The sequence below is a fragment of the Lithobates pipiens genome, unplaced genomic scaffold, assembly GCF_037356315.1.
Source record: "Lithobates pipiens isolate NorthernLeopardFrog02 unplaced genomic scaffold, aLitPip1_a1.2 Scaffold_10, whole genome shotgun sequence".
Taxonomy (NCBI): Eukaryota; Metazoa; Chordata; class Amphibia; order Anura; family Ranidae; genus Lithobates; species Lithobates pipiens.
In genome coordinates, this window is record NW_027507686.1 from 117,998,337 (window position 1) to 119,151,769 (window position 1,153,433).

General features: G+C 46.5%; 1 protein-coding gene across 1 annotated transcript; it reads right to left on the reverse strand.

Annotated features, from left to right (window-relative positions):
• Positions 1-33,489: 33,489 nt before the first annotated feature.
• PYGM (glycogen phosphorylase, muscle associated) lies at positions 33,490-750,748 on the reverse strand. Its single transcript, XM_077457746.1, is given in 21 exon segments — positions 33,490-34,992; positions 35,969-36,035; positions 36,173-36,307; positions 105,410-105,585; positions 105,588-105,646; positions 108,406-108,547; positions 109,098-109,156; positions 199,029-199,176; positions 210,774-210,875; positions 260,924-261,038; positions 261,111-261,274; positions 261,584-261,730; positions 317,955-318,047; positions 318,129-318,272; positions 441,081-441,163; positions 442,021-442,132; positions 508,075-508,206; positions 527,168-527,271; positions 610,041-610,119; positions 694,167-694,268; positions 750,381-750,748. Coding segments are annotated over 21 exon segments (2,559 nt in total). The 5' UTR covers positions 750,624-750,748; the 3' UTR covers positions 33,490-34,839.
• Between the last annotated feature and the right edge of the window lie 402,685 nt (positions 750,749-1,153,433).

A 1,153,433-nucleotide genomic window follows, 5' to 3' on the forward strand; every position in this document is an offset into this window, starting at 1 on the left:
GGGGACATGCAAGGAAAATAAAAAAACAGCATTTTAGCTTTCACATGATTGGATGATAAAATCAGCAGAGCTTCCAACCATTTCAGATCTACCCCTTAGATTTAGAGTGACTGCACTTTCAAGTGCACTTGCAGTGCAAAGTGGATTTGCCTTTCATAAATAACCACCATTGTTTCTCCTTGCACCTACCTTCTTTCTCACTATCTGGGCAAAACTTTAGATCCTATTTGCTACTTTTTTTTTTTTCATTGCTTTCAGATACGCTATGCGTTTGCTTCTGATTGGCAACTGGCCACAAAACACATTGAGCTTATCAATGATATTGTTCCTGGAATGAAGGACTTTTTCATCAAAGAGGATATTCTCAGGGCAGCAAGAAATACCCAAACTATAAACCTCGATGGCATCACCTTACAAATATACTCAGACATCTCGCAAGCCACCCTGGGGAGATGTAAACATTTCAAAGAGATCACCTCTGCTCTTGCTGCAGCTCGCATTTATTACAAATGGGGATTCCTCTTTAAGTTGATTGTCCATCACAATGCCTCCACTTTTATAGCAATTACAATGACTGAAGGTCAAAATATCTTGGGAAAATTTGTCCTCTTACAGTCTGAAAACCCACCAAGACCTCCATTAGACTTTCGTCACTTTGGAAAAACTTCTTCGACGAGATTGTCACAGAACACACCATGAAATGGGTCAATTTGCACCTCTAGACTATAACTAAAGTCTCTACATAATGTTTTATTTTTTTACTTCTTCAAAGAGTTATTTTCTTCATTTCAATCATTTTTACCCTAAGCGGATCCAGTTTCAATTATATTGTTCAAGATTCTATGTTTCCCTTACAGCCCGTTCACACCTGAACGTTTTGTAGCCCTACGCCTGAAGCTACAAAACGCTGGAGGGGAAAAAATCCATTATTCTCAATGGAGATGGTTCGAATTGGGCTGATTTGGGCGTTTTCATTCCCATAGAAACTAATGGAAACGCTCGATTCGAGCATTTAGCGCGACAACGAGCGTTTCTACGGGCGTTTTGACGCTGTATCTGCTCAAGAAAAAATAAGCAAATGAAAAATATTTTTCCTATTGGCTGAAAAAAAACGCCGAAGTTAAAAAACGCTCGTTGTCGCGCGTTGTAGTGTGACAAAACGCTCGTTGTCACGCGTTGTAGTGTGACAAAACGCTCGTTGTCGCGCGTTGTAGTGTGACAAAACGCTCATTTTTGCGCGTTGTAGTGTGACAAAATGTTCGTTGTCGCGCGACAAAACGCCGGTAAAAACGTTCAAACACGCTACGCTCAGGTGTGAATGCAGCCTTATAGATAATTCAGTCTCCTACTATTTGGATCACAAATATAACTTCTCAATCATCTGAAATTATACTGCCACCTACCGACTTTTTTTTTTTTTATTGCCAGTTGCAAGGCTATTCTGACCAAACTTTCTATCGTTTCATTACCATCTTGGGTGCACCATCATCTCATATGAACTGGTTTCAATATCCTCAGCTAAATTCTAATCATACTCATATCGTAATTTGCTAATCGCTGACGTTTTCTTCATGTAGGCATACACTTTTGATCATTTGTGATTTTCAGTAAGTAGGTCTTACCCGTCTATGCTCGCTTGCTCCACCCCCACTCAGTCTTCTCATTCCAAATGAGCTCTTTTTGGCCTATACCCACACTCCCTTTATATGGTGTTACAATATTCCCCAGTTTCAGCTGTTTTGCTGTTTAGCTACTTCTTGCCTTTTTTGGAGGACTGAGTTTGAGATCTGTAGATCTCGGTTGTTTGTTTTATTTTATTTTTGTAGACCAGGGGGGTTTTTATTTTTTTTATTTTTTTTCATTTTATACGCTTGCACCTTCCAAAGTCAAAGGGGTCACCATTTTTCTCCATCACTCTTTCGCTATGCAGGTTCAACATGTCTATAAAGACAATGACAGTAGGTTCTTGATTATAAAGCGTATCATATCTGGCCGTGAAGTTACCATAGCTAATGTATATGCCCCTAATGAAGGCCAATCTACTTTTTTCCTGAGATTTTTTTTTTAAATCCTACAAAGATATCATCCCCCACATATAATTTTAGGTGGAGATTTGAATCTACTTTCTCAACCTGCATTAGATAGAAGTAAACCCAATACACATACTGTATGCTAGGTTAGAGTATCTATTTTGTACCCCTATCATTCTAGCCTCTATTCATGTCTGTTCATGGTTTGACCACCACATACTGTAGTTGCCTTCACAACCATTCTGTTGGTCTCGCTAACACCCCTTATTCTTGGAGACTTAATGAGTCTCTACTCTCTGACCTGGCTTCACAACAAATTATTGAGTCTAACATAAAGGAATATTTTAGGCTCCATTCCACCCCAGATATCGCTATCACTTCGGTGTGGATAGCTCATAAAGCTGTTCTTTGTGGGCACCTTATTAAATTTGTTTCAGACTGTAACAAATCGAGGTGGTAAAATATTTTATCTCTTACCCAAGAGTTAGAAAAATGATACAAAACTCATTATCTCAGACAGGACCCGACCATACTCTCCCAAATTCAATAAAAAAAAAAAAATAGAATTAGATTCTATATTTACATACAAAACAGAGAAAGCACTGCGTTGGTCTAAAGCTAAATTTCTCCTCTCCAGCAATTCCTATACAGCAATGTTTGGCAGGAAATTTACTAAAACACTTAAACCATAGCTGGGGATGGGAGGAGCAGAGGTGTGATGTGAGAGCTCCTTAACAAACCCAAGACCACACAGAGAGAAGACTGCTTCTGATTATGCTAATGGTTCACAGCAGTCAGTAACACCAGCACTGTCAGTAGCCCACAGATCACAGTGGAGAGAGAGCTTAGATCAGAGAGCAGCGGTGAGATAAGCATGACAACACGAAGGCGTGCAGCTCTTCAACCAGCCGAAGGAAGAAGGAGGAACATGGCATACATGACGCTGCAGAGAGAAGAAAATACCGGAGGTATCGGAGGAGCGCCGACCTGTCGATATGGGAGCCTAGAAACCGGAGGACCTCAAGGGAAAGTCTGCCGAGGCTCGCCGATCACACAGCACACCGCACATGTTCATAGCCCGCAGATCCAGAGCCCATCTATGGGTGGGAGAGGCAGCCGGAGGCTTGAAGGAGATGATTGGAGTGGAGAAAAAAATAATGGGAACATGGAGCCGGAGCAGAGGGGTACTGCACAGACCCCAAGCGGTATGGAGGAGAGCTGGTGGGGTAGTGACCCAAAAGGGGGTAAAGAGGTACTATCAAAGCTGGGTGACACCAGAACAGGGGATGGGATCATTTGCTGTCTTAAAGGACAGACTAAGTCAGACAATACACAAACAGGGAGAGATCCCAGGAGTCAATTTAAGTGACCCAATTGAAATTACTACCTCACTAGCAGACCCAACCTGGAGTGGAACAGGGTAACGTAAGAACAGGGGAGGGATCCCCAGAGACAGAACATGCATTGGAAGAAGAAATATCACCTGTGCTCTCAGTGGAGCTGGGGGAAGCAATCTCTAAGGAATATATATCCTGCAGAGAGGACACAGAGGCTGAACAAGAAAAGAATGGTAGTGATTGGGATATTAGAGTTATTAGAGAATTGTTAAAAGCATTACCCACGAAAATGGATATACAAGACCTTATAGCCACAGTGGAAAGATCATGCAAACAGGCAGTGGAAGATCTCATGGAGGAGATAGTGGTAATAGGAAATAGAGTGGAAAGGTTGGAGGAGGGCCAAGATGAGATCAGACAAGCTATGGGAGAGGTCCAAGATATTATCAAACAGGACGATATGATGAACACCTATAGAGATCAATTGGATGATATCGAGAACAGAGATCACCGTCAAAATATAAGGATACGAGATTTACTAAAGAAATATAATAACAGTGACCTGCTAATGACAGTACAGAAGCTTTTTTCTCAAATTATGGGGCCGGAAATATCTGAACAAGTGGAAATAGAGTGCATCATATTACTCCTATGGGAAAACAGCATAAAGACATGAAAGGACAAGGGATGTAATATGCAGAATTCATAAATATCCTGTGAAGGAAACTATAATGAGGATTGCACGTGACACAACTCTAATTGATTATAAGGGGGCACAAATCTCTCTATTTCCTGACATACCACGCCAAACCCTAATGCAACGTAAAATGGTGCGTTCATTATTGGAAACAATGGGGCTGGCAGAGATTAGATATCGTTGGTGATTTCCCTTCTGCTTATCAGCCTCGCAATAGGGAAAACTGTGGTACCCCGCACAAAAGATGATTTAAAAATGTTTTTGGAAATATTGGACCTCCCCCAATTGACTTACTAGACTGGAGAGTAAATAATGTAAATCTCCGAACACAACGACCTGAGCCATGGTCTCAGGTCCCAGAGAGAGGTCAACAAAGGACTTGAATAGAGAGTAAAATATGAAACACTGTGAAATGTTGTGGGGTGTTAGGGAGGAGACGGAGGGATTCGGAAGGACAATTAAATAAAGGACGGGGGTTTTTTTTTTTTGTTTCTTTTTGTAGCACAACATTTTTTTTGTTTTATTTTGTTGTAGCACAAAAAAAAATGTTTGTAATGTTGTAGCACAGGGGAAGGGGGGAAGGAGGAAAAAAAGAGGGAAAAAAGGATATGTTTTTTTCTTGTTGTAGCACAAAAAATGTTTTGTATTGTATTGTAGCACAGGGGAATGGGGGGGAGAGAAAGGGAAAAAATAAATGTGTTTTTTTTTTGTTTTGTTTTTTAGCACAAGGATAATTTCTTTTTGTTGTAGCACAATTTTTTTTTTTTTTTTTCAAATATAAATTTTTATTTATTTCCGGCATAAAAGTACCCCATAATACAAACAGAAATAACAACCAGACCGAATAGAGCCCGGAATACAAAGAACAATGTGATACAAAAAAGAATAGGAGCAATCCAAGCAATGTAATGAGCAAGACATGTTAAAACAAAAAGGTACACAGGATGTCCTTACTGTCGTCTGAAGTAGAGATTGGGGTTGTGAAGGCTCATTGAGGAGGTACAGAAACGGGGTACAACACCTGAGTCACGCCCCACTAGTCACGGGGAGAAAACCCAGGGCTGCCGGAGGGGTATAGGGGGAAGAACTTGGGAGGGACGGGGACAGAAGAGGGGGGAGAGAAAAGGAGAGACAAAAAAAAAACAAAAAAAAAAAAAAAAAAGGGAGGAGGGGAGGGGGGAGCAAGAGGAGAAAAGGAGAGGATGACAGACTGGAGAAGTAAAAATCAATAGACATGGCGGTGGTGCATTCATCGGACCCACAGGGGGGGGGTTGGGGGAGAATCAAGGTTTAAGCAAGGATTGGCCTTCAGCGGAGAATATGAACAAACACCAGATGTCCCAAGTTTTTTTGTATTGTTCTTGTTTGTGTTGTGAAGTGAGAATTAGGTCTTCCAATTTCCGTATGTCTTCCACTTTCCGCAGCCAGTGTGCCACTGTCGGAGGAGAGCTTTGTTTCCAATGAAGGGGGATACATGCCTTAGCTGCATTTAGCAGATGGCACATAAGTGATTTCCGATACTGTTTAAGGGGTGTCACTGAGAGATGGAGCAAAAAGAAGGCGGCGTCCATCGGGATGGGGTAGGCCGCAAACCTCTGAGAGATGCAACGCACCCCCTCCCAGAACGACAGCAGTCTGGGGCAAGACCAGAACATATGCAGCAGTGTACCCTCCTCCTCATTACAGCGCCAGCACCGATCCGAGGACGAAGGGTAGCATCTGCTCAGCCTGGCGGGGGTCAGGTACCAACGGGTGAGGACCTTGAAGTTTGATTCCTGAATTTTGGTACAAAGAGAAGATTTGAGGGCCAGAGTGACTATGTGGTTCTTTTGTAGCGGTGAGAATTGACAGTCAAGATCTCGCTCCCATTTGGCCAGACAGGGCAAATCAGGCTGGTCTGCAGGCGAGGATAAGAGGGCATAGGTCTGAGACAATACATGGGTCAGGGGATCCATCGTCGAGCACAATTGCTGACGCGGCACACAATGGGGGAGCACAATTTTTTATTTGTTTTTGTAGCACACATTTTTTTTGTTTGTTTGTCGTAGCACAAGGATAATTTTTTTTATCGCAGCATATATGTGTATTATGTCCCCCCTTCTCCCCCATAGTGACACAGAACTGAAATTAAAGAGGATATTAAGATAAAGGAAGTAGCCCTATAAGAGAATCTATAAAGAATGGTCAGGGGTATACTGAATGAGAAACCCCATTGTATTACAATTGGGAGGGTCCTGATGAGGGACTGGAAAATCTGCACCAAGCAGATGGGTGGGAGGGTTTGGGAGGGTCAAGGTGAACCCAGAAGGGTTAACCCTCCTAATAGTTGGTACACTCTTAAAAAAAGAGTGTTGTGTTGTGGTGGATTTAGATTTATAGATTCTCTTAACCAGCTCAATACAGTGCACTTACACCCCCTTCCTGACGAGACCAATTTTCAGCTTTCAACACTCTTACAGTTTGAATGACAATTACTCAGTCATGCAACACTTTACCCATATGAAACTTGTGTCCTTTTTTCCACACAAATAGAGCTTTCTTTTAGTGGTATTTAATAAACTAGTGGCTTTTTTATTTTTTGTGCTATAAATAAAATAAAATGGAAATTTTGTGAAAAAAATGCCTTTTTCTTTGTTTCTGTCATAAATGTTTGCTAATTAGTCATTTTTCTTCATAAATTTTGGCCAAAATGTATACTGCTACATATCTTTGGTAAAAATAACCCACATTAGTGTATATTATTTGGTCTTGGTGAAAGTTATACAGTCTACAAACTATGGTGCCAATCACTGAAAATTGATCACATCTGATCAGGCCTTCAGTATATCAGGTGTATCTAATTTCTTGTGACACTAACAAGTCAGAAAAGTACAAATACCCCCAAATGACTTTTTAGAAAGTAGACATTCCAAGGTATTAAGTAAGTAGCATGGTGAGTTTTTTTAAGTTGTCATTTTTTTCCCACAATTCTTTGCAAAATGAAGATTTTTTTTATTATTATTTTTTTTACAAAATTGTCATATTAACAGGTTATTTCTCATACACAGCATATGCATACAACAAATTACACCCCAAAATACATTCTGCTACTCTTCCCGAGTATGGCGATACCACATGTTTTTACACAGCCTGGCCACATACAGAGCACCAACATTGAAGAAGTACCTTCAGACGTTCTACGAGCAAAAATTACGCATCTCATTTCTCAACCACCTATTATATTTTCGAAGGCCCTGGAGTACCAGGACAATGGAATTTCCCATAAAATTACCCCATTTTGGAAAGCAAACACCCCAACGTATAATCTGTGAAGCATAATGAGTCTTTTGAATGGTTCATTTTTTTTCCAGAAGTTTTTGGAAAATGTGGAAAAAAAATAAAACGCATTTTTTTTTACACAAAGTTGTCAATTTATAAGATATTTCTAACTTATAGCATGTATATAGCAAAAATGACACCCCAAAACACACTCTGCTACTCCTCCTGAGTATGGCGATACCACATGTGTAGGACTTTTACACAGCCTGGTCACATAGAGAGGCCGAACATTGAAGTAGTACAGTCAGGCGTTCTAGGAGCACCAGGACAGTGCAATTACCCACAAAATGACCCCATTTTGGAAAGCAAACACCCCAACGTATATATTCTATGAGGCATGGGCTGCAAATAGGTACTCTGGTACTCTGATGGGCTGGCGACAGGTACTTGAGTACTCTGATGGCCTGGTGACAGGTGCTCGGGTACTCTGATGGCCTGGTGACAGGTACTAGGGAACTCTGATGGCCTGGTGACAGGTTCTCTAATGGCCTGGTGACTGGTATTTGGGTACTCTGAAGGGCGGTGATAGGTATTCAGGTACTCATATGGACTGTGACAGGTACTCGGGTACTCAGATGAACTGTGACAGGTACTCAGATGAACTGTGACAGGTACTCGGGTACTCAGATGGACTGGGACAGGTACTCAGGTACTCAGATGAACTGTGACAGGTACTCAGATGGACTAGGACAGGTACTCAGATGAACTGTGACAGGTACTCGGGTACACGCCGCCACCGATGTGCAAGCGCAGCGCGCACGTGCCGTTCACAGTGGGGGTGTGACCATCTGTGATCGGCCGTGATGAAGTCATGTGGTAAACAGCCATGTCCAATGGCTGTTCACCCCCTTCGGTGGCGAGCGGTGTCTCCGTGACACGCTGCCACCGAAGAAACAGGGATGCGCACGCACGATCGCGCGCATTCCCTGTTTAAACGGGAGGACGTCATATGATGCCCTCCTGCCACAATAGGTGCGCCGCCTGGCTGTCATTTGACGGCCGGCGGTCGGGAACTAGTTAAAGATTCCCTAATAATAGAAAAAAATAAGATGGACGGCAATAAGTTAAGAATGTACAGATTGTATTTTTGGAATATGATGGCTAACTTATTGAAGATTACAATATATGGAGGGAATTGGGACTTTAAATGAGGAGCATATAATGCTCCTCCATCCCGGGTTCAATAAGACAAAGAGAGGGAAATTGGGACTTTAAATGAGGTGGTTGACTTGTGTAGAGAAATTTTATTGTAGGAGTAAGAATTTGTCAATACATAATGATAATAAATTCCATAAGTAACCATTATCATATCTGTACATATACATTATATAGTATTATCAGTAGTAGATACATTTTATGTGAAAAATTCATAAATAAATATTATCCTATTTGTACATAGGTATAAAACTAGTATCATCATGTTCACAAATATATACATGATAAGCACATGGCAATCATATGACATAATCAATTCACATTAACGCTGGCAGCCTAATTCGTAATTAAAATGATTAAAAGTGTAACATATCCCTATATTCCTAGTGGGGCACATATCTTCATCCATTATAGCCCGACACGTTTCTGTGTAGGAACACTTCATCAGGGTCGGATGTGTAGACAGTATATGCCAGTAAACAGCGACAGCATGCAGCAGGAACAGAACCAGAGCCATAGGAGTGGTCCATCCTGGGAGCTGAGGTGATCATATGCCCCATAGCCAAAAGGAACACACAAGCTGAAACCCCCAAAAGGAGACGCAGTCCCCTTATGTCCAAAGTGTGACCAAATGGTGGGGAAAACCCAAAATAAATTTTTGATGTGACCCTGTGACACTTTTTCTTTATCTTCATATTATTGAAATCTTGCGATCACACCCCTCTGTAGATTTATTTGATCTCTGGATCTTGTGAACTCTATCCGATAGAGTCCGGCGGACAATCCGCCCATTTGTGTGCTATTCTGCCGGACTTTTCAAATGAACGGACTTGCCCACACACGGAGTAAAGCCCGTTCATTTTGAACATGGCTCCAGGAAGCCGGGAGTAGCGCAGGAAGTCAATAACGCTGCCTCCCTCGGCGAGATTGACAACTTGCTTACTCGTCACCTGGTATGGATTTAAAGGGGAAGCCCTACACCGAAAAAATGGCGTGGGGGTCCCCCCAAAGTCCATAGCAGACCCTTATCCGAGCATGCAGCCCGACCGATCAGGAAAGGGAGTGGGGACGAGCGAGCGCCCCCCCCCCCTCCTGAGCCGTACCAGGCCGCGTGCCCTCAACATGGGGGGTGCTTTGGGGAAGGGGTCCTGTTGCCCCCCAACCCCAAAGCACCTTGTGCTCATGCTGATGAGGACAAGGGCCTCTTCCTGACAACCCTGGCCTGTGGTTGTTCGGTTCTTCTGCCAGGCCTCCGCTATCTTCTTATAGCTCTTTTACTAGCGTTGGCCCTGTCTTCTGTCGCCGCCGCCTTCTTCTCTTCCTCTTTAAGATGTTGACACAATGCTCTCTCTGGCCGCAATGGCAGGGATGCGTTGTGCAGTGACTTATATATCGGGACAAGGGGCAGGGTCAACGGGTGATGTCACTTGGTGACCCCGCCCCCTTATGATGGCACAGCCCCAGCATCCTCCGGTGACCCTACCCCTTGTCCCTATATAAGTCGCCGCACAACACGTCCCTGCCATTGCGGCCGTAGGGCCCCCCTTCCCCAAAGCACCCCCCATGTTGAGGGCACGCAGCCTGGTATGGCTCAGGAGGGGGGCGCTCACTCGTCCCCACCCCTTTCCTGACTGGCTGGGCCACCGGATAGTCTGATCATGTGTACTCATTACATTACTGTTCTTTCTCTCAAAACCGCAAGACTCCATAAAAGTACTGATGCAGGAAGTATGGAGGTATGGGAAAATATCCAACTTTAAAATAAATCTAGAAAAATCGCTATTACTACCCAGTCATGTACCATCCTCATTAGCTACCCTTATGCAAACGAAATAACCCGTTTATATGGAACAGGGAGTCGATATTTTATCTGGGAGTACATATAACTGCAGAGGAAAAACTCCTATATACGGCTCCCTGCTCACTGAAATAACAGAGGACCTGCACAGATGGAAAGGGCAAACATTAATACTGTTTGGTAGGATAAATACCCTCAAAATTAACATAATACCCAGACATATATACATTTTGTATACAGTACCCAGATCTTTTTTAAAAGATAGGTAAAGTATTCCTATCTTTTATATGGAAAGAAGGAAATGATAGAATAGCATATAACATCTTATGCAGAAGTAAAAAAGAGGGAAGAGTTGGGCTACCAGACATTGCTCTGTATTACAGAGCAATGTCGTTAGTACGTATCTTAAACTGGTGTAATGATACTGAAAATAAAGCGTGGGTTGCGATTAGACATGTGCATTTCGTTTCATTCCGAATCGAAATTCGGATGAATTTTCATTATTCGGACATTCGGATGCACCCGAATTACCGAATTACAATGCTAACGAATTCAACCGAATTCGGACGAAATTTGAATCAAATTCGAAAATGACCCGAATTTGGAGCCACGTATCTCGGGGCCACTTGTATCTAGAAACCCCAAATTTGGTATGCAAACACAGTAGAACAAGCACTACAACATCTCCACATCTGGGTTTCTAGCTCCAAGTGACCCCGAGTTATGGGGCCCCAAAGTCGGGTCGCAAAATGTCAAGCACTTTTCTGCAGCAGAGAATGACATTTTGCGACCCGTCTTTGGGGCCACGTATCTCGGGGTCAGTTGGTGCTAGAAACCCCAAATTTGGTGATTTTGTAGTGCTAGTTCTACTGTGTTATACCAAATTTGGGGTTCCTAGCTACAAGTGGCCCCGAGATACATGGCCCCAAAGTCGGGGCGCAAAATGTCATTCTCTTCTGCAGAAAAGTACTTGACATATTGTCCATATCTCGGGGTCACTTGGTGCTAGTAACCCCACAACTTGTGGCAGGTGACATAGCAAGTGGACAATCCACAACTTAGTCATGTGTCACTCGTGGCAGGTCACGTGGCACTCGTGGCAGGTGTCATGGCAAGTGGACAATACACAACTTGTGGCAGGTGATGTGGCAAGTGGATAATACACAACTTGTGGCAGGTGACGTGGTAAGTGGACAATGACATACAGCATATGTACTTGCCTTGCGATCGACATCCGTGACTTCTTCAATCAGGCATGTTGACAACTTCATTGATGTGATAAATATAAATGAAATAAGATGTGCGTGTTTTTTTGCACTGGTACACTGCAAGTATGAGAAGTTGATGTGACAGATGTATATAAATAAGTAACTAACCCTCTTCCAAAATTTCTAATTCAAATAGAAAAGATTAGAAAAAAATATAATTTAATAGAATAAAATAGAAAGAATATGCAACCATCTTTTGAAATTCAAATTTCAAATAGAATAAATTTGAATTTCGAATAGTATGAATTCAAATGTTTTAATTAATTAATTTTAAATTTGGATAGAAAAGATTATAATTATATAGAAAATAGACTAGAAAAATGACAGATTGTGTTTGCATACCAAATTTGGTGTTTCTAGCTATAAGTGACCCCGAGATATGTGGCCCCAAAGTCGGGTCGCAAAATGTAATTCTCTGCTGCAGAAAAGTGCTTGACATTTTGTGACCCGACTTTGGGGCCACGTTTCTCGGGGTCACTTAGTGCTAGAAACCCCAAATTTGGAGATGTTGTAGTGCTAGGTCTACTGTGTAGATTGTGTTTGCATACCAAATTTGGGGTTTCTAGCTTAAATGAGTAGCCCCGAGATACGTGGCCCCAAATTCGGGTTGCAAAATGTCATTCTCTGCTGCAGAAAAGTACTTGGCATATTGCCCATATCTGGGGTCACTTGGTGGCAGGTGACGTGGCAAGTGGACAATCCACAACTTGGTCAAGTGGCACTCGTGGCCGGTCACATGGCACTCGTCTCCAAATTTGGGGTTTCTAGCTCCAAGTGACCCTGAGATACATGGCCCTAAAATCGGGTCGCAAAATATTTTCGCATCCGGTTGAAATAGTTTAGAATGCAGTTGAAATGATTTTGAATCATGTTGAAATAATTTTGAATCCGGTAGAAATATTTTTGAATTTGGTTGAAATATTTTCTAATGCAACCGATTTTTCGAATTCGGTAGAAAATGAAAAAAAAATCCGAAAACAAATTTAACAAATTTAACGAATATAACTAAACAAAATTAAACAAATTAATTAATTAACTAATTAAAATGAAACAAAACTAAACACATTTTTTTCCTGTTGCACATGTCTAGTTGTGATTGAGAAAAATATGGCAGAAAGAGATCTAGCAGGAGCACCATAGATACCAACCAAACAAATGCAAAACTTTAAAAACAAAAAAAGAATCTCAAGTAGTATCTTAGAACTCCCTAACCATATTTGAGAAAATGTGTATGACACTATCAAAACCTAACCATCTATTATCCCAAACATACAAATTAACCACTTGCCTACTGGGCACTTAAACCCCCCTCTTGCCCAGACCAACTTTCAGCTTTCGGTGCTCTCAGTAATGACAATTACTCAGTCATGTAACACTGTACCAAATACATTTTTTGACATTTTTTTCATACAAATTGAGCTTTCATTTGGTGGTATTTGATCACCTTTGGGTTTTTATTTTTTACGCTATAAATGAAAAAAGACAGAAAAAACAAAACAAAAACATTTTTCTTTGTTTCTGTGATAAAATTTTGCAAATTATTAATTTTTCTTCATGAATTTTGGCCACAATTTATACTGCTACATATCTTGGGTACAAATAACCCAAATTAGTGAATATTATTTGGTCTTTGTGAAAGTTAGAGAGTATACAAGTTGTGGTGCAAATCATAAAAAATTGATCACATCTGATGTACTGGTGGCCTATCTAATTCCTTGCGACCCAAACAAGCCAGGGAAGTACAAATATCCCCCAAATTACCCCTTTTTGGAAAGTAGATATTCCAAGTTATTTAGTAAGAGGCATGGTAAGGTTTTTAAAGTCGTCATTTTTTCCCACAATTCTTTGCAAAATTAAGATTTTTTTAAAAAATTTCCACAAAATTGTCATTGTAATAGGTATTTCTCTCACGTGGCATGTGTACACCACAAATAATGCCCCAAAATACATTCTGCTACTCCTCCTGAGTATTACGATACCACATGTGTGGGACTTTTTCACAGCCTGGCCACTTAGAGAGGCCCAGCATGCAGGGAGCACCATCACGTGTTCTACTTTTGAAGGCCCTGGAGCACCAGGACAATGACACATAACACTGACATGGCACTGATGGCAGATGCCACTGATACGTGGCACTGATGGCATGTGACACTGATGTGACACTGATGACAGATGGCACTAATACGTGGCACTGATGACAGATGGCATTGGGGACAAATGGCACTGACAACAGGTGGCACTGGGGACAGATAGCACTAACAGGTGGCACTGGGGGCAGGTAGTACTGGGGTGGATGGCACTGGGGCTGGATGGCACTGGGGCAGGATGGCACTGGGGGAGGATGGCACTGGGGGAGGATGGCATTGGGGCGGATGGCACTTTTTTTAACTTTAAAAAAAAAAATTTACACTTACGGCCGCTGCAGCCGTTCAACTCTCCCCTCTCACACGCTGTCTGTGTGAGGAGGGAGAGCGGCGCTGAGAGATGATCTCATATGTTTACATATGAGATCATCACACATTGGACACGCCGATCGCGCTGTAAACAGCCGCTGTGATTGGCCGTTTACAGCGATCTGTGTTTGACTGTCTCCGGGGACACGGCAAACACAGAACTTCCCCAATGCGCGCCCGCGGCGGCGCGCATTGTGGAAGTAAACAACAGGACGTCCAGGGACGGCCTTCTGGACGAAAGCGCCCACTCTACGGCCGTCATTTGGCTATAGGGCGGGTGGGAAGAGGTTAAATGCCCACAATCGTTGGTCTCCTAATAGTTACCCACATCAGGACAGCAACAGGGTGGAGTTCATTAAAGCTGTGGCCCTAAGCCCCTGTACACACGGTCGGACATTCTGCCAACCAAATCCGTTGGATTTTGTCCGATGGATTTTGTCCGACGGATTGTGTCGGAAACTGTTGCATACACACGGTCGGACCAAGTTGTCGAAAATCCGATCGTTCAGAACGTGATGACGTTATTTCGTTACGACGGGACTACGTTCACGCTAGTAGCCAATAGCTTTGGTGTAGGAATTTGATCTAAACATGCGTGGCACTTTGTCCGATCGGAATTCTCTACACATGATCGGAGTATGTCCGATCGGACCAGTTTGTCGGAAAATATTTTCAACAAGTTGGAAAATTGGGTCCGACGGATATTCCGATGGAAACAGTCCGATGCATACCACACACAGTTGGATTATCCGACAAAACGGTCCGATAGGACACATTCCGTCGGAATCTCCGACTGTGTGTACAAGGGCTGAATGAACTTTTCCCACTGAGAAACCTTAGTTTGAGATAGATGGCACTGATAAGTGGCACTGGGGACAGGTGGGCATGTGCGTTGTGTGTGTGTGTTTCACTGTGTGAGTGTTAACTTACTTTTCACTGACACTGCAGCTGCAGCACGGAAGCTCTCCCTCCTCATACGCTGTCTCTGTGTGAGGAGGGAGAGCCGGCGATGAGAGATGATCTCATATGTTTACATATGAGATCACCTCACATTGGACATGCCGTTCGAGTGCTAAATGGCCGCTGTGATTGGCCATTTAGCACGATCTGTGATTGGCTGTGTCCAAGGGACACGGCCAACACAGAACTTCCCAGATGCGTGCCTGCAGCAGCGTGCAGTGGGGAAGTAAACAGGAGGACGTCCAGGGACGTCCACCCGGCAGTTAGTGCCCACGCTGTAGCCGTCTTTTGGCTATAGCGTGGGAGCGAAGTGGTTAATGTCTAATGAACAGAATTTTATAACACCTTATTTTATCAAAGAATGGGAAAAATAATTAAATTGTACATTTACTCTATCACAAGCAAAAAAAACTGATAGAAGCAACACACTCATTGTCTGTAAGCTCATCCATCCAGGAAATGTCATATAAGTTTTTAGTGTGATGGTATAGAACCCCAGCAGGATTGGCACAGATATACCCAACTGTAGATAATCATTGCTGGAGAGGATGTAGAGAAGAGGGAACACCCCTCCACATTTGCTGGTCCTGCCCCAAAATTAGGGTGTTCTGGGAAGAGATAACTCCATGGATAGAGAAGATGTCAAATACGTTTATAGATCCATCGCCAGTAAACTTCCTATTCCATGGGATTACCTGACCACTGTATAACAGATGTGTCTTACTTACTTATTGCTACCATTACCATACCTCCAACTGCTATGTCCCCCTTAACATAACCCCAGAAAATGAGACCACACCAATCTGGAGTAAACATGGCCGTAGCAGCCAATTATCTTTATTATAAAGTATTTGAATAATTAATATAACTTTAACATAACTGAATAAAGTAGTAAGGCACTTCCTCCATTAAACTCCTCCTGTTGGTCTGTGCAGGAAAAACTCACTAATCATACCATCATATCCATTACGGCACTGCGGTACCTAAAAACTAGAATAGGCCTCAAGCTGACATGCTAGCTCAGAGGCAAAACACTGACCGCAGTGCACATGATAACCAAGTTCAGCTAAACTACTGTTAGCTGGACCACCACCCATGGGTACCATACCGATAGGTCCCGAACTCTTCCATATCTGGGGTTAATCCTTCATCCACACAGACCAACAACATGCCGCTGCCATGACATCCACTGCTCTGGAAATGTAAATCAAAGCCATTAATAAAACAACAAACCCCCCGAAGATAAGGGATGGATGGGGGGAAGCTCGCTCCTCCTTGCAGACTGAGCTGGGGAGGAACCACCCTCTCTGCACAATAACTCTTCTCCACCCCTCTACAGCCTCTCCTCCAATCCCTAAACTGCTTTTCCCCACTGAAGCTTATACTCACCACCCTGTTAACTCTGTCATGCTCGCCCTGTGCTTATTATTTTGTTTATTTTGCTCCGGGCTTTCTTGACAATTGTATAACAGATATGTCTTACTTACTTATTGCTACCATAACCATACCTCCAACTGCTACGCCCCCCTTAACATAACCCCAGAAAATGAGACCACACCAATATGGAGTAAACATGGCCATAGCAGCCTATTATCTTTATTATAAAATATTTTAATAATTAACATAACTTAACATAACTGAAAAAAGTAGTAAGGCACTTCCTCTATTAAACTTCTCCCCGTTGGTCTGTGTAGGAAAAACCCACCAATCATACCGTCATATCCATTACGACACTGCGGTACCTAAGAAATAGAATAGGCCTCAAGCTGACACGCTAGCTCGGAGGCAAAACACTGACCGCAGTGCACCTGATAACCAACTTCAGCTAAACTACTGTTAACTGGACCACCACCCACAGGTACCATACAACAGATAGGTCCCGAACTCTTCCATATCTGGGGTTAATCCTTCATCCGCACTCACCAACAACATGCCACATCACACAAGGGCAAAACCTTACCCTTGTGTGCACTGCCAAACCCTCAAGGCTCACTGTATCCCGTCCTGCAGACCCAAGGACCACAAGTCAGTCCCCACATCATTCAGGTGAACAACATCTCTCTTCAAGTAACACCAGGTGTCCACTTCTAATTGCAGGTGCTGTATAGCCAACCCCCCATTCCTGACCACAAAACCACTGACCTCCTTATTCACTTTCTTCCTGGCTCTATTGATTTTCTCAACCAATCTTGCAAATCTCCAAGAGGTCTTGGCCACCATGTCTGACCACACTATTATCATGTGTGGAAAGACAAGTCGGAGCTGCCAAAAATCAAATTTAATATCCTTCACCAAGTCCAACATGATCTTGCTGCCTAGGTCATTGCACGCCACATGTAGTACCAACACATCTGGAGGCCTGTCCAGGCATGCAAATCTATGTACCTCCAACACCACTCTGCCCCACAGCATGCCCGGCACCCCCAACCATCTTAAACATGCATCCTGTCTGGAAAACCCAAGTTGTCTTCCGTCTGGACGAGCATCACCTCTCCTAGCCCCCCAACAAACATAAGAGTGGCCTACTATCCAGACCAGGCCCTGCGTTCTTCCTGCAAGAAAGGAAGAGAAGAAAAAACAACCCCCAAAACCATCAATATTGATCTCAAACACAAAGTACAAAGTCCATAGCTACCCCTCCTTCCTTCTACCTTATACAATCAAAAGGTTAGGATGAACATACGATTTAAACCTCCTAGATTCCTACCTCCCAATCCATTTTTACTGCAGCCTCATCCAACCCCCACCTAACTGCTTCTGTAGCTGAACCCTATGCGAAATGAGTGAGAGGAAAATGTTTGATCCCCAAACCCAATGCCTCTAAACACTTTCTAAAAACTGCAACAAATTGAAATTGCGAGAGGGACAGCCCATCACGGTGCACCAATAAAGACCCCCCCTACCACCGGGCGCACGGATAAGAAACCCTGCACCAACATTATAGGGCACAAGGGCGATCCAGGCAGTGAAAACACCTGCACCGTCCTTCCCTTGCCCCGCTGATCTGTTTTTGATCTGCCCACCAGTATGGACATCCTGTCCCCCTTGCACACCACTTCAGCCACTCATAACCCACCGTGTTCTTTCTTCGAGTGACTCACTAGTTCGCTAATCCGAAACACCCCAAAAAAATGCCAATGCATACACCTCCTTAAACAAGGCCTCTGACGAATCAGTTTTTTTTGGGGGGGGGGGGGGCGGTGGATCAGGGGCTTCCGGTCAATCGGCCGCAAGACGGAAGGGAGTCTGTTGGCAATACAATGAGGGGAGTTGTAGATTCGCAGGGAGCTGCAAGTACAAACAGGAGTGCTCCGGCTCCACCCGGTTTCTCGGTGTTTCAAGCAAGGAAAGGGTCGGGGAGCCTGCAAACAAGAGGGACGACGTCGGTGAGGCTTGAAAAGATGCGTCCTTTTCTAGATTGATATCCGGATAGGGAGGCAGCTTGGCTTTTGGGACAGGGGTTTGCGGAAGGGTTTAGGATCCTGACGGTCCTAGGGGTGGCCCCTCCCTGATCTGGTGGTTCCTCCATTGGGGGTGGTACCCAAGAAAGAGCCGGGTAAGTATCGGCTAATCCATCATCTGTCTCACCCGAAAGGGGGATCGGTCAATGATGCCATTGACCCCCAGCTCCTACACATCATTCGATGTGGCGGTATTCTGGGTCAGGCGATATGGCCAGGGGGCACTGATGGCAAAAACGGACATCGAGGCGGCGTTTTGGCTGCTTTCGTGCACCCTGAAAGTTTTTTTCGCCTCCTGGGTTGTTGTTGGCAGGACGAGTACTATGTGGATAGGTGTCTGCCCATGGGATGCTCCATCTCGTGTGCGTTGTTTGAGCGTTTCAGTTCCTTCGTGGAATGGGTGGACAGGGATGTTGCGGGAGTGAATTCTGTCATACACTACCTGGATGATTTCCTGTGCGTGGGACCTGCTTCATCGGCGGTATGCGGGGTGCTGTTGACAATGCTGGAGCGGGTGGCGGAGAATTTTGGTATCCCTTTGGCCCCAGATAAGACGGAAAGACCGACTATGGTGATTAGTTTTTTGGGCATAGTTTTGGATTCAGAGGCCATGGAGTGTCATCTCCCAGCAGACAAGCTGGAGGCGTTGAAGACAGAGATACGTCTGTTGGTGGGCATGCGTAAGGTACAGCTCAGGACTCTTCAGTCTGTGCTGGGGAAGCTAAACTTTGCCTGCAGGATAATACCCATGGGGAGGGTTTTCAGTAGGCGGCTGGCGGCCAGCACGGGGGGGGTGGAGTCCCCGAAACACTTAGTGAGATTGTTGTATGGCATATGTTTTTGGAACGTTTCAACGGGAGGGCTTTGTGGATGTCAGGGCCGGTGAGTAACTTCGATCTGGAACTCTATACGGATGCGGCGGGGTCCACGGGGTTTGGGGCCTTTTTCCAGGGTAAATGGAGTGCGGGCCCCTGGCCCGCTTCCTGGAGAGCAGGCGGTTTGCTGAAGAACATGGTACTCCTAGAGCTCTTTCCAGTAGTGCTGGCGGTGGAGCTTTGGAGGGAATCCTTCAGGGACCTGAAGGTGCAGTTTCATGTCGACAATTTGGGAGCAGTGCAGGTACTGAACCGGATATCGGCAGCGTCTCCGCCGGTGGTAAGAATGCTGTGGCATTTGGTTCTCAGATGTATGCAATTGAACATCTTCATACATGCGGTGCATCTGCCGGGGGTTGAAAACGTTATAGCTGACGCGCTGTCTTGATTTCAGTGGGACAAGTTTCGGGAGCTGACAGCGATGGCGGATGTTTACGGGGTCCCTTGCCCAGAGGGACTGTGGAAGATTGTATTGTAAGAGTCTCCAACTGGATCAGACGGTCAGTGAGTGTGGGTACTTGGTTGGCATATAAGAAGATATGGGCAGAGTGGGAAGCTTTGGGAGTTCAAGTAGGGGCGGGGGTTCGGGATCATAGGTTAATGGTGCTTTACTTTGTGTCCCGAAACTTGGAGGATGGCATATCGATTTCCTGCCTGGGGCGAAAATTAGCTGGCTTGGCATTTTGGTTCAAGCTGAGGGGGGAGCAAGATTTCACAAAAGATTTTTGGGAAAGGCAAGCGGTGAAGGGGTATCAGAGGGGTCGACAGGTAAAAGAAGACAGAAGACCAGTATCTTTTGATCTGTTGGGCAGGCTTTGTGATCAGCTGAGGGTGGTGTGTTTATCGGCTTACGAAATACTTTTGTTTAAAGCTGTGTTTGTTTTGGCGTTTTTTGGCGCTTTCCGAATAGGGGAATTGGTCAGCCCTTCTAAGAAGGCATGGGGAGGGTTGTTTTTAGAGGAAGTAACTTGTACGGGTGACAGGTTGTGCATGCTGGTGCGCAGATTGAAAACGGACCAGGATGGCAAGGGCAAGGAAGTTGTGGTGTTCGCAATTCCGGACTGTAAGCTGTGTCCTGTTTTCGTTGTGCGTGAGTTTTTGGATCGTCGGCCGGCTTTTCCGGGCCCATTGTTGATACATGCGAATGGGGAATTTTTGTCGAGATTTCAGTTTATAGGGGTTCTCCGAAAATGCTTGAAGGCTTTGGGTTTGGGAGGGGAAAAGTTTTCCTCCCATTCTTTCAGGATCGGGGGCCGCGACGGAGGCGGTTAGGTGGGGGTTGGATGAGGAGTCGGTGAAGAGGATTGGCTGGTGGGAATCGAGGAGGTTTCGTTCTTACGTTAGGCTGAAACTGGTGGGCATTTAGTTGGGAGAGCTGGGGCTGTAGGCATGGGTTTGTGTTACAGCTGTCCACTTACTGTTATTTGGTTTTGTGTTTTTCTTCTCTTTCAGGTGCTCCAGCAGGGTTGGTCTGGATAATGGGTCACTCTTACGTCTGCTGGGGAGCTAGGAGGGGTGAGGTTAGTCCAGAAGGCAGGCAACTGGGCATTTCAAGGCGGGAGGCATGCTTGAAGTGGTTCGGTTTCCCGGGAATGCTCTGGAGCAGGATGGTGCACGAGGTGCACCGTTTTGCGGGTTTTGATAGGCCCCTGGACGTGTTGGTTTTACATGTGGGGGGCAACTATCTCGGCCTCCGCACTAAGTTGGACATAACGCGGGACATCAAGTATGATTTCTTGCGCCTTCGTGTGGCGTTTCCCAGGATGATCATTATGTGGTCGGACATGGTTGCCAGGACCACGTGGAGGTTCGTGAGGTTGGTGGACCGGATTAATAAGGCCAGGAGGAAGGTGAACCAGGAGATAAGCCGTTTTGTAGTAAGGAATGGGGGGTTGGCGGTTCGACATTTGGAGTTGGAGGTTGACACATGGCGGTATCTGCGAGATGACGGAGTGCATCTTAATGCCGTGCGGATCGATCTATGGGCCTTAGGTCTACAAGATGGGATTGCGCGAGCTTTGAGGGTGTGGAGGTGCGCTCAAGGATAAGGTTTTATCCTTTCTTGCTGTGGCGGGTGTTGGTTGGTGCAGGTAAAGGAAGATAACCCCTCCCCACAGAGAAGTTGATGCGGGAACCATTGGAGATATGGGCTCGTTGCTGAGATGCCATATAACGATGGTTTATATGGAAGATGGTGAATGGGTGCACTGCGGTCAAGAGTTGGTTGTCTCTGAGCTAGCATGTCAGCTTGAGGCCTAGTTACAGTTAATACAACCGCAGTGCATGTTGCTCGTTATGTTAATGGGGTGGGGAGGGGGACCAACGCGTTCAGTTTGATCAGTTAAATGATAATTCTATTGATGTTTGGTTTGATATGTTAATTATTTGTTTTTGATTAATAAAGGGGCTGCTACGGCCACTAATTACTCCAAAAAGGTGTGGTCTCATTTAATGGTAAGGGGTAAGGTACGGAGTTGGGTGGTCAGTGTAGCAGTAGTGGAAACATCAGTTATACTATAGTCATGGTAAATGTCAGATGCTTGACAAAAAAAAATGTCCTGCACAATGCAATGCTGACACCAACCTTGATGAGACAGGAGCTGGGTGATCTCCTCCTCCCCTACACCCTCTAAGAGCTCCGCCACATGGGGGAGGAGAGGCACCTGCTTCCCTCTGCGCCTTGCCTGCCTGCGTTTGCGCGCTATGGAACTGCAAAACAAAAATAGAAGAGAAACGGGTTCCATAATTGTAATCTGAAAATTACATCAACACATGAAACAATTGTAGAATGAACCCGTAGTATGAAACAATGCAAATGGAATTTTTGGATTAGGCACAGGGTTTGCACATTTTTTTATTAACCAAATTTATTTTAAGAAAAACGTATGCTTTTTTGGTGCACAATAAAACATAAAAGACAGGATTGGGATTGTGCCATGTAAATAATATAGATATACAGTCCACCTTTCTAATAGGCGCTTGTGTGAACTGTGTATGGTGTAAATGTCTTTTCTTGTTTCTTTTGCAAAGCATTAACCACTTGTGGATTTGGACCCCTCCTCATATGGCGGTGGGTCCGCAAGCTATTTAAGTCCAGCCACCATAAGAATTTTTATTTATTTTTTTAATGTTTTTCAATAACATAATAATTTTTTCAATAATTTTTCAATAACATAATCATTTATTTTTTCAATAAAAAAAAAGTAAAACCCAGCGGTGATCTAATGCCACCAATAAAAGCTCTATATGTGGCGGGAAAAGGGCATACATTTAATTTGGGTAGTACATCGCAGGAGCGTGCAATTGTCAGTTAAAGCTGCAGCATGCTATGGCCTGGTCAGAAAGGGGGCGTAACCTACAGGTGGTCAAGTCGAACTTAAAAGCACTTACTGCTCAGTTTAGTAGTGATAAGTTGATAACTAAGAACAAATAATGGCCATGGAAATATTCCTCTTACAATGATCATGGCGATAATATTTATGTGCAAACTATGCTTTCATGTGTAGGCTAGGCACACCTATGTGCAAATTAGGTTTTTCACAGGAGGGAGGATAAACTGAAAATTATTTATTCCTTTAAAAAAAAAAGTTTCACTTAACTTTACTGACATCACATGTGATAGCAATAATATATGTTTGTGTGTGTGTGTGTACACTTGTTTTTTAGCATAATATGTGATTTCATTTTTAACCATTTGCTGACAGGCTCACGCCGATAAACGTCGGCAGAATGGCATGGCTGCGCAAAGTAACATGACATTGGGACCCGCGGACTCGATGTCCGCCAGGTGCCGGCAATCGTGTCAAGGAGCTAAAGAACAGGGAGATTCCAGTGTAAACACAGCATCTCCCTCTTAGTGCCTAGTGACAAGACAGTGATCTTCTGCTCCCCGTCATCGAATCCTACTATAGCTTGTATCTAAATATTCGACCAGGCATGTACGATTGCAGCTTCATACAGTGAGTTTAGTTGCTCCGTTGAAACTTCTTTAAACATTCAACAGACACCATAAGCCTTCAATGACAGATTCGACCATAATTAATTTGGATTTTTGGACGAATGCAATTTTTGAACGAAAAACGAAATAAATAAAAATGAATTTCGGGAGTAACTAAATAAATTTATTTTTCGGACGAAAACGAAATTTCGAAACAAAATATTTCAGTGTGCACATGTCTACTAAATAAGCGATTAGGTTTTTGTCCCAAGGAGAAAATGAATGTCTTTGTTTTAAAACAGGACCTCTATAGATTTTATAGGCAATTAAGGTTTAAAGCTTACTATTCTGGTTTACCTATAGCTACACCTAAGGAATAGTTACAATTGTCTAGTAAAAATAAGGTATTAAAACCAAAAAATTTTAGGGCCCCCCCTACATCATGCTCTGCAGTTGAGGTGTACATTGTATAGGTGGATAATGACATAAAAACTAATTTGAGTGATAAAACTAAAAATGACCATACACCAAACAAAGTAAAGATGAGGCAATGGCGTTGAACTCCTTGTCAGCTATAACTATCAAACAGGCCGACAAAGATGGTGTTATTGTAGTAATGGACACCGCAAAATATGAGCTACAGGTGATGAAACAGCTTGGGGACACTAATGCCCTGTACACACGGTACGAAATTCCGATGACAAAATCCGTTGGATTTTTTCCGACGGATTTTGGGCCAAACTTGTCTTGCATACACACGGTCGCACAAAGTTGTCGGAAAATCTGTACGTTCAGAACGTGGTGACGTAAACCATGTACGTCGGAACTATAAAGAGGACAGTAACCAATAGCTTTTGTCTCGTAATTTACTTGTCCGTGTAACAAAATGTACATTGGGAAAACCAAACGACAGTTTAGAATCCGTATGGGTAAACACATGAGAGAAATCCTGGAATAAAATCCAGACAAACCAGTGTCTCGGCACTTTGCCTGCTTCTATCAGGGCAAAATGACGGGCATGCAAGCCAAAGGCATATGCATATGCCTTGAATGTTTCTACTAGAAGAGGCAATTTTGATCAGGTCCTGCAACAAAAAGAAAAAAAAAAGATTTTCCGTTTGGGTACACTCATTCCGAGGGGTCTGAACATGGAATTAAGTTTGCAGCCCTTCTTACCAACTTAGGCATGTGGATTTAGAAGGCTTATCACCGCCATCTTCTCCAGACAAGTTAGTTTACAGTTGCGATACATATGACCACTTTACAAACATTATATCAATTGAGTGGCTAATATTTTGTATGCCGCATGTGTTTAGTAAGTGGGTCATACTAATATTGATTTATTGGGATTCCTTGGAACATGCCTGAAATCCGTTGGTAATCTGTATATTTATACATTAATGATTAATGATCCCTGTATCTGTTTGTCTATATATGTTATCGTTGTTATGTCTTTTCATGTCTGCCCTCATGGTCTCTGTCTGGTTCTTTCCCTGCCTTCTCCAGGTCCTTTTCACCTTTCCCCTCTCACTGTGTATTAAGTATAAAGCCGCAATTTGTGGTCCATTAAATTAGGGGTATAGGATGGGGACCTTTGAACAGCATTGCCCTGCTGTTTCATCTATGTTGTATTCCATGGTGAATATGGCTCATTTCTATTAATATATTAGAGACAATTAGATATTGACATCTGCTGTGTTTAAAAATTAATTCTGCTATGGAAAAGACAATTTGCGTAAATCAGCATCTAAGTGGACTTTTCCAGCGGACTATAGCGATCAGATCACTGCACTGATGAGGAGTACTCATTTAGGTTATTTTTGCTTGGTGGACATGTGCGGGAAATTAATGAAGTTTAAGAAGGAGTGCCCGCACACTACCGCTACACATTGTTTATTGTGAAATGCATTGACGTCACTTCGTTTAGGTCCCGGCTAACAGTGGAACTAGCGTGTGAACAGCCACAGCCCACCTCGGTGCAATATACTGACATGAAGTGTTGCATGTGATCACACATCGGACTGATTGGAAAGTAGGAATGAGGTCTTGGACTTTGTAAGTACACGTTATTCCATTCCTTAATACTGGAGGCAACAAGCATTGCTTGCATATATACCATCCATTATAGAAACCGCACATCTGTTGGATTCTCAGTTAGGCCGCGTACACACGGGCGGACTGTTCGCCCAACCTTGTCCGCTGAACAGTGTTTGGGCGGACAGTCCGCTCGTGTGTGGGCTTTCAGCGGACAGTTTCAGCGGACAGTTGGACGGACAAAGTCTTTCGGAAATTCCGAAAAACTGTCCGCTGAAACTGTGTTTGAGCGAACAGTCCGCCCGTGTGTGGGCCTGTCCGCTGTACTTTCGAAATGAGCGGACTGTTCCCGCTCGGAAAGTCCGCCCATTTCGAGCGCGTGTACAGGTAGGCGGGGCCCGCGAGGGAGACGTCGCGGGCTCCGCCGCCTGGAATGGGCTTAAAGGGGAACCCCAACGCCGAAAAAAATCGGCGTGGGGGTTCCCCCCAAGTCCACACCAGACCCTTGTCCGAGCACGCTACCCGGCCGGCCAGGAAAGGGGGGCGAGCGAGCGCGCCCCCCCTCCTGAGCCGTACCAGGCCGCGTGCCCTCAACATGGGGGGGTGCCTTGGGGAAGGGGGGGCCGCGCGGCCCCCCCACCCCAAAGCACCTTGTCCCCATGTTGATGAGGACAAGGGCCTCTTCCCGACAACCCTGGCCGTTGGTTGTCGGGGTCTGCGGGCGGGGGGCTTATCGGAATCCGGGAGCCCCCTTTAAGAAGGGGGCCCCCGGATACCGGCCCCCCACCCTATGTGAATGAGTATGGGGTACAATGTACCCCTACCCATTCACCTGTGAAATAAAGTACAAAAAAAAACACAACACATGGAAAAAGTATTTTATTGCACAGCTCCGGGGGTCTTCCGTCTTCGGGGGTCTTCTCGCCGGACTCCTCCGCTATGTGTGTGTAGCTCTTTTACTAGCGGAGGAGTCCGGCTTTCTTCCTCCCCGCCGCCGGCCTCTTCTCCCGACTTCGGGGGTCTTGTCCCCCTCTTCGGTTCTTCTGCCGGGCCACCGCGCCTGGTCCGGTGGCCCGGTCTTCTGTCGCCGTCTTCCGTTCTTCTGTCGCCGCCTTCGGTTCTTCTGCCGGGCCACCGCGCCTTCTTGTAGCTCTTTTACAGGCGGTGGCCCGGTCTTCTGTCGCCGTCGCCGCCGCCGCCGCCTTCCGTTCTTGTTCTTCTTCTTCTTCTCCTGGAGATGTTGACTCGACGATCTCTCCGGCCGGAATGCCAGGGACACGCTCCGCTGCCACTTATATAGTGACAATGGGGCGGTGTCACATGGTATATGTCACATGGGTTGGTCACATGGGTTGATGTCACATGGGGACTATGACATCGTAAGGGGGCGGGGTCACCATGTGACCAACCCATGTGACATATACCATGTGACACCGCCCCATTGTCACTATATAAGTGACCGCACAGCGCGGCTCTGGCATTCCGGCCGGAGAGATCGTCGAGTCAACATCTCCAGGAGAAGAACAAGAAGAAGAACAAGAAGAACAAGAACGGAAGGCGGCGGCGGCGGCGACGACAGCGGCGACAGAAGACCGGGCCACCGCCTGTAAAAGAGCTACAAGAAGGCGCGGTGGCCCGGCAGAAGAACCGAAGGCGGCGACAGAAGAACGGAAGACGGCGACAGAAGACCGGGCCACCGGACCAGGCGCGGTGGCCCGGCAGAAGAACCGAAGAGGGGGACAAGACCCCCGAAGTCGGGAGAAGAGGCCGGAGGCGGGGAGGAAGAAAGCCGGACTCCTCCGCTAGTAAAAGAGCTACACACACATAGCGGAGGAGTCCGGCGAGAAGACCCCCGAAGACGGAAGACCCCCGGAGCTGTGCAATAAAATACTTTTTCCATGTGTTGTGTTTTTTTTTGTACTTTATTTCACAGGTGAATGGGTAGGGGTACATTGTACCCCATACTCATTCACATAGGGTGGGGGGCCGGTATCCGGGGGCCCCCTTCTTAAAGGGGGCTCCCGGATTCCGATAAGCCCCCCGCCCGCAGACCCCGACAACCAACGGCCAGGGTTGTCGGGAAGAGGCCCTTGTCCTCATCAACATGGGGACAAGGTGCTTTGGGGTGGGGGGGCCGCGCGGCCCCCCCTTCCCCAAGGCACCCCCCCATGTTGAGGGCACGCGGCCTGGTACGGCTCAGGAGGGGGGGCGCGCTCGCTCGCCCCCCTTTCCTGGCCGGCCGGGTAGCGTGCTCGGACAAGGGTCTGGTGTGGACTTGGGGGGAACCCCCACGCCGATTTTTTTCGGCGTTGGGGTTCCCCTTTAAGCCCATTCCAGGCGGCGGAGCCCGCGACGTCTCCCTCGCGGGCCCCGCATACCTGTACACGCGCTCGAAATGGGCGGATTTGCCTCCTCCTTACGTGGGCGAGTCCGTTCATTTCAAAAGTTGAGCGAACTGTTTGCCCAACCTTGTTCGTCAAACAGTCCGCTCGTGTGTGGGCAAGTCCGCTCATGCAAATTTTGAGCGGACTGTTTGCCCAAACTGTTTGACGAACAAGGTTGGGCAAACAGTCCGCGCGTGTGTACGCGGCCTAAGAAGTTATACTATTGCAAAGCTCTTCTGTTGACTTTTTGCATCCTATGTCTCTATTGGATCATTGCACTATCAGGATATCTGTCCCTATATAAACAACGTACTGCAATTAACTCTAAGCGATCCCTGCAACCCTAACTTTTGGGTTTCAGATTGTGGTGTCATCACGTCTCTGGCATTGTAGTCACTGCTGAATTCCCGGCCATTTCTGTTCTTTAGCTGGTTCGAGCCCCCGGGGAAATTGTTGTTGGTCCTACTTTGCTATTTAGCATTCGCTGGCACATATTTATTAGCACCAGTGCTGGATAGACACCAATTTTGTCGGCGTCTGGACGTTTGTTTGTTTTTTTATTTTATTTTTTATGCACTGTGTATGTGTTTGTTTATTCCCCTTGTCTGTGCTTGTTCTGACTGAGAGAGTTTGCTCAGTTGGCAACATTTTATATATCTGTGATCTTGATAGTGGACCCTGATCCTGCCCTTAAGCATGCTTTAGTGATATTTTGTACCGTGTAAATTAAATTAAATTGTATATTTATTATTTTTGAAAAAAGAGGAATTGATTAGAGATCTTGGTGTTCAGCTTCTCAGTGAGCCTCATCTTGCTTTGGGTCACTTTCTTTTGTGACCCTTATTCTTTGGTACATCTCGTAATTTATTCTGAGCATGCGTGGCACTTTCTGTGTTGGAATTGTCTACACAGGATCGGAATTTAACCACTTGCTTACTGGGCACTTAAACCCCCCTCAGTCCCAGACCAATTTTCAGCTTTCAGCGCTGATGCACTTTGAATGACAATTGCGCGGGCATACAACACTGTACCCAAATGAAATTTCTATCATTTTTTTCCCACAAATAGAGCTTTCTTTTGGTGGTATTTAGTTACAGCTCGGAGTTTTATTTTTTGCTAAACAAACAAAAAAAGATGCAAAAAAAAAAAAATCATGTTTTAATAGTTTGTTATAAAATTTTGCAAACGGGTCATTTTTCTCCTTCATTGAAGTGCGCTGATAAGGCGGCACTGATAGGCTGCATTGGTGGGCACTGATGGGCTGCATTGGTGGGCACTGATAGGCTGCATTGGTGGGCACTGATAGGCTGCACTTGTGGGCACTGATAGGCATAGTTAAGGCGGCACTAATAGGCACAGATAAGGCGGCACCGATGGGCACAGATAAGGCGGCACTGATGGGCAAAGATGGGCACAGATAAGATGGCACGGATGGGTGGCACGGATAAGTGGCACGGATGGGTGGCACGGATGGGCACTGATAGGTACCACAGATAGATGGGACTGATGGGCACTGATAGGTGGCACTGATAGGTGGCTCTGATAGGTGGCACTGCTGGGCACTGATGGGCGGCACTGCTGGGCACTGATGGGCGGCACTGCTGGGCACTGATGGGCGGCACTGGGGTGCAGCACCTTTGAGGCAGATTGGGTGGCACTGTGGGTGGCACTGTGGGGTGGCACTGTGGGGTGGCACTGTGGGTGGCACTGTGGGGTGGCACTGTGGGCATTATGGGCACAGACGGGGGGCACTTACTTTTACTTTGTTATTTTTCAGGATGGCACTGCGGGAGGCAGGTGGGCACTGGCAGGTGGCATGTGGTGCCTTTCATTGCTGGCCGTGATCGGGACTGATGTCATTGGCTGACAGCTGATCACGTGATAAGGGGTCGGGATCGACCCCTTACACGGATCGGTGATCAGGCGAGTCTCACGGACTCGCCGATCACAGAGCGCGCCGCGCGCGCCCCTCAGGGGGCGCGCAGGCCGCTCGTAACCAGGACGACGTCAATAGACGTAGTCCTGGAAATCTAGGTCCGCGCTAATGCCGTCATTCGGCAATAGCGCGGTACCCAAGTGGTTAAACAATCGGATTTTGTCTGAAAATTTGGGATCCAACTCCCAAACTTTGTGTGTCGGAATTTCCGACGGAAAAAGTCAGATGGAGCTCACACACGATTGAATTTTCAGACAGCGCAATGCGATCGCACTTTTTTTTCCGTCTGAAAGTCAGACCGTGTGTACAGGCATAACACTTATAGGAAACTAGACATATGCCCAGTTTTTAAGGTACAAAAAAGAATTAAGGAAATTTTGACCACTGCAGTAAAAAACAAAATCATAGATCATGAAACTGTGGATTTTTTAACTTCTGAACATCCTATTACATCGGTGATATATGTTTTACCAAAGATCCATAAGGATCCTGTCAATCTCCCGGGACGTCCCATTGTATCTGGGATGGAATCAGTCACAGCTTCTTTAAAAACAACAAGCTACTATTTATGGAATGATTTATCAGTTTATCCTCCTGTTGGGTGCACATAAGGGGTGCTTCTGAGCATGTTTCCAAAATGCAAGTGTTAGGATGATGGTACCCCCCTTACTTGTGTCCATTTTTCAGGCCTATATTATATCTAGTTCTTTTAATATAGTTATCTTTTCCCATAATTAATACATTCCATCCCTTATTGATCTTTTTAGCAATAATACCTCTTGCATTTTTTAACTCCTATAAAACGCTTTCTTCTTTTGAAAAATTATCCACCCAAAAATCAAAAATTCAAGTGTTAGGATGATGGTACCCCCCTTACTTGTGTCCATTTTTCAGGCCTATATTATATCTAGTTCTTTTAATATAGTTATCTTTTCCCATAATTACTACATTCCATCCCTTATTGATCTTTTTAGCAATAATACCTCTTGCATTTTTTAACTCGTATAAAACGCTTTCTTCTTTTGAAAAATTATCCACCCATTCACCTCCCAATCAATTCTTTTTAGGTCCTCACTCACAGAAAGAATGAATTTATCCATTTATCTTTAGCAAGGGGTAACATTTACTTTGATTCAATATTTGAGTCCACCTATCTTAACCGCATGCCGACCACCTCACGCCGATATACGTCGGCAGAAGGGCTCGTACAGGCAAACTAACGTACCTGTACATTGCCCTTTAAGAGGCGGCCTGCGGGCGTGCACACACGCCTGCGGCAAGCTCCGTGAGTCTGGTCGTGGGTCCCATGGACTTGATATTCACGGGGATACCCGCGATCGTCTTGCAGAGAGGAAGAACGGGGAGATGCTAATGTAAACAAGCAAGCTCCCCTTTCTGCCTAGTGACACTGTCACTGATCTCTGCTCCCTATGATCGGGAGCAGAGATCAGTGATGTGCCACAAGTAGCCACGCCCCCCACAGTTAGAATCACTCCCCAGGACATACTTAACCCCTACACTGCCCTAGTGGTTAACCCCTTCGCTGCCAGTGCCATTTACACAGGAATCAGTGCATTTGCATAGCACTGATTGCTGTATAAAATGACAATGGTCCCAGAAATGTGTCAAAAATGTCAGATGTGTCTGCCATAATGTTGCAGTCATGATAAAAATCTCTAAACCCTGCTATTACTAATACAAAAAATTATTAATAAAAATACCATAAAACTATCCCCTATTTTGTAAACACTATAACTTATGCGCAAACCAATCAATAAATGCTTATTGCGATTTTTTTTAACCAAAAATATGTAGAAGAATATGTATCGGCCTAAGCTGAGAATTTTTTTTTTATATATATATATATATATATATATATATATATTTTTGGGGGATATTTATTATAGCAAAATGTATTATATATGTATAATATATGTATTATAGCAAATTATGCGTTTTTTTTTCAAGATTGACGCTGTTTTTTTATTTATAGTACAAAAAATAAAAACCGCAGGAGTGATCAAATACCACCAAAAGAAATCTCTATTTGTGGGAAAAAAAAAGGACGTCAATTTTGTTTGGGAGCCACATCGCACGACCGCGCAATTGTCAGTTAAAACGGCGCAGTACAGAATTGCAAAAAGTGTTCTGGTCTTTGGCCAGCAAAATGGTCCAGGGCTTAAGTGGTTAAAGTAATTATTTCTGTATACAGCCCCTTTGGCTAAACTCTGCCTCAATGGGGAATTATCAGACTCTTTACCGATACATAGGGGCACACGGCAGGGGTGTCCTTTGTCAGCCCTGTTGTTTGTCCTTGCACAGGAACTATTGGCTATACATGTACGTGCTTATAATTTAATCACTGGGTTTTTACGTAAACCCCAGGGAACATGTTATATGCGGATAATACTTTAATATATTCAGGGGACACCCAGCAATCATTGCATAATTGTAATGCTGTTATTTTACACTTTCGGGCACTGTCAGGATTCTCCATAAACTGGAGTAAATCAGTCTTTAATGCCTTTGGATCCAGTAACCATGCCCTTACCTGACTGTGCCACTTCCATACAGATTGTCTCATCATTCTGTTACTTAGGCACATAAGTTACCCCTAATCCTTTGCATTATATTGAATTGAATCTGGTGCCCTTATTGCATACATTTTGGTCCAAAAGCATGTCATGGTCCAAGCTTCCGTTATCGATAGTGGGTAGAGTAAATCTTGATAAAATGATATGGGCACCCCAGTTGCTTTATGTATTCCCCCATATGGATACTAAATACCATATTGACTCCCAGTTTAGGGCTTTGATATGGCATACTAAAATGACCAGGATCAGTCTATCCACTTTGCAGTTTGGTAAAGAACAGGGAGGTCTTTCTGTACCGCACTCAAGGCACTATTTTATGGCTTCTCAAATCCAACACCTAGGTTCCTGGGGCCTTAAAGACCCCTTGCATCCTATGTGCAATCTGTTAGTACCATGGGGATCCCCTAGTCCTGCCTTGACGTATTTAGAAGCAGGTTTTGCCCATACAAACACCCACTACTCCAACACTGATTTTACTTAATACTTTATGGTCTTCTAGTAGAAGCATATTGCATATACAAGGCTACTGTCCCTACACACCTATCAAGAATAATCCAAATTATAAGGAATTGTATAAGCTGCAGACATTTAGGGCATGGGAAAGGGCTGGTGTTATTTACATAATACAGCTATATAATGGTTCAGTGTTCAAGTCTTTTTCAGATATTGAGTTGGATTTTGCGCTTACCCAGAGTCAGTTCTATAAGTATTTGCAATTAACGCATGCAGTCCAGGCTCAAGCTGGTAGAACTGGACTGACAGCTATTGAACATCCATTAATGTGAGAGATTCTACTAGAAAATTACAAAAAGAGAATGATTTCTAGGGGGTATTCTATTCTCCTTTATTCCACCCATGATGCCTCCACACTTCCATGTAGGAAGGGTTTTAAGAAAGATTTTGGACCCATTGATGGGAAAACTTGGGATCTATGTTTGACATCTACCCCTTTGGTGTTGGTCTCAGCCTCACATAAACTCCCCCTCCTTTACCTATTACACAGAGCATATAGGACACTTGTACATCTATATAAATGGGTTATCAGAAGCACACTAATATGTCAGAAATGTGAAAGAGTTAACCAAGATCTGTCACTTGTGCTGGGCGCATTGGAGGAAGAATTGTTTACACCTCAAGGCCACATGGCTGTACTAAAACTGTTGTACTTGGATCATAAGTTGATAGCCCAATACTGGATGTCATCTCAGGTACCCAGTAAAATTGATTGTATATTTATTAAACAACACAAACATTTCCTCTGAATGCAATATATTTTATTATTATTCCAATTTTGTTTAAATTAGGGCTACATGGACAATCTTTGTTAAGTACATGTTTGCTGAAAATCTATATAGAAACCATCATGTAGTAAATTTTATTGAAGCTTAGGGCTACATTAAATCTAAGGTACCATTTTATAAAGATTAAAATTGCTATTCTGGTATTTCATACAATGTATTTTATTCATAAAGCAGTTCTGAGCACTATTAAATACCCTTTCACCATATTTAAATTAACATGAAACGTGTCAGAGAAATAATCTTATGACATTGTTAAATTTTTTCAGTGTAATGCAACCCCAGCCCATATATAACCCAATATTTTCAACAAAAAGCAGCTAGAATAGAGGTAGGAAAACTTTTATTGTATGTGTGTTACTGTTATGTCTTTGCATTTCCACAAGTTGTAAACATTTCCTTTTTTTCACTTCATGTTGCATCTTTGCACTTGATTTTGGTGAGTTGTGAGAAACATTTAGCAGAGAAGTAAGGAAGTGAGAATGAAAAATTAGCCAATTTGCTTATCTTTATAAATAGGTTAGGGAAAGCTATATCTATGTTTTTTTTACAGCATTCAAGCCTGCAATGAAAATATGTCTCGTGTTACTCATAACAACCTAACATCAATAATAATGCATGTCACTGCTCCTAAAACAGGTCTACAAGGACCCTAAATAGCGCATCTATTCTATATATCTTCTGAAATTAACAGGGCAAGAGGGACATTCTTAGAAGTTTATTTTATATGGTAAGTATTCCTTTAAGATTCACTAGCACACTATCAGACATCCAGATGTGATGGAAGTTTACATGCTGATGGCGGGAACATCATGTGTGTTACAGATGATATTGCAGTGAATGGAACTGAAAAAAAAAATCACTTCTGCTCCACCTGTGTTTCTTTATGTAGATTTGGAACATATGACCTACTAACTAATGGTCCCTGAGGACTAAGGTCAGCAAATACTGTACACATGCATGACAACCAAATGATGAAGAAATTAAGAAGTGTTTACAACAGTCAGGAATTAATAGTTACCAATACAGAATAATTATAATAACACTTTTTTTTTTACATGGAGGGGGATTGAATATTAAAATTGTAGCGTTCCATTAACAAGGAAAATTATTTGTTCTTGTGCTTCCTTCATGGTGGAGGAATGGGGACTAATACATTGTGGGGGGACGTGTAATGCATGGACATTGGGGATAGTATATGAATCAGGTCTGGAATCTTCACACATTGTGAGCCTTAGATCACATCCTGTAGAGGCTGAAGGTGCATGGCTCTGCAGAACATTCATTGCCAAGCATAGAAGAACTCATTCCCGTGGAACATCGGGTGGAGGGATTTTCAAGGTGCTGGGTTCCACCCCCCATATTTCACGAGCATACTGAGCAATGGTCCGATCACTGGAAAACTTCCCAGCTCCAGCAATATTATGGATCACCTTGCGGGTCCACTCTTTTGTATTCTATATAAGAGAAAATAAAAGAAATGTAATAGAAAAAAACAGAAGGAAGTGTACAGGACATGGTTAGAAAGTGGTACTAAACTCAATATAAAAAAAAATTAATTGAATTTAAAAGGTTACTAAACCCAGGGCTCTGCATTCATTATTTCTGGTCTCCCACGGTACACAGAACATGGAAATGCAATTATTTTAGTAAATATAAACAGCTAAAATACTTTTTTTTTGCATTAGCAGGCTTGTGACCTCTATGAGTGCCTGGTTAAAGCTTGTAGGAGGGGTTTTATTTCTACTCTGACTGTCCTATGTGGCTGCAGAACCCCTGACTCTCTGTCTGGACAGTGCTGATTGGTCCTGTGCTGATCAACTCCCAAGAAATAAAAAAACCTCTAGCAATTTACACCAAACTGAGCATGTGCAGAGTGCCCCCAAGGCTCTGTACTATCGGCAGATGAATTGGGGATAGTAAAAAAATTGAGCATCAGAGAAGACAGGATCAAACAGTCTTCTTACACAATGCAGAGGATTAACCCCTTAGGTTCCACAGTGAGTATAAACAAACATGCTTTACTGCAGAGATATGCATTTAGCGGACCTCCAGCTGTTGCAGAACTACAATTCCCATGAGGCATAGTAAGACTCTTAGAGCCACAAGCATGACAGCCAGAGGCAGAGGCATGATGGGACTTTTAGTTTAGCAACAGCTAGAGGTCTGCTAATTGCATATTCCTGCTTTACTGCATATACAGACTGACTTTACTGTTGCGAGTTTAGTAACACTTTAATAAAAATAGAAAAACAAGTCAATGTCATATTTTTTTTTCTATTGCATCTACATGTAAAGCCAAAAGTCTCAAGGAGATCATCATTTTCCTGCAGGGGGAGTATAGACCTATAACATAAGCCCTGTCAGGAAGAAACAGACTGCTATCTCCTTGCTATGCATATTATTCTGTCAGCCTATGCTATGACAATTCACCTTGTAAAGAGCGCTGACCGAATCCTGAGATCTGATGTAATCTTCATAATCTGCAAACACTTTGAACCTGAAAAAAAAAAACATAGTAATTGTTGGGCAGTGACAGAGAATGTGAAAATAACAGATACAAATAATATGGTGAGCTGCAAAGACGGAGGAAGAACAAAGGAATTAGGAAAGGCTGTAAGAAAGGAGAACTGTTACCTGTCATGATTCATCAACATGTTGACAATGTCCTTGAAGAGGTCAGGCTGTTTGGGGGAGAAGTATCCTGAATTAAGCTGATCAATCACCTGTCTGAGCTCAGGAATCCTCTCATAATACATCCGGGCATTGTAACTGCACAGACATTTTAAAAAGTCTATTATCAAATGGAAACGGTTTGTGTTTATACACATATACATGCATCAGTTAGTCCTGGTTCATGCTACTGTTGTTTAGATTTCGACTTGAGTCACACAGAATCACATGACAATGCAAATCACATTGTTTTCAATGGTACCTGTTTAGATCAATGCATTTTGGAAAAGGGTCCTGTGTTACTATGGTGCTATTCCATCCCCACAGAATATGCAAACCACATCCAAGTAGCGTTGGAGTTGCATCACATATTTACATTGAAATTCGGAACCAAAATCTGATCACAGCAGTGTGAACCTAGCCTTATTGCTCAAAATAAATCACTTGGCCATTATCCATACAAATCCTTAAGACTCCTTTCACATGGGTGGCCAGGGAGTAAAAAAGGTAAAAAAAAACTGATTCCCACCCACAATTGGACATCCAGGTGCCACTCAGATGAGTATATATTGCCTTAGCTGCTATGCTCTGCATCTTTGTGTAGCAATTTTTTAACACAACATGTTGAGTTTGACAGGCATGGAAAAGCAGTGGATAAAAATACCATGCTTGATTATGAATCATGTCTTAAGTATCTCCAAGACATGATCCAAGGCTTACAATGCATTTGTGGCATGGTTTTGCAATGTAAAATCACCATTTACATACATAGTTACATAGTAGGCAAGGTTGAAAAAAGACAAGTCCATCAAGTCCAACCTATGTGTGTGATTATGTGTCATTATTACATTGTATATCCCTGTATGTTGCGGTCATTTGGGTGCTTATCTAATAGTTTTTTTAAACTATCGATGCCCCCTGCTGAGACCACCACATGTGGAAGGGAATTCCACATCCTTGCTGCTCTTACAGTAAAGAATAGTACATAGGTTAAGGTTAAACATCTTTTTGTCTAATTTTAATGAGTGGCCACGTGTCTTGTTACACTCCCCTCCACAAAAAAAGTTTTATCCCTATTGTGGGGTCACCAGTATGGCATTTGTAAATTGAAATCATATCATCTTTCAAGCCTCTCATCTACAGAGAGAATAAGTTCTTTGCTTGCAACCTTTCTTCATAACTAATGTCCTTCAGACCCTTTATTAGCTTTGTTGCCCTTCTTTGTACTCGTTCTATTTCCAGTACATCCTTCCTGTGGACTGGTGTCCAGAACTGGACAGAATACTCCAGGTGCGGCCAGACCAGAGTCTTGTAGATTGGGAGAATTATCATCTTATCCCTGGAGTTAATCCCCTTTTTAATGTATGACAATCGTCTGCTTTGTTAGGAGCAGCTTGGCATTGCATGCATTGCTGACCCTATCATCTACTAGGACCCCCCGGTCCTTTTCCATCCTAGATTCCCCAGAGGTTCTCCTCTAGTGTATAAATTGCATTCATATTTTTGCCACCCAAATGCATTTTTTTTTACATTTTTCTACATTAAAACTCATACTGTATACTCCATCCTCCAGGTTGTTTATGAACAAATTAAATAGGATTGGTCCCAGCACAGAACCCTGTGGGACCCCACTACCCACCCCTGCCCATTCCCAGTATTCCCCATTTATCACCACCCTCTGAACTCGCCCTTGTAGCCAGATTCAATCCATGTACTCACCCTATGGTCCATGCCAATGGAATTTATTTTGTACAATAAACGTTTATGGGGAACTGTGTCAAATGCTTTTGCAAAATCCAGATACACCACATCTACGGGCCTTCCTTTATCTAGATGGCAACTCACCTCCTCATAGAAGGTTAATATATTGGTTTGGCAAGAAAGATTCTTTATGAATCCATGTTGATTACTGCTAATGATACTGTTTGCATTACTAAAATCTTGTATATAGTCCCTTATCACCCCCTCCAAGAGCTTGCATACTATTGATGTTAGGCTAACTGGTCTGTAATTCCCAGGGATGTATTTTTGGCCCTTTTTAAATATTGCTGCTACATTGGCTTTCCAGTTAGTAGACTGTCAGTAAAAATTGGAACAATGGTCTGGCAATTACTTGACTGAGTTCCCTAAGTACCCTCGGGTGCAAGATACCTGGTCCCAGTGATTTATTAATGTTAAGTTTCCCAAGTCTAATTCCAATTCTGTCCTCTGTTAGCCATGAGGGTGCTTCCTGTGATGTGTCACGAGGATAAACACTGCAGTTTTGGTTACTGAAGCCCCCCCGATTCCCTCATGAAGACTGTGGAGAAGAATAAATTCAATACCTTCGCCATCCTTTGTAACCAGATGTCCTTCCTCATTCTTTATGGGGGTCAATTTGGTCTGCCCACCCTTTTTTACTGTTTACATACTTAAAGAATTTCTTGGGATTTTCTTTTTTGCTCTCCTCCGCTATGTATCTTTTGTGATCTATCTTAGCCGCCCTGATTGCACCCTTACATTTCTTGTTGCATTCTTTATAAAGTTTGAATGCTTATGATGATCTCTCAACCTTGTATTTTTTTGAAGGCCTTCTCTTTTGCTTTTATATGCATTTTTTACACTGGCGTTAAGGCATGATTTATACTGAAGCCAATTGACCTGTGATCGCTGTTTCCTAAAGTTCCCTGTATTTCCACATCCGTGATCAGGTCTGTATTGTTGGTAATCTGTAGATTTTGTAACGCTTTATTTCTAATTGGTGCGTCTACCATCTGACCCATGAAATTGTCCTGCAAGACATTTAGGAACTGATGAGCCTTAGACGAATGTGTGGTTCCCTCCGCCCAGTCTATGTCTGGATAATTAAAATCTCCCATTAAGATAACACTTCCCATCCTTGCTGCTAATCCAAATTGTGATATGAGGTCCACCTCCCCCCTGAGGTTAGGAGGCCTATAGCATACTCCCAGTATTATTGTCCCCTTAGCTTCATCCCTTTGGAGCTCTACCCATAAGGATTCCACCTCCTCCCTAGCTCCCTTAGTGATGTCATCTCTCACATTCACTTGTACATTATTCTTGATATACAGGCATATTCCTTCCCCTTTTTTACCCTCGCTATCCCTGTAATAAAGGGTATACCCTTGAATGGTTGCCAGCCAATCATGAGAGCTGTTGAACCAAGTGTAACAATATCACGCACTGGACATGAAAAGCTGTAGCTAGTGGCCATGTTGTGTGAGAACTACATGGCAGCCATGACAGCTTGGCTAACCTTGTAACATTACAGAACAATCTGAACTCCCTCCTCCCTTGTGTTAGGAAGTCAAAGCTTTTAAAATTTCAAAAGGAAAGAAAGGTTATCTCAACAGAGAAAGCAGAACCAGGCTAGGTCAGTAAACACAGCTCATGTGGCTTTGCAGGATATTCAGGCCTGTCGTAAAACTGTCACTCTCTCCATTCAGAGAAACAACAGATACCTATTGTAAATACCTCAAACCAGATAGAGTGCAGACAGTTTAGTATAGTTCTGAAACTTCAGCATGTTTCATAACTTCCAAAGTAATAATAGCACAGCCATAATATGGACATATTTATTTCCCTCAGATAATTTCTAACATTTCAAGTCCAGACACCCCTATGTCAGGTCATTTGGGAAACTACTGGGACGCCTTATTCCTCCTAGGTAACCCTGAAATCGGAAACCTGTCATGTGTGTACTTGTTTTGAAACAAATATCACGCTGATCACTAAAATGGATATCTGCAGTCTATAAACAGTAGAGAGGCAGAGATATGAATATGCATCACAAAGTGTACCTGGGACAGGGTCATAAGTGTAGACACCTCCCAGCAACCAACCCCTAAACAAGATGACCAGACGATTTATCACTGGTCGCTGTCAACACCCCCTTTGATTTGACAGAAAAGAGGAGAGGCCAAGGCAATGGTCAGTTCTCCTTTTACCATCCAAGCAGGAACATCTGCCAAGTTTGAGACCCAATTACCTTTGCTCATCGATCAAACTCTGATCAACCCTCGGACATTAATTGCAAGTATTCTTCTTTCCCAATTCTACCTTATTTCTTTGTGGCTGTATATTGTCTTTATTTTTTGAAACATCCTTTTTCTGTAAATGTTTTATTTGCATCAACTTTGACCTTTTCATAATAAACCCTTATGTTGAAAAGTGTTAACCTTGTCTCTAAAGCTCTTAATGCAAGCTATAAACAAATATGCCTCTTAAAAGGGCACTACAGTTGTAGAGTAAGGCTTCTGAACAGACCTGTCTGTGGTGGCAGTGTGTGTTGCACATGCTTATTCTAAAATTATAATTGGTATTGCTAAACTTACAAGTCCCCCCAGCTCTGTCTTTTAAAATGAGGGTGGTGGCAGTTAAAGGGTTAATTTTGTAATTAGCCCAGTGACAATCGCAAGCTGGAAAATCTTTCTGCTGGGAGCAGCTGAGTGTGGCATTGTTACATAAGTGACAGCGTGGTGTAAGGTTGGCCGGTCCTTCGTCACAAGTTAGCAAGGAGAGCAGGGATCTGACACCCGTGTTCGTCACACCAAGTCTCTGAAATTCCAACAAAATCCAAATCCTCCTCGTATGACAGTATCTCTAGTTCACCCATCTTGTCCGCCAGGCTCCTGGCATTGGTGAATATGCCACGTAGTTTAGACCGTTTGCATACTATCCTCTTATTGGGTGCCCCAAGATTGCAACCAGGACTGGGGGAGAACCTCTGGGGGAATCTAAGATGGAAAAGGACCTGGGGGTCCTAGTAGATGATAGGCGCAGTAATGGCATGCAATGCCAAGCTGCTGCTAACAAAGCAAACAGAATATTGGCATGTATTAAAAAGGGTATAAACTCCAGAGATAAAACAATAATTCTCCTGCTCTGGTCCGGCCGCACCTGGAGTATGCTGTCCAGTTCTGGGCACCAGTCCTCAGGAAGGATGTACTGGATATGGAGCAAGTACAAAGAAGGGCAACAAAGCTAATAAAGGGTCTGGAGGATATTAGTTATGAGAAAAGGTTGCAAGCACTGAACTTATTCTCTCTGGAGAAGAGAAGCTTGAGAGGGGATATGATTTCAATATACAAGTACCATACTGGTGACCCCACAATAGGGATAAAACTTTTTCGCAAAAGGGAGTTTAACAAGACTCGTGGCCACTCATTAAAATGAGAAGAAAAGTAGAAGAAAACTACGTAGAGGGTTCTTTACTGTAAGAGTGGCAAGGATGTGGAATTCCCTTCTACAGGCGGTGGTCTCAGCGGGAGGCATTGATAGTTTCAAGAAACTATTAGATAAGCACCTGAACGACCGCAACATACAGGGATATACAATATAATACTGACATATAATCACACACAGGTTGGCCTTGATGGACTTGTGTCTATTTTCAACCTCACCTACTATGTAAACTATGTAGCTTGTTACTATACTTACCTTGGGTTTATGTGCTTTAGTCAACCTACCACTGATGCCCCCAATACTACCCCCTGGACTATGTTCCGCACTGACTATTAAGGATGAGCCGAACACCCCCCGGTTCGGTTCGCACCAGAAGCTGCGAACAGACCTAAACTTCGTGTGAACTTTCGAACCCTATTAAAGTATATGGGACTCGAACGTTCAAAATCTATAGTGCTAATTTTAAAGGCTAATATGCAAGTTACTGTCCTAAAAAGTGTTTGGGGACCTGGGTCCTGCCCCAGGGGACATGTATCAATGCAAAAAAAAGTTTTAGAAACTGAAGTTTTTTCAGGAGCACTGATTTTATTAATGATTAAAGTGAAACAATAAAAGTGTAATATTCCTTTAAATTTCGTACCTGGGGGGTGTCTATAGTATGCCTGTGAAGGGGCGCATGTTTCCCGTGGCTATAATGAATTGTCGGCTCCCGTAATACAGAGAACACTCATTGAAAGTCATTGAAAAAAAAAAAGTGTGGGGTTCCCCCAAATTCAATTACCAGGCCCTTCAGGTCTGGTATGGATATTAAGGGGAACCCCGCGTCAATATAAAAAAAATGATGTGGGGGTCCCCCTAAAAATCCATACCAGACCCTTTATCCGAGCACGCAACCTAGCAGGCCGCAGGAAAAGAGGGGGGATGAGAGAGCACCCCCCTTCCTGAATCGTACCAGTCAACATTGGGGGGATGCTTTGGGGGTCTGTGGCCGGTGGTTGTGGGGGTCTGCGGGCGGGGGGCTTATCAGAATCTGGAAGCCCCCTTTAACAAGGGGACCCCCAGATCCCGGCCCCCCCTGTTTGAAATGGTAAGGGATTACAAAAGTACCCCTACCATTTCACAAAGAAAGTGTAAAAAATTGTTAAATAAGACAAACACACTTTCGAAAAATTCCTTTATTAAAAATAAAAAAATAAAAAAAAGATTCCAGCGGTGGTAATCCACTCTTGCTATCCAGCGATGGATGATCATCTCTCCGGGGTCCAGCGGTGGCTGATCTGATCAAGCGCAGCGCATCCATCCATAGGTAGGTGCTAGAAGAGAGTATAGTTTTTGGATCTTTCTGCTTACCAGGAGATATATCAATTTATATAAATGGTGTAGCGCAAAATACGAAAGTCCACATGTATTGGTCATATATGACAACAGAAGAACATGTAGAGAGGAAGCACCACGTGGGAAGACAGCTGATTGCTTGTATGTGACACTCCTTCCACCAGTAGGAATAAACTCTTACCAGCTCTGATGGACCTCTGAATTCTCAGATGGTCAAATGCGCGTGTTCACACTCACGGTGTGCAGGAGCCTTTATTTCCACATGTGAATAGAGCAGTTGTCCGAATCACTTGATCACATGCAGCCGACTCCAGAAAAAGAGCCCAATGGATTCACTCCAGATGTAGGTAGGTAGGTATATATGAACAGAAAAGTCCAGGAAAAACTCCAACGAAAGTAAAAAAAAAATAGAAAAAAAACGATCTAAGTGTATCAATAAGCAGATCGTTTTATTAAAATATTCATTTAAAAAATAAAGAAAATCAAGAAGTTTTTATATAACACAAAAAAAATAAAAAATCTTTCAATTTCAAAGTCCACAGTTCTGTGAATGAATTACTGAATAGCAGTGAATTGCTGTCAATACTGCTTTACACCACAAGATGCCAGTAGTGGGCAATAAGCATATCAAGACAAAAGCTGAGCCATTTACAGCACAAGATACACTTAGAATGAGATCAATGTGTAAAGCAAAAACAAACAGCACAGAGTAGACGGCGGGTGACGTCCGCACTAAGCTCCTCCTCCGTACGTACGTTATGTCCTACCAGGAGATGCACACTAATAGAGATGGGCTAAACTCCCCCCTGTTGCGTTTGCACCAGAACTCCCAAACAGAGAAAAAGTTCTGACTGGAATGATGAACCCCATTGAAGTCTATGCAAGCCGAACTTGAAAAATCAAATGTTCCCTTTTTGAAGACTTATATGCAAGTAATTAGCCATAAAAAGTGTATGGGGGTCTGGGAACTACCCTGGGGACACGTATCAACACAATTTTTTTTTTTAAACAATAGATTTTAAAGGAGCAGTGATTTTTCTGATGCTTAAAGTGCAACAATAGAAAATGAAAAAAATATTTAAATATAGCGCCTGGGGGGTCCCCTTAATGTGCCTGTAAAGTGGCAAAACATGCTGCAGCAAAAATGATATTTCTAAAGGAAAAAAACCAAATTAAATCACATTTAAATTCACTTGCATTTGCAGGGTCACGTGTCATCAGTGCCACCTATTAGTGTAATCTGTCATCAGTGTCACGTGTCATCAGTGCCACATGTCAGTGCCATATGTCATCAATGCCACCTGTCAGTGTCACGTGTAATCAGTGCCACGTATCAGTTCCATCTGTCATCAGTGTCACGTGTCATCAGTGCCACATATTAGTGCCATCTGTCATCAGTGCCATGTATTAGTGTCATCTGTCATCAGTGCCACATATTAGTGCCATCTGTCATCAGTGCCACATATTAGTGCCACGTGTCATCAGTGCCACGTATTAGTGCCATGTGTCATCAGTGCCACATATTAGTGCCATCTGTCATCGGTGTCATGTGTCATCAGTGCCATGTATTAGTGCCATGTGTCATCAGTGCCACATATTAGTGCCACGTGTCATCAGTGTCCTATCTGTCATCAGTGCCATGTCAGTGTCATTTGTCATTGTCCTGGTGCTACAGGGCCTTCAAAAGTGTAATAGGTAGTCAACAAGTTAGATGTGTAATTTATGCTCCTATAACACGTGACATGCTCCCTGCATGTTGAGCCTCTCTAAGTGGCTAGGCTGTGAAAAAGTCCCACACATGTGGTATCATAATACTCAAAAACAGTAGCAGAATTTATTTTAGGGTGTCATTTGTGGTATACATATGCCATGTGAGAGAAATAACCTATCACAATGACAATTTTGTGGGGTAAAAACTTAAATTTGCAAAGAATTGTGGGAAAAAATCAAAAAAATCACCATGCATCTTACTAAATACCTTGGAATGTCTACTTTCAAAAAAGGGGTCATTTGGGGGTATTTGTACTTTCCTCACTTGTTTGGGTCGCAAGAAATGAGATAGGCCACCAGTACATCAGATGTGATCAATTTTCTATAATTTGCACCACAGCTTGCAGACTCTCTAACTTTCACAAAGACCAAATAATACCCACTAATTTGGGTTATTTTTACCAATGATATGTAGCAGTATAAATTGTGGCCAAAACTTATGAAGAAAAATTAATAATTTGCAAAATTTTATCACAGAAACTAAGAAAAATGCATTTTTCTTCAAAATTTTCGGTCTTTTTTAATTTATAGCGTAAAAAATAAAAACCCAGAGGTGATCAAATACCACCAAAAGAAAGCTCTATTTGTATGAACAAAAGGACAAAAAAAAATAATTTGGGTACAGTATGACATGACTGAGTAATTGTCATTCAAGATGTGAGAGCACTGAAAGCTGAAAATTGGTCTGGTCATGAGGGGGGTTTAAGTGCCCAGTTGTCAAAAGTGGTTAATTATCCAGATATTGACTGAACAGATGAAACTGCTCACTCCTCTAAGGCTCAGCACATATTTTTTTTTCTCTATATTAATTTTCCAAATAGAAAAAAGATATTAAAACATGTACTTTCAATCTTCAACTTTTGAACTCTCGCAGGAGCTTTTACATAACTTTTATCAATAATAATTACAACAAATAAAAACATTCAACTTCCCTCTAAACTTCCCCCTAAACCTTTGTGTTGAAGGTGTGGTTTGTTGTTCCCCTTCACTTTCCTATCCAACATTTTATTACTTTATTTTTTATTATTCTAGCTAGCTGTTCACGCTTTGGATTTCCCCAAAGCTGTTGTAGGTTCTACTATCCAGCTTGCTTAGACTCTCATATTTTTCTTCACATCCTCTATTACAATATGTTTCTCTATACAGCGACAAGTTGTCCTTTACTAAATATTTCCAAAAGGCTAATGATGGAGCTTCTGTTTTTTTCCAATTCAGTACTATTGCCTTTCTCGCATAGAAAAGCAGCAGACGTTTGTTCTCTTTGCCCTAGTGGAGATATTATTTCTTACCAGACCCAGAAGACAACTCTCTGCATCCTGTTCTATAGTAACTGATGTGACAATAGTGATTACCCTTATAACCTCTCTCCAGAACATCGCTATAGCGGGGCAAGACCAGAATATATGGATAAAATCTCCTGGAGTATATCCACATCTCCAACAATTCTGTGGGTTAAATGGGCACATTCTATGGGGTGTATAGTATATTCTATACATTATCTTAAATTGTATGAGCTTGTCTCAAAGTGAGACTAATACCTGGAAATGAAATCTCCATATCTCTTCCCAATGTTCCTCCTCTTGCTTATATCTAATAATGCAGTTTTCATTAAATGAGTATATAAGGTTGATATCTGTTTCTTTTCCAGTCTCCTTCTAGTTATTTGTTCTAATCCTGATTCTGTCAATTGCACAAAACCTTGAGGGAATTGGACAGAAAGTGCATGGGCAAGCTGCATTTATCTAAATACATACTGTAGCTTCCTGCCTATTCCATTGTTCTATCATACCTGCAAAGGATAACATTGTTTCTCCCTGTACCACCTGAGATAACTTTTTAACCTTAAAGAGGAAGTAAACCCTGATGAGTTTACTTCCTCTTTCATTCCCTGCAAAGGTAAAGCATAATGGACCACTATGCATTGCATAGTAGTCCATTATGTGCCACTTACCTGACACAGGAGCCAGCGAAGTCACCGCTGTCCCCTGTAGTCCGGCATATCCATCTTCTCGGTGGGGTCTCGCAGCTCCGCCGCTGTCATACAGCGAAGCCGCAATGACGTCACTCCCGCACATGCGCACGGGAGCCGAAACGCGCTGCAGCTCGGTCGTTGGAAATGCCACGCTCAGTGCGCCTGCGCGCCGCTGTCTACGGCGCATGCGCTGTAGACAGCGGTGCCTGTCTTCGGGCAAATATCTCCTAAACCGTATAGGTTTAGGAGATATTTCTTGAACCTACAGGTAAGCCTTAATCTAGGCTTACCTGTAGGTCAAAGTGTGTTGTAAGGGTTTACAACCACTTTAAATTTGGTCCAGACTCCTGGATCTTGGATATAATTTAAATGGGGCAACTGAGCATTCCTCCACAGTGGAATATTTGGAGATCAAATCTCCTTAACATGTTTTTCCCCCTCTAAACCGTCTTTCCATACTTTATAGTAGTTACCATCAGGGTAACCCTTGAAACAGCAATGCCTGAAGTGCTTCAGTAGAATGTACCACTGCAGCCTCTAACATTGTCACAGGGTTATATTTATCTGGGCTTAACCATTCACCTGTCATTACCAGCTGTGCTGCTAAATAGTATTTATTAAAGTCTGGGAAGGCCAATCCCCCCTGTGCCAAAGGACACATAAGTGTAGTTAATTTAATTATGGGTAGTTTATTTCTCCATAAAAATTAGGAAAAGATCCAGTGTAATTGTATAAAAAAATGCATCCTATCAGTGAAAGGGACAAGGTCTCTCACACCTTCAGTTTTCTCTTAACCACCTCAATACAGGGCACTTACACCCCCTTCCTGCCCAGACCAATTTTCAGCTTTCAGCGCTCTCACACTTTGAATGACAATTACTCAGTCATGCAACACTGTTCCCATATGAAATGTGCGTCCTTTTTTTCACACAAATAGAGCTTTCTTTTGGTGGTATCTAATCACGAGTGGGTTTTACATTTTTGTGCTATAAATAAGGACTGTAAATTTTGTGAAAAAAATGCCTTTTTATTTGTTGCCGTCATAAAATTTAGCAAATTAGTAATTTTTCTTCATAAATTTTGGCCAAAATTTATACTGCTACATAGCTTTGGTAAAAATAACCCAAATGAGTGTATATTATTTGGTCTTTGTGAAAGTTATAGAGTCTACAAACTATGGTGCCAATCACTGAAAATGTATCACATTTGATCAAGCCTTCAGTATATCAGGTGAATCTCATTTCTTGAGACACTAAGAGCCGGTTCACACAGGGGCAACACGACTTCCAACACAAATATTGTAGGCAACTTGGACAGGACTTGTCAACACAACTTGGGGCGACTTACAACACGACTTTAAGTCGCCCCAGGCCAGGCGACTTTGACCATGGCCAATCAGACAATGAGCTCTCAAGGGAGAACTCCACACCAAATAAAAAAAAAAAAAAAACGGCATAGGTTCCCCCTCTGGGAGCATACCAGGCCCTTAGGTTTGGTATGGATTTGAAGGGGAACCCCCTACGCCGAAAAAACGGCGTGGGATCCCCCCCAGATCCATACCAGACCCTTATCCGAGCACGAAGCCTGGCCGGTTAGGAAGGGGGTGGGGACAAGCGAGCGCCCACCCCTCCTGGACCATACAAGGCTGTGCGCCCTCAACATGGGGGGGTTGGTGCTTTGGGGAAGGGGGGGCGTCCTGCGGCCCCCCCACCCCAAAGCAGCTTGTCCCCATGTTGATGAGGACAAGGGCCTCTTCCCAACGACCCTGACCGTTGGTTGCCGGGGTCTGCGGGCGGGGGGCTTATCGGAATCCGGGAGCCCCCTTTAATAAGGGGGCCCCCAGATACCGGCCCCCCACTCTATGTGAGTGAGTAAGGGGTACATCGTACCCCTACCCATTCACCTGGGAAAAAATTTCAATAAAAAACACAACACAAGTTTTAAAAGTAATTTATTAATCAGCTCTGGGGGTCTCCTTCTGATGTTGGTGGGTCTTACTTTTAAAAGTTGTGTTGTGTTTTTTATTGACATTTTTTCCCCAGGTGAATGGGTAGGGGTACGATGTACCCCTTACTCATTCACATAGGGTGGGGGGCCGGTATCTGGGGGCCCCCTTATTAAAGGGGGCTCCCAGATTCCGATAAGCCCCCCGCCCGCAGACCCCAACAACCAACGGCCAGAGTTGTCGGGAAGAGGCCCTTGTCCTCATCAACATGGGGACAAGGTGCTTTGGGGTGGGGGGGCCGCAGGGTGCCCCCCTTCCCCAAAGCACCAACCCCCCCATGTTGAGGGCACGCATCCTGGTATGGTCCAGGGGGGGCGCTCGCTCTTCCCAACCCCCTTCCTAACTGGCCAGGCTTCGTGCTCGGATAAGGGTTTTGTATGAATCTGGGGGGGGCCCACGCTGTTTTTTCGGGGTAGGGGTTCCCCTTAAAATCCATACCAGACCTAAGGGCCTGGTATGCTCCTGGAGGGGGAACCCACGCCTGATTCTTTTAATAAATTTGGCGTGGAGTTCCCTCTCGAGAGCTGATAATTCTGTGAAAGTCTCCTCAATATAGATGGAGATCCGACTTGGAGGCGACTTTCATTGAAATCAATGGGTACCAGTCACCTAGAAGTCGGATACAAGTAGTACAGGAACCTTTTCTGAAGTCGGAGCGACTGCAGTAGTATGCATTAAGACGGCTCTCATTCACTTACATTGATTTTTACATGTAGCGCAACTTGAGGGGACTAGGGGCGACCTGAAGTCGGATCTGAGTTGCCCCTGTGTGAACCGGCTCTTACAAGTCAGGAAAGTACAAATACACCCCAAATGACCCCTTTTTAGAAAGTAGTGTACAGGACGCCGTGGCTGGGTCCTGGAAGGACACTATGCTTCCCCTCTGTTTGGACTGTGGTCCCTTTAAGGGAACAAAAAGGGTTAAGTCACCTGTCAGAGGAAGTGGGTTTAAAACAAGACAGGAAGTTGTAGATGGGTGTGGAGGAGTGTAGAGGAGATTGTGGATGGTGTTTTTGTTTGCAGCAACAAAATTGAACAGCAGTGTCCTGCCTGAAAGCCTCCTGGCAGGGGAAGCTACCTGCAACAGAAACCAAGGACTGTTTGACTGCGATAGCAATTCTGGATTTTGCAAGTCAAAGACTCCTTCTTTTGTTTTTGCTGCTGTAAAGCTATTTAGGTTCAACAAACCTCCTTTTGAGTGAAAAGCCTGTGTCTGTTTTTGCATTGTACTTAAAATCACATTTAAAGGGACAGTACAGTGGATTTATGTCCTGGTTTAAAGCCACACAAATGCTGAAAGCTGAAACAATGGAGGAGCTAATTAAACAGCTGTCCTTGGCTAATATGCAAGCACAGACTCGCCATGAGGAAGCTAATTAGCGCTTAGCAACCCAGCTGGAGGTACAACAAATGCACCACAAAGAGGCGCTGGCTCTACAGCAAGAAAATACTTGCCTGTTAGTGGCCCAGTTGGCAGCCCAGCAAGTGACCCAGCAAGGGTTATGCAGGCTCAGGTGGCTGCCTTAAAAGAAGCAGTGCAGCAGCTTTCTCAGGGCCGTGAACAAGCAGCTGTTGCCCCTGGCAACCAGGTGACCGTGAGGGCAAGCCATTTTCTGCAGAAATTGTCCCTGAGTGATGATGTAGAGGCATTTCTGGTTACATTTGAGAGGGTGGCAGAGAGAGAAGGGTGGTCTCAAAAAGCCTACTTCGACCTACCACCAGAGGATGCTAAAGATTATCAAAAACTAAAGGCAGAAATACTGGCTTGTTTGGGGGTGACTACGGCCGTTCGGGTCCAACAAGTGCATCAATGGAAGTATCATCCGGATCGGCCACCACGGTCTTAAATTCATGACCTGATGCAACTAGTAAAAAAATGGCTGCAGCCCGAAGTGTTGTCTGGCCCCCAAATTGTGGAGCAGGTCGTGCTTGACCGATACTTAAGGCCACTGCCAGACGACCATCAATGGTGGGTCAGCCATGGAGACCCCAAAACAGGGAACCTCCTTGTCGAGGTGGTGGAACGATATACAGTGGTGGAGGATCTGCTTGGCCCTACCAAGGGCCCAGTCTGCCACGGCCTTTCCGATTGATTGCTGCCCTTCGAAAAGGACGTGCCCCGGAGCCCTGGAATCAACACCCCGGAAGGTTGAGAGTCACTCCCGTTACCCCCTCGGCGATCTGTTCCTGTTCGGAGAGGAGGGAATGTACAATGTTGGCGATGTCATTCCTGGGGTCATACCCGGGCCCACTGCAAGAGGAACCCATGGAATGGGGGTTCTTCGGAGGGGGTCTTTTTATGCCCATAAAGCATGTACAACACATCTTGACCTTGGAAAAGGGAAATTTGAGTGTGAAGTCCAAGTGAACCACCTTCCTTTCCGGGCTTTGCTGGACTCCGGAAGCATAGTAACCCTGGTTCATCCTAGAGTAATTGGGAAGATCGGTCTGGTAAGCAAAACTTTATGGGTTGTGTGCATTCACGGGAACACTAGAGAGTACCCTCTCATCTCTGTGTCCATCTCCAGAGCATGTGGCACTGGTACTCAAGAGGTGGGGGTGATAAAGAACTTGGTACATGACGTTATCATAGAACGAGACTGTCAATTATTTGCAAAACTGTGGGGACAAAGATAACTAACTGAACGGTTCAGAGACTAGGGAGAGATGAGTCCCTCTGTTCCTGCTGTTGAGGGTAATAACCCTGAGATGCCAAATGTGGATCCAGTTGATGAAAATGCTAATGATTTGGTTAATGGTGATGAAAGTAGGGCTGATACTGTTAAGGATGTCAAAATGTGTGGTTTGCAGACCTACCTGAACACTGAGGGGGGGAACCTTCCCCACTTCAGGTAATGCTGGGGGAAAAAGAAGAGGAAGTGGCCTCTACCCCTGCCCTGCCAGATTTGGGTGTTCCTCAGGGGGCATTTGGTACTGCCCAGATGCAGGATCCCACTTTGACCCATGCACGGGAACAGGTTGTAGTAATAAATGGGGTTCCCCAAGAGCCAGGTGCAAATGAGCGTTGGCCACATTTTGCAATACGTAATGATTTGCTTTATCGGGTTACCAAAGTAAGAGAAAATGTGGTAGAACAATTATTGGTACCCCAACAGTATTGATGCAAAGTCCTGGACCTGGCCCATGCTTTTTATACCCCAGAGGGGAGTTTTCAGTACAAAACAATGCCTTTTGGATTGCAAACTGCTCCAGCCACATTCCAGAGAGCAATGGATAGGATTTTACGACCTCACCGGGAGTATGCCTCAGTGTACTTGGACGACATAGTAATTTTTAGCAGTGACTGGGAATCACACTTGTCTAAAGTGTCTAAGGCAATGCTGGACTCTCTTTGGAAGGAGGGGTTTACAATAAACCCAGAAAAATGTTCTTTGGGAATGGAGGAGGTGAAATATCTGGGCTATATAGTGGGTGGTAGAAGGGTAGTGAAACCTCAGGTCAACAAGGTAGAGGCTATGCAAAATTGGCCCCGCCCCCTCACAAAAAAGCAAGTACCTGCATTCCTGGGCATGGTGGGATACTACAGGAGGTTTGTACCAAAAATTTCCACGTTGGCGGCTCCATTGACCGATCTCACTAAGGGTCAGAAATCGGTCATGGTGGAGTGGAATGCAGCCGCTGAGAAGGATTTTTTGGAGCTCAAGTCGGCACTGTGCCAACACCCTGTCCTGGTAGCACCCAATTTTTCAAAAGAGATTTTTGTCCAGACTGATGCTTCCGATGTAGGATTGGGAGCGGTGTTGTCACAGGTTGTTCATGGTGAGGAGCAACCGGTAGTCTTCCTCAGCAGGAAGTTGACACCAGCGGAGAAAAACTACGCTATAATTGAACGAGAGTGTCTGAACATTAAGTGGGCTCTGGAATCCCTCAGATATTACCTTTTGGGGAGGAAGTTTAGGCTGATTTCTGATCATGCCCCTTTAACATGGCTGAGACAAGGAAAAGGGACTAATGTCAGGGTTATTCGGTGGTTCCTGGCACTCCAGGAATTTAAATTTGTAGTGGAGCATCAAAATGCAGATGCCCTCTCCCGAGTCCATTGTTTGAGCTCCACTGTTGCATCCACCTCCCTTGGCACAGGGAGGGGATATGTACAGGACGCCGTGGCTGGGTCCTGGAAGGATGCTATGTTTCCCTTCTGTTTGGACTGTGGTCCCTTTAAGGAAACAAAGAGGGTTAACTCACCTGTCAGAGGAAGTGGGTTTAAAACATGACAGGAAGTTGTAGATGGGTGTGGAGGAGTGTAGAGGAGACTATGGATGGTGTTTTTGTTTGCAGCAACAAAAGTAAACAGCAGTGTCCTGTCTGGAAGCCTCCTGGCAGGGGAAGCTACCTGCAACAGGAACCAAGGACTGTTTGACTGCAATAGCAATTCTGGACTTTGCAAGTTGGTGAGACTAAAATCTTTTTTTTGTTTTTGCTGTAAAGCTATATATAGCTGGTTCCCAGAACATTACAGTAGACACTCCAAAGTATTAAGTAAGTAGCATGTGAGTTTTAGTTAACCACTTCGCGCCCACTCTATAGACAAAAGACGGCTACAGCACGGACGCTAACTGCCGGGAGGTTTACATCCCCAATGGGCGCGCATCGGGGAAGTTCTGTGTTGGCCGTGTCCCTCGGACACAGCCAATCACAGATCTCGCTAAATGGCCGCTGTGATTGGCTAGTCCAATGAGAGGTGATCTCATATCAGATTATCTCTCATTGCCGTCTCCCCTCCTCACACAGAGACAGTACGAGAGGAGGGAGTACCATCTGTCCCCAGTGCGACCTGTCCCCAGTGCCACCTATCAGTGCCACCTATCAATGCCACCTGTCCCCAGTGCCACCTAACAGTGTCATCTGTCCCCAGTACCACCTGTCCCTAGTGCCATGTGTCCCCAGTGCCACCTGTCAGTGTCTCGTGTCATCAGTGCCACCTGTCAGTGTCACGTGTCATCAGTGCCACGTATTGGTGCCATCTGTTATCAGTGTCAGGTGTCATCAATGCCACGTATTAGTGCCATCTGCCATCAGTGCCATGTATTAGTGCCATTTGTCATCAGTGCCACATCAGTGTCACGTGTCATCAGTGCCACATATTAGTTCCATCTATCATCAGTGTCACATGCCATCAGTGCCAGGTATCAGTGCCATCTGCCATCAGTGTCACATGTCATTGTCCTGGTGCTCCAGGGCCTTCAAAAGTGTAATAGGTAGTCAACAAGTTAAATGTGTAATTTATGCTCCTAGAACATGTGACGGTGCTCCCTGCATGTTGGGTCTCTCTAAGTGGCCAGGCTGTGGAAAAGTCCCACACACATGGTATCGTAATACTCAGGAGTAGCAGAATTTATTTTGGGCGTCATTTGTGGTATACACGTGCCATGTGAGAGAAATAACCTATTACAATGACAATTTTGTGGGGAAAAAAAAATAAAAAACAAAAAAATCTTCATTTTGCAAAGAATTGTGGGAAAAAATTACAACACCAAAAACCCTATGCCTCTTACTAAATACCTTGGAATGTCTACTTTCCAAAAAGGGGTCATTTGGGGGGTATTTGTACTTTCCTGGCTTGTTAGCCCACGTACACACGGTCGGAGATTTTTCCCACCAAATCCGGTAGATTTTGCCCGTCGGATTTAGTCCGACGGATTGTGTCCGAAACTGTTGCATACACACGGTTGGGCCAAGTTGGTGAAAAATCCGATCTTTCAGAACGTGATGATGTAATTTTTCGTTACGATGGGACTACATTCAGGCTAGTAGCCAATAGCTTTGATGTAGGAATTTGATCTGAGCATGCGTGGCACTTGGTCCGATGAAAATGCTCTACACATGATCGGATTAGGTCCGTCTGGCCCAGTTGGTCGGGAAATATTTCTAACATGTTGGAAAATTGGGTCGGATGGAGATTCGGACGGAATCAGTCCGATGCATATCACACACAGTCGGATTATCTGACGACACGGTCCGATGAGACTCATTCCGACAGATTCTCAGACCGTGTGTACAAGGGCTTAGGGTTGCAAGAAATGAGATAGGCCACCAGTACATCAGATGTGATAAATTTTTTATGATTCGCACCACAGCTTGTAGACTCTCTAACTTTCACAAAGACTAAATATCCACTAATTTGGGTTATTTTTACCAAAGATATGTAGCAGCATAAATTGTGGCCAAAATTTATGAAGAAAAAATAATAATTTGCAAAAGGTTATCACAGAAACAAAGAAAATTTTCGGTCTTTTTTCAATTATAGCGCAGAAAATAAAAAACCCAAAAGGTGATAAAATACCACCAAAAGAAAGCTCCATTTGTATGAAGAAAAGGACAAAAAAATCATTTGGGTACAGTGTTGCATGACTGAGTAATTGTCATTCAAAGTGTGAGAGCACTGAAAGCTGAAAATTGGTCTCGGCAGGAGGGGGGTTTAAGTGCCCAGTAAGCAAGTGGTTAGATTATTTTCTCTTGTAAAAGAAAATTATCTATTGCCCTACCTGGCTAAAAGCTGAATTGATACCACTTATTATGTGCCTTCCTGGTGATTGGTTTCTGTTTTTATGAATTTAAGGGGTATAGTATATAATAGGCCCTTTAGGATGTTCTGGGACTAAAAATTTAGCTTCTTTTTTATTTAGCATTCCATGTTTTTTACCTTTTTTGACCAATTTCTTTAACTACTTGCAGGCCGGCTTACGCTGATATACGTTAGCAGAATGGCACAGCTGTGCAAAACAACCTATGGGCATGTTGCGTTTTTTTTTTTCAACATTTTCGGTCTTTTTTCATTTATAGCGCAAAAAATAAAAAACCCAGAGGTGATCAAATACCACCAAATGAAAGCTCTGTTTGTGGGAAAAAAGGACAAAAAAAACATTTGGGTACAGTGTTACATGACTGAGTAATTGTCATTCAAAGTGTGAGAGCACCGAAAGCTTAAAATTGATCTGGGCAGGAGGGGTGTTTCAGTGCCCAGTAGGCAAGTGGTTAAGTTGTAATTTTTTTCCCACAATTCTTTGCAAAATTAAGTTTTCTTTTTCTTTACAAAATTGTCATATTATCAGGTTATTTCTCACACACAGCATATGCATACAGCAAATTACACCCCAAAATACATTTTGCTACTCTTTCCGAGTATGGTGATACCAAATGTGTGAGACTTTTACACAGCCTGGCCACATACAAAGGCCCAACATTGAAGTAGCACCTTCAGACGTTCTACGAACATAAATTAGACATGTCATTTCTCAACCACCTATTACACTTTTTAAGGCCCTGGAGCACCAGGACAAGGGAATTGCCCACAAAATGACCCAATTTTGGAAAGCAAACACCCCAATGTATAATCTATGAGGCATAATGAGTCTTTTGAACGCTTCATTTTTTCCAGAAGATTTTGGAAGATGTGGAAAAAAATTAAAATGCATTTTTTTTTTCACACAGAGTTGTCAATATATAAGATATTTCTAACACATAGCATAAATATAACAACAATTACACCCCAAAATACATTCTGCTACTCTTCCTGAGTATGGAGATATCATATTATGTGTGAGACTTTTACACAGCCTGGCCACATACAGAGGGCACAATATTTAAGTAGAACCTTCATGCGTTTTAGGAGCATAAATTACACATCTCATTTCATTTCTACCTATCACACTTTTGAAGGTCCTTGAGCACCAGGACAGTGGAATTACCCACAAAAAAGCAAACACCCAAATGTATATTATATGAGGCATGGGCTGCAGATAGGTACTCGAGTAACTTGATTAGCTGCAGACAGGTACTCTGGTAACTTGATGAGCTGCAGACAGGTACTTGGGTACTCTGATGGGCTGGTGGCAGGTACTTGGTTACTCTGGTGGGCTGGTGACAGGTACCCAGGTACTCTAATGGGCTGCTGACAGGTACTCGGGTTCTCTGATGGCCTGCTAACAGGTACTCGGGTACTCTGATGGGTTACAGATTGGTACTCAGGGTACTCTTATGGGCTGGTGACTAGTATTTCGGTACTCTGAAGGGCAGTGATATGTACTCAGGTACTCGGTACTCATATGAACTGTGACAGGTACTCGTATGAGCTGTGACAGGTACTCGGGTACACAGGTGAACTGTGACAGGTACTCAGATGAACTGTGACAGGTACTCGGGTACTCAGATGAACTGTGACAGGTACTCGGGTACTCAGATGAACTGTGACAGGTACTCGGGTACTCAGATGAACTGTGACAGGTACTCAGATGGACTGTGACAGGTACTCAGATGGATTGTGACAGGTACTCAGGTACTCATAAGGACTGTGACAGGTACTCATATGGCCTGTGACGGGTACTCATATGGCCTCATTGGGCCTCATTGGGCAATCAGTATGTGTTGGTGTATACTGTAAGCGGTAACGAGATGTTACCGCAATCTCCTTCTCACACACAATTGGTGTGAGGAGGAGACGAACAATGACAGAGGATGTGAGACCATAGCAGACTCACGAATGCTTCGGGACATCGGGACAAGAAAGCTCAAGAATATAATAAATGAAAAAATTGTAAACTTTATTAGAAAATTCACGCAAACATCTTAAACAGTAAAAAGAGACTCCACATCAAAACCTGTGGGGTCCTTACTATGACCATACCAAATATACACAGGTGAAATAAATGGCTGTAGAAAATGTGTAAAAAAAGGATCAAAACAGAAAAACTAAAAAAATTATGTGGTATAAAAACAATGCTAAACGCTGCTATTACAAATGTAGGGTCATCCCCTCCTATGTTCCCTCATGTCTTCCCTATGTACTCAGCTGAAGCTGATAGTAGATGAATGTGGGCCAAGCAAAAATTTCACACAGTTCTATCCAAAAATGTCCTTTTTGTAAGCCGTATCAGGCTCAATGAACGTGCAGTCAGGAATAAGTTCCACAGATTATGGCATATAATATATAAAGTCAGGGATCCAAATGACCAGATATACTGTATGTCCATAGCTGTAACAAATTTACCTGAAAGTGCAAGTATCATCCGTCATCTGATGGTGCAAACATATAGGATAACAGAGATCCAGTATGTGCGACTAGTGTCACGCTCTTCTTGGTCGAATATACAGCGCTCACTGGTATCCAAAAATGTCCTTTATGTAAGCCGTATCAGGCTCAATGGACATGTAAACAGGAATAAGTTCCACAGATTGTGGCATATAATGTATAAAGTCAGGGATCCAAATGATCAGGTATATGTCCGTAGCTGTAACAAATTTACCTAAAAGTGCAAGTATCGTCCATCATCTGGTGGTGCAGTCATGTAGGATAACAGAGACCCAGTGTGTGCTGCTAGTGTCACGCTCTTCTTGGTCGAATATACAACACTCACTGGTATGACTTCAATGGAGGTCCTGGCGGAACAATACCGCTATCAGCTCAGACACCATCCAGAGACAAACGAGCGGATTCCAAGTGGAGCAGAGCAGTTGCCGGTCACACAAACGTTACGTAGCATGAGTCTCATGGATCACACATCCTGAGTCTATCCAGGTCATAGGTGAACTCAGAAGGAACGAGTCTCCGTAAGTATCCAGCAGAGGGAGCTCTGAGTAGAAAATGCACCAGTCTAGTGAGGACTGAATAGAAAGTCTCTATGCAAATGCCCAAAACGGCCGTAAAGATGGGGGATTGTGCGGAGGGCGCACAGGAGGGGATGACAGCAGCGTTAGACCACGCTAGGTCAACACGTTTTGTGCCCTCAAATGGCACTTCAACTGGACAAGGTACAGAGGGGAAATCTTCACTTAATATAGGGTCAAATAACCAATCATAAAAGTGCCCCTGTAATAGTGAATTTTTTGATTCTTGTGGATGGTTAAAAGTACTGCAGCCAAAATTTTTAATTAAGCTAATAGTGGCCACCAGAGGTCAAAAATAGAAGGTTAAAATAGACAAATAGGTACACTGAAAGTATCTGGATTAGGATCTACAGGAAATAAAGTATATTGCCAGATATTATAAATCTTATGTCATACCAACACAGGCGTTCATAACTGTAGGACTATAAAGAATGCAAAGAGTACAGATTCTGATACTTATGCTCCCAGAAAGATCTTCAGGCTCAGCTCTGCATTAAGGTCTAGTAGCTACAGAGTTTGGAGCCTAAAGATCCATCTAATTTTCATGTCTCAATAAAATGGTATTGAAATCCCCCCTACGTTGGGATATGTTAAGGGCAAAAAAGCCCTTTACAGTTAATCCCTGGGGGTTACCATGATGAACATCGAAGAAGTGTTGTGCTATAGGAGTTTCCTCTTCCAGATGGATAATTTTTAAGTGCTCCGCAAATCGTATCCTCAGTTGGCGTTTAGTTTTTCCAACATAAAGTTTACGACAGGGGCACTCCAAAATGTAGAGCACCCTTGTAGTGCTACAATTAATGAAAGTTTTTATTTCATATTCATTAGTAGATCCTGAATCACAGAAAGTAGCAGTTCTGTCGACAAATTACAAAGTACCACAATGTCCACAGGGGAACATGCCCTTTATCCTTGGCATTTCCGTGAGCCCCTTTCTACTGATGGGATGTTTATACTCAGACTCAACTAGATCATCTTTAAGGTTTCTAGCTTGTTTGGCTGTCAAATAAGGTCTCTCTCCCACTATAGTTTTCAGGGTGTCGGATCTAGTGAGGATGTGCCAATGATTGGTCAAAATGGCACGTACCTTAGGCCATTGGATCCCAAAGTGGGTAATTAATCGTACTGGGTCATTAGTCTTGCTTTTCCTAATCTTAGTTGTCCCCAAACTGTCAGCTCTAGATCTCATACTGGCGATCATTTTAGCTCTTTTTAAAGTGCGATGTGAGTATCCCCTTTCATGGAATCACTGGTATAGCGATTCAGATTCATTCAGAGGCATACGCAGTGTCCTCCTCCCACCATCCTAGATGGAGACAGGCATATGAAGGTGCCCACGGAGCTCCCATGGTCGTCCCTCTAAATTGCTCATAATAGTGGTCTGCGAACATAAAGTAATTATGCTTAAGAGCCATCTCTAAAAGTTCCAAAATAAATTCATTTTGTGCCCCCATCTTGGGGAAATGTTGTTCCAAGAAATTATATACTGCCAGAATGCCCCACTCATGGGGTATGGACGTATGTAATGACTCTACGTCCACCTCCACGAGGAGGGCCCCTACGGGGACATCTATATCCAAGATCTTATTGAGCACATCCCCTGTTTCTTGGACATATGAGGGGAGACTTTCAACCATTTATTTTATAAGGTAATCAATGTACTTGCCAGTTTTCTCCAGAGGTCCCTTAATGGCAGATACAATCGGCCTGCCAGGGGGGTTTTTAAGTTGTTTATGTATTTTAGGTGTAATATAAAATACTGGTACATTAAAGTCAATGACCTTAAGATAGTCATACTCCTTCCTAGTGGCAAGGGAGGATTCAAGGGCCCATAGCAATTTCTCATTGATGAGTACAACCAATTCCCCAAAGGGGTTGTGGTCCAGGCGTATATATGTAGACGAGTCGGACAAAAGTCGACGTACTTCCGACTCATACATCTCTGTGGATAATAATACCACGTTTCCTCCCTTGTTACTAGGCTTGATGACCACTTGTTCAGACTTTCTAAGTTTCCTAAGTGCACAACGTTCATCCCGGGGAAGGTTGCCTGGGGCATCAACTTCCCAATCCACTTTGGCAAGGTCTTCCTGCACCAAATCAAGAAAAATGCCAAGTTGTTTGTTCTTTCTGAATTGGGGCATGTTGGAGGAACAGATATACCGATAGGGAAATAAAGAATATAAAAAAGATAAAACACACAAAACTAAAGAACCTTTAGAGTGCTATGTGAATAATTGTGATTAATTCCTCTACATGTAGGAATATAACATAAAATATCCTTGTATTTAATATTTATACTAACTCCCCCTGTATGTATAATATTCTCAATAGATAGTAGTGCAGTGTAGACCCTATGTGAACTTATTACTATGAATACCAGCTGATGTGAATTAAACCAAGGATTGTATAAGTCAACAACCCCTACATATGTGATACCTATAAAGGCAGACAATACATATATATATCTAAAAGCAAAAAAAAAAGAAAAAAAAGGGGTTTTATACCACAAAAAATATACCACAAAAAATATATATGCGCCCTAATATGTGAACCTTATATCGATGATGAAAACTATACTGGGGTTTACAGTGACCTTCCCATCCACATATAGCAGATATAACAAATTATAAGTAAAAGATACAGAAAAATAGAAAAATGAAAAAGATAAAAAAATGCAAAAATTGCAGTGGGAAAAAAATAAGGCTAAGATAAAATAGGAAAAAGTGAAAATAGTCCACAATAGTTCTTCTGATAAACGTCCAACATTGTGTAAGATTCCAACTCAGAAAAAACAAGAAAGGTGACTTTCGTGATCATATAATTTTCTTTAGTGACTTCCGTGCTTGTTTCCCCTTTTGGGTCCCCACTCACCAGATCCACGTACCCCCTAGGGGGGTTGCAAGCGTATAGGTTCTGCTCCGCTGTGTGCTGTTAAGGATTCCACCTGCCAGCTATAACCTCCACACTCTGCCCCAGGATTTGGTTCTTCGTGCTGGAAAAAAGGTCTTTGCCAGGTGCGATAATTCCTCAGAAAGGAGAAAAACCAGCTTTCATGGTATAGTATGTCAGATACCCAGGGAACAGGCTATTATTCAGGGCAAACCTTTTACCACAGATACTCTTTGAGTCTTTTTGAAATTTGTTAGGTGGTAATAAAAAATCAAAAAAGCCACCATAAAAAGTAAAAGTTATATATTACTTTATTACAAAGTTACAGAAAAATACAAAAAACTATATTGTAAAAAAGGTTTGTCACAATAAAAAATTATAAAAATAATAATCAGATAACAGTACCACACACTTTAGTCAATAGGGGACATGGCACATATGCCTAAGGACAAAGTAGAGAATAAGTCCCTATTAGGCAGGTATTAAGAGAGAGAGGCTAGTATTAATACCTCACTGAAGCCCAAGTGAAGGTGTGCATAGATGGAAACTAGCCCTCCTACTCTCTATATGCACTGTATCCCCAGAAAACTTGCTTAATACAGAGCACCAGTGTGGGTAAAAAATAAAAATAAAAGTTAAAATTAACATTAAGAGCAAAGCCAGTAAAGGTAAATATAAGGATATGGGAGAGCCCCAATATCCAACGAGCCTTAGTACTGGTAAAACAAAGTGACCGGCTTCCAGAGAACCTCGCGGGCAAGCGGCGTGCGTTCCAGCTGCGCTTCAGCGGGTAAGACAAGCCAGAAGTGACGTAATGGGCGCGGTGACGCTGTACGCGTTTCGTCAGAGATGTCTTCATAGACGGAAATCTACATTGGCGTGACCTACCGTGATGACTGCCCTGTGTAAGATTAAAAATCTCCCCACTAGCCCAATCATCTAGGTCACGTTTAAACTTGCTCTGCTTAGTTTTTAAGGACTTTTTGTGTCATATCTACTTCCTTTTTGAGTATGTCGTTAAATTTTTCAAAGTCGGCATGATCTTTAAACGGTTCCAAATTCTGTCCACTCTCCCCTATCTGTGACTGTAGGGATACTACCTGACTTTTTTTCTTCCTCCACAATAAGTTTTAAGATTCCAAACCATGCCTAATGCATTCTTTCTTCCATTTGTCTTAAAAAATTCTCTGTATGTAAATGAGCCACAGGAGCAACTCTCTCTCTAAGTCCACGAGGTGTGAGGAGGAGATTCTGGTAACATCTCGTTACTGCTCTATGTTTAAATTTAGTGATTGACTGTGAAAAGATCTCAGCCGATCACGTGGTAAACAGCCATGGCCAATGGCTGTTTATCAGCATCGTTGACAAGCGGTGTTCCCGGAAATACACCACACAAAGTGCGGCAGTACCATCTGTGATCGGCCGTGATGAAGATCATTTGGCAAACAACCATGCCCAATGGCTGTTCACCTCCCTCGGTGGTGAGTGGTGTCTCCGTGACAAACCACCACCGAAGGAACATGTGCATGCATGCCCTGTTTAAATGGACGAACGTCATATGACGCCTGCCCAGAAGGAGAGCCGCGCCGCCTGGCCGTCATATGACGGCCATCGGACAGCAAGTGGTTAAATTGCTGTACTGCTGGTTTTAGATTTAACAAAAAAAAGTCCCCAGCCTGTCGTGAAATTATTATACCAAGATATTTATATTACTGTATGTTACCTATTGTAATGGCAAATCTCAAAAAGCCGCATCCTGCGCTCCTTTATCAATTGCAAACAGTAGGGATTTACCCAAATTTACCTTAAGCCCTGTAAATTGTGAATATATATTTAGCAAGTCTAAAGCTCCTTGTAACGAGAGACCCGTGTTACCAAGGAATAGCAGTATATCGTCTGCATATAGAGCTACCCTCTCCTACAGCCCCCCAATTTGTAATGCCCGGATATCAGCGGAAGTCAAAAGAGCCTCTAACATGGCTCTATTGCTATAGTAAAGAGGGCCCGGAGAGAGAGGGCAGCCCTACCTCGGTCCTCTATATAACTGAAAAAAGTTGACAGCCTTCCTCCAAGCTTAACCACTGACCGGTTTATTATATACTATTTGTATCCAATTAATAAACACTAATGGAAATCCGATCCTTCTAAATATTCCCCATGGAAAGGGCCATTCGATAGTATCAAAGGCCTTCTCTATGTCCAAAGAGGCCACCATTCTGGATCCCTCATTGGCATGATGAGCATGTATATTAGTATGTAACCTACGTAGATTTATATCTGTCATCTTCTGAGGCATAAATCCCATCTGATCTGAATCTATTATGGTTTGTAACAAAGGTTGTATTCTCAATGGTAATATTTTAGTCAGTATTTTAATATCTATATTCAATAATTCTTTTGGCCTGTATGAAGCACATCATTTTGTATCCTTCTTTATTTCTTTATGAAGAGTCTCTTTTCAATAACCCATTTATGCATATTTACAGTAGTTTTGGGGCTAAAACGTCCCCATATTTTATATAAAATTCAACAGGGATTCCATCAGGGCCTGGAGCTTTTCCCATCGGGAAAGTATGCATTGTCTTCAAAATCTCCTCACTTGTGATTGGGATAACCAATGTCTCTCTCTCCCTATCAAACAACGACCTGGTCGGAAGAGGTATATAAGGAACCATAATACCTCTTCAAAGTCTCCAAAATAAATATCCTGAGGCTTGACTATCGTCTCTCCTTCTGGAGTCCTAATCTCTGGTATAAGTGTGATCTGATGTTCCTGTTGTGAAAACCTTGTCAATAATCTCTCGCTTTTATCCCCTCGTTCCAAAATGTTTTGTCTAATTTTATATAGTTCTAACTTAGTTATTTCCATCATATGCAAGTGTAGATCCCTTTGCACGGCCATCATATCAAAATTAATTATACTAGGTTCCAGACTATATTTTTCTTTCTGTAATTCTATCTGCATTTGTAATACCTGTATATTAATCTTCTGTTTCTTATTAACCAACACAATATTTGAGATGTATTGACCTCGCACATATGCTTTAAAAGCATCCCAAATCATATCTTACGACAATGCTCCAGCATTGTTTTCCCAATATTCCACTAACATCAATGACATTTTTCTGCTATATCTGGGTACGACACCCACTGAGGAGCCAGTCACCACAGTTATACATTTTTTTTAAAGCAGGGGTACGTATTGACAAAAACAAATTGAGAGTGGTCCGAAAGGCCACTTGGTAAATATGTAGCTTCCACAATATCTGCCGTCAGTGCTGGATCTGCAAAAGCTAAATCTACTCAGGATGTTTTATAGGAGGTGGAAAAACCAGGAATATATTCTTTTTTGTGGGTTTCTCCATCTCCAAATTTTTATTACACCTGTGGCCTGTGCCCAATTGTATAAATCAGCTGAATACTGCTTGGGAGGCTTCGATCTAAATCTGGGGATAGAATAGAATTAAAGTCTCCAATAAATAGTAATTTTGCTGGAAAATGTTTGATAATTTTCTCTAGTATTACATTTAGTATTTCAACGGAAGACGGGGAGGAATATAAATTGCTGCTATGGGGGGGGCGTGGCTTGGCCGCTGACTGGAATGGCCGCATAATCCCGGAGCTCCTGCCATCCACCAAGCTACAAGCAGCATCCACCCTCATCAACGCACAGATCGGTTCCGCGGACAGACACAGCTTTCCCCGCATCACCCGGGACATGACCCGCGGCAGATCCGCCGCCCACGGAGCACGAAAACTCACCGAGTTTTATATGAAGCCCGCCTGCATCCAGGCCCAAGATGGCGCCGAACGGGACGGACTCCCAGCGCCTCAGGCGAATCCTGCGGCCTCGGCAGCCCTCACGCACACGGAGGATCACCTCTCTGATATGGAGGAATCTGGGGCTCAGCAGCGTCCACCAAGTCTGTCACCGGCTGATAGAGGTAAGAGATCAGCGATGTCTCCAGCACATTCTCCCTCTAAGCCACCCCTTGTGAAGAGACAGCATGGCGCTGACACTTCTAGTCCCACAGCAGCATCAGGAGACTCCTGCTCCTCTCTAGCAGCCTACAATACATCTGACAGTCCTGCTTCTGAGCACACCCTGAAGGCCATGCTTCTTTCTTTGCAAGCAGATATGCAGAAAGAACTTAGATCATCCATTAACCATTTATTAGACAGAGTTGATGACATGGAAGATCGCATTGATCACATTGAACACCACCTATCTGCAGCTACCAGTTCCCACAATACTATGGTGGACATTCAAGATGAACACTCTGCTGCCATTCAACAGCTGCGTCTTAAAGTCGCAGACCTTGAAGACCGCTCGAGGCGGAACAATATTAAAATCCGCGGAGTGACAGAAAATGTGTCACCTCCTGACATAACCCCATATTTGCATCAACTATTTCGTAAGCTTGTACCTACCTTAACACCGCAGGATCTCCTCATCGATAGAGCACATAGAATCCACAAACCGCAGCACCTGCCCGACTCCATTCCCAGAGATATCCTAGCTAGGATACACTTCTTCAATTCTAAGGAAATGATTATGAGAGCCGCAAGAACCATACGCATCCTCCCTGATCCTTACACTAAAATACAGCTCTATAATGACATCTCGGCCGCCACCTCACAGGTAGTGATGGCCGAACGGTTCGCCCGGCGGTCGTTTCGCGGCGAATTTCCGACATTCGCGGTCCGCACGTTCGAACGCCTTTTTCCGTCGTTCGCCGCGGCGGACTTACGTGTTTAATGTATACAAGAACTTTAACCTTTGGTGACACGTTTATCATGTGATACAGGACAGCCAATTGAGACATGACAGCACATGGACACTTGTACATTCCCCCTAACCTATAAATACACCCGATCCGGTGGCCATTTTACATTCTTTCTTCTGTTAAGATAGGGACAGGTTCCTGTGTGGAGTAGGGAGAGATAAACCACTAGCTATTTGGTACACAAAAGTTCTTTTCAGGACTGGTATAGGTGTTAGGTGTTGATAGGTTTGCTGTGCTGCTGATTCTTGCAGCAGCCTGAGTGTCTTTTGTTAGTTTAGAGAAAGGGAAAGGACGGTGTATGCTACAGGGACAGCCAGATTAGTCTTTCATCATCATCATCATCATCATCATCATTAGCTGTTACTATCAAGGTCCACAAAAGAGCTGTTCCAGTAACCACTAATCGTTCTCTTTTTTTGCCAATTTGTATAGGGACAGGAAGGAAGCAGTGTTGTCAGGCAGTGAGGGTAATTTTAAAGACTTGCTGTTATTATTAGTTCCACAAAGGTTCTTTTCAGGACTGGTATCAGTGGTACAGTAATAGGCTTGTACATGTATAATATTCTTTCTTCCAAATATAGAAAGGATATTATACTTGACTGCTGCCCTTCTGCTGCAGTCTGCTAAACATTCACAACTCACTTGTTCCACAAAAGTTCTTATAAGGACTGGTAACTTGGTATAGGGTGCTACGGTACATAGGCTTGAGTGCGGTACAGTCTGCTGTTCTGTAAGGACCGCTATCGGTCCACAATAGATAGGGTTGACGTGCACCACTGCTGACCGCTGCCCTATACTGCAGCAGTCCTTCAGCGGTATAGGGACTGACGTACAGTCTGCTAATCACTAACACACAACCTGCTTGTTCCACAAAAGTTCTTATAAGGACTGGTAACTTGGTATAGGGTGCTACGGTACATAGGCTTGAGTGCGGTACAGTCTGCTGTTCTGTAAGGACCGCTATCGGTCCACAATAGATAGGGTTGACGTGCACCACTGCTGACCGCTGCCCTATACTGCAGCAGTCCTTCAGCGGTATAGGGACTGACGTACAGTCTGCTAAACACTAATACACAACCTGCTTGGTCCACAAAAGTTCTTATAAGGACTGGTAACTTGGTATAGGGTGCTACGGTACATAGGCTTGAGTGCGGTACAGTCTGCTGTTCTGTAAGGACCGCTATCGGTCCACAATAGATAGGGTTGACGTGCACCACTGCTGACCGCTGCCCTATACTGCAGCAGTCCTTCAGCGGTATAGGGACTGACGTACAGTCTGCTAAACACTAATACACAACCTGCTTGGTCCACAAAAGTTCTTATAAGGACTGGTAACTTGGTATAGGGTGCTACGGTACATAGGCTTGAGTGCGGTACAGTCTGCTGTTCTGTAAGGACCGCTATCGGTCCACAATAGATAGGGTTGACGTGCACCACTGCTGACCGCTCACCTATACTGCAGCAGTCCTTCAGCGGTATAGGGACTGACGTACAGTCTGCTAATCACTAACACACAACCTGCTTGTTCCACAAAAGTTCTTATAAGGACTGGTAACTTGGTATAGGGTGCTACGGTACATAGGCTTGAGTGCGGTACAGTCTGCTGTTCTGTAAGGACCGCTATAGGTCCACAATAGATAGGGTTGACGTGCACCACTGCTGACCGCTCACCTATACTGCAGCAGTCCTTCAGCGGTATAGGGACTGACGTACAGTCTGCTAATCACTAACACACAACCTGCTTGTTCCACAAAAGTTCTTATAAGGACTGGTAACTTGGTATAGGGTGCTACGGTACATAGGCTTGAGTGCGGTACAGTCTGCTGTTCTGTAAGGACCGCTATCGGTCCACAATAGATAGGGTTGACGTGCACCACTGCTGACCGCTGCCCTATACTGCAGCAGTCCTTCAGCGGTATAGGGACTGACGTACAGTCTGCTAATCACTAACACACAACCTGCTTGTTCCACAAAAGTTCTTATAAGGACTGGTAACTTGGTATAGGGTGCTACGGTACATAGGCTTGAGTGCGGTACAGTCTGCTGTTCTGTAAGGACCGCTATCGGTCCACAATAGATAGGGTTGACGTGCACCACTGCTGACCGCTGCCCTATACTGCAGCAGTCCTTCAGCGGTATAGGGACTGACGTACAGTCTGCTAAACACTAATACACAACCTGCTTGGTCCACAAAAGTTCTTATAAGGACTGGTAACTTGGTATAGGGTGCTACGGTACATAGGCTTGAGTGCGGTACAGTCTGCTGTTCTGTAAGGACCGCTATCGGTCCACAATAGATAGGGTTGACGTGCACCACTGCTGACCGCTGCCCTATACTGCAGCAGTCCTTCAGCGGTATAGGGACTGACGTACAGTCTGCTAAACACTAATACACAACCTGCTTGGTCCACAAAAGTTCTTATAAGGACTGGTAACTTGGTATAGGGTGCTACGGTACATAGGCTTGAGTGCGGTACAGTCTGCTGTTCTGTAAGGACCGCTATCGGTCCACAATAGATAGGGTTGACGTGCACCACTGCTGACCGCTGCCCTATACTGCAGCAGTCCTTCAGCGGTATAGGGACTGACGTACAGTCTGCTAAACACTAATACACAACCTGCTTGGTCCACAAAAGTTCTTATAAGGACTGGTAACTTGGTATAGGGTGCTACGGTACATAGGCTTGAGTGCGGTACAGTCTGCTGTTCTGTAAGGACCGCTATAGGTCCACAATAGATAGGGTTGACGTGCACCACTGCTGACCGCTCACCTATACTGCAGCAGTCCTTCAGCGGTATAGGGACTAAGAGTTTTGTCACAGGGTCATTTAAAAAATGACATGCAGAGGAAGAGGCAGGCCCTTCCGCAGGGGTGGTAGGGGTAGGGCAGGAGCAACAGGCTTGAGCCAAAGTGGGAAGTTGCAGAAGGTGCGTTCAATTACTTTAAAGGATGCACCAGACTTGGTTGAGTGGCTCGCTCAGCCTTACTCTTCTGCACCCTCCTCATCCTCTCGATCTGCACCCTCTTCTTCACTCTCTGCTATGTGCACCCCCAAAGACACTACCACCAACAACACGACCACCACCACCACCACCACATACCTTCCGCTTGAGTCACTGGAATTATTTTCCGATCCATATCAAGAGGACATTTCTGATGCGCAGCCACTCTTGGTATTGGATCAGGAAGAGGAGGTAGCAACAAGCGCTACTCAGCAGTCTGACGCCAGTACCCAGATCAGCCCAAGGAGGAGGTTGGTCCCCGGTGTTGCTGCCTACTCCGAGATCTCTACTTATAGCGGTGGGGAAGGTGACGTTGATGATGACGTGTCTAGTGATGTCACGTGGGTGCCCACAAGAGAGGAAGAGGAGGGGAGTTCAGAGGGAGATATGGACCAGCAGATAGGGAGGAGAAGCAGCAATGACTTACATTGCACAGCAGGGACAAAGCAGACTGCAAATGTATCAGGAGCGAGTCATCGACCATGTACGGTCACATCTGGCGCTCCCAGGACACCGGCACATGGCTCCGCAGTGTGGGCTTTTTTTAACGTGTCCGCTGCTGACAATAGCGTTGCCATCTGCAATCTTTGCAGTCAACGCGTTAGTCGCGGTAAGCCCAATACTCACCTAGGGACGACCGCCTTAAGAAGGCACATGAGCAGCCATCACCGAGCCCAGTGGGAGCAACGGAACACACAAAGCCACACTGCAGGCTCTCACCGTCCAGCCTCGTCTTCTACTTCTCCTTCTCCTCTCTCCTCACAATTGTCCTCCACTCCACCTTCCATCACGCCAAGCTCACATTTTTCTGCAAAAAGGCAGGCTTCCGTGGGCCTAATGTTTGAGCGTAAAAAAATGATGATGCCGGATAACCCTCTTGCCCAACGGTTGGCGGCTGGCTTGTCAGAACTCATAGCCCGCCAACTACTGCCATATAAACTGGTGGACTCGGAGGCCTTTCGCAAATTTGTGGCCATTGGAACACCACAATGGAAGGTCCCAGGAAGGAAGTATTTCTCAGAGAAGGGCATCCCAGAGCTATATGGCCATGTTCAGCGGCAAGTGAATGTATCTCTGGCACACAGTGTCGGTGCCAAGATACATCTGACCACAGACACGTGGTCTAGCAAACACGGGCAGGGAAGGTATATCAGTTTTACTGCCCACTGGGTGAACCTTCTGACGGCCGTCAAGCATGTAACCCGTGGCACCCGTGTAGATTTGGTTTTACCGCCACGGATTGCATGCAGGCCTGACTCTTCTTCTCCTCCTCCTACTCCATCCTCCTCCCTCTCCTCCTCAGCTGCCTCCTCCTTTTCCGCTGCTAGCGTCTCTTCCACTGCACCGCCCAAGCTCCCCAGAACCTATTCCACATGCCAGGTGAGACGTTGCCATGCCGTGCTGCGTCTGTTGTGCCTGGAAGCAAAGAGCCACACTGGCCCGGCACTCCTTTCAGCTTTGCGTTCACAGGCAGATGAGTGGCTAACACCGCTCAATTTGACAGTTGGTAAAGTGGTGTGTGACAACGGTGCCAATCTGCTTAGCGCATTGAAACAGGGCAAAATCACGCACGTGCCGTGCATGGCACACGTCTTAAACTTGGTCGTGCAGCGATTCCTTGTCAAATACCCTGGGGTCCAGGACATCTTGCGGCAGGCAAGGAAAATCTCGGCCCATTTCAGAAGATCTTACACGGCCATGGCTCGCCTTGCTGACATTCAGCGGCGACACCATCTGCCGGTCAGACGTCTTATTTGCGATTGCCCGACGCGATGGAACTCAACCTTCTATATGCTTGATAGGCTGCTCCAGCAGAAACGTGCAGTTAACGTCTACCTGTATGAACTCTGCGAAAGAAACGGTTCTGGGGAGCTGGGTTTTTTTTCACCGCGCCAGTGGCTGCTCATGCGCGACACATGCAGACTTCTGCGGCCATTTGAGGAGATCACCAAACTGGTCAGTCGCAGCCATGGCGCCATCAGTGACATGGTACCTTATGCCTTCTTTCTGGAGCGTGCATTGCGTCGTGTCATTGATCAGGCTGTGGAGGAGCAGGAGCGGGAAGATGAGGAAGTCGCAATGCTGGATGAATTCCCAGGGGGGGCTACTCTATCTGAGACAAGTCAACAACAGGAGTCTGATGAGGAGTCAGAGGAGGATGGTGCCGGGGCGGATGAGCAGGAGCAAGAAGAGCATGCTTTAAACCTTTCTGGGATCCCTGTTGTGCGAGGATGGGGAGAGGAGAATGAAGAGGACGACATTATCCTGGATGATGAGCAGGAGCCAGGCCACCACACCGCTTCCACTTTAGTGCAAATGGGGGCCTTCATGCTCCAGTGTTTTAATAGGGACCCCCGTATAAAAAGCATGAGGGTCAAGGACCAGTACTGGGTGGCAACGTACTTAGACCCCCGGTACAAACACAAAATGGCGGAAATGTTACCGCCGTCGCAGAGGGCTGTCAGAATGCAGCACTTCCAGGCCTTGCTTCGAGAAATGCTGCATTCTGCTTTTGCGTGCGCTGGCAGAGGAGCAATTCCCACTCCCAGAGAAGGATTTGCGGGTACCAATCCAACAGCGCCTGCAAGAAGAGGCCGGTTTGAAGATGTGTTGGTGACTTCGGATATGAGGTCATTCTTTCAGCCGACCCATCGACAGGTGTCATCCGGATCCAGCATCAGGGAACGCCTAGACCGTCAGGTGTCCGACTACATTGGGTTAACGGCCGATGTGGACGCTCTGAGGAGTGATGAACCCCTAGACTACTGGGTGGGCAGGCTTGACCTCTGGCCAGAGCTTGCCCAATTTGCAATCGAACTGTTGGCTTGCCCCTCATCCAGTGTCCTGTCCGAAAGGACGTTCAGCGCAGCAGGGGGGATTGTGACCGATAAGCGTACTCGCCTAGCTCACCACAGTGTTAACTACCTCACATTTCTAAAAATGAATGAGGCATGGATCTCGGAGGAATTCAACACATGTGACCAGTAGACCATGTATATGTCTATAAACTATTTTTTTAATCAAGCACACAGACCTTCTTAATTCATTTGGCTCACTTCCTTGACCCAAAAAAGCACACCGTACTATATGCCCCTACCCTCCTCTTTGAAGAGGTTGAGCGGTGTCATATTTCTACTGGGGCTGCTTATGATATCCCTGTGCTGTGCTGACTTCCTCCTGGGGGTTCTTATTATGAAGGGATCACACTATCCCTGTGCTGTGCTGACTTCCTCCTGGGGGTTCTTATTATGAGGGGATCACACCATCCCTGTGCTGTGCTGACTTCCTCCTGGGGCTGCTTACGGTGCTGCTGTCAGTGCTGTATGTCACGGTGCTGCTGTCAGCGCTGTATGTCACGGTGCTGCTGTCAGCGCTGTATGTCACGGTGCTGCTGTCAGCGCTGTATGTCACGGTGCTGCTGTCAGCGCTGTATGTCACGGTGCTGCTGTCAGCGCTGTATGTCACGGTGCTGCTGTCAGCGCTGTATGTCACGGTGCTGCTGTCAGCGCTGTATGTCACGGTGCTGCTGTCAGCGCTGTATGTCACGGTGCTGCTGTCAGCGCTGTATGTCACGGTGCTGCTGTCAGCGCTGTATGTCACGGTGCTGCTGTCAGCGCTGTATGTCACGGTGCTGCTGTCAGCGCTGTATGTCACGGTGCTGCTGTCAGTGCTCTGTATTACGGTGCTGCTGTCAGATGCCTCTATCACGATGCATGTGTCATTCCGGTATGTCACGCTGCTGGTGATCATCTCCTGCACCCTCTTCTTTGCCTACCCTGGTCCCTGACCTTCCCTCTCCTCCATTGCCTTCATTAGCTCCATAGTCCTGAATTGTTAGAACAATTTCCCAAATAAAATAAAAATGCTTGTAGTTATCGATCCCAAATTCACCTCATACATGTATTATGTCATTGTCCAGATGGTGGGACTACGTTTTACCCCCTAATAATTACCACGTGGCCGCAAATTCGACATGAAGGTTTGCAAAGTTCGCCTCCCATTGAAGTCAATGGGGCCCGCGGCGAACGGTCGGTTTCGCGAACGTTTGGGTCCGTTCGCATTTCGCGTTCGCGAAACGTCCCGTCGGAAGTTCGTCCATCACTACTCACAGGCGCGCAAAGCATTTTCACAGATTACAGCGACACTCATTGAACACAAAATTGCATACAAATGGGGATTCCCCACCAAGCTTCTGGTCAGCTACCAGCAACAACAGGTCGCCTTCCTGACTCCCAAAGACGGGTTCAAACAGTTACATAACTGGGGCATCTCGCCTAACATTCCACAGGCGCCACCACTAAATGCTAGATCCACCAGGATCCCAGGATCCCTACTAAATGGGCTACCAAAGCTAAAGCATAATTTTCCGTGTACTCATCAGTTAACCATCTTTATTGGCTGTTTTTTTTGTACACGAATAAAGCGTGGATGACTGTCTCACCTTCCTAGAACACTCCACGCCAACTTGCCACTGTGTGCTAGGCACACGGCATCCTATTTTGTTCCTTTTTGGTGTTTTTTTTAATTTATTTTTTCTATTTCTTTTTCACTGTTGGTACTACCTACAGGTACCGTTCATTAAGTTGCTACTGCCTCTGTGTCACTCGGTCAGTGATACTGAGGCGACAATACAGTTTGTTGTTGTATTAATTTTCTGTCATTTCTAGTAATAACTACTAGCATTTGTTAAGGTTTACGATTGCTTTTATGTTGACAGCCTAACTAACAACCACTTACCTCCTAATTAGGTTCGCTCATACTCAGTACCATATTGACAACTGCATCTGGTATAACATGTCCCTTACTATTACCTCCCTTAATGTGAAGGGATTGAATAGTCCTTTTAAGCGTTCCCTCTTATGGAGGGAAGCAGCTGCTTCCCGTTCAGACATCTTATGTATCCAGGAGACCCACCTGTCTTCCCAGAATCCCCCCCAATGTACCAATAAACGGTACCCACATATCTTCCATTCCTGCACGAATAAAAAAGTTAGAGGTGTGTTGATAGCAGTGCGATCTAATGTTGCACTCACAGTATCCAATGTAGAACAAGACCCTGGTGGTAGATTTCTGATCCTAGCTGCTAGCTTCAATAATAAGCCCTTGGTAATTGTCAACATTTACGCTCCCAACTCACATCAAAAACCCTTTTTCAAATCCATTCTGGCCAAAATTCAACATTACCTGAGAGACCAAATTATTATCTGTGGGGACTTCAACACAGTGATTGATCACACACTTGACTCCTCCACCCCTCGAAGGAGGCGATCTACTGCCCTCTCCTCCTTGCTTCGTTTAGATGACCTTTATGACCCTTGGAGGTGTCACCATGGTACTGAGAGGGATTACACATTTTATTCTAATGCCCAGAGAACATATTCCAGGATTGACCTGTTCCTGACATCTAAAGTGTTGCTTCAAGCGGTGTCTTCCACCGGTATTGGAGTTATTTCATGGTCTGACCACGCCCCTATCTCAATGGTTATCAACTTATCTTTGTCCGCTTCCCCACTCACATTATGGCGCTTGAACGCTAACCTAATCAGCACTAAGGACATTAAGGAACAGGTCAAGTCTGCTATAGATGAATATTTTGCCTTGAATCAACATTCTGTCTCCAATGACACCATTTATTGGAATGCCCATAAGGCAGTTATTCGCGGGGTTCTATTGAAGCTGGGGGGCCAGGAGAAGAGAAAACGCACTGCGACTCTTAACACCCTTCTTGACAAAATAAAGTCCCTAGAGCGCAGAAACATGCTTGCTCCCTCTGATGCCGCACACGCTGAACTAGGCAAACTTAGGTCAGAATTGAGTGCCCACTTACAGAACAAACATGAGTTTTACCTCCGCAAACTCAAACTTACATGGTACTCACAGGGAAACAAGTCTGGGAAAACCCTAGCCCAGAAATATAAGCGTAAGACAGCCCAAAACACAATTGCATACTTGGAAGACCCTAGAGGGGCCAGGCTTACCAATCCCAAAGATATAGCTAACTGTTTTGGTTCATTTTATCACCACTTGTACAATTAAAAAGACTCCCCGACTGAAACACAGCCCACTACCACCAATATCCAGACTTTTCTCTCCAACGTATCTCTCCCCTCCCTAACCCCTTCACAATCGACTGACTTAGCTGTACCTTTTTCGCCCCAGGAAATTAGGAATGCCATTAAGGACCTACCTTTACATAAGGCCCCGGGCCCAGACGGCTTTAGCAATGAATATTACAAAACATTTGCAGACACATTAATTCCACATTTATGTAACTCATTTAATCGAATGCTCACCACCGGGGAGATCCCCACGGACTCCCTAGAGGCCACTATTTCCACTATACATAAGCCGGGTAAAGCACCGCACGACCCAGCAAACTACCGTCCGATCTCACTTCTCAACTCCGACCTAAAAATATTTGCCAAACTTTTGGCCACGCGTCTGTCACAACATATGACTCACCTAATTCACCCGGACCAGGTAGGTTTCATCCCCCGACGTCAAGCCTCGGATGGCACCCGTAGGTTTGTAGATCTCATCCACTGTGTTGAGCAGAATCGAACGCTTCTCTGCTGATATCTTTGGATGCAGAGAAGGCGTTCGATAGGGTTCACTGGGGATATCTTGAAGCAGTGTTGAGAAAATTTGGGTTGGAAGGTAATTTCTTGAAGGCTATTATGGGCTTGTACTCAACACCCACGGCAAGGATTCGTACTTCGGGCATCCTTTCCAACCCATTTAAAATTACTAATGGTACAAGGCAGGGATGCCCGCTTTCACCATTGATTTTTGCTCTAGTGATGGAACCGCTGGCCCAGACGATTCGCTTACACCCTAAGATTGCAGGTATAAATGTGAAAGATACATGTCATAAGATAGGATTATATGCAGATGACGTAATCATAGCTCTCACTGACCCGGCTAAGTCGTTACCCGCCCTGACTGATGTCTTACATGATTTTAGTGAAGTGTCCATGTACAAATTAAATCACACAAAATCTGCTATGCTTGGCTTTAATATCCCACCAACGCTGAGATTAGAAATATCCAAAATCTCTCCTTTCTCCTGGGCCCCCAGTGCTTCTATGATGTATTTAGGCATTCAACTGACTTCCCCCTCCTCTGTAATGCTTAGGAACAATTTAGCCTCTTTATTGGGGAAGCTGAACAGTCTGACCTCGACTTTGGCTCCCATAAAAGCTTCATGGGTTGGCAGGATTGCCCTTACTAAAATGTTTCTCCTCCCGCATGTTCTTTATTTTTTTCGAACCCTTCCACTTCCCATTCTGACTGCAGACCTATCTAGAATCCAGCGTATCCTGGACTCATTTATTTGGGCCGGGCGTAAGCCCCGCTTAAAGTCATCTGTCTTATGTACACCCACTGTTCATGGTGGGATGGGAGCACCAGAGGTTAAAAAATATTATAAAGCGGTAATATTGGATCAAGGAAAGCAACTTTGGTCGTCCAGCTCGGAATCGAGGTGGAAACAAATAGAATCGATAGCATTTACTGATAGCCCTCAACTGTCTTTAGCAGCAATCTGGATGTCCCTGCCCATCACACGGCCTGTCTTCCCCACAGTACATGCCTTGTTAAAGCAATGGGTCGCAATCTGTCTTGCCTCACAGGGTATACATGGAGAATCATTGAGAAATCTACCCTTTATGGCGCTACAATTATTGTCCAGACTTACCTCTTCTACTAAACCCCCAAATGTGATCTACTGGGAATCGCAGTTAGGACACTCTTTTTCGATAGACGATTGGCATCGATTTCTACGCACCCCGCTAGTCTACTCCAGGAACATTTCCCTTTGGGAAACACTCATGAAAATCTTTCACAAGTGGTATTACACACCCGACAAATTAGCAGCTATCTTCCCCACTCACTCTCCACAATGTTGGAGGAACTGCAACTCTTCCCAACAGTTGTCTCCACGTATGGCTCTATTTGGTCTGGACTCTCACCACTGGCCCATCATCAGTTTACCTCTGATAAATCATATACTAATCTCAGCACGCCTGCTCATAGCACGTGCATGGAAAAACCCCCTTCCTCCATCCCTTTTTGAGCTCATAGCCATCCTCAATGAACATTGTCGCATGGAATTTCTTTTTTCAAAAATTCACATGACAAATTCCAGATTTGACAAACACTGGTCCTCCTGGCTAGCCCACTCTGGCTGCATAACCCTCACATGACCTCTTTTAGCATTACACCCAGACCAGATAGAGCCGGCAGTGAGAATCACCTGATTGTTGTTCTCTTGTTACTTATCTATCTGTTATAAGTCAGCTAGATTCCACGTGTAGCTCTTAGATATCTTCAGCAGTTACCCTTTAGATATAGAGGGACTACCTTTTACACATTGTCATACTTGTCTTGTCGTTGCTAGGTGGTGCTGCATCCCCCCTAGGCACAGCCCATAGGGGTGTCTGGGGGGGATGGCTCACCTCCGGACTTACCGGACCTTATCACCCATGAATCACGGATCTTGGCTACAGGACCCTAAGCCTGTGATCCTAGGTACTAGTGGCATACATTCCCTGCTGAAAACTTTTTATGTAACTGTATATCGGGTCCTACCATTGCATGATTTTCAACATATAGTGTACAATATGTTATTTTCGCATGCTTGTTATTGTGATATCTCAATAAACTCTTTTTGAAAATAAATTGCTGCTATGACATACCTTTGTTGCCCTAGCGTATATTCATATATCCCTTCTCTATTAAGCCTGAAAAAGATTTATTAACTAACACTGACACCCCTCTCACATAGGAGAAGGAAGTAGCGTGGTAGGTTTTTTTCGAAATCCACGTTTCTTAATTACATTAATTTCCCTCTCACTAGATGTGTCTCCTGAAGTAAAATCAACTGTGGATTATATTTTTTTACATATTGAAACATTATTGTTCGTTTGAACACAGAATTTAACCCGCTAACATTCCATGATATTATAACAACTATTTTTACCTACCATCATACATAAATAATAAAACAGACAAGCAGCTCCTGCACACTGAACTGAGCCATGTGGCTCTTAAAAAGAACATCACCGGGGCAACAACACCATACCATCTCTAGACCCTTAGACACTAAACCTTAACACCCCCTCCCTATTCTTTAACCCCAACCATCCATGGGTGGGAGCAAAAAGGACCTCTTCCTTACCCTTAACTTCCTTGACTATATCTTATATTATATACCCAGTCTTTCCACCCAAATTTGTGAATCGGGCTCTCTAGCAAACAATTTACCCAAGAGATGCATTTAGGTCAAAGTTATGCTTACATATTATATTACTCATATTGAGTTAGAATCATAATCCTAATCTCCTCCCCCCTCCTCATGTGCTGAAAGATGATAGAAAAAAAAAGGGAGAAAAAAGTCACTCCATTTCCCTTTACTCCTCTTATCCTCGTGATTAACAATTTCAACCTAGATACATTCCCATATCAGATTATTATGTGTATTATTATACATATTTAGTAATTAGTGATAATATGCATGTAGTATTACCTTCCCCCCACCTCAAAGATGAAAAACATCTAGTGAAAAATACATATAAACCTGAAAAATACATATAAACCTGCACATATGGGCATATATGCATATATAATTGAAAATCTTAAATTTTTTTAAATTGTATAAAAACAAAAAGAATGGGACAAGAATGGACGCGAGAGAAAAGGGAAAGAACCTACAACGAATAAATTGCAGAAAAAAAAGGGAGTCTCAAAAAACAAAAACAAAGGATCTCTTTATCTAGTGTACATGAGACTAAATTTGGTTCCATTTTCTCGTAGTCTTTTACGCACTACCGTGTAGGCTCTTTGTTGTTATATCTCAGGGGGATAATCAGGGAAAAAAAGTAATATATATAAATCTGACCTAGTTATGGCTGTTGTTAATATACAGTCTCGGTCTCTGTAGGTCAGGCATGTTCAAAGTCTGGCCCGTGGGCCGTTCCAGTTTTGAATGGCCCACCTGGTTATTTGGACATATATATCTTTTGTGGCCCCCAATGATCTCCCAGTGCCAGAGCTACAAAAGATATATATACTGGTTGCCTTGGAGGGGACAGGGAGGAGGCGGGATGAGTGACGTACCCACAGGAGAATTTCCTGTTTACACAGCAGCCTCTTTGATAGGAAGTCCCGTCTCCTGCGCTGCCATTGGACGACTGTTCTGTTCACCATAGGAGGAGGGACTTTGTATTAAAGAGGCCGCCAAAAAAACAGGAGTTTTTCCTGTATGTAATCTTTTGGCGCTCGTCCCGCCCTCCTCTCTGTCCCCTCAATGGCTGTAGATGGATGGGCATCAATTGAGCTGCACTGATGGCAATGATGAGTCTGCATTCCTGGAAATGGTAGGTGCTGCATTCCTGGCAATGGCGGGTGCTGCATTCCTGGCAATGGGGGTGCTGCATTCATGGCAATGGGGGTGCTGCACTGATGGAAATCGGGGGTGCTGCATTCATGGCAATGATGGGAGCTACATTCATGGCAATGAGGGTGCTGCTTTCATGGCAATGGTGGGAGTTGAATTCCTGGCAATGGTGGGAGTTGAATTCCTGGCAATGGTGGGAGTTGAATTCCTGGCAATGGTGGTGCTGCATTTCTGGCAATGGTGGTGCTGCATTCCTGGCAATGGTGGTGCTGCATTCATGGCAATGGTGGTGCTGCATTCATGGCAATGGTGGTGCTGCATTCATGGCAATGGGGGTGCTGCATTCATGGCAATGGGGGCGCTGCATTCATAGCAATGGGGGCGCTGCATTCATGGCAATGGGGGCGCTGCATTCATGGCAATGGGGGTGCTGCATTCATGGCAATGGGGGAGGTGCATTCATAGTAATGGGGGTGCTGCATTCATGGCAATGGGGGTGCTGCACTGATGATGATGAGGGTGCCGTATTCATGGCAATGGTGGGGCAGCATTCATGGCAATGGGGGTGCTGCATTCAGAGCACTTGTGAGACTGCAGATGGACACTGACCCTTATTTTGCTCCACGGTTCTTTATTTAACATTTAAATGTTTTTCCTGAAACTTCCCTCTTAAAGTGAAGGTGTGTGTTATACGCCAAAAAATATTTATATCCAAATAACACACCCAAGCTCATCTCTTTACTCACACACAGCCAAAAAGGCAAGAGAATTCTTGTTGGACAGTCTATTAGTGCTCGAACAAACACGCTTAGACCAAATTTTAATGGTTCAAAGAATGTCAGGCAAAATGGTCGGCCCTCACGCATGTTCACTTCATCAAATTTGGCCCTCTTTGAAAAAAGTTTGGACACCCCTGCTGTACGTTAACAAACGTAAAAGAAATGGGCGAGGGGGAGCCCCCGGGTTTGGTGATCGAAAATAAATTCTATGTGCTCTTTCAATCACGAATGTCTCAGACATATCTGTAAAACCCAGAACATTTATCAATAATTACTCAGAAAATTCAACTGGTTTATCGCCCTTCACTCGCTCTGGCATGCCTGTGATCCGGATATTATTTCTCTTCAAATGACTTTCTCCAACCTGTCATGGGTGGTGGACATGTTGAGTGAGTGCTCTCCACCTCCCATCCCCCCCGGGCGGTGAGATAATCAGCTGCTGGCTGTGGCGAAGTAGAGAGGCTGAAGCAGGCTGAAGAAGACAAGGGAATGCCGACACGGAGGCAGACGGCTCAGCAACAAACCTGAGTCATTCGGGCATACCCCTCTCCGTGTGTGGTGGCCGGTGGTGATCAAGTGGAGAGGCAGATGGAGGGAAGCGATAGGAGACAGAGGAAAACAGACCCCGCTCGATGCCTGAACAAAATACAGGCAAAGGCAGTGGCAGTGTAATCAAACCTGCCAGAGCAGAGCGCGGTTCACTGTCATCTATCGGGCTGGGGAGAGGCCGGACAGCGGCGAAAGGGGACAATCAAGCTCACAGCAGTAACCCCCAGAGTATGAATGAAGCACAGAGAAGGCTCAGCATGAAGGGGAAGATGCTGCCAGCTGGATAAAGCCAGGGACAAGGCAGAAATGGGGAAAGAGATGATTCCATACAGAGGTACAAAGAGGTACAGGTAACTGGTCGAAGTGCCCCAGTTTCCCCATCACCCCCATCTGTACATATCTATTCAATGTCCCCTTCAGAGAATATAATGACTGAAAGACAGGGCAATGTGGGAGTTAATGTGGAAGTAAATATGAACCCTTTGATAGACACGGAGATGGATGGGGTGGTGGAAAGGATGGGGGTCTCAAGAGAGTTAAGCCCCTGTGGAGAAAAACATACCGAGTTGCCGAGTTTGGGATGGAATGGAGGTACCACACCCTTAATGTCTGAAAGACATACTGAGAGTGTAGAAACAGACATTAGAGAACTACTTAAGGCACTGCCTACTAAGATTGATATACAACAATTAATATCGGCGGTAGAGCAATCCTGCCAACACGCGGTAGAAAGTCTCAGAGTGCAGGTATGTGACTTGGGGCAAAGAACAGAAATTCTGGAAAATGGCCAGGAGGCAGTGACACAAACAGTTGTTGATATACAAGAAACAATGAAACATCAGAAATAACTTTTAAACGCCTTTAAGGACCAATTAGATGTTTTTGAAAATAGACAGCGCAGGCAAAACATTTGGATAAAAGGATTACCAGAAACAGTTAAAAATGCTGACCTACTGCCAACAATTCAACAATTATTTCATCAAATAATGGGAAATGAGGCATCAGAAACCATTGAGGTGGATAGAGTCCATCGGGTCCCATCATATGGCTCCCAAATGTGGATAGACCTAGAGATACAATATGTAAACTTCATAAATTTACAGTGAAAGAGTCGATAATGACATTTGCTCGTGGAAAACCTGAAATTATATATGATGGAGCTAGCATATCATTGTACCCTGATCGATCATATAGGACTTTAATGCAGAGAAGGAGTGTTCGGCCAATATTGGATGCCCTCCGTGCTGCAGAGATTAAATATCATTGGGGCTTCCCATTAAGCCTCACAGCTTCTCGAAATGGCAGAACGGCAACCCTTAGAACTAAGGACAATATGACATTTTTTGTAGAGACATTAGATTTACTAGAATTTGTGGACTGGATGAGGAATAATTTTGGAATCCCCCTACAATGCTTAGAACCGTGGCAACAAGTACCCACTAAAAACCATCGTAGAAGGGAAAGGACAGTGGAGGGGGGGAGGAGGGAGGGAGAGGGGGGAGGAAGAGGGAAAGGGTGGATGGTACGGGGAAAAGAAAACAAAAGTGATGGACAGAAGTACCCTAACATTGGAATACCTTGGGCAAAGTTGGGGGGATGATGGGGGGAAAAAAGGGGTTTAGGAGGAGGGGGGATGATTAATATAAGTTGTTTTTTTTGCCTTTTTTTTGCCGACTTTATAGTGTGGGGGTGGCAAAATTATTATTTATATTATATATATATATATATATATATATATATATATATATATATATATATATATATAATGTAATGGACGCCGTGGCTGGGTCCTGGAAGGACGCTATATTTCCCCTCTGTTTGGGTTGTGCTCTCTTTAAGGGAATACAATTGATTAACCCACCTGTTAAGGCAGTGTCTTTAAAAAGCAAGACAGGAAGTTGTAGGAGGGTGTGGAGGAGTGTGAGCAGCTTGCTGCTGGCTGAAGAGTGGTTTGCCCTGTGGGAGACTGTAGTCCGTGTAAGGGACTGGGAAAGGCTGACAACCTTGAGAGTCAGGAAGACTAAGGAAGTCGGTGAGTCCAGGGGGCTGGAAAGAGTTGACAAATCTGTTGGGAGCAAGCAGAGGAACTGTTGACAATTGAGAGCCAGGTGGCTTGGTATGTTCATTTGTGTGCTGAATGAATTTAAACCCCTGCGTGGGATTACTGGATGAACTAAATATTTTGTTTTCTTATAATAAACGTGGGCTACCAGGCCCTTAACCATAAAACGCCTGCCTGATGTAGACTAAAACGCGCATCTACCAATTGAGCTTAATCACCCCGAACATTACAAGTGGTGGAGAATGCGGGCATGTAGACGGTGGAATCCGGGTCCTTGCTCCATGGTGAGTCGCATCAGGAACTACTGCTAGCTGTGTGTGGCAGCCAGGCGAACAGCATTGCGTATACGTTTATTTGATGGACTGTGTTGAATACGGGTTGTGTACCTGTGAAGGAAGAATCAAACATCAGATTTTTTTTTTTTTTTCTTTCTCTGCTGAGAACTGTTACAAGCTGCTGTGTGCATGTGATTGCAAGGATGAGGCAGTCAAAAAGCAAGAAGTTCATGTTTAATCAAGTTAGAGAGGATGTGAGCTCAGCATGGCCTGAGAAGATGTCTCCACCTTGTAGGGCCAGTCAAAAGGGGCCAGTGAAATGTGAGACAGCGAATGAATGGTTCCAGCGGAATCGCAAAGAGTGGGGTGCACTGCAAGGGGCTGAGATCTTGGCCTCTGACTATGTGCAACCCATGCTGCCTACAGAGGAGGTGGGAGACTTCCTTGTAAGATTTGAAAAAGTTGCTGTAAAGAGAAAATGGCCTAGGGACCGGTGGCCAAAACTGCTGCAAACCTTATTGCGGATAGAGTTCCGGTCGGTTTACCATTTGATGGATGGGGGCCAGGATGACTATCGCAAGTTTAAAGAGGAAATCCTTCTTAGAGGAGAGTTCCATCGTATCATGGGCCGCCAGCAATGCTCCAGGATGGGAGAAGTGTCGCCGGAAGTCTTAGGAATTGGAAATCCAGAGAAACGTAAGGTTTTCTGTCATGGCCGCTTAGGCAAAGGGGTCAGTCCAGAAAGGAGAGTATATCAGCCTGAATCCTGCATGAGGTATAGCCAACCAGCTTTGGAGCGCAAGTCTGCAGTTACCCCTAGCAACAAGGATCTTGTGTTACCTACAGGGGGCGTCAGTGGGTCCAGAAAGGCTGCAGTTTTGCTCCATGGCCACATGGGGGAGTCAGCCTGTGGAGACACCACACCAGTGAGACAACGCACTCAAGTGAAGGCTATGACACCAGCTGCAGGAACTGGTAAGACTGTTTCAGTTTATGATGCTGAATCCAGTGAAGTGGGAGTATGTCCAGTGGGGAGATCCGCAGTACAAATGGACATAGACTTTCTGTATTGTGCTACCCAGAGCAGTGGGGAGGCGCAGCGTAAAGCCCAACTAGACGCAGGGCTAAAGACTGAAAAGGACATGGGGACTCTGCATATGCCTGCTATGATCCAGCAGATGGCTGGGAAAATTGAGCTAGGGGTGACCAAAACAGTGCTGGTACCATGTTCCCTAGTGACAGCTGCTGCAGGGTTGCCCAGGGAAACTTCCAAGGAGCTTGCAGTGTTGGAGCAGAGAGTTTCCCAGGTCAGCTATGGAGCTGCCCAAATAGGCAAAAGTGCCCCTTTACAGAGAGCAGGTGCTGTGAAGAGTCGCTCAGAGGTTATGGTGGCTCATAAACAAACCACAAAAACAGCAGTTGTGTCTACATGTAATGAGAATGCTAATGATCGTACTAACAAAAGTGATACTATTGCTAAACGTGATGAGTGTAATGACATTGAAACATGTATTTCTTGTAATGTCATATCTGAGAGTGAGGTTGGTAATGTGTTCACTACCAGGGATGAGAGTAGGAGATCTCCCATGACAGGCAGAGGCACAGGATGGTCCATGGAAGTCTCATGGGGTCTCCATGTGTTGGAGTCAGAGGCTGCCCAGGATGGCTCTGGTGCTATGCTGGTGGAACAAGGGGGGACTAATTCACACAGTGAGAGCGTGTGGGCGCAGCCCCACAACCCTACGTGTAGCCCAGTGGGCAAGGGGTTAATTCAGCCTGCAAAAGTTGAGTGTACAAAGCTGAATGTGTCTGTAATGCCACCAGAAAAAGGTGTTCAAAATGGTGTGCTGCACCAAGCTTTAGGTGATGAAGCATCACCCCAATGCAACGTTGATAAAAGTATGGTGTTACAAAATGATGTATATAGAAATGACGAATGTACAGGTGAAGCTAATGAATCCCAGGTTTCTGTGCGGCTTCCTACAGCAGGTGATGCAACGCTGTGGAACGCCCATGGTGGAACCACAATGGACTGGGACAGCTGGGCCAAACAATTGCTAGCCATGCTGGGTAAGGCTAGCTTAAGTAACAAGGGTGTGGACACAACTGCTATGCCAGACAGGGGGATCGCAGAGCCGCTGGTGGTTGAGGGCATCCTGGTCCCTGCAAAGGTTGCTGCCCTCCCCTCTGAAGAAACAGTTCAGGGCACTGGCATCGCAGATGTGTTGTCCACAGCTCCACAGCTAAATGATATGGAGTATCAAAGTGATAGTGTGACTTGTAATGACCTGCAGAGGCTCACCAACACTGGTGCAGAAGGGATAAGTGTGAGACATGTGTCTGACAGCTCTCCAGGGGAGAAACAGTCTGTGATGATGAGTACCTCCAAGGAGGATGAGGTCTCTTCAAATGTCTCAACCTCTCAACCTGCAGTCGCTGAGCCCCTCCATGTCTTGGACAGGGTAGAAGACCCTAGAAAGTTCTGGTGTTTAGACATGGGATGTTTAGAGATGACAGAAACTTTACTGGAAATGCTGGAGTTGGTAAAGATGAACTTACTGTATACTTGGGTATCTCCACCGCAGTTGGACCAGGTGGTGCTGTGTAGCACCAATGGGTGGAGCCAAGTGGTACAGGCAGTGCTGGGAAACCTTGACCAACAGTGGAATTGGTGGGACCAATGGTTACCCATTTGGCACAGGATCTCCAGATTCTCTGTGAGCGTACTTCTAGTTATTGATTGGTATGGAAGGCACGCGAGAGAACTGCTTGAGATATCAGAGGTCTCTCCGTCTGATGCGGTGACTAGAAACATCTCTGCTGGTGTGGTCCGAGGTGCGGCGGAGCAGTTGTCAGTAGAGGGCGCAGATACTGCCTTACCCGCTAGGCCTCATGAGAAGGAACGGCCCAGAATGGACTCAGCAGTAGCAGAGATGCTTTCTGTCACTGGCCCAGAGGTACAAGTTAAGGTACCCGGAGACACTATGGGAGAAAGTGTTAATATTGGTTGCCATAACAATGTAATGTGTTCACATGAAAAAAATGGTTTATGCTTGGGTCAGGGTAGGTTGTTAGAACAGGTACCCATGGAGTGTTGGACAACGGGTGAGGTGGAGCTGTGCTATGGTCCCGTCGGATGTAGTCCCTCCTCGGGTCTTCTTCTAACAAACACTGAGTTGGAAAGCACTGATGATATGGAAAGCTGTGATCTGTTAAGAGTTCGTTCTGTAAACAATGATTTGGTTGCAGTGGGTACCAAGAGAAACTGTTTTAAACCTGAAATACCGATGGTGAAGGGTAAAATGGGTATTTGTAAGGTGAAAGGAGGGCTCAAGGAAGGCAGAGTTCCCCCAAGAAAAGTGAATAAGCCCAGGGACCCCAAAAGAAGAGGAAGGCTGAGTATAGGAAAATATAGGAACCTGTTAAGATCCAGGGGGGAATGTTCCTGGAAGCGCACCCGGAAAAAGGGTTGGGCCTACGTGGCTGACAGCCAGCACAGAGGTGTCCCAACCATCATGATGGGTGCTGGTGTTCCTCCCTCCGGATCGAAACACAGGGGGGGGATATGTAATGGACGCCGTGGCTGGGTCCTGGAAGGACGCTATATTTCCCCTCTGTTTGGGTTGTGCTCTCTTTAAGGGAATACAATTGATTAACCCACCTGTTAAGGCAGTGTCTTTAAAAAGCAAGACAGGAAGTTGTAGGAGGGTGTGGAGGAGTGGTTTGCCCTGTGGGAGACTGTAGTCCGTGTAAGGGACTGGGAAAGGCTGACAACCTTGAGAGTCAGGAAGACTAAGGAAGTCGGTGAGTCCAGGGGGCTGGAAAGAGTTGACAAATCTGTTGGGAGCAAGCAGAGGAACTGTTGACAATTGAGAGCCAGGTGGCTTGGTATGTTCATTTGTGTGCTGAATGAATTTAAACCCCTGCGTGGGATTACTGGATGAACTAAATATTTTGTTTTCTTATAATAAACGTGGGCTACCAGGCCCTTAACCATAAAACGCCTGCCTGATGTAGACTAAAACGCGCATCTACCAATTGAGCTTAATCACCCCGAACATTACAATATATATTAATAGGTTTGGTGTTAGCAAGAATATTTAATCACTCATATATAGGGTGCTATATGTTTTTTTTTTTTTTTTGGGCGGAGAGTTTATTATGTTTATGGAGTATGTTTTGTTTAAGCAAGACACTTATCATGTAAATTTGTGTGGCTGGTGAAATCACCATATTTATTTAATATGTTTTGTGTCAGGAAGAGATTATTTGATTACTAATTTACATGGTGTTATATGGGCTGTTTTTTTCGTGGTGAATTTTGAAATCACTATACTTATTTAGTAGGGTGGGGTTAAAGAGAAAAGGAAAAAATGTTAATTAACTATCTATGGATTATATTTAGGGGGTGCGATCTGCTCAAAGAAGATATTAATTAGTTGTAAATATATAGTGTTACAGGGCAGTGAAGAGACACAAGGTAGTGGGTTTGAAGGGATCTGGTTGTTAGGAGGGTTGAAGAATATGCTTTATATCATAGGGTTTTTTTTGTTTTTGTTTTTGTTTTTTGTTTTTTTTAGACTTGCTTGATTTATACATTTACAGTACATATATAATATGGGTTTTTTAAGAAAGACACGAAGCAACGGTGTATGTACAGTATATGGTGTAATATTGGGGGGGGGGGGGTTTTCTTCTCTCCTCCTCCCTCTCTTCCTTGCCCCCTTGTGTGGAGTAGATTTAATAAGGGTTTTACATACCACCTCCACGCCTTAACCACTTAAGCCACGGACCAATTGTCAGCCTAAGGACCAGAGGTCTTTTTACAATTTGGCACTGCACTGCTTTAACTGGTAATTGCGCAGTCATGCAATGTTGTACCCAAACGATATTTGCGTCCTTTTTTTCCCACAAATAGAGCTTTCTTTTGCATTGTATTTGATTGCCTCTGCGATTTTTATTTTTTACGATATAAATAGAAAAAGACTAAAAATTTTGAAAAAAAAAAGATATTTTCTACTTTTTGTTATAAGAAAAATCGAATAAACGGACTTTAGAAATGAAGCATGCTTCAAATTTTCCCGACGGAACTCCGCCGGACCCGGTCCCCTTCGAAAAATTCGCTCGTGTGTGTGCTACTCCGACGGACTAAAACCGACGCTAGGGCATCTATTGGCTACTGTCTATGAACTTCCTACGTCGAATCCAGTCGTACGTCATCACGTTCGACTCCGTCGGAGTTTGGTGTGATGGTGTGTGGTCAAGTCCGTTCGGTCAAAAAGTCCGCCAGAACTCCGTCGGAACTCCGTCGGAACTCCGGCGGAACTCCTTTGGAGGTCTGTCAGACTTAATCCCTCTCGTGTGTACGGGGCATTACTGACCGAAATGGTACCGTCAGATTGGCAGTCTGCTAGCGTGGTGCCAATATTGAAAATGGGGCAGATATGCACATCAGGAACCTACATATGAGTTAGCCTTACATCAATAGTTTCTTAACTATTGGGGGGGGGATTATAAGGGACCACATCCAAGAATGTGATGATGAAATATAATTAGTAGTAACCAGCATGAGTTTATGAAAGATCATTCTTGCCAGACCAACCTTTTAACATTCTACTGTATGAGAAAGTGAGCTGTAATCTGGATAGAGGAAGGAAAGTGGATGTAGTGTATCTAGATTTTGCCAAATCACTTAACACGTTACCTCAAACACCTAATTTACAAATTGAGGTCTGTTGGCATAGACGAAAGTGTATGTACCTGGATAGAAAATTTGTTGCAGGGGCACGGCCAAAGGGTGGTAACAAATAGTATAGCTTCTGAATGGTCTGAAATTGTGAGCGGGCTGCCCAGGGCTCTGTTCTGACTAATTCTGTTTAACTTGTTCATAAACAATATAGAGGTTGATATAAATAGTTCAATCTGGGTATTTGCAGACTATATAAAGCTAAGCAAGTCAATAACTTTACACCAGGATATTGAAACATGACCTCAATAAAATAGAAGGGTGGGCAACTAAATGGCAAATGAGGTTTATTGTAGGGAAAATAAAAGTGATGCGCTTGGGGGCTAAAAATATGAATGCAGGCTACACACTAGGGGGGGAACCTTGGGGGAATCAAGGATGCAAAAGGATACATGAGTCCTAGCTGATGATAGACTCAGCAATAGTATACAATGCCAAGCTGCAACAAGCAAGACCAATATACTATTAGTATGCATTAGACATGTCCAATTCTTTTAGTTTTTTTAACGAATTTTGACAAATTTGTTAACTCGGAATTATCCGATGTCATGGTTTTGCAATAGTGTTTGTCTGCTTACCTGTATCCATGTGTTCATCTCTAGAGACCAGCTGACCCTCACCTGACTGCTTTTGTAATCCATCCTCTGGCATGACTCCACCCTAGCTCCTATCAGAGAACTCTATATTAACCTGTGCACTGCAGGCCAACCCTGCTGATCAACCTTTGTGTGTTAGCTTCCTGTTACCTGCCGCGTGCTCTTCTGTTGTTCCGTTACCGACTTTGGCGTGTCCTTGACTATCCCTGTTTGCCTGTGATCCTGACCTTTTGGCGTGTCCCTGACTATTCATGTCTGCTTGTGGCCCCGATCTTGACTTTGTCCCTCACTATCCCTATCCTCCTGTTGCCTACTGTGGGTGTGAGTTGGGGGACCCTGGGGGTCGCGACCTGGAGCCAGTTGCAGCCAAGTCGTTCGGTCAGGTGGGGTTTTCAATCTTTTTCTCAGGGTTCTCTGCATTCTGTTTGTGTTTCAGCTATCCAGCTTGACTCTTGTGACATGTCACCTTCTAACCAACCTGACCTCAGGGATCCACTGACCTCTGCCCAGTCTGGTGGTCCTGTTATGGATGCCCAGCTCATCTTTAAGGGTCTGGGGGACCCTGCTCAGGCTCCTGATCTTCTCATGCCCTTACCCATTCCTAAAAAGCCTCTAGTCCCCAAGTCCTCTCGTCCTCTCCCTACCTCGGTTCCAGTCTCTGAGGATTATCTAAAATATGAGGTTAGTCAAGTTTTGGATTCCCGGCTCCGTAAAGGCATTCTTCAGTACCTCGTACATTGGAAAGGGTTTGGCCCTGAGGATAGGTCTTGGATCACTGCATCTGAGGTCTTTGCTCCTAGTCTGTTGAGGAGGTTCCATCTGGAGTTTCCCTTTAAGCCTGGACCCAGGCGGGGGAGGGGGAGGCCTCGTAAGAGGGAGGGTACTGTCATGGTTTTGCAATAGTGTTTGTCTGCTTACCTGTATCCATGTGTACGTCTCTAGAGACCAGCCGACCCTCCCCTGACTGCTTTTGTAATCCATCCTCTGGCATGACTCCACCCTAGCTCCTATCAGAGAACTCTATATTAACCTGTGCACTGCAGGCCAACCCTGCTGATCAACCTTTGTGTGTTAGCTTCCTGTTACCTGCCGCGTGCTCTTCTGTTGTTCCGTTACCGACTTTGGCGTGTCCTTGACTATCCCTGTTTGCCTGTGATCCTGACCTTTTGGCGTGTCCCTGACTATTCATGTCTGCTTGTGGCCCTGATCTTGGCTTTGTCCCTCACTATCCCTATCCTCCTGTTGCCTACTGTGGGTGTGAGCTGGGGGACCCTGGGGGTCGCGACCTGGAGCCAGTTGCAGCCAAGTCCATCCTCACCACTAGAGGTGCTGGTGAACACCTGCTGGCTCTTAGACTCCGTGCCCCAGGGAATCTTACGCTCTAACCCTAGTGGGATCTGTCTCCCATCTGCAGCAGTCAGCCGTAGGGTCCACAACCTTGCGGTGCACTCCTGATCCCTATGGTGTGCATCTGTCACCTCGCCTCAAGGTGACCTGACAGTTTGATCAGCCATGGACCCGACTGACGTGCCGCTTCCTACAGTCGATCCGTTGCAGGGCTTAGTTGGCAGACTTGAGACCCAAGAATCGCATCAGACCCAGGTGATGCGATTCCTTCAAGATCTAGCTTCCCGCTTCGAGCAGCTACAGGCTTCCTTGGGAACCCCGAACCTGCAGCCTCAAGTACAGTCAGCAGCTGCACCTATCGCACCAGTCGCATCCACGCATGCATTATTACTGCCAGCTCCGTCCTGTTTCTCTGGGGACTCCAAGGCTTGCAGGGGGTTCCTTAGCCAGTGCACAATTCATTTTGAACTTCAGCCCCAAAACTTCCTGTCTGAGCGGGCAAAAGTAGCATATATCATATCCCTCCTGTCCGGCGAGGCGCTAGCTTGGGCTGCCCCTCTGTGGGAACTGAATGATCCAGTGGTTTTTAACCTGTCTGATTTCTTGAAACTTTTTCGGAATATCTTCGAGGAACCGGGTCGTGTCTCCTCAGCGGCTAGTGCTCTTTTACGTCTCCGTCAACAGTCCGCGTCTGTGGGACAGTATGCTCTTCAGTTCCGTATCCTCACAGCTGAATTGAGCTGGAATAATGAGGCCCTAGTTGCAACCTTTTTACATGGCCTTTCTGATAGAGTGAAGGATGAATTAGCAGGAAGATCCCTTCCTGCTGATCTGGACAGTGTCATCACCTTGTGTAACCAGATTGATATTCGCTTTCAGGAGAGGGCCCTGGAAAAAAGACGCCAGCACTCCTCGTTCTTTAGGCAGCCTGAGCCCCCAGTCCCTTCTCTTCGATCCGAGGAGCACCCCCTGCCTACTGAGGAACCTATGCAGTTGGGCTGGTCTAAGTTATTTCCCGAAGAACGTGCTAGGCGCAGAACTCTGGGCCTATGCCTCTATTGTGGGGCCAAAGGTAATTTCCGTGACACTTGTTCTCTTCGTCCGGAAAAACGCTCAGGGCTAATACATCTGGAAGGTGGAGTATTAGACCCTGAAATATCACCTTCACCTTCTCGTCTTCTCCTTTCTATGTTGCTTCATGTCGGTGCTTCCTCTCGTTCGGTCTCAGCACATCTGGATTCCGGAGCCGCTGCCAATTTCGTGGATTGTGAAACTGACTCCTCCATGAGACTTACCCTTTTGCCCCTTACAACGCCATTGGTGGTCTTGGCGATTGATGGCACGGTTCTCCCAGGGGGCCCTATCCACTTCCAGACTCTTCCTGTTAAGATGTCAGTAGGGACACTCCACCAGTAGTGGATATCCTTCCTTGTCTTACCTAAGGCTTCATCTCCTATCATATTAGGTCTTCCTTGGTTACGGCTCCATTCTCCACATGTTGACTGGTCTGCTGGACAGATCCTGGCTTGGGGTTCCTCCTGTTCCTCTTCCTGCCTACTCAAGGGTACCCCAAAAGAGAAACTTCCTGTTACCACCATCCCAGTATCTTCTGCTCTTCCCGCTGTATATAGCGATCTCTGGGATGCGTCCTGCAATAGTCGGACTGATGCACTCTCTAGGTCATGTGGTACTCTGGATGAGGGGCCCACCTATGAACCTGAGTCGATCATTCACTCCAATTCGCATAAGCATTTACCTTTGCCTGTCCCTAATCTCCCTTGGACGCACAGCCAGGCTAACTTGTCTGCAAGTTCTACAGTTGCTATGCCCTGTGATGCGATTGAGATGGTCGCTACACCTGACAATACTATTCAGTCGGCCTCTGCTCCAGTTATGACAGTCCAGCCCATGCCCAATGAGCTTCCTGCTTCCTGTTCAGGACCTTCTGTGACCTGGCCTCACCCTACTGCTACTATGTCCGTTCAAACCCGTTTAAGAGGCTCAATCCATCCTTTGGATAGAATACCTAATTCGGCCAGGTGGGGTTTTCAATCTTTTTCTCAGGGTTCTCTGCATTCTGTTTGTGTTTCAGCTATCCAGCTTGACTCTTGTGACATGTCACCTTCTAACCAACCTGACCTCAGGGATCCACTGACCTCTGCCCAGTCTGGTGGTCCTGTTATGGATGCCCAGCTCATCTTTAAGGGTCTGGGGGACCCTGCTCAGGCTCCTGATCTTCTCATGCCCTTACCCATTCCTAAAAAGCCTTTAGTCCTCAAGTCCTCTCGTCCTCTCCCTACCTTGGTTCCAGTCTCTGAGGATAATCTAAAATATGAGGTTAGTCAAGTTTTGGATTCCCGGCTCCGTAAAGGCATTCTTCAGTACCTCGTACATTGGAAAGGGTTTGGCCCTGAGGATAGGTCTTGGATCACTGCATCTGAGGTCTTTGCTCCTAGTCTGTTGAGGAGGTTCCATCTGGAGTTTCCCTTTAAGCCTGGACCCAGGCGGGGGAGGGGGAGGCCTCGTAAGAGGGAGGGTACTGTCATGGTTTTGCAATAGTGTTTGTCTGCTTACCTGTATCCATGTGTATGTCTCTAGAGACCAGCCGACCCTCACCTGACTGCTTTTGTAATCCATCCTCTGGCATGACTCCACCCTAGCTCCTGTCAGAGAACTCTATTTTAACCTGTGCACTGCAGGCCAACCCTGCTAATCAACCTTTGTGTGTTAGCTTCCTGTTACCTGCCATGTGCTCTTCTGTTGTTCCGTTACCGACTTTGGCGTGTCCTTGACTATCCCTGTTTGCCTGTGATCCTGACCTTTTGGTGTGTCCCTGACTATTCCTCAGCTTGTGGCCCTGACCTTGGCTTTGTCCCTCACTATCCCTATCCTCCTGTTGCCTACTGTGGGTGTAAGCTGGGGGACCCTGTGGGTCGCGACCTGGAGCCAGTTGCAGCCAAGTCCATCCTCACCACTAGAGGCGCTGGTGAACACCTGCTGGCTCTGAGACTCCGCGCCCCAGGGAATCTTACAATCTAACCCTAGTGGGATCTGTCTCCCATCTGCAGCAGTCAGCTGTAGGGTCCACAACCTTGCAGTGCACTCCTGATCCCTACAGTGTGCATCTGTCACCTCGCCTCAAGTTGACCTGACATCCGAATTATCAAAAACCTGTTTAACTAATTTTTGCGAATATTCATTATTCTAATATTTTAAAATCTGTAAGTTCGTAAATTCGCAAATTCGCAAGTTTGTAAATGTAACAAATTCAAAAAAAATTGGCAAATTTGTAAATTTGAAAACCTGAAAATGTGAAAATATGAGAAAAATAACTAACTAATAATAATTTAACTGTTACTAACTATTAAATTATAGGAAATTGAAATTTCCTTTCAAAGTTGGCTGTTAGTGAATGTAACAAATACGAATTTATCCATAGTAACGAATCATTCGAATGGAACGTAACAAATTAATAATAATACATAACAACAATAATATAAATACGTTTTTATTATTATAATTATTATTAATTTGTTCTGTTCCGTTTATTTAGATGTGACATTCGTTATTTTGGATAATTTGTAACTTTGGATAAATTACCCTCACTAACGGGCAAATTTGAAATGGAATTCCAATATCTATACTTTAATTGTTAGTTATTATTAGTTATTCTTTCACATTTTTAGATTTTATTTCTTATTTTTTTACTTTCGAATTTACAAATTTTCGAATTTAGTAATTTATGGATTTACGAATTTTCGAGTTTACGAATTACGAATTGTGATCATAGCGAATGACCCAAAAAACTAAAAAAAAATAAAAAAAGAATGAAACAAAACGAAAATGAACACATTTTTTGGCAGTGCACATGTTTAGTATACATTAAAAAGGAGATATACTCCAGAGATAAATCTATAATTCTACCACCTTACAAAAAGTTCTGGCCACCAGTTCCCAGATAGGATGTGCTGGAATTGAAGACATTCCCGGGAAGGGCAAATAAATGAATAAGGGGGCTGGAGGACCTGAGGAAAGGCTACACACATTAAGCTTGTTTTCCCTGGAGAAGAGATGCTTAAGATATGATCGCAATATATAAATAAATTGTTATTCTAGCATAGGGAAAAAAATGTTCAGTCCTAGGTGGCTCAAGAGGATACGTGGTCACTCATTAAAATTGGATGGGAAGCAGTTTAACCTTAAACTGTGCAAGGGGTTATTTACTGTTTAAACTCCCTTCCATAAGCAGTGGTATCAGCGTGAAGCATTGACAATTTAAAAAAAATGTTTAGGTTGGCATATTATCATAACTAGTGATGGCCGAACGGTTCGCCCGGCGGTCGTTTCGCGGCGAATTTCCGACATTCGCGGTCCGCACGTTCGAACGCCTTTTTCCGTCGTTCGCCGCGGCGGACTTACGTGTTTAATGTATACAAGAACTTTAACCTTTGGTGACACGTTTATCATGTGATACAGGACAGCCAATTGAGACATGACAGCACATGGACACTTGTACATTCCCCCTAACCTATAAATACACCCGATCCGGTGGCCATTTTACATTCTTTCTTCTGTTACGATAGGGACAGGTTCCTGTGTGGAGTAGGGAGAGATAAACCACTAGCTATTTGGTACACAAAAGTTCTTTTCAGGACTGGTATAGGTGTTAGGTGTTGATAGGTTTGCTGTGCTGCTGATTCTTGCAGCAGCCTGAGTGTCTTTTGTTAGTTTAGAGAAAGGGAAAGGACGGTGTATGCTACAGGGACAGCCAGATTAGTCTTTCATCATCATCATCATCATCATCATCATTAGCTGTTACTATCAAGGTCCACAAAAGAGCTGTTCCAGTAACCACTAATCGTTCTCTTTTTTTGCCAATTTGTATAGGGACAGGAAGGAAGCAGTGTTGTCAGGCAGTGAGGGTAATTTTAAAGACTTGCTGTTATTATTAGTTCCACAAAGGTTCTTTTCAGGACTGGTATCAGTGGTACAGTAATAGGCTTGTACATGTATAATATTCTTTCTTCCAAATATAGAAAGGATATTATACTTGACTGCTGCCCTTCTGCTGCAGTCTGCTAAACATTCACAACTCACTTGTTCCACAAAAGTTCTTATAAGGACTGGTAACTTGGTATAGGGTGCTACGGTACATAGGCTTGAGTGCGGTACAGTCTGCTGTTCTGTAAGGACCGCTATCGGTCCACAATAGATAGGGTTGACGTGCACCACTGCTGACCGCTGCCCTATACTGCAGCAGTCCTTCAGCGGTATAGGGACTGACGTACAGTCTGCTAATCACTAACACACAACCTGCTTGTTCCACAAAAGTTCTTATAAGGACTGGTAACTTGGTATAGGGTGCTACGGTACATAGGCTTGAGTGCGGTACAGTCTGCTGTTCTGTAAGGACCGCTATCGGTCCACAATAGATAGGGTTGACGTGCACCACTGCTGACCGCTGCCCTATACTGCAGCAGTCCTTCAGCGGTATAGGGACTGACGTACAGTCTGCTAAACACTAATACACAACCTGCTTGGTCCACAAAAGTTCTTATAAGGACTGGTAACTTGGTATAGGGTGCTACGGTACATAGGCTTGAGTGCGGTACAGTCTGCTGTTCTGTAAGGACCGCTATCGGTCCACAATAGATAGGGTTGACGTGCACCACTGCTGACCGCTCACCTATACTGCAGCAGTCCTTCAGCGGTATAGGGACTGACGTACAGTCTGCTAATCACTAACACACAACCTGCTTGTTCCACAAAAGTTCTTATAAGGACTGGTAACTTGGTATAGGGTGCTACGGTACATAGGCTTGAGTGCGGTACAGTCTGCTGTTCTGTAAGGACCGCTATCGGTCCACAATAGATAGGGTTGACGTGCACCACTGCTGACCGCTGCCCTATACTGCAGCAGTCCTTCAGCGGTATAGGGACTGACGTACAGTCTGCTAATCACTAACACACAACCTGCTTGTTCCACAAAAGTTCTTATAAGGACTGGTAACTTGGTATAGGGTGCTACGGTACATAGGCTTGAGTGCGGTACAGTCTGCTGTTCTGTAAGGACCGCTATCGGTCCACAATAGATAGGGTTGACGTGCACCACTGCTGACCGCTGCCCTATACTGCAGCAGTCCTTCAGCGGTATAGGGACTGACGTACAGTCTGCTAAACACTAATACACAACCTGCTTGTTCCACAAAAGTTCTTATAAGGACTGGTAACTTGGTATAGGGTGCTACGGTACATAGGCTTGAGTGCGGTACAGTCTGCTGTTCTGTAAGGACCGCTATCGGTCCACAATAGATAGGGTTGACGTGCACCACTGCTGACCGCTGCCCTATACTGCAGCAGTCCTTCAGCGGTATAGGGACTGACGTACAGTCTGCTAAACACTAATACACAACCTGCTTGTTCCACAAAAGTTCTTATAAGGACTGGTAACTTGGTATAGGGTGCTACGGTACATAGGCTTGAGTGCGGTACAGTCTGCTGTTCTGTAAGGACCGCTATCGGTCCACAATAGATAGGGTTGACGTGCACCACTGCTGACCGCTCACCTATACTGCAGCAGTCCTTCAGCGGTATAGGGACTGACGTACAGTCTGCTAATCACTAACACACAACCTGCTTGTTCCACAAAAGTTCTTATAAGGACTGGTAACTTGGTATAGGGTGCTACGGTACATAGGCTTGAGTGCGGTACAGTCTGCTGTTCTGTAAGGACCGCTATCGGTCCACAATAGATAGGGTTGACGTGCACCACTGCTGACCGCTGCCCTATACTGCAGCAGTCCTTCAGCGGTATAGGGACTGACGTACAGTCTGCTAAACACTAATACACAACCTGCTTGGTCCACAAAAGTTCTTATAAGGACTGGTAACTTGGTATAGGGTGCTACGGTACATAGGCTTGAGTGCGGTACAGTCTGCTGTTCTGTAAGGACCGCTATCGGTCCACAATAGATAGGGTTGACGTGCACCACTGCTGACCGCTCACCTATACTGCAGCAGTCCTTCAGCGGTATAGGGACTGACGTACAGTCTGCTAATCACTAACACACAACCTGCTTGTTCCACAAAAGTTCTTATAAGGACTGGTAACTTGGTATAGGGTGCTACGGTACATAGGCTTGAGTGCGGTACAGTCTGCTGTTCTGTAAGGACCGCTATCGGTCCACAATAGATAGGGTTGACGTGCACCACTGCTGACCGCTGCCCTATACTGCAGCAGTCCTTCAGCGGTATAGGGACTGACGTACAGTCTGCTAATCACTAACACACAACCTGCTTGTTCCACAAAAGTTCTTATAAGGACTGGTAACTTGGTATAGGGTGCTACGGTACATAGGCTTGAGTGCGGTACAGTCTGCTGTTCTGTAAGGACCGCTATCGGTCCACAATAGATAGGGTTGACGTGCACCACTGCTGACCGCTGCCCTATACTGCAGCAGTCCTTCAGCGGTATAGGGACTGACGTACAGTCTGCTAAACACTAATACACAACCTGCTTGGTCCACAAAAGTTCTTATAAGGACTGGTAACTTGGTATAGGGTGCTACGGTACATAGGCTTGAGTGCGGTACAGTCTGCTGTTCTGTAAGGACCGCTATAGGTCCACAATAGATAGGGTTGACGTGCACCACTGCTGACCGCTCACCTATACTGCAGCAGTCCTTCAGCGGTATAGGGACTAAGAGTTTTGTCACAGGGTCATTTAAAAAATGACATGCAGAGGAAGAGGCAGGCCCTTCCGCAGGGGTGGTAGGGGTAGGGCAGGAGCAACAGGCTTGAGCCAAAGTGGGAAGTTGCAGAAGGTGCGTTCAATTACTTTAAAGGATGCACCAGACTTGGTTGAGTGGCTCGCTCAGCCTTACTCTTCTGCACCCTCCTCATCCTCTCGATCTGCACCCTCTTCTTCACTCTCTGCTATGTGCACCCCCAAAGACACTACCACCAACAACACGACCACCACCACCACCACCACATACCTTCCGCTTGAGTCACTGGAATTATTTTCCGATCCATATCAAGAGGACATTTCTGATGCGCAGCCACTCTTGGTATTGGATCAGGAAGAGGAGGTAGCAACAAGCGCTACTCAGCAGTCTGACGCCAGTACCCAGATCAGCCCAAGGAGGAGGTTGGTCCCCGGTGTTGCTGCCTACTCCGAGATCTCTACTTATAGCGGTGGGGAAGGTGACGTTGATGATGACGTGTCTAGTGATGTCACGTGGGTGCCCACAAGAGAGGAAGAGGAGGGGAGTTCAGAGGGAGATATGGACCAGCAGATAGGGAGGAGAAGCAGCAATGACTTACATTGCACAGCAGGGACAAAGCAGACTGCAAATGTATCAGGAGCGAGTCATCGACCATGTACGGTCACATCTGGCGCTCCCAGGACACCGGCACATGGCTCCGCAGTGTGGGCTTTTTTTAACGTGTCCGCTGCTGACAATAGCGTTGCCATCTGCAATCTTTGCAGTCAACGCGTTAGTCGCGGTAAGCCCAATACTCACCTAGGGACGACCGCCTTAAGAAGGCACATGAGCAGCCATCACCGAGCCCAGTGGGAGCAACGGAACACACAAAGCCACACTGCAGGCTCTCACCGTCCAGCCTCGTCTTCTACTTCTCCTTCTCCTCTCTCCTCACAATTGTCCTCCACTCCACCTTCCATCACGCCAAGCTCACATTTTTCTGCAAAAAGGCAGGCTTCCGTGGGCCTAATGTTTGAGCGTAAAAAAATGATGACGCCGGATAACCCTCTTGCCCAACGGTTGGCGGCTGGCTTGTCAGAACTCATAGCCCGCCAACTACTGCCATATAAACTGGTGGACTCGGAGGCCTTTCGCAAATTTGTGGCCATTGGAACACCACAATGGAAGGTCCCAGGAAGGAAGTATTTCTCAGAGAAGGGCATCCCAGAGCTATATGGCCATGTTCAGCGGCAAGTGAATGTATCTCTGGCACACAGTGTCGGTGCCAAGATACATCTGACCACAGACACGTGGTCTAGCAAACACGGGCAGGGAAGGTATATCAGTTTTACTGCCCACTGGGTGAACCTTCTGACGGCCGTCAAGCATGTAACCCGTGGCACCCGTGTAGATTTGGTTTTACCGCCACGGATTGCATGCAGGCCTGACTCTTCTTCTCCTCCTCCTACTCCATCCTCCTCCCTCTCCTCCTCAGCTGCCTCCTCCTTTTCCGCTGCTAGCGTCTCTTCCACTGCACCGCCCAAGCTCCCCAGAACCTATTCCACATGCCAGGTGAGACGTTGCCATGCCGTGCTGCGTCTGTTGTGCCTGGAAGCAAAGAGCCACACTGGCCCGGCACTCCTTTCAGCTTTGCGTTCACAGGCAGATGAGTGGCTAACACCGCTCAATTTGACAGTTGGTAAAGTGGTGTGTGACAACGGTGCCAATCTGCTTAGCGCATTGAAACAGGGCAAAATCACGCACGTGCCGTGCATGGCACACGTCTTAAACTTGGTCGTGCAGCGATTCCTTGTCAAATACCCTGGGGTCCAGGACATCTTGCGGCAGGCAAGGAAAATCTCGGCCCATTTCAGAAGATCTTACACGGCCATGGCTCGCCTTGCTGACATTCAGCGGCGACACCATCTGCCGGTCAGACGTCTTATTTGCGATTGCCCGACGCGATGGAACTCAACCTTCTATATGCTTGATAGGCTGCTCCAGCAGAAACGTGCAGTTAACGTCTACCTGTATGAACTCTGCGAAAGAAACGGTTCTGGGGAGCTGGGTTTTTTTTCACCGCGCCAGTGGCTGCTCATGCGCGACACATGCAGACTTCTGCGGCCATTTGAGGAGATCACCAAACTGGTCAGTCGCAGCCATGGCGCCATCAGTGACATGGTACCTTATGCCTTCTTTCTGGAGCGTGCATTGCGTCGTGTCATTGATCAGGCTGTGGAGGAGCAGGAGCGGGAAGATGAGGAAGTCGCAATGCTGGATGAATTCCCAGGGGGGGCTACTCTATCTGAGACAAGTCAACAACAGGAGTCTGATGAGGAGTCAGAGGAGGATGGTGCCGGGGCGGATGAGCAGGAGCAAGAAGAGCATGCTTTAAACCTTTCTGGGATCCCTGTTGTGCGAGGATGGGGAGAGGAGAATGAAGAGGACGACATTATCCTGGATGATGAGCAGGAGCCAGGCCACCACACCGCTTCCACTTTAGTGCAAATGGGGGCCTTCATGCTCCAGTGTTTTAATAGGGACCCCCGTATAAAAAGCATGAGGGTCAAGGACCAGTACTGGGTGGCAACGTACTTAGACCCCCGGTACAAACACAAAATGGCGGAAATGTTACCGCCGTCGCAGAGGGCTGTCAGAATGCAGCACTTCCAGGCCTTGCTTCGAGAAATGCTGCATTCTGCTTTTGCGTGCGCTGGCAGAGGAGCAATTCCCACTCCCAGAGAAGGATTTGCGGGTACCAATCCAACAGCGCCTGCAAGAAGAGGCCGGTTTGAAGATGTGTTGGTGACTTCGGATATGAGGTCATTCTTTCAGCCGACCCATCGACAGGTGTCATCCGGATCCAGCATCAGGGAACGCCTAGACCGTCAGGTGTCCGACTACATTGGGTTAACGGCCGATGTGGACGCTCTGAGGAGTGATGAACCCCTAGACTACTGGGTGGGCAGGCTTGACCTCTGGCCAGAGCTTGCCCAATTTGCAATCGAACTGTTGGCTTGCCCCTCATCCAGTGTCCTGTCCGAAAGGACGTTCAGCGCAGCAGGGGGGATTGTGACCGATAAGCGTACTCGCCTAGCTCACCACAGTGTTAACTACCTCACATTTCTAAAAATGAATGAGGCATGGATCTCGGAGGAATTCAACACATGTGACCAGTAGACCATGTATATGTCTATAAACTATTTTTTTAATCAAGCACACAGACCTTCTTAATTCATTTGGCTCACTTCCTTGACCCAAAAAAGCACACCGTACTATATGCCCCTACCCTCCTCTTTGAAGAGGTTGAGCGGTGTCATATTTCTACTGGGGCTGCTTATGATATCCCTGTGCTGTGCTGACTTCCTCCTGGGGGTTCTTATTATGAAGGGATCACACTATCCCTGTGCTGTGCTGACTTCCTCCTGGGGGTTCTTATTATGAGGGGATCACACCATCCCTGTGCTGTGCTGACTTCCTCCTGGGGCTGCTTACGGTGCTGCTGTCAGCGCTGTATGTCACGGTGCTGCTGTCAGCGCTGTATGTCACGGTGCTGCTGTCAGCGCTGTATGTCACGGTGCTGCTGTCAGCGCTGTATGTCACGGTGCTGCTGTCAGCGCTGTATGTCACGGTGCTGCTGTCAGCGCTGTATGTCACGGTGCTGCTGTCAGCGCTGTATGTCACGGTGCTGCTGTCAGCGCTGTATGTCACGGTGCTGCTGTCAGCGCTGTATGTCACGGTGCTGCTGTCAGCGCTGTATTACGGTGCTGCTGTCAGATGCCTCTATCACGGTGCATGTGTCATTCCGGTATGTCACGCTGCTGGTGATCATCTCCTGCACCCTCTTCTTTGCCTACCCTGGTCCCTGACCTTCCCTCTCCTCCATTGCCTTCATTAGCTCCATAGTCCTGAATTGTTAGAACAATTTCCCAAATAAAATAAAAATGCTTGTAGTTATCGATCCCAAATTCACCTCATACATGTATTATGTCATTGTCCAGATGGTGGGACTACGTTTTACCCCCTAATAATTACCACGTGGCCGCAAATTCGACATGAAGGTTTGCAAAGTTCGCCTCCCATTGAAGTCAATGGGGCCCGCGGCGAACGTTCGGTTTCGCGAACGTTTGGGTCCGTTCGCATTTCGCGTTCGCGAAACGTCCCGTCGGAAGTTCGTCCATCACTAATCATAACCAAGCATGACCCCACCCGCTCTTTAGTGCGGGTGGGGTCACCTACACATCGGCGCCATGTGTATGCACCAGCCGCTCAATGTCTGCGATTTTGCGGCGTTGTTACGGCTGCATGCATTATACCATCTGGTTGACCTATAGGAGTGCTTGTGCACTTTCCTGTCATCCACACATGATGTTGGGGGCGGAGCTCCTTGAGCCCTTCCTGGATATAACTTGGAGGTTTAGCACTGCATGGATCCATTTGCAGCTTTTGCTTTCACTGAACACTCATGCTTGTGGATGCCTCTAATTGGAATCTACCACCGATGCAATCATACACCTATTTCACTCAGGTAAAACCATTGGTTTTCCTCAAGTGCTCACCTGTAGCTTGTCTTTGACCACTTTGACTTCCCCCATATTTGCACTTCATTTCTTTTTCAATGCTTTTTGCTCATTTCCTTACTTCCACTCATGCCATTCTTTGGTGTTTCTCCACCACATTTCCCTATAGTCCTTTGTCCATGCCATTCATGGCTCTAGTCTTTATATATTATATATAGAATTGTCCATGTTATTACTCTTATATTTTACCTACTACTTCATATTATCTGATATACCCCTTTATGTTTACAGTCAATACTTACCATGGACATAGTGAGACCAATAGGGATACACATTCCCCATCCATGCGATGCTTTCCGTCCAATCTGCCCTGTGTGGGGTCTCTTCTGGCTCTGCCTCCTCAGCTCCCTGGTGATACATTTGCTGCCAATGTCTGAAGGCTTCACATTTGTTGGCTCGGCTATGTGTAGTGGTGAGTATGGGGCCTCCATTTATTAGGCCCCTCTTATCCTCTACCTTTAAAATACCAAGTATTTACCATATACCAAATTGTATCCTTTCACCTTAGGTACAATTCATGCACATCTACCCCTGAAGAGCGAGCTGGGACTCGCAAAACATGTCGGGTACACCTGATGTTTGTATGTTATGTGACTGTGCATACACAATTGTGCTACTACTACTACTACCAATTGTATTCAATCAGGTTTTATGTACCTTGTACTAAGTGGCTTTCTTTCATGACAATATGCTTGTAATATTTTTACTGAATAAAAACATATACTTACTGTACTTACTCTTGTTACTTTTATTGGCTTAGTGGTGCTCACCTCATCTAAAGTCCCAGGGCGAATTTCTCTTTTTTGTTGCATATTATAGGGATGGAGGTGTGTTACCGGTGACACCAGACCTTCTTGTTTTCAATATACAGGGATATGGTATTTGTTACAAACATAAATGCATACACACACCCACACAGGTTGAACTCGATGAACTGATGTCTTTATTTAACCTTAACAACTATATAACTATCTTTAGTGTAAAGAAGGACAAGAAGTCCTGGAAACAATGGTTTGACCCCCACAAAATCCTGATCTCAACATATCCAAGTCTGTCAGGAATTACATGAAGAGACAGAAGGATCTGAGGCAGCCTACATCCACAGACAATCTGTGGTTAGTTCTCGAAGATATTTGGAACAACCTACCTGCCGAGTTCCTTCAAAAACTTTGTGCAAGCGTACCTAGAAGAATTTATGCGGTTTTGAAGGCAAAGGGTGGTAACACCAAATATTGATGTGATTTGTATTTCTCTTTTCATTTAGGCCCCTTTCACATGAATGGACCGATTGGGTCCACCTGTCTGTTTTTCAGACGGACCCTCTATTCTCCTCTCCTTTACACCCTCTGACATCCAATCCAATCCGATCTGGTAAAAACAGACGGGTGGGGATCTGTTCTTCCTTCCATCTAGTGGATTGGATAAGATGGTAGTCAGGTGTAAATGGACAGGTGGTCTGTGTCTTCTCTGCATAAGTGTAGCGGACATGGACCATTCATCCACCTGCTCAGCAGGGATCAGCGGACAGGTCCCCCGATGAGCAAATGGGTGCCTAGCAGAGTCCCTGTTTGGAAGGGGTCTGAGCCGCGGTTCACACTGCTTGGACCCCACTGTCAGTGCGACTATGCAGTGTGCCTTGCTTGCGATTTTGATGTAACATTTTTAGTGGGCGCATGTATTTTCGCTACATTCAGGTGTGAATGGCAGTGATCCCTGTCATCTGTCTTTCCAGCAGTGACACTATCTAGTGGTGATCCCTGTCCTCTGCCTCTCCAGTGGTGATCCCTGTCCTCTGCTTCTTCAGCAGTAATTTCTGTCTCTCCCTCTCCAGCAGTAATCCCTGTCCTCTTCCCTGCCAGCTGTGACCCCTGTCCTCTGACCTGCCATCTCTGACACCTATCCTGCACCCTGCTTACACCGGTCCAAAGCTTGTTCCCTGCTGACCTACCATCCTTGGCCCCGCTGACTCCCTGTACATTGCCCTGCTTCCTCCCGTCCTTTGCCTTGCCGACCCTTGTACACTGTCCTAAAAACCACTAGCCTCTGTACACAAACCTACAAACTGCTGATTCTATCCTCTGCCCTGCTGAAACTTTGTACTGACCTCCCATCCTCTGCCCCCCTGATTTTTTTTTTATACTGCACTCCCGCATCAGACATGCTAGATCTGGCTAGATCCGGCCCTGAGCCACACTGTTTGAGAACAAGGGACAGAAAATGTTTATTTTGGCAAGAACATACAACACATGTTCCTTAATATGTTGCTTAATATGCAGCAATTTCAAACAAATAAACAAGCATGCAGAAAACCAGATGCCCACTACAAATTAACAAAACTGCTTGCATTTATACAGCACAAAGTGTGACTCCAGCCTTTGAGTTATAGTTTCTCACTAAGTTACTGCTTTGCAACTCTCAGGTCAGCTAACTACTAACTACTTTATATTTACTAGTGTAAATAGTGGCATATTTTTCACTGTTAAATGGGTACATTTTGTGCTGACTTATGTAAATTTGAGATGTCATATACTGCGTTATGCCCAGCATACATGGGAGGAGTTAGGCATTGTGCACAAAATATATTCTTTCTTACCCTTCACAGTCAAGACGTTCTACATCAGGCACCCTCATGCCAAATATGAATAAGTTTTCTTCTCCTGCTTCTTCAGCCATCTCCACATTAGCTCCATCCATTGTGCCAATTGTAAGAGCTCCATTCAGCATGAACTTCATGTTTCCTGTTCCAGATGCCTCAGTTCCAGCAGTGCTGTTCCAGATGCCTCAGTTCCAGCAGTGGAGATCTGCTCAGACAGATCAGCAGCAGGAATTACTGAGGAAAGCAAAGGAGCAATTTGTAAGTGAAGCATATTTTATATCAAATGTTTTCCTTTCGGGTACTATCAAAGCTTCTAAGTTGCAATCAATTTTTGAGCATGAAGAGAAGAATGGTAAATTGCTTGCCTGGCTAGTTTAGGAACAATCAATCTAACCTTGTCCCTATTTCTACAATTAAGTCCTCTGCTGGTGATTTTTTAACTGACCCGATCCTGATTAATGAACGTTCTGCAGCCTACTATCAATCCCTTTAAAGTTCTAGGGTGACAAATGCGGTTGCTGCCCTGACTGCTTACTTGGAAGAAGTGGGACTTTCATGTCTGACTTCTACCAATAAGCTTGACATCCCAATTACTATTTAGGAATTACAGAAAGATCTCATGTCCCTCAAGCCAGGGAAGACATTTCCATGAGATTTGTTATTCCCTGAATGCTGGTGCTCTCCCATCCTCATGTCCAAGGTGGTGCTTCTCAAACCCAGAAAGGACCCAGACTTGTGCTTATCCTATTGCCTGATTTCCCTGTTGAACATTGACACTAAAATGATGGCCTAAGTGCTTGCTAGTTGATTGAATTGTGTTATCTCAATTGTGGTTAATCCTGATCAGTCTGGTTTTATCCCAGGTAGAGAGACGATATCAATAATCACATGTTGTATACCCACATAGCCCTGGCCATCCTGGACAACACAGGGGTAGTAGCCTTCCTGGATGGCGAAAAGGCATGACTGATGTATTGTTGATGTTGGAGCTGCAATAATGACAACCACATAATTTTGATTTAAATGTCCAAAGCAGCCTTTTATTAACAAACCATGAATAATAAAATAGCGTATTAATTCCATTTTGCGTAAACAATATATTCATCAACCATAATCTACCTAACTGACTTTTTCATGAGTCTTAGGTTAATGAAGGCATGTTATCACATTGGTTGTATAAACCATCACATTGCTATCCCACTCCCCAGCCACAGTTACACCAGCTCGGGTACAATTTAATACCAGTTTTTGACCTGATGCAGCCTGGTGACCAATAGCCCTTTATTAATGTCACTGAGTAGGAAAAGTACATCCATACCAAGATGGGCCCAGCCCATTACTGTTTTTGACCATGTCCACCTTCAAAAACCCAAGACCCCTGTCTGCTGCTATGAGAAACTCAAACCCATGTGAACCCCCCCCCCCCCCCCCCAAGCAACAGCCAACCTACAGAACCCATTATCCCTTTAAGAAAAACAACCGTGGGAAAAACAGCCCTTGCAAAAACTTCATAAAAATTGAGGGGAAGGAGGGTGAGTAAGTGCCTTCGTCGATGATCTGCCTCCCACCGACCCACTCTCTTACTGCCAGTGTCATTTACACAGGAATCAGTGCATTTGTATAGCACTGTTTGCTGTATAAATGACAATGGTTCCAAAAATGGCTGATGTGTCCACCATAATGTCGCAGTCATGATAAAAAATTGCTGATCGCCGCCATTACTAGCAAAAAAAAATACTACTAAAAATGGCATAAAACTATCCCCTATTTTGTAAACGCTATAACTTTGGCACAAACCAATCAATAAAGGCTTATTGCAATTTTTTTTTACCAAAAATGTTTAGAAGACTACGTATCGGCCTAAACTGAGGAAGAAAAAAAGTTTTTTTATATAATTTGGGTGTGGGGATATTTATTATAGTAAAATGTAAAAAAATCATGCGTTTTTTTCAAAATTGTAATTGTAAAAATTTTAAAAAATAAGTTATGGTACTTAGCAGTAAATGTAAGTTTTGTCACATATTGCACATTGTATATAACAACGCCTGCACCAAGGGTTTGGTGTGTTGTGGTGGTTATTAACTTTGAATGGTGCAACAACACAATGCACAGTAGCTGCAAACACAAAGCACCTGTGAAGAGTGTTGCCATGTGCTGTGTTACAAAAGGGGCATTTTCAATTTTCATGGTGTTTAGGTGTTCTGCCCTAAGGCTCACAGTAACCTGTTACTTTAACACAATCCATAGTCTGAATGGATCCTCTTATGCCTGTTAGACACTATGGACTGTCCTCCCTGCCAGAACACACCAGTCAGCGCTCACATCCATTGGCTTATGAGCGCTGGTCAGATGCCAATTGGACAGATGTTTTTCTGGTACGTCCATTCTACAGAAGCCGGACGTTCAGCTGGCTTCTGTCAGACAGGCTGCCGTACAGATGGGCTGAATTTCGGCTGGTCTCTGTTGAGCTGGCCAATATTCAGCCTGTGTCTACCAGATTTAAAGCGGTTGTATACTCTATTTTTTTCACTTTTACTTACAGGTAAGCCTATAATAAGGAGATATTCCTCTGGCAATGAGCCGCTGATTGCAGCGGCTCATGCGCACAGGGGTTTCTCGGCTGGAAAGAAATCTCCCACATGCATGCGTGGGAGTGACGATATCGGCGCTCTGGCCACTCTCAGCGCCGGAGCCGCAATATCCAGAACACACGCCGAGGGAACATGTCAGCTCCCTCGGCGTGTATTGTGCGAGATGTCGGCGCCTCGTTTTAAGGTAAGTATTTCATAATCAGCTAGTATGCGGTGCATACTAGCTCATTATGCCTTTTCCCTTGCAGGTATGAAATAAAAAAAATTCTGTAGGTTTACTCCCCCTTTAATACACCAAATGGTAATAGATTAATAGATAGGTAAATACACAAGTTTAATGCTAACTGTGCTTCAATAACTGTTGTTGCCTTTTGCAGATAATCAATTAAGTAAACACCAGACCTTTCTCTGCCAGAGAAACACGGTAGTTCTCCAGGAATATAAATTTAAGCCGGTCTCCAACAGCAGGATCATTGTTGATAACATCACCCACAGAAGTGATTAATTTGATGATCATCTTGGCCACATGGTACCCAGGAGCAGCCTATCAATGAGACAAAGACAATGAAAACTACAAGAATGAAAAGGGAAAATATAGAGAGATAGAGAAAGGCAGAAAGATTTGCTACATGAGAAAGAAAGTGTAAACACTGAAGAACATCAATACAAAATGTGCATATCTATAACTGTACCCATCCCTGCCTTAGCATATGTCCAAATTACTAACACAATTAACTTATAGAAATATGCACTGTTTGAGGTACACAAAAGGGCTTGGGCTGACTTAATGCATCCCAATATGTGCAAGTCAAGCATCTTATCTGGGAATGCCTTGTCAAATAAAACAAAACTATATTTAACAGAACTATGGTTTATTTTTGTGCTGTCATATACTTATTGCAACCTCACTAACTACTTTTCCCACCAATGCAAACAATAATTTGGAGTCAATAAATGAGCAATAGCAAATACTGTAGTTAGACCAAATTCTGTCTCATAGATTATAGAACACTTACAGTTTACTTGAAATGGAAATGTTAATTTTCACCCATTGCCTAAACAATGTTACTGTGCTTGTCTATTTCTTTGCTCACCTTTCCTCCAATCATTACGGTTCTGGGTACATATTGTTTGCTGGGATCTTTCTTTATACCTGAAAAGGATGGTCATGTACAATTAGACCTCAATTAGACCTTATTTATTGCATTATGTTTATTATTCATGTATTAATATGTATCTTGATTATTAATTGACAGCTAGATAACAGCTTCAACTAGATAACTTTGACTATGTTCAAATAGCTTCTCACTTTGATACAGTATGTGAATGCCATAAGTGAATTGGCAGCTTTGCACATCATTAGGAATTATTCCGCAGTCATTTGTTTGTCGATTTCATTACTGTAATGTGGGTTTTTAATAGTTATTTAGGTTATTGATTTACAAGAAACTTAGTAATAATTTTATGTTAGTGTAATCACTGTAATGCACGAGACATCTGACACAATGCTATCGGAAGTTGGGAACCTTTGACCTTTTCTTTTCAATGGTATTGTTCAAACCAGTTTTAGCTATTGTTTGCCCTGCCATATATATATATATATATATATATATATATATATATATATGGGATACCAAGGGCTAGCTGAGTTGGATTCAGAAGGGAAGTATGGATCACGGGCTATCACCTCTAGTAACTTCAAGAAGAAGTTATGAATTGCCCTGGACTGAATATGCTGTATTTATCTATGTTTTGTTATCTGTAATACATCTTTAATCTATGTTAAGTAAATCTCTTTTATTACTATACTACTTGCATGTAGTTTTAATCATTGTACTTCATCCACAAATCTGAAAGGTTAAGTATATGAACTTGTCAATAAATGGATAAATGTAACTGTCAGGGAAATGGCAGCAGAACTGGGGATCCTGCCAGCACTCATCATGGTCATGCCAGATGGATTCCTATGCACATGGGCACATGCAGATACGCGATGGCGCGAGCGGGTGCACACAGATGTGCGACAGCGGCTACACATAACGTGACAGATGTTGGTACCCTCTGCCTATTTAAACCCTTCAAAAACTCTATTTTTAGGTATAGATAAATATTGCCCGCACTGGAGAGGAAACTCTCTGGTTGGAGGCATATCCAGGCTTGAGATGTCATGGATAAATAAGATTAAAACTTATATCCCATTTGGATTAAATGTTGATGTAGATGTGAATGCATTTATTGACAATTCATAGATGCGGGTTTGTGTGAAATGATTTACACTTGACTATGTGAACTTGATGTGAGACTTCAGTGGCAACACCTCCTGGGCATCATTAATATTTTCCATCAACTTCCGAGTGGGATATTTCTTTATAATTTTTCTTCCTTTTCTTTTTTTTTTGAAATTTTTTTTATTCAGATTTACTTCTATAAACAAGTATTTGTCATACAAGGAAGACAAAAGGTAATATATAAAGCATATACATGTTTCGAATCGTACAGTAACATGCCTAAATACCATACAAACAAGATAGGGTGTATAGGAGCGGGAGCACGGTAACCTCAGAGGCAACGAGAATAATACCATAGACTTATCATGGTGGTGTATCTATTACTCATTACTTATTACTTAATACTTAGGGGGGGTTTCTCTCTTGTCGCCCTGTTGGGTATCTTTAGGGTGCCCAGGGAGTTTGTAAGATCTCTTTTGAGATACCAGTCTGTGTATCTGAATGGCTGCATATTCGTGTGTATCTCTTCCTTAGAGAAAACATGCTCCATAAATTTGCGCCATCTTAAAAAAAAACGTGTGGTAGATTTAAAGCTTAACAGGATGGTATCTAACCGTTCGAGGTAAAAAAGGGTTTCCAGGGCCTTTTTCACAGCCTGTAGTGAGGGCGGTGATACTTTGATCCATTGTGTCAGGATAGTTCTCCGTGCGACCAGAAGACATAGATGAACCCACTGAGGTATACAAGTAGTTTCATCCGCAAGGGGTGGTACAACAAGTGGGGTACATCCGAACAGGCATAAGAGGCGGTCTCTGGGTAGGTCAAGGTTAGCGACGTCTCGAATGAATCGTAATACTAAGTTACAAAAATTTGTAACATGTGGGCATTCCCATAAGTGATGTAGAAGCGTGGGGCGTGGTGCCAAGCACCATGTACAACGTTCCTGGTCGGGATCGGTGCGATTAATACGAAAGGGGTAGTAAGCTCTGTGCAAAATCTTGAATTGAGTCTCCCTCCACGTTTCGGAGATTGTAACATGTCTGACTCTAGTGTAACCTTCCAATAACTTCATGGGGAGGTCCATATCGTCAAAAATGTCAGCCCACTTTTGAAATGGTTGCAGATGGTATTTGGCAGACTGGTAGGCAATAAGAGAGGTATAAATGGTAGAAATAGAGTAGTCACCATTTTGCAATACAGTATCTATGAAGGATTTCTGAAATGGGTTCGTAATGTGTCCATGGCTATTCCTCAGATAGCTGAGTAGCTGGCGGTAGTAGAAGAAGTGAGTCATTGGTAGAGAGAATTCCCGAGCCAGCACTTGGAAAGGCTTAGGTTTACCAGAGCTGTGTGAATAAACATCGTAGACCTTAGTGAGACCTTTCGTCGACCAGCAGGCAAATACGCTATGCATTGTGGATGGAAGGAACATGGGATTAGATTGGATAGGCAGATAGCGGGAAATATTGTAGGGTAGCCCCAGCAGTCTCCGGGTCTCCCTCCAAGCTATCACTGTGTCTCTAATTAGTAGATTTGATTTGAGGTGGATAGGCAATTTGTTTGGGTTCGAATGGAGGATAGCTGAGAGGGTGAACGGCGACACTGCTGCAGTTTCTAGAGAATGGTTCGAGTATCTGGACTTGCCTAATAGCCAGTCAAGTCCTTGCCTAAGTAAACATGCTAAGTTGTAAAACCGTATATTGGGCAGGCTCGCTCCTCCCTCTACCTTCGGGAGGCACAACTTATTCAAAGCAATCCTCGGCTTCTTCCCGGCCCACAAAAATTTCGTCAATGCAGAGTGAATCAACGTGATATCCGAGTGTTTAACTAGGAGAGGAATAGTCTGCATGGGGTAGAGCAATCTCGCAAATGAGACCATTTTAAAAAGATGACATCTCCCAAAGAGCGAGAGAGGAAGAGCCGCCCAAGCCTCCAGCTCCTTTACAATTTTTGATATTACCGGTGGAAAATTAAGTGAGTAAATGGTTGAGGGTGTCCGGCCAATACGTATTCCCAGATAGGTGATACTGTGAGTCGCTATCGCTAAGGGGGACTGAGAGGCCCAGGTATTGGCTAAAGTGGGTCTAAGGGACAGTATTTCACTTTTTTCAAAATTAATACGTAACCCAGAGTATGACCGAAATGTTTGGAATATGTCTGTAAGACGCCCAAAGTCCCCAGCCGGATCAGTGGAAAACAGCAGAATATCGTCCGTGAAAAGAGCGGATCGAAGCGTGTGATCCCCTACAGTTACTCCTCTGATTCCGTCAGTCGAGTTGATCAACCTAGACAAAGGTTCAATGGCCAGATTGAACAACAAGGGGGAGAGAGGACAGCCCTGTCTCGACCCATTCATCAGGGGGATTGTGTCTGAGATGAAGTCAGATGTCACTAAACGAGCTGTCGGGGATTCGTACATACGGTGTAGGAAGTTCAGGATCGGTCCAGAGAATGCAAATTTTTCCATTACTTGAAAGAGCCAAGATAAACTAATGTTGTCGAAAGCCTTTTCGGCATCTAATGATATTATGGCTACATCTTGGTCAGGGTGTAGTTTGGCATATTCTAAGACTGTCAAAACTTTACGAATATTTAACGTAGCCGAGCGTCCTTTAACGAAACCCCATTGGGCCGGGTGTAAAAGGGACGGGAGTAACGATGCCAGACGGGTTGCGACAATTTTAGATAGAATTTTCACGTCTACGTTAATCAATGAGATTGGTCGATACGACCCTGGGAGAGTGGGATCTCTATCTTTTTTACTAATGAGTCGTATGTATGCCTGTGTGCCCGTAGGGAGATATGGGCCTCCGTCCCACATCGCCCTAAAGACAGTTCGCAGAGTAGTCGGAATGAAGTCTTTGGTCAATTTATAAAATTCGGCAGTGAGATCGTCTGGGCCCGGAGCTTTAGACGAAGCCAACGACTTAATCGTGTCTTGGATGTCCTCCACCGAAATGGGTTCGTTAAGGGAAGCTAAAGCCTCAGTGGTTAGCTTAGGCAAGTGTAATTTATCTAAAAGGATCGCCGCTCCCTTCTGATCCACCGGATCTGTAGAATATAGCTGGGTGTAATAGTCTGTAAGAATTTTGCTTATTGCCTTGGGGAAGGTGTGTGTCCTCCCCGCAGTGTCTTTCATGGACATAATACGCGTGGGTTTTCTAGTCCCGGCGCACAGCCTCGCTAGCAGTTTACCCGCCTTGTTTCCGAATTCGTGGAAATATAGAGTGGAGTAGGACGCTTTAGCCGCTTCCTGTTGTTCCGCCCAGAGGTCAAACTCCCTCTTGGCGGTCGTCCAGGCTCGAATATTAGCAGGCGTATGACTGGTCACTAGTCGTTCGTGTGCTGTCCGAAGAGTCTCACTCGCCATCATGTATTGCCGTTTGGCGTTGTTTTTGAATTGGGTAGTGTATGAAATAATCCTACCGCGTAAGAATGCTTTACCAGCCTCCCAGAAAAGATTCGGGTTAGAGAGGTGTTCTGCATTATTATGCGTGTAGTCCGTCCAAGCCGATTCTAGCATGGAACGAAAATCCTCGTTGCCCGCTAAGTATGAGGGGAAACGCCACATAGGTGATAGGGATCCCGTGCGAGTATCTAGCAATTTAATGGCTATTGGGCTGTGGTCCGAGATCCTAGGGTCGTGGATCTCAGGGTCCCGTGTCATTTGGAAAAGCGCTTGGGAGACAAAAAAATAGTCTATACGGGAAAACGAGTCGTGAGGGGGGGGATAAAAAGTAAAGTCTCTACCCGTTGGGTGGGCTATCCTCCATGGGTCCATCAGTCGTAGTTGTTCGATCGTTCTCGCCAAAAGCGGTGGGGGGGAGACAGGTTTGTCCCGCGCTATCCCACTGGTAGTGGGCTTGCTCGAGCGATCAAGGGTAGGTGACATTACTGCATTAAAATCTCCTCCCAAAATGTGTAAGGCCTCCGGTATCAACGTCGTCCAGGTCGTCAAGTCTCGGAAAAATGTAGAGTCAGGTGAGTTGGGGGCATAGACATTGGTGATAGCAATGTCTGTATGGGCTAAGTTGAGGGATATTGTGATCATGCAGCCTTGGTGGTCCAGTTTTACATTTTTGAGAACATAGTTAAGTTTTTTATGTAATAAGATAGCTACCCCTGCCCTACGGCCGTCAGAAGAAGAACCGAAAACCTCTCCCACCCACAATCTTCGAAGACGTTGCAAATCGGCGGCCGACAGGTGTGTCTCCTGCAACAGAGCCACATCTGCCCGCAACCTCTTCAAATGTCTAAGGATCATCATCCGCTTACACGGAGAGCGAAGCCCCTTAACATTCCATGACACAATTTTCAAGTGATTCCCCTTGATCGGTGAAGCCATATCTGACATGAGTCAGCTTTCAACGTTAAATGACAGGGGGGAAATTTTCCCCCTAGTCGCAATCTATCAATGAGGGGAACACTCGAAGACCGTGCCGCTCCTAGGTCTAAAGGCATGAAACACTCGTGTGAACAAGTAACAAAGAACAACATGTATCGAAAAGCACATTGTGAAAGAAAGAAAAAATTAACAGTTAACAAAAAGTTACTAAAATAGTCTGCCATGAACTTCACTTTTTTCCACATTCAGCTATATGGGGAAACAATCCCCTCCCGACCAACCCCCGATAACCAGATTCCGTCCAGTAGTAACTGAGAGCTGAACGGAGCTTCCAACGTAGGGGACGATGTAGATGCTGGAATGGGGATAGTCCAGACTGATAGCGTCGAAAACTCTAATTGCAACTTGCAAAACAGTCATACACAGTGAGTGTATGTCAGTGCTGGAGCACAACAATGTACCGGGCCTAGGAAATAGTTCGCCTCTAGGAAGTGGTGGACTAGATCGCAAAAGAAAGCATCAACAGCAAAAGTGTTAGCGTGAGCCAGATATCGTTCCGCTTCGTCTGGTGATGTAAAAGCTAGCCGTTCCCCTGAAGGAGTTTCCATTCGTAGAACAGCAGGGTAAGCCAGGGAGAACTTCACTTGTTGTTGGTGTAGTGTTGAACACACCGAAGCGAAAGCTTTCCTACGCTTCATAACCTCTACCGAATAGTCCGCAAACAGTAGTAATTTCTCTCCATCAACGGCCAAGTTGCAGGTGCGTCGAAAAGCTTGCAGAATCGCAGCTTTGTCAGCGTAATTCAAATACTTCACAATGACATGCCTAGGCTTGGTACGGGTGTCCTCATACTGGCCAATGCGGTGTGCGCGTTCGACAACACAGGGTATGCGAAGACCCAACTGTTCCGGTATGACTTTGGCACACATGTCAGTGAGTTGGTTCGCAGTGATAGCTTCTGGAAGTCCAATGATTCATAAATTGTTTCTCCTGGAGCGATTCTCGAGGTCATCGATCTTTTCCCACAGGTCTCTGGTCTCCGCAGAAAGACGGGCAATCGTCGCCGATTGAGCTGTGGTGTCATCTTCCAGGAAAGAGATCCTATCTTCCGTCTGGGCAATGCGTTGAGCCTGAGCTTGCAATTCGATATGGAGCTGTTCCAGACCCTTATGTACAGCCGCATCAACTGTGGCAGTCAAAGTAGGGCCTAGGAGAGCTACCACTTCTTGGGCTATGCCCGCTGGTCGCGAATTCTCCTGCGTCGCCGAGGCTATCGGTGGCTGTGTAGAGATCTGGTCCGCGTGTAGTGCGGCCGCCATATTAGCCGCGTCTGAGGCCGTATCTCCCGCAGGGAACGGCGATGCCGAGACAGCCCGAGCGTACGACCGCTCCACAAAGCGGTCCATGTGTCCCCCTGTCGATACGATGATGTCTGGGGATAAACCCCGGAGCTTTAGCAGGCTTACAGGCAGCAAATTGAAGGGGGTCCGCTCACAGCCTGCTCATGTGGCGCCGAAACCGGAAGTCTTCTTCCTTTTCTTGTTTGTATCCATTTTTTATATATTTTTTATATACATATTTTTATGTAGCTTTGGTGTACATTTACACACACACTATATATATATATATATATATATATATATATATATATATATATATATATATATATATATATATATATATATATATATATATATATATATATATATATATATAGATATATATATATATCTTTTTGGGATATATGGCATCATAACTAATCTGACCTCATATATTTTTGGAATCTAACCATTCTATCATTTTATTTTTAATTTTTTATATAATTTTATTGTTTATTTTTATTTCTTATTTTTGTCACTAATTTCTATAGTTGAAGGTTTTGATATATTAGTTGACATACCCATTTTTCACCACTGGGGGCGGTAAAGTGTGTTTGCTCCCTGTCCCCTTAGCTCCCTTTTGAACCATATCTGGGAGTCTATGTCCACAATCGGGAGAATAGTGTTTGATGCCCTACCTCCTTTTATGAGTTCAAATTGTTAAATGTAACATTAGGATGGGGTTGGCTAGGAAGGCAGATCGGGTAATGCTACCAGTGGTGGCACCCGATGACTGTCTTAATACATACGTTTTTTCTTTAATACGAATGGCAAATAATCCTTCAGATAATTTTTGTATGTTCGATCAAGTCGTCTTACAAATTATATTTTTTAGGTTATCCCTTTTTCCTTGTTCTCTTCCTCAGATTATTATCCATTTTTAAACCTATTTTTAAACTTAATTTCTAACACAGGTAAATTTCCATATTGGCGGTGGTCAGTTCTTTGCAGTTTCCAATATGGCAGTTTAGGTTCCGCCACTCAAGTCTCTCAGATAGAGGCATGGTTCCGTCGGTATAGTATATAGTGCGATGAGTCAGTGCGTCACCCATGCCCAAGAACAATGTCAGAGTGTGACGAAACACACGTCGGGAGGAGTGGCATGCTGATGTCATTGCGCTGTGTACCTTAGTAGACGGATGTTCGCTTGCTGGCCAGCTTTTATATTCCTTGCAAGTTTATCCCTTACTACGTGTAAGTGCAATTTTTTACCTTTAATAAATGTTCTTATTACGGTTTACACTATGGTGAGCTCCTCTTTATTTACGGTTATCTTCTGGTCCTCAATCGAGACCATTGAGTGATCCAGTGCCCTTGGCTGCTTGCTGTGTGTTTCTGCTTCAATATATCAAGCATTTGGGAGCTGCCATCACCAAGTCTTTGGATCAAGGCTCTGGTGGGGTTAACAGCTGTAAGCCATTTAGCTTTGTCTGGTAAGCACACATTTTATGTGGTTTTGTCACAAGTCCTACCAAGATTTCACATGTGTGTGGGGGGGTGACTGGATGTGAGATGTGGGAGAGAGTGGAGTGAGAGCGTGGATGTTTGCGGGCTCCCCCTGTCTGGAGCAGGTGATAATCGGCAAGGAGAGCGGTGAAGACTGGCTGATTGATTCGGTTGGCCAGCTGGCTGACCGAACCCCCTTTGGTTCGGAATGATGGGAAAGAAGGCGACGTACACTTTCAGACAAGTACGAGCGATCCTGAGAAGCCAAAAGGCAGTGTGCACGCCGGTGATTACGTGAAATCTCTCAAGAGGTCAGAGAACCAAGGAGGAAAGACACCTGGGGATAACGAGTGTGGCACTGTGAGACCAAGCATGGAGGGAAGATTAAAACACCAGAGCCTGTTCGCAAAATCTTCGAGGCATGAGTGATGTCCCCCCAGGGAGGGGCTGAGAACTGTTCTGGGTGGTGGATGACACTTTTGTTGACATATGCAAATAAGGCTCAGCTAAATGTTTTGCGGGCAAAGACTAAAGACAGTTCTGTGTGGAACCCCGTGCAGGTCACTTTGATGCCTGGATGACATGCATTTTAGTACTGAGTATATTGTATTAGGCATTTTGGCTTTCTGGACTTTAGAGACTTTAGTGTATGGTATCCAATAGTCCCAATAATGGTGAGGAATGGGGTGCCTTTCTCTTGCAGGGAAATCAGTATAGCTAAACAAGGTTGTTTTTCGTGTTTTTGTACTGCTTAGTAGAGAATAAGCCATATGTGGTGGCAAGCCTTTATATCTCCCTTTTTAAACTGGAGATCCTATAAAAATGTATGGAATTCTTGGTGGATAAAGAAGGAATACCGGTTATAGTGATGGGGGATTTCAACGAGTTCCTTGAATGAATGAAATACTTGTATAGCGCACAATGCGAACCAAATCGCCTCTAGGCGCTGTGGAGAGCTTTGATCATCTGCTAAAAGAGGAAGGTCTTGAGTTTTTTCCTAAAAGCCAGGTGATTTTCTTCCAGGCGGATGTTGATTGGCAGAGCATTCCATAGCCGAGGCCCTTGGACAGCGAATCTCCGATCCCCCTTGGATTTGTACCGGGCTTTGGGCACGAGGAGGAGGTTTTTGTTGGCTGATCGAAGACTGCGGTTTGGTGTGTAATGATTTATTTTCTCCATTAGGTATTGCGGAGCTTCTCTATGCACGCATTTGTGGGTGAGGCAAAGGGTCTTGAACGTGATCCGATTTTTTCCGGTTAGCCAATGTAAGCTCCTCAGCGAAGGAGAGCTGGATTCCCAGTTTTTTTTTCCTGTTATAAGCCTTGCCGCTGTGTTTTGGATCAGTTGTAATCGCGCAAGTTGATATTGTGGTAATCCTATGTAAAGCGAGTTTGCGTAGTCCAGTCGTGAATTAATGATTGTTCCAACTACCACTGCTTTGTCATTCTTTGGGATAAAAGGGATGAGTCTGCGAAGCATGCGCAGCAGATGGTGAGATCCACTGACTACTGCTCCTATTTGCACATCCATTGACATTTGTGCATCTAAAATAACCCAGAGACTCTTGGCTTTGGTGTTTGAGGAGATAGTCTGCCCAAAGACGGTTGGTGGAGACCAGGAGGTTTTGGTTGTGGGCTTATGATTTGGGTGTAAGATAAGAAGCTTGACAAGAGACTAGATAGGGTCTCAGAGGGTCACTTACCCCAATTTTTGGAAAAAGTGGGATTATGTGACATCAAGAGAACCTAGAATCCAAAAGGGCAGCAGTATTCCTGTTTTTCCAGTTCATACTCCTATATACAAATTTGGGGTTAGCAGGTAGCACCCCTTGTAGTTGTACATCTGTTAGAAGTATGTGCCAGTGCTGTTTTATAATTTTTTCAACCTTTTTATGTTGGACATTATAGTCCAAATTCGCCACTGTATCCTACTTGAATCCACGTTTCTTCTTATCTTTGATTAGTTCCTTCCGGTCCATTCCCACTACTTCTGTTATTTGTTCTTTTACAGATTTATTATTGTTACCTTTCATCACAAATATATGTCCAATCTTTTCAGCATGGGCTAGGAAGTCGTTTTCTTGGGTACAGTTTAGTCTAAGACACATCAGTTGGCCTTTAGAGATTTTGTACAGCCAATTTGTGTGATGGCAACTCTGGAGCGGAAGAACTGTTTCTATCCACATTCTTAAAATGTGTTTTTGTAGTGAGCCTCCCATCTATTTGTGTAATGTCCAAGATCTAAAAAGGATACAGACTTCTCACTAATCTCCCAGGTAAGCTTGATATTTCTATCACTGATATTGAGTCTTTCAAGAAAGTATACCAGTTGGTTCTGTTCACCTTTCCACAGGATAGAAATGTCATCAATATATTGTTTAAAATTACCAATTCTGTGGGTGTATTTGGGAATCATCTTCCCATTGAGCCACAAACAGCCCAGCTACACTGGGGGAAAATTTAGCTCCCATAGCAAATTTTTGGAAGTAATACTCACGATTATACCAGAAATAGCTGTTTTTTAAACAAAAATCAAGACATTTGGCTAAGTACTTTCTTTGGATACAGGATAACGTAGTATGTATTCTTAGGCCCCATTTTGTGGCTTTGCACGCTTGATGGTGAAATATTGTGAGGAAACGTCCACTGTGGCCATAATCTAGGACCCTTCTTCGTTAGATATTCCTTCCAAGATCTGTATCATTTGTTTGGTATCTTTCATGTATGCTCTTGTGTTCTGCATGGCTGGCTGTAAGTATTTATCAATATATTGACCAATCCTGGGGATCAGGGAATCAATCCCATTCACTATCGGTCTTGAAGGGGGATTAGACTTATCTTTGTGAATCTTGGGTAGCGTATATATAATAGATGTACAACAGGATTCAGGTATTAGGTATTTTGCTTCTTTTTTAATCAGTGTATTTTGTTTTAGTCCCAGATGTACAACTTGCTCTAGTGCTTTCCTGCATCTAAACATAGGATTGCTAGGTAGTCAGGTGTAGTAGGTGCTTTGATCTTCCAAAAGATAAGTCCAATTTCTTCAGTCTCACAGCCCCTTCCCTTGTATCTCTTTGCCTTGAATATCCAGCCATTTAATGGCTCTACTATATATAATAATAATATAAATATATAAAATGTGCCTTATGAAGATTTATGTTACTATGTTTTACTGACGTTTCACTGATATCACTTCCGGAGTCCCCTGTGCACCCATGCACTATATGACACATTTTTAGGACTTTCTTTGATTGTGCTCTTCTCTGTTACTTGGGGTTATTATGACTCCTATCGATCGTGCCATATTGTTATTATACAAGGTTCCTTCTCAGGATCTCATAAGAGTATATTAATTATATATAAATTGGGCAACAACTGTTTCCTAATAACCACTACGATTAAGGTAAACTAGAAGACCACAAGAAAATGGCTGTGGTTATAGACCATAACCTACATCTACAAAAAAAATGGCCGACGTATAAATAAGTTATCCAGGACTAGGGTAATGGCCTGTTCTAACCACTAGTTGTCCTAATTTTTTTTATTTTTGTTTTTATTTGGGGGTTCTATAAAAGTTTTTTCATAAATTATGTTATGAGCTCATCCATAATGTTTTGGGAATCACTGTGGCTATAAGAAGATAGTGAACCAGAGGGATATCATGGCGTGTTTAACTGCTGCAAACATCTACTAGAAAATGGCCGCTATATCATGTATTAACGTGGGGCACTTCCAATGCCAATCTTTTATCCCAGATGAAGTCATGTGATCGTGACTCTACCCCCAGGGTATTTGACAACAATTCGCTGCACGACCAAGTTTAAGACGTGTGCCATGCATGGCACGTGCGTGATTTTGCCCTGTTTCAATGCGCTAAGCAGATTAGCACCGTTGTCCCACACCACTTTACCAACTGTCAAATTGAGCGGTGTTAGCCACTGATCTGCCTGTGAACGCAAAGCTGAAAGGAGTGCCGGGCCAGTGTGGCTCTTGGCTTCCAGGCACAACAGACGCAGCACGGCATGGCAACGTCTCACCTGGCATGTCGAATAGGTTTTGGGGAGCTTGGGCGGCGCAGCGGAAGAGACACTAGCAGCGGAAAAGGAGGAGTCAGCCAAGGAGGAGAGGGAGGAGGATGGAGTAGGAGGAGGAGGAGAAGAAGAGCCAGGGCTGCATGCAATCTGTGGCGGTAAAATCAAATCTACACGGGTGCCACGGGTTACATGCTTGATGGCCGTCAGAAGGTTCACCCAGTGGGCAGTAAAAGTGATATACCTTCCCTGCCCGTGTTTGCTAGACCACGTGTCTGTGGTCAGATGTATCTTGGCACCGACACTGTGTGCCAGAGATACATTCACTTGCCGCTGAACATGGCCATATAGCTCTGGGATGCCCTTCTGTGAGAAATACTTCCTTCCTGGGACCTTCCATTGTAGTGTTCCAATGGCCACAAATTTTCAAAAGGCCTCCGAGTCCACCAGTTTATATGGCAGTAGTTGGCGGGCTATCAGTTCTGACAAGCAAGCCGTCAACCGTTGGGCAAGAGGGTTATCCGGCGTCATCATTTTTTTACGCTCGAACATTAGGCCCACGGAAGCCTGCCTTTTTGCAGGAAAACGTGAGCTTGGCATGATGGAAGGTGGAGTGGAGGACAATTGTGAGGAGAGAGGAGAAGGAGAAGTAGAAGACGAGGCTGGACGGTGAGAGCCTGGATTGTGGCTTTGTGTGTTCCGTTGCTCCCACTGGGCTCGGTGATGGCTGCTCATGTGCCTTAAGGCGGTCGTCCCTAGGTGAGTGTTGGGCTTACCGCGACTAATGCGTTGACTGCAAAGATTGCAGCAGCGGACACGTTAAAAAAAAGCCCACACTGCGGAGCCATGTGCCGGTGTCCTGGGAGCGCCAGATGTGACCGTACATGGTCGATGACTCGCTCCTGATACATTTGCAGTCTGCTTTGTCCCTCCTGTGCAATGTAAGTTATTCCTGCTTCTCCTCCCTATCTGCTGGTCCATATCTCCCTCTGAACTCCCCTCCTCTTCCTCTGTTGTGGGCACCCATGTGACATCACTAGACACGTCATCATCGACGTCACCTTCCCCAACACTATAAGTAGAGATCTTGGAGTAGGCAGCAACACCGGGGACCAAACTCCTCCTTGGGCTGATCTGGGTACTGTCGTCAGACTGCTGAGTAGCGGTTGTTGCTACCTCCTCTTCCTGATCCAATACCAAGAGTGGCTGCGCATCAGAAATGTCTTGATATGGATCGGAAAATGATTCCTGTGACTCAAGCGGAAGGTATGTGGTGGTGGTGGTGTTGTTGGTGGTAGTGTCTTTGGGGGTGCACATAGCAGAGAGTGAGGAAGAGGGTGCAGATCGAGAGGATGAGGAGGGTGCAGAAGAGTAAGGCTGAGTGAGACACTCAACCAAGTCTGGTGCATCCTTTAAAGTAATTGAACGCACCTTCTGCAACTTCCCACTTTGGCTCAAGCCTGTTGCTCCTGCCCTACCCCTACCACCCCTGCGGAAGAGCCTGCCTCCTTCTCTGCCTGTCATTTTTTAAATGACCCTGTGACAAAACTCTCAGTCCCTATACTGATGAAGGACTGCTGCAGTATAGGGCAGTGGTCAGCAGTAGTGCACCTCAACCCTATGTATTGTGGACCTATATCAGTCCTTACAGAATAGCAGACTGTACCTCACTCAACCCTATGTACTGTAGTACCCTATACCTTACCAGTCCTTATAAGGACCTTTGTGGAACAAGTAGGTTGTGTGTGACTGATTAGCAGACTGTACGTCAATCCCTATACTAATGAAGGACTGCTGCAGTATAGGGCAGCGGTCAGCAGTAGTGCACCTCAACCCTATGTATTGTGGACCTATACCAGTCCTTATAGAATAGCAGACTGTACCTCACTCAACCCTATGTACTGTAGCACCCTACACCAGGTTACCAGTCCTTATAAGGACCTTTGTGGAACAAGTAGGTTGTGTGTGACTGATTAGCAGACTGTACGTCAGTCCCTATACTGATGAAGGACTGCTGCAGTATAGGGCAGCGGTCAGCAGTAGTGCACCTCAACCCTATGTATTGTGGACCTATACCAGTCCTTACGGAATAGCAGACTGTACCTCACTCAACCCTATGTACTGTAGCACCCTACACCAGGTTACCAGTCCTTATAAGGACCTTTGTGGAACAAGTAGGTTGTGACTGATTAGCAGACTGCAGCAGAAGGGCAGCAGTCAAGTATAATATTCTTTCTATATTTGGAAGAAAGAATATTATACGTGTACAAGCCTATTACCATACCACTGATACCAGTCCTGAAAAGAACCTTTGTGGACCTAATATAGTAACAGCTACTGATTAAACTGACCCTCACTGCCTCACACACAGCTTCCTGCCTGTCCCTATATAAACTGACAAAACAGAGGCTGCTGGAACAATAACTGGAATAGCACTTTTGTGGGCCTGATAGTAACAGCTAATGACTAAACTGACTGTCCCTGCAGCACACACCGTCCTGTCCCTTTCTCTAAACTGACAAAAGACACTCAGGCTGCTGCAACAATCACTAGCACAACACTGCCTCAAACCTATATCCTGAACTACACCTAACACCTATACCAGTCCTGAAAAGAACTTTTGTGTACCAAATAGCTAGCGATTTGGGTCACTGCAATCTCTCCCTGCTCCACACAGCAACCTCTCCCTATAGTGACAGAAGAAAGAATGTAAAATGGCCACCGGATCGGGTGTATTTATAAGTTACGGGGAATGTCCAAGTGTCCATGTGCTGTAATGTCTCAATTGGCTGTCCTGTACCCCATGATGGATGTGCCATCATAGGTCAAAGTTCTTTTACACAGAAAACACGGAAGTCCGCCGGGTGAACGGCGGCAATAGTCCGCCGATCGGGCGGACCGCGAACAGCCGAAATTCACCGCGAAACAATCGTCGGGCGAACCGTTCGGCCATCACTAATTATCACAGCATCGTAATATTTTTAAAAATCTGACACACTTGCTCCTTCCTGATCTTTATTCTTTTGCAGCATCTTTAGGGATATCCTAGGTTTCTTGTTTTTCCAAATAAATTTTGAAATTAAGGTTCTAATAATTCTAAAATACGTCGGGGGAATATAGATCGGGAGCATCTGGAATTTGTACAGTATTCTAGGTAAGATTGTCATTTTTAAGGTGTTTATTCTACCATACCAGGTTTCATCATTATTCTCCTTATTTCTTCTTTAAATTCGTTTAATAGTGGAATATAGTTCACCTGGTATATCTCTTCAATAGATGATGTTAACTTAATTCCTAGATATTTTATTCCTGTGCTTTTCCATGATAATGGGAATTCCACTCAAAGACTTTGCTCTTCCTTTGGGGGTATATTGATATTCAATATTTCTGACTTTCCTATGTTAATCTTAAAATTGGATAGCTCTCCATACTCTTTTCTCGTTCATAAATTTTTATTTTTATGTTAAAATAAATTACATGTACAGAATATAAGACAAATTATGTGATACCAGAAATAAAAAGTAGACATATTGAAGTACGGATGATACAAAGCAAAAGCTCTCCATACTCTTTTAAAACCTTCAATAGATTAGGCATAGAGATTCGGTGTTCCGAGATATAGAATAACACATCATCTGCAAATGCAGCTAGTTTGTGTATCTCCTCTCCTACTCTAACCCCTCCTATATCGGGGTTATTCCTTACTGTTGTCAATAAAGGTTCTAATGTCAAGACGAATAGGAGAGGGGGCAACGGGCACCCCTGCCTTGTTCCATTAAACATTTCAAAAGGGGGGGGACAATACTCCATTAACCCTTATTGCCGCAGTTGGATTTCTATATAGAGTACCTCAATCCACTCCCGTACCCTAGGACCAAAACCCATTGTCTCCAGAGTACCCATCATGAATCCCCAGTCTACTCGATCAAACGCTTTTTCTGCATCAATCGAAAGGAGTAGACTGGGGATTCCACTCTCTTTCATCTTCTGGAGGAGGAGCAGTGTTCTTACCCCATTGTCCTTACATTCTCTCCCCTCTATAAAGCCGGACTGGTCCAAGTGCACCAAGCCCGGCATTAACTTCTTTATCCTAGTTGCCACTACCTTAGAGAACAGTTTCGTATCTATATTCATTAAAGATATCGGTCTATAGTTAGAGCAGATTGTGTTTTCTTTACCTTCTTTCAATACAGTTGTGATTGTCGCTCTCGAGGCTTCTTTACTTAACCCATATCCCTTTCCTAGTCCATTAAAGTATGCGCAAAGTTCCGGGGCTAGGATGTCTCTAAATTCTTTTAATTACTCTATTATGAAGCCGTCTGGTCCAGGGCTTTTTCCTCCTACTGACCCCATTACTGCTTGATATATCTCTTGTACTGTTATGGGCTTCTCTAATTCCTGCATTGACTCTTCAGACAGGATAGGGACTTTAGCCTGTCTCACATACTCCTTAATTTTTTTCTCTTCTATTAATCCCCACTTGTCCCAGTTGCGATTGCTTCACTGAGTACACCTTCTTATAGTATTCTCGGAATACTTCCACAATATCTTTAGTATAATATATTGGGGTCCCTGCTTTATCTAAGATTTTTTCTATATAATTTATAGATCTTTTTTTCCTTAATATTCTAGCTAGACATTTACTATTTTTATTCCCCCAATTATATCTTTCTTTTGCTATTTTATTATAGATTTTCCTAGTTTCCAGTTCTATCAATTCCTTCAACTATTATCTTTTAGTGATTAATTTATGTTGCAGTTTGCCATCTAGTCCTCTATTACCCATTTTCTCTTTTTTATGGGATTGTTCCAATCTGAAGATATCCTCAATTAGTTATTTTCTTTTATTGAGTCTATCTTTCTTTCTTTTAGTTCCCATTGAAATATATATTCCTCGAATATAGGCTTTATGGGTCTCCCAGACTATATTCTCCGCCACCTCCCCTGTATCATTTATCAAAAAAAAAATTCTCTAACTCCCTCTTTATTATTTCCTCCCCCTTTTCATCCAGTAATTGTTCATTCAGCTTCCAAGAGAATGGCTGCTTCTGTACACCGGGGATTTTAATTTTCATCAGCATTGGGGTGTGGTCGGACAAAGATCTTATCCTAGGTTTGTAGATATCACCCAATCCAACAATCTATGTTCTACCAACCAGTAATCTATTCTAGTGTATGTCCCGTGCACAGGGGAATAAAATGTATAATCTTGCACTCTTGGATGTTGAATTCTCCATGCATCTACTAATTGAAGCTGATGCATCTGAGGTTTTAATGCTTTCAGTTGTATATTTCTCAGTCCCTGTACACGGGACGTACTATCCTGCTCAGGGTCCATACAAAAGTTCAGATCACCAGCTATGATAACAAACCCACTCTTAAACTCCCACAGTTTATGTAGTGTTTCCCTCAAAAAAAACTGTGGGCCCTCTATTGGGGCTATATATATTGGCCAAGGTATACTCCAAACCCCAAAGCTTACCCTTTAAGAAGAAATATCTTTCCTCTGGGTCACCTAGTCTATCTTCCAGGGTGAAGCAGACCTCTTTCCCTATTCCTATGGCTACCCCCTTTGTTTTATTCCACATTGAATCGGCATAATACCAGCAGGGGTGCCACGGAGAATACAGTCTGATCTTAGATTCATAGCTTAAGTGTGTTTCCTTCAGAAAAACAATCCCTGCCCCAAGTTGCTGGATCTCATTCAATACTTTATGTCTCTTTGCAGGTGAATTCAAGCCTCTAATGTTATATGTCAAAAAATGAACAGTAGTCATTCATCGTGGGTAATTTCCTCTGCTCCTCTCTCCTTGTACTTTCCTTCTTTAAAGTCTCTTTTTTCGAGGTCCTAGGTTGCAGTTTCCTATTTTTTTCCCCCACCCTTCCCCTCTCCCACCCTCCCCACACAGCCACCTCTCGGCCACAGTCCCGTGGTCTAGGACAACTCCCCATCCTACCCATGAACCTTGTCCCCCTGGGGTGTTACTCTGATCATGAACCTCCCATGTCCGGCCCCCCCCCACCAATAGGGTGGGGGGGAGGGTCAGAATTGGGTGCCACCGGAAAGGCCCCAGCTCCCACTTATCCCCCCACCCCTCCACCACATCCCTTCTTTATTAGTATATAACCACTTCTCCACCCCCACAACCATAAAACCCTCTGCCACTCCCTATCCCCACCAAACCCTCCCTCTCCATTCTGTCGTCCAGGGAGGGTTGGAATCGGAATTTATAATATTTTACAAAAGTCCTGTAACTCATCTAAAAACTTTAATTTTACTGTTCTTCCCTCTCTATGCACCACCAAAGCTGCCGGGAACGTCCAACTATATTTTATATTTAGTCCTCTTAGTTGTTCCAATAATGGTTTTAATTGTCTTCTTTGGGCCAGCATCCCCCCAGACAAATCTGTGTAACCTGCAACTCTGCTTACTTGTATCGGTGATCTCCCTCTAAGATTCTTCCATATTTTGGCTTTATCCTCGTATTGGTAGAATTTTATGATAATATCTCTGGGAGTTTCTTCTCTCACCCCCAGGGGTTTCCTAACCCGATGTACTCTGTCAATTTTTAACTCCTCTCCTTCCCCTCGACCCAGCAGGGGGTTAAATATAGTTCGCATTATCTCCTCTAGGTTTTCCCCTTTTTGTTCTAGTAAGGCTCTCACTCTTAAGTTTTGGTGTCTGTTTTGATTTTCCTGGTCTTCCAGCTTGTATGCAAAATCCCTCTGATTTAATTGTAATCGCTTTACTTGTGTTTTTAATTTCACTATCTCCTGTGCCTGTTTTCCCATTTTCTCCTCTGCTTCCTCCACCCTCTTTAAAAGATGGCTCCATTCTCACATTTGCTATTTCACCCTTAATCGAGTCTTCCAATTTCTCAAACATTTCAAACATCTCCATTTTAGTTGGCATTTGGGATAGGCTTCTCTGTTCTTCTCTTACACTTATATCCATTTCTTTCTCCCCTTCCAATTCCTCTCTTTCTCTATTTTCCTGGGTCCCTCTTTGTTTGACCAGCTCTTTCTTAGCAGCTTTCATCCCCTGGGGTCTTTTTTCTACTCCTGGGCTTTTTGGGTTTCCCTCCTTAGTTGTTAAGTACTTCTGGATTGTGATTGCGTTTGCGCTTGTACTTAAGCTCTCCCTTGGAGTTTTTGGTCCTGCTGCTCTTTGAGATCGACCTCTCATGTTTACTCTCTTCCCTCTTTTTCCCTTCAGTCCTCCCCTCCCAGGGAAAAAAAGAAAGAGACCAGAGAGTTAACAGGTCTATTTTAGATCAGACCTCTTTACACTCTGCTGCCTAGCACTTTATCCTTATGGGTGGGATTGTTTTTCTATTTCAATTGCTCTTTTCAGGAGAAGAGTTACACATCCCCCGACTTACATAAAAAAAATGTAAAAAAAAGAGACAGATGGAACTCTTCTCAACCTGGAATAACGGATAACCAGCAGGCAGTTAATATTGAGACATTTGACCTGAAATAAGAGTGGGGAGGGGATTTTTTGTCTCTGTTAATTTTAAAGGGGCAATAGCATAACAATAGCAATACCAATTCCCCCTTTGAATCAGACAGAAGAATATCTAGTAAACTCCCAAATGCCTAAACTATCATCAGAGGTAAGGAAATTATTAGATGAACCTTTTGCATTGGAGGAGATTCAGCCCAGATGATTTTACTAGCATTTTACAAGACCCTAATAGGATCTCTTGGTAAACATATGCAGAAGTTTTTTAATGGCCTGGGACTTGATACAACATTCCCTCATGATACACTTACAGCATATATAGCAGTAATACCTAAGGAGGGAAAAGATCCTACTGCATGCAGTAGTTATAGGCCGATTTCGCAGCTCAACACAGATCTTAAAATATTCACAAAAATTATAGCCACCAGAATTCAAGAGCACATTCCAACTTTGATCCATCTGGACTAAGTTGGCCATAGGTATAATGCTGGGAGTGCTACAGATGAACTTGGCTGTGAGGGTCACCCTTGCTTGCCAGCAATAGATTTTAGTGTATGTGGCGGTTTTTCTGTCCAGACATCTGACTAAAGGACAACTTTAAAATTACCTTTGATATCTCATTTTTATGAGAAGCTTAGCTATGATGGGTATTAGCCAACTGGTCCTCTGCTATTAAGATTTCTACAGCACCTTTGCTTGCTTACCAGTTATGCTAAAGAAAATATTTTATATACAGCTGTTTTCAATCCTACTTATGAACTGCTCCTGAAGAAGCGCTATTTGAGCGCGGAACATGTCGAGCTATTTCTTCAATTAAAAATCTGGACCCACATGCCTTACTTAATTTTTCTGGAATTCTGGATAACTTCCTATTACCGGCTTTGTATTATTGATTGTTTTATTATACGTCATATTTTAAGCCTTACTGGAAAATAATAATGATCAGGCAGTTTGGGTTACAGTGATAAAAAAATCTCTTTTATGCAATTGCTGTACCATATATATGTGAATGTTTAACAATATATATCTGTAATAAAATAGTTTTATAGACAGAGTACTCATGTGCCTTATAAAGTCCACTTAATATTAGCATTTTTTCCTCTACAAGTTGGATTGTGCCTACTCATGAAGCTAGGGATAACACTATTAAAGTGTTAAACCTTTTGCACATGGTAAATAAGAACCGTATCCCCTGTATATTTTTAGGAACTGACGTGGAAAAGGCTTTCGATAGGGATGACTGGCAGTTCATGATGGCAGTTCTGAGATATGTGGGGATCGGGGATGTCACGATCAACTGTATATGTACACTATACTCAGAACCCACAGCCCGAGTAAGAGCCAACTGGGTGCTATTGGAGCCTTTTATGATTAAGAACGGCACAAGACAAGGCTGCTCCCTATCACCACTCCTATTTGCTTTGTCACTAGAGTCTTTTCTTTGTATGGTCCGGTTAAATCCAGATATAGGTGGAGTGAAGATAGGGGACACCCAACAGAAGGTATCTGCATATGCGGACGATATGATGTCCTCACTTACAAATCCTATGATTTCTTTACCGATCCTTCTTCGTGAGTTCTATAGATATGGTACTCTATCAAATTTGAAGATCAACTTTAACAAGTCGGAAGCAATGGGGGTGGGCATACGTTATTCCCAGCTTGCAAAACGCCAAAATAGCTTTAAATTCAAGTGGACAATCACAGCCTGAGATATTTGGGGACATTTATTCCCCCCAATATAGCTCAAATAGTTGATCTAAACTTTCCACCTTTGTTAAAAGACACAAGGACTCTACTTAACAAATGGCACACGGGACTACATTCCTGGTTTGGGAGGTGCAACATCCTTAAGATGTGCATTCTTCCCAAATTTTTGTACCTTCTTCAGGCAATACCAATACATTCCCTCAAAATATTTCGATCAAGTGGTAACAATGTTTTCTTAGTTTATCTGGGCCCATAAACGACCGAGATTGAATAGACAACAGCTTTCACTATCAAAAACATATGGGGATTGTGAGTTCCCGATATACGGAAATATCAACAAGCAATATTTCTAGCTAGGCATATTGATTGGAATCAAGATCAAACAACTAAACAATGGACAAGATTGGAACAAGCTCAAATTAATATTTTACTTACTAGGGTACCTTGGTGCTACTCGTTAATGCCCAACGATATAAAGAATCATCTGATTGTGGGGCTCACATTGCGAATATGTTCATCACTCTTTACTAAGTACCCTCTTTTATCAATTTATTCTACTTTGTACCCGATATTGGAAACCCCGCATTTCCATCAGGAATTCAGGACCCCGTCTTTTACTCATTAAGGCAAAAAGGTCAATTTCAGGTATCGCACTTTCTGACTGACAATAGGTGGCCGATGATGTCAGAATTAACTGGCCTCTTTAGATTAGATCATTGGAGAGCTCTTCAATTGACTCACTTTCTTCGTTCATTGCCCCCTCTGGATAGCTTTAGTCCGAATCTTACAAGGGTATGAGACCTATTGCTCAGAGGAGGGCCCCTTGCTTCATGCCTTATTGGCTACATACCAGTTATTGATTAAGCCATCTGATGATTATTAGCTTCCATGCCTTAGTGCATGGGAGACAGATATTGGATACAAGTTTACGCCATGTCAACGGCAAATTATCCTTAGCTTCACACAGTGGTCTTCTATATGCACTAAGATACATGAGACAAACTTTAAAGTTGTTACCAGATGGTACCAAACCCCAGAGAAACTGCAAAAGATATATCCCTCTTTATCGAATCTGTGCTGGAGATGCCAGGAAGAACAATCCTCCATATCTTCTGGCTATGTCAAAAATTAGAAGATTATTGGAAGACGATTCAACAAGTAGCTCAGAAATTTACGGAATGTAGAATTGCGAATGATCCAGCCTTTTTTTTGCTTCACGCATCTAATATTCCAAGTTAAACGTACAAAAAATCTGTTCTTTGTCATCTCCTCGATGCAGCTAAGGCATATATTCCTCTATACTGGAAATCTACACAGGCACCATCTATAGGTATGTGGTTTAAAAAGGTAGAGGAAATTAAGAAAATGGAAGACTTAATTCTTACTAAGCGTCATCAAAAAGAATGTTATGTTGAGACATGGACCTCTTGGAACATGTATAATTTTTTGGATGAGGGATGGGCTCTATTTGAAAGCGATAAGGTAGACTAAATAAACGTAATATCATGGGGCTAATTAGAAGAAACTCTGGGATATAAATGGACCTTCTCGGCCTGAGTAATATCTTGCGGAGAGTGCGTTCACCTCCTCCATCTCCTTTATTATCCTTTCTCTTTCACTACTGCTGCAGGACAGGAAGAGGCATAGACTCCGGTGGGAGTTTATGCCGGAAGTGGATGAAAATACCTGTCTTAGACAGGTATCTGCACCCCACCCCCCTTAAAGGTGCCAAATGTGATACCGAAGGGGGGAGGATTCCGAAAAGCAGAGCTTCAATTTTTGTGTGAACCTCCGCTTTAAGAATCTCAAGACTCCATGTGGCAGATGTACTTCATCAATAACTGACAGGGGCTGTTTGTCACATACCTCCCCCCTCTGTTTTAACCCGTGAGTTCGAGCACCAGCTATTAAACAGTGGGTTCTAGAAAGGGCATCCACATTTTTCTGGTGGCAACCAGCCCTGTTCTCCAATTTAAAAGAAAAATCTTGGAGGGCCAGGAACCAATGGGTAACCCTTGCAGTATGATCCTTAGCCTGGGCCCTCCATTTCAAGGGAGCATGGTCTGATATGAGTCGGAAGTTGCACCCTAGCAAGTAGTACTGTAGAACCTTTAAGGCCTACTTAATGGCTAAGCACTCTTATATATAATTTCCCTCTCCCAGGGTCAGCTTCTGACTCAAATAGACCACCGGCTGTTCTTCTCCACCTACAACTTGTGACAAAATAGCCCCCAGACCCCAGACCTATACTTGAGGCACCAGTCTGGACCACAAACTCTTTGCTAAAGTCCGGGGTCACCAACACAGAGGGGTGGCGGTGGACGTGGTATACTTGGATTTTGCAAAAGCATTCGATACAGTTCCCCACACACGGCTCATGTGTAAGGTAAAGTCTACTGGTTTGGAAATATCAGTTTGTAAATGGATAGAAAATTGGCTAGAAGACAGAATTCAGAGAGTAGTGGTTAATGACTCTTACTCTGAATGGTCTAAGGTTATCAGTGGTGTACCCCAAGGTTCAGTGTTTTGACCCTTACTTTTTAACATCTTTATAAATGATATTGGGTCTGGGATCAAAAGTAATATTTCTGTCTTTGCAGATGACACCAAGATATGCAGTGGAATAACGTCTTTACAGGATGTCTCCAATTTACAAGCCGACCTCAATACACTGTCTAATTGGGCGACTATGTGGCAGATGAGGTTTAATGTTGATAAATGTAAAGTTATGCACTTGGGGCCTAAGAATATGCATGCATCGTACATACTAGGGGGAGTACAACTGGGGGAATCCATAGTGGAGAAGGATCTGGGGGTTTTGGTAGACCATAAGCTCAATAACAACATGCAATGCCAAGCTGCTGTTTGCAAAGCGAGCAAAGTCCTTTCTTGTATTAAGAGAGGTATGGACTCCAGAGAAAGAGATATAATTTTGCCCCTGTTCAAATCATTAGTAAGACCTCACCTGGAATATGCCGTTCAGTTTTGGGCACCAGTTCTCAAAAAGGATATCGGGGAACTGGAGAAAGTGCAGAGAAGGGCAACCAAACTGATAAGAGGCATGGAGGAACTCAGCTATGAGGAGAGATTAGAGGAACTAAATTTATTCACTCTTGAGAAGAGGAGATTAAGGGGGGATATGATCAACATGTTCAAATACATTAGGGGTCCATATAGTGAACTTGGTGTTGAGTTGTTCTCTGTACGGTCAACCCAGAGGACACGGGGGCACTCTTTACGTCTAGAGGAAAAGAGATTTCATCTTCAAGTACGGAAAGGTTTCTTCACAGTTAGAGCTGTGAAAATGTGGAATAGACTCCCGCCAGAGGTGGTTCTGGCCAGTTCAGTAGATTGCTTTAAGAAAGGCTTGGATACTTTCCTGATGGTACATAATATAACTAGGTACTAACATAGGTAAAGTTGATCCAGGGAAAATCCGATCGCCTATTGGGGGATCAGGAAGGAATTTTTTTCCCCTGCTGTAGCAAATTGGAGCATGCTCTGCTGTTTTTTTTTTCCGCCTTCCTCTGGATCAATTGTGGGCATAAAATTGGGTATCTGGATTGTACGATTATTTTTTATTTTATTTATTTGTTTTTAGGGTTGAACTGGATGGACTTGTGTCTTTTTTCAACCTGACTAACGATGTAACTATGTAACTATGTAACTATGTAACACAGTCGTTTTACATAGCGCCTCCTTTAGACTTTGGAAAGCTGCTTCTGCCTCAGGATTTCACTTAATTGCTACAGAAGAGCTTCTGCCCCTGGTGAGGTCAGTTAAGGGTGCTGCCATCATGGCAAAGTTTGGGATGAACCTTTGATAATACCCAACAATGCCTAGGAAGGTTCTTGTTTCTTGGTGGCTGGAGCAGGCCAGTCTCTAATGGATTTTACCTTATGGACTTGCAGTTTGATTAGGCCCCCTCTAATAGTGTATCTCAGATACCGGGCCTCTTCTAACCCTATGGCACACTTCTTTGGGTTTGCGTTTCGAATGGAAATAATGACTGCCTGGACTTTGGGTAGGTGACTTTCCCAGTCTGTGCTCCAAATAACCACATGATCTAGATTGGCGGAAGAACAGCGTTGATGTGGGCTAAGGATCTCATCCATCATCTGCTGGAATTTAGCAGGAGACCCATTTAACCCAAAAGGCAGCCACACAAACTGCCATAAGCCTTCCAGAGTTGCAAATGCAGTTTTCTCTTTTGCTTCCTCTGTCAGGGGAACCTGTCAATACCCTGTGAGATCAAGTGAGATCAAGAGTGGTTATGTACCTGGCAGGGCCCAACTTTTCCACTAATTCATCAACCCGAGCCATGGGATAGGTGTCAAATTTTTACACTTCATTCAGTTTCAAAGTCATTTGGACCCATCTGGTTTGGGAACCAAGATTTTAGGACTATAGCTCTCACGTTTGGACTTCTCTATCTCCCAAGGTCAAAAATCCTCTGTACTTCCTCTGCTACTGCCCATCTGAGGGCCTCTGGAATATGATAAGGCTTAAGCTGCACCCAAACCTTGGAGTCAGTGACAATGTCATGTTTAATTATATTTGTGCAGCCTGGTAACTGAGAAAAAATCTTTATTATACTGTAGAAACTCTCTTACCTCTTGCTAGGGATGAGCTTCGAGTTCGGGTCGAACTTATGTTCGACTCGAACATTGCCTGTTCGCCTGTTCAGCGAACAGTGAACAATTTGGGGTGTTCGCGGCAAATTGGAAAAGCCATGGAACACACTGTACAAGTCTATGGGAGAAATCTAAAGTGCTAATTTTAAAGGCTAGTATGCAAGTTATTGTCCTTAGAAGCGTTTGGAGACCTGGGTCCTGCCCCAAGGGACATGTATCAATGCAAAAAAAAAAAGTTTTAAAAACAGACGTTTTTTCAGGAGCAGTGATTTTAATAATGCTTAAAGTGAAACAATAAAAGTGATTTTAATACCTGGGGGGTGTCTATAGTATGCCTTTAAAGTGGCGCATGTTTCCAGTGTTTAGAACAGCCCGAGAGAAAAATTACATTTCTAAAGGAAAAAAAAGTAATTTAATAGTACTTGTGGCTATGACCCAGGGGACATGTATCAATGCAAAAAAAGTTTTAAAAAACGTCTGTTTTTTCGGGAGCAGTGATTTTAATAATGCTTAAAGTGAAACAACAAAAGTGTAATATTCCTTTAAATTTCGTACCTGGGGGGTGTCTATAGTATGCCTGTGAAGGGGCGCATGTTTCCCATGCTTAGAACTGTCCCTGCACAAAGTGTCATTTCTGCAGGAAAAAAGGTCATTTAAAATCACTCGCGGCTATAATGAATTGTCGGCTCCCCATAATACAGAGAACAGTCATTGAAAGTCATTGATAAAAAAAAGTGTGGGGTTCCCCCAAATTCAATCACCAGGCCCTTCAGGTCTGGTATGGATTTTAAGGGGAACTCCACGCCAAATAAAAAAAAAAAAATGGCACGGAGTTCCCCCTAAAAATCCATACCAGACCCTTTATCCAAGCACGCAACCTGGCAGGCCGCAAGAAAAGAGGAGAGACTAGAGAGCACCCCCCCTCCTGAACCGTACCAGGCCATATGCCCTCAACATTGGGAGGATGCTTTGGGGGTCTGTGACCCCTCAAAGCACCTTGTCCCCATGTTGATGAGGACAAGAGCCTCATCCCCACAACCCTGGCCGGTGGTTGTGGGGGTATGCGGGTGGGGGGCTTATCAGAATCTGGAAGCCCCCTTTAACAAGGGGACCCCCAGATCCTGCCCCCCCTGTTTGAAATGGTAAGGGGGTACAAAAGTACCCCTACCATTTCACAAAGAAAGTGTAAAAGAATGTTAAAAAAAGACACACACACCGTTGAAAAAGTCCTTTATTAAAAAAAAAAATACAAAAAAAAAATTCCAGCAGTGGTAATCCACTCTTGCTATCCAGCGACGGATGATCATCTCTCCGGGGTCCAGCGACGGGTCATCTCTCCCTCCAGCAAAACACAGCCCATCCATCCTCTGTCTCCACTGGCGGAGACACTGTGGGGATCCCAGCAGCCTGACATTTCTTATATGAGGAAGGCGGGGCCATCTGTCACTTAACCCCACCCCCGATGCAAGTGTGAAAGCCTGGCTTCCCCAATGACATGTGGGTGACCCCACCCCCCTCGGATGTAACGGAAACCTGTGTTACATCAGAGGGGGTGGGGTCACCCACACGTCATTGGGGAAGCCAGGCTTTCCCACTTGCGTCAGAGGGGGTGGGGTCATGTGGTGGGTGGCCCCACTCTCATAATATAAGAAATGTCAGGCTGCCGAGATCCCCACGGTGTCTCCGCCAGTGGAGACAGAGGATGGATGGACTGCGGTGTGCTGGAAGGAGAGATCACCCATCGCTGGATCAGATCAGCCATAGCTGGACCCCGGAGAGATGATCATCCGTCACTGGATAGCAAGAGTGGATTACCTCCGCTGGAATCTTTAAAAAAAAATTCTTGTTTTTAATAAAGGACTTTTTCCTGAAGGGTCTGGTATGGTTATTTAGGGGGAACCCCACATATTTTTTTTTATCAATAACTGTTCTCTGTATTACGGGGAGCCCACAATTCATTATAGCCACGAGTGATTTTAAATTACTTTTCTTCCTGCAGAAATTACACTTTGTGCAGGGACAGTTCTAAGCATGGGAAACATGCGCCCATTTACAGGCATTTAAAGGAATATTACCCTTTTATTGTTACACTTTAAACATTATTAAAACTGTTCTCGAAAAAATGGCAGTTTTTAAACTTTTTTATGCATTGATACATGTCCCCTGGGGCAGGACCCAGGTCCTCAAACACTTTTTAGGACAATAACTTGCATATCAGCCTTTAAAATTAGCAGATTTTGAATGTTCGAGTCCCATAGACTGTGATAGGGTTCTAAAGTTCACATGAAGTTTAGGTCTGTTCGCAGGTTCTGGTGCAAACCGAACTGGGGGGTGTTTGGCTCATCCTTACCTCCTGCTGTTGTGACACCGACAGACTCAGATATCTGAACCTCACTTATGCCTTCCTCTGTCTTTAGTGGCTGATCAGGGCTGGGCTCAGCCCTCCCTTCTCTGAGCTGACTGCTCAGCTGTCGGCTAATTGCGAACTCCCATCTCTCTCCACAGTAACCCAGCTGTTATTGATTCTGCTAGTCAGTCCTGCCTACTTAAAGCCACCCAGCTCACTTGATCTCTACCTTCGCCTTGGTCACATCACAAGAAACCATCTCCTGCATTCCTGTTTAAAGATTGCATTTGCTGACATCCCTTCTGGCTCCTTATACTGCTTGTTCTTCCTCTACATGGATGCTTGATTACCCAATGTGGTTACTGAACTCTGGCTTGGCTGATTGCCCGATCTGGTTACTGAACTCTGGCTTGGCTGACTTCCCAATCAGGTTTCTGGACTATGGCTATGCTTTGACTATGCTTACACTATTTACCTTTTTATTAATAAACAAGTGCGATTTTACTGTACATCTGTCTCGGTCTGGTTCATGGTTTCTGACACCCTGTTCGGTTCATACCAGAACTTCCGAACACAGCGAAAGTTTGGACCCAAATAATGAACCCCATTAAAGAACTGAACATCAAAAATCAAAAGCGCCCATTTTGAAGGCTTATATGCAAGTAATTGGGCATACAATGGTTAGAGGGGTCCGGGTCCTGCCCTGGGGGACATCTATCAATAAAAAAAAGTTTGTAAAAAACTTAATTTTTAAATGAGCAGTGATTTTTTTTTTTTAAAGTGAAAGCATAAAAATAAAAAATCCTTCCAATATAGTGTCGGGGGGGGGGGTCCCCTTAAGCGCCATGCACACTAACAGTTTTTTTGCTGAGTTTTCCTTCAGGTTTACCAAAACCATGTAGTGCAAGGTCCTACCTGATTGCATACAAATTGAAACTCCTAAGGTTTGACCTCATATTATATGGTTTTGGTAAATTTGAAGGAAAAACTCAGCAAAAAAGAAATTTTCCCTTCAAGCTGCCTTTATTTTGCTCAGCAACAGCTGGGGAGCCAGTGTGAATGATGAGGCCACAATTTAGTGCACTGGGAAGATTAGAGATTTTTTGGATACATTCTGGTGTCACTTTGACTTTGGATAGAAGTAGCAGGTGTGCAAAAATTGGTCTTTTGGTGTCGGTAGCGCCTTCCCCCTATAACCCTATAGAGGTAATCTTGATGAAAGTAAGAACTGGCTTTGCTGTAAAAAATTGCAATGATATGCACCTGTCAAACAGATGCAGAAAAATTGGTCTTTGGGTGTTATTTGTGCCCATGAAAACTATACCAAAAACAAACATTCTTCCAAATGAAATGATTGAACACCACCAAGCTAGGCAGCTTCAAAGTCCTGCAGAGATTTCACATCCCAAAAAAGACTTGATCACTGACATCAGCATCAAGGGCTTCATAGCTGGTAATCCAGGACCAATTCATTTTAATAAAAGTCAAACGGTCCACGGAGTCTGTGGACAAACGCGTTCTATGATCAGTAACGAAACCTCCTGCAGCACTGAATGCCCATTCTGAAAGCACACTGGATGCTGGGCCCCCCCCGACAACTCAATAGCTTACTGGGCAAGTTCTGGCCAGTAGTCTATTCTCATGACCCAATAAGTCAGTGGATCGTCAGCTGGAAAGACCTCCATCTCCATTTTGGCCCCGAGGTAATTCTGAAATACCTCACTTAGGTGGACGCCTTCTCCAACGCTAATCTCTTGACCAACAGAAGACTCAAAACAACGTTTCCCACCACACTGTAACCTACTGGAGTCAGGAAAAACGTTCAATAAAATCCTCTTTAACGTGTCCTCAAGAGATTTCATCTTCTTCACTCTCTGTGGTGATGGAATGAGTTCTGAGACCTTATAACGGTGATCAATGAGGGTTGCCAACCAGTAATCATCTTCTCCTTTATGCCAGATATTCTTGGGTACTTTCGCAGGCTTTGAAGCATGAGGTTGCCCATGCGCCTCAAATTTGCAGAGGCTTGAGAAGCAGACTCCTTGGGGTCACTCAGGATGACAGCATCTGGAACTCTGGAACTTCCTTCTCCCAGCCACGTACTACTCCCAAGGGTCCTGGGTTTGGAAAGCCATTGCTTACAGATTGATGCATGTCTTCCTCTTCTTCAAGCCTATGAAAGTGCCAGAATCCTCCTCTTCATCCTCCTCCCCTCTCTCCTCCTGTGTGTTCTGTGACATAGGAATGATGGTGTCTGGATAAAGTGGGCCTTAAGAGTAAAGGAAGTCCTCCTCTTCCTGCTGCTGCTCTGCCTCCAGTGCCCTGTCCATATTGCTATGCAGAGTCTGCTCCAGCAGGAACACAACAGGGATTGCGTCACTGATGCATGCACTGCCACTGCTCACCATCCTTGTGGCCTCCTCAAATGGTCACAATACAGTGCATGCATCTTTAATGATCAGCCATTGGCGTGGGGAAAAAAGCAGAGGCGGCCTGAGCCTGTCGTCGTGCTGTACTGGCACAGATAGTCATTAATGCCCTCTGCTTCATGTATAGCCGCTGCAGAATTTCCAAAGTTGAGTTCCACCTGGTGGGCATGTCACAAATCAGGCGGTTTATGGGAAGGTGGAATTCCCGCTGAATTTCAGCCAACAGAGCACTGGCTGTGTATGACCGCCTGAAATGGCTAGACTCTTCTGGCTTGTTTTAGTGCATCTTGCAAGTCTGGGTACATACTTAGAAAATGCTGCACCACCAAATTGAGGACATGTACCAGGTATGGCACATGTGTCAGCTTTCCCTGTCTAAGGGCTGACAGGAGGTCTGAGCCATTATCAGACACCACCATTCCTGGCTCCAGCTGGCGTGGTATGAACCACCTCTGAGCCTGTACCTGCAGAGCTGCAAGAATCTCTGCTCCGATGTGGTTCCTGTCCCATAAACACACCCGCCCTCCTCTCACATCAGAGGAAAGCCATAGGGAAGTCCCCGTGCGTCAGAGGGGGTAGGGTCACCGGGTGGCCCCGCCCTCCCTTATATAAGAGCTGTCACCTGAACAGAAGCGTCACACAGCGGGAGACTCCCGTCATGAGGACAAAGCGGGGAAGAAGAAGCCGGAGGAAAATGCCGTATGTGAAGACCGCAGGAAGAAGCAGAAGACGATAGAGGAAGAAGAGGGGAAAGAACAAGATGGAGGAAGAAGAAGAAAACCGAAGGAAGAAAAGAAGAAGATGGAAGAAGAAGCGGTAAAAGAAGAAGACATTAATAAAGGAATTATCAAAAAACAGCTATTGCCTGTTTTAACATTTTTGACACTTATTTTGTGAAATGGTACATTTGTATCCCATTACCAATTCACATGGAGGGGGTGGAATCTGGCATTCCCTTGTTAAAGGGGGCTTCCAGATTCCATTAAGCACCCCGCCTGCAGACCCCCACAACCACTGGGCAAGGGTTGTGGGGATGAGGCCCTTCTCCCCATCAACATGGGGACAAGGTGCTTTTGGGGAGCTACCCCAAAGCACCCTCACCATGTTGAGGGCATGTGGCCTGGTACCGTTCAGGAGGGGGGGTGCGCTCTCCAGTCCCCCCTCTTTTCCTGCGGCCTGCCAGGTTGCATGCTTGAATAAGGGTCTGGTATGGATTTTGAGGGGGACCGTCAATTCATTATAGCCGTGAGTATTTTAAATGACCTTTTTTCCTTTAGAAATGTAATTTTGCTCTCAGACTGTTCTAACACGGGAAACATGTGCCACTTTACAGGCATAGTATAGACACCCTCCAGGTATGAAATTTAAAGGAATATAATTTTTTTTATAACCAAAACTTTTTTATTGGATTTTGCATATTACAAGTATCAATGAAAGCAATGCAGCTATCAATGAAGTACACAGTTAAAATAACAATCTTTGGATGAATAGTCTTGGAACTATAACTCACATTAGAGCTACTTAACAGAATGTAAGAGAATAGCCTCCTAGGAGGCAAAGCCCGTCGCCCCACACGGGTTAACACTGTAATCAGGCTCAGGTCCGGTGTTGAAAGACAGTAGCTCCCCTTGACCTTAATGAGGGTCTCATGAGGTAGTACTGGTGTATACACATTCCCAAATTAACCATTGAACACCTAGGAATCTTGTAAACTGATATCAAAGCGTTTCAAAGCGTTTCAAAAAGTTTAGGGAAAATAAAAAAACAGAAAACATATATATGATATGTGTTCAATACTTGATACTACACATGAGTCATTATGGGGGTAACTGTGCCCACCACACCCCCCTCCCCCTAGGAAATATGTTTTCCTCAAAGAGCGAATCTAGATCACAAGTATGAGGAGGCATATTTGGAAGTTCTCCACTTTTCCCAGTGCTTGTGGAAACCTGGAGCTCTTCTTTCTTTATATGCAAGGAGCTTTTCCATGAGAAATTGATTATTTACTCTGGATATTACCACCTCTAGGGACGGTGGTGTTGGTGACCACCATTCCTTCGCCAATGAGATGCGAGCAGCATATAAAATATTTACAACTATTTTTCTCAGCTCTGGAGGGAACTGTTCAATACCAATGCTGAGCAGTGCTAAATCTGGTTCAAGGGTAAATATGGTTTGCATAATTTCCATAAGTAAGGATTCTATTTTTTTCCAGTATAATATTATAACTCTGCAGCTCCATAGAGTGTGGAGGAGGCTCCCAGTGTTTTGACAATTCCTCCAGCACAGTGGGGTTATGTTTGGGTGCATTTTGTGGAGGCAAAGCGGTGTTAGGTACCACCTGTGTAGGATTTTTTGGGCATTGTCCCAGTGGTCTATGCAGGCAGAGGATTTACTATTATATTTAATTGCAAGATGCCATTGACTAATTGGGTATTCTTTCCGCAATTCCTGCTCCCAGCGTACCATGCAGGGCAGTTTGGAGTTCATGTAGAGAGGGTTAGTGAATTTATAAAAACAGTGAGATCCCCTTCCTGCTTTTAGGTTGTTTATTTAGAAGAAAGTCCCAAAGTGCTTGAGGAATTTCCACTGGTCTGGGTGCGTTGGACAAACTATAGTGTTTAATTTGATACAGTTTATATGTGTCTGACATCTCTCTCTCTCTTTCTGGGGGCACAAGGAAGTGATTGCCTGTTTGTTTCCAATTTTGGGTCGACATGTTGGGTATGAGGTATTGGTAAGTCGTTAAGGGGATTTGTAATGTGCACATTGGTGTGTCAGAGATTTTTCTATGGAGTAGGTCCGACCATACCGTGAGTGTGGCCTGTACATTAGGATATTGTGGGGTTTCAGGTTTGTGATATATACTGCTTGGCATAGCCAGAGCTGAGAGATCATGACTGAGGGTGATAGCACATTCCATATCTGACCATCTGTTGTCGGATTGGCATGAGAACCAGTATTTCATTTGGTCCAGAACTGCTGCTTGGTACTATGTTTGTGCATTAGGGAGTGCCATCCCTCCCAGGTGTTTGGGTTTGTAAAGTTGCGCTAGTGCTATGCTAGGTTTTTTCCCCGCCCATATAAAAGTGTTCAAGATTTTGGATAATTGAGCGAAAATTTTTTGGGGTATAGGTACTGGTAACGTCCTAAAAGGGTATAATAGCTTACGCTGAATTTGCATTTGATATTCTGCTATCCTCCCCACCCACGAAAGTTGCACTTTAGCTATTTGGCTCATTTCATCTTCCAATCTACTCAACAATGGAGGGTAGTTGTGGAGATAGGTGGCAGCAGATGAGGGGGATAGTTGCACCCCTAGATAGGTGATAGAGGGGGGGTTCCAATTACATGGGAAGAAGTTTTTAAGTTATTTTGAGTGCTGGATGGCATATTAAGTGCTAACGCATAGCATTTACTTGTATTGACCTTATAGAAGGATACTTTCCCAAAGTCATTTATCAAAGTTTGAATGGATGTAAGTGAGGTTACAGGGTCGGTGACAGTTAGGATTACATCGTCAGCAAAGAGACCTATTTTATGGGTCTCCGATCCTACCTTGATGCCATGTATGGATTCAGAGGTTCTGATACATTCTGCTAAGGTTTCTATGACGAGCAAAAATATGATAGGGGATAGTGGGCATCCTTGCCTTGTGCCATTAGTAAGGTGAAAGGGGTCAGAGAGAAGACCTAAGTTGTAAACTCTTGCCGACGGTTGGGAATACAAGGACATTATAGCTGTGTGGATTTGGCTTGTCAGTCTGAATTTTTGTAGGGTCTTAGATAGATATGACCAGTGCACCCTATCAAAGGCCTTCTCTGCATCTAAGGCTAAGAAAGCACTAGGGAGTTTGTTAAGTTCAGTGTACCGTAGAAGGTTGAGCATCCTTCTTGTCCCATCCAGTGCTTGCCTGCCTTTAACAAAGCCCACCTGGTCCAATCCTAGAAGGGAGGGGGTAATTTCCATTAATCTGTTGGAGAGCACTTTAGCATAAATTTTAAGATCTGAATTCAAAAGTGAAATCGGCCTAAAGTTCTGGGGGAGGACCTGGTTTCGGGATCGTAACTATAATAGCATGTAGCATTTCTTTTGGAAAAGAGCGGTAATAGCTAAGTTAAAGATCTCTGTCAATTTAGGGGCTAGGACTGTAGTGACTGGCTTGTAATATTCGGCCAAAAAGCCGCCAGCCCCTGGGGACTTGTGCATGGGTAGAGACTTGATTACTGCGGCCACTTCCTTGCATGTGATGGGGGAATTTAAGTTGAGTAGTGTGGGAGCATCTATCGTGGGTAAGTTGAGATTGTGAAGGAATGTGTCAATTTCCATTTCAGAGGGTTGGTAAGTGTCAGAGTCATGGCTAAGATTATATAGGGATTGATAATAGTCCTTGAATATGTTCACTATGTCTTTAGGGTTGCGGAAAACCTTGTGGGAGCTGTGGTGCTGGATGAAGGGTAGATTAGTTTTAGCCTGCCGTTTTTTTAGTTGGTGGACCAAGAGTTTGCTTGCTCTATTATTTTGTGAGTAGTAGGATAGTTTCATTCTCTTGAAGTAAATGTCATGGTCTACTTTAAGTTTTCTCGTTCTCTCCACGACATTTAGTAAGGTGCCATAGTATGCTAGGGGAGGAGGTAGCTGGGTTTTTGTGTCGACACTCCAATTCAGCTATTATTTTGTGGAGCTGTGTTATACGGTGTTTTTTTTTCCTACGCTCTCTCGAGGCTATCTGTATAAGGGCGCCTCTGGTAAAAGCCTTGTGAGCACACCATATCGTTGTCGGGGAGCACTCCTCACTAGTATTGAGGTGAAAGAACTCTTTGATCTTTGCTTCTATTTTGTCCCTAATGAGGGGACGAGACAGAAGAAAGGTATTGTTACGCCAAAGAGGTCTACAAGTAGATTTGTTGATGTCCATAACCTTAAGTGTCACTGGAGCATGGTCCGACAAAGTGATGCTATGGACATCAGTTCTAACAACATTTTGTAAAATATGCATATCCGTGAGAAAAAAAATCAATCCTTGAATAGCTATTGTTATAAGAATAGTCCTTCCCAGTGGCCCGGGTGCAGCACCAGGGATCAAAAAGTCTTTCCTCATGGCAGAAGTTACCTAAGCAAGGTCGCTGCCTGAGGGCCACAGAGGAGGAGTCAAGTTCAGCATTAAGCACTACGTTAAAATCTCCACATATCAAATAACCTTTCTGCATAGCTTTAGCCTTATTCACCACTTTACGGATAAATTGTATAGACTTCACATTTGGTGCATATAGGTTTACCAGTGTATACACAGAATTATTAATTTCGGTGATCAGAATGATATAACGACCGTGAAGGTCGGTGTGTTCCTGCAATAAAAAGAAGGTTACAGTGTCCCTTATGGCGATCATTACTCCATTCCTTTTCGTCTGATTGTTTGCATTGAATATATGTGGGAATTACTTGTGCGTGCATCTTGGTGGTTTTACGCTGGCAAAGTGAGTCTCTTGCACACACAGAATATCACAGTTCATGTCAGAAGCAGATTTCCAGAGCTCCCTGCGTTTGTGGGGGCTGTTAAGGCCTCTCACATTGTGAGACATGAATTTAATGTTCATTCCAAGGTAAGTGAGCTATTTGCTGCCATGATGCCATCCAAAGGTGAGAGCTAGAAGTGAGTCCAGTAAGGCAGTATGGTTGACCATATGAGCAGTAAATGACAGCATTTTTAATAAAAATGGTGAAGGAACAACAAACTGGGAACAAGACCATGATTGGTTATCAAATAACTGGATCACCTATATTGTGGTCCAGTGAACAGAATACAGGGTTCATCCTGTAAATGCGGGAAGGGGGCAAAATAAATGTTCAAAAATAGCCGATCAGCAGGTGCTTAATTGAGCCAACACCTGGTTAGTCAACTGTGATATAGGCACTTGGGTGATGAACTGTGGAAAGGCTGAGAGAGGGGAGCAGGGGAAGAAATCAGCAATAAAGCACTGTTGTGCGAATCGTGTACTTATCTGTTCCGTCTTTGGTGCCGGTGGTACTTACACCGGTCCTGCAGAGAGTCAGGGTCCACTGCTTCTCCATTGGTTGGGAGGAGATGCCACTTCTTGAGGAGTTCCATGCCTTTTTCTATAGATGCATCACATGCGATTCGTTATTCATTTCCAGTAGGAGTTTAGCTGGGAAGCCCCACTTATACAATATCTTGTGATTACGCAGTATCTTGGTGATGGGGACTAGATTGTGTCTAGCCTTGAGCGTAGCTTGTGACAGGTCAGCATATAGAGCGATCCCTGCAAAGGGGTCCGGGAGGGATGGATGTTGTCTAGAATATGGCATTAGTTGATCTTTCATGTGGTAGAAGTGGATTCTTGCTATAACGTCCCTGGGGACTTGCTCGGATAAGAATGAGGGTTTAGGCAGCCTGTGTGCTCTATCAATGATAACATCTGCAGGTCCCAGGGTTGGGAGAGCAGTGGTCATAAGCTTTTGAAGATAAGCAGTTAGTTCAGCTGGTTTGATAGTTTCCAGAACTCCTCTAAACTTCACATTATTTCTGCGTGCCCTGTCTTCAATGTCCGCCATTTTGAGGCGCATAGCTTTTATTTCATCCTCAACATCAAAATGAGCATCAAATAGTTCATTATGTGAAAATGTGAATTCCTCCATTTTGTGTTCCACATAGGTCACCCTGAGGCCGCGTACACACGGGCGGACTGTTCGCCCAACCTTGTCCGCTGAACAGTGTTTGGGCGGACAGTCCGCTCGTGTGTGGGCTTTCAGCGGACAGTTTCAGCGGACGGTTTGACAGACAAAGTCTTTCGAAAATTCCGAAAAACTGTCCGCTGAAACTGTGTTTGAGCGAACAGTCCGCCCGTGTGTAGGCTACTTTCGAAATGAGCAAACTGTTCCCGCTCGGAGGAAAGTCTGCTCATTTTGAGCGCGTGTGAAGGTAGGCGGGGCCCGCGACGGAGACGTCGCGGGCTCCGCCGCCTGGAATGGGCTTAAAGGGGAACCCCAACGCCGAAAAAAAATCGGCGTGGGGTTCCCCCAAAGTCCACAACAGACCCTTGTCCGAGCACGCTACCCGGCCGGCCAGGAAAGGGGGGCGAGCGAGCGCGCCCCCCCTCCTGAGCCGTACCAGGCCGCGTGCCCTCAACATGGGGGGGTGCCTTGGGGAAGGGGGGCCGCGCGGCCCCCCCACCCCAAAGCACCTTGTCCCCATGTTGATGAGGACAAGGGCCTCTTCCCGACAACCCTGGCCGTTGGTTGTCGGGGTCTGCGGGCGGGGGGCTTATCGGAATCCGGGAGCCCCCTTTAAGAAGGGGGCCCCCGGATACCGGCCCCCCACCCTATGTGAATGAGTATGGGGTACAATGTACCCCTACCCATTCACCTGTGAAATAAAGTACAAAAAAAAAACACAACACAGAGAAAAAATATTTTATTGCACAGCTCCGGGGGTCTTCCGTCTTCGGGGGTCTTCTCGCCGGACTCCTCCGCTATCTTCGTGTAGCTCTTTTACTAGCGGAGGAGCCCGGCTTTCTTCCTCCCCGCCGCCGGCCTCTTCTCCCGACTTCGGGGGTCTTGTCCCCCTCTTCGGTTCTTCTGCCGGGCCACCGCGCCTTCTTGTAGCTCTTTTGCAGGCGGTGGCCCGGTCTTCTGTCGCCGCTGCCTTCCGTTCTTCTGTCGCCGCCTTCGGTTCTTCTGCCGGGCCACCGCGCCTTCTTGTAGCTCTTTTACAGGCGGTGGCCCGGTCGTCTGTCGCTGCTGTCGCCGTCGCCGCCTTCCGTTCTTCTTCTTGTTCTTCTTCTTCTTCCCCAGGAGATGTTGACACGTCGCTCTCTCCGGCCGGAATGCCAGAGCCGCGCTGTGCGGTCACTTATATAGTGACAATGGGGCGGTGTCACATGGTATATGTCACATGGGTTGGTCACATGGGTTAATGTCACATGGGGACTATGACATCGTAAGGGGGCGGGGTCACCATGTGACCAACCCATGTGACATATACCATGTGACACCGCCCCATTGTCACTATATAAGTGACCGCACAGCGCGGCTCTGGCATTCCGGCCGGAGAGAGCGACGTGTCAACATCTCCTGGGGAAGAAGAAGAAGAACAAGAAGAAGAAGAAGAACGGAAGGCGGCGACGGCGACAGCGGCGACAGAAGACCGGGCCACCGCCTGTAAAAGAGCTACAAGAAGGCGCGGTGGCCCGGCAGAAGAACCGAAGACGGCGACAGAAGAACGGAAGGCAGCGGCGACAGAAGACCGGGCCACCGCCTGCAAAAGAGCTACAAGAAGGCGCGGTGGCCCGGCAGAAGAACCGAAGAGGGGGACAAGACCCCCGAAGTCGGGAGAAGAGGCCGGCGGCGGGGAGGAAGAAAGCCGGGCTCCTCCGCTAGTAAAAGAGCTACACGAAGATAGCGGAGGAGTCCGGCGAGAAGACCCCCGAAGACGGAAGACCCCCGGAGCTGTGCAATAAAATATTTTTTCTCTGTGTTGTGTTTTTTTTTGTACTTTATTTCACAGGTGAATGGGTAGGGGTACATTATACCCCATACTCATTCACATAGGGTGGGGGGCCGGTATCCGGGGGCCCCCTTCTTAAAGGGGGCTCCCGGATTCCGATAAGCCCCCCGCCCGCAGACCCCGACAACCAACGGCCAGGGTTGTCGGGAAGAGGCCCTTGTCCTCATCAACATGGGGACAAGGTGCTTTGGGGTGGGGGGGCCGCGCGGCCCCCCCTTCCCCAAGGCACCCCCCCATGTTGAGGGCACGCGGCCTGGTACGGCTCAGGAGGGGGGGCGCGCTCGCTCGCCCCCCTTTCCTGGCCGGCCGGGTAGCGTGCTCGGACAAGGGTCTGTTGTGGACTTTGGGGGAACCCCCACGCCGATTTTTTTCGGCGTTGGGGTTCCCCTTTAAGTCCATTCCAGGCGGCGGAGCCCGCGACGTCTCCCTCGCGGGCCCCGCCTACCTGTACACGCGCTCGAAATGGGCAGATTTGCCTCCGCCTTACGTGGGCGAGTCCGTTCATTTCAAAAGTTGAGCGAACTGTTTGGCAAACAGTTCGCTGAAACAGTCCGCTCAAAAAGTGCCGTGTGTGGCCATGTCCGTCCATGCTAATTTTGAGCGGACTGTTTGCCGAAACTGTTTGACAAACAAAGTTGGGCGAACAGTCCGCCCGTGTGTACGCGGCCTGACTCTAACTGTGGATAGCTCTGCCTTAGTGGAGTGCACAAATGAAGCCATGTCCTGCTGCAGGGCCCCCCTTAGAGTTTGCAGCATCTCCTTCATAGTGGTGTCCAATATGGGCTGACCTGATGTGGTGAAGGTGTCCAGCTGCTGTACATATATGGAGGATTCCTCCATGCCATCCCCCTCTGCACCTGTGTCTGCCTGGGTGTCCTCTCCCTACCCAATCCTCTATTTTTGCTTAACTGGGCTCTCAAAGGGGGAAGGGGGCATTGGGGACAGTGGTGGATAGGACTCACTCATTGCTGTCTGAGCTGCATAGGCTGCATGTCCAGGGGAGGCCGCAGCGCTGTGTTCCTCGTGGGCGCAATCTTGGATCTCTCTGCCGGCTGCTGGGGGAAGAAATCAGTCAGTTTTCGCGGCCCCTCTCGTTCCTTCCTTTTGCTCATGGTGACCGGTGGGTGCCTGGCAGGTTCCCCATTCAGAGGGTGCTATTTTTAGGCTTGTAGGCTCGCTGTGTGCCACTTTGGTATCCCCGCTGTGTCAGAGCTCTCCTCTCACACCACCATGCGCTCCGGCTGCCGGCTCTGCCCCCCAGGAATATTACATTTTTATTGTTTCACTTTAAGCATTATTAAAATCACTGCTCCCGAAAAAACAGCCATTTTTAAAACTTTTTTTTTTGCACTGATACATGTCCTATGGGGCAGGACTCAGGTCCCCAAACACTTTTTATGACAATAACTTGCATATAAGCCTTTAAAAATTAGCACTTTTGATTATTCATGTTCATGTCTCATAGACTTTAATAGTGTTTGTGTGTTCACACATTTTTTGCCTGTTCACATGTTCTGGATGCAAACCCAACTGGGGGGTGTTTGGCTCATTCCTATTGCTGGATCCCATGTCAGCAGTAAGGTGGATTTTACGGCTGACTGCTTTGCCCAATGATGCCAGAACATTCCCTTTCACTTGATGGTAGAGAGATGGAACGACCTTACGTGAAAAGTAGTGGCGACTGGGAAACTGCCATTGTGGTACAGCACATTGTGCGAATTCATGGAAGGGACAGGATCCACCAGGCTGAAAGGCAGAAGTTGGAGAGCCAGCAGCTTTGACAAGCTTGCATTTAAATGGTGGAGGAGGAGGAGGGACAGATTTGTGCCCCTTTTGTGTGGCTTTTAGGTGCTTTTGCCAATGAGTAGTTGGATGTTAAATGCCTTGTTAGGCATGTGGTACCCACATGGTTGGTGTTTTTGCCACTTTTAATGTGCCTGAGACACAGTTTGCAGATAGCATCAGTGCGATCTGCTGTGGCTGCAGATATGCTGAAACATAGACAGTTGAGTTGGACTCTGAATTCTCCTTCAAGCAACGTAATCCAATCACTGTCCAAATCCTGCCACCTCAACCTCCACAACATCTCCAAAATACGCCCCTTTCTAACCAATGACACAACAAAGCTCTTAATTCACTTGCTGGTCATCTCCCGCCTCGACTACTGCAACTTCCTTCTCATTGGCTTACCTCTACATAGTCTATCACCTCTTCAATCTATCATGAATGCTGCTGCCAGACACATCCACCTTTCCAATCGCTCTGTGTCTGCTACTCCTCTCTGTCAATCCCCCCACTGGCTTCCGCTCAGCCAAAGAATTAAATTCAAAATACTAACAACTACGTACAAAGCCATCCACAACTCTTCCCCCAGCTACATCACTAGCTTAGTCTCTAAATACCAACCTACTCGTTCTTTTCATTCCTCTCAAGACCTCCTGCTCTCTAGCTCCCTCATCACCTCCTCCCATACTTGCCTCCAGGACTTTTCCAAAGCCTCTCCAATCTTATGGAATGCCCTACCCCAATCTGTCCTCCTATCTCCTACGTTATTAGCTTTTAGACGATCCCTGAAAACACTTCTCTTCAGAGAAGCCTACCCTACCCACACCTAACTGTATTTTCATTTTCTCCATCAGCTCATCCCCCCTAGTTATTACCTTTTGTTTCAACTTGACCCTCCCTTCTAGATTGTAAGCTCTAACAAGCAGGGCCCTCTGATCCCTCCTGTATTGATTTGTATTGTAAGTGTACTGTCTGCCCCCATATTGTAAAGCGCTGCGCAAACTGTTGGCGCTATATAAATCCTGAATAATAATAATACACTGTGGCTTTGGGGAACATGAATGCCAATTTGTCTACCAGTGTTCCTCCCTCTCTCTAGGCTCATGTCCCTGTCATCTGCTACCTCAGAACCAACATCTGAATCCAGTAATGGCTGGGCATCATCAATGAGCAAATGGCTGACGGTGTGGTAAAATAACTCAACTGACTCCTCAATGGCTGATGTTGGGGCTATTACAGGAATAGATGTGGACAAGGAGCCAGGTTTATCCACTATGGCAACTGCAGGGGACTGCACACTTGTCTCTGCTTGAGTGACAGAGGATGAGGAGGATGAGGTAGGTTTAGTAAGCCAGTCCACCACCTCTTCTGCATGCTGTGGCTGGATAGCATGGGCAAACTCACTAAACAGAGGAACTTATGCCCTGCCCGAGGACTGACTACCACGTCCATCTTTGCCTGTTGACACATTTGTTGCTGGCTCCCTTACAATGCCAAGGGAATGTCTGCCTCTCTTTGTTGTCCTCCCAGACATTATTGGGAGGGAGAGGGCGGTGCTTATAAGCAAATGTAAAGAAGAAGTTGAAATCTGTATGTAGATGCACTTTAAGCAATGTAAAGAGGTGTTTGGTGCACTTTTATTTGAATACTTAAGCTACACGGAAACACTCCATGGATAAACTATAATATACTGCAATATAATGTACAGTGACACACAGAACTATATGGAGTTAAACTGGCAGTAATGCACGCAAAAGGATATTTCGTTAAACTGGCAGTAACGCACACAAAATGATATGCCGTTAAACTGGCAGTAACACAGCAAATCTATATGGCATTAAACTGCCAGTAATGCACACAGAACTATATAGCGTTAAACTGGCAGTAACACAGAAAACTATATGGCGTTAAACTGGCAGTAACACAGAAAACTATATGGCGTTAAACTGGCAGTAACGCACGCAAAACTATATGGTGTTAAACTGGCAGTAATGCACACAGAACTATATGGCGTTAAACTGGCAGTAACGCATGCAAAATGATATGGCGTTAAACTGGCAGTAGCGCACACAAACGATTTGGCGTTAAACTAGCAGTAACGCACACAGAAGTAAATGGCATTAAACTGGCATTAATGCACACAGAAGTAAATGGTGTTAAACTGGCAGTAACGCAATCAAATAGACGGTGTTCAACTACACTGACGCTATCTGAACTGTCCCTACTCTAGCTATACACTAATGTCAAGATTACTGACACGGTCTCACTACACTGAAACTATATGAGCTGTAGGGGCTTGCAATGCGCTGTTCAGCACCACAGTGCATTGTGGTCGGTTCGGGGCTGAACAAACGATCAAACTACCCGTTTGTTCGACAATTTGTCAAACGTCCGAACAGCTAAAGTTATTAGTTATTAAGTTATTAAAGTTAAAGCTGAACTTATGCTCGGGCCGACCCGCTCACCCATCCCTACTGATCGCCCAGGGCTAGGAGAGCTTCCCTGTCTTTCCATGCTTTAATTAAATTTACATGAGAGATCTGCTCTTTCTTCCACCTGTCTGGTTGGGATACCTTAAAGTTTACCTCCCCAACCTTTTGTACAATCAACTCTGTGCTTCCTGGGCTTGCTGCATGTGTTCTTGAACAAGAGGAATTGCTAAGGCAAAACCATCCTGCATGACTGAGATATGCTCAATGACACTCCAGTAGGAAGTAGTTTCAGTCTCCCAGGTTTCTTTAGCATCATTCAACAACCCTCGGGATGCCTCCCATACAGGATTTCAAAGGGTGAGAACCCCATGGAAGACTGTGGGACCTCTCTAATTGCAAACAACAGATATGGCAGTAGACAATCCTAGTCTCTCCCATCTTTAGCCACCACCTTCTTTAGCACACTCTAGAGCAGTGATGGCAAACCTTGGCACTCCTGATGTTTTGAAACGACATTTCCCATGATGCTCCACTTTACTGCAGAGTGCATGAGCATCATGGGAAATGTAGTTCCAAAACATCTGGGGTGCCAAGGTTCGCCATCACTGCTCTAGAGGGTTTTGTTAAACCTTTCTACTAAACCATCAGTAAACCGAAGTATGCAGATGCTTAATATTGAACAATTTGCACAGCTCTTTTGTTACCTTAGATATAAAGGAATTCCCTTGGTCAGTTAATACCTCTTAGTATGTGTAAACATGTGGAACAACTCTTTGGTGATTGTCTTGGAGGAAGTATTTCTTAACCAGTTCCCGACCGGCGCACGCCAATGTACGTCGGCAGAATGGCACAGGCAGGCATACAGGCGTACAGGTACGTCCATTTTTATATGCCACCCTGCCATCGCGTGCGTGCTTCCGGCGGCATGCTCGCATGCTGGTCGGGGCCCCCGTGAGTCCGGTCGTGGGTCCCGCAGACTGTATCGCTGCGGGGATACCCGCGATTGTCTCACAGGGCGGCTGAACGGGGAGATGCCGTTGTAAACAGCATCTCCCCGTTCTGCCTAGCAACAAGTGACGCTGATCTCTGCTCTAGTGTTCACTAACACAAAGCCCAGCCCCCCCAGGTAGTAACACGCCCCTAGGAACACTTAAACCTTACACTGCCAGCCCCTGGTTAACCCCTTCACTGACAGTGTCATTTACACAGGAATCAATGCATTTGTATAGCATTGATTGCTGTATAAATGACAATGGTCCCAAAAATATGTAGAAGAATACGTATCGGCCTAAACTGAGGGAAAAAAATGTTTTTTTTATATATTTTTGGGGGATATTTATTATAGCAAAACGTAAAAAATAATGCGTTTTTGTCGCTCTATTTTTGTTTATAGCGCAAAAAATAAAAACCGCAGAGGTGATCAAATACCACCAAAAGAAACCTCTATTTATGGGAAAAAAAGGGTGCCAATTTTGTTTGGGAACCACATCGTGCAATTGTCAGTTAAAGTGATGCAGTGCCAAATCGCAAAAAGTGATCTGGTCTTAAGCCAGCAAAATGGTCTGGTCTGAAACTGAAAGTGGTTAATGGAACAGCCTCAGGATAGTCTATAACCACTTGGATGTACTGATAGCCTCTAGCAGACTTAACTACTGGCCCTATCAGATCCATGGCACTTCGGTCAAAGGGAACCTCAGTCACAGGCAATGGTGCCAGTGGTCTATGGTAATGGGACATAGGGGCTGCCTTTTGACACTCAGGCCAAAAAAAACACTGTAAATATGTTCTTTGGTCTTTTTATAGGCTAGATGACCCCCCAGGGAATATTTATGAGCCAGGTTCAACACTGTCTTCCTATAAGGGCCAGGCACCTTGAGTTGTTCCACAACCTCACCTGAATTTTGTCAACCTGATACAACATGTCATGGTTAACCGCCATATGAGGAAACACACTCTCCAGCCCTGGGGACCCCGGGGTCCCATTGTTTACCTTCACATTTTTCCAGGCTTGTACAAGAGTAGGATCCTGTAACTGGATGGTCCCAAAGTTGTCCTGAGAGACCTCTAGCTCCAGCACATTGGGCAACTCTAGGGTCTCAGGGGTCACTTCTGGTTCACCCGCATAGACTGCTAGGGGAAAAGACACATTTTCACCAGGGGTCACCCCTACAGCATTTTTATCAACCTTTGGTTCAAAGGGGTTGGGGCTACTCCCTGCAGTCCCATTGGAAAGTCCAGGCTCAGGACTCTTATCCTTCAGAGTTCCTGGAACAGTGGGAAGTCTCTCTCCAGTATTACACTCTGTAACAGGATATGGGACACAGCCGCTTAATGGCAAACAGGTCCTGAGCTGGTTTCAAAGGTCACCAGCACTGTGGGGTACTTTTTACAGTCACTATGCACATATACCACTCCTACCTGACACCGGGTCGGCTATTCAGGGTCCACAAGCTGGGTATGGACCAGGGTGACCATGCTTCCAGAGTCCAGGAGGGCATGCACACTTTTTCTTCTTATCTTTACCACAGAGCTCCGCATGTCAGGATAAGCAACTAGGCCCGGGGGGCAAACAGGGACATTCGTTGGACTATGTCACACTCCGGGTTCAAGGGACCCTTGCCAGCGATGTGACCCCACTCACTGCACCGTCATCACTAGGGATGCCCACTGGTTGCTCTGGGGCTTCCCAGATGGAGTCTTTCAACAGAGAGTGACCCTCCGATCACTCTCGCCAGCCTCTCAGGACTTTCCCCTTTTGACTTGACCAGCTGTGATACTGCGGTTGATTGGGTAGCCACAGAAGGGGGTCTTTTGACCATTAGGGATCTTGAAACTGCAGATCCAGCAACCTGGTCCTTTGCCGCAAAGTAGCGTTCCACCGGCTCAACCAGAACATCCTTTGAATTTTGATCAGATTGCCTTACCCACCTCTGCAACTCAGGAGGTAGTGCTCTCAGGAACTGGTCTGTTGCAACTCTCTCCGCTATTTGTGGCCCTGTGTGTATCTCAGGCTGCAGCCACCATTTGACCAGGTTGACAAGGTCATACATTTTGGAGTGGAGGATCCATCTGCCTTGAAACTCCAGCTGTGTACTCACTGCATAATTGCTGCATGGTGACCCCCAGAGGCTGAAAGATCTCAGCTTTTAATTTGTGCTCGGAGACTCTTAACAATGATGAAATGGAAATGTCAGATACTGAAAGAAAGTGACCTGAAGGTGTGCCGTGGTCACGTGGTCAGTATGCCTAAAATTACAACAGACAGGGAGATGAAAATACAAAGTTTATTCAACCTGAACCAATTAATCAGTCAAATGAAGAAACGCTTGGGACATCTCTGTTACCGGCTCCGGGACGTACCTGGCATAGCATGAAGACCTCCACCTACCCAATCTCTTAATGATATGCACGGGGACCCCCTGATGTGAAGCCGCAGAGGCTGCCCCGATCCTAAAGGAGTGACCCGAGTAGGACTTGGGGTTGAGTCCCAAATTCCCCAAAAGCGTGCGGCAGTATTTGATGAAAAGTGTTGACATGAGCTGGGCCCCGTTAAAGGGCAAGAGAGGACCATCCCTGGGTTGTCCTGCCAACTGGAGCAACAACAGATCAAAAACCATGACCGAGCACAAACTAGAATTTATCCTGAAAAACCTGATATCTGTGCCGTTCCCAATCGGTCGCATCTTACAAACCTCTAAATATAACAAAAAATGATCAGGATACCTAACTAATTGATTAATGGACAACGTGCGAGACCCAGCCCTTGTACGAGCAAATTCCCCTGGCCTAAGAAAACCGTAGAAGGCCAAATAAATTGCCGCCTTCAGCACCAGACTAGGTAAAACCCCGAAAGGAGATCTAGATAACATGTCCGACAAGGCCTGGAAAATGTCCCCAGTGATTGGAAGCCTATTGCTGAGGCTCGGCGAGTTACCCTTCTGAATACCCCTTTAGAACCGCCCTGACCACGTGAGCCACAAACACTGAGGGTCTACCGGGATATTGCAAAGAGAAAAAATGCTGCACGCCCGCCAAGTAACCACTGATTGTGCCGTGAGATAACCCGAGCTGAGAATGACAGTAAGCCACAAACGTTAAAATGTACCGCACGTCCAAACAATCCAACCTGGGGTACAGGGTACGAAACGTCTGGAAAGCTTTCCAAGCTGTGTGGTAAGCCCGCCTGGTGTTGATAGACAGAGACCTGTCGATCAACCCCAACGCGCCTGCCAAGTGCAACCCTAATCCATCCTCAGAAGTGAAAACTGCGGGGAGGGGGTCGCCAATACGTCTGCTTCCGGAACCTGCCGAAAAAAAGATGAAAAATCAAACCGGGACAGAGCATTCGCTGTAGAATTTTGTACTCCACTAATAAACCTGCAGTGTATGTGAAACCTGAAATTAAGTGACAACCAAGTGAGCCTGCGTAAAAAAGACATAATGAGCAAGGAACTAGACCTGCCTTTATTGATGACCTCCGAAATTGCCTGACTGTCCGTGAAACACATGACCGTATTGCCCGTCCATAAATGCCCCCACACCTGGGCTGCCGCCACTATGGGGTAAATCTCAAATCATGCCAACGTCTGAAAGAACCTGAGAATCAAGCTACACTCCTCCGGCCATGCCCCCACCAGCCAATGCGTATCAAAAGGCTGCATAACCTTTAGAGGCGGCGGCATCATTAACTACTTGAAAAGAAGACAATGACACTGCCGGGATAAACATGGAAATCCTGTTCCAGTGATAGAGGAACTCATCCCACATGTGCAAATCGGACAAAGCTTCGGAATCTAAAATGACCCTAGAATCCAAGTCCGGAGCCATTGGTAGTAAAGCCAGCAACCGGGAAATGAAGGACCTGCCCTGAGGAATGATCCTCATGGCAAAGTTCAACATGCCCAGTAACGACTGCAAATCCTTCCTAGTAGCGGCCTGGGAAATAAGAAACCCATGGATCCGCTCTCTGATCCTGACCAACTTATCCTCCGGCAGGCTGGCGTGCATGGCCTGGGAGTCCAGAACAATACCCAGAAAGGTCAGAGTGGTAACCGGGCCCTCCATCTTTTTGTCTGCCAAGGGAACATTGAGAGCGGAAAAAACAGCCACCAACTTTTGAAGATCCGAAGGTACCCGACCCAAACTCTCAATCAGAAGGTAGTCATCAGGTAATGAATAGCCTCCTCACAATGCTCCTTCTGCTTGAGAATCCAATCGAGCGCCTCCGCAAACACATTAAAAAGCCAACGACTACTTCTAGACCCAAAAGTAAGCTTGGTGGCAAAATAATACAAATCCCTCCATTTAACCCCATGCCACCGCCAAAGCGCTGGCTGAATAGGAAGGAGCTTAAAAGCATCAGAAATATCTGCTTTAGACAGCCAAGCATTCCTTCTTGCACCGATGATGCATTGAATAGCTAATCCACTGATGCGTACTTCAGTGAAAATTCCTCCAAGGGAACCAGGGAATTCAAGCTAGGCACTACTGAACAATGAGGCGCATCAAGTCATAGATTAACCTTAATTTATTGGAGAATTTCCCACTGACCAACTGCAAAGGGTTGACCCTGCACTGGTGGAACGGAGGTGTGGAAAAGGGGCCGATGATGAACCCCTTCTCCAGCTCCGATCGAAGCAGCCGATCCACCGCCTCCATGTCTGTGCCTGCTGACAATAAATTCTTGCACTCAAAGGTGCCCTGCGGTAAGGTGATAAGCCCTGTGTGAAACCCATGCGTGAAACCCTCCACCAAGAATTGCCGTAAGGAGGGAGACGGATGAAACTCCAAAAAGGCCTGTAAAACCAAGACGTTGATCTGGCTTAGTCAGGAAGATTTCCCCTGCTTGAGTGAACACAATGATTTGGGATGTGCCCTAAAGCAGCTGGCACAGATATGAAGGAGACGACACTGGCTGCAATTACATGAACCCTGATTAAAATTGTTACAGACCTGCGATTTCCCCAAAAACTGAATAGGGTGGCCCAGTTTGTCAAAAGAAGTTGAAAGCCCTGGGGAAGGTAAAACACCAGAGAGGCCCCTGGAAGTGCCCGGCACCGACGGGGGACCCATGAGAGGGCACCAGTAAGTAGTATGTGCTGAGGACTGGCAAGTGGCGCAGACCGGGGACCTCAACCCAGCAAAATGCCGACAAAAAAGTTTGGTGTCCACCTTGCTCCAGTCAGTTGTGACCTGGTGCTGAGCGAACACCGCCGCCGCCTTAGCTGAAAAGGACCGATGATAATCATAAAATGCCGACCCACCATACTTCTGTCCCAACTCCACCACCGCGTACAAATAAAGGTCAAGCTCCTCCCTTCTCTGAAGACTGACCGAGCAAACAACATGCCTGAAGATGCTAAACGCTAGCACGAAATCAGGGATGGAAAGTTTGCGACTGAGCCTATGGTCCCTGGTCGTGACTACCACCGACATGTCGCCACAAGCATATGACTTGTTGTCCGCGATGTCATGAGCCGCGATCAAGAGGGAGGCCAAGTTAAAGTCCTTTCCCTTCAAAATATCTTTCTTAATATTGGCCGGGATAAAATGGGCTGGAGTGACCGAAAATGAACTAGTACTATTACCTGCTGCTGATGGCAAGACCAGAGGTAACCCCAGGTCTGCTGATATGTCAAGACCCACAGGTGACACTGCTGCCAGGCACCGAGGACACTCCAAAACCTCCACCCTGGGTCGTAATTCCTGAAAAGATGTCGCCAACACGCTAAGGGAGGAGTGAATCAATGTGAGCGATGCACCCACAGAACGCAAGGTAACTTGTTCAGGGGTAGCGCCTGAAGAGCTGGGAAATAAAAGTCAAAAAAGTTCCATTTTACGAGCTGAAGCCGGATAAGCGACACCTTTATGACGAAGTTCGGCCATCAACCTGGGGACCGTCCAAGACCTCATGGAGGGTGTGCTGCCATGTTCAGACTCCCCAGCCTGGGAAAGAGCCTGGGAAGGAGCCTGGGAAGGAGGGATGATCTCAGAATCCTCGATATCTACTGCCTGAGACAGGATCTAATTTGACACAAGTAACAGTGAATTAGAAAACCACCTCGCCAAACCTAACCCGAGACTAGAAAAGTGCCAATACACTGAAATGCTGACCCCACCCTCCCCTTTCCCAACCGACCAACCCTCCCGTGCATAAATTGTGAATGAGAGGAAAGCTGGAAAAGTGCCACCTGTGATTCCGCAGGCAACTAAAAAAGTACACTCAGGCCCCAGGAACCTGAAAACATGTCAGGTAGGATAATAAGAAAGGTGAAATGATACAGTATGAAATGAGTGAAATGAATAAATGACTTGCCACTAAGCAATTCTGGATAACCTAGACCAACCTTCTCCCACCTGTAAGCATACAAATGAAAATAAGTACCTCAGTAGTGAAACTGTGTTGCGAGACCCATCCTGGTGACCTCACACCAAGCTCTCACCATGGGTGACGAACCCCTAAGTAAAGCCGAACATACCTGAAAAAAACGAGACTGCAACTCTAAAGAAGAAACACCCCTGAAGGTCCTGCAACTGTGCCGAACTTGACAGTATGTTGAACTGACTAAGGACAAAAGAAATTAAACAAGCCAAATAAACATGTGACTCGCCGCTGAATCTACAGAAACCAAGATCTGACAAGAGCAAACATACAACTGATCCCACACACGTGTATACACACCGAAAAAGTACCCCGAGAGAAATGAGGCCCTGATGACAAATGAGCCTAAACATGACCAATCATGATTGCAGCAACGTGAGAGGCACCATCTCTCCCCCCCACCCCCACAACCTGAAAACATCCCCTAACCATCTGGACCGAACGCACACCCCCCCCTTCCTCAAACCCCCTCTAAACCCTGCATGAACATCCTATCTAGACTCCCCACCGACCGAGCTTCCTCAGTGACATGACCAACCCAGAACTGACCATACAGGCACTTCCTACGGGTTTGACAAAATAAGTACAACTTGTATTGCTGCTCACACCCACACACAGCTCCAAATAGTTCCTGAGGGAAAAGGAGGAAAACATAAGCATAAATGACATTGCAGTATAACAGTAAAAAAAAAAAAAGAGAGACCCACAACATTCTCCCTGTCCCCTGCAGTAAAGGTGCCAGAGCCTGGGAACATGAATCCCAGCCATTACCCCTGCATGATCATGACACCGTCCTACCTCTAACAAAATTCCAGCAAGAAACGTCCTATCCCAGTCAGCGATGTCCCTACAGAACCACTGCTGTAGCGAACCAGTGACATACCCCCCCAGGCAGTGTCAAAACAACCCCTCATCCCCCCTTCATGAATCCAAACCCCTGCTGAGCAACCCCAACCCCACCCCCCCCCCTCCGAAATGCCCATGCCCTTTAAACCCCCAATAACCCCCTCCCCCAACCTGTGACTGCCCCCCGCCATAAAAGCCCCCCCACGAAACAAATTGAAACACTAATGCCCCGTACACACGAGCGGACTTTTCAACATCCAAAGTCCGTCAGACCGAGTCCGTCAGACTATCCGATCGTGTGTGGGCTGCAACGGACTTTAGCTTCGCAAAAGTCTGACGGACTTTAGAAATGAAGCATGCTTCAAATTTTCCCGACGGAACTCCGCCGGACCCGGTCCCCTTCGAAAACTCTGCTCGTGTGTATGCTACTCCGACGGACTAAAACCGACGCTAGGGCAGCTATTGGCTACTGGCTATGAACTTCCTTATTCGAGTCGGGTCGTACGTCATCACGTTCGAATCCGTCGGAGTTTAGTGTGATCGTGTGTGGCCAAGTCCGGTCGGCCGAAAAGTCTGTCAGAACTCCGTCGGAACTCCGGCGGAACTCCTTTGGAAGTCTGTCGGACATAAGTCCTCTCGTGTGTACGGGGCATAAGAGTTAAAGTATAGACCACGGGGGCGTGGCAAGATGGCGACCTGAGCGGACGTGTGAGATGGGAGCTCCACGTTGCATTGGCCAAGTTATCCGGCTAGAGAGGATTTAAAATACCCTTCTACCCCTGTACATGTGCCACTTGGCTCCGGGTATGAGAAGAGGAAACCCCAGCTCACAAAAGAAGCGGCAACAGGCCCAAAAAACCCCGCCGACTGCCCGGGACACTCGTGCATACTCCTTCAGCATGGCGTCCCAGACGGATAACCCGGAGGCAGCCGCGCTGGGGAATGAGCAATTCACTGCTCTTATGCAGGCCATTACGGAGTGCCAGAACATGCTGACGGCAAAAATTGAGCAGATGCAGATGGAGATGGGTCTAATCTGGAGAGATATGGACAAATACAGGGACAGGCTGACTGAAGCAGAACGGAGAGTGGGAGATACGGAGGATACGGTTCATATGCATGGCGAATCTATCCGGACCCTGCAGGTGAAGATGAAGGTGTTAGAGTCCCGCGCAGAGGACCAGGAGAACAGGAACCAGAGGAATAACCGCCGCCTGGTGGGCCTCCCGGAGGGGGCGGAAGGCCGCGACATGGCAACTTTCGCTGAACAACTCCTGCGTACCCTTCTACCCCAGGCTACCTTCTCCTCCCACTTTGCGGTTGAGCGGGCGCACCGGATACCATCGGTGAAGGGACCACCCGGGACGCCACCGAGGACCTTTATCTTCAGGCTACTGAATTTTCATGACCGGGATCTCGTATTGCGGGAGGCGAGGAAGATCGAGGAGCTGTGGCATGAGAACGCCAGGATTATGATCTTCCCCAACTATTCGACCGAAACCCAACGCCTTCGCCGCACGTTTGACCACGTTAAGGGGCAGCTCCGTAATCCTGGCTCCTTCCGCCCACGAGACTGGAGCTGGACATGGCGACACACCACCGTACCGCCCCGCAATCTAGCGGTAAGGGGAAACCTCAGACGGGACAGCAGACAGGCGGTCTGAGAGCATACCTGTCCCCTCAGAGCACGGAGCAAGAAAAAGCAGTCCGGAAAGGACTAGAGCCAGATGTAAAAGGCACTGGATCGCCGGAATGCAAGGTCAGCCAAGAAAGGCTCAGGTATGAAAAAGAAATGTTAATGAAGGGTCAAGGCCCGCCGTTATTTGAAAGGAGAAGCTTAACAAGTCTAACACTGGCTGGAGATGGACTGATTGGAGTGCTGGGGATGGAGGAGCAAGATGGCTTGGCTGGGAGGGAGAAGCACACGAATGCAGCCGGGGTCTGTAAAGTAATCTATCAAGGTATAGAGACTACTAAAGAAGCCCAGGGGCAGTATGGGACACAGGATATCCCGGGAGAAGGGACTAAAGGGGTGAGAAAGGTAGACCCCTTAAAAGAAAATAAACGAGGGGCGGACTGTGAAAGGAGAATCCCCGAGGGTGGAGCAGGTGGTCTGACCACCGATAAATCCCCAGAAGGATCCTCAGAAAGGGATATAAGAAAACAAACACCACAAGCTATATTACAACCCACAATACTGGCACAGAGTCCCTCATTAGAGCAAATAGTGTCCCAATCAGAGGTAATAGGGGTGACAATGGATAAAGAACTAAAGGAACTATTGAGAGCTCTCCCTACAAAAACAGATATACAATCATTAATTGCAGCAGTAGAGCTATCATGTAAACAAATGATGGATGGATTAAGAGAGGATATAGCAGCCCTGGGACATAGAGTGGAAGAGGTGGAGACAGACCAAGATGGCATTAAACTGGCAGTGGCGGACACACAAGAGATGGTAAAACATCATGAGGGAGTAATAAATTCACTACTAGACCAATTGGACGATTAAGAAAATAGGGATCGAAGGCAAAACATCCATATAAAAGAGGCCTGGCCGAGGCCAAAGGGGGTGTGGACTTATTACAGACAGTGACAGAATTGTTTAACCAGATGCTGGGGTCTTTGACAACAGAAAAGGTGAAAATAGACAGGATACATCGGTCCCTGTCTCAATCCTTCCAGAGTACGGACAGACCCCGAGACATTATATGCAGATTACACTATGAAAGAAGCAATTATGAAAGTAGCCCGTAACAATTCTAATAGAGTTTGAAGGTTGCCAGATCTCCCTATTTCCAGACCTATCATATTGCACACTTATGCAACGTAGGACTGTCCGGCCTCTATTGGAGGTGATGTGAACCGCGGAGGTGAAATATAGGTGGGGCTTCCCATTTCGGATAATGGCCTCGTGAAACGGAAAGACAGCAGTCCTCAGGACGAAAGATGATTTAAAGAACTTTACGGTGATATTAGGCCTACCAGCAGTGGACTTTGTAGATTGGAGATTGAATAGTATTAAATCCCCTATGCAGCGCCCGGAGCAATGGAATCAAGTACCTAGGAGAGGAGGAGGGAGGAAGATATGATAAAAGATGGAAATGGACGCTGGCAGAGAATAAATTAGGGAGTGGGGGAGGATTGGGGGGAGGGGTAGGTGGGGGCCGGAGTATGAGGGAAATATGGGGGGGCGGTAGGTGGGATGGGGGGAATGGGGGAATTCCCTTTATAAGTATTATATTTCCTAAAAATGGAAAGGGATCCCCCCTTCCGCCCTGTCCTGCACCCTGCCCAGTGTGCTAGCGGTGTTATCTACCTGTTCCTAGCCCTCTTTCCTTTTTTTTTTTTTACCTCTCAGTCTCTCTCTTTTAGCAAGTATTAATCTTTTTTTTTCTGGTTGCTCTGTACTGATGGGTGGTGCTTCCCAGGGGCCCGGGGAGATACCGGGGTTATCACCCGCACCGATGGTTATGTTGCCTCCAATAGGATGGTCTCAAGAAGGGAGACCTTTAATTCCGCATGTAGGCGGGAAGGAGGTGAAATCCAGGGGTGGGCAGTATACTCACCCAGGGAGGGATTATTTGGGTAAAATAAGTACATCCAGGAGGGGGAGGGGGATTTTGGGTTTTGGGTAGGGGGGGTCCTTTTTTTTTCTCTCTCTCACTTTCCTCTCTTTCCCCTGTCCTTGGTACTTCAATGCCTTGATGATGTCAGGTATAACCAGAGGAAGTCAACAGAGTGGGGGGGGGGGGAAGGTGAAGGGAGATGGAGGATGTTAGGATAATATCTTAAAATGTAAGGGGACTGGGTTCCCCATGTAAAAGGGGTAGGCTCTGGTGCGAACTGCGCTCTCTGGGAACAGAGATTGTGTTCCTTCAGGAGACGCACTTCGCGACAGGGGCAACCCCACGATTGCCATGTTCATTGTTTAGTCAGTGGCACCATGTGACTTCCCCTATTAAGGGAGCAAGAGGAGTCTCAATAGCGTTCCATAAGCAATGCCCTTTTTCCTGTATGGAAGTAGAAGCAGATCCAGAGGGACGTTATCTGTTTGTGAAGGGGAAAATTTATGGGCAGTGCTGTACATTTGCAACAATTTATGCCCCTAATAATTGCACGGTGGATTTTATATATAAAAACATTGAAAAAATTAGGGAAGTTTAGGGAAGGGATATTAATATTAGGAGGAAATTTTAACTTCACATTAGATCCTGAGATGGACACATCATCTGGCAAAACACCATCATTTAGAGCACAGAGACACTTAAAAAAAGAGTCTAAGAATGTTACATTTGGTAGATAGTTGGCGGACACTACATGCAGGAGAGAAAGATTTTAGTTATTATTCTAAGACTCATAATACATACTCACGGATACACCTATTTATGATAGATTAGTTTGATCTACATAGGGTACAATCCTCTAAAATTAGATTAATCACAATCTCAGATCACGCTCCAATAGAACTAAGTATGAGGATGAGAATGGTAGGGAGTAAAGGGAAAACGTGGCGTTTAAATGAAAATATATTGGATGATAAAAGAGTTTTTGAAAAATTATATAAAAGGTTAATTGGTTATTTTGAAGACAATGTTCCAGGTGATGTGTCCGACCAGGTGGTGTGGGAGGCCCATAAGGCAGTAATGAGGGGGTAATTGATTGTGCAGGGTTCATACATCAAAAAGGAATGGCAAAAGGAAATAGAGGAACTTTTAGAAGAAATACACAAATTAGAAATTAAACATAAAAATAATCTACAACTTGTAGAGGCGAATAGATTGGAGGAATTATGATTGAAATTAGTCCAATGCCTAGATTTAAAAGTGAAAAATAAGCAAAGGTATTGCGCACACCGTTTCTACGAGCAAGGGAGTAAAGGAGGAAAGTTACTAGCTAGACAGTTAAAGAGACAACAAGAATTAAAGCATGTCCATAACTTGGTAGTGAATAAGAAACAAATAATAGATACCCAGAAAATTACAGCAGAATTTCAAAAGTATTACAAGTTGTTGTATAATATAGAACCGAGCCCAGTGAGGAATGGGGAGGAGGGATTAGAGGAAAGGAAAAAAAAATTAGAGAATATTTAAGAGCAGCGGAACTGCCCACTATCCTGAAACAAGCATTGGAGGAATAATACAGAAGAAGAGCTAAATAGGGTGATAATGAATTTAGCGTTAGGGAAGATTCCAGGACCGGATGGCTTCACAAATGTATATTATAAAAGATTTCTGCCAATCTTAAGCTGCCCCCTATGTAATTACTTTAATTAGATTAAAATATATAACCTCTTACCACCGGAGGTGCTATTGGCATATATACCAGTATTACCAAAGGTGGGGGAAGGACCCCCAACACTGTGCGAACTACAGGCCCATCTTCCTGTTGAACTCGGACACGAAGATCCTATCCAAAATACTGTACCTTCGAATGCAAGAACAGGTAGCAAAAATAGTCCATTTGGACCAGACAGGATTTATAAAAGGTCGTGAAACCATGGACAATCCCATCAGAGCCTTACACATTTTGCATTGGGTGCAAAATGGACCGGATAAAATACAGAGAGTAGTATTGTCGATGGACGCCGAGAAGGAGTTTGATCGAGTTAATTGGGTCTTTATGTCCGAGGTCCTGAGGGAGGTGGGACTGGAAGAGCGTATGATGGGATGGGTGATGGCATTATATAATAATAATAATTTTTTAATTATTCAAGTGATAGTTTGTGTTTACTATTTTGTCCCGCTGCATTTTCTGTTTTATTTAGTAGCACTTGCACTTTTGTTATTCCACAGATTGTTACATTATACTTTGTTATGCACGTAGATCTATTTCACGTCTAGCACATAGTGGCGCGAGGGTCCATTTTACACATATTATATAATAGCCCCAAAGCAAGGATCAAGGTGAATGGGGGGCTGTCGGAGTATGTTAACATAAATAACGGGACCAGACAAGGTGTCCCTTTTTGCCTATGTTGTTTGCTTTAGTTTTGGAACCTTTTTTATGTATGATTAGGAGGAATGGGGTAGTCACAGGGATTCGGATTGGGGCAGTAGAGCACAAGGTCTCCGCATATGCGGATCACTCCTGTTCTATCTCCCCAATCCCAAGGACTCACTAAGAGAGTTGATGCAGGAGGTGGACAGATTTGGTGATTTTTCTAACTTCAAAATAAATTTTGGAAAATCACTCATGATGCCAATTCATGTTCCCAGTAAGATGAGATCCCAAATACAAGTAAACTTCCCCTTTATCTGGAGTCCAGAATCATTGGTATACATTGGTATATAACGCCTAATTTAAAAAAGCTATATGAATTAAATTATGACCCCCTATTAACCACTTGACCACTGGGCACTTAAACACCCTTAATAACCAGACCAATTTTCAGCTTTTGGTGCTCTCACATTTTGAATGACAATTACTCAGTCATGCAACACTGTACCCATATGAAATTTTTGTCCTTTTTTTCACACAAATAGAGCTTTCTTTTGGTGGTATTTAATCACCTCTCAGTTTTTTTTTTTTTTTTTATCAATTGTATTTTTATTGAAAAAAAATTTCAGAGAGAATATACAAAGGGAAGTACAACAACAAATAATTGTCAGTGTCAACAATGTTACAGACAAAAGGCCAAAGAACAAGAAAAAGAAAATAAACACAAAAAAAATGTAATGGTCAGGCAATATCTAGTCACAGGCACAATTAAAGCAGCAATTCACCTATCAACAGGGGGGACAGGAGGAGGGGGGGAGGTAGGGAAGGATCCAATGGGTGGGTAGGCCAGATACATGAGTGTCTGCAAAGGAAGCATAGTCAACCACCGGATCTGGGGTACGCTCATTTCCCGGAGGAGCCTATACCAGACTGAGGCAACCTCGGGGAGAGACATATATAGGCGGAGGGGTAAGGGAAAACATCAAGGAATCTTGAACGGTCTATAGGTAGGGGGGCAATGGGACTGCCCCTCCGTACCTCCGCTCAAGAGGGTCAGCAATGTTAGGGGGGGGGGGGGCTGTAGGAAGTCCTGGATTAAGCTGGGAATGGTCCCATAAGTCCCAAACTCGGAAGAACCTAGGCAGTGTGTCGTGAATAACAGCGGTAAGGTGCTCCATTCTACGGAACTGTTCCAGAGTTTGTAGTACCTGTGCGAGCGTTGGGCGGAGACTGCGATAGCCATCTGACTGGTATAGCCCATCTCGCTGCCAGTAGAATAAAACCTAAAAGTTTCTGGACATTTGCAGGCAGGTCAGGAAAGGGTAAGCCCAACAGAAAGTGGATTGGGGTTAGAGGGAGGGTTGTGTCGAAAAGGTCTTGCAAATATGCATGGACAGAGGACCAAAAAGGTTGGATGACAGAACATTCCCAGAAAATGTGAAAAAGAGATCCAGCCTTCCGACATCTCCAGCAGAGTGGGGAAACCCCCGGGATCATATTTATGTAGGATCTTCAGGGTCCTGTATCAAAACATTAGAATTTTATAGATTGTCTCTTTTTGTTCTACACAACGAGACGATTTAGAGGCTGTCTCCCAAATTTTTAGCCATTGGGGGGTGGTAATGGTCAGGCCAAGCCGAGACCATTTGTGCATATAGAGGTGACCTGAGCCAGAAAGAGAGGGAGAGGCCTGTAGGTATTTGTAAATCTCGGAGATGAGTCGCGTTTGGTATTGACCTTGGGAGAAAAGAAGTTCAAAAGTGGTAGGGTTGTTCAGGGTAAGGGTGGGGTTATTGGAGCTAAAGTAGTGTCTGATTTGAAGATAGGAGTAAAATAGACCTTTGGGGACCTGAAATTTACGTTGGATGTCAGCGAAGGACAGAAGCGAATGTGTAAGTGGGTGTACCAAATTACGAAGTTGGAAGATACCCGCACGTGTCCAAGGTAGCATGCGCGAGTAAGACAGGCTGTCCGGAATGTCAGGGTTAAACAATATGTTTAATAATGGCGAACATGGAGAGGCCAGGGAGAAACGCTGGGCACATTTCTTCCATATAGAAAGAGTAAAGAGCATGGGGCGCAGACAAAGGTTCCTAAGCTGGTGTATGGAAGTTTCCAATTCTGCCCAAATCATCAAGCAGGGGTGGACCGGGGTAGTAATTCTCATTTCAATGTCAGACCACACACTGGACAACATTCTATGTGACCATACTATGACCGGTTTCAAGTGTGTAGCAAAATTATATTTAAGGAGATCCGGGGCCCCCAGTCCACCTCCAGCTCTGGGAGTGAGCACTACAGAACTAGCTATCCTGTGAGCCTTATAGCGCCAGATAAAGTTAAGGAAGGACCTCTGGGTCGCTTTAAGTTGGGACATGGGAACGGGGATCGGTAAAGTTTCAAATAGGTATAAAAGTCGTGGCATAATAGACATCTTCAAGACATTGATGCGACCCAAGAGAGAAATGGGATACGAGTCCCATTGTCACAAGAGTCGGTCAATGTCCCGAAAGAGTGGTGGGAAATTAGCTTGATACAGACTAGGGTAGGAAGAGGTAAGGTTGACCCCTAGGTATTTGAGGGAATCTGTACACCAATGATAAGTGTAGTTGCGCTGCAAAGGGACAAGGTCTGCGGGGGGAATAAGGATAGGTAAAGCTTCTGTCTTGTTGGTGTTGATTTTATATCCAGAGCGTGAGCTAAATTGGTGCAGGAGGGCATGGAGAGAGGGAAGGGAGGTGTGGGGTCTGGTCAAGGTCCGCAGAATATCGTCAGCATATAGAGACAATTTATACTCTGTTTGGCGTAGTTGCACCCCTCGAATATCAGGGTGACTACGAATAGCAGCTGCCAGAGGTTCCAAACAGAGAATAAAGAGCAAGGGGGAAAACGGACATCCCTGCCTAGTGCCATTACTGAGGGAGAAGGAAGGTGATAAGTAGGAGGATAGTTGGATTTGCGAAGAGGATCTGGAATACAGTGCCCTAAGGGCAGCGATAAAGGGACCTTCAATGCCAAAGTGAGAGAGCGTGGCAAACATAAATGGCCAGGTGAGTCTATCGAACGCCTTTTGAGCGTCAAGGCTCAGTATTAGAGCTGGGTGGTTCATTTTATTTAGTAAGTCAATCAAATCTACGGTACGTCTAGTATTGTCCCCTGCATGTCTAGCCAATACAAAACCCGCTTGGTCCTTGTGGATGAGCTGTGGTATTAAACGGGATATCCTATTTGCCAAGATTTTGGTGAAGATTTTGTAATCGGAATTTAGCAGCGCAAAAGGCCTGTAATTATCCGGGAGGGAGGGGTCTTTACCCGGTTTTGGGATCACAGAGACGTTGACATGAAGAAACTGGGGGTCAGGAATGGTGCCTTTCAGTAAGGAGGAGAATAGGGAAAGTAGGTGTGGACTCAGAAACGGAAGAAAGGTTTTATAGTAGGAATATGGTAGGCCATCAGGGCCAGGGGCTTTTTGGTTTTGGGTGGGAAGATTCTCCGCCACCTCAGCTAATTCCTCAGGGTAGATAGCGGAGTTCAGGGATGGGAGGTGGTCAGGAGAGAGCTTGGGAAGGGGCAATGATTCCACGAAGGAGTTAAATTTCTCCTGGGTGAAAGCGTATTGATCATCAGTGAGTAAACACATATACAGCTTATGGTAGAATTGGCCAAATATTTTGGACATTGTGAGAGGGCAGTAAGAGGGGGAACCATCAGGATATGCTTGGAAGGGTCTAGGTTTAAGTTTGTTTACTAGTATCCTGTGGAGCTTGTTAAGGGTACTCGTAAAATTTCTGTTTAGACCATAGGAGGGATTTATCTACTTTCTGCATATCAAGTGATCTAAGGTGGTTGCGTAAGTAGACAACAGTCCTAAGCCCTGACACAGTGGGAGAAGAGAACAAACAGTCTTCGACCTTGTGAAGCCTGAGAAGAGCTGAGGCTCATTGGTGTGTGGCATCTCTTTTGAGTCGGGAGCTTATTGCAATACAATGCCCCCTGAACACAGGTTTATGTGCCTCCCATAGAGTCGAGGGCTCGGAGACGGTGCCAGTGTTGAGCTCAAAATACTCAGTAAGGCAAGCGGACAGTTGAGCCTTAGTCTCAGGGTTACGCAGAAGAGTCTCATTGAGCCACCAGTGACAGTTGCGGGAGAAGGCCGAGGATAGGGAGAGTTCCAGATGGACAGAGGAATGATCCGACCAGGGGACGGGATTAATTTCCGAGGATACTGCAGCTGTCAAGAGGGGTGTGGAGATGAAAAAATTGTCTAATCTAGAGAAGAGTTTATGAGGGTGGGAGTAGAAAGTATAGTGTTTCTGAGTGGGGTGTTTAATCCTCCATATATCTAATAAACGTCGGGCTCTGATAAGTCTGCGGAACGATTTGGAGAGGGAGTCTACATTGGAGGGGGTCTTAGAGGGGAACAAGACATGTTTGTCTTTACCGGGGGACATGACCATATTAAAATCTCCACCAATCACTGTAAAAGGGTGTGCATATTTATCTAACATGTCAAAAACAGCATTGAGAAAGCGAACCTGACCAGAATTGGGAGCATATACATTCAGGATCGTGATAGGTTGAGACTGAAATGTGTAATCCAGAATAATAAATCTGCCCTGGGGGTCCAGGTAAGAAGATTGAATTCGCAATGGGCAGGAGCGGCCAATCAGGACCGCCACGCCCGCCTTGCCAGACGGATCCGAAGCCAGAAAAGAGGTCGGAAATGCTTTGCTGGCAAATTTAAGGGAGCCCCCAGGACGGAAGTGTGTCTCCTGGATCAGTATCACGTCAGCCCTGGAAGCTTTTAACTCTTTCAGAGCCAACCACCTCTTCCGAACAGAGTTTAAACCTTTCACATTACTGGTAAAAAATGTCAGCGACATAACAAAGGAGACTGGTGAAAAAGCATAGAAAGAAGTACAGAACAATCAGTGGGTACTGAGTCCCAAGTGGTAGGGAGTAAGAAGCAAGAGGAGAAAAGGAAACAAAAGAAGAGAAAGAGAAAGAGCCTGACACTCTGGGGAACATTGGTATAACAGTAATATTGACAGTGACATTCATCTAAAAAATTGCGGCTATCGGTCACCAAGAAATACAAAGGAGACCGAGGCCTGAACAAAAGGGACTTCCCAAAAAAACCGAATGTAATATTGAGCAGCGTCACAAGGATATGTGAAGCACCGGAAAAAAGCTGTAGACAAAAAACAAAAAAACAAAAAAAACAGCCTATGGGGAGACTGCATGGACAGCAACAACAAAAAAAAAACAGAAAGAGAGAAAAACCAAAAATAGAAATTACATCCGAAGAGAAACCTGGAGAAAAATAACCGCCAGGAAGCCCAGGTCTGAGCCCGGGACCAGAGCGGGGGTCACGAGGACCACCTAGTATGGGGGAGGGGAGCCCAGAGGCCACCCCCCGCCTTCCATAGCCGGAAAAACTGATTCATCCAGCCTTCAAAAAAGAGCCAAGCAACTGTGTAAGAAAATGCAAAAAAGATAAAATAACAGTCAAAATGCAGTATACCAGAGCTGTAAACAGTAGATAATGAGCAATGAACAATGAACAGTGCACCCCGTGGGCGTCAGGGAATAGGTATGGGGGATCCACATTGGTATAACGGCAAAAAACTGCACCATGGAAATTCCAACAAAGCCCCATCAGAGGGGGTAAATAAACTCAATTGTGTTCCGATGCGGTGTCCCTCAAGTCGGGGGTCTGAAGGACGGTCTCCGTTGAGGGGTGAGGTTGGATCTAGAAGGCTTTGGTCGAACTGGGGCTGGAAGTGCAGACGGCTGAGGTGTAGAGGGAAGCAGAGTAGGCTCTTCATCTGGAAGAGGAGGGAGGCCAAGGCTACGCAGGAAGGCGTTGCTTTCATGTAGATAACGAAGAGAGAATTGAGTGCCTTCTCGGGTCACTGAGAGGCGGAAGGGAAAACCCCATCTGTATGGAATCTTGTGGGTTTGGAGAGGTTCCTTCGTCTCGCTAAGGTGATGGGCAAGAGATTATTAAATATTTGAATTTTGGCTCCTTTAAAGTCCAGCCTGGGTTGATTACGAGTGGCGAGCGTAAGTGCTTCCTTGCTGTCAAAGTAGTGGAACCGAACCACCACATCCCTTGGGTTAGCACCTGCAGGGGGTTTAGGCGCCAGTGATCTATGAGCCCTGTCTAATCGCCAATCAATATCCGGAACTTGGGGGGCCACCACGTTAAACAAGCTCAGAAGGTAGGAGCGGAGATCCCTGTCCTCTACCGCTTCAGGGATGCCTCTGATCCGCAGGTTCTGTCTGCGTTCACGATTTTCAAGGTCTTCTTGTTGTGTTTGGAGTTGAGAAACGGAGTGTTTAACAGCGGCGTTATCTTCCTCCAACACTTGAACATATTGAACCAGTTCATCAAATTTAGTCTCTAGGGTGTCCGTTCGGCCACCTAATTGGTCAATCTCACCCCTCAGCTCCTTGGCAAGCTTCCCAACTTCCTGAGTTATGGAGTGAGTGATAGCTTTGAGCAGGGATTGGAGCTTAGTGTCTAGGACATCTGCCGTCAGCAAAGTGGGTGAACCCTGGTCTAGGGTGGGCGAAAGAGCGTCCGAGATGTTCAAATCTGGTTCATGGCGAGGATGAGGGTCTGATGCAGGGTCTCCCTCCAGTTGGGAGGAGGGGGTGGGTTTGTGTAGGTAACGGTCCATGGTGGATGAAGCTTGGGGGAGAAGTGTAGAAGCATAGGACTTTCTTTGGTCTCCTATTTTCCCCATGGGGTGCACAGCTGGGCTGAGTGGGTGAGGATGCGACTCCCGAAGGTAGTAAAGCTGCAAAATGTTGAACAGGAGTCTTAGGAAGGCGGGGGTGAGGACATGGCCCCAAAATCACATGGTTGTCATAGTAGAGGGATTCTCATATGTTCTGATAGTCAATAGGCCTGGCCAAGTTGGCACAGGGGTGGAAGGGGGGGCAGGAGAGGCACAGGGAGACTCGGGGGGGTGGGGGCAAAGCAGTCAGCCCAGGTGAACGTGGGGGGAGGCAGGGGCACAGGGGGGAATGATGGGGGGGGGGATGGATGCAGGAGAGTACCTGGTTAGAAGGCAGGAACACTGTGCTGTGTATCAATGAGTCCAGGCAGGGGTCAGGTGCAGTGGGGGAGAGCAGTCCGGAATCCTCCAGGGTCCTCTGACAGGCTGCACCATAGATGGAGGGTGGTGATGGATGCAGACCACCACAACTGAGGCCACCAGCACCTCCGCTGGGCGAGTGGGCTGTACAGACCTGAGGCCTAAAGATGGCGGCCGGCCGTGTGTGAATGTGGCTCCGCAATAAGCCTCAGCGCGGCCGGATCGTCCGGAAATGTTTCAGGCCACCTCCGCTTGTTGGCCTCTCCCCAGATGGCTGTAGGGAGGCGTCAGCCGCACCGTAGGACACCGGGGGCAGCGCGGAGGTCCGGAGGTGAGGTAGGCCCCAAGATGGCGGCGGTGGTCTGGCAGACAGAAGTAGGCCGCGAGCCTGAACGGGGCTCGAGCGGCCGACGAGACTAACAAAAAAACCCCCGGGATGGTGCAGGGGGGTTCCGGTACCCAGCGGGGGGAGTCTAGGGCTTTCTCCCCGCATGGATCGTCCCGATGGCGGCAGATTAGGCGGCGGCTGTGTCGGAGCTCTGGCACAGCACGCCGGTATGTATATCCCATAATTTGTAGATATTTTCATAATTTTCATCATTTGCTATCATTTTGCATTTTAAATCTGTTGTTTACACTTGTCTGTTAGGAGTTACTTTTCATGGTGCCTTGGACAGAATAAAACATCCAGCCTTATCTTGCTGTTTCCATCCTGCTTTGCAATCTCTTTAAGGCAGAAAACCTCCACTTTCATCATATGTCCAATCTATTAGCTTTTAATTAATGGTTTAACCTCCCCCTACTTCATCCCAGTATAAATTCAGTTCAACTATTGGGACGACTTGATAGGGTAGGCTGGCCAATTCTTGTGCTAAGTGCCGGGCACTTTCAACACAGGATACCTGGTTGCCGCCTGCAAGGGCCCAGAAAGGCTGCAGAGCCAACTCTCTTTACTGAACAGGCATCCAGATCGGTGGCAGGGGGAGAGGACCATCCGGCCCACCAGCAAAATGCCAGCCAGTTTCAGTTGGGCCTGGGCAGAATCCTCGTCACCGGCGGAGATCTATGGGCTGGGCTTCAGCGCGCGCACGCGCCTCCCCCTGCCCACGTAGCAGGGACACCCGAGGCAGACGGACACCCCAGCTGGCGGCCTCAGACTGGAACTGCACACCGCCAGTGTTGGCAAGGATTGCCGCCAAGTGGCGGGTCTCCCTTGGCTGCGGTGGTGCCGAGGGCCCCTGGGTTAGTCACCTCCCTTTAGCAGTTCTTGCCGAGCCTGATAGGGCCACGGGGTTGACTGGGTCCACAGCTCCTGGGCTGCCAATGGCTGTGGGGGGGAAAGCAGGTACATTACAGGATAGTGGGGGCAAGACAGGTGTGGTTCACATTGAGGACACAGCAAAATGCGAGGTCTAGGTCTTCTTTGACGGTTAAGCCAGACGATAGAAAGAGGATGAGGAAAAACGAATATACAGGTTGATCCCACGCACGTTCAACTGGCTACAGGCGTTTGCGATTATGGCAAGCGTGATAGGTGAAAAGAACCCCGAACACTGTTTGGCACTTTTCTGTTACATGGACGCAGTTGGGGAAGCCTACAGAGTCTATGGAGGATTGGCCTGGCTGAGGTATGATGAACAGTTCAGATAGTGCCATCCGTCCGTCCCTAAGATGGGATCATAAGGACATTAGCCTCTGGATTCTACATCCCCAGGACAGCCTGCCACCAAAAAATGGGGTGTCTGCTGGCAGTACAATGAGGAAACCTGCAAATAAGGGGGAGCATGTCGTTTTAAACATGAGTGCTCCGGCTGCGGGGGGTCCCATCCCGTTTCACGTTGTTTCAAAAAAGGCAAGGGACGAGTTGGAATTTTAACAACAAAAGGGATGCTTTGAGGGTGGAAAGGATTCAAATTTTTCTAAATAGGTATCCAGATCAGGATGCCGTTAGGCTGTTGGGGGAGGGTTTTTACGAGCGTTTCCATATCCCTTGCTCTTTATCAGCTGTCCCACCATTAGCTAAGAATTTACATAACAAAACAATGTTGCACTTCCTAAATAACTACCAATAAGTGTAAGGCTGGCTGGAGGCTAGCCTGTATTTGTGGGTGGAGTTTGAGAGGGCTATTTAATCCTCCTCCTCTCTTCAGGGCCGGTGTTGTCGGAGTTTCTGGGTTGACGCGGCCGACGCACGTCACTTCTAACCTCCTTACAGAGTGGTGGTCAGCCTCAGAAATTGTGTTGGTTCCTCTCCCAGCACCATTGGGGGACACCCTGGCCATCCCTCCTTTCATTCCTGGGTTCCACCAGCATCGTGCTACCTTCACTGGGCTTAATCCCGCATGGTCAGGGGGGCCGCCCGCTTCTCCTATTCATCACTGTGTTCCTTCCAGCATTGTGGGGTCCGCCCACCTGCTTCTCCTGGCGCTCACACTGGGGGGGAGCGGGGGACCATCTATCCATCCTCCACCCACCCACTTGCCACTCACCACCAGTTCACCTCCCTGGAACCCATGCCATGCATCATGGAGAGGATGCCCGCACGCCTCATGGTTATCATCCTGGTTACGAGGGGGGCGCTCACCCACCTGCTCACCTCCCGGTACTCATGTTGGGCATCATGAGGGGGGACCCTCATATGCCTCCTGGTCATCCACCACAACTTAGTCCTGGTAGGCATAGGCCGGGGGGTAGGGGGGCGTTTCAGTCCTTGTTCCGGCTTAGTCAGATGCCATGGATCCATGGCACTCCCAGCACTTTGCTGTCCCCCACTGTCAGGTGTCCCCACCTTGCCACATAGTATTCATTTGGCATAGGCTAGTCTTTCATGCATGTCAGCAGATTGTTTTCTAGGTTCAGCGCGATAGCTTGGCTGCATGTGGAGTTAGCTGGTGGCTGCAAGGATCTGCATTTATTACCTCTTCCTACCACGGCATAGAATGCATGACCCTCCACCACTATTTACTCTAGTAGACATACTTCTGGCTTTGCAGTCCAGGTCTGAGCTTTCCTTAGGTTGGGGGGGATGAATGCAGGCGTTTTTTGTCAGTGTTTCCATCGTAGCGTTTCTGCCCCAGGATTATTTGTCATAGCGTGTCTGTCTATGCGCCCAGTCTCAGCGTTTCTGTCATAGCGTTTTTCTGTCAGCATTTCTGGCATAGCGTTTCTGTCATAGCGTCTCTGCCATGGCGTTTCTGCCCCAGCATTTTTGTCGTAGCGTTCTGCCCCAGAATTTCTGTCGTAGTGTTCTGCCCCAGCATTTCTGTCACAGCGTTCTGCCCCAGCATTTTGGTCATAGCATTCTGTCCTAACATTTCTGTCATAGCATTCTGCCCCCAGGATTTCTGTCATAGCGTTCTGCCCCAGAATTCATTTCATAGCGTTCTACCCCAGCATTTCTGTCTTGGTGTACAGTCTGCATTTTTTGTCATATCGTTTCTGCCCCAGGGTTTCTGTCATAGCGGTTTTCTGCCCCAAGATTTCTGTCATAGCATTTCTGCCCCAGGATTTCTGTCATAGCGTTTCTGCCCCAGGATTTCTGTCATGCCATCTCTGCCCCAGGAGTTTGGTCATGGCGTTTTTCTGCCCCAGCATTTCTGTCTTGGCATTCAGTCTCAGCATTTCTGTCATAGCGTTTCTGCCCCAGGATTTGTCAGTGTTTCCATCATAGCGTTTCTGCCCCAGGATTTTTTGTCATAGAGTTTCTATCTAGGCGCCCAGTCTCAGCGTTTCTGTCATAGTGTTTTTCTGTCAGCATTCTGGCATAGCGTTTCTGCAATAGCATCTCTGTCATGGCGTTTCTGCCCCAGCATTTCTGTCGTAGCATTCTGCCCCAGCATTTCTGTTGTAGCGTTCTGCCCCAGCATTTCTGTCATAGCGTTCTGCCCCAGAATTTCTGGCATAGCGTTCTGCCCCAGAATTTCTGGCATAGCGTTCTGCCCCAGCATTTCTGTCATAGTGTTTTGCCCTAACTTTTCTGTCATAGCGTTCTGCCCAAGAATCTCTGTCATAGCGTTCTGCCCCAGCATTTTGGTCATATCGTTCTGTCCCAGCATTTCTGTCATAGTGTTCTGCCCTAGCATTTCTGTCCTAGCATTCTGCCCCCAGGATTTTTGTCATAGTTTTGCCCTAGCATTTCTGTCTTAGTGTTCTGTCCCAGCATTTCTGTCATAGCGTTCTGCCTCAGTGCGTGTCATAGCGTTCTGCCCCAGCATTTCTGTCATAGCATTCTGCCCCCAGGATTTCTGTCATAGAATTCTGCCCCAGCATTCATTTCATAGCGCTCGTCCCCGGCATTTCTATCTTGGCGACCAGTCTCTGCATTTCTGTTATAGCAATTCTGCCCCATGGTTTCTGTCATAGCGGTTTTCTGCCCCAGGATTTCTGTCATAGCATTTCTGCCCCAGGATTTCTGTCATAGCATTTCTGCCTCAGGATTTCTGTCATAGCATTTCTGCCCCAGGATTTCTGTCATAGCATTTCTGTCATAGCGTTTCCGCCCCAGGATTTCTGTCATGGCATCTCTGCCCCAGGATTTCGGTCCTGACGTTTTTCTGTCAGGGCGTGTTCTGCCCCAGCATTTCTGTCTCGGCATTCAGTCTCAGCATTTCTGTCATAGCGTTTCTGCCCCAGAATTTCGGTCTTTGCATTTCTGCCTCAGCATTTCAGTCTCAGAATTTCTGTCATAGCATTTCTGCCCCAGGATTTCTGTCATGGCATTTCTGCCTCAGCGTTCTGCCCCAGGATTTCTGTCATAGCATTTCTGTCAGTGTTTCTGCCACAGGATTTCTGTCATTACATTGCTGCCTCAGTGTTTCATTCTCAGCGTTCTGTCTTAGCATTTCTGCCCCAGGATTTCTGTCATGGCATCTCTGCCTCTGCGTTTCTGCCCCAGCATTTCTGTCATAGCGTTTCTGTCTCAGCGGTCAGTCTCAGCATTTCTTTTATAGCATTTCAGCCTCAGTGTTTCAGCCTCAGCGTTTCTCAGAGGGGCGTTGTTGTTCAGTCATGGCATACTCCGGTAGCGGTTTTCATATTTGTTGGTTATGTCTCATTGTATCTTTGTTCATGTTTGTACCTGGGTCAGTTAGCTAGGGCTCACATGTCGGGATCTGTCGCATCTACAGATCCATATGAGCTGAGGTTTTGTTTAATGATTGTTGACCACAATATTCTCGCCCGTATACCATACGTCATACGATGCTTGTTCATTAATGACACTTGTACCCACACTACCCACCATGGTCTGTGGGTGCACTAGCTTTGAGTTTTTTAGTTTAATCACCTGTCTCTGTGCTGCAGGTTACTCGGGCTCACTTACTACTTACACAAGGGTGGGGAGGATCCATTATCAGGTTTCATTTACACTCAGTGGTCTTGATATTTCTGCTCAAGTTCTCATACTTAGGTAGGCACAGAGGGGCATTATTGTTCTCATGTCTGGTTGTCTGTCATTTCTCTAGTTTGTGTTCTAAGGTTGGGCTGTATTGGCATCCATACTGATATCAACCATGCTTGCACTTACTTCCATCAGTCCTGCACGTTGTTAGGGCTAGTTGATTGGTGCAGATGTCGTTTCACCACTGGGCTCACTCTTGGGTCGAAAGCAGTTGTCTATTTTCTATTTTCTTTCAGTTGACATCCTGTTGCATAGAGGCCCTGGTTACCTCCCAGGGTTTTATAGTCTCTCTCAGGGTGTGTGCTGAGCCACATCCCCTTGACGGTCCTTAAATGGTAGGTTTGGGCAAATGTTGTCATGATTCTGGATTACACTCTCGGCTCTGATCTCTTGTCTAGGATGTTGTAAACTGCTCAGGGACGTCAGTCCAGTCAACTTTTCCGATCCCCAGCCTGTTCCAAGTGGGGGGGGGGGCTTCAGTTACTTTGGGTATGACTGTATCATGCCATGGGACTTATTTCCCCGGGTTGGAGTCTGGCCCTCCTTCTTCAGTTCAGGATTCAGACTCGGTTGTCAGATCACAGGCTAAAGCACGACCCAATCGAATCAGGTGGGACCAGTGTTCTGTGTCTGGCATGGTTTCTCCATGTTTGACAATGCTTATTGTCATAGCGCATGGGCCTCACCCACCTACTCATCACATCCATCAGGTATTCAGCATTTCGCACTCCTGCCAGTTGTCCTTTTGCACTCATCCTCTCACTTTCCCATACCAAGTATGGGTAGGCCAGGGGTTGGGGCATTTCACTGAGCTATTTCACTGGTGTCCGTTTGTAGTATTTCAATCTTCTCGGCCATCATTTTGCAGGGGCTCCTTGGGCCAGCCCTTGCTCCATTTCCCCCACATATCCTTTCACTCACAAGCAGTTCATTCTCATGTCTGAGTTGTCTCGGGCATCAGGCTCAATCCAATCTTTCACGGGACGTTTAGTTGGGTTCTGGGTAGCTTTGCAGGTTCTATAGGGGGTTCCTTGTCATCACCAAGTCAGGAGTCAGTGGGTCTCTCCTGTCATAGTGGATACTTACCGGATACATACTGTTGCCATTCGGGCACTCAATACTCCACTTGATGGATTGTTACCTTCCCTTCTTCACCTAAATTTGTGTCTTTTTGCCCTCTTTTCAGGCATACTGACCAGCTAGGCCATGGCACACCTCAGGCCTTGGTCCTTAGGAGTATAGCATTGCTCGTTTGAAGACTCTGACTACAAGTGTAAGGCTGGCTGGAGGCTAGCCTGTATTTGTGAGAGGAGTTTGAGAGGGCTATTTAACCCTCTTCCTCTGTTCAGGGCCGGTGTTGTCGGCGTTTCTGGGTTCCCACCCGTTTCCCCCAGCCTTCATACATACTCATAGTATTTTCTTATTCTTACATTCAGGGTATGCTCTCTTTTCAGGCATACTGACCAGCTAGGCCAAGGCACACCTAGGGCCTTGGCTCTTAGGAGTATTGCATTTCTCATTTGAGGATTCTAACTACAAATCCTTAAATAAGAATAGAAGATCAACTTGCAGTGTAGCAAAATACTGAGTGCTCAATCAAATATTTGTGTTCCCTGACTAAGAATAGTGAACAATACACAATAATGAAATATACGTGTTCTCTAAATGGGAATAGTGAACAATAGACAATAAAGATAAAGTCCACACACAAAAAATGAATTGAATATAAATAAGAGTACAAATGCACAAATATAATCCTCAGAGTCTTCTGGACAAAAATGCACAACACACCACCAGGAGCCAAACAAGTTTAGGCTCATACACCACCTGTCTTTTCCAAAGGGGGGATCAGTCAACAATGTGATTAACCCTGATTCATTCACAGTTTCTTACATGTCCTTCGACGTGGCAGTGGGCTGGGTTTGCCGCTGTGGAAAGGGGGCACTGATGGCAAAAGCCGATATTGAATCGGCCTTCTGCTTGCTCTCGGTTCATCCGGACAGCTTCTGGCTGTTGGGGTGCTGTTGGCAAGGGGAATTTTACGTTGATCAGTACTTGCCCATGGGTTGCTCCATTTTGTGTGAATTGTTCAAAACATTCAGCTCCTTTGTAGAATGGGTGGTTAGGGACGTTTCCGGGCTGAATTCTATAATTCATTACCTGGATGACTTTCTTTGTGTGGGTCCACGGTTGTCTACTGTGTGCGAGGTGTTAACCACACTGAACACATGGCGGACGCATTTAGGATCCCATTGGCAGAGGACAAGACAGAGGGCCCGACCACCACTCTTAGCTTCTTGGGCATTGTCATTGACTCGGAAGCCATGGAGTGTCACTTACCGGAGGGGAAGTTGGGTGCTATGGAAGATTCAGCTAAGGCAGGTGCAATCTTTATTGGGAAAACTGAACTTTGCGTGGTGCATTATTTCCATGGGCAGGGTGCTTTTATGACGGCTGTTGGCAGCCACTGCCGGGGTCCAGTCCCCCACTCTATTTTTTCTGATTACTAGGGAGCATCATGAGGACTTGAGGGTGTGGGATACCATCTTGACAGACTACAATGGCAGATCACAGTGGCGGCACAGTGGTGTAGTGGTTAGCACTCTCACCTAGCAGTAAGAAGGGTTGCTGGTTCAAATCCCAACCACGACACTACCTGCCTGGAGTTTGCATGTTCTCCCTGTGCCTGTGTGGGTTTCCTCCGGGTACTCCGGTATCCTCCCACAATCCAAAGACATGCAGGTAGGCTAATTGGCTTCTGTCCAAAAAATTGGCCCTAGTATATGAATGGGGACCTTGGATTGTGGGCTCCTTGAGGGTAGGGACTGATGTGAGTGTGCAATGTACAGGGACAATTGTAGACACTCACTCAGGTTGAACTGGATGGACTGGTGTCTTTATTCAACCTTACTAACTATGAAACTATCAGTCTGGATGTCAGGCCCGGTGAGTAACTGGGATTTAGAGCTCTTTACGGATGCTTCGGGGGCAACAGCTTACGGGGCATTCTATCAAGGTCATTGGAGTGCCGGTCCTTGGCCGGTTGCGCGGGTTGATGCAGGGTATCAGAAAAATCTGGTGCTACTGGATCGGTTTCTAGTGGTTCTGGCCATGGAAGTATGGGGTGAGTCATTCAGGGATTTGCAGGTGAGGTTAAATTGCGACAGCCTGGAAGTGGATCAAGTCATTAACCATATATCAGCGTCGTCACAGCTGGTAATACAGTTGAACATCTTTCTATATGCAGTGCATCTCCCAGGGGTAGATAACACTTTGGATGATGCTTTGTCTCGCTTTCAGTGGCTGGCTTCGGGGGCGGACCGACAAGGAGTGCTGTGAGTATGTCCATGTGGGCTATTTACGAGAAGGTATGGCATGAATGATGGGTGCTAGGTCAGGCAGGCCGGAGTGGATCAGGGCGCAGTTGAGGTGAGGTTGCTGGTTTATTAATTTGTATCAAGGAATTTGGAACAAATGGCGTCAGTGTCGGCCATGGACTGCAAACTAGCGGGGCTCTCATTCTTGTTTAAATTACAGGGTGGGGCAGATTTCACAAAGGATTTTTTGCATCCGACAGGACATGAAGGGTTATCATCGGCAACATAAATGGAGGGATTCCAGGAGGCCAGTGTCTTGACAACCTGCGGTCACTGTTTGTTCAGTTGGGTGGGGTGTGTTCTTCAGTATATGAAGGGTACTTTTTTAGAGCGGCTTTTTCGCTGGCCTTTTTTGGAGCCTTCAGGACTAGTGAGCTGGTTAGCCCTTCCAAAGGGTTCCCGGGGGTTTACGGGTTCAGGATGTGGTATGCAAATGGGAGTGCACAGAGATATTGTTACACTGGTCCAAGATGGGCCAGGGTGGCAAAGGGGTTAAAGTACAGCTGTATTCACTACTTGACTCTTATATACGCCCGGTGGTGACGATGAGGGAATTTTTTGGAGTTGGCCCTATTGCTAATGGGGTTTTGCTGGTGCACAGGGATGGAGCCCCATTGTCTATATTCCAGTTTGTGGCCATTTTAAAAAAATGGCTGAAAGCAGCGGATTTGGATTGCTCACAGTATGCTTCGCACTCCTTCCGCATTGGCGCGGCGACAGAGGTCGCGCAATGTGGGTTGAAAGAGGTGGCTGTAAAACAGATCAGTCACTGGGAATCAGGGAGATTCCGGACATACATACGACCCCATTTGATGGTTGAGTAAAGGGGGGAAGACACAGACTGGGGTATGACATGGGGACGTTTTGTGTTCCCGAACAGGCATGTATTTAAGTTTTTGAGATGGTGAGTATTCTGTGTAGTGATCTCATGGTTATCTTGTGGTTTTCTTACTTTCTTTCAGGTGGAAGCCAGATGGGCCTCATCTGGATATTGAGCCACTCCTACGTGTTTTGAGGGGCCAGACGGGCAGACGTTAGGTCTAATGGCAGGAACTTATTAAGGACATTACGCTTGACTTCCTTAGCATGAGGACAACTTTCCCTGACATGTTGGTCATTTGGTCGGACATTGTAGCCAGGATGACCTGGCGATTAGCAAGGTCAGTGGATAGACTAAATAAAACCTGCATAAAGGTCAATAAAATGGTGGGTTGTTTTGTGGTTCAGAATGGGGGCTTGGTGATCCATTATAGGGAGTTGGAGAGGGATGTTTGGCTGTATCTCAGAAGGGACAGGGTTCACCTGTCAGCGGTGGGAATTGATCTTTGGTCCCTGGGTCTGCAGCGTGGGATGCAGCAGGCTTTGAGAGTGTGGGGGGGGGGCTCCTAAGGGTAAGGAGTTACCCTTGTTAATGGTGGCAGTGGTGGTCTTTGATGGTGGCAAGTAACCTATGAAATGGAAGTGTGGGGGACCCATCGGTGGTATGGGCCCATGGTGTATTCAGTTAACACGGGTTAACTGGATGATGGTAATGGTGGCACTGCAGGAATAGGTTTGTCTCTGAGCTGGTGTGACATGGCTGGAGGCCTAATGCACAAAAGCCTGCAGTGTGGAAGTGGAATGGAGTTATGTTGGGAAGTCCCATCAAAGACCACCGGGGGGGGGGGGGGGGGGAGCAACTGAATTCTAGAAGTTTCTATTATGGTTAAAATGTTTATATATTTTGAATATATGTGAATAAAAAGGCTGCTATGGCCAGTTATAATCCAGTTCAAATGTGGTCTCGTTAATAAGTAGGTAATGATAAGTATGGTGGGCTTTCAGAGTATGATAATGGTGGCAGTCTTATGAAGGTTGGACATCTTATCTACACTGGTCATGTCTTCTCTGCTCTTTCGGGTAACTGAGTCCACTCTTCCCTGCTATATAAAGCCACTTTAAATGTCTGCAATTAACACCTACCTAACTGTAAGCATCATTATCTAAGGCTGGATTCACACCTATGCATTTTTAGTGCTTTTTGCATTTTGCAGATTTGCACTACAGAATGTGTCCCATAGGAAACCATGTTAAATGGACTGTCATGCAAATCTGCAAAATGCAAAAAGCACTAAAAATGCATAGGTGTGAATCCATCCTTAGTCCTGCTTCACTCCAATGCATTTTTTTGTGCATTTTGCAGATTTGCACTACAGAACGTGTTCCACAGGATACCATGTTAAATGGACTGCAATGCAAATCTACAAAATGCTAAAAGCACTAAAAATGCATAGGTGTGAACCAGACCTAACTCCATTCTTCCCTGCAACATTAAGCCACTGGATGTTCAATCCAAACCTGCCTCCTTGTAATCATTAATAAATTACTCCACTCTTTGCTGAAACATTAAGCCACTTTGCATGCCTGCTGTAACCATCGGTAAGGCTCGATTCACATCTATGCATGTTGCTTTTGAGTGTTTTTGCAGTGCTTTTTGCGGTGCTTGCCGCAATTTTGGACACGCGTTTTGACCGCAATTTTGCCGTGGTTTTGCCACGTTTTGCGTTTCTCTTTTTTTTTTACACTGTGGTTGCTTAGCAACCAGATATATACAGTGAAAAAAAATGAAAAAAACAAAAACGCAAATCGCGGCAAAATCGCGGCAAAAACGCAGTACTTGCGTTTTTGATGCAGGTCCATTGACTTCTATTACATGCAAAATGCTGCATTTTGCATGAAAAAAAGTCCCCGACCCTTTCCAAAAATGCAGAGGCACAAAAATGCATTGATGTGAACATGTTCCATAGGAACCCATGTTAAAACATTTCCTTGCATTTCTGCAAAATGCATCAAAAAACGCGCTAGTGTGAATCAAGCCTAACTGACCCAATGGCGCACGCAGACTATTACATTAGGGTGTGCACCTCAGAGCACAAACACATATGCATGTATATCAGCAGGGCAGTGGATGGTGTCAGTAGAGCAGAGATGGGTGTCGGCAGTTTTTATTTTTATTATTTTTTTCAATTATTTTTTTTACATTTTTTAGGAGCCCTGCTTTGATGAAATATCAGGGGTCTAAACAGACTCTGATGTCTCATTTTTGAGACACAAAAAGGGAGCGAGTACAGATACTCCTGTCCCTTTCTCTGCCGCCTCAGCTGCACTGGACAGTGAACTAATGGGAAGTGCTCTGTGCTGAGCGGCTTCCTGTTCATACACAAACTGAAGCAATTTTAAACATAGTTTACTACGCTTCAGTTAAGAATAACCACAAGCGATCAATACAAATCACCCACTGTGTTTATTCAGAAAAGGAATGGGCTGGTAAATTAAAGATTTGGTGTCTTTCCCCCGCTCTCCATCCTGAAACATCCAGTGCAGCAGCTGGTGGGAGAGGAGAGGAGGGAAGCTGGTAGCACTGCAGGGAGGAGACAGGGGGCACCAGGAAGCAGGGGACATCGACTCAGGCACACCCAGCAAACCCTGTGCACACGCTTATGAATTGACCATACTCTTCCCTGCAACATCAAGCCACTTTGTAGGTCTGCAGTCCACACTTGCCTTGCTGTAACCATCAGTAACTGACTCCACTCTTCCTTGCAACATTAAATCGGAGTTCCATCAAAAGTGGAACTTCTGCTCTATGCACTGCTCACCCCCTGACATGCCACATTTGGCATGTCATTTTTTTGGGGGGTGGGAGTGGATACTTAGTTTAGAGTGGGACTTCCTGTCCCAATTCCTTCTTCCTGCTCTTTGGCGCCTAGGCAATTCCTCCTCTACCCCTAGGAGTGAGGCTCCAGGCGGCTACATCACTAGACTGTGGGACAGATGAGTGTCTGTTTATTAAAAGTCAACAACTACACGTTTTGTAGCTGCTGACTTTTAATAAACCAAATAAATGTGTGGAACTTTAAGCTTTAAGCCACTTGTTGGCTTCTGTTGGACCGACTGCCATACACATAGGCCTAATGTCGGTCGTCTTTTGTAGAACTGGACAATGCCAACCCAAATTCGGCCCATATGTACTAGGCATAACACTTTTCAAACTGTTGCACTTGTATGTATTGAGTTAAGCTTACTTTTCATGGTGCCTTGACCAAGATCAAACAGCCTTATATTGTTGTCTCAATTCTGCTTTGCAACCTGTTTATGGTAGAAAACCTCCACTTATACCATGTATCTGTTTTATTAGCTCTTGATTGATTAATTGTTTAACCTCCCTATACTCTATTCCAGTACATATTCAGTTCAACTCTTGGGATGGCTTGCAAGGGTAGGCTGGCCACTTCTTGCCCAAAGTGCCTGGCACTGACAACACAGAAACACGTCATCATCCTCTCATCATGTCTTCTCTGCTCTTTCAGATAACTGACTCCACTCTTCCCTGCAACATTAAGCCACTTTGAATGCCTGCAATCCACACCTACCTCGCTGTACCCATGGGTAACTTATTCCATTCTTTCCTGCAACATCAAGTCACTTTGCATGCATGTAACCCACACCTGCCTCGCTGTAACCATTGATACCATTGGTAACTGACTCCAATCATCCCTGCAACACTAAGCCACTTTGCCTGTCTGCAATCCACATCTGCCTTGCTGTTTATACTTACACCTCTGCCGGGTTAGCCTCCCATATCAAAATTTTTGAAAAAATCTTATGCAGTTTGTTAAATCTTTGCTAGATCAGGTTAGATCAACCGTTGTTTGAGTTAGATCTCACACAGGAGAAGCAATATTAACAGTTTTTTGCTGGGGGGGGGCTAACCCGTCATCAGCCCTTCCTTATCAAAAAATTGACCAATTAGCTATTTTGGAAGATAAGATATTCTTTAGATTCGGTAAGATCAAGTGGTTTTAACATTAGATCTCACATAATTTCAGAGATATTCCACATAAAAACAGAGATATTAGGTGGTGGTACATAGGGATGAGATTAAAGCTCACATAATTAGAGACTTATTAAGAGATTAATGACGGGGCTGGTCCCCCCTTAATAAATTTTCTGGCCAAAAATCACACTGGCTAATTGATATTCGTTAGATCCGGTAAGATCACGTGGTTTTATTGTTGGATTATCCATAATTACAGGGATATTATGTACAGTATATATGAGCATTTTCACGTGTACCAGTGAGGAGTGCCATTGAGAATACCAAGATATACTGAAATTATATGGGATATTAAATCGACAGGCGTGTCCAAGCTCAGTGAAGCCTGAAGCACAGTGCCAGAAGCCAGAGGGAAACTTCCGGGGGTCCTAGTGAAGGAGCCAATCCGGTGCCCATCCAAGGTAGCTGGCTCCAAAACCAGTGACGCAAAGAGACAGCAGCGGAAGTCCAAACCCTTTCAGAGGGCCCCAATTGTTGCCTTCAAGCAACCCAGTGTCCCGTTTCCTTTGACACATGCTGCCCACACCAGACTCCCAGACTTAGTCTAGACTTAAGCCCGATCATAATCTCCGCAAGAGAAGAGCATTGATACAAACCACCGAACAGGCCAGGGCCACCACTTTCTCCAATGTCCCTGACAAGCTGGTGGGACCTTCTCCTGTTGTTGCCATCCAAGTAAAGGGAGTCTACACCAAGGCCCTTCTGGATACTGGAGCTTAAGTGACCCTTCTCTACAGAGACTTCTATGACAGGCACCTCAAGCACCTGCCATTGCAGAAGTTGGAAGAGCTGGAGATATGAGGCATTGTGACTCAGAACTTCCCCTATGATGGCTATCTACCAGTCAAGCTGACCTTCAATCCCTCCATGGCTGGGAAAGCCGAGGCTTTTACACTCTGGCAGTGGTCTGTCCTTGCCAACCAGGGGCCAGTAAAAGTTCTCTCATCATAGGGACCAATACTGATCTTGTCAGATGCAGATGGCTATTGACACCTCTTGTTCTGGAGCCGGGCACTTCAAGTAAAAGTGTGCACCTCATGCTGAGACAAGCCTGCCAGTGCCTGGTACATAAACAGAAGGCCCCAGCTGAAGGAGTGGGAAAGATCTGGTGCTTGGACCGGTGTGAGACGGTGTTACAGCCTGGTAAAGTGGCCTGTTTACAAGCATCTGTCAAGCAAAATTGGAAGCGACCAGGCCCTTTCATTGTCCTTGAAGCAAATGGACAGAGAGAAGACATGGGAGTGGAGATAATTCCTGAGGTGGTTTCAACCTAAAGGTGCTCAAAGAAGTCACAGAAAGATCTTGGTTAGTGTCAGCAACATAACAGCCTCCCCAGTGAAGGTGCCGGCTCAGATGGTGCAGGAACAAGTGAATCCGGCCCCCCCAGTCCCGCCGTCAGATCTGCTGGGGGGAGCAAAGGATAGGATCTCTGTGGAGGAGTTCTATCCAAAAAATTCTCCTCTTTTGCCTGAATGGAAAGAAAGGGCCAAGACCTAGCTCCTGAGATGGCAGGCTGCATTCTCCAAGAGTGAATTTGATGTGGGGTGTGCAAAAAGTGGCCAATACCAATTCCGAATCCATCTCTTCGAGTGCATAAGCCTTTCAGGGAAAGAGTTTGATGGATTCCGTTAGGGGACTTGGAGGATCTGCGTGAACAACTGGCAGAGTTGAAGAGGGCAGGTATCATGCCAGAGTCCCAGAGTCTATACGCTTCCTCAATAGTGGTGGTACTGAAGAAGACTGGGTCACTGAGGCTGTGTATTGACTACCTGACACTGAACCGAAGGACCATTCCTGACCAATATACCATCCAAAGGATAGAAGATGCAGAGCCTGTCAGGAGGTTAAAACCACTTGATCTTACCATTCTAAGTCCCTGTATACGCGGTCGGAGATTTCCACAACCAAATCCGTCGGATTTTGCCCGTCGGATTTTGTCCGGCGGATTTTGTCCGTCGGATCTTGTCCGAAACTGTTGCATACACACGGTCGGACAAAGTTGTCGAAAAATCTGATCTTTCAGAACGTGATGACGTAATTTCGTTACAATGGGACTACATTCAGGCTAGTAGCCAATAGCTTTGATGTAGGAATTTGATCTGAGCATGCGTGGCACTTGGTCCGATCAAAATTCTCTACACATGATCGGAGTACGTCCGACCGGCCCAGTTGGTCGGGAAATATTTCCAACATGTTGGAAAATTGGGTCCGACGGATATTCCGACGGAATCAGTCCGATGCATACCACACACATCGGATTATCCGACGACACGGTCCGATAGGGCACATTCCGACGGATTCTCCGACCGTGTGTACAAGGGCTATCAAATATTTAGTAGTCTCGATAATTTTTGGCCAGAAAATAGCATGTGGAGGGCTAACCCGTCCTTATGTACCACCTAATATCTCTATTTTTATGTGGAATATTTCTGAAATTATGTGAGATCTAACATTAAAACCAATTGATCTTACTGGATCTAATGAATATCTATTAGCCTGAATGATTTTTGGTCAGAAAATTGCAGGTGGGAGGTCCAACCCGTCCTTATGTACCACCTAATATCTCTATTGTTATGTGTAATATCTCTGAAATTATGTGAAATCTAATGTTAAAAAAACTTGATCTAACCATTCTAACAAATATTTTGTAGTCTAGATAATTTTTGCCCAGAAAATCACGTGTTGCTGGCTAACCTGTCCTTATGTACCACCTAATATCTCTATTTTTATGTGGAATATCTCTGAAATTATGTGAGATCTAATATTAAAACCAATTGATCTTACCGGATATAATGAATATCTATTAGCCTGAATGATTTTTGGTCAGAAAATTGCAGGTGGGAGGTCCAACCCATCCTTATGTACCACCTAATATCTCTATTGTTATGTGGAATATCTCTGAACTTATGTGAAATCTAATGTTAAAACCACTTGATCTTACCGGATCTAACAAATATCTATTAGCCTGAATGATTTTTGGCTAGAAAATTTGATAAGGGGGGGCAGCCCCCCTCATCAATCACTTAATAAATCTCAAATTATGTGAGATCTAACATTAAAACCACTTGATCTTACCGGATCTAACAAATAGCTTCCATAATAGCTAACTGTTTGGTAAATTTTTTGATAAGGGGGCTGATGATGGATTAGCCCCCCCCCCCCCCCCCCCCCCCAGCAAATAATTGTTAATGTTGCTTCTTCTGTGTGAGATCTAACACAAACAATGGTTGATCTAACCTAATCTAACAAAGATCCAACAAACTGCATAATATTTTTTCAAAAATTTTGATATTGGGGGGGGGTAACCTGGAAGAGGGGAGAGAAGAGGCATATAACAGACTATAGTACCATACTGAAGGTCTCTAAAATCTCCTCAGGTTTGTTTACTCTTTTTCTGTAGGGTTTCGATTTCTAATATAGTTGTAGTTTGATATTCTTCTTGCGCTAATCTTGCTAGAAATCTCCCACCTTTATCTCCTTGCTCAAAAATATTTTGTCTGTTTTTATGTAGTTCCAACATTGTTATTTCTTCCATATGTAAATGGAGGTCTCTTTGTGCAGTCATCATTTGCTCAAAATTTACAACACTGGAGTCTTAACCATATTTCTCCTTTTTTATTTCTATCTGTTTTTGCAATTCCTGTATTTTAAATTTCTGTTTTTTATTAACCGCGGCGATATTTGATATGTATTGTCCACGTATATACGCTTTAAACGCATCCCAGACAATGTCCACCAAAGATGACCCTGCATTATTTTCCCAATACTCCATTATTAGGGATGGCATTTTTCCTTCGATCTCGGGGTGTGACACCCACTGCGGAGTTAACCTCCACAATGATGCACTTCTCGGGGTGGGGGCATGTATTGACAAAAATAAGGGAGAATGATCTTATAAGCCACTCGGTAAGTATGTTACTTCTGAAATGTCCGTTAACATTGTTACATCTGCAAATGCTAAATCTATTCTGAACGCTGTTTTATAGGAGGCAGAAAAACAGGAATAGACTATTTTTTATGGATTTCTCCATCTCCAAATTTCTGTTACTCCTGCCACCTGAGTCCAATTATACAAGTCCACTGAATATTGCTTAGGAGGTTTTGGTCTATTCAGCTCTGGCAATAGAATTTAATTAAAATCTCCAATAAATAGTAACTTTGCTGGGAGATATTCAATTATTTTCCCCATTATCTCATTCAAAATTCCCACCGCAAATGGGGGTGGTATATAAATTTCTACTGTAATGTATCTTTGCTGCCCAATTGTATACAATAAAATAACATATCTCCCTTGTATGTCTATAAAGGCCTTCTCTATTTCTCCTGGAAAAGTTTTATTTACTAAAACGGATACTCCTCTAGCATAGGAGGAATACGTGGCATGGTATGCTTTTTTTATCCAGGCTTTTTTTAAAGTTGTTAATCTTTTACTCACTAAATGTGTCTCCTGAAGTATGATCAGAGGACTATATTTTCTTATATATTGAAACATTAATGCTCGCTTAAACTTTGAGTTCAATCCTCGGACATTCCATGGGAGTATTGAATAGCTATTATTTTTACCTGTCATTATATTGGAAGTGTGGGGAGGTTAAACACCTCCACCACATCATAGAGGACATCCATAGGGTTCTTAAGCCACACCCTTGTTGCACCCACCCATACTTCCCCCTTACACTTCCTTCATTCCTCTCCCCCATCCCGCCCCATCCCCTTCCACTCCCCTCTCCACATTCACTTCACCCCCCCTCCTCCCATCCCACCCTGTCCCTTTCCACTCCCTTCCCTATTCTGCAACCCCATCCATTCATGGATGGAAATGGAGTGGTACTTCTCCTCAACCCTTTTTCACTGAACATAGTATATATTCCATGTTCAGTAACCAACATATCCAAACAAAACTACAAAAAACTGTCACCCTTCCATTCCATTGTGGGGCAGGCTCTCTATTAATGGGTCTCAAACCGCACCTTTATACAAAAAAAAAAAAAAATTTCCTTTGTCCTTCCCTTTTATCCTTCCAAAAATTATATTATCAATCTATATAACAATTATCATAATTTATCATATCATAATTATACATAAAAAGAAACAAAAAAAAATTTCTTTCGTTTTGTGTTGTTGATATATATAATAATTATCATAATTTATCGCTTTATACATTTTGAGAGGGAGAAAAAAAAAGGGGGGGAAAAAACCCAAAAAACAAACGCACAAATATAGAGAGTTTTTTTTAACGCTCCTCTTCCAACCACCCCTTCTTTGTTTCCCAGGTGCCATTCTCCTGTGTATATTTCCCTGTATCCTGCTATATTTAAAAAAATATTTAACGTATGTTTTTGATAATATTCAGTGAAGGAAAAAAAGGAAAATAAATAGATAAATAAATACACATTCTACATGCTGTGTAGCAATCTATTTCCAACCACCCCTCCTTTATTCCCATGTGCCATTTTATATATGTTTTCCTGTGTCATAAAAAAAAAATAAAAAAAATAAAAAAAGAATATATATATATTCTTATTATTATTGAATATTATAATTTCTTTACATCATTAGTGCTTAGTGCTTAATTTCTGTTTTCCTTTTTTTTTCCCTCTCCCCCCCCTCTCCCCCATAATTCCATATATGTGATCTCCCCTGCTGTCCAAAAAAAAAAAAAAAAAAACACCACAAGAAACAAACAACCCCCCCCCCCCCCCGATTCTTATAATCATTGGTCTATACATTTATTGATCCCTTAAATTATAATGTTTAGTTGTTACTCAAATCTATACCAATCCATGAACAAACATAGATATACATACATTATATATATATATATATATATATATATATATATATATATATATATATATATATATATATATATATATATATACACACACACACACACACACACACATATACATATACATATACATATATATATATCCCAAAAAAACGAGGGGGGACAAATTGGGGGGGGGGCAAAAAAAAGCAGAGGGAAGGAAAAAAAATCAATCTATCTAATGTCCTGCTACTTAGTGTGCAGTCATTCTGCTGCTAAGAGCGATGTTTAAAAAAAAAAAAAAAAAAAAAAAAAAAAAGAGTGTGTGTCCCATTAATCACTCGTAATTTACTGGGGTATAAAAGGCTATATTTAAACCCTTTCTCTCTCAATGTTTTTTGTATATCCGTATAGGCTCTTCTTTGCTGCTGTATCTCCTGCGGATAGTCTGGAAAAATGATAATTTGGAGTTCTCATACTGTAAATCTGCCTTTATCCTGGCTGTTCATAACATGCCATCTCGATCTCTATAGTTCAATAGACCTATAAAAAAAATGGACCAGGAGGTGTCCCTGATTTTCGGGGGCGAAAGGAGGTCCTATGCACTCTCTTCACCACAAACGTTGCTGACTTGTCCACTAGGTCAAAGACTTCTGTCAATAATTTCTCAGAAAATTTAATTGGGTTGTCTCCCTCCACATGCTCTGGTAAACCCACAATATGAACGTTATTTCTTCTCAGATGACTTTCTGTGTCAATTGCCCTGTCCTGTAGCACTTTTGATTTGTTCTCAATAAATGCCTTTCTCTGTTATCTGCTTTTAATTCATCCTCTATTTTAGAGACGCGAATTTCTATTTCTGTAGTCCTTTGCTGTATTCTATCAAACACATGTCTCATTAGATTTATATCCACTGCTAATGCATCAATTTTGTTTGTAAGAGTCTCTCTGCTTGGTTTAATAGTCTCCATGATGTCTTTACCAGAGGGATGTCTTTACCAGAGGGAAATCGCTCTACCTCTCCTTCTGTCACAGTCTCTGCTGGTGTCCCCCAGTGAGGTTGCAACTGTATGAGTTGCAACCTCACTGACAACAACCTTTTGGATCCCCTACAGTCCAGCTTCCACTCAAAACATTCTACTGAAACTTCCCTACTAAATCTCACAATGGCCTACTAACTGCAAAAACTATCAGTACTCCATACTCAGTCTTTTTTGCTGTCCTTTAACCTCCCTGGCGGTATGATTCAGTCTGGAATTAGGTGTTGAAAGCGGTACAATTATTTTGCACGGAAATCTGGCTTTTATTTTGTAGTCCTGTAATTCTTAGGAATAACGCTCTTAAATCTGTTCAAACCAGAGTCTAGCAGACATCCCGGGTATGATAAAGTTTCTAATATAATAAAGAATAATAAAAATTATTCAATAATGTAATCAAATCCAAAAACATTGAAAAATTGACACTTTTTGGTTGCTATGGACAATCTCCAAATTCCAGGCAGTAAAAAACAGTATTGATAATATAAAAGTGCATGCAGGGCATTGCAGGGCATTGCACAGACCGCTAGGGACAAAGGGGGTGTGTATTTTTTAATACAGCACTGTAATCTGTAAGATTACAGTGCTGTGTGTGTTTTGTGTGTTTTTATTTTTTTGAATTTGCCGCTGTTCTCCGCTCCCGTGCGCCGTAACGCCACAGGGAACGGAGCTCGGCGGCATTCGGCACTGTGAATCGAGCGGAGGACAGCTCCATCACACAGCGCGGCGGACATCGCTGGATCCAGGGGACAAGGTGAGTAACTCTCCCTGTGTCCTCCCCTGCATCGAGCGAAGCCATCCCGAGTCTGGCTCGGGGTTACCGTTAGGGGGGTTAACCACTTAAGGACTGAGTCTCTTTATGAGATTTGTTGTTTAAAAGTTAAAAACAGTTTTTTTTGCTAGAAAATTACTTTTTCTAACACCCTAGAGAATACTTACAATACTTTCTGTCACACCATATTTTGCGCAGTGGTCTTACAAGCGCACTTTTTGGGGAAAAATACACTTTTTTTAAATTAAAAAATAAGACAGTAAAGTTAGGCCATTTTTTTTATATTGTGTAAGATAATGTTACGCCGAGTAAATTGAGACCCAACATGTCAGGCTTCAAAATTGTGCCCGCTCGCGGAATGACGACAAACTTTTACCCTTAAAAATCTCTATAGGCGACGTTTAAAAAAATTCTACAGGTTGCATGTTTTGAGTTACAGAGGAGGTCTAGGGCTAGAATTAATGCTCTCGCTCTACCAACCATGGCGATACCTCACATGTGTGGTTTAAAAACCATTTTCATATGCTACTCACATATGCGTTCGCTTTTGAACGCAAGCTCGGCAGGACAGGGCACGTTTAAAAAAAAATGTCTGTTATTTACTTTACCTTTTTATTTTTACACTGTTATTTAAAAAAAAAAAATGGTGTCACTTTTATTCCTATTACAAGGAATGTAAACACCCCTTGTAATAGAAAAAAAGCATGACAGGGCCTCAAAAAGACCTCAGATCTCATATTTACGCTAAAATGCAATAAAATAAATAAATAAATAACATTTGTCATTTAAAAAAAAAATTGCCTTTTAAGAGCTATGGGCGGAAGTGACGTTTTGAAATTGCTTCCATCCTGCAATAATATGGAGACGGGCCATCTTCCCCTCACTCGTCTCCATGCCTAGCAGGAAGAAGGATCCGTTCGCCTCCACTGCTACCGACGGCTCTGGTAAGCAAGGGGGGGCACCGGAGTGCGGCGGGAAGGGAGGGTCCCTCTCCCGCTGATGATAAAAGTAATCTTGCGGCAAATCCGCTGCAGAGACAACTTTTATATGAAAGCGGACTGCCCACTGAAGAAGAGGATGCAGGGGTTAGGGCAGTTGCTGCTACCATAACAATGATATCCCTCTTCAAAGTAGCGACGTATAACGACGACGGGCAGTCCGTAAGTGGTTAAACAGTTGACCACTCACTCCTGCTCAATAAGCTCCACTCCCTGGGCCTTTGCGGCTCTGCTCTTTTCTGGTTCTCCTCTTGCCTATCTCAGTGCAATTTCAGTGTCACATACAACATCATCTCCTCTGCTGTTCTTCCACTTTTTGTTGGGGTAACCCAAGGCTTCATCCTCGGGCCCCTCTCTCTATACCTCTTCCCTGGGCCCATTGATAACCTCCCATTGCTTTCAATACCACCTCTATGCTGACAACGCCTAGATCTATCTCTTGATTCCACAAATCACCCCCTCAATCTCCTCACGTATCACAAATTTACTGGGCGACATATCAGTATGGATGTCACACCACTTCCTCAAACTCAATGTTTCTAAAACTGAGCTTGTAATATTTCCTCCTCCTCAATCCCCCCCCCCCCCCATGACTTTACCACTGAGATCAACAGCACATTCATTGGTTCCTCCACACATGCCAGGGTGCTGGGTGTAATTCTAGACTCTGACATCTCCTTAAGCCACCATATCCAATCAATGGCTAAATCTTGCTGCCTTAAAGAGGAAGTAAACCCTAATGGGTTTACTTCCTCTTTGATTCCCTGCAAAGGTAAAGCATAATGGACTACTATGCATCACATAGTAGTCCATTATGTGTCATTTACCTGACACAGGAGCCAGCGAAGTCACCATTGTCCCCTTGTGTACGGAGCGTCCATCTTCTTGGTGGGTCTCGCTGCTCCGGCGCTGGCATTCGATGGAGCCGCGATGACGTCACTCCCGCGCGGGCATATCGCCGTTAACAGCGTTGCGCTCAGTGCGCCTGCTTGCCGCTGTCTACGGCGCATGCGCCGTAGACAGAGGTGCCTGTCTTTTGGCAAATATCTCCTAAACCGTGTAGGTTTAGGAGATATTTATTGGACCTACAGGTAAGCCTTAATCTAGGCTTACCTGTAGGTCAAAGTGGTTTGCAAGGGTTTACAACCACTTTAACCGACGCAATATTTCCAGAATTCACCCCTTCCTGACTAAACCACAAAACAACTTGGTTATTTCCCACCTTGACTACTGCAACTCCCTCCATTTTCCTACCTTTACACAGGCTATCCCTCCTTCAGTCTATTATGAATGCTGCTACTACACTAACACACCTTACTAACTCTACACTGGTTTCCCCTACCCCATCATATAACATTCAAACTACTAACCACAACATACAAGGCCATCCACAACATCACCTCAGCTACATCACCAACCTCATCTTAAGATATCGCCCAAATCATCCTCTCCACTTCTCCCAATGCCTCCTGCTCTCTAACTCCCTTTTTACCTCCTACCATGCTTGCCTCCAGGACTTCTCCAGAGCCTCTCCCATATCCTCTGGAACTCCCTGCCCCAGAATCTCTGGTCAGCTCCTACCCTGTCCACCTTTATGCAATCCTTGAAAATGAATTTATTCAGGAAAGCCTACCCCACCTCCACCTAAGAACTGTACTTGAGTCACCTCCATTAGATCATCCCTTGCAACTATTAGCTTTTGTACCACCTCTTTCCTTTTAGATTGTAACCTCCATGAGCGGGACCCTCCTATTACTTCTGTATTGAACTGTATTATAATTGTACACTGTTCCCCTTTATGTTGTAAAAAGTGCTGCGTGAACTGTTGGTGCTATATAAATCCTGTATAATAATAATAATAATTTTTGCTTGAGTTCCTTTGACTTAATACATTTATGTTATTATCTTTTATAATTTGATATTGAGTTCTCAAGAATATTTACTCTTTAAATAAACCAAAATAAAGTGTAATTGCCGTTTTTCTGACAGTTGATGTTTTGTGTACTTATATTATTCATGGGTGCCTTTTGGGTAAGATGGGTAAAAAGGGGGTACAATTTAATTAGCCACACTTATATCGCTTTGTGACTGTGCTATCCCCCCCCCCCCCCATCCCTTTTACGCATTCATAAAAGTCAATATTACTAGGGCAGGTGTTTCCAGTGCACTGCCCCTTTGACACACTTTTAGGAACAGGTAAAGTTGTCCAATATGGTGTAATGTTATTTTGTAAAAGGTATGGGGCTCAATATGTATAGGGCTTGCAGTCCAGGTATTGTTGCTGTTGGTCAGTAATAGCAAAAGAGCTGTCCTTCCTCCTACCTTGTTGCCAGCACCTTTTTTGTGGTATGTCAGTCTTGAAGCAAGGGTCATCATATTATTAATGGTTGTCTTTTGGGGAAGAGTATGTGCAGCCTGTAATCCAAGGTTTAGCATATTTCCCAGGGCAAAAGTTCTGTATAGTAGTTGAAATGATGAGTCTACTGGATTATCAGCAATCTTTGTGACTTAGATTGTTTCATGGATATTTGTCTTGCCAATATAGTCGGGGATATCCTGAAACAACTTTAATAGGATACACAAAAGGCTCTTCAAAAATCTCCCTAACAGCATACAGCTCCATGGTCTGTATTTTAAGACATGGTCTGGCTATGTGTAGGCAATTCAACTTTGGTATTGCAAATATTAAATCTTATAGTACAATAAAAAGTACAGTTTTGCCCATTTTAACTTTGTTGTAGTCAGTAGTTGATTTTGTTTATTTACTTACGGTTGTATAAGGTGATCACATGCAGACAGTTCAAGAGCTGACGCTTGTACTCATGTATTCTCTTCACATGGACATCAAACATTGAGTTTGGGTTGATTTTCACTTTGTATTCATTCTCCAAATAACTTGAGAATTTAAGCTTATTTTCCTGCATGAGAGAGTTATTATCAATTGTACAAATATAAAGGAACCAGATTACAATTTGCATAGTTGTGCTAACACTTTTAAAATTTAATTTAAAGAAAAGGAGAAACAGAACATTAGACTCAAAGAAAAAGATGAAGTAGCAGGCATTCCTACTCCGATTCATCTTCCAGGTATTGCACTTTATGAGCGCCAATACTGTTGGGTAACTACTGCCTTTTACATGTCTGGTGCTGCGAATGTTGATACCACTGCCCATCATGTTCTTTGCTACTTCTAGGGAGACACAGTTCTGTACACATGCACTTAAAACAGGGCACAGCCCATCAATACTGCACCTGCTTAATCATTGGTCTCTCAGGGCAATTTTTACAATTTTTCACACACATTAAAATCTGCAATTTTTACTAGAAATTACTTTAAACCCCAAACAATGATATATTTTCTGAAAGCAGAGACCCTGCAGAATGAAATGGTGGCAGGTGCAATTTTTTGTGTCACACAATATTTTCACAGCTACTGTATTTATTTTTTCTTATTTGTGTTTATTTTATTAAAATGTATCTTTTAAACACCTTTTCCTCTTTTTTTTTCTTTAACCTTATTGTTATCACAAAGCCTACCAAGCCCCTTTTCTTTATAGCATGGGCAGGTGATAGGTCCTTGTCCTCCACTCCACAGCTAATGGAACACAGATTGTGCTTGATGTTTTTGATGAACCCGGAACTGACATAATACACATTGCTTTTAGGTTTGTTTGTTGGAGGGGGGGCTTTAGAGAATGGATGTTCCCGGTCTCCTCCTGCTCTCACTGTTACAACCATTTACTGGGGTCCTGGGCTCCCCAGAGGAATGGAAGAAGTACTCGGAAACCACTGCATGTATCATTGGTGGGATGTGGTGGAATGGGAGTGCACCTTCAGAGCCCTGTAAAAGTTATCTTCAGAGCTGCCCCAGATCACTTTCACCTGAAGGCCCTTCGCTGGCTCTAAAAATAAATACCATCTTTAACTTCTATAATATCAGGAAGCTTCAGGTTCAGCCCTGCTGCATCCATCAGTGGTTTGGTCCTTTTAGTACGGTTCCTCTTCCAGACCTGGCGGTCTCTGCATTGGGAGTAGTTCCCAAAAAAGAGCAAAATAAATCCAGATTGATTCACCACCTTTCCTTATCCAAAGGGAGGGTCAGTCAAAGATTTGATTGCTCCTGAAGAGTGTGCAGTAACGTACACTTCTTTAGATGCAGCGTTATCATAGGTTCAACATTATGGGCAGGGGTCACTGATGGCGAAAGCGGATATCGAATTGGCTTTCCGGCTTTTGCCGGTTCATCCAGACAGTTTTTTAGCTGCTGGGCTGTATGTGGAATGGGGCATACTATGTGGTTCGTTGACTCCCGATGGGATGCTTGATTTCATGTGCTTTCTTTGAAACATTTAGCTATTTTTTTGGAATGAATAGTATAGGACGTCTCGGGGATCAAACTATGGATGACTTCTTATGTGTTGGCCCACCAGGTTCAAACATTTGCGCTGTCCTGTTGGTGCCGTTGCAATATATTGCTGAACGTTTCAGGGTCCCGTTAGCTCCAGAAAAAACGGAGGGCCCCACGTCAACCATTGTTTTCCTAGGAATTGAAGTGGATTTGATTGGGATGGAATGATAATTGCCGACGGACAAGCTTGAAAATCTCAAGTCAGAAGTGTGCGGGACCATTGGGAAACGCAAGTCACAGTTGCAACACTTACAAACTATGTTAGGGAGTAGGGATGAGCTTCGCGTTCGAGTCGAACATACGTTCGACTCGAACATCGGCCGTTCGCCCGTTCGGCGAATTCCGAACGTTATGGGCCGTTCGCACCAATTTCGTGTGGCGCTCACGGCCCACAATGTACTGCGATGGCGCAGTGCATTGCTGGCTCATGATTGGCCAAGCATGCACTGTGACCCCGCATGCTTGGCCAATCACACGCCGGCAGTGAGGAGAGCCATGATTGGCCACAGGCAGGATGCCTGTGGCCAATCATAGCTCAGGCTGTGTAGTACACGCCCCACACTATATAAGGCCGCCAGCGCGGCGGCCTTGTGTAGTGTGTTGGCGTCTGAAGCAGTTAGTGGGTGTTCTGTGTACCTTCAACACAGTATACACCGATCGTTATCGGCCGATTTTTCGATCTTGCTCTTCTGTAGTGGTTGTTATCTGCATGCCCTGACCGCAATATACACCGCTATATTCACCTCACCTATATAGCTAGCGATATATCTATCTTTTATAATAGAGCTTGCAGTCAGTGTTAGGAGCTTGTGCGTGCTGTCTGCGTGCTCTGTACCCAGTACACACCACTATATCCACCTACATAGCTCTTCTCTATTTGAGCCATCTGCCAGCTGCAGGAGTTATTGGAAGTTGTGTGTGTCTCCAACACAACACAGTATACATCTGTATTTACCCTTTACTGCTGGTGTTCTATAATAAAGGCAACTGCAGGAGTTAGTGGGTGTTGTGTGCCTCCAGCACAATATACACTACCCAATTGCTGTTTTTCCCAATTCCCTTCAGGCCATTACCATGTCTGGAAGGCCAGCAAAGAGAGGCAGACAGGCGCAAGCCGATAAAAGAGGGCCAGCAGGCTCTGTGTCTAGAAACAACAGTGCTGGTCGTGGACGCGGTGCATCGTCATCATCAGCACGTGGCCATGGGACATGCTTGTCCTTCTTTTCGGCTGTTGGACATGTTGAGCCACAACATGCCAACGACTTGGTAGAGTGGATGACCTAGCCCTCTTCATCCTCCTCATCCTCTCTCACCCAGTCTCAGGGTACTAGCAAAGCAGCTGCCAACGCATCGTCTTCCCTCCTCTCAATGTCATCATTAGTGACTCCTTCCCTAGATCCACCACGTCCTCCTGAGGAGTCTCCTGAACTCTTTGAGCACAGTGTTGGGTACATGCTCCAGGAGGATGCCCAGTGTTTTGTAGGCTCTGATGATGATACTCAGCTAGAGGAAGGCAGTAGTGTGAATGCAGAGAGAGGGGATGCTCAAGAAGGACAGCAATCTGGCAGTCATGTTCCACAAGCTGCAGCATACTGCAAGGTTTGCTACAGCGATGAAGAGGGAGGGGATGATGAGGGCACTGACTCCACATGGGTGCCTGGTAGGAGAGAGGAGGAGGAGGAGGCACATGTCCAACGAGGCAGGATGCCCTCCGGGGGCCAGCTTAGGGCCAGCACACCGACTGAATCACACCGCAGAGCTCCACCTGTGCAGGGCGCTGCCTCTGCGCGTTATTCTAAAAGTTCTTTGGTGTGGGCCTTTTTTGAGACGAGTGCATCAGATCGCACCGCTGCAATTTGCAACATATGTCTCAAGCGTATCTCGCGTGGCCAAAACATCAGCCGCTTGGGCACCACATGCTTGACCAGACATATGTTGACCTGCCATGCAGCTCGTTGGCAAGCGTACCTCAAAGACCCACACCAAAGAACAAAGCGGACCTCTCCTTGCTCCTCATCAGCTGGCATCTCCAACCCCACTAGACCTTCAGTCCTCTCTGAAACCTGCTCTGAGAGGAATGAAGGTGTAGAATTAGGTGTGTCACAGCCAAGTGCTTCCGGGCACTCTGCTAGCAGTACACCCACGTCCGATAGCAGGCAAATGTCTCTGCCCCAGTTGCTGGACCGGCGAAAGAAGTTCACTCCCAGCCATCCACATGCCCAGCGGTTGAATGCTAGCTTGGCTAAATTGCTAGCACTTCAACTGCTGCCTTTTCAGTTGGTAGACTCGGCCCCCTTCCGTGAGTTTGTACAATGTGCGGTTCCTCAGTGGCAGGTCCCCAAACGCCACTTATTCTCACGGAAGGCGATTCCGGCTCTCTACCGGCATGTGGAAGGCAATGTCCTTGCCTCGCTGGACAGGGCGGTCAGCGATAAGGTGCATATTACCGCTGACTCATGGTCCAGCAGGCATGGACAGGGATGTTACCTGTCTTTCACGGCCCATTGGGTCACTCTTCTGGCAGCTGGGAAGGATGCAGGACATGGTGCAGTAGTGTTGGAGGTTGTTCCGCCACCACACCTCCAAAATGCTACTATTGGTTGTGACACACCTCTCTCCTCCACCCCCTCCTCTTCTTCTTCTTCCTCCATGACCTCTTCCAGTGCTCGGTCCTCAGAACCAGCGGTGCTCCATAGGCGTTCCAGGGGCTACGCAAGTACGCAGGCAAAACAATGCCATGCCGTGCTTACGCTGGTTTGTTTGGGGGACAGGAGCCACACTGGGGCGGATGTTTTGTCAGCTCTGCAGGGGCAGGCCGAGAGGTGGTTGACGCCACTCCAGCTTAAGCCAGGAATGGTGGTTTGCGACAATGGCACCAACCTCCTCTCCGCCCTCCGACAGGGACAACTGACCCACATGCCCTGTGTAGCTCATGTCCTTAACCTGGTGGTGCAGCGGTTCTTGGGCAGGTACCCGGGCTAACAGGATGTCCTGAAGCAGGCCAGGAAAGTCTGTGTGCATTTCTGCCGATCATTTAATGCCTGTGCTCGGCTGGCTGAGCTCCAAAAGGAGTTGAACCTGCCCAAGAACCGCCTTATATGTGACATGCCCACCAGGTGGAACTCAACGTTGGCCATGCTGCAGCGGCTGCACATGCAGCAGAGGGCCATCAATGAGTACCTGTGCGACTATGGCACCAGGACAGGGTCAGAGGAGCTCGGTTTTTTCTCACCACGCCAGTGGAGCATGATCAGGGATGCATGCACTGTCCTGTCACCGTTTGAGGAGGCCACAAGGATGGTGAGCAGTGACAGTGCATGCATCAGTGACACTGTACCTCTTGTCCACCTCTTGGAGCATACGCTGCGTGGAATAATGGACAGGGCACTTGAGGCAGAACAGAGGCAGGAAGAGAAGGACTTCCTTGCCTCTCAAGGCCCCCTTTATCCAGACAGTGTTCCTGCTGTGCCACCCATCACACAGGAAGAGGATGAGGAGGAGGAAGAGGAGGAGGAGGATGATTGTGTCAGCATGGAGGTGGAGGCTGGCACTCAGCAGCAGCAGCAGTCTTGTAGGGATGATTTACAGTCCCAAGAAACCCGTGGACTTGTACGTGGCTGGGAGGAGGTAGCTGCGGATCATGTTGTCCTTAGTGACCCAGAGGACTCCGGACCGAATGCCTCAGCTAACCTACGCTGCATGGCCTCCCTGATCCTGCAAAGCCTGCTGAAGGATCCTCGTATTCTTCGGATCAAGGAGAGGGACCATTACTGGCTGGCCACTCTCCTTGATCCACGGTACAAGGGTAAGGTTGCCGACCTTATCTTGCCATCGCAGAGGGAGCAGAGGATGAGACATCTCCGGGAGGCCTTGCAGAAAGGTCTGTGCAACGCGTTCCCAAACGTTGCACAAACTCCTGGTCCTGGACAACGTGTTGCTGAGGCATCGGTCAGAAGGAGCGGTGGAGAAGGTGGCCGTCTGACTGATGCTTTCAGACAATTTTTTAGTCTGCAGCCCCAAGGTATGATCGGTTCCAGCAACCATCGCCAGCGTCTGATTTACATGGTGCAGGAATACCTAGAGGAAGGTCAGACTTGGACACCTTTCCCACTGAAAATCCTCTGGCTTACTGGGTCTTGAGGATGGATCACTGGCCAGAGCTTGCACAGTATGCAATTGAGCTACTGGCCTGTCCTGCATCCAGCGTTCTTTTGGAACGCACCTTCAGTGCTGCTGGTGGCTTTGTTACCAATCACAGGGTGCGCCCGTCCACCGAATCAGTTGATCGACTGACCTTCATCAAGATGAATCAGTCTTGGATAACCCACAGCTACCAAGCACTTGAAGCTGATGTAACCGAATAATTTTTTTTGAAATATCACATCCCTTCAAGACTGCCTATGCTGATGCTGAGTGACTGTCCTGTTATGTTGATTGTCTATCCTCTTCCTCCTCCGCTGATATGTTTGAAGAACATTTCTGGTTCTGGGTGATGCCATCAGCCCAATTTTTCTGCCCCTGTTTAACAGGGGCGTTTAATTACAATTTTTGATGCAATGCTTTGCAGCAGGGCTAATTCCTGCAATAAAACTAGAGTATATGGGAGAGGTTGCAGTGTCGTGGCACCAGCACCAGTGCTTAAGGCCCAATTTTTCTTCCCCTGTTTAACAGGGGAGTTTAATTACAATTTTTGATGCAATGCTTTGCAGCAGGGCTCATTCCTGCAATAAAACTAGAGTATATGGGAGAGGTTGCAGTGTGGTGGCACCAGCACCAATGGCTAAGGCCCAATTTTTCTGCCCCTGTTTAACAGGGACATGTAATTACAATTCTTGATATAATATTTCACAGGAGGGTCCGTTCCTGTGCCCACCCAGAGTAACTGTGAGGACTTATAGTGTTGTGGCACCAGCACCACAACCACCAAAGTTCAATTTTTCTACCACTGTTCAACAATGGCATGTAATTACAATTCTTGATATAATCGTTCATAGCAGGGCGCTCCAGCGCCCACCAAGAGTCAGTTTGAGGGCTTACAATGTTGTGGCAAAACCAACACCTTGTTCCGCCATTTCTGCAGAGCATATAGGGCAGGCCCCTACTTTCAAACATCCAACTTACAAACATCTCCTACTTGCAAACGGAAGGAGACAACAGCAAGTGAGATGAAAAAAGATGGACGACAAAACAAATTATACAGGGGTGATAACCCTTCCCTATGTTTTCCAAAAAGCTTAAAAATATTTTTTTTGACTGGAGCTACACTTTAAAAATGTACCAGTTGAAAATTACAAACAGATTCAACTTAACACAACAAACCTACACAGTCCCTGTCTTGTTTCTGAGTATATAGGGCCTGGGGGCCACACACATTTCCTTTTTTTAATATGGGTACGGGGTTCCCCTTAATATGCATACAAGACCCAAAGGGGCTGGTAATGGGCAGAGAGGGCTACCCATGCCATTTTTCTTAATGATTTTCAACCATATTGCAGGAACCAGATATAACATTAAAACCGCAAGCAGTTTTAAATGATGTTATTTCAGTTTAATGTCATTTTGTGCAGGGACTGTTCTAAACACGGGAAACATGTGGCGCTTCACAGGCATACTACAGACACCCTCCAGGTACGATATGTAAAGTAATATTTCACTTGTTTTTTTCACTTTAATCGTCATTAAAATCAGTGCTCCCGCCAAAACGGCCATTTTTAAAAACATTTTAGGCATTGAGCGATGTCCCCTGGGGCAGGAGCCAGGTCCCCAAACCCTTTTTAGGACAGCATCTTGCATATTAGCCGTTAAAATGAGCACTTTTAATTTCGAACGTTCGAGTCCCATAGACTTCAATGGGGTTCTAAAGTTCGTACGAAATTGGGGTCCGTTTGAAAGTTCTGGTGCGAACCGAACCAGGGGGTGTTCGGCTCATCCCTATCAGGGAGGCAAAATTTAGCTTGCTGAATAATTCCCATGGGTAGGGTTTTGACAGCGGCCAGTTACGACCCAAAAAGTTACGCTTCCCATTCTTTCTGCGCCCACAGAGGCTTCCAGGGTGGGCCTTAGTGCTGAAGCAGTTAAACGCTTTGGGTGGTGGGACTCAGATACATTTAACCACTTAAGCCCCAGACAATTTGGCTGGCCAAAGACCAGAGTGTTTTTTGCGATTCGGCACTGCATCGCTTTAACTGACAATTGCGCAGTCATGTGACGTGGCTCCCAAACAAAATTGACATCATTTTTTTCCACAAATTCTTTTGGTGGTATTTGATCACCTTTACGGTTTTTATTTTTTGCACTATAAACAAAAAAATAGCAACAATTTTGAAAAAAAACACATTATTTTTTACTTTTTGCTATAATAAATATCCCCCAAAAATATATTATCATTGGTGGGATGTGGCGGTGATTTTTTTTTCCCTCAGTTTAGGCTGATACGTATTCTTCCCCATATTTTTGGTAAAAAAAATTGCAATAAGCGTTTATTGATTGGTTTGAGCAAAAGTTATAGCGTTTACTAAAAATGCCATAAAACTATCCCCTATTTTGTAATCATTTTTTTTATTAGTAATGGTGGCGATCATCGATTTTTATCGTGACTGATCAGACACTTTTGGCTTGATTTTGGGACCATTCACATTTATACAGCGATCAGTGCAATTAAAAATGTTACCACTAGGTGGCACTGTAGGGGTTAAGTGTGTCCTAGGGAGTAATTCTAACTGTGGGGGTGGGGGGGGACTGTGTGTGACAACACTAATCACCGCTCCTGATTACAGGGAGCAGTGATCAGTGACAGTGTCACTAGGCAGAACGGGACAATGCTTGTTTACATTAGCATTTCCCCGTTCTTCCTCTCCGTGGACATAGAGTCCACGGAACCCGCAATCAGGCTCACGCTGTTATGCAATTGCAGTATTGGTGGGGGAAGCTTCCTGTTTTGTGTTGTCATTTTCTTGATTACAGATAGAGAGGTTGGCCTAGTGTGGATCCTGGGTCACTCCTATGTATACTGGGGGGCCAGAAGAGCTGAGGTTCAGCCGAACGGTAGGCAGTTGGGTATCCCCAGACAGACAGCTCATGTCCAATGGATCGTGGTACTGGGCATACTGTGAAACAGGGTGCTTACAGAGGTACACATGTTCTCTCGTCTTGACAGGGCACCAGACGTTTTGGTGCTACATGTGGGGGGGGGGGGGGGGGGTGACATGGGTGACATGGGAGCCAGGTCTATGCAAAACCTTATACAGGACGTAAAATTCGATTTTTTTCCGTTTACGTGCAGATTTTCCTGGGATGGTCATTGTTTGGTCAGATATGGTGGGCAGGACATCCTGGCAGTGGGCTTGGTCAGCTAAAAAGGTGGACAGGGCCTGAATTAAAGTAAACAAAAAAGTCGCCAGGTTCATGCTCAGGAATGGGGGAGTGGCCATACATCATAGAGAGCTGAAAGTGGATACCTGGAGGTATCCCAGGAGTGATGGGGTGCACCTTAATGACGTGGGAACCGACCTTTGGGCACTGGGTTTACAGGAAGGCATAAAGCAAGCATTGAGGGTCTGGAGGTGCACTCAAGGGTAAGGTGTTACCCCTTTCCTGCTGTGGCAGTGGTGGGTCTTTGGAGGAGGAGAAGAAGAGATATATATATATATATATATATATATATATATATATATATATATATATATATATATATATATATATATATAAGCATGGTTGAGACCCATCTCAGGTACCTTCCGGTTAATGAGGGGTTAACCAGGAAGGGGTAAAATGTAGGTCACTGCGAAGGTTGAGTACCGCCTCTGAGTCAGTGACTTGCGATTGGAGGCCTAAGGTTTAAAAGAAGTTGGTCGAAGTGACCAAGTTGTGTGCGTTGCCCTCAAAGACCCCAAAAAGTAAATTGGGTAATGGTTATTTAAAAAATGTTATTTAATTTACAGTAAATGTTAATAAAAAGGTTGTCAGGCTATTTACTCCAAAAACCTTGTCACATCATTTGTGGGGGGATTTGAAGGGGTTTAGAGTTTATGTATAACAGATTGGGTAAGGGACTGTGGGATTAAGTCCTTCGTATGTCATGTGCACTAGACGTGCAAAAGGAAAAAATTTGTTTAGTTTCGTTTCGTTTTAATTTGTTAATTCATTAATTTCGTTTAGTTATATTCGTTAACTTCCTTAAATTCGTTTTCGGATTTCATTTAGTTTTCTACCGAATTCGAAAAATCGGCCACATTCGAAAATATTTCGACTAAATTCGAAAATATTTCTACCGGATTCGAAATGATTTCAACATGATTCGACATTATTTCAACCACATTCGAAAATATTTTGTGACCCGACTTTAGGGCCATGTATCTCGGGGTCACTTAGTGCTAGACACTTCAAATTTGGATATGTTGTAGTGGTAGTATTATTGTGTTTGCATACCAAATTTGGGGTTTCTAGCTATAAGTGACCCCGAGATATGTGGCCCCAAAATCGGGTCGCAAAATGTCATTCTCTGCTCTAATAACTAATAACATTTTGCGACCCGATTTTGGGGCCACATATCTCGGGGTCACTTATAGCCAGAAACCCCAAATTTGGTATGCAAACACAATAATACTAGCACTACAACATATCCAAATTTGAAGTGTCTAGCACCAAGTGACCCCGAGATACATGGCCCTAAAGTCGGGTCACAAAATATTTTCGAATGCGGTTGAAATAATGTCGAATCATGTTGAAATCATTTCGAATGCAGTTGAAATAATGTCGAATCATGTTGAAATAATTTCGAATGCGGTTGAAATAATTTCGAATCATGTCAAATTCATTCAAATTCATTGGTTATATTTCTTTCGTATTTGTTGTAATTTGTTATTTTTTTAGATGCAAAATTCGGCCGAATTTCGATTTGTTACGAAACGAATTGCACAAGCCTAATGTGCACCGATTTTACTAATAGATCTCTTCTTATCCCTGCTTTGCACCTCAAACCATGAAGTAGGCAGTGCCATACCAGTAAATCGTTTTGCCTGCACTGGCTGACGGACTGCGGTACATTGCAGGCAGGCGGTCCACAAGTGGATAATAATAAGTATCATAATATTATGCACAGTTTTTGTTATTCAATGCCAGATCAAATCTTTGCTGGGCTTGGAGGTATTATCTTTTCTACATTTGTTTTCTCTACAACTGTGCTGTTCATTGAAAAGCATAGCTGAGATATCTAAGGGTTCATGAAACCAGGGATTTAACAGGCATTGAAATCCCTTCTCTTTAAAGAAGCCTGCTTCTAATTAACACGGTTTTACTTCCTCCATCAGCTCACCCCCTCACAATAGCTATTACCCTTTGTATCAATTGATGCTTCCTTTTTAGATTGTAAGCTCTAATGAGCAGGGCCCTGTGATTCCTGAGTCTTTTCCGTCCTTCCTTATCTCAGCCCTCTGATTCCTTTTGTACCAAATTGTAATGTAACTGTAATGTATGCCTTTATTTTGTTAAGGCAAACGGTTGGCGCTATATAAAACCTGTATGATAATAATAATTTTAAATGCCTAACGTAACTTCCTGGCACTGTTAATGGCTGTGCGTGGCAGTGCTCTCATAAATGTTCATGCTTCTTTGCATTGATGTTTACCCACACATGCACATCCAGCATATTTTTCAACTGAAAACCATGCACATACAGCCATTCACTTGTATGGCAGGCTGTACGTGACACATTCAGCTCATAGGCACAGGAAAACATCAGGAAGGTACACTAGGTATTTAAAATCTTTAAATCTTGGCAAAAAAATAAAGACATGACTTACAAACAGAATAACATTATTTTTCAGTACTACTAATTAAAGAAGTGGAGTGTTAGGCTGGATTCACACCTATGCATTTTTAGTGCTTTTTGCATTTTGCAGATTTGCACTACAGAACGTGTTCCATAGGAAACCATGTTAAATGGACTGTAGTAGAAATCTGTAAAATGCAAAAAGCACTAAAAATGCATAGGTGTGAATCAGGCCTTAGAGTTGAAGCATCACAAGGGATAAAAGCAACACTATATGCAAATATGGCTAGTTAGTTTTAATTTTTTCTTACAGACTGTATATGTATACATTACAATACCTGTTTGACTTTTGCAACATCTCTGATGAAAGCTTCATCATTCACAAAGCTAAGCAACTTCCTCAGCTGGTCCAGGTTAGTTAAATAATCCTCGCCTATACGCTGTAAGCAAAAACAGTTTGTTTTAGCGTATTTGTATTATGAAACAGCATGCATTTATGTGCTTTTGGGGGAAAAACAAAACAAAAAAGGAGGAACATTCTGTCTATGTATCCAACTGACCTTTATGCAAGTGAAGTCTTTGTAGGTGCAAGTTGAATTATTTAATATCATTATGACCATGACATGGTCTCTGGCTGAGAACCTGCACACACAGTGTGTTTCACCTAAACATTCCTGTTCACTCCAACCAAAACACTTTCTGGGGAAGGCTTGGTGGTCCTCTATACTAACTCAAGTCAAACCCAAGACCCAAGTCAAAAATAAGATGAAGTGGTATAGGTCCAGTGAAAAACTTGCTGCCATCCTTCTTGATAAATCTCATAAATTAAAAAAAAAACTGGTCTCCTTGGATCAAATCCTTTCTTCTAAAAGACTATGATAGGTCCTTGTTATGCATACAAAACAAAGGATTGCTTATACAGTATTAGAGCCCTTTCACACTGAGCCACCCTGGGTGACGGCGGTAATAACAATAATAATAATAAAATTTGGCTACATCCTACATGAGTCAACCACCTAATTTAAAGTCGCAACTTCCTGCTTTATTTCATTTGAATTCGGGGTGGAGGCATATCTTTTGATGTGCCTCATATAAAGTCCAAAATCCCCAGTTTATTGCCTATGCATAGGGATGGAGGGGATTGATTTTGATTGGCAATGTTCCCCTGCAACCTATGTGTAGTTTCTGTAGTAGTGGCAAGACAGTGTTCAACCACATTCATGCAATCGTCGCCAGCCTGTCAATATGCCAGCAGCTCCATTGGTCATGTTGGCATGCCATTCTTGGGCACGTGTTTTGTCTGTTTCCTGGAGCTGCGATGCGCCCTGGCGCTCTCCCCCTGCCCCCTTTCCACCTCTGTATCTTCCGGGGGGGGGGGGGGGGGGTTGGAGGGTGGGTGTCCACGGCACATCGGCGTTGCGCACAGTGGCTCCTTGTCGACATCATGGTGCCGCAGTGCAGCCCTCTTTTCGTTACATCTGGCCGCATGCCGTCGTTATCTGTTGGCATGTAAGTACCTAGGGCCAACAATTATGGTCTGTCCTGCTGTAACTACCTCAACATCAGGACTAACCTTCATGTCACATGTTTTTACAAAAACCTTACAATCTCCGCCCCTGAAGAAGCGTTTATACATAGAAACGCATATGGCTTTAAGGATATAGTTATGTACCCCACCAGGTTATACATTTGGACATGTCATATTTCCTTTTTTATTCATTACTAAGGCTGCCAATTGCTATGTGAATCAACCTTGCTATTTTTTTTACTAATTTACTTGTTATGTGCTGACCATGTATATAACTGTAAATACGACGGTATTATTGTTGTGCACATGCACCGAGGTGTCAAAATATACATTGATCCTTTTACATGAATTATATCATTGTTATGTATTGATATACTTTGTATTCTAACAATAAAATTAGATTACATCCTACACGAGTGTCATAGTTATGCAGTAATCTTCCTCTGTCTGCTTACCTCTCCTCATGTGTTCAGACTAAGAGGCCAGCCACTTCCACCTGGTGGTTTTTATAACCTCTCCTCTAAGCATGGCTCCACCCCAGGCCCTATCAGGGAACCCTATATTAATCTGTGCACTGCAAGCCAGCGGGGCTGATCAACCATTGTGTATTCACTGTGTGTTTGGCTTCCTGTTTCCAGTTTGCCGTGTGCTCTACGTTTGTCTCTGTTATCGACCTTGGCGTGTTCTTGACTATTCCTGTCTGCCTGTGACCCTGAACCTTTGGCATGCACTCTGTTCCTGTCTGCTAGTTGCCCTGACCTCTGCCTTATCCCTTTACTATCCTTGTTGTTCCAGCCTGTTTCCTTTTCCTGTAGTCTACCATGAGCAAGAGCTGTGAGACCCTAGGGGCCACGACCTGGAGCCAGACTGCAGCGCAGTCCATCCTCACCACTAGAGGCTCTGGTGAACACCTGCTGGTTCTTAGACTGCGTGCCCTGGGGGAATCTATGCTCTAGCTCCAACTAGGATCTGTGTTAATGATCCAGTAGACCTGTTTCCTGAACCTCCCTGGGTACAATCTGCAGTCCTAGGGTCCACTATCTTAGCGGTGCACTTCTGATTCCTACAGAGTGCATCTGTCACCTGGTCATGGGAGGGGTTGAGCAGGACAGTTTGGGGGGTGGCGTCACAGGAGGGGCAGTGGGACAAGAGGGGGGAGCTTCAAGGGAGGAGGCAAGTGGGACAGGTGGGAGGCAACAGGACAGGAAAGAGGAAGTGTCATGGGAGGCGGTCAGCGGGACAGGTTGGGGACAGTATCACAGGAGGGGGGGAAGTGTCACGGGAGGAGGTCAGCTGGAAAGGTGGGGGACAGCAGGACAAGAGGGGGAAGTGTCATGGTAAGGGGCAGCGAGACAGTTGGGGGGGAGCATGACAGGTGGGGGATGGTGTCACACACACCTTGGGAATTACCAAGGGGTAGCTAAACCTGTTTCCCATCTCCACCAGGATCCCCAGCGGCAGCTGCAAGAAAGAGCGGGGGGGGCTCCATCACCCTGACCTCTTCCTCCATGGAGCCCTCTTCTGGCACCAACTGGCCTCACCCATCCCGCATAGCCCGGCACACACTGTGGTACCTGAGCGGAGCCTGCCTAACAGCAATGAGCCCTGACCTGCCCACACATGGGATATGCCCACCTCTCCATCCTCCTCTGTATCCCCGTTCTGACGGCAGCTGGCAGCTGGTCCACTCTGACAGCAGCTGCCCCGTGTTATTGATTGGAACCAGTGGTATGAGAACCTCAAAACGTTCGGGCCCCCTAATTGTGTATCTGCTGTACCCCCTTGATGGCGGCCCTGCATATAGTTGTTATAAAAATGATAACACACCGTGTTTTGCGTACCTAAAAGTGGTTGTAAGGTAGGGACCTCCAGCACAGAGTCTGTGATTGAGAGCTTTAGCTCTGTTCTTGTGTGCTGCATGAAGGAGGGTATGTCCCTTCCCTCCAATCAGCACTCAGCTCTTCTCCCTGAGCTCTGCAGAGTGTAACTTGAGCTCCCCATCCCCTGCTTTCTGGAAGTTTAGACAAGCTGTATAAATTCTGGACTTTGAACTGGTGAATAGGAGGAAGGACTGAAGATAAACAGGTGCAACTTACATAAGATGATTCGTTTCATCTATGTATATCACCTGAGGCTAGTCACTTCACTGGGTATATGTGAGGGTTTACAAACACCTTAAAGTGATTGTAAAGTCCCGTTTTATTTTGTTAAAAATAACAAACATATTATACTTGCCTGCTCTGAGTAGTTGTTTTGCACACCCTCTTCTTGGGTTCTCCTCGCCCCTCCCTGTTGTTGAGTACCCCCACAGCAAGCAGCTTGCTATGGGGGCACCCGAGCTGAGCCTCACCATTAACCACTTAAGGACCGCCACATGGCAATGTATGTCGGCAGAATGGCACCGACAGGCACAAGCACGTACATGTACGTGCTTGCCTTCCAGCGGGTGGGGGGTCCGATCGGACCCCCTCCCACTGGCTGCGGCGGTCCATTTCGCTTCAGGAGTGATCTGGGATGAGGGGATGGCCGTTGGTTTCTGGCCATCCCCTCTCGATCGCTCCTGGCAAATGAGAAGATTCCCCCGCCTGTGTAGTGTAAACACAGGCAGGGAGGAAGTGATGTCATTCTCCTCGGGGCGGTCTTTTTGACCGGACTGCAAGGAGAACACAATAGTAAGTGCACCAACACTACACTAACATGTAGGTACACATAGGCACACAAATCCCCCCTCCGATCGCCCCCCCCGATCCCCCCCCAGTCACAGTGTCACTGATTGCAGTGATCATTTATTTACTGATCACATCATTTAGTGTCAGTTGTGACAGTAAAAACTGTCAGGGCAGTTAGTGTTAGGACCAGGGTAGCCCCCTACCCCCCCAATAAAGGTTTAACCCCCTGATTGCCCCTAGAGTTAACCCTTTCACCCCCTTTTGCCAGTGTCACTAAGCGATCGTTTTTATGATCGCTGCATTAGTGTCACTGGTGCCGCTAGGTAGCTAGTTATTTTTTTTAGGTTCACCGCCAGGTTTTTATAGCGCTAGGTACCCCCATATACTACCCAATAACGGTTTTAACCCCCTGATTGCCCCTAGTTAACCCTTTCACCCCCTTTTGCTAGTGTCACTAAGCAATCGTTTTTCTGATCGCTGCATTAGTGTCACTGGTGCCGCTAGGTAGCTAGTTATTTTTTTATGTTCACCGCCATGTTTTTATAGCGCTAGGTACCCCCATATACCACCCAATAATGGTTTTAACCCCCTGATTGCCCCTAGTTAACCCTTTCACCAGCGATCACCGTATAAGTGTCACTGGTGACGCTGGTTAGCCAGTTAGTTATTTAGGTTCCCTGTCAGGTTTTTATATAGCGTCAGGGACCCCCATATACTACCTAATAAATATTTTAACCCCCCGATTGCCCCTAGTAAACCCTTTCACCATGGATCACCGTATAAATGTTATAGGTGACTCTGGTTAGTTAGTTTGCTTTTTATAGCATCAGGGCACCCCCAATTTATTACCCAATAAAGGTTTAACCCCCTGATCACCCGGCGGTTGATATCAATTAGGTTTTAGGGTCAGGGTCTGTGTCGCCCCAGGCAGCGCTAGGTTAGTGCCAGTACCGCTAACACCCACGCGCAAAGCATACACCTCCCGTAGTGGTATAGTATCTGAACAGATCAATATCTGATCTGATCAGATCTATACTAGCGTCCCCAGCAGTTTAGGGTTCCAAAAAAACGCATTGTTAGCGGGATCAGCCCAGATACCTGCTAGCACCTGCGTTTTGCCCCTCCACCCAGCCCACCCAAGTGCAGTATCGATCGATCCTTGTCACTTACAAAACACTAAACACATAACTGCAGCGTTTGCAGAGTCAGGCCTGATCCCTGCGATTTTATATTTAAATCCTGAAGGCAGTGCTTGGTTTTCGGGGTCCCGTACGTGGCTAGGCTCCCAAAAAAAGTCCCCCACGTGTGGTATCCCCGTACTCGGGAGAAGCAGCAGAATTTATTTTAGGGTATAATTTCACTTATGCCCATAGCATGTGTGAGCAATATATCATTTAGTGACAACTTTGTGCAAAAAAAAAAAAAAAAATTGTAATATTCCTGCAACTTGTGGCAAAATGGACTCAACATCCTCTCAGTAAATAGCTTGGGGTGTCTACTTTCCAAAATGGGGTCATTTGGGGGGGTTTTGTGCTATTTTGGCATTTTATGGCCTTCGAAACTGTGATAGGTAGGGAGGAGTGAAATCAAAAATTTGCACCCTTAGAAATCCTGAAGGCAGTGATTGGTTTTCGGGGTGCCATACGCGGCTAGACTCCCAAAAAGTCCCACATATGTGGTATTCCCGTACTCAGGAGAAGCAGCAGAATATATTTTGGGGTGCAATTCCACATATAACTATGGCATTTGTGAGCAATATATCATTTAGTGACAACTTTTTGTAAACTTTTTTTTTGTGTGTGTCATTCAATCACTTGGGACCAAAAAAAAAAAAAATATTCAATGGGCTCAACATGCCCCTCAGCAATTTCCTTGGGGTGTCTACTTTCCAAAATGGGGTCATTTGGGGGGGGGGGGTTGTACTGCCCTGCCATTTTAGCACCTCAAGAAATGAGATAGGCAGTCATAAATTAAAAGCTGTGTAAATTCCAGAAAATGTACGGTACTCTAGTTTGTAGACGCTATAACTTTTGTGCAAACCAATAAATATACGCTTATTGACATTTTTTTTACTAAAGACATATGGCTGAATAAATTTTGGCCTAAATGTATGACTAAAATTTAGTTCATTCGATTTTTCTTATAACAAAAAGTAGAAAATATCTATTTTTTAAAAAAAATTCAGTCTTTTTGCTTTTATATCGTAAAAAATAAGAGAGGGTACTTCGTTTATAGTGGGACTTCCTGCCCTACTTCCAATGACAGCTGATCACGTGATGTAAACAGTGCAGGTAATCGGCTATTTTCTCCTTGCGCTGACAGTGTGAGGAGAAAAAAAAGCCGATCACGGCGAGCTGCTGCAGATCCTTAGTGCCCACCTGTGCCCCCTGCCAGTGCCACCGAGCACTAGGCAACAGTGCCACCTACCAGTGGCCACCAGCGCCACCCATCAGTGCCCACAGTGGCACCTATCAGTGCCCACGGTGCCACCCATCAGTGCCCACGGTGCCACCCATCAGTGCCTCAACAGTGCCCAGTGTCACCTACCAGTGCCCATCAGTGCCACCTAACAATGCCCATCAGTGCCACCTATCAGTGCCCATCAGTGCCATCTATCAGTTGTACCTATCAGTGCCCATCCGTGCCACCCATCAGTGCCACCCATCAGTGGCCATTAGTGCCACCTTATCTGTGCCCATCAGTACCGCCTTATCTGTGCCTATCAGTGCCACCTTAACTGTGCCTATCAGTGCCCACCAGTGCAGCCTATCAGTGCCCACCAGTGCCGCCTCATCAGTGCATATCAACGGAGGAGAAAAATTGCCTGTTTGCAAAATTGTATTACGAACTATGAAACATAATTTTTTTATTTTTTTTTATTTCCATTTGTCCCAATCTTCACCCATTATGGCAAGGAATGTTTCATAGGCCCTTCAGGGATTTGATCCCCCTTGCTGGGGTCCACTACCCTGGACCTGTATATCACCCTGCCAAAAACACCTTGTCAGTTATTACTGTGCAGGGTTCTGTAAATGCAGGGTCCAGTACCAACAGGTTGCATTACAGGCACTCCCGTTGTCTTGTCCTCTTCCATTGATGTGGGTTCCGAGAACCATTCTGGGTACCTGCACAATTACAGCTTTCTGAATGGATCCAGATAGCACCAGTCTCATAATCCCCACTGGAACCATTGAGAATCTGGTTATATTGTACAGAGAGCTAAACAGCGACCATCATCTTTAGAGATGGCCCTGCAGTTTTAAGGTTCGCCTGCCATTAAAATGAATGCGGTTCGCAAACTTTTGGCCATGTTCGCGGTTCGCGTTACGTCCCGTCGGAAGTTCGTCCATCACTAATCATCTTTAGCATATTTCTAACTTTTGAACTTGAGAATGAGGGACATTTAAGGGAGACAGTGACCTGCGGCATGCGAAAAGCAGGTGTGGCCTAACATGATTTTTTCCTCAGTTTATGTATTCTTTTACATATTCTTGGTAAAAAAAAAAAAAAATCGCAATAAGCGTATATTGATTGGTTTGTGCAAAAGTTATAGCGTCTACAAAATATGTAGCTGTCAAATTTTTTTTACTGGTAATGGCGGAGATCAGCGATTTTTATCATGGCTACAACATTATGGTGGACACGTCAGACAATTTTGACACATTTTTGGGACCATTGGCATTAATATAGCGATCAGTGCAATTAAAATTGCATTGATTACTGTAAAAATGTCACTGGCAGTGAAGGGGTTAAAATTATGGGGCAGGGAAGGGGTTAATGTGTATCCTATTTTGTGTTCTAACTGAAGGGGGGATGGGACTGTGCAGGGAAACTAACAGATCGCTGTCCATGGACAGACGATCTGACAGTCCCCTGCTCAGACAACCGGAAACTGTGTATTTACACACACAGCTGTCAGTTCTCCGTGTACCCCAAGCAACTATATTTTATCTTTTTGAGAATAGTAATTGTAGAGGAACTCATCTGGGGGTTTGTGGTTTTGGCTTTCCTTGATGGGGCGGACATATGCACTTAATACTCTCAGCATAATTAGTAGACTTGTGAACAACGGAAAATGTTGTTTAGTTTCGGTTCGTTGTCATTCGTAAAATACATAATTTCGTTCTGTTATATTCGATATGTTACGTTAATAAGTTTTCGGATAATTTGTTATTATTCGTAGAGTGTCGATATTCGTTATATTGAATCTCGAATCATGTCGAATTCATTCGTTATATGCACTGTAATTTTTTTTTTTTTTTTTTCAAATATTTTTATTGAGTTTATACAATCAGACATTCAATCATGAAACAAAAAAAAATTAAGAAAAATTATATAAACATTGCAAAATGATCTTGATAAAAGAAAAAAAAATCCAATATATAGATTATATTTAATGTCTAAGAACCGTATGCTATCACCATAATGTGACCATAAGAGTCACCATAAAGGGGGAAAACATTGGGATAGGGGGATAGGAAGGAAAAAAAAAAAAAAAGGGAAAGAAAATCCCCTAACTCTTAATGAAGAAATATATAATCTGTAATTTCAAGAAAGACTACCATCAAAGTCATCTAGCCTGTCACTCATTAGTTAAGTTACAAGCAAAAATTGTAAGCACAGGAGGAAAATATTTTTGCTACCTTTGGGTAAATATTAAATATTTTCTGAAGTGAATCAAGAATTTATAATATACACTTATATTGAGTTTGTAATAACGGAAGCCAGCTTCCTGAATGTCCCAGAATAATAAGGTCTAATGTCAATCTGAAGTGCATATAATGGTTACCTGATCAGATCTTTAAAAGTGTCAGTTGACGAGAAACATATCCAGCTTGACCATGTTTTAGTGTATTTGGAAGGAGTATCTTTGGATTGGTGAATGAGATTCTCCATTTCTGCGATTTTTTGGATTCGAAGAAACCAATCTTTTATGGTAGGTGGGTCAGGAGAGCGCCATTTACATGGTATGCACATGTTTGCTGCTGAAATTAAGTACATGGGCAGAGATCTCATATAATTGCTGGAATGCTTAGTGGAGTGATGTAGCATAAATTGAGCAGGTGTGTATTCCAGTTTGAATGTAGTAATACGATAGATAAATTTATGTACATCATTCCAGAAAGGTTGTATTTTGTGACAAGACCACCAAATATGAAGGAGAGAACCAGGTTCTGTACCACATCTCCAGCATAATGGGGAAACTGTTGGGAATATACGATTTAATTTTACTGGTGTATTATACCATCTCGATATAATTTTATAAGCATTTTCCTGTGCCGATACATTCAGAGAGCCCTTGTGTGCGATTTTATGAATCGTTTCCCAATCTTTGCTTGTGATATTTTGGGATAAATCTCTACACCATTGGGCAGCTCTACCATCTATCATGGACTCCAAATCGGAGAAAAGTAACGTATATGAAAAAGAGATTAGATGTTTTTGTGGTTCTTTTCTAAGACACATCTTTTCGAAAGGTGTAAGAACTCGGGCCCAATCGGGACGTTTAGATGCTATATCTAGGAATTGTTTAACTTGTAAATATGTCTCCTGAGGAAAAGACTGAGGATGTATAGAAGCTTGTAATTTGGAATAGGTGATAATTTTATCTCCTTCAAAGAAAAGCATGGATCTGACCGTTGACTGTGGCCAAATATCGTTTAAAAATGTAGAACACATTCCAGGTAAAAATGCTGGATTCATTTTTATTGGTGTCATAAGCCCCATATTTGATGAGAGACGGTATTTGGAACATGTTTGTTTGAAAGCGGTAAGTGACGGACCAATTAAAGGATGGAGTTTATATACTTTAGGAATATGCTTAACTGGTAACCATGGAGTTTGAGCAATTGGAATGGAATCTAAAGAATTTTCCAACTGGACCCATTCTTTATTGGGAGAGTGTAAATTCCAGTCAATGATTCTCGTCAACTGACATGCTTGTTGATATTTTTTAATATCAGGTAAACCTATACCTCCTTTTAATTTCGGACAAGTGAGTTTCATAAAGTTTATTCGTGGGCGTATAGACCCCCAAATAAATGTTGTACATGCTGTGCGAAATGATGTGAAAAATGTGTTGGGGATTTGAATCGGAGCCGTTTGAAAGAGATATAGAATTCTAGGTAAAATATTCATTTTGACTATGGCTGCTCTACCAAACCAGGAGAATAAATTATTTGACCATTTTTTTAAGTCAGAAATTATGGAGTGAAGTATGGGTATATAATTTGCCATATATAAATCTGAGATTTTGGAGGTTAAGTTGACACCCAGATATGTAATAGAGTGTGTATTCCATTTAAACGGGAATTTTTTTTGGCAGTGTTTGCATTGTGTTGATGTAAGAGAAATATTCAGAGCAGTAGACTTTGCAAAGTTGATTTGGAGGTTGGATAGTTGTTGGAAATGTGTAAGTGATTTAAGGAGATTTGGTAGTGTTATACGAGGTGCAGAAAGGAATAAAAGGATGTCATCGGCGAAAGCTGCTAATTTGTATGAACGACCTTTTATATTTATTCCTTTAATGTCCGGGTTTTCCCTAATACATCTCAACATAGGTTCTAATGTAAGAATATAAATCAAGGGGGATAGAGGGCAACCTTGCCTCGTTCCATTTGAAATAGAGAAGGCGCTCGATAGGTGGCCATTTATCCTTACCGCTGCAGTGGGATTAGAATAAAGCATGTGTATAAAGTTAAGCATTCGCTGCGGGAGATCGATTGCGTGTAAAGCTTGCGTCATATAATCCCAGGCCACTCTATCGAACGCCTTCTCCGCGTCCAATGATAAGAGGAATCCCCTCTCCTTAGAAGTGGATAAATAGTGTTGAATGTTAAGAGCCTTAAGGGTATTATCCCTGGCCTCCCTACCAGGTACAAAACCCACCTGATCTAGGTGTATTAGTTGGGGAATTAATGGGAGAAGTCTATTAGCTAGAATTTTTGCATACCATTTGAGGTCTACATTCAATAGAGATATGGGTCTGTAGCTAGAAGTGAGCAGAGTATCTTTCCCAGGTTTCGGGATAACTGTTATATGGGCAGATGTTAAGTCTCTGGGAGGAGTGATGGGTGTGTCATAAGTATTAAAAGTTTTGAGAAAGATAGGTGTGAGAAGGTCACTAAAGGCTCTATAATAACCAACATTCAATCCATCTGGACCTGGGCTTTTTCCAGGTTTCATCATGGATAGTGCATATTTTGCTTCTTCCATATCTAGTGGTCTATCTAATTCTTGGTTTTGGGTAGCTGTGAGGGGAGTGGGTCCAAATTTTGAAAGAAAATCCGCAATCATTTGTGATCTCGGCATAGCTTTCGAAGGTGAATTCGGGGTAGAAAGATTGTACAGTTGAGAATAGTAATTTTTGAACTGATCAGCTATATCATTAGTATTAAGTAATTTACGACCTTGGGTATCTGAAAGGGCATGAACTGTCGTTTTGGCTTTTTTTGATTGTAAAGCCCTTGCCAGAGTTTTGCTAGCTTTATTACCAAATTCGTAGTATGTTTTTTGTGTCATTAAGAAGTTGCTTTCTAGTCTCAATTAATGAATTCATTACTGTTACAGCTTGCGAATGTTTATGGGCTTTCTCTAGTTGATGAATACGGCTAGTTAACTCTTGGAAATGTTTTAATTTTTCTTTTTTCTGTTTAGCCGCTGCTGCAATGAATATACCCCTTATGACACATTTATGTGCCTCCCATATTATAGGGGGTGAGGTATCTTCTACCTCATTTTCCTTGAAGTATTGTTGCAATCTAAGTTTTACATGTTTGATAGTATCGGTGTCAGTCAAAAGCGATTGATCAAGTCTCCAAATGGGAGAGCGCGGATAGATTTCAGGGAAGGATAATTCAATAATTATTGGATGGTGATCTGAAAGATACATGGGACCAATAGATGCTTTTTGAAGGAAAGTTAGATCATTCTGAGATAGGAAAAAGTAATCTATCCTGGAATATTTATCATGTGGTTTAGAATAAAACGTATAATCTTTACAATCAGGGTATAAGGATCTCCAGGTATCATGTAATAATAGGGATTGAATTTCACTTTTAATGCTTTTCAGAGCAGAATATGTAAGGGACCAAGTCCCATTTGAGGTATCCAAAAGGGGGTGTAGGGGAACATTAAAATCACCACCCAGAATTAGGGTTCCCTCTTGGAAGGAAGTGAGATCTTGAATGAGAGTCTTAAAGAAGGGTACTTGCTTATTATTTGGTGCATAAATATTTGCTATCGTTATTTTTCGCCCATTCCATGTTCCTTTCAGAAAAATAAATCTACCATTTTCATCAATCAGTTTATCTATTATTTGTAGAGGACAATTTTTGGCCAATAAGATCGATACACCTTTGGTTTTAGATTCAGGTGTCGTGGAATGATAAACCTCTGGATAATTTAGGTTTTCAAGTTTAGGTACCGATCCTGTACGGAAGTGAGTTTCTTGTAATAGGATGATATTCGCTTTGTCATGTTTCATAGTGTAGAGTAATTGGCTCCTTTTTTCCGGTAAATTTAAACCTTTTGCATTTAAAGAAATTAATTTAAGGCAAGTGGGGGTAGGCGAAGAATAGGTAGGTATCATTTCTGCTTCGTTTGTAATAAAGTGTAGCAGAGAAAAATCAGACACAGTTTAGAAAATTGTAGTATTGAACGAGAAAAATTCTACTGAAGGTGATATGTTAATTATGACAATGAATGAGTATATAGACCTGAGTCGATCTTGAGTTTGAGTGACAGAAATCTATTATTATACAACTATTGTTACAAGTTATATTGAGATTAGATTAGAGTATAGGGGATTGTATGGAAATCCGGCTATAGGTGAGATCCCGCTCACCTATTTACAAGAGGGATATCTATTTGCCGGGGAAAGGTAGTGGATATTCACAGTTGGAATTGAAATAATAAAGTATGTAAAACTAATCCACTTTGTGGGGTACGTGATTACCTTTCGAGATTAATGAATCAGGGGGTACCATCAAACCATGAGCCTCAAAATGGCAAATTATATTGTGTATTGGGGGTATATAATCCATATTAGGGGATATATATCTAAATTAATCATGAGAAGAGAGAGGTGTAAGACCATAACCATTATATATCTGTCTACCATTATATAATAAAGATGCATATTGGTTAACCATGAAGAAATGACTGTCTATGACAATAGATAAAAATGAATATCTACGTAAGTTGTCAATAGATGAGAGTCTAAGAAGAAAAAAATAAAAGAAAAAAGAAAAGAAAAATATTATCAGCTAAAATAAGACTATGTAAATCATATAGATTAATTAGGAGTCTCTATAGGTTTAGAGTTTACCTATATATAAGAGAGCAAAAATACCCTAAAATAATATCTACTGTATTCATTTCCGATTGTATTCATCGGAGTATGTTCAAAGAAAATCTGTTCAATAACTAATAAAGAGTTAATTAATTAAACAATGGTTAATACAACTATATATGTTATATATCATTAAGAGAAAATCACTTAAAGGCGACATGCCTAACAATACACCTGAAAAATAAAAAATAAAAAATAAAATAAATAAATAAATATCAGGGCATCATAAACAAGTAAGGTAATATATTCTCAACTACTCAGGTGTGTGGTATAGCATTGGGTGTAAGGTCTTGAGAACAAAAGTATCTTATGGGGGACTTTGTTGCTAGAAACCTTCTACAGTTTGCTGAAGTATCTTGTCACCAGAAGGCCGTGTTTAATAAAATTTATATGTAATGTGTATTGTGAAAGTCAAAAATCTTCAATAATAAGTTCCCATATTCTGTTGAAGACCTGTAATCCATAGAATTTTTTCATCTGCAAGATCCTGTATTTGCACATTACAGTAAATCAGCTGTTCTAGCAGATACTCATAGTTGATTTTCCTAATGGCAATTTAGATAGTTAGTCATTTTGAGAAGGATGTAAAAGCAAAAAATATACTTGGGGAATATGAAGAGTAGTTGAGGTTTGTGAAATATTATTCGGATATATATACTGGGATAGCTAGATATAAGAGAAGATAACTTATATGGTTTTTCCTTTAAATCAAACAATACTACGGGTATTTAAATATATCAATTGAGTTCCGGGTAAACCTCTATTTGTCATTTCAGAATATTAGGTAAAAATATAACAACGAAATCTGATGATCTATAGTAGTTATCCATTATAGTTTCACTGGCGATCTCTGCGTGCTCTCCGTGGCAGAGGGGCAGATGTTGGACTATAGGAATTATGTTGTTGAGTCGGATTTGTTCCCATTCGAACTATGGATGGTGATCTTTGGCGTCTAAAGTGCGTCGGTTGGGTCTCCATATGATCTTCCATATATGGTTGTCCCTGTATGTATTGTCTATTAAATTCAGCATACCAGTTAGGAACTTCAGTATATGGGATATCAAGGATTCTACAAAATGAATCTAAATCTTCTGGTACCCGTAGCAACGCAGTGTGTCCATGGTTAGTTGCTGAAAGTGCAAATGGAAACTTCCAGCGATAAGTTATATTTCTGGCTTGTAATATCCCTAATAAAGGGCGCAGGTCTCTTCTGTTCTTAAGTGTAATTGCCGATAAATCTTGATATATTGAAATTGGCTTTCCTTCAAAATCTACTTTACCTTTAAGTCTGGCTTGCTTAAGAATGGACTCCTTTATTTGGTAATCATTGACATAGCAAATGATATCTCTGGGTAGTTCAGAATCCCTTCCTTTAGGTTTAAGTGCCCTATGAATTCTGTCCATTGTGATAAGTTCAGTTTCAGGCCTGTCTAGTAATTTGTTAAATAAAGAGGACACTGTAACAGTAAGCTGTGCATTTTCTACACTCTCTGGAATTCCTCTCACCCGAAGATTATGTCTTCTGCCACGGTTATCTAAATCTTCAACGTGTCTTTGAGTCTCCCTCAGCTGAGCAGTATGAGTATCAACCGTGCGGGATATCCGAACGATCGAGTCGTGCTGTCTGTGGGATTGCTGTTCTATCTTCAGCACTCTGTTCGTAATTGCCTGTAATTCTTGTCTGAGATCCGTTATGGCCGCGGTAAGTGTATCCTTAATGTCCGTTGCAACCGCTCGGAGATCCTGTATAGTTGGTTGTTGTGTCGCTGACTGACTAGTTGCCATATTGACTTCAGTGGGCGCGAGAACGATGTCGTGAGGAGAATGTGAGGAGGCCGCGGTGGAAGCGGTCGTATTAGGCCTGAGAGACCTCGATAATTCCGGTAATTGACGAATATTTTGACCTCTGCTACCCCTCGGGGATCTGGAACGTGATGCCGAAGTATTCCGGGAGGCAGTCCCCATAATCGAAGATACTTTGCGTTCGGTTAAAACCCCCTATAAGGTAAAATGAGGCGACGGTCTGACGGAGTGAAAGATTTAGGCGGCCATCTCCTCTCAAGGCAAGCCACGCCCCCCCCCCCCCCTCACTGAAATTTTGTTCGTATTCGTTGAAATTCGATATTTATGTATGTATATACATTCGTGATAATGATTCGTAGTTTATTTTATTTATTGTTTATTGTTTATTGAATCTTTTAACTCACACAATGACAACGTCTCTTCTCCTCGGCTCAAATACAATACAACACCCTTCTCACTCAGTTCTCAGGAATGCACTTTGCCAGTAATCCAACCGGCACAAAATTAATCAGCTGATTGGACTATAAGATTTACTTTGAGCTGACCTTTTGTTTCATTAGATCTTTAAAGAATTATTGAATCATGTCAAATTCATTCATTATATATGCTATAATTTCTTTCGTATTCGTTGTAATTCGTTATTTTTTTATTCGGCCATTCGGATGCATCCGAATGTCCGAAAGATGAAAAATTCGGCTGAATTTCAATTCGTTACGAAATGAATTGCGCAAGCATAATAATTAGGAGTCCTGTCTACTGATCAAGAAGAAAAAATGTGTCTGTAGTATCATTCATTAATATGGTTACAGCACATTTTGCCAATAGAGTTGCATTATTAGGCATGACATTATTAATACAGTGGATTTCTAGCCCTGACTAAGGCCCCTTTCACACATGCGGTACGTTTGTCAGTTTTTCATCCATCTGTTGACGGATGAAAAACAGACATCAATGCATCTCTATGGAAAAACAGATGTAAATGGTTGATCATCCATTTACATCCGCATCCAGGGCTGCCATCAGGGGGGTACAGCTGTTACAAGTGTAAGAGGAGCCGTGCTGTGCATTACAGAAACGATCTGTGGCATTGAGCTCAGACATTGATGTGTGGACTGACATATATACAGATGTGTGGAGGGGGCTGACAAATATACAGGTGTGAGGGGGCTAACATATATACAGGTTTGTGTAGGGGGGCTGGAATATATACAGGTGTGTGGGTGGGGGGGGCTGACATATATACACACGTGGGGGGGCTGATTATATATATATATATATATATATATATATATATATATATATATATACATACATACATACATACACACACACACACACACACAGGTGTGTGGGGGGAGTGACATATATACAGGTGTGTGGGGGGACTAATATACAGTAGGTGACCGCGATATTGTGTCAATCTCGCCGCATTTATCGGCGAGATTGACACCTTGTGAGACCTGTTGCGGGAGCCAGCGCAGAGCTGGCTCGCTAATCGGGAAAGGGAAAATGTGTTTTTTCCTTTCCCAATGAGCGACAAGCACTGCTGACATTGAGGCAGGGTTCACACTGGTGCGGGGATCCGGCTTGGATCCCCGCCAATACCAGGCACTGTGTATGGTGTGAATCATGAGGGGGAACTCCACGCCAAATTTTAAATAAAAAAACCGGCATGGGTTCCCCTCCAAGAGCATACCAGGCCCTTAGGTCTGGTATGGATTTTAAGGGGAACCCCCTACGCCGAAAAAACTGCATGGGGGTCCCCCCAAAATCCATACCAGACCCCTATCCGTGCATGCAGCCCCAGCATGCCCCAGGACTTGATGTCATAAGAGGCGGGGTCACCATGTGACATCGCCCGGTGACCATGCCCCATGACTATATGCTCGCTGTGCACCTCGCACACGGTATTACAGTGGGATAGAGCGTTGTGTCAACATCGGAAGAAGAGAAGAGGGAAGGACAGAGAAGACCGGGCCACCACTAGCAAAAGAGCTGGAAGAAGATAGTGGAGGAGCCCGGCAGAAGAACTGGAGAGCAGGACAAGAACCAGAGACCGGGAGAAGAGGCTGGAGAGCAGGAGAAGAGGCCGGAGAGCGGGAGAAGAGGCCAGAGAGCAGGACAAGAGACCGGAGTGCGCAAAGGAGTTGGAAGAAGACCCCCGGAGCTGCCTAATAAATTACTATGAAAACCTGTCTAGTAAGTTTTTTATTGACTTTTTTTTTCCCCAGGTGAATGGGTAGGGGTACAATGTACCCTATACTCATTTATATACGGTGGGGCCGGGATCTGGGGCCCCTTATTAATTGGGGCTTCCGGATTCTGATAAGCCCCCCCGCGCAGACCCCGACAACCAACAGCCAGGGTTGTCGGGAAGAGGCCCTTGCCCTTATTAATATGGGGACAAGGTGCTTTGGGGAAGGGAGACGCCCTGCGGCCCACTCCCCATGTTGAGGGCATGAGGCCTGGTACGGTTCAGGAGGGGGGGTGCGATCGCTCGTCCCCACTCCCTTTCCTGACAGGCCGGGCTGGGAGCTCCGATAAGGGTCAGGTATGAATTTGGGGGACCCCCATGCCGTTTTTTCGACGTAGGGGGTTTCCCTTAGAATACATTCCAGACATAAGGGCCTGGTATGCCCCTGGAGAGGAACCCATGCTGGTTTTATTATTAGAGAGGCAACATTGTTGCTTCTTTCTCGTGGCTCGCTGCAGTAGGAAAATGTGACATTTTCCTATTGCAGCCAGCGTAAGATGTACAGTACCCTGTCACCGAGAACACATTCTTGCGGTCAGGTATTATACATACAGGTGTGAGGGGGACTGACATATACAGGTTTGTGGGGGGGGGGCCTGACATATATACAGTTGTGAAGGGGGGCTGACATATACACAGGTGTGTGGAGGGGACTGACCTATATAGAGGTGTGAGGGGGGCTGACATATATAAAGGTGTGTGGGGCTGACATATGTTCAGGTGTGATGGGGACTAACCTATATACAGGTGTGTGGAGGGGACCGACATATATACAGGTGTGAGGGGGTCTGACATATATACAGGTTTGAGAGGGCTGACATTTATACAGGTGTGAGGGGGGCTGAAATATATACAGGTGTGTGTGTGGGGGGGGGGGGGCTAGCATATATACAAGTGTGTGGGGGAGGCTGACATATATACAAGTGTGTGGGGGGGGGGCTGACATTTATATAGGTGTGAGGCAGGCTGACAAATATACAGTTGTCAGGAGGGCTGACATATATACAGGTGTGTGTGGGGAGGTTGGCATATATACAGGTGTGAGGAAGGCTGACATATATACAGGATTGAGGGGGGCTGAGTGCGTACAGATGGGGTGGCCAGTGTGCGGATCTCGTAGGATGGCCCGTGGGCAAGCCCTAGGGAATGTTGCTGGTCAGGCTTGGGGGGGGGGGGGGGGGGGGCAGGCCTAAAGCTGTAAGGGGCACAAAAATTTCTGATGGCTGTAGACTGACAAACTGTCCATTTTTCACCTATTTTTGCAGTGAATGTCAATAAACTGATGAGAAACTGATAAAAGACTGATGAAAACCTGATTAAAAATGGATGAAACCTTCATCCATTTTTTCTTTGAAAAGACGTGACTAAACTGATTAAATGAATGGTGTGAAAGGGGCCAAAATCCTCCAAAGTGTATTGAAATTTCTTATGAAAGGATTATTCTAGTATGATTTTTGAGCATTCATCAAAATTGAGTTACTATTATTGCAGTATACCAGCTTTTGTGATTCGCCTTAGATCCTTGTGTACACACTGCTCCCCCTGTAGCCATTGTTTTATTAATTAGGCTGATAAGCATTTATCCCATCATCTATCTGTAAGTGAATGAGTCATTCATAATGTCTGGACTATTACCAATACAGTGTATTCGTTTCATTCATGCTATGTACAGTACATCTTTGTAGACAGCTCTGACTCCAGCCCCTGATGAAGAGTTATTGAAAGGCATTGTGCTTTTCCCACATAAGCAATCAATACAATACAGTTGCACATATGATATAGGAATATGAAGAGTGAATATATATAGATTAAGGTTGAATATATGTTTATTCTCCTTTCTTTCTTGGTAGACCATCCGAGAAACACACGACACACCAGCTAGAGAACATTATCACTTCCTTCAATTGAAACACTGGATTACTGCCTTGCATCACACGTCCACTTACCCATTTCAAAAGACCTTTTTTGAACATGCATGTCAGCATGCCCCTGGGTCCCCCGGCCTCATTTTGGCTATCTATGCATCTTTGAATGGACATTCATCATCAGCACCCCTCTCTTATATGGTCCAATGAGAAAGTGACCTCCAGTCCCCCATAGAACCAGAAGACTGGAATGAGGCCTGGAAAATGGTGGCCAAATGCTCATTTAACACAAACACCCTGGAAGCGGCATATAATGTCCTATTCCGATGGTACCGGGTCCCGGCCCGCACAGCTCATGCTTTCCTGGGAAGTACTGATAGAGGTTTCCACAACTGTGGGCACACGCTGTCATACATACCTGGTGGTCCTGCCCAAGACTGCTGGGGTTCAGGTCTAGGGTTTTTGGCTTACTGCAGACCCTTTTCCATCTAACGGTTTGTAGGGACGCTAAGTTAGCCCTATTACATTGTCCAATACCTAGTTTATGTGCGCCACAGCAGAAGCTGGCCACTTACCTCTTTATAGCGGCTAAACAAACTATAGCTCAAGCCTGGAAGACCCAATGCATAGCTTTCCAAGGGGTGAGGACACGTATGACTGCTATGTTACTTCAGGAACAAATGTCCAGTATTGTGAATGACTCGCAAGCCAAATGTCTCAAAATGTGGGAACCATGGATCTCTTATGAGTTTCCCACACTCCAAGCGTCCTGTTTGGGCCTAGCCCGATTAACTTCTGTGGGGCTCCAGAGTCTGAGTTCTCCCCTTCTCTTTCCCCTCTCTCCTGTCTATGACCCTCTCTCTCTGCCTTTTCGCTCTTCTCGCTTTCTTTTCTGGTTTCTCATTATCCTGGTTCCTGCCATTGCCTCATATGGAGGGGGCTTGTTGGAGAAGAGCCTCCCCTTGGAAACGATTATGGATATATGGCATTTTATGCAATATAAATTTTTTGATACCATCCCCTACTTATGTCATAGGATAATTGTGAACAATATTGATCAATGGTAATTTCTACACATTTCTAGCCCCTGAGTGATTAACAAGCTTGTTTATCCAAAAATTCAATAAACATATTGAAACAGAATATATAGGTTTATTGCGTTTTAACAAAGATATAGCAAATATGTAGGAATCAAAGGTAACAATTGACAACGTCATGTAGTCAGGCAAAACTATATTTGAAATGAGGCATATGGATAACATATGCATTATACAAGAATTCATATAGTAAACATAGGCCCTAAGGCCGGTTGGGTGCCACATGTGGGATATGGAAAAAATTAATTATAAAATGAAAAAAACCCATCGTCATCGTATCCTAGAGGCTCAGGGTTATAGTAATAAACTGAGAAAAGGGTAAGAAACAGAAAGAAAAGAGACAAAGAAGAAAAGAAGAAGCAAGGAAGGATTGGGCTATAAGTTTGGTTCATCAAGATTTGGGTCCAAGCTTTTAGAATCTGAACTAAGGGGAGAAGGGGCATGTAGGAATAATGGCATGTACACATGATCAGACTATCCGGCGGACAATCCGCCGGACTTTGCAGCGGATTTCTATTACCAGAACTGACCTTTAAGCTTTTCAGAGGTTGAATAGTGCATCCAGCTGTACCATAAAGTAGTGAACTTATCCCAGAGGTTTGATTCCCATGACTTCATCTCCTCCATCAACATGGTGTCATTGTGTCCACCCACCATGCTAAAGGAGGCATTGATTCAGACTTCCAGAATCTGGAAATCGGTTGTCTAGCTGCTGAGAGAAAAAAATTTTACAGAAGGAGTGAAAGACTCATCTTCTATATATTGTTATAAATTTGAAATATAGCATTCCAAAGCAGCCGTACCTGCATGCATGACCACTATGTATGGAGGTATGTACTTCGTCCATTGTGGCAGATATGATGAAGAGTGACAGGGTCCCTGTACTGGAAATTAGTTTATTATTATTGGCTGTTAGTGAGCGTAACAAATATGAATTAATTCAAAGTTCCAAATTATCCGTAATAATGAATGCCGTTTCTAAACAAATGGAATGTAATGAATTAATAATAATAAATAACAATAATAATAATAATAATAATAAAAACTTGTTATTATTTATTAATATTTTGTTCCATTCCATTTGTTTAGATGCTGCATTCTTTATTTTGGATAATTCGTAACTTCAGATAAATTCATACTCATTACGTTCACTAACAGCCAAATTTGAAACAAAATTCTAATAACTAATAATAACCAACTAGTAAATTATAGGTATTTATTATTTAGAATTTTGGGGATTTTTGGATTTTCGTTCTTTCTACTCTTCGGATTTTCCTTTCTTTCGGATTTTAGAATTTTTGGATTTTAGATTTTCCAAATTTCTGAAATTTCAAATGTCCAAATTTCCAAATTTCAAAATGTTTGGATTTATGAATTTCCGAATTTATGAATTTTTACGAATTTACGAATTCCGAATGTTCGAATTCACGAATTTTCAAATTTATGAAAAAAAGAAAAAATGAATGAAACAAAAACAAACAAATTTTTCGGCAGTGCACATGTCTAGTCCCAGGAATGCCACAACGGACAAGATAAAATGGGTTTTGGTCCTGGTTAGGAGAATATACATTACCCCCAGTAAAAATAACATTCATATATTTAAATTTACATAAAAAGATAACAGGCAGCAGGACCGACTAATGAGTCTAACTACACTGGCTGGAAAGAGCGGTGAAAAGCTATGGTCAACCATTTAGATTTCGCTACTGCGTTTGTACTGTGAAACCAGGGTGTGAAATATCTATTCCACAGCTGTGAGGTCTTATCGGTATGAAAATGGGTTTCCTGCAGGAGGAGAAATGAGTTTTGGACTTATGGAAAAGGTAGTAAAGCTGGGAACCTTTTTTAGGTGAGTCCAGACCACTGCAGTTGATATAGGACATTTTCAGTGCCAGTGGGCCTGCCATGATATAAGGGACGATTAACTAAGGCTAAGGACATCTATAGCCCAAAAGAAGATAGGAAGAGGTGGTTAAAAGAGAAGAAAAAAGAGAGGAGACAGAATAGTTGGAAAGGAAACAGAAAAGTTGAAAGTGAGTAGGGGGAATGATACCACTTGCATTTCCACACCAGGAAGGGCCAAAAGGGTATCAAAGGTCCAACCATAGATCATGTTTCCTATATAGGGAGTCAACAGGAACAATTACGTAAGGTGTATTAATTGGTCTAAAAACCAAACTCCTTCTAGCAAGCATTAAGGGGAGTACCCCCACCATAATAATCCTGGCTTATCAAGTATCAAAATCAAGTCAAGTATAAAAATCAGCGCATAGTGCCAAATTTTAACAATGGTAACTGAAACTTGTAAATGGTCAATAACATTAGGAGTATCAGCAGAAAATAAGGCTGCTGCAGTGAACGGCAACAACAGGGAAGAGGACTGAGAGATTGTCACTTTAGGTGACCATTTTGCAACCCATATGGGCGTCAGCCATTGGGGGAATAATGAGTAGAAGATCTGCATCTCTTCTTGTGGGACCAGTGGAAAATGGATGGCCAGGTGTTGTTGCCTTGTGCAGCCAATCTGGTAGAGAGATCTGGGGTAGTTCAAATGTTCCAAGGAACGTAGGCAGGTCCCCCAGGGTGCGGAAGACCGTTGCCTTGCTCTCATTAAAAGGCTTTAAGCTGAAACTGAAAATTCCAACGGTACTTGATGTTCTTAGCCAATAGGGCTTCCATCAGGGGCTTTAAAGAGCACCTCATTGCCAGAGATTGACAGGACAGGCAGTAGCATACCAAGTGTCTTAAAAAAGAGAATGATGTCCTGTGTGAGAGCTATCTGCATGATGTCTTCTTTTATCTTGTAAAAGTGCACTCGACAAATGACATCACAGGGGAATGTAAGGTTAGGATTATGGGAGCCCAAGGCCCTGTGGATGCGATCAAGCTCCAGGGGTGCATCCTTAGGCTTCTGCAAAAGTTGATTGAAGATCGCCAAGGTCTTTGGTCTAAATAGTCTCAGAAAAGCTGCGTATCCAGATTTTATTGTGGCAGCTGCAATCTCGGAACAGCCAATAAGAGGATAACATGCGACCGGTCTAAACTAGGTGGGATGTTCACCAATGCCAGGAGCCTGGTGAACAAGATGGGTGAACTAGAGATGCTGTTGTACGAGGAAGATTTGGATTTTGTGGGAATTTCAGAGACCTGGTTAAACAGTTCTCATGATTGGCTGGCAACCTTTCAAGGGTATACCGTTTATCGCAAGGATAGAGAGGGTAAGAAAGGGGGAGGTGTATGCCTATATATCAAGAATAATTTACAAGTGAATGTGACAGATGACATCACTAAGGGATCTAGGGGGGTGGTGGAATCCTTATGGGTAGAGCTCCAAAAGAATGAAGCTAAGGGGAAAATAATACTGCGAGTATGCTATAGGCCCCCTAACCTGAGGGAGGAAGGGTAGACAGATCTCCTATCATAAACTAGATTAGCAGCAAGGATGGGAAGTGTTATAATAATGGGGCATTTTAATTATCCAGACATAGACTGGGCAGATGGAACCACGCATTCATCCAAAGCTCACCAGTTCCTAAATGTCTTGCAGGACAATTTTATGGGTCAGATGGTAGACTCACCAATTAGTAATAAAGCGTTACTGGTTCCACCGATTACCAACAATACAGACCTGGTCACGGATGTGGAAATAGGGGGCAATTTAGATTACAGCGATGACAGTTCAATTGGCTTCAGTATAAATAACACAAATAGGAAACAAAAGGGGAATACAAAGACACTGAATTTCAAAAGAGCCAACTTCCCTAAACTACAAACTTTTCTAGAAGGCATAAATTAGGATAAAATCTTAGGAACAAAGAACCAGAGGAGAGATGGGTTTGCTTAGAGCATATTAAACAAGAGCATTAGCCAATGCATCCCATTGGGTAATACATTTAAAAGAGAGAACAAACGTTCTGGGTGGCTTAACTCCAATGTAAAAATGCATATAAATGCAAAGGAGAAGGCCTTCAAAAAATACAAGGTTGAGGGATCATCCTCAGCATTCAGACTTTATAAAGAATGCAACAAGAAATGTAAGGGTGCAATAAGAACATCTAAGATAGAACATGAAAGACACACAGGTTATAAAGGATGGGGAGATGGCAAAGGTATTGAATTTATTCTACTCCTTGGTCTTCATGAGGGAATCGGGGGGCTTCAGTAACCAAAACTGCAGTGTTTATCCTCATGACACATCACGGGAAGCACCTCCATGGTTAACAGAGAACAGAATTAAAATTAGACTTGGGAAACAAACTATAAATCACCGGGACCAGATGGCTTGTACCTGAGAGTACATAGGGAACTCAGTCATTTAATTGCCATACCATTGTTCCTAATTTTTACTGACAGTCTACTGACTGGAATGATACCAGCTGATTGGAGAAAAGCCAATGTAGCACTGCGACGGAACCGATCCCACAATCCGATTGAGTGCTTCCATCAGTATACCGCTTCCCAAGTCTGAATATAGATATCAGATACTCCAACAGCTCACAAGCACAAAACAAGACGACACTTGCTTAGCTGCCCAACATGGACTGATTAGAACCAAAATGCCAAGTATTTATAATACAGTAGAAGACTAAAACCTAACCTAATTAGCCTGAGCTAATTATCTAAATCAACACTCAGACTAGTTGACTGAGGGATAAGACTTTTCGGCTCCTAGCTCACTAACAATTCAATAAACATTACCATAAACATGAACACAGGGTTAATTAGCCCAAACAACAATGTGTGGAATAATATTAAAAGCCAGACTAGACTCATTTACATTACACAAGCCAACAGACAGGTGGCTGGAGTTCATGACATTAGCATCTGACAGTATGTGTCCCAACAGCATGAGGCATAGCCCCTGCTACCACCTTATATATACATATATACAGCATTTAATCTAACTAGCACAGATTATAGTGGGGTTCTCATCTACCCTGTGCCCCTTAAAATCCAGGGCCCATAATCAGTCTGCAAGAGGCTCACATTCAGTCCTCTGAAAAAGCCTGTGTCTCGGCTAGGTCTGTCACAAGCACCAATATTTAAAAACTGTTCAAAATACATCCCTGGGAACTACAGACCAGTTAGCCTAACATCAATAATATCTCTTGGAGGGGATGATAAGGGACTATATACAAGATTTTAGTAATGAGAACGTTCATTAGCAGTAATCAGCATGGATTCATGAAGAATCGTTCTTGCCAAACAATCTATTACTCTTCTATGAGGAGGTGAGTTGCCATCTAGATAAAGGAAGGCCCATGGATGTGGTGTATCTGGATTTTGCAAAGGCATTTGACACAGTTGCCCATAAATGTTTACTGTACAGAATATGCTCCGTTGGCATGGACCATAGGGTGAGTACATGGATTGAAAACTGGCTACAAGGGCAAGTTTAGAGGGTGGTGATAAATGAGGAGTACTTGGAATGGTCAAGGTTGGGTAGTGGGGTCCCCCAGGGTTCTGTGCTGGGACCAATCCTGTTTAATTTATTCATAAATTACCTGGAGGATGGGGTAAACAGTTCAATCTCTGAATTTGCAGATGATACTAAGCTAAGCAAGGCAATAACTTCTCCTCAAGATGTGAAAACCTTGCAAAAAGATTTAAACAAATTAATGGGGTGGACAACTACATGGCAAGTGAGGTTCAATGTAGAAAAATATAAAATAATGCATTTGGGTGGCAAACATATGAATGCAATCTATACACTGGGGGAGAACCTCTGGGGGAATCTAGGATGGAAAAGTACCTGGGGGTCCTAGTAGATGATATGCTCAGCAATGGCATGGTAACAAAGCAAACAGAATATTGGCATGCATTAAAAAGGGGATTCATTCCAGAGATAATTCTCCCGCTCTACAAGACTCTGGTCCGGCCACATCTAGAGTATGCTATCCAGTTCTGGGCACCAGTCCTCAGGAAGGATGTACTGGAAATGGAGCTAGTACAAAGAAGGGCAACTAAGCTAATAAAGGGTCTGGAGGATATTAGTTATGAGGAAAGTTTGCGAGCACTGAACTTATTCTCTCTGGAGAAGAGACGCTTGAGAGGGGATATGATTTCAATTTACAAATACCGTACTGGTGACCCCACAATAGAGATAAAACTTTTTTGCAGGGGAGCGGACGTGCTGTGCCAGAGCTCCGACACAGCCGCCGCTTCATCCGCCACCATCGGGACGATCCGTGAGGGGAGAGAGCCCTGGACTCCCCCCGCTGGTTGCCGAAGCCCTCCCGCGCTATCCGGGGAGGTTTTTGGGAGTTTCGCCGGCCGCTCGAGCCCCATCCAGGCTCGCGGCCTATTCCTACCCGCCGGACCGTCGCCGCCATCTTGTGGCCTACTTTGTCCCCGGGCCTCCGTGCCATCCCGGGTGCCCTGAGACGCGGCTGACGACCCTCCACGGCTATCAGAGGTAAGGACGTTCAGCAGAGGTGGCTTGAACCGCCCCCGAAAACTCCGGCCGCGCTGAGGCCTACTGCACAGCCCCCTTCACCGGCCGCCATCTTTAGGCCTCGGGCCTAGTCGACCCACTTGCCAAGCGGAGGTGCTGGGGACTACTATCGAGGGGGGTAGCATCTATCCTCGCCCCCCCCATCTGTGGTGCAACCTGCCGGAAGTCCCTGGAGGATTTCTAACTGCTCTTCCCTGTTATTGCCTCCACCTGGACTCAACAAATACACAACGCAGTGTACTGCCATCTTAACAGGTACCACCCCCCCCCCTTTTTATCCCCCCCCCGTGCCCCTGCTACCCCCCATGTCCACCTGGACTGACTGTTTTGCCCCCACCCCCCCGAATCTTCCTTGTCCCCCCCTTCTACTCCTGTGCCTATCTGCCCAGGCCTATTAACTGCCAGAACATGTGAACCCCCCCATCCTATGGCAACCATGTGATTTTGGGGCCATGCCCCCACCCCCGCCTTCCTGAGGCTCCTTCTCAGCAATTTGCAGCTTTACTACCCCCGGGAGTCGCATCCTCACCTACTCAGCCCGATCGTGCACCCCATGGGGAAGATAGGAGACCAAAGACAGTCCTACGCTTCTGTACTTCTCCCCCAAACTTCATCCACCATGGACCGTTATCTACACAAGTCCATCCCCTCCTCCCAACTGGAGGGAGACCCTGCCTTAGACCCTTCTACTCGCCATGAACCAGATTTGAACTGCTTGGACACTCCCTCACCCACCCTAGACCAGGGGTCCCCCACTTTGCTGACGGCAGATGTCCTAGACGCTAAGCTTCAATCCCTGCTCAAAGCTATCACTCATTCCATAACTCAGGAAATTGGGAAGCTTGCCAAAGAGCTGAGGGGTGAGATTGACCAATTGGGTGGCCGTACGGACACCCTAGAGACTAAATTTGATGAACTGGTCCAATATGTTCAAGTGTTAGAGGAAGATAACGCCGCTGTTAAACACTCAGTTTCTCAACTCCAAACACAACAAGAAGACCTCGAGAATGTGAACGCAGGCAGAACTTGCGAATTAGAGGCATTCCTGAAATAGTGGAGGACAGGGATCTCCGCTCCTACCTTCTAAGCCTGTTTAACGTGGTGGCCCCCCAAGCTCCAGATATTGATTGGCGTTTAGACAGGGCCCATAGATCACTGGCGCCTAAACCCCCTGCAGGTGCAAACCCAAGGGACGTGGTGGTTCGGTTCCACTACTTTGACAGCAAGGAAGCGCTTACACTCGCCACTCGTAACCAATCCAAGCTGGACTTTAAAGGTGCCAAAATTCAAATCTTCAATGATCTCTCACCCATTACTTTGACAAGACGAAGAAACCTGCGTCCCTTGACGCTCCATCTCCAGACCCACAAGGTTCCATACAGATGGGGTTTTCCTTTCCGCCTATCGGTGACCCGTGAAGGCACTCAATTCTCTCTTCGTGATCTACATGAGAGCGACGCCTTCCTGCGCAGTCTTGGCCTCCCTCCTCTTCCAGATGACGAACCTGCTCCGCTTCCCTCTACACCTCGGCCGTCCGCACTTCCTGCCCGGATATGGACCCCAGTTCGACCGAAGCCTTCTAGATCCAACCTCACCCCTCAACGGAGACCTTCCTTCAGACCCCCGACTTGAGGAACACTGCATCGGAACAGGATTGAGCTTACCTACCCCCCTAGATGGGGCCTTGTTAGATTTTCCATGGTGCAGTTTTATGTTATAATACCATGGTGGATCCCCCACACTTATCCCTTGACACCCAAGGGGTGCACTGCTCACTGTTCAATGCCCTTTTTTGCTACTGTTTGCAACTTTAGTGTATTGCCTTTTAACTGTTGTATTATTATTCACCCTGTTTTCTCTTACACGGTTGCTGTGTTCACTTTTTGAAAGTTGGTTCACTTTTTGAAAGCTGGCTGAATTCGTTTTTTCCAGCTATGGAAGGCGGGTGGGTTGTCTTTGGGCTCCTCCCCCCCCACATTAGGCGGTCCTCGTGACCCCTGTTTTGGTCCCGGGCTCGGACCTGGGCTTCCTGGAGGTTGTTCTCCTCCAGGCTTCTCTTCGGATGTCATTTTTATTTTTGGTTTTTCTTTTTTTTTCCTTTTTTTTTGTGGCTGCTGCCCATGCAGTCTCCCCACAGGCTGCCCGTTTTTGTTTTTTTTACTGTTTTTGGTTTTTGTCTACAGCTTTTTTCAGGTGATTCACATATCCCTGTGACACCGCTCACCTTTACACGAGTTCCTCTTGGGAAGTTCTTTTTAGTCAGGCCTCGGTCTCCTTTGGTTTCCTTGAAGACCGACAGCCGCGATTTTCTAGAGTATGTCATTGTCAATACTATTGTCACTCCACTATTTACCTAAATGTCAGGCTCTCTCTTTTTCTCTCTCTTTGTTTCTTTCTCTCTTCTTGCTTCTTCCTCCCTACTGCTTGAGACTCAACCTCCACTGACTGTTCTATGCTTCTCTCTACGCTCTTTCTCCAATCTTCTTTGCTATGTCATTGAAATTTTTTACCTGTAATGTGAAAGGTTTAAACTCTGTTCGAAAGAGGTGGTTAGCTCTGAAAGAGTTTAAAGCATCTAAGGCGGACGTGATACTGATCCAGGAGACACACTTCCGTCCTGGGGGTTCCCTTAAATTTGCCAGCAAAACGTTTCCGACCTCCTTTCTGGCTTCGGATCCATCTGGCAAGGCGGGCGTGGCAATCCTGATTGGCCGCTCCTGCCCGTTACGAACCCAACCTGGACCCCCAGGGCAGATTTATTATTCTGGATTGCATGTTTCAGTCTCAACCTATCACGATCCTAAATGTATATGCTCCCAACTCTGGTCAAGTTCGCTTCCTTAGTGCTGTTTTTGACATGTTAGATAAGTATGCACACCCTTTTACAGTGATTGGTGGAGATTTTAATATGGTCATGTCCCCTGGCAAAGACAAACATGTCTTGTTCCCCCCTAAAACCCCCTCCAATGTTGACTCCCTCTCCAAATCGTTCCGCAGACTTATCAGAGCCCGACGTTTATTAGACATATGGAGAATTAAACATCCTACTCAGAAACACTATACTTTCTACTCCCACCCTCACAAACTTTTTTCTAGATTAGACCACTTTTTCATCTCCACACCCCTCTTGACAGCTGCAGTATCTTCCGAAATTAATCCTGTCCCCTGGTCGGATCATTCCTCTGTCCATTTGGAACTCTCCCTATCCTCGACCTTCCCCCGCTCCTATAACTGGCGCCTCAAAGAGACCCTTATGCGTAACCCTGAGACTAAGGCTCAACTGACCACGTCCCTTACTGAGTATTTTGAGCTTAACGCTGGCTCCGTCTCCGAGCCCTCGACTCTGTGGGAGGCACATAAACCTATATTCAGGGAGCATTGTATTGCAATAAGTTCCCGACTCAAAAAAGACGCCACACACCAAAGAGCCTCGGCTCTTCTCAGGCTTCGCAAGGCCGAGGACTGTTTGCTCTCTTCTCCCACGGTGTCAGGGCTTAGGACTGTTGTCCACTTACGCAACCTCCTTAGATCACTTGATTTGCAGAAGATAGACAAATCCCTCCTTTGGTCAAAGCAGAAGTTTTACGAGTACTCTAACAAACCACACCGGATACTAGTAAACAAACTTAAACCTAGACCTTTCCAAGCCTATCCTGACTCCCTTAAACAGCCCGACGGTTCCTCCACTTCCTGCCCTCTTACAATGTCTAAAACATTTGGCAACTTCTACCATAAGTTGTATAACTGTTTACTCACTGATGATCAATACACTTTCACCCAGGAGAAATTTAACTCCTTTGTGGAATCACTGCCCCTCCCCCAGCTTTCCCCTGACCACCTCCCGTCTTTAAATTCCATTATCTCCCCTGAGGAATTGGCTGAGGTAGTGGAGAATCTCCCACACCCAAAAAGCCCCTGGCCCTGATGGCCTACCTTACTCCTACTACAAAACTTTCCTTCCGTTGCTGAGTCCGCACCTTCTTTCCCTATTCTCTTCCTTATTGAAAGGCACCGTTCCTGACCCCCAGTTTCTCCATGCCCATGTATCTGTGATCCCGAAACCGGGTAAAGAACCCTCCCTCCCAGGTAATTACAGGCCTATTGCACTCCTAAATTCAGATTACAACATTTTCACCAAGATCTTGGCGAATAGGCTGTCCCGTTTACTAACGCAGCTCATCCACAAGGACCAAGTCGGTTTTGTACTGGCTAGACATGCGGGAGACAATACTAGACGTACCGTAGATTTGATTGACTTATTAAACAAAACGAACCGCCCAGCCCTTATACTGAGCCTTGATGCTCAAAAGGCGTTCGACAGACTCAGCTGGCCGTTTATGTTTGCTACGCTCTCTCACTTTGGCATTGCAGGTCCATTTGTCGCCGCCCTGAGGGCACTGTACTCCAGACCCTCTTCGCAAGTTAAACTATCCTCCTACTTATCACCATCCTTTTCCCTCAGTAATGGCACTAGGCAGGGCTGTCCGCTATCCCCCTTGCTCTTTATTCTCTGTTTGGAACCCCTGGCAGCGGCTATCCATAACCATCCTGACATTTGCGGGGTACAACTACGCCAAACAGAGTATAAATTGTCTCTATATGCTGACGATATCCTATTGACTTTAACCAGACCCCACACCTCCCTTCCCTGTCTACATGCTCTCCTGCACCAATTTAGCTCGATCTCTGGATATAAGATCAACACTAACAAGACAGAAGCTCTACCTATCCTTATTCCCCCCGTAGAGCTTGCCCCTTTGCAGCGCAATTACGCTTATCGTTGGTGTACGGACTCCCTCAAATATCTAGGGGGAAACCTTACCTCTTCCTACTCTGGCCTATACCATGCTAATTTCCCACCGCTCTTTCGGGACATCGACCGACTCTTGCGACAATGGGACTTACTTCCCATTTCCCTCTTGGGTCGCATCAATGTCCTGAAGATGTCTATCATGCCACGACTTTTATACCTATTTGAAACGTTACCGATCCCCGTTCCCATGCCCCAACTCAAAGCTACTCAGAGGTCCTTCCTTCACTTTATATGGCGCTATAAGGCCCACAGGATAGCTAGTTCTGTAGTGCTCACTCCCAGAGCTAGAGGTGGACTGGGGGCCCCGGACCTCCTTAAATATTATTATGCTACACACTTGAAACCGGTCATAGTATGGTCACATAGAATGTCATCCAGTATATGGTCTGACATTGAAATGAGCATTACTACTCCGGTCCACCCCTGCTCGATGCTTTGGGCAGAATTGGAAACTTCCGTTCATCAACTTAGGAACCTTTCTCTGCGCCCCATGCTCTTTACCCTTTCTATCTGGAGGAAATGTGCCCAACGTTTCTCCCTGGCCTCTCCGTGCTCGCCATTATTAAACATATTGTTCAACCCTGACATCCCAGACAGCCTGTCTTACTCGCGCATGCTTCCTTGGACTCATGCGGGAGTTTTCCAACTTCGTAACCTGGTACATCCACTTACACGTTCGCTTCTATCCTTCGCTGATATTCAGCGTAAATTTCAGGTCCCCAAGGGTTTGTTTTACTCCTATCTTCAAATCAGACATTATTTTAGCTCCAAAAACCCCACCCTTACCTTGAATAACCCTACCCCCTTTGAACTTCTTTGCTCCCAAGGTCCATACCAAACGAAACTTATCTCCGAAATTTACAAATACTTACAGGCCTCTCCCTCTCTTTCTGGCCCAGGTCACCTCTACATGCACAAGTGGTCTCGGCTTCTTGGCCAGACCATTACCACCCCCCAATGGCTGAAAATTTGGGAGACTGCCTCTAAATCGTCTCGATGTGTAGAACAGAAAGAGACAATCTATAAAATTCTAATGTTTTGGTACAGGACCCCACAGCTCCTACATAAATACGACCCCCGGGCTTCCCCACTCTGCTGGAGATGTCGGAAGGCTATTGGATCTCTTTTTCATATCTTTTGGGAATGTTCGGTCATCCAACCTTTTTGGTCTTCTGTGCATGTATATCTACAAGAACTTTCCGACACTATCCTTCCTTTAACCCCGATCCACTTTCTGTTAGGTTTACCCTTTCCTGACCTGCCTGCCAATGTCCAGAAACTTTTAGGCCATATTTTACTGGCAGCAAGACGGGCCATACCTGTCAGATGGCTGTCGCAGTCCCCGCCAACGCTCCCACAGATATTGCAAACTCTGGAACAGATCCGTAGGATGGAGTACCTCACCGCTGTTGTTCATGATACTCTGCCTAGGTTTTCCCGAGTCTGGGACTTATAGGACCATTCCCAGCTTAATCCGGGACTCCCTATAGCCCCCCCTTAAAGATTACCTGATGCTATTCCTTACCCCCCCGCCAGTATATGTCTTTCCCCGAGGATGCCTCAATCTGGTATAGGCTCCTCCCGGAAATGAGCATACCCCAGATCCAATGGTTGGCTATGCTTTCCTTGCAGACACATAGCTACCTGGCCTATCCACCCATTGGACTCTTTCTTACACCTCCCCCCTACTGACTCTTCCCCCCTGTCCCCCCCGTTAATGGATGCATTACTGCTTTAACTGTGCCTGTGACTTGATATTGCCTGACCATTATATTACTTTTTTCTTGTGTTTATTTTCTGTTTACTTTTCTTTTCTTGCTCTTTGGCCTATGGTCTGTAACATTGTTGACACTGACAATTGTTCTGTTGATATACTTCCCTTTGTGTATTCTCTCGAAAATTTTCAATAAAAAAACAATTGATAAAAAAAAACTTTTTTGCAGAAGGGAGTTTAACAAGACTTGTGGCCACTCATTAAAATTAGAAGAAAAGAGGTTTAACCTTAAACTATGTAGAGAGTTCTTTACTGTATGGCCGCGTACACACGAGAGGATTGTCCGTCCAACTTAGTCCGCTGAAACGTGTTTCAGCGGACAGTCCGCTCGTGTGTGGGCTTCAGCGGACTTTTTCAGCGGACAGTCTGGCGGACTAAGTCTTTCGGAATTTCCATAGACAGTCCGTCCAAACTTGGTTTCAGCGGACAGTCCGCTCGTGTGTAGGCAAGTTGGACGGACTAAGTATGGCACATGCTCAGAAAGGATTTACACGGCCGAAGGTTGCATTGCAGTGTATTGTAAACGTCATCGCGCAAGCTTTCAGCGGACTGTCTGTTCATCGTGTGTGGTCAAGTCCGTTCATTCAAAAGTAGGACAGACTGTCTGTCGGATTGTCTGACGGACTTAGTTGGCCAGACAATCCACCCGTGTGTACGCGGCCTAAGAGTGGCACGGATGTGGGAGCATCGATAGTTTCAAGTAACTATTAGATAAGCACCTGAACGACCACAAAATAAAGGGATACACGGTAATACCGACATATAATCACACACACAGGTTGGACTTGATGGAATTGTGTCTATTTTTTACCTCACCTACTATGTAACTATGTATGTAGCTGCAGCTCTCCAGGTCAACCAGGTAGTAGAAAAGCTGTTGAATTTGAACAGTGTGCTCCTGCAAAGCTTCCTCCTGCTGGTTAAGTTGAGTTGCAACTTGCTCCATTGACTGTTCCACATCTTCTAGTCTACAATCTCCTGGTGGTACGTGTGTTCAAGCAGCTTCACATAAATTAATGTCCTGGCAGGTGGGGAGAGATTTAATATAGCATTCCTCTGGTGGAGGTCCCAACATATTTGGAATCTGGTACTGACTGTAGTGTAGCACTGTGTGCCGAAGAGAAGCCTTGTTGGAGCGGGAGCTCAGAAGCTACACGTCCTATCCTGCCATGCGCTCTGCCACACCCCCGAAGAGTGAATATATATTTGATGACTTTTTATAAAGATTTATCAGTTATTATGCCAAAATAAAAAATAATACTTTTTATGAAATCTTGTTTGGTGATTAGGTCCTAGGGTTGTTCGTCAACTGATTCATGAACCAAGTTCAAAAGCCAGGCAAAGCATTAATATTACAAAGAATTCGGTCTGGCAAATGACCACATTGATTTGCCAGGACCCCAAATTTTGTATACCCCGGACTCGCCACAAAGCTATGGCAGTGACAAACCTGAACCTCATGCCTAAGTAATAGTGTCCAAAGCTCAGAAACTTTAGCTCCTGGGCTTAATGTTGGACCCCAGAGTCACATTTCAAAACCTCGCAACAGCTGGGAATCACAGGTGCTGCTAAATCCTGAAACCGTTTTAAACAAAAGTTGCTCTATTTTATTTGTTACAAAAGGTGGTACAAAAAGCTTTGACATATGCCATAGAAATGTAAAATACCGGTAGTTTTACACAAAAGATCAAAAATAAAAACTTTCTGATGTATGACAAACATAGTTTGTTTTAGTATTTTGACTTTATATTATTGTATATTATGCATATTGTAAATATATAACTTTACTAATGCTTTTCTGAATTGTTATTCAGCGTTGAAAAAGAGATTGGAAAAGTTTAGCCATGGTTCCCATTTTTTTGTTTTGTGTTCTGTAGTGTGTGGAATACTTTTTCCATAAGATTGATGTTATTAATTCTGGCTTTCAGGTGTGTTACTGGAACTGATGGTGATTTCCAGTGATATGATATTAACCAGTGTATTGCAACACACATTGTGTGGATCAATCTCATATTATGGGAAATTAGTCCAATAATAGATGAAAATAGGCAGTTGTGGAGCGTTAGGTTAATAGTATTATCTGAGATTTTGGAAGAAAATGTTTCGAATTGTTTCTATATATGTGTAATTTTCTCACAATTTCAAAAAATATGTGAGAATGAACCCGTAGAGTTGTAAACAAGGGTACTACTGTGCTCAACCCCAGCTGATACCTTGATAACTACCTACTACTCAAAATAACTACGGGAAGCTGCCAACATAAATAGTGATCTCTACACCATAAAGAAATATGCAAGAAGTGGTATGCGGCGCTACCTCATCTAAAATAAACAATATCCTACAAACAACTTTAAAATAAATAATAAATGAAAAAATAAGTGCAAAATATGCAAATGTGCATGCAAAAATAACAATGTGCAAATAACTAAAGTGCAAAAAAAAACGCATAAAATGCAATAATGAACACACTTATGAGTAAACTGTGCAATATTCACATATGTGCAACCCACAATTAAAGTGAAAACAATGATGAATTAAGTCCATATAGCACAAAATATGGTGATCCTAATAAAAAGTGCTGTTCAGACTCATATGTTAAACAGTGAAAGTCCACAACTTCCAGGCAGTGAAATAAAAGTGTAGCAACTCCAAACTGTGACAGTCCACCGATACTCAACACTTCAGTGCTCCACTTGTGCACCCCCTGTTTCCCCCAGCCTCTGACCTCAGTAAAAGACCACCAAGGGCCATATGATGCTGTGTATACATTGGTAGTAATCACACTCTTCCTTTGCTCCTCATAAGTTCAGCCCATCAGTATTACAAATTTGTCAGCAATATATGAGATAAGAAGAAAAGGGGGGCTCCCATGTGTAGTATGTAAAAATTTGACTTTAATAAAATATATCCACACTTATATTTAAGTAGACAAATTCGTGAGTGTATAAACAAACAAACTTCCGGTCTTGGCCGCGACTGGAAGTGATGACAGTGACACCTGGCTCCTCCCTGAACCCATAGAGTTGCAACCTCTGAAGCCTGTCTGGGGAGTTGTGGAGAAAATGGTGTGAATTTTAGATGGAGAATAATACCATCTTGTGAATAATTTGATTGGAGTCTCTTTAATTGTGATTGATCTGGTGCACTTATGTAGATTACTGATCCATTGTAAAAGTGAAGTCACATTCTTGTTACCATTTATGCATATAGGGGAGTTTGTTTTGTTCTATATTATTTATTACATTAGAGTATATTTCTGAGATCAGTCCTGTTCTTCTTGGCGATTTAAAAAAAATGCTTTTGGAGAATGATGGAGGTTGTGCATTTGCTGTTTGAAAATATGTGTTAAAAATGTATCTGATTTGAATAAATGTATTAAACTCAGCACTAGGAATCTAATGTTTAGATTTTAGTGAGTAGAGTAAGGCAAAATTATTGTTTTCTATAAAATTAGAGAGGGATGTTAGGTTGTTATTTATCCATCAAGAGAAGTCTCCAGTATTATATGTATTAATGGTGAATTTTGGATCTTCCAACAAAAGATCCATGTGGATGTATGTTAGATATCAGTTTGTATTTTTTGTTATGTAGATTACATAATTGGTATGGATGTGCTACTAATTGGTTAAGTGTGTCTAAAGTACACTTAAAAGAAATGTATTTCCCCATAATACACCAGAGATAGAGTATGGTAAGATTGAGTCTTTCTCAAATCTAAGCCATGAGACCATGGAGTTAGGAATATGCCATTTTACCATTAGTGACCATCTGGCAGCTAAATAGTATGACCAGAAATCATGAACCAGAAGCCAGAAATCAGGCAAGTCCTCCATTCTTTTGTGATTTATATAGGACTAATTTTGATAAGTGGGATGAGAATCTAACCATATAAACTTGTTAATCTCATTTTGAAATTTAGTGATGAACTAACTTATTTAGTCAAAATGGGAGTGCCCTGAAAAGATATAGCAGATTTGGTAGAATTGTAATTGTAATTGCTGTAATTCTGCCTAAAAATTATATTTTGAAAGATTTCCATATTTTAAACAACATTCTTAATTTTCGTATCATTAGTAAATAATTTTTTGAGTTTAGGTCATTAATATTTGGCGTGAGAAAGATGCCCAAATATGGCAGGGACTCTAGTGACCAGGTAAAATTAAATGAGGAATGTAAGGAGTCTAAATGAGATGGTGGGATGTTTATTGGCATAACAATATATTTGTAGACATTCACTGTTAGGCCTGAAAGTGAAGCAAATATTTTGAGAGTATGTAGTAGGTTTGGCAAGGCTATACTAAGTTGTGTGAGGAACAAAATCATATCGTCTGCATACATGCGCAATTTATATGTATTTTTATTAGAATTATAACCTTTTATGTCTGGGTATAATAATATTGCTGAGGCTAAGGGTTCAATCGCCAAAGCGAATAGTAAGGGTGATAGGGGACACCCCTGACATATACCCCTGCCCAATTTGAAAAAGTCTGAATGACAACCTGGTAATCTTATCCTAGTGGATGGGTTATGATAAAGAGATTGAAAGGCATGCAAAAATTTGCCTTTGAATCCATATCTTTTTAGTATTATATCAAGGAAATTCCAGGATACACTGTGGAATGCTTTATTGATATTGAGGCTAAGTAATAGGACTGATCTAGAGTTAGTGTTTGCATCTTGAATTATGTTTGTTACTAGTCTAATATTGTCTGTTATTTGTCTACCTGGTATGAAAGCTAATTGATAGGGGGGATCAGGAAGGGAATTATTGATGCTAATCTGTTGGCTATCAGTGTGCTAAATATTTTAAGGTCATTATTAACTACCGAGATTGGCCTGTAATTTTGGGATAATGTATGGTATTTGTTTTGGGATGAGTGACATATTTGCGAGTAACATTTCTTCGGGAATTGATCTCTTTTAAGAATGTTATTGTATAATTTGGTTAAATTTGATATTAGAAGATGGTGATATTGTTTATATTAAAAAGAGGAAAACCAGTCTGGACCAGGAGCCAATTTGTTTTAGGGATTTAACTATTAGGAGCAGTTCTTCTTTTGTACAAGGTGTATTTAATTTGTCTATTTGTGTTTGGGTTAGCTTTGGAATAGGAAGCTTATCCAGCCAAGATAGTGCTGAGGAAGGAATGGATGAGGTAGGTGCTGAAAGGAGATTTGAATATAATTTTTGGAAAATAGACAGAATTTCTTGGGAATGAGTAATCAATTAATTCATATTGTTTTTGAGTTTATAAACATGGGTGGGTTTTATTGATTGATTTAGTTTGCAGGCAAACATTGTAGAAAGCATTGCTAGATAGGAAAAAGTTTGCTTTTGACCAGTGAAGAGCCTTTTCTGCTTTAAATGTGAGTAATGAGTTTAATTTGTTTCTTTTTTGAGAGATTATTTTTTAGGTGTTCAGGTCATGTGAATTTGTATGATCTTTATATAGGATATGTAGATCTTTTGTGAGATAATGATTTTTTTTCCCCGTTTTTTTTATTACATTGGGCTGCATATCTGGAGTCAAATTTCGTGCAAAATAGTCTTTTATTGCTGATGTGATTTCATTTTGGTGTGTGGGGTCTTATTTTCCATGAATAAGGGGTGGGAGTGAGGCCTATAAATTAAGTGCCAAGAGTGAGGATATGGTGGTCTGACTAGGAACACGGGTATATTGAGGCATCGTATGAGTCGGCTAGAATTATTGGAGAGCAAAATATGTAATCTATACGTTAATATGAGTCATGTAGGTGGGAATAAAAGGTATACTCTCTTGCACCTACATTTAACGCTCTCCAGGAGTCAATCAATTGTAGGTCATTCATGTGTGTAATCGTAGTTTTTTAAAAAGTTTTTGAATTTTGGTTTTGTTTGCTACGATCAAGGTTAGTTTGATAAGCGGAGTTAAAATCTCCACCCAAAATAATATGTGGCGAGTGGTATTGTTGGAGTGTTTTAAAAAAGTGTGTGAAGAAAGTGGTTTGTGCTTCATTTGGAGCATATACATTCGGAATCATTATTTCTCTACCCGCTAGGGTACCTTTGATTATGATAAACCTACTATCTTCATCCTTGTAAACCTGTTGAACCTCTAATGGAAAAGGTTGATGGAAGAAGATGCCCACGTTTTTATACCTCAACTTCATCAGTTTTAGATGAGGTTGAGGTATAAAATGATTGATTAAAAGCTTTGTGAAAAAATGTAGGGTGGTTGTCTTTCATAAAGTGTGTTTCTTGTAGCATTATTATTTTGGGATTTAATTTTTTATATTGCAAAAAAGCTTTCTTCCTTTTGTATGGGGAATTTACTCTTTGGATATCGTGTGACAATATAGTGATAGTCATAGTGTTAGTATCAATTTTCGGGATTTATCAGGAAGCTAAAATGATTGATAGATTGTGTGCAGATAGAATAATTGGACATTAATTGTTATTTCCTAATGACAAATCCCTATATATTAAGGAACAACAACTATGGGAACCTTGGAGTACATGGTACAAAAATTATACTTCCACAATTTAGATAATGCTGATTCTTTAATCATATAGAAGAAAGAACTCCTGTGCGTTTTAATATTTTTTTTTTGGATGGCTTTAAAAATAATTTCATAGCAAAGGGACAAATATATCACATATTTGTTTATCTGAATTGAGCTGCGGAGTAAGAATAGATCTTTATTTTCCTTCATAAAAGATAACTATTGTGTTTGAATTTCCTTTAGGATGTTGGCCTAGGTACTCCAAGACACAGATAGATCCCTGTGAGGGGTGTCTTGGGGTCCAGATGTGGCCATTATCCATATCGCTATTTATAAATCTTACAATAATTATATTACGGACTTTATTATACAAATTCTAAGAGACTTACTCTTGTTCGAGTCCCTTTATGACTATGAATATTAGATACTTAGGAATACTACTTTATTCTTTATTGTGGATTATTTGTTCCTATGCTATATTATGCTGAGAAAACCCTGTCACTACATTATACTGTGTTATGTTACTTTTATTACTATATATTATTTTTTTTTTGTTTTGTAACCCTTGTTGTAACTAACTCTGCTAAAAATCTCAATAAAAACATTTTAAAAGAATAATTGGACATTTACACACCTAAGTATAGAAGAGGCCAGCCAGGCATACAAGGATATAATAAGACTCATATTAGTTAATATTTTGTGCAACTTGTGGCATAGCAAAAGGATTGTACCAAAATAAATGTTCTTATTTATAAAAACTACAATTGGCTTAATTTTAATTAAATGTAACATATATCTATGATAGAAAAACTGTATGGGTTTGGAAAAAATATATTTTTCCAACCGACGGTGAAAACTAGTGAGACCTAATGGTCTGAAACTCAGTCTTAAGCCCCATACACACTATCAGTTTTTCTGCTGAGTTTTTCCATCAGGTTTACCAAAACAATGTAGTGCAAGGGGCCTGCCTGATTGCATACACATTGAAACTCCTAAGGTTTGACCTCATATTATAAGGTTTTTGTAAGTCTGAAGGAAAAACTCAGCAGAAAAACTGATAGTGTGTATGGGGCTTTACAGAACTAGGAACAGGGTTTATGAACAAAATATAAATACCAAAAAATGAATATGAACTGAATAAGACTCTCTGGTGTGAGAGTATGTAACGACTGAGTGAGGGTAAATAATTTCAGCATAGGGTGGATAGCCACAACTATTATCGTTAGTATGAATATCTGTGCAACTTTTAAACAATACTTATAACTTTAAAGAATCTGTAAATTATTCTGTTATTGTAACTTTGAAAAACTAGTAAAACCAGATGCGGGACTCGACATTTAGCGGGTCAACCACCTCCACCCATGTTGAAATCAGTTTTGATTGATTTAAATATTTGCTATCTGACACAGTTTGTATAACATATGTTGTTATCAAGAGTCAAATAAATATAGAGGATGAACGTGATAGGCCCCACCAAGGTCCTATCCCTGCCAACATTCGGATTATATGAATGAAGTAACCAAAAACCCCTGAATTATTATATGCATTGGTTAAGTTTAGAGAATTAAAAAAAAAATGAAGATATGTCCACTGTTGTGTATGGAGTTACTATGTATATAGTTTATGAAAAGGAACCATTAGAAAATGCTGGAAGTAAATATAACTTTTAAATCTTTTCAATTAAGTCTTTTCAATTAACCTTTATAGTTCAGAAGATGGCAGTGTTGGATTATAGACGGTTATAAAAAATACTGTTCTGAGTCTGTTAATGTAATGTGGAAAAAAAAAATAGAAGTGTTCTGGTTTGCAGTACCATTATGGAGTGGTAGATGTCAGTGTATCTTCATCTTCTGGGTTAGTTTAGGCCATCAAGCTGCAAAAAAATAACTATACATATACATATATATATATATATATATATATATATATATATATATATATATATATATATATATATATATATATTAGTACATAGGGCTAAAAACTCAGTTTATTGTAGTCAGGTGATATGCCAACAGTTATATAGATCTGAGGTCACTTAGGTGAGTCCTGGCGAGTGGACGTAAAACTGTAAACTAGAATAAAAGTAGCAAAATCAAGAAAAAGAAAAAAATATATAAGTTAAAACAAAAAATAATAACGTAAAGACAAAAAATATATTTAATATATTTAATAATAGTTTTTTCTTTTTTTTTTTTTCTTATCTCTCCATCCAAAAAAATGGAGATAAAATGGAGATTAAAAAAAAAAAAAAAAATTCTTCTTGTTATTCATCACAAAGAATGAAAAAAATTAAATAAAAGTATTTTCTGCAATTCCATGGACCAGGATCAAGTCTGGGTCTGCATCTGTCGCCTCTTGAAGCAGGGGTGCTCCAGATAGGAGCTGGACACGGTGTAGATGGAGTACGTGGGAGATTGCTGTGGTCTAGAAGGCCTAATTTAGTCAGGATTTCGTGACCTTCTGGGATAGTAGTGGCAATGTAAGTTGTGCTATTGGGAGGAATTAATTAATTTGGATGGGAGTTCCCATCTGTACCAAATTCTTGCTGTGGAAAGCACCCAAGAGTTGCTTGGGAGATATCTGCGTTCTGTCTAATGTGATGTTTCTGATGCCATGTGCAGCCCGCATTATTTCTTCTTTGACTAAAAAGTCTTTCATGCATAATATGATATCTCTGGGCGGTTTATCTGGAGGGGGTTTAGCCCTTAGTGCACGATGAATATGATCGCATACAAAGGAACGTGGATCTTGTTCTGGCAATAGAGACTGGAACAATTTTGAGGAGTATGCGATTAAATCTGTGATAGATTCTGGGGCACCTCTTATTCTAAGATTATTCCTTCTATTTCTATTGTCCAAATCTTCCATGTGTGCTTGCAGTTGTGTAAAAGCAGAAGAAAGGGTTTCAAGCTCCCAAGAAAGATCATTGAATGCGATGGCTAGTTCACCATGCTTGTTTTCTAATGCCGCACGCACACGACCGGACTTTGACAGAAAAGATCAGACGGAATCATTTCATCAGATATTCCGATTATGTGTGGGCTTCATCTGACTTTTTTTTCAAAAATTCTGACGGATCTAGAAGTAGAAAATCTTTTAAATCTTCGGGAAAACCATTCGTCTGTATGCTATTCTGATGACCAAAAACTACTCAAGGGCTAATATTGGCTACTGGCTATTGAACTTCCTTTCCTCTCCTGAGATAGGGTACATGTGGATTTTTGAATTTCTGATTGGAATTTAATGAGCAGTTTAGTATAAAGTGTACCTAAACTGATGTCCAGATCCATTTTTGATAGAGGAATGTACTCACTGCTTTTTGATGAGGATGTGTCCTGCTGCTGTAGTTCTATAGTGGGAGAGGAGGAGGAAGATGTGGTGGGCTGGGAGCGAGCGCCTTTTTTCTCCATGCTGCTCCACTCCTGAGATCTTAGAAGATAGTGTGTGAGGGATTTCTTGCTGCCTCCATGTCTTATTCTCCCTGTGTTCAGCATGTACATCTACTTGTGAATCGGGATGATTATTTTCCAGGCTAATTTTTATGACTCTAGATCAGTGGCAAAGAGCCATGTGTGCCAGAGCTCTTGTCAAATGCAACCAATCCACTTCATGTCATGCATGCGCCCGCCCCTTTCTGTGCTAGGCTGTAAGGACTAGAATGATTACATAATAGTCTAATGCAGCACAAAGAAACAGGTTTACTGCTTACCTCCCATTTCATTCCTACACTGTATATACACTTTCTCCCTTGCGATCTGGAGAAACTAGTACCTTCAAGTATAGAGAAGCATGTGACTATCTCCCCTTTATCCCATAATGAAGCATCCAATGCCTGATCCAGCCCCAGCGTTGTCATATGGGGCAATGAGAGAGTTCTTACCCCTGTATGAAATACAGTTAGATTGCACATTTTCTTCCATGTATAACTAATTCTTCTAATGCCCTGTACACACGACCGGTTTTCCCGTCGGAAAAAACTCTGAAGGTTTTTCCAAAGGAGTTTCGATGGAATTTCGCTGAAATTGTCTTGCATACACATAATCACACCAAAGTCCGACTGTTAAGAACGCGGTGACGTACAGCATGTACGATTGGGACTAGAAAAAGGAAGTTCAATAGCCACCGCGCCACCCTTTGGGCTCCTTCTGCTAATCTTGTGTTAGTAGACGTTTGCTTAGAGATGATTCACGCTTTTCAGACTCCTGCTTAAAAAGGAGCACAGAGACCTGTTTTGCCATCATTCGGGTCCTGCAGAAAGACTGCTGTTCAGTTTGTGCTTGTAGGTTTGTATCTGTTCTTCAGTGCATGCAGTCAGTTCGTATCTGTTTTTCAGTGCGTTCTTGTCTGCTCTTTGCTGATTTTCAGCTCGTTCTTCACAGGCCTTGCTGTTCTTCAGTGTGTTCTGTTAAGTTCGTTCTGACCAGCTGACCGTTTTGAAACCATGTTGCGGGTACATACTCGTTGTACAGTACGTGCTGTGTGGGGGCTTAGTGTTGGGGTTTTCAACTTTGACCCAAGCCCAGTCCATGAACAGGCGAGGAGGAGTTCATGGACCAAGAATTGGTTACTCTAGTGTGACCAATTCTCACACATGCCTCTGCTTCGTGAGATCCAGGAGAATAATCCTGATGATTTCAGGAACTTTCTCTGGATGACGGCCCCCATTGTTCACCGTCTGTTGGCTCACCCCTTGTATTATGAAGCAGGACACCTGCATGCAGCAAGTCATCACTCCGGAGCAGAGGCTAGTCACTACCTTGTGGTACTTGGCGACTGGAAGAGGTTTACAGGACCTCAAGTTCTCTACAGGCATCTCCCTCCAGGCTCTGGGAATCATTATTCCAGAGACCTGTTTTGCCATCATTCGGGTCCTGCAGAAAGACTATATTAAGGTAAGTTTTATCCTTTAACATCACATATATGTATTTAATGTTTGCTAATGTATTGTATTTATTTCATTGTTCCCTAATTACCATGATTGGAATATGCTGTGAATGTCCCCTTTATGCATGCTGCAAGCTTTTTAAATGCTCCTTTTTAGGCCTACATTTATATATGCCTTCACTAATCTCCCCAGCATGCTAACCTGGGCCCATATACACCTATAGCCTAGACCTTTAACAATGTATTTTGTCAGCTCCATTGTAGGGCTTTACCCAAAACACCCCCTAAAATGTGTACAAATGTTATGCGTGTCCTTAAATTCAGGCAGAGTGCCAGAGGCTTTTTTTTTTGGCTCCCAAAGTCACCTTAAACCCCCCCCCCCCCCTAAAATTTTTAGAATGGGCCATCAGAGGTGGGGAGGAATATGATAAGTGGACCTTAGATTTTTGTCTGGAAATACTCCTTTAAAAAAGTTATATTGATATCGGCCAAGAATGTTTTTTGATTAATCTGCTTGCAATGTTACGTGCAAAAGTACTTATTATTTTCTGTTTTGACACCACAGTTCCCTTCAACGCCACAGGAATGGCAGCATGTGGCCTCCCATTTTGCCGACCATTGGGACTTTCCCAACTGCGGAGAGGCTATAGATGGGAAGCACATCCACATTGTACCACCACCCCATTTGGGGTTTTACTATTATAACTATAAGGGATTTAATAGTATAGTGTTAATGGCGGTGGTGTCGGCACAATATGAGTTCCTCTATGTGGACATGGGGAAGAATGGCCAGATGTCAGATGGAGGAGTCTTTGCTCAGAGTTTTACAAATGTCTCCAGACTGGTGCCTGACATTGCCACCTGATGCGGACAATGTAGAAAGGACTCCCCTTCGTCTTTCTTACTGATGAAGCATTTGGTCTGGGTGAGCAACTGATGAGGGCATTCCCCCAAAGGACCCTCACCCCAGAGAGGAGGGTTTGTAAATATCGGCTGACCAGAGTGAGAAGAGTTGTTGAGAATACCTTCAGGATAATGGCCAGCTGGTTCCGCCTGTTTCTGACAGCAATCCATATGGCGGACTATAAAATCAACCATATTGTCCTTTCCTGCTGCATATTGCAAATTTTTTTAAGGAAAAATGCCCAAAATTATATTGCCTCAGGCTGGACTTCCTATTAATCCCCTGACGGGCCTGGATAGTGGCCATACTGGCTTGGCCCCCCAAAGTGCCCCTGAAGTTCGTCAGAAATATGTAAATTATTTTATGGGTAGGGGGGCCACTGCAATGCCAGACAATGTCTAAAATAGTTTTTAATTAAAAAAAATTATCTGATAAAATCTAGATTTTTTCTTTATTGCTTGTGTTTGTTTTTGGCTGTCTCCTTGGTTCTCCTAGTGCACTTGCCAAGTGGATGTTCCTTTAGTAAATAAGCCCCATTGTCACTGTAAACACAAAATTACTTAAAAAAAATGGTATTGACCATTGAAATAAGAAGCCACACATTGTTAATGAGCAAAGGTTTTACTCTGTGCACATTCACACATGTGCGTTTTCCAAATTTTAGGTACATTTTTTTTATTTTTCTATTTTTTAAATGTTTTTAGTTTTTTGTTCAAAATAGGCATATTTAATAACATATAACATACAAAACTCTGGAACTTAAAGTTCAACGTAGAAAATCATAAAAGGTAATATCAGACATTATAATATGTCCTAAATGTCTGGATATTGCCATCATCAGATTGGCTGATATCACCCCTGTAAAAGCCAAATTTTGAAGATGCACAAAATTTGGGAGTCAAAATGGGTTTTTTTCCCTCCTGATCCCATGCCTAATGTCAACATGTGCTATCTGCCATCATGGGGGATCAATGTACGTGTTTTGGGGGTGCAACCCCTTCCTGTCACCTATATCATTTGGGAGGAAGGGGTTTCACCCACAAAAGGGCTTACATTGAAATACCCTGAAGGCAGATAGCACATGTTGACACACTGTGTGCATCTTCAAAACTTGGCTTTTACTAATTGCAAAAAAAGTTAAAACATCGTATTAAATGAGGGAACGATGTTTCTTATGACCGATTACTGTGCCCACTAACCCGAAACTTGCCATTTTAAAATGTCCTACAGTGAAGAAAATCACATGGTGCAGCATGCAAGTAATAAAGAATCGGAACATGCGTGTATGCCTCATCTGACTTTTTACGTTCCTTACGATCCTTCTATACTGATCCAGCTCCCTTAGTTTCAGGTGTGAACAGCGTTTCCTTATTCTCTCCTTTGTTCGTCTTACCCCAAAATGTCGTCATAATTTTGGCCTTTCTCACATTTGGGTTTAGGTACGGTCCATTCTTCCCATCATAGTCCGTCATCCTCAAGATGTCCACCATCTCTACCATCTCAAGAAAGGACATATTTGTAGCCTTAAATCCTCGCCTACGGGATTGGGATGTTTCGGCTTCCGGGCTTTCCTCCTCCTTGTTACTCCAAAACACACACCTGCTGTGTCTCTGCCATGTCGCTCCTACGACGCGCCAAAGTGAAGGGGCGGGGAATACACTAGAAATAATGTCAGGGGCAGGCGACGCGGGTGACACATGTGCAGTGTATATAAAGTAGCGTTGCCTGTTGTACGTACGATCGGTGTGCTGAGGAAGGAGGATGAATATTCTAACAAAGGTAAAATCTTAACTTTGGTACATCAGTGGCCTATACAGCTTCAAGATTGAGGCCTATATTGGGATAAGATTATGAGAGTTTAGGCTGACAGTGTTTTTGTCTTGTGCATTGTCTTACAGAAAATATGAATCACTTTAAGGACCCAGAATTTATGGCCAGTTTCATTGACAATCCAGGGAGATGAGGAATTTGTGGGAGGTGAAACACAGCTTATATTATAATAAACAAGCTAGAAGGTCAATGCTGGAGAAACTTCTGGAATTTGTGAAGACTCCGGACCCCAATGCAACCATCGTGTTCTTGTAAAAGAAAATTGGGATCTTGAGGAACATGTATAAGAAGGAGCATAATAAGATCCAGAAATCACTCCGATCAGGAGCAGCAGCACAAGTGTATGTCCCCAGGCTGTGGTACTTCAACAAACTGCAGTTTCTGGACGATCAGACTAAGGCAGGGAATCTCTTTTTACCCTTCCCTGCAGCCTTCCCTCCACTCTTCCCTCAACCCCATGAGGAACAACCTGGGCCTTCCATCCTGGAAGAAGTGGATGTGCCCAGCTGGAGCCAGGTATATTATTTTTAGACATATTTGTTATCCTAATATTAACCACTTCAATACAGGGCACTTAAACACCTTCCTGCCCAGACCAATTTTGAGCTTTCAGCGCTGTCGCACTTTGAATGACAATTGCGCGGTCATGCTACACTGTACCCAAATGAAATTTTTATCATTTTTTTCCCACAAATAGAGCTTTCTTTTGGTGGTATTTGATCACCTCTGCGGTTTTTATTTTTTGTGCTACAAATAAAAAATACCGAAAATTTTGAAAAAAAAAAATGTTTTTTTTTTTGTTTCAGTTTCAAAACTGAATTTTGTAAATAAGTACGTTTTCTCCTTCACGGATGGGCACTGATGGGGCTACACTGATGGGCACCAATGAAGTGGCACTGATGAGGTGGCATTGATGGACACTGATAGGCGGCACTGATAGGCGGCACTGATGGGCGACACGGATGGGCGACACGGATGGACACTGATAGGTGGCACAAATTGGCACTGATAGCTGGCACGTATTGGCATGGATGGGCGGCACAGATGGGCATGGGTAGGCAGCACAGATGGGCATGGGTAGGCGGCACAGATGGGCATTGGTAGGCGGCACAGATGGGCATGGGTGGGCACTGATAGGCGGCACAGGTGGGCACTCATTAGCGGCACAGGTGGGCACTCATTAGCAACACAGGTGTTATACTGTACTAATGGATGCCAATCAGTGCCAAACAATAATGCATGCCAATCAGTGATGCCCATTGTGGGCACTGATTGCCATCCATTATGGGCACTGATTGGCATCCATTGTGCCTGACTGGCATCCCTGGTGGTCTAGGGAGGATTACCTCTGCTGGGCATCCCTGGTGGTCTGGTGGCGTCCCTGGTGGTCCAGTGTGGGCATCCTGGGGGGACTGTGCTGATAATCGATCAGCACAGACCCCCCCTGTCAGAGGAGCAGCCGATCGTCTCTCCTTTACTCGCGTCTGACAGACGCGAGTGAGGAAAAGCCGATCACCGGCTCTTCCCATTTACACTGTGATCAGCCGTGATTGGACACGGCTGATCACGTGGTAAAGAGTCTCCGTCGTCTGTCATCTGCTGCTGGTCCTAATCTCTGGGAGCCCTGGACCAGATGATTGGGCTCCAAATTATATGGACTCCTCAAGCTACCAATTTGATTTTCCACAGACTTGATGTGTGCCCTGGGGGCCAAAAGGCTTCACAAATTCCAAAAGTTTCTCCAGCGTTGCCTCCCTCTTTATTTTGTTACCCAGAATAAATGGAGATTTTATTTTCAGAAAATACTTTCCTATGTGTTTTTCTTCAAATAGGACAGTTTGTGAGTAGGCAGATACATTTCTAAAAGACAATGTCAAATTAACAAGGGACACCAACCTCCTGGAGGTTAATAAAAAATACAAGCTAATAAAGTTATTGTGGTAACAATATAAAAATATTATATATGGAGATCAGAATTGAAAATAATTGTTCAATAATCCAAAAAAGGAGATCATGATGAAATAAAAAAATAAAATAAAAGATGACTATAAAAACTAATTGTAAACATTATTATGGAGATCATGACTTCAACAAATAGAATATTATTCATGAGATCAGGAGAAATAATGAAGAAATAAGTTTGTGAGAACTGAGTGAATATGAGCATGAGAATTTGCAACGTAAAAAGTCAGATGAGGCATACACACGATCGGAATATATGATGACAATTGCCCGTCAAACTTTCTGACAGCCTTTCCACTTGTGTGTATGCAGCATTAGCCCTTGTACACACGGTCGGACATTCCGACTGAAAATGTCCGATCGGACCGTGTTGTAGGATAATCCGACTGTGTGTGGGCTCCATCGGACTGTTTCCGTCTGAATATCCGACGGACAAAGTTTTATAGCTGGGCTATAAAACTTTCCGACAACATGATCCGATCGGACTTTGTCCGATTGTGTGTAGAGAATTCCGATCGGACAAAGTGCCACACATGCTCAGATCAAATTCCTAGACCAAAGCTATTGGCTACTAGCCTGAACGTAGTTCCGTCGTAATGAAATAACGTCATCAGGTTCTAAACGATCGGATTTTCTGACAACTTTGTCCGACCGTGTGTATGCAACAGTTTCAGACAAAATCCGTCGGACAAAATTAAACGTATTTGGTTGTCACAATGTCCGACCGTGTGTACAAGAGCTAAGAGTTGATTTTGTCAGATACCAAACTAATACAAACTTAAACAAATAAGTACATACAATGCAGACTGTTTACCTCTGCTATGACTTCAGCAAGGCCTGGGTTACACAGCCGCAGCCAGCGACGGGGAGTAATGCCATTAGTCTTGTTCTGAAACTTTTGAGGGTCCATTTCATAGAAATCATGAAAGCTGCAAATACAATAAAATAGTTTAAAGATATGCAGAATTGAAGTTATTGGTGTTCTAGGAACTCTTACTTACACTGTGTCTTTGATAATGTCTGAGTGGATCTGGGCAACACCATTTACAGCATGCGAGCCAACAATGCACAAATGGGCCATATTAATGCGCTTAACTGAACCCTCCTCAACAAGAGACATTCTGCGCAGGCGGTCAATATCTCCAGGGAACAAGGAAGAGACAAGCTGAAAGACATGTGGGGACACATTGTTTAGTTGTGAGCAGCTGCTTCCTATTTTTTATATTAAGTGGTAGCACAAGGATTCTATATCTACATGCTGAAAGAGCTACACATGAAAGGTGTACAAATGTATGTAAACTATGGCAGTAAAGAAGTAAAAATTAGTTAAATGAAAATTAATGAAAAAAAGAGCAATACAAAAGGAAAAGTTAAAGCACAAGCACCCTACAATATAAGAAGTATAATAAATAGTTAGCATAAAATGGTGGAGGGTGAGGGCAATAAATGCTTGATCTAGGCACTTTGACTGTACTTTTAGGTGTCTTTGATTAATTTCATAGATGATCTCCAGGTGCCTGGGGAGCAGATTTTGCAAGAGATGGACTGGCCAGCGCTCTAATGCTTCCGGCAACACTGTATGATTTGTGTAAGCACATGTGCGGACTGTCAAATCCCAGGCCTGAAAGAGACAAAAAGGACATAACAGTGAACCAAGTTCCAGCAGTATTAGATGTTAAAGTAAATACTCACAGAAACAAAATATAAATTATGCTCATATTATCCATTTTGCATTTATTCAACAAGTATAATTGTAGACCAACTCTCTAGAAAACAGCTTGCATACCACCTGCTCTCCAACTAATCACAAAGTCATGTATTCCCCAGGGTTTCCTGCTTCTTTATCATGTGTGCCTAGTAGCAAAAAGTGTCAAAAAGGAATGTAATGTGTTAAAGTTTTGAAAACCCTGATTTTTTTTTAAAGGTATTTTTGTAATACGATGTGTTTTTTTTTTTTTTTTTATTAGAGCTTATGATACAAGTAAGATCAGAACATACATATTCTGATCATATTGTTTTATATGGTTACAGAAAATGTATATCATAATTCTACACGTTTTTGTTTGTAAAAAAAAATATATAAGACTAGCAATCCCTAGAGGGATGTACAGAGGGAAAATTTCACAGAGAACTCTCAATAAAAAAGGGAAAAATGCACATTGCAGCTTCATTATAAATGTTAGCAAATCCAAAGTATTTCCAGACAGATCGGAAAAGTGTCCTTGACAGATCAATGATCAAGATACCTCCATCAAACTCAATGTATGAAAACAGCTTAATAAGAGGACCAGTTTCCCCTTTGCGCGCACAAAATTGCCATGGTATCCATGGTGGTGCCTCCATCCTTTGCAAAACTTAAGTCCAGAAAACAGTGGAAGAGCACCAGTTCAGAGGTATTGTCTATTGCAGTGATGGCGAACCTTGGCACCCCAGATGTTTTGGAACTACATTTCCCATGATGCTCCACTACACTGTAGAGTGCCTGAGCATCATGGGAAATGTAGTTCCAAAACATCTGGAGTGCCAAGGTTCGCCATCACTGGTCTATTGAATTGTGCCTAAAAGGGTGTGGACCAATCTCTGGCAAAGGTGAGCTTTAGTGGCAGCTGCTGACAGATTGGTTTTAAAACCTTACAGCTGCAAAAGGTGTGGAGAAATGTGCCCCAATCAGAGCAGCCCCTGAAACAAGTCTATGGAACTGGTGGAAAAATTGAATGAATCCTAGTAGGAGTAAGATATCATCTTGTATGTAGCTTAACCACTTAATGACCGAGCCTCTTTCTGAGATTTGTTGTTTACAAGTTAAAAACATTTTTTTTGCTAGAAAATTACTTAGAACCCCCAACATTATATATTTTTTTTCTAACACCCTAGAGAATAAAATGGTTGTAGTTGCAATTGTAGCTAAGGTTTTGCTAATATAAGGCATTACAGTTATGCTTGCAAATGAGTTTGGCTCCCTCTAGTGTCCTTTTAATGCTGTTAGGACTTTCTTTAAGTTCCTGATAAGCAGCGCTACAAAGCATTGTAGATATAGTTTGGAGGAGGAAGTGACTGTTAGCTGGATCAGCCCTGAACTACAATACAGACAATGCAAAGCGTGCAGCACTGCATGCTGGGAGGAGTAATAAAAGGAATAGTGCAGCCACCTTTCAGACTCTTGGGACGTCCTTCAATACCGGCCAGCGGGAGGTCTGTGTGTGTGTGTGTGTGTGACCAGGAGACTGTGGCCTATACAGTGCGGAGCGGGATTGACAGCCTCTGAGGTGATTCAGAGTATAGCCCAGCCAGCCTATCAAGCGGATCAGTTTACAGAACCAGGGCATCTGGAGGTTTTCCTGCATTTCAGCCATCCGAAGGAACGGTACAACATGGCTGCACAATGTTTTCATCAGACTGAGACATCAGGAGGGGAGTCTGAACGGAACCTTGCAGACTCTGAGTCTATTGTGGTAAACGAGCATCTGCCAATTTCAATAAAGTGCACTGCTTGTTGAGTGAGTTATTTACAGGCTGCTGGTGAGACTTATAGTTCCACAGAAGTGATTCTACTTATTCACAGGCCACATACAGCTGAACTCTGGTGTTTGTTATTCCCTGTTCTGTAAAGTCAATACTGTATTACGCTCACACATAAGGAGGAAGTGTTACAAGCGCTGTATTTCTTCAGTTAAACAGTTATCAACATACCATTTATTCTACATTTTGCTTTCTCTCTTTTTCCCTGTTGGATTACAAATACTGCAGTTTAAACTACAGGCTAGCTGAAGATATCCAGAGTCAAGGAACTTTTATCATATTTTGCAAAGCATCACGATTCTACTTTGTAGTTTGAACACTGAATTACAATCTAAGGGGAGCCCTTGAGTACAGGTTAAAATATTGCATTGTATTATTGAATGTAATAAACATTATATTGCAATTTGGTGTGTGTATTGAGTGGGAAGATGTTCAATATAGGATTTGGAGAATATTGAACATTTGTCCCACTGTGCACCTGTCTACTACATACACTCCCTATGGTGATTATTGAATCCACAGTTTTCATATCTATACCTAGAATGTTTTTATTGATTATTGACTGTCATTTATTATTTGTGTTTAATCAAGTTGTTCATTGTGTTTAATGTTAACTTTAGTAAACTTGAGTGGTTGAGTGACATTGTGTGAGTTTCTCATTGATAACATCCCATTACAGAATGGAACACAAGGTGTCAGAGGTAAGAGGAGATTTGCGGAGTCGAGGTAGCCAGTGGGATATAGAGTCAGCAGCCCTCACAGGGGTACCGCTACACAATACTTTCTGTCACACCGTATTTGCACAGTGGTCTAACAAGCGCACTTTTTTTGTAAAAAAAATACACTTTTTTGAATTAAAAAATAACAGTAAAGTTAGCCAATTTTTTTTATATTGTGAAAGATAATGTTATGCCGAGTAAATTGATACCCAACATGTGACACTTCAAAATTGCGCCCACTCGTGGAATGACGACAAATTTTTACCCTTAAAAATCTCCATAGCCGACGTTTAAAAAAATTCTACAGGTTGCATGTTTTGAGTTATAGAGGAGGTCTTGGGCTAGAATTATTGCTTTTGCTCTACTGATCACAGCAATACCTCACATGTGTGGTTTGAACACCGTTTTCATATGTGGGCTATACTCACGTATGTGTTCGCTTCTATACACAAGCTCGGCAGGACAGGGTACTTTTTTTTTTTTTAAATGTCTTATTTATTTTACCTTTTATTTCTTTAAAAAAAAAATGTGTCACTTTTATTCCTATTACAAGGAATGTAAACATCCCATGTAATAGAAAAAAAGCATGACAGGACCTTTTAAATATGAGATCTGGGGTCAAAAAGATCTCAGGTCTCATACACTAAAATGCAATAAAAAAAAAATTTCCCTTTAAGAGCTATGGGTGGAAGTGACATTTTGACATCGCTTTCCGCCCCTGCAATGATATGGAGATGGGTGGGGGCCATCTTCCTCTCACTCATCTCCATGTCAGACTAGGCAGAGGGTTCCGATCACCTCCACTGCTACCGACGGCTCTGGTAAGCGACGGAGGGTTCCGGAGCACGGCGGGCGGGGAGCCCCTCTCACACCACCGATAAAAGTGATCTTGTGGCGAATCTGCAGACCGCCCACTGAAGAAGAGGATACCGGGTTTATGGCAGCTAGCTGCTGCCATAACAGTGATATTCTTCTTCAAACTCCCAACGTATAACGATGGTGGGCGGTCCAGAAGTGGTTAAATTGATACTAAAGGTTCATTTGAAAAAAACAAAAAAGAAACAAACATGTTATACTTTCCACCTGTGTGCAACAGTTTTGCACGGAGTGGCCCCAATCCTCCGCTTCTCAGGTTCCCTAGTGGCACTCCTGGCTCCTCCTTGCCTTTAGTGCCCCCACAGAGAGCCTGCACTCATGCAGGTGAGCTCCTGAGGCCTACTGCTCTGTCCATTGACACAGACAGCAGGACTCGGCCGCACCCCCGGCTCCCGTTTCACTGGATTTGATTGACAGAAGCAGGAGTCAATTGTTCCTGCTGCTATCAATCTATCCAATGATTTTATGTTTGAAATGGATGGACTTGTGTCTTTTTTTCAACCTGACTATGTAACTATGACCTGAGACAGTGGCTGGGGCTGCTGTGCTCATTCTCGTTGCTGAAAAGATCGGGTTAGGGTAAGTAAAAGGGGGGAGGGGGCTCAGGGGGGGTGCTGCACTACAGAAGGTTTTTCACCTTTGTGTATAGAATTACAACCCCTTTAATAATGGTTTCTTTAATAGTTATAGAATGAGTACTTCTGTGCATATTGGAGAGCATATCTAGCCATTTCTTGGCAGAAAAATCCAGATTGGTCTCAGATTTCTACTGGACAATCGAGGAGGATTTACGTGGGAGATTCAGACCATTAAAAGAGAAGTGTGGGTTTGTTTTGTTTTTCCTCCATTTTACTTGCTTAGGTGGATGCAACATCAGTCCAATGCTGCATTAGGTTCTCCGGCACCTCCACACTGAGAATCAAGCGATTGAACATCGCTGGTGGCTCAGTTCTCACAGCTTCTTGAGCAGAGAGCTGCTGACTGTTAATCAGCAGCTTTCTGCTCTCCTCCTCCATGCTCACTGGAGAGCTGAGCTGTGGAGGGGCGGGGAGAGGCTGTCTAAGACACTCAGTTGCTCGCTGAGAGGCTGAGACAAGTGTCAGTCCAAGCCACTGGGGGATCCAGACTCTATTGTCACGATTACGTGGTGCTGGACTGATATCCATGTCAGCAGAGAGTGCAAAACTAATTGCACTACTGTGACCCATAGGAGAAGCCCATCCAAATGAGCTTAGGCTGGACTTAACATAACTATATAGGGTAGAGATAGTTCCTTTATCTCTAGAAGAAGAAAGTCATATACATTTAGTCTAAGGGCTTGTTGTGAGTTATTGAAGTGTCTGATCTGCAGATATTTATAAATGTGGAAAAACCCGTTGTTGAAGGTAGGTAAAAGTGAGACTCCATCAACGATTCAAGAGAAACCAGGCCATGCTCAGAAGTTCAATCTGGAAAGATATGCCGCAGGAAGTTTGGGTTCTGCTAAAAAGGGAAGTGGGACAATAGAAGACAATTTATATTTATAGCAATATAGTAACCACAGATGTAGTGATTGACATACCACTTCATTCAAGGAAGATAAATCACTGGGACCAACATATTTCAACCAGAGTATTCCAGGAAGACAGAATGTATTTACAGATACAGTTTCAAATCTTAACCATGGTATATGCCATTGTACCAGCTGAGCGAATCTGGTTGTCAGGTAGTAATGCCACGTAGGCTTAATCCTCCCTGCGAGTGAGGTCACTATTATAAGTGATTTCCCAAAGTGTGGCTTTGCTGTTGGAAAAGTTTTAGTGTTTATTGTGTGACTATTGCATCTAAATTGGATACTAGTTTTTAAAATGGCTTCTAAGGACATGTTGCTTTAACTTGTTTTTTGTCTATTGTCTCAACTAACTGCCTAAGGCCGGAAAACCACAAGCTTTGCTATATAAGGGAATCGATTGTAAAAAGAAGCTGTGATTGGCAATAAATCTGTTTGCCCTTGTACACATGGTCGGACATTCCAACAACAAAATCCGTCAGATTTTGTCCGACAGATTTTGTCCGAAACTGGTGTTGCATACACACGGTCGGACAAAGTTGTCAGAAAATCCAATCGTTTGTAACGTGATGACGTTATTTTTTTACGACGGGACTACGTTCAGGCTAGTAGCCAATAACTTTGGTCTAGGAATTTGACCTGAGCATGCGTGGCACTTTGTCTGATCGGAATTCTCTACAAATTATTGGACAAAGTCCGATCGGATCATGTTGTCGGAAAATGTTATAGCCCAGCTCTAAAACTTTGTCGGTCGGATATTCCGACGGAAACAGTCTGATGTAGCCCACACATGGTCGGATTATCCGACAACACGGTATGATCAGACATTTTCCGTCGGAATGTCCGACCGTGTGTACAAGGGCTTATGCGGCATGAGCCACCAGTGAACTTTTAGCCAACAAGATTCTGTCTGTTGATCTTATAAAAAGGTCACACATCCTGTGTGTGTGTGACTTCTGCTTTTCTTCTCAAGCATGTAAGGCCGCGTACACACGCGGGGACTGTTCGCCCAACTTTGTCCGTCAAACAGTTTCGGCAAACAGTCCGCTCAAAATTAGCATGGACGGACATGGCCACACACGACGGACGAACAGTTTGCTGAAACCGTGCGCGATGACGTGAACGGCACGTACGACGGGACGAAAAATACGACGTCCTATACACTGCATTATAACTTTCGGCGTGTAAATCCTTTCTGAGCATGCGCGGAACTTAGTTTGACGAACAAGCCTACACACGAGGGGACTGTTCGCTGAAACAAGGTTTCAGCGGACAGTTTTTCGGAATTTCCGAAAAACCTTGTTCAGCGGACTGTTCGCTGAAACTGTCCGCTGAAAGCCCACACACGAGCGGACTGTTTGCCGAAACACTGTTCAGCGGACAAAGTTGGGCGAACAGTCCCCGCGTGTGTACGCGGCCTAAGGATCACCCATTTGTACCGGTATCTGAAATAAATCATCTTGCTTTCATAATACTCAGAGTTTAACTGATCTCGAGTGAAGAGTTTTGCTGTCATCTTGGTCTTTTGAGCCAAACTGACAACTGGATCTGGGGAAAGGGAATTCCGGTCAATAACTCAGTGAGTATTGTTTCTCACATCACTGATATGAAAAACCTCTGGCTAGGATGGCTGTAAACAGAGGCTGACTGCAAAAATCCTCGAGGTTCAGTGTCTGGTTCCAAACCCACTAGATCCATTCCTCCGTGGTATCTGAAAGGTAAGTGTAAACTGGTTTTTGTGTTTGGTCACCACGATTATTACATGCTTGACTTTTTTTTTTGTTGATTGTATATAATTTTTGTTGTCAAATACCTAGATTGGAATTACCGGTGTTCTATTCTAGAGTGAAAAAGGGACTTAAGTGTGATGGGTAATAACATATGTACAGGATGTGCCTGTGTGTTGCTGTTGTGTTCCAGCGACACCTTTAGAAGGAGATAAGAAATATTTTTTTTCTATACTGAGATATAAATTATATATATTCCCCCTCCTTCCTGAAGCTATAGCCTGCTTGCCGATCATCAGTAACACAGATAAGGAACTGCAAAGAGAAGAAAGGGCAGAGAGGCAAAGCAGCCAACACCTTGCTAGCCAATGTATAAAGCAGATAAATATGTAAATTAGGGAATATCAGGTGCAACTTACAGGCGGCAGAGTTTGGTGTAAATTCTATTTGTATGAACATAGCAGTGAAGTGAGTGTGGATTCTGTGTGGGTGCATGTCTTAAGCACGGGTACAGAAGTGTCAAGATATCCAGAAATATGGAGTTTGTGGAGAACTTACAGGTAAAGGTAAAAGAGAAGTTTTCAATATTACAGATGAATAGTATATTTAGTTATAAACAGAAGTTTCATTCTATCGCTGTGGATTTTGAACCAAGGTTGAGAATATTTATGTTTTTACTGATTTAAAAGAGTCAAAAGAGTAAATAAAAATTGTACAGTATTTTAAAGACGTTGAAGATTCAGGAAGTAGAAAACAAATATTTGAAAATGCCAGAAGCTGTTCAGGATAATAATTTTAATCCTAATTTGGTAGAGCATCATCCGTAATGTCAGTGCTCTGGGGTATCATAGAACAATTAGTGCCACACCTCAAGGTTCTATGTTTCTTGATAAAATGACACATCCTGAACCCCAGTGTAGACCCTGTAATGAGCCAGCTACCGTTCCCCATCTAAGAATAGACTAATATTAACAGATTCAAGTGTGTCTATTAAATCCCTGCCTCTGAGAATAGATTAGACAAATATGGTTGAATAGCTCCTGGAGAGTTACAGGAATACAGGAAACTTTTGTTAAGTAAGGCAGCATCCTTTAATCTTAATTTAAAGAAATAAAAGGGAAGATGCCATTTTTGTGTCCTGTTATTGCCTTAAAGAAGAACACCCATGTTAGGATATGTTGTTGTGACATTTTTTTTCCAGACAAGATGTATGGAAATAAATTGTTTGGTTGAAATAATAGAGCTTATGGTTTTCAAACAGGTTATGCTATAGCAGTGATGGCGAATCTTGGCACCCCAGATGTTTTGGAACTACATTTCCCATGATGCTCAACTACACTGCAGAGTGCCTGAGCATCATGGGAAATGTAGTTCCAAAACATCTGGGGTGCCAAGGTTCGCCATCACTGTGCTATAGTGACAAATGCTAGAGTTATCAAAGCCAAACCATTGCCCAAACATTTTTCAGCACAGGTTGCAGAACTTGTGGCATTAACCAGGGTCTGTGAGCTCTCAGCTGGCAAATCTGTACCATCTATACAGATAGCCAATGTGCTTTTCAACAGTCCATGTATTTGCACAACAATGGAAGAATAGGGAAATGGTGACCTCTAGTGGAAAACCCATCTCAAATACCACACATACTGGCCCAGTATCGCAAGGAAATCGAAAAGCAGATGAAGCTGTAAAAACAGCAACTCATCAAACACTCTTATAAAACAAGGAAATACCACAGGTAGATTACATGATCCTCAAATACGTGCAACATGTAGCACCACCTAGTGAAAATAAATTATGTCAGACAAAAGGATGTAAATCTGTTGATGACATCTACATGTCTCCTGAAAACAAACATGTATTACCAAAATCTCTGTTCAGATATGCTGTAGTGTTGACACATGGAGTGACTCATGTGTCAAGAGGGGGCTTGGTAGTCTTGGTAGAAAAAGTATGCACAGCATATGGATTTACTAATTACTAAAAAATGTTTTGCTCTCAGTGTATCATATGTGCAAAACACAATTCCCAAGATGGCATAAAACCATAAAAAGGGAAGTTCCCCAAGCCAAAATATCCATTCCACCACATTTGCATGGATTTTATTGAACTAGACAAATGTGAAAGGAAGAAATATTGTTTGGTAATCATAGACGCCTTGACCAAATTGGTGGAGGTATTCCCGTCAGGAAGTGTGGATGCAAAGACTGTGGCCAAAGCATCCCTAAGAGACATAATTCCTTTTGTCAGCTCTGTCTACCCTAGACATCTCAAATACTACTCATACTGGCCCAGTATAACAAGGAAATCGAAAAGCAGATGAAGCTGCAAACACAGCAACTCAACAAACACTCTTATAAAACAAGGAAATACCACAGGTAAATTACACAATCCTAAAAGACTTGCAACATGTAGCACCACCTAGTGAAAAGAAATTATGGCAGACAAAAGGATGTAAATCTGTTGGGGACATCTACATGTCTCCTGAAAACAAGTGTAAGGCTGACCGCAGGTCAGCCTGTGTTTGTAGGAGGAGTCAGGCTGCATAAAGCCTGCCCTCCTCTGCCTCCTCCTCTCGTGGATGCTGGCTCTCGTGTCCCCAGGGTTTTCTCTCGTGTCCCCACGGTTTTCTCTCGTGTCCCCAGGTTTTCTCTTGTGGTTTCATCGATTCACGTTCTCATGCAACCTGCGTTTCCTAGGCAGGTCGTGTTTTCTTGCAGCCTCGGTTCTTATGCTGCTCAGTCATCAGCTCACGCTACTCATGTTTCTCGTTCAGTTATATTTCCTTCTCACAAGTTACATTCTTGTCACAGGTTTCTTTGTCTGCTCACGGTTCTCTCGCTAGTTGTGTTCCTGACCAGTTGGGTGTCATTCCACACTATCTTTAATTTCCAAGTTGCGGTATGGAACGATTGGATAGTCAGCCTATTGCTGCTCCGCAGCTTCTACTGGCTCAGGGGCTTTAGCGGATCCCAGGGCTGTCTCTGGGCCCAGGTCAGTATCAGGCTTGGGTCTCGGAAGCAGGTACCAGCATTGCACTTTCTCTTCAGTTCCAGTTTCGTGGTAGATTGGTTTTCCATTTGGCCCGATGCAGCAGCCTTGATCAGTAGGTTTTGTTTTAAATACCAGGAATGCTCATGACACTGCTTGGCATGTTTTCTAGGCTTTTCGGTCTAGGTTTCCAGTCCTGTTGGTTAACATCCAGTTCATATTTGCTTTTCTGTTTTTTTTTTTGCCTCGTCCAGCTTGTATCGGTCCACAGCACTTTCAGGGCGTATTGAGTTAAGTTTCAGCATTTCATGTTGAATGACCCATCAGGTTGTTTTATTTTGTGCACTTTTCATTTGAAGCCGTTCTCAGGGTTCCAGGAGAGTAGACTCCCCGTTGTGCTCAGCGGACTTTCCATTGTGAGTCTTATTTTCGTGACGTATTTGACATACTCTCAGGTCTCCTTTTGCGTTGGTTAACAGTTGGGGCTCAATGCGGTGCTATAGCTGGCTTTTGTGGTTCCTAAAGCCACGGGACGGACGCATGCCATCGGAGCTCCGCTGGCCTGTAGGCAATCCGCGGCCATCCTCCGCTGAGGATTGCTCAGTCTGAACAAAAAATAGCTCATCTTGTCCGTCGGGATCCCTGCTACACGTACATGCCAATTTGGCCTGAATCCGAGCCTGGTGGACCGCGGGATCCGACCCGTTAGATTCTTCATAGGCCGCCCTGCCAGTCGCCATCTTGCGGCCTACGAGGCCTCCGGAGACACCACACTTTCCTACGGGACCCGCCGGACACCGCTCCGGCGGAGGAGCACAGCAGTCTCAGGAGGTGGAACTTCAACGCTGGATCCAACAGGCGGACACTATCTGGGACCATTCTACCCTGACCCCACCTAGTCTGGTGAGTCTCTCAAGGAACATTTTGTGGACCCCCCCCCCCTTCTAGATCTCCCCTCCCCCCGCCGGGTGGGTGCTCACACTGTCTGTCCCTGCTTCTCCAAGGGGGGCTAAAGACTGTACATGTTTTTGCAGCAGACACAGTAAACATCATCTGCAGCCCTACTCAGGCAAAGCCCTGGCTCCAGCCTATTCTGGGTTTAGGCGACCATCTTGCTACACCCAGTACCTTACAGTTACTATCACCATAGCCAGGTGGACACCTATTTGAGACTCCCCTGAGAGTATTTGAGGGACTGAAACACACGTCTCATTGCAGCAGGCAACAACAGTCTGGCAGCCCTCTCCAGACAAGGCCCTGGCTCCGGCCTATATTGGATCCTGGTGGCTATCTTGCTACACCCTGCTACACTCAGTTTCTCATAGCCACCATTATCACAGCTTCATAGGGTGAAGGGGAAATAAAACCTCCTGGAATCGACTGCACCCACCACCAGCAATCAACATGTTCACCATCACCTTTAACCACCGTGGCTCCGACCCCCGCTAAGCAACACTAGCTACTAACAGATCCGGGGGTAAGCTTTTCTTATCTTTACAGTAATGTTTCTTATCTTTACAGTAATGTTCCAAAGCACCCCATGGGAAAAATCGGACAGCAACAGGAACATTACAAACAAATCCCTGAACAGACAGGGCCTATTATGGATCGTTTTGTCACGAGATCTCAACTTGCACCCTCTCATTCCCCGCCGGATCCCTTCGCCACTATGGATTCAACTCTGGGGATTGAGGGCTCTGACACCCCCCCAGCTAATGCTCCCCAGGCCCCTGACCCGGGTCCCCCCCCAATGCAGGGGATCCTAACCCCTGCTATTTTGGATGCCAAGTTGGACGCTAAATTACACCTTTTGCTTCAACAGATCACAACTAATGTCTCAGCCGAGGTAAATAAACTTGCGGTGGAACTGAGAAAGGAGATTAATCAGCTGGCAGAATGTACAGACACTAGAAAATACATTTGACGAGATGGTTAGCTATGTCCATGCCGTTGAAGAGGACAACCATAACCTCCGCCTCTCAGTCTCCCAACTACAGCTGCAACAGGAGGACCTGGAAAATAGAGAGAGATGCCAGAACTTACGCTTTAGAGGTATCCCGGAGACTGTGGGAGACTGATCTACGTCCTTACTTCCTGGGCCTCTTTACACCCTGGCCCTCATGGTCGTGGACATAGACTGGCGCCTTGATAGAGCACATCGCTCTCTGGCCCCCAAACCTCCTGCTGGAGCCAGACCCAGGGATGTTGTTGTCCGGTTCCACTTCTTCGAAAGCAAGGAGGCATTGTATCCAATCCACGGGCAACAAACCTCAAATTATCTACCAAGGGGTGAAATTGCAGCTTTTTAGTGATCTTTCTCCCATCACCCTGGCTAAACATAGGAACCTTTCGGCCGATCACCTCCTACTTGCAACATCACAAGGTTCCATACTTCTGGGGGTTCCCCTTTCGTCTGATGGTGTCAAAAAACAGAGCTCAGCACACCCTACGGGACCTTCCAGAAAGCGAATCCTTTTTAAAGAGCCTTGGCCTCCCCCCCTCTTCCTGAGGAGGACATGCACTCCGCCGAAGCCCAGATTTGCCCACTACCCAACACTCCAAGCCTAATCTGGACGCCCATGAGAAGCAAATCCAGGAGGCACCTCTCCACACCCCAGCGTCCACGGTCCTCCAAACAACCCCCCTGAACCCTCTCACCAGTTCCCTCATGGTTTAGTTTTGTTTGCTGCTTATAATACCTCATCTTCTCCCTTTCCCCTGTGAATTTGAAGGGAGCAGTTCCTGTTGTTATGGTAACATTCAGTTTGTCCTTCGCCTTGATTTTTCAAGCTGGGACTCTTTTTCCCCGTCCCATGGGGTCCCGTTTTTCTACAAGAACTATACGATGTTAATGTTACTTCCACTTTTCAGTCCGACCACCCCTGGTGATCGTCCGGCCATGACCCTCTTGACCTGGGTTGATTCCCTGGGTCCCCTGAGGCACTTGACTCCCTCAGGTCATCCAGATGTTTTGTTCTTTTTTTTTGTTCTTTTTATTTTTGTTATTATTTTTCTGATGTCTTTGTTAATGTATTTTACTAAAGTTTTATGTTTTGCTATGTCCATTTTATAGCTCAGTTTCATTGCTTTCTTATGCACTACATAGGTTGGTTAGGCCTCAGGCTATCCTGGCTTTGGCTACTCTTACTTTATTCCCATCGCCGGGGTATAACTGACGCCAAACATACATTCAGTCGATTGATGTCCCGGTTTAATGTTACATACAATAGACTGTACCACAATTCCCAGGTACTTACAAATGCTTATCTATTTAACTCACCCTTATGGCCTTAAAAATTCTGTCTTATAATGTAAAAGGCTTAGGATCCATACGTAAGCGCTGGCTGGCCCTGAAGGAATTCAGGTCCTCCGGTGCGGACGTGATTATGTTGCAAGAAACCCACTTTAAAGCAGATGGCTCCTTTAAGTTTGCCTTCAAACACTTCCCTACCTCCTTCCTAGCCTCTGACCCCACAGGCAAGGCAGGTGTTGCGATTTTGATCAAAAAGTCGTGTCCCATTAAGGTTAAAAAATCCCATGCAGACCCCCATGGCAGATACCTAGTTTTAGAATGTCAACACATTAACACCTCCCTTACTCTTGTCAACCTGTATGCCCCCAATGTTGGTCAGCTTGATTTCCTTAGTGGCCTACTTGATTCTCCTCACTGCCCATCCCAGCCTTTTATGATAGTAGGAGGGGACTTTGACTTGGTCATGTCTCCCTCTAGAGATAGAAAAACTCTGTTCTCATCCACACCCTCCAGGAGGATGGCTTCCCAAGCCACCTCATTTTGTCAGCTTATTAGATCCCATCGGCTTTTCGACTCATGGAGGATTAAACACCCCACAGCTCAGCAATTTACCTTTTATTCTCCAGTTCATAAAATGTATTCGCGGCTCGACCACTTTCTTATATCTGCCCCTCTCATCCCACACGTGGTCGATTCTGAAGTGTTGCCGATTACCTGGTCTGATCATGCCCCCATTACCGTAGATCTCTTGCTCACCCAGGCCTACCCTAGGTCCTGTCACTGGAGGCTTAACAGCCACCTCTTACAATCTGAAATCTCCCGCTCTGTCCTTCAGAAGAGCCTTACAGAATTCTTCCAACTGAACAAAGGGTCGGTCCCGACCGGGCAGCAAAATCGCTGCTTTGGATGAGGCAGAAATTCTACGAATTTTCCAATAAACAGCATAAAATGTTAGTTAACAAACTACGTCCGCACGCATTCAACTCCTTTCCTGAATTTCTCTCCCGGCCTGATGGATCTAGGACCTATTGCCCCCGTGAAATTTCAAACATCTTTGGCAAATTTTACCACAAACTCTATAATTGTCTATCCCCAGAAAACCATTTTCACTTTACTCAAGAGAAATTTAAGGCATTTTAAACTCCCTAAGCTCTCGCCGAGTGATTTAGAGGCCCTTAATAAGACAGTAACGGCGGAGGAGCTCTCCGACGTAGTACGGGAACTTCCATCGCATAAGTCACCTTGCCCGGATGGTTTCCCCCATTTCTACTATAAAACCTACTGTCAGGAAAGGTTCCCTCCGCTGGTAATATCAATCATTTGGCATGCAGTACTGCGATCCACCAGCAGGTGTCTCCTGCTGGAATTATGTAATCTTTGGTCCGCAGTACTGGTGTCCACCAGCGGAGGGATCCTGGCAGTATGGAGCAGGTATTGCCTTCTGCAGTCAGGCATCACATGACTGACAGCAGCCATTATAAGTACCCGGCAGGTGCACACACACCTCGCCTTGGTATTGTTCCTTGTGCCCTGACCTGCTGCTTGCGATCCTGATTCTGTACCTATTCCTGTGCCCTGAACCTGTGACCCGTGGTTCTGATCCTGTTTCCCTGTCCTGGTCCCTACCCTGTCCCACCTGTTACCATTATCCCTGTCCTGCAGTCTGATCCGTCCATCCTCTCCCTGTCCTGTGTTCCTTACCCCATTTGCTGATCTCCCCGTGTATGACCTTGGCCTGGCTTGTGACTCTGATTCTGGACTGCCCTTGTTTATTTGCTGATCCTCTGTGTATGACCCTGGCCTGCCTATCGTTTACGGTCCTTGCATTTCCCATTTATTGTACATATCTGTCTGTTGTTGTTTGGGGGTCTTGTTGGTTGGTTTATTGCACTGTGTGGTTGTATTTATATTATTCACTTTCTTTAATAAATCATATTTCACTTATACACGTTTGGGTTTCCTCTGTTGCAGTCCACAAAGTTCTGGTCTTATTTGATACGAGACAGAATACCAAGGCCATCCCTGACCAGAAGTGGCTACACAGAGGAACCATCTTGGTTCAGGTTGCTTACTGAAATTAATTTAGAAGTGATTCGTTATTATGCTTTGTTGGCGTCTGAGAGTGGTGACTATCTCCGCCAGACACTGAAAGAGTGGACCAGTGATCAGCTGTTGGAAACCATTCGTTTAGCTCACTCCTGGGTTGATCAGGGCTGTATGTTGTTTGGGGATGTTCAGCCGTTAATTCAAATCTGCACAGAGCTGGCCCTGCCCTGCATCCCAGGGGGCCAGGATGATTTTTCTCCCCCTTTCAGTATTAATCAAGTCACATCACTGGTATGGCTTCTGGAAGATGATTCCCCTTACTTTTTTGAGCATTACACAGCCTGTTCCCAACAGATGATAATAGAATGTGTTGATTCCGTACAATCCCTTGTCAGACAGGCAGTATGTAACCCGCAGTTTGTGCAACCACTACTAGCATGGTCTGGTATTTTGCAATCAGCCACAGCCAGCCCACAACAAACCATCTCTGCTACCAAACACCTGCCTGCCCAAGAAACTCTTCCTCCATCACCTATGGCAACCTCAGTTTCAGCCCAATATACTCTACCCCCCACCAAATATCAATACTCTGTTTCTTCCTGCTGCACATATCCTGCCTTTAATCCAACTGCCTCTTTCCCGTGGCCTACTATCCCTCAAGATCTTCCCCCAGCCACTGTTACCTCTTCCCTGCCATATTCCAACCCTTCTCTCCAGTTTGCTTCATCCCCTACCTATAGATCTGCAGCTACCTACAGGCCTTCAGTAGCTAAATCTAAAAAGAGACGGAAGTTCTTTCCTATCCATTTGATCCTGCCAGTAACGCAACCTGCCTCCACACCAACCAACCTGCTCCAGCCTGACGCCTTGCAGCCTGAAGTCCCGGCCTTCCAGCCTGACGCCTTGCAGCCTGAAGTCCCGGCCTTCCAGCCTGACGCCTTGCAGCCTGAAGTCCCGGCCTTCCAGCCTGACGCCTTGCAGCCTGAAGTCCCGGCCTTCCAGCCTGACTCCTTGCAGCCTGAAGTCCCGGCCTTCCAGCCTGACGCCTTGCAGCCTGATGTCCCGGCCTTCCAGCCTGACGCCTTGCAGCCTGATGTCCCGGCCTTCCAGCCAGACGCCTTGCAGCCTGATGTCCCGGCCTTCCAGCCAGACGCCTTGCAGCCTGATGTCCCGGCCTTCCAGCCAGACGCCTTGCAGCCTGATGTCCCGGCCTTCCAGCCAGACGCCTTGCAGCCTGATGTCCCGGCCTTCCAGCCAGACGCCTTGCAGCCTGATGTCCCGGCCTTCCAGCCAGACGCCTTGCAGCCTGATGTCCCGGCCTTCCAGCCAGACGCCTTGCAGCCTGATGTCCCGGCCTTCCAGCCAGACGCCTTGCAGCCTGATGTCCCGGCCTTCCAGCCAGACGCCTTGCAGCCTGATGTCCCGGCCTTCCAGCCAGACGCCTTGCAGCCTGATGTCCCGGCCTTCCAGCCAGACGCCTTGCAGCCTGATGTCCCGGCCTTCCAGCCAGACGCCTTGCAGCCTGATGTCCCGGCCTTCCAGCCAGACGCCTTGCAGCCTGATGTCCCGGCCTTCCAGCCAGACGCCTTGCAGCCTGATGTCCCGGCCTTCCAGCCAGACGCCTTGCAGCCTGATGTCCCGGCCTTCCAGCCAGACGCCTTGCAGCCTGATGTCCCGGCCTTCCAGCCAGACGCCTTGCAGCCTGATGTCCCGGCCTTCCAGCCAGACGCCTTGCAGCCTGATGTCCCGGCCTTCCAGCCAGACGCCTTGCAGCCTGATGTCCCGGCCTTCCAGCCAGACGCCTTGCAGCCTGATGTCCCGGCCTTCCAGCCAGACGCCTTGCAGCCTGATGTCCCGGCCTTCCAGCCAGACGCCTTGCAGCCTGATGTCCCGGCCTTCCAGCCAGACGCCTTGCAGCCTGATGTCCCGGCCTTCCAGCCAGACGCCTTGCAGCCTGATGTCCCGGCCTTCCAGCCAGACGCCTTGCAGCCTGATGTCCCGGCCTTCCAGCCAGACGCCTTGCAGCCTGATGTCCCGGCCTTCCAGCCAGACGCCTTGCAGCCTGATGTCCCGGCCTTCCAGCCAGACGCCTTGCAGCCTGATGTCCCGGCCTTCCAGCCAGACGCCTTGCAGCCTGATGTCCCGGCCTTCCAGCCAGACGCCTTGCAGCCTGATGTCCCGGCCTTCCAGCCAGACGCCTTGCAGCCTGATGTCCCGGCCTTCCAGCCAGACGCCTTGCAGCCTGATGTCCCGGCCTTCCAGTCTGATGTCTTCCACTCTGATGTCTTGCAGTCTGATGTCCCGGCTTCCAGTCTGATGTCTTGCAGTCTGATGTCCCGGCCTTCCAGTCCGATGTCTTGCAGTCTGTCGTCCCGGCCTTCCAGTCCGATGTCTTGCAGTCTGTCGTCCCGGCCTTCCAGTCCGATGTCTTGCAGTCTGTCGTCCCGGCCTTCCAGTCCGATGTCTTGCAGTCTGTCGTCCCGGCCTTCCAGTCCGATGTCTTGCAGTCTGTCGTCCCGGCCTTCCAGTCCGATGTCTTGCAGTCTGATGTCCCGGCCTTCCAGTCCGATGTCTTGCAGTCTGATGTCCCGGCCTTCCAGTCCGATGCCTTCCAGTCTGATGCCCCGGCCTTCCAGTCTGATGCCCCGGCCTTCCAGTCTGATGCCCCGGCCTTCCAGTCTGATGCCCCGGCCTTCCAGTCTGATGTCCCAGCCTTCCAGTCTGATGTCCCAGCCTTCCAGTCTGATGTCCCGGCCTTCCAGTCTGATGCCTTCCAGTCTGATGTCCTGGCCTTCCAGTCTGATGTCCCGGCCTTCCAGTCTGATGCCTTGCAGTCTGATGTCCCGGCCTCGCAGTCTGATGTCCCGGCCTCGCAGTCTGATGTCCCGGCCTCGCAGTCTGATGTCCCGGCCTCGCAGTCCGATTCCTTCCAGTCTGATGTCCCGGCCTTGCAGTGCCTGACATCCCAGTGCCTGCCTTCCAGCTTGACGTCCCAGTGCCTGCCTTCCAGCCTGACGTGCCGCTGCCCGCCTTCCAGCCTGACTTGCCGCTGCCCGCCTTCCAGCCTGACGTGCCGCTGCCCGCCTTCCAGCCTGACGTGCCGCTGCCCGCCTTCCAGCCTGACGTGCCGCTGCCCGCCTTCCAGCCTGACGTGCCGCTGCCCGCCTTCCAGCCTGACGTGCCGCTGCCCGCCTTCCAGCCTGACGTGTCGTTGCCTGCCTTCCAGCCCGATGTGCCAGCTTCCCGGTCCGATGTGCTTCTGTCTGCTGCCCTGCTTGAAGTGCCCGTTACCCAACCTGATGTGACTTTGCTCATAGCCCAGCTTGACGCAATGGACTTTCCCCAGCAACTGCTAGTTGGAGCGTCCGGAGGTCGCTCCTTTGAGGGGGGGTACTGTCAGGAAAGGTTCCCTCCGCTGGTAATATCAATCATTTGGCATGCAGTACTGCGATCCACCAGCAGGTGTCTCCTGCTGGAATTATGTAATCTTTGGTCCGCAGTACTGGTGTCCACCAGCGGAGGGATCCTGGCAGTATGGAGCAGGTATTGCCTTCTGCAGTCAGGCATCACATGACTGACAGCAGCCATTATAAATACCCGGCAGCTGCACACACACCTCGCCTTGGTATTGTTCCTTGTGCCCAGACCCGCTGCTTGCGATCCTGATTCTGTACCTATTCCTGTGCCCTGAACCTGTGACCCGTGGTTCTGATCCTGTTTCCCTGTCCTGGTCCCTACCCTGTCCCACCTGTTACCATTATCCCTGTCCTGCAGTCTGATCCGTCCATCCTCTCCCTGTCCTGTGTTCCTTACCCCATTTGCTGATCTCCCCGTGTATGACCTTGGCCTGGCTTGTGACTCTGATTCTGGACTGCCCTTGTTTATTTGCTGATCCTCTGTGTATGACCCTGGCCTGCCTATCGTTTACGGTCCTTGCATTTCCCATTTATTGTACATATCTGTCTGTTGTTGTTTGGGGGTCTTGTTGGTTGGTTTATTGCACTGTGTGGTTGTATTTATATTATTCACTTTCTTTAATAAATCATATTTCACTTATACACGTTTGGGTTTCCTCTGTTGCAGTCCACACAGTTCTGGTCTTATTTGATACGTGACACCTACCTAGACATTTTGGGACCACACATGCTCACTTTATTTGACTCTCTACTAAAGGGGACCTCTCCCCATCCCCACTTTTCATACTCCATCTCAGTGATTCCCAAGCCGGTTAAGGATCCCTCCATCCCAGACAATTACAGGCCTATAGCCCTTCTGAATTCTGACTACAAGATATTTACAAAAATCCCTGCCTCCAGGCTATCAGTTCTTGCCCCCAAACTTATTCACAGAGATCAGGTGGGGTTTGTCCCTGGCAGACACGCCGGAGACAACACCCGCCGTACGATCAACCTGGTCGACCTTCTGGATAGGACCAACAAATCAGCACTTCTACTTAGTTTAGACGCCTAAAAGGCCTTTGATGGGCTTAGCTGGCCTTATATGTTCGCCACGCTCAAGGTCTATGGGTTCAAGGGCCCCTTTTTGAGGGCACTTGAAGCTTTGTACTCAACGGTTACTGCCCAGGTACAGATGTCGTCCTTTCTGTCGCCTCGCTTCTCCCTGTTAAATGGTACTCAGCAGGGGTGTCCTCTATCTCCGCTGTTATTTATTTTATGTCTAGAACCCCTGGCCGAGGCCGTACGCTCTCATCCAGATATCCGTGGGGTGGTGATGCGACAGGGAGAGTATAAATTATCACTTTTTGCAGACGACATCTTGCTAACTATTACTAACGCACAGATTTCCCTCCCCTCACTGCACAAGCTACTAACATCCTTTGGGGGTATTTCTGGGTACAAGGTTAACACATCCAAGACTGAGGCCCTTCCCATACACATCCCCGCCACAGAACTCTCTAGACTGAAAGAATCTTATCCCTATAGATGGTGCAGCGACTCACTCAAATACTTGGGGGTTTCTCTGACTCCTTATTCCCACCTGTTCCGTGCAAATTTTCCTGCCCTGTTTCAGGATATAAATAATTCACTACTGACCTGGTCTAAATACCCTTTATCCCTACTGGGCAGGAGGATCAACATCCTTAAAATGTCAGTCTTGCCCAGACTGCTCTACCATTTTGAGACACTGCCAGTTGCCATCCCAACCCCACAGCTTAAACTTCTCCGACTACGTTTTCTAAAATTTATATGGGCTGACAAGTCCCATCGCTTTGCCAGCTCAGTGGTGTTTGCGTCTAGGGGTCGGGGGGGATTGGGAGCTCCGGATATTGTGAAATATTATCATGCTACGCATTTACGAATCATTGCTACCTGGTCCTCTTAATGCCACGAGTCGATAGGCTGCAATTGAGAAGGGGGTCCTGTATCCGGTTCACCCATGCTCCCTGATCTGGGGCGCTCCATCCCCATTACACCCTAACCTTAGACGTCAATGTACGGCCCCAATGTCCTTCACTTTAGACTTGTGGCAAAAGTGTAACAAAAAGTACTCCCTCTCCTCGGCCTGCCCCCCCCTCACGAATGTCCTATTTAACCCTACTATCCCTGATGGCTTGTCTATGGGTAGGATTTCCCCATGGCTAGATCCCCCTCTTTTCCAACTGAGAAACCTGGTACACCCCATTTCACGTAGACTCCATGCTTTTGAGACCTTGCGGGAAAAATATGACATGCCCAAACACTGGTTTTACTTCTACCTACAGGTCAGACACTTCTTTAGCTCCAAATCTCTGACTTTAACCCTTGACAGTCCTACAGCCTTTGAGCACCTCTGCGCTCAGGGTCCCCATCAACTTAATTTAATTTCCTCTATTCACCGAATCCTCCATGAGTCGACTCCTCTAAACGAACTTACACATCTGTATTTGAGTAGGTGGTCTCAGTTGTTGGACAAAGCTATCTCCCTGCAGACATGGGATAGGATTTGGTCCTCTACCTTTTAATCCTCTAAGTGTGTCACGCAAAGGGAAACGGCAAAAAAAATCCTTATGTTTTGGTATAAGACCCTCGATGTCATCCACAAATACGATCACTCAGTCTCGCCATGCTGTTGGTGATGTGGACTCGACGTTGGGTCTCTGTTTCATATTTTCTGGAAATGCCCCTTGATAAGGATTTCTAGATAGCGGTGGGGTCGTTGGTGGTGGAGGTGACGGGGGTGTCCCTCCCGATCGATCCCTTATACTGTTTGCTGGGTCTCCCCATTCCAGGCATACCTAAAAATACCAACCGACTGGTCTCTTTATTTTACTAGCTGCTAAGAGGCTTATCCCACTGTGTTGGCTGTCCAGAGCAACTCCCCCCTGGCCTAGATTTCTCCAATTGGCGTCTGAAATGAGGAGAATGGAGAATGACGGCCTCTGTGCATGATTTGGTCCCCCAGTTTGATAAAGTGTGGGAATCTTGGGATCGGTCGGAATACGGGGCCCCCCCTACCTGTATATCCATCTGACTGCAGTTGCCGATCGTGGCACTGTATTGCTGGCTACCACCCCCACCTTTCCCTACCTAATCCTTCAGGTAACTTATCCCCCCCCCCCCCCGGGGACTCACTATGATGACCATGTGAATATTCGGTTGTTTTGCCCTTTTCTGGCCATCGGCCTCCTGTTGCACGGAATTGTTTGTTTTAATTTACATAAACTGTTTGTTATTCATTGTACAAGACATGGTTATGCAGTTCACTTTTCTGTCTGCATTTGTGGACATTTTTCTCTGTCTTCTGTAACTAATGTTTTTCGCTATGATCTATATTTATCTTTGCCTACTGAATTTTCCAATGCACAAGTGTATTGTTTTTGCTTTGAAAATTAATAAAAATTACAATTATAAAAAAAAAAAAAAAAAAAAAAAAAAAAAAAAGAGAAGTTCCCCATGCCACAATATCCATTCCACCACATTTTCATGGATTTCATTGAACTAGACAAATGTGAAAGGAAGAAATATTGTTTGGTAATCATAGACGCCTTGACCAAATTGGTGGAGGCATTCCCGTCAGGAAGTGCAGATGCAAAAACTGTGGCCAAAGCATCCCTAAGAGACATAATTCCTTTTGTCAGCTCTGTATTCCCTAGACTTTTTTTCCCTTTTTTTTTGATGTGGGACATTTAGGAAAAACTGAACAATGGTATACAGTTACTTTATAGCACTACGGCACTAATATATAATACCGGTAGATATCTCTATGCTATTTTCAGTTTTTGGAAGCCGCTAGAGTCGCTAAAATGGCAAATTGCACTGCACTTTATCACCCCACAGCAGAACTGGGACAAACAGTCATAGTTTTTTGAGCTGCTGCAAACTATGAAAACTATGCAAACTGTGTAAACTGGGAAAAGTAACATATCTGAACTTGTGTCTTATTACCTTGATGTTTTTTTTTTGTTTTGTTTTTGTACACTTGCTGGACATTACTCAGTACCCTGTTCTCTCTCTTTCCAAAGGTTTCTTTCAAGCCGTGGGGTATCTAAGAGTTATGCATAATGTTTCTGGGATAGTATATAAATACCCGGATATGTAATGGCATCTATGTACAATATTTGAAGATATGGCCTGTGCTATTTTTAAGAGTTGCTAAACAGATAAAACTGCTAAACAGCTAACCAACTAATTCCATATCTGAAAACTTGAATAATGGTTGTACACAGGACAGTATATAGTTACTTCAAAGATTTTTAGCATCAATATACAATATCAGTGGATATCCCTGTACTACTTCCATTGTTGGAAGCGGTTAAAATCGCTAAGGTTGCAAATCACGGTACACTTTACTGTTTTTAAGTAAAAGTGGGACAAGCAGTTATAGTGTTCGGAGCTTCTGGTAATCGGTGTAAACCGTAGAAGCAGGGGAAAGGAAAAGAAAAAGGAAAAAACAGCACACTAAGCATCTGGGCTTTACTACTCGGCTTCCTTTTCTTTTCTTCTCCCGCCTTGTTCTGCTGGTGTGGGTTTTTTTTTGAGGCCTTAATACTGATCTAAGCTCAGTGCTTTGTCATAAGAGCAAATAATATGACTAGAAAGAAGTGAGAGGAGCAGCCACACCAGGAGAATACTGGTTCACAAACAACACAATCAGCAAAAGAGAAGGAAAAGGGGAGTCAGGCCACAGCCACTGTAGCAGCTAAATTGAAGAGGTTTGCTCATACCTCTGAAAAATCCCCCAATAAAGGGCCTCAGCAGTCAACGGCAAAGACCCAACACACTCAGGATAGAAAGAGTCAAGATAAAGGTCAAAGTCAGAAGGCTACCACATCGACGGGTATAAAAATAGCAGGTAACAGGACCACAGAAAGCGGGACCCCAGAGCTTGTAACTGAACCAAATTTTCATATCTCTTTAGCAGCACAGGAAGAACCAACATTAAAGGACTCTATTATTATTGCTGTTAATGCGTGTAAAAGCTCATTGAATAGGCTCTGTGAACAAATTGGAGGAATTAAGGTGGAACTACTTCTGATGGGCCAAGAGCTGCAGAAAACCACGGAAAGGAATACCGCCTTTGAGGAAAGACTGAGCTTAATTGAAGATGACTTTTTCCCCTTAAAACAGGAAATCAAAGCAATGAGAGAACAAATGAGCTTTTAGACCTTAAAACTTGATGAGATGGAGAACAGGGAATGCAGGAGTAATGTTCGGGTGGTGGGACTCTCCGAAGCGTGTGAATGCCTCCATCCTGTTGAGTTCCTAGAAAAATGGTTTAAATAGATCTTTGGGGAGGATACTTTCTCAACCTTGTTTGCCATAGAGAGAGCTCGTAGAATCCCAGCTAGAGCTCCACCATCAGGGGGATACCCACGGTCAATGCTTTTAAAATTCTTTAATTATAGAGATAAAGAAACCCTTCTAAGAAAAGACAAGGAAATGGTGAATATTTTTTTCAAAGGTGTCAGGATATCATTATAACCAGACTACTCTCCAATGCTACAAAAATGAAGAGCAGAGTTTATAGGGATTAAACGCTCTTTGCAGAAGTATAAAATTACGTATGCTCTACTGTATCCAGCCCATCTGCGAATAACTGCATTGGGGGGACACAATTTTTTGATACAACGACTGAGGCGAGAAGATAGCTTGATGAGAACAAAAAGAATTTACAGACTGTAGAGTCATAAGTATCATAAGTGTAATATGGTTGAATTGTATGATTAATTGTGGGGGAAAGGGGAGGTACATGTATGGTGGTATTACAATGTATGTGGCAGGTAATATACCTGCCAGGTTGTTTTTGATGGTTTGGTTGTGGGTGAGAGTGGGGGGGGGGGGGGGTGAGGATGAATAAGAATATAACAAAAAAACACAATGCACTGGGTTTGTATGAGGGGGTGGAAGGGGGGTAGGTTGGAGAAAGGTCACGCATAAACCCCTGGGGTTAGCATAGGTAGGCAAGGGTATGGGGGGTGGGGGAGGGAGATGGGGGGCACATTAGTTACATTAATATGTATACAGGACTGGCACAAAAATATAAAGAAAATAATTGGTGAACTATCACAAAACAGGACATGCACAATAACATATTTTGTTGATCAACTATTGGTAAATAATATTCACGTAAATGGGGAAAAGTTTTCAATTTGGTATATTTTATTATTGAGAGATGTGTATAGCTCTTCAATCTCTGGCCATCGCTGTTTGCTAAGTCAGGAATATAACAGAGTCCCCCTGGATGTAACCTAGTATTTTGAATATAGCCTCTTGGAATATCAGGGGGCTTGGGAACCCGGCCAAAAAATGCCAGTTTTTTCCATACTGGAGAAAAGTCGGGTGGACCTGGTTTGTTTACAGGAGACATACTTAACAAAAGATACTATGGCGGGTCTTTATGGTAAGAAATTTCGGTTCCAATACCATTCAGTTTACTCCTCCTATTCAAGGGGAGTGAGCATAATGATTAGGACTGTCATGCGTTTTTCTCCTCAGGGAGTTATGATAGATAAAGAAGGGCGCTATGTGTTTTTACACTGTCAAATAGAAAATAAACCATATGTTGTGCCATTCTACCACCCTTTAAGATGGAGATTTTATATAAACTTGCAGAATTTTTAGAAGATAAAGAGGGTATACCTGTTATAGTGGTGGGGGACTTTAATGAGGTTCTCGATAGGAGAAAAGACAGGTTTCGAGAGGAGAGTATTAGGAGTGAAGTTGTTGAGGCAGAAAATCAATATGTGTAAGATCCAACCCCAGTAAAGCAAGGGAGGTGGCTTAAAAGTCAGCAGAGATATAGAAATATTGTCACGAGAAAGGTTGGGAACAAGCGCCTTTTTCAGAGACAAGTGGCTTTTGCTGAGAGTGCAGGTTGCATGCTTGCTAGATTGGTAAAAACGAACAACTCCCCATCAGTGATCACGGCGATTAGAACGCCGGCGGGAGAGATCTCTTCTTGGACCCCTGAAATTATGGATTAATTTAGGCAATATTATGTAAATTTATATAAATCCAGGCTGCGAGAAGAGATTGGAGAAATGGATTGAGCTACCAACCCTTTCAGAACAAGAAAACTTTAGAGGAATTACAAAGTGCTGTGGTCAGGATGGCCAATCAAAAGTCCCACGGGACCAGATGGTCTCCCAACTGAGATCTATATATGTTATGTGGAGGTGCTGCTCCCAGAGCTATTGAAGGCAGTGGGGGAGGTGGTAACAGGGGGTAGGATGCCTGCCTTGATGACAGAGGCCACAATAGTAGTACTGCCAAAGGAGGGGAAAGATCAAATGGATACTTCATCCTATAGACCAATATCACTGCTATGCTCTGACGCTAAAATACTCGCAAGAGTGTTGGCAGCTAGGGTGAATAAATATATACAAAGGCTTATACACCCAGATCAATCTGGGTTTATCCCTAATAGGTCTACCAGTGCTAATATCAGGAGGGTGTATTTGAATTTGCAGATTCCGACGGTAAACACGGGCTCGCAAGCTATAATTTCCTTGGACGCTGTTAAAGCTTTTGATAGCTTGGAATGGGACTATCTATGGTGGGTTCTGGAGACATTTGGGTTTGAACCTATTTTCATTGGCTGGGTAAAAGCACTTTATAGGGCCCCAAGTGCTAGAATAAGGATTAATAATGCATATTCCGGCCCAATTCAGCTTGAGAGGGGAACACGAAAAGGTTGTCCCTTGTCACCCCTGCTATTCGCTCTGGCAGTGGAACCATTAGCAATTGCTATTAGATCAGCAGGAGGGATACAGGGATTTAAAAGAGAAACAGAGGAAGACAGGATTGCATTATATGCAGATGATATCCTGTTTTTCCTTGGCGATACAGATTCATCTTTAGCGACAGCTATGTACATTGTGGAGGATTTTGGCCGGTTTTCAGGCCTGGTAATAAACTGGGAGAAATCTGCCCTGATGCCTGTAGACCCAATAAACTCTTTGCCATGCTTGGGTGCGCAACTGCGGGTGGTGGATAGGGTGAAGTATTTAGGAATATGGCTAACAAGAGACACAAATCAATACATAGACGATAACCTCGCTCCTCTCCTGCTTAGATTTAGACAAAAGTGTGATATTTGGAGCCGCCTACCTTTGTCAGCAGCCGGAATAATCGAATAAATATGGTTTGGATGCCCCAGTTGCTATATTGCCTACATACAGTGGTGTGAAAAAGTGTTTGCCCCCTTCCTCATTTCCTGTTCCTTTGCATGTTTGTCACACTTAAGTGTTTCAGAACATCAAACCAATTTAAACAATAGTCAAGGACAACACAAGTAAACACAAAATGCAATTTGTAAATGAAGGTGTTTATTATTAAAAGGTGAAAAAAAATCATAACCATCATGGCCCTGTGTGAAAAAGTGATTGCCCCCCTTGTTAAAACATACTATAACTGTGGTTGTCCACACCTGAGTTCAATTTCTCTAGCCACACCCAGGCCTGATTATTGCCACACCTGTTCACAATCAAGGCATCACTTAAATAGGAGCTGCTTGACACAGTTGGATGTTGCAGGGTCCCCTTGTTAAAGGGGGCTTCCAGATTCTGATAAGCCCCCCGCCCGCAGACCCTCACAACCAACGGCCAAGGTTGTGAGGATGAGGCCCTTGTCCTCATCAACATGGGGACAAGGTGCTTTCAGGGGTCACAGACCCCCAAAGCATCCTCCCAATGTTGAGGGTATGTGGCCTGGTACGGTTCAGGAGGGAGGGGGGGCCGCTCTCTCATCCCCCCCTCTTTTCCTGCGGCCTGCCAGGTTGCGTGCTCGGATAAAGGGTCTGATATGGATTTTTAGGGGGACCCCCACGTCAATTTTTTTTAAAATTTGATGCGGGGTTCCCCTTAATATCCATATCAGACCTGAAGGGTCTGGTTATGGATATTTAGGGGGACCCCCACGTCAATTTTTTTTTTTTAATTTGACACGGGGTTCCCCTTAATATCCATGTCAGACCTGAAGGGCCTGGTAATTGAATTTAGGGGAACCCCCACGCTTTATTTATTTATTTATTTTTTTGAGTGTTCTCTGTATTACGGGACCCGACAATACCCGCAAGTGATTTTAAAAGACTTTTTTTCCTGCACAAATGACACTTTGTGCAGGGACAGTTCTAAGCACCAGAAACATGCGCCCCTTCACAGGCATACTATAGATACCCCCCAGCTACGAAATTTAAAGGAATATGACACTTTTATTGTTTCACTTTAATCATTATTAAAATCACTGCTCCTGAAAAAACGGCCGTTTTTAAAACTTTTTTTTGCATTGATCCATGTCCCCTGGGGCAGGACCCGGGTCCCCAAACACTTTTTAGGACAGTAACCTGCATATTACCCTTTAAAATTAGCACTTTAGATTTCTCCCATAGACTTGTATAGGGTGTTCCGGCTTTTCGAATTTGCTGCGAACAGCCCAAATTGTTCACTGTTCGCTGAACAGGCGAACAGGCAATGTTCGAGTAGAACATGAGTTCGACTCGAACTCGAAGCTCATCCCTACTCATGAGGATAGAAATAGACTTACAAAACTAAAAAGGGAGAAGAGGGTAACCTAATGGTAGAACATCTAGGAGAAATTGCCTGATTTACTAACCTTACTACTGAAGTAACATTAGCACTGGGGATGGGATATGCTGATAAAAACTGATGGGTAGAATGGTTGAGATAAGCGGTTAAAACTCAAAAAAAGGAAAACTGCTTGGTTTGTGCTGGATCTAGACCACATTTAACAATGGTCCCTTTTTCTCTAGATAATAACACAGATCCAGAAGGTTTGAAGTGTATGTCACGGTTGTATGATAAGATTTATAAACTGGAAGCAAATTCTACCTGTCACACACTGAATTTGTTGTTCCCCCATGTGCAGAGACCTCAGATACCTCAAGCGGTCACAGCGTATCCTAGTAACTTTACTTGTTTTGCACTTCCAGGGAATGGAAGTGGGATAGACTTGGGGTTATTGAGAGATGATTACTGTATGGAGAGGATTAACAAGAACAATGGTGATTGGATTGAACATGACACTCAGAGAGCTGATGTCTGGTGGATGTGTGAGGATAAGAAGCTGAGAGCTAGGATTCCAGCCAATGCCCAAGGGGATTGCGCTATGGTCTAGCTAGCTATGCCCCTGAGAATCCTGTCAGAACACCCATGGAGTAAAAATCACAGACGATACCGAAGGGACACCTCCCCTAAAGGATCATTTAACTCCCAGGTATACATAGATGAGATTAAGGCCAGGAACCAAGTGGGAGTGGGGTTTGAGCCTGTTTTTCTGGTGGGTTACTGTAAATAAAAATATTGACTGGATTAATTACATTTGTTATAACCAACAGCGATTTGTGAATTACACTAAAGATGCAGTAACAGGCTTAGCTGAACAATTAGCCCCTGCGTCACTAATGGCATGGCAAAATAGAATGGTTTTCGACATGGTCCTAGCTGAAAGAGGAGGGGTATGCAAAATGTTTGGTAGTCTGTGCTGTACTTTTATTCCCAACAATAAAGCTCCTGGAGGGACCGTAACCAGAGCTCTGGAAGGACTAACAGCCCTGTCGAATGAACTGGCAGAAAATTCAGGCATCAATGACCAATTTACAGACTAGCTTGAAGGTTGGTTTGGGAAATGGACTGGACTTATCACCTCATGTTTGATCTCTATTGCCGTGGCTTTAGCCATCTTGGTGACTCGTGGATGATGCTGCAGAGTTTTTAGAAAAGTGGCTGATTGATCTCTTTGTGAAAGAGACATTTACATCTACGTTTTGTATAGAAAGAGCACATGGAGTGCTGTTCAGGCCGCCTCCAGCAGGAGGATACCCCAGAACTTTATTGATGAAGTTTCTTAATTATAATTACAAAGCGACACTGCTACTGAAATCTAGGGACACGGGAAACATCTTTTTTAATGGTATTAAAATATCTTTCTATTCAGACTTCTCCTAGGACCGTCAGAGATGCAAAGCGGCGTTTACTCAGGCCAAACGCTCCCTACAAAAGTTGAAAGTGTCCTATACCCTTCACTATCCAGCTAGGTTACGTGTGACTGCAATGGGTGGTACCCAGATTTTAAAAATCCAGCTGGGGTCGAGAAGTGGTTGTAAGAATATAAAGAGAAGTTTTGGACACTCTGATGGGGGGGGGGAGGGGGAGATGGGATATAATGGAAAAAAAATATATATATATTTTATATTTTAATGTGGTCCTGGATAGTAAGCTGGATAGATTCCCCATTCGGAATATAGTAGAATCTGTTGAGAGTAGGCAGTTGAGTCAATTTCTGGAGGAGGTCAGGTTATTGGATCTCTGAAGGGTGTGGAATCCAGGCGTTCAGCAATATTCTTGCTATTTGGCCTCACATTCCACACTCTCCAGGATAGACATATAAGCGTATATTTTTTGGTTTGCGCAAAAGTTATAGCGTCTACAAACTAGAGTACATTTTCTGGAATTTACACAGCTTTTAATTTATGACTGCCGATCTCATTTCTTGAGGTGCTAAAATGGCAGGGCAGTACAAATCCCCCCCAAATGACCCCATTTTGGAAAGTAGACACCCCAAGGAAATTGCTGATGGGTATGTTGAGCCCATTGAATATTAATTTTTTTTGTCCTAAGGGATTGAATAATGACAAAAAAAAAAAAAAATTTTTACAAAAAGTTGTCACTAAATGATATATTGCTCACACATGCCATGGTTATATGTGGAATTGCACCCCAAAATATATTCCGCTACTTCTCCCGAGTATGGGGATACCACATGTGTGGGACTTTTTGGGAGTCTAGTCGCGCACGGCACCCCGAAAACCAATCACCACCTTCAGGATTTCTAAGGGTGCAAATTTTTGATTTAACTCCTCACTACCTATCACAGTTTCGAAGGCCATAAAATGCCAAAATAGCACAAAACCCCCCCAAATGACCCCATTTTGGAAAGTAGACACCCCAAGCTATTTACTGAGAGGCATGTTGAGTCCATGGAATATTTTATATTTTGCCAAAAGTTGCGGGAATATTACAAACTTTTTTTTTTTTTTGCACAAAGTTGTCACTAAATGATATATTGCTCACACATGCTATGGGCAGAAGTCAAATTACACCCCAAAATAAATTCTGCTGCTTCTCCCGAGTACGGGGATACCACATGTGGGGGACTTTTTGGGAGCCTAGCCACGTACGGGACCCCGAAAACCAAGCACTGCCTTCCGGATTTAAATATAAAATGCTACCAAAAAACCTGTTAGCGATGGCAGGGATCAGGCCTGACTCTGCGATCGCTGCAGTTATGTGTTTTGTAAGTGACAGTGATCGATCGATACTGCACTTGGGTGGGCTGGGCAGAGGGGCAAAACGCAGGTGCTAGCAGGTATCTGGGCTGATCCCGCTAACAATGCGTTTTTTTGGAACCCTAAACTGCTGGGGACGCTAGTATAGATCTGATCAGATCAGATATTGATCTGTTCAGATTCTATAGCACTACGGGAGGTGTATGCGTTGCGTGTGGGTGTTAGCGGTACTGGCACTAACCTAGCGCTGCCTGGGGCGACGCAGACCCTGACCCTAAAACCTAATTGATATCACCCGCCGGGTGATCAGGGGGTTAAACCTTTATTGGGTAATAAATGGTGGGTGCCCTGATGCTATAAAAAACAAACTAACCAGAGTCACCCGTAACACTTATACGGTGATCAGTGGTGAAAGGGTTAACTAGGGGCAATCAGGGGGTTCAAATTTTTATTAGGTAGTATATGGGGGTCCCTGGCGCTATATAAAAACCTGACGGGGAACCTAAATAACTAACTGGCTAACCAGCGTCACCAGTGACACTTATACTGTGATCGCTGGTGAAAGGGTTAACTAGCAGCAATCAGGGGGTTAAAACCATTATTGGGTAGTATATCGGGGTACCTAGCGCTATAAAAACCTGGCGGTGAACCTAAAAAAATAACTAGCTACCTAGCGACACTGATGCAGCGATCAGAAAAATTATCGCTTAGTGACACTGGCAAAAGGGGGTGAAAGGGTTAACTAGCGGAAATCAGGGGGTTAAAACCATTATTGGGTAGTATATCGGGGTACCTAGCGCTATAAAAACCTGGCGGTGAACCTAAAAAAATAACTAGCTACCTAGCGACACTGATGCAGCGATCAGAAAAATTATCGCTTAGTGACACTGGCAAAAGGGGGTGAAAGGGTTAACTAGCGGAAATCAGGGGGTTAAAACCATTATTGGGTAGTATATCGGGATACCTAGCGCTATAAAAACCTGGCGGTGAACCTAAAAAAATAACTAGCTACCTAGCGACACTGATGCAGCGATCAGAAAAATTATCGCTTAGTGACACTGGCAAAAGGGGGTGAAAGGGTTAACTAGCGGAAATCAGGGGGTTAAAACCATTATTGGGTAGTATATCGGGGTACCTAGCGCTATAAAAACCTGGCGGTGAACCTAAAAAAATAACTAGCTACCTAGCGACTGTAGCGACACTAATGCAGCGATCAGAAAAACGATCGCTTAGTGACACTGGCAAAAGGGGTGAAAGGGTTAACTAGCAGCAATCAGGGGGTTAAAACCATTATTGGGTAGTATATCGGGGTACCTAGCGCTATAAAAACCTGGCGGTGAACCTAAAAAAATAACTAGCTACCTAGCGACACTGATGCAGCGATCAGAAAAATTATCGCTTAGTGACACTGGCAAAAGGGGGTGAAAGGGTTAACTAGCGGAAATCAGGGGGTTAAAACCATTATTGGGTAGTATATCGGGGTACCTAGCGCTATAAAAACCTGGCGGTGAACCTAAAAAAATAACTAGCTACCTAGCGACTGTAGCGACACTAATGCAGCGATCAGAAAAACGATCGCTTAGTGACACTGGCAAAAGGGGTGAAAGGGTTAACTAGCGGAAATCAGGGGGTTAAAACCATTATTGGGTAGTATATCGGGGTACCTAGCGCTATAAAAACCTGGCGGTGAACCTAAAAAAATAACTAGCTACCTAGCGACACTGATGCAGCGATCAGAAAAATTATCGCTTAGTGACACTGGCAAAAGGGGGTGAAAGGGTTAACTAGCGGAAATCAGGGGGTTAAAACCATTATTGGGTAGTATATCGGGATACCTAGCGCTATAAAAACCTGGCGGTGAACCTAAAAAAATAACTAGCTACCTAGCGACACTGATGCAGCGATCAGAAAAATTATCGCTTAGTGACACTGGCAAAAGGGGGTGAAAGGGTTAACTAGCGGAAATCAGGGGGTTAAAACCATTATTGGGTAGTATATCGGGGTACCTAGCGCTATAAAAACCTGGCGGTGAACCTAAAAAAATAACTAGCTACCTAGCGACTGTAGCGACACTAATGCAGCGATCAGAAAAACGATCGCTTAGTGACACTGGCAAAAGGGGTGAAAGGGTTAACTAGCAGCAATCAGGGGGTTAAAACCATTATTGGGTAGTATATCGGGGTACCTAGCGCTATAAAAACCTGGCGGTGAACCTAAAAAAATAACTAGCTACCTAGCGACACTGATGCAGCGATCAGAAAAATTATCGCTTAGTGACACTGGCAAAAGGGGGTGAAAGGGTTAACTAGCGGAAATCAGGGGGTTAAAACCATTATTGGGTAGTATATCGGGGTACCTAGCGCTATAAAAACCTGGCGGTGAACCTAAAAAAATAACTAGCTACCTAGCGACTGTAGCGACACTAATGCAGCGATCAGAAAAACGATCGCTTAGTGACACTGGCAAAAGGGGGTGAAAGGGTTAACTAGCGGAAATCAGGGGGTTAAAACCATTATTGGGTAGTATATCGGGGTACCTAGCGCTATAAAAATCTGGCGGTGAACCTAAAAAAATAACTAGCTACCTAGCGACTGTAGCGACACTAATGCAGCGATCAGAAAAACGATCGCTTAGTGACACTGGCAAAAGGGGGTGAAAGGGTTAACTAGCGGCAATCAGGGGGTTAAAACCATTATTGGGTAGTATATCGGGGTACCTAGCCATATAAAAACCTGGCGGTGAACCTAAAAAAATAACTAGCTACCTAGCGACACATGCAGCGATCAGAAAAATGATCGCTTAGTGACACTGGCAAAAGGGGGTGAAAGGGTTAACTCTAGGGGCAATCAGGGGGTTAAATCTTTATTGGGGGGTGATAGGGGGCTACCCTGGACCTAACACTAACTGTCCTGACAGTTTTTACTGTCACAACTGACACTGAATGCATTGATCAGTAAAGAAATTATCAATGCAATCAGTGACACTGTGACTGGGGGGGGGAGGGGGTTTGTGTGCCTGTGTGTACCTACATGTCAGTGTAGTGTTGGTGCACACTTACTATTAGTCTTCTCCTCGTAGTCCGGTCAAAAAGACCGCCCCGAGGAGAATGACATCACTTCCTCCTTCCTGTGTAAACAATACACAGTGGGAGGAAGCTTCTCATTGGCCAGGAGCGATCCAGAGGGGGTGGCCGAAAACCAACGGCCATCCCCTCATCACGGAGCGCTCCTGGAGCGAACCGGACCGTCGTATCCAACGGGAGGGGGTCCGATCGGACCCCCCACCCGCTGGAAGGCAGGCACGTACATCTACGTGATTGTGCCTGCCTGTGCCATTGTGTTGACGTACATTGGCAATACGGCGGTCCTGAAGTGGTTAAAGACCCACACCAAAGAACAAAGTGGACCTCTCCTTGCTCCTCATCAGCTGGGATCTCCAACCCCACTAGACCTTCAGTCCTCTCTGAAACCTGCACTGAGAGGAATGAAGGTGTAGCATATGGTGTGTCACAGCCAAGTACTTGCGGGCACTCTGCTAGCAGTACACTGACATCCGATTATAGCAGGCAAATTTCCCTGCCCCAGCTGCTGGACCGTCGAAAGAAGTTCACTTCCAGCCATCCACATGCCCAGCGGTTGAATGCTAGCTTGGCTAAATTGCTAGCACTTCAACTGCTGCCTTTTCAGTTGGTAAACTCAGCCCACTTCCGTTAGTTTGTGCAATGTGCCACTTTTTCTCACAGAAGGCAATTACGGCTCTCTACCGGCATGTGGAATGCAAAGTCCATGCCTCGCTGGACAGGGCGGTCAGTGGTAAGGTGCATATTACCGCTGACTCATGGTCCAGCAGGCATGGACAGAGACGTTACCTATCCTTCACGGCCCATTGGGTCACTCTTCTGGCAGCTGGGAAGGATGCGGGACAAGGTGCAGTAGTGTTGGAGGTTGTTCCGCCACCACGCCTCCAAAATGCTACTGGTTGTGACACACCTCTCTCCTCCACCCCCTCTTCTTCTCCCTCCATGACCTCTTCCAGTGCTTTGTCCTTGGAACCAGCGATGCTCCGTAGTCGTTCAAGGGGCTACGCAAGTACGAAGGCAAAAATATGCCATGCTGTGCTTGCAGTGGTTTGTTTGGGGGACAGGAGCCACACTGGGGCAGATATTTTGTCAGCTCTGCAGGGGCAGGCCGAGAGGTGGTTGACGCCACGCCAGCTTAAGCCAGGAATGGTGGTTTGCGACAATGGCACCAACCTCCTCTCTGCCCTCCGACGGGGACAACTGACCCATGTGTCCTGTGTGGCTCACATCCTTAACCTGGTGGTGCAGCGGTTCTTGGGCAGGTACCCGGGCTTACAGGAAGTCCTGAGGCAGGCCAGGAAAGTCTGTGTGCATTTCTGCCGATCATTTAATGCCAGTGCTTGGCTGGCTGAGCTCCAAAAGGAGTTGAACCTGCCCAAGAACCACCCTATATGTGACATGCCCACCGAGTGAAACTCAACGTTGGCCATGCTGCAGCGGCTGCACACACAGCAGAGGGCCATCAATGAGTACGTGTGCAACTATGGCACCAGGACAGGGTCAGGGGAGCTCGCTTTTTTTTCCACCACGCCAGGGGGGCATGATCAGGGATTCATGCACTGTCCTGTCACCATTTGAGGAGGCCACAAGGATGGTGCGCAGTGATAGTGCATGCATCAGTGACACTATACCTCTTGTCCACCTGTTGGAGCACACGCTGCATGGAATAATGGACAGGGCATTTGAGGCCGAACAGAGGCAGGAAGAGGAGGACTTCCTTGCCTCTCAAGGCCCCCTTTATCCAGACAGTGTTCCTGCTGTCCCACTCCTCACACAGGAAGTGGAGGAGGAGGAGGAGGAGGAGACTTGTGTCAGCATGGAGGTGGAGCCTGACACTCAGCATCAGCAGTCTTTTAGGGATGATTTACAGTCCCAAGAAACCCATGGACTTGTACGTGGTTGGGAGGAGGTGGCTGCGGATCATGTTGTCCTTAGTGATCCAGAGGACCCTGGACCGAATGCCTCAGCTAACCTACGCTGCATGGTCTCCCTGATCCTACAAAGCCTGCAGATGTATCCTCGTATTTTTCAAATCAAGGAGAGGGACCATCACTCTCCTTGATCCACGGTAGAAGGGTAAGGTTGCGGACCTTATCTTGCCGTCGCAGAGGGAACAGAGAATGAGACATCTCCGGGAGGCCTTGCAGAAAGCTCTGTGCTCTGCATTCCCAGAGACTGGAAGGTTACAAACTCCTGGTCCTGGACAACGTGTTGCTGAGGCTTCGGTCAGTCACAGAAGGAGTGGTGGAGAAGGTGGATGTCTGACCGATGCATCAGACAATTTCTTAGTCCACAGCCCCAAGGTATGATCGGTTCCAGCAACCATCGCCAGCGTCTGATTTACATGGTACCTAGGGGAAAGGTCAGACTTGGACACCTTTCCCACCGAAAATCCTCTGGCTTACTGGGTCTTGAGGATGGATCACTGGCCAGAGCTTGCACAGTATGCAATTGAGCTACTGGCCTCTCCTGCATCCAGCGTTCTTCTCCCGCAACGCACCTTCAGTGCTGCTGGAGGCTTTGTAACCGATCACAGGGTGCGCCTGTCCACCAACTTGGTTGATCGACTGACATTCATAAAGATGAATCAGTCTTGGATCACCACCAGCTACCAAGCACCTGAAGCTGATGTAACCGAATAATTTTTTTTGAAATGTCACATCCCTTCAAGACTGCCTAAGCTGATGCTGAGTTTCTGTCCTGTTAACTGACTATCCTCTTCCTCCTCAATGATCCTGCTGATAGCTTGGAAGAACATTTTTGGTTCTGGGTGATGCCACCAGCCCAATTTTTCAGCCCCTGTTTAACAGGAGCGTGTAATTACAATTTTGGATGCAATGCTTTGAAGCAGGGCTCATTCCTGCACTCCAACTAGAGTATATGGGAGAGGTTGCAGTGTCGTGGCAGCAGCACCAGTGCCTAAGGCCCAATTTTCCAGCCCCTGTTAACAGGGGCATGTAATCACAATTCTTAATATTTCACAGCAGGGCCCGTTCCTGCGCCCACCGAGAGTAACTGTGAGGACTTATAGTGTTGTGGCACCAGCACCACAACCACCAAAGGCCCAATTTTTCTACCACTCTTCAACAATGGCATGTAATTACAATTCTTGATATACTCGTTCACAGCAGGGCACTACAGCGCCCACCAAGAGTCACTTTGAGGGCTTACAGTGTTGTGACATCGCCAACACCTTAGGCCCACATTTCTACAGAGCACATAGGGCAGGCCCCTACTTTCAAACATCCAACTTACAAACATCTACTTGCAAACGGAAGGAGACAACAGGAAGTGAGATGAAAAAAGGACGGGCAAAACAATTATACAGGGGTGATAACCCTTCCCTATGTTTTCAAAAAAGCTTAAAAATAGATTTTTGACTGGACCTACACTTTAAAAATGTACCAGTTCAAAATTACAAACAGATTCTATTTAACACAACAAAACTACACAGTCCCTGCTTGTTTGCACCACCTGTATACTGCTATTCTGAGTATATAGGGCCTGGGGGCCCCACGCCTTTCCTTTTTTTTTTATTTGGGTACGGGGTTCCCATTAATATCCGTACAAGACCCAAAAGGGGCTGGTAATGGGCAGGGGGGCTACCCATGCCTTTTTTTTCTCAATGATTTTCATCCATATTGCCAGAACCAGACATGACATTAAAACCACAAGCAGTTTTAAATTACTTTTTTTTCCGTTAAAAGCCATTTTGTGCAGGGACTGTTCTAAACACAGGAAACATGTGCCACTTCACAGGCATACTATAGACACCCCCAGGCATGATATTTAAAGGAATATTTCCCTTTTTTTCATTTTAATCATCATTAAAATCATCGATTTTGGCATTGACCCATGTCCCCTAGGGCAGGAGCTGGGTCCTCAAACCCTTTTTATGACAATATCTTGCATATTAGCCATTAAAATTAGCACTTTTTATTTCGAACGTTCAAGTCCCATAGACTTCAATGGGGTTCTAAAGTTCCCATGAATTTTCGGGCCGTTTGAAAGTTCGGGTGCAAACCGAACTGGGGGGGTTTTCGGCTCATCCCTAGCGGGGACGTAGTACAAGCTGGTCAAAACTTTTAGACTAGCTTAAATGAGGGAAATGTTAAGAATACCTTTATAGGCTTACTTTGACGCACAAAACCAATCCAGGTTAGTCCAAGTGCTGCCTGTGTCCTCCTCCCAGACCCGAGCATAGGTTGGCTTGTCCGAGTTTGTCACCAGCGCTGTATAGATCAAAGAGATCCTCCCCTCTGATTTGCAGTGTTTGAACACCAAAGTTTGTAAGGGGATATTGTGGGGGGTTCCTTTTTGTTGGTCCAAATGGGCGTGTAAAAAAAAAATGGGAGATTTGGGAGAATCTAATAATTCCTAGTCGGGCATTTCTAGTTTCAACCTACAGTGTGACAGGGTAAGCGGACCCGCCAGAGAGAGAAAATGACCAATTCTGTAGAGGCCCTTATTTGTCCACCATTGGAACGTTTTAATGTTCATCTCCAGTGGGAAGTTAGCATTATGAAACAAATGTGCTAATAGCTTCATGGGGGATATCAGGGAGTGTTGTGAGTAAATCTTGTAGCACAGGGCAACAGAGTGAGAGAGGGTAGGGGACATAATGGCTGGCCTAATTTTTGGGTCGCACCCAATGGTGTTCAAGGGGATTGCTTGTCTTTCCATAGAGAGCAATTCAGGTTTTGGGCCCCTAGAGAAAACCACTTAAATTTGAGGGAGTTGTGCTGCCTGTAAATATCCCCACAGGTTTGTTAGACCCAGTCCGCCCTGAGATTTGAGGCAGTGCCGAGGCAACATCTCCAGAAGAGAAGAACAGAAGAAGAGAACAGAAGATGGCAGCAGCGGCGACAGAAGACCAGGCCACCGCTTGTAAAAGAGCTAGAAGAAGGCGCGGTGACCCGGCAAGAAGAACCAAAGAGGGGGACAAGCCCTCCGAAGTCGGAAGAAGAGGGCGGCGGCGAAGAAGAAAGCCGGGCTCCTCCGCTAGTGAAAGAGCTAGCAAAAGAGCAGAAGATAGCGGAGGAGTCCGGCGAGAAGACCCCCGAAGACGGAAGAAACCCCCGGAGCTGTGCAATAAACTATTTTAATCCTTGTGTGTTGTGTTTTTTTTTACTTTTTTTCACAGGTGAATGGGTAGGGGTACATTGTACCCCATACTCATTCACATAGGGTGGGGGGCCGGGATCCGGGGGCCCCCTTAATAAAGGGGGCACATGGATTTCGATAAGCCCGCCACCCGCAGACCCCGACAACCAACGGCCAGGGTTGTCGGGAAGAGGCCCTTGTCCTCATCAACGTGGGAACAAGGTGCTTTGGGGTGGGCGGCCTGGTACGGCTCAGGAGGGGGAGGGGCGCTTGCTCGTCCCCGCCCCCTTTCCTGGCCGGCCGGGTAGCGTGCTAGGATAAGGGTCTGATATGGACCTGGGGGGGGACCCCATGCCGATTTTTCAGTGTAGGGAAGTCCATACCAGGTGACGGGGCCAGCGACGCCTCCTTCGCTGGTCTCGGCTGCCTGGAGACGCACTCAAAATGAGCTGATTTTTCTCCGGGCGGAAAAAGTCAGTTAATTTCAAGTACGGCGGACTGGCACACACACGGCAGGATTGTCTGCCGAAATGCGAGTCCGGCGGACAGATTGGAGTGCAAAAATACTTTTAGTTCGCCTGACTTTTGTGTAAAAAAAAGCCGGAGCCCACACACGGGGGATTGTCTGGCAGACTTGAGTCCGCTGGACTTTTCCACCGGATTGTTTGATCGTGTGTACGAGGCATAAGTCATCATTTTAATGTCATCATTAATCAGAGATATTGGACGTTAGTTACTTATCTCACTTGTATCCATGCCTGGTTTGGGAATTACCGAAATATATGCAGAGTTGAGATCAGTACCAAGGAGGGCTCCATCCCTGAGAAAGTTGAACAGCCGAGTCATGTGTGGGGCCAGGCAAGTGCCAAAGTGCCAAATGTTTTGTAATAGCCAATGGAGAAACCATCTGGACCAGGAAAGAAAACCCAGTTTAAGGGAATTATTGGTATCTAGTATCTACTCTTGGGTGAACAGGCTCTCCATGAGGTCTCTATGCTTCTTAGCCAGTTTGGGCAATGGGAGATTATCAAAAAATTTGTCCTGGAGGGGAGGTGGGATTGGTTTGTATAGATCAGAGTAGAACTGCAGAAAGGCTTCCATAATCTTGGATGGGTTCTGTGTCAAAGTCCCCCGAGGCTGGTTTAGGGAAGGCTAGGGAATGTTGTTTAGGACTCAGCTTTACAGCTAGTCTGGAACCAATCCTGTCTTTTTGGGAATAGAATTTATCCCCGGTCCACCTGAGATGCTTTTCTGCTGCTGTCCTCAAAGTCAAGTTAAGGGCACAGGCTTTGTCAAGGTTTTCCAGAGTGACCATCGAGTGGTAATATGGGGTATCTATAATCTTGGAACCTCTAATAAGGGGGATCGTTGAGGAGAGTGTGAAAATGTGGTCTATCCTGGCGATGGAGTTGAGGAGCCGAGAAGTGGGTATAATACTTTGTGTGCGGGTTAGTCTCTCTCCAAATGTCTATCAGCCCTTCGAAATGGCGGAGTTTGGATATTTTAGGGCTTTGTTTCTAAGGGCGATTTAGTTTCAATTACACGTCTGCAGATTTGTCAAGGGAAAAGTCAAAGGCGGTGTTAGAGTCTCCGCCGATGAAAACCGCCCCCTTCAGGTGAGCTTGCAGTTTGTGTAGCAGGGATTCAAAAAAGTGTCTCTGACTGTCACGTACCTTACAGCGGAGTCTGACTGCTGGGGGTGGCCTCTTGCACGGTTCCGGTCTCAACACCCCTGGAAGTGGGGGCAGTGTTGAGGCAGCAAAAGGGTGCAGGTGCCTGCAGATTGAAGATGGAGGCTTGAAAACACTGGATCCTCACGGAAGAGATGTAAACTGGTCACCAGAGGTATTCAGCGGAAGCCAAGTAGGTATGAGGGAAACACTGCATGTCGGGAACAAGCAAGATTGGCAACTGGCTGGCAACGAGGTACAGGAACGGAAGGCAGGTTCATAGTCAGGGACGAGCAGAGGTCTGGTAACGTGCTGGCAGTGAGAGTCCATTCACACAGGGACAACACGACTTCCAGTGAGACTTTGGGAGGCAACTTGGACACGACTTGAGCATGAATCACAGCACGACTTGAGGCAACTTACAAGGCAAATGGAAGTTGCCTCCAGGACAGGGGACTTTGCCAGTGGCCAATCACATAATAATCAGCTCTGTGGGAGGGAGGGGTTTGCCTAGAAAATGACTTTACTTCCTGGAAAGTTTCATAGTTTCATAGTTAGTAAGGTTGAATAAAGACACCAGTCCCTCCAGTTCAACCTGAGTGAGTGTCTACCCCTATCCCTGTACATTGCACACTCACATCGGTCCCTACCCTCAAGGAGCCCACAATCCAAAGTCCCCATTCATATACTAGGGCCAAAGTTGCTTCAGTTAAGACAGGGGATCAGACTTGGAAGCAACTTCCATTGAAATCAATGGGTACAAGTTGCCTAGAAGTCGAATTGAAGTAGTACAGGAACCTTTTCTGAAGTCAGAGCGACTTCAGTAGTGTACATTAAGACGACTCTCATTCACTTACATTGATTTTATCATGTTGCCGTCTTGAGGCAACTTGAGACGACTTCAAGTTGGATCCAAAGTTGCCTCTGTGTGAATGGACTCTTATGCCACGTACACACGTATCAGACTATCCGGCGGACTTAGTCTGGTGGACAAACCGCCAGAATGTCCGCCGGACTTTCTGAATGAACTACCTGCCCACACAGTACTTTTGCGGAGGACTATTATCCGCCGTACTTTTGAAATGAACGGACTCACCCACACACACGGAGGAAAGCCCGTTCATTTTGAACGCGTCTCCAGGTAGCCAGGACCAGCGAAGGAGGTGTCGCTGGCCCAGTCACCTGGTATGGAGTTAAAGGGGAAGCCCTACGCCAAAAAAAAATGGCGTGGGGGTCCCCCTCTAGGTCCATATCAGACCCTTATCCGAGCACGCTACCCGGCCGGTCATGAAAGGGGGTGGGGACGAGCGAGCACCCCCCCCTCCTGAGCCATACCAGGCCCCCACCCCAAAGCACCTTGTCCCCATGTTGATGAGGACAAGGACCTCTTCTCGACAACCCTGGCCGTTGGTTGTCGGGGTCTGTGGGCGGGGGGCTTATCGGAATCCGTGAGCCCCTTTAATAAGGTGGCACCCGGATCCTGGCCCCCCCACCCTATGTGAATGAGTAAGGGGTACAATGTACCCCTGCCCATTCACCTGTGTAAAAAAATAAAAAAAATAAATAAATAAAAACACACAACACACAAGGGTTAAAATATTTTATTGCACAGCTTCGGGGGTCTTCTTCCGTCTTCGGGGGTCTTCTCACTGGACTCAGAAGCCCAGAGGATGCTGGGACTGTGACATAATAATGGGCGAGGACATCATCCGGCGATGTCCCTATATAAGCCGCCGAACGGCTTGTGCCTGTCATTGTGGCCAGAGACAGCGACGAGGCAACAGCTCAAGGAGAAGAGAAGAAGGCGACAGCAGACCGGGCCACCGCTTGTAAAAGAGCTAGAAGAAGGCGCGGAGGCCCGGCAAGAACCGAAGAGGGGGACAAGACCCCTGAAGAGGGGGACAAGACCCCCGAAGTTGGAAGAAGACCCCCGGGTGGCGATGAAGAAGAAAGCAGGGCTCCTCTTCTAGTAAAAGAGCTAGCAGAAGATAGCGGAGGAGTCCGGCGCGAAGACCCCGAAGGCGGAAGAAGACCCCCGGAGCTGTGTAATAAACTATTTTAACCCTTGTGTGTTGTTTTTTTTTACATTTTTTTCACAGGTGAATGGGTAGGGGTACAATGTACCCCATACTCATTCACATAAGGTGGGGGGCCCCTTATTAAAGGGGGCTCACGGATTCCGATAAGCCCCCTGCCCGCAGACCCCGACAACCAATGGCCAGGGTTGTTGGCAAGAGGCCCTTGTCCTCATCAACATGGGGACAAGGTGCTTTGGGGTGGGAGGGCCACGCGGCCCCCATTCCCCAAAGCACCCCACCATGTTGAGGGCACGTGGCCTGGTACGACTCAGGAGGGGGGTGCTCGCTCATCCCCACCCCCTTTCCTGACCGGCCGGGTAGCGTGCTCGGATAAGGGTCTGATATGGACCTAGAGGGGGACCCCCACGCTGTTTTTTCGGCGTAGGGCTTCCCATTTAACTCCCTACGAGGTGACGGGGCCAGTGACGCCTCTTTCGCTGGTCCCGGCTACCTGGAGCTGCACTCAAAATAAGCGGACTTTTCTCCGGGCGGGAAAGTCCGTTAATTTCAAAAGTACGGCGGACTAGCACATACACGGCCGTATTGTCCGCCGAACTAGCACACACACGGCCGTATTGTCCGCCGAAATGCAAGTCCGGCGGACATATTTAGGTGCAAAACTACTTTCTTAGTCTGCCGAACTTTTGGGTAAAAAAAAGTCAGCTGGAGCCCACACAGGGGCGGATTGTCCGGCAGACTTTTCCACTGGATTGTTTGATCGTGTGTACGCGGCTTTAGGTACAAAATCAGGAAGCAAGCCGAAATAGAAAGTCCAAGCCGAGGTCAGAATAAATCCAGGAAGTAGTAAGCGGGGATGATCCAAAAGAGTAGTCAAGCAAGCCGGGTAATCAGGAACAAGGTAACATTGTTTTTATATGGTGACATGTACAAGGATTGGTGGACGTGGTCGTGCGTGAGTACGTACATACGTTCGGTTTGGCGCACGAGTGCGTCCACGTGTTCGTTTTGGCGTGTGCGTGCGTCCGTTTGTTCCGGAACTCGTTTGCCTCTGACGGGGACACCGCGCATGGCCCTTGGAACGAAAACAAACCGCTGTCACATGGGGACGGACATTCACATGGCGAGTTCCCGACACTGACCCTTATTGGGGGTATAGTAAGAAACAGACCCTTTATTAGCTTTGTTGCACTTCTTTGCATTCTCCAGTACATCCTTCCTGAGGACTGGTGCCCAGAACTGGACAGCATACTCCAGTTGCAGCCGGACCACAGTCTTGTAGAGAGGGAGAATTATTGTTTTATCACTGGAGTTGATCCCCTTTTTAATGCATGCCAATATTCTGTTTGCTTTGTTAGCAGCAGCTTGGCATTGCTTGCCATTGCTAAGCCTATCATCTACTAGGACCTTTTCCATCCTAGGTTCTCCCCCCCAGTGTATAGATTGCATTAATTTTTTTGCCACCCAAATGCATTATTTTCCTACATTGAACCATATTTGCCATGTAGTTGCCCACCCCATTAATTTGTTCAGTTCTTTTTGCAAGGTTTCCACATCCTGTGGAGAAGTTATTGCCCTGCTTAGCTTAGTATTGTCTGCAAATACAGAGATTGAACAGTTTACCCCATCCTCCAGGTCATTTATGAACAAGTTAACCAATTAACAACTGGCCCATAGCCGATTAACGGCTTCAGGGTGGTTGTTTAACTCTGAGAGGCCGTTAATTAACGGGCTCCAAGAATTCTGCTCTCACGCACCCCCTGGGGCACGCACACGAGAGCATCCGTGACCACTGGGTCCACAGGACCCGGCGCATCATGGATCACGGTAAACGGCCGCTCATCACGGCCGTTTACCATGTGATCGCTCCGTTAAATGATGGAGTGATCACCTGTAAACAAACCGGCATCATGTCATGACGCCGGTTCCTCCCTCCCCTCTCTGTACCGATCGGTACAGCGGAGGGGGAAGAGATCGGTGTCAGCAGCGCTGTGGGCAGCATCTGCAGTGCCCACATTGCTGCTCACTGACAATTAACCCCTTAGTACCCCGCCAATACTCTGCAATACCCCGCCAATACCCCGCCAATACCCTGTCAATACCCTGCCATAAATTGCCATACTCGGTGATACCCTGCAATACCCAGCCATAGACGCCCCCTCCCCTTGCCGCCCTCCGGTGCTTCTACCAACTCGCCAATACGATCAAAGCCAGAATCTTTTTATTTATTTACTTTTTAAATTTTTATTTATTTCAGGCTTCCCAGCCTAGAGGTGAGATGCGGGGTCTTATTGACCCCATATCTCACTGTAAAGAGGACCTGTCATCCCATATTCCTATTACAAGGGATGTTTACATTCCTTGTAATAGGAATAAAAGTGATCAAAAATTAATTTTTGGGGGAAAAAATGTCAAACTAAAATAAATAAAGTAAAATGAACGATAAAACATTTTTTTAAGTGCCCCTGTCCCCATGTGCTCACATGCAGAATCGAACGCATACGTAAGTCCTGCCCACATATGAAAATGGTGTTCAAACCACACATGTGAGGTATTGCCGTGAACGTTAGAGCGAGAGCAATAATTCTAGCCCTAGACCTCCTCTGTAACTCAAAACATGTAACCAGTAAAAAAAAAAAATGTAAAGCGTCACCTATGGGGATTTTTAAGTAGCGACGTTTGGCGCCATTCCACGGGCATGTGCAATTTTGAAGAGTGACATGTTAGGTATCTATTTACTCAGCATAACTTCATCTTTCACATTATGCAAAAAATGGGCTAACTTTACTGTTTTTTTTTTTTTTTTTTTCTTTTTAAGCACAAAACTGTTTTTTTCCCCAAAAAAACACGGTCGGAAAAATTGCTGCGCAAATACAGCGCGAGATAAAAATTTGCAACGACCACCATTGTATTCTCTAGGGTCTTTGCTAAAAAAAAATATTTATATAATGTTTTGGGGTTCTATGTCATTTTCTAGCAAATAAATTATGATTTTTACATGTAGGAGAGAAATGTCAGAATTGGCCTAGGTACTAGAGAACGCCTGATGGCGCTCCGTGCATGTTGGGCCTCTGTATGTGGCCACTCTGTGTAAAAATCTCACTCATGTGGTATCGCCATACTCGGGAGTAATAGCAGAATGTGTTTTGGGGTGTAATTTGTGGTATGCATATGCTGTGTGTGAGAAATAACCTGATAATATGACAATTTTGTGAAAGAAAAAAAAAAGGAAAAAAAAAAAATCTTGATTTTGCAAAGAATTGTGGGAAAAAATGACAACTTGAAAAAACTCATCATGCCTCTTACTAAATACCTTGGAATGTCTTCTTTCCAAAAAGGGGTAATTTGGGGGGTATTTGTACTTTTCTGGCATGTTAGGGTCTCAAGAATTGAAATAGGCCGTCAGTACTTCAGGTGTGATCAATTTTCAGATATTGGCACCATGGCTTGTGGACTCTATAACTTTCACAAAGACCTAATAATATACACCAATTTGTACTTATTTTTACCAAAGATATGCAGTGGTATACATTTTGGCCAAAATTTAAGAAAAATTACGAATCTGCTAAATTTTAGAACAGAAACAAACAAAAATTAATTTTTTTTTTTTTTTACAGAATTTTCAGTCTTTTTTCTTTTATAGCACAAAAATAAAAAACCCAGCGGTGATTAAATACCACCAAAAGAAAGCTCTATTTGTGTGAAAAAAAGGACACAAATTTCATATGGGTACAGTGTCGCATGACTGAGTAATTGTCATTCAAAATGTGAGAGCTCCAAAAGCTGAAAATTGGTCTGTTTTTAAGGGTGTTTAAGTGCCCAGTGGTCAAGTGGTTAAATAGGATTGGTCCCAGCACAGAACCCTGGGGGACCCCACTAACCACTCCTGACAATTCCAAGTGCTCCCCATTTATCACCACCCTCTGAACTTGCCCTTGTAGCCAGTTTTCAATCCATGTACTCACCCTATGGTCCATGCCAATGGACCTTATTTTGTACAGTAAACGTGTAAACGTTTATGGGGAACTGTGTCAAATGCTTTTGCAAAATCCAGATACACTACGTCTACGGGCCTTCCTTTATTTAGCTGGCAACTCACCTCCTCATAGAAGGTTAGTAGATTGGTTTGGCAAGAACGATTCTTCATGAATCCATGCTAATGATACAATTTTCATTACTAAAATCTTGTATATAGTACCTTATCATCCCCTCCATCCCTTAACTGGTCTGTAATTCCCAATAATGTATTCTGAGCCCTTTTTAAATATTGTTGCTACATTGGCTTTTCTCCAATCAGCTGGTACCATTCCAGTCAGTAGACTGTCAGTAAAAATTAGGAACAATGGTCTGGCAATTACTTGACTGAGTTCCCTAAGTACCCTCGGGTGCAAGCCATCTGGTCCTTGTGATTTATTAATGTTAAGCTTCCCAAGTCTAATTTTATGTCTGTCCTCTGTTAACCATGGAGGTGCTTCCTGTGATGTGTCATGAGGATAAACACTGCAGTTTTGGTTACTGAAGCCCCCCCGATTCTCTTGTGAAGGCTGAGGAGAAGAATAAATTCAATAAGTTAGCCATCTGCCCATCCTTTGTAACCATATGTCCTTCCTCATTCTCTATGGGGCCAATATGGTCTGTTCTCCCTTTTTTATGGTTTACATACTTAAAGAATTTCTTGGGATTCTTTTTGCTCTCCTCCGCTATGTGTCTTTCATGTTCTATCTTAGCCATCCTTATTGCACCCTAACATTTCTTGTTGCATTCTTTATAAATTCCAAATGCTGATGATGATCCCTCAACTGTATTTTTTGAAGGCCTTCTCCTTTGCTTTTATATGCATTTTTACATTGGAGTTAAGCAATCCAGGACTTTTGTCTTTTAAATTTATTATCCAATGGGATGCATCTGCTAATGCCCTTATTTAATATGCTCCTAAAGCAAACCCATCTCTCCTCCGCGTTATTTGCTCCTAAGATTTTATCCCGATTTATGCCTTCTAGTAAGGTTCATAGTTCAGGGAAGTTTGCTCTTTTGAAATTTAGTGTCTTTGTATTCCCCTTATGTTTCCTATTTGTGTTATTTATACGGAAGCCAATTGACCTGTGACCGTTGTTCCCTAAATTACCCCGTATTTCCACATCCGTGATCAGGTCTGTAATGTTGGTAATCGTTAGATCCAGTAACTCTTTATTTCTAGTTGGTGTGTCTACCATCTGACCCATAAAATTATCCTGCAAGATATTTAGGAACTGGAGACCCTAAGATGAATGCACGGTTCCCTCCGTCCAGTCTATGTCTGGATAATTAAAATCCCCCATTATGATAACACTTCCCATCCTTGCTGCTAATCCAAATTGTGATAGATCTTTCTCCCCTTCCTCCCTCAGGTTAGGGGGCCTATCGCATACTCCCAGTATTATTTTCCCCTTAGCTTCATCCCTTTGGAGCTCTACCCATAAGGATTCCACCTCCTCCCTAGCTCCCTTAGTGATGTCATATCTCACATTCACTTGTACATTATTCTTGATATATAGGCATACCCCTCCCCCTTTTTTACCCTCTCTATCCTTGCGATAAAGTGTATACCCTTGAATGTTTTCCAGCCAATCATGAAAGCTGTTGAACCAGGTCTCTGAAATTCCCACAAAATCCAATTGGTGAACATGCTGCGTAGTTTAGACCGGTCGCATACTATCCTCTTATTGGGTGTTCCGAGATTGCAACTAGGACTTGCTACTATACTTACCTTGGGCTTATGTGCTTTGGTCAACCTACCACTAATGCCTACAATACTACCCTCTGGAATATGTTCCATGCTGACTATCTCTACCTCTGGACCCTCCCCCCATGACCTAGTTTAAAAATCCCTCTAACATTTCGGCCATTTTCAGTCCCATCTGATCTGCACCCTCCTCATTTAGGTGCAATCGGTCCCTTCTATAGCAGTGGTCCCCAACCTTTTTGGCACTGGGGACCGGCGTTGTTGAAGAAAATTGTGCCAAGGATTGGGGTGTATGCAGCTTTTTGCGGGCAATTTATCAGGGCAATGGCTGGTGCTGGTGCTTCAATCATCCCGGCATCATCATTGATATGATGTTAGGATGATTGAAGCACATTATTTCTATTATTACATTGTAATATATAATGAAATAGTTCAACTCACCATAACACAGAATGTGCCAGAGTGTCACGTGCCACATCGCCTGTCACCAAATACAGATTGTCACTTTCCACGTCGCCTGCCTTCAGATTGCAGCTTGTCACTTGCCACATCGCTTGTTACCAGATGCATTTTGTCCCTTGCCACATCACCTGCCACCAGATGCAGCTTGTTGCTAGCCACATCACTTGTCACCAGATGCAATTTGTCCCTTGCCACGTCACCTACCACCAGATGCGGATTGCCTCTTGCCATGTTGCCTGCATTCATATGCAGCTTGTCACTTGCCACGTCATCTGCCACCCAATGCATTTTGTCCCTTGACACGTCACCTGCCACCAGATTTGGATTGTCACTTGCCAATTCACCTGCTATCAGATGTAGCTTGTCATTTGCCATGTCGCCTGCCACCAGATATGGATTGTCACCTGCCACCACATGAAGATTGTCACTGCAGTGGTGGCAGCACAGGTGTGCACATTAGTTTAGAGGCAAGCCTGGAGTAGTGCGTAGTAAGAGTGAACAGTGGTAATGGGGGGGGGGGCGCTGGTAGTGAGAGATAATATCTTCTCTCCTGCCTCACCTCCGTGCAGAAGAGCAGTGAAGCGGGCGGGCAGTGAGAGATGATCTCATCTCTCTGCTCCCCGCCTCACCTCCAGCATTATAGCAGCCCGCTGTGAGCGTGGAAGAGCGCAGATGCAATCAGGCGGTTAGAAATGATCTCATCTCTCTGCTCACTCGCCTCAGTATAGTGGCCCCGCTGTGAGCACGGAACAGCGTTGAGGCGGGTGGGCAGTGAGAGATGATATCATCTCTCTGCTCGCTCCACCGCTCATCAGACAGTGCAGCCTTCGCAGGCCGGCTGCATACAGGCCACGGCCCGGCAGTTCCTGAGAATATTACCTTGGGAGTCCTTTTCCTCAATTTAGCTCCCAAGTCCCTAAAATCATTCTTTAAGACACTCCATCTGCCTCTGTCATTGGTGCCAACGTGCACCATGACAGCTGAGTCTTCCCCAGCCCCTCCCAGTAATCTGTCCACCAGAACCGTGATGTGCCGAACCCGAGCGCCCGGTAGACAACATACTGTTCGGCGCTCAAGGTCTTTGTTACAGATTGGCCTCTCTGTCCTTCTAAGAATTGAGCCCCTACCACCAGAATCTGTCTTTCCTTTCCCTTCGCTTGCTCCCCAATCTCACTGGAGGAGTTCTTCCCCTGGCAGCTAGGAGAGTCCCTCAGCCCCAGCAGTGCTGGTCCCTTGCTGGTTTCACCAATGTTACTCAATGGAGCGTACTTATTGGGATGCTCCAGCCCTAGATCGGCCTCCCTGGCATTTCCCCCTCTACCCTGTGGGGCCACTAAACCATTAACATCCATCATGTGATTATAACTAGAGCACCCTTTGAGGTGCTGAGAACATACATGGCCACAGGCAACCTACATTCCGTAGGAGCCCCTGGAGGGGTTAAAGGGGTAATTACTCCCACCCTCACCCAAGCCCAGGTTTGATGCCCCAGTCACTCGGCATATGCCAGTCCTGCAGCAAGGGAAAAAGAGTCAATGCTGGTGTAGGACAGCCCTAGTCAGGGCTTTCAATTTTGGGAAAACAGGGGAGTTCCCCCAAAAGTGTGTGAAAAGTGGCAAAGTCACAGATCAGGGCCCTGGTCCATTAGAGGGGGTCTGGCCATCATGGCATAAGATTTTCTTTGGATTTTTTGGAGTTTTGTTTCAGCCAGGTGGGTTGCAGTGGGCTAGCTGGTGGAGGTCTCTTTGCAGAGGAGGGGGTTCCTCTGTTGGCCTGCGTGGAGGGTGATTCTTGTGCAATCAGACCAAGTTTTAGCAAAAGGCATTCCCCTTCTGCTCTATCCAGCTCAAGGCGGTGTTCAGCAATCTCTGGGATAAGGGCTTTTATGAGAGATTTAATGGCCGATTGAACCTCCTTCTCAGATTCAGGAAGCCCCCTAATCCTAAAATTATAGCATCTCGATCTGATCTCGAAATAGTCGATCTTTGCAAAAGCAGTCTCTAGTTGATCCTTATATCACAGAATGAAACAAGGTGGATATATAGATTGGGGTCTCTGTTGCCTGGGGGCCTCAATCTCGACATTGATGTCAATTGCTTTATATCCAACTTCTAAACATAATCCTTACTTTCCTGAAGTTTTTTTACAATTAGAGGATTATTTCCCATAGGAAACAATTAGTTATGTTAGAGCTGACCCTTAAATATTATGGGTTACGCTCTGACAGTGAGAAATAGAAGCTCATGGTTACCCAACTGCAATATAGGCATGGTCTAATATTTGTGGGGCCATGTAATTGCAAAATATATATGGTTTAACATAGGCAAGGTCTGGATTGGTGCATATGCAGTACAATTATTATAAAAGCATTGCCAATCAATGATATACTACCTCCTCTGAATGCTGTACGTCATTAATTTTAGAAAACATCTTTGAGCCTATTATAATGTTTACTTTTACCAGATATTATCTGAATTGTAATGGAAAGAAAATGTGCAGTTGCCAATTCCAGATTTGACCACTGGTGGCATACGCTTTAGAAACAATCAGGCTCCCATGGAGAGCAGCCCATATATATATATATATATATAAATGGGGGTATTAGACCAAGGGGCGCAACATATATAATTTGATCCCCCGGATTTTAAACCCATCCAAAGGGGACCGCTCACTTTAACAGATGCGAGGTGCACCAAGATGGCACTGCCTCAGACGATGTCCTATGATGAAATGTGTAAGGCAGAGGTTGGTACGCACTCACATCATGTCTGGTTGCAGAGTTCCGGTCTGTAGAACACACACCGATACGGAGCTCATGGTTTGCAACCAGGGCATGCTAGCCATCATACTTGACTGTGTCAAGTTCTTATTTTAATAAAACAAACCATTCATATTTACACTATGAGTGCCTGTCTCTTTCGTTCATGAGGTTATCCTGTGGTTTAATATGGGAAAAGATGATTACTGTAACCTCATCTAGTGGAAGCGATTCACGCCTGGAGGGGCAGAAGGATACGGATACTCCAGTGCCTGCTGAGCCAAGGAGGAGGTGTTTGCTCTGAGTACAGCCAGTACACTCACTACATGCGGTAGGGGTGCATTAATCTGGTGAGTGGGGAATTGAAGGGGATTACGGAAGTCATTTTATTTACTGCACACCTGTGGGTAAACCTAGGCATGAGTTACTTTGGATAAGCACAAGTCACCTGAAATGTTGCTATTTTTGTACTATTTGAGATTGAACTATATAATTGATTTATTTTTTTCCCCATTTTTTTTTTTTTTTTTATACTTTTTTCACTGGACTTTTACCTTACTAATTTCTAAGATTATTAATCTTTTATAACATTTTTTTATCATATATTATTTTGCACATTTACTATATATTGTTTGGGATGAATTATTTAGGATGTAATTTGATTGCCTTTGTAGATTTGATGAGTTTACTTTGATATGGTTGTAAACAGCACAATTAATAGTGCACTTTTAATACACATTAATAAATATTTGATATAGGTCACAGGGTGAGAACACCTTTTATGATATCTACCTCATATATTAGGAAATTACTCACCATCCATCTGAGAACAGTGACCTATTGGGGAATCATCTTTCAGGTGACGGGAGTAGTTATCACTCATGCATAGCATATTTACCTGGGAGGAGTGACCATCACCCATCTAGTGCATATTCACCTGGGAGGAGTGACTCACTGTAGAGGATCACTCTTCAGGTGACGGCAGCTCCACCCACCCCCACATATACACAATCTTTTAACACAAGAGCTTCAACTGAAGCACTCCAGGGGAGGCAGCAGTCCAGACTACACCTAAGCGTGGAATACTACAATTTATACATTGCATGTCATTGCAGAGCCTATCATACTAGGACCCCTAGGTCCTTTTCCATCCTAGATTCCCCCAAAGCAGAAGCCCTGGAGAATAAAATGGTGGTTGTTGCAATTCTTTATGTTGCACAAGATTTGCTCAACCATTTATAAAGCGCAAATTTTCAGGAAAAATGAATGCACACAAACACAATATAATACGCAATTATTTGGTAACATAAAAAAGATGAAGTTGTGCTGAGTAAATAAACAGGAAGTCTGGTGCCAGAATTATTGCTCTCACTCTGACATTCATGAAGATGTGTGGTGCAATCACCATTTACATATGCATGGGGGACCTATGTGCATGTTTGCATTAGCGAATTGAGCAAGGGGGCAGGTGAGCTATAAAATGTATTTTAGCATGGGCAATGACCGGTACTCTTTATGGAGAGATTTGGGGTTTATTAGACCCCTGACCTCATCTCTGCCCTAAACGCATATGATTAAACTGAGACAGGTTTGATCAGATGTTTGCCTAGCTAGTAACTGCTTGAATACAACAACCGAAACTGAAAGTGATGATGTTAGGCAAAATCAACAGGTGTTTTTGCACTTGCAGTATATAACAAAACACTTTCAATGGTATATTTAGCAGGCCAAATGAGAGCAAACAAGAGAAGTTTATAGTTTGGTTTACAGTACATATGCCTGATACTGCAGCTGTCCCCGCTTGTAGGCAAGTACTTGTGAGGTGTCATTTAATGTATTTCTGCTGTTGTAATCATTGCACTGTGCCGTTATACAGACAGTTACATGCTGCCTGGGATGGGAAGAGGTTAACTGTGTATAAACTCTTTTCCTGGACTTTTTGAATCCTGTCCCCTGCTATAAGCCACATAATTATCAGATGAGGTCTCAGAGCCGAGATTTACAGAGGAAGGTCTGCTGCAACATGTAGTCTTTATAGAGCATGTGGCCCCCTCCTGGGTCACTCTGCTGGGATTCTCCCTGGAATATGAACCTACCATTAATTAACTTTTGCTGAATGGACTTTGTTTCTCTGTTTGGTATAAACCTGGGCAGCCTGCATTAGTTAGGGCTGCTCTGTTTCATCTACCTTGTGCTGTTGAACTGTGTTGCTGAGTTTTCAGTAAAGCTTTTAACAGTTTTTATGCCTGGTCTGAAGGGGTGCATGGTGATACATATTGAGGGAACAGGGCTTCTTAATCACACACAGGGTATGAAAGCAAGGCTACACTACAAAGGAAGAGGAATCAGAATAGGGGAGTAGCTGCCACGGGTAGCCATGAACTGGTGGGAATGTATAGCAGCCGGTCATAAGCATGGTACCTGGTTTAGGTGACAGGCCCTCCAGTAGCAGGGGGGGGGGGGTCGCTGTTCTTACTCCATCAATTACTTTGTTTCCCCAAAAGCAACTGAGACCAAAAATACAGTACAAAGACCCCATGTATCTATCCGTATGGCACGTGAGAGCCAAAGGACTTAGGTAAGTACACGTATGAGGTCCACGCTAGGTGCAAGGCAGGACCCCAATCTGTCACTGAGAGTGAGGAAAACTCCAATAAAAAATGGGCATCCAAGAGGCGCTAGGACTTTAATATGAGTTTAAACAAAGAATTACCGCTCTAAGGTAATGACTTCTCCCAAAACAGCTGTCTCCACAATCCCACGGGGTGCTGGCTCTGTTTGAAACAGGAACTGAAGTAGAAAAGATGTAGCTAGATAGCCGCACTCCGAATTATTCAACTTTATTTCAAAAATATAATTAAAATCATAGCATCTAGGCTGGTAAACAGACTAACTGCACAGTCTGTTTACCAGCCTAGATGCTATAATTTTAATTGCTTTTCTACATGAGTTTAAACAAGGTAGTGAGTAGGCCAAAAAACATTTGAAGAGCCCATTGGCGCAGATTAGGCAAGGATACCCTACTGTGGGTACTCAAGCAAGCTACCAGGAAAAGACATGCATATATGGAAGGAGCACCAGACCAAAGGATAAGAATCAAAATCCATTTATTGATGATGTGTCATGAGTTATGTTGGACTGTTGGAGAGAGCATTGGCTCAGCAGTGTCTCTTCTAAATGCAACATACATCAAGGAAGATGTGTAGAAACATGGGACAATATGTTTCACAGAGAGATTTGCATTACTGCATGCGGTGTATGGCTCATTGCAGGGTTCCGTGATAATGTTGAGTTTCACATGAACGGGGCTCTGCCTGGTCCCGGGCATTGGTGAGTGTGTACACGAGGAGTGTTACTCCCGCATGCAGGGTGAGTAGGTCCCACCCACACACTGGCTCTAAGACTGAGAACTGAGCAGTCACATGACTGCTGATTACCTAGTACTCTGTCTTCACTGAGCAGAGAATAGTGACTATCAATCACCAGCTCTCTGCTCTGCCCCCTAGTGCTCACTGGAGTGCCCAGGCTGTGGAAGGGGGTGGGAGCTACTGGCTTAGGCTCTCATCGGCACACTGAAAGGCTGAGCCAGCTGCCAGTCGGGCATCTGGCTGGATTCCAACCTAAAGAGGGGATCCTTTCAGAGCCTGGACTGGCTCTATGACATCAGCCAACAGGGGGCTTTAGCCTATTGTCAGCTGATTTTGGGTCACAGGACAGCATAAATAAGTGCACTTCTGTGACCCAGAAGAGAGACGTATGGTGAAAAATAAGCTTTGGCCATACTAAGCTTTTAACTTAACTAAAAGTTTAGATTTTTTTGTTTCATTTTTGCTAAAATAAACAGGTTACACTTACCTGCTCTGTGCAATTGTTTTTCAGCAGCCCCGATTCTCCTCTTTTTGGGTCTCCTGCGGGTGCTCCTGGCTCCCCCATCCCTCCAAGTGCCTCCATAGCAAGTATTAGTATAGTATAGGGACAATTGTGTGTGCTATCTCCTGAAAACAGACACACAGAGTGGGGCTTGGCCTTGCCCCCTGTTTCCTGGTCATTGGCTGTGCTATCTGAGCCAGTGCAGAGGCAGAGGGTAGGGAGAGCCTCTGCTCTCGTGCACATCACTGGATCGAGATTGCGTCAGGTATGCATTTAGAGGGGCTGTGGGGGAAGCTGCAGGCAAAAAGGTTTTTCACCTTACTGGATAGAATGCAGTAAGGTAAAAAACCTTCTGCCTTTACAACCACTTAAAGTGTTGTAGACACTGAAATCCATCAGGGCTCTGAACTGAAATTGTCAGGGCTTGCACCAGATTCATATACCTGTAAGGAAACAGATACATGAATTTGTCAGAGCCTGGCACAGAGAACAGGGTATCCATACTGGACATTTCTTCCTCATTGCTCCCCCTCCTAGGTCACCTTGCCTGTGACACAAAAGACAGGCAGGGAACTACTGCCAGAAAGTGTTAGTAATGCTTTATTGAATTCCCAAGTATGTATCAAAACAAAAATGCAGTTTTCAACTTTGTGGAAATTTGAATACATAATGGAAATAAGAATAATAAATGATAACACAAGAAATTGAAGAAAAGTTATATTACCTTATCCCAGTCCATTTTTTCAACATCTAAAAACAGTCTCATGAGCTCAGGAATGGCAAGAGATGGGTGAGTATCATTGAGCTGTATGGCTACCTAGGAAAGACAGCAAGCACCAGCATTAAAAGGAAGAGTTGGTGTAGTATGTGGAAGAATAGAACATAAGAGAATAGTTACCTTATCAGGAAATGCTTCAAAAGATGTACGAACTGCATCACGACATCCAAATTTAGAAGACTTGAAGCGTCTGACTATGTCTTGAAGTGTGGCAGCTACAACAAAATACTCCTGCTTCAGACGTAATTCTTTACCTTCAAAGAACTGAAAGAAAAACAGTTTGCACACTGAATGCATGAAAACAACTTAAAATAGAAAAAAGTTAATTAATACAAATCACCTACACATAGCAGGTATGAAAACAAAATAAATATATTAATTATAACAAACAAGTATACTTAAAAGAATCAGAAATCCGTGTGGCGTTTGACCACACTGAATTTCAGTTACTTCTAGCCCGTTTTTATTAGTTTAAATGATCTTTAGGTTTGTAAATATTATTATATAATGTAATATTTGTAAATATTATCAATGAAGAGCCCCATACATTTATTTCATTTAATTTTGTGACATATTCACTATGCCCTGTGAGTAGGCATTGCTGTGTCACAGGTTTCAGAGTCTTTCGGAACTACAGAGGTTCTGAGAGGAGGAGTTTCAGAGTCCGCACAGGAATCTCATGGGCAACTCGCCAAGAGAACCTTTTACTTTCTTCTCTGGGCATCATTAATTGGTTCCTGGGCAAACCGCCCACTGAGAATATCGAAATAGATATGGTTCCTTGGACCCCAGACTCTCTCAATCCCAATAGGTCTCAGCCTAGAGATGTGCTATGTTGAGTACATTTTTTTAAACAGAACGAGGAGATACTCCTCAAGGCCTGGGAGAAGAGCTCAATTGATTTTGATGGTGCCCAGATTACCTTATATCTTATACTGAGACTTGTAAACACTGGCAAAGAGGAAATCCCTATGCCCTCTAACCCATGCACTACATGAGGCAGCCATCTCATATCATTGCACTACTTGCATGAAAGGATGGCCCTTCTTGTATACAGTACTTTATTCTCCAGATTATCTCCATGCCTTTCTGAAGAACCTGGGGCTTCCCTCTGTGGAAAAAGAAAGAGAGAACCACCGCTCCAGGATAGCCCTCCAGGGCGGATGCCCTTCTTCCTATCAAGGAGCCCCAGTTGCTGGCTGATACATACGCAATAGGCAGGCAATAGCAGAAAAAGCTCTGGATAGCCGCACACCAGAAAAAGACTAAAAATCCTGTGTTTTTAGTAAAAGTCGAGGGTGACATCACATCAAATAATCCACAGCAAAGGAAAAGCGTAAAACTGACGCGTTTCGCACTGGAATCAGTGCTTACTCATAGCCTCTATGGATCTCGTCACTTGGCCAAACCCTCTTCTCTGGAAGTTCTCCAGAGCACCATGCTGGGAACAATGGCATCAGCCACATACACCTTCCAGGAAAAAAGTGAAGCCCTCATCTGATGGGAAATCCAGGTAATGGGCATTAGACGGTCTCCTTGCACCTGATTGTACTTCTGAGAAACCCATCTGTTGCCCCAATTTATACTTCTGTGTTTGTTCTTGATCATTGACTAAGGGTAGCAGATGGACCCTTTTCTGCTGCAATTATGAGATATAACCCCTCTCATTTGACCTGCCATTTGTTATCAGCATCTGCCTAGGTGAGCTTATGGCCCTTGCTCGGCCAATGAACTTTGTTTTGCTGTTTCTAGAGGGATCTTGCACTAAGCACAACAAGTGTGCTCCCACTTTACTGTGCTCGGACTTCCTGCCAGAACAAACCCCCTCTGGTATCTCATGCCTTTAGAGAGTCTTCTTCCTACAAGCTGGCTACAGTTGCCTACTCCCTCTGATTTCAAAAGTACTATGTGCAGCCATTTGCAGCTGACTTACAGTCTGAGTAAACAGGGAGACAAACTGTTCCTGTGTTTTGATACCACAACATGTTTTTCAAAGTCTTATATGAGCAGAATAGCATTTTCTCTGATTTGTTGCCTGTTTGTGTTGATTGATTACCCTCTAGTTTCTATGTTTGCCTTCATGATTATTTGCAGGTAGGAGGGGATTGCTTAGTGATGCATTTGGGGGGAGTGGAGCCTAATTTTCGACTACCTTCTTCCAGTCTGGTGGAGTGCCTGTAGGCTGGGGGGTGGAGGAATCTTCCTCTGCACAGTCTCCTGGCTTAAGAGCAAAAGAGTACCTGCACATTGCACATCTTTCCCGGGGGGGGGGGGGGGGGGTGACCCCCTGGGTACTTTGCCACATTCTTCTCCGGGCTGCTCACCTCACTGCCTCCTTATGCCATACTGGGTTTCTTAATGTTTAATGTTTATAGTACTATTCCTAGTGTGGACACTGTTGGTTCTATCGCTATATGTGGTTCTTCACTTGTACTAGTCTCTCAGAGTATTGTTAGACTTTTGTTTGCCTTCACCGGTATCTCCCCTCCTTATTCAGCAACCTATTTGCATGTCCATCAACCGTGTGCACCCTTTCCTCTTAGGTGATCCACGCAGATACTATTCAGCTGTTTATGCATCTCTCCCAAGGGCCTACTTAGGGGTTGCCTGAATGGTTGGCGTGAAATGAAATTTTTCTTTTTTTTTTCCCCATAAAGGAAAATAACTTTTCTAACGGGCTTCTCATTGCATAGGCCAAATTATTCCAAACCTGTAGGTTCCACACACACACACACACACACTTCTCTGCCATTTGTTATTTTATAGTCACTATGTGCTAGCTCTTGACCCTTGACAGACCTCTCCCCCGTCAGGTGAGTACTTACTGAGGCAGAGATGCCTAGAGCGGTTCACCCTTGCGACTACGCTCACCCCGTCCCCCAGGAGGTGATACAGGGAGCGGGGGGCACACAGAGGCATGGGCCACCAGCAGGTATTAGAGTTCCTGAAGGAAGGCTGCAGAGCTGAATCAAGGTTTGCAGAGGATCAGGAACTGGCTGAGGGTCCCATTCCTGATGTAGCGGGCAATCTGGGTCACAGCAAAGGACTAGAGGAGGTAAGCAAGTCTGTTAGGCAGGCCGAGGGTCAAACATTTGTAGGCAGGGCAAGAAATGTCCGTTAGGCAGGCCGAGGGACAAACACTGGTAGGTAGGTAAAGCAAAGGCCATTAAGCAGGCCGAGAGTCAAACACTGGTAGGCAGGTAAAGCAAAGTCCATTAAGCAGGCCGAGAATCATACCTAGGAGAACAGCAGCGTAGTCAGGAACAGTCCTGGTCACAGCAGGTAGTCAGATACGGAAAACTGGAAACAGGTACAAACAGGAAGCTGACGACAAACCAGCAAACCGTTTGGATGCCAGAGGCATTTTAAATAGCCCCGCCAGAGCGTCACGTCAGCCATGCGCCATCATGCACATCCATGAACTATTGTGCACACACACATACACACACACACACACACACGAGCCACTGTGCGCACACGTGTACGCCAATCCATCGGGCCGCTCACATGTGCGCGCCGGAGCGCCAATCCAGCATGCATGTGTGCAGGAACATGGCGAATGCAGCTGGAAAAAAGGTTTCTCTGACAGTGTCCCCCCTAGGGGCGGACCCTGGATGCCCAGACTGGACATCAATTCTGAATGATCCCGGTGGAAGGCTTGAATCAAATGTGAATAAACAAGAGAGGGAAAAATTGCGCTACAAAATATAAATTAGAAAATACAAATCCAATACTGCTGCAGTTCTGTTATATACCAAAAAGTTATATACGTGTAAACATGGCTCAATTAGAACCGCGATATCCTAAAAATTGATCTTAAGGTATATACCTCCCATATGGGGGACTGTATATGTAGAAACAAACAATAAATACAGTGCAATATCATATAATAAATGTGACATGAATAGCCTACAATGCAAAAATTTCAATCGTGACTACTAAATGTATAAAAAAAAAATCAATGAACAAAATTATAATAACACTTGTGCATCAACAAAAACTGTGATATAACATATGAGAACATTCAAAAACGTCCTCAATTTGAATGTGTCCTTATTTAATAGTCCTCAAAGTGAATCCATAAAAATAAGATGCAAAACACCACGTGGTAGATCTAGTGTTTAGAAGAGTTGACTCTCTATTTCATGTTCCAAGCCGCAAGGCATACTGCAGTGCACCACCACCATGAATTAAGATTGGCTCCTTACCAGATGTCCCTAAGTAGTGCGCTCTAAGACCCCTTTCACACTGGGGCGTTTTTCAGGCGTTTTTCATGCGCTTTAGCGTTAAAAAAAGCGCCTGAAAGAAGCCGCAACTGCAATCCCAATGTAAAAGCCCGAGTGCTTTCACACCGAGATCCCTTTCACACTGGGGCATTTTTCAGGCGCTTTAGCGTTAAAAAAAGCGCCTGAAAGAAGCTGCAACTGTAATCCCAATGTAAAAGCCCGAGTGCTTTCACACCGAGGCGCTGCGCTGGCAGGGCGTCAAAAAAAGTCCTGCAAGCAGCTTCTTTGCAGCGGTGAATACAACGCTCCTAAAGCGCCCCTTTCCATTGAAATCAATGGGAAGCGCCTGTAAAACGCCTGAAAAACGCTATTGGCAGCAGCGTTTTGTGGGTGCTTTTAACCCTTTATTAAAAGCCCCAATAACGCTCAAAAAACGCTGGTAAAGCGCTGCTAGTTTAAGCAGCGCTTTACGAGCGTTTTTCGGGCGCTGACATCGTGAAAGGGCTCTTAAAGCACTTGGGCTTTCACATTGGGACTGCAGATGAGGCTTCTTTCAAGCGCTTTACAGGTGCTTTTTTTAACGCTAAAGCGCTTGAAAAACGCCAGAAAAACGCCCCTGTGTGAAAGGGGTCTAAGAAATCAGGCCAGACTGTGTATTCTTCACTCCTCCAAAACTCCGCCCTCCTCCAAGATTATAATTCAGAAGGACTCCAATTTATTTGTATTAAATGGTCCAACATAAGGGAGAGAAATCGCTCCAATAGTGTAAAAACGTTTATTTAATTAAAAAAAAAAAAAAAAAAAAAAAAAAAAAAAACACACTTACAAGCATACTGTAAGGTTAGGCATGTCAAAATGGGAAGCGTCGGCCAAACGCAGTTCTCCACAGATATGTCCTTTCTCCAACTGGTGTAGTTCGAGGCAATGAACAGCGTGTCACACCTGCCTCGAACTACACCAGCTGGAGAAAAGACATATCTGTGGAGAACTGCGTTCGGCCGACGCTTCCCATTTAGACATGCCTAACCTTACAGTATGCTTGTAAGTGTATTTTTTTATTATTTGATTTTATTAAATAAACGTTTTTACACTATTGGAGCGCTTTCTCTCCCTTCTTATGTTGGACCATTTAATACAAATAAATTGGAGTCCTTCTGAATTATAATCTTGGAGGAGGGCGGAGTTTTGGAGGATTGAGGAATACACACAGTCTGGCCTGATTTCTTAGCCCACGTACACACGGTCGGAGATTTTGCCAACCAAATCCGTCGGATTTTGCCCGTCGGATTTAGTCCGACGGATTGTGTCCGAAACTGTTGCATACACACGGTCGGGCCAAGTTGGCAAAAAATCCGATCTTTCAGAACGTGATGACGTAATTTCGTGTCGATGGGACTACATTCAAGCTAGTAGCCAATAGCTTTGATGTAGGAATTTGATCTGAGCATGCGTGGCACTTGGTCCGATGAAAATGCTCTACACATGATCGGATTAGGTCCGTCCGGCCCAGTTGGTCGGGAAATATTTCCAACATGTTGGAAAATTGGGTCGGACGGAGATTCGGACGGAATCAGTCCGATGCATACCACACACAGTCGGATTATCTGACAACACGGTCCGATAAGACTCATTCTGACAGATTCTCCGACCGTGTGTACAAGGGCTTAAAGCGCACTACTTAGGGACATCTGGTAAGGAGACAATCTTAATTCATGGTGGTGGTGCACTGCAGTATGCCTTGCAGCTTGGAACATGAAATAGAGAGTCAACTCTTCTAAACACTAGATCTACCACGTGGTGTTTTGCATCTTATTTTTATGGATTCACTTTGAGGACTATTAAATAAGGACACATTCAAATTGAGGACGTTTTTGAATGTTCTCATATGTTATATCACAGTTTTTGTTGATGCACAAGTGTTATTATAATTTTGTTTATTGATTTTTTATACATTTAGTAGTCACGATTGAAATTTTTGCATTGTAGGCTATTCATGTCACATTTATTATATGATATTGCACTGTATTTATTGTTTGTTTCTACATATACAGTCCCCCATATGGGAGGTATATACCCTAAGATCAATTTTTAGGATAGCGCGGCTCTATTTGAGTCTTGAATCAAATGTGGGCATGCAGATTCCTAGCGGGCTCCCAGGAGTTGTCCTCAGGAGGGTATCTCTTCCATTGAATTAGGTATTGGAGTTGTCTGCCCCTCTTCCTGCAACTCAAAATAGACTACTTCAAGTTTGTTTTCCCCGTACACTTTAACTGGCGGGGGAGGAAGTTCCTTTCTCCCAGGCAAAGAGCCGGACACAACGGGCTTCAGAAGGGATGCGTGGAATACTGGGTGTATCCTGTAAGAGTTTGGTAATGCCAGCTCAAATGCCACAGGGTTGATCATCCTCTTAATTTTAAAAAGGCCTAATGAACCTTGGCCGAAGTTTCCGTGAGGGCAGAGATAATTAAAAATTTGCGGTTGACAACCAAACTTCCTCGCCAACCTTGAAGACTGAATTTCCTTCCTTCCTTGGTCATGCGGTCTCTTATAACTGTCCTGAGCTTTCTGTAAGGTATCCTAAATCTTTTTGAAAGTTAGATTGTGTGGAGGCTATCCAGTCTTGTATGGCAGGGACAGACATTTGAGGAATGATGTCAGGGAAGAAGGGAGGATGGAACTCAAAGTCTGCCCAGAAGGGTGTTTGATTAGTGGCGGAGTGAATTGAGTTGTTGTATGCAAACTCAGCAAACGGCAGTAGAGTCGGCCAATAATCCTGAGAGCCAGAACAGAAACAATGGAGGTACCACTCCAACGATTGATTCATCCTCTCCATCTGGCCGTTGCTCTGGAGATGGTACGCTGAGGAGAGGCAAATCTTTATTTCCAAAGTTTTACAGAGCTCTTTCCAAAACTTGGAGGTACATTGGACACCTCTATCCGAGACGATGCTCTTAGGCACTCCATGAAGTCTAATTATTTCTGATCAACAACGACCAGGATGGTGGTAACCCCCCCCCCCCCCGAGGCAGGTAGGTCTACAATGAGGTCCATGGAAAATTCTGCCCACGACCATTCCGGGATGGGCAAGGACCCCAGACCCCAGGATTTGGTGTTTGGACCCTTATTGCGCTGGCATAGCAGGCAAGAAGAGACAGTCCTTACAATCCTGGCTCCACTCCAGCCACTAGAAAGAACAGGAGATTAGTTCAGCAGTCTTTTTTGTTCCGAAGTCACCTGCCAATTTGTGATCATGAAACGTTTTGAGAGCCAAAGGCCTTGCTTCTCGTGGGACAAAAATGTTCTCTCTGGGAGAGAATGGCCCCTGTAGCGGTTTCCGAAGTGTCCACTTCTAATACAAATGGTAGGGCCGGATCGGGGTGCTGTAAAATAGGTGCAGATGTAAATAAAGTTTTTAGCTTGGTAAATGCTTCCTGTGACCATTGGAAATGACTGTGTTGCCGTGTCAGCTGGATGATGGGTGAAAATCCAACAATAAATCTCCTATAAAAGTTGCCGAACCTATGAATGGTTGTACTCCCTTCTTGTCTGATGGAGCTGGCCATTCTTGGATTGCCTTGACTTTTTGTGGGTCCATCGCGACCCCGTTGGTAGAGATGATGAATCCCAGGAACTGCACAACAGTCTTCTCACACTTGCATTTCTCAGCTTTGAGGTACAGCTTATGATTTCTGAGTATTGTGAGGACCTTTTTAACATGAACTCGGTGCAACTCAATGGTGGCAGAAAAAATGAGAATGTCATCCAGGTAGACGACTAGGAAGTCGTCAAGGTATTCACCAAAAGTATCGACCAGATGTTGAAAAGTGGCTGGGGCGTTACAGAGCCCAAAGGGCATCAATTCGTAATTTGTAATGTCCAAACCTGGACCTGAGGGCGGTTTTCCACTCATCCCCGGCCCGAATCCTGATGAGGTTGTAGGTGCCCCGAAGATCTAAATTAAAGAAGATTCAGGTCGATTGGAATAGTTGAAATAGCTCTGGAATAAGTGGTAGCGGGTATTGGTTCTTGATAGTTATGTTATTTAATTGCCTGTAGTCCACACACGGCCTTAGGGACCCATCCTTTTTTTCAAAAAAAAAAAAAAAAGATACCAGCTCTGGCTGGTGAAGAGGAGGGGCGGATGAAGCCCTTTTCTAGATTTTCATCAATGCAATTCTTAAGAGCTTTTAGCTCTGTTTCTGACAACGGGAAGATGCGTCCAAAAAAGAACTTCTGAGCCAGGTAGGAGGTCAATAGAGCAATCATAAGGCCGGTGAGGTGGTAAGCAATCAGCCTTTTGTTTATCAAACACATCTTGGAACCCAAGGTATACTGAGGGAACATGTTGAAGGTTGTCAGGCGTGAGAGGAGGAGGCCCCACTGGTAGGTGCGGGAGCTGCGGTTGCAGGTAAAAGGTGATCCGGAAAGTTGCTGAAGGCGGCTATCAATTTGGGTATATCCTCTTTGCGGCTTTTGAACTGCATCGTAAAGGCTGAGACCTGCTGGCACAAGATATCCAGAAGGGAACACGCACTGTCGGCCTCTGACATCTGGCTGGCTTGTACTGCCAGGTGAGTACTTACCGAGGCCGAGATAGCGAGAGAGGATCGTCCTTGCGACTACGTGCACCCCGCCTCCCGAAGGTGGCACAGGGAGCGGGTGGCATGCAGAGGCACAGGCCACCAGCAGGTATGCGAGTTCCTGAGGGAAGGCTGCAGAGCTGAACCAAGGTTTGCAGAGGTTCAGGGAATGGCTGAGGGTCCAATGCAGGATGTAGCGAGCAACCCGGGTCACAGCAAAGGATCAGGTACTAGAGGAGGTAAGCAAGTCAGTTAGGCAGGCTGAGGGTCAAACACTTGTAGGCAGGTAAACAAAGTCAGTTAGGCAGGCCGAGGGTCAAACACTGATGGGCAGGTAAAGCAAAGTCTGTTAAGCAGGCCGAGGGTCAGATCTAGGAGAACAGCAGCGCAGTCAGAAACAGTCCAGGTCACAACAGGAAGTCATATATGGCAAACTGGAAACGGGTACGAACGGGAAGCTGAGGACAAACCAGCAAACCGTTTGAATGCCAGAGCCATTTTAAATAGCCTCATCAGAGTGTCACATCAGGCGTGCACCATTGCGCACATCCGTGAGCTATTGCACGCACATATGTGCTATTGCGCACACCTCTCTATCGGGCCACGCACGTGTGTGCACCAGAGCACTAATCCATCACGCATGCGCGCAGGAACATGGCGAATGTGGCTGGAAAAAACCCTTCTCTGACACCACTACCATAGGATTCAAAGTTGCACAGGTCCAATTTGTGCTTTTGAATTTGTGTTTCCCCTCACCCCCCCCCCCTATTGTTTTGTTTTCTTTCCTGGGTCCTTTATTCACTCCCCCCCCCCCCCCCCCCACAGGCCCTTATCCATTCATATCTACCCCCATCCTAGTCCCTGACTAGTTAGACCTGGGGCCATCCTCTCAGCTCTCCCTGTCTTGCTATGTGCCTTTGCCTCTTCTTTCTTCTATCCTCTGTCATTCTTTGCGCGCTCTTTTTGGGGGGCTTCTGACTGACTTTTGGTAACTTCATAGTTGCTCTACTGCCCCAACCATAATGACTTCCATTAATTTTTGATCCCTTAATATTCATTGACTAAACTTACTTCAAAAGTGATTCAAGGTACTGTATAATATGCAAAAACAAGGTGTTCAGATCCCTTTCATTCAAGAGACGGATTTCAAGCCTCATCAGCACCGGTCATGCTAAATAAATATTACACTTAAAGGCATTTGAGTAATAATTCTACAGGTAAATCAAAAGGGGTAACTATAGGGTTTCATTTATCACTCTCCATTAAGAATGAGCTGAACACCCCCCAATTTGGTTCGCACCAGAACTTGCAAACAGGCAAAAAAAATAAAAATAAATAAAAAAAAAAAAAAAAAAAAAAAAAAAAAATCGGACGAACACAAGTCTATAGGACATGAACATGAAAAATAAAAAGTGCTAATTTTTGAAGGCTTATATGTAAGTTATTGCATAAAAAGTGTCTGGGGACCTGGGCCCTGCCCCATCAATGCAAAAAAACTTAAACAAGTGTTTTTTTTCGGGAGCAGTGATTTTAATAATGCTTAAAGTGAAACAATAAAAATGAAATATTCCTTTGTGAATATTCCTTCCTCCTATTGTGCCTGGGGGGTGTCTATAGCATGCCTGTAAAGTGACAATTTTCCCGTTTTTAGAACAGTACCACAGCAAAATGAAATTTCTAAAGGAAAAAAGTCATTTAAAACTGATTGTTACATAGTTACATAGGTAGTAAGGTTGAATAAAGACACCAGTCCATCCAGTTCAACCTGAGTGTCTACAATTGTCACTATCCCTGTACATTGCACACTCACCGCCTGTAAAAGAGCTATAAGAAGGCGCGGTGGCCCGGCAGAAGAACCGAAGAGGGGGACAAGACCCCCGAAGTCGGGAGAAGAGGCCGGCGGCGAGGAAGAAAGCCGGACTCCTCTGCTAGCAAAAGAGCTACAAGAAGATAGCGGAGGAGTCCGGCGAGAAGACCCCCGAAGACGGAAGACCCCCGGAGCTGTGCAATAAAGTATTTTATCTCATGTGTTGTGTTTTTTTTGTACTTTTATTTTACAGGTGAATGGGTAGGGGTACATTGTACCCCATACTCATTCACATAGGGTGGGGGGCCGGTATCCGGGGCCCCCTTATTAAAGGGGGCTCCCAGATTTCCGATAAGCCCCCCGCAGACCCCGACAACCAACGGCCAGGGTTGTCGGGAAGAGGCCCTTGTCCTCATCAACATGGGGACAAGGTGCTTTGGGGTGGGGGGGCCGCGCGCCCCCCCCTTCCCCAAGGCACCCCCCATGTTGAGGGCACGCGGCCTGGTACGGCTAAGGAGGGAGGGGCGCTCGCTCGCCCCCCTTTCCTGGCCGGCCGGGTAGCGTGCTCGGACAAGGGTCTGTTGTGGACTTGGGGGGGACCCCCACGCCGATTTTTTTCGGCGTTGGGGTTCCCCTTTAAGTCCATACCAGGCGGCGGGGCCAGCGATGTCTCCTTCGCGGGCCCTGCCTACCTGGAGACCCGCTCGAAATGAGCGGACTTTTCTCCGGGCGGGAAAAGTCCGCTCATTTCAAAAGTACGGCGGACTGGCATACACACGGCCGGATTGTCCGCCGAAATGCGAGTACGGCGGGCAGATTGTTGTGCAAACCGAAATTCTAAGTCCGCCGTACTGTCGGGTCAAAAAAGTATGCCGGAGGCTACACACGGGGGGATTGTTTGGCGGACTTGAGTTTGCCGGACTTTTCCACCGGATTGTTTGATCGTGTGTACGCGGCATTATTCTAAAAGTTCTTTGGTGTGGGCCTTTTTTGAGACGAGTGCATCAGATTGCACCGTTGCTATTTGCAACATATGTCTCAAGCATATCTCGTGTGGCCAAAACATCAGCCGCTTGGGCACCACGTACTTGACCAGACTTATGTCAGCCATGCAGTTCATTGGCAAGCGTACCTAAAAGACCCACACTAAAGAACAAAGCGTACCTCTCCTTGCTCCTCATCAGCTGGGATCTCCAACCCCACTATACCTTCAGTTATCTCGGAAACCTGCACTGAGAGGAAAGAAGGTGTAGAATTAGGTGTGTCACAGCCAAGTACTTGCGGGCAATCTACTATCGGTAAACTGAAGTCCGATTGTACCAGGCAAATTTCTCTGCCCCAGCTGCTACATAGTCGAAAGAAGTTCACTCCCAGCCATCCACACACCCAGGGGTTGAATGCTAGCTTGGCTAAATTGCCAACACTTCAACTGCTGCCTTTTCAGTTGGTAGACTCTGCCCCCTTCCATGAGTTTGTGCAATGTGAGGTTCCTCAGTTGCAGGTTCCCAAACACCGGCTCTCTACCGGCATGTAGAAGGCAATGTCCATGCCTCGCTGGACAGGGCGGTCAACAGTAAGGTGCATACCGCTGACTCATGGTCCAGCAGGCATAGACAGGGACGTTACTTATCTTTCACGGCCCATTTGGTGACTCTTCTGGTAGCTGAGAAGGATGCAAGACAAGGTGCAGTAGTGTTGGAGGTTGTTCCGCCACCACGCCTCCAAAATGCTTCTACTGGTGATTGTGACACACCTCTCTCCTCCACCCCCTCCTCCTCCATGGCCTCTTTCTGTGCTTTGTCCTCGGAACCAGCGGTGCTCCGTAGGCATTCGAGGGGCTATGCAATTACGCAGGCCAAAAGATGCAATGCCATGCTTGCACTGGTGTGCTTGGGGGACAGGTGCCACATTGGGGCAGATATTCTGGCAGCTCTGCATGGGCAGGCTGAGAGGTGGTTGACGCAATGCCAGCTTAACGACTTTGCGCCCAGGCCAATTCTGACATTTCTCTCCTACATGTAAAATTCCTAATTGTTTTGCTAAATTACATAGAACCCCCAAACATTATATATTTTTTTTAGCAAAGACCCTAGAGAATACAATGGTGGTCGTTGCAACTTTTTATCTCGCACGGTATTTGCGCAGCAACTTTTCTAACTTGTTTTTTTCAGAAAGAAAACTGTTTCATGCAAAAAACAAAACAGTAAAGTTAGCCCAATTTTTTTGCATAATGTGAAAGAGGAGGATACGCCGAGTAAATAGATACCCAACATGTCACGCTTCAAAATTGCAGAGCTCGTGTAATGGCGTCAAACTTTGGTATTTAAAAATCCCCATAGGTGACGCTTTAAATTTTTTTACTGGTTACATGTTTTGGGTTACAGAGGAGGTCTAGAGCTAGAATTATTGCTCTCGCTCTAACGTTCGCGGCGATACCTCATGTGTGGTTTGAACACCGTTTTCATATGTGGGCGGGACTTACGTATGTGTTCGCTTCTGTGCACAAGCTCACGGGGACAGGGGCGCTTTACTTTTTTTTAGTGTTCATTTTATTTTTATTTTTTGACACTTAAAAAAAAAAAATGTATGACTTTTATTCCTATTACAAGGAATGTAAACATCCCTTGTAATAGGAATATGGCACGATCGGACATATTTACAGTGAGATATGGGGTCAATAAGACCCCACATCTCACCTCTAGGCTGGGAAGAATAAAATAAAATAAAAAAACGATCCTGGCTTCCTAGTCAGATCGGCGCCGTTAATTTGAATACAGAGGCCGGGCGTGACGTCATAACATCGCGCCTGGCCTCCGAACGATCATAGAGACTCCAGGGACGATCTGGTCCACCAGAAATCTTTATGGTAACTTGCGGGGGCCGGCGGATCCTGTGACCGACTCACCGATGGAAGCGGTGAGTCAGTACAAGCACCGGAGGGCGGTAGGAGGGGGGGGGTGTCCCCTCCCGCCGCCCGTAAGAACGATCAAACGGCGGAACAGCCGCTATGATCATTCTTATGGTGCAGGGAATTGCCGGCTGAAAATGCAAATATCTGAATGATGTCTGTGGCCTCAGGCATCATTCAGATATAACCACCGAAAGCCCATGATGTCAATAGACGTAGTATGGGCGCCAAGTGGTTAAGCAAGGAATGGTGGTTTGCGACAATGGCACCAACCTCCTCTCCACCCTCCGACAGGGACAACTGACCTATGTGTCCTGTCTGGCTCATGTCCTTAACTTGGTGGTGCAGCGATTCTTGGGCAGGTACCCGGGCTTACAGGATGTCCTGAGGCTGGCCAGGAAAGTCTGTGTTCATTTCCGCCGGTCATATAATGCCAGTGCTCGGCTGGCTGACCTCCAAAAGGAATTGAACCTGCCCAAGAACTGCCTAATCTGTGACATACCCACCAGGTGGAACTCAACGTTGGCCGTGCTTCAGCGGCTGCACACGCAGTAGAGGGCCATCAATGAGTACCTGTGCAACTGCGGCACCAGGACAGGGTCAGGGGAGCTTGTTTTTTTTCCCCACGCCAGCTGGCCATGATCAGGGATGCATGCACTGTCCTGTCACCATTTGAGGAGGTCACAAGGATGGTGAGCTGTGACAGTGCATGCATCAGTGACATTGTCCCTCTTGTCCACCTGTTGGAGCACACACTGCATGGAATAATGGACAGGGCACTTGAGGCAGAACAGAGGCAGGAAGAGGAGGACTTCCTTGCCTCTCAAGGCCCACTGATCACACAGGAAGAGGAGGAGGAGTCAGCATGGAGGTGGAGCCTGGCACAAAAAAATTGCACGGTTCCAGCAACCATCACCAGCGTCTGATTTAAATGGTGCAGGAATACCTAGGGGCAAGATCATACTTGGACACCTTTCCCACCAACAATATTCTGGGTTACTGGGTCTTGAGGATGTATCACTGGCCAAAGCTTGCACAGTATGCAATTGAGCTACTGGCCTGTCCTGCATCCAGCGTTCTTTCAGAACGCACATTCAGTGCTGCTGGAGGCTTTGTAACCGATCACAGGGTGTGCCTGTCCACCGACTCGGTTGATCGACTGACCTTCATAAACATGAATCAGTCTTGGATCACCACCAGCTACCAAGCACCTGAAGCTGATGAAACCGAATAATTTTTTTTTGAAATGTCAGATCCCTTCAAGACTGCCTATGCTGATGCTGAGTGACTATCCTCTTCCTCCTCAATAATCCTGCTGATAGCTTGGAAGAACATTTTTGGTTCTGGCGCCACCAGCAGTGGCTAAGGCCCAATTTTTCAGCCCCTGTTTAACAGGGGTGTGTAATTACAATTTTGTGTATTGATGCAATACTTTGCAGGCGGGCTCATTCCTGCGCTCCAACTAGAGTATCTGTGAGGGGTTGCAGTGTCGGGGCACCAGCACCAGTGCCTAAGGCCCAATTTTTCTGCCCCTGTTCAACAGGTGCATGTAATTACAATTCTTGATATAATAGTTCACAGCAGGGCATTCCAGCGCCCACCAAGAGTCACTTTGAGGGCTTACAGTGTTGTGGCAACACTAACACCTTAGGCCAGATGTATGCAGATCATATAGGGCAAGCCCCTACTTTCAGACATCCAACTTACAAACGTCACCTACTTGCAAACGGAAGGAGACAACAGGAAGTGAGATGAAATCTACACCTAGGAAGGGAAATTCTCTCCTGTAAGTGTTGATAAGGGAAAAACGTGTCTCCTCTCCACTGATGCTTTATCCCAATCCTTGTTTTACTAAAAACCCCACATTTAAAAAAAAAAAACATTGGTCATTGGGACAGAAAGTGAGGTGAAATCTTCTGAAGAGGCGCACAGATGGAAAAAAGGGGTGATAACCCTTCCCTAGGTTTTCCAAAAAGCTTAAAAATAGATTTTTTGATTGGAGCTGCACTTTAAAAATGTACCAGTTCAAAGTTACAAACAGAGTCTACTTAACAACAAACTTACACAGGCCCTGTCTTGTTTGCACCGCCTGTATACTGCTGTTCTGAGTATATAGGGCCTGGGGGCCCCACGCCTTTCCTTTTTTTAATTTGGGTACGGGGTTTCCCTTAATATCCGTACAAGACCCAAAGGGGCTGGTAATGGGCAGGGGGTGGGTACCCATGCAATTTTTCTCAATGATTTTCATCCATATTGTTGGGACCAGACATTACATTAAAACCACAAGCATTTTAAATTACTTTTAGAAATGTCATTCTAAATGTCACCCCCCCCCCCCCCCCCCCACACACACACACACACACACACACACACACACACACACACAGGCAGAGACTTGCAGAGCTGTACTGTGGCAAGTCCAGCCCTCTACTAATCTATTTACGGCAACCTGCCTTAACACAAATTTCAGGCTGGTTTTATCTTGGTTGCGCTGATAACAGAGCAACAAAACAGCAGGAAGGGCTACAGATATGTAAACCTGATTCATGAAATTTGACCTACATCCACTTTAACTCTACTTCCACTGCCCTGTGCATCTCCTTATCCTAACTTAATAGCTTAACTATTATTAATCTACAATTAGCAGACTTATGCCCTGTACACACGGTCAGACATACCGACGACAAAATCTGTCTCTGATTTTTTACGACAGATTTTGCCCCCAACTTGTCTTGCCTACACATGGTCGCACAAAGTCTCATACTTGCTTTAGAGCATGCGTTGTTTTTGGTCCGTTGTAACAGCATACAGACGATTGGTTTTCCCGATAGGTAGTGGTTCTATCGGAAATATTTAGAACATGTTCTATTTCTAGGTCTGTCAGAATTTTCAAAAAAAAAAAAAAAAGTCAGATGAGGGCCACACACGATCGGAATATCCGATGAAAAGATTCTGTCGGACTTTTTCTGTCTGACATTCCGCTCGTGTGTATGCGGCATTAGTGACACTTTTGACACTTTGTGGGAACCAGTGACACTAATACAGTGATCAGTGCTAAAAATATACTGTACTAATGACACTGGCTGGGAAGGGGATAACATCTAGGGCAATCAATGGGTTAAATGTGTGCCTAATGCCGCGTACACACAATCAAACAATTGGTGGAAAAGTCCGGCAAACTCAAGTCCGCTGGACAATCCCTCCATGTGTAGCCTCCGGCGGACTTTTTTTACCCGAAAGTACAGCAGACTTAGAAAGTAGTTTTGCACTCCAATCTTCCCGCCGGACTTGCATTTCGGCGGACAATCCGGCCGTGCATATGCCAGTCCGCCGTACTTTTGAAATGAACGGACTTTTCCCGCCCGGAGAAAAGTCTGCTCATTTTGAGCACGTCTCCAGGTAGGCGGGGCCCACGAAGGATGCGTCACTGGCCCCACCACCTGGTATGGACTTAAAGGGGAACCCCAACGCTGAAAAAAAAAAAAAAAAAAAAAAAAAAAAAAAAAAAAAAAAATCGGCGTGGGGGTCCCCCCAGGTCCACATCAGACCCTTGTCTGAGCACGCTACCCGGCCGGCCAGGAAAGGGGGGGACGAGCGAGCGCCCCCCCCCCTCCTGAGCCGTACCAGGTGGGGTCGGGGTCTGCGGGCGGGGGGCTTATCGGAATCCGGGAGCCCCCTTTAATAAGGGGGCCCCCGGATACCGGCCCCCCACCCTATGTGAGTATGGGGTATAATGTACCCCTACCCATTCACCTGTAAAATAAAGTAAAAAAAAAAAAAACACAACACACAAGGGTTAAAATAGTTTATTGCACAGCTCCGGGGGTCTTCCGTCTTTGGGGGTCTTCTCACCGGACTCCTCCGCTATCTTCTTCTCTTTCTTCCGACTTTGGGGGTCTTGTCCCCCTCTTCGGTTCTTCTGCCGGGCCACCGCGCCTTCTTCTAGCTCTTTTACAGGCGGTGGCCCGGTCTTCTGTCGCCGCTGTCGCCGCCTTCTGTTCTTCTCTTCAGATGTTGCCTCGTCGCTCTCTCCGCTCACAATGATGGGGACAAGGCGCGCGGCGACATATAGGGACATCGCCGCATGATGTCCCCGCCTATTATGATGTCACAGTCCCAGCATCCTCTGGGACTGTGACACCATAATGGGCGGGGACATCATCCGGTGATGTCCCTATATAAGTCGCCGCGTGTCGCGTCGGTGCCATTGTGAGCGAGGATGCGACGAGGCAACATCTGAAGAGAAGAAGAGAAGAACAGAAGGCGGCGACAGAAGACCGGGCCACCGCCTGTAAAAGAGCTAGAAGAACCGAAGAGGGGGACAAGACCCCCGAAGTCGGAAGAAGAGGGCGGCGGCGAGGAAGAAAGCCGGGCTCCTCCGCTAGTAAAAGAGCTAGCAGAAGATAGCGGAGGAGTCCGGCGAGAAGACCCCCGAAGACTGAAGACCCCCGGAGCTGTGCAATAAACTATTTTAACCCTTGTGTGTTGTGTTTTTTTTTTACAGGTGAATGGGTAGGGGTACATTGTACCCCATACTCATTCACATAGGGTGGGGGCCGGTATCTGGGGGCCCCCTTATTAAAGGGGGCTCCCGGATTCCGATAAGCCCCCCGCCCGCAGACCCGGACAACCAATGGCCAGGGTTTTTTGGGAAGAGGCCCTTGTCCTCATTAACATGGAGACAAGGTGCTTTGGGGTGGGGGGCTGCAGGGCCCCCCCTTTCCCAAGGCACCCCCCAATGTTGAGGGCACGCGGCCTGGTACGGCTCAGGAGGGGGGGGCGCTCGCTCGTCCCCCCTTTCCTGGCCGGCCGGGTAGTGTGCTCGGACAAGGGTCTGATGTGGACCTGGGGGGGGACCCCCACACCGATTTTTTCAGCGTTGGGGTTCCCCTTTAAGTCCATACCAGTTGGCGGGGCCAGCGACGCATCCTTCGCAGGCCCTGCCTACCTGGAGACATGCTCAAAACGAGCGGACTTTCCTCCGCGTGTGTGGGCGAGTCCGTTCATTTCAAAAGTACGGCGGATAGTCCGGCGGACTTAGTACGCCGTATTAGTCTGCTGAAAAATGTGTGTGTGGGCAAGTAGCCCGTTCTGAAAGTCCGCCGGACAGTCCGGCAGGAAGTCCGCCGGACTAAGTCTGCCGGATAGTCCACTACGTGTGTATGCGGCATAACAAATGTTTTCTCACTGTGGGGGAGATGCCTTTACTAAGGGAAGACATAGATTCCTGTACCTCCAGACTGGCGAACTGCCTTGTTTACACAGACCACTAGGCGAGTCCGCTGGATCCGCTGATTGGCTCTGATACCCAGAAATGCAGAATCACGTATATAAGTGATCCTGCGCAGCACGACCAACCTGTAGCAGTAAATCTGCTATCAGGCGATTGGAAACTGGTTAAGATCATCAGCATTATGATAACTCACAGGCAGCAGGCACTCTATCATGGCTCTGTCTGGCTCTGTCACAGTGTGCCACATAATAACATGGCTGCTGAGTGCCGATTTTGTTAACTTATGACCAATAAGTGCCTGCTGCCTGTGAGTTCTAATATCCATTATGCCAGAGAGAAAGACACAGTGCAATGTAGTCTATTCACAGACACCCCCAAAGCACACCTGTGTTGAAGCCTTGAAGGCACTGGAAGCCCCATGATTGGATCTGCTTCCCCTCTATTCCTGTTGCTGGACATCGTCAGCTGAGCTCAGCTGCCTCTCTCTGCCCGTTGCCATCTCCACTGGCCTCACAGCCTCTCAGGTCTCAGGCCGCGTACACACGCGTGGACTGTTGGCCCAACCTTGTCCGCTGAACAGTGTTTGGGCGGACAGTCCGCTCGTGTGTGGGCTTTCAGCGGACAGTTTCAGCGGACAGTTGGACGGACAAGGTTTTACGGAAATTCCGAAAAACTGTCCGCTGAAACCTTGTTTCAACGAACAGTCCGCCCGTGTGTAGGCTTGTTCGTCAAACTAAGTTCCGCGCATGCTCAGAAAGGATTTTCAAGCCGAAAGTTATAATGCAGTGTATAGGACGTCGTATTTTGCATCCCGTCGTACGTGCCGTTCACGTCATCGCGCACGGTTTCAGCAAACTGTTCGTTCGTCGTGTGTGGCCATGTCCGTCCATGCTAAGTTTGAGCGGACTGTTCGCTCAAACTGTTGGACGGACAAAGTTGGGCCAACAGTCCGCGCGTGTGTACGCGGCCTCACTCTCCGGGCCCCGGCAATTCCTCGGTGGGGAGCAGAGGAAAATGACTCTGCTGGGGAAGGCAAGAAGATAATAAGGCAGACGGCTGGCCCGGGATTTGAGCCAAGGCAGAAGAACATGTGAGTGGAGCTGAATGGGCATGTACCGGAAACTGAAGAAATAGTCCATGTGCTCTGACTAGCACATCATCATCAGAAAGGGTCACAGATAATGGAAAAAATATACCCCCCTTAGCTAGTAGGATCGGGGGTGTGCAATTCAGATTTATTTTATTCAGCACTGACTGTCTTTGAAAATTGCCCCAGCTCCTGTTGAATTCAAATCCAGGGACAAAACCGGGGACAGAATTGGTCCAGGGACAGTGTCCTCAATCCGGGGACTATCCCCTGAAACCGGAGACACCTGGTCACCCTAGATTAAGGGCTGAACCTCCTCAAATGTCATGTAGCTCTGATCCACCAGGGAATGAGCTGATCGGATGGTTTCCATCAGCTGGTCACTAGTCCACCCTTTTAGAAGCTGGCGACAATATTCACCATCCTCTTCTGCCAGCAGAGAATAATAAGTGATTTTGTTGAAATCCATATTGGCAGACTAGCAGGTCAGAATGTTTCCTCAATGCAGCCACGTCTGGTCAGGAATGACCTTGGTATAAGATACGGGAATTAATAGACCAAACTGTGTGGACTGCACAGAGGAAACCCAAAACACATGTAGGTGAAATAACAATAGTGTTTATTATAATAAGTGACAAGAAAGTTAAAACAAACAGTGCACTACCAACCACAAACAACAAGTAATATATACAATAAATGGGAAATACCTGAGTCGTAAACAAAAGCCAGGCCGAGGTCATACACCGGGGAATCAGTAGATAGGTAAGGATGGAAAACCAGCAGGAGAGGGAGAGGACAGATGGATGAGCTGCAGAGCAGGGATCTTTAGGTAACAGAAGACAAGAGGGACAGGGCCAGGATGGGCTCAGGATCGGGAGGGGTCAGATAGATGCAGGCTTTAAGGTCCGCGTACAGGCAACAAGGTCAGGGCACATGGAGAGAGCAATACCAAGGCAAGCATGTGAGGGCTTGCCGGGTATTTATAAGACTGCCAATGATTAACCTCATGTAACAGCTGAGCGCAGAAGGTGCTGTCTGCTCCACCCTGCTGGAGTACACCCGCTGGTGGACACCGGTACTTCAGCCCAAGGATCCAACAGTGCCACCAGGAGGTAGGTCCTCTTATTACAGGCCCTGGGTGTTAGAAGACACCCGCTGGTGGACACTGGCACTGCAATCCAAGAAACCAACAGCGCCACCAACGTGTGGAACTTTTCATGACATATACACACGATCAGAATTTAAACAATTGGATTTTGTTGTCAGAAAAATTTTAGATCCAGATCTCTAACTTTGTGTGTCAGAAATTCCGATGGAAAAAGTCTGATGGAGCCCACACACCACCGGAATTTCCAAAAAAACAGTCCAATCGCACATTTCCATCGGAAAGTCGGACTGCGTGTACAGGTTACTATGTTGCATACTTCATTCCTCTACCAGGGATTATACTTGTCACTCCCTGACCCACCCCAACTACTGTATAGCAGACTCGACTACTTTTTAGTCTCCCATCGTCTACTCAGCTGGAGATCTCAAACCAGTATTGGTCTACAGATTTGGTAAGATCATTTCCCAGTTTTATTTACCATAGAGCTCTCCCATTCTTCAAAATCTTTTGCCTCTTGGAAATGAAATTAATCTCTACTGAAGGTTGAGCCGACTCAAGTGACAGTTGCACAATCTCCTAATTCTTGTTAGAACAAGCACAGGATCAAATGGCTGATAAAGTGGGAGGCTCCTAAGTGCGTCATTAGGAGAACATCGATAGTGGAGGGAGAGCCTATATATAGATAGAATGTCTGAAAAATTGTCACGTTTCTTTCAGACATCTGCAACCTAAAGCTCAGGCACAAACACTTGAATGATGCTTTAGTATTTCAAGAGGTTCAACAGAAACAGAGTTACATAAACTGATTGATACAGCATTCTTAAAGCGGTTCTGCACCTTAAAAAAAATATTAAAAGCCAGTAGCTACAAATATTGCAGCTGCTGACTTTTAATAAATTGACACTTACCTGTCCCAGGGTCCAGCGATGTCAGCGGCAGATGACGAGCGATTGCTCGTCTCTCTGCTGCCCCCGCCACCATCCTCTGTCAGGGAATCGGGAAGTGAAGTGTTGCGGCTTCACTGCCCGGTTCCCTACTGCGCATGCGCGAGTCGCGCTGCGCATCTCTGCTGGTCCCCGCTATGTCCTGGGAACTGTGTGTTTCCCAGAACACAACGGGGGCGGGGCATCTGCGGCGGTCTGTCCCGGAAGTGGGTGCAGATACCTGGATTATCCAGGTAACTGCACCCCCCTCCCCCCTGAAAGGTGCCAATTGTGGCACTGGAGGGGGGGAGGGATCAGATGAGCGGAACTTCCACTTTAGGGTGGAGAACCGCTTTAAGATAAAAAGACTGCACTCTTATGCCGCATACACACGATCAAACAATCCGGTGGAAAAGTCCAGCGGACTCAAGTCCGCCGGACAATCCGCCCGTGTGTGGGCTCCGGCTGACTTTTTTTTACCCAAAAGTCCGGTGGACTAAGATTGGAGTTTTGCACATGAATCTGTCCGCCGGACTCACATTTCGGCGGACAGTACGGTCGTGTGAGTGCCAGTCCGCCGTACTTTTGAAATGAACGGACTTTTCCCACCTGGAGAAAAGTCCACTCATTTTGAGTGCGGCTCCAGGTAGCCGGGACCAGCGAAGGAGGCGTCGCTGGTCCCGTCACCTGGTATGGACTTAAAGGGGAATCCCTACGCCAAAGCGACAACAGAAGACCGGGCCACCGCTTGCAAAAGAGCTAGAAGAAGGTGCGGTGGCCTAGCAAGAAGAACCGAAGCGGGGGACAAGACCCCTGAAGAGGGGGACAAGACCCCCGAAGTCGGAAGAAGAGGGCGGCGGCGAAGAAGAAAGCCGGGCTCCTCCGCTAGTGAAAAGAGCTAGCAGAAGATAGCGGAGTAGTCCGGCGAGAAGACCCCCGAAGACGGAAGAAGACCCCCGGAGCTGTGCAATAAACTATTTTAACCCCTGTGTGTTGTGTTTTTTTTTTTCACAGGTGAATGGGTAGGGGTACATTGTACCCCATACTCATTCACGTAGGGTGGGGGGCCGGGATCCGGGGGCCCCCTTATTAAAGGGGGCTCACGGATTCCGATAAGCCCCCCGCCCACAGACCCCGACAACCAACGGTCAGGGTTGTCGGGAAGAGGCCAACCGTTTTTTCGGCGTAGGGATTCCCCTTTAAGTCCATACCAGGTGACGGGACCAGCGACGCCTCCTCCGCGTGTGTGGGCGAGTCCGTTAATTTCAAAAGTACGGTGGATAGTCCGGCGGACTTAGTCCGCCGTACCTAGACCGCCGCAAAAGTACCGTGTGTGGGCAGGTAGCTTGTTCGGAAAGTCCACCAGATTAAGTCCCTTGGATAGTCTGATACGTGTGTACGCGGCATTAGAGACATTTTTGAATATGGCAACAAATACAGTAGGCCCTTGGTTGGTCAATCAGAGCCAAAATCACAGGAACATACAGTACATCCCAAAAGTACACTGTCCAACTAGAGGTATGGTACACTCTTCAGGAGCCATCACTTCCAATTTCTTGAAAAACTTTTGTTCCTCAAGCACTAAACTGTGAATATCAATGTAGAACTCTGTTGGGAACAAACCCATGGCAGCGGACCAAACACACATATGGAGATGTAGCATGCAGAAAACCATGGGTGGTTAGTGCTCAATGTGTTAAATCTGGAGATAAGTACCAAACCCATGCAACCAGAGTCATAAACATCAGACAATGTTTAATAGCTTAAAAGCACAATGAAGTCTGGTTATAGTAAAGGTGGAAGAGTATAATAATAAAAAATAATAAAAGAGCCTACGGTGTCACGCGGGCACTGAGGAGTTAAACGACATCCATAGATCCAGGCTTTGGGGGGGGGGGGGGCAGTGAACCCATGCCCATGCTGTGTAGAACAAACCCAGGGGAGGGGACCTACTGGTCAGGAACATAGTTGCAGGCTGACATGCAGGCTGGAGGTGCCACGAGTAGTGATGGACGAACTTCCGACGGGACGTTTCGCGAACGCGAAATGCGAACGGACCCAAACGTTCGCGAAACCGACCGTTCGCCGCGGGCCCCATTGACTTCAATAGGAGGCGAACTTTGCAAACCTTCATGTCGAATTTGCGGCCACGTGGTAATTATTAGGGGGTAAAACGTAGTCCCACCATCTGGACAATGACATAATACATGTATGAGGTGAATTTGGGATCGATAACTACAAGCATTTTTATTTTATTTGGGAAATTGTTCTAACAATTCAGGACTATGGAGCTAATGAAGGCAATGGAGGAGAGGGAAGGTCAGGGACCAGGGTAGGCAAAGAAGAGGGTGCAGGAGATGATCACCAGCAGCGTGACATACCGGAATGACACATGCACCGTGATAGAGGCATCTGACAGCAGCACCGTAATACAGAGCACTGACAGCAGCACCGTGACATACAGCGCTGACAGCAGCACCGTGACATACAGCGCTGACAGCAGCACCGTGACATACAGCGCTGACAGCAGCACCGTGACATACAGCGCTGACAGCAGCACCGTGACATACAGCGCTGACAGCAGCACCGTGACATACAGCGCTGACAGCAGCACCGTGACATACAGCGCTGACAGCAGCACCGTGACATACAGCGCTGACAGCAGCACCGTGACATACAGCGCTGACAGCAGCACCGTGACATACAGCGCTGACAGCAGCACCGTGACATACAGCGCTGACAGCAGCACCGTGACATACAGCACTGACAGCAGCACCGTAAGCAGCCCCAGGAGGAAGTCAGCACAGCACAGGGATGGTGTGATCCCCTCATAATAAGAACCCCCAGGAGGAAGTCAGCACAGCACAGGGATAGTGTGATCCCTTCATAATAAGAACCCCCAGGAGGAAGTCAGCACAGCACAGGGATATCATAAGCAGCCCCAGTAGAAATATGACACCGCTCAACCTCTTCAAAGAGGAGGGTAGGGGCATATAGTACGGTGTGCTTTTTTGGGTCAAGGAAGTGAGCCAAATGAATTAAGAAGGTCTGTGTGCTTGATTAAAAAAATAGTTTATAGACATATACATGGTCTACTGGTCACATGTGTTGAATTCCTCCGAGATCCATGCCTCATTCATTTTTAGAAATGTGAGGTAGTTAACACTGTGGTGAGCTAGGCGAGTACGCTTATCGGTCACAATCCCCCCTGCTGCGCTGAACGTCCTTTCGGACAGGACACTGGATGAGGGGCAAGCCAACAGTTCGATTGCAAATTGGGCAAGCTCTGGCCAGAGGTCAAGCCTGCCCACCCAGTAGTCTAGGGGTTCATCACTCCTCAGAGCGTCCACATCGGCCGTTAACCCAATGTAGTCGGACACCTGACGGTCTAGGCGTTCCCTGATGCTGGATCCGGATGACACCTGTCGATGGGTCGGCTGAAAGAATGACCTCATATCCGAAGTCACCAACACATCTTCAAACCGGCCTCTTCTTGCAGGCGCTGTTGGATTGGTACCCGCAAATCCTTCTCTGGGAGTGGGAATTGCTCCTCTGCCAGCGCACGCAAAAGCAGAATGCAGCATTTCTCGAAGCAAGGCCTGGAAGTGCTGCATTCTGACAGCCCTCTGCGACGGCGGTAACATTTCCGCCATTTTGTGTTTGTACCGGGGGTCTAAGTACGTTGCCACCCAGTACTGGTCCTTGACCCTCATGCTTTTTATACGGGGGTCCCTATTAAAACACTGGAGCATGAAGGCCCCCATTTGCACTAAAGTGGAAGCGGTGTGGTGGCCTGGCTCCTGCTCATCATCCAGGATAATGTCGTCCTCTTCATTCTCCTCTCCCCATCCTCGCACAACAGGGATCCCAGAAAGGTTTAAAGCATGCTCTTCTTGCTCCTGCTCATCCGCCCCGGCACCATCCTCCTCTGACTCCTCATCAGACTCCTGTTGTTGACTTGTCTCAGATAGAGTAGCCCCCCCTGGGAATTCATCCAGCATTGCGACTTCCTCATCTTCCCGCTCCTGCTCCTCCACAGCCTGATCAATGACACGACGCAATGCACGCTCCAGAAAGAAGGCATAAGGTACCATGTCACTGATGGCGCCATGGCTGCGACTGACCAGTTTGGTGATCTCCTCAAATGGCCGCAGAAGTCTGCATGTGTCGCGCATGAGCAGCCACTGGCGCGGTGAAAAAAAACCCAGCTCCCCAGAACCGTTTCTTTCGCAGAGTTCATACAGGTAGACGTTAACTGCACGTTTCTGCTGGAGCAGCCTATCAAGCATATAGAAGGTTGAGTTCCATCGCGTCGGGCAATCGCAAATAAGACGTCTGACCGGCAGATGGTGTCGCCGCTGAATGTCAGCAAGGCGAGCCATGGCCGTGTAAGATCTTCTGAAATGGGCCGAGATTTTCCTTGCCTGCCGCAAGATGTCCTGGACCCCAGGGTATTTGACAAGGAATCGCTGCACGACCAAGTTTAAGACGTGTGCCATGCACGGCACGTGCGTGATTTTGCCCTGTTTCAATGCGCTAAGCAGATTGGCACCGTTGTCACACACCACTTTACCAACTGTCAAATTGAGCGGTGTTAGCCACTCATCTGCCTGTGAACGCAAAGCTGAAAGGAGTGCCGGGCCAGTGTGGCTCTTTGCTTCCAGGCACAACAGACGCAGCACGGCATGGCAACGTCTCACCTGGCATGTGGAATAGGTTCTGGGGAGCTTGGGCGGTGCAGTGGAAGAGACGCTAGCAGCGAAAAAGGAGGAGGCAGCTGAGGAGGAGAGGGAGGAGGATGGAGTAGGAGGAGGAGAAGAAGAGTCAGGCCTGCATGCAATCCGTGGCGGTAAAACCAAATCTACACGGGTGCCACGGGTTACATGCTTGACGGCCGTCAGAAGGTTCACCCAGTGGGCAGTAAAACTGATATACCTTCCCTGCCCGTGTTTGCTAGACCACGTGTCTGTGGTCAGATGTATCTTGGCACCGACACTGTGTGCCAGAGATACATTCACTTGCCGCTGAACATGGCCATATAGCTCTGGGATGCCCTTCTCTGAGAAATACTTCCTTCCTGGGACCTTCCATTGTGGTGTTCCAATGGCCACAAATTTGCGAAAGGCCTCCGAGTCCACCAGTTTATATGGCAGTAGTTGGCGGGCTATGAGTTCTGACAAGCCAGCCGCCAACCGTTGGGCAAGAGGGTTATCCGGCATCATCATTTTTTTACGCTCAAACATTAGGCCCACGGAAGCCTGCCTTTTTGCAGAAAAATGTGAGCTTGGCGTGATGGAAGGTGGAGTGGAGGACAATTGTGAGGAGAGAGGAGAAGGAGAAGTAGAAGACGAGGCTGGACGGTGAGAGCCTGCAGTGTGGCTTTGTGTGTTCCGTTGCTCCCACTGGGCTCGGTGATGGCTGCTCATGTGCCTTCTTAAGGCGGTCGTCCCTAGGTGAGTATTGGGCTTACCGCGACTAACGCGTTGACTGCAAAGATTGCAGATGGCAACGCTATTGTCAGCAGCGGACACGTTAAAAAAAGCCCACACTGCGGAGCCATGTGCCGGTGTCCTGGGAGCGCCAGATGTGACCGTACATGGTCGATGACTCGCTCCTGATACATTTGCAGTCTGCTTTGTCCCTGCTGTGCAATGTAAGTCATTGCTGCTTCTCCTCCCTATCTGCTGGTCCATATCTCCCTCTGAACTCCCCTCCTCTTCCTCTCTTGTGGGCACCCACGTGACATCACTAGACACGTCATCATCAACGTCACCTTCCCCACCGCTATAAGTAGAGATCTCGGAGTAGGCAGCAACACCGGGGACCAACCTCCTCCTTGGGCTGATCTGGGTACTGGCGTCAGACTGCTGAGTAGCGCTTGTTGCTACCTCCTCTTCCTGATCCAATACCAAGAGTGGCTGCGCATCAGAAATGTCCTCTTGATATGGATCGGAAAATAATTCCAGTGACTCAAGCGGAAGGTATGTGGTGGTGGTGGTGGTGGTCGTGTTGTTGGTGGTAGTGTCTTTGGGGGTGCACATAGCAGAGAGTGAAGAAGAGGGTGCAGATCGAGAGGATGAGGAGGGTGCAGAAGAGTAAGGCTGAGCGAGCCACTCAACCAAGTCTGGTGCATCCTTTAAAGTAATTGAACGCACCTTCTGCAACTTCCCACTTTGGCTCAAGCCTGTTGCTCCTGCCCTACCCCTACCACCCCTGCGGAAGGGCCTGCCTCTTCCTCTGCATGTCATTTTTTAAATGACCCTGTGACAAAACTCTTAGTCCCTATACCGCTGAAGGACTGCTGCAGTATAGGTGAGCGGTCAGCAGTGGTGCACGTCAACCCTATCTATTGTGGACCTATAGCGGTCCTTACAGAACAGCAGACTGTACCGCACTCAAGCCTATGTACCGTAGCACCCTATACCAAGTTACCAGTCCTTATAAGAACTTTTGTGGACCAAGCAGGTTGTGTATTAGTGTTTAGCAGACTGTACGTCAGTCCCTATACCGCTGAAGGACTGCTGCAGTATAGGGCAGCGGTCAGCAGTGGTGCACGTCAACCCTATCTATTGTGGACCGATAGCGGTCCTTACAGAACAGCAGACTGTACCGCACTCAAGCCTATGTACCGTAGCACCCTATACCAAGTTACCAGTCCTTATAAGAACTTTTGTGGAACAAGCAGGTTGTGTGTTAGTGATTAGCAGACTGTACGTCAGTCCCTATACCGCTGAAGGACTGCTGCAGTATAGGTGAGCGGTCAGCAGTGGTGCACGTCAACCCTATCTATTGTGGACCGATAGCGGTCCTTACAGAACAGCAGACTGTACCGCACTCAAGCCTATGTACCGTAGCACCCTATACCAAGTTACCAGTCCTTATAAGAACTTTTGTGGACCAAGCAGGTTGTGTGTTAGTGTTTAGCAGACTGTACGTCAGTCCCTATACCGCTGAAGGACTGCTGCAGTATAGGGCAGCGGTCAGCAGTGGTGCACGTCAACCCTATCTATTGTGGACCGATAGCGGTCCTTACAGAACAGCAGACTGTACCGCACTCAAGCCTATGTACCGTAGCACCCTATACCAAGTTACCAGTCCTTATAAGAACTTTTGTGGAACAAGCAGGTTGTGTGTTAGTGATTAGCAGACTGTACGTCAGTCCCTATACCGCTGAAGGACTGCTGCAGTATAGGTGAGCGGTCAGCAGTGGTGCACGTCAACTCTATCTATTGTGGACCGATAGCGGTCCTTACAGAACAGCAGACTGTACCGCACTCAAGCCTATGTACCGTAGCACCCTATACCAAGTTACCAGTCCTTATAAGAACTTTTGTGGAACAAGCAGGTTGTGTGTTAGTGATTAGCAGACTGTACGTCAGTCCCTATACCGCTGAAGGACTGCTGCAGTATAGGTGAGCGGTCAGCAGTGGTGCACGTCAACCCTATCTATTGTGGACCGATAGCGGTCCTTACAGAACAGCAGACTGTACCGCACTCAAGCCTATGTACCGTAGCACCCTATACCAAGTTACCAGTCCTTATAAGAACTTTTGTGGACCAAGCAGGTTGTGTGTTAGTGTTTAGCAGACTGTACGTCAGTCCCTATACCGCTGAAGGACTGCTGCAGTATAGGGCAGCGGTCAGCAGTGGTGCACGTCAACCCTATCTATTGTGGACCGATAGCGGTCCTTACAGAACAGCAGACTGTACCGCACTCAAGCCTATGTACCGTAGCACCCTATACCAAGTTACCAGTCCTTATAAGAACTTTTGTGGAACAAGCAGGTTGTGTGTTAGTGATTAGCAGACTGTACGTCAGTCCCTATACCGCTGAAGGACTGCTGCAGTATAGGTGAGCGGTCAGCAGTGGTGCACGTCAACCCTATCTATTGTGGACCGATAGCGGTCCTTACAGAACAGCAGACTGTACCGCACTCAAGCCTATGTACCGTAGCACCCTATACCAAGTTACCAGTCCTTATAAGAACTTTTGTGGACCAAGCAGGTTGTGTGTTAGTGTTTAGCAGACTGTACGTCAGTCCCTATACCGCTGAAGGACTGCTGCAGTATAGGGCAGCGGTCAGCAGTGGTGCACGTCAACCCTATCTATTGTGGACCGATAGCGGTCCTTACAGAACAGCAGACTGTACCGCACTCAAGCCTATGTACCGTAGCACCCTATACCAAGTTACCAGTCCTTATAAGAACTTTTGTGGAACAAGCAGGTTGTGTGTTAGTGATTAGCAGACTGTACGTCAGTCCCTATACCGCTGAAGGACTGCTGCAGTATAGGTGAGCGGTCAGCAGTGGTGCACGTCAACCCTATCTATTGTGGACCGATAGCGGTCCTTACAGAACAGCAGACTGTACCGCACTCAAGCCTATGTACCGTAGCACCCTATACCAAGTTACCAGTCCTTATAAGAACTTTTGTGGACCAAGCAGGTTGTGTATTAGTGTTTAGCAGACTGTACGTCAGTCCCTATACCGCTGAAGGACTGCTGCAGTATAGGGCAGCGGTCAGCAGTGGTGCACGTCAACCCTATCTATTGTGGACCGATAGCGGTCCTTACAGAACAGCAGACTGTACCGCACTCAAGCCTATGTACCGTAGCACCCTATACCAAGTTACCAGTCCTTATAAGAACTTTTGTGGAACAAGCAGGTTGTGTGTTAGTGATTAGCAGACTGTACGTCAGTCCCTATACCGCTGAAGGACTGCTGCAGTATAGGGCAGCGGTCAGCAGTGGTGCACGTCAACCCTATCTATTGTGGACCGATAGCGGTCCTTACAGAACAGCAGACTGTACCGCACTCAAGCCTATGTACCGTAGCACCCTATACCAAGTTACCAGTCCTTATAAGAACTTTTGTGGAACAAGCAGGTTGTGTGTTAGTGATTAGCAGACTGTACGTCAGTCCCTATACCGCTGAAGGACTGCTGCAGTATAGGTGAGCGGTCAGCAGTGGTGCACGTCAACCCTATCTATTGTGGACCGATAGCGGTCCTTACAGAACAGCAGACTGTACCGCACTCAAGCCTATGTACCGTAGCACCCTATACCAAGTTACCAGTCCTTATAAGAACTTTTGTGGACCAAGCAGGTTGTGTATTAGTGTTTAGCAGACTGTACGTCAGTCCCTATACCGCTGAAGGACTGCTGCAGTATAGGGCAGCGGTCAGCAGTGGTGCACGTCAACCCTATCTATTGTGGACCGATAGCGGTCCTTACAGAACAGCAGACTGTACCGCACTCAAGCCTATGTACCGTAGCACCCTATACCAAGTTACCAGTCCTTATAAGAACTTTTGTGGACCAAGCAGGTTGTGTATTAGTGTTTAGCAGACTGTACGTCAGTCCCTATACCGCTGAAGGACTGCTGCAGTATAGGGCAGCGGTCAGCAGTGGTGCACGTCAACCCTATCTATTGTGGACCGATAGCGGTCCTTACAGAACAGCAGACTGTACCGCACTCAAGCCTATGTACCGTAGCACCCTATACCAAGTTACCAGTCCTTATAAGAACTTTTGTGGAACAAGCAGGTTGTGTGTTAGTGATTAGCAGACTGTACGTCAGTCCCTATACCGCTGAAGGACTGCTGCAGTATAGGGCAGCGGTCAGCAGTGGTGCACGTCAACCCTATCTATTGTGGACCGATAGCGGTCCTTACAGAACAGCAGACTGTACCGCACTCAAGCCTATGTACCGTAGCACCCTATACCAAGTTACCAGTCCTTATAAGAACTTTTGTGGAACAAGTGAGTTGTGAATGTTTAGCAGACTGCAGCAGAAGGGCAGCAGTCAAGTATAATATCCTTTCTATATTTGGAAGAAAGAATATTATACATGTACAAGCCTATTACTGTACCACTGATACCAGTCCTGAAAAGAACCTTTGTGGAACTAATAATAACAGCAAGTCTTTAAAATTACCCTCACTGCCTGACAACACTGCTTCCTTCCTGTCCCTATACAAATTGGCAAAAAAAGAGAACGATTAGTGGTTACTGGAACAGCTCTTTTGTGGACCTTGATAGTAACAGCTAATGATGATGATGATGATGATGATGATGATGAAAGACTAATCTGGCTGTCCCTGTAGCATACACCGTCCTTTCCCTTTCTCTAAACTAACAAAAGACACTCAGGCTGCTGCAAGAATCAGCAGCACAGCAAACCTATCAACACCTAACACCTATACCAGTCCTGAAAAGAACTTTTGTGTACCAAATAGCTAGTGGTTTATCTCTCCCTACTCCACACAGGAACCTGTCCCTATCTTAACAGAAGAAAGAATGTAAAATGGCCACCGGATCGGGTGTATTTATAGGTTAGGGGGAATGTACAAGTGTCCATGTGCTGTCATGTCTCAATTGGCTGTCCTGTATCACATGATAAACGTGTCACCAAAGGTTAAAGTTCTTGTATACATTAAACACGTAAGTCCGCCGCGGCGAACGACGGAAAAAGGCGTTCGAACGTGCGGACCGCGAATGTCGGAAATTCGCCGCGAAACGACCGCCGGGCGAACCGTTCGGCCATCACTAGCCACGAGCCTTGGACTGGAGTATAATCACCCGAATCCCAATGGAAGGTCTGGTGGTGTAGCCCTTTGCGTGCCGGTAGTTGGGGGAAGGTCAGCCGGACAATGCACATAAGACCAGAACCGGGAGCCTGGAAAGTCAAGTCTCAGATGAAGCAGGCACATCAGGATGGTGAGCGGTGACAGCCGGAAGTGCCAGAGGGGGTGGAGACCCAAGGACCAGCGTGGAATTCAGTGAGGTATGACGAAAAACAGGACACATAAATACCCAATGTGGGGGCGGGGAGTGGACAGAGCTATGGAACAGCCTGAAGCAGCTTGTTAACTCCTCACTACCCACATATATCAATGTGAAAATGCAAGGATTGAACAATTTACAAGCATTCCACTGAAGAAATTATGCAAACAATAAACTCCCTACCAACAGAGCCCAGGCCCAGATAGCTACACTGTTGCCTTCTACAAACAATTCAAAGACTCCTTGGCTCCCATCCTACACTATACATTCAATGCCTTTTCAGAATCCTGTCCATTTCCACCTCAAATACAGGAAGCCTACATAATCATACAATCTAAAGACCAAAAAGATCCAACCCAATGCTACAGATTGATTTCTATAAGCAACGTTGATCTTAAAGTGGTGTTGCCACCAAAAAAAAAAAAAAAAATGTTTAAAATTCTTAAAAAAAAAAAAAAAAACTTGTTGCTAGGGGGTCCCTCGTAGTCTGCCTTCTTCCTTGCCCGGGCTGCTGACATCACTTCCCCTCACACTGCACAGTCATCTTGGACCTGTCACGTGTGAAGCCACAGCCGGGTGCCCACAGTACGAATGACGGCGCCGCGAGCGGAGTGGGGAACAAGGGGGGGCTTCGTTCCCCTGCATCGCTGGACCCTGGAACAGGTAAGCATCTGATTATTAAATGTCAGCAGCTGCAGTATTTGTAGCTGCTGACTTTTATTTTTTTTTTTTTTTAGGGGCACCCCACTTATATGCCAAACTACTAGCGTGTTAACTCAACAGTTCATACATTCTATCTTAAACTTGGACCAAGTCAGGTTTGTCTCTTCACGGGAAGCCCATGATCACACTGTCAAAATGCTGTCTCTGATTGTAAATTCCAAACATACAAACTTTCAATGTGCCTATTGGCTCTAGATGCCAAAAAGGTGTTTGATCACCTTGAGTAGAAATTTCTTGCAGCCTCTTTGCAGCAGGCTGGCTTGCCTTCAGGAATCTATTCATAAAATCCTGCCTTTATACACTAGCCCCACTCTTCTCTGACCCTGCATCCAATGGTGCCTGCCAGGGGTGCCCTGTCTCAAATTTTATATATACACACAATGGAACATTTAGCCATAGTCTTATGAATCTATACAGGGCATTGCCATTAGAGGCAGGCACCACAAATTAAGTCTCTTTGAAGATGACCTATCTCTTTATATCTCCAACCTGCAAACTGCATTTCCCTCAATATTGAAAGAGCTTGAAAAATTTGGATCTCTCAGTAACTTTAAAGTAAACGCCTTTAAATCACAGTGCTTTGATGGAACATTGGACTCAAATAATCAATTGTTTTTATGCAGTAGGTTCTTCTTCAGCTGGTTCCATACCTCGATGAAATACTTAGGGCTCTAGATCTCCATGCATCTGAATAGACTATATGAACTTGAAGTGGTTGTTAAGCCACTCTGACCTGTTAATAGTATCAGCACTCTCTCCTAATGACAAGTGCCTCTGTGTGTGTGATTTATAAAAATAAAGCAATATATACCTTACTTCTCTCTCCTCTTTCCATCTGACAGATACAGTGGGCGGGGCCGAGATTCCCCCACTGACGTCAGTCAGGAGGAGAGGAGTAGAGAGCCAGCCGCTCACATGAGCACCGATCGGTGCTTCGAAATCTCCTATATACTACTTTATTTTTATAAATCTCACACACGGGGGCATTTGTCATTAGGAGACAGCACCAATACTATCAACAGGTCTAAGTTATTCCAGCAGCAGGAGGGGGAGGGGTGGGTGACAGGCAGGGAGGGGGGGAGGAGGGCAGAGAAGGACACAAACACAGGAGAGCAGGGCTGCGGATGATGGAGGCATGGAAGCTGACCATGGTGTCAGGGCCCAGCAGCCATGATATAGTGTGATCAGCTTACAGAGGGGAGGGCAGAAATTGGCAGGATCAGCCAGGTATTTCAGGTGATACAGGGGGAAAAATTACACAGCACAAGTACTGTGCTGTATAACATGCTTTAAAGGGACAGGATCCATTTTTTTTTTTTTTTTAAGTTAACAAACGCTTTAATTATCTTCTGTTGTCAATATCCACCCAGCATAGGCTAGATAATTGGTAATCTTTGAAACACTTTTGGTTGGGTAGGATGTCCCCCTTTTTAAGATGGACATCTTGCCATATTTCCTTTATATCTTTTAAATCCTGCACATTAGTGTACCTCAACTGCTCTTCCATTCAGTGTGATTGACCCTACTTAGGTACCTTTAGGCAGGGTTCCCACTGCTGCGATGTTCGAGATCGGATGTGATTCGCACCGTACTGCAGTGCAAATCACATGCGATCTCTGTGTGATGCAATTTCAGCCATACAGATAGTATGGTTGAATTTGCATTGCATTCGGGGCAAACTCGTACAGGACCCTTTTTTTGGTCCGCAGCAGAATCGGGTCGCATGGGTGTTCACACCATGCGATCCGATTCCTGTCTCAGTTTGCAGATCGCTAGTTCGATATGCGAACTGATTTGGGGTGTCATTAACTTTGAACTGACACTCCCAGCTGTTCGCTTAGGGCAGTGTGAACTGCCTTCGGGAGACATGCGATGCGGGAACCCTCAGTAGATTTGCAGCATTCCCGCATCACAGCAGTGGGAACCCTGCCTTAGTCTCAATCTCAGACATAGAACTCGAACTACAGTAAGTTATGAAATATAAGTGAGGTGGAAAACAGACGCTGGGGGAGGCTTCTGCAGAATTTTTGGATTGTTTTTTTCATGAGTAGGCCAAACTCTGGGTGAGTATAGAATGACTACTTTGTTGGCTATAACATCTCTACCCCGGATTCAGCCAGCAACACACTCACCAGACCCACAGCTGCTGCTCACAAATATTGCCACTGCATGAGCTTGATGTGGCGATGTGACATCAGTATGCCAAACTCCACTCAACGCATTTCTTTTCAATATTTTTATTGAATATACAAAGTGAACCGTGTACATTAATCCATGAACTGCTCAACGCATTTCATGCAACGACACATTCACAGGGATCCTGAGGATGTGCCGTTGCACAATATGCATTGGGGGAGTCTTATGTGCTGACATCATGCTGCTCCATCAAACTCATGTGGCAGCCATATTTGTAAGTGCTGACTGGTTTTATCTTTCCTCACTTCAGACTGAATTTTTACAGTGTAAAATCATGCTAGAATGTATATGTTGAATATTTAGAAATAAAATACTGCACTTTGATCTTGTTTTCCTCTGGTTTGTAAGTGCTTCCCATATAGCCACACCATTTGGTTGCTGCACCCAGTCTTGGAATCGCACAAAGCGTGTTTCTGTTTTAAAGGGAACCAAGTCTACTGTATATATGAGAAGCTGTTTTAGCGCGGGGTGATTTGCTATTAAATTTTTCTTTATTGAATAAGAAGATATTACAAGAAAATGAATGGGTAACCAATACAGAAACTGGTGTTTAAAGTACACTGTAAGCATCATAAATAAATAAAAAAATAAACAGGAAGTACACTACAAGCAACTACAATCCAACAAATGAAACATTTCTAAATCCAGATTTCAGGAAAGATCAATATTACATCCCTAGGAATGTTAACTAGGGATCCCAATTTGCAATGAATTTAGGTAAGAGTAAGATTTTTGATTGCAAAGATTTGTTCAAAAGCACAAAATTGAAACGAAGGCTGCAGCGAGTCATATCTGAAGAGAAGAAGAGAAGAACTAAAGGCCAGAAGGTGGCGGTGGTGGCAACGACAGAAGACCGGGCCACCGCCTGTAAAAGAGCTATAAGAAGGCGCGGTGGCCCGGCAGAAGAACCGAAGAGGGGGACAAGACCCCCAAAGTTGGAAGAAGGGGCCGATGGCGAGGAAGAAAGCCGGGCTCCTCCGCTAGCAAAAGAGCTAGCAGAAGATAGCGGAGGAGTCCAGCGAGAAGACCCCCAAAGACGGAAGACCCCCGGAGCTGTGCAATAAACTATTTTTACCCTGTGTTGTGTTTATTTTTGTACTTTTTTTCACAGGTGAATGGGTAGGGGTACATTGTACCCCATACTCATTCACATAGGGTGGGGGCCGGTATCCAGGGGCCCCCTTATTAAAGGGGGCTCCCGGATTCCGATAAGCCCCCCGCCCGCAGACCCCGACAACCAACGGCCAGGGTTGTCGGGAAGAGGCCCTTGTCCTCATCAACATGGGGACAAGGTGCTTTGGGGTGGGGGGCCGCGCGGCCCCCCTTCCCCAAGGGACCCCCCATGTTGAGGGCACGCGGCCTGGTATGGCTCAGGAGGGGGGGCCGCTCACTCGCAAAGGTCAAGGGTCTGATGTGGACCTGGGGGGAACCCCCACGCCGATTTTTTCAGGGTTGGCATTCCCCTTTAAGTCCAAACCAGTTGGCGGGGCCAGCGACGTTTCCTTCGCAGGCCCCGCCTACCTGGAGACCCGCTCGAAATAAGCAGACTTTTCTCCGGGCGGGAAAAGTCCGTTCATTTCAAAAGTATGGTGGACTGGCATACGCAAGGTCGGATTGTCCGCCGAAATGCGAGTCCGGTGGGAAGATTGGAGTGCAAAACTACTTTCTTAGTCCGCCGTACTTTCGGGTCAAAAAAGTATGCCGGAGGCTACACACGGGGGGATTGTCCGGCGGACTTGAGTTTGCCGGACTTTTCCACCCGATTGTTTGATCGTGTGTACGCGGCATTAGAAGAGATAAAAGGCGCATTTTAAAATTGTCAAAAAAGCTCGTGATTAGTGCAATGTTGATGTTGTTGTGCACCTTGGTACAAATGATTTGTCCGAGCATGATGTGCATTCTGTGCAGAAGGATTTTCAGAATTTGGGCAAGGATCTTCAACAGTTAGGGTGTACTGTTACATTTTCAGAGGTCTTACCTGTGCATAATGGACAACATCAGAAAGTACCGTATTTATCGGCGTATAATACGCACTTTTTTCCCCTTAAAATCAGGGGAAAATCGCGGGTGCGTGTTATACGCCGATACTCCGCGATTTCAACACAATTTTTTGGGCTCTGGGCGGCTTTCAGCCGCCCAGAGCCCTTCTCGCGGCTTTTGGCCGCTCTCGGAACTTCTCGGCGGCTTTCGCCGCTCTCGGACCGAGGTCGAGGTCGAGGTCCGAGAGCGGCCGAAGGCCGCCGAGAAGTTCCGAGAGCGGCCGAAAGCTGCCGAGAAGGTCCGAGAGTGGCCGAAAGCCGCCAAGAACTTCCGGGTGCTGCCGAGATACACGGGACATCTTGGCGGCACCATTTTTAAAAACATAAGCGGACAATGCACTAAGATGGACAAGCTGCATGACAAGGCTGCAATGATGACAGGCTGCAATGATGACAGGCTGCAATGAGGACAGGCTGCATGACAAGGCTGCAATGAGGACAGGCTGCATGACAAGGCTGCAATGAGGACAGGCTGCATGACAACGCTGCACTGAGGACAGGCTGCATGACAACGCTGCAATGCGGACAGGCTGCATGACAAGGCTGCAAATGACGCTGACGAGGCTTCAGATGGACACTGATAAGGCTGCATTGATGGGCATTTAAATGTAAGTTTTTTTTCCTTAAATTTCCCTCCTAAAAGTTTTTTCCACAAAATTCCTTCCTAAACTTGGGGTGTGTGTTATACGCCGGCACATGTTATACGCCGATAAATACGGTACTTTGTATAGCAGAGTTCAATGTTTGGTTAAAGGATTTGTGCAAAGCTGAAGGTTTTGGTTATGTTAGTCGTGATGCTATTCGGTGGTCTGATATTGAGCTTTACGAGAGAGGTGGCCTGCATCCCTCACATAAGGGCACTTAGCTTCTTGGTATAGAATTTAGGAATTTTTTGGACACGCATTTAAACTGAAAAATGGGGGCAGAGATGTAATTGTAAAGGAGCATTTCTGTCCACAACAGGTTGAAACAAATGTGAGGTCTTGTGTTGCTAGTGACTGGGCTGATGGGGTGGTCACTTCAGTTGAAGTTTCTGGTGATTGTTTGTCATGTCATGTGCACTAATGCTCGTAGTTTAGGCAACAAGCTTTGTGAGCTGACAGCTCTTATATCTAGGGACAACTTGGACCAAGTTACAATTAGAGAGATGTGGTTCAAGGATTCAAATGACTGGGAAATAATTATACCAGGGTACACACTATACAGGAACGAGAGTAGGAGAGAGGGGAGGTGGAGTTGCCATATATGTCAAAAATAGCATAACACTAACATGAATTCAAAAAACTAATTAAATACTCGAAACCCTCTGGGTCTGCCTTCCAACCAGGGAGGGATCTTAATGCTGCGTACTCAGGATCAGAATTTTGGTCGGAAAAAGCTCTGATGGTTTTTCTGACGGGATTCTGCTCAAGCTGTCTTGCATACACACGGTCACACCAAATTCCGATTGTCAAGAACGCAGTGACGTACAACGCGTATGACGGGATTATAAAACGTAAGTTCAATACCCAGTGTGCCAGCCTTTGGGCTCCTTCTGCTAATCTCGTGTTTATCTCGTGTTAGTAAAAGTTTGGTGACAGATGATTTGCGCTTTTCAGACTTGTGCTTACTCCAATAGTTTTACTGCTGCTCAGTTTGTGCTTGTGGGTTTCTATCTGTTTTTCAGTGCTTGTAGTCAGTTCGTATCTGTTTTTCAGTGCGTTCTTGTCTGCTCATTACCAATTTTCAGCTCGCTCTTCACAGGCCTTGCTGTTCTTCAGTGAGTTTGGTTACTTCGTTCTGACCAGCTGACCGTTTTGAAGCCATGTTGTGGTTACGTACTCATCGTAGAGTTTGTGCTGTCCGCCCAGTCCGTGAACAGGGTGGGGAGGAGTTTATGGACCAAGAATTGGTTACTCCAGCGTGACCAATTCTCTCACATGCCTTTGCTGCGAGAGATCCAGGAGAATAACCCCATTTTTCAACATTTGTTGGCTTTGCTCACCCCTTATATTAGCAGGCAGGACTGCATGCGGCAAGTCATCACTCCTGAGCAGAGGCTAGTCGCCACCTTGCGGTACTTGGTGATGGGGAGACGTCTACAGGACCTCACGTTCTCTACAGGCATCTCCTCCCAGGCTCTGGGGATCATTATTCACGAGACCTGTTCTGCTATTATCCAGGTCCTGCAGAAGGACTATATTAGGGTAGATTTTATCCTTTATCACATTATATGTATTTAATGTATACTGTTTTGTATTTCTTTCATCATTCCATAATTACCCTGATTGTAATATGCTGTGAATGTCTCCTTTGTCCTCATGCATGCTGGGATCTTTTAATGCTCCTTTTTTGGCCTACATGCATATTTGCCTTCACTAACCTCCCCAGCATGCTATCCTGGGCCCATACACACCTAGCCTAGTCACTTAATGTATTTTGTCAGCTCCATTGTAGTGCTTTACTCTAAACACCCCCTATGTGTACAAATGTTATTCTTGTCCTTAAATTCATGCAGAGAGTCAGAGGCTTTTTTTGGGCTTGCAAACTCATTTAGAACCCCCCTACAATTTTGACAATGGGCCATCAGAGGGGGTGAGGAATCTGATCAATGGACCTTACATTTTTGTCTTTAAATACTCATTAAAATCAATGTTATACTGATGTTGGCCAAGAATGTTTGTGTCTAATCTGCTTGCAATGTTTATGTGCAAAATTACTATTTTTTTTTTCTGTTTTGACTCCACAGTTTCTTCCAACGCCACAGGAATGGCAGACTGTGGCATCTCACTTTGCCCATCGTTGAGACTTTCCTAATTGCAGAGGGGCAATAGATGGGAAGCACATCCACATCGTCCCACCACCGCATTCGGGGTCATACTATTTTAACTATAAGGGATTTCATAGTATCGTGTTGATGGCGGTGATGTCGGCAACATGCGAGTTTCTCTATGTGGATATGGGGAAGAATAGCCGGATGTCAGATGGTGGATTCTTTGCCTAGACCAAGTTCAACAACTACGTATGTCTCCAGAGCGGTGGCTTGGGATTGCCACCTGCGGAAGAGAACATTGAAGGACTTAGGTTTGTTTTTATTGCTGATGAAGCATTTGGTCTGGCCAATCACGTGGTGAGGCCATTCCCCCAGAGGACCCTCACCCCAGAGAAGAGGGTTTTTGATTATCGGCTGGCCAGAGCCTGAGGAGTAGTGGAGAATACCTTTGGGATAATGGCCAGCTGGTTCCACCTATTTCTAATGCCAATCAACCTGGCGGAGAGTACAAACTGAACCACATTGTTTTATGCTGCTGCATCCTGCACAACTTTTTAAAAAGAAATGCTCCAAATTATATAGCCTCAGTTGGGCCTGAGGCCGGACTTCGTGAACCAACTCTGCAGCCCTGGAAGCTCTCCATCCTGGCACCCCCCCCCCCAAAGCGCCCGTGAAGTGCGTGCAAAAAATATGTGGAATATTTTATGGGTAAGGGGGCCAGTGCTATGCCAGTTAATTTGTAAACATTTTCTAAATAAAAAAAAATTGATATGATAAAATCTTGATTTGGATTTACTGTTTGTGTTTCTTTTATCTGTCTCCTAGGTTCCCCTATTGCACTTGTAGTGCCAAGTGGTTTTAACATTATTTAAATAACAACCATTGTCACTGTAAACACCAACCTAATACAAAAAGTGTTATTGAGCATTAAAAGAAGAAGCCACACATTGTTGAGTAGAAAGCCTTTTACTCCGTGCACATTCACATGTGCGTTATAAAATATTTATAAATGTGTTATGTGATGTGTTATAAAACACATCTTTTTTTTTCAGAGTTTTACCTTGACATTTTTGAAAAAAACATACAAAGTTCAACATTGCAAAAATGAAGGCAGTATCAGACATATTATAGTGTGAAAAAGGTCTTGATCTCACCTTCATCAGATGGGTTGAAGTCACCCCTGTAAAAGCCAAATTTAGAAGATGCCCACAAATTGTGAGTCAAAATGGGGATGTCCTTTCTGATCCCATACCTAATGTCAACATGTGCTATCTCCCATCATGGGGGATCAATGAATGTGTTTTGGGGGTGCAACCACTTCCTCTCACCTACTAGAGTTGGGAGGAAAGGGTTGCACCCACAAAACGTGTACATTGCAATCCCCTGATGGCAGATAGCACATGTTGATAAACTGTGTGCATCTTCCAAATTTGTCTTTTAAACTGTATTAAAACTTTAGATAAAATGATTAAAAAAATAAATTAAAAATAAAAAGATGGAATCTTTTTAGGATTTAGATTCTCACTAGTACATCAATCATGTTCTTCAGTATTTGTACAATCTCCTCCTTGTTTTTTTTCTTTGATAAAGTCCAAATCCCGACTACAACACATTATTTCCTGGATAAGCCATTGTGCACTGTCACTGGTGAAATTACTAGATTTTGGTTCCACAACCTGCATATCACCTAAAATAAAAATACACACCATGTATTATAAATATGCAGGCATACCTCTATCACCTGAATTTGCCGTGTCAGACACTGACCTGTTGTGGTGCCAATTTTGAGCAATTCTGCCACCTCTCCTTCCTCCACATCCTAAGGTACCACAATCCTCTGCTCCCCTTCTTCCTGAGGTGTGGTGTTGCTGGTGTCCTCAGACGGACCAAGTCTTTTCTCCCCTAGGAGAATGAGACAAAAGGTATACTTAACACACAGATATTTGTGACCAGAAATATAAATGCGAAACATTGCTTGGAAGTGGGGTACAATTGTCTGGGCAGAGTTCCAAGTTGAAGATATGATTAATTCCCTTAACCAAGCTGGAATACTTACTTTATTTGGACAAGTTTCACACATGGAGACACCCCAAGTATCCACTGGAGCACCTGTGTGGGTCACTCTAGAAAATGTGCTCTGGTGTCCCACACTACTGCTCCTAAGTCCAGATGTGTAAACAGCTGCTGAGTGTCCTCTCCTTACATTACACTGAATGATGTTTGCAATTCATTCTAGTTTCAAAGACATCTAGACAACAATGTCCTAAACTTATTTTAATACAAATTAGCATAACCAAACCTAGTTAATCCTGTATCAGCTAAAAACATCATATTTAGTTGGCAAACAAATAATGTTTCCTACGAACGATTACTGTTCCCACGAACATGAAAGTAGCCATTTTAAACTGTACAACAGTAAAAAAAAGCACATGGAACAGCATGCTAGTTAATAATCATAATAGGAACACATGACAGTACTTACTTTTTTTAAGCACATTCTTTATCCTTCTGTACTAATCCTGCTCCCTTAATTTGAGGTCTGACTAGCGTTTCCTTAATTGCTCCTTTGATCGTCGTATCCCACAATTCTGCCGTAGACTCTTCACTTTTTTTGTCATGATTTTGGCCTGTCGCAGATTGGGTACGATCCATTCTTCCCCTCACAGTCGGCCCTCTTCAATATGTGGACCATCTCCACCCTCTCATCAAAGGACATATTGGAGGCCTTAAACCTCCTCCTGGATCCAGACATTTCCACCTTCGGGCTTTCCTCCTCCTCGTTACTACTAGTAGTAACTGCTGTGTCTCCGCCATGTTCCTCTCCCACTGCGACGAAAGAGACGAGACAGGGAATCTTTGAGAAAGAACGTCAGGGGTGGGCGACGCGCGCGGAGTTTCACGCATTCGCAGTGTATATAAATTTAACACGCGTGTATTGTATGTACGTTCCGTGTGCTGAGGAAGGAGGACAAACGTTCTGACGAAGGTAACATCTTAACTTTGGTGCATCAGTGGCCAACACTGATTCTAGTTTGAGGCCTATATTGGGATCAGATTAGGAGAGTTTAGCTTAATATTTACTGTTTTTGTCTTGTGTTTTGTCTTGCAGCAAACATGAAACAATTCAAAGACCCTTAATTCATGGGCCACTTCATAGACAAATACAGGGATGTGCAAAACTTGTCGGAGGTTAAAATCCCCTTATATCGAAATAAACCAGCTAGGAAGGCATTGCTGGAGAAACTGCTGGAATATGTGAAGACGCAGGTCACTGACGCAGACATCAAGTTTGTGGAGAAGAAAATTGGTAGCTTGAGAAGCACATATATGAAGGAGTTTGATAAGGTCTAGGCTTCCATGAGATCGGGAGCTGCAGCAGAGGATGTGTATGTACCCCGTCTGTGGTACTACAGCAGGATGCGGTTTCTTGAAGACCAGATGGAAGCCAAGGAATAACTTTCTACACATCCACCCTTCCCTTAACCCCAGCTGAGTTTTTCGAGGAACAACCTGGGCCTTCCATTCTGGAAGGAGGCGGGGTAAGTGGCAGCCAGGAGCTGGCAGGGCCCTGTAGCCTCACCCAATCCCAGGTGCTTCCCCTCTGCCTTCCAAGGCAGAACTGGGCCTCATTAAGGACACTAATGCGGCCCTGAAAAGCCCCCCTGACGCTGAAGAGGCCTATGGCTGCTATGTAGCTGCTAAATTGCAGCAAATGGAGGAGGGCCAATGCCTCAGGTGTGAGAAGTTGGTTTTAAGGCCATTAAGAAGGGGTTGAGTGTCCAAATAAGTGATAACATGCAATTATGTGTGCTCGCCCATCCTCCTCCTCCTCCTGCCACAAGTCCACCTCCAGAGCCACAGCCTCCAAGGAAGGCTGCAGGGAAGGCTGCAGGGAAGGTTGCAGGGAAGGCTGCAAGGAAGACAAGAAAGTGATGGCCTGGGTTCAGTCTGGTCTGACAGAAGATGCAGGCTGTTGTAGTACCACAGCTTGAGGACATATGTCATCTGCTGCTGTTCATGATCTCTGGGAGTCCTAGACCAGATTGTGCTCCCCATTATATGGACTTCTCAAGCTACCAATTATATTTTCTAAATAGTTGATGTGTGCCCTGGGGTGGAAAGGCTTTCCATATCCAGCAGTTTCTCCAGAGTTGCCTTCTTATTTTGATTTATTTTGTTATCAGCCAGAATTTATTTTTCTGAAAATACTTACCTTTGTGTTTTTCTTCAAATAGGACATTTTGTTTGTGATTAGACAGGTACATTTCAAAAATACAATGTAAAATAACAAGGGACACCAACCAACTTCCTTGAGCTTTAAAAATACAAGATAATAATGTTGTTGTGTAAACTTGACACACACAAAAAAAATAATGTAAATGACTAGAAAATAATTAAAAAATATTCCAAAAAATGAGTTCTTGATAAAAAAAAAAAAGGACAATAAAAAAAAATCCAAACATTATTATTGAGATCTGGCTTAAAAAAAAAAAAAAAAAAAAAAGATTGTTCATGAGATTACAAGAAATAATAGAGAAAGCAGTTTGTGAGAACCCTGTGTGAATATGAGCAGCAAAACAACTTCATTCTTCTAGCATTCTAAAGAAGAAGAATGTGCTGCATTAAACTATTTTAAAAAATTCAGCGTGACAAATGTGCTATGTCCATTACGAACGGTAGTTTTACTAGACTGATCACATTCGTCCGTGAATCTGAGCATGCGTGAGTTTTTGCGCATCGGAATTGCATATACACAAATGGATTTTCGAATAGGAACTTTTTCCGACCGAAAAATTGAGAACCTGTTCTTAATCTTTTGCTGGCTAGAATTCGGCCAGCAAAAGAGTCTCAAGGCTGACTATTTTTCTGCTCCTGTGTTGGCACATTCTGATCCTAGGTTACCCTTTATCATTGAGGTTGATGCATCATAGACTGGAGTTGGTGCCCTCTGTCTCAACGCCCGACCTTGTGAGTTCTGTTTTGCCCCTGAGAGTCTTCGCACTGCTGTGCTCCAGATTATCCAGACCCAAGGCTAATAGCCACCCTGGTAAGAATCAACTAATTTGGGCTATTTGCCAACAATTTTGGTGGCCTAGTCTCTGTGCTGATGTAGCCACCTTCATAGCTGCCTGTACCATGTGTGCTATGAGTAAGACACCATGACACCTTCCAGTGGGCCTCCTACAACCCATACCCAGTGGAGAGAGGCCTTGGACCAACCTGTCTATTGATTTTATTGTGGAGTTACCCAACTCCCAGGGCAACACAGTTATCCTTAAGGTGGTTGACCGGTTTGCAAAAAAAATTCAGATTGCATTCCACTTAAGAAGTTGCCCACATCCAAAGAACTGGCATCCATTTTTGCTCGGGAGACCTTTCGATTACATGGGCTACCCAAGTTTATCATCTCACACAGCTGGTGGTAGGCAAGTTTTCTGATCTTGTTGTTCTTATTTTTTTGGGAGGAACCATTTCCTCCTCTGATTCCCTGATGGTCCCTGATTCACTACTCTCTACTGGCATGTATTCCGAATCAGAATTGGATGGTGAGAGCTCTCGGCTGCTCTCATCATTCTACATACTTGGGGTTGCATATACCTCCTCAGGTGTAAAATATCTTTCCTGACACATGCATGACAGCATACACGTATGGGTTAGGCTCTACCCCTCGCCCAATCAGGATTGGTTATACTATATATAAATCATTCACCTCCCCCCAAGCGGCATTCTCTTTTTGTTCCTCAAATGCTCAACTGGTTATGGTTATGAATCAAAGAAGATTTTTTATTTTTGCCCTCACCTTGCTGGATTCATCTGGCCAGCCATACAGGTTCAGCCTCTTTCCTGTGACAAAGCCCCTCCATTCGGTTGTAAAACTTCCATACAAGGAAGACCCCCCAGGCCTGGATACTGGGGGCTGGGATACTGGTCTCTGGATGCAGGTAAAACAGTTCTGCCTTGTGGTTGGATGGGACTGATCTAGTCTCTCCTCCCTGGTGAGTTGTGGCCCCATGCACATATTTGGTTAGCCTGGCTTTGGGTATGTTTGGTTTCCCTTACAAAAAAGCTGGCATTGTCAGGGCTGCCCCCTTCCAAAATAGCTCCTTGTCTGCTTCCTGTGGCTGGACTGTGGTTGCTCCTTCCTCATGGATGTGTGGATGGGGTGCCTGATGGGCTTTCAGTTGGCAGGGAACAGAGACATGATGTTGGGGTAACTGCTGGCCCACTGTAGTAGCGGTCGGGAGCTCCAGGTGGCTGCCTGGGAATGGATTGGTGGCCACCTTTTCAGGAATGGAGCCTCTCACATCCCTCCTTAGAGCCAGTCAGGGAAGGGTGTTGCGCAAAACAGGTAAGCTATCCATGGGCTGTCATGGTGTGTCTGAATCATGATGCTGTTAATATACAAGCTACCAAAGCTACAAGCCAGCAAAGTAGGTTACAGGTAAGCTATCCATGGGCTGTCATGGTGTGTCTGAATCATGATGCTGTTAATATAAAAGCTACCAAAGTAGGTTAAATTGCTGTGTATAGTTCTGTCTGTTTCATTTGCCTCATTTGGTTTTATTTGTACGACTACTAATGCATGGACTGATGTACAGGTGTTTGCTGAAAAGTTTAATCTTTCCTATTAGCAATGCCTGGCTTTACAGATTTGGGATCACTGTGTCAATGCTCGAATGCTTGGATTGGCTGTTTGGGCAGTCGCCTAGTGAAGGTGATCCTGCCAGGTATATTAAACCTTCATTGCACTGCTTATGACAGAGTGGTGCTTCAATATGGATGAAACTGCTATGCATTATGTTGCTGATATACGTTTAAGGTCTGCTTTTGGGTGCAATGTGTTTAATGATTTGCTATGCATTAACCTGTTATGTCTAAATGCCAGAGTGAAATTCAGTGTTTTGCTTAAGTTACAGTGCCTTAAGTAATTGGTTTATTACGCTACTATCTGTAATTACTTTTCTCCAAGGGTTTAACCCTTGCTCACATTAGCATATAGGCCCATTTGCTGCTAATAAAGTCTGCAAATGGGTGTGTGAATGGCCACTGATATTGTATTAAGGCTATGTCCTAGCCAGTGCTTCCAGGTATTTATTATGACCACAAATCCGCAGCGCATATCTTGACCAGCCATGATCAATAAGGTGAGGGTCAGGTAGGTATGCAATCCTAAAAAAAAAAAAAAAAAAGTGCACGGGGAGTGTGGATAGTAAATCTCTCCAGCCCTTAAATACCAGCACCACTCCCCAAAGGAAAAGTGGCAACTTGTTCCTCCAACAGTGACAGGTCCTGTTTGGCCCTGAAGAAAACTGCTATACATTCAAAGTGCTGCCAGAAGGAGCAGACTAAAGGACATCTCAATAAGAAACATCCTGGGCAGTATGGGGAGTGTGGTTCGCTGATGTGTCAGCCAAGATGCTATGCCAAGTTGCAGATCAGGCGACAGTAAACACAAAGGCAGATGTGATGACTCAAGTGCAAACTGACTGGTGAATCGCTAGTCGCTAACGCTCAGGTACTAAGCTAATTAAAACAGATGAGTTTGTTTAAAGGGTAGCTCTGCCTCAAAAGCAGCAAGCCAAGGAGCGCTCATCAGATTGTCCAGATGCATCTTCATGCTAGCAGAGGATGCAAGACCCCCCTCTGTAAAGCCCAACGTTTACTGCAGAGGTAGTTAGCCAAGCCAAGTAATCTTCAATCAGACTAGCCAGAAGTGCCAGTCTGCCAGCGGATGATCCAATAGCCTTTGCAGAGACATGGGAACAGCATTATGGATTTGGAAATTGAGGTTTATACTACCATTAGGGAGTATGGTGTGGCCTGCCTTAGAGTTCACTTCAGTAGTCAAGGCTATTTGGTTCTCAGCAGACGAGTTGAAGGCAAACTTGGCCAGCAATACGTCTCTGAGGTGTTTAATCCATGAGTGAAATTAGAGTACCAGCGATGCAGTACAACTACTATTGATGCAGCAGGCTGTTCCTCCTTCTATTCTGTGGGGTTAGTCAAGCCCTATGGCTTAACCCACTGACTGCATATACCTCTTATAAGTCAAATGTAATGTGATTTAACCAGTTAACAACCGGCCCATAGCCGAATGACGGCTACAGGGCGGTTACTTAACTCTGGGAGACAGTCATATGACATCCTCACAGAATTCCGCTCTTGCGCGCCCCCTGGGGCGTGCATTCAGGAGCATCCGTGGCCACACATCACGGATCGCGGTCCTCGCGGCTGTTTACCACGTGATTGCTCCGTCAAATGAAGGAGCAATCACTTGTAAACAAACCGGCGTCATGTTCCTCCCTCCCCTCTCTGTACCAATCAGTGTCAGCAGCGCTGTGGGCTGGATCTGCAGTGCTCACAGCGCTGCTCACCGACAATTAACCGCAATGCCCTGCCAATACTCTGCAATACCCAGCAATGCCCTGCCAATACTCTGCAATACCCAGCAATGCTCTGCCAATACTCAGCAATGCCCTGCCAATACCCTGCCAATACTCTGCAATGCCCTACCAATACTCTGCAATGCACTGACAATACTCTGCAATACCCAGCAATGTCCTGCCAATACTCTGCAATACCCAGCAATAATCTGCAATACCCAGCAATACTCTGCAATAGCCTGCAATACCCTGCCAATACTCTGCCATAAATTGCCATACTCAGCAATACTCGGTGATACCCTGCAATACCCAGCCATACTCGGTGATACCCTGCAATACCCAGCCACAGTCGGTAATACCCAGCCATACCCGGTGATACTCTGCAATACTCAGTCATACTCGGCCATGCTCAGCCATACTCAGTGATACCCTGCAATACTTGGTGATACCCAGCCATGCTCAGCCATGCTTGGCTGTACTCAGCCTCTGTATGTGGCCAGGCCGTGGAAGTCTCACACATGTGGTATCACCATACTCAGGAGGAGTAGGAGAATCTATTTTGGGGGTAATTTTTGCAATGTACATGCTATGTGTAAGAAATATTGTATAAATGGACAACTTTGTTTTTTAAAAAAATGAATTTTGACCACTTCGCGCCCGCCGGCCGTCATATGACGTCCTTGACTTTGTGCTGGGATATCTGAAAGATGCCTGTAGCTACAGGCATCATTCAGATATCAGCTTTTTCAGCCAGCAATTCCCTACACCATAAGAACAATCATTGGGGCTGTTCCACTTATTGATCGTTCTTACAGGAGGCGCCCCCCCTCCCGCCACCCTCTGGTGCGTCTACTGACTCGCCAATAGGATCAAAGCCAGAATCTTTTTTTTATTTTTTTATTTCAGGCTTCCCAGCCTAGAGGTGAGATGTGCGGTCTTTTTGACCCCATATCTCACTGTAAAGAGGACCTGTCATGACATATTCCTATTACAAGGGATGTTTACATTCCTTGTAATAGGAATAAAAGTGATCAAAAAAATTTGTGTCAAACTAAAATAAATAAAGTAAAATGAACAATAAAAAATAAAATAAAAAATGTAAAGCGCTCCTGTCCCCATGTGCTCGCATGCAGAAGCGACCGCATACGTAAGTCCTGCCCACATATGAAAACGGTGTTCAAACTACTATTGCTGCGAACGTTAGAGCAAGAGCAATAATTCTGACATTTGACATGTTAGTTATCTATTTACTCGGCGTAACTTCATCTTTCACATTATGCAAAAACATTGGGCTAACTTTACTGTTTTTTTTTAAAGCACAAAACAGTTTTTTTTCCCAAAAAAAACATGTTCGAAAAATTGCTGTGCAAATACAGTGCAAGATAAAAAGTTGCAATGACCACCATTGTATTCTCTAGGGTCTTTGCTAAAAAAAACATATAATGATGATTAAAAAAAAAAAAGGAAAACGTTCTACACATGGGAGCCCCCCTTCTTGTGTTCTCTATTATCCGGTGGATGTCTGGTGTACCTATTTCATTGATGTGCTGACACTACGAGGAGAGGAGAAAGCAGCCAGTGGGACACACACATTACGCTGGATTTGACCATTAATGGTCTTTACTGGAGGTGAGAGGCTGGGGGAAATAGATGGTGCATGATTATAAGCACTGAAGGATTGGTGGATTGTCACGTTTTTTTCAAGCAGCCTGTTTGGAGCAGTTTCACTTTTCACCGCATGGATTATTACAGCAATTTTAGATTTTTATTGCACTGATTTCTTGTATGGTATATGTACCATTTGCACATTTTGCACTTTTATGAATATTGCTGCTATTTGGACACTGTACTGCATAGATTATTTGTGTGGATTTTATGGACTACACTGCACTTTGATTTTATATTTTTTTGCTTACATTGTATTTCATTGTACTTATCATTTTTCATAGTCATTTCATTCTTTGCTGATTTGCACATTTTTCTCTGCATCAGGGTTATTGTTTTTTATATATAATTTTTTTTATATTATTTGGGTTTTTTGAGGTGGGGTAGCGCTGCATATTTCTTTATATTTAATTCAGTTTGGTGTTGAGATCACTTTTTATGCTGGCTGCTTCCCCTTATTGATTTTTCTATTAGCACTAGTGGAGTATTTTAGTATTTATTTAGTTATACGGGTTGTGCGCACTAGTATTTTATTTTGTAGTTTTCTAGAACATTGCTTCCAGAAGTGGCCATCTTGTGGTAATGAATCTTGCTATTTCTGATGGGGGCTCTGTAGTTTGGACATCCTTCAGAGTCTTGGGTGGGATGGGATCTCCAACCCTGTGTCCGGGTCTTGTGGACAGCCAGCAGGGTGTGTGCCCAGGTGCACACAGCCCATATAATAAAGGGCTGGTGAGAGCAGATGGTAAGAGCAGAGAGTAAAGGAAGGTGGTGTGTGTGCTGCTGCTGTATCAAGACAGACCTGTGTCTGGAAAACTGTCCAGAATAGGTTTACTTTTAGTGTCATGTTACACCCATACATAGTAACATAATATTAAAGCACATGCCTGGATTCTACCAGACTCCTACCGTAATTGTGACAGTGGGCAGTGATTCTTCACCCTGCACCCGCTGTCACAGTGCAAAAACAGTGCAGCTGTGTGGGGCTCCACCCACACAGCCACATCATTCATTCAGAGTTCTGTGAATGAACAAATGAACTACAAGTCCCATCTTCATCAATTAATCGTAAATGAAAAGTCCTCAATGAATTGTAAAGGTGCTGGTGAGCGCTCTTGTAGTTCATTGATCTTCCTGGACTTTAGTAACACTCTGCCTGTATAAGAGGTATGGGCAGAGAGCTATACTGAGGGGGTTATTTACTAAAGGCAAATCCACTTTGTACTACAAGTACACTTGAAAGTGCAATTGGAAGTGCAGTCGCTATAGATTCAAGTGGGACAAAAAAACAGCATTTTAGCTTGCCATGATTGGATAATAAAATCAGCAGAGCTTCCCCTCATTTCACATTTACCCTCGGATTTACAGCGACTTCAAGTGCATGTGCCGTGCACTTGTAGTGCAAAGTGGATTTGCCTTTCATAAATAACCCCCATAGTGTCTGCACGAGCCTGATTTATTTTAATTTTTTTTAAATGTGAACTATACTTTAACCTTTATTTATATATGTTGATTTTGATATAATTACTGATTTGTTTTGTAAAGGGGTTTGTAGAGGTTTTTGAATATCTACTATATGCCCTTTATACTATATACTCATTATGCATCAGTTTGATTATGGGAATTAATTTTGGTTTAGGGTGATTGTTTATTTTTTTTAATTTGCATTTATTTTTCAATCAACTTTTTCATTTACAATTCTTGATATAAGTTGTAGTCTTTTTGCATTATATTTTGTTAGCATATCATTTTTTTAAATGTAGGTTCTACAAGCGTCTGTTTAATTATCTGCAAACGATTTGAGTGTAAATGCATGAGTGTAAAGCTGGGTACTGGGTATATATGTATGGTTTGTTTTTCATTCACCCAGTGGGTTGAACAAAAAAATAAATAAAAAAAAGACAGGTTTCCCACATCAATGCAAGTAATACTGATGCAGGGATCTCCCCTTCTGCGCTATTGTATTCTGACAGGAGAGGTTGCCCCATCAGAATACAGAGTTCATGAAAGGGAGGGACTGGGCATGACCCAGCTGTCTTGGTCCACATGGGAACCAATGACAGAATATATGGAAGGTGGAGGCTCCTTAAGAACCAATTTAAAGAACTAGGCTGTAAGTTGTAGGGAAGGACCTCCAACGGGATATTTTCTAAAATATTGCCTGTGCCATGTGCAACACAGGAAAGGCAGGGGTAAAATGTATAAACCTATTACAAGACACGTTTATGGTCCAGTTTATTGAGGCCCCACTAGGAACGATGCTCTGCTGGACCTGGTAATCTCAAACTAAGCAGAGCTTATTACCAATATTCATATAAAAGAACATCTGGGTAGCAGTGACCATAACATGATTTCATTTAATGTTAGCTGTAAGCAACAAACTCATACGGGAAAGATAAAAACACTCAGCCCGGGTTCACACTATAACCCGCTGTGGAATGCCCTGGAGATATGTGAAACGGCTCCATAGGGAGCCAGTAACATTCTCCTACTATGCAAATTAGATGCAGGGAAATGCACATCTAATTCGCATAGGTGTGAACGGGGGCTTAACTTTAAGAGAACAAATTTTCCAAAGAGGAGGCCTGCTTTCCAATACTTAGACTGGCATCAATGAACACAGAACAGAAATGGGAATTCTTCAAAAAGACTGAATGTGAACTCACTGCAAAGTATATTCCCATGGGCAATACGTTTAAAAAGCTAAAAATAAACAGATTGCAAAAGATAGTAGGACAAACCCCAAAAGATTCTTCAAATAAATTAATAGTAAAAAGGTCAGATCTGAGCAAAATAATCTAGAGTGGGTGACTGGGGACAAAGAGAAGGCAAATTTATTAAATATTTTCTTCAACTCTGTGTATACAAAGGAACATGGGGGGGGGGGGGGGTTCATGTCCATAATAGGAAGGGTATTGGCACAGCTCAAATGATCCACAATGGCTCAAAAATGTGATATGGTCCAGAAATATTTAGACAGAATAAAGGTGGATAAAGCACCTGGACCAGATGGTTTCCATCCACAGATCCTAAAATTTTTTAGCTCTGTCATTTCTGTCATGTACCTGGGTGAGGAACCTGATGTGTAGAGGAAGGCCTCTCGTACAGCTCTGGCTCAAACTACTGATAGTGAGACAGCAGCCACTGAAGCACAGTGGGATAAGAGTGCCTAGGATCAGTCCAGAAGTCTGTGCAGGTAGTAGCCAGGAACCCACAGACAGGAAGCCCGGACTTGGCTGGTAGCAGGCAGATGAGGGAGCAGACAGGCTGACAGACTTGGCTGATGACAGACTGTAGATACACAACAGGAAGCAGGAACCTGGAGGTGCTAGGTGGACTGAAGGAGCTGTAGCAGGCTGGAGGAGCTGGATGCAGGGTCAGGCAAGCGGGGATGGTAACAGACAGGCAGATCAGACATAAACATCAGGCAGAAGCATAGTCAGGTCACAGGCAGGGTCAGCAACAGATGCAGGGTAAACAGGAACATCAGGCAGAGACAGAGTCCGTAGTTAAGCCAGGGGTCGGAACAGGAAGCAGTAGTTGGGAGCAAGCCGGATCAGTATCAGAAGTCAAACACAGGAATCAGGATTCACATAAACACTGTAGACCAAGCAGGAATTAGACAGCGCTGAAGCTCCTTTTCAATAGGCCATTTGGCGTCAGTCCTGGTGATAGGCATGCGCATGCATGGTCACGTTTGCGAATGCGCGTTTGTATATGTGCTCATGGCTGTTCTTCTCATTCCTTGTTGGTGCATGCGCATATGTGTGTGTCTGGGAATAGCAGCTGTACAATGCAGATGTCTTTCCTGACATTGCCCCCTCCTTACTGGCAGCTTCCAGATGCCCAGTTGGTTTTTCTTCTGGGGATGACTGCAGAAGAAGGCATGAACCAAGTTCATAGTGTGTACATTCTGCTCTGGCTCCCAGGAGTTTTCCTCTGGCCCATAACCCTTCCATTTAATCAGGTATTGCACTTCCCCTTCTGCAGTCTACAATTGCCTCAACCTCAAACACCTCAACCCCATTGATGATCACAGGTTAAGGTGGTCTAGTCTCCCAATTTGGAAAAGGATCTGGCACCATGGGCTTTATTAACCACTTCAGCCTGGACCATTTTGCTGGTCAAAGACGAGACCACTTTTTGCGATTCGGCACTGGGTCACTTTAACTGACAATTGCGCGGTCGTGCGACGTGGCTCCCAAACAAAATTGACGTCCTTCTTTTCCCACAACTAGAGCTTTCTTTTGGTGGTATTTGATCACCCCTGCGATTTGAATTTTTTTCGCTATAAACAAAAATAGAGCGTCAATTTTGAAAAAAACGCATTATTTTTTACTTTTTGTTATAATAAATATCCCTCAAAAATATATATAAAAAAAATTTCCCTCAGTTTAGGCCGATACATATTCTTCTACATATTTTTGGTAAAAAAAAATCACAATAAGCGATTATTGATTGGTTTGCGCAAAAGTTATAGCGTTGTTCAAAATAGGGGATCGTTTTATGGCATTTTTATTAATAATTTTTTTTTACTAGTAATGGCGGCGACCATAGATTTTTATTGTGACTGCGACATTATGGCGGACACATCGGACATTTTTGACACATTTTTGGGACCATTGTCATTTATACAGCAATCACTGCTATATAAATGCAGTGATTCTTGTGTAAATGACACTGGCAGTGAAAGGGTTAACCAGTGGGTGGCAGTGTAGGGGTTAAGTGTAACTAGGGGTGTGTTACTAACTGTTGGGGGCTGGGCTTTAATTTAGTGAACACTGATCTCTGCTCCAATCACATGGAGCAGAGATCAGCGTCACTAGTTGCTAGGCAGAACGGGGAAATACTGTTTACAGCGGCATTTCCTCATTCAGCTGCCCCGTGAGACGATCGCGGGTATCCCCGCGCCGATCAAGTCCGCACGACCGGTCTCACGGGGGTCCTGACCAGCATGCGAGCGCACTGCAGGCGGCACACTCGCGATGGCAGGGCGGCAAATTTAAAGGGACGTACAGGTAGGCCATTTGCCTGCCCGTGCCATTCTACCGACGTACATCGGCGTGTGCTGGTTGGGAACCGGTTAATGACACATGGAACAATGGGTGTATGCTGAAAGATTCCGGTAATGACAGTTCATAGGAAACATCATTCATTTTCCTTCTCACTGGGAATGGCCCCACAAATTTAGGAGCTAGCTTTTTTGAAGGACATGCCAGTTTCAGATTGGTTGTGGCCAACCAAACCTGGTCCCCTGGCTGCAGGATCAGCTCCCTCCTTCTTCTTCTGTCAAAAGCTCCTTTGTTATCTTCCTGTGCTTTGGTCACGGCCTCTTGTAACAGATTGTTGTTACGATTAAAAAAATCTTAATTTTTATTAAAAAGTACTTTGGGGAGCTAGAACCCGAAGACTCAGGGACAAGGTATAGGACATGTATTGTTCCAACGTCCGATTAGTCAGTTCGGTTTGCCCATTATGCCTCGTACACACGATCAGACTTTCCAGCAACAAAACCGTGGAGTTTTGTCCGAAGGGCGTTGTCTCAAACTTGTCTTGCATACACAGGATCACATAATTGTTAGCCAACAATTATGAATGTAGTGGCGTACTAGACATACTACGTGGTTTTTCAGCTCTTTAGTGCCACCCTTTGGGCTCTTTCAGCTAATTTTGTGTTAAAAGTTTTGTTTGAGCGTTTTTTGAGCGCTTTTTGTCCGCGCTTTTCATTTAGTGCTTTTCAGTTTGCGTTTTTTTATTTTATACTTTTCAGTTTGTTTCTGATTTTTGTTCATCAACCAGACATGTTGCGGAATAATGTGTTATATATTATTGCTTTGACATAATTTTTTTTGGTTGAATAATGATTTGATTTGGTATATTTTCTATATTTTTGGATGCATAGAATGTACTTTTTGGTTAAGTTCTATTGGCAGATAGCATGTCTGAATTTTATTTGTTTTCTTTATTTAATGCACAATAAAAAAAATTGTGTAGAATAATACTTGGCTGTGTTTTACTTCAAATTACATTTTGAGAGTAGGCAGTTACTTTTAAAAAAATACAATGTAAAATTAACAAGGGACACCAACATAGTTGTATCTTTGATCTTAATAATGGTGTTGTGTTAACTTGCCCAATTAAAAAATAACTCTATCAGTATCAGCAGCAAAGCAGCTTCATTATTATCCCATTAAAGAAGAAGAGCATATGCACTGCATTTCGAGATTTCATGATTTGCAACATCACTAATGTTAATTCTCCATTACAAAAACTAGTTTACAAGACCGACTGGTTCTGGCTTGCTCTTGCGAGCATGCATGTTTGTACTTGGGACTTTTGTCCGATGTACTTGTGTACACACGGTCGGAAAATCCAACACACATTTGATGGCAGAAAATTTGAAGACATGCGACAACAATTGTCCGATGGAGCATACACACGGCCGGATTTTCCACCAACAGGTTGACATCCAACATTAAATGCAGAAGACGTAGAAAGTAGGCATGAGCTTCAAGTTCAAGTCAAACTCATGTTCCACTCAAACATTGCCTGTTCGCCAAACAGCGTACAATTTAGGGTGTTAGCGCCAAATTCAAAAAGCCGCGGAACACCCTGTAAAAGTCTATGGGAGAAATCTAAAGTGGACCTGCCCCAGGGGACATGTATCAATGCAAAAAAAGTTTTAAAATGCCCGTTTTTTTGTGAGCAGTGATTTTAATAATGCTTAAAGTGAAACAATAAAAGTGTAATATTCCTTTAAATTTCATACAAAAATTTCATACAAAAAAAAAGCATGAGGTTCCCCCAAATTCAATTACCAGGCCCGTCAGGTCTGGTATGGATATTAAGGGGAACCCCGCGTCAAATTTAAAAAAAAATCATGCACAGGCATACTGTACACACCGTACAGTATGCCTGTGCATGATTTTTTTTTAAATTTGACGCGGGGTTCCCCTTAATATCCATACCAGACCTGACGGGCCTGGTAATTGAATTTGGGGGAACCTCATGCTTTTTTTTTGTTATTTTTTTATCAATGACTTTCAATGACTGTTCTCTGTATTACGGGGAGCCGACAATTCATTATAGCCGCGAGTGCTTTTAAATTACATTTTTCCCTGCAGAAATGATACTTTGTGCAGGGACAGTTCTAAGAATGGGAAACATGCACCCCTTTACAGGCACACTATACACACACCCCAGGTACAAAATTTAAAGGAATATTACACTTTTATTGTTTAATTTTAAGCATTATTAAAACCACTGCTCCCGAAAAAAACGCAGTTTTTAAAACTTTTTTTGCATTAATATATATGTCCCCTGGGGCAGGACCCAGGTCCCCAAACACTTTTTAGGACAATAACTTGCATATAAGCCTTTAAAACCAGCACTTTTGATTTTGAACATTCGAGTCCCATAGACTTTAATAGGGTTCTAAAGGTTACACGTTTTACAAGTTTAGGTCTGTTCGCAGGGTGTGTTCGGCTCATCCTTAATAGAAAGTTTGATCTTCAGGGTTTCACATAGTGCTCTCCAGAATCCTTATGTAAATTGAACCCCTCAGACAATGTCTATTGGAACCCCATGGAGTCTAACAACCTCGTTTATGAATACTCGAGCAGTCTCCGCAGCAGATGTTGTACCTTCCAGGGGTAAGAAGTGGGCCATTTTAGACAGTCAATCGACTATGACAAAGATGGCTGTACAGTCCTCAGAGGTGGTGGTTCCACTATGGTCCATGGCCTGTCGGGCACAGGCAGAGGTCGGAGCAAGCTCAAGGCCTTGTTGTGGGTGCTCTTACTTCGGGTACATGTAATGCATGCATTTATGTAGCTCTTACAGTCTTTTTTCAGACTATACCGGTACCTGAACAAGATATACAAACAAAAATTTATAACATTTCTAATAGTTTTATTGATACAAAACACAGACCATATACATATAAGTAAAAAATAGAACATATGTTCAAGTATACTTTAATAATCAAGATCATAGATACTGGTTGATGCGTTTCGCCAATAGCTTCCTTAGAACCAGATAAGTATGACCATAGAACCAAGAAAGATCAAAAAATGGGAGAGCAGAGGTATATAAGTCAAATCCTTCAAGTACATATTATAAATAATAATTTGTACACATATCACGAATAGGTATTTTATTTATAGACTAAACCAGACTGACTTACACGTGTACAGCCTCAAACAGGCCGACATCAAAAGAGGGCCCGTAAGGTGGAGGCGGTGTAGATGAAACTTAGGGAAAAGGCGGACGATGCTTATGTAAACATAGGACCGGGAGATAGCATTCAACTAGATTTATCTGTTGAAACAGGTATGTATAATATACATTAAAATATTGGGTCTCCTTAGGACTATTCAAATAACAATCATACTCATATTAGAAGTACTTACAACTGTCGTATCAAGATATCCCCTCTGATTAACTAAGAACACTTGTGTGCAAAAGAGAAAACACGATCTGCAAACCTAGAAAATCCAGAGAAGCGTCCAATTAATAGCATACGTATAAACAATATATACTTAATTAAATACGGGAGCTATACCAAATACTCCCATATCTACCTATAGGACAACTAAATGTAATACATTTAAATTTCAAAAGGTAAGTACCTAGTGCTAGAGGGCCTCTCCCATACTGGAGCCAATATTCTCAGACAACTAGTGCTCTCAGATGGTCAGTCCATAAAAAGGATACACACGGGCGGACTGTATGGCCTACTTAGTCCGTCATACAATCCGACGGACAGTCCGTCATACTTTCGAATGAACGGACTTGACCACACACACCACTTTTTGAGCGGACTAATACGGCGTACTAAGTCCGCCCATACTATCCGCCCTACTTTTGAAATGAACGGACTCGCCCACACACGCGGAGGAAAGTCCGCTCATTTCAAGCGCGTCTCCAGGTAGGCGGGGCCCGCGAAGGAGACGCCGCTGACCCCGCCGCCTGGTATGGACTTAAAGGGGAACCCCAACGCCAAAAAAAATCGGTGTGGGGGTCCCCCCCAAGTCCACAACAGACCCTTGTCCGAGCACGCTACCCGGCCGGCCAGGAAAGGGGGACGAGCGAGCGCCCCCCCCCCTCCTGAGCCGTACCAGGCCGCGTGCCCTCAACATGGGGGGGTGCCTTGGGGAAGGGGGGGGCGCGCGGCCTGGTACAAAGCACCTTGTCCCCATGTTGATGAGGACAAGGGCCTCTTCCCGACAACCCTGGCCGTTGGTTGTCGGGGTCTGTGGGGGGCTTATCAGAATCCGGGAGCCCCCTTTAATAAGGGGGCCCCCGGATACCGGCCTCCCACCCTATGTGAATGAGCATGAGGTACAATGTACCCCTACCCATTCACCTGTAAAATAAAAGTACAAAAAAAACACAACACACGAGATAAAATACTTTATTGCACAGCTCCGGGGGTCTTCCGTCTTCGGGGGTCTTCTCGCTGGACTCCTCCGCTATCTTCTTGTAGCTCTTTTGCTAGCGGAGGAGTCCGGCTTTCTTCCTCGCCGCTGGCCTCTTCTCGGGGGTCTTGTCCCCCTCTTCGGTTCTTCTGCCGGGCCACCGCGCCTTCTTATAGCTCTTTTACAGGCGGTGGCCCGGTCTTCTGTCGCCGCCGCCCCTGCCTTCCGTACTTCTTCTTCTTCTCCAGGAGATGTTGCCTCAACGATCTCTCCGGCCGGAATGCCAGGGACGCACTGCGCGGCCACTTATATAGGGACAAGGGGCGGTGTCACATGGCTTTATGTCACATGGGTTGGTTCTCCTTTAAGTCCATACCAGGCGGCGGGGCCAGCGACGTCTCCTTCGCGGGCCCCGTCTACCTGGATACCCGCTCGAAATGAGCGGACTTTTCTCCGGGCGCGAAAAGTCCGCTCATTTCAAAAGTACGGCGGACTGGCATACACACGGGCGGATTGTCCGCCGAAATGCGAGTACGACGGACAGTATTTTGAAAAATCTGAAATACTTAGTACGCCGGACTGAACGCTGAAAAAGTCCGCTGAAGCCCACACACGAGCGGACTGTCCGCTGAAATGTGTTTCGGCGGACTAAGTAGGCCATACAGTCCGCCCGTGTGTACGCGGCATAAGTTGTCGAAAAATCCGATCTTTCAGAACGTGATGACGTAATTTCGTTACGATGGGACTAGATTCAGGCTAGTAGCCAATAGCTTTGATGTAGGAATTTGATCTGAGCATGCGTGGCACTTGGTCCGATCAAAATTCTCTACACATGATCGGATTACATCCAACCGGCCCAGTTGGTCGGGAAATATTTCAAACATGTTGGAAAATTGGATGGAGATTCGGATGGAATCAGTCCAATGCATACCACACACAGTCGGATTATCTGACGACACGGTCCGGTAAGACGCATTCCGACTGATTCTCCGACCATGTGTACGCGGCATAAGAGAATATCAGACAGGTAAACTCCACTAAAAAACAAAAAAGGAAAAAAGAAAGTAACCCTGATTAATCATCACATAAAATAACAGAAATTCACAATCAGATGCAAATAGAACCACATTAAACAGTAGACAGCTCCTTACCTAAAAAAAACGTCCATCAGATGGATACAACACACACAGACTCAGTCTCAGCTGATTAAATGTGCACATTGGCGGCAAAAAAATTAAATAAACGCCAAACAGTGCATTAGTGTGATTCCTAACAGCTGGTACAGACACCCCTTGTATCACCATGGAGACACCTAAGCGATTTGCGCTTTTGTCTCCATGGGAGTATGAATGCCGTGCGCATCAGCGCATACATAATGTGTCCTTGCGCATAAAATATACGTCATTGCATGCGCTTATTCCATGGCATCGGCGCATATCTAATGCATTCCTGCACACAAAGTATACATCATTGTGTGTGCCTATTCTATGGCAGAATCTGTGCATGCTCAAGAGCACACATCTGTGCATGCGCCTCTTGTGTGGCAAAATATGTGTCTGCGCACAGGTAATGATCCCAGCCGTGGCAATCGCACACCCTCTGAGACCATGCATAGGCACTACCAAATTAGATCCCAACATGTCCACGGCATCAGCGCTTGTGCACAAAAGCTACCAATCCTATAGTGTTAACCTAGAATCAAAAATAAATACCTAGACCGTCAAATAGACTACTCAGGGAGACTGCCAATCACATGCAAACAACTACGGAATAAAAAAGTTATTTAGGGAGAACTAATATATGCCTTTATCTGGAATATTTCAAATGCATCATCGACTAAGGTACTGGGAGGTCCCCTTGACGTCACCACCGCAACACCACCACCAAGGGTGAATGGAAAGCAGCAACCATTGTCCTCCTATCCCCGATGCTATCCAAGCCAAGAGAGACACTCCACCACCCAAAGTCAATAACTCCGAGTCCCATGAATGCACAAACATGTGTCCTACCAGTACAAAGTATGAAAGTTATAAGCCCCATATGGGGACTGTTCAGAGATTCTTTTACTCCCGTGTTTTGTCCAAAATAAATATACAAATAAATCAAAAATCTATATACAAAACAACAAAAACACAGATAAATTATATACATCTCATTTACATAATTGGCATAACAGTATGTCCCCCACAGAACAACCAAATAACGGACATGCAGGTTAATCCAAGCATCAAAAATAGATCCTAATGGCAAATCAACCCAGAAATAGGCATACAGAAAAGCGCTGTTCTTTAGACAGAGGTCTCAGTTTTATTCAGAGAAAGGATCTACCCTGTTTCCCCGAAAATAAGACCTAGCGTGATTGTTGGTGATGGCTGAAATATAAGCCCTACCCCCCAAATAAGCCCTAGTTAAAGTCTTTGTAGGTCTTATTTTCAGGGTAGGGCTTATTTTTGGGGAAACAGGGTAGGGCTTATTTGAGGGGTAGGGCTTTATATTGCATCCATCACCGACAATCATGCTAGGTCTTATTTTCGGGGAAACAGGGTATAACTGAGAGAGTCATTCAGGTCCGGTGCCCTAGTAGCATTCAATTTAAATATCCATTTAGCCTCTCGTTGGAGCAACTTTTGATCAATGTTGCTGCCCCTTGGGTCTTCTCTGACCCTTTCTAAAGCTGTAAAGCATACCATGGATGTGTCATTCTTGTGCTCTAAAGCTACATGTCTTCTTTTGGGGGTATAGAGCAAATTTTTCCTTATATAATATATATGGTCATAGACATAGGCCATGTAAACAATTCCCTTGGTCTGGCAATTGGCAAAAATTCTCATATTGTAAACCTCCCCATTAGGAAGCATGTAGGATGAACCTTCTAACATCCAGTTACAATATTCACATCCATGGCATCTGAACATGCCCAGTGGCCCATCCTCACCTCCAGTCAAATCCCGGAAGTGGGTATGGACCAGTCTATCTTTGAGAGATTGGCATCTTTTGTAGGTGATTTGAGGAGCAGCATCAATATACTTACTGATGATGTGATCACCTGTTGGAAGATGCCAGTGCCCATACCCCACATATGCTCTCGTGATTGCTTGAATATGTGGTTATTACTCTTGTAACATCCACATGTTCTTTCTGATACTTATCTTTCTCAAACAATAATTTAATCCTGTCTCTATCAAGAGCTTTTTTAAACGCCTTTTTCAGAATAGTTTTACTATAGCCACGTTCACTGAGACGATTTCTCAGTGAGTTGCCCTCAACCCTAAAGTCGTCCACAGTTGAGCAGTTTCGTCTGAGGCACAGATATTGTGAGTAATGGATGCTTCTAATTAATAACTGGGCATGCAAACTTTCTGCATGGAGAAGGGTGTTCCCAGCAGTGGCTTTCCTAAAAAGTGATGTGTTTATAGTTCCATCCTCTTGTTCAACCAGTTCCCGACTGGCACACGCCGATGTACGTTGGCAGAATGGCACAGGCAGACATATTGGTGAACAGGTACGTCTATTTTTATATGCCACCCTGCCATCACGTGCGTGCCGCCGGCGGCGCGCTCGCGTGCCCATCGGGACCCCCATGAGTCTGGTCGCGGGTCCCGTGGACTCTATCGCCACGGGGATACCTGCGACCGTCTCACAGGGCGCCTGAACAGGGAGATGCCGTTGTAAACAGCATCTCCCCGTTCTGCCTAGCAACAAGTGACGCTGATCTCTGCTCCATGTGATTGGAGCAGAGAGCAGTGTTTACTAACACAAAGCACAGCCACCACAGTTAGTAACACATCCCTAGGAACACTTAACCCCTACACTGCCACCCCTGGTTAACTACTTCACTGACAGTGTCATTTACACAGGAATCACTGCATTTGTATAGCACTGATTGCTGTATAAATGACAATGGTCCCAAAAATGTGTCAAAAATGTCCGATGTGTCCGCCACAATGTCACAGTCACAATAAAAATTGCTGATCGCCGCCATTACTACTAAAAAAAAAAAAATATTAATAAAAATGCCATAAAACTATCCCCTATTTTTTAAGCAATATAACTTTTGCGCAATCCAATCAATAATCGCTTATTGTGATTTTTTTACCTAAAATATGTAGAAAGTGTATGTAGAATACGTATCGGCCTAAACTGAGGGAAAAAAAGTTTTTTTATATATTTTTGGGGGATATTTATTATAACAAAAAGTAAAAAATAATGTGTTTTTTTTCAAAATTGTCGCTCTATTTTTGTTTATAGCGCAAAAAATAAAAACCGCAGGGGTGATCAAATACCACCAAAAGAAAGCTTTATTTGTGGGAAAAAAAGGACATCAATTTTGTTTGGGAGCCACGTCGCACGACCGCGCAATTGTCAGTTAAAGCGACGCAAAAAGTGGTCTGGTCTTAAGCCAGCAAAATGGTCCAGTCTGAAAGTGGTTAAGGATCATTAGATCTAAGAATGGTGGTGATCTCGAACTGTCTTCCATTGGGAATTTCAAATTACAGCTATTGGTGGCTAACCGTTCCATAAACCTAGTAAGATCGTCCACACCTGCATCCCACACCATAAATAAATTGTCGATATACTTGTTGGCCAGGTATACCGACAGATCATGGCTTGAATAAAGTGACTGCTCCAACCCCCCCCCCCCCCCCCCCCCCCAGGTACAGGTTAGCATATGACAGGGCACAACATGTCCCCATTGCCACTCCCTGCACCTGGAGGCAGTGGGAACCATCAAAAGAAAACACATTCTTAGTCAAAATATGCCTCAATAATTGCATGATAAATGCATTGTAGGGTCTAGCAAATTCCTCGCTCTCATTAAAGAAACTCTCTACCACAGAGACCCCAAGAGAATGAGGTATGCTACAATACAATGCCTCAATATCTATAGAGACTCTTAACTGAAAATGTCTTGTTGTGTACAACCCTTAAGAGAGACAAGGTGTCCTGTAGATATGAGGGAGCCTCATTACATACGGTCATAAAAATGCTAAAAATGCATCAACCAGATGGCTTCCTTTCTCACTTTTAGCTCCTATGCCTGATATAATTGGGCGTCTAGGGTTTTTTAAATATTTTTATGCGTTTTCGATAGAGTATAAAACAGCGGTATTCTAGGATGGGTAGTTATTAATGCTTCAAAAATGTCTTTATCTATTAACCCATTATTATAAGCCTCAGCGATGATTATTTCATAATCACCATTGAAGGTTAATATATTTTCCATAGAAATGGGACAATACCAATCCTCATTGGATAATATATCAAGGCACATCTGTCAACAATCCTTAGTATCCATTACTACAACATCCCCCCCCCCCCCTATCTGGCAATTTAATGGTAATTTCCTTGTTATTTTGTAATTGAACAATATGTATATTGACAATATATTTATGGTGTGAGATGCAAGTGTGGACGATCTGACTAGGTTTATGGAACGATTAACCACCAATAGCTATAATTTGAAATTCACGATGGAACATAGTTTGAGATCACTACCATTCTTAGATCTAATGATCCTTAAACAAGAGGACTATGAACACATCACTTTTTAGGAAAGCCACTGCTGGGAACACCCTTCTCCATGCAGAAAGTTTGCATCCCCAGTAATTAATTAGAAGCATCCCATACTCACAATATCTGTGCCCCAGACGAAACTGCTCAACTGAGGACGACTTTAGGGTTGATGCCAAATCACTGAGAAATCGTCTCAGTGAACGTGGCTATAGTAAAACTATTCTGAAAAAGGCTTTTCAAAAAGCTCTTGATAGAGACAGGATAAAATTATTGTTTGAGAAAGATAAGTATCAGAAAGAACATGTGGATGTTACAAGAGTAATAACCATATGTTCAAGCAATCACAAGAGCATACGTGAGGTAATCAATAGGCACTGGCATCTTCTAACAGGTGAACGCATCATCAGTAAGTATATTGGTGCTGCTCCTCAAATTACCTACAGAAGATGCCAATCTCTCAAAGATAGACTGGTCCATACCCACTTCCAGGATTTGACTGGAGGTGAGGATGAGCCACTGGGCATGTTCAGATGCCATGGATGTGAATATTGTACCTGGATGTTAGAAGGTTCGTCCTACATGCTTCCTAATGGGGAGGTTTACAATATGAGATTTTTTGCCAATTGCCAGACCAAGGGAATTGTTTACATAGCATTCTGCAAATGTGGCTCATTCTATGTGGGCAGCACGTTTAGATACTTCTGGAGACGGTCTATGACCATATATATTATATAAGGAAAAATTTGCTCTATACCCCATAGGAAGACATGTAGCTTTAGAACACAAGGATGACACATCCATGGTATGCTTTACAGCTTTAGAAAGGGTCAGAAAAGACCCAAGGGGGCAACATTGATCAAAAGTTGCTCCAACTAGAGGCTAAATGGATATTTAAATTGAATGCTACTAGGGCACCGGGTCTGAATGACTGTCTGTTATAGATCCTTTCTTTGAATAAAACTGAGACCTCTGTCTAAAGAGCAGCGCTTTTCTGTATGAATACTTCTGGGTTGATTTGCCATTAAGATCTATTTTTGATGCTTGGATTAACCTGCATATTCGTTATTTGATTGTTCTGTGGGGGACATACTGTTCTGCCAATTATGTAAATGAGATGTATATAATTTATTTGTGTTTTTGTTGTTTTGTATATAGATTTTTGATTTATTTGTATATTTATGTTGGACAAAACATGGGAGTAAAAAAATGAGGTAAAAGAATCTCTGCACAGTCCCCATATGGGGCTTATAATACTTTGTACTGGTAGGACGCATGTTTGTGCATTCATGGGACTCGGAGTTATCCACTTTGGGTGGTGGAGTGTCTCTCTTGGCTTGGATAGCATCGGGATAGGAGGACAATGGTTGCTGCTTTCCGTTCACCCTTGGTGGTGGTGTTGCAGTGGTGGTGTTGAGGGGACCTCCCCGTACCTTAGTCGATGATGCATTTGAAATATTCCAGATAAAGGCCTATATTAGTTCTCCCTAAATAACTTTTTTATTCCGTAGTTGTTTGCATGTGATTGGCAGTCTCCCTGAGTAGTCTATTTGACGGTCTAGGAATTTATTTATGATTCTAGGTTAACACTATAGGATTGGTAGCTTTTGTGCACAAGCGCTGATGCTGTGGGCATGTTGGGATCTAATTTGGTCCAACTAGCGCCTATGCATGGTCTCAGATGGTGTGCGATTGCCACAGCTGGGATCATTACCTGTGCGCAGATGAATATTTTGCCACACATGAGGCGCATGCACCGATGCATACTGGTGTGCTCTTGTGCGTGCGCAGATTCTGCCATAGAATAGGCGCACGCAATATTATGTGCGTAAGGATGCATTATGTATGCGCCGATGCGCACGGCGTAGATACTCCATGGAGACAAAGTGCGAAGCGCTTAGGTGTCTCCACGGAGATACAAGGGGAGTCTGTACCAGCTGTTAGGACTCACACTAATGCGCTGTTTGGTGGGTTTTTTTGGCGCCAATGTGCACATTTAATCAGCTGAAACTGAGTCAGTCTCTGTGTGTGGTGTATCCATCCAATGGACATTTTTTAGATAAGGAGCTGTCTACTATCTGTTTGATGTGGTTCTATTTGCATCTAATTGGAAATTTCTGTTATGTTATGTGATGATTAATCAGGCTTACTTTTGTTTTTCCTTTTTTGTTTACCTGTCTGATATTCTCTTAGGATCTTCTGATCAGGGATACTGATGTGTCCCTTATAAATTGGATCCTTTTTATGGACTGACCATCTGAGAACACTAGTTGCCTGAGAATATTAGCTCCAGTATGGGAGAGGCCCTCTAGAGGCCAACACTAGGTACTTACTTTTTGAAATTTTAATTTATTACATTTACCGTATATACTCGAGTATAAGCCGAGATTTTCAGCCTCTTTTTTGAGGCTGAAAGTGCCCCCCTCGGCTTATACTCGAGTCATCGCTGTCTGCCCGCTCGATCAGCGTGTCGAGCAGACAGACAGCGGCCATTCTGATTCAAAAGCCGCGCCTCCGGCTCCGCCTTCGCCTGTGATAGGCGGAACACTGAATTTCCCAGCAACCTGTGTTCCGCCTATCACGGGCATCCGCTCATCCTCGTACTACGGACGAGGATGATACGACGTCCGTGATAGGCGGAACACAGGCTGCTGGGAAATTCAGTGTTCCGCCTATCACAGTCGAAGGAGGAGGCGCGGCTTTTGAATTTTACAATGGCCGCCGACGAAGAGGGCACGGGACGGAGGCAAGGCAACGCACGGCACGGGACAGGACGGGACGGGACGGGACGAAGGCAAGGCACGACACGGGACGGAGGCTCGGGACAAAGGCTCGGGACACAGGTAGGCTGGACACACACACACACACACACACACACACACACACACACACACACACACACACACACGGATGGAGACACACACACACGGATGGATGGATGGATGGAGACACACACACACACACAGGGATGGATGGATGGATGGATACACACACACACAGGGATGGATGGATGGATGGAGACACACACACACAGGGATGGATGGATGGATGGATGGAGACACACACACACAGGGATGGATGGATGGATGGATGGAGACACACACACACAGGGATGGATGGATGGATGGACACACACACACACAGGGATGGATGGACGGACACACAGGGATGGACGGACACACAGGGATGGACGGACACACAGGGATGGACGGACACACACACAGGGATGGACAGGCATGTCTCACCCTCGGCTTATACACGAGTCAATAAGTTTGCCAGTTTTTTTGGGGGTAAATTGGGGGCCTCGGCTTATATTCGGGTCGGCCTATACTCGAGTATATACGGTAGTTGTCCTATAGGTAGATATGGGAGTATTTGGTATAGCTCCCGTATTTAATTAGGTATATATTGTTTATAAGTATGCTATTAATTGGGCACTTCTCTGGAATGTCTAGGTTTGCCGATCGTGTTTTCTCTTTTGCACACAAGTGTTCTTAGTTAATCATAGGGGATATCTTGATACAACAGTTTTATGTACTTCTAATATGAGTATGATTGTTATTTGAATAGTCCTAAGGAGACCGATATTATAATGTATATCATACATACCTGTTTCAACAGATAGATCTACTTGAATGCTATCTCCGGGTCCTATGCTTACAAAAGCATCTCCCGCCTTTCCCCTAAGTTTCATCTAAGGGTAATACACCGCCTCCACCTTACGGGCCCTCTTTTTATGTTGGCCTGTTTGGGGCTGTTAGTCATAAATAATAATAAATAAAATACCTATTCGTGATATGTGTACAATTAATTATTTATAATATGTACTTGAAGGATTTGACTTATATACCTCTGTTCTAACATTTTTTGATCTTTTTAGGTTCATATTTTTCTGGTTCTGAGGAAGCTATTGGCGAAACGCATCAACCAGTATCTATGATCTTGATTACTAAAGTATACTTGAACATGTGTTCCTATTTTTAACTTATATGTATATGGTCTGTGTTTTGTATCAATAAAACTATTAGAAATGTTATCAGTTTTTGTTTGTATATCTTGTTCAGGTCCCGGTATAGTCTCCTCTCCAAAGAAGTCCCTCTCTTGCCTGTAAGGTATCCCTGATAGCACCAGGGGTAACTGCAGATGCCTGCTTCAGCTTTGACACAAGATCAGTCTGTAGCAACAGGAAGTTCCCTGCTGGCAGGATGGTGTCTGACACCGGCAAGTCCTTTGGATTCTCAAACATGCGTAACAACGCATCAGACTTGACATTCTTTGACCCAGGTCTGTAGGTATTATGAAATGAAAACCTTGAAAAGAAAAGTGCCCATCTGGCCTGGCGAGGTTTTAGTAATTTAGTCATTTTTTAGTTTTAGTCATTTAGCAGTCCTTAAATAACCCTTATCCATGGGTTCTGGCCAAGTCAGGATTGCCAAAACTTTTTGAGAATCCATCTCAATCCCTCCAGTGGAGATGATCAAGCCCAAGAATTGAATACTTTGCTGCTCGAACTCACACTTCTAAGGCTTGGCTTAAAGTCCATGTTGGCGGAGATGGCAGAGAACACTCTTGACATGTTCCCGGTGGATTTCAAGAGAAGTACAGAATACAAGAATGTCAGTGGATATCCAAGTAACTTTTTAAAGATGTCATTGATGAAATGTTGAAATGTGGCTGGCGCATTACACAGACCAAATTACATGACAAGGTACTTGTTATGGTCAAAACGGGTATGGAAAGTAGTCTTCCACTTATCTCCTTCCCATATGTGGATAAGATTGTAAGCTCCTCTCAAGTCTAATTTTGTAAAGATGGTAGCAGAACAAAGTCTCTGGAAGAGTTCTGGGACCAAGGGAAGGGGGTAACAATTCTTCACTGTGATGTTGTTTAGCTGAAAGTAGTCTACACATGGTCGCAGTGAATGGTCCTCCTTCTCCACGAAAAATATCCCTGCCCTGGCAGGTGAAGTAGAAGGGTGGATGAACCCCTTCTGAAGGTTCTCATCACTGTATTCTTTCAGAGTTCCTAATTCCTTTTTGGACAGTGGGAAGATCTGACCAAACAGAATTGCAGACCCTGAAAGAGGATCAATGGGGCAGTGAAAGGCTCTTTGTGGGGAAGGGTGTACTTCTCTCAGTTTACTGAAAAAAAGTCCAGGTATTCTTGATAAGCCCCAGGCACCCTTTGGGCATCAATGCCCTTAAATAGCAGAGTAGAGGGTGACACAGTGGGTTCGGGTAAATAGTGCTCTTGACAGTATGACTGGTACTTGATTCTTCCAATCAATCTGAGGATTATGGGCCTGTAGCCATGGTAGGCCCAAAATATCAGGAATCAGGGATGAAGAGATTGCATCTAGGCGTAAAAGTTCCTTATGATTGCTAGGGGTCACAGTCAGCAATGGTGGGGTTTCCTTGGTCACTAGTCCAGATTTCACACAAGAGCCATCAGCCAGGAATACGGTAAGTCCCTGTTTCTTAGGTTGGGGAGGAAAACATTGTTGAGCTGCAAACGGCAGGTCAATGAAGCAACTATAAGCCCCTGAGTCAACAATTGCCGATTTCCTGGAAGCTGGAAGGAGACGCGGAGCACAGGTTGCTGGTAGGGGTGCCTGGCTTGCTGAAGAGACGGAGAGACATCTACGTAATTTATCTGAACAATTCTGCACATAGTGGCCATCTCCTTCAGAGTAGAGGCAAAGATTGCCCTGGCGACATTGTGAAAATTCTTCAAAGGAAAGTGATGGACGAATCAGGCCAAGTCGTATGGGTGTTACTGCTCCTGGTGCAGAGGGAATCAACTTGACAGATGTTGGCTGAGCAGGAACTGGAACTTTAGACATTATCATACAGGCTGGGATGGAAATGCAGATTTTTTCCCCCCTGGGTTCTCGTAGGCGTCAATCAATCTTCATTGATAATGTAATTAAATCTTCCAGAGAACTTGGCACATATACATGAGTTAATTCATCCTTCAGACTTTCTGATAACCCCAGGCAGAATTCATGTCATAGAGCTGTGTTGCTCCAGCCAGTGTCTGCACCCCAGCATGTGAAGTCTGTAACATAGTCCTTGACTGCTCTGTGACCTTGCTGGAGTGCATGGAGAAAGGACTCAGCAGTAGTAGTTTGTTGAGGGTCCTCATACAATTGAGACATTGCCTGGACATGGTATTTAGCTGTGCATCCTTTTTTTTCTAACAGCCGATGAGCCCAGGTTTGGGGTTCATCCTGGAGCAAGGACCATAACATAACATTCTCTTTCCAAACTCTTACTTCACCAAAGGTGCAAGTAAAAACGTAGGGGCAGCAGTTCGGAATAGACACTTTTTCATAAATTTTATATACATAATAAAATCATTGTTTCTTTGTACTTATTTCACTGCGTGGATCAAATTACAATTTCTTTTATCCTGGAGCAAGGATATAGTTACATAGTTACATAGGTTGAAAAAAGACACAAGTCCATCCAGTTCAACCAAAAAAAAAAAATATATATATTATATACATATATATACATACAATATAATAAATATACCAGCCCATATACCCAATTCTATACCCACAGTTGATCCAGAGGAAGGCAAAAAACCCCAGCAGAGCATGATCCAATTTGCTAAAGCAGGGGAAAAAATTCCTTCCTGATCCCCCGAGAGGCAATCGGATTTTCCCCGGATCAACTTTACCTATAAATTTTAGTACCCAGTTATATTACGTACACTTAGGAAATAATCCAGGCCTTTCTTAAAGCAATCCACTGAGCTGGCCATAAAGACCTCTGCAGGGAGTCTATTCCACATTTTCACAGCTCTTACTGTGAAGAAACCTTTCCGTATTTGGAGATGAAATCTCTTCTCCTCTAGACGTAAAGAGTGCCCCCTTGTCCTGTTTGTTGACTTTAAAGTGAATAGCTCGACACCAAGTTCCCTATATGGACCCCTTATATATTTGTACATGTTGATCAAATCCCCCCTTAATCTCCTCTTATCAAGAGTGAATAAATTCAGTTCCTCTAATCTTTCCTCATAGCTGAGTTGCTCCATGCCTCTTATCAGTTTGGTTGCCCTTCTCTGCACTTTCTCCAGTTCCCCGATATCCTTTTTGAGAACTGGTGCCCAAAACTGAACGGCATATTCCAGATGAGGTCTTACTAATGATTTGAACAGGGGCAAAATGATATCTCTCTCTCTGGAGTACATACCTCTCTTAATACAGGAAAGGACTTTGCTCGCTTTGGAAACCGCAGCTTGGCATTGCATGCTATTATTGAGCTTATGATCTACCAAAACCCCCAGATCCTTCTCCACTATGGATTCCCCCAGTTGTACTCCCCCTAGCGTGTATGATGCATGCATATTCTTAGCCCCCAAGTGCATAACCTTACATTTCTCAACATTAAACCTCATCTGCCACATAGTCGCCCAATTAGACAGAGGATTGAGGTCTGCTTGTAAATTGGTGACATCCTGTAAGGACGTTATTGCACCGCATAGCTTGGTGTGATCTGCAAAGACGGAAATGTTACTCTTGATCCCAGACCCAATATCATTTATAAAGATATTAAAAAGTAAGGGTCCCAGCACTGAACCTTGGGGTACACCACTCATAACCTTAGACCATTCAGAGTAAGAATCATTAACCACTACTCTCTGAATTCTGTCTTTTAGCCAGTTTTCTATCCATCTACAAACTGATGTTTCCAAACCTGTAGACTTTACCTTACACATGAGCCGTGTGTGCGGAACAGTATCGAACGCTTTTGCAAAATCCAAATATATCACGTCCACCGCCACCCCTCTGTCCAAGGTTTTACTTACCCCCTCATAAAAAGAAATCAGGTTTGTCTGACAACTCCTGTCTTTCATGAATCCATGCTGTCTGTTGCTCAAAATATTTTTTTCCTGCAAGAACTCATCTATGTGGTCTTTTATTAATCCCTCCAGTATCTTCCCAACTATAGAAGTTAAACTAACGGGTCTATAATTACTTGGTAAAGACTTTGTTCCCTTTTTAAATATAGGCACCACATTGGCCATGCGCCAATCCAGTGGTACTATTCCTGTCATTAATGAGTCCCTAAAAATTAGATACAATGGCTTTGAAATTACAGAGCTCAATTCTTTTAGGATCCCTGGGTGGATGCCATCAGGTCCAGGTGCTTTCTCCACCTTTATTCTGTCCAAATATTTCTGGACCATATCACTTATGAGCCATTGTGGATTAGGGGCTGCATCAGTACCACCCCCATTGTGGACATGAGCTCCCCCATGCTCCTTTGTATACACAGAGCTGAAGAAAGTATTTAATAAGTTAGCCTTCTCTTTGTCCCCAGTCACCCACTCCAGATTATTTTGCAAAGGGCCTACATGCTCAGACTTAACCTTTTTACTATTAATATATTTGAAGAATTTTTTGGGGTTTGTCCTACTGTCTTTTGCAATCTGTCTTTCATTTTGAATTTTTGCATCCTTGATTTCCTTTTTACATATTCTGTTAAATTCCTTGTAACATTTAAATGACACTAGTGTTCCTTCATTTTTATATTTTTTGAAAGCTCTTTTTTTATAGTTTATAGCTTTTTTAACTTTGGCCGTGAGCCACATCGGCTTTATTTTTAACCTTTTAAACTTATTGCCCATGGGAATATACTTTGCCGTGCGATCACAAACAAGCTTTTTGAAGAATTCCCATTTCTGTTCTGTGCCCATTGGTGCCAATATTCTCTCCCAGTCTAAGTCCTGGAGAGCAGCCCTTATCCTTGGAAAATTTGCTCTCTTGAAATTAAGTGTTTTTATCTTTCCCGTATGTGATTTTTGCTTACAGCTAACATCAAATGAAATCATGTTATGGTCACTGCTACCCAGATGTTCCTTTATCTGAACATTAGTAATACGTTCTGCATGGTTTGAGATTACCAGGTCCAACAGAGCATTAGGCTTGTGCAATTCGTTTCGTAACGAATCGAAATTCGGCCGAATTTTGCATCTTTCGGACATTCGGATGCATCCGAATGTCCGAATACAAAAATAACAAATTACAACAAATACGAAAGAAATATAACGAATGAATTCGAATGAATTCGACATGATTCGAAATTATTTCAACCGCATTCGAAATTATTTCAACATGATTCGACATTATTTCAACTGCATTCAAAATGATTTCAACATGATTCAACATTATTTCAACCGCATTCGAAAATATTTTGTGACCCGACTTTAGGGCCATGTATCTCGGGGTCACTTGGTGCTAGACACTTCAAATTTGGATATGTTGTAGAGCTAGTATTATTGTTTTTGCATACCAAATTTAGGGGGTTTCTAGCTATAAGTGACCCCGAGATATGTGGCCCCAAAATCGGGTCGCAAAATGTCATTCTCTGCTCTATTAACTAATAACATTTTGCGACCCGATTTTGGGGTCACATATCTCGGGGTCACTTATAGCTAGAAACCCCAAATTTGGTATGCAAACACAATCGTACTAGCACTACAACATATCCAAATTTGTGTTAAGTGTCTAGCACCAAGTGACCCCAAGATACATGGCCCTAAAGTCGGGTCACAAAATATTTTCGAATGCGGTTGAAATAATGTTGAATCATGTTGAAATCATTTCGAATGCATTCGAAATTATTTCAACATGATTCGACATTATTTCAACTGCATTCGAAATGATTTCAACATGATTCAACATTATTTCAACCGCATTCGAAAATATTTTGTGACCCGACTTTAGGGCCATGTATCTCGGGGTCACTTGGTGCTAGACACTTCAAATTTCAAGTCACCAAGTGACCCCGAGATACATGGCCCTAAAGTCGGGTCACAAAATATTTTCGAATGTGGTTGAAATAATGTCGAATCACCTCCACCTTTCCTTTTTGCTCTGTCTTTCCGAAAGAGTGCATAGCCAGGAATATTAATAGTCCAGTCATGTGAGGAATGAAGCCAAGTTTCAGCAATACCGATTACATCATAGCTCTCCTGATGCACCAGAGCTTCCAACTCGCCTATTTTGCTTGGCAGACTTCTGGCATTGGCGAACAAACATTTTAATGTATTAATATATTTTGACCAATCACACACTATCCTCTTGGGTGTTCCAAGATTACAACTAGGACTTGCTACTATATTTACCTTGGGTTTATGTGCTTCGGTTACCCCACCACTAATGCCCCTAATATTACCCTCTGGAATATGCTCCACGCTGACTATCTCTATCTCTGAACCCACCCCCCCATCACCTAGTTTAAAAAACCCTCTAACTTTTTGGCCATCCTCAATCCCAGCTGATCTGCACCCTCCTCATTTAGGTGCAGTCCATCCCTTCTATAGTACCGGTTTTAGACTGAGAAGTCGTCCCAGTCCTCCAGGAACCCAAACCCCTCCTTACTACACCAGCTTTTGAGCCACTTGTTTACTTCCCTAATCTCCCTCTTCCTTTCTGGTGTGGCTCGATGTACTGGTAGTATTCCTGAGAATACTACCTTGGAGGTCCCTTTCCTCAACTTAGCTCCCAAGTCCCTAAAATCATTCTTTAGGACACTCCATCTGCCTCTGACTTTGTCATTGGTGCCAACGTGCACCATGACAGCTGGGTCTTCCCCAGCCCCTCCCAGTAATCTGTCCACCAGATCCGTGATGTGCCGAACCCGAGCGCCCGGCAGACAACATACAGTTCGGCACTTCAGGTTGTTGTTACAGATTGGCCTCTCTGTCCTCCTAAGAATTGAGTCCCCTACCACCAGAATCTGTCTTTCCTTTCCCTTCGCTCCCCCCCCCACTCTCACTGGAGGAGTTCTTCTGCTGGCAGCTAGGAGAATCCCTCAGCTCCAGCAGTGCTGGTCCCTGACTGGGATCACCAATGTCACTCAAAGGAGCGTACTTATTGGGATGCCTCAGCCCTGGATCGGCCTCCCTGGCACTTGCCCCTCTACCCTTTCTGACTGTCACCCATCTACTCTCTGCTACTGCCTGCACCTCCTTGTTTCCACCCACCTCTGTGCTGGCCCCTGCCGGCACCTGCCGTGTACTATCCTGGTTCTCATTTAGGGTGGAGGGGCCTCTCAGTGCTGACAGTTGCTTCCCCAGATTCAGAACCTGGGCTTCCAGGGAAACAATGTGCTTACATTTTTCACAGCAGTATTCACCCTCGATCAGATGATCAAGGAACGCATACATGCCACAAGATGTACACCGAGTCGCCTCTCCACACCCGCCAGTCATCGTACCTATTAATTTAATGAGGATTAGAGATTATACTCAGTCCAAATTACATAACAACTAGCTTCCTGACACTAATACTCAACAAGACACTACACAGGTACTCACAGACCACTGTGCACCCACAATACACAAGTACTAATGATACACACACACTACTCAGACAACACTCAGGTACTCACACTACACAGGTACTATGACCCCTGTTATAACCTCCTGTTTTAAACTTTGGTTTTTAACTCACCACTTTGACCAGTTCCACTTAGACAGAGTTCTCACAAACTCAAGATGAGCAGGCTCAAATGAGTTCAACCCAAACTTATATAGACCTTAAGCACCTGTGCCCAATTAAACCCTCCCCTTAATTAGTAGGCTGAAGGAAGGAAAGGAAGAAAAAAAACAAAAAAACACTATTTAAAAAGTGACAGAAAAGGGTATAAAAGCTACAAGAAAAAGCCCCAAAAGAACCTAAAAATGATGAATCTCTTGTAGTTTCTGCTGAAAAAGTATGTGGTTGGAGTAAAAAATACAGCTGACAGGCATTGCGGCATGCTCTAAACTTAGTCCGGTCTCCAGGGAATCTTTCAGGGCTTGGTACACGGGGTTCGGGAAATGTCATTCCTGCTGCAGGAACAGCACTGGTCATTGTTTGAGTAGTCACAGTAGTGGAAGCAGAAGCAGTAAGGGTAGCAGATGAAGGCTTGACTACTTGTGTAAGATCTGCGAGACTTTGGCAGACTTCATGTAAGGGAGACAGGTTCCTCCTGCAGGCTCAGTCATGGCTGCTTGGTATTGTCACATACCTGGTTGACGTGTAGAGGAAGGCTTCGCGTACTGCTCCGGCTAGTGAAATACTGATAGTGAGACAGCAGCCACTGGAGTACAGCAGGTAACAGTGCCTAGGATCCATCCAGATGTCTGTGCAGGTAGTAGCCAGGAACTCACAGGCAGGAAGCTGGACTTGGCTGGTAGTAGGCAGATGAGGCTGCAGACAGGCTGTCAGACTTTGTTGGAAGCAGGAAAATGGAGGTGCTGAGCTGGACTGAAGGAGCTGTAGCAGGCTGGAGGAGCTGGGACCAGGGTCAGGCGAGCTGGGTCGGTAACAGACAGGCAGGTCAGACACAAACGCTAGGTAGAAGCGTAGTCGGGTCACAGGCATGGTTGGTAACAGATGCAGGGTAAACTGGAACAGCAGGCAGAGACAGAGTTTGAATGTTAAGCTAGGGGTCAGAGCAAGAAGCAGACAGGTGTAGTCGGGAGCAAGCCGGATCAGTATCAGAAGTCAAACACAAGAATCAGGATTCCCATAAACTCTGTAGCCCAAGAAGCAATTAGAATTTTAAATAGGCCGTTTGGCGCCAGTCCTGGTGACAGGCACGCGAACACACAGTCGTGTTCACGCATACATGGTCGCATACGTGCCTGTGGCTCTTCTGCTCATTCCTTGTTGATGCCTGCACACATGTGTGTGTCTGGAAACGGCAGCTGTACAATGCAGACGTCTTTCCTGAAAATGTCAGAGCCATTGTTTCTAATTTGTAGGCCAGCCAGCCACCCGCGATCATGGGCACGAGAGCCAGAATGGGAATTTGTGTGTGTGTGTAAACACACAAATCCCGGTTCTGACAGGGGAGGAGAGACAGACCGCCTGTTCCTACTAAGTAGGAACAACAATCTGGCTCCTCCTCTTGTCAGTCCTATCCCAGTTAGAAACACACTCAGAGAACACATTTAACCCCTTGATCACCACCCCCTAGTGTTAACCTCTTTCCTGCCAGTGACATTTACACAGTAATCAGTGCATTGTTATAGCACTGATCGCTATGTCAATGGTCCCAAAAAAGTGTCAAAAGTGTCAAATCTGTCTGCCACAGTCCCGATAAAGATCACTGCCATTACTAGTAAAAAAAAAAAAAAATAAATAAATAAAAATGCCATAAATATATTCCCTATTTTGTAGACACTATAACTTTTGCGCAAACCAATCAATATACGCTCATTGGATTTTTTTTTTTCCAAAAATATGTACAAGAATACATATTGGCCTAAACTGATGAAATTTGATTTAAATTTTTATTATAGATTATAGATTTATAAATTTTATTATATAAATATATATTTATAATATATATTTCAAAATTGTCGATCATTTTGTGTTTATAGCGCAAAAAATAAAAAGCAGAGTTGATCAAATACCAAAAGAAAGCTCTATTTGTGGGGAAAAAAGGATGTTGATTTTATCTGGGTACAGCGTCGCACAACCACGCAATTGTCAGTTAAAGCGACGCAGTGCCATATCACAAAAAATGACCCGGTCAGGAAGGCAGTAAATCCTTCTGGGACTGAAGTGGTTTAAAAAGATCAAAGTCTTTACTGAGTAACTATAGACCTGTTGATTTAACTTCTATAGTCGCAAAGATACTGGAGAGTTTAATAAAAGGCCACAAAGACGAATTCTTGCTTGGAAAAAAAATATTTGAAGTGACAGACAGCATTGATTCATGAAAAACAGAAGTTGTCAAACAAACCTTATTTCCTTTTATGAGGAGGTAAGTAAAACCTTGGACAGAGGGGTGGCTGGGTACGTGGTATACTTGGATATTGCAAAAGCATTTGACAGTTCCCCACACATGACTAATGTGTAAGGTAAAGTAGCAAATGAGGTTTAATGTTGATAAATATAAAGCTATGCACTTGGGGGCTTAGAATATGCAGAGGAGAGCAATCTCGAGACTCTAATTGAGTTGGATACATAAAATGAAGTGTCTTAAACCCTTTGGACTCAATGTAGACATTGAAATTAATGCCTTTATAGATAATGCATGAGGGCAAATAAGAGGATTGATGAGAAAAGAAGATCCTTTAAATTTAATTCTTAACATGTACTGGGCAGGATATTATATGTTGGCTCCCTAGAACTCTGTATTCAGCTGAATTCAGAATAGTCTTATGTGATCTGATATTTAGAAAAGTGATTGTTATATATATATCGGGATTATATATACTAATGTTTTTTTTGGGAGATCTTTGCTTGGTTTAGGTTGTCTGCGATTTGTGGACATAGGGACATAGTTTAAATAAATAAATCTCTTTCCCAGGTTTTTCCCCCTTTTTTCTTTTTATTAAAATTTTAAATATTTTAGTACCTTTTTTATATATTTTTTCCATTCAGCTTGGTACCCGTATTAATTTATGTTTGGTGCCAGCTAGCTTTAAATAGAGGAGAGTGAATATATCGCCCTTTCCAGTGTATCATGATAGCACCGACTATGCACTTTGAAGGTGCTGATGATGGGAGGCGGCGTTTTGTACATTAAGGAGGTTTGGGAGGTTCCTTTATGAATAATTATGTGACTGGGTTCATCTCTGGTCCACAAGAAAATTCAGTCTGAGCGAGGTCGAGGCTTGGTTGGGTTCCCATGTGATCCGAGTCATTTCTGCACTTTGGAAAAATGTCGCCCCGACAAAGTCGAGGCTTGGTTCAGTCCCAATAGGTTTTAAGTGATGGATCGGCATATCACCTGTGCCCCAGGAGGACATAAGGAGGACATAAGGTATTACGAAACATGTCGGGCTGTTTATGCTGATACCATCATGTTTGTAATGTCCCCTAGCACGGGTGTATATTTGTTTTATTTAAGTCTTTTTTATTATATATATTTTCTTTGTTGTACAATAGCCCTGTTCTTTGTACTATGACTAAGATGGCTAATACCCCTGGTCTTACCATATTTTAATTAATTAATAAATAGCCCCTTTTTTTAACGGTACATTCATGATCGGAGTCTGTTTTTCTTTCTCTCCCCCTCCCCGCATTCGCGGCCGGGTGGCCTGAGTGTTTGTGCTTTATTGTAGGTTCGCTTAATAAGGAGTCTTCGAGTGTAGTCTCACATCGGAGAGACGTTTGGCTGGTGACAGGGAGTTAAGCCGAAACCGGGAGCAATTGGCTGGCAGACTTGTCTATCTTCCCAGCACTGTCAAAGACGAAACGAGGAGGTTCGGCTGTTTTCGGGAGGGATCGGTCTTGCTCGGTACTTTCCATTCTGTCTTCGCACAAGGACGCTGTGTCGGCTGGAGGGATCTCCATACAGTGAATATCTGAGCTGTCTGCGTGCCCTGACCGCAGTATACACTGTTATATCCACCTATATAGCTAGCTATATTGCTCTTTTTTAATAGAGCTTGCAGTCAGTTGTAGGAGATTGTGCATGCTGTCTGCGTGCCCTGACCGCAGTATACACCGTTATATCCACCTATATAGCTACAGTAGCTATATTGCTCTTTTTTAATAGAGCTTGCAGTCAGTTGTAGGAGATTGTGAGTGTTGTCTGCGTGCCCTGACCGCAGTATACACCGTTATATCCACCTATATAGCTCTTCTCTAATTGAGCCATCTGCCATCTGCAGGAGTTAGTGGGTGTTGTGTGCCTCCAGTACAATATCCACTACCCAATTGCTGGTTTTCCCATCTTCCTTCAGGCCATTACCATGTCTGGAAGGCCAACAAGGAGAGGCAGACAGGCGCGAGCCGATTAAAGAGGGCAAGCAGGCTCTGTGTCTAGAGACAACAGTGCTGGTCGTGGACACGGTGCATCGTCATCATCAGCACGTGGCCATGGGACGCGCTTTTCCTTCTTTTCAGCAGCTGGACAAGTTGAGCCGCAACATGCCGAAGACTTGGTAGAGTGGAAGACCAAGCCCTCTTCATCCTCCTCATCCTCTCTCACCCAGGCTCAGGGTACTATCAAAGCAGCTGCCAACGCATCGTCTTCCCTCCTCTCAATGTCATCATCAGTGACTCCTTCCCTAGACCCACCATGTCCTCCTGAGGAGTCTCCTGAACTCTTTAAGCACAGTGTTGGGTACATGCACCAGGAGGATGCCCAGTGTTTTGTAGGCTCTGATGATGATACTCAGCTAGAGGAAGGCAGTAGCGTGAGCGCAGAGAGAGGGGATGCTCAAGAAGGACAGCAATCTGGCAGTCATGTTCCACAAGCTGCAGCATACTGCCAGGTTTGCTCCAGCGATGAAGAGGGAGGGGATGATGAGGGCACTGACTCCACGTGGGTGCCTGGTAGGAGAGAGGAGGAGGAGGCACATGTCCAATGAGGCAGGATGCCCTCCGGGGGCCAGCTTAGGGGCAGCACACCGACTTAATCACAACACAGAGCTCCGCCTGTGCAGGGCACTGCCTCTGCGCGTTATTCTAAAAGTTCTTTGGTGTGGGCCCTTTTTGAGACGAGTGCATCAGATCGCAGCGCTGCTATTTGCAACATATGTCTCAAGCGTATCTCACGTGGCCAAAAGATCAACCGCTTGGGCACCACAAGCTTGACCAGACATATGTTGACCTGCCATGCAGCTCGTTGGCAAGCGCACCTCAAAGACCCACACCAAAGAACAAAGCGGACCTCTCCTTGCTCCTCATCAGCTGGGATCTCCAACCCCACTAGACCTTCAGTCCTCTCTGAAACCTGCTCTGAGAGGAATGAAGGTGTAGAATTAGATGTGTCACTGCCAAGTGCTTCTGGGCACTCTGCTAGCAGTACACCCACGTCCGATTATAGCAGGCAAATGTCTCTGCCCCAGCTGCTGGACCATCGAAAGAAGTTCACTCCCAGCCATCCACATGCCCAGCGGTTGAATACTAGCTTGGCTAAATTTCTAGCACTTCAACTGCTGCCTTTGCAGTTGGTAGACTCGGCCCCCTTCCGTGAGTTTGTACAATGTGCGGTTCCTCTGTGGCAGGTCCCCAAACGCCACTTTTTCTCACGGAAGGCGATTCCGGCTCTCTACCGGCATGTGGAAGGCAATGTCCTTGCCTCGCTGGACAGGGCGGTCAGTGGTATGGTGCATATTACCGCTGACTCATGGTCCAGCAGGCATGGACAGGGACGTTACCTGTCTGTCACGGCCCATTGGGTCACTCTTCTGGCAGCTGGGAAGGATGCAGGACAAGGTGCAGTAGTGTTGGAGGTTGTTCCGCCACCACGCCTCCAAAATGCTACTATTGGTTGTGACACGCCTCTCTCCTCTACACCCTCCACTTCTTCTTCCTCCATGGCCTCTTCCAGTGCTCTATCCTCAGAATCAGCGGTGCTCTGTAGGCATTCCAGGGGCTATGCAAATTACGCAGACAAAACGATGCCATGCCGTGCTTGCGCTGGTTTGTTTTGGGGACAGGAGCCACACTGGGGCAGATATTTTGTCAGCTCTGCAGGGGCAGGCCGAGAGGTGGTTGACGCCACGCCAGCTTAAGCCAGGATTGGTGGTTTGCGACAATGGCACCAACCTCCTCTCCGCCCTCTGACAGGGACAACTGACCCATGTGCCCTGTGTGGCTCACGTCCTTAACCTGGTAGTGCAGAAGTTCTTGGGCAGGTACCCGGGCTTACAGGATGTCCTGAAGCAGGCCAGGAAAGTCTGTGTGCATTTCCGCCTATCATTTAATGCTTGTGCTCAGCTGGCTGAGCTCCAAAAGGAGTTGAACCTGCCCAAGAACCACCTTATATGTGACATGCCCACCAGGTGGAACTCAACTTTGACCATGCTGCAGCGGCTGCACACGCAGCAGAGGGCCATCAATGAGTACCTGTGCGACTACGGCACCAGGACAGGGTCAGGGGAGCTCGGTTTTTTCTCACCACGCCAGTGGGGCATGATCAGGGATGCATGCACTGTCCTGTCACCGTTTGAGTAGGCCACAAGGATGGTGAGCAGTGACAGTGCATGCATCAGTGACACTGTACCTCTTGTCCACCTCTTGGAGCATACGCTGCGTGGAATAATGGACAGGGCACTTGAGGCAGAACAGAGGCAGGAAGAAGAGGACTTCCTTGCCTCTCAAGGCCCCCTTTATCCAGACAGTGTTCCTGCTGTCCCACTCATCACACAGGAAGAAAAGGAGGAGGAGGAGGAGGAGGAGGAGGATGATTGTGTCAGCATGGAGGTGGAGGCTGGCACTCAGCATCAGCAGTAGCAGCAGTCTTGTAGGGATGATTTACAGTCCCAAGAAACCCGTGGACTTGTACGTGGCTGGGAGGAGGTAGCTGCGGATCATGTTGTCCTTAGTGACCCAGAGGACTCCAGACCGAATGCCTCAGCTAACCTACGCTGCATGGCCTCCATGATCCTGCAAAGCCTGCGGAAGGATCCTCGTATTCTTCGGATCAAGGAGAGGGACCATTACTGGCTGGCCACTCTCCTTGATCCATGGTACAAGGGTAAGGTTGCCGATCCTTATCTTGCTGTCGCAGAGGGAGCAGAGGATGAGACATCTCCAGGAGGCCTTGCAGAAAGGTCTGTGCAACGCGTTCCCAGAGATTGGGAGGTTACAAACTCCTGGTCCTGGACAACGTGTTGCTGAGGCATCGGTCAGAAGGTGGCCGTCTAACCGATGCGTTCAGACAATTTTTTAGTCCGCAGCCCCAAGGTATGATTGGTTGCAGCAACCATCGCCAGCGTCTGATTTACATGGTGCAGGAATACCTAGGGGCAAGGTCAGACTTGGACACCTTTCCCACCGAAAATCCTCTGGCTTACTGGGTCTTGAGGATGGATCACTGGCCAGAGCTTGCACAGTATGCAATTGAGCTACTGGCCTGTCCTGCATCCAACGTTCTTTCGGAACGCACCTTCAGTACTGCTGGTGGCTTTGTTACCGATCACAGGGTGCACCTGTCCACCTTCATCAAGATGAATCAGTCTTGGATCACCTACAGCTACCAAGCACCTGAAGCTGATGTAACCGAATTATTTTTTTTTAAATATCACTTCCCTTCAAGACTGCCTATGCTGATGCTGAGTGATTGTCCTGTTATGTTGATTGTCTATCCTCTTCCTCCTCCGCTGATATGTTGGAAAACATTTTTTGGTTCTGGGTGATGCCACAGCCCAATTTTTCAGCCCCTGTTCAACAGGGGTGTTTAATTACATTTTTGGATGCAATGCTTTGCAGCAGGGCTCATTCCTGCACCACAACTAGAGTATATGGGAGAGGTTGCAGTGTCGTGGCAGCAGCACCAGTGCATATGGCCCAATTTTTCAGCCCCTGTTTAACCGGGGCGTGTAATTATAATTTTTGATGCAATGCTTTGCAGCAGGGCTCATTCCTCCACCACAACTAGAGTATATGGGAGAGGTTGCAGTGTCGTGGCACCAGTGCCTAAGGCCCAATTTTTCTGCCCCTGTTTAACAGGGGCGTTTAATTACAATTTTTGATGCAATGCTTTGCAGCAGGGCTCATTCCTGCACCACAACTAGAGTATATGGGAGAGGTTGCAGTGTCGTGGCACCATCACCAGTGCCAGCAGCCCAATTTTTCAGCCCCTGTTTAACAGGGGCGTTTAATTACAATTTTCGATGCAATGCTTTGCAGCAGGGCTCATTCCTGCACCACAACTAGAGTATATGGGAGAGGTTGCAGTGTCGTGGCACCAGCACCAGTGCCTAAGGCCGAATTTTTCAGCCCCTGTTTAACAGGGGCGTGTAATTACAATTTTTGATGCAATACTTTGCAGGAGGGTTCGTTGCCACACTCAACTATAATATCTGTGAGGGGTTGCAGTGTTGTGGCACCAGCACCAGTGCCTAAGGCCCAATTATTTAGCCCCTGTTTAACAGGGGTGTGTAATTACAATTTTTGATGCAATACTTTGCAGCAGAGCTCATTCCTGCGCTCCAACTAGAGTTTCTGTGAGGTGTTGCAGTTTTCCGGCACAAGTGCCTAAGGCCCAATTTTTCTGCCCCTGTTCAACAGGGACATGTAATTACAATTCTTGATATAATAATTCACAGCAGGGCCCATTCCTGCGCCCACCAAGAGTAACTGTGAGGGCTTTCAGTGTTGTGGCAACACCACCACCACCAAAGGCCCAATTTTTCTGCCCCTGTTCAACAGGTGCATGTAATTACAATTCTTGATAAAATAATTCACAGCAGGGCCCGTTCCAGTGCCCACCAAGAGTAACTGTGAGGACTTACAGTGTTGTGGCACCAGCACCACCACCACCAAAGGCCCAATTTTTCTAGTACTGTTCAACAACGGCATGTAATTACAATTCTTGATATAATAGTTCATAGTAGGGCATTCCAGCGCCCACCAAGAATAATTGTGAGGGCTTACAGTGTTGAGGCAACACCAACACCTTAATCCCAAATTTCTGCAGAGCATATAGGGTAGGCCCCTACTTTCAAACATCCAACTTACAAACGGCTCCTAGTTGCAAACGGAAGGAGACAACAGGAAGTGAGATGAAATCTACCCCTAGGAAGGGAAATTCTCTCCTGTAAGAGTTGATATGGGAAAAACGTGTCTCCTCTTCACTGATGCTTTATAATCAATCCTTGTTTCACTAAAAACCCCACATTTTCAAAAAACATTTGTCATTGGGACAGAAAGTGAGGTGAAATGTTCTGAAGAGGTGCACAGACAGCAAAAAAAAAATGTTACAGGGGTGATAATCCTTGCCTATGTTTCCTACAGTTTAAAAATTGATTTTTGGCTGGAGCTACACTTTAAAAATGTGCCAGTTTAAAATTACAAACAGATTCTACTTAACAACAAACCTACAGTCCCTGTCTTGTTTGCACCACCTGTATACTGCTGTTCAGAGTATATAAGGCCTGGGGGCCCCACGCCTTTCCTTTTTTTTTTATTTGGGTGCAGGGTTCCCCTTAATATCCATACAAGCCCCAAAGGGCCTGGTAATGGACTGGGGGGGTACCCATGCCGTTTGTCTCACTGATTTTCATCCATATTGCCGGGAGCATATATTACATTAAAGCTGAAAGCAGTTTTAAATGACTTTTATTCCTTTAACCACTTGCCGACCGCCGCACGACGATATACGTCGGCAGAATGGCACGGGCAGGCATATGGGCGTATATATAAGTCCCTGCCTGCCCGCGGGTGGGGGGCCCGATCGGGCCCCCCCCCGGTGCCTGCGGCGGTCGGCATTCCTTCGAGAGCGATCCGGGATGAGGGGGCGGCCATTCATTCATGGCCACCCCCTCGCGATCGCTCCCGACGAATAGAAATCCCCCGTGACATCACTTCCTCTCCTGTAATGTAAACACAGGAGAGGAAGTGATGTATTCTCTCCTCCGTGTCGGTATTTTTCGTTCCGACACGGAGGAGAGCGGATCGGTGAGTTGCACCAACACTCTACACACACAGTAGAACATGCCAGGCACACTCACACCCCCCCTTTACCCCCCGATCACCCCCCCAATTACCCCTGCCCCCCAGTCACAGTGACACCAATGTCATTTTTTTTTTTTTTTGCATTGGTGTCATTTGTGACTGTAATAACTGTTAGGGCAGTTAGAGTTAGCCCCCTTTAGTTCTAATGTACCCCCCTAACCCCCCCAATAAAGGTTTAACCCCGTGATCACCCCCCGTCGCCAGTGTCACTAAGGCTGGGTTCACATTGCAGCGGTTTATGAGAACGAATGTGATTCGCACCGCACTGCAGTGCAAATCACATCCGATCTCTGTGCGATTCGAGTTCAGCCATTCGCCGCACCCGCCGCACCCGCCACACCCGCCGCACCCGCCGCAAATTCGCACGGGACCCTTTTTTTGGCCCGCAGCAGAATCGGATCGCATGGGTGTTCACACCATGCGATCCGAGTTTGCAGATCGCACTGCGATATGCGAACTGATCTGGGGGTGTCAGTAACATTTCACTGACACTCCCAGCAGTTCGCATAGGGCAGTGTGAACTGCCGCCGGGAGGCATGCGATGCGGGAACCCGCCGCGGATTCGCGGCGTTTCCGCATCGCTCCAGTGTGAACCCAGCCTAATAAGCGATCATTTTTCTGATCGCCGTATTAGTGTCACAGGTGACGCTAGTTAGGCAGGTAGGTATTTAGGTTCGCCGCAGCTTTTTATAGCGCCAGGGACCCCCATATACTACCGCATAAAGCCCCCTGATTGCCCCCTAGTTAACCCTTTCACCTGTGATCACCATATAACTGTTACAGGTGACGCTGGTTGGTTAGTTATTTTTTTATAGTTTCAGGGCACCCGCCATTTATTACCTAATAAAGGTTTAACCCCCTGATCACCCGGCGGGTGTCATTTGTGACTAATAACTGTTAGGGCAGTTAGGGTTAGCCCCCTTTAGTTCTAAGGTACCCCCCTAACCCCCCCAATAAAGGTTTAACCCCGTGATCACCCCCCGTCGCCAGTGTCACTAAGGCTGGGTTCACATTGCAGCGGTTTATGAGAACGGATGTGATTCGCACCACACTGCAGTGCAAATCACATCCGATCTCTGTGCGATTCGAGTTCAGCCATTCGCCGCACCCGCCGCACCCGCCGCAAATTCGCACTGGACCCTTTTTTTGGCCCGCAGCAGAATCGGATCGCATGGGTGTTCACACCATGCGATCCGAGTTTGCAGATCGCACTGCGATATGCGAACTGATCTGGGGGTGTCAGTAACATTTCACTGACACTCCCAGCAGTTTGCATAGGGCAGTGTGAACTGCCGCCGGGAGGCATGCGATGCGGGAACCCGCCGCGCATTCGTGGCGTTCCCGCATCGCTCCAGTGTGAACCCAGCCTAATAAGCGATCGTTTTTCTGATCGCTGTATTAGTGTCACAGGTGACGCTAGTTAGGCAGGTAGGTATTTAGGTTCACCGCAGCTTTTTATAGCGCCAGGGACCCCCATATACTACCGCATAAAGCCCCCTGATTGCCCCCTAGTTAACCCTTTCACCAGTGATCACCATATAACTGTTACAGGTGACGCTGGTTGGTTAGTTATTTTTTTATAGTTTCAGGGCACCCGCCATTTATTACCCAGTCTCACTAGTGTACCCCTAAATTTAGGGGTGTCTACTTTCTAAAATGGGGTCATTTGGGGGGGGTTTGTGCCATCTTGGCATTTTATGGCCTTCAAAACTGTAACGCCCTTAGAAAGCCTGAAGGCGGTGCTTGGTTTTCGGGGCCCCGTACGCGGCTAGGCTCCCAAAAAGTCCCACATATGTGGTATCCCCGTACTCAGGAGAAGCAGCAGAATTTATTTTGGGGTGTCATTTCACATACGCCCATAGCATGTGTGAGCAATATATCATTTAGTGACAACTTTGTGTAAAAAAAAAAAAATATTTTTTTTTTTGTCATTATTCAATCGCTTGAGGCAAAAAAATAAAATATTCAATGGGCTCAACATGCCTCTTATCAATTTCCTTAGGGGGTCTACTTTCCAAAATGGGGTCATTTGGGGGGGTTTTGTACTGCCCTGCCATTTTAGCACCTCAAGAAATGAGATAGGCAGTCGTAAACTAAAAGCTGCGTAAATTCCAGAAAACGTACCTTAGTTTGTAGATGTGACAACTTTTGCGCAAACCAATAAATATACAATTATTGACTTTTTTTTTACCAAAGACATGTGGCTGAATACATTTTGGCCTAAATGTATGACTAAAATTGAGTTTATTGGATTTTTCTAATAACAAAAAGTAGAAAATATCATTTTTTTTCAAAATTTGCGGTCTTTTTATGTTTATATCGCAAAAAATAAAAATCGCAGAGGCAATCAAATACCATCAAAAGAAAGCTCTATTTGTGGGAAGAAAAGGACGCAAATTTTGTTTGGGTACAACATTGCATGACCGCGCAATTACCAGTTAAAGCAGCGCAGTGCCAAAGTGTAAAAAGACCTCTGGTCATTTACCAGCAAAATGGTCCGGTCTGAAAGTGGTTAAAAATGTCATTTTGTGCAGGAACTGTTCTAAGCAAGGGAAACATGTGCCACTTCATAGGCATACTATAGACAGTGTTAGACCCCCCCCCCCCCACCCCCCATGTAGGACATTCAAAGGAATATTTCACTTTTTTTCACTTTAAACATCATTAACCACTTAAGGACCGCCGCATGGCAATGTACGTCATCAGAATGGCATGTACAGGCACAAGCACGTACATGTACGTGCTTGCCTTCCAGCGGGTGGGGGGTCCGATCGGACCCCCTCCTGCTGGATGTGGCGGTCTGTTTCGCTTCAGGAGCGATCCGGGATGAGGGGATGGCTGTTGGTTTCTGGCCATCCCCTCTCGATCAATCCTGGCAAATGAGAAGCTTCCTCCCGCTGTGTATAGTAAACACAGGCAGGGAGGAAGTGATGTCATTCTCCTCAGGGCGGTCTTTTTGACCGGACTACGAGGAGAACACTGAAAGTAAGTGCACCAAACACTACACTAACATGTAGGCACACATAGGCACACAACCCCCCCCCCCCGATCACCCCCCGCCCCCCCTCCCCCTCCCAGTCACAGTGTCACTGATTGCAGTGATCATTTATTTTCTGATCACTGCATTCAGTGTCAGTTGTGACAGTAAAAAGTGTCAGGGCAGTTAGTGTTAGGTCCAGGGTAGCCCCCTACCCCCCCAATAAAGGTTTAACCCCCTGATTGCCCCTAGAGTTAACCCTTTCACCTCCTTTTGCCAGTGTCACTAAGCGATCATTTTTCTGATCGCTGCATTAGTGTCACTAGTGTCGCTAGGTAGCTAGTTATTTTTTTAGGTTCACAGCCAGGTTTTTATAGCACTAGGTACCCCGATATACTACCCAATAATGGTTTTAACCCCCTGATTGCCCCTAGTTAACCCTTTCACCCCCTTTTGCCAGTGTCACTAAGCGATCGTTTTTCTGATCGCTGCATTAGTGTCACTGGTGCCGCTAAGTAGCTAGTTATTTTTTTTAGGTTCACCGCCAGGTTTTTATAGCGCTAGGTACCCCCATATACTACCCAATAATGGTTTTAACCCCCGATTGCCCCTAGTTAACCCTTTCACCCCCTTTTGCCAGTGTCACTAAGCGATAATTTTTCTGATCGCTGCATTAGTGTCACTAGTGTCGCTAGGTAGCTAGTTATTTTTTTAGATTCACCGCCAGGTTTTTATAGCGCTAGGTACCCCGATATACTACCCAATAATGGTTTTAACCCCCTGATTGCCCCTAGTTAACCCTTTCACCTCCTTTTGCCAGTGTCACTAAGCGATCGTTTTTCTGATCGCTGCATTGGTGTCACTGGTGCCGCTAAGTAGCTAGTTATTATTTTAGGTTCACCACCAGGTTTTTATAGCGCTAGGTACCCCAATATACTACCCAATAATGTTTTTAACCCCCTGATTGCCCCTAGTTAACCCTTTCACCCCCTTTTGCCAGTATCACTAAGCGATCGTTTTTCTGATCGCTGCATTAGTGTCACTGGTGCCATTAGGTAGCTAGTTATTTTTTTAGGTTCACCGCCAGGTTTTTATAGCACTAGGTACCCCCATATACTACCCAATAATGGTTTTAACCCCCTGATTGCCCCTAGTTAACCCTTTCACCCCCTTTTGCCAGTGTCACTAAGCGATCATTTTTCGGATCGCTGAATTAGTGTCACTAGTGTCGCTAGGTAGCTAGTTATTTTTTTAGGTTCACCGCCAGGTTTTTATAGCGCTAGGTACCCCCATATACTACCCAATAATGGTTTTAACCCCCTGATTGCCCCTAGTTAACCCTTTCACCAGCGATCACCGTTTAAGTGTCACTGGTGACGCTGGTTACCAGTTAGTTATTTAGGTTCCCCGTCAGGTTTTTATATAGCGCCAGGGACCCCCATATACTACCTAATAAAAATTTGAACCCCCTGATTGCCCCTAGTTAACCCTTTCACCAGTGATCACCGTATAAGTGTTACGGGTGACTCTGGTTAGTTAGTTTGCTTTTTATAGCATCAGGGCACCCACCATTTATTACCCAATAAAGGTTTAACACCCTGATCACCCGGCGGGTGATATCAATTAGGTTTTAGGGTCAGGGTCTGCGTCGCCCCAGGCAGCGCTAGGTTAGTACCAGTACCGCTAACACCCACGCGCAAAGCATAAACCTCCCGTAGTGGTATGGAATCTGAACAGATCAATATCTGATCTGATCAGATCTATGCTAGCGTCCCCAGCAGTTTAGGGATCCAAAAAAACGCATTGTTAGCAGGATCAGCCCAGATACCTGCTAGCATCTGCGTTTTGCCCCTCTGCCCAGCCCACCCAAGTGCAGTATCAATCGTTCACTGTCACTTACAAAACACTAAACACATAACTGCAGCGTTCGCAGAGTCAGGCCTGATCCCTGCGATCGCTAACAGTTTTTTTTGGTAGCGTTTTATATTTAAATCCGGAAGGCAGTGCTTGGTTTTCGGGGTCCCGTACGTGGATAGGCTCCCAAAAAGTCCCCCACATGTGGTATCCCCGTACTCGGGAGAAGCAGCAGAATTTATTTTGGGGTGTAATTTCACTTATGCCCATAGCATGTGTGAGAAATATATCATTTAGTGACAACTTTGTGCAAAAAAAAAAAAATTGTAATATTCCTGCAACTTGTGGCAAAATATAAAATATTTCATGGACTCAACATGCCTCTCAGTAAATAGCTTGGGGTGTCTACTTTCCAAAATGGGGTCATTTGGGGGGGGGGTTTGTGCTATTTTGGCATTTTATGGCCTTCGAATCTGTGATAGGTAGTGAGGAGTGAAATCAAAAATGTGCACCTTTAGAAACCCTGAAGGCAGTGATTGGTTTTCGGGGTGCCGTACGTAGCTAGACTCCCAAAAAGTCCCACATATGTGGTATCCTCGTACTCAGGAGAAGCAGCAGAATATATTTTGGGGTGCAATTCCACATATAACTATGGCATGTGTGAGCAATATATCGTTTAGTGACAACTTTTTGTAAACTTTTTTTTTTTTTGTGTCATTATTCAATCACTTGGGACAAAAAAAAATATTCAATGGGCTCAACATGCCCCTCAGCAATTTCCTTGGGGTGTCTACTTTCCAAAATGGGGTCATTTGGGGGGGTTTTGTGTTATTTTGGCATTTTATGGCCTTCGAAACTGTCATAGGTAGTGAGGAGTGAAATCAAAAATGTGCACCCTTAGAAATCCTGAAGGCAGTGATTGGTTTTCGGGGTGCCGTATGCGGCTAGACTCCCAAAAAGTCCCACATATGTGGTATCCCCGTACTCAGGAGAAGCAGCAGAATATATTTTGGGGTGCAATTCCACATATAACTATGGCATGTGTGAGCAATATATCATTTAGTGACAACTTTTTGTAAACTTTTTTTTTTTTTGTGTCATTATTCAATCACTTGGGACAAAAAAAAATATTCAATGGGCTCAACATGCCCCACAGCACTTTCGATTTTTCTTATAACAAAAAGTAGAAAATATCTTTTTTTCTCAAAATTTTCGGTCTTTTTCCATTTATATCGCAAAAAATAAAAATCGCAGAGGCAATCAAATACCATCAAAAGAAAAGCTCTATTTGTGGGAAGAAAAGGACGCAAATTTTGTTTGGGTACAACATTGCATGACCGCGCAATTACCAGTTAAAGCAGTGCAGTGCGAAATTGTAAAAAGACCTTTGGTCCGGGGCTGAAGTGGTTAAAATCACTGCTCCTGAAAAAACTGCAGTTTTTAAAACTTATTTTTTGCATTGATACATGTCCCCAAACCCTTTTTAGGACAATAACTTGCATATTAGCCTTTAAAATGAGCACTTTTGATTTTGAACGTTCGAGTTCCATAGACTTTAACGGGGGTTCTAAAGTTTGCGCAAACTTTCGGTCCGTTCGCAGGTTCTGGTGCAAACCGAACTGGGGGGTGTTCGGCTCATCCCTAAATGTAAGTACATGAGTGCTGCAAGTGCACCATGTGGGCTGTATTGAGTATTACTGACAGGAACCAGGGAAGGTAAAATATAAGGAGAATAAACTTCAGCGTTAAAGTGTAATGACATAAGTGGTTGTAAAAGTAATTTTTTTAAATAACAAAGATCTCTATACTTACTGCTCTGTTTCATGAAGAATTATTCTTGCCAAACCAATCTATTAACCTTCTATGAGGAGGTGAGCTGTCATCTAGATAATGCAATGCCCATAGATGTGGTGTATCTGGATTTTGCAAAAGCATTTGACACAATTCCCCATAAACTTTTACTGTACAAAGCAAGGTCCGTTGTCATGGACCATAGGGTGTGCACATGGATTAAAAGCTGGCTACAAGGGCGAGTTCAGAGGGTGGTGATAAATGGAGAATACTGGGAATGGTCAGTGGTGGGAAGTGTGGTCCCCCAGGGTTCTGTGCTGGAAGCAATCATGTTTAATTTATTCATAAACTACCAGGAGAATGGGGTACACAGTTCAATCTCTGTATTTGCAGACGACACTAAAGTATACTGGGCAATAACTTCTCCGCAGGATGTGGAAACCTTGCAAGAAGATCTAAACAAATTAATGGGGTGGGCAACTACATGGCAAGTGAGGTTTAATGTAGGAAAATGTAAAATACATTTGGGTGGCAAAAATATGAATGCAATCTACTCATTGGGGGTGAACCTCTGGGGAAATCTAGAATGGAAAGGACCTGGGGATCCTAGTAGATGATAGGCTCAGCAATGCCATGCAATGCCAGGCTGCTGCTAACAAAGAAAACAGAATATTGGCATGCATTAAAAAGGGGATAAACTCCAGGGATAAAGCGATAATTCTCCCACTCTACAAGACTTTGGTCCAGACCTCAACTGGAGTATACTGTCCTTTTCTGGGCACCATTCCTCAGGAAGGATGTACTAAAATGGAGCGAGTAAAAGGAAAGGCAACAAAGCTAGTAAAGGGTCTGGAGGATATTATTTATGAGGAAAGGTTGTGAGCACTGAACTTATTCTCTCTGGAGAAGAGACGCTTGAGAGGGGGATATGATTTCACTATACAAATACCATACTGGTGACCCCACAATAGGAATCTTTTTCGCAAAAAGGAGTTTAACAAGACTCGTGGCTACTCATTAAAATGTGAAGAAAAGAGGTTTAACCTTAAACTGCCTAGAGGGTTCTTTACTGTAAGAGCGGCAAGGATGTGGAATTCCCTTCCACAGGCAGTGGTTATCGATAGTTTCAAAAGACTATTAGATCAGCACCTGAATGACCGCAACATACAGGGATATACAATATAATACTGACATATAATCACACACTGTAAGGGCTGGCTTAGCCCTTCCTCCTCTGGGCTGACCACTCAGCTGTCGGCTAATTGCCAGCTCTCTTCTCTCTCCACAGTTACCAGCTGTTCCCGATGATGCTCATCTGACCTGCCTATTTAAAGCCTTCCAGTTCAATTCTCCTCTGCCTTCACGTTGGTCACATCACAAAGAACCATCTCCTGCCGTTTGTTTCAAGATTGGCTTGCTGACATCTCTCCTGACTTCTTATCCTGCTTGCAGTTGTTCTCCTTGGATCCCTGGCTTCAGGCCTGACTGATTACCCGATCTGGTTAATGAACTTTGGACTGGCTGACTACCCAATCTGGTTACTGGACTCTGGCTATGCTTGACTACGCTTTTTCTATTTACCTTTTTATTTTTATTAATAAACAAGTGTGATTTTATTGTACTTCTGTCTCAGTCTGATTCATGGTTTCTGACACACACATAGGTTGGATTTGTGTTTTATTTCAACCTCACCTACTGTGTAACTGTGTCTCCCCCTTTCAGGTGGGCAGAATGTGCATCCCAGCAGTGAGCGGGGCGGGGCTGTATGTGGGACGCAAAAAAAGCTGAGCTATCTCTGGAGCCCACTGCCGCCCACTCAGCCTCCCTTCGCAGCCACCCATTCAGCACACAGAATGGCCAGGGGCAGAGACTAGAAGTCAGCTGACTTGTGAGGACTGAAGTGGGAGGGGCTGGAGGAGACCTCATCTCCAAATCTCGACATAGGTTTCACTGCTGCCGAGGACACCACAAAACCAGAGACAAAATGACTACAACAGCCTTTGATCCAATCCTCCCAGCACTGTTACTGACCACACCCCCTGCATTGCCGCTGACCCCCCTCAGCACTGCCACTGGCACCCCCTCAGGACTGCCACTGACCCCCCTCCCCCCTCAGCAGTGACCCTGACCTCCCCAGCCCAGCACTGCCACTGAGCCCCCCAGCACTGCCACTGATCCCCATCCCTCCCTACCATTGATTCCCATCCCTCCCCAGCACTGCCACTGATTCCAATCCCTCCCTACCACTGCCACTGATCCTCATCCCTCCCTACCACTGCCAATGATCTCCATCCCTTCCCAGCACTGCCACAGATCCCCATCCCTTCCCAGCACTGCCACTGATTCCCATTACTCCCTACGACTGCAACTGAACCACATTCCTTCCCAGCACTGCCACTGATCCCCATCCCTCCCTAGCACTGCCACTGATTCCCTTCCCAGCACTACCACTGATCCCCCATCCCTTCCCAGCACTTTCACTGACCCCCCATCTCTTCCCAGCACTACCACTGATCCCAATCCCCCTCCCTACCACTGCCACTGATCCCCATCCCTCCCTACAACTGCCACTGATTCCCATCTCTCCTTACCACTGACACTGATGCCATCCCCCCACCAGTACTGCCATTGATGCCCTTAGGGTCTGCTATGGATTTTAAGGGGAACGCCATTAAACTCCATAAAAAAAAATGGCATGGGGTCACCCCAAAAATTTATACCAGACCCTTATCCGAGCATGCAGCCTGGCAGGTCAGGATGGGGGAGAGGATGAGCAAGTGCCCCCCCTCCTGAATTGTACCAAGCCACATGCCTTCAACATGGGGGGGTGTATTTTCGTACCCCTACCCATTCACCAAAAATCTGGGTGGCCCTGTTAAAGGGGGCTTCCAGATTCCAATAAGCCTCCCATCCACAGACCCCAACAACCACAGCCCCTGGCTCGAAGCACACACCCCCCCATGTTGAGGGCATGTGGTCCAGTACAGTTCAGGAGGGGGGTGCTCGCTTGTCCACCCCATCTTGACCTGCCAGGTTGCATGCTTGAAAAGGTCTGGTATGGCTTTTGGGGGGGACCACACACCAATTTTTATTCATTTTTGGGGGGCTTTATTTGGTGCTTAGAGAGAATTCACATATATTTCATATATTTCATGGTTTACCTAGTCCACAAATGAATAGAGCCCTGAAATTCAGCATTGGAGCAGGTATTTTTTTTTTTTGGGAGGGAGGTTTCTTTAACCTCCCTCATTACACTTTCTACTCAATGTGCGCACAACCAAATACTTTTGTATGGAACTAGATTTAACAGATTTGAAGGGGTAATCCTAGATTGGGATTTATCCCGTCTAGAGGTCCCTGGTCCGCGAGGGATCCCTTGCGTAACTTCCCCACCCTCGGTCTCTCTCAGGCATCTGGGGACGTCTGACCATATAAGGGTCGGATGTTGCTATTGAGTGCTTTATTGGGCTTCGGGGGGCCTCTCCTGCCCCAAACTCCTCTTTCCTCTTTCAGGAGACCTTTCCACCTTTTCCCTGCCCCCCCTTTCCGTTCCCCTATGCAAAAAGCTACCTCTGCAAATTTTGTGTCTAACACGGTCTTGTTTTTCAGGAATACGCCGTTGCTTCTATGTAGCACAACCCTTAACGATGTCACAGCAGGTTTCAGACCTTTCCAAAGCTGCCTGGGTCTCCACTGTTCCTTGGGTAAGTGAGGGCTTATCCAGATGCTGGGCTCCCCCTCTGCTCCATGGCTGATTGCCCAGATACTAGGCTCAAGGTAGCCTCACACAATATTCAGGGCCTTAACTCTACCACCAAACGTAGGAAAGTTTTTAAATATTATAAGTCCCTGAGGTTGGATTTGCTATTACTTCAGGAAACACACTTCCCTATCCGGTATAGCCCCAAGTTCCTTCACACTCACTTCTCCCAATTCTATTTAGCAAGCGCGGAAAGAAAAATTAAAGGGGTAGCCATAGTAATAGCTAAGACATGCAAATTTGATAGAATCTATGAAATGGCAGACCCAGACGGAAGGTTCCTCCTGGTAAAGGGCATGGTTGGAGACCACCTGTATTCACTGGTCTCTTACTATGCCCTGAACACGGGTCAAGCCACATTTTTTGAATCCCTGTTGCGCACCCTGGCCCCCCATCTGGAAGGGACAGTCATTGTTGGAAGAGACTCCAGCGTAGCCTTCGATCAAGGCCTTGACAGGTCCTCGCCTCTACATTCACGAATGACCCGACCCTCAAAAATAAGCCTGAGGGTTGCCAAATTACTTCATGCCTATGGCCTGTCAGACTCCTGGAGGGAGTTAAACCCTTGAAAGAGGGACTTCACCCACTTCTCTGCTCCTCACCAGTCCTACGCGAGGATTGACCACATTCTAGTCCCCACCTCGCTCTTGCCCCAGGTTGTTAAAGCTTGCATCAAAGACACGTGGTGTCCGACCACTACTTGGTAATTGTAACGATTATTGCTGGCTCCAGAGGTAGCCCCACCAGACACTGGAGACTAAACGAATCTTTATTGCCCGAGCCAACAAGAATTGTAGAACTTGAAAAAGCCCTACAAGATTACTTCTCCCTTAACACAACGGCAGATATCTCACCCCCGAAAAACTTTGGGCGGCGCACAAAGCCTTTATCAGGGGCAAGCTCATTCAGATGGCCACCCAAATTAAATGAGAAAGACAAGCAGATATTACCAAGCTAAAGAAGGAATATTCAAGCCTCAGGGCGATACACAAAAAAGATCCTTGCCAAACCCCCACCGCCTTACTCAACAAGACTAGACTATAACTCAATCTAGCCCTAACCACTAAAGCTGAAAAGTTCATCCAATGGTCCGGCCACAAATTCTACATGCAGGCAAACAGCAGCCCTCCTCCTCCCAATCCAAATCTCACTCTACAATTCTTAGAGGGTCTCCCTATACCCTCTATTTCTGACACACACAAACAAAAAATGGAGTCACCCATCATGGTTGAAGAAGTTCTGGGAGTCATTAAAGACCTTAAAAAGGGCTCCGCTCCAGGGCCCGATGGCCTATCGATACCTTATTACAAAGCTTTTGCTCATACTCTGGCCCCCCATTTAACTAACCTTTGCAATTACAAAGCCAATGGAAGCCCTCTGGATCCTCACCTAAATACAGCATTTATTATGGTCATACCTAAACCTGATAAGAACTTGGAAGATGTCAGCAACTACAGGCCTATCTCTCTCATTAACAATGATCTAAAAATTCTCACGAAAGTAATGGCCAATAGACTGGCATCCTTCATTGGGCAGTACATCCACAAAGATCAAGTCGGGTTCATTCCCAGCAGACAGGGACTGGATAAAATTAGGTGGGCGTTAGATATCATGTCAATATTACAATCGAATTGGGAGGGGGGACCTAAACAATCGGGCTTCCTCCTATCCCTGGATATCCAGAAGGCCTTTGATTCGGTCTCCTGGCAGTACATCTTCCAGCTCTTTGAAAGGTGGGGATTTGGGGCTCGCTTCCTTGGCCTTCTACAAGCTTTATACTCCCAACCAAAGGCCCAAATAAGACTTCAGGGATACCAATCCGCACCCATATCCATCACTAGGGGCACCAGAGAAGGGTGTCCCCTATCACCTCTCATTTTCGCCATAGCCATTGAAACGTTAGGGATAGCTGTTCATCATAACACTGACATCAGAGGAGTTCGATGCGTTGACCAGACACACAAGTGCGGGCTTTTTGCCGATGACATACTCTTATTCCTCACCTCCCCCATTACTACCCTCCCCAACTTATCTCGAGTACTGGATGACTTTGCTAAAATATCGGGGTTACAAGTCAACTACTCTAAATCCTCGGCTCTTAACGTCTCTCTCCCCCCCCCCAATTGGTCTCCTCTCTACAACATACATTCCCATTCCAATGGAGTGACACATCCATTAAATACTTAGGCATCTCACTGACACCCAGGATAGAGACATTGTACACTCAAAATTATCCCAAACTCTACAGGCAATTGGAAGCCGATCTTAAAGTATGGTCCAAACACGAATTATCCTGGCTGGGCCGGATTAACTCCATTAAAATGACCCTTCTCCCTAAAATCTTATATTATTTCCGTGCACTCCCTATCTCAGTAAGGAAGGATCACCTACGCTTATTGCAAAGTAAGATATTAAAATATATATGGGGTAACAAGGGGTACCGCATTCCACAAAACACACTTTTCCTCCACAGGTGCAGGGGAGGGTTGGGATTGCCCAACCTTCACAAATACTATCTTGCGGCTCACCTGGCCCAACTTTCCATGATCTACTCTAAATATGAAAAACCGAACTGGATAACCATGGAACGCCAAGCCGTTCCCTCATATACTCTAGATTATCTATTATGGTGCTCCCCCAAAACTAGGCCTCCCATCCTCTCACCTACCCTTTCCCACTCATGCTCTCTGTGGGACGCTCTTCGTTGGCTACCGACTTTGGTCTCAGCTGAGCGCTCCCTATCTCATCTCTTTCGCAACCCTGCTTTCCCTCCTGGCCTCAACATATCCGCTTTCAAATGGTGGCTGGATAAGGGGCTATACCGGATAGGGCACTACTTCACCTCCAAGGGCCTGGTCTCTCTCACCCACTGTATTGAACACTTGGAGCTCCCTGACTCGGAAAGATTCCGCTTTCAACAAATATCTAATTTTCTACACTCGCAATGGAAGGAAAAGCCCCTTCCGCCCGCTTTCACTGAGTACGAAACATGGTGTGGACAGACTGGGGAGCAGAGGGGCGGCATATCGGTAATCTACTCGGCCCTCACTGGCCCAATGGACAAATCTCCCTATAAGACAGCTTGGGAGGTGGATGTTCAAATCACACACAGTCTGGAGACCTGGCAGGCGGCTCTGACAAGATCCTTTCAGGGGATCCAGAACACATCACTTATGAAAGCTAGCATCAAATTGTTAACCAGATGGTACCCCGCTCCCACCAAATTGGCTATAATCTACCCAACGGCAAACCCATTGTGCTTTAGAGGTTCCATGGTTCATATTTGGTGCCCCAGGCTCCGATCCTTCTGGAGCAAAATCTTCAACATGATTCTCAGTGTGACAGGATGCCAGGTCCCCAGGACCCCAGACGTAGCATTACTAAATGCTCGTCCTCCTTCACTTCCCAAAAATACCCAAAAACTGATCCACTTTATTCTCCTAGGTGCCAAAATTTCAATAGCAGCAGCTTGGAAACAACCCAGACCCTCTATTCTTGCAGCTAAGAGGAAGATATCCTGGATCATGTCCCAGGAAAAATTGTCCGGCTTCCTGATGGACACCACAACCAAATTTAGAAAGGTATGGGAGCCATGGGCCAGATACATAGGAGTTTCTCTCTTACAGGGAGTGCCTCCAAGCTCTCCCTCGGCCTCAAGACCTCAACAATAGCCTTGATAACCACCAGTTAGGCGGTGGTTCTCTCCGACCTTCACCCTCTTCCCATTAAGCAGAAGTAGCTCCCCCCCCCCAACCCCCTGTCTTCACTCATCTCTCTTCTTTCCTTTCTCTATCTTCTATGACCTTTTTATGACACGATCATAATGCAGACATTACTCATTTTAAGGGAGCTCCCCTCCTGCTGCTCCCCGGATGCCCTCTTTCGGGGGATGGGGGGGGACCTGGGGGCCTGTACTCCTCCTCTGGCACAGTATGATCTCTTTTGGGGTGTCGGGGGGGAGGGACCTCTGGTCTCCCCTATAGATTTTCTCTTCTTCTGGGCTCCAGGTGGGGCGGTCCCCCGTTCTTGTATGCCTAGTATTCACCCCCTTAGAGAGTGATAATGCTTGAATTTTTGGATGTTCTCTCAGTCATGGTTGAACTAATGCCTGATGTCTACTTTGATACTGGCAGAAGGCCTACCCTGCTGCCTATTGTGATTTATTGTATTTATATACTTGTAAGTGCCTTTTCAAAAAATAAAAAAACTTTTGAAAGTAGAAAAGCAGGGATACAAATCAAACTAATAACCATGACAAACCTTTTTGGTGATCAGAACTCCTCACCCCAAACCCCTAAAAAGTTCAATTGCAGGATTATCATAAGCAAAAACAGATAAAATGAATACAAAATCCAAAAAGGCAGAGCACAAACAAAATCGACACACACACACTTATGTTTGGAATTAGCAAGAAGCTTCTTTTTCATCTAAACTATTACATCCAAATTATTATGCCAATTACATTTTTCTCATTTACCTAAATAATTGATGTAAGCAACAGTCAGCATAATTCTCATGTTATCAACTATCAAGTACAATTCAAATTTTGCAAATCTCCTAATGATAACAGTTTTTTTTCAAAATAAAAAAACTTACAATGCACTGTTCCAATTTATTACGCACAGTACGTTTCAAAACACTTTATAGGTTGTAAAGAACTGACCATTGTCATTTGTTGTGTTTGCAGCATATTTACTGAAATCAATAGCTGTTTCAATCAAACTTTGAACAACACTTTAACTTTTTAAACATTTTAACAGGTCACGTTACATTTTAACATAGGACCCTTTATTTAATATCAGTTTCATAAGTCTTGCAGACCCCTTATTTGATGGCAGTTTCACAAGTCTTGCATCCATTGAACTTGTGAGTTTTCGGACAGTTTCTGGTTGAATTTGTTTGAATTTGTTTCAGAATAGCCTCCCAGAGCTGCTGTTTGGATGTAAACTGACTCCCACCCTAAGCCCTTGTACACACGGTTGGAGAATCCGTCGGAATGTGTCCTATCGGACCGCGTCGTCGGATAATCCGACTGTGTGTGGTATGCATCGGACTGATTCCGTCCGAATATCCGTCGGACCCAATTTTCCAACATGTTGGAAATATTTCCCGACCAACTGGTTCGATCGGACATACTCCGATCATGTGTAGCGAATTTTGATTGGACCAAGTGCCACGCATGCTCAGATCAAATTCCTACATCAAAGCTATTGGCTACTAGCCTGAATGTAGTCCCATCGTAACGAAATTACATCATCACGTTCTGAAAGATCGGATTTTTTGACAACTTAGTCCGATCGTGTGTATGCAACAGTTTCGGACACAATCCGTCGGACCAAATCCGACGGACAAAATCCGACGGATTTGGTTGGCAGAATCTCTGACCGTGTGTACAGGGGCTCATAGGTCTTTTGCTTGAGAATGCTCCAAAGGTTCTCAATAGGATTGAGGTCAGGGGATAATGGAGGCCACACCATGACTTTCTCTCCTTTTATCCCCATAGCAGTCATTGATGCAGAGGTATTCTTTGCAGCATGAGATGGTGCATTGTCATGCATGAAGATGATTTTATTACGGAAAGCATAGTTATTCCTTCTGTACCAGGGAAGGAAGTGGTCAGTCAGGAAATCCACATACTTTACAGAGGTCATCTTTACACCTTCTGAGACCCTAATGGGGCTGATCAGCTCTTTTCCTATGATTCCGGCCCAAAACATGACTCCACCACTGCCTTGCTGACTTCGCAGCCTTGTTGGAACAGGGTGTTTGAAAATTAATCTTCATGTATTTTTCTGCCCAATGCAGCTATTTCTGCTTGTGAGCATTGTTTAGTGGTGGCCAAATGGAAGGTTTATGCACAGTTGCAAGACTCTGGAGGACTTAATGTCCGTGGGTCTCCAGAGGCACCAGAAACTTCAAATACCTGTTTGCTGCTATGTAATAGTGTTTTAGCAGCTGCTCTCTGGATACGATGCACGGATCGGGCAGAAAACTTCCTCAATATGCCTTTATCTGCACAAAACTGTCTGTGCTCGAATCAGCCACAAATCTCTTAATAGTGCGATGATCACGCCTTATATTTTCGTGAAATATTGAATGTTTTCATACCTCGTCCAAGGCTTTGAACTATTTCACTCTTTTCAGCAGCAGAGAGATCCTTATTCTTCCCCATATTTCTTGAAAATGGTGCTCTGCTTAATAATGTGGAACACCCTCCTTTAGTAGTTTTTCCTTTAATTGGGCTCACCTGGCAATCTAATTATTACAGGTGTCTGAGATTGTTTCCAGTGATCAAAAGAGGCCTGTGATACAATGCCATTCATGAGTTAAACTGAAAAACAAAATATTTAATCTTTGTATCACTGAAATGTAATTTGCATAATAATTTGGAACAGGGTGTAAACTAGATTAACAATTACATAGTAGGTGAGGTTGAAAAAAAGTCCATCAAGTCCAACCTATGAACAATAGTAGTTGTAAGTCAAACATGTGAGATTTAGAAGTAATTAGAACAACATAAAGGTCTGCTGAGGCTCACAAACAATGAACACATGATCAGACTGGACAAAGACACAATTTGGAAACCATGCCCATAAAAACACACTTTTGAGGGCCTTAATGTAAAAAACTATACCAGCAAACACCTAAACCAATCATCAAACCACAGCATCAGTGGGATGTGGGTCGGGCCTGATGCACCCCCCCAAAAAAAAATAGTAAACCAATATAAGCACTGCAAACAAAGATTCTGGCCTCTTCTCAGGCCAAACACCCGCCACAACTGCAGACCTTTATATAATCTAGCTAACCTAGCTAGGATTGCTAGCACAGCTACACCCAGTAAAGGACGCACCCCATGAAACAATGCAGAAGTAATAACCTGTTAGCCACTGAGCTGCCATATGGATGGAGGCTGCATCTCTGTGGTGTCAAACAAGTCCCAGGGGTGCAATAAATGAATCAATGCAGATGTACTGTGAAAGGCCGGAGAACCTTCAAAAAACCTGTTTCTGTGATATGCAATCTATTTTGAAGGCTGGGTAGGGCTGATTACTATCAGCATGCTGCTATAGAATCATCTATAATTTTGGGGCTCTTTGCTTGGTAAGAGGCTGCAATTGGTGCTGGTGGGGAATTCTTAAATGGGTTGTAAAGTTAAACATTTTTACACCTTAATGCATTAAGCTGAAAAAACATCTGACAGTGCCGGCCCCCTCAGCCCCCCCGTTTTACTTACCTGACCCCTCGAAAGTCCGCGCTCGCCTCTAGCTGGCTGTTGATTGGCTAGAGTGGATGGATTGAAAGCAGCGCAGCCATTGGCTCGCGCTGCTGTCAATCACATCCAATGAAGCGGTGCGTTGGGGGTGGGCTGAGTGATACAGTGAGCGGCTATAGCTGCTGGCTGTATCACAGGAGCACGCCCGCAAGTACTTCTCACCATGCAAGGGATCTCGCATAAACTTGAGAAGTACTTGCGGGGGGAAGCCGAGACAGCCACCGAGGGACCCCAGAAGATCAGGTTTGGGGCCACTCTGTGCAAAACGAGCTTCACAATGGAGATAAGTATAACATGTTTATTATTTTAAAAAAAAATCCCTTTACAACCCCTTTAAGGCTTATTAACGTCCTTGCCCATGGAAAACATGTGACACAATTTGCAATGAAAATTAAGTTTTCCACCTTTTAATGTGACCTATAAACTGTACAACTCAGTTGAACAACAAACATTCTTTTAGGTGGAGGGAAGTAAAAAATAAAATAGAAAAAAAATAGATTTTCAATCAGATTGAGGTCTGGGCTCTGGCTGGGCCATTCCAAAACTTTAAAGTGGTTGTAAACCCTTACAAACCACTTTGACCTACAGGTAGTCGTATGACAGCTGCGTGCAGGCGCACTGGGTAAGCCGCAGATCGCAGTGATATGCCACGAGTGTCGGCTCCCGTGCGCATGTGCGGGAGTGACGTCATCACTGCTCCGGCGAATCACAGTGCTGGAGCAGCGAGACCCACGGAGACCCACCAAGAAGATGGACGCTCGGAACTACAGGGGACAGCGGTAACTTGGCTGGCTCCTGTGTTAGGTAAGTGACACATAATGGACTACTATGCGATGCATAGTAGTCCATTATGCTTTACCTTTGCAGGGAATCAAAGAGGAAGTAAACCCATCAGGGTTTACTTCCTCTTTAATCTTCTTCTGGTGAAGCCATTCCTTTGTTGATTTGGTTGTATGCTTTGGGTAATTGTCACGCTGAAAGATGAAGTTCCTCTTCATGCTCAGCTTTCTAGCAGAAGCTTGAAGGTTTTGTGTCAATATTGACTGGTATTCAGAACTGTCCATAATTCTCTCTACCTTGACCAGTGGCGGTGTGTTCCATTAGGGGTGCCGCCCCCTCTCTCCAATGCATGAAAAAAAGATTCATGTATTGCATGAATCTATCCACAGCCACTGTAGACACTCCCTATTTAGGTGTCCGTCCCTTTGCCAGGCATCTGAATTATAGCAGCGGGGGGGGGGGTGTATTTGAAGCACCTGATTAGGTGACCTGCGAGTGCAATCCATTGTGCTCACGGTGCACCTCAGCCAATAAGGAAGCCGGATGTAATACTGGGCACCTGATTGGATGAAAGGACAGGTGCTCCCATTGGCACCAAGGAATACAGGAAGAAGACACGAATGGAGGAGTCGGAGGACATACAGGAGCCATCGCCCTGCTACCATCCCACAGTTCGCTGCCTGTCGCTCTGCCTGACCCACCACCACAATGGGTAAGTGCCAGGCAGACAGCGGGTGGGGGGTACAGTGGCTGCATATGATGGTCACAGGTGGCTGCATAATATGGGCACAGTGACTGCATATGGTGGGCACAGTTGACTGCATATGATGGGCACAGTGGCTGCAATTGATGGCACGGGGAGGCTGCAATTGATGTTTTTGCTTCAGTATTTTTCAGAATTTTTCAAGTGGTTTGCGCCCACCCAAAAATTTTGACCACCAGCCGCCACTGACCTTGACTAAGGCCACTGTTCCAGCTGACGAAAAACAGACCCAAAGCATGATGCTGTCACCATCATGCTTCACTGTAGGTATGGTGTTCTTTTGGTGATGTGCAGTGTTGTTTTTGGAATTGTGGCCAAAAAGTTCAACCTTGGTTTCATCAGACTATAACACAGTTTCCCACATGCTTTTGTGATACTTCAGATGACTTTTCCAAAATTTAGCCGGGCTTGGATGTTTTTCTTCATAAGAAAAGGCTTGCCTCTTGCCACTCTACCCCACAGCCCAGACATATGAATAATACAGGAGATTGTTGTCACATGTACCACACAGCCAGTACTTGCCAGATATTCCTGCAGCTCCTTGTTTAATGTTGCTGTAGGCCTCTTGGCAGCCTTCCTGACCAGTTTTCTTCTCGTCTTTTTATCAATATTGGAGGGACGTCCAGTTCTTGGTAATGTCACTGTGCCATATTTTCTTCACTTGATGACTGACTTCACTGTGTTCCACGGTATAGCTAATGCCTTGGAAATTATTTTGTACCCTTCTCCTGACTGATACCTTTTAACAATGAGATCCTTCTGATGCTTTGTAAGATCTGTGCGGACCATGGTTTTTGCTGTAGGGTGCGACTAAGAAAATGTCAGGAAAGACCTACTAGAACAGCTGAACTTTATTTGGAGTTAATCAAAGGCAACTTACATGATGGCAGGTGTGTACTGACTCCTATTTACCATTAGTTTGAATGTGAGTGCGTTATTCTTAACACAGCTACATCCTCAGTTATAAGAGGGTGCGCACACTTATGCAACCACATTATTTTAGTTTTTCATTTTAACCCCCCCCCCCCCCCCAAAAAAGATTTCAGTTTGTTTTTCAACCAAGTTGTACAGTTTACAGGTCACTTTAGAGGTGGAAAAAGATCTGAAATTATTTATCTTTGTCTCATTTTTTTTACATCACCGAAACCTGACATTTTAACAGGGGTGTGTAGACTTTTTATATCCACTGTATACCCATAGATGTGCTTCTTGATTTATCCTGTGATATTTGGTGGTTTTTGGTGTGTGAGTGTAGAATAGTGATGTTACCCTCTGAATTTTAGGAATTAAATTTTGATTTCTAATGTTTGTACACATATCACATTTTTTGTGGTCAAATTACAATCATTTGGAAATACTAAGGCTACTTTCACACTTTCACATTTTAATTTTGAGATGAACTGTTTATTTCTCTAAAATAAATTGTCTTTGCTGGGTCTTTATGTTGTTTCTTCATAGCAGTGCTTTTCTGCTTCTAAACCCTTGTCTGTTTGTTTTTTTTACATTTTATTCACCAGGTGAATGGGTAGGGGTACATTGTACCCCATGCTCATTCACAAAGGGTGGGGGGCCGGTATATGGGGGCCCCCTTATTAAAGGGGGCTCCCGGATTCCGATAAGCCCCCCGTCCACAGACCCCGACAACCAAAGACCAGGGTTGTCGGGAAGAGGCCCTTGTCCTCATCAACATGGGGACAAGGTGCTTTGGGGTGGGAGGGCCGCAGGGTCCCCCTTCCCCAAAGCACCCCCCATGTTGAGGGCACACGGCCTGGTAGGGCTCGGGGGGGGGGGGCGCTCGCTCGTCCCCACCCCCTTTCCTGACCGGCCGGGTTTTTTCAGTGTAGGGCTTCCCCGCTAGTCCCGTCTACCTGAAGCCGCATTAAAAATGAATGGACTTTTCTCCGTGCGGGAAAGTCAGTTCATTTGAAAAGTCCTGCGGATTAGCACACAGACAGCTGAGTCCGACTGACAATTTTTGAGTCAAAAATACTTTCTAAGTCCGCCGGCTTTTTGGGGAAAAAAAGTCAGTCGTATCCCACACACGGGTGGATTGTCCAGCGGACTCTGGTCCGCCGGACCAAGTCCACCGGATAGTCTGATCGTGTGTACGCGGCACATTTTCACGTTCACAAATGTGTTTTAGGCACACACAAATTTGCAAATTTACTATAGCGCTCGTTAAAAAATAAATAGACGTTAAATTGTGACTATTTTGCATATCTCTTCTCAGACTTTCGATGATATTTCAGTTAATACATCAATTTTTTCAGCAGCTTAACCTCCCTGGTGGTATGATTATTTCTGATTTTAGGTGCTGAAAGCGGTATAGTTATTCCCTGATGAAGTCACGTGACTGTGACGAACACGGAAAGAGATAGATACCGGAAGTGACGTACGAGCTCACCGTTTGTTCTCTGTTTACTTATTGCTGATTGTTGTGCTTCTAAATGTGAGTACCCTGTAGTTACGCTATTGAATAAACAAGCTTGAGTTTAAAATGCTACACTATCAAGCATCCTTTTTTACGCCCTTGTGAGGTATATCCGCCCTGGGGACATCCCGTTTGGGGACACAGAGAGACCCTTTTCAATTCTATGGCCATGCTGTAACCTTACAGCAGTAAGGTAAGGGGACACCTATCCACCCACCGAACGGAGTGAAGGAAAGGAATTTTTCACCCTTGTGTCCGCATGACTCATAGAGCACTGGCACTTTACCTTTGGATTTTCTGTTTTGATCTTTGCATTTGCAGTGTTTGCATATTCATCTTTATGGACTGTTTAACTCCATAATCGCTTAACTCTATGACTCATAGAGCACTGGCACTTTACCCTTGTATATTTTGTTTTGTTCTTTGCATTTTTGCAGTGTTTGCACATTTATCTATATGGAGTGCACAGATATTAAATTTTTGCTGAATCAATTGATTGTGACGTTTTTATATAGTTTGCAGTGTTTGCACGGATAAGTTTTGGCACTCGGCACTTTTTTCCTTATTGCTGGATTATCACAAATTATGAACTGCACATGGTAATAATTTGTATGATATTTTCCAATTTTTTCATTTGTTTTGATAATAATTCGATATAATCTCATTTGATTATATATATCTAATATTCCCACTCACTATTCATGTTGCAGTTGAAGGAGTGTTCAGCAGTACAATGTCACATTTTATTTAAAATTTCTTTCACCTATTCCTTTCCCCTTATTCTTTTCACTCTGGGCATTTTTCCTTCTTATTTCTTCTCCCTCTCCGTTTTTTGTTTTCCCCTTTCTTTTTTCCACCCTCTTGCTCCTCAAACCCCCCCCCCCCCCCCACCTACCTTTTTTTCCCCTCCTTTATTTTTCCCCTCTCTATTGCGCAGCACTATTACATATAGATATAAAGGCCACTGACTGCTGGGTGGGTGGCTGGATATGGGCAGGTGCTGGAGGTGGCCTGGAGATGCCACGAGGCTCCGGTTGGTGAGATCTCCGGGTATCCATATACTGGTCAGCTAGTTCTTTGTCTACCGTCAAGGGCTTTTGGTCTTGGACCCATTGGCAAACTTCACTAGGGGATTGGTTGTAAAATTGTTCCAGTAGGTTCAGTCGTGCAGCATCCGCTAAGGTTGTTGCCTGAAAGCCGGAGAACCATGCATCTGCCGACATCTGATGAGCCCATTCCATATAAGGCTGGCCTTCTTTCCATGGTAGGCTGCGAAATTTGGACCTATGAGCTTCGGGGGTGATTGCGTATCTTGCCAGCAGTCATTCCTTGACTCGCTCGTAGTCTTTTTTGCCTTCCCCAGGTATGGCTTCAAAAGCATCCAGTGCTTGACTAGACAGTTTGCTGATGAGGATGGTGACCCAGTCATAGTTACATAGTTAGTCAGGTTGAAAAAAGATCCAGTTCAACCACAAAAGGATTGAATTTGACATGATCAAATCTTCATCAATTTTCTGAAGGTCGCGCTGGGTCTCGAAGACATGACGGTACTGGTCAATTTCCTCCACCCCATCCTGGAAGGGTTGAAAAGCTGCATAGGGAACTTTCTTGTGGCTACTCCCTTCTGCAGCTGCAGTACCCCTGATCTCCATCTGAACCTCAAGTATTTTCAGATGTGTCATGTCTGCAATTATCTGGGTGATAACCTCTTGGGGTAGCGGTGCTGTATATCGACAGCTGCCACTGGATCTATCACTGGAGCTTGGCCATGATGGACCCCTCCACAGCTGGCCCTCTGCTTCAGTCACTGGCCTGGTCACTCTCCATCCACTTGGCAATTAGAGTTGCCTTTGACTTGTAGCTGGCGTTTTGTCCCCTTGATTCCAACAGATCCTTGAGTGTGCTTCGCTTAAGGCTGGAGTAGTAAAGATCCATCCGACAAGGTCCCGTTTGTGCATTGGATGTTTCAGACTCAAGAAAGCATCCCATCACTGCCAACCAAATATGTCAGACTCTGGACACCCTGTTGGGTATTTCTGCCAAGAAGCTGCTTCCCAAGTCCTGGAACACGAGACCAATGGATCTGGCTATAGAAACCCCAAGCACCAGACACCAGTCTTTGAGTACACCAGAAAATGAACTGCTTTATTTTTAGAAATACACTGAATTTATACAGCGAACCAGCAAATAAGGGCTACTCCCATTAACTCAGACAAAGGTCACCTTACACAGTAGAGCTAGTCCTATTATCATAACAATGAGTCAATGACCTCCTTAGACAGTCCGGCTCCCTGGACTAACTTGCATAAGAAGCCACAGGCAATTAGTGACCAGCTCTGGATATCTTAAGAACCCATTATAACACAGAGTTCTCCAGACCATGGTTCTCCTGAAGCCCAAAGTCCATGACAACCCTCTTTCAGTATCTAGCATGTTATATTTAAGACCAACTGATCATACTTTTATTCACAATCCTATCACAAAGCATTCTTTATCCATCTGGGACAGATTAAAAACGTTTGGCCTTCAATCTCCTCATTTACTGCTCCTTTCTTTTGTTAAAATTCCTTTTTCCCACTGCCTTGATCTCACCTAATTCTTTCAAAGCATGGGATACATCTAATTTATCCTGGTTATATAGTTTGGTATCTGCCTCCTCCATACATTCTTTTCCTACTTTGTGATACATTTGGACTTCCTCAATCCAAACTGTTCCCATATTTGCAAATAATTTTTTTTCCAACCTTTTCTCAATTCCAACTCCCTACTTTCCCAGATGTCACATTTGAATGCATGTGTATTTCTGACCCTCATACTAGAGGACTTGTTTAGTTTCTCTATAAGCAAATTTTAGCTAGTACTAACACTGCCCTTCCCCCCCCCCCCCCCATATGTCTCCAAATGGGAACTAGACCTTAAATCGCTCATTTAATGCTACTGAATTGTCTAGCATATGGTCCACCAATAAGTCTGCTTCTTCTAATGTTGTTGCTGTGAAACAAACTTTAAGGTGCTAACCCATTGGTATTTGGCCCCCACTAGAATATCGAATTAAGCTTATGATTAGCCTGGAGCTTGTTATCACGGCTGTTCAGAGTTTGGTACTCAGCTTTGGGATTGCCCAAAAATTCTGGAAGGCAGTTTTTGACTTCGCCTCCAAAATCGTTGATACACCTATATAGCCCAATCCTTCTACAGCCCTATTAAAGTGGTTGTAAACCCTTACAAACCACTTTGACCTACAGGTAAGCTTAGAGTAAGGCTTACCTGTAGGTCCAAGAAATATCTCCTAAACCTACGCGGTTTAGGAGATATTTACTAAAAGACAGTCACAGCTGTCTATGGCGCATGCCGCTGCTAATGGCGATATGCCGTTAGTGGCAGCTCCCATGCACATGCGAGGGAGTGATGTCATCACTGCTCCACCGCTGTGAGTGGTCAGAGCAGCGATACACGGAAGAAGGTGGACGCTCCGGACTACAGGGGGCAGCGGTGACATCGCTGGCTCCTGTCTCAGGTAACTAACACATAATGGGCTACTGTGCGATGCATAGTAGCCCATTATGCTTTACCTTTGCAGTGAGACAAAGAGGACATAAAGCCAATAATCTTATTCATGCTGAAATAGAAGCAATCAAAAGATTGAAGATTGAGGCAATTCAGTTCGCGCTGTGCGCTATACAAATATGTTATTCATTCATTCATTCAATTTGAGAAACTCTGGCTTGCTTGGGTTAAGCATTGTTCACCTCCAGACTTTGATGACACACTATTATTGCCTGGTAATTTTACTCTATTTGCCTTGCCTATACTTTCTATTCATTCCCCCCTCCCCCCTTTTTCTACCCTCTTCTCTCTAGCTACTCCTCCTATTTTTTGTTTTCTACCTTTTTATTTTCATATTGTGTTGTACTTCTAAACAGATTATCTCTTCTGTTTTTAATATATACCTATTAGATTGATCTCCTCATTACTGCTCTTGCAAACCAAACTAAAAGAATAGAATATAATTTTATAATTCTTTCGATATAATACGTTATTGGTTTATGTGTTGCTCTACTTGTTACTTTTTTACATTGTTATATACTCATTCTGTGATATGTTTAGCTCTATTCCTATTTGAATACTGTACCACCATCCTTAACTGCTTGCTGTCCACCCAACATCAAATGACGGGGTGCAGCGGCTCTCGTTCTGGGACGAAATCATATGATGGCGTCCCAGAACGGCTGCTCTCGCACACAGACTTAGGGTGCCCCACACTAATAGACTCAACAGACTCGTACGGTCAGTGATGTTGTTGGATTGGAGTGTTAAAGGAGAATGTTATCCAAGGTATATTCAATCTTGGACAACGCCTCCCACCCACTCCACAATATGCTGATAAGTCTGAGGAGTAACAATAGTAAGAAGAGCGGGCAAGACTGTAATCCTTGAAGTGTAATTTATTGGTGCATCAGAGTGACAATAAAATAATAATGTTGAGGCCTTTTGGCAATAGCCTTAGTTGTAGCCTGAGTCTGAGGAGTAGCTTCAGTGATAGATTGTTGCGATAGATTGCTACAACCACGATGCACCACAGAGTGACATAGTTTTGCCTGTAGCCATCAAATTATATAATTACTTTCTATGAGTGTTGGATGTGAGGATTTAATCTGGTTTATGATTTTATGTAGTTTTTATATTTCTGTTGGTATTAACAACTTGCTGACCGGAGCACACGGATGTACGTCGGCAGAATGGCACGGATAGGTAAATGGGCCTACTTGTACGTCCCTTTAAATTTGCTGCCATGCCATCTCCGTGAGTCGGGTCGCGGGTCCCACGGACTCGATCGCCGCGGGCATACCTGCAATCGTCTCATGGGGAGTAGAGATCAGTGACGTGTCACACACAGCCACACCCCCCACAGTTAGAAACACACCCCAGGACACACTTAACCCCTACACTGCCACCTAGTGGTTAACTCCTTCACTGCCAGTGCTATTTACACAGGAATCAGTGCATTTGTATAGCACTGACTGCTGTATAAATGACAATGGTCCCAAAAACGTGTCAAAAATGTCTGATGTGTCTGCCATAATGTCGCAGTAATGCTAAAAATTGCTGATCACCACCATTACTAGTAAAAAAAAAAATTAATAAAAATGCCATAAAACTATCCCCTTTTTTGTAAACGCTATAGCTTTTTCGCAAATCAAACGCTTAATGCAATTTTTTTTTTTACCAAAAATATGTAGAAGAATATGTATCGGCCTAAACTGAGGAAAAAAAAAATTTTTTTTATATTTCTGGGGAAAATGTATTATAGCAACATGTAAAAAATAATGCAATTTTTTTCAAATTTGTCGTTCTTTTTTGTTTATAGCGCAAAAAATAAAAACCACAGGGGTGATTAAATACCATCAAAAGAAAGCTATATTTTTAGGAAAAAAGAACGTCAATTTTGTTTGGGAGCCACGTCGCACGACCACGCCATTGTCAATTAAAGTGTCGCAGTGCCAAATCGCAAAAAGTGGTCTTGTCTTTGGCCAGCCAAATGGTCCGGGCTTAAGTGGTTAAGTTACCTATTATTTTTGGGTAATGTTAGAGAAAGTGGTATTTTTGTAGTTTGATTATCTGTTATGTTTCAATCTGTTATTTATTCTATGTAATGTTTTAAAAGGATAGTATGGTTTATTAGATTAGAGTATTCATTTATTTTTTGGTATTGTTGTTATTGGTAATTTTTTTTTTTTTTTTAACATGTTTTTATTGAGAAAATTAACAAAAGACATTTATACAGGTTACCATCAGTCTTTCTCCGGGTAGTACAGCAGTGAAGTAAATGCAACAGAGAAAAGCACAAAGGGGTATCATCTGAGCAGAGCACGTAAGGACAATTATCAGGACTGGTGTACAAGCCAGAGAAGTTAACCACATAGAAGGATAAATAGCCTGAGTAGCACAAGAAGGCTCATTTAGTGAGACCAAAGTAGTCTTCTTGCGAAAACATAATCAATACTAGAATACCGTATCTAGGCAAATAAATGATGCATAGAAAACTGGATGGATCTGTGTACTAACCACTGAGAAGCGGGAAATGATTGACATGATGGAAAAGGTTACAACTGGGGAGAACAGGGAAGGCAGGGAGGGGGGGGGGTGGACTTTGCCAAATGGAAAAAAGTCCTGAAGGAGTAGTCCCGAAGATATGCAATGAGTGTTGAAGCGACCGCCAGAGACAGCAATGGGCAGAGGGAAATATGGGTGGCTGCTATTTTTCAGAGATTGGCTCATCAAAGGAGAAGGATAGAGTAGGAAAAGCTTGTTGGTCCTCTGAAGAGAGGGCTGAAGAAATAAAAGTTTGCCATCGGAGAAAAAAACGGGATCTGGATTTGGTATCTTTAAAGTCCGTAAGGAGACGTTCTCTATACAGGAGGGCAGGAGATTCATGCTTGAGCTGGGAGATAGTTGGGCTTTGAGGAGAGATCCAATTCCTGAGGATAAGGCGTCTAGCGATGAGTAGGCAAATCAGGATCCAATCTCTGGAGGAAGGAGGAAGGATGGACGGCCGTTCTAGTATGGGTAGAGGCCTTTGAGGATAGAGACCAGGGCAGCAAAATAGGGTCCCAGTAGCCAAAGATCAGTAGGAGTGGGTCCTTGGGCAGTTTCAATAGGGTGATCTCCCAAATAAAGGCTATAACCTGATCCCAAAAAGAGGAGATGAAGGAACATGACCAAAATCGGTGGGATAGAGAGGGTCTAGAAGCCGAGCATAGTGGGCAGAGGGTTCCATCCACGTTGGATTTCGAGGAGAGAAACGGAACATAAGCCCGGTGAACTATTTTTAGCTGGGTTTCTCTCCAGGTTTCATTAGGTGTGAGGTGGAGGACCTCCCGGAGGCCATGCAGGGGTTTCTCGACTAAGCTCGGATCTGAGAAGTCTTTGCGCCAATTGGCAACAGACGAAGACAAGAGCGGTGGAAAGAAGACCCATAAGAGAGGTTTGTATATATCCGAGATGGAGTACTGTCCAGATTGAAGCAGACGGTCCAGGAAGCTAGGTTTGAATCTCAGAGATTCCGCTTTACATGTGCTGGAGATGAAGCTGATGTATTGTTTGTAATAGAAAGCGTGTGAGACAGGTAAGGAGAACAGAGATGCCACGGATGAGAAGGGCATCGGTTTCCCAGATGAGGGATTGCATAGTGTGGAAAATTTGGAGAGTCCATGTTGCTCCCATAATTCGTAGGATTTGTAGTGGAGACCAGGGACTTTCTCCAGTTCCCTTGGATCGGCAAGTGACACGAGATGAGAGCCGGGAGCTTGAGGAATTTTCTGACCTCTCTCCAGGCCAGTGCTGTGTCCCGCAGCAGAAGGTTGTGTTGAAGCGGGGGAGGGACAGTTTTCCACCTGCAATGGAGGAGGGCTACTAAAGAATAGGGGTGAGCCATAGCGGATTCCAGAGTAAAGTTCGAGTGACGTGATTGTTGGGCAATCCAATCAAGACTAGTCCTAAGTAAACAAGCAAGGTTATACATTCTAATATGAGGTAAACTAATACCCCATCGCCGTGAAGGACGGCCTTGCTGGTCAATAAGAAGGTGCAGTAGTTGGGGCAGGGAAAACCTTGACTAAATCAGGAAGTAAATCCAGCCTCTCAGTTCTCCCTACAAGCCTATCCTAGGCTTGTAGGGAGAACTGAGAGGCTGGATTTACTTCCTGATTTAGTCAAGGTTTTCCCTGCCCCAACTACTGCACCTTCTTATTGACCAGCAAGGCCGTCCTTCACGGCGATGGGGCACTATGGGGGTTTGGGAAGCTGAAAGAGACCTCTGGGAGCTATACTGAAGCCAAAGATCTATATGGAAACTATCTGAGAGGAAAAATACCTACCTGAGGGGACCAATATCCACCTGCTAGGAATTGGGATAGAATCCCTGGACCCTTGTTTTTGCTGCTTGATTTGCTGTTTACCTTACAGCAGTAAGGTAAGGGGCCATTTCACCTAGTGTGCCGTGTATACTGGAGACACAGAAATTACAACACGATTGCTGGCACCTGTTTTTCTTTTTGAGAAGCACTGAACAAGTCACTGAGCACCTATTTCAGCTTTTATATAGACTGTCTTATATACATATTTAATAACTTTTTTATTTTTTAAGAAGATTACGGAACTAACTATCACTGGCACTTTATTTAATTTCACTAAAGACTGTATTTTATCATTTTTTCATGCACTATGAATTGCACGTTTTAACATTTGCACTTTATGGAATATTTTTTCCTTTTACTTAGTTACTTATGTTGATATATAAACACATGATTTCTGGAATTCAAGTTTTAGAATACACTAGCACAAGACACCTTAATTTCTATTTTAGATAGGCTAGTTGATTTATAGCTAGATTTTAATTTTTCCAGTACTAGGCTCTTTATATTTATATTTATATCTAGTTCAGGTAGCGCAACACCATCTGTTTGATTTTCACTTTTATTATCTGGGGGTTAGGGTTCATACCCCTGTCGGTAGTTTGCTGCAACCTATCCTTTTAAATAGTTTAGGCCCTTGACGACAGCGCGGGGATACCCTAAACCAAACTAATACCCCCTTCACTCCTAGGAAGGTGCAGTTTCTTGAAATTCTTGAATGCTATACGGGGCTTTTTGCCATGCCATAAGAATTTGGAGATTTTCAAATTAAGGGCCGAAACATCTTTATGTTTAAGCAATAAAGGAATAGTTTGCAGAGGGTATAACAGTCTGGTGAAGCTAATCATTTTGACCAGGTGGCACCTTCCCAGGAGCGACAGGGGGAGATCCATCCAGTTAGACAACTCCTGAGTAAGTTTAGTGAAAAGAGGGGGGAAGTTGAGGTGGTATAGGGAGGAGGGCAGTTTCCCTATCTTAATTCCCAAGTAAGTGATATGTGTCGGAGCCACCTGGAATAGGGATTTGTGCGTCCAGGGGGGTGGGGGGTGGGGAGTGGGTACCAATAGGAAGGATTTCGCTCTTGGCATAGTTGATGCGGAGCCCTGAGCATACCCTGAAGGTGTCAAAGATATTTCAAATGTGTGAAATGTCAGCAGCAGAATTCGAAGTGAAAATGAGGATGTCGTCTGCGAAGAGAGATGTATGGAGCTCAAAAGATCCAACAAAGATGCCTCGCAAGGGAGCGACCTGGGAGAGATATCTGGAGAGGGGTTCTAGGGCGATATTAAATAGTAAGGGGGACAGAGGGCAGCCTTGCCTAGTACCCTTGTGGAGACTAAATTCCTCGGAGAGGAGTCCCGCTGCCACCACCCTGGCTGAGGGGGTCGAATACATGGAATTAATGAGATGACAGAAGGGACCCGAGAAACCCATTTTGGTGAGGGACAGTGAGAGCCAATCAAAACTGACATTATCAAAAGCTTTTTCTGCATCCAGGGTAATGATGGCATAATCTCCCTTTGGATCCCGTTTAGCTTGTTCAAGGGCCAAGAGCACCTTACATATATTCAGAGTGGGCGTGCGCCCTTTAACAAAACCGGATTGGGCAGGGTGTATGAGGTCAGGGAGGATGTCCGCCAGCCTAGAGGCCACGATTTTTGATAGGATTTTAACATCCAGGTTAAGCAATGAGATGGGCCTGTAGGAACCTGGTTCCAAGGGGTCCTTTCCTTTCTTGGCAAGAAGTTTGATAATAGCTTGGTTACCCGTGGGCAAGTATGGACCTCCCAACCAGATGCCAGAGAAAACTGAATGCAGTATGAGTACAGTAATATTAAGGAGAGTTTTGTAGAACTCGCCGTTAAACCCGTCAGGGCCAGGGGCTTTGGAAGGGTGAAGGTTTTTGATGGTGCGTTCTATTTCGGCTAAGGTGATGGGGGAGTTCAAGGTTTCTAACTGGGCGGGGGAGATGTGAGGCAAGTGAACTTTGTGAAGGAAAGAACGGGCGGTAGGCTCATCTACCGGATCTGGGCCACAGAGGGCTGAGTAGAATTCCAACATGGTCTTATTAATGGCAGGGGGGGTGGAGTGGATGGTCCCCGACTTATCCCGAAGGGAAGTAATGTGAGTCGGCCGGGTGGGGCCTTTGCATAGTCTGGAGAGGAGCTTTCCGGACTTGTTGCCAAACTTGTGTAGGATGGCGTCAAAATGTGCTTTTTTAGTGAGTTCAAGGGTAGAGGCCCAAGCGTCAGAGGAGGATTTGGCGGCAGCCCATTCATCTCTGTCCGCAGAGGAGGTAGAAGTGTTAAGGGAGATTTGAGCTTTGTGCAATCGAGTACTAGCTGATTTAAACTTGACCATGGAATGGCGTTTAAAAGTAGAGGCATAGGAAATGATACGACCCCTCAGGAATGCTTTGCCAGCATCCCAAAGGAGGTTAGGGTCACCCAGATGGGGGGAGTTGGCCAGGGAGAACTCCTCCCAGGAGCGCTCCATATAGGCCTTAAAGTCAGTGTTGCCGTGCAGGAATGAGGGGAAGCGCCAAATGTTGGGATGAGGCGGGAGATCTAGACGACCCAAAGTGAGAGCTATGGGGGCGTGATCGGAAATAGCTATGTCCCCCACCTCCGAGTCAGAGATCAGGGAAAGAAGATTATCGGAGCCAAAAAAATAGTCTATCCTGGTCAGGACTTTGTGGGGGTTAGAGTAGAAAGTAAATTCCCTATCTATCGGATGGGATAGATGCCAGATGTCTGTGAGGTGTAGTGACTCTATAGTAGAGGCCAAAGGGGAGAGGGTGGCTTGAGAGGGATTACAGGAGGGGGTCTTCGGGGAGGATCTGTCGACCCCCGGATCCATGATGTCATTAAAATCCCCACCGATTAAATGAGGAACATGTAAGGCATCAAGGAGACAAGTGGATAACTGACAATAGCTTTAGAGGGACTGTTGGGGGCATATATATTGGAAATCATGAGTTCCTTTGACTCTATTTTTACTCGCGTCGAAAGAAACCGCCCTTGGTCGTCTGTGTGAGTGGAGATGACGGAACAGGGGAGGTTCCTGTGAATCAGGAGGAGAACACCCGCTTTGCGTCCAACCGACTCTGAGCCCAATACTGAGCCCACCCACAGTTTCTGCATACGATGGAAGTCAGAAGCTGGGAGGTGGGTTTCTTGTAGCAAGGCTATGTCGGTCTTTATTCGTTTAAGGTGACGAAGGATCTTCATTCTCTTATGAGGAGAACGGAGACCCTTCACATTCCAGGAAACTACCCTAAGAGATCACAGTGAAAAGGGAATAATCAGAAAGGCCATGTGAGCATTGTTTCATCAAGGGGAAGGCATACGATGTAATTAGATTTGGGGCTAATTTAATACAGAGGCAACCAACCCACAGGCAAAGGGCACCTGGGGAGGGGCAGGGTAGGGAGGGGGACAGGGGGAGGAAAAACAAAGAGGTCAGGGTAGGAAGGAACATTATACAAATTACAACATCTATTAGTGCAAGCTTCACTTTTTTCCGCATGAGAACACTGTGCAAGGCGGCTCCCCACACGGGACCCTATGCAAAAAGGGATGTCAGCATAGCCCGAGTACCCGAGAGCCACTGGGAGGGCATAAGAGCAGTTTGATAGGAGATGGCTGGAAACGGTGCACAGTGGACTCCTGGGGGAAAGACAAGGCACAAGTCTAACGTAGATCATAGCAATACCTGTATGGCATAACAAGAGAGATAACTTTGAATCAAAAAGGATCTAACAACAAGTACAAATGAAATAAAATATAATATGATATGGTGGCCAAGGGGCCATGTAACATAGACTAGAGATACCGACTGGGTTGGCTACCAAGTGTGAGTAGCTACTATCCCCAGGGGGGAGGCTATGCCCGGGGCAAGACAAACCCCTTTAATCCAGCAGGGAGCCGGAAGCTAAAAGTCAGTTCTCGGCTGCAGCAGGAGGGCCGCAAATTCAGGTTGAGACAAACCAGTTGCTCTGGAAGAAGCAAATAAAGGGAAAACACATGAGAAAAAAGAACCAAGTCATACGACCTGAGGTAGAGAGGTAGAAGTCTAATGGGCGAGCCAATGTAGATCAGCGTAGGGTGTTGCGGTTCCGATGATCAGGAGCTGAAGGCCTGAAATGTTTAGGAGAATCTTTGCGTGCTCTGCGTTGATCCAGAGAGCGGAGGTTGGTTCCAGATTTGGAAGGCGTATGGGGGTGCAAATCCGGTCTAAGCGAGTGAAGGTATGATTCTGCTTCCGATGGGTCCTGGAAAGAAAGTTGCTCTCCTTTCGGCGACTTTATCCGGAAGGTAGCTGGGAAGGCCAGAGTAAACTTTATTTGTTGCTTGAATAATTCAGAGCAGATCAGCTGGAAGGCCTTCCTCCTCTTGGAGACATCGATAGAATAGTCGGCAAAAAGGAGTATTTTAACCCCATCAATGTAGAGGTCAGGCAACTGCCTGAATTTATGGAGAATGAGCGACTTGTCAGCATAGTTGAGGTATTTCGCAATGATGGGACGAGGGGACTTTCGTTCGGCATTGAAGGAACCCATACGGTGAGCACGTTCAACCGTAAAAGGGCCTGGTAGGCCCATGACTTCTGGAATGCGTTTGGAGCAAAACTCCGATAGGGCAGTTGCAGGGAGCGACTCAGGGATGCTAACAAAATGCAGGTTGCTCCGTCTGGACCTATTTTCCAGGTCTTCTAATTTTTGGAGGATGAACTGGTTGGTTTTATCTTGGGATTGTTCTGTGGCCTGAGCTTGGTAGAGTTCATCTTCTACCTCTGATACACGGTGTTCCAGTTCGTTAAGTCTGGTAGTGTGTTCAGTAAGTTGTGTTTTCAGCTGTTGCATGCCAGCGTTGACCGCCTTTTCCACAGAGGCTGCTATCATGGGGGTGAGGAGAGCCGCCACGGCCTGTGCAATGCGATGCGTGTGGCCTTCATCCCCGGTGGGGCTGTGGGGAAGAGTGGTCCCTGGTGGGGCCTGGTGTTGAGCCAGTGAAGGATTCTGTCCCTGGGGAGGAGCGGAGTGTGAGTAAGGCAGCAGCGCCACTCACCTCCATGTCAGACACCTGTGCGTTCGTTCCAGCATTGGTGTAGGCCGAAGCCGGGGGCTCGATTTGTGCCCTGTCCGACGAAGCTGCCGCGGCCGCGTACGAATGGGTGCCGGTTTTCTCCACGAATCGGTCCATCTGTGCCCGAACGGTGAGGAGGAACCACCGGTGGTGATGCCTGGGCTGAGGGGCCACTCAGGCCGAATTTTTAGGCCGATTTAGGGTGCCCAGAGCGGGAGCTGTGAGAAGGCGCAGCTAGCACATGCGGCGCCGGAACCGGAAGTGTTATTGGTAATTTTATCGTTATTGTGACTTGTTTGTTGTCTTTGTTGAATGTAACTTTATTTTAATAATTTCCCTTTGAGATTAATAAAGAATTCTGCATCTGGATGAATATGAAGAATACAATATATTCTACTCTATTCTATTCTTTTTTTTATTCTATTCCTTTATTTTCAATTCTATTCTGGTTTGTTCTATTCCATTGTATTGTATTCTATTTTATTTTATTATGTTCTTTTCTATTCTATAAAAAAAAAAGCCTGAGTAGGATCCATCACCTAATTTCACATGTATACCTAATTGTATTTATTGCAATATGTTTCCATTTCAAATTAATTTTCTACCTCAAATTCATTTTCAAATTTAAAAATTACTATACAAAACAAATTCTGAAAAATAATTTTTCTAACATAACAAATATGACTAAAAAAAATTATTAACTTAACAAACAAGTCCAAAACGAAACATATATTTTTCCATTGTGATATAGTACAGTATATATTCAAATCCCATTTTCAGAACATTCTGTTTGTAGTCAAACATGAGGTATGCTGCACAGCATTTCACAAGTAAATGCATGACCCCTGTCTGTGATGTGAGGAAGGGCGTTTCCTGTAAAGAAATTACATATCCCACAATCCCTGGGCCTCTCCATCTAGTGCTCTGAAGGAGAGAGCTAAATAGTAATTAGATCTGACATAGACACAAACAGGCTGAGCAATTAGCAGAAAGTCCATTATGCTGGAAGATATTTGTTTAATGATATTAGCACTCCCAAATTTCTGATGCAACATAGAGGAAATTACAAGGTATGCACAGGATGGTATGTGACCCAGAACAAAAACTTGCTTGTCCCTAGGAATAAGCTCTCAGAATTAATTCCTGTGTAAGTTCACCTTACAGATTTTTCTGAAAAGGTGAACTTACACTTTAAGAGAACACATGCATACACAAGTAACAAAGGATGGTAGATTATAACAGAAGTCAAAAAATATAGTCCCCTAACAGATTATTAAAACCTAATAATAAAGAATCATTGTGGTATATTTACTAAAACTGTGCACACACTTTCTGGTGCAGATGTGCATAGAAACCAATCAGCTTCTAACATCAGTTTGTTCAGTTAAGCTTTTGACAATAAAATCTAGAAGCTGATTGGTTGAACTAGATTCTGTGTGTGATGCAATGGAGGTAATTCTTGTTCATTTTTGTTTCCTAACATGTATTCTGGCAGGTACATTTAAAAAATAAAATAAAATAAACATCTACTCCCTCCTTTGCTGCACCGAACTAAAGAGAAAAGGCTTAGAACAACTAAACTAAACTGCAGCAATATTAAAATTATTTTAACATGAGCCTGTTTTAAAGCATTTTATGTTGACCATTGCGTAAAGAATAGCTACTTACATTATCATTGGGATAAAGGACTCGTGAGATGTTCTCAGCAAGGTTGCGATCTAAAACAGCCTGGATGTAACCACCTACATTGACTGGAAAATGAAAAATACAAAGAATGGTTTATTTTTAGTGTTTGAAAAAATTATACAAGTGAAACCTCACATAGCAAATAATGAAAGAGCTTTAAAACGACACATCAACGGGATATACAATATATAAACCTTTAGTACAGAAAGTAAAATGGTAGCAACTGAAGAAGACCTCCAAAAGGTAAGGTAAAAAGACAATGATATCAACAGTAATAAGATGTGGAACTGGTTACTTATTTCAATCTCCTAGGGTTTCCCTACAATTTTTATCAATAAAGTTTGCTGCCAGTCAACATTCCCAGAGCTAAAAAGCATATGCCATTATATTACAGGGAAAAACCTGCAATAATATAATTGTGAAGGAAGGTAGACTTTCAAAGTATGTCAACTGAATTAGCATCTTAATATCAGTGGGAGGAAAAAATTCTCCAGCTTCAGTGGTCATTTGAAAAAAAAAATGCCCCAGATTTGGTGGTTAGAGTTAAAAAAAAATACCCTGGCAGTCAGTGCGAGTAAAAAAAAAGACAGTCCATCAGTGGTAGCAAAAGTTGGTGTAGATGGTAAGTTCCAGCAAAAATATGCCCCCGTGTCAATGGTGAGTGGAAGGAAAAATGCAGTGCTGGTTTTGGTGTCATCAGGAGCAAAACTGTGGGGGGCTTTGTGCATGTGGTCATATGGCTAGATCTGATAAATATCCAGTCATCATATGCTATGCAGTCAAGAGTCATCATTTCATAATAGACAGACAATTTAGCATTTTTTTATAATAAGGTACTAGTTTCACACATTTTTTAATATGAGAATCTCAAACTTTGTAAATTTAAACACTTTCTTCGCTGATTAACAATTGATATACTCACAGTCTTTCAAATTGAATTCATTTGGTGCCTTTGCTGACCACAGCCTCATAGTGTTAACTGTATTGTTCCTAAATCCTGGCACAGGAGTATCATATGGAAGAGCAAGTACAATCTGAAAAGCAAAAGCATATGCTGCAAATAGGTGAAGGCCAATTAGCCAATGCACTTTAGTTTGGTTGATTATATTATTGCATTGCATGCATGTAATGGTATGTATGTATTCAATGATACTATGGTGTGGTATTCCAAACAGTATACACTAGTTAACGGGCAGTTTATATTTTTTTGTTTTTTTATTTTAATTTTCTTGGGCAATTGAAAAATAAACACAGCTGCCTTAGATGGGTGTTAGGTTGGCTGGTATTTGAACTCATAACCTGTGCGCTTTGGAGACATCTGAGCAGACCACCAAGCCATTGTGCTAAGTATGCTGTTACCTGCATAATAGTGCAGTATGATTAAAGAATGAACATGAACAATTACTTCTTTATAGTTCCCTAAACAAAAACAAATAACATGAAAAAAATAACATACAACATATATGTAACTGTAAATGTTCAATACATGAATAGCAGACATTACTGCAATACTCGTTCAGAACTGCATTCATTAGCAAAAGAAGAAAACAAACTAGGAATACTAATTGCAATACACATCAATAAATGCATATGAGGTAGAGCACATTTCACATAAAAGTATTTTCTTCATATACATATTCATATGTATTTCTTCATATACATTGATTATGGTTGCAGTGCTATATAATAACTTGGTAGCAATTGGCACTTGCAGATCTGTGGAATCACCGATTAGTGCCAATTCTGAATTTACTAAGGCATGTTCGCCGCTAGTAGCGCAATTTTTTTCATTCACACATTCACCTAGTTGAACTCTTAATTGCCTGAAATGGGTGCTATTAAATGTAGAGCGACCATTACTTCCCAGTATTCTTAGTAAATCAACCCCCTTGTGTTCAAAAGTTATACACCGGTCCACATTACATACCATAAGCACCTATCGGGACTTTTTCACCTTTGTGAAAAGATATATTTCATTCACTAAATTATTATCTGTGGCCTCCACCACAGCACTTATTCCACTTATTTAACTTGATTTTTTGATTTATTTTTTCTTTTCAGCGATTGACTCACTTTGGCACCTGTTCACTTTCACTGATCCACAGTCATTAACCTATTGCTACATGGTACTAGATTTCCATTCACATTCAGTTCACACACACACACACACACACACACACACACACACACACACACACACACACACACACACACACACACACACACACACACACACACACACACACACACACACACACACACACACCCCACAATACACCCAACAATACACCTTACACACCAGTATCTAGTATATAAGTTGGGAGGAGTTGGAGACGTGTGACATGACTCATAAGCTGGGATGTAGCGGCCAATTTGTGGGTTGGAAACAGTGGACATTTCCTTCAATGCGCGTTTGTCTCTCTGTAAGTGTGAGTGCAATATTTTTTGGATTTTATCAATAAATTGTTTACTTAGATGTCTGCACTATGAGGAGCTTCTTTTCTTTTTAAACTGAATGTCGGGTGTGGCACCAGGGGGGTGGTTAATATTTCCCGAATGTAATTAGGCAGGAGTGATGGGAGTGGTGGTTGAGTCATTACACAGGCTCTCCCTAAGCTCTCACATCTCCAGGCTTTCCTGGCTGGAGTTGGAGCTGCTCTGGTCTGGGTGGTTGGTCAGGGTTGGGATGAAAAGCCTGTGGTGAATGTCCCCCTGAAGTGGCAGTTCAGGGGTGCCATACAATCACTGTGAGTGAAGGTCACTTTGATTTATGGCACCATGGTCACTTCACCAAACACACATTTTTGTTGTCAAATTAATTTTTATTTATTTTTCATAAAGCAAAAATACTTACAAAATCCATTATACAGCATTCATTAAAACATACATTTATGTCTTCATCTATACATCAATAAAAGGATATACATTATTATCTGTTAAATATCTTTGCTAACGTTCCTCTTGCCTTCTTCTAATTTCTTCATAATCCATTCATACCACCATACAACCTTAGAGAAAAAGAAAACCTGACCTGAACTTCCTCTACCTCTCCCCCCCTCTCCTCCTCCCATACCCCCTATATCCCCATAAGGGACTAGTTGTTGCCATCTATAATATTATATTATTCTTGTTGAGGACCGAAATTCTTCCCACTTTTGCCATATTTCTGGCATTTGATTGTTTTTCTATATCCTTCTTCTCTTATCTGCTTTTCCATGTATTGTATTTCGTTCATTTCACATATCCATTCTGTCACGGTTGGACTACTTGTTTCTTTCCACTTTCGTGCTATTAATGTTCTAGCTGCCATTGTCATATGATGTAAAATGTCTGTTTTAATAACCTTTATTGAATCTGGCGTGAGAGAAAATAATGAGATGTTTATGTTTGGACACATCTCTACTCCGACCACTTTCTGATAGATCTCAAATATCTTATTCCAAAAATTTCTCACCTTATGACACCCATACCATATGTGATCCATAGTCCCCCTTCCTACCTTACATCTCCAACATTTCTCTGCATTCTCTTTAATTATTGCATTCAAAACTACTGGGCTCCAGTACCATCTCATTGCAATTTTGTAATATCTCTCTTGATATTTAATCGCTGTAGATGTTTTATGTATTATTCCAAAAATGTTTTCCCATTCTTCCTCTGATTTTAGGTTTCCTATTTCTTCTTCCCATTTTTTCATTCCTGTTAGTTCTCTAATAGATCCAGAGGGGAGTAATAAATCATATATCTTAGATAATTTTTTTGTCGTTTTTTGTTCATCGGCTATTTGTTCAAATTTGGTTATTTGTCTGTTTAATAAAGGTTTATTTGTTTCAATAAATGTATTTAATTGATGGTATTGCAACCATTTATTTTTATATTTAGGTCCCAACTCTTGAAGTTTTGGCAGTTTTCCATGCGGTAGGATCTGTACCACCCTTGCATTCTCCAATATATTCCATTTGAAATATTTTGTGGTTTATAAAGCTGGCAAAAATTCTGGATTGGAGAACAGTGGAATCATAGGTCCAATCATGGTGGAAAGTTTCCCTTTTCTTTTTACGGCATCCCATATTTTAAGTGTAGCTCTTACAAAAATCGGTAATTCTTTTTTAAATGGGGCTTTATCCAAGACAAGAATTTAAATTGTAACCCTATAATATCCTCTTCTAAATGAACCCATTGTTTATTTTCCGTGCTATGATGCCAGTCAATTATTCTCGTTAATGATGCTGCTTGTAAATATTTTAAAAAAGTCAGGTAGGGCTAATCCTCCATTTTTTTTAGTTCTAATTAAAATTTCTCTTCTTATCCGGGGGGGGGGGGGGGGGGGGGGTTTGAACCCAAATGAAGCTTCCTACTACTTTTCTTAATTCCATCATTAACTTCCTTGGTAGAGCTAAAGGTATTGTTTGAAAGACATATAGTAATTTGGCAATATCTCCATCTTTACTATATTTTTTCTTCCCAACCAAGAATATGTTATTTTATCATATTTTTGCAGTAATTTAATTACTTTTAAGATTGTCGCCCTGTAGTTGCTTCAAATTCTTTAGGATATATATCCCCAAGTATTTAATATCTTCTTGCTTCCATTTAAAAGGAAAATCTTTTTGCAAAAGTATCTGTGTTTTTCTGTTAACGTAACATTCATCATCTCAGGTTTCTCATAATTTACTTTAAAGTTACTTAATTCCCCAAATCGTTCAAGTTCTTTATTAAATTTGGAATTGTTATAATAGGGTTATTTACATATATTAATAAGTCATCTGCATATCCAGCTGTCTTATATTCTTTGTCTTTAACTTTTATCCCTTGAATGTCTTTATTTTCTCTTATTGCATTAATAAGATGTTCCATTACTATTATATATAACAGTGGGGATAGGGGACATCCTTGTCGAGTTCCGTTTGATACCTCTATATATTCTGATAGTATTCCATTTATTCTTACTTTAGCTCTTGAATTAGTATACAGTGTGACAATCCTCCTAACATTCTGGGGTCTATTCCTATCTGGATTAATGTTTCCTCTAAAGACTGGCATCCCACCCTGTCAAATGCTTTCTCAGCAGCTATAGCTAATAGGCATGCTGGGATGGCAGTTCTCTGAGCATATTCCACCAATGTACAAGTTTTTATAATATTATCCCTTGTTTCTCACCCTTTTGTGAAACCTGTTAGATCTAACTTTATATATCTGGGTAAAATAGGTGTTAATCTATTAGAAATAATTTTTGAATATAATCTTATATCTATGTTAGTCAAAGAAATTGGTTAATAGTTCTTTAATAGTGTATGGTCTCTCTGGTTTTGGAATTAGTATAATATTGGCTTCTGTACTTTGTGGTGCAAAAGTTTGTGTTTTGGATATAGAATTATGTTTTTTTAAGAATAGGTATAACTAAGTACTGGAATACTTTATGAAAAAATATTTTCTTCCCCAGGGCCAGTTCAGAAATAGCTTGTTGAATCTCTTCTAATGTAATCTCTTTTTCCAAGTCCTCTATGATTTCTCTAGAGAACATGGGTATAGCTGTTATATTTATATATTTTCGAATCTCTTCCCTCTTCTTTTCCTTTTCTTTATTTCCTTGCTGTATATCTATAGTATATAATTTAGAATAATAAGTATGAAAAATTTTAGATATTTCTGTTGGATCATAAGTCATATCACCATTTATTTTTAGGATCTTTGCTATGGAAGTCATGGGTTGTTGTATTTTTAATGTTCTGGTTAGTATCTTCCTGGTTTTATTTCCATATTGATACCACTTTACTCTATTCTTATCCCTTAAGCGAAGGGACTCCTCATCAAGCATAGCCTGTAACTCCATACGTTTGTCTTTTAGAGTTATTTTTTCCAATGAATTCATGCTCTATTTATGTTTTTTTTTTCCAAATTCTCAATTTCTAACACCAATTGAGATTTCCTTTGTTCTTTTTCCCTTTTCATTCTTGATCCATGCTTGATGAATAGTCCCCGCAGGACGCATTTTAATGTTTCCCATTGCATGGGGGGGTGAAGTTTCATCTCTTTCGTGAATTAGCACAAATTTCTTTATTGCTTGTTGAATTTCTTTTTCACATTCTTTATCTTTAATTAAATTGTCATTCAATCTCCACATCCACCTCATTTTTTTTGTATTCAATTATCCTGAGTTCCAGATATATCGAAGCATGATCTGACCACAAGAATCTGCCTATATCTGTTGAGGGAATCATCATCAGACCGATTTGGTTTACAAAGAAGTAGTCTACTCTGTGATATGAATCATGAATTTTTGAATAGTATGTATAGTTCTTTTCCATTTGATGTTGAGCGCTCCAAACGTCAGTCATTTGATATTTTTCCAGTAGATATTTAAACTCCTTTAGTTGGCTATTTTTCCTCTGAGTATGGGTACTAGCAGTATCTATTTTTGCATCCATAATGAAATTCAAATCTCCGCCCATTATTATTGTTGCTTCCGCTTTCTCCATTGAATCCGACAGGGCTTTTATACCAGTCTTAATTCGTTCATAATATGGTAAATAAAAAAATAATAAATTGTAAAAAAAATTCCATATAGCATGACCCTTACAATTAAGGACCTGCCATCTTTACCTTTATAATTTTGTAATATTTGAAACGGTAATCCCTCTGGAATGCAATCAATGCTTTTGATTTGGAATATGAAAATGTGTCATGAATCCAAGTGACATAATTCCTATTATTTATTTTTGGAATGTGATCTGAACAAAAATGCGTTTCTTGCAAAAAAATAATATCTATCTTTTGTTAATGAAAGGAATTTAAAATGTGAGTTCTTTTAGAAGGAGTATTAAGGCCTCTTGCATTGAAAGAACAGAATTAAACGCCCCGTATTGAAAGTATGGGGAGGGGGTAAATAACCCGAAAGAGTACACAGGGAAAAAAAGGAAGGAAGTGAAGAAGGGTAAAAAAAAATTAAAATGAAAAAAAATAAACCCTTTTTCACTCACTCACCACGCACCCCCTACTAAAAAATACACTCAACCCGCACTTCACAGATCGCTCCTCTTCCTATATCTATTGACTTTTTTTATTCCTTTCTTCTATATCTAGTTACATTTTCATTTATCTATTTCGTTTCTTCCCTTATTTCAAAATCAAAAAAGACGTTTAATCCCTTAATAATATTCTGTTGTTCTTTTTCTCATCCTCCACTCTCTGTTCATTCTTGGTGCATCCCCAGTAGAGGAAGGAGGGTCGGGTGACGGGAACAAGGAAAGGGGAAAAAATGCCCCCCCTTTTACTACCCTCAGTGTATAAAACTGTTACATATTTTACTTCAGTGCTTAAAAAGTTAGAACAGAGAGTTATATTATCCCAGTTTAATCCTATTTGTGTCTAAAAGAAAAAGAAATAAAAAACACCCCCACTTTTGTTACCCTCAGTGTATAAAACAGTTACGTATTTTACTTGAGTGCTTAAAAAATTAGAACAGCGAGTTCTACTATCCCGATTTATCCTATTTGTGACAAAAAAAAAATATAGAGTGTATTGTTTTCCCTTATCTTTTACCCATTTATTGTCTTGTGTATTGTGTAGATTCTTTATTTATATATCTTGTGTTAAGTGTTCCTCCTTCATATATATATATATATATATATATATATATATATATATATATTGTATACTATTCTTATGTGTCTGTTGTATGTACCATTATATAATCTATGTGGGTAATTCCCCCATACCCTTTCATCTTCCCTTCCCCATTCCCTTCTCCCCACCCCACCCCCCAACCCCCATGGACCAATCCTTTTCAATGGCTCCCTAAGGCCTTCTAAATTTTCTCATATATGTTTTGGGCCAGTCTGGTAACTTTACTTTCAGGGGTCAAAGGGTCTCCAGGAATTCGGGTAAGTCCTCCAAGTCCCTAAATATTACTATTAGTCCTTCATGTTGAACTTGTAACGAAAAGGAAATTTCCATCTGTACTGAAGATTCCTTTTTGTAAGTTGTTCCAGAAGGGGCTTGAATGCACTTCTCCTGTCTAGTGTATGTTTAGACAGATCCTGAAAAAGTATTAATTGTGTTCTTTCGTGTTGTATATTTTTATTTTGTCGTGCAGCAATCATAATTTTATCCTTTTAGCATAATGCATCCTGAAAATAACATCTCTTGGTTTGCTAGTATCTGGCCTTCTTGATCCCATTACTCTGTGTGCACGAACAATTATTATTTCAGTTAAAGATGAATCCTGGATTAATTCTTGAAATATCTTCTGAAATACTGTTATCAACTCTTTTGAACTCACATTTTCATGTAATCCTCTAATTCTTATGTTATTTCATCTGTTTCTGTTTTCCTGCTCTTCTATAGCATTTATGGCTTCACAAACAGAAAAGGGGAACAGTGGGGTCCATAAACCCCGGGGCTTTAAAGGTGCTGAGTAATTTATAGTAATATCAAAAGGAGCATATAACATAAACAATATACATTTTTATTTATAAATAATAAAAACAGTGTTTACGATTTTAGTTAAAAATGTGTTTGTGTTGTCTACCACATCCAATATATTACAACATAGAGTAACACACAGATAATTTGTCATTACAAGATATACCACTCGACATGTTTCGCTCTGTTGTGCTTCCTCAGGAGTATTACGGTACACTTTATGAATAGACTAAAAATACAAACACAAAGAATCAATCAAAAAAGTCAGAAAATATGCATCGGACATGATTATATATACATGTTCCAATGAATTAGTAAGATACTCTGCTCCCAATGTTATTCCCATTAAAACAGATCCAATCATTATTTAATACATACATTATTCAAACAAAATATACATTTTGTATAGTATCATCAAATCAGCAGGTCTATATAGGATCTTACCAAAAAAGTGCCAGAAATTGCGTTACATCTCGACCAATTAAAATGCTGGCCAGAAGTTGTGTATTAATTTCATTTCAGGATCCCAAGCAGTGATGTAAGCCTATAGAAATGGACCACAAGAAGGCTGATAGCATAGACAATGAACCTAAAGGAACAATAGGTAGTCATAATGATGAGACATATAGCTGAATAGAAAGGAGTGCCAAAAATGGCTCATAAAAAATATAATAATATTATATGTGTAACTCAGTTTGTAACTACTAAAATTGAATCAGACAAATCCTGAGGAAAAAATCATCAAATGTAGATGTGAATTGAGCCAATACCATGGCCAAAACATGGGGATAAAGCTAATCCAAAAGACGGTCTAAAAAAGAAAAATGTAGAAAATATATATTTTATATGCCAAACAGCAATCCATCAATCAGAGATTGTTATATATATATATATATATATATATATATATATATATATATATATATATATATATATATAGGTCCCATGCTTTACTAGAGATTCAAACATAGTTGATATAAACATACCTTGAATAGTGTAAGGTTAGGGCAGACAAAGCGATGGGTGGTCGATAGATAAATCCACTCTGATGTACGCAAAGAGCCCGACAGAACCATGGCGGTTAAAGCACCGCGCTTATGTAGCCCTCCCAGACCGCCGGCGTCTGACGTCACCGCCGGGCTATGGACGCTTACAGGGATAGGCTCGCTCAAACAGCTGACCCCTTCGCTTGAGATGCACGACGTGTATAGCATCATGCATGGAGCTCTACACGCATGCGCTCATCCAGCCATCAAGGGATGAGAGAGACTTCCAGGAATAACGCATCCAGTGTCAATAACCCGAAAGGAGCATGCATAATTCTCATAAGAGAAAGGGCAAAGGGCAATGACATATTTACCTTCAACTAGCGCCATCTTAGATATTGGAAAACTCGGTTATTAAAACCGAGTTCTGCAACAATGTGGTGCAACATAATTAATATGGATAATATAGGTAATATAGATAAAACTACAAACGAGCCAAAAACCTGTTGTATGAGGCAAAGAGGGAACAGAACGACTGATTTTTCACTCTAATCCTACTGTGCCCCGGGCGCCCATGTGGCCCACCCATCAAACAAAAGATGGATAATAGGCACATCATATGAAGGGATCCATCCATATCAATGAAATTAACATTCAAGTTTATTATTATTAGGCACATGGTATAAGAGACCTATACAGATGGAAAAAAAAAAAAAAAAAAAAAAAACTAGAATTACAAAAAACATTTATAACTCATGGCATCATTGAGCCCAGGAAATCTTAATTCTGACAGGTCATAAATCCATTTAGCTTCCCGTTGGAGGAGGATTCTGTCATAATCCCCCCTCTAGGGCCTGGTGGAACATGCATTTTTGTTGCTATCAAAGTTGTGATTGAAGCCTACATGACAGCTGATCGGGGTTTCCATACTTTTTTTAATATGAGAGAAACATGGTCCCTAATCTGGCAAAAAAAAGGGCCTCTTCGTTTTACCAACATAGAAGGCATTGCACTCGCACTGTGTAATATAAACAATGCCGATGGACTGGCAATTGACGGTGAACTTGGGTTTAAATACTCGTCCGTTTGGTAGAATGATTGATCGGGCCACCTGAATGTACCTGCAAAAATTACACTTATGGCAGGGCCACGTGCCTCTATGCACTTTATGGGAGATATCTGATGGAGAGGTATAATGACTCTGCACCAACTTATCTTTCAATGACTTGGAACGTCTGAACGTAATCTCTGGATATGTATTCAAATGTTTGGCCACCTTATCGTCTCCCATCAAGAGATACCAATATTTAGACATAATCTCCCTTACTTGTTTGTGTTGCCCAGAATAGGTAGTAACCAAACGGACACCTGGAGTTGACTTTTTAAGTATACCACCATGTAAAAGAGTTTGTCTCTTTTGATTTTTGGCCTTAATGTAGGCCTTTTTTAAACATTTGCGACTGTAGCCACGTTGCTGCAGATGCAAATAGAGGGACAGAGCTTCTTTCTTTTACATCCAAACTACAATTTCGTCTTATACGCAGGTATTGGCTATAGGGTATACTTGTTACTAGGGCTGTGGGATGTGAAGAGGTCGCATGTAGCAGGGAATTCCCCGCAGAAGGTTTTCTGTACACTGTTGTTCTAATGCTACCATCTTTGTTTACAAAAATTTGAACATCCAAAAACATCAGAATGTGTTGATTAAATTCGTAGGTGAACTTTAGATTGCAATTGTTAACCTTTAAACTTTCTAGAAATAGTAGAAGGGATTCCTTAGTGCCTGACCAAATGAAAAAAATATCGTCTATAAATCGTCGCCAGACTGGTATAGACTCAAAGAAGGTCGTCTGCATATCCTCTCGATGGAACAGGTTATGTTCCCACCCCCCCAGATACAGGTTGGCATATGAGGGTGCACATTTAGTCCCCATAGACACTACCTGTATCTGGAGGAATTGGGATTCACCAAACAAAAAGATGTTATTAAATAGGATGAATCTTAACAAATCCAGAATAAACTGATTGTATCGTTCAGATACTTCGTGGTCCTCTTTCAAGAATTCCTCCACAACATCCACCCCCAAATCATGGGGGATGGAGTTGTAGAGGGCTTCAAAATCTAATGAGACTAGCCAGGAGCCCGCTGGGACAAACGTCCCATCCAGGACCCTGAGCAAGTCACTAGTGTCCTGTAGATATGATGCAAGTCTCTCCACATGCGGCCTCAAAAAATCATCCACTAATTGACTAGCTTTTTCCGTTAGAGAGCCATTGCCCAAAACAATCGGGTGACCCAGAGGTTTTAGCGGGTGCTCGTGTATTTTGGGAAGTGCATATACCGTGGGGGTTCATGGGGAAATCCCCCTTAGGAACTCCCATGTTTTCTTGGTAATAAGACCTGAATGATATGCTGATCCAATTAAATGTAAATAGCGAGTAGAGATAAGGGCAAGGTGACTGGAGGGCACTTTTTTATACCATTCCCGATTGGATCAAATGTCTGAAACCATATGTTCGTATTGATGAGAATCCATAATTACCAAATTGCCCCCTTTATCTGAGGGTTTGATAATTACATTTTTATTTTGATACAGAGAGTTTAAGGTCTTTAATTGGGATGGAGTCAAATTAAATTGAGGTGGATCCCTCCATTTGGTTATGGCAATCTCCTTAGTAACTTGGTTTACAAAGGCCCAAACGTTTGGGTTTCCCTGAAGAGCAGGGAAAGTCCGAGATTTAGATTTGTATTCCAAGGGTTTAAATGTATGGACTGAGGACATCGAAGAAGGCGGTGAAGGTGGGGGAGGAGGAGGATGGGGATCCATGACAGACGCCAAGTCAGCCGCTTCCTCGACCTCTGTTTCATCGATCCCCCCTCCTCCCACAGTTCCATCAACTCCTCCATGGCTTTGATGTCCTCAATAGTCCTTTCTTTCCAAGTAGGACTATCCAAATTGGGACTCTGGACATTACTTGGAGGTCTATCAAATAGAATTTTAAACATTAATTTCCTCGCAAACAGATTTAGATCTTTAACCAATTCAAACTGATTGAGTTTTTGGGTAGGACAAAACGTAAGGCACAGTTTCAAAACTGAAACCTGTTCAGGGGATAGATAAAAAGAGGATAAATTAATTATTTCAAAGTTGTCTTTACTATTTTGTGATTCAAGGCATCCAGATTTACTGCCTTCCTCAAATCCGATACTGGTTGATTGAATATGGGTGCTGGTCGAAAATCCGACTGTGAAGAGATGGTGAAATTAGGATTGCTTACCTGAACGTTCGAATGTGAAATGATCGGTGCGCCAGTAGTGATACCCGATTCGAGCTGACTCGATGCGCCTGTGGGTGTTGTTTTGGCAGATGCTGCCCTAGTAGTCATAGAAGGTTTAGTGCTCATAGTGCGTTTAATAGTGCCCATGGATACGTTATCTTTGAAAGATCTAGAGTGTGCCTTTGAGGGCTTGATGGATCAAATGCATAAATCCCAAAATACCATAAATGGAGGTCTATCGATGGATAGTTTTTCTTCTAGATTGGAATGCATGTTGGAAAGGAAATCAAGACTGTATTGGAACAAGTGGTACTTTACAAAGTATTCTGATGATAATACAACCCCTTGGGGGTTGCGAATTAAAATTTTCCCTACTATGGGCCAGGTGGAATCAGAATTTAAAATGGAATGAGAAAATAACCTTCAGGTTTGTTCTATGAAAATGATGTCTCTATTATGTAAATACTATACTACCGAATTATCCTCAGTTGATAAAGAAATAGAGAAATTATATGAGGAGAACCAACTGATTGTTAAGGATGTTATTTTTTCAGACAGAGAAAATGCACGTAAATCACATTTGGAAATGTATGTGGCTGAAATTATAAAAACAAAGAAAAAAAATCATTAGAGACAAATTAACCTATGATAATAACCAAGCTTATATTTGGACCCAAACAAAGAATAAAAACAGGAAAAGAGTTAATAAGCCACATAAATCTCAAGATCCACCCAATGAACCTATTGATTCTGACTCATCTGTTTCTTCTATCTCCTTGTCTTCACTTTCACAGGTATCGGATTCAACCAAAACAAGTGGGAATCAAGATAGTACACACTCTAGCTCTTTCAAAGATAAAGTATCCAAGGGCACTATTAAAACGCACTATGAGCACTAAACCTTCTATGACTACTACGGCAGGATCTTCCAAAACAACACCCACGGTCACACAGAGTCAGCTTGAATCGGGTAAAAAGTCAATTCCAGGTGTCCATTTGGTTACTACCTATTCTGGGCAACACAAACAAGTAAGGGAGATTATGTCTAAATATTGGTATCTCTTGATGGGAGATGATAAGGTGGCCAAACATTTGAATACATATCCAAAGATTACTTTCAGACGTTCCAAGTCATTGAAAGATAAGTTGGTGCAGAGTCATTATACCTCTCCATCAGATATCTCCCATGAAGTGCATAGAGGCACGTGGCCCTGCCATAAATGTAATTTTTGCAGGTACATTCAGGGGGGCCGATCAATCATTCTACCAAACGGACGAATATTTAAACCCAAGTTCACTGTCAATTGCCAGTCCATCGGCATTGTTTATATTATGCAGTGCGAGTGCAATGCCTTCTATGTTGGCAAAACAAAAATGCTCTTTTTTTTGCCGGATTAGGCACCATGTTTCTCTCATATTAAAAAAAGTATGGAAACCCCGATCAGCTGTCATGTAGGCTTGAATCACAACTTTGATAGCAAAAAAATGCATTTTTATGCATTGGAATATGTTCCACCAGGCCCTAGAGGGGGGGATTATGACAGGATCCTCCTCCAACGGGAAGCTAAATGGATTTATGACCTGTCAGCTTTAAAATTTCCTGGACTCAATGATGCCATGAGTTATAAATGTTTTTTTTTAATTTTAGTTTTTTTTTTCATCTGTATAGGTCTCTTATACCATGTGCCTAATAATAATAAACTTGAATGTTAATTTCATTGATATGGATGGATCCCTTCAGATGATGTGCCTATTATCCATCTTTTGTTTGATGGGGGGGCCACACGGGCGCCCGGGGCACAGTAGGATTAGAGTGAAAAATCAGTCGTTCTATTCCCTCTTTGCCTCATACAACATGTTTTTGGCTCGTTTGTAGTTTTATCTATATTATCCATATTAATTATGTTGCATCACATTGTTGCAGAACTCGGTTTTAATAACCGAGTTTTCCAATATCTAAGATGGTGCTAGTTGGAAGTAAATATATCATTGCCCTTTCTCTTATGAGAATTACGCATGCGTCTTCCGGGTTATTGATGCTGTATGCGTCATTCCCAGAAGCCTCTCTCATCGCTTGATGGCCGGATGAGCACATGCGCGTAGAGCTCCGTGCATGATGCTATATATGCATCTCAAGTGAAGGGGTCAGCTGTTTAAGCAAGCCTATCCCTGTAAGCGTCCACAGCCCGGCGGTGACGTCAGATGCCGCCGGTCTGGGAGGGCTACATAAGCGTGGTGCTTTCACCGCCATGGTTCTGTCGGGCTCTTTGCGTACATCAGAGTGGATTTATCTATCGACCACCCATCGCTTTGTCTGCCCTAACCTTACACTATTCAAGGTATGTTTATATCAACTATGTTTGAAGCTCTAGTAAGGCATGGGACCTATATATATAACAATCTCTGATTGATGGATTACTGTTTGGCATATAAAATATATATTTTCCACATTTTTATTTTTTAGACCCTCTTTTTGATTAGCTTTATCTCCATGCTTTGGCCATGGTATTGGCTCAATTCACATCTACAGTTGATGATTTTTTCCTCAATGTAGGATTTGTCTGATTAAATTTCAGAAGTTACAAACTGAAGTACACATATAATATTATTATATTTATTATGAGCCGTTTTTGGCACTCCTTTCTTTCTTTGTATTCAGCTATATGTCCCATCATTATGACTAGTGATGGACGAACTTCTGACGGGACGTTTCACAAACGCGAACTGCGAATGTAGCCAAAAGTTCTTGAACCACAAAGTTTGCGGCGGACCCCATTGACTTTAATGGCAGGCGAACCTTAAAAATCTACAGGTCATATTTTCAGCCACAAAATACTTACTATCTGTGCACACATAGTCCCACAACATGGACACTGACATAACAAAAGTATTAAGTGAATCTGGGATCGACACAACAAACATTCTTTTTTTATTTGTGAAATTTTGACAATTCAGGAGCGCTTGAAGGCCATGGAGGAGAGGCAAGTTCAGGGCAGGCTACGAAGGGGGTGTAGGAGATGATCAGTGCCACAGTCAGGGCAGCACAGTCCTGTGCTAGTGTCCCAGTGTGCCAACCTGTGCTTGAGCCCCTCCCTCTGCCTGGCCCTTACCCCCACCTATGCAGGGCTCCACTGCGGTGGTCCAGAGGTGCCAGTCCAGTGCTGATCCTCAGCCATGGTGCTGGCACTGCCTGCTGATTGGCTTCTCCGCTGCTATCTCCCTCACTGTCTGAAACCAGCACCGTGATAGAGACTGAGCACTGACACCAGCACCGTGATAGAGAGCACTGACACCAGTACCGAGAAAGAGAGCACTGACACCAGCACCGTGATAGAGAGCACTGACACCAGCCCAGAGATAGAGAGCACTGACACCAGCACAGAGTTAGAGAGCACTGACACCAGCACCGAGTTAGAGAGCACTGACACCAGCACCATGATAGAGAGCACTGACACCAGCACTGAGATAGAGAGCACTGACACCCCACCAGCACCGTGATAGAGAGCACTGACACCAGCACTGTGATAGAGAGCACTGACACCAGCACTGTGATAGAGAGCACTGACACCAGCACCGAGAAAGAGAGCACTGACACCAGCATCGTGATAGAGAGCACTGACACCAGCACCGAGATAGATAGCACTGACACCACACCAGCATCATGATAGAGAGCACTGAGACCACACCAGCACTGAGATAGAGAGCACTGACACCACACCAGCACCATGATAGAGAGCACTGACACCAGCACCGTGATAAAGAGCACTGACACCAACACCGTGATAGAGAGCACTGAGACCACACCAGCACCGAGATAGAGAGCACTCATACCACACCAGCACCAAGATAGAGACTGAGCACTGACACCAGCACCGTGATAGAGAGCACTGACACCAGCACCAAGAAAGAGAGCACTGACACCAGCACCGTGGTAGAGAGCACTGACACCAGCCCAGAGATAGTGAGCACTGACACCAGCATAGAGATCGAGAGCACTGACACCAGCACAGAGATAGAGAGCACTGAGACCACACCAGCATCATAATAGAGAGCACTGAGACCACACCAGCACCGAGATAGAGAGCACTGACACCACACCAGCACTGTGATAGAGAGCACTGACACCAGCACTGTGATAGAGAGGACTGACACCAGCACCGAGATAGAGAGCACTGACACCAGCACCGAGATAGATAGCACTGACACCACACCAGCATCATGATAGAGAGCACTGAGACCACACCAGCACCGAGATAGAGAGCACTGACACCACACCAGCACTGAGTTAGAGAGCACTGACACCAGCACCATGATAGAGAGCACTGGCACCAGCACTGAGATAGAGAGCACTGACACCACACCAGACCCGTGATAGAGAGCACTGACACCAGCACCGTGATAGAGAGCACTGACACCAGCACTGTGATAGAGAGCACTGACACCAGCACCGAGATAGAGAGCACTGACACCAGCACCGAGATAGAGAGCACTGACACCAGCACCGTGATAGAGAGCACTGACACCAGCACCGAGATAGATAGCACTGACACCACACCAGCATCATGATAGAGAGCGCTGAGACTACACCAGCACCGAGATAGAGAGAGAGCACTGACACCAGCACCGAGATAGAGAGCACTGACAGCAGCACTGATACCAGCAACTCGCTGTGGGACCCAAAAATATGACACCTCTCAACCTCTTCAAACAGGAGGGTACAGGCATATATTACGGTGTGCTTTTTTTGTACAAGGAAGTGAGCCAAAGGTAGAAAAAAGGTCTGTGTGCTCGATTAAATCAATCGTTTATAAAGTTATGCATATACATGGTCTACTGGTCACATGGTGCTGAATTCCTCCGAGATCCATGCCTAATTCATTTTTATAAATGTGAGGTAGTCAACACTGTCGTGAGCTAAGCGAGTGCGCTTATCGGTCACGATCCCCCCTGCTGCGCTGAACATCCTTTCAGACAGGACACTGGACGAGGGGCAAACCAACAGTTCCATTGCAAATTGGGCAAGCTCTGCCAAAGGTCAAGCCTGCCCACCCAGTAGTCCAGGGATTCATCACTCCTCAGAGCATCCACGTCGGCCATTAACCTGATGTAGTCGGACACCTGTCGGTCTAAGCATTCCCTGATGCTGGATCCGGATGAAACCTGTGGATGGGTCGGCTGAAAGAATGACCTCATATCAGACGTCACCAACACATCTTCAAATCACCCTCTTCTTGCAGGCGCTATTGGATTGGTACCCACAACTCTTTCTCTGGGAGTGGGAATTCCTCCTCTGCCAGTGCACGCAAAAGCAGAATGCAGCATTTCTCGAAGCAAGGCCTGGAAGTGCTCCATTCTGACAGCCCTCTGTGACGGTGGTAACATTTCCGCCATTTTGTGTTTGTACCGGGGGTCTAAGTACGTTGCCACCCAGTACTGGTCCTTGACCTTTATGCTTTTTATTACGGGGGTCCCTGTTAAAACACTGGAGCATGAAGGCCCCCATTTGCACTAAACTGGAAGCGGTGTGGTGGCCTGGCTCCTGCTCATCATCCAGGATAATGTCGTTCTCCTCGTTCTCCTCTCCCCATCCACACACAACAACGGGGATCCCAGAAAGGTTTAAAGCATGCTCTTCTTGCTCCTCCTCATCCGCCCAGGCAACATCCTCCTCTGACTCCTCTTCATACTCCTGTTGTTGACTTGTCTCAGATAGAGTAGCCCCCCCAGGAATTCATCCAGCATTGCAACTTTCTGATCTTTCTGCTCCTGCTCCTCCACAGCTTGATTAATGACACAACGCAATGCACACTCCATAAAAAAGGCATAAGGTACGATGTCACTGATGGCGCCATGGCTGCGACTGACCAGTTTGGTGATCTCGTCAAATGGCCGCAGAAGTCTGCATGCGTCGCGCAGGCGCGGTGAAAAAAACCAAGCTCCCTAGAAACTGTTCTGCCGCTGAGTTGGTACAGGTAGTCGTTAACTGCACGTTTCTGCTGGAGCGGCCTATCAAGTATATAGAAGGTTGAGTTCCATCACGTCGGGCAATCGCAAATAAGACGTCTGACCGGCAGATTGTGTCGCCGCTGAATGTCAGCAAGGCAAGCCATGGCCGTGTAAGATCTTCTGAAATGGGCCGAGATTTTCCTTGCCCGCCGCAAGATGTCCTGGACCCCAGGGTATTTGACAATGAATCGCTGAACGACCAAGTTTAAGACGTGTGCCATGCATGGCATGTGTGTAATTTTGCCCTGTTTCAATGCGCTAAGCAGATTGGCACCATTGTCACACACCACTTTACAAACTGTCAAATTGAGCGGTGTTAGCCACTGATCTGCCTGTGAATGCAAAGCTGAAAGCAGTGCAGGGCCAGTGTGGCTCTTGGCTTACAGATGCAACAAACGCAGCACAGCATGGCAACGTCTCACCTGGCATGTCGAATAGGTTCTGGGGATCTTGGGCGGCGCAGCGGAAGAGACGCTAGCAGCAGAAAAGGAGGAGTCAGCCAAGGAGGAGAGGGTGGAGGATGGAGTAGGAGGAGGAGAAGAAGAGGCAGGCCTGCATGCAATCCGTGGCGGTAAAACCAAATCTACACGGATGCCACGGGTTACATGCTTGACGGCCGCCAGAAGGTTCACCCAGTGGGCAGTCTGTGAGAAATACTTCCTTCCTGGGACCTTCCATTGTGGTGTTCCAATGGCCACAAATTTCGAAAGGCCTCCGAGTCCACCAGTTTATATGGCAGTAGTTGGCGGGCTATCAGTTCTGACAAGCCAGCCGTCAACCCTTGGGCAAGTGGGTTATCCGGCGTCATCATTTTTTTACGCTCAAACATTTGGCCCATGGAAGGCTGTCTTTTTGCAGAAAAATGTGAGGACAGCATGATGGAAGGTGGAGTGGTGGACAATTGTGAGGAGAGAGGAGAAGGAGAAGTAGAAGACGAGGATGGACAGTGGGAGGCAGGAGTGTGGCTTTGTGGGTTCCATTGCTCCCACTGGGCTCGGTGATGGCAGCTCATCGCGACTTATGCATTGACTGCAAAGATTGCAGATGGCAACACTATTGTCAGCAGCGGACACGTTAAAGAAAAGCCCACACTGCAGAGCCATGTGCCGGCGTCCTGGGAGTGCAAGATGTGACTGTACATGGTTGATGCCTCGCTCCTGATACATTAGCAGTCTGATTTGTCCCTCCTGTGCAATCTGAGTTCCGCCTGCTTCTCCTCCCTATCTGCTGGTCCATATCTCCCTCTGAACTCCCCTCCTCTTCCTCTCTTGTGGGCACCCACGTGACATCACTAGACACGTCATCATGGACGTCACCTTCCCCACCGCTATAATTAGAGATCTCGGAGTAGGCAGCAACACTGGGGACCAACCTCCTCCTTGGGCTGATCTGGGTACTGTCGCCAAACTGCTGAGTGGCAGTTGTTGCTACCTGCTCTTCCTGATCCAATGCCAAGAATGGCTGCGCATCGAAAATGTCTTGTGATGGATCGGGGAAAAAAATTCCTGTGACTCAAGCAGAAGGTATATGGTGGTGGGGGTGTTGGTGGTAGTGTCTTTGGGGGGTGCACACAGCAGAGATTGAAGAGGGTGCAGATCGAGAGGATGAAGAGGGTGCAGAAGAGTAAGGCTGAGTGAGCCACTCAACCAAGTCTGGTGTGTCCTTTGACGTAATTGCACGCACCTTCTGCAATTTGCCACTTTGGCTCAAGTCTGTTGCTCCTGCCCTACCACCCCTGTGGAAGGGCATGCCTCTTCCTCTGCCTGTCATTTTTTAAATGACCCTGTGACAAAAGTCTCTAGAGAAGTGCAGTATGTATGTGGAAGAAGGTATATAACACCACGCTTCAATCTGTCATTTTTGGGGGCTATCACACCAGTTATAATAATTTTTTTAAATTGTGTTTGTCACTCTTTGTAGTATCGCTGCAGAACTGCTCAGCAGTCACAAAGCTGCACAGTGGAAATGCACTATACTATGCTTTCTATATGTGCAAGTATTTTATACATGCATTACACCCCTATATGCTGCACAACAAATAGTACACCTATACCAGTCCTTTAAAGGACCTTTGTGAACCTAGTAGCTAGTGATTTGCAGACTGTCCCTCAGTCCTGACACTGATAAAAGACAGTTGCAGAATCGGTCAGCACTCAGGTCAGCAGTCAAGTATAATAGGCTTTCTATATTTGAAAGAAAGTATATTATATGTGTACAACCCTATATAATGTACACCTATACCAGTCCTTAACTGGACCTTTGTGAACCTAGTAGCTAGTGATTTGCAGACTGTCCCTCAGTCCCTACACTGATAAAAGACAGCTGCAGAATCGGTCCGCCCTCAGCAGTCAAGTTGTCTGGGCTGGCCGCTTAGCTGTCGGCTAATTGCCAGCTCTCTTCTCTCTCTTCAGTTACCAGCTGTTCCCGATGATGCTCATCTGGCCTGCCTATATATAAGTCTCCAGCCCATTTCTCCTTTGCCTTCACGTTTGGTCACATCACTTGGAATCATCTCCTGCTGTTGTTTCAAGACTGGCTTGCTAGCATCCCTCCGGGCTTCCATCCTGCTTGCACTTGCTCTCTGTGAAGCCCTGAACTCTGGACTGGCTGATTACCCGATCTGGCTTATGAACTTTGGACTGGCTGACTACCCAATCTGGCTTATGAACTTTGGACTGGCTGACTACCCGATCTGGCTACTGTCAGGAACCATGAAACAGACAGAGGCAGAAGTACAATCTAATCACACTTGTTTATTAATAAAAATAAAAAGATAAATAGGAAAAAGCGTAGTCAAGCAAGTCAGAGTCCAGTAGCCAGATCGGGTAGTCAGCCAATCCAAAGTTCATAAGCCAGATCGGGTAATCAGCCAGTTTAGAGTTCAGTGATCCACGGAGAGTAAGTGCAAGAAGGCTGGAAGCCCGGAGGGATGCTAGCAAGCCAGTCTTGAAACAACAGCAGGAGATGATTCCTAGTGATGTGACCAAACGTGAAGGCAAAGGAGAAATGAGCTGGAGACTTATATATAGGCAGGCCAAATGAGCATCATCGGGAACAGCTGGTAACTGAAGAGAGAGAAGAGAGCTGGCAATTAGCCGACAACTGAGTGGCCAGCCCAGAGGAGGAAGGGCTAAGCCAGCCCTGACAGAAGTATAATAGGCTTTCTATATTTGAAAGAAAGCATATTATACGTGTACAACCCTATATACTGTACACCTATACCAATCCTTAAAAGGACCTTTGTGGACCTAGTAGCTAGTGATTTGCAGAATGTCCCTCAGTCCCTACACTGATAAAAGACAGCTGCAGAATCGGTCAGCACTCAGCTCAGCAGTCAAGTATAATAGGCTTTCTATATTTGAAAGAAAGTATATTATACGTGTACAACCCTATATATTGTACACCTATACCAGTCTTTAAAAGGTCCTTTGTGGACCTAATAGTAATAGCTAGTGATTTAACTGACTGTGCCTGCTCCACACAGTGTCCTGTCCCTACACTGACAAAAGACAGCTGCAGAATCAGTCAGCAGTGCACTCAGCAATCAGCAGCACAGCAGTCAGCAGCAGTGCACCAGAACCCTATATACTGTACACCTATACCAGTCCTTAAAAGGACTTTTGTTGACCTAATAGTAGTAGCTAATGATTAAACTGACTGTCCCTGCTCCACACAGCGTCCTGTCCCTACACTGACAAAAGACAGCTGCAGAATCGGTCAGCAGTGCACTCAGAAATCAGCAGCACAGCAGTCAGCAGCAGTGCACCAGAACCCTATATACTGTACACCTATACCAGTCCTTAAAAGGACTTTTGTGGACCTAATAGCTAGTGATTTGTGTCACTACAGTCTGTCCCTGCTCCACACAGCAACCTCTCCCTACACTGACAAAAGACAGAATGTAAAATGGCCGCTAGATCAGGTCTATTTATAAGGTAGGGGGAATGTCCAATTGTCCATGTGCTGAAATTTCTCAATTGGCTGTCCTGTAGCCCATGATGGATATGTCATCATGGGTCAAAGTTCTTTCACAATATAAACGCATATGTCCGCCGCGTGAACAGCACCAAAAGTCCGCCGGTTTGGCGAAATGCGAACATGCAAAATTTGCCGTGAACCGACCGCCTGGCGAACCACAAGGCCATCCCTAATTATGACTACCTATTGTTCCTTTAGGTTCATTATCTATGCTAGCCGCCTTCCTGTGGTCCATTTCTATAGGCTTACATCACTGCTTGGGATCCTGAAATTAAATTAATACACAACTTCTGGCCAGCATTTTGATTGGTCGAGATGTAACGCAATTTCTGGTACTTTTTTGGTAAGATCCTATATAGACCTACTGATTTGATGATACTATACAAAATGTATATTTTGTTTGAATAATGTATGTATTAAATAATGATTGGATCTGTTTTAATGAGAATAACATTGGGAGCAGAGTATCTTACTAATTCATTGGAACATGTATATATAATCATGTCCGATGCATATTTTCTGACTTTTATGATTGATTTTTTGTGTTTGTATTTTTAGTCTATTCATAAAGTGTACCGTAATACTCCTGAGGAAGCTCAACAGAGCGAAACATGTCAAGTGGTATATCTTGTAATGACAAATTATCTGTGTGTTACTGTATGTTGTAATATACTGGATGTGGTAGACAACACAAACAAATTTTTAACTAAAATTGTAAACACTGTTTTTATTGTTTATAAATAAAAATGTATATTGTTTATGTTATATGCTCCTTTTGATTTAATCTACTATTAATTACTCAGCACCTTTAAAGTCCCAGGGTTTATGGACCCCATTGTTCCCCTTTTCTGTTTGTGTATTTATATTTCAGGGATGTGGTGCTAATTTTGTCTGGGTCTGCCCTTGCTCTGTTTAGCATTTATAGCTTGTTTTAATTGTTTTTCTTGCTCTCGTACTTTCTCTTTTATTTGTATCAGCTCTTGTTTCATGTTTGCCATTCTTGTCTCTGTTTTACCTATTTTTTCTTGTGTATTTTGCGTAGATGCTTTAAGCTCCTGTATTTCTATTTAATATGATTTCTCCAGTCTATGTACATATTGTTCCATATCTGCTCTAGTGGGGAGGGAGCAAATATATGTTCTCACATCCCCTTTATCTTTATCCACCTCCTTCGGTTCTAAGGACAATCCATATGTATCCATTGGTGAGCGATTCCTAGAGTGACTGATTGATTCCTCCCCTGATGTCCCCAGCGTTGTGGATGATTCTACTAAATTCAGTAGTTTTTGTGAAATCTGTAATGTTTGTAATGTTTTGGAAGATTGTGATTGTGAATATGGTTGTAATTGCTGAAAAAATTATTTAATGTCTGTTGTTTGAGTTGCTTGAGCCCCTGTAGTGTTTTTATTTATAACATATTTTTTGTCCTTTTTATTCCTCTGAGATTGTGGTGTTTTGTTCCCCTTTTTAGGTGCCATATCTGAGCCTGTATATGTCCTTATGTCCTTTTATAATACTGTTAGTAGTCCTTTAAGTGGCAAATAATAATCCAAAATGAACCACACTATATTCTAAAAAAAATAAAAAAATAAATCTGAATTTTGAGCTAATAATATATGGCATTGTAATGCAAGGCTATTTCTTCAGTATTAGCAGTATTAGCAATATTATCAATACAGCCAAAGTCTTTATCTGTTTTTATCTGCTCACGAGACTATTCCTTTTCTCCCGTCTCAGCTGGATCTCAGAAATATATTATGTTTGAGATATTATGCTTGTCTTCCATTTAGCAATAGGCATTCTGACACAGTTTAAAATATATATGATCTTTACGGAACTTGAGCAAATATCTTAAGTATGTAATTGTAATTTTGTAATTGTAATTTTCCTAGTATATGCAGGTTATTTATCTCATTTTCATGACCATTGACTCATCTTCGATATTCACCCAGTCTTCTCAGACCATCTCCAGGTGCTACTTCACCAAAGTCTCTACATATTTTCTATTATCCCTAGAGTTGTGTAATCTTTATATATGGTAGCAACCCTCTCTGACCTTCTTTGGTGCAGCCCTCTGTCACTCGAGCCCAGGCTTCTCCACTGACCTTCTTCAAGGTTTTTCGAGGTCCTCCGAGGCTCTCTGGGGCTCGTCGAGGCTCTCCTGATCCCTGCCTCCTCCCTTGACTCCAAGGACACCTCCGAAGGGAGGGTCACAAGGCTATCGGCCTCTGCTATCAGCTTCCACCGACACGCTGACACCCTCACCTGGACCCGCTTCAGATCTCCCTAGTTCGTCCTTGGTCCTCGGTCTTCGGCACCCCACAGGCTGTTCTCTCGGGCCCCTTCCCAAGCGCCTAAAGGTGGGTATGTGGTGGGTATATTTAGTGGTGTGTAGCTTTGTGTGTTTTTTTTTCCATATAGTGGTGAGCAGTCCAGCGAGCGGTATATCGGTACAACAAGGATTAGTTGTGGCTAGATTAGGCATCTCCGCATCCACCTGTCCAAACGATCCTTACACAGGCTAATGCAGCAGCATGTCTGTCTCATGGAGCAGCCATCTTAGTCAGCAGCTCCTCCTCCCCCTCTCACCTGCCAAACACATGTTTTTTTACACCAGCCTCTAGGGTCAAGCCTTTTGGCTAGGACCAGGGGAACATGTTATTCCTGGCCGAAGGGCCGGCCACTGTATTGCAGAATGGCCAGTTTCACTTCTCCCATTTCCTTCTCCCCAGCTTTCTTTTTATTTATCCTGTTGTGCATCACTTTTTTGTATTCTTATGTTTGGTGTGTAAAGGTTTTGTCACTGTGTGATGAGTAGGGTGCGAGTCCTTGGACTTACCCTGAAAGTCTTGGGAGGGGGCGAACATAGGCCTTTTGGCTTGGTTCGCCCTCTTTCATGGGGTCTCCCTTCGGGGGAGTCCCACCGAGTACTTGGGTGGGTTTGTTTCGGCACTTTTTTTGCCCCCGAGTGGAGTTTTTTGGTGTGTTTCACACGCCATGGGCCTTTCAAGAAAATCGGGTGTTGCAGTGGAACTGCTGAACATATCCCCTTGTCACTGAGAGCTGTCATTTGATTGGTACCGATGCTTACTACTTACTGCTTACTACTATGTACTATCTACCTGAGGGTAAGAGGCAGTGTGTTTGGGTGATGTTGGCGAATTCTTCACATCTGTGATATTTGAATCCCACTCTAACAATCATCCATCTGGTTCTTCTATGGACTTTGTTCATTAATTTGATCTATCCATTTAGCTTGCTATATCATTCTATTAATCTGTTTATGTTTTTGAACCAACTTCAGCAATTATTCATTGGTTAATTTAAAGAGGAAGTAAACTCTCCCACTCTGATGATTCTTTTAATTTAGTCCATTATAATAAGTAATTATCAGACTATAGCCACTGTAATCCAGCCCAAATCGCAAATTACTTACTGTTCAAAGAGACTTTAAAAAACTTGTTTCCAGGGGTAAGACAGTGCCATCTTAAATATTGTTTTCTGAGTCCACAGTAGAGTGTATTTCAGTCCTTACATTGAGCACTTCCTGTACTGTTAACCAAGCCTCCTTCTCAGTCCAACTTTTATGGCAACCCTGCATCCCTGCTCATAGCCGACTTGTTTTATTTCATAACATTTTTGTTTGCCTCAGCTGATAAGACTGCAGTAATGCTGTCCGATGCCTTTTTTCCCACTCCATGTGATGTCACATGGTCACATGGGGTGTAGAAGGAAGCTCTGAGTGATTATGCAGTCTCGTGGGATTTCAGGGATGTGCTATAGGAAGTCCTGATAATAGATTTTTTATGCTGATTCACATGGGAAAAAGTTGTGGGGGAGAGTTTACAACCACTTTAAGGATTATGTTCATGAATTTGATCTATTCTTTTATTTATCACTGTGTCATTATTTATATATAAATTGGGAAGCTTCAAGTGTTTTTAAACTCACAACAGTAAAATCTGTCTGTATATGCAGAATAGCATGCTTGTTACACTCACTGTGGAACTTAAAGAGGAACTGCAGTCTGCTCACATAATTTGTAATAACATATTTGCCATTGTGAAGCTTCCCTCCAACCACTTTGCATTTTATTTTATATATACTGTGATTCTGTACTTGCCAAATATGCTGCAGAAATCTCCCTCCACTGAGTCTGGCTGCAACCATTTTAACTGTGGGCAGCTGAAGCAGCTCTCTGTTTACTTCCTGGATTTACACACACACACTGAGGCACACCTCCAGCTCTGCAGATCTCATTGGCCATCTTATGACTCATCCCCCTTCCTCCCTGGAAAACTCTCTTCAGAGTGAGAGAGTGAGAAAGAGAGAGAGCTGTGCATGATGTCATAAGCCTAGGCTTTTTTCCAGACAAGAAACAGGAAGTGGGCTGTATAAGGTATTTAGTGGCAGAAAAAAATGTTTTACTATCCAAAGTTGAAACAAAGGCAAAGGATTTAATAGATGGAAAAAATGACTGAAGTTCTGTTTTAAGTGATTAATCCTCTACATTGAGTAAAAGGCTGTTTGATCCTGTATGCCCAGATCCTCCCCATCCCATAGGGTTACAGTGGACAAGTCCAGATAAGACACAGTCAGAGTAGGCCTGCTGCACATGCTCAGTTTGGTCTATATTGCTGGAGAGAATATTTCCTGTTTGAGCTGATCTAGTCAGGTCACATGATACTGGCATCACACATTTGGGTATGTAGACAGATCCTAAATGACAGCTCAGTCTTTCCTTCCTCCTCTAAGCTCAGTAACTAAAAAAGAACATAGTGGGTGGGATGTCACATCTTGATTGATGGATGATCCACCTCCCATAAAAACACGAGGACACAGGCTGTAGTGGATTTCAAGAGGCAGTTATTCCCATAAACGAGATATCACCACTGTGCATGTTTTTGTAGCATCAGTTACAGCCTGCAGATGTGCATATTGAGGTAATATATATTTCTAAACTTTTAAAAATACATTTCCCAATTTATAAAATTATAAATAATACAGATCATGCCAAAAATGTGTTATGCTTTTTTTCATATTTGTGATTCTTCTTTCTCTCTTTCTTTTCCTTTCCTCTTTTTCTCTCTCCCCTGTCATTTTCATCCCTCCTGACATCCCACTGCCATATTGCTAACACACTACCCTCTGTCATCCTCATCCTTCTCCCACCTGGCACCCCACTGCAACATTGCTAACACCCCACCCCCTATCATCCTCATGTTAATCACATCTGCCACCCCACTGATACCCTGCTAACACCTCACCTCCTGTCATCCTCTTCTTCATCACACCCGGCAAACCACTGCATCCTTGCTAACACCCCACCCCCTCTCATCCTCATCTTCTTCATACCTGGCACCCCACTGCAACCTTGCTAACACCCCATCCCTGTCATCCTCATCTTCATCACACCTGGCACCTCACTGCAACCTTGCTAACACACTACCACCTGTCATTCTTATCCTCGTCTTCTTCAATTAGAAAAAAATGAGATAACCCAGACCAAAAAATTCAAATTCTTGAGGGATAAGTCGGACTATAAAGGAGGGATGGTGTATACATGGCCAACTTACAATTAACATTTCAAAAGAAGAAAAAGTGGATCAAAACAATGCCTTGACTAGCACACCAAAGAGTGTCAGCTTCTCTGACACTGACACCTTAACTTCAACCTCAACAAATATCCTTCAAGAAAGGAAAAGAAAACTAACCCCCCAACCCCCCGCCCCCCAAAAAAAAAAACTTAGAGACCCCAAAAGGAAAGGGGGAGCAACAACTCGAACAAAATAGAAAAATAAGGAGGGGGAAAAAAGCTGCCATTCAATTTTCAACCCTAGTACTATTCTTTCTAATCTCTTCAATCAAACGTTATCTAAGGAAACATTGAAGGTTCTGTCTCTTGGTATGAATTTTGCACCAACTACCAACTTTGATCTATTTTCTACAATGATTTATGTGAACAATTTTACTCGTCGACTCACCCTCAAAAAACACTTCCTTAATACAGACCTGGAATCCACCGACCCCATTTCCATACCTCCATCCTGCATTCATTCATCGGCTAGTACCAAGTTCGACCTTCAATATTTTTGTCTTACCCATAACATGAGCACTCTAGACACTTTTTGGATACTCGGGAATCTGAGTGGATGACAGGATCAAAACACGGGACTGCTCAACATCTCCTCTTACGGTAAATCAGAATTTTACCCTTTACAAACCTGAAGTAGACAACTGGACATTTTTCAAAAATCCATTGAACGTGACCTTGTGGCTGAGAATGGACACTCTTGAAAAACCTAAAAGATGACACCAGTATCGTCATAAAAATTCAGGCAAAGGTGAAGCAGTGGTCATGCTGGATGCCCAGGACTAGGGATGGGCCAAACCCCCCCCCCTCCCGTTTGGTTCGCACCAGAACACCTTGAAACGGCAAAAAGAAAACATGCAAACCCTATTAAACAGTTGCGGACCAGCCGCCGCAGTTTTACTGTGGCGGGTTGGCTCTGCTGCACAAAATCATGTTATATTACATGATCTCGTGGGGCTTGGCTAGCAGGTGCGTGTGCGTGCCCGCTGCGAGCTCCTTGAGTTCAACCGCCGCCCCCCGCGGGATACCTGCAATCATCTCACAGAGAGAAAGAATGGGGAATGCTTGTTTACATTAGCATTTCCCAGTTCTACCTCTCAGTGAGACGTTCTGCCTAGTGACACTGTCACTGATCACCGCTCCCTGTAATCGGGAGCGGTGATCGGTGTTGTGTCATACACAGCCCCTTCCCCACCATTAGAATCACTCCCTAGGACACACTTAACCCCTGCAGCGCCCCCTCCTGGTTAACCCCTTCATTGCCAGTCACATTTACACAGTAATCAATGCATTTTTAATTGCCCTGATCGCTGTATAAATGTGAATGGTCCCAAAATAGCGCCAAAAGTGTCTGATCTGTCACAGTCACGATCAAAAAACGCTGATCACCAACATTACTAGTAAAAAAAATATTAACAAAAATGCCATAAATCTATCCCTTATTTTGTAGATGCTATAACTTTTGCGCAAAACAATCAATAAACGCTTATTGTGATTTTTTTTTACCAAAAATATGTAGAAGAATACATATTGATCTAAACTGAGGAAAAAAATTTTTTTTTATATATTTTTGGGGGATATTTATTATAGTAAAAAGTTAAAAATATTGTTTTTTTTCAAAATTGTCGCTCTTTTTTTGTTTGTAGCGCAAAAAATAAAAACTGCAGAGGTGAGCAAATACCACTAAAAGAAAGCTCTATTGTGGGGAAAAAAAAGAACGTCAATTTTGTTTGGGAGCCATGTCGCAAGACTGCGTAATTGTCAGTTATCGCAAAAAAAAGCAAAAAGTGCTCTGGTCTTTGATCAGCCAAATCCTCTGGGGCTGAAGTGGTTAAAGTCTATGGGACACAAATATGAAAAATCGAAATTCCTAATTTTCAAGGCTTATATGCAAGTTATTGCCATAAAAGGTGTATGGGGACCCGAGTACTGCCCTAGGGGACATGTATCCAATGCAAAAAAACATTTTTAAAACAATCATTTTGTCAGGAGCAGTGATTTTATTAATGCTTAAAGTGAAACAATTAAAAAATTAAATAATCCTTTAACTGCTTGACCACTGGGCACTTAATCCCCCTTAATAACCAGACCAATTTTCGGCTTTCGGTGCTCTCATATTTTGAATGACAATTACTCAGTCATGCAACACTATACCTATATGAAATTTTTGCCCTTTTTTCACACAAATAGAGCTTTCTTTTGGTGGTATTAAATCACCACTGGATTTTTTATTTTTTGTGCTATGAAAGGAAAAAGAACACAAATTCGGTAAAATAATTATAATTTTTATTTGTTTCGGTTATAAAAATTAGCAAATTCGTAATTTTTCTTCATACATTTTGGCCAAAATTTATACTACTACATATCTTTGGTAAAAATAAGTACAAATTGGTGTATATTATTTGGTCTGTGTGAAAGTTATAGAGTCCACAAGCTTTGGTGCCAATATCTGAAAATTGATCACACAATGTACTGACGGCCTATCTCAATTCTTGAGACCCTAACATGCCAGAAAAGTACAAATACCCCCCCAAACGACCCCTTTTTGGAAAGAAGACATTCCAATGTATTTAGTAAGAGGCATGCTGAATTTTTTGACGTTGTAATTTTTTCCCACAATTCTTTGCAAAATCAAGTTTTTCCTTTTTTTTCACAAAATTGCCATATTATCAGGTTATTTCTCACACACAGCATAAGCATACCACAAATTACACCCCAAAATACATTCTGCGATTACCCCCGAGTATGGTGATACCACATGTGTGAGACTTTTACACAGTGTGGCAACATACAGAGGCCCAACATGCAGGGAGCACCATCAGGCGTTCTGGAGCACCCAGGCCAATTCTGAAATTTCTCTCCTACCTGTAAAAATCATCATTTATTTGCTAGAAAATTACATAGAACCCCAAAACCTTATATATGTTTTTTTTTTTTTTTAGCAAAGACCCTAGAGAATACAATGGTGGTCTTTTTATCTTGCACGGCATTTACACAGCAATTTTTTGAATGTGTTTGTTTTGGAAAACAAAACAGGTTTTGTGCTTTAAAAAAAAAAAAAAACAGTAAAGTTAGCCCAGTCTTTTTGCATAATGTGAAAGATGAAGTTACGCCAAGTAAATAGATACCTAAGATATCAAATGACACCCCAAAATAGATTCTCCTACTGCTCCTGAGTACAGCGATACCACATGTGTGAGACTTCCACAACCTGGCCACATACAGAGGCCGAGTACAGCCGAGCATGTCCGAGTATGGCTGAGCATGGCCGAACATGGCTCGGTATCACCGAGTATTGCAGGGTATCACTGAGTATGGCTGGGTATTGCAGGGTATCGACGAGTATGGCTGGGTATTGCAGGGTATCCCCGAGTATGGCTGGGTATTGCAGGGTATCACCGAGTATGGCTAGGTATTCCAGGGTATCACCGAGTATGGCTGGGTATCGCAGGGTATGGCTGGGTATTGCAGGGTATCACCGAGTATGGCTGGGTATTGCAGGGTATCACCAAGTATAGCTGGGTATTGCAGGGTATCACTGAGTATGGCTGGATATTACAGGGTATGGCTGGGTATCACAGAGAATGGCTGGGTATCACCGAGAATGGCTGGGTATCACCGATTATGGCTGGGTATTGCAGGGTATCACCGAGTATGGCTGGGTATGGCAGGGTATGGCTGGGTGTCACAGAGTATGGCTGGGTGTCGCAGAGTATTGCAGGGTATCACCGAGTATGGCTGGGTATTGCAGGGTATCACCGAATATGGCTGGGTATTGCTGGGTATGGCAGTTTATGGCAGAGTATTGGCAGGGTATTGCTGGGTATGCCAGGGTATTCCAGGGTATCACTGAGTATGGCTGGGTATCGCAGGGTATGACTGGGTATTGCAGGGTATCACCGAGTATGGCTGGGTATTGCAGGGTATGGCTGGGTATTGCAGGGTATCACCGGGTATGGCTGGGTATTGCAGGGTATCACCGAGTATGGCTGGGTATTGCAGGGTATCACCAAGTATGGCTGGGTATTGCAGGGTATCACTGAGTATGGCTGGGTATTGCAGGGTATGGCTGGGTATCACGGAGAATGGCTGGGTATCACCGATTATGGGGGGGTATTGCAGGGTATCACCGAGTATGGCTGGGTATCGCAGGGTATCACCGAGTATGGCTGGGTATCGCAGGGTATGGCTGGGTGTTGCAGAGTATGGCTGGGTGTCGCAGAGTATTGCAGGGTATCACCGAGTATGGCTGGGTATCGCAGGGTATCGCCGAATATTGCTGGGTATGGCAGTTTATGGCAGAGTATTGGCAGGGTATTGCTGGGTATGGCAGTTTATGGCAGAGTATTGGCAGGGTATTGGCAGGGCATTGCTGGGTATTGCAGGGCATTGCAGAGTATTGGCAGGGCATTGCTGGGTATTGCAGAGTATTGGCAATGTATTGCAGAGTATTAGCAGGGCATTGCAGAGTATTGGCAGAGTATTGCTGGGTATTGCAGAGTATTGGCAGGGCATTGCAGGGTTAATTGTCAGTGAGCAGCGCTGTGGGCACTACAGATCCAGCCCACAGCGTCACTGATCTCTCCCCTCGCACTGTACCGATCGGTGCAGAGAGGGGAGGGAGGACCCGGCGTCAATACATGATGCCGGTTTGTTTACAAGTGATCGCTCCGTCATTTGACGGAGCGATCACGTTGTAAATGGCCACGGTGAGCGCCCATTTACCACTATCCCTGATGAGCCACAGGACCCGGCAGTCACAGATGTACTCGAGTGCGCGCCCCAGGGGGCGCGCAAGAGTGGAATTCTGGGAGAACGTCATAGTACGTCCTCCCAGAGTTAAGCAACTGCCCTGTAGCCATTATTCGGCTATGGGCCGGTTGTTAAGTTAAATATCATGCCTGGGGAGTCCCATTATTCTGCCTGTAAAGTGGTGCATATTTGTGATGTATAGAACATGCCGCAGCAATAATGGAAAAGTGTAATTTAAACTTGTTCCTGGTTGTAATGTATTGCAAACTCCCGGCAATATAGATGGAAAATCAATTTAAAAAAGTGGCGTGGGGTTCCCCCGCCCAGTCCATACCAGTGCAACCAAGTGAGAGATCTCACAGGTTTATTGTTAAAAAAAAAAAGGTTTGGGACATTCTACCCAGACTGGGTGCCCGACGAAAAACTATGTTGACCCCTGTTTTTAGAATGTCCACACAGGCATCATCCACATACAGGATCGGTAAATAATTAATCATTTTTTTAATGGAATCACATTCTGTATTGTATGGGGTAGTGATAGGTAATTTGTCCCATATGATTTTTTTAAAAGATATTTGAGGACTACTGTTGTTGGCAAGCAGTTAATTTCTCTATTTATTCATAGCAATATTCCAAGCCTATTCAAGCATCCATCCCTGTTCAAATGTTATATAGCTACTATATATATTTGTCTGACTCTCAGGAATTGACCCACCGGGATTCCTTTGACGGTGTGCCATGGATGTCCAGACTGAGCAAGGAGTAGCGTATTACCCAACAGGGGTTTCCTATATAGAGAGGTTGCGATCCTGGAATCTGACATCCAGATAACAAATGCTGTTATGATAGGCCTGGCCTGTAAACAATAAATTCCTATTGTTTGAATTTAAAAAAAAAAATCTAGAAACCGTGCAAGACTAGTGACTCCATCTATCATGACTAGTAGCAGATCATCTATATACCTCAGATACAGCCTAATCTGTGCATTTGGTGCATATATCGGTCCATATTCCTTGCATGCTTCTATGTAGACATCATGTTTCATGGTTGCTCTGTTTCTAGCCAGTTTTCAAATCAAATTAAATTATATTAAATCTAGATTTATTTTTATATTGTTAAATGTACATTACTGTGTTTCATTTTTCCAAAGATGTGATTTTCATATTGCTTACGCCCTGAGTCTCCGTGATGTAAAAGATATATATGCCAAATTTCAAGAAGATTGGATAATATTTAGGGGTTGCACACGTTGATCACTTTTGCAAAGTCTGTGGGCTTTACTTGATAAGATGTCATATACAACAATGCTGGATGAAGAAAGTCCCGTTCAAGGCGTTCTAGAAGAACAACGAGTGAAAATAGTTAACTACGTCCAAAATGTCCTAAAAGACGGAAGTCATCCAAGAGAAGACTACAAAGAGTTATTAAATCTCTCACTCCTGTACCTAAGAGGTTGGTCTAAAAACAACTTCAGTTTCAGGATCCCAGGGGCACTGCATCAAGCAAGGTGGATGGCAAAGGCAAAAATTGTCCTCTTCACTAAACAGTTGAATATTCCTCAACTGGAAAGAATGAAACGGGCTGCACATTTTGTCAGCCTCATATATGTTCGCTTTTGGCATGAGGCAATTGTAAGTCGATGGGCTCCAACGAATGATTTGGATATACTACAGCTTTTGAGCACTTACCCAGATGCAGACGTCAAAAAATGTGCTCTCACAGTTGCTAAGAGACACCTTTGGTATCTGTCAGAAACAAGCATAGGACTGGCTTTTTTGGATGAACGTATTACTCAGGCTGTTAAGGAAAATATGACTAAAAATTTAGAAACCACACCTGAAAAGAAAAAGGAAGTGAAACGATTAGAGTGTAAAAACCATGGTTTTTGAAGGAAAAGACCTGAGCCATTTTGTTACTAATAAAACAAAGACGTTCTTTGAATTGTTTGGGATCCACAATGTGACAGAATACAAGGGAGTGCATTGTTCAAAGTTGATTAATATGTAGCGCTGATATCCTTTTCTTCTGATGTGTATTAGCATTATAAGTCTATGGACGGTTCTATAGCTTAGTGTTTGCATCTAGCGGCCAAATACTGAAAGTGAACTTAAATGATATTTGGCTTTCAAGCATTGAACTATTTACAGGAAGTGACTGTTATTTACATTGGAGAGTTAACCCCTTTACCCAGGATGCTGAGTGACCTACCCATGGACACCCTCTCTTGCATTGCATGCTAGGTATGAGATAAAAGGACCCAGAGTGGCCATTTTAAGTCTCTTGGGAATGCATGGTCTGCATGTGAGGACTTGTCCAGAGGCCTCCCGGAGGAAGCGACTTATTGACTATGCGGAGCTCAACCCTGCTGGGTTGTGTGAGTGACCTGAAGTGCCAGCGACTCAGAGATCGGATTGAGAGGATCCAGAGACACTAGTTTGATCAATGGAAGACCAGGTCCACCTGTAGGAACGGGACGGAGTGACAGAGCCGGCTGACGCAGAAGTAAGCTACAACTACCGGACCAAAGTTACCATACCAAGGTTCTGATCCAGTTGGTGAACGGGTTGTTTTCTAAACCACTGCACCTAGTCAGACTTATATATAAGGCCTCGCTGGGATACTTAGTCCCATGGAGAAGGAGTATAGCAACTGACGCTAGGCAGGCATAAGACCTACTTACTACCACACTTCAAGCACTGTATTATATTTGTGGAAGCAATACTAGGATCATCCTTAATGCAATTTTAACTGCTTTAACCTTGGATTACAAATTTATATGGAGTTACCCTTGCTAGCGAAGATCCGAAGATAAAGACTGAGTACATTAAGTGAGATCTCACACATAGCTACAAAAGTAGGGGAAGCTCCCATATATAGATATATATTGTTTGTAACTGTTTTACCAAAGTTCATTGTCCTGTCAATCTATGTTGGATGACATTACAATTGTTGTAATCACCTATGTGACAAATATATATATATATAGTAAAATATACTTTGGTTAAGTATCTAGTTGTGCGGAGTATTGTTTTGTCTCAGCAGGTGGAGCCAACAGATCCTAGGAGGACAATACAGGTATATTGTGGTATATTATAGTGTACTGTATTGTATTGCACCACAGTTGTGTCAAGGGGACTGAGGCAAGTTAGTGGGGTTTTGTTACTAGAGTGCAGGCCCGAGTCAATCAGCCGCTCCTTCGGGAGTCAGTGCTACAAATAACACATGTTTTGCTTATTATCTATTAATCTTAGTGTATAGTTTTAATAGTATTTTAAGTTTGTGATTTCTAGTTTTCCCAATCAAAGTAATTAACATTGAAAAATTAAATTTTTTGCCTACTTTTACAAAACAGATCAAAGTGTGCAACCTCTAAATATTATCCAATCTTCTTGAAATTTAGCATATATATCTTTTACATCACTCAGACTCGGGGCGTAAGCAAAGTTTTTTTTTTTCCATTAGAAAATGAAACACCATACAAATTCACTTATGATAATTTTAGTAATTGAGACAGACTATGTGTGTGTGTGTGTTTTTTTTTTTTTTCTATTTTTGTTTCTTTGTCCACAAATTTTTCCCTTTTTTTTAATACAATTTTATGTTGACACATTCTGTTTGTGGTTTTCAACAACATAATTTAATTCTATGCATTTAGTATGTTATTCAATAATTGTTTGCCTTTATCATATGTGTCTTCCTTATTTTTGTAATTAAATATAGAGTGTTTATAGGGCCAATGTTGACACATTTTGTTAGTGGTTTTCAACAACATAAATAAATTCTATGCCTTTAGCATTTTTATTCAATAATTGTTTGCCTTTATCATAGGTGTCCTTATTTTTGTAATTCATATAGTGTGTTTATAGGGCCAGACAGGGATGTTAGATGGAATGTTTATTTAGACATAGATTGTTTTCTTTTGGTCTGTCCCACGTTCCCTTTTCTTTCTTTTGACTGGCTATAATGTCTGGGTATGTCTATGTCGTTGTTGCTCTCAGCATGTAGTAGCCAAAGTTCTGATTGACTTCATGTGATTTCATTGTTCTAATGAGGTATACAGCTGAGAGTGATTTTAGATTTTCCACTGACGTCATTCTCACCTGTGTTTTACATGAGGGGGGAGCCCTATTTAACTTCTTGAGATCCGCGCTATAGTTGAATGACGGCTACAGTGCGGACCTGCTTTGCCAGGACTACGTCTATTGACGTCGCGAGGCTGACAGCACGAGGAGAAAAAAAAAGCCGATCACCGGCGGCCATGATCGGGACATCAGTCCCGATCACGGTGAGCTGGGGACAGCTCATCAGTGCCCACCTGCCCCCTGCCAGTGCCACCAAAAATATGCCAAAAAGTGACACCCATCTGTGCCCATAGTCACACCCATCAGTGCCCATAGTGCCACCCATCAGTGCCCACAGTGCCACCCATCAGTGCCCACAGTGCCACCTATCAGTGCCCACAATCTGCCTCGCACACACAGTGCTGCACCTCAGTGCCACATATCTGTGCCCATCAGTGTCATGTACCAGTGCCCATCAGTGCCCATCTGTGACCCCCATCAGTGTCCAGCAATGCCACCTATCAGTGCCACCTATCAGTGCCCATCAGTCCCATCTATCAGTGGTACCTATCAGTGCCCATCCGTGCCACCCATCCGTGCCACCCATCAGTGCCACCTTATCTGTGCCCATCTTTGCCCATCAGTGCCACCTTATCTGTGCCCATCAGTACTGCCTTATTTGTGCCTATTGGTGCCACCTTATCTGTGCCTATTAGTGCCGCCTTAACTGTGCCTATCAGTGCCCACCAGCGCCGCCTATCAGTGCCCACCAGCGCCGCCTCATCAGCGCATTTCAATGAAGGAGAAAAATTACCTGTTTGCAAAATTTTATAACAAACTATTAAACATGATTTTTTTTTTTGCATCTTTTTTTGTTTGCTTAGCAAAAAATAAAACTCCCAACTGTAATTAAATACCACCAAAACAAAGCTCCATCTGTGGGAAAAAAAATTATAAAAATTTCATTTGGGTACAGTATTGTATGGCCGCGAAATTGTCATTCAAAGTGCATCAGCGCTGAAAGCTGAAAATTGGTCTGGGCAGGAGGGGGGGTTTAAGTGCCCAGTAAGCAAGTGGTTAAGGGATGTCAGTGGAACATTGCAGGGTAATGAATAAGCACAGCGTGAAATGCATCTATCTGTACCTGTTTGACTGTCCTTTGGTATTATTCATGTAACAGATTTTACAATAAAGAGATTTATCACTACCTCGGTGTGTAGCCATCCATTCCTTCTATCCTGGCTGTTGGTTGTCGAGGTCTGCGGGTGGGGGCCTTATCAGAATCTGAAATCCCCCTTTAACAAGGAGGCCACCAGATCCTGCCCCCTCCCCCATATGAATGGGGCTTATCGGAATCTGGAAGCCCCCAGATCCTGGCCTCTCCCCCCCATGTGAATGGGGCTTATCGGAATCTGGAAGCCCCCAGATCCTGGCCTCCCCCCCCCATGTGAATGGGTATCGGGTACATTGTACGCCTACCCATTCACCAAAAAAGTGTCACAAAGTAAAAACCACAGTTTTTGACAATTCCTTTATTTTCATGGGACACTTTTTTTATTTATTTATTTTATGAAGGAATTGTCAAAAACTGTCTCTGTTGTTTTTATTTTGACACTTTTTTTGGTGAATGGGTAGGGGTACAATGTACCCAATACCCATTTACACGGGGGGGGGTGGGATCTGGTGCTTCCAGATTCAGATAAGCCCCCCACCCATAGACCCCAGCAACCACTAGCCAGGGTTGTCGGGAAGAGGCCCTTGTCCCCATCAACAGGACATCCCAAAGTACCCTCCCCATGTTGAGGACAAGCGGCCTGGTATGGTTCGGGGTGGGGGGGGATGCTCGCTTGTCCCCTCCCTTACCTGGCCTGCCAGACTGCATGCTTGGATAAGTGTCTGGAGTTCCCCTTAAAACCTATGTCAGACCCAAAGGGCCTAATATGGATTTTGGAAGCACCCCACACTTTTTTTTTGGCATGGATTTCTCCTTAAAATTGAAGCTAGACCCAAAGGGCCTGGTATGGATTTTGGGGGGAGGGGGGCCCCATGCCATTTTTTTCTTAATTCTGCCATAGGGTTCCCCTTAACCACTTCAATATACTGTATTATATACCCTGCACTGTATTATATATACACACACACTACACTGACTGCACTATATATTCTCCACTGTAATTATATATATTTTACAATGACTGCACTACATACACTCTCAACTGTATTATATATACACTTACTGAACTATATACTCTCCACTGTATTATATACACACTACACTGACTGCATTATACTCAGAACTGTTTTATTGATACTACACTGACTGCACTATATACTCTGAACTGAATTTTATATACCACACGGACTGCACTATATACTCTGAACTGTATTATATATACTACACTGACTGCACTATATACTCTTATGCCGCGTACACACGAGCGGAATGTCAGACAGAAAATCAGACGGAAGCTTTTCATCGTATATTCCAATCTTATGTATGCCTCATCTGACTTTTTTTTTTTTTTTTTACGAAAATTCTGACAGACCTAGAAATAGAACATGTTTTAAATATTTCCGACGGAACCACTTCTTATTGGGAAAACCGCTCGTCTGTATACTGTTCTAATGGACCAAAAATTACGGATGATCTGAAACAATTATGAGACGGAAGTGATTGTGTGTGGTAAAACTAGCATTTGTACTGGAGCTAGCACATTCCTCATGCTGCCAACTCTGTGATCTTTTAATGCAGTGCATTATTTTCTTCTTTAGAAAGCTGGAAGAATGAAGTTGTTTTGCTGCTCATATTCACAAACTGATTTCTTCATTATTTATCCTCATCTCATGACTAATATTCTATTTTTTAAAAGCCCGATCTCCATAAAGAATGTTTACAATTATATTTTATACTCATCTTTTATCATTTTTTATTTCGTCAAGATTTTACAATTAATTAAAAATAACTTTATAGTGATCTCCATATAATTAGTTTTTTTTGGAGTGTCAGGTTACCACAATAACATTATTATCTTATATTTTTTATTAACCTCAAGGAGGTTGGCATCCCTTGTTAATTTGACATTGTCTTTTTTAAATGTACCAGCCTACTCATAAACTGTCTTTTTTTAATAAAAACACATAGGAAAGTATTTTGTGAAAATGAAATATCCATTTATTCTGGGTAACAAAATAAAGAGGAATTCAACGCTGGACAAACTTTTAGAATTTGCGAAGCCTTTTGGCCCCCATGGCCCACATCAACAAGTCTGTGGAAAATAAAATTGTAATCTTGAGGAGTCCATATAATAGGGAGTACAATCTGGTCCAGAAATCCCAGAGATCAGGACCAGCGGCAGATGACATATCTGTCCCCATCACTTTCTTCTCTTCCCTGCAGCCTTCCCTGCAGACTTCCTTGGAGGCTGTGGCTGTGGTGGTGGACTTGCGGCAGGAGGAGGAGGATGGGCAAGCTCACATATGTGGCTGTTAGTCAACTGGCCTATCAACCCCTTCTGAAGGGCATCAGAAAAAAATCCCTCAGGCAGGAAGGAGGCATTGGCCCTTCTCCAATTCCAGCAACCTGGTGGCTAGATAGCAGCCATAGGCCCCTTCAGCATTGGGGGGGGGGGAGTGCTCGTGAGGTAATGTCTGGCTTCCCTAATGAGGCCCAGTGCTGCCTCCTCTGTGAATGTCCCCTTTCTGGGCCTTTTGGTGGTAAGGCAGAGGGGAGGCACCTGGGATTGGATGAGGTTCCTACTGGGCCCAGCCATCTCATGCCTGACACTGGACACGGCCTCCTCCTGGCTGACACTGGACACGGCCTCCTCCTGGCTGACACTGGACATGGCCTCCTCCTGGCTGACACTGAACATGCCCTCCTCCTAGCTGACTGTCATGGTTATGCAGTGATCTTCCTGTTTGCTTACCTCCCCTCATGTGTTCAGACTAAGAGGCCAGCCACTTCCACCTGGTGGTTTTTATAACCTCTCCTCTAAGCATGGCTCCACCCCAGGCCCTATCAGGGAACCTTTATTAACCTGTGCACTGCAAGTCAACAGTGCTGATCAACCATTGTGTATTCCTTTGTGTGTTCAGCTTCCTGTTACCTGCCGTGTGCTCTTCTGTTGTTCCGTTACCGACTTTGGCGTGTCTTTGACTATCCCTGTTTGCCTGTGATCCTGACCTTTTGGCGTGTCCCTGACTATTTCTGTCTGCTTGTGGCCCCGACCTTGGTTTTGTCCCTCACCATCCCTATCCTCCTGTTGCCTACTGTGGGTGTGAGCTGGGGGACCCTGGGGGTCGTGACCTGGAGCCAGTTGCAGCCAAGTCCATCCTCACCACTCGAGGCTCTGGTGAACACCTGCTGGCTCTTAGACTCCGCGCCCCAGGGAATCTTACGCTCTAACCCCAGTGGGACCTGTCTCCCATCCGCAGTAGTCCGCCATAGGGTCCACAACCTTGCGGTGCACTCCTGATCCCTATGGTGTGCATCTGTCACCTCGCCTCAAGGTGACCTGACAGTTTGATCAGCCATGGATCCGGCTGACGTGCCGCTTCCTGCAGATGATCCATTGCAGAGCTTAGTTCGCAGACTTGAGACCCAAGAATCGCATCAGATCCAGGTGATGCGATTCCTTCAGGATTTGGCATCCCGTGTTGAACAGGTTCAGGCCTCATTAGGACCCCCGGTTCAACAACCTCAACCGCTATCTGCCGCTGCACCTATCACATCAGTCGCAGCCACACATTCATTACAACTACCAGCTCTGGCCCTTTTCTCTGGGGACTCCAAGGCTTGCAGGGGGTTCCTTAGCCAGTGCACAATTCATTTTGAACTTCAGCCCCAAAACTTCCTTTCCGATCAGGCAAAAGTTGCATATATCATATCCCTCCTGTCCGGCAAGGCGTTAGCTTGGGCTGCCCCTCTGTGGGAACTGAATGATCCAGTGGTTTTTAGCCTGTCTGATTTCTTGAAACTTTTTCGGAATATCTTTGAGGAACCGGGTCGTGTCTCCTCAGCTCTTTTACGTCTCCATCAAGAGTCCGCGTCTGTGGGACAGTATGCTCTTCAGTTCCGTATCCTCACAGCTGAATTGAGCTGGAATAATGAGGCCCTAGTTGCAACCTTTTTACATGTCCTCTCTGATAGAGTGAAGGATGAATTAGCAGGAAGATCCCTTCCTGCTGATCTGGACAGTGTCATCACCTTCTGTAACCAGATCGATATTCGCTTTCAGGAGAGGGCCCTGGAAAAAAGACGCCAGCACTCCCCGTCCTTTAGGCAGCCTCAGCCCCCAGTCCCTTCTCTTCGATCTGAAGAGCACCCCCTGCCTACCGAGGAACCTATGCAGTTGGGCTGGACTAAGTTATCTCCCGAAGAACGTGCCAGGTGCAGAACTCTGGGCCTATGTCTCTATTGTGGGGCCAAAGGTAATTTCCGTGACACTTGTTCTCTTCGTCTGGAAAAACGCTCAGGGTTAATACATCTGGAAGGTGGAGTATTAGACCCTGAAATATCACCTTCACCTTCTCATCTTCTCCTTTCTGTGTTGCTTCATGACGGTGCTTCCTTTCATTCGGTCTCAGCACATCTGGATTCCGGAGCCGCTGCCAATTTCATGGATTGGGAAACTGCATCCTCCATGAGACTTACCCTTTTGCCCCTTATAACACCATTGGTGGTCTTGGCGATTGATGGCACGGTTCTCCCAGGGGGCCCTATCCGCTTTCAGACTCTTCCTGTTAAGATGTCAGTAGGGACACTCCACCAGGAGTGGATATCCTTCCTTGTCTTACCTAAGGCTTCATCTCCTATCATATTAGGTCTTCCTTGGTTACGGCTCCATTTTCCACACATTCACTGGTCTGCTGGACAGATCCTGGCTTGGGGTTCCTCCTGTTCCTCTTCCTGCCTACTCAAGGGTACCCCAAAGGAGAAACTTCCTGTTACCACCATCCCAGTATCTTCTGCTCTTCCCGCTGTATATAGCGATCTCTGGGATGCATCCTGCAATAGTCGGACTGATGCACTCTCTAGGTCATGTGGTACTCTGGATGAGGGGCCCACCTATGAACCTGAGTCAATCATTCACTCCAGTTCACATAACCATTTACCTTTGCCTGTCCCTATTCTCCCTTGGACGCACAGCCAGGCTAAGTTGTCTGCAAGTTCCACAGTTGCTATGCCCTGTGATGCGATTGAGATGGTCGCTACACCTGACAACACTATTCAGTCGACCTCTGCACCAGTTATGCCAGTCCAGCCCATGCCCAATGAGCTTCCTGCTTCTTGTTCAGCACCTTCGGTGACCTGGCCTCACCTTACTGCTGCTATGACTGTTCAAACCCATTTAATCCATCCTTTGGATAGAATGCCTCATTCGGCCAGGAGGGGTTTTCAATATTTTTCTCAGGGTTCTCTGCATTCTGTTTGTGTTGCAGCTATCCAGCTTGACTCTTGTGACATGTCACCTTCTAACCAACCTAACCTCAGGGATCCACTGACCTCTTCCCAGTCTGGTGGTCCTGTTATGGATGCCCAGCTCATCTTTAAGGGTGTGGGGGACCCTGCTCAGACTCCTGATCTTCTCATGCCCTTACCCATTCCTAAAAAGCCTTTAGTCCTCAAGTCCTCTCGTCCTCTCCCTACCTTGGTTTCGGTCTCTGAGGATAATCTAAAATACGAGGTTAGTCAAGTTTTGGATTCCCAGCTCCGTAAAGGCATTCTTCAGTACCCCGTACTTTGGAAAGGGTTGGGCCCTGAGGAGAGGTCTTGGATCACTGCATCTGAGGTCTTTGCTCCTGGTCTGTTGAGGAGGTTCCATCTGGAGTTTCCCTTTAAGCCTGGACCCAGGCGGGGGAGGGGGAGGCCTCGTAAGAGGGAGGGTACTGTCATGGTTATGCAGTGATCTTCCTGTTTGCTTACCTCCCCTTATGTGTTCAGACTAAGAGGCCAGCCACTTCCACCTGGTGGTTTTTATAACCTCTCCTCTAAGCATGGCTCCACCCCAGGCCCTATCAGGGAACCTTTATTAACCTGTGCACTGCAAGTCAACAGTGCTGATCAACCATTGTGTATTCCTTTGTGTGTTCAGTTTCCTGTTACCTGCCGTGTGCTCTTCTGTTGTTCCGTTACCGACTTTGGCGTGTCTTTGACTATCCCTGTTTGCCTGTGATCCTGACCTTTTGGCGTGTCCCTGACTATTTCTGTCTGCTTGTGGCCCCGACCTTGGCTTTGAATAGAAATAAATATCATTCTGACCTCAGCATTTTTCAAGCTGGTCCCAAAAAATATTTGGCCACTGCTGTCTAGTGATATGTATACATCATTGTTTGGATAAAATCATTGATTTGTAATCAATTATAACATCTAGTTAACATTAATATTAGGACAATAAATATTAGGACAAATAATAATTTACCTGGCTCCAGCTGGGCACATCCACTTCTTCCAGAATGAAGATGGAAGGCCCAGGTTGTTCCTCGTCAGCCTCTGCTGGGGTTGAGGGAACGGTCGAAAGAGATTCCCTGGCTTCTGTTTGGTCATCCAGAAACCACAGTTTGTTGAAGTAACACAGCCTGGGGACATAAACATTCTCTGCTGATGCTCCTGATCTGAGTTATTTCTGGATCTTATTATGCTCCTTCTTATACAGGTTTCTCAAGATCCCAATTTTATTTTCCAAAAACGCCATGTTTGCTTCGGGGCCTGGAGTCTTCACAAATTCCAGAAGTTTCTCCAGCGATGACATCCTAGCTTGTTTATTATAATCTAAGCTGTGTTTCACCTTCCACAAATTCCTCATATTTCTGTATCTGCCTATGAAACTGCCCATGAATTATGGGTCCTTAAACTGATTCATCTTTGCTGTAATACAATACACAAGACAAAAACACTAATGTCAGCCTAAACTCTAATTATCTTATCCCAATATAGGCCTCAATCTTGAAGCAGTATAGGCCACTCTGATGGGCCAAGTTCAAATATTACCTTTGTTTAGCACGCTCACCACTTCCGTTCGTTCGTCCTACACACACAGATTGTACGTACGACACATGCGCTTTAGCTTATACACTGCATATGCATGAAACTCCACCCGCGTCGCCCGCCCCGATGTTCTTTTTCACGAAAATTCACAGCCCCCTCTCTATTCGGTGCGCAGTAGGAGCAACATGGCAGAGACACAGGTGTTTGGAAATCATTCCACTAGCGAGGAGGAAAGCCAGGAGCCACAAATGTCTAGTGGACATTTTGCGGAGTTAGGATTATGATGGGAAACATGGGCCGTACACCCATCCCAATTTGCGCAAGGACAAAATCATGACAACAGTTGTGAACACTCTGGAGCAGAATTTTGGGGTATGACGCTCCAAAGACCAACTAAGGAAATACTGGTCTGACTTTAAACTAAGGGAGCCAGATCAGTATAGCAGAATAAAGAAAGTGCTTCAAAAAAGTAAGTACTTTTCATGTGTTCCTGTTATGATTAACTTGCATACTGCTCCATGTGCTTTTCTTTACTGTTGTAGAGTTTTAAATGGCTACTTTCATGTTCGTGGGCACAGTAATCGTTCATAGGAAACATTGTTCGTTTGCAAATAAATATGATGTATTTAGCTAATGCAGGGTTTTAACTACATTTTGGTCATGCTAATTTATCTTATTAAAATAAGTTAGGACATTGTTGTCTAGATGTCTTTGAAACTTGAATGAATTGCAAACTTGATTCAGTGGAATGTAAGGAGAGGACACTCGGCAGCTGTTTACACATCTGGACTCTGGAGCAATAGTGTGGGACACCAGAGCACATTTTTTAGGGTAACCCACACAGGTGCTCCAGTGGATACTTGGGGTGTCTCCATCTGTGAAACTTGGCCAAAAAAGGTAAGTATTCCAGCTTGGTTAAAAAGGGAATTAATCATGTTTTCAACTTGGATCTCTGCCCAAACAATTATTCACCACTTCCAAGCAATGTTTCATATTCCTATTTCTGGACTCAAATATCTGTGTGCTAAGTATACCTTTTGTTTCATTCTCATAGGGGAGAAAAGACTCGGAGGATATCACTCAGAGGACACCAGGGACCCCCCCCACATCGCCAGCAAAATTGAAAAATCAGCCCAAGCCCCCCCAAGGATTTGGAGGAAGGAGAGGTGGAGGAAGTGGGCGAGATGGGCACCCAAACAGCTGAGTGTCTGACACCCCAGCTTCAGGTAATGTATGTATGTATGTATGTATGCCTGCATATTTCTAAGTACATGTTTTTTAAACAATTTTTAGGTGATGTGCTGGTTGTGGAAGAGAACGCCCAAAGGCTCATCCAGGAATTAATGCAGTGGAATGGGAAAAAAGCAACAATATTCGAAATAGACTGAATATTATGGAACAGAAAATAAAGAACATTATAGATGTGTTGGGGAAAATCTACATTTTTCCCTAATCACATCCAGTTTTTCTTTTTTGACTCCCCAAAAAAAGTTTTTGATTGTACATTTTAAAAGCTAAATTTTGAAGATGCACACGGCGTGTGTCAACATGTGCTATCTGTCATCAGGAGATCTCAATGTATGTGTTTTGTGGGTGTAACTCCTTCCCCGTAACTCTAGTAGGTGAGAGGAAGGGGTTGCACCCACAAAACATCCATTGATCCCCCATGATGGGAGATAGCACATGTTGACATTACCCATTTGGACTCCCAATTTGTGTGCATCTTCAAAATTTGCTTTTACAGGGGTGACATCACCCCATCTGATTTACGGCAATATCAAGACATTTGACACTATAATGTCTGATATTGCCTTCAGTTTGAGCGGAACTCCGTCGGAAAAACCTTTGGAGCTTATTCCGACGGGAAAACCGGTCGTGTGTACGCGGTATTACTGTATTATATATTCTACACTGACTGACTGCACACTTCACTAACTACCTGCCTAATCTATATTCATTCACTATAAACAGCTGACATGTAAGCAGCAGCCGTATATAGTGTGGGGCATGGACTCATGGCTCTCACAGCACATGGCGCTGTGATTAGCCAAAGTACACAGGTCAGGTGCATCCTTTGCCCAATCAGCAGCTGTCAATGCACTGCAATCTCGCAGTGCATTAAGGGGGGCTCCGTGGGCAGAGGAACTGCTCGTGAGCATCCCATATGCTTGTTTTGTGAACAAATGAACACCCAATGTTTGAATCTAACATTGGGAACATCCCTACCCAGGACTAGTTTAAGGAAGCAGATAGACAACTCTCAGACATAAACACCTACACTTGCATAGCTTCTGATCCCACTCTAATCTACACATAATGCCTAAAGAACATAGTAGATGAAGCCACTTCCATTGGCATTTTGAGCCCCTTAGAGGCCACCAACCTCATCCCTCTATACCCAGTTACACCCATATTGCATCATTTGCCCAAGACTCACAAAAATGATGTCCCCATTCAAAGGAGACCCATTGTAGTCTCCCTCAGAGAACCACTGGGCAGCCTCATAGACAAAATAATAAAAACAGTGTAGCGCTTCAATAATAATAAATGTGATCAACATAAATTATAAAAATAATGATATGACAGAGATCGTATGAATATGAATGCCTAGAGAAAAAAGTCCAACATTGGCCGCACATTCCACTATGTAGCAGGCACGAGGGTGACCGAACCGTCACAGAAGAGGAAAAATGGACTAGGCGAATGTATTCATGTGAATCTGCTTGACTGTAAACATCAGGAAAAAGTGGATAAAATACTTCTTACCAACTCAGTTGGACTCACACAGTCATATGACAGTTGAGTCTAGAAGGCTTGAGGTCACAGTCTGGGACCAAGGAGTACAAGGAGGGAGGTCTGTTGAGCTGATGGATGAGCTCCAAACGATTGTAGGCCCAATGATGGATCCTTTCAGATGGAACGTCAAGGTTGTTTGTAGTCAAGCTCAGACGCGGCCCGTTGTACTGATGCTCCAATCTCCCCCGAATGGGGAGGGAGATGTTATGAAGGTTTAAGCCAAAGAAACGGAAAAAAGAAAAAAGAAAAAAAGGCTCCACATGGTGCGGGTCAAACGGTATAAAAATGTTGGTTTATTGAAGTCAAAAGATAATTAATGACTTAGTGATCACATAAAAAATATATAAAATAGAATCAAAAGCAATGTAGGGTGCCAACAGCTCGCCCAACGCGTTTCGACATATATGTCTTCGACAGGGGCATGTTGGGGCCCACCACATTGCTAACAAATATATAAGGAGTCAGAAAGAGGTTCCGCCTACCAAGGGGCGGGGAATCATGTCTCGGACAACCTCTTAAAGATACAATGAACAATTCAATCAGATCAGAAAAAACATGTTCGAACACAATAAACAAATACAAGTAGCATCTAAAAATATCACTCATACAAGCTGTTAAATTGATTTTAGTAACAAAAAATATAAAAATATAAAAATAAGCCACCATGCTCACAAATGGATATCCCTGGATTAATCATATTATTCGTGGCCTCATCAAACATATAAATGCAGGGAGATCAAGTGCACATAAAGGGCATACACAAAAATCACTTGATCTCCCTGCATTTATATGTTTGATGAGGCCACGAATAATATGATTAATCCAGGGATATCCATTTGTGAGCATGGTGGCTTATTTTTATATTTTTATATTTTTTGTTACTAAAATCAATTTAACAGCTTGTATGAGTGACATTTTTAGATGCTACTTGTATTTGTTTATTGTGTTCGAACATGTTTTTTCTGATCTGATTGAATTGTTCATTGTATCTTTAAGAGGTTGTCCGAGACATGATTCCCCGCCCCTTGGTAGGCGGAACCTCTTTCTGACTCCTTATATATTTGTTAGCAATGTGGTGGGCCCCAACATGCCCCTGTCGAAGACATATATGTCGAAACGCGTTGGGCGAGCTGTTGGCACCCTACATTGCTTTTGATTCTATTTTATATATTTTTTATGTGATCACTAAGTCATTAATTATCTTTTGACTTCAATAAACCAACATTTTTATACCGTTTGACCCGCACCATGTGGAGCCTTTTTTTCTTTTTTCTTTTTTCCGTTTCTTTGGCTTAAACCTTCATAACATCTCCCTCCCCATTCGGGGGAGATTGGAGCATCAGTACAACGGGCCGCGTCTGAGCTTGACTACAAACAACCTTGACGTTCCATCTGAAAGGATCCATCATTGGGCCTACAATCGTTTGGAGCTCATCCATCAGCTCAACAGACCTCCCTCCTTGTACTCCTTGGTCCCAGACTGTGACCTCAAGCCTTCTAGACTCAACTGTCATATGACTGTGTGAGTCCAACTGAGTTGGTAAGAAGTATTTTATCCACTTTTTCCTGATGTTTACAGTCAAGCAGATTCACATGAATACATTCGCCTAGTCCATTTTTCCTCTTCTGTGACGGTTCGGTCACCCTCGTGCCTGCTACATAGTGGAATGTGCGGCCAATGTTGGACTTTTTTCTCTAGGCATTCATATTCATACGATCTCTGTCATATCATTATTTTTATAATTTATGTTGATCACATTTATTATTATTGAAGCGCTACACTGTTTTTATTATTTTGTTTGCTGAACTTTGTTTGTTTTTGGTGTTGGCTGCTGTTTTCGGCTGTTGAGGCCTTCTTCTACATATACTAAATTATAGCGCAGTGTTTTCCCCTTAACTGTAATTTTTCTTGAGCCTCATAGACACCTTGCTACAACCCCTAGTCATTAGGATTAGGGATGAGCTCCGGAATGTTTGCACACTCCATGCGCAGAGCCTGCAAGGAAGCTGCGCTAATCACAGGCAGTGAGACATTTCCCGATCTCTGCAGTCACACATCGGGACAATGTTTTACTGCCTGTGATTAGAGCAGCGCTGCGCCGACTTCCTGGCAGGCTCTGCACGTGGAGTGTGCGATCACGCCGGAGCTTATCCTTAATCAGAATACCTTCCCATCTCCGGAATACAAAACATGCCATACAAGCTCTAGAAGGACATTCATGGAAGAACAATTACAAATGTATAGTATGCGACATCAAGTCCTTATACTCATGTATATCCCACAACCAAGGATTACAATGGCTCAAACATCACATAGACCTATATAGAGCATATTCATCGGAATTAAAATGGTTCATCCTGGAAGCCATTTCATATCTTTTACATCACAATTATTTTCAATTCCAAATGGTACATACAAAGAAAAGGTACCTCTATGGGAACCAGATTCTTACCAATCTATGTGAATCCATACATGGGTTGGTGGGAGGAGCTTCACATTTACAAGGCAGGCAATGCCCATAGAAACTATATTGTTTCATATTTACGATACATCGATTATTTGATTCTTATCACCAAATGTGAGTTGCCAATGACCGAGTTCTTAGACTATCTCAACATAAATGATCTGACCTTAAAATTCACCACAGAGGAACATCAGATCGAAACCAATTTCTTAGATCTTACTCTATTTGGATATATCCAAGATAAGATTGTCAAAGTACGCTCATTTAGGAAAACCACCTCCAAGAACTCTCCCCTGCACACAACCATCTGTCACACTCTCCACACCAAAGAAATACCCAGAATTCAATTTATTTGAATAAGACAAAATTGCTCTAATCTGACTATGAAAAAGAAGCACGTCTACTTGAACAGAGCCTCTGTGAATGAGGGCACTGCAAATCAATGGTTAAAAAAGTTTGTCGCCAAATTAGGAGCCTTGATTGGACCAACCTTTTAACTGACAGTTCCCCCCAAGACACTAGATCATCAAATCAACCAGTATTTTCAACCAATTATAGCTCACAATTCTCAGAAATAAAAACATATCACCACAAGACTTCCTTCCATCTTATACAGCGATGACAGTTACAAAACCATCTTAAGAGGAGGGATCAGATATGTTGCAGGAAAAACACAAACAATAGGCAACACAATCTCCCCTAGTATGTATACCTCCAACACAAAACACATACACTTGGTTGAACACCACTGGATTGTTTAGATGTAATGCCACCAAGTGTTCCACCTGTAACCTTTTAGGTGATCCCCATAATATAATCTCATGCTCTAATGACTTTTCTTTAACCATCAATTAGTCAATTGCCACATGACATATGTAATCAACGCCATTACCTGAACTGCATGCAAAATCCAATACATAGGCAGAACTACCAGACATCTCAATGGCAAAATATTTGACCATCTGTCAGACATTAGAACTAACAAAAACACGAACATAGTGAAACATTTCAATCAATTCCACCAAAGGAATACACAGACTCTTAAAGTTCAAATAATTAAAAGTCAATTGCCCTATCTGTGGTGGTGATCGTTTTTCCCCTTCTCTGCAAAAGGGAGGTCTATAGGATCTTTAGGATGGATACAAGAATTCCCAAAGGCATAAACTATGAGTGAGACATTACCCACTACTATGAATAAGTTCTCTTTAACAGTGCCATAATCACAAATATATTGATACACTGACTTGTCTCTGCTATCTATGCATAAATTGGAATGACTGTACATTTATACATTCAATATACTCTTATGTACAGGATTAACATATGATCATTCCTGTATAACCTTGAGTATCTATTGGAACTCTTAGGGAATTCATTTCTACTTTTATTTTCTATAGGAAGTCGCAGGCAATAACAAAAAAAGTTCTTGTAAATAGTTTTAATCATGAATAAACAAAAAAAAAGATAAAAAAACAAACATTTTTTTTTACCTATACACATATTGATAAAGTTTTTTGTTTTCTACTACCAATGATGCTTAAATACTCTCCACATGCATGAGTTCCCTATCCACATGACTTAGTTCCGGGGGGCAGGGTAAAACACGGGGGCAAGGCTGAGGTTGCCACTTGCCACTTCATTCACCTCTCTAGGATACCATAGATGTGCGACTTCCAGGGGCTACCCCCTTTTTCTCTTGAATTTTTGCAGGAGCCAGGATGGGCTCCATTCCCCATCAGCACTCTAGCAGCATCTGCGGATGCTTTGTCTACATGCCCCCCCTCCCTCTCTACCCAGCCTGACTGGCACACATGCATTTCCCAGGTCACACCTCGTAATTAGGCATGAGTCATGCCAGCAAGGGCAGTTGGGTGGAGAATGGAGATGGAGTGCTGAGGAGTCTGTCCGCGGCCCTTGAGGGTGCCTCCTAGTCTGGAGGGGTGACCTTAGGTGCTGAAAGGATCTCCCACAACACACATAAAACCCCTTCCTGGAGGCAGGGACCTCTTTAACATGGGGCAAAAGGGGCAGCTACCCTGGGCACTGTCATTATTTTGGGGCCCAAAGCAGCTGCCCCTTCAAACTCTTGCTGACCAGGAATGTCTGAAGCTGGGTTGGTGCCAGGATGAGTGGAGGTAACATCCAACACTGACTTTTACCGACGACCTGCTACAGAGAGCACATGTGGTGTCTCCAGCCTCAGCATTGTCAGGCTGCCAAGGTGGAGGGCATTCTGACTCCTCTGCTCTGCCTGTTATTCTATTCCTGCTCTGGACTCAGCCTTTTCCCTCACTTCTAGTTTGGCGCTGTTCCTACATTGTCCTGCAGGTGGAGAGTCTGGTCGGGCTGCTAAAGTATAGAGCGCTGACTGAGAGCTTTTACAGCCATGTGGAGGCAGATCTGGAGAGCTCCATGGTATGGGGGGCCCAGTAGCAAGGTAATAACTATGGCAGGTTCCTAAAGCTGGCCATACACCTATAGATTATCTGCAGGTTTTCTATGGTTAGATGGAAAAAGTGCAAAAGATTTATCCATGTTAGCTAAACTGTGTGGATGGAGGAATCTCCCACTTTTTCCATCTAACCATAGAAAATCTGCAGATAATCTATAGGTGTATGGCCAGCTTTAGTTTGCTGACAGTGCTTTGTCTCCCCTTTCCCAGCCCCGTAGAACATCTCTCCACTCTTCTGGTGTTTTGTAGAGCTGTGAGAGGGGAGACAGGTGTGATGGTCTTCAGAACTGGGAGTTGGGAGACAGGTGTGATGGTCTGCAGAACTGGTAGAGGGGAGACCGGTGTGATGGCCTGCAGAGCTAAGAGAGGGCAGACACATGTGATGGTCTGCAGGGCTAGGAGAGTGGTGACAGGTGTGATGTTCTGCAGGGCTAGGAGAGTGGTGACAGGTGTGATGTTTTACAGTTCAAGGAGAAGACTGGCAGCTGTGATGGTCTACAGAGCTGGGAGAGGGAAGACAGGTGTGTGTCATGGTCTGGAGTCAGGCTCAGAGGCCAGTAGCTATAGCAGCAGAGCAGGTATTCACACAGGTCACCCTGGCTGACGACACGGGTTCAACTGAGGTTTCACCAGAGCTCTCGATGGTGGAAATGGGCTTTTCTGCGTTTTAGTATCAGGTCACGGTCCTCAGGATAGCCCCACCAGGTAGCAGATATAGCAGGTAGGGATCAAGCAGAAGCGTAGTCGAGAAAAAGCCAAAAGTTGGTAACAAATAGTTGCAGGTTGGGATTCAGCAGAAGCATAGTCGAGGAACGAGCCAAATGCCAGTAACAAATGGTAGCGAAGATACAGTTGGCAACAGGAGAGACAGGAGCAAGATATTGGCTGGTAAAGGCACAATATTCTGGCAAACAGGAAGTACAGAGACATGGCTTAAATCAGGAAGTTCATGGGAGGAGCAAAGGGTTCAAGGTTCAAGGCAAACAAGATTCAAGACAAGATCATTCAAGGAATTGTCTAAGCCAGGGGTCTCAAACTGGTGGCCCTCCAGCTGTTGCAAAACTACAAGTCCCATAATGCATTGCAAGGCTGACAGTTACAAGCGTGACTCCCATAGGCAGAGGCATGATGGAACTTGTAGTTTCGCAACAGCTGGAGGGCCACCCATTTGAGACCTCTGGTCTAAGCTCTTGTACACACGGTCGGACATTCCGATGGAAAATTTCCAATCGGACTGTGTTGTCGGATAATCCGACCGTGTGTGGGTGCCATCGGACTGTTTCCGTCGGAATATCCGACTGACAAAGTTTTATAGCTGGGCTATAAAATTTTCTGACAACATGATCAGATCGGACTTTGTCCGGTCGTTTGTAGAGAATTCTGATCGGACAACGTGCCACGCATGCTCAGATCAAATTTCTAGACTAAAGCTATTGGCTACTAGCCTGAACGTAGTCCTATGGTAACTAAATAACGTCATCACGTTACGAACGATCGGATTTTCCGACAACTTTGTGGTGTTGCATACACACGGTCCGACCGTGTGTATGCAACACCAATTTCGGACAAAAATCCGGACAAAATCAGACGGATTTTGTTGTCGGAATGTCCGACAGTGTGTAGAAGGGCTGAGGCAGTGGTCATTAACTCTGTCCTCAGGGCCCACTAACAGGCCAGGTTTGCAATATAACTGAAATACATCACAGGTGATATCATTTGCTGCTCAGTGATTGCAGTATTCTAGTCTGCATCTCCCCAGGTTAATGCATAAAACCTGGCTTGTTAAAGGGGTTGTAAAGGTAAAACATCTCACATTCCCAGCGCCCCCAGTCCCCCCGTTTTACTTACCTGACCCCTCGAAAGTCCCGCGCTCACCCCCGACATCCTCTTCGCTGCTCAGCCTGGCCGCTGATTGGCTGCAGTGGATGGATTGAAAGCAGCCATTGACTCGCGCTGCTGTCAATCACATCCAATGACGCGGCACGCCGGAGGGCTTCTCACCATGCCGCTGGCTGTATCACGGGAGTCCCCTCGCAGGTGCTTCTCACCATGCGAGGGAGCTTGCACGAACATGAGAAGTACCTGCGGGAGGAAGCAGAGACAGCCGCCGAGGGACCCCAGAAGAGCAGGTTCAGGGCCACTCTGTGCAAAACGAGCTGCACAGTGGAGATAAGTATAACATGTTTGTTATTTAAAAAAAAAAAAAATAATTACTTTACAATCCCTTTAATGGGCCCTGATGACAGGGTTGATGACCACTGGTCTAAGGAGCTATCCAAGCAACTGTCCAAGGAGCTGTACAGCATTCCAGGTGACTCAGCAAGCAGGGTTACTGCCAGACACACCAGAGGGTCAAGGTTCAAGCACTGGTCCTAACAGTGTGATGGTCTACAGGGATGCCTGTTACAACAAAGCAAAGGTCAATCATGGGATCTGTGGATCTTGGTGGAGTGTTCCTGACAAGAGATGTAACAGATGAGTTCAAGAGGAGCATGTGCAAGTGGTTGGAGAGCACTGGAAGAGTTTTGCTGTGAGAACTTGGTCTCCATGGCAACAAGTGGAAAAGTATTGCCCAAAAAGAGGAGCTACAGCAAAGAAGTGGTCCCACTTTTCTACAGAGATAGGAGTGAAATTGTTCCATACCTGGAATGAAGTCAGTTGGGGCATGGTGTGTTTACTTGCCCCAGAATCTGTAATACAGCAGAAGATAAAGGGTTTGAGGAAAAGCCTGTACCTGCAAGCCCAGGTTTGTGTTCCAAACTACGGGCCGTTACTATTGGTTAGGGATGAGCCGAACACCCCCCCCCGGTTCGGTTCGCACCAGAACTTTCGAACGACTGCAAATTCGTGTGAACTTTAGAACCCCATTGAAGTCTATGGGACTTGAACATTTTCGAAATAAAAAGTGCTAATTTTAATGGCTAATATGCAAGATGTTGTCCTAAAAAGGGTTTGGGGACCTGGCTCCTGCCCCAGGGGACATGGGTCAATGCCTAAAATGTTTTTAAAAACTACAATTTTTTCAGGAGCACTGATTTTAATGACGATTAAAGTGAAAAAAATGTGAAATATTCCTTTAAATATCATGCCTGGGGGGTGTCTCTAGTATGCCTGTGAAGTGCCACGTGTTTCCAGTCCCTGCACAAAATGACATCTAACGGAAAAAAAGTCATTTAAAACTGCTTGCGGTTTTAATGTAATATCTGGTTCCGGCAATATGTATGAAAATCATTGAGAAAAATGGCATGGATAGTCCCCCCTGCCCATTACCAGCCCCTTTGGGTCTTGTACGGATATTAAGGGGAACCCGTACCCATATTAAAAAAAGGAAAGGCGTGGTGCCCCCAGGCCCTATATACTCAGAACAGCAGTATACAGGCGGTGCAAGCAAGACAGGGACTGTGTAGGTTTGTTGTGTTAAGTAGAATATGTTTGTAATTTTGAACTGGTACAATTTTAAAGTGTAGCTCCAGTCAAAAAATCTATTTTTAAGCTTTTTGGAAAACATAGGGAAGGGTTATCACCCCTCTATAATTTGTTTTGCCGTCCGTCTTTTTTCATCTCACTTACTGTTGTCTCCTTCCGTTTGCAAGTAGGAGACGTTTGTAAGTTGGATGTTTGAAAGTAGGGGACTGCCCTATATGCTCTGCAGAAATGGCGGAACAAGGTGTTGGTGTTGCCACAACATTGTAAGCCCTCAAAGTGACTCTTGCTGGGCGCTGGAGTGCCATGCTGTGAACGATTATATCAAGAATTGTAATTACATGCCATTGTTGAACAGTGGTAGAAAAATTGGGCCTTTTGTGGTTGTGGTGCTGGTGCCACAACACTATAAGTCCTCGCAGTTACTCTCGGTGGGCACAGGAATGGGCGCTGCTGTGAAATATTATATCAAGAATTGTAATTACATGCCCCTGTTAAACAGGGGCTGAAAAATTGGGCCTTAGGCACTGGTGCTGGTGCCACGACACTGCAACCTCTCCCATTTACTCTAGTTGTAGTGCAGGAATGAGCCCTGCTGCAAAGCATTGCTTCAAAAATTGTAATTAAACACCCCTGTTAAACAGGGGCTGAAAAATTGGGCTGGTGGCATCACCAAGAACCAAAAATGTTCTTCCAAGTTATCAGCGGAGGAGGAAGAGGATAGACAATCAACATAACAGGACAGTCACTCAGCATCAGCATAGGCAGTCTTGAAGGGATGTGATATTTAAAAAAAAAAATTATTCGGTTACATCAGCTTCAGGTGCTTGGTAGCTGTGGGTGATCCAAGACTGATTCATCTTTATGAAGGTCAGTCGATCAACCGAGTCGGTGGACAGGTGCACCCTGTGATCGGTAAAGCCAACAGCAGCACTGAAGGTGCATTCCAAAAGAAAGCTGGATGCAGGACAGGCCAGTAGCTCAATTGCATACTGGGCAAGCTCTGGCCAGTGATCCATCCTCAAGACCCAGTAAGCCAAGGATTTTCGGTGGGAAAGGTGTCCAAGTCTGACCTTGCCCCTAGGTATTCCTGCACCATGTAAATCAGACGCTGGCGATGGTTGCTGGAACCGATCATACCTTGGGGCTGCGGACTGAAAAATTGTCTGAATGCATCGGTCAGACGGCCACCTTCTCCACCTCTCCTTCTGACCGATGCCTCAGCAACACGTTGTCCAGGACCAGGAGTTTGTAACCTCCCGGTCTCTGGGAACGCGTTGCACAGACCTTTCTGCAAGGCCTCACGGAGATGTCTCATCCTCTGCTCCCTCTGCGATGGCAAGATAAGGTCGACAACCTTACTCTTGTACTGTGGATCAAGGAGAGTGGCCAGTCAGTAATGGTCCCTCTCCTTGATCTGAAGAATACGAGGATCCTTCCGCAGGCTTTGCAGGATCAGGGAGGCCATGCAGCGTAGGTTAGCTGAGGCATTCGGTCCGAAGTCCTCTGGGTCACTAAGGACAACATGTTCCGCAGCTACCTCCTCCCAGCCACGTACAAGTCCACGGGTTTCTTGGGACTGTAAATCATCCCTACAAGACTGCTGCTGCTGATGCTGATGCTGAGTGCCAGCCTCCACCTCCATGCTGACACAATCATCCTCCTCCTCCTCCTCCTTGTCGTCCTCTTCCTGTGTGATGGGTGGGACACAGCAGGAACACTGTCTGGATAAAGGGGGCCTTGAGAGGCAAGGAAGTCCTCCTCTTCCTGCCTCTGTTCTGCCTCAAGTGCCCTGTCCATTATTCCATGCAGCGTATGCTCCAAGAGGTGGACAAGAGGTACAGTGTCACTGATGCATGCACTGTCACTGCTGACCATCCTGGTGGCCTCCTCAAACGGTGACAGGACAGTGCATGCATCCCTAATCATGCCCCACTGGTGTGGTGAGAAAAAACCAAGCTCCCCTGACCCTGTCCTGGTGCCGTAGTCGCACAGGTACTCATTGATGGCCCTCTGCTGCATGTGCAGCCGCTGCAGCATGGCCAGCGTTGAGTTCCACCTGGTGGGCATGTCACATATAAGGCGGTTCTTGGGCAGGTTCAACTCCTTTTGGAGCTCAGCCAGCCGAGCACAGGCATTAAATGATTGGCGGCAATGCACACAGACTTTCCTGGCCTGCTTCAGGACATCCTGTAAGCCCGGGTACCTGCCCAAGAACCGCTGCACCACCAGGTTAAGGACATGAGCCACACAGGGCACATGGGTCAGTTGTCCCTGTCGGAGGGCGGAGAGGAGGTTGGTGCCATTGTCGCAAACCACCAATCCTGGCTTAAGCTGGCGTGGCGTCAACCACCTCTCGGCCTGCCCCTGCAGAGCTGACAAAATATCTGCCCCAGTGTGGCTCCTGTCCCCCAAACAAACCAGCGCAAGCACGGCATGGCATAGTTTTGCCTGCGTACTTGCGTAGCCCCTTGAACGCCTACGGAGCACCGCTGGTTCCGAGGACAGAGCACTGGAAGAGGCCATGGAGGAAGAAGAAGAGGAGGGGTGGAAGAGAGAGGTGTGTCACAACCAGTAGTAGCATTTTGGAGGTGTGGTGGCGGAACAACCTCCAACACTACTGCACCTTGTCCTGTATCCTTCTCAGCTGCCAGAAGAGTTACCCAATGGGCCGTGAAAGTCAGGTAACGTCCCTGTTCATGCCTGCTGGACCATGAGTCAGCGGTAATATGCACCTTACCGCTGACCGCCCTGTCCAGTGAGGCAAGGACATTGCCTTCTACATGCCGGTAGAGAGCCGGAATCGCCTTCCGTGAGAAAAAGTGACGTTTGGGGACCTGCCACTGAGGAACCGCACATTGTACAAACTCACGGAAGGGGGCCGAGTCTACCAACTGAAAAGGCAGCAGTTGAAGTGCTAGCAATTTAGCCAAGCTAGCATTCAACCGCTGGGCATGTGGATGGCTGGGAGTGAACTTCTTTCGCCGGTCCAGCAGCTGGGGCAGGGACACTTGCCTGCTATAATCGGACGTGGGTGTACTGCTAGCAGAGTGCCTGGAAGCACTTGGCTGTGGCACACCTAATTGTACACCTTCATTCCTCTCAGAGCAGGTTTCAGAGAGGACTGAAGGTCTAGTGGGGTTGGAGATGCCAGCTGATGAGGAGCAAGGAGAGGTCCGCTTTGTTCTTTGGTGTGGGTCTATGAGGTACGCTTGCCAACGAGCTGCATGGCAATTAAAGGGTAGATACCGGTGTATACTGTGCTGTGCTGGAGGCACACAACACCAACTAACTCCTGCAGATGGCTCAATTAGAGAAGAGCAAAATAGGTGGATAATGGTGTATACTGTGGTCAGGGCACACAGACAACACCCACAAACTCCTGCAGCTGGCTGAAAGCTCAATTATAGAAGAGCAATATAGCTATATAGGTGGATAATGGTGTATACTGCGCTCAGGGCACACAGACAACACCCATAAACTCCTGCAGCTGGCTGAAAGCTCAATTACAGAAGAGCAATATAGCTATATAGGTGGATAATGGTATATACTGCACTCAGGGCACACAGACAACACCCACAAACTCCTGCAGCTGGCTGAAAGCTCAATTACAGAAGAGCAATATAGCTATATAGGTGGATAATGGTGTATACTGCGCTCAGAGCACACAGACAACACCCACAAACTCCTGTAGCTGGCTGAAAGCTCAATTACAGAAGAGCAATATAGCTATATAGGTGGATAATGGTATATACTGCGCTCAGGGTACACAGACAACACCCACAAACTCCTGCAGCTGGCTGAAAGCTCAATTACAGAAGAGCAATATAGCTATATAGGTGGATAATGGTATATACTGCGCTCAAGGCACACAGACAACACCCACAAACTCCTGCAGCTGGCTGAAAGCTCAATTACAGAAGAGCAATATAGCTATATAGGTGGATAATGGTATATACTGCGCTCAGGGCACACAGACAACACCCACAAACTCCTGCAGCTGGCTGAAAGCTCAATTACAGAAGAGCAATATAGCTATATAGGTGGATAATGGTGTATACTGCGCTCAGGGCACAAAGACAACACCTACAAACTCATGCAGCTGGCTGAAAGCTCAATTACAGAAGAGCAATATAGATATATAGGTGGATAATGGTGTATACTGCGGTCAGGGCACGCAGACAACAGGCACAATCTCCTACAAATAACTGCAAGCTCTATTACAAAAGAGCAATATAGCTAGCTATATAGGTGGATATAATGGTGTATACTGCGGTCAGAGCACGCAGACAACACCCACTACAGAAGAGCAAGAACACAAAATCGGCCGATAACAAACGGTGTATACTGTATTGAAGGTATACAGAGAACACCCACTAACTCCTACAGACACCAACACACTACACAAGGCCACTGCACTGGCGGCCTTATATAGTGTGGGGCGTGTACTACAAAGCCTGAGCTATGATTGGCCACAGGCATCCTGCCTGTGGCCAATCATGGCTCTCCTCGCTGCCGGCGCTGTGATTGGCCAAGCATGCGGGGTCAAAGTGCATGCTTGGCCAATCATGAGCCAGCAATGCACTGCGATGGCGCAGTGCATTGTGGGCCGTGAACGCCACACGAATTTGGTGCGAACGGCCCACAGAGTTCTGGCTTCGCCGAATGGGTGAACAGCCGATGTTTGAGTCGAAAATGCATTCGACTCGAACACCAAGCTCACCCCTACCATTGGCCTACAGGAGTCACTGGAGAATTTAAGGAGGCTGCAATATTGCCGTGCGACCATAGGGGGGCATTAGCCTGTAAGAGTGCAGCCGAGAATGGACTACTCCCTCAACTGAAGTGTTAAACACCTGCAAACAGGAATGGTAAGACTGTTCCTATTTCATGTATGAGAGAGGCTGTGTATGTGTTTAAGACCAGTGAAGTGGTGGAAAATTTGGTGAGGAGATCGGCTTTCAAGAGAGACTTGCTGCTGTGTAGTGGAGAAGCAAGGGTTAATGCTGAACCCGTAGCAAGACTGAGGTCAGATAAGGCCTTGTCTTCAGGCAGTGTGCTGTGTAGCAAGAAGACAAGTGATAAAAATTAACATAATGTGTGGTACACTAAGCTGATTAAAGATGCTGAAGGTAAATAAATAATGGGTTAATGCAGCCTGCCAGGACTGAAACAGCAGTCTTATGAAGTTAATGATGCATTGTCAGTGTATGGTGGTGAAAGTGTAGTATTGCATCTAGGTATGTCAGGAGTGACCACTGAGAGATGTGTGCCGATGCCACTAACAACCAAGACAGGTGCAACAGAGAGGTCTCTGGAGACCTCACAGACATTTAGGGTACCTGAGGTTGAGGTTTCCCAGGACAACAGTGGGGCCATCCTGGCAGGTGAGTTTGTTTCATATGAGGTGAAAAATTGATGTACTAAGTATCCTACAGTCAACTGCTAATGTACTAAGGCAGCTTATACAAGACAGTAATGTTGAGGATGATGTTGGGAAATGTATTACTGACATTGTTGATAATGATGGTTGGATGTCTTCCATGGATGGTAACTACAGGCAGTGCCATAGATTTGTCCCTGGAAATCTTACGAGACTCTCTGTGTTAGAGTCGGTGGTTGACCAGGACAGCTGTGATACTACTCGTGTGTAGCATGGATTATCACAGTCTGAGCTTGTTGAGGGTACGTTCCACCACAGCCGGAAAACACTCGTGTTTGTACAGACAGGACCCTCCAAACCTACAAGATCGTTGTACTGCCAACATGTTCCCGTTTTCTTACCGGTCGATTGTCCTGGGGAAGAATATCCACTGCCCCCCCCCCCCCCCTGAAAAAACTGACCAGGGGCCCTCGCTGATGTCATGAGCCACATCCACAGGCTGATGTCCTTGTGGTCCCATCTCAGTGACGGCCGGACCGCTCTCCGCTGGCGAAATTGTTTGTCGTACCTCAACCACGAGGTGCCCCCATACACTCGGTATGCCTCACTTACCGAATCCATATAACAAAATAGAGCCGAGCAATGTTCAGTGTTCTTTTCCCCAATCACACTTGCCATGATGGAGAATGCTTGTAGCCAATTGGCAAACGTTCTCGGAATCAGTCTGTACTATCTCTTCACCTCGTCTTCCTTTTTAGAATCGTCTAAGGTTGAACTTCTCCAGTGGTAGTAGTGAAAATATTTCCACATACTACTTCCATATTTTCTCCCGCACTTCGGCTTTCAAGTGAGGCCCTAGTGGCCCTTTGGAGCACACATATACCTCGCATTTTGAGGAATCTGCCAGACGGAAAATATCCTGCCTGTTAGTGGACTCAGCCCCCTGCGGCCCTGGGTGGCGCAGTTGGCACAGACACCGTGGGCTCCGCCACCGTTGCGACAACAGCCGACATTGCTGTGCTCACCTCCTCCCTGCGACCCAGAGCCCCCACAGACTCCCCAACCGTGGGGATCCCAGGCAGCAGCCAGACCTGCAGCAGACCTCTCTTGTTTTTCGAAACCTGCCCACCAATTCCTTGATGCCCACCAGAAAACCGAGCAGATCACTCTCGACCCCCCTGCTGCACCTGTCCCAGAGACACTCCCTCCAGGAACTTCCTTGCTCCCTTCTAGCACCCATTCTGACCCGGCCTGCGCCCCCACACCCCCAGCACAGCCCGAATTTACCTCAACAACAGCCTCCCCCTTACAGGTAAAATCACATTGTACTCCCCGGGCTGCACAGGTGCGGACCCACCAGCCGACCGATTGAATAGAGTGGAGAGTGATTGGAACCCTTGACTGGTTTTTATTGCGGCCTTTGTCCCAGTTAGGGAGATTTGCACTTTCTATATTTCCTATTGACTTAAGTTGAACATAAGTTGAAGAAAATCCTCAATTTTTAATGTCACCATAATAGACAGGAAATCTTTCAATGAGGACACTAGTTGTGGTGACCCTGGTTACTACCAGGGATTTCCCCCAATCTGGAGGAATTTCCTTTCACTTCCTGTTGTCTTCATGGGACAGGGCATGAACTGAAATCTCCCCATGGGGACATAGATGGTAGGGGTTATAGCCCTCCCTTATCCCCCCTACACATGACCGGACTTTCCAGCAGAAAAGGTCAGACAGAATCATTTCATTGGATATTCCGTTCGTGTGTGGGCTTCAGCTGACTTTTTTTTTTTTCAAAAAGTCTGACATACCTAGAAATAGAACATGTTTTAAATCTTTCCAATGGAATCAATTCCTATCGGGAAAACCATTCATCTGTATACTAGACCAACGGACCAAATACAACACAAGGGCAGCTATTGGCTACTGGATATTGAACTTCCTCTTCTAGTCCCTTTGTACGCCATCGCGTTAGAAACAAACCGACTTTGGTGTGGTTGTGTGTTGGCAAGCCCGTTCGGTTGGAACTCCGTCAGAAACTCAGTCGGAAAGACTGTCATGCCGCGTACACACGACCGGACTTAGGTCCGACAGACTTTCGACGGAGTTCTGACAGAGTTCTGACAGACTTTCCGAATGAACGGACTTGGCCACACACAATCACACCAAAGTCCGACAGATTCGAACGTGATGACGTACGACCGGACTAGAATAAGGAAGTTCATAGCCAGTAGCCAATAGCTGCCCTAGCGTCAGTTTTTGTCCGTCGGACTAGCATACACACGAGCGGATTTCTCGATAGGAACTGGGTCCAGGGGAGTTCTGGTGGAAAAATTTGAAACATGTTCCATTTCTAAAGTCTGTCAGACTTTTGCAAATCAAAAGTCCGCTGCAGCCCACACACGATCGAATAGTCTGCCGGAATTGTTCCGTCGGACCTTTGATGTTGAAAAGTCCGGTCATGTGTACGCGGCATCAGAGTTTATTCTGAGGGAAAGCCTGGTTGTGTGTATGCGGCATAACTCTATTTAGAATGAGCAAAAAAAAATTTGCCTTCTGCTTTCATTTCTATGATTTTTTTTCCTCACATCCTGTCTGGTAAAACTATTTTCAGTAGGGCAGAAATTGATGATAAATCTCTCTCTCATCCTGGATAGCAATAACCTGATCAAAATTCTAATCTTTCCCAACATTATCCAAAACTAGAAAAAAAGTATTTGGCTTGATATGCACTTTTATTATAATGCAATATGTTTTAAGAAATACGCAGTATATGCAACATAGCAACAGCAGCCCTCATGACACCAATCCACGCTTTCAGTCATTAACTGGATTTTAGCTAATTTCCAGAGCCCTGAGAACAGAGGTGCTCCCAAACCCTAACAACATGTGTTGGCTGTCTGTTATACAAATAAATTGAGTCTTCACACTCAAAAAACAGAAAATTGTATGATACTTACTGCAGTTTTCTTTTCCTGGTGCCTATCCATGGCAGCATACTATCACTTGTATGCTGTCATGGAGGGACCAGGAAAAAAGAAAATAATATCATACTTGTACCTACCCTAATTTTATTTTCCTGACCAGGTGCCTAACCAGGTTCTAATGCCACGTACACACGACTGAACTTTTCACCGGACTAGGTCCGACAGACTAGGTCAGATGGTCTTCCTGATGGACATTCGGCGGAGGTCTGACGGACTTTCCAAACCAGCTGACTTGCGTACACACGAACGGACTCTCCGGCAGACTGAGTCTGACGGACTTCCCGACGGACTTTCAAAATGAACGGACTTGCCGTCCATTCATTTTGAACGTGACTCCAGGTACGACAGGACTAGAAAGGGAAGTCAATCTCGCAGCTTTCATTGGCAAGATTGACACCTTGCGAGCCCCGTTGATTGGTATGAATTTTAAGGGGAACCCCGTATGCCGAAAAAATGGTGTGGGGGTCCCCCCAAAGTCCATACCAGACCCTTATCCGAGCACGCACCCCGGCCGGTCAGGAAAGTGGGTGAGGACGAGCGAGCGCACCCTCCCCCCCCGAACTGTACCAGGCTGCATGGGGGGGTGGGTGCTTTGGGGAAGGGGGCACCCTTCAGGGGTTTTCTTCCCCATCCCCTTTCCTGACTGGCCAGGCTGCATGCTCAGATAAGAGTCTGGTATGGATTTTGGGGGGTATCCCATGCCGTTTTTTCAGCATAGGGGCTTTCCCTTAAAATCTAGACTTAAGGGCCTGGTATGTCCCTGTAAGGGCATTCCCTCTTGCGCTCGCTGCAATAGGAAAATGTGTTTTTCCTATTGCAGCGAGCACGAGATGTACAGTATCCTGCAGCCGAGAACCAAACCATTCTCACGGGCAGGTGCTGTAGCTGCTCTTGCGTTGTATCTGCTCTGTTGGACCATCATACAGACAAACGGGCTTCCTGATAGGAACTTGGTCCTGCGAACCAAGATTTAAAACATGTTCTATATCTAGGTCCATCAGACTTTTGGGAAGAAAAAGTCAGACGGAGCCCACACACGATCTACTTGTCTGAGGGATTCTGGTCTGCCAGAGAAAGGGAATTTTCGACCGATACTGGCCCCGCCCCCGGTGCCGCCCATCACGGGGGTGTCATTCCGTCTTTACTCTCTCCTTCTCCCCTCTCTACCCATGCTGCAGGCGGCCCGTGGAGTCTTGCTGTAAAGTCCCCTTCTCCCCAGCGGCGGCTGCATATGGCTCCTCAGCCGATGTGTAAATCGGCTGTACAGGAGCTCGGTCACGCTGTTTACTATGAAAGTGAAAGCAAGGGAGAGGCTTCTAGCAGTGTGTGCTATTCTCTCTGCCTCCCCCTAGAGTGCAGTACCCAGCATGGAGAATAAGGTACGGAGCTGCATCTGCCAATTTTTTAAAATACTGTCTATATCTGTGTATGTTTATGTGTGTGTATTATATGTGTGTATGTTTTTATATATATATATATATATATATATATATATATATATATATATATATATATATATATATATGTGTGTGTGTGTGTGTGTTTTTATATGTGTATGTTTATATGCACTGTTGAGGCACAGGCAGGCTACATGACGGGCACTGGTAGGCTGCTAGGCACAGTGAGGCTGCATATGATGTGCACTGGTGAGGCTGCATTGATCTCCTGTAGCATGTCCGCAGTCTCTTACCATCTCCTGTACCATGCCTGCAGTCTCTGACCATCTCCTGTAGCATGTCCGCAGTCTCTGACCATCTCCTGTACCATGCCTGCAGTCTCTGACCATCTCCTGTACCATGCCTGCAGTCTCTGACCATCTCCTGGACCATGCCTGCAGTCTCTGACCATCTCCTGTAGCATGCCTGCAGTCTCTAACCATCTCCTGTAGCATGCCTGCAGTCTCTAACCTTTTCCTGTAGCATGCCTGCAGTCTCTGACCATCTCCTGTATTATGTCTGCAGTCTCTGACCATCCCCTGTAGCATGTCCGCAGTCTCTGACCATCTCGTGTAGCATGTCCCCAGTTTCTGACCATCTCCTGTAGCATGTCCCCAGTCTCTGACCATGTCTGCAGTCTCTGACCATCTGCTGTAGCATGTCTGCAGTCTCTGACCATCTCCTGTACCATGTCCCCAGTCTCTGACCATCTCTTGTAGCATGTCCCCCAGTTTCTGACCATATCCTGTATAAATTTTTTTTTTAAAACAGTCAATTTCGGTATCGGTGCTGTTTCGGTATCAGTTTCGGTTTTCGGGATCAAGGAAGATTTATTTTTGGTATCAGTTTTGGCACCAAAAAACCCATTTGGTGCATCCCTAGAAAGCATTGTCCCACAATCATACTGTTTAATTTATGACAAGCTTAGCACTGATGTGCAGTTGTAGAATAGACTATAAAAGAACACTTACTTGCGTATCAATCCATTCAGCTCCTTGTGGAGTATGTTGAACCTTGCCATAAAAATGCACAGGAATCATATATTCTGGACGGGCTTTTTCCCAGGGGTTTCCATATCGCAGCCAGTCATCTGCCTCTTCCACCTATTTAACAAAATAAAAATGCCATAGAAAACAGTACTGGTAAAGTTGGTAAAAATACCATACTAAATTGTCTGACAAATTCTTGCAAGAACAAATATAAGCAATGACTATGCCGTTGAGCTAATTATTACCTAATTCCTTCCTAGCTTCTACTTTTTTTTCTGTTTCTAATATCCTTTTTGAGATCCTTCTGAGGTGTCATGGCCAAATCCTGTCTCAACCACTTACGTCATCAACACAAATCAGCAAGTAAATGGCCAGCACTTAAAGGGGTTGTAAAGGTAAATGTTTTTTCACCTTAATGCATTCGGTCTTCTGTCGCCGCCGCCGCCGCCGCCGCCGCCGCCGCCGCCTTCTGTTCTGTTCTTCTCTTCTTCTTCTTCAGATGTTGCCTCATCGAGTCCTCCACTCACAATGGCTCTGACCGGGCGCGCGGCGACTTATATAGGGACATCTCGGATGATGGCCCCGCCCATTATGGTGTCACAGTCCCAGAGGATGCTGGGACTGTGACATCATAATAGGCGGGCACATCATGCGGTGATGTCCCTATATAAGTCGCTGCGTGCCCGGTCAGAGCCATTGTGAGCGGAGGACTCGACAAGGCAACATCTGAAGAAGAAGAAGAGAAGAACAGAACAGAACAGAAGGCGGCGGCGACAGCGGCGACAGCGGCGACAGAAGACCGGGCCACCGCCTGTAAAAGAGCTATAAGAAGGCGCGGTGGCCCAGCAGAAGAACCGAAGAGGGGGACAAGACACCCAAAGTCGGAAGAAGAGGCCACGGCGAGGAAGAAAGCTGGACCCCTCCGCTAGTAAAAGAGCTACAAGAAGATAGCGGAGGAGTCCGGCGAGAAGACCCCCGAAGACGGAAGACCCCCGGAGCTGTGCAATAAACTATTTTATCTTGTGTGTTGTGTTTTTTTGTACTTTATTTTACAGGTGAATGGGTAGGGGTACATTGTACCCCATACTCATTCACATAGGGTGGGGGGCCGGTATCCGGGGGCCCCCTTATTAAAGGGGGCTCCCTGATTCCGATAAGCCCCTCGCCCGCAGACCCCGACAACCAACGGCCAGGGTTGTCGGGAAGAGGCCCTTGTCCTCATCAACATGGGGACAAGGTGCTTTGGGGTGGGGGGGCCCCGCGCCCCCCCTTCCCCAAGGCACCCCCCATGTTGAGAGCACGTGGCCTGGTACGGCTTGGGGGGGGGGGGGGGCGCTCGCTCGTCCCCCCCTTTCCTGGCCGACCGGGTAGCGTGCTCGGACAAGGGTCTGATGTGGACCTGGGGGGGACCCCCACGCCGATTTTTTTAGGCGTTGGGGTTCCCCTTTAAGTCCATACCAGGTGGCGGGGCCAGCGACATCTCCTTCACGGGCCCCCCCCCCCCTACCTGGAGACGCGCTCGAAATGAGTGGACTTTCCTCCACGTGCGTGGGCGAGTCCGTTCATTTCAAAAGTAGGGCGGATAGTACGGCGGACTTAGTACGCCGTATTAGTCCGCTGAAAAAGTGCCGTGTGTGGGCAAGTAGCCCGTTCGGAAAGTCCGACGGACAGTCTGGCGGGAAGTCCATCAGACTAAGTCCGTCGGATAGTCCGCTACGTGTATACGCGGCATTAGTGGTATTTCCCAGCTATTTCTCCATCAATATGAAATACAATGGTGTATAGTAGATGGGGATATCCAACGTGTTTCGAAATGTACAAGGATAAACAAAATCTTCAAGGAATATACCACTTCGGAAGAATAGGATAATTACATTTTAAATCAACATTTTGTGACTCCTGAATATAGCATGTAATATGAATGCATTATACAAACACTTACAGTATTTAAATCCTTTTGGTGAAAACACTCCTTTAAACGCAGAGAGAAAAAGCTATATCATCTTTGCAAGGTGCCCTTCATAACATACAAGGATCAATGGATAATATCCAACCTTGTGGCATCAATATAGAGGAAATTATTGCACTATGGGAGAAGAAGGATAAAGTATATATAAGAAGGCCAGTATGGTGGCCTGGATTTATGGGAGGAGCCCGGTGGGGGGGGGTATTTAACCAGCCTGCTCGCCTGTCGGTTTCCTGTGCACGATATCTGTTATGTCACTAGGCCGACTATTCGAGACTAAGCGTTTGTGAGTTTTGTATTCATTAGTCACGTCTTCATGAGTTTCGTGTTCTTGAGTTTCGTGTTCTTGAGTTTCGTGTTCTTGAGTTTCGTGTTCTTGAGTTTTGTGTTCGTGAGTTCCGTGTCCGTGAGTTCCGTGTCCATGAGTTCCGTGTTACGAGATTTCAAAGTATTTGTTATCCAGTCTCCGTTGTTGTACAATGTATCTGATTCGGCTGTCGCAGGTAGGACTTCGGCTTACGTTTTCTTTTTACGCTTTGCAAATTACCATGTCACTAAACTGTGATATCCAAACTCACAAATTACTCACAACATTTCAAGTAACCGCAACGTATACTTTTCATTTTGCACCGTCGTGTTTGCATAACCAAACACCGTTGATACCATGTGTCACAAGACGAATCGCTATCGCTCGCTTGCGACACACCGGTTGATGCCACATTAGGCATTAATTTCATACATATTTCAATATTTTCAATAGTTTCAAATTAGTTCTAACCATTTCAAAACATTTCAAATCATTTCTAATTATTTCAAAGCATTTAGAATCATTTCATTAATTTCTGTCACATGCTGCGCTCCGATTCGAATCCAGTTGCATCTTCGATGCACCAATTCGCTCCGGTGTGCCCCAGTTGATCTCGGCCTCATTTCAGTACATGCTCCAGAGTCGGATTCACTTGTCAGTCGTGGGTTCACTCACTGATTATTATCCCTGTCGTGGCATATCATTTCTTGTCATGGATTACACTCCGATACGAATCCAGTCACATCCAAGATGCACCGATTCGCTCCAGTGTGCCCACTTTTTCGGCCTCATTTCAGTACATGCTCCAGAGACGGACTCACTTGTCAGTCGTGGGCTCGGTCACTGATTCTTGTCTCTGTCATGGCATATAATTTCTTGTCCCGTATTATGCTCTGATACAAATCCAGTCGCATCCAAAGATGCCCCGATTCGCTCCGGTGTGCCCAGTTGTTCTTGGCCTCATTTCAGTACATGCTCCAGAGACGGATTCACTTGTCAGTCGTGGGTTTGGTCACTGATTCTTGTCTTTGTCATGGCATATCATTTCTTGTCACGTATAACGCTCCAACACTAATCTAGTCACATCTTCGCACTAATTTGTCCCAGCGTGCCCCAGGTATTAAGCCACATTTGAGTATATGCGCCAGAGTCCGATTCGGGTCAGTCGCAACAGCGGCATGGTCGATTCGGGCCTCTGTCATGGCATACAAATCATTTCACTGTCACGTACCGTGCTCCGATTCAAGTCCAGTTGCATCCGTGATGCACCGATTCCTCCCAGTGTGCCCCAGCTATCTGGCCTCATTTCACCGATTGCCTCATTTCAGTACATGCTCCAGAGTCCGGTTCGCTGTCAGTAGCAACCTCGGCACAACCGAGTTGTGCCTCTGTCACAGCAGATATTTTCATTTAATTTACGATCAAGGCAAACATTTCATTCATTTAATTTCATTCAACTCACTGCCACCTGTTAAAGTCACCATTCTAGTCAGGTCAGTCGGGTTCAGTAGATCCACCCTGCACCAGGTTGGATAGTGTCTCCCAGGTAAAAAAAAAAAAGAAAGAAAGGAAATATACACACCACTTAGGTACTTATGGCTTATAGGGAGCACAAGTGAAACTTGAAATTCATGTTAGACTTAATAGGTTCCGGTCAATCAAGACTCAACCCCGAGGACAAGTCACCTCACCTAGGGCAGTAGAACACCAGGACCATGTCCCAGGCCGGCAGTGAAGATCTGACGGCCCCTCTGTCCCCCTCTCCAGTTCTAGAGAGTGACAGTGTACAGTCGCTCAGGGGATGGACCATCCCAAAGTTGACCGCAGAGCTGAGGTATAGAGGGGTGCCCTTTCCCGGTACAGCTAGGAAAGCCGAGCTCTTCAAGCTTCTCTTTCCTCCACCAGGTGCAGCAGGACCCAGCACCCAGCAGGCATCCCTTGATTCCATTTCATCGGCCATACCTCAGCTGCACACCTTAGTGTCATCTTTGACCACTTCAGTTTCAGAGATTCAGACCAGAGTAGCACTCCTGGAGACCCGCCCGGCCGTTGCTGTCCCTGACCCTACCGTAGTCCAGGCTGTAACAATCCCTTCTACAGGTACCACAGGGTGGAGTCCCATTGTGTACCCATCCCATTTGGTTCTGGCCAACATCAGGAAGGACATCCTGGATGGCAGGGACGTCAACCTTGCCTCCCTGCTCATTTCTGTGCACAATTTGGCAGAGAATAAAGCCTATACTTGGGGGGACGTATCAGTAGTCCTTAAGGCCAAGGACCCCAGGCTCAATCGGAAGCTATCAGTACCGGAGTTCACACTGGCCTTCGGCATGATGAGGGATGTTATATGTTCAGTCTCTCCCAGAAGAAGGGAAGAGCTGGATCTATACCTTCATACCGTGGTAGACTTGGGCTACAAGTATGGAGGGTTTGGTTTTTACGACTACCACCGCTCCTTCTCCGCCAAAGCAGCAGCCAGGTTCTTACATTTTCAGATAACCACAAATTGGAGTCTGATGAACACGGAGCTCTTCTGTCGCCACTTTTGCTGGCTTACGCTCACCGTTGTGTGCAATTTGTCAATCTGCTACTAATACTGCCACTTGGTGCGCCAATGCGACAACCAGTCGCCCCTTTGATAGTCCCTCTACCTCCGGTTCGGTTCAGGGCCAGCAGGCCCCTGCACGTATGCCCCAGATGGGCAAACTCGAATGCCCAGTCCAGACTGTGGGAGGAGCAGCCACCTGCAATAATTTCAATTATGGTTCCTGTAACTTTAGCCAGTGTCACCTGCTCCAAATCTGCACCTTATGCCAGAGGGTACATCCTAGAATCGTGTGCGAAGTCAAGCAGCTGAAAAAGGCATGACTAAGCCGGGTCAATGTCACATGGCTCAGCTTCTAACTTTCCGCACACCCCATCCCGTCTCTGGCCACCTACCTTATCCAAGGTTTCACAGAAGGGTTCCGCACTGCCTTATTTCTCTGCCCCACACTACCCATGAGTGCAGGAATCTTCGTTCAGCGGCCACCGATGAGCAGGCCATAGACCAGCTCCTACAGACCAAACTAGACTGGGACTTTATGATAGGCCCTTTCACTCAACCCCCTTTCAATACCTGGAGAGTCAGCCCTATTGGACTTGTCATGAGCAAGTTCTCCAATAAACTACGTCTGGTGTACGATTTGGTGTATGAATTCCCTCATCCCCTCTAAAGGAATTCTCCCTCAAATACGCCTCCGTGGATATGGCAATTCCAGAGATACTTACAGCAGGCACAGGTACCTGGCTCTCCAAAGCCGATATCTCGGACGCCTTTAAACTCCTACTCATCCACCTGTCCCTTTGGTGCTGGCATGGCATCAAATGTAAGGAGGTATATTATTTTGCCACCAAGTTGACCTTCGGGTCGGAGAGTAGCCCCTGGCTATTTGATACATTTCCGCGGTCTCTCACCTGGATTCTGTTGCACAAACCCCAGTGTCAGGAGGTCATCCATTATCTGGATGACGTTTTACTAATGGAAACGCCTGGCTCGTTCCCAGGGGACCTCAACGGACTAAGGGTTGTGTTTAAAAACCTTAACATTCCCATCGCTTAACACATTAGGGCGGTCCTCCGAGACTTTACCTACACCAGAGGGTGCACCAAGAAGAAGCTGCAATCCCTCCTAGGGATGCTTAACTTTGCCATGCACATCATCCCACAGGGCCGCTCCTTCGTGCCCCGCCTACTGGTGTTCCTTCCCATACGCAACTCTTGACACCGCAGCAGTAGCAGACCTCTCCATGTGGGAGGAGTTCCTTTCCACCTGGAACGGCATATCCTTATTCATTCCCACCATATCTTCCCTGTGGCCCCAGGTAGTGACAGATGCTGCAGCATCCACAGGCTTTGCGGCAATTTTTGGCCATTTCTGGTTTGCAGGACCCTGGCTGCCACAGATACTAGCAATCCCCGGCTTCACCAGAACATCTTCCCTCTTTGAGCTTTATCCCATAGTGGCAGCCACACACCTTTGGGGTCATTGCTGGACCGGGCAAACTGTGGCCTTCACCACCGACAACCAACCCACAGCAGAAATCATTAATAATGGCAAGTCCAAATCCCTTGCAGTCATGTCCTTCCTGCGTAGGCTGGTACAACTATCTTTACAATTTGAGTTTAACATTTATTGTTCATTTGTTCCGGGCAAGCACAACCTCGCAGCAGATTTGCTCTCCTGTTTTAATTACACCCCAGTATCAGCCGCTATCCCTGCCTGGTCTCAACTGACCCTGGATTAGCTCAACACTTGCAAACAGCGACTCAACTCATCAACACCTCACTCTCCCACAACACCCTCAAGGCCTACCAAACAGCCTGGAGGGACTTCAAAAAATTCATGTCACACCACTCCAGGGAGACCTCAAGCATCAAACAGTTTCTGACCTTCATTTCGTACTGGGATACCCAGCTGGCCCTATTACACAACACTATTCGCTTATACCTAGCAGGCATCCAACATTTCTTGTCCCTACGGGACCCCACAAAATCCTCCTTGTTCTCATGCCACGCTTTACGAGCCATTCTACATGGCGTTCAGAAACTCCAACCGGTGGTCAGCACCAAATGCTCACCCATAACAGGAGACATCTTTAGGGGTATGTCGACCATCCTGACGACCTCTCCATTTGGTCTCCTCCCCAGTATGGTCCTACAAGCAGCCATGTACTTGGCCTACTATGGGTTCTTGCGACCTGGAGAATTCATGTGCAGCAATTCTTCAGGCCAAGTCCTACCTAAATGCCACTTGGTCGCATAGATCACTTCCTCCTGCACCTAGAGGTCTCTAAAACCCAGCAAGTAGGCTCAGGGATAGACATCCATCTTTACAGAACCAATAATAGCTGGTGTCCTGTTGCTACACTCAATTAACTATTATTACTACTGCCCGAACAGCCGGACTCCAGCCCCCTTCTTCCTTTTCCTGTCAAACCCTCGAGCGCCTGTCGGTTTATGAAACACATGAGAATACTTCTCCACAACCTTCACCTAAACCCTAGCCAATACTCTGGACACTCCTTTCGTATTGGGGCAGCCTCGGCAGCATCCTGTCACGGGGTCCCAGACCATGTCATTAAAAGACTAGGCAGGTGGAAGTCTGCCGGCTTCGCTCGCTACATCCCCAACCCGCAAGTAGAAATGGCTCAGGCATTTACTAAACTCGCTCAATGATCAAACTCAAATCAATAGAGAACTATCTCCTACCTGAATGTTTTGGCCCCCTTATTTTGGTAAACCGTACGTTAGACCAAAGGCGCACTTTCAGGACCATTTCATGTGGTAAGTTTTATGTTAACTCTGAATGTTACACTGCTTTACTGGTTGGAACTCCTGCAGAATATATGTACTGCAGTATGAATGGCTACCTGAAGAAAAGACAAGAGACTATGTTCCTTACTGTAAGGCCTTACAGTGTTGCTATTACCTACCAGAGACTGTAGGGGGAATATTGAGTAATTATACTGTCTTATCATTCTGTTGAAATACTGTGTAGCACATTACAGATCTCATAGTGTCTGCACAGTGTACTGTAAGTAGGAAGGTGCCCAGTGCTGAGGTTGTTACCTGAGCATTGGTCCCACTTGGAGACACGCCTGCAGGAGCGATACAGGTAGCTCTCATGTGATAGCCATTCACAACTATTTGCATCAGTATTGTATACCAATAAATGTTCTTGTGTTTGATGTTTGAACCTTTTCTAGTAAACTTATCTTTTGGTTTAATACAATCTGTTGTGAGGTTTATTCATTCTCCAAACAGGTGTAGCAGTGTATGCCTAGGTGACAACACAGGTAAAGTGAATATAATCTGTGACTATTCAATTGTCTTTTATCATTGGGTTTCACACCAACACTGTTAAACAGCTGTGTCAAACGGGTTAGAGCGAATCATTGGGGGTGGAAATAGCAGAGTACAGGCCCAATAAACTACCAACAGCTCCTTCGGGGGTAAGTGCTACATGTGGGGGCTCGGATTCTGTCACTCTGCAAGCAAGCCCCTCCTCATGGACCTCAGAGGGATCCTACCACCTTGCTTCAGCGGTGTGAAGCAGACATCGTTTTCAGAGAGACGCGTATGATAATTGAGCTTCCTGGAGACGTCTGGGAAGAAGTATGTCAGTCCAGTGTTCTGACAGCAACCGGTGTCACTATATCTTGGTCTCCATCTATCCAACAGTCGAAGAGGGAAAAGTTGATGCACCAGCTGCAAAGAGAGACATCCAAAATGATGGAGATGGCAACCGGGTTATTGGATCTCAAGTCTGAGTTAGACACGTTGAAGATGCAATTGTCCTAGATGACAGAGATGATGACCAGATTGACGGCAAAACATACTGAGTTGTCCAGCCAGAGGCCGAAGAATCAAGATGTCTGCCAAAACTGTGGAGGTGTAGGTCACTTCCAGCGAGTATGTCCTAGCCCACAAATGGAGACAGAAGATTGACGGAGACCTCAAAGAAGTGACCCAAGGACAGAGAGAAGATCGGGGCCTTCAAAAAGAACTGTCACTGAATCTGAACTGACACCAGCACCATGACAGAGAGCACTGAGACCACCCCAGCACCAAGATAGAGAGCACTGAAACCAGCATCGTGATAGAGAGCACTGACACCACACCAGCACCGTGATGGAGAACACTGACACCACACCAGCACTCTGATAGAGAGCACTGACACAAGCACCATGATGGAGAGCACTGACACCACACCAGCACAGAGATAGAGAGAGACCGCTGAAACCAGCACCGAGATAGAGAGAGAGCACTGACACCAGCACCGCGATATAGAGCACTGACACCACACCAGCACCATGACAGCGAGCACTGACACCACACCAGCACCGTGACAGAGAGCACTGACACCAGCACCGAGATAGAGAGAGAGCACTGACACCAGCACCATGATATAGAGCACTGACACCACACCAGCACCATGACAGAGAGCACTGACACCAAACCAGCACCGTGACAGAGAGCACTGACACCACACCAGCACCAAGATAGAGAGCACTGACACCAAAACTGATACCAGCAACTCACTGCGGGACCCAAAAATATGACACTGCTCAACCTCTTCAAACAGGAGGGTACGGGCATATAGTACGGTGTGCTTTTTTGTACAAGTGAGCCAAAGGTAGAAAAAAGGTCCATGTGCTAGATTATATAAATCGTTTATAGAGTTATGCATATACATGGTCTACTGGTCACATGTGTTGAATTCCTCCGAGATCCATGCCTCATTCATTTTTATAAATGTGAGGTAGTCAACACTGTCATGAGCTAGGCGAGTGCACTTATTGGTCACGATCCCCCCTGCTGTGCTGAACGTCCTTTTAGACAGGACACTGGATGAGGGGCAAGCCAACAGTTCCATTGAAAATTGTGCAAGCTCTGGCCAGAGGTCAAGCCTGCCCACCCAGTAGTCCAGGGGTTCATCACTTCTCAGAGCATCCACATCGGCCGTTAACCCGATGTAGTTGGACACCTGTCGGTCTAGGCGTTCCCTGATGCTGGATCCGGATGACACCTGTCGATGGGTCAGCTGAAAGAATGATCTCATATCAGAAGTGACAAACACATCTTCAAACTGCCCTCTTCTTGCAGGCACTGTTGGAGTGATACCCGCAACTCTTTTTCTGGGAGTGGGAAATCCTCTGCCAACGCACGCAAAAGCAGAATGCAGCATTTCTCTAAGCAAGGCCTGGAAGTCCTCCATTCTGACAGCCCTGTGTGGTGGTGGTAACATTTCCACCATTTTGTGTGTTGTACCGGGGGTCTAAGTACGTTGCCACCCAGTACTGGTCCTTGACCTTTATGCTTTTTATATGGGGGTCCCTGTTAAAACACTGGAGCATGAAGGCCCTCATTTGCAATAAACTGGAAGCGGTGTGGAGGCCTGGCTCCTGCTCATCATCCAGGATAATGTCGTCCTCCTCATTCTCCTCTCCCCACCCACGGACAACAACAGGGATCCCAGAAAGGTTTAAAGCATGCTCTTCTTGCTCCTCCTCATCTGCCCCGACACCATCCTCCTCTGACTCCTCTTCAGACTCCTGTTGTTGCCTTGTCTCAGATAGAGTAGCCCCCCCTGGGAATTCATCCAGTATTGCGACTTCCTCATCTTCTGCTCCTCCACGGCTTGATCAATGACACGATGCAATGCACGCTCCATAAAGAAGGCATAAGGTACGATGTCACTGATGGCGCCATGGCTGGGACTGACCAGTTTGGTGATCTCATCAAATGGCCGCAGAAGTCTGCATGCGTCGCGCATGAGCAGCCACTGGCGTGGTGAAAAAAAAAACAAGCTCCCCAGAACCTGTTCTGCCGCAGAGTTTGTACAGGTAGTCGTTAACTGCACGTTTCTGCTGGAGCAGCTTATCAAGCATATAGAAGGTTGAGTTCCATCACATCGGGCAATCGCAAATAAGTCGTCTGACCGGCAGATTGTGCCACCGCTGAATGTCAGCAAGGCGAGCCATGGCTGTGTAAGATCTTCTGAAATGGGCCAAGATTTTCCTTGCCTGCCACAGGATGTCCTGGACCCCAGGGTATTTGACAACGAATTGCTGCATGACCAATTTAGGACGTGTGCTATGCATGGCATGTGTGCAATTTTGCCCTGTTTCAATGTGCTAAGCAGATTGGCACCATTGTCACACACCACTTTACCAACTGTCAAATTGAGCGGTGTAAGCTACTGATCTGCCGGTGAACGCAAAGCTGAAAGGAATGCAGGGCCAGTGTGACTCTTGGCTTCCAGACACAACAGACGCAGCACAGCATGGCATCGTCTCACCTGGCATGTCGAATAGGTTCTGGGGATCTTGGGTGGCGCAGCGGAAGAGACACTAGCAGCGTAAAAGGAGGAGAGGGAGGATGGAGTAGGAGGAGAAGAAGAGGCAGGCCTGCATGCAATCCATGGCGGTAAAACAAAATCTACACGGGTGCCACGGGTTACATGGTTCACCCAGTGGGCAATAAAAGTTATATACCTTCCCTGCCCGTGTTTGCTAGACCACGTGTCTGTGGTCAGATGTATCTTGGCACCGACACTGTGTGCCAGAGATACATTCACTTGCCGCTGAACATGACCATATAGCTCTGGGATGCCCTTCTGTGAGAAATACTTTCTTCCTGGGACCTTCCATTGTGGTGTTCCAATGGCCACAAATTTTCGAAAGGCCTCCGAGTCCACCAGTTTATATGGCAGTAGTTGGCGGGCTATCAGTTCTGACAAGCCAGCGGTCAACCGTTGGGCAAGAGGGTTATCTGGCGTCATCATTTTTTTACGCTCGAACATTTGGCCCACAGAAGGCTGCCTTTTTCTGTGAGGACAGCATGATGGAAGGTGGAGTGGAGGACAATTCTGAGGAGAGAGGAGAAGGAGAAGTAGAAGAGGCTGGACGGTGAGAGCCTGGAGTGTGGCTTTGTGGGTTCCGTTAATCCCACTGGGCTCGGTGATGGCAGCTCATGTCCCTTCTTAAGGCAGTCATCCCTAGGTGAGTCTTGGGCTTACCGCGACTTATGCGTTGACTGCAAAGGCTTCAGATGGCAACACTATTGTCAGCAGCGGACACGTTAAAAAAAGCCCACACTGCGGAGCCATGTGCCGGTGTCCTGGGAGCACCAGATGTGACCGAACATAATTGATGCCTCGCTCCTGATACATTAGCAGTCTGGTTTGTCCCTCCTGTGCAATCTAGTTCTGCCTGCTTCTCCTCCCTATCTGCTGGTCCATATCTCCCTCTGAACTACTCTCCTCTTCCTCTCTTGTGGGCACCCACGTGACATCACTAGACATGTCATCATCGACGTTACCTTCCCCACCGCTATAATTAGAGATCTCAGAGTAGGCAGCAACACCAGGGACCAACTTCCTTCTTGGGCTGATCTGGATACTGTCGTCAGACTGGTGGTTGTTGCTACCTCCTCTTCCTGATCCAATGCCAAGAGTGGCTGCACATAGGCAATGTCTTGTGATGGATCGGAAAAAAATTCCTGTGACTCAAGTGGAGGGTATATGGTGGTGGTGGTGGTGTTGGTGGTGGTGTCTTTGGGGGGGCACACAGCAGAGAGTAAAGAAGAGGGTGCAGATCGAGAGGATGAGTAGGGTGCAGAAGAGTAAGGCTAAGTGACCCACTCACCAAGTCTGGTGCATCCTTTGACGTAATCGCACGCACCTTCTGCAATTTGCCACTTTGGCTCAAGCCTGTTGCTCCTGCCCTACCCTTACCACCCCTGCAGAAGGGCCTGCCTCTTCCAGGCACAATGCTGGAAATGGACTATACTATGCTTTCTATATGTGCAAGTATTTTATACGTGTATTACACCCCTATATACTGCACACCAAATAGTACACCTATACCAGTCCTTAAAAGGACCTTTGTGGACCTAGTAGTAGCTAGCTAGTAGCTAGTGAATTGCAGACTGTCCCTGCCCCAAACACCAAACTGTCCCTCCCTACACTGAGAAATGACAGCTGCAGAATCGGGCAGCACAGCAGTGCAGTATAATATGCTTTCTATATTTGAAAAAAAAGTATATTATATGTGTATTACAACCCTATATACTGTACACCTATACCAGTCCTTAAAAGGACCTTTGTGGACCTAGTAGCTAGTGAATTGCAGACTGTCTCTGCTCCAAACACCAAACTGTCCCTCCCTACACTGATAAAAGCCAGCTGCAGAATCGGTCAGCACTCAGCAGCACAGCAGTGCACCATAATATACTTTCTATATTTGAAAGAAAGTACATTATAAGTGTATTACAACCCTATACACTGTACACCTATACCAGTCCTTAAAAGGAATTTTGTGGACCTAATAGCAATAGCTAGTGATTAGACTGACTGTCTCTGCTCCACACAGCGTCCTTTCCCTACACTGACAAAAGACAGAATGTAAAATGGCCGCCGTATCAGGTCTATTTATAAGGTAGGGGGTATGTCCATGTGCTGAAATGTCTCAATTGGCTGTCCTGTACACCATGATGGATGTGTCATGGGTCAAAGTTCTTCAAAATGTAAACGCATATGTCCACCGCGAACAGCGCCAGAAGTCCGCCGGTTTGGTGAATCACGAACGAGCAAAGTTCGCCGCAAGCCGACCGCCGGGCGAACCGCAAGGCCATCTCTATTCAAAGGTACAACAGAATGCTTGAGCTAGAGATAATTGAAGAGTCTTAGCTCTTGTACACATGGTCGGACATTCCAAAGGAAAATGTCCGATCGGACCGTGTTGTTGGATAATCCGATCATGTGTGGGCTCCATCCGACTTTTTCCGTCGGAATGTCCGATCAACAAAGTTTAAGCGCTGGATATAAAATTTTCCGACACCATGTTTCGATTGGACTTTGCCTGAACGTAGTCCGGTTGCAACGAATGAACGTCATCACGTTCTGAACGATTGGATTTTCCAACAACTTTGTCCGACCGTGTGAACACCAGTTTCGGACAAAATCCGTCGGAAAAAATCAGACGGATTTTGTGGTCGGCATGACCGTGTGTACAAAGGCTAATAGTGATTGGTCTAGTCTAGCAGTTGGAGGTTTTGTATGGTTGGTTTAGGATGCTTAATTCAGTGATAAAATTTGAGTTTTATCTCATACTCTGGGTACACAAGGTTATCTGCAGATTTAGAAAAGTCCATTAGCTAATAACTTTGGACTTCACAAAAGAATGTTGGCAAAAATACAATACAAAAATATGCCTTTTGGGTGACAAAATGCCCCTGCAACATTTTAAAGAGCCATGGGCAGAACCCTAAGGCCTTGTACACAGGGTCGGACATTCCAACCACAAAATCCGTCAGATTTTTTGTCAGAAAATCCGATCGTTCGGAACGTGGTGATGTTCGTTGTGTACGATGGGACTACGTAGAGGCTAGTAGCCAATAGCTTTGGTCTCGTAATTTTATCTGAGCATGTGTGGCACTTTGTCCTTTGGAATTCTCTACAAATGAGCAGAAAAAGTCAGATCAGATTTTTTTGTCGGTAAATTTTAGATCCTGCTCTCCAATAGAGCCCACACACGATCTTTCATGACTTTCCAACAATAATCTTCACGATTTTCCGACAATATAATCCGATGTGACCTTTTCCGTCTGAATTTCCGACCGTGTGCACAGGGCATAAGACCTCAACAGCAGTATGCTGCAGCATATCTGGGTGACATAGTGATACATAGCACTGACTGGGAGTATCACTTGCCCTGTGTCCAGGCTGTATTAAATTCTCTCTTCAAGGCAGGCTTTATGACAAAACCCAAAAAGTGTGTCATTGGTTTAGAGGAAGCCAAGTGCATAGGCTACACTATTAGTCAGGGGAAAAAAAACAGAAGAGCTCCAAAAATCGGCCCGTCCACAAAGACAAAAGTCAGAGATTTTCTTGGCATGACAAGTTACTATAGGAGATTTATCATATTGAAACTTTTCAACGCATCCAATTGACTGACCTTACAAAGGGGAAAAACTCAGTAAATTGTAAAATGGTACCCAGAAGAGGAATTTCAAACTCTCAAATGGATGGCTCAGAAGAGACAAATAGATTGGTATACTGGCACTTTTTGGCAGTACAGGAAAGCACTGATCAGGTACTAAACTGGGAAATGAACAGTAGATGCCATGTCCCAAGTTCACTCTTGCAGGGCCACATGTATTCCAACAGCAGAGTGTCTCACAAGGAGCCTGGAAAAGTCCTGTTTTGGATCTCCCAGGCTCCTTTCTTATACTTTTCAAGACCTTGGTTTTGCACTGCTCCCTGTCAAGCAATTTAGGTTTACTTGAGGTGCATAGTTAGTGCTATGCAGCTTGGGGAATAGCCAGGTCTTATCTGTTAGAGCTAAAGATTGTTGAAAACTGTATGTGGAGGATGATATGCATAGATCTTGGGAAGCCTGTTAGGTGTAAACACACCATCAAGATGACCACTGCCTTGCTAAAGAAGCTGAGAGTAAAGGCGATGGACTGGCCAAGCATGTCTCTAGACCTAAACCCTATTGAGCATCTGTGGGGCATCCTCAAACAGAAGGTGGAGGAGTGCAAGCTCTGAAGCATTCACCAGCTCCGTGATATCATCATGGAGGAGTATAAGAGGACTCCAGTGGCAACCTGTGAAGCTCTGGTGAACTCCAAGCCCAAGAGGGTTAAGGCAGTGCTGGAAAATAATGGTAACCACTCAAAATATTGACACTTTGGGCCCAATTTGGACATTTTCACTTAGGGGTGTACTCACTTTGTTGCCAGCTATTTAGACATTAATGGCTGTGTGTTGATTTATTTTGAGGGGACAGCAAATTTACACTGTTAAACAAGCTGTACACGCACTAATTTACATTGTACAAAGTGTAATTTCTTCAGTGTTGTCACATGAAAAGATATAATAAAATATTTACAAATATGTAAGGGATGTACTCAGTTTTGTGAAACACTGAATGTAGTTGGGTTCAAATAAAGTCCATCATAAATATGCCACTGTAATAAAGTGCAGAGTGCTTCATATCCCACTATCACTCCAAAAAGTGTGTAGAAAAGATGTGCTCAGTATAAAAATGGCCTCTTACAAAACGGAATAGATCTCCATTACAGGGATCAAACACAGCTTGCAATCAATCTCTGCAGCAAATGCTTCTCAGTGAGCGTACCTTCACAGCCCTCTTACAGCAGCGTGAACCGTTGTATGGGTGAGATCCACTCACCACAGAAGCGTGTATGTAATGTGAACAGAGAGAAACCTCAAAGTGCAAATCAGTTTAACAAGTTTATTGGATAAAAAGAGTAACACATAGAGGCACAGAAAAACGAGCAGTAATGTAAGCCTGCCACGTTCACCCATTATACCAGCCACGATGATGTCACACACAAACTCCACCCAATGCATTTCCCAAAAAATTGCATCTTCTGGGATTGGAGGATGCAGTGTAATGGCAGCAAGCAAACTTTAAAGAGGAAATGACACTGGAAATGTACATACAAAATACACAGTGCTACTGTGGAGACATAATGTGGAGAAGAATATGAGCTGCTATTCCGAAAGGCTAATTCCAGCTGATATGTAGAAATTGTTTGAAAATAGAGGACTTTGTCCACCAAGCTGGAATATTAAAGGAGAGATTTCTGGAAAAATTGTATTCCAATGAGATTTTTGAACAAGAGATTCAGAACAAACCCTTAATTCTCTCCTTACTTTCAAACAGAAAGAATTGTCAAATAATAAGCTTGAGAGGGTTTTTCTCACTACCTTCTCAAATCAACATTGATTGGATAGGTAGAGTCTTAAACAAATATTGGAAAACTCTTAAGGAAGGCAATGTACTAAGCCCAGTACTACCTGAACGTTCACAAGTCAGTTTTAAAAAAACACGTTCCCTTAAGGATGTGATAGCCTTAAGAACGTGATCCCATAGCTCCTCCTCCCAATAACATAATGTTTTAGAATATAAACTTCTACGTTTCTCCACCACAAAATGCATGCCACACTGTTCAGATATGTATTTGTAAAAAATGTGGAAAACCATTTATCATTTCCCTTCCACTTCACAATTATGTGGCACTTTGTATTGGTCTTTCAGGTAAAAGCCCAATAAAAAAACATTTACGTTTTTGGGTGTAATATGACAGAATGTTAAAAATTCCAAGGGGTATGGATACTTTTTCAAAGCACTGTATGTGCTTAGTTAAAATTTCATGAATGGAGTTTACAACCACTTTAAGGATGACCATACACTATACCAGTGGTCATCAACCATGTAAACAGGGCCCACTAACAGGCCAGGATTTGTATTACCTTGGGGTGATGCAGACTATAATACTGCAATTACTGACCAGTAAATTATATCATCTGTGATGTAGTTCAGTTATCTTGCAAACCTGGCCTGTTAGTGGGCCCTGAGGACAGGGTTGTTGACCACTGCACTATACAATCTCCTTTAGAGCTACCTACCATCAACTATGTAGCACAAAGGTCTGTCTGATTTGATATTAAAGTGAGACTAAACTCTGATTTAAAAAAATAAAATACTTTTCAAGCGTGCATTTTTAACAAAAAAAGTACCATCTCTTGAACGTAGCCACTTTCTCTTGCTCACTCCTGAGATTGACTATGGGATTTATAGTGCGCATAGAGCAGTTTACAAGACCACCTATAATGTGTAATGCTCCTTCCATACAAATGGAAGTGAAGGAGAAACAGATGTTACAAAGAGGCAGAAAAACATAGTAGGAAACTATTTCATGAAAAAATACTTACAGAGCCATTAAATAGTGGATGTTTATGGATGATTTTTGGAGAATAAGGATATGATCTAGTGAATGATTTGTTGAGGTTTGCCCTAAACCTGTTCCAATGGCACCTTGTGTGATAGGGTATGACATACCGTATATACTCGAGTATAGGCCGACCCGAATATAAGCCGAGGCCCCCAATTTACCCCCAAAAAAACTGGCAAACTTATTGACTCGTGTATAAGCCGAGGGTGAGACATGCCTGTCCATCCCTGTGTGTGTGTCCGTCCATCCCTGTGTGTCCGTCCATCCCTGTGTGTCCGTCCATCCCTGTGTGTCCGTCCATCCATCCCTGTGTGTGTGTGTGTCCATCCATCCATCCATCCCTGTGTGTGTGTGTCTCCATCCATCCATCCATCCATCCCTGTGTGTGTGTGTCTCCATCCATCCATCCATCCATCCCTGTGTGTGTGTGTATCCATCCATCCCTGTGTGTGTGTGTCTCCATCCGTGTGTGTGTGTGTGTGTGTGTGTGTGTGTGTGTGTGTGTGTGTGTGTGTGTGTGTGTGTGTCCAGCCTACCTGTGTCCCGAGCCTTTGTCCCGAGCCTCCGTCCCGTGCCTTGCCTCCTTGCCTCCGTCCCGTGCCGTGCCTTGCCTCCGTCCCGTGTCGTGCCTTGCCTTGCCTCCGTCCCGTCCCGTCCCGTCCCGTGCCTTGCCTTGCCTCCGTCCCGTGCCCTCTTCGTCGGCGCCTCGGCGGCCATTGTAAAATTCAAAAGCCGCGCCTCCGCCTTCGCCTGTGATAGGCGGAACACTGAATTTCCCAGCAGCCTGTGTTCCGCCTATCACGGACATCGTATCATCCTCGTCCGTAGTACGAGGATGATACGATGTCCGTGATAGGCGGAACACAGGCTGCTGGGAAATTCAGTGTTCCGCCTATCACAGGCGAAGGCGGAGCCAGAGGCGCGGCTTTTGAATTATAGAATGGCCGCTGTCTGTCTGCTCGACACGCTGATCGAGCGGGCAGACAGCGATGACTCGAGTATAAGCCGAGGGGGGCACTTTCAGCCTCAAAAAAGAGGCTGAAAATCTCGGCTTATACTCGAGTATATACGGTAGCTATTGGGACAGTAAGCGGGAAAAATGGGGGACACAGACAACCATACAGAACCCAGCATACAATCTAACCCCTTTTTCAGTCGGTCCTGAATGGAAAGAAAAATTTGGCTGGGGAAAAACTTTATGGTTAACCTAAGTGAAAAATCAAGGCACAGTCAAGGACCACAAAGGGGCTGTGAGGTAAGGGTGTTCATAGAGAATGGAATAGGGAGGACAGTAAGAGGTGGTGCATAATATTATGCTTGTATGGGAAAATAAGATCTCCAAAAGGAAGGGCTGCTGGGAGAAAGTGAGGACAAGGAGTCCTGGGGTATGGGGAGTAAGTACCTGTTCTCTGACAAAAAAAAGCCCTGCTATGTATTTATAATGCTTTATACATATATGTTAAGCTATTTGGTAAATAATTATTACAAACCTGCCAGCCATTGCTAATCTTTTGGTTGAAAATCCCAAATTCGTATCTGATCCCGTAGCCATATGCTGCAAGCCCAAGAGTTGCCATTGAATCCAGAAAGCAGGCTGCATATGAAAAATAAAGAATATACTTTCAGCCCATTATAAGAGATTCTGATGCAACATAGAAGTATATGGAAGTTCACAAAAAATATACTATATGAACTAAACTATTATTCTTTCCTATACTGTAAAGCAAAACAAAACTAACATTTTCTTTATAACAACCATAAAATTATAGAAAAATATAACACATTTATATAAAGTACATTACGACATTTTGCATTATAAGGAGAAAAGTAGAAACATATATAATTGAATTGTTTATATAATCTCTTTTATGTTTTTATGAAATGAAGAAAAAAACATTTTTTTTATTCAAAGTTGTCAATTTAATAAGAAACTTCCCACACACAGCATGGACATACTTAGAATTACACCCCAGGACATATTTTGCTACTTCTCTCAAATACAGAAATATCACATATCTGAGACTTTTTTGCAGCCTAAAAAGGCCCAAAATCAAAAAAATTAAGAAGCACCTTCAAGCTTTCCTGATTGGTGATCATGCTTGAAGGCCCTAGAGTGCCAGGGCAGACAAAATGACCACATTTTGCAAAGCAAACATACAAATGTATTTTTTACAGAGTCATGATGAGTCTTTTGAATATATTTTATTTCTTGACACAATTTTTTTAGAAAATGAAAAACAATACAAACTTGTCAATTAATATGATTTCCTAACACAGTATGGGTATACTTAGAATTGCATCAAAAACACATTCTGCTGCTCCTCCCAAGTAAGACAATAACATATAGATTCATTTTTTTCACAACCTAGTCACATAGAGGGACCCAAATTCAAAGAAGCACTCAGAATTGTATGGGTGTAGCACTACCCATATAGGAGTTGCTGATTTCATGGTTCCTCACTGATGCACAGTCAGTCACACAGCATTTCTTTCTTGCATCAGACATAGGAATCAGTCCTTTGGTTTGTTTTTGTTATTTTATTAGGGGATGGTAACTAGAATGGGGTAAGGGATCATGGAATGCCCAACTTGAAAATGTCCAGTCAAAGCCAGGAACAACTTCCTCCCTATTTACAGGTCCCACTTCTTTCTCACACCTGCACAAATTTGGTTTCTATGTAAAGCTTCAACTGGTTCACTCTTGGAGGAACTAACAATATCTAGTTAGTTCACTTGCAATCACTTGGTAAATTAGCACACATATGGAGTGAATAGCATCACCTTCTTCCTCTCCGTATACACTGATCCCAGTCCCACTGCTTGCAGAAATACTAGCACACCTGGCTGCTTCCACCAGCCCACCTGGCCGTTTTCTCTCCCCAGTCCCCTCAACTGACACACACATGGAAACTCCCCAGGGCAAGGTTGGATAAGATTTGCCACACCGCTGTCTTCAAGAGAGCATTGCTACAGCTGGCAGTCTTTCCCATTCTCTGTCGCTGCAATGTGCTCATCTACTCAGTGTCTCCCCTTGCTCACTCTGCTGCCTCTCTGGTTAGGATCCCTCCAACTGCCTCCTGTGGTGGGATCCTTCCAGGCCAGCCTCCCAAGTTCCAGTCTGAGATAAACCCCCTCCCTGGCAGGGGTCCCTCAAGGGCCACCGAAAGACTCTCCTCAGCACTGCTTCTCCATCTTCCACCTGACTGGCATGGCCAATGTCTATTTAAGGACTCCTTATTTCCCTGTCAGACCCCCAACCTGGGGATTGACTAAGGGCCCCTAAATATTCCAGGCCACCCTTTAACATTCTAGAAATGGGGAGGCACCAGAGAGCTGCCTGGATGAATCATCCAGCCCTGGCCTCTAATAACCCTGATCCAATTTCAGTGACTTAGGACCAGACTATAGTTTGCCTACTCTAATTCTAGTATCACACACTACAGGGTGCTACAGGAGCATAAATTAGGCATCTAATTTTCTGACTACTAATCAGGTCTGTGAAGGCCTTGGAGCAAAAGGACAGTAGAATTCTGGACCATTGTAGAACGTTGACACCACAGGGTATTCTTTAAGAGTTTTGAAAATATTATTTTTTGCCACATTTTTGGAAAAAAAATTTTTTTTTACAAAAAAGCATGGAAATACTTAGATTTACACCCCAAAACACACTCTACTGTTCCTCCACATAAGACTTTTTCTCCTGAACTACATAGGTCTTTTTCAGTGTTTGGAACAATTATCTACAGGACATTTTATCTTGTATATCGCACAAATCAACCAATAATGTATTAAAACAGTGTACTGTAATAACTGCCTCTGTATTAGTGGCAATATAGCTTAGTGTAGTGACATCAATAGCGTCTATATATAATATATAAACCAAAAAAAGGGCCTGAAATTATGTGTGATGACACACTATAATGTCCTCAAAACATTGTTTAGCAAGTGTAGGTAGCGTCACTCTAGTCAAAAATACTGCATAGATCAAACATGTGGATAAAGGGCTTTAGGAGAGGGGAGGAGGAAGAAAAAATTGTATTATTCGCAGAAGACCTCCTTCTGCTTCTCAGAGATGTACAGCATTCTATAGGGGAAGTAATGTATAGAATTAAAAACTTTGGACACCTCGCAGGATTAAAGATAAATTGGGAGAAATCCTGTATATTGCCTATTGATCCCCTGGATAGCCCTTTACCTTGCGAAGCTGCACATATCCAGATAGTGAGCCAAATGAAATACCTAGGCATATGCATCACTAAAGACCCCAAACAGTACATAGTGAATAACCTGGTTCCATTGTTATCTAAATTTAAACATAAAATTAATATCTGGAAGAAATTACCTTTATCGGCAGCAGGCCGATGTCATTTAATTAAAATGATATAGAAATATACTGCAACTTTTGCATGTTTTACATAATTCTCCAGTATGAATCTACAAGAAATGGTTCTATAAGGTGGACTCCATATTTAGAGAATTGATTTAGAAAGGGGGCCAAGCACGTATCAGCTTAAAGACTTTGCAACTTCCAAGCAATGGAGGGGGAGTGGCACTTCCACACCCATTTAACAATTTTTTAGCGGCTCAGTTACAACATCTGGCGGGAGAGGGCTTAGAGGATGGTGGACGGAAAAAGAAAACTCCCCTTGAACAACTTCTCGGTAGAACGTTGGTAGTGGCACTAGAGTCAGGGATCTCTATGCGAGGTATTCCTACTCTAGGGTTGATGACAAAGGTGTGGGAAACAACCAAAAGAATACTGGGATACAGGGGATTTACGGAGTACTCCCCCCTTTGGGCTAATAATAAGTTGGATGAGATACAAAAAATAGGACAAATAAGGGAATGGGAAAGAAGCGGCATAAAGTTTATTCACCAGATTTACCAGAATGGCAATTTGAAACAAATCCAAGAGCTAAGGGATCAGTTTGCAATCCCGAAAAAGTCCTTTTTTAGATATTTGCAGGTTAGACACGCTTTGGAAAAACAGTTTGGGGAGGATGCAATAGAATGGTGTGAGATGCCAGTAATTAAGGATATACTGCGAGTAAAATCGAGGAAAGGGTTAATATCTAAAATCTATGTAAATCTGTGTAAGAAGACTCAGGTAAGAACGCAGGAGCAAACAAATAGAAAAAAATGGGAAACAGATGTGGGAAGCATTTCGGAAGATCAGTGGGAGAGGATCCTTGAGCTGGCACCTTGGGTGTCCCTTTCTCCATCTCAAAAGCTTTCTCACTTATTCTTACTGTACAGAGCATATTATACTCCCAAGAGGCTCTTTTTGTTTGGTAGAAGGCGAGATGCTGCTTGCCCTAGGTGTGGAAGGACAGAAGGAGATATGATACATATGTTCTGGAGATGCCCCAAGTTATATCGGTACTGGAGGGAGGTAGTGACGATAATCACTCAAGTATTCGAGATGGTAGTAGAAGTGGAACCTCTGGGGTGTGTACTGGGTTGGATTGAGGGAGGTAGTGACCCTAAAGATAGTAAATTAGCAAAACTAAGGTGCCTTTTTCAAGCTAGGAAACTTATAGCCCAGAAATGGCAGTCCTCTACACCCCCTACTAGTGGAGAGTGGGTGCAGAATATGAATAGGGTTATCCTTAAGGAAAGGGTAGCATACATAAGACAGGGAGGTATTAAAAAATTCGATAAGATTTGGAAGTTGTGGTGTGAGAAAATGAATGAAGGTGTTTATATTTAAAAGTGGAAGGGCTGCTAGTCAAGAATGCGGGGAACGGAAGGGTGTAAAAGGGTTATATAAAACTTGTATTGTGTCTCTGCTTGTTTTATATGGGAATGTTGTATGTTGTGTCTAAATTGAAAAGAAATTAATAAAGAGATAAAGTATAAAAAAAAATACTGCATATATATATATATTTAAAAAACGTGTTTTTGGACATCAGGTGAAGCTACATGATTCACATTGCAAAGCGTGTTGATGTCATTAGCGTCACATGATGCCGCTCTTTTCCATCATGTCCCGGAAGTGAGCCCACGGCGAGCTAGGGAGGTTGGATAGCTGGATAGCTGTAATACAGCGTGAAGATTGTTGATCATTGGAAGAGACTCATGCTCTGTTTAGTGCCTATACCGAGGGACACCTGCAGGACTTGTGGATAAAACACACAAGGGCATTACTTGAAGCTGACCTACTGTGGAGAGTACTACTACAGAAGGGTATTGTATGGCCTGCCCCTATACTCAATACTGCCTGAGATATCATAAGGGGAAACAATAAGTGCTGATTACCCTGATCTGTGAATACAACATACTTGTTAAGGACTGTAATGCAGGTTATGCCACTCTTGATGGATAAAACCAGGATGCATCTACAACACAGTCTGGTATTCCAGAGGTATTCCAGCTGCAATTTTTTTTTTTAAGTCAACAGGTACAAACACTGTAGCTGCTCACTTTTAATTATAGACAATTACCTGTCCAGTGAGCCCGCGATGTTGGCCACCCGAGGCCGATCCATCCATTGGATCAGGTGCCGGCGCTGCCATCTTAACAAAGGGAAACAGGCAATGGAGCCTTCCGGCTTCACTGCCCATTTCCTACTGCGCATGCGCGGGTCACGCAGCGTTTTGTGAATGGCCTTGTTGTTTTATGGGACACACACATGTAATTTTTTTGTGAATGTTAATGTATTTTTTTTTTTAGGGTGGCCTTCTACTTTAAGTCTTTAACTGCAATATGTTCCACAGTCTTTTTGCCCTCATTCTCCTAGTTACCATAGTAGCATATGATTCAGGACTGCATAGCCATACTATTAACATCACAGCAATTGTTTCCTTGTTTAAATATCCATTTTTCATCAATTACTTTTTACCATACACCGACACCATTATCTTGTAATTTTTTTTCAGCCACAGCTAGTAAACATCTCAGATTGTTTATCAGTCTATCCCCTCCCCCTCTTTCCATCAGCACCCTGTGGGTTTGAGCCTTCCAGGGACCTCTGCACAGATACCCATGTCATATTTATAAAATAAACTTTCAAACAACATATTAGTCATGGCATGGACATCCGCGCATTGATTTCTAGCGTCCGGACGGTCGTTTATATGTTTTATTTGTTGTGTTTTTTGTTTTGTGCTGTGTTTTGCCACATCCAGAGACTATTTGATGCAGTGACCTTTGGATATACTGTATGTCATGTTTTGTGTCTTAACTGCTGCCTTCCATTGGGGAGTTTATTGATTTTTTTAACTCATTAACACATTTTATATATTTTTCTACTTATCCCTACATTGTATGCTGTGTCACTCATTTAGTCCTCTGGTATTTGGCTGCCCCGAGGAATGCCATGTTCACTGGCCAGGAAGTACAGGAGGCTGAACAAATGGTGAACAAAAGAGTTTCTGTGGTTTCTGGAGTGCAGTAGTCCACAGGAGATGCCCAGGACTGGTGTTTTTTAGGAATGTAGTACATTAAATGTGCATATGGGTCTATTCTGATGGCAGGTAGAGATGAGGTCAATAAACAGACCAGTGTCAGTACAGGTGGCAGGCAGGAGCAACACTTCACTGGTGTGGTGGTGATCTGAAACAAAGTTGATGGCTTACACTGACCCTGCTGAGGTGACAATCAGGAACACTGTTGCTGGCTGCACTGGTCTGGCAGCAATTAAAAACATTGGTTTACACTGGCTTGGTGCCACTGGTAGTCCTATGGTGGTGATCATGAACACTATTGTTGGCTGCACTTGTCTTGTGACACTCAGCTGATGTGGTGGTGATCAGTAACACTGTTGCTGGCTTTCACTGATCAGGTGATGATGGGCTGGTATGGTGGTGAGGTGGCAAGATGGCTGCTTAGAATAAAATGGCTTCACTATAGAAATCTTAATTTAAGCTTGTTTCTTTTATTTTACATGTACACTGGCATATGGCATGAATATTTCTGATGACTACTGAAACATATGATTTATATTTGGAGGACCTGTGGGAAAGCAAGTACCTGGAAACCCAACCAGATGGCTGCCTGGTGAATGATATCCAAAAACCACAAGCGATAAACATCTTTTGATAATGACTTCTCAATGAACCAGGATCACACGGTGATTGACTCCATGCTTGCTGTAGTTCTTACTAACTTTTGATTGGTCAACCTATATCTTACACAACCTACCTTTGCACACGTAATTTACTGTATTAAGTCTGAAGTACCAAAAATTAAAGCAGATCAACTGACAGTTTCTGGTTTTCACTGGTCTGCTGGCACTTGGGCTGCTGTGCTTAATGAAAACATTGTTTATGTGGCATAAGATACATAGCTCCGAAACATTGCTGTATGTTTTTTATGTGACCATGAAAATAAAGCTTTGGACCATTTTGAGCTGATGAGATTCCTTCGCTTTGATCATCCATGGTTTCAAGCCTGTGGTCATTACAGCACCCAGCACTACTGAATAGCCGTTTTTTTGAACGTGTGCTTGGGAATATTGTGTTTTGCCATTGAAGTCTATGGGACCTGAACAGGAAAACCAAAAGTCCCCATTTAGAATGCTTATATGCAAGTTATTGGCCATAAAAAGGGTATGGGGGCCCAGGTACTGCCCTGGTGGACATGTATCAATGCGAAAAAAAAAAAAACTTTTTAAAAAAGATTGTTCTTAAAAGCGCAGGGATTTTAATGATACTTAACGTGAAACAATAAAAATGAAAAATTCCTTTAAATATAGTGCAGGGGGGTCCCCTTAGTCTGCCTGTAAAGGGGTGCATATGTACTATGTATAGAACCTGCTGCAGCAAAACTGACATTTTATAAGAATAAAAAAAATACATTTAAATTGATTTTCCCTGCAAGCTTTCTTTATTTAGTAGTCTGTATGATGAGGCCACATTTTAGTGCACTCAGTAACACAATTAGAGATTTTTTGGATACATTCTGGTGTCTTTTTGGCAGACTTTGGATGGAAATTACAAAGTTTTGCACCACAGTGAGGAAGCCTTATGTGAAGAAAATTTTTTTATAGTACACTCAGCCCAAGATTAACATTTTTTTTTCAACATTAAAGTCTGATGTCTCTATGGCAGACTTAGGATAGAAGTAACAGTTGTGGAAAATTTGGTGTTGTTGATGCCTTCACCACATAACCTTCTAGGGGTACTCTTGTTGAAAGTAAGAATTGGCCTTGCTGTAAAAAAAAATTAATTTGATGCACCTATCAATTGTGCCCATGAAACCTATACCAAAAAAATGCCTTAAGATAAAATCGACACCCACAAAGCTAGGCAGGCTATACATTCTTGCAGAGATCTGAGATCACAATAACGCTTAATCAGCGACATCTGCATCAGGGGCTTGATAGCTGCTGTTAATCCAGGACTGATTAATTTTGACAAATGTCAGCTGGTCAACTGAGTCTTTGAACAGACACACTCTTTTATCTGTCACAAAACCTCCAGCCACACTGAATGCCGTTCGGAAAGCATGCTGCTTGCCGGGCAGTCCAGCAGCACAAATGTATACTGGTCTTTTGATGCAGACGCTGCCAATAGGATCTTGAAGCTGACAGCCCTGGGCGCCGAGGAATACATTTTTTTGAAATGCATCACTGAGGTGGCCCTCTTCTTCATCGCTCCTCCTTTGACCAATGGAAGCCTCAAAACTAGCTTTTCCATGAGACTGTAATCTACCAGAGTCTGGAAAAGGGCTACATAAACTCCTAGGTATCTGCATTTTATCTTGTGCTCCCTCTGCAAGGGCAGGGTGAGTTCCCGAGACTTTCCCCTTGTAACGGTGGTCAAGGAATAATGATCCTTCTCCTTGATGGCATGAATTCTCGGCTCCTTTCGCTGGCTTTGAAGAATAAGGGAGCCCAGGCACTGCAAGTTTGTGGGGGCATGAGAGTCCTCAGAGTCACAGAGGATTACAGTATCTGGAACTGCCTCCCCAAGCCACGTACTACTCCCAAGGTTTCTGGAGACTGAAAAAGATCCCTTAAGGTTTGACATAGGTCTTCCTCTGCTTCAATGTCTCCATAACTACCAGAATCCTCCTCCTCCCTCTCTTGTATATTCTCTGGTGTTGAATGGTGTCTGCATAAAGCGGGCCTTGAGAGGAAAGGAAGTCCTGTTCCTCTGGCTGCTCTGCCTCAAGTGCCCTGTCTATAATGCCACACAGAGTATGCTCCAGCAGGAACATAACAGGGATTGTGTCACTGATGCATGCATTGTCATGGCTCACCATCCTTGTTGCCTCCTTAAATGGTGACAGTACAGTGCATGCATCTTTTATCAGCAGCCACTGGCATGGGGAAAAAAAAGCCAAGGTGCCCTGAGCCTGTCGTTGTACCATACTCACACACGTACTCATTGATGGCCCCCTGCTGAATGTTCAGCTGCTGCAGCATTGCCAAAGTTGAGTTCCACCTGTTGGCCATGTCACAAATCAGGCAGTTTACAGGCAGGTGGAATTCCAACCAAACACTGATTGTGTATGACTGCCTTAAATTGCTACATACTCTTCTGGCCTCTTTTAGAAGATCTTGCAAACCTGGGTACCTGTTTAAGAAATGCTGCACCACCAAATTGAGGACATGTGCCAGGCATGGCACGTGTCAACTTTCCCTATCCAAGGACGGAGAGAAGGTTAGTGACATTATCGGACACCACTATCCTTGGCTTAAGCTGGCGTGGCGTGAACCATCTCTGGGCCTGCCCCTGCAGAGCTAAAATAATCCCTGCTTCAATGTGGCTCTTGTCCCCTAAACAGACCAGCTGAAGCACTGCATGACATCTTTTAGCCTGACTTGTTGAATATCCCCTTGAACGCTTAGGGAGTACTGGTGGTTCATAGGACAATCCAGCAAAACAAGGCGTAAAGGAGGAAGAGATGGAGGAGGGGGTGGAGCTGACAGACCCCGCATCATCACCCCCAGGTGTATAGAGACGTGGCAACAAAACAAGCTCCAGCACTGAGCCCTGTCCTGCATCCTTTCTAGTTGCAAGCAGAGTTACCTAGTGTGCTGGGAACAAAATATATTGTCCCTGACCATGCTTGCTGCACCACGTGTCAGCCGTAAGGTTGACATTGCAGCTGACTGCCTTGCCCAACAATGCCAAAACACTGTCTTCCGTGATAGTGCAGAGCTGGGATGGCCTTATTTGAAAATAAGTAGCGACTGGGAACCTGCCGTTGTGGTACAAATTCAAATTCACAAAAGGGGGCAGAATCCACCAAATGGAAAGGAAAGAGTTGTAAAGGCAGCCATTTTGGCAAGTTGGAATGCAAATTCACAGAAGGGGGCAGAATCCACCAAATGGAAAGGCAAGAGTTGTAAAGGCAGCCATTTCGGCAAGTTGGAATGTAGATGCTGAGCGTGTTGGGGGCAGTGACTGTATTTTTTTTATGCTGCAGCAGCTGGGGCAGAGACATTTGACTGCTATACTCTATAGCTGGTGGTGTGCTGCTGGCAGATGTGTTGCAAGGACCTGTGACTGTACCATCATCCCTGTCAGTGGAGGCTGCTGAGAAGTCATGAGATATAACGGGGCTAGACATGAGAGGTGAGGAGGAATTGTGCCCCTTGTTTGTGGCTTTCAGGTGCTCTTGCCCACGGGCTGAGTGGTAGGTTAAATGCCTTGCCAAGCATGTGGTATCTAGTGTTTTTGCCATGCTTGAATTGCTTGCGGCAGATATTGTAAATTCTAATAGCACGATCAGCTGCACACGTGCTAAAAAAAAGGCCCACACAGCTTAGCTGTGGGAAGTGGACTGGGGAAATAACGGCTGCACAGTCTGATGGAATAGGGTGGCTGCTTTCTACTCTTCCATGATGCTCGCCTTTGGAAGACATCCTGCCTTTTTTGGGTTGTTTCTCCCCTTCGGCTCTATCTGGCACCCAAGTCACGCCTGTGATCTCATCATCATCATGCCCTCCATTCTCATTATCTCTGGAGCCAACTTGGAAATACACTACGGTTAGGGGGACCTGACTGCCAATTTGTTGTTTATCTGCGTTCTCCCCTTTCTGTAGGCTCATGTTACCCCCTTCCTCTACCTCAGAACCAACATCAAAATCAAGAAATGTCTGTGCATTTGCAAGAAGCAAGTGGCTGATGCTGTCTTTATATACAGTATCTCTCAAAAGTGAGTACACACCTCACATTTTTGTAAATAGTTTATTCTATCTTTTCATGTGACAAGACTGAAGAAATTACACTTTGCTACAATGTAAAATAGTGAGTGTACAGCTTGTATAACAGTGTACATTTGCTTTCCCCTCAAAATAACTCAATACACCGCCATGTCTAAACCGCTGGCAACAAAAGTGAGTATTTGGGCCCAAAGTGTCAATATGTTGTGTTTTCCAGCACTGCCTTTGGCATTGGGTTCCCCAGAGCTTCACAGGTTGCCACTGGAGTCCTTTTCCACTCCTCCATGGTGACTTCACAGAGCTGGTAGATGTTAGAGACCTTGCGCTCCTCCACCTTCCGTTTTGAGGATGCCCCACAGATGCTCAATAGTGTTTAGGTTTGGAGACATGCTTAGCCAGTCCATCACCTTTACCCTCAGCTTCTTTTTGAAGGCAGTGGTTGTCTTGGAGGTAGGTTTGGGGTCATTATGTTGGAATACTGCCCTGCGGCCCAGTCTCTGAAGGAAGGGGATCATGCTCTGCTTCAGTATGTCATAGTACATGTTGGTATTCATGGTTCCCTCAATGAACTGTAGCTCCCCTGTGCCAGCAGCACTCATGCAGTCCCAGACCATGACACTCCCACCACCATGCTTGACTGTAGGCAAGACAAACGTGTCTTTCTACTCCTCACCTGGTTACCGCCACACACGCTTGACCCCATCTGAACCAAATAAGTTCATCTTAGTCTCATCAGGCCACAGGACATGGTTCCAGTAATCCATGTCCTCAGTCTGCTTGTCTTCAAACTGTTTGTGGGCTTTCTTGTGCATCATCTTTAGAAGAGGCTTCCATCTTGGATGACAGCCATGCAGACCAATTTGATTCAGTGTGCTGCGTATGGTCTGAGCACTGACAGGCTGACCCCCACCCCTTCAACCTCTGCAGCAATGCTGAGAGCACTCATACGTCTATTTCCCAAAGACAACCTCTGGATATGACACTGAGCATGTGCAATCAACTTCTTTGGTTGACCATTGCAAGGCCTGTTCTGAGTGGAACCTGTTAAACCTCTGTATGGTCTTGGCCACCATTCTGCAGCTCAGTTTCAGAGTCTTGGCAATCTTCTTATAGCCTAGCCCAACTTTTTGTAGAGCAGCAATTCTTTTTTTTTTCAGCTCCTCAGAGAGTTTTTTGCCATGAGGTTGTCAGGAACCATGAAACAGACTGAAGTACAATCAAATCACACTTGTTTATTAATAATAAAAATAAAAAAGTAAATAGAAAAAGCGTAGTCAAGCATAGCCAGAGTCCAGTAGCCAGATCGGGTAGTCAGCCAGTCCAAAGTTCATAAACCAGATCGGGTAATCAGCCAGTCAAGAAGTCAGGGATCCAAGAAGAGCAACTGCAAGCTGGATAAGAAGCCAGGAGGAATGTTAGCAAGCCAGTCTTGAAAGAAACAGCAGGAGATGGTTCCTTGTGATGTGACCAAATGTGAAGGCAATGGAGAAATGAGCTGGAAGACTTTAAATAGGCAGGTGAGACGAGCATCATCGGGAACAGCTGGTAACTCTGGAGAGAGAAGAGAGCTGGCAATTAGCCGTCAGCTGAGCGGCCAGCCCAGAGGAGGAAGGGCTAAGCCAGCCCTGACAGAGGTGCCATGTTGAAATTACAGTGTTCCAGTGACCAGTATGAGTATACTGCTCTGTTTCTTTGTCCGCTGCATCAAGGTTCAGCTCTCTTTCATCTGGCTACATGTGCTACCTGCTCCTAAGCATAAATTGCCTGTCTTTCGCCATGTCCTCATTTAGTATTCTCTCCTGGAACACAAGGGGGTTAAACCCGCCTGTGAAGTGGTGGTCACTTGTGTTCCAATTTATTAAGTCTCACAATATTTGTGTGCTCCAGGAGACTCACATAGTGCATAGCAGGACCTTTGGGTTAAAAAAACTATGGGTTAGGGGGCGTGGCTACCGCACAAGAGCACAGACGCTTAGTCTCTCTGCTCCGCTCCGGCATCGGGAATCCGCAGCATTCCGGGCACCTCCCCACTAAATACGTGGTGGTGAACACAGGATGGCCCGCAAAAGAAAAGGATCGCTCCAACCAAAGAGATTGCCGGATTTCTTCGCTCCAGCAGGCCACAATCCTCCTCAAAATGGCGCCGGCACCACGCAGGGCTCTCTATCATCAGCCATCATCAGCCAATGGCTCTTCTCACCATTCACCCGAAGCCTCAACACCAATAACCTGCAGCCCTGCTCTAAGCCACTGCTGTCAGCTGATACTCCGCAGGTAAGCACGGGGCAGGAATCTATGGATGATATGAGGGAGCTGGCTGAATGCATTAATAAGTTCCCCACCACTAACAAACCGCTGTACGATACCACTCTAAAGGACATGCTCATATCTTTAAGAAGCTCACTGCACGCAGACATGCTGCTGTGCATGAACACCTTAAAGACTGAAGTGGGGGAGCTGGGTGGCAGGATAGCACATGTCGAACAAAAAATGGGAGAGTTTGCATCCTCCCATAACACCTTAGTGGACGCACATGAAGAACAGGCGGAGAACATCGCTTTGCTTTAAAGCCAAGCTGGCAGACCTTGAGGACAGGGCGAGGAGGAATAATGTTAAGTTGAGGGGGGTCCCAGAAACTGTACAGCCAGCACAGCTACAGGAATATGCTATAGACCTCCTGTCAGCATTCCTACCTTCTGCCTCTGAATCGGATCTGGTCATCATCCGAATCCACTGTATCCTGAAGCAATCACATCTCCCAGATAACATCCCTAGAGATGCCCTTATGTGTATACATTTTTTTCAGACCAAAGAACAATTCATGATGGCCTTCCATAAAAACACACAGCCACCACCACCTGCAAGTCTTTACAGACCTTTCTCAATACACAATGCAAAAACGTAAGTCACTACTATCTGTGACAAAAGCATTGCGTAACCATAAGATTTTATATTGCTGAGGCTACCCTACAAAAATAATCGTGACCCAGGATGGAAAGACCTCCATGATCACCTCACTAGAAGAAGGTCTTAAGTTCCTTCGGTCATTGAATATCATCCTGGGTCAAACAACAGATCCCCCTCAAACCTCTGCAAAGGTGGATACTCAAGACTTGTGGCAAACGGTGTCATACAAGCATAAAAACAAATACAAAAGAAGTAAGAGCTAAATTTCCGGAGTGCCCTTACATTCATCCACCCACAACATTGGATTTCATCCAAGCCATGGAGCATATAGCACAACCTTCTACCCCCTACAAGGTTAATGGGCAGTTGTTCTGTCCCCAGATTCTTATCAGAATCTTTCTTTTTATCAGCTTGTTTTAGTTATTTGTTTCTTTCTCCTGTTCTATGTACCCCGCTTATCTCTTCACACCTTTGGTCTGACCTGCAAATGAAGGACCCATTTGCCCAACTCAACCATTGGAGATGCTCTTCAACCACCACCTCTTCGGCAACCTACAACCAGCAGGAGTCCCATCACCTCACCCTAAGGTACTGTCTATATTTCTTTCTAAACGCATACAATAGTGCTGAAAATAATATCCTTTAATGCACGTGGCCTAAATCATCCAGCCAAGAGAGCCTCGGCCTGGAGAGAAGCATTAAAGCTCCAGGCGGATGTTTTGTGCATTCAGGAGAGAGTCACTTCTCATCCTCTGACACACCCCGGTTCCAACATAAAAAGTTTCCACATATAGTACTAGCATCGGCTCCTGTGAAAACAAAAGGTGTTCTTATTGCCGTGAGAGACTCATTGGCATTCCACCTACTCGACACCCAAGTAGATCCTGAAGGACGCTTTGTAATTCTAGTAGCGGAACTTAACAATAAACCTTTTACTATTGTTAATCTGTACACTCCTAATTCGCATCAACTATGGTTTTTAAAAAAAGTGTTCCGCAAAATCTCTTCTGTCTGAAGAGGCTCTCTAGTGATATGTGGAGACTATAATGCCACGGCAGATTTCACAGTGGACACCACCTCCAACTCCAAACAACCTCCTTTGAAACTCCAACCCTTTATAAACGCAGATGTTTATGATGTCTGGAGATGCCAGCATGCCAATGAAAGAGATTATTCTTTCCACTCGGCCAGACATAACACCTACTTAAGAATTTACATTATATTGGTAGATAAAATGTTACTGCAGGCAGTGTCCTCCTCCACCATCCATTACATCTCGTGGTCTGACCATGCACCTGTGTCCATAATGGTGGTGGAGTGGCACACCCCCAGCCCTGCATATGTGTGGCGAGCTAATTCAAGCATATTTCAGAAACAACCTCATGTAACCAATATTGCCAAACACTTAACTGAATTTTTTTTCTATTAATGCGAATTCTGTCTCTAACTCTACTACATTGTGGTGTTCACATAAAGCATTTATTAGAGGTATTATTCTGCAAATTTGTTCTAGGGAAAAGAGGCAGAGAACCCAGAAAATTGACCACATTTTAAATGAGATTAAAATTCTAGAAGCCCAAAATAAAGCAGTAGCCACAGCCACTACAGCTAATAAACTCTCTAAATTGTGCTCAGATCTCAGGCTTCTTCTACTGGAAAACTACGATAAACATATTAACGCTCTTAAATTGTCCCACTATTCAACCGGTAACCGAGCAGGCAAACTTCTTGCTCATAGACTGAAAGTAAATGGAATAAAATCCAAAATTCCATATCTTTTAAAATCTCTAGATAAATCAAAAAGTCTCAACCCAAAAGATATAGCAAACTCTTTTGCAGATTATTATTCATCACTTTACAATCTTAATAATGACCCAAATACACCCCAACCTTCATATTCAAACGTTTCTTGCTAATCTTCATCTACCTTCACTCTCGCGAGAACACTTAACAGCCCTCAACTCTCCCATTACGGAACCTGAGATCATGAAAGCAATCAACACTCCCGTCAGGTAAATCACCTGGACCTGATGGTCTAACTAATGAATATTACAAAACTCTCCCCCACCTTCTATCCCCTACACTTCAGTTGGTATACACTGAAGCAATGGCCTCTGCCTCTTTTCCCCCTGAAATGCTCAAAGCCTATGTAGTTACTATCCCCAAACCAGGTAAAGAAACCACCACCCCAGCAAATTTTAGGCCCATATCCCTCATCAACGTCGATGTGAAACTATATGCAAAAATCCTAGCCCATAGACTCCTCCCTATCTTACCCACCCTTATCAAATCCGATCAAACGGGCTTTACCCCAGGACGACAGGCATCAGATGCAACGAGAAGAGTTATTGGAATCATGCGGTATGCCAGATCCTCTCGAACGCCTTCTCTGCTCCTTTCTTTGGAGGCGGAGAAGGCATTCAACAGGATTCATTGGGGATATATGAAACAAACCCTACAAAAATTTGGCTTTGAGGGGCCTGTCCTCTCAGCTATTCTGGCTCTGTATTCAAACCCCTGTGCTCAAGTATATACTTCTAATATCCTTTCATACTCCTTTAACATATCCAATGGCATGAGACAGGGGTGCCCCCTTTCCCCGTCTACTTTTAATTTGCTTATAGAGCCACTGGCCCAGAGGATCAGATCACACCCTGATCTAGTTGGATTCCAAATACAAGGAGAACTCCACAGTATCAATCTTTTCGCAGACGATATAATAATGTTTTTAACTTCTCCATCTACATCTTTCCCTCAAGTACACAATCTGCTAGAAGAATTTAGTCAAATCTCCTTCTATAAAGTAAATTAGTGCTGTTCAACTGCCTAGACACCACACGTGGAGATTGTTTGTTTGTTCCCCCAACAGCATAACATAAGACCTATGTGCAGGTTTGATGCAGGCCACCTATGGGTCCCTAGCACTTTCTGGCTGTGCATCTCCATGGGGCGATCTATCAATATTTCTCGCAGATAACATCTTTGATATACATTTATATATATATACTTACACACAACTATTTACTCTTGATATGAGATTTGTTCTCAGTTGTTTTGTTCATTAACAAATAAATGACTACAGCTATTTGTTCTCCTTAGATATGCCTCTGAAGAAGGGAATGTTTTCCTGAAACATGTCAGGCGTTTTGTAGTTCACATTATAAAACCATATATGAAACCTTTGACACTGTGCAGACTATATATTTATATGTATGATTCCACGCATTGATATATGTATGGGTTTTTATACTGTTCTGTAAAACGATTTTGTGTATCATTTTTGTGAATAAATTTGTAATATATTTTTTACTCATATTTTGGTCTGCCTTAAAAGTCCCGCTGTACTGGGGGGTACTGTGATCTCCTTGTTAGGGGATCTTTCTATTTACACGTTTTGGGATGTTGGCGGCAATGATATTGGAAAGTTTGATGCTTTCCTTTATGGTTCATCTCCTATATACTTCTAATATCCTTTCATACTCCTTTAACATATCCAATGGCATGAGACAGGGGTGCCCCCTTTCCCCATCTATTTTTAATTTGCTTATAGTGCCGCTGGCCCAGAGGATCAGATCACACCCTGATCTAGTTGGATTCCAAATACAAGGAGAACCCCACAGTATCAATCTTTTCGCAGACGATATAATAATGTTTTTAACTTCTCCATCTACATCTCTCCCTCAAGTACACAACCTGCTAGAAGAATTTAGTCAAATCTCCTTCTATAAAGTAAATTTTACTAAATCCCTTATCCTACCACTAAATATCCCAAACCCTCTTCGCTCCAAACTACAAATTGACTTTCCCTATACGTGGAACGATTCCATGATAAAATACCTAGGATTATACCTTACAGCAGACCCTCACAAATCTCCCTTTAACCACTTCAGCCCCGGACCACTTTTTGCGATTCGGCACTGCGTCGCTTTAACTGACAATTGCGCGGTCATGGTTCCCAAACAAAATTGGCGTCCTTTTTTTCTCACAAATAGAGCTTTCTTTTGGTGGTATTTGATCACCCCTGCGGTTTTTATTTTTTGCACTATAAACAAAAATAGAGCGACAATTTTGAAAAAACGCATAATTTTTTACTTTTTCTTATAATAAATATCCCCCAAAAATATATATATATAAAAAAAAATTTCCCTCAGTTTAGGCTGATACGTATTCTTCTACATATTTTTGGTAAAAAAAATCGCAATAAGCGATTATTGATTGGTTTGCGCAAAAGTTATAGTGTTTATAAAATAGGGGATATTTTTATGGCATTTTTAGTAATAATTTTTTTTTTACTAGTAATGGCGGCGATCAGCGTTTTTTATTGTGACTGCGACATTATGACAGACACATCAGATATTTTTGACACATTTTTGGGACCATTGTCATTTATACAGCAATCACTGCTATATAAATGCAGTGATTCCTGTGTAAATGACACTGACAGTGAAGGGGTTAACCAGTGGGTGGCAGTGTAGGGGTTAAGTGTTCCTAGGGGTGTGTTACTAACTGTGGGGGGCTGGGCTTTCATTTAGTGAACACTGATCTCTGCTCCAATCACATGGAGCAGAGATCAGCGTCACTAGTTGCTAGGCAGAACGGGGAAATGCTGTTTACAACGGCATTTCTCCATGCAGCCGCCCCGTGAGATGACCGCGGGTATACCCACGGCAATCGAGTCCACAGGACCCGCGACCGGACTCATGGGGGTCCCGTCCAACACGCGAGCGCAACTCTAGCAGCGCGCTCGCGATGGCAGGGCGGCATTAAAGATTGGACGTACCTGTACGCAAATATGCCTGTCCGTGCCATTCTGCTGATGTACATCGGAGTGCGCTGGTCGGGAACCAGTTACGGTAATTAATAAACTCACCACAGAAACACACAGACTCTCTAAAATAGAGTTGACCTGGATGGGTAGACTAGCCTCGTTTTAAAATGCTTATATTGCCCCAGATACTTTATATATTTTGCACCCTACCAGTGCCACTACCCAATTCCTATCTCAGAGCCTTAAACTCCCTTCTTACTAAATATGTCTGGTGCCCAAAACGCCCCCGATGCTCCTAAACCATTCTAGTTAAACATAGACTCGTGGGAGGAATGTGAATGATAGACATACTTCAAATCTTCTATTCTCACCCAACTTAGGCCCTGGATTAATCCCTCTTTCAACACCCCATGGAGCAATATTGAACGAACATTAAGCCCAAACAAAGACCTATACTCCCTCTTGCTCCTTGATGCATGGCAACCACTCACTATATCTACCCTACCACTCACCTTACCTTACAGGCTTCCTTGCTCGCATGGAGAGAACTCTGTAAGCTAACCACCTCCCCATCTAGAAGAGTAGATAGTCCCATACCAATCGGGGTTATTAAACACATGATCCCTGACCTTATTCTTACTACATGGCAAAGGAATGGGGTACAGAATGTCTCTGACCTCTTTCACAAGGATATTCTTAAATCATTCCCCTCCCCCCAAGATCAATTTCAAATACCGACAAGAGATTTCTACAAATACGCAGAAAATCTCTCATCAAACTATGCATACACATCATGTTTACGTCTCAGAAGAACTCTGGCGTTATTATGCAACACTCCCCACTCCAACTCCAAGGGCATTTCCCTATTCTATAACACTTTCCAACAAAAGCTCGACTTTACTAAATCCCGCCCATTCCATAAATGGGAGCGAGACCTGAATACAACTATATCAACTTCTCAATGGCTCCATGCATTCAAATTAACCTACAAGGCATCTAGATGTATTGGCCACTGGGAAATATCACAAAAAATCACTCTTAGATGGTATCTTACTCCCTATCGACTATCTAAATTTTCCTCCACCTACCAGCCCCTTTGCTGGAGAAACTGCGGATCAGTAAGCAACCTTTACCACATGCTGTGGAGCTGCAAACATTTGACCAGCTTTTGGAACAATATATTCCGTACTATCTCAAATGTCACAGGGATCCTAACGCCGCCTAACGCAGCTCTGGCGATATTAAATGTAGGTATAGAAAATTTCCCACCCGACCTACGCGTAGTGGTCACACATATTTTCCTGGTGGCTAGATCACTAATCGCCAGACATTGGAAATCCAATGAAGCCCCTAATGCTTCGGAAGTGGTTAAAATTACTCAGACCCACTACATATACGAGTCACTGCTAGCGACCAGACAGGGCAACAAAAAACAATTTGATACCCACTGGAAAATTTGGAAAGACAATATTTCTTAAAGTGTTAGTATAACCCTCTAATATTACACACTCTTTAAACATTATGCGGGTCAGACCATAAAAACCCATACCCCCTTCCTTCCTACCCCTTCACCCATTATTAAAAGTCATTATTTTTTATTTGGTATGTTCAGTTCTATTTATAAATATGTATATGGTATTTCATAGCCTAAGACGCTGCTTCTACTTTCTACGAGTGTTCGTTAAGGAATTGCTAAACCCGTACAATGTGGGTATTTGATAGACAACGACTTATACATCATGTTCACTGTTATGATAACGAGATGAATGCATAGGCTGATAGTACATTAACTTTCATATGTCTGTACCATTTACATATTGTCAACTGTTGGAAAACTTTCAATAAAAATTATAAAAAAAAAAAGAAACCATGGGTTGGGCACCATTACCACTCCACCTACTCCAATTTTACAACAGGGAGTGAGTGTCCTGGTACATAAATCTCTTCCTTTTAAATTATTGAATCTCGTCCTGGACCTGAATGGAGGGTACATTATATTTCATGAACAAATTGAATGCTCTGTGGTGATAATTGTAGGTCTGTATTTGCCTTCTTGCCTCGATTAAACTGTTAAACAAGGTAACCACTATGTTAGCTGAATTTGTCACTGACAATATTATTATAGTGGGAGATTTTAATATGGTTTCTGACCCAGGTGTAGACAGTCGCTGTAGGCCCTTCCCAGTTGGATCTTGCTATCTGGGCAGAGACGTACAGGCTGACAGATGTGTGGTGGCGGAAACATCATCATATCCGTGCCTATACTTGCTACTCCGCATCCGCATTCTATAAAATATTCTCAAGTATTGACCTGGCCTTTGTGGGAGGGCCTGTCCTGTCTAGACATAGACATCAGTATCTTACCGAGGGGTATATCAGATCATGCTCTGCTGCTTTTTATGCTGTGGATGTTTTCTAGAGAGCAGTATCAGGTCGTTATTCTGGAGGGAATGTAAGTTAGTGCTGACTAGGGCAGGGGCTGAAGCCGCTTTTTCCTGGTGTTGGTCCTGGCTTTGCAGCTTGTTTTTTCTAATGTACTGTATTCTGACTCCGATTGTGAAGCGATCTATCCCTTGTTAGACCTCTATATCTGGCCTGTATAAGCAGATATAATCACTGAGGACAATCCTCATCAGATAGCTTGAGCTCACCAATACTGATTTCCACCCACAAGATGATTTTATTCTGAACATCAGATTACAGAAGATGACAGGATACAAACAGATGAACAGGTTGTGGTATTGTGGGTCAAACGATGGTATTGTCTGTAGCTTACAATGTAGAATGCATGTGCTCTGCTACATGAGGCTTGTTACTCCACTGATGACACAGGAAGTACAAAACACAGGAAGTACAAAACATAGGAAGAAGGGTGGAGCATTACATACAAAGGAAGTATGTCATAACATAAGGGAAATAAACTTGAGAATACAAATGCATTACCACAAAAGGTCACTAGATGGCAACATGTGAACTGAATATAAACATCCATAGAAGAATTTTATGCCCCGTTGGGGCAGCACACCCTGTGTGCATGAGGAGTAGGAATGAGCTTCATGTTAAACCCATGTTCGACTCGAACATCATCTGTTTGTCCGTTTGGTGAAAAACAGAGAGATGTAATTGGCCAAAGCCAGGGTGGCCAATTATGGCTCAGGGGGTTTAGTACATGCCCCACACTATAGCATGGCCTTGTGTAGTGTGTTGCGGCGGCGGAGAGAGATAGACGGAGAGACAGTGTGATTTAATTTTATTTTAAGCTGTTGCAAATACAGTCAGTGTACTGTGCCATCTGCACAGTGTACACCTAAAGCTGCCCCAATTGCTGGTGTTCTGCTGATCCTATCCGCAGGCAGCTGTAGCAATTACAGTCGGTGTATTGTGCCATCTGCACAGTGTGTGCCTAAAACAACCCCAATTGCTGGTGTTCTGCTGATCCTATCCACAGGTAGCTGCAGTAATTACAGTCGGTATACTGTGTCATCTGCACAGTGTGCACTTAAATTGCTGGTGTTCTGATCCTATACCAGAGGCAGACAGCTGCAGTAATTAGTCGGTGTATCATTTCATCTGCACAGTGTACACCTAAAGCTACCCCAATTGCTGGTGTTCTTCAGATCCTATAGCACAGGCAGGCAGCTACAGTAATTACAGTCTGTGTATTGTGTCATCTGCACAGTGTGCACATAAAGCTACCCCAATTGCTGGTGTTCTTCTGATCCTATACCCCAGGCAGGCAGCAGCAGTAATTACAGTTGGTTTATTGTGTCATCTGCACAGTGTGCACCTAAACCTACCTCAATTACTGGTGTTCTTCTGATCCTATACCACAAACAGGCAGCTGCAGTAATTACAGTCAGTGTATTGTGTCATATGCACAGTGTGTGCCCAAAGCTACCCCAATTGCTGGTGTTCTGCTGATCCTATACCACAGACAGCTGCAGTAATTCCAGTTGGTGTACTGTGTAGTCTGCAGAGTGTGCATATAAAGCTACCCCAATTGCTGGTGTTCTCATACTAATAATACTACAGACAGGCAATTGATTCTGCTAGATGCAGGATAGCAGTATATACGTCCCAGCTTTGTGCAGCTACATCTCTCTGCAGGCCATTAGTATGTCTGGAAGGCCAACAAGGAGAGGCAAACAGTCACAAGCCCATAAAAGAGGGCAAGCAGGCTTTGTATCTAGAGACAACAGTGCTGGTCATGGACACGGTTCATCCTCATCAGCACGTGGCCATGGGACATGCTTGTCATTATTTTCGGCAGCTGGACGCGTTGAGCCGCAACATGCCGAAGACTTGGTAGAGTGGATGATCAAGCCGTCCTCATCCTCCTCATCCTCTCTCACCCATGCTCAGGGTACTTGCAAAGCAGCTGTCAACGCGGCCTCTTCCCTCGGCTCAATGGCATCAGTCACTCCTTGTCTAGCCCCACCATGTCCTCCTGAGGAGTCCCCCAAATTGTTTGAGCACAGTGTTGGGTACATGCTCCATGGAGGATTCCCAGCGTTTTGAAGGCTCTGATGATGATACCCAGCTAGAGGAAGGCAGTAACTTGAGCCCAGAGAGAAGGGATGCCCAAGAAGGACAGCAATCTGGCAGTCATGTTCCCCCAGCTGCAGCATACTGGCAGGTTTGCTCCAGTGATGAGGAGGGAGGGGATGATGAGGTCACTGACTCCACGTGGGTGCCTGATAGGAGAGAGGAGGAAGAGGAGGAACATCTCCAACGAGGCAGGATGCCCTCCAGGGGCAAGCTTAAGGGCAGCACACCGACTGCATCATACCGCAGAGCTCTGCATGTGCAAGGCACTGCCTATGCACGTTATTCCAAAAGTTCTCTGGGGTGAACCTTTTTTGAGATGAGTGCATCAGATTGCACCGCTGATATTTGCAACATATGTCTCAAACGTATCTTGCGTGGCCAAAACTTTAGCTGCTTTGGCACCACATGCTTGACCAGACATATATGGACCTGCCATGCAGTTCATTGGCAAGCATACCTAAAAGACCCACACCAAAGAACAAAGCGGACCTCTCCTTGCTCCTCATCAGCTGGGATCTCCAACCCCACTATACATTCAGTCCTCTCTGAAACCTGCACTGAGAGAAATGAAGGTGTATAATTAGGTGTGTCACAGCCAAGTACTTGCGGGCAATCTGCTATCGGTACACCGATGTCTGATTGCACCAGGCAAATTTCCTTGACCCAGCTGCTGCACCGTCGAAAGAAGTTCACTCCCAGCCATCCACATGCCCAGTGGTTGAATGCTAGCTTGGCTAAATTGCTAGCACTTCAACTGCTGCCTTTTCAGTTGGTAGACTCGGCCCCCTTTCAGTGAGTTTGTGGAATGTGCAGTTCCTCAGTGGCAGGTTCCCAAATGCCACTTTTTCGCACAGAAGGTGATTCCGGCTCTCTACTGGCATGTGGAAGGCAATGTCCATGCCTCGCTGGACAGGGCGGTCAGCGGTAAGGTGCATATTATCGCTGACTCATGGTCCAGCAGGCATGGACAGGGACGTTACCTATATTTCACGGCGCTTTGGGTGACTGGCAGCTGGGAAGGATGCAGGACAAGGTGCAGTAGTATTGGAGGTTGTTCCAATACACACCTCCAAAATGCTACTACTGGTGATTCTGACACACCTCTCTCCTCAATCCCCTCCTCTTCTTCTTCCTCCATGGCCTCTTCCTGTGCTTTGTCCTCGGAAGCCAGCGGTGCTTTGTAGGTGTTCAAGGGGCTACGCAAGAACGCAGGCAAAAAGATGCCATGTTGTGCTTGCGCCGGTGTGCTTGGGGGACAGGAGCCACACTGGGGCAGATATTCTGTCAGCTCTGCAGGGGCAGGCTGAGAGGTGGTTGACGCCACGCCAGCTTAAGCCAGGAATAGTGATTTGCGACAATGGCACCAACCTCCTCTATGCCCTCCAACAGGGACAACTGACCCATGTGCTCTGTGTGGCTCACGTCGTTAACTTGGTGGTGCAGCGGTTCTTGGGCAAGTACCCGGGCTTACAGGATGTCCTGAGGCAGGCCAGAAAGTCTGTGTGCATTTCTGCTGGTCATATAATGCCAGTGCTCGACTGGCTGACCTACAAAAGGAATTTAACCTGCCCAAGAACCGCCTAATCTGTGACATGCCCACCAGGTGGAATTCAACGTTGGCCATGCTGCAGCAGCTGCACACGCAGCAGAGGGCCATCAATGAGTACCTGTGTGACTACAGCACCAGGACAGGGTCAAGGGAGCTTGTTTTTTTTTCCCCACGCCAGTGGGCCATGATCAGGGATGCATGCACTGTCCTGTCACCATTTGAGGAGGCCACAAGGATGGTGAGCAGTGACAGTGCATGCATCAGTGACCAGTGACACTGTCCCTCTTGTCCACTTGTTGGAGCACACGCTGCGTGGAATAAGGGACAGGGAACTTGAGGCAGAACAGAGGCAGGAAGAGGAGGACTTCCTTACCTCTCAAGGCCCCCTTTATCGAGACAGTGTTCCTGCTGGCCCGCTGATCACACAGAAAAGGACAAGGAGGAGGAGGAATGTGTCAGCATGGAGGTGGAGCCTGGCACTCAGCATCAGCAGCAGTCTTTTTGGGATTATTTACAGTCCCAAGAAACCCGTGGACTTGTACGTGGCTGGGAGGAGGTGGCTGTGGATCATGTCGCCCTTAGTGACCCAGAGGACTCTGGACCGAATGCCTCAGCTAACCTATGCTGCTTGGCCTCCCTGATCCTGAAAAGCCTGCGGAAGGATCCTCTTATTTGTCGGAAGGATCCTGTATTCGTCGTATCAAGGACAGGGATCATTGCTGGCTGGCAACCTTCCTTGATCCATGTTACAAGGGTAACGTTTCGGACCTTATCTTGCCTTTCGCAGAGGGAGCAGTGATGAAACATCTTTGGGAGGCCTTGCAGAAAGGTCCCAATGCATTCAGACAATTTTTTAGTCCGCAGCCCCAAGGTATGATAGGTTCCAGCAACCATCTCCAGCGTCTGATTTACATGGTACAGGAATACCTAGGGGCAAGATCAGACTTGGACACCTTTCCCACTGAAAATCCTCTGGGTTACTGGGTCTTGAGGATGGATCACTGGGCAGAGCTTGCACAGTATGCAATTGAGCTACTGTCCTCTTCTGCATCCAGCGTTCTTTTAGAATGCACATTCAGTGCTGCTGGAGACTTTGTAACTGATCAAAGGGAGCGCCTGTCCACCGACTCGGTTGATCGATTGATCTTCATAAAAATGAATCAATCTTGGATCACCACCAGCTACCAAGCACCTGATGCTGATGTATCTGAATATTTTTTTTTTAAATGTCAGATCCCTTCAAGACTGCCTATGCCTATGCTGATGCTATCAATGCTAACCTTACCCTTGTAACGTGGATCAAGGAGGGTTGCCAGCCAGTAATGATCCCTCTCCTTGATCTGACGAATACGAGGATCCTTCCGCAGGCTTTGCAGGACCAGGGAGGCCATGCAGCGTAAGTTAGCTGAGGCATTCGGTCCGGAGTCCTCTGGGTCCCTAAGGACAACATGATCCGCAGCCACCTCCTCCCAGCCACGTACAAGTCCACAGGTTTCCTAGGACTGTAAATCATCCGTAAAAGACAGCTGCTGCTGAGTGCCAGGCTCCACTTCCATGCTGACTATCATGTTATGCTGAGTGACTATCTTCTTCCTCCTCAATGATCATGCTGATAGCTTGTAAGAACATTTTGGTTCTGGGCGCCCCCACCAGTGACTAAGGCCCAATTTTTCAGCCCCTGTTTAACAGGGGCATGTAATTAAAATTTTTGATCCAATACTTTGCAGCAGGGCTCATTCCTGCGCTCCAACTAGAGTATCTGTGAGGGGTTGCAGTGTTGTGGCAACAGCACCAGTGCGTAAGTCTCAATTTTTCAGCCCCTGTTTAACAGGGGCGTGTAATTACAGTCTTTGATGCAATATATTTCAGGAGGGTTCTTTGCTGCGCTCAACTACAATATTTGTGAGTGCTTGCAGTGTTGTGGCACCAGCACCAGTGCCTAATACCCAATTTGTTTAACAGGGGCATGTAATTACAATTTTTGATGCAATATTTGGCAGTAGGGTTTGTTGCTGCGCTCAACTACAATATTTGTGAGTGGTTGCAGTGTTGTGGCACCAGAACCAGTGCCTAAGGCCCAGTTTCACAGGGGCGTGTAATTACCATTTTTGATCCAATACTTTTCAGCAGGGCTCATTCCTGCTCTCCAACTAGAGTTTCTGTGAGGTGTTGCAGTGTTGTGGCACCAGTGCCTAAGGCCCAATTTTTCTACCACTGTTCAACAATGGCATATAATTACAATTCTTGAGATAATAGTTAACAGCAGGTGTTCCAGCACCCAACAAGAGTCACTTTCAGGGCTTACAGTGTTGTGGGAACACCAACACCTTAGGCCCACATTTCTGCAGAGCATATAGGGCAGGCCCCTATCTGGCTCATCAAGACAGAGGAAATTCAGATTCCTGAGAAAGCTGTCCATTCCATCCCCCATTTCCTCCTGTTGCGATTAGGTATGAGCTTCGAGTTCGAGTCGAACTCATGTTCGACTCGAACATTGCTTGTTCGGCGAACAATAAACAATTTGGGGTGTTCGCGGCAAATTCGAAAAAAGCCGCGGAACACCCTGTACAAGTCTATGGGAGAAATCTAAAGTGCTAATTTTAAAGGCTAATATGCAAGTTACTGTCATAAACAGTGTTTGGGGACCTGGGTCCTGCCCCAGGGGACAAGGATCAATGCAAAAAAAAGTTTTAAAAAAGGCAGTTTTTTCGGGAGCAGTGATTTTAATAATGATTAAAGTGAAACAATAAAAGTGTAATATTCCTTTAAATTTCGTACCTGGGGGGTGTCTATAGTATGCCTGTGAAGGGGTGCATGTTTCCCATGCTTAGAACTGTCCTTGCACAAAGTGTAATTTCTACAGAAAAAAAGTCATTTAAAATCACTCGCGGCTATAATGAATTGTCGGCTCCCTAAATACAGAGAACACTCATTGAAAGTCATTGATAAAAAAAAAGTGTGGGGTTCCCCCAAATTCAATTACCAGGCCCTTCAGGTCTGGTATGGATATTAAGGGGAACCCCGTGTCAAATTAAAAAAAAAACTAATTGATGTGGGGTTCCCCCTAAAAATCCATATCAGACCCTTTATCCGAGCAACCTGCCAGGCCACAGGAAAAGAGGGGGTACAAGAGAGCACCCCTCGAACCGTACCAGGCCACATGCCCTCAACATTGGGAGGATGCTTTGGGGTCCCCCCCAAAGCACCATGTCCCCATGTTGATGGGGACAAGGGCCTCATCCCCACAACCCTGGCCGGTGGTTGTGGGGGTCTGCGGGCGGGGGGCTTATCAGAATGTGGAAGCCCCCTTTAATAAAGGGACCCCCAGATCCCGGTCCCCCCTGTTTGAAATGGTAAGGGGGTACAAAAGTACCCCTACCATTTCACAAACAAAGTGTAAACAATTGTTAAATAAGACAAACACACTTTTGAAAAATTCCTTTATTAAAAAAAAAAAAAAGATTCCAGCGGTGGTAATCCACTCTTGCTATCCAGCGATGGATGATCATCTCTCTGGGGTCCAATGACTGATCTAATCCAGCGACGGGCGATCTCTCCCTCCAGCGCAGTCCATGCATGCATCCTCTGTCTCCACTGTCGGAGACACTGCGGGAACCTGGCAGTCTGACGTTTCTTATATGAGGAGGGCGAGGCCATTTGTCACCTGACCCCGCCCCCCTCTGACGCTAGTGGGGAAAGCCGGGCTTCCCCAATGACATATGGGTGACGGAAACCTGCGTTACATCAGAGGGGGGCAGGGTCACCCATACGTCATTGGGGAAGCCTCCACTAGCATCAGAGGGGAGCGTTTCTTATATGAGGAGGGCGGGGCCACCCATCACCTGACCATGCCCTCCCCATATAAGAAATGCTCCCCTCTGACGCTAGTGGAGGCTTCCCCAGAAACGTCAGGCGGTCGGGATCCCGCAGTGTCTCCGCCAGTGGAGAGAGAGGATGCATCGATGGACTGCGCTGGAGGGAGAGATCGCCCGTCGCTGGATGAGATCAGCCATCACTGGACCCCAGAGAGATGATCATCCGTCGCTGGATAGCAAGAGTGGATTACCACCGCTGGAATCTTTTTTTTTTTTTTTTTTTTAATAAAGGAATTTTTCAAAAGTGTGTTTGTCTTATTTAACTATTTTTTACACTTTCTTTGTGAATAGTAGGAGTACTTTTGTACCCCCTTACCATTTCAAACAGGGGGGGGCAGGATATGGGGGTCCCCTTCTTAAAGGGGGCTTCCAGATTCTGATAAGCCCCCCACCCGCAGACCCCCACAACCACCGGCCAGGGTTGTGGGGATGAGGCCCTTGTCCCCATCAACATGGGTACATGGTGCTTTGGGGGGGACCCCAAAGCATAATCCCGATGTTGAGGGCATGTGGCCTGGTACGGTTCAGGAGGGGGGCCACTCTCTCATCCCCCTCTTTTCCTACGGCCTGCCAGGTTGCGTGCTTGGATAAAGGGTCTGGTATGGATATTTAGGGGGAACCCTACGTCAATTTTTTTTTATTTGACACGGGGTTTCCCTTAATACCCATACCAGACCCAAAGGGCCTGGTAATTTAATTTGGGGGAATCCCACGCTTTTTTTTTTTTTATCAATGACTTTCAATGAGTGTTCTCTGTATTACAGGAGCCGACAATTCATTATAGCCGCAAATGATTTTAAATGACTTTTTTTTCTGCAGAAATTACACTTTGTGCAGGGACAGTTCTAAGCACGGGAAACATGCGCCCCTTCACAGACATACTATAGACACCCCCCAGGTACGAAATTTAAAGGAATATTACACTTTTATTGTTTCACTTTAATCATTATTAAAATTACTGCTCCCGAAAAAATGGCTGTTTTTAAAACTTTTTTTGCATTGATCCATGTCCCCTGGGGCAGGACCCAGGTCCCCAAACACTTTTTAGGACAGTAACTTGCATATTTCCTTTAAAATTAGCACTTTAGATTTTGAACGTTCGAGTCCCATAGACTTTAATAGGGTTCTAAAGTTCACACGAAGTTTAGGTCTGTTTGCAGGTTCTGGTGCGAAACGAACCGGGGGTGTTCGGCTCATCCTTAGTTGCGATCTATACAAGTCCTCATAATATTCTTTAAACTTGCCTGCTATTTCTGCCGTATATGAGGATACCCTTCCATTTCCTATAGTTATCGTGGGTATAACGAATGGGGGGGAATTCACCCTGACTAATTGTGCCAGCATACGTCCCGCAGTTTCCTCCTTTCCAAAGGCAAATTGTTTCTGGAAGAGATATTTATTCTCTATTTTTCTAAGAGTCATTAATCGATAATTTTGTTGTTTCTCTATCCATTTCTTAAGTCTATCCGGTGTTGGGTCATTGATATACTGTTCTTCTGCTGTAGTTACCCTCTCCCCTATTAGTCTCTCCCAGTTCTTAGTCTGTTTTTTCATTTTTGAAATTGTTGGATCATTATGCCTCTTAGGAAAGCCTTCAGAGTGTCCCATACTATTCCTTCCGAGGCAGTACCTCTATTCAAATTGAGAAACTCCCCCATTGATGCCAATATCTCGTTCGGATCCTCCAGCAGTTCGATCCAAAATGGATTTATCCTCCACTCCCCAGGATGGTTACGCTCGCCCAGCTCTAGTGATATTGTCACTGGGGAATGGTACGACAGACCCCTTGGTCTGTAGTTCACATTCTTTATGATAGACATAATTTCCTAATTTCCCAGCACTAGGTCGACTGGAGAGTGTCGAATGTGTCCTGGAGAAGTACGAGTATTGACGGGCCTCTGGGTCTGTATACTCCAGATGTCCCACACTCCTGTCTCTCCTAAAAAAAATAAAAAAATAAAAATCAGGGAGCCGGCTATCCGTAACACCACCCGTTAGTGTCCCCAGGGGGGAACCTATCTAGTCTTCGGTCCATTACCATATTGAAGTCCCCCATTACTATCACCGGCACTTTCGGCTTATCCACAACAAACTTGGCAAGCTCACAAAGGATCGAAACGTTAAAGGGCGGAGGGAGGCACACATTTGCTAATACACAGACTCTATTCTCAATCTTACAGAATAAAAAAATAAATCTCCCATATTCATCCACCTTAGCCTGCATACAAGAGAAAGCCACCCCTGATCTAACAAATATACTCACCCCCCTAGAATAGGAGGTGTGTACTGAGTGGAACTGTGTACTGTAATCCCTCCATCTCATTTGGGGAATAGAGATTTTAGTAAGATGTGTCTCCTGCAAACAAAGAATAACCACCTCGTATGTCTTTGAAATCAGGAGAACTGCTGCTTTTTTCTCTGTATCTCCCATTCCCCGGACATTCCATGAGCACAAAATAATTTTTTTTAATCTGAGTGCGCATAACCATCAAAGTTTAATTTTTTGTGAATCTAACCAGTGCCTTTTCAAATTTATACGGTTTTCTTGTATCATTTTTTGTGACTCCATAGTGTCTCTTCTCATACCTGTGATTTAAATCAAACAAACTTTTGTGCCAAACCCACCGCTCATTCCATCCCATACATCCATACCTCCTCTCATGCCTATATTTGTGTTCACAAGTCTTTTGTACCAAGCAAACCACTCGTTCCGTCTCATACACCCATGCACCCCATTCACCTGCCCACTGGGCCTATTTTGGGGCCTCCTAATGTGACCTTTGCATTTGTCTATCAATTTAAGTGTTATTATCAACTTTAAACTTGTGTTCTCATACTCTTCCCTCCCTATCCCACCCCCCCTAAGAAAACCATACAACCCACATTTAATAAAATAAACAAGCAAGACAAACATAACAAAACAGACAACACAAATAGAGAGAACTCTTCACTCTACCCCTGCCAGGGCTGGCTTAGCCCTTTTTCCTCTGGGCTGGCCGCTCAGCTGTCAGCTAATTGCCAGCTCTCTTCTCTTTCCACAGTTACCAGCTGTTCCCGATGATGCTCGTCTGACCTGCCTATTTAAAGCCTTCCAGCTAACTTTTTTCTTTGCCTTAGCTTTGGTCACATCACAAGGAACCATCTCCTGCTGTTTGTTTCAAGATTGGCTTGCTGACATCTCTCCTGGCTTCTTATCCTGCTTGCAGGATCCCTGACTTCTAGCCTGGCTGATTACCCGATCTGGTTAATAAACTTTGGACTGGCTGACTAACCGATCTGGCTACTGGACCCTGGCTATGCTTGACTACGCCTTTTTCTATTTACCTTTTTATTTTTATTAATAAACAAGTGTGATTTGATTGTACTTCTGTCTCAGTCTGCTTCATGGTTTCTGACAGTACGCAAAGGCCATGAATTCAGAAGATACAGTCAATCCACTTATTGGTAATATTTTTTCCAGATTGGATGAGCAAGATCACCGCATGGATCAGTTTGCCTTGGCATTACAAATACAAATGCTCCTGAATCGCACGGCTCACCTGGAATCCCCCACGGAGGCTGCTCTGGTACAACCTGAGTCGCAGGCCGTCCCTGCTGCTGCGCCAGTCTCTGTGCAGGCACCCGCCTCGAGTATTACCTCTATAAGAGGTATGCCTGGTTCTGCTCCACTTCCCCAGCAATTTGAGGGCGATCCAGTTCAATGCAGAGGGTTTCTCAATCAGGTTGAGATATACTTCGAAATGCTGCCCCAGGCGTTTCCCACGGACAGAAGCAAAGTAGGTTTCGTGATATCTTTGCTTTCTGAGAGAGCCTTGGCCTGGGCTAATCCTCTATGGGAGATGCAAAAACCTGTTGTCTTGAGTTACCCACAGTTTGTGGCCTCTTTTAAAAGGGTTTTTGACGTTCCCGCATGCTCCACTTCTGCTGCCAAGTGCCTCATGTCCATCAAAAACAGTACGAGAACGGTTGCCGACTACTCCATTGAATTCCGTACTCTGGCAGCAGAGGTTGCTTGGAACAATGAGGCCCTCATGGCTGCTTTTTCTCATGGTCTCTCGGATTCCATCAAAGGTGAGATAGCAGCCGGAGATATACCCAATGAGCTGGAGAGCTTGATCTCCTTTGCCATCCTCATTGACTCCAGACTCAGAGAAAGACTTTCTCTTAAGGAGCGCTTGCGGAAGCCTCCTGTACGTTTGCCTCAGAGCTTTGTAGTCCCACCCATGCCTCCCTCACCTCCCATGCCTCCTGGTACCGAGTTGGTCAGTGAAGATGAACCCATGCACCTGGGCTTCACGCGTCTCTCTGCGGATGAGAGAGCCTTTAGGAGGAGGGAGAGATTGTGCCTTTATTGTGGCCAAGCAGGTCACTTTTTGAAGTCTTGTCCCACCCGTCCAGGGAACGCCCGAACCTTGAGGTTCTGTCATGGACAGACCTTAGGTGGCGTTGTTTTGTCCCAGTTAGCCAGAAGGATAAGCCCCTGGTTTTGGTCACCCTTTCTTGGGCTGAGTCATCCATCGAGATACAGGCTCTAATCGACTCTGGGGCTGCAGGTCTGTTCATTGATGCTGCATTTGTTTCACAGCACTCGATGCCGCTGCAGTTGCGAGACACTCTACTTGCCATTGAGGCTCTTGACGGGAGACTTTTACAGCCTGCCCATGTGACTCATGATATGGTTCCGTTGTCCATGGCCGTAGGGGCTCTACATCATGAGATAATCCAATTCCAAGTTATTTCCTCACCCAGATTTCTGCTGGTTATTGGTTATCCTTGGTTACAGAGGCACAACCCCTCTTTTGATTGGCTCTGTGCTGAGGTTCTCTCCTGGTCACCGCAATGCAGTGAGACATGCTTCCTGAAGATATCCAAAGTCCTGTGCACCGCTTTACTCCCTTTCCTGCCGGAGGAGTACGGTGATTTTGGCGATGTCTTTGATAAAGGTCAAGCTGGTAATTTGCCTCCACACCGGCCTTATGCTTGCGCAATTGACCTTCAACCTGGTGCCATACCTCCTTGTGGCCGGGTTTACCATTTGTCGGTCTTTGAGGAAAAGGCCATGGAGGAGTATGCTGCTGACGCACTTTCTTGAGGTTTCATTTGCAAGTCCTCGTCTCCTGCTGGTGCTGGTTTCTCCTTTGTGAAAAAGAAGAGCGGTGATCTGAGACCTTGTATAGATTATAGGGGCCTCAATCGTGTCACGATTAAGAATGCCTACCCGATTCCATTGATTACAGCGTTATTTGACTGCCTCAAGAGAGCAATGGTTTTCACAAAGCTTGACCTGAGAGGGGCATACAATCTTGTGCGCATTAAGGAGGGCGACGAGTGGAAAACTGCGTTTAATACCAGAACAGGCCATTATGAATACCTGGTAAAGCCTTTTGGCCTTTGTAACTCCCCAGCAGTTTTCCGGAAATTTATTAACGATGTCCTCCGAGATTTGTTGCGTGGTGTGTTGTGTGTGGTGGTTTATCTCGATGATACAAAAGAAAAAGATGAGATTGCGCTATAGGCTAAACCAAAAAAAAGGGAATGGGTATGAGCTGCCTCTACTTAATACCTCCTCCCAAAATTGGGGGGGGGGGGGGGTAACGCAAATGGAATAAGGGGGGGTAGAATTTGGCGCTATACCTAAAAGGTCACATATAATTGTGGTGAAACACCAGACAAAGCCCCATAAAAGTGAATCCCTTTGTATGTACAACCCTATGTGAAGGGGATAACCTAAGCGTGATAGCCTTAAAGTTAGTGTAAATTATGCAGATAGTACCATGTACCAACTTGTTAGTGATTTGGTGACCTATCAAAATTGTGAGAAAATATAGCGTGTATCAATTCGTAGTTGCCTTAATTAAATCAACCAAAATGTGAAAAGAGTTAATATTTCTTCTATAACATAGTGACCGAAAAAACTAAAAAACTAAAAATAAAATAAAATATATATATATTTATATTTATATATATATATATATATATATATATATATACAGTGCCTTGCGAAAGTATTCGGCCCCCTTGAACTTTTCAACCTTTTGCCACATTTCAGGCTTCAAACATAAAGATATAAAATTTTTATTTTTTGTGAAGAATCACCAACAAGTGGGACACAATTGTGAAGTGGAACGAAATCTATTGGATTTTTGAAACTTTTTTAACTAATAAAAAAAATGAAAAGTGGGGCGTGCAAAATTATTCGGCCCCCTTGCGTTAATACTTTGTAGAGCCACCTTTTGCTGCGATTACAGCTGCAAGTCGCTTGGGGTATGTCTCTATCAGTTTTGCACATCGAGAGACTGAAATTCTTGCCCATTCTTCCTTGCAAAACAGCTCAAGCTCAGTGAGGTTGGATGGAGAGCGTTTGTGAACAGCAGTTTTCAGCTCTTTCCACAGATTCGATTGGATTCAGGTCTGGACTTTGACTTGGCCATTCTAACACCTGGATACGTTTATTTGTGAACCATTCCTTTGTAGATTTTGCTGTATGTTTGGGATCATTGTCTTGTTGGAAGATAAATCTCCGTCCCAGTTTCAGGTCTTTTGTAGACTCCAACAGGTTTTCATCCAGAATGGTCCTGTATTTGGCTGCATCCATATTCCCCTCAATTTTAACCATCTTCCCTGTCCCTGCTGAAGAAAAGCAGGCCCAAACCATGATGCTGCCACCACCATGTTTGACAGTGGGGATGGTGTGTTGAGGGTGATGAGCTGTGTTGCTTTTACGCCAAACATATCGTTTTGCATTGTGGGTAAAAAGTTCGATTTTGGTTTCATCTGACCAGAGCACCTTCTTCCACATGTTTGGTGTGTCTCCCATGTGGCTTGTGGCAAACTTTAGACAATACTTTTTATGGATATCTTTGAGAAATTGCTTTCTTCTTGCCACTCTTCCATAAAGGCCAGATTTGTGCAGTGTACGACTGATTGTTGTCCTATGGACAGACTCTCCCACCTCAGCTGTAGTTCTCTGCAGTTCATCCAGAGTGATCATGGGCCTCTTGGCTGCATCTCTGATCAGTCTTCTCCTTGTCTGAGCTGAAAGTTTAGAGGGACGGCCAGGTCTTGGTAGATCTGCAGTGGTCTGATACTCCTTCCATTTCAAAATGATCACTTGCACAGTGCTCCTTGGGATGTTTAAAGCTTGGGAAATCTTTTTGTATCCAAATCCGGCTTTAAACTTCTCCACAACATTATTACGGACTTGCCTGGTGTGTTCCTTGGTCTTCATGATGCTCTCTGCACTTTCAACAGAACCCTGAGACTATCACAGAGCAGGTGCATTTATACAGAGACTTGATTACACACAGGTGGATTCTATTTATCACCATCAGTCATTTAGGACAACATTGGATCATTCAGAGATCCTCGCCGAACTTCTGGAGTGAGTTTACTGCACTGAAAGTAAAGGGGCCGAATAATTTTGCACGCACCACTTTTCAGTTTTTTATTTGCTAAAAAAGTTTAAAATATCCAATAGATTTCTTTCCACTTCACAATTGTGTCCCACTTGTTGGTGATTCTTCACAAAAAAATTTAAATTTTATATCTTTATGTTTGAAGCCTGAAATGTGGCAAAAGGTTGAAAAGTTCAAGGGGGCTGAATACTTTCGCAAGGCACTGTATATATATATATATATATATATATATATATATATATATACCACTATTCCTGTCTAAAGCCCCAGTGCATATGAAATTCATGCAAAAAAAATCCTTATGTAAATATATGCCAGTGCAGATGCCTGAATAAACAAATAAATATATGTATAAAAAGTGACAATTAATAAACAAAATGTGACAATCAATAAAACATGACAATTGATAAAAAGTCCCACATAGAAATAGAGAAAGGTGACTAGTGCAGGAATCCTTAATTTTTCTCAGTAGAACAAACTTCTCCCGGTGCGCTTCTCAGTGCTTAGTAATATGATTGCCCTCACCAAAGATCTTACCCCTGTTGGGGTGGATAAGCCTCCACAGTATGAGCCACTGTGCTGCTCTCTGGCGTTAGCTGGCATTATCCTGGGAGATGTTTGCTCTTCCAAAGGTGTTATATCCACGTTTATGTGTATGATGAGAAAAAGGATTCATCCATGGTGTAGTACGTAATGGTAATGTGCTTTATTAAAGATAAAAAACTACTCACATGTAGCTGAATAAAGATCGCTGTTATTTAAAATTGCTGCTGGCTGCTGCTATCTGTGTAGAAGGTGCATGTCGTATGGCCACGCCCTACGCGTTTCGCCAGAGTGACGTCTTCTGGAGCGGCCATATTGGTGAACCCTTCCGTTTAAATAGGGGGCGGTGCTCTACCGCGCCTGCGCAAAGTGAGGCGCCATTTTAACGAAGGGAATGCCAGCCCCGTCTACTCTATTGACCTCCACCTCCGCAATAAGCGCCATATATACTACGGGGGAATGTTAATCCCGCTGATGGATAAACCATGATCTAATTATAACCTGATTACACAGAGCCTAATGAAATCATATGTAGAGCCTTGCAGCCTATTTGGAAAATTACCAGTTTCACCCTAAATGGCATTGCTAACTACTATACTGATATATAATAGATGTTCCTATTACATCACACCCTCAAAGCATGTATGTTAAAATAAATATTACAATGAATAATAAAAAAATGATATGGTAAAAAATATATAAAATGTATGTAAATAAAATGCAAAATATGCAGAAAATGTACTAATACAATAAAATATTAACTATTATAATAAAAAAAAAATATTATTATAATAAAAATTATAAAAAAAATTATAATAAAAAATTATGATAAAAAATTACTACCTATTGAGAAATGGGGATTCGGAATAGGGAATACAAAAAGTTGGCTATTATCATATCGCCACCTATTGAGAAAGGGGGTTTGGAATGGAAATGTTGTTGTTAATGAAGTTTGGAAATAAAGATATGGAGGGACCCATGAAGCCAGAAAAATTTAAGGGATTATATATATATATATATATATATATATATATATATATATATATATATATATATATATATATATATATATATACACAAATACATTTATCTCTATAAATTACTATTACAGGGATGGGTTTAAAGTGCGTTTCAGGTAAGCTCCGGAGAACATTGTGTTCAACCTTCCACCTAATAGTTAGGTGAAGATATTTTTCTTCTAATGCACAACATTCGACTCATGTCCTAAAGGGGAATTTTTCAATGATTGAGATTGGGTTAAAATTGGAAAGGTAAAGGGAGGAAGAAGATCAAAATATGAAATATTAATATATCTGGTATTCCTCATCATGGGGGATGTTAAAGGATCACATAACATCCGACCCACAATTTAATCAACATTCCAGGTTCTTATTGGTTTACTCAAAATTAGTCAAATCTGAGATACTATTATATCTGTTATTTTATCCGATGTCACGTGTCTCTCCTTGTGAGGGATGTTAAAGGGACACATAACATCTGACCCAAAAGTTACTCAACCCTCCAAGTTCTTATAGGTCTACTCAAAAATTTGTCAAAAAGCAATTGAGGTCCAAATCGATGTTCATTCCCACTGGCTGGAGGGTGTCTAAATTAAAAATCCATTTTGTCTCGTTTTGTGATACTTTAATTTGCTTATCTTCACCTCTCCAGTGACCTCTTATTTTATCTATTCCATAGAAAACCATCTGTCTGGGATCACGGTTGTGAAAGTCCCTGAAATGTCTAGAGACGCTATGTTTGTGAAAGCCATTTCACAAACATGCCATACCGTGCCAATACCCTGCCAATACTCTGCAATACCCTGCCAATAACGTGTCAATGCTCTGCCAATACTCTGCCATACCCTGCCAATACTGCCATACCATGCCAATACTCTTCCATACCCTGCCAATACTCTGCCAATACTCTGCCATACCCAGTCAATACTTGCCAATACCCAGCCATACTCGGTAATACCCAGCCATACTCAGCGATACCGAGCCATGCTCAGACAATTATTATTTGCTGATCCGAAAAATGATCCAATCCGTGACTCTGATCCCAGGAACGATTCGTTCCGTGAGTTTTTTGATCCGTTACACCCCTATATGTATATATATGTATATATACGCACACACACAACAGATGTAAATATATATATACACACACAAATATAAATATACACACACACAGATATATATATATATATATATATATATATATATACACATACATACACACATATAAATATATATGTGTGTGTGTGTATATGTGTGTGTGTGTATATATATATATATATATATATATATATATATATATATAATCTATGTGTGTAATTGTATAGTTAATGTAATTGTAACCTGCTGTTGGTGTATTTTTCACTGCTGTTAAGAAAGTTTTTACTTTCATTTTTGGCCATGGACGAAGGAAGAAGCTATTCTCTGGCAGAGATCTCCTGCTAACTCAACCTCTGGGCTGGAGAAGCAAGAAAGGAGAACTTGAAAGAAAAGCACAGAGATAAAGTGGCATCTCTGTTTACTAAACATGCCGTTTCTGTTGCAGTCAGTCAATGCAGCCGTTCTGTGTACTGAGATGAGAAGAGGAAAATAGTTCTCCAGTTCTCATCTCAGTATATTAAACCTACAATGCTCTGAGATAAGCAGTGATCATCTTGATCTCAGCTTATCACAGTTTAATAAACGGACACCATATATGCATAATTTACACTAACTTTAAGGCCGCGTACACACGGGCGGATTGTCTGCCCAACTAAGTTCGTCAGACAATCCGACAGACAGTCCGTTCAAAATTTGAATGAACAGACTTGACCACACACGATGAGCAGACAGTCCGCTGAAAGCGTGCGCGATGACGTGTACAGCACGTACAACGGGACTAGAAAAACGACGTCCTATACACTGCAATGCAACCTTCGGCCGTGTAAATCCTTTCTGAACATGCGCCATACTTAGTCCGTCCAACTTGCCTACACACGAGCGGACTGTCCGCTGAAACCAAGTTTGGACGGACAAAACCAAGTTTGAACGGACAAAATTACGGAAATTCCGTAAGACTTTGTTCGTCAGACAGTCCGCTGAAAAAGTCCGCTGAAGCCCACACACGAGCGGATTGTCCGCTGAAACACGGTTCAGCGGACTAAGTTGGACAGACAATCCGCCCGTGTGCACGCGGCCTCAGGCTATCGCGCTTAGGTTATCCCCTTCACATAGGGTTGTATATACAAAGGGATTCACTTTTATGGGGCTTTTTCTGGTGTTTAACTACAATTATATGTGACCTTTAGGTATAGCGCCAAATTCTACTACCCCTTCATTCCATTATCTCGATGATATCCTCATATTTTCCAAGTCCCTGGAGAGCCACCACACAGATGTCTGTCGTGTACTTCAGAAACTAAGAGAGAACAATCTCTATTGTAAACTGGAGAAGTGTGAGTTCCATCTTGAACAGGTTACATTCCTGGGCTATGTCATTTCCACTGCTGGTTTTTTGATGGACCCAGAGAAACTGTCGGCAGTCCTACGGTGGCATTGACCCATGGGTTTACGTCCTCTGCAGCGTTTCCTGGGTTTTGCCAACTACTATTGGAAGTTTATTTGTAACTTCTCGTCTCTGGTCAAGCCTCTGACTGAAATGACCAGAAAGGACGGTAACCCACAGAGTTGGTCTCCGGAGTCCATTAAGGCCTTTGAGACTCTCAAGCCTGCCTTTGTTTCTGCTCCTGTGTTGGCACATCCTGATCCTACATTGCCTTTTATCCTAGAAGTTGACGCTTCTGAGACTGGAGTTGGCGCCCTTCTGTCTCAACGCCCTAACTCTGACAGCACTATGCATTCGTGTGGCTACTAGTGATGGACGAACTTCCGACGGGACGTTTCACGAACGCGAACCGCGAACGCAGCGGCGGGCCCCATTGACTTCAATGGGAGGTGAACTTTACAAACCTACAGGTCATATTTGCAGCCACAAAATAATTACTAGCTGTGCACACATAGTTCCACCACATGGCCAATGACATAACACATGTATGAGGTGAATCTGGGATCGACAACTACAAGCATTCTTTTTTTATATGTGAAATTCTGACAACTCAGGACTCTGGAGCGCATAAAGGCAATGGAGGAGAGGGAAGGTCAGGGTAGGCAAAGAAGAGGGTGCAGGAGATGATCACCAGCACCGTGATATAGAGCACTGACACCTGCACCGTGATAGAGTCATCTGACACCAGCACCATGATAGAGAGCACTGACATCAGCACCGTGACATAAAACACTGACATCAGCAACGTGATATAGAGCACTGACACCTGCACCGTGATAGAGTGATCTGACACCAGCACCGTGATAGAGAGCACTGACATCAGCAGCGTAACATAAAGCACTGACACCAGCACCGTGATATACAACACTGACACCTGCACCGTGATAGAGTGATCTGACACCAGCACCGTGATAGAGAGCACTGACATCAGCAGCGTGACATAAAGCACTGACACCAGCACCGTGATATAGAGCACTGACACCAGCACCGTGATAGAGAGCACTGACATCAGCAGCGTGACATAAAGCACTGACACCAGCACCGTGATATACAGCACTGACACCTGCACCGTAAGCAGCCCCAGGAGGAAGTCAGCATAGCACAGGGATGGTGGGAGCCCCTCATAATGAGCATAGCACAGGGATGGTGGGAGCCCCTCATAATATGCACAGCAGAGGTACAGCGCCAGGAGGAAGTCAGCACAGCACAGGGATGGTGGGAGCCCCTCATAATAAGCAGCCCTAGGAGGACGTCAGCATAGCACAGGGATGGTGGGAGCCCCTCATAATGAGCATAGCACACGGATGGTGGGAGCCCCTAATAATATGCACAGCAGAGGTACAGCCCCAGGAGGAAGTCAGCACAGCACAGGGATGGTGGGAGCCCCTCATAATAAGCAGCCCCAGGAGGAAGTCAGCACAGCACAGGGATGGTGGGAGCCCCTCATAATAAGCAGCCCCAGGAGGAAGTCAGCACAGCACAGGGATGGTGGGAGCCCCTCATAATAAGCAGCCCCAGGAGGAAGTCAGCACAGCACAGGGATGGTGGGAGCCCCTCATAATAAGCAGCCCCAGGAGGAAGTCAGCACAGCACAGGGATGGTGGGAGCCCCTCATAATAAGCAGCCCCAGGAGGATGTCAGCATAGCACAGGGATGTTGGGAGCCCCTCATAATGAGCATAGCACAGGGATGGTGGGAGCCCCTCATAATATGCACAACAGAGGTACAGCCCCAGGAGGAAGTCAGCACAGGGATTGTGGAAGCCCCTCATAATAAGCAGCCCCAGGAGGAAGTCAGCACAGCACAGGGATGGTGGGAGCCCCTCATAATAAGCAGCCCCAGGAGGATGTCAGCATAGCACAGGGATGGTGGGAGCCCCTCATAATGAGCATAGCACAGGGATGGTGGGAGCCCCTCATAATATGCACAGCAGAGGTACAGCCCCAGGAGGAAGTCAGCACAGCACAGGGATGGTGGGAGCCCCTCATAATAAGCAGCCCCAGGAGGAAGTCAGCACAGCACATGGATGGTGGGAGCCCCTCATAATATGCACAGCAGAGGTACAGCCCCAGGAGGAAGTCAGCAACAGCACCAAGATAGAGAGCACTAACAGCAGCACTGATACCAGCAACTTGCTGCTGGTCCCCAAAAATATGACACCGCTCAACCTCTTCAAATAGGAGGGTACGGGCATATAGTACGGTGTGCTTTTTTTGTACAACGAAGTGAGCCAAATGAAGAAAGAAGGTCTGTGTGCTCGATTAAAAAAATTGTTTATAGACATATACATGGTCTACTGGTCACCTGTGTTGAATTCCTCCGAGATCCATGCCTCTTTCACTTTCAGAAATGTGAGGTAGTTAACACTGTCGTGAGCTAGGCGAGTACGCTTATCGGTCACGATCCCCCCTGCTGCGCTGAACGTCCTTTCGGACAGGACACTGGACGAGGGGCAAGCCAACAGTTCGATTGCAAATTGGGCAAGCTCTGCCCAGAGGTCAAGCCTGCCCACCCAGTAGTCCAGGGGTTCATCACTCCTCAGAGCATCCACATTGGCCGTTAACCCGATGTAGTCGGACACCTGTCGGTCTAGGCGTTCCCTGATGCTGGATCCGGATGACACCTGTCGATGGGTCGGCTGAAAGAATGACCTCATATCAGAAGTCACCAACACATCTTCAAACCGGCCTCTTCTTGCAGGCGCTGTTGGATTGGTACCCGCAACTCCTTCTCTGGGAGTGAGAATTGCTCCTCTGCCAGCGCACGCAAAAGCAGAATGTAGCATTTCTCGAAGCAAGGCCTGGAAGTGCTCCATTCTGACAGCCCTCTATGACGGCGGTAACATTTCCTCCATTTTGTGTTTGTACCGGGGGTCTAAGTACGTTGCCACCCAGTACTGGTCCTTGACCCTTATGCTTTTTATATGGGGGTCCCTGTTAAAACACTGGAGCATGAAGGCCCCCATTTGCACTAAACTGGAAGCGGTGTGGTGGCCTGGCTCCTGCTCATCATCCAGGATAATGTCATCCTCTTCATTCTCCTCTCCCCATCCACGCACAACAGGGATCCCAGAAAGGTTTAAAGCATGCTCTTCTTGCTCCTCCTCATCTGCCCCGACACCATCCTCCTCTGACTCCTCTTCAGACTCCTGTTGTTCACTTGTCTCAGATAGAGTAGCCCCCCGGGAATTCATCCAGCATTGCGACTTCCTCATCTTCCCGCTCCTGCTCCTCCACAGCTTGATCAATGACACGACGCAATGCACGCTCCATAAAGAAGGCATAAGGTACCATGTCATTTTAGCCCTTTAATTACATTGTCTCATTCTTCCCCGGTACTAAGAATATAAGGGATGATGCCTTGTCACGACAATTTTCCTCCACTTCCAAGTCGGAGTCGGTTCCAGTTCCTATGATTCCTCCTGATCGTATCTTGGCTACGGTTCGCACCAGTCTTACTTCTCCTTTGGGTGACAAAATACTTGCTGCTCAGGTCCATGCTCCTCCTGATAAACCTTGTGACCACTGTTTTGTCCCAGAGAGTCTCCATACTGCAGTGCTCCAGACTTACCATTCTCCCAAGGCAGCTGGCCATCCTGGGAACAATCAATTCATTTGGGCCATCTCCCAACAATTCTGGTGGCCTAGTCTACGGGCTGATGTTACTGCCTTCATAGCTGCCTGTCCCGTGTGTGCTCAGAGTAAGACTCCACAACACCTTCCAGTGGGCCTCCAACAACCAATACCCAATGGAGAGAGGCCCTGGACCTGTCTATAGATTTCATTGTGGAATTGCCCAATTCCCAAGGCAACACTGATATCCTTATGGTGGTTGACCGGTTCTTAAAGATGTGTCATTGTATTCCACTTAAGAAGTTGCCCACCTCTAAGGAACTGGCTTCCATTTTTGCTCGGGAGATCTTTCGCTTACTTGGGCTACCCAAGATTATTGTCTCGGAAAGGGCAGTTAGTTTGTCTCCCGGTTCTGGCGAGCCTTTTGTGCACAGTTGGGAATCCAGCTTGCGTTCTCTTCTGCATATCACATATCCTTTGTTGACTCCCGTAGCTTCCGTGGGCGCATACAGTACCTGGTGCATTGTAAGGGGTACGGTCCGGAGCAACGCTCCTGGGTTTCATCCTCTGACGTACATTCCCCTGTCCTCCTCAGCGAGTTCCATAGACGGTTTCCCCTCAAGCCGGGTGGCCCTCCAAGGGAGAGGGGTCATGGGGGGGGGGTACTGTCAGGGCTGGCTTAGCCCTTCCTCCTCTGGACTGGGCGCTCAGCTGTCAGCTAATTGTCAGCTCTCTTCCCTTTCCACAGTTACCAGCTGTTCCCATTGATGCTCGTCTGACCTGCCTATTTAAAGCCTTCCAGCTCACTCCTTTGCCTTCGCATTGGTCACATCACAAGGAACCATCTCCTGCTGTTTGTTTCAAGATTGGCTTGCTGACATCTCTCCTGGCTTCTTATCCTGCTTGCAGTTGCTCTCCTTGGATCCCTGACTTCTGGCCTGGCTGATTACCCGATCTGGTTAATGAACTTTGGACTGGCTGACTACCCAATCTGGCTACTGGACCCTGGCTATGCTTGACTATGCCTTTTTCTATTTACCTTTTTATTTTTATTAATAAACAAGTGTGATTTGATTGTACTTCTGTCTCAGCCTATTTCATGGTTTCTAAAAACCCCTTAGAAACATGGGGTGGTATGCTTGTTGTTCCCTCCTACCTTTCCACCACCAACACCCTGCTCTCTGCCTAGATTATGCAACAGTGTAGTGGTTTGTGTCTTAAACAAAATCATATTACTAATAAAAGTCCAGGGCAATACAGTCAGATTGGTCTACAGTCTCCCACTATAGGTTACTATCCAGTTCCCCACTCCCTCCGGGGTATTGAAAAACACAGTCCCCCCGGGGCATTTATACGTAGTCTTGCCGGGTATAGCAGTGCATAGTTCAATTTTAATTGTTGCAATTTGCTTTTGACTTCTCCAAACTTAGCCCTTCTTTATTGTAGATCAGGTGAGAAATCCTGTTGCCATTGTGAAGAATATTACCGATTTTGCTGGCTTTATTTAGTATAGTTACTTTATCTTTATAGTAAAGCAGTTTTACCAATAAGGGTCTTGGAGGGGCTGATTGGGGAGGTCTAGAGGGGACCCTATGAGCTCTTTCCAGCGCAAAAAGGGGTGAGAAGGACTGTTCTCCAAATAAGTCTTTAAACCATTTTTCAAAAAATATAGTGGGATCTGTTCCTTCACTACATTCTGGGAGTCCCAATATCCTCACGTTCTTCCTTCGCATCCTGTTCTCCATTTCGTCGATCTTTATCTGGTAGTTAGCCATTTGTTCCCTTATAATCCTTATCTCCCATTTAAGAGGGTTCATGTCGTCCTCTAATAGGTTGACCCTCCCCTTGAGGGCGGTAGTCTTTTCGCATACTTTTTGCATGTCATGCCTAATGAGGGACATGTCTTCCCGAATAGTTTGAAGCTGGGTAGACATTTCATTTATGGACGTTTTACAAGAGTTAATTGCGTTCAGTACTGCCCTCAATGATGGTTCTGCTTCCCCCAGAGCTACCATTTTAGTTGGTGATAATAACCGCTTTTGAGCGTCCTCCATCCTCTCCCCCAAAGAGTTTCCTGCAGGGGGATTCACTACCTTCACAGGAGTTACCTGTCCATGTCCCTGACTCTTTCTTGTGGTGGGAGCAGAGGCCCCAGTCTGTGGTTTTTAGGGGAGCTCTGTTCATAGAGTTGACCTTGTGTGTGCGCAAATTTCCCCAGTTTAGCTGCTGCTGCCTGGCTTACTTTTGTGGTGCGCTGCGATGGACCACAGTTCAAGAGGATTACTCTTCACAGTCCAGTTTCCAAAATCTACACCAGAAGATAGTGGGGGGAGGATTAAAATGGAGTGTGCTATCTCTACACAGCTCTTTTCTCAGAATGCAATTTGTTAGATGTAGGAAAATAGGGTGGAAATGATATACAATAAGTCCGCTAAGTCCAGGGTAATAGAGGGAGACAATGCTTTACTAGGTTTGGTATATAACCTGTGGCGTATATATGCCAAGATTAGCAATAGGAAATACAGCTGAGGGGTTACCTCAAAAAGTCTCTCAAGTGTAAACCCTGGATATGAAACACCAATAATGCAATATGCTACCTGTACACTAGGATGCTACCTGTACACAGGTTTTGGTGCTATATATTTTTAGCATATCGTCCTTAAAGCCACCAACTGCTTCCACTCATCTTCCACTTTGGCTCAGATCCAATTTGCATGGCTGATAAGCAGGAGATAGTAGTAATGAGGGGAAAAAAAACAGGCTTTTGCCTCTCATCCAGTGCTGCAGGGGTTAATCTTCCAAGCCTCTGCTCTCTGCATACATTTAAACTGCAGTTAGATCTAGCATCTATCATCTCTATCATCTATCATCCAGCTCCTTATCACACACTGTTTCTTGGGGCTATCACACTCAATGATAAAGTTTTGCTCCCTTAGGCCGCGTACACATGGGCGGACTGTTCGCCCAACCTTGTCCGCTGAACAGTGTTTGGGCGGACAGTCCGCTCGTGTGTGGGCTTTCAGCGGACAGTTTCAGCGGACAGTTGGACGGACAAAGTCTTTCGGAAATTCCGAAAAACTGTCCGCTGAAACTGTGTTTGAGCGAACAGTCCGCCCGTGTGTGGGCCTGTCCGCTGTACTTTCGAAATGAGCGGACTGTTCCCGCTCGGAAAGTCCGCCCATTTCGAGCGCGTGTACAGGTAGGCGGGGCCCGCGAAGGAGACGTCGCGGGCTCCGCCGCCTGGAATGGGCTTAAAGGGGAACCCCAACGCCGAAAAAAATCGGCGTGGGGGTTCCCCCAAAGTCCACACCAGACCCTTGTCCGAGCACGCTACCCGGCCGGCCAGGAAAGGGGGGGTGAGCGAGCGCGCCCCCCCTCCTGAGCCGTACCAGGCCGCGTGCCCTCAACATGGGGGGGTGCCTTGGGGAAGGAGGGGCCGCGCGGCCCCCCCACCCCAAAGCACCTTGTCCCCATGTTGATGAGGACAAGGGCCTCTTCCCGACAACCCTGGCCGTTGGTTGTCGGGGTCTGCGGGCGGGGGGCTTATCGGAATCCGGGAGCCCCCTTTAAGAAGGGGGCCCCCAGATACCGGCCCCCCACCCTATGTGAATGAGTATGGGGTACAATGTACCCCTACCCATTCACCTGTGAAATAAAGTACAAAAAAAAACACAACACAGGGGAAAAAATATTTTATTGCACAGCTCCGGGGGTCTTCCGTCTTCGGGGGTCTTCTCGCCGGACTCCTCCGCTATGTGTGTGTAGCTCTTTTACTAGCGGAGGAGTCCGGCTTTCTTCCTCCCCGCCGCCGGCCTCTTCTCCCGACTTCGGGGGTCTTGTCCCCCTCTTCGGTTCTTCTGCCGGGCCACCGCGCCTTCTTGTAGCTCTTTTACAGGCGGTGGCCCGGTCTTCTGTCGCCGCTGCCTTCCGTTCTTCTGTCGCCGCCTTCGGTTCTTCTGCCGGGCCACCGCGCCTTCTTGTAGCTCTTTTACAGGCGGTGGCCCGGTCTTCTGTCGCCGCTGTCGCTGTCGCCGCCTTCCGTTCTTGTTCTTCTTCTTGTTCTTCTTCTTCTTCTCCAGGCGATGTTGACACGTCGCTCCCTCCGGCCGGAATGCCAGGGACACGCTCCGCTGCCACTTATATAGTGACAATGGGGCGGTGTCACATGGTATATGTCACATGGGTTGGTCACATGGTGACCCCGCCCCCTTACGATGTCATAGTCCCCATGTGACATCAACCCATGTGACCAACCCATGTGACATATACCATGTGACCCCGCCCCATTGTCACTATATAAGTGACCGCACAGCGCGGCTCTGGCATTCCGGCCGGAGGGAGCGACGTGTCAACATCGCCTGGAGAAGAAGAAGAAGAACAAGAAGAAGAACAAGAACGGAAGGCGGCGACAGCGACAGCGGCGACAGAAGACCGGGCCACCGCCTGTAAAAGAGCTACAAGAAGGCGCGGTGGCCCGGCAGAAGAACCGAAGGCGGCGACAGAAGAACGGAAGGCAGCGGCGACAGAAGACCGGGCCACCGCCTGTAAAAGAGCTACAAGAAGGCGCGGTGGCCCGGCAGAAGAACCGAAGAGGGGGACAAGACCCCCGAAGTCGGGAGAAGAGGCCGGCGGCGGGGAGGAAGAAAGCCGGACTCTTCCGCTAGTAAAAGAGCTACACACACATAGCGGAGGAGTCCGGCGAGAAGACCCCCGAAGACGGAAGACCCCCGGAGCTGTGCAATAAAATATTTTTTCCCCTGTGTTGTGTTTTTTTTTGTACTTTATTTCACAGGTGAATGGGTAGGGGTACATTGTACCCCATACTCATTCACATAGGGTGGGGGGCCGGTATCCGGGGGCCCCCTTCTTAAAGGGGGCTCCCGGATTCCGATAAGCCCCCCGCCCGCAGACCCCGACAACCAACGGCCAGAGTTGTCGGGAAGAGGCCCTTGTCCTCATCAACATGGGGACAAGGTGCTTTGGGGTGGGGGGGCCGCGCGGCCCCCCCTTCCCCAAGGCACCCCCCTATGTTGAGGGCACGCGGCCTGGTACGGCTCAGGAGGGGGGGCGCGCTCGCTCGCCCCCCTTTCCTGGCCGGCCGGGTAGCGTGCTCGGACAAGGGTCTGGTGTGGACTTTGGGGGAACCCCCACGCCGATTTTTTTCGGCGTTGGGGTTCCCCTTTAAGCCCATTCCAGGCGGCGGAGCCCGCGACGTCTCCTTCGCGGGCCCCGCCTACCTGTACATGCGCTCGAAATGGGCGGATTTGCCTCCGCCTTACGTGGGCGAGTCCGTTCATTTCAAAAGTTGAGCGGACTGTTTGGCAAACAGTTCGTTGAAACAGTCCGCTCGTGTGTGGGCAAGTCCGCTCATGCAAATTTTGAGCGGACTGTTTGCCGAAACTGTTTGACGAACAAGGTTGGGCAAACAGTCCGCGCGTGTGTACGCGGTCTCAGTGTGTCAGCAGCTCAGCTCTGTCAGCATATCAATGATAAATACAGTCCATTTTGGGGGGGCGTGGCCGGATGGAGGTGTGAGTGTGTGTGAGTGGTTACAGATGCACCGTCCTACCGCTCTCCCTGATGGAAACCGGGTGTGAGCGCTGAGCCACCCGACGAGCCCTGCCGCCTGAGTCGCTTTGTGCTTGCCCAGCCCCTGAACCGTGTGCCGAGAGGAGCTGAAACTGAGTACCGAGCGGGGACTCGGAGGAGCTGGGGGAGATCTCGCCGCTGCTCGGGCTCCCGCGAGGCTTCCGGAGTGGTGGAACGCAGCGTGGAGTGCAGCGTGCGGAAGTGTGAGGAGAGCAGTCCCATTGCTGACAGAGCTACTGCGGGACTTCGGAGGGATACTCGTAGAGATTTACCACAGTGAGGAGAAGGGCTGCGCTGTGGAGGAATGCAGGACTGGACCTGTTTACTGGAGGTACCTGTGGGGGAGTGAGTGGGGGAGCCCCTGGGCTACTGGGGGCGCTATTGTTAGAGCAGGTGGCATCTGGCCTGAGGGTAGAGGGGTGCTCCCCCCCCTTCTTGTTTTTTTAGGTGTAATATATTCACCTATATCAAAGGAAAGGAAGCCAGGTTCTGGATCTCCAAAAGAGCTCGCAGCATTGCAGGCTTTTACCCTTTTAGGGACAGGCTGTCGGCCCAGTGAACTAGGACATTGCATTTTCATACTGACACCAGAGAGGATAGACTGGGGGCTGTCTAAGTGGGGATAAGGCGTTGCTCCCCCCCCCCCCTTCTGGCGCTCCCTTTTTCAAAACTCCTTCCCTTTCCTTATGTTGGCCTGATTCTTTTCCTGACTGACCTTCTCCTTTGCTTGATTTAATTGTTTTGCAATATAAATTTACAATTATGCTAAGCAAGAGGTCCACCGAAGACATGTCGCATGGTGAGGGGGGCCATAAAACGCGGGCAGCAAAGGAGAAAGCGAATCAGGTTTCTGCGGTGGCAGCAGCCGCAAAACTTGAACGTTTTGCCCATGCAGCCTCACCACCAAAAGGAGGCCATCATCAGTTGGCGGGGCAAACAAAGGTGCAGGTCGCAGGTGCAGACAGGAGAAGTGCAGGTCAACCTGTACCAGGCTCCGCTACCCCAAACACCAGGAAAAATGTGAGCAATCTAGGCTCAGAGGATGGTAAGGCTACCTATGGTGTAAGCAACCCAGTAGAACTCCCAGAAACTGAGGATGGTGAACCTACACTGCGGGATATACTCCTAGCGGTAAATGAATGTAAGGACTCTATCTCTGGCCTTAATAATCAATTGAGTGGTATAAAAAGTGAATTACAATCAATGAGCCAATTGCTGAGCAACACCATTGAAAGAACTGCTGCACTTGAAGGTAGACTAAGCTCAGTTGAGGACGAGCTACCACCACTACAACAAAAAGTTTTGGCACTACAGAATCAAATTGCTAAGCAGGCATATAAGTTGGATGAAATGGACAATAGAAATCGCAGGAACAACGTGCATTTGATTGGGCTGCCGGAGGGTAGCGAGGGCTCTAACCCCATAGCCTTCCTAGAAAGCTGGTTGAAAGAACTTCTAGGGGATACCTCTTTCTCTCCATTATTTGCAATAGAAAGAGCACATAGAGTCCCTGCTAGGTCTCGGCAGCCAGATGAACGCACTAGACCATTATTATTTAAACTGTTGAATTATAACGACCGGATGATTCTGTTGCAAAAGACCAGAGATATGAGGGACATCTTCTATAAGGGGACTAGAGTATCGTTCTATCCAGACTTTTCACCGGAGTTGCAAAAAAAGAGTTTATCCCTGTCAAGCGCATTCTTCAGAAATTTAAAATAACTTACGCTTTGTTGTATCCGGCCCGATTACGGATGACTGCCTTGGGCTCAACCCTTTTTTTCAATACCCCAATTGATGTTGAAAGATGGCTGGAGGAACATAAAGGGGACTTCTAACGATTGTTACGTTTCAGAAATTGTGATTTCTCCCCTCCCCCCCCCCTTTTTCTTTTTTTATTTTTTTTTTGTTTAGCTTTGTTTGTGCTTTGAAAAAAGCAGAGGGGAGCTGTTAACTAGCAGTTGCAAAAGTATTGGGTGTGGTGTGTTTAGTTGTCAGTTAGATAGCGACCAAGAAGGGGTCGGGGGGAGGTGGGTGGGGAATATACACGAGGTATTATCTTACAGGGTAAGAATGTATACTACATTTGTTTATACAAAAAATGTTAAGAATCAATTCAAAACTTGTTTATTTACTCTTTTCCTCCCACGTGAGGTGTAGGAATATGGGCATTTAGAAAAAAGAAAAAAGGGAAGAAGAGAAAGGAGAGAAAAATTCTTTTTTTTTTTTTCCCCTGGTTTTATTTTTTTTCCGTCCTGTCTTTGGTTTTATTTTTGGTTTTATTAATGGTATTGAAATGCACTGTATTGGAAATGTCGGTATGAGGGGTGTCACGCTATGCCATGTTACGAACCGGCAATGTATCACAAAGGGGATAGGGGTAGGGGGGGGGGGTTTGAGATAGGTGGAAATTTTAAATATGCATAATCACTTCTATATTAATATATATGGTGAATGGGGGGGACGAGCTCGTTTCTTACCCCCTCCCTTTTATTGTAAATTTTTGCTTCTCTTCTTTTTTTTTTTTTTTCTTCTTTATTTCTTTTTCTTGGGGGGGATGAGGGACCAGTACTAAAGGGGGTGGGAATTTGATGTTTAATAGTCCGATTGATATCGGGAAGGTGGGTCTTATAAAAGAGGGGGAGGGTGGAAGGATGGGACGGTGCTCTGAGATTAGGGTGTATAAAGAATGAGAGGGCCACGGCAGGGACCCCTAGGGGACACCCAAGTGGGTAGGGTTGTGAGGGATGGGAAGGTTGGGGGGGTGGGCGGGAGGGGGATGGGTGGGTCTTCGAACACGCGCTGTATGTACTGGGGGAATGGTGGACGTGGGGTGGGGGGTGTCTTGGGGAGGGGGGGCTGCCCTCTTCCCCTCGCCCTTCACTATTTTTGATCTTATAAATATTGACGCCAATGAGTAGAGTGAGTATTATCTCATGGAACGTGAGAGGCCTGGGAGATCCAAACAAGAGAGCGGCGGTTATGCTAGAAACAGAGGGAAGGGGACCTGGTCTGCTTTTTCTACAGGAGACGCATCTAACCCCAAATACAGCTTGGCAGTTAAACAATCGGAAGTTTCAGGCATACTACCATTCCTTCCACTCATCCTACTCTAGGGGAGTGAGTGTCTTAGTAAGGAGGGGTACAGATTTTCTATGTAAGGAGTCCTTAATCGACGAGGAGGGTAGGTTTGTCTTTCTGTACTGTCTGATTGGTAGGCAACATTATATTTTAGCTAATATTTACATACCTCCTCCTTTCAAGCTGGAGGTTATGTATAAATTATTTGCGTTCAGCCTGGATAAATTAGGTATCCCGTGGGTAATACTAGGGGACTTTAATGAAACACTGGATAGTAGTCTGGATAGATTCCCTTGCCCGGATGGGAATAAAATAGGTCGATTGCAGGGGTTCTTATTAGAAATAGGACTGAGTGATCTTTGGCGAATACGACACCCCCAGGAGAGACAGTACTCCTGCCTCTCTAACACTCATCATACCCTATCAAGGATAGATATGGTCCTTGGGAACAAGGAGGCATCGGGGCTAGTACAGGACATAGAGTACGGTGTAAGGGGGATTTCAGATCATTCCCCCCTGTCTATTACTCTGAGTGCGGGAGATAGACTGGGCCCTGGGGAGTGGAGGGTAAATCCAGGTTGGCTGGAACTCATTGGAAGATCTAGTCATCTAATGGATAGGATTGGGGAATTTCTCCAAAACAATAGGGGCTCAGCGACACCTGGAATAGTTTGGGACTCCTTAAAGGCCTATATTAGAGGTATATTAATACAGCAAATTGCGACAATTAAGAGGCAAACTCGAGATCAGGAGAGCTTAATAAGAAATGATGTTACCCAGGCGGAGCGAGCGTATATAGAGGATCCATCGCTAGACAGGCAGAAGGCATGGCAGGAAAGCCAACAGGTATATAAAATGGCACTCTTGAAGAAGGCGGAGAATAGACGTATATTTCAACGCCAACATTATTTTGGCGAGGGAGAGAGGGTGGGTCGTGCCCTCTCCCTTTTGGTTCAAACTAATAGCTCTTCGACAGCGATACAAACGATCAAAAAGCCGAATGGTGACCTTGTCTCCAATCCCTCTGTGATCATGAAGGTACTCAGTGACTATTATAAAAACTTATATAAATCCACTATACAGGGCTATCCTGTTGATTTTTTACACCAAACAGCAATTCCAACTCTATCAGAACATAATAAAATGAGTCTTGAATTACCACTCACGTTAGAAGAGTTAAAAAACGCAGTGGTTGAAATGCCCAACCATAAATCCCCAGGCCCTGACGGGCTACCAATAGAAATGTATAAACGCTATGGCGAAGTGCTGTTGCCGGAACTCCTGGCAACGCTAAATCAGGCATTGGAGGTGGGTGAACTTCCCACTTCCATGCTGGAGGCAAATATCACTTTAATACTTAAGGAGGGGAAGGATCATCAAGAAGTTTCGTCATATCGGCTAATATCTTTGTTATGTTCCGATGTAAAAATACTAGCCAAGGCCCTAGCGACTCGCCTAAAGAACTGTATCCATACACTGATACACCCAGACCAATCTGGATTTATCCCGGGCAGGTCAACCAGCACCAACATAAGGAGAGTTTTTCTTAATATACAAATACCTAGGGACAACGATGGACCTGGAGCTATATTAGCTCTAGACGCCACTAATGCCTTTGATAGCCTGGAATGGGGCTACCTATGGGGAGTGTTGGAGCGCTTTGGTTTTGGCCCTTTATTTATCCAATGGGTAAAGCTGTTGTATAATAGACCTAGGGCAAAAATTAAAATGGGAACTGTATTTTCTGAAGCGTTCCAGCTGAAAAGGGGGACGAGACAAGGATGTCCGTTGTCCCCCCTCCTGTTTGTACTGGCTATGGAACCCCTGGCTGTCCTGACGAGATTGCGTCCGGACATCCAGGGATTCCGACGTGGATGGGGGGGAAGATAAAATCGCTTTGTTTGCGGACGATGTTTTGTTCTTTATCGGGGATATGAACTCTACCTTGAATAATGTGGTACAGATGATGGGGGAGTTTGGGCAACAGTCGGGTCTGGTAATTAACTGGAATAAATCAGCACTCCTGCCGTTGACCAGACCTGGGGATTTATCTCCACCTACAATTATGTGTCTAGAGGTGGTGTCTAAGCTGAAGTACCTGGGTGTCTGGATTACTGGAGAAGTAAATCAGTATGTCAAGGAGAATCTGGTACCACTGTTGACAAAACTGAAACAGAAGGTTAACAACTGGTGTTGTCTCCCTCTCTCCGCGGCGGGGCGCTGCAACTTAATTAAAATGATCTGGCAGCCACAAATTTTATATATCTTGCACAATTCTCCAATTTGGATCAACCAAGAGTGGTTCAAGAAATTGGAATCGCTATTTCGTGATCTAGTTTGGAAGAAGGGGCAAGCTCGGATTAGGCTACAGACGTTGCAGCTCCCGGTCAAGAGAGGAGGAATGGCGATACCACATTTGAGATCATATTTCTTGTCAGCTCAACTTCAGCATTTAGCTGGGGCTGGGCTTCAAAGTGGAGTGTGCCCAAATCATAAATTGATGACTGATAATGCACCGCATAAATCATTGGTTGAAGTTCTGGAAGCTGACTCATTTGCTCATAGGTGCCCTACTAATGCACTAGTGAGGAAGGTGTGGCGGACAGTAAAGCAACTTATGGGTTATGTGGGAGTGACCGATTATACCCCTCTATGGTACAATAGAAATCTGGCTGAATTAAGCAGCATATATAGATCCTTGGAATGGGAGAGGCAGGGGATTAGTAGGCTAGTGCAATTATATGAAGGGAATCTTATGAAATCCTTTGAAGACCTTAGGCAAGAATTTAGTATCTCCAACAAGACGTTTTATAAATACCTGCAATTGAGGCATGGAATTCTAGCACAGTATGGGTCACTAGTTATTGAAAGGACCGAAACTTCCTTGTTCCAGGGCCTTATTGATCGAAGGCAGGCAAAGGGCCAGATCTCTAGGCTTTACATAAAACTTAGGGATAAAACCTTGAAGGGGGAGGGACCCGATAAGAGCAGGCGTGGATGGGTAGGGGATATGGGGCCGATAACCCAGAAGCAATGGGACGAGACACTTGAACAAGGAAGTTTGGTTTCCATATCTCCATCACAGCGAATGTCTCACTTGTTTCTTATACATAGAGCATACCATACCCCCCATAAGATGTGGAAAATGGGTAGGAAACCCAGGGATAATTGCCCCAGATGTGGGGCACCAGGTGACCTTCTTCATATGGTGTAGAAATGCCCAAAATTGTACAGGTATTGGATAGAAATTGTACAGAGAATAAACAGGACTTTTAAGACTACTTTGAAACCAGAAGCCAAGGTTTGCTTATTGGGGATCCTAGAGGAGGGTAGAATTCATTCTCTAACATGGACGTCTATACTAAGGTGCCTGTACCAGGCTAGGCGGTTAATAGCAATAAACTGGCAAGCTAAAAACCCTCCTGTATTGGAAGCATGGGCAAATGCAATTAACTCCACAATCTGGTGTGAACGAGCGATGTTCATAAAGCAAAATAATTTAAAGAAATTTAGGGCATTATGGAACCCCTGGTTGAGTGATATGGGTCACCCCTTGAGTGGGGTTGCCGAAGGATAGACTCAGAACCTGCTAGTTTGGTTCGTGGTTGCGGGGGGGGCTTTCCACCTTTGCACCCCCTTTTGGTGGATTTTTCTGTGGGTGCTACTCCTCTACCTTTTTTTTTCTTCATGGCGACCATGATCTCCCAACCAGCCAACCATGATCGAGGTGGCTGGGGCAAACAGCGCGTGTTCGAAGTGGGGGGGAGGGCTGGGGAGGGGGGTTGAGGGATAGTTAAGTAGGAAAGCCTGTGGTAATTCGAGTGTTGTATATGGCTTTGTTTTTATTATATATGTATGAGATGATGTTTTTTTTGACTCGTGAAAGCCACTGTAAACTTGTGTTTAAAAAACTTAATAAAGAGAAATTGGTTAAAAAAAAAATGATAAATACAGTCCTGGCTAACAGTGTGCAAAAAAAATAAAAAATCAGAGAAAACAGAGTGGGGGAGAAAAAAAAGGTTTTCACCTGCATCCAGCACACACAGGATGATCCTCAGAGACACGGTTCACTGCTCTTGGCTCTTTGTTCAGCATACACGCTGCGGCTGCTGGAACTAGTCTCCTCGTAGTACTCTGGCCTGTGAGGGAGGAAGGGGTCTCTCATCATCAGCACAGCTTGTCCAGGCTAGTGGGATTATGTTGGAGAGAGGAGCATTTAGGAGCTATTTTTAGCACAGCCTGATGCCTTTCACACATCCCCTGCCAGCTTCCATATCCCCATCAGCGTCTCAGGTGTCTCAGGTGTGTGGGGCAGAGGGAGGGAGAGCTGTCCTCTCACATCCACCTCTGATTACGCCCCATTCCGCAGAAACACTTTACAAGGCTAAGGAGCAGTGAAAAGCAGAGATTAGGCATAAGTAACACTGGAAAATAGTATTTTTTTTATCCATCAGATGAAATGCCAGGAACAAGGCTGTGCAGTACAAACATTAAACTGTGCAGGCACTTCAGCCACCCAAAAATGGTTTTAAAAAAAAATTGGTGTGGGCGGTTCCTCTTAGAATCCACACCAGACCCAAAGGGCCTAGTATGGACTGGAGGGGATGAGTCATCAGATGTCAGCTGGCTTCCCCACTGACAGCTGAAATGTAAAATTCTGAAAAAAACTTTGTGGAACATTTACATTTTTTTATTTTTTAATAAAGGACTTGTCAAAAAGTGTGTTTTTTTTACATTTTGACACTTTTTGAGAAATGGTACGGGTACAGTGTACCCGTTACCATTTCAAACACGGGGGCCAGGATCTGGGGGTTCCCTTGTTAAAGGGGGCTTCCAGATTCCGAAAAGCCCCCTGCCCGCAGACCCCCACAACCACCGGGCAAGGATTGTGGGGATGAGGCCCTTATCCCCATCAACATGGGGACAAGGTGCTTTGGGGGGCTACCCCAAAGCACCCTCCCCATGTTGAGGGCATGTGGCCTGGTACAGTTCAGGAGAGGGGGCACTCTCTCATCCCTCCCTCTTTTCCTGTGGCCTGCCAGGTTGCGTGCTCAGATAAGGGTCTGGTATGGATTTTGAGGGGGATCCCTATGCCATTTTTTTTTTAATTGCCATAGGGTTCCCCTTAATATCCATACCAGACCTGGAGGGCCTGATATGGAATTTCGGGGGACTGACATGCATTTTTTTTTTTATTTTGGTTCGGGTTACCCTTAACATTCATACCAGACCCAAAGGGCCTGGTAATGGATTGGAGGGATCCAATGCCGTTTTTTTTCAATGACCTTTATCTGTATTGCCGGGACCCAACAATTCATTATAGCTGTGAGTATTTTTAAATGACTTTTTTCCTTTAGAAATGTCATTTTGTGCAGGGACTGTTCTAAACACGGGAAAAATTTGCCACTTTACAGGCATACTATAAACACCCCCAGGTATGAAATTTAAAGGAATATTACATTTCTATTGTTTCACTTTACTAAGCATTATTAAAATCACTGCTCCCGAAAAAAAATGCAGTTTTTAAAACTTTTTTTTTCATTGATACATGTCCCCTGTGGCAGGACCCAGGTCCCCAAAAACTTTTTATGACAATAACTTGCATATTAATCCTTAAAATTAGCACTTTTGATTTTTCACATTCGTGTCCCATAGACTTCAATAGTGTTTGCGTGTTCGAATACATTTTTTGCCTGTTTGCATGTTCTGCTGCAAACCGAACCGGGGGTGTTCAGCTCATCCCTACTCCTGAGCCATACCAGGCCACATGCCCTCAGCATGGGGTAGTGGATGCTTTGGGGCAGGGGGGTGTTCTGCCCACCTCCACCCCAAAGAACCTTGTCCCCATGTTGATGTTGACAAGGACCTTATCCCACAACCCTCGCCCCGGTGGTTGTGGGTTGTCTGCGGTCAGGGGACTTATAATCTTGAAGCAAGGGGGCCTTAGGATCCCCCTATGTGAATGAGTATGGGGTACATAGTTCCCCTATGCATTCACCAAAAGTGTGTAAAAAGTAATAAAGACAGTAAACAAGTTTTTGACAATTCCTTCCCAGCTCACTGCTTAACAACAAGCTATTCTTCACACAGAATTTCAAATCGGTCGATCATTTTTTGACCGATCCAAATTCTAATCGTTCTGAAAATTTAGAATTCGTTAGAAAATTAATAAACAAAACAAAATTTAATAAATACGAAATTAAGTTTAACAAATTCTGAAACCCCACTAAACGAATTTCCGAAACTAGTAACATAATGAATATATACAAAACAAAACTAAGCAAATGTTTCTGTTCTGCACTTGTCTACTATAAGAGGAATCGTGTACTCAAACAGTTTTTTATTTTTCTAAAATTACCTTACAATTACAGGTACATATAGTAGATGAGGTTGAAAAAAGACACAAGTCCATCAAGTCCAACCTATGTGTGTGATTTTATGTCAGTCTTACATTGTATATCCTTGTATGTTGCAGTCGTTCAGGTGCATATCTAATCCTTTTTTGAAACTATTGTTGCCTCCCTCTCCCAATGAAAGCACCGCCTGAGGAAGGAAATTCCACATGCTTTCCATTCTTACAGTAAAGAACCCTCTACGCAGTTTAAGGTTAAACCTCTTTTTTTCTAATTTTAGTTATGAGTGGCCACGTGTTTTATTAAACTGCCTTCCACAAATTTTTTTTATCCCTATTGTGGTGTCATCAGTATGGTATTTGTAAATTGAAATCATATCATATAATCAAGCGCCTCTTCTCCAGAGAGAATAAGTTCAGTGCTTCCAACTTTTTATATTTTTACATAATTATATAATTGGCAAGATTGAACAAACACACAGGTCTATCCAGTTCAACACGTGTGTGTATTATTACTGCTAAATGTGAAAGCTTCCTTCTGGTCATTAGGGAGCCAGCACCAGCCTCCATCCTAACAACAAGTTACAGATCCCCCCTGCCCTGCACTTTCAGCTGGGGAATCAGGGGATACCTGACTAATGGGGAGTCTAAACAAAGCAGTATGAGGCCCCATTTAGGTCTGACATGGACTTTATGGGGGACAGCGTGAAAAGAAAAAAAACAGCATGGGGTTCCCCCCAAATTCTATACCAGTCTTTATATGAAATTTAAGGGGGAACCTCGTGCAAAAAAAAGTGTGAGATCCCCCAAAATCCATACCACTCACTTTTCTGAACATGTAGCCTCGTAAGCCAGGAAAGGGGGAGGAAATGCATGTGCTTTATCCCTCCCTCCCTAAACCATACCAGGCCACATGCTTCTAACATAGCGGGATACCGTGACATATATGACCCACTCGCAAAGCACCTTTTCCTCAGGCAAACAAATAGGTGTGTTGCCAAATGCAGCTGTAGAGTGAAGTAAAACATTTAGCATTTGTATTATCACCTGAATGGAATCCATGGGTTCTCACTGCTAAAACATAGTTACATAGTAGGTGAGGTTGAAAAAAGATACAAGTCCATCAAACAAAAATAAAGGGGTCGGGTCACCTAGTGACATCATTGAATAAATACATAAATATTTAGTCAACAACATCACTGGGTGACACCATCCCTTTTGTTTACTTTAGCTGCAGGGACCCAGAGATGTCATTCAAATGATAATACCAAATGATACTTCTAAATGTTTTCTTCACTCTGTAGCTGCATTTGGTCATTTGCACAAGATTATCTATAGGCTCTACACAGTGCAGAAGTCTCCCTCATATTAGGCCTCCTGCTGGTCGAAAGTTCACAGCCTATTACTCTCATGGTGGAAAGTTCTTAAAGTGGATGTAAACCCTCATATATATACCCAGTGAAGTGAACAGCCTCAGATGATACACAGATATTAAACAAATATCCCTACATAACTTTTACATGCATATCTGTTATCTTAAAGAAATTGTAAAGTGATATATTTTTTTTTAAAATAACAAACATGTTATACTTACCTCCACTGTGTAGCTTGTTTTGCACAGAGTGGCCCAAAGCTGCTCTTCTAGGGTCCCTTCGGCGGCTGTCTCTTCTTCCTCCCGCAGGTGCTTCTCACGTTCATGCGAGCTCCCTCGCATGGTGAGAAGCATCTGCGGGTGCAATGCCGCTCGCTGTATCACACGGCCCCGCCCCCCTGGTGGTCCGCGTCAGTGGATGTGATTGACAGCAGCGCGAGCCAATGGCTGCGCTGCTTTCCATCCATCCACTCCAGCCAATCAGCGGCCAGGCTGAACAGTGGAAAGGACGGCGGGCACAAGCGCAGGACTTTCGAGGGGTGAGGTAAGTAAAACGAGGGGGCTGGGGGTGCAGGCACTGTCAGATGTTTTTTTACCTTAATGCATAGAATGCATTAAGGTGAAAAAACATTTACCTTTACAACCCCTTTAAGCTTTATATACTGTTTAGAAAGTGCACGTCCTGTTAGAATTTTCTCTTCCTGGTTTACCTGTGGATGTGGATTCTTTGCTTACACTGGGAGACAGCTGATTGGAGGAAAAGCGCACCCCCCCCCCCCCCCCACATAGGCAGATACTTTCAGAGCTGTGCTGTGAATAGACCAGCTCTCTGCTAATCTATTTATAGCACCCACCCTGACACAAAATTCAACCTGGTTTTATCACAGTTGACAGAGAACTTGTCAAAAGTTATCATGCTGATAACAGAAGAATGGAGCAGAAGAAAGCAATGAATATATGTCTTTGAAGAAAGATAAGAAAACACTGCAGATATACTGTATATGCCCAGCTAAGATTTCATGAATCAAGTTTACATCCACTTAGCTATTTTCTCTTAAGGTTGAATGTTAGGGTTTGTTACATACAACCGGATAAAGGCATCAAGGAAAGAAAACTTTCCAGACTCCATGGCAGCATACGCGTGGGTTAGACCACCTCCATAACTTCCCTATAGGACTCGCCCATAAATCTTTGCTCCGGACTACAGGCCGGGTTCCTTTTATGTCCTCCTCCGTAGGTAACTTGATGGTTCTTCTACCTAAAGATGACTCCCCTGCGATCAGGATCGGCAGAGCGACCAGCAGTTACGTCCCTCCTATAAGCCTTGACTGTTAAGCAGGGTATGGAGTGTATGAGCAGAGTAGTGCTGAAGAGCTGGAGGCCTGGCCATTATCAGGCAAGCGCGCACTGGCCAGATTGCCTAGCTGTTAGCAGGCGGCCATTATCTGGCACAAGTCATATATACATATATATATATACACACACACATACAGTATCTCACAAAAGCGTGTACACCCCTCACATTTTTGTAAATATTATTATTATATCTTTTCATGTGACAACACTGAAGAAATTACACTTTGCTACAATGTAAAGTAGTGACTGTACAGCTTGTATAACAGTGTAAATTTGCTGTCTCCTCAAAATAACTCAACAGCCAATAATGTCTAAACCGCTGGCAACAAAAGAGAGTACACCCCTAAGTGAAAATGTCCAAATTGGGCCCAAAGTGTCAATATTTTGTGTGGCCACCATTATTTTCCAGTACTGTCTTAACCCTCCTGGACATGGAGTTCACCAGAGCTTCACAGGTTGCCACTGGAGTCCTCTTCCACTCCTCCATGACAACAACATGGATCTGGTGGCCGTTAGAGACCTTGCTCTCCTCCACATTCCGTTTTAGGATACCCCACAGATACTCAATAGGGTTTAGGTCTGGAGACATGCTTTGCCAGTCCATCACCTTTACCTCAGCTTCTTTAGCAAGGCAGCGGTTATCTTGGAGGTGTGTTTGGGGTCATTATCATGTTGGAACACTGCCATGGGGCCCAGACTCCAAAGGGAGGGGATCGTGGTCTGCTTCAGTATGTCACAGTACATGTTGGAATTCATGGTTCCCTCAATGAACTGTGGCTTCCCAGTGCTGGCAGCACTCATGCAGCCACAGACCATGACACTCCCATCAAAATGATTGACTGTAGGCAAGACACACTTGTCTTTGTACTCCTCACCTGGTTGCCGCCAGGGCCGTCTTTAATATTAATTGGGCCATGGGCAAAAATTTTCTTAGGGCCCCCCTCCCCCCATGGAATTTCACTCTCCACCTTCTCTGAGACATAAAATAAATAGCAGCTAGACTTAAAATCAGTTTACTGTATCAGATCAGGCAGCGATTGCGATTGGTTGCCAGAGGTTACAGCATATCATTACCGCTAACTGACTGGTGGCTAGAGGTTACAGCACTCCTTAAGGCTCACTGATTAGTAGCTAGAGGTTACAGCACATGATTGCTGCTTTTTGATTGGCTGCTAGAGATTTCTGTACAGTAATACTCCTCACTGGTTGCTATAGGTTACAACACATCATCTCCTCACTGCAGCGGGGCATGATATACATATGAATACTGCCCTTATTTACATATCAATTCCGTTGGCCTTATCTATTTACATATGCATGTCACTGCTATTTACATATGAATACCACTTATTTACATGTAAACACAGGGTCTGCAGGTGAGTCATCTGTACACAACAATAGGGCAGAGCTGGGCAGCATTAGTACCAGCACTTTACACTGAGATATCAGGACACAGCACAGGACTAAAATTCAGACGACAAGGGAATGTAAACTGGGATAGTTGGCAAGTATGAGGCAGCTGCTTTGGGCCCCTCAACAATGACAGGGCCCAGGGCAGCTGCCCCTTTTGCCCTGCGTTAAAGACGGCCCTGGTTGCCGCCACACACAATTTCCACCATCTGAACCAAATAAGCTTATCTTGCTTATCTTATCTCACCAGACCAAAGGACATGGTTCCAGTAATCCATGTCCTTAGTCTGCTTGTCTTCAGCAAACTGTTTGCAGGCTTTCTTGTGCATCTTCAGAAGAGGCTTCCTTCTGGGATGACAGCCATGCAGACCAATCTGATGCAGTGTGCGGCATATGGTCTGAGCACTGACAGGTTGACCCCCACCCCTTTAACCTCTGTAACAATGCTGGCAGCACTCATATGTCTATTTCCCGAAGACAAACTCTGGATATGAGCACGTGCACTAAACATCTTTGGTCGACCATGGCGAGGCCTGTTCTGAGTGGAAACTGTCCTGTTAAACCACTGTATGGTCTTGGCCACCATGCTGCAGCTCAGTTTCAGGGTCTTGGCAATATTCTTATAGCCTAGGCCATCTTTATGTAGAGCAAAAATTATTTTTTTCAGATCCTCAGAGTTCTTTGCCATGAGGTGCCATGTTAAACTTTCAGTGACCAGTATGTGAGAGTGAGAGTGATAACACCAAATTTAACACACCTGCTCCCTATTTACACCTGAGACCTTGTAACACTAACGAGTCACATGACACTGGGGAGGGAAAATGGCTAATTGGGACCAAAGTAGACATTTTCACTTAGGGGTGTACTCACTTTTGTTGCCAGCGGTTTAGACATTAATGGCTGTGTGTTTATCTATTTTGAGGGGACAGCAAATTTACACTGTTATACAAGCTGTATACTCAATACTTTACATTGTAGCAAAGTGTAATTTCTTCAGTGTGTTACATGAAAAGATATAATAAAATATTTACAAAAATGTGTGGGGTGTACTCACTTTTGTGAGATACTGTGTATGCATGTATACATATATATACATACATACATACATATATATATATATATATATATATATATATATATATATATATATATACACATATACACATATATACATATATACATACACACACACACACACACACACACACACACACACACGTAGTGTTTGGTGCCTTGGGGTCCCATTTCCCCTTCTTCTTTCCCTCTGTGGTTTCCCTTGAGCATCATGGCTGGTTCCTTCTGTGCTCCAGCTGCTGCTCTCTCTCTCTTCTGGGGTCCGGTGTCCACTCTGCACATGCACAGACTCGGGGTAAAAACAAGGTTTGGTTCGCTCGTGCGAGCGAATGCCTCGTCCCTGGTGCTGGTGGTGATGTCACGCTGCGCCACTTTTAAATCCTGGAGTAAGCCTGCAGAGCCTCAGAAATGATTGTGGGCATATGCAGCGACTTCCCCAGGCCTCTGCGATGGCTCCCCCAGGTAACTGTCTGTTCTGTGGGGAATAGATAGGCCCTGACTGGCAGCTGACATGTTGTTTTTTCCTGCAGTGACCTACTTGGAAACCATGGATCCTTCACTGCCTCCTGGTGGTCATCCCTCTCACAGCAGGTTTGAGTTTAAGGACTTTGCTTGTGTTCTGCCTGCTGGGGGAGAAGAGTGGGGTACAAGGGAACAAACCTTATTCCTTTTCTCTTTCCTTCTTGTCTTCTTTTCTTTCTACCACAGCCCTTCCAGGTCTGATTCTCAGCACAGTTTCTGCAGAGGAAGTGGTTCATCAAAATCACACCGCCGGCCCTTCTTCTCCAGGTCCAGGCACTGCAGATCTCCCTCTAGTTCCAGACACCACAGTAAAGATCCTCCCCACCACCCATCTTGTCCCAGCAGGGGAACTGAGAAATATTGTTGGTGGTGTAGGGCCTGGGTCCCTGCTGGCAAATACCTCTGCGACTACTGTTTCTCCAAAGCAGCAGACGAGAAGGAGGGTGCAGACCAGCACCTAGAATCCTTAGTGAAGTGGGTCATGAGAGAATTCCTGCAAGAAAGGGAGGTTTGTCAGCCTCATGATCCCCCCTCCTGAACCACTATGCTCACCAACAGGAGAGGGCCAAGTCCACGATACATGGGAATCTTCCCAGCCAAGCCATCCATCCGCTGCCCCCTTAGGCAGCGAGTCGGAGGTGGAGGACCCTGGGATGGGCTTTGAGTATGCTATGGTTCCCTCTTTGGTGAAAGCAGTTAGGGAAGCCCTGAATTGGGAAGATCCAGTAACTTCCCCTCCAAAGCAAAGAAAATTCTTAAAGCAGCTCAGTAAGGATTTTTTTTATTTTCCCTTTCTCTCTGAATTGGGCGATATCATCTCTGACGAGCAGGGTAAAGTGGAGAAGAAGAGCTTCATGCAATCTAACATCCTTAAACTGTATGCTTTCAAAGAGGAGGAAGTCAAGCATCTGGAGTTGGCTCCCTCGCTGAATGCACCACTGATGAGGATATTTGACCCTTCTTCTGGAAGACACGGTCTCCTTTAAAGATCCCTTGGAATCTTACTACTTGACCCACACTGACCTACCCAACATACATACACTGACCTACCTGACCCACACTGACCTACCAGACGTTTTAAACGTAGGTTACTATCTTTCAAGTTGAATTACTCAGGAGAGGTTGTAAAAATGTCCCGTGTACATAAACCTTATGGAGAGTGTCCTAGAGGGTAGTTAGGGAGATACCCACACGTATGCTGCCATGATGTCTATCGGGAAAGAAAAATTATGGTAAGTATTTCTCGTTCAAAAGATTTATTTCTTTTAGAAATAATAAATAACAACAAATACAGAATATTTGACAAAACAAAAATATTAAAATATAACATTAAAGTATAAATGTTATATAAAAAATAAGTAAATACATACATAAATATGCAAATAAATAAAAATAAACACACTAAAACAGGAGAGGAGTGCTCCATCATTTACAACCTATGGAGATGAATGCAAATTATAACTACAGATATCTAAGTAAAAAGGAATAAAATACCAAGGAGGAATAATAAACACTCCAAAAAAAAAAAGGTGTGTTTATTATATAAGCTAGAGAAGACTAGAGTATAAAGTTGTTTATATCTGAAATGTCAGGAGCTCAATAAACTAGAAAAGACAGAAATATATCAATTTTACATATTTGAGCAAAACGAAATCCTGACCTTAGGTATACTTCTATATAGATAACAAATACTGTAGTATAATTAAAGGTTTTTTGAAGAAGTATGGAAGAGAAAATGGTAAAAGGAAATGGGGACAGAAAGGAGGGGGAGAGATAACTATTTAACTCCAGGGGTAAATTATAGTTTATATAGCTAAATATCATACCAGAAAGAGAGAGAGAGAAAAGAAAAAAAATATATATATATAAATTACCATGACAAGAGCATTCGATTATCAAAATTATCTGACATATAGTATCTAATCCATGGTCTCCATATGTTATTGAATTTTGACAGACGATTCTTATCTAAAGCGTCCATTTTGGCATGTATGAAAGATTGGTTCATTCTAGTTTTGGTTTCTGAAATATTCACAACAGATGTTTTCCATGCATTGGCTACTGTCTGTTTTGCGGCTATCAGAAACGTGAGGAATAGTTTGAATTGGTTCTGTGTGAGAGAATCTGGTTTTAGATTAAGGAGAGCTATCATTGGGTCTGGTGAAACAGAACAATCGAATAGTTTCGAGATAATCAGAAAGACTTTTTTTCCAAAATGAGTACACAATAGGATAATGCCACCAGATGTGCATATATGTACCCTGTTCTGGACAGCCGCGAAAACAGAGGCCTGAATTATCAATTGTGAATTTGGCTAATCTGGCAGGAACCAAATACCACCTTGTAAGCACCTTATAAGATGTCTCAATTGCCAAAATGTTTGTGGAAGAAGATTTAGTATTAGACGAGATATGAGACCAAGTTTTGGGATCAATCGTGCACTCAAGATCTTTTTCCCAAGTGGATGTATATGTAGGTACTATTGTGTTAGATTTAGTAATCAATTGAGTGTAAATTGTAGAGATACAACCCTTAGTGTGAGGTTCTTTGAGGCAAATTTTTTCAAATAGGCAAATAGATTGTAGATTTTCACTAGAATTAAGGAAAGGAGTATAAAAGTTTTTTATTTGTAGGTATCTGAATAGTTCAGATTGGGGTAACCCCGAAGTCTCACATAGTTCTGGGAAAGGTCTTATCGAGGACAATGATGTCATATCATATAGGCAAGTAATGCCAGCCTTAGACCAGGCTTTAAAAGTTTTAGGATATTTCCAGGCTGGGTAGAAGGATGGATTTTTATGGAAGGAAAGAAGTGGGTTATGCAGTGATTGTAAGCCATGTGAAGTTTTATGTCTATCCCACAATGATAGGGAATGCCTAGTGATTGGATTTTTTAAAGTCTTGTGAACTGCAGGTTGTAACCATAGTAAATTATTGACAATAAAAGGGTCGCAGTCAATAGCCTCAATGGATACCCATATAGGGATTTCCGTTGTCGAGTGATATTTTGTTAATTGTGCCAACTGAGCTGCTTTAAAGTATAATGTAAAATCTGGGAATCCCAGACCACCCATGCATTTAGGGAGAACTAAGGTATTCTTATGTAGTCGGGGTTTTATTTTACCCCACGTGAATTGTATCGCCTTTTGCTGAATCAATCTGAGAAAATAAGCAGGAATATGAATAGGCAGCGTTCTAAATAAATATAAGAATTTGGGAAGTATGGTCATTTTTATAATGTTAATTTTTCCAAACCACGAGATCGGTAGGGATGACCAGTTTGATAATAGACTAATGATGTGTTTCAGTAAAGTTGGATAATTTGCTGCAAATAAATCAGAAGGATCAGGAGTCAGTTGGACACCCAAATATGGAAGACTGTGAACTACCCATTTAAAGGGTAGAGAATCTTGTAAAGTTTGTTTAACTTTTTTGTTAAGTGAGATATTAAGCGCCAGTGATTTTTGGACATTAACTTTAAGGCCTGAGATAAGCGAAAATTCCTGTAATACAATCATAAGGTTTGGGGCAGAAGTTTGTGGTGAGGATAAAAATAGCAGGATGTCATCCGCAAATAAGCATATTTTATGATGGCATCCACCTAAATCTATACCTGTGATTGTAGGTTCCATTCTTATTCTTTCTGCTAGTGGTTCAATTAGCAATGCGAATAATAATGGAGAGAGTGGACAACCTTGACGTGTCCCTCTCTGTATATTAAATTCATCTGATTTGTACCCTGCATATTTAATGTAGGCTTTGGGATTTTGATATAATGCGGAAATCCATTGTAAAAAGTGTGGACCAAAGCCCCATTTATTAAGGGTGAATTGCATGTAGGACCATGATATAGTGTCGAATGCTTTCTTAATATCTAAAGAAAGAAAACAGGTTGGGATTCGACGTGCCTTAGCGGCATGTGACAGAAGTGCTGCACGTCTGATATTATCGCCAGCCTGTCGGATAGGTATGAAGCCTACTTGGTCACGATGTATGAGGCTACCAATAATCTTATTTAATCTATTGGCTAAAATTTTTGCCAGAATTTTTATGTCTAGATTTAATAAAGAAATAGGACGATAGTTTGACCATATCGTTTCATCCGTATGTGGCTTGGGTATCATGCAAATAATTGCAGACAGCGATTCCCTCCTGAAGGAATGACCCTCCAATAGGGAATTAAAGGTGTTCATCAAAACCGGTGATAGAATATTTGCATACGTTTTGTAGTAGAGAGCAGAAAATCCATCAGGACCAGGCCTTTTGTTTAATTTCAGGTTCTTGATAACTTCAAGCACCTCTTCAATAGACACAGATTCTTCCATCATTTCTAATTGTGTTTTAGATAAAGTTGGGAGGGATATGTGAGAGAAGATATCATTTGCTTTGGATAGGTCTAGCTCATTATCGGATGAGTACAAATCTTTTAATTGTGATTTAAATTTATTTAAGATTTTCAGTGGATTATTTGTGTATACATCTCTGGAGGTCTTAAGACGAATAGGTTTGGTTGAGGTATGGCAGGATTTTAGAACCTTGGCTAAAAGTGTATTTGGTTTGTTTGCATTCATATAGAAGTTATGTTGTGATCTTTTAATGGTTTTGTCTGCACATTCAGTAAGGAATAAATCAAATTCCAATTTGGCTTTATCTAATTCTGCTTTGGAAGAAGGATTGGGGTTACGCTGAAATGCCATATGGCATGAATTAAAATTTGTTTCTAAAGTGCGACAAAGGGTTTTTCGTTCTCTATTGAATATATTGGCTTGTTGTAAACATATGCCACAAATGACAGGTTTGTGTGCTTCCCATATAGTGGCCTGGGAAACATCAGGTGTAGAATTATTTAATAGGTAATCCTTAAGTGCAAGTTCAATATTGTTTTTATATATTGGGTTTTTGATTAAAAAATCTCTCAATAGCCACGTTGAATCTTTTGCTCTTGGAACTAACGAAGACATAGTATTGAATATTGCACTGTGATCCGACCAAGGGAAGGGGATTATTTTTGAAGTTAGGATTTCTGGCACCATACCTGTGGATATAAATATATGGTCGATTCTTGAGAATGAACGATGTGGGTGTGAGTAATGTGTAAATTGTCTCCTGGTAGGATTCAATTCACGCCAGGAGTCTAACAGATTGTATTTCGTGATGAGTTTTGAGAAAGAATGTTTATCAGTTCTTTGGAGCTGTGGAATTGGTGATTTATCCAGGAATGGGAAGATAGTCTGGTTGGAGTCGCCACATAGGATTACAGTACCTATTTTGTGGTAGTCAATGGTATGTAATAGATGGGAGAAAAAAGCATTAGGCTGTTTATTAGGGATGTAATATGACACAATGGTGATTGCGGTATCCAGTAAATGACCTTTAAGGATCAAATATCGGCCTTCAGGATCCTTGATTTCTTTCAATAGTGAAAATGGGGTGTTTCGATGGAATGCTATATGCACACCACGTTGTTTTGTGGAGGCGGAGGCTGTTAAAACTTGTGGATAAGATTTACTAAAGAATTTGGGGGTGGATTGTGTAGTAAAATGGGTCTCTTGCAGACATACAAAATGTGCTTTTTTAGATGTAAAGGTACGAAAGGCTTTAGTTCGTTTTTGCGGAATGTTGAATCCCTGAACATTCAGGGAAAGTATGTTCAGTGGAGCCATATTTTTGGAGGAGATATAGATATGGTAATGTATGAATAAGGAAAATGAGAAGAAATTTTTGATACTGGAGTGTAAGAGGAAGGGGAGGAAAGAGGGTAAAAATAAAAAAATCGAAGAAATAAAATATGACAAATATATATCATAAAGATATAGTACAACAAATGTACATTCCTAACATATCCGTTGGGGGGAGAAAAAATCTCCCTCCAAGGGTGCATGAGTCACAGTCAACTGCCTGCGGAAACGACAAGCAGTTGAGAGTGACAGGGGGAGCGCAAGGATCATCCCTGTGGAACACGAAGAGCCAACCAAATAAATTGTAATCTTTCAACCAATAAGTTTAATTTAATTCAAGAGAGAATGTTCAAGTCAAAAGTGACATTTTGGAAATTTGGATAAAATGCCAACAATGACTACGAGTCAAAAAATATATAAAAGGCCAACCTCAAAAAAAAAAAGAGGCGTCCTATATGAATTTATCATTACTGAATCTGAGAAATAGCAATATATGTGTAATAAGGCAATACACACTAAAACAGTTAATCGTTTGAGGAGAAAATAAATAAATAAATAAAAAATAAAATAAATACATATATATATATATACACATACATACATACATATATACATACACACACATACATACCCATATATACACATACATACACACAGTCATACATATATAAACACACATACATACGCACATACACATAAATAAAAATAAATAAGCAAATAAATATATTCACGATAAGTATGTAAAGAAATACTCTAAGCCCACGTACACACGGTCAGAGATATTGCCAACCAAATAGTCGGATTTTGCCCGTCGGATTTAGTCCGACAGATTGTGTCCGAAACTGTTGCATACACACGGTCGGGCCAAGTTGGCGAAAAATCCGATCTTTCAGAACATGATGACGTAATTTAGTTACGATGGGACTACATTCAGGCCAGTAGCCAATAGCTTTGATGTAGGAATTTGATCTGAGCATGCGTGGCACTTGGTCCGATGAAAATGCTCTACACATGATCGGATTAGGTCTATCCGGCCCAGTTGGTCGGGAAATATTTCCAACATGTTGGAAAATTGGGTCGGACGGAGATTCGGACGGAATCAGTCCGATGCATACCACACACAGTCAGATTATCTGACGACACGGTCCGATAAGACTCATTCCGACAGATTCTCCGACCGCGTGTACAAGGGCTTAGATAACAAAGGGAGTAGGTTGGATTTGTTGTTTAAAGAAGGTTAAGTTGAATATCTACAGTATCCTAAACAATTATGCTGTGATATTATTAGAATTGCGAGGGAATTGACAGAAGACAGTGGTGATATTGAGTCTGTTGACCTGTCTCAATGAAGGGGAAAAAAAAGGGATGTAATCTTGTCGTATTGCATATTTCAATCCATAGAATCAACTGGATCTAGAATAGGGGATTGAATGCGGCTTCTCTTATGAGGTCTATGATTTTCGTTAGTTCCGGCGGTAGAAGAAGAGTTCCCAGGAAATAATGATGTTTTTTGGCTTGATTCGGCATAGTCTCTTTTGGTATATATCAGACCTAGATTCTGTAGAGTAGTTTGCAATTCTTTGGCAGTGCGACGTGTGCTTGTGGCCTTGGTAGGTGAAATGTACCGAAAAAGGGAAGCCCCATTGATAGATTATAGTATTGCGTTGTAAAATTTGGAGGAGAGGCTTCAATGCTCGTCTTTTATTGATTGTTAGTTGCGATAGATCTGCAAATAGCTGGTAGTTGTGCCCTTGGAAAATTAAGGATTTTTTAATTCTTGCTGTATTTAGTATTAGTTCCTTAGTGCGGTAAAAATTGAATTTTACGATAATATCGCGTGGCGGACCATCCGGTTTTTTGGGAGTTAGGGCTCTGTGGACCCTGTCCATCTCAAAGCGTTCTGCCGGAATAGTTGGCTGTAGTTCTTGAAAAAGGGCAAGCATAGCCGTCTGTAGGTCTGTCACAGATTCAGGTATTCCTCTAATATGTAAATTCGATCGTCTCGCACGATTTTCAAAATCTTCTAATTTATCTTGTAAAATTGTATTTTCTTCTTTAAAGTGGAGGTCCACCCTAAAGTGGACCTTCCGCTCATCTGAACCCTCCCCCCCTCCGGCGCCACAATTGGCACCTTTCAGGGGGGAGGGGGGTACAGATACCTGTACAGTACAGGTATCTGCACCCACTTCCGGGATAGCTCTCTGCGGAAAGGGGCGTATATTACGCCCCTTTCCGCAAGTCTCGCCCCTTTCCGCAAGTGCCCCGCTGCCTGCTGGGAAAACACACAGATCCCAGAGGCAGCGGGGACCGTCCTTATTGCGCAGCGCGGCTCGCGCATGCGCAGTAGGGAACCGGGAAATGAAGCCGAAAGGCTCCATTTCCTGATTCCCATACCCAAGATGGCGGCGGCAGCACCCGAGAAACGATCTACAGATCGGCTTCGGGTGCCGACATCGCGGGCGCGCTGGACAGGTAAGTGTCACTATTTTAAAAGTCAGCAGCTGCAGTATTTGTAGCTGCTGGCTTTTAAAAAAAAAAAAAAACGCGGAGTCCCGGCGGACTCCCGCTTTAAGGCTGTTAATTTCCGAGGAGAAATTTGATGTATGATTTTCCAAATCATCTACTCTGATTTCTAGAGCTGAAGTACGTTGACCCAAATCTCTAATCTCTTTAGTAAGGCTTGTAGTAATATGGTCTGCAGCAGTTTTTAATGCATTGTGAAGCAGTTCTTCTATTTGTTGTAATGTTACAGGAGGTGACATTTCATTTTGTGTAGGAATATCCAGTATTTTTATTTCAGGAGTGATAGTTCCTGAGGGGGAATTAGAGAGACTGTGTGCCTTTAATGAAGCAACCTCACTATACAATGGAGTAGGAGGAGCTGGCTGCATTGTAGCTTTAGTGCGAGCTGCCTTAGAGGAGGACGGTTTCAACGGCGCTCTGCTGTGTCCGTGAGGTGGCACTTGTGCCGTTTTTCAGCTTCATATATGAACTACAAGCCCCCAAAATGTCTCAAACGAGACCTAAGGTACGTCAGCGAACTTTATATAATGTTTAAATGCGGAGGAGAATGTTACCTCCGCTGTTATCAGGCTCTGAAGTCACGCTGGAATCGGAGCTCTAAGCCGGCATGCGCCCCTCTATGGTAAGTATTTGATAGGAAATTTTCCGTTATTACATATACAGTATATTACAAACATTACAGGTATTATTTGTTACTCTTGAACAAATGTTGACATACTCATAAGCCATTTTTTTTTTTTTTATTATAAATCAGCCCCTATGACTAATTTGCATTGTCCTTACACATTTTTAAGGGCGTTTAGGATTTTTATTTGCTTTAATGGTTTAATAAAAAAAGCTGACATACATACACTCACCTACCTGACCTACATACACTGACACACACTGATCTATCTGACACACACTGACTTACACTGACCTACCTGACCTACACTGACCTACCCGACTTACACTGACCTACCTGACACACACACCTACCTGACATACATACACTGATTACACTGACCTATCTGACATACATACACTGATGTACCTGACACACACTGACCTACCTGACATACATACACTGACCTACCTGACCTACACTGATCTACCTGACACACACTGACCTACCTGACTGACATACACTGACCTACCTGACCCAACCTGACACACATTGACCTACCTAACACACACTGACCTACCTGACATACATATACTGACCTACCCGACCTACACTGATATACCTGACACACACTGACCTACCTGACATACATACACTGACCTACACACACTGACCTACCTGACACACACACACATCTACCTGATCTACATACACTGACCTACCTGACATACACACACTGACCTACACTGACACACAATGACCTACCTGGCATACATGCACTGATCTACATACACTGACCTACCTGACACACACTGACCTACACTGACTGACACACACTGACCTACCTGACATACATACACTGACCTACCTGACCCACACTGACCTACAATAACCTACCTGACCCACACTGACCTACCTGAAACACACTTACCTACCTGACCTACACTGACACACACATACCTGAAATACATGCACTGACCTACCTGACACACACTGACCTACATACACTGACCTACCTGACACACACACCTACCTGACATACATAAATTGACCTACCTGACATACATACACTGAACTACCTGACCCACACTGACATACACTGACTTACCTGACACACACTGACATACACTGACCTACCTGACACACATGCACTGACCTACCTGACGCACATTCACTGACCTACCTGACACACACTGAAACTGACCTACCTGACATACATACACTGACCTACCCGACACACACACACCTACCTGACATACATACACTGACCTACACGACACACATTGACCTACCTGACACACACACACCTACCTGACATACATACACTGACCTACCTGACCCACCTGACATACATACACTGAACTACCTGACATACATACACTGACCTACCTGACCCACCTGACATACATACACTGACCTACCTGACATGCATACACTGACTTACTTGACACACACACACCTACCTGACATACATACACTGACCTATCTGACATACATACACTGACCTACCTGACACACACTGATCTACCTGACATACATACACTGATCTACCTGACATACATACACTGACCTACCTGACACACACTGACTGACATACACTGACCTACCTGACACAACCTGACACACATTGACCTACTTGACACACATTGACCTACCTGACATACATATACTGACCTACCCAACCTACACTGATCTACCTGACACACACTGACCTACCTGACATAAATACACTGACCTACACACACTGACCTACCTGACACACACACACCTACCTGACATACATGCACTGACCTACCTGACACAAACTGACTTACGCTGACCTACATACACTGACCTACCTGACCCAACATGACACACACTGACTGACATACACTGACCTACCTGACCCAACATGGCACACATTGACCTACCTGACATACATATACTGACCTACCCGACCTACACTGATCTACCTGACACACACTGACCTACCTGACATACATACACTGACCTACACACACTGACCTACCTGACACACACACACCTACCTGACATACATGCACTGACCTACCTGACACAAACTGACTTACGCTGACCTACATACACTGACCTACCTGACATACACACACTGACCTACACTGACACACACTGACCCACCTGGCATACATGCACTGATCTACACACACTGACCTACCTGACACCGACACACACCTACCTGACATACATACACTGACCTACCCTCACTGACACACACTGACCTACCTGACATACATACACTGACCTACCTGACCCACACTGACCTACAATAACCTACCTGACCCACACTGACCTACCTGAAACACACTTACCTAACTAAGTGTTCCTTATCTGCTTAACCCTCACATAAATCTACCGCTGAGGCAACCTAACAACCCCCCCCCCCCCATGCTGAGTATCGCTGAGCGTCCATTTGAGGAGATCAACACGGCGCAATAGGCAGGAGACGTCAGGTCTTTGGGGCCACAAGAATAGGACCTCGAGGGATAAGGATTACCAGGAACCCTGAGGATACATATGTCAAATGCTGTTACCTTACAGCTGTAAGGTAAGGGGACATACATACCCTGAGCACACAGGACCACGTGGGATATAGTCACCATCACCAACACAATCACCGATTGCATCGTTATCTCATAGTGCACAAAAAAATCGAATACCAGCACCATATACGTTTCTGTTGCATGCGATTTTGGATATAATCGCCACCAGTTGTTGCACATCTTGAATGGACACTAACCTGATATATGTGATTGTGCAACCCCTTTAACTATATTAATTGGTTGATATAGTTTTAAATCACTGTGCACATTTACTGCGATTTTATTTTATTTATTTTTTTAAGAGATCTTATCTCTTTGTGGTTTTTTACACGTTCTTATTCTTTGTTTTATGTCGCACGTTTATATATGTTCACCGCACCCACACGATTTAGCATATGGTATAAAGACATTTATACGCATTTATCTACAATAATTCTTGGCACTGGCACTGTATGCGATTTCTTAGTCACTATTAAGTTCTTTTTACATAATCCTGATTTTTAGTGACTTTTTGTATGTATATTGGTTTTTATTTTATGGTGTAGTAGACATTTCTATAGTTTTATTCACCGTTCAGCACTGGCACTGTTTATGCGATTTTCTGTTAATCGCATTAAGAATCACTATTTTATTTCGTTGATTATTTATGTATTATGATATTCACATTGTGATGTAGAGGATACTCACACAGATTTATTCACACTTTAGCATCATTTTTTTTTTTATGTCATTTTGCCAATTCTGGCCTCCTATATATCACCCTTTCTAGTCTGGGTGACAGCACACCTATTCTTTTAATTACTGTGATGCGGACATAATCTATTACATTTTCAGGTTAATATCTACCTATCCAGTACTGCGCAACACTACTTTCCATATATTTTTTCACACTTACCTACCTGACCTACACTGACACACACACACACACACACATGCCTATCTACCTGAAATACATGCACTGACCTACCTGACACACACTGACCTACATACACTGACCTACCTGACACACACTGACCTACATACACTGACCTACCTGACACACACACACACACCTACCTGACATACATACACTGACCTACCTGACATACATACACTGAACTACCTGACCCACACTGACATACACTGACTTACCTGACACACATGCACTGACCTACCTGACACACTGACCTACCTGACACACATGCACTGACCTACCCGACACACTGACCTACCTGACACACACTGACCTACCTGACACACATACACTGACCTACATACACTGACCTACCTGACACACACACACCTACCTGACATACATACACTGACCTACCTGACTCACACTGACCTACCTGACATACATACACTGACCTACCTGACATACATACATACACTGACTTATCTGACACACACACACTGACCTACCTGACATACATACACTGACCTTCCTGACCCACCTGACATACATACACTGACCTACCTGACATACACACACTGACTTACCTGACACACACACACTGACCTACCTCATACACACTGACCAACCGGACATACATACACTGACCTACCTGACACACACTGACCTACGTACCCTGACACACACTGACCTACACACACTGACACACACTGACCTATCTGACATACATACACTGACCTACCCGACATACATACACTGACCTACCCGACATACATACACTGACCTACATACATGGACCTACCTGACCCACACTGACCTACCTGACATCCATACACTGACCTACCTGACCTACACTGACCTACCTGACACACACTGACCTACACTGACCTACCTGACATGCATACACTGACCTACCTGACCCACACTGACCTACCTGACATCCATACACTGACCTACCTGACCTACACTGACCTACCTGACCTACACTGACCTACCTGACACACACTGACCTACACTGACCTACCTGACATGCATACACTGACCTACCTGACACACACTGACCTACACTGACATACATACAATGACCTACCTGACCCACACTGACCTACCTGACATACAATGACCTACCCGACACACGCTGACCTGACTGACACACACTGACATACACTGACCTACCTGACACACATACACTAACCTGGTACCTGACATACACACACTGACTGACAGGGCAGGACTTAGGATGGTGGGGGCCCCTGGGCTTGAGACACTTTCGGGCCCTACCTTCTATAGATTAGCGTATTTATCAGCGTATAAGAAGTTTAGGAGGGAATTTTAAGTAAAACAACTTTTAGGAGGGAAGTTTAAGAAAAAAACTTACATTTAAATGCCCATCAATGCAGTCTTATCATTGTCAATCTGCAGCCTTGCCCATCCATCTGCAGCCTTGTCCAGTGTCATTGCAGCCTTGTCAGTATAGCCTTTGTGTAGCCTTGCCCCAGTGCCATTTGCAGCCTTGTCATTGCAGTCTTGAAGTTTAAAAATGGCAGTGTAATGACATTTTCGGCGATTCATCGCAGTTTGCTAGTGACGTTTTGTCGCTGCCGTCTTGCTATACTCCACATGCATCCACAGTAAGGATACACTAAGAAGATGGAAAGCGGACATGTTGTTACACCCACCGGAGTTTTGTATTTTACACGTATTTATAACAGTAAAGTCAGTATATATATATATATATAGTGAAATACAGGACTTACAACTCCATCTGACTACTTAGGTCTTAAATTTTAAAAGCAGCGGCATCCCTGCTCATCTCACAGCTTTGCTAATCTGACAGAAGTTTGCTGCTTTTAAAATTCAACATCTAAGCAGTCAAACAGAGTTGTAAGTCCTGTATTTCACTCCAGAAACTCACTTTACTGTTACGTCTAAAATGCAAAAGTCCAGTGAGTGTAACAACATGTCCACTTTCCCTCTTCTTAGTGTATCCTTAATGTGGACGAGTGTGGGGTGTAGCAAGAATATGTCGTTACAGCGGTTCTCGGGTCCTCTCGCAGTCCCGAGTGAAGCCGAGAGTAGCTGAGTGTACTCGGCTTGGCTCACAGTCACGCCCAGTCCCTGGTTATGTCCATCATAGGACGGGACTGGGCGTGACTGTGAGCGGAGCGGAGCCGAGTACACTCGGCTATGTATCTCGGTGGGGGCCCCTATTGGACGGGGCCCATGGGCTTGAGCCCAGTCAAGCCCAATGGTAAATCCAGCCCTGCTGACTGACCTACCTGACCAGGAGGAGACAGACTTCATGTGTCCAGGTCCTGCAGCAGCAGCTCGGCCGTGGTGCTGGTGTGAGAGGCAGCCAGAGGAGAGCCGCCCGCCAGAGCGGGGATTGATGTGGCACGGCGGCCGCCTTCTTCCTGTTCCAGTCATAGCGAGCTGGGAGAGGACTGAGATTGGAGGAGTGCAGGCTCTGGGAGGCACTGGGGATGCTGCTCAGGGTGGCGGTGCCTTCTCTCTCTCTTCCTCCCTCCTGGGCTCTTCCCGACTGCCCAGGAATCTCCCTCCCTGCTGCTCTGCACTCCACGCCGCCACCGAACGCTCTAGTCCAGAAGTTACAGCCCAGGCCTCATGAGCGCGGAGGAGGAGGAGGAAGTGCAATCCTCCTCCTCTTTGAATGCAGGGCAGTGTGAGCACAGTGGGCAGTGACGTCACTGGTTGCTATAGCAACCAGTGACCAAGAGTACAGTTCAGGTGGAGGCAGGGGTGGAGCTGGAGCCAGTGCTACCACAGCTCAGTCCGCCCCTGTCCCCTGCATTCTGGACCTGGGACAAGAGACTCTGGACTATTGGCCCCAGACTCGGGGCTGTAGCCCCAATAGCCACCCCCTAACGATGCCTCTGGTGCGAATCAAGGGTCACATGAGAGGCCTACGGCAGAGTGAGTTCTTCTGGGCTACACTAGGCACTTTGGTTAGTGTCACCACACTACACACAAGTTACCTTTACTTGAACAAGAGACTGAATTCCGATAAACTCTCCCAATGTATTAAACATCCTCATGGTTACTTGCATATTTAGGAGGGACGCGCAGAGCCCTTGCCCTCTCCGCTTGTCCAGCATATCACTGCTACCACCAGTAACCTCAGACCAGGCAGAGGCAAAGTTTCACAAGCTTAATTTAATTTACGTGATGATATGTACTAATATCACAGTACAGAACATATTACAGCACACACATTCAAGAGTGACATTTCCAGCAGACTAGTTAAAAAAACACCTGAACATATTCAAAAGATACGGGGGTTTGGTCACATTATATGGTTATAATATTATATAACCATATAGTGTGACCAAGCCCCCATATTTTTTGAATATGTTCAGGTGTTTTTAACTAGCCTGCTGGAAATGTAATTCTTGAATGTGTGTGCTGTAATATGTTCTGTACTGTTTGTTGGTCTTATAGCAGCACCATCTTGAATTTAAACGCATTATGGTGTGCCCCCAAATATGTTTTTTGTATAATGTACTAGTATCAGTCTGAAAAAAGTGCAGTAATTTCCCTAACATCTCTAGTCCCTAACTTAGGTTTGTGGCTGCTCCAGCATACCTGTAAAGGAAAGAGTCCATCACTAAGTCCATAGTTGTTGTATTCAAGAGGGACTACATGCCTCAGCGATCCTCCTGGGCAGTGGGAACTCTGACTTTGGCACATTACTAGCTTTTCAGACTCCAGCAGAAAAGCATCACAAAACCCTCTGGTATTTCCTAAATTTTCCCCCCTTGGGCTCCAACCCCCCGTTCTTTTGATAACACAAGGAACCAGTGGATTGGACCCAGTGAAGCCCACCAATAAAAGACCAGGAACACCAATAACTCCAAACTTCCCAGCTGGGGCAGCATTAACTATTACCTGCCTACAGGTATATAAAGAAGCTCTTCATACACACTATCAGGTTTTTTTTGTGTGTAATCCTGTGAGTTGCACAACAAAAAAAAAACCTGACAATTCCGGATGGAGTAGCTGTACTAACCATGCAAGATTAGTCCAGTGATCTCCCCCGCTCAGCTCATGTGTTCTGACAGGGGGATGGCCCCCCGCAAGAACACTCCGATTAGCGCTTTCTGAGAGTGCTGATCGGGAGTCGGTCGGCTGCTGGTTTTCCAGCATGCATGTCCGACAGACCGACATACATTTTTTTGAACCGACCGTTGTCTCCTGTGTGTGTGGGGCTTTGGACTTTGGAGCTTGTGAGGAAGTCTACAGACAAAACCTGAATGCGCAGGGAAGGTCTGAACCACCATCTCTTACCACATTGTTTCACACTATTGTTTTTTTTTATTGTTTCCCACTCAATACGCAGAGAGCAGGTGGGTTTTGGATGGATTCTGTGGCATTGCTGTTTTTTTTTCAAATACACAGATAGTATTGTATTGTACTTTATAAATTTGAGTTCCCATTTCTTTTAATTCTCACAAATGTGTGTCAGCAGTATTTCAGTATTGTTAGACTCTTCTTTCTCTTTCTATGCGTTCTATTTGTTTGTTATTTAAACTGTGCATGACTCCCTAAAGTTCAATTAACTTTGGAGCCACATGTTCTGAATGTAGATGTACATTGTACTTGAAAATATCCATGTGAATATACTTGAACTCATTTTGATCCTCCTATTATAAAGAGTCAAAATAGAGAGTGAGCTGTGTATTTCAAAAGGCGATTGGCATTGAATGGGGTTTACATTCTTTCTTATCTTTTGAAACAAATGAATTAATTTCTAATATACTGTATGTGACGTGCCTATATATTTATGTTAAAACACAAGAATTGAACTCTTGAAGTGTAATTCCTGCCTAACACTATTTTTAAAAATGTTCCCTCCCCCTTCTTGCTACCTATGCTGCCTAACCTGCATACAAAACATGTATATACTTAATTTTTATATTTTTAGTCTCCGCTTTGGTCCAGTCACATGATCCACAGCTCTGGCTCGCCTGTGTCAGTGAGCCAATGCTGCAGTGGAGAGGACAACTGGGAAATGAGAGGCTATGAATTACTTCATGGCTTCTAGAATTCCCAGTCATTGTGGAGTGCACCCATCCTAGGTAAGTATACACGATTTCCTCTCACTTCTTTTTGTGACTTTGAGGCAGGATGTGAAGGGAAATTTCACCAATGGGAAACCATGGCAAAAAAAAAACTGACAGGGGACCTAGGACACAACATCATCAAGTATGCTTGGAGGAATTAAGATTAGACTGAACTGTTTGCTGACTAGAAGCCTATTTAGCAGTTAGGCTTGTGCAATTCATTTCGTAACGAATCGAAATTCAGCCGAATTTTGTATCTTTCAGACATTCGGATGCATCCGAATGTCCGAATAAAAAAATAACGAATAACAACGAATACGAAAGAAATATAACAAATGAATTCAAATGAATTCGACATGATCCGGTAATTCTTTAAAGATCTAATGAAACAAAAGGTCAGCTCAAAGTAAATCTTATAGTCCAATCAGCTAATTAATTTTGTGCTGGAGGTTGGATTACTGGCAAAGTGCATTCCTGAGAACTGAGTTAGATGGGTGTTGTATTGTATTTGAGCCGAAGAGAAGAGACGTTGTCATTGTGTGTGTTAAAAGATTCAATAAACAAACGACTTTCCAAACTACGAAACATTATCACGAATGTCTATACATACTATACATACATAAATAGCGAATTTCAACAAATACAAACGAATTAATTAGACACTCTACGAATAATAACGAATTATCCAAAAATGTATTAACGTAACATATAACAGAATGAAATGATGTATATTACGAATGCCAACGAACTGAAACTAAACAAAATTCTCCATTGTGCACAAGTCTATTAGCAGTACAATTTTGCCTCGTCAATTTTCTTACATGTGAGTGTGCATTTTGCTTTTACCTATAAATTGGGGGTTTTAATTGTATTACCCTATGCAAGTTGTTTTGTTTTTCTTTCTTAACATAAATGTGGGGAGATCTGAGAATACTCATATGTTGTGAGTCTAGAGGTGTGGTCGAGCCCAGGAGGACTTGACCCCATATGTGCTGTTTTGCCAAATTATTATGTATGGTCGTATTTACATAATTGGTTGCCTTGACAGCAGTGATCACGAGAAATGGAATACAGTAGCAATTTGTCTTTGGACACTATATGGGCCCTTTTTAACTTGGTTTTGTGGTGATATTTTTTTTTTCTTGATGTGCATGTAATACTCATTGAATTTAGATTTATTCACGATTGAATATATACAGGTGTATTATTTACTATATTTATGTGTGGTTATATATGTGGATGATTTCACATATGGCTCATAATGTTTTATAACTATTTGTACAATTGGTTATTTTTGATCATCCCTATAGCCATGCCCTTTTATGCTAGCAGCTTATAGATCTTTTAAATAAGTGCAGTGATTTTTGTTTTTTCGAAAAGTAGGAAATGACAGAGAATCACAATGTATGTAGACATACCTGCCAGTCTTCCCAGGCCTCCATTTCCTAGGCCAGCATCCTCTTCGATCTCCTCCAGATCTTCCATGTCCAAACCAAGCTAAAGAGATTCACATATGTTTTAATGCAACATGAAATCATCAGCGATATACATCTCATCATAGTACCTCATGTAGTAGAATTATTTAGAACTAAGAGCTGTATTAACCTCTTTACAACTGAAATATTGTAAAAAAAAATTAAAAAAAAGTGGTGATCATCTATTTCTAGAGCTCCCTTTAAAGTGGATGTAAACCCTCACATATATCCAGTGAACTGAACAGCCTTAGGTGATATACAGGGATGAAACACATTTCCCTACATCTCCACAGCTTTATATACTGTTTAGCAAGTGCACATCATGTTAGGAGTGAAGCCTGAGCATACAGCCAAGACAGCTGATTGGAGGAAAGGCACAGACCCTCTCTCCACATAGGTAGAGACTTTCAGCTCTGTTTGTTGAATCCTCAGGGCTCTGCTAATCTATTTAACCACTTCCCACCCGGCCAATGCACATATATGGCCGGGTGGGAGCTGTCTACTTCTGATAGCACGTTCAGGAACGTCCTTCAGAAGGAGCGGGATCGCGCACGCGCGTGCCCGTGCAGCGGCGCGATCCCGATGTGCTCGTGTCACCCGGACACGGCGCATCTCAGATCGGCAGGAGGGTGATCACTTGTAAACAAACCGGCGTTCCTCCCTCCCCCTCTCTGTACCAATCGGTACAGTGGAGGGGGAAGAGATCGGTGTCAGCAGCGCTGTGGGCTGCATCTGCAGTGCCCACATCGCTGCTCACCGAAATGTAACCCCTCAGTTACCTGCCAATACTCTGCAATACCAGCCAATACTCTGCAACACCGGCCAATACTCTGCAATGCCAGCTAATACTCTGCAATGCCAGCTAATACTCTGCAATACCCACCAATACTCTGCAATACCCGCTAATACTCTGCAATACCAGCCAATACTCTGCAATACTAGCCAATACTCTGCAATACCAGCCAATACTCTGCAATACCAGCCAATACTCTGCAATGCCAGCTAATACTCTGCAATGCCAGCTAATACTCTGCAATACCCACCAATACCCTGCAATACCCGCTAATACTCTGCAATACCAGCCAATACTCTGCAATACCAGCCAATACTCTGCAATACCAGCCAATACTCTGCAATGCCCGCCAATACTCTGCAGTACCCGCCAATACTCTGCAGTACCCGCCAATACTCTGCAATACCAGCCAATACTCTGCAATACCCACCAATACTCTGCAATACCAGCTAATACTCTGCAATACCTGCTAATACTCTGCAATACCCGCTAATACTCTGCAGTACCCTCCAATACTCTGCAGTACCCATCAATACTCTGCAGTACCCGCCAATACTCTGCAGTACAATTCCAGCCAATACTCTGCAATAACCTGCCAATACTCTGCAATACCCTGCCATAAATTGCCATACTCGGAGATACCCAGCCATACTCAGAGATACCCAGCCATACTCGGTGATACCCTGCAATACCCAGCCATAGACATCCCCCCCCTCCCGCGGCCCTCTGGTGCTTCTACCGACTCGATCTGCAGTGCCCACATCGCTGCTCACCGAAATTTAACCCCTCAATTTCCTGCCAATACTCTGCAATACCAGCAAATACTCTGCAATACCAGCCAATACTCTGCAATGCCAGCTAATACTCTGCAATGCCAGCTAATACTCTGCAATGCCAGCTAATACTCTGCAATACCCGCTAATACTCTGCAATACCAGCCAATATATCTGCAATACCAGCCAATACTCTGCAATACCAGCCAATACTCTGCAATGCCCGCCAATACTCTGCAATACCCGCCAATACTCTGCAATACCCGCCAATACTCTGCAATACCAGCTAATACTCTGCAATACCAGCTAATACTCTGCAATACCAGATAATACTCTGCAATACCCGCCAATACTCTGCAATACCCGCCAATACTCTGCAATACCAGCTAATACTCTGCAATACCCGCCAATACTCTGCAATACCAGCCAATACTCTGCAATACCAGCCAATGCTTTGCAATACCCGCTAATACTCTGCAATACCCGCTAATACTCTGCAGTACCCTCCAATACTCTGCAGTACCCACCAATACTCTGCAATACCAGCCAATACTCTGCAATACCCGCCAATACACTGCAATACCCGCCAATACTCTGCAATACCCGCCAATACTCTGCAATACCTGCTAATACTCTGCAATACCCGCTAATACTCTGCAGTACCCTCCAATACTCTGCAGTACCCACCAATACTCTGCAGTACCCGCCAATACTCTGCAGTACAATTCCAGCCAATACTCTGCAATGACCTGCCAATATTCTGCAATACCCTGCCATAAATTGCCATACTCGGAGATACCCAGCCATACTCAGAGATACCCAGCCATACTCGGTGATACCCTGCAATACCCAGCCATAGACATCCCCCCCTCCCGCCGCCCTCCGGTGCTTCTACCGACTCGCCAATACGATCAAAGCCAGAATCTTTTTTTTTATTTTTTTATTTCAGGCTTCCCAGCCTAGAGGTGAGATGTGTGGTCTTATTGACCCCATATCTCACTGTAAAGAGGACCTGTCATGCCATATTCCTATTACAAGGAATGTTTACATTCCTTGTAATAGGAATAAAAGTGATCAAAAAATTAATTTTTGGGGGAAAAAATGTCAAACTAAAATAAATAAAGTAAAATGAACAATAAGAATTTTTTTTTTTAAAGCGACCCTGTCCCCATGTGCTCGCATGCAGAAGCAAAAGCATATGTAAGTCCCGCCCACATATGAAAACAGTGTTCAAACCACACATGTGAGGTATCGCTGCGAACGTAAGAGCGAGAGCAATAATTCTAGCCCTAGACCTCCTCTGTAACTCAAAACATGCAACCAGTTAAAAAAAATGTAAAGCGTTGCCTATGGGGATTTTTAAGTAGCGACGTTTGGCGCCATTCCACGAGCGTGTGCAATTTTGAAGAGTGACATGTTAGGTATCTATTTACTCGGCATAACTTCATCTTTCACATTATGCAAAAATTGGGCTAACTTTACTGTGTTTTCTTTTTTTTTAAGCACCAAATTGTTTTTTTTTTCTAAAAAAAGCATTCGAAAAATTGCTGCGCAAATACCGTGCGAGATAAAAAATTGCAATGACCACCATTGTATTCTCTAGGGTGTTTGCTAAAAAAACATATATAATGTTTTGGGATTCTATGTAATTTTCTAGCAAATTAATTATGATTTTTACATGTTAGGAGAGAAATGTCAGAATTGTCCTGGGTGCTCCAGAACGCCTGATGGTGCTCCCTGCATGTTGGGCCTCTGTATGTGGGCACACTGTGTAAAAGTCTCACACATGTGGTATCGCCGTACTCGGGAGTAATAGCAGAATGTGTTTTGGGGTGTAATTTGTGGTATGCATATGCTGTGTGTGAGAAATAAACTGATAATATGACAATTTTGTGGAAAAAAAAAAGTAAACAAATCTTGATTTTGCAAAGAATTGTGGGAAAAAATTACAACTTCAAAATACTCATCATGCCTCTTACTAAATACCTTGGAATGTCTTATTTTCAAAAAGGGGTCATTTGGGGGGTATTTGTACTTTTCTGGCATGTTAGGGTCTCAAGAATTGAAATAGGCCGTCAGTACTTCAGGTGTGATCAATTTTATAGCTTGTGGACTCTATAACTTTCAAATAATATCCACCAATTTGTACTTATTTTTACCAAAGATATGTAGTAGTATAAATTTTGGCCAAAATTTATGAAGAAAGATTACTAATCTGCTAAATTTTACAACAGAAACGAAGAAAAATTAATTTTTTTACAGAATTTTTGGTCTTTTTTCTTTTATAGCACAAAAAATAAAAAACCGAGCGGTGATTAAATACCACCAAAAGAAAGCTCTATTTGTTTGGAAGAAAGGACAAAAATTTCATATAGGTCCAGTGTTGCATGACTGAGTAATTGTCATTCAAAATGTGAGAGCACCGAAAGCTGAAAATTGGTCTGGTTATTAAGGGTGTTTAAGTGCCCAGTGGTCAAGTGGTTAAGCACCCCCACACAGCACCCCCAAAATTCACATACCAGTTCTTGCATGTGTCACAGTGTTTTTTAAAATGTTATTCTACCTGTAAATCCTGTACTGATGCCAGGAAGCTTGGGACTCTTTTTCCTGTTGAGGTATACAATGGCTCCTTCTGCATAAGCCAATGATCTTTAGCTATACCTGGCAGGCAGTTTTCAGAGGTGGATTGATATACAGCGTCTTTTCTGCCTTCTCAGCCAATAGGAAAGTGCTGAACCCTCCCCATTCTCCAGCCCACCTTCTTTGAGTTGTGAGATGCACAGATGAGAGGACATATCGGCAACTAGATTTGAGGGAGATGATAGAGCACAGCTTAGCCCAGGCCACTACAGGTGATGGAATAGAACAGAGAGACTCTCCAGCTCCTGGCTGCAGTGAGTTTTCCCTACACTTGGTCTAAAGAGAGAAAGGAACCGCTTTTGTCAGCATGAAAAGCACAGGCTAATTTCAGAAGTATGGGACAATGGAAGTTAATAGGGCAGCTCCAGTGAACAAGACCATCCAGGCTTTATTCTGACACCAGCAAGGCTTTTGGTAAAGCTCCTCCATGGAGCAGACAGAGCATATACATCCTGCATTACTTTCTGCCAGCATAAGGCTCATGGCTCTTACAGAGTTTCTGACAGGTAGAAAAGAATGCTGGATATCTGTGTGTTATGTCTGTCCATCTATCTATCTGCTTCCCTTATCTTTGACATAAACATCACTAATGTCACAATACAAGATAAATAGATTGAAAAAAGGATTTAGCCTCTGGTGTTTTTCTAAGGCCTCTTGCACACTGCAGCTTGAAAAAGCTCAGTACAACTTTTTTTTTTTTACTGAGCTAAAATACAGCGTACCAATTGCAATGTGCCTATGCACACAGGTGGATAAACAAGCACCGTGTAATGATCAGTAAAAAAAAATAATAAGAAAAATAGCATTTTTGGCAAGTAATTTACGCCTCATGCATGCAAATATGCGTAAAGCCGCGTACACACGTAGCCGTTTGTCCGACGTACTTAGTCTGGCGGACTTCCCGCCAGACTGTCCGTTGAACTTTCCGAACGGGCTACTTGCCCACACACGGCACTTTTTCAGCGGACTAATATGGCGTACTAAGTCCGCAGTACTATCCGCCCTACTTTTGAAATGAACGGACTCGCCCACACACGCGGAGGAAAGTCCGCTCATTTAGAGCGCGTCTCCAGGTAGGTGGGGCCCGCGAAGGTAGACACCGCTGGCCCCGCCGCCTGGTATGGACTTAAAGGGAACCCCAACGTCGAAAAAAAACGACGTGGGGGTCCCCCCAAAGTCCACAACAGACCCTTGTCCGAGCACGCTACCCGGCCGGCCAGGAAAGGAGGGGTGAGCGAACGCCCCCCCCCTCCTGAGCTGTACCAGAGGGGGACAAGACCCCCGAAGTCGGAAGAAGAAGCCGCGGCGATGAAGAAGGATGCCGGGCTCCTCCGCTAGTAAAAGAGCTACAAGAAGATAGCGGAGGAGTCCGGCGAGAAGACCCCCGAAGACGGAAGACCCCCGGAGCTGTGCAATAAATTATTTTATCTTGTGTGTTGTGTTTTTTTTTGTACTTTATTTGACAGGTGAATGGGTAGGGGTACATTGTACCCCATACTCATTCACATAGGGTGGGGGGCTGGTATCCAGGGGCCCCCTTATTAAAGGGGGCTCCCGGATTCCGATAAGCCCCCCGCCCGCAGACCCCGACAACCAACGGCCAGGGTTGTCGGGAAGAGGCCCTTGTCCTCATCAACATGGGGACAAGGCGCTTTGGGGTGGGGGGGCCGCGCGGCCCCCCCTTCCCCAAGGCACCCCCATGTTGAGGGCACACGGCCTGGTACAGCTCAGGAGGGGGGGGGGCACTCACTCGCCCCTCCTTTCCTGGCCGGCCGGGTAGCGTGCTCGGACAAGGGTCTGTTGTGGACTTTGGGGGGACCCCCACGCCGATTTTTTCGGCGTTGGGGTTCCCCTTTAAGTCCATACCAGGTGGCGGGGCCAGCGGCGTCTCCTTTGCGGGCCCCGCCTACTTGCAGACCCACTCGAAATGAGCGGACTTTTCTCTGGGCGGGAAAAGTCTGCTCATTTCAAAAGTACGACGGACTGGCATACACACGGAATGTCCGCCGAAATGCGAGTCCGGCGGGAAGATTGGAGTGCAAAACTTCTTTCTAAGTCCGCCGTACTTTCGGGTCAAAAAATATGCCGGAGGCTACACACGGGGGGATTGTCTGGCGGACTTGAGTTTGCCGGACTTTTCCACCCGCTTGTTTGATCGTGTGTACGCGGCATAAGTGTGCACAAACATGCACAAATGTCAATTTGCATACTGTGCAGAACGAGAACGCGAGCATAAAATTCAGCGAAGATACGAGAACATATATATATGCAAAATGTGCTTAAATACATGCTAATACATCCAAAAAAAATGCCTGAAATTATGTCTGCAAAATTAGATGCTCAAACAGGAGTATCATGTGCAAGATGCCTTACGCTGGTTCCCACTCTTTAGAAACAAGCAAGGTCTCTTGCAGACAGGTGCAGCCTCCTCTTTCAGGTCACACCCCTTCCTCAAACATGCTGCTCTATATGAGAAACCCCAAATCCCTCCCAGATAGTTTCTGATTCAAGCCAAGAGTGGAGCACACCCAATATGGCCATAACATCCAATGATTATTAATTTTCAAATATGGCAGGATATAACCTGTCGTTTTCAAATCTGTGTTTTTAAAATGATTATGAGTGCCATTATTATCCATAAATAATTCATGTCTTTTCATATATAACTTAATAGTTAATTGTAATGTTAATTTGTATTTTTAGTTTTAATAATTTAATTGCATAAATACTTGTCACCCATTCTTTTTACTGTCCATATTGGGTGTGCTCCACTCCTGGCCTGATTCCTTTAAGAAACTATCTGGGAAGGATTTTGGGTTCCTCATATAGAGCAGCATGTTTGAGGAAGGGGTGTGACCTGAAAGAGGAGGCTGCATCCTGGGAGAATGTACAGTTACACTGCTCTGTTCCTCTCTGTCTTCCTTTTGCCTCTTGGATTGACATCATGCGGCGCTGGCTGGACACCAGCCCGGATCACCATCGCATTGGGTACAGTCCACCAGTCAGACCCGGGAGAGGAGGCACACGTGTAATTAAGATCACCCAGGCTGATCACAAATCTACCATTTTGAGTGCAACTTTTGTCATTTTTATTACTTTTCTGTACGTAGCATCCTCATGAACACTGCACTCGGTACATAGCATCTTCCTGAACCCTGCAAGTAGCATTCTCCTGAACGCTGAATGTATAATCCTCTTGAACCCTGCATGTAGCATCCTCTTGCACTCTGAATGTAGTACCAGCATACAGGGGCGCATTGACCACCAGCATAGGAGCACACTGACCACTAGCATATAGGGGCACACTGAGCACCAATATGCAAGGCCATTGGTTACTTATGTAGCAAAGTCTTTAACCTCTTCCAGCCTAATGGGGACCTTCAAGGCCAAATACAGCTGACATCCTTCCTTATGGCAGGGGGGCACATTTGCAACTGGGGCTCTTTCTCAAAGTGGGGCTATTTCTATAAGTGGGAGAACTTCTGACATCTGAATGTCTCATCTGAAAATCTCTTCTATCATTCCACAGTTATATGCCACTGAAACATCTCCACCCAAAAACTGAAACACTGCTATCTGCTTTTGCTTATGTGTATTTTATAATTGCTGGTATGTTATGTTTGCTTAACCATCTGTAGACCTGTCCACATTACAATGTTTTATTATCTCCCTTGCCAACTGTCAACTTTAGTGCCCTCTTGCTAGTCTATTTCTGAAGTAAGAATTTTGCCCTGTTAACTAGCCAACCTTTATTACCTCCTGATTGAACATTTAAATGCACCCATTCCTCATCCCTATCAGTATAAATATAAGCTTCTTTTGGGGAAAGCATTTGCAACTGGGGCTCTTTCTCAAAGTGGGGCTATTTCTATAAGTGGGAGCACTTCTACTTCTGCACTTCAGCGAATGCACAAAGCAAATGAACACAAGAAAATACTTTGAAAAACACCACACATACATCATATGACCTAGTTTACCCCTTTGGCTCTTTCTCCTTGTAACATGCACTCTCTACCACTCCTTTTGACAGCTCTGACCTCTATCCTTGAAGGGGTTGTAAAGGTAATATTTTTTTCACCTTAATGCATTCTATGCATTAAGGTGAAAAAACATCTCACAGTGCCAGTGCCCCCAGCCCCCCCCCCCCCATTTTCCTTACCTGACCCCTCGAAAGTCCCGTGCTCGCCCCTACATCCTCTTCGTCGCTCAGCCTGGCCGCTGAGTGGCTGGAGTGGATGGATTGAAAGCAGTGCAGCCATTGGCTCACGCTGCTGTCAATCACATCCAATGACACGGCGCGCTGGGGGGCAGGGCCGTGTGATACAGTGAGGGGCCCCCGAGGTGCTTCTCACCATGCAAGGGAGCTCGCATGAACGTGAGAAGTACTTGCGGGAGGAAGCAGAGACAGCCGACGAGGGAACCCAGAAGAGCAGGTTCGGGGCCACTCTGTGCAAAACGAGCTGCACAGTGGAGGTAAGTATAACATGTTTGCTATTTAAAAAAATAAAAAAATAACTTTACAACCCCTTTAAATTATCTCTTCTTCACCCCTCTTCTCCCCCCCACAGCATATATATATATATATATATATATATATATATATACATATATATATATATATGTATATTTAAATATAGATATATCTGTCTATATCTCTATATCTATATCACCCTCACTTCTGTCCTCTCCTTATTACTGCACCCTCCAACTCCTGGCAGTTCTAAATCCACACACACAAAAAACTCCAGGACCCTGGGGCATGTCCCTTCATATAAATCCCACTCCCATATTACCTCCCTCAAATCCTGTGCCTCCATCATTTAACTGTACCCTATGCACCCATCACCCTGCACCCCCTGGCAGCAGCCACAATCAACACAATTTAGTTCCCATTTCTATTCTTCCGAAGACCAGACTCCCTTTCTCTTCTGCCTTTTGGAATTCCCGCTCTGTCTGTAACAAGCTCACCTCTCTTTCTCTCTCTATGACCTCTTTATCACCAACTCATTTAATCTACTCGCCATTAGCGAAAGAAACCTAGTTTCACAAATCCGACATTGTGTCTTCTGCTTCCCTATCCCATGGTGGTCTTCTCTGGACTCACTCCCTCAGATCCAGTGGATGTAAGGGAGGAGGTGTCGGAATCATTCTAGACTCACATAACACCTTTCAGGTACATCAACCACCTCCCTCTCTGTCACTCTCCTCTTTCGAAGCCCACTGCATTTGTCGTTTCACTCCAGTTTCTCTAAGGATAGCTGTGATCTACAGGCCCCCTGGTCCAGTATCAACCTTTCTTGATGACTTCTCTGCCTGGCTACCCTACATTCTTTCTTCTGAAATCCCCACAATCATTCTCGGGGGGCTTCAACATCCCTATTAATACTAACACTCCTGCCACCTCCAAAATTCTCAGTCTAACCTCCTCCTTTGATCTGAAGCAGTAGATACACTCTCCTACTCACTCTGAAGGCAATACCCTTGACCTCGTTTTCTCTCACCTTTGCTCTCCATGCAATCTCTGTAACTATCCATTTCCTCTCTCTGATCACCACCTCATTAGTTTCACTCTCTCCCTCTCCTCCACCTCCTCTCCCTCCAACCGCCTCAAAGTTACCCATAGAAACCTACATCCTCTCAACTCTTCTCTTTTCTACTCTGCTATTGACAATCTCTATGACAAAATGTCACCCCTATCCTGCACCAACCTAGCCACTTCTGTCTACAACGCTTTACTTCTAGCCTCACAGGATTCACTGGTCTCCCTCACTACATACAGAATCAGGCCCCAGTCCTTCAACCTAGGGTGGCACAGTGGTGTAGTGGTTAGCACTCTCACCTAGCAGTAAAAAGGGTCACTGGTTCAAATCCCAAGCATGACACTACCTGCCTGGAGTTTGCATGTTCTCCCTGTGCCTGCGTGGATTTCCCCTGGGCACTCTGGTTTCCTCCCACACTCCAAAGACATGCAGGTAGGTTAATTGGCTTCTGTCTGAAATTGGCCTTAGTATATGAATGGGGAAATTGGATTGTGGGCTCCTTGAGGGTATGTGAGTGTGCGCTGTACAGGGATAGGGACAATTGCAGACACTCACTCAGGTTGAACTGGATGGACACAGTCTTTCGTTTACAAAGAGTTTTTATTCATTGAATGTAAAAATTAATACAACAGTAGCGTCAGAACGGATTTGGCATACAGAGTGAGATAAAGTTTACATATACAGTATGGGATATAAAAGGTTAGTAGGTACAGAAATTGGTCTAAAAGGGTAAAAAGCAAGACAAAAACTGAGGGGTGGAAGTTTGGAAAACGTACAAGGCATTTATAGTAGTGATGTGTTCCAATGTTTCCATTTATCATCAAATAACTGCATAGTGTCGAATAAAATATGGTGGATGCGTTCAGATAACTTAATAGTTTCCATTCTTGACAAGACTTGTGCCCAAGGAAGAGATGGAGAACGCCAGTTAAAAGCAATAACCCAATGGATCGCTATAAAGAGTGTGTAAATAAGCTTTCTACAGTGTTTTGGTATATTAGGGATGGAAGAAAAACATAGGCAGGTTTGCATCGTAAAGGTAATAGGACGGCCTACTATGGAGGAGACCACGGTCGAGGCTTTCTGCCATATTGGGGAAAGGCGGCTACAGCTCCAAAAGATATGTGATAGTGTGCCTGTTTCGTTGCATCCACGGAAGCAAAGTGGGGAAACTGCAGGGTAAATCGAATGGATTTTCGCAGGGGTCATGTACCATCTCATATGTAATTTAACAGCGGTCTCACGTATCGAGTAAGATCTTGTACTTTTGAACATATTGGACAGCATTTTCTGCCAATCAGATGGACTAAATGATAAGCCCATATCTGTTTCCCATTTGAGCATTGGTTTGGTTTTATCATCTATTGTGGTCTCCATAAGTGAGCGATATAACATAGAAATTATACCTCTATCTCTAGGGGAATGAGAGCAAATACGTTCAAAGCAGGTACTTTGTAGGTGTGAGTCTAAGGGGCCTCTAGACTGAAAAAATTGTTTAATTAAAGTGTAATTATGTAGTTGTGAGGAAGGAAGTTTGTATTGCATTTGTATTTGAGGAAAAGACTTAAAGTGAGATCCTGTTAAAAAGCACTGGAGTGTGTTTAGGTTAGCCTTTCGCCAAAGAAAAAACTGTGAGGAGTCATGGAACGCTTGGGGAAACTCAGGGTCTCCTAGATATGACAGTAAGGGCGAGATAGAGGAGGCTAGATGGAATTTCTTTCTATAGAGTGACCATAAATATATGGATTGATAGATGATTGTATTGCGAGAGGTGAAACAACTGGGTTTGATTGAATTAGACCATAGTAATCCTGAGGGTAGGAAGGGGAAGATGGAGTTGCTTTCAAATTTAAGCCAAGGGATATCGGCTGGAGGGCTATGCCATTGAGCCGATTGGGCTAGTCTGGCGGATAAATAGTAAAGCCATAAATTTGGAAGTCCTGGGCCTCCCACATGAAGAGGTCTGTATAGCAAGGATTTGTGGAATCTGGGCTTTTTATGGTGCCAAATAAATTTGTTGATGTCTCTTTGAATAGAGTCTATGTAGATTTTTGTGATATAAATAGGTAGGGATCTAAAAAAAAAGAGTAATTTTGGCAATATAGCCATCTTAATGGCTGTGACCCTGCCAAGAAATGAGATATGATACTTATCCCAAGTAAGTAGAAGCGATCTAATATTTGCAACTACCGGGTGATAATTTGCTTGGAACAAAGTTTTAAAATCAGGGGTAAGTTGTATACCTAGGTAGCGAAACGTTTGGGTGCACCAAGCAAAGGGGAAGAGGCGTTGTAATGATAAGGCTAAGTCGTTAGGGATGTTAATGGGCATAGCTGAGCATTTGGCTAAATTAACTCCTAACCCTGAGATAGTGAAGAAAGAATCTAACAGAGTAATCAAGTTGGGGAGCGCAATTAAGGGGTTGGTTATAAAAAGAAGTACATCGTCAGCATATAGGCTTATTTTGAATTCGTCTGGGCCTTTGTGATAACCTTGAATGTTAGTGTTATCTTTAATGGCACGGGCTAGGGGCTCTATTGCTAGGGCAAAGAGGAGGGGGGATAAAGGGCATCCCTGCCTTGTGCCTCTCTGCAGTGGGAAAAATTGGGAGTTATTACCTGGTAATTTGATTCTAGTTTGGGGTTCCCTATATAAGGCGTGGAAGTCGTGTAAGAATTCGCCAGAGATACCGAATTTGGGTAATAGGTGGTCTAAGTAGAACCAGCTGACGCTGTCAAATGCCTTGTGAACGTCAAGACTAAGCAGGAGAGTTTGGTTCGAGTTAAGATTGGCATCCTGGATTATGTTGGTGACCAAGCGAATATTGTCGGTAATTTGTCTGCCTGGAATAAATCCGGCTTGGTCAGATGAGATGAGAGAAGATATAACAGCAGCCAACCTGTTGGCTAACAACTTACCGAAAATCTTCAAATCGTTGTTAATCACTGATATTGGGCGAAAATGTTGGGGGAGAGTATGGTCTTTGTGGGGTTTGGGGATAAGGGACATGTTGGCTAATAACATTTCTGTAGGGAAGTCATTACCCTTTAATACATGGTTATATAGAGAGGTCAGTTTGGGTGATAGGATGTGTGCAAATTTTTTGTAGTAAGAGGCTGAGTATCCGTCGGGGCCTGGCGCAGTAGAAGTTTTAAGTGATTTGATAAGCGTCAAGATCTCTAGCTCTGTGCATGGGGCATTCAATGACTATTTGTTGAGGTGACAAAGATGGCAGTGAGAGGTTGGAGAACCAAGATTGGGAGGAAGGATCCTTAGTAGGAGAGGGAGCAGCATAAAGTTTTTCATAATAATCTACAAAGATTCTAAGTATATCTTCAGGGTGTGTAACCAAGGCGCCTGTGGAGTTACGGAGTTTGTAATTGTGAGTCGGTTTAACCGTTTGATTGAGTTTGCGAGCGAACATTGTAGAAGCAGTGTTACTGTAAAGGAGGAACTTAGCTTTAGCCCAACGTAGGGATTTTTCTGTTTTGTCAGATAATAAAAGGTCTAAGGTTTGTTTTTTGCTATTTATTTGCTGTAATAAGTCAGGGGTGGGTGATTGGTTGTAACAATTGTAAAGTTTATCAAGTGTTTTAGTAAGTGATTTGAGTTCCAACAACCTAGCCTTATTCTTCTTGGAGGCTATGTTGATGAGATGACCACGCATCACTGCTTTGTGGGCAGTCCAAAGAGAACCAGGTTGGGTGTCTGGTAGCTGATTCTCATTAAAGTAGTTATGGAGATGTGCTGTAAGATTCTCCATGGTTGACGGGTCAGTTAACAGGGAGTCATTCAGTCTCCAGGTGTAAGTGGTGGGCTTAAGACCTAATCTAGAGATGCTGAAAGCCACAATTTGATGGTCTGACCATGGGCAGACATGTATGTCAGCATTGGTGGAATTCGCAAGTACTAAAGGAGTACAGAAGATGTAGTCTATGCGGGCTGAGCTATCATGTGGGTGAGAATAGAAAGTGTATGATTTACAGCCGATATTGTGTGCTCGCCATGCGTCTAAAAGTTGATGTGTGTTTAAACTTTGTGAGAGTGATTTAGGGAAGGCCTTGGAGGAAAGGGTAACACTGCTTCTGTCAAGGGTGGGGTGTGCTGTTAGATTAAAGTCGCCACCTACTATCATATGAGGAGATATGTACCTATCAAGAATGGTAAAAAATTGTTGAAAAAAAGTTGCTTGTGCGACATTTGGGGCGTAGACAGAGGCAATTGTTGTGGTACGGCCTTGCAGTTTGCCTTGTAGAATTATAAATCTGCTACCAGGGTCTCTATAAATTTGTTCGGGGTCAAAAAATAGAGAGTTTCTAATGAATATGGCCACTCCACGAGTCTTGGAAGAATAAGAGGATACAAAAAATTGTTTAAATGATTTATCAAAATATTGTGGGTGGTTATCGGTTGAAAAATGGGTCTCTTGGAGCAGGAGGATATCAGCTCCCAGGCTTTTATATTGATAAAAGGCTTTTTTGCGTTTTTGTGGTAGGTTAAAGCCTTGAACATTATGTGATAAAATTTTTAAAGCCATTGGTAAAATATCAACACTTTGATTAGGATAGCATAGACAAGATAGAGGGGGATTACGTATCGTGGAGAGACCATAAGCAGAATGCATACATAGTAACAGAAATAATGACCAAATCCATGTGTTAGTATTTTACAAGTAACCGTCTGATCGACTATAACATACTGAATATTTAAACGAGTGTAAAAAGAACAAAATTATGTAACTAAATTTTTTAGCATCATTGAAAAAATCTGAAAAGAGAAAAGACCCAGAGAAAAAAAGTGGATCAATGAGAGGCCGGAAAAAAGGCCGGATCTCTTTCTCATTAATCTGAAGGCTATGGGGTCATAAGAAAAAAAAATCTTAATGACCAAAAAATACAAAATAACCATGGACAATACGTCCAATATCAGCCAGTGGATCCAGAAAAAGGAGGATACCAGTGGCTGATAGGGGGGCATAACAGCGGACGAGGGGAGACCAGTCGCCCAACAGGACTACAGTAACAAACTTAAAAGTGCATAGGTGTAGGAAGGCCGTCCCCATTTTGTTGGATATAAAAGGCGAAAAGGGTGGAGAAAAAAGTAGACACACAGGGGGGGGGGGTATGGGGGGCAGGGGGGGGTAGGGGGGGAAAACCCAATGTTCAGCCATAGACCTAGAGACTGGTCATAGAGGACGGATTGAAATGTTAAGTGGTGAACAAATAGGCCAAGTGGCCAACGGCTAGTGGGTAAAAAATAGCTGTTGGATTAAAGTTTGAGTTCGTGATGACCAAAAACGTGAGGGAAATGATGAATCAGGCTGGCTTGTCACGGAGGGATTGGCGCCAACTACCTTGACCACGGCGTGAAGAAGGTGTGTTCCAAATAGCTCTAGGTGCCGGTGTAGAAGGGCGGCGGTTTGGAGTATTCGGTTCCATGAGGCCCAGCTTAATCAGTATCTCCTTTCCTTCTGTTGCGTTGTATGCTGTATATGTTGAACCATTATGAGGTATCGTAAGTTTAAACGGGAATCCCCATCTGTAGCGGATCCTAGCAGCTTGTAGCACAGAGGTGACTTCTTTCATCTTACGTCTACGGTCTAATGTAGCTTGGGAGATATCTGGATAGATTTGAATTTTGTTTTCCTCCAATTCAATATTGGTGGAATTTCTTGCCGAGCGCAGGATTTCTTCCTTAGTTAAGTAGTCTTTGAGACACAGAATGATGTCTCGAGGCGATTTGTCTGCGGGAGGCTTGGGGCGGAGAGCCCTGTGTATCCTGTCGCATGTGAACGCTGAAGAAGGGGTAGTGGGGAGAAGAGATAGAAATATTTTAATGGCCGCCGCAGTGAGGTCGGTGACAGTTTCGGGAATGCCACGCAAACTAAGGTTATTTCTGCGGTTACGATTGTCGAGGTCCTCGACCTGTGATTGAACCATGTGAAAGTTGTCGGCAAGGGATTCGTATTCTTTACGAAGATCCGCATGCGCTAGTGCCAACTCATCGTGTTTGGTCTCTAGGATATCCGTTCGGTTGCCTAGGTTCGTGATTTCCAATGATAAAGTGTTCGTAGCTTTGTGCAGCTCTGATTGGAAAGTCCCAGCTAACTTTTCAAACATGGATGTCAGGCTATCTTCCAAATCTGCTTTAGTGAGATGTGCGGGGCACTCACCATCATCCTGGACAGGAGAGGAGATTCCAGGGCAGACCTCCGGAGATAAAGCGGATCGCCGCGTCTGGGCGCCATCTTTAGCCATGCTTGTTCTGGGAGTTGTGCGGAGGAGGTAAGTTGAAAGCGACCCTTGCGGCTTGTTGTTTTTCAGTTTTTTGCGGGACGGCATACACCCGGAGTTCCCGCAGGGGTGTCTGGCAATTTCGGTTAGGTTTGGTGGGATATTAGCCCTGCGGGAAGGCGAGAAGTCTCCGTGCCTCTGGAGCTCTCTCTATGGACGTCCACTCTCCATCGCGCCGCGCATGCGCCCCCGATGGACACAGTCTTTATTCAACCTTACTAACTATGTAACCTTGGCAAACAGATGATACTGAAAATGCTAGGGTCACCCTCTGGCCCTATGCCACACTCTCTAACCCACATCTTCAATCTCTCTCTTCTGGCATCTTTAAAACTCTCTAAAACATGCACTTGTCAGACCCATACTTAGAAAGCCCTCACTGAACCCATCCAATCTTAACAACCCACGCCCCAATATTCTTGCTCCCCATCTTATCCAAACTCCTTGAATGTCTGGTCTACAACAGACTGAGCATCCACCTCGCTGATAATAGCCTTCTTGACCCCCTTCACTCGACACTATTTTGTACTCCTACTCCTTGACCTTTCTCCTGCATTTTATAAGGTTGACCACCCCCTCCTCCTCAAAAAACTCCACGCCTTTGGTCTCCGTGACTGTACTCTTCGTTGGTTGTCTTCCTACTTGTCCACCCGCACCTTAGCGTTTCTTACAACTCTACTTCCTCCTCTCCTCTTCCTTTCTCTGTTTGGGTCCCCCAAGGTTCTGTTCTTGGACCTCTATTTTCAATCTACACCTCCTCCCTGGGTCAGCTGATAGCCTCCCATGGCTTCCAATACCACCTCTATTCTGACGACACCCAAATCTATTTCTCTACTCCTTCTGCCTGCTCACGTATCACTAATAGGGATGAGCTTCATGTTCGAGTCGAACGTACGTTCGACTCGAACATTGGCTGTTCGTCCGTTCGGCGAAATCCGAACACTTGGTCCGTTCGCGTCAAAATTCGCGTGGCGCTCACGGCCCACAATGCACTGCGATGGCGCAGTGCATTGCTGGCTCATGATTGGCCAAGCATGCACTGTGACCCTGCATGCTTGGCCAATCGCAGCGCCAGCAGCGAGGAGAGCCATGATTGGCCACAGGCAGGATGGCTGTGGCCAATCATAGCTCATTTCCTGCAAATTCCTGCAATAAAACAGGGCTAATTCCTGCAATAAAACTAGAGTATATGGCAGAGGTTGCAGTGTGGTGGCACCAGCACCAGTGCCTTAGGCCCAATTTTTCTGCCCCTGTTTAACAGGGGCATTTAAGTACAATTTTTGATGCAATGCTTTGCAGCAGGGCTAATTCCAGCAAAAAAACTAGAGTATATGGAAGAGGTTGCAGTGTGGTGGCACCAGCAGCAGTGCCTAAGGCCAAATTTTTCTGCCCCTGTTTAACAGGGACATGTAATTACAATTCTTGATATAATATTTCACAGGAGGGCCCCTTCCTGTGCCCACCCAGAGTAACGGTGAGGACTTATAGTGTTGTGGCACCAGCACCACAACCACCACATTTTTCTACCACTTTTCAACAATGGCATGTAATTACAATTCTTGATATAATCGTTCACAGCAGGGCGCTCCAGCGCCCACCAAGAGTCACTTTGAGGGCTTACAATGTTGTGGCAAAACCAACACCTTGTTCTGCCATTTCTGCAGAGCATATAGGGCAGGCCCCTACTTTCAAACATCCAACTTACAAACATCTCCTACTTGCAAACGCAAGGAGACAGCAGCAAGTGAGATGAAAAAAGATGGACGACAAAACAAATTATACAGGGGTGATAACCCTTCCCTATGTTTTCCAAAAAGCTTAAAAATAGTTTTTTTTAAATGGAGCAACACTTTAAAAATGTACCAGTTGAAAATTACAAACAGATTCAACTTAACACAACAAACCTACACAGTCCCTGTCTTGTTTGCACCGCCTGTATACTGCTGTTCTGAGTATATAGGGCCTGGGGGCCACACGCATTTCCTTTTTTTAATATGGGTACAGGGTTCCCCTTAATATGCGTACAAGACCAAAATAGGCTGGTAATGGGCAGGGAGGGCTACCCATGCCATTTTTCTGAATGATTTTCAACCATATTGCAGGAACCAGATATAACATTAAAACCGCAAGCAGTTTTAAATGGTGTTATTTCCGTTAAATGTCATTTTGTGCAGGGACTGTTCTAAACACGGGAAACACGTGGCACTTCACAGGCATACTACAGACACCCCACAGGCACCATATTTAAAGGAATATTTCACTTTTTTTTCACTTTAATCGTCATTAAAATCAGTGCTCCCGCCAAAACGGCCGTTTTTAAAACTTTTTTTTGCATTGACCCATGTCCCCTGGGGCAGGAGCCAGGTCTCTAAACCCTTTTTAGGACAGTATCTTGTATATTAGCCGTTAAAATTAGCACTTTCCATTTCGAACGTTCGAGTCCCATAGACTTCAATGGGGTTCTAACGTTCGTAACGAACGTGGGGTCAGTTCGAAAGTTCTGGTGCGAACCGAACCGGGGGGTGTTCGGCTCATCCCTAATCACTAATTTACTATCAGATATATCAGTCTGGATGTCACACCACTTCCTCAAACACAATCTATCCAAAACCAAACTTATAATTTTTCCTCCCCCATATGCCCCTTCCCCTGATCTTTTTGTCAAAATCAATGGCACAACTATAAGCACATCCCCACATGCCAAGGTTCTAGGTGTAGTCCTGGACTCTGAACTCTCCTTTAAGTACCACGTCCAATCACTGTCCAAATTTTGCCATCTCAGCCTCTGCAACATCTCCAAAATACACCCCTTTCTAACCAACGACACAACAAAGCTCTTAATTCACTTGTTGGTCATCTCTTGCCTCGACTACTACTCAGTGACTTAGCTCTACATAGTCTATCTCTTCCTCAATCCATCATGAATGCTGCTGCCAGACTCATACACCTTGCTAATCGCTCTGCGTCTGCTACCCCTCTCTGTCAATCCCTCCACTGGCTTCCGCTCACCCAACAAATTACATTAAAAATACTAACAACTACTTACAAAGCCCTCCACAATTTAGCCCCCAGCTACATCACTAGCCTAGTATATAAATACCAACCTACTTGTTCTCTTCTTCCTCGCAAGACCTCCTGCTCTCTAGCTCCCTCGTCACCACCTCCCATGCTCGCCTCCAGGACTTTTCCAAAGCCTCTCCAATCCTATAGAATGCCTTACCCCAATCTGTCTGCTCTCCTATTCTATTAGCTTTTAGATGATCCCTGAAAACCCTTCTCTTCAGAGAAGCCTAACCTACCCACACCTAACAACTGTTTTTTTTTTTTTCATTTTCTCCTTCAGCTCACCCCCCCACATTTATTGCCTTTTGTTTCCACTTGACCCTCCCTTCTAGATTGTAAGCTCTAACGAGCAGGGCCCTCTGATCCCTCCTGTATTTATTTGTATTATAGGTGTACTGTCTGCCGTCATCTTGTAAAGTGCTGTGTAAACTGTTGGCGTTATATAAATCCTGTATAAATCCTATATAATAATAATAATAATAAGTAGTGGGTTGTAAGGGCATAGTGGGTGCAAAGATAGTGAAAGTCATCGGGCGCCAGACACTCCTTGGATGCAAAATAGGTTTTATTTCTTTTAACAGTCCTTTTATATTTTGAAGGGAAAGAGGGTTAGGGCCAGGACACCCTTAAGTGGTTGCAATTTCAATCAGCAGACTTTGAAACTTCAATAGGAGGATAGCCATACAGGAAAAGGCCCCAGCAAGGCACCACTTCTGCACGTGCAGGATTGCTGTCTCCTATGGCAACAGTACTTAACAGTTCCTAACACAAAGTTCAACAGTACACTCAGCTTCACTAAACTTCTACTTGTAGTTCTTCAGCCCCTTGAGCTCCTAGTCTTTCACTGGACTCTCTGATTCACTGACTCTGAATCCCGTGAGCTCCTCAAGGCTTTTAAGGTGATATCTCCCTCAAGCGTCACCCACGATTCCCTAGCTTGGCACTCCAGATACCTCTCAAGCTTCACCCCTGCTGACTTGCTCAGTCCCTGGCTTGACAGACCAGGCTGCTCTGCAAGCGTCACCTCCGCTGGTTGGGTCCCTGACTTAATCACTGCCTGAAGTTTCCTGATTCTCCACCGTGCCCATTCAGTGAAAATACTGCTTCGGTACTTGTTTCAGTTACTCATTTGGTCCCTGGTAAAGGTGGTTGGTCCCCTAGTGGTGACAGATTTCCTTCTACCTGCAACCACGACAGATTCTCCGGCTTACAGAACCATCACTTTTGGTTGGACTGCAAGCCGCAGTCCCAACCCTGCACTGCTCTGTGACTTCTGGATAAACCCATACACAGCCTTGTAACCAGATGCCCCCGGGATAGACCCAATTTCCAGCCTAGCAGCCCAGAGTGTTCAACACACGTCCACCCAGACAGCGGTCTAGGTGGCACAGAACATAGATCACCTGACCTCACCTGAGTATATAGGTTCTCCCAGCAGGCCAAGGGATTCAAGAAAACCCCTGCCTATTGGCTGAGATACCCCATATACCCATAACCTGACCTTGGGTTGCCTTCTCATATTTAGTACCACCAAGTTCCCGGCCACCTAGTGGTAGAAGAGAAAAGGGAAGCCCGAAAACGCAGGCTGGACGGAGGTGCAGGGCTGGCATGACTGATGCTAGGTAGCCCCTATAGGGTTAAACCTAGTGAGAAGACAGAGGGAGGGGTGGAGCGGCAGGAGGGAAAGAGGAGAGGGCGGAGCGGTATAAAAGTAAGGGGAGGAGCTACGGCAGGAAGCGTGGGGTCACAAGCAGGAAGTTGGCCAGGAGTGAGGACGCACAGGACGAGCTCCGGCGGCACGGCGGCATCGCGGGCGGGACGGGTGGGTTTTTGGCACACGGGGGGGCTTTTGCTGGACTGTCATAGCATGGGGGACGTAGCGGAGCTTTTGGAGCGGCTCCGGGCGGTAGCGGGAACACGCGGGATGGACTGGTTGCAAGAGCAGGTGGCAGCCATTACACGTGCGGCGGCGGGGGGGCCTGTAGGAGGGGGGGATGGCACACCACGCGCTCGGCAGTCCAGGCCACCGGAGCGCTTCTCACCTGGCCCCTCCACCAGAGTCCAGCGCCCTAACAGGAGCCCGATAGCGGACCCGCCGCCCCCCCCCCCCCCCGCAAAACGGTCTTCAGTGGGGGCTCGGGGGGGGTCCGGGCGGAATCCTATTCGTGGGTGGGACTCGGGGAGTGGGGGATTGGAGGCAGCGGTCACCCCCTCCCCACCGGCGCGGTCAGGGGAAGGATGGAGCACGGTTCCCCTTGCGGCCGCGGTGCTGCCGCCGCGGGGGGAGACACGGCGGGGGAGATCCAGCGACACACCTGCCGGCGGGCAGGTCGGGGCGGAGCGGAAGTGGAGCCCGGAGGGTAGACGGGGACAGGCCTACGGGGCCCGCACGTGGACGCAGTGCGGGCGCCTTGCTCGGCAGGAGGGTCGGTCGGGCCTGCTGCGACGACGGAGCATCTACTAGCACAGCTGCTGCACCCCCGGGCTGCTCCACGGCCGGAGGGTCTGTTACGCCTATGCCGTCCACGGCGGATGCGCGTTCCGAAGGGGAGCTGTCGGGTTCCGAAGAGGACGTCCTTGGTCGAGTGGAGGCGGCTGGAGTTTCCGGAGGGACGGCTGACGGGAGGGGACCCATGCAGCCAGGTAAGGGGCTTCATTTTCCTTCTCACGTTTTGCCTGATGCTTTGGGGTGTCTGTCGGGGGGAGTAGGTGGGGGCCGCGCGGGGGGGGTGCCGCGGGAGGCAGGCGGTTTGCCTGCCTCAGGCGGGACCCAGGGATCGTTGCAGGCATTGTTGGGGGGTTTACAGGATCTGCTGCAGAGGTTTGCTGACGGGGCGTCCGCGGGCCCCCCGCAGGTTGCGCCTTGGGTAGGTAGTCTTGGGGCTGGGTTGGGCTCGAGTTCCCTTCCGGTGGACGGGGCGTCCCGTGGGGGTGGGGCATTACAGGGGCCCGGGGCTAGGGTGTTCGCGTTGCTGGAGGCGGGCTCCCCCTCGGGGGTGCAGGCGCCGGTGTCCGGGAGTGTGGAGGTAAGTTCGCGGCAGGAGGCGCCGGTGGCTGGAGCATCCTCGGTAAGTACGGGGGACGACCTGATGGGAAAAGAGGCCGCGGCTCGGGTGGACTTGGTGCGGCTGGCTGACGCGGCTAGGTGTGAGGTTTATGTCTGTTACGAGGGGCCATTGGGGGCGCATCTCAAGCAGGAGGTACGGGAGAAGATCAAGAAGGGTGAGTATGTGGAGATCTTTTCGTTGCTTCCCTTGGAAAAATTCAATTTGGATAGGGTCAAGCCAGATAGCTCTAAGAAAGATGATGAGGAGAAGAGGCGGTATCGGCTGATACCGCGGACTTTCCCCAATTGGCTGCAGGCGTTTGCCATTCTGGCCAGCGTGATTGGCGAAACGGCGCCGGAGCATTGCTCGGCCCTATTTTGTTACATGGACGCTATCGGGGAGGCGCATAGGGTGTATGGGGGTATGGCTTGGCTGCGTTACGACGAGCAGTTTAGGCCATGGCGGGCGGTGCGGCCTGATATTCGGTGGGATCACAAGGATATCAGCCTTTGGATGCGGTTGATGGCGTCGGCGCGGACGCCGTCGCAGTTTTTTCAGGGGGGGGCCGGGGGAACCCCCGCCTCTGGACTTCCGGCCGGGAAAAAAATGGGCGTTTGCTGGCAGTTTAACGAAGGGGCCTGCAAGTTCGGGGGGTCCTGTCGATTTAAACATGAGTGTTCCGGTTGCGGTGGCTCTCACTCCCTCTCCCGTTGTTTTAAAAAGGGCAAGCGTGGGAACCTGCGTTCAAGGGGAGCAACCCCGGTGAGGGTGGAAAGGATGCGTCCTTTTCTAAATAGGTACCCGGACAAAAGGGCTGCGCGGGTGCTGGGGGAGGGGTTTGCGGTGGGGTTTCGGATTCCGTGTTCGTTAGAAGTTGTTCCTCCGTTGGCTAGGAACTTGAGGTCCGCCTTGCAGCATCCGGGGGTGGTTAGCGACAAATTGGCTAAGGAGGTTGCCTTGGGTAGGATGAGTGGCCCGTTCGTGGAACAGCCGTTGCCGGTTTTGGTGGTGTCGCCGTTAGGGGTGGTGCCTAAGAAGGAGCCTAACAAGTTCCGGCTTATCCATCATCTGTCCTTCCCAAAAGGGGGTTCCGTGAACGATGCCATCGATCCCGAGGCCTGCACGGTGTCTTACACGTCGTTTGACGCGGCGGTGGGCTGGGTGCGGCGTTACGGTAAGGGGGCCCTTATGGCGAAGTCTGACATTGAGGCGGCGTTTCGGCTGTTGCCGGTGCACCCGGAGAGCTTTTGGCTCTTGGGGTGTTATTGGCAGGACCGGTTTTACGTGGACCAGTGCTTGCCCATGGGCTGTTCCGTGTCCTGTGCCTTGTTTGAACTGTTTAGTTCATTCTTGGAATGGGTGGTGTGCGACGTGTCGGGCTGGGCGTCGGTGATTCATTACCTGGACGACTTTCTCGTCGTGGGCCCCCCGTCCTCCAATGTGTGTGCGATCCTTTTGGCCACGTTGCAGCACATTGCGGATCGTTTTGGGGTGCCGTTGGCGGCCGACAAAACAGAGGGGCCGGCCACGGTCTTGAGTTTTTTGGGCATTGAAATAGACACGGAGGTGATGGAGTGCCGCTTACCGGAGGACAAAGTCGAGGGACTGAAGCAGGAGCTGCGGGAGTTGGTCGGCATGCGGAAAGTGCAGCTGCGGAAGTTGCAGTCGGTCCTGGGTAAGTTAAATTTTGCTTGCCGGATCATTCCGATGGGGCGGATATTTTGCCGACGGCTGTCGGGGGCTACGGCGGGTGTTCTGGTTCCGACCCACTTCATTCGGTTGACAAGGGAACTTAGGGAGGACTTGAGGATTTGGCAAACTTTCTTGGAAGGCTTCAATGGACGGTCGGTGTGGATGAAGGGGCCGGTGAGTAATTTTGACGTGGAGTTGGTGACGGATGCGGCAGGGTCAGCGGGCTATGGGGCCTTTTTTCAGGGGCAATGGAGCGCGGAGGCGTGGCCCCGGTCGTGGGTGGAGGCGGGGTATGCGAAGAACCTGGTGCTGCTGGAATTGTTTCCGGTGGTGCTGGCGATGGAACTGTGGGGGGAGTCGTGCTGGGATCTGAAGATCAGGTTGCACTGTGACAACATGGGCGTGGTGCAGGTGATCAATCGGATGTCGGCGTCTTCGCAGCCGGTGATCCGGCTGCTGCGCCACCTGGTGCTGAGGTGCTTGCAAGCGAACGTATTTTTGTATGCCGTTCACGTACCGGGGGTGGACAATAACGTGGCTGATGCCTTATCTCGATTCCAGTGGGAAAGGTTTCGGGCGTTGGCTCCGGAGGCGGCGAGAGAGGGGATCCCCTGCCCGGGGTGGCTCTGGGAGGTTGCGTTGGAATCGCCACGGACTGGATCAGGAGGTCGGTGAGCGGTGCGACCTGGGCGGCATACAGTAAGGTGTGGAAGGAATGGATGGACTTTTCACGGCTAGCGGACGCTGAGCTGGGTGGGGGTGGCGATAAGGGGCTGTTGGTGTTGTGCTTTGTAGCTAAGATCATGGAACGCTTGGGGTCGGTGTCCTTGCTTGAGCGTAAGCTTGCGGCGCTGGCCTTTTGGTTCAAGTTGCGGGGGGAGGTTGATCACACAAAAGGTTTTTGGGTCAAGCAGGCGGTTAAGGGGTACAAGAAGGGCAATCCACGGAGGGATATGAGGAGGCCGGTGACCTTCCAGGTCTTGCAGGTTATCTGCGAGCGGTTGGGGGAACAGTGCACTTCTGATTATGAGGTGCGGTTGTTCCGAGCGGCTTTTTCATTGGCGTTCTTTGGGGCGTTTCGGGTGGGGGAGTTAGTCAGTCCGGCAAAGACTGTTGGGGGGGTCTGTTGGGTCAAGATGTGACCTTGGGAGCTGATAGGGTGCGTTTGCGGCTGCGTAGGTCCAAGACGGATCAGATTGGGACTGGGGTGGACGTATGGTTGTTTGCGCTGCCGGGGTCGGGATTATGCCCGGTGAGGGTGGTTTTGGAGTTCCTGGGGGTTCGGCCGCAGGGGGTGGGCCCGTTGCTGGTGCATCAAGACGGCACCTTTTTATCTCGTTTTCAATTTGTGGCTGTGTTTCGGAGGTGTCTGCGGGCCGGGGGTTTGGATTGCTCTCAGTTTGCCTCCCACTCCTTCCGCATTGGGGCAGCCACTGAGGCGGCCAGGTGCGGGTTGGACGAGGCTGTGGTCAAGAGGATTGGGCGCTGGGAATCACGGAGGTTTCGGTCGTACGTGCGGCCACACCTGATGTAGGCGGAGTTCGGGGTTTGGTTCATGTTTTACAGGTGGCGGGGAGGGTGTATGTGTTAGGGGGTCGTGGTCGGGTTTTTGCATAGTTGCTTTAGTATTTTGTTTTTCCTTTCAGATGGAGGTCGCGAACGCCTCGTCTGGATATTGGGGCACTCCTATGTTTTTTGGGGTGCCAGGAGAGCAGATGTCAGGCCGGAAGGAAGGCAGCTGGGGATTTCCCGGGGGGAGGCAAGCATACGGTGGTTGGGGATCCCCGGGCTTAAATGGGACAGGGTGGTGCCGGAGTTTCATAGGTACGCCAGACTGGATAGGCCCCCGGATGTGTTGGTGTTGCATGTGGGGGGGGAACGACTTGGGGGTCCGGTCCACCAGGGACATCGTTTTGGATGTAAAGAGGGATTTTCTCATGCTCCGGAGGGATTTTCCGAGTATGGTGGTGATCTGGTCGGACATTGTTGCGCGGACCGCGTGGCGTATGGCTCGCTCTGTGGTTCGCCTCAACAAAGCTAGAATTAAGGTTAATAAGGCCCTGGGGAGGTTTGTGTCCCGGAATGGGGGATTGGTGATACGGCACACGGAGTCGGAGGTGAATGTGGGCATGTACCTTAGGGGGGATGGCGTACATCTCACGGCAGTGGGAACTGACCTTTGGACCCTGGGGGTGCAGGGGGGGATTGAGAGGGCTCTGCGGGTGTGGAGGGGCCCTTAAGGCTAAGGTGGTCATCCTTGCGGGCGGTGGCGGTGTCTTTGGTCTTTGACGGGGTAAAGGAAATTAGGTGATGGAACGGTGTGGGGGGCTCATAGGTGGTATGTCCACCTTTTTGGTGTATCCCAGTGGAAGGGTAGGCTGGGATACCGGTTTTGTGACACTGCGGGAAGGTGGGGTTGTCTCCGGGCTGTTAAACGGCCGGAGGCCTTGTATGGTACAAATTTGGTCCCGCAGTGGGTTTGGAAAAGGGTAACGTTAAATGGAACCGAGGTACCGTCAAAGACCAAACGACTGGGAGTTGTAATTGCTGCTGCAATATATATATAAGTATGTTTCTATTTAACATTAAAGTTATTTATTTTATTTTGGTTAAAAGTTTTGGTTAAATAAAAGGCTGCTATGGCCAATTTATACTCCAAACTCCGGTGTGGTCTATTTATTGGGAATGGGAGAGGGTAAAATGGAATGGTACAGGTATGGGTAGTAAAAGGGAATATTTACGGAAGGGGTAATTACCGAATGCATAGGTCAAGGGAAGCCCGAAAACGCAGGCTGGACGGAGGTGCAGGGCTGGCATGACTGATGCTAGGTAGCCCCTATAGGGTTAAACCTAGTGAGAAGACAGAGGGAGGGGTGGAGCGGCAGGAGGGAAAGAGGAGAGGGCGGAGCGGTATAAAAGTAAGGGGAGAAGCTACGGCAGGAAGCGTGGGGTCACAAGCAGGAAGTTGCCCGCCCACCCGCCCCTTTAGGTTAAGATGCTGTGTTTGTTTTCAGGTTGTTGTCGGTTGTCTCATTTTTCTTGCAGGTTCGGTTGAGGAGGTCGTCATAGCAGTGGAAGGCGGTGTCTTTGGTCTTTGACGGGGTAAAGGAAATTAGGTGATGGAACGGTGTGGGGGGCTCATAGGTGGTATGTCCACCTTTTTGGTGTATCCCAGTGGAAGGGTAGGCTGGGATACCGGTTTGGTGACACTGCGGGAAGGTGGGGTTGTCTCCGGGCTGTTAAACGGCCGGAGGCCTTGTATGGTACAAATTTGGTCCCGCAGTGGGTTTGGAAAAGGGTAACGTTAAATGGAACCGAGGTACCGTCAAAGACCAAACGACTGGGAGTTGTAATTGCTGCTGCAATATATATATAAGTATGTTTCTATTTAACATTAAAGTTATTTATTTTATTTTGGTTAAAAGTTTTGGTTAAATAAAAGGCTGCTATGGCCAATTTATACTCCAAACTCCGGTGTGGTCTATTTATTGGGAATGGGAGAGGGTAAAATGGAATGGTACAGGTATGGGTAGTAAAAGGGAATATTTACGGAAGGGGTAATTACCGAATGCATAGGTCAAGTTCAACAAGATCAAACTTAAAGAGGAGGTCCGTTTAAAAAAAAAAAAAAAAAAAAAAGTCAGCAGCTGCAAACACTGCAGCTGCTGACTTAATAAACACACTCACCTGTCCAGGGCGCCCGCGATGTCGGCCGCCCGAGGCCGACCCGTCCCTCGGCTCTCGGGTCCCGGCGCCGCCATTCGTTGTATGGGAAACAGGCAGTGGAGCCTGATGGCTTCACTGCCCGTTTCCTACTGCGCATGCGCGCGTCCCGCCGCTACTGCGCATGCGCGAGTCCCGCCGCGCTTTCTGAATGGGACGCGCTGTGTTCTGGAACACACAGTTCCCAGAACACAGCGCGACTCATTACCCAGAAGACGCCGCGACGAAGGGAGAAGACAGAAGATCTCCGCGGAGGAGGAAGAGGAAGATTAGGAGAAAGTGCCTAGCAACAGGCATTTCTGGTAAGTAAAAAAAAAATAATTTTTTCATTTTTTTTTTTTTTTATATTTTTTTGTAATTTTTAATATTTTTTCGTTTTCAGGGTGGCCCTCCACTTTAAGGAGAGAAATCAATAGATCTCTATTGATTAGCTGCAGTAGCTACTCCTGATAAAGAATTTGGTGAGCAGGTCTCTGACTAAACCCCAGGGCACTACATCTTCCCTCTGCCCAATAAACTTCATCTCGAAGTTTGCAAAAAAAACTATTTGAGCTCCCAAGCCTGAGAGCGGATGTCCTTGCAAAGAGATTGCAGGGAGTCCAGCAATGGGAGAAAACAAGCTCAAGAGTGTTACCATTGGAGTGAGTGGTGGTTTGTGTCAATTGTGTTAGGTTAAAAGAGGAGATTAGGTTAAGTAGTTTAGAAGTGGTAGCAGTATTAACATTGATTGGAATGTTAAAGTCATCTAGGATGATGGCAGGCACTTCAGATGAGAGAAAATAGTGTATCCATGCAGAGACATCATCCAGAAAGCGTGACACTGGTCCAGGAGGTCCATAAATAACTGCGGCCCTCAGACAAACTGGAGAGAAAAGACGAATGCAGTGCATTTTGAAAGAGCAGGGGGAAAGAGAGGGAGGTGTGGGAAGTACCTGGAAGGTGCATTGTGGGGAGAGGAGAAGTCCAACACCACCTCCTTTTCATCCACTGGGTCTGGTGGAGTGAATACAAAGGAGGCCACTGTGGGACAGGGCAGTTGGAGAGGTAGTGTCGAATTCCTAGAGCCAGGTTTTGGTTATAGCAAATAGATTAAGGGATTTGGAGAGGAAAGGGTAATTGACAGAGGCTAGTTTGTTGAAGACTGAGTGGGCATTCCAGAGAGCACATGAAAGAGGGGGGCTGACTTGTGGAAACAGGGGAATTGGGATGAGAAGGATGGAGTTATGACTGTTGGAGGAGGTAGACAGCCAATTTTGGGGGTGGGAATTGGGTGTGAGAGGGCCGGGGTTTGGTGCAATGTCCCCAGACATTAGAAGTAATAGGAGGTTGAGGGTGGTAAGGCAGGAGTGGGATTTATAGGAGGGCAGATGCTGTGGTAGAATGGACGTGGTGATACTGTGTGGGCTTAGAATGAGCAGGAGGTGGTAAGTGGAGTGATATTGAGTGGGAGAAGAGAGAGAGATATGTACAAATGTAAAGTAGTGAGTGTACAGCTTGTATAACAGTGTACATTTTCTGCCCCCTCACAATAACTCAACACACAGCCATTAATGTCTAAACCACTAGCTAAAAAAGTAAGGACACCCCTAAGTGGAATTGTCCAAATTGGGCCCTTGCGTAGCAGTAAAAAGGGTCGCTGGTTCGAATCCCAACCATGACACTACCTGCCTGGAGTTTGCATGTTCTCCCTGTGCTTGCATGGGTTTCCTCCGGGTACTCCAGTTTCCTCCCACACTCCAAAGACATGCTAGTAGGTTAATTGGCTTCTGTCTAAAGTTGGCCTTGGTATATGATTATGAGTTAGGGATCGTAGATTGTAAGGGTAGGGACCGATGTGAATGTATAATGTATATGTAAAGCGCTGCGTAAATTGACGGGTGTCTGAAGTTTGAAAATCCACCTTGATTCATTTTGTGATATTTGTTTTATCATGTTTGCACCACTTCAATGCTCATTTACAGTGTCAATAGCATAGAAGGATAGTGCAGATGGATCTCGGTTGTGTACTGTGTTAAAATGATTTGAGACACTATGGTTTGGAAAACCATTGCATATGTTGGTGATGTGTTCTCCAACACATATGGCCAATGTTCGGGATGTTCTCCCTACATATTGGTACCCACAGGTACATTCCAAAACATAGGTCACATTCTTTGTGTTACATGTAATAAAGCGACTTGAAAGTTGTCAGTATCTTTTAGGTGCTGCATGGGTACTCCTACAGGGATCACACCTCCCACATCTATAAAAGCCTTTAATAGCAAACATGGTCATTCTCAATGAGATTGGGGGGGGTGTCAGGAATATTTTTTACTAATCTGGTTTTTAACCTAGTAGTCTGGCATGGGGGTATCCTTTGTCCAAAAATTGTATCAGAATGTTTGTTTGGTCTACATACTTTTTGAAAGCTGAACGATTTCTGTGTACATGCATAAATCGACCTTTAGAAATCACACATATATATATATATATATATATATATATATATATATATATATATATATATATATATATACAGTATATATATATATATTGTAATCACTAATTTTGTTCTGTGTTCACTAGAGCAACCATGAATTACATGGGGAGAAGAACTTTTTATGTGGGAGACCTATAAGCTTACAATGTACAACATAATGATTTAGATCAATAGTTTAACCAACTTAAAGCCTCCATGGATAAACAGATACGCACCTGGTGGGATATTGTCACAATGGAGCAGTTCATTAGTGACAAAATAACACCTAGAAACCAACGATGGAATGACTGAAGATGTCATTTTCCCCCGGGCTGCTAGACTGGAAATTGGGTCTATCCCGGGGGGCATCTGGTTGACTGATAATGGTGAAACCCCCTACATACAATAATAACAGAGATGCAAATCAACCAATGTATTAGAACATGGTAGTGATGGTGTCACCCTCTCTGCAAAAAGTAATAAATATTGCAGAGCTGCAATGTGCAAATAATGGTGATCCCCCTATATATAATCATAATAATAATAAAATGTAAAATATGTACATCAATTGTACACTTTATTATGATTATATATAGGGAGTTTCCCCATTATTTGCACATTGAAGCGCTGCAATTTCTTAAAATATTTTTGCAGAGGGGTTGACACCATTACTACTATATTGCAATACATTGGTTGATTTGCACTGGTTATTAATTTATAGGTTTTACCATTGCACTTATAAAATTTTTAAAAAAATTGTATGGAGCTGCCCCTGCCCGGATTGGATTGGAATTTTGCCACCCTATCCCTCCCTCCAAGTTTTTTCTCTATCTTATCTTCTTAACATTTGCTAGTCATATCCCTGTTCTAAGAAGTATCTTTTTTTTCCATCTCATGAATGAAATGTGAGAAATGTATCATAAAATTATTCCATAACACATACCACATACACTGTGTATATTTGAGAAAAATATGCTTATAAAATTGTTTACCATTCGGCAATAAAAAAAAATATGTCCCCAGATTTAATTAAAAAAATCTGGTCATCTTAAGCTACAGGCTAAAGTGAATTCTCATGGAAGTTTTAATTAAGTGAATTATGGCTCTGGAAAACATTATATTGAAATTGTATCCTTTCTGGAAGGGAGGCAAAAGCCGGCCACTAACCGGTAAGATCCTCACTCCATCCCTTATGGGATCATACTGTGGGGTGAGAGGTCTCACCAGACAACACATCCTCCCAAACTCACGTTCAGAACCTATGATCTCATCCTGAGCTGAGAAACCTTGACTCCAAACTGGGGTTCATAAAGTCTGAGGATAGAGGTAAGGGAAGCCAGTTAGTCTTGATCCAAATCAATTTACCCAGCTAAAGAGATAAAGAGCATTTCCCCCAATGAGAGATCTGCAAGGCATTCACAGGGCAATACGTGTACCCAAGTAAAGATTGTTGCCTGATCCAGTAATATGCAATGTATAATGTCTTAAGCAAGGATAGACAAATAGAAGGGAAGATAGAATGAGAGGGAAAAAGGGAAGAAAGATGGGAGAAAGTGGGGACTGTCGAGGGAAGGAAGGTCTTTCTGGAGAACCATTATATAGATAAATGAGTATCGAGGGACCTTGATGCGCAGGGTTCTCAAACTGCTTCAAAGCATTGAACAGTCTCCAACATTTTAGCTGCTAAAATGATCCAAGGTATCTTCCTTTTTGTTGTTAAAAATTAGACTGAGGGTTTTTTCCAGGCTTTTGCTATCGTGATCTTGGCTCCCAAAAACATAAAGAGAACAAGCGTCTGTGCATGTTTTGGAAGCTTGTTCACCCTATGGTTTGGGAGCACATATGTGGCTTATTGAGGAACCGATACCGCTGACACTTTCCTCAAGATATGGAAGAATTTATTCCAATAACTCCTAAAGCAAGGGCAAGACCACCAGATGTGGAACATAGATCCTACATGGTTGCAACTTCCTATAGCATAGGGGGGACACATATCTGGGAACATCTTGGCCAGTCTCGTGGGTAGTGATGGACGAACTTCCGACGGGACGTTTCGCGAACGCGAAACGCGAACGGACACAAACGTTCGCGAAAACGACCGTTCGCCGCGGGCTCCATTGACTTCAATGGGAGGCGAATTTCGCAAACCTTTAGGTCGAATTTGCGGCCACGGGGTAATTATTAGGGGGTAGCACGTAGTCCCACCACCTGGACAATAGCATAATACATGTATGAGGTGAATTTGGGATCGATAACTACAAGCATTTTTTTTTTATTTGGGAAATTGTTCTGACAATTCAGGACTATGGAGCTAATGAAGGCAATGGAGGAGAGGGAAGGTCAGGGACCAGGGTAGGCAAACAAGAGGGTGCAGGAGATACAGAGCACTGACAGCAGCTCCGTGACATACAGCGCTGACAGCAGCTCCGTGACATACAGCGCTGACAGCAGCTCCGTGACATACAGCGCTGACAGCAGCTCCGTGACATACAGCGCTGACAGCAGCTCCGTGACATACAGCGCTGACAGCAGCACCGTGACATACAGCGCTGACAGCAGCTCCGTGACATACAGCGCTGACAGCAGCTCCGTGACATACAGCGCTGACAGCAGCTCCGTGACATACAGCGCTGACAGCAGCTCCGTGACATACAGCGCTGACAGCAGCTCCGTGACATACAGCGCTGACAGCAGCACCGTGACATACAGCGCTGACAGCAGCTCCGTGACATACAGCGCTGACAGCAGCTCCGTGACATACAGCGCTGACAGCAGCTCCGTGACATACAGCGCTGACAGCAGCTCCGTGACATACAGCGCTGACAGCAGCTCCGTGACATACAGCGCTGACAGCAGCTCCGTGACATACAGCGCTGACAGCAGCTCCGTGACATACAGCGCTGACAGCAGCACCGTGACATACAGCGCTGACAGCAGCTCCGTGACATACAGCGCTGACAGCAGCTCCGTGACATACAGCGCTGACAGCAGCTCCGTGACATACAGCGCTGACAGCAGCTCCGTGACATACAGCGCTGACAGCAGCACCGTAAGCAGCCCCAGGAGGAAGTCAGCACAGCACAGGGATGGTGTGATCCCCTCATAATAAGAACCCCCAGGAGGAAGTCAGCACAGCACAGGGATGGTGGGAGCCCCTCATAATAAGAACACCCAGGAGGAAGTCAGCACAGCACAGGGATGGTGGGAACCCCTCATAATAAGCAGCCCCAGTAGAAATATGACACCGCTCAACCTCTTCAAAGAGGAGGGTAGGGGCATATAGTACGGTGTGCTTTTTTGGGTCAGGGAAGTGAGCCAAATGAATTAAGAAGGTCTGTGTGCTTGATTCCAAAAATTGTTTATAGACATATACATGGTCTACTGATCACATGTGTTGAATTCCTCCGAGATCCATGCCTCATTCATTTTTAGAAATGTGAGGTAGTTAACACTGTGGTGAGCTAGGCGAGTACGCTTATCGGTCACAATCCCCCCTGCTGCGCTGAACGTCCTTTCGGACAGGACACTGGATGAGGGGCAAGCCAACAGTTCGATTGCAAATTGGGCAAGCTCTGGCCAGAGGTCAAGCCTGCCCACCCAGTAGTCTAGGGGTTCATCACTCCTCAGAGCGTCCACATCGGCCGTTAACCCAATGTAGTCGGACACCTGACGGTCTAGGCGTTCCCTGATGCTGGATCCGGATGACACCTGTCGATGGGTCGGCTGAAAGAATGACCTCATATCCGAAGTCACCAACACATCTTCAAACCGGCCTCTTCTTGCAGGCGCTGTTGGATTGGTACCCGCAAATCCTTCTCTGGGAGTGGGAATTGCTCCTCTGCCAGCGCACGCAAAAGCAGAATGCAGCATTTCTCGAAGCAAGGCCTGGAAGTGCTGCATTCTGACAGCCCTCTGCGACGGCGGTAACATTTCCGCCATTTTGTGTTTGTACCGGGGGTCTAAGTACGTTGCCACCCAGTACTGGTCCTTGACCCTCATGCTTTTTATACGGGGGTCCCTATTAAAACACTGGAGCATGAAGGCCCCCATTTGCACTAAAGTGGAAGCGGTGTGGTGGCCTGGCTCCTGCTCATCATCCAGGATAATGTCGTCCTCTTCATTCTCCTCTCCCCATCCTCGCACAACAGGGATCCCAGAAAGGTTTAAAGCATGCTCTTCTTGCTCCTGCTCATCCGCCCCGGCACCATCCTCCTCTGACTCCTCATCAGACTCCTGTTGTTGACTTGTCTCAGATAGAGTAGCCCCCCCTGGGAATTCATCCAGCATTGCGACTTCCTCATCTTCCCGCTCCTGCTCCTCCACAGCCTGATCAATGACACGACGCAATGCACGCTCCAGAAAGAAGGCATAAGGTACCATGTCACTGATGGCGCCATGGCTGCGACTGACCAGTTTGGTGATCTCCTCAAATGGCCGCAGAAGTCTGCATGTGTCGCGCATGAGCAGCCACTGGCGCGGTGAAAAAAAACCCAGCTCCCCAGAACCGTTTCTTTCGCAGAGTTCATACAGGTAGACGTTAACTGCACGTTTCTGCTGGAGCAGCCTATCAAGCATATAGAAGGTTGAGTTCCATCGCGTCGGGCAATCGCAAATAAGACGTCTGACCGGCAGATGGTGTCGCCGCTGAATGTCAGCAAGGCGAGCCATGGCCGTGTAAGATCTTCTGAAATGGGCCGAGATTTTCCTTGCCTGCCGCAAGATGTCCTGGACCCCAGGGTATTTGACAAGGAATCGCTGCACGACCAAGTTTAAGACGTGTGCCATGCACGGCACGTGCGTGATTTTGCCCTGTTTCAATGCGCTAAGCAGATTGGCACCGTTGTCACACACCACTTTACCAACTGTCAAATTGAGCGGTGTTAGCCACTCATCTGCCTGTGAACGCAAAGCTGAAAGGAGTGCCGGGCCAGTGTGGCTCTTTGCTTCCAGGCACAACAGACGCAGCACGGCATGGCAACGTCTCACCTGGCATGTGGAATAGGTTCTGGGGAGCTTGGGCGGTGCAGTGGAAGAGACGCTAGCAGCGGAAAAGGAGGAGGCAGCTGAGGAGGAGAGGGAGGAGGATGGAGTAGGAGGAGGAGAAGAAGAGTCAGGCCTGCATGCAATCCGTGGCGGTAAAACCAAATCTACACGGGTGCCACGGGTTACATGCTTGACGGCCGTCAGAAGGTTCACCCAGTGGGCAGTAAAACTGATATACCTTCCCTGCCCGTGTTTGCTAGACCACGTGTCTGTGGTCAGATGTATCTTGGCACCGACACTGTGTGCCAGAGATACATTCACTTGCCGCTGAACATGGCCATATAGCTCTGGGATGCCCTTCTCTGAGAAATACTTCCTTCCTGGGACCTTCCATTGTGGTGTTCCAATGGCCACAAATTTGCGAAAGGCCTCCGAGTCCACCAGTTTATATGGCAGTAGTTGGCGGGCTATGAGTTCTGACAAGCCAGCCGCCAACCGTTGGGCAAGAGGGTTATCCGGCGTCATCATTTTTTTACGCTCAAACATTAGGCCCACGGAAGCCTGCCTTTTTGCAGAAAAATGTGAGCTTGGCGTGATGGAAGGTGGAGTGGAGGACAATTGTGAGGAGAGAGGAGAAGGAGAAGTAGAAGACGAGGCTGGACGGTGAGAGCCTGCAGTGTGGCTTTGTGTGTTCCGTTGCTCCCACTGGGCTCGGTGATGGCTGCTCATGTGCCTTCTTAAGGCGGTCGTCCCTAGGTGAGTATTGGGCTTACCGCGACTAACGCGTTGACTGCAAAGATTGCAGATGGCAACGCTATTGTCAGCAGCGGACACGTTAAAAAAAGCCCACACTGCGGAGCCATGTGCCGGTGTCCTGGGAGCGCCAGATGTGACCGTACATGGTCGATGACTCGCTCCTGATACATTTGCAGTCTGCTTTGTCCCTGCTGTGCAATGTAAGTCATTGCTGCTTCTCCTCCCTATCTGCTGGTCCATATCTCCCTCTGAACTCCCCTCCTCTTCCTCTCTTGTGGGCACCCACGTGACATCACTAGACACGTCATCATCAACGTCACCTTCCCCACCGCTATAAGTAGAGTAGGCAGCAACACCGGGGACCAACCTCCTCCTTGGGCTGATCTGGGTACTGGCGTCAGACTGCTGAGTAGCGCTTGTTGCTACCTCCTCTTCCTGATCCAATACCAAGAGTGGCTGCGCATCAGAAATGTCCTCTTGATATGGATCGGAAAATAATTCCAGTGACTCAAGCGGAAGGTATGTGGTGGTGGTGGTGGTGGTCGTGTTGTTGGTGGTAGTGTCTTTGGGGGTGCACATAGCAGAGAGTGAAGAAGAGGGTGCAGATCGAGAGGATGAGGAGGGTGCAGAAGAGTAAGGCTGAGCGAGCCACTCAACCAAGTCTGGTGCATCCTTTAAAGTAATTGAACGCACCTTCTGCAACTTCCCACTTTGGCTCAAGCCTGTTGCTCCTGCCCTACCCCTACCACCCCTGCGGAAGGGCCTGCCTCTTCCTCTGCATGTCATTTTTTAAATGACCCTGTGACAAAACTCTTAGTCCCTATACCGCTGAAGGACTGCTGCAGTATAGGTGAGCGGTCAGCAGTGGTGCACGTCAACCCTATCTATTGTGGACCTATAGCGGTCCTTACAGAACAGCAGACTGTACCGCACTCAAGCCTATGTACCGTAGCACCCTATACCAAGTTACCAGTCCTTATAAGAACTTTTGTGGACCAAGCAGGTTGTGTATTAGTGTTTAGCAGACTGTACGTCAGTCCCTATACCGCTGAAGGACTGCTGCAGTATAGGGCAGCGGTCAGCAGTGGTGCACGTCAACCCTATCTATTGTGGACCGATAGCGGTCCTTACAGAACAGCAGACTGTACCGCACTCAAGCCTATGTACCGTAGCACCCTATACCAAGTTACCAGTCCTTATAAGAACTTTTGTGGACCAAGCAGGTTGTGTATTAGTGTTTAGCAGACTGTACGTCAGTCCCTATACCGCTGAAGGACTGCTGCAGTATAGGGCAGCGGTCAGCAGTGGTGCACGTCAACCCTATCTATTGTGGACCGATAGCGGTCCTTACAGAACAGCAGACTGTACCGCACTCAAGCCTATGTACCGTAGCACCCTATACCAAGTTACCAGTCCTTATAAGAACTTTTGTGGAACAAGCAGGTTGTGTGTTAGTGATTAGCAGACTGTACGTCAGTCCCTATACCAATGAAGGACTGCTGCAGTATAGGGCAGCGGTCAGCAGTAGTGCACGGCAACCCTATGTATTGTGGACCGATAGCGGTCCTTACAGAACAGCAGACTGTACCGCACTCAAGCCTATGTACCGTAGCACCCTATACCAAGTTACCAGTCCTTATAAGAACTTTTGTGGACCAAGCAGGTTGTGTATTAGTGTTTAGCAGACTGTACGTCAGTCCCTATACCGCTGAAGGACTGCTGCAGTATAGGGCAGCGGTCAGCAGTGGTGCACGTCAACCCTATCTATTGTGGACCGATAGCGGTCCTTACAGAACAGCAGACTGTACCGCACTCAAGCCTATGTACCGTAGCACCCTATACCAAGTTACCAGTCCTTATAAGAACTTTTGTGGACCAAGCAGGTTGTGTATTAGTGTTTAGCAGACTGTACGTCAGTCCCTATACCAATGAAGGACTGCTGCAGTATAGGGCAGCGGTCAGCAGTAGTGCACGGCAACCCTATGTATTGTGGACCGATAGCGGTCCTTACAGAACAGCAGACTGTACCGCACTCAAGCCTATGTACCGTAGCACCCTATACCAAGTTACCAGTCCTTATAAGAACTTTTGTGGACCAAGCAGGTTGTGTATTAGTGTTTAGCAGACTGTACGTCAGTCCCTATACCAATGAAGGACTGCTGCAGTATAGGGCAGCGGTCAGCAGTAGTGCACGGCAACCCTATGTATTGTGGACCGATAGCGGTCCTTACAGAACAGCAGACTGTAACGCACTCAGGCCTATGTACCGTAGCACCCTATACCAAGTTACCAGTCCTTATAAGAACTTTTGTGGACCAAGCAGGTTGTGTATTAGTGTTTAGCAGACTGTACGTCAGTCCCTATACCGCTGAAGGACTGCTGCAGTATAGGGCAGCGGTCAGCAGTGGTGCACGTCAACCCTATCTATTGTGGACCGATAGCGGTCCTTACAGAACAGCAGACTGTACCGCACTCAAGCCTATGTACCGTAGCACCCTATACCAAGTTACCAGTCCTTATAAGAACTTTTGTGGACCAAGCAGGTTGTGTATTAGTGTTTAGCAGACTGTACGTCAGTCCCTATACCAATGAAGGACTGCTGCAGTATAGGGCAGCGGTCAGCAGTAGTGCACGGCAACCCTATGTATTGTGGACCGATAGCGGTCCTTACAGAACAGCAGACTGTACCGCACTCAAGCCTATGTACCGTAGCACCCTATACCAAGTTACCAGTCCTTATAAGAACTTTTGTGGACCAAGCAGGTTGTGTATTAGTGTTTAGCAGACTGTACGTCAGTCCCTATACCAATGAAGGACTGCTGCAGTATAGGGCAGCGGTCAGCAGTAGTGCACGGCAACCCTATGTATTGTGGACCGATAGCGGTCCTTACAGAACAGCAGACTGTAACGCACTCAGGCCTATGTACCGTAGCACCCTATACCAAGTTACCAGTCCTTATAAGAACTTTTGTGGACCAAGCAGGTTGTGTATTAGTGTTTAGCAGACTGTACGTCAGTCCCTATACCGCTGAAGGACTGCTGCAGTATAGGGCAGCGGTCAGCAGTGGTGCACGTCAACCCTATCTATTGTGGACCGATAGCGGTCCTTACAGAACAGCAGACTGTACCGCACTCAAGCCTATGTACCGTAGCACCCTATACCAAGTTACCAGTCCTTATAAGAACTTTTGTGGACCAAGCAGGTTGTGTATTAGTGTTTAGCAGACTGTACGTCAGTCCCTATACCGCTGAAGGACTGCTGCAGTATAGGGCAGCGGTCAGCAGTGGTGCACGTCAACCCTATGTATTGTGGACCGATAGCGGTCCTTACAGAACAGCAGACTGTAACGCACTCAGGCCTATGTACCGTAGCACCCTATACCAAGTTACCAGTCCTTATAAGAACTTTTGTGGACCAAGCAGGTTGTGTGTTAGTGATTAGCAGACTGTACGTCAGTCCCTATACCAATGAAGGACTGCTGCAGTATAGGGCAGCGGTCAGCAGTAGTGCACGGCAACCCTATGTATTGTGGACCGATAGCGGTCCTTACAGAACAGCAGACTGTAACGCACTCAGGCCTATGTACCGTAGCACCCTATACCAAGTTACCAGTCCTTATAAAAACTTTTGTGGACCAAGCAGGTTGTGTGTTAGTGTTTAGCAGACTGTGCGTCAGTCCCTATACCGCTGAAGGACTGCTGCAGTATAGGGCAGCGGTCAGCAGTGGTGCACGTCAACCCTATCTATTGTGGACCGATAGCGGTCCTTACAGAACAGCAGACTGTACCGCACTCAAGCCTATGTACCGTAGCACCCTATACCAAGTTACCAGTCCTTATAAGAACTTTTGTGGACCAAGCAGGTTGTGTATTAGTGTTTAGCAGACTGTACGTCAGTCCCTATACCGCTGAAGGACTGCTGCAGTATAGGGCAGCGGTCAGCAGTGGTGCACGTCAACCCTATGTATTGTGGACCGATAGCGGTCCTTACAGAACAGCAGACTGTAACGCACTCAGGCCTATGTACCGTAGCACCCTATACCAAGTTACCAGTCCTTATAAGAACTTTTGTGGACCAAGCAGGTTGTGTGTTAGTGATTAGCAGACTGTACGTCAGTCCCTATACCAATGAAGGACTGCTGCAGTATAGGGCAGCGGTCAGCAGTAGTGCACGGCAACCCTATGTATTGTGGACCGATAGCGGTCCTTACAGAACAGCAGACTGTACTGCACTCAGGCCTATGTACCGTAGCACCCTATACCAAGTTACCAGTCCTTATAAAAACTTTTGTGGACCAAGCAGGTTGTGTGTTAGTGTTTAGCAGACTGTGCGTCAGTCCCTATACCGCTGAAGGACTGCTGCAGTATAGGGCAGCGGTCAGCAGTAGTGCACGGCAACCCTATGTATTGTGGACCGATAGCGGTCCTTACAGAACAGCAGACTGTAACGCACTCAGGCCTATGTACCGTAGCACCCTATACCAAGTTACCAGTCCTTATAAGAACTTTTGTGGACCAAGCAGGTTGTGTGTTAGTGATTAGCAGACTGTACGTCAGTCCCTATACCAATGAAGGACTGCTGCAGTATAGGGCAGCGGTCAGCAGTAGTGCACGGCAACCCTATGTATTGTGGACCGATAGCGGTCCTTACAGAACAGCAGACTGTACCGCACCCAAGCCTATGTACCGTAGCACCCTAGACAGACCAAGTTACCAGTCCTGATAAAGAGCTTTGTGGAACAAGTGAGTTGTGAATGATTAGCAGACTGCAGCAGAAGGGCAGCAGTCAAGTATAATATTCTTTCTATATTTGGAAGAAAGAATATTATACGTGTACAAGCCTATTACCGTACCACTGATACCAGTCCTGAAAAGAACCTTTGTGGAACTAATAGTAACAGCAAGTCTTTAAAATTATCCTCACTGCCTGACACACTGCTTCCTGCCTGTCCCTATACAAATTGGCAAAAAAGAGTAGGCTGGAACGATTAGCTGGAACAGCTCTTTTGTGGACCTGATAGTAACAGCTAATGATGATGATGATGATGATGATGAAGAAAGACTAATCTGGCTGAGCTGTCCCTAAAATAGCAGCATACAGCGCTCTGTCCCTTTATCTAAACTGACAAAAGAAACTCAGGCTGCTGACCTAACACCTATACCAGTCCTGAAAAGAACTTTTGTGTACCAAATAGCTAGCGTTTTCTCTGTCCCTACTCCACACAGGATCCTTTCCCTACAGTGACAGAAGAAAGAATGTAAAATGGCCACCGGATCGGGTGTATTTATAGGTTAGGGGGAATGTCCAAGTGTCCATGAGCTGTCATGTCTCAATTGGTTGTCCTGTAACACATGATAAACGTGTCACGAAAGGTTAAAGTTCTTGTATACATTAAACACGTAAGTCCGCCGGGGCGAACGACGGAAAAAGGCGTTCGAACCCGCGGACGGCGAAAGTCGGAAATTCGCCGCGAAACGACCGCCGGGCGAACCGTTCGGCCATCACTACTCGTGGGAACATAGTACTACAGTGGTGTGAAAAAGTGTTTGCCCCCTTCCTCATTTCCTGTTCCTTTGCATGTTTGTCACACTTAAGTGTTTCGGAACATCAAACCAATTTAAACAATAGTCAAGGACAACACAAGTAAACACAAAATGCAATTTGTAAATGAAGGTGTTTATTATTAAAGGTGAAAAAAAATCCAAACCATCATGGCCCTGTGTGAAAAAGTGATTGCCCCCTAAACCTAATAACTGGTTGGGCCACCCTTAGCAGCAACAACTGCAACCAAGCGTTTGCGATAACGTGCAATGAGGCTTTTACAGCGTCCTGGAGGAATTTTGGCCCACTCATCTTTGCAGAATTGTCCTAATTCAGTTACATTAGAGGGTTTTCGAGCATGAACGGCCTTTTTAAGGTCATACCACAACATCTTAATAGGATTCAGGTCAGGACTTTGGCTAGGCCACTCCACAGTCTTCATTTTGTTTTTCTTCAGCCATTGGGTGGTGGACTTGCTGGTGTGTTTAGGATCATTGTCCTGCTGCAGAACCCAAGTTCGTTTCAGCTTGAGTACACGAACAGATGGTCGGACATTCTCCTTCAGGATCTCTTGGTAGACAGCAGAATTCATAGTTCCTTTTATCACGGCAAGTCTTCCAGGTCCTGAAGCAGCAAAACAGCCCCAGACCATCACACTACCACCACCATATTTTACTGTTGGTATAATGTTCTTTTTATGAAATGCAGTGTTCCTTCTACGCCAGATATACTTGGACACACACCTTCCAAAGAGTTCCACTTTTGTCTCATCGGTCCACAGAATGTTGTCCCAAAAGTCTTGGGGATCATCAAGATGTGTTGTGGAGAAATTGAGACGAGCTTTGATGTTCTTTTTGCTCAGCAGTGGTTTTATCCTTGGAACTCTGCCATGCAGGCCATTTTTGCCCAGTCTTTTCCTGATGGTGGAGGCATGAACGCTGACCTTAACTGAGGCAAGTGAGGCCTGCAGTTCCTTGGACGTTGTTGTGGGGTCTTTTGTGACCTCTTGGATGAGTCGTCGCTGCGCTCTTGGGGTAATTTTGGGCGGCCGGCCACTCCTGGGAAGGTTCACCACTGTTCCATGTCTTCGCCATTTGTGGATAATGGCTCTCACTGTGGTTCGCTGGATTCCCAAAGCTTTGGAAATGGCTTTATAACCCTTTCCAGACTGATGGATCTCAATTACTTTCTTTCTCAATTGTTCCTGAATTTCTTTGGGTCTCGGCATGATGTGTAGCTTTTAAGGATCTTCTGGTGGACCTTACTGTGTCAAGCAGCTCCTATTTAAGTGATGCCTTGATTGTGAACAGGTGTGGCAATAATCAGGCCTGGGTGTGGCTAGAGAAATTGAACTCAGGTGTGGACAACCACAGTTATAGTATGTTTTAACAAGGGGGGCAATCACTTTTTCACACAGGGCCATGATGGTTTGGATTTTTTTTCACCTTTAATAATAAACACCTTCATTTACAAATTGCATTTTGTGTTTACTTGTGTTGTCCTTGACTATTGTTGAAATTGGTTTGATGTTCCGAAACACTTAAGTGTGACAAACATGCAAAGGAACAGGAAATGAGGAAGGGGGCAAACACTTTTTCACACCACTGTATATAGTAAATACTTTAATACTTGCTTCAACTAGGGATATGTTCATAATACCGTTATAGCTGCGACAGAAAGCTTGAAGCCACTGTTCTGGATCTAGATGAATGTCTAATGCCACGTACACACGATCAGACTATCCGGCAGACTTAGTCTGGTGGACAAACCGCCGTAAAGTCCACCGGACTGTCCGAACGAGCGGACCTGCCCACACACGGGACTTTTCCGGCAGACTAGGTCCGGCGGACTATCCGCCGTACTTTTGAAATGAACGAACTTGCACACACACACGGAGGAAAGTCCGTTCATTTTGAGCGCGGCTCCAGGTAGCCGGGACCAGCGAAGGAAGCGTCGCTGGCCCCATCACCTGGTATGGACTTAAAGGGGAAGCCCTACACTGAAAAAACGGCGTGGGATCCCCCTCTAGGTCCATATCAGACCCTTATCCGAGCACGCTACCCGGCTGGCCAGGAAAGGGGGTGGGGACGACCGAGTGGCCCCCCCTCCTGAGCCGTACCAGGCCGCGTGCCCTCAACATGGGGGGTGCTTTGGGGAAGGGAGGCTGCACGGCCCCCCCACCCCAAAGCCCCTTGTCCCCATGTTGATGAGGACAAGGGCCTCTTCCCGACAACCCTGGCCATTGGTTGTCGCGGTCTGTGGGCGGGGGGCTTATCGGAAATCACCCCCCTGTGTTGAGGGCACGCGGCCTGGTATGGCTCAGGAGGGGGGCTGCTTGCTCGTCACCACCCCCTTTCCTGGCCGACTGGGTAGCATGCTCAGATAAGGGTCTGATATGGACCTATAGGGGGACCCCCACGCCGTTTTTTCGGCATAGGGCTTCTCCTTTAAGTCCATACCAGGTGACGGGGCCAGCGACGCTTCCTTCGCTAGTCCCAGCTACCTGGAGCCACGCTCAAAATGAATGGCCTTTTCTCCGTGCGGGAAAAGTCCGTTCATTTTAAAAGTATGGCGGACTAGCACACACATGGCCGTATTGTCCACCGGACTACGAGTCCGACGGACATATTTTGGTGCAAAACTACTTTCTTAGTCCGCCGGACTTTTGGGTAAAAAAAGTCTGCCGGAGCCCACACACGGGGGGATTGTCCGGTGAACTCGAGTCTGCCAGACTTTTCCACATGATTGTTTGATCGTGTGTACGCGGCATAAGTCTGATTCCCAGGAACGGGCATATGAGGGGGTGTCCGCTTTTTCTCCTAGGGAACAATAAATGATAGAGATGCCACCCCTCTGATCCACGATACCAGTGCACCATTGTTCGTATCTGGTAGCTATTGGGGGGTTTGGTCTATTCGACCATATGATGTGCAAAAAGTGTGTGATTTGTGAAAATCTGTTTTTCCAAAATTGGCATTTCAAGCTTGCTCACACAATATTATATCGAGAATGATCCCGTCAAGGAGAAAAAGTGCCCTATTCTAAATAGACCTTTATTCAGCCACCAGCGGAAAGCTAAAATATTCATGCCGGGGGGAAACGCTGGGTTATGAAACAAATAGGAGAGGGGTCTCATGTTAGATATCAGTGTAGTTTGTTTGTGAAGCTTATCACATAGCGCTAGGGTGTGAGAAAGAGAAGACGCTAAGATGGTAGGTCTCTGTTTGGAGGGTCTCCATAGGAGATAATTCAAAATGTGTTGATGGACTGTCTGTCTTTCCAAGGAGACCCAAGCAGGTTTGGGACCCCTGGAACAGAATATAAAAAAATGGTCAAGTTGTGTAGCCTGTAGTACCACCATAATTTGGGAAGACCTAGACCTCCCTTTTTTTAAAGGCAGAAAATAATTTCTTTGGAGAAGTGATGTCCACCTTTCCCTCCATAAAAAGCTAACGGTTTTAGACTGGACCCTATCTAGAGATAATTTCTCGATAGGTATAGTGAGGGAATGGAAGAAATATAACAGATGTGATAATAATGTCATCTTAATTGTGTTGAGTCTGCCCAGCCAGGATAGCCTGCACCGTGACCACGCTTTAAAGTCATCTTCTAATTTTTCGATACATGTGGGGGTAATTAGCGGAGCATAGGTTGGCTAGATTGCTTGTTAACTGGATTCCTAAATAAGGAATCAAGTCAGTGGCCCAAGGAAATGGAAAGTTGCTCTAATAGTCTGGGTGGACACATTTAACGCTACAGATTTAGATATGCTGAGTGTAAGTCCTGAGATAGTGCAGAAGTCCTTAAGTAGTCAAAGGACATATGGGGTTGATATCAGTCGTGATGTGTCAAATAGCAGCAGGTTGCCTGCAAAGAGTGCACATTTGTGTTCTTCAGAGCTGCATGTCACTCCCCTTATATCAGGATGAAATCTGATGGCTATCGCTAAAGTTTCTATGGCGATTGCAAAGACTAGGGGACAAAGTAGATAGTCTTGTCTAGTTCCTTTTTGGATCCATTGGCAATAAATATGATCTCCATAGTGTCTCTGCTGTGACCTCTAAATCTAACCCGTCACCTCTCGTATCCTACACATCTAAACATTAAACCCTTCATCTCAAGGCCCCCTTTGTATGTAACCTGTACATTAACCTTTTCACTTTCTCCTCCTTTTATGCATGGCCTATGTATTTAAAGTGTTACTAAACCCAGTAATATGAAAATCATTCATCTGCCCCCCCCCCCCCCCCCACAGTGCCCACAGCTTATAAATCTTTTTACATTAAAATACTGCCACTATATACATTTTTGGATGAATGGAAATACCACGGTTGCATGATAAACTGCACAGCTTCTTCAGTGCTGAGATTTCGGGTAGGAGGAGATTTCCACTGCAGCCTGTATACACGACCACATGTGTGATGTCATTATCATGTGACCTGGCTAGCTCGGAGAACATGTAAATCGCCTCTCCAGCATAAGACCCCTTTCACATTGGGGCGCTTTGCAGGCGCTACAGCGCTAAAAATAGCGCCTGCAAAGCGCCCTGAAAGTCATTCCTCACGCTCCAGTGTGAAAGCCAGAGGGCTTTCACACTGGAGCAGTGCGCTGGCAGGACGCTAAAAAAAGTCCTGCTAGCAGCATCTTTGGAGCGGTGTGTATACCGCTCCTTCACATTGAAATGAATGGGACAGCGCAACTATACCCCTGGCAAAACGCAGCTGCAGCAGCACTTTGCGGTGGTTTTAACCCTTTCTCGAACGCTATCAGGGGGGTAAACATAGCGCTGTTTTACTGTCAGTGCCTGCACCACCCCAGTGTGAAAGGGGCCTAAAAGACACTGAGCATGTGCATGTTGGCTACCCTGCCTGTGTTAGCTAGCTCTCTCCAGATAGACAGTGCAGGAGGGAAGGATCAATGCATACAGGATAAAACAGACTTTTTACACAATGCAGAGGATTAGCCCCTTAAGTTCCACAGTGAGTATAATAAGCATGCTATACTGCATATACAGACTGAATTTACTGTTGTGGGTTTAGTAACACTTTAATTTATCTAGTGCACCAATACCAAACTCCATGTTTTAACTACTATTCTTCTTAATTTTCAAAAGAATTACAGCAAAAATATTTAATCAACTTGGGTTGTTTACTTTCCAAAAAGGAGTAATTTCTGGACAATTTGTACTGGCCTGGCATATTTATTTGCTATGTTTTATAACAGAAAAAAAGGCAAACAGTTTTTTCAACATTTAGTCTTTTTTCTTTTCTACAGTGAAAATTAAAAAACAGCAGTTAGATACTACCAAAAGAAAGTCCCATCGTGTCAGTAGGGATGAGCTTTCTGTTCAGGTCAAACATGAGTTTGCCTCAAACATTGGCTGATCGCCGGTTCATCAAAAACCAAACATTATGGGCCATTCGCGCCAAATTCAAGCTGCGCGTAACGGCCCCTAATGCACTGCGGAAGCGCAGTGCATTGCCGTATGATGATTGGCCAAAGCATGAACCATGACCTGCATGCTTTGGCCAGTCACAGTGCCCTCAGCTAAGAGAGCCATAATTGGCCAAAGGCAGAGCACCTTTCGCCAATCACGGCTCAGGGGGACTAAGTCCACGCCCCACACTATATAAGGCTGCCTGCACGTCGGCCTCATGTAGTGTGTTGTTGGCATGGATGGAGAGAGAGTCTCATTTAGATTGAGCAGGCAGGCAGTTTATTCAGTTAGCTGCAGTGTATTTAAGTACTATATATATCCACTGCAAACAGTTTAGCTATATCCCACTGCAGGCCATTCCTGGTGTACTGTTTCTAATATACTGTAGGCAGGCGATTCAATTATCTGCAGTGTATTTTTATATATATCCACTGCATACAGTTTAGCTATATCTCACTACAGGCTCACTACAGGTATCTCCAATGAGGCAGGATGCCCTCCAGGGGGCAGCTTAAGGGCAGCTACCCTATTGCATCACACCACAGGTGCAGGGCGCTGCTTACTCCCCACATATTTTGAAAAGTTCTTTGGCGTGGGCCTTTTTTGACATGTGTGCAGCAAATCGCACAGTTGCTGTTTGCAACATATGTCTGAAGTGTATCACGCATGGCCAAAACAGAAGCTGCTTGGGCACCACATGCTTGACCAGACATATGACGACCTCCCATGCAGTCCGACTCCCATGCAGTCCGTTGGCAACAGCACTTAAAAGACCCACATCAAAGAACAAGGCTCCTTATCAGCTGGGATCTCCAACCCCACTATACCTCCAGTCCTCTCAGAAACCTGTACTGAGAGGAATGAAGGTATAGAAATAGGTGTCCCAAGTACTTGCGGTTCTTGAGCAGGTACCCGGGCTTACAGGATCTCCTGAGGCAGGCCGGGAAAGTTTGTGGTCATTTCCGCCGGTCATATAATTCCAGTGCTCGGCTGGCTGAGATTCAAAGAGAATGCAACCTGCCCAAGAACAGCCTCATTTGTGACATGCCCATGCCCACCAGGTCGAACTCAACATTGGCAATGCTGCAGGGGCTGCACACGCAGCAGAAGGCCATTAATGAGTACCTGTATGTATATGGCACCAGGACAGGGTCAGGGGAGCTTGATTTTTTTTGCCACACCAGTGGCTACTGATCAAGGATGCATGCAATGTTCTGTCACCATTTGAGGAGGCCGTGAGGATGGTGAGCAGTGACAGTGCATGCATCAGTGATACTGTCCCTCTTGTCTTCCTGTTGTAGCACATGCTTTGTGGAATAATGGACAGGGCACTTAAGGCAGAACAGCAGGAGGAAGAGGAGGACTTCCTTACCTCTCAAGGCCCCCTTTATCCAGAAACTAGTATTCCTGCAGGCCCGCTGATCACACAGGAAGAAAAAGAGGAGGAGAAGGATTGTGTCAGTATGGAGGTGGTGGATAACACTCAGCATCAGCAGCAGTCTTCAAGGGATTGTTTTCAGTCCCAGGAAACCCATGGAGTTGTACGTGGCTGGGAGGAGGTGGTTGAGGATCATGTGATCCTTATTGACCCAGAGAACTCAGGATCGAATGCCTCTGCAAACATTTGCTACATGGCCTCCCTGATCCTGCAAAGCCTGTGAAAGTACCCTAGGATCTGTGGTATCAAGGAGAGGGATCATTACTGGCTGGCAACCCTTCCTGATCCATGTTACAAGGGTAAGATTATCCAGCCTTCGCAGAGATAGCAGAGGATGAAACATCTTCGGGAGGCCTTGCAGAAAGGTTTGTGCAATGCATTTCCAGAGCCTGGGAGGTTATAATTTCCTGGTGCTGAACAATGTGTTGCCAAGGCTTCGTGCAGTCACAGAAAGAGCGTTGGAGTAGGCTGGTTGACTTATGCCTTCAGACAATTCTTCAGTCCTCAGTGCCCAAGTCTGATCAGTTCCAGCAACCATCGCCAGTGTCTGAATTATATGGTGCAGGAATATATGGGGGCACGATCAGACTTTGAGACTTTTCCAACAGAGCATCCACTGGGTTACTGGGTCTTGAGGATGGACCACTGGCCAGAGCTTGCTCAATATGCAATTGAGCTACTGGCCTATCCTGAATCCAGCGTTCTTTCTGAATGCACATTCAGTGCTGTTGGAGGCTTTGTAACTGATCACAGAGTGTGACTGTCCACAGACTGTTGATCGGCTCAAATTCATAAAAATGAATCGGTCTTGGATCACCAGCTACCAAGCACCTGATGCTGATTTAACTGATTGATATTTCTATGGATGTGGGATCCCTTGAAGACTGCATATGCTGAGTGACTATCCTATTATGCTGTGTGACTAACCTATTCCTCCTCAATTTTAATGATGATAGCTTCTAGAAATATTTTTGGTTCAGGGCACCACCACCACTGCCTAAGGCCCAATTTTTCTGCCCCTGTTTAACAGGGGCATGTAATTACAATTTTTGATCAAATATTTAACAACACGGCTTGTTCCTGTGCTCAACAAGAGTATCTGTGAGGGGTTGCAGTGTTGTGGCACCACCACCACTGCCTAAGGTCAAACTTTTCTGCCCCGTTTCACAGGGGCACGTAATTAAAATTTTTGATCAAATATTTAACAGCACGGCCTGTTCCTGCGCTCAACAAAAGTATCTGTGAGGGCTTACAGTGTTCTGGTACCACCAACACCTAAGGCCCAATTTTACGCCAAGTGTATAGGGCAGGTCATATAGTATATACAGGCGGTGCCCTACTTTTAGACATCTGAAAAAGGTGTCTCCACTGATGCTTTATCACCAATCCTTGTTTCTACAACAATGTAAAATTTTAAAAATCCAATTCTCATTGAGACAGAAAGTGAGGTGAAATCTTCTGAACAGGGGCACAGACAGCAAAAAAAATGTTACAGGGGTGATGATAACCCTTTCCATGTCATCCAAAAAGCTTAAAAATAGATTTTTTGGGGTGTGTGTCCGAAAGCCGACCTGCATGGACATGTGAGCCTCTAGCTCCCTCTCAGCCCACAGCTACACGGTCAGTTCTGGGGTCTATTCTCCCTCCGTATATGGGGGAAGCCAGGAGAACCCGCTCTGCTAGAACCAGGGGGTCATTCCAACCTCCCCCAGGCTCCTCCACGACTATCAGGGGCCACCATGCCAGCCGGCGGGAGAAACAAAATGGCGCCGGCGCCTTCCTCCACCTTCTCCATGCGGGCCTTGTCTCCAAAGGCATAGGCTTCGCCACACACCCAGAGCTCCACGACACCTGAATGGACATCACCCAACCTGCGGAACACTCTGACCGGCACAGTGAGTCTCCCCCATTGCATGAGCTCCCGGGAGATCCCACCCCAGGGTTCTCAGCCCGCACTGCCAGGCCTCACTCCACTAGGCCTTACAGGAGCGTCCTGCACACAGTGCGCAGACGCCTTCCCACGGCTGCTACAAACGGTCTCTGACCCCGGGATCTCGGGGGAGGCCCCCAGCTCCCCATCCTCATCAGAGGAATCTGAGGACTTTCCCGCCGCCAACCCCACACCGCCCTCAGGACACCGGGCATACCCCAGACTACCAGGGGAACTACAAGTCCCAGCAGGTCCAACACCAGGCCCCAGAAGCTCAAATGTACTCCCGCACTGACAGCATGGTAACAGCAGGAGAGGACACAGAGTGCCCCACAGCCACCTATGCCCACACAGTCTGCACCTCCAGTCATGCAGAAATGGGGGGAACCAGAGGGCCATTGCCATTGATGCCACAGGGGGAACATGAGGCATGGAGCCCCCAACTGCAGCACGTGGCTCAAATCCACAACACAGCTCCCCTCCACTACCAGCCACCACTCTCTGATCACTGGTCCACCCCACCCCAGGTGGCAAAGGACCCCCAAGGCCAACCACCTCCATCATGGCAAGCCTATGTCTAAGCTATCCCAACCAAGGAGGTTTTTAAAACAATTGATTGAGGATGTCAAAACCACCTGCTGGGCTGAAATTCAAGCACTTCAAACTAACTTCAAGCACCTGGCCGACAGGGTGGAAATGGCAGAGGAAGAGATACAGGAAACTAAAATTGCTGTGCACCGCACTCAACTACAGGGTGCAGATCACTGTATGCTTCTAAGGGAGATGCAATGTCATGTAGAGGACCTGGACATCAGAGGGCGTAGGACCAACATACACATCCGGGGCCTCCCGGAATCAGAAGGCCCAGAGAAGTTACATGATACTCTACAAAGCCTTTTTAACAAACTTCTGGGGGACTCCCCTGACACCCCCCATAGACATGGATAGGGCTCATCACACTCTGCACCCCAAAGGCATGACCTCAAAGCCACGAGATGTCATTTGCAAAGTCAACTCTTACCCACTAAAAGAGGAGGTCATGCAGAAGGCCCGAATGGCTCAGAAGGTGATCTTTAATAACACGCATATCCAAGTTTACCCAGACCTTTCGTGGATCACATTACAGAAGCGCAGGCTTCTACAACCTCTTCTCCTCTTGCTGCAGGTAAGGGACATAATTTACTGCTGGGGCTTCCTTTTCAGCCTGACAGCACGAAAAGAAGGACAGTCAGCAGTACTCCATTATCCTGAAGATCTGAAGGCCTTCTGTGACACGATGGGACTTCCTATTCCCCGGCTCCAGCAGTGGGACTTGGTGGTTACCCCACCCCATCCCACCACATGGCAGAGGGTCCCCTCAACTAAACGTTCCTGGGCCCCAGACACCCTTCACAAGACCGCCAAGCCAAAAAACGGCTGATGTGAGCATGTTCTTTGTACCTGTCTCTCTCAGCCTTGGAAAATGCACACTTCTGATGGACTTTAGTGGCATGAGACATAACGCTAGCTGCGTACCCCATTATGCCCTCTATAACCATTTACCCTAAAAGCATACTGGGCACTTTCTATTGAAGCTATAGAGAGTAGGTGACCCACAGTACCACCTAGAGTTACGTTGAAAAAGTATTATCATTTGTTTATACTGTTATTATAGCAAGTCCACCTGTTCTTACTTCTGACCAGATGGACCTATTGGAACTTATGTATCCCTGCGTTTTGCAGGCCTTGAAAAACTTACATGTCATGTCTACCAACCTCATTACATGTTATACTAACCTGCTCTTTTTCTCGCTTTCTATTCTCACTTTCCCCTCCCCTTCCCTCTCATGTGAATTCCTAGCAACTGCCCGAACTCCCTCTGGCTGTCAACCACCTCCTCAATTCGGAGCTCCGTCTCCCTGGTGGCTGGATCGGATAAGTACTTTCATTTTTTGCACATACCCATCACCATGGCTAAGGTAATGTCACTAAATGTACATGGGCTGAACTCGAATAGGAAGAGACATCTGGCACTTACAGAGTTCAGGCAATCCGGAGGTGACATTATTATGGTTCAGGAGACTCATTTTAATAAGGGAGATTCTTTTGCGTTTGCCTCCAGACGATACCCACAAGCATATCAGACATTTAATTCACGTAAAAAGGCAGGAGTAGCCATCCTCCTTAGGCGGGGATCACCATTCCAATGTTCAGAGTCGTATATAGACCCGAAGGGACATTTTATTATCCTCCGAGGTCTGTGGCAGACTCAAAAAATCACTCTATGTACCCTATATGCCCCTAACAACCACCAGATTAACTTTCTAACCAAGGTTGTTCTTAACCCTCAAGGAATATCTGATAGTTGGGGGGGGGGGGGCTTTAATCTATCCCACTCCTCAATACATGACCGCCATACAGTGAACCCAAAACACACTCAAACCAGGATATTCAGAGACTCAAAACTCTTTAGGCAACTTACCAGACGCCATGCTCTGTTTGACTCATGGCAGGCCCTTCACCCTGGAGAGAGACAATATACATTCTACTCGGCACAGCATCACACCCACACCCATATTGACTACCTTTTTGCCAACAATGCAACGCTTTGAGTCATTGATGAAGCGGATTCTCCCGATCTCCTGGTCAGACCATGCCCCTGTCCTCATCACACTGGACCTGGGAACCCCTAACTGCAAACCATGCCATTGGCAGCTAAACACTTTCCTTTTACAGCACCTCCCCTCTAGAGTGGAGTTAGATACAACACTAAAACATTACTTCCTTGAAAATAACACCCCTGAGATAACTCCCTCCATACTTTGGGAGACCCATAAAGCAGTCATCCAAGGCCGGGGCTTACCCCTTTCGTCAGCAATGAAGAAAGACACAACAGCTGCCAGAGGACTGAGGGGGAGTTGAGGTCACTAGAACAGACGTTACAGACTTCCCCATCACTAGCTCTCCTAAAAAAATGATCTGCCTCAGAGTAACGCTTAAAGACCTTGCTATTGGTCAGGTGGAAAAGGGAATGAGGAGGGACTGAGGAGGCTAAAACAGCTCTATTATGACAAAGTCAACAAGGCCCACTCCCTTCTGGCCCGCAAACTGGCCAAACGATCACATCTGGCGACACCCCATCAAATTAAGAACAAGGGGGGAGACCTGGTCTCCCACCCCCATGACATAGTACAAACTTTTGCAGAATTTTATACTACCTTATATAATAACCCTGAGATTCCCCACAACCCCCCCAACTTAACTGATCGCTTAGCCCCATATCTGGAAGACAGCGGGATCCCCCATCTTCAGTCCTCAGATATTACCTCCCTTAACACACCTATCTCTGAGGAAGAACTTATCTCTACCATCAAAACCTTGCCTACACGCAAATCACCAGGCCCGGATGGCCTCCCTTTACAAAACTTTTCTCCCTATTTTAATACCACACATATGTAAACTCTTTAATGCCTTCCTTCCCCAAAACGTCCATACCCTCAGACATGCAGAGATCTTTCCTTACACTAATCCCAAAAACCGGAGAAAGATCCCTCCCTCTGCACGAGCTATAGGCCAATCGCGTTCATGAACTCAGACCTTAACATTTTTACGAAACTCCTATCAATACGACTGAATGCAATATTGCCATCCCTGGTCCATAAAGATCAGGTGGGCTTTGTCCCCCTCCACCAGGCTAGTGATAACTCCAGACAGGCCATTGACCTGATAGACGTGACAAATAGGGAAGGTCAGGCATCCTTAATTCTGGGTCTGGATGCGGAAAAAGCCTTAGACCGCCTGGGATGGCCCTACCTGTTTGCTACGCTGAAATACATGGGTTTTCAGGAACCTTTTCTGCAGGCGATCCAACACCTGTACACAAACCCCACATCTCAGGTCAAGACCCCCTTTGCCCTCTCTCCCACCTCCTTAATAGCAAATGGGACCTGCCAGGGATGTCCGTTATCCCCTTTACTATTTGCACTCTGTGTGGATCCCCTGGCGGCGTCCATCCGCAGAAATCCGGACATACAAGGTATATCGGTCAGAGGGTGGGAATTCAAACTAGCGTTATTCGCGGATGACATACTCACTCTCACCCAGCCCAGGATATCGCTGCCCAATCTGAATTAGATAAGCACAAAGCCCTCTCTGGCTACAAAATTAACGCGTTCAAATCAGAGGTGCTCCCAATCAATACACCCGACACGGAAATACAGCACCTACAGCAATGCTTCCCATATCACTGGAAGTCCACGGCCCTCAAATATTTAGGAGTCCAAATTACACCCTCATATTCATCTTTATTCCAAGCTCATTTTCCCCCTCTCCTTCGCCATATAAGAGACCTCAACGCACTTCAGGAATATTCAAAATACACCTGAACCTAGCGCGTCAATGGATTATTCCTAACTAACAAAAGTTAAAATACTGACACCATAAGGCAATTACTCCTTACTGGTCTGTAGCGGCTGTTATAAATAAAAATGACTGTGATATACAATGTGGTTGTTCAAACTAACAAACACCAACAGCGCTCAATATTACAATCTGAACAATTCCTCAGATCACTTTGTAGAAAATAGCATAAAACGCTCTTCTACAATGCTTAAAAAAATAAAACAATTCTATCCACAGCACTACTGATCACATTACTAGCTTCACATTTAGCACATATCAATAACAGTAATGTCAGTAAAAGTCCTTGATTAAAAAATGCTTGCTGAGAAAATGGCAATAGAGAGACGTCGTAAATCTCACCACAGACCGATATTTCCTCTCTATTGTCCGCTGGTTGAGTCCCGGGATTCGCTAACTGTTACCAACCATGTACCTTGCGTGGTTACGCCCTGACGCGCTTCGCGATTACATCTTCAGAGGGCGTGGACACACACTGCATGCTGAGAATTTATAGCCAGGCAAGGGGCATTCAGCGGTGCTGCTCGCTAATCGTCCGTCCCCTCCCGTTTGTCCAGACGGATCACTGTCCACAGTATGCACCCATCCGGCACTTGCATCTGCGCATGCTTAGATTGCAACAATTACAACATCAATGTCATATGCCATTTGTCATCAGTGATCAATCCTAACGAACTTTAACTAGCCAACACATACAAATTCACATTAGATCTGTGAGATATTCAAAGCAATGGGTACCATGTTATATACTTTGCAATACCATCCACCCCATGTAAAATTTACCTTGCATAGTTACTGCATCTCTGCAGGCACCTCTCATCCTAAATAGTGGGTGCATCAATGTGCATACATTAAAGTATTAAAAAACTTGAATCTGCTCAAAGTCTCTCTACTCACAAAATATACAGTTGATTAATCCGACATAACTGTCTACTTCTATAACTCCCCCCTATTAATCTCTATCTCCTATAGATGTTTATATAAGCATTACTTTATTATTATAGTACAAAGTTAAGGGTCTCATTTTAATCAGTGTTAATTCATTCTTTGGACTAGGATACTAATTACCCCTACCCATCTTTCTTACTTCTTACCTCATATGACACTACTGCAGTGGTCACCCTAGATGGAATGGCATATGTACTACTCCTATGGGGTATATATAATGGACCCCTATATTACCCTATCTAGTGCCCGAATCTCTATTGATGTTCTATAATCTACTCACCTTTCCCTCCTACTAATACCTTCCTCCTCATAGTGCATTCCCGCCTTACTCATACTTTAGTAATTACTGATATGGCAATTTACGTCCAGTTCTATATTCAGGCTCTTCGGCTGAGAGTGTCGGTGAAAAAAATCCACTCGGTTTCTCGACGAGAGATCTCCCTCACCATATTCGCTCCTCTCTAACTGGGGTACAGTTTATCTATGCCCCAGAATTTGAAGCCTATGGGGTTTTTATTATGTTAGAAAGGATGAACCACCGCTCCAAAGTAATCCTCGAGGACTGAACCTCTGTCTCCTATTGATGAGCCCCAGGTGCTGACCATTACACACACACTGAGCAAACAAGTAGGACAAAACTCTGGATAGCCACACACTGGAAAAAAACTTGAAACCCCATGTTTAACTGAAACAACATGGGTCACATCAAAACAAAATCAAAAATCCACAGCAAAAAGAATAACAAGGTACAGGAAAAACCTGACGTGTTTCACACCGTAATCAGTGCTTACTCATAGCTGTGAGTAAGCACTGATTACGGTGCGAAAGATGGGGTTTCAAGTCTTTTTCCAGTGAATAGAACAAACTCCCCCACAAAAGGGGTTTTTAGGCAGCAAAACAATAAATGTATGACAGAATAGTATAAAAAATGTTTTAATATTTATTACCATAAAAAAACAACAATATGGCACATGGGTAAAAACATGAGCTCCACTGAACAATTGAAAAACTAAAAATAATAATAACATAAAGGCTGTATGAGAAATACAATGATAACAATGGATATGCAGAAACAGACACGACTATTACTAACACTGTACAAGTACAACAACAGTGAAGGTATAGTCCTAACACGTTTCAACCCACTCAAGGGGTCTTCTTCAGAGAAATGGTCTGTTGTAAAACAAAAATGTAATGAATATATACATCAAGTATTAATTGTTTGTGCTAGGAGTACCTAATATAATTTACCCGATGGTGCACGTCCAAAGAGATAAAAGGAGTAATTTCAGTGGAGTTCCCCCTTAGAGCGACTGCCTCAATTTCCCTCTACACATCTAGAGTGTCCCCAGGTCCACAATGTCGCCAAGTGCCAAGAGAGAAAGTTAGGGTCCGACAAGAGGTCACACTACTACCTCACCCTCCATGAACATAGGGAGTGGGTGTGGACATTGGCGGCCGGGCAGTCTAATCTATATGTGTGAGAGATACACAACCAGATGTTTTAAATATATATGTATGTTAAAAAAAAGGAGTGAGAGAAGAGAGAAGCTCACAGTCCCAAGTATTTGAGGTTGATGTCACAAAAAAAAAAAAAAAAAGGGTGAAGGGGAAGGGGGCCACCACACCAAGTGAGAAAAATAATGATGAAAAGAAAATACAAGTGAAAGAACAATGATAAACAAGTGAAAGAACAACAACAACAACATGTGTGGGGTGAGAGGAAAAAAAATATATATATGTATAAAGAAATATGTGCAAGTGAGGAAAAGGTATATGTACCGTACTGAAGAAAGCATGTGCAGTGTAGGTGTAACAGGGTGCATGATAAATATAATAGTACCTAAATAAAGACAAATATATAGTGATGACATAGTGATGACATACACCTGAAGCAAGAGTGATAGTGCTGAGGAGTGAAAAAGTGATAGTGCTAAGAAGTAGGGAACTGATGAATAAAAACCATGGTGAACATGCATACCTCATAGAGCAAACAAAATCCTTTGTAAAGATCGAGGCTATTACCTGAATGAATTATATTAACAAGGAGTTCCCAGAGGGAAAGAGGGAAAAGGGGGACTGTGAACAAGGACCTAGCCCGGGATAGGTAACAGACACAGTCACTGACTCATATATAGAGTCGCCCAATCTATAAATAAATGAATAAATGAATGGGTCAAGATATTGCTCTACAAGACTTCCAAAGTAGTGCATAAATAAAGTAGATGGATAAGCTCAATCAAGGAAAAATAGCCATACATACCGACCGAGAGCTAAAGGTTCATGTGTCCTTCCTCATGTGAAGAGGGCAATAGGTAGTCTCTTCCTATATGGGGGAATATTTATACTAAACCCTAAAATCCTGCACAGGTGTCTTCCACCTACCTCACAGCCGGTTGCCGCCCCATTCCGCATGGCCGCCTGAATAAGCTGGCCACGTGTGGCCTCCCCGGCGTCCCGGATGGCCGCGAACGGCCCCGAAATGACGTAATTTTCGCCGCAACTGCGTGACGTCAGTACGTCGCGTGCACCTGAGTCCGGAAATGTCCTAGGATGCCGCCGGCAAGTGGATAAATGTAGGAAGTGAAGAAAATGAAGAAAGAAGGTCTCTGTGCTCGATTCAAAAAATTGTTTATAGACATATACATGGTCTACTGGTCACATGTGTTGAATTCCTCCGAGATCCATGCCTCATTCATTTTTAGAAATGTGAGGTAGTTAACACTGTCGTGAGCTAGGCGAGTACGCTTATCGGTCACGATCCCCCCTGCTGCGCTGAACGTCCTTTCGGACAGGACACTGGATGAGGGGCAAGCCAACAGTTCGATTGCAAATTGGGCAAGCTCTGCCCAGAGGTCAAGCCTGCCCACCCAGTAGTCCAGGGGTTCATCACTCCTCAGAGCGTCCACATCGGCCGTTAACCCGATGTAGTCGGACACCTGACGGTCTAGGCGTTCCCTGATGCTGGATCCGGATGACACCTGTCGATGGGTCGGCTGAAAGAATGACCTCATATCCGAAGTCACCAACACATCTTCAAACCGGCCTCTTCTTGCAGGCGCTTTTGGATTGGTACCCGCAACTCCTTCTCTGGGAGTGGGAATTGCTCCTCTGCCAGCGCACGCAAAGGCAGAATGCAGCATTTCTCAAAGCAAGGCCTGGAAGTGCTCCATTCTGCCAGCCCTCTGTGACGGCGGTAACATTTCCGCCATTTTGTGTTTGTACCGGGGGTCTAAGTACGTTGCCACCCAGTACTGGTCCTTGACCCTTATGCTTTTTATACGGGGGTCCCTATTAAAACACTGGAGCATGAAGGCCCCCATTTGCACTAAACTGGAAGCGGTGTGGTGGCCTGGCTCCTGCTCATCATCCAGGATAATGTCGTCCTCTTCATTCTCCTCTCCCCATCCACGCACAACAACAGGGGTCCCAGAAAGGTTTAAAGCATGCTCTTCTTGCTCCTCCTCATCCACCCCGGCACCATCCTCCTCTGACTCCTCTAGAGACTCCTTTTGTTGACTTGTCTCAGATAGAGTAGCCCCCCCTGGGAATTCATCCAGCATTGCGACTTCCTCATCTTCCCGCTCCTGCTCCTCCACAGCTTGATCAATGACACGACGCAATGCACGCTCCATAAAGAAGGCATAAGGTACCATGTCACTGATGGCACCATGACTGCGACTGACCAGTTAGGTGATCTCCTCAAATGGCCGCAGAAGTCTGCATGTGTCGCGCATGAGCAGCCACTGGCGCAGTGAAAAAAAAAACAGCTCCCCAGAACCCGTTCTGCCGCAGAGTTCATACAGGTAGACGTTAACTGCACGTTTCTGCTGGAGCAGCCTATCAAGCATATAGAAAGTTGAGTTCCATCGCGTCGGGCAATCGCAAATAAGACGTCTGACCGGCAGATTGTTTTGCCGCTGAATGTCAGCAAGGCGAGCCATGGCCGTGTAAGATCTTCTGAAATGGGCCGAGATTTTCCTTGCCTGCCGTAAGATGTCCTGGACCCCAGGGTATTTGACAACGAATCGATGCACGACCAAGTTTAAGACGTGTGCCATGCATGGCACGTGCGTGATTTTGCCCTGTTTCAATGCGCTAAGCAGATTGGCACCGTTGTCACACACCACTTTACCAACTGTCAAATTGAGCGGTGTTAGCCACTGATCTGCCTGTGAACGCAAAGCTGAAAGGAGTGCCGGGCCAGTGTGGCTCTTGGCTTCCAGGCACAACAGACGCAGCACGGCATGGCAACGTCTCACCTGGCATGTCGAATAGGTTCTGGGGAGCTTGGGCGGCGCAGCGGAAGAGACGCTAGCAGCGGAAAAGGAGGAGTCAGCCGAGGAGGAGAGGGAGGAGGATGGAGTAGGAGGAGGAGGAGAAGAAGAGTCAGGCCTGCATGCAATCCGTGGCGGTAAAACCAAATCTACACGGGTGCCAGAAGGATCACCCAGTGGGCAGTAAAAGTGATATACCTTCCCTGCCCGTGTTTGCTAGACCACGTGTCTGTGGTCAGATGTATCTTGGCACCGACACTGTGTGCCAGAGATACATTCACTTGCCGCTGAAAATGGCCATATAGCTCTGGCATGCCCTTCTCTGAGAAATACTTCCTTCCTGGGACCTTCCATTGTGGTGTTCCAATGGCCACGAATTTGCGAAAGGCCTCCGAGTCCACCAGTTTATATGGCAGTAGTTTGCGGGCTATGAGTTCTGACAAGCCAGCCGTCAAACGTTGGGCAAGAGGGTTATCCGGCGTCATCATTTTTTTACGCTCGAACATTAGGCCCACGGAAGCCTGCCTTTTTGCAGAAAAACGTGAGCTTGGCGTGATGGAAGGTGGAGTGGAGGACAATTGTGAGGAGAGAGGAGAAGGAGAAGTAGAAGACGAGGCTGGACGGTGAGAGCCTGGAGTGTGGCTTTGTGTGTTCCATTGCTCCCACTGGGCTCGGCGATGGCTGCTCATGTGCCTTCTTAAGGCGGTCGTCCCTAGGTGAGTGTTGGGCTTACCGTGACTAATGCGTTGACTGCAAAGATTGCAGATGGCAACGCTATTGTCAGCAGCGGGCACGTTAAAAAAAGCCCACACGGCGGAGCCATGTGCCGGTGTCCTGGGAGCGCCAGATGTGACCGTACATGGTCGATGACTCGCTCCTGATACATTTGCAGTCTGCTTTGTCCCCCCTGTGCAATGTAAGTTATTCCTGCTTCTCCTCCCTATCTGCTGGTCCATATCTCCCTCTGAACTCCCCTCCTCTTCCTCTCTTGTGGGCACCCACGTGACATCACTAGACACGTCATCATCGACGTCACCTTCCCCACCGCTATAAGTAGAGATCTCGGAGTAGGCAGCAACACCGGGGACCAACCTCCTCCTTGGGCTGATCTGGGCACTGTCGTCAGACTGCTGAGTAGCGGTTGTTGCTACCTCCTCTTCCTGATCCAATACCAAGAGTGGCTGCGCATCAGAAATGTCTTGATATGGATCAGAAAATAATTCCTGTGACTCAAGCGGAAGGTATGTGGTGGTGGTGGTGGTGGTGTTGTTGGTGGTAGTGTCTTTGGGGGTGCACATAGCAGAGAGTGAAGAATAGGGTGCAGATCGAGAGGATGAGGAGGGTGCAGAAGAGTAAGGCTGAGTGAGCCACTCAACCAAGTCTGGTGCGTACTTTAAAGTAATTGAACGCACCTTCTGCAACTTCCCACTTTGACTCAAGCCTGTTGCTCCTGCCCTACCCCTACCACCCCTGTGGAAGGGCCTGCCTCTTCCTCTGCCTGTCATTTTTTAATTGACCCTGTGACAAAACTCTCAGTCCCTATACCGATGAAGGACTGCTGCAGTATAGGGCAGCGGTCAGCAGTAGTGCACCTCAACCCTATGTATTGTGGACCTATACCAGTCCTTATAGAATAGCAGACTGTACCTCACTCAACCTTATGTACTATAGCACCCTACACCAGGTTATTACCAGTCCTTATAAGGACCTTTGTGGAACAAGTAGGTTGTGTGTGACTGATTAGCAGACTGTATGTCAGTCCCTATACCGATGAAGGACTGCTGCAGTATAGGGCAGCGGTCAGCAGTAGTGCACCTCAACCCTATGTATTGTGGACCTATACCAGTCCTTATGGAATAGCAGACTGTACCTCACTCAACCCTATGTACTATAGCACCCTACACCAGGTTATTACCAGTCCTTATAAGGACCTTTGTGGAACAAGTAGGTTGTGTGTGACTGATTAACAGACTGTATGTCAGTCCCTATACCGATGAAGGACTGCTGCAGTATAGGGCAGCGGTCATCAGTAGTGCACCTCAACCCTATGTATTGTGGACCTATACCAGTCCTTATAGAATAGCAGACTTTACCTCACTCAACCCTATGTACTATAGCACCCTACGCCAGGTTATTACCAGTCCTTATAAGGACCTTTGTGGAACAAGTAGGTTGTGTGTGACTGATTAGCAGACTGTACGTCAGTCCCTATACCGATGAATGACTGCTGCAGTATAGGGCAGCGGTCAGCAGTAGTGCACCTCAACCCTATGTATTGTGGACCTATACCAGTCCTTATAGAATAGCAGACTGTACCTCACTCAACCCTATGTATTATAGTACCCCACACCAGGTTATTACCAGTCCTTATAAGGACCTTTGTGGAACAAGTAGGTTGTGTGTGACTGATTAGCAGACTGTACGTCAGTCCCTATACTGATAAAGGACTGCTGCAGTATAGGGCAGCGGTCAGCAGTAGTGCACCTCAACCCTATGTATTGTGGACCTATACCAGTCCTTATAGAATAGCAGACTGTACCTCACTCAACCCTATGTACTGTAGAACCCTACACCAGGTTACCAGTCCTTATAAGGACCTTTGTGGAACAAGTAGGTTGTGTGTGACTGATTAGCAGACTGTACGTCAGTCCCTATACCGATGAAGGACTGCTGCAGTATAGGGCAGCGGTCAGCAGTAGTGCACCTCAACCCTATGTATTGTGGACCTATACCAGTCCTTATAGAATAGCAGACTGTACCTCACTCAACCCTATGTACTATAGTACCCTACACCAGGTTATTACCAGTCCTTATAAGGACCTTTGTGGAACAAGTAGGTTGTGTGTGACTGATTAGCAGACTGTACGTCAGTCCCTATACTGATAAAGGACTGCTGCAGTATAGGGCAGCGGTCAGCAGTAGTGCACCTCAACCCTATGTAGTGTGGACCTATACCAGTCCTTATAGAATAGCAGACTGTACCTCACTCAACCCTATGTACTGTAGAACCCTACACCAGGTTACCAGTCCTTATAAGGACTTTTGTGGAACAAGTAGGTTGTGTGTGACTGATTAGCAGACTGTACGTCAGTCCCTATACCGATGAAGGACTGCTGCAGTATAGGGCAGCGGTCAGCAGTAGTGCACCTCAACCCTATGTATTGTGGACCTATACCAGTCCTTATAGAATAGCAGACTGTACCTCACTCAACCCTATGTACTATAGTACCCTACACCAGGTTATTACCAGTCCTTATAAGGACCTTTGTGGAACAAGTAGGTTGTGTGTGACTGATTAGCAGACTGTACGTCAGTCCCTATACTGATAAAGGACTGCTGCAGTATAGGGCATCGGTCAGCAGTAGTGCACCTCAACCCTATGTATTGTGGACCTATACCAGTCCTTATAGAATAGAAGACTGTACCTCACTCAACCCTATGTACTATAGTACCCTACACCAGGTTATTACCAGTCCTTAAAAGGACCTTTGTGAAACAAGTAGGTTGTGTGTGACTGATTAGCAGACTGTACGTCAGTCCCTATGCTGATAAAGGACTGCTGCAGTATAGGGCAGCGGTCAGCAGTAGTGCACCTCAACCCTATGTATTGTGGACCTATACCAGTCCTTATAGAATAGAAGACTGTACCTCACTCAACCCTATGTACTGTAGCACCCTACACCAGGTTACCAGTCCTTAAAAGGACCTTTATGGAACAAGTAGGTTGTGTGTGACTAATTAGCAGACTGTACGTCAGTCCCTATACTGATGAAGGACTGCTGCAGTATAGGGCAGCGGTCAGCAGTAGTGCACCTCAACCCTATGTATTGTGGACCTATACCAGTCCTTTTAGAATAGCAGACTGTACCTCACTCAACCCTATGTACTATAGCACCCTACACCAGGTTATTACCAGTCCTTATAAGGACCTTTGTGGAACAAGTAGGTTGTGTGTGACTGATTAGCAGACTGTACGTCAGTCCCTATACCGATGAAGGACTGCTGCAGTATAGGGCAGCGGTCAGCAGTAGTGCACCTCAACCCTATGTATTGTGGACCTATACCAGTCCTTATAGAATAGCAGACTGTACCTCACTCAACCCTGTGTACTATAGCACCCTACACCAGGTTATTACCAGTCTTTACACTACCTTTGTGGAACAAGTAGGTTGTGTGTGATTGATTAGCAGACTGCAGCAGAAGGGCAGCAGTCAAGTAAAATATTCTTTCTATATTTGGAAGAAAGAATATTATACGTGTACAAGCCTATTACCATACCACTGATACCAGTCCTGAAAAGAACCTTTGTGGACCTAATATAGTAACAGCTACTGATTAAACTGACCCTCACTGCCTCACACACAGCTTCCTGCCTGTCCCTATATAAACTGACAAAACAGAGGCTACTGGAACAATAACTGGAATAGCACTTTTGTGGACCTGATAGTAACAGCTAATGACTAAACTGACTGTCCCTGCAGCACACACCGTCCTGTCCCTTTCTCTAAACTGACAAAAGACACTCAGGCTGCTTCAACAATCAGTAGCACAGCAAACCTATATCCTGAACTACACCTAACACCTATACCAGTCCTGAAAAGAACTTTTGTGTACCAAATAGCTAGCGATTTGGGTCACTGCAATCTCTCCCTGCTCCACACAGCAACCTCTCCCTATAGTGACAGAAGAAAGAATGTAAAATGGCCGCCAGATCGGGTGTATTTATAAGTTAGGGGGAATATCCAAGTGTCCATGTGCTGTAATGTCTCAATTGGCTGTCCTGTACCCCATGATGGATGTGTCATCATAGGTCAAAGTTCTTTCACACAGTAAACACGTAAGTCCACCGGGCGAACGGCGCCAATAGTCCGCCGATCGGGCGGACCGCGAACAGCCGAAATTCGCCGTGAAACGACCGCCGGGCGAACTGTTCGGCCATCCCTAGTTAGGACATCTTTGTCACTCTCTCTAGTAAAAACATCAGGATGTAGATATCATCTAGAATCATCGCTGGATGGGTCATGTCAGCTAGATAACTGGCTTAGGGCTTGGTTTCAGTGGAAGCAGTGACAACACACTCAACCTGGTTGCTCCCAGTAACGGGGCACCAGGAATAGGTATAGTGTGATGACATGGTCCTCCACTAAGGCTGTTCTGGCTCACTGTGGTGTGAATCTAGATTCTTTATCTTGTTAATTTTTAGCCGTAAGGTTTTCTGTTGGCTAATATATTTTTTATAAATTTATGGCTTTTATATTTTATATAATTGAAACCTTACCTTTATTTTCGGTATCCCCACCCTAGTTCTTTTGGCTAGTTAGTTCCCAAATGCATGCTGCCATGCAGTCTCTCAGGAAAACAAACATTGTTCCTATTAAATACTTACCATAATTTTCCTTTCCTGATGGACTCCACTGCACAGAAGTCCCCTTCAAGTGTCATCAGTAGACTAGTTACTGAACGCAGTCTCTGGCTGAGCCTCAACATTTAATGGAGTGGGGTCCTAGGGAGCAGAAGTGAGGGCAGACCTACCCAAAATGTGTGTTGCCATGGAGTCCATCAGGAAAGAAAAATTATGGTAGGTATTTGATAGGAAAATGTCCTATCTATCAGACCACCAAGATCCTTTTCCACCACAGCAATAAATAGCCTCACGCAAAGCTTGTCACCTAAAAGAAGCTTCTGCTCGATTTTGGGTGACAAGGTTTGCCACAAAACTGCACTACGTTTAGGTGTCATTAAAAAATAAATGGCAAACATGCGTGACGTGTTTTGTCACTGCTGCAGTGTAATTTGGGATTGCAGGCAGATTTGCAGCAATTCTGTCTGATTCCAAAATGCCAGATGTGAACTGGCCCTAAAAGTACCATTTAAGTGTTTGCAGATGACGCCAGTGGTGACTGACCAGGCTGCATTCCACCTTTCAAGATAGACACTGTTGGCACCTCCGCTACACATCACTGATATATTCTGTGAGTGTTCCTGCTTGGGCTCCTTCTTACCATGCCTGTTGTGAATTTTTTAACTCTGACATGAATACAAGTTCTGTTCTCTGCAATGGGACTTAGTGTTTAATGCCGCTGCACCTCCCCACAGTTTGTTAATATAATTTGCTTCAATTTTGGTGTTCCTTTCTAAACTTCTATTGTCCCCAGTTCCATTGACATACCTCTTCTGTTCTAGCTTCACTGTGCAATCAGCAAAGGGTTTTTTTTGGAGGCGCCAACTCCAGTAGTTCTATTACATAAATATATATTGTTTTTTTAACTTACTGGTTTGCAGGTTCATAAACTGGTGATGTCCATCAAAGGTTAAAAAATCCTGGAGTGTGTTGGTGATAGGATGCAGGCTCCGCTGGCAGTCCTTTTGCTGTAAGGATGTTAGTCCTGGTTGTTTTAGCAGCTAGTCCTTGTTGTACATGGTGTGGGAAGCTCCACGCTAACCACCCTGGAACGCGGGGGAGGAAGTGATGTCAGCAGTGCTCAGCAAGCATCCAGACACAGAGTATAGAACGTACTGGCTATGCGCTCGGAGCTCACAGCTCCTTGGGAATGTCGGCAGGAAGTCTGCGGCTGTGGAGCCACAATAGTCAGCAGACCCGCATTTTTGAAAAAAGTGAAAGAAAAAGGGGAATGAGGATTAAAAATCTTTTATTTAATACAAAAAAAATAAAATTAATGTGAATTCAAACTAGAATAAAAAAAAAACTGTAAAAAAACATTTTTTGAAAACCAGATAAAATGTTTAGGTTTAATAAAAAAAAAAAAACAACAACGCATGGAAAATGCACTGCTAAAAAAATAAGGATATTTTAAATAATAAAGATAAAAATAAATAAATAAAGATATTTTGATATGGCAGTTCAGCACGGTGGAACTATAATTATAATAAATAATTTGTCTCTATTGCTTCATTAAGCCCCCCTGGCGAGAGAGTGCCAAAGAATATATCCAATAGGTTTCTTGCTGACATAAGCGTTTAAAACATTCTGCAGCAGGAAGACCTCTGGAAATGGCCTCTATAATCCAGACTCTAAGGCCCTTAGTGGATTTTTGATGTCCCTTTAAAAAATCAAGAGGTACTCTGTTTGTCCCAACCTTTCTCCATGAAACGCCTATGTTCCCTAAAACGTTCACGTAGAGTGCATATGGTCCTGCCCACATAAAAAAGACCACATGGGCAGGTTAGGCAGTACACTACATACTCACTGGAACAATTGTGAAATTCTTTGATATTATATGTTTTACCTTTAATGGTAACGTTTTTCTGACCATGATCAACAAATTTACAGGTAAGACATCATTTTTTTCCCACATCGATACATTCCCACTAATGGAATTAGGGGAATGTGTGAAACCGGAGCGGATGGAACATTTTGAATTCTGCTAGGTGCTATTTTACTCTTATAATCGGATACCTTAGGTTGTTGAGTGAGGGAAGAACCTAAAAAAGGGTCTCTAAGCAGGATGCACCAATGTTTGGCTATAATATTCTCCATTTTTTTATGACAATCATGGAACTGGGTTGTGAATCGTGTTGGTTGAAGATCCTCTAATGTCTTTGCCTTTGGTAAAGGTTTTTTCACTTGTTGAAGGAAGGCTTCTTGAACCAGATTTGGTGGATATCCTTTATCCTGGAATTTTTCTGAGAGAAGTTTACCTTAGGTATGGTAGTCTTCATCTTTAGTACAGTTTTGCCGGATTCTGTAAAATTGACTCCTGGGTATGTTCTTGATCCACCTCGGATGATGACAGCTTTGGTCATGGATATAGGAGTTTCCAGCGGTTGGTTTGACAAAATTTGTGGCATGTATTTGGGAATCGCTATGAAAAAGTTCTAAGTCTAAAAAGGCTAATTTTGTTGAGTCTTTGACATAAGTGAAGGATAGCCCTAGAGAGTTGCGGTTGCAATGTTCTACAAAGGACTCTACATTTTCTTCAGGGCCATCCCAGATCATTACGATATCATCGATGTAGCATCCATAGTAGATAATTTGGGCTGCAAAGGGGTTATTATGTGAGATATACTGTAGTTCCCAATAGCCCATAGTCAAGTTTGCATAACTTGGGGCAATATTGGTAGCCCATAGCGGTACCCTGGGATTGTAAATAAAAAGTGTGATTGAACTCAAAATAATTATGTTCTAAGCAGAATTGTGTGGCCTCCAGGATGAACTGTGCCTGTCTGGGGTTGATAAGGGGATCTTCGGAGAGGAAATGTTCTACTGCTCTAAGGCCTATAGCGTGGGGAATGGAAGTATATAGGGACATGACGTCCAAGGAAACCCAATAATAAGTCGATTCCCAGGTGTAGAAGGAGAGCATATCCAGTGTGCTATCTTTGATGTATGATGGGAGGTTTTGAGCAAGGGGTTGGAGGAAACAGTCTATATACATGGAAAAACCACTGGTAATACTCTCCATAGCTGCTACTATGGGACGGCCTGGTGGATTGAACTGGTCCTTTTTTTGGGGGTTTTTGGCAGATGATAGAAGTAGGGAGTTTTTCGGAAACTCTTGACAAGAAATTACAGTTCTGCTTTAGAAATGATATTTTCTTCAAAGGCTCTGTTAGCCAAGCTTCTTTCTTCCATGGTGAATTCTGGTAATGGATCGTGAGTACGTTTGCAGTAGGTGTTGGTATTGGATAACAATCTAAGCGATTCTGCTGTGTAGTCTGAATAATTCTGGATTATAATGCCACCTTTGCTGCCTTTATGACAATGTTATAATTATTGGTTAGCTCATCAAGTGCTTTTGTTCTGCTTTAGAGAGTTTGGATTTCTTCTTTGCAACTGATTTGCACATTTAAATTAGATCAGTATACATGACTTGGTAAAATGTTTGTAAATAAGGGCCCTTTTTATGTACTGGATTAAAGATGGACTTAGGTTTGAATCTGCAAACAGATTTTCTGTTTAAAGTTTGTCTAGGTCTGTGCTAGCGGAGCAATTAATATCTGCACAAACAACATCGGGGTTGGTAGTTCCATTGTCTAGTCCCTGTTGTACATGAAAACATAAAGGGCCTTAGAGTTGGTTATAGAGGCCATTTCCAGAGATCTTCCTGCCGCAGAAAGTTTTAAACGCTTATGTCAGCAAGAAACCCACTGGATATATTCTTTGGGCACTCTCTCGCCAGGGGGGCTTAATGAAGAAATAGAGACACATTCTTTATTATAATTATCCAAAGAATGGACTTTTGTATCCTAATTCTGCACAGAAAAATGGATAAAAATTATTATTGCACAAAGAAAAAGGAAATATGAACTTTGCAATGATATTTTACAATATATTGCACAGCTTCTCCTTACATGGTTTAGAACTTTAAAAAGGAACACCATCAGGCAAGAAAATGATCTTATTGCTAATTAATTGGGGAAATTCAGAAGGGATATTGACTACACCAATAATAAAGTCTTTTGATGGAAGAAATCACATGTTGATCCCCCACATCAGGGACCTATGCCAAGGCTACTTTTAGAAGGCCTATCCTCGATAGCACCCATCCAGCACACCCAAAGTAACTCAACATCTATTATCATTGCCCACCCCCCCCCCCCCCCCCCACTCCTTCCTAAACCACAGCGAGTGACAAACAAAAATAATAACAATAAAAAAACACCAAAACTCCTCAGCCCACCGATAAGCCCAAATAAATACCCACGTAATCCCGTAGTACCCATGCAAATCTTTATCGTCCACCAGATCCACTTACAATCAGAAATTTAGTAGTCGTATCAAACGCAAGAACATCTTGCTAAAATACTCCCTTCAATATAGGGCCTGAAATAAATATACAGTCCAATCAGACCACACCCCTTGTCATCCCAAAAAATAGCTGTACAACTTCAGCAAGTACCCAGGATGATTTTTTAGGATCACCCCCCAACTCAGTACCAGCAAAAGAAAGTATGTAGGAGAGGAGGAAGGGGGGGATGGGGTAGAGGAACACTCAAAAGAAAAAATACGGAAAGTATAAAGATTTTTAACCTATCTACCCATATATTATCAACCCCTTCATATTATTGAAAGACCTCAATAAATTTATCCGGGACTTGACAGTCAAAAGGTTTTACAATATTGAATCCTCCCTTAAGCCACCACCCCTGGAAGAAGACAATGGAACTACCAACCCTGATGTTGTTTGTGCAGATATTGATTCCTCCGCTAGCATGGACCTAGATGAACTTTTTATACAGAAAATCGGTTTGCAGATATGGAATTATATACTCAACATTGCCTAACCCCCCCCCCCCCCCCCCCCCCGATTTAACATACAAAATTCAAACCTAAGTCCATCTTTAATCCAGTACATAAAAAGGGCCCTTATTTACAAACATTTTACCAAGTCATGTATACTGATCTAATTGAAATGTGTAAATCAGTTCTAAAGAAGAAATCCAACTAGGGATGAGCCCCCCGGTTCGGTTCGCACCAGAACTTTCGAACGGACCCCAAATTCGAACGAACTTTAGAACCCCATTGAAGTCTATGGGACTCGAACGTTTGAAATTAAAAGTGCTAATTTTAACGGCTAATATGCAAGATACTGTCCTAAAAAGGGTTTGGGGACCTGGCTCCTGCCCCAGGGGACATGGGTCAATGCCTAAAATGTTTTAAAAATGGTGGGAGCACTGATTTTAATGACGATTAAAGTGAAAAAAAAAGTGAAATATTACTTTAAATATGGTGCCTGGGGGGTGTCTGTAGTATGCCTGTGAAGTGCCACGTGTTTCCCGTGTTTAGAACAGTCCCTGCACAAAATGACATTAAACGGAAATAACGCCATTTAAAACTGCTTGCGGTTTTAATGTTATATCTGGTTCCTGCAATATGGTTGAAAATCATTGAGAAAAATGGCATGGGTAGCCTTCCCTGCCCATTACCAGCCTATTTGGGTCTTTTACGCATATTAAGGGGAACCCTGTACCCATATTAAAAAAAGGAAATGCGTGTGGCCCCCAGGCCCTATATACTCAGAACAGCAGTATACAGGCGGTGCAAACAAGACAGGGACTGTGTAGGTTTGTTGTGTTAAGTTGAATCTGTTTGTAATTTTCAACTGGTACATTTTTAAAGTGTAGCTCCAGTCAAAAAAACTATTTTTAAGCTTTTTGGAAAACATAGGGAAGGGTTATCACCCCTGTATAATTTGTTTTGTCGTCCATCTTTTTTCATCTCACTTGCTGTTGTCTCCTTCCGTTTGCAAGTAGGAGATGTTTGTAAATTGGATGTTTGAAAGTAGGGGCCTGCCCTATATGCTCTGCAGAAATGGCGGAACAAGGTGTTGGTTTTGCCACAACATTGTAAGCCCTCAAAGTGACTCTTGGTGGGCGCTGGAGCGCCCTGCTGTGAATGATTATATCAAGAATTGTAATTACATGCCATTGTTGAACAGTGGTAGAAAAATTGACCTTTGGTGGTTGTGGTGCTGGTGCCACAACACTATAAGTCCTCACCGTTACTCTGGGTGGGCACAGGAAGGGGCCCTGCTGTGAAATATTATATCAAGAATTGTAATTACATGTCCCTGTTAAACAGGGGCAGAAAAATTTGGCCTTAGGCACTGCTGCTGGTGCCACCACACTGCAACCTCTCCCATATACTCTAGTTTTATTGCAGGAATTAGCCCTGCTGCAAAGCATTGCATCAAAAATTGTAATTAAATGCCCCTGTTAAACAGGGGCAGAAAAATTGGGCCTTAGGCACTGGTGCTGGTGCCACCACACTGCAACCTCTGCCATATACTCTAGTTTTATTGCAGGAATTAGCCCTGCTGCAAGGCATTGCATCAAAAATCGTAATTAAACGCCCCTGTTAAACAGGGGCAGAAAAATTGGGCCTTAGACACTGGTGCTGGTGCCACCACACGGCAACCTCTCCCATATACTCTACTTTTATTGCAGGAATTAGCCCTGCTGCAAAGCATTGCATCAAAAATTGTACTTAAACGCCCCTGTTAAACAGGGGCAGAAAAATTGGGCCTTAGGCACTGGTGCTGGTGCCACCACACTGCAACCTCTCCCATATACTCTTGTTTGATTGCAGGAATTAGCCCTGCTGCAAAGCATTGCATCAAAAATTGTACTTAAACGCCCCTGTTAAACAGGGGCAGAAAAATTTGGCTGATGGCATCAACCAGAACCAGAAATGTTCTTCCAACATATCAGCGGAGGAGGAAGAGGATAGACAATCAACATAACAGGACAGTCACTCAGCATCAGCATAGGCAGTCTTGAAGGGATGTGATATTTCAAAAAAAATTATTCTGTTACATCAGCTTCAGGTGCTTGGTAGCTGTGGGTGATCCAAGACTGATTCATCTTGATGAAGGTCAGTCGATCAACTGATTCGGCGGACAGGCGCACCCTGTGATCGGTAACAAAGCCACCAGCAGCACTGAAGGTGCGTTCCGAAAGAACGCTGGATGCAGGACAGGCCAGTAGCTCAATTGCATACTGTGCAAGCTCTGGCCAGTGATCCATCCTCAAGACCCAGTAAGCCAGAGGATTTTCGGTGGGAAAGGTGTCCAAGTCTGACCTTGCCCCTAGGTATTCCTGCACCATGTAAATCAGACGCTGGCGATGGGTGCTGGAACTGATCATACCTTGGGGCTGTGGACTAAAAAATTGTCTGAAAGCATCAGTCAGACGGCCACCTTCTCCACCGCTCCTTCTGACCGATGCCTCAGCAACAAGTTGTCTAGGACCAGGAGTTTGTAACCTCCCAGTCTCTGGGAACGCGTTGCACAGACCTTTCTGCAAGGCCTCCCGGAGATGTCTCATCCTCTGCTCCCTCTGCGATGGCAAGATAAGGTCGGCAACCTTACCCTTGTACCGTGGATCAAGGAGAGTGGCCAGCCACTAATGGTCCCTCTCCTTGATCCGAAGAATACGAGGATCCTTCCGCAGGCTTTGCAGGATTAGGGAGGCCATGCAGCGTAGGTTAGCTGAGGCATTCGGTCCGGAGTCCTCTGGGTCACTAAGGACAACATGATCCGCAGCTACCTCCTCCCAGCCACGTACAAGTCCACGTGTTTCTTGGGACTGTAAATCATCCCTACAAGACTGCTGCTGCTGCTGATGCTGAGTGCCAGCCTCCACCTCCATGCTGACACAATCATCCTCCTCCTCCTCATCCTCTTCCTGTGTGATGGGTGGCACAGCAGGAACACTGTCTGGATAAAGGGGGCCTTGAGAGGCAAGGAAGTCCTCCTCTTCCTGCCTCTGTTCTGCCTCAAGTGCCCTGTCCATTATTCCACGCAGCGTATGCTCCAAGAGGTGGACAAGAGGTACAGTGTCACTGATGCATGCACTGTCACTGCTCACCATCCTTGTGGCCTCCTCAAACAGTGACAGGACAGTGCATGCATCCCTGATCATGCCCCACTGGCGTGGTGAGAAAAAACCGAGCTCCCCTGACCCTGTCCTGGTGCCGTAGTCGCACAGGTACTCATTGATGGCCCTCTGCTGCGTGTGCAGCCGATGCAGCATGGCCAACGTTGAGTTCCATCTGGTGGGCATGTCACATATAAGGCGGTTCTTGGGCAGGTTCAACTCCTTTTGGAGCTCAGCCAGCCGAGCACAGGCATTAAATGATCGGCGGAAATGCACACAGACTTTCCTGGCCTGCTTCAGGACATCCTGTAAGCCGGGGTACCTGCCCAAGAACCGCTGCACCACCAGGTTAAGGACGTGAGCTACACAGGGCACATGGGTCAGTTGTCCCTGTCGGAGGGCAGAGAGGAGGTTGGTGCCATTGTCACAAACCACCATTCCTGGCTTAAGCTGGCGTGGCGTCAACCACCTCTCGGCCTGCCCCTGCAGAGCTGACAAAACATCCGCCCCAGTGTGGCTCCTGTCCCCCAAACAAACCAGCGCAAGCACGGCATGGCATCGTTTTGCCTGCGTACTTGCGTAGCCCCTGGAACGCCTACGAAGCACCGCTGGTTCTGAGGACAGAGCACTGGAAGAGGCCATGGAGGAAGAAGAAGAGGAGGGGGTGGAGGAGAGAGGTGTGTCACAACCAATAGTAGCATTTTGGAGGCGTGGTGGCGGAACAACCTCCAACACTACTGCACCTTGTCCTGCATCCTTCCCAGCTGCCAGAAGAGTGACCCAATGGGCCGTGAAAGACAGGTAACGTCCCTGTCCATGCCTGCTGGACCATGAGTCAGCGGTAATATGCACCTTACCGCTGACCGCCCTGTCCAGCGAGGCAAGGACATTGCCTTCCACATGCCAGTAGAGAGCCGGAATCGCCTTCCGGGGTTGGAGATGCCAGCTGATGAGGAGCAAGGAGAGGTCTGCTTTGTTCTTTGTTGTGGGTCTTTGAGGTACGCTTGCCAACGAGCTGCATGGCAGGTCAACATATGTCTGGTCAAGCATGTGGTGCCCAAGCGGCTGATGTTTTGGCCACGCGAGATACGCTTGAGACATATGTTGCAAATAGCAGCGGTGCGATCTGATGCACTCGTCTCAAAAAAGGCCCACACCAAAGAACTTTTAGAATAACGCGCAGAGGCAGCGCCCTGCACAGGCGGAGCTCTACGGTGTGATTCAGTCGGTGTGCTGCCCCTAAGCTGGCCCCCGGAGGGCATCCTGCCTCGTTGGACATGTGCCTCCTCCTCCTCCTCCTCCTCCTCCTCCTCCTCCTCTCTCCTTCCAGGCACCCACGTGGAGTCAGTGCCCTCATCATCCCCTCCCTCTTCATTGCTGTAGCAAACCTGGCAGTATGCTGCAGCTTGTGGAACATGACTGCCAGATTGCTGTCCTTCTTGAGCATCCCCTCTCTCTGCGCTCACGCTACTGCCTTCCTCTAGCTGAGTGTCATAATCAGAGCCCACAAAACACTGGGCATCCTCCTGGAGCATGTACCCAACACTGTGCTCAAAGAGTTCAGGAGACTCCTCAGGAGGACGTGGTGGGTCTAGGGAAGGAGTCACTGATGATGACATTGAGAGGAGGGAAGACGATGCGTTGGCAGCTGCTTTGCTAGTACCCTGAGACTGGGTGAGAGAGGATGAGGAGGATGAAGAGGGCTTGGTCATCCACTCTACCAAGTCGCTGGCATGTTGCGGCTCAACATGTCCAGTTGCCGAAAAGAAGGACAAGCGTGTCCCATGGCCACGTGCTGATGACAATGCACCGCGTCCACGACCAGCACTGTTGTCTCTAGACACAGAGCCTGCTTGCCCTCTTTTATCGGCTCACGCCTGTCTGCCTCTCCTTGCTGGCCTTCCAGACATGGTAATGGCCTGAAGGGAGTTGGGTAAAAAAGCAGTTGGGTAGTGTATATTGTGCTAGAGGCACACAACACCCACTAACTCCTGCAGATGCCTTTATTATAGAACACCAGAGATAAAGGGGTATATACAGATGTATACTGTGCTGTGCTGGAGGCACACACAACTTCCAATAACTCCTGCAGATGGCAAGTGGGCTCAAATAGAGAAGAGCTATGTAGGTGGATATAGCGGTATGTACTGGGTACAGAGCACGCAGACAGCACGCACAAGCTCCTAACACTACTGACTGCAAGCTCTATTATAAAAGATAGATCACTAGCTATATAGGTGAGGTGAATATAGCGGTGTATACTGCGGTCAGGGCACGCAGACAACAACCACTACACAACAGCAAGATCAAAAATCGGCCGAAAAAGATCGGTGTGTACTGTGTTGAAGGTACACAGAACACCCACTGCTTCAGATGCCAACACACTACACAAGGCCGCCGCGCTGGCGGACTTATATAGTGTGGGGCGTGCACTACACAGCCTGAGCTATGATTGGCCACAGGCATCCTGCCTGTGGCCAATCATGGCTCTCCTCTCTGCTGGTGCTGCGATTGGCCAAGCATGCGGGGTCACAGTGCATGCTTGGCCAATCATGAGCCAGCAATGCACTGCGCCATCGCAGTGCATTGTGGGCCGTGAGCGCCACACGAATTTGGCGCGAACGGACCAAAATGTTCGGACTTCGCCGAACGGACGAACAGCCGATGTTCGAGTCGAACGTATGTTCGACTCGAACACGAAGCTCATCCCTAAATCCAACCTCTCTAAAGCAGAACAAAAAGCACTTGATGAGCTAACCAATAATCATAACATTGTCATAAAGGCAGCAGACAAGGGGGGTGGCATTATAATCCAGAATTATTCAGACTACACAGCAGAATCGCTTAGATTGTTATCCAATACCAACACCTACTGCAAACTTACTCACAATCCATTATCAAAATTCACCATGGAAGCAAGAAAATTGGCTAACAGAGCCTTTGAAGAAAATATCATTTCTAAAGCAGAACTGTCATTTCTTGTCAAGGGTTTCCGAAAAAAAACCTACTTCTATCATCTGCCAAAAATCCCCAAAAAAGGACCAGTTCAATCCACCAGGCCGTTCCATAGTAGCGGCTATGGAGAGTATTACCAGTGGTTTTTCCATGTATATAGACCGTTTTCTCCAACCCCTTGCTCAAAACCTCCCATCATACATCAAAGATAGCACACGTGTACTGGATATGCTCTCCTTCTACACCTGGGAACCGACTTAACATTGGGTTTCCTTGGACGTCATGTTCCTATATACTTCCATTCCCCACGCTATAGGCCTTAGAGCAGTAGAACATTTCCTCTCTGAAGATCCCCTTATCAAACCCAGACAGGCACAGTTCATCCTGGAGGCCACACAATTCTGCTTAGAACATAATTATTTTGAGTTCAATCACAATTTTTATTTACAATCCCAGGGTACCGTTATGGGCTACCAATATTGCCCCAAGTTATGCAAACTTGACTATGGGCTATTGGGAACTACAGTATATCTCACATAATAACCCCTTTGCAGCCCAAATTATCTTCTCTGGACGCTACATCGATGATATCGTAATGATCTGGGATGGCCCTGAAGAAAGTGTAGAGTCCTTTGTAGAACATTGCAACTGCAACTCTCTAGGGTTATCCTTTACTTACAGTGCCTTGCGAAAGTATTTGGCCCCCTTGAACTTTTCAACCTTTTGCCACATTTCAGGCTTCAAACATAAAGATATAACATTTAAATTTTTTGTGAAGAATCACCAACAAGTGGGACACAATTGTGAAGTGGAACGAAATCTATTGGATAATTTAAACTTTTTTAGCAAATAAAAAACTGAAAAGTGGTGCGTGCAAAATTATTCGGCCCCTTTATTTTCAGTGCAGCAAACTCACTCCAGAAGTTCAGTGAGGATCTCTGAATGATCCAATGTTGTCCTAAATGACTGATGGTGATAAATAGAATCCACCTGTGTGTAATCAAGTCTCTGTATAAATGTACCTGCTCTGTGATAGTCTCAGGGTTCTGCTGAAAGCGCAGAGAGCATCCTGAAGACCAAAGAACACACCAGGCAGGTCCATAATACTGTTGTGGAGAAGTTTAAAGCTGGATTTGGATACAAAAAGATTTCCCAAGCTTTAAACATCCCAAGGAGCACTGTGCAAGCGATCATTTTGAAATGGAAGGAGTATCAGATCACTGCAAATCTACCAAGACCTGGCCGTCCCTCTAAACTTTCAGCTCAGACAAGGAGAAGACTGATCAGAGATGCAGCCAAGAGGCCCATGATCACTCTGGATGAACTGCAGAGAACTACAGCTGAGGTGGGAGAGTCTGTCCATAGGACAACAATACACTGCACAAATCTGGCCTTTATGGAAGAGTGGCAAGAAGAAAGCCATTTCTCAAAGATATTCATAAAAAGTCTCGTCTAAAGTTTGCCACAAGCCACCTAGGAGACACACCAAACACGTGGAAGAAGGTGCTCTGGTCAGATAAAACCAAAATCGAACTTTTTGCCCACAATGCAAAACGATATGTTTGGCGTAAAAGCAACACAGCTCATCACCCTCAACACACCATCCCCACTGTCAAACATGGTGGTGGCAGCATCATGGTTTGGGCCTGCTTTTCTTCAGCAGGGACAGGGAAGATGGTTAAAATTGAGGGGAAGATGAATGCAGCCAAATACAAGACCATTCTGGATGAAAACCTGTTGGAGTCTGCAAAAGACCTGAAACTGGGACGGAGATTTATCTTCCAACAAGACAATGATCCCAAACATACAGCAAAATCTACAAAGGAATGGTTCACAAATAAACGTATCCAGGTGTTAGAATGGCCAAGTCAAAGTCCAGACCTGAATCCAATCGAGAATCTGTGGAAGGAGCTGAAAACTGCTGTTCACAAACGCTCTCCATCCAACCTCACTGAGCTCGAGCTGTTTTTGCAAGGAAGAATGGGCAAGAATTTCAGTCTCTCGATGTGCAAAACTGATAGAGACATACCCCAAGCGACTTGCAGCTGTAATCGCAGCAAAAGGTGGCTCTACAAAGTATTAACGCAAGGGGGCCGAATAATTTTGCACGCCCCACTTTTCATTTTTTTATTAGTTAAAAAAGTTTCAAAAATCCAATAGATTTCGTTCCACTTCACAATTGTGTCCCACTTGTTGGTGATTCTTCACAAAAAATTAAAATGCTATATCTTTATGTTTGAAGCCTGAAATGTGGCAAAAGGTTGAAAAGTTCAAGGGGGCCGAATACTTTCGCAAGGCACTGTATGTTAAAGACTCAACAAAATTAGCCTTTTTAGACTTAGAACTTTTTCATAGCGATTCCCAAATACATGCCACAAATTTTGTCAAAGACAATCGCTGGAAACTCCTATATCCACGACCAAAGCTGTCATCATCAAGAACATACCCAGGAGTCAATTTTACAGAATCCGGCAAAACTGTACTAAAGATGAAGACTACCACACCCAGGGTAAACTTCTCTCAGAAAAATTCCAGGATAAAGGATATCCACCAAATCTGGTTCAAGAAGCCTTCCTTCAACAAGTGAGAAAACCTTTACTAAAGGCAAAGACATTAGAGGATCTGCAACCAACACGATTCACAACCTAGTTCCATAATTGTCATAAAAAATGGAGAATATCATAGCCAAACATTGGTGCATCCTGCTTAGAGAACCTTTTTTAGGTTATTCCCTCACTCAACAACCTAAGGTATCCTATCGCAAAGCAAAAAATATAAAGAGTAAAATAGCACCTAGCAGAATTCAAAATGTTTCATCCGCTCCGGTTTCACACATTCCCCTAATTCCGTTAGTGGGAATGTATCGATGTGGGAAAAAAATGATGTATTACCTGTAAATTTGTTGATCATGGTCAGAAAAACTTTACCATTAAAGGTAAAACATATAATATCAAATCACGGACAATATAAGATTAGTTACAAATGTTATTCAAGATGCCAATATTAACTCCAAATCAGTTCTCCTACTTAGTCTGGACATTAACAAAGCTTTCGACAGCGTATCATGGAACTTTCTAGATATAATTTTAGATAAATACGGTTTTAAAGGGGAATTTACACATGCATTCCATGCACTATACCATAACCCATCCACCAGAATTAGACTACCAGGTTGTAATTCAGATTTTTTTAATGTTGGGAGAGGAACTCGGCAAGGCTGTCCCCTTTCCCCATTACTTTTCGCATTAGCGATAGAACCCCTAGCAACAGCTATTCTACTAAACCCTGACATTAAAGGCTATACTACAAATGACAACACATATAAATTAAGTATGTATGCAGATGACATGATCCTCTTTCTTACACAACCAAATATTTCTCTACCGAACCTGCTTCAAACACCTAACACCTTTGCGTCTCTATCAGGGCTAACGGTAAACGTTTCCAAGTCTGTAGGTATGCCGATTAATATCCCGCCATCTCAATTAGATACCCTACGCTCCACGTTCAATTTTTTCTGGTCACTAGAATCACTCCCCTACCTGGGCATCTTCCTCACCCCCAACATCAATGATTTATATTCCAAAAATTATATACCTTTAATTAATAAAATAAGAGCTACCCTCAAAATGTGGAAATCATTTAAAATTTCATTCTTAGGCAGAATCACGGCAGTTAAAATGACCATTCTACCAAAAATTTTATATCTATTTAGAGCACTACCAATCAGACTAAATAAAATAATGATTTCAAGACTCCAGACAATTATTAATAAATATGTATGGTTGGACTCCCACCCACGCCTACCCAGACTGGTATTATATAAACCACAGAGAAACGGAGGAATAGGCCTTCCAGACTTTTGGTTTTATTATCTGTCTGCAAGATGGGCGCAAATGGCCCAATGGCATATTTACAACTCTAAGATACCATGGGTCAGATTTGAACGAGAGTCTATCAAACCACTATCTATCTCTGGTATTCTCTGGGGCAACAAAATCCCAATAAACACTATTGATGCTCTCAACCAAATAGTCGCACACTCTTATCGATTATGGACTTTACACAATAAAAAATTCAATCTTATTTCTAGATCTCCCCCTCACGCTTCCTTTGTAGGAGATCCAAGATCCCCACAGAACAACAATGATATGGTGGACTTGTCATGGTGGATCAACCATAATTTGACCTCCCTTAAGAACTTTATAGAAAATAACAATTTCTCCTCATTTGCATCTCTTAAATCAAAACATCAGATCCCAAATACAGAATTTTGTGGATATCTGCAGATTAGACACTTCTTCAATACATATTTCCAAACAACAAATCCCCCTCCCCCCTCGTTTTTTGAAAATATCTGCCTTAAAACACCAAGGAATCCCAGACTCATCTCAGAAATATATCATAACCTTCTCAATCACACTGAAATGACCAAACTCCCATACATGATCAAATGGGAACAGGAAACCAATCTCTTGCTCTCTTCCCACGACTGGGACATTTGTATTAGCAATCTACACAAATGCACGAGATCAATCACAGTCAAGGAGACCGCACTAAAATTATTTACCAGATGGTACTATACCCCAGTAAAATTACACTCAATATACCCCACAACACCTCGTACATGCTTCAGAGGCTGTAATTCCCCGGGCTCATTCTCACATATCTTCTGGGATTGTTCCAAAATTACATACATATGGAAACAGTTAGAAAACTTTGCCTCAGTGATCTCAAATAAAAACATAAAACTAACCCTACAGAATTGCCTCCTATATGCCCCTATCCCCTCTCTTTCCACTTACAATATGAGATTGATTCATACAATATGTGTCGCAATTCAATGGCTAATTGCTTTTCATTGGAAATCGCATTCAGTCCCCTTGGATCACCTTAAAATCAGAATTAATAATATTAATCTGATGGAAAAGATATTCCATATCACACAGAATTCCACACATTTATATAGTAAGAAATGGGATCCCTGGTTTAACCACTCTACCTCCTTTTTTAATACTCCCTGAAATTGGGTCTCCTATACATGATTGTCTACGGTTTACTGCACTATTATGGTTCTAGCCCATCACCTTACCAAATGAAAACACAAACTATTGCAATATATATGCACTGTATCTTGTACAAAATTTTGTATCTATGGTGATTTTCTATGTTTGTCTTGATATACATTGCATTTATTATATTATATCTATGCTTACTCTCTGTACTTTCTCTATGTTCCAAATAAAAATCGTTTGTAAACAAAAAACATATAATATCAAAGAATTTCACAATTGTTCCAGTGAGTAAGTAGTGTACTGCCTAACCTGCCCATGTGGTCTTTTTTACATGGGTAGGACCATACGCACTCTACGTGAACGTTTTGGGGAACATAGGTGTTTCATAGAGAAAGGTTGGGACAAACATAGTGTACCCCTTCATTTTTTAAAGGAACATCAAAAATCCACTAAGGGCCTTAGAGTCTGGATTATAGAGGCCATTTCCAGAGGTCTTCCTGCCGCAGAACGTTTTAAATGCTTATGTCAGCAAGAAACCTACTGGATATATTCTTTGGGCACTCTCTTGCCAGGGGGGCTTAATGAAGAAATAGAGACACATTCTTTTTTTTATAATTATAGTTCCACCGTGCTGAACTGCCATATCAAAATATCTTTCTTTTAAAATATTTTTTTTTTAGCAGTGCATGTTCCATGTGTTTTGTATTTATTTTTTTATTTTTTATTTTTAGCAGTGCATGTTCCAATGTTTTTTTTTTTTTATTAAACTCAAACATTTTATCTGGTTTTCAAAAAAAGTTTTTTTACATTTTTTTTTATTCTAGTATGAATTCACATTCATTTTGTATTAAATAAAAGATTTTTGATCCTCATTCCCCTTTTTCTTTCACTTTTTTAAAAAATGCGGGTCTGCTGGCTGTTATGGTTCCACAGCCGCAGACTTCCCGCCCACATTCCCAGCTGGAGTTCCTGCACTTGTATTTAAGTTGCTCTCCTCCTGAGAGCAAACAGGCCAGTAAAAGGAGCTGTGAGCCACGAGCACTTTTAGCCTGTACGTTCTATACTCTGTGTCTGGATGCTTGCTGAGCATTAGTGACGTCACTTCCTCCGCCGCGTTCCAGGGTGGTTAGTGTGGAGCTTCCCACACCATGTACAACAGGGACTAGCTGCTAAAACAACAGGACTAACATCCTTACAGCAAAAGGACTGCTAGCAGAGCCTGCACCCTATCACCAACACACATTTTTTAACCTTTGATGGACATCACCAGTTTATGAACCTGCAAACCAGTAAGTTAAAAAAAAAACCTTCCTGTCTTTTTTGCTTGTATACTGAGGTTATGGACACCCTCTGAGGATGGCTGCCTTCTCACCTGCAAATAAATAGTGACTGATTTTAATGAGCCATTTAAACTTATATTGCACCATCCTAATAAGACATTACAAAAAATGGAGCGCCGGAATCCCTTCCTTTCTTTAATAGTGCAATCAGCAAAGCTAATACTCCCTGCTTTTTGGAGATCTCTAGCTCTGACTTCAGCAGGTAAATTGTCAAACCTCTGCAGAGATACCACTGCTTCTACACAGAAAGCAAGGACACTTCTCTGCATAATGCTAGCTTTTCCATGCTTTCTAACGTATTCCCCTGTAGAAGTTTCCAAGATTAAAAATCACCCATGAAGCCAGGCCCTGAGAATAAGGCAAGGCATGCAGTATTTACTTGTAGAGCTCTCCTAGTTAGGCTGCTAGGTAAATTTAGCTTTTGCGCTCCAATGTAGTGAGTGGAACAGTAATTGATTGTGTTGGTCTGTTCAGGGTTTCCCGAGCTGAGTGTTTTATTACTGCCACCTGCCTCTGAAAAAGGTTTCCAGTGCATAGGATCATAATATTCAAATGATAAGTTGAATACTTATCACCTCCCAGCCAATTCCTGCAAGGAGGCATCCAGAAATTGGCTAGGGAGCTGATACATGTGCAGGAGGCCTGAACAGTATTCTTTACCACAAGAGGTCCAGTTTTCTTGGGGAGTTGCTGGCCCTGGGAGATATTAACCAGAAATACAAGAAACTAAATTCTGGGCCTCAGCAGCTACTGGGCTGAGGGCCTGGAGAAGATTGCCTAAGGCAATTAAATTTAATAGGGGACACTGCACTGACGTCCTGGGTTTGTAGAAGGATCATTTTATCTCTCTCTGAGGGTCTACCTGTGGATGCTTGTTGGCGAGCAGCTCCTGGGACACTGTGAGTAAAGACCTTGATGTGGGCTATTAGTTGTGCAAGTGTTAAAAGGGAACTATGCGCCAGAAGCTTCTACTCTATATGGGCTGGGACTCCTACTACAGGGTCCTAAATGTACTAGTCACTTCCAATTTCCTCCAGGAAAGGTGACTATAGAGAAGAATAGTGAGATGGTTGTCCTCCTAATATTGCTATTGATCATTTTGGAGAATCCTGTGACCCTTAGCCCCTCTTTTGTTACAGTTTTCAGCAATAAATACTAAAAAACATATCCCCTAGACTGAGCCTGAATTGATGGGTGTGCGTGAGAGAGAGAGAGAGATTTTATATTATATTATATATATCAATGGCGTTGCTAGGGGGTGGTTTTTGGGGCTATAGCCCTGAATCTGGGGCCCAAAGCCCAGAGTCTCTGCAGGGGTCCCCAAGGGGAGGGGAGGCTCTCTGGGGACCCTGATGCAAGGGGGGGCTCTCTGGGGACCCTGATTCAAGGGGGGGGGCTCTTTGGGGACCCTGATGCAAGGGGGGGGCTCTCTGGGGAACTTGATGCAAGGGGGGGCTCTCTGGGGACCCTGATGCAAGGGGGGGCTCTCTGGGGACCCTGATGCAAGGGGGAGGCTCTCTGGGTACCCTGATGCAAGGGGGAGGCTCTCTGCCTGCAGTTCTGCTTTCATGTCATAAAAGATACAAAAATATTAACTAGAATCAGATACACATTTTTGTCTGTATAATTCACTCTTATGTTTAATTCATGTCAAATTATATTAATGTATGTTTAGTATAAAAATAAGTACCTGATAAGTAGCCTCATCACAGGCATTTTCAAGACCCAGATTTACCATGGTATTCTGGAGCGTTCGACCCATGTAAAACTCCAGAGAGAGGTAATAAATTCTCTGTAATTAGAAGAAATGTAATTACTTGAGGCATACATTTGTCTAAACATGCATTTGTATTTATTAGCAAAATAAAGTTGATCCATATCGTTGAGTATCTGTTTAGAAATTCTTTTAGGCCTTATGTACACTACAGCTGCCAAACTGAAGTTTAGGAGCCGTTGGGCAATTTTTTCAGCAGCACCGGACTCTCCTCTATGTTATCTTATTTGTACATGTCATTTTGAGTGGTTTAGGAGCAGTTGAGGTAACAGGCATTTTTTTAAAGCAGAAAAATAGCTTTCAGGACTGTAGTTAACTGGCATTTCAAACGCCAAATGCTTGTAATCGCATGCAACTGAGGTAAACCATGTTTATGAGCGTTTGCATTTATAAGTGTTTTAAAGGGGAAAACATTTCTGATCATTTTAAACAATATAAAATATAAAATGTTGAAAAAACTAATTTCCCCACATTCTGTTCCCTGAATCAATAGGATGAGTCCAGTAGTGGCAGACACTGGTCCTATCACACAATTTTCTATATCTTTGGAGTTTCAGCAACATCAGGAGCATTTCCTCACACATGCTCATTATGGGATTTATAATGAAAACACAAAAAATAAGACAGCTATCTACAATCATACTGCTTTCTCTGCTGCTGTTCTGTCCTCTCTCACAGAATGGCTGAAATGGTTAATAATTTACTTGTTTTTCGTGCATTGTGGGCATTTGGTAGGGTCTCCTGAGGTTATCTTTAACCACTTGCCGCCCGCCCTATAACAAAATGACAAAGTGGTTTAAAAATCCTGACCAGACTCCATATGACGTGATCGCGGTGATCGTTGTTGCGGGGTGTCAGTCTGACACCCTGCAACTATGATCTCGGTAAAGAGACTCCGACGGAGACTCTTTACCACGTGATCAGCCGTGTCCAATCACGGCTGATCACAGTGTAAATAGGAAGAGCCGGTGATCGGCTTTTCCTCACTCGCGTCTGTCAGACACGAGTAGAGGAGAGCCGATCGGCTGCTCCTCTGACAGGGGGGGTCTGTGTTGATCGATTATCAGCGCAGCCCCCCCAAGGATGACCACACTGGACCACCAGGGACGCCACCATACCACCAGGGATGCCCAGGACAAGGTTTGCCACCCTACACCACCAGGGATTCCAGTCAGTGCCACAATGGATGCCAATCAGTGCCCATAATGGATGCCAATCAGTTCCCACAATGGGCATCACTGATTGGCATGCATTATTGTTTGGCACTGATTGGCATCCATTAGTACAGTATATTATAATACAATGCCGCCTATCAGTTACCATCCGTGCCACCTATCAGTGCCCATTTGTGCCGCCTACCCATGCCCACCTGTGCTGCCCATCCATGCCCATCCGTGCCACCCATCCATGCCAATCCATGCCAGTTATCAGTGCCAGTTTGTGCCACTTATCAGTGCCAGTTTGTGCCACTTATCAGTGCCCATCCGTGTTGCCCATCAGTGCCACCCATCAGGGCCGCCTATCAGTGCCCATCAGTGCCGCCTATCAGTGCCACATATCAGTGTCCATCAATGCCACCTCATCAGTGCCACTTCATTGGTGCCACCTCATCGGTGCCCATCAGTGCTGCCTTATCATTGCCCATCAGCGTAACCCCATCAGTGCCCATCAGTGAAGGAGAAAACTTACTTATTTACAAAGTTTTGAAACTGAAACCAAAAAAAAACCTTTTTTCCAAAAAAAATTGGTATTTTTTTATTTGTTTAGCAAAAAATAAAAACCGCAGAGGTGATCAAATACCACCAAAAGAAAGCTCTATTTGTGGGAAAAAAATGATAGAAATTTAATTTGGGTACAGTGTAGCATGACCGCGCAATTGTCACTCAATGACTGTGTACATTAACCCTTGGACCGTAAACTGTGCCACAAAAATAATTCTTCTATTCTCAGTCCGAGGTACATGTTCTTAGCCTTCTCATACACATACATATATACAAAACAATATATATATATATATATAATAAACATTTTTTTTTCATAGAATGAGATTATATTTTCCTGAAGTTGTATTTGTGGTGAATCATATTGTCTACTTAGAATCATGCAGTGCTGTACAATTTTCTTTAACCAGAATAGGTTTCTCTTATATTTTTCAGTTTTGAATCAAGAGTCATTTAAAGTGGTATTAAAGCAGTGGTTTTGCACAGTGCAACACCAAACCTCTTCTCTTTGGGTCCCCCCCGCTGGCGCTCCTGACCCCCTTCCCCTCGAGGAGTGCCCCCAGAGAAAGCCACTTGCCCTGGGGGCACCGCTGCATGCCCACTCCTGAGCCGCTGCTCTATGCATCCATAACCTGTTAGAGTATACATGCAGGTTACAGTACGTGGGCAGAACCCCCCTTGGATTAAAGCGGAACTTCAGTCATTTTTTCAAATTTCCATTTATTAAATCTTCTGCCATTGTTGTTTTAACTTTGGATAGTAAAACATTTTTTTTTCTGACATAGCCTACTTCATGTTTCTTATCTGGTAAAAAGCATAGGCTTATGACATCATGCACAGCTTTACAGCTTTCTCTCTCACTCTTGTGAGAGTTTGCCAGGAAGGGAGGGGGGATTAGTCATAAGAGGGCCAATGAGAGCTGCAGGGCTGCAGAGCTGGAGGTGTGTATCTGTGTAAATCCAGGAAAGGATTAAAAATACTTACAGGATATAAGAATATATAAGAATGAAGGGAGCATTTAACATGTTTTTAAGGCAGGTGATCCGGCATCAGGAAGGTCCCAGTGTTTTATAGGTTTCCAGGGGTGTCAATATGCAGCAGCAGAAGATCCCAGGGCGATCAGCAGATGGAAGCCACAAGCTCTGGAAGCACTGGTGGAGCAATTATGCTGTCAGAGTCAGCGTGGAATGTGAATCCCAGAAATCGTCAGCAGGAGGGGACAACAACCAGCGTGGACCACAAACCGGAAGTAGGTCATCAAAATGGAAAGTTTTCCTATATGTGTGCACTGCCTCCACATACATATGCATTTGTGTATATATATATATATATATATATATATATATATATATATATATATATATACACACACATATATATATACACACACATATATATATACCATATATATATATATATACACACACACACACACACACCGTTTTTTCCTGTTACCCTTTTTCAAATGATTAATTAATTGATCGATTTTCAAACAATTAATATTTTCTTTTCCTTATATATTTTTTAACAAAATGTTTTTATCCGGTCTCTATCACTTACTTTAGTGTTTTTTTATATAATATGAATGAATGAATGAATGAAATATTTGTATAGCGCACAACGCATCAGCTAGAAGAGGAAGGTTTTGAGTTTTTTCCTTAAAGACAGGTGGTTTTCTTCCAGGCGGATGTTGATTGGTAGAGCATTCCATAGCCGAGGTCCTTGGACAGCGATTCTCCGATCCCCCCTTAGATTTGTACCGGGCTTTGGGCACGAGGAGGAGGTTTTTGTTGGCTGATCAAAGACTGTGGTTTGGTGTGTAATGATTTATTTTCTCAGCTAGGTATTGCGGAGCTTCTCTATGCACGCATTTTTGGGTTAAGCAGAGGGTCTTGAATGTGATCCGATTTTTTACGGTGAGCCAATGTAGGTTCCTCAGGGAAGGGCAGATTGATTTCCAGGGTTTTTTTCCTGTTATCAGCCTTGCCGCCATGTTTTGGATCAGTTGTAATCGTGCAAGTTGATATTGTGGTAATCCTATGTAAAGCGAGTTTGCGTAGTCCAGTCGTGAATTAATGATTGTTCCAACTACCACTGCTTTGTCATTCTTTGGGATAAAAGGGATGAGTCTGCGAAGCATGCGTAGCAGATGGTGAGATCCACTCACTACTGCTCCTATTTGTGCATCCATTGACATTTGTGAGTCTAAAATAACCCAGAGACTCTTGGCCTTGGTCTTTGGGGAGATGGTCTGTCCAAAGACGGTGGGTGGAGTCCAGGTGGTTTTGGTTACAAAATTATGATTTGGGTGTAAGATAAGAAGCTCTGTCTTTGATTCGTTGAGTTTGAGGGAGTTGGTGGTCATCCAGTCTTCTACTGAATTGAGGCAGTTTTCAAGTTGTTGGTGGTGATCTTTTTGTCCAGTGATACGGAAATAAAGTTGCGTGTCATCAGTGTATGAGTGGAAGCAAAGGTCGGAACGTCTGATGATTTAGAGGAGTGGGCGGATGTAAATGTTGAAGAGAACTGGTGACAAAGGTGATCCTTGAGGGACTCCGCAGGTGACTGCCCGGGATTCAGAGAAGAATTTTCCTAGTTTCACTGTCTGTGAACGATTTCATGTGACATTGATCATTGACATTGACATATGACATTGATCATTTTGTGTGTATATTGCATATGCTATTAGGGAGTGATATGCAATCTGGCTGCTGTGTCCCATTCTATATCCATGTCAGTTTAACTGGCAGCCTGAGCTCCATATTCCTCCTTTATGTCTATTTCGTGATGTCCTGCTTTGTCCAGTTATATTTGTTTTCCCTTACTGTGTAAAGGATCCATTTTGTGCTTTCCTGCACTTCTCTATGTTCATAAAGCACAGTACACTCTAATCCTGGGATATGGTTGTACTATTCTCCTCCTCCCCTCCCACCCATAGTCCCACCCACAGCCCCCCCACAGATTGTAATAAGCTATGCTTCTGCTAACTCGTAGTCATTGACTAGAAGAAGGAACCTGTGACAGAGCCCACTGTCACTGTGTGTTTTGGAGGGGGCTGTGGGCTCGCCTCCTACCCACAGACTATGGCCCAGCAGAGAACATGATATTTGGAGGGCTATTTGCCGTCTTCCACCACCTGGAGAAGATGCCACCTCCAGACATTTGTGTCGGTTTGTTAATTGGAACCGGTTGAACGTGGGATCTGTGGCTGGGCATGTGGAGTCGTTCCTGGCTACCGAAACCTATTGGCCCATCTGGGTTAAATATATACTTTTATTCCACAAACAATGTACTTTTAGCTGATAAAGACATATACAAAATGGCAATGAGATAATGTAATGTAATGCTGCATCCCTTTCCCCTCCCCCCCTGTTGCTGTGTTTAACCGGTTCCTGACCAGTGCACGCCGATGTACGTCGGCAGAATTGCACGCGCAGGCAAATGGGTGTATCTGTACGTCCCTTTAAATTTGTCGCCCTGCCGGTGGCGTGCTCACGTGCTGGTCGGGACCCCCGTGCGTTCGGTCGTGGGTCCCGCCGACTCGATCGCCGTGGGCATACCCGCGATCGCCTCACTGGTGCGGCTGAACGAGGAAATGCCGTTGTAAACAGCATCTCCCCGTTCTGCCTAGCAACTAGTGATGCTGATCTCTGCTCCATGTGATTGGAGCAGAGATCAATGTTCTCTAAATTAAAGCCCAGCCCCCAACAGTTAATAACACACCCCTAGGAACACTTAACCTCTACACTGCCACCCACTGATTAACCCCTGACACTGCCAGTGTCATTTACACAGGAATCACTGCATTTATATAGCAGTGATTGCTGTATACAGTGGGGATCGAAAGTTTGGGCACCCCAGGTAAAAATGTGTATTAATGTGCATAACGAAGCCAAGGAAAGATGGAAAAATCTCCAAATGGCATCAAATTACAGATTAGACATTCTTATAATATTTAAAAAAAAAGTTAGATTTTATTTCCATCATTTACACTTTCAAAATTACAGAAAACCAAAATATGGCATCTGCAAAAGTTTGGGCACCCTGCAGAATTTATAGCATGCACTGCCCCCTTTGCAAGCTGAGACCTGCCAGTGTCATGGATTGTTCTCAATCATCGTCTGGGAAGACCAGGTGATGTCAATCTCAAAGGTTTTACATGACCAGACTCATCTGACCTTGCCCCAACAATCAGCACCATGGGTTCTTCTAAGCAGTTGTCTAAAAAACTGAAACTGAAAATAGTTGACGCTCACAAAGCTGGAGAAGGCTATAAGAAGATAGCAAAAGCGTTTTCAGATGTCAATATACTCTGTTCGGAATGTAATTAAGAAATGTCAGTCATCAGGAACAGTGGAAGTTAAAGCAAGATCTGGAAGACCAAGAAAAATATCAGACAGAACAGCTTGCAGGATTGTGAGAAAAGCAACTCAAAACCCACGTTTGACTGCACGATCCCTCCAGAAAGATCTGGCAGACACTGCAGTTGTGGTACACTATTCCACTATAAAGCGATACTTGTACAAATATGGTCTTCATGGAAGAGTCATCAGAAGAAAACCTCTTCTACGTCCTCACCACAAAAATCAGCACTTGAACTTTGCAAATGAACATATAGACAAGCCTGAGGCATTTTGGAAACAAGTTCTGTGGAGCGATGAGGTTAAAATAGAACTTTTTGGCCTGAATGAGCAAAGGTACGTTTGGAGAAGAAAGGGCACAGAATTGAATGAAAAGAACCTCTGTCCAACTGTTAAGCAAGGGGGTGGGTCAATCATGCTTTGAGGTTGTATTGCAGCCAGTGGCACAGGGAACATTTCACGAGTAGAAGGAAAAATGGATTCAATAAAATTTCAGCAAATTTTGTATGGTAACTTGATGCCATCTGTGAAAAAGCTGAAGTTAAAGAGAGGATGGCTTCTACAAATGGATAATGATCCTAAACACACCTCAAAATCCAGGGGGGATTACATCAAGAGGCGTAAACTGAAGGTTTTGCCATGGCCTTCACAATCTCCTGACCTCAACATTATTGAAAACCTATGGATAGACCTTAAAGGAGCAGTGAGTGACAGACAGCCCAGAAATCTCAAAGAACTGGAACACTTTTGTAAGGAAGAATGGGCAAAGATACCTCAAACAAGAATTGAAAGACTCTTGGCTGGCTACAAAAAGCGTTTACAAGCTGTGATACTTGCCAAAGGGGGCAGTACAAGATATTAACTCTGCAGGGTGCTCAAACTTTTGCAGATGTAATTTTTTTGTTTTCTGTAATTTTGAAAGTGTAAATGATGGAAATAAAATCTAACTTTTTTTGACATATTATAAGAATGTCTAATCTGTAATTTGATGCCATTTGGAGATTTTTCCATCTTTCCTTGGATTCGTTATGCATATTAATACACATTTTTACCTGGGGCGCCCAAACTTTCGATCCCCACTGTAAATGACTGGTCCCAAATATGTGTCAAAAATGTCCGATGTGTCCGCTATAATGCCGCAGTCACAATAAAAATCGCTGATCGCCGCCATTACTAGTAAAAAAAAATTATTAATAAAAATGCCATAAAACTATTACCTATTTTGTAAACGCTATAACTTTTGTGCAAACCAATCAATAATCGCTTATTGCGTTTTTTTTTTTTTTACCAAAAATATGTAGAAGAATACGTATCGGCCTAAACTGAGGGAAAAAAATGTTTTTTTATATATTTTCGGGGGATATTTATTATAAGAAAAAGTAAAAAATAATGCCTTTTTTTCAAAATTGACGCTCTATTTTAGTTTATAGCGCAAAAAAAAAAACGCAGGGGTGATCAAATATCACCAAAAGAAAGCTCTATTTGTGGGAAAAAAAGGACGTCAATTTTGTTTGGGAGCCACGTCGCACAACCCCAGCAAAATGGTCCGGGGCTGAAGTGGTTAATTGTGTTGGGTCATGGAATGTAGACAAAAGGTCTGGACTGGGGACACATCCCAGCAGGGGATGTGCAAGGAGGGGCTGCCTGCTTATCATAATCCCTTTATGTGTTTCAACTGTAGTTGTTTGAATATACAAGTGTTGAGTTTCCATTGGTTCTTCCTTGTCCCCTACCCCCTCTATGACAAGGCTAAGAGGAGCTCCCCAAACGGTGTTTAAAGTGTATGTTTGAGACTTAATAAACAGTTTATACTCTGGATATTTAACCCTCAACACCTGTGTGGTTTGTCTCGTGATTGAGGGGTTAAGGGCTGATTATGGCGAATCTGCAGGCTGTGGGTGCGTTTGAAGGACAGGAGACATAGGTCTAGCGGAGATGCTCAGCAGGAGTATCTGAGATCCGGCACAGAACCAATCAGCAGTTCCAAAATGCATCTCCATTTTGATGACCTACTGTCCGCTGACATCATTTCCGGGATTCACTTTTGACGCTGACACCTACAGCGCAATTGCTCCACCAGTGCTTCCAGAGCTTGTGGCTTCCATCTGCTGGTCACCCTGGGATCTTCTGCTGCTGCATATCGACACCCCTTGAAACCTATAACACACTGGGACCTTCCTGAGCACCTGCCTTAAAAACATGTGAAATTCTCCCTTCATTCTTATATCCTGTAAGTGTTTTTAATCCTTTTTGGGTATATTAAAAGTTTTAATTCTGCACTTAGGGCAGCATTCAAAGAGCAGAGCTATCTCTAGTAAAAGACAAACAGAAGAAAATGCGTCTCTAATGCCGCGTACACACGGGCGGACTGTATGGCGTACTTAGTCCGTCGAAACACATTTCAGCGGACAGTCCGCTCGTGTGTGGGCTTCAGCGGACTTTTTCAGCGTGCAGTCTGGCGTACTAAGTATTTCGGATTTTTCGAAATTCTGTCCGTCGTACTTTGGTTTCAGTGGACAATCCGCTCGTCAGTAGGCTAGTTCGACGGACTAAGAATGGCGCATGCTCAGAAAGGATTTACACGGCGGAAGGGTGCTTTGCTGTGTATTGGACTTCCTATTTCTAGTCCCGTCGTACGTGCTGTACACGTCATTGCGCAAGCTTTCGACGGACTGTTTGTGCATCCGTGTGTGGTCAAGTCCGTTCAGTCGAAAGTCTGACGGACTGTCCGTCGGATTGTATGACGGACTAAGTACGCCATACAGTCCGCTCGTGTGTACGCGGCATAAGTGTTTGAAGACATCATTTGAATACCTCTACTCAATATAGACATTATGTGCCTGATCCTGCTATTCTGAACGCTCTTATATACACTCTTTATCCAGCCGCTTCAGCTGCCCACAGGTAAAATGGTCAAACCAGACTCAGTGGAGGGAGATTTCTGCAGCATATTTGGTAAATACAGAATAATATGCAAAGTGGTTGGAGGGAAGCTTCAGAATGGCAAAGATGTTTTTATTACAAATTATGTGAGCAGACTGCGGTTCCTCTTTAAGGATCAGACAGATTGCACATAAGCAATATCAAAAGGGTTTCAAAAACCACAGCCTCCCAGAACATTTCAGAAAACATTTAAAGAGGAATCCAACAGAGTTGAAGATAGGCGCCATGAATAAAATAGAGAATCACTGGCGAGGTACTAATAAGAAACAGGCAGTCTCACAGAATGAAACATTTTGAATCCACAGATTAAGTACTATTATGCCCGCAGGCTTGATTATATATATATATATATATATATATAATTTCTTGATCATACATCACGGGACACAGGAGCTTCATTACATAGTGGGTTATATAGGCACCTCTGGTGATTGGACACTGGTTAACCCCAATTAAGGAGAATTCCTCCCCTATATAACCCTTCCCATATGGGAGGCACCTCAGTTTTTTCGCCAGTGTCTATGGTGATGGTCATGTAAAACTTTAGCTCTGTGCAGGTCCCTGCGGGGGCCTAAGGGCTACAACAAACCGGATCCATACCTCGGGCCGATATTTGACTCCCAAGATGGTATGGTACCCGAGCCTCGTCAGCCGAAGAAACGAGGTTTGGCCTGTAAGTCCTCTCCTATTGGAAGACTGGGCTCTGGGAAAACCAGACTTGGTGTACTGTTTATACAGAGTGCACAAAAGTTTCTGGCAGAGTCTTTTACATAGTCCAGGTAGGAGACTCTTCCGAGAAAGAGCCCCAGATAAACCTGAAGGTTGGCTAACACTGCCCGCCGTGATGGGTGAAGGCTGGAATTTGTCTGTTTCAGCAATTCCTGCGGCGAGGACAGGTAAGGGAAGTTAATCCTATATATGTTATTATATGATGGATTTCTTAATTTTGAGTAGTTGTATGTCTTACCTGGTTTCCACCACTAGAGGGAGTAAGAGCAGCCTGATGCATACTTACATGCCTTTCAGTACACACGCTCAGTGAAGCCTGGTTCTCCAGCTGTCTCACGTCTCCACTGCAGTCCCTGCCACAACAAGGTAACACAGGGGTCCCACGTAGTCTGGGGGTCCCATGCAGCTCCGGTGGAGTTCTCCTTTCCCCCCCTGGATCCCGTTGTCCTCGTGCATGCGCGCCGGGTGTGTTCCCGGCCTAATGTAGGAGGGGGGAGTGTGGTTATCAGCCGTGCACGTCAGTGTGCACGGCGCTGTACTGCGCAGGCGCCAGGCGGCAGATTTAAAAAGCCCAGAGCGTCAGGGGGCTGTAAGTGGAGACACAGGAGCTGTGGGCAGTAAGCATCCGAGGGGATTGGATCCAGGCAAACCTTAGACACCTACTCAGCATCAGGTTGTGCAGTTTAAGCATATATATTTATTGTGAGACTTTAAGTACAACAGTGATTGCACTTGTACTAGTACCTCTGCTTTGTAGCTTAGGACTATGTCTCCTCGTAAGAGGGTCTCAGGGGGAGGTAGCAAAGGCACTGGTAAAACACCACCTAGGTCCTGGTTGCTGAAGGGCAAAACTTTTCTTCCTCTTCCATGGAAGATTATCACGACAGATGCCAGCCTGACAGGCTGTGGAGCAGTGTTGGAGGAGACGTGCTCGCAGGGGAAATGGTCTGCGATCGAGAAGCTATTGCCCATAAATGTCCTGGAGATCCGGGCAGTTTATATGGCTCTCATAAAGTGGTCTTACAGACTATGAGGTCTCCCTGTTCGGGTTCAGTCCCACAATGCCACAGCAGTGGCTTATATCAATCACCAGGGCGGTACCAGGAGTCTGGTGGCCCAAAAAGAAGTGAATCGCATACTTGTCTGGGCAGAAAAGCATGTTCCGTGTCTTTCTGCAGTCTTCATTCCAGGAGTGGAAAATTGGCAGGTGGATTTTCTGAGCCGCCAGCAGTTGTGCCCAGGAGAATGGGCTCTGCACCCCGACGTGTTTTGGAACATATGTCACAGGTGGGGTACTCCAGACGTAGATCTGTTTGCATCCAGGTTCAACAGGAAACTGGACAATTTTGTGTCAAGGACAAGAGATGCACTTGCTCAGGGTTCAGATGCTCTGACATTTCCCTGGGATCAGTACAATCTCATCTATGCCTTCCCCCCGAGCCCGCTTCTGTCGCGGTTCCTGGGAAGAGTCAAGAGGGAGACAAAATCGGTCCTTTTGGTGGCCCCGGCTTGGCCCAGGCGACTGTGGTACACAGAGATCATGAAGTTGGCAGTAGGCAGGCCATGGATCCTCCCTCTCCGGCCAGATCTGCTCTCACAGGGTCCAATTTACCATCCTGCTTTACACAGTCTGATTTTGATGGTTTGGCTGCTGAGACCCACATTCTGAGAGACTGTGGCCTTTCGGGCCAGTCCTTTCTACTCTGGTCAATGCCAGAAAGCCGGCCTCCAGGCTTATTTATTACAAAATCTGGAGGGCATATGTTTCCTGGTGTGAACTCATGAAATGGCATCCTAGAAAGTATGTCATTAGCAGGATCTTGGCCTTCCTCCAGTCAGGCCTAGAAATGAATTTGGCCATAAGCACTATCAAGGTGCAGATTTCGGCCCTGTCAGTGTTTTTTCAGAAGCCACTTGCATCGCATTCCCTGGTGCGGGCTTTCATCCAGGGGGCCATGCGGATAAGACCGCCAGTCAAACCTCCGGTATGCCCATGGGATCTGAATTTGGTTCCCTCGGCTTTGCAGGGGCAACCATTTGAACCTTTGCATCTGGCTTCATTAGTTCTCCTGACTAAAAAAATGGTCTTCTTGGTAGCCATATCTACGGCTAGAAGAGTATCAGAGCTAGCAGCTCTTTCCAGCAAGGAGCCATATCTAATTATTCATAAGGACCGGGTGGTCATGCGTCCCAACAGGTCCTTTCTACCTAAGGTGGTTTCGGGATTCCATTTGAATCAATCCTATTATCCTTTTTCCGGACCCACAGTCCGCAGAAGAAGAATCTTTGCACACTTTGGATGTGGTTAGGGCAATCAGTATATATCTTCAAGCAACTGCTCAGATAAGGAAAACTGATTGCTTGTTTATTTTGCTGGAAGGCCCTAGGAAGGGCCAGGCGGCGTCAAAATCCACTCTCTCAAGGTGGATTAGACAGATTATTTCTCAGGCCTATAGTGTTATAGAGAAAATCCCCCCTTTACAAGTGAAAGCGCACTCTACTAGGGCTGTAAGTGCTTCTTGGGCAGTGCATCACCAGGCCTCCCTGGCTCAGATCTGTAAGGCTGCAACTTGGTCATCAGTGCACACATTCACCAGATTCTATCAGGTGGATGTCAGAGGGCAAGAGGATATTGCCTTCGGGCGCAGTGTACTGCAGGCTGCAGTTTAGGTCCTCCAGTCCCTGGCGGTCTATAATTATGATCTGTGTCTCCCTCCCCTCAATCTGAGCATTGCTTTGGGACATCCCACTATGTAATGAAGCTCCTGTGTCCCGTGATGTATGATCAAGAAAATGGGATTTTTATATACAGCTTACCTCTAAAATCCTTTTCTTGAGAGTACATCACGGGACACAGGGCTCCTGCCCCTCTTGGGTTTTACGTGGTTTCTTATTGCTTTGCTACAAAACTGAGGTGCCTCCCATATGGGAGGGGTTATATAGGGGAGGAATTCTCCTTAATTGGGGTTAACCAGTGTCCAATCACCAGAGGTGCCTATATAACCCACTATGTAATGAAGCTCCTGTGTCCTGTGATGTACTCTCAAGAAAAGGATTTTTCAGGTAAGATGTATATAAAAATCCCATTATATATATATATATATATATATATATATATAGATAGATATAATGGGAATACTTTAGGAATATATTAAATACATGTATCACCGAGTGCATTCCAAGGAGTAATAAATATAGAAGAACAAAGAACTGACATTCATACACACACACACACACGCACGCACACACACACGCACACACGCATTATACCTATCTATTCCAGCAGGTGGTGCTGTACTATTATAGTGTATAGTTCATGTATTCTGTGATATGAGAGGAAGTACACAGAAGTGTTTGTGTTCTCTTCCTGTTTTCTACATGATGTAAAGCCATGAAAAAGATAGCCTCCATGAAAGTAAAGGTGTTCTGCTGTATACAAGAAGCTTTCAGGCCATGATCTCAATACTCTGAACAATAGGTTATGGGCCCAGGCATTGGAGAGGATACTACAAGCTTAAGCACCTCCAGGCACCCTGGCTCTGAAGAGGATACTGCAAGTCTGTGAGTACTGTATGCAAACTGCTGAAAGATGCCAAGTGGTTCATATGTGAAGTTTGCAATTGAAAAGCTGAACAATGGCAATTACCAGCTGTGGAAGTTTAAACTAGAAATGCTTTTTAGCAAGGGTGACTTGTGGCAAGTGCGTAATACAGACGGACCCACAGACGGAGAGATGGAGGACTGGGATAAAAAAGATAGACAAGTTTGGCACATCACGGATCTGGTGGACAGATTACTGGGAGGGGCTGGGGAAGACCCAGCTGTCATGGTGCACGTTGGCACCAATGACAAAGTCAGAGGCAGATGGAGTGTCCTAAAGAATGATTTTAGGGACTTGGGAGCTTAATTGAGGAAAAAGACCTCCAAGGTAGTATTCTCAGGAATACTACCTGTACATCAAGCCACACTAGAAAGGCAGAGGGAGATCAGGGAAGTAAACAAGTGGCTGAAGAGCTGGTGTAGTAAGGAGGGGTTTGGGTTCCTGGAGGACTGGGGCGACTTCTCAGTCGATAACCGGTACTATAGAAGGAACAGACTGCACCTAAATGAGGAGGGTGCAGATCAGCTGGGAATAAGGATAGCCAAAAAGTTAGAGGGGTTTTTAAACTAGGCGACGGAGGGGTGGGACCAGAGATAGAGATAGTCAGCGTGGAACATATTCCAGAGGGTAATATTAGGGTCATTAGTGGTAAGGTAACCAAAGCACATAAACCTAAGGTAAGTAAAGTAGCAAGTCCTAGTTGCAATCTCGGAACACCCAAGAGGATAGCATGTGACCGGTCAAATTATATTAATGCATTAAAAAGTTTGTTCACCAATGCCAGAAGTCTGCCAAGCAAAATAGGTGAGTTGGAAAAAGTTAAAAAAAAAGCTATAGACTATAAGAAAAGAGCTTTTAAAAAATATAAAAATGAAGGAACACTAGTGTCATTTAAATGTTACAAAGAATATAACAGAATATGTAAAAAGGAAATCAAGGATGCAAAAATTCAAAACGAAAGACAGATTGCAAAAGATAGTAGGACAAACCCCAAAAATTCTTCAAATATATTAATAGTAAAAAGGTCAACTCTGATTTTGTTGGCCCTTTACAAAATAATCTGAAGTGGGTGACTGGGGACAAAGAGAAGGCTAATTTATTAAATACTTTCTTCAGCTCTATGTATATAAAGGAGCATGGGGGAGCTCATGTCCATAATGGGGGTGGTAGTGTCACAGCCCCAAATCCACAATGGCTCAAAAGTAATATGGTCCAGAAATATTTGGACAGAATAAAGGTGGATAAAGCACCTGGACCTGATGGAATCCACCCACGGATCCTAAAAGAATTGAGCTCTGTAATTTCAAAGCCATTGTATCTAATTTTTAGGGACTCATTAATGACAGGAATAGTACCACTGGATTGGCGCAGGGCCAATGTGGTGCCTATATTTAAAAAGGGAACAAAGTCTTTACCAAGTAACTATAGACCTGTTAGTTTAACTTCTATAGTTGGGAAGATACTGGAGAGATTAATAAATTACCACATGGACGAGTTCGTTCAGGAAAAAAATATTTTAAGCAACAGACAGCATGGATTCATGAAAGACAGAAGTTGTCAGACAAACCTGATTTCTTTTTATCAGAAGGCAAGTAAAACCTTGGACAGAGGGGTGGCGGTGGACGTGGTATACTTGGATTTCGCAAAAGCATCTAATACAGTTCCGCCCACACGGCTCATGTGTAAGGTAAAGTCTACAGGTTTGTAAATGGATAGAAAACTGGCTAAAAGACAGAATTCAGAGAGTAGTGGTTAATGATTCTTACTCTGAATGGTCTAAGGTTATCAGTGGTGTACCCCAAGGTTCAGTGCTGGGACCCATACTTTTTAATATCTTTATAAATGATATTGGGTCTGGGATCAAAAGTAACATTTCCGTCTTTGCAGATGACACCAAGCTATGCAGTGGAATAACGTCCTTACAGGATGTCTCCAATTTGCAAACCGACCTCAATGCTCTGTCTAAATGGGCAGATGAGGTTTAATGTTGAGAAATGTAAAGTTATGCACTTGGGGGCTAAGAATATGCATGCATCATACATCTTAGGGGGAGTACAACTGGAGGGATCCATGGTGGAGAAGGATCTGGGGGTTTTGGTAGATCATAAGCTCAATAATAGCATGCAATGCCAAGCTGCGGTTTCCAAAGCAAGCAAAGTCCTTTCTTGTATTAAGAGAGGTATGGACTCCAGAGAGAGAGAGATATCATTTTGCCACTGTTTAAATCATTAGTAAGACCTCATCTGGAATATGCAGTTCAGTTTTGGGCACCAGTTCTCAAAAAGGATATTGGGGAACTGGAGAAAGTGCAGAGAAGGGCAACCAAACTGATAAGAGGCATGGAGGAGCTCAGCTATGAGGAAAGATTAGAGGAACTGAATTTATTCACTCTTGATAAGAGGAGATTAAGGGGGGATATGATCAACATGTACAAATATATAAAGGGTCCATATAGTGAACTTGGTGTTGAGTTATTCACTTTACAGTCAACAAAGAGGACAAGGGGGCACTCTTTACGTCTAGAGGAAAAAAGATTTCATCTCCAAATACGGAAAGGTTTCTTCATAGTAAAAGCTGTGAAAAATGTGGAATAGACTCCCTGCAGAGGTGGTTCTGGCTAGCTCAGTAGATTGATTTAAGAAAGGCCTGGATTATTTCCTAAGTGTTGACATGGACATTCACTGTACTGTTCATTTAAGCACAAGAGACTCCATTTTGTCCTCGCTCCTGAAATGTGTTCTGTAACCTTCACCTAACACACAGACACATCTCCTACTAAACACTCTCTACTCCCCCCTCCCTTCTCAATGTTTTACTTTTGCAGTTGTTCTATTTGCTAGCTTTTAATAATATATTTCTATTTGTTAGCTTTTAATAACATATTTCTATTTGTGCAGTACTTTTATTAAACATCTCCATCAAGCCAGTTTGATTTGCTACTTTAGCTTCTGTCTCCCATGTGCAAGCTATTCTCCACGTTCCTTCACTGCACAGTAGTGGGCCATAATCGTGCAGAAAAGTTTGCCATACTTGTAAATCAAAAGTCCCTTCAGATTTTAAAGGTTTAGCTGTTCCCTTTGTCCATTCTACCCATTTATCTAGGGACTCAGTATAGGCGGAACCGTACCTTCGGTTCATATATTCTCTAGCGCTCATCTTGCGCTGGGCATTTTCTGAAGGCTTCTCTCCCTTCATTCTCTTACTTAAATTAATGCCCATAATGACTGGCCAGTCTTCTCTATCTGTGCCTATACACTCTTGCCTCTAAAACAAATAGTACAGCAATCTGCAGATTTACAAGAAAAGTCTCCACTTATCTACGTGGATAGAAGGGGTTTATGACAATAGACAAAACACTCATTAAGAGACCCTCCTCGTCTCTTCTCTTCTCTGTGAGCTTTATCTGACCCTACCATGCGCCTCTGACCCAGGTCGCCCACAAGGAGTCAACACAGGGAACTGCAGAGGATTCTCCCTATCCACACACAGTTCAAACCCATGAAGGGGGACACAAACACATTCACACACACACGTTACCCAACCAGAAAGGTTCGAGAGTGGTCTGGTTTCCTTGAGAACCGATAGATAGGATACATAGGAAAGGCAGAAATATAGCAAGCTTAAAGAGGAAGTAAACCCTGATGGGTTTACTTCCTCTTTTTTTCCCTGCAAAGGTAAAGCATAATGGACTACTATGCATCGCATAGTAGCTCATTATGTGTCACTTACCTGACACAGGAGCCAGCGAAGTCGCCGCTGATCCCTGTAGTCCGCCGCATCCATGTTGCTTGTGGCGTCTCGCAGCTCCGACGAATCACAGCGGCGCAACCGCGATGACGTCACTCCCGCGCATGCGCACGGGAGTCGCGCCTCGCAGCTCCGCCACTGTCATACGGCGAAGCCGCGATGACGTCACTCCCGCGCATGCGCACGGGAGTCGACAAATTTGGCAAATCCATTCTTGGATTTGCCACATTTAGTGCGCATGCGCGCCGCTGTCTACGGCGCATGCGCCGTAGACAGCGGTGCCCATTTTCGGGCAAATATCTCCTAAACCATATAGGTTTAGGAGATATTGCTTGGACCTACAGGTAAGCCTTAATCTAGGCTTACCTATAGGTCCAAGTTGTTTGGAAGGGTTTACTTCCTCTTTAAACACAGCTTACCTAGACACATCTCCTACTAAACACTCTCTACTCCCCCCTCCCTTCTCAATGTTTTACTTTTGCAGATGTTCTATTCGCTAGCTTTTAATAATATATTTCTATTTGTTAGCTTTTAATAACATATTTCTATTTGTTAGTTTTTAATAACATCTCACACCACCCCTTTCTTATCTATGTATAAAATAACATGTAATAATACATTTTGACACTGAACGGACATTTTAAACATAGTGATTGAGTCCTGTGAATCTGTTCCTGCAGCTGCAGTATTAACTTTGTTTTAGAGTCCCAATCAGAAATCAGTCATAACAGTGTACATAATATAACTGGGTACTAACATTTATAGGTAAAGTTGATCCAGGGAAAATCCGATTTCCTCTCGGGGGGATTAGGAAGGAATTTTTTTCCCGTGCTTTAGCAAATTGGATCATGCTCTGCTGGGGTTTTTTTCCTTTCTCTGAATCAACTGTGGGTATAAAATTGGGTATATGGGATTATATGATATTGTTTGTTTTTTGTTTTTTGTGGTTGAACTAGATGGACTTGTGTCTTTTTTCAACCTGACTATGTAACTATGTAACTATGATTGGCAACATAGTAACACAAGCCCTTTCTCCTGCCATGATGACAACCTCAGTGTTTAATGCAACCAATGAAGATGATATACTGGCTCCTTCAATGGAAGACAAAGAATTTCAAGGCGACTCCAATAATTGGGTAGCACCCTACCTTTTCATCTCCTAAGAGGAAGATTGACCAACAACTGGCAGCAGGCCATCAGTAGATTCTCTTTAAAGCGCAACTTAGGCAGGAAACCTGAGATTCAAAACCACTTTGTGGACTTTATGCAAAATATATTTGACAGAGACCATGCAGAACCTGCACTCCCACTAAAGGAGGGAGAAAAATGCTGGTGCCTTCCATCCTTTGGTGTGTATCACTAGAGATGGCTTTGCGGTTCATCCAGCAGTCGGTTCGCGGCAAATTTTGCTCGTTCGCGATTCGCCAAACCAGCGGACTTCTGGCGCTGTTTGTGGCGGCCATATTTGTTTACATTGTGAAGAACTTTGACCCATGACACATCCATCATGGGGTACAGGACAGCCAATTGAGACATTTCAGCACATGGACAATTGGACATACCCCCTACCTTATAAATAGACCTGATCTGGCGGCCATTTTACATTCTGTCTTTTGTCAGTGTAGGGACAGGACGCTGTGTGGAGCAGGGACAGTCAGTCTATCACTAGCTATTACTATTAGGTCCACAAAAGTCCTTTTAAGGACTGGTATAGGTGTACAGTATATAGGGTTGTAATACACCTATAATATATATTTTTTCAAATATATTATGGTGCACTGCTGACTGCTGTGCTGCTGAGTGCTTGCTGACCGATTCTGCAGCTGTCTTTTATCAGTGTAGGGAGGGACAGTTTGGTGTTTGGAGCAGGGACAGGCTGCAAATCACTAGCTAACTAGCTACTAGATCCACAAAGGTCCTTTTAAGGACTGGTATAGGTGTACAGTATATAGGGTTGTACACATATAATATACTTTCTTTCAAATATAGAAATCCAATTATACTTGACTGCTGAGCTGAGTGCTGACTGATTCTGCAGCTGTCTTTTATCAGTGTAGGGACTGAAGGACAGTTTGTTGTTTGGAGCAGGGACAGTCTGCAAATCACTAGCTACTAGGTCCACAAATGTCCTTTTATAGGTGTACAGTATATACAGTATATACAGTTGTACACGTATAACATATATTTTTTCAAATATAGAAAGCATATTATAGTTCACTGCATGCAGTGCTGCTGACTGATTCTGTAGCTGTCGTTTCTCAGTGTAGGGAGAGACAGTTTGGTTTTTGGAGCAGGGACAGTCTGCAATTTACTAGCTACTAGCTAGCTACTATTAGGTCCACAAAAGGTCCTTTTAAGGGCTGGTATAGGTGTACTATTTGGTGTGCAGTACATAGGGGTGTAATACACGTATAAAATACTTGCACATATAGAAAGCATAGTATAGTGCATGTCCACTGTACAGCATTGTGACTGCTGAGCGGTTCTGCAGCGATACTACAAAGAGTGACAAACGCAATTAGAAAAAAGTATTATAACTGGTATGATAGGCCAGTGGCCCCCAAAAACGACGGATTGAAGCGGGTGTTATTTATATACCTTCTTCCACATACATACTGCACTTCTCTAGAGACTTTTGTCACAGGGTCATTTAAAAAATGACAGGCAGAGGAAGAGGCAAGCCCTTCCACAGGGGTGGCAGGGGTAGGACAGGAGCGACAGGCTTGAGCCAAAGTGGCAAATTGCAGAAGGTGCGTGCGATTACGTCAAAGGACCCACCAGACTTGGTTGAGTGGCTCACTCAGCCTTACTCTTCTGCACTCTACTTATCCTCTCGATCTGCACCCTTTTCTTCACTCTCTGCTGTGTGCCCCCCCAAAGACACTACCACCAACACCACCACCATATACCCTCCGCTTGAGTCACAGGAATTATTTTCCGATCCATCACAAGACATTGCCGATGCGCAGCCACTCTTGGCATTGGATCAGGAAGTGGCGGTAGCAAGAACCGCAACTCAGCAGTCTGACAACAGTTCCCAGATCAGCCCAAGGAGGAGGTTGGTCCCCGATGTTGCTGCCTACTCCAAGATCTCTAATTATAGCGGTGGGGAAGGTGTCACGTGGGTGCCCACAAGAGAGGAAGAGGAGGGGAGTTCAGAGGGCGATATGGACCAGCAGATAGGGAGGAGAAGCAGGTGGAACTTAGATTGCACAGGAGGGACAAAGCAGACTGCTAATGTATCAGGAGCGAGGCATCAACCATGTACAGTCACATCTGGCGCTCCCAAGACGCCAGGCAACTGGCTCCGCAGTGTGGGCTTTTTTTAACGTGTCCGCTGCTGACAATCTGCAGCCTTTGCAGTCAACGCATAAGTCGCGGTAAGCCCAACACTCACCTAGGGACGACCGCCTTAAGAAGGCACATGAGCTGTCATCACCGAGCCCAGTGGGAGCAACAGAACCCACAAAGCCACACTCCAGGCTCTCACTGTCCAGCCTCGTCTTCTACTTCTCCTTCTCCTCTCTCCTCACAATTGTCCTCCACTCCACCTTCCATCATGCCATCCTCACATTTTTGTGGAAAAGACAGGCTTCCGTGGGCCAAATGTTTGAGCGTAAAAAAATGATGACGCCGGATAACCCTCTTGCCCAACGGTTGACGGCTAGCTTGTCAGAACTGGTAGCCCGCCAACTACTGCCATATAAACTGGTGGACTCGGAGGCCTTTCGAAAATTTGTGGCCATTGGAACACCACAATGGAAGGTCCCAGGACGCAAGTATTTCTCACAGAAGGGCATCCCAGTGCTATATGGCCATGTTCAACGGCAAGTGAGTGTATCTCTGGCACACAGTGTCGGTGCCAAGATACATCTGACCACAGACACGTGGTCTAGCAAACACGGGCAGGGAAGGTATATAACTTTTACTGCCCACTGGATGAACCTTCTAACGGCCGTCAACCATGTAACCCGTTACACCCGTTTAGATTTGGTTTTACCTCCACGGATTGCATGCAGGCCTGCCTCTTCTTCTCCTCCTACTCCATCCTCCCTCTCCTCCTCGGCTGACTCCTCCTTTTCCGCTGCTAGCGTCTCTTCCGCTGCGCCGCCCAAGATCCCCAGAACCTATTCGACATGCCAGGTTGCCATGCAGTGTTGCGTCTGTTGTGCCTGGAAGTCAAGGGCCACACTGGCCCTGCACTCCTTTCAGCTTTGCGTTCATAGGCAGATCAGTGGCTAACACCGCTCAATTTGACAGTTGGTAAAGTGGTGTGTGACAATGGTGCCAATCTGCTTAGTGCATTTAAACAGGGCAAAATCACACACGTGCCATGCATGACACACGTCTTAAACTTGGTCGTGCAGCGATTCATTGTCAAATATCCTGGGGTCCAGGACATCTTGCAGCAGGCAAGGAAAATCTCGGCCCATTTCAGAAGATCTTACACGGCCATGGCTCGCCTTGCTGACATTCAGTGGCAACACAATCTGCCGGTCAGACGTCTTATTTGCGATTGCCCGACGTGATGGAACTCAACCTTCTATATGCTTCATAGGCTGCTCCAGCAGAAACGTGCAGTTAACGACTACTAGGGATGAGCTTCGAGTTCGAGTCAAACTCATGTTCGACTCGAACATTGCCTGTTCGCCTGTTCAGCGAACAGTGAACAATTTGGGCTGTTCGTGGCAAATTCGAAAAGCCGGAACACCCTATACACAAATATAAAGTGCTAATTTTAAAGGGTAATATGCAGGTTACTGTCCTAAAAAGTGTTTGGGGACCTGGGTCCTGCCCCAGGGGACATGGATCAATGCAAAAAAAAGTTTTAAAAACAGACGTTTTTTCAGGAGCAGTGATTTTAATAATGATTAAAGTGAAACAATAAAAGTGTAATATTCCTTTAAATTTCGTTCCTGGGGGTGTCTATAGTATGCCTGTGAAGGGGCGCATGTTTCCTGTGCTTAGAACTGTCCCTGCACAAAGTGTCATTTGTGCAGGAAAAAAAGTATTTTAAAATCACTTGCGGCTATATTGTCGGCTCCCGTAATACAGAGAACACTCAATGAGTGTTCTCTGTATTAGCCGACAATTCATTCATTCATTGATAAAAAAAAAATTAAAAAAAAAAAAGCGTGGGGGTTCCCCTAAAATTCAATTACCAGGCCCTTCAGGTCTGATATGGATATTAACTAGTTGCTGACCGCCGGCCGTCCAATGACGGCCAGGCGGCACACCTATTGCGGCGGGAGGCCGTCATATGACGGCCTCCCGTTTAAACAGGGAATGCGCGTGCCCCCCTGTTTCTTCGGTGGCGGCGTGTCACGGAGACACCGCTCGCCACCGAAGGGGGTGAACAGCCATTGGTTATGGCTGTTTACCACGTGATCACGGATGGTCACACCCCGACTGTGTACGGCGCATGCGCGCGATCGTGAGCGCGCTGCGCGTGCACGTCGGTGGCGGCGTGTTCCCCGGGAACACTGCTCATCACCGATGCTGGTAAACAGCCATTGGCTGGCTGTTTACCCATGTGATCGGCTGTGATCCTTTCACAGCCGATCACTAAAATGTAAACAAACCGCGGTAACAAGACCGGGTTCTCCTCCTCACACACCGATCGTGTGAGAGGAGGAGATTGCGGTAACATCTCGTTACCGCCTACAGTACACATCAAGCACACTGATTGCCCCCCCCCCCAATAAAGAGGACCTGTCACCACCCCTCATAGTACCTGTCAATCACAGTCCATCAGAGTACCTGTCACAGTCTATCAGAGTACCCGAGTACCTGTCACAGCCCAACAGAGTACCTGTCAGCCCATCAGAGTATCAGAGTACCTGTCACGGCCCATCAGAGTACCCGAGTACCTGTTGTGGCCCATCAGAGTACCCGAGTACCTGTCACGGCCCATCAGAGTACCCGAGTACCTGTCACGGCCCATCAGAGTACCCGAGTACCTGTCACAGCCCATTAGAGTACCCGAGTACCTGTCCCAGTCTATCTGAGTACCCGAGTACCTGTCACGGCCCATCAGAGTACCCGAGTACCTGTCGCGGCCCATCAGAGTACCCGAGTACCTGTCACGGCCCATCAGAGTACCCGAGTACCTGTCACGGCACATCAGAGTACCCGAGTACCTGTCACGGTCCATCAGGGTACCCGAGTACCTGTCACGGTCCATCAGGGTACCTGAGTACCTGTCACGGTCCATCAGGGTACCCGAGTACCTGTCACGGTCCATCAGGGTACCCGAGTACCTGTCACGGTCCATCAGGGTACCCGAGTACCTGTCACAGCCCATCAGCGTACCTGTCAGCCCATCAGAGTATCCGAGTACCTGTCACAGCCCTTTAGAGTACCCGAGTACCTGTCCCAGTCCATCTGAGTACCCGAGTACCTGTCACGGCCCATCAGAGTACCCGAGTACCTGTCGCGGCCCATCAGAGTACCCGAGTACCTGTCACAGCCCATCAGAGTACCCGAGTACCTGTCACAGCCCATCAGAGTACCTGTCAGCCCATCAGAGTATCCGAGTACCTGTCACAGCCCATCAGAGTACCTGAGTACCTACCCCAGTCCATCTGAGTACCCGAGTACCTGTCACGGCCCATCAGAGTACCTGAGTACCTGTCGCGGCCCATCAGAGTACCCGAGTACCTGTCACGGCCCATCAGAGTACCTGTCAGCCCATCAGAGTATCCGAGTACCTGTCACAGCCCATCAGAGTACCCGAGTACCTGTCCCAGGCCATCTGAGTACCCGAGTACCTGTCACGGCCCATCAGAGTACCCGAGTACCTGTCACGGCCCATCAGAGTACCCGAGTACCTGTCACGGCTCATCAGAGTACCCGAGTACCTGTCACGGTCCATCAGGGTACCCCGAGTACCTGTCACGGTCCATCAGGGTACCCGAGTACCTGTCATGGTCCATCAGGGTACCCGAGTACCTGTCACGGTCCATCAGGGTACCCGAGTACCTGTCACGGTCCATCAGGGTACTCGAGTACCTGTCACGACCCATCAGAGTACCCGAGTATCTGTCACGGTCCATCAGAGTACCCGAGTACCTGTCACGGTCCATCAGGGTACCCGAGTACCTGTCACAGTCCATCAGGGTACCGAGTACCTGTCACAGTCCATCAGAGTACCCAAGTACCTGTCACAGCCCATCAAAGTACCCGAGTACCTGTCACAGCCCATCAAAGTACCCGAGTAGCTGTCACAGCCCATCAAAGTACCCGAGTACCTGTCACGGTTCATCCGAGTACCCGAGTACCTGTCACAGCCCATCTGAGTACCCGAGTACCTGTCCCAGTCCATCTGAGTACCCGAGTACCTGTCCCAGTCCATCTGAGTACCCGAGTACCTGTCACAGTTCATCTGAGTACCCGAGTACCTATCACAGTTCATCTGAGTACCAAGCCATCAGAGTACCTGTCACCAGGCCATCAGAGTACCCGAGTACCTGTCACCAGGCCATCAGAGTACCTGAGTACCTGTCACCAGGCCATCTGAATACGCGAGTACCTGTCACCAGGCCATCAGAGTACCCAAGTACCTGCCACCAGGCCATCAGAGTAACCGAGTACCTGTCACCAGGCCATCAGAGTACCAGAGTACCTATCTCCAGCCCATCAGAGTACCTGAGTACCTATTTGCAGCCCATGCCTCATAGAATATACGTTGGGGTGTTTTCTTTCCAAAATGGGGTCATTTTGTGGGTATTTTCACTGTCCTGGTGCTCCTGGACCTTCAAAAGTGTGATGGGTAGGAATGAAATGAGATGTGTCATTTATGCTCCTAGAATGCCTGAACGTACTACTTCAATGTTCGGCCTCTCTATGTGACCATGCTGTGTAAAAGTCCTACACATGTGGTATCGCCATACTCGGAAAGAGTAGCAGAATGTATTTTGGGTGTCATTTTTGCTATATACATGCTATGTGTTAGAAATATCTTATAAATGGACAATTTTGTGTAAAAAAAAAATGCGTTTTAATATTTTTTTCCACATATTCCAAAAACTTCTGGAAAAAAATTAACCGTTCAAAAGACTCATTATGCCTCACAGATTATATGTTGGGGTGTTTGCTTTCCAAAATGGGGTCATTTTATGGGAAATTCCATTGTCCTGGTACTCCAGGGCCTTCAAAAATGTAATAGGTGGTTGAGAAATGAGATGCGTCATTTTTTCTCGTAGAACGTCTGAAGGTACAACATCAATGTTGGTGCTCTGTATGTGGCCAGGCTGTGTAAAAGTCTCACACATGTGGTATCGCCGTACTCGGGAAGAGTAGCAGAATGTATTTTGGGGTGTAATTTGTTGTATGCATATGCTGTGTGTGAGAAATAACCTGATAAGTTTGTAAAAAAAAATCATAAAAAAAAAAATCGTAATTTTGCAAAGAATTGTGGGAAAGAATGACAACTTAAAAAAACTCACCATGCTACTTACTTAATACCTTGGAATGTCTACTTTGTAAAAGGGGTAATTTGGGGGGTATTTGTACTTTCCTGACTTGTTAGTGTCTCAAGAAATGAGATACACCTGATGTACTGAAGGCCTGATCAGATGTGATCAATTTTCAGTGACTGGCACCATAGTTTGTAGACTCTATAACTTTCAAAAAGACCAAATAATATACACTAATGTGGGTTATTTTTACCAAAGATAGGTAACAGTATAAATGTTGGCCAAAATTTATGAAGAAGAATTACTAATTAGCAAAAGTTTATGACAGAAACAAAGAAAAAGGCATTTTTTTCACAAAATTTACGTTTTATTTTATTTATAGCACAAAAAATAAAAAACCCACTAGTGATTAAATACCACTAAAAGAGAGCTCTATTTGTGTGGAAAAAAGGACGCAAGTTTCATATGGGTACAGTGTTGGATGACTGAGTAATTGTCATTCAAACCGTGAGAGCGCTGAAAGCTGAAAATTGGTCTGGTCAGGAAGGGGGTGTAAGTGCACTGTATTGATGTGGTTAAGGGGAACCCCGTGTCAAATTAAAAAAAAATTGACGTGGGGGTCCCCCTAAATATCCATACCAGACCCTTCAGGTCTGGTATGGATATTAAGGGGAACCCTGCATCAAATTGAAAAAAAAATTTGACGTGGGGGTCCCCATAAAAATCCATACAAGACCCTTTATCTGAGCACGCAACCTGGCAGGCCGCAGGAAAAGAGGGGGGGACGAGAGAGCGGCCCCCCCCTCCCTCCTGAACCATACCAGGCCACATGCCCTCAACATTGGGAGGATGCTTTGGGGGTCTGTGACCCCTCAAAGCACCATGTCCCCATGTTGATGGGGACAAGGGCCTCATCCCCACAACCCTGAGCGGTGATTGTGGGGGTCTGCGGGTGGGGGGCTTATCAGAATCTGGAAGCCCCCTTTAACAAGGGGACCCCCAGATCCCGCCCCCCCCTGTTTGAAATGGTAAGGGGGTACAAAAATACCCCTACCATTTCACAAAGAAAGTGTAAAAATGGTTAAATAAGACAAACACACTTTTGAAAAATTCCTTTATTAAAAATAAAAAAAGATTCCAGCGGTGCTTATCCACTCTTGCTATGCAGCGACGGATCTCCGGGGTCCAGCGATGGATGATCATATCCAGCGACGTGGGATCTCTCAGTCCAGGGCTGTCCATACATTCGTCTTCTGTCTCCACTGCGGAGACACTGCGGGGATCCCAGCGCTGACGTTTCTTATATTAGGAGGGCGGGGCCACCCGTCACCTGACCCCGCCCCTCTGACGCTGGTGAGGGGAGCCAGGGATTCCCTAATGACGTATGGGTGACCCCGCCCCCTCTGATGTAACATAAACCTGCGTTACATCAGAGGGGGCGGGGTCACCCATACGTCACTGGGGAACCCCATAGCTTTCCTCACCAGCGTCACCTGTCCCCGCCCTCCTAATATAAGAAACGTCAGCGCTGGGATCCCCGCAGTGTCTCCGCAGTGGAGACAGAAGACGGATGTATGGACAGCGCTGGACTGAGAGATCCCCCGTCAATGGATATGATCATCCATCGCTGGACCCCAGAGATCCGTTGCTGGATAGCAAGAGTGGATTAGCACCGCTGGAATCTTTTTTTTATTTTTAATAAAGGAATTTTTCAAAAGTGTGTTTGTCTTATTTAACCATTTTAAGCCCCTGTACACACGGTCGGAGATTTCCACAACCAAATCCGTCGGATTTTGCCCGTCGGATTTTGTCCGTCGGATCTTGTCCAAAACTGTTGCATACACACGGTCAGACAAAGTTGGCAAAAAATCCGATCTTTCAGAACGTGATGACGTAATTTCGTTACGATGGGACTACATTCAGGCTAGTAGCCAATAGCTTTGATGTAGGAATTTGATCTGAGCATGCGTGACACTTGGTCCGATCAAAATTCTCTACACATGATCGGAGTATGTCCGACCGGTCCAGTTGGTCGGGAAATATTTCCAACATGTTGGAAAATTGGGTCCGACGGATATTCAGACGGAATCAGTCTGATGCATACCACACACAGTCGGATTATCCGACGACACGGTCCGATAGGACACATTCCGACGGATTCTTTGACCGTGTGTACAAGGGCTTACACTTTCTTTGTGAAATGGTAGGGGTACTTTTGTACCCCCTTACCATTTAAAACGGGGGGGCGGGATCTGGGGGTCCCCTTGTTAAAGGGGGCTTCCAGATTCTGATAAGCCCCCCGCCCGCAGACCCCCAAAACCACCGCTCAGGGTTGTGGAGATGAGGCCCTTGTCCCCATCAACATGGGGACATGGTGCTTTGAGGGGTCACAGACCCCCAAAGCATCATCCTAATGTTGAGGGCATGTGGCCGCTCTCTCGTCCCCCCCTCTTTTCCTGCGGCCTGCCAGTTTGCGTGCTCGGATAAAGGGTCTGGTATGGATTTTTAGGGGGACCCCCACGTCAAATTTTTTTTTCAATTTGATGCGGGGTTCCCCTTAATATCCATACCAGACCTGAAGGGTCTGGTATGGATATTTAGGGGGACCCCCACATCAATTTTTTTTTTTATTTGACACGGGGTTCCCCTTAATATCCATAGCAGACCTGAAGGACCTGGTAATTGAATTTAGGGGAACCCCCACGCTTTTTTAATTTTTTCATTTTTTTTATCAATCAATGAATGAATTGTCGGCTAATACAGAGAACACTCAATGAGTGTTCTCTGTATTATGGGAGCCGACAATATAGCCACAAGTGATTTTAAAAGACTTTTTTTCCTGCACAAATGACACTTTGTGCAGGGACAGTTCTAAGCACGGGAAACATGCGCCCCTTCACAGGCATACTATAGACACCCCCCAGGTACCACATTTAAAGGAATATTACACTTTTATTGTTTCACTTTAATCATTATTAAAATCACTGCTCCTGAAACTTTTTTTTGTATTGATTCATGTCCCCTGGGGCAGGACCCAGGTCCCCAAACACTTTTTAGGACATTAACTTGCATATTAGCCTTTAAAATTAGCACTTTAGATTGTGAACGTTTGAGTCCCATAGACTTTAATAGTTTTCTAAAGTTCACACGAAGTTTAGGTCTGTTTGCAGGTTCTGGTGCGAACCGAACAGGGGGGTGTTCGGCTCATCCCTAATGACTACCTGTACGAACTCTGCGGCAGAGCAGGTTCTGGGTAGCTTGGTTTTTTTTCACCGCGCCAGTGGCTGCTCATGGGCGATGCATGCAGACTTCTGCGGTCATTTGATGAGATCATCAAACTGGTCAGTCGCAGCCATGGCGCCATCAGTGACATCGTACCTTATGCCTTCTTTATGGAGCGTGCATTGCGTTGTGTCATTGATCAAGCCGTGGAGGCGTAGGAGCAGGAAGATGAGGAAGTCGCAATGCTGGATGAATTCCCATGGGGGGCTACTCTATCTGAGACAAGTCAACAACAGGAGACTGAAGAGGAGTCAGAGGAGAATGGTGCCGGGGCGGATGAGGAGGAGCAAGAAGAGCATGCTTTAAACCTTTCTGGGATCCCTGTTGTGGTGCGTGAATGGGGAGAGGAGAACGAGGAGGATGACATTATCCTGGAGGATGAGCAGGAGCCAGGCCACCACACCGCTTCCAGTTTAGTGCAAATGGGGGCCTTCATGCTCCAGTGTTTTAACCCCCGTATAAAGAGCATAAAGGTCAAGGACCAGTACTGGGTGGCAACGTACTTAGACCCCCGGTACAAACACAAAATGGTGGAAATGTTACCACCATCACAGAGGGCTGTGAGAATGGAGCACTTACAGACCTTGCTTTGAGAAATGCTGCATTCTGCTTTTGTGTGCGCTGGCAGAGGAGGAATTCCCACTCCCGGAGAGAGTTGCGGGTACCAATCCAACAGTGCCTACAAGAAGAGGGTGGCTTGAAGATGTGTTGGTGACTTCTGATATGGATATGAGGTCATTCTTTCAGCCGACCCATCGACAGGTGTCATCCGGATCCAGCATCAGGGAACGCCTAGACCGACATGTGTCCGACTACATCGGGTTAACGGCCGATGTGGACGCTCTGAGAAGTGATGAACCCCTGGACTAATGGGTGGGCAGGCTTGACCTCTGGCCAGAGCTTGCCCAATTTGCAATGGAACTGTTGGCTTGCCCCTTGTCCAGTGTCCTGTCCGAAAGGACATTCAGTGCAGCTGGGAGGATCGTGACCGATAAGCGCACTCGCCTAGCTCACGACAGTGTTGACTGCCTCACATTTGTACTCGGAGTCAATCTGTGGATAGTATGGCAAGGAACAAAGAGCAACAAAGAACATACACCTGAAGTGTGCCGGGGTCACGTGGTCATTATGCCTAAAAGGGGGCAAAAAATACAGTAGGATGAAAGCTTAAACAACCAGATTACACTGTGAATTGACATCTAACCTGGGGTGGCGGAAATGAAAGTATGAACTTAGCTGCAGAAAGGGGGAGCGCTAGGAAAGGCAGCAGAGGACCATCCCAGGGTTTGGCAAATGTAACACAACAAGCTAGTATAAACCCAACCCGAGCACCACACCTTACCAGGCTCCAAGAACCTGATAACAGAGCCGCCCCCGAAAGCTGAATCTCACGAACATTCAGATGTAACAGAAAGCCGGGGTGCAAATCAGTTGATTGGCTAAAGTAAGTGAGACCCTGGGCCAGAAGCACCACTCCTCCTGGCCCTAGGAACCACAAAACAGCTATAGCCCTGCCTTAAGCACCAGGCCAGTAACCAACGCACAAGGAGACCTGAGAGTATGACAGATATGTCACGAAAATAAGACCCACAATGGGAAGTCGGCTGAGCACCGTAGGGGGACTACTCTGCTGGATCCCCCAAGGAAGGCTTCAATCAGAAGTGCCGAAAATAAAACAACCTGAAATGGTGAGACTCAACTCAATCCGACCTGAAAGTGCTGTGAGCTGATACGAGCTGGAAGAGGCCAAAAAGAAACAGAAAAGCAAATAGGAACTGGATGTCAACCATCAGGACTGGAAACCTAGACCAGAAAACCTGGAAAACATGCCAAGCAGTGACATGAGACAAACCCAACCTGTGACAAAAATGTTACCTGCGTGAAGGAAACATGACTGAACAGGAAACATGAGTAGCGTGAGCTGAAACAAACGAGAGCAGCAAAAGAACTGAGGCTGCAAGAAAACACTATCTGCATAAGGCCGCGTACACACGGGCGGACTGTCTGACGGACTTGGTCCGCTGAAACGTGTTTCAGCGGACAGTCCGCTCGTGTGTGGGCTTCAGCGGACTTTTTCAGCGGACAGTCTGGCGGACTAAGTCTTTCGGAATTTCCGGAATATTGTCCGTCCAACTTTGGTTTCAGCGGACAGTCCGCTCGTGTGTAGGCAAGTTGGACGGACTAAGTATGGCGCATGCTCAGAAAGTATTTACACGGCCGAAGGTTGCATTGCAGTGTATTGGACGTCGTATTTCTAGTCCCGTCGTACGTGCTGTACATGTCATCGCGCAAGCTTTCAGCGGACTGTCTGTTCATCGTGTGTGGTCAAGTCCGTTCATTCAAAAGTAGGACGGACTGTCTGTCGGATTGTCTGACGGACTTAGTTGGACGGACAATCCTCTCGTGTGTACGCGGCCTTAGAAACGCAGTTTGCATGAGAATGTGCATTGATGAAACGAGAAAAACCTAGGAAAAAAGAGAGAAACCTAGGGACACTGGGGAAAAACCTGGAAGACGAGAGAATTGTAACATGCATGAGAAACGTAACATTGCATGAGAAACGTAAAAAAGCATGAGAAACGTAAAATAGCATGAGGACATGCATTAGAAACCGTAACATTGCTTGAGAACCGAAATATTCCATGAGAAACATAATTTGCATGAACTTGCCTGCATTAGAACAAATCGCATGAGAAATGTGAGTTAAAATGAAATGTGAGTGGTGAAAGAACAGACGAGGAGACTTGCCACCGAACAAGCCAATTAAAAACGATCACCTCAATCTGTTAAACCCATAAGCGTGATGGGTAACCCACAGTGGAAGAACATGGACAGCCCAGCTGTGTAAAACAACCAGAGAACATGATAGACCACCTACTCATGACATAACCATCCCCCTGGTATCAGCTAAATATAAGGACGTGGGTGTCGAAAAGACAGGACCAACAGCGCATGAATGTGAACCTAATGACAACACCACCCTAGTGAATGCAGAAGTAGGCCCGAGCAACCTGCAGCGCTAAGACAGGAAATTAAAATGAACACTCAGGGCTAAGGTACCCACAGACCGTGGTGGGTAGTAGTAAAGGTGTAAAGGTGAATTTAACATATGACGTATGGACCACAGGCGAGAAGATTGTGGGACGACAATCAATAACCAAACCTCAGTCCATAAGGACCTGATAACGTAACAGATCCCGGATGTAAGCACCAGCTAACAGAAAAGCAGCGAACGAAGGGCAACGACAAGGAGGGGGGAAGACCCACCACGTGGAGCTCAGGAGGGGGGAGACCCACCACATGGAGCTCGGGGGGGGGGGGGAGGAACAGCAGATGTGGATGATGCTACAGTCTGAAAATGAGAGCAGAAAACATCAGCATGACATAAAGATGAAAATGACAAGGACAACTGACACCTGTTCAATCGATAACTACTCCCATCTCAACCCAAAGAGGGAGGGGTGTCCACATATATTTGGCCATATAGTTTATCTCCAAACGAACAGCATAGGGCAGACTAACCCCCCCTCCTCTCGTCAGGAAATCGAATCCTCCCCCCACCCCCGGCAGAACACCGGGGGAAAGAGGGGGGCGGGAGAAGCGGCTCCCCCGGAGCCACCAGGCAGAAGGACCCCCCTTCCCCCGGCAGAAGCAGGCAACCTAACCTCCCCCCTCCCCCTGGCAGAAGCCCCGGGAGAAGGAGGCAGGCGGGAGAAGCGGCTCCCTCAAAGAGACCGGAGCCGAGCAGACTAACCTCCGCCGGCAGCATGCCAGGAGAGGGAGAAATGAGCAGATGTCCTCTCGTGGAGCCGGATGAGCTGACACGAGAGTCAGCGTCCACGAGAGAAGGAGGCAGAGGAGGGCAGGCTTTATGCAGCCTGACTCCTCCTACAATCACAGGCTGCCCTGTGGTCAGCCTTACATTTATAAAAATTAATGAGGCATGGATCTCGGAGAAATTCAAAACGTGACCAGTAGACCATGTATATGCATAACTCTATAAACAATTTATTTAATCAAGCACACTGACCTTTTTTCTACCTTTGGCTCACTTCCTTGTACAATAAAAGCCCGCCGTACTATATGCCTGTACCCTCCTGTTTGAAGAGGTTGAGCGGTGTCATATTTTTAGGGCCCGAAGAGAGTTGCTGGTATCAGTGCTGGTGCCAGTGCTCTCTCTCTCTATCTCGGTGCTGGTGTGGTGTCAGTGCTCTCTATCTTGGTGCTGGTGTCAGTGCTCTCTCTATCACGGTGCTGGTGTCCGTGCTCTCTCTATCACGGTGCTGGTGTCAGTGCTCTCTCTATCACGGTGCTGGTGTCAGTGCTTTCTCTATCACGGTGCTGGTGTCAGTGCTCTCTCTCTATCACGGTGCTGGTGTCAGTGCTCTCTATCTCAGTGCTGGTGTCAGTGCTCTCTCTCTATCTCGGTGCTGGTGTGGTGTCAGTGCTCTCTATCTCAGTGCTGGTGTCAGTGCTCTCTCTACCATGGTGCTGGTGTCAGTGCTCTCTCTATCACGGTGCTGGTGTCAGTGCTCTCTCTATCACGGTGCTGGTGTCAGTGCTCTCTCTATCACGGTGCTGGTGTCAGTGCTCTCTATCTCGGTGCTGGTGTTAGTGCTCTCTCTCTATCTCGGTGCTGGTGTGGTGTCAGTGCTCTCTATCTCAGTGCTGGTGTCAGTACTCTCTCTATCACGCTGCTGGTGTCAGTGCTCTCTCTATCATGGTGCTGGTGTCAGTGCTCTCTCTATCATGGTGCTGGTGTCAGTGCTCTCTCTATCTCGGTGCTGGTGTCAGTGCTCTCTCTATCCCGGTGCTGGTGTCAGTGCTCTCTATCACGGTGCTGGTGTCAGTGCTCTCTATCACGGTGCTGGAGTCAGTGCTCTCTCTCTATCTCGGTGCTGGTGTCAGTGCTCTCTCTATCATGGTGCTGGTGTCAGTGCTCTCTCTATCACGGTGCTGGTGTCAGTGCTCTCTCTATCACGGTGCTGGTGTCAGTGCTCTCTCTATTACGGTGCTGGTGTCAGTGCTCTCTATCTCGGTGCTGGTGTCAGTGCTCTCTCTCTATCTCGGTGCTAGTGTGGTGTCAGTGCTCTCTCTCTATCTCTGTGCTGGTGTGGTCTCAGTGCTCTCTATCACGGTGCTGGTGTCAGTGCTCAGTCTCTATCATGGTGCTGGTGTCAGTGCTCAGTCTCTATCACGGTGCTGGTGTCAGTGCTCAGTCTCTATAGCGGTGCTGGTTTCAGACAGTGAGGGAGATAGCAGCGGAGAAGCCAATCAGCAGGCATTGCCAGCACCATGGCTGAGGATCAGCACTGGACTGGCACCTCCGGACCACCCTCGTGGAGGAGCCCTGCATAGGTGGGGGTAAGGGCCAGTCAAAGGAAGGGGCTCAAGCACAGGTTGGTACACTGGGACACTGGCGCAGGACTGCGCTGCCCTGACTGTGGCACTAATCATCTCCCGCACCCCCTTCATAGCCTGCCCTGACCTTGTCTTTCCTCCATGGCCTTCATGCGCTCCTGAATTGTCAAAATTTCACAGATAAAAAAAGAATGCTTGTCGTTGTCGATCCCAGATTCACTAAATACTTTTGTTATGTCAGTGTCCATATTGTGGGACTATGTGTGTACAGCTAGTAAGTATTTTGTGGCTGAAAATATGACCTGGAGGTTTTTAAGGTTCACCTGCCATTAAAGTCAATGGGGTCCACCGCGAACCTTGCGGTTCGCAAACTTTTGGCCATGGTTCGCATTAACGAAACGTCCCACTGGAAGTTTGTCTATCACTATGTATCTTCCATTCAAACAAGACCTAATCAGAGTTGTTTTTGATTCCAGTCCTCCGCATTAAGGTGTTTCTCTTAACAACATGCTCCCCTCTATGCCCAACTTGAACAACAGTCTATTAGGAGTCTTGATTCACTTCAGACAAGAGCCCGTAGCAGTAATGGCCAAAATTCAACAAATGTTTCATTGCTTCATTGTCAGAGAAGACAACAGAAACTACCTCAGGTTTCTATGGCACAAAGACAATGACATTAACAAGGAAGTGATAGATTATCGAATGGATGTACATGTCTTTGGTAACAGTCCTTCCCCTGCAGTGGCAACTTATGGGCTAAGGGGAATGGCTCAGGCTAGAGATGATGTTCGCCAATTTGTTGAAAGAAACTACTACATTGACGACGCACTCAAGTCTTTTCCGACTGTTAAAGAAGCAATCGATCTTCTCACCAGAACCAAGGAGATGCTGCCTGTAGCAAATTTTAGACTTCACAAGTCTAACAGCCAGGAACTTACGAATGCTTTTCTGAGGGTTATGCCACTAGTCTAATAAACTTTGATTTAGGTACAGATGTGCCTCCAGTACAGCGAAATCTGGGTTTGTTATGGAACATCAAATAAGATACATTCACCTTCAAAGTGTCAACTTGTGATGAACCCTTCACTAAGAGGAGTCTTGTTGGTGGTGAACAGCATCTATGATCCACTGAGTTTCATTGCTCCAGTTATTATTCAAGGTCAAATTCTACTAAGACCATTATCTACTGAGAACATATACTAGAGTACTCCTTTACCTAGTGAGAAACACCACAAGTGGGAAAGGTGGAGAGATTCTTTGAGGTCACTAGAAAAGCTTCAAATCTCATGTTGCTATGTTCCACCTTCCGTTTCAACTGCGGGCCGGAGAGAGATTCTTATTTTCTCAGATGCATCAGTTGAAGTTATTGCTGCAGTAATCCAATTAAAGACCTCTGAAATTAATGAAGAATCACACTGTAGTTTTGTCCTAGGCAAGTGTAGCACTGACCCCCGAAGGAGCTGCTGATTTTATTGGGCTCACCATTACCTTCTTGACCTCATCTCCGTCTAGGGTTTCCCATGGTAGATGGCCCAAAGAAATGTGGAAACTGACACTGAATCTTCTTTTGGGTTATTTATTTGAAATAGAAAGTCTCTCAGTTTAGGGTAGAGGGTTAGGAGGAAGTTCAGGTACTTTGGACTGTCAAAAATGGAAAGTCTTTTTTTATAGAAGAAATCCAGAGAATCACCGTTTCACAACTAGATTTTCACAACCCCCAGATAGACCTCCTCTCACTAGGCCTAGCAGCCGGTCCGACTCCTACGGAGTGCATCTGTCACCTGGTCTCAGGTGACCTGACAGGACTTATGATTGCCCTATTGATTCCTACCTGGTTCCGAGATCCCTTTTGGGTGCTTTTTCCCACTGTGAGAGACATAATTGGAAGCCCTCCACTCCTACATCGATGAGAATCTTGAAAAAGGATTCATCCGTCCTTCCTCTTACCCAGCCGGCGCATATTCTTCGTCGAAAAGAAGGACAAATCTCTGAGGCCTTGTGTGGACTATAGGGATCTCAATAAAATTACTATAAATAGCAGATACCCGCTCCCTCTCATTCCTGAACTTTTCCAACGCCTCCGAACTTCTCAAATAGTTACCAAACTAGATCTACGGGGGACATACTACCTGATGGAGACAAATGGAAGACAGCCTTCAGGTCCAGGTTTGGACACTTTGAATATTTAGTGATGACTTTCGGGCTTTGCAGTGCCCCGACTACACCTGGTCAATGACATCTTCCGTGAGTACCTAGATAATTTTGTGATTGTTTATCTTGATGACATCTTGATCTTTTCCACCACAGTAGAACTACATCGAACCCATGTGAAGAAGGTACTCTCAATTCTCAGAAAACACGGACTATACTTGAAAGGGGAGAAATGCGAATTCGGGAAAGATACCATCCAGTTCCTCGGGTTCATCATCACTATAGGAGGGGTTGCAATGAACCCACAAAAGGTTAAAGCCATCCAGGAGTGGCCAGCCCCCTTGGATAAAAAGGGAATTCGGTGATTCATTGGCTTTGCCAATTTTTATCACAGATTAAGTGGTTCTCTTCAATCATTTCTGCTATCACCCAACTGACCCGCCAGCAGGCTAAATTTCAATGGTCCCAGGAAGCCCAGGAAGCTTTTGAGGAATTAGAGACTTTTCATGTCGGCTCCTATACTCCAACATCCCAATCCAGTCTTGCCTTATGTATTAGAAGTGGAAGCCTTGGAGTCTGCAACAGGGGCAATCCTGTCCCAAAGAAGTGGCCAAAAGGCCCTTCTCCATCCAGTAGCCTTTGCCTCTCGTAAACTCAGCCCTCCGGAGAAAAACGTTGACGTTGGGGACCGAGAACTACTAGCCATAAAATTTGCCTTAGAAGAGTAGAGCTATTTACTGGAGGGTGCGTCCCAGCACATCATGATTTTCATGGACCGAATGTTCCCAGAAGCCAACGAATCGACAGAACCTGGAACCATCTTATCTCCACATAACTTCCTTCACCTCATCCAGCCTGATCTTAAGTCGGCCATCAAGCAGGCCTCCAGCAATGTACCGAACCTGAAGCATTCTCTTTGGAAAAGAGAGATGGTTTGCTATGGGCCCAGAACAAAGTATTCGTTCCTCCTTTGGTAAGACTCCAAATCTTACAAACTTTCCATGAGCACAAGATGGCAGGGCACTTTGGGATACAGAAAACTTCGGACTTAGTTAACCGTTCTTTTTGGTGGCTGGGTTGGAGAAAGGACTGTAAAAATTACGTTCAATCCTGTATTTCCTGTCAATGCAGCAAGGGGTCAAACACCAAGGACTGGGGACTTCTAAGATCCTTGCCCATTCCTGAACGTCCCTGGAAAGAGGTCTCTATGGATTTCATCATTGACCTGCCTCCCTCTGAGAAGTTCACTACCATTCTAGTGGTGGTCGACCGCCTCTCGAAGATGGTAAACTTTTCACCCATGATGAGCATTCCGTCTGCTGTAGCTACTGTAAATATTTTTTATAAAAGAAGTGTTAAGACTTCATGGTGTCCCTCTCAACATCGTGTCTGACAGGGGAATCCAATTCACCTCAAAGTTTTGGAAGGATCTTTGTAAGTCTCTAGAGAACAAAACCTCCCTCTCTTCTGCATGCCACCCGCAAAGCAATGGCCAAACAGAGAGGACTAATCAAACTCTAGAACAATACCCCTGTTGCTTCTGCGGCTGCTCCCAGGATAACTGGTCTACTCTCCTGCCCTGCGCAGAGTTTGCCTACAACAATTCCATACACTCTGCCACCAACCAAACGCCTTTTTGGGCCAATTATGTTTTCCATCCCTGATTCAAAAAGCCATGAAGAAGGCCCAAAAGGATTATGAGGAATACTATAACAGAGGGAGAAAGAGAGTAACCCAAGTTTTAAAATTGGAGTTAAGGTATGGCTATCTGCTATCAATCTCAAGTTGCCCTATCCGTCACATAAACTAGGCCCAAAGTTTATTGGTACCCTCGAAATTAGTCATGAACCCTATGGCTTTCAAACTAACCCTACCCAGTTCTTATAGGATACACCCGGTGTTCCATGCATCCTTACTGAAGCCGGTGGTCCCCAACCCTTTCGTAGGAAGAGAAGATCCACCACCTCCACCAATTGAAATCAAAGGTTCAGCGGGTTTGATCATACGGTGCGCGATACTGTGGGCCAGCGCACGTGGGTGCACTATGTGGTGCAACACTGTTGTGCGCACAGCGTGATTCCCCCTGGCAGGCCTATAAAAGGCAGCTCTGTTTCATTGCTGGTGTGTCTTTTCAGCTCCAGTGTTCCTGTTCCTTGCTTGTGTTCCTGTGCCTGCCTGTTGTGACTTGGATCGACTTGACCACTCCTGAATCTCTCCAGCACTTGACCCTTGGCTTGCCTTAATGACTTTCTCGATCTGCTTGATTCCTGTGATTGACCCTCAGCTTCCTCCTGGACTTGCTTCTGCCTGCCCCTTGTGTTTGATCCTCGGCCTGCTGCTTGACCACAGTGTGTGACCCCAGGTTGCTTCAAGACTTCTTCTCTGTCTGGACTTCTGTGTTTGACCCCCAGCCTCCTCAACGGATCCTGCTCCAGTCTCCATCTCCAGGTGTTTGAGCCCCAGCCGGGCCTGCTTCAGTCCAGTGTCAAGTCCACTCTGCGCCGATTTTTCCTCCACCAGAGGACCATTCTGCAAGCCTCACTTACCTGCTGGTGACCCGTGCCTCTCCGTGCCCAGTACCCGCTGTTCCACCTCTAGGGATATAGTGCACCCAGCTGCAAGAGAAGCTGCTCTCAGCAACTCGGCCCTGGTGAATACCTGACAACCAATTACAGAGTTAGTACTCATTTTGCCAGGTGAGTGAAATTATGTTTGCTTGGTGAATGTTTCTCATTACAGGTTCCAGGACATTCATTAGTATTGTATTTATTGAATATATATTAGATTAAGGTTATGAAATCTAAAGATTTCAGATGGGGAGTGTTGTGTTACATTATGTGATTTATTATCATTTCATTTGTGTTACACTATGCTGGAGGTAAGGTAGACAATGCAGCCTCTTTTATCTGCTCTCAGCTGCATAAGGTCCTTAGAGAGCTGGGGTGGAGACTGCAGGTGGCGAGAAGCAGAGAAACAGTAGTACACTGTTTTAACTGGCTGTACAGGGATGGTGAGTTAGCACAAGTATCACGTACCTGTTGCTGGAGGCCAATGGAGAGAGAGGCCTTCCCTTGCAGTTAAGTTCCAGACCCCTGAGGGTGAAAGCAGGAGAGGTCAGGCCCAAAGTAGCACAAGTCACCTGCTGGACTGTTAGAAAAGGAAAGAATAGGTTTGCGCTATGAAGAAAAAATAAAATAAAAAAATAATAATAATAATAAATATATATATATATATATATATATATATATTACAGATGAAGGGGGGCTGCCATTACCAGATATTTCCAATCTGGTTGGAATAAAATGTTAAGAAAGGCGTAGGTAGATATGGCACTCTCCTCTAGACCCCAGAACAATATATGCTCAAAAGACTATATGTTGAGAGGGGAAAAAACAATTAAATAAAAGATTAAACCAATCCTATTGGAAAACCAATCCTATTGAAAAATCAGTTACATCAAAATGTGAGCGGTGTCCTGTCCACCAAAAAAAATATATATTTTTTTTCCCCTTTCTCTTTTCCCTTAATCCTAATTGCTTGGTGAGCTATATAAAACCTTATGCAACCACATAAAATATTATAAGGTAAAAGTTTGATTTAGGTGTTAGAACCCCTGTGTAGGGTGGTGTGTTAGAGCCCCTGTGTAGTTTTTGATTTCACTAGATTATATTGAAAAAAGTGTACATTCAAGAGGTGTCAATACAAGAAACATTTTTTCATTTTTTTTCCTTTGCACAAGTAAATATGGTATATATTTACTTGTGGAAAGGAAAAAAAATATTTTAATAAAATTTAAGTGAAAGTGGTTAGTGCCCAACAAAAATAAATACAATTCATTTATCCACGAATATAACCCAATATTTTTGTTGAGCACTAACCACTTTCACTTAAATTTTATTATATATATATATATATATATATATATATATTTTTTTTTTTTTTCCTTTCCACAAGTAAATATGGTATGGTGTTTCTTGTATTGACACCTCTTGAATGTACCCTTTTTTCAATATAATCTAGTGGGATCAAATACTACATACTACACAGGGGCTCTAACACCCCACACTACACAGGGGTTCTAACACCCAAATCAAACTCACTTTTACCTTATTATATTTTATGTGGTCGCATAAGGTTTTATATAGCTCACCAAACAATTAGGATTAAGGGAAAAGAGAAAGGAAAAAAATAAAATAAATAAATAAATAAAATTTGGTGGACAGGACACCGCTCACATTTTGATGTAACTGATTTTTCAATAGGATTGTTTTTTCAATAGGATTGGTTTAATCTTTTAGTTAATTGTTTTTTCCCCTCTTAACATATAGTCTTTTGAGCATATATTGTTCTGGGGTCTAGAGGAGAGTGCCATATCTACCTACGCCTTTCTTAACCTGCTGGACCGTATGTAGAAGGTTCCAGAGTACAGCTGGTGTGCTGGCGTAGAATCAGCAGACAGGTGGCGCCTGAGGTGTTGCAGGATTCGGATAATGCTGTGACTGGAGTGTGGTCAGAAGGAAGCCTAAGTCATGAGTCAGGTTCATATCAGAGCAGATGTGGTCAGGTGGATAGCCGAGGATGAAAACAGGAAGTAAACAGAAGGCAGGTCAGGGACAAGCCAGATCGGTAACCGGAGACACAGCAACAGAAAGATCACTGAGATAACACACTGGAGGAGCCGTAGATCAACCAGCAAATGCAGACACTAGAAGTCTTCCTTATATAGGCCATGTGACCTGCTGGTAGAGATGCTGGATCCTGAAGTCCTTCTCCTGCCAGTGATGCTGGGTCCTAAAGTCCTTCTCCTGCCATAAGTATTGGTAGAGATGCTGGGTCCTGGAGCCCTTCTCCTGCCGACAGTGCACCCCCCCCCCCCCGACGGCAGCCCCTGGATGGCCATTTGGGCAATTTTCTCAGGTCATTTCGCCCAAAACTCAGGAGTCCAGGGGGATGTACATTGGCTTCAGGCTCCCAAGAGCTCTCTTTGGGGGGATACCCTTCCCATTTAATTAGGAATTGGGATTGTCTGCCTCGCTTCATGCAGTCCAAGATTGATTCTATCTCAATATCTGTGTCCTCTCCAATAGTCACTGGTGGTGGCGATGGCTCCGCTCTCCCTGGAAATGGATCTGGAACAGTTGGTTTAAAGTGACACTAAAGATTTTAATTTTTTTTTTTTTTAAATAACAAACATGTCATTCTTACCTCCACTGTGCAGCTCGTTTTGCACAGAGTGGCCCCGATCCTCGTGTTCTAGGGTCCCTCGGTGGCTGTCTCAGCTCCTCCCCGCTTCTGTTAAACCCCCTCTGGGAGGCGCTCTCCCAAGGGGCTTACCTTGCGGTTGTGCTCCCGAGTCCTGTATTCTGCGTCCATAGCCACGGACTACAGGGCTCGGCCCCGCCCTTGCGTCATTGGAGTTGATCGACAGCAGCACGAGCCAATGGCTGAGTAAAGGAAGAGTGCATTCGCGACGCAGGACTTTCCAGGATTCAGGTAAGTAAAATGGGGGGGGGGCTGGGGGGGGCCACTGATCATAAGATGTTTTTTCAACTTAATGCATAGAATGCATTAAGGTAAAAAAACATGAACCTTTACAACCCCTTTAACCACTTTCAGACCGGACCATTTTGCTGGTCAAAGACCAGACCACTTTTTGCGATTCGGCACTGCGTCGCTTTAACTGACAATTGCGCAGGTCGTGCGACGTGGCTCCCAAACAAAATTGACGTCCTTTTTTCCCCACAAATAGAGCTTTCTTTTGGTGGTATTTGATCACCCCTGCGGTTTTTATTTTTTGCGCTATAAACAAAAATAGAGCGACAATTTTGAAAAAAATGCATTATTTTTTACTTTTTGTTATAATAAATATCCCCCAAAAATATATAAAAAAACATTTTTTTTCCCTCAGTTTAGGCCGATACGTATTCTTCTACATATTTTTGGTAAAAAAATCGCAATAAGCGATTATTGATTGGTTTGCGCAAAAGTTATAGCGTTTACAAAATAGGGATAGTTTTATAGCATTTTTATTAATAATTTTTTATTATTTTTTTTTACTAGTAATGGCGGCGATCAGCGATTTTTACTGTGACTGCGACATTGTGGGGGACCCATCGGATATTTTTGACACATTTTTGGGACCATTGTCATTTATACAGTAATCACTGCTATATAAATGCAGTGATTCCTGTGTAAATGACACTGGCAGTGAAAGGGTTAACCAGTGGGTGGCAGTGTAGGGGTTAAGTGTTCCTAGGGGTGTGTTACTAACTGTGGGGGGGTTGGGCTTTCATTTAGTGAACACTGATCTCTGCTCCAATCACATGGAGCAGAGATCAGCGTCACTAGTTGCTAGGCAGAATGGAGAAATTCTGTTTACACGGCCTTTCCTCCATTCAGCCGTCCCGTGAGACGATCGCGGGGATGCCCGCGGCGATCGAGTCCGCGGGTCCCGCGACCAGACTCACGGGGGTCCCGACCAGCGCGGGAGCGCGCCGCTGGCAGGGCGCTCCCGATGGCAGGGCGGCATTGAAGATTGGACGTACATGTACGCCAATATGCCTGCCCGTGCCATTCTGTCGACGTACATCGTCGTGCGCTGGTCGGAAACCGGTTAAGCAAGGAGGTGTGAAAGACCGGATGGATCCTATATGAGTCAGACAGAGACAGTTCGTAGACCACTGGATTTATTTCCCATTTGAGCTGAAAGCCAATATACCTTTCAGGTTGGCAGTAGACAGCCACACTTTGTCCCCTACCTTGAAGGCAGGATTCCTCCTCTGTTTCTGATCAAAGTGTTTTTTATAATCCACTTGGGCTTTCTGTATGGACTCCCGGAGGACCTGATAATAATTTTGTATGAAAACCAGTTTGTCCTGCAGGGCAGGTACAGTAGTTTGAGGCAGGGCAGCAGGGTGGAATCCATCATTTGCCCAGAATGGGGACTGATTCGTAGCTGAATGGACAGAGTTGTTATAGGCAAATTCTGCCAGTGGGAGCAGAGATGCCCAGTCGTCTTGGGAAAAAGCTGAAAAGCAGCGGAGGTATTGCTCCAGGGTTTAGTTTGTGCGTTCAGTTTGCCCATTACTTTGGGGATAATAGGCAAATGATGAGTTCCACTTCCAAGGCTTTACAAAGGGCTCTCCAAAACCTAGAGGTAAATTGCACCCCCGGTCCGAAACAATGTTCTTTGGGAGTCCGTGATGTCTGACCTTGATAAAAGTATGAGCTGTTTCGGCCACAGAGGGTGTACCAATCATTGGTATTAAGTGGGCCATCTTGTATAGTCGGTTTACCACAACCAGGATGGTCGTGAAGCTTTCAGAGGGAAGAAGGTCAACAATAAATTCCATAGAGATCCATCTCCCAGGGGTGATAGGCAAGGGTATCAATGACCCCCAGGCTTTGGCTTTGTCTCCTTTGCTAGGTAGACATGTCGTGCATGACTTGACATAGGATCTGCAGTCCCGACTGTGGTTAGGCCACCAAAAGGACCGCTGAATGAGCTTGTTAGTCTTATGGGCCCCAAAGTGCCCTGCAAGTTCATGATTGTGGAATGTCCTGAGAGCCTGAGTCCTTGCTTCCTGGGGTACGAAGATTTTGTCCTGGTGCAAAAGTAATCCATCCAGCCTCCTAAATGAGTCATGTTCGGATTCAGGGCGAGATGCAGAAGCTTGTTCAATGGATGCCTTTTAGGCTGGGTTGAATTAGCAAAAAATTTTGCGCAGATAAGATGGTGCTTGGAGGAGCACATTCAGTAGATTCAGGGAACATCCTGGATGGGGCATTGGCTTTTCTGTTTTTGGAACCCAGGCGGTATGTCAGGTAGAAATTAGATCTAGAAAAGAATAGGGCTCATCTGGCTTGTCGAGGTCTTAGGCATTTTGTGGATCTTAGATATTCCGGATTTTTGTGATCTGTAAAAATCATAATTGGGTGGTTAGCACCCTCCAGCAGGTACCTCCATTCTTCAAAGGCAAATTTAATTGCCAGGAGTTCTCTGTCATCCACATCGTAGTTTCTCTCGGCCTGATTTGGCTTCCTGGAGCAAAAGGCTACTGGATGAAGCAGGGCCTTTGGTCCCTGGCACTGAGAGAGCACGGCTCCTGTAGCTACTTCGGATGTGTCCACCTCGAAGACAAAGGGAAGAGCTGGGTTTGAGTGTTGCAACATGGGAGCAGAGGTGAAGAAGGCCTTCGGCTGGTAAAAGGCCGTTTGAGAATCCTGGTTCCAGGAGAAGCGTGAGTATAGGTGAGTGGGCTGGGTGATCGGGGCAATGATAGTTGAGAAATTTTGAACAAATTTCCTATAAAAGTTAGCGAAGCCCACAACCCTCTGGACACCTTTCCTGTCAGAAGGTGCAGGCCATTGCAAGATTGCTGAGACCTTCTGAGGATCCATGGAGATTCCCTCTATGGAGATTATGAGTCCCCAAAACTGGAAAGATTGTTTCTCAAACTTGCACTTCTCTGCTTTGGCGTATAAGCCATGGGTTCTTAAGTTCTTTAACACTTTCTGACATGCTCTCGATAGCGTTCAAGTGAAGCTGAGAAAATTAGTATGTCATCCAGATAGACAATTAAGAACAGGTCAAGGTATTCCCTGAAGATGTCATTCACAAAATGTTGGAATGTCACGGGGCATTACATAGCCCCAATGACATCAAAAGGTACTCAAAGTGCCCAAAGCATGTTCGGAAGGCGGTCTTCCTCTCATGAACTTCCCTGTAGGCCCCCCATAAGTCCAACCTTGTTGAAAACCTGAGGTGTTCGGAACCTTTGGAATAACTCATGGAACAAGAGGGAGTGGGTATCTGTTCTTGATGGTGATTTTATTAAGGTCCCTATAATCAATGCATGGTCCGATTCCATCTTCTCAATGAAGAAGTTGCTAGCTCCAGCAGGCGAAGAGGAGGGGGCGGATGAATCCTTTGGCTAGGTTTTCATCTATATATTGTCGGAGGACCTCCAGCTCCAGCTCCGATAAAGGAAAGATTCACCCTAAGGGTACTTCTGCTCCAGGTAGCAACTCAATCGGGCAGTCGTAAGACCAATGCGGGGGCAGGACATCAGCACCTTTCTTGGCAAAGACATCAAGGAAATCAAGGTAGGCCAAAGAAACGGCATGACGGGCATATGGTGTAGGTTAAACTGAGAGACACACTGAAGGGTTGACAGGCGCGGGGTTGCTACAGTGTTGGTGACAGTAGGGAGATGAGAAGCTGATTTCTCCCTTGGTCCAGTCGATTTACTGGGTATGGCCCCGCAGCCAGGGTATCCCTAGGATGGCTAGGAATATAGGAGACCTGATGACGTCAAAGCAGAGATGGCCTGCATCCGTGCTGGCAAGGACAGAGAGTCTCCTGAGTGACAGGTCCAGAGCTGGGAGCAGTACCATCTGCTAACTGTACATCAAGTCTTTGTTCCTTTAGTTTCAGGGGTATGCGCAAGTTCTTGGCAAGGTTGATGTCCAAGAAACAACTACAGGCTCCAGAGACAACAATCGCCGCAGCTTGACTTCCTTTCCAGCCACCTGCAGAGAGAGGGGGAAAATTACATGAGTGGATACAGTCCCCGATAACTGGAGGTGCGAGGGCCGTAGAAGGCTGGATTTACTTGGGTGAACAGGACAACTGTGAAGGTAATGACCCGAAGCTCCACAGTAGAGACACAATTAGCTTGTCTCCTGCATGCTTTCTCTTCAGAGGTTAAAGCAGGGTGGAGTAGGCCAATTTGCATGGGTTCCCCATCAGAAGTATTGATAGACTGGGGAACAGAGACTGGGAGTTTTAGTCCTGTAACCTTTGGCATTACCCATGTGGGTCAGAAGGTCTGAGCGTGTTTGGACCGTTGATCCCACAGCCATCTGTCTAGTTGGTTAGAGACTTTGAGATTCTCTAATGACGTGGGAGCCTCGATCCTAGCTAACTCATCCTTGAGAGTCTCAGATAAGCCCTGCCGGAACTGGTATTTCAGGATAGCGTTATTTCACCTGGTATCAGCTGACCACTTGCAAAACTCCACAAAATAATCTCCACCGGTCATCTGCCTTGTACTAGGGCATGAAGGGCAGAATAGGCAGTAGCAGTCCACTGTGGATCATCATATAGTGTAGCCATAGCATCAAAGAAGGTGGCAGCTGAATCCAGTACTAAATTCTTTTGCTCAAAGAGGTTATGAGCCCAGGACTGTGGCTCATCTGATAAGAGTGAGATGATAAAACCCACCTTGATGGTCTCATGACAAAAAATCCTTGGTTGCAGGGCAAAGTAAAGTTCACAGGCATTTTTAAAGGCCCTGAATTTCTGGGAGTCACCTGAAAAGCGCTCAGGAATGGGGACTCTGGGCTGCGGAGGAGGTGATCCCACAGCAGGTGTGGCTATTGGAGGAGAACTGGCCATTGAAGCTGAGATAGTGGAGCTAGTAGCTTGGTTAGAATCAGCAGGCGTCATGAAGTTAGTGAGGGAGTGAAGGCATTCTTCCAGCAGAAAGTAGCTGTCTTGTAAGCTCTGGACAGCTTGCGTAAAAGCCACCATCTGCTGACATAGGGCTTCCAGTGCAGAAGCACCTCTCTCGGCCTTAGACATCGTGGCTGGTTGATACTATCATGTACCTAATGCTGGAGGCCGAGAGAGAGGGCTTCCCTTGCGGCTAAATTCCATACCCCCTGATGTTGAAAACAGGAGAGGTCAAGCCCAAAGTAGCATGAGTCACCTGCTGGACTGTATGCAGGAGGTTACAGAATACAGCTGGTGTGCTGGCATAGAATCAGCAGACAGGTAGTACCCGTGAAATGTTGCAGGATTTGGATAATGCTGCGACTGGAGTGTGGTCAGAAGGAAGCCTAGGTCGCGAGCTGGGTTGGTATCAAAACAGACGTGGTCAGTTGGATAGCCGAGGTCAAACACAGGAAGCAAACAGGCAACAGGTCAAGGACAAGCAGGAACGGTAACAGGAGACGCAAGAACAGGAATATAACGGAGATAACACAATGGAGGAGCCGAAGATCAACCAGCAAATGCAGAGACTAGCAGACTTCCTTATATAGGCCCATATGATCTGCTAGTAGAGATGCTGGGTCCTAAAGTCCTTCTCCTGCCATAAGTGCTTGTAGAGATGCTGGGTCCTAGAGCCCTTCTCCTACTGTTGGTTTCCTGACAACAAGTCTGACTATTTCTATAAAATATATTACCACTCCAAAACATAAACAATATATATATAAATGAGAAAATATATCCTTACTATCATGCTTTTCTATGCCAACTATTAATCTATATATGTGTCCAAATTTTAAAATCACATCATAATCCTTAGGAAAACAATACCACTGATGAAAATAGCTTGCGATATTGCCAGCAGCTAATCATTAATAAAGTGCAAGTGCCAAATATATATAAAAAAAAAAAATATATATATATATATATAAAACCCCAAAAAATAAAAAATATATGTGTGCCAATATTACTCTCTATCCTTTAGATGTCAAATTATCAACATATATGTGTACAACACAGTACAATGAATGTCCTCAACATATATGTGTACACCACAGTACAATGAATGCCCTTAGTGAGTGATCACTTATGTGCAATAGTGACGTTCCTTCTCAATATTTCGTGTTTCTACTTCCACCACTTAACGTGACTTCACCACCACCTAGTGCAATGGCCACTCACCAGATATATCAGAATATGCGCCTTTGGTTTATTTATTTAGGATAACCACTCAGTTTTTGTGATGGATCCAGCAGCAGCGTTTCCAAGCAGTATACTAATGCCTTAAAGACATATGGATAGCCATCATAGTGTAGTATGTAACTATTATTTTGTTAAAAGTTGAAAAACACCATTAAACAGCCGTGTATATGGAGAGGAGTCTCGATCTATCTCCCAATCTATCCCTATGACACCATGCAGAGTGGGTTAGCATGGCGTTGGGAGCTGACGCTTCTTCCCCAGACATCCCTGTTATTGCAACTGGTTCTCCTGCACCTGTGGTGCCTATGGACACTCTGTCGGCGGTCCTGGAGGCCTTTGTTGCCAGGGTGGAAGAGGTGTGCGGGCACAAGGGGGGTATAAAACGCCCCCTCCCTTCACTCTTCTGGGGAAAGCTCTGATTCAGACTCGAGCCCCGCTGTGACAGGTAGCCCCTGTTCTGATGTGTCAGAGGATGTGGACCAGGATCGTTCGCACAATGAGGATGACTCCGTGCCCGGGTCAGCGCAGGAAAAGGCGCTTGTAGGAGCACTTATTACAGCGGTGTGGGATACCCTAAAGATGAAGGATACGGCGAGGGAATCTACAGAGGTGTCGGTCCCTTTCGAGTCCCACAAGCCAGCTCGATGATGTTTCCTTACCCAACTTATTTTGATAAGTTTAATTACAAGGAGGGGGGAAAACTGCAGTGGGCCCTTTCAGTCCCGTCACACATAGCGTTGCATTACCCCTTTGAGCAGAGTTTCCTGAAGAAATGGACATTTCCTCTGATTGTTGATCCCCTGGTTTTCAGGTTAAATAAGGTAACCATGATTCCGGTGGAAGGGGCTCCTGCTTTCAAGGACCCTGCCGACAGAAGGGCTGAGGCAGTTTCCTGGTCCATGTTTACGGTGGTGGGGTCAGCATTGCGGCCAGTGTTAGCCACAGCCCTGGTGTCACAGAAGTTTTCTGAATGGGCAAAATTGTTGCACCATGAGTTGGAGAAGCAACAGGCTCCCTGGTCTGTGTGGAGCTGGCGGACCAGTTGGTGCAGGGCCTTAAGTATGTCTGTGATGCGGCCTTAGATATGGCCCCCTTGCTCTCTAGATCCTCTGTATAAGCAGTAGTGCTATGTCGCCTGGTTTGGCTGAAATTCTGGTCTGTGAAACAGGCATCTAAGAAAGCACTGCTTCCACAGTCCAGAAAAGGTAAGGAGCCACGCCGCAGGCTCAGAAGCAGATTTTTTGTCCACCTGGGTTAGCAGGTAAGTGTTCCCAGTCCGGCAAGGTGCCTTCTGAGTGACAAAAGCTCCCTGGTTTCACAAGCCAAACAAGCCTGTGAGCAAATCTGTTACCGCATGAAGTTTTGCCCCTGCCTGACTCTCGGGTGAGGGGGTCACCTTCAGGAGTTTGCAGCCCAGTGGACCTCCTTACTTTCCGACCATTGGGTCTGCAAACTGGTTTCATCAGGATACAGTTTCTTTCTTGTCCACCAAACAGAATTTTTCTCTCCAACCTTCATCTTCTTTTGGCTTGTCGGGAAGCCCTGTTCAGGGCAGTACAGGACCTGCTGTTGCATGGGGTGATAGTACCTGTACCAACGCCGGAAAGGTTTCAGGGATTCTATTCCAATCTATTTGTAGTCCCAAAGAAGGATAGGGTCCATCCGGTCCTGGACCTCAACAGCTTTGTGAAGGTATAAAGGTTCAGGATGGAATCAGTTCACTCAGTGGTTGCTGCACTCCATCAGGGGGATTTTCTGGCATCCCTGGACATCAAGGACACATACTTGCATGTCCCCATATGCATCAAGCATCAGAGGTTTCTGCAATTTGTGGTCGGGGATGAGCACTACCAATTTGTAGCTTTCCCTTTTGGCCTGGCATTGGCACTGAGGGCCTACACCAAGGTGCTAGCCCCAATTAGGGCTTTGCTAGGGCAGCGAGGGATTGCAATTGTGGGTTACCTGGATGACCTCCTTCTGAGAGCAGCTTCCGCCTCAGAATTAAGGGAGGATGTGGCAATCCCTATGCAAACTCTTTGGGAGTTTGGGTACTGAACCTACAGAAGTCGGTGTTGGTGCCGACTCAACGCTTGGAGTACCTGGGCCTGCTTCTGGACTCCTAATAGGCGAGATTCTTTCTCCCTTCGCTGCAGACTCTTCAAGCTGAAGTGAAGTTGTTGGTGTCCTGCAGGTGGTCATCGCTGCAGTTTTGCATGCGAGTCCTGGGTCTCATGGTAGCCACTTTCGAGGCGGTACCATATGCTCAATTCCACACTCGAGTCTTGCAAAAGGAGATCCTGTCCAAATGGAACAAATCTCAGTTGTCCCTGGATTGTCAAATTCGGGTGAGACAGCTAGTCAGGGATTCCCTGCTCTGGTGGCTGAGGTCGCCGGCCCTTTGGTCCGGGAAGTCTTTCCTTTCTCTTCATTGGGCGGTGAAAACAATGGACACCAGCCTGACCGGTTGGGGGGGGGGAGTTTGAGGCGTACAGTCAGCCCAGGGTCGCTGGACCCAGGAAGAATCCCGCCTGCCGATCAACGTGCTGGAACTTCAGGCGAACAGGCGGTGCCTCTCCCCATGGTCACAGAGGCTGCAGGGGCGTCCGGTCAGGATCCAGTCGGACAACGGCAAGGAGCTCGGTTGCAGCACTGGAGGTCGCTCACATCCTGTGGTGGGTTCTGTTGGCCATGTACATTCTGGGCGTAGAAAACTGGCAAGCGGACTACCTAAGTCGTCAGACCTTTGCCAAAGGTGGGGCACGCCAGATGTGGAGCTCCTGGCTTCTCGACTCAATCGGAAGGTACAGAGGTTTGTGTCCAGGTCAAAAGATCCCTGGGCGGACACGGCAGACACGTTGGTGGCTCCATGGGGGAATTATTGGCTGATTTATGCTTTTCCCGCAGAGTGGAGGCTGAGGGGATTCTGGTAATTCTGATTGCCCCAGATTGGCCTCGGCGTCCGTGGTATGCCGACATAGTACAAATGGGTGGCGGATGTTCCTTGGAGACTGCCGATGCGAGAGGACCTTCTGTCACAAGGTCCAATGCTTCATCCTATTTACCGTCACTGGCTTTAACGCCATGCAGGGGCATTGCTAGGTGGCAAAAAGACCAGGGGCTTCAGCCTGTAGTACGAACCTGGCACAGGGATGGGGCACACATTGACCTACACTGACTGACATACACTGACCTACCTGACATACATACACTTACCTGCCTGACCCTACCTGACCCACACTGACCTACCTGACATACATACCTACCTGACCCACACTGACCGACAAACACTGACCTACCTGACATACACACACTGACCTACCTGACACACGCTGACCTACCTGACACACACTGACATACAATGACCTAGCTGACACACATGCACTGACCTACCTGACATACATACCTGCCTGACATACATACACTGACACACACAGACCTACCTGACACACATACACTGACCTACCTGACCTACACTGACCTTCATTATACACATTGACCTACCTGACATACATAGCTACCTGACATACATACACTGACACACACTGACCTACCTGACATACATACACTGACCTACACTGACTGACACACACCTGACCCACACTGACCTACACGACACACACTGACCTACACGAGATACATATACTGACCTACCTGTCCCACACTGACCTACCTGACATACACTGACCTATCTGACATACATACACTAACCTACCTGACACACACTGACCTACCTGACATACATACCCTGACCTGACATACATACACTGACCTATCTAACATACATACATTGACCTACCTAACATACACTGGCCTACCTGACATACATACACTGACCTACACTGACCTACCTGACCTTACCTGACACACACTGACCTAACTGACACACACACACACCTACCTGACATACATGCACTGACCTACCTGACAGACACTGGCCTACCTGACATACATACCTACCTGACATACATACACTGACACACACTGACCAACCTGACCCACACTGACATACACTGACCTACCTGACACACATGCACTGACCTACCTGACACACACTGACCTACACACAGACCTACCTGACACACATACACTGACCTACCTGACACACTTACAGTGACACACACTGACCTACCTGACATACATACACTGACCTACCTGACATATATACACTGACCTACACTGACCTACTTGACATGCATACACTGACCTACACTGACCTACCAGACATACATACACTGACCTATCTGACCCAACTTACCTACACTGACCTACATACACTGACCTACCTGATCCAACCTGACCCAAACTGACGACAAGGTTTTGCAGTCGGCTTTAAGGTTTTTTAAGGTTGCAACTCCTCCGTTGAGAAGCTCTGGTTGTTATGAGTAGAGTTATTTTCTTGCTGTTCCCACCCCTCGTTACTTTGACACTGCTTGGGGACGTCCCTAAGGTCAAGATGAAGATGCTGTGTCCGTCAATGAGCGAAAGACAAAATAGGATTTTTGTACTCGCCATAAAATCCTTTTCTCTGCAGTTCATTGGCGGACACAGCACCCACCCCTCCTGTTATGTTTGTACTGCTCTTGACAAACTGAGCTGCTGCATGCAGTGTGAGGGGTTATAGCCAGTAGGACCACCCCCTGGGCAGTACTGTGCAAGGGTTGCTGTTTTTAACACTTTCTGCCTAGTCATCTCCTAAAGTGGTGATATAACTGTAAGGTCAAGATGAAGATGCCGTGTCCGTCAATGAACTTCAGAGAAAAGGATTTTACTGTGAGTACAAAAATCCTATTTAAAAAAAAAAAAAAAAAAAAAAATGTGCGTCATCCAATGTTATGGAGCCGAGTAGGGGCTGTCTTTCCCTCACTCGACTCCATGCTACTGAGGGGACAGCATTGGATTGTCTCCGGTGCAACCGCACATAGTACAGCTACGGCAGTTTGCGGTAAGTGGTTAACCCTTGCAGTGTGGAGGGCCTATCTGCAGGGTTTTTTTTTGCTTAGAGCCCAGGGCAATTGGGCTTTAAGGAATGTGTGCCATAACATGCCTAACATGTGTCCATTACCGCACTGCAATGGCATGCTTAAGTTTGAAAGGACCAATGGTGGAAAAAGTCAGGATTCACAAATAGATGAATATCTAATCTAAATAAAATCACACACCTTCCTTTTCCACATTTAGGCCCTGTTCACACTGATCAAATATGAAAGTCGCACGACTTTCAATCCGACTTTGCCCTGCGACTTCGGTCCAACATCAATCTGACTTTAATGATTAGGATTGAACTTGAGATGAGCGCGACTTGGGTCTGGTATGGATTTCCATGCTAAATTTACAAAAAAAATGGCAAGAGGCCCCCCCAATCCATACCAGACCCTTAGGTCTGGTACAAATTTTGAAGGAAAACACCATGCCAAAATGTAAAAAAAAAAAAAAAAAACGTGGGGCCCCCCAAAATCCATATCAGACCCTTATCTGAACATGGAGCCCGGCAGGCCAGGAAAGGGGGGGCGAGAAAGCGCCCCCCCTCCTAAACCATACCAGGCCATATGCCCTCATCTTGGGGCAGGGGGGCTGTGGCCCCCCAGATCCCAGCTCCCCCCCATGTGACTGAGTATGGGGTACATAGTACACCTATCCATTCACCCAAAAAAAACTGTGTAGTGTAAAAAACAAAACAAAAAGGAACTCGAGGCAGTTATTGACAAGTCCTTTATTAAAAATTAATAATGTCCCCCCAATGTAGATCCAAAGTCAATCACTATGTCTTCCTCCGCCACAACTCGATATAAAAAAACAAAAAACACTCCTCCCCCAATGAAAGTTCTTGAAGCATTTTTTTCTTATTGGATCTTATCGTCAGAGGAAGACATGGTGATTGATGTTGGATCTAGATCGGTGGGACATTATTTGTTTTTAATAAAAGGACAAAAACTGCCTCATGGTTTTTGTTACACTACACTGTTTTTTTTAGGGTGAATAGGTAGGGGTGCTATGTGCCCCATACTCATTCACATGGGGGGGAGTTCTGGGGCCATTTCTTAAAGGGGGCTTCCAGATCCTGATAAGCCCCTTGCCCGCAGACCCTCCCCCAGGGTTGTGGGGGAAGAGACCCTTGTCCCGATCAACATGGGGATAAGGTGCTTTGGGGTGGGGGGAGAGTCCGCTCGCCCGCCCCAAAGCACCCCTCATGTTGAGGGCATGTGGCCTGGTATGGTTCAGGAAGGCAGGGGCTCGCTTCCCCCCCCCCCTTTCCAGGCCTGCCAGGCTGCAGATTTGTACTGATTTTTCAGTACATTTTTCATTGCCTCTGAGCACAAGTCGGATCAGTTAAGATGTTGATCTGACTTCGATGCAACTTCCATTCAATTCTATGGGCTGAAATCGGACAGAAGTCTGACCAAAGTAGTACAGGAACCTTTTCCAAAGTTGGACCAACACAAGTTGGACCAGTTAAAGACAGCTCTCATAGGGAAGCATTGATTTCTATATGTCATGCGGCTTGTGTTCTCTAAGTCAGAGCATTGTTGCAACAGTGTGAACCGGGCCTTACATTCGTTTATGTTTTTGTATACATGACAATGTAAATAGAATTCTGATCTGTCCTCCTTTTTATTTATTTTTTTAAGATATTTATAAAAAAGGTTATTAATATCAAATAAATGTCTGGTTGTGCTTTGGCACATGTAACAGCACTGCATCACACAGAAGCATTCTTTCTTCTTTAATAATGACTACAATTTTGAAACTACTATGAAAAAATAGCAAACAATTCGATTTTACCCCCTTCCTGACTAAACACTTTTTGCGATTCAGCACTGCGTCACTTTAACTGGCAATTGCGTGGACGTGCGACGTTACGCCAAAACAAAATTAACGTTCTTTCCCCCCCACAAATAGAGTTTTCTTTTGGTGGTATTTGATCCCCTCTGCAGTTTTTTTTTTTTTTGCGCTATAAACAAAGAGCAACAATTTTGAAAAAAAAGCAATATTTTTTATTATTTGCTATAATACATATCCACCAAAAATATATATAAAAAAATAATTTTTCCCCCAGTTTAGGCTGATATGTATTCTTCTACATATTTTTGGGAAAAAAAAAAAATTCGCAATAAGCACATATTCATTGGTTTGGGCAAAAGATATAGCGTCTACAAAATAGGGGATAGTTTTATGGCATTTTTATTATAATTTCTTTTTTTTATTAGTAATAGCAGCGAGCTTCGATTTTTTTTTTTTTTATCATGACTGTGACATTATGGCGGACACATCAGACACTTTTGACATTATTTTGGGACCATTGTCATTTATACAGCGACCAGTGCTATAAAAATGCACTGATTACTGTGTAAATGACACTGGCAGGGAAGGGGTTAAACACTACAGGGGCGATAAAGGGGTTAAGTGTGTCCTAGGGAGTGATTCTAATTGTGGAGGAGGGGTGGGCTACCACTGATATGACAGCAATCACTGCTCCCGATGACAGCAAGCAGTAGATCCCTGTGATGTCAAAGACAGAATGGGGAAATGCCTTGTTTACATAGGCATCTCCCTGTTCACGCTGTACGTGGTGGCGTGTGTGCGCCCGCTAGCCCCGCCAATTAAAGGGGACGTATAGGTACACTAATTTGCCTACCTCTGCCATTGTGCCGACGTATGTTGGCGTGCAGTTGGCAAGTAGTTAATGAATCAAACAAAATGTGCATAATCAGGTATTTTGTTAAAGCATAACTCCACTTTTGTTGAGAAAAAAAAAATATTCCCCTCTAGGTGATCTATGTACATTTCAAGGATTTTTACAAACTGTTGCAGATTCTTACGTTTTGTTTTATTTACTATTTTTTTCCCTGCGAAAGTGGAGTTATCCTTTAATTTTAAAATATTTGGAGTGTAGCGGTTGAATAACCTTGATAAATCAGGCATTTAAATCTATAAGAGGAAAGACAGCAAATTTTGACAAATCAGATGCTTTAAGTCTATAGGACTAAAGACAGCAAATATGTTTAGTGTACAATACAAAGTAAGAAAGTACAAACAACAGTATAAACAACAGTATAAACAATACCAAAGTATTAAGACTCTCAAACTTTATAGAATACAGTTACCTGTTCAAAGTGTAACTCACCTTAGGATCATGTTCATAGTAATGCTGTTGCGTTCTGATCCACCGACCCACTAGATGATCACGCACTGTGTGGGCTAAGGCAAAGTAGTAGTCTCGAGGGTTAGCTACATTGCGATCTTTCACAAGTGTGAAGTGTAAGTGGCGATTGAAATTCTTTTTGAGGTCAGAAACATTCTCTGCTCCAGCTAAACCTCGAACACTGATCTGCTTTCGCTTCTCCTGGTCAGTAAGAGGTCGGGACATGGTTCTGGCAATAAGGGTTTAAAAATGGAAGAAACTAGGGATTGACTCCTGATGTGAAGCAAAGTGGAGGTAACAAGCTTCTGAGTGACTTTCTGCTTCAGCTCCTCCAGAAAGCACACCCTGCTCCTGCCCCTCCTACAAAACAAAATAGCCTAAGGGCAGGGCCACAGGAGGCAGATTATACAGAAGGTTAAGGGATGATGGAAGATAGAAGTATTGAGTGTACATGTAATGCTAGCCAAAATTCACTAGCTTCCCAAATTTAATTGAAATGACTGACATGATTCTGTAAAGGTGAAGGTTGAGCTTGTTCACTAGCACTGCACCAAAGCAAAATGCATGGAATGCAGAATATTAAATAGGATACTTTGTTGGACATTGATTTATCATGAAAAAAATAAAAAATGTATGTGCCATATAAATTGGAGGTATCTTTGGTTTAGTACAGACCAAAAGAGAGGTTCAGATTGTGCAGATCATATTTAGTGTGTCCTTCTGGTGTTTAATTATAGCAGTGACCTTCAGCAACTAGGATATAAGTTACATATTACAGGCATAGGGCAGGGTGATGGAAGTGAACATAACTGTAACTCACAGTTGCCCAGAATATGCTGGGATTTGCATTCTTGTTAAATCTTCCTCTTGCAGATGAGCTAATTAAGCACTATTGTTCACAATCTGTTAATTCTAGAGAGCATGTTACTCTTAATTTGTCAAATAAAAGGAAAATGTTACTTGAGGCTGGGTTCACACTAATGCAAATTGGAATGCTGGTTTCTCTGCATCCAATTCTCATGACAGGAGACAATGACTGACTCTCCATGGAGCCATTTCACATAGCTCCGGGGCGGCTGTAGAGCGCACTGCAAAAAGGCTCTTGTGCGCGTTAGGTTTCATTTCAGGTGCAAACAAAAATTTCGACCTGATTCGCACCTGAAACAATGTAAAGGGATGCACCGGACTGTTACTGTGACAGTTAGTGACAGTTAGTGTGAACCCTGCCTAATGCTGGCCATACACGGTTAGAATATCGTACGGAAAAAAACGTTCGCAAATTGTAAAATTTGTCGAACGTGCGTGCGAGAACACCAACATTGTATCAATAGATGTCGCCCAATATTCAACATATTAACGATCGTTAACAACATAAATAGTACAATTGTCCTCAATCGATTATCTAAGCAGTGGAAATTATGTAACAAGGATTCCACCTTTGAGAATCCTCCCACGGAAACCCGTCAGATATTTTTGCTGCGCAGGATACATCTGTCGTTGGAGGTGTTGCAATAGTCTTGGATTGTGGTCCAGCTATGGATGCTCAGAGGAAGAGAAAGCTAGCAATTGCTATGCTGGCAATAATGGCATTGGATAAGGAGGCAACAAAAAAGAAGCAAAGAAAAGCAAAATATTGGAGTAAGGATTGGCTTCTGAGGAGAGAGGAATTATCCCATATGCCGTTGCTAAGCAACTTGCGGGAAAGTTATCCTGACGACTACCGTAACTATCTAAGAATGTCGGAAGAAGCTTTCAACATTCTACTTCAACAAGTTGGTCCTCACATACAGAAGACAGATTCCTTAATGAGGAAAGCGATCAGCCCAGAGCAGAGACTTATAGCAACCCTACGCTTCTTAGCAACAGGAAGAACGCTTGAAGATCTTAAGTTCACAACAGGTATATCAGCGCAGGCACTGGGCCGGATTATTCCAGAAACATGCAAGGTTATCACTAGTGTCTTAAAAAGAGAGTATTTGAAGGTAGGTTAATTTGTCAAATCAATTTTATTTATTAATTGTAAACATAAACGTTACAGAAAAGATAACCTCAAATGTTTGTTTATTGTGCATACTATAATGAACAATCAGACAACAAACTATAGGTTTGTGAAACTTGGATCCAGTGTCGTGGAACTATTTTCTTGTTCCTGTCCTGGCATTCGTCTTTGCCATGTGTTGTCTGTCTGTGAGTGGGAGGGCATGTCAACATGACGTTGCCATGTGGGTTGTGGTTGTGGTTGGGATTATGTAGTACGTTGCCATGTGGGTTCAGGCTGAGTTTGGGAGGGCATATGCATATTAGTTTGCCAAATGTTTTCAGGTGGTGAAGGGGTGTGCATATGTCATTGCCATGTTGGTTCTGCCAACCATCTGTTTTGATTTTGCACTGGCCAGTTAGGTACATGCTGAGATGCAGGAGAATTAATACCTGCAATATGTGTGTTAAATGTAGCTTGCTTCATCTGTCCAATGCTTAGTAGTTGGTACATTAAAGGCTCAATAATTTGTCGTTGCTGGGGAGACATCATGCAAAGTCTTGCAGCAACCAGATTTCCAAAGATATCGCAGTCATCTGCTTCTTTACCAAGTGCTGCAGATGCTTCCCTGAGAAACCTTTTGGTATCATACTCAACTGCTTTTCTCTTTTTGCCACGTTGGGGTGGTCTGGCCTGTCACGTACCTTACAGTGGAGTCAGACTGCTGAGGGTGGCCTCTCGCACGGTTCCGGTCTCCACGCCCCTGAGGATGGGGACAGGGAGTGTGAGGACACGAAAGGGTGCAGGTGCCTGAAGGTGGAAGTAGCAGACCTTGGAGATGCTGGGTCCTCACGGTAGAAGAGATGTTGACTGGTCACGTAGGTAGGCACCGGAAGATCAGCAGGTGTGCAGGAAGCACTGCGTGTCTGTAACAGGCAAGGTCGGCAACTGGCAGGCAATGCGGTACAATAACAGGAGGCAGGTGCGTAATCAGGAACAGGCAAGGGTCTGGCAACGTGCAAGCAAACAAGGTACAGATTCAGGAGACAAGCCAAAGTCGAAGTCCAAGCCGGGGTCAAAGGTAGTCCAGGAGATAGTAGCACAGGGTATCCAAAGGGCGGGTGTCAGGAACGGGTCACAGGAACAAGGATCACGGGAGCAAGGTCACAGAAGCAAGGTCACAGGAGCAAGGTCACAGGAACAAGGTCACAGGAACAACGATCAGGTCTTACAGGAGTAGCTGAAGACGATCCAGCACTGATGTCAGGCCAGGATCCTGTTTATATAGAGGGGAGTGAGCCAGGATTGGTGGAAGTGGCCGTCCGTGCGTGAATACGTACATCCGTTCAGTTTGCGTGGGTGTCTTCGCATGTTCGGATTGGCGTACGTCCACGTGTTCGGATTGGCGTACGTCCACGTGTTCGGATTAGCATATGTCCGTTCATCCTGGAATTCGTACGCCTCTGACGGGGACACCGCGCATGATGCCTGGAACGAAGGGAAACTGCCGCTATACGGGGACGGGCATACGTATGGTGAGTTCCCTGACAGGCCTCTTGTGTTTGGGATATTTCTGGAGTATTATGTTCCTAGGGGGAATAGAAAATCATGATGAATGCATAAGCGACATGTGAAGAATTATATAACTTAAGTTTTTGTTTTTAGTTTCCAACTTGCCCTGAGGATTGGCATGGAATAGCGAAAGATTTTATGGATATGTGGAACTTTCCTAATTGTGGTGGAGCCATTGACGGTAAACATATCCGGATTACGCTGCCAGCACACTCAGGTTCATATTTTTATAATTATAAAGGCTACTTCAGCATCATCCTCCTGGCAATTTGCAATGCCAAATATGAGTTTATCTATTTGGACATTGGGAGGAATGGCCGGAATTCTGATGGTGGAGTTTTTGACAAAACAGAATTCCGAAGACATCTTGCAAGTGCAAAATTACATTTACCACCTGAAGAAGAGAATGTGGATGGGTTAAAATTTGTTTTTGTGGTGGATGAAGCATTCCCGCTGCTGGATAATATTCTAAAGCCATACCCTATGCGGAACCTAACCCAAGAACAAAAAATATATAACTACCGAGTCTCCAGAGCCAGGCGTGTGGTAGAAAATGCTTTTGGCATAATGTCAAATAGGTTTCATACAGCCATCAATTTGAGTTTGCCCGAGATTGATTCAATAGTGGAATGCTGTTGTGTGCTGCACAAATTCCTGCATCGGCAAACCAGCAACTACATGCCTTCATATTCCACCTACAGAGAAGACCTATTGACAGGAACCCTAATCCCTGGAGAATGGAGATCAGAGAGCGGTGCACTGGCAAACCTAGCACCTGAACGGCCCCGTTTGCCAACAGCTTCAGCTCGCCAAAATAGAGAGAGATACATGGATTATTTTGTGGGAAGAGGAGCTATTTCATGGCAAAACAATATATAGTGGCCTGCTTCCTGCTCAATATATTGTGCCAATTAATTAGAAGTAGCATAAATGTTTCTGCACACATGACACATGTGTCCTTGCTAAAGATATAATTTGAATAAACAATTTTACCTGTGCATCAATGTTGTCTTCATGGTCAAACATTTCAGGTGATATGGGTGACTCAGGGGAACTAGGGTCCAAGGAGCAGAGATTACTTCTTGGGGTCTCCAAACATGAGAGAAAACGTAGGCTCTCAAAATACCACAATCGAGGTACATAGACATCGTCAGCACCAGCACCAGACCTTGTTGATTCTTCTATTTTTTTATATTCCTTCTTAAAGACAGTGCAAAGATTTGCAATCTTGCCTTTGGCATCTAACACATAAGCATGCGGCATTATGGTTTTCAATAAGTCAGCTAACTTTTGGTATGCCTTATCTCGCAACTGTCTATTGGAATAGTCCTTTGATGTGACATTCCAGAGGCATGTATTTTCCCGGTACAGATCAATAAATTGTGGGAGGAAATTTGGGAAGGTAAATTTGGATGCCATTGCTGTAGGTAAATGTAAAAACATGACATTAGTCATGAAATATAACAACATAACAACAAAACACTATATGACAGAACGCAAAGTCAGACAAGATTTATATTCAGGCAACACAACTGTACATCAGGTGGTTAATAGTCTTTAATCTTGTTTGTGTCTTTACAGATGACAGATGGCACTGATATGTGGCACTGATAACAGATGGCACTGAATAGTGGCACTGATATGTGGCACTGATAACAGATGGCACTGAAATAAACTGTGTGTACTTTATTTCCATATTGCTTTGGTTTGTATCTTACATTGACGCTGCAGCAGCTCTCTCTCCCTCCTCACACGCTGTCCCTGTGTGTGGAGAGAGAGCAGGCGATGAGAGATGATCTCATATGAGATCATCTCTCATTGGACACTCCGATTTAGTGCTAAATGGCCACTGGGACACAGCCAACACATAACTTTTGCGGAAGTAAACCGGAGGACGTCCAGGGACGCCCTCCCGGCAATTGTCGTCCATGCTGTAGCCATCGTTCGGCTATAGCGCGGACACCTAGTGCTTAAAATGAGCACAAGTCTTGTACAATAGTTACCATATAATCCGAGAAGTCCAACACTGCCACGAACGTTAACAACGTCACAAATGTTCCTGTGACATTACAGTTTATTCATAATGCAGCAGGGGCTGGACTGTTGTGCATATGCGATCTATGACCCACCCCTTCTCTCTTCTGACGTGTGCAGAAGGAAGATGGCAGAGATGGCTGAGGACAGACGTGCTCGTCGGCAGCAGCAGCGGAAGCTCTGACAGGGAGGAAAGGCAGCCTACCAGTCCTAGTAAGCCTAAAAAGGCAACAAACATGTCATTTGATGAGATGGTAGAGCTGGCAGACATCCTCATCAGCAAGGATTATGATGGGAGAAAGGGATCCTACCCAAGGCCTAATGCCAGAAAAGATCAGATTCTGGAGAAGGTGGTCCGTGTCCTGGAAAAGAAGTTTGGGGTGAGGAGGACAAAGGAACAATTCCGCAAACGTTGGTCAGATCTAAAACTGCGAGAGGGGCATCAGTTGGCGAAAAACAAGAAAGTGCTAAAAAGAAGTGAGTATATATACATGTCCCTTTCTTTTTGTGCCATTGTATGTTCTTATAATTATGTGCCACCTAGAAGTGCTGCCTATCAGTGTAACCGATTGGTGCCCATCACTGACACCCATTAGTGCCCATCACTGCCACCAATCGGTCTTCTTACATTTTAAAAATAAAACATTTACACAGGTGATCAAATAACACTAAAAGCAAGCTCTATTTGGGGGAATAAAATGCTTTACATTTCTTTTGGGTACAGTGTTGTAAGCCTGTGCAATTGCCATTCAAAGTGTGAAAATGCTGACAGCTGAAAACTGGTCTGGATAGGAAAGGGGTATATGTGCCCAGTAAGCAAGTCGTTAAAAACAGTGACAAAGTCTTTGCACAAAGCTTTAAAAACATATATACATGTTATTTGGCACTTGATTGCATTTCATTCCATACCCTGGGTGCTAAGATGTTTCTTTTGATTTTGGAACAGAAGAAAAAAGAAGAGCTGCTCAGCAAATGACTAAGGTTAGACAAATGTCACACCAACCGATGACACAGAGCAGCCAGGCGGAGAATCCTCAAGAACAGGAGGTGATTTTGGAGTTTGTGGAAAATGTCACAACCACTGGTAAGTTAGTAATACCAGCAATGTTTTGGAATCATGCATGCCTCGATCACTAATGTATGTTTTGGTGTTTGTAGGAGGAATGGAGATCTATGAACGAGACCGTTTTACCAGTGCCAGCGCACAAGTGCTCATCAATGAGCTTATAGCCTGCAAGGCTCAGCTTCAGAACATTACCGACCAATGCCAAGTCGTACAGAACAGGATCAATGATGTTTTTGATATGTTGGCGAAGGTGTAATGTTTTTGGAAATATGTTACATTATACATGTTAAGCACCTGTTCTGCAATAAAAATAATGCTGCTGATGTTCAATTTTTGATACCTAATCGCAAAGCAAGTTTATTTTTATATTTTGAACACTGCTGGATACAATGTTCTGTACTCCAAAAAAATAAAAAATGTTTTACGCATTTGTCTGTGTTATCTTGTTTTATTTATTAATAGTGATAGAGCTACTTTAGGGATTTGTAAAGGGAAAATGATGATAAAATCTTCGGTGTGTAGTAGTCTCCCCATCACCCCCTAATTACTTACCCTGAACTCCAATATAATATCTTCGTTTTGCCATTGTGAAAGAAAAGTCAAAAAATAGAAAGATCTTTCTGTTCGTTTCCTTGTTGAAATTACTTCCGGGGTTAGATTTTAAAATGTGCATGCGCTGTCGATTTTTCGAACTATTTTAGTTCGATTACACTACTAATCGTTTGAAAATCAATCGTTTTTGCGGAAAAAAAAACAACACGTTGGGTTTTTTTTTCGGCACAAAATTTGCATTTCGAGAATCGAAATGTAACCACTAACGTTTCGATCGAGCGTAGCGGATGTTTTTCCGAACAATATTCTAACCGTGTATGGCCAGCATAACAGACAGCATCACTAACTTATCTCACATGTGTTGCAGAAAATTAGATGGCTATATTTTCTGTGAGGTACTAATAGGCCCAAGTTGTTAGGGAAGCACTAAAGCACCCTAGTATTTTTGTTAACTTTTTTTATGTTTTCCTATTGGTTTATCCAATAACAGACTTAATGAGGAACAGGGAGTTGGAAAGGAGTCACAAGTTCCTTTGTAACTCTAATATTAAATCGGAGTTCCAGTCCCCCAAGTCAATTTTTTTTAAAATGCTGCTGTCATTTGTTAAACTTTATCTGCCACATTTAGCTAGTGCCTATAGTGTATTCCAGACAATTTCAGTTTAAAATAAAGAGACTACCTTGATCTCGGAAGCTGGCAGGGGACTAGGTGCAGCTGGATTCCCACCAGGCACCTCCCAATCTCGCACCTGCGCAGTAATGTCACCCGCACGGTGTAACAACATATTTGGTGACCCATCGCAGTTTGCTAAGGAAGTGACGTTCTGTCGCCACCATCTTGCTACACCCCACTCTCATCCACAGTAAGGATACACTAAGAAGGGGAAAAAGCGGACATGTTGTTACACCCACCGGAATTTTGCATTTTAGGCATATTTATAACAGTAAAATGAGTTTCTATAGTGAAATACAGTATTTAAAACTCCTTTTGAATGCTCAGATGTTGAATTTTAAAAGCAGCAAACTTCTGTCAGATTAGTGTAGCACTAACCCCCGAAGGAGCTGCTGGTTTGATTGGGCTTACTGTTATCTTCTACACCTCAATTTGCGTCTAGGGCTTTCCCGTGGTACATGGCCCAGAAAATTTACAGACCAACGACAGATCCACTTAAAGGGATTTTTATTTGCAAAAAACGTAGTTAACGAACAGTCTCTTAGTATAGGATCAGAGGGTTAGGAGGAAAGTCCAGGTACACTTAGTGTCAAAGTCAATAATAAAGAACTCTCTTACTTTGACTAAATCCAGAGAATAGCCATTCACAGCTGGATGTTCACACAAGTTGGATAGTCCCTCTCTCACAAGGCCTACCAGCCAACAAGGTGCTTAAATCAGGAACAAATCTCTGCCACAGACTTTGTTGTAGAACATGTAGGAATAAGTCTCTGCCACAGACTCTGTTGTAGAACACGTAGGAAACTAGGATTTGTAGAACACTCGTGTGGTACCAGTAACTTTCATCCGGTTTGGCGATACCTCAAGATATTGGATTCTCTTAGGTCCCTCAGCCTCACCAGGCTTCTGCTAAGAAGCCAACCCATACGTGGCCTTCTTCTGAAGAGTCCTCCCCTGGATAGCTACAAAGTTGCTGGGCCTCTCCACAACTGGTATAAGGCACCGGACCACCTCCAAATCCTTTCCTTAGTTTCCTTGCCTTGGGCTAGCCAGCCCCCGGACATAAAGTCGGGTGGATCCGCACCCCAGGCCATAGCCTTCCTGGGGGCTGGTCAGGAGGACCAGGACCATGGAGTCAGAACATACTTCTGGACCGGAACGCCGAACCACGTGACATCCGCATCTTAAGTACCCTCTCCCAGAAAGCACAGCAAGAGTGGCACACCCACTGGGCGAGCTCCGAGAGAAAGTAACCTTAAAGCACCCAACCATACTGTGCTTACATGCCTGCCAGAAGAGACAGCACCCCCTATGGCCAGGCTGAACACCCTATAGTCAGTCAGACTGATGCTGAGGTCAAAATTTGGAATAATCATACCCAAACCAAACTGCAGTTTAGATGTAACATTACATTTCAAAACACATAGTGCGTGCTCTTCAGAAGCCGGCGCTACACACTCCCCATGCCAATTTAGATGATGTCCTCATCATCTGGGAAAGACAGGAAAAACCCAGAGACAAAAATCTAACTCTATCAAAAATAGAGTACCTGAACTTTGGGGTAGGAATGGGGAAAGGGAAGGAAATAATAAAACTTTAAACACTATTGGAAAATTGTTTAGTAACACAGAATTATCATACACATACAATGAAGCCCAAACCCTATCTACCTAAACCACCCACTCTCCGGCAGCTTGATAGATGTTCTCCGTGCAAAGAAAGAAAACAACATGCAACACAATAGACCACTATTCCAGGAAGGCAAGTCCCCATCAGGAACTGATGGGTCCCTCTCTTCCAACTCAACTGTGACTAAAAGCTGCAAACTTAGAATATTGGAGCATCACCTGGTGGTGAAAGCCATATGTGCTAGTCTATCACAAAACTTTTTATTTTCCTGCTTGCTGTGTTCAGCTTGACCTGTAGTCTTTCCAGAACCTACTGTCTAGCTATCTTCCCACAGTCTCTGATCTCACGCACAAGTAAAGTAGAGGGAGCAAAAGTTCTTCTTTTTCTCTTTTCAACAAAAAAAAAAAAAACTGTTCCGGTAAATGTCCTCACCGGTAAAATCTGGGATTCGGCAAAGTTACAGACTTTTCCTGTGTGTCTAATGTTGTAATGAAATAAACAACGTTGTCCCTCCCTGGCCTGCAGATCACCACCTTTTCCACGTACACATGCCTCTCATAACTCCACTGTTGGAGGCAACATGTAAATCTCTTGTACATGTCCAGGGAGAAAATCTTTTTCCAGAACGGTTTTGGGACTTTTAGATAATTCCAAACGTTCTCTGCATACCATTCCTCATGGTGTTTTTCAATAGTGTTCATTACATCTCTAGGCACGTAAGGGAACTCACACCCATATTTAGATGCCACCCGCTTGTTCAATAGTCTCTGTGATCTGGCGAGCTTTGGTAGACCCCTAGCATTTCCAGATCTGAGGGGCACACAAGAATCAGGGGCCTTGTGCACCAGAGTATCTGAGCTGGGCGTAGGCGTGGGCAAAGCAACAGGTTTTGCAAAGGCTAAGTCAATGGTTGTCGGGGTTTCCGCACGTGGCGTTCCACTCCCCGAACCCAGGGTCAGCCATCTGGAGATACTGCAAGTTGCGGCAATATCGTCCGAATTAGCCCAAAGCATTTCCTGAGATAATGTCTCAAAAAGGTCGTCATCACCAGCATCGGATAGAGTCTAACTCTGAATTTCTCTGTTCCTGTGCTGGGAGATAGTTCTTTACAGTCCCATCCAACACAACAGCCCCAGATCTCTCAACAACTGTGTTGGTTGACCTCTCTGAAGCGGCTTCCATCCTCCAGTCAGGCTTGATGGAGCTGATAAAATGCCTCCGACCACGGCCGCTGGAAGACTTGGAACGTCCCACCTTCTCCAAGGCAGGCATAGTTGTGGCAGTCACAGTGGATGATGCTGTATCCATTACCTCTGGAGTAGTTCCTCCAACGATGACAGCAGTGGTAGTGGTTATGGTGGTAGTGGTCACTTCTCTGTCCGGAGTACTGACCGCGAGAGGCATCACGGCTGTGGTAGGCCTCACGACAGGAGTATGAGCAGCAAACTCCTCCACGACCACGCCCATGGTCCAGTCCACTCGTAAGGCCCTTGGTGGCACAACAGGTTGTTCCACAAGGAATAGGTACTCCCCGCATCCTGTACAATGGGTGAATGGCCGGGGACTTGTGGCCAGTCCTGCACACTTCCCACATAGCATCACAAGGGCTTCAATGTCTCCCGAGGTGTACAGTAGGAAACACCCTTGAGGTGCCAGGTGTATCCCCGTGTCTGTAATCAAAGTTCCTGGGAGCCTCACACCTGCCTCACGCCCGCAGGGATACCAGCAATTGCTCTCGGAACACCAAACATTTTAAGCAGCTTCGCTCTTAATCTCACGTACAGCCTTCCTTCTCTCTCTTCGACACTCCACGCGGTGGCTTGTGCAGGGCAAAGAGAAAGGTAAGACTCCTCCCACTGGTTCCTTTCGGCTGCGCAACTGCTTTTTCCAGGCTCCTCCCATGCTTACACACCAACAGTGGATGTCCATCATTCACAAAATGGCGTAGTCAAAAAAAAACACAACCCTCTGTCCTGTATTCACCACGCACACAGTTCTTTCTTTCAAGGGGTAACGGTAAATACCGGAACTGCGAGCCCCCACATTTAACACTAACCCCTGAAGGAGCTGCTGGTTTGATTGGGCTTACCGTTACCTTCTTCACCTCGATTTGCATCTAGGGGTTTCCCGTGATAGATGGTCCAGAAACTTTAGAGACCGACGACAGATCCACTTAAAGGGATTTTTATTTGCAAAAAACTTAGTTAATGAACAGTCTCTTAGTATAGGATCAGAGGGTTAGGAGGAAAGTCCAGGTACTCTTAGTGTCAAATAGACATGTGCATTCGTTTTCGTCCGAATGCATTTTCGTCCGAATTTCAGCTATTTTCGTTTTCGTTTTGACAAACGATAACGAAAGCACAGAATCCGAAAAACAAAAGATCCAACATAAATAAATGCTTTATTTTTGTTTTCGTTGTTACAACAGTTCGATATAGAATAGGAGATTCAACGTGACTCTGACAATAACAATCTGTGTCTATAGAACCTGTGGTCGAATGTGCCTAACCTTACCTCTATTAGTCCAAGATTATATAGAGAAAATATTTGACAGAGAAAAAAGATTTGACAGAGAGAAAAGATTCTGCAAGTTACTGTCCTAAAAAGTGTTTGGGGACCCGGGTCCTGCCCCAGGGGACATGTATCAATGCAAAAAAAGTTTTAAAAACTGCAGTTTTTTCAGGAACAGTGATTTTAATAATGATTAAAGTGAAACAATAAAAGTGTAATATTCCTTTAAATTTCGTACGGGGGTTGTCTATAGTATGCCTGTGAAGGGGTGCATGTTTCTGGTGCTTAGAACTGTCCCTGCACAAAGTGTCATTTATGCAGGAAAAAAAGTCCTTTAAAATCACTCACAGCTATTATAAATTGTCAGCTCCGTAATACAGAGAACACTCATTGAAAGTCATTGATAAAAAAATTAAAAAAAATAAAAAAAAAAGCGTGGGGTCCCCCAAATTCAATTACCAGGCCCTTCAGGTCTGGTATGGATATTAAGGGGAACCCTGCATCAAATTAAAAAAAAAAATTTGACGTGGGGATCCCCCTAAAAATCCATACCAGACCCTTTATCCGAGCACGCAACCTGGAAGGCCGCAGGAAAAGAGGGGGGGACGAGAGAGCGCCCCCCCCCCCCCCTCCTGAACCGTACCAGGCCACATGCCCTCAACATTGGGAGGATGCTTTGGGGGTCTGTGACCCCTCAAAGCACCTTGTCCCCATGTTGATGTGGAGAAGGGCCTCATCCCCACAATCGTGGCCGGTGGTTGTGGGGGTCTGCGGGCGGGGGGCTTATCAGAATCTGGAAGCCCCCTTTAACAAGGGGATCCCCGTATCCCGCTGCCCCCTGTTTGACATGGTAAGGGGGTATAAAAGTACCCCTACTATTTCACAAAGAAAGTGTAAAAAATAGTTAAATAAGACAAACACACTTTTGAAAAATTCCTTTATTAAAAATAAAAAATAAATTAAAAAAAGATTCCAGCGGTGGTAATCCACTCTTGCTATCCAGCGACGGACAATCATCTCTCCGGGGTCCAGCGATGGCTGATCTGAATCAGCGCAGCGAATCCATCCATCTTCTGTCTCCACGGAGGAGACACTGCAGGGATTCCGGTGGCCTGACGTTTGTTATATGCGGAGGGCGGGGCCACCCGTCACCTGACCCCGCCCCCCTCTGACGCAAGGGGAAACCCGGGTTTCCCCGTGACGAATGGGTGACCCCGCCCCCCTCTGATGTAACACAGGCAGGTTTCCGTTACATCAGAGGGGCGGGGTCACCCACACGTCACGGGGAAACCCGGGTTTCCCCTTGTGTCAGAGGGGGGCAGGGTCAGGTGACGAGTGGCCCTGCCCTCCGCATATAACAAATGTCAGGCCGCCGGAATCCCGCAGTGTCTCCTCCGTGGAGACAGAAGATGGATGGATTCGCTGCGCTGATTCAGATCAGCCATCGCTGGACCCCGGAGAGATGAACGTCCGTCGCTGGATAGCAAAAGTGGATTACCACTGCTGGAACCTTTTTTTTTATTTTTTTTATTTTTAATAAAGGAATTTTTCAAAAGTGTGTTTGTCTTATTTAACTATTTTTTACATTTTCTTTGTAAAATGGTAGGGGTAGTTTTGTGCCCCCTTACCATTTCAAACAGGGGGGGATCTGGGGGTCCCCTTGTTAAAGGGAGCTTCCAGATTCTGATAAGCCCCCCGCCCGCAGACCCCCACAACCACCGGCCAGGGTTGTGGGGATGAGGCCCTTGTCCTCATCAACATGGGGACAAGGTGCTTTAAGGAGTCACAGACCCCCAAAGCATCCTCCCAATGTTGAGGGCACGTGGCCTGGTACGGTTCAGGAGGGAGGGGGGCCGCTCTCTCGTCCCCCTCTCTTTTCCTGCGGCCTGCCAGGTTGCGTGCTCGGATAAAGGGTCTGGTATGGATTTTTAGGGGGGCCCCCACGTCAATTTCTTTTTAATTTGACGCGGGGTTTCCTTTAATATCCATACCAGACCTGAAGGGCCTGGTAATTGAATTTGGGGGACCCCCACGCTTTTTTTCAAAATGTATTTATGATTTTTTTTTATCAATGACTTTCAATGAGTGTTCTCTATATTACGGAGCCGACAATTCATAATAGCTGTGAGTGATTTTAAAGGACTTTTTTTCCTGCATAAATGACACTTTGTGCAGGCACAGTTCTAAGCACCAGAAACATGCGCCCCTTCACAGGCATACTATAGACACCCCCCCCCCCCCCTACGAAATTTAAAGGAATATTACACTTTTATTGTTTCACTTTAATCATTATTAAAATCACTGCTTCCGAAAAAACGGCTGTTTTTAAAACTTTTTTTGCATTGATACATGTCCCCTGGGGCATGACTAGTGTAACCCAGATAACTTCCTTCTAACTGTTACAGACCCATCATACCCCTTTTACCTTCTTTAGAATAAGAGACCACACCGTTCTTATGGAGTATAAATGGCCATAACAGCCTTTTATTAACCAGATAACATAAAAACTCCAAAATATCTTTATAAAACAAAGTAATAACAACCATGAGAAACAACATGTTTCAACCCACGTTTATTGGTCAGTGACGTAGCTATCTCCTCTTTCACCGAATATATATATATATCCCTCTAAATCACACCAGTACACTGCGGGACCTTTATCAACCATCATAGGCCTCCAGCTGTGCCGCTCGGAGACACCCCCTTTTCCCGCAGTGCAACCACTGGTATTCACCAACCATTTGATGAATACACCGGAGGGGCCATACTACCCATGAGCCCCCCACCCCCATTTTGTCACCTCCGTTACCGCTCCCGTCACTGACCAACAAACAAAAACATCGCCAAAACTCCCCCCCAGCTGTCATGACGACCTTCCGTACCCATACCTGCAAGAACAAAACAAAATAAAGGTTAAACAATCCAACATAAAGGGAGGGTGGGTGGGAAAAACCGCCTCCTCGCACGTTGTCCTGCCGACTGGCTTTCCCCCAGCTCCGCCCCCTCTAATGTATGGCCTCTCCCCCACCCGAGCTCCTCCCGGAACTCCTCCCCTGGGCGTGACTGGGCACCTTGTCATGCCCAGCCCTGCACTAGATTCCCCTATGTGTCCCACGCTCCGGGCTTCCCTTGACTAGTGTAACCCAGATAACTTCCTTCTAACTGTTACAGACCCATCATACCCCTTTTACCTTCTTTAGAATAAGAGACCACACCGTTCTTATGGAGTATAAATGGCCATAACAGCCTTTTATTAACCAGATAACATAAAAACTCCAAAATAACTTTATAAAACAAAGTAATAACAACCATGAGAAACAACATGTTTCAACCCACGTTTATTGGTCAGTGACGTCTCCTCTTTCACCAAATATATATATATATATATATATATATATATATATATATATATATATATATATATCCCTCTAAATCACACCAGTACACTGAGGGACCTTTATCAACCATCATAGGCCTCCAGCTGTGCCGCTCGGAGACACCCCCTTTTCCCGCAGTGCAACTACTGGTATTCACCAACCATTTGATGAATACACCGGAGGGGCCATACTACCGATGAGCCCCCCACCCCCATTTTGTCACCTCCATTACCGCTCCCGTCACTGACCAACAAACAAAAACACCGCCACAGCCTGATAGGATGACACCTCAACCTAGAGGGCCCCTCCACACCCGGAGGGCCTGCTGTATCCCCCCCTGCAATCCCAGGGACCACAAATCAAGTCCCACATCGGTAAGGTGCACTCCGTCCCTCCTTAGGTAAAGGCCGACATTCTTCTCTAGCTCCCAGTGACGTACCACCAAACCCCCCTCACGGACCAAAAACCTCCCGACCACCCGAATCCTGGCCTTATTGAGCCTGTCTACGGACCTAGCCATGCGCCACACGGTCCTAGCCACCATATCGGACCACACCAATTATGTGTTCGGAAATGCCGAACGCAGGTACCCCAGATCCGACTTTACGTCCGCGATCAGATCCCTGACTGTCCGCACCCCCAAATCATTACCCCCTGCGTGTATCACCAACACATCTGGCGGCCCGCAGAACCTCACATATTTTTTAACCTCCGGGACAACCCCCCCCCACATCATCCCAGGCCTACCCAGCCACCGTATCTGAGCCTCCATCCGAGATATCCCCAACTGCCTCCCCTCAGGTCTGGCGTCCCCTCTCTTGGCTCCCCAGGAAACATAAGAATGTCCCACGATCCATACAAGGCGTGGGTAACCTCCATCTGAAACGAAAAGACCAAACAAAATAATGGACAACCCCAGATGAACACAGCAAGCACTACCCCCCACCCCATCACATGTCCCCATTTTTTTTTTTTTTAAACAGAAAATTCATTCCCAAACCAAACCTGGCCTAACGTAACTGCGGAATTGTTTTGATTCCCATCTCCCCAACCTACGCACTGCCGCCTCATCCAACCCGCACCTGGCAGCCTCCGTGGCGGCCCCGATCCGGAAGGAGTGCGAGGCGTATGCCGAACCGTCCATCCCCAGGTTACCAAGACATTTTCTCAAGACCGCTACGAATTGAAATCTAGACAAATAAGACCCATCCTCGTGTACCAGCAAAGGCCCTCCACCAACCACCCTCCTTCGGAGAAAACACCCCACCACCTCCACCGGGCACGCTGCACACCCAGGCAACGCAAACAAACACACCCGAACCCCCCTCCCTCGTTGATCCGTTTTTGATTTCCGCAGCACAACCGACAACCTATCCTCCCCGAGGTGTACATCCTCCACCAACACACCCCCCGCCACAGCCCTAGATGGGCTAACCAGTTCCCCTACTCGAAAAGCCCCGAAAAACGCTAATGAAAAAGCTGCCGAAAACAGCGACACCTCATAAGAGGATGAACACACTGACCCCAACTGTTGTAACAAGGTCAGCAAATTAGCAAAAGTAATAGGCCTGCGCGTATCCAGTCACCGATGCGCCTTCCGGTAACCCATGAGTGCCTGCCGCACCCAAAAACCCTTCGTCCAATCCGCCTGTCCGCTCAGTTTGAACAAAAACGCCAAACCCGCCATCTTTTTCTCTATAGATGACACCGAGCGCCCCTCTTCCATATTTCTGGACACAAAATACAGGACCAACAGCTGCGCGGCCGACCCATCCTGCTCCACTCCCGCCTCCTGCACCAGATCCGACCATTCCTGCCACACTTTCGTATAGGCCCCCCACGTCACGCCACTCACCGACCTCCGGATCCATCCTGCGGCGATTCCAATACCAGCTCCCACATCCAGCCCGGGCAATCCCTGCCTTCTTCGTCCGCCTCCGGAGCCAAGGCCCTGAACTTGTCCCACTGAAAGCGAGACAAAGCGTCAGCCAGCGTGTTCTCCATCCCCGAGATGTGCACAGCGTAAAGAAACACGTTCAATTGCATGCAATGCAACACCAACTGCCGCATCAGCCAAACGACAGGTTGTGAAGATGCCGACATACTATTGATGACCTGCACCACCCCCATATTGTCACAGTTCAGCCTAAGCTTAAGGTTCCGACGCGCCTCCCCCCACAGTTCCAAAGCCAGCACTACCGGAAACAGTTCCAGCAGTACCAGATTCCGCACGAGGCCTGCTGCGACCCAGGAGCGCGGCCAGGGTTCCGCACTCCACCGCCCCTGCAAAAAGGCCCTGTACCCCGTAGACCCCGCTGCATTGGTGACCAATTCCACATCGAAATTGCTCACCGGGCCCGACATCCACATTGCCCTGCCATTGTACTCAGCCAAGAACTGATACCACACCTTCAGATCTTCCCTGTGTTCCTTGGTGAGGCGAATGAAGTGAGTTGGGGAAGCGACCCCCGCCGTTGCCGCAGACATCCGTCTACAGAAAACCCTCCCCATGGGAATAATCCGGCAAGCAAAATTAAGCTTGCCCAACAACGATTGCAACGAGCGTAACCGAACCTTTCTCATACCGTGAATCTCCCTGATGTCCCTGCGTAAGTCCACCAACTTAGCCTCAGGCAACCGGCATTCCTTAGCCATGGAATCGATCACGATGCCAAGGAAGCTCAGTTCAGTCCTAGGACCCTCTGTTTTATCACCAGCCAATGGCACGCCGAACCTCTCCGCCATGTGTTGCAACATAGAAAGCAAAATCGCACACACATTCGAAGAGGGAGGGCCCACACACAAGAAATCGTCCAGGTAATGTATGAGCGACTCCACACCCGACACGTCCCGTACCACCCACTCCAGGAATGAGCTAAACGCCTCAAACATCGCACAGGAAATGGAGCAACCCATGGGCAGGCACTTGTCGACATAAAACCGGTCCTGCCAGCAACATCCCAACAATCTAAAACTCTCGGGGTGCACGGACAGCAACCGAAACGCCGCCTCCACATCTGACTTTGCCATCAACGCCCCCTTCCCGTAACGCCGTACCCAACGCACCGCAGCATCAAACGACGTGTAGGACACCGCGCACGCCTCCGGGTCAATGAAATCATTCACCGACCCCCTTTCGGAAAGGACAGATGGTGTATCAGCCGAAACTTGTTGGGTTCTTTTTTCGGGACCACCCCCAATGGTGACACCACCAAATCCCCAATGGGCTTGCTCGTGAACGGCCCCGCTACGCGCCCCAATGCCACTTCTTTAGCCAATTTTTCCGACACCACTCCAGGATGTTGCAACGCCGACCGCAAGTTCCCAGCCTGCAAGGGGACCACCGTCAACCCACAAGGAATCCTAAAACCGTGACGGAAGCCCGCCCCCAGCAACCCCGCTACAGCCCGGTCCGGGTATCTATTTAGGAAAGGCTGCATCCTTTCCCACATCACCGGAGTCGTCCCTCTTGTGAGCAGGCTCTCCGGCACGTCTCCCCTTCTTAAAACACCGGGCGAAGGTGTGGGCTCCCCCACACCCCGAGCATTCGTGCTTAAACTTACATGTTCCCCCGAATTTGCACGTGCCTTCATTAAATTGCCAGCACACTCCCCACTTCTTTCCGGCCGGCGATCCTGAGGAGTGGCTACCCCCGGCCCCCCTGGAAATAACTGCGAAGGCGTCTGCGCAGCAGCCATGAGCCTCATACAGAGGCTAATGTCCTTATGGTCCCAGCGCAGCGTGGGTCGGACCGCCCGACGCTGGCGGAACTGCTCGTCGTACCTCAACCAAGCAGTACCCCCATAAACCCTGTAAGCCTCCCCGATAGCGTCCATATAACAAAATAACGCCGAGCAATGCTCGGGGTTCTTTTCTCCTATGACACTGGCCATGATTGCGAACGCTTGCAACCAGTTGGCAAACGTTCGCGGAATCAATCTATATCGCCTCTTCTCCTCATCTTCCTTCTTGGAATCGTCCGGCTTCACCCGATCCAAGTTAAACTTCTCAAGGGGCAATAGTGAAAATATCTCCACGTATTCCCCCTTGACAATTTAGTCCCTGACCTCCTGCTTCAAATGTGCACCCAAGGGCCCCTCGAAGCACACATACATCTCACATTTTGCCACGTCCGCTATCCGCACGATGTCCGACCTAGCGGTCGGCTCCGCAGCCCCCTTGGAACCAACCCCGGGGGAGCAGCCGCCGCTCCCAGGTGGGACGAAACCTCCACTCCCCCAGAGGGAGTCACCCCCACACCCAAAACCGGCCCACCCCCAGGAACCTCCCCCACGGACTGCCCCGTACCCCCATCAAAGTGACCCACCAACGCCCTCAACCCCTCCAGCAACTCCTAAAAGCAGAGTTGTCACTCGACTTACCGGGCTGACTGGGAGCCGTCCCCACAGCCGTTGCGCCGACCGCCTGCGCAGGAACCGACCGTCCGGACACTTCACCGTCCTCCGACAGCTCTCCTTCGGAACGTCCCTCCTCCTCCGGACCGCTTGCCGACTGCAGCCCCCCAGGCGATGGAGACCTGGACGCCGTGCGGCCTCCCTCGATTCCGTGGCTCACCGACAATGCACCGCGCCTTGCAGGGGCCCCTTCGCTCCTGGGCTGCCGCACAGAAGGGCCGTCCACGGCACCGCTCTGGACACGTGACCCACGTTGGCTACTGCCCGGAGGAGTCCACCTCCCTGCCGCGATTCCCGTGACCCGGCCCGCAGAACCAGCTGCGGCCGGAGGCGCCGACCTCCTGTCCGCCCCCGTCCGTGCAGGGCTGCGGGGGAGCCCGAATCCTGCGGTAGTCCCCCCAAAGCGCCCCCCGGGCCCTAAGCCCCATGTGCCCGCTGCTTACCCAAGCCCCCCCCGCCTGCGCAGAACCCCTGGCCACAACCCCCCCATGCGGGCTGCCGCAGTCCTCCGCCCCCCCCGTGCCTTCCCGCCGCCGGAGCTTTTCCCTTTGTGTTTTCCCCCAATCCTCCCCCTCAGCCCGTGCAGAACTGCTGGGGGATTGTCCAGAACAAGCCGACCGCCATGCGGTGGGGAAGCGGCGCCATCTTGGCCCGTGGCCCCGCCCCCCGAACCCGCAGGCCGGCGAGCAGGCCTCCTCAGTCCTTCAGCGGGCGAATAGAAGCCCCTCTTCGCCGGCGGGGTAGAATCGTCCCTTCCCGGGCTCTCCGCCATCCTCGCTGGCCCCCCGCCCCCCGGGGAATACCTGAGCGGCGGCCTGGACACCCGGCCGTGCACGGCCTCCCACCGGCTATACCTGACCTCGCCACCCCCAGCCAGCGCCGCCGCAACCTGAGCCTGGAGCCCATCCGGTACCCTCGTCTCCGCCGCCGCCCGCAATTGCTCCAAAAGTCCCGTGACGTCCGCCATGTTGGTAGCCACAGCGAGGAGCGGCGTGTGAAAAACCGCCTCCTTGCACGTTGTCCTGCCGACTGGCTATCCCCCAGCTCCGCCCCCTCTAATGTATGGCCGCTCCCCCACCCGAGCTCCTCCCGGAACTCCTCCCCTGGGCGTGACTGGGCACCTTGTCATGCCCAGCCCTGCACTAGGTTCCCCTACATGTCCCACGCTCTGGGCTTCCCTGGACCCGGGTCCCCAAACACTTTTTAGGACAGTAACTTGCACATTAGCCTTTAAAATGAGTACTTTAGATTTTGAACGTTGGAGACCCATAGACTTTAATAGGGTTCTAAAGTTCACATGAAGTATGCTATATACTAGCTCCGTCGAATCTTCTTTATACATTCGACAGACACCATAAGCCTTCAAAGACAGATTCGACCGTAATTCATGTGGATTTTCGGACGAATGTAATTTTTGAACGAAAAACGAAATAAATAAAAACTAATTTCGGGAGTAACTAAATTAATAAATTTTTCGGACGAAAACTAAATTCCGAAACAAAATATTTTACTCTGCACATGTCTAGTGTCAAAGTCAATAATAAAGAACTCTCTGACTTTGACTAAATCCAGAGAATATCCCTTCACAGCTGGATGTTCGCTCAAGTTGGATAGTCCCTCTCTCACAAGGCCTACCAGCCAACAAGGTGCTTAAATCAGGAACAAATCTCTACCATAGACTTTGTTGTAGAACATGTAGGAATAAGTCTCTGCCACAGACTTATCTTAAGTACCCTCTCCCAGAAAGCACAGCAAGAGTGGCATACGCACTGGGCGGGCTCCGAGAAAAAGTAACCTTAAAGCACCCAACCAGACTGTGCTTCCATGCCTGCCAGAAGAGACAGCGCCCCCTATGGCCAGGCCGAACACCCTATAGTCTAGTCAGACTGATGCTGAGGTCAAAATTTGGAATAATCATACCCAAGCCAAGCTTCAGTTTAGGTGTAACATTAAATTTCAAAACACATAGTGCGTGCTCTTCAGGAGCCGGCTCTACATTAGCAAACGTGTGAGATGAGCAGGTTTGCTGCTGCTTTTAAAATTCAAGATCTTATTAGTCAGATGGAGTTGTAAGTACTGTATTTCACTATATAAACTGACTTTACTGTTATAAATACGTGTAAAATGCAAAACTCCGGTGGGTGTAACAACATGTCCGCTTTCCCCGTTCTTAGTGTATCCTTACTGTGGACAAGTGTGGAATGTAGCAAGATGGCGGCAACGGAACATCACTTTCGTAGCAAACTGCGTTGGGTCACCGAATATGTTGTTACAATGGCGCTCCATCCTCCTGACATGTTGCCGTAGCAACGTTCTGGAAATAACGCAAGATTTCAGCAATAGGCATTTCGCAAGGACTCCTGGGATACATGAAGACGCTATCCCAGGAACCTTTGCGAATCGCCTAGTGACGAAATCATCTAGGTGATTAAAGGTGGAAGTAGTGGAGAACAAACTAATAATAAGATATTTACAAGCATACAAAAAAGGCCATTGTGAAAAGTATAAGCTGAGGGCATGCAGCACAGACAAAGTTCAGAAAATGGGTGGAACTCCGCTTGTTATCTCTGCTTTCTCTACATGGTCTGCTTAGCATCTAAAGTGGGTATCATACTACCTCCAACAAGGTGTTTGAATCCTGCTAAAAATCCACAAAACCCTGGATTTGAATCCCATTGACCATGGGGAACAAATCTTCAAACTAAGGTGTCTGTTTATCAAGCAGCAGAAAATAACTGCTGCTGAATTCTCTGGCATTTTCACAGGAGAACGCTCCCCTCTGAGTGCCTGTTTATGAAGCGGTGTAGATCTTGTCTCCTTTTGAGCTGTGGAGAACGCCTCCTGTTATTTTAATCCAGAGAGAAATAGCGAGATTACAAACTCTTCCGTTTTACTCATATTAGTTGATGCAAAACAGAAAATTGTATACTCACCTTTCCATAATTTTCCTTTCCTGGTGCATCTTCATGACAGTATACAATGGGTTGTGGCTCCGCCTCCACAACCTTATAGGACTGGTTAACTATAAATCAAAAGAGACTCGGCTAACAGCATTCTCTGTAACTCTCACCATTTGGTTGGGAATCTGTGTGCTGCCATGCAGGTGCACCTGGAAAGGTAAATTACGGAAAGGTGAGTATACAATTTTCAGTTTTGCTGGTACATCATGGCAGCATACAATGGGAACTAACTCACCATACGAGAGGGTGCAAGAAAGATTTTATAATCATCAGTATTGCAAGTATGTACCATGAATTTTCCATATTTTACCGTAATGAGCCGGGTTCACCTATTAAAGTGAAATGAAGGTGTCCTGGGAGGACCATATTGCTGACTTGCAAATGGTGTCAGGAGACACTCAGCACTGAGTTATCCACAGAGCTGGCAATGCCCTAGTTGAATGTGCTCTTAAGACCTCTGAAACAGGAAGGCTTTGTGAAGAGTAGGCTCTTTTAAATTGTCTTAATCCATAGTTGCCAATAGTCCTGAATTTCCCGGGACATTCCTGGGATTTAGACCCTTTTTCCTGATTTTTGTGTTTCCTGGGAAATGTCCCGGGAAATCCCTTTGTTCCCGAATTATTTTTTCGCTAGAGGTCTGTGGCCAGAGGGGATAATGTCTCTGCCGGCCGCCATTTTCCAGAAGCCCAAAACATTGAGCTCAGCAATGGGCATTGGCGGGTGTCCTGTGATTTGCCGAGCAGGTCATGTGCGGGACGTACTAAGGACATGAGGGTCTGCGATTCGCCTGGAGGAGCTGGTCATGTGTGGATGCAGGGCTGGACTGTATGGGTAATCTCACCAGCCCTGCATGCTGCCGGAGTGAGTCCTAACTCGCGCTGTGTGTCTCTGTCTAATGAGGTCAGTTTCTCTCATCTACTCTGTCAGCCACCCCCTCCTCTGTCAGCCGCCCCCCCTCTCTGTCAGCCGCCCCCCCTCTCTGTCAGACTCCCCTCTCTGTCAGACCCCCCTCCTCTCTGTCTCAGACCCCCCCCTCTGTCAGATCCCCATCCTCTCTGTCTGACCTACCCTTCTCTGTCTGGCCTCCTCCTCTCACCTCCCTCTTTCCCCCCTCAGGGTGTGGGGGTCCCATGAGATAGGCTGTATGGGGCCCCAATAATTTCTAAAAGCAGCCCTGTGAGTGAGTGCACCAGTTCGTATGTGTCTTGACCTACCCCCTGTCAAAGAGGCTCTATGACAAGGGGTAGTTAGTGTGGAGTGTAGGGGTCCCTCTATGACAGGGGTAGGTCAGTGTGGAGTGTAGGGGTCCCTGGGGTCCCTACACTCCACACTGACCTACCCTCTGTCATAGAGGGACCCCTACACTCCACACTGACCTACCCCCTGTCATAGAGGGACACCTACACTCCACACTGACCTACCCTCTGTCATAGATGGACCCCCACACTCCACACTGACTTACAACCTGTCATAGAGGGACCCCTACACCCCGCACTGACCTACCCCCTGTCATAGAGGGACCCCTACACTGCATACTGACCTACCCCCTGTCCTAGAGGGACCCCTACACTCCACATTGACCTACCCTCTGTCCTAGAGGGACCCCTACACTCTGCACTGACCTATCCCCTGTCATAGAGGGACCCCTACACTCCACACTGACCTATCCCCTGTCATAGAGGGACCCCTACACTCTGCACTGACCTACCCCCTCTCATAGAGGGACCCCTACACTCCACACTGACCTACCCCCGGTCATAGAGGAACCCCTACACTCCACACTGACCTACCCCCTGTCATAGAGGGACCCTTACACTCCACACTGACCTACACTCTGTCATAGAGAGATCCCTACACTTCACTCTGACCTACCCTCTGTCATAGAGGGACCCCTACACTCCGCACTGACCTACCCTCTGTCATAGAGGGACACCTACACTCCCCACTGACCTACCCCCTGTCATAGAGGGACCCCTACACTGCACACTCACCTACCCCCTATCATAGAGGGACCCCTACACTGCAACACTGCAAGAGCAATAAGAAGGGGTGTTGGAGGCGCCAGCTCTAGTAGTTCAGTCACATAATTATTTATTAGTTTTTGACTGGTTCGCAGGTTCATAAGGTGACGGTGCCCATCAAGGGTTAAAATATCCAGGGGTGTGCTGGTGCTGGGGTGCAGGCTCTGCTGGCAGTCCTTTTGCTGTAGAGATGTTAGTCCTAGTTATTATTGGCTATTCCGCATTGTTCATCGTGTGGGAAGCTCCACGCTAACCACCCTGGAACGCACAAAGCGGAAGTGACGTCAGCAGTGCTCGGCGGACATCCAGTCACCAAGTGAAGAACATACAGGCTACGTGCTCAGGATTCACAGCTCCTTCTACTGGCCTCACCCCCTTCTTATTCCTCTTGCTTGCTTACAGAGGTTATGGACACCCTCTGAGGATGGCTGCCTCCTCACTTTTAAATAAATATTGATTGATTTTAATGAGCTATTTAACCACTTAAGCCCCGGACCTATTGTCAGCCTAAGGACCAGAGGTCTTTTTACAATTTCGCACTGCACTGCTTTAACTGGTAATTGCGCAGTCATGCAATGTTGTACCCAAACAAAATTTGCATCCTTTTCTTCCCACAAATAGAGCTTTCTTTTGATGATATTTGATTGCCTCTGCAATATTTATTTTTTACGATATAATAGGAAAAAGACTGACATTTAAAAAAAAAAAGATATTTTCTACTTTTTGTTATAAGAAAAATCGAATAAACTCAATTTTAGTCATACATTTAGGCCAAAATGTATTCAGCCACATGTCTTTAGTAAAAAAAATGTCAATAAGCTTATAATTATTGGTTTGCCCAAAATTTATAGCGTCTACAAACTAGAGTACATTTTCTGGAATTTACACAGCTTTTAATTTATGACTGCCTATCTCATTTCTTGAGGTGCTAAAATGGCAGGGCAGTACAAACCCCCCCCCCCCAATGACCCCATTTTGGAAAGTAGACACCCCAAGGAAATTGCTGAGGGGCATGTTGAGCCCATTGAATATTTTTTTTTTCCCAACTGATTGAATAATGACACAAAAAAAAAAAAATTTACAAAAAGTTGTCACTAAATGATATATTGCGCACACATGCCATAGTTATATGTGGAATTGCACCCCAAAATATATTCTGCTGCTTCTCCTGAGTACGGGGATACCACATATGTGGAACTTTTTGGGAGTCTAGCCGCGTACGGCACCCCAAAAACCAATCACTGCCTTCAAGATTTCTAAGGGTGCAAATTTTTGATTTCACTCCTCACTACCTATCACAGTTTCGAAGGCCATAAAATGCCAAAATAACACAAAACTCCCCCAAATGACCCCATTTTGGAAAGTAGACACCCCAAGGAAATTGCTGAGGGGCATGTTGAGCCCATCGAATATTTCTTTTTTTTTTGTCCCAAGTGATTGAATAATGACACAAAAAAAAAGTTTACAAAAAGTTGTCACTAAATGATATATTGCTCACACATGCCATAGTTATATGTGGAATTGCACCCCAAAATATATTCTGCTGCTTCTACTGAGTACGGGGATACCACATATGTGGGACTTTTTGGGAGTCTAGCCGCGTACGGCACCCCGAAAACCAATCACTGCCTTCAGGATTTCTAAGGGTGCAAATTTTTGATTTCACTCCTCACTACCTATCACAGTTTTGAAGGCCATAAAATGCCAAAATAGCACAAAACCCCCCCAAATGATCCCATTTTGGAAAGTAGACACCCCAAGCTATTTACTGAGAGGCATGTTAAGTCCATGAAATATTTTATATTTTGCCACAAGTTGCAGGAATATTACAATTTTTTTTGCACAAAGTTGTCACTAAATGATATATTGCTCACACAGAGGGACTTTTTGGGAGCCTAGCCACGTACGGGACCCCGAAAACCAAGCGCCGCCTTCAGGATTTAAATATAAAACGCTACCAAAAAAAACTTTTAGTGATCGCAGGGATCAGGCCTGACTCTGCGAAGGCTGCAGTTATGTGTTTAGTGTTTTGTAAGTGACAGTGATCGATCGATACTGCACTTGGGCGGGCTGGGCGGAGGGGCAAAACGCAGGTGCTAGCAGGTATCTGGGTTGATCTCGCTAACAATGCGTTTTTTTGGAACCCTAAACTGCTGGGGACGCTAGTATAGATCTGATCAGATCAGATATTGATCTGTTCAGATACTATCCCACTACGGGAGGTGTATGCTTTGCGCGTGGGTGTTAGCGGTACTGGCACTAACCTAGCACTGCCTGGGGCAACGCAGACCCAGACCCTAAAACCTAATTGATATCACCCGCCGGGTGATCAGGGGGTTAAACCTTTATTGGGTAATAAATGGTGGGTGCCCTGATGCTATAAAAGCAAACTAACTAACCAGAGTCACCCGTAACACTTATACGGTGATCACTGGTGAAAGGGTTAACTAGGGGCAATCAGGGGGTTAAAATCTTTATTAGGTAGTATATGGGGGTACCTAACGCTATAAAAACCTGGCGGTGAACATAAAAAATAACTAGCTACCTAGCGGCACCAGTGACACTAATGCAGCGATCAGAAAAATGATTGCTTAGTGACACTGGAAAAAGGGGGTGAAAGGGTTAACTAGGGTCAATCAGGGGGTTAAAACCTTTATTGGGTAGAATATGGGGGTACCTAGCGCTATAAAAACCTGGCGGTGAACCTAAAAAAATAACTAGCTACCTAGAGGCACCAGTGACACTAATGCAGCGATCAGAAAAACGATTGCTTAGTGACACTGGCAAAAGGGGGTGAAAGGGTTACCTGGAGGCAATCAGGGGTTAAAACCTTTATTAGGCAGTATGTGGGGGTCCCGGACGCTATATATAAACCTGACGGGGAACCTAAATAACTAAATAACAAAACCATAGAAGAGAAATAGAGCTCCAAATAGTGTAAAACCTTTTATTACTAAAATCCAAAAAGTAAAATTGAACTTACAGTGTGCACAGAAATCATCAGCCTTAAGTCTGTTGCGCCTGCCAGACGCACACGGACAGACCCGTTCTCCTGGAACTGTTCACAAACACGAGGTGACGTTAGCACATCGCTCAGCCCGCTCTTTGGAAGTATTTTATTTTTATTTTTTATTTACACATATTTTGGTGTATGTGGGATTTAGCGCAGTTTATAATTTTTCTTTTTTTTATATATATATATATATATATATCTATATATATATATATATATATATATATCTATATATATATATATATATATATATATTGTGACAGTGGGGTCACTTTGGACACAGGGTGAATAAAAGAAACCCCTGATATGGTCTGTGATAGCCATATTCAAGGCTGTATATACATTGTATAAAGATTGGATGAATACTGTATATGGGGGTTAAGTATCATTGTTGTGAGGAATTAAGTTGTTTTGCATTTCTATTGTTCATTTAAGTCTGTCCTTGTGTGTATTGTAAAGTGCCAGACAGACTGGCTGCCAACCCTTTGTGAAAAGATGTGTATTGGGTGGGATCGTTTGAAGCCTAGCAGACGTCAGGATGAGGTGTTGAGTCTTGGGATGTGTGGGTGGAGCTGGGCCCTTGTTCATGTTAAAGCATGTGCCTTGAATTGTGTATAAGGTTACAATGTTTCTCATTAATAAAGTCATTCCTACTACAGAAGAGACAGAGTGCATCTCGTCTTTTTGCCAGAGGGGTCGGCTCCTATAGGAAAGGGTCGTTTAGCTGTGGATATTGGTAGCGAGTGGATGTGTGTCTAGGAGAGGGAACATCATAAACGGCGTTAACCCCCTTTATATTAGGGGTGCCGTTACATTGGTGGCAGCAGTGGGATCTTCCCTCCAGTTACTGGGACACTTCAAACCACCACAGTAAATGACCAGCTATGCAGCCTGCAGGAAAGCCACACTGAAAGACTTACTTGAGAGCCGTGGAGGGACCAGTGGGACAAAGAACAAGGCCACCTTGATCAGGGAACTAACCGAGATGGATCAGAGGGATGGTGATGCAGGACCCCGGTCAGTTGAAGACTTGTTTCAGCAACGAGTTCGACAACGGGTGGCATTATATGGTGCTAACCCATCAGAGACCGCCATACGGAATGCCATTAGAGACATCCAGCTGCAGGATGAGCGACAGGAGAGAGAACTAGAGCGGCAACATGAGCAGAGAATGGCATAAATACGGCAATCGGAGACAACACCTAAAGATGCAGCGCCTGTCCGTAAGTTGCCCTTTCGGGCGTTCAAACTATTTAAGAAGGGAGAGGAGGAAATTGAAGCATTCCTGCAGGACTTTGAGAGACTATGCCAGATACATGAAGTACTGCCCCAAGATTGGGTCGCCTTACTGGCAAGTAATTTAACTGGCAGAGCGGCGGATGCGTATCGGGCCCTGGAGGATGAGGACGCTAAAGACTATGACCGGGTAAAAGAAGCTCTGCTAGCCCGATTTGCCATTACACCCGAAGCCAGCCGGATTAAGTTTCGAGAATCCCGGAAACAAACCCACATAACATACGTGGAGTGGGCACATCGTCTGCAGCGAGACCTTAAGGGCTGGATCCAGGGAAGCCACGCTCATACCATAGAGGACATCACCCAACTAGTACTCTTAGAACAGTTCTTTAACCACACCCCCACGGGATTGGGTACGAGATAAGCAACCACGGACTGTACAGCAAGCGGCTACTTTGGCCGATGAATATCTGGACTCTCGAAGGTCAGGCAGAAGCGAGCGCTATCCACCATCTCGGCCCAGTTTATCAGCCTCTAATACAGCTTCAGCACCAACCCCAACGGCCACTTATCCTCAGCAGCCCAGGTTCAACTCCCAGGACTATGCACAACCCATCAGGTGTTTCGGATGTAAACAGCTAGGGCACAAAAAAACCAAACTGTCCATTAAATCCAGCCATCCAGTCCCAGTCATGGAGACAACCAGCAAGGCGGAGCCCCCGCACACCCATGCCTGCGGCCCACTGCGTTGAGGAGGAAAAACATTGGGGCGTCCTGCACAAGGCTGATCCAATACAAGCAGCTAACCGGGACAACAGGCAACAACACAGGCAGACGGTCCGGGTTAATGGAACAGTAGCCAATGGCTTACGTGATAGCGGCGCTACCATGACCCTACTACAGAAGAACCTCATCCCAGAGAGCCAACACACCGGAGACACTGTAGCCGTAAGAGTAGCGGGAGGTACCATCTTCCTACTACCCGTGGCCCGTGTTCACCTGGATTGGGGGGTTGGTTTGGGACACGTGAATGTGGGGGTGATGAAGGACTTGCCTGCGGATGTACTACTGGGGAATGATTTGGCCCCCCTCCTTTCTGCTTACACCCCGATGGGCCCCGATGAAGTCAACCCTGTGACTACCCGTGCACAGACACGTACTGCTGGAACCGGCCCGCTTGCTGCAGAGACCCAGGTGAGACTATCCTCCCCGACACGTACCTTAGATCAGGCGCGCCTAGGCTGGGATACCCCAGAAGCATTCGGGAGGGAAACTCGGGAGGACCCGACCTTACACAAGTATAGGGCTAAGGCAGATACTCAGGAAAGGGGAATAGATGGGGAGCTGTTTGAATGGGATGGGGATAGACTGTATAGGATCCCTAAGCCATCTCAGAGAAGTAAGGCCCCTTCGCAGAAACGACAGCTGGTGGTACCTAAGAAATACTAGCTGGAGATTCTGCGAATCGGGCATGATGTGCCGCTAGCAGGACATCTAGGGTTCCATCGCACGGCCCATAGGATCACACAGAATTTCTTCTGGCCCAATTTTAGCCAGGATGTGCGACAATACTGCAAAACGTGTGACACATGTCAACGGATAGGGAAGAGGGGGGACCACCCTAAGGCTAAACTCATGTCCATGCCTATTATTGAGGAGCCCTTTTACCGCATAGCCGTTGACATTGTGGGTCCCCTGGCCCGGCCTAGTCCATCCGGAAAGAAGTATATTCTCACCGTGGTGGACTACGCCACCCGTTACCCAGAGGCAGTAGCTATGTCCAACATTGAAGCAGAGACAGTAGCTGATGCCCTGGTTAAGATTTTTACCAGAGTGGGGTTCACTAAGGAGATTCTCTCTGACCAGGGAACCCAGTTTACCGCGGTACTCACCCGGCAGTTGTGGAAGGTGTGCAATATTAAGCCCTTACAGAGCTCCCCCTACCACCCCCAGACTAATGGTCTCTGCGAACGCTTTAACGGGACCCTCAAGCAAATGCTGAGGACCTTTTCGGACTCTTGCAGAGACTGGGAGAGATTCCTGCCTCACCTGTTATTTGCGTACAGAGAGGTACCCCAGGAATCTACTGGGTTCTCGCCCTTCGAGTTTCTCTATGGGAGAAGGGTCCGCGGACCCCTCGATCTCATCAGAGGACACTGGGAGGGAGAGACAGAGCAAGAAGGGACCCCCATAGTACCCTATGTTCTGGAACTCAGGGACCGCATGGAGCAACTGTCTCTGATGGTAAGAGAGAATCTCCAGGCGGCCCAGGGAAGACAGAAGAGATGGTACGACCGGGGGGCCCGACAGCGGGTCTTCCAGGTTGGGCAGAAGGTCTTAGTGCTTAAGCCTGTGAAGACCGACAAGATGCAGGCATCTTGGCAGGGCCCGTATAAAGTAGTAGCCCAGGTATGTGATACTACCTATGTCATTGCCAGCTGTGCAGATGAAAGAATCCAGCGAACCTTTCATGTGAACATGCTGAAGGAGTATCAGGAACGGCAGGAGGATGTTGCTGCAGTATGTGCCCCTGCTGCGGACGACTCAGAAGGTTTACCCCTCCCTGACTTACTAGAGAGAGAGCCCCAGACTGACCTCATTAGCCTTGTACAGCTAGGAGACCGGTTAAGCCCCACAAAGAAGGAACAGGCTAAGCGGCTTCTGTGGGAGAAACAGGCGACGTTCTCCCAAAGACCGGGCTATACGACCTTGGCTGTACATAAGGTAGAGACCCCTGGACAAGCACCCCTCCGCCAGCCTCCCTACCGTATCCCTGAAGCAGTCCGAGAGGAAATGCGGAAGGAGATACAGGAGATGATTCAGTTAGGAGTCATTGAGCCTTCTGACAGCCCTTGGGCCTCGCCTGTAGTCCTGGTGCCTAAGAGAGACGGGACTACCCGGTTCTGCGTGGACTACAGGCGACTCAACGAGAAGACCGCCACCGATGCCTACCCGATTCCCAGGGTAGACGAACTACTAGATCGTATAGCCAGGGGACATTATTTAACTACAATAGACCTGTGTAAAGGTTATTGGCAGATCCCCCTGGCCGAGGATGCTATCCCCAAGTCGGCATTTGTTACCCCATTTGGCCTGTACCAGTCTAAGGTCATGCCATTTGGAATGAAAAATGCCCCGGCGACCTTCCAACGTATGGTGGATAGGCTCCTCGATGGCTTCCAGGATTTTGCATGTGCATATCTGGATGACATTGCGATCTACAGTGGGTCTTGGGAGGAGCACCTGGTTCACGTAGGAGTGGTTCTGGACAAAATTCGGGCCGCAGGCCTGACCTTGAAACCAGACAAGTGCCATCTAGGGATGGCGGAGGTGCAGTACCTGGGACACTGAGTGGGGTGTGGGAACCAGAGACCCGAGCCAGCCAAGGTAGAGGCAGTAGCTAACTGGTCCACGCCCCGTACTAAGACCCAGGTATTGGCCTTCTTGGGAACTGCAGGGTACTACCGACGTTTTGTCCCTAATTATAGTGCTATCGCCAAACCCCCTGACTGACCTGACGAAAAAGAATTTACCTAGGCAAGTCCTCTGGTCCCCAGCTTGTGAATCCGCGTTTCTAGCCCTCAAGCAAGCACTTGTAAATGCCCCTGTCTTGGCTGCCCCAGTACCTAACAAACGTTTTCTTGTCCACACAGATGCTTCCATGTTTGGACTGGGGGTGGTGCTGAGCCAAGTTGGGGAGGATGGAGGAGAACACCCTGTCGCATACCTGAGTAGAAAACTATTACCCCGGGAAGTGAGCTATGCGGCAGTGGAGAAGGAGTGTTTGGCCCTGGTCTGGGCCCTTAAAAAGCTGAACCCTTACTTATACGGACAGGAATTTTCACTGGTCACCGACCACAACCCATTGGTCTGGCTTAACCGGGTCTCCGGAGATAATGGTAGGTTGCTGCGGTGGAGCTTAGCCCTACAACCTTACAACTTCACCATCAGCTACCGACCCGGTAAGCAAAACGGAAATGCTGATGGGTTGTCCCGGCAAACCGACGCCCTCCCGGGCTCCTAGTGCAATGTTGATGGGTTATCCAGTATTGGAAGAATGGACCCATGGACTAACTGCGGAGTCAACCCGTCTGGGGTCCCCTCCTCTGTTAGTCCCCTGCCGAAAGGGGAGATGTGTGACAGTGGGGTCACTTTGGACATAGGGTGAATAAAAGAAACCCCCAATATGGTCTGTGATAGCCATATTCAAGGCTGTATATACATTGTATATAGATTGGATGTATACTGTATATGGGGGTTAAGTATCATTGCTGTGAGGAATTAAGTTGTTTTGCATTTCTATTGTTCATTTAAGTCTGTCCTTGTGTGTATTGTAAAGTGCCAGACAGACTGGCTGCCAACCCTTTGTGAAAAGATGTGTATTGGGTGGGATCGTTTGAAGCCTAGCAGACGTCAGGATGAGGTGTTGAGTCTTGGGATGTGTGGGTGGAGCTGGGCCCTTGTTCATGTTAAAGCATGTGCCTTGAATTGTGTATAAGGTTACAATGTTTCTCATTAACCACTTGAGGACCGCCGTATTGCCATTGTACGTCAGCACAATGGCACAGGCAGGCACAATCACGTACATCTACGTGATTGCCTTCCAGCGGGTGGGGGGTCCGATTGGACCCCCTCCCGCTGGTTACGGCGGTCCGATTCGGTCCAGGAGCGCTCCGTGATGAGGGGATGGCCGTTGGTTTTCGGCCACCCCCTCTGGATCGCTCCTGGCCAATGAGAAGCTTCCTCCCCTGTGTATTGTTTACACAGGAAGGAGGAAGTGATGTCATTCTCCTCGGGGCGGTCTTTTTGACCGGACTACGAGGAGAAGAGTAAAAGTAAGTGTGCACCAACACTACACTGACATGTAGGTACACACAGGCACACAAACCCCCCCCGATCCCCCCCCCGATCGCCCCCCGATCCCCCCCCCGCCCCCCCCTCCCCCCCCAGTCATAGTGTCACTGATTGCATTGATCATTTCTTTACTGATCAATGCATTCAGTGTCAGTTGTGACAGTAAAAACTGTCAGGACAGTTAGTGTTAGGTCCAGGGTAGCCCCCTATCACCCCCCAATAAAGATTTAACCCCCTGATTGCCCCTAGAGTTAACCCTTTCACCCCCTTTTGCCAGTGTCACTAAGCGATCATTTTTCTGATCGCTGCATGTGTCGCTAGTGTCGCTAGGTAGCTAGTTATTTTTTTAGGTTCACCGCCAGGTTTTTATATCGCTAGGTACCCCGATATACTACCCAATAATGTTTTTAACCCCCTGATTGCCGCTAGTTAACCCTTTCACCCCCTTTTGCCAGTGTCACTAAGCGATCGTTTTTCTGATCGCTGCATTAGTGTCGCTACAGTCGCTAGGTAGCTAGTTATTTTTTTAGGTTCACCGCTAGGTTTTTATAGTGCTAGGTACCCCGATATACTACCCAATAATGTTTTTAACCCCCTGATTGCCGCTAGTTAACCCTTTCACCCCCTTTTGCCAGTGTCACTAAGCGATCATTTTTCTGATCGCTGCATGTGTCGCTAGGTAGCTAGTTATTTTTTTAGGTTCACCGCCAGGTTTTTATATCGCTAGGTACCCCGATATACTACCCAATAATGTTTTTAACCCCCTGATTGCCGCTAGTTAACCCTTTCACCCCCTTTTGCCAGTGTCACTAAGCGATCGTTTTTCTGATCGCTGCATTAGTGTCGCTACAGTCGCTAGGTAGCTAGTTATTTTTTTAGGTTCACCGCCAGGTTTTTATAGCGCTAGGTACCCCGATATACTACCCAATAATGGTTTTAACCCCCTGATTTCCGCTAGTTAACCCTTTCACCCCCTTTTGCCAGTGTCACTAAGCGATAATTTTTCTGAACGCTGCATCAGTGTCGCTAGTGTCGCTAGGTAGCTAGTTATTTTTTTAGGTTCACCGCCAGGTTTTTATAGTGCTAGGTACCCCGATATACTACCCAATAATGGTTTTAACCCCCTGATTGCTGCTAGTTAACCCTTTCACCCCCTTTCACCAGCGATCACAGTATAAGTGTCACTGGTGACGCTGGTTAGCCAGTTAGTTATTTAGGTTCCCCGTCAGGTTTTTATATAGCGCCAGGGACCCCCATATACTACCTAATAAAAATTTGAACCCCCTGATTGCCCCTAGTTAACCCTTTCACCACTGATCACCGTATAAGTGTTACGGGTGACTCTGGTTAGTTTGTTTTTTATAGCATTTTATATTCAAATCCGGAAGGCAGTGCTTGGTTTTCGGGGTCCCGTACATGGCTAGGCTCCCAAAAAGTCCCCCACATGTGGTATCCCCGTACTCGGGAGAAGCAGCAGAATTTATTTTGGGGTGTAATTTGACTTCTGCCCATAGCATGTGTGAGCAATATATCATTTAGTGACAACTTTGTGCAAAAAAAAAAAAGTTTGTAATATTCCCGCAACTTTTGGCAAAATATAAAATATTCCATGGACTCAACATGCCTCTCAGTAAATAGCTTGGGGTGTCTACTTTCCAAAATGGGGTCATTTGGGGGGGTTTTGTGCTATTTTGGCATTTTATGGCCTTCGAAACTGTGATAGGTAGTGAGGAGTTAAATCAAAAATTTGCACCCTTAGAAATCCTGAAGGTGGTGATTGGTTTTCGGGGTGCCGTGCACGACTAGACTCCCAAAAAGTCCCACACACGTGGTATCGCCATACTCGGGAGAAGTAGCGGAATATATTTTGGGGTGCAATTCCACATATAACCATGGCATGTGTGAGCAATATATCATTTAGTGACAACTTTTTGTAAAAAAAAATTTTTTTTTTTTTTTTTGTCATTATTCAATCCCTTAGGACAAAAAAAATAAATATTCAATGGGCTCAACATACCCATCAGCAATTTCCTTGGGGTGTCTACTTTCCAAAATGGGGTCATTTGGGGGGGATTTGTACTGCCCTGCCATTTTAGCACCTCAAGAAATGAGATCGGCAGTCATAAATTAAAAGCTGTGTAAATTCCAGAAAATGTACTCTAGTTTGTAGACGCTATAACTTTTGCGCAAACCAAAAAATATACGCTTATTGACATTTTTTTTACTAAAGACATGTGGCTGAATAAATTTTGCCCTCAATGTATGACTAAAATTTAGTTTATTCGATTTTTCTTATAACAAAAAGAAGAAAATATCTTTTTTTTTCAAAATTTTCGCTCTTTTTCCATTTATATCGCAAAAAAAAAAAATCGCAGAGGCAATCAAATACCATCAAAAGAAAGCTCTATTTGTGGGAAGAAAAGGACGCAAATTTCGTTTGGGTGCAATATTGCATGACCGCGCAATTACCAGTTAAAGCAGCGCAGTGCGAAATTGCAAAAAGACCTCTGGTCCTTAAGGTGTTTATTGGTCCGGAGCTGAAGTGGTTAATAAAGTCATTCCTACTACAAAAGAGACAGAGTGCGTCTTGTCTTTTTGCCAGAGGGGTCGGCTCCTATAGGAAAGGGTCGTTTATCTGTGAATATTGGTAGCGAGTGGATGTGTGTCTAGGAGAGGGAACATCATAAACTGCGTTAACCCCCTTTATATTAGGGGTGCCGTTACATATATATATATATATATATATATATATATACATACATACATACTTATTAAATTAATCAGAAAGAGAAAGGTAATAATGGTTTGGATAAATATATACGGGACTAAACTGACTAAAAATGAGTGGGCAATGATTTCCAGGAAGGGAGAGATACACATTCATACACACATCTGCACAATCGTGTGTGTACACATGCATGACATAGATAATATTACAAATAATTATAGAAATGTTGTTTAAGAGGATTATATGAAATTCAATATAAAAAAGGAAAAAACAAACTTGAGCATGAGAGCACACATATAACAACGATGAAAATAATAAAGCTCTCGCAGGCCGGGGACCCCAAGAGAAACTCTCCCCCTCACCGCTGCGGTAGGGGGGGCCGAGAAGGCGATGCCCCTGGATACCTCCCATCCTCCCTTACCCCCACTCTTTTACCGACCCTCACCACATGCCCCATTCCCCCCCTTAGAAGACTGACTCCCCCCCCCCCCTCAGATTAACCCACCTTGACAGACTGATATCCTTCCTTGCCCGTTGAACCCATGGAGACAGGTGATAACACCTATCTTCTCAGGACTCCAGATATAGCGATCCAGGCCACAGACACTGAAGGTCAAGCTCCGTAGCATATATGTGATTGATACTCTTACTACCTTAATCCCTTATCTTGCAAGATAGGGCCTGACATGCTCACATATTCTGTTCGGTTGTATACGCCCGCAATCATCGGAGCCACAGCCATTGTTTGATTATTATTGTGACTCGCTTGTACCACATGTTCAATTAGATGTTTTCTGTATTACAGCGCGACTGCGCACGTTTTCGGTGCATTCAACTTACACTTTTCACTGCTGTATCTGTTCTCTTTTTCTATTATTGCTAATAAAAAAAATTTTATGGAAAAAAAAAAAAAAAAGAAAATAATAAAAAATATCTCTGTCATGCATATATACAGGCTCCAGCCTATAAATGATTGACACCTCCACCAAAGAACTAGATCTGAGAAAAATACGGATGCATTGAAACGCGTCATCTGACACGTCCATACAGCACTTCCGCCGTGGGTGCGTTACAAGCTTGTTTGCCCTTCTGCTTCCGCTTTCCGGCATCTCCTGGTGTGTGTTCCACGCCCGTCGTACTTCCTGGTATGCCGGAGGATGAACGGCTGACTCACCGGCTGATCCATCGAGCCTTACACCCAGGACCCCCTGAAATTCCTGCACAAGACGGCACCCACCACCCGCAGGCTATACAGGTCATCTTGGTGTGTACCTCCATCTGGGCCATCTCCTCCAGACCTTGCTGGGACGCCACCACTGCTTCTGCAGTGGACTCCATCTGTGAATATTGACCTCTATATATGCCTAACATGCCTGATTCTCACTTCTAATTTGTGATTAGCCACTTGGCCACCTTTTATTTCAGCATCAGTGACAAGTGACACACTCGGGGCTCCCACTGGTTCTGCATTATGGTAAGTTGAACTATTTAATTTTATATTTCAATGTAATAATAATGAGTTTCAATCATCCTGACACCATAACAACCATGGTGTCGGGGTGATTGAAGTGCCAACTCCAGGTGTTTGAAGTATCTTTATCTGCTGATTGTTAAACTTTCTGAAATACACATATTTCGAATGTTTTGTAGGATCTGGACCCGCTGTCCCTCCCATCTCTTTCTTTCTCTTTTTTTCTCCCTTTGTTTCTCCTTTCATCCCTTGTTCATCTCAGACTCTAACCACACCCCATTCGAGTCATGCCCCTTTAAGCCATACCCACTATTTCACGCAAATCATGCCCATTTTTCTTTCCCTCTATGCCACGCCTACTAACGCATCCCCCCACCCCATAATTATTATGTGACTCCACCTACAGCCAAAAAAGTGTCCCTACATTTTTTTTTACAATGTTGGCAACTATGTTAATCTAGGGAGGTGACTGTACATGTTGATGCTGACTGACCCTGCCTTAAGCCACGCTGGAACCAAGTACATATTTCAGCTTTCTTGAATGAAAAGGTAGCTGTCGAGCAGGTAACTAAAGTTAGATCAAGATCCAGGGAATGTGGTTCTCTCACTCAACCAAGAAAGACGATAAATTGACTTTATGCTTAAAGTGGAAGGAGAAAGACACCCCATGGATAAAAGCAGTCTGGGGTTTTAGGACTATTCTCTCCGGGTAGAACATTAAGTGAGGCTCCTGAGTACAAAACCTGCAGTTCTGACACCCTTTTCACAGAGGTTGTAGCACCCAGAAATACTGTCTTCAGGGTTAGATTGCAGAATGTAGCCAATACTGTAGGATAGAAATGAGGCCTTGATAGAAAAGGCCATGAGCAAGTTCTGCAACAATGGTTTCTTGGGAGGTCTATAACTTTGTGCAGGCCTTTTAAAAATTCCATAACTGGGGCGTGGCTTGGACGGGACCCGGGATGGCGGCTTGAAAGAAGAGCTCCGGCACAAAAGGTCGAAAAAAAGCTCTAAAAAGTATCCATATGTCCTAAAAACATGGGCAAATCCACCAGAAGCTCATCAACACCCTGCTCATTAAAGAAATCGGGACTCGGCTTAGTAATAACATCCCAAAGATGTTCTGGACCTGGCTGACAGGACAGCATGTGGAGACGCAGGCCTCACAGGCCCCACAGGCCTCATCCCCGGCCTCAATTAGCAGCGCGGCTGAATCAATGACAGAGGGTGACGGCGCTACGGCTCTCAACCCGAGCCTTCTTCATCTCGAGAGAGATCTGCAAAGAGTAGCCCTATATATGAAGCACACGCTGACGGAAGCCATATCGGATCTCAAATCAGACATCCAAACAATAGACTGGACCCCACACCACCCAGTGTTCACCATGTGCGTCGGGACCATCCCTCACATGAACTGGGGATTGCCTCCACCCCTCGTAGGGGACACCAAGATGCTTCTGTTTTACCCCCCCCCCCCCCGCCCTCTCAGAGGTGCCTTAAAGGCTCCGTTTACCACTCGTTCCTCCCCCAGAAACTCTGCTTAACAACCCTACAAGATGGTAACGCTTATGAACTTATGTGCTTATAGGATGTGTGATTTTGCCTGCACGCAGCTGTAAGGGAACTGTGCCCCCGACGCGCGCTGGTGTGCATGCGCGTGCATGGGACTAAAAGAACGAGCAGAGATCGCCAAGCTCGTGCACAGGGGACCGCAGATGACTGTGAGCGTCTATGCGCATGAGCGGTGAGTGTGCTTTAGCGCTAGTTGGCGCCAGTTAGCCTATTTAAGAGGGACTTCAACAGCAGACCAGTGCTGACTGGTCTTTCATCTTAGTTCCCGTTACTCTGAAATCTATCTGTCTGATTACCCGTTGTTGACCTTGGCTCCCGTTAATCCTGCTCTGAACTCTGCTATACCTGATCTCTGGTTCCTGATCCCGGCTTCCCATTTGACCTGTCTCTGCCTGATGTTACAGTACTCTGCTGCCCGCCTGTTGACGAACCTGGCTTCCCATCTGACCAGTCTCTGCCTGATGTTCCAATATCCTGCTGCCTGCCTGTTGACGAACCCAGCTATTCCTGTGACCTTGCTTAGGTGCCTTGTTTGGCTCAGCATTACTGATGGTCCTGCTACCAGCTGTGACTTCCTGCTCTGCAACCTCAGTCCTGCTACCAGCTGCGACTTCCTGCTCTGCAACCACAGTCCTGCTACCAGCTGCGACTTCCTGCTCTGCAACCACAGTCCTGCTACCAGCTGCAACTTCCAGCTCTGCAATCACAGTCCTGCGACCAGCTGCGACTTCCTGCTTCAGGATTCCGGGCTTCTATCTGCAGGCACTCATGTGCCTCCTGCCCCTTGGCTCCTTCTGTTCCACTCTCAGCGGGACCTGGGATGGAGATACAAGAGAGGCCGACCTTGTCATTTCAGTCTCCCTTCAGGTACGTGACAGTACCAGTCAGCCAGCAATGGAGTCTGAAAGGGAGGCCTCTCTGTTGTCAACCCTCAGCCAGACTGTGATCGCACTCTCCCATGTAGTGCAAGGGTTGTACATGGACTTCACCCGCATCCATAACCAACTGCAGTATACTTCCCACTTAACTCAAACCAGACTGTCTTACCTTCCTGAACCCAAGGTACCTTTACCTGAACGGTTTTCTGGGGATCGTAAAAAATACAGAACTTTGAAGAATGCCTATGAACTATATTTTTCATTGTTGCCTCATACATTTCCTACTGAGGAAGTGAAGGTGGGATTCCTCATCTCCTTATTGCTAGAAGGCTTGGAAATGTCAGCTTCGGGAACAACATGACCATATCGTGGCTTTAGTCAATTCCTTTTTCGCTGCCATGGGCGCAGGAATGGGCCCTGCTGTGAAATATTATATCAAGAATTGTAATTACATTCCCCTGTTAAACAGGGGCTGAAAAATTGGGCCTTAGGCACTGGTGCTGGTGCCACGACACTTCAACCTCTCTCAGATACTCTAGTTGGAGTGCAGGAATGAGCCCTGCTGCAAAGCATTGCATCAAAAATTGTAATGACATGCTCCTGTTAAACAGGGGCTGAAGAATTGGGCCTTAGGCACTGGAGCTGGTGCCACGACACTGTAACCTCTCCCAGATACTCTAGTTGCAGTAGAGGAATGAGCCCTGCTGCAAAGCATTGCACCAAACATTGTATTACATGCCCCTTTTAAACAGGGGCTGAAAAATGGGGCCTTAGGCACTGGTGCTGGTGCCACGACACTGCAACCTCTCTCCATATACTCCATATGATCTTTGTATTTATATCAGTCTCCCATATACTCTAGTTGGAGTGCAGGAATGAGCCCTGCTGCAAAGCATTGCATCAAAAATTGTAATTGCATGCCCCTGTTAAACAGGGGCTGAAAAATTGGGCTGGTGGCATCACCCAGAACCAAAAATGTTCTTCCAAGCTATCAGCAGGATCATTGAGGAGGATAGTCAGTCAACATAACAGGACAGTCACTCAGCATCAGCAAAGTCAGTCTTGAAGGGATGTGACATTTCAAAAAGAATTATTCAATTACATCAGCTTCAGTTGTTTGGTAGCTGGTGGTGATCCAAGACTGATTCATCTTTATGAAGATCAGTCGATCAACCGATTTGGTGGACAGGCACACCCTGTGATCGGTTACAAAGCCTCCAGCAGCACTGAAAGTGCGTTCCGAAAGAACGCTGGATGCAGGACAGGCCAGTAGCTCAATTGCATACTGTGCAAGCTCTGGCCATCCTCAAGACCCAGTAAGCCAGAGGATTTTCAGTGGGAAAGGCGTCTAAGTCTGGCCTCGCCCCGAGGAATTCCTGCCACCCATCTCCACTGCTCCTTCTGTGACTGACCGAAGCCTCAGCAACATGTTGTCCAGGACCAGGAGTTTGTAACCTCCCAGTCTCCTGTAGACCTTTCTGCAAGGCCTCCCGGAGATGTCTCATCCTCTGCTCCCTCTGCGACGGTAAGATAAGGTCCGCAACCTCACCTTTGTACTGTGGATCAAAGAGAGTGGTCAGCCAGTAATGGTCCCTCTCCTTGAAGCAAAGAATACGAGGATCCTTCCGCAGGCATTGCAGGATCAGGGAAGCCATACAGCATAGGTTAGCTGGGGCATTCGGTCCGGAGTCCTCTGGGTCACTAAGGACAACATGATCCTCAGCCACCTCCTCCCAGCCACGTAGAACTCCACGGGTTTCTTGGGACTGTAAATTATCCCTAAAAGACTGCTGCTGCTGATGCTGAGTGCCAGGCTCCACCTCCATGCTGACATAATCCTCCTCCTCTTCCTGTGTGATGGGTGGGACAGCGGGAACACTGTCTGGATAAAGGGGGCCTTGAGAGGCAAGGAAGTTCTCCTCTTCCTGCCTCTGTTCTGTCTGAAGGACGTGAACCACACAGGGCACATGGGTCATCTGTCCCTGTCAGAGGGCAGAGAGGAGGTTGGTGTCATTGTCGCAAACCACCATTCCTTGCTTAAGCTGGCATGGCGTCAACCACCTCTCGGCCTGCCCCTGCAGAGCTGACAAAATATCTGCCCCAGTGTGGCTCCTGTCCCCCAAACAAACCAGTGCAAGCACGGCATGGAATCTTTTTGCCTGCGTACTTGCGTAGCCCCTTGAACGCCTACGGAGCACCATTGGTTCCAAGGACAAAGCACTGGAAGAGGCCATGGAGGAAGAAAAAGAAGAGCGGGTGGAGGAGAGAGGTGTGTCACAACCAGTAGTAGCATTTTGGAGGCGTGGTGGCAGAACAACCTCCAACATTACTGCACCAACCTGCTGTAGTGGTTAGCACTCTCACCTAGGAGTAAAAAGGGTCGCTGGTTCGAATCCAAACCATGGCACTACTTGCCTGGAGTATGCATGTTCTCCCTGTGCCTGCGTGGGTTTCCTCTGGGTACTCCAGTTTCCTCCCACACCCCAAAGACATGCAGGTAGGTTAATTAGCTTCTGTCCAAAATTGGCCCTTGTATATGAATGGGGACCTTGGATTGTGTGCTCCTTGAGGGTGGGGACTGATGGGAGTGTGCAATGTACAGGGATGATTGTATAGGGACAATTGTAGGCACTCACTCAGGTTAAACTGGATGGACTGGTGTCTTTATTTAACCTTACTAACTATGTAACTATGTAACCTTGTCCTGCATGGGCCGTGAGTGACCCCATGGGCCGTGAAAGATAGGTAACGTCCCTGTCCATGCCTGCTGGACCATGAGTCAGTGGCAATATGCACCTTACCGCTGACCGCCCTGTCCAGCGAGGCATGGACATTGCCTTCCACATGCCGAATGTGAGAAAAAGTGGCGTTTGGGGACCTGCCTCTGAGGAACCGCACATTGCCCAAACTCAAGGAAGGGAGCTGAGTCTACCAACTGAAAAGGCAGCAGTTGAAGGGCTAGCAATTTAGCCAAGCTAGCATTCAACTGCTGGGCATGTAGATGGTTGGGAGTGAACTTCTTTCGACAGTCCAGCAGCTGGGGCAGGGAAATTTGCCTGCTACAATCGGACATCGGTGTACTGTTAGCAGAGTGCCCGCAAGTACTTGGCTGTGACACACCTAATTCTACACCTTCATTCCTCTCAGTGCAGATTTCAGAGAGGGCTGAAGGTCTAGTGGGGTTGGAGATCCCAGCTGATGAGGAGCAAGGAGAGGTCCACTTTGTTCTTTGGTGTGGGTCTTTAATCACTTTCAGACCGGACCATTTTGCTGGTCAAAGACCAGACCACTTTTTGCGATTCGGCACTGCGTCGCTTTAACTGACAATTGCGCGGTCGTGCGACGTGGCTCCCAAACAAAATTGACATCCTTTTTTTTCCACAAATAGAGCTTTCTTTTGGTGGTATTTGATCACCCCTGCGGTTTTTATTTTTTGCGCTATAAACAAAAATAGAGCGACAATTTTGAAAAAAACGCATTATTTTTTACTTTTTGTTATAATAAATATTCCCCAAAAATATATAAAAAAACTTTTTTTTCCCTCAGTTTAGGCCGATACGTATTATTCTACATATTTTTGGTAAAAAAAAAATCGCAATAAGCGATTATTGATTGGTTTGCGCAAAAGTTATAGCGTTTACAAAATAGGGATAGTTTTATAGCATTTTTATTAATAATTTTTTATTATTTTTTTTTTACTAGTAATGGCGGCGATCAGCGATTTTTATTGTGACTGCGACATTGTGGGGGACCCATCGGACATTTTTGACACATTTTTGGGACCATTGTCATTTATACAGTAATCACTGCTATATAAATGCAGTGATTCCTGTGTAAATGACACTGGCAGTGAAAGGGTTAACCAGTGGGTGGCAGTGTAGGGGTTAAGTGTTCCTAGGGGTGTGTTACTAACTGTGGGGGGGTTGGGCTTTCATTTAGTGAACCCTGATCTCTGCTCCAATCACATGGAGCAGAGATCAGCGTCACTAGTTGCTAGGCAGAATGGAGAAATGCTGTTTACACGGCATTTCCTCCATTCAGCCGTCCCGTGAGACGATCGCGGGTATGCCCGCGGCGATCGAGTCCACGGGGCCCGCGACCGGACTCACGGGGGTCCCGACCAGCGCGGGAGCTCCCGATGGCAGGGCGGCATTGAAGATTGGAAGTACATGTACGCCAATATGCCTGACCGTGCCATTCTGTCGACGTACATCGTCGTGAGCTGGTCGGGAAGTGGTTAAGGTACGCTTGCCAACGAGCATGGCAGGTCAACATATGTCTGGTCAAGCATGTGGTGCCCAAGCGGCTGATGTTTTGGCCACGCGAGATACGCTTGAGACATATGTTGCAGATAGCAGCAGTGCAATCTGATGCACTCTGTCTCAAAAAAGGCCCACACCAAAGAACTTTTGGAATAACGCATAGAGGCAGCGCCCTGCACAGGCGGAGCTCTGCGGTGTGATTCAGTCGGTGTGCTGCCCCTAAGCTGGCCCCCAGAGGGCATCCTGCCTCGTTGGAGATGTGCCTCCTCCTCCTCCTCTCTCCTATCAGGCACCCACGTTGAGTCAGTGACCTCATCATCCCTTCCCTCTTCATCACTGGAGCAAACCTGGCCGTATGCTGCAGCTGGTGGAACATGACTGCCAGATTGCTGTCCTTCTTGAGCATCTCCTCTCTCTGCACTCACACTACTGCCTTCCTCTAGCTGGGTATCATCATCAGAGCCTTCAAAATGCTGGGCATCCTCCTGGAACATGTACCCAACACTGTGCTCAAACAGTTCGGGGGACTCCTCAGGAGGGCATGGTGGGTCTAGGGAAGGAGTGACTGATGACACTGAGATGAGGGAAGAGAACATGTTGACAGCTGCTTTGCTAGTACTCTGAGCCTGGGTGAGAGAGGATATGGAGGATGAGGAGGGCTTGGTCGTCCACTCTACCAAGTCTTTGGCATGATGTGGCTCAACACGTCCAGCTGCCGAAAATAAGGACAAGCGTGTCCCATGGCCATGTGCTGATGACGATGCACCGCGTCCACGACCAGCACTGTTGCCTCTAGACACAGAGCCTGCTTGCCCTCTTTTATTGGCTCGTGACTGTCTGCCTCTCCTTGTTGGCCTTCCAGACATAGTAATGGCCTGCAAGGAGATGGGAAAACCAGCAATTGGGTAGCTTTAGGTGCAAACTGAGCTGATGATACAGTACACCAACTGTAATTACATCAGCTGCCTGCCTGTGTTACAGAAACAGAACAACACCAGCAATAAGGGGTAGCTTCCGGTGTATACTGTGCCGGAGGCACACAACACCCACTGTAAATGCTGCAGATGCCTGTATTACAGAACACCAGAAATAAAGGGTAGCTTCAGGTGTTTATTGTGCTGGAGGCACACAACACCCAATTTGACTGCTGCAGGTGCCTATATTACAGAACACCAGTAATAAAGGGTAGTTTCAGGTGTATACTGTGTTGGAGGCACACAACACCCAATTTAACTGCTGGAGATGCCTGTATTACAGACCACCAGCAATAAAAGGTAGCTTCAGGTGTATATTGTGCTGGAGGCACACAACACCCAATTCAACTGCTGCAGATGCCTATATTACAGAACACCAGCAATAAAGGGTAGCTTCAGGTGTTTATTGTGCTGGAGGCTCACAACACCCAATTTAACTGCTGCAGATGCCTATATTACAGAACACCAGTAATAAAGGGTAGCTTCAGGTGTATATTGTGCTGGAAGCACTCAACACCCACTTTAACTGCTGCAGATGCCTGTATTACAGAACACCAGCAATAAGGGGTATCTTTAGGTGTATACTGTGCTGGAGGCACACAACACCCACTTTAACTGCTGCGGATGCCTGTATTACAGAACACTAGCAATAAGGGGTATCTTCAATTGTATACTGTGCTGGAGGTACACAACACCCACTTTAACTGCGCAGATGCCTGTATTACAGAACACCAGCAATAAGGGGTAGCTTCAGGTGTATACGGTGTTGGAGGCACACAACACCCAATTTAACTGCTGGAGATGCCTGTATTACAGACCACCAGCAATAAAAGGTAGCTTCAGGTGTATATTGTGCTGGAGGCACACAACACCCACTTTAACTGCTGTGGATGCCTGTATTACAGAGCACTAGCAATAAGGGGTATCTTCAGTTGTATACTGTGCTGGAGGTACACAACACCCACTTTAACTGCTGCGGATTCCTGTATTACAGAACACCAGCAATAAGGGGTATCTTCAGGTGTATACTGTGCAGGGGGCACACAACACCCACTTTAACTGCTGCAGATGCCTGTATTACAGAACACCAGCAATAAAGGGCATCTTCAGGTGTATACTGTGCTGGAGGCACACAACACCCACTTTTACTGCTGCAGATGCCTGTATTACAGAACACCAGCAATAAGGGGTATCTTCAGGTGTATACTGTGCTGGAGGCACACAGCACCCACTTTAACTCATGCAGATGCCTGTATTACAGAACACTAGCAATAAGGGGTATCTTCAGGTGTATACTGTGCTGGAGGCACACAACACACACTTTAACTCCTGCAGATGGCTGTATTACGGAACACCAGCAATAAAGGGTACAGTGGTGTGAAAAAGTGTTTGCCTCCTTCCTCATTTCCTGTTCCTTTGCATGTTTGTCACACTTAAGTGTTTCGGAACATCAAACCAATTTAAACAATAGTCAAGGACAACACAAGTAAACACAAAATGCAATTTGTAAATGAAGGTGTTTATTATTAAAGGTAAAAAAAAATCCAAACCATCATGGCCCTGTGTGAAAAAGTGATTGCCCCCTAAACCTAATAACTGGTTGGGCCACCCTTAGCAGCAACAACTGCAACCAAGCGTTTGCGATAACGTGCAATGAGGCTTTTACAGCGTCCTGGAGGAATTTTGGCCCACTCATCTTTGCAGAATTGTCCTAATTCAGTTACATTAGAGGGTTTTCGAGCATGAACGGTCTTTTTAAGGTCATACCACAACATCTCAATAGGATTCAGGTCAGGACTTTGGCTAGGCCACTCCAAAGTCTTCATTTTGTTTTTCTTTAGCCATTCGGTGGTGGACTTGCTGGTGTGTTTAGGATCATTGTCCTGCTGCAGAACCCAAGTTCGTTTCAGCTTGAGTACACGAACAGATGGTCGGACATTCTCCTTCAGGATCTCTTGGTAAACAGCAGAATTCATAGTTCCTTTTATCACGGCAAGTCTTCCAGGTCCTGGAGCAGCAAAACAGCCCCAGACCATCACACTACCACCACCATATTTTACTGTTGGTATAATGTTCTTTTTATGAAATGCAGTGTTCCTTCTACGCCAGATATACTTGGACACACACCTTCCAAAGAGTTCCACTTTTGTCTCATCGGTCCACAGAATGTTGTCCCAAAAGTCTTGGGGATCATCAAGATGTGTTGTGGAGAAATTGAGACGAGCTTTGATGTTCTTTTTGCTCAGCAGTGGTTTTCTCCTTGGAACTCTGCCATGCAGGCCATTTTTGCCCAGTCTTTTCCTGATGGTGGAGGCATGAACGCTGACCTTAACTGAGGCAAGTGAGGCCTGCAGTTCCTTGGACGTTGTGGGGTCTTTTGTGACCTCTTGGATGAGTCGTCGCTGCGCTCTTGGGGTAATTTTGGGCGGCCGGCCACTCCTGGGAAGGTTCACCACTGTTCCATGTCTTCGCCATTTGTGGATAATGGCTCTCACTGTGGTTCGCTGGATTCCCAAAGCTTTGGAAATGGCTTTATAACCCTTTCCAGACTGATAGATCTCAATTACTTTCTTTCTCAATTGTTCCTGAATTTCTTTGGGTCTCGGCATGATGTGTAGCTTTTAAGGATCTTCTGGTGGACCTTACTTTGTCAAGCAGCTCCTATTTAAGTGATGCCTTGATTGTGAACAGGTGTGGCAATAATCAGGCCTGGGTGTGGCTAGAGAAATTGAACTCAGGTGTGGACAACCACAGTTATAGTATGTTTTAACAAGGGGGGCAATCACTTTTTCACACAGGGCCATGATGGTTTGGATTTTTTTTCACCTTTAATAATAAACACCTTCATTTACAAATTGCATTTTGTGTTTACTTGTGTTGTCCTTGACTATTGTTTAAATTGGTTTGATGTTCCGAAACACTTAAGTGTGACAAACATGCAAAGGAACAGGAAATGAGGAAAGGGGCAAACACTTTTTCACACCACTGTAGCTTCAGGTGTATACTGAGCTCTAGGTTCACAAGAAAAGAACACACTGTCCCTGCCTATCCTACTCTCTCCCTGAACGCCACAACACACTACACAAGGCCACTGCACTGGCGGCTAGGGATGAGCTTCGAGTTCGAGTCGAACTCATGTTGCCTGTTCAGCGAACAGTGAACAATTTGGGCTGTTCACGGCAAATTCGAAAAGCCGGAACACCCTATACAAGTCTATGGGAGAAATCTAAAGTGCTAATTTTAAAGGGTAATATGCAGGTTACTGTCCTAAAAAGTGCTTGGGGACCCGGGTCCTGCCCCAGGGGACATGGATCAATGCAAAAAAAAGTTTTAAAAACTGCAGTTTTTTCAGGAGCAGTGATTTTAATAATGATTAAAGTGAAACAATAAAAGTGTAATATTCCTTTAAATTTCGTAGCTGGGGGTATCTATAGTATGCCTGTGAAGGGGCGCATGTTTCTGGTGCTTAGAACTGTCCCTGCACAAAGTGTCATTTGTGCAGGAAAAAAAGTCTTTTAAAATCACTTGCGGCTATATTGTTGGCTCCCCGTAATACAGAGAACACTCAATGAGTGTTCTCTGTATTAGCCGACAATTCATTCATTCATTGATTAAAAAAAAAAAAAAAGCGTGTGGGTTCCCCTAAATTCAATTACCAGGCCCTTCAGGTCTGACATGGATATTAAGGGGAACCCCGTGCCAATTTTTTAAAAAAATTGACGAGGGGGTCCCCCTAAATATCCATACCAGACCCTTCAGGTCTGATATGGATATTAAGGGGAACCCCGCATCAAATTTAAAAAAAAATTTACGTGGGGGTCCCCCTAAAAATCCATACCAGACCCTTTATCCGAGCACGCAACCTGGCAGGCCGCAGGAAAAGAGGGGGGGACGAGAGAGCGCCCCCCCTCCCTCCTGAACCGTACCAGGCCACATACCCTCAACATTGGGAGGATGCTTTGGGGGTCTGTGACCCCTCAAAGCACCTTGTCCCCATGTTGATGAGGACAAGGGCCTCATTCTCACAACCCTGGCCGGTGGTTGTGAGGGTCTGCGGGCGGGGGGCTTATCAGAATCTGGAAGCCCCCTTTAACAAGGGGACCCCCAGATCCTGCCCCCCCTGTTTGAAATGGTAAGGGGGTACAAAAGTACCCCTACCATTTCACAAAGAAAATGTAAAAATGGTTAAATAAGACAAACACACTTTTGAAAAATTCCTTTATTAAAAATAAAAAAAATAAAAAAAAGATTCCAGCGGTGCTAATCCACTCTTGCTATCCAGCGACGAATCTCCGGGGTCCAGCGATGGATGATCCATATCCAGCGACGGGGGATCTCTCAGTCCAGCGCTGTCCATACATCCGTCTTCTGTCTCCACTGCGGAGACACTGCGGAGATCCCAGCGCTGACGTTTCTTATATTAGGAGGGCGGGGCCACCCGTCACCTGACCCCGCCCCCTCTGACGCTGGTAAGGGGAGCCAGGGGTTCCCCAGTGACGTATGGGTGACCCCGCCCCCTCTGATGTAACGGAAACCTTAATATCCATGTCAGACCTGAAGGGCCTGGTAATTGAATTTAGGGGAACCCCCACACTTTTTAGGACAGTAACTTGCATATTACCCTTTAAAATGAGCACTTTAGATTGTGAACGTTCGAGTCCCATAGACTTTAATAGGGTTCTAAAGTTCACATGAAGTTTAGGTCTGTTCGCAGGTTCTGGTGCGAACCGAACAGGGGGGTGTTTGGCTCATCTCTACTGGCGGCCTTAAATAGTGTGGGGCATGTACTAAACCCCCTGAGCTATAATTGGCCATAGGCATCCTGCCTGTGGCCAATTATTGCTCTCCTCGCTGCTGGCACTGTGATTGGCCAAGCATGCGGGGTCACAGTGCATGCTTGGCCAATCATAAGGCCAGCAATGCACTGCGATGGTGTAGTGCAGTGTGGGCCGTTCGCTCCACATAAATATGGTGCGAACAGTCCACAAAGTTCTGATTTCGCTGAACAGACGAATGGCCAATGTTTGAGTTGAACATGCGTTCGACTCGAACACCAAGCTCATCCCTACTATGGACCCACAGAAGGTATCAGCAGTACTCGATTGGCCTGCCCCTTCTGATAAGAAATCTGTACAGCTATTTGTTGGTTTCGCTAATTTCTATAGAAAATGTATAAAAGACTTTCCTGTATCGTATCCCCTATTACCCAGTTAACCAAGTCACACACAACCTTCACATGGACTGTAGAAGCCCAGACAGCATTTGAAAAGTTGAAGAGTAGAGATGGCCTTGCGGTTCACCCGGCGGTCGGTTTGCAGTGAATTTTACTCGTTCGCGATTCGCCAAGCTGGCGGACTTTTGGCACTGTTCGCGCCGGCCATATTTGTTTACATTGTGAAGAACTTTGACCCATGACACATCCATCATGGGGTACAGGACAGCCAATTGAGACATTTCAGCACATGGACAATTGGACATTCCCCCTACCTTATAAACAGACCTGATCCGGCGGCCATTTTACATTCTGTCTTTTGTCAGTGTAGGGAGAGGTTGCTGTGTGGAGCAGGGACAGACTGTAGTGACACAAATCGCTAGCTATTAGGTCCACAAAAGTCCTTTTAAGGACTGGTATAGGTGTACAGTATATAGGGTTCTGGTGCACTGCTGCTGACTGCTGTGCTGGTGATTGCTGAGTGCACTGATGACCGATTCTGCAGCTGTCTTTTGTCAGTGTAGGGACAGGACGCTGTGTGGAGCAGGGACAGTCAGTTTAATCACTAGCTATTACTATTAGGTCCACAAAGGTCCTTTTAAGGACTGGTATAGGTGTACAGTATATAGGGTTCTGGTGCATTGCTCCTGACTGCTGTGCTGCTGATTGCTGAGTGCACTAATGACGATTCTGCAGATGTCTTTTGTCAGTGTAGGGACAGGACGCTGTGTCCACAAAGGTCCTTTTAAGGACTGGTATAGGTGTACAGTATATAGGGCTGTACACGTTGAAAGGCTGGCCGTAGCCTGAGAGGGCTATTTAAACCTCCTCCTCTGTCAGGGCCAGTGTTGTTAGGATTTCTGGGTGGATGGTCGTCACTTCCAGCTCCCCCTCCCGCTACGGGCATGTTCCAGCATGTCCCCCTTACTGATGGAGGATCAGTTCCTTGTCCGTCCCCATCATCCCTGGGTTCTACTGAGGCCGCCCTGCCCGTCCTTGCGGCCCATGTTCCAGCTTCATGGGGGGGTGCCTGGGGAGCGTCCTCCTCCTCACACTCTCCCTTTTAGCTCATTCTGGCTGGCGTACAGCCCACCCGCTTCCCACGGCGCTCATGCCAGGAGGAGCAGGGGGGTGGTGTCCGCCCGCCCGTCCTTCCTTCCAGCCTCTGTGTGGCTAGCATGCAACCCGCACGCTTTTCCCGGCGCTAATGCGGGGAGCGGGGGGCGTTTCGTCCGGCCATCCATCCTCCATCACTCTCTCCCCACTGCTCCGTTTTGCCAGCATGCAGCCTGCCTGCTTTTCCCGGCGTTCATGCCGGGGGTGAGCGGGGGGGTGTTTTGTCTGGCCATCCATCCTCCGTCATACTCCACCCATATCTCTGTGTGTGGCCGGCGTGCAGCCCGCCCGTCTTTCCCGGCGCTCATGCCGGGGGGGGGGGGGGCGTTCGTCTGGCAATCCATCCTCAATTTACAATCATTGATCCGTATGGCCAGCATGCGGCCCTCCTGCTTTTCGCGGTGCTCATGCGGGGGAGGGGCGGCCGTTCGTCCGGCCATCCATCCACGGATTCGTCTCCCACAGATCCGTGGGGTCAGCACAGCAGGCAGCCATCCCACTTTTCCCGGCGCTCATGCAGGGGGAAGCGGGGGCTGTCTGTCCGGCGATCCATCCATTTCAGGATCTTCCATCCATCCCACTATCTTCCCACCTACACCTGCCCAGCGTGCTTGCCTGGTGGGGGGGGGGCTGTCTGTCAGTCGATCAGTCCTTCCATCCTCCATCCCACTATCCTCCAACCTCCACCTGCCCAGCGTGCTTGCTTGGTGGGGGTGGGGGGGGCTGTCTGTCCGTCAATCAGTCCATCAATCCATCCCACTATCTTCCCAGCTCCACCTGCTCAGCAAGCTCGCCTGATGGTGGGGGTCCCCCCCTCCTGAGCTCCACGTGGTGGGTCCCCCCTCCTGAGCTCCACGTGGTGGGTCCCTCCCCCCCTCCTGAGCTCCACGTGGTGGGTCCCTCCCCCCTCCTGAGCTCCACGTGGTGGGTCCCCCCTCCTGAGCTCCACGTGGTGGGTCCCCCCCCTCCTGAGCTCCACGTGGTGGGTCCCCCCCTCCTGAGCTCCACGTGGTGGGTCCCCCCCCTGAGCTCCACGTGGTTGGTCCCCCCTCCTGAGCTCCACGTGGTGGGTCTCCCCCCCGCCTGTGCTCCACGTGGTGGGTCTCACCCCCCCCCCCCGCCTGTGCTCCACGTGGTGGGTCTCCCCCCTGCCTGTGCTCCACGTGGTGGGTCTCCCCCCGCCTGAGCTCCACGTGGCGGGTCTCCCCACCCGCCTGAGCTCCACGTGGCGGGTCTCCCCACCCGCCTGAGCTCCACGTGGCGGGTCTCCCCACCCGCCTGAGCTCCACGTGGCGGGTCTCCCCACCCGCCTGAGCTCCACGTGGCGGGTCTCCCCACCCGCCTGAGCTCCACGTGGTGGGTCTCCCCCCCCCCCACCTGAGCTCCACGTGACTTTTCTGTCATAGCGCTCAGTCCAGTATTTCTGTCACAGCGCTCAGTCCAGCATTTCTGTCACAGCGCTCAGTCCAGCATTTCTGTCATAGCGCTCAGTCCAGCTTTTCTGTCACAGCGTTTTCTGTCACAGCGTTCTGTCACAGCTTTTCCGTCATAGCGTTCTGTCACAGCTTTTCCGTCATAGCGTTCTGTCCAGCATTTCCGTCATAGCGTTTCTGTCCAGCATTTCTGTCACAGCGTTTCTGTGCAGCATCTCCGTCACAGAGTTGCTGTGCAGCATCTCCGTCACAGCGTTTTCTGTGCAGCGTTTCTGTCCCAGCGTTCTGTGCAGCATTTCTGTCACAGCGTTCTGTGCAGCATTTCCGTCACAGTGTTCTGTGCAGCATTTCCGTCCCAGCGTTCTGTGCAGCATTTCCGTCACAGCGTTCTGTCCAGTTTCTTCCTGTCATAGTGTTCTGTCCAGTTTTTCCTGTCTCAGCGGTCTGTCCAGCATTACTGTCATAGCGGTCTGTCCAGCATTTCAGTCATAGCGTTCTGTCCAGCATGTCTGGCATAGCGTTTCTGCCCCTGGATGCTTGTCATAGCGTTCTGCCCCGGCATGCCTGTCATAGCTTTCTGCCCCAGGACTTCTGTCATAGCGTTCTGCCCCTGGACTTCTGTCTTAGCGTTCTGCCCCTGGATTTCTGTCATAGTGTTCTGCCCCTGGATTTCTGTCATAGCGTTCTGCCCCTGGACTTCTGTCATAGCGTTCTGCCCCTGGACTTCTGTCATAGCGTTCTGCCCCCTGGACTTCTGTCATAGTGTTCTGCCCCTGGACTTCTGTCATAGCGTTCTGCCCCTGGACTGCTGTCATAGCGTTCTGCCCCTGGACTGCTGTCATAGCGTTCTGCCCCTGGACTTCTGTCATAGCGTTCTGCCCCCTGGACTTCTGTCATAGTGTTCTGCCCCTGGACTTCTGTCATAGCGTTCTGCCCCTGGACTGCTGTCATAGCGTTCTGCCCCTGGACTGCTGTCATAGCGTTCTGAACCAGGATTTCTGTCATGGCGTTCTGAACCAGGATTTCTGTCATGGTGTTCTGAACCAGGCAGGATTTCTGTCTTTGCATTTCTGTCTCAGCGTTCAGTCTCAGAGTGTTTTCGGGCTTTGCATTTCTGGCCAGGATTCTGCTGTTGCGTCGCTGTCTCAGTTTTGCTGTTATAGCATTTCTGGCATTTCATTTATGCCTCAGCATTTTGCCTCTGGTTCTGTCACTTCGTTTCTGCATCAGCATTAAGTTTCAGCGTTTTCTGTCATGGTGTTTTTTATCATGGCATGTTGTGTGTTTCTGTCTCAGCGTTTTCTGTCTCAGCGTTTTCTGTCTCAGCGTTTTCTGTCTTTGTGTTGCTGCCAGCCTGTCTGTCATAGTATTTCAGACTTGGTGTTCAGTTTTAGAGTTTCTCAGAGGGGCGTCATTCACTCATGGCATACTCTGGTAGTCGTTCGTCTTTGTTGATTGTCATGTCCCATCGTGTCTGTGTCATGTTTTGTACCTGGGTCAGGTAGCTAGGGCTCACACGTCAGGATCTGTCATGTCTATAGATTCATACGGGCTGAGGTTTAGTTTATTAATTGATTGTTGTCCACAATCTTCTCGCCCGTATATCATACGTTGCATGTTCATTCACCACATCTATACGACTACCCACCATTGCCTGTGGGTACACTAACCCTGAGTTTTCAGTTAATTACCTGTCTCTGTACTGCAGGTTACTCGGGCTCACTTACCACTTACATGTGGGTGGGGAGGTCCTTCCGTCAGGTTCTTTTACGCGCAGTGGTCTTGACTTTTCTGCTCATGTTTCATTCTTAGTTAGGCAGGGGGGTATTGTTGTTCTCATGTCTGGTTGTCTGTCATTTCTCTAGTTTGTGTTTCAGGTTGGGCCATCTTGGCATCCATACCGATATCATCCATGCTTGCTATCACTTCCATCAGCCCGGCCATTGTTAGGGGCTAGTTGATTGGTGCTGATGTCATTTCACCACTGGGCTCACCCTTGGGTCAGAAGCAGTCGCACATTTTTCTTCAGTTGATGTCCTGTTGTGTTGAGGCCCTGGTTACTGCCCAGGGATGTATAGTCTCTCTCAGGGTGTTTGCTAAGCCAGGTCCCTGTGACGGTCCTTGGGGGGTAGGTTGGGCAGATGTCATAATGGTTTTGGATTCCACTCTTGGCTCTGATCTGGTTGAAACTTATTGCCTGGAGTTCTACTTAGGGACATCAGTTCAGTCGTCTTTTCCGATCCCCAGCTTGTTCCAAGTAGGGGGGGCTTGGGTATGTCTGTATCATGCCATGGGACTATTTCCCCGGGAGGGAGTCTGGCCCTCCTTGGTTCAGGATTCTGACCCAGCTGTTGGGTTCAGGCTGTAGCATGACCCGATCGTATCCGGTGGGACCTGGGTCCTGCGTCCGGCATGGTTTCTCCATGTTGACAATATTATTGCCATGGTGCATGGGCCTTATCCGCTTACTCCATCACATCCATCAGGTATCCAGCTTTTCGCACTCCTGCTAGTGGTCTTTTTGACACTCACCCTCTTGGGGGGGGTATGTCTCTGGGCTATTTCACTGGTGTTCATTGAGGTATTTCGCCATCATTTGCAGGGGTTCCTCGGGCCAGGCCTTGTTCCTTTCCCCTCACGTATCCTCTCATTTCAAAAGCAGTTCATTCTCGGGTCTGGGTGTCGCAGGCATCAGGCTCAATTCAATCTTTCAGGGGATGTTCAGTTTGGTTCAGGGTAGTGTCACCGGTTCGATAGGGGGTTCCTTCTCATCGCCAAATCAGGAGTCGGTGTGTTCTTTTGCCACAGCGAACACTTTCTGGTTACTTGCTGGATACTTACTGTTGCCGTCCGGGAGCACACCTTTACACGTGATGGTTCATTACCTTCCCTTCTTCACCTAAATTTTGTGTCTTTTTGCCCTCTTTTCAGGCATACTGACCAGCTAGGCCAAGGCACACCTCAGGCCTTGGTTCTTAGGAGTATTGCATTTCCCGCTTGAAGACTCTGACTACAAGTATAATATACCGTATATACTCGAGTATAGGCCGACCCGAGTATAAGCTGAGGCCCCCAATTTACCCCCAAAAAACTGGGAAACCTATTGACTCGTGTATAAGCCGAGGGTGAGATATGCCTGTCCATCCCTGTGTGTGTGTCCATCCATCCATCCATCCCTGTGTGTGTGTGTGTCCATCCATCCCTGTGTGTGTGTGTGTCCATCCATCCATCCATCCCTGTGTGTGTGTCCATCCATCCATCCATCCCTGTGTGTGTGTCCATCCATCCATCCATCCCTGTGTGTGTGTCCATCCATCCATCCATCCCTGTGTGTGTGTGTGTCCATCCATCCATCCATCCCTGTGTGTGTGTCCATCCATCCATCCATCCCTGTGTGTGTGTGTGTCCATCCGTGTGTGTGTGTGTGTGTGTGTCCATCCGTGTGTGTGTGTGTGTGTGTGTGTGTGTGTGTGTGTGTGTGTGTGTGGCCTTGTGTGTCCAGCCTACCTGTGTCCCGAGCCTCCGTCCGGTCCCGAGCCTCCGTCCGGTCCCGTCCCGTCCCGAGCCTCCGTCCGGTCCCGTCCCGTCCCGAGCCTCCGTCCGGTCCCGTCCCGTCCCGAGACTCCGTCCGGTCCCGTCCCGTCCCGAGCCGAGCCGAGCCTCCGTCCGGTCCCGTCCCAGGATCACCGCTCTTCGTCGGCGCCCATTCCCCTGTTCAAATGCCGCGCCTCCCTGTCTGTGATAGGCGGAACACAATTTCCCAGCAGTCTGTGTTCCGCCTATCACGGACATCCTCTCATCCTCGTCCGTAGTACGAGGATGAGACGATGTCCGTGATAGGCGGAACACAGGCTGCTGGGAAATTCAGTGTTCCGCCTATCACAGGCGAAGGCGGAGCCGGAGGCGCGGCTTTTGAATTATAGAATGGCCGCTGTCTGTCTGCTCGACACGCTGATCGAGCAGGCAGACAGCAATGACTCGAGTATAAGCCGAGGGGGGCACTTTCAGCCTCAAAAAAGAGGCTGAAAATCTCGGCTTATACTCGAGTATATACGGTACTTTCTTTCAAATATACAAAGTATATTATGGTGCACTGCTGAATGCTGCCCGATTCTGCAGCTGTCTTTTATCAGTGAGGGACAGTTTGCTGTTCTGAGAAGGGATTGTCTGCAAATCACTAGCTACTAGGCCCACAAAGGTCCTTTTATAGGTGTACAGTATATAGGGTTGTACACGTATAATATACTTTCTTTCAAATATACAAAGTATATTATGTAGCACTGCTGACTGCTGTGCTGCTGAGTGCTGCCCGATTCTGCAGCTGTCTTTTATCAGTGGAGGGACTGAAGGACAGTTTGGTGTTCTGAGCAGAGACAGTCTGCAAATCACTAGCTACTAGGTCCACAAAGGTCCTTTTATAGGTGTACAGTATATAGAGTTGTACACGTATAATATACTTTCTTTCAAATATAGACAGCATATTATACTTGACTGCTGTGCTGCTAAGCTGATTGCTGCCCGATAGGTGTACAGTATATAGGGTTGTACACGTATAATATACTTATATACTCATATTATAGTGCACTGCATGCCGTGCTGCTGACCGATTCTGCAGCTGTCGTTTCTCAGTGTAGAGAGGGACAGTTTGGTTTTTGGAGCCGGGACAGTCTGCAATTCACTGGCTACTAGCTAGCTACTATTAGGTCCACAAAGGTAATTTTAAGGACTGGTATAGGTGTACTATTTGGTGTGCAGCATATAGTGGTGTAATACACGCATAAAATACTTGCACATATAGAAAGCATAGTATAGTGCATTTCCACTGTGCAGCATTGTGACTGCTGAGCGGTTCAGCAGTGATACTACAAAGAGTGACAAACGCAATTTAAAAAAAGTATTATAACTGGTGTGATAGACGAGTGGCTCCCAAAAACTACAGATTGAAGTGGGGTCTTATATACCTTCTTCCACATACATACTGCACTTCTCTAGAGACTTTTGTCACAGGGTAATTTAAAAAATGACAGGCAGAGGAAGAGGCAGACCCTTCCGCAGGGGTGGTAGGTGTAGGGCAGGAGCAACAGACTTGAGGCAAAGTGGCAAATTGCAGAAGGTGCGTGTGATTATGTCAAATGACACACCAGACTTGGTTGAGTGGCTCACTCAGCCTTACTCTTCTGCAACCTCCTCATCCTCTCGATCTGCACCCTCTTCTTCACTCTCTGCTGTGTGCACCCCAAAGACACTACCACCACCACCATATACCTTCCGCTTGAGTCACAGGAATTATTTTCTGATTCATCACAAGACATTGCCGATGCGCAGCCACTCTTGGCATTGGATCAGGAAGAGGAGGTAGCAACAACCGACACTCAGCAGTCTGACGACAGTACCCAGATCAGCCCATGGAGGAGATTGGTGTTGCTGCCTACTCCGAGATCTCTAATTTTAGCGGTGGGGAAGGTGACGTCGATGATGATGTGTCTAGTGATGTCACGTGGGTGCCCACAAGAGAGGAAGAGGAGGTAAGCTCAGGAGATATGGACCAGTAGATAGGGAGGAGAAGCAGGCAGAACTTAGATTGCACAGGAGGGACAAAGCAGACTGCTAATGTATCATGAGCAAGGCATCAACCATGTACGGTCACATCTGGGGCTCCCAGGAAGCTAGCACATGGCTACGCAGTGTGGGCTTTTTTTAACATGTCCGCTGCTGACAATAGTGTTGCCATCTGCAGCCTTTGCAGTTAACGCATAAGTCGCGGTAAGCCCAACACTCACCTAGGGACGACCGCCTTAAGAAGGCACATGAGCTGCCATCACTGAGCCCAGTGGGAGCAATGGAACCCACAAAGCCACACTCCAGGCTCTCACTGTCCAGCCTCGTCTTCTACTTTTCCTTCTCCTCTCTCCACAAAATTGTCCTCCGCTCCACCTTCCATCATGCCATCCTCACGTTTTTCTGGAAAAAGGCAGGCTTCCGTGTGCCAAATGTTCGAGCGTAAAAAAATGGTGACGCCGGATAACCGTCTTTTCCAGTAGTTGACGGCTGGCTTGTCAGAACTGATAGCCCGCCAACTACTGCCATATAAACTGGTGGACTCGGAGGCCTTTTGAAAATTTGTGGCCATTGGAACACCACAATGGAAGGTCCCAGGAAGGAAGTATTTTTCACAGAAGGGCATCCCAGAGCTATATGGCCATGTTCAGCGGCAAGTGAATGTATCTCTGGCACACAGTGTCAGTGCCAAGATACATCTGACTACAGACACGTGGTCTAGCAAACACGGGCAGGGAAGGTATATAACTTTTACTGCCCACTGGGTGAACTTTCTGACGGCCGTCAAGCATGTAACCCGTGGCAGCCGTGTAGATTTGGTTTTACCGCCATGGATTGCATGCAGGCCTGCATCTTCTTCTCCTCTTCCTACTCCATCCTCCTCCCTCTCCTCCTTGGCTGACTCCTCCTTTTACGCTGCTAGCGTCTCTTCCGCTGCGCCGCCCAAGATCCACAGAACCTATTAGACATGCCAGGTGAGACATTGCCATGCTGTGCTGCGTCTGTTGTGCCTGGAAGCCAAGAGCCACACTGGCTATGCACTCCTTTCAGCTTTGCGTTCACAGGCAGATCAGTGGCTAACACCGCTCAATTTAACAGTTGGTAAAGTGGTGTGTGACAACGGTGCCAATCTGCTTACCGCATTTAAACAGGGCAAAATTATGCACGTGCCATGCATGGCACACGTCTTAAATGTGGTCGTTCAGCGATTCGTTGTGAAATACCCTGGGGTCCAGGACATCTTGCGTCAGGCAAGTAAAATCTCTGCCTATTTTAGAAGATCTTACACGGCCATGGCTCGCCTTGCTGACATTCAGCAGCGACACAATCTGCCGGTCAGACGTCTTATTTGCGATTGCCCGACGCGATGGAACTCAACCTTCTATATGCTTGATAGGCTGCTCCAGCAGAAACGTGCAGTTAACGACTACCTGTACAAACTCTGCGGAAGAACAGGTTCTGGGGAGCTTGGTTTTTTTTCACCGCGCCAGTGGCTGCTCATGAGCGACGCATGCAGACTTCTGCGGCCATTTGATGAGATCACCAAACTGGTCAATCGCAGCCATGGCACCATCAGTGACATTGTACCTTATGCCTTCTTTATGGAGCGTGCATTGCGTCTTGTCATTGATCAAGCCGTGGAGGAGCAGGAGCAGGAAGATGAGGAAGGAGCAGTCGCAATGTTGGATGAATTCCCAGGGGGGGCTACTCTATCTGAGGCAAGTCAACAACAGGCGTCTGAAGAGGAGTCAGAGGATGATGGTGCCGGGGCGGATGAGGAGGAGCAAGAAGAGCATGCTTTAAACCTTTCTGTGATCCCTGTTGTTGTGCGTGGATGGGGAGAGGAGAACGAGGAGGATGACATTATCCTGGAGGCTGAGCAGGAGCCAGGCCACCACACCACTTCCAGTTTAGTGCAAATGGGGGCCTTCATGCTCCAGTGTTTTAACAGGAACCCCCGTATAAAAAGCATACAGGTCAAGGACCAGTACTGGGTGGCAATGGCATTAGAACCCCGGTACAAACACAAAATGGTGGAAATGTTACCATCAGTGTCCTGTCCGAAAGGAGGTTCAGTGCAGCAGGGGGGATCATGACCGATAAGCGCACTCGCCTAGCTCACAACAGTGTTGACTACCTCACATTTATAAAAATGAATGAGGCATGGATCTCAGAGGAATTCAACACTTGTGACCAGTAGACCATGTACAGTGCCTTGCGAAAGTATTCGGCCCCCTTGAACTTTTCAACCTTTTGCCACATTTCAGGCTTCAAACATAAAGATATAACATTTTTATTTTTTGTGAAGAATCACCAACAAGTGGGACACAATTGTGAAGTGGAATGAAATCTATAGGATTTTTACAACTTTTTTAACTAATAAAAAAATGAAAAGTGGGGCGTGCAAAATTATTCGGCCCCCTTGTGTTAATACTTTGTAGAGCCACCTTTTGCTGCGATTACAGCTGCAAGTCGCTTGGGGTATGTCTCTATCAGTTTTGCACATCGAGAGACTGAAATTCTTGCCCATTCTTCCTTGCAAAACAGCTCAAGCTCAGTGAGGTTGGATGGAGAGCGTTTGTGAACAGCAGTTTTCAGCTACTTCCACAGATTCTCGATTGGATTCAGGTCTGGACTTTGACTTAGCCATTCTAACACCTGGATACGTTTATTTGTGAACCATTCCTTTGTAGATTTTGCTGTATGTTTGGGATCATTGTCTTGTTGGAAGATAAATCTCCGTCCCAGTTTCAGGTCTTTTGCAGACTCCAACAGGTTTTCATCCAGAATGGTCCTGTATTTGGCTGCATCCATCTTCCCCTCAATTTTAACCATCTTCCCTGTCCCTGCTGAAGAAAAGCAGGCCCAAACCATGATGCTGCCACCACCATGTTTGACAGTGGGGATGGTGTGTTGAGGGTGATGAGCTGTGTTGCTTTTACGCCAAACATATAGTTTTGCATTGTGGGCAAAAAGTACGATTTTGGTTTCATCTGACCAGAGCACCTTCTTCCAGATGTTTGGTGTGTCTCCCAGGTGGCTTGTGGCAAACTTTAGACGAGACTTTTTATGGATATCTTTGAGAAATGGCTTTCTTCTTGCCACTCTTCAGGCCAGATTTGTGCAGTGTACGACTGATTGTTGTCCTATGGACAGACTCTCCCACCTCAGCTGTAGTTCTCTGCAGTTCATCCAGAGTGATCATGGGCCTCTTGGCTGCATCTCTGATCAGTCTTCTCCTTGTCTGAGCTGAAAGTTTAGAGGGACGGCCAGGTCTTGGTAGATTTGCAGTGGTCTGATACTCCTTCCATTTCAAAATGATCGCTTGCACAGTGCTCCTTGGGATGTTTAAAGCTTGGGAAATCTTTTTGTATCCAAATCCAGCTTTAAACTTCTCCACAACCGTATTACGGACCTGCCTGGTCTGTTCCTTGGTCTTCATGATGCTCTCTGCGCTTTCAACAGAACCCTGAGACTATCACAGAGCAGGTGCATTTATACAGAGACTTGGTTATACACAGGTGGATTCTGTTTATCACTATCAGTCATTTAGGACAACATTGGATCATTCAGAGATCCTCGCTGAACTTCTGAAGTGAGTTTGCTGCACTGAAAGTAAAGGGGCCGAATAATTTTGCATGCACCACTTTTCAGTTTTTTATTTGCTAAAAAAGTTTAAATTATCCAATAGATTTCGTTTCACTTCACAATTGTGTCCCACTTGTTGGTGATTCTACACAAAAAAATTAAAATTTTATATCTTTATGTTTAAAGCCTGAAATGTGGCAAAAGGTTGAAAAGTTTAAGGGGGCCGAATACTTTCACAAGGCCCTGTATATGCATAACTGTATAAACAATTTATTTAATCGAGCACACGGACCTTTTTTCTACCTTTGGCTCACTTCCTTGTACAAAAAAAGGACACCGTACTATATGCCCATACCTTTCTGTTTGAAGAGGTTGAGCGGTGTCATATTTTTGGGTCCTGCAGCGAGTTGCTGGTATCAGTGCTGGTGTCAGTGCTCTCTATCTCGGTGGTGGTGTCAGTGTTCTCTCAGTGCTGGTGTCAGTGCTCTCTATTACGGTGCTGGTGTGGTGTCAGTGCTCTCTATCTCGGTGCTGGTGTGGTCTCAGTGCTCTCTATCACGGTGCTGGTGTCAGTGCTCTCTATCTCGGTGCTGGTGTGGTCTCAGTGCTCTCTATCTCGGTGCTGGTGCTGGTGTCAGTGCTCTCTATCTCGGTACTGGTGTGGTCTCAGTGCCCTCTATCTCGATGCTGGTGTGGTCTCAGTGCTCTCTATCACGGTGCTGGTGTCAGTGCTCTCTATCATGGTGCTGGTGTCAGTGCTCTCTATCATGGTGCTGGTGTCAGTGCTCTCTATCTCTGTGCTGGTGTCAGTGCTCAGTCTCTATCGCGGTGCTGGTTTCAGACAGTGAGGGAGATAACAGTGGAGAAGCCAATCAGCCGGCAGTGCCAGCACCATGGCTGAGGATCAGCACTGGACTAGCACCTCCGGACCACCGCAGTGGAGCCCTGCATAGGTGGGGGTAAGGGCCAGGCAGAGGGAGGGGTCAGGGGCTCAAGCACAGGTTGACACACTAGGACACTGGCACAGGACTGCGCTGCCCTGACTGTGGCACTGATCATCTCCTGCACCCCCTTCATAGCCTGCCCTGACCTTGCCTCTCCTCCATGGCCTTCAAGCGCTCCTGAATTGTCAAAATTTCATAGATAAAAAAAGAATGCTTGTCGTTGTCGATCCCAGATTCACTTAATACTTTTGTTATGTCAGTGTCCATGTTGTGGGACTATGTGTGCACAGCTAGTAAGTATTTTGTGGCTGAAAATATGACCTGGAGGTTTTTAAGGTTCGCCTGCCATTAAAGTCAATGGAGTCCACCGCGAACTTTGCGGTTCAAACTTTTAGCCGCGCCCGCGGTTTGCTTTCGTGAAACGTCTCGTCGGAAGTTCGTCCATCACTATTGAAGAGCCTTTTCATGTCTGTATACCAGATAAGTTATGGAGCATGATCTCCGTGGACTTCATTGTCGAGTTACTACCATCCAAGGGATTCACAACCATTTTCATCATAGTGGATCGCCTATCCAAGATGGCCCACTTTGTTCCTCTAAAAGATACTCCTTCCGCTGCTGAGACTGCTTCGTCTTCTGTTAAGGAAGTGGTGCGTCTACATCCCTGTCAACATTACGTCAGATCGTGGGGTACAGTTCACGTCCAGATTTTGGAAATCTCTGTGTAAAGTCCTAGGCATAAAACTTATTATCTGCTTACCACCCACAAACGGCCAGACTGAAAGGACAAACCAGACTCTGGAACAATATCTCTGATGTTTCTCCTCCTTTGCGCAAAATGACTGGGTGTCCCTTTTGCCATTGGCAGAGTTTGCCTACAATAATTCTGTACACTTCTCTATCAAGCAAACCCCCTTTTTCACTAATTATGGGTTCCACCCATCCTTCTTGCCCGATGTTCCCCAAGAATCCCCGATACCAGGAGTCCAGGATCGTCTGGAATTCTGGAGAGCTAACAATCTGTTCCTGCGAGAAGCTATCTCCAAGTCCCAGGTAGATGACAAAAGATTCTTTGATAAAAGAAGAAGAGGTAACCTGGATCTGAAACCTGGAGATAAGGTCTGACTGTCTGCCACAAATCTAAAGCTTGCTTGCCCTTCAAGGAAGCTTGGACAAAAATTTATTGGCCCATTCCCCATAAAAAGAAGGATTAACGCTGTTGCTTTTGAATTAAAGAGGAAGTAAACCCTGATGAGTTTACTTCCTCTTTCATTCCCTGCAAAGGCAAAGCATAATGGACTACTATGCATCGCATAGTAGCCCATTATGTGTCACTTACCTGACACAGGAGCCAGCGAAGTCGCCGCTGTCCCCTGTAGTCCGCCGCATCCCATCTTGTTGGTGGGGTCTCGCAGCTCCGCCGCTGTCATTTGGCGAAGCCGCGATGACGTCACTCCCGCGCATGCGCACGGGAGCCGACACGCGCGGCAGCTCCGTCGCTGAGAATGCCGCGCTCAGTGCGCCTGTGCGCTGCTGTCTACGGTGCATGCGCCATAGACAGCGGTGCCCGTTTTCGGGCAAATATCTCCTAAACCATATAGGTTTAGGAGATATTGCTTGGACCTACAGGTAAGCCTTAATCTAGGCTTACCTGTAGGTCAAAGTGGTTTGTAAGGGTTTACAACCACTTTAAGTCTACCAGAGAATTTGAAAGTTCATCCAGTGTTCCACGTGTCCCTCCTGAAACAATCTGTGGCTAATCCCTTCCCCAACCGAGCATGGGAAACTCCTGTTCCTCTGTTGGTCGAGGGAAATGAGGAATTCGAGGTGGAAGCCATCCTGGATTTCTGGAAGAGAAGGGGGCCAGACTGAGTTCCTTATAAAAATGGAAGGGCTATGGCCCTGAGGACAATTCTTGTGAACTCTGCTCTGATGTGCACGCTCCACAATTGGTCAAAGCCTATCTTTGTCCCCATCCCGAGAAGAAATCCCTAATGCCCTGTACACACGGTCTGACTTTCCGACGGAAAATGTGTGATCGAATCTTGTTGTCGGAAAATAGGATCATGTGTGGGCTCCATCTGACTTTTTTTGTCGGAATAAACAAAGTTTGAGAGCAGGATCTAAAATTTTCCAACAACAAAATCCAATCATTTAAATTCCGATCGTGTGTAGACAATTTCCGATGGACAAAGTGCCACGCGTGCTCAGAATAAATTATGAGACGAAAGCTATTGACTACTGCCCTCTTTATAGTCCCATTTAGGGATGAGCTGAACACCCCCCGGTTCGGTTCGCACCAGAACTTTCGAACGGACCCCAAATTCGTACGAACGTTAGAATCCCATTGAAGTCTATGGGACTCGAACGTTCGAAATTAAAAGTGCTAATTTTAACGGCTAATATGTAAGATACTGTCCTAAAAAGGGTTTGGGGACCTGGCTCCTGCCCCAGGGGACATGGGTCTATGCAAAAAAAACTTTTAAAAATGGCCGTTTTGGCGGGAGCACTGATTTTAATGACGATTAAAGTGAAAAAAAAGTGAAATATTCATTTAAATATCGTGCCTGGAGGGTGTCTGTAGTATGCCTGTGAAGTGCCGTGTGTTTCCCGTGTTTAGAACAGTCCCTGCACAAAATGACATTTAACGGAAATAACGTCATTTAAAACTGCTTGCGGTTTTAATGTTATATCTGGTTCCTGCAATATGGTTGAAAATCATTGAGAAAAATGGCATGGGTAGCCCTCCCTGCCCATTACCAGCCCCTTTGGGACTTGTACGCATATTAAGGGGAACCCCGTACCCATATTAAAAAAAGGAAATACGTGTGGCCCCCAGGCCCTATATACTCAGAACAGCAGTATACAGGTGGTGCAAACAAGACAGGGACTGTGTAGGTTTGTTGTGTTAAAGCGGGAGTCCGCCGGGAGTTCTGCCGTTTTTTGTTTTTTAAAAGCCAGCAGCTACAAATACTGCAGCTGCTGACTTTTAAAATAATGACACTTACCCGCCCAGCGCGCCCGCGATGTCGGCACCCGAAGTCGATCTCTCGATCGTCTCTCGGGTGCTGCCGCCGCCATCTTGGGTATGGGAATCAGGAAATGGAGCCTTTCGGCTTCATTTCCGGTTCCCTACTGCGCATGCGCGAGTCGCGCAATAAGGATGGTCCACGCTGTTGCTGGGATCCGTGTGTTTCCCAACAGGCAGCGGGGGACTTTTGGAAAGAGGCGTAGATTCTGCGGAAAGGGGCGTACCTTCTGCAGAATCTACGCCGGAATTGGGTGTAGATACCTGTACTGTACAGGTACCTGCACCACCCTCCCCCCTGAAAGGTGTCAATTGTGGCGCGGGAGGGGGGGAGGATTCCAATGAGTGGAAGGTCCACTTTAGGGTGGACCTCCGCTTTAAGTTGAATCTGTTTGTCATTTTCAACTGGTACATTTTTAAAGTGTAGCTCCAGTCAAAAAAACTATTTTTAAGCTTTTTGGAAAACATAGGGAAGGGTTATCACCCCTGTATAATTTGTTTTGCCGTCTGTCTTTTTCAGAGCACGCAGACAGCACGCACAATCTCCTACCGCTGACTGCAAGCTCTATTTAAAACGAGCAAGATAGTTAGCTATATAGGTGGATATAGCGGTGTATACTGCGTTCAGAGCACGCAGACAGCATGCACAATCTCCTAACACTGACTGAAAGCTCTATTTAAAACGAGCAAGATATTTAGCTATATAGGTGGATATAGCGGTGTATACTGCGTTCAGAGCATGCAGACAGCACGCACAATCTCCTAACACTGACTGAAAGCTCTATTTAAAACGAGCAAGATATTTAGCTATATAGGTGGATATAGCGGTGTATACTGCGTTCAGAGCACGCAGACAGCACGCACAATCTCCTAACACTGACTGAAAGCTCTATTTAAAACGAGCAAGATAGTTAGCTATATAGGTGGATATAGCGGTGTATACTGCGTTCAGAGCACGCAGACAGCACGCACAATCTCCTAACACTGGCTGACAGCTCTATTTAAAACGAGCAAGATAGTTCGCTATATAGGTGGATATAGCGGTGTATACTGGGTTCAGAGCATGCAGACAGCACGCACAATCTCCTAACACTGACTGCAAGCTCTATTATAAAAGATAGATATATTGCTAGATATATAGGTGAATATAGCGGTGTATACTGCGGTCAGGGCACGCAGACAACAACCACTACAGAAGAGCAAGAACGAAAAATCGTCCGATAACGATCGGTGTATACTGTGTTGAAGGTACACAGAACACCCACTAACTGCTTCAGACGCCAACACACTACACAAGGCCGCCGTGCTGGCGGCCTTATATAGTGTGGGGCGTGTACTACACAGCCTGAGCTATGATTGGCCACAGGTATCCTGCCTGTGGCCAATCATGGCTCTCCTCGCTGCCGGCGCTGTGATTGTCCAAGCATGCGGGGTCACAGTACATGCTTGGCCAATCATGAGCCAGCAATGCACTGCGCCATCGCAGTGCATTGTGGGCCGTGAGCGCCACACGAATTTGGCGCAAACGGCCCATAACGTTCGGAATTCAGAATACAGCCGATGTTCGAGTCAAACGTATGTTCGATTCGAACACGATGCTCATCCCTAGTCCCATTGTACGCCTTCTGCAGACCGGGGGAAGGCGCAGACATCATGGCTCTTTCCTGAGTGGCTCTGTCACGAGTGATGCGCAGTTTCAGCGACGCAGTTATCAATCCTGATCATGTCTTTTCCTCTGCTTTCTTGCAGGTAAATGTCTTATCCATCTGTACACTCTACTCTGCTGAACTGACATTGCTGTAACATATTTGGTAAATGTCTTATCCATCTGTACACTCTACTCTGCTGAACTGACATTGCTGTAACATATTTGGTAAATGTCTTATCCATCTGTACACTCTACTCTGCTGAACTGACATTGCTGTAACATATTTGGTAAATGTCTTATCCATCTGTACACTCTACTCTGCTGAACTGACATTGCTGTAACATATTTGGTAAATGTCTTATCCATCTGTACACTCTACTCTGCTGAACTGACATTGCTGTAACATATTTGGTAAATGTCTTCTACTGTCATATCTTTAAACTTCCATATTTAATGCTAGCTATATAACAACCACACTACCATAGCAACATTACTGGTGACTAGGGATGAGCTTCGAGTTCGAGTCGAACTCATGTTCTACTCGAACATTGCCTGTTCGCCTGTTCAGGGAACAGTGAACAATTTGGGCTGTTCGCAGCAAATTCGAAAAGCCAGAAAAACCCTATACAAGTCTATGGGAGAAATCTAAAGTGCTAATTTTAAAGGGTAATATGCAGGTTACTGTCCTAAAAAGTGTTTGGGGACCCAGGTCCTGCCCCAGGGGACATGGATCAATGCAAAAAAAAGTTTTAAAAACGGCCGTTTTTTCAGGAGCAGTGATTTTAATAATGATTAAAGTGAAACAATAAAAGTGTAATATTCCTTTAAATTTCGCAGCTGGGGGGTATCTATAGTATGCCTGTGAAGGGGCGCATGTTTCTGGTGCTTAGAACTGTCCCTGCACAAAGTGTCATTTGTGCAGGAAAAAAAGTCTTTTAAAATCACTTGCGGCTATTGTCGGGTCCCGTAATACAGAGAACACTCAATGAGTGTTCTCTGCATTAGCCAACAATTCATTCATTCATTGATTAAAAAAGAAAAAAAAAAAAAAGCGTGGGGGTTCCCCTAAATTCAATTACCAGGCCCTTCAGGTCTGACATGGATATTAAGGGGAACCCCGTGTCAAATTTTTAAAAAAATTGACGTGGGGGTCCCCCTAAATATCCATAACCAGACCCTTCAGGTCTGATATGGATATTAAGGGGAACCCCGCATCAAATTAAAAAAAAAATTGACGTGGGGGTCCCCCTAAAAATCCATATCAGACCCTTTATCCGAGCACGCAACCTGGCAGGCCGCAGGAAAAGAGGGGGGGACGAGAGAGCGGCCCCCCCTCCCTCCTGAACCGTACCAGGCCACATACCCTCAACATTGGGAGGATGCTTTGGCCCCCCCTCTTTTCCTGCGGCCTGCCAGGTTGCGTGCTCGGATAAAGGGTCTGATATGGATTTTTAGGGGGACCCCCACATCAATTTTTTTTTAAATTTGATGCGGGGTTCCCCTTAATATCCATATCAGACCTGAAGGGTCTGGTTATGGATATTTAGGGGGACCCCCACGTCAATTTTTTTTTTAATTTGACACGGGGTTCCCCTTAATATCCATGTCAGACCTGAAGGGCCTGGTAATTGAATTTAGGGGAACCCCCACGCTTTTTTTTTTTTTTTTTTTTTTTTTATCAATGAATGAATGAATTGTCGGCTAATGCAGAGAGCACTCATTGAGTGTTCTCTGTATTACGGGACCCGACAATAGCCGCAAGTGATTTTAAAAGACTTTTTTTCCTGCACAAATGACACTTTGTGCAGGGACAGTTCTAAGCACCAGAAACATGCGCCCCTTCACAGGCATACTATAGATACCCCCCAGCTACGAAATTTAAAGGAATATTACACTTTTATTGTTTCACTTTAATCATTATTAAAATCACTGCTCCTGAAAAAACGGCCGTTTTTAAAACTTTTTTTTGCATTGATCCATGTCCCCTGGGGCAGGACCCGGGTCCCCAAACACTTTTTAGGACAGTAACCTGCATATTACCCTTTAAAATGAGCACTTTAGATTGTGAACGTTCAAGTCCCATAGACTTTAACCACTTCAATACAGGGCACTTAAACACCTTCCTGCCCAGACCAATTTTGAGCTTTCAGCGCTGTCGCACTTTGAATGACAATTGCGCGGTCATGCTACACTGTACCCAAATGAAATTTTTATCTTTTTTTTCACACAAATAGAGCTTTCTTTTGGTGGTATTTGATCACCTCTATGGTTTTTATTTTTTGCGCTACAAATAAAAAAATACCGAAACTTTTGAAAAAAAAAATGTTTTTTTTTGTTTCAGTTTCAAAACTTTGTAAATAAGTACGTTTTCTCCTTCACTGATGGGCATTGATGGGGCTACACTGATGGGCACTGATAAGGTGGCACTGATGGGCACCAATGTGGCACCAATGAAGTGGCACTGATAGGCGGCACTGATGGGTGACACGGATGGGCGACACGGATGGGCGACACGGATGGGCAACACGGACGGACACTGATAGGTGGCACAAATTGGCACTGATAGATGGCACGGATGGGCGGCACGGATGGGCATGGATAGGCGGCACAGGTGGGCATGGATAGGCGGCACAGGTGGGCATAGATAGGCGGCACAGGTGGGCATAGATAGGCAGCACAGGTGGGCACTCATAGGCGGCACAGGTGGGCACTCATAGGTGGCACAGGTGGGCACTCAGGCGGCACAGGTGGGCACTCATAGGCGGCACAGGTCGGCACTCATAGGCGGCATCGGTGTTATAGTAATGGATGCCAATCAGTGCCAAACAATAATGCATGCCAATCAGTGATGCCCATTGTGGGCACTGATTGGCATCCATTATGGGCACTGATTGGCACCCATTGTGCTGACTGGCATCCCTGGTGGTCTAGGGAGGATTATGGATTTTATTACCTTTTCCCTGGTGGTCTAGTGGTGTCCCTGGTGGTCCAGTGTGGGCATCCTCGGGGGGGTTGTGCTGATAATCGATCAGCACAGACCCCCCCTGTCAGAGGAGCAGCCGATCGGCTCTCCTCTACTCGCATCTGACAGACGCGAGTGAGGGAAAGCCGATCACCGGCTCTTCCCATTTACACTGTGATCAGCCGTGATTGGACACGGCTGATCACATGGTAAAGAGTCTCCGTCTGAGACTCTTTACCGAGATCGTAGTTGCCGGGTGTCAGACTGACACCCCGCAACAACGATCGCCGCGATGCGCGCCCCCGGGGGCGCGCAGCGGCTCATAATCCTAATCACGTCATATGACGTCCGGTTAGGATTATGAAACCACTTTGCCGCCGTCAATTCCCTATAGGGCGGGCGGCAAGTGGTTAATAGGGTTCTAAAGTTCACACGAAGTTTAGGTCTGTTCGCAGGTTCTGGTGCATACCGAACAGGGGGGTGTTCGGCTCATCCCTACTGGTGACTGATTCTAAACCCCATTTGGCTTGAGTGATCAAGAGAAGTAATTAGCTTTACGACCCTTGCCTGTGTCTGGTATTGGACATTTTCTCTCCCATATTCAGGTGTCCTAAATCAGACCCTATGATGACCAATAGAGAAATTAATGCCTTCTTAGGCCACGTACACACGAGAGGATTGTCCGTCCAACTTAGTCTGCTCGTGTGTGGGCTTCAGCTGACTTTTTCAGCGGACAGTCTGGCGGACTAAGTCTTTCGGAATTTCCGTAATACAGTCCGTCCAACTTTGGTTTCAGCGGACAGTCCGCTCGTGAGTAGGCTAGTTGGACGGACTAAGTATGGCGCATGCTCAGAAAGGATTTACACGGCCGAAGGTTGCATTGCAGTGTATTGGACGTCGTATTTCTAGTCCCGTCATACGTGCTGTACACGTCATCGTGCAAGCTTTCAGCGGACTGTCTGTTCATCGTGTGTGGTCAAGTCCGTTCATTCAAAAGTAGGACGGACTGTCTGTCGGATTGTCTGACGGACTTAGTTGGCCAGACAGTCCGCCCGTGTGTACGCGGCCTTACTCTCCCTATAAATTTAAATCAGTCTATAGGGTGGCGCAGACCGGGCCAAAGGCGCAGACATCATGGCTCTTTCCTTAGTGGCTCTGTCACGAGTGATGCGCAGTTTCAGCGGCGCAGTTTAACTAAAGCTGGATGAAGATACAACAAGAACTCTGCTCCACTCTGCAAGACGACAAGCAAACCAGCATTTCTCATGTATTTTGTATCAAGTCAGATTCCAACTCTATCTAGTACGATGCTCCTCATTCTCTTCCTTCTCACATCAGTGTCTTCTATCCTCAAATTCTCCTTACTCTATCCCTCCTCTCTACCCTGCAGCATGCACATATCACCCTCACTCCTACCCTCTCCCTACTACTGCACCCATCATCTCCTGCATTTGCTGCATCCATATGCTAGCATAAACTCCAAAGCCACTAGACACATGCGCTCATGCTCATCTCACTCCCATCTTGCGTTCCTCACCCTCCTCCTTCTCCTAGTCTCAGGTGACATCTCTCCTGATCCGGGGCCGCCACTCTCAAACTGCAAGCCACATCTTCAATACCCCTCCCCCTCTGGCAACCACCGCAATCCACTTAATTTAGTTTCTATCCCCCTGCTTCCTCAAAACAGCCCCCCTATCTCATGCGCCCTTTGGAATGCCCGCTCCATCTGTAACAAACTAACATCTGTACATGACCTCTTCATCTCTCATAGCTTTAACATACTCACCATAACTGAAACCTGGCTTCAAAATTTGGACTCAGCTTCTCCTGCTGCCCTCTCCCATGGTGGTCTCCATTGGACTCACTCCCCCAGACCCAATGGACAGAAAGGAGGTGGAGTTGGATTCCTTCTATCCCCACATTACACCTTCCAAGTCCTTCCCATCCCTCCCTCTCTTTCCCTCTCTTCTTTCGAGATGCACTGTATTCGTCTGTTTTCTCCTATTTCTCTGAGGATTGCAGCAATTTATCGGCCTCCTGGACTGGTGTTGCGCTTTCTTGATGACTTTGCTGCCTGGCTACCCTACTTTCTCTCCTGAAATACCCATCATCATTCTTGGTGACTTTAACATTCCTATCAACGTTAACAACCCAACTACAGCTAAACTTCTTGACTTAACCACATCTTTTGACCTAACCCAATGGACACATACTTCCACTCACTCCAATGGTAATACCCTTGACCTTGTATTCTCCCATCTTTGCAACCCTGGCAACCTCACAAACACCCCCTTTCCTCTCTCTGATCACAACCTCATTAGTTTCACTGTATCCTTGCCTCCAACCACCCATCCTTCCAAGCAGCAAACTATCACTTGTAGAAACCTTCGCCACCTTAAGCCTCCTCTTCTCTATTCTGCTACTGACCACCTATATGAAATAATCTCTCCCCTGTCCTGTCCTGACCTTGCCATCTCTGTCTACAACCGTTCACTCTCTTCATCACTAGATGCACTTGCTCCTCTAACCACACACAGAATCAGGCCCCGACCATTACAACCCTGGCAAACTGACAACACTAGAGTTTTCAAGAGACATTGCCGTGCTCTTGAACGGCTGTGGCGTAAAACCAAATGCCTCCAAGACTTCACCATATATAAATCTGCCCTTCTAAAATACAATTCCTGCCTCCATGCTGCCAAACAAGCCTACTTTGTATCTCTTATTAATACTTTGTCATCCAATCCCCGTCGGCTCTTCTCAACTTTTAACTCTCTGCTTCGTCCCCCACCCCCTCTACCCACTAACTCACTCACTGCCCAAGAGATTGCCAATCACTTCAAAGACAAGATTGATGCAATTCACGAGGACACCTCTGCTGTGCGTACATCTTCCCCACCCAACATACCTGGCCTAATAGCACATTCAACACTCTCCTCTTTTAAATTGGCTACTACTGAAGAGGTTGCAAAACTTTTCTCAGATGCTCACCTAACCAATTGTCCCTTGGACCCTGTTCCCTCAAAACTATTAAGGTCACCCTCTAATTCTATCCTATGCTCCCTCACTCACATCTTCAATCTCTCCCTCTCAAGTGGCACCTTCCCCTTCCCTCTAAAACATGCGCAGATCACCCCCATACTTAAAAAACCCTCACTGGACCCCACCAACCTGAACAACTTAAGACCTATCTCATTGCTCCCATTCACCTCTAAACTTCTAAAATGCTTAGTCTACAACCGCCTTAGCTCCTACCTTAGTGAAAATAACCTTCTTGACCCATTACAGTCTGGCTTTCGCTCTCAGCACTCCACGGAAACTGCCTTACTAAAACTCACTAACGATCTACTAACTGCTAAAACCAACAGCCAGTACTCCATACTCCTACTACTTGACCTCTCTGCTGCCTTTGATACTGTTGACCACCCGCTCCTCCTCAATAAACTACATTCCCTTGGCCTCCGAGATTCTGCTCTATCCTGGTTCTCTGCCTATCTATCACAGCGCTCCTTTAGTGTCACCCACAACTCTGTATCCTCCTCTCCATTGCCTCTTTCTGTGGGGGTCCCCCAAGGCTCTGTTCTTGGACCTCTTCTCTTCTCTATTTATACCTCCTCCCTTGGTCACTTGATAACCGCCCATGGCTTCCAATACCACTTATACACCGATGACACCCAAATCTATCTGTCTACTCCTCACCTCACTCCTTCAGTCTCCTCTCGCATTACTAACCTGCTAACTGACATATCAGCATGGATGTCGCACCTTTTCCTTAAACTAAACCTCTCTAAAACTGAGCTATTAATAATCCCCCCTGCACATGCCCCCCTCCATGACTTTTCCAATAAAATCAACAATGCAACCATCAGACCCTCCCCTCACGCCAGGGTACTAGGTGTAACCCTAGACTCTGACTTGTCATTTCAGCCCCAAGTCCAATCGTTGTCAAAAGTTTGTAGATTTCACCTCCGTAACATCTCTAAAATTCGCCCCTTTTTAACAAATGAAACTACCAAGCTCCTCATTCACTCCCTTGTTATATCTCGCCTTGACTATTGCAACTCCCTTCTCATTGGCCTGCCTCTCCATAGGCTATCTCCTCTTCAGTCTATCATGAATGCTGCTGCCAGAGTTATCCACCTTACCAACCACTCAGTGTCTGCCAACCCTCTCCTCCAATCCCTACACTGGCTCCCAATCACCCAGCGAATTAAATTCAAAATACTAACCACCACATACAAAGCCATTCACAACTCTGCCCCGAGCTACATCACCAATCTTGTCTCCAAATATCACCCAAATCGTCCCCTCCGTTCTTCTCAAGACCTCCTACTCTCAAGCTCTCTCGTCTCCTCCTCCCACACTCGTCTCCAGGATTTCTCCAGAGCCTCTCCAATCCTCTGGAACTCGCTACCTCCACCGGTCCGGCTATCCCCTACTCTTGCTACCTTCAGGCGATCCCTGAAAACTCATCTATTCAGGGAAGCCTATCACGTCTCAAACTAATCTCCCACCACTTCCATCAGCTCATTCCCGACAGTTATAACCTTCTGTACCACCTGCCCCACCCCTTTAGATTGTAAGCTCTTCTGAGCAGGGCCCTCTTAATCCTCTTGTATTTAATTGTATTGTAACTGTATTGTCTCCCTTTTATATTGTAAAGTGCTGCATAAATTGCTGGCGCTATATAAATCCTGAATAATAATAATAATAATAATAATAATTCTACATCACCGCGTTCTGAACGATCGGATTTTCGGACAACTTTGTGCGACCGTGTGTACAGGGCATAACCGTTCTGAAAATGTGTCCCGCTCCTAAATACCTCCCCTCTGGTATAGGTCTGTGCTTTGGCCCTTTACAGCTAGCGACTCCATACTGATCTTTCTTGCTGTTGAAAGCATTGACATTCTTCCTGGTGGGGGTCGGGGTTGCCCTCAAACTTTATGCTTCCGTTATGCTACTAATATGGGATTATAGATATGCCTTATCACACTGTTTTCACCTTTCCTATAAGAGGTTTAACTTGGAGTATTGGTATGATAACTTGGGATGACCCACAGGCCCGTCTGGGGGAGGGGGAGGGGGAGGAGGTGGGGGGAGGGAAGCCTGTTGGACAGAAGGTGGACTTTCCCTGATGGGATCCTATAGGGACGTCCTCTTCCCTTCTTTTTATGTTAAGGGTTACAATGGAGCTCAGATTTAATCCCTACCCTGACAGTGATCATACTTAAGATGCTTATGTCACTTAGCCAATACTTATATGCACAGGCTTTGGGAGATACTGACGCGCTATGCGTCTGCCCTTCTTCGTCCTCTTTAGTGCTAAATCTCATGTTCCATTCCCAGTTTATTGTCCTGACACTCCAGACTCCCCCCCCCCCCCCATTAGGTGGTTAGACGTGCCTATAACCGCCTCCGGTAAACTCTTGCACTCGTGGTCAGCGAGCCCCAAGACAGTGCGATTTCTACATTTTTAACCTTACCCCTTTTCCCCATTCCGTGATTTGGTCACCCTAGACCTACGACTCCCCATCCCCTTTCCACTTTCTACCATATCCCCCTTCACCCCCCCTTTTTACCTCTTTCTTTCTGACTCTTTCTAGTGGTGGGGGTCACTCCTCCCTCCCCCACCTCGCTGGGTCCGATGGGTATTTCCCGGGTGTCATAAAAGCGATCGGGTTGCACGCACGGAACCCTCGCATCTTGCTCCCCGTTAGCTTGTAAAATGCAGAAGGAACCGATGCTTGGGCAACATTTGTGACTAAAATGTCACAGATCAGCTGCGGAGATGATCTGTGTCTCACCTTTACTGCTGTAGTTGGCTGGCATCTGTTGTTCCACTAGCTGGTGTTCAGCTCTGTGCACTCTGCAGCTATGGGTGTTGCCGCCCATCACCTGTTGCCTAATATATGTTTCCTTCCTGCTACTTCCTGTCCAGCCCCTTATGTGCTTCTTTATTTAAATCTTTTTCAAACTAGCTACTGATTGCTTGAGCAACATTTGTTTCTGAGCTCCCTTCATGTAACCTGTTTTACCTGACCTCTCGTGTACTGATCTCTTGTGTAACAGTGTCTTCTGGTACTTCCCTAGTGAGCAGGGTGAACCTGGGAGTCGTGACCTGGGGTCAGCACGTAGCTTAGCCCAAACTCTCGTGAGGGGGTCACTGGCGGAACACCGGCTGACTCTTAGATTCCACGCCCTGGGGGATCCCGTGTCACCTGCTCGCATGTGGACTCACTGTAAGTAGTACCGTGACAGTTTGCTCAAGCCATGAGCGCCTCTGAGAATTGGCCACTGACTGAGGAGCAACATCTAGTTCAGAGACTTAACTCCCAGCAAGCTAATCAAGAGCAAATAATGCTGGTTTTTCAGGATCTTGCCTCCCGTCTGTATCGCCTGCAACTCGCTGCAACTTCAGCCCCTCCTAATCCTGCTCCTGCTTCAGTTCTCGTCTTACCTGCTACACCTGGCAATCCCTGCCTGCATCTGCCGTCGCCACCTAATTTTTCCAGTGATCCTAAGGCTTTTCAGAGCTTCATTAATCAGTGTTCCATTCACTTTGAACTTTTCAGCCACCATTTTCCAACTGATCGCATCAAAGTCGCATATATCATCTCTCTCCTCTCCGATGATGATCTAGCTTCGGTCTCTCCACTCTGGGAATCACACAATTCTATCACCTCCGACCTCCAGCTCTTTTTGGATGCATTTCGGAAAACTTTTGATGAGCCCGGCAGAGTGTCTTCGGCTGCTGGGGCTCTCCTTCGTCTTTGTCAGCAAGGAATGACAGTCGGCCAATACGCAGTTCGATTCCGTACGCTGGCCGCTGAACTCAAATGGAATAGTGAGGTCCCTACTGCTACCTTCTGGCAAGGCCTATCTGACCGTGTCAAGGATGAACTCGCTGGACACACCATTCCTTCCACACTGGATGACTTAATCGCATTGAGCATTCAAATAGACATTCGCTTCCAGGAGCTGGCCCTGGAGAAATCCAGATCCAGTTGTCCCCCTGCTGGCCGTCCAGCACAGGTAGTCAAAAGACCAGTGCAATCCTCTCTGTCTTTAACCTCTCTAATGCGTTGGAAGAACCTATGCAGCTTGGGCAAACCCGCCTCACTCCCGAGGAACGTGCCCAACCCATGGGATTGGGCTTGTTCCTTTACTGTGGCAATAAAGGGCATCTTTTGAACTCCTGTCCAGTCCGTCCGGGAAATTCCAGGGTCTAGGTCACTTGGTGGGAGGTGATCTAGACCGATCCGTTAATTTTGTTCGCTTCCCTTATTTCACCCTTCCCGTGGCTATCCACTAGGCTCAGAATGCCTATCAACTCTCTGCATACGTGGACTCTGGTAGTGCTGGGAATTTCATTGAACAATCTTTAGCTTCCGAGTTGGGCATCTCTTTCCTAATTTTGCCTAAATCCTCCAGTCCCATCATCCTGGGCCTTCCATGGTTGCAGAAACACTCCCAGCATCTTGAGTGGAATTCTGGACAAGTATTGGCTTGGGGTCCTCCATGTCAGCAACAATGTATTTCCAAGGTGCTACCTCCTCCTTCCATTCCTCTTGCTGAGACCTCCACAACTCCTATGTTGCCTGCCTAATATCAGAGATGTTTTCTGCAAAAAGTCCGCTGATCGCCTTCCTCCTCACAGAGATTTTGACTGCTCCATTGATCTTTTACCTGGGACCTCTCCTCCCCGAGGCTGAGTCTACCCTCTATCTATCGCTGAGACACAAGCCATGTCTGAATACATTCGGGAAAACCTGCAAAAGGTTTTCATCAAGAAATCCAACTTACCTGCCGGAGCTGGGTTCTTCTTTGTAGCAAAAAAATGATGGTTCACTCCGTCCATGCATCGACTACAGGGGTCTTAACGCCATCACCGCGAAGAACTGATACCCTCTTCCTTTAATTTCAGAACTCTTTGACAGACTGCGAAGTTCTCATGTTTTTACTAAACTGGATCTTAGAGGGGCCTACAATTTAATAAGAATGCGGGAAGGAGACGAATGGATGACCACCTTTAACACCAGGGATGAACATTATGAGTATCTTGTGATGCCCTTTGGCTTATGCAATGCCCCAGCGGTCTTTCAAAATTTTGTTAATGAGATCTTTCGCGACCTTCTGTATGTCTGTGTTATTGTATATCTAGATGATATTCTTATTTTCTCACCAGACCTACCCATCGTCTTCATGTGAAAACTGTGCTACAGCGTCTACGGGATAATTGTCTATATGCAAAATTGGAGAAATGTCTATTTGAACAAACACAAGTTCCATTTCTGGGCTATATAATGTCATCACAAGGCCTCCTTATGGACCCAGCCAAACTTCGGGCCATCTCCGAGTGGCCCCAGCCCTCTGGTCTTAAAGCCACCCAACGCTTTTTTGGCTTCACCAATTACTATCGCCAATTCATTCGTAACTACTCCACCTTGGTGGCCCCTATTACATCTCTCACCTGCAAAGGTGTCAATGCTTGGCTCTGGTCCCCTGAAGCCATTGAAGCTTTCCACAAACTCTAGGCAGCCTTCCTCTCCGCCCCAATTCTTCTACGCCCGGACATTACTAAACCCTTTTCTTTGGAGGTAGATGCCTCTTCAGTAGGAGTCAGTGCCGTCCTACTCCAAACTCAGCAGGGCAAGTCTCAACCTTGTGGATTCTTCTCCAAGAAGTTTTCTGATGCGGAGAATAACTATACCATTGGGGAAAGTGAGCTACTCGCTATTAAACTAATTCTTCAAGAATGGCAACATCTTCTAGAGGGTTCTCCCCATTGTATTACCATCTATAATGATTATAAAAATCTGCAGTATTTAAAATCCGCAAAACGCTTGAACCCACGCCAAGCTCGCTGGACCCTCTTTTTCGATCGCTTCAATTTTAACATTACTTTCTGTCCAGGTGCCAAAAACCTTTGAGCCGATGCCTTGTCCAGGTAGTTTAACATAGATGATTCTGAGAATCACCTAGATCCTGGTCCCATCATCCCTCCGCATCGTATTCTAGCCACTACTCAGCTCCAGTCTACGCAGCCTCCTCCAGGTAAAACTTTTGTAGTTCCTGCACTTCTTCCCAAACTCCTTGCTTGGGCACATGACTGCAAGTTCTCTGGACATCCTGGCATACCTCAAACTTGTGATCTTCTTCAGCATCATTATTGGTGGCCTTCTCTTCGTAAGGATGTCAAGGAATAAATTCAAGCTTGTACGGTTTGTGTACTATCCAAATCTTCCACGTCTGCCCCTGCTGGATTGCTTTTGCCCTTACCAGTGCCCGATGTACCTTGGCGTTGTATTTCCATGGATTTTATCTCAGATCTGAGTTTGGCTCTCTACCCAGCACATCCGACTCCGGGTACCCTCAATGAAATTCGCCCCTGGCTTCATTGGTCCATTTCCTATTCTTCGTCAGATCAATCCAGTTGCTTTCAAGCTCCGTCTGCCCTCTCACTTCAGGATAGTCAACCACTTCCATATCTTCTTGCTCAGGCCACTGGTCCTCAATCGCTTCTCTCACCCTTATTCTCACCCCGCTACTGTGGCTGATACCTCGGATCAGTATGAGATTAAATAAATATTGGACTCCACAGCCACGGGCAGCACAGTGGTGTAGTGGTTAGCACTCTCACCTAGCAGTAAGAAGGGTCGCTGGTTCAAATCCCAACCACGACACTACCTGCCTGGAGTTTGCATGTTCTACCTGTGCCTGCGTGGGTTTCCTCTGGGTACTCCAGTTTCCTCCAACACTCCAAAGATATGCAGGTAGGTTAATTGGCTTCTGTCCAAAATTGGCCCTAGTATATGAATGGGGACCTTGGATTGTGGGCTCCTTGAGGGTAGAGACCAATGTGAGTGTGCAATGTACAGGGATAGGGAAAATTGTGGACACTCACTCGGGTTGAACTGGATGGACTGGTGTCTTTATTCAACCTAACTAACTATGAAACTATGAAGTACTCCTGTGGGAGGCTACTCTATCTCATTGATTGGAAGGGCTATGGTCCAGAGGAGAGGTCTTAGGTTCCTGACACTGATGTCTCTGCCCCATGTTTGGTGACCAGATTCCATTGGAAATTTCCCTCCAAGCCAGCCCCCAGACATGTAGTGGGACCTCGTAAGGGGGGGGGGGGGGGTTACTGTCACAGATCAGCTTTGGAGCTGATCTGTGTCTCACCTTTACTGCTGTAGGTCGGCTGGCATCTGTTGTTCCACTAGCTGGTGTTCAGCTCTGTGCACTCTGCAGCTATGGGAGTCGCCGCCCATCACCTGTTGCATAATATATGTTTCCTTCCTGCTACTCCCTGTCCAGCCCCTCATGTGCTTCTCTGTTTAAATCCCTTTCAAACCAGCTACTGATTGCTTGAGCAACATTTGTTTCTGAGCTCCCTTCATGTAACCTGTTTTACCTGACCTCTTGTGTACTGATCTCTTGTGTACTGACCCGGCTTGTTCTGATTACATTGTCTGCAGCCCACCCTGACCTTGACTCACTATCTGGCTCTCCTTTGCTTCATCCATCCATCCTTGTCTAACAGTATCTTCTGGTACTTCCCTAGCGAGCAGGGTGAACCCGGGGGTCATGTCCTGGGGTCAGCACGCAGCTAAGCTCAAACCCGCGTGAGGGGGTCCCTGGCAGAACACCGACTCGTTTCTAGATTCCACGCCCTGGGGAATCCCGTGTCACCTGCTCACCTGTCGGCTCACTGTAAGTAGTACCGTGACTTAAATTGCCTTTCGTTAAATGTCAAAGGCTTAAACCTCCCAGAAAAAAGGTCACAGATACTATCAGCATTGACCAAACACAAAGTCCACTTTCTCTATCTGCAGTAAACACACTTCCAAACTAGAGAACCATGTGTACAAATGGGCAATACATTCCACAAACCCGGATTCAAAAACAAAAGGCATATAAATACTAATTTCCAAACAAGCAGATTTTCAGCTATCGGATTCGATGATAGACCATGGTGGTCTACCATCAAATCCGATAGCTGAAATCCGAAGGGTAAATACTCTTCCAAACCAATCACGTTGGCAAATATGTACTGTCCTAACGAACACCAAATATTATTCTTCAGAAAAAACCTGTGACTAGTGATGGACGAACTTCCGACGGGACATTTCGCGAACGTGGCCGATAGTTCGCGAACCGTAACGTTCGCAGCGGGCCCCATTGACTTCAATGGGAGGCGAACTTTGCAAACCTACAGGTCAAATTTGCAGCCACAAAATAATTACTAGCTGTGCAAACATAGTCCCACCACATGGCCAATGACATAACACATGTATGAGGTGAATCTGGGATCAACAACTACAAGCATTCTTTTTTTATATGTGAAATTGTTGTGACAATTCAGGACTGTGGAGCGCATGAAGGCAATGGAGGAGAGGGAAGGTCAGGGTAGGCAAAGAAGAGGGTGCAGGAGATGATCACCAGCAGCGTGACATACAGCAATGATACCTGCACCGTGATAGAGTGATCTGACACCAGCACCGTGATAGAGAGCACTGACATCAGCAGCGTGACATACAGCAATGACACCTGCACCGTGATAGAGTGATCTGACACCAGCACCGTGATAGAGAGCACTGACATCAGCAGCGTGACATACAGCAATGACACCTGCACCGTGATAGAGTGACCTGACACCAGCACCGTGATAGAGCGCACTGACATCAGCAGCGTGACATAAAGCACTGACACCAGCACCGTGATAGAGAGCACTGACATCAGCAGCGTGACATACAGCAATGACACCTGCACCGTGATATACAACACTGACACCAGCACCGTGATATACAGCACTGACATCAGCAGCGTTACATACAGCAATGACACCTGCACCGTGATAGAGTGATCTGACACAAGCAACGTGATAGAGAGCACTGACATCAGCAGCATGACATAAAGCACTGACACCAGCACCGTGATATACAGCACTGACACCAGCACCGTGATAGAGAGCACTGACATCAGCAGCGTGAAATAAAGCACTCACACCAGCACCGTGATATACAGCACTGACACCAGCACCGTGATATACAGCACTGACACCTGCACCGTAAGCAGCCCCAGGAGGAAGTCAGCATAGACAGGGATGGGGGGAGCCCCTCATAATAAGCAGCCCCAGAAGGATGTCAGCATAGCACAGGGATGGTGGGAGCCCCTCATAATAAGCAGCCCCAGGAGGAAGTCAGCACAGCACAGGGATGGTGGGAGCCCCTCATAATGAGCATAGCACAGGGATGGTGGGAGCCCCTCATAATATGCACAGCAGAAGTACAGCCCCAGGAGGAAGTCAGCACAGCACAGGGATGGTGGGAGCCCCTCATAATAAGCAGCCCCAGGAGGATGTCAGCATAGCACAGGGATGGTGGGAGCCCCTCATAATAAGCATCCCCAGGAGGAAGTCAGCACAGCACAGGGATGGTGGGAGCCCCTCATAATGAGCATAGCACAGGGATGGTGAGAGCCCCTCATAATATGCACAGCAGAGGTACAGCCCCAGGAGGAAGTCAGCACAGCACAGGGATGGTGGGAGCCCCAGGAGGAAGTCAAGTATGTGCAAGTATTTTATACGTGTATTACACAACTATATATTGCACACCAAATAGTACACCTATACCAGTCCTTAAGGACCTTTGTGGAACTAGTAGCTAGGGATTAGAAGATTGTACCTCAGTCCCTATACTGATAAAGGACTGCTGCAGCAGAAGGGCAGCAGTCAGCAGTAGTGCACCTCAACCCTATATATTGTGGACCTATACCAGTCCTTAAGAAATAGCAGACTGTACCTCACTCAACCCTATGTACTGTAGTACCCTATACCTTACCAGTCCTTATAAGGACCTTTGTGGAACTAGTAGGTTGTGAATGATTAGCAGACTGTACCTCAGTCCCTATACTGATAAAGGACTGCTGCAGCAGAAGGGCAGCAGTCAGCAGTAGTGCAACTCAACCCTATATATTGTGGATCTATACCAGTCCTTAAGGAATAGCAGACTGTACCTCACTCAACCCTATGTACTGTAGTACCCTATACCTTACCAGTCCTTATAAGGACCTTTGTGGAACTAGTAGGTTGTGAATGATTAGCAGACTGCACCTCAGTCCCTATACTGATAAAGGACTACTGCAGCAGAAGGGCAGCAGTCAAGTATAATATTCTTTCTATATTTGGAAGATAGAGTATTATACATGTACAAGCCTATTACCATAGCAGTCCTGTAAAGAACCTTTGTGGACCTAATAGTAACAGCTACTGATTAAACTGACTGTCCCTCACTGCCACACACAGCTTCCTGCCTGTCCCTATTTAAACTGACAAAACACAGGCTGCTGGAACAATAACTTGAATAGCACTCAAAACTATATCCTGTATTACTTTACCATACCAGTCCTGAAAAGGACTTTTGTGGACCTAATAGTAACAGCTGATGATTAAACTGACTGTCCCTGCTGCACACAGCGTCCTGTCCCTCTCTCTACACTGACAAAAGACAGGCTGCTTCAACAATCACTAGCACAGCAGTGCCTCAAACCTATATCCTGAACTACACCTAACACCTATACCAGTCCTGAAAAGAACTTTTGTGGACCTAATAGCTAGCGATTTGGGTCACTGCAGTCTCTCCCTGCTCCACACAGCAACCTCTCCCTATAGTGACAGTAGAAAGGCCGCCGGATCGGGTCTATTTATAAGTTAGGGGGAATGTCCAAGTGTCCATGTGCTGTAATGTCTCAATTGGCTGTCCTGTATAGGGATGAGCTTCGTGTTCGAGTCGAACGTACGTTCGACTCGAACATTGGCTGTTCGTGCGTTCGGCGAATTCCGAACGTTTTGGCCGTTCGCGTCAAAATTCGAGTGACGCGCGCGCGGACCACAATGCACTGCGTTGGCGCAGTGCATTGCTGCCCGATGATTGGCCAAGCATGCACTGTGACCCCGCATGCTTGGCCAATCGCAGCGCCGGCAGCGAGGAGAGCCATGATTGGCCACAGGCATCCTGCCTGTGGCCAATCATAGCTTAGGCTGTGTAGTGCACGCCCCACACTATATAAGGCCGCCTTTAAGGCGGCCTCCTGTAGTGTGTTACTTTGCATCTGAAGCAGTGGGTGTTCTGTGTACCTTCAACACAGTACACACCAATCGTTTTTGGCTGATTTCCTATCTTGCTGCTGTGTAGTGGTTGTTGTCTGTGCCCTGACTGCAGTATACACCACTATATTCACCTCACCTATATAGCTAGTGATCTAGCTTTAACCACTTAACAAATGCCCATTGCCGATTAACGGCTTCAGGGCGGTTGTTTAACTCAGAGAGGCCGTTAATTAACGGCCTCCCAGAATTCTGCTCTCGCGTGCCCCGAGGTGTGCGCACTCGAGAGCATCCGTGACCGCCGGGTCCATAGCGGCCGTTTACCACGTGATTGCTCCGTCAAATGACGGAGTGATCACTTGGAAACAAACCAGCGTTATGTTATGACGCCTGTTCCTCCCTCCCCTTTCTGTACCGATCGGTAGAGCGGAGGGGAAAGAGATCGGTGTCAGCAGCGATGTGGGCTGCATCTGCAGTGCCCACATCGCTGCTCACCGAATTTAACCCCTCAATTCCCTGCCAATACTTTGCAATACCAGTGCATACTCTGCAGTACCCTGCCATTACTCTGCAGTACCCCGCCATTACTCTGCAGTACCCCGCCATTACTCTGCAGTGCAGTACCCCGCCATTACTCTGCAGTGCAGTACCCCGCCATTACTCTGCAGTGCAGTACCCTGCCATTACTCTGCAGTACCCCGCCATTACTCTGCAGTTCAGTACCCTGCCATTACTCTGCAGTGCAGTACCCTGCCATTACTCTGCAGTACCCTGCCATTACTCTGCAGTACCCCGCCATTACTCTGCAGTACCCCCCATTACTCTGCAGTAACCCCCATTACTCTGCAGTACCCCCCAATACTCTGCAGTACCCGCCATTACTCTGCAGTACCCCCAATACTCTGCAGTACCCTGCTATTACTCTGTAGTACCCCGCCAATACCCGGCCAATACTCTGTAATACCCTGCCATAAATTGCCATACCCAGCCATACACAGAGATACCCAGCCATACTCGGTGATACCCTGAAATACCCAGCCATAGACGCCCCCCACCCCTCACCGCCCTCCGGTGCTTCTACCAACTCGCCAGTACAATCAAAGCCAGAATCTTTTTTTTATTTTTTATTTCAGGCTTCCCAGCCTAGAGGTGAGATGTGGGGTCATATTGACCCCCCAGATTTCACTGTAAAGAGGACCTGTCACCCCATATTCCTATTACAAGGGATGTTTACATTTCTTGTAATAGGAATAAAAGTGATCAAAAATATATTTTTGGGAAAAAAAATGTCTAACTAAAATAAATAAAGTAAAATGAACAATAAAAAAATAAAATTAAAATTAAAGCACCCATGTCCCCATGTGCTCGCATGTGCCACACATGTGAGGTATCCCCCCGAGAATGTTAGAGCGAGAGCAATAATTCTAGTCCTAGACCTCCTCTGCAACTCAAAACATGTAACCAGTAAAAAAAAAATTAAAGCGTCGCCTATGGGGATTTTTTAAGTAGCGACGTTTGGCGCCATTCCACGGGCATGTGCAATTTTGAAGAGTGACATGTTTGATATCTATTTACTCAGCATAACTTCATCTTTCACTTTATGCAAACATTGGGCTAACAAGTGGTTAATAATAGAGCTTGCAGTCAGTAGTGTTAGGAGATAGTGCGTGCTGTCTGCGTGCTCTGTACCCAGTACATACCGCTATAATATAGGGCAGGCCCCTACTTTCAAACATCCAACTTACAAACATCTCCTACTTGCAAACGCAAGGAGACAGCAGCAAGTGAGATGAAAAAAGATGGACGACAAAACAAATTATACAGGGGTGATAACCCTTCCCTATGTTTTCCAAAAAGCTTAAAGATATTTTTTTTGACTGGAGCTACACTTTAAAAATGTACCGGTTGAAAATGACAAACAGATTCAACTTAACACAACAAACCTACACAGTCCCTGTCTTGTTTGCACCGCCTGTATACTGCTGTTCTGAGTATATAGGGCCTGGGGGCCACACGCATTTCCTTTTTTTAATATGGGTACGGGGTTCCCCTTAATATGTGTACAAGACCCAAATAGGCTGGGAGGGCTACCCATGCCATTTTTCTGAATGATTTTCAACCATATTGCAGGAACCAGATATAACATTAAAACCGCAAGCAGTTTTAAATGGTGTTATTTCCGTTTAATGTCATTTTGTGCAGGGACTGTTCTAAACACGGGAAACACGTGGCACTTCACAGGCATACTATAGACACCCCCCAGGCACCATATTTAAAGGAATATTTCACTTTTTTTTTTTCACTTTAATCGTCATTAAAATCAGTGCTCCCGCCAAAACGGTAGTTTTTAAAACTTTTTTTTGCAGTGACCCATGTCCCCTGAGGCAGGAGGCAGGTCGCCAAACCCTTTTTAGGACACTATCTTGCATATTAGCCGTTAAAATTAGCACTTTCCAATTCGAACGTTCGAGTCCCATAGACTTCAATGGGGTTCTAACGTTCGTACCGAACGCGGGGGTCGTTCGCAAGTTCTGGTGCGAACCGAACCGGGGGGTGTTCGGCTCATCCCTAGTCCTGTACCCCATGATGGATGTGTCACCATAGGTCAAAGTTCTTTTACACAGTAAACACGGAAGTCCGCCGGGCGAACGGCGGCAATAGTCCACCGATCGGTCGGACCGCGAACACCCGAAATTCGCCACGAAACGACCGCCAGGCGAACCGTTCGGCCATCCCTACCTGTGACCTCCTCTCTTCATTTCTGGAAGGGATTGTTATATTGGGAGGAGACTTTAATTTTCCACTCAACCTGGCCCTAGACACTTCCACAGGCACAATTGCTCTCTCATACCGGGCATTTAGCCAAATCAAACTCCAACTACAAAACTTAACACTTCATGACACATGGCGCACTATGTTCCCTAATGATAAAGAGTATACCTTCTTCTCTCTTCCACATCAAAAATACTCCAGGATTGACTATTTCTTCCTCTCACAAACAGACCTATCACTCCTCACACAGGCCACCATAGAGTCGATGTTTCTTTCAGACCACCATCCCATCATAATGACCCTCACGTTCCCAGAATCTAACAAAACAACAAAAACATGGAGACTAAACCCATCCCTGCTGAAAGACCCCGAAAATCTTAGACAAATTCCTTCCTCGAATCCAAATGTATTTTAAAGAAAATTCTACCCCAGTCATAACACCCAGTATGCTCTGGGAAGCACATAAAGGTGTTTTAAGGGGGAAATTAACATTGTTGTCAATGATAGCTAAAAAAAAGACATCAAGAGCAGATCAAATCACTTATTGAAACAATCAACTGTCTTGAAATAGCCCATAAACGATCGTCTACAAGCTACACTGCAGGACCTTCTGGAGGGGCGGGCATGACCGGGTGCCTAGAGACACCTGGAGAGGAACAGGATAGGTGGAGGAGAAAAATGTGTGAAGGGGGAGGAGCAATATATAAAAGGGGCGGAGCCAGAGCGGGACCAGTCACGCGTGTGGAAGCATCGGAGGAGGCAGCTTTTGTTCACTGCTCCTCCTCAGCAAGCATTGTGGCGATAGACCTGGTGTTGGAGCGGCTGCGGGCACAGGCGGAAGTGCGGGGGACGACGTGGCTGACGGAGCAGGTGGACAGGCTGATGGGTGAGCCCGGAGCGGGAACAACTAGCGGGGAGCCGGTGCTGCGGGCCCGAAGGTCTCGGCCTCCGGCGCGCTTCTCGCCGGGCCCCGCCCCTCGGCCACCTCGTGACCAGCGGAGCCCGGGGGAGGACAGGTCGGTCCCCCCCGCCAAAACGGAGACAGCGGGACACTCGGGGCCTAGGGCGGCCGGCACACCGCCGGCCTACCCCGTGGGGCGGGGCCACGGGCCGCAATGGCACCGGCTCCCCGCCGTCCAGCCCGGCAACCGGTCGTGTGGGGGACCCCTGCGGGGGGCCCCGCTCAAGCAGGGGTCAAGCCAGTGGTTCGGAGGGGGCTGGAAGAAAAGTGGATTCGGCCTACCGGAAGTCGCGGACGGGGGATGGGGGACGCCGAGCGGAAGCGGGCCTGCCTGAGGGACACAGCGGAGGACTGACGCCCAGGGGTGGTGCGGGGGGCGCCCCAGGTCTGGTTCGCTTCGCCAGTCGGGGAGCAAGGCCCCTGTGGGGAAGGCTCTTCCCAGCCACCCGATTGCTGTGGCCTCTGGGGGTGAGTCGCCCAGGGGGCTCCTATCACCAGTGGAGAGAGAGGCGGAAGACCGGTCGGAGGGGGAGCTGTCCGCTGAGGAAGAGATGGTGGATCCGGCGGTGTAGAGTGGCAGCGCGGCTGTGGGACGTGTTCCTGGTCGGCCCGGTAAGTCGGTAACTGATATTTTTTCTGATGCTTTGCAGGGGTTGCTGGGGGTTGTGCAGGGGGCGGCTGGTTCGGCGGCGCCGGAGGCACCGCTGGGTGGGGTGACAGGGGCGGGGTCGGGTCGGGCGGACCCGGGGCCCATGCCGCCGATGCAGGGTCTGTTAGAGGGGTTGCGGGCATTAGTGGACAGGTTCGGGGGGGGCCGGGGGGCGCTCCTGCCCTGGCGGCGCCTTGGGGTGCTGGTACGGTCATTGGGGCGGCGGCGGTTCCGCCGGCTGCGGGTGGGGAACCCCCGGTGTCCACGACGGCGGCGCCGGTGGAAAGGGTGGGGGCCCAGTGGTGAGAAGGCGGCGGACGTGAGGTGTACGTCTGCTTCAAGGGCCCGCTCGGAGCGCACCTGAAGCTGGAAGTCCGGGAAAAAATTGCGAAAGGTGAGTATGTGGAGATATTCTCGCTACTCCCATTGGAGAAATTCAATTTGGATCGGGTCAAGCCCAACGACACGAAAAAAGACGATGAGGAGAAGAGGCGGTATAGGCTGATCCCGCGGACGTTTGCAAATTGGTTGCAGGCGTTTGCGATTTTGGTGAGCGTCATTGGCGAAAAGAACCCCGAGCACTGCTCGGCGTTGTTTTGCTATATGGACGCCATTGGGGAAGCGCACCGGGTGTACGGGGGGGGTGGCATGGCTCCGGTACGACGAACAGTTCCGGCAGCGGAAGGCGGTGCGTCAGGAGTTACGGTGGGATCACAAGGACATGAGCCTCTGGATGAGGCTGATGTCCTCCGCCCGGGCCCCGCCTCCGTTTTTTCAGGGGGGGGGCCGGAGGTACACCCTCCTCAGGACTGTCGGCCGGAAAGAAGTGGGGAGTGTGCTGGTCTTTCAACGAGGGTGCCTGCAAGTTTGGGGGTGCATGCCGGTTCAAGCACGAGTGTTCCGGCTGCGGGGGGGCCCACGCGCTGTCTCGGTGCTTTAAAAGGGGAAAGCGTCCCGGCGACGCTGCTAACAAGAGGGAAGACGCCGGTGAGAGTGGAAAGGATGCTTCCTTTCCTAAATAGGTATCCGGACAGGGTGGCGGCGCGGCTGCTGGCCGAGGGGTTCCGGGATGGTTTCCAGATACCCTGTGACCTGAAGGTGGTGCCGCCGGTGGCACGGAACCTCAGGTCGGCCTTGCTACACCCTACGGTAGTGGACGAAAAATTGAGGAAGGAGGTGGCCCTGGGTCGGATGGGGGGGCCATTTGTGGAGAAGCCGTGGGAGACGCTGGTGGTGTCTCCGTTAGGGGTTGTCCCCAAGAAGGAGCCGAACAAATTTCGGCTCATACACCACTTGTCGTTTTCCAAGGGTGGTTCGGTCACTGACTTCATCGACCCGGATGTCTGCGCGGTGTCCTATACGTCATTCGACGCGGCTGTCCGGTGGGTACGGCGTTACGGCCGGGGGGCGCTCATGGCCAAAGCGGACATTGAGTCGGCTTTCCGGTTGCTACCGGTGCACCCGGACAGTTTTCGCTTGGATTGTCATTGGCGGGAGCAGTTCTACGTGGACAAGTGTTTGCCTATGGGCTGCTCCGTTTCGTGCTCCGTTTTCGAGCAGTTTAGCTCGTTCCTGGAGTGGGTGGTGAGGGATGTCTCTGGCATTGAATCGATCATTCACTATTTGGACGATTTTCTCTGCATTGGCCCCCAGGCCTCCGCTGTGTGTGCGATTCTCTTGTCTACGTTGCAGCACATCGCAGGCATTTTTGGGGTGCCGTTGGTGGCGGAAAAGACGGAGGGCCCGGTGGGGGTGTTGAGTTTTTTGGGCATAGTGATAGATTCAGAGGCCATGGAGTGCAGGTTGCCGGAGGACAAGTTGGCGGATTTGCAGAGGGCCATTCGGGAGATTCAGGGCCGTCGGAAGGTTCAGTTGGCGACATTGCAGTCCTTACTGGGAAAACTGAACTTTGCGTGCCGCATCATTCCGATGGGGCGGGTGTTCTGCCGGCGGCTGTCGGCAGCGACGGCGGGGGTGCGGGCACCGAAGCACTTCATTCGATTGACGGAGGAACACCGGGACGATTTGTGTGTGTGGCATGATTTCTTGTCCTCTTATAACGGCAGGGCGGTTTGGATGTCCGGGCCGGTGAGCAACTTCGATGTCGAATTGGTCACTGACGCGGCCGGGTCTACGGGCTATGGTGCGTTTTTTCAGGGCAGGTGGAGTGCGGAACCTTGGCCACGCTCGTGGAAGGAAGCGGGTTTCCTGGGCAACCTGGTGTTGCTGGAACTCTTTCCAATAGTGTTGGCGTTGGAGCTGTGGGGGGAGAGTTGCAGGAATTTGAAGTTGCGCATCAACTGTGACAACATGGGGGTGGTGCAAGTGGTGAACCGCATGTCTGCTTCATCCCCTCCGGTTATCAGACTTTTGCGCCAATTGGTCCTTCGGTGCCTGCGTTTGAATGTATTTCTGTATGCTGTTCACATACCTGGGGTGGAGAATTCCTTGGCTGACTCTGTCTCGTTTCCAGTGGGACAAGTTCCGGGAATTGGCGCCTGGCGCGGCCCCAGTCGGGATTCCGTGCCCGGGATGGATTTGGGCACTGCCCTTGGAGTCGCCGCGGGTTGGATACGCAGGTCTGTAAGTCGGGCTACATGGACGGCATACGTGAAGGTATGGCAGGAATGGCAGGGTTTGGTACGAGAGGTGGATGGGGCTGGGGAAGCCGGGGACTGGCGCCTGCTGGTGCTTCATTTTGTGGTCCGGAATGTGGAGGGCGGGAGCTCGGCGGCCGCGATCGACAAAAAAATGGCAGGCTTGTCATTCCTTTTTAAGTTACTGGGGTCGGAGGATTGGTCGAAGGATTTTTGGGTACGTCAGATGCTGAGGGGTTTTCGGAAACAGACGAAAAGGGGGGACGCAAGACGTCTGGTGACGTTTGGGATCTTGGTGGCCATTTGTGGAAAATTGGGCTCGGTTTGCACGTCTCCGTTCGAGGTGCGGTTGTTCACGGCGGCCTTTTCGTTGGCATTTTACAGGGCTTTTCGTATCGGGGAGTTGGTCAGCCCATCCCGGAAAGTTCCGGGGGGGCTGTGGGATCAGGATGTGCGAGTGAGGGGGACGGAGGTGAGTATAACTCTTAGGCGATCAAAAACGGACCAACAGGGTAAGGGTGTGGAAGTTTGCTTGTTCCGTTTGGTGGGATCGCATGTTTACCCGGTGGAAGCAGTTCAGAGTTACCGTGAGGTAAGGCCGGGGAGTCCGGGGCCATTACTTATCCACGCGGACGGGTCTTTCCTGTCAAGATTCCAGTTCGTGTCGGTTTTTCGACGATGCTTGACGCTTAGTGGTTTGGTGGGGTCGGAATATGCTTCACACTCCTTCCGCATCGGGGTGGCCACGGAAGCAGCCCGGTGCGGGTTGGATGAGGCAGCGGTGCACAGGATCGGTCGTTGGGAGTCGCGTAGGTTTCGGTCATACGTTAGACCACAGTTGGCGGTTGGGCGGTCCCGGGAGTGGGATTGTCCTTAGTTAATTTCCTGGTTTAGACATAAAAAAAAAAATATATAAAAGGTTTGTCCACGGGGGTATTGTTAGTATCTACGTGGGATGGGTACGGTCAATGTGGTGGTGTTTTTCTTTTGAATGGGGTCTCTTTTTTTGTCGAGGATCAGCAGGTTCTGGTTTCTCGTTTCAGATGGAGGTACAACATGCCTCGTTTGGATCGTGGACCACTCCTACGTTTGTTGGGGGGCCAGGAGAGGAGACATGAGACCTGAGGGGAGGCAACTGGAGATTTCCAGGGCCGAAGCGGAATTGCATTGGTTGGGGATACCAAGAATGCAGTGGGAAAGGGTGATGAGTGTGGTGGAAAGGTACATTTGGCTGCATAGGCCCCCGGATGTGTTGGTTATACATGCTGGGGGGAATGACCTGGGAGCCCGGAAGGTCAGGGATTTGCTGACTGACATTAAGGCTGATTTTCTTAAGCTGCGTGCGATCCTGCTGTGGTCGGACATTGTCGCCCAGACACAGTGGAGATGGGCGAGGTCGGTGCCAAGCATTCAGAAGACGAGGATCCGGGTGAATAAGGTGGTGGGGAGATTCGTGGTTCAGAATGGAGGGCTGGTGATCAGACACAGGGAGCTGGAGTCGAATGTGGGTTTGTACCTGAGGAAGGACGGGGTTCATCTCACGGATGTCGGGATCGACCTATGGTCTTTGGGTTTGCAGGAGGGGATCCAACAAGCTTTGAGGGTGTGGGGTTGCCCTCAAGGGTAAGGGGGTCACCCTTTCAGGCTGTGGCGTGAGATTTCTGGTGGTCTTTGACAGTGGCGGTAAACAGAGGTGATATAAAAGGGTGGGGGGCTCATTGGTATTATGGGCCCCTCCGGTGTATTCCCGAACGGTGGACGGAATACTGGGAGGTTTTTCACTGCAGGAATTGGTTGTCTCTGAGCGGTCACAGCTTGAGGCCTGGTATGGTAAAAGGTAAAGCAGTGAGGTTGGTGTTTGGAGTTAAAGTGGGTCACCGTCAGAGATCACCAGACTGGAGTTGCTAAAGTTGTTCAAAATGTTTTGTTTACAGTTGTAGATATATATTTATATATTTATATATTTATATACATATTTTGGAGGGAGTAAAATATTTGGTTATGTTTAATAAAGGCTGTTGTGGCCATTTTACTCCAGAGAGAAGGTGTGGTCTCATTATTATAGATATAAAAGGGCTGGTAAGGGGCATTGTTAAGAAAGGGACTGTTGGGCTACGCAGGTCAAGGGAGCCCCGTAATGATACGCCCAGAAGGGGAGGGGTAATGGAGGGGCGGGCATGACCGGGTGCCTAGAGACACCTGGAGAGGAACAGGATAGGTGGAAGAGAAAAATGTGTGAAGGGGAGGAGCAATATAAAAGGGGCGGAGTCAGAGCGGGACCAGTCACGCGTGTGGAAGCATCGGAGGAGGCAGCTTTTCCCACCCTCCCTCCCTACTGTATGGCATGTTTGGTGTGTGTGGGGTGCTGGTTACTTGCTGGTGTTGTTGTTTTGTTTTGTTTTTTCTTTCTTTCAGGTGAAGATGGATGGTCGTCACAACAGTGAAGTCGGCCCCTTTGGGGGGCTGCAACGTGAGATTTCTGGTGGTCTTTGACCGTGGCGGTAAACAGAGGTGATATAAAAGGGTGGGGGGCTCATTGGTATTATGGGCCCCTCCGGTGTATTCCCGAACGGTGGACGGAATACTGGGAGGTTTTTCACTGCAGGAATTGGTTGTCTCTGAGCGGTCACAGCTTGAGGCCTGGTATGGTAAAAGGTAAAACAGTGAGGTTGGTGTTTGGAGTTAAAGTGGGTCACCGTCAGAGATGACCAGACTGGAGTTGCTAAAGTTGTTCAAAATGTTTTGTTTACAGTTGTAGATATATATTTATATATTTATATACATATTTTGGAGGGAGTAAAATATTTGGTTATGTTTAATAAAGGCTGTTGTGGCCATTTTACTCCAAAGAGAAGGTGTGGTCTCATTATTATAGATATAAAAGGGCTGGTAAGGGGCATTTTTAAGAAAGGGACTGTTGGGCTACGCAGGTCATGATTCCAGGCCTCATATATCTTTGGATCAAGTGGGATTCATCCCGGGTAGGGAGGCCAGGGATAATACCAGTCTCACTCTAAACCTACACCATCGGCTTACTTTGTCGGGATTAGGGGTTTTCTCCTTTCCCTCGATACTGTGAAGGCATTCGACAGGGTGGCATGGGATTATATGCGGGAGGTACTAAAAGGAATAGGCCTTCTACCCCGCATGTTCACGCACATCAATGCTCTCTATACTAATCCCTCAGCTAGGGTGAAAACTAACAGCTTCCTGTCAAATGCCTTTTCCATAAGCAAAGGGACCTGTCAGGGATGCCCATTATCCCCCTTGATCTTTATCTTGACATTAGAACCCCTCTTGAATAGATTGCGAAGCAATACAGATATCAAAGGAATCTCTTTTGAACATAGGGAGTTTAAGGTGGTGGCCTTTGCCGACGATATACTGCTATCCTTGCAAACACCCCGGCTGTCCTTACCTAATTTGCTGAAAGACATAAAACATTTTGGTGAGATATCAAACCTTAAAATTAATTATTCTAAATCTCATGCCCTAAACATAACATTAACCCCACAGGATGTCTCTCATTACCAAGACTCATCGTTACATATAGTTACATAGTTAGTAAGGTTGAATAAAGACACCAGTCCATCCAGTTCAACCTGAGCGAGTGTCTACAATTGTCCCTACCCTCAAGGAGCCCACAATCAAAGGTCCCCATTCATATACTAGGGCAATTTTGGACAGAAGCCAATTAACCTACCTGCATGTCTTTGGAGTGTGGGAGGAAACCGGAGTACCTGGAGGAAACCCACGCAGGCACAGGGAGAACATGCAAACTCCAGGCAGGTAGTGTCGTGGCTGGGATTTGAACCAGGGACCCTTTTTTACTGCTAGGTGAGAGTGCAACCCACTACACCACTGTGCCGCCCTTTCAATGGAAGACGGAAGCCACTACCTATCTTGACATTCAAATCACCAGAAAACTAACAGACCTGTACAGCCAAAACTTTCTATTCACCCTCTCTAAAATACAAGCAGACTTGAAGGAATGGGCTAATCTAAATGTATCTTGGTTTGGTAGTTTGGCTCACATTAAGATGGTTATCCTCACCCGCCTTCTGTACTTAATGCAGATGATTCCAATTCATCTTCCCCCTCCTTTTTTGCGGCATATAAGAGGTCCCGCAACAACCTTCATATGGAAGAATACTGCCCCACACATTAAATACTCACATTTGACCTGTACCAAAGCCACAGGTGGAATTGGCCTACCTGACCTGTACAAGTATTACCTAGCCTGCCATCTGACCAGATTAGTAGACTGGAAAGTTCACAGACAGGGGAAGGTGTGGATTACGTTGGAAAACTCTTATACGCGAACCCCGACACACACACTCCCTTGGCTGACACCCCGATTCTGGCCCCAGACTATTAAGCTGCACCCCCTCATCCTCCTCTCACTATTGGCCTTTAGGAAAGAAGTTTCTCTCATTAACCTATTCTCACAACCAGGACCACTAACCCCCATAACTGGCAATCCTGAGTTCCCCCTGGGAGATTCTACCACATTCCTTCAACAGGAATGGCCACACAAGGAGGTTATAGCTTGCCACTAGGGATGAGCCGAACACCCCCCGGTTCGGTTCGCACCAGAACTTTCGAACGGACCCCAAATTCATACGAACTTTAGAACCCCATTGAAGTCTATGGGACTCGAACGTTCGAAATTAAAAGTGCTAATTTTAACGGCTAATATGCAAGATACTATCCTAAAAAGGGTTTGGGGACCTGGCTCCTGCCCCAGGGGACATGGGTCAATGCCTAAAATGTTTTTAAAAATGGCCGTTTTGGCGGGAGCACTGATTTTAATGACGATTAAAGTGAAAAAAAAGTAATATTCCTTTAAATATGGTGTCTGGGGAGTGTCTGTAGTATGCCTGTGAAGTGCCACGTGTTTCCCGTGTTTAGAACAGTCCCTGCACAAAATGACATTAAACGGAAATAACATCATTGAAAACTGCTTGTTATATCTGGTTCCTGCAATATGGTTGAAAATCATTGAGAAAAATGGCATGGGTAGCCCTCCCTGCCCATTACCAGCCCCTTTGGATCATATTAAGGGGAACCCCGTTCCCATATTAAAAAAAGGAAATGCGTGTGGCCCCCAGGCCCTATATACTCATAACAGCAGTATACATGCGGTGCAAACAAGACAGGGACTGTGTAGGTTTGTTGTGTTAAGTTGAATCTGTTTGTAATTTTCAACTGGTACATTTTTAAAGTGTAGCTCCAGTCAAAAAAACTATTTTTAAGCTTTTTGGAAAACATAGGGAAGGGTTATCACCCCTGTATAATTTGTTTTGTCGTCCATCTTTTTTCATCTCACTTGCTGTTGTCTCCTTCCGTTTGCAAGTAGGAGATGTTTGTAAGTTGGATGTTTGAAAGTAGGGGGTCTGCCCTATATGCTCTGCAGAAATGGCGGAACAAGGTGTTGGTTTTGCCACAACATTGTAAGCCCTCAAAGTGACTCTTGGTGGGCGCTGGAGCGCCCTGCTGTGAACGATTATATCAAGAATTGTAATTACATGCCATTGTTGAACAGTGGTAGAAAAATTGACCTTTGGTGGTTGTGGTGCTGGTGCCACAACACTATAAGTCCTCACAGTTACTCTGGGTGGGCACAGGAACGGGCCCTCCTGTGAAATATTATATCAAGAATTGTAATTACATGTCCCTGTTAAACAGGGGCAGAAAAATTGGGCCTTAGGCACTGGTGCTGGTGCCACGACACTGCAACCTCTCCCATATACTCTAGTTTTATTGCAGGAATTAGCCCTGCTGCAAAGCATTGCATCAAAAATTGTAATTAAACGCCCCTGTTAAACAGGGGCAGAAAAATTGGGCCTTAGGCACTGGTGCTGGTGCCACGACACTGCAACCTCTCCCATATACTCTAGTTTTATTGCAGGAATTAGCCCTGCTGCAAAGCATTGCATCAAAAATTGTACTTAAACGCCCCTGTTAAACAGGGGCAGAAAAATTGGGCTGATGGTGTAACGGCACCCCTAATATAAAGGGGGTTAACGCCGTTTACGATGTTCCCTCTCCTAGACACACATCCACTCGCTACCAATATCCACAGATAAACGACCCTTCCTTATAGGAGCCGACCCCTCTGGCAAAAAGACGAGACGCACTCTGTCTCTTCTGTAGTAGGAATGACTTTATTAATGAGAAACATTGTAACTTTATACACAATTCAAGGCACATGCTTTAACAGGAACAAGGGCCCAGCTCCACCCACACATCCCAAGACTCAACACCTCATCCTGACGTCTGCTAGGCTTCAAACGATCCCACCCAATACACATCTTTTCACAAAGGGTTGGCAGCCAGTCTGTCTGGCACTTTACAATACACACAAGGACAGACTTAAATGAACAATAGAAATGCAAAACAACTTAATTCCTCACAGCAATGATACTTAACCCCCATATACAGTATACATCCAATCTATATACAATGTATATACAGCCTTGAATATGGCTATCACAGACCATATCGGGGGTTTCTTTTATTCACCCTGTGTCCAAAGTGACCCCACTGTCACACATCTCCCCTTTCGGCAGGGGACTAACAGAGGAGGGGACCCCAGACGGGTTGACTCCGCAGTTAGTCCATGGGTCCATTCTTCCAATACTGGATAACCCATCAACATTGCACTAGGAGCCCGGGAGGGCGTCGGTTTGCCGGGACAACCCATCAGCATTGCCGTTTTGCTTACCGGGTCGGTAGCTGATGGTGAAGTTGTAAGGTTGTAGGGCTAAGCTCCACCGCAGCAACCTGCCATTATCTCCGGAGACCCGGTTAAGCCAGACCAATGGGTTGTGGTCGGTGACCAGTGAAAATTCCTGTCCGTATAAGTAAGGGTTCAGCTTTTTAAGGGCCCAGACCAGGGCCAAACACTCCTTCTCCACTGCCGCATAGCTCACTTCCCGGGGTAATAGTTTTCTACTCAGGTATGCGACAGGGTGTTCTCCTCCATCCTCCCCAACTTGGCTCAGCACCGCCCCCAGTCCAAACATGGAAGCATCTGTGTGGACAAGAAAACGTTTGTTAGGTACTGGGGCAGCCAAGACAGGGGCATTTACAAGTGCTTGCTTGAGGGCTAGAAACGCGGATTCACAAGCTGGAGACCAGAGGACTTGCCTAGGTAAATTCTTTTTCGTCAGGTCAGTCAGGGGTTTGGCGATAGCACTATAATTAGGGACAAAACGTCGGTAGTACCCTGCAGTTCCCAAGAAGGCCAATACCTGGGTCTTAGTACGGGGCGTGGGCCAGTTAGCTACTGCCTCTACCTTGGCTGGCTCGGGTCTCTGGTTCCCACACCCCACTCGGTGTCCCAGGTACTGCACCTCCGCCATCCCTAGATGGCACTTGTCTGGTTTCAAGGTCAGGCCTGCGGGCCGAATTTTGTCCAGAACCACTCCTACGTGAACCAGGTGCTCCTCCCAAGACCCACTGTAGATCGCAATGTCATCCAGATATGCACATGCAAAATCCTGGAAGCCATCGAGGAGCCTATCCACCATACGTTGGAAGGTCGCCGGGGCATTTTTCATTCCAAATGGCATGACCTTAGACTGGTACAGGCCAAATGGGGTAACAAATGCCGACTTGGGGATAGCATCCTCGGCCAGGGGGATCTGCCAATAACCTTTACACAGGTCTATTGTAGTTAAATAACGTCCCCTGGCTATACGATCTAGTAGTTCGTCTACTCTGGGCATCGGGTAGGCATCGGTGGTGGTCTTCTCGTTGAGTCGCCTGTAGTCCACGCAGAACCGGGTAGTCCCGCCTTTCTTAGGCACCAGGACTACAGGCGAGGCCCAAGGGCTGTCAGAAGGCTCAATGACTCCTAACTGAATCATCTCCTGTATCTCCTTCCGCATTTCCTCTCGGACTGCTTCAGGGATACGGTAGGGGGGCTGGCGGAGGGGTGCTTGTCCAGGGGTCTCTACCTTATATACAGCCAAGGTCGTATAGCCCGGTCTTTGGGAGAACGTCGCCTGTTTCTCCCACAGAAGCCGCTTAGCCTGTTCCTTCTTTGTGGGGCTTAACCGGTCTCCTAGCTGTACAAGGCTAATGAGGTCAGTCTGGGGCTCTCTCTCTAGTAAGTCAGGGAGGGGTAAACCTTCTGAGTCGTCCGCAGCAGGGGCACATACTGCAGCAACATCCTCCTGCTGTTCCTGATACTCCTTCAGCATGTTCACATGAAAGGTTCGCTGGATTCTTTCATCTGCACAGCTGGCAATGACATAGGTAGTATCACATACCTGAGCTACTACTTTATACGGGCCCTGCCAAGATGCCTGCATCTTGTCGGTCTTCACAGGCTTGAGCACTAAGACCTTCTGCCCAACCTGGAAGACCCGCTGTCGGGCCCCCAGGTCGTACCATCTCTTCTGTCTTCCCTGGGCCGCCTGGAGATTCTCTCTTACCATCAGAGACAGTTGCTCCATGCGGTCCCTGAGTTCCAGAACATAGGGTACTATGGGGGTCCCTTCTTGCTCTGTCTCTCCCTCCCAGTGTCCTCTGATGAGATCGAGGGGTCCGCGGACCCTTCTCCCATAGAGCAACTCGAAGGGCGAGAACCCAGTAGATTCCTGGGGTACCTCTCTGTACGCAAATAACAGGTGAGGCAGGAATCTCTCCCAGTCTCTGCAAGAGTCCGAAAAGGTCCTCAGCATTTGCTTGAGGGTCCCGTTAAAGCGTTCGCAGAGACCATTAGTCTGGGGATGGTAGGGGGGACCTCAGTAAGGGCTTAATATTGCACACCTTCCACAACTGCCGGGTGAGTACCGCGGTAAACTGGGTTCCCTGGTCAGAGAGAATCTCCTTAGGGAACCCCACTCTGGTAAAAATCTTAACCAGGGCATCAGCTACTGTCTCTGCTTCAATGTTGGACATAGCTACTGCCTCTGGGTAACGGGTGGCGTAGTCCACCACGGTGAGAATATACTTCTTTCTGGATGGACTAGGCCGGGCCAGGGGACCCACAATGTCAACGGCTATGCGGTAAAAGGGCTCCCCAATAATAGGCATGGACATGAGTTTAGCCTTAGGGTGGTCCCCCCTCTTCCCTATCCGTTGACATGTGTCACACGTTTTGCAGTATTGAGAAAAGGGTTATTCCTGTGCCTAATCAGGGAAGAATCCGATAATCGTACTGCTGCATACACTGAAATGGGGATGCTTGGGTCCCAGTAGCAGAGTAAAAAGGTAAAAAAGTAGTGATGCGCGGTACTATAATAGGGAGTTGGCCTAGGAGGCTTAATAAATTCTATAGGCACTAAGATTGTGCGTGATATATATATTCCCATATACAGTAAGAAAAAGGTATATAAAAAGTTGTGCGTATTTTTATAAGGGGGTGGTGGACAACTCTCACCACTATAGCATGATGATATTCAAGATAGGAGACAAATGTAATAAATAAGAAAAAAAAAAGAAAAAAAGAAAAAATTGCAATACTTGGAATAAGTAATCCCTAATGCGATTTTTTAACTGACAGAATCGCATAAAGTGCCAGTGCTAGACAATAAATAGAATCATGAAAGTATCAACTACACCATAGATTAAATAAAACAATATATATAAAGCAGTCACAAAGGATAGTGAATCGCAGTGCGATTTGTTCAAGCTGACAAAATCGCATAAAGTGCCAGTGCTAAAGGTGAGAGGGTGTGTGGAATGTTCTGCTACACAATAAGGTAAATAGGATAATATGTATAAAACAATCACCAACTCAATAAAACGTATGTGCAAGAAATGGTGAGTTGTAGCTGCCAAAAGTCGCATAAAGTGCTAGTGTCACAGAAGTGGTAGAACAAGGTCCGTGCGGGTGTTCTCTACCATACAATCATCAAAACAATATTCCTGCGACCGTGAACAGCTCAATAATTCAATTGTGCAAAAAATGACAGAAAATCAAAATAAACGCATAAGGCCGCGTACACACGGGCGGACTGTTCGCCCAACCTTGTCCGCTGAGCAGTGTTTGGGCGGACAGTCCGCTCGTGTGTGGGCTTTCAGCGGACAGTTTCAGCGGACAGTTGGACGGACAAAGTCTTTCGGAAATTCCGAAAAACTGTCCGCTGAAACTGTGTTTGAGCGAACAGTCCGCCCGTGTGTGGGCTTGTCCGCTGTACTTTCGAAATGAGCGGACTGTTCCCGCTCGGAAAGTCCGCCCATTTCGAGCACGTGTACAGGTAGGCGGGGCCCGCGAAGGAGACGTCGCGGGCTCCGCCGCCTGGAATGGGCTTAAAGGGGAACCCCAACGCCGAAAAAAATCGGCGTGGGGGTTCCCCCAAAGTCCACACCAGACCCTTGTCCGAGCACGCTACCCGGCCGGCCAGGAAAGGGGGGCGAGCGAGCGCGCCCCCCCTCCTGAGCCGTACCAGGCCGCGTGCCCTCAACATGGGGGGGTGCCTTGGGGAAGGGGGGGCCACGCGGCCCCCCCACCCCAAAGCACCTTGTCCCCATGTTGATGAGGACAAGGGCCTCTTCCCGACAACCCTGGCCGTTGGTTGTCGGGGTCTGCGGGCGGGGGGCTTATCGGAATCCGGGAGCACCCTTTAAGAAGGGGGCCCCCGGATACCGGCCCCCCACCCTATGTGAATGAGTATGGGGTACAATGTACCCCTACCCATTCACCTGTGAAATAAAGTACAAAAAAAAACACAACACAGGGAAAAAATATTTTATTGCACAGCTCCGGGGGTCTTCCGTCTTCGGGGGTCTTCTCGCCGGACTCCTCCGCTATCTGTGTGTAGCTCTTTTACTAGCGGAGGAGTCCGGCTTTCTTCCTCCCCGCCGCCGGCCTCTTCTCCCGACTTCGGGGGTCTTGTCCCCCTCTTCGGTTCTTCTGCCGGGCCACCGCGCCTTCTTGTAGCTCTTTTACAGGCGGTGGCCCGGTCTTCTGTCGCCGCTGTCGTCGCCGCCGCCGCCGCCTTCCGTTCTTGTTCTTGTTCTTCTTCTTGTTCTTCTTCTTCTTCTCCTGGAGATGTTGACTCGACGAGCTCTCCGGCCGGAATGCCAGAGCCGCGCTGTGCGGTCACTTATATAGTGACAATGGGGCGGTGTCACATGGTATATGTCACATGGGTTGGTCACATGGGTTGATGTCACATGGGGACTATGACATCGTAAGGGGGCGGGGTCACCATGTGACCAACCCATGTGACATATACCATGTGACACCGCCCCATTGTCACTATATAAGTGACCGCACAGCGCGGCTCTGGCATTCCGGCCGGAGAGCTCGTCGAGTCAACATCTCCAGGAGAAGAAGAAGAAGAACAAGAAGAAGAACAAGAACAAGAACGGAAGGCGGCGGCGGCGGCGACGACAGCGGCGACAGAAGACCGGGCCACCGCCTGTAAAAGAGCTACAAGAAGGCGCGGTGGCCCGGCAGAAGAACCGAAGGCGGCGACAGAAGAACGGAAGGCAGCGGCGACAGAAGACCGGGCCACCGCCTGTAAAAGAGCTACAAGAAGGCGCGGTGGCCCGGCAGAAGAACCGAAGAGGGGGACAAGACCCCCGAAGTCGGGAGAAGAGGCCGGCGGTGGGGAGGAAGAAAGCCGGACTCCTCCGCTAGTAAAAGAGCTACACACAGATAGCGGAGGAGTCCGGCGAGAAGACCCCCGAAGACGGAAGACCCCCGGAGCTGTGCAATAAAATATTTTTTCCCTGTGTTGTGTTTTTTTTTGTACTTTATTTCACAGGTGAATGGATAGGGGTACATTGTACCCCATACTCATTCACATAGGGTGGGGGGCCGGTATCCGGGGGCCCCCTTCTTAAAGGGGGCTCCCGGATTCCGATAAGCCCCCCGCCCGCAGACCCCGACAACCAACGGCCAGGGTTGTCGGGAAGAGGCCCTTGTCCTCATCAACATGGGGACAAGGTGCTTTGGGGTGGGGGGGCCGCGCGGCCCCCCCTTCCCCAAGGCACCCCCCCATGTTGAGGGCACGCGGCCTGGTACGGCTCAGGAGGGGGGGCGCGCTCGCTCGCCCCCCTTTCCTGGCCGGCCGGGTAGCGTGCTCGGACAAGGGTCTGGTGTGGACTTTGGGGGAACCCCCACGCCGATTTTTTTCGGCGTTGGGGTTCCCCTTTAAGCCCATTCCAGACGGCGGAGCCCGCGACGTCTCCTTCGCGGGCCCCGCCTACCTGTACACGCGCTCGAAATGGGCGGATTTGCCTCCTCCTTACGTGGGCGAGTCCGTTCATTTCAAAAGTTGAGCGAACTGTTTGACCAACCTTGTTCGTCAAACAGTCCGCTCGTGTGTGGGCAAGTCCGCTCATGCAAATTTTGAGCGGACTGTTTGCCGAAACTGTTTGACGAACAAGGTTGGGCAAACAGTCCGCGCGTGTGTACGCGGCCTAAGAAATATTGGTGTTAAGGGAGTAAAGAAAATCCCACAAACTAATCAAAAAACTGTGTACGATACCTACAAGAAATTATATAAAAAATAACAATAGCATATATCAGAGTGTGACCATTCTGCTTTGTGCGATAATCGGTGGCGATTATGTCAAAAGTTGCATATATCGACAAATCGCATATAATGTCCGTGTCTGTATATAAGTGCACAGAGCAATATAATCGGTGATGGTGGTGAAAGAGGTGAATATATCCCACGTGGTCCTGTGTGGTTGGAGTATGGGTGTCCCCTTACCTTACAGCTGTAAGGTAACAGCATGTGATATGTATATCCTCAGAACTCCTGTACTTTATCCCTCGAGGTCTTGTCCCGATATTTACAGATCCTGGTATCCACGGATCCTGGCGTCTCCTGCCTATCACGCTGTGTTGGTCCCTTTAAGTATTTGCTCAGCAGCACTCAGCGTGGGGGGGGGGGGGGGGGTGTAGGTTTACCTCGGCAATTGGTGCATATGTAAGGGGTTAAAGAAATAAGGAGGAAAGGAGCCCCATAGTGTAGCCTCGAGCTCGATTGCGTCACTTCCGGGAGCGTCCCGACGCGTGTTCGTCATGGTCACGTGACTTCATCAGGGGATGTCTAGTGCCCACGGAAGTGTCTTTAACCAGTTGCCGACCGCCGCACGCCGATGTACGTCGGTAGAATGGCACGGGCAGGCATAAGGACATACATGTACGTCCCTTGCCTCCCGCGGGTCGGGGGCCCGATCGGGCCCCCGCCCGGTGCCTGCGGCGGTCGGTTTTCGTCCGGGAGCGATCCGGGACGAGGGGGCGGCCATTCATTCATGGCCACCCCCTCGCGATCGCTCCCGACGAATAGAAATCCCCGGTGACATCACTTCCTCTCCTGTAATGTAAACACAGGAGAGGAAGTGATGTATTCTCTCCTCCGTGTCGGTATTTTTCGTTCCGACACGGAGGAGAGCGGATCAGTGAGTTGCACCAACACTCTACACACACAGTAGAACATGCCAGGCACACTCGCACCCCCCCTTTACCCCCCGATCACCCCCCCAATTACCCCTGCCCCCCAGTCACAGTGACACCAATGTCATTTTTTTTTATTTTTTATTTTTTTTTGCATTGGTGTCATTTGTGACTGTAATAACTGTTAGGGCAGTTAGAGTTAGCCCCCTTTAGTTCTAATGTACCCCCCCAACCCCCCCAATAAAGGTTTAACCCCGTGATCACCCCCCGTCGCCAGTGTCACTAAGGCTGGGTTCACATTGCAGCGGTTTATGAGAACGAATGTGATTCGCACCGCACTGCAGTGCAAATCACATCCGATCTCTGTGCGATTCGAGTTCAGCCATTCGCCGCACCCGCCACACCCGCCGCACCCGCCGCAAATTCGCACGGGACCCTTTTTTTGGCCCGCAGCAGAATCGGATCGCATGGGTGTTCACACCATGCGATCCGAGTTTGCAGATCGCACTGCGATATGCGAACTGATCTGGGGGTGTCAGTAACATTTCACTGACACTCCCAGCAGTTCGCATAGGGCAGTGTGAACTGCCGCCGGGAGGCATGCGATGCGGGAACCCGCCGCGGATTCGCGGCGTTTCCGCATCGCTCCAGTGTAAACCCAGCCTAATAAGCGATCATTTTTCTGATCGCCGTATTAGTGTCACAGGTGACGCTAGTTAGGCAGGTAGGTATTTAGGTTCGCCGCAGCTTTTTATAGCGCCAGGGACCCCCATATACTACCGCATAAAGCCCCCTGATTGCCCCCTAGTTAACCCTTTCACCAGTGATCACCATATAACTGTTACAGGTGACGCTGGTTGGTTAGTTATTTTTTTATAGTTTCAGGGCACCCGCCATTTATTACCTAATAAAGGTTTAACCCCCTGATCACCCGGCGGGTGTCATTTGTGACTAATAACTGTTAGGGCAGTTAGGGTTAGCCCCCTTTAGTTCTAAGGTACCCCCCTAACCCCCCCAATAAAGGTTTAACCCCGTGATCACCCCCCGTCGCCAGTGTCACTAAGGCTGGGTTCACATTGCAGCGGTTTATGAGAACGGATGTGATTCGCACCGCACTGCAGTGCAAATCACATCCGATCTCTGTGCGATTCGAGTTCAGCCATTCGCCGCACCCGCCACACCCGCCGCAAATTCGCACGGGACCCTTTTTTTGGCCCGCAGCAGAATCGGATCGCATGGGTGTTCACACCATGCGATCCGAGTTTGCAGATCGCACTGCGATATGCGAACTGATCTGGGGGTGTCAGTAACATTTCACTGACACTCCCAGCAGTTCGCATAGGGCAGTGTGAACTGCCGCCGGGAGGCATGCGATGCGGGAACCCGCCGCGCATTCGTGGCGTTCCCGCATCGCTCCAGTGTGAACCCAGCCTAATAAGCGATCGTTTTTCTGATCGCTGTATTAGTGTCACAGGTGACGCTAGTTAGGCAGGTAGGTATTTAGGTTCGCTGCAGCTTTTTATAGCGCCAGGGACCCCCATATACTACCGCATAAAGCCCCCTAATTGCCCCCTAGTTAACCCTTTCACCAGTGATCACCATATAACTGTTACAGGTGACGCTGGTTGGTTAGTTATTTTTTTATAGTTTCAGGGCACCCGCCATTTATTACCTAGTCTCACTAGTGTACCCCTAAATTTAGGGGTGTCTACTTTCCAAAATGGGGTCATTTGGGGGGGGTTTGTGCCATCTTGGCATTTTATGGCCTTCAAAACTGTAACGCCCTTAGAAAGCCTGAAGGCGGTGCTTGGTTTTCGGGGCCCTGTACGCGGCTAGGCTCCCAAAAAGTCCCACATATGTGGTATCCCCGTACTCAGGAGAAGCAGCAGAATTTATTTTGGGGTGTCATTTCACATATGCCCATGCCATGCGTGAGCAATATATCATTTAGTGACAACTTTGTGAAAAAAAATAAAAAAATAAAAAAGTTTGTCATTTTCCCGCAACTTGTGGCAAAATATAAAATATTCCATGGACTCAACATGCCTCTCAGCAAATAGCTTGGGGTGTCTACTTTCTAAAATGGGGTCATTTGTGGGGGTTTTGTGCCATCTTGGCATTTTATGGCCTTCAAAACTGTAATAGGTAGTGAGAAGTGAACTCAAAAATTTACGCCCTTAGAAAGCCTGAAGGCGGTGCTTGGTTTTTTCGGGGCCCCGTACGCGGCTAGGCTCCCAAAAAGTCCCACATATGTGGTATCCCCGTACTCAGGAGAAGCAGCAGAATTTATTTTGGGGTGTCATTTCACATATGCCCATGGCATGCATGAGCAATATATCATTTAGTGACAACTTTGTTAAAAAAAAAAAAAAAAAAAAAAAGTTTGTAATTTTCCCGCAACTTGTGGCAAAATATAAAATATTCCATGAACTCAACATGCCTCTCAGCAAATAGCTTGGGGTGTCTACTTTCTAAAATGGGGTCATTTGTGGGGGTTTTGTGCCATCTTGGCATTTTATGGCCTTCAAAACTGTAATAGGTAGTGAGAAGTGAACTCAAAAATTTACGCCCTTAGAAAGCCTGAAGGCGGTGCTTGGTTTTCGGGGCCCCGTACGCGGCTAGGCTCCCAAAAAGTCCCACATATGTGGTATCCCCGTACTCAGGAGAAGCAGCAGAATTTATTTTGGGGTGTCATTTCACATACGCCCATAGCATGTGTGAGCAATATATCATTTAGTGACAACTTTGTGTAAAAAAAAAAAAAAAATTTTTTTTTGTCATTATTCAATCGCTTGAGGCAAAAAAATAAAATATTCAATGGGCTCAACATGCCTCTTATCAGTTTCCTTAGGGGGTCTACTTTCCAAAATGGGGTCATTTGGGGGGGTTTTGTACTGCCCTGCCATTTTAGCACCTCAAGAAATGAGATAGGCAGTCGTAAACTAAAAGCTGCGTAAATTCCAGAAAACGTACCTTAGTTTGTAGATGTGACAACTTTTGCGCAAACCAATAAATATACAATTATTGACTTTTTTTTTACCAAAGACATGTGGCTGAATACATTTTGGCCTAAATGTATGACTAAAATTGAGTTTATTGGATTTTTCTAATAACAAAAAGTAGAAAATATCATTTTTTTTCAAAATTTGCGGTCTTTTTACGTTTATATCGCAAAAAATAAAAATCGCAGAGGCAATCAAATACCATCAAAAGAAAGCTCTATTTGTGGGAAGAAAAGGACGCAAATTTTGTTTGGGTACAACATTGCATGACCGCGCAATTACCAGTTAAAGCAGCGCAGTGCCAAAGTGTAAAAAGACCTCTGGTCATTTACCAGCAAAATGGTCCGGTCTGAAAGTGGTTAAATAGAGACATTAATAGCTAATTTGGCGGCCATTTTGGGGAAGACCCGGAAGTATCCCGGTGGCCATTTTGTCGTCTACATGGTCGCCGGAAGTGTACGGGCGGCCATTTTTTTGGTTATTCCGCCGTTTTTTATCATGTTTATGGCCAGAAAAAGCTGTGTGGCCATTTTTTGGGGAGTGTCTCCAGCGGGGCTTGTCTTGATTTGCATAGGAGTGTCATCGCCCCCTTAGTAACGAGCGTTCATAGTTACAGATGGAAACATGGGGTGATGTTTAAAAACATGTGATACGAGCTGCAAGTTAAACCTATAATGTAGGTACCAGACACATAATTATAAGTAAAACGAGTGCTGGTAAATAATATCTGAACATTATTAGATTTATGCTAGAGTTGCTATAAAAATCCTTAATAAAAATTACATGTAAAAAATATAAAAGAAGATATATAAAATTTAGAAAAATTATTGCCATATATTTATTTATGCGTAAGTATAAAAATTTGTGATTCATAATAGAGATATTGGTGCCACGAATAAATTAAGGCTAAGGTAATTTATGTAGCCTTGTTTTGATGAGCAAAAAATAAAAAATAATAAAAATATTTAATGTTATAATTATATCAAAAAGATGTGATAAGCGAGGTAAAGGATTAAAATTAAAATCCGAAAAAACTTTAATTAAAAAAAATATAAAAGATAAAAATAAAATGCATATAAAAACGAAAAAAAAAAAAAAAATCGTTCTCAATGCTGCCGGAAATGACGTATGGAGCAAGATGTAAAATTACATTCAGGATAATCAGAACACACAAAGAAATTAAAATAGAGTACATATAGAAAATGTGCATGTATGGGCACCCATATGCGTAAATACCTGTGTATGTCACCACCATAATTAGATACAACCCGGTGACATACAGGGTGCAAACATATAAAATGTCTAAACCTATATATAACGAGAGGAGCTCTAAGAGAGAGATTGGGGGGCGTTGTGAGTGAGAGGTGAGAGAAGGGCGGTATATGGACTATAAAACTCTAAAAAATTCTAAAAAAACGGAAGAAATCGCAGAGAGATGAAGAACGGTTAAAAATCGCTAATAAAACAATTCAAATCAAATTCCACGTTGAGGCCCTTTGGCGTGAATGTGTCTAATGTGAATATCCATTTGGACTCGATTTGGCTGAGGGTTCTTACTTTGTGTCCCCCTCTCCAATGTTTAACATAGGGCTCAATCCCCCAGAATTTAAGTTGGGAGGGGTCTTTCTTATGATGTAACGGAAAGTGCCTTGATACGCTGTGTTTATCAAATCCCTTTAGTATGTTCTTCACATGTTCTTTCACGCGTACCTTAAGCGGTCTCTTGGTACGGCCAATGTATTGGAGGCCGCAGCTGCATTCTAATGCGTATACTACTCCAATCGTGTTGCAACAGATGAATTCTTTGATGTCGTAGCTATTGCCTGTGCTGGTTGAAGTGAATTCTTTTTTCTTTTCATTCGGGCGTTTTGTTCTGGTGCATGCGTAGCATCGTTTGCAGGGAAAGAATCCTTTTCCCGTGAAAAAGGAGAGACCCCTACTCGGTGGGTCTGGTATATTCTTCACAATTTTATCTCTGATAGTGGGGGCTCGCCTGTAAACAAATTTTGGGCGAGTGGGCAACACATCTTTCAAGCATGTATCTGAGCGTAGTATCTCCCAATTGCGTTTAATAATTTTTTCAACTTGTTTAAACTGTACATTGAAGTCCAGGATGATCGGAATGTTATCTTGTATTGTCCCGTTATGGGGTTTATCTTTGATGAGGTCTTTGCGATTTAGTCTTGCTACTTCTGATATTTTATATTTCAAAACAAGGCTACATAAATTACCTTAGCCTTAATTTATTCGTGGCACCAATATCTCTATTAGGAATCACAAATTTTTATACTTACGCATAAATAAATATATGGCAATAATTTTTCTAAATTTTATATATCTTCTTTTATATTTTTTACATGTAATTTTTATTAAGGATTTTTATAGCAACTCTAGCATAAATCTAATAATGTTCATATACATACATATGTGTCCTTATCTTCAAGTAGAGAGTTCATATTTGCATTATATTGCTCTTTGGACAGTATTAGAAGAAATCATGCACAGCACTTTAAGAAATAAATCCACTTTTAACCCAGTAACAAAAGATAATAAACATATAGAAGTATTCAAACGCATTGTTCTTGAAGAGGTCAAAGATCTAAAGATAAAGAAATGAGATGAACCGAAATATATCAAAAGCGGGATTCGGAAATTAACGAAAAGGAAAGACTTGGTCATACGACCAGCAGATAAAGGAGGGGGCATCGTAATACTGTCCAAAGAGCAATATAATGCAAATATGAACTCTCTACTTGAAGATAAGGACACATATGTCCGACTGTTGAGCAATCCAGTTTTTAAATGTAGGAAAGCCCTCGAACAAGTGGTACATTTAGGCCTAAAGAAGGATATACTCAATAAGAAGGAAGCCAAATATCTAATACCCGAGGCATGTAGAACTCCAATAATTTACTCCCTTCAGAAAATCCACAAAGATAGAGAAAACCCACCTCCCAGACCAATAGTGAATGGTATCGACTCCTTGACAGCGAGAATGGGGCAATATATCGACTACTATCTGCAGCCGGCTGTACAGAAGACACGTGCATATCTGAGCGACACCAAACACATACTACAAATTATAGATGATATACCAACAGAAGAGGGACCCTGGTGGCTTGCTACGGCGGACGTAGCCTCACTGTATACGATTATTCAGCACCATCAAGCCTGTGAGGCAACAAAATGGGGATTACGGAAATACACAGACCTCCCCTGCTCTCAGAGAAAATTCCTGATAAAATGTCTAGACTTCTGCCTCAAAAATAGCTACTTCTGGTACAACAGAAATTATTACCACCAAAAGACGGGCGTAGCCATGGGAGCTAAATTCGCCCCTAGCGTTGCAGGCCTCTTTATGTCACAATGGGAGGAAGAAGAAGTGTTTACTAAACCTCCAAGCGAACTGTATACATATCGGAGATATATAGATGACGTGATTATCCTGTGGAAAGGCGAACGATCAAAATTAACTACTTTCCTGGAGAAGCTAAATGAGAACAATAGGAATATAAAACTATCGTGGGAAATAAATAATAAATCTATCACCTTCCTAGATCTGGAAATAATACAAGAGAATAAAAAACTTCTTTCTAAAACACACTTTAAAAGTGTAGACCGCAATAGTTATTTACCACTGGAAAGCTGCCACCACAGGAATTGGCTTTACAACATACCAAAAGGCCAACTCATGCGCCTGAGACGCAATTGCACACAGGAGGAACACTTTCTCGATCAAGCTAAAAAAATGAAACAAAAATTTGTAGAAAAAGGCTACGAAGATGATTTTATTAACAAAAAAATATCAGAAGTAGCAAGACTAAATCGCAAAGACCTCATCAAAGATAAACCCCATAACGGGACAATACAAGATAACATTCCAATCATCCTGGACTTCAATGTACAGTTTAAACAAGTCGAAAAAATTATTAAACGCAATTGGGAGATACTACGCTCAGATACATGCTTGAAAGATGTGTTGCCCACTCGCCCAAAATTTGTTTACAGGCGAGCCCCCACTATCAGAGATAAAATAGTGAAGAATATACCAGACCCACCGAGTAGGGGTCTCTCCTTTTTCACGGGAAAAGGATTCTTTCCCTGCAAACGATGCTACGCATGCACCAGAACAAAACGCCCGAATGAAAAGAAAAAAGAATTCACTTCAACCAGCACAGGCAATAGCTACGACATCAAAGAATTCATCTGTTGCAACACGATTGGAGTAGTATACGCATTAGAATGCAGCTGCGGCCTCCAATACATTGGCCGTACCAAGAGACCGCTTAAGGTACGCGTGAAAGAACATGTGAAGAACATACTAAAGGGATTTGATAAACACAGCGTATCAAGGCACTTTGCGTTACATCATAAGAAAGACCCCTCCCAACTTAAATTCTGGGGGATTGAGCCCTATGTTAAACATTGGAGAGGGGGACACAAAGTAAGAACCCTCAGCCAAATCGAGTCCAAATGGATATTCACATTAGACACATTCACGCCAAAGGGCCTCAACGTGGAATTTGATTTGAATTGTTTTTTCGGATTTTAATTTTAATCCTTTAACCTCGCTTATCACATCTTTTTGATATAATTATAACATTAAATATTTTTATTATTTTTTATTTTTTGCTCATCAAAACAAGGCTACATAAATTACCTTAGCCTTAATTTATTCGTGGCACCAATATCTCTATTAGGAATCACAAATTTTTATACTTACGCATAAATAAATATATGGCAATAATTTTTCTAAATTTTATATATCTTCTTTTATATTTTTTACATGTAATTTTTATTAAGGATTTTTATAGCAACTCTAGCATAAATCTAATAATGTTCAGACATTATTTACCAGCACTCGTTTTACTTATAATTATGTGTCTGGTACCTACATTATAGGTTTAACTTGCAGCTCGTATCACATGTTTTTAAACATCACCCCATGTTTCCATCTGTAACTATGAACGCTCGTTACTAAGGGGGCGATGACACTCCTATGCAAATCAAGACAAGCCCCGCTGGAGACACTCCCCAAAAAATGGCCACACAGCTTTTTCTGGCCATAAACATGATAAAAAACGGCGGAATAACCAAAAAAATGGCTGCCTGTACACTTCCGGCGACCATGTAGACGACAAAATGGCCGCCGGGATACTTCCGGGTCTTCCCCAAAATGGCCGCCAAATTAGCTATTAATGTCTCTATTTAAAGACACTTCCGTGGGCACTAGACATCCCCTGATGAAGTCACGTGACCGTGACGAACACGCGTCGGGACGCTACCGGAAGTGACGCAATCGAGTTCGAGGCTCGTTTATACACTGCATTTGAAACTTGTCTGCTTGTGAGTACATTACTGTTTTGCTGTAATAAATCATATGTGTTAAGAATTACTACACTATGGGGCTCCTTTCCTCCTTATTTCTTTAACCCCTTACATATGCACCAATTGCCGAGGTAAACCTACACCCCCCCCCCCACGCTGAGTGCTGCTGAGCAAATACTTAAAGGGACCAACACAGCGTGATAGGCAGGAGACGCCAGGATCCGTGGATACCAGGATCTGTAAATATCGGGACAAGACCTCGAGGGATAAAGTACAGGAGTTCTGAGGATATACATATCACATGCTGTTACCTTACAGCTGTAAGGTAAGGGGACACCCATACTCCAACCACACAGGACCACGTGGGATATATTCCCCTCTTTCACCACCATCACCGATTATATTGCTCTGTGCACTTATATACAGACACGGACATTATATGCGATTTGTCGATATATGCGACTTTTGACATAATCGCCACCGATTATCTCACAAAGCAGAATAGTCACACTCTGATATATGCTATTGTTATTTTTTATATAATTTCTTGTAGGTATCGTACACAGTTTTTTGATTAGTTTGTGGGATTTTCTTTACTCCCTTAACACCAATATTTCTTATGCGTTTATTTTGATTTTCTGTCATTTTTTGCACAATTAAATTATTGAGCTGTTCACGGTCGCAGGAATATTGTTTTGATGATTGTATGGTAGAGAACACCCGCACGGACCTTGTTCTACCACTTCTGTGACACTAGCACTTTATGCGACTTTTGGCAGCTACAACTCACCATTTCTTGCACATACGTTTTATTGAGTTGGTGATTGTTTTATACATATTATCCTATTTACCTTATTGTGTAGCAGAACATTCCACACACCCTCTCACCTTTAGCACTGGCACTTTATGCGATTTTGTCAGCTTGAACAAATCGCACTGCGATTCACTATCCTTTGTGACTGCTTTATATATATTGTTTTATTTAATCTATGGTGTAGTTGATACTTTCATGATTCTATTTATTGTCTAGCACTGGCACTTTATGCGATTCTGTCAGTTAAAAAATCGCATTAGGGATTACTTATTCCAAGTATTGCAATTTTTTCTTTTTTTCTTTTTTTTTTCTTATTTATTACATTTGTCTCCTATCTTGAATATCATCATGCTATAGTGGTGAGAGTTGTCCACCACCCCCTTATAAAAATACGCACAACTTTTTATATACCTTTTTCTTACTGTATACGGGAATATATATATCACGCACAATCTTAGTGCCTATAGAATTTATTAAGCCTCCTAGGCCAACTCCCTATTATAGTACCGCGCATCACTACTTTTTTACCTTTTTACGTTTTGCAGTATTGTCGCACATCCTGGCTAAAATTGGGCCAGAAGAAATTCTGTGTGATCCTATGGGCCGTGCAACGGAACCCTAGATGTCCTGCTAGCGGCACATCATGCCCGATTCACAGAATCTCCAGCTGGTATTTCTTAGGTACCACCAGCTGTTGTTTCTGCGAAGGGGCCTTACTTCTCTAAAATGGCTGAGGGATCCTATACAGTCTATCCCCATCCCATTCAAACAGCTCCCCATCTATTCCCCTTTCCTGAGTATCTGCCTTAGCCCTATACTTGTGTAAGGTCGGGTCCTCCCGAGATTCCCTCCCGAATGCTTCTGGGGTATCCCAGCCTAGGCGCGCCTGATCTAAGGTACGTGTCGGGGAGGATAGTCTCACCTGGGTCTCTGCAGCAAGCAGGCCGGTTCCAGCAGTACGTGTCTGTGCACGGGTAGTCACAGGGTTGACTTCATCGGGGCCCATCGGGGTGTAAGAAGAAAGGAGGGGGGCCAAATCATTCCCCAGTAGTACATCCGCAGGCAAGTCCTTCATCACCCCCACATTCACGTGTCCCGAACCAACCCCCCAATCCAGGTGAACACGGGCCATGGGTAACCGGAAGATGGTACCTCCCGCTACTCTTACGGCTACAGTGTCTCCGGTGTGTTGGTTCTCTGGGATGAGGTTCTTCTGTAGTAGGGTCATGGTAGCGCCGCTATCACGTAAGCCATTGTCTACCGTTCCATTAACCCGGACCGTCTGCCTGTGTTGTTGCCTGTTGTCCCGGTTAGCTGCTTGTATTGGATCAGCCTCGTGCAGGACGCCCCAATGTTCTTCCTCCTCAACGCAGTGGGCCGCAGGCATGGGTGTGCGGGGGCTCCCCCTTGCTGGTTGTCTCCATGACTGGGACTGGATGGCTGGATTTAATGGACAGTTTGGCTTTTTGTGCACTAGCTGTTTACATCCGAAACACCTGATGGGTTGTGCATAGTCCTGGGAGTTGAACCTGGGCTGCTGAGGATAAGTGGCCGCTGGGGTTGGTGCTGAAGCTGTGTTAGAGGCTGATAAACTGGGCCGAGATGGTGGATAGCGCTCGCTTCCGCCTGACCTTCGAGAGTCCAGATATTCATCGGCCAAAGTAGCCGCTTGCTGTACAGTCCGTGGTTGCTTATCTCGTACCCAATCCCGTAGTACCGGAGGGGTGTGGTTAAAGAACTGTTCTAAGAGTACTAGTTGGGTGATGTCCTCTATGGTATGAGCGTGGCTTCCCTGGATCCAGCCCTTAAGGTCTCGCTGCAGACGATGTGCCCACTCCACGTATGTTATGTGGGTTTGTTTCCGGGATTCTTGAAACTTAATCCGGCTGGCTTCGGGTGTAATGGCAAATCGGGCTAGCAGAGCTTCTTTTACCCGGTCATAGTCTTTAGCGTCCTCATCCTCCAGGGCCCGATACGCATCCGCTGCTCTGCCAGTTAAATTACTTGCCAGTAAGGCGACCCAATCTTGGGGCAGTACTTCATGTATCTGGCATAGTCTCTCAAAGTCCTGCAGGAATGCTTCAAATTCCTCCTCTCCCTCCTTAAATAGTTTGAACGCCCGAAAGGGCAACTTACGGACAGGCGCTGCATCTTTAGGTGTTGTCTCCGATTGCCGTATTTCTGCCATTCTCTGCTCATGTTGCCGCTCTAGTTCTCTCTCCTGTCGCTCATCCTGCAGCTGGATGTCTCTAATGGCATTCTGTATGGCGGTCTCTGATGGGTTAGCACCATATAATGCCACCCGCTGTCGAACTCGTTGCTGAAACAAGTCTTCAACTGACCGGGGTCCTGCATCACCATCCCTCTGATCCATCTCGGTTAGTTCCCTGATCAAGGTGGCCTTGTTCTTTGTCCCACTGGTCCCTCCACGGCTCTCAAGTAAGTCTTTCAGTGTGGCTTTCCTGCAGGCTGCATAGCTGGTCATTTACTGTGGTGGTTTGAAGTGTCCCAGTAACTGGAGGGAAGATCCCACTGCTGCCACCAATGTAACGGCACCCCTAATATAAAGGGGGTTAACGCCATTTACGATGTTCCCTCTCCTAGACACACATCCACTCGCTACCAATATCCACAGCTAAATGACCCTTTCCTATAGGAGCCGACCCCTCTGGCAAAAAGACGAGACGCACTCTGTCTCTTCTGTAGTAGGAATGACTTTATTAATGAGAAACATTGTAACTTTATACACAATTCAAGGCACATGCTTTAACATGAACAAGGGCCCAGCTCCACCCACACATCCCAAGACTCAACACCTCATCCTGACGTCTGCTAGGCTTCAAACGATCCCACCCAATACATATCTTTTCACAAAGGGTTGGCAGCCAGTCTGTCTGGCACTTTACAATACACACAAGGACAGACTTAAATGAACAATAGAAATGCAAAACAACTTAATTCCTCACAGCAATGATACTTAACCCCCATATACAGTATACATCCAATCTATATACAATGTATATACAGCCTTGAATATGGCTATCACAGACCATATCGGGGGTTTCTTTTATTCACCCTGTGTCCAAAGTGACAACACTGTCACAGATGGCATCACCCAGAACCAGAAATGTTCTTCCAACATATCAGCGGAGGAGGAAGAGGATAGACAATCAACATAACAGGACAGTCACTCAGCATCAGCATAGGCAGTCTTGAAGGGATGTGATATTTCAAAAAAAATTATTCGGTTACCTTAGCTTCAGGTGCTTGGTAGCTGTGAGTGATCCAAGACTGATTCATCTTGATGAAGGTCAGTCGATCAACTGATTCGGTGGACAGGCGCACCCTGTGATCGGTAACAAAGCCACCAGCAGCACTGAAGGTGCGTTCCGAAAGAACGCTGGATGCAGGACAGGCCAGTAGCTCAATTGCATACTGTGCAAGCTCTGGCCAGTGATTCATCCTCAAGACCCAGTAAGCCAGAGGATTTTCGGTGGGAAAGGTGTCCAAGTCTGACCTTGCCCCTAGGTATTCCTGCACCATGTAGATCAGACGCTGGCGATGGTTGCTGGAACCGATCATACCTTGGGGCTGCGGACTAAAAAATTGTCTGAAAGCATCAGTCAGACGGCCACCTTCTCCACCGCTCCTTCTGACCGATGCCTCAGCAACACGTTGTCCAGGACCAGGAGTTTGTAACCTCCCAATCTCTGGGAACGCATTGCACATACCTTTCTGCAAGGCCTCCCGGAGATGTCTCATCCTCTGCTCCCTCTGCGATGGCAAGATAAGGTCGGCAACCTTACCCTTGTACCGTGGATCAAGGAGAGTGGCCAGCCAGTAATGGTCCCTCTCCTTGATCCGAAGAATACGAGGATCCTTCCGCAGGCTTTGCAGGATCAGGGAGGCCATGCAGCGTAGGTTAGCTGAGGCATTCGGTCCGGAGTCCTCTGGGTCACTAAGGGCAACATGATCCGCAGCTACCTCCTCCCAGCCACGTACAAGTCCACGTGTTTCTTGGGACTGTAAATCATCCCTACAAGACTGCTGCTGCTGATGCTGAGTGCCAGCCTCCACCTCCATGCTGACACAATCATCCTCCTCCTCCTCTTCCTCCTCCTCATCCTCTTCTTGTGTGATGGGTGGCACAGCAGGAACACTGTCTGGATAAAGGGGGCCTTGAGAGGCAAGGAAGTCCTCCTCTTCCTGCCTCTGTTCTGCCTCAAGTGCCCTGTCCATTATTCCACGCAGCGTATGCTCCAAGAGGTGGACAAGAGGTACAGTGTCACTGATGCATGCACTGTCACTGCTCACCATCCTTGTGGCCTCCTCAAACGGTGACAGGACAGTGCGTGCATCCCTGATCATGCCCCACTGGCGTGGTGAGAAAAAACCGAGCTCCCCTGACCCTGTCCTGGTGCCGTAGTCGCACAGGTACTTATTGATGGCCCTCTGCTGCGTGTGCAGCCGCTGCAGCATGGCCAACGTTGAGTTCCACCTGGTGGGCATGTCACATATGCGGTTCTTGGGCAGGTTCAACTCCTTTTGGAGCTCAGCCAGCCGAGCACAGGCATTAAATGATCGGCGGAAATGCACACAGACTTTCCTGGCCTGCTTCAGGACATCCTGTAAGCCTGCTTCAGGACATCCTGTAAGCCGGGGTACCTGCCCAAGAACCACTGCACCACCAGGTTAAGGACGTGAGCTACACAGGGCACATGGGTCAGTTGTCCCTGTCAGAGGGCGGAGAGGAGGTTGGTGCCATTGTCACAAACCACCATTCCTGGCTTAAGCTGGCGTGGCGCCAACCACCTCTCGGCCTGCCCATGCAGAGCTGACAAAACATCCGCCCCAGTGTGGCTCCTGTCCCCCAAACAAACCAGTGCAAGCACGGCATGGCATCGCTTTGCCTGCGTACTTGCGTAGCCCCTGGAACGCCTACGGAGCACCGCTGGTTCTGAGGACAGAGCACTGGAAGAGGCCATGGAGGAAGAAGAAGAGGAGAGGGTGGAGGAGAGAGGTGTGTCACAACCAATAGTAGCATTTTGGAGGCGTGGTGGCGGAACAACCTCCAACACTACTGCACCTTGTCCTGCATCCTTCCCAGCTGCCAGAAGAGTGACCCAATGGGCCGTGAAAAACAGGTAACGTCCCTGTCCATGCCTGCTGGACCATGAGTCAGCGGTAATATGCACCTTACCACTGACCGCCCTGTCCAGCGAGGCAAGGACATTGCCTTCCACATGCCGGTAGAGAGCCGGAATCGCCTTCCGTGAGAAAAAGTGGCGTTTGGGGACCTGCCACTGAGGAACCGCACATTGTACAAACTCACAGAAGGGGGACGAGTCTACCAACTGAAAAGGAAGCAGTTGAAGTGCTAGCAATTTAGCCAAGCTAGCATTCAACTGCTGGGCATGTGGATGGCTGGGAGTGAACTTCTTTCGCCGGTCCAGCAGCTGGGGCAGGGACATTTGCCTGCTATAATCGGACGTGAGTGTACTGCTAGCAGAGTGCCCGGAAGCACTTGGCTGTGACACACCTAATTCTACACCTTCATTCCTCTCAGAGCAGGTTTCAGAGAGGACTGAAGGTCTAGTGGGGTTGGAGATGCCAGCTGATGAGGAGCAAGGAGAGGTCCGCTTTGTTCTTTGGTGTGGGTCTTTGAGGTACGTTTGCCAATGAGCTGCATGGCAGGTCAACATATGTCTGGTCAAGCATGTGGTGCCCAAGCAGCTGAAGTTTTGGCCACGCGAGATACGCTTGAGACATATGTTGCAAATAGCAGCGGTGCGATCTGATGCACTCGTCTCAAAAAAGGCCCACACCAAAAAACTTTTAGAATAACGTGCAGAGGCAGCGCCCTGCACAGGCGGAGCTCTGCGGTGTGATTCAGTCGGTGTGCTGCCCCTAAGCTGGCCCCCGGAGGGCATCCTGCCTCGTTGGACATGTGCCTCCTCCTCCTCCTCCTCTCTCCTACCAGGCACCCACGTGGAGTCAGTGCCCTCATCATCCCCTCCCTCTTCATTGCTGTAGCAAACCTGGCAGTATGCTGCAGCTTGTGGAACATGACTGCCAGATTGCTGGCCTTCTTGAGCATCCCCTCTCTCTGCACTCACGCTACTGCCTTCCTCTATCTGAGTGTCATCATCAGAGCCTACAAAACACTGGGCATCCTCCTGGAGCATGTACCCAACACTGTGCTCAAAGAGTTCAGGAGACTCCTCAGGAGGACGTGGTGGGTCTAGGGAAGGAGTCACTGATGATGACATTGAGAGGAGGGAAGACGATGCATTGGCAGCTGCTTTGCTAGTACCCTGAGACTGGGTGAGAGAGGATGAGGAAGATGAAGAGGGCTTGGTCATCCACTCTACCAAGTCATTGGCATGTTGCGGTTCAACATGTCCAGCTGCCGAAAAGAAGGACAAGCATGTCCCATGGCCACATGCTGATGACAATGCACCGCGTCCACGACCAGCACTGTTGTCTCTAGACACAGAGCCTGCTTGCCCTCTTTTATCGGCTCGCGCCTGTCTGCCTCTCCTTGCTGGCCTTCCAGACATGGTAATGGCCTGAAGGGAGTTGGGTAAAACAGCAGTTGGGTAGTGTATATTGTGCTGGAGGCACAAGGGAACACTCGCTCACAAGGGAACGTTGAATGTAGCTATCCAGGAAAATGGATACAAAATCATAAATAAATGGTATAGGACTCCAGCCCGCTTACACAAGTTCTCAAATTCAGTTTCAAACGTCTGTTGGAGATGCAAAGGAGCAATAGGCTCCATGATCCACATTTGGTGGGAGTGCCCCTCGCTACAACCATTTTGGAGGGAGGTTCACGCCATAATATCACGGGTCACCACCTTCACCCTAGACTATAATCCTGCTCAATACCTCCTACATCACACAACCCTACCTAAACATACCTACCAGAAATCATTGGATTGCATATGATTAATGCAGCCAGACTCTGCATTCCCACACATTGGAGGTCAACAGATACCCCAACCATTAGATAATGGCTGATCAGAGTGGCCAAAATAGAGGAAATGGAAGAATTAATCCATACCTCCCAAGACGGCATCCAGAAATTCACAAAGACCTGGGCCTGTTGGACACATTTTAAGAATTCGAAATATCACAAATCCTTCTTTCCCTTATAGCATTATTTTGCCCAGAATGCCCACTAAAGATTCCCCCATGCCCTTGATTAGGCCGGGGGTTCAGAGATGGGGAGTGGCCCCCACTATCCTTTATCCCTTTCCTCTTTCCCTTTCCTCTCTCCCCTTCCCTCTACTCACCCCCCCCCCCCCCCTCCCAGCCTTGCTTTCTTCTCTTTTTTCACTCTTTCCCCTTCCACCCGTTTTATAGAGACATGACAGGCCAAAATCATCTAGGTTCCACACCGTAAACATTTGTCATCTCTCCTGATTTAGGGATACCAAGTCTAAGGTATTAGTTACGGCCGCGGTTAGACCTGTTGATGTTGGTCTCCGGGTTCTTGTAGTCATTCACAAGGTTACTTGATTCCATTTAGGAACCTTTCTTAAGGTATACAGATGTCAATCATCCATAAAATGTCTATGGGCCCACAAAACGTATCTGGTTATATGTACAGAACCACGCTTTTCTAATTCCCATGATTATTGTTGCCTTAACAATTCACGCTACTTTAATGTGTTATTCTGTCATGACTACATCTGCAGATGATATGTCAAATGTATTGTACATGCAATGCTGTTGTAGAAAAAAAAATTGCATCACTAAAGGGTTAAGGACTCTTTAAACCCTTGTAAGTACAGACAAGGCTGAACTTTAAACATATGTGAACCTGGGTCCCTGTCCAGCCCCAGTTGTAAGAACTTTGGAACCTTGGCTTGTTTAGGTGATAAAGGTGTCCAGTCTTTTGCTGTGTGAGATCTCCAAAATCTTCCCATATTCTTTGGTAAGTCTTATTTATGAGGACCTCTCTGGCTTGACACAAGGTAGCCACTACCTGCACTGAACACCTTTGATTTGGCAGCCTCTGCCTCTCAACTTCCATGCCATGAAAAGTAGTCTCTTGGAACTGGATGGCAAAACTGTCCATGAGAGAGTAAATCCATCATCACTGGAAGAAGCAGTGGTGACTTAATGCTTGAGTGTGGAAGAGAGACACTAGAGCCTCCTAAACCAAAATTGTATATTTGCAATTATTGATACAGGAAGTTACACTGACAGCCTGAGAATTCTACCCTTCCACTGCTGTCTAGGTGCAGTAAAATTTTTTGCTCCTCCTCTAAAAGGAGTGAATGACTGAAGGGCTGTGAACATTACTCTCAGTTCAAGAGCATTCAATACTATGTTTCATAATTTGAACGTCCCATGACCTTGAGCAGCCTGCTCTTTGAAATGTTAAATGCTTTTTGAAATGACCCCCAACCTTTCTAGATGTGGTCTGATGGGATGGTGTTCCATTCGAAAACAATTGGTCAGTTAGGAAGAACCAAGGGTACTCCAGCACTGTTCTGCTTGAAGAGAGAATTTACTCCCAAAGCACCTTCCCTTGTGGAAGTTCTACGGAATTTTTCCCATCACTATTGCAGACAGTAAGACCTTTTTATGAATGCCCTGGGAGAGATGTACAGAAGGAAAGTGAGGCACTGAAACTGGTGGATGAATTGGTACGTAGGTGTCTGATAAACCTACAGAGCATCCAGTTTCCCAGATTTCCCAGATTTAGCAATAATATAATTGATTGTAAGTTTTCTATCTTGCACAACTTCAACTTCCTGTGTTTGCTGAGTTTTTATTTTTTGTTCTTCAACTTTAGCACTGGGCACAGATTAGCTGATTTAGATTTTTTTTTTGCTAGGAACAGAGGCAAACCAAATCCTCATCTCCTCTGGGCAACTGGAACATTCCCGATTGCTCATTTTTCATTTAATCTGGCTACAAACTGGATCAGAATTTTTTACTTTTCCATCAACTCTGGTAGCCTGGCTGTTTAATAAAAATGATTGAACCAGACAGATAGACATCCCTTAAACTTCCACCAATGTCATGCCAATATAGCTGATATGGCCCACCGATTCTGAATATTTTTCATCCAGGTGTGTGCGCAAAGCTTCACACAGGCACCCCCTGTCTGAGTGCACCCTTAAAAGGACTTCCACTGTTCTCCCAAGAGAGGTGCCATAGATTTTTAAAGCTTCAATAATGAGGATTGGATACTTCTCCAGTTCCTTTACTAATCCCTTTCCCGGTCCATAGGATTTTGTCTCCTTGTATCTACTTGGGAGTTGCTGCTTGTATGCTAGACCTTTCTGAATTTTCTGTTTTTTGTCAGATGATATTCGCCCTGTCCTGCTAGTGGTCACCCTTGAGATGGCTGTATCCTGTCTACTGCCAAATAGATTGTATCCGTTGTTTGGTGCCTTGCACCATTTTTTTTTTTTTTTAAGCTTCAGCCATAATGCCCTTCTTGCCGTGACCGCGGAGAACACCGCCCCTTGAAAATCAATTGATGTGTACAGACACATCTGCCACAGTCTGCCACAATTTCAGCTTTTGCAAAGCAGTTACCACCTTGTCTCTTCACTTCTTCCAGAAGGGCTTCTTCAAAGGGGTTACTCCACTTCTCTTTTCAATCTGCAGGGCTATGGAATTTTCTGTAAAATACAATGCAATATGACTATCTGGAGGTGTTCTGTGCACAGAATGTACACAGAATGTGTAAGGAAAACCCCCCTGAAACATAATATCCTGCTTGTGTGAGTTCACTAATTTTCCCAGAAGTCTGAACCAAGATACAAGTTAGATTTTTGGCATCCACTGCAAAAAAATATAATTTTTGATAAGATACTCCCAATAGGAAACCACGTCCAAAGGGATGCAGACCCTGCCACTTTTCTCAGAGTCCTCCAGGTGCAGCAGCTGGTTGCTAATTATGAAACCACTCTCATTAGACTCACTCAGCACATGGGCTGGTTATTGCTGATCTGCCGGTACCTGCAGATGCTACAGTATGTAGGAGCGCTTCAAATCTACATCAAATTTTCGGACTACAGCCTCCTTGAATGTGACAGCAAGGTGACATGTCTTGTCAGCCTCATTACCCACTTAAAGCGGAGGTCCACCCTAAAGTGGACCTTCAGCTCATTGGAATCCTCCCCCCCTCCGGCGCCACAATTTACACCTTTCAGGGGGGAGGGGGTGCAGATACCTGTACAGTACAGGTATCTGCACCCACTTCCGGCGTAGATTCTGCAGAAGGTACGCCCCTTTCTGCAGAATCTACGCCCCTTTCCGAAAGTCCCCCGCTGCCTGCTGGGAAACACACGGATCCCAGAGACAGCGGGGACCATCCTTATTGCGCAGCGCGGCTCGCGCATGCGCAGTAGGGAACCGGGAAATGAAGCCGAAAGGCTCCACTTCCTGATTCCCATACCCAAGATGGCGGCGGCAGCACCCGAGAGACGATCGAGAGACGAGTAAGTGTCATTATTTTAAAAGTCAGCAGCTGCAGTATTTGTAGCTGCTGGCTCTTAAAAAAAAAACGGCGGAACTCCCGGCGGACTCCCACTTTAAGGACTGCCGCATGTAATTATATGTCGGCAGAATGGCATGTATGGGCACAATCACGTACCCGTACGTGCCTGCCTTCCAGTGGGTGGGGGATCCGATCGGTCCACCTCCCACTGGCTGTGGCAGTCCGTTTCGCTTCAGGAGCGATCCGGGATGAGGGGATGGCCGTTGGTTTCTGGCCACCCCCTCTCAATCGCTCCTGGCGAATGAGAAGCTTCCCCTGCCTGTGTAGAGTAAACAAAGGCAGGAGGAAGTGATGTCACTCTCCTCGGGGCGGTCTTTTTGACCTGACTGCGAGGAGAGAAGACATAGTAAGTGCACCAACACTACACTGACATGTAGGTACACATAGGCACACAAATCACCCCCCGATCACCCCCCCCCTCCCAGTCACAGTGTCACTGATTGCAGTGATCATTTATTTACTGATCACTGCATTTCGTATCAGTTGTAACTGTAAAAACTGTCAGGGCAGTTAGTGTTAGGTCCAGGGTAGTCCCCACCTCCCCTAATAAAGGTTTAACCCCTTGTTTGCCCCTAGAGTTAACCCTTTCACCCCCTTTTGCCAGTGTCAATAAGCGATCGTTTTTCTGATCGCTGCATTCGTGTCACTGGTGCCGCTATGTAGCTAGTTATTTTTTAGGTTCACCGCCAGGTTTTTATAGCGTTAGGTACCCCCATATACTACCTAATAAAGGTTTTAACACCCTGATTGCCCCTAGAGTTAACCCTTTCACCAGCGATCACCGTATAAGTGTCACTGGTGACGCTGGTTAGCCAGTTAGTTATTTAGTTATTTAGGTTCCCCGTCAGGTTTTTATATAGTGTCAGGGACCCTCATATACTATCTAATAAAGGTTTTAACAACCTGATTGCCCCTACAGTTAACCCTTTCGTCCTCTTTTGCCAGTGTCACTAAGCGATCGTTTTTCTGATCGCTGCATTAGTGTCACTGGTGCCGCTAGGTAGCTAGTTATTTTTTAGGTTCACCGCCAGGTTTTTATAGCAATAGGTACCCCCATATACTACCAAAAAAAGGTTTTAACCCCCTGATTGCCCCTAGAGTTAACCCTTTCACCAGCGATCACCGTATAAGTGTCACTGGTGACGCTGGTTCGTTATTTAGGTTCCCCGTCAGGTTTTAATATAGCGTCAGGGACCCCCATATACTACCCAATAACAGTTTTAACCCCCTGATTGCCCCCAGGTAACCCTTTCACTCCCTTTTGCCAAGCAATCGTTTTTCTGATCGCTGCATTAGTGTCACTGGCGCCGCTAGGTAGCTAGTTATTTTTTAGGTTCACCGCCAGGTTTTTATAGTGTTATTTGCCCCCATATACTACCTAATAAAGATTTTAACCCCCTGATTGCCCCTAGAGTTAACCCTTTCCCCAGTGATCACCGTATAAGTGTCACTGGTGATGCTGGATAGCCAGTTAGTTATTTAGTTATTTAGGTTCCCCGTCTGGTTTTTATATAGCCTCAGGGACCCCCATATACTACCTAATAAAGGTTTTAACCCCCTGATTGCCCCTAGTTAACCCTTTCACCAGTGATCACCGTATAAGTGTTACGGGTGACTCTGGTTAGTTAATTTGCTTTTTATAGCATCAGGGCACCCACCATTTATTACCCAATAAAGGTTTAACCCCCTGATCACCCGGCGGGTGATATCAATTAGGTTTTAGGGTCAGATAGGGTCTGCGTCGCCCCAGGAAGCGATAGGTTAGTGCCAGTACCGCTAACACCCACGCGCAAAGCATACACCTCCCGTAGTGGTATAGTATCTGAACAGATCAATATCTGATCTGATCAGATCTATACTAGTGTCCCCAGCAGTTTAGGATTCCAAAAAAACACTTTGTTAGCGGGATCAGCCCAGATACCTGCTAGCACCTGCGTTTTGCCCCTCCGCCCAGCCCACCCAAGTGCAGTATCGATCGATCACTGTCACTTACAAAACACTAAACACATAACTGCAGCGTTCAGAGTCAGGCCTGATCCCTGCGATCGCTAACAGTTTTTTTTGGTAGCGTTTTATATTTAAATCCTGAAGGCAGTGCTTGGTTTTCGGGGTCCCGCACGCGGCTAGGCTCCCAAAGCTAGACTTTTAAAAAGTCCCCCACATGTGGTATCCCTGTACTCAGGAGAAGCAGCAGAATATATTTTGGGGAGCAATTCCACATATAACTATGGCATGTGTGAGCAATATATCATTTAGTGACAACTTTTTGTAAACTTTTTTTTTTGTTGTTATTATTCAATCACTTGGGACAAAAAAAATATTCAATGAGTTCAACATGCCCCTCAGCAACTTCTTTGGGGTGTCTACTTTCCAAAATGGGGTCATTTGGGGGGGTTTGTACTGCCCTGCCATTTTAGCACCTCAAGAAATGAGATAGGCAGTCATAAATTAAAAGCTGTGTAAATTCCAGAAAATGTACTCTAGTTTGTAGACGCTATAACTTTTGCGCAAACCAATAAATATACGCTTATTGACATTTTTTTTTACTAAAGACATGTGGCTGTATACATTTTGGCCTAAATGTATGACTAAAATTGAGTTTATTCGATTTTTCTTATAACAAAAAGTAGAAAATATATTTTTTTTCAAAATTTTCAGTCTTTTTCCTTTTATATTGTAAAAAAAAAAAAATCGCAGAGGCAATCAAATAGCATCAAAAGAAAGCTCTATTTGTGGGAAGAAAAGGACGCAAATTTCGTTTGGGTACAACATTGCATGGCCACGCAATTACCAGTTAAAGCAGTGCAGTGCAAAATTGTAAAAAGACCTCTGGTCCTTAGGCTGACAATTGGTCCGGGGCTTAAGTGGTTAATGATGCATCCACCATCAGAGGAGACTGCAGCAAGTTGACCTTTAGCTTTTTCAGGGTATACAGTTTTGATAGCCTGTTTATATGGGCATTTTTCTATGACCCCTTCCATTCTTCCTGAATTAACTCCTCCAGTTGTTCAGTGAAGGGAATAAGTACTTTCTAACCTTGTGGAGAGTTTCCTCCACTTCACTCCAGGCAATTGAGTCCTTGACTGCCCTTGCAAAAAGGCTGTATTGGGTAATCTTCAAAGCTTGTGGCCCCTTTAACGCTTTCTTTTCATGGCAAGCTTTCCAATTTGGACACCACCTACTGGCTCTGGTTGGAAGTGCTAGGCAATTCAGCCACCAACTGGGGAGTACAGGCTTTATGTATCCACTTCTTGGCCGATTCTTTTATCAAGGCGGCTAGTTTCCAGACATCCCCTTTTTTGCTCCAAGTGGACTTGACATGCTAGTTTGTCAAACAGCAAATGCATCAACGATTAGGGCTGGTAACCTGTGGTGTTTGTAAAAAGGGAGCAATAATAATGAGAGGTGAGATGATGGCATTGATCAATGTTGCCTGGATGTCTGCACCTACATGGGTCAGTGAAGCTGGTCTGAAAATCTGCTCACCTCTTCCGCTGCAGGCTCTGCCACATAAGATGAAAGGGAGATCCCATGCAGTCCGGGGGTCCCATGTAGTCCTCAGGTGCTCTCCTTTCTCGCCCCCAGCCACCACCATGATGGTCCTACGCGGGTGCACTTTTACATCGGTTTTGGAGGGGAAGGAGGGGGTGCATGGTACGGCGCTGTGCACATGTGCAAGGCAGCTATGTTTTAAAGCCCAGAACGCCGGAGCCCCTGTAAGCGGTGAGACACAGAGTTGTGGGCAGTAAGCATCTCAGTGGATTTGGATCTAGGCTTACCTAAGACACCTACTCGGCATCAAGTTGTGCAGACTGAGCTAATGTTAATATTGTAAGACTAAGGCACAACAGTGATTGCATTTGTACTAGTACCTCTGCTTTAGCAGCTTATGACTATGTCTCCCCGTAAGAAGGCTTCAGGGGCAGGTAAAAGAGGCACTAAGAAATCCTGGCAGGCCTGCAGGATACCACCCCCCCCCCACCCGAAAGACTGGAGGCAGACTCAAAGGATGATTCTGTGCCCCTGTCAGCTTTGCAGCCTCTCCCAATGGAGTCAATCTGCTCAGTGGTTTCCACCCTACAGGGAGGAGACTTCCTGACATCAATAGACATCAAAAATGCATATTTACATGTGCCAATATTTCCCGCTCACCAAAGGTTTCTAAGGTTCGCGGTGGATCAGCGCCACTTCCAATTCTTGGCCCTAAATTTTGCTCTTGCTACCGCACCTCGAGTGTTCACAAAAATTCTAGCTCCGCCCTTGGCAAAATGATGGGTTCAGGGAATAATGGTGACTGCCTATCTGCACGATTTGCTACTCGTAGAACAGTCCAAAGCACGATTAGACGATTAATGTGCTCAGCACAGTAGAGTACTTGGAGTACCTGGGCTGGGTCCTTAATCTGGAAAAACCCTCCATACAGCCCCTAAAAAGGCTGGAGTATTTGGGCATGGTCATAGACACAATCCAAAGCAGAGTATTTTTACCAAGTTCAAAAGCCAAAGCCATAAAGGATTTGGTCTGGGTAGTTATAGCAAGGAAAAAATCCTTACATTTGACTATACATGAGACTACACAAATGTAGAAATGGGTATTCCTGCGCTAAAATCGGTTTATAGATAAGACTAGCTAAAAAAACTGAGGGAATAAGTGCTGCATCCACCGTATGGACCAAACTCACGTCCAAATAAATGTGAAATGAAAAAAGGGGGGGGGGGGGTGGTGTTGCGCTCCTATTTAGGACTGTTCAAAAATATTAAGTGCAATATAAATATAAATGACTATCTAGTATATGCCACAATATTAGGTAAAGTGCAAGAACAAATTACGTAAATAAATAAATAAAAGCAGAACTAAAATAAAGACACTTGTGCAAAACAAGAAACGGCACTTAAAAAATCACATTAAAAGTGTAACTAATAAGTGATTAGACTACTGTACAAAGTAAATAGTGTATCCGTGAATAATTCATTTGGTGACTGATATATATAAAGAAGTAGAGTAAAAAACACTGAAAGCAATAAAAATGGTGGTTTAAAACATCTCACTAAACAAAAATAATCCAGTGCAGTTTGGACTTTTTAAAATCCGAAATAAACTGTGCAAAAAGTGCAAACGTGCAGAGTGTTGCGCTAAAACGCTGTGTATTGCTGCTTTTGACTTTAAAGTGACATTGTGCCTTTAAGTGCAAATACAGCAGAAAAGAATCTTCAGCGTCAATGACACCCGTGGAAAGATTGAATGGTTACCTTACTGCTGTAAGGTAAACAGCGTATGGCAAATACAGGAGGGGGGGGAAACCGTTCCCTTCAGCTGGTCTTTTCCTGGATGTCCGCTTCACCTTTTAAGTGTAGACAGGGGTAGTGGGGGAGGGGGGTAAGGGTGGTCCTTATCTTCCTCTCTTACTTCAGATGGTGTGGTTCTCAAACAAGCATTTAGAAAGATAAAAGGAGGTCCACCATAGTGTAGTATTTTGTGAAATAGTAAAAAGCCTTTTATTTACATTTGCAGAAAACACTCACATTTTTTGCAGGGTACAAAGATTTTGAAAAAACGAGCGCCGAGCTCGTATCGTCTGAGCGTCTGTTCCGTTATCAGGGAGCCTCGGGTCCTACGCGTTACGTCACCACATCCCAGTTGAAGTCACGTGGTGACGTAACGCGTAGGACCCGAGGCTCCCTGATAACGGAACAGACGCTCAGACGATACGAGCTCGGCGCTCGTTTTTTCAAAATCTTTGTACCCTGCAAAAAATGTGAGTGTTTTCTGCAAATGTAAATAAAAGGCTTTTTACCATTTCACAAAATACTACACTATGGTGGACCTCCTTTTATCTTTCTAATGCTTGTTTGAGAACCACACCATCTGAAGTAAGAGAGGAAGATAAGGACTACCCTTACCCCCCTCCCCCACTACCCCTGTCTACACTTAAAAGGTGAAGCGGACATCCAGGAAAAGACCAGCTGAAGGGAACGGTTTCCCCCCCCCCCTCCTGTATTTGCCATACGCTGTTTACCTTACAGCAGTAAGGTAACCATTCAATCTTTCCACGGGTGTCATTGACGCTGAAGATTCTTTTCTGCTGTATTTGCACTTAAAGGCACAATGTCACTTTAAAGTCAAAAGCAGCAATACACAGCGTTTTAGCGCAACACTCTGCACGTTTGCACTTTTTGCACAGTTTATTTAGGATTTTAATAAGTCCAAACTGCACTGGATTATTTTTGTTTAGTGAGATGTTTTAAACCACCATTTTTATTGCTTTCAGTGTTTTTTACTCTACTTCTTTATATATATCAGTCACCAAATGAATTATTCACGGATACACTATTTACTTTGTACAGTAGTCTAATCACTTATTAGTTACACTTTTAATGTGATTTTTTAAGTGCCGTTTCTTGTTTTGCACAAGTGTCTTTATTTTAGTTCTGCTTTTATTTATTTATTTACGTAATTTGTTCTTGCACTTTACCTAATATTGTGGCATATACTAGATAGTCATTTATATTTATATTGCACTTAATATTTTTGAACAGTCCTAAATAGGAGCGCAACACCACCCCCCCCTTTTTTCATTATACATGAGACTATTAGGGAAAATTGTGGCCTCATTCGAGGCTGTTCCTTACACCCAGTTTCACTCAAGGCCTTTACAGAGCAGCTGTTATGGTTTTCAGATGGTGAGTCTGACTTAGTGGAAGGGGACCTCTCTTACGGCTCTGGTTCTGGTCTCACTGGAATGGGGACAGGGAGACCGGAGCGCAGCGGGGTAGGAGAGTCCAGCCAGGTGCAGCAGCAGGTACTGAGTAGATGAGGATCCTCTGGAGCAGGAACTCACTGTAGCAGGGAAGCAGCTAGGAGAAGACTGCAGACCATGGAATCAGGATGGATGGCTCTTCAGGATGTGAAGGTAGCAGATGCAGAAGCAAGCAGGAGTCGGCAGAGGTATCAGGTACAAGCAGAGGTTCGGCAACAGGTAAACAGTCCAAGAAGAGTCAAACAAGCCGGGGTCGGAGCAGGAGAGGTCAACAAGGTCAGACGGAGCCGGGTCAGGTATCAGATAGGTAGCAGGCAGATAAACAGGTTACTTCAGGCACAAGCTGCAGACGAACAGCACAGAACATCTGCAGCTGTTCCTTTAAAAAGGGCCACTGGCGCCAATAGCACTAACGCGCACACCTGCGTGCGTGTGCCGCGCGCACATCCGAACGACGTGCACCCGCTCGCGTTCGGAGACGCGCGTGCCCACGACGACCCGCGGCACGAATGCGTGTGCGCGAACGGAGACCCGATCGTGCAGAACGGATGGATTCCTGACATTGCCCCCCCACAAGGGGCAACCTCCGGGTGCCCCTAACGACTCTCTTTTCAGGGTGTGCAGCAAAAAAGGCCTGAATTAATCTATCTGCATGTAGGTTAGCAGCAGGTTCCCATGAATTATTTTCCGGACCATAGCCCTTCCATTTAATTAAAAACTGACCTTGTCCACGACGTCTTCTGAAATCCAGAATGGCCTCTACTTCATATTCCTCATTGCCATCAATCAACACAGGGTCAGGTGGACTTGTTCCTCTACCGGGAAAAGGGTCAGGTACGGCAGGCTTAAGCAGAGCTACATGGAAGACTGGGTGTATTTTCATGGAAACAGGTAAGGACAGTTCATATGATACTTCATTAATCCTCCTCTTAACTGGAAATGGACCCAGAAATTTGGGTGCCAACTTCTTAGAGGGGCAAGCTAATTTCAAGTTAGAAGTGGAAAGCCATACCTGATCCCCGACTTGAAGAATCAATTCTCCCCTTCTTCCCCGATCGAAGTTTCTCTTGCTATCAGCCTGAGCCTTGGTTATGGTCTCTTGTAGGATTTGGTTATTCCGCTGCAGAAAAGATACTGTGTCCTGTACCGCTGGAACGTGGGATTCTGAAAGAATATCAGGAAGAAAGGACAGATTAAAACCAAAATTAGCAAAAAACGGGGATTGGCCAGTGGTAGCATGGCTGGCATTGTTGTAGGCGAATTCCGCCAAAGGTAAGAGGGAAACCCAATCGTCCTGAACAAAGGATGAAAAGCATCTAATGTATTGCTCAAGGGTTTGGTTGGTGCGTTCCGTTTGTCCGTTGGTCTGCGGGTGGTAGGCGGAGGACAAGGCCAATTCTATTTTCAGGGCCTCACATAAGGCTCTCCAAAAACGAGAGGTGAATTGCACCCCCCTATCGGAAACAATATTGGAGGGTACCCCGTGAAGCCTGACTATCTCCTTGATGAAGATGTGAGCCGTCTCAGATGCGGTGGGAGTGGGGTAAGAAATGGGCCATTTTAGACAAACGGTCACAGATCACAAAGATGGCTGTACAGTTCTCAGAAGGAGGGAGTTCCACAATAAAGTCCATAGTAATCATCCGCCAGGGGCGGTCGGGTACGGGAAGTGGTTTAAGCAGACCCCAGGCCCGGTTTCTGGGGACCTTATTCCGACTACACACGGGGCAGGAATTCACATATTTCTTGCAGTATTCCCTCATGCCTGGCCACCAGAAGGAGCGCTGTACAAGCTCCAAAGTCTTGCGGACACCAAAGTGCCCGGCGAGAGGATGATCGTGGAGGAGACCCAAGACCTTTATTCGGACGTCTTCCGGAACAAAGATTAGATTGTCCTTCCAAAGCAGCCCTTCTCTGGGAATGAGCGAAACTCCTGGAGGGCAGGAGGATCCGAGGGAAGCTCCCTTTAATAGGGACAAAAGGTCAGGCTGGACAAGCAAAAAAGTGTTAGCAGGGAGGATGGTATCAGGGGGTGCGATGTCCTTGGAGCTATCAAACATGCGGGAAAGCGCATCCGGTTTTACGTTTCTTGACCCGGGGCGGTAGGTAGTATGAAAGCAGAACCGAGAGAAAAAGAGGGCCCAGCGGGCCTGCCGAGGTTTCAGACGCTTAGCGGTACGGAGGTACTCGAGGTTCTTGTGGTCTGTGTAGATAAGTACGGGGTGTACCGCCCCCTCCAGTAAGTATCTCCACTCCTCCAAAGCAGACTTGATGGCGAGTAACTCTCGGTCCCCCACATCATAATTTCTCTCTGCCGGAGAAAGTTTGCGAGAAAAGAACCCCACGGGGTGCATCAGGTCATCTTTACCTTGACGTTGGGAGACCACCGCCCCTACTGCTACCTCGGAAGCATCTACCTCCAGGATAAAGGGTCTTGACGGATCCGGGTGGCTGAGAACGGGAGCAGAGGTGAACAGGTTCTTGAGCTTCTTGAAGGCGGCCTGCGCTTCAGGTCCCCAATGAAAACGTACATTTTGTTTGGTGAGCTGGGTGATGGGGGTGATAATGGCCGAGAACCCTTTAATGAATCTTCTATAAAAATTGGCGAAGCCCACAAAGCGCTGGATCCCCTTTTTATCGGTGGGGGCTGGCCATTCGAGAACAGCAGAAACCTTTTGCGGGTCCATCTTGATGCCTGCTGGAGAGATTTCAAGGCCGAGAAATTGGATATCCTGCTGCTCAAATTTACATTTCTCGGCTTTAGCGTAAAGTCCGTGTTGCCGGAGCCGGAGCAGCACTCTGCTGACGTGCCCACGATGCTGTTCCAGGGAGCCGGAAAAGATTAGAATGTCGTCTAGGTAGACAATGACGAAAATGTCCAGAAAGTCTCGGAAAACGTCATTTATCAGGTGCTGGAAAGTGGCCGGGGCATTACAAAGTCCGAAGGGCATTACTAAGTACTCGTAGTGCCCAAAACGAGTTCGAAACGCAGTCTTCCACTCGTCGCCTGCTCGTATTCTGACCAGATTGTAAGCTCCCCTCAAGTCCAACTTAGTGAAAATAGTTGCTGACCTTAGTTTCTGAAAAAGCTCCGGAATCAGTGGTAGGGGATACCGGTTCTTAATCGTGATTCTATTTAACTCCCAGTAATCCACACAGGGTCGAAGGGTCTGATCTTTCTTTGTAACGAAGAATATTCAGGCACCGGCAGGAGATGTGGAATGGCGGATGAACCCCTTCTTAAGGTTCTCGGTGATATAGACCTTTAGGGCTTCCTGCTCTTTCTCAGACAAAGGGAAGACACGCCCGAACGGGATTTCTGCCCCAGGAAGGAGCTCGATGGGACAATCGTAGGGGCGATGTGGGGGAAGAGAATCAGCCCCCCGTTTACTGAAAACGTCCAGAAACTCTTGGTAAGGCTCTGGAACTAACTGACATAAGTCCTGGTCTGGGTCCAGACAGAGGAGCGTTCTGGGCTGTACAGAAGCTCCAGGAAGACAGTGATCCTGGCAGTAAGGGGAGAGGAATCTCACCTCCCCGGAAGACCAGTCGACGGAGGGGTTATGTGCCTGCAGCCACGGAATACCTAGGATCACAGGGAAAAGGGGTGATGAGATGACGTCTAGGGTTAGCAGTTCCGTATGTTGGCAGGAGGTGGTAGCTGGTAGTGGAAGAGTCTCCTGGGTGACTCGGCCAGATTTAATTTGTGAACCATCAGCCAGGAAGATGGAAAGTTCATGGGGCTTTTTCCGAAGAGGGATGGAGTGCAGGTTGGTGAAGGCAGCGTCGATGAAACAGCCGCAGGCCCCTGAGTCAAGGATAGCGTTGACGTTAATCGTTCTTCCCTGCAGCTGAAATGAGAGCAGAAGGGCAACATGGAAAGTGTTGGAAGGCAGAGTTACAGGGTTGTGAGACACAGAAGAAAGGCACTTACGTGTCTTAACAGGGCAGTTGGTCACGTAATGTCCAGGGCCACCACAGTATAGGCACAAGTTCATCTGCCGGCGGCGGGCTCGCTCTTCAGGTGACAGGGTAGGCCGGAGTAATCCGAGCTGCATGGGTTCTTCAGAAGCTTGGGCGACACTGGCAGGCCTCCCTTGAGGGGATGGAGTGAAGAAGGGTACTGAAGAAGGGGTCCTGGCGGACATCCAGGCTGGTCTTTGGGGTTGGGTGGAGCGTTCCGCCCTACGCTCACGAAGTCTCCTATCGATCCGAATGGCCGAAGCGATTAAGTCCTCCAAAGAATCTGGGATTCCAACACGGGCCAACTCATCCTTAAGGCCCTCTGACAGGCCCATGCGGAATTGATGTCTTAGGGCCGACTCGTTCCACTGGGTATCTGCGCTCCAGCGTCTAAAGTCCGAGACATAGTCTTCTGCCGACCTTCGGCCTTGCTGGAGCGCAGTTAATGCAGATTCCGCGGTGGCGGACCGCTGGGGATCATCGTAGAGCTGGGCCATCCCCTCGAAGAAGGTAGAAAGGGTCTGGGTGAGAGGACTGTCATTTTCCAGAAGGTGATGGGCCCAGGACTGGGGCTCTCCTTGCAGAAGGGAGAAAACTAAGCCCACTTTAGTAGCCTCCAGAGAAAAAGTCCTAGGCTGCAGAGCAAAGTATAGTTGGCAGGCGTTACGAAAGGCCCGGAACTTGGAGCGGTCCCCGGAAAACCTCTCTGGAATGGGAACCCTAGGTTCAGGTGGAAGCATCATCACGGCCGGTTGAATGGCTGGCTGAACAGGAGGAGGCTGAGGAGCGGTGACTGGAGGGCCGGAAGTAGACAGGTGCTGAACACGTTCCTCCAGCCTGGAGTACCCATCCTGAAGGGACTTCACGGCTTGAGTCAGGGCCGCAAGGTGCGAGCAGATCTCCTTCATGGCGGAGGCCCCTTCCGCAGACATGGCTGTTCGTACTGTTATGGTTTTCAGATGGTGAGTCTGACTTAGTGGAAGGGGACCTCTCTTACGGCTCTGGTTCTGGTCTCACTGGAATGGGGACAGGGAGACCGGAGCGCAGCGGGGTAGGAGAGTCCAGCCAGGTGCAGCAGCAGGTACTGAGTAGATGAGGATCCTCTGGAGCAGGAACTCACTGTAGCAGGGAAGCAGCTAGGAGAAGACTGCAGACCGTGGAATCAGGATGGATGGCTCTTCAGGATGCGAAGGTAGCAGATGCAGAAGCAAGCAAGAGTCGGCAGAGGTATCAGGTACAAGCAGAGGTTCGGCAACAGGTAAACAGTCCAAGAAGAGTCAAACAAGCCGGGGTCGGAGCAGGAGAGGTCAACAAGGTCAGACGGAGCCGGGTCAGGTATCAGATAGGTAGCAGGCAGATAAACAGGTTACTTCAGGCACAAGCTGCAGACGAACAGCACAGAACATCTGCAGCTGTTCCTTTAAAAAGGGCCACTGGCGCCAATAGCGCTAACGCGCACACGTGCGTGCGTGTGCCGCACGCACATCCGAACGACGTGCACCCGCTCGCGTTCGGAGACGCGCGTGCCCACGACGACCCGCGGCATGAATGCGCGTGCGCGAACGGAGACCCGATCGTGCAGAACGGACGGATTCCTGACAGCAGCATTCTCTCGGCCTGGAACAAAAGAGTTCAAGCCTTGGATCTTCCAATGTGCCTGTCACTATGGGTACGCCAGAGCCTCAATTGGTGGTTGCTGACCGAAAATCTACTAAAAGGAAAATCTTTTGTCCCAGTTACTTGGAAAGTCATAACCACGGACAGGGATGGACTAGGAATACAATCCAGCCCTGGAAAAAATGTCATACCAGCCCCACAGCATTATTATTAGGGATGGCCGAACTGTTCGCCCGGCGGTCGGTTTGCAGCAAATTTTGCGTGTTCGCGATTCGCCCGTTCGGTGGACTATTGCCGCCGTTCGCCCAGCGGACTTATGTGTTTACAGTGTGAAAGAACTTTGACCCATGATTACGCATCCATCATGGGGTACAGGACAGCCAATGGAGACATTTCAGCACATGGACAATTGTACATTCCCACTAACTTATAAATAAACCTGATCTGGTGGCCATTTTACATTCTTTCTTGTGTCATTATAGGGAGAGGTTGTTGTGTGGAGCAGGGAGAGACTGCAGTGACACAAATTGCTAGCTATTAGGTCCACAAAAGTCCTTTTAAGGACTGGTATGGTATAGATATAGTACAGGATATAGGGTTGAGTGCACTGCTGTGCTAGTGATTGTTGCAGCAGCCTGTCTTTTGTCAGTGCAGAGAGGGACAGGACGCTGTGTGCAGCAGGGACATTCAGTTTAATCACTAGCTGCTACTATTAGGTCCACAAAGGTCCTTTTAAGGACTGGTATTGGTGGACAGTATATAGTGTTCAGTGCACTGCTGTGCTTGTGATTGGAGCAACCCCAGGGACTTTTAGGGTATCAAATCACAAAATTAACAATAAAATAGATAAAAGGATGTAATTTTATTCATATTATACAAAAACAATAACAAAACTTTGTTGTTACATTCATAAAAGCAATTTTGCCCATTACAGCGTGGAAAAGCACTTCAGGATTACCCAACTTTGTCCATGCAGGGAAAGAAAAAAGCTGCGATTTTCAACATGTTTCGCTCGATTTGAGCTTCTTCAGGAAATTTGAGCAGCCAATAATTAACACTAAAATGATAAAGGTATGCAATGAATGTTTGGGTAAATTACTACAATTAAATAGAATAAGCGTATCAAGAGTACAGATTAAGGCATTAAGTTGGTCTATAGAAAAACTAAGATAAAATAATATCAATGTTTAGTAAATACATATTTAGGTTCAGTTGCAGTTATAAATTGGATATAGTACAAAGTACATAATAATAATAAGATCTCACCAAAATCGCCAGGGCTCCCCGTATCGATAATAAATGTGATATCATTGGAAAATCAATTAGGTTTGGGTATAAGCCTATAATGGCTCATGACCAAGACAGAGAGAGTATGTCGCCATTCGGGTCTGCAGAGAGGAGTAAATAGTAAATAATTAAATAGAAAATATCTGTCCGGGAGTGAAATGAAAAAGCCAGGTAAATTCAACTAAAATTTATAAGTAGAGTAAATAATATAAATAAATAAATAGATGGAAAAATGGGATAAGCAGCAGAATCAGTAATAATTACCTGAGAAAGTTAATTGAATCAATACAAATGCCACAAAGTCATGGTAGTATTAAATTGTGTGTCAGGGTGATCCAAGAACTAAAAATTATATATATCTACTCACTGTCAAACAAGCCTGTCAGTTATAGACTACTGTCAGGATTTTCCAAAATGGCCGCTACGGCGTTCTCACGCAACCTGCGTCATGCGCAACGCGTTGACGCAGCTCACACATTCGCACTAACAAACTCGGCTCCGAGACAAGATGGGCAGCCCTTCCCTTTTCTCTGCCCGCAGCTCGGCGGTGACGTCAGACGCCGCCGAGCTGGAGAGGCTTAAAATCTCCTATCTCAATCAGTTGCCTCTTGGCAATTGATGAGACTGGACATCCTAAATACCTCTTGGAACTTCCCTTACCGCAAAGGTAGGCTATTCCATATACAACAAACTTCTACCCATTTATTAAAAAATTCGCTTTTTGTTTTTTTTTTCCTTTTTTACAATTGCCTAAGTCAGACCCTTTGGGGATTCCTGCATGGCATACCTCACTCATTTTCTTTGTTGTGTTTTTTTTTTTCTCTTTTTCAGCTACTATATGAATCCCTAATAATTTTTAGTTCTTGGATTACCCTGACACACAATTTAATACTACCATGACTTTGTGGCATTTGTATTGATTCAATTAACTTTCTCAGGTAATTATCACTGATTCTGCTGCTTATCCCATTTTCCCATCTATTTATTTATTTATATTATTTACTCTACTTATAAATTTTAGTTGAATTTACCTGACTTTTTCATTTCACTCCCGGACAGATATTTTCTGTTTAATTATTTACTATTTATTCCTCTCTGCAGACCCAAATAGCGACATACTCTCTCTGTCTTGGTCATGAGCCATTATAGGCTTATACCCAAACCTAATTGATTTTCCAATGATATCACATTAATTTATTATCGATACGGGGAGCCCTGGCGATTTTGGTGAGATCTTATTATTATTATGTACTTTGTACTATATCCAATTTATAACTTCAACTGAACCTAAATATGTATTTACTAAACATTGTTATTATTTTATCTTAGTTTTTCTATAGACCAACTTAATGCCTTAATCTGTACTCTTGATACGCTTATTCTATTTAATTGTAGTAATTTACCCAAACATTCATTGCATACCTTTATCATTTTAGTGTTAATTATTGGCTGCTCAAATTTCCTGAAGAAGCTCAAATCGAGCGAAACATGTTGAAAATCGCAGCTTTTTTCTTTCCCTGCATGGACAAAGTTGGGTAATCCTGAAGTGCTTTTCCACGCTGTAATGGGCAAAATTGCTTTTATGAATGTAACAACAAAGTTATGTTATTGTTTTTGTATAATATGAATAAAATTACATTCTTTTATCTATTTTATTGTTAATTTTGTGATTTGATACCCTAAAAGTCCCTGGGGTTGGTGACTCCTCAGCCCCTCTCTTGGCCCCCCTCTTTTTTTTTTTTACATAATTATTGGGACGTGGTATCCTTGGTGATTTGTTTCCTTCTCTCTCAAAAAATTTTTCTAACGTCTGAAATAATATTAAACTTGACTGCTGCCCTATTCTGCAGCAGTCCTTTATCAGTGTAGGGACTGAGGTACAGTCTGCACATCACTAGCTACTCGGTTCACAAAGGTCCTTGTAAGGACTGGTAAAGGTGTACAATATATAGGGTGCTGGTGCACTGCTGCCCTATTCTGCAGCAGTCCTTTATCAGTGTAGGGACTGAGGTACAGTCTGCACATCACTAGCTACTCGGTTCACAAAGGTCCTTGTAAGGACTGGTATAGATGTACAATATATAGGGTGCTGGTGCACTGCTGCCCTATTCTGCAGCAGTCCTTTATCGGTGTAGGGACTGAGGTACAGTCTGCACATCACTAGCTACTCGGTTCACAAAGGTCCTTGTAAGGACTGGTATAGGTGTACACTATATATGGTGCTGGTGCATTGCTGCCCTATTCTGCAGCAGTCCTTTATCAGTGTAGGGACTGAGGTACAGTCTGCACATCACTAGCTACTCGGTCCACAAAGGTCCTTGTAAGGACTGGTATAGCTGTACAATCAATAGGGTGCTGGTGCACTACTGCTGCCCTAATCTGCAGCAGTCCTTTATCAGTGTAGGGACTGAGGTACAGTCTGCACATCACTAGCTACTCGGTTCACAAAGGTCCTTGTAAGGACTGGTAAAGCTGTACAATATATAGGGTGCTGGTGCACTACTGCTGACTGCTGCCCTATCCTGCAGCAGTCCTTCATCAGTGTAGGGACTGAGGTACAGTCTGCACATCACTAGCTACTCGGTTCACAAAGGTCCTTGTAAGGACTGGTATAGGTGTGCAATATATAGGGTGCTGGTGCACTACTGCTGATTGCTGTCCTATTCTGTGGCAGTCCTTTATCAGTGTAGGGACTGAGGTACAGTCTGCACATCACTAGCTACTCGGTTCACAAAGGTCCTATTAAGGACTGGTATAGGTGTACGATATATAAGGTGCTGGTGCACTACTGCTGCCCTATTCTGCAGCAGTCCTTTATCAGTGTAGGGACTGAGGTACAGTCTGCACATCACTAGCTACTCGGTCCACAAAGGTCCTTTTAAGGACTGTTATAACTGTACAATATATAGGGTGCTGGTGCACTACTGCTGACTGCTGCCCTATCCTGCAGCAGTCCTTCATCAGTGTAGGGACTGAGGTACAGTCTGCACATCACTAGCTACTCGGTTCACAAAGGTCCTTGTAAGGACTGGTATAGGTGTACTATTTGGTGTGCAGTATATATGTGTGTAATACACGTATAAAATACTTGCACATATAGAAAGCATAGTATAGTGCGTTTCCACTGTGCAGCATTGTGACTGCTGAGTGTTTCTGCAGCGATACCACAAAGAGTGACAAATGCAATCCAAAAAAAGTATTATAACTGGTGTGATAGACCAGTGGCCCCCAAAACGACGTATGGAAGCGGGGTGTTATATACCTTCTTCCACATACATACTGCACTTCTCTAGAGACTTTTGTCACAGGGTCATTAAAAAAATTACAGGCAGAGGAAGAGGCAGGCCCTTCCGCAGGGATGGTAGGGGTAGGGCAGGAGCAACAGACTTGAGCCAAAGTGGCAAATTGCAGAAGGTGCGTGCGATTAGGTCAAAGGACGCACCTGACTTGGTTGATTGGCTCACTCAGCCTTACTCTTCTGCACCCTCCTCATCCTCTCGATCTGCACCCTCTTCTTCAGTCTCTGCTATGTGCACCACCAAAGACACTACCACCAACACCACCACCACCATATACCTTCCGCTTGAGTCACAGGAATTATTTTCCGATCCGTACAAGACTTTTCCGATGCGCAGCCACTCTTGGCATTGGATCAGGAAGAGGAGGTAGCAACAACAGCCACTCAGCAGTTTGACGACATTACCGAGATACGTCCAAGGAGGAGGTTGGTCCCCGCTGTTGCTGCCTACTCCGAGATCTCTAATTATAGCGGTGGGGAAGGTGACGTTGATGATGACGTTTCTAGTGATGCCACGTGGGTGCCCACAAGAGAGGAAGAGGAGGGGAGTTCAGAGGGAGATATGGACCAGCAGATAGGAGGAGAAGCAGGAAGAACTTGCACAGGAGGGACAAAGCAGACTGTGAATGTATCAGGAGTTAGGCATCAACCATGTACGGTCACATCTGGCCCTCCCAGGACACCGGCACATGGCTCCGCAGTGTGGGCTTTTTTTAACGTGTCCGCTGCTGACAATAGTGTTGCCATCTGCAAACTTTGCAGTCAACGGATAAGTCGCGGTAAGCCCAACACTCAGCTAGGAATCACTGCCTTAAAAAGGCACATGAGCTGCCATCACTGAGCCCAGTGGGAGCAACGGAACACACAAAGCCACACTCCAGGCTCTCACCGCCCAGCGTTGTCTTCTACTTCTCCTTCTCCTCTCTCCTCACAATTGTCCACCTCCACCTTCCATCATGCCAAGCTGTCATTTTTCTGCAAAAAGGCAGGCTTCCGTGGGCCAAATGTTCGAGCGTAAAAAAATTATGACGCCGGATAACCCTCTTGCCCAACGGTTGACGGCTGGCTTGTCAGAACTGACAGCCCGCCAACTACTGCCGTATAAACCGGTGGACTCGGAGGCCTTTTCGAAAATTTGTGGCCATTGGAACACCACAATGGAAGGTCCCAGGAAGGAAATATTTCTCACAGAATGGCATCCCAGAGCTATATGGCCATGTTCAGCGGCAAGGGAATGTATCTCTGGCACACAGTATTGGTGCCAAGATACATCTGACCACAGACACGTGGTCTAGCAAACACGGGCAGGGAAGGTATATCACTTTTGCTGCCCACTGAGTGAACCTTCTGACGGCCGTCAAGCATGTAACCCGTGTCACCCGTGCAGATTTGGTTTTACCGCCACAGATTGCATGCAGGCCTGGCTCTTCTTCTCCTCCTCCTCCTACTCCATCCTCCTCCCTCTCCTCCTCGGCTGACTCCTCCTTTTCCGCTGCTAGAGTCTCTTCTGCTGCGCCGCCCAAGCTCCCCAGAACCTATTCGACATGCCAGGTGAGACGTGCCATGCCGTGCTGCGTCTGTTGTGCCTGGAAGCCAAGAGCCACACTGGCCATGCACTCCTTTCAGCTTTGCGTTCACAGGCAGATCAGTGGCTAACACCGCTCAATTTGACAGTTGGTAAAGTGGTGTGTGACAACGGTGCCAATCTGCTTAGTGCATTGAAACAGGGCAAAATTACACACGTGCCATGCATGGCACACGTTTTAAACTTGGTCGTGCAGCGATTCGTTGTCAAATACCCTGGGGTCCAAGACATCTTGCGGCAGGCAAGGAAAATCTCAGCCCATTTCAGAAGATCTTACACGGCCATGGCTCGCCTTGCTGACATTCAACGGCGACACAATCTGCCGGTCAGACGTCTTGTTTGCGATTACCCGATGCTATGGAACTCAATCTTCTATATGCTTGAGAGGCTGCTCCAGCAGAAACGTGCAGTTAACGTCTACCTGTATGAACTCTGCAGCAGAACAGGTTCTGGGGATCTGTGTTTTTTTTCACCGCGCCAGTGGCTGCTCATGTGCGATGCATGCAGACTTCTGTGGCCATTTGATGAGATCACCAAACTGGTCAGCCGCAGCCATGGCGCCATCAGTGACATGGTACCTTATGCCTTCTTTATGGTGCGTGCATTGTGTCGTGTCAATGATCAAGCCGTGGAGGAGCAGGAGCCGGAAGATGAGGAAGCCGCAATGCTGGATGAAGGGGGTCCTACTCTATCTGAGATAAGTCAACAACAGGAGTCTGAAGAGGAGTCAGAGGAGGATGGTGCCGGGGCGGATGAGGAGGAGCAAGAAGAGCATGCTTTAAACCTTTCTGTGATCCCTGTTGTTGTGCGTGGATGGGGAGAGGAGAACGAGGAGGATGACATTATCCTGGAGGCTGAGCAGGAGCCTGGCCACCACACCGCTTCCAGTTCAGTGCAAATGGGGGCCTTCATGCTCCAGTGTTTTAACAGGGACCCCCGTATAAAAAGCATAAGGGTCAAGGACCAGTACTGGGTGGTAACGTACTTAGACCCCCGGTACAAACACAAAATGGTGGAAATGTTACCACCCTCACAGAGGACTGTCAGAATGCTCTATAGTGCTCTATATCACGGTGCTGGTGTCAGTGTACTCTATCACGGTGCTGGTGTCAGTGTTCTATATCACAGTGCTGGTTCAGTGCTCTATATCACAGTGCTGGTGTCAGTGCACTCTATCACGGTGCTGGTGTCAGTGTTCTATATCACAGTGCTGGTGTCAGTGCTCTATATCACGGTGCTGGTGTCAGTCCTCTATATCACGGTGCTGGTGTCGGTGCACTATATCACGGTGCTGGTGTCAGTATTCTATTTCACAGTGCTGTTGTCAGTGCTCTATATCACTGTGCTGGTGTCGGTGCACTCTATCACGGTGCTGGTGTCAGTGCTCTATATCACGGTGCTGGTGTCGGTGCACTCTATCACGGTGCTGGTGTCAGTATTCTATATCACAGTGCTGTTGTCAGTGTTCTATATCACTGTGCTGGTGTCATTGCACTCTATCATGGTGCTGCTGTCAGTGGTCTATATCACGGTGCTGGTGTCAGTGCACTCTATCACAGTGCTGGTGTCAGTGCTCTATATCACGGTGATGGTGTCAATGCACTCTATCACGGTGCTGGTGTCAGTATTCTATATCACAGTGCTGTTGTCAGTGCTCTATATCACTGTGCTGGTGTCAGTGCACTCTATCATTGTGCTGGTGTCAGTGCTCTATATCACGGTGCTGGTGTCAGTGTACTCTATCACAGTGCTGGTGTCAGTGCTCTATATCACGGTGCTGGTGTCAGTGCACTCTATCACGGTGCTGGTGTCAGTGCTCTATATCACGGTGCTCGTGTCAGTGCTCTATATTACGGTGCTGGTGTCAGTGCTCTGTATCACGGTGCTGGTGTCAGTGCACTCTATCACGATGCTGGTGTCAGTGCTCTATATCACAGTGCTGGTGTCAGTGCTCTATATCACGGTGCTGGTGTCACTGCACTCAATCACGGTGCTGGTGTCAGTGCTCTATATCACGGTGCTGGTGTCAGTGCACTCTATCACAGTGCTGGTGTCAGTGCACTCTATCACGGTGCTGGTGTCAGTGCTGTATATCAAGGTGCTGATGTACATCTCCTGCACCCTCTTCATAGCCTACCCTGACCTTTCCTCTCCTCCATTGCCTTCATGCGCTCCTGAGTCCTGAATTGTCAAAATTTCACATATAAAAAAGAATGCTTGTAGTTGTTGATCCCAGATTCACTTTTATATATATATATAAAATTGAGCGGTGTTAGCCACTGATCTGCCTGTGAACGCAAAGCTGAAAGGAGTGCAGGGCCAGTGTGGCTCTTGGCTTCCAGGCACAGCAGATGCAGCACAGCATGGCAACGTCTCACCTGGCATGTCGAATAGGTTCTGGGGAGCTTGGGTGGCGCAGCGGAAGAGACACTAGCAGTGGAAAAGGAGGAGTCAGCCGAGAAGGAGAGGGAGGAGGATGGAGAAGGAGGAGGAGAAGAAGAGCCAGGCCTGCATGCAATCCGTGGCGGTAAAACCAAATCTACACGGGTGCCACAGGTTACATGCTTGACAGTCGTCAGAAGGTTCACCCAGTGGGCAGTAAAAGTTATATACCTTCCCTGCCTGTGTTTGCTAGACCACGTGTCAGTCCCTACATTGATAAAAGACTGCTGCAGAATAGGGCAGCAGCAGTGCACCACAACCCTTTATATTGTACACCTACACCAGTCCTTACAAGGACCTTTGTGGACCTAGTAGCTAGTGATTGGCAGACTGTCCCTCAGTCCCTACACTGATAAAGGACTGCTGCAGAATAGGGCAGTAATCTGCAGCACAGCCCTGCACCAGCACCCTATATATTGTACACCTATACCAGTCCTTAAAAGGACCTTTGTGGACCTAGTAGCTAGTGATTTTCAGACTGTACCTCAGTCTCTAGAGAAGTGCAGTATGTATGTGGAAGAAGGTATATAACACGCCACTTCAATCTGTCGTTTTTGGGGGCCACTGGTCTATCACACCAGTTATAATACTTTTTTTTATTGCGTTGGTCACTCTTTGTAGTATCGCTGCAGAACAGCTCAGCAGTCCCAATGCTGCACAGTGGAAATGCACTATACTATGCTTTCTATATGTGCAAGTATTTTATACATAGTATTACACACCTATATACTGCACACCAAATAGTACACCTATACCAGTCCATAAAAGGACCTTTGTGGACCTAGTAGCTAGTGATTTGCATACTGTCCCTCAGTCCCTACACTGATAAAAGACTGCTGCAGAATAGGGCAGTAATCTGCAGCACAGCCCTGCACCAGCACCCTATATATTGTACACATAAACCAGTCCTTACAAAGACCTTTGTGGACCTAGTAGCTAGTGATTTGCAGACTGTCCCTCAGTCCCTACACTGATAAAAGACTGCTGCAGAATAGGACAGCAGTCAGCAGCAGTGCACCACAACCCTATATATTGTACACCTATACAAGTCCTTACAAGGACCTGTGTGGACCTAGTAGCTAGTGATTTGCAGACTGTCCCTCAGTCCCTACATTGATAAAAGACTGCTGCAGAATAGGGCAGCAGTCAGCAGCAGTGCACCACAACCCTTTATATTGTACACCTACACCAGTCCTTACAAGGACCTTTGTGGACCTAGTAGCTAGTGATTTGCAGACTGTCCCTCAGTCCCTACACTGATAAAGGACTGCTGCAGAATAGGGCAGTAATCTGCAGCACAGCCCTGCACCAGCACCCTATATATTGTACACCTATACCAGTCCTTAAAAGGACCTTTGTGGACCTAGTAGCTAGTGATTTTCAGACTGTACCTCAGTCCCTACACTGATAAAAGACTGCTGCAGAAACCAGCAGTAATCTGCACCACCGCCCTGCACCAGCACCCTATATATTGTACACCTATACCAGTCCTTACAAGGACCTTTGTGGACCTAGTAGCTAGGGATTTGCAGACTGTCCCTCAGTCCCTACACTGATAAAAGACAGCTGCAGAATCAGGCAGCAGTCAAGTATAATATTCTTTCTATATTTGGAAGAAAGTATATTATACGTGTACAACCCTATATACTGTACACCTATACCAGTCCTTAAAAGGACCTTTGTGGACCTAATAGTAATAGCTAGTGATTAAACTGACTGTCCCTGCTCCACACAGCGTCCTGTCCCTACACTGACAAAAGACAGCTGCAGAATCAGTCAGCAGTGCACTCAGCAATCACCAGCACAGCAGTGCACCAGAACCCTATATATTGTACACCTATACCAGTCCTTAAAAGGACCTTTGTGGACCTAATAGTAATAGCTAGCTAGTGATTAAACTGACTGTCCCTGCTGCACACAACATCCTGTCCCTCCCTACACTGACAAAAGACAGGCTGCTGCAATCACCAGCACAGCAGTGCACTGAACCCTATATACTGTACTAAACCTATACCAGTCCTTAAAATTACTTTTGTGGACCTAATAGCTAGCGATTTGTGTCACTGAAGTCTCTCCCTGCTCCCTGCTCCACACAGCGTCCTGTCCCTAAACTGACATAAGACAGAATGTAAAATGGCCGCCAGATCAGGTCTATTTATAAGGTAGGGGGAATGTCCAATTGTCCATGTGCTGAAATGTCTCAATTGGCTGTCCTGTACCCCATGATGGATGTGTCATCATAGGTCAAAGTTCTTTCACACTGTAAACACATAAGTTCGCGGGGCGAACAGCGGCAATAGACCGCCGATCGGGCAAATCGCGAACACGCAAAATTTGCCGCAAACCAACTGCCGGAAGAACAGTTCGGCCATCCCTATTCTTTCTGTGGAAGGTGGCCCCACCCCATGCTCCGAGTTCCTGGGGTTCCCCTTGATGATTGACTACTTACCACATACATATATATATATAGAAAGGCCAGTATGGTGGCCTGGAATTATGGGTGGAGCCCGGGGAGTATATAACCAGCCCGTGCGCCTATCTTCCTCGTCGGTTCCGGTGCGCGATCTCTGATACGTCAGAAATCAAGGGCCGACTATCCTCGAGACCAAGTGAGCCGGGTTCGTGAGTTCCCACGTTGTCCGTTCGCCTTCGCATTTGACAAAGTCATCTTGTCATTTATCAGCGTCCGTGTGTTTGCCGTCCGAGTATCGTCATACTCAACGAAATTTTCGGTTGTCGTACAACACGTCTGGGCCGGCTGTCGCAGGTAGGGCTTCGGCACCCTTTTCATTCTCATGCGTTACAATGTCACATAAACTAGATTCTCTGAACTCACGAACCTCTCACTCTTATTGCACGAACGTTTCAACTGTGGCACTCGTACTCGTCACTTTATGTCACTACCCCTTCTTCGAAAGAAGTCGTTATGCCCTTTTCGGGACATGTCGATCGTGCCACATCAGGCACCTCGTTCGTAGGTACGTCATTTCTAAGCCGCACGACTCCCCGATCAGTTCTCTATATTCGAATCGATCGAATCGTTCGAAATCACAGCCGACTGTTCGTCACGTTAAAATGAGCAGTCCGGACAAATGTCAAATTTCACGTTGTTTTGAACCACAAAACCGGTCGAAACCGTTCCAAATCATTTCAATCATTTCATGCCGTTTGAATCATATCCATCATTTCATCTCATTTCAAATCATTTCAGTCTGTTATGTCAGATCATTTCATTTCTACCATTTCTAAATCATTTCATCATTTCTGTCACTTACCGCACTCCGGTGCGAATCCCGTCGCATCTCCAATGCACCGATTCGCTTCGAAGCGCCCCAGGGTTCGGCCTCATTTCTATACATGCTCCAGAGACTGAGTCACTCGTAGGTTCAGGCACGGTCCTTGATTCTAGTCTCTGTCATGGCATACCATTTCTGTCACTTATTACGCTCCAATTCGAATCCTGTCGCATTCTGTATGCACCGATTCGTTCTGGCGTGCCCAGCTGCTACGCCTCATTTCAGTACATGCTCCAGAGACAGATTCTTTGTTGTAAACCATCAGTCCAGTCATTGAATCTTGTCTCTGTCATGGCATATCATTTCTGTCACTTATTACGCTCCAATTCGAATCCTGTCGCATTCTGTATGCACCGATTCGTTCTGGCGTGCCCAGCTGCTACGCCTCATTTCAGTACATGCTCCAGAGACGGATTCTTTGTTGTAACCATCAGTCCAATCGGTGAATCTTGTCCCTGTCATGGCATATCATTTCTGTCACTTATTACGCTCCGATTCGAACTCCGTTGCATTTATTTATGCACCGATTCGTTCCGGTGCGCCCAGCTTTTACGCCTCATTTCAGTACATGCTCCAAAGACAGGATTCATCTGTCGGCTTCATGGGCTCGTCCTCCGATTCTTGTCTTTGTCATGGGTTTCATTTCATTTCACCTATCACGTTCCGGTACGAATAGTCACGTTTGTGTACCAAATTCGTCTCGGCGTGCCCCAGGAATGGCCTCATTTCAGTACATGCTCCAGAAACCGTTTCGTGCTCGGTCGCAAGTCTGTGGCATGGCGATTCGGATCTCTGTCATGGCAGATTCACTCATTTCTCGGTCACATACCGCTCCCCGGTTTTAGTCCAGTTGATTCTTCAATGTTGGACTCCTATCGGGGGGCCTTGCTCATCAGCCTCATTTCATTGTCAAAAGTCAAGATATGCACGTTATTCTAAAAACAACATTTCGTTTGGTTGTTCATTTCATTTATGTCATTTCATCTCATTTCTGATCTCACCTCCACTGCTTAGCTAGCCATCTCTGTTTAGGCATAGGAATCTCAAACAAACTTCACCTTCATCTCCTCAGGTCAGTCGAGTTTTCAGTAGGTCCAACCTGCACCTGGTAGGACGGTGCCTCCTTAGGTAAGGAAAGAAAAAAAAAAAATTTGGGAGGGATACGCTCACGAGCAGAAGCATCCTTCTCTTTAAAATATGTATTTTCCTTAGGAGTCTCCAACGAATCTTGTAATCCATGTCACCCTCATAGGTTCCATATAGGAGAAAACCCGGACCCGAGGACTTATAGGCTCGCCAGGCCTGGATTTTGCCACCATGTCCCGGGCTGGCAGCGAGGACCTCACGGCTCCGTTATCTCCATCTCCTCTCTCAGAGAGCGACAGTCAAAGGTCCTTCAGAGCATGGACCATCCCCAGGCTGACAGCCGAGTTAAGGCGCAGGGGTATACCCTTTCCAGCAACAGCCAGAAAGGCCGAGCTTTTCGGGCTCCTTTTTCCTCCCCCAGCCGCGGTTGAGGCTAGTACCCAGCAGGCCTCCCTGGGCTCTATCGCTTCTTCCATCTCGCAGCTTCACACCCTGGTATCGTCTCTGACGACCTCAATGTCAGAGGTTCAGAATCGGGTGGCCCTCCTCGAGACCCGCCCATCTGTTTCTCCTCTAGTACCAGCATCCCAGGCAGTGGATAACACGCTCGCAGGTATCTCTAGGGATACACCAATAGTGTACCCTTCTCATCTGGTGTCAGCTAACATCAGGAAGGACATCCTAGAGGGCAAGGACGTAAATCTGGCTTCTCTCCTCGTCTCCGTTCATGAGCTGGCGGAGAACAAAGCTTATACTTGGGGGGACGTGTCAGTGGTCCTCAAAACCAAAGACCCCAGGCTGGACAGGAAGCTTTCTGTCGCCGAGTTTACCTTGGCCTTCGGCATGTTGAGGGACATCATCTGCGCAGCTTCCCCCGGCAGGAGGGAGGAGCTGGATCGTTACCTCCATGTGGTAGTTGACCTGGGTTATAAATACGGCGGTTTCTCATTTTATGATTACCACCGCTCCTTCTCCGCTAAAGCGGCTGCCAGGCTCTCCCAGTTCCACACGCCTACTGACTGGAGCGTCATGGATACCGAGCTATTCTGCCGACACTTCGCGGGGCTACGGTCTCCTCTCTGTGCGATTTGCCAGTCGGCTACTCATACCGCGACTTGGTGCGCTAGCTCAGTGGCAGCCCCGCCCTTAGATGGTCCATCGACCTCAGGTTCTGCTCAGGGCCCACTGGCGCCAGCACGCCTACCGCAGACAGATAAACTGGGGCGCCCGGTCAAAACCATGGGAGGTGCAGCAATCTGCAATAATTATAACAGCGGGTCATGTAATTTCAGTCAGTGCAGGCTGCTCCACGTGTGCACCCAGTGTCATAGAGCTCATCCCAGGCTTATGTGCGAGGTCAAACAGATTAAAAAATCTTGACTAAGCCGGATCAACGTTTCGTGGCTCAGTATCTACCTCATCAATCATCCTACCCCCTCACTATCTGCCTACCTAGTTCAGGGCTTCACTCAAGGCTTTCATACTGGACTTATCTCTCTCCCTCACCTCACGCACGAATGCCAGAACCTGCGGTCAGCAGCCACGGATGTACAAGCCATTGACCAACTGTTACAGTCAGAGCTAGACCAGGATTTCATCATAGGCCCTTTCACACAGCCCCCATTTAATACCTGGCGAGTCAGCCCTATTGGGCTTGTCAAGGGCAAGTTCTCTAATAAACTCAGATTGGTGTACGATTTGTCAGCGCCTCATTCCTCTTCTATCCCCAGTCTTAATTCCCTTATCCCCTCTGAGGAGTTTTCCCTTAAATACACATCTGTAGACACGGCCATCCAGGCCATTCTCAAGTCTGGCACAGGAACCTGGCTCTCCAAGGCCGACATCTCGGACGCCTTCAAGCTTCTTCCTATCCATCCATCCCTCTGGTGCTGGCATGGCATCAAGTGGAGGGAACTGTACTATTTTGCCACTAAACTAACATTCAGGGTCCAAGAGTAGCCCTTGGCTCTTCGACATGTTCGCGCAGACTCTCGCATGGATCTTGCTGCACGTAGCCCAGTGTCAGGCAGTCATACATTATTTGGATGACTTCCTGCTGATAGAGCCACCCGGCTCTCCTCCAGGAGATCTGGATAAGCTAAGGGTGGTCTTCAATAATCTTAACGTCCCCATTGCCGAGCACAAGGTGGAGGGTCCGTCGCAGGCCATCACCTTTCTCGGGATCAGCCTAGACACCAGCACTATGCAGGCCAGCCTCCCTCCAGATAAACTGACCCGCATCAGGACGGTCTTGAGGGACTTTACCTGCGCCAGAACTTGCACCAAGAGACAGTTACAGTCCCTGCTCGGCATGCTAAATTTTGCCATGCGCATCATCCCACAGGGTCGTGCATTCGTATCACGCCTGTTAGTCTTGCTGTCCCACGCACAGGACCCGGAGCAAGTCCTTAGCCTGGATCCTGCGGCTATAGCAGACCTTGCCATGTGGGAGGAATTCCTAACATCTTGGAATGGCGTGTCCCTGTTCATTCCCTCCGTGTCCTCCCTTTCACCCCAGGTGGTGACCGATGCAGCGGCCTCCACAGGCGTTATCCTTTAACACGATCCGGTTATACCTGGCCGGGGTACAACATTTCACATCCCTCCAGGACCCTACCGAACCCTCCTTGTTCACTTTCCACGCCGTTCGGGCTGTCATGCGCGGCATTCAGAAGCGCCAGCCTATGGCCTGCACCAAACGGCTGCCCATCACAGGAGACATTTTCAGAGACATGTCAGATGTTCTGGCCACTTCACCTTTCGGTCTTCACACTAGTGTCGTCTTACAGGCAGCCATACACCTGGCCTTCTACGGGTTCCTACGGCCAGGTGAGTTTACCTCTAGTAGCCCCTCAGCACGCATGCTGTGCAAGCACCACCTGGTCAGGTATGAAGACCATTTTATCCTTCACATAGCAGTCTCCAAGACACAGCAGCTTGGCTCAGGCACGGACATACACTTTTATAAGACCAACAACCGCTGGTGCCCGGTCGCCATTCTCACCCGCTTGATGACCCTTCTGGCCGATCAACCAGGAACTGGCCCGCTTCTGCCATTTCACGCTAAGCCGCTGAACGCTGCCCAGTTCATGAAACATGTCAGGATACTCCTGGGCATCCTTCACCTCAATCCTGCTCACTACTCTGGACATTCATTTCGTATCGGAGCAGCTTCAACTGCCTCCCGCCAAGGGGTCCCGGACCATGTTATTAAGAAGTTGGGTAGATGGAAGTCTACCTGTTTTGCCCGTTACATACCCAATCCGCAAGTAGAGATGGCCCAGGCCTTTGTCAAGCTCACCCAGTAACAAACTTGTACCAATAAAATGCATCCCCTACCTGAATGTTTTTGCCCCCTTATTCTGGTATACCGTACGTTAGACCAGGGCATACTTTCAGGTCCATTTCAAGTAAGCGAGTTTATGTTAACCTTGTTTGTCATCCTTATCCGTATCGGTCAGAGGGCTCTGGACCATAAATAGAAAGGCCAGTATGGTGGCCTGGAATTATGGGTGGAGCCCGGGGGAGTATATAACCAGCCCGTGCGCCTATCTTCCTCGTCGGTTCCGGTGCGCGATACCCACCCACCCATCCCCTTTCAGGGCATTTCTCAAGCATCATACTCCTCATGAGAGTACTCATTTCACTCCATTTCATATTCATTTCATTATCACCCACTTCTCTATCTAAGGTATGCCCCCTTATTCTGGTATACCGTACGTTAGACCAGGGCATACTTTCAGGTCCATTTCAAGTAAGCGAGTTTATGTTAACCTTGTTTGTCATCCTTATCCGTATCGGTCAGAGGGCTCTGGACCATAAATATATATAGGCAAGGAAAATCTCGGCCCATTTCAGAAGATCTCACACGGCCATGGCTCTCCTTGCTGACATTCAGTGGCGACACAATCTGCCGGTCAGACATCTTATTTGCGATTGCCCGATGCGATGGAACTCAACCTTCTATATGTTTAATAGGCTGCTCCAGCAGAAACGTGCAGTTAACGTCTACCTCTACGAACTCTTCGGCAGAACAGGTTCTGGGGAGCTGTTTTTTTTTTCACCGCGCCAGTGGCTGCTCATGTGCGATGCATGCAGACTTCTGTGGCCATTTGATGAGATCACCAAACTGGTCAGTCGCAGCCATGGCACCATCAGTGACATGGTATCTTATGCCTTCTTTATGGAGCGTGCATTGCATTGTGTCATTGATCAAGCTGTGGAGGAGCAGGAGCCGGAAGATGAGGAAGGCTCAATGCTGGATGAATTCACGGGGGGGTACTCTATCTGAGACAAGTCAACAACAGCAGTCTGAAAAGGAGTCAGAGGAGGATGGTGACGGGGCGGATGAGGAGGACCAAGAAGAGCATGCTTTAAACCTTTCTGGGATCCCTGTTGTTGTGCGTGGATGGGGAGAGGAGAACGAAGAGGACAACATTATCCTGGATGATGAGCAGGAGCCAGGCCACCACCCCGCTTCCAGTTTAGTGCAAACGGGGGCCTTTTTGCTCCAGTGTTTTAACAGCGACCACCCTATAAAAAGCATAAGGGTCAAGGACCAGTACTGGGTGGCAACGTACTTAAACCCCCGGTACAAACACAAAATGGTGGAAATGTTACCACCGTCACAGAGGGCTGTCAGAATGGAGCACTTCCAGGCCTTGCTTCGAGAAATACTGCATTCTGCTTTTGTGTGCGCTGGCAGAGGAGGAATTCCCACTCCCAGAGAAAGAGTTGCGGGTACCAATCCAACAGCGCCTGCAAGAAGAGGGCAGTTTGAAGATGTGTTGGTGACTTCTGATATGAGGTCATTCTTTCAGCCGACCCATCGACAGGTCTCATCCGGATCCAGCATCAGGGAACTACATCGGGTTAAAGGCCGATATGGATGCTCTGAGGAGTAATGAACCCCTGGACTACTGGGTGGGCAGGCTTGACCTCTGGCCAGAGCTTGCCCAATTCGCAATGAAACTGTTGGCTTGCCCCTCGTCCAGTGTCCTGTCTGAAAGGATTTTCAGCGCAGCAGGGGGGATCGTGACCGATAAGCGCACTCGCCAAGCTCAAGACAGTGTTGACTACCTCACATTTATAAAAATGAATGAGGCATGGATCTCGGAGGAATTCAACGCATGTGACCAGTAGACCATGTATAGCTCTATAAACGATTTATTTAATAGAGCACACAGACCTTTTTTCTACATTTGGCTCACTTCCTTGTACAAAAAAAGCACACCGCACTATATACCCGTATCCTCCTGTTTGAAGAGGTTGAGCGGTGCCATATTTTAGGGGCCCAGCAGCGAGTTGCTGGTATCAGTGCTGCTGTCAGTGCTCTCTATCTCGGTGCTGGTGTCAGTGCTCTCTATTACGGTGCTGGTGTCAGTGCTCTATATCACGGTGCTGGTGTCAATGCACTCTATCTCGGTGCTGGTGTCAGTGCTCTCTATCACGGTGCTGGTGCCAGTGCTCTGTATCACGGTGCTGGTGTCAGTGCACTCTATCACGGTGCTGGTGTCAGTGCTCTATATCACGGTAAGGGTGTCAGTGCACTCTATCACGGTGCTGGTGTCAGTGCTCTCTATCTCTGTGCTGGTGTCAGTGCTCTATATCACGATGCTGGTGTCAGTGCACTCTATTATGGTGCTGGTTTCAGTGCTCTATATCACTGTGCTGGTGTCAGTGCGCTCTATCATGGTGCTGGTGTCAGTGCTCTATATCACGGTGCTGGTGTCAGTGCTCTATATCTCGGTGCTGGTGATCATCTCCTGCACCCTCTTCATAGCCTACCTTGACCTTTCCTCTCCTCCATTGCCTTCATGCGCTCCTGAGTCCTGAATTGTCAAAATTTCACAGATAAAAAAAGAATGCTTGTAGTTGTCGATCCCAGATTCACTTCATACATGTGTTATGTCAGTGGCCATGTGGTGGGACTATGTGTGCACAGCTAGTAAGTATTTTGTGGCTGAAAATATGAGCTGTAGGTTTTTAAAGTTCGCCTGCCATTGAAGTCAATGGAGCCCGCCGCGAACTTTGCGGTTCGCAAACGTCTGGCCTCGTTTGCGGTTCGCGTTTGCGAAACGCCCCGTCGGAAGTTCGTCCATCTCTATTCTCCACCCCTGTTCTTTCTCCCCTCCAGTGCTCCCCCCCTGTTCTTTCTCCCCCCCCCCCGTGCTCTCCACCCCTGTTCTTTCTATCCCCAGTGCTCTCCAGCTCTCCCTATCACAGTCTCCAGCCCCCACCCCAGTGCTCTCCAGCCCCCCATTTTCCCCACCCCTGTTCTTTCTGGTCCCCAGGTGCTCTCAAGCTCCACCCATCACTCTTCAGCCCCCCCAGAGCTCTATACCCCTTGTGCTCTCCACCCCTGTTCTTTTTGGCTCCCCTCCAGCACTCCCCATTCCCCACCCCTGTACTCTCCACTCCCCCCTGCACTTTGCCCCCACCCATGTGCTTTCCAACCCCACCAGTGCTCTCTCCAGCCCCCATAGTGCTCTCCAGTCCTCTGTGCTTTCCACCTCTGTTCTCTATGGCCCCCACTGGTGCTCTCAAGCTTCACCCCATTGCTCTCCACTCCCCCCTGCTCTTTGTACCCACCAGTACTCTCCAGCCCCCATGCTCTCCACCCCTGTTTTTCTGCCTCCCAGTGGTCTTCGCCGCCCCACACTCTTAGCCCCCCTCAGTGCTTTCAGCCTGCCGTGCCCTCCACCTCTGTTCTTTTTGGTCCCCCCAGTGCACTCAAGTTCCCCCTAGCACTCTCCGCTCCCCACCCCTGTGATCTCCACTCCCCCCTGCTCTTTGCCCCCACCCATGTGTTCTCCAACTCCACCGGTACTCTCTGCTCCCCCTTCTCTCCAGCTCCCACCCAGTGCTCTCTACTTCCCCAGGACCAAATGACAGGCTGACTGGGGCCGGAAAATGAGGATGGCTGAAGGTGCAGGTGGTCAGGGACCACTCCATCTCACAGCAAACAGATCCTCTGAAAGGACCACTGCCCCCATCCAAAACCAGAACAGACCCTGCCTGCTGCTGGCCATCATGGATATCCTGCTGGAATGCAAGGTACCGTACCGAGCATCAACAACACACATTCCCACAGACAGGGACTGCAGACTTGGACATGGGGCACAGGAGAGGCTGCAATGATGGGCACAGTGAGGCTGCATTTATGGGCACAGTGAGACTGCATTCACAGGCAGAGTGAAGCTGCATTTGGTGGGCACAGTGAGGCTGCATTGGTGGGCAAAATGAGGCTGCATTTGATGGGCACTGGTGAGGTAGCATTGAGCTCTTGCATCAAGTCTGCAGTCTCTGACCATCTCCTGTATCATGTCTGCAGTCTCTGAGAGAGTCTGGAGAGGAGTAAAGAGTGGGAGCACCGCCGGAATGGGGGTCATGGGAGGAGTCAGACATGTGTGGACTGTGGAGAGGAGACTATAGGATAAAACCAGAGCCACCAAGCTGGAGCCGACTGACTGAGCCCTGCATGGTGCTCCTGAGAGGAGGTCAGTGACAGCACCGCCAGGCCGGGCTGAAGGGGGGTCACTGATCTAATGGGTGTGAATATGATAATGTAAGGGGGCACTGATATGAAGGGTTTCCCCCTTAGATTAGTAACCCATCCCCCCTTACCTTAGTGTGTTCTTTCTTAAGCCGCGTACACACGGGCGGACTGTCTGGCCAACTAAGTCCGTCAGACAATCCGACGGACAGTCCATCCTACTTTTGAATGAACGGACTTGACCACGATGAACAGACAGTCCGTTGAAAGCTTGCGCGATGACGTGTACAGCACGTACAACGGGACTAGAAATAGGACGTCCAATACACAGCAATGCAACCTTTCGCCGTGTAAATCCTTTCTGAGCATGCGCCATACTTAGTCCGTCCAACTTGCCTACTCACGAGCGGACTGTCCGCTGAAACCAAAGTTGGACGGACAATATTACGGAAATTCCGAAAGACTTAGTCCGCCAGACTGTCTGCTGAAAAAGTCCGCTGAAGCCCACACACAAGCGGACTGTCCGCTGAAATGTGTTTCAGCGGACTAAGTTGGACAGACAGTCCGCCCGTGTGTACGCGGCTTTAGAGATGGACGGACTTCCAACGGGACGTTTCGCGAATGCGAACCACGAACGCAGCCAAAAGTTTGCGGCGGGCCCCATTGACTTCAATGGCAGGCAAACTTTAAAAACCTACAGGTCATATTTTCAGCCACAAAATACTTACTAGCTGTGCACATATAGTCCCACCACATGGCCACTGACATAACACATGTATGAAGTGAATCTGGGATTGACAACTGCAAGCATTCTTTTTTTATCTGTGAAATTTTGACAATTCAGGACTTAGGAGCGCATGAAGGCAATGGAGGAGAGGAAAGGTCAGGGTAGGCTATGAAGAGGGTGCAGGAGATGATCACCAGCACCTTGATATAGAGCACTGACACCAGCACCGTGATATAGAGCACTGACACCAGCACCGTGATAGAGTGCACTGACACCAGCACTGTGATATAGAGCACTGACACCAGCATCGTGATAGAGTGCACTAACACCAGCACCGTGATACAGAGCACTGACACCAGCACCGTAATATAGAGCACTGACACCAGCACCGTGATACAGAGCACTGACACCAGCACCGTAATATAGAGCACTGACACCAGCACCGTGATAGAGTGCACTGACACCAGCACCGTGATAGAGTGCACTGACACCAGGACTGTGATATAGAGCACTGACACCAGCACTGTGATATAGAACACTGACACCAGCATCGTGATAGAGTGCAATGACACCAGCAACGTAATATAGAGCACTGACACCAGCACCGTTATATAGAGCACTGACACCAGCACTGTGATAGAGTGGACTGACACCAGCACCATGATAGAGAGCACTGACACCAGCACCGTGATAGAAAGAGCACTGACACCAGCAGCGTGATAGAGAGAGCACTGACACCAGCAATGTGATAGAGAGAGCACTGACACCAGCACCGTGATAGAGAGAGCACTGACACCAGCACCATGATATAGAGCACTGACACCAGCACCGTGATGTAGAGCACTGACACCAGCACCGTGATGTAGAGCACTGACACCAGCACCGTAATAGAGTGCACTGACACCAGCACCGTGATATAGAGCACTGACACCAGCACCGTGATAGAGTGCACTGACACCAGCACCGTGATAGAGTGCACTGACACCAGGACTGTGATATAGAGCACTGACACCAGCACTGTGATATAGAACACTGACACCAGCATCGTGATAGAGTGCAATGACACCAGCAACGTAATATAGAGCACTGACACCAGCACCGTGATATAGAGCACTGACACCAGCACTGTGATATAGAGCACTGACACAAGCACCGAGATAGAGTGCACTGGCACCAGTACCGTGATAGAGAGCACTGACACCAGCACCGAGATAGAGAGCACTGACAGCAGCACTGATACCAGCAACTTGCTGCTGGGCCCCAAAAATATGGCACCACTCAACCTCTTCAAACAGGAGGGTACGGGCATATAGTATGGTGTGCTTTTTTTGCACAAGGAAGTGAGCCAAATGTAGAAAAAAGGTCTGTTTGCTTGATTAAATAAATCATGTATAGAGATATACATGGTCTACTGGTCACATGTGTTGAATTCCTCCAAGATCCATGCCTCATTAATTTTTATAAATGTGAGGTAGTCAACACTGTCGTGAGCTAGGCGAATGCGCTTATCGCTCACGATCCCCCCTGCTGTGCTGAACGTCCTTTCGGACAGGACACTGGACGAGGGGCAAGCCAACAGTTCCATTACAAATTGGGCAAGCTCTGGCCAGAGGTCAAGCCTGCCCACCCAGTAGTCCAGAGGTTTATCACTCCTCAGAGCGTCCACATCGGCCGTTAACCCGATGTAGTCGGACACCTGTTGGTCTAGGCGTTCCCTGATGCTGGATCCGGATGAGACCCGTCGATGGGTCGGCTGAAAGAATGACCTCATATCAGAAGTCACCAACACATCTTCAAACTACCCTCTTCTTGCAGGCGCTGTTGGATTGGTACCCGCAACTCTTTCTCTGGGAGTGGCAATTCCTCCTCTGCCAGCGCACGCAAAAGCAGAATGCAGCATTTCTCGAAGCAAGGCCTGGAAGTGCTCCATTCTGACAGCCCTCTGTGACGGTGGTAACATTTCCGGCATTTTGTGTTTGTACCGGGAGTCTAAGTACATTGCCACCCAGTACTGGTCCTTGACCCTTATGATTTTTATACGGGGTCCCTGTTAAAGCACTGGAGCATGAAGGACCCCATTTGCACTAAACTGGAAGCGGTGTGGTGACCTAGCTCCTGCTCATCATCCAGGATAATGTCGTCCTCCTCGTTCTCCTCTCCCCATCCATGCACAACAGCAGGGATCCCAGAAAGGTTTAAAGCATGGTCTTCTTGGTCCTCCTCATCTGCCCCGGCACCATCCTCCTCTGACTCCTCTTCAGACTCCTGTTGTTGACTTGTCTCAGATAGAGTAGCCCCCCCTGGGAATTAATCCAGAATTGCGCCTACCTCATCTTCCCGCTCCTGCTCCTCCATGGCTTGATCAATGACACAATGCAATGCACGCTACATAAAGAAGGCATAGGGTACCATGTCACTGATGGCACCATGGCTGTGACTGACCAGTTTGGTGATCTCATCAAATGGCTGCAGAAGTCTGCATGCATCGCGCATGAGCAGCCACTGGCGCAGGGGAAAAAAAACAGCTCCCCAGAACCTGTTCTGCCGCAGAGTTTGTACAGGTAGATGTTAACTGCACGTTTCTGCTGGAGCAGCCTATCAAGCATATAGAAGGTTGAGTTCCATCGCATCGGGCAATCACAAATAAGACGTCTGACCGGCAGATTGTGTCGCCGCTGAATGTCAGCAAGGCGAGCCATGGCCGTGTAAGATCTTCTGAAATGGGCCGAGATTTTCCTTGCCTGGCGCAAGATGTCCTGGATCCCAGGGTATTTGACAACGAATCGCTGCACGACCAAGTTTAAGACGTGTGCCATGCATGGCACGTGCATAATTTTGCCTTGTTTCAATGCGCTAAGTCACACACGACTTTACCAACTGTCAAATTGAGCGGTGTTAGCCACTGATCTGCCTGTGAACGCAAAGCTGAAAGGAGTGCATGGCCAGTGTGGCTCTTGGCTTCCAGGCACAACAGACGCAGCACAGCATGGCAACGCCTTACCTAGCATGTTGAATAGGTTCTGGGGAGCTTGGGCGGCGCAGCGGAAGAGACGCTAGCAGCGGAAAAGGAGGAGTCAGCCGAGGAGGAGAGGGAGGAGGATGGAGTAGGAGGAGGAGGAGAAGAAGAACCAGGCCTGCATGCAATCCGTGGCGGTAAAACCAAATCTACACGGGTGCCACGGGTTACATCCTTGACGGCCGTCAGAAGGTTCACTCAGTGGGCAGTAAAAGTGATATACCTTACCTGTCCGTGTTTGCTAGCCCACGTGTCTGTGGTCAGATTTATCTTGGCACCGACACTGTGTGCCAGAGATACATTCACTTGCCGCTGAACATGGCCATATAGCTCTGGAATGCCCTTCTGTGAGAAATATTTCCTTGCTGGGACCTTCAATTGTAGTGTTCCAATGGCCACAAATTTTCTAAAGGCCTCCGAGTCCACCGGTTTAAATGGTTCAGTAGTTGGCGGGCTATCAGTTCTGACAAGCCAGCCGTTACCCGGTGGGCAAGAGGGTTATCCGGTGTCATCATTTTTTTATGCTCGAACATTTGGCCCACAGAAGCCTGCCTTTTTGTAGAAAAACTAGAACTTGACATGATGGAAGGTGGAGTGGAGGACAATTGTGAGGAGAGAGGAGAAGGAGAAGTAGAAGATGAGGCTGGATGGTGAGAGCCTGGAGTGTGGCTTTGTGTGTTTTGTTGCTCCCACTGGGCTCGATGATGGCAGCTCATGTGCCTTCTTAAGGCGGTCGTCCCTAGGTGAGTGTTGGGCTTACCGCGATTTATACATTGACTGCAAAGGTTGCACATGGCAACACTATTGTCATTAGTGGACACGTTAAAAAAAGCCCACACTGCGGAGCCATGTGCCGGCATCCTGGGAGCGCCAGATGTGACCGTACATAGTTGATGCCTCGCTCCTGATACATTCGCAGTCTGCTTTGTCCCTCCTGTGCAATCTAAGTTCTTCCTGCTTCTCCTCCCTATCTGCTGGTCCATATCTCCCTCTGAACTCCCCTCCTCTTCCTCTCTTGTGGGCACCCACGTGACATCACTAGACACGTCATCATCGACGTCACCTTTCCCACCGCTATAATTAGAGATCTCGGAGTAGGCAGCAACAGCAGGGACCAACCTCCTCCTTGGGCTGATCTGTGTACTGTCGTCAGACTCCTGAGTGGCAGTTGCTGCTACCTCCTCTTCCTGATCCAATGCCAAGAGTGGCTGCGCATCAGAAATGTCTTGATATGGATTGGAAAATAATTCCTCTGACTCAAGCGGAAGGTATATGGTGGTGGTGGTGGTGTTGGTGGTAGTGTCTATGGGGGTGCACATAGCAGAGAGTGAAGAAGAGGGTGCAGATCGAGAGGATGAGGAGGGTGCAGAAGAGTAAGGCTGAGTGAGCCAACCAACTCTGGTTCCTCCTTTAACGTAATCGCACGCACCTTCTGCAATTTGCCACTTTGGCTCAAGCCTGTTGCTCCTGCCCTACCCCTACCACCCCTGTGGAAGGGCCTGCCTCTTTCTCTGCCTGTCATTTTTTAAATGACCCTGTGACAAAAGTCTCTAGAGAAGTGCAGTATGTATGTGGAAGAAGGTATATAACACCTCGCTTCAATCTGTCGTTTTTGGGGGCCACTGGTCTATCACACCAGTTATAATACTTTTTTTTAATTGCGTTTGTCACTCTTTGTAGTATCGCTGCAGAACCGCTCAGCAGTCACAATGCTGCACATTGGAAATGCACTATACTATGCTTTATATATGTGCAAGTATTTTATACGTGTATTACACACCTATATACAGCACACCAAATAGTACACCTATATTAAAAGGACCTTTGTGGACCTAGTAGCTAGAGATTTGCAGACTGTCCCTCAGTCCCTACACTATTAAAAGACTGCTGCAGAATAGGGCAGCAGTCAGCAGCAGTACACCACAACCCTATATATTGTACACCTATACCAGTCCTTACAAGGACCTTTGTGGACCTAGCAGCTAGTGATTTGCAGACTGTCCCTCAGTCCTTACACTGATAAAAGACTGCTGCAGAATAGGGCAGAAATCTACAGCACAGCCCTGCACCAGCACCCTATGTATTGTACACATATACCAGTCCTTACAAGGACCTTTGTGGACCTAGTAGCTAGTGATTTTGCAGACTGTCCCTCAGTCCCTACACTGATAAAAGACTGCTGCAGAATAGGGCAGCAGTCAGCAGCAGTGCACCACAACCCTATAATATTGTACACATATACCAGTCCTTACAAGGACCTGTGTGGACCTAGTAGCTAGTGATTTGCAGACTGTCCCTCAGTCCCTACACTGATAAAAGACTGCTGCAGAATAGGGCAGTAGTCAGCAGCAGTGCACCACAACCCTATATATTGTACACCTATACCAGTCCTTACAAGGACCTTTGTGGACCTAGTAGCTAGTGATTTGCAGACAGTCCCTCGGTCCCTACACTGATAAAGGACTGCTCCAGAATAGGGCAGTAATCTGCAGCACAGCCTTGCACCTGCACCCTATATATTGTACACCTATGCCAGTCCTTAAAAGGACCCTTGTGGACCTAGTAGCTAGTGATTTGCAGACTGTACCTCAGTCCCTACACTGATAAAAGACTGCTGCAGAAACCAGCAGTAATCTGCAGCACCGCCCTGCATCAGCACCCTATATATTGTACACCTATGCCAGTCCTTAAAGGGACCTTTGTGGACCTAGTAGACATGTGCGATTCGTTTCGTACGAATCTCAAATTCGTAAGAATTTCTAAAAATTCGTACGTTCGGGAGGATCCGAAATACGAATTGCCGTGCGTCCGAATTCTGTACGGAATACGAACTTTTGTTTACGAATTCCGGATTTCGGACGACGACTCAGTCATTATGCTTATAATGACTTGCAGAAGACTTCTATGATAGAAGTCAATGTAAGTTGCCTGAAGACATCAGTGAAGGACTTTCATCCTCTCTGGGCAGGCTGCCAAGAAAAGAACAAAGTGATACAATGTTTCTTCTTCAATGGGCTTAACCCCTGTGTAGAAGTTCTCAGTTTAACCACTTAAAGACTAAATCTTTTCTGACACTTGTTGCTTACAAGTAAAAATCCAGTATTTTCTGCTAGAAAATCACTCAGAAGCCCCAAAAATGATATATATATTTTTAGCAGAGACCCTAGGGAATAAAATAGCAGTTGTTGCAATATTTTATGTGACGCGGTATTTGCGCAGAGGTCTTTCAAATGCAAGTTAGCCCTTTTTTCCGGTCAACCTCTAGAGAGCACTGACATTAGCAGCATGACATACAGCAATGACACCTGCACCATGATAGAGTGATCTGACACCTGCACCGTGATAGAGTGATCTGACACCTGCACCGTGATAGAGTGATCTGACACCAGCACCGTGATAGAGAGCACTGACATCAGCAGCGTGACATACAGCAATGACACCTGCACCATGATAGAGTGATCTGACACCTGCACCGTGATAGAGTGATCTGACACCAGCACCGTGATAGAGAGCACTGGCATCAGCAGCGTGATATACAGCACTGACACCTGCACCGTAAGCAGCCCCAGGAGGAAGTCAGCATAGCACAGGGATGGTGGGAGCCCCTCATAATAAGCAGCCCCAGGAGGAAGTCAGCACAGCACAGGGATGGTGAACTTTACAAACCTACAGGTCATATTTGCAGCCACAAAATAATTACTAGCTGTGCACACATAGTCCCACCACATGGCCAATGACATAACACATGTATGAGGTGAATCTGGGATCGACAACTACAAGCATTCTTTTTTTATATGTGAAATTCTGAAAATTCAGGAATCTTGAGACAATGGAGGCGAGGAAAGGTGAGGGTAGGCAAAGAAGAGGGTGCAGGAGATGATCACCAGCACCAGCACCGTGATATAGAGCACTGACACCTGCACCGTGATAGAGTGATCTGACACCAGCACCGTGACATAACACATGTATGAGGTGAATCTGGGATCAACAACTATAAGCATTCTTTTTTTATATGTGAAATTCTGAAAATTCAGGAATCTTGAGATAATGGAGGTGAGGGTAGGCAAAGAAGAGGGTGCAGGAGATGATCACCAGCACCAGCACCGTGATATAGAGCACTGACACCTGCACCGTGATAGAGACCTGCAACAAGTGTCAGAAAAGATTTAGTCTTTAAGTGGTTAAACTGAGAACTTCTACACACGGAGTTCAGCCCATTGAAGAAGAAACATTGTATCACTTTGTTCTTTTCTTGGCAGCCTGCCCAGAGAGGAGGAAAGTCCTTCACTGATGTCTTCAGGCAACTTACATTGACTTCTATCACAGAAGTCTTTTGCAAGTCATAATAAGCATAATGAGCAATGTTTTTGCCTTTAAATTCATCGTAAAGAACGTTCGTACACATTAACGAACCTAACGACAATTCGTATTTCTTACGAAACAGAACGTAATTTCGGACACGAAATACGAAGTACGAATTAATTTTATTACGAATCGAAACGGAACAGAACGAAACTAATTTATTGACGGCGCCCATGTCTAGGACCTAGTAGCTAGTGATTTGCAGACTGTCCCTCAGTCCCTACACTGATAAAAGACAGCTGCAGAATCGGGCAGCAGTCAAGTATAATATTCTTTCTATATTTGGAAGAAAGTATATTATACGTGTACAACCCTATATACTGTACACCTATACCAGTCCTTAAAAGGACCTTTGTGGACCTAATAGTAATAGCATCCTGTCCCTACACTGACAAAAGACAGCTGCAGAATCAGTCACCAGTGCACTCAGCAATCACCAGCACAGCAGTGCACCAGAACCCTATATACTGTACACCTATACCAGTCCTTAAAAGGACCTTTGTGGACCTAATAGTAATAGCTAGCTAGTGATTAAACTGACTGTCCCTGCTGCCAACAGCATCCTTTGCCTCCCTACACTGACAAACGACAGGCTGCTGCAATCACCAGCACAGCAGTGCACCGAACCCTATATACTGTACTACACCTATACCAGTCCTTAAAATGACTTTTGTGGACCTAATAGCTAGCAATTTGTGTCACTACAGTCTCTCCCTGCTCCACACAGCGTCCTGTCCCTAAACTGACATAAGACAGAATGTAAAATGGCCGCCAGATCAGGTATATTTATAAGGTAGGGGGAATGTCCAATTGTCCATGTGCTGAAATGTCTCAATTGGCTGTCCTGTACCCCATGATGGATGTGTCATCATAGGTCAAAGTTCTTTCACACTGTAAACACATATGTCCACCGGGCGAACAGCGGCAATAATCCGCCGATCGGGCGAATCGCGAACACGCAAAATTCGCCACAAACCGGCCGCCGGGCGAACAGTTCGGCCATCCCTAGTGGAGAATACTGGAGGGGAGGAATAACAGGGGTTGAGAGCACTGGGATGGGGGCTGGAGAGTGATGGGGAGGAGCTGGAGAGCACTGGGGGGGGGGGGAGAAAGAATGGGGTGGAGAGCACATGGAGGAGTGGAGAGCACTGGCATGGTGACTAGAGAAGGATGGGGGGAGCTGGAGAGCAGGGGGGGCAGAAAGAACAGGGGTGGAGAGAACTGTGGGGGGGGGGGGGGCTGGAGAGTGTGGTGGGGAAGGAGAGCATTGGGGGGAGCAGGGAGCACAAGGTGAACTGGGGGGGGCAGCAAAAGAAGTTGGAAAGTAGGATCGGCAGAGGAGTCGCATATAGAGGAAATTAGCTTTCTATATTCCTCCATGCAGCCGCTGAAAGCTTGATTCTCCTACTCTCCCCCCTGCAAGCATTCAGCTCCCGGTATCCCGGTATGCCAGTCCAGCCCTGACCACGGATGCCAGCCTAGTAGGCTGGGGAGCGGTTCCGAAAGAAGATTGGTCCAGAGCCGAAGGACTCTTGCCCATCAACATTCTGGAGATTCTGCAATTTGTCTAGCCCTCAGGGTATGGACTTACAGGTTGCAAGGTTGCCCTGTCCGGATATAGTCCAACAATGCTATGGCAGTGGCCTACATCAATCACCAAGGAGGCACCAGAAGTCTGGATGCCCAAAAAGAGGCGAATCACATTTTTTCTTGGGTAGAAAGGCATGTTCCTTGCCTATCTGCGGTCTTTATTGGGGTACCCCGGATGTGGTCCCGTTGGCTTCCAGGTTCAACAGAAAACTGGACAACTTTGTGTCAAGAACAAAGGATCTGCTAGCACAAAGATCAGATGGCTTAGCGATTCCATGGGATCAATACTCTCTTATCTATGCGTTCCCTCCAGTTCCACTTCTCCTGCGATTCCTTCGGAGGGTCAAAAGGGAAGGGAAGCCGGTAATTCTGGTGGCTTGGTCCAGACGATCTTGGTAAGCAGAGATCGTAAAGTTGGCAGAAAGAAGACCTTGGGTTCTTCTGCTACGTCCAGATCTACTCTCACAGGATCCAATAGTCTATCCTGCCTTATGAAGTCTGAATTTGACAGTTTAACTGCTGAGACTCACATTCTGAAGAGCTGTGGACTTTTGGAGCCAGTCCTATCCACTCTGGTTAATGCTAGGAAGCCGGCCTCCAGGCTCATCTACTACAGAATCTGGAAGGCATATGTTTTATGGTGTCAATCCAGGGGGTGGCATCAAAGAAAGTATGCCATTAGCCGTTTGCCTCTCATTCCCTAATCTGGGCCTTGCGCTCGAATCTGCAAATTACGCCTCCCGTGTGTGCGTGTTTAAATTTGGTTTTGTCTGTTTTACAGAAACAGCTTTTTGAACTGTTACACCATGCTTCTTTAGTTCTTTTGACAAAGAAATTGTTTTTTTCTGGTAGCAATATCCTCAGCTAGGAGGGTATCATAATTATCAGCTCTTTCTTGTAAAGAGCCATATTTGATTATTCACAAAGACAGGGTGGTATTGGGTCCTCACCCGACTTTTTTGCCTAAAGCGGTTTCACGATTCCATCTGAATCAAGATGTGATCCTATCGGCCTTTTTTCCAGATCCGCAGTCCACAGAGGAGGAGTTGTTACACTCTCTAGATGTTGTAAGAGCAGTCAAAATCTATCTGCAGGCAACGGTTCAGATACGAAAGACTGATTTGTCTATTTATTTTGTCAGAAGGCCCCAAGAAGGGCAGCATCAAAGTCCACTATCTATCCACTATCTCTAGATGGATTTGACAGGTTATTGTTCAGGCTTATGGTGTAAAGAAGAAAATTTCTCCTTTTCACGTTAAAGTGCACTTGACTAGAGCAGTTAGTGCTTCATGGGCAATGCATCACCAGGCCACCATGGCTTAGATCTGCAAGGCTGCAACTTGGTCTTCAGTCCATACAATCACTAGATTCTACTACGTAGACGTGAGAGGGCATGAGGATGCAGTGTGCTGCAGGCAGCGGTATAAGTCCTCTTGTCTGTTGGCAGTCTGTGTTTTCTGATCTGTGTCTCCCTCCCCTCAAATTTGGGCATGCCTCTGGGACACCCCACTAAATAATTAGCAAAGGCTCTGTGTTCTGTGATGTATGAACAAGAAAATAGAATTAAAACAGCTTACCTGTAAAATCCTTTTCTTGAGAATACCTCACGGGACACAGAGCTCCCACCCCTCTTCAGGATTATACGTGGGGATAATTATTGCTTTGCTACAAATCGAAGGTACTCTCCATGTGGGAGGGGTTATATAGGGGAGGAACTCATCTTAATTAGGATTACCAGTGTCCAGTCATCTGATGGTGACTAACCCACTAAGTAATTATGAAAGGCTCTGTATCTCTTGATGTATTCTCAAGGAAAGGATTTTGCAGGTAAGCTGTTTTAAAAAATCCTATTTTTTTTTGTCCACATGCTAAATGCATCATCTATCAGGGAGCCCCTCTGCTGGTCCTCCTCCGCTAGTAAAAGAGCTAGCAGAAGATAGCGGAGGAGTCCAGCGAGAAGACCCCCCAAGACGGAAGAAGACCCCGCAGCTGTGCAATAAATTATTTTAAAACCTTGTGTTGTGTTACATTTTTTTCACCAGATGAATAGGTAGGGGTACATTGTACCCCATACTCATTCACATAGGGTGGGGGCCCGGTATCTGGGGGCCCCCTTATTAAAGTGGGCTCCCGGATTCCGATAAGCCCCCCACCCGCAGACCCAGACAACCAACGGCCAGGGTTGTCGGGAAGAGGCCCTTGTCCTCATCAACATGGGGAAAAGGTGCTCATCCCCACCCCCTTTTCTGACCGGCCGGGTTGCGTGCGTGGATAAGGGTGTGATATGGACTTGGGGGGGACCCCCACGCCATTTTTTCAGCGTAGGGCTTCCCCTTTAAGTCCATACCAGGTGATGGGGCTAGCGAGGTGTAAATCAGGCCCATGGAGGCGGCGACATTGACCTCCTGTGCTAGTCCCATCTACCTGGAGCCTCGTTCAAAATGAACGGACTTTCCTCCATGTGTGGGGAAGTCCATTCATTTCAAAAGTACAGCGGACTCCCGCCATAGTCTGGCGGACCTAATCTGCCAGAAAAGTCCGGTTGTGTGTGGGCAGGCCCTCTCGTTCGTAAAGTCTGGCGGACCTCAGCTGCAAAGTCCAGCGGTTTGTCCGGATAGTCTGATCGTGTGTACAGGGCAATACAGAGCTTTGGTTGGTTGATCAACTTCAGCAAGAGACAATTCCCTCACAGAGGTTAGAGTATCTGGGTGTCTCATTCAACAGTGGTGGGGAAGGTGTTCCTTCTGCAGAAGATATCCCTCTTAATCTTGAAGGTCCTGAAGATGAGTCATTCGATATCAGCAAGATATTGTATGAGGGTCTTGGGGCTGATGAACGCAGCAATCCCCATAATGGCCTAGGCTCGATGGCATCTCAGACACATTTAGTTTGCTGTACTCCATAGTTACATAATAGGTGAGGTTGAAAAAAGTCCATCAAGTCCAAACTATGTGTGTGATTATAGGTCAGTATTACATTGTGTATCCCTATATGTTGCAGTCGTTCAGGTGCTTATCTAATCGTTTTTTTAAACTATCGATGCCCGCCGCTGAAACCATCGCCTGTGGAAGGAAATTCCACATCCTTGCCACTCTTACAGTAAAGAACCCTCCATGCAGTTTAAGGTTAAACCTCTTTTCTTCTAATTTTAATGAGTGGCCACGTGTCTTATTAAATTCCTTTCAGCAAAAAAGTTTTATCCCTATTGTGGGGTCACCAGTATGGTATTTGTAAATTGAAATCATATCCCCTCTGAAACGTCTCTTCTCTAGAGAAAATAAGTTCAGTGCTTGCAACTTTTCTTCATAACTAATATTCTCCAGACCCTTTATTAGCTTTGTTGCCCTTCTTTGTACTCACTCCATTTCCAGTACATCCTTCCTGAGGACTGGTGCCCAGAACTAAACAGCATACTCCAGGTGCGGCCAGACCAGAGTCTTGTAGAGGGGGAGAAATGTCACTTTATCCCTGGAGTTAACCCCCTTTTTAATACATGCCAATATTCTGTTTGCTTTGTTAGCAGCAGCTTGGCATTGCATGCTATTGCTGAGCCTATCATCTACTAGGACCCCCAGGTCATTTTCCATCCTATATTCCCCCAGAGGTTCACCCCCTAGTGAGTAGATTGCATTCATATTTTTGCCACCCAGACGCATTATTTAAATTTTTTTACATTAAACCTTATTTGCCAGATGGTCTTTATGCAAGGAGCTGGCCAATCCCACAGCCACGTTGGTGGTGGCATTGCTTAGCTCCTACTCTGAACTCCGTAACTTGATACATAGGAAACCCCGATCCCACCCTAATATTACCCCCTCGATGTGTGTTACACTTGGGGGTCTCAGAGAAATCCAACAGCTGGTTCCCAAACACCCCACTATGGGGGAACCTGAGACTGCTACATTTCCGATCCAACCCGGGACCCTGATCTATGGGCTCGATATGGCCTCAAAATGCTGGGAGATATTATCTCTCCGGATGGTCTTTTCACGTTTGATGCTCTAAAAAGAGAACGAAACATGCCTAACCATATGTCCTTTAGCTACCTACAGCTTTGTCATGCCTATCGAACCCAATTCCCCCATTCTATAACATTGGAGGTTAAGACTCCATTCACACAGGGGCAACTTTGGATCCGACTTCAAGTCACCCCAAGTCGCCGCTAGTCGCCTCAAGACGTGCTACATGTAAAAATCAATGTAAGTGAATGAGAGCCGTCTTAATGCACACTACTGAAGTCGCTCCGACTTCAGAAAAGGTTTCTGTACTACTTCAATCCGACTTCTAGGCGACTGGTAGCCATTGAGTTCAATGGAAGTCGCCTCCAAGTCGGATCTCCATCTATATTGAAGCGACAATGTTGCCCCTCTCACAAAATAATCATCTCTCGAGGGGGAACTCCACGCCAAATTTTAAATTAAAAAACGGCATGGGTTCCCCCTCCAGGAGCATACCATGCCCTTAGGTCAGGTATGGATTTTAAGGGGAACCCCCTATGCTGAAAAAACGGCCCCCCAAAATCCATACCAGACTCTTATCCGAGCATGCAGCCTGGCTGGTCAGGAAAGAGGATGGGGACGAGCGAGTGTCCCTCCTGAACCGTACCAGGCCGCATGCCCTCAACATGGGGGGTGGGTGCTTTGGGGAAGGGGGGCTGACCCCCACCCCAAAGCACCTTGACCCCATGTTGACGAGGACAAGGGCCTCTTCCCAACAACCCTGACCATTGGTTGTCGGGGTCTGCGGGCGGGGGCTTATCGGAATTTGGGAGCCCCTTTAATAAGGGGGTCCCCAGATCCCGCCCCCCACCCTATGTGAATGAGTAAGGGGTACATCGTACCCCTACCCATTCACCTGGGGAAAAAAGTGTCAATAAAAAAAAAAAACACAGGTTTTTAAAGTAATTTATTAATCAGCTCCGGGGGTCTTCTTCCGACTTCTCCACTCTGTTCGGCCTCTTCTGCCGGTGTCCGGCCTCTTCTCCCACTCACCGACGTCGTCTCCCTCTCTCTGGCGTCTTCTCCCAGGCTCCTCCACTATCTTCTTGCAGCTCTTTTACTAGCAGAGGAGCCCGGTCTCCTCCATCCTTCTACGCTCTTCTTTATTCTTCAGATGTTGACACATCGCTCTCTTCCGCTGTAATGGCTTGTGCAACGTGCACGAGGAATTTATAGGTATGGGGCGTGGTCACCGGGTGATGTCACACGGTGACCCCTCCCCTTATGACATCACATTCCCAGCATACCCCGGAACTTGACATCATAAGGCGCGGGGTCACCATGTGACATCACCCAGTGACCACGCCCCATACCTATATAAATAGCCGCGCACATCAAACACCGCATTTCAGCGGGAGAGAGCATCATGTCAACATCGGAAGAAGAAAGAAGAGTAGTGATGGACGAACTTCCGACGGGACGTTTCGCGAACGCGAAACGCGAACGGACACAAACGTTCGCGAAAACGACCGTTCGCCGCGGGCTCCATTGACTTCAATGGGAGGCGAATTTCGCAAACCTTTAGGTCGAATTTGCGGCCACGGGGTAATTATTAGGGGGTAGCACGTAGTCCCACCACCTGGACAATAGCATAATACATGTATGAGGTGAATTTGGGATCGATAACTACAAGCATTTTTTTTTTATTTGGGAAATTGTTCTGACAATTCAGGACTATGGAGCTAATGAAGGCAATGGAGGAGAGGGAAGGTCAGGGACCAGGGTAGGCAAACAAGAGGGTGCAGGAGATACAGAGCACTGACAGCAGCACCGTAATACAGAGCACTGACATCAGCACCGTGACATACAGCGCTGACAGCAGCTCCGTGACATACAGCGCTGACAGCAGCTCCGTGACATACAGCGCTGACAGCAGCTCCGTGACATACAGCGCTGACAGCAGCTCCGTGACATACAGCGCTGACAGCAGCTCCGTGACATACAGCGCTGACAGCAGCACCGTGACATACAGCGCTGACAGCAGCTCCGTGACATACAGCGCTGACAGCAGCTCCGTGACATACAGCGCTGACAGCAGCTCCGTGACATACAGCACTGACAGCAGCTCCGTGACATACAGCGCTGACAGCAGCTCCGTGACATACAGCGCTGACAGCAGCACCGTGACATACAGCGCTGACAGCAGCTCCGTGACATACAGCGCTGACAGCAGCTCCGTGACATACAGCGCTGACAGCAGCTCCGTGACATACAGCGCTGACAGCAGCTCCGTGACATACAGCGCTGACAGCAGCTCCGTGACATACAGCGCTGACAGCAGCTCCGTGACATACAGCGCTGACAGCAGCTCCGTGACATACAGCGCTGACAGCAGCTCCGTGACATACAGCGCTGACAGCAGCTCCGTGACATACAGCGCTGACAGCAGCTCCGTGACATACAGCGCTGACAGCAGCTCCGTGACATACAGCGCTGACAGCAGCTCCGTGACATACAGCGCTGACAGCAGCACCGTAAGCAGCCCCAGGAGGAAGTCAGCACAGCACAGGGATGGTGTGATCCCCTCATAATAAGAACCCCCAGGAGGAAGTCAGCACAGCACAGGGATGGTGGGAGCCCCTCATAATAAGAACACCCAGGAGGAAGTCAGCACAGCACAGGGATGGTGGGAACCCCTCATAATAAGCAGCCCCAGTAGAAATATGACACCGCTCAACCTCTTCAAAGAGGAGGGTAGGGGCATATAGTACGGTGTGCTTTTTTGGGTCAGGGAAGTGAGCCAAATGAATTAAGAAGGTCTGTGTGCTTGATTCCAAAAATTGTTTATAGACATATACATGGTCTACTGATCACATGTGTTGAATTCCTCCGAGATCCATGCCTCATTCATTTTTAGAAATGTGAGGTAGTTAACACTGTGGTGAGCTAGGCGAGTACGCTTATCGGTCACAATCCCCCCTGCTGCGCTGAACGTCCTTTCGGACAGGACACTGGATGAGGGGCAAGCCAACAGTTCGATTGCAAATTGGGCAAGCTCTGGCCAGAGGTCAAGCCTGCCCACCCAGTAGTCTAGGGGTTCATCACTCCTCAGAGCGTCCACATCGGCCGTTAACCCAATGTAGTCGGACACCTGACGGTCTAGGCGTTCCCTGATGCTGGATCCGGATGACACCTGTCGATGGGTCGGCTGAAAGAATGACCTCATATCCGAAGTCACCAACACATCTTCAAACCGGCCTCTTCTTGCAGGCGCTGTTGGATTGGTACCCGCAAATCCTTCTCTGGGAGTGGGAATTGCTCCTCTGCCAGCGCACGCAAAAGCAGAATGCAGCATTTCTCGAAGCAAGGCCTGGAAGTGCTGCATTCTGACAGCCCTCTGCGACGGCGGTAACATTTCCGCCATTTTGTGTTTGTACCGGGGGTCTAAGTACGTTGCCACCCAGTACTGGTCCTTGACCCTCATGCTTTTTATACGGGGGTCCCTATTAAAACACTGGAGCATGAAGGCCCCCATTTGCACTAAAGTGGAAGCGGTGTGGTGGCCTGGCTCCTGCTCATCATCCAGGATAATGTCGTCCTCTTCATTCTCCTCTCCCCATCCTCGCACAACAGGGATCCCAGAAAGGTTTAAAGCATGCTCTTCTTGCTCCTGCTCATCCGCCCCGGCACCATCCTCCTCTGACTCCTCATCAGACTCCTGTTGTTGACTTGTCTCAGATAGAGTAGCCCCCCCTGGGAATTCATCCAGCATTGCGACTTCCTCATCTTCCCGCTCCTGCTCCTCCACAGCCTGATCAATGACACGACGCAATGCACGCTCCAGAAAGAAGGCATAAGGTACCATGTCACTGATGGCGCCATGGCTGCGACTGACCAGTTTGGTGATCTCCTCAAATGGCCGCAGAAGTCTGCATGTGTCGCGCATGAGCAGCCACTGGCGCGGTGAAAAAAAACCCAGCTCCCCAGAACCGTTTCTTTCGCAGAGTTCATACAGGTAGACGTTAACTGCACGTTTCTGCTGGAGCAGCCTATCAAGCATATAGAAGGTTGAGTTCCATCGCGTCGGGCAATCGCAAATAAGACGTCTGACCGGCAGATGGTGTCGCCGCTGAATGTCAGCAAGGCGAGCCATGGCCGTGTAAGATCTTCTGAAATGGGCCGAGATTTTCCTTGCCTGCCGCAAGATGTCCTGGACCCCAGGGTATTTGACAAGGAATCGCTGCACGACCAAGTTTAAGACGTGTGCCATGCACGGCACGTGCGTGATTTTGCCCTGTTTCAATGCGCTAAGCAGATTGGCACCGTTGTCACACACCACTTTACCAACTGTCAAATTGAGCGGTGTTAGCCACTCATCTGCCTGTGAACGCAAAGCTGAAAGGAGTGCCGGGCCAGTGTGGCTCTTTGCTTCCAGGCACAACAGACGCAGCACGGCATGGCAACGTCTCACCTGGCATGTGGAATAGGTTCTGGGGAGCTTGGGCGGTGCAGTGGAAGAGACGCTAGCAGCGGAAAAGGAGGAGGCAGCTGAGGAGGAGAGGGAGGAGGATGGAGTAGGAGGAGGAGAAGAAGAGTCAGGCCTGCATGCAATCCGTGGCGGTAAAACCAAATCTACACGGGTGCCACGGGTTACATGCTTGACGGCCGTCAGAAGGTTCACCCAGTGGGCAGTAAAACTGATATACCTTCCCTGCCCGTGTTTGCTAGACCACGTGTCTGTGGTCAGATGTATCTTGGCACCGACACTGTGTGCCAGAGATACATTCACTTGCCGCTGAACATGGCCATATAGCTCTGGGATGCCCTTCTCTGAGAAATACTTCCTTCCTGGGACCTTCCATTGTGGTGTTCCAATGGCCACAAATTTGCGAAAGGCCTCCGAGTCCACCAGTTTATATGGCAGTAGTTGGCGGGCTATGAGTTCTGACAAGCCAGCCGCCAACCGTTGGGCAAGAGGGTTATCCGGCGTCATCATTTTTTTACGCTCAAACATTAGGCCCACGGAAGCCTGCCTTTTTGCAGAAAAATGTGAGCTTGGCGTGATGGAAGGTGGAGTGGAGGACAATTGTGAGGAGAGAGGAGAAGGAGAAGTAGAAGACGAGGCTGGACGGTGAGAGCCTGCAGTGTGGCTTTGTGTGTTCCGTTGCTCCCACTGGGCTCGGTGATGGCTGCTCATGTGCCTTCTTAAGGCGGTCGTCCCTAGGTGAGTATTGGGCTTACCGCGACTAACGCGTTGACTGCAAAGATTGCAGATGGCAACGCTATTGTCAGCAGCGGACACGTTAAAAAAAGCCCACACTGCGGAGCCATGTGCCGGTGTCCTGGGAGCGCCAGATGTGACCGTACATGGTCGATGACTCGCTCCTGATACATTTGCAGTCTGCTTTGTCCCTGCTGTGCAATGTAAGTCATTGCTGCTTCTCCTCCCTATCTGCTGGTCCATATCTCCCTCTGAACTCCCCTCCTCTTCCTCTCTTGTGGGCACCCACGTGACATCACTAGACACGTCATCATCAACGTCACCTTCCCCACCGCTATAAGTAGAGTAGGCAGCAACACCGGGGACCAACCTCCTCCTTGGGCTGATCTGGGTACTGGCGTCAGACTGCTGAGTAGCGCTTGTTGCTACCTCCTCTTCCTGATCCAATACCAAGAGTGGCTGCGCATCAGAAATGTCCTCTTGATATGGATCGGAAAATAATTCCAGTGACTCAAGCGGAAGGTATGTGGTGGTGGTGGTGGTGGTCGTGTTGTTGGTGGTAGTGTCTTTGGGGGTGCACATAGCAGAGAGTGAAGAAGAGGGTGCAGATCGAGAGGATGAGGAGGGTGCAGAAGAGTAAGGCTGAGCGAGCCACTCAACCAAGTCTGGTGCATCCTTTAAAGTAATTGAACGCACCTTCTGCAACTTCCCACTTTGGCTCAAGCCTGTTGCTCCTGCCCTACCCCTACCACCCCTGCGGAAGGGCCTGCCTCTTCCTCTGCATGTCATTTTTTAAATGACCCTGTGACAAAACTCTTAGTCCCTATACCGCTGAAGGACTGCTGCAGTATAGGTGAGCGGTCAGCAGTGGTGCACGTCAACCCTATCTATTGTGGACCTATAGCGGTCCTTACAGAACAGCAGACTGTACCGCACTCAAGCCTATGTACCGTAGCACCCTATACCAAGTTACCAGTCCTTATAAGAACTTTTGTGGACCAAGCAGGTTGTGTATTAGTGTTTAGCAGACTGTACGTCAGTCCCTATACCGCTGAAGGACTGCTGCAGTATAGGGCAGCGGTCAGCAGTAGTGCACGGCAACCCTATGTATTGTGGACCGATAGCGGTCCTTACAGAACAGCAGACTGTAACGCACTCAGGCCTATGTACCGTAGCACCCTATACCAAGTTACCAGTCCTTATAAGAACTTTTGTGGACCAAGCAGGTTGTGTGTTAGTGATTAGCAGACTGTACGTCAGTCCCTATACCAATGAAGGACTGCTGCAGTATAGGGCAGCGGTCAGCAGTAGTGCACGGCAACCCTATGTATTGTGGACCGATAGCGGTCCTTACAGAACAGCAGACTGTAACGCACTCAGGCCTATGTACCGTAGCACCCTATACCAAGTTACCAGTCCTTATAAGAACTTTTGTGGACCAAGCAGGTTGTGTGTTAGTGATTAGCAGACTGTACGTCAGTCCCTATACCAATGAAGGACTGCTGCAGTATAGGGCAGCGGTCAGCAGTAGTGCACGGCAACCCTATGTATTGTGGACCGATAGCGGTCCTTACAGAACAGCAGACTGTACTGCACTCAGGCCTATGTACCGTAGCACCCTATACCAAGTTACCAGTCCTTATAAAAACTTTTGTGGACCAAGCAGGTTGTGTGTTAGTGTTTAGCAGACTGTGCGTCAGTCCCTATACCGCTGAAGGACTGCTGCAGTATAGGGCAGCGGTCAGCAGTAGTGCACGGCAACCCTATGTATTGTGGACCGATAGCGGTCCTTACAGAACAGCAGACTGTAACGCACTCAGGCCTATGTACCGTAGCACCCTATACCAAGTTACCAGTCCTTATAAGAACTTTTGTGGACCAAGCAGGTTGTGTGTTAGTGATTAGCAGACTGTACGTCAGTCCCTATACCAATGAAGGACTGCTGCAGTATAGGGCAGCGGTCAGCAGTAGTGCACGGCAACCCTATGTATTGTGGACCGATAGCGGTCCTTACAGAACAGCAGACTGTAACGCACTCAGGCCTATGTACCGTAGCACCCTATACCAAGTTACCAGTCCTTATAAGAACTTTTGTGGACCAAGCAGGTTGTGTGTTAGTGATTAGCAGACTGTACGTCAGTCCCTATACCAATGAAGGACTGCTGCAGTATAGGGCAGCGGTCAGCAGTAGTGCACGGCAACCCTATGTATTGTGGACCGATAGCGGTCCTTACAGAACAGCAGACTGTAACGCACTCAGGCCTATGTACCGTAGCACCCTATACCAAGTTACCAGTCCTTATAAGAACTTTTGTGGACCAAGCAGGTTGTGTGTTAGTGATTAGCAGACTGTACGTCAGTCCCTATACCGCTGAAGGACTGCTGCAGTATAGGTGAGCGGTCAGCAGTGGTGCACGTCAACCCTATCTATTGTGGACCGATAGCGGTCCTTACAGAACAGCAGACTGTACCGCACTCAAGCCTATGTACCGTAGCACCCTATACCAAGTTACCAGTCCTTATAAGAACTTTTGTGGACCAAGCAGGTTGTGTATTAGTGTTTAGCAGACTGTACGTCAGTCCCTATACCGCTGAAGGACTGCTGCAGTATAGGGCAGCGGTCAGCAGTAGTGCACGGCAACCCTATGTATTGTGGACCGATAGCGGTCCTTACAGAACAGCAGACTGTAACGCACTCAGGCCTATGTACCGTAGCACCCTATACCAAGTTACCAGTCCTTATAAGAACTTTTGTGGACCAAGCAGGTTGTGTGTTAGTGATTAGCAGACTGTACGTCAGTCCCTATACCAATGAAGGACTGCTGCAGTATAGGGCAGCGGTCAGCAGTAGTGCACGGCAACCCTATGTATTGTGGACCGATAGCGGTCCTTACAGAACAGCAGACTGTACTGCACTCAGGCCTATGTACCGTAGCACCCTATACCAAGTTACCAGTCCTTATAAAAACTTTTGTGGACCAAGCAGGTTGTGTGTTAGTGTTTAGCAGACTGTGCGTCAGTCCCTATACCGCTGAAGGACTGCTGCAGTATAGGGCAGTGGTCAGCAGTAGTGCACGGCAACCCTATGTATTGTGGACCGATAGCGGTCCTTACAGAACAGCAGACTGTAACGCACTCAGGCCTATGTACCGTAGCACCCTATACCAAGTTACCAGTCCTTATAAGAACTTTTGTGGACCAAGCAGGTTGTGTGTTAGTGATTAGCAGACTGTACGTCAGTCCCTATACCAATGAAGGACTGCTGCAGTATAGGGCAGCGGTCAGCAGTAGTGCACGGCAACCCTATGTATTGTGGACCGATAGCGGTCCTTACAGAACAGCAGACTGTAACGCACTCAGGCCTATGTACCGTAGCACCCTATACCAAGTTACCAGTCCTTATAAGAACTTTTGTGGACCAAGCAGGTTGTGTGTTAGTGATTAGCAGACTGTACGTCAGTCCCTATACCGCTGAAGGACTGCTGCAGTATAGGTGAGCGGTCAGCAGTGGTGCACGTCAACCCTATCTATTGTGGACCGATAGCGGTCCTTACAGAACAGCAGACTGTACCGCACTCAAGCCTATGTACCGTAGCACCCTATACCAAGTTACCAGTCCTTATAAGAACTTTTGTGGACCAAGCAGGTTGTGTATTAGTGTTTAGCAGACTGTACGTCAGTCCCTATACCGCTGAAGGACTGCTGCAGTATAGGGCAGCGGTCAGCAGTAGTGCACGGCAACCCTATGTATTGTGGACCGATAGCGGTCCTTACAGAACAGCAGACTGTAACGCACTCAGGCCTATGTACCGTAGCACCCTATACCAAGTTACCAGTCCTTATAAGAACTTTTGTGGACCAAGCAGGTTGTGTGTTAGTGATTAGCAGACTGTACGTCAGTCCCTATACCAATGAAGGACTGCTGCAGTATAGGGCAGCGGTCAGCAGTAGTGCACGGCAACCCTATGTATTGTGGACCGATAGCGGTCCTTACAGAACAGCAGACTGTACTGCACTCAGGCCTATGTACCGTAGCACCCTATACCAAGTTACCAGTCCTTATAAAAACTTTTGTGGACCAAGCAGGTTGTGTGTTAGTGTTTAGCAGACTGTGCGTCAGTCCCTATACCGCTGAAGGACTGCTGCAGTATAGGGCAGCGGTCAGCAGTAGTGCACGGCAACCCTATGTATTGTGGACCGATAGCGGTCCTTACAGAACAGCAGACTGTAACGCACTCAGGCCTATGTACCGTAGCACCCTATACCAAGTTACCAGTCCTTATAAGAACTTTTGTGGACCAAGCAGGTTGTGTGTTAGTGATTAGCAGACTGTACGTCAGTCCCTATACCAATGAAGGACTGCTGCAGTATAGGGCAGCGGTCAGCAGTAGTGCACGGCAACCCTATGTATTGTGGACCGATAGCGGTCCTTACAGAACAGCAGACTGTAACGCACTCAGGCCTATGTACCGTAGCACCCTATACCAAGTTACCAGTCCTTATAAGAACTTTTGTGGACCAAGCAGGTTGTGTGTTAGTGATTAGCAGACTGTACGTCAGTCCCTATACCAATGAAGGACTGCTGCAGTATAGGGCAGCGGTCAGCAGTAGTGCACGGCAACCCTATGTATTGTGGACCGATAGCGGTCCTTACAGAACAGCAGACTGTAACGCACTCAGGCCTATGTACCGTAGCACCCTATACCAAGTTACCAGTCCTTATAAGAACTTTTGTGGACCAAGCAGGTTGTGTGTTAGTGATTAGCAGACTGTACGTCAGTCCCTATACCAATGAAGGACTGCTGCAGTATAGGGCAGCGGTCAGCAGTAGTGCACGGCAACCCTATGTATTGTGGACCGATAGCGGTCCTTACAGAACAGCAGACTGTAACGCACTCAGGCCTATGTACCGTAGCACCCTATACCAAGTTACCAGTCCTTATAAGAACTTTTGTGGACCAAGCAGGTTGTGTGTTAGTGATTAGCAGACTGTACGTCAGTCCCTATACCAATGAAGGACTGCTGCAGTATAGGGCAGCGGTCAGCAGTAGTGCACGGCAACCCTATGTATTGTGGACCGATAGCGGTCCTTACAGAACAGCAGACTGTACTGCACTCAGGCCTATGTACCGTAGCACCCTATACCAAGTTACCAGTCCTTATAAGAACTTTTGTGGACCAAGCAGGTTGTGTATTAGTGTTTAGCAGACTGTGCGTCAGTCCCTATACCGCTGAAGGACTGCTGCAGTATAGGGCAGCGGTCAGCAGTAGTGCACGGCAACCCTATGTATTGTGGACCGATAGCGGTCCTTACAGAACAGCAGACTGTACCGCACCCAAGCCTATGTACCGTAGCACCCTAGACAGACCAAGTTACCAGTCCTGATAAAGAGCTTTGTGGAACAAGTGAGTTGTGAATGATTAGCAGACTGCAGCAGAAGGGCAGCAGTCAAGTATAATATTCTTTCTATATTTGGAAGAAAGAATATTATACGTGTACAAGCCTATTACCGTACCACTGATACCAGTCCTGAAAAGAACCTTTGTGGAACTAATAGTAACAGCAAGTCTTTAAAATTATCCTCACTGCCTGACACACTGCTTCCTGCCTGTCCCTATACAAATTGGCAAAAAAGAGTAGGCTGGAACGATTAGCTGGAACAGCTCTTTTGTGGACCTGATAGTAACAGCTAATGATGATGATGATGATGATGATGAAGAAAGACTAATCTGGCTGAGCTGTCCCTAAAATAGCAGCATACAGCGCTCTGTCCCTTTATCTAAACTGACAAAAGAAACTCAGGCTGCTGACCTAACACCTATACCAGTCCTGAAAAGAACTTTTGTGTACCAAATAGCTAGCGTTTTCTCTGTCCCTACTCCACACAGGATCCTTTCCCTACAGTGACAGAAGAAAGAATGTAAAATGGCCACCGGATCGGGTGTATTTATAGGTTAGGGGGAATGTCCAAGTGTCCATGAGCTGTCATGTCTCAATTGGTTGTCCTGTAACACATGATAAACGTGTCACGAAAGGTTAAAGTTCTTGTATACATTAAACACGTAAGTCCGCCGGGGCGAACGACGGAAAAAGGCGTTCGAACCCGCGGACGGCGAAAGTCGGAAATTCGCCGCGAAACGACCGCCGGGCGAACCGTTCGGCCATCACTAAAGAAGAGAGAAGAGGGAAGAAGGACGGAGGAGACCGAGCTCCTCCACTAGTAAAAGAGCTGCAAGAAGATTGCGGAGGAGCCCGGGAGAAGACGTCAGAGAGCGGGAGACGAAGCTGGAGAGCGGGAGAAGAGGCCGGACACTGTAGAAGAGGGCGAACAGATCAGAGAAGTCAGAAGAAGACCCCCGACGTTGGAAGAAGACCCCCAGAGCTGATTAATAAATTACTTTAAAAATCTGTGTTGTATTTTTTTTTTATTGACACATTTTTTCCACAGGTGAATGGGTAGGGGTATGATGTACCCCTTACTCATTCACATAAGGTGGAGGGCCGGGATCTGGGGGATCTCGGATTCCGATAACCCCCCACCTGCAGACCCGACAACCAACGGGGACAAGGTGCTTTGGGGTGGGAGGGGGCCGCAGGCGGCCCTCTTCCCCAAAGCACCCACCCCCCATGTTGAGGGCATACGGCCTGGTACGGTTTAGGAGGGGGCGCTCGCTCGCTTCCTGACTGGCCAGGCTGCGTGCTCGGATAAGGGTCTGGTATGGATTTTGGGGGGACCCCCATGCCGTTTTTTCGGCGTAGGGGAGTTCCCCTTAAAATCCATACCAGACCTAAGGGCCTGGTATGCTCCCAGAGAGGAAACTCATGCCAGTTTTTTATTTAAAATTTGGCGTGTAGTTCCCCCTCGAGAGCTGATTATTCTGATTGGCCACGGCCAAAGTCGCCTGGCCTGGGGCGACTTAAAGTCATGTTGTAAGTCACCCCAAGTCATGTTGAAGTCACTCCAAGTCACGCTGTTATTCATACTCAAGTCGTGTCCAAGTTGCCTCCAAAAGTCACGCTGGAAGTCGTGTTGCCCCTGTGTGAATGGAGCCTAACGGTATTGAACGCATGTTTGGCAGACGACCTCAAACCTCTATCAGCTCTCTATTCCCAATTCACCTGACTGGACACCTCTAAGCCCTTGTACACACGGTCGGAGAATCTGTCGGAATGAGTCTTATCGGACCGCGTTGTCAGATAATCCGACTGTGTGTGGTATGCATCGGACTGATTTCATAGTTTCATAGTTTCATAGTTAGTAAGGTTGAATAAAGACACCAGTCCATCCAGTTCAACCTGAGCGTCTACAATTGTCCCTATCCCTGTACATTACACACTCACATCAGTCCCTACCCTCAAGGAGCCCACAATCCAAGGTCCCCGTTCATATACTAGGGCCAATTTTGGACAGAAGCCAATTAACCTACCTGCATGTCTTTGGTTTGTGGGAGGAAACCGGAGTACCCGGAGGAAACCCACGCAGGCACAGGGAGAACATGCAAACTCCAGGCAGGTAGAGTCATGGTTGGGATTCAAACCAGCGACCCTTCTTACTGCTAGGTGAGAGTGCTAACCACTACACCACTGTGCCGCCCCTCCATCTCCCTCCAAATCTCCATCCGACCCAATTTTCCAACATGTTGGAAATATTTCCCGACCAACTGGGCCGGACGGACCTAATCCGATCATGTGTAGAGCATTTTGATCGGACCAAGTGCCACGCATGCTCAGATCAAATTCCTACATCAAAGCTATTGGCTACTAGCCTGAATGTAGTCCCATCGTAACAAAATTACGTCATCACGTTCTGAAAGATCGGATTTTTCACCAACTTGGCCCGACCGTGTGTATGCAACAGTTTCGGACACAATCTGTCGGACTAAATCCGACGGGCAAAATCCGATGGATTTGGTTGGCAAAATCTCCGACCGTGTGTACGTGGGCTTAGAGTATTTCTTTACATACTTTTCGTAAATATATTTATTTGCTTATTTATTTTTATTTATGTGTATGTGCATATGTATGTGTGTTTATATATGTATGAATGTGTGTATGTATGTGTATGTATGGGTATGTATGTGTGTGTGTATGTATGTGTGTGTGTATGTATATATATATATATATATATATATATATATATATATATATATATATATATATATATATATATATATATATATTATGGTCAAAACCCTTCGTCCTCAAAGATATGGAAGGAAAACATAAACACGCCACATGACGAACAACATAAAATAGACCTGAAGTGTGCCCTGGTCTGCGGTAAGGTAAACCCAGGTGAGCTGGGCAGTGAGCCCTGTGCTACTGGGTGGTATGCTAAGAGAAGGGCGCAAAAGACTTGGTTTAGGGAAAAGTAGTTTATTATAGTAAGACAATATGAATAGAGAGCAAGGCCGCAGAAGGCTTGAGCCATTTCTGACTGTGGGTCGGGAATGTACTGAGCGAAGCAAGTGGATTTCCATCTTCCCAACTTCCTGATTATGTGTGCTGGAACTCCGTTGCGTGAGGCTGCTGATGCTGCTCCGATGCGAAAAGAATGTCCTGAATAACGAGCTGGGTCAAGGCCTATATTGCGTAGGAGGATCTTGACATGGCTGATAAACTGATTACAGCTAAGAGGTTTAACTGGAAATGGTAATAACGGGCTGTCGGGTGATGGATCGGATAACTGCGCTAGTAATTGGTCCAAGACAGCCACGGGGCACCAGGTATTGAGGGTTTCGAAAAACTTGATGTCCGTCCCTGGGCCCACCTGTTGTGTTTTAGATACCTCTAGATGTAGAGTGAAGAAGGTTTGGTGGCGAGTGAGGTGCCGTCTGCATAGCGTCTTACAGCGGGAGCTGGTAAATGTAAATTCGCTGGGGCGCAGAAAACCATAGAAGGTAAATGGCTGCTTTAATGACCAGGCTAGGAAAGGGGCCAAAAGGGGAACGAGAGAGGAAGAGCGATATCTCACGAAAGATGACGCCGGTCACGGGAAGACGTTTGCTGCTGACTGGCGGCTGCTGTTTGAGAATACCACGCAGAATTGTCTTGACTGCATTAGCGGTGAATAAGGACGGCTTGGCGGGATCTTGCAAAGAAATAAAGTGTTGGATGCCTGCCAGATAGAGTCTGATAGTATTGTGAGCCAAAGTCATCTGCGTGTGGCAGTATGAAATGAAAGCGAGGATATGATGGAGATCGCCTGGGCTCGCCCCGGGAAAGGCTGCTAGGAATCTGTTGTACATTTTCCAGGCAGCACGATAGGCCTTGATCGTGTTGTGAGATAACGAAAGGTTGATGAGCTTGGTAGCATTGCGTAGGTATGGATTCAATGCAGAGTTAGTTGAGACCAGTGTGGGATAGTAGTCATGGTTTTGTCGGCTCCAGGTTCCTGTGAAAAGAACGATTCGAAATTAAGGCGGGACAGGGCATCAGCTAAGGTATTACATTTGCCTGGGATGTGGATGCAGAGAAGATTAAATTGGTGCTGAAGGGACAATTGTACCAGCCTGCGTAGAAATGACATTATGGCCAGTGACTTAGAACGGCCTTTGTTTATGATGTTGGCTGTGGCTTGATTGTCTGTAACAACAGTAACTGTCTGTCCTGCCCAGCTACTGCCCCAGGCTTGCGCTGCAGCCACTATCGGATATAGCTCGAATAACGAGGATGATAGACTGAACCCGGGGATTGCGAGAATTTCTGGCGGCCATGGGCCTGCGAACCAGTGACGGTCAAAGATCGCTGCAAAGCCTGTGGAGGCTGCAGCATCAGTGACTATCTGGGGTGAAGAGGGGGATACTGATGGGATAAACATTGAGATGCCGTTCCAATTTGCTAAGAAATCGTCCCACATGTTGAGATCGGCTGTCGCTGCTTGATGTAACCTGAAGACACGGTCGGGGTCTTGGACTTGGGAAAGAAATACCAAGAGGCGGGAGACAAAAGATCGACCCTGGGGGATGATCCTTACCGCGAAGTTGAGCATCCCGAGCAAAGACTGAAGTTGTCTCTTGGTGCACCCTTGGATAACCGTAAAGGTATGGATTACCTCCCTGATGCGGGTTAGTTTGTCGAGAGGTAAGCTAGCCTGCATGGTTTGAGTGTCGAGGATGATACCCAAGAAGGTGATGCGTTGTGCAGGGCCTTCCACCTTCTTCTCTGCTATGGGTATATTGAGTTTGGCAAAAACTTCTCTAAGGCTATTTAGATCTACTGGAGGTTCCCCAGGTTCCTCAATAAGCAGAAAGTCATCCAAGTAGTGGATCACTTTCTGACAGGACCCGTGGTGTGAAAGAATCCAGGACAGGAACTGGGCGAACGTGTCGAAGAGCCACGGACTGCTTTTGGAGCCGAAGGTTAATTTTGTGGCGAAATAGTACTGGTCCTTCCATTTGACACCGTGCCATTGCCATAGGCATGGATGAATCGGTAATAACTTAAAAGCGTCCGCGATGTCGGCTTTGGACAGCCAGGCGCCAGCTCCTAAGCTTAGGATGGTTTGGATGGCAAGGTCTACGGAGGGATATTTGAGGCCGAATTCTTCTGAGGGTATAAGGGAATTTAAACTGGGTACGTGAGAAAAATGAGGCGCGGACAAATCATAGACTAAACAAAGTTTATTTGAGAATTTCCCTTTCACAAGCCCGATAGGGCTGACTCTCCAAACAGAAAAAGGTGGGTGTGAGAAGGGGCCGATCATGTATCCCCAATCAAGTTCATTTTGCAGCAAGGTGCTGATCGCTTCTTCGTCTGTGGCTGCTGACCGAATAATTTCTGCATTCGTGGGTGGTGTCTGGAAGAGTGATAAACCCCATGTGGAAACCTACGGTGAAACCCTGTAGTAGGAAGGCTGCTAGTGAGGGTGATGGGTGTGAAAGAAGGTAGAAGTGCAGCCATCCGATGTGTATGCGGCTCAGTCATGTGTGGTTAGGTTTTTTGATCCCACAGGCGATTCTGGGGTGAGCTTGGTGGCAAGCCAGGCAGACGTGGAGGAGTCTACATTGAGGGAAATGGCAACCCCCGATATTGAAGTTGTTACAAATTTGAGCTCCTCCTAGCGTTTTAATGGGTCGACCTAGCTTGTCTTCTTGTGGGCGCTGTGTGAATGTACCTGAGCTCTGAGCTGTGTTTGAGAAGGGGGGAAAGTACGGAGGGCGTCTGCCCTCGTTTTCCGAACACCAGCTAGCTGTGTGGGTGGCCGACTGGCAGTTGGTGCACAGTGGGGAGCGTAGTCCCGCAAAATGGCGACAGAATAGTTCTGTATCGACTGTGCTCCAGTCGGTAGCCAACTGAAACTGGCTGAGCCTGGCAGCTGCTTTGGCTGAAAAGGAGCGGTGGTAGTCATAGAACGCGCTACCTCCATACCTATAACCTAGATCCGTCACTGCGTGTAAATACAGGTCTAGTTCTTCCCTTTTGTTGGGGTTGAGGGAGCAAATTATGTCTCTGACCATGTCGAAGGCGAGCACAAACTCAGTGACTGTGAGCTTACGTGTGAGCCTACGGTCTTTTGCTTTTAGGACGACGGAGACATCCCCCCATGTATAGGCTTTGTTCTCCGCTGCGTCGTGTACCGAAATAAGGAGGGATGCGAGATTGACATCCCGGCCATCTAAAATGTCCTTCCTAATGTTAGCTGGGACGAGATGTGCCGGGAAGATGGTGGAGCTGTACTGGGGCATACCTAACGGCATTGGCATGGGGGTGGTAGTGGCGGGTGACGTGGGGAGCACTTGTCGTTCCTCCAGAGACACTACTCTGGTCTGGACATCGGAGACTGTCGATGAGAGTGAAGCCACTAAGGAGTGCAGCTGAGCAACTGCTGATGCGATGGAGTGTAGGGACGCCTGGGAGTCTGATGGGGCTGGCGTAGATGGTGGAAATAGCAATTTGAAGAGTTCGGCTTTCCTTGCTGTAGCCGGGTAGGGAATATCCCTACGTCGCAGTTCTGCCGTGAGTTTCGGGATGGTCCAGGCTCTGTTGAGCTGTCCGTCATCGTTGGTTGAAAAAATTTTTTTTTTTTTTTAAACTCATAAGAATGCGTGACAACCGAGGTGAGCCAGGAGGTGACTGGCTAGGTAACCGATAGCTCGGGTGTCCGACTGTGCTCGGCACAGACTAGTGCACCAGAGTCCCCGGGGCGGACCGGGAAGGGTAACGGAAGTCTGGTGTGCTAAGTAGGAATGTTGCGGTCTGTAGAAACTTGACGTGTGTTCGGTCGGCTAAATGCTTGCACTGCCAGCAAGAATGGGGGTTTAGGTGACCTTGTCTGCGTAGTGGAGGCTTGTGCTCCGAAAACAGAGTGAGATGCGTAGAAGTATGTGACAGTTGCTAATGCCTCGGAACCAAAAATAAAATTATGCGTGTGAAGTAAAATATGTCGTGAAAGTGTGTAAGAGAAAGGAAATTTTTAAAACTTATCGTTCCATACCTTCTAACCTGCCTTGAAGCCCTGGTGCTTGCGACTCTGTTGGGGTCAAGGACTGAGTTTGTGTGAAAAACCTACAGCGGGGTGACACGGGAGTAGTAATAAGGTGGGTTTACAAGCTGTTTCGGGGCCATAGCCGACCCCCTGGTGAAGAAATGCAAAACCTAGCCAGGTTACCCTGTGTTCTACCTCCCCCCCCCTTTTTTTTTTTTTTACCTGGAATGGGTGGTCCGAGCCTGTTGCAGGATGGACCAAATGGCAAACTTACTGACCTAAAAGAGGAACAGGGATAGAGAAAACGTATGAGTAGCCGTGTTGCTACTGGAGAAGTTTGGCTGTTTTGTGAGCCAAATGCAGAAAGACTTGCCGTGGTTGCAAGATGGTTTAGTTTAGAAAGATAAAGGTAAGAAAAATGATTATGTGGGGTTGACCGTGCGTACTTCGAGCGATTCGGTGCAGAAGTTGTGAATGAACATGCAATTAGGTTCGAGAAAGGTGAAAGAAAGTATCGTAGAGCTTGTGCTGTGATTTAGTAGAACCGGGCTGGATGCGAGCCCTGAAAGAACGGTTGGTGAAAGATTTGGCCCGTTGGGTCGATGATGTGATAAGACTCGGTGCGGTATTTTTACAATTGGTTCCGTGTGGATTCGAAACATAGCTGCGACTAGGTGCGAATCCATCGTAACCAGTTGTGAGTCAGTCGATGACAAGGGTTCGTACTGACTAAGTGTAGATGAATGCCCCCCCCCCCTCCCCCCTTTTTTTTTTTTTTATAAATATTTAAGGGTTTTTTACAAAATGCCGAAAATATTCGAATCGTACAGTTTGACGACCGGATTTCGAATCGACAGTCTGGAGTGCGTATGTGAACTGAACGAAAGAGTAGAAGGCCAACTCGAGGCAGGGTGCATGTTTGAAACCGTGTACGGGTAGCAACTGGTTCCGGTTTACTTAGCGGCAGGCCGAATTTTTTTTTACATATATGAAGATGCTTTTAGAAAAGGGGGGGGGTACTAGCTGAGCAATAATTTCGAAAAAGTAAACATGGTAACGAATCGATACGAATTCAGAGTAAAGGAAGCAAGATGACCCTGCCTGTGACGATTTTAACGAAAGCTGTGAACGAGTACAGAATGAGAACATACGGGTGAATACGGCAGGTAGAAGACAATATACGTAAAAGATAGCGTGAAAGAGATACTAGCCGAAAGTGCGACAATTTAGCAAAGGAAAGCAAGCTAACGAACTGATACCAACTTGAGTAAAGAATAACGAGAATAGTCCTACCTGCGGCGACGAGGCGTAACGGTCGACGAAAGTTTACGAATGGAGACGGGATAGCGATGGTGTTGTACGCACTTACGAAAACGAAGTAAGAAGCAAAGGTTGGCCTGGTGAAGTTGTACCGCGCACTGGAATCGACACTGAACGGTGTGCGAGGTCTGGTTATATACCCTCCGGGCTCCTCCCATAATTACGGGCCACCATACTGGCCCTCTTATATATATATATATATATATATATATATACACACACACACACACACACATATATATATATATATATATATATATATATATATATATATATATATATGTGTGTGTGTGTGTGTGTATATATATATATGTATGTATGTGTATCTGTGTATGTACGTATGTATATGTATTTATGTGTGTATGTATATATATATATATATATATATATATATATATATATATATATATATATATATATATATATATATGTGTGTGTATTTATTTTATTTTTTATTTATTTATTTATAAGCCCACGTACACACGGTCTGAGATTTTGCCAACCAAATCCGTCGGATTTTGCCCGTCGGATTTAGTCCGAGGGATTGTGTCCGAAACTGTTGCATACACACGGTCGGGCCAAGTTGGCGAAAAATCCGATCTTTCAGAACGTGATGACGTAATTTCGTTACGATGGGACTACATTCAGGCTAGTAGCCAATAGCTTTGATGTAGGAATTTGATCTGAGCATGCGTGGCACTTGGTCCGATCAAAATGCTCTACACATGATCGGATTAGGTCCGTCCGGCCCAGTTGGTCGGGAAATATGTCCAACATGTTGGAAAATTGGGTCGGACGGAGATTCGGACGGAATCAGTCCGATGCATATCACACGCAGTCGGATTATCTGACGACACGGTCCGATAAGACTCATTCCGACAGATTCTCCGACCGTGTGTACAAGGGCTAAGGTCTCCCGCCTGTTTTCAGTGTGGCAGGCGGACATACCTATGCTCGCCGATGATGATTGGGAAGAGGGTATCCAGCAATACCTTCACCTCATGATCTCTGAGAGAGATAGAATAACCCAGCTTAAATTTATACACCGGGCATACTACTCTCCATACTACTAGGAGTTCGGCCTGCCCTAAATGCAACTGAGAGGTGGGCTCCTTCTTTCATGGTATGGTCCTGTCAGCAACTGCAAGTTTTCTGGAACAGGGTGGTTAGCGATATCAATTCCATAGGCAAATTACTAGTCCCATGTGACCCCGATACCACAGATACTGGGTATTGTTGACACACTGGAGGTCCCCCAAACTAAAAAGCTGTTTGTATTTTACACAGCCTTTTATGCTAGGAAAGAAGTCCTCCAAAAATGGAACAACCCCTCCCCCCGGCGGTGCAATCGAGAACCTTGGTGAATTCTGTATAAACTTATCTATATGGGTTTCAACTGCCCCCAAAAAATTGATAAGATATGGGCGGTGTGGATTCATGAGAGGCAGTTGACTCTGGAGTAGGGTTTGGAGTCGAGACCTGAGTAACACAGGATTTGGCTAAAGTAATCTCTAGTGGTGCCCCCCCCCCCCCCATTCTCCCCTGTCCATAGCCTTACTTGCATGTATGGGACTATGCCCATCCCTTCCTATGTGACCTTTGTGAAGTTTACTCAATCTGTAATGCATATATAACTAACCTTGATTACGGCTTCTGCTTTATGTTTCTGCTTATTTATGCTACCTGTGGATTGTTGCAAATGTACCACTCTTTTTTGTTCTTTGTTTTGTTTAAAATAAATAAACTTATCAAAAAAGAAAAAATTGCCATGTAGTTGCCCATCCTATTAATTTGTTCAGATCTTCTTGCAAGGTTTCCACATCCTGTAGAGAAGTTTTTGCCCTGCTTAGCTTAGTGTATTCCGCAAATACAGAGATTGAGCTGTTATCCCCATCCCCCAGGCCATTTATGAACAAATTAAACAGGATTGGTCCCAGCACCAAACCTTGGAGGACCCCACTTCCCACTGTCAGGTCACCTTGAGGCGAGGTGACCACTGCACACCGTAGGAATCAGGAGTGCACCGCAAGGTTGTGGACCCTACGGCTGACTGCTGCGCGGGAAACAGGTCCCACCGGGGTTAGAGTGTAGGATTCCCTGGGGCGCGGAGTCTAAGAGCCAGCAGGTGTTCACCAGAGCCTGGAGTGGTGAGGATGGACTTGGCTGCAACTGGCTCCAGGTCGTGACCCCCAGGGTCCCCCAGCTCACACCCACAGTAGGCAACAGGAGGATAGGGATGGTGAGGGACAAAGCCAAGGTCGGGGCCACAAGCAGACAAGAATAGTCGGGACATGCCAAAAGGTCAGGATCACAGGCAAACAGGGATAGTCAAAGACACGCCAAAGTCGGTAACGGAAAACAGTAGAAGAGCACACGGCAGGTAACAGGAAGCTAAACACACAAAGGAATACACAATGGTTGATCAGCACTGATGGCCTGCAGTGCACAGGTTAATATAGGGCTCCCTGATAGGGCCTGGGGTGGAGCCATGCTTAGAGGAGAGGTTATAAAAACCACCAGGTGGAAGTAGCTGGCCTCTTAGTCTGAACACATGAGGGGAGGTAAGCAAACACAGGAAGATCACTGCATAACCATGACAGTACCCTCCCTCTTACGAGGCCTCCCCCTCCCCCGCCTGGGTCCAGGGTTAAAGGGAAACTCCAGATGGAACCTCCTTAACAGACAGGGAGCAAAGACCTCAGATGCAGTGATCCAAGACCTCTCCTCAGGGCCCAACCCTTTCCAAAGTACGAGGTACTGAAGAATGCCTTTACGGAGCCGGGAATCCAAAACTTGACTAACCTCGTATTTTAGATTATCCTCAGAGACCAAAACAGAGGTAGGGAGAGGACGAGAGGACTTGAGGACTAAAGGCTTTTTAGGAATGGATAAGGGCATGAGAAGATCAGGAGTCTGAGCAGGGTCCCCCACACCCTTAAAGATGAGCTGGGCACTAGAGGCAGCCCTTATGGGCTCGTATGAGAGCTTATCATACCTGGTGTATAGGGGTCCAGGGGCCTCTCCTTCCCTGACAGTCTCCATGCGAGTAACGATGCGAGCTTGGGACAGGGCGCAGGTCTTGATGAAGCACGGAGGGGGGTGCTGGTCGCCGGACGCCCCTCTCTGGTTCAATCCCAGGCTGCCGCATTTTGGTGCGATCCCTGACCCGGTGATATGGGCCAGGGTTGGCATCAAACAACTCATGCACATAGTGGGGGGAACTAGGCTATACACTTTTGATCAACTGAAAACGAAATACAATCTACCGAACTGGTATTTTTTTTGCTACCTCCAGTAGAGACACGCCTTCCTCACCCAGTTCGGTTCTGATGCTTTGGAGCTGGGTGTGTCTCCCCTGGAGAGAGTGCTGCGGACGGGGGACCTTTTGAAGCCCTTGTCCGCGGTCTACAAAGAGCTGTTCGTTGATAGACCCAGTGTGGTACAAAAATGTAGGGACACATGGAGCGCTTTGGTGCCGGACTTTGGGGGGGAGGACTGGGACGACATGTGGGCCTATCCTTTCCAGACTCTGGTGTCGGCCAGAGATAGACTTATTCAATATAAAATTCTATACAGGGTACACTACACACCTGCAAGGCTAGCTGGAATGTATGGTACGGGTGCGGCGGAGTGCTGGAGGTGTACGGAGGACCGAGCTGGTTTTGATCATATATTCTGGCAGTGCCCACAGATTAGGGACTTTTGGAGGGGAGTGACGGACACCATACAAACAGTCCTCTTGGTGCCGATTCCTCTTACGGTCGCAGTTTGTTTGCTGGGGCTGGTGGAGGAGTTGGCTCCTAGAAGGGCACAAAGGACTATGATATCTCTGTCTTTGTTCTATGCGCGTAAAGCCATCCTGCTATATTGGAAAAAGCCTGAACCACCTACTGTGTCCTATTGGAAAAGCCTGATTAACAAAGCACTTCCACTATACAGGGCCACGTACCTTAGTAGGGGATGCTCCAAAAAATTTGAGAAAGTGTGGCAGGGCTGGCTGGACGCCAAAGATACTTTGAATTAGTTTGCTGAGTGGGGAGAGGACTCCTGGATAGCCAATGGGTGCACGGGGCAGGTTGATGCTATGAGACCTATGGGTCTTTCTGTTGTGCATTCGGAGTCAGGGTGCATCATTACTTTTTGGGGAGCCAGTTTTTCTCTGAGGGATACGGCTGATGTATATGTTCTGTGATTTGTATTTGACTGGGGGGCTGCACAGGGGTATGGGTGGGAGGGGGGGGGGGGTTCTGGGTCATATGTTATATGTGTTGTTTGTGTTGAAAAACTGTTAATAAAAATAAATTTACAAAAAAAAAAAGATGAGCTGGGCATCCATAACAGGACCACCAGACTGGGCAGAGGTAAGTGGATCCCTTAGGTCAGGTTGGTTAGAAAGTGACATGTCACAAGAGTCAAGCTGGATAGCTGCAACACAAACAGAATGCAGAGAACCCTGAGAAAAAGATTGAAAACCCCTCCTGGCCGAATGAGGTATTCTATCCAAAGGATGGATTGAGCCTCTTAAACGGGTTTGAACGGACATAGTAGCAGTAGGGTGAGGCCAGGTCACCGAAGGTGCTGAACAAGAAGCAGGAAGCTCATTGGGCATGGGCTGGACTGGCATAACTGGTGCAGAGGTCGACTGAATAGTATTGTCAGGAGTAGCGACCATCTCAATCGCATCACAGGGCATAGCAACTGTGGAACTTCCAGACAAGTTAGCCTGGCTGTGCGTCCAAGGGAGATTAGGGACAGACAAAGGTAAATGGTTATGCGAACTGGAGTGAATGATCGACTCAGTTTCATAGGTGGGCCCCTCATCCAGAGTACCACATGACCTAGAGAGTGCATCAGTCCGACTATTGCAGGACGCATCCCAGAGATCGCTATATACAGCGGGAAGAGCAGAAGATACTGGGATGGTGGTAACAGGAAGTTTCTCCTTTGGGGTACCCTTGAGTAGGCAGGAAGAGGAACAGGAGGAACCCCAAGCCAGGATCTGTCCAGCAGACCAGTCAACGTGTCGAGAATGGAGCCGTAACCAAGGAAGACCTAATATGATAGGAGATGAAGCTTTAGGTAAGACAAGGAAGGATATCCACTCCTGGTGGAGTTTCCCTACTGACATCTTAACAGGAAGAGTCTGAAAGCGGATAGGGCCCCCTGGGAGAACCGTGCCTTTGTAAGGGGCAAAAAGGTAAGTCTCATGGAGGATGCAGTTTCCCAATCCATGAAATTTGCAGCGGGTCCGGAATCCAGATGTGCTGAGACCGAATGAGAGGAAGGACAGTCCTGAAGCAACACAGAAAGGAGAAGACGAGAAGGTGAAGGTGATATTTCAGGGTCTAATACTCCACCTTCCAGATGTATTAGCCCTGAGCGTTTTTCCAGACAAAGAGAACAAGTGTCAAGGAAATGACCTTTGGCCACACAATAGAGGCATAGGCCCAGAGTTCTGCGCCTAGCGCGTTCCTCGGGAGACAACCTTGTCTGGCCCAACTGCACAGGCTCCTCAGCAGGCAAGGGGCACTCTTCGCATTGAAGAGAAGGGACTGGGAGCTCAGGCTGCCCAAAGAACGGAGACTGCTGGCATCTTTTTTCCAGGGCCCTCTCCTGAAAGCGAATATCGATCTGGTTACACAAGGTGATTACACTGTACAGATCAGCAGGAAGGGATCTTCCTGCTAATTCATCCTTCACTCTATCAGAGAGGCCATGTAAAAAGGTTGCAACTAGGGCCTCATTATTCCAGCTCAATTCAGCTGTGAGGATACGGAACTGAAGAGCATACTGTCCCAAAGACGCAGACTCTTGACGGAGACGTAAAAGAGCGCTAGCCGCTGAGGAGACACGACCCGGTTCCTCGAAGATATTCTGAAAAAGTTTTAAGAAATCAGACAGGCTAGAAACCACTGGATCATTCAGTTCCTACAGAGGGGCGGCCCAAGCTAACGCCTCGCCGGACAGGAGGGATATGATATATGCGACTTTTGCCCGATCGGACAGGAAGTTTTGGGGCTGAAGTTCAAAATGAATTGTGCACTGGCTAAAGAACCCCCTGCAAGCCTTGGAGTCCCCAGAGAAATGGACCGGAACTGGTAGTTGTAATGAATGTGTGGCTGCGACTGATGCGATAGGTGCAGCGGCAGATAGCGGTTGAGGTTGTTGAACCGGGGGTCCTAATGAGGCCTGAACCTGTTCAACACGGGATGTCAAATCCTGAAGGAATCGCATCACCTGGGTCTGATGCGATTCTTGGGTCTCAAGTCTGAGAACTAAGCTCTGCAATGGATCATCTGCAGGAAGCGGTACTGTGACAGTGGGGTCACTTTGGACACAGGGTGAATAAAGGAAACCCTCGATATGGTCTGTGATAGCCATATTCAAGGCTGTATATACATTGTATATAGATTGGATGTATACTGTATATGGGGGTTAAGTATCATTGCTGTGAGGAATTAAGTTGTTTTGCATTTCTATTGTTCATTTAAGTCTGTCCTTGTGTGTATTGTAAAGTGCCAGACAGACTGGCTGCCAACCCTTTGTGAAAAGATGTGTATTGGGTGGGATCGTTTGAAGCCTAGCAGACGTCAGGATGAGGTGTTGAGTCTTGGGATGTGTGGGTGGAGCTGGGCCCTTGTTCATGTTAAAGCATGTGCCTTGAATTGTGTATAAAGTTACAATGTTTCTCATTAATAAAGTCATTCCTACTACAGAAGAGACAGAGTGCGTCTCATCTTTTTGCCAGAGGGGTTGGCTCCTATAGGAAAGGGTCGTTTAGCTGTGGATATTGGTAGCGAGTGGATGTGTGTCTAGGAGAGGGAACATCGTAAACGGCGTTAACCCCCTTTATATTAGGGGTGCCGTTACATTGGTGGCAGCAGTGGGATCTTCCCTCCAGTTACTGGGACACTTCAAACCACCACAATAAATGACCAGCTATGCAGCCTGCAGGAAAGCCACACTGAAAGACTTACTTGAGAGCCGTGGAGGGACCAGTGGGACAAAGAACAAGGCCACCTTGATCAGGGAACTAACCGAGATGGATCAGAGGGATGGTGATGCAGGACCCCGGTCAGTTGAAGACTTGTTTCAGCAACGAGTTCGACAGCGGGTGGCATTATATGGTGCTAACCCATCAGAGACCGCCATACAGAATGCCATTAGAGACATCCAGCTGCAGGATGAGCGACAGGAGAGAGAACAAGAGCGGCAACATGAGCAGAGAATGGCAGAAATACGGCAATCGGAGACAACACCTAAAGATGCAGCGCCTGTCCGTAAGTTGCCCTTTCGGGCGTTCAAACTATTTAAGGAGGGAGAGGAGGAAATTGAAGCATTCCTGCAGGACTTTGAGAGACTATGCCAGATACATGAAGTACTGCCCCAAGATTGGGTCGCCTTACTGGCAAGTAATTTAACTGGCAGAGCGGCGGATGCGTATCGGGCCCTGGAGGATGAGGACGCTAAAGACTATGACCGGGTAAAAGAAGCTCTGCTAGGCCGATTTGCCATTACACCCGAAGCCAGCCGGATTAAGTTTCGAGAATCCCAGAAACAAACCCACATAACATACGTGGAGTGGGCACATCGTCTGCAGCGAGACCTTAAGGGCTGGATCCAGGGAAGCCACGCTCATACCATAGAGGACATCACCCAACTAGTACTCTTAGAACAGTTCTTTAACCACACCCCTCCGGTACTACGGGATTGGGTACGAGATAAGCAACCACGGACTGTACAGCAAGCGGCTACTTTGGCCGATGAATATCTGGACTCTCGAAGGTCAGGCGGAAGCGAGCGCTATCCACCATCTCGGCCCAGTTTATCAGCCTCTAACACAGCTTCAGCACCAACCCCAGCGGCCACTTATCCTCAGCAGCCCAGGTTCAACTCCCAGGACTATGCACAACCCATCAGGTGTTTCGGATGTAAACAGCTAGGGCACAAAAAGCCAAACTGTCCATTAAATCCAGACATCCAGTCCCAGTCATGGAGACAACCAGCAAGGGGGAGCCCCCGCACACCCATGCCTGCGGCCCACTGCGTTGAGGAGGAAGAACATTGGGGCGTCCTGCATGAGGCTGATCCAATACAAGCAGCTAACCGGGACAACAGGCAACAACACAGGCAGACGGTCCGGGTTAATGGAACGGTAGCCAATGGCTTACGCGATAGCGGCGCTACCATGACCCTACTACAGAAGAACCTCATCCCAGAGAGCCAACACACCGGAGACACTGTAGCCGTAAGAGTAGCGGGAGGTACCATCTTCCGGCTACCCGTGGCCCGTGTTCACCTGGATTGGGGGGTTGGTTCGGGACACGTGAATGTGGGGGTGATGAAGGACTTGCCTGCGGATGTACTACTGGGGAATGATTTGGCCCCCCTCCTTTCTGCTTACACCCCGATGGGCCCCGATGAAGTCAACCCTGTGACTACCCGTGCACAGACACGTACTGCTGGAACCGGCCCGCTGGCTGCAGAGACCCAGGTGAGACTATCCTCCCCGACACGTACCTTAGATCAGGCGCGCCTAGGCTGGGATACCCCAGAAGCATTCGGGAGGGAAACTCGGGAGGACCCGACCTTACACAAGTATAGGGCTAAGGCAGATACTCAGGAAAGGGGAATAGATGGGGAGCTGTTTGAATGGGATGGGGATAGACTGTATAGGATCCCTAAGCCATCTCAGAGAAGTAAGGCCCCTTCGCAGAAACGACAGCTGGTGGTACCTAAGAAATACCAGCTGGAGATTCTGTGAATCGGGCATGATGTGCCGCTAGCAGGACATCTAGGGTTCCGTCGCACGGCCCATAGGATTACACAGAATTTCTTCTGGCCCAATTTTAGCCAGGATGTGCGACAATACTGCAAAACGTGTGACACATGTCAACAGATAGGGAAGAGGGGGGACCACCCTAAGGCTAAACTCATGTCCATGCCTATTATTGGGGAGCCCTTTTACTGCATAGCCGTTGACATTGTGGGTCCCCTGCCTGGCCTAGTCCATCCAGAAAGAAGTATATTCTCACCGTGGTGGACTACGCCACCCGTTACCCAGAGGCAGTAGCTATGTCCAACATTGAAGCAGAGACAGTAGCTGATGCCCTGGTTAAGATTTTTACCAGAGTGGGGTTCCCTGAGGAGATTCTCTCTGACCAGGGAACCCAGTTTACCGTGGTACTCACCCGGCAGTTGTGGAAGGTGTGCAATATTAAGCCCTTACTGAGCTCCCCCTACCACCCCCAGACTAATGGTCTCTGCGAACGCTTTAACGGGACCCTCAAGCAAATGCTGAGGACCTTTTCGGACTCTTGCAGAGACTGGGAGAGATTCCTGCCTCACCTGTTATTTGCGTACAGAGAGGTACCCCAGGAATCTACTGGGTTCTCGCCCTTCGAGTTGTTCTATGGGAGAAGGGTCCGCGGACCCCTCGATCTCATCAGAGGACACTGGGAGGGAGAGACAGAGCAAGAAGGGACCCCCATAGTACCCTATGTTCTGGAACTCAGGGACCGCATGGAGCAACTGTCTCTGATGGTAAGAGAGAATCTCCAGGCGGCCCAGGGAAGACAGAAGAGATGGTACGATCGGGGGGCCCGACAGCGGGTCTTCCAGGTTGGGCAGAAGGTCTTAGTGCTCAAGCCTGTGAAGACCGACAAGATGCAGGCATCTTGGCAGGGCCCGTATAAAGTAGTAGCCCAGGTATGTGATACTACCTATGTCATTGCCAGCTGTGCAGATGAAAGAATCCAGCGAACCTTTCATGTGAACATGCTGAAGGAGTATCAGGAACGGCAGGAGGATGTTGCTGCAGTATGTGCCCCTGCTGCGGACGACTCAGAAGGTTTACCCCTCCCTGACTTACTAGAGAGAGAGCCCCAGACTGACCTCATTAGCCTTGTACAGCTAGGAGACCGGTTAAGCCCCACAAAGAAGGAACAGGCTAAGCGGCTTCTGTGGGAGAAACAGGCGACGTTCTCCCAAAGACCGGGCTATACGACCTTGGCTGTACATAAGGTAGAGACCCCTGGACAAGCACCCCTCCGCCAGCCCCCCTACCGTATCCCTGAAACAGTCCGAGAGGAAATGCGGAAGGAGATACAGGAGATGATTCAGTTAGGAGTCATTGAGCCTTCTGACAACCCTTGGGCCTCGCCTGTAGTCCTGATGCCTAAGAAAGACGGGATTCCCGGTTCTGCGTGGACTACAGGCGACTCAACGAGAAGACCACCACCGATGCCTACCCGATGCCCAGGGTAGACGAACTACTAGATCGTATAGCCAGGGGACGTTATTTAACTACAATAGACCTGTGTAAAGGTTATTGGCAGATCCCCCTGGCCGAGGATGCTATCCCCAAGTCGGCATTTGTTACCCCATTTGGCCTGTACCAGTCTAAGGTCATGCCATTTGGAATGAAAAATGCCCCGGCGACCTTCCAACGTATGGTGGATAGGCTCCTCGATGGCTTCCAGGATTTTGCATGTGCATATCTGGATGACATTGTGATCTAAAGTGGGTCTTGGGAGGAGCACCTGGTGCACGTAGGAGTGGTTCTGGACAAAATTCGGGCCGCAGGCCTGACCTTGAAACCAGACAAATGCCATCTAGGGATGGCGGAGGTGCAGTACCTGGGACACCGAGTGGGGTGTGGGAACCAGAGACCCGAGCCAGCCAAGGTAGAGGCAGTAGCTAACTGGCCCACGCCCCGTACTAAGACCCAGGTATTGGCCTTCTTGGGAACTGCAGGGTACTACCGATGTTTTGTCCCTAATTATAGTGCTATCGCCTAACCCCTGACTGACCTGACGAAAAAGAATTTACCTAGGCAAGTCCTCTGGTCTCCAGCTTGTGAATCCGCGTTTCTAGCCCTCAAGCAAGCACTTGTAAATGCCCCTGTCTTGGCTGCCCCAGTACCTAACAAACGTTTTCTTGTCCACACAGATGCTTCCATGTTTGGACTGGGGGCGGTGCTGAGCCAAGTTGGGGAGGATGGAGGAGAACACCCTGTCGCATACCTGAGTAGAAAACTATTACCCCGGGAAGTGAGCTATGCGGCAGTGGAGAAGGAGTGTTTGGCCCTGGTCTGGGCGCTTAAAAAGCTGAACCCTTACTTATACGGACAGGAATTTTCACTGGTCACCGACCACAACCAATTGGTCTGGCTTAATCGAGTCTCCGGAGATAATGGCAGGTTGCTGCGGTGGAGCTTAGCCCTACAACCTTACAACTTCACCATCAGCTACCGACCCGGTAAGCAAAACGGCAATGCTGATGGGTTGTCCCGGCAAACCGACGCCCTCCCGGGCTCCTAGTGCAATGTTGATGGGTTATCCAGTATTGGAAGAATGGACCCATGGACTAACTGCGGAGTCAACCCGTCTGGGGTCCCCTCCTCTGTTAGTCCCCTGCCGAAAGGGGAGATGTGTGACAGTGGGGTCACTTTGGACACAGGGTGAATAAAGGAAACCCCCGATATGGTCTGTGATAGCCATATTCAAGGCTGTATATACATTGTATATAGATTGGATGTATACTGTATATGGGGGTTAAGTATCATTGCTGTGAGGAATTAAGTTGTTTTGCATTTCTATTGTTCATTTAAGTCTGTCCTTGTGTGTATTGTAAAGTGCCAGACAGACTGGCTGCCAACCCTTTGTGAAAAGATGTGTATTGGGTGGGATCGTTTGAAGCCTAGCAGACGTCAGGATGAGGTGTTGAGTCTTGGGATGTGTGGGTGGAGCTGGGCCCTTGTTCATGTTAAAGCATGTGCCTTGAATTGTGTATAAAGTTACAATGTTTCTCATTAATAAAGTCATTCCTACTACAGAAGAGACAGAGTGCGTCTCGTCTTTTTGCCAGAGGGGTCGGCTCCTATAGGAAAGGGTCGTTTAGCTGTGGATATTGGTAGCGAGTGGATGTGTGTCTAGGAGAGGGAACATCGTAAACGGCGTTAACCCCCTTTATATTAAGGGTGCCGTTACAGGTACGTCAGCCGGGTCCATGGCTGATCAAACTGTCAGGTCAAGAATAGTCGTGGACACGCCAAAAGGTCAGGATCACAGGCAAACAGGGATAGTCAAAGACACGCCAAAGTCGGTAATGAAAACAGTAGAATAGCACACGGCAGGTAACAGGAAGCTAAACACACAAAGGAATACACAATGGTTGATCAGCACTGATGGCCTGCAGTGCACAGGCTAATATAGGGCTCCCTGATAGGGCCTGGGGTGGAGCCATGCTTATAGGAGAGGTTATAAAAACCACCAGGTGGAAGTGGCTGGCCTCTTAGTCTGAACACATGAGGGGAGGTAAGCAAACACAGGAAGATCACTGCATAACCATGACACCCACCCTTGACCATTCCGAGTATTTCTCATTTATCACCACCCTCTGAACATACCCTGGTAGACAGTTTTCAATCCATGTACTCACCCTATGGTCCATGCCAACGGATCTTACTTTGTACAGTAAACGTTTATGGGAAACTGTGTCAAATGCTTTTGCACCACGTCAAGGATGAGCTTTATGTTTGAATTAAACTCATGTTTGACTCGAACATTGGCTGTTCGCCAGTTCGCTGAACAGCGGACAATTTTGGCTGTTTTCGGCAAATACGAAAGCCGCAGAACACCCTTTAGAACTCTATGTGAGAATTCAAAAGTGCTAATTTTAAAGGCTTATATGCATGGTATTGTCATAAAAAGTGTTTGTGGACCTGGGTCCTGCTCCAGGGGAGATGCATCAATGCAAAAAAAACTGCAGTTTTTTCGGGAGCAGTGATTTTAATAAAGAAAAGCCTGGTGCCGCAGGGGTTAAAAAACCCCCGTAGGCAGAGGGCTGGCATGACTGTATGAACAGTGCATGTCAGCCCTGCATGATAGGGGGCGGGGGATTGGCCGAGGGGAGTAGGGGGTGGGTTATTCAGTGCAGGGAAGCTGATCCCGCCCCCTCCATGAGGCAGCAGTCAAGAAAAAAGTTTCAGGAGGACAGCAGCATGGCAGCCATAAAGGAGCTGATTGCAAAGGTTAGGAAGGAGGCAGCCACTCGGAGGGAGGTATGGGTGCAAGAGACCCTGGGGCAGCCGGTGGGGGACCACCCACGGAGGTCACAGCCCCATCCAGGTTTTCACCTGAACCCCCCCTGGAGAGAGAGGGCTGATGCCAGCAGTCCGGGAGGGCTCCATCGGGCCCCCCGGCAAAGAGAGCCACCAGGACTGGAGGGGGGAGACTGAGGAGCCCATCCCCAAGGAGGCTGGGACGGAGGAGCAGGCCAGAAGGGGGATCTACGGGAGCTGCTGGGCCCCATAGGAGAGCTGTAGGAGCAGATGCGGCCCCCCCACCTGGTGTGGAGCAAGCAGGGTTAGGCCCTCAGTGGGGGAGATCTCGGGCCGCGGGGGTGGGTCCCCCCCCTCAGGGCTAGCATCACCAGGTCGGGTGAGGAGGGACAGAGACTGGCGTTGGCAATTGGTGGTCGATCGGACGGGGCTGAGGTGGTCTGCACCGGCCCTGCAAAGGCAATGAAAAAATCCGCTGGCGGGTACGCAGCACGGCAGCAGGCCAGGTCAGCTGTTTTACCCTCGGCAGCCAGGGCAGTGTCCCCTGGTGGGCTGTCTGGAGAGGATGCGCTGATGTCCGGTCAAAGGTCGGAGGGTGAGGTGTCCAATCGGAGGAGGAAGTTCCGAGAAGTCCAACCCCTGCTAGGTTGTCCGAGAGATCGGCTGGTGGGATCCCTCCTGTGCAGCCTGGTGAGTACCCTTTAAGTTTACCTATTGGTGGGGGGGGTTGTTTCGGCGGATGCCGGTGGTGCTGTCAGTGCAGGTACACAGGAGGTGGGGGAGCAGGGGGGTTTGGGGACAGGTGGGGCTGTCAGGGCGGAGAGTGGGCTGTTGGGTTTCCTGGCTGGGATCAAGGAGCTAGTGGGCAGGTTTGAGAACCAGGAGAGGGCTGCTGCTGGCCCGGCGGCGGTGTGGGTCCCTTCTGGCACGGTGTCAGGGGGAGGCGCAAAAGTGATGGGAGTGGTGGTCAGTGCCCAAGGGGTGGATGTCCCGGCGGTGGCTGGGCCCACGGGGCAGGAGCCGCCAGTACCCACTAAGGCATCGAGTGGGAGCGAGTCCTCTACTAGACAAGACATTGTGCGTTTGGCGGACTCTTCAAAATGCGAGGTGTATGTCTGCTTTGAAGGGCCGTTGGGGGCTCATTTGAAGCCAGAGGTACGGGAGAAAATATGGAAGGGTAAGTATGTGGAGATATTTTCACTACTACCACTAGAGAAGTTCAACCTGGACAGGGTCAAGCTGGACGATACTAAAAAAGACGACGAGGAGAAGCGGCAGTACAGACTGATACCGAGGACCTTTGCGAATTGGCTGCAGGCATTCGCCATCATGGCGAGTGTGATTGGAGAAAAGAACGCTGAGCATTGCTCTGCTCTTTTCTGTTACATGGACTCGGTTGGGGAAGCTTACCGAGTATATGGGGGAACCGCGTGGCTGAGATACGATGAACAGTTTCGCTAGCAGAAAGAGGTGCGGCCGTCGCTGAGATGGGACCACAAGGACATTAGTCTGTGGATGACGTCGGCGAGCGCACCGGGCCAGTTTTTTCAGGGAGGGGGGGCAGTGGATCTTCTGCTCCCGGACAATCGGCCAGTAGAAAGAAGGGAACGTGTTGGCAGTTCAACAAAGGATCCTGTAAGTTCGGCGGATCCTGTCGGTACAAGCATGAGTGTTCCGGCTGCGGGGGAACACACCCTTTGTCACGCTGCTTTAAACAGGGCAGGAACAGATCTGGAGATGCTGCGCAAAAGAGGGAGGACGCCAGTGATGGTGGAAAGGATGCGACCGTTTCTCGGTAGATATCCGGATAGAAAGGCAGCGTGCCTATTGGAGGAGGGTTTCACAGAGGGGTTTCGGATACCGGGTACGTTAGAGGTGGTCCCGCCGGTACCGTGGAACCTGAAGTCGGCCTTGCTGCATCCTGACGTGGTTTCTATGAAGCTGTGTAAGGAGGTAGAGTTGGGACGGATGGGAGGCCCTTTTCCGGTGGCACCTTTCCCTGATCTTGTGGTTTCTCCTTTGGGGGTGGTTCCAAAGAAGGAACCACAGAAATTTTGGCTAATTCACCACTTGTCTTTTCCGAAAGGGGGGTCGTCAATGATGATCCTGAGGAGTGTACAGTTAGCTACACGTCCTTTGATGCGGCGGTGAGTTGGGTCCGCCGATATGGGCGGGGACGCTGATGGCGAAAACAGACATTGAGTCGGCTTTTCGGTTGCCATTGGGACAACATGTTTTATGTTGACCGTTGCCTCCCCATGGGGTGCTCCATTTCGTGCGCGGTGTTTGAAACATTTAGCTCGCCCGCATGGCGGCGATTGTTGATGAGGTGTGTCCCTCGGACACAGCCCGTCCCCGATCTGTGGGATTTTCATCCCCATCCACCCCCCCAATACATGTCACTCTGACACAGCCCAACCCCGATCGCAAATGAAATGAAATGAAATTGGCTCTTTACCACGTGACCGGCTGTGTCCAATCACAGCCGGTCACAGAATGTAAACAAAACGCGGTAAACGAGATGTTACCGGGTTCTCCTCCTCACACACTGATCGTGTGTGAGGAGGAGATTGCGGTAACATCTCGTTAATGTCTAGTGTACACACCAATCACACTGATTACCCCCCCAATAAAGAGGACCTGTCACCACCCATCAAAGTACCTGTCATCACCCATCAAAGCACCTGTCATCACCCATCACAGCCCATCTGAGTACCCAAGTACCTGTCAGCCCATCGGAGTACCTGAGTACCTGTCCCAGCCCATCTGAGTACCTGAGTACCTGTCCCAGCCCATCTGAATAATCGAGTACCTGTCAGCCCATCTGAGTACCCGAGTACCTGAGTATCTGTCAGCCCATTTGAGTACCCTAGTACCTGTCCTAGCCCATCTGAGTACCCCATTACCTGTCCCAGCCCATCTGAGTACATGAGTACCTGTCAGCCTATCTGAGTACCCAAGTACCTGTCCCAGCCCACCTGAGTACCTGTCAGCCCATCTGAGTACCCGAGTACCTGTCAGCCCATCTGAGTACCCGAGTACCTGAGTACCTGTCACAGCCCATCTGAGTACCTGTCACAGTCCATCTGAGTACCCGAGTACCTGTCACAGCCCATCTGAGCACCTGAGTACCTGTCACAGTCCATCTGAGTACCTGTCACAGTCCATCTGAGTACCCAAGTACCTGAGTACCTGTCCTAGCCCATCTGAGTACCCAAGTACCTGAGTACCTGTCACAGCCCATCTGAGTACCTGTCACAGTTCATCTGAGTACCTGAGTACCTGTCAGTCTATCTGAGTACCCGAGTACCTGTCACAGTTCATCTGAGTACCCGAATGCCTGTCACCAGCCCGTCTGAGTACCCAAGTACCTGTCACCAGCCCGTCGGAGTACCCAAGTACCTGTCACCAGCCCATTGGAGTACCCAAGTACCTGTCCTCAGCCCGTCGGAGTAACGGAGTACATGTCACCAGCCCGTCAGAGTAACAGAGTACCTGTCACCAGCCCGTCAGAGTACCCGAGTACCTATTTGCAGCCCATGCCTCAAAGAATACACATTGGGGTGTTTGCTTTCCAAAATGGGGTCATTTTGTGGGTAATTCCATTGTCCTGGTGCTACAGGACCTTCAAAGGTGTGATAGGTAGGAATGAAATGAGATGTGTAATTTATGCTCCTAGAACGCCTGAAGGTACTACTTCCACGTTGGACCTCTGTATATGGCCAGGCTGTGTAAAAGTCTCACACATGTGGTATCGCAATACTCAGGAGGAGTAGCAGAATGTGTTTTGGGGTGTATTTTTTGCTATATACATGCTATGTGTTAGAAATATCTTATAAATTGACAACTTTGTGTAAAAAAAAATATGTTTTCATTTTCTTTCCACGTTTTCTGAAGACTAATAGAAAAAAAATAACTGTTCAAAAGACTCATTATGCCTCATAGAATATACGTTGGGGTGTCTGCTTTCCAAAATGGGGCCATTTTGTGGGTAATTCTACTGTCCTGGTGCTCCAGGGCCTTCACAAATGTAATAGGTCGTTAGGAAATTAGAGGTGTCATTTATGCTCCTAGAACCCCTCCCTGCATGTTGGACCTCAAGAAATGAGATAGACCGTCAGTACATCAGGTGTGATCAGATGTGATCAATTTTCAATGATTTGCACCATAGCTTGTAGACTCTATAACTTTCAAAGAGACTAAATAATATCCACTAATTTGGTTTATTTTTACCAAAGAGATGTAGCCGTATACATTTTGGCCCAAATTTATGAACAAAAATGACTTATTTGCAAAATTTTATCATAGAAACTAAAAAAAAGTGTTATTTTTTAAAATTTTCGCTCTTTTTTCACTTATGTTGCAAAAAATAAAAACCCCAGTGGTGATTAAATACCACCAAAAGAAAGCTCTATTTGTATGAAAAAAAATGATAAAAATTTAGTTTGGGTACAGTGTTTCATGACTGAGTAACTGGCATTCAAAGTGTGAGAGTGCTGAAAGCTAAAAATTGGTCTGGTAAGGAAGGTGTATAAATGCCCTGTATTGAAGTGGTTAAATATCGTACCTGGGGGGTGCCTATAGTATGCCTGTAAAGGGGCGCATATTTCCTGTATTTAGAACAGTCTGATAGCAAAATTACATTTCTAAAGGAAAAAAAGTAATTTAAAACTACTCGCGGCTACAATGAATTGTCGGTCCGCAATACACATAAAAGTTCATTGATAAAAACGGCATGGAGATTTCCCCACACGGGAACCCCGAACCAAAATAAAAAAAAATGTGTGGGGGTCCCCTTAAATTACATACCAGGCCCTTCAGGTCTGGTATGGATATTAAGGGGAACCCCCGCGCCAAAATGTAAAAAAAAATGGCGTGAGGGTCCCCCCAAAAATCCATACCAGACCCTTATCCGAGCACACAACCTGGCAGGCCGCAGGAAAAGAGGGGGGGCGAGAGAGCGCCCCCCCTCCTGAACCATACCAAGCCATATGCCCTCAACATCGGGAGGGTGCTTTGAGGTAGCCCCTCAAAGCACCTTGTCCCCATGTTGATGGGTAGAAGGGCCTCAAACCCCTAGCCCTGTGGTTGTGAGGGTCTGCGGGCGGGGGGCTTATGGGAATCTGGAAGCCCCCTTTAACAAGGGGACCCCCATCTCCTGCCCTCCCCCGTGTGAAATGGTAATGGGGTAAAAATTTACCCCTACCATTTCACAAAAAAAGTGACAAAAAGGTTAAACAAAACAAAAGACAGTTTTTGACAAGTCCTTTATTAAATTCTTCTTCTTTGTGCTTCTTCTTTCATCTTCTTTCTTCTGGTCTTCCTTTGGTGTTGTTCTTCTTCTTCATCTTCTTCTTCTCCATCTTCTTCTCCATCTTCTTCTTCATCTTCTTCTTCTTCCGCTCTTCTCGTCCTGCATCTTGCTCTGGCTTCTCCTCCGCGCTGTCCGCATGATCCGCCTCTGTGGAAGTCTTCAGCAGTGTGATGCTCAGCTTCTTCTGACACTTCTTAAATAAAGGAGGACGGGGTCACCGGGTGGCTCACAGGGATTCTCTATGGCTTTCCCTGTGATATCAGAGGGGACGGGGTCATTCGCTGTGTCATGAGGACAAACACTGCAGTTTTGGTTTCTGAAGCTCCTCAATTCCTTAGTGAAGACTGAGGAGAAGAATAGATTCAATACTTTCACCATCTCCACATCCTTTGTAACCAGATGTCCTTCCTTGTTCTTTATGGGGCCAATATGGCCTGTCCTCCCTTTTTTACTGTTTATATACTTAAAGAATTTAGGGTGCCCTAATTGCACCCTTACATATCTTGTTGCATTCTTTATAAAGTCTGAATGCTGATGATGATGCCCCAGCCTTGTATTTTTTTGAAAGCCTTCTCCTTTGCTTTTACAGTGGTGTGAAAAAGTGTTTGCCCCCTTCCTCATTTCCTGTTCCTTTGCATGTTTGTCACACTTAGGCCGCGTACACACGCGCGGACTGTTGGCCCAACTTTGTCCGTCCAACAGTTTGAGCGAACAGTCCGCTCAAACTTAGCATGGACGGACATGGCCACACACGACGGACGAACAGTTTGCTGAAACCGTGCGCGATGACGTGAACGGCACGTACGACGGGACGAAAAATACGACGTCCTATACACTGCAATGCAACCTTCCGACGTGGAAATCCTTTCTGAGCATGCGCGAGACTTAGTTGGCCGAACAAGCCTACACACGAGCGAACAGTCCGCTGAAACCTTGTTTCAGCGGACAGTTTTTCGGAATTTCCGTAAGACCTTGTTCGGCCAACTGTCCGCTGAAACTGTCCGCTGAAGCCCCACACACGAGCGGACTGTCCGCCCAAACACTGTTCAGCGGACAAGGTTGGGCGAACAGTCCGCGCGTGTGTACGCGGCCTTAAGTGTTTCGGAACATCAAACCAATTTAAACAATAGTCAAGGACAAAACAAGTAAACACAAAATGCAATTTGTAAATGAAGGTGTTTATTATTAAAGGTGAAAAAAAATCCAAACCACCATGGCCCTGTGTGAAAAAGTGATTGCCCCCTAAACCTATTAACTGGTTGGGCCACCCTTAGCAGCAACAACTGCAACCAAGCGTTTGCGATAACGTGCAATGAGGCTTTTACAGCGTCCTGGAGGAATTTTGGCCCACTCATCTTTGCAGAATTGTCCTAATTCAGTTACATTAGAGGGTTTTCGAGCATGAACGGCCTTTTTAAGGTCATACCACAACATCTCAATAGGATTCAGGTCAGGACTTTGGCTAGGCCACTCCAAAGTCTTCATTTTGTTTTTCTTCAGCCATTCGGTGGTGGACTTGCTGCTGTGTTTAGGATCATTGTCCTGCTGCAGAACCCAAGTTCGTTTCAGCTTGAGTACACGAACAGATGGTCGGACATTCTCCTTCAGGATCTCTTGGTAGACAGCAGAATTCATAGTTCCTTTTATCACGGCAAGTCTTCCAGGTCCTGAAGCCGCAAAACAGCCCCAGACCATCACACTACCACCACCATATTTTACTGTTGGTATAATGTTCTTTTTATGAAATGCAGTGTTCCTTCTACGCCAGATATAATTGGATACACACCTTCCAAAGAGTTCCACTTTTGTCTCATCGGTCCACAGAATGTTGTCCCAAAAGTCTTGGGGATCATCAAGATGTGTTGTGGAGAAATTGAGACGAGCTTTGATGTTCTTTTTGCTCAGCAGTGGTTTTCTCCTTGGAACTCTGCCATGCAGGCCATTTTTGCCCAGTCTTTTCCTGATGGTGGAGGCATGAACGCTGACCTTAACTGAGGCAAGTGAGGCCTGCAGTTCCTTGGACGTTGTTGTGGGGTCTTTTGTGACCTCTTGGATGAGTCGTCGCTGCGCTCTTGGGGTAATTTTGGGCGGCCGGCCACTCCTGGGAAGGTTCACCACTGTTCCATGTCTTCGCCATTTGTGGATAATGGCTCTCACTGTGGTTCGCTGGATTCCCAAAGCTTTGGAAATGGCTTTATAACCCTTTCCAGACTGATAGATCTCAATTACTTTCTTTCTCAATTGTTCCTGAATTTCTTTGGGTCTCGGCATGATGTGTAGCTTTTAAGGATCTTCTGGTGGACCTTACTTTGTCAAGCAGCTCCTATTTAAGTGATGCCTTGATTGTGAACAGGTGTGGCAATAATCAGGCCTGGGTGTGGCTAGAGAAATTGAACTCAGGTGTGGACAACCACAGTTATAGTATGTTTTAACAAGGGGGGCAATCACTTTTTCACACAGGGCCATGATGGTTTGGATTTTTTTTCACCTTTAATAATAAACACCTTCATTTACAAATTGCATTTTGTGTTTACTTGTGTTGTCCTTGACTATTGTTTAAATTGGTTTGATGTTCCGAAACACTTAAGTGTGACAAACATGCAAAGGAACAGGAAATGAGGAAGGGGGCAAACACTTTTTCACACCACTGTATATGCATTTTTACATTAGAGTTAAGCCATCCAGTACTTTTGTTCGCTCTTTTATTTTTTTTCCCCAATGGGATACTCTGACAAATGCCCTTATTTAATATGCTCTTAAAGCAAACCCATCTCTCCTCCGTGTTCTTTGTTTCTAAGTAGTGATGGACGAACTTCCGACGGGACGTTTCGCGAACGCGAAATGCGAACGGACCCAAACGTTCGCGAAACCGACCGTTCGCCGCGGGCCCCATTGACTTCAATGGGAGGCGAACTTTGCAAACCTTCATGTCGAATTTGCGGCCACGTGGTAATTATTAGGGGGTAAAACGTAGTCCCACCATCTGGACAATGACATAATACATGTATGAGGTGAATTTGGGATCGATAACTACAAGCATTTTTATTTTATTTGGGAAATTGTTCTAACAATTCAGGACTATGGAGCTAATGAAGGCAATGGAGGAGAGGGAAGGTCAGGGACCAGGGTAGGCAAAGAAGAGGGTGCAGGAGATGATCACCAGCAGCGTGACATACCGGAATGACACATGCACCGTGATAGAGGCATCTGACAGCAGCACCGTAATACAGAGCACTGACAGCAGCACCGTGACATACAGCGCTGACAGCAGCACCGTGACATACAGCGCTGACAGCAGCACCGTGACATACAGCGCTGACAGCAGCACCGTGACATACAGCGCTGACAGCAGCACCGTGACATACAGCGCTGACAGCAGCACCGTGACATACAGCGCTGACAGCAGCACCGTGACATACAGCGCTGACAGCAGCACCGTGACATACAGCGCTGACAGCAGCACCGTGACATACAGCGCTGACAGCAGCACCGTGACATACAGCGCTGACAGCAGCACCGTGACATACAGCACTGACAGCAGCACCGTAAGCAGCCCCAGGAGGAAGTCAGCACAGCACAGGGATGGTGTGATCCCCTCATAATAAGAACCCCCAGGAGGAAGTCAGCACAGCACAGGGATAGTGTGATCCCTTCATAATAAGAACCCCCAGGAGGAAGTCAGCACAGCACAGGGATATCATAAGCAGCCCCAGTAGAAATATGACACCGCTCAACCTCTTCAAAGAGGAGGGTAGGGGCATATAGTACGGTGTGCTTTTTTGGGTCAAGGAAGTGAGCCAAATGAATTAAGAAGGTCTGTGTGCTTGATTAAAAAAATAGTTTATAGACATATACATGGTCTACTGGTCACATGTGTTGAATTCCTCCGAGATCCATGCCTCATTCATTTTTAGAAATGTGAGGTAGTTAACACTGTGGTGAGCTAGGCGAGTACGCTTATCGGTCACAATCCCCCCTGCTGCGCTGAACGTCCTTTCGGACAGGACACTGGATGAGGGGCAAGCCAACAGTTCGATTGCAAATTGGGCAAGCTCTGGCCAGAGGTCAAGCCTGCCCACCCAGTAGTCTAGGGGTTCATCACTCCTCAGAGCGTCCACATCGGCCGTTAACCCAATGTAGTCGGACACCTGACGGTCTAGGCGTTCCCTGATGCTGGATCCGGATGACACCTGTCGATGGGTCGGCTGAAAGAATGACCTCATATCCGAAGTCACCAACACATCTTCAAACCGGCCTCTTCTTGCAGGCGCTGTTGGATTGGTACCCGCAAATCCTTCTCTGGGAGTGGGAATTGCTCCTCTGCCAGCGCACGCAAAAGCAGAATGCAGCATTTCTCGAAGCAAGGCCTGGAAGTGCTGCATTCTGACAGCCCTCTGCGACGGCGGTAACATTTCCGCCATTTTGTGTTTGTACCGGGGGTCTAAGTACGTTGCCACCCAGTACTGGTCCTTGACCCTCATGCTTTTTATACGGGGGTCCCTATTAAAACACTGGAGCATGAAGGCCCCCATTTGCACTAAAGTGGAAGCGGTGTGGTGGCCTGGCTCCTGCTCATCATCCAGGATAATGTCGTCCTCTTCATTCTCCTCTCCCCATCCTCGCACAACAGGGATCCCAGAAAGGTTTAAAGCATGCTCTTCTTGCTCCTGCTCATCCGCCCCGGCACCATCCTCCTCTGACTCCTCATCAGACTCCTGTTGTTGACTTGTCTCAGATAGAGTAGCCCCCCCTGGGAATTCATCCAGCATTGCGACTTCCTCATCTTCCCGCTCCTGCTCCTCCACAGCCTGATCAATGACACGACGCAATGCACGCTCCAGAAAGAAGGCATAAGGTACCATGTCACTGATGGCGCCATGGCTGCGACTGACCAGTTTGGTGATCTCCTCAAATGGCCGCAGAAGTCTGCATGTGTCGCGCATGAGCAGCCACTGGCGCGGTGAAAAAAAACCCAGCTCCCCAGAACCGTTTCTTTCGCAGAGTTCATACAGGTAGACGTTAACTGCACGTTTCTGCTGGAGCAGCCTATCAAGCATATAGAAGGTTGAGTTCCATCGCGTCGGGCAATCGCAAATAAGACGTCTGACCGGCAGATGGTGTCGCCGCTGAATGTCAGCAAGGCGAGCCATGGCCGTGTAAGATCTTCTGAAATGGGCCGAGATTTTCCTTGCCTGCCGCAAGATGTCCTGGACCCCAGGGTATTTGACAAGGAATCGCTGCACGACCAAGTTTAAGACGTGTGCCATGCACGGCACGTGCGTGATTTTGCCCTGTTTCAATGCGCTAAGCAGATTGGCACCGTTGTCACACACCACTTTACCAACTGTCAAATTGAGCGGTGTTAGCCACTCATCTGCCTGTGAACGCAAAGCTGAAAGGAGTGCCGGGCCAGTGTGGCTCTTTGCTTCCAGGCACAACAGACGCAGCACGGCATGGCAACGTCTCACCTGGCATGTGGAATAGGTTCTGGGGAGCTTGGGCGGTGCAGTGGAAGAGACGCTAGCAGCGGAAAAGGAGGAGGCAGCTGAGGAGGAGAGGGAGGAGGATGGAGTAGGAGGAGGAGAAGAAGAGTCAGGCCTGCATGCAATCCGTGGCGGTAAAACCAAATCTACACGGGTGCCACGGGTTACATGCTTGACGGCCGTCAGAAGGTTCACCCAGTGGGCAGTAAAACTGATATACCTTCCCTGCCCGTGTTTGCTAGACCACGTGTCTGTGGTCAGATGTATCTTGGCACCGACACTGTGTGCCAGAGATACATTCACTTGCCGCTGAACATGGCCATATAGCTCTGGGATGCCCTTCTCTGAGAAATACTTCCTTCCTGGGACCTTCCATTGTGGTGTTCCAATGGCCACAAATTTGCGAAAGGCCTCCGAGTCCACCAGTTTATATGGCAGTAGTTGGCGGGCTATGAGTTCTGACAAGCCAGCCGCCAACCGTTGGGCAAGAGGGTTATCCGGCATCATCATTTTTTTACGCTCAAACATTAGGCCCACGGAAGCCTGCCTTTTTGCAGAAAAATGTGAGCTTGGCGTGATGGAAGGTGGAGTGGAGGACAATTGTGAGGAGAGAGGAGAAGGAGAAGTAGAAGACGAGGCTGGACGGTGAGAGCCTGCAGTGTGGCTTTGTGTGTTCCGTTGCTCCCACTGGGCTCGGTGATGGCTGCTCATGTGCCTTCTTAAGGCGGTCGTCCCTAGGTGAGTATTGGGCTTACCGCGACTAACGCGTTGACTGCAAAGATTGCAGATGGCAACGCTATTGTCAGCAGCGGACACGTTAAAAAAAGCCCACACTGCGGAGCCATGTGCCGGTGTCCTGGGAGCGCCAGATGTGACCGTACATGGTCGATGACTCGCTCCTGATACATTTGCAGTCTGCTTTGTCCCTGCTGTGCAATGTAAGTCATTGCTGCTTCTCCTCCCTATCTGCTGGTCCATATCTCCCTCTGAACTCCCCTCCTCTTCCTCTCTTGTGGGCACCCACGTGACATCACTAGACACGTCATCATCAACGTCACCTTCCCCACCGCTATAAGTAGAGATCTCGGAGTAGGCAGCAACACCGGGGACCAACCTCCTCCTTGGGCTGATCTGGGTACTGGCGTCAGACTGCTGAGTAGCGCTTGTTGCTACCTCCTCTTCCTGATCCAATACCAAGAGTGGCTGCGCATCAGAAATGTCCTCTTGATATGGATCGGAAAATAATTCCAGTGACTCAAGCGGAAGGTATGTGGTGGTGGTGGTGGTGGTCGTGTTGTTGGTGGTAGTGTCTTTGGGGGTGCACATAGCAGAGAGTGAAGAAGAGGGTGCAGATCGAGAGGATGAGGAGGGTGCAGAAGAGTAAGGCTGAGCGAGCCACTCAACCAAGTCTGGTGCATCCTTTAAAGTAATTGAACGCACCTTCTGCAACTTCCCACTTTGGCTCAAGCCTGTTGCTCCTGCCCTACCCCTACCACCCCTGCGGAAGGGCCTGCCTCTTCCTCTGCATGTCATTTTTTAAATGACCCTGTGACAAAACTCTTAGTCCCTATACCGCTGAAGGACTGCTGCAGTATAGGTGAGCGGTCAGCAGTGGTGCACGTCAACCCTATCTATTGTGGACCTATAGCGGTCCTTACAGAACAGCAGACTGTACCGCACTCAAGCCTATGTACCGTAGCACCCTATACCAAGTTACCAGTCCTTATAAGAACTTTTGTGGACCAAGCAGGTTGTGTATTAGTGTTTAGCAGACTGTACGTCAGTCCCTATACCGCTGAAGGACTGCTGCAGTATAGGGCAGCGGTCAGCAGTGGTGCACGTCAACCCTATCTATTGTGGACCGATAGCGGTCCTTACAGAACAGCAGACTGTACCGCACTCAAGCCTATGTACCGTAGCACCCTATACCAAGTTACCAGTCCTTATAAGAACTTTTGTGGAACAAGCAGGTTGTGTGTTAGTGATTAGCAGACTGTACGTCAGTCCCTATACCGCTGAAGGACTGCTGCAGTATAGGGCAGCGGTCAGCAGTGGTGCACGTCAACCCTATCTATTGTGGACCGATAGCGGTCCTTACAGAACAGCAGACTGTACCGCACTCAAGCCTATGTACCGTAGCACCCTATACCAAGTTACCAGTCCTTATAAGAACTTTTGTGGAACAAGCAGGTTGTGTGTTAGTGATTAGCAGACTGTACGTCAGTCCCTATACCGCTGAAGGACTGCTGCAGTATAGGTGAGCGGTCAGCAGTGGTGCACGTCAACCCTATCTATTGTGGACCGATAGCGGTCCTTACAGAACAGCAGACTGTACCGCACTCAAGCCTATGTACCGTAGCACCCTATACCAAGTTACCAGTCCTTATAAGAACTTTTGTGGACCAAGCAGGTTGTGTGTTAGTGTTTAGCAGACTGTACGTCAGTCCCTATACCGCTGAAGGACTGCTGCAGTATAGGGCAGCGGTCAGCAGTGGTGCACGTCAACCCTATCTATTGTGGACCGATAGCGGTCCTTACAGAACAGCAGACTGTACCGCACTCAAGCCTATGTACCGTAGCACCCTATACCAAGTTACCAGTCCTTATAAGAACTTTTGTGGAACAAGCAGGTTGTGTGTTAGTGATTAGCAGACTGTACGTCAGTCCCTATACCGCTGAAGGACTGCTGCAGTATAGGTGAGCGGTCAGCAGTGGTGCACGTCAACCCTATCTATTGTGGACCGATAGCGGTCCTTACAGAACAGCAGACTGTACCGCACTCAAGCCTATGTACCGTAGCACCCTATACCAAGTTACCAGTCCTTATAAGAACTTTTGTGGAACAAGCAGGTTGTGTGTTAGTGATTAGCAGACTGTACGTCAGTCCCTATACCGCTGAAGGACTGCTGCAGTATAGGTGAGCGGTCAGCAGTGGTGCACGTCAACCCTATCTATTGTGGACCGATAGCGGTCCTTACAGAACAGCAGACTGTACCGCACTCAAGCCTATGTACCGTAGCACCCTATACCAAGTTACCAGTCCTTATAAGAACTTTTGTGGACCAAGCAGGTTGTGTGTTAGTGTTTAGCAGACTGTACGTCAGTCCCTATACCGCTGAAGGACTGCTGCAGTATAGGGCAGCGGTCAGCAGTGGTGCACGTCAACCCTATCTATTGTGGACCGATAGCGGTCCTTACAGAACAGCAGACTGTACCGCACTCAAGCCTATGTACCGTAGCACCCTATACCAAGTTACCAGTCCTTATAAGAACTTTTGTGGAACAAGCAGGTTGTGTGTTAGTGATTAGCAGACTGTACGTCAGTCCCTATACCGCTGAAGGACTGCTGCAGTATAGGTGAGCGGTCAGCAGTGGTGCACGTCAACCCTATCTATTGTGGACCGATAGCGGTCCTTACAGAACAGCAGACTGTACCGCACTCAAGCCTATGTACCGTAGCACCCTATACCAAGTTACCAGTCCTTATAAGAACTTTTGTGGACCAAGCAGGTTGTGTGTTAGTGTTTAGCAGACTGTACGTCAGTCCCTATACCGCTGAAGGACTGCTGCAGTATAGGGCAGCGGTCAGCAGTGGTGCACGTCAACCCTATCTATTGTGGACCGATAGCGGTCCTTACAGAACAGCAGACTGTACCGCACTCAAGCCTATGTACCGTAGCACCCTATACCAAGTTACCAGTCCTTATAAGAACTTTTGTGGAACAAGCAGGTTGTGTGTTAGTGATTAGCAGACTGTACGTCAGTCCCTATACCGCTGAAGGACTGCTGCAGTATAGGTGAGCGGTCAGCAGTGGTGCACGTCAACCCTATCTATTGTGGACCGATAGCGGTCCTTACAGAACAGCAGACTGTACCGCACTCAAGCCTATGTACCGTAGCACCCTATACCAAGTTACCAGTCCTTATAAGAACTTTTGTGGACCAAGCAGGTTGTGTATTAGTGTTTAGCAGACTGTACGTCAGTCCCTATACCGCTGAAGGACTGCTGCAGTATAGGGCAGCGGTCAGCAGTGGTGCACGTCAACCCTATCTATTGTGGACCGATAGCGGTCCTTACAGAACAGCAGACTGTACCGCACTCAAGCCTATGTACCGTAGCACCCTATACCAAGTTACCAGTCCTTATAAGAACTTTTGTGGAACAAGCAGGTTGTGTGTTAGTGATTAGCAGACTGTACGTCAGTCCCTATACCGCTGAAGGACTGCTGCAGTATAGGGCAGCGGTCAGCAGTGGTGCACGTCAACCCTATCTATTGTGGACCGATAGCGGTCCTTACAGAACAGCAGACTGTACCGCACTCAAGCCTATGTACCGTAGCACCCTATACCAAGTTACCAGTCCTTATAAGAACTTTTGTGGAACAAGCAGGTTGTGTGTTAGTGATTAGCAGACTGTACGTCAGTCCCTATACCGCTGAAGGACTGCTGCAGTATAGGTGAGCGGTCAGCAGTGGTGCACGTCAACCCTATCTATTGTGGACCGATAGCGGTCCTTACAGAACAGCAGACTGTACCGCACTCAAGCCTATGTACCGTAGCACCCTATACCAAGTTACCAGTCCTTATAAGAACTTTTGTGGACCAAGCAGGTTGTGTATTAGTGTTTAGCAGACTGTACGTCAGTCCCTATACCGCTGAAGGACTGCTGCAGTATAGGGCAGCGGTCAGCAGTGGTGCACGTCAACCCTATCTATTGTGGACCGATAGCGGTCCTTACAGAACAGCAGACTGTACCGCACTCAAGCCTATGTACCGTAGCACCCTATACCAAGTTACCAGTCCTTATAAGAACTTTTGTGGACCAAGCAGGTTGTGTATTAGTGTTTAGCAGACTGTACGTCAGTCCCTATACCGCTGAAGGACTGCTGCAGTATAGGGCAGCGGTCAGCAGTGGTGCACGTCAACCCTATCTATTGTGGACCGATAGCGGTCCTTACAGAACAGCAGACTGTACCGCACTCAAGCCTATGTACCGTAGCACCCTATACCAAGTTACCAGTCCTTATAAGAACTTTTGTGGAACAAGCAGGTTGTGTGTTAGTGATTAGCAGACTGTACGTCAGTCCCTATACCGCTGAAGGACTGCTGCAGTATAGGGCAGCGGTCAGCAGTGGTGCACGTCAACCCTATCTATTGTGGACCGATAGCGGTCCTTACAGAACAGCAGACTGTACCGCACTCAAGCCTATGTACCGTAGCACCCTATACCAAGTTACCAGTCCTTATAAGAACTTTTGTGGAACAAGTGAGTTGTGAATGTTTAGCAGACTGCAGCAGAAGGGCAGCAGTCAAGTATAATATCCTTTCTATATTTGGAAGAAAGAATATTATACATGTACAAGCCTATTACTGTACCACTGATACCAGTCCTGAAAAGAACCTTTGTGGAACTAATAATAACAGCAAGTCTTTAAAATTACCCTCACTGCCTGACAACACTGCTTCCTTCCTGTCCCTATACAAATTGGCAAAAAAAGAGAACGATTAGTGGTTACTGGAACAGCTCTTTTGTGGACCTTGATAGTAACAGCTAATGATGATGATGATGATGATGATGATGAAAGACTAATCTGGCTGTCCCTGTAGCATACACCGTCCTTTCCCTTTCTCTAAACTAACAAAAGACACTCAGGCTGCTGCAAGAATCAGCAGCACAGCAAACCTATCAACACCTAACACCTATACCAGTCCTGAAAAGAACTTTTGTGTACCAAATAGCTAGTGGTTTATCTCTCCCTACTCCACACAGGAACCTGTCCCTATCTTAACAGAAGAAAGAATGTAAAATGGCCACCGGATCGGGTGTATTTATAGGTTAGGGGGAATGTACAAGTGTCCATGTGCTGTCATGTCTCAATTGGCTGTCCTGTATCACATGATAAACGTGTCACCAAAGGTTAAAGTTCTTGTATACATTAAACACGTAAGTCCGCCGCGGCGAACGACGGAAAAAGGCGTTCGAACGTGCGGACCGCGAATGTCGGAAATTCGCCGCGAAACGACCGCCGGGCGAACCGTTCGGCCATCACTATTTCTAAGATTTTTTTCCCAATTTATATCTTCTAGCAAGATTCGTAGTTATGGGAAGTTGGCACTTTTGAAATATAATGTCTTTATGTTCCCCTTGTGTTTCCTATTTTTATGATTTATACTGAAGCCAATTGACCTGTGATCGATGTTTCCTAAATTACCCCTTATTTCCACATCAGGTCTGTGTTGTTGGTAATCAGTAGGTCTAGTAACTCTTTGTTTCTAGTTGGTGTGTCTACCATCTGACCATTAAATTGTCCTGCAAGACATTTAGGAACTGGCGAGTCTAAAGGCCCATACACACGATCAGACTTTTTGACAACAAACATGCAAATTAGCTGTTTTGGAGCAACATCCGACCGTGTGTATGCTCCATCAGACAAACTTTTTTGGTTTTCATCTGACTTTTGTTGGCTGTGCAAACGGACAAACTTTCTGACAACAAAAGTCCGATGGAGCAAAGTCTGATCGTGTGTACAGAAAACCATAGGACTTTTGTACAAAGTACAAACAGGCATACTCAGAACCAATGCAAAAGATCAGACAACAATACAGAAGTTGACCAAAGGTGGCGGTAAAGAGCAGAAAAACCACGTGATTTGGGGAAAGTTGGCTGAAAAAGTCCTGCCGTGTGTATGCAATACAAGTTCATTGCCGACGCCCTTTGTACAAAAATCCAAGGGAAAGTTTGTACAAAGTCCTATCGTGTGTATGAGGCTTTAGATGAATGTGTGGTTCCCTTCGCTCAGTCTATGTCTGGATAATTAAAATTCCCCATTATGATAACACTTCCCATCCTTGCTGCTAATCCAAATTGTGATAGGAGGTTCGTCTCCCCCTCCTCCCTCAGGTTAAGAGGCCTATAACACACTCTCTGTATTATTTTCTCATTAGCTTCATGCCTTTGGAGCTCTACTCATTTTTTCCACCTCCTCCCTAGCTCCCTTATTGATGTCACCTCTCACATTCACTACATTATTCTTGATATATAGGCATACCCCTCTCCCTGTTTTACCTTCTCTATCCCTACGATAAAGGGAATACCCTTGAATGATTGTCAGCCAATCATAAGCTGTTGAACCAGGTCTCTGAAATTCCCAAAAAATTGAAATCCTCCTCGTTCAACAGTATCTCTAGTTCACGCATCTTGTCCACCAGGCTCCTGGCATTGGTGAACATGCCATGTAGTGGAGAATATGAGAGCAGATACTTTAAACACACGCTTTCTGGATCTAAACAAATGGATGTTGAATCAGAAATGTCTCCTACAACTGTTTGCTCATTGGATTTAATGGCATCTCCTCTCAATGCTCAACCGCCGGTGTTCTATTCCCGGTTATTCTATCTGACAGCCAGAGGTCAGGATGCACTGTCCCAGTGCTGCCTTTATAACTATTTCCTCCAACTCCTGTAATTCTGAAGGTGAACTGTCTATGGTTTCTGCTGTTGAGGCAGTTGATCATAACTCCGTCGGTGTCACCTGCGAGGTCCAGAGATAGTTACATAGTTAGTAAGGTTAAATAAAGACACCAGTCCATCCAGTTCAACCTGAGTGAGTGTGTACAATTGTCCCTATCCCTGTACATTCCACACTCACATCGGCCCCTACCCTCAAGGAGCCCACAATCTACTCCTCTACGGCAGCATGCTTCACCCCAATATGACACAGCTCAATCTGACAGCCTGGCTATTGTAAGAGGCAATTTCTTGAAATCCTGCTCCGCACAGCACCCGGCTATTAGCGGCTCCACAGCGCTGTAAACGGGGTAAAAAACACCCGACCATACCCACAGCAGATCGCACAACAACCAGGCATAATGCTGAAGAGAAGAAAGCAGCTCAGCATGCCACAGAAGCTGACAGATTTCTACTCTCTGGCCGGAGCGGGTGGAGGACAAGATGGTGCCGGTACCTCACACAGATCTTCAGCTCAGCTCTCACCTCATGCTGGCGATGGCAGACCACAACGCCCAGGATATCCCACACTGACTGATTGTGAGTACTCTCCTCCCCAATCACCTGCCTCTGCCTCCCCAGTGAAATCTAAGCCCAGGAGAGCGGATGATGCCCCAGGACAGATCCCCAGTGTACCCTTCATACTGCCTCCTCCTAATATCCAGCATCCCTTAGCCATAGATAATTTCTCTGCCTCAGACCAGCCCATCTCTGAGCAAACAATAAAAAACATGCTCATATCCCTTAAGCAGACACTGTACACAGATCTTTCAGCTGTAGTATCCTCACTTGCTAATGTAGTACAGCACCAGGACCAGCATCTGTATTACGTTGAAAATAAAATGGCTGATCTCTTTACTGCCCATAATGATAATGTGGAAGTATGCACAGAACATGAAGAAGAGATGCAGGCGATCAACCTCAAATTAGCAGATCTCGAAGACATTTGCGCAGGAACAATATTAAATTCCGTAACATACCCGAATCGGTACAACAACCTGATCTAGAGCATTTCCTGCCATCTCTAATGCGAGCGCTAGTACCTGACTTAACAGACAGGGATCTGGAAATTGACAGAGCCCATAGGCTGCCAAAACCACCTCACCTCCCACCAGAAAAGTCTTGAGATGTATTAGCGTACATACGTTTCTATAACTCAAAGGAAAAAGTGATGTTTGCCGCCAAGCGAACCTCAAACCTTCCTGACCCATTCACTGCTATTGCACTATACACAGATCTCTCTAAGACAACAATGGAAAATCGCTGACAACTCGTCACTATCACAAAAGCACTCCAAAACCACCGTATACCAAACAAATCGGGATTTCTGACCAAATTGCTGATCACGTACCAGGGTAAAACCCATGTTGTGCGCACGCTTCCGGCTGGCCTCCAACTTATGAGGCTCTGGCGCATAATCCCTGAGGAAAACCCATGATCACCTACGTCTCCTCCTTCACAAATGGAAGCTGACTGGTCACTGCAAGACGCCTGAAATAACCCGTCCGCACATTTGACCCTAATCTGTACATAGCCAGATTGCAGTGGATCACTGCCTTTCCAACTCTGAGTTCCAGAACGCCTCTGGAGGAAATCCCCCCGTTTGACGTTATCACCAGTAATTCTGCACATTGAACCCATATTATTAATGGGCTCTCCTTTTTTACTTCCCTACCTGTTCCACACCAGCCTTCCACTGATCCTTGACCTTACCACAACAACCCACGTCTCTACAAACCAGACTACTCCACTCTCCCAAGACCACACCCCTCTGCCATTAACTGTTCCTGACAAGAGATACCCCATACTCCCCATTGTAGACCTGCCATATAAAGCTACTAATAACTGCCTTAAAATGCAGATAAAACTGATCTCCCTAAATGTAAAGGGCCTAAACAGCCCGCACAAACTAACCACTCTCCAAAAGGAAATGACGAAAAGGCATTTGTTACAGGAGCCATTGTAAGCCATTCATACAGGAGACGCATTTTGCGGAATCCAAAAATGGAGTGATGATGGCTGTCCGAGACACCCTCCAGTTTCAACACCACCACACCTATGCCAATCTGCAGGGCCTATACCTTATAATCATCTGCACCATTGCACAAACCACCTGCACCTTGGTCAATATATATGGCCCAAACTCCAGACAACTCCGCTTCTTCCGATGCCTTCACAAGGAGGTCAACAGCATGCGACAAGGAAACATAGTACTGGGAGGTGACCTCAATGTAGTTGGCAATTCCTCCATAGACACCTCCACTGACAAAGGTTGAAGTCGGCTGGCTTTAAATCCCCTACTCCACGACCTAGATCTCTTTGATGTGTGGAGAGCACAATAGGGCTCAGAATGTGACTACACGTACTTTTCTCACTCACAGCTATCTTACTCACGAATCAACTCTTTCCTAGTAGATAAGTAGACCCTACAAAATGTTATGCAATCTGACATTGGCCTAATATCATGGTCAGACCGTGCCCCTATTTCTATAACCCTAGGCAACCCCTCCTTGTTAGATGACCCTAAAGTCCAAAGGGAAATTGAAACCGAGCACCAATCTTTCTTCTAAATTAATGAACTGCCTGATACTGACAAATAAACACTCTGGTCAACATACAAAGCATACCTCCGAGGAATTTTCATAAAACTGAGTAAAAGAGCGAGACGCCTGAGGACCTAGCAGATTGAAGAGATTATGTCCCAAAGCCTGGGAAAGATGCCTCTGTTGCCTCCAACTATAGACCAATGTTGCTCTTGAACACTGATATCAAGCTACAAAAAAATGTGTACGGGAGGCAATAATTTTACAATTTTGTGTGCCAGAATCTTGGAATACCCCTAATGGTGGACTTTTAAGGCACTTACAGTACCGTATATACTCGAGTATAGGCCGACCCGAGTATAAGCCGAGGCCCCCAATTTACCCCCAAAAAACTGGGAAACCTATTGACTCGTGTATAAGCCGAGGGTGAGATATGCCTGTCCATCCCTGTGTGTGTGTCCATCCATCCATCCATCCCTGTGTGTGTGTGTGTGTCCATCCATCCCTGTGTGTGTGTGTGTCCATCCATCCATCCATCCCTGTGTGTGTGTCCATCCATCCATCCATCCCTGTGTGTGTGTGTGTCCATCCATCCATCCATCCCTGTGTGTGTGTCCATCCATCCATCCATCCCTGTGTGTGTGTGAAACACCGTAGTCATACAAGTACTACTCAATGACTTCATCACACTAACTTTACAATGATGTCATCTTGTATCTGGACCTTGTATGCTCCTGCATTTTTCAGCTTTTTTATGAATGTCAGAGTATCTTTTATTATTAGTTCCTCAACTAAACCATGGGATAGACATAAGTGAGGCACTTGCCCTTTAATCCTATAGAGTATTCAATTGAGAACATTTCTGATGGACTCTCCTAATGGCTGCTTTCTCTGCTGTTACTGTAAAATACCTTTCTTTTTTACCATTTAGATCTGAACCACTGAACTGATATTTGAGATATCCCAGCGGAGACAGATACACACATAGAGCTTTTTTCTTGATCTTGTCCAGCCTACCTGTGTCCCCAGCCTCCGTCCGGTCCCGAGCCTCCCTCCGGTCCCGTCCCGTCCCGAGCCGAGCCTCCGTCCGGTCCCGTCCCGTCCCGAGACTCCGTCCGGTCCCGTCCCGTCCCGAGACTCCGTCCGGTCCCGTCCCGTCCCGAGCCGAGCCGAGCCTCCGTCCGGTCCCGTCCCAGGATCACCGCTCTTCGTCGGCGCCCATTCCCCTGTTCAAATGCCGCGCCTCCCTGTCTGTGATAGGCGGAACACAATTTCCCAGCAGTCTGTGTTCCGCCTATCACGGCCATCCTTTCATCCTCGTCCGTAGTACGAGGATGAGACGATGTCCGTGATAGGCGGAACACAGGCTGCTGGGAAATTCAGTGTTCCGCCTATCACAGGCGAAGGCGGAGCCGGAGGCGCGGCTTTTGAATTATAGAATGGCCGCTGTCTGTCTGCTCGACACGCTGATCGAGCAGGCAGACAGCGATGACTCGAGTATAAGCCGAGGGGGGCACTTTCAGCCTCAAAAAAGAGGCTGAAAATCTCGGCTTATACTCGAGTATATACGGTAAATATCAAATTTTGAAGATACAAAGAAATGTTTTTATTGAAAAGCTTAAAAGGGTACATAAAACAAGGAAAGCATAAATACACTGATGATCTGTACATATATAGGTTATTCGAAATACCCTACGCATTTTGGAGAGACTAGAGCTCCTTCTTCGGGGGGTATGTACATTGGTAAGAGATAATCTATTGAAACAGGAAATAAGATATACATTAGAGAAAAATTGCTATCTTCAAAAATTCACATATGTAATACATTTCCTAATATTTTACTATTATAATAGTCACTTACATATTCATAACAGTGTGTTGAGTAGACATTCCGTCAGAATTGTGATTAAAAACATGAAAGAAAACCAATCAGCAGGATGGACAGAGGGGGTTCACAGGAGATGATCCTCTCAGGCTGTATGCTCTTGTCTGTCGGCGCTGGTGGCTTTCAGTGTCACAGATCAGATTAGGAAGGCACAACAAGAATCATCAGTCCACAGAGTCCCGGGTCACGATCGGATGATGCTAATGTCATGATCGGATGATACTTAGCCCTTGTACACACGGTCGGACATTCCGACAGAAAATGTCCGATCGGACCACGTTGTCAGATAATCCGACCGTGTGTGAGCTCCATTGGACTGTTTCCGTCGGAATATCCAACCGACAAAGTTTTAGAGCTGGGCTATAAAATTTTCCGACAACATGATCTGATCAGACTTTGTCCGATCGTTTGTAGAGAATTCCAATCGGACAAAGTGGCACGCATGCTCAGATCAAATTCCTAGACCAAAGCTATTGGCTACTAGCCTGAACGTAGTCCCGTCGTAACGAAATAACGTCATTACGTTCTGAACAATCGGATTTTCTGACAACTTTGTCCGACCATGTGTATGCAACACCAGTTTTGGACAATATCCGTCAGACAAAATCCAACGGATTTTGTTGTCGGAATGTCCGACCGTGTGTACAAGGGCTAATGGCGTGCTGTCACGATTGGATAATGCTAATGGCGTGCACGTGTTTCCAACATGCATGTTCCTTCGTCAGGCATAGCGATCCTCCATTTTGGATGTGGTATAAGAGGGAAAGAGGGCAGGACAGTTGAGCCAATCAGATCACAGCACCGCCTTGTCAGAAGGTCACTGGGTTTGGCTGATTCAAATGAGATGAGAGGCGGGGTGTTTTTTTTTGCTATGATATATTATAGAGTCTGTTAGTTGTTTGAAAACATAGTATAGAGCAAAAAAGGAGAAAGACTGTAGGAAACAGTGAACGTAGTTTCATAGTTTGTTAGGTTGAATAAAGACACCAGTCCATCAAGTTCAACCTGAGTGTCTACAATTGTCCCTATCCCTGTACATTGCACACTCACATCAGTCCCTAACCTTAAGGAGCCCACAATCCAAGGTCCCCATTCATATGCTATGGCCAATTTTTTTTGACCAAAGCCAATTAACCTACCTGCATGTCTTTGGATTGTGGGAGGAAACTGGAGTACCCAGAGGAAACCCACGCAGGCACAGGGAGAACATGCAAACTCCAGGCAGGCAGTGTCATAGTTGGGAGCCGAACCAGCGACCCTTCTTACTGCTAGGTGAGAGTGCTAACCACTACACCACTGTGCTGCCCCAAACATATGCACTAAGGGAAAAATTGGGAAAAAGAGGAGATTTAAAAAGTATCTATCTATTTATTATATGTTATATAGTGCATGTACTTACTTAGGCCGTTTCTATGTGTGGTAATTACATGTAATTCAGACTATAATGAACCTGTGGGATGATATGAAAAATAAATATATATAAGCTGCAGGTTTGGGTCATCGTACAAGTGTCCGGGACTCTCTCTCCCGCAGAGCGTTTTTGATGTCTCTGCGAGAGGGAACTTTCTGGATATCAGGGAGTCATATGAGCCTAAGCTCCATTTGGCACATTGATAACGCATTTAACCATTGTTCTGTCTAACTATTCAGCTACCCTGCTTCGTCTGGTACATTGATGATAGCAGGAGCCCGAGTTCGAAAACGAACACGGGAAAAAGTAAGAGTGAAGATATTCAAAAAGACTGAAGGGAGAGTGAAAGAAAGAGAAAGAACAAGACTGAGGGAAAGAGGGGAGGGGGAAAAATAAATAAATAAAAAATAAAAAGGGACTGGAGGAGGGAAGGGGGGATCAGAACAGGGAGGGGGGAAAGAAGAGGGGAGGAGGGACAATGTAGAGGGAAATCCGCAGGGTATGGGTTAACAGGTAAAGTTAATGAGGCCCATCGTCCCCGCTCCCCCTGATCTCCCAGCCGAAGCTTCTCTGATTAAATTATCATAAAGCATATGTATGGTGTGCAAATCGGCGTCCTGTTTAGGAGTTGGCGGTTTGAAAATAATCGGTCGTTTTAAAATGGGTCCAACATGCCCATGTTCTCTTGAATGTTTCTATCCGTTCTTGGGAGATGTGTATCAGTTCCTCCATCTCTTCTATTTTGGAAAGTTTGGTGAACCATTCGATAATTGTTGGTGGGGTATTCGATCATCAGTGTGTCGGGACACACAGCCTTGCCGCATTTACCATGTGCATGGCTAGGGATTTGTAGTAAGCACTTTTAGACAATGTGGTGTGATGCAACAAATATTGCGCTGGAGTGTAATTGAAGGTATACGTAGTGACCTGTGTGATGATGTCATGCACCTTCTTCCAAAACGGCTGAATGGATTCACAGTTCCACCAAATCTGGAGCATGGTGCCCTCTGCTTTACGGCATCTCCAGCATGTGTTAGGTATGGATGGAGAGAATTTGTGGAGTAGGGAGGGAGTTCTGTACCACCGCGTTTAAATTTTATAGCAGTTTTCCTGGATAGCTACGTTCATGGAACCTTTGTGTACGTATTCGTGTATGGTTTCCCACTCCTCATCGGATAAGGAAATCTGAAGTTCCCTACCCCATTTGGTGCATGCGGGATCTTTGTTGATGTTGGGCTCTTACAATAACATAGTGTAAATGAGGGATATTAAATGTCTTTGTGGTGAGTTTCTTGTACAAGGGGATTCAAATGGTGTGAGCTGTCTTGTCCATGTTGGGTGTGATGCTTTTTTAGACAGGAAGTTGCGTATCTGTCTGTATGACCAAAAGGGGAAAGATTTGGTTAAAGAAACATCAACCAGGTTGTCATAAGAGCAGGGGTCACTATTCAAAAATAAACGTTGCACCCTCATGTCTTTGTAGGGCCATTCGTGTTTCAGAAATGAGCCTACATTACCCAGTGGGAAATCTGGGTTTCTTTTTAACATGGTTAAAGGCCCCGGAACCGAGGATAGGAGTGTAGATTTAGTTGCCCGTGTGAAAGCTATCAAGGATGGGTGAATAAGTGGATGTGTCAATGATTCTGTTGGCCAGTGTTTAGGCGAGAGCCAGGGGAGATCTTGAACTGGAAGTTGTGTAAAATAGTTTTCTATATATATCCATAACTTTTTATCATAGTGGATGTGACAGACCTAGCCGGGACAGAGGCTGTTGGAGGGGACAGAATGCGAGCCTCTTGCCTTGCAATCATGGGCCCTCACAATTGGGGGAATGGTGCTCTTTGTGAGCTGTGTGCCTGGGGACCCCTGAGGTGGTGTTACCGGTACTTGGATTCAGATCCATGTCCCCCCCAAGACACACAGACTCTGTATATGTTTTTGCCATATTAGCAATAGAATACCGTATATACTCGAGTATAGGCCGACCCGAATATAAGCCGAGGCCCCCAATTTACCCCCAAAAAAACTGGCAAACTTATTGACTCGTGTATAAGCCGAGGGTGAGACATGCCTGTCCATCCCTGTGTGTGTGTCCGTCCATCCCTGTGTGTCCGTCCATCCCTGTGTGTCCGTCCATCCCTGTGTGTCCGTCCATCCATCCCTGTGTGTGTGTGTGTCCATCCATCCATCCATCCCTGTGTGTGTGTGTCTCCATCCATCCATCCATCCATCCCTGTGTGTGTGTGTCTCCATCCATCCATCCATCCCTGTGTGTGTGTGTATCCATCCATCCCTGTGTGTGTGTGTGTCTCCATCCATCCGTGTGTGTGTGTGTGTGTGTGTGTGTGTGTGTCCAGCCTACCTGTGTCCCGAGCCTTTGTCCCGAGCCTCCGTCCCGTGCCTTGCCTCCTTGCCTCCGTCCCGTGCCGTGCCTTGCCGCCGTGCCTTGCCTCCGTCCCGTCCCGTCCCGTCCCGTGCCGTGCCGTGCCTTGCCGGCCATTGTAAAATTCAAAAGCTGCGCCGCCGCCTTCGCCTGTGATAGGCGGAACACTGAATTTCCCAGCAGCCTGTGTTCCGCCTATCACGGACATCGTATCATCCTCGTCCGTAGTACGAGGATGATACGATGTCCGTGATAGGCGGAACACAGGCTGCTGGGAAATTCAGTGTTCCGCCTATCACAGGCGAAGGCGGAGCCGGAGGCGCGGCTTTTGAATTATAGAATGGCCGCTGTCTGTCTGCTCGACACGCTGATCGAGCGGGCAGACAGCGATGACTCGAGTATAAGCCGAGGGGGGCACTTTCAGCCTCAAAAAAGAGGCTGAAATTCTCGGCTTATACTCGAGTATATACGGTAAATCACACTGTTGGGACACAAACTGTTAGATGCTAATGTCATCAACTCCATCAGATATGGATATCTGATATCTATATTCAGACTTAGGAAGCGGTATACTGACGGAAGCACTCAATAGGAGTGTGGGATCAGTTCCATCACATTGGTGGCAAGCAGTGGGTTGCTTCCTGCAGTCTGGGACATCCAAACCTCCACTGGGATCCAAGATCAGGTTAGCAGACTTAAGTCACCTCAGCGGAGATATGGACCTGGCATCAGAGTTCCCGGGGCTGCTGCGGATCTCCCTTTCAGCATACACCAGGACTGTGTCTGAGGATGAAAACCTGTAGCTCAGGCAGTGGATTCGGGTGGAGCTCTGGATTGGAGCCCTCCAGCTCGCTGGTATAAAACAGGGCAAGTGCTTTCCAACCCAAGAGCAACGGGCCAGTGTCCAACGGGCATTGCAGATGGCTTTCTTGGGAGAGCGGCCCCAGGAGCAATGGGTGACTGAGTTGGACAGGCTGGTCCAGCAGGAGATAGAGCTGGACAATCATTATTGGGCTCTACAATGGCACGCAGAGCAGGGATATCTAGGGGAGACAACAGAATGCTCTCTGGAGGGATATGACTTTGGAGGCCCTGGATTGCTGTGGGAGAGCCTTAAAGATCGTTTTGTTTGGCGATGAAGGGGAACCTACTCTTGAGGACCTGCAAGAATATAGAGAGGCTATGCTCGGTCTTGCAGGGGTCTCAGAGCTTAAACCTGATCTGGACCATTTGTTAAGAAAGGAACAGCATCGGGCATACAGGAAACTGCTAGAACACGTTCAGCACCATGCCAGAGAATCGGCAGTGGAAACTCCGGAGATTGTTGTCTCCAAACCTGAAGTGCTGACAACAGGGCAGAGCTCTGCTAACCTCTGACCAGTACCGATAGCGTCTTCTGGGTTCCCCGGACAGGAGATAGTGAAACTCTATCCCCAGACACCAGTTGCAGTGACAGGGGATTTGATAGACTTTTTTGCTGAGGAAGAAAAACCTGATGAGCCTGCAGCAGAAGAGCTGGTATTAGCGCCAAACTTCACTGTGCTCTGCCCAGCACCAACAGCAGTATTTGTGGAGTTGCAAGGAACTTCCCCCAGATGAAGCGCTGGTCACCGGACAGAGGGTCCAAGGTCTCTGCCCCACACCTGTGGCAGTTCCGGAGGCTCAGGGTGAGAAGGTAGCGATCACTTCCCAGCAGCAGATACAGGGGGAGAAGGGAGAGGAGGTGTTGGTTGTCCCTCCTCAACCATCAGCCAGGGTGGAGAAAGTAGCTTTCCTCCCCAGCAAAGATCCATGCACCTGGGAGACAGCACCACAGACATGTCATCCCAGCAGCCAGATGAGGGTACGGAAAGGGAAGCAGCCAGCTCACCTCCCCAATGGCAACTACACAGTTTGGGAGAGGAGGAATCCAGCCTCTTGCCCCAACAGTTAGCTGAAGCGGATGATGTGGATCCCCCAGCAGAAGGGCTGGCAACAGGGAAGAGTGCTATCAAACTCTGCCCAGCACCGGCAGCGACTGTGCAGTTCCAGGGAGCTGGGACAGTTGGCTCATATCTCCAGCCACAGATTACAGAATTTATGGACTTAATGGACTGTTCATCAGAGGATGTCATAGATTACACATCACCTGCTCAAGTACTTGCAGCAGGACAGAGTACTGAAGACCCCTGCTCCACACCCATGGCAGTTTTCAGAGGCCCAAGGTGAGAAGGTGATGATCCCTCTCTCCAAGTGGATTTCAGAGATGAAGGGAGGAGAAGCAGACATTTTCCCTCCCCAACAAGGGTTCATGCACCTGGGAGACAATACCAGTGAAAGGGAGTTCCAACAGCAGACGGCGCCCCAGAGTGATTACACCAACCCATCTGAAGCGCTGGCAACCGGGCAGAGTGCTACCAACCTCTGCCCAGCACTGGTAGCGGCTGCAGAGTTCCAGGGAGCCGGGGCAGTCAGCCTGACTCCCCAAAAGTCAGCTGGAGTGGATGATGTGGGGTCCTCAGCTGAAGTGTTAACAGGACAGAATGCTACCGGCCCCTACACACAACTGCAGCTTGAGCTGATATCGATGGATGGAATTTCAGTCTCCACTTGTATACCCCAGGGATGCTGGGCAGTCGGCCCAGATCCCCAACAACTTGATGGAGTGAGCCCAGTCACACTGTCTTCTCTCCAGCGGCTGAAAAGACTCAAGGGAGAAGGGTCAGTCCAGGCCTCTCCCCAGCGGCTGATATGTTCTCTAAAAGAGGCAGAGGTTGGCTGGGTGAGGAATACTCTGTTTGGACCAATTTGTTTGGGGTACTGTGTGGATACCGGCATTGGGGGACTGGAATCACTGACTAACTTCAGAGTCAACCCATCTGGGGTCTTCTCCTGTGTTAGTCTCCTGCCGAAAGGGGGGAAATGTGACAGACCTAGCCGGGACAGAGGCTGTTGGAGGGGACAGAATGCGATCCTCTTGCCTTGCAATTATGGGCCCTTGCATTTGGGGGAACGGTGCTCTTTGTGAGCTGTATGCCTGGGGACCCCTGAGGTGGTGTTAGTTGGATTCAGATCCATGTCCCCCCCAAGACACACAGACTCTGGATATGTATTTGCCATATTAGCAATAGAATAAATCACACTGTTGGGACACAAACTGTTAGATGCTAATGTCATCAACTCCATCAGATATGGATATCTGATATCTATATTCAGACTTAGGAAGCGGTATACTGACGGAAGCACTCAATCGGAGTGTGGGATCAGTTCCATCACATTGGTGGCAAGCAGTGGGTTGCTTCCTGCAGTCTGGGACATCCAAACCTCCACTGGGATCCAAGATCAGGTTAGCAGACTTAAGTCACCTCAGCGGAGATATGGACCTGGCATCAGAGTTCCCGGGGCTGCTGCGGATCTCCCTTTCAGCATACACCAGGACTGTGTCTGAGGATGAAAACCTGTAGCTCAGGCAGTGGATTCGGGTGGAGCTCTGGATTGGAGCCCTCCAGCTCGCTGGTATAAAACAGGGCAAGTGCTTTCCAACCCAAGAGCAACGGGCCAGTGTCCAACGGGACAGAGGCTGTTGGAGGGGACAGAATGTGATCCTCTTGCCTTGCAATTATGGGCCCTTGCATTTGGGGGAACGGTGCTCTTTGTGAGCTGTATGCCTGGGGACCCCTGAGGTGGTGTTAGTTGGATTCAGATCCATGTCCCCCCCAAGACACACAGACTCTGGATATGTATTTGCCATATTAGCAATAGACTAAATCACACTGTTGGCACACAAACTGTTAGATGCTAATGTCATCAACTCCAGCCACCTGTCTGTTGTGTAAATTAGTCTAGTCTGGTTTGTAAGAACTTTCCACACATTGTTGGTTGTGCTAATTATGTTGATAGTAATGTGTATTGCATAGTCAATCAGTGAGCTAGGAGACGAAGTCTTACCCTAAAAAGTCTTATCTCGCAGACAACTAGTCTGGGTCAATGATTAGATAATTAGCTCATGCTAATTAGGTTAGGTTTTATTATAAATACTTGTCTTTTTGGTTCTAATGAATCAGTCCATGTTGAGCAGCTAAACAAGCGTCGTCTTGTTTTGTGCTTGTGAGCTGTTGGAATATCTGAATATCTATATTCAGACTTAGCAAGAGGTATACTGACGGAAGCACTCAATCGGAGCGTGGGATTGGTTCCGTCACAGTGGATATTCCAGTCAACGATCCTAGTGAGATGGCAGGCCAAGTAATATTTGTAAAGATCAGGCAATCCTATTCCTCCCCTGGTCTTGAAGGCGGGTCAGTCGAGTATATTTGATACGTGGTGGAGAATTCTTCCAAATGAATGTTGAATGTTGAACATGCCTGTCTGTATGTCGTGAAAAAGGTTGTCGGGAGATGTATTGGGATGGTCTGCATCAAGTAAAGAAAGAGTGGGAGAATAGTCATTTTAAGCAAGGCAGAGCAGCCAAACAGGAGACATTTAAGCCTGCCCAGTCCTTTAGATCTGATTTTGTTTTGTTCAAAATTACATCAAAATTAAATTTGTATAAATCTGACAGTTTAGTGGTGATCTGGATTCCTAGGTATGTGATTGCATCAATCTTCCATTGGAATGGGAAGGAGCTCTGGCAACAGTCTGTGTCCTGTGCGGGGAGTGAAATGTTCAATGCATGTGATTTCGTATAGTTGACTTTAAAATTTGACAGGGCCCCAAAGTGTTCTATATCTTTCAATAAGTTTGGCAGGGTAATGAAAGGTGACCTGAGAGGTAGCAAGATGTCGTCTGCATAGGCTGCCACCTAGAATTCCCTGTCCCCTATCTGGATTCCTTTGATATTGATGTTTGATCTCAGTTTATTTAAAAAGGGTTCCAAGGTAATGACATAAATCAGGGGGGATAAGGGACAGCCCCGGCGAGTGCCATTGCCTATGGTGAAGGCATCCAACAGGTGGCCATTGACCTGTACACGTGCGATAGGGTTAGAGTATAATTCCAGAATATGGGACAGCATGCGTGATTGGAGACCTATCGTTTTCAGGACTTCACGCATATAGTCCCAGGCCACTATGTCGAACACCTTCTCCGCGTCCAACGACAAAAAACCCCCCAGAGTTTTAGATGTCATCCAATGGTGGACATTTAATGCACATATAGTGTTGTCCCTGGCCTCTCTGCCTGGGACAAAACCCACCTGGTCTAAAAATACGAGAACGAGAGGAGTAGCAGTCTATTGGCCAAGATCTTCGCATATAGCTTTATGTCCACGTTAAGCAAAGAGATGGGCCTATAGTTTGTTACTTGCGTGCAATCTTTACCTTCCTTAGGAAGGACTGTTATGTGCGTGTCTAACATGTGGCCTGTAGATGTGTTAGGTGCTGAGAGGGCATTAAAGGTAGTAAGCATCCTGGAAGACAGGACGTCCATGAAACACTTATAGTATTGTAGAGAGAGCCCATCAGGGCCTGGGCTTTTGCCCGGTTTCATCTGTTTCATGGCGGTCTGCAGTTCCTGTGTGGAAAGGGGGCTCTCCAGCTCCTCAGCCTGTTGTTCAGTAATTGCTTGTGGGCCAAATTGGGTTAAAAAACCCCCTATTTCTTCCCTCCTCAATTCCGGGGTTTGTGGCTTCTGAACGTAAGTTATACAGTTATATCTTTCAAAATTCTTAGCTATGTCCTCATTAGTTGCATGTAATGTACCCTGTCAGTCGCGTATATGGTGCATTGTGAGAGATTTTCTGGAGATTTGCACTGCTCTTGCTAGAAGTCTTCCACTTGTATTACCGTGCTCATAGAATACTTTCTGATGGAGAATGTATTGACGTTTTGTGCATTTCCCCAGTTCTTCTAGCAAGAGGGAGCGAGTGTGTAATAGGTCCTGTAACGCTGTTTGGGAACGTCAGTGTTTGTGAAGAGTTTCTAGTCTGTGAATTTTATCTATCAATGCCTGGACCGTTTCCTTGTGTTTTCATTTGGCGTCCGCTGCTAGAGCCAATAGTTCTCCTCGGACCACACACTTATGAGCCTCCCACAATGAAGTTGGGGAGATATCAGATGTGCCGTTTTCGGTGAAGTACTTCTGAATTCTTGATTTGAGTCTAGAAAGATTATGAGGATCTTTCAGTAGGGAGGGGTTTAATCTCCAGGTTTTGGTTGTGCACTCTGTTTCAGGGAAGGTCAAAGTGCACGAGATCGGATGATGATCCGATAAAAACATTGGCTCTATCGACGCCTGTGTGAGGTAGGTTAAATCTCTTTGGGAAAGAAAAAATGAATCTATTCTAGAGTATTTCTGAAAGGAGGTAGAGTAGAATAAGAATGTATAGTCTCTTACAGTTGGGAATAATGTTCACCATGTATCGTGTAAATTTAGATTCTGGAGTTGCAGTTTGATCTGACATAGGGCCCTGTATGTCAGTGTGGATGTACCTGAAGAAGTATCTATGTCAGGGTTCAATGGTGCATTGAAGTCCCCTCCCAGGATGATCACTCCCTCTTTAAAAGTAGACAGTAGGTTGCATACCTCTCTTATGCATTTGGATAATATATGTTGGCTAGTGTTACTGGTTTGGAAGCAAATTGACCTTTGATGAAAAGATATCTCCCCTCTGGATCTATGAGGGAATCTTTCATACAGTGGCCATATTTGGAAATCAGAATGGATACTCCTTTTGTTTTCGCGAAGGCATTAGTTGAATGAATTGCTGATATAGGTGATTGGTAAGTTTGGGTATAGAGTCGGCTCTAAAGTGCATCTCTTGGAGGAAGAGGAACTGAGCTTTATGTTTGGAGAGTGGGGACAAGGCTTGTGACCTTTTCTCTGGGATGTTTAGCCCTTTCACATTAAGTGAAATGCATTTTAATCTCAGGGAAGATTCTTTTCTTGGGATCTTCTGCATGATTTACTGAGGCATGGCCTTAATAGGGTTTGGCGAGTCAATGAGTAGGCAAAACTCAAAGTCTCTGCAAAGATCTTACTTACCATGGGAGGAGCAGGGACGAGCTGGGTGTTTAAAGTGCAGGGGAGGAAAAAAAAAAGGGGGGGGAGAGGGGTTAGTTAAGAGAAATGGAGGTAAAAGGTAGAGTTGTGAAAGAGTAGATACTGGAGGTGAAGATAGCAATTCTATATCACCTAAGGAAATGGGGGGGGGGGGGAATAGAGCTGGTGGGTTAGCTGATATGTGGGGGGGGGGGGCAGGAGTGATTAGAGCATCTGGAAGGTGTTGAGACACCCTGTGCATGTACAGACTTTTTCCTTTGTGAGTTTGTACCGTGGGAGTCATATCAGCTTGCACATCTTAGTTTGGTGCCGGAATAATTGAAAGGAGTATCCTGGTGTGAAATTACTGTGTAAACTAGGCAATTTCTCCATTTCACCTTCCTAGGGTCACAATAATCAGAACGGGTTTCCAACAAATTCCATATATACCTCTATATGCCTTGCTCTATAAGGCATGAGTGGGAGTCGGGTTGTGTAGATTATGTTGATTGTGTCCAACAGGTACAAAAGAGAATAAAAAAATATATAAATGTAAAAAAAAATACAAAATATAAAAATGAGAAACATTTCACTTATGTAACAGTAATGGTGGTAACCCTAAAACGGTACTTGCGGGTCACTGTGTTGTTTTAAATGTCTTTCCGGTCTCTACATCTACGGTTCCTGCATCACCAGGACTTCGGTAGTTCAGGTCCCTGTGCATGGCGCGAGGTTCAGGTGAGAGGGGATCCAATCTGCGTCGCCTCGAGCGGTTTCTTTGGGCTTTTGGTGATGGGATAGCGGAGACTTGACAGCAGGGTTCATTTGGGAAATAGAATGCATACCATTCTGGCAATTTAATTTGAGGTAAATAAAGTTGATCTCAAAATGATTGTAGATCTTCTGGTGTGCGCAGCAGTGCAGAGCGGCCCCTGGTAGAAGCCGACAGGCCAAATGGAAACTTCCACCTGTACTGGATGTTACGGGAGTGGAGAGCTTCCAGAAGTGGACGCAGTGCGCTCCTGTTTTGCATAGTAAATTGGGATAAATCTTGAAAGAGTTTGATTTCAGTGCCGTTGTACATAATATGTCTTCTTTCTTTCACTTTTCTGAGGATTTCCTATTTAAGTGGGAAATGACCTGTGGTATAGCTACTGGGTCGATTGCCTCTGAGACTCCCCTCACCCATATATTATGCCTGTGACCGCGGTTATCAAGATCCTCCACGTGGCAATGCAGTTCTAATAGATGTGGCAGCTGATTGTCATATGTCATATGTCATATGTGTGCTGCATTTGTTTAATGGCCGCTGCTGTATGTAACTGTGAGGCCTTTTCCACAGTGTCAAGGCGGTGGGCTACTGCCTGCACATCAGATTTTAGGTCTGATATCGCTGCTGCTAGGGAGTTTTTAAAGAGAGGCCACGGAGCAGCAGCCAAAGGCTGCTAAGCGCAGGGACGGCATGACAGTTGTTTGCATGCACTGTCGCCGCTTTAAAACAATACAGGTGGGCCGCTTTAAGAAGCCGGGTAGGCGGAGCCAGGGGGCGGAGCTAGCACGTTCGGCCAGGAAGCCGAGCGGAAGCTAGGCCACTTGGAGAGCGGAGGAGGAAGAGATTAGCCAGACCCTCGCCGCTCCTCCGTGAATCCAAGATGGCGTCCGTGGACTTTCTAGCCCAGCTCAGGGCCGCCATTGAACAGGAAGGCGCCGCATGGCTACAGGGGCAGGTGGCGGCCTTGGCGGCAGAGCGGGAGGCGGCGACGAGCGAGGGGATGGCGGAGACTCCACGGGCGCGGCGTTCCAGGCCGCCCGAGCGCTACAGTCCGGAAGCGGGCCGCGTGGGGCCCCCGCGGGTGGCGCACACGTCCACGAGGAGCGAGGGCAGTGCAGAGCGGCGTCCCCAGCAGAGGGCAGCCACACCGGCCTCCACCCCATCGGGGGAAGGGAGCAACAGGTACTCAGCCAGGAGTGGGGCCTGGAGGAGGGGACTGGGGAGCATGGCTGGGAGGCCGGGTGGATCGTTCCTGGATTCGGCGCCCCCTGCTCGGAGCAGGTGCATGGGCCAGGCTGGGGAGGCTGGGGGAGATGGGGAGGTCGGTCTGCGGAGGTCAGCAGTTCAGCGGGTGGGGGCACAGCCCGGCGTGGCGGCCCCCAGTCCCAGGGGTGATGGCGGGGTTCCCGGGGGCGGCCTGGACACTGGAAGCAGCATGGCCGGGGGGCAGGTGACGAGGAGCTGGCAAGCTGGGAGGCGCAGGAGCCCTTCGCCCAGACGCGAGGGAGGAGCGGGCAGTCGGGTGGGCCGGGCCCCTAGAGATTTGCATCGCAGAACCCCTTATGGCGGAGCGGGCCCGTCTGGGCGTCCTTCTTCCAGACCGGTGTCAGCCGTGGCAAGCGATCGATCGGAGGGCGAGCTGTCGGAGTCTGATGGCGGTGATGTCCGTGATGCGGAGTCGGCGGTGGGTCCCAGTGCGGCTGCTGCAAGGCCCAGTCCTGGGCAGCCTGGTGAGTGTAACACCTCTTTTTCTATTTCTACACTGTTGCATGATTTGTTGGGGCAGGGTAGCTTGCAGGGTGCGCCGTCGGCCGGCGGGGGCGGTGGGTCCGCGGGATTGGCGGGCGCGTCCAAACCTCCGGAGCCGGCAGCGGGTGGGAGGCAGGAGGGCCTCGGGGGGTTGTTGGTGGGCCTAAAGGAGCTGGTTCAGAAATTTGAGGGGGGCATGGCGGGCGGGCCGGCCCAGGCGTCGGCGGCCGCCGTAGCAGTCCCGTCTGGCGTGGGGTCCGCTCCGGCGGTGGCCCCGGGGGTCCCAGCGGCTGGGGGGGAAGCGCCGACGGGCTCGAAGGCCCCCGCGGCTGGCGGGGTTTCTGCGCAGTCGGGGGAGCAGAGCGCTGACCTGGTCAGGCTGGCGGACGCGGCAAGGAGCGAGGTGTACGTTTGCTTCGAGGGACCCTTGGGGGCGCACTTGAAGCAGGAGGTGAAGGAGAAGATTTGGAAGGGTGAGTACATCGAGATCTTTACCCTGCTTCCGCTGGAAAAGTTTAACCTGGACCGGTTGAAGCCTGAGGAGTGGAAGAAGGAAGACGAGGAGAAGCGGAGATATAGGTTGATTCCGCATACTTTTTCTAATTGGCTCCAGGCGTTTGCCATTTTGGCGAGCGTTGTGGGGGAGAAGGCGCCGAAACATTGCTCCGCGTTGTTCGTGTATCTGGAGGCCATCAGTGAGGCGCATAGGATGTACGGCGGGGTAGCGTGGCTCAGGTATGATGAACAGTTTCGGCAACGGATGGCGGTTCGACCCTCGCTTCGCTGGGATCATAAGGACATCAGCTTGTGGATGAAGTTGATGGTGGCTGCGAGGGCTCCCAACCCGTTTTTTCAGCAGGGGGTCGGAGGTTCAGCTACTCCAGGACAGCTGACCGAGAAGCGCTGGGGTTATTGCTGGCAGTTCAACGAGGGCACCTGTAAATTCGGATCCACCTGCCGCTTCAAGCACTTGTGCTCGGGTTGCGGCGGGTCCCACCCCCTCGCCAGATGTTTTAAAAAAGGAAAGGGGCGCGCTGGAGATGCTGTCCCGAAAAGAGGGATGACTCTGGTGCGGGTGGAAAGGATGCGGCCTTTTCTCAATAGATATCCGGACAGGGTGGGGGCAGGTTTTTTGTTAGGAATGGGGGATTGGCCATTAGGCATCGGGAATTGGAGTTTGAGACATGGAGATACTTGAGGAGTGACGGGTTCATTTAAATGAGGTGGGGACGGACTTGTGGGCGTTAGGCCTGCAGGAGGGGATCCAGAGGGGACTGTGCGTGTGGCGGTGCTCGAAAGGGTAAGGCTTTACCACCTTTCGAGCTGTGGCTGGTTGTTTGGGGGGTCAGTTTAGAAGGGTAAGTGGTGCAGGTGGTAATTAGGTTGTACCCATCCATGGGGATGGGGATGGTTGGTGATGTACTTCCTGGTTACAAGGGGGTAACCGGAGGAGAAAAGGGGTAGGTCACTGCATTGGTTTGGGTTTAGCCTCCGAGACAGGGGATGCCGTCTGGAGGTCAAGAGGTCAAATATATGGTGCAGTGACCAGTAGGGTCTTGGATATGCTAATGACCCATGTTCCAGTGTTAAAGGAAAAGTTTACAAGTTATTATTATTAAAAGTTATTTATTAAAAGTTTATATTTTATATTTATATATTTTGGTTAATAAATCAAGGCCTTTGGCCCTTTACTCCAAACGCAGTCTGGTCTGGTTTAATGGGGTGTGAGGGGGTTTGGAGGAAAGGGGGGTGATGGGGGGTATGTGGCAAAAGGTGGGGGGGTGGAAGTGTCAGACAATAAAAATGTCAAGAGAGGCCAGGGAGCAGCAGCCAAAGGCTGCTAAGCGCAGGGACGGCATGACAGTTGTTTGCATGCACTGTCGCCGCTTTAAAACAAGGAGGAGGAGGAAGTGATTCCCACCCACCCTCCCCTGTGGTTGGTAGGATTTGGTTGAGGGGGTGTTGGCAGGGTGTGCTGGTTGTTTGGGGGGTCAGTTTAGAAGGGTAAGTGGTGCAGGTGGTAATTAGGTTGTACTCATCCATGGGGATGGGGATGGTTGGTGATGTACTTCCTGGTTACAAGGGGGTAACCAGAGGAGAAAAGGGGTAGGTCACTGCATTGGTTTGGGTTTAGCCTCCGAGACAGGGGATGCCGTCTGGAGGTCACAAGGTCAAATATATGGTGCAGTGACCAGTAGGGTCTTGGATATGCTAATGACCCATGTTCCAGTGTTAAAGGAAAAGTTTACAAGTTATTATTATTAAAAGTTATTTATTAAAAGTTTATATTTTATATTTATATATTTTGGTTAATAAATCATGGCCCTTTACTCCAAACGCAGTCTGGTCTGGTTTAATGGGGTGTGAGGGGGTTTGGAGGAAAGGCGGGTGATGGGGGGTATGTGGCAAAAGGTGGGGGGGTGGAAGTGTCAGACAATACAAATGTCATGTCCAGGGCTACAGCTTGTAGTTCAGGTAGGCTTACAGGAGGGAAAGATCTGTCAATTCCTGTGTCCTCATTGTCTGCCTGCATGTCAGAGCCGCTATTCGAGGAATGTGGGGCAGAGGCCTGTGAGGCCTGTGAAGCGACGGACTTGCCTGAGCCCTGAGATCGGAATATATTCGGTATGTTGTGGCTGAACTACGTGTCCATCTGAGTCCCTGGGTAGAGGTGCTCCTGTTGGGCTTACCCATCATTGTGGTAGCGGCGTCGGGTCTCGGGAAAGAGCAGATTCATCCTCAGTCTGCGGGAGAGCTCCGTTTAGGCAGCCATCTCGGGTCCTGTCCAGGCCACACCCCCTCCATAGTCTTTTAAAACTTAGGAGATAATATACCTCTATAGAAAATAGGAATTGTTTGTTTTTAATATACATTCAAGTGTGTGCATGCTTTCTATTCCACCCTTTTGAATATTAGTGCATATGTTCACTGTTTCATACAGTCTTTCTCCTTTTTTGCTCTATACTATGTTTTCAAACAACAAACAGACTCTATAATATATCATAGCCCAAAACAAGCCCGCCTCTCATCTCATTTGAATCAGCCAAACCCAGTGACCTTCTGATAAGGCGGTGCTATGTTCTGATTGGATCAACTTTCCTGCCCTCTTTCCCTCTTATACCACATCCAAAATGGAGGATCGCTATGCCTGATGAAGGACGCGCATGTTCCGAAATTATGCACGCCATTAGCATTATCCGATCGTGACAACGTGCCATTAGTATCATCCGATCCTGACCCTAGCATCATCCGATTCTTACCCAAGACTCTGCGGACTGATGATTCTCGTTGTGCCTTGCCTACTCTGATCTGTGACACTGAAAGCCACTGGCGCCGACAGACAAGAGCATACAGCCTGAGAGGATCATCTCCTGTGAACCCCCTCTGTCCATACTGCTGTCCATTTGGATTTCTTTTATGATATGCCTGCTTACATCTTACACAGAGTGAATGCATTTTAAACTATAATTAAAAGCATGTTTTAAACTACTACACTCAGATTGGCGCTGCTTGTTTTCTGTTTTTATGTTTGATAGAGTCCACTGGTCTTTCCTACAAGCAGTGTTGACTAAATTTGGTATTACAGGGTGGTTCCAAGATGTAATTCTATCCTTATACTCCAACCCATCAGCGAAAGTATTCACTGAAGGGACTCTATCCACCCCTTTCGAGATTACCAACAGCACACAACAGGGGTGCCCACTCTCCCCACTTATCTTGGCCCTGCTAATGGAACCCTTGGCATCTAAAATTAGATCTGATCCACAAATAACAGGTATTCCTTACAATGGCACAGACCACAAATTTAGCTTATTCGCTGATAACGTGATTCTGATGATCACTGATCCCATCCAGGCCTTACAAACAATACAAGATACCCTCCACCAATTTAGCTATGTATCCTACTATAAATTCAATACTACAAAATCCGTAGTCCTCCCTTTCCCCCCCTTTCCCCCTTTCCTGACCAGTTGGGCTGCATGCTCAGATAAGGGTTTGGTATGGACTTTGGGGGGACACCCATGCCATTTTTTCAGCATAGGGGTTTCCCCTTTAAATCCATACCAGGTGACGGGGCTAGCGAGGTGTCAATCTCGCCGATGGAGGCGGTGACATTGACTTCCTTTGCTAGTCCCGTCTACCTGGAGTCACGTTCAAAATGGACGGACTTTATTCCGTGTGTAGTCCATTCATTTGAAAAGTCCGGTGGACTAGCACACAAACAGGTGGATTGTCCGCCAGACTGCCGAGTCCGGCGGACAATTTTGAGTCAAGACTTCTTTCTAAGTCCGCCGGACTTTTGGGAAGAAAAAGGCCGCCGGAGCCCACACGAATTGTCCGGCAGACTCTGTTCTGCCGGATAGTCCGATTGTGTGTACGTGGCATAGGAGTTCCTTTAATCGGCCCTAGACAAAGGGCTTAGCTACAGTATGATCAGAGTCCAGCTGATGGCCTTTTCAGCTCTAACAGAAGTTCGTTGGGTAGAAGATCCTTTGGTGGCACCTTTTATGCGAGCAACGCTAAAAGTGAAGTCTCCGATTAGACCTTTTTCCAAAATGGGATCTGCAGCTAGTACTTTGGGCTTTAATGAAAGAATCCTTCTGGTCAGATGAAGACATTATTTATTTCATACCTTGAAGGCATTTTTACAAATGGTTTTTATTATAGAAAAGGTCAAAGTACAAAAAGTTGACAGTAGAATGAGTAGTACAAGTAAAAGATACCATATGATAATATATTATAACAAAAGCAGTGACAGATCATATAACAAAGTACATATAGTTGGCTTGCAGATAGAACAATAATGAGAGAGGAGGGTCTGTGGATGTGCTTGATTCAGATATCAACGGTAGAAATTACATCAATAGTGCATTATCCCATAGAGTCCATTTATTTTGGTAAATATGCATAGTGTCATATAACGTGTGTTGAATTCTTTCTGACAACTTGATATTAGCCGTACGGTTAAGAATCTGAGGCCATGGAACAGTGGGTGAGAGACAGTTATAGGCGATGGACCAGTGGAAAGAGCTGAATAAAGTATGTATTAGTCTGGAACTTGCTAATGGAATACCTTTTATAGGGAAGAACAAAAGGGGGGTTAATGGGATCTTTTTACCTGAAATGCGCTCAATCATCAGCGTAGTGTTGTGCCAAATGCTGTTAAGATGGGGGCAGTCCCAGAATATGTGAAGTAAAGTCCCATGTGTGAGGCAGCCTCTGAAACAGAGTGGGGATGTTGAAGGCTAGAAAGAGTTGAGTTTGAAGGGGGTAAGATACCATCTACAGAGCAGTTTAGTGGCAGATTCTCTAATGGTGGTAGTTTTAGTAGATTTGTGTAGATTTTCAAATGTTGTATCCCATTGTTCGGGGGAGAATGAAACATTTAGGTCTGATTCCCATTGGAGCATGGGGTGCGATTTTTCAGACATATTAAATTAATTTAGGTATTTATAGATTTTGGAGAGGAGACCTTTGTTTTGTGGAGCGGAAATACAAATCTGCTCAAAGTGTGAAGGGGGAGTGTGTAGAGTCAGGGAATAATATTTTTGGTAGAATTGTTTTATCTTACTATACGTTTCTTGCTCTGCAGGGGCCAGGTTGTATTTTGTTTGAAGATCAGAAAAGGAGTAAAATGTTTGGTTATGAAAAAATTATTTTAAATTTGTTAGGTTGTGTTGTTTCCATATGGTTAATGAGTATTGGTGATAATCTAAGGTGAAATGAGGTTCACCTAGAAAGAAAGCTAGGGGAGGGACTTCAGAGGACATGTTAAATTTGGTGTTTTGTTTGTTCCACAGTTGTAAAGTATGGGTAACGATAATATTCAATGGTCTATTTTTTTGTGGCGAAATGGACTTGGACCAAAGTAATCCTTGTAGGTGGTATGGGAGGACTGATTGTTCTTCGAACAGGAGCCAGGGAATTTGGGAGGAAGAAGCATACCATTGTGCTAATTGGTTAAATCTGGATGACAGATAGTATAGGCATAAATTTGGGATATTCAGCCCACCCTTTAATTGGAGTCTAAACATTAGAGAGTAACTGAACCTTGGTTTTTTGTTTTTCCAAATAAATTTGTTGATTTCTCTTTGGAGAGAATCCAATGTGTTTTTGGGTACAGAAAGGGGAAGGGCTCTAAACAAGAATAGAAGTTTAGGTAGTATAACCATTTCTGCCAGAGAATGATATTTGATATGAATATCATGTGTTCATTACATTTTTGAAGTTATTAAATATTGAAGGGTAATTGGTGTGAAATAGAGTTTTGTAAGAGGGTGTTATATGGATTCCTAGGTATTTAAATGAGTCTGAGCACCAGTTGAACGGGAATTTGTCTTTAAGTGTTGTGATCATGGTTGATGGGATATTAATGGGAAGGGCAGAGCATTAGACAAGTTAACACTTAGGCCAGTCAAATCATGAAAGATGTCCAGAGTTTTGGTCAGATTCAGCAAGGAAATGAGGGGATCCGTTAGAAATAGAAGGACGTCGTCGGCATAGAGGCTTAATTTAAACTCCTTGGACCCTTTAGTGTATCCTTTGATATCAGTGTTATTTCTGATTGCAGACGCAAGGGGCTCTATTGCAAGGGCAAAAAGGAGTGGGGAAAGTGGGCATCCTTGCCTAGTTCCCTTGCTCAGAGGGAAAAAGTTAGAATTGGCACCTGGGAGTTTGATGCGTGTTTGTGGATTATGGTATAAAGCTTTAAAGCCATGAAGAAACTCTCTGTTTATGCCATACCTAGGGAGTAATATATCTAAATATGACCAGCTGACGCTGTCAAAGGCTTTGTGGATATCGAGACTGAGTAGAAGTGTGGAAATGGAGTTTAGGTTAGAGTCCTGAATGATGTTTGTGGTCAATCTGATGTTATCTGTTATCTATCTATTTGGAATAAATCCTGTTTGGTCTGGATTAATTAGAGGGGGGATGACTGCAGCAAGTCTATCGGCTAACATACGGCCAAATATTTTAAGATCGTTGTCTATAACTGAGATAGGGCGATAGTTTTGCGGGACAGAATGATCTTTGTTTGGTTTGGGGAGAAGGGACATGTTTGCTAAGAGCATTTCTGATGGGAATTGATTCCCTTGTAGGATGTGGTTATATAATTTTGTTAGGTGTGGGGTTAGTGTGGCGGCAAATTTTTTATAATACGATGAGGAAAATCCATCAGGGCCTGGAGCCGTAGAGGTTTTTAAAGAGCTTATGATTCTGTTCACTTCTGAATCTGTGCAGGGAGCGTTGAGCATTTCTATTTGATGACTAGATAAAGAGGGCAGAGAAATATCATTGAGCCAATTCAGAGAGGATTGTTTAGGCATGGATGGAGGAGGAGAGAAGCTTTTTATAGAAGTCTAAAAAAATGTTCATAACTTCTTTGGGATGGGATACCAAGTTGCCTGAAGGGTTACGTAGTTTATAGGTGTGAGGGGGTTTTGTGGATTGATTTAATTTCCTGGCAAACATGGTCGAATAGGAATTGCTATTAAGTAGGAATCTTGCTTTAGACCATCTAAGGGCTTTCTCAGTGTCTGAAGTAAGTATTAAGTCTAATGCTAAGCGTTTTTCTTGGATTAGGTTGAAAAGGTCCCTGGAAGGGTTTTGGTTGTTTCGGTGATATAAGAGATCTAGATCTTTGGTAATAGCTCCTATAACAGCGAGTTTTGTTCTATTTTTGATTGAGGCGATTTTTATCATATGGCCTCTCATGACCGCCTTATGTGCCATCCATAAAGTTGTGGGGAGCATGTCAGGGGCTATGTTAAGTGCAAAGTATTGCTCAAGTTGCAACAGGATTTCCTGTGTAATGGGTGGGTCGTCAGGAGGGAGTCATTTATACGCCAATTGTGAGATTTAATTGTAAGGCCTATTTGCGAGGTGTGGAAAGAAACAATATGGTGGTCTGACCAGGGACAGGGGTGGATTTCTGCTTTTGAGGAGTTGGCTAGTAAGATAGGGGTACAGAAAATATAATCGAGCCGTGCGTAACTATCATGTGGGTGAGAATAAAATGTGTAGGCCTTGATGCCCACATTATGGGCTCTCCATGAATCTACTAGCTGGTGAGTATGTAAAGCACAATTAAGTGATTTGGGGAAGGCTTTAGAAGATGGAACCACTCTACTTCTATCTAGAGCTGAGTGTGCAGCAAGGTTGAAATCGCCCCCTATTATTAGATGTGTGGAGTGAAACCTATCCAAAGCTTCAAAGAACTTACAAAAAAAGCTTGTTTGTGCGTCATTAGGGGCGTATATTGAGGCTATAGTAATAGTGCGGCCTTTTATGGAATCTCTCAGTATCAAATAACGACTGTCCGGATCCTTATAAACACTATGGGTTTCAAAGACAACCGAGTTTTTTATAAAAATTGCTACTCCTCTAGATTTAGTATTGTACGTTGTGCAATAGAATTGGCTATAACTCTTGTCAAAAAATTTAGGATGTTTATCTGTAGCAAAATGAGTTTCCTGTAGCAGGATAATGTCAGCTCCTAATCTCTTATAGTGACGGAATGCCTTCCTTCTCTTGTGAGGAGACTTAATGCCCTGGGCATTGTGAGATATCACCCTAAGCCCCATTGGAAAGACAGTAGGAGACTGTGAACATAAAGGGGTGACAGGAAAGACTCACAGGGTCCAGGGCACCGCCCGCATGTGCAAAAATATGTTGTTACCAATCCAATCATCTCCATAGGCTCTAGGGATGCTGTGGGACCCAAGAGAAAGATCAGGTTGTTACACTTTACGCAATAGAATGAATTGTCATTAGAGTACCACATCAATAAATAGATTAAACCTAGGAATAAGTTAATCCTAGTTTACCTTTTTTTAAAGAAAAACTTGCAATAACAATTGTTGTAGGATAGGGAGTCAGGGTGGAAAATACTACCTGACCAAAAAACATTTTGGAGTGGACAAAGAAGTCCAGAGCTCACAAAGGGGTCCCAATCAATACCTAAAGAAGATATAGTGATCAGGTGCGCAAACAGTGTTGCGAACTGGATCATATCTTGGGAACCCAAAGTGAGTAGGGGGACAAACTAACTGAGACGGAACAGACCAGCCTCAGCGAAGATTCTATAATTCGGAAAAGGTGTGGATGTGCAATGCGTTAAAAGTAGAAAAAAATTTAAAACAAAGAAGTATATAACCTCATCTAAACAGGAGATGTAGACTCTCAACAAGAAACCCCACGAGGGGTGAAACCTTTCTTTGGATTAAACTGCTAAATTAACATGTACATTAGCAGGATTATAATACCCTTTTTTTTTACCCCCCCCTCCCTCCCCCATTCTCTAAATCTAAAGGAGAAACTAGAGCACTAAGATCATTGAGTTCGTTTAGGAACACTTCCTATCTTAGATACAACCAAGAAGGGAGGGATATAGGGTAACTGAGGGATAGTGACATCTTAATCAAACTTCCAAATTTCTAAAGGATTGTCGCCATCTTCTCTGGTCTCGACGTGTTGCAGGGGTAGCCCATGGGTGAGGCACAGGAAGTAGGAGGTCTAGCATCCGCGTCCGCTTCCAAAAGTCCCTTCACCAGGAGATCCTTTCCTTCTGAGACATTAACGATGCTATAGGTGGTGCCATTGTGGGGCACTGTTAGTTTGAAGGGAAATCCCCATCTATATCTTATGTGAGTCTTTTGCGTCTTCTTTCTAGCGTGGCCTGGGAAATGTCAGGAAATATTTGAATTTTGGCGCCATCTAATTCAATATTGTGCATGTTCCTGGATGCTCTTAAGATGTTCTCTTTTGTGATAAAGTTTTTCATGCACAATATGATATCCCGTTGGGGCTTATCTGGTGGGGGTCTGGGGCACAGGGCCCTATGGATTCTATCACAAGCAAAAGAAGATGTGGTGGGACTTCTGGTAGGAGATTGTGGAACAATTTGGATACCACCGGCATTAATTCTGAGACTGATTCTGGAATACTGCGAATCCTGAGGTTGTTTCTACGGTTACGGTTGTCCAGATCCTCCACTTTCAAATATGAATAGTTTTCAGCTAAAAGCTCAAAGTCTTTTCTGAGGCCATTATGGGCCAAGGAAAGCTCGTCATGTTTGGTTTCAAGAACATCTGTACGTCCACCGAGGGTAGCTATTTCCTGTGTAAGTGTACTTGTTGTTTTTTGAAGCTCAAATTGTATTTTATCAGCAAGTCTTTCATAAATCTTGGCTAAACTGGCATCTAGGTCAGCTTTTGTGATCTGAGCCGGGCTATCACTGTTGTATTGAGTGGAAGCATTCTCCTGAAGAGGGGGTCCCGTGGTCACAGGAGAACGCTCATCCTTTGAGGTGCCAGTTCCATTATGAGCCATTTTCTTCTGTTCTTTGTTGCGCAGGGGATATGAAGACAATGAGTGTGGTTGTGAGTGGCGACGGGGCGCCTTCTTGCCCGACGGCATGCACTATGCTGGTCTGCAGGGGAGGCGAGTAAAGCGGTGGTGGTACCCCTTGCAGAGTGTTTAAAAATCTTTGCTGGACCGGAGAAATGATCACATGTTGTGGCTGATCTGCATCTCGCCCAGTATGCACCTCCTTATGATTAGAAGTGGAAGTTTAAATCATTTTGGAGGATCTTGCATATGGCAAGATGTGGCCATGCAGTCACATTCGTGAGAGAGTTCAAGGTGACAGGATGGATTAAAACACCCACCGGAATGTTGCTGGGAGGTATATTGGCTTATTAGCTGGGATGACTGCTGGATTATCCAGGTAGAAACAATGTGAATTTGTCAGGCCCCTGCTCCAATAGGGTAAATGAGTATACAGTGAGAGCCGGTGTATACTGAATGAGCAAAGGGATTATAAAGCTGTAGGGGTTGCCTGTAGTGTGGAGGCCTGGAATAGTGGGCCAGTGAGAGCAAGCTGAGGTTAACAGTCATGTGCTTATTGAAGACAGTAATTAAATGTCCAGCAGTGCAAGCCTCTGTAAGGAGGGTGGCCAGGCCGGTGTAATGAATTAGTCCTTGGCCGCAATTGTAGGCCGGAACGGCCGTGGAGCGCGTTCCCAGGCGGCAGCTGCAGGAAACACTGGGGATTACTAGGCCTTGGTAGGCCGCACTAGGCCGAAGCCGGCCGCGGAGGCCCGGAACAGCTCCAGGAAAGACCCGGCAAGAGGGAAGATGATGGGAGGGGACCGATGGAAGCCCCTTACCTCTCCCATTGATGTGGCTCCTGTGTCTCCTGGAGGACAAAGATGGCGGCGGCTGGAGGGGATCACAGCGGCAAAACTCGGGCGGCTGTGAGTCTTATTTCTTTAAAATGAGCGCCTGGGACACTGCAGCGGGACGATGTGGTCCGGTTGGAGTGGTTTATGAGGGCGGATTGTGCGCAATGGTATGTGGATGGCGATGGATAGCTCCGTGGGTGTCAGGAGCTCTCCGCTAGACGTCAGTCACCATTCACGCCAGGTCACACCCCCCGAAGGCATTTTTTTTAACAGCAATCTCAACAGCCAGACGGATCTCGTAAGTCCAAGTTTTCTCAGCCAGGTCTCCATATTGTGAGCTGTTTCTGAACAGAGTGCTTCTTCGTCCAGTTATGTATTTTCTTCCGAAGGTTGCATGGCCTTTTCATATAAATTGGGAAGTGGTGCTGCCTTCATTGTCTGCAGTTTTGGAACAGGAAGATTGGTCAAGGGTGGACGTATTTCACGTCATTTCCACATATCTGTAGAGAACGGAGGAGTTCAGACTGGAGGATAACATGTTCATCCCTCCAGTAGGTCCTAAAAAGGAGTCAAATGGCCCCATCTAGAATCCTTTCATCTTGGATAGTCCAAACCATCAGACGAGCCTAGATAGCTTCGGGTCTGTCCCCTCCAGAGGGAGTTCATTCACATTCAACAAGGGCAACATTGGCTTAGTGGGCAAGTCAAGCCAGGGTTCCAGTGGAAGTGGTGTGTAAGGCTGCCAGCTGAAAGTCCCCTAACACTTTAATCTGTCATTTACTGCTTGGACGTGATGGATGGCTCTTCAAGTATAAACCCTGAAGAAGCTAATATAGGGGCATTGATTTCTATGCTTGTATCAAGTGTCTGTTATGATCGCACCACCCTGTACTTTTTCTATGGTTTTAAACAGATGCCATTTTTAATGTGTAATAATACATTTATGAATTTATGATAGTAAGTCTTTTTTTTTCTCATTTATCTCAAAGACTGGGGCTTACCTATCTAAGTGGTATGGCCCCCTCCGCCACGGGAAACATTTTGTAATTTACATATTTGAGATGATGCCACAGTGAGAATGTATCTATATGATTTTACTGTTGATTAGATGGATGGCCCTTCCCAGGCTTTGGGCACTTTGGTGCTTGCTTCTGCTCTATCCATGTGATATTAGTACAATTCTTTTGCATTGTCTGCGTAATGTCTTGCTTTTCTTTATGTTTTCTTGGTCCTGCCCTTTCTAGTTTTCATGCTAGCTATATCCCATTTGTAGACTGACATGATTAGCCCCAGGAATACGGAAGATTGTTACCAAACTTACCATAATTTTCCTTTCCTGGGAGCTCATCATGTCAGCCTAGGGTTTCTGGCCCTGGTATTTTCTGTCATAAGGTGATGTTGGGAATGCTGGGGTATGGGGTATCACTCCTTTTATTTGAGCAGGGAGTTGTGTGGGATCACAGGGGTGGAGCTGACCCATACATAGGCTGACATGATGAGATCCCTGAAAGGAAAAATTACAGTAAGTATGGTAACTATTTTCTATTCTTCAAGAACAACCTCTTTTAGAGCCTGTGTGATGGATGGAGAGTAATGCTCAATTTGTCTCTTCAGAATTCCCCATAGGTGTTCGAATAGGTTCAGATCAGGAGACATATTTGTCCACTGAATCACTTTCACCCTGTTCTTCTTCAGAAATGTTTCTGTGGTCTTAGATGTGTGTTTTAGATTATTGTCATATTGGAAAAGTGCATGACGACCAAGGGCACGGAGTGATGGTAGCATCTTCTCTTTCAAAATAGAGTAGTACATCTGTGAATTCATGATACCATTAATGAAATGCAGCTCCATGACACCAGCAGCACTCATGCAGCCCCACAGAAGGACACTGCCACCACCATGTTTCACTGTAGGCACCCTGCATTTTTCCTTGTACTCTTCACCTTTTGCGAAGCCATCAGTTCTAAAATCATTTATCTTGGTCTCATCATATCAGAGTACAGAGTCCCAGTAGTCTTCATTTTCAGCATAGGCCCTGGCAAATTCTAGGGGGGCTTTTTTGTGCATGGGCTTTAGGAGAGGCTTCCTTCGTGGACGATATCCATGCATGCAATTCCTCTGCAGTGTATGCCATACTGTGTCACGAGAAACAATCACACCAGTTTGGCTTTCTACTTTAGCTAACTGCAGTGAACTTGGATGCCCAGTTTCATCAACCCTTCTCATCAGAAGATGCTCTTGTGGAGGTTTTAACTTCCGTGGACGGCAGTTACATTTTTGTATCACTTTTGATACAGTACTCTGACTGATAAGTAAAGCTTTGCTGATCTTCTTGTAGCCTTCACCTTTCTTGTGTAAAGAAATTATTTTCTTTCTCAGGTTTTGTGACATTTCTCTTTCATGTAGTGCCATTGCCAGGGCCGGACTGGCCTACCGGGATACTGGGAAATTTCCCGGCTGGCCGGCTGCCTGGTTGTCCCTGGGGCCGCTGTGAGGGCAGCGGCGCCTGAAAAAAATATGGCTGTGGGGCCGGGCCGACATGAAACTGCGCAGGTGCCAAAGCTGTTCCGAAGCTGCCCGTGCTCGGGCCGAGCCCGTACACGCTCGGCAATTTTCGGAATGGCAGGCGAATGCGCAGTGACACGATGGCGCAGAGCGGTGCCATTTTTAAAAGTAAAGCAGCGCTCAGTGAGGTCTCGTCTGGTGGTGTGTGCCTCTTCTTGCTCCCCCCGCAGCCTCTGACCTCCCGAATGCCCCCCCCTCCCACTGCAGCATCTGACCTCCGGTCCGCCACCCCTCCCCCTTGCAGCCTCTGACCTCCTGTCCGCCCTCCTCCCTACTGCAGCCTGTGACCTCCTGTCCACCCCCTCCCCCCTGCAGCCTGTGACCTCCTGTCCGCCCCCCCTCCCCCCTAAAGCTTCTGACCTCCTGTCCGCCCCCCCTCCCCCTGCAGCCTCTGACCTCCTGTCCGCCCCCCCTCCCCCCTGCAGCCTCTGACCTCCTGTCCGCTCCCCTCCCCCTGCAGCCTCTGACCTCCTGTCCCCCCTTCCTGCAGCCTCTGACCTCCTGTCCGCCCCCTGCCGCCTCTGACCTCCTGGTGGTGTGTGCCTCTTCTTACATCCCCCCGCAGCCTCTGACCTCCCGAAACGCTCCCTCCCCCTGCAGCATCTGACCTCCTGTTCTCGCCCCTCCCCCCTGCAGCCTCTGACCTCCTGTCCGCCCCCTTCCCTCCTGTAGTATGTGCTCGGGCCGAGCCCGTACACGCTCTGCAATTTTCGGAAAGGCGGGCGAATGCGCAGTGACACGATGGCGCCGAGCGGCGCCATTTTTAAAAGTTAAGCAGCGCTCAGTGAGGTCTCGTCTGGTGGTGTGTGCCTCTTCTTACTCCACCCCGCAGCCTCTGACCTCCCGAATGCCCCCTCTCCCCCTGCAGCATCTGACCTCCGGTCCGCCCCCCCTCCCCCTTGCAGCCTCTTACCTCCTGTCCGCCCTCCTCCCTACTGCAGCCTGTGACCTCCTGTCCACCCCCTCCCCCCTGCAGCCTGTGACCTCCTGTCCTTCCCCCCTCCCCCCTGAAGCTTCTGACCTCCTGTCCGCCCCCCCTCCCCCTGCAGCCTCTGACCTCCTGTCCGCCCCCCTCCCCCCTGCAGCCTCTGACCTTCTGTCCGCCCCCCTCCCCCTGCAGCCTCTGACTTCCTGTCCACCCCCCCTGCAGCCTCTGACCGCCTGTCCGCCCCAACCCCCCTCTGACCTCCTGGTGGTCTGTGCCTCTTCTTACATCCCCGCAGCCTCTGACCTCCCGAAACACCCCCTCCCCCTGCAGCATCTGACCTCCTGTCTGCCCCCCTCCCCCTGAAGCCTCTGACCCCCTCTCCGCCTCCAACCCCCTGCAGCCTCTGATCTCCTGTCTGCCCCCCCCCTGCAGCCTCTGACCTTCTGTCCGCCCCCCTCCCAGCTGCAGCCTCTGACCTCCTGTCCGCCCCCCTGCAGCCTCTGACCTCCTGTCCGCACCCCTGCCCCCTGCAGCCTCTGACCTCTTGTCCGCCCCTTCCCCTATGCAGCCTCTGACCTCCTGTCTGCCCCCCTGCAGCCACTGACCTCCTGTGCGCCCCCCTTCCTCCTGCAGTCTCTGACTTCCCCTGTCGTCCCCTTCGCAGACTCTGACCTCCTGTCCCCTCCGCAGCCTCTGACTTCCCCTGTCGTCCCCTCCGCAGCCTCTGACCTCCTGTCCGCCCCCTCCCCCCTGCAGCCTCTGACCTCCTGTCCAACCCCCTGCAGCCTCTGACCTCCTGGTAATGTGTGCCTCTTCTTACATCCCCACCGCAGCCTCTGACCTCCCGAAACGCCCCCCTCCCCCTGCAGCATCTGACCTCCTGTCCGCCCCCCCTCCCCCCTGCAGCCTCTGACCTCCTGTCCTCCCCCTCCCTCCTGCAGCCTGTGACCTCCTGTCCACCCCGTCCCCCCGGCAGCCTCTGACCTCCTGTCCGCCCCCCCTCCCCCCTGAAGCCTCTGACCTCCTGTCCGCCCCCCTTCCCCCCTGCAGCCTCTGACCTCCTGTCCGCCCCCCCTCCCCCTGCAGCCTCTGACCTTCTGTCCGCCCCCCATCCCCCCTGTAGCCTCTGACCTCCTGTCCGCCTCCCCTCCCCTCTGCAGCCTCTGACCTCCTGTCCGCCTCCCCTCCCCTCTGCAGCCTCTGACCTCCTGTCCGCCCCCTCCCTCCTGCAGCCTTTGACCTCCTGTTCGCCCCCTGCAGCCTCTGACCTCCTGTCCGCACCCCTGCCCCCTGCAGCCTCTGACCTCTTGTCCGCCCCTTCCCCTATGCAGCCTCTGACCTCCTGTCTGCCCCCCTGCAGCCACTGACCTCCTGTGCGCCCCCCTTCCTCCTGCAGTCTCTGACTTCCCCTGTCGTCCCCTTCGCAGACTCTGACCTCCTGTCCCCTCCGCAGCCTCTGACTTCCCCTGTCGTCCCCTCCGCAGCCTCTGACCTCCTGTCCGCCCCCTCCCCCCTGCAGCCTCTGACCTCCTGGTAATGTGTGCCTCTTCTTACATCCCCACCGCAGCCTCTGACCTCCCGAAACGCCCCCCTCCCCCTGCAGCATCTGACCTCCTGTCCGCCCCCCCTCCCCCCTGCAGCCTCTGACCTCCTGTCCTCCCCCTCCCTCCTGCAGCCTGTGACCTCCTGTCCACCCCGACCCCCCGGCAGCCTCTGACCCCCTGTCCGCCCCCCCTCCCCCCTGAAGCCTCTGACCTCCTGTCCGCCCCCCTTCCCCCCTGCAGCCTCTGACCTCCTGTCCGCCCCCCTCCCCCTGCAGCCTCTGACCTTCTGTCCGCCCCCCATCCCCCCTGTAGCCTCTGACCTCCTGTCCGCCTCCCCTCCCCTCTGCAGCCTCTGACCTCCTGTCCGCCCCCTCCCCCCTGCAGCCTTTGACCTCCTGTTCGCCCCCTGCTGCCTCTGACCTCATGTCCGCGCCCCCTCCCACCTGCAGCCTCTGACCTCCTGTCCGCCCCCTCCTCTCTGCAGCCTCTGAACTCTCCCCCACAGCCTCTGACCATCTGTTCCCCCCCACAGCCTTTGACCTCTTATCCCCTCCACAGCCTCTGACTTCCCCTGTCATCCAGTCCGCAGCCTCTCACCCCCTGTCCTCCCCCCTGCAGCCTCTGACCTCCTGTCCTCCCCCTGCAGCCTCTGACCTCCTGTCCTCCCCCCTGCAGCCTCTGACCTCCTGTCCTGCTCCTGCAGCCTCTGACCTCCTGTCCTTCCCCCTGCAGCCTCTGACCTCCTGTCCTCCCCTCCGCAGCCTCTGACCTCCTGTCCCCTCCACAGCCTCTGACCTCCCCTGTCACCCCCTCTGCAGCCTCTGACTTCCCCTGTCGTCCCCTCCGCAGCCTCTGACCTCCTGTCCCCCCCCCGCAGCCTCTGACCTCCTGCGCCTCCCCGCAGCCTCTGACCTCCTGTGCCCACCCTGCAGCCTCTGATCTCCTGTCCGCCCACTCCCCCCTGCAGCCTCTGAACTCATGCCCACCCCCTCCCCCCTACAGCCTCTGACCTCCTGTCCGGCCCCATTCCCCCTGCAGTCTCCGACCTCCTATCCGCCCCGCAGCCTCTGACTTCCCCTGTCGTCCCCTCCGAGGCCTCTTACTTCCCCTGTCGTCCCCTCTGCAGCCTCTGATCTCCTGTCCACCCCCGCAGCCTCTGACCTCCTGTCCCCTCCTGCAGCCTCTGACCTCCTGTCCCCTCCACAGCCTCTGACCTCCTGTCCCCTCTGCAGCCTCTGACTTCCACTGTCCCCCCCCTGCAGCCTCTGACTTCCCCTGTCATCCCCTCTGCAGCCTCTGACCTCCTGTACACCCCCTCTGCTTCTGACCTCCTGTCCCCCCCTGCAACCTCTGATCTCCTGTCCGCCCCCCTGCAGCCTCTGACCTCGTGCCCACCCCCTCCCCCCTGCAGCCTCTGACCTCCTGTCCGCCCCCCCTCTCCCTGCAGCCTCTGACCTTCTGTCCGCCCCCCATCCCCCCTGTAGCCTCTGACCTCCTGTCCGCCCCCTCCCCACTGCAGCCTTTGACCTCCTGTCCGCCCCCCTGCTGCCTCTGACCTCATGTCCGCCCCCCCCCCCCCCTGCAGCCTCTGACCTCCTGTCCGCCCCCTTCCTCTCTGCAGCCTCTGACCTCCCCCTCCCCCCGCAGCCTCTAATCTTCTGTTCCCCCCCACAGCCTTTGACCTCCTATCCCCTCCGCAGCCTCTGACTTCCCCTGTCGTCCAGTCCGCAGCCTCTCACCTCCTGTCCCCTCCGCAGCCTCTGACCTCCCCTGTCACCCCCTCTGCAGCCTCTGACTTCCCCTGTCGTCCCCTCCGCAGCCTCTGACCTCCTGTCCCCCCGCAGCCTCTGACCTCCTGCGCCTCCCCGCAGCCTCTGACCTCCTGTGCCCACACTGCAGTCTCTGATCTCCTGTCCACCCCCTCCCCCCTGCAGCCTCTGACCTCATGTATCCGAATGTTCGAATAAAAAAATAACAAATTACAACGAATACGAAAGAAATATAACGAATGAATTCGACATGATTCGAAATTATTTCAACCGCATTCGAAATTATTTCAACATGATTCGACATTATTTCAACTGCATTTGAAATTATTTCAACATGATTCGACATTATTTCAACTGCATTCGAAAATATTTTGCGACCCGATTTTGGGGTCACATATCTCGGAGTCACTTATAGCTAGAAAACCCAAATTTGGTATGCAAACACAATCGTAGCACTACAACATATCCAAATTTGGAGTGTCTAGCCCAAGTGACCCCGAGATACATGGCCCTAAAGTCGGGTCACAAAATATTTTCGAATGTGGTTGAAATAATGTCGAATCATGTTGAGATCATTTCGAATCCGGTAGAAATATTTTTGAATTTCGTCGAAATATTTTCGAATGTGGCCGATTTTTCGAATTCGGTAGAAAACTAAACGAAATCCGAAAACGAATTTAAGGAAGTTAAAGAATATAACTAAACGAAATTAATGAATTAACAAATTAAAACGAAACTAAACTAAACAAATTTTTTCCTTTTGCACATGTCTAGTCCACCCCCGCAGCCTCTGACCTCCTGTCCCCTCCTGCAGCCTCTGACCTCCTGTCCCCTCCACAGCCTCTGACCTCTTGTCCCCTCTGCAGCCTCTGACTTCCACTGTCGTCCCCTCCGCAGCCTCTGACTTCCCTTGTCATCCCCTCTGCAGCCTCTGACCTCCTGTACACCCCCTCCGCTTCTGACCTCCTGTCCCCCCCCTGCAGCCTCTGATCTCCTGTCCGCCCCCCTTTCCCCTGCAGTCTCGGACCTCCTATCCGCCCTGCAGCCTCTGACTTCCCCTGTCCCCTCCACAGCCTCTGACCTCCTGTCCCCTCTGCAGCCTCTGACTTCCCCTGTCGTCCCCTCCGCAGCCTCTGACTTTCCCTGTCGCCCCCTCCGCAGCCTCTGACTTCCTGTCCGCCCCCCATCCCCCCTGTAGCCTCTGACCTCCTGTCCGCCTCCCCTCCCCTCTGCAGCCTCTGACCTCCTGTCCGCCCCCTCCCCCCTGCAGCCTTTGACCTCTTGTCCGCCCCCCTGCTGCCTCTGACCTCATGTCCGCGCCCCCTCCCCCCTGCAGCCTCTGACCTCCTGTCCGCCCCCTCCTCTCTGCAGCCTCTGACCTCCCCCCCACAGCCTCTGACCTTCTGTTCCCCCCCACAGCCTTTGACCTCTTATCCCCTCCGCAGCCTCTGACTTACCCTGTCGTCCAGTCCACAGCCTCTCACCCCCTGTCCTCCCCCCTGCAGCCTCTGACCTCCTGTCCTCCCCCTGCAGCCTCTGACCTCCTGTCCTCCCCCCTGCAGCCTCTGACCTCCTGTCCTGCTCCTGCAGCCTCTGACCTCCTGTCCTTCCCCCTGCAGCCTCTGACCTCCTGTCCTCCCCACCGCAGCCTCTGACCTCCTGTCCCCTCCACAGCCTCTGACTTCCCCTGTCATCCCCTCTGCAGCCTCTGACCTCCTGTACACCCCCTCTGCTTCTGACCTCCTGTCCCCCCCTGCAACCTCTGATCTCCTGTCCGCCCCCCTGCAGCCTCTGACCTCGTGCCCACCCCCTCCCCCCTGCAGCCTCTGACCTCCTGTCCGCCCCCCCTCTCCCTGCAGCCTCTGACCTTCTGTCCGCCCCCCATCCCCCCTGTAGCCTCTGACCTCCTGTCCGCCCCCTCCCCACTGCAGCCTTTGACCTCCTGTCCGCCCCCCTGCTGCCTCTGACCTCATGTCCGCCCCCCCCCCCCCCTGCAGCCTCTGACCTCCTGTCCGCCCCCTTCCTCTCTGCAGCCTCTGACCTCCCCCTCCCCCCGCAGCCTCTAATCTTCTGTTCCCCCCCACAGCCTTTGACCTCCTATCCCCTCCGCAGCCTCTGACTTCCCCTGTCGTCCAGTCCGCAGCCTCTCACCTCCTGTCCCCTCCGCAGCCTCTGACCTCCCCTGTCACCCCCTCTGCAGCCTCTGACTTCCCCTGTCGTCCCCTCCGCAGCCTCTGACCTCCTGTCCCCCCGCAGCCTCTGACCTCCTGCGCCTCCCCGCAGCCTCTGACCTCCTGTGCCCACACTGCAGTCTCTGATCTCCTGTCCACCCCCTCCCCCCTGCAGCCTCTGACCTCATGTATCCGAATGTTCGAATAAAAAAATAACAAATTACAACGAATACGAAAGAAATATAACGAATGAATTCGACATGATTCGAAATTATTTCAACCGCATTCGAAATTATTTCAACATGATTCGACATTATTTCAACTGCATTTGAAATTATTTCAACATGATTCGACATTATTTCAACTGCATTCGAAAATATTTTGCGACCCGATTTTGGGGTCACATATCTCGGAGTCACTTATAGCTAGAAAACCCAAATTTGGTATGCAAACACAATCGTAGCACTACAACATATCCAAATTTGGAGTGTCTAGCCCAAGTGACCCCGAGATACATGGCCCTAAAGTCGGGTCACAAAATATTTTCGAATGTGGTTGAAATAATGTCGAATCATGTTGAGATCATTTCGAATCCGGTAGAAATATTTTTGAATTTCGTCGAAATATTTTCGAATGTGGCCGATTTTTCGAATTCGGTAGAAAACTAAACGAAATCCGAAAACGAATTTAAGGAAGTTAAAGAATATAACTAAACGAAATTAATGAATTAACAAATTAAAACGAAACTAAACTAAACAAATTTTTTCCTTTTGCACATGTCTAGTCCACCCCCGCAGCCTCTGACCTCCTGTCCCCTCCTGCAGCCTCTGACCTCCTGTCCCCTCCACAGCCTCTGACCTCTTGTCCCCTCTGCAGCCTCTGACTTCCACTGTCGTCCCCTCCGCAGCCTCTGACTTCCCTTGTCATCCCCTCTGCAGCCTCTGACCTCCTGTACACCCCCTCCGCTTCTGACCTCCTGTCCCCCCCCTGCAGCCTCTGATCTCCTGTCCGCCCCCCTTTCCCCTGCAGTCTCGGACCTCCTATCCGCCCTGCAGCCTCTGACTTCCCCTGTCCCCTCCACAGCCTCTGACCTCCTGTCCCCTCTGCAGCCTCTGACTTCCCCTGTCGTCCCCTCCGCAGCCTCTGACTTTCCCTGTCGCCCCCTCCGCAGCCTCTGACTTCCTGTCCGCCCCCCATCCCCCCTGTAGCCTCTGACCTCCTGTCCGCCTCCCCTCCCCTCTGCAGCCTCTGACCTCCTGTCCGCCCCCTCCCCCCTGCAGCCTTTGACCTCTTGTCCGCCCCCCTGCTGCCTCTGACCTCATGTCCGCGCCCCCTCCCCCCTGCAGCCTCTGACCTCCTGTCCGCCCCCTCCTCTCTGCAGCCTCTGACCTCCCCCCCACAGCCTCTGACCTTCTGTTCCCCCCCACAGCCTTTGACCTCTTATCCCCTCCGCAGCCTCTGACTTACCCTGTCGTCCAGTCCACAGCCTCTCACCCCCTGTCCTCCCCCCTGCAGCCTCTGACCTCCTGTCCTCCCCCTGCAGCCTCTGACCTCCTGTCCTCCCCCCTGCAGCCTCTGACCTCCTGTCCTGCTCCTGCAGCCTCTGACCTCCTGTCCTTCCCCACCGCAGCCTCTGACCTCCTGTCCCCTCCACAGCCTCTGACCTCCCCTATCACCCCCTCTGCAGCCTCTGACTTCCCCTGTCGTCCCCTCCGCAGCCTCTGACCTCCTGTCCCCCCCCCGCAGCCTCTGACCTCCTGCGCCTCCCCGCAGCCTCTGACCTCCTGTGCCCACCCTGCAGCCTCTGATCTCCTGTCCGCCCACTCCCCCCTGCAGCCTCTGAACTCATGCCCACCCCCTCCCCCCTACAGCCTCTGACCTCCTGTCCGGCCCCATTCCCCCTGCAGTCTCCGACCTCCTATCCGCCCCGCAGCCTCTGACTTCCCCTGTCGTCCCCTCCGAGGCCTCTTACTTCCCCTGTCGTCCCCTCTGCAGCCTCTGACCTCCTGTCCACCCCCGCAGCCTCTGACCTCCTGTCCCCTCCTGCAGCCTCTGACCTCCTGTCCCCTCCACAGCCTCTGACCTCCTGTCCCCTCTGCAGCCTCTGACTTCCACTGTCGTCCCCTCCGCAGCCTCTGACTTCCCCTGTCATCCCCTCTGCAGCCTCTGACCTCCTGTACACCCCCTCCGCTTCTGACCTCCTGTCCCCCCCTGCAACCTCTGATCTCCTGTCCGCCCCCCTGCAGCCTCTGACCTCGTGCCCACCCCCTCCCCCCTGCAGCCTCTGACCTCCTGTCTGCCCCCCCTCTCCCTGCAGCCTCTGACCTTCTGTCCGCCCCCCATCCCCCCTGTAGCCTCTGACCTCCTGTCCGCCCCCTCCCCACTGCAGCCTTTGACCTCCTGTCCGCCCCCCTGCTGCCTCTGACCTCATGTCCGCCCCCCCCCCTGCAGCCTCTGACCTCCTGTCCGCCCCCTTCCTCTCTGCAGCCTCTGACCTCCCCCTCCCCCCGCAGCCTCTAACCTTCTGTTCCCCCCCACAGCCTTTAACCTCCTATCCCCTCCGCAGCCTCTGACTTCCCCTGTCGTCCAGTCCGCAGCCTCTCACCTCCTGTCCTCCCCCCTGCAGCCTCTGACCTCCTGTCCTCCCCCTGCAGCCTCTGACCTCCTGTCCTTCCCCCTGCAGCCTCTGACCTCCTGTCCTGCTCCTGCAGCCTCTGACCTCCTGTCCTCCCCCCTGCAGCCTCTGACCTCCTGTCCTCCCCTCCGCAGCCTCTGACCTCCTGTCCCCTCCGCAGCCTCTGACCTCCCCTGTCACCCCCTCTGCAGCCTCTGACTTCCCCTGTCGTCCCCTCCGCAGCCTCTGACCTCCTGTCCCCCCGCAGCCTCTGACCTCCTGCGCCTCCCCGCAGCCTCTGACCTCCTGTGCCCACACTGCAGCCTCTGATCTCCTGTCCGCCCCCTCCCCCCTGCAGCCTCTGACCTCATGCATCCGAATGTCCGAATAAAAAAATAACAAATTACAACGAATACGAAAGAAATATAACGAATGAATTCGAATGAATTCAACATGATTCGAAATTATTTCAACCGCATTCGAAATTATTTCAACATGATTCGACATTATTTCAACTGCATTCGAAATGATTTCAACTGCATTCGACATTATTTCAACTGCATTCGAAAATATTTTGCGACCCGATTTTGGGGTCACATATCTCGGAGTCACTTATAGCTAGAAACCCCAAATTTGGTATGCAAACACAATCGTAGCACTACAACATATCCAAATTTGGAGTGTCTAACACCAAGTGACCCCGAGATACATGGCCCTAAAGTCGGGTCACAAAATATTTTCGAATGTGGTTGAAATAATGTCGAATCATGTTGAGATCATTTCGAATCCGGTGTGAATGTGGCCGATTTTTTGAATTCGGTAGAAAACTAAACGAAATCCGAAAACGAATTTAAGGAAGTTAACGAATATAACTAAACGAAATTAATGAATTAACAAATTAAAACGAAACGAAACTAAACACATTTTTTTTTTTGCACATGTCTAGTCCACCCCCGCAGCCTCTGACCTCCTGTCCCCTCCTGCAGCCTCTGACCTCCTGTCCCCTCCACAGCCTCTGACCTCTTGTCCCCTCTGCAGCCTCTGACTTCCACTGTCGTCCCCTCCGCAGCCTCTGACTTCCCCTGTCATCCCCTCTGCAGCCTCTGACCTCCTGTACACCCCCTCCGCTTCTGACCTCCTGTCCCCCCCTGCAGCCTCTGATCTCCTGTCCGCCCCCCTTTCCCCTGCAGTCTCCGACCTCCTATCCGCCCTGCAGCCTCTGACTTCCCCTGTCCCCTCCACAGCCTCTGACCTCCTGTCCCCTCCGCAGCCTCTGACTTCCGCTTTCGTCCCCTCCGCAGCCTCTTACTTCCCCTGTCGTCCCCTCCGCAGCCTCTAACCTCCTGTCCCCCCCGCAGCCTCTGACCTCCTGTGCCTCCCCGCAGCCTCTGACCTCCTGTGCCCACCCTGCAGCTTCTGATCTTCTGTCCGCCCCCTCCCCCCTGCAGCCTCGGACCTCATGCCCACCCCCCTCCCCCCTGCAGCCTCTGACCTCCTGTCCGGCCCCATTCCCCCTGCAATCTCCGACCTCCTATCCGCCCCGCAGCCTCTGACTTCCCCTGTTGGCCCCTCCGCAGTCTCTGAAATCCTGTCCCCTCCGCAGCCTCTGACTTCCCCTGTCGTCCCCTCCGCAGCCTCTGACTTCCCCTGTCGTCCCCTCCTCAGCCTCTGACTTCCCCTGTCGTCCCCTCCGCAGTCTCTGACCTCCTGTCCACCCCAGCAGCCTCTGACCTCCTGTCCCCCCTACAGCCTCTGACCTCCTGTCCCCCCGCAGCCTCTGACCTCCTGTCCCCCCCACAGCCTCTGACCTCCTATCCCCTTCACAGCCTCTGACTTCCCCTGTCGTCCAGTCGGCAGACTCTCACCTCCTGTCCTCCCCCCTGCAGCCTCTGACCTCCTGTCCTCCCCATGCAGCCTCTGACTTAATGTCTTCCCGCCTGCAGCCTCTGACCTCCTGTCCTGCTCCTGCAGCCTCTGACCTCCTGTCCTCCCCCCTGCAGCCTCTGACCTCCTGTCCTCCCCTCCGCAATTTCTGAGCTCCTGTCCCCTCCGCAGCCTCTGACCTCCCCAGTCACCCCCTCTGCAGCCTCTGACTTCCCCTGTCATCCCCTCCGCAGCCTCTGACCTCCTGTCCCCCCCGCAGCCTCTGACCTCCTGCGCCTCCCCGCAGCCTCTGACCTCCTGTGCCCACCCTGCAGCTTCTGATCTCCTGTCCGCCCCCTCCCCCCTGCAGCCTCGGACCTCCTGTCCGGCCCCATTCCCCCTGCAATCTCCGACCTCCTATCCACCCCGCAGCCTCTGACTTCCCCTGTCGTCCCCTCCGCAGCCTCTGACCTCCTGTCCTCCCCTCCGCAGTTTCTGACCTCCTGTCCCCTCCGCAGCCTCTGACCTCCCCTGTCACCCCCTCTGCAGCCTCTGACTTCCCCTGTCATCCCCTCCGCAGGCTCTGACCTCCTGTCCACCCCCGCAGCCTCTGACCTCCTGTCCCCTCCTGCAGCCTCTGACCTCCTGTCCCCTCCACAGCCTCTGACCTCCTGTCCCCTCTGCAGCCTCTGACTTCCACTGTCGTCCCCTCTGCAGCCTCTGACTTCCCCTGTCATCCCCTCTGCAGCCTCTGACCTCCTGTACACCCCCTCCGCTTCTGACCTCCTGTCCCCCCCTGCAGCCTCTGATCTCCTGTCCGCCCCCTGCAGCCTCTGACCTCGTGCCCACCCCCTCCCCCCTGCAGCCTCTGACCTCCTGTCCGCCTCCTTTTCCCCTGCAGTCTCCGACCTCCTTTCCGCCCTGCAGCCTCTGACTTCCCCTGTCCCCTCCACAGCCTCTGACTTCCCCTGTCGTCCCCTCCGCAGCCTCTGACTTCCCCTGTCGCCCCCTCCGCAGCCTCTGACTTCCCCTGTGGTCCCCTCCGCAGCCTCTGACCTCCTGTCCCCGCCCCGCAGCCTCTGAACTCCTGTCCGCCCCCCTTTCCCCTGCGGTCTCCGACCTCCTATCTGCCCCGCAGCCTCTGACTTCCCCTGTCGTCCCGTCTGCAGGCTCTGACCTCCTGTCCCCTCCACAGCCTCTGACCTCCTGTCCCCTCCGCAGCCTCTGACTTCCCCTGTCGTCCCCTCCGCAGCCTCTTACTTCCCCTGTCGTCCCCTCCGCAGCCTCTGACCTCCTGTCCACCCCCGCAGCCTCTGACCTCTGTCCCCTCCTGCAGCCTCTGAAATCCTGTCCCCTCCACAGCCTCTGACCTCCTGTCCCCTCTGCAGCCTCTGACTTCCCCTGTCCCCTCCACAGCCTCTGACCTCCTGTCCCCTCCGCAGCCTCTGACTTACCCTGTCGTCCCCTCCGCAGCCTCTGACTTCCCCTGTCGCCCCCTCCGCAGCCTCTGACTTCCCCTGCGGTCCCCTCTGCAGCCTCTGACCTCCTGTCCCCGCCCCGCAGCCTCTGACCTACTGTCCGCCCCCCTTTCCCCTGCGGTCTCCGACCTCCTATCCGCCCCGCAGCCTCTGACTTCCCCTGTCGTCCCTTCCGCAGGCTCTGACCTCCTGTCCCCTCCGCAGCCTCTGACCTCCCCTGTCACCCCCTCCGCAGCCTCTGACTTCCCCTGTTGTGCCCTCCACAGTCTCTGAAATCCTGTCCCCTCCGCAGCCTCTGACTTCCCCTGTCGTCCCCTCCGCAGCCTCTGACTTCCCCTGTCGCCCCCTCCGCAGCCTCTGAATTCCCCTGTCGTCCCCTCCGCAGTCTCTGACCTCCTGTCCACCCCAGCAGCCTCTGACCTCCTGTCCCCTCCACAGCCTCTGACCTCCTGTTCCCCCCCCTGCAGCCTCTGACCTCCTGTCCCCCCCGCAGCCTCTGACCTCCTGTCCCCCCCGCAGCCTCTGACCTCCTGCCCCCCCCCACAGCCTCTGACCTCCTATCCCCTTCACAGCCTCTGACTTCCCCTGTCGTCCCCTCCCCTGTCCGCCCCCCTGCAGCCTCTGACCTTCTGTCCGCCCCCCATCCCCCTGTAGCCTCTGACCTCCTGTCCGCCTCCCCTCCCCTCCGGAGCCTCTGACTTCCCCTGCCGTCCCCTCCTCAGCCTCTGACTTCCCCTGTCGTCCCCTCCGCAGTCTCTGACCTCCTGTCCACCCCAGCAGCCTCTGACCTCCTGTCCCCCCTACAGCCTCTGACCTCCTGTTCCCCCCTGCAGCCTCTGACCTCCTGTCCCCCCCACAGCCTCTGACCTCCTATCCCCTTCACAGCCTCTGACTTCCCCTGTCGTCCCCTCCCCTGTCCGCCCCTTTGCAGCCTCTGACCTTCTGTCCGCCCCCCCTCCCCCTGCAGTTTCTGACCTTCTGTCCGCCCTCCATCCCCCCTGTAGCCTCTGACCTCCTGTCCGCCTCCCCTCCACTCTGCAGCCTCTGACCTCCTGTCCGCCCCCTCCCCCCTGCAGCCTTTGACCTCCTGTCCGCCCCCCTGCTGCCTCTGACCTCATGTCTGCCCCCCCTCCCCCCTGCAGCCTTTGACCTCCTGTCCGCCCCCCTGCTGCCTCTGACCTCATGTCTGCCCCCCCTCCCCCCTGCAGCCTCTGACCTCCTGTCCGCCCCCTCCTCTCTGCAGCCTCTGACCTCCCCCCGCAGCCTCTGACCTTCTGTTCCCCCCCACAGCCTTTGACCTCTTATCCCCTCCGCAGCCTCTGACTTCCCCTGTCGTCCAGTCCGCAGACTCTCACCTCCTGTCCTCCCCCTGCAGCCTCTGACCTCCTGTCCTCCCCCTGCAGCCTCTGACTTCCTGTCCTCCCGCCTGCAGCCTCTGACCTCCTGTCCTGCTCCTGCAGCCTCTGACCTCCTGTCCTCCCCCCTGCAGCCTCTGACCTACTGTCCTCCCCTCCGCAGTTTCTGACCTCCTGTCCCCTCCGCAGCCTCTAACCTCCCCTGTCATCCCCTCCGCAGCCTCTGACCTCCTGTCCCCCCCGCAGCCTCTGACCTCCTGCGCCTCCCCCCTGCAGCCTCGGACCTCATGCCCACCCCCCTCCCCCCTGCAGCCTCTGACCTCCTGTCCGGCCCCATTCTCCCTGCAATCTCTGACCTAGTATCCGCCCCGCAGCCTCTGACTTCCCCTGTCGTCCCCTCCGCAGCCTCTGACCTCCTGTCCCCTCCACAGCCTCTGACCTCCTGTCCCCTCCGCAGCCTCTGACTTCCCCTTTCGTCCCCTCCGCAGCCTCTTACTTCCCCTGTCGTCCCCTCCGCAGCCTCTGACCTCCTGTCCCCCCCGCAGCCTCTGACCTCCTGCGCCTCCCCGCAGCCTCTGACCTCCTGTGCCCACCCTGCAGCTTCTGATCTCCTGTCCGCCCCCTCCCCCTGCAGCCTCGGACCTCATGCCCACCCCCCTCCCCCCTGCAGCCTCTGACCTCCTGTCCGGCCCCATTCCCCCTGCAATCTCCGACCTCCTATCCGCCCCGCAGCCTCTGACTTCCCCTGTTGTCCCCTCTGCAGTCTCTGAAATCCTGTCCCCTCCGCAGCCTCTGACTTCCCCTGTCGTCCCCTCCGCAGCCTCTGACTTCCCCTGTCGTCCCCTCCTCAGCCTCTGACTTCCCCTGTCATCCCCTCCGCAGTCTCTGACCTCCTGTCCACCCCAGCAGCCTCTGACCTCCTGTCCCCCCTACAGCCTCTGACCTCCTGTTCCCTCCTGCAGCCTCTGACCTCCTGTCCCCCCGCAGCCTCTGACCTCCTGTCCCCCCCACAGCCTCTGACCTCCTATCCCCTTCACAGCCTCTGACTTCCCCTGTCGTCCAGTCCGCAGACTCTCACCTCCTGTCCTCCCCCCTGCAGCCTCTGACCTCCTGTCCTCCCCCTGCAGCCTCTGACTTCCTGTCCTCCCGCCTGCAGCCTCTGACCTCCTGTCCTGCTCCTGCAGCCTGTGACCTCCTGTCCTCCCCCCTGCAGCCTCTGACCTCCTGTCCTCCCCTCCGCAATTTCTGACCTCCTGTCCCCTCCGCAGCCTCTGACCTCCCCTGTCACCCCCTCTGCAGCCTCTGACTTCCCCTGTCATCCCCTCCGCAGCCTCTGACCTCCTGTCCCCCCCGCAGCCTCTGACCTCCTGCGCCTCCCCGCAGCCTCTGACCTCCTGTGCCCACCCTGCAGCTTCTGATCTCCTGTACGCCCCCTGCAGCCTCGGACCTCCTGTCCGGCCCCATTCCCCCTGCAATCTCCGACCTCCTATCCGCCCCACAGCCTCTGACTTCCCCTGTCGTCCCCTCCGCAGCCTCTGACCTCCTGTCCTCCCCTCCGCAGTTTCTGACCTCCTGTCCCCTCCGCAGCCTCTGACCTCCCCTGTCACCCCCTCTGCAGCCTCTGACTTCCCCTGTCATCCCCTCCGCAGGCTCTGACCTCCTGTCCACCCCCGCAGCCTCTGACCTCCTGTCCCCTCCTGCAGCCTCTGACCTCCTGTCCCCTCCACAGCCTCTGACCTCCTGTCCCCTCTGCAGCCTCTGACTTCCACTGTCGTCCCCTCTGCAGCCTCTGACCTCCTGTACACCCCCTCCGCTTCTGACCTCCTGTCCCCTCTGCAGCCTCTGACTTCCCCTGTCATCCCCTCTGCAGCCTCTGACCTCCTGTACACCCCCTCCGCTTCTGACCTCCTGTCCCCCCCTGCAGCCTCTGATCTCCTGTCCGCCCCCCTGCAGCCTCTGACCTCGTGCCCACCCCCTCCCCCCTGCAGCCTCTGACCTCCTGTCCGCCTCCTTTTCCCCTGCAGTCTCCGACCTCCTTTCCGCCCTGCAGCCTCTGACTTCCCCTGTCCCCTCCATAGCCTCTGACCTCCTGTCCCCTCCGCAGCCTCTGACTTCCCCTGTCGTCCCCTCCGCAGCCTCTGACTTCCCCTGTCGCCCCCTCCGCAGCCTCTGACTTCCCCTGTGGTCCCCTCCGCAGCCTCTGACCTCCTGTCCCCGCCCCGCAGCCTCTGAACTCCTGTCCGCCCCCCTTTCCCCTGCGGTCTCCGACCTCCTATCTGCCCTGCAGCCTCTGACTTCCCCTGTCATCCCGTCCGCAGGCTCTGACCTCCTGTCCCCTCCACAGCCTCTGACCTCCTGTCCCCTCCGCAGCCTCTGACTTCCCCTGTCGTCCCCTCCGCAGCCTCTTACTTCCCCTGTCGTCCCCTCCGCAGCCTCTGACCTCCTGTCCACCCCCGCAGCCTCTGACCTCTGTCCCCTCCTGCAGCCTCTGACATCCTGTCCCCTCCACAGCCTCTGACCTCCTGTCCCCTCTGCAGCCTCTGACTTCCACTGTCGTCCCCTCCGCAGCCTCTGACTTCCCCATTCATCCCCTCTGCAGCCTCTGACCTCCTGTACACCCCCTCCGCTTCTGACCTCCTTTCCGCCCTGCAGCCTCTGACTTCCCCTGTCCCCTCCACAGCCTCTGACCTCCTGTCCCCTCCGCAGCCTCTGACTTACCCTGTCGTCCCCTTCGCAGCCTCTGACTTCCCCTGTCGCCCCCTCCGCAGCCTCTGACTTCCCCTGCGGTCCCCTCCGCAGCCTCTGACCTCCTGTCCCCGCCCCGCAGCCTCTGACCTCCTGTCCGCCCCCCTTTCCCCTGCGGTCTCCGACCTCCTATCCGCCCCGCAGCCTCTGACTTCCCCTGTCGTCCACTCCACAGGCTCTGACCTCCTGTCCCCTCCACAGCCTCTGACCTCCTGTCCCCTACGCAGCCTCTGACTTCCCGTTGTAATCCTCCGCAGCCTCTGATCTTCTGTCCCCCCACAGCCTCTGACTTCCCCTGTCATCCCCTCCGCAGCCTCTGACCTCCTGCTCCCCCCTGCAGCCTCTGATCTCCTCTCTGCCCCCCTCCCCCCTGCAGCCTCTGACCTCCTGTCCACCCCCCTCCCCCCTGCAGCCTCTGACCTCCTGTCCGCCCCCCTTTCCCCTGCAGTCTCTGACCCCCTATCCACCCCGCAGCCTCTGACTTCCCATGTCGCCCCCTCCGCAGCCTCTGACGTCCTGTCCCCTCCGCAGCCTCTGACCTCCCCTGTCACCCCCTCCGCGGCCTCTGACTTCCCCTGTCACCCCCTCCGCAGCCTCTGACCTACTGCTCCCCCCTGCAGCCTCTGATCTCCTCTCTGCCCCCCTGCAGCCTCTGACCTCCTGCCCACCCCCCTCCCCCTTGCAGCCTCTGACCTCCTGTCCGCCCCCTTTCCCCTGCAGACTCCTACCTCCTATACACCCCGCAGCCTCTGACTTCCCCTGTCATCCCCTCTGCAGCCTCTGACCTCCTGTCCCCTCCACAGCCTCTGACCTCCTGTCTCCTCCGCAGCCTCTGACTTCCCCTATCACCCCCTCCGCCGCCTCTAACTTCCCCTGTTGTCCCCTCCGCAGCCTCTGACCTCCTGTCCCCCCCCCCCCCGCAGCCTCTGACCTCCTTTTCCCCCCAGCAGCCTCTGACCTCCTGCCCTCCTGCAGCCTCTGACCTCCTGCCCCCCCCCCCACAGCCACTGACCTCCTATCCCCTTCGCAGCCTCTGACTTCCCCTGTTGTCCCCTCCACAATCTCTCACTTCCCCTGTCGTCCCCTCCACAGCCTCTGACCTCCTGTCCTCCCCTCCGCAGCCTCTGACCTCCTGTCCCCTCCGCAGCTTCTGACCTCCTGTCGTCCCCTGCAGCCTCTGATCTCCTGTCCGCCCCCCTGCAGCCTCTGACCTCCTGTCCCCTCCGTAGCCTCTGACCTCCCCTGTCACCCCCTCCACAGTCTCTGAAATCCTGTCCCCCCCGCAGCCTCTGACCTCCTGTGCCCCCTGCAGCCTCTGATCTCCTGTCCGCCCCCTCCCCCCTGCAGCCTCTGATCTCCTCTCTGCCCCCCTCCCCCCTGCAGCCTCTGACCTCCTGCCCGCCCCCCTTTCCCCTGCAGTCTCCGACCTCCTATCCGCCCCGCAGCCTCTGACTTCCCCTGTCGTCCCCTCGCATCCTCTGACCTCCTGTCCCCCCCCCCCCCCCAAAGCCTCTGACCTCCTAGCCCCTTCGCAGCCTCTGACTTCCCCTGTCGTCCCCTCCACAATCTCTGACTTCCCCTGTCCTCCCCTCCACAGCCTCTGACCTCCTGTCCCCTCCACAGCCTCTGACTTCCCCTGTCATCCCCTCCGCAGCCTCTTACTTCCCCTGTCGTCCCCTCCGCAGCCTCTGACCTCCTGTCCACCCCTGCAGCCTCTGACTCCCTGTCCCCTCCTGCAGCCTCTGACCTCCTTTCCCCTCCACAGCCTCTGACCTCCTGCCCCCTCTGCAGCCTCTGACTTCCACTGTCGTAACCTCCGCAGCCTCTGACTTCCCCTGTCATCCCCTCTGCAGCCTCTGACCTCCTGTACACCCCCTCCGCTTCTGACCTCCTGTCCCCCCCTGCAGCCTCTGATCTCCTGTCCGCCCCCCTGCAGCCTCTGACCTCGTGCCCACCCCTTCCCCCTGCAGCCTCTGACCTCCTGTCCGCCCCCTTTTCCCTGCAGTCTCCGACCTCCTATCCACCCTGCAGCCTCTGACTTCCCCTGTCCCCTCCACAGCCTCTGACCTCCTGTCCCCTCTGCAGCCTCTGACTTCCCCTGTCGTCCCCTCCGCAGCCTCTGACCTCCTGTCCCCGCCCCGCAGCCTCTGACCTCCTGTCCGCCCCCAATTCCCCTGCGGTCTCCGACCTCCTATCCGCCCCGCAGCCTCTGACTTCCCCTGTCGTCCCTTCCGCAGGCTCTGACCTCCTGTCCCCTCCACAGCCTCTGACCTCCTGTCCCCTCCGCAGCCCCTGACTTCCCGTTGTAATCCTCCGCAGCCTCTGACCTCCTGTCCCCCCCAGCCTCTGACCTCCTGTCCTCCCTGCAGCCTCTGACCTCCTGTCCTCCCCCTGCAGCCTCTGACCTCCTGTCCTCCCCCTGCAGCCTCTGACCTCCTGTCCTCCCACTGCAGCCTCTGACCTCCTCCCCTCCCCTCCGCAGCCTCTGACCTCCTGTCCCCTCCGCAGCCTCTGACCTCCCCTTTCACGCCCTCTGCAGCCTCTGACTTCCCCTGTTGTCCCCTCCGCAGCCTCTGATCTCCTCTCTGCCCCCCTCCCCCTGCAGCCTCTGACCTCCTGCCCACCCCCCTCCCCCCTGCAGCCTCTGACCTCCTGTCTGCCCCCCTTTCCCCTGCAGCCTCTGACCTCCTGTCCGCCCCCCAAACCCCCTGCAGCCTCTGACCTCCTGTCCGCCCCCCCCCACCCTCTGCAGCCTCTGACCTCCTGTCCACCCCCCTCCCCCCTGCAGCCTCTGACCTCCTGTCCGCCCCCTCCCCCCTGCAGCCTCTGACCTCCTGTCCGCCCCCTCCCCCCTTCAGCCTCTGACCTCCTGTCCAACCCCCTGCAGCTTCTGACCTCCTGTCCGCCCCCCTCCCCCCTTCAGCCTCTGACCTCCTGTCCGCCCCTTCCCCTCTGCAGCCTCTGACCTCCTGTCCGCCCCCCTGCAGCCTCTGACCTCCTGTCCGCCCCCTTCTCCCAGCAGTCTCTGACCTTCTATCCGCACCGCAGCCTCTGACTTCCCCTGTCGTCCCCTCCGCAGTCTCTGACCTCCTGTCCACCCTAGCAGCCTCTGACCTCCTGTCCCCCCTACAGCCTCTGACCTCCTGTTCCCCCCTGCAGCCTCTGACCTCCTGTCCCCCCCGGCAGCCTCTGACCTCCTGCCCCCCCCCCACAGCCTCTGACCTCCTATCCCCTTCACAGCCTCTGACTTCCCCTGTCGTCCCCTCCCCTGTCCGCCCCCTTGCAGCCTCTGACCTCCTGTCCGCCCCCCTCCCCCTGCAGCCTCTGACCTTCTGTCTGCCCCCCATCCCCTCTGTAGCCTCTGACCTCCTGTCTGCCTCACCTCCCCTCTGCAGCCTCTGACCTCCTGTCCGTCCCCTCCCCCCTGCTGCCTCTGACCTCATGTCCACCTCCCCTCCCCCCTGCAGCCTCTGACCTCCTCTCCGCCCCTCCTCTCTGCAGCCTCTGACCTCCTGTCCCCCCCGCAGCCTCTGACCTTCTGTTCCCCCCACAGCCTCTGACCTCCTATCCCCTCCGCAGCCTCTGACTTCCCCTGTCGTCCACTCCGCAGCCTCTGACCTCCTGTCCTCCCCCGTGCAGCCTCTGACCTCCCCCTGCAGCCTCTGACCTCCTGTCCTCCCCCCTGCAGCCTCTGACCTCCTGTCTTGCCCCTGCAGCCTCTGACCTCCTGTCCTTCCCCCTGCAGCCTCTGACCTCCTGTCCCCCCCGCAGCCTCTGACCTCCTGGGCCTCCCCGCAGCCTCTGACCTCCTTTGCCCACCCTGCAGCCTCTGATCTCCTGTCCGCCCCCTCCCCCCTGCAGCCTCTGACCTCCTGCCCACCCCCCTCCCCCCTGCAGTCTCCGACCTCCTATCCCCTCCACAGCCTCTGACCTCCTGTCCCCTCCGCAGCCTCTGACTTCCCCTGTCGTCCCCTCCGCAGCCTCTTACTTCCCCTGTCGTCCCCTCCGCAGGCTCTGACCTCCTGTCCCCTCCACAGCCTCTGACCTCCTGTCCCCTCTGCAGCCTCTGACTTCCACTGTCGTCTCCTCCGCAGCCTCTGACTTCCCCTGTCATCCCCTCTGCAGCCTCTGACCTCCTCTACACCCCCGCAGCTTCTGACCTCCTGTCCCCCCCTGCAGCTTCTGATCTCCTGTCCGCCCCCCTCCCTCCAGCAGCCTCTGACCTTGAGCCAACCCCCCTCCCCCCTACAGCCTCTGACCTCCTGTCTGCCCCCCTTTCCCCTGCAGTCTCCGACCTCCTATCCGCCTTGCAGCCTCTGACTTCCCCTGTCGTCCCCTCCGCAGCCTCTGACCTCCTGTCCCCCCCACAGCCTCTGACCTCCTATCCCCTTCACAGCCTCTGACTTCCCCTGTTGTCCACTCCGCAGCCTCTGACCTCCTGTCCTCCCCCCTGCAGCCTCTGACCTCCCCCTGCAGCCTCTGACCTCCTGTCCTCCCCCCTGCAGCCTCTGACCTCCTGTCCTGCCCCTGCAGCCTCTGACCTCCTGTCCTCCCCCCTGCAGCCTCTGACCTCCTGTCCCCCCGCAGCCTCTGACCTCCTGGGCCTCCCCGCAGCCTCTGACCTCCTGTGCCCACCCTGCAGCCTCTGATCTCCTGTCCGCCCCCTCCCCCCTGTAGCCTCTGACCTCCTGCCCACCCCCCTCCCCCCTGCAGTCTCCGACCTCCTATCCGCCCCGAAGCCTCTGACTTTCCCTGTCGTCCCCTCCGCAGCCTCTGACCTCCTGTCCCCTCCACAGCCTCTGACCTCCTGTCCCCTCCGCAGCCTCTGACTTCCCCTGTCGTCCCCTCCGCAGCCTCTGACTTCCCCTGTCGTCCCCTCCGCAGCCTCTGACCTCCTGTCCCCTCCACAGCCTCTGACCTCCTGTCCCCTCCGCAGCCTCTGACTTCCCCTGTCGTCCCCTCCGCAGCCTCTTACTTCCCCTGTCGTCCCCTCCACAGGCTCTGACCTCCTGTCCCCTCCACAGCCTCTGACCTCCTGTTCCCTCTGCAGCCTCTGACTTCCACTGTCGTCTCCTCCGCAGCCTCTGACTTCCCCTGTCATCCCCTCTGCAGCCTCTGACCTCCTGTACACCCCCGCAGCTTCTGACCTCCTGTCCCCCCCTGCAGCTTCTGATCTCCTGTCCGCCCCCCTCCCTCCAGCAGCCTCTGACCTTGAGCCAACCCCCTCTCCCCTACAGCCTCTGACCTCCTGTCTGCCCCCCTTTCCCCTGCAGTCTCCGACCTCCTATCCGCCTTGCAGCCTCTGACTTCCCCTGTCGTCCCCTCCACAGCCTCTGACCTCCTGTCCCCCCCACAGCCTCTGACCTCCTATCCCCTTCACAGCCTCTGACTTCCCCTGTCGTCCCCTTCCCTGTCCGCTCCCTTGCAGCCTCTGACCTCCTGTCCGCCCCCCTCCCCCTGCAGCCTCTGACCTTCTGTCCGTCCCCCATCCCCCCTGTAGCCTCTGACCTCCTGTCCACCTCCCCTCTGTAGCCTCTGACCTCCTGTCCGCCCCCTCCCAGCTGCAGCCTTTGACCTCCTGTCCGCCCCCCTGCTGCCTCTTACATCATGTCCGCCCCTCCTTCCCCCTGCAGCCTCTGACTTCCTGTCTGCCCCCGCCTCTCTGCAGCCTCTGACCTCCTGTCCCCCCCGCAGCCTCTGACCTTCTGTTCCCCCCCCCCACAACCTCTGACCTCCTATCCTCTCCGCAGCCTCTGACTTCCCCTGTCGTCCACTCCGCAGCCTCTGACCTCCTGTCCACCCCCCTCCCCCCTGCAGCCTCTGACCTCCTGTCCGGCCCCATTCCCCCTGCAGTCTCCGACCTCCTATCCGCCCCGCAGCCTCTGACTTCCCCTGTCGTCCCCTCCGCAGCCTCTGACCTCCTGTCCCCTCCACAGCCTCTGACCTCCTGTCCCCTCCACAGCCTCTGACTTCCCCTGTCGTCCCCCCCGCAGCCTCTTACTTCCCCTGTCGTTCCCTCCGCAGCCTCTGACCTCCTGTCCCCTCCGCAGCCTCTGACCTCCTGTCCCCCCCGCAGCCTCTGACCTCTTGTCCTCCCCTCCGCAGCCTCTGACTTCCCCTGTCATCCCCTCTGCAGGCTCTGACCTCCTGTACACCCCCGCAGCTTCTGACCTTCTGTCCCCCCCTGCAGCCTCTGATCTCCTGTCCACCTCCCTCCCCCCTGCAGCCTCTGAGCTCCTGTCCGCCCCCCTTTCCCCTGCAGTCTCCGACCTCCTATCCGCCCTGCAGCCTCTGACTTCCCCTGTCGTCCCCTCCGCAGCCTCTGACCTCCTGTCCCCTCCAAAGCCTCTGACCTCCTGTCCCCTCCGCAGCCTCTGACTTCTCCTGTCGTCCCCTCCGCAGCCTCTGACTTCCCCTGTCGTCCCCTCCGCAGCCTCTGACTTCCCCTGTCATCGCCTCCGCAGACCTCTGACTTCCCCTGTCATCCCCTCCGCAGCCTCTGACCTCCTGTCCCCGCCCCGCAGCCTCTGACCTCCTGTCAGCCCGCCTTTCCCCTGCAGTCTCCGACCTCCTATCCGCCCTGCAGCCTCTGACTTCCCCTGTCGTCCCCTCCACAGCCTCTGACCTCCTGTCCCCTCCACAGCCTCTGACTTCCACTGTCGTCCCCTCCGCTGCCTCTGACCTCCTGCCGCCCCCGCAGCCTCTGACCTCCTGTCCTCCCCCCTGCAGCCTCTAACCTCCTGTCCTCCCCCTGCAGCCTCTGACCGCCTGTCCTCCGGCTGCAGCCTCTGACCTCCTGTCCTCCCCTCCGCAGCCTCTGACCTCCCCTGTCACCCCCTCCGCATCCTCTGACTTCCCCTGTCGTCCCCTCCGCATCCTCTGACCTCCTGTTCCCCCCTGCAGCCTCTGATCTCCTCTCTGCTCCCTCCCCCCTGCAGCCTCTGACCTCCTGCCCACCCCCCTCCCCCCTGCAGCCTCTGACCTCCTGTACGCCCCCCTTTCCCCTGCAGTCTCCGACCTCCTATCCACCCCTGTCGTCCCCTCCGCAGCCTCTGACCTCCTGTCCCCTCCGCAGCCTCTGACCTCCTGTCCCCCCCGCCGCCTCTGACCTCCTGTCCTCCCCTCCGCAGCCTGTGACCTCCTGTCCCCTCCGCAGCCTCTGACCTCCCCTGTCAACCCCTCCGCAGCCTCTGACTTTCCCTGTCGTCCTTTCCGCAGACTCTGACCTCCTGTCCCCCCCGCAGCCTCTGACCTCCTGTCCTCCCTCCTGCAGCCTGTGACCTCCTATCCTCCCCCTGCAGCCTCTGACCTCCTGTCCTCCCCTCCGCAGCCTCTGACCTCCTGTCCCCCCTGCAGCCTCTGACCTCCCCTGTCACCCCCTCCGCAGCCTCTGACTTCCCCTGTCGTCCCCTCCGCAGTCTCTGAAATCCTGTCCTCCCCGCAGGCTCTGACCTCCTGCTCCCCCCCCGCAGCCTCTGACCTCCTGTCCCCCCCCTGCAGCCTCTGATCTCCTGTCCACCCCCCTCCCCCCTGCAGCCTCTGACCTCCTGCCCACCCCCCTCCCCCCTGCAGCCTCTGACCTCCTGTCCGCCCCCTTTCCCCTGCAGTCTCCGACCTCCTATCCGCCCCGCAGCCTCTGACTTCCCCTGTCGTCCCCTCCGCAGCCTCTGACCTCCTGTTCCCTCCACAACCTCTGACTTCCCTTGTCGTCCCCTCCACAGCCTCTGACTTCACCTGTCGTCCCCTCCGCAGCCTCTGACCTCCTGTCCCCCCCCCCCCCGCAGCCTCTGACCTCCTGTTCCCCCCTGCAGCCTCTGACCTCCTGCCCCCCCCCCCCACAGCCTCTGACCTCCTATCCCCTTTGTAACCTCTGACTTCCCCTGGCATCCCCTCCGCAGCCTCTGACTTCCACTGTCATCCCCTCTGCAGCCTCTGACTTCCCCTGTCCTCCCCCATGCAGCCTGTGACCTCCTGTCCGCCCCCCTTCCCCCTGCAGTCTCCGACCTCCTATCTGCCCCGCAGCCTCTGACTTCCTCTGTCGTCCCCTCCACAGCCTCTGACCTCCGGTCCCCTCCACAGCCTCTGACCTCCTGTCCCTTCCGCAGCCTCTGACTTCCCCTGTCGTCCCCTCCGCAGCCTCTGACTTCCCCTGTCGTCCCCTCCGCAGCCTCTGACCTCCTGCCCACCCCCGCAGCCTCTGACCTCCTGTCCCCCCCTGCAGCCTCTGACCTCCTGTCCTCCCCCTGCAGCCTCTGATCTCCTGTCCGCCCCCTCCCCCCTGCAGCCTCTGACCTCCTGTCCACCCCTCTCCCCCCTGCAGCCTCTGGCCTCCTGTCCGCCCCCCCCCCCTGCAGTCTCCGACCTCCTATCCGGCCCGCAGCATCTGACTTCCCCTGTCATCCCCTCTGCAGCCTCTGACCTCCTGTCCCCTCCACGGCCTCTGAGCTCCTGTCCCCTCCGCAGCCTCTGACTTCCCCTGTCATCCCTTCCGCAGCCTCTGACTTCTCCTGTCGTCCCCTCCGCAGCCTCTGACCTCCTGCCCACCCCCGCAGCCTCTGACCTCCTGTCCCCCCTGCAGCCTCTGACCTCCTGTCCCCCCCTGCAGCCTCTGACCTCCTGTCCCCCCCGCAGCCTCTGACCTCCTGTCCCCCCGCAGCCTCTGACCTCCTGCCCCCCCCTCACAGCCTCTGACCTCCTATCCCCTACGCAGCCTCTGACTTCCCCTGCTATCTCCTCCGCAGCCTCTGACTTCCCCTATCGTCCCCTCCGCAGCCTCTGACCTCCTGTCCACCCCAGCAGCCTCTGACCTCCTATCCCCTACGCAGCCTCTGACTTCCCCTGCTATCTCCTCCGCAGCCTCTGACTTCCCCTGTCGTCCCCTCCGCAGCCTCTGACCTCCTGCCCACCCCCGCAGCCTCTGACCTCCTGTCCCCCCCTGCAGCCTCTGACCTCCTGTCCTCCCCCTGCAGCCTCTGATCTCCTGTCCGCCCCCTCCCCCCTGCAGCCTCTGACCTCCTGTCCACCCCTCTCCCCCCTGCAGCCTCTGGCCTCCTGTCCGCCCCCCCCCCTGCAGTCTCCGACCTCCTATCCGGCCCGCAGCATCTGACTTCCCCTGTCATCCCCTCTGCAGCCTCTGACCTCCTGTCCCCTCCACGGCCTCTGAGCTCCTGTCCCCTCCGCAGCCTCTGACTTCCCCTGTCATCCCTTCCGCAGCCTCTGACTTCTCCTGTCGTCCCCTCCGCAGCCTCTGACCTCCTGCCCACCCCCGCAGCCTCTGACCTCCTGTCCCCCCTGCAGCCTCTGACCTCCTGTCCCCCCCTGCAGCCTCTGACCTCCTGTCCCCCCCGCAGCCTCTGACCTCCTGTCCCCCCGCAGCCTCTGACCTCCTGCCCCCCCCTCACAGCCTCTGACCTCCTATCCCCTACGCAGCCTCTGACTTCCCCTGCTATCTCCTCCGCAGCCTCTGACTTCCCCTATCGTCCCCTCCGCAGCCTCTGACTTCTCCTTTTGTCAACTCCGCAGCCTCTGACTTCCCCTGTCGTCACCTCTGCAGCCTCTGACTTCCCCTGTCGTCCCCTCCACAGCCTCTGACTTCCCCTGTCATCCCCCCTGCAGCCTCTGACCTCATGTCCCCCCTGCAGCCTCTGACCTCCCCTGTCCCCCCTGCTGCCGCCTCTGGCCTCCCCTGTCCCCCCTGCTGCCGCCTCTTGCCTCCCCTGTCCACCCTGCTGCCCCCTCTGACCTCCCTGATCCCTCCTCTGCAGCCTCTGTCCTCCCCTGTCCCCCCTCTGCAGCCTCTGTCCTCACCTGTTCCCCCCCTGCAGCCTCTGTCCTCCCCTGTCCCCCCTCCTCCGCAGCCTCTGACCTCCCCTGTTCCCCCCTCTGCAGCCTCTGACCTCCCCTGTTCCCCCCTCCGCAGCCTCTGTCCTCCCCTGTACCCTCCTCCGCAGCCTCTGACTTCCCCTATCATCTCCTCCGCAGCCTCTGACTTCCCCTGTCATCCCCTGCGCAGCCTATGACCTCCCCTGTCATCCCCTGCGCAGCCTCTGACCTCCCCTGTCGTCCCCTGTGCAGACTCTGTCCTCCCGTGTCGTCCCCTACACAGCCATTGAGCTCCCCTGTACCATCTGCAGCCTCTGACCTCCCCTGGAGAGGAGTCAAGAGTGGGAGTGCCGACCAGGATGGGGGTCAAGGGAGAAGTCAGACATGTATGGACTGTGGAGAGGAAACTATGGGATAAAACCAGAACCACCGACTGACTGAGCCCTGCACGGTGCACCTGAGAGGAGGTCAGTGACAGCCTGAGAGGGGGGTGGGGGGTCAATACAATATTGTAAGGGGGCACTGATATAACGGTTTCCCCCTTATATCGGTAAACTTTCTTATCTTAGTGTTTTCTTTCTGTGGAAGGTGGTCTCTGGTCATCAGAGTCCTCCCCACATTCGCAGAGTTCCCCTTTACAGCATAGTCTGCAGGATTCCACCTTACAGTGCAAGGGGAACTCTGATGTAAAGGGAAATGCTGCAGACCCTTATGTAAGTGAGAACTCTGATGTAAAGGGGAATGCAGTGGACTCTGATATAAGTGGGGTCTCTGGTCACCAGTGCCCCCTTTTTATTTCAGAGTTCCTGCTTAGATCATGATCTGCAATGTACCCCTTTATGTCACAGTTCCCTTGCACTGTAAAAGGGGAATCCTCCTGATGTAAGGGGGAACTCTGTGCTGGGATATAAAAATCTGACCTTCATGTAAATGAACAAATATGGTTTTTGACTTTTAACTTAAACACATTGCTAATAGCATTAGCTACATGTTTATAGCGTAAATATTGATATTTGCACTGAAAACTGCAATTTTTGGCACCTTTTTTTTGCAGTGTCAGTAAAAAAATGTGCCAGTAAGGCCCCTTTCAGACTGAGGCACTTTTTAGGTGCTAGAGTGCATGCTATCCAAGCCTCTATCTCAAGCTGCTTTCTTGTATGGACGTCTCTGAGATGCTCTGGTTCACTCCCCCTGTGTGACATCTCACAGTCACAAGGGGAGAACCAGGAAGCAGATGGGGAATGCCAAAAGTATCACAAGGCTGTTTACAGGGGAAAGAATGCTGTTGACATAGAAACAAAGCAGTGAATCAAACGACGGACTGCACATGCGCCGGTGATGTCATAAACTATTATTGAAAGGATTGTGAGAAGATTTTACAAGTAAATGAGGTTTCACAGGCACAGTTTAGCAGCGTTATCAGTGTGGAATACAATGATATAAAATAGAACTAGAGAGTTTCCAACCACTTTAATGAATAATTGGACTCATCTGTAAATTAATTCTTGTTAATTAGGATTTTGTTGTCTAAAATGTAGCTTTGCTCCTAAGACATTCATTGGGGTGTATTCATTTTTGCAACATGGTCTTGAATGAATTTGTTAGGAAAAAAACTTTTTTGTGAGTGCAAATTAAGAAATCTTGGTTGCAATCAATGGCCCGCATTTGTGGAAGTATTTTGTAGTATAGTATCCCATAGAAAATGTTGATTCTGAAAGTAAAATAAAGGTTTTCAGACAAATCTGTTGGGGTGTACTCATTTATGCTGAGCACTGCATATATTTATCCACATAAACTTGGCAGGGGGACATTTTTACTGTTTTGGGGGGGGGGGGTCTGATTGAGGAAGAAGGAAGTCAATAATCATCCCCCTTCCTCCTCAGTTCCTCAGTTCTCTGGGGATTCACTCTTCTCTGACCGATTCTCCACTTCTGGGCTGGAGAATCTGGGTGAAAGAATTCTGACATAGATTGCCAGTAAGGTGCCAACATCGCACCTTCATAAACTAGCCATGACCAATGTATTCAAGATATCACCAACTCTCCCGTAACCACCTTACCTCCTCAAACCTTCCTTTTACATATCTCCCCCCCTTTTACCTTCTCCTCTTCATACCAATAAATAGACCACACAGGAGTTTGGAGTGTAAATGGCCATAGCAGCCTTTATTAACAAATATTCAAACCAAAACTTAAGTAACCTTTATAAAATATATATATAAAATATATATACAACACCAATTTTGTAATGGCAATTTCAAACTCTGTCCGTTGGTCTTTGACGGTACCCCCACTTCACCTTTTCCACTTAACACTGGAAAAGCCCTGCGAAGCATCAACAAATTGCACTTGTCATCAGCAATGAGTTCCCTGGTAGACCTAACCCCCAAGTCATTTCCTCCCACATGCAGCACCAACACATCCGGTGGCCTGTCCAGGCTAGCGTACCGTTGTACTTCCGGCACTACTCCATTTCATCCCAGGAATCCCCAACCACCTGATGCATGCCTCTCTGCGAGAAATCCCCAGCTGCCTGCCCTCTGGCCTGACATCTGCTCTCCTGGCTCCCCAAAAAACATAAGAATGCCCTAGGATCCAGATGAGGCATGTGTGACCTCCATCTGAAATGACAAAACAAAACAATCAAAAAAACAGTCACCAACACCCGCAACCTACCCCCTGATTTTCCGACCACAAGCCCCACATCTCACCCTTAAAATAGTTTTTTTTTAATGAGAAACCATCTGACAACAAGTGTGGGCGTATGTAAGACCTGAACCGTCTGGACTCCCACCTCCCAATTCTCTTAACCACAGCCTCATCCAACTCACATATGGCAGCCTCTGTGGCCGCCCCAATGCAGAAGGAGTGTGAGGCAAATTGTGAACTCTCTAACCCCCCCCCCCCCGCTTGCAGGCACTTCGGAAACACTGCCACAAATTGAAACCTGGATAAAAAGGTCCCATCACCATGTACCAGCAACAGGCCACCCCCCCCAGGTCTAACCTGCATAAACTCTGTGACCACCCCCACTGGACAGACCGCAGACCCTGGTAAGTCATACAACCATATATCCACCCCCTTACCCGTCTGATCTGTCTTAGACCTGCGTAGCTTCAGCATGACCCTATCTTCCCAAAAATCCACATCTTGCCACAACTGCCCCCCCCCACCTTTTTTGCCGGACTGACTAACACCCCCACACGAAGCGCTCCAAAAAACGCAAGCGAAAAAGCCGCTCGAAACAACCACACTTGGTAACCCGACTCGCATAGCCTGCCCAATTTGTCACAATTGACCTGAAGTATAGAAAAAGACACCGGTCTTCCCATATCCTTCTGTGGATGACCTTTCCGGTACCCCTCCAGGGCTTGTTTTACCCCAAATCCCTTCGTAAAATCCTGCTCGCCCTGAAGTTTAAACCAAAACGCCAAGGCTGACAACTTGCGCTCGATGGACGATATAGACCCCAACCTTTCCATATGTCTAGATACGAAGTACAGTACCAAGAGACCCTGATTGCCCCCCCAGCTCGGCCGCCGCCAGCCGTTTAAAAGCTAAACACTCCTTCCACACTTTATTATAAGCCGACCAAGTAGCTCCACTCACCAACCTCCTGATCCATCCTGCTGCGACTCCAATGCAATCTCCCAAAGCCACCCCGGACAGGGGAGCCCTTCCTTCTCCGCGCCCGGAGCCAAGACCCTGAATCTCTGCCACTGAAATCGAGACAAAGAATCGGCCAAGTTATTGTCCATGCCCGAAATATGGACAACATACAAAAAAAATTTCACCTGTAAACACCGTAACACCAGGTGGTGCAGAAGTCGGATCACCGGCTGAGAAGATGCTGAGACCCGACTGATTACCTGCACCACCCCCATGTTATCGGAGTTCAACCTGATTTTCAAATTCTGACAAGCCATTCCTCATTCCACTGCCAGCACTCCACTGACCTTGGAAGAAGGCCCCATAGCAAGTCGCCCCCGGCGCATCTGTTAACAGCTCCAGATCGAAGTTGCTTACCGGTCCATCCATCCACACCGACTGGCCATTGTACGACTTCAGGAACGTATGCCAAACCTTTAAGTCCTCCTTATGCTCCCTGGTCAATCTAACGAAATGGGTCGGAACCTGCACCCCTGCTGTAGCCACCAACAGCCGTCGGCAGAAAACCCTCCCCATCAGAATAATACGGCAAGCGAAGTTCAACTTGCCCAAAACCGACTGCAACTTCCAAAGTTGCACCTTTTTCAGCCCTCATCTCCCTCACCTCCATCTTGAGCCCTTCCGCCTTGTCAACCGGCAACCGACATTCCATGGCGTCCGTGTCTATCTCGATGCCGGACCTTCTGTCTTGTCTGCCCCCAGTGGGACCCTGAACTTCTCCACAATATGCTGCAACTTGGCCAAGAGAATCGCACACACATTGGAGGAAGGGGGGCCCACCACAAGAAAGTCATTCAAATAATGGATGACAGATACCCAGCCAGACACATCCCTCACCACCCATTCCAGGAATTAACTGAACATTTCAAGCAAGGCGCAGGAGATGGAACAGCCCATGGGCAAACATCGCTCTACATTAAAACGCTCCTGCCAACAGCACCCTAAAATGTCTCCCCCAACCCACTGCAGCATCAAAGGATGTGTATGACACTGTGCAAGCCTCAGGGTCTATGGCGTCATTCACTGAACCCCCTTTTGTTAAAAAGAGGTGATGAATACATTGTAACTTGTTCGGTTCCTTCTTAGGCACCACCACTAAAGGCGACACCACCAAATCCGGTAATGGCCTCTCGGAAAAAGGCCCGCCCATCCACCCTAAAGGCACTTCCTTCGCCAATTTCTCAGAAACTACCTCTGAATTCTGCAGCGCAGACTTCAAGTTCCACGCCATCGGCGGAACCACCGCCAATGAACAGGGAATCCTAAAACCCCTCCTCCAGCACCCGCGCAGCCTCCTTGTCTGGGCACCTAGTTAGGAAAGGCCACGTCCTTCCCACCTTCACCAGAGTTGTCCCTCTTGTAAGCAGGCTCGCCGGCACGCTTGCCTTTTTTGAAGCAATGGGATAGGGCGTGATTACCCCCACAACCGGAGCACTCATGCCTGAAAAGGCAGCACCCCCCAAACTTGCAGGACCCTTCGTTAAATTGCCAGCATACCTCCCATATTTTTCTGTCCGGAAGCCCGGAGGTGGGAGTTCCCCCCCCCTGAAAAAACTGAGTAGGGGCCCTAGCTGACGTCATCAAGCGCATCCATAGGCTGATATCCTTATGATCCCACCTGATATCCAGACGAACTGCTGTCCTCTGCCTAAACTGCTCGTCATAGCGCAGTCACGCCATTCCCCCGTACACCATATGAGCCTCCCCAATGGCAGCCATATAACAGAACAGTGGCGAGCAGTGTTCTGGGGACTTCTTGTCTATCAAGATGGCCATTATGGCGAAAGCCTGCAGCCAATTCGTGAATGTCCAGGGTATCAGCCGATACTTCCTCTTCTCCTCGTCATCCTTCTTAGAGTTGTGGGGCTTGACCCTGTCCAGGTTAAACTTCTCGAGGTGCAGCAGGGAAACTAATCTCTCCACATACTCAAACTTTCCAATCTTGTCCCTCACCTCCTGCTTCAGATGCGAGCCCAACGGACCCTCGTAGCACACGTATACCTCGCACTTTGCTGCATCCGCCAGCTGAACCCTCACCGTCAACGTAGTCTCAGCAGCCTTCCCCCCTGGTCGTACTCACCGAGTCAGTCCCTGATGCTGAAGCCGGGGGTTCCGCAGCCGCCACCGACTGCGCACCTGCCGTCGGCTGCGTACTCACCATCGGCTGTGCCCCTATCACCTGCTGTGCACCCACCTCCTGCAGCGCACCGGCCACTCGCACCGTACTGACCCCTTGCTGTGTACCAGCCTCCGGTTGTGTGCCTGCCCCAGTATTGTCCCTCTGACCCCCGACCCAGGGCGCAGCCTGCGGGGGCACCACTTGCGTGTTTTCCGCAAAACGCTGAATCAAGTCTTTCAGCCCCCCCAGCAACGCTTGCAAAGGCTCCTGTGTCCCCCAGGCAGCAGGCTGACTGTCCGACCCCCGAGGTCCACCCACCTCTGTCCCCACGTCCCCTCTCCTCCCAGTGTTCCCCCCCACATCAACATCAAGCATTCTGCACAAAGCCACATTCAAATCAATAGAAGATAAATTCAAAGTCTTACCTGGCTGCCTGGGCCTGCTCCCCTCAGCCACAACTCCGGATGCTCTCACCGACTTGGTGCCTCTGTGGACCTCCTCATCCAATCCCAACAGCTCGCCTTCCAACCGCACATCTGCCGTTGGTAACATAGGCGTAATCAGCCCCCCAGGTGACTCATGCCTAGAGGCCGTAGCATCTCCTCGTGGCGTAGCTCTCCCTCTCCCGGTGGCCCGACCATCCCTAGCCCTGGTGCGCGCAGTGGCTGCGATCTGGCTCCGCACGGTCCCCGCTGGTCTTCCTCTGGCATCCGCTGCAGAACGTCCCCCGCTTCCTGTAGTGGACCCACCCGCAGTGTCCGGTGGCTGCCTGGCAGGCGTGACGCTGCTTCTCCTTCGCCGGGTCTCCCCCTGAGCAGCAGCCGCTGCCGTGGAAGGGGGAGCCGGTCTCCCTCTCTGGTCTGACCCTGCTGGTGGGGAGCGGGCACCATCTTGACCTAAAGCCCCGCCCCAAGCTCTGTCTGTGTGGAGGATTCCGCCCGGACCCCCAATTGCTGAAGCTGCCGCCCGTTTTGCCAGGGGGGTGGCGGGTCCGTTACCGGGCTCCTAGGGGGGCGCTGAGCTCTGGTGGAGGGGCCAGGAGAAAATCGCTCTGGAGGCCTGGACCTCCGAGCGTGTGGTGTCTCATCCCCCCGCTGATGACGCTCCGCCATGTCCTGCGTAATGGCCGTCACCTGGCTTTGCAGCCAAACAGTCCCCCTTGATGCAGCCGCCACCCGAAGGCGCTCTAAAAGTGAATCCACGTCTGCCATTGCATTTCTAGCTCTACCAAAGCACATTTAAAACACTGTGGTATCAACATACTGGCTCTTTCTGCCGCTATTCTAACACTGTCACCCACTGCTGGTTACTACCGGTAACAGGTCTTGGCTGACTATGTACATACGAGACACAATATATGCCTAGGAAAAAGGACGGATGGTCCGAAACATGTCGGCATTTTTCTCAAGCTTACATATGTCGCAAGTCAATTGTTAACTAAAGTTTTGTCAAGTAAACTTTTATCTACATATGTTGACAGAAAACGTTTTTTAACATATATGTATATAATATGTACCACTAATAAATGATGGTGTTATACTTTAGTTACGGACTGGTCTATCTCATTCAAACATCCCCAGGGGTACCGGCTGTGCCTGTCGCACTAGGTCATTTTTCTAGTATTGTTTTATTGGGATGTGATTGACCAGCCATATGTTGACCACCACCCTACACGAAATACACTGCACTCTGTACTTATTGCACTCCTGAACCTTGCATTCTGTACAACACACTCCTGAACCTTGCACTCTGTATGTAATGCATTCCTGAACCTTGCACTCTGTAAATGTAGCAGAATCTCTAACCTCTTCCAGCCTGAGAACCTTTGAGGCCACAGACCGCTGACATCCTTCAATATGTAGTGGGTTGAGGCATAGTGGGTGTAAATATGGTGAAAGTCATTGGGCACCAGACACTTTTTGGATGCAAAAAAGGTTTTATTTCTTTTAACAGGTCTTTTTAAATTTTGCAAGGGAAAGAGGGTTAGGGCCAGGACATCCTTAAGTGGTTGCAATTTCAATAGGCAGACTCCGAGACTTCAATAGGAAGAGAGCCGTACAGGAAAAGGCCCCTGCAAGGTGCCACTTCTGCATGGCAGGTCTGCTGTCTCCTATGGCAACAGTATTTAGAAGTTCCTCTTCAGCACCTTGAGCTCCTAGTCTCTCATTGGACTCTCTGATTCACTGAATCTGAATCCCAAGAGCTCCTCAAGGCTTTTGCGGTGGTATCTCCCTCAAGCATCACCCACGCTTGCCTGCTGGGTCCATAGCTTGGAACTACAGATACTCCTCAAGCTTCACCCCTGCTAACTGGCTCGGTCCCTGGCTTGACACACAAGGCTGCTCTGCAAGCATCACCTCTGTTGGTTGGGTCCCTGACTTGATCGACTGCCTGAAGTTTCCCACGTGCCCGTTAAGGTGGGAATGTTTCTCTGGTACTTGATTCAGTTACTCACTCTTGTCCCAGGTAAAGATGGTTGGTCCCTTAGTGGCAACAGCTCCCCTTCTATCTCTGACCACGACATGTTCTCCGACCGGCAGAGCTGACACTTTTCGTTGGACTGCAAGCCGCAGCCCCAACCCTGCGCTGCCCTCTTACTTCTGGATAGGCCCTCACACAGCCTGGCAGCCAGAAGCCCCCAAGATAGGCCCAATTTCTGGCCTAGCAGCCGGGGTCTACAACACACATCTACCCAGACAGCAGTCCAGGTGGCACAGAACATAGATCACCTAACTCCACCAGAATATATAGGTTCTCCCAGCAGGCTTAGGTATTCAAGAAAACCCCTACTCATTGGCTGAGACATCCCATATACCCATAACTTGACCTTGAAATGTCCTTCTCACATCTAATGCCACCAAGTGCCCGGCCACCTAGAGGCAGAAGATAAAAGTACAACAAGGCCAAACTTAGGGAGAAATCAATGTATCTCTAACAACTAGCTACAGTAGCTACTCCTGGCAAAGATTTTAGTGAGGAGCTCTTTGACTAAACCCAAGGGCTCTACATCAAGCACCCCTGAACCTGCACTCTGTATAACATGCACTCCTGATGCATCCAGGAAGGGTCTGCTGTATATCAATGGGATGTCCTGGGAGGGATGAGCCTAGGAATGGCATCAATATGAGAACTTGTGCTAGGAAGCTCCGGGTTGAAGTCCTCCTTTCTATGTAGCTGTAAAATCCTCGGCTGACTGGGATCCGCTCTCACCCCCCCCCCCCCCATACCTTAAATTAATGTCCTTCACTGTGGGCTGGTAAGGAAGAGAAGTTGGCCTGTGTTTCTGTGGTTGGTGAAGACACGTGAGCTGTGGATGGTGACCAGTGAATCAGCGGCACTAATTGGAGAGCAGAAGTCTCGACCGAGACCCAGAGGCAGGCAAGTGATCGTGGCACTCGGCAGGACTCGGCGGTGTCTGGAGGAGACTCGGGGGAGGGAGGAGGAAGAGGCACCAGCCTTGGGTACTCAGCATGAGAGAGGTGTGAGCCAGACGAAATATCAGGCCAGCAGTCTGAACTGGAGAGAGCGCTGAGCAGCCCTGGAACATCTGGCAGATGGAGCCAGTTAAACCCCCCCCCCCGTGCACTCATATAAAGTATAATTTGAATATCCCCTCTGCTACCCTTGCATCTGGAGTGGCGAGTCAAGCCTTTCTTTGCCTCTGTTTGGAGTGCCCTCTGTTTCCCTATTTTTTTGAGTAAGTTGAGCAAATGGAACAATCGGGTAATACACAAGTGTTAAGGACTGCTTACCTACCATGTGTTAGTATTCCATTTTGGGGCCTCTCCCACCTTTCATTTTTAAAGAATAAGTCTGAATAACATACAAATAATAAGGTCTTTCATTGCTATTGTACCTTTCTGTTTGCTTGTCTCTCAGAACTAAGGTTTGAGTACTAATGACTGCTGCCTATTATACTTTTTAGTGTATTATAAATATTGGAAGAAAACAGCTAAGGCACCTGGGGCAAAGGATAAAGATAAATAATAGAGGTATATCATGAGGGGGAGAACAACAAGAGGAGGGGCGGCTGTAAAATCATAAAAAGTAAGCTCAAGTCCAGGATCAATAAAAAAGTATATGTCCCAAGAGGAAGAAACAAACAATGGTAAAACAACAAGGAACTGAGGTGAAACAGGTAAAGCATAAAAAAGGACAAAGTAGACTTTCACCAGACACAAGTATACTAGGGCGGTCAAGAATGGACCAGGACTCAGAAAGTGAATCGGAAAGGAGATGTGAGGAGGACCATTATCTGAAAGCTCAACTTCCTACAAAGGCAGAGATGGCAGCCATGTTTGCAGCACTAGAATATTCCTTAAAAAATTAAATGGCAACAATACACAATGACGTGGGTCATATATTGACAAGAGTGGAAGATATAGAAAGAAGTGTGGACAGCCATACATCAGTAATAAAGGAATTAAGGGGTGAAGTGGATGCTCTGAAAATGGAACAAAGGGAATTGTCATATAAAATGGATCAAGAGAACCGAAGTAGAAGAAAAAACTTGAGCATATGTGGCCTACCAGAACCGACAAATGAGCAAGATCTAGGGAAAAAAATGAAAAAAATATTTAACCCAGTGTTGGGCAGAGATGAAGCACAACCAATCAGTGGCAGCTGGTGGAATTTTTCTTGGGGGGGGTGGCAAACAGTATCCCAACCCCCCCGGTCGGTAGCACTTACCCCATCACTGGTGGCTTCCCCTGCTCGCGGCGGTGGCCCCCTGTTTTCATGCTCAACGCGGCAACGGCGGCTTCCGTTTCCTCCCTCCTCGGCGGCCAATTGGGATTCTTCTTATTTTGGCCAATTGAAAAATGGGTCTCACACCCACTTCTGATTGGCCAGATTGAAGATCAGTGTTTCAACAGCGAATATTCATTCACTGTTCTAATACACTTGGGTGGGGTCGGAGCGCATTCTCTGCAACCCCAGCCCACCCTATTTTGAAGCCTATTAGAGCCTGTGTCTCTAATCGGGGAAATGGGGAGTTGAGAGGAAGGGGGGAAAATTGTGCTGAAAGAAGCTACTCTCCCAGAGTCCCTCTGCATCTTTCCTCCGAGGATGATGTGGAGTCTGGGTACCGACCGGTAGGAGCCCCCTGTTCTCTACACTCGAGCTTGAGCGGGGACAGAGGAGGGAGGGAGAGAGGGGAGGAAGGAGAAAAGAAAATATGATAACATTAAATCTCCTATCATATAATGCCAGAGAACTTAATAGCCCTGAAAAGAGACATAAAGTGTTTGGGGAATGTAAAAGATACTTTGTAAATACAATCTTTTTACAGAAAACTTATTTATCGGGATAAAAATATAAAACTAGGGGGACGGGACCGGAAGCCGATGGGAGTGGACGTGCTGTGCCAGAGCTCCGACACAGCCACCGCCTAATCTGCTGCCATCGGGACGATTCGTGCGGGGAGAGAGCCCTAGACTCCCCCCTCTGGGTACCGGAACCCCCCCGCACCATCCCGGGGGGTTTTTTGTTCGTCTCGTCGGCCGCTCGAGCCCCGTTCAGGCTCACGGCCTACTTCTGTCCTACAGCACGGCTGACGCCTCCCTACAGCCATCTGGGGAGAGGCCAACAAGCGGAGGTGGCCTGAAACATTTCCGGACGATCCGCCGCGCTGAGGCCTATTGCGGAGCCCCATTCACACACGGCCGGCCGCCATCTTTAGGCCTCAGGCCTGTACAGCCCACTCGCCCAGCGGAGGTGCTGGTGGCCTCAGTTGTGGTGGTCTGCATCCATCACCACCCTCCATCTGTGGTGCAGCCTGTCAGAGGACCCTGGAGGATTCCGGACTGCTCTCCCCCACTGCACCTGACCCCTGCCTGGACTCATTGATACACAGCACAGTGTTCCTGCCTTCTAACCAGGTACTCTCCTGCATCCATCCCCCCCATCATTCCCCCCTGTGCCCCTGCCTCCCCCACGTTCACCTGGGCTGACTGCTTTGCCCCCACCCCCCCGAGTCTCCTTGTGCCTCTCCTGCCCCCCCTTCCTCCCCTGTGCCAACTTGGCCAGGCCTATTGACTATCAGAACATGTGAGAATCCTCTACTATGACAACCATGTGATTTTGGGGCCATGTCCTCACCCCCGCCTTCCTAAGACTCCTGTTCAACATTTTGCAGCTTTACTACCTCCTGGAGTCGCATCCTCACCCACTCAGCCCAGCCGTGCACCCCATGGTGAAAATAGGAGACCAAAGAAAGTCCTACACTTCTGCACTTCTCCCCCAAGCTTCATCCACCATGGACCGTTATCTACACAAACCCACCCCCTCCTCCCAACTAGAGGGAGACCCTGCATCAGACCCTCATCCTCGCCATGAACCAGATTTGAACATCTCGGACGCTCTTTCGCCCACCCTAGACCAGGGTTCACCCACTTTGCTGACAGCAGATATCCTAGACGCTAAGCTCCAATCCCTGCTCAAAGCTATCACTCACTCCATAACTCAGGAAGTTGGGAAGCTTGCCAAGGAGCTGAGGGGTGAGATTGACCAATTGGGCGGCTGAACGGACACCCTAGAGACTAAATTTGATGAACTGGTTCAATATGTTCAAGTGTTGGAGGAAGATAACGCCGCTGTTAAACACTCTGTTTCTCAACTCCAAACACAACAAGAAGACCTCGAAAATCGTGAACGCAGACAGAACCTGCGGATCAGAGGCATCCCTGAAGCGGTAGAGGACAGGGATCTCCGCTCCTACCTTCTGAGCTTGTTTAACGTGGTGGCCCCCCAAGTTCCGGATATTGATTGGCGATTAGACAGGGCTCATAGATCACTGGCGCCTAAACCCCCTGCAGGTGCTAACCCAAGGGACGTGGTGGTTCGGTTCCACTACTTTGACAGCAAGGAAGCACTTACGCTCGCCACTCATAATCAACCCAGGCTGGACTTTAAAGGAGCCAAAATTCAAATATTTAATGATCTCTCGCCCATCACCTTAGCGAGACGAAGGAACCTCCGTCCACTGACGCTTCATCTCCAAACCCACAAGATTCCATACAGATGGGGTTTTCCCTTCCGCTTCTCAGTGACCCGAGAAGGCACTCAATTCTCTCTTCGTGATCTACATGAAAGCGACGCCTTCCTGCGTAGCCTTGGCCTCCCTCCTCTTCCAGAGGAAGAGCCTACTTCGCTTCCCTCTACACCTCGGCCGTCTGCACTTCCAGCCCGAATTTGGACCCCAGTTCGACCAAAGCATTCTAGATCCAACCTCACCCCTCAACGGAGACCGTCCTTCAGACCCCCGACTTGAGGGACACCGCATCGGAACACAATTGAGTTTATTTACCCCCTCTGATGGGGCTTTGTTGGATTTTTCATGGTGGAGTTTTTTGCCATTATACCATGGTGGATCCCCCATACCTATTCCCCGACGACCACGGGGTGCACTGTTCATTGTTCATTGCTCATTATCTACTGTTTACAGCTCTGGTATACTGCATTTTGACTGTTATTTTACCTTTTTTGCATTTCCTTACACAGTTGCTTGGCTCTTTTTTGAAGGCTGGCTGAATCAGTTTTTTCCGGCTATGGAAGGCGGGGGGTGGCCTCTGGGCTCCCCTCCCCCATACTATGTTGTTCCTCGTGACCCCCGCTCTGGTCCTGGGCTCAGACCTGGGCTTCCTGGAGGTTATTTTTCTCCAGGTTTCTCTTCGGATGTCATTTCTATTTTTGGTTTTTCTCTTTTTCTGTTTTTTTTTTGTTGTTGCTGTCCATGCAGTCTCCCCATAGGCTGTTTTTTTTTTGTTTCTTTTAGTTTTTTTGTTTACAGCTTTTTTCCGGTGCTTCACATATCCTTGTGACGCCGCTCAATATTACATTCGGTTTTTTTGGGAAGTCCCTTTTGTTCAGGCCTCGGTCTCCTTTGTATTTCTTGGTGACCGATAGCCGCAATTTTTTAGATGAATGTCACTGTCAATATTACTGTTATACCAATGTTCCCCAGAGTGTCAGGCTCTTTCTCTTCTTTTGTTTCCTTTTCTAATCTTGCTTCTTACTCCCTACCACTTGGGACTCAGTACCCACTGATTGTTCTGTACTTCTTTCTATGCTTTTTCACCAGTCTCCTTTGTTATGTCACTGAAATTTTTTACCAGTAATGTGAAAGGTTTAAACTCTGTTCGGAAGAGGTGGTTGGCTCTGAAAGAGTTTAAAGCTTCCAGGGCTGACGTGATACTGATCCAGGAGACACACTTCCGTCCTGGGGGCTCCCTTAAATTTGCCAGCAAAGCATTTCCGACCTCTTTTCTGGCTTCGGATCCGTCTGGCAAGGCGGGCGTGGCGGTCCTGATTGGCCGCTCCTGCCCGTTGCGAATTCAATCTTCTTACCTGGACCCCCAGGGCAGATTTATTATTCTGGATTGCACATTTCAGTCTCAACCTATCATGATCCTGAATGTATATGCTCCCAATTCTGGTCAGGTTCGCTTTCTCAATGCTGTTTTTGACATGTTAGATAAATATGCACACCCTTTTACAGTGATTGGTGGAGATTTTAATATGGTCATGTCCCCTGGTAAAGACAAACATGTCTTGTTCCCCTCTAAGACCCCCTCCAATGTAGACTCCCTCTCCAAATCGTTCCGCAGACTTATCAGAGCCCGACGTTTATTAGATATATGGAGGATTAAACACCCCACTCAGAAACACTATACTTTCTACTCCCACCCTCATAAACTCTTCTCTAGATTAGACCATTTTTTCATCTCCACACCCCTCTTGACAGCTGCAGTATCCTCGGAAATTAATCCCGTCCCCTGGTCGGATCATACCTCTGTCCATCTGGAACTCTCCCTATCCTCAGCCTTCTCCCGCACCTGTCACTGGCGGCTTAATGAGACTCTTCTGCGTAACCCTGAGACTAAGGCTCAACTGTCCGCTTGCCTTACTGAGTATTTTGAGCTCAACACTGGCACCGTCTCCGAGCCCTCGACTCTATGGGAGGCACATAAACCTGTGTTCAGGGGGCATTGTATTGCAATAAGCTCCCAACTCAAAAGAGATGCCACACACCAACGAGCCTCGGCTCTTCTCAGGCTTCGCAAGGCCGAAGACCGTTTGTTCTCTTCTCCCACGGTGTCAGGGCTTTGGACTGTTGTCTACTTACGCAACCACCTTAGATCACTTGATATGCAGAAAATAGATAAATCCCTCCTATGGTCTAAACAGAAATTTTTACGAGTACTCTAACAAGCCCCACAGGATACTAGTAAACAAACTTAAACCTAGACCCTTCCAAGCATATCCTGATTCCCTTAAACAACCTGATGGTTCCCCCTCTTACTGCCCTCTCACAATGTCCAAAATATTTGGCCAATTCTACCATAAGCTGTATAATTGTTTACTCACTGATGATCAATACGCTTTCACCCAGGAGAAATTGAACTCCTTTGTGGAATCATTGCCCCTTCCCAAGCTCTCTCCTGACCACCTCCCACCCCTGAACTCCGCTATCTCCCCTGAGGAATTAGCTGAGGTGGTGGAGAATCTTCCCAACCAAAAAGCCCCTGGCCCTGATGGCCTACCATATTCCTACTACAAAACCTTTCTTCCGTTTCTGAGTCCACACCTACTTTCCCTATTCTCCTCCTTACTGAAAGGCACCATTCCTGACCCCCAGTTTCTTCATGCCCACGTCTCTGTGATCCCGAAACCGGGTAAAGACCCCTCCCTCCTGGGTAATTACAGGCCTATTGCGCTGCTAAATTCCGATTACATCTTCACCAAAATCTTGACGAATAGGCTATCCCGTTTAATACCACAGCTCATCCACAAGGACCAAGTAGGTTTTGTATTGGCTAGAAATGCAGGGGACAATACTAGATGTACCGTAGATTTGATTGACTTACTAAATAAAACGAACCGCCCGGCTCTAATACTAAGCCTTGACGCTCAAAAGGCGTTCGATAGACTCAGCTGGCCATTTATGTTTGCCACACTCTCTCACTTTGGCATTGAAGGTCCCTTTATCGCTGCCCTTAGGGCACTGTATTCCAGACCCTCTTTGCAAATCCAACTATCCTCCTACTTATCACCTTCCTTCTCCCTCAGTAATGGCACTAGGCAGGGCTGTCCTTTGCCCCCCTTGCTCTTTATTCTCTGTTTGGAACCTCTGGCAGCTGCTATTCGTAGTCACCCTAATATTCGAGGGGTGCAACTACGCCAAACAGAGTATAAATTGTCTCTATATGCTGACAATATTCTGCTGACCTTGACCAGACCCCACACCTCCCTTCCCTCTCTCCATGCCCTCCTGCACCAATTTAGCTCACTCTCTGGATATAAAATCAACACTAACAAGACAGAAGTTTTACCTATCCTTATTCCCCACGCAGACCTTGTCCCTTTGCAGCGCAACTACACTTATCATTGGTGTACAGATTCCCTCAAATACCTAGGGGTCAACCTTACCACTTCCTACCCTAGTCTGTATCAAGCTAATTTCCTACCACTCTTGACATTGACCGACTCTTGCGACAATGGGACTCGTATCCCATTTCTCTCTTGGGTCGCATCAATGTCTTGAAGATGTCTATTATGCCACGACTTTTATACCTATTTGAAACGTTACCGATCCCCGTTCCCATGTCCCAACTTAAAGCGACCCAGAGGTCCTTCCTTAACTTTGTCTGGCGCTATAAGGCTCACAGGATAGCTAGTTCTGTAGTGCTCACTCCCAGAGCTGGAGGTGGACTGGGGGCCCCGGACCTCCTTAAATATTATTTTGCTACACACTTGAAATCGGTCATAGTATGGTCACATAGAATGGCGTCCAGTGTGTGGTCTGACATTGAAATGAGCATTACTACCCCGGTCCATCCCTGCTCGATGATTTGGGCAGAATTGGAAACTTCCATACACCAGCTTAGGAACCTTTGTCTGCGCCCCATGCTCTTTACTCTTTCTATATGGAATAAATGTGCCCAGCGTTTCTCCCTGGCCTCTCCATGTTCGCCATTATTAAACATATTGTTTAACCCTGACATTCCGGACAGCCTGTCTTACTCGCGCATGCTCCCTTGGACACATGCGGGTATCTTCCAAATTCGTAATTTGGTACACCCACTTACACATTCGCTTCTGTCCTTCGCTGACATCCAACGTAAATTTCAGGTCCCCAAAGGTCTATTTTACTCCTATCTTCAAATCAGACACTACTTTAGCTCCAAGAACCCCACCATTACCCTGAACAACCCTACCCCTTTTGAACTTCTTTGCTCCCAAGGTCCATACCAAACGCGACTCATCTCCGAGATTTACAAATACCTACAGGCCTCTCCCTCTCTTTCTGGCCCAGGACACCTCTATATGCACAAATGGTCTCGGCTTCTTGGCCAGACCATTACCACCCCCCAATGGCTAAAAATTTGTGAGACAGCCTATAAATCGTCTCGTTGTGTAGAACAAAAAGAGACAATCTATAAAATTCTAATGTTTTGGTACAGGACCCCGAAGATCCTACATAAATATGATCCCGGGGTTTCCCCACTCTGCTGGAGATGTCGGAAGGCTACTGGATCTCTTTTTCACATTTTCTGGGAATGTTCTGTCATCCAACCTTTTTGGTCCTCTGTCCATGCATATTTGCAAGACCTTTTCGACACTACCCTCCCTCTAACCCCAATCCACTTTCTGTTAGGCTTACCCTTTCCTGACCTGCCTGCAAATGTCCAGAAACTTTTAGGTTTTATTCTACTGGCAGCGAGACGGGCCATACCAGTCAGATGGCTATCGCAGTCTCCGCCAACGCTCCCACAGGTATTACAAACTCTGGAACAGATCCGTAGAATGGAGCACCTTACCGCTGTTATTCACGACACACTGCCTAGGTTCTTCCGAGTTTTGGACTTATGGGTCCATTCCCAGCTTAATCCAGGACTTCCTACAGCTCCCCCTAACATTGCTGACCCTCTTGAGCAGAGGTACGGAGGGGCAGTCCCATTGCCCCCCTACCTATAGACCGTTCGAGATTCCTTGATGTTTTCCCTTACCCCTCCGCCTGTATATGTCTCTCCCCGAGGTTGCCTCAGTCTGGTATAAGCTCCTCCGGGAAATGAGCATACCCCAGATCCGGTGGTTGGCTATGCTTCCTTTGCAGACACTCATGTATCTGGCCTACCCACCCATTGGATCCTTCCCTACCTCCCCCCCTCCTCCTGATGCTTCCCCCCCGCCCCCCCTGTTGATGAGTGAATTGCTGCTTTAATTGTGCCTGTGACTAGATATTGCCTGACCATTACATTTTTTTTTGTGTTTATTTTCTTTTTCTTGTTCTTTGGCCTTTTGTCTGTAACATTGTTGACACTGACAATTATTTGTTGTTGTACTTCCCTTTGTATATTCTCTCTGGAAAAATGTTTCAATAAAAATACAATTGATAAAAAAAAATATATATATATATATATAAAAAACTATACTCCAAAAACTACTCAGTGTGGTATTATGGAGATTCCCCAATCAAATGAGCAAAAGGAGTCACAATGGGATTAGCAAAAGATTTAAGATTTCAATTGGAAGAAAGGTTGGTAGATAGGGATGGACATTTTATATTTTTGAAAGGAATTTTGCAGGTAAGGGAGCATAGACTGGAAAATATATATTTTCCTTATAAAAATCCAAATGGTTATTTGACAGAGATCCTAGAAAAATTCATGGAATTTAAGAAAGTAATCCTTCCAGGAGACTTGAATATTGGTATGAATCCCCAGGTAGATAGTTCATCATGTGGACCGGGGATTGGAAGTTATAAATTAAGGAAGTTAAAAAAGAAACTATCAATGTCAACTAGTAGCTGTTTGGAGAGCTCAACGTCCTAGGATGAAGGATTATTCTTTCTTTTTATTCCCCGGTGCACGGGACATACTCTAGAAAACCTATATCATGGTAGAACAAGATGTTAGAAATAGAAATAAAGACATCAATAGGAATCTGGACTATTCTGACCATGCTCCAGTAATAATGGTGCTAAGGTTACCAGGGACCCATGAAAAGATGAGCTCCTGGAGATTAAATAAGGATCTAATTAAGGACAAAGTGATAGAAGTGAAAATAATAGAAGAAATGAATCCATATTTTCAGTTAAATGAAACCCCAGATGTATTGGAGGCAACAAAATGGGAAGCACACAAGGCATATATTAGAGGGATCTTAATATCTATGGGTGCCAGGAGAAAAAAGAAAAGGGCAAATAACATACAAAAATTGGTGAAAGAGGTATAAGAGTTAGAACAGATGTATAAAAAGAAACTAGATAGGGAGATACTACATGCCTTAATATTAAAAAGAGAAAACCTAAAATATCTTATGAAACAAGAGACAAGTTCCCACCTGGGTACCACTCCCCTACTGGCGGCAATAAGAATGGGACAGCCGTCTTTGCCAATGTCACTTCCTTTTGTAGCTTACTAGAAACTACATCAGGATGATCATAAGCCGACTTAAGGTTAGCCGAAACAGTGGGTCCAACGTACTTTAGATCGGAAAGCCCTTCTTAAGGGCCAAACACAGCGTCCATGTAGCTACCCTGTTTGGATACCTACTTAGATACAGCGCCATTTTTTCCACCCCCACCGATGTCGTCCCTCTTTCCAGCGTTGGCCTATTTCTTTCTTTCCTGAAGCATTTTGACAAGGAGAGAGCTCCTCCGAAGTCCAAACACTCATGCTGGAAACAGCATGAGCCACCAAATTTGCAGGTGCCCTGGTTAAACTGCCAGCAGAACGCTGACCGTACTTACCTGGAAAAATTCCGCACTGCCAGGGAGAACCAAAGCCAACCTTGGAGCCTTGGCAGGTGTTTGTGGTGCTGCCTGTACCACTGGCTGAACGATACGCGCTGACACAGCCGGAGCTGACCACCCCCAGCCTCCCAGTCTGGGATTGGTGACACCATGGGTGCGAGGGGTCCCGCTATGTAACCCTTGCCCACCAGCTAACAACAGGTGCTGCAGCAATGCATTCCCCAGGCTGCCGACATCACCCCCTGTTCCCGGGAAGCAAATTCCCTTACCCAGGGCCCCCCAACCAACCCCAGACTCCATGACAGGCACTGGGACAAGCCCACACCTAACTTATACCCCAGAAGACCCACTAACGGGGGGAAGACATAGACAACAGGTTCACAGGGTTAGACACAGACAAAGGGAGAGATGAAGACTTACCAGGCTGCCCAGGGGTAACCAACCGACCAGTCGCTGTTCCGGATCCCTGAAGAGGACCCTGCTGGACCATCTCCACCTAGATCCCTCCAAATCTGTCTGACACTTTACCCTCAGACCGATGGTCCCCCTGTCCACCAGGGGATACTGCCAAGACAGAAGGGACCGCCCTCCCGGGGGAAGCGTCCTCATCCTGGGCCCGACCGCCCACATGGCTTGCTGCTGACAGCAGCCCACATTGAGCTCTCTGCCAGCCAGCAGATGCCGCTCTCATGCTATTTCCGTCTCCAATGGGACCTCCGCTTCCTTTCACGATGGCTGTGGCCGCCCTGGGAGAGGGGCCCGTGCCAGCCCCCGCCGACAGTCCATACCGGATCGGGCTGCTGGTGGCCCGCTGATGGTACGCTAGGTAGAATTGTATATAACAACCTCTTAAATATATCAAATTATCATTAAAATGCAACTATACACATATCTTTGTGGAGTATAATGGCTGTGGCCTTTATTGTAGGTTTAAATAATATTGTATATAAGCCATTTAATCTTTGAAATATAAATGCAAAACATATTTAAATTAACAATAACATCACTAAGGCTTAGCCATCAAAAGCTCAAGCCAAATAAACAACCAATAAAGTCCCTTTTTTCTTGAAAAGAAAAAAGGACACACAACCTCATAATAGGCCTGCGACATGGGAAGGGAGGGTGGGATGCGTTCTGATCTTCTTTGTCCAGTACACTGCAGCTTCTGACACACTTTTTTCTTTTTTATAGGGCATCAGCTCGTGGCAAAACCGTTAATGATCCCGTGGACCAATCAAAAGTAAGTACATTAAAAAACGTTTAACTGTAAAATAATCATTTATTTAATTAAATCCATCTACCAGCGCCCCATACATAGTGGGCGGGGACAATGCTTGCCCCTCCCACTATTATTCATCCTGTGCCAGAAACGATGACGCCAGGGCAATGAGACTGGCTCCTTCTCCTGTCGCTGGGGCTGGAAGAAATCCAGCACAGACGGGACACAGCCCAGAGGATGTGCTCTGCATCCCCCTCCAGGCCGGGTCCTGTCTGTGCTGGATTCCTCCCAGCCCCAGCGACAGGAGAGCTATGACTAAGCACCGTGTCCGGTGTGAAACATGTCAGCGGCTGTGCAGTTAGTCTGTTTACCAGCCTAGATGCTATGATTTTAATTACATTTTTGAAATAAAGTTGAATAATTCGGAGTGCGGCTATCCAGCTACATCTTTTCTACTTCAGCGACAGGAGAAGGAGCCTGTCTCTTTGCCCTGGACACTGGAGGGTCCACGATCAGGCTCCATGAGTAGCAGCTCACCCTTGGGCATTTCTTCCACCTGAAGCGTGCAGGAGGCACAGACCTCCTTGCACCTGGTGCAGCAGGGGAAGAGAAAGCAGCAGCCTGCCCAACCCCCACTCAAGTGCAGCCAGCTGTGTGTTAAGCCACTCTGGGCCATTCGTTGTGGCAGCTGAGCACAGCTGTCCCAGCAATCTGTTGAAATTCTCCATGCTGAGTACAACCCAGAAACAAATGTTTGTGGTGTTGTCTCTTCTCCTGCTAACCCCCACACTAAGTGGTGAGAAATTATATAAGAGTAGGAAACAGGAAAGAATTGAGCACTTGGGGGCTATATGGCTATAGCGAAGGCACCTCTGCTGGGGAATATGAATGTAAAGTCTCTTTTAGATGTAGTTCAGGAGACAAGCTGGAAGGGAAGAAACCCCAGGTGACGGTAAGTCCATATATCCTGGGTGGTAACTAACCACAGGAAAGTAGGGAGAGGGTCATTGGGTACACTTGAAGGCAGCCAGCAATAGAGCAATAATTCTCTGTAGGTAAACCAGAAGAAGGAGAGTAGCACCAATCTGAGTGTAGTAACGTGACATAAAATATTTTTTCAAAAGTAATGTACTCACTAGACAGAAGATGGTTCAGGGCACATAGGTATTTAGTCATCCAGACATTGGCAGAGATCCAAGGCAGCAGCAGTGGAGCGTGGTAATCCTAGTATCCAGCGGCGGTGGTGGTGTCCAGTGTCCCGGGCTGGATGCAAGGGTGCAGGAGGAAGCTGTAAGCAGGAAGTATCTGCGTGGAAGGTTGGATCCGTGCACACTGCGGCTTCATCAGGCAATAACATCGGCCATGTTCGATGTGGTTAAATACAGGTTGGCAAGGTGGGCTGGCCAATTAAATGAATGAACCCCCCTCTCCTAGCAATAGCAAAATAAGCGGTTTAACGGGTAGGGAAACAGGTGCCATATATAATATAGACGAGTCATGATATACAGTATAGAAAAAATCAACAATGGGACAATAAAAATGCAAATCAAAGGAAAAAAATATATAAACTTAATCTGATCACTGAGGTGTCAATAAATTAGAACAATTGGAAAAAAAGGGGGTACACATATAAATATGTATACATGCGTGCATAGTATACTATAGAAGATAATTGCTTAGAGATGGTTCTATGTAAGGGATAATTATTCTGAATTAAATTATCTTCCATCCATCATTTACACATTCATCCCTATTGCTAATGGCTGTGTTGAGTTATTTTGAGGGGACAGCACATTTACACTGCTATACAAGCTGTACACTCACTACTTTACATTGTAGCAAAGTGTCATTTCTTCAGTGTTGTCACATGAAAAGATATAATAAAATATTTACAAAAATGTGAGGGGTGTACTAGTTTTTGTGAGATATGTGTATGTATATGTATATAGTTGCATGCATTCCATTCATCACCACTTTGTTGATAATCATCTTTTATCATTATATCATAATTATAAATGTAGTTTTTAGTCTCATAAGATCCATTTTGTTTTACATGTTTTTTACATAGATTTCTCTGCAGGACCCTTAAGGTCTTAAGAATTCAGAATAATTATCCCTCACCACCTCTAAGTATGTATCCTCTATAGCAGTGATGGCGAACCTTGGCACCCCAGATGTTTTGGAACTACATTTCCCATGATGCTCATGCACTCTGCAGAGTAGTCTAGCATCATGGGAAATGTAGTTCCAAAACATCTGGGGTCCCAATGTTCGCCATCACTGCTCTATAGTATGGTACACGTGCATGTATATATGTATTCCCCACCTTTTTTTTAATTTTTCCAATTATTATCATTTATTGACACCTCAGTGATCAGATTGATTTTTATTATTTTTATTATTTTTATTGATTTTCTTTTTTATTGTCCCATTCTTGATTTTTTTTTTCTATATATAATGACTCTATCTATATTATATATGACACCTGTTTCCCTACCCTTTTGGCCGCTTATTTTGCTATTGCTAGGAGAGGGGGCAGCCAGCCCACCCTGCCAGCTTTATTTAACCGCATCTAAGATGGCTGACGGCATTGCCTGATGAAGGAGCCTGCATGCTCCGACCGCGTGCATGGATCCAACCTCCCACGTAGATACTTCCTGCTTATAGCTTCCTCCTGTGCCCCTGCATCCAGCCCGGGACACCGGACACCACCAGTGCCACCGGATACTAGCATCACTGAGCTCCACAGCTGCTGCCCTGGATCTCTGCCATGGTCTGGATGACTATATACCTATTTGCCTAGGACCATCTTCTGTCTAGTGAGTGCATTACTTTTCAATAAATCTTTTCTGTGATGTTACTAGACTCAAATTGGCAATGCTCTTCTTTTTCTTGTATTCCTAGAGAGAATTACTTCTGCTCTATTGCTGGTTACCTTTCAAGTGTACCCAAGGACCCTGTCCCTTCTTTCCTGTGGTTACCACCCAGGATATATGGACTTACCGTCACCTGGAGTCCCTTCCCTTCCATCTTGTCTCCTGAACTACATCTAAAAGAGACTTTTACATCCATATTTGCCAGCAGAGGTGCCTTATAGCCCCCACGCACTCCATTCTCCCCTGTTCCCTTCAGCTTGTACTTATAGGACATTGTTGTATAGCAGCTGGGACCACTATCATAAGCTTAGCCTGACACCTCTGCTATTGTTACTACCATTGTTGTAGCTTCTCCCATGATCTTCCTTTGATATAATGTTGTTTATGATTGCTGCTCACTATTTCTCATGATTATTCCCGTTGATGTTATCTCACGTCAACAAATCAGGTCCTTAGGGTATTATGAGCATTCATTTCTCTATTGACCTATATTTTTACACACACACACACACACACACACACACACACACACACACACACACACACACACACACACACACACACACATATATATATATATATATATGTATGTAGCACTAACCCCCAAAGGAGCTGCTGTTTTTATTTGGGCTTACCGTTACCTCCTTGTTTTGCTTCTCCGTATTGGGGTTCCCGTGGTAGATAGCCCAAAGAATGTGGAAACTGACACTGAATCTTCTTTTGAGTTATTTATTTAGAACAGAAACAGAGTCTTTCAATAAAGGGTGGAGGGTTAGGAGTGACTTCAGGTATTTAGATTGCAAAAAAATTGAAGTCTTTAGAGAAAATCCAGAGAATAGCAACCGTTTCACAACTGGATTTAACAACCCCCGGATAGACCTCCTCTCACTAGGCATAGCAGCCGGTGGGGTGCTCGGTAAAGTCTCTGCCACAGACTTATGAGGTACACTTGAGCGTTACTGAGGGACATAGATAAATTTAAAGAGCTAACATACGGTACCAGGTTCTCTCAGCCGATCCGGCGATACCGTATCAGTGTTGATCCAGGCTGCTTCCTTCTCCTTCAGAGAAGCCAGCCTTGCGCACGGCCTTCTCCTGAAGAGTCCTCCCCAGGGGTTCTTCAGTTGCTGGGCCTCTCTTTTCAAATGAGATGGCACCAGACCACCCTTGGATCAGTAGGCCCCGAAACTTAACTCGGGCCTGTCCCTGCAGTTGTGTCGCCTCGGGCCAGCCAGCCCGAGACTCGGGATGCATGGTTCCGCAGCCCAGGCCAGGAGGGCCATGGGGCTGGGTCAGGAGGACCACCAGAATCCAACAGACAGAAAGTAAGGATCAACCCCGCCAACGTGGCATTGGTACCTTAAATACCACCCCCGGCATGCACAGCAAGAAAACACTCCCACAGGGCTAGTTCCGAGAGAATAGTGGCATTCAATGCAACTTTTTGTACTCTTGCCGGCTGTGACAGTGACACCTGCGGTCAAAGAGAACCCAGTGCAACCCAGCTGGACTGGTACTGAAACTAGAAATTTTGGGAAATAGTCCCGAAACCCAACTGTGGTTTCAGGCAAATTAAGTTTTCAAAAAACCATAGTGCCTGCTTGTCAGGAGCCAGCGCTACACATATATATATATATATATATATATTTTTTTTATCCATTTCTTAATCTTCATTATATTCTTTTAATTATCTTATAGCTTATTTCTGATCACTTAGTACCTATGCATATGTGTGTGTGGTTGCCTGTTCATCCACATGCGACATGCGTACACCATATATTTGTGTACTTGCATGTCCCCTATATTTTTATACAACTGTATGCATCATGGATATACTCTCAGCCATAGAACATGCTAAATATAAATTTTTACATTTAGACACTTTTCTTGATCATACATCACGGGACACAGGAGCTCATTACATAGTGGGTTATATAGGCACCTCTGGTGATTGGACACTGGTTAACCCCAATTAAGGAGAATTCCTCCCCTATATAACCCCTCCCATATGGGAGGCACCTCAGTTTTTTCGCCAGTGTCTATTGTGGTTGGTTACGTAAAACATGTGCTATGAAGAAAGCTCTGTGCAGGTCCCTGCGGGGCCTAAGGGCTACAACAAACTGGATCCATATCTCGGGCCGATATTTGACTCCCAAGATGATATGGTACCCGGGCCTCGTCAGCCGAAGAAATGAGGTTTGGCCTGTAAGTCCTCTCCTATTGGAAGACTGGGCTCTGGGAAAACCAGACATGGTGTACTGTTTACACAGAGCGCACGAAAGTTTCTGGCAGAGTCTTTTACATGGTCCAGGTAGGAGGCTCTTCTGAGAAAGAGCCCCAGATAAACCTGAAGGTTGGCTAACACTGCCTGCCGTGATGGGTGAAGGCTGGAATTTGTCTCTTTCAGCAACTCCTGCGGCGAGGACAGGTAAGGGAAGTTAATCCTATATATATAATTATATGATGGATTTCTTCATTTTGAGTAGTTGTATGTCTTACCTGGTTTCCACCACTAGAGGGAGTAAGAGCAGCCTGATGCATACTTACATGCCTTTCAGTACACACGCTCAGTGAAGCCTGGTTCTCCAGCTGTCTCACGTCTCCACTGCAATCCCTGCCACAATAGAGGTAAATACAGGGGTCCCACGTAGTCTGGGGGTCCCACGCAGCTCCGATAGAGTTTCCCTTTCCCCCCCCCTGTATTCCGCGGTCCTCGTGCACGCGCGCGCGCGCTCCCTTCCTAATGGAGGAGGGGGGAGTGTGGTTGTGAGCCGTGCACGTCAGTGTGCACGGCGCTGTACTGCGCAGGCACCAGGTGGCAGTTTTAAAAAGCCCAGAGCGTCAGGGGGCTGTAAGCAGAGACACAGGAGCTGTGGGCAGTAAGCATCCCAGGGGATTGGATCCAGGCAAACCTTAGACACCTACTCAGCATCAGGTTGTGCAGTTTAAGCATATATATTTATTGTGAGACTTTAAGCACAACAGTGATTGCACTTTGTACTAGTACCTCTGCTTTGTAGCTTAGGACTATGTCTCCTCGTAAGAGGGTCTCAGGGGGAGGTAACAAGAGCACTGGTAAATCACCGCCTAGGTCCAGGGGTTCTAAAAGTGCCTGTAAGTTACCATCCCCCCCTGCAAGACTGGAGCCAGCCTCTCAGGATGAGTCAGTGCCCCTGTCAGGTTTTGCAGCCTCTCCTAATGTGTCAGCCCCAGTATATGTCACTGAGGACTCCCTTAGGGCTACATTGGAGGGTTTTGAAGGGAGAATCATGAATTTTATTTCTGCTTCCCTAAAAGATAGCAGGAAAAGGGGTAGATCCCCTCCCTTTGCTGAGATTCCTCTCTCAGATGATTCTTCTGACAATGAGGAGAGATCCCTGTCTTGGGACGGGGATCTTGAGCAGTCGGAGGAATCAGAGGAAGAGGAGAGAGTCCCCTCCTCCCAGGCGCTCAGAAAACAGGTGCGGTATTATACTGAATTGGTGCGTACCACATTCAGAATGCCTGCTGCTGAATTCGCTACGTCCTCTGTTTCTTCCCTTGGAGTCAGGAAAGCCCCACATACTGCCTATTCCTTCCCAATTCATCTCCTAATGGATAAATTGTTGTATGAGGATTGGGGACATCCCGATAAACTGTTTGCTCCTCCTAAAAGGTTTTCTATGCCTTATCCTCTGGAGGAAAGTTTCACCAAGAAGTGGGGGGTCCCATCTGTTGATGCGGCTGTTTCTTGCGTGAATAAAAACCTGACTTGTCCCTTGGATAATGTGCAGGTATTTAAAGATCCAACTGATAAGAAGCTGGAAACCTTATTAAAAGCCTCCTTTTCCATGACTGGCGCTGTGGTGCAACCTACAGTCGCAGCCGTGGGGTTCTGCCAGTTCCTCAAGGAACAGGTTAAGCAGATGCTTGGGCTCCTTCCCAGTGAGGAAGTAGAGAATTATGCAGAAATACCTCATATTCTGTGTTTCATGATCTGTCCAACAAGCATCACATTTGTCTCTCCTGTTGGTACACATGCGAAGGGCCCTATGGCTAAAGAATTGGGCAGCTGAGCTGTCATGCAAGAAGCATTTGATTGGGTTCCCATTTAAAGGGGAACATTTGTTTGGAGAAGAATTAGACAAATTCATCCAAAAAATTTCAGGGGGTAAATCGACTCTCCTTCCAGTCAAAAGGAGCAAACGTCCTTCATTTAGGCGTGCTCTCTCCCGGAGCATCAAGCTCTAAGCAGTGGCGACGGCCTTCTCAACCCTCCTCTACAGGAAAGGCTCAGGGCCGGGCCCAGGGGCAGAAAAAGACGTGGGGCGAAAGCCTGCCAAGCAGAGCCCAAAAGCTTCCTTGTGAAGGGGCGCCCCCGCTCGGCCGAGTGGGGGGAAGGCTCCTGCAGTTTGCAGGAGCCTGGCGGGAGGAGTTCCGGGACAAGTGGGTGATCTCTTCGGTATCTCTGGGCTACAGGCTAGAGTTTCAGGAGATTCCACCTTCTTGCTTTCTAAGGTCAAGGATCCCAAGGGATCCAGTAAAGCAAAAACCGCTATTTCTGGCCTTAGATCACCTCCTATCCCAGGGGGTGATAGTAGAAGTGGACCCAAAAGAACAGGGTTCAGGGTTTTACTCGAATCTCTTCACCGTTCCGAAGCCAAATGGAAGTGTCAGACCTATCCTAGATCTGAAGGATCGGAACCGGTTTTTACGCATCCGGTCCTTCCGAATGCAGTCAATCCGCACTGTGGTCTCCTCCCTGCAAGGGGGAGAGTTTATGGCATCAATAGACATCAAGGATGCATATCTCCATGTGCCAATTTTTTCCGCACACCAAAAATTTTGAAGGTTCGCGGTAGAGCGGCGCCATTTTAAATTTGTGGCCTTGCCATTCAGGCTTGCTACGGCCCCTCGAGTCTTCACAAATATTCTGGACCCTCTCTTGGCAAACCTAAGAGCTCAGGGTATAGCCGTCATGGCTTATCTAGATGATTTGCTTCTCATGGAGAAAACAGTAGCGTTCCTGAACCACAGCGTTACCAGAACGCTAGAACACCTGGAACGCCTAGGTTGGATTATAAACCTAGAAAAGTCGTCCCTACAGCCTGCCACCAGGTTGGAATACCTGGGTATGATCGACACCGCTCAGGGCAAGGTGTTTCTTCCAAGGCCAAAAGCCTTGGTCATCTGGTGCGCCTAATTCTGGGCAGGAGATTTTCCCCCATTCGATTGTGCATGAGACTGTTAGGGAAAAGGGTCGCCTCCTTTGTTAGCCGTCCCATTCGCCCAGTTCCACTCAAGGCCTCTGCAAAGATGCATCCTTGCGGCTTGGAACAGGAAGCCCCAATCCTTGGATCATCCTATGCGTCTATCCCCAGGGACACGCAAGAGTCTCGTCTGGTGATTACAAACCAAGAATTTGCTGAAGGGCAAAACTTTTCTTCCTCTTCCATGGAAGATTATCACGACAGATGCCAGTCTGACAGGCTGGGGAGCAGTGTTGGAGGAGACGTGCTCGCAGGGGAAATGGTCTGCGATCGAGAAGCTATTGCCCATAAATATCTTGGAGATCCCGGCAGTTTATATGGCTCTCATAGAGTGGTCTTACAGACTACGAGGTCTCCCTGTTCGGGTTCAGTCCGACAATGCCACAGCAGTGGCTTATATCAATCACCAGGGCGGTACCAGGAGTCTGGTTGCGCAAAAAGAGGTGAATCGCATACTTGTCTGGGCAGAAAAGCATGTTCCGTGTCTTTCTGCAGTCTGAGTGGAAAATTGGCAGGCGGATTTTCTCAGCCGCCAGCAGTTGTGCCCAGGAGAATGGGCTCTGCACCCCGACGTGTTTCGGAACATATGTCACAGGTGGGGTACTACAGACGTAGATCTGTTTGCATCCAGGTTCAACAGGAAACTGGACAATTTTGTGTCAAGGACAAGAGATACACTTGCTCAGGGGTCAGATGCTCTGACAGTTCCCTGGGATCAGTACAATCTGATCTATGCCTTCCCCCCGAGCCCGCTTCTGTCGCGGTTCCTGGGAAGAGTCAAGAGGGAGACAAAATCGGTCCTTTTGGTGGCCCCGGCTTGGCCCAGGCGACCGTGGTACGCAGAGATCATGAAGTTGGCAGTAGGCAGGCCATGGATCCTCCCTCTCCGGCCAGATCTGCTCTCACAGGGTCCAATTTACCATCCTGCTTTACACAGTCTGATTTTGACGGTTTGGCTGCTGAGACCCACATTCTGAGAGACCGTGGCCTTGCGGGCGAGTCCTTTCTACTCTGGTCAATGCCAGAAAGCCGGCCTCCGGGCTTATTTATTACAAAATCTGGAGGGCATATGTTTCCTGGTGTGAACTCAGGAAATGGCATCCTAGAAAGTATGTCATTAGCAGGATCTTGGCCTTTCTCCAGTCAGGCCTAGAAATGAATTTGGCCATAAGCACTATCAAGGTGCAGATTTCGGCCCTGTCAGTGTTTTTTCAGAAGCCACTTGCATCGCATTCCCTGGTGCGGGCTTTCATCCAGGGGGCCATGCGGATAAGACCGCCAGTCAAACCTCCGGTATGCCCATGGGATCTGAATTCCTTGTTTATTTTGCCGGAAGGCCCTAGGAAGGGCCAGGCGGCCTCAAAATCCATTCTCTCAAGGTGGATTAGACAGGTTATTTCTCAAGCCTATAGTGTTAAAGGGAAAATCCCTCCTTTTCGAGTGAAAGCGCACTCTACTAGGGCTGTAAGTGCTTCTTGGGCAGTGCATCACCAGGCCTCCCTGGCTCAGATCTGTAAGGTTGCAACTTGGTCATCAGTCCACAGAGTCACCAGATTCTATCAGGTGGATGTCAGAGGGCAAGAGGATATCGCCTTTGGGCGCAGTGTACTGTAGGCTGCAGTTTGGGTCCTCCGGTCCCTGGCGGTCTATAATTATGATCTGTGTCTCCCTCCCCTCAATCTAAGCATTGCTTTGGGACATCCCACTATGTAATGAGCTCCCGTATCCCGTGATGTATGATCAAGAAAATTGGATTTTTATATACAGCTTACCTGTAAAATCCTTTTCTTCAGAGTACATCACGGGACACAGGGCTCCCACCCCTCTTGGGTTTTACGTGGTTTCTTATTGCTTTGCTACAAAACTGAGGTGCCTCCCATATGGGAGGTGTTATATAGGGGAGGAATTCTTAATTGGGGTTAACCAGTGTCCAATCACCAGAGGTGCCTATATAACCCACTATGTAATGAGCTCCTGTGTCCCGTGATGTACTCTCAAGAAAAGGATTTTACAGGTAAGCTGTATATAAAAATCCAATTTTCTTGATCATACATCACGGGACACGGGAGCTCATTACATAGTGGGATGTCCCAAAGCAATGCTTAGATTGAGGGGAGGGAGACACAGATCATAATTATAAGCTGTATATAAAAATCCAATTTTTTGATAGACACTTCACAGTCCACAAAAACTCATATGGCAGATTGTGTGCACTCTTTAGAAAAATTGAGGATACCATGACTTCACTAAATCGTCAAAATTGGGATAAGCTTTTTATCACCACATACTTCTCTTCCAAAATCACACCAGGGGTCTCAGAATCAAGACTAGGTGCTCCTTTCTTTCTCCTGAGCTCCAAAAAGAGTGAAAATATGTCTCTGAATTTTGTTCTCACAAAATGGATGGACATCATCACATTAAAAGCCATACACTTAGAGACAAACTCCATCATCTGATAGATACACTCATCACTCAACCTGGCCTACTATTAAATGGCTATATATGCCTAAAAAGAAAACCAAACAATATGAAGATTAACTTATTAGGATTAAACTTCATAAAACTACAAGAGATGTAGATTACACTAATCATAAAGTATTTCAATGGAAATCAGGTAACCCCAAACCCATACTTCTCATGGACATCCCCAGTTCATCCTCATTTCACAATTATATTGCTCCTCCCTTCTGCCCCACCCACAACCCACCCCATGACAAATCATATCATCACACCAAATTCTATTTCAATCACTTCCCACAGACCTCATCAAAATCACCCTACACACACCCATCCAATGGTTGCATTCCAACCAACCAGAACTCAGGTCCCTTCATAGAGTACATACACAACCCTCCACCTCCCAAACCCAAAAGGCAAAGGAGGCGCATACGAGCTCCCTGTAAGGACAATATCAGTCCCCCAGTACCAGAACCTGAGCCTACTGTGCTCCCAACTAACACCTTAACTCTGATACCTTTGGACACCACCAACCCCACAGCTCACAATTCCGATACAGGCCATGTCAACAGGCCCTCCATCACCCACCAACACTCTCCATTGATCACAGGACCCAACACAATCACCAATCTCAACCAGTATTTTTTAGTCTTGACCCCCCCAACCTGTCCCAAAAAGAAAACTAGAAGTGGCAGATGAGGGGGAAGAAGAAGGAAGACACACAACCCAAAGACAAAGTGGTCAAACTCTTAACATTTTCAACCTCTCCTCCCTTCACCTAACTCCAGAAGAGACCTCTTTACTCAATAAAGACCTCAGATTTGCTCCCACCACATATCCTAACCCCTTTACTCTATTTGTGGATATCAATAAATTTGTCTGAAACAGTAAAACATTTTTATAATATTTAGTCCGCTAAAAACAATCTCACCAATAGTCTTGAGAAGAACACCGATATAGATCATTTTACACTAAAGGACACTTTATATATGTCCTGTCTAGCTATACTGGAAGATCTCTATAATTATGATGACACATATGTCGCCTATCTTATACAGCATCTTCCTATTTCCCCTATCTATCTTTGGGTTTCCCTGGATGTTAATTCCCTTTATACATCTCCCCATGAGGTTGGCTTAAGCAGTACAATGCTTCCTAGCCCATGATCCACTCATCAACCTTAAACAGGCCAAATTTATCCTAGACTCCACACTTTTCTGTTGAACTCAGAATTGAGAATCAAAAGAAAAATAATTATATCTACAGACCCAGGGAACGGCCATGGGTGCCAATTTTGCACCGCGTTACACCAACATGGCTACGGGCCTGTAGGAAGACCTTTACATCTGAAACAACAACCCTTATTCCAAACACATAATTTTGGATCGCTACTAGGAATGAGCCGAACATCCCCCGGTTAGGTTCGCAGCAAAACATGCGAACAGGCAAAAAATTTGTTCAAATACGCGAACACCGTTGGGGGCGTGACCGGATGGAGAAGGAGGCTGTGTGTGTGTGAGCGAGCTGGCGTCTCGCTCTCTCCTCTCTACCCTGCAATGAATGGCAGCTTCTCCCTCTCCCTTCAGTAAAGTTTATATGCTGGTGGATTAAAGATTGATAGCCTATGCTAGGGCTGAACGATCCTCTCCTTCCCCTGTATCTGTCCACCTGCCGAGCGGGGATGCCTGGAACTGATTGGCAGCCGCGTGGGGGGCCGTGAACGGCACGTCTTGTTCTCCTGTCTTCCCTGTCCCTCGCTGGGACGTTTTGCTGGAGAGCCGAGGAGAACTCGAGACCTGTGATCTGAGACCTGAGACCGGAGAGGCGGTGGGAGGAGCCAGTGCTCTCTCCGCTCACATACTACAACAGATAACAGGAAAGGCTGATAAGCACGATGTGAGAAGGAGCTGAAGAGAGCGGTGCAGCTATGTAATACACAGGGTGGTGAGTGATTAATGCCTGATGAAAAAATGAACTGTATATGCCAGGAGGTGGAGGGATACTGAGCTGTACAGACTCCCACCCGTTGCTTTTGCTTTTCTGTCACCTCTCCAGTCCCCAGACCTGGTCTTATCTGGTCTAGAGGAGGGGCTGGGAACTGATATATGATATTTGATAAATTCTTTGGAGGATTAGTAAAGCTGTGTTTCAGTGCCTGTGCTGCAGGGCAGAGTTAACCCTATTAACCCTATTTGGACCCTCTCCGACTTACCTGGACTTTACTATAGCCTGATCGAATCCAATATAAACGAAGTAGCCGCTTAAGCTACCAGTGGATATTTAGCAACTGACCCCGATCAGATCGGCTTTCTATACGTTGTGAGGGAAGGAAAATCTGAAATAAAGAAATTGGCCATATTGTATATTGTCTGTCCCCCCACCCCATCCCTCTCCTCTTCTCTGCGGATGCGTGATAGGGAGAGAGGTACTTGGTGTATTGATTCGGCTGGGTCTGCAGAGCGGAGGAAAGAGGCGAGTCCTTATTTTAAATACCTTCATTAAAACGAAGCATTAACATGCCGTCGCATCATGCGACCAAAGCAAGCCAAGCGGCCGCGGCTGCAAAATTAGAAAAATATGCACATCACCCTGGACAGGTACTCAATCAAACTTCCCCAAAATGTAACCAACTGGGGCAGCAAGTCCAGTCCAATAGGCTATCAGGTGCCACGGGAGCCAGGAAAAGCCATGGGCCAAGTCATCCCCCGATGGTACTGGAAGGGGGGGAAGATAGGGAGCGACCCTCGGGCCAGACCCCTGTGGTGGGTCCGGAAGGGGCACCTGGGCTACCTGGGGGGGGGCCCCAAGAGGAGTTGGAACCTGAACCATCTCTAAAAGAGGTACTGCTGGCAGTTAACTCTTGCAGAGAATCCTTGGGCGGAATGAGCACTCAACTTATCACCATTCAGAAGGAACTCTCCTATGTTAGACAAGATATTCAAAAAATACAGGAAAGGACTACAGTCTTAGAGGATCGGGTCGGTCGGGTGGAGGATGACTTGATTCCTCTGACACAGGAGATTAGGTCTATGCAAGAGCAGTTAATCAAACAGGAAAATAAATTGGATGAAATGGAGAATAAGATGAGAAGGAAGAACGTTCGAATAGTGGGCCTACCAGAACATTGTGAGGGCTCAGACCCCGTAGCTTTCCTAGAGAAATGGTTTGTAGATACATTTGGACAGGATACCCTATCACCATTCTTTGCTATTGAAAGAGCGCACAGAGTCCCAGCAAGACCCCCACAAGCAGGAGCCCCTTCAAGACCGTTCTTGGCCAAAGTGTTATTTTACAAAGATAAAGAGACTATCGCACGTAAAGCTAGAGAAATTGGCAAGATTGTGTATAAAGGCTCCCGGGTATCAATTTTTCCGGATTTTTCTCCAGATCTGCAAAAAAGGAGAGCCAAATTTGGGGAGGTGAAGAGGAAACTTCATCAATTAAATGTGACATATGCACTGCTGTATCCAGCAAGATTACGGCTAAACTCCCCTGAAGGGGCTATAATTTTTGATACTCCGAAAGGAGCTGAGGACTGGGTGACATCTCATAAACAGAGACTATAGTAATATGGGACTGATGGACTTTTTTTTCTCCCCTCTTCCCCCCACCATCCCCCCCTTCCCTTTTTTTTATTTTTTATTTTTTTTTGGGGGGAAGGGGAAGGGAATAATGTGTGTTCACGTAGTTGCACTGGAGGGGGGGAGGGAGGGGAGGATGGGCAAGACAATTGTTTTCTTATAATTAGAAGGAGAGGGTGAGGGGAGGGGAGGGTGAGTTGGGGAGAGAGGGAAGCGGAACGCAGGATACCTCCAGCTGGACTTTTCCAGATATGGGGGTTATAGTGGGTTGTTCTCTTCCTATGTTTGTTGTTTGGTTTCTAAGTGGTGTCTGGGGGTTTTTTTGGGAGGGGAGGAAGGGAGGGGGGAGGGTGAAGGGAGGGGTTAAGTCTAAAAAAAGAATAATCCGGAATGTTTCACAAGAGTGGTGTGTATGGGAAGGTCACATGAGAAGGCCCCAAGTGATGCCTAGAGAGGCAATGAGTGGAGTGTATGAGATGGGTGATGGTCACGAGTGGAGAGATGTGAGGACAATTCACAGAAGGATTAGTTGGTACGTAAGATGTAGGGAAGAATGGAAGAAGCACATTCAAAGATGTCGAGCACTAAATAAGATTTATTTAACCACAGTGAAACAATGGGCAAATGGTACTCACAATAATTTAAGTAAATTAAATAATAAAGGTGGGATTCACAAATTTTATATTTGGTATAAGCACTACTAGTATTAATGAGTGAACCTACAATGTTAGGAAAGGGAAGATTTACCCTATATTCTTGGAATGTTAGAGGCCTGGGAGACTTGAGGAAAAAGGCAGCAGTTAAGTCAATGGTCAAATCAAATGGGGTAACGTTTCTGTGCCTACAGGAGACACATTTTACAAATGCCTCTATTTCACAGTTGGGTTGGAGTGAATTCCCCACCCAATATCATTCAGTCCACACCTCCTTTTCTAGGGGGGTTAGCATTCTGATTAAAGCAGGAACACCCTTTAACTGTCTTCAGTCCAAGGTAGATGAGCAGGGGAGATATATTTTTCTTTATGGCAAAATAGAAGAGAAGATACTGATCATGGCCAATGTGTATATACCACCACCATTTTCTACAGAGATTCTATATGAATTGGTCGAGTTTGTGCTAGGCAAGCCGGGAGTCCCATTAATAGTGATGGGAGATTTTAATATGGTTATTGATAAAACAATGGATAGGCTTCCCCACGGGGTACAACAGAAGGGTACAACCGAGGGTCGTCTATTCCAGTTTATGAGAGAAATGGGCCTGAAGGATCTTTGGAGACTTCAGAACCCAAAATCCCGGTCTTTCTCGTGTTTTTCTACCACACACTCGACTCTGTCAAGGATAGATATGATTATGGGGAATGATGAGGTGATTGCAATGGTAAGTAAGATAAAATACCTGCCAAGATGTCTTTCGGACCACTCAGCAATGATAGCCTCTCTAGATCTAGGGGAGGGAAATTACTTCCGGGAGTGGAGAATTAGCCCTTCTTGGCTGGAGCTTATGGGAGAACCAAGGGAAGTTCTAAACGCTTTAAGAGAATACCTAGATTTGAACACGGGCACAGCCTCGCCAGGGATTGTATGGGATACATTGAAGGCCTATCTTCGAGGTCTCCTGATACAGCAGATCTCTAAAATTAAAAAACAATCTAGGGAAAGGGAAGAACACGCTTCAAAGAGAGTGATATATTTAGAAGATCAGTATATAAAGAACCCAACACCTGATAACTTGGGGTTATGGTTAAATGCGCAGCAGGAATATCGCCTCATAATGATAGGGAAAGCGGAAAACAAATATATTTTTCAGAAACAAATAGCATTTGAAGAAGGGGAACGGGTTGGACGGATGTTGGCACATTTAGTGAGAACAAATTCATCACCATCTATGGTACCAAGGATTAGCTCAGCAGAAGATGGGATATTGACAGATAAATCAGGTATACTGGAAAGGTTTAGATCCTATTATGAGGATCTATATCATTCCAAGCAGGATGAGGAAGGGGAGGGAATGGACACATTTTTTGAGTCACTGACAATTCCTTGCCTCTCTAAGGAAGATAGTGCTGTTCTCGATGGCCCTATAATGCTGGAAGAAATCCAGCGTACTGTGCAAGAAATGGCGGGACAAAAAGCTCCAGGCCCTGACGGCCTGCCAGTGGAGATTTATCGACATTTTGGCGAGGTGCTAATTCCGGAATTGCTAAAAGTCTTAAATTGGGCAGTAACAAAAGGGGAGCTTCCTCCCTCCATGATGGAATCAACCATAATAGTAATCCCGAAGGAGAATAAAGACCCCCTTAATCCCTCTTCGTATAGACCCATTTCTCTATTGAACTTGGATGTAAAGATCTTGGCGAAAGTCTTGGCGGCTAGACTAAACAGAGGGATAGAGAAACTCATCCATCCTGACCAATCGGGGTTCATCCCTGGTAGATCTACGAGCACGAATATAAGACGGGTGTATCTAAACCTGCAAATACCAGTGGATGGTGATGGACAGAGAGCGGTCCTCTCTTTGGACGCCGCCAAGGCCTTTGATACTCTAGAATGGAGCTATTTGTGGAGAGTTTTAAAAGAATTTCAGGTGGGATCGACATTTTTAAAATGGGTAAAGATGCTGTATAGATCCCCGGTAGCAAGGGTAAGAATAAATAATGACAGTTCTGCTGGCTTTCGATTGAGGAGGGGTACGAGGCAGGGGTGTCCTATGTCTCCCCTCCTGTTTGCCATGGCGATCGAACCCCTGGCCGTGTCCCTCAGACTGAATGCGGAAATAAAAGGGTATAGGAGAGGGGAAGAGGAAGAAAAGATTATATTATTTGCAGACGATCTTCTTTTGCTTCTCGGAGATGTACAGAACTCAATAGGGGAAGTAATGTATAGAATTAAAAACTTTGGAGACCTTTCGGGATTAAAGATAAACTGGGGTAAATCATGTATACTACCAGTTGACCCCCTGGATAGCCCCCTACCCAGAGAAGCTGCACGTCTGCAAATAGTAAGTCAAATGAAATACCTGGGCATCTATATCACTAAAGACCCCAAACAGTACATAGTGAATAACTTAGTCCCACTGCTATCCAAATTTAAGGACAAGATCAATATTTGGAAGAAGCTTCCTCTATCGGCAGCAGGACGATGTAATTTAATTAAAATTATACTCCTGCCGCAACTTATGTATATTTTACACAACTCCCCAATATGGATCCATAAGAAATGGTTCTGCAAGCTAGATTCCATGTTTAGGGAATTGATTTGGAAGGGGGGTCAAGCGCGGATAAGCTTAAGAACGTTGCAATCTCCAAGTAATGAAGGGGGAGTGGCAATTCCCCATCCATTCAGCTATTTTTTAGCAGCTCAGCTACAGCATCTGAGAGGAGGGGACACAGAGAGTGGGGGAAGAGAAAAGAAAACATTCCTTGAACAATTTCTTGGTAGGCCGCTGGTAGAGGCATTGGAGTTAGGGTTTTTTACGCGAGATACTCCTACATTTGGCTTGTTGTTAAAGGTGTGGGAAACAACTAAAGGAATACTGGGGTATAGGGGATTTACTAAATACTCTCCCCTATGGGCTAATAACAAGTTGGGCGAGATACAAAAAATAGGACAAATAAAGGAATGGGAAAGAAGAGGTATAAAGTTCATCCATCAGATCTATCAGAATGGTAATCTGAAATCTTTCCAGGAGTTAATGGACCAGTTTGCAATACCAAAAAAGTATTTTTTTAGATACTTGCAGGTTAGACATGCGTTGGAAAAAGAGTTTGGGGTGGAGGCAATAAACTGTTGTGAGATACCAGTAATCCAGGAAATATTGCGAGTGAAATCGGGGAAAGGGTTAATATCCAAAACTTATGCAAGTATATATGAGAAGACTCGGGTAAGAATACAGGAGCAATTATACAGAAAAAAATGGGAAATAGATGTGGGAAGTATCTCGGAAGACCAATGGGAAAGGATTCTCGAGTTGGCACCTTGGGTATCCCTCTCTTCATCTCAAAAGTTGTCTCATTTATTTCTATTGTATAGAGCATATTACACTCCCAAGAGACTCTTCTTGTTCGGTCGAAGGCAGGATTCATCATGCCCCAGATGTGGAAGAATGGAGGGGGATATGATACATATGTTCTGGAGATGCCCCAAATTGCACCGCTATTGGAGGGAGGTAGTGGAAATAATAACTCAGGTATTCGAGACTGTAGTAGACTTGGAACCCCTGGGGTGTGTATTGGGATGGATAGATGGAGGTAGCGATCCCAAAGATACTAAACTACCTAAATTAAGATGCCTTTTCCAGGCTAGGAAGCTCATAGCCCAGAAATGGCAGTCTTCCATACCCCCTAGCAGTGAAGAGTGGGTGCAGAATATGAATTGGGTAATCCTCAAGGAAAGGGTAGCATTTATAAGACAGGGAGGTATAAAAAAATTTGACAAGATCTGGAAGTTGTGGTGCGAGAAAATGAATAAGGGTATTTACACCTAAGTGAAAGGGTTGCTAGCTAGGGAAATAGTGCAAGGAGAATGTCTGTGTGAGTGGGTAGGAGGGATGATGGAAGGGAATGAAAGGGTGTTAAAGGGTTTTATGGAATATTTATTCAAGCTTTTGTTCAACCATGTATGGAAATGTTATACGTTTTGTTTAAATTGAAAAGTAATTAATAAAGAGATAAAGTAAATAAAAAATACGCGAACACCGTTAAAGTCTATGGGACTCGAACGTGAAAAATCAAGGGCTCATTTTAAAGGCTTATATGCAAATTATTGCCATAAAAAGTGTTTGGGCCCCTGGATCCTGCCCCAGCAGACATGTATCAATGCAAAAAAAAAGTTTTAGAAACAGACTTTTTTCAGGAGCAGTGATTTTAACAATACTTAAAGTGAAACAATAAAAATGAAATATTCCTTTAACCACTTCCATACCAGGCACCTTCCTGCCCAAGCCAATTTTCAGCTTTTAGCGCTGTCGCAATTTGAATGACAATTGCGCGGTCATGCTACACTGTACCCAAACAAATTTTTTATAATTTTTTTCCCAAAAAATACAGCTTTTTTTTGGTGGTATTTGATCACCTCTGGGATTTTTATTTTTTGCGCAACAAATAAAAAAAGGTCGACAATTTAGAAAAAAACAAGTTTTTCTTTGTTGCTATTAATTTTTTTGTAAATAAGTAAGTTTTCATCTTCAATGATAGGCACTAATATGGCTGCACTGATGGGCACTGATAAGGTGGCACCGATGAGGTGGCACTGATGGGCACTGATGATAGGCACTGATAGGTGGCACGGATGGGCACTGATAGGTGGCACTGGTATGCAGCACTGATGGGCACTCATAGGTGGCACTGATGGCCACTCATAGGCGGCACTGATGGGTACTTATGGGTGGCACTGATGAGTACTTATAAGTGTTACAGATGGGCACTGATGGGCATTGATAGGTGGCACTGATGGACACTGATGGGTGGCATTGCTGGGCATCACTTAATTGTTCTGTTACATAATGGTGCCAGTCAGTGCCGTATGTGGGCACTGATTGGCACAGATTTGGCATTAATTTGCACATGTGGATGGCCATGGGGGACGTAACATGTTATGTGCCTCCCTGGTGGTCCTGGAGGCTTCTCTGGTGGTCCAGTGTGGGCATCCGAGGGAGGCTGCGCTGATAAGCAATCAGCACAGACCCCCCTGTCAGGGCAGCCACCGATCGGCTCTCTTCTACTCCCGTTTGTCAGACGCTAGTGAAGAAAAGCCGATCACCAGCTCTTCCTGTTTACATCATAGTTACATAGTTACATAGTTAGTCAGGTTGAAAAAAGACACAAGTCCATCCAGTTCAACCAAAAAAATAAATAATATATATATATATATATATATATATATATAATAAATATCATACCAGCCCATATACCCAATTCTATACCCACAGATGATCCAGAGGAAGGCAAAAAAACTGCAGCAGAGCATGATCCGATTTGCTAAAGCAGGGGAAAAAATTCCTTCCTGATCCCCCGAGAGGCAATCGGATTTTCCCCGGATCAACCTTACCTATAAATGTTAGTACCCAGTCATATTATGTACACATCATGAGGCTCTTTACCGAGATCGGTGTAGCGGTATGTCAGACTGAGACATCATACCACCGATCGCCATGATGTGCGCGGCAGCTGTTATCCTGCAGGGCGTCACATGACGCCCAGTCTGGATAATGCAACCACCGCCCGGCCGTCATTCTGCTATAGACCAGACGGGAAGTGGGTAAATATCCTGCCTGCTTAGTATGCTTGTAACGTAGTGCATCTTTCCCATGTTTATAACAGTGCCACAACAAAATTTAATTTCTAAAGGAAAAAATTTAATTTAAAACTACTCACAGCTGTAAATCCCGACAATATAGATAAAAATACAAAACATACCAAAAATAAATAAATTACATGGCTGTTCACCCCCAAAATCCATGCCAGGTCCTTCAGGTCTGGTATTATTTTTAAGGGGAACTCCGCACCCAATTTTTTTTTAAAAATGGCGTGGGAGGCCCCCAGGCACTATAAACTCTGAACAGTAGTATATATACTATACTGCCTGCCCTATATGCTCTGCAGAAAATTGGGCCTTAGGTGTTGGTGGTACCAGAACATTGTAAGCTCTCACAGATACTCTTGTTGGGCACAGGAATGGGCCCTGCTGTGAAATATTATATCAAAAATTGTAATTACATGCCCCTGTTAAACAGGGGCAGAAAAATTGGGCCTTGCGGGGTGGTGGTGCCCTAAACCAAAAATATTTTTGAAAGCTAGCATCATCAAGATTGAGGATGAATAGGATAGTCGGCATAGGCAGTCTTCAAGGGATCCCACATCCATAGTGAATTCAATCAGTTACCTCAGCTTGATAGCTGCTGATCCAAGACTGATTCGATTTTATAAATGTGAGCCTATCAATGGAGTCTGTGGACAGGCACACTCTTTGACCTGTTATAATAAACCCTTCAGCAACACTGAATGTGTGTTCAGAAAGCACGCTGGATGTAGCTCAATTGCATATTGAGCAAGCTCTGGCCAGTGGTCCATCTTCGAGACCCAGTAACCCAGTGGATGCTCTGTTGGAAAGGTTTCCAAGTCTGCTCTTGCCCCTAGGTATTCCTGCACCATGTAATGCAGATGCTGGCGATGGTTGCTTGAACCGATCAGACCTTGGCACTAGACATGTGCACAAAAAAATGTGTTTCCGTTGATTCGTAACGATTCATAATTTCGTGAGATGCGAGTTTTCATATTCAGAATCGTTCGTATTTTCGTAACAGTTATATTTTCGTTGATACGAAATGATTCGTCATTCTGTTAGTCTCATTTTCTTTGATTCGTAATTTTGTTACATATACATTTTTGTTTATTAGGTACACTACTCATAATTTAATAATTGTTACTTTTATGAGATTGCCTTTTTTGTTGATTTGTACTTTCGTAATATTGTTTTGTTTTCGTTGATTCGCAATTGGAACACATTTCGTAATTTTTACGTAACTAATGTCTACTACAGCACATTTGAATGGTACTTTCGTAAATATATTGCAACCATTCATAATGATTTGTAAGCTCATATTTTTTTTTTTAATCGAAAAACAAACTTTATTGAAAAAAGAAGGAAACAGAGTAGATGGCATACATAGTAGGCATACATACGGTACAACAAGTAACAAGGGCCAACCTGGCCAAGGCAGTATTGCATACATGAGTGCTTTGGGTTAGCTGCGCTGTATAGATTTTAGACACCCATCATGGGTAAAGTCATTATAAAGCTATTTTGTGTCAACCGGGGAAGGGGGAGCAGACAGAGAAAGAAAGAAAAGGGGGAGGGGGAAGGGGACATAATAAAAGTAGGCTCATGGGGTGATGGGAGCACAGAAAGGGAAAAGCAGAGGGGGGCAAAGGATCAATATAATAACATTTCAAGTGCATGTCTCCCCATCCCCCAACCATCTACCTCAGATCTGCTCATATTTAAGTGGACATCCTCTATGTGTATAGATCAATTTCTTATACGGGAGGGTATCGTTAACTTCTTTCTTCCAGCATTAGACCGTGGGGGAGAGGGCCTGCATCCAGCCACGAGCAATCACTTTTCTCGCCAGGAACAGTGTTTCAAGTAAAAAGGTGCGAAGGGATTTATCAGCGTCTAATTCTGGCAACAGACCAAGTAGGCACAGCTTTGGGTCAAGGCTAGCAGGAGAGCCCATCTGGTCATGGAGAAAGCGAATCACCTGTATCCAGTATGTTTGGATAACCGGACAGGACCATATGAGGTCATAGAAGGAGCCTGGAGTGTGGTCGCATAAGCGGCATCCTGGATTATACATGGGTTTGAACCGTGCTATCTTCTGGGGGGTCAGGTATGTCCTATGTATAATGTACAGCTGTGTGAGGCGGTCCGACAGCCTGGGAGAGACTTTCTTCACATCTCCCAAGACTTCATCCCACTCCTCATCCTCAATTATTCCAACATCCACCTCCCATCCGGCCTTAGCAACATAAGCCAATGCCACGGTGCCTAGGAGACGGATGGTGGAGTAGAGGGTGGAGATCAACTTGGTTGGCTCAGCACCTGTGATTATATCAACTATAGGAGGGACTGTCAGAGTGGGGTTGGAACCAGCAAATTGAGTCTGTAAAGCATGTCGGAGCTGTAAATATCTGAAGAAGAGATGGTTAGGGAGTGTAAATTCTTCCTTTAGCGTTTGAAAGGATTTGAGCCCAGTGTTAGTCATAATTTGGTGCATGTACAGGATCCCATAACGTATCCAAGCTGCAGGGTCCAGAACGGACAGCAGTTCGGGCAAATGAGATGACTTAATCATCAAAGTAGCAGCAGGAGAGAGTGCGGGCACCCAGGGGTGCGGGAGAAAAAAAGAAAAGCATCCACAGCTTATAGGTAGGGTAACATGTTAAGTCTCGGTGTTCCCTCTGATCAATGCAGGGTCTTCAAAAAAGTGAGTTTCGGCCCTCGTGTTCCATGCGAAGCTTCGCAGGATACAACATTGCGTATTTGAGGTATAGAACCCGGAGGCGTCGCTTAACATCCTGGAACCTGGATCGCTGCCATTGTACCTCGCTGGAAAAGTCTGGGAATACTGCCACATGTGTATTGGTATGGGGGATATTACCCCTCTCTCTAGTCAGACGGAGGATTTTGTCACAATCTCTGAAGTTAAGAAATTTCGCTATCAGGGTGCGCGGTGGGGCCCCCTGAGGAGGGGGACGGGCCGGAATTCGATGAGCTCTCTCCACCGCAAACATCACCGAAAATGCCTCTCTTCCGAAGGTGGAGGTCAGGAGATTTTCAAGGAAACGTACCGGATCGTTGCCCTCAGTTGCCTCAGGGAGGCCAATAAAGAGGAGATTGCATCTCCGGAGATGATTTTCCATGTCATCCTGTTTCGCGCTAAGCTGTTGCAGCTGACGGCGTACCTTGTCAGTGGTGTGTTGCAGAGGGTGTATGATGTCTTCAGCTCTACTGATGCGGGTCTCCGTCTCCGCCACGCGATCCCGGAGGGTAGAGAGATCTTGCCGGATGAGGGACACATCAATTTTGACCTCCTCAATTTTGGAAGTGAGCGTGCTCTGGCATAGGGCTATAGCATCAAGGACTTGGTTAGTGGCCGACGTAGAGTGGTCTGCGTCAGAGGGAGCGCCAGCACCATCTTTGAACCGGTGTTCCTCTTCATGGCGGCGGTACCTGGCAAGCTTGTCAGTAGCCTCGTTGGACTTTTTCGGTGGGGACATGGTCCAGAAATGGTCCGGGGTGTTCCAAGATGGCCGCTGTGTATTAGGCCAACCCGCTCGCGATGACTGTAAAGTGCCGCCATTAAGGTTAATAGATAGGTGCTTGGTGCCTGCAAAGATCAGTGGCTGCAGCAGGGGAGAAACGGGCACAGAGCGGGCAGGTGATCACAGATTACTTGGCAAAGGACCACAGTGGGTGTAGCAAAATTGCCACTGCTCCAGGGCCCAGGCCGGCCCCACAGGCTATCCAACCGGCTGCTGCAGGGTAGAGGGGCACTTCACAGGTGGCCAGGAGCGAGCTGGCGGCCACAGGCAGGTGGATATATGTGTATAGACAGTTAAAGAGGCCTATAGGGGCTGCCGCGGGTGGAGCAAGATGGCCGCCGTCTCAGGGACAAGGCCGGTGCCGTGGACTGTCCCACCAGCCGCTATTAAGGATACAGTCGCCACACCCGCGGCCGAGGGAGATCCGGTAGCTGGGGGTGCTGTGGAGCGGTTCCGGAGGGGCTTGGAGGGCTGGGGAGGCCCGAGAAAGCTGCCACTGGGTGAAGCAAGATGGCCGCCGCTCCGGCGACTAGGCCAAAGCCGCTGTCTGTCCTACAGGCAGCCCCCAGGTGTGTAAATCTTACCGGAGCGGCTCCGCGTGGCGTCCAAATCGGGCAGATGGCTCCAGGGATAGAGCGAGGGGTAAGGCAGGATCGTCCAGGTACTATTCTGAGGAAGGATGGTGCAGGATGGTGAATACAGGAGTATGGACAAGCGCAGCTCTCACTGCAGACGTCCTACTCCATTGCACCTCAGGCCACGCCCCCTGCAATCTCGTATTTTAGTTTTTTTTCGACACTTGGCTATAGCTTCTGCCCCTTTACGCCATTTTGAGAGGGTGCAAAGTGGTGTGGTGAGGGAGGAGCAGAGAGCAGAGCAGAGAGTGGGATTGTTTTTGTGGTTGTTTTTGTGTGGTTTGGTGGTTTTGTTGCAATTAGAATGTCTGGGAGTGTAAATGGATGTGTGAGTCTTGTGAGTGAGAATTTTGGTGTTAGTGTGTTGGTATGAGAGTTGTTGTTGGTGTGAGGGTGTGGAGTGGAGGACGGGACTCCAGGAGAGAGGAGTGGAGGGGAATGGAGGAGTGGAGGAGGGGACTCGGCAAAGGAGTGGAGGGGAGCGGAGGAGGGGACTCAGGGGAGAGGAGGCGTGGAGGAGAGAAAAAGTGACACTCTTCTGCCAAACCATGCCAACATCCGGGAAGGCAGAAGGCTGGGGACGAGTCCGGGACTCTGTGAATGCAGTCTCCAAGTTTTGCAGGCCCACCACTGGCGTCAGACACAGGTAATTATTCTAATATTCTTTCACCAGAGTCAGCAGCAGGGGTCCACATCAGAGAGCTGGTGAGTAAAATTAAATATATCATTTTATATTGCAGTTATAGGGTTGTTTCAAGCTCACTATTATTTTTTTATGACTACGCATGTGAGACTTATGTTTTTCTTTACATTCATGTTTTCCAGATCAACATCATCTGTAGAGCGATCAGCTTCAAGTACATCCCATCAACTTTCTGGTGAGTACCTAACACAAACACAAAGGATATATAAGGATATATTTTACAGTTCCAGTGTAAATTAAAGTGGTAGTAAACCACAGAAGAAAAAAAAAGAAACTTGCAAGACAATGGCATAATGTGCTAATATGTATTGCATACTAACACATTATGAAATACTTACCTTAGAACGAGCCCCCAACCAGTCAGCTCTGAGGGGACTGACATGTTGCCTTGCCGCCTCTGCCGGGGTCGCGGACTCCAGTGTTCGATTTTTGCCCTCCGTTGAAAAGGGCCCATGCATGCACAAAACGAAAAGGGCACCCCAGCTGGGTCATCGATCAGCTGTAGTGACGTTACCATAGCGCATGCGCACATCGTAGGAGGGTGTTTTTCGACTGGTGTTACCATTTCACGGGCACAATTGAAAGCTATGAAAAGAGCGGAGGGACTCCGTCAATGTCAGATTGTGCTTCTCTGCAAACCCGTGGTGCAACAGGGAGGCACAATATGACAAATACGGTGTCCCTCCGCTGTTTGCATAGCTTTAACTTGTGCCTGAGAAATTATATCTCCCGTCGAAAAAAAGGCTCCTATGAAGTGCGCATGCACTATGGGATATCACTCCAGCTGACTGCCAACTCAGCTGGAGGGCACTTTTAGACAGGGGGCACATATTGACAGAACAGTGGTCGGAGCCGCGATGATGTCTCCCCCACACGTGTGCACGGGAGTCCTTTTTCCAGCAAAGAGATTTGATTTTTTGGCATTGTCCACTGGACCTTCAGAGCGTATGCCCCGCTGAGGTCAGCGGCTGCATCCAGGGTGGATATCTCCTAAACTGTATAGATTTAGGGGATATTCATTTTACCTACAGGTAAGCCTTATTATAGGATTACCTGTAGCAAATAACAAATGACAAAGCGGGGTATACAATCCGCTTTAATTCACCTCAGTGCACTTTCTTTTTTTTTTAAATACATTTTTATTGAAATTTTGCAGTAATACAAATAGGTATAAAGTACAGGTAGCCATATACAAGTCAAGAGTAGCTGTAAGACAATGTACCCTTGAATTAAGTACAAACAGTGTCATATAATCGAGATATAGGAGGAACAAAACAAAGAGAAAGGCCAATGGCCTTCATCAGCTAGATCAAATACAGTGGTGTGAAAAAGTGTTTGCCCCCTTCCTCATTTCCTGTTCCTTTGCATGTTTGTCACACTAAAGTGTTTCGGAACATCAAACCAATTTAAACAATAGTCAAGGACAACACAAGTAAACACAAAATGCAATTTGTAAATGAAGGTGTTTATTATTAAAGGTGAAAAAAAATCCAAACCATCATGGCCCTGTGTGAAAAAGTGATTGCCCCCTAAACCTAATAACTAGTTGGGCCACCCTTAGCAGCAACAACTGCAACCAAGCGTTTGCGATAACGTGCAATGATGCTTTTACAGCGTCCTGGAGGAATTTTGGCCCACTCATCTTTGCAGAATTGTCCTAATTCAGTTACATTAGAGGGTTTTCGAGCATGAACGGCCTTTTTAAGGTCATACCACAACATCTCAATAGGATTCAGGTCAGGATTTTGGCTAGGCCACTCCAAAGTCTTCATTTTGTTTTTCTTCAGCCATTCGGTGGTGGACTTGCTGGTGTGTTTAGGATCATTGTCCTGCTGCAGAACCCAAATTCGTTTCAGCTTGAGTACACGAACAGATGGTCGGACATTCTCCTTCAGGATCTCTTGGTAGACAGCAGAATTCATAGTTCCTTTTATCACGGCAAGTCTTCCAGGTCCTGAAGCAGCAAAACAGCCCCAGACCATCACACTACCACCACCATATTTTACGGTTGGTATAATGTTCTTTTTATGAAATGCAGTGTTCCTTCTACGCCAGATATACTTGGACACACACCTTCCAAAGAGTTCCACTTTTGTCTCATCGGTCCACAGAATGTTGTCCCAAAAGTCTTGGGGATCATCAAGATGTGTTGTGGAGATATTGAGACGAGCTTTGATGTTCTTTTTGCTCAGCAGTGGTTTTCTCCTTGGAACTCTGCCATGCAGGCCATTTTTGCCCAGTCTTTTCCTGATGGTGGAGGCATGAACGCTGACCTTAACTGAGGCAAGTGAGGCCTGCAGTTCCTTGGACGTTGTTGTGGGGTCTTTTGTGACCTCTTGGATGAGTCGTCGCTGCGCTCTTGGGGTAATTTTGGGCGGCCGGCCACTCCTGGGAAGGTTCACCACTGTTCCATGTCTTCGCCATTTGTGGATAATGGCTCTCACTGTGGTTCGCTGGATTCCCAAAGCTTTGGAAATGGCTTTATAACCCTTTCCAGACTGATAGATCTCAATTACTTTCTTTCTCAATTGTTCCTGAATTTCTTTGGGTCTCGGCATGATGTGTAGCTTTTAAAGATCTTCTGGTGGACCTTACTGTGTCAAGCAGCTCCTATTTAAGTGATGCCTTGATTGTGAACAGGTGTGGCAATAATCAGGCCTGGGTGTGGCTAGAGAAATTGAACTCAGGTGTGGACAACCACAGTTATAGTATGTTTTAACAAGAGGGGCAATCACTTTTTCACACAGGGCCATGATGGTTTGGATTTTTTTTCACCTTTAATAATAAACACCTTCATTTACAAATTGCATTTTGTGTTTACTTGTGTTGTCCTTGACTATTGTTTAAATTGGTTTGATGTTCCGAAACACTTAAGTGTGACAAACATGCAAAGGAACAGGAAATGAGGAAGGGGGCAAACACTTTTTCACACCACTGTACATTCCCATCTCATTCAAATGGAAAGAAACCATCTCTAATACGCTACCTAGAAACATAAAAATAAACATAGTATTATTGCATCATATTGCAAAAACTGGACCTTACTTTCAAGCCACCGGACACCCCAATAGGGATCTTGCTGTGACCGGTGGTTGAATGAAGAAGGTAAGCAGGTATATTTAAGGAGTCCAGTAATGTCAGAATCTGCTAGTTTGTTAGTTTGTCAGACAGCATAAACGGGGTTTAGACCGCTTAATAATATAGGTGAGGGGTATATAAGAAGAATCTAGTAAAGTTAAAGGGTGTAAATATATCCGGGATAAAAATAAAATCAGGCTTTTGAAAGTGAAAGTACGAGACATGATGTGTCTCCGTATAAGGTTAAAAAAAAAAAAAAGAAAAAAAAAAAAGGGGCTTGAGAATTTGTAAATAGAGGGGGAAAAAGAACGGATCTAGCGTGAACCGCAATCAGTGCACTTTCTTTATTGTTCATCACGGGACACAGAGCACCATAGTAATAACTATATGGGTTATAGGCCAACTTTAGGTGAATGGACACTGGTATAACTAAAAAGGAAACAGGAAGTCCCCCTCTCTATATAACCCCTCCCATACCGGGAGTATCTCAGTTCTTTCATCAGTGTCTAAGGTGTTGGTCACGGTTGATTAAGTGATAAGAGAGCTCCGCTAAGTAATCCATGATGGGATCAAGGGGCTGTGCAAACGGATACATCTAAAGTGCTTGAAAACCAAATGGTTGGTGCCCGGGCCTCATACAAGAAGAAATTAGATGTTTGCCTGTAATGCTTCTCTTTTGAGAGCTGGACCCTGGGACCCGGCACCTTGGTCATGTTAATACAGCCAAAGAGTTTTCTGGCAGTGGTGCTGTACAGGTCCAAGGGAGCCGACCCGTGAAAAGGGACCCGGTCCTTGAAGGTCTGGCATGATACGCCCTGCCGTGATGGTTGAAGGCTGGATCTGCAGTCCTGCGCAGGGACTTTCGTGCTCATAAAATCACTTGAATTTTTTGCTGGACTTTTTGCACATTTAAGAACTACGTTTGTGAACACCAATTTCCTTTTTTTTTCATTTTTATTTTATTTTGATTTTTTTAGTTTGCACATAGACTGTTGTACATATATATACATTTTTTTGTTTGGGCTTTTACCTGATTTTTTTTTTTTTTGTCTTCTGGTTTTTAGACTGTTTTTGGTCTTTCTGAGCATATTTGATGCGTTAAAGATAGGCTGTATAAGTGCACATGAATGCCAGTTATTGTATATTGCACTGTATAGCACATATATGGTACACACTTTTGCTTAGATTGAGCACTTTTGGTACTTTATAACTGTAAATAAGCAAGTATTTATAATTGGAAGTACACCGTACACTATTGGTGACATAGAGTTTAATGTCGCATAGCTTAGTATGCATATCTTCCTGTTAGGTTGGTAAACCCGATGCCCTAAAAATTCACAGAAAGTCCACCTGCACTTTTCTGTGAATTAGTTCACATTATTGAAAATTTCATACTCTTAAAAATACATAAAAAGTATTTTCTAGGGAAAGTACATATATGTTGTATAAAAGGTTTTGGGTCCTTACACTGTTTGTTGAATACCTTTTATAAGTTCATAGCCCCATGTGTGTTTCACCGGAAATACCTAGGGTACAATAGTAAGATATAGGCCCACATATCAGGTACCGCCATTAACCCCATTCTAGTATAAAAAAAATTCTTTGTAAGACTCCGGGAAGGGAGTTTTATTTTTAGTGGAGGCTGCAACCGAGATTGTCGACCAAAGCATGACCTTTTGCAAATAATTAAAATTCTATAGGGCTAGAATTGCCTGTAATATTGTACCTGAGAAGCCGAATCTCTGCAACACATGGGGGAGATATTGCCAATGAATACGATCAAAGGCCTTCTCTGCGTCCAAAGCCAGCAGCAGAGAAGGCCTCTTGTGCAACCTGGCTGGTGAATGATGTCCGTTATTCTACGAGTGTTGCCTGATGTCTGGCGTCCTTTAGTAAAACCTGTCTGGTCTGGGATAATAATAAGGGGAAGGATGTCTATTAATTGAGAGGCAATAATTTTGGCGTAGACCTTTAAGTTGATATTTAGAAGTGATATGGGCCTGAAGTTTGGGGGAGAGTTAGGTTCTTTCCCTGGCTTCAGTATGGTCACAATGATAGCATTCAGGATTTCAAGGGGGAAGGAGGCTGAGGCAGCGGCGGCAGCAAAGACTTATTCCATATATGGAGTTAATAACCGTTTGAAAGTTTTATAATAATCACCAGAGAAACCATCTGGACCCGGAGATTTATAAATTGGAAGAGAATCGATTGCCTTGTGAATCTCCACAGTACTGAATGGCTGATTGAGGGTCAACAATTGCACCCAGGAGATATTAGGTATGTTTAATTTTCCTAAAAACAGTTTGATTGCATCGATGTTTGGTTGGATAGTGCCCGGGTCGTTTTTTAAGTTAAAGAGTATAAAGAGCCATAGTAATGAATGAAGGCATCCGCTCTTTCTTGGGGATGATATTGTTTCTTTTTGGTGAGAGGATGTATAATGTACGGAATCTTGTTTTTTTGTCTCATGCCCTTTACCCTGCATGCTAAATTTTTACCTGCTTTGTTTCCTGTGGCATAGTATAACATTTTGAGTCTTTGAGATGCTTTTTTTAAAGTTCTCCAATAATAGGAGCCTCAGATCATATCTGAGTTGCGTAATTTGATTGGAAACTTTGGGGAAAGGTTTTTGTTTATTGCTAGCTTCTAGTATAAAAATGTTGTCTGTTAGTTCCTTTATTTGCCTGTGCCGCTGCCTCTTGGCCCTCACCCCTAGTTGTATGAAAATGCCATGAATAAATGCTTTATGCGCATTCCATAATACAAATTTATCTTGCACAGAGGATTCATTATTTTTTTTTATTACAAACGTTTTTATTGAGGGTAAAAGAAAAATAAGTAGATCCACAGAAACAGGTACATGACTGCATCAAGGGATAGCATAAAAGAAATACACTACATACAAATATAGCTGGAACAGCCGCGCACCAGGCACAAAGGAGAACATACAAAAGTAATTTACGCACATAGCCTAGACCGTGTGCACCAGGTGATGCTTATCAAATTCAAGTATGTTAAAAATAGAAGGCTAGTAAAACAAAAGAAAACAAAACTAAACAGAGAAATGTAACAGTGCAAGAACTATTACTGCTGACTGCACATTCAAACAGCGTATATACCATAGCTCTGACTCCAAGCTGGTGCTAGTCATAGACCTGGGTCAAAGAGGTGGGTGAATAAACCATCCATCGCGGTAATACAGGGACTCAGTAGGACAGTCCGGACTCCGCTGCATCCCCTACTGGGGGTGTTGGGGGGAAGGCTCCCCCGTGGGATCGGAACACACCGGCCAATCGGCCCATTTAGCGGTATGAATATGCATGGTGTCCATAATGGTGTGGTGTACACGTTCCATTAGGCAGATAGCATCCATCCTACCAAGAACTTGAGACCAGGAAGTTACCTGCGAGCGCCAATGTAGCGCAATCGTCCAATGGACAGCGCAGAACAGTGTGTTGATCAACCTTTGGGTGGGACGGGGAACCCCCGTTATAGGAGCGAACAATAAACAGTGTTCAGGTGATAAGTAGACCCCGAATCCCACTATAGAGGATACCATGGTGCGAACCTGATCCCACACCCCCCGGAGCCGAGGACAGCTCCAGAAAGTGTGGATTAAAGAGCCCGATTCCGGGCAGCCCCGAAAGCAGAGATCGGGAACTGTGGGGTAAAATCTATGAATCCTATCCGGGGTTAGGTACCAACGGGTGTGAAGCTTCACCACAGTATCCTTCACCGCCATTGATCTAGCGCAACCATGCATATTCAAGAGCATCTTACGCCACTCCTCAGACGAGAACTCTGTGTCTAGATCAGTTTCCCAGAGACACATCGCCCTGGTCTTCTCTGGCAATTGGGATTCCAAAAGATGCCTGTACACTGTAGAGATAATACCCCTGTCTCTGGAGTGTCTATAGCATAAGGATTCAAATTGAGTATTAGAGGTGGTGCGGGGGGAGCTATAATGTGTTTGAAAAAAGTGGCGAATCTGAAGATATTTGTAAAATTCCACTCTAGGTACCTCATGCTGTGATTGGAGTTGTGAGAAGGAGGTGAATACACCCGTTCTAACAGATAAGGCCCGCAGAGTGATCAAGGACTAGTGGGTCTATCGGGCCGCAACTTAAATTTAGCACTATACAGTGACCAGAGGTAGAGGGAGCTACTCACAATATTATTAAGGGGGGCTAAGTCCCTTGGACGTAAACTCTCCTGCCACAGGACGCCCGGGAGAAAATAAGGGCGCAGTGATTGAGTCTCAAATTGCAACCATGGTATACCAGCCGTAGGGGCATGCCACTGAGCCGTCTGGGCCAACCTGGCCGCTAAATAATAGAGCCACACATCTGGGAGGCCTAAGCCACCCTGTAGAAGTGGTCGGTGTAATAGGGGTCTTCCTAGCCTAGGCCTCTTACCCTGCCAAAGAAAAGTGTTAATGTCTCGTTGTAGAGCGGTGAGGGACTGGCGCGATACATAAATAGGGAGAGCCCTGAAATAATACAATAGTTTCGGCAAAATCGACATTTTAATAGCTACAATCCTCCCTATCAAGGGGATATGATAGGTCGACCACAAACGTAACCACCTCCGAACCATAGTAAAGGCCGGCGGATAATTGGCACTATAGATTTCCGGTAGGGAAGGGGCTAGATGGACCCCCAGGTATAATATGGTGCTTTTAGAAAGGGAGAATCCAAAAAAGGAGCGAATGTTAGATATGTCTGCGGGGGTAAAGTTGATAGGAAGGGCAGTACACTTAGCTAAATTCACCCCCAGGCCCGAAAGCTTGTGGAAGGAGCGCAAAAGCTCGAGAAGATTAGGAAGTGCTATCAGAGGATTGGGTAAAAACAAAAGGCCATCGTCCGCGTAAAGGCTAATCTTGTACTCCCCTTCTTCTTTCAAGTACCCCCCAATATTTGGGTTAGTAATAATGGCCCTGGCAAGAGGCTCCAGGGCCAAGGCAAATATTAGTGGGGAAAGGGGGCAGCCCTGACGGGTGCCCCTGCCTATAGGGAAAAATTCTGAGGAACTACCGGGGAGTTTGATCCTAGTTTGGGGTCTGTGATACAATGCCTTAAAACCATTTATAAATTCGCCACTGAACCCGAACCTGGCTAGAACCCGATCCAAATAAGGCCAAAGGACACTGTCGAATGCTTTTTGGATATCCAACCCCAAAATCAGAACTCTACGTGAGAAAAGGTTCGCATCTTGAATGATATTTGTTGCCAAACGAATGTTATCAGTGATCTGCCTATTGGGGATAAAACCAGTCTGCTCCGGGCCCACCAGGGCACCAACAATAGGGGCCAATCTGTTCGCCAAAATCTTTCCAAGGATTTTAATATCGTTATTTAACACCGAGATGGGCCTAAAGTTCTGGGGCAGGGAATGGTCCTTATGAGGTTTGGGGATCAGGGTCATATTAGCACGTAACATCTCATCGGGGAGAGTCTGTCCTTGTAGCGTCTGGTTAAAAAGTCTGGACAATTTAGGGGCTAGGATCTGTGAAAATTTCTTGTAATATGAAGAGGTGTAGCCGTCTGGGCCGGGGGCTGTAGAAGATTTGAGCGTCTTAATAGTGTCCAACACCTCTTGGTCAGTGCAGGGGGCGTTAAGTGCGGTCCGTTGTGAATCAGAAAGAGATGGTAGCAAAAACCTAGCTTTTGACCACCGAAGCGATTTCTCCGTGCGTTCCGAAAGGATAGTGTCCAATTCGGTCCGTTTTTGGTTAATCAAGAGGAGGACATCCGGGGAATGTGCATGGGACTGGTAAAGGACCCTCAGAGCCCGTGTAAGGACCTGGATCCTAGCATTATTTTGTTTCTTCCTAGTGACTGCTAATTCAATTAAGTGGCCACGAAGAACCGCTTTATGGGCAGTCCAAAGAACCTGGGGCGAAATGTCAGGGGTGTCATTGATAGTGAAGTAGTCTGTCAAGTGGCCCTCAATCTGAGCATAGGTAGCGGGGTCAGAGAGTAGAGAGTCATTCATTCGCCAGGAGGCAAGAGAGGGGGAAAGGCCTACATGTGAGGTATGGAATGTCACGACCTGATGGTCAGACCATGGGCACGGGTGTATAGTGGTATGAGTGGAATTGGCCAATAGAACCGGAGAAGCAAAGATATAATCTAATCTAGCGTAACTATCATGAGGATGAGAGTAGTGTGTATATTCCCTAACGCCAATGTTAAGGGCCCTCCAGGTGTCGATGAGTTGTAATCTATCAAATGATTTAGTGAGGAATTTAGGGAATACCTTAGCGCTATGTGAAGTTCTGCTCCTATCCTCCACGGGATTTGCCACTAAATGAAAATCTCCACCTACGATAAGGTGAGGAGAGACATATCTGTCAAGAGTACTCAGGAATAAGTGATAGAAGGCTCCCTGTGCAGTGTTCGGGGCATACAGATTAGCAATCGTAATCTCCTTGCCCTGCAATATACCCTGAACAATTAGGAATCTGCTATTCTGGTCTTTAAACACATGTGAGGGTTCAAATTGAATAGTGTTACGAATAAAGATTGCCACTCCTCTGGTCCTGGACTCAAAAGTAGTAGTGTAGTGTAGTTTATATGACTTATCAAAAAATGTAGGGCAGGCCCCCGAGGAGAAGTGTGTCTCCTGTAGCAAAATGATGTCCGCCCCAATCCGCTTATAATAACGGAAGGCCTTCCTCCGTTTGTGGGGGGAATTAAAGCCCCTTACATTATGTGAGATAACATGTAGACCCATAACCACAAGTATTTAGACGCAAATGTGCGTATGATCCGCAGGATGAACTAAGATCACTATAGTAGAGACCAGAACCAGAGGAGCACCCAGCGGCCAATATCAGGCCCAAACCAGTGTATATAAGGCCGTCAGGAGATCCGATACCAATCGGAGATCCATCTGCCATAAGGTTACATTCATAGGAAACACAGTCAGTCGTGAAGTCAGCAAAACAAATAAACAAAAGCATAAAAAGAAAACTTAACACTCTATGGGGTCTGGGTGGAAAATCCAGCCAGAACAAGAAAATCCTGTAAATACCGGGCCTTACGGCCCAACTGCCACCCGCTCCACACATGTCCCACAATAGGTGAAGGACTTTAACGCTCAGAGAGACTAATCGGTGATGAATGTAGTCCAGCGACGCGGTACCCAGAGCCCTGGGACCGAGTATATGTGGGGAATGGTGTGCAGGTATGGAAGGGGGGGAGCGCTGCTCCGAATGTCAGAGGAGAAGAGACTCAGGAGAGATAACGCAAAAACCGAGTCACTTCCTTCAGCCTCCAGGGACATGGAGAAAACAAAAGATGAATGGGCCGAGTCCAAGTTGGGCATTAGGAAATGGGGACTCCGGAAAGTTCAGAAACAACAGAAAACAGTCAAAGGGGAATCCTCTTAATGACTTACGGTCAGGATAACGAGACGTCAAACGTCCGGTAATGGCTGAAGTCTGCGAGACCTTCTGTCTCTTTGAGGCGATGGCGTAGCCCAGATGGGGGATGGTCGTGGGGTCAGCGGGTGTCGGGGTGAACATTGTCGTTCCAGGAGACCCAGCTTCACCAAAATGTCCTTGCCCTCGGAGACCGTAGAGGCGATGTAAGTGGAACCGTTGTGAGGCACGATCAGTTTAAATGGGAAACCCCAACGGTACCGTATGTGGGCCATCTGCAAGGCAGAGGTAACTTCCTTCATTTTCCTTCGCTTCTCCAGCGTTGCCGGAGAAATATCCGGGTAGATCTGGACGGCAGCCCCATCCAGTTGAATGCGTGGCGTGTTTCGTGAGGCACGAAGGATTTCCTCCTTTATAAGATAGTCCTTGAGACACAATACGATATCCCTGGGCGGTTTCTCAGGGGGAGGTTTAGGTCTCAGAGCGCGATGCAAACGATCGCATGTAAAGGCTTCGTTGGGTTGGTTCGGAAGCAGTAGTTGAAACAGGCGGACGATCGCAACCGGGAGGTCCGTCACCGACTCAGGGATCCCACGCACACGAACGTTATTCCTCCTGTTGCGGTTGTCGAGGTCCTCCAGGTGGTTTTGAAGTTGAACGACCGTGTCCCCGAGCAGCTCATGATCCCTTCGTAAGTCCGAATAGGCAAGGTGTAGTTCGTCGTGTTTAACTTCCAGGAGGTCTGTCCTATTACCAAGAGCCGCCATTTCCTGCGATAACATGCTCGTGGATTTGTGCAGCTCCGCTTGGAACTTCTTCGCTAGCTTGTCATACATGGAAGACAGGCTGTCCTCCAGGTCTGCTTTATTTAGGTGAGTGTCCCCCATACCTTTGAGCGAGCCCGCCGGCCGCGATGCTTCCTCGGCCATGGGGGTCTGGGCGCCATCTTGGGACATGTCGTGTCTGTCCGTGGTCCGTAGAAGGTAGGCCGTAAGAGAGCGTTGAGCGGTTTTCCGCTTGCCTTTCTTGGCTGTCGGCATGCACAAGTGGTCCCGCAGGAGAGTGCTATTATTCATGGGCCGGTAGACGGTCCGAATCGTCCTGGGGAGTGTTGATTATTCTCCTCTGTCCCGGGAGCTCCGAGTCCTAGCTGCTGCCTCGTTCCGCGCCGCGCATGCCAGGATTCATTATTTTTAAAGAATTCTTTCAACTGCTTTTCAATGACCATTTTTCAATCTGATTGCTGCAAGATAAATGAGTTCAGCCTCCATAGTGGAGATGCGGTGTTATCTCTGTTTTTTTGTGCTTGGGACTATGTCTGCCCATAGGAGGGGTTAATTCATCAGGGGGGAGTGCAAAGTTGCTGCTGTCAGAGCCTGAGGCTCCTAGTTGCACACCCGCAGTTCCATCCTCCCATGAAGGACCTGGAGCATCTGGCGAATCTGAGCCATCTTGTCTTACAGACATGGCGGCTACCCCCAACATATCAGCTTCTGCATTCATCACTAAGGACGATTTAGCTTTGGCTCTGGCTGGTTTGGAGGGAAAAATAGCAGATTTGTTCGCGTCATCCTCCCAGGAGGTGAGAAAACACAGCAGGTCCCCTTCTCCTGCACTTGGCCTTCCCATTTTAGAACAACAATGGGCAGATGATAGTGGGGTACCTTTTGAGGGAAGGAGGTTCAGGTGACTCCTCTTCCAAGGATTCAGCATCTAAAGAACCTTTCTCAACTTTTCAATCTCAGAAATTGCTAATTCAATCCCTCACGGACTTGGTCTGCTCTGGATATAAGTTGCCTCCTGCAGAGGTGGATGAGGTCTCCTTCTCCTCTTTGGGTTCGCTAAAACCCCCAAAGGGTTCTCTTGCTTTTCCTATGCACCCGTTACTGGAGCAACTGATTTATGCTGATTGGGATCACCCAGATAAGCAGTTTTCTCCCCCTAAATTTTCATTTCTTCACCCTATGGAAAAAAGTTCTCAAAGAGATGGGATTTGCCAGCAGTGGATGCTGCTATCTCCTCTGTGAACAGGAATTTAACTCCAGTTCAGTGGACAATGTACAAGTATTTCGAGATCCAGCTGATAAAAAGTTGGAATCTCTACCAAAAGCCTCATTTGCTGTAGCCAATGCGGTGGTACAGCCTGCAGTAGCAGCAATAGGCATCTGTCAATCCCTTTGGGTTGAACTCAAGCAGGGTATTAAAAAAGCTCCTGCTCAAGCTGATGAGGCCCAAAGTTTAGCTGAGCTACCTAGGGCCCTATACTTTGCAGTGGATGCTATCAAGGATTCCATCCATCAGGTGTCTCGTCTTGTGCTTATGTTGATACATATGCACAGGACTCTGTGGCTTAAAAATTGGTCAGCTGAGTTACCCTGCAAGAAGCTCTTGGCTGGGTTTCCCTTTAATGGAGAAAGGCTGTTTGGGGAAGATTTGGATAAGTATATGTAAAAGATTTCTGGGGGTAAGAGTACCCTTCTGCCAGATAAGAAAAATAATAGACGGCCTTCTTTCAAGACTTTCCCTCCTATACCTGGGGCAACAGCCTCCAGGCATTATCGATGACATCCACCTCGGGGGCAAAGGGTAAGCCTCATAACCAGACACAGGGCTACAAAAAGCCCTGGGGTCAGAAGTCCACAAAACAGAATCTCAAGGCTTCCTTGTGAAGGTGCACCCCACTCCATCGAGTGGGGGGAAGACTGCAGTGGTTTTCAGAATCTTGGCAAGAGGAAATCCAAGACAAGTGGGTCCTCTCTGTAGTAGCCCTAGGCTACAAACTAGAGTTCCAAGAGTTTCCACCATTGCGTTTTCAGAAAACAAACGTTCCCAAGGACCCAGTAAAGAAAAAATCCTTATTTCTACCACTAGACCAATAATTGTGTAAGCAAGTGATAAAAGAGGTTCCCTCAGAAGAGAGGGACATGGGATTTTATTCAAATCTCTTTATGGTACCAAAACCTAATGGAGATGTCAAACCCATTCTAGATCTCAGGAATAGGGATGAGCTTGCTGTTTGAGTCGAACGCATGTTAGTCAGTACGCATGAAGTCAGAACTCTGTGGGCCGTTCGCGCCAAATTCGTGTGGCGCTCACGGCCCACAATGCACTGCGCCATCGTAATGCACTGCTGGCTCATGATTGGCCAAGTATGCACTGTGACCCAGCATGCTTGGCCAATCACAGCACCGGCAGCGAGGAGAGACACAATTTGCCACAGGCAGGATGCCTGTGGCCAATTATAGCTCAGGGGGTTTAGTACATGCCCCACACTATATAAGGCCGCCTGCGCGGCGGCCTTCTGTAGTATGTTCTGGCATGCAGGGAAAGAGCTAGATAGGCAGGGACAGTGTGTTCTTTTCTCAGGCATCTGCAGGAGTTAGTGGGTGTTGTGTGCCTCCAGCGCAGTATAAACCTGTATCTACCCTTTATTGCTGTTGTTCTCTAATACAGCCATCTGCAGGAGTTAGTGGGTGTTGTGTGCCTCCAGCACAGCACAATATACACCTGTATCTACCCTTTATTGCTGTTGTTCTCTAATACAACCATCTGCAGGAGTTAGTGGGTGTTGTGTGCCTCCAGCACAGTATACACCTGTATCTACCCTTTATTGCTGTTGTTCTCTAATACAGCCATCTGCAGAAGTTAGTGGGTGTTGTGTGCCTCCAGCGCAGTATACACCTGTATCTACCATTTATTGCTGGTGTTCTCTAATACAGCCATCTACAGGAGTTAGTGGGTGTTGGGTGCCTCCAGCGCAGTATACACCTGTATCTACCCTTTATTGCTGCTGTTCTCTAATACAGCCATCTGCAGGAGTTAGTGGGCGTTGTGTGCCTCCAGCACAGCACAATATACACCTGTATCTACCCTTTATTGCTGTTGTTCTCTAATACAACCATCTGCAGGAGTTAGTGGGTGTTGTATTCCTCCAGGACAGCACAATATACACCTGTATCTACACTTTATTGTTGGTGTTCTCTAATACAGCCATCTGCAAGAGTTAGTTGGTGTTGTGTGCCTCCAGCACAGTATACACCTGTATCTACCCTTTATTGCTGGTGTTCTCTAATACAGCCATCTTCAGGAGTCAGTGGGTGTTGTGTGCCTCCAGCACAGTATACACCTGTATCTACCATTTATTGCTGGTGTTCTATAATAAAGGCATCTGCAGGAGTTAGTGGGTGTTGTGTTCCTCCAGCACAGCACAGTATACACCTGTATCTACCCTTTATTGCTGGTGTTCTCTAATACAGCCATCTGCAGGAGTTAGTGGGTGTTGTGTGCCTCCAGCACAGCACAGTATACACCTGTATCTATCCTTTATTGCTGGTGTTCTTTAATACAGGCATCTGCAGGCGTTAGTGGGTGTTTTTGTGCCTCCAGCACAGTATACACCTGTATCTACCCTTTATTGCTGTTGTTCTCTAATACAGCCATCTGCAGAAGTTAGTGGGTGTTGTGTGCCTCCAGCGCAGTATACACCTGTATCTACCATTTATTGCTGGTGTTCTCTAATACAGCCATCTACAGGAGTTAGTGGGTGTTGGGTGCCTCCAGCGCAGTATACACCTGTATCTACCCTTTATTGCTGCTGTTCTCTAATACAGCCATCTGCAGGAGTTAGTGGGCGTTGTGTGCCTCCAGCACAGTATACACCTGTATCTACCCTTTATTGCTGTTGTTCTCTAATACAGCCATCTGCAGAAGTTAGTGGGTGTTGTGTGCCTCCAGCGCAGTATACACCTGTATCTACCATTTATTGCTGGTGTTCTCTAATACAGCCATCTACAGGAGTTAGTGGGTGTTGGGTGCCTCCAGCGCAGTATACACCTGTATCTACCCTTTATTGCTGCTGTTCTCTAATACAGCCATCTGCAGGAGTTAGTGGGCGTTGTGTGCCTCCAGCACAGCACAATATACACCTGTATCTACCCTTTATTGCTGTTGTTCTCTAATACAACCATCTGCAGGAGTTAGTGGGTGTTGTGTGCCTCCAGCACAGCACAGTATACACCTGTATCTATCCTTTATTGCTGGTGTTCTTTAATACAGGCATCTGCAGGCGTTAGTGGGTGTTTTTGTGCCTCCAGCACAGTATACACCTGTATCTACCCTTTATTGCTGTTGTTCTCTAATACAGCCATCTGCAGAAGTTAGTGGGTGTTGTGTGCCTCCAGCGCAGTATACACCTGTATCTACCATTTATTGCTGGTGTTCTCTAATACAGCCATCTACAGGAGTTAGTGGGTGTTGGGTGCCTCCAGCGCAGTATACACCTGTATCTACCCTTTATTGCTGCTGTTCTCTAATACAGCCATCTGCAGGAGTTAGTGGGCGTTGTGTGCCTCCAGCACAGTATACACCTGTATCTACCCTTTATTGCTGTTGTTCTCTAATACAGCCATCTGCAGAAGTTAGTGGGTGTTGTGTGCCTCCAGCGCAGTATACACCTGTATCTACCATTTATTGCTGGTGTTCTCTAATACAGCCATCTACAGGAGTTAGTGGGTGTTGGGTGCCTCCAGCGCAGTATACACCTGTATCTACCCTTTATTGCTGCTGTTCTCTAATACAGCCATCTGCAGGAGTTAGTGGGCGTTGTGTGCCTCCAGCACAGCACAATATACACCTGTATCTACCCTTTATTGCTGTTGTTCTCTAATACAACCATCTGCAGGAGTTAGTGGGTGTTGTATTCCTCCAGGACAGCACAATATACACCTGTATCTACACTTTATTGTTGGTGTTCTCTAATACAGCCATCTGCAAGAGTTAGTTGGTGTTGTGTGCCTCCAGCACAGTATACACCTGTATCTACCCTTTATTGCTGGTGTTCTCTAATACAGCCATCTTCAGGAGTCAGTGGGTGTTGTGTGCCTCCAGCACAGTATACACCTGTATCTACCATTTATTGCTGGTGTTCTATAATAAAGGCATCTGCAGGAGTTAGTGGGTGTTGTGTTCCTCCAGCACAGCACAGTATACACCTGTATCTACCCTTTATTGCTGGTGTTCTCTAATACAGCCATCTGCAGGAGTTAGTGGGTGTTGTGTGCCTCCAGCACAGCACAGTATACACCTGTATCTATCCTTTATTGCTGGTGTTCTTTAATACAGGCATCTGCAGGCGTTAGTGGGTGTTGTGTGCCTCCAGCACAGTATACACCTGTATCTACCGTTTATTGCTGGTGTTCTATAATAAAGGCACCTGCAGGAGTTAGTGGGTGTTGTGTGCCTCCAGCACAGTATACACCTGTATCTACCCTTTATTGCTGGTGTTCTATCATACAGGCATCTGCAGGAGTTAGTGGGTGTTGTTTGCCTCCAGCACAATATACACTACCCAATTGCTGGTTTTCCCATCTCCCTGCAGGCCATTACTATGTTTGGAAGGCCAACAAGGAGAGCCAGACAGTCACGAGCCAATAAAAGAGGGCAAGCAGGCTCTGTGTCTAGAGACAACAGTGCTGGTCATGGACGCGGTGCATCGTTCTAAGAAAGTGGCCATGGGACATGCTTGTCCTTATTTTCAGCAGTTGGACCTGTTGAGCCACATCATGCCGAAGACTTGGTGAGTGTATAATCAAGCCCTCTTCATCATCCTCATCCTCTCTCACCCAGGCTCAGGGTATTAGCAAAGCAGCTTCCCTCATCTCAATGTCATCATCAGTCACTCCTTCCCTAGACCCACCATGTCCTCCTGAGGAGTCCCCCGAACTGTTTGAACACAGCATTGGGTACATGCTTCATTAGGATGCCCAGTGTTTTGAAGGCTCTGATGATTATACCCAGCTAGAAGAAGGCAGTAGCGTGAGTGCAGAGAGAAGGGATGCTCAAGAAGGACAGCAATCTGGCAGTCATGTTCCACCATCTGCAGCATACTGCCAGGTTTTCTCCAGTGATGAAGAGGGAGGGGATGATTGGGTCACTGACTCCACTTGGGTGCCTGATAGGAGAGAGGAGAAGGAGACACATCTCCAACAAGGCAGGATGCCCTCCGGGGGCCAGCTTAGTGGCAGCACACCGACTGAATCACACCGCAGAGCTCTGCCTGTGCAGGGCACTGCCTCTGCGCGTTATTCCAAAAGTTCTTTGGTGTGGACCTTTTTTGAGACAAGTGCATCAAATCACACCGCTGCTATTTGCAACATATGTCTCAAACGTATCTCACGTGGCCAAAACATCAGCCGCTTGGGCACCACATGATTGACAAGACATATGTTGAGCTGCCATGCAGCTCGTTTGCAAGCGTACCTTAAAGACCCACACCAAAGAACAAAGCGGACCTCTCCTTGCTCCTCATCTGCTGGGATCTCCAACCCCACTAGACCTTCAGTCCTCTCTGAAACCTGCACTGAGAGGAATGAAGGTGTAGAATTAGGTCACAGCCAAGTACTTGCGGGCACTCTGCTAGCAGTACACCGACGTCTGATTGTAGCAGGCAAATTTCCCTGTCCCAGTTGCTGGACCGTCGAAAGAAGTTCACTCCCAGACATCCACATGCCCAACGGTTGAATGCTAGCTTGGCTAAATTGCTAGCACTTCAACTGCTGCATTTTCAATTGGTAGACTCGGGCCCCCTTCCGTGAGTTTGTGCAATGTGCAGTTCCTCAGTGGCAGGTCCCCGAATGCCACTTTTTCTCATGGAAGGCGATTCCGGCTCTCTACCGGCATGTGGAAGGCAATGTCCTTGCCTCGCTGGACAGGGCGGTCAACGGTAAGGTGCATATTACCGCTGACTCATGGTCCAGCAGGCATGGACAGGGACGTTACCTATCTTTCACAGCCCATTGGGTCACTCTTCTGGCAGCTGGGAAGGATGCAGGACAAGGTACAGTAGTGTTGGAGGTTGTTCCGCCACCATGCCTCCAAAATGCTACTACTGGTTGTGACACACCTCTCTCCTCCACCCCCTCCTCTTCTTCTTCCTCTATGGCCTCTTCCAGTGCTCTGTCCTCAAAACCAGCTGTGCTCCGTAGGCGTTCAAGGGGCGACGCAAGTACACAGGCAAAAAGATGCCATGCCTTGCTTGCGCTGGTTTTATTGGGGGACAGGAGCCACACTGGGGCAGTTATTTTGTCAGCTCTGCAGGGGTAGGCCAAGAGGTGGTTGACGCTACACCAGCTTAAGCCAGGAATAGTGGTTTGCGACAATCGCACTAACCCCCTCTCTGCCCTCCGACAGGGACAACTGACCCACATGACCTGTGTGGCTCACGTCCTTAACCTGGTGGTGCAGCGGTTCTTGGGCAGGTACCCAGGCTTACAGGATGTCCTGAAGCAGGCCAGGAAAGTCTGTGTGCATTTTCGCCGATCATTTAATGCCAGTGCTCGGCTGGCTGAGCTCCAAAAGGAGTTGAACCTGCCCAAGGACCGCCTTATATGTGACATGCCCACCAGGTGGAACTCAACGTTGGCCATGCTGCAGCGGCTGCACACACAGCAGAGGACAATCAGTGAGTACCTGTGGGACTACGGCACCAGGACAGGGTCAGGGGAGCTCAGTTTTTTCTCATCACGCCAGTGGGGCATGATCAGGGATGCATGCACTGTCCTGTCACCGTTTGAGGAGGCCACAAGGATGGTGAGCAGTGACAGTGCATGCATCAGTGACACTGTACCTCTTGTCCACCTGTTGGGGCATACGCTGCGTGGAATAATGGACAGGGCACTTGCGGCAGAACAGAGGCAGGAAGAGAGGGACTTCCTTGCCTCTCAAGGCCCCCTTTATCCAGACAGTGTTCCTGCTGTCCCACCCATCACACAGGAAGAGGACGAGGAGGAGGATTGTGTCAGCATGGAGGTGGAGCCTGGCACTCAGCATCAGCAGCAGCAGTCTTTTAGGGATGATTTACAGTCCCAAGAAACCCGTGGACTTCTACGTGGCTGGAAGAAGGTGGCTGCGGATCATTTTGTCCTTAGTGACCCAGAGGACTCCAGACCGAATGCCTCAGCTAACCTACGCTGCATGGCCTCCCTGATCCTGCAAAGCCTGCAGAAGGATCCTCGTGTTCTTTGGATCAAGGAGAGGGACCATTACTGGCTGGCCACTCTCCTTGATCCACGGTACAAGGGTAAGGTTGTGGACCTTATCTTGCCATCGCATAGGGAGCAGAGCATGAGACATCTCCGGGAGGGTTGGCAGAAAAGTCTGTGCAACGCGTTCCCAAAGACTGGAAGGTTACAAACTCCTGGTCCTGGACAACGTGTTGCTGAAGCTTCATTCAGTCACAGAAGGAGCGGTGGAGAAGGTGGCCGTCTGACCGATGCGTTCAGACAATTTTTTAGTCTGCAGCCCCAGGGTATGATCGGTTCCAGCAACCATCGCCAGCGGCTGATTTACATGATGCAGGAATACCTAGGGGCAAGGTCAGACTTGGACACCTTTCCCACTGAAAATCCTCTGGCTTACTGGGTCTTGAGGATGGATCACTGGCCAGAGCTTGCACAGTATGCAATTGAGCTAATGGTCTGTCCTGCATCCAGGGTTCTTTCGGAACGCACCTTCAGTGCTGCTGGTGGCTTTGTAACCGATCACAGGGTGCTCCTGTCCACTGACTCCGTTGATCGACTGACCTTCATAAAGATGTTTCAGTCTTGGATCACCACCAGCTACCAAGCACCTGAAGCTGATGTAACCGAATATTTTTTTTTTTAAATGTCACATCCCTTCAAGACTGCCTATGCTGATGCTGAGTGACTGTCCTGTTATGTTGACTGACTATTCTCTTCCTCCTCAATGATCCCGCTGATATCTTGGAAGAACATTTTTGGTTCTGGGTGATGCCACCAGTCCAATTTTTCAGCCCCAATTTTTCAGCCCCAATTTTTGATGCAATGATTTGCAGCAGGGCTCATTCCTGCACTCCAACTAGAGTATCTGGGAGAGGTTGCAGTGTCGTGGCATCAGCAAGAAGTGGCTAAGGCCCATTTTTTTAGCCCCTGTTTAACAGGGGCACGTAATTACAACTCTTGATATAATATTTCACAGCAGAGCATCCACCAAGAGTAACTGTGAGGACTTACAGTGTTGTGGCACCAGCACCACCACCACAACCACCAAAGGCCCAATTTTTTTACCACTGTTCAACAATGGCATGTAATTACAATTCTTGATATAATCATTCACAGCAGGGCACTCCAGCGCCCACCAAGAGTCACTTTGAGGACTTGCAGTGTTGTGGCAACACCAACACCTTAGGCCCCCATTTCTGCAGAGCATATAAGGCAGGCCCCTACTTTCAAACATCCAACTTACAAACGTCTCCTACTTGCAAACAGAAGGAGACAACAGGAAGTGAGATGAAAAAAGACGGACGGCAAAAAAAATTATACAGGAGCGATAACCCTTCTCATGTTTTCCAAAATGTTGTTGACTGGAGCTACACTTTCAAAATTTACCAGTTCAAAAATACAAACAGATTCTACTTAACACAACAAACCTACACAGTCCCTGTCTTGTTTGCACCGCCTGTATACTGCTGTTCTGAGTATATAGGGCCTGGGGGACCCCACACCTTTCCTTTTTTTAATTTGGGTACGGGGTTCCCCTTAATATCCGTACAAGACCCAAAGGGGCTGGTAATGGGCAGGGGGGCTACCCATGCCATTTTTCTCAATGATTTTCTTCCATATTGCCATTGTCCTATCACATTGTGTCCCCCATCGGATAGTGTCCACTGTGTACTGCGCATGCACAGTACACAGGACACACAGATTCCAAAAATAGCCGAAGATGAACGGCGCCTGCGCCGTGAGTCCAGGTTCTAGCCCCACTATCCAAGTGGACATAGAGTTGGAATAAAAAAAGCCGAGAGCAGCGAGGCCATGCCCAAAGCGTGGCGAGCGAAGCGAGCCCACGTGTGGCCCTCTAATATTTTCAACCCTATGTCCAATGGGATGGTGGGTCTAGCACCTCCACTCAATGGCGCAGGCACCGTTCATCTTCGAAGATTTGCTGAATCTCCTTCTGCTCCCGTACTGCACAAGCACTGCACCTGTGCAGTACGGGCGGATACTATCCGATGGACAGACGATATATGCCAGAACACCGGAAACAGATATTACATTAAAACCGCAAGCAGTTTTAAATTACTTTTTTTCAGTTAAATCTCACTTTGTGCAGGGACTGTTCTAAACACAGGAAACATGTGCCACTTCACAGGCATACTATAGACACCCCCCAGGCACAATATTTAAAGGAATATTTCTCATTTTTTTCACTTTAATCGTCATTAAAATCAGTGCTCCCGAAAAAACGGCTGTTTTTAAAACTTTTTTTTGCATTGATCCATGTTCCCTGGGGCAGGAGCCAGGTCCCCAAACCCTTTTTAGGACAATATCTTGCATATTAGCCATTAAAATTAGCACTTTTTATTTCGAACGTTCGAGTCCCATAGACTTCAATGGGGTTACAAAGTTCGCACAAATTTTCGGTCCGTTCAAAAGTACTGGTGCGAACCGAACCGGTGGGTGTTCGGGTCATCCCTACTCAGGAATAAGGATGAGCTGAACACTTCCCGGTTCGGTTCGCACCAGAGCCTGTGAACAGACCTAAACTTCGTGTGAACTTTAGAACCCTATTAAAGTCTATGGGACTCGAACGTTCAAAATCTAAAGTGCTAATTTTAAAGGCTAATATGCAAGTTACTGTCCTATAAAGTGTTTGGGGACCTGGGTCCTGCCCCAGGGGACATGTATCAATGCAAAAAAAAAGTTTTAAAAACAGTCGTTTTTTCAAGAGCAGTGATTTTAATAATGATTAAAGTGAAACAATAAAAGTCTAATATTCTTTAAATTTTGTACCTGGGGGTTGTCTATAGTATGCCTGTGAAGGGGCACATGTTTCCCGTGCTTAGAACTGTCCCGGCACAAAGTGTCATTTCTGCAGAAAAAAAAGTCATGTAAAATCACTTGTGGCTATAATGAATTGTCGGCTCCCGTAATACAGAGAACACTCATTGAAAGTCATTGATAAAAAAAAAAGCGTGGGGTTCCCCCAAATTCAATTACTAGGCCCTTCAGGTCTGGTATATTAAGGGGAACCTCACGTCAAATAAAAAAAAAATTGACGTGGGGTTCCCCCTAAACATCCATACCAGCCCCTTCAGGTCTGGTATGGATATTAAGGGGAACCCCGCGTCAAATAAAAAAAAAAAATTATGTGGAGGTCCCCCTAAAATTCCATACCAGACGCAACTGGCAGGCCGCAGGAAAAGAGGGGAGATGAGAGAGCGCCCCCCCCCCCCCCCTCCTGAACCGTACCAGGCCGCATGCCCTCAACATTGGGAGGATGGTATGGATATTTAGGGGGAACCCCACGTCAATTTTTTTTTTTTTGACGCGGGGTTAATATCCATATTAGACCTGAAGGGCCTGGTAATTGAATTTGGGGGAACCCCATGCTTTTTTTTTTTTTTTTATCAATGACTTTCAATGGGTGTTCCCTGTATTACAGGAGCCGACAATTCATTATAGCCGCGAGTGATTTTAAATGACATTTTTCTCTGCAGAAATTACACTTTGTGCAGGGACAGTTCTAAGCATGAGAAACATGCGCCCCTTCACAGGCATACTATAAACACCCCCCAGGTATGAAATTTAAAGGAATATTACACTTTTATTGTTCCACTTTAATCATTATTAAAATCACTGCTCCTGAAGAAAATGCTTTTTTAAACTTTTTTTTGCATTGATACATGTCCCCTGGGACAGGACCCAGGTCCCCAGACACTTTTTAGGACAGTAACTTGCATATTAGCCTTTAAAATAACACTTTAGATTTCTCCCATAGACTTGTACAGGGTTTGCCGCGGCTTTTTGAATTTGCCACCCCAAATTTTTCACTGTTCGCCGAACAGGCAAACAGGCAATGTTCGAGTCGAACATGAGTTCGACTCGAACTCGAAGCTCATCCCTACTCAGGAATCTGAATCACTTCATAAACACCCGCTCCTTTGGAATGGAGTCGATTGGGTCAGTTGTTTCCACCCTACGGGGAGACATCACCCAGTGACCCCGACTCATGCCTATATAAGTCGTAGGGCACTGTGTACACAGCATTACAGTGGGAGAGAGTGTTGTGTCAACATTGGAGGAAGAGAACAGGGAAGAAGATGATGGAAAAGACCTCTGCTAGCAAAAGAGCGGCAAAAGAGCAGAAAATAGTGGAGGAGCCCGGGTAAAGATTTGGAGAGTGGGAGAAGAGGCCGGAGAGCGGGAGAAGAACCAGAGGCCGGAGAGCAGAAGAAGAGGCCGGAGAGAGCGGAGGATTCGGTAGAGACCCCCGAAGACGGAAAAGACCCCGGGGCTGCCTAATAAATTAGTTTAAAAACCTGTCTAGTGTGTTTTTTTATTGACACTTTTTTTCCCCCCAGGTGAATGGGTAAGGGTACGATGTACCCCATTCTTAGTCACATAAGGTGGGGGCCAGGATCTGAGGGCCCCCTTATTAAAGGGGCTCCTGGATTCTGATAAGCGCCCCGCCCACAGACCTCGACAACCAACGGCCGGAAAGAGGCCCTTGTCCTCATCAACATGGGAACAAGGTGCTTTGGGGTGGGGGGCCGCAGGGCGCCCCTTTCCCAAAAGCACCCACCCCCCCATGTTGAGGGCACGTGGCCTGGTATGGTTCAGGAGGGGGGGTGCTCACTCGTCTCCACCCCCTTTCCTGACCGGCTGGGCTGTATGCTCAGATAAGGGTCTGGTATGGATTTTGGGGGGACCCCACACAGTTTTTTCGGCGTAGGGGGGTTCCCCTTTAAATCCATACAAGGCGCTGGCTCCCGTGACAGGGCTCGCAAGGTAAAAGCAATAAAAGCGGCAAGATTGACTTCTTTTTTTGTCCCGTTGTACCTGGAGTCACATTCAAAATGAACTGACTTTAGTCTGTGTGTGGGCAAGTCCGTTCATTAGGAAGTCCGTCGTAACTCCGTCGAAATTCCGTTGGGAAGACCGTCTGACCTAGTCTGCCGGAATGTCTGCTTGTGTGTGCGTAAGTCAGCTCGTTCAGAAAGTCCATCGGAATACCGCCAAAAGTCCGTTGGGAAGACCATCGGGCCTAGTCTGCTGGAAAGTCTGGTTGTGTTTACGCGGCATAATGGATGTCTGGCAGCAGGGTTAAATGTGTGGATGCTGTAACACATAGCAACCCCACGGGGCCTTTACTAAATAGGATTACCTGTAGGTAAAAAATTACAAAGCGGGGTATACAACCGCTTTAATTCACCTCAGGGCACTTTTTTGTGAATAGAGAGTATAGCCCGAAGCAAAAAAAGCGTAGGGCTAGCAAGAATACAGTAGGAGCACAAGGAAGCCGGGTAAGTCAGGGCTAAAACATGTTGTCAGGCAAAATGGGGCTGCAGGGGACTGGGCAGCCAGCGCGGGGAATGGATTGTAAAAAGGAGGTGAGGGAGACAAGGGGGAACTGGACATCCGTGGAGTACACGAGGAGGAGAAGCATTCCTGCCCGCCCTCCCTACATGAGCTTGGTTCGTTCTATGCCGCTATGGTGGATTAACTGGTAGTTACAATGGTGCATCTGCAGGGACTGTGGAAGTCGTTTACGCAGATACAAGGGAAACATTTTTGATACTTAAGCCACGTACATACGATCGGAATTCTTTTTGGAAAAAGCTCTGATGGTTTTCCCGACGGAATTCCGACGGAATTCCGCTCAAGCTGTCTTGCCTACACACGGTCACACCAAATTCCGATCGTTTAGAACACGGTGGCATACAACACGTACGACGGGACTAGAGAAAGGAAGTTCTATAGCTAGTAGCCAATAGCTTCCGTCTCGTAGTTGAATCAGAGCATGCGTGATTTTTGGTGTGTCGGAATTGCATACATACGATCTGAATTTCTGTCAGGAAAATTGAGAACATGCTATCAATTTTTGGCTGGCGGAAATTCGGACAGCTAAATTCCGATAGAGCATACACACGGTCACATTTTCTCTCATTGATCTTTTTCTGGCCTGAATTCCGATCATGTGTACGTGCCATTAGTGCCTCCAAGGATCGGCAACCAGAAGTGTTATGGTTTTGTTTGGTTTTGTTTGGTTTTGTTTGGTAATATTGGTTTACATAATTGTTAATTTCAATAAAGGGGCTGAAAACTGCCATTTTACTCCAACTTTTGTGTCAGTATATTTGTTGCCAATTATAGTTGGGGCAATACGATGGGGATACAGTAATTTATTATATAAAGAGTCAGGATACATCTGGGGTACCTTTTTCATGACTCTTTGATGTTTTTGCACAACTTATAACAGGCAAAAATAAATAGCGCTGTTGACTTAATTTTAGCTTGAACATCACCTTGACTCTTTTCTTCCGTCTTTAACAGAAAGCCCCAGCCGTATTACTCCAACATCATCTTCTGGCAGAAAACAGTGACCCAATACTCCTCAAGGTAAGTACACAAGCTGTCAATATAAAGAAACAGGACACACCATAGTCATCTACACATTATACACAGGCATTATTATCATGTAAAAGATATTACCATCTATTTTCAAATTCATACGCACAGCTCATACCTCAGCCACTTCTCCATGAAATCATCCAGTGAAGTGTTGTATTTTAAAGTATGACAATGAAGTATATTTACAAAAAATGGAGAGTGCAAAATCTGGTGCAGCTCTGAAGAGAAATCAGCTTCCAGTTTTTATTGTGAAAGCTTAATTGAACAAGCTAAAGTTAGAAGCTGATTGGTTTCTATGCAGAGCTTCACCAGAGTTAGCACTGTCCAGTGTTAGTAAATCAACCCTAATGTTTGTATGTGTAACCTAGAATTGTTTATGAATGCTATCATCAACATTGGCTATCTATTTCAGATCAACAAGACCAGCCTGAGGGGAGAGTGCAGTGCAGCCCGCACTCACCTGTCCTTATTTTGGAGAGCAATGACCTTTAGAATGAGCCAGAGCTGACCCCTTGAATTCCAGAGACTCCTGCCTTCTCCCCATGGCCAGAGGAGGAGGTCAGGGGCCAAGGTTCTGGCATGCTGCCACCATCTAATGCTGCCCCCAGTGTGCATGTACTGCAGGAGCCACAGCAGCCACCACTTCCTACCCGGGGCCATCTGCTGTACCACCTGGCCCAACTGTGAACCTTGAGAGGATGCTTAGAGAGGTGAGAAGATTGTCAAATGACAACAGAAGGATATGACGGTACATGAGAAGGCTCACCCGGACCACACATCTTATAGGCAGACAGCAAACTGACAATTTACAATTAATGTTGAGCCGGGTAAACCAACAGCACAACCAGGCAATGGAGCAATTGAAGATTTCTTTACTTGAAGCTATTTCCTGTCACAGTGCTCCATTGCATGGGAGCTCCTCTGCAACTGTAAGCAGCAGAGAATACTCTTCCTCTGAAAGCGGAAGGCTACATCTTACTCTGCCCCAGGACCCAAGCCAACTCAGCTGACCTTTTCGGGCCACATGCAGACTGGAGGTTTTTTTACAGTCAATGTTTTTGGCTAGCAGGTGTTTTTTTTTTTGCAGCCAATAAACTCCCCAGCATCCATGCGCACATAGGCTTTTATTATTATTATCAGCAGTTTTTGGTAGGGGCATTTTTTGGCTGGAAAAATAAACCAGAATTAATGGTTTGACTCTGATTAAAGCCTAAAGTGGATTTAAACCTGGTTTATGAGATTTGAGTTGGGCACATATATCTGCAGTGTTTTATTATCTCTCTCCAAAGCACATGTCCCTTGGCTTTCTCCTGCTCCGTTCTTCTGTTATCAGCCTGATAGCTTCTGACAAGTTCTCGTGATAAAACCAGCCTGAAACTTGGGTCAGGGCGGGTGCTATAAATAGATTAGCAGGCACTGCCAGCTGGTCAAATCACAGCACAGCTCTGCCTCTGTGGAGGGAGGTGTGTACCTTTCCTCCAATCACAGTTTGTCTCACAGTTTATCACAATAATCCACAACCACTGGTGAATCAGGAAGAGACAATTCTAACAGGATGTGCACTTTCTAAACAGTGTATAAAGCTAAAGAGCAGATATACATGTAAACTTATGTAGGGAGATTTGTTTCATCTCTGTGTATCATCTGAGGCTGTTCACTTCACTGGGTATGTGAATGTTTACATCTGTTTTAACGTACATGTAAATAAATAATAATCCTTAATACATACGTGTTTGATATTTTTGCAAATTCTTGTCACTGTATATAAAAATATTTTTTGTGTAATACTTTGATAGTTTGGTATTATTATTATTATGTGTTTTTTTTTTACAATACATCACATATCGGGTTTATTAATGTAGTGGATGACATTTTGGACAAAATGTCATAAGCATGTCAATTTAGTTTTTGCCTCAGAACAGTAGGGATTCTGAGGGTTAATTACGTAGGTTGGCCTTGGCATCAGTCTGGCCGGGCTGTGTTGGAAGTTCTGCCTGGTCATGTGAGCAGTGAGGTGCACATGACAGGCCAGAACCAGGCCTGATTGGACGTTTTGAGTATCAAGCTTCTCGGAACCAATTAGTGGGAGTGTCGGGCCCCGCTGAGGAGTCTGGGAAGGGGTACTTAAGATGTGTGGGTCACGTGTTTAAGGGAGAGGAGTTTGTGAGACCCGTGTGGTCTGTTCTGGATCCAGGTCACGGGGTGTTCAACACCCCGAAACATGTTCCTGTCAGAGGCCCCTAGTAGACCCGTCTGGTCTGGGGTAGGGACCCGTCTGTTCCCGAGTCTTGGAACCTGCTGGTCCGAGGCGCAGTAACTGAGGGAGGATTCAAGGTGCCCGGGTGTGCTCTCAGCTTGGAGAGGCACCACAGCTCGTGGAAGTGACCGGGGGAGGACTCTTTGGAGGAGGGCCGTCAAGTGGCTTCCTGGGAAGTGCCTGGTTACTGAGTTGGGAAGGACATTGACAAATTCATGCTTTTTCAGTACCATTGAGGAGACGGGGAAACGTTCCAGGTACTGAGGAAAATGTTCCTGTTCACCCTTAGTTACAACTTGTACACGTTCATAGGATTGTTTCAAGTTTGAGTCAATGTGCTGACTGCCATGATCTCTGGCTAGGGATCTGTTCAGCCTTGAAGTACCCAGCTGCGAGTGGCTACTCTCTGGGTGGAATTAGAGACTTTGCTGGACCTACAGTTCAAGGTGTCTGAGTTCTTCACCCGTACCCTCTGTTCCCATGAGAGACTGTGTTATTGGATGTTACCACTGCAAAATAAAACCTTTTAAAAGGACTTTATTTGTGTCAGCGTTCAAGTTGTTGGGTATCAACCCTGGGAACCCCTAGACGTTGGAAGAGCAGGCCAAGAGAAGGTAACTGGTAAGCCCAATAAGTCAAGGCCGCCCTGCAAGGGTTATGGCCGCTACATTAATAATTCATTCACACACACATGGTAATCATTCAGAACGTCACACTCTAAGTCCACAAAAGTTAGTGGAACCCAGTTACTTCTTCCATTAACTATTCTTTTAGATTTTATGGTGCCCCACTGCCCTTATTGTTCTTTTAAAATATGTTAATTGATTTTCCAAAATAATTTTATATTGTAGTCCAAAGTTGCTGAAATGGACTGGAAATATTAATATTTGCCTATTTGAGTACCGTATTTATCGGCGTATAACACGCGCCGGCATATAACACGCACCCCAAGTTTAGGAGGGAATTTTGTGGAAAAAACTTTTAGGAGGAAAATTTAAGGAAAAAAAACTTACATTTAAATGCCCATCAATGCAGCCTTATCAGTGTGCATCTGAAGCCTCGTCAGCGTCATTTGCAGCCTTGTCATGCAGCCTGTCCTCATTGCAGCCTTGTCATGCAGCCTGTCCGCATTGCAGCCATGTCATGCAGCCTGTCCTCATTGCAGCCTTGTCATGCAGCCTGTCCTCATTGCAGCCTGTCGTCATTGCAGCCTTGTCATTGCAGCCTTGTCATGCAGCTTGTCCATCTTAGTGCATTGTCCGCTTATGTTTTTAAAAATGGCGCCACCGAGATGTCCTGTGTATCTTGGCGGCACCCGGAAGTTCTTGGCGGCTTTCGACCGCTCTCGGACCTTCTCGTGGCTTTCGGCCCCTCTCGGGCCTCGGCAGCTTTCGGCCGCTCTCGGAAGGTCCGAGAGCGGCCGAAAGCCGCGGAAAAGGGCCGAGGCGGCCGAAAGCCGCAGAGAAGGTCCGAGAGCATCCGAAAGCCGCCGAGAAGGTCCGAGAGTGGCCGAAAGCTGCCGAGAAGGGCCGAGAGCGGCTGAAACCCGCCCAGAGCCCAAAAAAGTGTGCGGAAATCGCGGAGTATCGGCGTATAACACGCACCCGCGATTTTCCCCTGATTTTAAGGGGAAAAAAGTGCGTGTTATACGCCGATAAATACAGTATTTATCTTCTCTATTTAGTACAACGGTCTTAACCCAAATTTGAATGACTCTCAAAGATACTGCCTCATACACATTACAAAAATTCCCTCTGTGCTTTTCTCAAAGCAGAAAGAGGAGGAAGGAGATGGGATGGGAGCTCAGCTATCAGTAAGAAACAAGGGGGGGGGAGGGTTATTTACTAAAGGCAACTCCACTTTGCACTGCAAGTGAACTTGGAAGGGCAGTCAAGGGGACCGGCAAGGAAAATAAAATATCCGCATTTTTGCTTGCACGTGATTGAATGATAGAAATCAACAGAGCTTCCTCTCATTTTGATCTTCCCCTCAGTTCTACAGGGACTGCACTTCCACATGCACTTGCAGTGCAAAGTGGAGTTGACTTTAGCAAATCAACCCCATAACACACTAACTCAAAGAAAAAAACCTGATTATGCTCAAACATCACAATATAAAAAATCGGTCAACTCGCTGTGTATGTTAGAAAATGTCATATGATTATTATTAGTATCAAAACATTTAAAAAAATAAAAATTGATACCATTCATGCAACACCATTTTTATAAAAGCCATGTCAAGTTTTCCACCTCTAATGTACATATAATGATGACCACAAGTAGAAAAATTTATATATTGGTTTCAGTTGCATCCCTGGCTCGTGTTGCCAGTGTGGGGGAGTAGATATTTATAAGCAGGGTCCAATATATTGGACCAGTACTCCTGCAAGGGGCTGTTTATAGGGAGCTATCCAATAAACAGGACAATATATAAACACTTACATAGCCCCTTGCAAGAGTACTGGTCCAAAATAATGGACTCCGCTGCGCTTATCCATATATCTACTCCCCCACACTAGCAACATGAGCAAGGGGTGAAACAAATATATCTATTTTTGTACTCCTGGTCATTTTTGTACTCCTGGTCATAATTACATTACATGTACATTAAAGGTGGACATGGCTTTTTAAGAGTATGAATGCTGTTGCATGAATTGAATGGTACCAATTTTTAATGTACCAATTTTTAATGTTTGATTTTTTTTTCTGTATTGATACTAATAATAAACATATGAAATTTTCCAGTGAGTTGACTGATTGGTATAGTTGAGCATAATCTGTTTTTTTATTTGAGTTGGTGTACTAATCAAACATGTTTACACACCTATGAAAACTAAACTGAAAGAAAGCAACAACATTTTTTAAAGTATATAATTAAAGTAATAAAGTTTATAAACTTAATATAATTTTTTTATGCGGTTTCTTTTTAACGCACACCTCCTGACTAGGGGGTGCATGTTTTTTTTCAATCTTTGTGACGGCAGAGAGAGATCAGGAAAAAAACTCCTTCTGACCTGCTAAGCCTTGAGGGAGCCAACGTCCGACTTTGTGATTGGTTGGGAAGCCAGTTCCATGCCCCCACACAGCACTGCAGGTCAGAGGGAGGTTTTGAGATCTTGCTGTTTTCGGCGAGATCAGAAAAAATTTCCCTTTGACTAGCACAGTACCAGTTTTTGGGGGAGTACTTGCAACTTGCCTAAGTGCTCAATATTCAGCATTGATACTAGCATTGGTATAGGTGCATATATATATATATATATATATATATATATACATACACATCCTAAAAGTGCTGTGCACTGGTAATACTTACCTGTGAAGTACTTGATGATATATAATCAAATCTGTCTCGCTCCTCATCCACATCAAGGTCTAGCAGTATTTTCACTAAACTGTGAAAGAAAGAGACAGAGGTATATAAACAGAAATAATTAATGATATGAAGGAAGGGAAGTAAGGAAAAAAGTTGATGAGCCACTCACTAGTTTGTGGGGGCAGTAGGGTAAATCTTTTCCATGCTTTAATTCCATAGTGTGGGGAGAGTTCTTCAGAGTGCCATCTCCATCACCCATGTCTAATGATTTTCTCGTAGATCGTAGCAGGTGCAGTCTTCATTTGCAACACTGTAGCCAGTAAGAGGAGAAATAAATAGGAGTAATAAAGAGGAGAATACAAAAGAATGGAATACCACTTTTTGTGGGAGTATTGGTACCCATGGAGTTTTCGTAAGTGCAATTGTAAGTGCACGATTTATTTTATTTTGTTTCTCTTAATTTAATACTAATATAAGAAGGGGCATTGAGTATTGTGTATGCACTATGCATGCTATAGCAACTCCAAAAACTTGAATAAAAAAAAATATACAAATAATAACAACTATCAAACAAATGCAACTTGGGTTGAATAATAAACAATCTCTCAACTGGTGGGTAATTTAGAAAAAATATTCAAAGGAATGGATGGCTCTACTTCAATCCAACCTGTTCTAAGAGTAGAATAGATGCCAAATAAAAAATACAACAAAACCAAATATAGCACAGGTCATTATATCTATAAAAAATTAAAGGAGTTTAATATGAAAGTTATTACTCAGTCAGAAGTAGAGACTGAGGGAACCTTGGAAGCTGGGATCAGCTTCATGGTTTTGGGTTTACAATCTTCCTTTTTTTGTGGCAGAAGGATCCATCTCAAGTGGTTCAAATTCAACTGCCTGATGATTTTACTTGGGATGATTTTCCAATCCCATACACATAAAAGAAAGGTGATGATGTAAAGCCGAAAAAGAGTGATAACTTTCATATGTTAATAAACATATTCCTTTCATTTTGGATAGATTTCATGACCTGTCCTGCACTATATTTGGTTTTAGTTTTATTGAATTTTATATTTGGCATCTAATCTTGGAAGAGATTGAATTAAAGATAGACTTATGGCACATAGAATAGCGGTAGAAGTTCAAGACAAAGTAGCACAGTTAACCTGTATCAAAGTTTAGGGCAGGGTATCCCAGTTTTGGTAGGTTTACTTTTAGAAATGCCATCTGCTCCATCAGCAGTGGAGCCAGTTGTAATTGCTGCGGGGAGAGAATATTTCCAGTAATGGAAAATACCCACTCAATTTGGACTGGACTGGACTGGGCAGGATATAAGCTCTTGGGCTACAATGTAGAGAGCAGGCCAAATCCCCATCTTTTCATGCTAATATTGTAAAGGCTCAGTAGTAGCGGACAAATGTGGCTAGGAAAGATAAGCCTTTACTGTATCCGAGACCCTACTTTGTTTACTGAGGGGTAGTCTCATGGGTCCAATCAAACTATCTAATGTCTCTGCCCAAATCTCATCTGCTCTGGTTGTTTTCACAGCAGTGGTACTGATAGGTGTTGACACAGGATCATCGGCAGCCTCCTCCAGTTCTTCTTCCTCCACTTCTAGCAGCATAAATAATTGTCTTTGCCACACACCCTCTCAATTAATTTATCCCTCCAAGTGGTTAGTTCATTGCTCTGGAGGGGCATTTTGCCCTTTATTTAAGGGTCACACATTGAGGCAAACAGCTCAGGGCAAGCTTCTATGTGGTTGTTAGTCCTTCTAGTTAGTTGACCCTTAAGCCTCCTTAGAAGTGCAGCAATGTCTGCAACTACAGAAAGACAAAAAAAACGCGCTATGATAATAGATATGGTATACTAGGTTGCTGCCGTCCCAATGCTTCACCCCTCCCCAAAGGGATTGTGAACTACAGCTATTAAAAAATGATAGAATTAGGGACTCTGGCGCTACCTACACTGAATATGATTATAAACAAATAAATCCTTACTAAATAAGGTAATCTATATAAATTAACTCCTTATTGTTGATGTTCCATAAGTAAGGGAGAGAAGGATATGCCACAAATCAGTGACAAAAAAGAGGTGGTCACAGCTAATATGTGGAAGCCACTATAGGGGTCCCTATATTTAGATTATATTCCCAGGCCCTGTGAGGGTTATCTGCTTCCCCCTACTTAGTGTATAGACTAGCTAAACACTAGTAGGTGTACTATATAAAGATGAACGCATCAAACTTGGTGCAATATCACATATAAAGCCATAGTGAATGGCTAACAAACAATAAGAATCTATAAAAAGGAACAGTAAAGAGGTACAGAAAGTACTATAAAAATTAAGCGTATCAATATCTAGCTGTGTAAGTTGTAGGACACTGAGCCAACTCCAGAGAATCTCCACTAAAAAAACGAAACAAACTAAAGTATAAGCCCACGTACACACGGTCGGAGATTTTGCCAACCAAATCCGTCGGATTTTGCCCGTCGGATTTTGTCCGACGGATTGTGCCTGAAACTGTTGCATACACACGGTGGGGCCAAGTTGGCGAAAAATCCGATCTTTCAGAACGTGATGATGTAATTTCGTTACGATGCGACTACATTCAGGCTAGTAGCCAATAGCTTTGATGTAGGAATTTGATCTGAGCATCCATGGCACTTGGTCCGATGAAAATGCTCTACACATGATCGGATTAGGTCCATCCGGCCCAGTTGGTCGGGAAATATTTCCAACATGTTGGAAAATTGGGTCGGACGGAGATTCGGACGGAATCAGTCCGATGCATACCACACACAGTCGGATTATCTGACGACACGGTCCGATAAGACTCATTCCGACAGATTCTCCGACCGTGTGTACAAGGGCTTATACGGAAAGTAATATGAGTGAGCACATAAATATGGTCCACAAAAAAGTCCTAGTGTGCAAAAATGCAAAGGAATAAAATGTGTGCAATAAATGAAAGTATGTGCAAATCAAGTACTATAGTGCAGAATGTGTATATGTATATGTGCAAAATATGCAAAAGGGCGAATAGAAAATTAATTGATGGATGTGTATACACAAAATAAATATATGTGTGTGATAAATGGTATTTACCCAAACCGTTATCCAATAGGGATAGGCATAAAACTCAAAAACAAAAAGTGCAAATGTGCAAAAAGCTCACAGAAGCTCAAAAAATCCACATGCAAGTAGTGCAAAAATATCAGAAAAAAGCACAAGAGGCTCAAAATACGCGTAAATAGGTAATAAAGTGCAGTAAATTATAACTCTCATACAAAGTCCTTGAAAGAAAATCCTTGGAACAAAAGTCCTTGAAAAAAAGTCCACTTGATGAAAATACTTATGTGTACATTAGCTCTTCAAGTAGATAAACCATAAAGTGGCGTATGTGCTCATGCAAATCAATCCGGTGACTTCTGTGCTCACCCCCTCAGGTCCCCACTCACCGGATCCTTATGCCCACTAGGGGCAGATGTGCGTTTCTATCCCTAACACCAGGAACTCGTCAGGCCCAAGAGGTCCACCGCTTGTTCTTCCTTTGGTATATAGTGGATGCTTCAATGGAGCCGATGCATGCAGGCCGATTTATCCTCAGGGAGATGGAAAAAAATGTCCCATAGTGTAGTAGCTTCAAAGTCACCAGAATAAGCTTATATTCAATGGTTAATGTTTAATTTTATTATAGACCGTATCAGCCAGCCAAAAACATATAAAAATTTAATAAAAACAACTTCCACGGCTTACAGTCACAGTGAAAGCAAGTAGCACAAGTCACAAAAATATATATATTAAATGTAAAAAAATAATAATAAAAGGTGGATAAAAATTTAAAATTAAAAACAAAAATATAAAAAACAACAGACCAAAATGGCTATTGATAGAGGTCAAAGACAAAAAATCCACAAGTAATCAAATATTTTATAATGCAGGCAGCGGGGGTCTCCAATGGAGTGCGCCTATGGGTAAGATGTCCATCTCATATTACTCCAGTAATAGGTAAAATAAGAAGACCCACCGCCCGTGCTACTATGAAACAGGGAGATATAGATTTATACGTATTCCACGGTCTGTGTGCCGAGTACAAGCGGAGAGACAGAGTGCGTTCCAGCTGCGTACCACTCAGCTCGCTAGACCGGAAGTGACGTAGTGTGCGTGGCTTTGTCGTACGTGTTCGCTGAAGACGTCTATGACGAAATGCATATGACGGAGCCACACACACTACGTCACTTCCGGTCTAGCGAGCTAAGTGGTACGCAGCTGGAGCGCACGCTGTCTCTCCGCTTGTACTCGGCACACAGACCGTGGAATACGTATAAATCTATATCTCCCTGTTTCATACACTGTTTCCCCTAAAATAAGACCTAGGCCGCGTACACACGGGCGGACTGTTCGCCCAACTTTGTTTGTCAAACAGTTTCGGCAAACAGTCCGCTCAAAATTAGCATGGACGGACATGGCCACACACGGCACTTTTTGAGCGGACTGTTTCAGCGAACTGTTTGCCAAACAGTTCGCTCAACTTTTGAAATGAACGGACTCGCCCACGTAAGGCGGAGGCAAATCCGCCCATTTCGAGCGCGTGTACAGGTAGGCGGGGCCCGCGAAGGAGACGTCGCGGGCTCCGCCGCCTGGAATGGACTTAAAGGGGAACCCCAACGCCGAAAAAAATCGGCGTGGGGTCCCCCCAAAGTCCACAACAGACCCTTGTCCGAGCACGCTACCCGGCCGGCCAGGAAAGGGGGGCGAGCGAGCGCGCCCCCCCTCCTGAGCCGTACCAGGCCGCGTGCCCTCAACATGGGGGGGTGCCTTGGGGAAGGGGGGGCCACGCGGCCCCCCCACCCCAAAGCACCTTGTCCCCATGTTGATGAGGACAAGGGCCTCTTCCCGACAACCCTGGCCGTTGGTTGTCGGGGTCTGCGGGCGGGGGGCTTATCGGAATCCGGGAGCCCCCTTTAAGAAGGGGGCCCCCGGATACCGGCCCCCCACCCTATGTGAATGAGTATGGGGTACAATGTACCCCTACCCATTCACCTGTGAAATAAAGTACAAAAAAAAACACAACACAGAGAAAAAATATTTTATTGCACAGCTCCGGGGGTCTTCCGTCTTCGGGGGTCTTCTCGCCGGACTCCTCCGCTATCTTCGTGTAGCTCTTTTACTAGCGGAGGAGCCCGGCTTTCTTCCTCCCCGCCGCCGGCCTCTTCTCCCGACTTCGGGGGTCTTGTCCCCCTCTTCGGTTCTTCTGCCGGGCCACCGCGCCTTCTTGTAGCTCTTTTGCAGGCGGTGGCCCGGTCTTCTGTCGCCGCTGCCTTCCGTTCTTCTGTCGCCGCTTTCGGTTCTTCTGCCGGGCCACCGCGCCTTCTTGTAGCTCTTTTACAGGCGGTGGCCCGGTCTTCTGTAGCCGCTGTCGCTGTCGCCGTCGCCGCCTTCCGTTCTTCTTCTTCTTCTTGTTCTTCTTCTTCTTCTTCCCCAGGAGATGTTGACACGTCGCTCTCTCCGGCCGGAATGCCAGAGCCGCGCTGTGCGGTCACTTATATAGTGACAATGGGGCGGTGTCACATGGTATATGTCACATGGGTTGGTCACATGGTGACCCCGCCCCCTTACGATGTCATAGTCCCCATGTGACATCAACCCATGTGACCAACCCATGTGACATATACCATGTGACACCGCCCCATTGTCACTATATAAGTGACCGCACAGCGCGGCTCTGGCATTCCGGCCGGAGAGAGCGACGTGTCAACATCTCCTGGGGAAGAAGAAGAAGAAGAACAAGAAGAAGAAGAAGAACGGAAGGCGGCGACGGCGACAGCGACAGCGGCGACAGAAGACCGGGCCACCGCCTGCAAAAGAGCTACAAGAAGGCGCGGTGGCCCGGCAGAAGAACCGAAGAGGGGGACAAGACCCCCGAAGTCGGGAGAAGAGGCCGGCGGCGGGGAGGAAGAAAGCCGGGCTCCTCCGCTAGTAAAAGAGCTACACGAAGATAGCGGAGGAGTCCGGCGAGAAGACCCCCGAAGACGGAAGACCCCCGGAGCTGTGCAATAAAATATTTTTTCTCGGTGTTGTGTTTTTTTTGTACTTTATTTCACAGGTGAATGGGTAGGGGTACATTGTACCCCATACTCATTCACATAGGGTGGGGGGCCGGTATCCGGGGGCCCCCTTCTTAAAGGGGGCTCCCGGATTCCGATAAGCCCCCCGCCCGCAGACCCCGACAACCAACGGCCAGGGTTGTCGGGAAGAGGCCCTTGTCCTCATCAACATGGGGACAAGGTGCTTTGGGGTGGGGGGGCCGCGCGGCCCCCCCTTCCCCAAGGCACCCCCCATGTTGAGGGCACGCGGCCTGGTACGGCTCAGGAGGGGGGGCGCGCTCGCTCGCCCCCCTTTCCTGGCCGGCCGGGTAGCGTGCTCGGACAAGGGTCTGTTGTGGACTTTGGGGGAACCCCCACGCCGATTTTTTTCGGCGTTGGGGTTCCCCTTTAAGCCCATTCCAGGCGGCGGAGCCCGCGACGTCTCCGTCGCGGGCCCCGCCTACCTTCACACGCGCTCGAAATGAGCAAACTTTCCTCCGAGCGGGAACAGTTTGCTCATTTCGAAAGTAGCCTACACACGGGCGGACTGTTCGCTCAAACACAGTTTCAGCAGACAGTTTTTCGGAATTTCCGAAAGACTTTGTCCGTCAAAACTGAAGCTGAAACTGTCCGCTGAAAGCCCACACACGAGCGGACTGTCCGCCCAAACACTGTTCAGCGGACAAGGTTGGGCGAACAGTCCGCCCGTGTGTACGCGGCCCTAGTGTGATTGTCGGTGATAGCTGCAATAAAAGCCCTACCCCCCAAATAAGCCCTAGTTAAAGCCCTTGTAGGTCTTCTTTTCAGGGTAGGGCTTATTTTTGAGGAAACAGAGTAGGGCTTATTTGGGTGGTAGGGCTTATATTGCAGCCAACACCGACAATCACGCTAGGTCTTATTTTAGGGGAAACAGGGTAGTAGCACGGGCGGTGGGTCTTCTTATTTTACCTATTACTGGAGTAATATGAGACGGACATCTTGCCCATAGGCGCACTTCATTGGAGACCCCCGCTGCCTGCATTATAAAATATTTGATTACTTGTGGATTTTTTGGCTTTGACCTCTATCAATAGCCATTTTCATAGTTTCATAGTTTCATAGTTAGTAAGGTTAAATAAAGACAACAGTCCATCCAGTTCAACCTGAGTGAGTGTCTACCCCTATCCCTGTACATTGCACACGCACATTGGTCCCTACCCTCAAGGAGCCCACAATCTAAGGTCCCCATTCATATACTAAGGCCAATTTTGGACAGAAGCCAATTAACCTACCTGCATGTCTTTGGAGTGTGGGAGGAAACCAGAGTACCTGGAGGAAACCCACGCAGGCACAGGGAGAACATGCAAACTCCAGGCAGGTAGTGTTGTGGTTGGGATTCGAACCAGTGACCCTTTTTACTGTTAGGTGAGAGTGCTAACCACTACACCACTGTGCCACCCGATTTTAGTCTGTTGTTTTTTATATTTTTGTTTTTAATTTTAATTTTTTATCCACCTTTTATTATTATTTTTTTACATTTAATATATATATTTTTGTGACTTGTGCTACTTGCTTTCACTGTTACTGTAAGCCATGGAAGTTGTTTTTATTTAATTTTTATATGTTTTTGGCTGGCTGATACGGTCTATAATAAAATTAAACATTAACCATTGAATATAAGCTTATTCTGGTGACTTTGAAGCTACTACACTATGGGACATTTTTTTCCATCTCCTGAGGATAAATCGGCCTGCATGCATCGGCTCCATTGAAGCATCCACTATATACCAAAGGAAGAACAAGCGGTGGACCTCTTGGGCCTGACGAGTTCCTGGTGTTTGGGATAGAAACGCACATCTGCCCCTAGTGGGCATAGGGATCCGGTGAGTGGGGACCTGAGGGGGTGAGCACAGAAGTCACCGGATTGATTTGCATGAGCACATACGCCACTTTATGGTTTATCTACTTGAAGAGCTAATGTACATATAAGTATTTTCATCAAGTGGACTTTTTTTCAAGGACTTTTGTTCCAAGGATTTTCTTTCAAGGACTTTGTATGAGAGTTATAATTTACTGCACTTTATTACCTATTTACGTGTATTTTGAGCCTCTTGTGCTTTTTTTCTGATATTTTTGCACTACTTGCATGTGGATTTTTTGAGCTTCTGTGAGCTTTTTGCACATTTGCACTTTTTGTTTTTGAGTTTTATGCCTATCCCTATTGGATAACGGTTTGGGTAAATACCATTTATCACACACATATATTTATTTTGTGTATACACATCCATCAATTAGTTTTCTATTCGCCCTTTTGCATATTTTGCACATATACATATACACATTCTGCACTATAGTACTTGATTTGCACATACTTTCATTTATTGCACACATTTTATTCCTTTGCATTTTTGCACACTAGGCCTTTTTTGTGGACCATATTTATGTGCTCACTCATATTACTTTCCATATAAGCCCTTGTACACACGGTCGGAGAATCTGTCGGAATGAGTCTTATCGGACCGTGTCGTCAGATAATCCGACTGTGTGTGGTATGCATCGGACTGATTCCGTCCGAATCTCCGTCCGACCCAATTTTCCAACATGTTGGAAATATTTCCCAACCAACTGGGCCGGACGGACCTAATCCGATCATGTGTAGAGCATTTTCATCGGACCAAGTGCCATGGATGCTCAGATCAAATTCCTACATCAAAGCTATTGGCTACTAGCCTGAATGTAGTCCCATCGTAACGAAATTACATCATCACGTTCTGAAAGATCGGATTTTTCGCCAACTTGGCCCGACCGTGTGTATGCAACAGTTTCGGACACAATCCGTCGGACAAAATCCGACGGGCAAAATCCTACGGATTTGGTTGGCAAAATCTCCGACCGTGTGTACGTGGGCTTATACTTTAGTTTGTTTTGTTTTTTTAGTGGAGATTCTCTGGAGTTGGCTCAGTGTCCTACAACTTTCACAGCTAGATATTGATACCCTTAATTTTTTATAGTGCTTTCTGTACCTCTTTACTGTTCCTTTTTATAGATTCTTATTGTTTGTTTGCCATTCACTATGGCTTTATATGTGATATTGCACCAAGTTTGATGCTTTCATCTTTATATAGTACACCTACTAGTGTTTAGCTGAATGAATGAATGAATGAAATACTTGTATAGCGCACAATGCGAACTGAATCGCCTCTAGGCACTGTGGCGAGCTTTGATCATCTGCTAAAAGAGGAAGGTCTTGAGTTTTTTCCTAAGCTGGTCTATACACTAAGCAGGGGGAAGCAGATAACCCTCACAGGGCCTGGGAATATAATCTAAATATAGGGACCCCTATAGTGAGTCCCGCAGCTAGCATCCCCATAGGGAGGTAGGCGCAGGGACGGCATGACATGTGCTGGACTGCACAATCGCCGTTTTAAGGGGAGGTATGGCCGCTTTAAGGATTTGGGGTGGGCGGAGCCAGGGGCAGAGCCACGGCGTCCATCTCGTGCTAGCAGGGTCAGTGCTAGCAGTTGGAGAGCGGAGGAGGAAGCAATCCCCACCCACCCTCTTTGGTTTGGTGCGGGGATTCGGTCTCGGGTGATAGTGTGTTTCATTGGGCGGTTCAGGGGTCTTTAGATGAGGAAGTGAGGTACAGGTAAAAAGGCCTGTTGTACCCATCCATGGGATGGGAGTGGTTGTAGGTACTTCCAGGTTACGAGGGTTTAACCTGGAAGGGTTTAAAACGGATAGGTCACTGCTACAGTTGGTTATAGCCTCCGAGACAGGGGTTGCCGTCTGGAGGTCAAGAGGTTACAGTTGAAGTTGTTGGCAGTGACCAATTTTATGTTGTGATGCTACGTACCCATGACCCCTTGGAAAGGCTGGGAAATTTTATTATCGTATTTAAATGTTGGTATTTATTAAAGATTATATTTTGGTTAATAAAAAGTTTAGGCCTGATGGCCATTTACTCCAAAAATCTGTCCAGTCGTTTGTTAAGAGGGACAAGGTTTGGGAGGGGGCGGGAAGCCGAGTTATGAAGGTTCCGAGGTAATGTAAAATATAACACTGGGTTGAGTCCTACAGATGTCAAGTGGCTTCCACATATTAGCTGTGACCACCTCTTTTCCGTCACTGATTTGTGGCATATCCTTCTCTCCCTTACTTATGGAACATCAACAATAAGGAGGTAATTTATATAGATTATCTTATTTAGTAAGGATTTATTTGTTTATAATCATATTCAGTGTAGGTCACGCCAGAGTCCCTAATTCTATCATTTTTTAATGTCTGCAACTAATTTGCCACCAAGTAACAGCTCTCTATTGCTGAGGAAGCCATCCAGCTTATTGTTAAGGTGTGTGAAAAGGGGGGTAACTTGAGACAAAATTGCATTCTCTTGGCTCAAGCTTTCCGTGATAACACGGAAGGGACTAAGCACTGCCACCAACTGACCATTTATTGTCCACTCCTCCCTGCTTAAAGGGGTTGTAAAGCTTTGTTTTTTATTTTCTAAATAGGTTCATTTAAGCTAGTGCATTGTTGGTTAACTTACCTTATCCTTTGATTTACCTTCTAAATGTTTTTTTCTTTTTCTTTGTCTGAATTTCTCACTTCCTGTTTCTCCTTAGTAAACTTCACACCATCATCCACGCTGTGTTTAGTCAGCCAGAACAGCTTACTGAACAGCTTAATGAGGAGGAACAGGAAGTGATAAATTCAGACAAAGAAAACAAAGAAAAAAAACCATTTAGAAGGGAAATCGAAGGAAAAGGTAAGTGAACCAACAATGCACTAGCATAAAGGAACCTATTTAGAAAAAAAAAACCTTTACAACTCCTTTAATTGTCTAGCTATGCTTATAAAATGCTCATGGGACATGATTTGCTGCTCAAATATTCTCTCAAGCATTTCTAATGTAGAATTCCACCGAGTGCTTATGTCCTGCCTCAAGCGGTGCTGAGCAAGGCCAGCCTTACTTTGCTCAGTTGTGAACATGTGGCTATCTTTGACACTTCTATGGAAATGGCCTACTATCTTAAGACAGGATTCCAGAACTACGGACAACTTTCGATGACTATCGTTGTCCAGAGCAGCATTAACCACAAGATGCAGGACATGTGCCAATCAGCGAACTCCTACAAATTGCCCATCATATTTGCTGCTCCATCTGTTACCACAAACCCTAACTTTGGCTGAATGCCTGCTTTGTCTCCAAGCCACTCTGCCACCATTTTTTGGAGTGCACACTAAATATTTTTAGCACTATGTTTCTTGTCTATAACCTCTGCGTGTAAGAGGAAGGAATGGTGCCCCTGCTTAATTACTGCCTCAGCTCCGGTGCTTCTTGCCCCTTGTTTTGGTTTCATAGGTTCTGATACAGTGGGCTGCCACCAATGCGCGGTCAATGCTAAAAAGGCTGGCCACTGGGAGCACTATACAAGTCAGAGGTAAAATGCACAGATTGGCCAGCAGCTCTGCCCAACGCCTCTTTCAATGCCTGCATGCATGACTTATATAAAGAGGGTACTACATTATGGCTGAATGTAGTATGGGAGGGTACAATATACTGAGGTGCAACTGCCTGCATTAGCTGCTTAAATGGCTCCCCTTCAACCAAATTATAAGGTGCTCCACTGACAGCTATCAATTGCCCAATAAGGTGGGTAATTTTGCAAGACTGCTGCCTAGTCATCCCCCTAGAATGAAAGCCACTAAATTGCTGCAGGGTAAGCTGATGACTGGGATGCCTAACAGTTGCACAAGAGGTGCCTTGATCCCCTTGCCCCTTGTCATGCCTATTGGTGAAAATGGTAGCATTAGTACTTGTGGTTCCACTCTTTTTAGTAGGTGGAGCTGCCACCCAACTTTCCTCTCTCAGCAGCGCAGGCTTATGGTGAGAGTGCAAATGATGACTTATCCCAGCATTAGTGAGATGCCCGACAATACTCCCATGGCTCACTTCCCTTCCACATAGTTTGCATTTGGCTTTGCGACTATCCCCAACATAAACAAAATGCTCCCATACTTTTGATCACCGGTTGCGGTTACCACTGCCAACGGGTGGCGAAGAATGTTCTACAATTTGTTCAGGGTGATGGCTTTGAGATTGAGTAGCTTTAGGGGTTACTGGTTACCGTGGCATTGGCTTCTGGGATGATAGAAGAAGATGGTGGCCTAACACTGGTTACCATGGCAATAGTTAAATCTTCTAAGACAGAAGAGGCGGGTGATGGTGACTGTATTGTATGTGTAAATAACAGAGGAGACACAGGAGAACCAATATCGGATACTGGACTACACACTTGATATTGTAGTAATTGCTCTTCCTCTAAACCTAATACTATACCTAAATCAAAACCTTCAAAGGTAGGATTTAAAGGTATGTTATCATCATGTTGTTCAGCAGCAGGTTTGGGTTGTAAAATATTAGCTGCCACTTCACCTCAATCTGTAGAGCTGCTGCTAGCACTTTTGGTGTTGGCACTGGCAGCTATGCTTTTATCTTGAGCAATTGCCTCCTGCTGTAAATTAAAAATCTAATTTTTTTTCCCTATAACTGTAGCCACTAGCAACAGCCTTTGCAGGAACTTCCCGGCCTCTCTTGTAGAAAAGAGTAGGTGTTACAATAGGCCTGTTGCTAGTACCATCTTTTTTTGAAGTTGTTGCTGACGCTGTATCATAATGAACATTTTCCTCTCTTGCTTCCCTCATGGAGAGAGGAGGAGAAGTATCCATTAAAATTATTGTTTTTATTTTATTTTTATTTATTTTTTTGATTTTCAAAGAGCTTTATTGAAAATGATTAATAAAGTACAAATTAAGACATGGAAATTGTGGACAAAACATAGGCAAAACATAATGTCCATAAACAACAATAACAAAGAGCATATAGCTCAAACAAACGCACAGAGCTTAGGGATTATTCCAGTTCCCCAAGAGAAAAGGGATCTGGAAGGGGGGAAGGGAGGGATGAGGGAAGGAAGGGAGAAGTGAGAAGGGTGGATACCAGTAGGGGGTTGACATTAGTATTTAGTTAGTAAGCTGTTTAGCCTGTCTCCGTGTCATTCTTATCGCAATGGGTTCAAGGTACTCTAAGCCCACGTACACACGGTCGGAGATTTAGCCAACCAAATCCATCGGATTTTTCCCGTCGGATTTAGTCCGACGGATTGTGTCCGAAACTGTTGCATACACACGGTCGGGCCAAGTTGTCTGATTTCGCGGTTGCCAAGAACGTGGTGACGTAAGCCGTGTACGGCGGGAGTAGAAACAGGAATTTCAGCACCACGTCCAGCACCCTTTGGGCTCCTTCTGCTGATCTCGTGTTTTAGTAGAAGTTTGGTGAAAGACGATTCGCGCTTTTCAGATTAGTGATTCAGATCGCTATTGCTCTTCAGTTTGTGCTTGTCTTTGCGTATCTGATAATCAGTGTGTGCAGTCATTAAGGATGTGCTTCTCATTGTGGACTCTATCTTGGTATAGTACGCTTTGAAAGGCATTTTTTATTGTCTGCTTGCTTCTGCTATTCAGGTCGTCCTTTCAGGCCTTGCTGTTTAGCGTTGCTTTCTGGTGTCCGTTCTGACCAGCCGACCGTTTTCAAAACATGTTTCGTCTACGTACTCATCGTACAGTTTGTGCTGTGCAGGGGTTCTTACTTTGACTTTGACACAAGCCAAAGGGCTTGTGTCAAAGTCAAAGTAAGAACCCCTGCACAGCACAAACTGTATGATGAGTATGTAGATGAAACATGCTTGGACGACCAAGAATTGGTTGCGCCACCGTCACCAGTTCTCCCACATGCCTTTGCTCCGTGAGATCCACGAGAATAATCCTGATCATTCCTGGATTATTCTCAGGATGACGGATCCGTTTTTCACTGTCTGCTGGCTTTGCTGTCACCTTATATCACCAGGCAGGATACCTGCATGCAGCAAGCCATCACTCCGGAGCAGAGGCTCATCGCCACGTTGCGCTACTTGGCGACAGGGAGAAGCCTTCAGGACCTCAAGTTCTCTACAGGCATCTCCCCCAAGGCTCTGGGGATCATTATTCCAGAGACCTGTTCTGCCATCATTCATCTCCTGCTGAAGGACTATATTATGCTAATTTTTAACCTTAAACATCACATTCTATGTATTTCATGATTGCTAATGTCTTGCATTTCTTTCCTCATTCCCTAATTACCATCATTGCAATATGCTCTAATTCATATGCTCTGCCCCTTTGTCCTCTTGCGGATTTGCCTCACTAACTTCCCCACCATGCTCTTCTTGGCCCCTAAAACTATAGTCTAGTCACTTGACAATGTCTTTTGTCAGCTCCATAGTATTGCTTTCCCCTAAACACCCCCTAAAATCTCTACGAATGTGATGTGTGTGCTTCAATTCATGCAAAGTGACCTTTTTATTGTTTTTTGGAGTTGTGCCAAACTCATTAGTAACCCCCCTCTCCCCAACTGTTACCTCAGCTGATAGCAATCTTCTATCTGATGACTTGACCCAACCCAATACACACTCTAAATACCTTTTTCATGATAACATTTATGGAACAATTCACCAAAGCATGTAGTGTAAGGGCCTCAATACTTTCAAATGCTATTTTGATTTTTCTAACGCATTAATTTTCTTGCTATGTAATAGCAGAATGTCAACATGTGCTTCCATTTTGTTATTATGACACTTCTTACCTGTGGGCTGCCAATAGTGTAACTAAGGAGGGGCTTCACAAAGTATCACACATTATTTAGGCATTCAGCTCTCAATCAAGTGGAGAGGGTTACCTCTCCTAAACATCCCCCCTCATTTTTTATCATGGGCCCATCAGATGGGGGGGGGGGGGGGTGGGGGGGGTTAGGATTCTCATAAGGGGACCTTATACTTTAGGCTTTAAATACTCATTTAAAAAAATGTTATACTAATTTTGTCCAAAAATGTGGGTGTCTAATCTGCATGCAATGTTGATTTGTAAAATTACTAGTTTTTTTTCTTGTGTCACTACACAGTGTCCTTCAACGCAACAAGAATGGCAGACTGTGGCCTCCCACTTTGCCATTTTTCGTCAAGTTGTGCCTTTTTCAGCAACAGTGCAAACCCAAGTTCAGAGCGAGATGAGGGGACAGTCTCTTCTTCAGCTAATCTTATTATGTTGTGGGTCTGCTACACACACACCTTCTTTTTGTTAACTAATGTGTAGTGCATTACTGATCTAAATCATGCTCATTTTCAGCACCCTGGCAGGAAAATGGCATGATTGTCCAAATTTACACATCACTGTGGGTGCTTTTTACTAAAGGCACATCCACTATGCACTACAAGTGCACTGCAAAAGTACACCTGAAACTGCACTTGGAGTGCAAAGTGGAGTTGCCTTTAGTAAATTGCACTCCTTATCAGCACAAACTCAAATTTCACTACAAATACATTTTAATCCCAATGAAAAAGGAAGCCACACATTGTTGAGAATTCAACTTTTTAATACAAGCACATTCATATGTGCGTTTAGTAAAGGTTTTTACAACAAACCAAGATATTTTGGGTATCCAAAACCCAGTTTAATCATATTTAGTTTTTACTTGTTTTTTTGTGTAAACAGGCATGTATCAAACCGTAAAATACAGAACACAGGAACTTACAAAGTTCAACTTGGAAAAGTGAAGACAATATCAGACATAAAATATGTACAAACTGGGCTGATATTGCCTTCATCACATGGGGTGTGACCCCTGAAAAATCCAAATTTGGAAGATGAACACAGTGTGTCAACATGTGCTAACTCCCATCATGGGGGATCAGTGTACATGCTTTGGGGCTGCAACCCCTTCATCTCAGACACTTTCCACAAAACATGTACATTGATCCCCCATGATGGGAGATAGCGCATGTTTACACACTCTGTGCATCTTCCAAATTTGGAATTATGCAAAATACAAAATTCTTTGTTTAAAAAGCAAAAATAAAACCCTATCTAGTTTTTTCGTTTTCACACTCTCCCCAAAACATCAATGATGTTGTTCATTTTATTTTTAACATCATTGATGTTTTGTTGTACAATTTCCAAATCCCTATTGCACCCCATTATCTCCCCGATCAAGATCTGGGCACTTTCATTGGTAAAACGGGAATCTTCCTCCACATCACCTAGAAAAAAAAAAAACAAACACACCATGTAATCCAAATATGGTGATATACATTGATGAGCTTACCGGAAGCTGTGTTCTCCGACACTCACCTGTTGTGGTGACAATTTGGCCAACCTCCACGATCTCTCCTTCTTCCTCCTCCTCCTGCTCCTGCTCCTCTGTTTCTTCTTTTGGAAGTTGCCCTTCTTTGGGAGGGGTGTGGTCCCTAGTGTCCTCATGGTCCCTGGTGTCCTCATACTTGCCGAGTCTTCTCTCCACTATGAGAATGTAAACAAAGATTAATTAGCACACAGAGGGCATAAATAGGAATATGAAACATTGCTTGGAAGTGTTGTACAATTGTTTTTTTGGGCCGAGTTACAAGGTGAGAACATTATTGGGGCCACTTTGTTAAGCTGGAATACTTCCCTGCAGAACGATGTTTCATGCGAACGAACGAAACCATGACCTTGAAAGTGGCCATTTTAAAATGCACAACATGAAATCAAAGCACATGGAGCATGTATGCAAGCAAGAATAATCATATGAACACACGACAACTACTTACTTTTTTTAAGAACACGCTTGATCCTTAGGTACTGCTCGTGCTCCCTCAGTTTCAGGTCTGACCAGCGTTTTCTCAGTTGATCCTTGGATCGGCGTACCCCAAAATTCTTCAGAAGACTCTTCACAACTTTATTCATGATCTTGGCCTTTTTGATATTTGGGTAAGGTCCATACTTCCCATCATAGTCGGTCCTGTTCAATATGTCCACCATCTCCAACATCTCTCCAAAAGACATATTTGAGGCCTTAAATCTTGTGTTCCTGGATCGGGACGTTTCAGGCTCCGGGCTTTCCTCACCCTCCTCCTCGTTAGTGGAACTATTATTGCGCACCTGCATTCTCTCCGCCATGTGCTCTCCCCACTGCGCGGGAAGCGAAGGGGCGGGGAATAGTCTGGAAAGAACGTCAGGGGCGAGCGGAGTTTCACACATGCGCACTGTATATAAAACGCCACACATGTGTATCGTCCGTACGATCTGGGAGGAGAGTGTGAGTCACGGACGCGGCGAACGCCGAAACGAAGGTAACATTTTTAACTTTGTGCTTCACTAGACTAGACTGCTTGTATCTAGAGGAATGCAGCACTGGAGAAACTGCTTGCTTTGGTGCAGATCAAGGTCCCAACGGCAGACATGACATATCTGAATCGCAAAATTGTGGCCATGAAGCTTACATATTTCAGGGAGAGAAAGAAGCACCTGGAGTCCTTGAGAGCAGGAGATCCAGATGCTGTTTATTACCCCAGGATGGTGCACTTTGACAGGCTGCATTTTCTGGTAGACCAAGGGGTACCCAGGCCACCACTCAGGCCACCACTCTCCAGGCTTCCTCCAAGGCATCCTTCACCCCCAGCTGAGGCTTCTGATGTCCAACCTAGGCCTTCCAGGCAGCACCATGTGGTGGGGCCCAGCTTCAGACAGGTATTGCATTGTTGAACATATTTCTTGTGTTACATTTAATGATGTTAACTAGATGTTCTTATTGATCAGTAAGTTGAGATTTCTCAAAGTGGTTTACATCTCAATAGACAGTAGTGACCAACAATGATTGGGACGGGAAAGAAAAATGCTGGTGTCAGAATGATAGTCTGTTCTATTTGGTAACAGTCAAATAGCAAAAGCCAGGAGCACAAAATGTTGTGATTGATGATCAAAAAACTAAAACTATGTCCCCTTTTCATACACAGGAAGACCTCAGTCGGGGGGAGGCTGTGGCAAGTGGCAGCCAGGAGGTCCAACAACGCCCTCCTTCTCCTCCTGCTCCAGCTACAGGAGCCCAGCCACAGCCTGGAAGGATGCCTGGTGGGAAGTCACAAAGGAAGACCAGAGAGTGATGGCCTGGGATGAGTCTGGTGTGCCAGAAGATGCAGCCTCTTCAAGATCACCATCCTGGGGACAGAAATGTCATCTGAATTTCCTGCTCTCTAGGACTTCAGGAGCAGACTTCTCTCCCTGAGATATATACTCCTCAGGCCACCAATTTTTGTATATGTCATTTAGTCATGTCTGCCCTGGGGGCCAAAGGCTGCACCAAAGTTAAGAAGTTTCTCCAGTGCTGCGTTCCTATTTTTATTTTCGAGCAAACAAAATAAATTTTATTTTTGTTTGATGAAATACTTGTGTAATGTGTTTTCCTTCAAAAAGTAGAGTTTATTTGTGAGCAGGCAGGTACATTTCCAAAATACAAAGTGAACTAAATAACAAGGGGTACCAACACTAAACAACCTCCTGTAGATTAAAAAAGAAAAAGAAAATCTAAAAAATACAATAATGTTGTTGTTGTAAGTTTACACCCAAAAATAAAAAGTACAAAAAAAGGAGAAATGAGCAGTGTCTTTAAAGGAGATTTTTAGGGAACCCCCCCCCCCCAAAAAAAAAAACATCCAAAAAAAAAATAAAAAAAATAAAAACATTGTGTAGATGTGACTTAAACTAAATTGTATTGCTGAAATGGTTAAAAAAGAGTAATGAAATCCGTTCGGGAGAAGTGTGTGTGACTATGAGCATCAAAAGAAGTTGGTTCTTGCAGCATTGTAAAGAACAAGAGAATGCGCTTGATGAATGATTTTTTAACATTGCAGCGTGACGAATGTGCTATATCGCTTACGAGCAGTAGTTTTACCTGAACGAGCGCTTCCGTGTCGGAATTTGAATGTGAGCATGCGTGGCACTTGGTCCGATGAAAATGCTCTACACGTGATCGGATTAGGTCCGTCCGGCCCAGTTGGTCGGGAAATCTTTCCAACATGTTGGAAAATTGGGTCGGATTGAGATTCGGACAGAATCAGTCCGATGCATACCACACACAGTCGGATTATCTGATGACACGGTCCGATAAGACTCATTCCGACAGATTCTCCGACCGTGTGTGGAGGGGCTAAGGGAGAGTAGATCTTGAAGATTACCTCTATATGGAGGCTATCATTGGGGGTAAAAGTTATGTTCTAATCAGATACAGGGTTTAGCCCTGGAGTAGGAGAGCCAGGGCTTCCAGTGGTAGTGGAATTTCCTCAAAGACATTTGTGATTTTGCAAAGAGATATCCCATCAGCAAGTGTTCATTTAAGATTTCAATGACATTGCTGATATCGGGAGCAATGGGTTGTTTCCATCGGCGGGCAATAGCCAAACGGGCCGCTATAAAGATTTGTGTGACAATAGGGTGAAAATGTGGAGGCCAGACTGAGATGTCTAGGCCAAATAAGGCCATCTGCGGGATAATGACACGAGATAAGCCTGTTACCTCATGCATGAAAGTGGTGATGTCTGTCCAGAGTACATTTATGAAGGGACACCCCCACCAAATATGAAGTGTATGACCATCCATATTGCAGTTCCTCCAGCATTTGCTGGAATGAGTGGGGAAGATGCGGGCTAGTTTTACAGGAGTATAGTACCAATTGTATGAAATTTTTATTACAGTCTCCCAATGGGATACGTTTTTTGATTACCTCACTGGAAGGCGAATTGCCCGGTACCAGAGTGATGGGGGAATATGAGTGTGCAGTTTGGCCTCCCAGTGAGTAATTGCCGGAGGGCTTTCTACTTGAGACAAAATTATAAAAAATTGTTTTTAAACAAACAGATAAAAAATTGTGTATTACCGCATCAAAAATGCAACAGCAAAGAAAGAAAGTAAAACAAAAAACAAAAACAAAAAAATCTCAGACAGACAGCACGTTATAGAACAGTGCACAAAAGCATAAAAAATGACAATTGCAGGAAATAAAGAATAATAATCCTATGCTTGCATTTCTAGTAAGTCATGCACTTACTCCACTCCACTCCCTCAATTACGAGACCTGACTCAGTCTCCTCTAGGGATGAGCCGAAAACCCCCTGGTTCGGTTTGCACCAGAACCTTCGAACGGACCAAAAATTCGTAAAACTTTAGAACCCCATTAAAGTCTATGGGACTCAAACGTTCGAAATCAAAAGTGCTAATTTTAAAGGCTAATATGCAAGTTATTGTCCCAAAAAGGGTTTGAGGACCCGGCTCCTGCCCCAGGGGACATGGATCAATGCAAATTCTTTTTTTTAAACGGCCGTTTTTTCAGAAGCACTGATTTTAATGACGCATAAAGTGAGAAAAAAGTGAAATATTCCTTTAAATATCATGCCTGGGGGGTGTGTATAGTATGCCTGTGAAGTGGCACGTGTTTCCCGTGTTTAGAACAGTCCCTGCACAAAATGACATTTAACAGAAAAATAAATCATAAAACTGCTTGCGGTTTTAATGTAATGTCTGGTTCCGGCAATATGGATGAAAATCATTGATATTGGGGCGTGGCTTGGCGCCGAGGGAAGATGGACGCGGGGGTCCAGCGGAGGTCCAGCGATCTTAAGTCTGGTAGCTATCCTGCGTTACATGATGAGAAGCACACCGCCGAATGTTTCGTCGATCCGTTCCGGATCTCCGCGGGATGCAGATCACCCGCCTACTCAGCACATTCCGGACATTTTGCGCTCACGGACCCGAGGTACGTCTCAGGATGCACAGGCCACAGCACACGAGGCCTCCTCACAAAGCAGAGCGACACCTCGCTCCAGGAGCCGCAGCCCTCAGCACCCCCCCTCTGCCTCTGACACACAGCAAACCCTGAGCCTGGCTGATCTCCGTGCTGTTGTCGCTGACATAAAATCAGCCATGTCAGCGGCTATCTCAGAACTACGGGAAGACTTTCATAGTATGGCTATTAGAATGGAGGAGGTGGAAGAGACGCAGGCCCGCCATGACGCGGCCCTGTGTCAAGTACAACAACTGATGGAATCGCATGCCATACATCTGCGCGACATGAATCGACATTTAGAGGACCTCGATTACCGAGGGAGGAGACGGAATCTGAGAGTAAGAGGTCTCTCCAAAGCCATAGACGCTCCGCAGCTAGTAAGGGAAATTACAGCCATCTTTAACGGCCTGCTTGACCGACTCCCTGACACAATAATTCAGATGGAAAGGGTCCACAGAGCCTTACGCCCTAGAGGCAGAGAGACTGACCCCCCCAGAGATGTCATATGCTGTCTCTCCGACTTCATTATCAAGGAAGAAATAATGCGAAAAGCCAGAAATACTGAGAGACTCCTACACCAGGGCTCAGAAATCAGGATCTTTCAAGATTTATCTACTATCACGCTCCAAAGAAGGAGGGAGCTGAAGCCTCTGCTAGATGTCTTGAGAGCCAGAGCTATCCCCTATAGATGGAAATTTCCATTCTGCTTATCGGCCACCGTCAACGGTCATATCTTCCATCTTAAAGTTCCTGAAGACCTGGAGCATTTCTGTAGCTCTCTCCATATTCCACTGGTAGAGGTACCAGACTAGAGGTACCAGAGGTACCAGACTGGTACAGCGACTTCCGCATATCTCCTTTGCATAGAGCAGAGTCAATGGATGGAGTTGCCGAAGCAGGTAATTTCAGCATGAGTCGCCGCCGCAGACAACATCACCCGTCCTCCCCACCGAGACCAGCGGGAATGCCGAGAAATACGAGCCCCACAGCGTCTCCAGTCCATAGAAGGCAAAGAAGAGCATAGAACGGAATGGACTGCATCCCCAACCCACCTTTCGCTGTGCTCCAGATAAGTGCTACGCCCTAGATTCTTGAACTGTCTCTTCTCTAGAATTTTCTCTGACTTTCTGCCTGATACCCCCTGATACGCTATCTCCCTCCACAATCCCATCTCTTGAGAAAGACCGACGGCTGATTGGGCTACATTCTACACCTTTTCTCAAATTTTCGTTTCGGGACTTTATTTAGCCCATAAGCCTTGATGAACTATATCTGTTCAATGACTTAACTGCACCATCAATGCAATAACCAATCCGACCAAACTGTAGCATGTAACTTTTGAACAGATTTTCATATAACGATAACCATAACTAGTCACCTGTTTAGATTCTCCCACAGCGATTTAGCTATGTTTATACTGTACCTCTTCTATGAGTTTCTGCACTGCTTACTGTTTTCAGTGAGGGTTATGAGTGATTACTCTCACATTGATGGTGGCAGAGGCGGCTCTAGGCTTTGTGAGGCCTTAGGCAAAACTTAGACATGAGGCCCCACTCACGCCCATAATGGGAAAAATAATTCAAGCGATTAAAAAATAACGGTGTGCCCCCCCACAGCCCTGCCGACTTCCCTCCTCTTCTCTCCAGCTGACTGCTGTGGGGGGGGGGGGGGGGGGGGAGGGGATCTTCAGGATGGAGGCTGGGAAAAGGACCTGGTAAATTACATTTACCAGCCCTTACCTTTGTTAAAAGAACACAGTGCATGATTGGAACTGATCACTCACTTTGTTCATTCATAGAATACTATGCTTTAGTTTATGAATTAACAGGAGCCTCTGTCTCCTGTTCATTCATATACAGTGCAGCTGACGCTATAGAGAAAGGAACTGGGGGATGTGTTTCCTCATTTCCTTTCTCTGTCTCAAAAGTGAGACTTCAGGGGTCCATTTAGAACCCTGATATCTCACCAAAGATACCAAAAACTCTCACCAAAAAACGTAAAAATAAATAAAAAGATTGTAAAAAAAATAAAAAATATAACTGTGAAGAATATAAAAAAAATCAGACTAAAATTTTGAATCAAACTAAAAAGCCATGCCCAATAGGTAGCATAATTAATCCACACTCACTGTTTTTTCTGTGTGCTAAAGGTCACCATCTCCCTAGTAGGGGCCCCTACTGTACAATGGTGGTAAATTGGAGTAGTAGAGGAAAGTGGAGGGTATGACGGTGGATAATATGTACATAAGAGGGGTGCGGATTGTATGGTGGAAGTAGTATGTGCATGAGAGGGGTGCTGAGGGTATGGTAGGTAGTATGTACATGAGAGGGGTGCGGAGTGTATGGTGGGTAGTATGTACATGAGAGGGGTGCGGAGTGTATGGTGGGTAGTATGTAAATGAGAGGGGTGCGGCATGTATGGTGGGGGGTAGTATGTACATGAGAGAGGTGCTGAGTGTATGGTGGGGGTAGTATGTACATGAGAGAGGTGCGGAGTGTATGGTGGGGGTAGTATGATATGAGAGGGGAGTAGAGTGTATGGTGGGTAGAATGTACATAAGAGGGGTGCAGATTGTATGGTGGGGGGGGTAATATGACATCAGAGGGGTGCGGAGTGTATGGTGGGGGTAGTATGACATAAGAGGGGTGTGGAGTGTATGGTGGGTAGTATGACATGAGAGGGGTGCGGAGTGTATGGTGAGGGGTAGTATGACATGAGAGGGGTACGGAGGGTATGGTGGGTAGTATGACATGAGAGGGGTGTGGAGTGTATGGTGGGGGGTAGTATGACATGAGAGGGGTGCGTAGTGTATGGTGGGCGGTAGTATGACATGAGAGGGGTGTGGAGTGTATGGTGGGTAGTATGACATGAGAGGGGTGTGGAAAGTATGGTGGGGGGTAGTATGACATGAGAGGGGTGCGTAGTGTATGGTGGGGGGTAGTATGACATGAGAGGGGTGTGGAGTGTATGGTGGGGGGTAGTATGACATGAGAGGGGTGCGGAGTGTATAGTGGGTAGTATGACATGAGAGGGGTGCGGAAGTGTATGGTGGGTGGTATGACATGAGAGGGGTGCGGAGTGTATGGTGGGGGGGTAGTATGACATGAAAGGGGTGTGGAGTGTATGGTGGGGAGTAGTATGACATGAGAGGGGTGCGTAGTGTATGGTGGGGGGTAGTATGACATGAGAGGGGTGCTGAGTGTATGGTGGGGGGTAGTATGACATGAGAGGGGCGCGGAAGTGTATGGTGGGTAGTATGACATGAGAGGGGTGCGGAAGTGTATGGTGGGTAGTATGACATGAGAGGGGTGCGGAGTGTATGGTGGGGGGTAGTGTGACATGAGAGGGGTGCGGAAGTGTATGGTGGGTAGTATTACATGAGAGGGGTGTGAAGTGTATGGTGGTGGGTAGTATTACATGAGAGGGGTGTGAAGTGTATGGTGGGTGGTATGACATGAGAGGGGTGCGGAATGTATGGTGGGGGGTAGTATGACATGAGAGGGGTGTAGAGTGTATGGTGGGTAGTATGACATGAGAGGGGTGCGGAGTGTATGGTGGGTAGTATGACATGAGAGGGTTCTGGAGTGTATGATGGGTAGTATGACATGAGAGGTGTGCGGAGTGTATGGTGGGGAGTAGTATGACATGAGAGGGGTGCGGAGTGTATGGTGGGTAGTATTACATGAGAGGGGTGTGAAGTGTATGGTGGGGGGTAGTATGACATGAGAGGGGTGTGGAGTGTATGATGGGTAGTAAGACATGAGAGGGGTGCGGAGTGTATGGTGGGTAGTATGACATGAGAGGGGTGTGGAGTGTAAGGTGGGTAGCATGACATGAGAGGGGTGTGGAGTGTATGGTGGGGGTAGTATGACATGAGAGGGGTGCGGAGTGTATGATGGGTAGTATGACATGAGAGGTGTGCGGAGTGTATGGTGGGGAGTAGTATGACATGAGAGGGGTGCAGAGTGTAAGGTGGGGGGTAGTATGACATGAGAGGGGTGTGGAGTGTATGGTGGGTAGTATAACATGAGAGGGGTGCGGAGTGTATGGTGGGGGGGTAGTATGACATGAGAAGGGTGCGGAGTGTATGGTGGGGGGTAGTATGAAATGAGAGGGGTGCGTAGTGTATGGTGGGGGGGTAATAAAACATGAGAGGGGTGCGTGGTGTATGGTGGGGGGTAGTATGACATGAGAGGGGTGCGGAGTGTATGGTGGGTAGTAAGACATGAGAGGGGTGCGGAGTGTATGGTGGGTAGTATGACATGAGAGGGGTGTGGAGTGTATGGTGGGTAGCATGACATGAGAGGGGTGTGGAGTGTATGGTGGGGGGTAGTATGACATGAGAGGGGTGCGTAGTGTATGGTGGGGGGTAGTATGACATGAGAGGGGTGCGGAGTATATGATAGGGGGTAGTATGATATGAGAGGGGTGCGGAGTGTATGGTGGGGGGTAGTATGACATGAGAGGGGTGCGGAGTGTATGGGGGGTAGTATTACATGAGAGGGGTGTGGAGTGTATGGTGGGGGGTAGTATGAGATGAGAGGGGTGCAGAGTGTATGGTGGGGGGTAGTATGACATGAGAGGGGTGTGGAGTGTATGGTGGGTAGTATAACATGAGACGGGTGCGGAGTGTATGGTGGGGGGGTAGTATGAAATGAGAGGGGTGCGGAGTGTATGTTGGGGGGGTAGTATGAAATGAGAGGGGTGCGTAGTGTATGGTGGGGGGGGTAATAAAACATGAGAGGGGTGCGAAGTGTATGGTGGGGGGTAGTATGATATGAGAGGGGTGTGGAGTGTATGGTGGGTAGTAAGACATGAGAGGGGTGCGGAGTGTATGGTGGGTAGTATGACATGAGAGGGGTGTGGAGTGTATGGTGGGAGGTAGCATGACATGAGAGGGGTGTGGAGGGTATGGTGGGGGTAGTATGACATGAGAGGGGTGTGGAGTGTATGGTGGGCAGTATGACATGAGAGGGGTGCGGAGTCTATGGTGGGTAGTATGACATGAGAGGGGTGTGGAGTGTATGGTGGGTAGTATGACATGAGAGGGGTGCGTAGTGTATGGTGGGGGGTAGTATGACATGAGAGGGGTGCAGAGTGTATGGTGGGGGTAGTATGACATGAGAGGGGTGTGGAGTGTATGGTGGGTAGTATAACATGAGACGGGTGCGGAGTGTATGGTGGGGGGGTAGTATGACATGAGAGGGGTGCGGAGTGTATGTTGGGGGGGTAGTATGAAATGAGAGGGGTGCGTAGTGTATGGTGGGGGGGGTAATAAAACATGAGAGGGGTGCGAAGTGTATGGTGGGGGGTAGTATGACATGAGAGGGGTGTGGAGTGTATGGTGGGTAGTAAGACATGAGAGGGGTGCGGATTGTATGGTGGGAAGTATGACATGAGAGGGGTGTGGAGTGTATGGTGGGAGGTAGCATGACATGAGAGGGGTGTGGAGTGTATGGTGGGGGGTAGTATGACATGAGAGGGGTGTGGAGTGTATGGTGGGTAGTATGACATGAGAGGGGTGTGGAGTGTATGGTGGGGGGTAGTATGACATGAGAGGGGTGCGTAGTGTATGGTGGGGGGTAGTATGACATGAGAGGGGTGCGGATTGTATGGTGGGGGGTAGTATGACATGAGAGGGGTGCGGAAGTGTATGGTGGGTAGTATGACATGAGAGGGGTGCGGAAGTGTATGGTGGGTGGGATGACATGAGAGGGGTGCGGAGTGTATGGTGGGGGGTAGTAAGACATGAGAGGGGTGTGGAGTGAATGGTGGGTAGTATGACATGAGAGGGGTGCGGAGTGTATGGTGGGGGGCAGTATGACATGAGAGGGGTGCGGAGTGTATGGTGGGTAGTATGACATGAGAGGGGTGTGGAGTGTATGGTGGGTAGTATGACATGAGAGGGGTGCGGAGTGTATGGTGGGGGGTAGTATGACATGAGAGGGGTGTGGAGTGTATGGTGGGGGGTAGTATGAAATGAGAGGGGTGCGGAGTGTATGGTGGGGTAGAATGACATGAGAGGGGTGCGGAGTGTATGGTGGATAGTATGACATGAGAGGGGTGTGGAGTGTATGGTGGGTAGTATGACATGAGAGGGGTGTGGAGTGCATGGTGCATAGTATGACATGAGAGGGGTGTGGATTGTATGGTGGGTAGTATGACATGAGAGGGGTGCGTAGTGTATGGTGGGGGGTAGTATGACATGAGAGGGGTGCGGAGTATATGATAGGGGGTAGTATGATATGAGAGGGGTGCGGAGTGTATGGTGGGGGTAGTATGACATGAGAGGGGTGCGGAGTGTATGGGGGGTAGTATTACATGAGAGGGGTGTGGAGTGTATGGTGGGGGGTAGTATAACATGAGACGGGTGCGGAGTGTATGGTGGGGGGTAGTATGACATGAGAGGGGTGCGGAGTGTATGTTGGGGGGTAGTATGAAATGAGAGGGGTGCGTAGTGTATGGTGGGGGGGTAATAAAACATGAGAGGGGTGCGAAGTGTATGGTGGGGGGTAGTATGACATGAGAGGGGTGTGGAGTGTATGGTGGGTAGTAAGACATGAGAGGGGTGCGGAGTGTAGGGTGGGTAGTATGACATGAGAGGGGTGTGGAGTGTATGGTGGGAGGTAGCATGACATGAGAGGGGTGTGGAGTGTATGGTGGGGGTAGTATGACATGAGAGGGGTGTGGAGTGTATGGTGGGCAGTATGACATGAGAGGGGTGCGGAGTGTATGGTGGGTAGTATGACATGAGAGGGGTGTGGAGTGTATGGTGGGGGGTAGTATGACATGAGAGGGGTGCGTAGTGTATGGTGGGGGGTAGTATGACATGAGAGGGGTGCGGAGTGTATGGTGGGGGTAGTATGACATGAGAGGGGTGTGGAGTGTATGGTGGGTAGTACAACATGAGACGGGTGCGGAGTGTATGGTGGGGGGGTAGTATGACATGAGAGGGGTGCGGAGTGTATGTTGGGGGGGTAGTATGAAATGAGAGGGGTGCGTAGTGTATGGTGGGGGGGTAATAAAACATGAGAGGGGTGCGAACTGTATGGTGGGGGGTAGTATGACATGAGAGGGGTGTGGAGTGTATGGTGGGTAGTAAGACCTGAGAGGGGTGCGGAGTGTATGGTGGGTAGTATGACATGAGAGGGGTGTGGAGTGTATGGTGGGGGTAGTATGACATGAGAGGGGTGTGGAGTGTATGGTGGGTAGTATGACATGAGAGGGGTGTGGAGTGTATGGTGGGGGTAGTATGACATGAGAGGGGTGCGTAGTGTATGGTGGGGGGTAGTATGACATGAGAGGGGTGCAGATTGTATGGTGGGGGGTAGTATGACATGAGAGGGGTGCGGAAGTGTATGGTGGGTAGTATGACATGAGAAGGGTGCGGAAGTGTATGGTGGGGTGGGATGACATGAGAGGGGTGCGGAGTGTATGGTGGGGGGTAGTAAGACATGAGAGGGGTGTGGAGTGAATGGTGGGTAGTATGACATGAGAGGGGTGCGGAGTGTATGGTGGGGGGCAGTATGACATGAGAGGGGTGCGGAGTGTATGGTGGGTAGTATGACATGAGAGGGGTGTGGAGTGTATGGTGGGTAGTATGACATGAGAGGGGTGCGGAGTGTATGGTGGGGGGTAGTGTGACATGAGAGGGGTGCGGAAGTGTATGGTGGGTAGTATGACATGAGAGGGGTGCGGAAGTGTATGGTGGGTGGTATGACATGAGAGGGGTGCGGAGTGTATGGTGGGGGTAGTATGACATGAGAGGGGTGTGGAGTGTATGGTGGGTAGTATGACATGAGAGGGGTGCGGAGTGTATGGTGAGGGGTAGTATGACATGAGAGGGGTGTGGAGTGCATGCTGGGGGGTAGTATGACATGAGAGGGGTGTGGAGTGTATGGTGGGTAGTATGACATGAGAGGGGTGCGGAGTGTATGGTGGAGGGTAGTATGACATGAGAGGGGTGTGGAGTGTATGATGGGGGGTAGCATGACATGAGAGGGGTGTGGAGTGTATGGTGGGGGGTAGTATGACATGAGAGGGGTGTGGAGTGTATGGTGGGTAGTATGACATGAGAGGGTGCGGAGTGTATGGAGGGTAGTATGACATGAGAGGGGTGTGGAGTGTATGGTGGGGGGTAGTGTGACATGAGAGGGGTGCGGAAGTGTATGGTGGGTAGTATGACATGAGAGGGGTGCGGAGCGTATGGTGGATAGTATGACATGAGAGGGGTGTGGAGTGTATGGTGGGTAGAATGACATGAGAGGGGTGGGGAGTGCATGGTGGGTAGTATGACATAAGAGGGGTGTGGAGTGCATGGTGGGTAGTATGACATGAGAGGGGTGTGGAGTGCATGGTGGGTAGTATGACATAAGAGGGGTGTGGAGTGCATGGTGGGTAGTATGACATGAGAGGGGTGTGGATTGTATGGTGGGTAGTATGACATGAGAGGGGTGCGTAGTGTATGGTGGGGGTAGTATGACATGAGAGGGGTGCGGAGTATATGATAGGGGGTAGTATGATATGAGAGGGGTGCGGAGTGTATGGTGGGGGGTAGTATGACATGAGAGGGTTGCGTAGAATATGGGGGGTAGTATTGCATGAGAGGGGTGTGGAGTGTATGGTGGGGGGTAGTATGAGATGAGAGGGGTGCAGAGTGTATGGTGGGGGGTAGTATGACATGAGAGGGGTGTGGAGTGTATGGTGGGTAGTATAACATTAACGGGTGCGGAGTGTATGGTGGGGGGGTAGTATGACATGAGAGGAGTGCGGAGTGTATGTTGGGGGGGTAGTATGAAATGAGAGGGGTGCGTAGTGTATGGTGGGGGGGTAATAAAACATGAGAGGGGTGCGATGTGTATGGTGGGGGGTAGTATGACATGAGAGGGGTGTGGAGTGTATGGTGGGTAGTAAGACATGAGAGGGGTGCGGAGCGTATGGTGGGTAGTATGACATGAGAGGGGTGTGGAGTGTATGGTGGGAGGTAGCATGACATGAGAGGGGTGTGGAGTGTATGGTGGGGGGTAGTATGACATGAGAGGGGTGTGTAGTGTATGGTGGGGGGTAGTATGACATGAGAGGGGTGCGGAGTGTATGGTGGGGGGTAGTATGACATGAGAGGGGTGCGGAGTGTATGGTGGGGGTAGTATGACATGAGAGGGGTGTGGAGTGTATGGTGGGTAGTATAACATGAGACGGGTGCGGAGTGTATGGTGGGGGGTAGTATGACATGAGAGGGGTGCGGAGTGTATGGTGGGTAGTATGTACATGAGAGGGGTGCGGAGTGTATGGTGGGTAGTATGTAAATGAGAGAGGTGCTGAGTGTATGGTGGGGGTAGTATGTACATGAGAGAGGTGCGGAGTGTATGGTGGGGGTAGTATGATATGAGAGGGGAGTAGAGTGTATGGTGGGTAGAATGTACATAAGAGGGGTGCAGATTGTATGGTGGGGGGGTAATATGACATGAGAGGGGTGCGGAGTGTATGGTGGGGGTAGTATGACATAAGAGGGGTGTGGAGTGTATGGTGGGTAGTATGACATGAGAGGGGTGCGGAGTGTATGGTGGGGGGTAGTATGACATGAGAGGGGTACGGAGGGTATGGTGGGTAGTATGACATGAGAGGGGTGTGGAGTGTATGGTGGGGGGTAGTATGACATGAGAGGGGTGCGTAGTGTATGGTGGGCGGTAGTATGACATGAGAGGGGTGTGTAGTATATGGTGGGTAGTATGACATGAGAGGGGTGTGGAAAGTATGGTGGGGGGTAGTATGACATGAGAGGGGTTCGTAGTGTATGGTGGGGGGTAGTATGACATGAGAGGGGTGTGGAGTGTATGGTGGGGGGTAGTATGACATGAGAGGGGTGAGGAAGTGTATAGTGGGTAGTATGACATGAGAGGGGTGCGGAAGTGTATGGTGGGTGGTATGACATGAGAGGGGTGCGGAGTGTATGGTGGGGGGGTAGTATGACATGAGAGGGGTGTGGAGTGTATGGTGGGGAGTAGTATGACATGAGAGGGGTGCGTAGTGTATGGTGGGGGGTAGAATGACATGAGAGTGGTGCGGAGTGTATGGTGGGGGGTAGTATGACATGAGAGGGGCGCGGAAGTGTATGGTGGGTAGTATGACATGAGAGGGGTGCGGAGTGTATGGTGGGTAGTATGACATGAGAGGGTTCTGGAGTGTATGGTGGGTAGTATGACATGAGAGGGGTGCGGAGTGTATGGTGGGGGGTAGTGTGACATGAGAGGGGTGCGGAAGTGTATGGTGGGTAAAATTACATGAGAGGGGTGTCAAGTGTATGGTGGTGGGTAGTATTACATGAGAGGGGTGTGAAGTGTATGGTGGGTGGTATGACATGAGAGGGGTGCGGAATGTATGGTGGGGGGTAGTATGACATGAGAGGGGTGTAGAGTGTATGGTGGGTAGTATGACATGAGAGGGGTGCGGAGTGTATGGTGGGTAGTATGACATGAGAGGGTTCTGGAGTGTATGATGGGTAGTATGACATGAGAGGTGTGCGGAGTGTATGGTGGGGAGTAGTATGACATGAGAGGGGTGCGGAGTGTATGGTGGGTAGTATGACATGAGAGGGGTGTGGAGTGTATGGTGGGGGGTAGTGTGACATGAGAGGGGTGCGGAGTGTATGGTGGGTATTATAACATGAGAGGGGTGCGTGGTGTATGGTGGGGGGTAATATGACATGAGAGGGGTGCGGAGTGTATGGTGGGTAGTAAGACATGAGAGGGGTGCGGAGTGTATGGTGGGTAGTATGACATGAGAGGGGTGTGGAGTGCAAGGTGGGTAGCATGACATGAGAGGGGTGTGGAGTGTATGGTGGGGGGTAGTATGACATGAGAGGGGTGTGGAGTGTATGATGGGTAGTATGACATGAGAAGTGTGCGGAGTGTATGGTGGGGAGTAGTATGACATGAGAGGGGTGCGGAGTGTAAGGTGGGGAGTAGTATGACATGAGAGGGGTGTGGAGTGTATGGTGGGTAGTATAACATGAGAGGGGTGTGGAGTGTATGGTGGGGGGGTACTATGACATGAGAAGGGTGCGGAGTGTATGGTGGGGGGTAGTATGAAATGAGAGGGGTGCGTAGTGTATGGTGGGGGGTAATAAAACATGAGAGGGGTGCTTGGTGTATGGTGGGGGGTAGTATGACATGAGAGGGGTGCGGAGTGTATGGTGGGTAGTAAGACATGAGAGGGGTGCGGAGTGTATGGTGGGTAGTATGACATGAGAGGGGTGTGGAGTGTATGGTGGGGGGTAGTATGACATGAGAGGGGTGCGGAGTGTATGGTGGGTAGTATGTAAATGAGAGGGGTGCGGCGTGTATGGTGGGGGGTAGTATGTACATGAAAGAGAGGTGCGGAGTGTATGGTGGGGTAGTATGTACATGAGAGAGGTGTGGAGTGTATGGTGGGGGTAGTATGATATGAGAGGGGAGCAGAGTGTATGGTGGGTAGAATGTACATAAGAGGTGTGCAGAGTGTATGGTGGGGGGTAATATGACATGAGAGGGGTGCGGAGTGTATGGTGGGGGGGTAGTATGACATGAGAGGGGTGTGGAGTGTATGGTGGGGATTAGTATGACATGAGAGGGGTGCGTAGTGTATGGTGGGGGGTAGTATGACATGAGAGGGGTGCGGAGTGTATGGTGGGGGGTAGTATGACATGAGAGGGGTGCGGAGTGTATGGTGGGTAGTATGAAATGAGAGGGGTGCGGAAGAGTATGGTGGGTGGTATGACACGAGAGGGGTGCTGAGTGTATAGTGGGGGGTAGTATGACATGAGAGGGGTGTGGAGTGTATGGTGGGTAGTATGACATGAGAGGGGTGCGGAAGTGTATGGCGGGTAGTATGACACGAGAAGGGTGCGGAAGTTTATGGTGGGTGGTATGACATGAGAGGGGTGCGGATTGTATGGTGGGGGGTAGTATGACATGAGAGGGGCGCGGAGTGTATGGTGGGGGGTAGTATGACATTAGAGGGGTGCGGAGTGTATCGTGGGGGGCAGTATGACATGAGAGGGGTGCGGAATGTATGGTGGGTAGTATGACATGAGAGGGGTGTGGAGTGTACGGTGGGTAGTATGACATGAGAGGGGTGCGTAGTGTATGGTGGGTGGTAGTATGACATGAGAGGGGTGTGGAGTGTATGGTGGGGGGTATGACATGAGAGGGGTGCGGAGTGTATGGTGGGTAGTATGACATGAGAGGGTTCTGGAGTGTATGGTGGGTAGTATGACATGAGAGGGGTGCGGAGTGTATGGTGGGGGGTAGTGTGACATGAGAGGGGTGCGGAAGTGTATGGTGGGTAGTATTACATGAGAGGGGTGTGAAGTGTATGGTGGTGGGTAGTATTACATGAGAGGGGTGTGAAGTGTATGGTGGGTGGTATGACATGAGAGGTGTGCGGAGTGTATGGTGGGGAGTAGTATGACATGAGAGGGGTGCGGAGTGTATGGTGGGTAGTATTACATGAGAGGGGTGTGAAGTGTATGGTGGGGGGTAGTATGACATGAGAGGGGTGCGGAGTGTAAGGTGAGGAGTAGTATGACATGAGAGGGGTGTGGAGTGTATGGTGGGTATTATAACATGAGAGGGGTGTGGAGTGTATGGTGGGTAGTATGACATGAGAGGGGTGCGGAGTGGTGGGGGGCAGTATGACAAGAGAGGGGTGCGGAGTGTATGGTGGGCAGTATGACATGAGAGGGGTGTGGAGTGTATGGTGGGTAGTATGACATGAGAGGGGTGCGGAAGTGTATAGCGGGTAGTATGACACGAGAGGGGTGCGGAAGTGTATGGTGGGTGGTATGACATGAGAGGGGTGCGGATTGTATGGTGGGGGGTAGTATGACATGAGAGGGGCGCGGGGTGTATGGTGGGGGGTAGTATGACATTAGAGGGGTGCGGAGTGTATGGTGGGGGGCAGTATGACATGAGAGGGGTGCGGAATGTATGGTGGGTAGTATGACATGAGAGGGGTGTGGAGTGTACGGTGGGTAATATGACATGAGAGGGGTGCGTAGTGTATGGTGGGGGGTAGTATGACATGAGAGGGGTGTGGAGTGTATGGTGGGGGGTAGTATGAAATGAGAGGGGTGCGGAGTGTATGGTGGGGGTAGTATGACATGAGAGGGGTGCGGAGTGTATGGTGTGTAGTATTACATGAGAGGGGTGTGGAGTGTATGGTGGGTAGTATGACATGAGAGGGGTGTGGAGTGCATGGTGGGTAGTATGACATAAGAGGGGTGTGGAGTGCATGGTGGGTAGTATGACATGAGAGGGGTGCGGAGTGTATGGTGGGTAGTATGGAATGAGAGGGGTGCGTAGTGTATGGTGGGGGGTAGTATGACATGAGAGGGGTGCGGAGTGTATGGTGGGGGGCAGTATGACATGAGAGGGGTGCGGAGTGTATGGTGGGTAGTATGACATGAGAGGGGTGCGGAGTGTATGGTGTGTAGTATTACATGAGAGGGGTGTGGAGTGTATGGTGGGGGGTGGTATGACATGAGAGGGGTGCGTAGTGTATGGTGGGCGGTAGTGTGACATGAGAGGGGTGTGGAGTGTATGGTGGGTAGTATGACATGAGAGGTGTGTGGAAAGTATGGTGGGGGGTAGTATGACATGAGAGGGGTGTGTAGTGTATGGTGGGGGGTAGTATGACATGAGAGGGGTGCGGAGTGTATGGTGGGGAGTAGTATGACATGAGAGGGGTGCGGAGTGTATGGTGGGGGGCAGTATGACATGAGAGGGGTGCGGAGTGTATGGTGGGTAGTATGACATGAGAGGGGTGCGGAGTGTATGGTGTGTAGTATTACATGAGAGGGGTGTGGAGTGTATGGTGGGGGGTAGTATGACATGAGAGGGGTGCGTAGTGTATGGTGGGCGGTAGTGTGACATGAGAGGGGTGTGGAGTGTATGGTGGGTAGTATGACATGAGAGGGGTGTGGAAAGTATGGTGGGGGGTAGTATGACATGAGAGGGGTGCGTAGTGTATGGTGGGGGGTAGTATGACATGAGAGGGGTGTGGAGTGTATGGTGGGGGGTAGTATGACATGAGAGGGGTGCGGAAGTGTATAGTGGGTAGTATGACATGAGAGGGGTGCAGAAGTGTATGGTGGGTGGTATGACATGAGAGGGGTGCAGAGTGTATGGTGGGGGGGTAGTATGACATGAGAGGGGTGTGGAGTGTATGGTGGGGAGTAGTATGACATGAGAGGGGTGCGTAGTGTATGGTGGGGGGTAGTATGACATGAGAGGGGTGCGGAGTGTATGGTGGGGGGTAGTATGACATGAGAGGGGTGCGGAGTGTATGGTGGGGAGTAGTATGACATGAGAGGGGTGCGGAGTGTAAGGTGGTTGGTAGTATGACATGAGAGGGGTGTGGAGTGTATGGTGGGTATTATAACATGAGAGGGGTGTGGAGTGTATGGTGGGTAGTATGACATGAAAGGGGTGCGGAGTGGTGGGGGGCAGTATGACAAGAGAGGGGTGCGGAGTGTATGGTGGGCAGTATGACATGAGAGGGGTGTGGAGTGTATGGTGGTTAGTATGACATGAGAGGGGTGCGGAAGTGTATGGCGGGTAGTATGACACGAGAGGGGTGCGGAAGTGTATGGTGGGTGGTATGACATGAGAGGGGTGCGGATTGTATGGTGGGGGGTAGTATGACATGAGAGGGGCGCGGGGTGTATGGTGGGGGGTAGTATGACATTAGAGGGGTGCGGAGTGTATGGTGGGGGGCAGTATGACATGAGAGGGGTGCGGAATGTATGGTGGGTAGTATGATATGAGAGGGGTGTGGAGTGTACGGTGGGTAGTATGACATGAGAGGGGTGCGTAGTGTATGGTGGGGGGTAGTATGACATGAGAGGGGTGTGGAGTGTATGGTGGGGGGTAGTATGAAATGAGAGGGGTGCGGAGTGTATGGTGGGGGTAGTATGACATGAGAGGGGTGCGGAGTGTATGGTGTGTAGTATTACATGAGAGGGGTGTGGAGTGTATGGTGGGTAGTATGACATGAGAGGGGTGTGGAGTGCATGGTGGGTAGTATGACATAAGAGGGGTGTGGAGTGCATGGTGGGTAGTATGACATGAGAGGGGTGCAGAGTGTATGGTGGGTAGTATGGAATGAGAGGGGTGCGTAGTGTATGGTGGGGGGTAGTATGACATGAGAGGGGTGCGGAGTGTATGGTGGGGGGCAGTATGACATGAGAGGGGTGCGGAGTGTATGGTGGGTAGTATGACATGAGAGGGGTGCGGAGTGTACGGTGTGTAGTATTACATGAGAGGGGTGTGGAGTGTATGGTGGGGGTAGTATGACATGAGAGGGGTGCGTAGTGTATGGTGGGCGGTAGTGTGACATGAGAGGGGTGTGGAGTGTATGGTGGGTAGTATGACATGAGAGGGGTGTGGAAAGTATGGTGGGGGGTAGTATGACATGAGAGGGGTGCGTAGTGTATGGTGGGGGGTAGTATGACATGAGAGGGGTGTGGAGTGTATGGTGGGGGGTAGTATGACATGAGAGGGGTGCGGAAGTGTATAGTGGGTAGTATGACATGAGAGGGGTGCAGAAGTGTATGGTGGGTAGTATGACATGAGAGGGGTGCGGAGTGTATGGTGGGGGGGTAGTATGACATGAGAGGGGTGTGGAGTGTATGGTGGGGAGTAGTATGACATGAGAGGGGTGCGTAGTGTATGGTGGGGGGTAGTATGACATGAGAGGGGTGCGGAGTGTATGGTGGGGGGTAGTATGACATGAGAGGGGCGCGGAAGTGTATGGTGGGTAGTATGACATGAGAGGGGTGCGGAATGTATGGTGGGGGGTAGTATGACATGAGAGGGGTGTAGAGTGTATGGTGGGTAGTATGACATGAGAGGGGTGCGGAATGTATGGTGGGTAGTATGACATGAGAGGGGTGCGGAATGTATGGTGGGTAGTATGACATGAGAGGGTTCTGGAGTGTATGGTGGGTAGTATGACATGAGAGGGGTGCGGAGTGTATGGTGGGGGGTAGTGTGACATGAGAGGGGTGCGGAAGTGTATGGTGGGTAGTATTACATGAGAAGGGTGTGAAGTGTATGGTGGTGGGTAGTATTACATGAGAGGGGTGTGAAGTGTATGGTGGGTGGTATGACATGAGAGGGGTGCGGAATGTATGGTGGGGGGTAGTATGACATGAGAGGGGTGTAGAGTGTATGGTGGGTAGTATGACATGAGAGGGGTGCGGAGTGTATGGTGGGTAGTATGACATGAGAGGGTTCTGGAGTGTATGATGGGTAGTATGACATGAGAGGTGTGCGGAGTGTATGGTGGGGAGTAGTATGACATGAGAGGGGTGCGGAGTGTATTGTGGGTAGTATTACATTAGAGGGGTGTGAAGTGTATGGTGGGGGGTAGTATGACATGAGAGGGGTGTGGAGTGTATGATGGGTAGTATGACATGAGAGGTGTGCGGAGTGTATGGTGGGGAGTAGTATGACATGAGAGGGGTGCGGAGTGGAAGGTGGGGGGTAGTATGACATGAGAGTGGTGTGGAGTGTATGGTGGGTATTATAACATGAGAGGGGTGCGGAGTGTATGGTGGGGGGGTAGTATGACATGAGAGGGGTGCGGAGTGTATGGTGGGGGGTAGTATGAAATGAGAGGGGTGCGTAGTGTATGGTGGGTGGGTAATAAAACATGAGAGGGGTGCGTGGTGTATGGTGGGGGGTAGTATGACATGAGAGGGGTGCGGAGTGTATGGTGGGTAGTATGACATGAGAGGGGTGTGGAGTGTAAGGTGGGTATCATGACATGAGAGGGGTGTGGAGTGTATGGTGGGGGGTAGTATGACATGAGAGGGGTGCGGAGTGTATGTGGGGGGTAGTATGAAATGAGAGGGGTGCGTAGTGTATGGTGGGGGGTAGTATGACATGAGAGGGGTTGCGAAGTGTATGGTGGGTAGTAAGACATGAGAGGGGTGCGGAGTGTATGGTGGGTAGTAAGACATGAGAGTGGTGTGGAGTGTATGGTGGGTAGCATGACATGAGAGGGGTATGGAGTGAATGGTGGGTAGTATGACATGAGAGGGGTGCGGAGTGTATGGTGGGGGGCAGTATGACATGAGAGGGGTGCGGAGTGTATGGTGGGTAGTATGACATGAGAGGGGTGCGTAGTGTATGGTGGGGGGTAGTATGACATGAGAGGGGTGCGGAGTATATGATAGGGGGTAGTATGATATGAGAGGGGTGCGGAGTGTATGGTGGGGGGTAGTATGACATGAGAGGGGTGCGGAGTGTATGGGGGGTAGTATTACATGAGAGGGGTGTGGAGTGTATGGTGGGGGGTAGTATGAGATGAGAGGGGTGCAGAGTGTATGGTGGGGGGTAGTATGACATGAGAGGGGTGTGGAGTGTATGGTGGGTAGTATAACATGAGACGGGTGCGGAGTGAATGGTGGGGGGGTAGTATGACATGAGAGGGGTGCGGAGTGTATGTTGGGGGGGTAGTATGAAATGAGAGGGGTGCGTAGTGTATGGTGGGGGGTAATAAAACATGAGAGGGGTGGGAAGTGTATGGTGGGGGGTAGTTTGATATGAGAGGGGTGTGGAGTGTATGGTGGGTAGTAAGACATGAGAGGGGTGCGGAGTGTATGGTGGGTAGTATGACATGAGAGGGGTGTGGAGTGTATGGTGGGAGGTAGCATGACATGAGAGGGGTGTGGAGTGTATGGTGGGGGTAGTATGACATGAGAGGGGTGTGGAGTGTATGGTGGGCAGTATGACATGAGAGGGGTGCGGAGTGTATGGTGGGTAGTATGACATGAGAGGGGTGTGGAGTGTATGGTGGGGGGTAGTATGACATGAGAGGGGTGCGGAGTGTATGGTGGGGGGTAGTATGACATGAGAGGGGTGCAGAGTGTATGGTGGGGGTAGTATGACATGAGAGGGGTGTGGAGTGTATGGTGGGTAGTATAACATGAGACGGGTGCGGAGTGTATGGTGGGGGGGTAGTATGACATGAGAGGGGTGCGGAGTGTATGTTGGGGGGTAGTATGAAATGAGAGGGGTGCGTAGTGTATGGTGGGGGGGTAATAAAACATGAGAGGGGTGCGAAGTGTATGGTGGGGGGTAGTATGATATGAGAGGGGTGTGGAGTGTATGGTGGGTAGTAAGACATGAGAGGGGTGCGGAGTGTATGGTGGGTAGTATGACATGAGAGGGGTGTGGAGTGTATGGTGGGGGGTAGTATGACATGAGAGGGGTGCGGAGTGTATGGTGGGTAGTATGTAAATGAGAGGGGTGCGGCGTGTATGGTGGGGGGTAGTATGTACATGAAAGAGAGGTGCGGAGTGTATGGTGGGGTAGTATGTACATGAGAGAGGTGTGGAGTGTATGGTGGGGGTAGTATGATATGAGAGGGGAGCAGAGTGTATGGTGGTTAGAATGTACATAAGAGGTGTGCAGAGTGTATGGTGGGGGGTAATATGACATGAGAGGGGTGTGGAGTGTATGGTGGGAGGTAGCATGACATGAGAGGGGTGTGGAGTGTATGGTGGGGGGTAGTATGACATGAGAGGGGTGTGGAGTGTATGGTGGGTAGTATGACATGAGAGGGGTGCGGAGTGTATGGTGGGTAGTATGACATGAGAGGGGTGTGGAGTGTATGGTGGGGGGTAGTATGACATGAGAGGGGTGCGTAGTGTATGGTGGGGGGTAGTATGACATGGGAGGGGTGCGGATTGTATGATGGGGGGTAGTATGACATGAGAGGGGTGCGGAAGTGTATGGTGGGTAGTATGACATGAGAGGGGTGCGGAAGTGTATGGTGGGTGGGATGACATGAGAGGGGTGCGGAGTGTATGGTGGGGGGTACTAAGACATGAGAGGGGTGTGGAGTGAATGGTGGGTAGTATGACATGAGAGGGGTGCGGAGTGTATGGTGAGGGGTAGTATGACATGAGAGGGGTGTGGAGTGCATGCTGGGGGGTAGTATGACATGAGAGGGGTGTGGAGTGTATGGTGGGTGGTATGACATGAGAGGGGTGCGGAGTGTATGGTGGGGGGTAGTATGACATGAGAGGGGTGTGGAGTGTATGATGGGGGGTAGCATGACATGAGAGGGGTGTGGAGTGTATGGTGGGGGGTAGTATGACATGAGAGGGGTGTGGAGTGTATGGTGGGTAGTATGACATGAGAGGGGTGCGGAGTGTATGGTGGGTAGTATGACATGAGAGGGGTGTGGAGTGTATGGTGGGGGGTAGTATGACATGAGAGGGGTGCGGAAGTGTATGGTGGGTAGTATGGCATGAGAGGGGTGCGGAAGTGTATGGTGGGTGGTATGACATGAGAGGGGTGCGGAGTGTATGGTGGGTAGTATGACATGAGAGGGGTGCGTAGTGTATGGTGGGGGGTAGTATGACATGAGAGGGGTGTGGAGTGTATGGTGGGTAGTATGACATGAGAAGGGTGTGGAGTGTATGGTGGGTTATATGACATGAGAGGGGTGCGTAGTGTATGGTGGGGGTAGTATGACATAAGAGGGGTGCGGAGTATATGGTAGGGGGTAGTATGATATGAGAGGGGTGCGGAGTGTATGGTGGGGGGTAGTATGACATGAGAAGGGTGCGGAGTGTATGGTGGGGAGTAGTATGACCTGAGAGGGGTGCGGAGTGTATGGTGGGGGGTAGTATGACATGAGAGGGGTGTGGAGTGTATGGTGGGGAGTAGTATGACCTGAGAGGGGTGCGGAGCGTATGGTGGGGGGTAGTATGACCTGAGAGGTGTGCGGAGTGTATGGTGGGGGGTAGTATGACATGAGAGGGGTGCGGAGTGTATGGTGGAGGGTAGTATGACATGAGAGGGGTGCCGAGTGTATGGTGGGGAGTAGTATGATCTGAGGGGGGTGCGTAGTGTATGGTGGGGGGTAGTATGACATGAGAGGGGTGTGGAGTGTATGGTGGGTAGTATGACATGAGAGGGGTGTGGAGTGTATGGTGGGTAGTATGACATGAGAGGGGTGTGGATTGTATGGTGGGTAGATTGACATGAGAGGGGTGCGGAGTATATGATAGGGGGTAGTATGATATGAGAGGGGTGCGGAGTGTATGGTGGGGGGTAGTATGACATGAGAGGGGTGCGGAGGCTATGGTGGGTAGTGTTACATGAGAGGGGTGTGGAGTGTATGGTGGGGGGTAGTATGAGATGAGAGGGGTGCAGAGTGTATGGTGGGGGGTAGTATGACATGAGAGGGGTGTGGAGTGTATGGTGGGTAGTATAACATGAGACGGGTGCGGAGTGTATGGTAGGGGGTAGTATGACATGAGAGGGGTGCGGAGTGTATGTTGGGGGGGTAGTATGAAATGAGAGGGGTGCGTAGTGTATGGTGGGGGGGGTAATAAAACATGAGAGGGGTGCGAAGTGTATGGTGGGGGGCAGTATGACATGAGAGGGATGTGGAGTGTATGGTGGGTAGTAAGACATGAGAGGGGTGCGGAGTGTATGGTGCGTAGTATGACATGAGAGGGGTGTGGAGTGTATGGTGGGGGTAGCATGACATGAGAGGGGTGTGGAGTGTATGATGGGGGGTAGTATGACATGAGAGGGGTGTGGAGTGTATTTTGGGTAGTATGACATGAGAGGGCTGTGGAGTGTATGGTGGGTAGTGTGACATGAGAGGGGTGCGGAGTGTATGGTGGGGGGTAGTGTGACATGAGAGGGGTGCGGAAGTGTATGGTGGGTAGTATGAAATGAGAGGGGTGCGGAAGTGTATGGTGGGTAGTATGACATGAGAGGGGTGCGGAAGTGTATGGTGGGGGGTTGTATGACATGAGAGGAGTGTGGAGTGTATGGTTGGTTGTATGACATGAGAGGGTGCGGAGTGTATGGTGGGTAGTATGACATGAGAGGGGTGTGGAGTGTATGGTGGGGGTAGTATGACATGAGAGGGGTGCGGAGTGTATGGTGGGGGGTAGTATGACATGAGAGGGGTGCGGAAGTGTATGGTGGGTAGTATGGCATGAGAGGGGTGCGGAAATGTATGGTGGGTGGTATGACATGAGAGGGGTGCGGAGTGTATGGTGGGGGGTAGTATGACATGAGAGGGGTGTGGAGTGAATGGTGGGTAGTATGACATGAGAGGGGTGCGGAGTGTATGGTGGGGGGCAGTATGATATGAGAGGGGTGCGGAGTGTATGGTGGGTAGTATGACATGAGAGGGGTGTGGAGTGTATGGTGGGTAGTATGACATGAGAGGGGTGCGGAGTGTATGGTGGGTAGTATGACATGAGAGGGGTGTGGAGTGTATGGTGGGGGGTAGTATGACATGAGAGGGGTGCGGAGTGTATGGTGGGGGGTAGTATGACATGAGAGGGGTGCGGAAGTGTATGGTGGGTAGTATGGCATGAGAGGGGTGCGGAAGTGTATGGTGGGTGGTATGACATGAGAGGGGTGCGGAGTGTATGGTGGGGGGTAGTATGACATGAGAGGGGTGCGGAGTGAATGGTGGGTAGTATTACATGAGAGGGGTGTGGAGTGTATGGTGGGGGGTAGTATGAGATGAGAGGGGTGCAGAGTGTATGGTGGGGGGTAGTATGACATGAGAGGGGTGTGGAGTGTATGGTGGGTAGTATAACATGAGACGGGTGCGGAGTGTATGGTGGGGGGGTAGTATGACATGAGAGGGGTGCGGAGTGTATGTTGGGGGGTAGTATGAAATGAGAGGGGTGCGTAGTGTATGGTGGGGGGTAAAAAAAACATGAGAGGGGTGCGAAGTGTATGGTGGGGGTAGTATGACATGAGAGGGGTGTGGAGTGTATGGTGGGTAGTATGACATGAGAGGGGTGCGGAGTGTATGGTGGGGGTAGCATGACACTAGAGGGGTGTGGAGTATATGGTGGGGGGTAGTATGACATGAGAGGGGTGTGGAGTGTATGGTGGGTAGTATGACATGAGAGGGGTGCGGAGTGTATGGTGGGTAGTATGACATGAGAGGGGTGTGGAGTGTATGCTGGGGGGTAGTATGACATGAGAGGGGTGCGTAGTGTATGGTGGGGGGTAGTATGACATATGAGGGGGTTGCGGAGTGTATGGTGGGGGGTAGTATGACATGAGAGGGGTGCGGAAGTGTATGGTGGGTAGTATGACATGAGAGGGGTGCGGAAGTGTATGGTGGGTGGTATGACATGAGAGGGGTGCGGAGTGTATGGTGGGGGGTAGTATGACATGAGAGGGGTGTGGAGTGAATGGTGGGTAGTATGACATGAGAGGGGTGCGGAGTGTATGGTGGGGGGCAGGATGACATGAGAGGGGTGCGGAGTGTATGGTGGGTAGTATGACATGAGAGGGGTGTGGAGTGTATGGTGGGTAGTAAGACATGAGAGGGGTGCGGAGTGTATGGTGGGTAGTATGACATGAGAGGGGTGTGGAGTGTATGGTGGGAGGTAGCATGACATGAGAGGGGTGTGGAGTGTATGGTGGGGGTAGTATGACATGAGAGGGGTGTGGAGTGTATGGTGGGCAGTATGACATGAGAGGGGTGCGGAGTGTATGGTGGGTAGTATGACATGAGAGGGGTGTGGAGTGTATGGTGGGGGGTAGTATGACATGAGAGGGGTGCGGAGTGTATGGTGGGGGGTAGTATGACATGAGAGGGGTGCAGAGTGTATGGTGGGGGTAGTATGACATGAGAGGGGTGTGGAGTGTATGGTGGGTAGTATAACATGAGACGGGTGCGGAGTGTATGGTGGGGGGGTAGTATGACATGAGAGGGGTGCGGAGTGTATGTTGGGGGGTAGTATGAAATGAGAGGGGTGCGTAGTGTATGGTGGGGGGGTAATAAAACATGAGAGGGGTGCGAAGTGTATGGTGGGGGGTAGTATGATATGAGAGGGGTGTGGAGTGTATGGTGGGTAGGAAGACATGAGAGGGGTGCGGAGTGTATGGTGGGTAGTATGACATGAGAGGGGTGTGGAGTGTATGGTGGGAGGTAGCATGACATGAGAGGGGTGTGGAGTGTATGGTGGGGGGTAGTATGACATGAGAGGGGTGTGGAGTGTATGGTGGGTAGTATGACATGAGAGGGATGCGGAGTGTATGGTGGGTAGTATGACATGAGAGGGGTGTGGAGTGTATGGTGGGGGGTAGTATGACATGAGAGGGGTGAGTAGTGTATGGTGAGGGGTAGTATGACATGGGAGGGGTGCGGATTGTATGATGGGGGGTAGTATGACATGAGAGGGGTGCGGAAGTGTATGGTGGGTAGTATGACATGAGAGGGGTGCGGAAGTGTATGGTAGGTGGGATGACATGAGAGGGGTGCGGAGTGTATGGTGGGGGGTACTAAGACATGAGAGGGGTGTGGAGTGAATGGTGGGTAGTATGACATGAGAGGGGTGCGGAGTGTATGGTGAGGGGTAGTATGACATGAGAGGGGTGTGGAGTGCATGCTGGGGGGTAGTATGACATGAGAGGGGTGTGGAGTGTATGGTGGGTAGTATGACATGAGAGGGGTGCGGAGTGTATGGTGGGGGGTAGTATGACATGAGAGGGGTGTGGAGTGTATGATGGGGGGTAGCATGACATGAGAGGGGTGTGGAGTGTATGGTGGGGGTAGTATGACATGAGAGGGGTGTGGAGTGTATGGTGGGTAGTATGGCATGAGAGGGCTGCGGAAGTGTATGGTGGGTGGTATGACATGAGAGGGGTGCGGAGTGTATGGTGGGGGGTAGTATGACATGAGAGGGGTGTGGAGTGAATGGTGGGTAGTATGACATGAGAGGGGTGCGGAGTGTATGGTGGGGGGCAGTATGACATGAGAGGGGTGCGGAGTGTATGGTGGGTAGTATGACATGAGAGGGGTGTGGAGTGTATGGTGGGTAGTGTGACATGAGAGGGGTGCGGAGTGTATGGTGGGGGGTTGTATGACATGAGAGGGGTGTGGAGTGTATGGTGGGTAGTATGACATGAGAGGGGTGCGGAGTGTATGGTGGGGGGTAGTATGACATGAGAGGGGTGCGGAGTGTATGGTGGGTAGTATGACATGAGAAGGGTGTGGAGTGTATGGTGGGTAGTATGACATGAGAGGGGTGTGTAGTGTATGGTGGGGGGTAGTATGACATGAGAGGGGTGTGGAGTGTATGGTGGGTAGTATGACATGAGAAGGGTGTGGAGTGTATGGTGGGTTATATGACATGAGAGGGGTGCGTAGTGTATGGTGGGGGTAGTATGACATAAGAGGGGTGCGGAGTATATGGTAGGGGGTAGTATGATATGAGAGGGGTGCGGAGTGTATGGTGGGGGGTAGTATGACATGAGAAGGGTGCGGAGTGTATGGTGGGGAGTAGTATGACCTGAGAGGGGTGCGGAGTGTATGGTGGGGGGTAGTATGACATGAGAGGGGTGTGGAGTGTATGGTGGGGAGTAGTATGACCTGAGAGGGGTGCGGAGTGTATGGTGGGGGGTAGTATGACCTGAGAGGTGTGCGGAGTGTATGGTGGGGGGTAGTATGACATGAGAGGGGTGCGGAGTGTATGGTGGAGGGTAGTATGACATGAGAGGGGTGTGGAGTGTATGGTGGGTAGTATGACATGAGAGGGGTGTGGAGTGTATGGTGGGTAGTATGACATGAGAGGGGTGTGGATTGTATGGTGGGTAGTTTGACATGAGAGGGGTGCGGAGTATATGATAGGGGGTAGTATGATATGAGAGGGGTGCGGAGTGTATGGTGGGGGGAAGTATGACATGAGAGGGGTGCGGAGGCTATGGTGGGTAGTGTTACATGAGAGGGGTGTGGAGTGTATGGTGGGGGGTAG